Here is a 1,144,364-nt window from a genome sequence, read left to right as displayed (position 1 = left end):
TCGGGACTGCCGGTGCACAGTTATTTTTACACATTTTTATTACCTTCGGCATTTATGTCTGCAGAGTTGCGTAATTTGAATTTGCCGCTGAGATAATTGTTAATATGGTGGCAGACAACTGACAGAGACTTTATACTGTTAGAGCAAATTTCCTTTTAACAGATTAAGTATTTGAATTAATGAATAATAAAAATGGTTCAAATGGCTCTGAGCACTAGGGGACATAACATCTGAGGTCATCAGCTCCATGGAACGTAGAACTACAGAAACCTAACTAACCTAAGGACATCATACACATCCATGCCCGAGGCAGGATTCGAACCTGCGACCGTAGCGGTTGCGCGGTTCCAGACTGTAGCGCCTAGAAACCCTCGGCCGCACCGGCTGACAATGGTTATTAAACTTTACTTTTATATTGTGCACTATTTAGGTTAATTTTCGTCAAGCAAACCTTTGATACATTCGTAAGAAACACAGATAAAAATGCGATACAAATCGCTATCAACAAAGGCTGCACTTCTTGCAACGGAAAGAAATAATTAACTCAGATAATGCTTATTGAGAGAGAGATTAAAGTTACAAATAATTATTCACTCATATTTATAATAATAATGAATTATATTCTAAAGTAATAATTAACAAATAATTACAATTTCTTAAAAGACCTCAGTTTGATATCCGTCTTGCGTCCGCAACCTACAAAAGCCAACCAAAAAAATGTAAAAACACCGGAAGACAAACGCAGATCATAAAAGGAATTTATAATTATCATTGTCTTTGTATGATACACATCGATATGTCCAATTACATCATAAAATATTATATAACTAATTAATGTTTATCATCGTTTTATTTCACTGTTTTTCCACATGTCGGATAGATAATGTTTATAACTGTTTGAGGCATAATTTCCTCTCGTCGCACTGTAGCTAAAATTTATCTCGTGGATGTTACACTATTCTGCGGGAACCTTCGGAACTCATACTAGGTGTTATGTCGAACATCATGAGGAATTTGCCTCCTTCCAGCTCATATTTATCTAGATTCTCTAACGCAGTGGACTGTGACACGTGGTTAGAAAGGTGCGCTCGTCTGCTTTGCTAACAAAAAAATTGTAAGGGGGTGGAAGGCCCAAATTGCAAGCCCCTGTCGATAGCAAAAGTTTGTTGAAGCATCTCTAAACTTCTCCTAAGCTCCAACTGTATGGTTCACAGAAGAAAGGAGCTTCCTCTAGATGAATAAGCTTGGGTTCGCTGCATATCGCTGATGTGAAACACTTCTACATCTACATCTACATCCATACTCCGCAAGCCACCTGACAGTCTGTGGCGGAGGGTACCTTGTGTACCTCTATCGGTTCTCCCTTCTCTTCCATTCTCGTATAGCTCGTGGAAAGAGATATTGCCGGTATGCCTCTGTGTGGGCTCTAATCTATATGATTTTATCCTCATGGTCTCTTCGCGAGATATACGTAGGAGGGAGCAATATACTGCTTGACTCCTCGGAGGAGATATGTTCTCGAAACTTCAACAAAAGCCCGTACCGAGCTACTGAGCGTCTCTCTTGCAGAGTCTTCCACTGGAGTTTATCTATCATCTCCGAAACGCTTTGGACATTACTAAATTATCCTGTAATGATGCGCGCTGCTCTTCGTTGGATCTTCTCTATCTCTTCTATCAACTCTATCTGGTACAGAGCCCACACCGGTGAGCAGTATTCGAGCAGTGGGCGAACAAGTGTACTGTAACCTACTTCCTTTTTTTTCGGACTGCATTTCCTTAGGATTCTTCCAATGAATCTCAGTATGGCATCTGCTTTACCGACGATTAATTTTATATGATCATTCCATTTTAAATCACTCCTAGTGCCTACTCCCAGATAATTTATGGAATTAACTGCTTCCAGTTGCTGACCTGCTATATTGTAGCTAAATGATGAAGGGTCTTTCATTTCATGCATTCTCAGCACATTACACTTGTCTACATTTAGATTGAATTGCCATTTCCTGCACCATGCGTCAATTAGTTGCAGATCCCCATGCATTTCAGTACAATTTTCCATTGTTACAACCTCTCGATATACCACACCATCATCCACAAAAAGCCTCAGTGAACTTCCGATGTTGTCCACAAGATTATTTATCTATATTGCGAATAGCAGCTGTCCTACGGCATTCCCCTGCGGCACACCTGAAATCACTCTTACTTCGGAAGACTTCTCTCCATTGAGAATAACATGCTGCGTTCTGTTATCTAGGAACTCTTCAATCCAATCGCACAATTGGTCTGATAGTCCATATGCTCTTACTTTGTTCATTTAATGACTGCGGGGAACTGTATCTAACGCCTTGCGGAAGTCAAGAAACACGGCATCTACCTGGGAACCCGTGTCTATGGCCCTGTGAGTCTCGTGGACGAATAGCGCGAGCTGGGTTCCACACGATCGTCTTTTTCAAAACCCATGCTGATTCCTACAGAGTAGATTTCTAGTCTCCAGAAAAGTCATTATACTCGAACATAATACGTGTTCCAAAATTCTACAACTGATCGACGTTAGAGATATAGGTTACAGTTCTGCACATCTGCTCGACGTCCCTTCTTGAAAACGGGGATGACCTGTGCCCTTTTCCAATCTTTTGGAACGCTACGCTCTGCTAGAGACCTACGGTACACCACTGAAAGAAGGGGAGCAAGTTCCTTCACGTACTCTGTGTAAAACTGTGACTGTGCGTTATTCACTAGCGATAGATTGAAAACAGCAGAAGCATCTTATCTCCCTGTCTTCATTTTATTGGTTTTTCGAAAGGATTTCTTATTGAACCACGTTCTCGGCTGATAATCATTTCCACCCGAACTCCGACGATCGTTCGAGTTAGGTTTTTATTCTCTTTCGCCGTCCTCAGTCTCGGTGCTTTGCTTCCAACCCACATACAACGATCGTGAAAGTTTTTCCGCTATGTACTTCTGTAGTGGCACATGTAAGTGAAATTACAATGAAATGAAAACCCCCTGGCTGCATACATGCGTTGATATAAGTCAATGGCTACAGTTGAAAATGTGTGCCCCGACCGGGACTCGAACCCAGGATCTCCTGCTTACATGGCAGACGCTCTATCCGTCTGAGCCACCGACGACACAGAGGATACTGTGACTGCAGGGACTTATCTCTGGCACGCCTTCCGTGAGGCTCACATTTGCAACTTATTGTCCCGCATTATATTCACAGTGCCCCTGCCCATTATACTCATTACTCGTGGCTTTACCGGCGATTCCCGGAAGAGTTGGGGCACTGTTTGTGCATCTGCACAGAAGAAGATGGCCATATATATATATATATATATATATATATATATATATATATATATATATATATATATGAAGATGGTATCTGTTCTACGTGGTGCTGTATGATTGACATACAGTATATTGGTTTACCGCGTAACTGTATCCTTGAAAGAACACGGGGGTGTGTTCGTTCTATTTTCTGTACAATTTTTATGGGAAAACTTTTATGCACAATGGCTTTGTTACTTTCAGAGGATCAGAGTCGTTCTCTGATAGAAGATTCTGATTTGAATGGCATTTTGCCAGAGTTTACTGCGCTTTGTAGATTCTACAAAGAGCAGTGCTGTGAGCACCAGACACCGAAAAAGAATATTATGGACCTACATGTCAGGATGTCTGTGGCAGAGGCTACACTGACCTTTTTTGACAAGAAAAGGAGACTTCTGTTAAAATGTGTTAAGCACCTCCAGAAAGCCAAAAATATACAAACGTCATCCAAACCGAGGTCTAGAAAATCGATACGACGGGAATGATCACTAACAGCTCACTACATTTTATACCATGAACATGTTAACTCGAGTAGTGCAATAGCAGAACTAAAGCAAAACATATCGAAACAGGACTTCTGTCTTGCAAAGGGAAGGTGTGTTTCACTTTCGCAAAAACCGAAGCACTCTGCACCATTGTTTGTGTGGGAAAGGTTACGAATTTGTTGTGACTGACATGATACGGAAGTGATAGCGTCGTGCATTGTATTGTAGAAAGTTACGGGTCGCGTGTTGGCCAACGAACGATTACACGTTATCGGACAGGAGATCCTAATGGATCGCTTTTGAGGCACAACGGCGGACGACGTATCAAGAACATTACAGCCTACGTGAACACGAGAATAGTGTAACCGATTGCCTCAACCGAGCATTACTGACATGCCTGTAGCGGCGCTCCATGTGCTTTTCGCAACTATTGTAGCCTGGCCACCGTGTGTTTCTTACCTGCACACGTCTCCATATTCGAGCGTCCAGTGATGTAGTCCTTGTTTCATCACTAATATCTGTGCCCTGCTACGTTTAATAAGCAGACTTGCTCATACGGGCTCTTGATACCTACCTCCCGTAATGACGAGTTGGAAGGCATAGCTGTTCACAAGTTATTGTAACGCAGTATTGAATGGGAGACTTATTTACAGCAATATGACACTGATACAGCGATGAAGTTTTGTTGCACTTTCCAGCTTTTTAACAAATTTAACTAGGAATTTGGCGACTCTTTTCAAAATTGTTTAGGCTTTCGTGGCCACTTGTTGACAAACTGCCTATTTGCTTCTGTCTCGGGTTCTTCGGCCAACGTTCGTCTGATGATTTTACTGACGTTTCGCCAGCACGAGTGGCTGGCATTGTCAAAGCCTCACCCTCCATTGCCGGCGGTGAACTGGAGCCGAGCTCGCGGCCGCAGACTATATGTACCTGGCGCGCCAACGTCCGAGGGCTTCTCCGCACGTGGCCGAGCGGTTCTAGGCGCTTCAGTCTGGAACCGCGCGACCGGTATGATCGCTGGTTCGAATCCTGCCTCGGGCATGGATGTGTGTGATGTCCTTAGGTTAGTTAGGTTTAAGTAGTTCTAAGTTCTAAGAGACTGATGACCTCATATGTTAAGTCTCATAGTGCTCAGAGCCATTTGAACCATTTTTGGCTTCTCCGCGGTCAATTCCGGTGCGGTTCTCCTCTTGCTACCTGCGACGGTCGTTCACTGCAGTACAGCAAGCCAGGATTCGTTTACCTTAAGGCTTTCTGCTTTCTTGTTGAAGCTATTGCCGTGTTTGTGCATTACTACAGCTTCTCTGAACAAGCGGATGTGATAGTGCTTCTCTACAGCCAGAACTGCCGTGTCGGTGAAGCACAATCACACCTTCTTGTTCAGAGAAGCTGTAGAAATACACAAACATGGCAATAGCTTCAACAAGAAAGCCAGAACTTCCGTGTTGCTGAAGCACAATCACACCCGCGTGTTCCGAGAAGCTGTAGTAATACACAAACACGGCAATAGCTTCAACAAGAAAGAAGAAAGCCTTAAAGTAAATGGATCCTGGCTAGCTGTACTGCAGCGAACGACCGTCACAGGTAACAAGAGTAGGACTGCACCGGAAATGACTGCGGAGAAGCCCTCGGACGTTGGCGCACCAATTACATATAGGCCGCGAACTCGGCTCCAGTTCACCACAGGCAATGGAGGGTGAAGCGTTGACAATGCCAGCCACTCGTGCTGTCGAAACGTCAGTTAAATCATCAGACGAACGCTGGCCGAAGAACCGGAGACAGAAGCAAAGAGGATTGCTTTTCAGTTGTGATCTCTGTGAAGGTTTTTGGGGTGAAGATTACAAAAAATACACAAATTAATTTCCGTCATCAATTACACTGTAAGCTACGAACATTTAGTGTACCGCTCACAGTGCACCATCCCTACCACGAAATGTTGACTTCAGTATAAACACTTATTTTATGTTTACAGTGTATGCTACAGTGGATACGAGTTTTAAGAGAACAAATCCGCTTGTTGACTCTGTGTGATGCGTCAAATTAGTTAGTCTGTCGGTTTGTGGTACTAACTGAACCCGGAGCGAGAAGCGCTGCTGAAAGGTTACTGGCTTTTATTTGTGGTGGAGGCTAATTATAAGAATAAAAATACACTTCATAAAGTTTATGCCTGTTATCCACCTCAGTAATCATATGAAGCACAGTTCGTGTCCCCCTGTACAAAATAACTACAGTAGGTGTGTCCACGGGAGTTGTGCATTTGAGGAATTACAGATGGGGACTCGAATCATTTGCAAGAAAGTGAACGTAGGCAGTACTCACTACCAGACCACCCCTGATTATCGACCGCGGTCCCTGTCACCAACACTCACCGGCCCACGGCCGTTAACTCTGACGGCGGATGTTTTCCCAAAGCGATGTCCTCGCGTTACGCTCCGCCTGCACAGCGTCACGTGAAAAATGCCGAGTCAGCACGACCGCATAAATTAAGTGTTTCATGCGTCGGGCTCCCACCACCCCTCTGCGACCAAGTGCGCTGGTGTCGTTCACCTTATCCATCCTACACACGAATGGTACGCCGATTGTCAGTACAAAATTAATACCAGATTTGGTATCACTCTTTTAACGACGGCTTTATCGAGTCATTTCCTGTGCATTTGACCACATCAGTATAAATTCCTCGCGAAAGAAGAAGAGAAAAAAAAATTACAAAGATAAAACTCTGCTGTTTATATAATAGCAGTGTTGATGTATTCAATCAAGTTTGTTAATCGTTTGATTAGTAATAGTGGTCACCAAAAGCGAAGATGAAACTAGTCAAACTGCTAATAAAAATAATTTGCATGAAAGAACATGAACCCTATCGAGTGGAAACGGTAGTTGGTCTCACTGGACAAACCCAACAGAAAAATTAAATTACTCGTCGCCATGGTGTATGTATTCTGTGATAGCATATACACTACAATTAGGTAATTTTGCGGCACAGAAACAAACCCTGCTAGCAATAAAATTTAATTACCGTGAACCACGTTGCCTAGTAATTTGGAAAACTCCCATACAAAAACCCCGTACTATAATTACCGAAATTTTAACAGATTTGCGCACGGAATTGCTCTGACGATCCAACATATTAGAACTTATCGTAATAGATTTACACTAGGCAGAATTTTTCGCTCTTCAGATTATTGCTTGAAAACGCTTGGCGATACAATATTAAGAAGAAAGAATGAAATACACTTACTAAAAACCAAATTCTACTCAACACAGCGAAATTCAGTGATATAAATACGTAGATATTCAAAAAAATAACGTAAGAATTTTGCTTTATGATGTAAATGATCCTTAACGCTTTTTATTTAATGATGCAGTAGACTGGAAATCAGTTCCTTTTGAGAAATTAAACGAAGTTCGTATAAGTTTAATATTTGCAGCTATTAGGAAAAATAAATTTCAGTTTCTCAGTATTATTTCTTTGATATTTTCTTTCAATTAACGTATATGATTTATCTAAACACTAAACAGAATAATAAGAACCTATGTCAGATAATAAAGTCCCTGATCAGTAATGTACTCTACCGCAGGCAAGCTACAATTACAGAAAAAATTATGTTCTGCAAATAATTTGATCGAACATAATCCGGATTTAGAATAGCCGACTCTGATGTTACACATATGTGATCCTGGTGTCATCCATCCCAACAGTACCAGTGGGGCGATTTATGTTCTGCAGATAGCAGTTAACGCCACCGCACTTTTTGTTAAAAATGATTTATTTGGGATAAAAAAGCTCAACTTGTGACGACCTACCGTGCTAATTACTTCGTCCTGTAGTATCTAATTGATTACAAGTTTCATTTCACAGTTTAGAAGTATGAAAATATGATATGTAGCAACTTTTCATACGGATTTCTGCGAAGTTTTTATTGGTGTTAGATATAACTATACTTTTGGGAATACAAAATTCATAATATTTGATTAAAGATTTTATTGAATTGTTAAAAGCACTTTCTAGATACTCTTTGACGTACTAGGTGATTCATGAACCGTGTTCTCATTCTGTATTGCATCTGGCGACCAGGATTAACGCAGTTGAGAGTTGCGATTTCTCCAGATTACCGCACAAGGCGTATTGAGGAGAATTCTGCCGTTCTCAATTCAAATTACTTTGACAGGGATGTCTTACGACACGGGTAACGATACGTATTTAAGAAATGTTCATTCAGAATTATTTATTTCAGTTGAATCAGTTACCCACATTGCCAATAAATCAACTGTCACGACACAGACGGATCGAGAGGCGAGTGACGCATGAAAGAAAAAATGAAACACAGCACACATACGAGGTGTGGCTAGAAAAAAACCGGACTAGTAATGGTGAAACAATAAAACGAATGCAATAAGGCTGAAAGTCGCGTGGCCTGTCACGTGACTCTCGCTCCGCCTACTGCTCGAGTTTCATCTGCCTCCTGCACTCAGTCTGCCCGTGGCGTCTGTTTTAAGTAGTTGACGTTTTGTCTGTGCGTCGGAAAATGTTGAGTGTACAGAAAGAACAGCGTGTTAACATCAAATTTTGTTTCAAACTAGGAAAATCTGCAAGTGAAACGTTTGTAATGTTACAACAAGTGTACGGCGATGATTGTTTATCGCGAACACAAGTGTTTGAGTGGTTTAAACGATTTAAAGATGGCCGCGAAGACACCAGTGATGACACTCGCAATGGCAGACCATTGTCAGCAAAAACTGATGCAAACATTGAAAAAATCGGTAAACTTGTTCGACACTTTCCTTGTCAACTCCTGTTAACTCAGACACTGCTGTGATTGTTAAACGGCGATCTTGAGGAACAAGTTTACCGATTTTTTCAATGTTTGCATCAGTTTTTGCTGACAATGGTCTGCCATTGCGAGTGTCATCACTGGTGTCTTCGCGGCCATCTTTAAATCGTTTAAACCACTCAAACACTTGTGTTCGCGATAAACAATCATCGCCGTACACTTGTTGTAACATTACAAACGTTTCACTTGCAGATTTTCCTAGCTTGAAACAAAATTTGATGTTAACACGCTGTTCTTTCTGTACACTCAACATTTTCCGACGCACAGACAAAACGTCAACTACTTAAAACAGACGCCACGGGCAGACTGAGTGCAGGAGGCAGATGAAACTCGAGCAGTAGGCGGAGCGAGAGTCACGTGACAGGCCACGCGACATTCAGCCTTATTGCATTCGTTTTATTGTTTCACCAGTACTAGTCCGGTTTTTTTCTAGCCACACCTCGTACAACTCACGAAGGACAGGCTGTATCAAAAAGAAACATCCGATTTGGCACATCTATATTTCTGAAACTAATAAATACATACAGTAAATTTAGTTTTTTGATGAAAGGGAAACTCAAAAAACTTTTTCTCATACCATTTCATAGGTGTTCAATATGCCCCCCTTGAGATTCACGGCATATGTCAATGCAGTATTCAAATTGTTCCCACACTACAGCGAGCAAGTCTTGAGCGACAGCTTCCACAGCTGCTGTTGGGCGATGTCTCAGTTCATTCATTCTTGTTGGTAACGGAGGCACATAAGCAGAGACTTTTATAAAAGCAATAATCACAGTTAGGTCTGGTGACCTCGGAGACCAGTAATGTAAGGCTGAATTGACATTCTTCAAAAACAGTCGCTGAAAATGACGAACAAAACTCTAAACAACAATACTGGTCGTTGCGGAGGGCGGAATCGTGAGAGGGGAAATACTGAGGTAATCGGCGCTCGGCGCTACCAACAGAAACTGCATCGTTTAACTTCATCACACAATATTGACTTTGCAACTGCCACGTCGCCGGCGCTTGCGGAAATGAAAAAAAACAGGGAAGTCGACATGAAGTATTCCCCGGACAAATCCGATATGTGACGAAACCGAACGATGGACCCATCAGACACCTTTTACTGTGCCACTTACATGCGGTTACCATTACTAGCAAAGTGGTTATCGGGATGCGTGAACGTGCATCGTTTTCAGTTGTTGCTCTAAGGGGGGATAAGCAGACAGCTAGTAGTTGATGTACAGACTATTTAATAATAAATCAGTAGTTAAATATACAAATCCAATACCAGTAGTATATTTACAATCTGCAGCCGATATTTTTATAGGCGGGTACGTCGATGCTTTTACCTCCGATATATCGATATCTTGTCGATATTTCTGGAGCCAGTAATGATATTTCATTTAAATATCGATATATCGGATTCGTGATATTTGCAAAAATAACGGAAGCCCTAACGGCAACCGACGAGATTCATCGCAATCGGAATGATGAACTCCTGTGAGAAAATCTTCAGATAAGACACACACTGCTGTGTGGCATATTACGAGAACGTGTACAGGCCATCGTTTAAAAACTGCGGTACAGAAAACTGTGTGTAGTTGGGAGCCTCGAATGCTCACTCCTGTTACGGAACAGACGAGACTGGACATCTGTCAATAATTTCTTTTGCGTTTTGAGCGTGAAGGTGATAGATTCCTTAACACCACTGTGACTGGTGATGAAAGCTGCGTTCACCATTTTGACCACGAAAACAAGAGAGAATCAATGGAGTTCGGCTACAAAGGATCACCATGCCACCACAGCAGGCTAAGTCCTGCTCACGATGTTGTAGGATGTTCAAGGTGTGCTTACACGCACTAACAAACTCTGCAACGTACAGCGAGACTCTCATAAAACTGAAACCACAAACTGGAAGTGTTCGTCCACAAATGAATACTATCTCCTTCAACAGGACAATGGCAGGACACATACGAGCGCAGCGACATCTGCAACAGTGCGTCGCCTTGGGCTCGTTGTCATCGATCACGCTCCATGCGGTAGACACTTGAGTACTCCAATCTTCACCTATTTCCATAACTTTAAGAACATTTCGAGGACTTTACTTTGACAGTAAGGAGTAGTGCAAGCAGAGGTGTGTTCGCGGCTCCGTCAACAATGTCAAACATTGTACGGTGACGGCCTCAACAACCTGCTCTCTATTTGGGAGGAATGTGTTCATCGCCAGGGTGACAATCCTAAGAAATAAATATTTAGGCATGAGGAATAAAGATGTGCAATGTTAATAAACCTGTGTCATTCAAAAAGCTTTAAGAGTTTTCACACAAAAAAATGAATTCGTCATTAAGTTTCACCACGCCATCGTACAAGCGTAGATGCTACAGCGTCCCAGGAGTGGACGACGGCGCAATACACAATGGTCTCCCTTTCGAGTTACATTGTCACTTTATTGCTAACTGCGACACTTTTATTTCTTAGTGAAATCCAAGGCACTTTTATTCTTCTGTTACTTTTTTCAGCTTCTATCCTCTCAATGTTGTCAATTATAGCGGATGATGATTTAGTGACTTTACTGATAATCGATACCGTCGTTTAATCAACATAATAATTACTACGTATTATTTTCTTGATGGTGCATTTAATTTCCGGTGATACTCTTGAATTTTTCTATTCATGCTGAAAATTTTCCGCCACCAATCCCAGTAATCAGTGTTAGATGAAAATTTCTGGTGGTAGGGTACAGATAAAATTGGATGATCCGTATGTTTTGTTCATTCACAGAAAGTTTTTTTCGGTCGTTTGTTGAACACAATTCGGCTCTCTTGCCCAGTTCAACTGAAACTTGTAACGTTTGACCAATATTACTGACTCACGACAATTAATATTATAATTTGAGTAGTTAAACGGTTTCTAGTACTTGGAGACGTACATTAGAAATACGTCCCACTGGGCAGCTATCTGGAGCGGTGTTACATCAAGATTCTTAAGTTGGCAGTAGGAGGAATATCGCAGGCACTAGTGTATTTCGGTGGACACGTAATGTCTGAAAAAGAGCGGGAAGCAGTTGAGTGGAAAGATCATTTTGAGCGTAGCGCTGTGTTAAAGTGTGTATCTTTAAAAATATATTCTCAAGGGAACATTATCTGTTGTTTAATTTTTACATAAATACGAAACCGCAAAATATATTTGTAGAGCTAGATTCCAAACAAATGCAGTTACGAACTGTAGTATGTTGGTGCGAACGAGAAGCAGAAACCTGCAATGGTGATGCTGAAGAAAACAGAAAATGGCAACATGCCGTAATAATCTACACACAATCGTTAACAGAAATTATGGATGTAACATCGATTGTTTACTGTCAGCCCATACTGTGTCAAAAATGGTCAAAAATTTTCATGATATCTACGAATGTCGCCCAAGTTTGTATCTCTTTCTCGCAGTAGCTTTCAGTAACTTCATTTACAACTTTCAAAGTATCCGCTGAGCTGTGCTGATGCATGTAAAACCGTGTTCCTACAGTGATTGAAGACATATTTTTTCTTGTAAGAACTGTCTCGTTTCAAATCCTCCGTGCTCAAAATTAAAGGTAGATTGTACAGGTTCTGCTTTAGCTGCACACATTCCGCATGATTGTAAATATTCAGCCAAATTGAGCCTTTACAGCGGTATTTGCGTTCCGATACCTTCGCGTTAATTGCATTGATTTTAAGCTGTGAGATATGTGGCAGCTGTTGTGTCATAAATACGTACGCCATTCGGAAGAATTTACCTCTTTCGTCAATCCACAGTATTTTGTGGCTAACACACAGCCAACAACATCGACATAGTATCTACCTGCATCAGACTTAATTTACAACCCAAAAAAATAAATAAATAAAATAAATATAGAATGAGATTTTCACTCTGCAGCGAAGTGTGCGCTGATATGAAACATCCTGGCAGATTAAAACTGTGTGCCCGACCGAGACTCGAACTCGGGACCTTTGCCTTTCGCGGGCAAGTGCTCTGCCATCTTTTTTTTGCATTTTGTTCGTTAATGATCGTTGTGTTTGGTCGTTGCGGACGTCGCAAGACATCCTGTTCAAGTTCGGTGGTTGATCCTTCCACTCAGTTTTTTATTACAGAGGCCAACAAGCTCTCTGACCGAACACGCTGAGCTACCGTGCCGGCGCCATCTGAGCTACCGAAGCACGACTCACGCCCGGTCTCACAGCTTTACTTCCTACCCGCCAAAGACAAAGGTCCCGAGTTCGAGTCTCGGTCGGGCACACAGTTTTAATCTGCCAGGATGTTTCAAAATAAATATAGATTACCAACATTTCGAAAGTGATATTCTGTGCATCAACAACATGAACGTCTATGATCATATATCCCAAAGTGAAACAGACTGTTGGGAATGCAGGTGGACGGCGTAGGTTATATCCAATCAGAAAGATTTCCAACAATTAGTAATAAAATGACATTCATAAATACTCAACTTAACTGATGATTCTTCTAGTGTAATGTTTAGCACAATTAGACGTTTGAAATTATTACAAGTCTTCTAAAATATTAAAGTCCTATCTCTGAGTGATGCCTACGTGGAGTCCACAGCTGGCCTACGATTTTACGGAGCCTGAGTCTCGGAGACGACAGACGGACACTGTAGCTTATAGACTCGACGGTAACTGTAGACTGTACACGATACGGCGCACTGAAGAAAACTGTCCACCGTAGTTTTTTTTTTCCTTTATTGAATTTCAATTCCCCCCGAAGGGGGCGGGCTGGCAGCAGCTTAGTATGCCGCTCTTCAGCCGACAGATTTTGTGACAAAGATCAAGAGAACAAATAATAACAAAACAGGCGATAAAATCGGAGACTTAGAGAGTAACAAGGCGAAAAGAAATCGTGGAACTTAAAACAACAACAGAGGGATGATGATGCTAATGAAAATACATACGAAGCAGACAGGGAAAACAATAGACAATTAAAAAAAACACGGCGACAGTCTGGATTCTGTTCGCAAAAGACATAAAATTCACACCTAGCGACAGCATGGTTTCTGTTCGCAACACGAGAAAGACAAACAACACTGAATAGTCACTGGAACACTGCACTAAAAAGTTGGCAAATGTGACACCACAGTCGAGAGCAGGTGGGGGGAAACTGGACAGAAGATGGGAAAAAAGGGGGGGGGGAAAGGAGAGTAAAAGCGAAGGGGGGAACCGGGAAAGGAGCTGATGGAGGATGAGGACCCAGAAGAGGGGTGGGGGCAGACGCGACAGGGAGTGGGGTAGGCAGAGGGGAATACAAAAGGACTGGGGGGGAGAAGGGAGGTAGGGAGAGGTTTAGTGGGGAGAAAACAGGACGGAAGGGGGGGGGGAAGAGGGAGCCCAGGGAAAGGACAGAGGAAAGGAGGGGGAGTGAGGATCAGAGTTGATAGGAAGGATAAATGGAGGGAGAGAGGGCATCATCCGGAAGGGGGAGTTGACGGAAGCCACCTTGGGAAGGGAGATGGAGGGTGTAGAGATGGAGGGTTGGGGGGACACAATGGTGAAGACGTGGCAGGGGGCGGGGATGGGAGAGGAGAGGAGCAACCAGGGGGTGAGGGGGTTCAAGACGGCAGGAGGTGTAGAGGATGCGGATATGTTCAAGGAATAGGAGCAGATGGGGGAAAGGAATCAGATCATAGAGTATCCGCGTGGGGGACGGGAGGCGGATACGGAAGGCGAGGCGGAGTGCATGACGCTCAAGGATCTGGAGGGAATTATAGAATTTGGTGGGAGCAGATATCCAGGCGGGACTGGCATAACAGAGGATGGGACGGATTAAGGATTTGTAGGTGTGGAGGATGGTAGAGGGGTGCAACCCCCATGTCCGGCCAGGGAGGAGGCGGTTGCGGGCTTTGGAGTGGATGGAGCGGAGATGAGGTATCCAGGTGAGGTGACGGTCAATGGTGAGGACAAGGTAGGTGAGGGTGGCGGTGAGGCAGACAGGACGGGCGCAGACAGTAAGGGAGAAATCCAGGAGCCGGAAGGAGCGAGTGGTACGACCTACGATGATTGCCTGGGTCTTGGAAGGATTGAGTTTCAGGAGCCAGTGGTTACACCATGCAGCAAAAAGGTCAAGGTGATTCTGAAGAAGTTGTTGGGACCGTTGGAGGGTGGGAGCGAGGGCGAGGAATGCGGTGTCATCAGCATATTGCAAGAGGTGTACTGGAGGGGGGGGGGGGGGGTTGGGGCATATCTGCCGTGTACAGGAGGTAGAGGAGAGGGGAGAGGACAGAGCCCTGGGGCACACCGGCAGAGGGGTAGAAGGTGTGGGAATTGGCATGATGGATGGTAACATAGGAGGGGCGGTGGGAGAGGGAGGAGGCCACCAGACAGATGTAGTTGACAGGAAGGGCGTAGGTTTGGAGTTTAAACAGGAGACCGGGATGCCAGACACGGTCGTAGGCCTTTTCGAGGTCAAGTGAGACAAAAATGGCGGAGCGACGGGAGTTAAGCTGGAGGGAGAGGAGATGAGTGAGGCGGAGGAGTTGGTCATCAGCAGAGAAGGAAGGTCGAAAGCCACATTGGGTGTTTGGGAGGAGGTGGTTTTGGTGGAGGTGGAGATGGATGCGCCGGGGAAGGATGGATTCCAAGAGCTTGCTGAACACCGATGTGAGACAGATAGGACGATAGGAAGAGGCATCAGATGGAGGCTTATTGGGTTTCCACCGTAGCTCAGTGCTCCGGTATTTAACGAGGCATCGACCAATCGCGTGATCCCCATGGGTTGGCAACTTCGTACCCTGGCGGACCTCGGTATAGTTCGTACTGCCAAAACCTGTTGCCCCACGGGTGTTTCGAGGGCGTTTTATCCATTATGGTGCGGTACTCTCTGGATTCATGAGTACCGTTACCACACTGACCGATTTCGGTCCTGTAGTCACAGTGATTTAACTTTTTCGGTATCACGAGATGTTCACGTTCAAAGCTGACAACACCGCTAAATGGACAACACATAAGATGGCGTTAGTTTTGATCCTGTTCAAGTCATGGGGTCTAACAACCTCCTTATATCCGCTTCCGATGTCACGGAGAAGATCATTCCGTACGGGCCACAGTATCGTGGGACACTGTGAAAACCTACCCGAGCGTCCGCTACAGGAGACTACAAGGAATGCCGCCTTCTAAATCTAATTTTAGCAAATTGGCCACAGTAATGCGATGACACGATAACGCAAGCCTGTGCTGTTACCTAAGAGGAATCCTATCGTTTATAGTCAAATAAATTGCTCTAAGAGAGAGAATCCACCGTACTGTGCGAGTTCCACAGCTGACCAAACGACATGAAGTACAAACTGCATGCAACAACATTGATATTGGTGCCGATTAATGCGTATTAAAATCATCAGGAATTGCAGAGCTTGTTAAAACACACCGACGGCAGGAAACGGTGGCGTTTAAAGCGAAAATAAACGAAAGAACTTTAAGATTTAAGTCCCCGAATGCAACGAGGATATTATAATGGAGTCCTAAGTCGGAATGGGTAAGGACGGGAGAAAGAAAAGAATGGCATACTTGGCTCAAAAGATCCAACCGGTATTTTCCTTAAACGATTAAGGAACCCATTGAAAACCTTATTCTGAACCAACGTCTTTCTTTATGCGACCAGAGGGCGGTAACAGACGGGCCATTTCGCTCGGTCGTTAAAAGCACGTAAGGCGGCAGTTCCCTTCTGCTGAAACCGGACTGTTAGCGCACTGGCGTTGTATTCTTACAGTAGGCAGCTATGTGGGATATATGAGGAGTAGCTACGGGAGCATGTACATCTCATTACTGCATTAGTGCAGCCGACAGACGGCGCTACAGTCAGAAAGACCTTGTCACGAAGCCGGTTCCTTTTCGTGACCCTCCTAATTACTTGTGAGTCCCAAAAACACGGTAGTGTTCCTGTCTCCTTCCGCAGGAGACGGCCTAGTATAAGGGCGTTGTTAGCTGTTCGTAGGCGACTGTAGTGAGAAGTGTCAAACTAATGAAAAAACGAGAAATACTGGATAAACAATACAACGGATAGCGATTGGATACATGTCTATTGCTGATCGCTAACAAAGTATATGTGTATGTGTGTGTTTGTGTTTGTCAGCGTTTTGATAAACTGTAAAGCATGTGAAGGAACTTAGGATAAGTGTCCTGCTGTAACTCTTCCATTATGTAGAGATTACTGGATGGGGTTGTAATTAAACCTTCGATACTTGAGCCAGTGTAGACGTATAACTATTTACTGTATGGGTACCAAACTTGTAGGAACAATGTTCAGACTGTATGGGTACCAAACTTGTAGGAACAATGTTCAGGCTGTATGGGTACCAAACTTGTAGGAACAATGTTCAGACTGTATGGGTACCAAACTTGTAGGAACAATGTTCAGACTGTATGGGTACCAAACTTGTAGGAACAATGTTCAGACTGTAAAAATGGTTCAAATGGCTCTGAGCACTATGGGACTCAACTGCTGAGGTCATAAGTCCCCTAGAACTTAGAACTACTTAAACCTAACTAACCTAAGGACAACACACACATCCATGCCCGAGGCAGGATTCGAACCTGCGACCGTAGCGGTCGCGCGGTTCCAGACTGAAGCGCCAGAACCGCTCGGCCACCAACGGCCGGCGTTCAGACTGTATGGGTACCAAACTTGTAGGAACAATGTTCAGACTGTATGGGTACCAAACTTGTAGGAACAATGTTCAGACTGTATGGGTACCAAACTTGTAGGAACAATGTTCAGACTGTATGGGTACCAAACGTGTAGGAACAATGTTCAGACTGTATGGGTACCAAACTTGTAGGAACAATGTTCAGACTGTATGGGTACCAAACTTGTAGGAACAATGTTCAGACTGTGCACTGCAGGATTTGTGTCGTTAGTGCTGTTTTAGAGCCGATTGTATAAAGCATTTAACTTTAGATTAAGACAGAAAATGACCTCAAATCAAACTGAACCTGGAAATTTTCGTTGTATAACGTTAATCCTAGATCATATCGTCGTAAATCGGATCATGTTTGACTGGCGAAAATTGACGGTTCAAATTCAGGCTCAACTCTAATCGTCAGTTTAAAGTGTAGTGGAACTGCGATTCATCGCTTTTTTTTAGCAGATACCAACTCAAATAATGAAAAAAGTTGTTATTAACACAAAAAATGGAAAGTAAATATTTGACTACGCCTCTCCGCGCCGCTCATGCTCAAAATGCTTTTTTTCGATCTGCGACGTTAGGTTAAGGAAATTACCAGCTACCGTTTGTACTTAATGATCAATCTCATAACAGCTCTTGGAAGACGACTCGTAATTTATGTGATTAGTTCAAAGGCATTTTATAGACACCTAGCACCAGAGTAAGAAAGGAAAATTAGAAATATTTGCAATGAATTTTGACTGCAGCTAATAACGATTCAACATCACATTTACTTGTTCTCTTTGGGGTCGAATTGCAGTAACTACGCAATTCGTGTTAAACTTTAAACTACCGATCGCCTCCTTAAACTGCTACTACAATTCCAAATGCAATGATAAACAGAACATAAGAAGGTATGTTGAAATAAACTAACCACTTTTTTCGCTCACTTATGTGTTTATATTGGCCCTACATAACTGCCAGCAGCAAATCGTTCTCGTCTTTAGAGAAGTTTGACGATCGCTCCTTTTTCTGTTTGTTTGCTCCCATGGTTATACCACGACACCTTCGACAATAAATACTACGTGTCTGCGGTGTACGATAAATATCTGCTGTCGAAGCGCCATAATTGTGTCGATAGCTGGTTTCAGCCGTGTTGCCAAGCATGCTACGTGCTATCTAATATGCATCGACCCTTAGTGTTACGATTTGCCGCTAGACACCGGTAGAGTAGAGTGTCGATATTTCAAGAATCCCGAAAATTTGAGCCTCGTAAACGAATACTAGGTGTAGAAGTAGGAAACCGGACTTTGGCTGCAATAATTACACGTCTGTTGTTTGAAACTGATAAACAATATTTCATTCAAAATAATCTCTATTGCTATTTATATGTTTCTCCCACCTCTCTGGCTGGCTAAGACTGCAACACAAAAAAAAGAACAAAAACAAAAAAGTTCTTCTTTCAAGCGAACCAGTCACGAATTCAAGCGTTGTTCATCGAGAGCGTGTCCCAGTGATGCAAATGGCAAATAGATGATAATGGGACGGATCCGAGTCTGTGGAATAAGCCGCATGCCCTAGTATGTCCCAACTGCACGCCTCGATCGCTTCCCTGACCCGTTTTGCTGTATGTGATGGGGAGTTATCATGGCGCAATATGACTTTGTGTTGCCTTTTTCCATATTCCGGTCCTTTTTCACATAGTGCCCGATTTACATCGGTAATTTGCTGTTGGTAGCTATCAGTGTTAACGGTTCCACCAGGTTTTAGCAGCTCATGATAGATGATACTCTTCTGATCCCACCAAACGCAGACCATCGTCTTCTTTCCAAAACGATTTGGTCTTGCACTGGATGTCGATGGTTCGTCTGGCTTCATCCATGATTTACGATGCTTAGGATTCTCAAAAAAAATCAATTTTTCATCACCTGTCTCTATTTGATGGAGAAACGACTTTCTTTTGTATCTGGTGAGCAGCATTTCACAAGTGGTCTTTCAATTTGCTTGCTGCCTTTCATTCAGTTGATGCGGAACCCATTTTCCCACTTTCTACACCTTTCCCATAACTTACAACCGAAGAGAAACGGCTTTCTGCGTCACGTTCAAATATTCCGCGAGTTTCTGTTGAGTTTGAGTACCATCTTCGTCTAGAAAGGCCTGCATTCGCTGTCTTCAAACTTTTTCGGTGGTTTCCTGCGCTCGTCGTTTCTCACGTCAAAATCACCAATTTTTTTTTAATTTTTAGAACCACTCGAAACACCGTGTTTTCCCAAGAGCATGTTCACCGAAAGTTTCGAGAAGCATTCGATGCGATTCTGCAGCAGTTTTCTCAAATGATAACAGAAAATCAACGCTGTCCGCAAATCGTAGTTCGTAGGCACAAAACTCGACATGTTTATGGATTTGAAACAAATACCGATGTATGGAACTTGGGTTACTGTGTGTTGACATTCGTTGTCTACATCTACATCTACATCTACGTGATCAATCTGCTATTCACAATTAAGTGCCTGGCAGTGGGTTCAATGAAGCACCTTGAAGCTGTCTCTCTACCGTTCCACTCTCGAACGGCGCGCGGGAAAAACGAGCACTTAAATTTTTCTGTGCGTGAACTGATTTGTGTTGTTTTATCGTGGTGATCATTTCATCATAGGGCAGGGAGGGCTCTAGAGGCGTAGTGAAGCCAGCTTCCCTAGAGGAGTAAACCTCATACAAATCCTGGTCCTCCAGGTTGGGGGTTGGGCATGGGGCTAATAACCCCATACTGTAAAAAAAAGAATATTTCGGAAATTCAACAGAAGCCTCGGAAACTGGATGGAAAGGAAACGGATAAAGGATCTAACAGTAGCATCGTGGAATGTGAGGACAATGCTTCAACCTGGAAAAATGAAAGAAATAGCCAATGAAATTTTAAAATTTAAATATGATATTGTAGGGCTACAGGAAATAAGATGGCAGGGGAATGGGCAGATAGATAAACCTGAGTACTCATTGGTATATAGTGGACCAGAAGAAAGAACAGGCCAACTTGGAACAGGGTTTATAATAACTAGGGAAGTTAGGAAAAGCCTTCTAGAATTTGAACCTATAAATGAAAGGATGTGCAGACTCAGACTATAAGGTAAATTTAGGGATATATCAATAGTTAATGCACATGCACCAACAGAGGAAAAAGAGGATATAATTAAAGAATAGTTCTACGAAGACTTGGAAAAAGTATGCTGTGCAGTACCTAAATATGACCTGATGCTAGTAATAGGAGATTTTAATGCAAAAATAGGGAGGAATGAACATCCGTATGGAGTTTCTGGAAAATATTCACTACATGAAGAAAACAATGAGAATGGAGACTTACTATGCCAATTCGCAGCAAGGAATAATATGATTATTAAAGGTACCTGCTTTCCACATAAAAGGATCCATCTGGGTACTTGGAAGTCTGCAGCCAATGGAGTAGTCAATCAGATTGACCATATTTTAGTGATTGCACGCCACTCCACGTCAGTTACGGATGTACGGAGCTGCAGAGGACCAAACTGTGATTCAGACCACTTTTTGATAAAATCAGTCTTGAGAGAGAAACTGTCACTAACAAAGGGCAACAGAATGGGAAAGATGATGAAATGGAATACAGACAAACTGAACATCCCTGATGAAGTAAAAAAATACCAAGTAACACTAAGCAGAAAGTTGAGCAATGAAGAGACCACAGTAGGAGTAGATGAAAGGTGGAACAGGTTTGAAAAAGCCATTAAGGATGCTGCAGAGGAAATAATAGGCATAAGAAGGAACAGAAGAACCCAGGAGTGGTTTGATGAAGATTGCAGGTCAGCAATAGAGGAAGAGAACAGGGCAAGAACAAAAGTGCTACAGAGAGAAACCAGAAATAATGTGGACCAATATAGAGAATTAAGGAGAAGAGGTAACAGACTGTGCAAGAGAAAGAAAAGAGAGTGGAATAAGAAGAAACTTCAAGAACTAGAAGAACTAAAGGAACAAAGTGAAATAAGAAAGTTCTATCATGCCATAGGCAAAATGAAGAATAGATTCCAACCAAAAACAACGGTCTGTTCCAGTAAAGATGGGAAAATGATAAGGGAGGAAGAACAGATAGTGGGAAGATGGGCAGAGTATTTCAAAGATACACTAAGCACCAGCCTAGAAGATAAAGAGACAGCTGCACAGGAGGGACGAGTGGAGCTGGAAGTAGACAATGAAACCAATGAGGCAAGAAAGCCAACACTACAAGAGGTCTCCCAGGCTGTGCACAAGTCAAAAAACAATCGAGCCCCTGTGGAAGACAGCATAATTGCTGAATTAATAAAAACTGGTGGTGACGCTGTAATAAAGGAACTGCACACATTAATATCAGATATATGGGAAACAGAAACTATGCCAGATAATTGGAAAATTGGAATAATAGTCCCCATTTATAAGAAAGGGGACAGAACAGCATGTGAAAACTATAGAGGTGTAACACTCCTAAGTACAGCTTATAAGATCTTCACAAGTATATTAAACGAAAGGATACAGAAGTGTGCAGAAGGCATACTAGGGGAATATCAGTGTGGCTTTCGACCAGGCAGAGGAACAACTGATCAAATATTTGTGATAAGGCAAATGATGGAAAAGTTCTATGAATATGATATAGATCTGCATTTCTTATTCATCGATTTCAAACAAGCCTTTGGCAGTATAAATCGGCAAGAACTATACAGAGTACTGAAAGAAGTTGGTATATGTGCTAAATTAATAAGACTAATCAGAATGACAATGACGGAGACAAGAGCAAAAGTAAAGGTCCTTAGCAGAACAAGTGATAGCTTTGACTTTAATAAAGGTGTCAAGCAAGGGGATAGTCTCTCCACTGTCCTATTCAACAAAGCCCTGCATAGTGCAGTAAATAAAATCAACAAAAGAGGCACCATATTTATGAAAACTAGCCAGATATGTGCATACGCTGACGACATTGCTATAGTAGGAAGAAATACCAATACACTCCTAGAAACATACCGGGCAATGGAAGCAGAAGCCTTAAAAATTGGCCTCATAGTAAATGAAAACAAAACAAAATATATGGTAATGTCACAATCTGAGGCCAGAAGAATCCCTAAAAACCTAAACATCAATGGGAAATGCTTCAATGGAGTGTCGTCTTTTAACTACTTGGGAGCCCTAATAACAAATGATAACAGTATTGGAAAGGCTATAAGGGAAAGAATACAAGCAGGAAACAGAGCTTACTTTGCAAATATGCAGCTTTTCAAAAATAGCCTTGTTACAAGAAAAACTAAACTGCTAATATATAATTCCCTAGTCCGCCCGGTTATCACATACGGCTCAGAGGTATGGACGTTGACAGAACACGATAAAAATGCTCTAAGAAACATTGAGCGGAAAATACTACGCAAAATCTATGGGCCAATAAGGGAGGAAGAAGGCTGGAGAATACGCTACAATGCCGAATTACAAGAGTTAATACAAGGCAGGGACATAGTAAAATTTGTGAAATCACAGCGAATACGATGGCTAGGACACTTGGAGAGAATGGCAGAGGATAGAATTCCAAAGAAAATGATGAAAGGTATGATCCATTCAGTTAGGCGAAAAGGGAGACCTAGAAGAAGATGGATCGATGAGGTAATAATGGATATCAGCAGTATGGGAGTCCGGGGGTGGAAAAGAGCAGCAAATAACCGAGAAGTGTGGAGGAAGATTGCTGAAGAAGCCAAGGCTCACCAAGGGCTGTAGCGCTACTGAAGAAGAAGATCATTTCTCCCTTCTGTGAGTGCCAACAGAATGTTTTCGCAATCGGAAGAGATAACTGGTGATTGAAATTTCATGAGAAGATCCCGTCGCAACGAAAAACGCCTTTGTTTTAATGATTGTCATTCTAATTCACGTATCATGTCTGTGGCACTATCTCCCCTATTTCGCGATAATACAAAACGAGCTGCACTTCTTTGTACTTTATCGACGTCATCCGTCAGTCCTACCTGATGCGGATCCTACGCGGTACAGCAATACCCCAGAATAGGGCGGACAAGCGTGGTGTAAGCAGTCTCTTTAGTAGACCTGTTGCACCTTCTAAGTGTTCTGCCAGTTGATCGCAGTCTTTGGTTTGCTCTACCCACAACATTATCTATGTGAACGCTCCACTTTAGGTTATTTGTGATTGTAATCCCTAAGTATTTAGTTGAATTTACAGCCTTCAGATTTGTGTAACTTATCGCGTAATCGAAATTTCGTGGATTTCCTTTAGTACTCATGAGACTAACTTCACACTTTACTTTATTCAGGGTCAACTGCCACTTTTCGGACCATACATTTTGCAATTCCTTTTAGTCATCTGATGACTTTACAAGACGGTAATCATCTGAAATAATCTAAGACAGCTACTAAGATTCTCTCCTTTGTCGTTAATATAGATCAGGAACAATAGAGGGCCTGTAACACTTCATTGGGGAACACCGGATATTGCTTCTGTTTTACTCAATGACTTTCTTGTATTGCTACGAACGATGACCTTTCTGACAGGAAATTACGAATCCAGTCGCACAACTGAGGCGATGTTCCATAGGTTAATGTTTTGAAGAATCAGCCTCAGTTGCTCAAGTTTTCTGGTCTTTACCAGGTTTCGGCTAAATTATAAAGTTACTATATCCTACCAGAGTAAGACACAGTCAACATTAAAATTAAAACCTGTAGTACCGTGGTACCATGTCGAATTAAAACTACTTAACTGAAGTCCAGCCGCCGGCCGCGGTGGTCTCGCGGTTCTAGGCGCGCAGTCCGGAACCGTGCGACTGCTACGGTCGCAGGTTCGAATCCCGCCTCGGGCATGGATGTGTGTGATGTCCTTAGGTTAGTTAGGTTTAAGTAGTTCTAAGTTCTAGGGGACTAATGACCACAGCAGTTGAGTCCCATAGTGCTCAGAGCCATTTGAACCATTTTTGAAGTCCAGCCCCGGCGCCTCTTCACTACGCGGTCGGTTGGCAGCGGCAAATACGTTGGCAACCTAACCTGGTAAAGACCAGAAAATTTTCGCAACTGAGGCTGATTCTTCAAAACATTAGTCTATCGCAGTTGCTGAAGGGGCTGCAATATGCTAAAAATTCTTATATTCCGTATGCACGCAGTTAGGTTAGAAGACGCTTGTGAGGAACGGTGTCGGAAAGCCTTCTGGAAATCTAAAAATATGGACTCAATTTGACATCCTCTGCCGATAGCATTCTTTACTTCATAAGTATAAAGAGCTAGTTGTGTTTCGCAAGAATGATATTTTCTGATCCATGCTTACTTTGTGTCAATAAATCGCTTTCTTCGAGCTACTTCATAATGTTAAACACAGTACATGTTCCAAAACCCTATTGCAAATCGACTTTAGTGATATGGGTCTGTAATTCAGCGGATTACTCCTGTTTCCCTTTTCGGGTATTGGTGTGACTTGAGCAATTTTCCAGTCTTTAGGTACGGATCTTTCTGTGGGCGAGCGGTTGTATACAATTTCTAAATATGGAGCTATTGTATCAGCATACTCTGAGAGAAACCTGACTGGTATACAATCTGGACCAGAAGCCTTGCCTTTATTAAGTGATTTAAGCTGCTTAGCGACGCCGGCCGCTGTGACCGAGCGGTTCTGGGGACTTCAGTCTGGAACCCCGCGACCGCAACGGCCGCAGGTTCGAATCCTGCCTCGGGCATGGATGTGTGTGATGTCCTTAGGTTAGTTAGGTTTACGTAGTTCTAAGTTCAATGGGAGTGATGACCTCAGATGTTAAGTCCCATAGAGCTCAGAGCCATTTGAACCATTTTGCTTTGCGACACCGAGGGTATCTATTTCTATGTTTCTCATCTTGTCAGTTGGAGGAGGATATTGGTGTTTAACGTCCCGTCAACAACGAGGTCATTAGAGACGGAGCACAAGCTCGGATGAGGGAAGGATGGGGAAGGAAGTCGGCCGTGCCCTTGCAAAGGAACCATCCCGGCATTTGCCTGGAGTGATCTAGGTAAATCACGGAAAACCTAAATCAGGATGGCCGAACGCGGGATTGAACCGTCGCCCTCCCGAATGCGAGTCCACCTCGCTCGGTCTCTTGTCAGTTGTTCTTGTTTGGAATTCAGGAATATTTACTTCGTCTTCTTTGGTGAAGGAATTTCGGAAAACCGTGTTTAATAACTCTGCTTTAGTGGCACTGTCGTCAGTGACTTCGCCGTTGTTATCGCGCAGTGAAGGTATTGATTGCGTCTTGGCGCTGGCGTACTTTATTTATAACCAGAATCTCTTTGGGTATTCTGCCAGATTTCGAGACACAATTTCATTGTGGAAATTATTAACAGCATCTCGTATGGAAGTACGCACCATATTTCGAACTTCTGTAAAACTTTGCACATTCATGGGGACTTTGCGTTCTTTTAAATTTGGCGTGTTTTTTTCGTTGCTTCTGCAACACCAATCTGATCCGTTTTGTGTACCACGAGGGATCAGTACCATCACTTATTAATTTTTGTGGTACATATCTCTCAATTGCTGTCGATACTATCTCTTTGAAATCATTGCACAACTTCTTTAGGCTTACATGATCAGATCGGAAGGAGTGAAGACTTCAAAAATGGTTCAAATGTCTCTGAGCACTGTGGGACTTAACATCTGAGGTCATCGGTCCCCTAGAACTTGGAACTACTTAAACCTAACTAACCTAAGGACATCACACACATCCATGCCCGAGGCAAGATTCGAACCTGCGACCGTAGCGGTCGTCCGGTTCCTGACTGAAGCGCCTAGAACCGCTCGGCCACAGAAACCGGTTGGGGTGAAGACTGTCTCTTCAAATGGCGTGAAGATATTTTTATGAGCTTTTTTAAACAGATATACTCTGCGTTCCTTTTTGCCGTCACAGGAAGCAGATGGCGCTGCTGATGCGGTCTCACGGGCCATACACTGACGTCTACCACCATCTATAGGGAAATTCCGATTTCATACTTCTGCACCTGGTAAATAAACAAAAAATCTGTGGTCGCGTACTTAGTTAACGTTTATGCTGCCACCTTGATGCTCGCCACTGGAATATGCCGTTGATGTTAAAACAAACCCACTGCATCAGTCCGATCCACTGGACCTGCGCCAACGCCTGCTCGCCCACTGCTCGCTACGACTCTCGCCAGGCGATGTTAGGCTGTTCTGTCTTTCGCAGCGCGGCCATCGCTGTATGTCGCAAAATTCGAGCCGTTATTGGCGACATCAAGGTCGCTGCAGCAGTGTCGCGTTTGACGTTGACGAGCTGCACCGTACTGTAATTAATCACGCTGAGCAGGAAGCAACGAGGTTGCAGCGTAAACATACCCTTCCTTGTTTATGTATCAGTGACACCACCCATACGCTTCCCCTGGTTTTCAATCGTTTATACGAGCAATACTTTTGTTGAAAGTGGAGTTTTATGTTTGTCACTGTCGGTAAAGTGCAATGTTGTGTTTCGTTTTCTTTGTGCTGTTAAATGTTAAATTAGAAGCACTAAAGCGACTTGATAAAGGAGAAAAAACAATAAAAAGTTAGTGTTGGTGACTGGCGAAGAAACCAACTTAAACTGGAACAGCTTTCATCAAAGAAATGCTCTGAATATTTTAATCGTAAACTATAAAGAACTAGGATTTCAACAGACAAGCGAGTCGTTGTTCATGCGGTTTACGCAACAACCACAGAAGGGGTTCCGATTCCTGGCCCAGTCTCGCAGAAGAACGCGTTGTTTTCCAGAAACTGGCTATAGGATGGAGCTGCGATTTGTCAAGACGTAGCGTTACACTTGTTCGTCCCACTTCACATCGCCTCGGAGTACTACTCTTTGACAAGGATATGACAGATTACAGAATCGGACCACTAGTCTTGTGTCCAGACTCGGACGCACAGTGGCGTACTTTCACGACTTCGAACCAATAGCTGTGAATTTAACAATGACTTCGCCACAGCCGTGCAATTGAGATCTTATTGTACTTTATTTTTACTACCAGTTTCGGCATTCCATTATGCCCTCTTCAGGCCCTATACGCATCTCTAAAAAATAAACGATATTGTCATACTAGGCTATGTGTTCCTGGTTGTCGTGAGTTCTAAAAAAGAAGATGGCTCTGAGCACTATGGGACTTAACATCTGTGGTCATCAGTCCCCTAGAATTTAGAACTACTTAAACCTAACTAACCTAAGGACATCACACACATCCATGCCCGAGGCAGGATTCGAACCTGCGACCGTAGCGGTCACACGGTTCCAGTCTGAAGAGCCTAGAACCACACGGCCACACCGGCCGGCTCGTGAGTTCTAAGCCGTGCTTCCTTCGAAGACCTGATTGCAACCACGACATCCAGGAACATATGGCCCAGTATACCAATCTCGTTCATTTTTGATAGATGCATATGGAGCCTGAAGATAGCATAATGGAAGCCGAAACTGGTAGTAAAAATAAAGTAACTTCTCAACTGCACGGCTACTGGCGAATTTCATTGTCAAGTACTTGACCATCCATTGTCCCATATTCACAATGGATCAACAGAGAATAGCTGTGAATGTTCGCGGTAGATTAGCATGCATGCGCGTGTATAAAGAGTGGAACGTGCGTGACAAATAAATATCACATGGTGTTTAAGGATTAAGAGGTGTTCCTCGGAGCGTGGAATACGTAATGAACGTGGCAGCAGGGTCTTTAAAACCCACTAAGCCGCCGGGACGCCTGCTGACTGTATTTCGCGTCGCTGCCGGCTGTTACCGCTTCTACTCCCTCACCGCCAGCCGATGGTAAACAGCTAAGCTGCTCACGTCGGGACGAGACTCCTTCCGCGTTATCACGTTACATCACTGTGCGGTGATTCCCCGCGAAACAGTTGCTAGGCCGTCCGCCCACTACTGTGCGACAACTCATTCACCCAGAGTATGTGGGAGGGGGCAAGGACAGACTCGCGCCGCGTTGGCATCCGACGTCAGTATAACAAGTGTGGTGCGTGGCGTCATTTGTCCTTCATCTACATCTACACCTACATGATTATTCTGTGTTTCACACACAGGCATCAGTGCTGGGCAGAGGGTGTTTGTGATTCCTGTAATTGACATATTTCGTCGGCATATTCTGATAGGAACCTAGCAGAATTCGCCATTTGCACCACACCAGTCACTGAGCGAGGTGACCCAGTGATTAAGAAGAGTGCAGTCCTATTCTGGGCTATCATGGTGTAAATCCGCTTCCGTCCACCCATTTTTGTCATTTCCCATGTTTCGAATAGCTAGTTACGAATACTGGGTGAATCCTTGGAAACGGCACCCCAGATATTCTTTCAAAATTTTGTCCAGTTACAGCTCTGACTCTAATGACCTCGCGCCACTTTGCTGTCGCTCAGACATGATGTAACCGTTTTCATTTGTTTGACTTTGGAAGTGCAGGAGGGAGGACAGGATTGGAGGGGAACGGCGTTTTAAATCACCACAATTTGGTCATCGTGGAGGAGAGATGACATGGTTCCTGGGCCATCACAATATGCAACAATGATCTGGATTACCCTCAAAACTTTTCTGCAGTCTGTTCCATGCATGTGTCAGTGTTTGTAATCTGTAATTTGCAAATTCCGTGGCAGTTGGTAGTTTTCATGGTACGGTGTATTGAGGATTCTTCGTGCCACATTTACGGCTATAGCATTGGAATGATGACAAATTGCTGTGGATTGAAATCATAATCAGCGACTGTATGAGAACAGTGTATGTATGGTTATAGTTTGAAGAACCAGTTAGGAACTACAGCGTTACACGGAAGTCTTTGAGTGTCTGCCTGTCTAGCCTTGTGGCTTTACCCCTCCAAGTGAGGTGACGAAATGGTTAAAGCATTCCACTTGGATTTAGATGCAGCCAGCTTCAAGTCATAGAGAAGGCGTAAAGGCTGCAAAAAATTTGAAGAAATCGTAAAAGAAATGAGTCAGAATTTAGAAAAGTCAAAACAATCTTCGGTGAACTTAAAATCATGGGCGGTAATCTTAAAAGTACAATGGGAAATCCATTGTTTAAGTGCAGAGGAGAGAGCGTATAGGTGGAAAGAGTACATTGATAGCCTATATGAGAGGGAGGACTTACCTTATGATGTGATAGACGAAGAAGCAGGAGTCGATTGGGAAGAGAGACGCAATCCAGTGTTAGAAGAGCAAAGGGAGAGTTAAAATCAAATAAGGCAGAAGGGATAGATAACATTCCATCGGACCCTCTAAAACCATTGGTGGGTTGGGTTGTTTGGGGGAAGAGACCAAACAGCGAGGTCATTGGTCTCGTCGGATTAGGGAACGACGGGAAGGAAGTCGGCCGTGCCCTTTCAGAGGAAGCATCCCTGCGTTTGCCTGAAGCGATTTAGAGAAATCACGGAAAACCTAAATCAGGATGGCCGGACGCGGGATTGAACCGTCGTCCTCCCTAATGCGAGTCCAGTGTGCTAACCACTGCACCACCTCGCTCGGCAAAACCATTGGTGGAAGTGCCAACAAAACAATTATTCGCGTTGGTGTGTAAATGTATGAGACTGGCGACATACCATTAGACTTTTGGAAAAACATCTTCCAAACAATTCCGAAGATTGCAAGAGAAGACAAATTTGAGAATTATCGCACCATCAGCTTAACAGCTCACACATCCAATTTGCTGAAAGAATAGTATACAGAAGAATGGGAAGGAAAATTAAGGATCTGTTACATGATGATCATTTTGGCTTTAGAATAGGTAAGGGCAGTAGAGAGTCAGTTGTGACGTTGCCCTTGATAATGGAAGCAAGACTGAGGAAATATCAAGATACGTTTTTAGTATTTGTCTGCCTGAAAAAAGCGTTCTACATTTGTAAAATGGCGCAAGATGCTCGAAATACATAGAGAAACTGGGGAAAGCTATAAAGACGGCTATTGTACAGTATGTACAGGAACAAAGATGGAACATTAAGTCCGAGAACTAAGTGCAAGTGAGGGTGCAAGACACGGACGTGTTAGTGAAGGTAGAAAATCTGAAAAGGGAGATGATAAGGCTCAATCTAGATACAGTGGGGGTCCATGAAGTGAAATGGAAAGAAAGAATTCTGATCAGATGATCACAGGGTAATATCAACAGCAGCAGAAAATGGTATAATGGGAGTAGGATTCGCTATGAACAGGAAGGTAGGACAGAGAGTTACTGTGAACAGTTCAGTTATGGGGTTGTTTTCACCAGAACCGACAGAAAACCAACACCGACCACTATAGTAAGGTCCACATGAGAGAGTCACAAGCTTCTGAAAATGAAGGGATAGAGAAAGTATATGAGGATATTGAACGGTTGTTCAGTACGTAAAGGGAGATGAAAAGCAAATAGTCACCGTTGACTGGAATATGGTTGAAGGACAAGGAGTAGAAGCAAGAGTTACGAGAGAATATGGGCTTGGTATTAGGAAAGAGAGAGGAGAAAGACTAATTGACTGCTGCAGTTAATTTCAGCTAGTAATAATAAATAATCTGTTCAAGAATCAGAATAGGAGCAGGTATGCTTGGAAAAGGCCAGGAGATACGAGAAGATCTCAGTCAGATTACTTCATTGCCAGGCGGAGATTCCGAAATCAGATACTGCATTGTAAGTGTTGTGTCTAGACCATACAGCCCAGACACAATGCTGTAGCCGATAGGGCACGCAAGGCTAACGCAGACGGGCGTGAAGTCTGGAACATGAGACTTATAAATGCACTAAAGAAAAATACGTAGCTTTTTTAATACTTAACTTTATTCTCTTGTTGGAATACATCTCTCCTGCATACTCGTAAGCTATTGGCACTGATACAAATGGCGCCTTGCTAGGTGGTCGCCATTTAACTTAGCAGAGGGCTATTCTACTGTCTATCTCTCGGCAAATGAGAGCAAGGCTTAGCACGTCCAATCGCTAGCTATGTTGTCCGTACAACTGGGGACGAGGTCTCCTCAGTCTCTCGAGACCTGCCTTGTGGTGGCGCTAGGTTTGCGATCCCACAGTGGCGACACGCGGGTCCGACATGTACTACAGGACCGCGGCCGATTTAAGTTACCACCTAGCAAGTGTGGTGTCTAGCGGTGACACCACATTCCTCCCCCGCAAATCGGCGAACGGTCGTGAGATAAGGCTTCCGCCCGCCGTGGGGAGGACCGCATGTTGACGTATGCGATGAGGTGGGGAGCCTAACAACAGGCGAGGCTGTGCCACCCGCACCCGGCCATTCGGTCCGAGGGGAGCTAGGAAACGCCTGAAAACCTATTCCAGGGTGCACGTCAACATGCAGTGTATGCGCACGTAAGGAGACAGGAGGGGCCGAAGGGTCGACCTCCATTGCGTCGGGGAATCCGACGCGCGATGACGACATCTGGTCCGGAGCGGGCAAGAGGTCCATGGCGGAGGACGGCTGGTCACGGGAAGCGAGCGGCGGCGCGTGACCCTGGGAGGCGCCGGGCGGTTGCAGCGAAGCGTCCACTGCGGGCGGCGCCGGCGGCGGCTGCGGCGGCGGCGCGACGCCATGAGGCAAAAGGGAAGGCAGCGTCGGTAACACCTGGGGATGAGGCGAGCCAGTAGATGGGTCCCCAAGGCGCTGACCGGACGGCTCCGTCGCTGAAAGCAGACGGGGAGCGGCAGAACCCAGGCGACGACAGAGGCGCAGCTGATTGAGATGCCGACGCACCTCACCAGAGGCCCCCAAAACCAAATACATCGCGCGGCCGAGGCAGCGAAGAATGCGCCCTGCGAGCCAACGCCGTGAACCGCGATAGGTGCGATAATAGACAACGTCGCCAGGAGCAAAAGCAGGAGTCTGCCGCTGCACAGGAACCTGATGTGGCGGATGCAGCAAAGACATCAAGGTGCGATGAGAACGACCATGGAGCAATACAGCCGGAGAGCGACCATCGCGGGGCTGAGAGCGATACGAAGACAAAAAGAGCAACAAAGCGTCCTCCCGAGAATGCGACTCTTTCAATTTCAACATCTGTGACTTGAAAGTCCGGACCAATCGTTCAGCGGCACCGTTTGACTGAGGCGAAAACGGCGCGGACGTCAGATGTTGAATACCATTGGCCTCGCAGAAGGACTGAAATTCTGCGGACATGAATTGTGGGCCATTGTCGGAAACAATAGTCTGCGGAAGACCTTCAATGCAAAAGATAGCAGACAAGGCTTGGATTGTGGCAGAAGACGTCGTGGAAGACATCCGGACAACAAAAGGAAAATTACTGAAAGCATCGACCACAACCAACCATCGAGCATTCCAGAATGGACCAGCAAAATCGATGTGCAAGCGTTGCCAAGGGGAAGTGGCTTTCGGCCATGCAAAGAATTGCCGCGGCGGTTCGGATTGCTGTTCGGCACACGCCACGCAAGAGGAGCACATATTCGTAATCGCAGCATCGATTCCGAACCAAGTACAGTGCTGACGAGCAAGTTGTTTCGTACGCACTATACCCCAATGTCCTTGGTGAAGAAGCTTTAAGACAGAGAACTGTAACGCACGTGGGACCACGACTCTGGATTGATCATTATCGGAACGCAACAACAAAACACCACGTCGTACAAAAAGTCTCTCCTTGTGAGCAAAAAAACGGCGAACCAAAGGATCCTCGATCCGTGACTTTGACAAGGGCCATTGCGTAGCAACAAAACGCAAAACAGTAGCAAGGACAGGGTCAGCAGCTGTGGCTGTAGCTACACGACGAAAATCAATCGGAAACGATTCGACCACGTCATCGGTTTCCGAATCAATGAACATGCAAGCAAGTTCGGAAGAATCGAATGCTTTATCCTCAGCAACAGGCAAACGGGACAACGCATCAGCGTTTCCGTGCTTAGCAGTGGACCGATACAAGATATCGTAGCGGTACTGCGAGAGAAAAAGAGACCAGCGAATGAATTTCTGCGCTGTACGTGGAGGTACAGGCTTGTTCGGATGAAAAAGCGATGTCAAAGGTTTGTGGTCCGTGATGATTGTAAAGTGACGACCATACAAGAAATCATGAAACTTTGTAACACCAAACACGAGAGCTAAAGCTTCTTTCTCTATCTGGGAATAATTTCTTTGCGCAGATGAGAGCAATTTGGACGCAAAGGCAATAGGGCGATCATGCGAACCATCTTTGTGCGCAAGCACAGCACCGATCCCGAAATCCGAGGCATCTACCATCAACAAAAGAGGTTTTCGGGGATCGAATGGCGTAAGGAACGTATTTGAAAGTAACGCCGATTTCAACTGGCGAAAGGCGCGGTCGCATTCCGTCGTCCAGACGAACGGAACACCTTTACGGCGTAAGCGATGAAGCGGAGCTGAAATGGAAGAAGCGCGCGGCACAAACTTTGCATAATAATTAATTTTACCCAACACACTCTGGAGCTGTTTCAAGTTCTGCGGTGCAGGTAAATCCTGTATGGCACGGAGGTGCTCTGGACTCGGATGTATACCTTGGGCATTTATGATATGCCCCAGGTAGGGTAAGTCACGAGCAAAAAACACACATTTGTCCTTCCTCAAGCGAAGACCATTCTGACGCAAGACCTGAAATAATGTTCGGAGATTTTGCAAATGTTCGGCTTCTGTCTTTCCTGAGATCACAATATCGTCCAGATAGTTGGCAGCAGTAGGGACCGACGCACACACAGTTTGTAAATATTGCTGAAACAAAGCAGGGGCGGTTGCACACCCGAACGGTAGTCTTTTGAAGCGATACAAGCCAAGATGCGTGTTAACCACTAAGACGCGCTGGGATTCTTCGTCCACAGGTATTTGCAAGTACGCATCTGCTAGGTCCAATTTGGAAAAATATTTTCCCGGGCACAGTTTGGCAAAAAGATCTTCCGGGCGGGGCAAAGGAAATATGGCAGTCACAAGTTGTGGATTCACTGTTGCCTTGAAGTCCACACAAAGTCTCAGTTTACCGGAAGGATTTGGCAAAATTACTAAGGGTGAGGCCCAGAGAGAAGCCTGCACACGTTCAATTACACCTTGAGATTCTAAATCGGCTAATGTTCTGGCGACCTCATCACGCAATGCGTGGGGAACATTGCGCGCTCTGAAAAATTTCGGTTGCGCGTTTTCTTGCAGTTCCAAATGCGCTTCATAGTTCTTAGCGCAACCAAGGCCCGGTGCAAAAATGTCTGCAAATTCTTCACAAAGACTAGAAACACTGGCGGAAGGCACAGTCTGATTCACTGATAGGACCTGATTTACTATAGACATATTAAACAATTGAAATAAATCTAAACCAAACAAGTTCACTGCAAAAGTAGAACGAAGAACGTAAAATGATACAAGTTTTGTCTGTCCCATGTATGTGGCAAGAAGGCTGCACTGTCCTAACACAGGTATATGCTGTCCAGAGTAACTATGTAACTTAACATTTGCGGCACGCAATGGCGGTTTGCCCAGTTGTTTGTACGTGTCGTGATTGAGCAATGAAACTGCAGCTCCGGTATCGAGCTGGAAGGGTATCACTTTGCCTTCAAAGTCTAAGTCCACAAAAAGTTTATTGTCCTGCTGACGACAAGAGCGACTGTCACATGCAATTTGAACTGATACAGGTACAGAAGCACTTGCGACTTCACGGGATTTTCGGCGACGTCGACGCACACTGTTTGTGGGACGAACACAGTCACCGTTAGCTAAAGTGTCACTGGACGGGTGGGAATGAACTACATGAATGTCCATGGGCGAAGGTCCACGAGCCTGATTATCCTGGGTTCGATTCCGGCGCGAAACAAAGGGCCTGGAATTATTGTGATTGTCTGATCTAAGCTTTTTCTGGCAAACACTTTGAACATGTCCTTTCTTTTGACAGTAAAAGCAAATAGCTTGGCGTGACGGGCAATTTTCACGCGAATGTCTAGCTGCACACCGCGGGCATGATTTCACTACAGTTGCTTGCTTACGCGGCGCACGTGTTTGCAAGGTAGGCTGCCGCTGCTGTGACGGGCGCGAGGGCCGCGTAGCGTCCCGTGCAGCGGGCCCGGCGGGCCGGTTAATGTGACACACTGCTGGCGAAGTTGCAAATGAGTCCTGAGCAGAGTCAAGTGTGTCTTGCGTATCCAATATGTCTATCACTTGTTGAAGGGAGGGATTTACTAGTTTCAAAATCTGTTCCCGTATGCGAACATCAGAAACGTTCTGTGCAATTGCATCACGCACCATAGTATCTGAATAAGGGAGGCCACATTCACATTCAAACGCACACTCCCTAGTAAGTCCTTGCAATGTCGCAACCCACTCCCTATTAGTCTGACCGGCCGTACGTTTTGTACGAAAGAACGTATACCGTTTTGCAACAACATTTACTGTTTCTTTGAAATAGGCATCTAACGCCGACAAAATTTCTTCGTAGGACAGAGTTGCTACGTCGCGCCGGGGAAACAACTTCACTATCACACGGTAGGTGCACACACCGACACAAGAAAGCAAAAACGGCTGCCGCTCATTACCTTGAATTCTGTAGGCGGCTAGATGAAAGCTGAACTGGCGGGACCATTCCGGCCAGGACTCCAAGGATGAGTCAAAATGACGGAAGGGCGGTGCAATGGCGTGTTGTGGCTGCGGTAGCGATGAAGCGGCGGCTGCTGCATCGTGTTGCAGCACACGTTGACCCTGGACGAGCTGTCCCAGGGCATCCAATAACGCCTGCGACTGCTGATTCTGCAAGCGAAAAAATTCGGACAGTACATCCGGAGATTGTGGCGAAGCCATGACACAAACGAATTAATACAAACTCTTTTTCTCGTCGCCAATAATGTTGTGTCTAGACCATACAGCCCAGACACAATGCTGTAGCCGATAGGGCACGCAAGGCTAACGCAGACGGGCGTGAAGTCTGGAACATGAGACTTATAAATGCACTAAAGAAAAATACGTAGCTTTTTTAATACTTAACTTTATTCTCTTGTTGGAATACATCTCTCCTGCATACTCGTAAGCTATTGGCACTGATACAAATGGCGCCTTGCTAGGTGGTCGCCATTTAACTTAGCAGAGGGCTATTCTACTGTCTATCTCTCGGCAAATGAGAGCAAGGCTTAGCACGTCCAATCGCTAGCTATGTTGTCCGTACAACTGGGGACGAGGTCTCCTCAGTCTCTCGAGACCTGCTTTGTGGTGGCGCTAGGTTTGCGATCCCACAGTGGCGACACGCGGGTCCGACATGTACTACAGGACCGCGGCCGATTTAAGTTACCACCTACCAAGTGTGGTGTCTAGCGGTGACACCACAGTAAGTGGTTCAAATGGCTCTGAGCACTATGGGACTCAACTGCTGTGGTCATAAGTCCCCTAGAACTTAGAACTACTTAAACCTAACTAACCTAAGGACAGCACACAACACCCAGCCATCACGAGGCAGAGAAAATCCCTGACCCCGCCGGGAATCGAACCCGGGAACCCGGGCGTGGGAAGCGAGAACGCTACTGCACGACCACGAGATGCGGGCTCAGTAAGTCTTACCCAGGAGCAGACATAGAGGCAGATCGCAATGAAGTAGTGATGAAGGGTAGGCTGAAGTTTAAGAGATTAGTCAGGGAGAATCAATACGCAAAGAAGTAAGATAAGGAAGTACTAAGGAATGACGAGATACGGTTGAAGTTCTCTAAGGCTATAGATACAGCAATAAGGCATAGCTAAGTAGGTAGCACAGTTGAAGAGAAATGGACATCCCTAAAAGGGGCAATCACAGAGGTCGAAGAGAAAAACATAGGTACAAAGAAGGTAACTGCGAAGAAACGATGGGAAACAGAAAAAAATACTTCAGTTGATCGATGAAAGAAGGAAGTACAGAACTGTTCACGGAAATTCAAGAATACAGGAATATATGTCGCTTAGGAATAAAATAAGTAGGAAGTGCAGGGGAGCTAAGGCGAAATAGCTGTGTTGTGTCTAGACAAGACAGCCTAGACACAATGAGAGGGAGCCGAAAGGCACGCGCTTAAACTCACGCAGGCTGGCGTGAGGTCTGAAACAGGATACGTAATGAATGCTATAAAGAAAAGTACGTAGCTTCTGGAATACTTAACTTTAATCCACATTTGTAGAACATCGCTCTTGATGATACATTAATAGAATCTCAATATCAATTGAATACGGCGCCTTGCTAGATCGTAGCAAATGTAGCTGAAGGCTATGCTAACTATCGTCTCGGTAAATGAGAGCGTATTTGTCAGTAATCCATCTCAGGCAAAGTCGGCTGTACAAGTGGGGCGAGTGCCAGGACGTCTCTCTAGACCTGCCGTGTGGTGGCGCTCGGTCTGCAATTACTGACAGTGGCGACACGCGGGTCAGGCGTATACTAATGGACCGCGGCCGATTTAAAGGCTACCACCTAGCAAGTGTGGTGTCTGGTGGTGACACCACAAGCTGCATGACAAATGTGAAGAAATCGAAGAAGAAATGATTGTCGGAAGGACTGAGTCGCCATATAGTAAAGTCTAAACAACCTCCGGTAAAATTAAAAGCAAGGGTGGTACCATTAAGAGTTCAATGGAAACTCCACTCTTAAATACAGAGGAGAAAGCAGATAGGTCGAAAAGGTAGATTGAAGGCCTTTATCGAAGAAAGACAAAAGTAATGAGAAGTACCAGAAGTGAGAATAGCGAGAAACTTCACGAAGTAGAAGACGTTAAGGAATGTTGTCACCGAGGCAGCAAAATAACCCATGGTGGACGGAACAAGGAGGACACAAAAAGCTGACTAGCACTGGCAAAAACAGCATTCCAAGCCAAGAAAAATCTACTAGCATCAAACACAGGCATGATTTTGCGAAAGAAAGTGGCAGTGAGACATGGACTTTGGGAAAACCGGAACAGAAGAGAATAGAAGCATTTGAGGTGTAGTGCTACAGAAAAATATTGAAAGTTAGGTGGACTGATAAGGTAAGAAATGACGAGCTTCTCCGTAGAATCGGTGAACAAAGGAATATACGGAAAACACTGACAAGGAGAAGGGACAGGATAACAGGACCTCTCGTAAGACATCAAGGAATAGCTTCCATGATATTAGAAGGGGCTGTTCAGGGTAAAAACTGTAGAAGAAAACAGAGATTGCGATACAAACAGCAAATAATTTTGGAAGTAGATTACCAATGCTACAGTGAGATAAAAAGTTGGCGCAGGAGAGGTGTACGTGCCGGGCTGCATCAAACGAGTCAGAAGACGAAGCGGTAACGGATGTCCGCGAAAACAACAGCCTTCTGCGGAGCTATGAAGAGGCGTTGCTTTATAGACGTTGGCAAAATCGCGTTGTAGAGAACCGAAGCATCAGCTCACAGGTAACCGGACATGTTACTAGAAATACACTCCTGGAAATTGAAATAAGAACACCGTGAATTCATTGTCCCAGGAAGGGGAAACTTTATTGACACATTCCTGGGGTCAGATACATCACATGATCACACTGACAGAACCACAGGCACATAGACACAGGCAACAGAGCATGCACAATGTCGGCACTAGTACAGTGTATATCCACCTTTCGCAGCAATGCAGGCTGCTATTCTCCCATGGAGACGATCGTAGAGATGCTGGATGTAGTCCTGTGGAACGGCTTGCCATGCCATTTCCACCTGGCGCCTCAGTTGGACCAGCGTTCGTGCTGGACGTGCAGACCGCGTGAGACGACGCTTCATCCAATCCCAAACATGCTCAATGGAGGACAGATCCGGAGATCTTGCTGGCCAGGGTAGTTGACTTACACCTTCTAGAGCACGTTGGGTGGCACGGGATACATGCGGACGTGCATTGTCCTGTTGGAACAGCAAGTTCCCTTGCCGGTCTAGGAATGGTAGAACGATGGGTTCTATGACGGTTTGGATGTACCGTGCACTATTCAGTGTCCCCTCGACGATCACCAGTGGTGTACGGCCAGTGTAGGAGATCGCTCCCCACACCATGATGCCGGGTGTTGGCCCTGTGTGCCTCGGTCGTATGCAGTCCTGATTGTGGCGCTCACCTGCACGGCGCCAAACACGCATACGACCATCATTGGCACCAAGGCAGAAGCGACTCTCATCGCTGAAGACGACACGTCTCCATTCGTCCCTCCATTCACGCCGGTCGCGACACCACTGGAGGCGGGCTGCACGATGTTGGGGCGTGAGCGGAAGACGGCCTAACGGTGTGCGGGACCGTAGCCCAGCTTCATGGAGACGGTTGCGAATGGTCCTCGCCGATACCCCAGGAGCAACAGTGTCCCTAATTTGCTGGGAAGTGGCGGTGCGGTCCCCTACGGCACTGCGTAGGATCCTACGGTCTTGGCGTGCATCCGTGCGTCGCTGCGGTCCGGTCCCAGGTCGACGGGCACGTGCACCTTCCGCCGACCACTGGCGACAACATCGATGTACTGTGGAGACCTCACGCCCCACGTGTTGAGCAATTCGGCGGTACGTCCACCCGGCCTCCCGCATGCCCACTATACGCCCTCGCTCAACGTCCGTCAACTGCACATACGGTTCACGTCCACGCTGTCGCGGCATGCTACCAGTGTTAAAGACTGCGATGGAGCTCCGTATGCCACGGCAAACTGGCTGACACTGACGGCGGCGGTGCACAAATGCTGCGCAGCTAGCGCCATTCGACGGCCAACACCGCGGTTCCTGGTGTGTCCGCTGTGCCGTGCGTGTGATCATTGCTTGTACAGCCCTCTCGCAGAGTCCGGAGCAAGTATGGTGGGTCTGACACACCGGTGTCAATGTGTTCTTTTTTCCATTTCCAGGAGTGTACGTTTATAATCGAGTTATGAGTTAAATAAATATCACAGAGAATGTCGGTGTTGCATTCTATATCTCTTAATTTGGACAGAGTACTTACACATTTGTATTCATGAATATTTCTTTGTACGACTGTTTCATAATTTCAAAGGTGTTTTCACGAATATGTGGCAATTAAATTTTTCTAGTATTACACTACAAACACAGTTAATTTTTTGTTTTCGCTCCTAATAGAAAATTGGCGAAATTATCCAGGCAATGGCGGTTTGCCAGCTACTTAGAAACGAAAATCATCAACACTAGCAACCGAATATTCCATTTATATGGAGTCACATTCAGTCATGCGCAAAAGCCAATGTACCGCATTATAGACACGCTATCAGTATGTCGTCTGTAATTTAAGAAAAGTGTCATGATGATCCACTGGCAAAATATCCGCATTAGTCCCTGTGGTATCACCGCAAGGCACCACACTGGCTAGACTGTAGGCTTCAAATCGGCCGCTGTCCGTCAGTACACATCGGACCCGCGAGTCGCCACTGTCGACGCTAGCAGACCGAGCGCCGCCACTCGGCTGGCCTTACGAGAAAAGCTAGCGCACTGGCCAGTTCTACAGCCGACTTCAATAGTAATGGTTCACTTCTTATAGCTTCAGATATCTCCTTTGCGGAGCCGCTAGTTAGCACAGCCTTCAGCTAAGTCAGTAGCTACGACCTAGCCAGGCGCCACATACAGTTTATGCGTTGACAATTGATCTATATGTGTGAAGCAATCAGAATGGTAAAGAAGTAAGCGCCGTTCAGTCTACAACTGCACTTGTAAAATATTCTTGTACAAAGTCAAGATCGACGTTCACCGCTGATGCTGAATTAAAGCTAAGTAATTAATTGTATTCCTGTCTACTAACTTTTTAATCACCTAAGATGATCCAGATGCATCCCGTCAAGTACAGTTCATTGATCCTCATGTCAGCCTACGTGATCAACGAGTGCAATTAATGGCCACACCTCGTGATCAGACTCAGAGTCAAATTGCGTGACTCAGCCGGATCACTCTTTTTCCATGAGGCCCGTAGTTCCGCCTCATACATAACAGTCCCCCATTCTGACTTCAGGCAAGGGACTGCTAATTGCGAGGTAACAATTAAATAAATGTTAACTATCCAATGAAACATACTTCGAGTCGGAGGGCAGAATGCAGAGTTATTTAATACAGTAGTCCGGAAGAATCACTATACAAAGAAATGCAATACTAATGTAAGATTGCTTGTTCAGTTATCTGAGGTTGTAGATACAGCTATTATGAATACCATAACAGGCAGTTCTTGATGAGGACGGATGGACGTATCTCTCTAAAAGACAACTTTTAATGGTGTCCATCCCTCTTCAGCAAGAACTGCCTCCTGCGGTTCTCATGGAATTTTGACCGACAAAAGAAGGTACAAAGAAAGGTAGTTCCGGAGGAACACTGCCTAACTGTAGAAATACTTGCTATTAATCGACAAAAGTAAATGTTCAGGGAAAAATAGAAACCTAAGTCCCTTAGAAATGAAGTAAATACGAACTGCGGGGAAGCTATGGGAAAACTGCTGGGCAAAAACTGTGAAGAAATCGAAAATAAGATAATAGTCGGATGGAGTCAAAACAATCATAGGTGAAATTAAAACCAAGAGCGCAGGAGGAATTCCATTTCCAAACGAAGAGGATAAAGCGAGTGGGTGGAAACAGTCCACTGAAGGCCTGTGCGGGAGAAGGACTTGTCTAATCACGTGATAAAGAAGAAATGAGGGTCGACATGAAAGACAGAGGATATACAGTAGAGTCAGTACAGTCATATTTCAACAGGTCTTTTTCAGACTTGATATCAGGTCAGAAGGCATAGATAACATTTCTTCTGAATTTCTAAAATCACAGGGGGAGGTGGCAACCAAACGACCACTCTAGGCAGTATTCAGAAACTATAAGTCTGGAGACATATGAACAAAACATACGTAATATTATCACCCACAAAATCACGAAGATAGCAGGGGAAAATAGGTGCGAGAACTTTCGCACAGTAAGCTTAACGGGTCATGCATCTAATTGCTGCCGAGGATAATACACTGATGACGATCGGGTTTGCTTTCGGGAAGGTGTAGACGCCAGAGGGACAGGCAGAACTGTCGGATAACGGAGTCAAGACATGTTCATAGAATTTGTAAACCTGGAAGAACCGTTAGACAATGTAAAATGGTGCAAGATGTTCGTAATTATGAGAAAATTAGGACTCAGTTTTAGGGTTCAAATCAAATGGCTCTGAGCACTATGGGACTCAACTGCTGAGGTCATTAGTCCCCTAGAACTTAGAACTAGTTAAACCTAACTAACCTAAGGACATCACAAACACCCATGCCCGAGGCAGGATTCGAACCTGCGACCGTAGCGGTCTTGCGGTTCCAGGCTGCAGCGCCTTTAACCGCACGGCCACTTCGGCCGGCTCAGTTTTAGGGAAAAACCGGTAATAAACAATATATAAGAGAACCAAGAGGGAACAACAAGAATGGAAAACCAAGAAACGAGTACTCCTATTAAAAAGACAGAGGTGCAGTTTTTGGCCTGTACTTCAATTTATACATCGAAAAAGGAATGAAGGAGGTTGCCATCCCTGGTGAAGAAGAATTACTTAATGTGTTGAAGGAGTGAACAAGCTGATGATTACAGAACATGGTTTGAGAGTAAACGGAAGAGAGACGAAATTAATGAGGAGTAACGGAAATGAGATTAGCTGTAAAAATACAAAAACTGGGTACCACAAAGTAAAGGGAAGCGGTTGTGCTACCTTTGTAGGAAAGTAAGACATGGCGGAGGAGTCAACGAGGACATAAAAAGGAGACAAACACAGGGCTAGAGGACATTCTTCAGCATAGACCTTCTTCAAACATAGACCTTAATTTGAGGAAGAAATTTCTGAGAATGGACGATCGGAGAACAACATTGTGTGGTAGTGAATCATGGACTGTGGGGCAACGCAAAAAAGAAGAGAACCATGATACTGGATGGAGCCGTTGAAGGTAAAAGCTATACAGCAAAGCAGAGACTGGAATAGATCCAACAACTAGTTGAGGACGGAAGGTACAATTGATTGAGATAGTTAGCACTTAAGACGAATTTGTGACGAACTAGGCAGAGGACTCATGACTCAAAATTGTAGCTCAATTGCATAACATCGGTATGTGATGATATCAAACCTGGTATCGATCAACATATTACTTAGTTTTGTTGAAGCAGTCCGATACATCGCCCTTTGTCCTCGGCAACACTTCAATAATCACAGTTCAAATTGCGTAAACATGTTTTATTCCTAAATGTTAAACGTAACAAAAAGTCAGGAGATGCAGTTCAGGCCTTCTACCGTCACACTGCTTTACGCGCGAGTTTAGATTCCATCCTCTAAGTAAAACGAGCTGCAGCATTAAGGTCACATGCTGCTCTCTCGTCATTCAAGTACACAGACACACACACACACACACACACACACACACACACACACACACACACACACACACGTGCGCGCACGTTAGTTGGCGCCAGTACGCTTGCACTTATAAACATACCTCTTGCTGAACTACCACTTGTTCTGCCTTCTCCAGTTTCTGTACAGCAGTAGAGGGTAACTAGATTTGTTGTACTAATTCAGTGATGCCGTTACGGGATATTATTCAGCAGCGAATTTCAACGAGGTGACCTAATTCATGTGCCCCCCCCCCCCCCCAATTTCATCTCAAACTCTCATTACGTTCCGGATGAAACATAAACGGACAATGAAGGACAATAATCACGCCTACAGCGCCCGGAAACTCGTTACCATGCCGTATAAATGAATTAACTGACGTCCCACTGTAAACTACGCCACGAGAAATTGTCCACCGGACAGTGATGTCACATCCAATGAAACTGTGCAGTCTAACTAAGGGAGTGCTCATTTCGACGGCGCACCATCGCATTAAGTCAAGTCCTGCTACAAAATAAATACAATTTGTAGATGCGTCATAAAAGCAAATATGAAACTGTTAGCAATACAGCAGGTGTTAATGTCCTTCCTCTGTATTAACTGGAGGCATATAGTATGTCCAGAGAAATTTGTTCTGATACTGATGTTCCCTCTTGTCAGCACCATGCAACTGCTTTCTTAGGTTTTGTAAGCTGAATTCGTTGGTTGCTACTTTTCGAGACTGTTCCAAAAGTACCAAACTTAGTGGTGCTGTGATTTAAATACCAAGACACTTATTGTGGAGGAAGAATCTACAGATTACCATACAAACATCGTAGTGTCTATAGAATGGAATGAAATCCGTAGTGCGGCTGCAGAGTGAAGCTCCACTGTGTTGCTCCGCTGTACTAGCTGCATCAAGTGAAAAACTTCAGGTTGCGTTTCGGATCCTGATTGTTTACCTGCGTGTTAGGCACAACCAGCCATCTTCTGGTTGAAGACTGTAGGACTGCATCAACTTAATACTTTGGATTTACGTACGCAGGAGGATACTCTCACACACGGACACCGCCACCATCAAATTCAGGCAATTCAGTTATGCTGATTACATTCATTAATAATAAGAAATTTTTTTCTAAATCTGTGTACATAAAAATGTAAATGTTGGTTTGATAAAAATCGTTAATTTCCGAAAGTTCTTTACCGATTGCTTTGAAATTTTAACACAATGTTGAATTCTAATATGGACGTTCTTTTAGGTACCTAATTGTTTAATACATGGTGTACAATATCTGTATACGTCACTTTTTGAGCTTTTTGTAACAACGTTTCCCTATTATTAATTTTGTATAAATATATATATATATTACATATACTTTAAAATAGGTAAATAAAAACACGCGCCTATAGCAGTGGAACGTGTTGAAAAATTTCAAAGCAATCAGCGAAAAAATTTTGGAGAATTGTGATTAGGAACGCCTACATCTTCTGTATTTCTTCTGTATTATTCTGTATTCGTACTATAAACGTAGATGTTCGTTTCTTCAAAATCTCAAAGCTCCGAAATTACTACGTGGACTGATTTGAAATTTTGACAAAGCGTTGCATCCGAATACTCAAGTGTCCTTATGTGCCTGTAGAAACGCCATCTGATACATATACAGGGTGGTCCATTGATCGTGACCGGGCCAAATATCTCGCGAAATAAGCGTAAAACGAAAAAAAAAAACTGCAAAGAACGAAACTTGTCTAGCTTGAAGGGGGAAACCAGATGGCGTTATGGTTGGCACGCTAGATGGCGCTGCCGCAGGTCAAACGGATATCAACTGCCTTTTTTTAAAGAGGAACCCCAATTTTTATTACATATTCGTGTAGTACGTAAACAAATGTGAATGTTTTAGTTGGACCACTTTTTTCGCTTTGTGATAGATGGCGCTGTAATAGTCACACACATATGGCTTGTGGTGTCACCGCTAGACACCACACTTGCTAGGTGGTAACTTAAATCGGCCGCGGTCCTGTAGTACATGTCGGACCCGCGTGTCGCCACTGTGTATTCGCAAACGTAGCGCCACCACAGGGCAGGTCACAAGACACGGACTTGACCTCGCCCAGTTGTACGGACGACATAGCTTGCGACTAGACCTACCAAGTATTCCTCTCATTTGCCGAGAGACAGATTAAATAGCCTTCAGCTAGTCCATCGCTACTACCTAGCAAGGCGCCATGTGTATCATTGCTAATTGCTTACTACTATGCAAGAGATGTATTTCAACAAGAACAAGACTACATTAAAGTTAAGTATATTAAAATCTCTCTTCTTTTCTTTATAGTTTTCATCCAGTCTCCTGTTTCAGAATTTACGCCCGTCTGCGTTAGTTTCGCGTGCACCTAGCCACTCATTGTGTCGAGACCTTAGGGAATCGACACAACAATATTTTGGCGACGAGGATGGGATGCCGCGCCCACGTTGCAGTCTTTGTGTTATACTTGCTCTAATTTGCTTGTGTCATGGCTTCGCCGCATTCTCCAGATGTACTGTCCGAATTTTTTCGCTTGCAGAATCAGCAGACGCAGGCGTTATTGGAAGCCCTTGGACAGCTCGTCCAGGGTCAACGTGCGCTGCAAACCGATGCGGCAGCAGCCGCTTCATCGCTACCGCAGCCACACAACGCTGTCGCACCGCCATTTAGGCCCTTCGAGGCCACAACCGAAAGCTGGACTGAGTGGGCCGATCAGTTCAACTTCCACCTCACTGCTTATGGAATTCAAGGTAAAGAGCGGCAGCCGTTTTTGCTTTCTTGTGTCGGTGTGTCTACCTACCGTGTGATAGTGAAATTGTTTCCCCGACGCGACGTAGCAACTCTGTCCTACGAGGAAATTTTGTCGGCTTTAGATGCCTATTTCAAAGAAACAGTAAATGTAGTTGCCAAACGGTATACGTTTTTTCGTACAAAACGTACTGCCGGTCAGACTAATAGGGAGTGGGTAGCAACTTTGCAAGGACTTACTAGAGACTGCGCGTTTGCCTGTGAATGTGGCCTCCCATATTCAGATACTATGGTGCGTGATGCAATTGCACAGAACGTTTCTGATGTTCGCATAAGGGAACAGATTTTGAAACTCGTTAATCCCTCCCTGCAACAAGTGATAGACATATTGGACAGGCAAGACACACTTGACTTTGCTCAGGCATCATTTGAAACTTCGCCAGCAGTGTGTCACATTAATCGGCCCGCCGGGCCCGCTGCACGGGACGCTAAGCGGCCCTCGCGCCCGACTTCGCTGCGGCCGCCTAGCTTGCAACCACGTGCGCCGCGTAAGCAAGCAAATGCAGTGAAATCTTGCCCGCGGTGTGCAACGAGACATTCGCGTGAAAATTGCCCGTCACGCCAAGCTATTTGCTTTTACTGTCAAAAGAAAGGACATGTACAAAGTGTTTGCCAGAAAAAGTTAAGATCCGACAATCACACAAATTCCAGGCCCTTTGCTTCGCGCCGGAATCGCACCCAGGACAATCAGGCTCGTGGACCTTCGCCCATGGACATTCATGTAGTTCATGCCCACCCGTCCAGTGACACTTTAGCTAACAGTGACTGTGTTCGTCCCACCCAACGTGTGCGTCGACGTCGCCGGAAATCCCGTAAAGTCGCAAGTGCTTCTGTACCTGTCTCAGTTCAAATTGCACGAGACAGTCGCTCTTGTCGTCAACAAGACAATAAACTTTTTGTGGACTTAGACTTTGCAGGAAAAGTGATCCCATTCCAGCTCGATACCGGAGCTGCTGTTTCATTGCTCAATCACGACACGTACAAACAACTGGGCCAACCGCCATTGCGTGCCGCAAATGTTACGTTAACTAGTTACTCAGGACAGCATATACCTGTGTTAGGACAGTGCAGCCTTATTGCAACATACAAGGGACAGACAAAACTTGTGTCCTTTTATGTTCTTCGTTCCTCTAGTGCAGTGAACTTGTTTGGTTTAGATTTGTTTCAATTGTTTAATATGTCTATTGTAAATCAGGTCCTATCCGTGAATCAGACTGTGCCTTCCGCCAGTGTTTCTAGTCTTTGTGAAGAATTTGCAGACATTTTTGCTCCGGGCCTTGGTTGCGCTACGAACTATGAAGCGCATTTGGAACTGAAAGACGACGCGCAACCGAAATTTTTCAGAGCGCGCAATGTTCCCCACGCATTGCGTGATGAGGTCGCAAGAACATTGCACGATTTAGAATCTCAAGGTGTAATTGAACGTGTGCAGGCTTCTCTCTGGGCCTCACCCTTAGTAATTTTGCCAAAACCTTCCGGAAAATTGAGACTTTGTGTGGACTTCAAGGCAACTGTGAATCCGCAACTTGTGACTGCTACTTTTCCTTTGCCCCGCCCGGAAGATCTTTTTGACAAACTGTGCCCGGGAAAATATTTTTCAAAATTGGACCTAGCAGATGCGTACTTGCAGATACCTGTGGACGAAGAATCCCAGCGCGTCTTGGTGGTAAACACGCATCTTGGCTTGTATCGCTTCAAAAGACTGCCATTCGGGTGTGCATCCGCCCCTGCTTTATTTCAGCAATATTTACAAACTATTTGTGCGTCGGTCCCTACGGCTGCGAACTATCTGGACGATATTGTAATCTCAGGAAAGACAGAAGCAGAACATTTGCAAAATCTCCGAACATTATTTCAGGTATTGCGACAAAATGGTCTTCGCTTGAGGACGGACAAATGTGTGTTTTTTGCTCGTGACTTACCGTACCTGGGGCATGTCATAAATGCCCAAGGTATACATCCGAGTCCGGAGCACCTTCGTGCCATTCAGGACTTGCCGTCACCGCAGAACTTAAAACAGCTACAGAGTGTGCTGGGTAAGGTAAATTATTATTCAAAGTTTGTGCGCAATGCTTCTTCCATTTCAGCTCCGCTTCATCGCTTACGCCGTAAAGGTGTTCCGTTCGTATGGACGACGGAATGCGAACGCGCCTTTCGCCAGTTGAAATCGGCGTTACTTTCCAATACTTGCCTTACGCCATTCGATCCCCGAAAACCCCTTTTGTTGATGGTTGATGCATCGGATTTCGGGATCGGTGCGGTGCTTGCGCACAAAGATGGTTCGCATGATCGCCCTATTGCCTTTGCGTCAAAATTGCTCTCATCTGCGCAAAGGAATTCTTCACAAATAGAGAAGGAAGCTTTGGCTCTTGTGTTTGGTGTAACAAAGTTTCACGATTTCTTGTATGGTCGTCACTTTACCATCATCACGGACCACAAGCCTTTGACATCGCTTTTTCATCCGAACAAGCCTGTACCTCCACGTACAGCGCAGAAATTCATTCGCTGGTCGCTTTTTCTCTCGCAGTACCGCTACGATATCTTGTATCGGTCCACTGCTAAGCACGGAAACGCTGATGCGTTGTCCCGTTTGCCTGTTGCTGAGGATAAAGCATTCGATTCTTCCGAACTTGCTTGCATGTTCATTGATTCGGAAGCCGATGACGTGGTCGCATCGTTTCCGAGTGATTTTCGTCGTGTAGCTACTGCCACAGCTGCTGACCCTGTCCTTGCTTCCGTTTTGCGTTTTGTTGCTTCGCAATGGCCCTTATCAAAGTCACGGATCGAGGATCCTTTGGTTCGCAGATTTTTTGCTCACAAGGAGAGGCTTTTTGTCCGACGTGGTGTTTTGTTGTTGCGTTCCGATAATGATCAATCCCGAGTCGTGGTCCCACGATCGTTGCAGTCCTCTGTCTTAAAGCTTCTTCACCAAGGACATTGGGGTATCGTGCGAACGAAACAACTTGCTCGACAGCACTGTACTTGGTTCGGAATCGATGCTGCGATTACGAATATGTGCTCCTCTTGTGTGGCGTGTGCCGAACAACAATCCGCACCGCCGCGGAAATTCTTTGCATGGCCGAAAGCCACTTCCCCTTGGCAACGCTTGCACATCGATTTTGCTGGTCCATTCTGGAATGCTCGATGGTTGGTTGTGGTCGATGCTTTCAGTAATTTTCCTTTTGTTGTCCGGATGTCTTCCACGACGTCTTCTGCCACAATCCAAGCCTTGTCTGCTATCTTTTGCATTGAAGGTCTTCCGCAGACTATTGTTTCCGACAATGGCCCACAATTCATGTCCGCAGCATTTCAGTCGTTCTGCAAGGCCAATGGTATTCAACATCTGACATCCGCGCCGTTTTCGCCTCAGTCAAACGGTGCCGCGGAACGATTGGTCCGGACTTTCAAGTCACAGATGTTGAAGTTGAAAGAGTCGCATTCTCGGGAGGACGCTTTGTTGCTCTTTTTGTCCTCATATCGCTCTCAGCCCCGCGATGGTCGCTCGCCGGCTGAGTTGCTCCATGGTCGTCCTCATCGAACTCTGATGTCTTTGCTGCATCCGCCACATCAGGTTCCTGTGCAGCGGCAGACTCCTGCTTTTGCTCCTGGCGACGTTGTCTATTATCGCAACTATCGCGGTTCACGGCGTTGGCTCGCAGGGCGCATTCTTCGCTGCCTCGGCCGCGCGATGTATTTGGTTTTGGGGGCCTCTGGTGAGGTGCGTCGGCATCTCAATCAGCTGCGCCTCTGTCGTCGCCTGGGTTCTGCCGCTCCCCGTCTGCTTTCAGCGACGGAGCCGTCAGGTCAGCGCCCTGGGGACCCATCTACTGGCTCGCCTCATCCCCAGGTGTTACCGACGATGCCTTCCATTTTGCCTCATGGCGTCGCGCCGCCGCAGCCGCCGCCGGCGCCGCCAGCAGCGGCCGCTTCGCTGCAGCCGCCTCGCGCCTCCCTGGGTCACGTGCCGCCGCTCGCTTCCCGTGACCAGCCGTCCTCCGCCATGGATCTCTTGCCCGCTCCGGACCAGATGTCGTCTTCGCCCGTCGGGTGCTCCGACCACATGGAGGTCGACCCTTCTGTCTCATTACGTGCGCCTACACCTCATGTTGACGTGCACCCTGGACTAGGTTTGCAGGCGTTTCCTAGCTCCCCTCGGACCGAATGGCCGGGTGCGGGTGGCACAGCCTCGCCTGTTGTTAGGCTCCCCACCTCATCGCATACGTCAACATGGGGTCCTCCCCACGGCGGGCGGAAGCCTTATCTCACGACCGTTCGCCGATTTGCGGGGGAGGAATGTGGTGTCACCGCTAGACACCACACTTGCTAGGTGGTAACTTAAATCGGCCGCGGTCCTGTAGTACATGTCGGACCCGCGTGTCGCCACTGTGTATTCGCAAACGTAGCGCCACCACAGGGCAGGTCACAAGACACGGACTTGACCTCGCCCAGTTGTACGGACGACATAGCTTGCGACTAGACCTACCAAGTATTCCTCTCATTTGCCGAGAGACAGATTAAATAGCCTTCAGCTAGTCCATCGCTACTACCTAGCAAGGCGCCATGTGTATCATTGCTAATTGCTTACTACTATGCAAGAGATGTATTTCAACAAGAACAAGACTACATTAAAGTTAAGTATATTAAAATCTCTCTTCTTTTCTTTATAGTTTTCATCCAGTCTCCTGTTTCAGAATTTACGCCCGTCTGCGTTAGTTTCGCGTGCACCTAGCCACTCATTGTGTCGAGACCTTAGGGAATCGACACAACATGGCTTACAATTTTAGAGGAACAGTTGGTAACAGGTAGGTTTTTTTTAAATTAAAATACCGAACGTAGGAGCGTTTGAACATTTTATTTCGGTTTTTCCAGTGTGATACATGTACCTTTGTGAACTTTTCGTTTCTGAGAACGCATGCCGTTACAGCGTGATTACCTGTAAATACCACATTAATGCAATAAATGCTCCAAATGATGTCCGTCAGCCTCAATGCATCTGGCAATACGTGTAACGACATTCCTCTCAACGGCGACTACTTCGTCTTCCGCAATATTCGCACATGCATTGACAATCCGCTGACGCATGTTGTCAGGTGTTGTCGGTGGATCACGATAACAAATATCCTTCAACTTTTACTGCAGAGAGCCGGCCGTTGTAGCCGAGCGGTTCTAGGCGCTTCAGTTTGGAACGGCGCGACCACTACGGTCGCAGGTTCGAATCCTGCCTCGGGCATGCATGTGTGTGATGTCCTTCAGTCCGGAACCGCGCTGCTGCTACGGCCGCAGGTTCGAATTCTGCCTCGAGCAGGGTTGTGTGTGATGTCCTTAGGTTAGTTAGGTTTAAGTAGTTCTAAGTCTAGGGGACTGATGAACTCAGATGTTAAGTCCCATAGTGCTTAGAGCCATTTTTCTTGGTTGTGATGCTCCATTGCTAATGTCGTAGAGATTTAATCGCACTTACTTTCACTCAGAGACCTCTAACAGGCCTAGGTTAACTGTTCCACTTCTCTGCATTGTTATTTCTGAGATACTGACATAAATACATGGTGTGCATAACTCTAGTTCCTTCCGCAAGATACTAAAGAAGAACATGGCAAAGCTGTTATTATCTCTCTAATGCTCAGGACTGTACCTTAGCTTATGATGGGCAAACAACTGCAAGTATCTGTATGAGTTGAAAGAGCGTTTAACGCCAGTGAGAGGCATAAGTGATCAGCAAATATATGCACAAGATATGATGAAAGTAAGCATCCACCATAAAGAAAGAAAACACGAGGATAGTTCGAAAATACTTATATTAATACTCCACTGTCTACAAATGTTTTCCTGTTTCATTAACTCTTTCTCTCTCTCTCTCTCTCTCTCTCTCTTTCTCTCTCTCTCTCTCTTTCTCTCTCTCCCCTCCCTTCTTCCTCACTCTCTCTCTCTCACGCAGACACACATACAAGGTCAACCGACGCACAACAAGAGACCGAAACGAAAGCTACTTAGTCTACATAAGTTTACCTTTTGTTTTCCAACAATGTGTGCTGCAAAGCGTAGAGGAAGCTTCGTCGTGTGGTAAGTGTTAATACAAGGAGACAAAACAAGAACGCTGAAAAAGCAGAAGGGAAATGTTTACGCTATATATCTAACGCAAGGTATGTGGAAACATTTTTGCACTCTTGAAGAGCACGGCGTGTTGCTATGCAAGGGAGCAGAATAAAAAATTATGCGACATATTTCCATCTGAGGAGCCATTTCCAATTAAAAAGTAAACGAAAAACCTTCGCTGTGGAGCGAACTTTGTAAATACTGTACAGTCGTTTGCCTCTGTGATACTATATGTGTATGTTTTGTGCTGCCAAACATTAGCAACTAAACTGTGAGCAGTTCTGTTCTACGTACGTTGTTCCTACGACATTTTCACTATTTTAAGTATTTGCTTGGTTATTTAATTATAACTCACTCGATCAAACTTCATAATTGAACAGTGAGAGTTTCCCCGAAATGCTGAAGTTACGAAAATATTCTAAAATCTTGTGAAAGCTTTAAAGACCAACCAAAAAATTTTTTAACAAGCCGCAATACGATTTATAGCGACAGTGTCATTGGTTTAAGAAAATATACTTTTTGTAGTCTCACTGGCGTGGCACAGATAGCGGATATTGTAACAGTAAACTCTTTCTAAGATGAATACACCTGTGACACATCTCGTGACTAAATATCATTTATTATCAATGGGAATAGTATAACAAAAATATGGCTGTAAACAGTCACGTCGAATGGTGACGTGATCGAGATTGAGTCAGGACTCAGGTTCTTTCAGTATGGCTACGCCACTAGGAGATTGTAGGTCTGTTCGAGTGGTTATGACGAAAAGACGAATGACAACGGTTGAAATTCGGCAGATATTACAGGCAGAGTGTCATCACGAACCATGGTGAACAGATTACCGGAAACTGGAGATCTTCCGTTGCTATGTGTCAATTAGCGCTGACGCCGTAACAAAGAGCCTTCTAATGGCGTGGAGCCAAACTGGGTCATTTTGCTGTAGTCTATCGTATTAAGCGCTGTCGGCAGTCAGATTGAGACTAACGTGAAGACAACATGGTCAAGTGATTCACGAGACCTACAGGGATCGTGGTGTGAGGAACTGTTGGATATGACAACGGGACTGATTTAGTATTTACTGAAAGGAGGCTGAACGTTCACCAGTGTGTGGCAAGAACGGTAAAACCTGTTGTTCTATCCTCGCTAAGCAGAATACCAGACGGCATATTCCAGCAGGATAACGCTAGACCCTGCCCTACAGTTCACAACAAAGTCCCCTTGAGGAATCTATATATCCCCTAATGACTTACCTGCTCCCCTGGTCTGTCATCCAAACAGCTTGTCTGGGATTCGATGGGAAGATGTTGGTCTATACCTTCATACCGGCCCCTGGTCAGCAGTCTTAATTAACTGGCACAGCAGTTTCAGGCATGACAACAGATTCCTCAAGATCGCATTTGAGGCTCCCTGCCCCCACGCCACAGTGAATTAAAAGACGTATTCGTCACGCCTCGTATCGGTGTTCATGATGTACAAGCTTTGATAGATCTCGGGCTGGTGGTTCACGATGTGGCACTTACTATTTCCGTCTGTTTGGTTCAAAACGAATCTCTCTGTTAAATTATGGACAATTGTTAGCTAACAAGACATCACTATATACTGCCTTATCAGTAAAAGTGTTTCCCGCGCCGGCCGTGGTGGCCGAGCGGTTTTTCGGCCCTTCAGTCCGGAACCGCGCGACTGCTACGGCCGCAGGTTCGAATCCTGCCTCGGGCATGGATGTGTGTGATGTCCTTACGTTAGTTAGGTTTAAGTAATTCTAAGTTCTAGGGGACTGATGACCTCAGATGTTAAGTCCCATAGTGTTCAGATTCATTTGAACCATTTAAATGTTTCCCTCTGCAGTGGAGTGTGCGATGTTTTCAGACATCCTAGCAGATTGAAACTCCGTGTCAGACGGAGACTCGAAACAAGGACCCTACGCTGTGGCTAAGCCATTTCTCCGGAATATCTTTGCTTTCAGGAGTTCTAGTCCGACAAGGAATGCAGAGTTTCGTGAAATTTTAAAAGTAAGATAGCTGTGTTGCGCTGGGAAGAGAGGGGGGATAGGTCAGCAGGTAAGATCATTGCCCACGAAAGCGTAGGTTGCGAGTTCAAGTATGGATTGACACAAACGTTTAAATTTATATGCGTATTACTCATAAAATGATAAAAACTCTGTTATTGACACAGCATTCGTAATGAAGTTACACAACAAATACACTCCTGGAAATTGAAATAAGAACACCGTGAATTCATTGTCCCAGTAAGGGGAAAATTTATTGACACATTCCTGGGGTCAGATACATCACATGATCACACTGACAGAACCACAGGCACATAGACACAGGCAACAGAGCATGCACAATGTCGGCACTAGTACAGTGTATATCCACCTTTCGCAGCAATGCAGGCTGCTATTCTCCCATGGAGACGATCGTAGAGATGCTGGATGTAGTCCTGTGGAACGGCTTGCCATGCCATTTCCACCTGGCGCCTCAGTTGGACCAGCGTTCGTGCTGGACGTGCAGACCGCGTGAGACGACGCTTCATCCAGTCCCAAACATGCTCAATGGGGGACAGATCCGGAGATCTTGCTGGCCAGGGTAGTTGACTTACACCTTCTAGAGCACGTTGGGTGGCACGGGATACATGCGGACGTGCATTGTCCTGTTGGAACAGCAAGTTCCCTTGCCGGTCTAGGAATGGTAGAACGATGGGTTCGATGACGGTTTGGATGTACCGTGCACTATTCAGTGTCCCCTCGACGATTACCAGTGGTGTACGGCCAGTGTAGGAGATCGCTCCCCACACTATGCTGCCGGGTGTTGGCCCTGTGTGCCTAGGTCGTATGCAGTCCTGATTGTGGCGCTCACCTGCACGGCGCCAAACACGCATACGACCATCATTGGCACCAAGGCAGAAGCGACTCTCATCGCTGAAGACGACACGTCTCCATTCGTCCCTCCATTCACGCCTGTCGCGACACCACTGGAGGCGGGCTGCACGATGTTGGGGCGTGAGCGGAAGACGGCCTAACGGTGTGCGGGACCGTAGCCCAGCTTCATGGAGACGGTTGCGAATGGTCCTCGCCGATACCCCAGGAGCAACAGTGTCCCTAATTTGCTGGGAAGTGGCGATGCGGTCCCCTACGGCACTGCGTAGGATCCTACGGTCTTGGCGTGCATCCGTGCGTCGCTGCGGTCCGGTCCCAGGTCGACGGGCACGTGCACCTTCCGCCGACCACTGGCGACAACATCGATGTACTGTGGAGACCTCACGCCCCACGTGTTGAGCAATTCGGCGGTACGTCCACCCGGCCTCCCGCATGCCCACTATACGCCCTCGCTCAAAGTCCGTCAACTGCACATACGGTTCACGTCCACGCTGTCGCGGCATGCTACCAGTGTTAAAGACTGCGATGGAGCTCCGTATGCCACGGCAAACTGGCTGACACTGACGGCGGCGGTGCACAAATGCTGCGCAGCTAGCGCCATTCGACGGCCAACACCGCGGTTCCTGGTGTGTCCGCTGTGCCGTGCGTGTGATCATTGCTTGTACAGCCCTCTCGCAGTGTCCGGAGCAAGTATGGTGGGTCTGACACACCGGTGTCGATGTGTTCTTTTTTCCATTTCCAGGAGTGTAATAGTATTGCACACTTTCAGCAATATGGATTTCTACTTGCGAGATAGGAGAAAATTGTGAAGTAGCAAAGTCGGCGGAAATGTATCACGAATAATTAGGTAAAATACAGAGTCATGATTCAGAGAACAATTCTGAATACGACACGCTTATTGTTTCTGAGGGTAACCTTGCGTAGTCTATTCCTAGATGGTTTTCTGTAACGCGATCAAGATTGCAATGCCTAGAAAGAAAGGTACCAATGAATCCATACTCACCAGGCACGAAGTACAGAAATTTTTCAAACCGGGGGAAGGGGGGGGGGGGAGAATGGGGGTGCGAGATTTCAAACTTTGCATTTTCTGTATAAGTGATTCAATGAATATGAAAATGTTGTATGGTCAAGAACTGAATTTGATACGAAGTACGCAAAGCTTATTATATTTCAAAAGAGTGACATATGTCTACTTTGCCTTTTTAAGGTAGATTACTTTGGTACATAAATGGTGAACATATTTAAGAATATACCCAAAGCACTTCTCTTTGTGTTACTAATATGCCATGTTTTTGATACAACGATCTGAAATTACATCCTCATATGGTTAAATTCAGCATATCTAACTTATTGTGAAATAAAGCCAGAAAATATTCACAAAAATAATGTTATCATATTCCCTCAATGTAAGTTTGAAGCTGAAAATTAAAAATCTGAAATAGGGAAAGAAATCAGTGACAGAAAATCTTTCAGCCTATCAACAATAGTGTCACATTGTTATCCTCGAAGACGAGATACAGGGAGTAAACCCTTATTAAGAGTCTTACTCAACGTTGATGGCGTCTATAGAACTTACTTTGCTTGTAGAACTTCACGTCTGTTCACATAAATGCAGATACTACATTAATTTCATGATTTCTGTTTTTCAGTGTCGACTGGCTCAAATTGTTCAAATGGCTCTAAGCACTATGGGACTTAACATCTGGGGTCATCAGTCCCCTAGACTTAGAACTACTTAAACCTAACTAACCTAAGGACATCACACACATCCACGCCAGAGGCAGGATTCGAACCTGTCCCCTAGACTTAGAACTACTTAAACCTAACTAACCTAAGGACATCACACACATCCACGCCCGAGGCAGGATTCGAACTTGTGACCGTAACAGTAGCGCGGTTCCGGACTGAAGCTCCTACAACCACTCGGCCACAGCGGCAGGCTGTCGACTGGCACAACGTAATTTGTACAAAACTTGTTTTTAGAGTTATTTATCTTGGATGGTGCCTCAAAGTGAAGTCTAGGGGCATTATACGAATACATGAATGCTGGACACCTCCCAAAACCGGCCTCAAATTTCCCGGTAGAATAAATGTTTTAGCAGTCTAGGACTCCACCAAAATAATTCTCGTCTCTTCAACCTGTGGTATAATTGTACAGCATGCCAAATGGACTGCAGAACTCGTAGTTCTGCGACCCAGTGCGTCGCTTAATTGTATCCATGGACTTAGGGAAGGTCCCAATCGTGTAGAGCACATTTGCTCCCTCCTGGAAATTTCGCACTCCTTTCCCTCTCTTCTAAGGCAGAATATGGCATTTTATTTATTTCGATTGACATGTTTGGGATTTTGTATAGATGTACACACCTATAATATAAAAGGGCGTGTTCTTCCGAAAGGATGGAAGGAAGATTAGGATTTAATGTCCCGCCAACACTATAAAGTACGTACTAGGTAGCAAAGAGGTTTCTGTTCGCCTTGGACGAAGCTCTTGTATGTGTTGGCACCACACAATAGGGAACTGTCTGGGAACTTTCGAAGGAAAGAGAAGCGCTGGTTCCAAAAAAGTTCTCTCGGCAGTGTTCCGGGAGACGGGCGACACCGACTAAGTGTGAATGTGCCTCTTCGTAGTTAATTCAATATTTTATTTTTGTAAATTTCAGCTCCAGACGAAATTAACATTTTGCTCTCGTCGCTAATTGCTCCGTTGAGTGGTATACGGAATTTTTCTTGCTAATTTCGGAAATTATAAGCATTTGCACTTAGCCATGCATGCAAGCTACTGTTCCGCTCTACCTCTGTTCACACATGTGAAAGTGTGATGTATCTTCTCATTTCAGACTGATTTAGTTCGTTGGTGATCTCACGAGTGTAGTGTTCAAAATGGTTCAAATGGCTCTGAGCACTATGGGACTCAACTGCTGAGGTCATTAGTCCCCTAGAACTTAGAACTAGTTAAACCTAACTAACCTAAGGACATCACAAACATCCATGCCCGAGGCAGGATTCGAACCTGCGACCGTAGCGGTCTTGCGGTTCCAGACTGCAGCGCCTTTAACCGCACGGCCACTTCGGCCGGCTGAGTGTAGTGTTATTGGACAGATTTCTGATACTTTTCTAATTTCGATTTCATTTCGTAACCTAGCTTCTACATGTCTCTGTTGTCTCAGCACGTGTTAAGTACGGATCTGAGAGCCTTAAGTTCGCAGATCGTATCTCATAGTAAATTATCCTGACCAAATTGGTTTTAATCTGAATTTTACCACTCATTTTATGCACAATTTTTGTTTGTGCCAACCACCTGATCGCGAATTGTGAGAATCCTTACACGTCATACTTACTGATTCTCGTGGTAAAACTTCCAAATTAGTTTCAAAATATCGCCTGTGTTACAGTTATTAACAGTTTACTTTAATCGATGAATTCTTGTTCATTTGCTTCGTTCACTTGAACCAAGGAAACGACCGTTTGCTAACCACGCGCATACTGGTAACCAAATGCATACTGGTGAATTTTTCTTTACTCTTATAGTTGTCCTGAATCTCTATGATGTGTGTATATGTCCTTGAATGTCGCCGCTGAAAGATTCCTCTGGCCCTTCCATGATTACTGATCAATCCTGTGGTGTCACTGCCAGACACCACACTTGCTAAGTGATAGCCTTTAAATCGGCCGCGGTCCGTTAGTATACGTCGGACCCGCGTGTCGCCACTATCAGTGATTGCAGACCGAGCGCCGCCACACGGCAGGTCTAGAGAGACTTCCTAGCACTCGCCCCCAGTTGTACAGCCGACTTTGCTAACGATGGTTCACTGACAAATTACGCTCTCATTTGCCGAGACGATAGTTAGCATAGCCTTCAGCTACGTTATTTGCTATGACCTAGCAAGGCGCCATTACCAGTTACTATTGATGCTGTAAAACATGTACCGTCAAGAGCGATGTTCACCAATTATGGATTAAAGTTAAGTATTTCAACAGATACGTACTATTTTTGCTAGTCTCAATTCCTTGTCATGTTCCAGACCTCACGCCATCCTGCGTGAGCTTAAACGCGTGCCTTTCGGCTTCCTGTCATAGTGGATTGGCTGTCTTGCCAGTCCACAACAAATCCTGCTGGGGTCTCCAAAATGCAGTTACAAATGTAATTTTGTAACTCAGCCGAGACCGTTATGAAGAACAACAACATCAGCCGTTTATTAGTTGTTTAGTTTATTATTTTGTTCAGGTGTGTCTTGAATAAATATGATATTTTTACCAGAGTACATGCTTACGTATTCACTCGAAAACTTAAATTTTTACGTCCTACTGGAATCCGTTGTGCAACACATGAATATGACCAATTTATTTATTTAATATTTACTCAACGATCATAAATGTGCAGATCCGACAACTCAGTTCATTTAAACATCAAAGGTTTTTCTTTCATGTATACACAGATACCGTCTTGCCACTTTCCGTGTTCACAGATACCGCAATTTTCACCTTCGTTACAAGCACCGATCCGCAGCCAGACCTTTCACGTACAGATACCCTTCAGTTTCCACGCTTAATCCATGACATTATTTCTGTCAAGGCAGCATATTTGGCCATACCAGTGTTTATTTATTCCTTTATTGTTCAATTTCGGCTACAGTGTCATTTTCAAGTGGATGTACAAAACATCACGTCGAACATGCAGTTATTTTTTACAGACTTCACAACATTGTACAGTTAATGATGAAAGAAATTTACTTGCGTGCACAAAGCCATGAACACAAGTAATGAAACGCCCTTGAGTGTGAATGAGGGGGTGGTTTAGATCTAACGGATGAGGGAATGAAACAGCAATAAAATGAGTTACTCTTTAAGCGTTATTGTGTCGTCTTTGTGTCCTTTGAATAACAGTACGATTCCAAACGAAATTACATTTTCGTATCAACGAGCAGTCGTACGCACGTCCAACAAACAATTATTGCCTCATTGCATCCTTTCCGCACAACCGCCCATTGTATTAAGGTAGAAACAGCAGCAGTTCCTGTATCTTCCATACCACGGCAGGCCGTGCCCCAAAATTCTATCAGCTGCTCTGAATTCCTCATATTGCCTACGCTCCTTACTGCTGTACACCTTCAGCAGGCCGATGCCATCCCTTTCTATCCCTATGCCCAACACTCCAGAAATCTCAACCATACCCTCAACTCAATAACAAACAGTTTACCTTCATGGGTCCTCAAGATCGATCTTTGAAATGCATGGGTCACAGTTATGCGGCGAAGTGCCAGCAAATTCTGACGCCTTTATGCCTTCATCAGCATTTACAACCATTTAATGCAATATACAGGGTGGTCCATTGATAGTGGCCGATCCAAATATCTCACGAAATAAGCATCAAACGAAAAAACAACAAAGAACGAAACTTGTCTAGCTTGAAGGGGGAAACCAGATGGCACTATGATTGGCCCGCTAGATGGCGCTGTCATAGATCAAACGGATATCAACTGCCTTTTTTAAAAATAGGAACCCCCATTTTTATTACATAGTCGTGTAGTACGTAAAGAAATATGAATGTTTTAGTTAGACCACTTTTTTCGTTTTGTGATAGATGGCGCCGTAATAGTCACAAACGTATAAGTACGTGGTATCACGTAACATTCCGCCAGTGCGGACGGTATTTGCTTCGTGATACATTACCCGTGTTAAAATGGACCGTTTACCAATTACGGAAAAGGTCGATAATGCTGGTGTATGGCTATTGTGAACAAAATGCCCATGTGCTATGTATGCTGCTCGGTACCCTGGACGACATCATCCAAGTGTCCCGACCGTTCGCCGGATAGTTACGTTATTTTAGGATACAGGAAGTGGTCAGCCACATGTGAAACGTCAACCACGACCTGCAACAAATGATGATGCCCAAGTAGGTGTTTTACCTGCTGTCGCCGCTAATCCGCACATCAGTAGCAGACAAATTGCGCGAGAATCGGGAATCCCAAAAAACGTCAGCGTTGAGAATGCTACATCAACATCGATTGCAACCGTACCAGATTTCTATGTACCAGGAATTGCATGGCGACGACTTTGAACGTCGTGTACAGTTCTGCCACTGGCACAAGAGAAATTACGGGACGATGACAGATTTTTTGCAAGCGTTCTATTTAGCTACGAAGCGTCATTCACCAACAGCGGTAACGTAAACCGGCGTAATATGCACTATTGGGCAACGGAAAATCCACGATGGCTACGACAAGTGGAACATCAGCGACGTTGGCGGATAAATGGTGAGGAATTATGGCAGGAAGGATAATTGGCCCCCATTTTATCGATGGCAATCCACATGGTGCAATGTATGCTGATTTCCTACCTAATGCTCAACCGATGTTACTACAAGATGTTTCACTGCATGACAGAATGGCGTTGTACTTCCAACATGATGGATGTCTGGCACATAACTCGCGTGCGGTTGAAGCGGTATTAAATAGCATATTTCATCTCAGGTGGATTGGTCGTCGAAGCACCATACCATGGCCCGCACGTTCACCGGATCTGACGTCCCCGGATTTCTTTCTGTGGGAAAGTTGAAGGATATTTGCTATTGTGATCCACCGACAACGCCTGACAACGTGCGTCAGCGCATTGTCAGTGCATGTGCGAACGTTACGGAAGGCGAACTACTCTCTGTTGAGAGGAATGTCGTTACACGTATTGCCAAATGCATTGAGGTTGACGGACATCATTTTGAGCATTTATTGCATTAATGTGGTATTTACAGGTAATCACGCTGTAACAGCATGCGTTCTCAGAAATGATAAGTCCACAAAGGTACATGTATCACATCGGAACAACCGAAATAAAATGTTCAAACGTACCTACGTTCTGTTACCAACTGTTCGTCTATAATTGTGAGCCATATATTTGTGACTATTACAGCGCCATCTATCACAAAGCAAAAAAAGTGGTCCAACTAAAAAATTCATATTTCTTTACGTCCTACACGAATATGTAGTAAAAAATGGGGATTCCTATTTTAAAATATGCAGATGATATCCGTTTGACCTATGGCAGCGCCAACTAGCGGGAAAACCATAGCGCCATCTGGTTTCCCCCTTCAAGGTAGACGAGTTTCGTTCTTTGTAGTTTTTTTCATTTGGCGCTTATTTCGTGAGATATTTGGCTCGGTAACGGTCAATACTACACTACTTCGGATTAACTAACGACCGTAAACCAGCATGTAAACCAAACCTATCAACTACACAACAAAAAGCACACAATGCATTAAACTGCAAACCGACCAATCACTGAGGCTACATCACTTTGCCACACTGTTCACCTACACAGGTGAACCTGATCTATGGCTCCCATGCCCATGCCGGCTGGATTTCAGTGCTGCCAAAATTTTATTACTAGCTTCAAATTCTCAGATACCATGAATTCCACTTCGCTTTTCGTATCCATCTACCTTACCCCATTCGAATACTGTATCAACTTACTAATATGTCACATTGTCCTCATCTCCTCTCTCACACCGAACAAGAAATTTCATACGTTTCCCGGAAACTTGACACTAACTAAGCAATCATTTACTGCTGATTACCAACCCTTGCACTCTACCGTTCTTATACTAGTGCATCTGCCCAAACTCATTTTGCTCACACGCCACATCCTATCCTAGTGAAACTTTATTAGCCTCTCTCTACCTCAACTATATATCAGTCTACTCAGTCTTGCAATTAAATCTCAGAACTCCATTCCCTCTCCATGTCACAATTCCAATTCTCGTACTTTGTCAATTTTCAACAACTTATTCATAGTCGTCTAAGCTATCATTTCCAATCAGAATTCATTACAAAACACTCTCCCACTTCATCTCCATATACGTTTCTTTTTCAACTCAACAAACCTTATATTGTCACCCTTCTCTACTTCCCGCTAGTTCCAGACTGTGCGCCACCATCAGCAGCAATAATAGCAGCACATGTGGAAAATATTTGTTTATTTATGTAATTACCAAGAAAATTAAATTTTATCTTTGAGAGAAAGTTCACAGAAAGCCATTCATTTTTTTTAACTTATAATCATTCGAATCTCATCATCCTTTTAATACGTTGTAAATCAGCTGTATACATAACTTTTACACTTTTAGCCAAAAAAGTTGTAATTGTGTCTGCTAATATATCGTCCCCTGTTCGTGTGGGGTGAAGGGGGAAAATAAGAATAAAATTTAAAAAATTGTTGCATTATGTCACAAGGAGGGCAGCTTGAGCGTAACAGTCCAACTTATCTAGCGTCTGACATCTTACAAAATATTACTGTATCAGGATGTCTGCATACATCCAGCTGCTACCGAGCCACTTAGGCATAACGTGGTATGAAATTTACGCACAGCTTGCCAAAAAAGGGCAACCACTCGACCACTTTAATTCCCTTCCGTACTGTGACTACTATCGACTACTTGCAAAAGCAGGAGTTGTCGCTGTTATGAAAAAGGTACAGTGATCTCAAAGTAACTTGGTCCTGGGCTACTCACCAGCACATCACCCAAGGTTTCTTAATTCAGGTCTCAAGCAGAAGCTGTTTGCCGTTGTCAACCCTCTAAGCAGATAACATGTCTGCCAACCAAATGAACTATCTGTTAAAGTTAATCCCTTTAAGAACTGTAATTTATATGCAACTGAGAAGGAGAACTAACATTTTGAACCCATATTTTGTGTTAAGAGTATGTGAAGTGAAACGTCCCCTTAGAAAAATTATAAATGAATCTGCTTAAACTGATAAACAATATTTTTTAGCGCAACGGAATCTGACTTTCAAAAATTCCTACAAAAGAATGGCCCTGACTAACAATAACCTATACCTTTCATGAATCACTTACCTCACAAAAATCTTTGTTACTCGAACTACTGCAATACAGCTAAATAAAGGATCCTAACTACTGAAGGCACTAACTACTGATAGGCATAGTTAGCAAATGAAAGATTTTGATAGAGAACAAACTATGTGCTTACCTTAATAGTGTTCAAAAGTCATTATATATATATATATATATATATATATATATATATATATATATATATATATATATATATATATCAGTTCATGATATCCAGTATTGCAAATTTACTCTCTCTGATGGACACACGTCCAGATCATCCGCTCTCAAAACTCCGCCATCTCACTCCCCACAGACTGCACACAGCACAGTCAGTGACTTTCATACAGAGCGCTACGTGGTGTTACCAACATAAAAACCTAAACAACCTACTTACAGAAGGAACAGTGAAATACTAAGCTTAATTCTCAGATTCTTTTCTTCCTTCTCACTCCCTTTAATTTTAAGCTCTTTCGACAGTCAACTCCCTAAATCTGTTTTTAAATTCCTTAGACTTGGCCTCTGTCAATTAATCAGTTTTTTGGTTGAAGTTTATCTTTAAATAACAAAATAGTGGCACCTTTTCTTTAATTAGTTTTAATAATTTAAGTTTTTTCTATACCTAAAATACGGGGTAACTTCAATTTAGTCTTGTCGCAGGGTTTCTTAGTTTTACAGCTCGATGTATGAGCTATTGGCCAAAGCTGTCTAAAATCGAAATTAAAGAAACAAAGAATAACAAAAAATAGTAAAGGAAAAGCAGGTCAAGTCCAACAGAAGTCAAAGAAAGAAAGACAAATATGTATTTCCTTAAATAATAAATGCTTTTCACCAAGAATGCACAGTTAAGCCAATGAATGACCGATAAGCGTTTTCATCATCCTATTTCCGCCGTTTAAGACCATTCACACGTATTAAGTCGATTATGTTGGTTTTTACGATACTTATTACCCTTTGCATTTCAAAAAAATATGTCTTCGGCATAGCTGCTTCCATACCGCTACTTCAGTGGATTTATTCGTACACTACAGCCTGCATTCAAATATTTGTGTTATCCTGTCACGCCGTATTATTCAGGCATATGTAAATCCAGGATTACAATTTTATATGTCTGTCTGCTAATCACAGCATAAACTTACGCTTACACATACGCGTGAAAATTGCAGTCGAGCGCGACGGCGTACATTTTAAAGGGATTAATTCTGGGCGATCTGTTTTCCATTTAATGTGAACAAAGGGTGCCTGGGACAATGTAAAATTCGTTGTCCTATGAGCGGTGCGCGCTACATTGAATGCCCAACCAGGTGCCTGATCTTTACGCTCTGTATGCATTTCCACGCAGATAGATTCCGCCTTGCCCAATTTCCTCGAAATCGCGTAACTTATCCTATCCAGTTTCACTTGTACCATCGAGTAACAAATATTCCTATCGGACTAGTGTATGCTCTTACCATGTATGGTGATATTATTTAGTTGCTGATTCACAAGTCCGCAAAGTTGTCACATTGTATACGTGTCCTACAATACTTCAAATATGCTTAACACTGAGATCAAATAGCAGTCAAAAGACAATTGTGGGTGATGGCACAATTTAAGGGTCCATTCTCCTTAGTCAGCCTATAATATAAGCGATTCTTACTATTCTTTTTCATTAATGAAGCAATCAACGTAAATATTTTTGCACATTATTTATTGATTCTTGTACAACATTTTCTGACTTCTTTTAAGGTTTTCTGTCATCGTAAAGCCCTCCCCCGCCCCTCTCCTCATCCGAGGAGTTAAAGTTGCTTCTTCCAAAATGAGGCTTAACCATGATGGAAATACAATGTATCTCAACTTGAAGGAATGCGTTGAGGGCAAAATAATAAAGATTTCTTTCTGAAAGTTGGCTCGTCTATGTACGCGTGGAGTAATAGGCTATTTTTGTATTTTAATTTATTCATTAATTATTGCAAAAAACGCAACCAAAAACACGCGACAAAAGTAAATTTTTGTTTCAAACGTCTGCCATTTTATTACTTTGTCAAATAAGAAAAAAAACTATCGTATTACTCCATCCGCAATCGCCTATAGATTAAGAAAATTATTTGTCTTTTGATTTCAGAGAAGACTCGCAGACTGCAAAACTTCTACGTGGATACACCTCATTCTGGACACATTAACTGTGACTCCCCGGATGGGGGGCTTAATGATGACTGAAATCATTTAAAAAATCAGAAATTCTAGTCCAAGAATGAATAAATAATCTGGAAAAGATTTACATCTATCATTTCATTATTTTTTCCAAAAAATCTTAAAAATCTCTTATTTTACAGGCTGACTGACGCTTGAGGCACTGTACTCACCTTTTGGTGGAGTCAGACGTCTGCCTCAGATTTATATTTTCCGCGGTTTCCCTAAAACGAATAGGTGAATGCCAGTTGAAAATGAGAAGGATGATTTCATGCCATTAAGCTCTTTCCCTTTTGCCCTTGATTTGAACCTCTAGTGGCATCTTCGCCGATGGGACATTAAACCCTAATTTTCTTTAGCGAGTATAGCGACATAAGAGCAGCTAACCAATGCGTTTCTTACAAATGTTCAGATGCAAGGCATATTTGATTCTCTATACTACAGCAAAACTTACATATTTCATGTTTCACCGTCTTCCCTAAACGGGTAATCAAAATTTAAATAGTACTGTGTCATCAGATGCATACTTTTTGTGAGCTAAACAGGAAGGGAAACGTATATCTAAAAAGAGATTTATGTACGAAGCTCCACAAAAACATTCGCACCGAAGGAACAAAAATTTGCAATGTGTATACGAAATGTGGATAGATAGTCTATATACTCAGTAAACATCACAAATTCATTGTATCAATGGCGAGGAAGAGGAAAAGATGGAGAAATGATTCCCTCTTAACATGAGATCCATATCGCAGTGCCATATTAACAGAATCACACCACTGCGTAGTCTGCCAGTAAGCATGCGAATTCACATAAAGGATAATACATTTTGTTAGGGAAGAGACGTACAGACCGCACCAAGAACTGAACACCAGTCGTTGCAGGTCGTAGCGATATACTGACATAACTTTTTTTCCGCTCGTTCACAGTTGTGCCGACTCATAAAGTACCCACTGTCACGAAACTCTGCTCGTAATTCAGAAAACCGTTTGTGTGGCTGGCCCACGGCAAGTTCACTATCTTAAAATTACGAGCGCATTTGCTCCAGTCTTGTTGGTTTGCTGTTTTTAATAGGAGTTGCTTCATGGGACGAGTCATGACACTTTAAAACTTCTATTAACTGCGTTGATAATGAATGGTCTATGTAAAAAAAGTATTTTTTTTTATTAAATGTGTAAGTAGGCTGTTTAGGTTTTTATGTTGGTAACGCCAGGTAGAGCTCTGTATGAAAATCACTGGCTGTGCTGTGTGGAGTCTGGCTGGTTGGCATTGTTGGAATATTCGCCATTGTAGTGTTGGGCAGCTGGATGTGAACAGCGCGTAGCGTTGTGCAGTTGGAGGTGAGCCGCCAGCAGTGGTGGATGTGGGGAGAGAGGGAGAGAGATGGCGGAGTTTTGAGAGCGGATGATCTGGACGTGTGTCCATCAGCAAAGACAGTAAATTTGTAAGACTGGATGTCATGAACTGATTTTATATATATATATATATATATATATATATATATATATATATATATATATAATGACTTTTGAACACTATTAAGGTAAATACATTGTTTGTTCTCTATCAAAATCTTTCATTTGCTAACTATGCCTATCAGTGAGTGGTTAGTGCCTTCAGTAGTTAGAATCTTTTATTTAGCTGGCGGTATTGGCGCTTGCTGTATTGCAGTAGTTCGAGAAACGAAGATTTTTGTGAGGTAAGTGATTCGTGAAAGGTATAGGTTATTGTTAGTCCGGGCCATTCTTTTGTAGGGATTCTTGAAAGTCAGATTGCGTTGCGCTAAAAATATTGTGTGTCAGTTTATTGCTCAGAATAAGTAGAGAGAAATGTCTGAGCACGTTCAGTTTTCTTCAGCTGTTTGAAAATCAAATAACGCAAGGGGTTTACCAGCACAGTAATTCATAAATTTTTCTAAGGGGAGGTTTCAAATGCAAAGTTGACCATCAGCTGTTTCATCGAAAAGCTTAAGCATCAACAAGTTTCGGTCTCATAACGTTAAAAACAGTTCAACTAAATACATCTCTCGTGCAATTATTTCACAGTGGACGCATCTCAGGTATTGTAATACACAGGGTCATTTTTTTCCACCGTGTACAAACTCTAGAGGATACGAAGCAAAAAATGTCTAATAAACTTATGTCCGGAACTGCACGCTTTCCGTGCTACAGACCATTTATTCACTCATACTTTGTTACAGAAACTGTATCTGTGCCATGCAGCCACAGATACAATATGTGTTGAAAATGGTTTCCATGTGCCTCGACGCATGCGCGTACACGCCATAGCATGTTCTGTTTCAGACGTTCACATCGGCCATGCTGCATGCGAACAGTGTCAGATGCAGCATGAATGCAATGCTCCAGTGTCTCCACATGTGGAATGGGATGGGCTCTGTATGCACAATACTTTTGATATGGCCCCATAACCAGAAATCGCACGGGTTGAGATCCGGTGAACGAGAAGGGCATAGAACTGGAGCCTCTCGTCCGATCCCTAGTGGAACTTCTTCCAGCAAGGGAGGCAAAGTCACTCGCCAGAAATGCTGATAGTTCCGGCCTGTTAGGCGCCGTGGAAGACTGGTCCAAAAATACGATCGCCAGTCATCCCGGGACACACATTCCTGCTGCACAGATGCTGATGATTCGCTGGCACCACACTGTGGGGGTTCTGCATACTATCCCACAGATGACTGTTATGACAGTTGAAGATAGCACTTCGCTTTTTAGGGGGCCTCATCTGTAAATTGAATGGATGACACAAGTCCCGGGATCGCGGTTTCCTGGTGAAGAAACCAGTGACAAAAGAGCTCTCGATGTGGAAAGTTCTGTCGCTAGTAAGCTCTGCACACGAAGTAAGTGATAAGGGAAGTAACAGTCGTCATGGAGAATGTCTCACACCGTCGTCTGGCTTACCCTGTACTGGCGGGCCAACTGCCTGCATTCACACGACGGTCGTCTCCCACAGTGTTGGTCACATTTTGCTCCAAGTCTGGTGACCGGACATTTCGGATATGTCCTTCATAATTTCCCGTTTCCTGAAACGACCCTATCTCAGACAAACGGCGAAACACTGTTGCAAACACTGAATGCTGTGGTTGTTGTCTGTGGGATACGTCTCCCGATACAACGCTGTTTCCAAATGGTTCAAAAATGGTTCAAATGACTCGAGGCAGGATTCGAACCTGCAACCGTACCGGTCGCGCGGGTCGAGACTGAAGCGCCTAGAACCGCTCGGTCACACCGGCCGGCACGCTGTTTCCATCACCCGTTGCCATTTGCCTTTCAGTAAGTAAATACCATGTCTGCAAGCTCTCGATTCGAATACGGAACCATTGTGTACAATTCTGTATCACGTCCACTACAAGGAGAGGGTGCTAGGGCATGACGTATGAGGAACAGTACCACCATCTAGGAGGAAACAATGCGTACTATAACTACGGCTGTGTGGTACAGCGCATATTAGACCGCAGTCTCTGCAACAAAGTATGATTGAATAAGTCGTCTCTAGCATGGAAACGCATGCATTTCCGGACATAAGTCCATTAGACCCTCTTTTTTTTAACTGATGTCACTATTGAGTTTGTAGAACTTACTGTAATGGAATTTATAACATTGTGGTGGTAAGTTCCTATGGGACCAAATTGCTGAGGTTATCAAAAAATGGTTCATATGGCTCTGAGCACTATGGGACTTAACTTCTGAGGTCATCAGTCCCCTAGAACATAGAACTACTTAAACCTAACTAACCTAAGGACATCACACACAACCATGCCCGCGGCAGGATTCGAACCTGCGACCTTAGCGGTCGCGCGGTTCTAGGCGGTTCCAGACTGAAGCGCCTAGAACCGCTCGGCCACTCTGGCCGGCTGAGGTCATCGGTTACTATGCTTACACACTACTTAATCTAACTTAAACTGTGCTAAGGACAACGCACACAGCCATGGCCAAAGGAGGAGTCGAATCTGCGACGGGGTGAGCCGGGCCAACCTTGGCAAGGCGCCCTGGAGCGGGCGGCGAATTTATTACGTATTATAACACCTGAGATGTGTCTTCTGTCAAATAATCTCATTAATATTTCGAATGCGCAACTCGAAGCCTAGCTTACAAAAGCTGTGATCTGAAGGGAGGCACTACACTCGTAACTGGACCACCGCCCACTATTTCCTTCTGAAGTATATCCGCAACGGATCAGAAACCCCTAATTCTTTGATTTCTAGGAAGGTAACAGGTTCCTGTCGTATGGATGAACAAAATTTCCTTATTTCACGAGGTCTTGAATTAGAATCGAGTGACGTCGACTTCTTGGCACCATAGTTCGGCTGGCTAACCTTCTGTCTTCTTCAAATGGTTCAAATGGCTCTGAGCACTATGGGACTTAACATCTGTGGTCATCAGTCACCTAGAACTTAGAACTACTTAAACCTAACTAACCTAAGGACAGCACACACATCCATGCCCGAGGCAGGATTCGAAACTGCGACCGTAGCAGTCACGCGGTTCCGGACTGAGCGCCTAGAACCGCCAGACCACCGCTCTGTCTTCTTCATGTGAGCTATAGACAGAAGACTGTTGATTCCGGTAGGTAAGTACGTACGAATTGGCACTGTGGCACATTCGCATAGGTCGTGGATGTATGTCGAGATTAGTGCCCATCGTTTAGCGCCCATCGTCAAACATTGTTCCATGTGAGGCGTCCAGGTGCATGTGTAACGGCCTTATTACAAGAAGTGTCTAATTGCGGTCGTCAAAATCAAAAAACAGTGTCAGTAATAATCATGCCATACAGCCAGCGGTATGATGGAAATCTTGTAGTTGGTGGCCACTTCGACGACTTGAGTATCCCTGAGCCAACGCCACCTGGCTTATCCACATTGCCACCCATACAAGCACTAACTGGCCCGACGTCGCGTAATTTCGGTGATAGGGCGAGAATCAGTGTTTAAAAAGTTTCAAGGTCGTTGGCTGATTCAGTTGTCAACCACGGAAACTTGTCAGTCGCTAAAGGTAACAATAGGTTTCAATTTGGTATCTGTGAATAAAGCAGTCATCCAGTGTAACGCTTTATTTAACTGAAGATTAATTAGATGACATGACAAAGAGCTAACAAAAGTTATACTGTTTCACAGTTTTCTGAAAAATGCTTTTCACTGTTGAAAGAGTTCTTTATCGAGAGGCTAAATCAATCTATCAGTTTCGTATGAAATCCAAATTATATTAACAGTCTTCTCATCGTCCTCCCAAAGATAAAGATGTCGTTATATCCAAGCCAAGATTCCAAAAAAAGCAATGAATTATTTTCTGTTACTGGTAAGAGGATGTTTGGTATCCAGTACTGAAAATTATTCTCCCCCGGTTCGCACGCAGTTCTTGCAAGAGACCTGACTGATTCGCTCTATATACAGTATTTTAAGGGATAACAAGATTTGTTTTCATGTCAGCTGCGAATTTCTCTACATATTACAGATTAATGACATCTCCTCTACACATTCACTTTAAGTTAATTTTGTAATTTTGTGCCTTTCTTTTCTGTAAAATTTCCTAAATATTTTTAATCAGCTCTGAGAAGCGTGGAAATAGTAATGTTCATCTCACTGGTAACTCAGAATGACCAGTCTCGTAGATCTCCGTCGGTAATGACGCACTGACTCCCCCGAGCAGTCATAATTATTTCGAAAACTACTACTAGTTTTACTAGTTTCATTTTGGGGTGTATCTTTTACTTCATGTAGATCTTTCTTTGCATTTATACAAATCACGTTCAGATTTTACGAAACGAAACCGACTTTGCACACTGCTTAACTTTAAGCGTTTTCTCCCTTCTTTGTTTACGAGTATACACACTTTGCGATGAAAGGTGGAAATGGTGGCTGCCTACCATTTTTAATTTCTCAGTGAGCCATCAGTATCCAAGGATTTGTACTAGCTATTTTCTTTTTACCTATTTGATCCTCTGTTCATTGGCTGTGACTCGATGAACAGCAGATTTAACATTGACGAACGCGACGAGAAATAGTGGAGCTTTAGCAACGCTATATTGTGGGTTTTCTTAGTTGTAACTCTGTTTACGGGAGATTTTGCCGATCCCTTGGTGCGGCAGCACTCTCGACTCTGAACTGTGACGCTTTTCCACTAAGCCCTTTCTGAGATACCGGAAGCAGCCAGTCTAACACACTACAGCACGGCTTCCGTCGCCGAATCCCAACACATAAAATACGGCGGCAGTATGTGTGCCAGTCATTCGTCCCCAATTCCCATAAGTACGTCCCCTCCCGTTGATGCACAACAGTATCAAAACAGTAATGTACTATTTATCTGTGGAAAAAGAGAATGCATGATGGCTCAGTGATACCGCTTTCGGTTTTATATGACACGACTATTGCGGTACAGTGGGAGGCACACCCGTCCGTATTGACCTCGATGTCGACGGCACATTAAATCCTAATCTTCCTTCCATCCTGTCGGAAGAACACGCCCTTTCATATTAGAAATTTTGTGGTAAGTTCCTGTGGGACCGAACTGCTGAGGTCACCGGTCTATATGGTTGGCTATTCTGCCACAGTAGCTGGCTACTTTTACTCCCACACATCTACCCATTGATTTTTTTCACTCAACGGGTGACAGGAGGAAGGGATGTACTCGTATATACTGACATGTTGTTGAGGTCTTCAGTCCTGAGACTGGTTTGATGCACCTCTCCATGCTACTCTATCCTGTGCAAGATTCTTCATCTCCCATTACATACTGCAACCTACATCCTTCTGAATCTGTTTAGTGTATTCATCTCTTGCTCTCCCTCTACGATTTTTACCCTGCACGCTGCCCTCCAGTACTAAATTGGTGCCGGCCAGGGTGGCCGAGCGGTTCTAGCCGCTACAGTCTGGAACCGCGCGACCGCTCCGGTCGCAGGATCGAATCCTGCCTCGGGCATGGATGTGTGCGATGTCCTTAGGTTAGTTAGGTTTAATTAGTTCTCAGTTCTAGGGGACTGATGACCTTAGAAGTTAAGTCCCATAGTGTTCAGAGCCATTTTTGAACTAAATTGGTGATCCCTTGATGGCTTAGAACATGTCCTACCAACCGATCGCTTCTTCTAGTCAACTTGTGCCACAAACTCCTCCCCGTTTCTATTCAATACCTCCTCATTGGTTATGTGATCTACCCATTTAATCTTCAGCATTCTTCTGTAGCACCACATTTCGAAAGCTTCTATTCTCCTCTTGTCCAGACTATTTATCGTCCATGTTTCACTTCCATACATGGCTACACTCCATACAAATACTTTCAGAAACGACTTCCAGACGCTTAAATCTATACTCGATGTTAACAAATTTCTCTTCTTCAGAAACGCTTTCCTTGCCATTCACAGTCTACATTTTATATCCTCTTTAATTCGACCATCATCAGTTATTTTGCTCCCCAAATAGCAAAACTCCTTTACTATTTTAAGTGTCTCATTTCCTAATCTAATTCCCTCAGCATCACCCGACTTAATTCGACTACATACCATTATCCTCGTTTTGCTTTTGTTGGTATTCATCTTATTTCCTCCTTTCCAGACATCGTCCATTCCGTTCAACTGCTCTTCCAAGTCCTTTGCTGTCTCTGACAGTCTTACGTCATCGGGAACCGCAAAGTTTTTATTTCTTCTCCATGGATTTTAATACCTACTCCGAATTTTTCTTTTGTTTCCTTTACTGCTTTCTCGATATACAGATTGAATAACGTCGTCTCGTTCCCTTCCCAACCAGCCTTTCGCTCCCTGTATCTTCAGAATTTGAAAGAGAGTATTCCAGTCAACATTGTCAAAAGCTTTCTCTAGGTCTACAAATGCTATAAACGTAGGTTTGCCTTTCCTTAATTTATTTTCTAAGATAAGTCGTAGGGGCAGTATTGCCTCACGTGTTCCAACATTTCTACGGAATCCAAATTGATCTTCCCCGAGGTCAGCTTCTACCAGTTTTTCCATTCGTCTGTACAGAATTCGTGTTAGTACTTTGCAGTCGTGACTTATAAAATTGATAGTTCGATGATTTTCACATCTGTCAACACCTGCTTTATTTGGGATTGGAATTATTATATTCTTCCTGAAAACTGACATATTGCACATAAATGTACTTAATATGCGTGTGGGGCTACGGTAACTGCCAAAAATCTTAGTGAAATGTGAAGTGAAATAAAAATAGTATACACTGTGACCACTATACACACACTCAGCTGCTCAGTCTTTTTTTATGTAGTTGACAGTTTGCCCCCCAGAACTGAGATGCCAAATGTGGGAACACTAAGTTAAATGTTAAGCAAAATCACGAACTGGCTCATGTAAAGACCCTTCAAAATCCTTAGGAATATGGAGATTTGAATGTGTTATGCTTTCACTTTCTGTGACGTGAGGAACTACTGACATGTGTTATAACGGAGCACCATAAGATGACAATGCACCCTACTTGTGCCTGGATCACTGGAAAACTTTGTCTTTTCAGTAAAAAGTGGATGAAAACCAGATAAACGATGGAGGAGATTATAGATGATTGCTATCTCTAACACGAAGACCTGTGTCACGAAAATAGCTCATGAGTGCGACGCGCGTTCGGGGACACAGAGGGAAAGACACTTGGCGACAGAAACGCCATAGACAAAACATTAATGGTAGAAGTTATACAGTTAAAGTTCTTCTAAACCAAGTGAATCCAAATAAATGTCCTCAATATGCGAAAACCGTGAAGGCATTTAACCTGGTCTGACGGGAGTATTTTTTCACTGTTTCCCGCAGCACAGAATGCGAAGGTGAAACTGCGTTTTTCCTCTGTGAAGTGTTTTGGAGGTTCTGCGATGGTTTGGGAAGTCAGGTTTGGGTATCCAGAGGGTCGTAAGCCTACACTGAAAGCGTTAATAATACCATCAAACCCTTCTAGCCGACGATATCCCTTCACTATGCAGGGACGGTTCGCAGTTGTAAATACCATGTTCAAAGAAGACTTTTGTCCATTTAACAGCAGTGGAAATGTCCAGGCTGTGTTTGATAAGGTAGCAATTAAAACAGCACCTCCTGAACAACTTTCGCAATAGGCAGTTGTGGATATTTTTAAGCTATTCATTCTTGACTAGAAAACGACCATGGACCCCTGCTGAAGCATTTCTTATTTAATTAGGAAGACTTTCTTTGCGAGGAAAGGAAGGAGATCCTACTGTTAATGATTCATAATCTTTTAGTACGAAGCCCCGTTTGTCAAAGATAACTGTGTCAGACTCATTGGTTTCGAATTATGTTGTCCAACTCATGTGCCCAGTTCCTTGTCTGTCAACAGTTAGCACCGTTATTGTTATGTTTTAGGCTACATGTAGCGAAGTGATTTTCCTTATTACTTACACGTTAAACAATTCTAAGAATAAATTGTCGACGGCCATCGCTGATGTGCTTTGCAATCCAATATCCCCTCTGTTGTACTTTTGCTCTACGTGGCGTTGATGACGCCAAACGTCATTATCTCTATTTAATAAGCGTAATTTACTATGTCATAAACAACTAGTAGCGAAACTATTGCAGAAGTCCAGACGAATCACCTAAGAAAATTCTTGAGGTTGGATCGACGACATATTGAATGAGCTGCGAGATGAAGACTTACAATGTCTACAAATGTTGATGGTGGTGCTCTGTAACTAATTCAGAGAGTGATAAAAGGATCCGCCAGTCATACGTAACATCTTTACAATATTAAGAAGCCAACCAGCACTACAGCGCTGTATCATTGTGGAAATTTTTGGCGGGGCCACCACGGACGAATGCTGCTAGAATGCGTAGTCCCACATTTCTCGCCAGCGTCCAAAGTTCTGTTAGCGCCTTAAACGTAAAGACTATAATATATCTAAAGTGGCTGCTCATGACCTCCGCAATGGCGCAGACAACCTGTCAGCCACAAGCGACAGTGGAAACCTTCCACTTGCTGTTTGCCCAGGCGGCGTGCGCCCTTCTTGACAAGTATACTGTGATGTGCGTCAAGGCGCGCTCTGTTGGGGCCCATTGTACCGCCTGGTACACCTGACAGCACAACAGCCAGCGCACTAACTTCCTTTGGCCCGTGTTTTTGTCGTACAGACAGCACTATACATTTTAACGAAACGCTTACAACAAATATCTTTAGTGTTCACTGGAGAGAACGATAACATTCGACGTGCTAGGAATATGTGTTCCACACTGTAGCTCTATAGGTGTAGTTCAGCCCCGGACTCGGAATAAAATCTCAAGTTTTACGTTGTTGCTGTTATCATCAGTCCGAAAACTGGTCTGTCCTGTACAGATTTCCTTACATCAGCATAACTGCTGTATCCAACATCCGTTTGAACTGGCTTATTGCATTCAAGCCCTGGTGACTAATTTTTGCCCCAGACACTTGCCTTCATTACCCAATAACTATGTGTCATATCTATCCATTCTTTCAGTCAACTTGTCAAATATAAGTAATCGAAAAGTACAAAAAGAACACCAGACATTCTGTGGGTAGTCAAGGCGGTCTGGAAACCCAAAAATTTACCGACAACTGACACGGTGCAGTTACGTACTTTCTTATTCTGTGATGAAATATTAATTCCAAGTATAAGTAAGGGAAAATATTAGTTCCAAATTGTTCCTGAATGATGGGAGAATGGCGCCAAGGGGGGAAAAATCCTTTTTTTAACTGCTTGTTTGTCTGTCATCATTTTCCAGACTGTTTTTCGTGTGCAAAAAAGCCTGTGCCAAATTCTGAGTAGCACTTGGGCCATACGCCCTTAGTTATGAGGGTGAATTCCAATCCCTGTTTCTTCTACAGAATTAACCTCTACGTTTCCCTGTAGTAACATTGAAGTCGTTCTCTGCTGTCTCAACACATGTCCCTTCTTGTCAGTGTTTTCTATACGTTCCATTCTTCGCCCTTTCTCAGGAGAACCTCTTTACCTTTTCAGTCGACCTAATTATCAACATTCTTGTCTACCACCAAATCTCAAACACCTCGATTTTCTACTGTTCTGATTTCTCAACAGTGTATGATTCACTACCCTATAACGGTGTGCTCCAAGAATTTCTAACTCAAATTAAGGCGCATGTTTGATGCTAGTGGACGTGTTTTGGCCATGAATACCCTCTTTGACAGTGCTAGTCTTCTTTTCATGTCCTCCTTTTTGCTCCCGATGAGGGGTTATTTTGCTTCAAAGCTAGCAGAATTCCTAAACCATCTACTTTGTAATAACCAATTCTGATGTTCCGTTTCTCGCTGTTCTGATTTATGCTACCTCTCTTTACTTTTGTATCTTTCCGGTTTACTCTCAGTCCATGTTCTACACTCAATAGAATGTTCATTCCATTCAACAGATCCTATAATTCTTCTACACTTTCACTAGGGATAGCACAGCCATAACCAATCTTATCATTGATATCCTTTCACCGCGAATTTTAATCCCAGTCCTAAACCTTTCTTTTATTTTTGTCATAGAACAGTAGGAGCAAGCGTGAGAACTGTCTGATAACTGTCTCTCTGGTGCCTTTACCTTTTCTAAAGCCAAACTGATCGTCATCTAACAGATCGTCAGTTTTCTTTGCCATTTTTCTGTATGTTGTTATTGTCAGAAACTTAGATGCATGAGCTGTTAAGGTATGTAATTAAATTTATTAATTTAACGTTATCAATATCTGTGGAATTTTTTGTTATTTTATCAATATTTGTGGAAATAAATATTTCATATTTTCGTGAACTAAGAACTTTCGAGCCATCATCCAACTTCGGATCCAAGGGGTTGAAGTATTCGAAAGATGAATGTAGATGTGGTGGAGGCGCATAACAGTGGTCACAAAACAAGAGACACGGTGACTACTAGTAGCAGTTTTTCTCTTAAGAATGAACACTACAAATTGATTGTGTTAGTCATTTGTAGTATTGTATTCATTCCGGATTGACCGGGTTTTTATTCCGCCAGGCTTTTGTTGGCATAACTAATCCATCTAAAGTCAGTTACAAGTTTAATAATACGAGGCGTACTGCCTGTAACTTTAGTATGGAATATACACTCATGCCCATAAATTAAGGATAATTGCAGAATGTGGTTCCACACAATGTGGCACTGCACAAAACTTGCACTAATAGCATAGGCACACAGAAAACACACACGACACAGATCTGTAAGTCCACGGTATTGGTAATAAGTTGAGAACACCGTCCCGAAACACATGTGCTACAAAACGCCACTGTTTCCTGCGCATGTACCCCGACATCAGTATTGGATGTGATCACCATGCACACGTACACAGGCCGCACAACGGGTTGGCATACTCTGGATCAGGTGGTCGAGCAGCTGCTGGGGTATAGCCTCCCATTCTTGCACCAGTGCCTGTCGGAGCTGCTGAAGTGTCCTAGGGGTTTGAAGACTTGCAGCGATACGTCGACCGATAGCATCCCAGACGTGCTCGATAGGGTTTAGATCTGGAGAACAGGTAGACCACTCCATTCGCCTGATATCTTCTGTTTCAAGGTACTCCTGCACGATGGCTGCTCGGTGGGGCTGTGCGTTATTATTCATCAGGAGGAAGGTGGGAGCCACTGCACCTCTGAAAAGGCAGAGATACTGATGCAAAATGACGTCCCGATACACCTGACCTGTTACAGGGGTGTACGTGCACCAATCATAATCCCACCCCACTCCATCAAACCACGACCTCCATACAGGTCCCTTTCAAGATTAAGGGGTTGGTATCTGGTTCCTGGTTCAGGCCAGATGAAAACCCGGCGAGCATCATTGTTCAGACTATACCTGGACTCGTCTGTGACCATAACCTGGGACCACGGCTCCAATGACCATGTACTGTGTTCCTGACACCAGGCTGTATGGGCTCTCCTGTGACCAGGGGTCAGTGGAATGCACCTTGCAGGTCTCCGGGAGAATAAACCATGTCTGTTCGGTTGTCTATAGACTGTGTATCTGGAGACACCTCTTCCAGTGGCTGCAGTAAGGTCCCGAGCAAGGCTAGCTGCAGTACTCCGTGGACGTCTGCGGGCAATGATGATGAGATAGCGGTCTTCTTGTGGTGTTGTACACTGTGGACGTCCCGTACTGTAGCATCTGGACACGTTTCCTGTCTGCTGGAATCGTTGGCAAAATCTTGAGATCACACTTTGTGGCACGTCGAGGGCCAGTGCTACGACCTGCTGTGTTGGACTAGCCTCCAGTCGCCCTAGTATTCTACCCCTCATAACGTCATCAATATGTGTTCTTTGAGCCATTTTCAAGACACAGTCACTATTAGCACGTCTGAAAAAGTCTGCACACTTACTCGCTGCACGGTACTCTGACATGCACCAACACACCTCTGCGTTTGCGGACTGCTGCAAGCGCCAGCGTGCGACGACCGCAGTTCAAACGCACCGCATGGTCATACCCCGAGGTGATTCAAACTCGCAAACCGCCCACCAGAGAGTTGTTTCATCATGTATCAGCATTATTCTTAATTTATGAGCATGAGTGTAGTTGGTTCTGCAGGAATCCATTTCTTTTACTAGGAGATTGTATGAGAAAATATATTTATATATTTTATAGATTTATATTATCTCGTGTTCAGTATCTCAGTCACGACCTATGCCTGGGCAGGTAGGTACTATTTGATGATCTGTGTTTAACGGTCTACTATCCAATGTCCATGCATGTCTGAAGGACATGCCTAGGCATGTAAATACTTTTTGCAGCGTCTATGTTTAACCGTCTACTATTCGATGTCCATGTATTCCTGAAGACCTTACTTAACGTAAGGTCGGAGATACGAAGATGTCAGCGACTAAACCAAACATTGGAAGACACACCAACATCGAGACGACATAAACAGAGTTATTTTCCTGGCAAGAGCAATAGCAGTAAATGCCAAAAGGTAAGAACTGCATCACAACTAAAGAGATGAACGTTCGGTGTCAAGTTGTGTCATAAAGATAGTCTCTCGCTGGTTCAGTTCAGTCCATCACTAGTTATTCCACCTGCCCGCCTTATCTCAAATATTCTTCTGTAACATCACATTTCTCGTCTACAACTCCACGTTTCACTTCGACAGGTTGAATATCGAAAGGTGGACATCCCAGCTCACCGAAAAAATTTCGAAAGTTGTTCAGGGATACATTCTGAGTGATTTGGTGGAAGCTCCGTGGTCTTCGGTGGCCCGTTCTAGAGGTATTGCTTTTAGTTTGATTTTTCCCTCAATTATTGCACTAATATATCTGCGCACCAGTTCAAATATCGAATGTGTCGGCCACAAACATCAGTAGTGTCACAGCGTACCTCGTTTGGAGACAGAATTGTTCTACTCAATCACGGTTCTTACTGTTGAGAACAGTAACGCCCGCTTCACTATTTTCTCAAGCTTGCATTAGTACTTCTTGGTTATGTCTCGGTTTTGTTTTTTCTGGCTATGTTAGTTTTACTCGGACAATGAGACACAGCAGTGAGGATGGGCTTGAACCGTAAAATTACTAATGGTTCACCAAAGGTTATTAATCTCAATCAGTACACAAAATGTAAAGAGGAAGTAGGTGCCAAGGAATAACTGGTGAAATTACACACAATTTTCAGTAACACACTTTATTCAAATTTGGTGCAAGATTTTACGATATTTTAAAAAAGACCAACAATCATTTAACAAATAAGTCACAATTTACAATAGGAAAGGACTTTTAAATTATTAAATTATCATAGAAAATTTCACGCCAGTAAAAGGCAAGTACAGGCAAGTAATTTAACGTATACAACGCGACGCTTTATAATATTTCAAGCTCCGCTAAATTTAACAAATAAGTTAATCTTACTGTCTGCAACATATAAAGACAATCCTGTTTACAAAAGTTCTCAAAATAGAAAAACCAAAACGCAAAAGTCATGCACACGGGGGGACACTCACAGTTAATAACATCAACATTTCCAATATATTAAAAAAGAAAAACAAATTTTACAAGTTTCTGCCAGTTAACTTCAGCAAATACACACGCTCGCCAGGCAGGACTTGCCAACTTTTACAACATTCTCCTTTCAAGGCAACAATTTCTACCCGAAATGAAATGGCAAGCTTTTGCATGGCAAGAAGACACACTAATAACCAACTACCTGTATAAAACGCATAAGCACGTTGAGTAAAAGCCTTAAAAGGTACTGAATTGGAAAAACACACAACAGTTTTTGCTGACTAGAAACAATATAAAAAATCCATTACGGCGTACATTAACAGCCTTGCTTGATTATAGCCAAATACACATAAACACAAATTTACGTAAGTTAGAGCTACCAGATGAGCAGGAATTTCTTATGCAATTGACTAGTTCTTACTACGAGGCAAAAGGAGTTTTTCGTCTTTCTTAGAGTACCTTTTTAACGTGAGTCTAGTAATACTAGTTATGGCAGGCGAGAGAATGGATCAGATCTTAGTGCCTTGCTCTTTAAACAGTACAGACATTGGTGCCTTAGACTTTCACAGACATGGCAGAGGCTAACAAAAAAATGGCTCTGAGCACTATGGGACTCAACATCTTAGGTCATAAGTCCCCTAGAACTTACAACTACTTAAACCTAACTAACCTAAGGACAGCAGACACACCCATGCCCGAGTCAGGATTCGAACCTGCGACCGTAGCAGTCCCGCGGTTCCGGACTGCAGCGCCAGAACCGCTAGACCACCGCGGCCGGCCAGAGGCTAACAGTCGAATAACCCATAGGTAAGCTGGGAGGAGAAAGAAGCGATCCGAACCACAGAGTTACTCTGACTCCCCCCCCCCCCCTTTAGTCCTGAAAAGGGGACAAACGGACCACCCTTTCTAATATTACCACCTTCCCGCGGGTGGGCAGACGAGAATGAGTTGCGGGAAACCCCCAAAATATACGGCTGGTATAATTAACAAGAATAAGTAAATTGAATTTAATTAAACTTCAAAAAATCTGTTAACAATCAATACTGAACTTCTGGTGCGTTACGTCTCCCACGACTGAACCAACGCAGCACCTCCGAATGCTCTGCCGAGCCGCCCGCTGCCTGCCGTTTCAACGGACGCAGAAAGGCGCGCCGATTTTGAGAACCACCTCGCCGGTCGACAGCATACGGCGGAACTGCAGATTAGGCCCCTTCCGGACCCCCGCTCAGGAAGATTCCTTCCGCGACGAGCAGTTAACACCCCATAGCACGGAGCCGCTGCTCGCGTCGCTTACGCTGATGCCGCGGTCTGCGTGCTGTCCTTCTAGCATCGGCAGAGAAGTCGCTTCTTGATGCCCCGACTGCCAACTCTCCACGAGAGCCCATACAGCCACTTGTTAAACCCACGCGAACAGCCCACTTTTCCCCTTTCCCGCTAGATGGAGACACCGAAGCCTTCAATTGAGACAACGGCGCAACCGCCAGAAAACGGAGGCCGAGTGTTCCACGCTACGCCCTGCGGCGCACTTTTCAAAGCTAGCTTTACTACGGCTCAAGATTTACTTATGATGAGTTTAGTAGTTCCTGACGTGATTAGTAACGGAAAAAGTGACCTTTGTGCAATGTTTAAAAATTTCAGAAATTATTTACAGAAATCTTTTAATGCCTCGATTGCACTGCAGGCGACAGTTAAAATATAACAACTAGATGGTTTCGGTTGTAAGTAACAACAATCTTCATATCATGCACATATTAAATACAGCTTGAACACAGACTGGATGTACCAGTAATAATCATCATGCAGTGACATGCATTTGTGTAGAAGGCAACATGAATAAGAAATCTAGTGTTAACAGCAACAGTAACAACAATAGAACTGAGCCTGGTTGTACACCACGTACGAACGTAGATTGAACAAATGGTAGTGTTGCTAAGAGTCGTATTAATGATTAACATAAGAATCTGTGAAAGGCAAGTACAGCGTCGCATAAAAATTTTTTTTCGCTCTTCTTGTATTTCATAGAGTTGCAAGTTAATGGCTGAAAATGGTTCAGATGGCTCTGAGCACTATGGGACTTAACATCTAAGGTCATCAGTTCACTAGAACTTAGAACTACTTAAACATAACTAACCTAAGGATATCACACCCATTCATGCCCGAGGCAGGATTCGAGTCTGCGACCGTAGCGTTCGCGCGGTTCCAGACTGAAGCACCTAGAACCGCTCGGCCACACTGGCTGACTGCGAGTTAATAATTGATGTGAATTTTACTGATACAGTCGATTGTTAAACCTGCGTCTCGTACGAGTATGGTGTAAACCTGTCTCAGTTTTATAGTTTTTGTTGACGTCACCATCAAATTTCTAATCCATGTTGCTTTGTACACAAAATGAATGTCTTGGCAAGGTGATTATTGCTGGTGCATCCAGTCTGAGTTCAGCGCGCGGTTAATATACGCATCAACCGAGGCTGTTGTTAGAACTAAATGTAGTTTGTAAAGTTGTTACTTTAATTTGCTTTGAAAGCGGTACTGATAGACAATAAAAGCAGGTTAAAAGCTGTGAGCTGTCTGGGGAAGTTAACCGTGCATTACTGCGCAACTGTTTCACCAGGTATCTAGTCTAGGTTTACCAAATTCCCAAACAGACTAACATTAATTATAATCTTTTAATAGTCATACAACAACCGGTAATATATATATATAAAAAGAGAATTTAAATAAAAAGAAAGAAATCAGTTTATATTTGGAAATTTATTTTAAGATTGATCATTGAAATTTCAGCATATTAAACTCGATACATAACTAAGCTGGTGCCTTATTTAGGATTGTGAAAATGTGAGATTGTAATCTTGCGGAACACATCAAATATGGAGCCAAGATTGGGAGACTGCATACAACACTGCATTCATAAAATAACGCACGAAGAACGTTGAAACATATGCAAGAGGAAATTAACCACAACCAACCGATTCAATTTTCACCCAAAGAAATTACGTTCGTAGCACAATCCTGTCCGTCATGTAATTACCACACACTGGTATACTAAATTCATACTAACTCTCTGTGAAATCTTCCCGAAAAGAATAGCTAAGGGCTACTTTGATTATTACACCACATGCTTCACGTGGTCAACTTGGTTTACACAAAGAGTGTAACTCCACAATGATTTTGATAATTAAAATAAATTAGATCGAAAAGCAGTTTACAAAAGAAAAACCTCGAACTGGTTACTATCGTCTTACTATTAACCTGATGGGTCAAACAGTTATATAAGCACGTGGTACTGGTCTCGCAAAGTACACCCCACGTGGGTTGAACATAAAGAAAAGTTGCTATATTGAAAAATATTGTCAAGACGAGACGATATAATCACACAAGCATTTGCATTTAAGATTGATCTTAGTTACAGTTACTGATCAACACGTGGTTCCACTTTACTCACAAAGTAGTGACAAAGCAACTACCGGAAAATAATCTGAACTTCACACGAGAATTACACTGCGCTGCAATTTAAGATAACATTAGATATTTTAGAGCTAAACCTGAAATAAAGGTGATTAAATTTTCAGTTAGGCTGAACTTAAGAAATCCATTGTCCTACGGACTTAGCAGACACGCGCTTAGCCGGAGATCTTACCACTTCAGACGCTCGCCACGGACAGACTGACTGGTCCCTTCCTGAGGGGTGGCTCACAAATACAAACGGAAGTGGCCACAGGAGCAGCTTCCTATACCAACATGACAACGGACGGACAGGACCATACTAAGGATAGAAACCTCTTTGCTTTTAGAAAGCGTAGCTACCTGTTCCGACGTTGGTCCTACTGTTCTCTAGCAGACAGCCTTGTCTGCTACCCTCAAGCATGCAACTACAAATACATTTGCTCATTCATCCTCTCACACAGAAGGGAAGGGGGATGACAGTATCTTATCATACACAGTATATAAAAGAAAGCGGATGTAGGTTCCGTATGAGACTGTGTGACATGAATTACATATAAACTGTGTTTGAAAGTGTAGTAGTGTGACAGATCGTTCTTGTTTATGTGTAAAAGTAACACGTTTCACTGCTCAGTCTCCTCCCAGATAGTCAGAAATACCACAGTAAATTTAGAAGAGGAATTTATGCCGTAAATGACAACAGATTTAAGAAATTAACATGAAAGGAATCCAACAGAGACCTTTCAAGTTGTCATCATATCTTAATTGTGTTATGTAAATGCGATCGAGGCATTAAAAAACTTTTGTATTTTTTAACTGTAACGTGATGATGAGTCTGTCGATACGGACCTCATGCGTGATATCACCAAATACTATGAAAGAGCAGCATAGCAACCGCATGCTGAAGTGCTCCCGCAATGACCGCAACGATATGACAGCACATTCGTCGTTGCATTACCCTGTGGTGTATTCTTCGTTTTGGTGACCGCGTACTGTAGATTTTCCCACTGGTGTGCAAATATCTTCATATGAAGAAACGTAATCATAGGTACTGTTTAACGAGCCAACTAAAATACTCAAGAAATATCTTCGAAATTTTGTCATGACATGTTCGAGTTCATCTGTGTGTGAGGACGCACTCGAAAAAACCACTTCGGGATAAGGCTTGTTAACACTAAAATTTGCGAAGTTCGTCTTGCTACTGCAAGGTTACGTTCTATTCGCTCTTTACTTATGGTTCAGTCATTTTGCTCTCCAAATAGCATACATGATTACTGATTTCGAGGTCTCTGTTCCTTATCTTATTACCTCAGTATCAGCTGACTTAATTAGACTAAACATTCCATTACTCTTTCTTGTATATGTCTTACAAGCTCTATTCAAGACACTATCCATTCCGTTCAGCTGATCTTCCAAGTTTTGCCGACTTTGGCAGACTTCCCATGCCATCGCCAAACACAAAGTTTCCATTAACATTTCCTTTTCTTTCCTTCATTCATTACTCAGCGCACAGACATGTTACACTCCTCCCTCATACCCTTCTCAGTAAGTGCCTACATTTCTTTCCAGTGTGGATTATGTGCTACTTTTGTTACGTATATTTTATCGGAGATAAATTCAGAACCCCAAGGACCCCACGGTACAGGAGTCTCGTCTTTGTTTGGGAATCAAGACGTTCTGGATGTTGGGTTCGATCCCAGACAGTGTTTTAATTTTGAAGGAAAATTATCTGCAGTGGCGATCGATGACTTGCAGATAAGGATATAAAATGGTATAATGGGTTTAGGATTTGTTTAGAGGAGAAAACTAGGACAGCAAGTGAGGCGGTGATAGGATTGTTCTTATCTTAATACTTAAGATATACCTGGTGACATCACGAACAGAAGATGGAAAGATAAAATATGTGAGAATACTGAAACTATAAATCGACGTGTAAAGGTTGTTCAACATCTGGTATGGGGCGTGACTGTAGCGCGGTAGTGGATGAAGGAATAAAAGATAGAAATAATGAAGAATATGGCCATGGTAAAAGGAATAAGAGAGGAGAGAGTTCGTAGTATCGACTGTTTTCATCTTCTTACATGTTCAATGCGTTCCGCAACGAATTTCTCTCTTGTGCCAAATTCTTCATCTGGCGTAGCACTTCTATATCTACATCTACGTGGATACTCTGCAAATCACGCTTAAGTGCTTGTCAGAGTTGGTCGAACCACCTTCACTATAATTCTCTGGTATTCCAATGTCGAACAGCGCACAGAAAAAACCAACACATGTATCTTTCCGTGCGCCTCTGAATTCCGTTTTTTATTGCTATCATTGTTTCTCCCTACATAGGTCCACGCCAACAAAGTATTTTCGCGTTCGGAGGAGAAAGTTGGTAATTAAAATATCGTGAGAACATTCCACCGCAACGAAAAACACCTTTGTTTTAATGATATCCACCACAAATCCTGCATCATTTCTGTGACACTCTCTCCCATATTTCGCGTTAATACAAAGCGTGCTGTCCTTCTTCGAACTTTCTCGATGCACTCCGTCAGTCCTATCTGTTAAGGTTCCCACACCGCACAGCAGTGCTCTAAAAGAGGAGGACAAGTGTAGTGTAGGCATTCTCTTTAGTAGATCTGTTACATTTTCTAAGTGTCCTGCTAATAAAACGCAGTCTTTGGTTTCCCTTCCCCACAACGTTTTCTATGTGTTCTTTCCAACTGAAATTGTTCGTACTTGTAATTCCTAGATATTTAGTTGAATTTACGGCATTTAGATTTCACTGATTTATTGTGTAACCGAAGCTTAACGAATTCCTTTCAACAGTCATGTGGATGACCTCACACTTTTCGATATTTAGTCAATTGCCAGTTTTTGCACCATACAGATATCTTACCTAAATCATTTTGCAATTTGTTTTGGTCTTCTGATGACTTTACTAGACGATAAACGACAGCATCATCTGCAAACAAAGTAAGACGATTGCTCAAATTGTCTCTTAAATCGTTTATGTAGATAAGGAACAGCAGAGGGCCTATAACACTACCTTGGGGAACGCCATAAATCACTTGTACTCTACGTCCTCAGTTATTTGTTGGGTGTACTCCAATGTCTGTGTCTCCCTAGAGCTTCAACCCTCTACATGTTTGCTGGTGCCAATGAAGTTATTCCCTGATGTCTTAACAGATTCAAACTCACTTTTGAATCCTACCTGATACTTGGCAGGTTCTTCACTATGAACACCTACGTTTGCAGCTACATTTTGTGCCTGATTATAAGAGTCCATTGGACTTAGTGTTGTCACTCTGTGACTGAAATTGGTATTTAATAATAAAAAAAAAGGAAACCGGATTCAAATTTATGTGACAAATGTTGGAATTTCCCTTGTTTGCAATAGCAGAACATTATGACAACTGCCTAACACTAGACAGAATGTCAGCTGGTGGCTTTCGGACACTTCATGCGGTATGGGAAGTATGAGGAGAATAGACGAATGGGGAATTTTTCTAGCAACAATACAGGCCGCAAATCGTGAGCTATATTGACGTAAGCAATCTGGACAAAGGACACATAGCTGTGGCCCGGGGCCTGCGAACTAGCATCTCGGAAACGAAGAAGGTGGGTCTGTTCGCGTGCTGTTGCCGTGATCTTCGATGGAAAGTGATATAAAAACAATGAAACGACACGTAGGCGGTAAAGTATTGGATGTCCACGCTTCATCACAGAACGTGAAGGTTGGAGCTGCTCTGTACGGCAGGACAGACGGTATCTGTGGCTAAACCAACGACAAAGTACAGATGGTCTTTCGGAGCATTCCGTTCAGCACACATTGTTGATCTTGGGGCTCTGCTGCGGATGACCCGTACGTGTTGCTGATTACACCGTTAAATACGATTGTGGTGTTAACGGGATCATCAAGAGTGAATAGTGCATCAGTCGCATAGTCAGATGAATCATGTTCCTTGTTACACTAAGTCGTGTTGGGGTATGCTGTCATCCTGGCGAACGGCTACCCGAGACAAGCGTCGCGCGACGTTCACAAGCCATTAGCGGCAGCATCATGCAATTCACTTAGACTTCCATTGGAGCTGTGGCAGTAATCAGAGGAACCACTGCAGTTGCGGACTATACATGAACTTTAATAGGGATAACGTACGTCCCTTCATGATTTGTAGCTTCCCAGTAAGCAGGATAACTGTTCTTTTCACAATGCCATAATTTTGCTGCAGTGGAAAACTGACGTTGATTTATTCCCCACCAAGTTCGCCTAATTTGCAACTAATGGACCACATCTGAAACGCTATAGGTTGCCAGATGCATTGTCGCAAACCTCTGGTCCATAGCTTATTGGAATCTGAATTTAGATGCTTTATTGCATTTCAAAGGTAATCAACTCGCTATTGATCACGAAGTCATAATGTTTTGTATCAGAAGTTTGTATGTCTGGAAGCATAAACTTGTTGAAATATGAGCTGTTATTTCCTATGACTGCCACAGGAGATCCTTGCCGCGCTCAGTGGCCACGCGGTTTGAGGCGATATGTCACGGATTGCGCTTGAGGCGATATGTCACGGATTGCGCAGCCCCACCTGGTGCAGCTTCGAGTCCTCCCTCGGGCATGGGTGTGTATGTTGTTCTTAGCATAAGTTAGTTTAAGTAGTGTGTAAGTAGGAACGAATGACATCAGCAGTTTGCTCCCTTAGGAATTCACTCACCTACATTTTTTTTTGGAGATTCTTAATGTGATTACCACTCATTATTAAACACCCTTCAGGCCTTCTCAAAGAATCACGCAGTAGTGCGAACACACTTCGCTGCCCTCCAGGTGGGTCATATGCGTGGAACGTATGGTGTTGAAAATGACAGTGCTTTTGCACGTCTCCATAACCATAAGGATTGATCTTTAAGGTCAGGTGAACATTCATTCCCCCCATCCCATTTCTCGTTAGATGTTTCTGTTAAGTATTAGAAAGAGATTCCAGAGAAAGTAAAATTAGCGTTAACTGACAACTGTCGCCTGGCGATGACCGAGAATGGACTGTTAAATAACTTGTTGACGTCACGGTTGAGTGGCCTCTACGTGAGGTGGTGGAGAGAAGCTGCTAGTGGTCAGAAAGGCCAGGATCTTTCCACTTTGGGCTGCAAAAGCGTGTTGTTTAGCTACCAGTTGGATGTCTGATGTTCAGATATAACAACAGCAGTTTCTTGTCAGAATATGTCACTCGAGACAGTGCTAAGTGGCGGTCGTTGGCTCTCATGCACAGGCTGGGCTCAGTGGTTGAAGCGTGCTTAGATCAGCAAGTCGCCTTTTATCAAGGACAGCGTCCGATGGTGCCCTCATTCAGCAGGCGAGATTAAGTGGTCAGCAAACCAGTGGTGTGGCATTGAGTAAGGCCGCGACTCAGGGAGGTATGCAGTGGCCAAAGAAGGCCGCTGCATTGACTGGTACTGACAGTGCACCGTGCATCAGACCATCCAGAGCCAAACTGTGACCTCAGTTCAGACAGTAGCAGCTCACAGTGGTAAAATGTGCCCACACGAGGTGGGGAGCAGTGGCAATGTTTGCCCACACAGACGACGGCGGCTGGGCGGCTAAGTGGCCAGAGCACGAATTTTGGTCTCCGAAGGTAGCAGGCTCGCAACTGATGAAAGCCGCTGTCTAGCCGCAAGAGCTTCACGATCCACTTTGGGATGTTGTCTGGTATATACTTCAACTCGTAGCTGGTCCAAGGCGGTGACAGGTGCCACTTGTCTAAAATGGACAGTATTTATGTGAGCACGGTTTGAAACTACTTCTGAAACGGCAGCAGAAAGGGGGCAAAATGCATGGCTGTTGGGCTGTCATGAAATTACCGCCACGATGGCCGAGTCCTTGCTCTGTGTCAGCAGTATTGTAACCCTGGTGCGCTGTGATGGTGTCGCAACTTCACTTCTTAAGACAGCTGGTTGACGACTTTTTCAATGCCAAATGTCAACATAGCCTGAACGCAATCTTCAAAAAATGGGTGAAATGGCTCTAGGCACTATGGGACTTAACATCTGAGGTCATCATTCCCTAGACTTAGAACTACTTAAACCTAACTAAGGACATCACACACATCCAAGCCCGAGGCAGGATTCGAACCTACGACCGTAGCAACTGCGCGGTTCCGGACTGAAGCGCCTAGAACCGCTCGGCCACAGCGGCCGGCTGAACGAAGTCTGAATACGGCTTCTCCCACTCTGGTTTCTTGTGCTATCCTATTGCTGAGCTGTCCGTCTGTCTCCATAGGTGCCCACAGGACATGTGCTCGGCTACGCTTTGATGATACTTCGTGCTTGACGAATACGCCCTAATGTTATAATCAATAAATGCGACTAATATTAATTAGCTCCATTACTAGAATGTTTTTGACCAAGAGGTGGACGTTGCAGATCTAGTATGACGCTGGAAGTCTTACCAAAAGCCGAGAGAATTCCGGCAGACAGTGAAACACTTTTACAAATATCCTACCAGAAAGAATGGAAGACGAGTTTTTTTCTGCGTCTTCTTATGTTGCCCGCCATAACGTTCTCTCCATCTCTAGGTATCACTTGCACCAGTGTTCTCAATTATTTACTGGAGCTGCAGAGTGAAACGGCAGGGCAGCGGGTGAGGGGAGTGGTAAGGTGCTTTTGTATGATTTTTTTCTTTGGTACAGACAATCTTTATAAACCCATTAAAAGGTCTCTTCAGCCAAAATATTAATCATACTAGCCCACATCACTTGCCTAAATTCACTGAAGATTACAGTACATAAATTTTCCAAAGCACAGATGGACACGTGTTGCCTTTAAACCTAATGGTAATTTACCGTAATAGCACAAAATCCTTAAACAAATTGTAGGTATAACAGCATAAGAGTACAATTTATCAAACCGTGACGTATGTAGTAGGTCAAGATTTTTACTTAAACTGAATTAAAGGAACCAAATAGCCAAACGTGAAATATATCACTCTTAAGAAACAGGAACCTCTTGAACAAAACCAGTAGAGACAATGTGCCTAGGCCTGACGCATGCCACCTATAAGAAAATAGAAATTTACGTGAATAAAATTGAAGGATATAGCTTAGACGTGATGTACGTCACCCCAGGGTTGAAAGAAACACAGCACCTATAATTGAAATAATCTCAAATTATACATAACATACCGTGAGGTTCGGTGCCATTAAAGGGAGTAAGTCTTCCCTTCTTATTCTTATTTAAATTGTTAATAACCATGTCAGGCGTGGAAAATACTATAACATAGTCTGCACCTCAATAGGAAAGAACAAGAAACCTTTAATAGCCAAGGCTGTCTGTGAGTCACGCAACGCCAAATGTCAAATACAGGTCAACCATTAAAACAATCTGCCAAAATTTTGGAATAATCACCATTCCAACTGGGAGCCTTAGCAATAATGACTTAGTGCCATTTACTTCAGCGGCGTAATCAAATGTCAGAACAGGTTCTGAGTAAGGCGTTCGTTTTAATGGAGGTAGTACAAAGCCTATTGCTGAAATGATGCGGTTAGCCTTGAAGGTAATGCTAACCACAGGTACCAGTACCAGCTACGAGAGAGGACGTCGCATTCCAAGACAAAATGGCCCGGACGATACACAAATTTGCACTGAGCCAACGACCATCCTTCGCCTGGAGTAACTGACACTTGATAACTTGGAACTGCTCTTCCGTACGTAAACTGGAGTACGCGGAAAAATAAGTAAAGCACAAAGAATAGAATACAGTCTGTAAGGGTTCACCACCCTGCTGGAGCAAATGTAATCTCGATGTATGCTCACTTGCTAGAACGACAATTCACAGGCGCTGCCTGAGACATAAAATATCTTTGCCCCTGTTAAAAGAGAGCAGCAGTAGAGTCGCAGGTCAGAGCAGTCTCTGCCGCAGTTGCAGTCGCCGCTACAGTGTTGTTGTAGTCCGTCGCTGGTACAGCGCAGTTTATAGCTAGTAGTTGTTAAAGTCGCAGCGCAGAACAAATTGTAAAATTTTATTATATCGAACTGATTAATAATTGTGATCAGCCGCAGAGCTAAATGATACCATGGAATGAGATGATGAACAAATGAATAATTGTTGCTATAATGAAAAATCAACAGCGTAATTGAGTCAACCATCTATTGTAAGGTAAATATTATTATTTTTATTGGCATGCGCGTAGTTAAGTCACTTATCTGAGATGTTAATATGAATTTGGTTCAATCTTTTCTTTCGTGATTCGTCAGTACCAGTTGACCCAGATTTGTAATATTTTCAATTTTCCCGTGTAATGGATTGTAGATCTTGAAACGTCCCCTTTGAAAAATAGTACACTACTGTGTTTAAGCTGACGCACAATATTTTTTTATCGCAACGCAATCTGACTTTCAAAAAATCCCTACAAAAGAATGGCCCTGACTAACATTAAACTATACCTTTCACAAATCACTTACCTCATAAAAATCTTCGCTACTCAAGCTACTGCAATACAGCGAGCGCCACTACTGCCAGCTAAATAAAAGATTCAAACTATGGAAGGCACTAACTACTGATAGGGATAGTTAGCAAATGAAAGATATTAATAGAGAACAAACAATGTATTTACCTTGATATCATCATATATAAATATAGCAGTTCATGACAAATTTCAAAACTCCGCCATCTCTCTCCCCACATCCACCACTGCTGGCGGCTCACCTCCAACTGCGCAACGCTACGCGCTGTTCACAGCCAGCTGCCTAACACTACAATGGTTGAGTATTACAACAATGCAAAGCAGCCACAGACTGCACACAGCACAGCCAGTGATTTTTTTTATACAGAGGTGGCATTACCAATAAAAAAACCTAAACAGCCTACTTACATAAACTCCGCCATCTCTCTCCCCACATCCACCACTGCTGGTGGCTCACCTCAAACTGCGCAACGCTATGCGCTGTTCACAGCCAGCTGCCTAACACTACAATGGCGAGTATTACAACAATGCAAAGCAGCCACAGACTGCACACAGCACAGCCAGTGATTTTCATACAGAGGTGGCGTTACCAATAAAAAAACCTAAACAGCCTACTTACAATCTTTATCAATATCGTAAAAAATTTTCAGAATATAATTGTTTTTACGAGTCAACTATAAAAGTATAATTTCCCCTTAAGTCATTGCATGTCCCGATCCAGTCATTTATCTAAATCAAAATATTCCAGAATTTTTGTCAGATCATAGTCATGTACTCTTTAGTAATCAGACGACCAGCTGTGCAGCTGTGTCACTAAGTAAAGTCAGTTTTTCTAGTAACTGAGATCTCAGACAAATGTAGCCGGCCGGTGTGGCCGAGCGGTTCTAGGCGCTACAGTCTGGAACCGCGCGAAAGCTACGGTCGCAGGTTCGAATCCTGCCTCGGGCATGGATGTGTGTGATGTCCTTAGGTTAGTTAGGTTTAAGTAGTTCTATGTTCTAGGGGACTGATGGCCTCAGAAGTTAAGTCCCATAGTGCTCAGAGCCATTTGAACCATTTTTTTCAAACAAATGTTATCCAGTATTAGTAGATAGGCCAGCATTGCACTGAGCTGTGACATTTACGAGCAGATATATAGACAGCTTTATCCGGCGACACCATTACGAGGCAAGAATTTTTCAGTTTATTTCTCACGGACAGTTTCAGATAGATTTCACAGGTCCATGGATTAGCGCTGCTTACGTCAAAATTTATCAGTTTTTCATGAGTTAAGATTTATCAGTTTTCGTACGTCAGAATTTAATTATCCAAATTCAATTATTTTTATTTTTTTTATTTTCTGTTCGGAAAGGTTACACATCATTATTTTATATTTTTTATATATACGGGAAGGTTAGAAGTCACCTTAGCATGAAGTGTTGACATCACTAGACACAGGCCTGCACTAATACATTCACTACGAGTGAGTCTGAACATTAATTTACTTCGTGCGAACAACAGGTCCATAAATCTAGTACAGTTCAGCGACTCATGCTCTTACGGGCTAAATTAAACAAGCGTCACATGAAACTTACAACGACAGTTAGACAGGGCCATAAGGTATTTTAGGCACCGCCACAAAATATTTTAACACTGAACCGTAATCAAGAAACGACTACAAGGCAAGAAATCAGTACAAGTTATTGAGATACTGGAAATGACTGGTGCTATACAAGAGCTAAGAGTTCACTCATCTATGTTAATGAGCACTACTTGTAAACAATCGCGTCTCAGAATATCTGACTATACACCCTCAAGCAATAAAGCTACAGTAACCACACTGGCAGACGCACTTATAATAGGAAATTCTGACTACTGTGGCACTAGTAGTGAACAGGAAGAGGAGCGAAATTCATGGGCTTGACATTTATGTAATTCAAAAAGTGAGCTTTTCGTATGGCTTGCAATTCCATAAGTGTGGTAGTGAGTAGCCTGGGTTTTCCTCGGATACTGTCAATGCTAACAGAAAGAAAAAGGAAAAAAAATCAGTATAGTTAACATGTTTAGCTCTACCGTTATTATTTTTCTTATTTTGTCAGCCCAGAGCTTTCCCTTTCGGGGCTCACTAATAAATAAAGAGACACATATCTCAAGTCTTTACTTTTTCGTACAAATCTCATATTAAAAACAGCGGCCTTACACTATACAAGTTCTGCATACCCTTGGGTCAACTCTACCAGTTTCAAGTGAAACCCAAGGTGGAATTTCTGCCGTCGTATGCAGGGAGCTCCTCGGTTTCTGCTCCTGTTGCTGCGTCACACGCGGGTGCTGTTCCCAAAAGTGAGAATACTTTACTGAGGGCAGTTACAATTTGAGTGAAGTCACCACGATCTGATTTGTTTTAATAAGAAAAGCTTTAACTTACGACGAATTCCTACAGAATCTTCTAGCGTACGTTTGTTAAAATCCGCAGGGAGAACACACAGCGGTGTTGGCTTAAAATGTCGCCGTTCCTGAAGAGACGGTTTCGCTTCTCAGGAAATAAGGTGCACAATTAAGCTGTGTCAGACAAATATCTTCATACGATTCTAAAATAAGTTCATAGATGTCATAATTCATTATAAACCTGGCTTTGGAACAACTACGATCGATCCATTTTAGTGTGGGACAGGTGGAATGGGGTTCAGGCTAGGGGCTGTGCAGATGTGGTCCAATTTAACAGTTTGAGAGGTTGGTAACCATTACGGCTAACCACATCTCAGCCATGTAAACGGCGATGGAACAGATTACTACGTTAACAGCCATTAAATGTCCCAGTTGTACTTGTAATAATTTTAAGGAAGGCATGACAGTGACTGCAGTGGCAGTACTAACCGTCTGCACTTTTGTGTTGTGGTGGGAGTTCACACTTGCCGCTTAATGATGGGCAGAGGTGGAGAATATGCCCTCAGGAGAGAGTGAGTGGTAGAGAGAGCCAGGGTCGTAATTGGAGTCGGGACTAGGATGCAGAGTCCTTACGACTGTAGAGTGGTCACATGGCACGGGAGAGCAGACGAAAGAGGCTTTTTGTGGACTGCCGAGGTGAGGTCCATGGCAGAGGTACATACCCTGGGACCCAGCCACCGGTGTTAAAATGCAACCCCCACTGTCCCCCCGTCTAACCCGTGGGCCATACTATGCACCCTTAGGTTAACGAGAAATACTTTCCTGGTGGTGGGAGAGATTCCAGGGAAGCGCTGACGACTTCTATTGGGCATAGCCTCCGTCTAGAAAACGTACCAAAAACATCAGTGACTTTATTGAATGGCTGGTGGCCCACCAAGAGAAGTCTGCGAAAGTAGGATGTATCTTTTTCTATTCCCACGATGGTGAATACATTCCAGCAAGAAAAACACAGTACAGTGTTGGTAGGCCGTCCGTGATATAGGTCGTGAGTCCAACATTTTAAACTGAGAGGCGCAATAAACGAGTTGACTGGGTTAATTGTTTTATGAAGCTACTGGATGAAGTATAAAAAAATAACAGTATAAAATTATACAATTGGCCGTTGTTAGCAGTAAATCTGGTGACAGGCTGGAAATTTTAGGTGCACGAAAGACATCCACCACGCTGGGAAGACTGCGTTTTGAGAATTTGGACACAGAGATTCAGATACAGATCATTAGAACAGAGATTCGGAGAACAGGATTTGGAAAAAGGCTTTTGGAGACACATGGTCGAAGGACGAGACAACGATTCAGCTAATTCACTCAACTGACTGAGACGGAGGGCCCATTCGAGTTATGCTGCTGTGGTTTGACACCTGTCATTGCTGGATATGGGTGCGCTGTTGGAACAGCATGATAAGGACATACAGGCGTTAAGTTTAATGATCTTGTCGAATACTCTGTCGGTCACGGTGCTCCAGTAATATGCATATCTTTATGTGCTCTTTCCCACGCATTGCAGTCACTGTGTACTTACTATCTAACTTAATGAAATTATAACAGTGATAGTGAACCAGTGTAACAAAATTGCCACTTTCAATCATCTCAGAACCTTTTCAACCATTAGTTACTGCCATTAATGTGAAAATCTATAAGATCAGATTAGATTAATACACTAGTGGCCATTAAAATTGCTACACCAAGAAGAAATGCAGATGATAAACGGGTATTCATTGGACATATATATTATACTAGAACTGACATGTGATTACATTTTCACGCAATTGGGTGCACAGATCCTAAGAAATCAGTACCCAGAACAACCACCTCTGGCCGTAATAACGGCCTTGATACGCCTGGGCATTGAGTCAAACAGAGCTTGGATGGCGTGTACAGGTACAGCTGCCCATGCAGCTTCAACACGATACCACAGTTCATCCAGAGTAGTGACTGGCGTATTGTGACGAGCCAGTTGCTCGGCCACCATTGACCATACGTTTCCAGTTGGTGAGAGATCTGGAGAATGTGCTGGCTAGAGCAATAGTCGAACATTTTCTGTATCCAGAAAGGCCCGTACAAGACCTGCAACATGCGGACGTGCATTATCCTCCTGAAATTTGGGGTATCGCAGGGATCGAATGAAGGGTAGAGACACTGGTCGTAACACATCTGAAATGTAACGCCCACTGTTCAAAGTGCCGTCAATGCGAACAAGAGGCGACCGAGACATGTAACCAAAGTCACCTCATACCATCACACCGGGTGATACGCCAGTATGGTGATGACGAATACACGCTTCCAATGTGCGTTCACCGCGATGTCGCCAATACGGATGCGACCATCATGATGCTGTAAACAGAACCTGGATTCATCCGAAAAAATGACGTTTTGTCATTCCTGCACCCAGGTTCGTCGTTGAGTACACCATCGCAGGCGCTCCTGTCTGTGAGTCAAGGGTAACCGCAGCCATGGTCTCCGAGCTGATAGTCCATGCTGCTGCAAACGTCGTCGAACTGTCCGTGCAGATGGTTGTTGTCTTGCAAACGTCCCCATCTGTTGACTCAGGTATCGAGACGTGGCTACACGATCCGTTACAGCCATGCGGATAAGATGCCTGTCATCTCGACTGCTAGTGATACGAGGCCGTTGGGATCCAGCACTCGTTCCTCCTCCTTACACGAGACATCACAACAACGTTTCACCAGGCAACGCCGTAAACTGCTGTTTGTGTGTGAGAAATCGGTTGGAAACTTTCCTCATGTCAGCACGTTGTAGGTGTCGCCACCCGCGCCAACCTTGTGTGAATGCTCTGAAAAGCTTATCATTTGCATATCACAGAATCTTCTTCCTGTGGGTTAAATTTCGCATCTGTAGCACGTCATCTTCGTGGCGTAGCAATTTTAATGGCCATTAGTGTACTTATCCCATAGATCATTAATACAACACTTCGTATTGATGGAGGACACGTCAGTTTATCAAAAATTTCATTGGATGTCACAATTCAACGTTTTTTTTTAGATAACTGTGTGAGTAGTAATTTATATCTGTAGAGTCTTTTCTTGTATTTGAGAATAAGGACACTACATTGGCTATTAGGATGGGATGCAACAACATTAATTATGCCAGATAGTAGAATACGGCAACAGATCTTGCTATGATCCATCACTTTCCCATGTATTACAAGTCTTAGAGCAATATTAATCGGGGGGCATAGCGGCCGATAAGTTTGACCAGGCGTCGATTTTTTCGGATCGAGTCGTCCCTTCTTCGTGACCACCCCTACAACGAGCGCGTACACAGCTGCGCGGAAAGCCACGTAGGACATGTAAACAGGCCTGCGATGTGAACTGAACCCGCTCTGCGAATTTGCTGATAAGGCGCCAAACTGGAACGAGTCAGTCAGTGCGGCCCTCCAGTCAGCGGCAGCGTCCTAAGTACTTGCTGTCCAGAGGGCACTGGCGGCGCGTTTCTTGTTGGTATGTCTCTGGCCTCTCTCATGATAGGTGCGCTTGATCCAGCGCCGACTATTAATCTTCACACAATATCTTTGCAGACCGGTGAGCTGGTGACAGCTGATGCCAGCACAATGTCTAAAAATTTATGTATTGAATAGAAGCAGCTGTCAATTAGAAATCCTTTTGTTTTTAAGTACCGGTTGGATATCTGTCAGAATTCTGGTGCTATTTAGTAAGGGGCCAAAGCTTTTGTGGCAGCATAACTCACTCCTTTCGGTATGAAAGTGAGATTTAAACCAGAATATGAAGATTAGCCTTTCTGCTAGTGTACTATCTATGTACACTCCTGGAAATTGAAATAAGAACACCGTGAATTCATTGTCCCAGGAAGGGGAAACTTTATTGACACATTCCTGGGGTCAGATACATCACATGATCACACTGACAGAACCACAGGCACATAGACACAGGCAACAGAGCATGCACAATGTCGGCACTAGTACAGTGTATATCCACCTTTCGCAGCAATGCAGGCTGCTATTCTCCCATGGAGACGATCGTAGAGATGCTGGATGTAGTCCTGTGGAACGGCTTGCCATGCCATTTCCACCTGGCGCCTCAGTTGGACCAGCGTTCGTGCTGGACGTGCAGACCGCGTGAGACGACGCTTCATCCAGTCCCACACATGCTCAATGGGGGACAGATCCGGAGATCTTGCTGGCCAGGGTAGTTGACTTACAACTTCTAGAGCACGTTGGGTGGCACGGGATACATGCGGACGTGCATTGTCCTGTTGGAACAGCAAGTTCCCTTGCCGGTCTAAGAATGGTAGAACGATGGGTTCGATGACGGTTTGGATGTACCGTGCACTATTCAGTGTCCCCTCGACGATCACCAGTGGTGTACGGCCGGTGTAGGAGATCGCTCCCCACACCATGATGCCGGGTGTTGGCCCTGTGCGCCTCGGTCTATGCAGTCCTGATTGTGGCGCTCACCTGCACGACCATCATTGGCACCAAGGCAGAAGCGACTCTCATCGCTGAAGACGACACGTCTCCATTCGTCCCTCCATTCACGCCTGTCGCGACACCACTGGAGGCGGGCTGCACGATGTTGGGGCGTGAGCGGAAGACGGCCTAACGGTGTGCGGGACCGTAGCCCAGCTTCATGGAGACGGTTGCGAATGGTCCTCGCCGATACCCCAGGAGCAAAAGAGTCCCTAATTTGCTGGGAAGTGGCGGTGCGGTCCCCTACGGCACTGCGTAGGATCCTACGGTCTTGGCGTGCATCCGTGCGTCGCTGCGGTCCGGTCCCAGGTCGACGGGCACGTGCACCTTCCGCCGACCACTGGCGACAACATCGATGTACTGTGGAGACCTCACGCCCCACGTGTTGAGCAATTCGGCGGTACGTCCACCCGGCCTCCCGCATGCCCACTATACGCCCTCGCTCAAAGTCCGTCAACTGCACATACGGTTCACGTCCACGCTGTCGCGCCATGCTACCAGTGTTAAAGACTCGATGGAGCTCCGTATGCCACGGCAAACGGGCTGACACTGACGGCGGCGGTGCACAAATGCTGCGCAGCTAGCGCCATTCGACGGCCAACACCGCGGTTCCTGGTGTGTCCGCTGTGCCGTACGTGTGATCATTGCTTGTACAGCCCTCTCGCAGTGTCCGGAGCAAGTATGGTGGGTCTGACACACCGGTGTCAATGTGTTCTTTTTTCCATTTCCAGGAGTGTACATTGCCAATCCTTTTGAACTGGGATGGGCTATTGTGAATATCCCTAGTTTCTTAAATAAATATCCGAAAAATGATCTTGGATGGGCTCTAGCAATTATTCTGATCACCTGCTTCTGTGCAATGAATATTTTTTTCCTTAATGATGAATTATCACCAAATATGATTCAATAGGAAAGTAATGAACGAAAAGAGGCACAGTAAGCTAATGCCCCTAATACTGCAAGTAGCTAAATTAAAACATTTCATTTGATCCTTATCACTGCACACACTCAAAAATTTGGATTATTCTGCCTTAGCTGTTCAAACTCTATATTTATTAATGGTACTGTGTCATTTATTGAACAGAACTGTACCTTCTGTGTTTAATTGAACTACTTTCAGAGAAACACTTAATAATTTACTGAAAGACATTCTTTATAATTTACTCAACTAATTCTTGTTTGTTGAGTGTGATTACTATACTTGTACGATCAGCAAAAAGAACTAGCTTTGCATCATCGCGAATATAGGGAGGCAGATCGTAAACGTATATTAAGAAAAATAGGCGACCTAAGACTGATTCCCATGGGACTTCAACAACTTGATGCCTCCAGAATCTGGGGAATGTTCTGATTTTTCTGCATTATGTGAAGTGTTTATTTCAGCAATATGCCCCCTTACAGTTAAGTATGAATTAAACTATTTGTGCTCTGTCCCACTCCTACCTCAATACTGAAGCTATTTAAAAGAATTCCATGATTTACATAATCGAAAGCCTCTGAGATTCAGAGATCACAAAAATCTCAATGGATGACGTTCGGTTATTCAGAGCATTTAATAATTGATTGTTAAAGGTATTTACAGTTATTTCTGTCGAAGAGCCTTATTGAAAACCAAAACTGACATTTTGTGAGTACTTTATATCTACAATCATGCGATATTACTCTTGAATATATTACTTTTTCCAGACATTTGGATAAAGTTGTCAGAAATTAGGCTGGGCGGTAGCTGTTGGCATCAGATCTATCCCATTTTCTATGCAGTGGTTTAACAATAGCATATTTCAGTCTATCAGAAAAAAGCCCTGTTTCAATGAGATATTACATATGTGGCTGAGAATCCTACTTATCTGTACAACTTATTTCCAAACTGTTTTTAACGAATATTTAATTTCTTCAGTATTTAATATGACAGAAGTGGAATAAATTATAAATATATATTAGTCACAGATTTTCCTTTTGTAGTTAATGGTTAATGAAATCTGTATCCATCGGTAGAAATAACAGGAAGTTAACTGATGCCCACTCAGGATACAGTACTCAGGGTCACAGAACTTATCACATTTTATTAAATTCCGTTGTGTAACTTAATTTATTAGCACTAACTCCTGAGGAATGATCTATTCCGATAGCTGTATTTGTCACATCAGTCACGTGAAAAAAAAAAAAAAACAGGCGACACACATAGGGGTATTTCATACAAAAAACTGGCCAAAATTAGTGTTTGTCGTTTTCTGTACTGTGAGACCCTAGCGATCATATTTGTAGGATAATAGTGTATTTACATACTTTATAACATGAAATGAAATAAAATTATGGTATCTTTGTTAGATTCTTCATTTTTTAACTACAGCAGTATGTATTATTCAGCTGATGCCTCCCAGTCTTGTTCATGTGAGCAGTCTCTTTCTATTGCAGACTCGATCACCATTTTCATCTTGACGGATCTACGCTACTGGCCATGAAAAATTGCTACATCAAGAAGAAATGCAGATGATAAACTGGTATTGGTGCAAAATGGTTCAAATGGCTCTGAGCACTATGGGACTTACCTTCTGAGGTCATCAGTCTCCTAGGACTTAGAACTACTTAAACCTAACTAACCTAATGACATCACACACATCCATGCCTGAGGCAAGTTTCGAACCTACGACCGTAGCGGTCGCGCGGCTCCAGACTGTAGCGACTAGAACAGCTCGGCCACTCCGGCCGGCTAAATGGGAATTCATTGGACAAATATATTATGCTAAAACTGACATGTGATTACATTTTCACGCAATTTGGGTGCATAGATCCTGAGAAATCAGTACCCAGAACAACCACCTCTGGCCGTAATAACGGCCTTGATATGCCTGGGCCTTGAGACAAACAGACTTGGATGGCGTGTACAGGTACAGCTGCCCATGAAGCTTCAACACGATACCACAGTTCATCAACAATAGTGACTGGCGTATTGTGACGAGCCAGTTGCTCGGCCACCATTAACCAGACGTTTACAATTGGTGAGAGATGTGGAGAATGTGCTGGGCAGGGCAGCAGTCGCACATTTTCTGTATCCAGAAAGGCCCGTACAGTCGTGCATCTTCCTGGTGAAATGTAGGGTTTCGCAGGGATCGACTGAAGGGTAGAGCCACGGGTCGTAACACATCTGAAATGTAACGACCACTGTTCAAAGTTCCATCAATGCGAACAAGAGGTGACCGAGACGTGTAACCAATGGCACCCCGTACCGTACCGATCCGTTACAGCCATGCGGATAAGATGCCTGTCATTTCGACTGCTAGTGATACGAGGCCGTTGGGATCCAGCACGGCGTTCCGTATTACCCTCCTGAACCCACCGATTCTATATTCTGCTAACAGTCATCGGATCTCGATCAACGCGAGCAGCAGTGTCGCGATACGATAAACCTTTATCAAAGTCTGAAACGTGATGGTACGCATTTCTCCTCCTTACGCGGGGCATCACAACAATGTTTCACCAGGCAACGCCGGTCAACTGCTGTTTGTATATGAGAAATCGGTTGGAAACATTTCTCATATCAGTACGTTGTAGGTGTCGCCACCGGCGCCCACCTTGTGTGAATGCTCTGAAAAGCTAATCATTTGCATATCACAGCATCTTCTTCCTGCCGGTTAAATGTCGCGTCTGTAGCACGTCATTTTCGTGGTGTAGCAATTTCAATGGCCAGTAGTGTATCTCATCCAACCTTCGTTTGAGAGCAGTAAATGTAACGTTTTCTTTAAGAAAGGTTTGCTCGGTTTCTTCAGTATCGGTCGCTTTTCCGTTGTTAACGTATCAAATTTTAGCAGTAGCCTGTTTGTGTCCGGATTGCAGTCCTCTCTTAAGAATTTTTTGGCAAACGTTTGTCTGTACAGACGCAAGTAGTTATCACAGGCTTCAGCTGCTTGTTCTGGTAAATCGCCTGTGGGTGATAGGACATATTTAATGACAGATGGACCATGCTCCAGAGTCTTATGTACAGTGGGACAGAGGATACCGTGGTATAAATCAACAAACTGTCTTACTATTTCAGCAGTTTAAAGAGACAGTTTGTCTTTGCCTTATGTCCTCTGGGAATAGCTTCTAGAATAATCTTGAATTGATAGATGAGTTGCATATCTACACCTGTTGTTTCTGCTGATGTGTGAAGGTCTGCAAAAAATAACCTTCTAGTGGTATTTCCATGGCCTCGCTTGGGAACATCTACAATTAAACCTAATAGATTTCTAAACATCACTTGTGTGACTTTGTACCTCTCTTGAGCAAGCCTCTTTTTCTCATTTGAACGAATTTGCCACTTTTTAATTTTTATTTTATACGACAAATGCAACAAAAATTCGAAAAATCTAACTGGGGCATAGAATACAGACAGTCCTAACTGAAGATCTTTTTATTTACTACTTTCGTTTGTGCCAAGTCATTGAAGTCTTTCAAGGTTGCCTTGCAAACGTAAAACCACATTGTCTATGTTGTCTCTCTTGCTGCATTGTAGACCTTTGCATCTACCATAGTAACGAGCAATTTCTGTTTTGTGGATAAATCATCCTCTGTTCCTGCAATTTTTATTTCTTGTAATGTTTCAATCCGTCTTTTATATAACGAGTTTCTTCATTAGTAACATCATTTGGATCATGAAACAATTCTATTCTTATTGGTCCGCAACAGCGAGGATGTGGTGGTGTAGAATTTTTCGAAACAATTATATCTTCATTTGGGTGGCTAATAATTTTAAGAGGCACTAAAGATGACTGAAATATGTTCGGATCACCATTACGGCTTATTCCAAATTTTTGTTTATACTGAATTTGCTATGATCCATCACAACTCCATTTACAGATATGTTCCAATGCATTTATGTCATTATTCGGAAGATCGTTAAAACCTGTTCCAGATATAATATTAATCGCTCACATGTGTGACCGAGCAAGGCATGAAGCTGAATCTCGGCACATGTGGTAGCCACCTGACGGGATTCAGTCACAGAGTAGAGCGTGACTCTTGAAGGATTCTGTAACAGGAGTTGTCTGTATTTAGCTCCTCGTGTTAACCAGTTTCGAACCCTCGACATTTCCAGATTCTCTGAGCTTTATTTGACTGGCATACGTTAATTCTGTAGCTTCAAAGTTGTTTCTCAATAGCTGTGTCGTAAATCTTTTACTGTATTTTCTTAACTCTACGGACAATTTTCATGGCCTATCATCTCGAGCTTTGCAGCATGGAATTTTAAGGGAACTTTGCAGACAATTACGGTTTTCTTTAAGAAGATGCGCTGTATGAAGCAAGCCATCGTTTCTTTAATTGTGACATTATATGAAACAGTTCATAAACTGCCTATTGGCTTCTGTCTCGGGTTCTTCGGCCGACGTTCATCTAATGATTTTTCTGACGTTTCGCCAGCACGAGTGGCTGGCATTGTCAAAGCTTCACCCTCCATTGCCGGTGGTGAACTGGAGGGTGAAGCTTTGACAATGCCAGCCACTCGTGCTGGCGAAACGTCAGAAAAATCATTAGATGAACGTCGGCCGAAGAACCCGAGACAGAAGCCAATAGGCAGTTTGTCAACAAGTGGCCGCGAAAGCCTTAACAATTTTGAAACAGTTTATGTTTAAAACTTGTCTTTCCCTTATCAGGGAAGGTAGGATGTGATAATGTATAATTTTCCATTAAGTCCAATCTTTTTACAAACTCATTTTCAGAACATCACTTCATAAGGTCACAGGAGTCTTTTCTTGTCATAAGTCTGATGTTCGAAGGACCTAGAATAAAAACAGCTTTCAGAATTCGGAGACGACCTTTTTTAGAGGTGACAACTTATTAATGTAAAACGATTGCACAAAATCAACAAGCGGTATTCAGCAGCTACTTTTTTAAATTTCCGGCAGAAAAAATATGCAGGGAAACACACTGAATTATAACAAAAAGAATGATTACTAATAAATCACGAGTAAAAATAATTATAAATAACAGTATATACACGGAGCTTCATAACAGTTCAAATCAAAACACACTTCAACAGATTCACAAAAACAGAGTGATTTCATGCCAATACAGAAACTTCAGATGCACTGCAAGCTAGACGTGTATACAGAGTGTCTCTACCACGTATCAGTGCACAGTAAGCAAATGACACACTGCCTCAGAAATGCCCCATCTTCAGTCTATTGCAGGAAGCTGTGCATTAGAGGAATTAGTCGCATTTGAAAAGAGGGCTGTGGCCAGCTTATAGGGCAAAATACACCGGTGTGCGACACGCGGGTTCTCACAGATTAATTTATTAACCATCAAAAATTTGAGGTAACGCACGAGAAACCGAGTGCAATAAGGTAAATACAGTTGCCTGTAGCCTGAAAGAGCTTTTAGGGTTAAAATAACCAAACAAAAAATATCCTTTTGCCAGAAGCAGAACAAAGTTAAATATACAACAAACTCGATCTAGCCATATAATGGAACACCAGGCAACAACAGACACTTTAAAATGTTTGCCACTCTGCCTCAAAAAGAAATAACACAAAAAACTAGCAACGCGAAGAATACATAACTTCCTTAGAATCAGTAATGAAGCTTTGCTGCCGGCCGCTGTAGTGAAGCGGTTAAAGGCGCTTCAGCCCGGAACCACGCGGTTGCTACGGTCGCAGGTTCGAATCCTGCCTCGGGCATGGACGTTTGTGATGTCCTTAGGTTAGTTAGGTTTAAGCAGTTCTAAGCCTAAGGGACTGATGACCTCAGATGTTAAGTCTCATAGTGCTTAGAGCCATTTGAACCATTTTTTGAAACTTGCTCTTCTGTTACTACCGACACCCGACAACTAACAGAAAAGTTATCAAAAACATTTCCAAGTTCCACACACTCGGGTCTGAAGAACTACATTAATTGATTGTGACAACTAGTGTCAAAGTCGCAATATCTTTTTCGGTAACAGATCATGTAATTTATAATCTCAGATGGAAACCCAGTTCTAAGCAAAGAGGGGAAAGCTGAAAGACGGAAGGAGTATATAGCGGTTCCATACAGGGGCGATGCTCTTGAGGACAGTATTACAGAAATGGGAGAGCCAGGCCTAGTAAAACTCTACCATCTAGTGAGCAAGATGTATGAGACAGGCGAAATACCCTCAGACACCAAGAAGAATATAATAATTCCAATCCCAAAGAAAGCAGGTGTTGACAGATGTGAAAATTACCGAACTATCAGTTTAATAAGCCATGGATGCAAAATACTAACACGAATACTTTATAGACGAATGGAAAAACTGGTAGAAGCCGATTTCGGGGGAGATCAGTTTGGATTCCGTAGAAATGTTGGAACACGTGAGGCAATATTGCCCCTACGACTTATCTTAGAAAATAGATTAAGGAAAGGCAAACCTACGTTTATAGCATTTGTAGGTTTAGAGAAAGCTTTTGACAATGTTGACTGGAACACTCTCTTTCAAATTCTGAAGGTGACAGGGGTCAAATACAGGGAGCGAAAGGCTATTTACAATTTGTACAGAAACCATATGGAAGTTATAAGAGTCGAGGGGCATGAAAGGGAAGCAGTGGCTGGGAAGTGAGTGAGACAGGGTTGTAGCCTCTCCCCGATGTTATTCAATTTGTATATTGAGCAAGCAGTAAAGGAAACAAAAGAAAAATTCGGTGTAGGAATTAAAATCCCCGGAGAAGAAATAAAAAGTTTGAGGTTCGCCGATGACACTGTAATTATGTCAGAGACAGCGAATGACCTGGAAGAACAGCTCAACGGAATGGACAGTGTCTTGAAAGGAGGATATAAGATGAACATCAACAAAAGCAAATTCCCGACGGGGTCAGGGATTTTCTCTGCCTCGTGATGACTGGGTGTTTTGTGCTGTCCTTAGGTTAGTCAGGTTTAAGTCTTTCTAAGTTCTAGGGGACTGATGACCATAGATGTTAAGTCCCATAGTGCTCAGAGCCATTTGATTTGAACAAAACCAAAACGAGGATAATGGAATGTGGTCGAATTAAATCGGGTGATGCTGGGGACTTAGATTAGGAAATGAGACGCTTAAAGTAGTAAATGAGTTTTGCTATTTGGGGAGAAAAATAACTGATGATGGTCGAAGTAGAGAGGATATGAAATATAGACTGGCAATGGCAAGGAAAGCATTTCTGAAGAAGAGAAATTTGTTAACATCGGGTATAGATTTGTCAGGAAGTCGTTCCGTATTACCCTCCTGAACCCATCGATTCCATATTCTGCTAAAAGTCATTGGATCTGGACCTACCCGAGCAGCAGTGTCGCGATACGATATACCGTAATCGCGATAGGTTAGAATCCGAACTTTATCAAAGTCGGAAACGTGATGGTACGCATTTCTCCTCCTTACACGAGGCATCACAACAACGTTTCACCAGGCAACGCCGGTCAACTGCTGTTTGTGTATGAGAAATCGGTTGGAAACTTCCCTCATGTCAGCACGTTGTAGGTGACGCCACCGGCGCCATCCTTGTGCGAATGCTCTGAAAAGTTAATAATTTGCATATCACAGCATCTTTTTCCTGTCGGTTAAATTTCGCGTCTGTAGCACGTCATCTTCGTGGTGTAGCAATTTCAATGGCCAGTAGCGTATCATGGCTTTAGAAATAAATTATTTATGTAGCAGTATCGCAATAGTCATAGGGTTCTGAGAGCAATTGCGCTCCTATAAAATGTATCGCACCCAAGCGACAACCACTGTAAACCATTGGTAAGATTAATAAGATAGTAAATCGAGTGACCAAATGTCAAGCGAATAGTTCATGGGGAAAGGTTGCGCCGTCCACAACGCCAAATGTTGCGGCTAGAAGCAGGGGCGTTTTTTTTTGCACTTGGTGACAGCTGGAAAATGAGTGAGACAAGAGGAGCGTGTATATGTGACAGACGTTCCAAGCAAAAGGCAATTATGAACATGACCTCAAGTAACCAGGCTTAAACGATGTCGACGATGGTCACTTGTTTGAAACTAGTTATCTTCAAATAATATCCATTACGATGACGGTTGATAGTTGCACGATATCATTTAGTGAATATACACTACTGGCCATTAAAACTGCTGCACCACGAAGATGACGTGCTACACACGCGAAATTTAACCGACAGGAAGAAGATGCTGTGATATGAAAATGATTAGCTTTTCAGAGCATTCACACAAGGTTGGCAGCGATGGCGACACCTACAAGTTTCAAAATGGCTCTGAGCACTATGGGACTTAATTTCTGAGGTCATCAGTCCCCCAGAACTTAGAACTAGTTAAACCTAACTAACCTAAGGACATCACACACATCCATGCCCGAGGCAGGATTCGAACCTGCGACCGAAGCGGGCGCACGGTTCCAGACTGTAGCGCCTAGAACCGCTCGGCCACCATGGCCGGCTGCCTACAAGGAGAAATGCCTACCACCACGTTTACGACTGATAAAGGTCGGATTCTAACCTATCGCGATTGCGGTTTATCGTATCGCGACACTGCTGCTCGCGTTGGTCGAGATCCAATGACTGTTAGCAGAACGTGGAATCGGTGGGTTCAGGATCCCAATGGCCTCGTATCACTAGCAGTCGAGATGACAGGCATCTTAGCCGTATGGCTGTAACGGATCGTGCAGCCACGTCTCGATCCCTGAGTCAATAGATGGGGACGTTTGCAACACAACAACCATCTGCACTGACAGTTCGACGACGTTTGCAGCAGCATGGACTATCAGTTCGGAGACCATGGCTGCGGTTACCTTTGACGCTGCATCACAGACAGGAACGCCTTCGGTGGTGTACTCAACGACAAACCTGGATGCACGAATGGCAAAACGTCATTTTTTCGGATGAATCCAGGTTCGCTTTACAGCATCAAGATGGTCGCATCCGTGTTTGGCGACATCGCACGTTGGAAGAGTGTATTCGTCATCGCCATACTGGCGTATCACCCAGGGTGATGGTATGTGGTGCCATTGGTTACACGTTCAGTCACCTCTTGTTCGCACTGACGGCACTTTGAACGGTGGAAGTTACATTTCAGATGTGTTACGACCCGTGGCTCCACCCTCAATTCGATCCCTGCGGAACCCTACATTTCAGCAGGATAATGCACGTCCGCATGTTGCAGGTCGTGTACGGGCCTTTCTGCATACAGAAAATGTGCGACTGCTGCCCTGCCCAGCACATTCTCCAGATCTCTCACCAACTGAAAACGTCTGGTCAATGGTGGCCGAGCAACTAGCTCGTCACAATACACCAGTCACTACTGTTGATGAACTGTGGTATTGTGTTGAAGCTGCTTGGGCAGCTGTACCTGTACACGCCATCCAAGCTCTGTTTGACTCAATGCCCAGGCGTATCAAGGCCGTTATTACGGCCAGAGGTGGTTGTTCTGGTTACTGATTTCTCAGTATGTATGCATTCAAATTGCGTGAAAATGTAATCACATGTCTGTTCTAGTATAATATATTTGTCCAATGAATACCCGCTTATCATCTGGATTTCTTGTTTGTGTAGCAATTTTAATGGCCAGTAGTGTATAAGCACTTCTGTCTACCATTTTTTCCAGAATCTTTACACAAATTCAACATTTCGTAGTCTGACTAGGAAGATATATCTGAGTTCACAGTCTTTCTCTGCGTTACTCTAATTTGGCATTTACATTTTCACGCTTTTGATTTACTCGGTTGTCACTGGGAAGCTCTTTAGAGCCGTGTTTACAACTTTCTTTACGGAATGTTAAATTATTTAACTGAGCTGACTTTTATTTATCACTGTTTTCTCGACGTCATGTGGCTTGTATGAGTGAATAGGATGTACTGTTCAAACACGGACACAAGGTGGGCTAGCTGGCGCGCCCACCTCTGATGTAACAGTGCCGTTATTACGTCACCTTCGAACCACACACTCGATCTAAGAACGCCCGCTTTTCCTCTGTACTTCCCCTAATTTCCCTGACAGTTCTTTTAATACAGGGGGCTTATGTGGCGCCATTATTCTGGGGCGCAGATAGTCAAAATAGGCTTTGGGACAAGAACTGACGCGCAAATGACCTCGTCTTATTTTAACGCATTCCTCCTGCTCTTGAGAACCTCAGAGATTCAGAAGTGTCCTGAAACGTTTACTTGTGTGTATACTGAAGGCTTTGTCCAAACAGTGATAATGTATCAGAGAATAAACTGCAGATCAATGGTTTTCTCCGCAAGTGGTCAAATACGTTTGACTGCGTTAATCACATAAAATTACAATTTGTGCTGTCACAAACAAAGCTGCAAAGTGGTTTAAGTCGCGTATCTCTTACAGGAAACAAATTATACAATTATCAAAAACTCCTGAAGTTAGCATCAAGTTGTCATCCAGGCAGGCAGTAAATACATGTGGCGTCGTCCACGTTACCCCTTGAATTGTTTCACGCGTTAATGCTCTTTCGTCGTCCTGTGCTGAGCTTCTTTTGTTTTCTTGTTTCAATATGATGTGATCTTATTATTATTATATTATTTTGAGCTTTTCTTCATTACAGAGGCTTCTCTCAAACATAATAATTTACTTGGAAATTACAATACAAACAATAAACGTCCTGAAACTATGTTTTCAAAATATTCCCTCAGGTGTTACGATCTTGTGTGTCCTCTTCCTCTGCGCCCATTCTCCTCATTGTGTGCTGTACATTTTGGAGCCAGGTGGTCATAGGTCGTCCTCTTCTTCTTCTCCCCTCCGGTTCCCACTCCAGTATCAATTTTGGTATTTTGGCTTCCTCCATTCGTCGTACATGCTCGTACCACTGTAATTTCTTCCTATCCATTACGTCATATATTCTTTCTTTTATTTCCATTATCCTTATTACTTCGGCGTTCCTTATCTTTTCTTTCCTGGAGATTCTTGCCGATCTTCTCCAGAACTCCATCTCTAGCCTTTGTAATTTTTTAATGTGCTTCATGTTAATTGTCCAGGTCTCCGTTCCATACAGAACCACACTATCTAATATGGATTTGTATATTAATTTTTTAGTTCTGCTCGTTACATTCCTGCTCCATAAGACTGATGTAAGCATTCCAATGACCCTCCGTCCGCTACTAATTCTTTTATTGATTTCTGACTGTGATTTTTCCCTCGATTTCTAAAATGGATCCCAAATAACAGAAAGTGTTTATCTTTTTGATTTTCTTTCCTTCACTGTATAGCTCATCGGAATCATTAGTCAAGTATTCTGTTATTTAGTAATTAATCTTCAAACCCCAAGTTTTGTATGCTGCTGCTAGTTGATTGCACATATAGTTAGCATCCTCCCCATCTTGTGCTACGACTACTTGATCATCAGCAAACAATAAATGATGTAGGTAATCTCCATCTCTTATTTCTAATCCCATACTATTACATTTACGAGACCATGTTCTAAGGCTAATATCTATACAGGCTGTAAATAATGATGGTGACATGGGACAGCCCTGTAAAAGGCCTTTACTTGTTCTAAATTTCTGTGAAAGTTTATTGCCAACTTTCACTTGGCAAATGTTATCTTTAAACATCTGTTGTATTATTTTAATCAAGGAAAGGTTTATATTTGCCATATGTAGTGCTCTCCAAAGTAATTTTCTTGGAACAGTATCATACGCTTTTTCTAGATCTATGAAAATTAATCGTATATTTTTTGATTTTTCCCTATGTTTCTCCAAAATCTGTCGTAATGTGAAAATATGGTCTACACATGATCTCCCAACCGTGAATCCACATTGTTCTTCTACCTAATAATAATGATGTGATCTACACTACTATATAAAGACAAGTCGTTGTTTAACGTTGTTAGTAAAAATGTCGGAAAGTACTTGACCGATTTACTTACAGGACACTTTAACAAACATTTTAAACATTTTTGGAAGCTAACTATGAACACCCGTCAAGTATCGTATAAAATGCACGTCTGACCATCAGCTGCTTTTATTTTAAACCCAACTATCGACTGGTTTCAGTCACAACCATCTTCACGGATTAGCCTTAAAACAGTTTAAGCCACAGCATCACATCTGTCATTACGTCCCATGTGTAGAGCATGTTATGAACTCCAGTATACAACACAGGGCTTTTAGAAGCAAAGGTACTAATAAGAAGTGTAAAGAGAGCAGTTGGGTTTAAAATAAAAACAGCTGATGGTCAAACTGTATTTTATAAATAACAAAACATTGGACGGACACAGACTATATATTTTTTTAATATCTACGGTATAAAAGTATTTATATTCTATACAGTGTGTTTGTTTTAACTTGAGACCAATAAATATATCGATAACGACGCACTGTACGAAAAAAATGTTCTGGGTGAGAAGTTAATATTAGTAAAGGGGAAGACAACTGTCAGTGCTACAACTCGCCAGCACATACCCATCCCCCCCCCCCCCCCCCCCCGTGTGGCTTGGGTCAACTATCTATTTTCAGATGATAACATCCTATTTTTATCGCATACTAGCTGATTAGCGGAAGTTGCCCGGATATGTATTTATTAGTCTTCTATCATCTGTCTCCTCCTCTCTCTGCCCATCTCTTCCTCTCTACCACCTCCCCTGCCTCTGTCCATCTCCTCTTTGTTTCTCTGTCCATTTCTGCTCTCCCCTCTCTCTGTTAGTTTCCCCCTCCCCTATCTCCGTCCATCTCCTCCTTCTCCCTCTTTCCCTCTTCTTCCGTCGTCTCTTTCGACCCCCCCCCCCCCATTTTTCCTCTCCACGTTATAACCTACACCAGCAGGAGGCTGGTGGTTCTTACCTCTATAGTATTTGTTGCCAATTTGTGGAATGGAATGTAAGTTTATGCCTCCAAGGAATTTCTAGGAAGGACACTTACATGGAAGGGCTTGACCTTCAAAGTTGTTGAGCAGCATTCACCGTTTAATTTCATAAATAATATATATTTATCATTACCATTCAGAAAACAACCAGTTTAGTTAAGCAATTAATCAATTAAAGAATGTTACGTTAAGCCATCAGTTGGTCCAGAATTTGTCTTAACAATCTCAAAATGATGTAATGAGACTAATTAGTAACATCAAAAGCAATATTTACAGGTTGCTTAATTCTTAGATTAAAACTTGTTGAATACAGCCTAGTCGTCGTCAAATATGGGGTTTCTAGGGAGCTTTGTTACTACACAGAGTACGCGAAAGAACTTGTCCCCCTTCTAACAACCGTGTACCACAAGTCTCTAGAGGAACGGAAGGTTCCAAATGATTGGAAAAGAGCACAGGCAGTTCCAGTTTTTTTTTCAAGAAGGGTCCTCGAACAGATGCGCAAAACTATAGGCCTATATCTCTGACATCGATCTGTTGTAGAATTTTAGAACATGGTTTTTGCTCGCGTGTCATGTCGTTTCTGGAAACCCAGAATGTGCTCTGTAGGAATGAACATGGATTCCGTAAAGAGCGACCGTGTGAGACCCAACTCACTTTATTTCTTCATGAGACCCAGAAAATATTACATACAGGCTCCCAGGTAGATACCATTTTCCTTGACTTCCGGAAGGCGTTCGATACAGTTCCGCACTGTGGCATGATAAACAAAGTAAGAGCCTACGAAATATCAGACCAGTTGTGTGGCTGGATTGAAGAGTTTTTAACAAACAGAACACAGCATGTAGTTCTCAATGGAGAGACGTCTACAGACGTTAAAGTAACCTCTGGCGTGCCACAGTGGAGTGTTATGGGACCATTGCTTTTCACAATATATATAAATGACCTTGTGGACAGTGTCGGATGTTCCATGCGACTTTTCGCGGATGTTGCTGCAGTATACATAGAAGTTGCAGCATTAGAAAATTGCAGCCAAATGCAGGAAGATCTGCAGCGGATAGGCACTTAGTGCAGGGAGTGGCAACTGACCCTTAACATAGACAAAGACATACATAGAAAGAAGGATCCTTTATTATACGATTATATGATAGCGGAACAAACGCTGGTAGCAGTTACTTCTGTAAAATATCTGGGAGTATGCGTACGGAACGATTTTAAGTGGAATGATCATATAAAATTAATTGTTTGTAAGGCGGTTGCCAGGTTGACATTCATTGGGAGAGTCCTTAGAAAATGTAGTCCATCAACAAAGGAGGTAGCTTACAAAACACTCGTTCGACCTATACTTGAGTATTGCTCATCAGTGTGGGATCCGTACCAGGTAGGGTTGACAGAGGAGTTAGAGAAGATCCATAGAAGAGCGGCGCATTTCGTCACAGGGTTATTTGGTAAGCGTGATAGCGTTACGGAGATGTTTAGCAAACTCAAGTGGCAGACTCTGCAAGAGAGGCGCACTGCATCGCGGTGCAGCTTGCTGTCCAGGTTTCGAGGGGGTGCGTTTCTGGATGAGGTATCGAATATATTGCTTCCCCGTACTTATACCTCCCGAGGAGATCAAGAATGTAAAATAAGAGAGATTCCGAGCGCTCACGGAGGCTTTCCGGCAGTCGTTCTTCCCGCGAACCATACGCGACTGAAACAGAAGGGATGTAATGACAGTGGCAAGTAAAGTGACCTCCGCCACACACCGTTTGGTTGCTTGCGGAGTATAAATGTAGATGTAGGTGTAGAAAATGAGCAATTACAATACTTAAATTTGTGTTATACAGTTGTGTCGCAAGCAAAGGGCGACATGTAAATAAGCAAGGTTCTTCGGTACAAACAATCCTAACACAAGGGAAATAATATGGTTGACGCTTGTAACCAGGTCGCTAGTCTTGAAGCTTCTCTTCAACTGGGCCGTTACCAGACGGGCGCGGCGCTTATGTCCTCTTCGCATAGAGGCCTCTGCTGTCGCGTTGTCATCCTGGAGAGGGGTCCGTCATCGTGAAGTGGGCTGATGCCTCATCACAGCCGTCTCTGCTCTATCGTTCCCGACTGACGTGCCAGCGCTTCACTTTACGCCGTAACAAAACTGTACATTAAAATTTCTTTATTTAAAAATCAAATAAAATTCATTTACCACAGGGTGTCAGCTCCTTTAAGAAATGTAACTGGATCAAATTTACAAGAACATTTGGCCAATAATATTGCCTTACAGAAATATGAGCCAGCACAAAATTTTATCAAGAAAGGTATAGGTTTATAAAATTGTTAACCAATACATCAACAGATCAGTTAAAAGAACATGAAACAGTAGAGATTGCAACTTCACGGAACATGAAAACTAAAGTATAAAAAAGCCCTGGGCCAGTTTCAAACCACAATGAAGAAAAATTTAACTTCGCAAATGAGTTGCGTGGACTGGTTTCAACTGGCCCAATATAGACATGGAGCCCCGGAGATGATCACACACAAAACGAGGTGTGTCACCCAGTGTCTAGGTGTCTTTTGCGGATTGCTGGGGTGTGTAATGTGAATTGCGACCATCTCAGCGACTCAGGCGAGGAAGAATAACGCAAGATAGGTAGCCCGGCACAGGCAAGCACATACAACTAGGATGGGAGGCAGACCTAGGATACAAAAACTTATTAATCGGGGTACAAAAGGAAAAACCTTCGTTAACAGCACAGGGGGTTGGGCAGTATATATTAAACTTTCATTAACAAAATCTTGCATCAGGCCATTATGCTTGTGACAGACAGTAACTTAAGCAATCGCTCAAGATACGGATGGCTTACTATTTTGAACCCTCAATAAAATGAATGAGATCACAAAAGCAATAAAATGCAATTAACCTGCTGACTAGACATCACAAGGCATATACAGAAATCTTAAGTCTATAATCCGCGATAACATGCTAAGTCGGGTACAGAATTTGCATCACGAAGACCTGCAATGCTGTGCAGCATTCTGCACATAAAAGCCCAACACTTGAAACAAGACAAATTGAGCTTCAATATCTTACAGTTTACCACGAGTAAATAACGGATCGGATACATTCAGCAGACCAACCGTCCAGTTGCGTAACCGTAGTTTAAACTTGGGAGACCACGTGGGCAATACTAGAAGACACCAATATTATCATCAATTTCAGTACAGATAAGTACATGAATTTAAAACAGATAGCTTACATGCAGGCTTAACCATGTAACACTGTGCATAGCCGGAGCCAAAGTAGTTGAAGAAAGTCTTTTAAGCCGGCCGCTGTGACCGAGCGGTTCTAGGCGCTTCAGTCCGGAACCGCGCTGCTGCCACGGTAGCAGGTTCGAATCCTGCCTCGGGCATGGATGTGTGTGACGTCCTTAGGTTAGTTAGGTTTAAGTAATTCTAAGTTCTAGGGGACTGATGACCTCAGGTGTTAAGCCCCATAGTGCTTAGAGCCATTTGAACCATTTGAAAGTCTTTTAAAATACAATCACAAGCTAACCCTCAGCCAAGCTGCAAATACACTGATAAGCCAAAACATTCTGACCACTGCCCACGGTGACGTTGCATGCCGCCTGGTGTCGTTGCGGGCACGTGAAGCTGTCACAAAATTATGTAAGGGGAGCAGACACGGACGGCGGATCGCCCTAGCGAAGATATGGGCTGGAAATGGGGAAATCCATTTAGATATGGGACTTTGGCAAAGGACAGATTATTATTACGCAGAGCCTGTGAACGAATATTTCGAAAATGGCGAAGCTGGTCGAGTGTTTAAGTGCTACTGTTGTGTGCATCTACGGAAAGATGGAGGAGCACAGTGAAACTTTCACTAGGTGCTAAATGGCTGGACGTGCGCGACTCTTCACAGGACGTGGAGTTCGGAGGCTTGTCTGCTCCGTAAAGTAGCATAGATGGTGATGTGTGGCATCTCGGTCGAAAGAGCACAATTCCGGTGCATGCACAAGTGTTTTGAAGCACACCGTTCATCTTACATTGTTGACCATGGACAGTCAGACTAATTATTCATATACACTCCTGGAAATGGAAAAAAGAACACATTGACACCGGTGTGTCAGACCCACCATACTTGCTCCGGACACTGCGAGAGGGCTGTACAAGCAATGATCACACGCACGGCACAGCGGACACACCAGGAACCGCGGTGTTGGCCGTCCAATGGCGCTAGCTGCGCAGCATTTGTGCACCGCCGCCGTCAGTGTCAGCCAGTTTGCCGTGGCATACGGACCTCCATCGCAGGCTTTAACACTGGTAACATGCCGCGACAGCGTGGACGTGAACCGTATGTGCAGTTGACGGACTTTGAGTGAGGGCGTATAGTGGGCATGCGGGAGGCCGGGTGGACGTACCGCCGAATTGCTCAACACGTGGGGCGTGAGGTCTCCACAGTACATCGATGTTGTCGCCAGTGGTCGGCGGAAGGTGCACGTGCCCGTCGACCTGGGACCGGACCGCAGCGACGCACGGATGCACGCCAAGACCGTAGGATCCCACGCAGTGCCGTAGGGGACCGCAACTCCTGGGGTATCGGCGAGGACCATTCGCAACCGTCTCCATGAAGCTGGGCTACGGTCCCGCACACCGTTAGGCCGTCTTCCGCTCACGCCCCAACATCGTGCAGCCCGCCTCCAGTGGTGTCGCGACAGGCGTGAATGGAGGGACGAATGGAAACGTGTCGTCTTCAGCGATGAGAGTCGCTTCTGCCTTGGTGCCAATGATGGTCGTATGCGTGTTTGGCGCCGTGCAGGTGAGCGCCACAATCAGGACTGCATACGACCGAGGCACACAGGGCCAACACCCGGCATCATGGTGTGGGGAGCGATCTCCTACACTAGCCGTACACCACTGGTGATCGTCGAGGGGACACTGAATAGTGCTCGGTACATCAAAACCGTCATCGAACCCATCGTTCTACCATTCCTAGACCGGCAAGGGAACTTGCTGTTCCAACAGGACAATGCACGTTCGCATGTATCCCGTGCCACCCAACGTGCTCTAGAAGGTGTAAGTCAACTACCCTGGCCAGCAAGATCTCCGGATCTGTCCCCCATTGAGCATGTTTGGGACTGGATGAAGCGTCGTCTCACGCGGTCTGCACGTCCAGCACGAACGCTGGTCCAACTGAGGCGCCAGGTGGAAATGGCATGGCAAGCCGTTCCACAGGACTACATCCAGCATCTCTACGATCGTCTCCATGGGAGAATAGCAGCCTGCATTGCTGCGATAGGTGGATATACACTGTACTAGTGCCGACATTGTGCATGCTCTGTTGCCTGTGTCTATGTGCCTGTGGTTCTGTCAGTGTGATCATGTGATGTATCTGACCCCAGGAATGTGTCAATAAAGTTTCCCCTTCCTGGGACAATGAATTCACGGTGTTCTTATTTCAATTTCCAGGAGTGTATTTAATAAATTTATACACACTTTGGTATTTTGTTTTCTTCTCGCAGTCAGTTTTCACAGAAAACAGGAGTGGTATTTTACGAACTATCAGATTAATATTAGAATAGCACTACGAATATGAATTTTCAATAACAACTAATGACAATCGTGTTCAAAGACAGTTGGGAAGAGGATATGGACGGGGGTAGGGGGCGAATAGACATAGAGAGGGGGAAGATGGTCAGAGAGAGGTGGGAAGATGGAAATGATGAGGGGTAGGAGGAGGTAGACAGAGAAAGGGTGTGGAAGTTGATGAACAGAGAGAGGGGGAGAAGAAAGGGAAGGAGGAGGACGAGGAGGAGGAGAAGGAGGAGGAGGAAGAGGAAGAAGAAGAAGAGATGGTGAAACGTTACAATAAATAAACTCGGTGCCAGATGGAATTTTACGGTCTCTCTAAAAAAACCACTAGATATGTTAAGATTGATCTTGTTTTGTCACATTCTGGTATCTTTACTTTTTTAGCGCTGAACAGTGTTTGGGCATAGGGGTGTATTTTTGTTCATAATTTAATAATAACCATTCAAGTGAAGATATCGGTGTGCATAATTATTACCAGGGTAAGTCAATTATTATCTGCAAAGTAGCTATAAAATTTTCTCGTAATCACATTGGAAACTTACAAGAACATCATTTTTCGACATAGTCTCCTTGCGCTTCAACGCACTTGGTCCATCGTTGTACAAGCTTCCTGACGCCCTCGTAAAAGAAGGTTCTCGGTTGAGTTGAGAGTCAGGAATGCGCCGCTTCTTTCACTGCTTCGTCCGAGGCAAATCGACGGCCCCTAAATGCCTGTTTGAGTGAACCAGACAAGTGATAGTCAGAAGGGGAAAGATCCGGACTATATGGAGGTTGATCCAGTATTTCAAGTTTGAATTTCTGGAGAGTTTCAGCAGTATGGGCAGCAGTTTGCGGACGGGCATTGTCGTGCAACAACACAACACCTTTTGACGGCAATCCTCGGCGTTTGCTTCGAATTGTAGGCTGTAGCCTGACAGTAAGCATGTCACTCTAACGTAAACTGTTTATTGTTGTGCCCCTTTCCCCATAATGTTCCATTACTGGACCTTGTGCGTCCCAAACAACCGTAAGCATCAGTTTTCATGTGGACGGTTGGGTATTCCATACTCCGCCGTTTACTCTCCGGCTCGTAATGATGGATCCATGATTCGTCACCAGTAATGATCCTGTCTATGAAGTTGTCCCTTCCGTTACCACAGCGACCCAATTTTTTTTTTTTTTTTTTTTTTTTTTGCAAATGTCCAAGCGCTTTTGTTCATGCAACTGTGTAAGTTTTTTGGGACCTATCTTGCACAAACTTTATGAAACCAAAGTCTGTTGTGGATCATTTCGTAGGCAGAACCGTGACTAATTGTTGACGATGTGCCACTTCGTCAGTAGTTAATTGTCTGCCTTTTCACGTGGACGGCCAATGGTTTCTCCATTTGTGGCGGTTAACTGTCGTCCGGCTCCTTCATCGTGCGTAACACTTGTGCAACAATTTCGGAATTTTTCAATCCATTCGTAGACATTCCGTTGTGGCAAAACACTGTTCCCGTACTGTACCGAAAGTTTTCGATGAATTTCGGCCCCTGATATGCCTTCCGACCACAAAAAACGGATCACTGAGCGTTGCTCTTCATTGGTGCAAATAGCGGAACAGCCATGATTAACGCCACGGAAGCGATAAAGAAACTATACTAGCACCTTGAAAATTCCAAAGATATAATAAACAAAGCATGCGTCATCAACGTAAAACGACAGTACTACCAAAATAAACAAAAATATAACTAAATTGTGGATAATAATTGACTTACCGTCGTATTATAGTCCCGTGGTACCTTTTACTGTAGAGAAGCCAGAGGAGTTTAGCGTTTCTTAGCAAAAGGACTTAAGTGAAAAGGGATTAATTCCTAGCTGGCTTGGACTGTGACCGTGCCGCTTGCGCAGCACGTAAATATTAAGAGAACAACTCGTACCATTTTCAATACCTGCAGTCTTTAACTTTCCGATTTAACCATCAAAACAAAAAATTAATAATATTTTTCTCCAAGTCAGCTCATCAGAGAAGCCCTCCGCATACTGCATAACGAGCTAAATCGAGACAGATATTTTTTTATAATCATGAATATGACACTACGAAATAACTCGTTCGTTTCTCTCGCGCGAGTGTAAATCCCTTTTGTGTGCTGCGACTAACCATTCCATTGAGAATCATCAATTGTCAAAAGTATTACATTGTTTTTCTCTTTCTAAGCAATCAACAGTTTTTCTATCCCCGTCACTAAACGCAAGTCACACAGAACGAGATTTTACAGTGAACAGAGAGAGGAAGGTGAGGCAGATTGGAATGCATATTCAATTCCTATACATATTTATCAATTGCGAAGCTGTCACAGGATTGCTAGTATTGTTATAAATAGAAAATAAATGCAGTTTAAAAACGGCTTGCAACTTCCAAACTGACCTGCATCGAAACCGCCTGCTCCATTCTTTGCAGATGAAGGTTCAATAATCTTCGTTTATACCAGGTGCTTGTCACACGCCTTTCGAACAATGTGATATGCCCTCCAAATATGCTGGGCATGCCCTCTTTAAGCACTTGGGAAGTGCTCATCAGTTTATCGAGATTAAATTTAAGTCTTTCGCAACGTGTTGTACAAAGTTTGGATGTAGGTACTTCGAACATAAAAATACGTTATCTCTCGATCTATATAGCGGCGGAAAAAGTCTGTGGCTCCTTTCTCACCCTAATCTATTATAAGTCTTAGGATTCTTATGTAAAATATACACTCATCTGCAATTTAATTAGAAACATATAATTTTCGCCATGCTGACGACGCTGATGTATTAAGTCCTTGACCCCAGAGACGCCGAAGAAGCTGGGAAGCAGCCCTGAATCCTGATTTACCAAATGCACACTATGGCCCACTTGTAATTATGAGGCAGCAAAGGGCCAGTTTTCACCGTGTCGACACAGGGTGTATTATCTATTTTACAGAGACGAGACGTCTGTCACATGTGGCATGTAATCCTATCACCCAACTGAATAATCATCCCTGAAGTGAAGATACGACGTATTGTTCATTCTTTAGCCAAACGAAATTAAATACTTTTCTCTTGAAACCGTGCACTTCATTTTGAACGTTTCCAGACATGTTCGTTTCCCTGAACATCAGAGCACTGTGAAACGTCCCCTTAGAAAAATTAATGAATGACTGTGCTGATAAACCTCTTACATTATTTGATTTTCAAACAGCTGAGCAGAACTGAACGTACTCAGACATTTCGCTCTTTACTTATTCTGATCAACACTAAACTGACACACAATATTTTTAGCGCAACGCAATCTGACTTTCAATAATCCCTACAAAAGAATGGCGCTGACTAACATTCACCTATACCTTTCACAAATCACTTACCTCACAAAAATCTTCGTTACTCGAACTACTGCAATACAGCGAGCGCCAATACTGCCAGCTAAATAAAAGATTCAAATTACTGAAGGCACTAACTACTGATAGGCGTAGTTAGCGAATGAAAGATTTTGATAGAGAACAAACAATGTATTTACCTTAATAGTGTTCAAAAGTCATAATATATAGCAGTTCATGACAGCCAGTCTTACAAATTCACTGTCTCTGATGGACACCCATCCAGATCTTCCGCTCTCAAAACTCCGCCATTTCTCTCCCCACATCCACCACTGCTGGCGGCTCACCACCAACTGCGCAACGCTACGCGCTGTTCACATCCAGCTGCCCAGCACTACAATAGCAAACAACAATGCAAACCAGCCACAGACTGCACACAGCACAGCCAGTGATTTTCATACAGAGCGCTACGTGACGTTACCAATTAAAAAAAAAAAAAAAAAAAAAAAAAAAAGACAGCCTACTTACAACTGTTGAATTAGGATCCAAGACAGACCCATGTCATTGTCACACATCCCCAAAATGCTATGAACTGTGCTCAGGTGTCCTGGAGAACCACACGGGCACTGGTATCCCGTGATACAGTTCATCTGACACAGTTTTGGATACGATTGAAGGTACAAGCCACGCACAAGATCCTCCATGCGAAAAAAACTCATGCGCAAGGTAGAGACGGTGGCTGAAGTATCCGGCTTGGCATGTGAACATCCACCAACAATAATATCTTGAGCCCCTTGACTGAATGGTTCAAGCAGTATGTATCGTGCGCATACAGCCGTTTTCGATGTACTCACATCCTGCTATCGACGCTTGACAACGAGTGCCGTAACTCACTAGTCCAGATGACCTTCCTCTGTCCTTTGTGTGTACAGTGGTGGCATTCCATAATTGAAGGCATCATCTCTCTGCGTACAGTGACCTCTGAAACTGCAGGATGGACAGAATGCAAGTGGCCCCGAAAGTGAAAGGGACGTGCGTTGGTGCAGCGTGTTTACAACCAGCACGACTCCTATGCGGGTATAGAAGCACCAGCAAGTAGATAAAGGGTTAGTGGAGCCTTCGAACGGAAGCTTTTTCATCGCCCCTTGTACACTGCTGGAAAGAATATTAGTATACCCTTTTAGTGGTTTCCAATTCTCTCAAGATTTATTGTTGCAACAGGGCATATGGAGTATCTAAACGATTGAGAGATCGATAGCACAACTACACTCCTGGAAATGGAAAAAAGAACACATTGACACCGGTGTGTCAGACCCACCATACTTGCTCCGGACACTGCGAGAGGGCTGTACAAGCAATGATCACACGCACGGCACAGCGGACACACCAGGAACCGCGGTGTTGGCCGTCCAATGGCGCTAGCTGCGCAGCATTTGTGCACCGCCGCCGTCAGTGTCAGCCAGTTTGCCGTGGCATACGGAGCTCCATCGCAAACACTGGTAGCATGCCGCGACAGCGTGGACGTGAACCGTATGTGCAGTTGACGGACTTTGAGCGAGGGCGTATAGTGGGCATGCGGGAGGCCAGGTGGACGTACCGCCGAATTGCTCAACACGTGGGGCGTGAGGTCTCCACAGTACATCGATGTTGTCGCCAGTGGTCGGCGGAAGGTGCACGTACCCGTCGACCTGGGACCGGACCGCAGCGACGCACGGATGCACGCCAAGACCGTAGGATCCTACGCAGTGCCGTAGGGGACCGCACCGCCACTTCCCAGCAAATTAGGGACACTGTTGCTCCTGGGGTATCGGCGAGGACCATTCGCAACCGTCTCCATGAAGCTGGGCTACGGTCCCGCACACCGTTAGGCCGTCTTCCGCTCACGCCCCAACATCGTGCAGCCCGCCTCCAGTGGTGTCGCGACAGGCGTGAATGGAGGGACGAATGGAGACGTGTCGTCTTCAGCGATGAGAGTCGCTTCTGCCTTGGTGCCAATGATAGTCGTATGCGTGTTTGGCGCCGTGCAGGTGAGCGCCACAATCAGGACTGCATACGACCGAGGCACACAGGGCCAACACCCGGCATCATGGTGTGGGGAGCGATCTCCTACACTGGCCGTACACCACTGGTGATCGTCGAGGGGACACTGAATAGTGCACGGTACATCCAAACCGTCATCGAACCCATCGTTCTACCATTCCTAGACCGGCAAGGGAACTTGCTGTTCCAACAGGACAATGCACGTCCGCATGTATCCCGTGCCACCCAACGTGCTCTAGAAGGTGTAAGTCAACTACCATGGCCAGCAAGATCTCCGGATCTGTCCCCCATTGAGCATGTTTGGGACTGGATGAAGCGTCGTCTCACGCGGTCTGCACGTCCAGCACGAATGCTGGTCCAACTGAGGCGCCAGGTGGAAATGGCATGGCAGGCCGTTCCACAGGACTACATCCAGCATCTCTACGATCGTCTCCATGGGAGAAAAGCAGCCTGCATTGCTGCGATAGGTGGATATACACTGTACTAGTGCCGACATTGTGCATGTTCTGTTGCCTGTGTCTATGTGCCTGTGGTTCTGTCAGTGTGATCATGTGATGTATCTGACCCCAGGAATGTGTCAATAAAGTTTCCCCTTCCTGGGACAATGAATTCACGGTGTTCTTATTTCAATTTCCAGGAGTGTATTTCTCAGACATCAGATATTTTCCCGTGCTGAAACGCCAATATTAGTAGTTGGTGTAGCCTCCGTGGGCAGCATTGCAGGCGCTGACTTTGGCACCCATTCGATCGTACAGATGGCGAATACTGTCCTGGGATACATTATGCCACGCCTGCTCGAACTTTTCCACGTAGTGCTGTAAGAGTTTTTGGTTGACGAGTTACTTGTATTCCTATTATATCTCGCACGTGCTCGACTGGAGACAAGGCCGGGGAGCGAGCTGGCCAGGAAAGTTGCTGCATGTCTCGCAGAGCACGTTGAGTTTCACGGTCAGTGTATGGGCGAGGATTGTCCTGTTGCAACAACACATCACCTTCCCATTGCAGGAATGGCAGAAGAACGGGTCTAACAACATACTACGCAGCATCCAGAAACACGAAAGGTGAACGAGAGTTGCAGCTTGTCGCAGCCCAGACCGTAAGGGCCAAATGTGTATCGGATGAATACACTATACCAAACAGCTCTCACCAGGTATACTTGGTACGCGCGCAATGGACCATCACTAGCGTGCAGGTGGAATCTGCTTTCATCGCTGAAGATCACGACGCGCCATTCCAACTTCCAGGTGATCCACCGACGGCAGCAGTCGAGCCATGCACGTCGATGCTGTGGCTGTGTCAGCCCGTAGTCCCACTGGTAATAACCGGTTTGTAACAGTTTGTGTTGACACGTCTCGGCTCAAAAGTCCTCTAGTCTGTGCTTTGGTAGCTGTACGGTCCACCACTACTGTCCTGGCGGACCTCTGCGCTGCGTGGACGTCTAGAACCTCGTCTATGGGTGTGACCAGTGATACAGTCCGCCCCGGTAGCTGAGTGGTCAGCGTGACGAATTGTCATCCTACGGGCCCGGATTCGAATCCCGGATTTTCTCCGCTCAGGGACTGGGTGTTGTGTTGTCTTCACCATCATTTCATCCCCATCCGGCGCGCAGGTCACCCAATGTGGCGTCGAATGTAATAAGACCTGCACCAAGGCGGCCGGACCTGCCCCGTAAGGGGTCTCCCAGCCAATGTTGCCAAACGCTCACTTCCATTTACCAGTGATACCAACATTGTTGCACAACTGACTAAGTTGCATAGCAATTCTCCGAAGGTCCACCCCGCCGCTCAGAAGGCCACAATATGACCCATTTCAACTCGCTCAGTTGGCTGTAGCAAACACGAGTGCGCCTCCATGGTATGGTTACCTGTTTGCTTCACACGTTTGCAAGACATCGAGTCCTTTGTCTGTGAGCATTCTCTGAAAAGGGTAGGCACAGACGGCGCGCTGGTAACTATACCGCAATGTTATCTATTGGCAGGCTACGTTGAAACCAGTAACAGTACATCTACTATCCCACAGGTGGCATGTGCAGTTCTGACAAATAATCGACGTCGTCTTTCCAGGTGTACTAATTTTTTCCAGCAGAGTATTTCACGCTTCTTAAGACAGGCAACGCAACTTACATCATCTGCTCCTGTGTGGATGATGCAAGTTCGGTTGGCTTTTTTAAGGTGCAGGAAATATTTTCGGGGTTAGTTCTATCTTGCCGACCCTTAGAACGAAAATAAACACCGACTGTGTCGCTTACTAGTTTCATTTGGATTGTCTGTGCCGGCTGCTGTGGCCGAGCCGTTCAAGGCGCTTCAGTCCGGAAACCGCGCTGCTGCTACGGTCGCAGGTTCGAACCTTGCCTCGGACATGGACGGGTGTGATGTCCTTAGGTTAGTTACGTTTAAGTAGTTCTAAGTCTAGGCGACTGATGACCTCACATGTTAAGTCCGATAGTGCTTAGAGCCATTGGAACCATTTTTTGATTACCTGTCTCGATATGTACCATGAGTTATTTTCAAACCCAAATAGTTGTTGAAAGGAGAGATATGCCATAATACTAAAGTTATGTGAATTTGACATTAAAAATATTAAAATAATATATCATGTAATTATTTACTACTGCGAAATGCAGCATGTTAGCAGGTCGACGGCTGACACGAAATTACGGAAACTCTATGGATGAAGCTATAACTAAAGTTACGTTGTTAACCACATGAATTACAAACATATCTGTTTCATTTTCATTGGAGGATGGTCCTCCACTCACAATAATTTCAATCCCTAAGACTTCGGGGTGTGGGGAGGGGCTGTAGCTTATATGCGCTTGATGACGGCTATTGTCCCAATTGCAGTAGTCATAGCGCACCGTCGAAAAGGTGGTGCGTGGAAAGCCCAGTGTCGAAACACAGTTGAACATGAAGTGTCCAAAGCGGCCGCTCCATCGATCTGACCAGCATGAAATGTGTCAGTACCACATATCTGGCCCACCCTGCAGTCGTCTGTGACACCGGTGGCCAGTACAATGTCTCTCTTGAGGAACGCTGAACCATTTCAAATGGTTCAAATGGCTCTGAGCACTATGGGACTCAACTGCTGTGGTCATCAGTCCCCTAGAACTTAGAACTACTTAAACCTAACTAACCTAAGGACATCACACACAGCCATGCCCGAGGTAGGATTCGAACCTGCGACCGTAGCAGTCGCACGGTTCCGGACTGCGCGCCTAGAACCGCGAGACCACCGCGGCCGGCCGCTGAACCATTTTGTAGGGCCTGGAGACAGTAGTGACATTTCTACAATCCTGTAGCAATCTTTTCAGTTACGAGTACTTGAAAAAATTGTAACTGGCATATTATACATGAAAGTAGTTGCCTCATTCATTTAAGGTTGCAGCATTGTTAGTTTTCCTTCGAACGACCCCACTCTGCTTTACGGAGAGTTTTTGTAACACTTCGCTTTTGTTAAACTACCTAGAAACTTCCTTCCTTTCATCTCTCATTCAGGCTCACCTGGGGTCCAAACGGGCCTGAAGCCCTCAAGAACAGATGCATCGAGAATCTTATGTGTAGTCTCGTTTCTCCTATTATAGTAAGACTTTAGTTATAACTGTTTATTCTGGTACGGCAAGTCAAGTACACTGTGCATACCCGTAACTGTCAAAAAATATTAATGCTTATTATGCTTGAAGTTGACTTCATTTATGAATGGAATCTAACTACAAGGAAAGTTATTTCTGCAGTCTGTGATATGCAAAGAACACTGAAAGTACCAAGTCTTTCTCTTGAAAACGTATCTCCTCTGACAGAAGACCTACACTGCAGCTCATGCTATAATAATTATTTAATTTTTTTTAATTTAATGTGTTTTAAAACGTATTAAAATATGAAATAATCCCTCCTAGCCCCGTACAGACTCCTACCTGACACAGATAGTCCTGAAAAATCTGTGCTTGTGAATTCTCAATAGCTATGAAAACACTTGCAGAATTTAAAACGAAAAACGTGAGGCGCTTCCAATAGATAACAGTAAGGAGGTGAATTATTTTAAAATTTAGTTTTTGTGGGGTGTACAGCCTCAACACGTTTTGAGAATGAAAACGGTCCAGAGAGGCTTTTTATTACCTATACGTCTGGCCAATTTCAACCTTTTGTCATTTCCAAGCACGTATGTAGCTAGAAGCTTAAGATACCTTCTTCAAAACGACCATAAATCGAAAAAGTGTAATATTCATGCATGAAGTATGCATTCAATGCGCTCCAGGTTTTTCTTGTTAAATTTTTCAGGTATTTTCATAGGTATTAAAAATTCAAAAGCACAAATTTTCTGGTTCTCTCTACAGGATTGGGGTATCTGTATGGAGATAGAGATATTATTCTCTACTTTTTGGTCCATTTTAAAAACAATTTTTATTAAAAGGTCTTTTTTTAAATAGTTATTCTCTGCCTGTTATTCTTGTGTATGTTGTGTATCAAATTTTTCAATCGATTTCAAACATTTTGACCCGATTAGAACAGAGACGCGTGATAAATTTCAGGATTATTCCAGTTTCGCTTCACTTGAGTCAATCAATAGTTCACTTCAACCTACTACAATCTCACAAAAAGACATAGAAGTTAAAAATTAGAGAGAATCGATCTCACACAGGGGCTGAGCAACAACCGTTCTAACCAACAAACATTCGCAAGCGGAACAGGAAAAGAGGGAGGAAATAGCAGTGGAACACAAATTAAGCTCTGCCACACACCAGAGTAGAAAGTGAGGTAACACTATATCGTCAACAAGTTCTGAGCTATGACGAAATTTTCAAGTTTCCAGATCATCCGGAAATGATCATGGTAAACAAAGTACCCTCCGCCACACACCACACAAGAAAAAAAGGTAATATTGTATTGTCGTCCAGTTATGAGATATGTCGAAAGTTCCAAGCTGCTAGCACACCGGGAAGTTAGTTCGAAATCAAAATTTGTACCTAACAAGTAGACAAGAAAGCGACCTAATGATCAGTTCTTTGTTACCTTAAGATGAGGTTTAGCTGTGACGCAATGCGTCGATCTTTTCTTGAGGTAAATTTGGAGGCAAATGGCTTATTGAACGGAGAGAGACCTAAACTCACTCCTTTTGCCTTATCACGTATTGTTTCCCGTGTTGCCATATATCAACTGTTATCATTTGACGTTGTTTCCCATCGCACCATGAGTTTCAATATTTTGCGCTCTGTCGGAATAAACTTGTTCACATACTTCTATATCCAGTGTTCAACACTACTTTTTGCCCTCAGTATTCTCTCTCCAAATTGTTCATTACCTCACTAATTCTTCAAATAAATCGAATTCACTAGCCAATCAATAGTGTCACATCCAGCGCAACTCTCTGCCTGGTGTCACTCTCCAGGGTCGTATCCATAAGGTCATGTGTGATGAATTCCACGATGGATTCACATGATTTAATGAAGAATTCAGTGCTCTTTTAGTACACCCGTTTTATGAATGATGCTTTGTTCTATATTTCTGTGTACTCTGGGGTTTCAGCTCAAGATTCATTTACCTATCACTTTAAACAAACAAAGTTTTAATTGTTTATCAATGAATCAATGGCAGATGACATCGCAGATTACCACAGATACCGTCATCTTACACTAAAGTTTCTCAAAATTAACCCAGTGTAACAATGCCATTTCTTATCACCTGATAATGGTATACATAGCTGTTCTAGAGATTTTACGAAGTGGGAAGATTTAACATCAATGCAACACGGAAATAATGGTTCATTTTTGCACTGTTCCTGATTGACTAGAAAGCATCGAACTATTTCGTTAAAAAAAATATAATGTCTATCCCACATTGTTTGCAGTAGTAAATAAATTACGATACGTATTTGCCAGGTAGTACATTTGGAAGTTTTAACTTTTACATTATCAAATTTATTTCAGTGTTTATTTTCTACTCTTATACGAAATTTTTCGGAATTTGGACGACCGTTTGTAAGTAAGTGGAGAACTGGATAGTCAGATGTGTTGGGAGACTTTTGCAGCGTTTAAATGAATATATATGGAACCCCTCCCTTTAGCTGCTCTCCTCTCACAATGCAAATTTTTCTGAATCTCCGGCTCGCGTGAAATACAGGAGAAAGTGCTGCCTCCATTTACAGTGTGATTGCAGAATTAAGAGGAATTCCGCTTGCGGGAGCAGTAGGGAGGGGGTGGGTGGGGCTTAGGGGAAAAGAAATAAAAGTGAGTCTGTTTCATCATGACGGGGGGAATGGAGGTGTGGAGAACCTCGCAGATAGCTGCTGCGCCCCGCCCAACTACTCAGGGCTCAGGTCTTACGGGTGGAGGTGGGGGCAGGGAAAGGACGTAGGCATTTGTTTCGCGTGTGGAACAGAGTGAAGAGCAGTCTCAAGAGGTGCCGTGTCCTCAGCTCCGTCGTGGTAAAGTGCTGGCGAATTTCGTTTCAAGCTAATGAAGCGTTCTCGCACGCGAGAGGAATGGATAGGGTGCGTCTGCGAAACTGCATAAGCAACCTGTGCTATATGACTATCCCGTGAGAATATAAATGCCGCTCCTAAATGGCAGGAAAAATGGACGTGGGAGTGGTAAGACGCTGAGCCAGAAATTAAAAAGAGTCTTAAAAATAATTGTTTGTCTCGGCGGCATTCTAAAATTATCAAAATAAACGATGAAAACTGACCAGGTGCAGATAGGACTCGCGCACTGATTGTTCAGTACAAACTTAATTATATACGTAGACAGTTCATGCATTCTGGGAATCGATGATTTGCACAATTTTTGCATGTTACCGGTATTGATACTGCCAACGTATCGCTTCCAGTAATTCCAAGGCTTTTGAGAATATTTTAGTTTCTAATTTGAATTCGGATAACAAATAACAAAATAAATGCTTTTTTCGCGTATTACAACTTAGAAAGTATCGAAGTTTTTCCTTTTGTTGTACTGTTAAACCTTGCTTCTTGGCAAATTTCATGATTGTAGGTCAAGGGTAAGTACCTTGCAGGTTTTGTTGAGTAAGTTTGCGAGTATCAAAACGTGTAACACAAATTACCTTTTGCTTGCATTGGCTTAGAAGCTCCACTTTTTTGACACCACCAAGAAACTGTAGACAATATATGACATAAGTTTCAACTTCATACATTTACCCGTATCCGAAAGTAGGGTTTTGAGAAATTAACAGACAGGCAGATAACGAAGTGATACCATAAGGGTTCTGTTTTAACGGACTGAGGTTATTGATGCTACTCTATCCTGTGCAAGCTTCTTCATCTCCTAGTACCTACTGCAACCTACATCCTTCTGAATCTGCTTAGTGTATTCATCTCTTGCTCTCCCTCTACGATTTCTACCTTCCACGCTGCCCTCCAATACTAAATTGGTGATCCCTTGATGCCTCAGAACATGTCCTACCAACCGATCCCTTCTTCTAGTCAAGTTGTGCCACAAACTTGTCTTTTCCCCAATCCTATTCAGTTAAGGAACCCTAAAAATCCACAGTAAACACTTTAACAGATGCCACAATCAAAATGATAATTTAAGTTTTTAAATAAACAAACGTTATAAGTCAGACACACACAAGGTTGTTTTATAACAAGAGCATCATCTTAGCAAAATTTACGAGTAGAACTGAAAAGTGTGGTGTCACCGCCAGACATCACACTTGCTAGGTGGTAGCCTTTAAATCGGCCGTGGTCTGTTAGTAAACGTCGGACCCGCGTGTCGCCACTATCAGTGATTGCAGACCGAGCGCCGCCACACGGCAGGTCTAGTCTAGAGAGACTCCCTAGCACTCGCCCCAGTTGTACAGCCGACTTTGCTAGCGATGGTTCACTGTCTACATACCCTCTCATTTGCAGAGACGACAGTTTATCATAGCCTTCAGCTACGTCATATTCAGTTACTATAAGTACTATCTTCAAGAATGTATTCTGAATAGATAATATTGTGAATCATGTACCGTCAAGAGCGACGTTCATCATTAAGTATCAAACTAATTACGCCCGCTTTCTGAATTCTCATTCCTTGTCATGTTCCAGACCTCACGTCAATATAGTTCTTCCCTCCTCACGCCAGTCTGCGTGAGCTAAAACGCGTGCATTTTGGTCTCCACTCGTAACACGGTGTTGGCTCTTCTGCTAACACAAAAAAAAGGCCGGCCGCGGTGGCCGTGCGGTTCTAGGCGCTGCAGTCCGGAACCGCGGGACTGCTACGGTCGCAGGTTCGAATCCTGCCTCGGGCATGGATGTGTGTGATGTCCTTAGGTTAGTTAGGTTTAAGTAGTTCTAAGTTCTAGGGGACTGATGACCTAAGATGTTAAGTCCCATAGTGTTCAGAGCCATTTGAACCATTTTAACAAAAAAAAGTATCTGACAATATAAATCACGCCTGAAAAACGAGAAACAAATACACTTGGTCATTAAACAGATATTGTTCGCTCCTTTCATTCAGCTTAGGTTAGGAATTCTGGAACACACACACACACACACACACACACAACACGCGCGCGCGCGCGCGGACAGAGAGAGAGAGAGCGAGAGAGAGAGAGAGAACCATAGCGTCACCGATCAGCTGTGCCACGCCTGAACTTCACACCATGAGACCGCGAGCATCGTCGGAGTTATTCACCATCTCACCTCCCTCGGCTGTGCGGACACGTGCAGACTCGGAGGTCAAATGTAAGTAAGTACTTTGGCATCCCTACCGCTCTGCACTTCAGGTGGAGTTTTTTTTTTTCTTTATTGTAATTTTAAGCACCTCATACAAGGCGGGCTGGCAGCAGCATAATACGCTGCTCTTCAGCCGTAAGGGGTACAATAAGACGATATATAGGTGACACAGACAATACAAAAATGGCGGGCAAAAAAAGTAGATACAAAAACAATAAACATGAAGCCGTTCACGCTGGACGCTGGACGCGATAAAAAAAGAAACACTAACACTTGTTGACAGGGCGCACAGAAGACGGACGACGGCGACGGCACACGTGAACAGTTGAGGACACGAGACACTAATGGCGATGATCTCCGGTGCGCGAATGTTCACTGAGCGTGTGCGAGTCCGGGGACCTGCCAAGAGAAGAGGAGGAGGAAGGGGAGTGGGAGAGGGAGAGGGGAGAGCATAGATGCCAGGGGCATAGGAGATAGGGAGAGGGGGGAAGGGGGAGGGGAAGCCCGGGGGAAGAGGGGTGGAGGGAGGGGACAGGGGAAAAGGAAAGAGAAGGGAGGGAGGGTGCCTAAAGGAAAGGACACCAGAAGTGGGGGGGCAGGGTCAAAGTTGATAGGAGGGGTAGATGGAGGGGAGGAGGACATCATCCGGGAGGGGGAGCTGGCGGAAGCCACCTTGGGAGAGGGTAAGGAGGGTGGAGAGATGGAGACCGGGTGGGACGTGGGAATACAGGCGCGGCAGCAGGCGGGGGTGAGAGAAGATCGGGGAGACGGGTGGGTGAGGAGGATCGAGTTTACGGGAGGTGTACAGGATCCATATCCTTTCAAGGAAAAGGAGGAGGTGGGGGAAGGGAATGAGATCGTACAGGATCCGCGTAGGGGAGGGGAGACGGATGCGATAGGCGAGGCGGAGAGCATGGCGTTCAAGGATTTGGAGGGATTTATAAAAGGTAGGGGGGGCGGAGATCCAAGCCGGATGGGCATAACAAAGGATAGGGCAGATGAGGGATTTGTAGGTGTGGAGGATGGTGGAGGGGTCCAGACCCCACGTACGGCCGGAGAGGAGCTTGAGGAGACTGAGTCGGGAGCGTGCCTTGGCTTGGATTGTCCGGAGGTGGGGAGTCCAGGAGAGGCGACGGTCGAGGGTGACGCCAAGGTACTTAAGGGTGGGAGTGAGGGCGATTGGACGGCCATAGATGGTGATGTAGAAATCAAGGAGGCGGAAGGAAGGGGTGGTTTTGCCTACAATGATCGCCTGGGTTTTGGTCAGGTGGAGAAGATAGGGGGGGGGGGTGGGGGGGTGAGCGTGCTGCATGTGAATGACACAATCGATAATCGACAGCACACCGTGTGCAGTATATATTTATAAAAGTGCATTCTTTGATTATAGTTTCGTTTGGCATTCACTGATGATTCACTTGCGCTTTTGTATCCGTCATGAAAAAAAAAAAAAAATAAATAAATTGCTAACAACATCCTTGTACGCCTTGTTTATGTGATGCGAGTGTTTCTACATTAGCGTACACGATTCACTGAGACTTAGACTTTGAACATTGAAAGGTTTAACTTGAACTCACGTAACGGGAAAAATCGTCTTCGCTGTAATTAATATGATCACACTGCAGCTCCTGAATAGCAGTTAATATGATTTGTTACCTGTGGTAGTTGTAGTCACTGTTATTTTTACTGGACATCGTACTTTGACAGAAAGCAAGTTTTATAGTTGTTTCTGGAATGCATTTGTTTAATTCTGAACGTATTAGATTACCTTGCTCCAAGATTAACGCACAGAAGAGTGAAATATCATTAAATTTAGTCCATTGAATGGAAGAAAGTTATTCATTCACTGCTTATGAAATAAATGAAAATATGTAAGAACCGAACTTACGTAATTGCTGTTGTCCTGCACAGATATGTTAAAGACATTTACTTTACATAACTAAGGCACTTATGTCAGGTAGTTTCATCCTGTGAAATTCTTCATCATTTAACTAACACTTGTTATTAAGTAACTTGAGTATATTAGTCACTATAACGAGCAGTGTCACGCTTCCATAGCCGTTGTTACCTAATTCTGTTAACTGCAGCATTTTAGACAACTAGCCACATCTTGCAGGTAAGATTACATATAAGAAACTGTTTCGTATGTACAGTTTATCAACAGCCAGAATAGGCCATTTCTTGATATCCATTTAATCATTACAACAACTAGCTGTTAAATCACAGTAGAATATTTGGACAACATTATGCGTCATGTCGTACTTTTACAATATACTTGGCAGCTCCAATGTAGCATTCTATATGACTGTAAGTTGGAGTCTTTCTTGATACTCTTCGTCGATGACGACTCACTGTACACTCTCACAAAGTATTCTCAAAAACAGTCGGGCCAGGAAGCCGGTTCAAGTTAGAACGGTACTTCCCAAAACATTGTAACATTTTATTCCCCCTTTTTTACCAGCCTCTTCATCTCAGAGTAGCACTCCCATCCAACATCCTCAATCATTTGGCGGATGTATTCCAATCTCTGTCTTCCTATACACTTTTTACACTCTACAACTACCTCTAGTACCATGGAAGTTATTCGCTCATGTCTTAACAGAAGTTCTTCTTCTTCCCAGTGTTTTCCATATACCTTCGGGTCAGAGCAGAACCTCCTCATTCCTTACCTTACATTCACAGAAATTTCTTCCTCAAAATAAGCCCTATGTTTCAGACTAGTAGACTTCTCTTGGCCAGGAATGCCTTTGCTGGCAGTGCTAGTCAGCTTTTTATGTCCGGCTTGCTCCGTCCGTCATGCGTTATTTTCATACCTAGGAAACAGAACATCCTAACTTCATCTGCTTCGTAATCACCAATCCTACTGTTAAGTTTCTTGCTGTTAGCATTTCTGATACTTCTCATTACTTTCGCGTTTCTTCCAGTTACTCTTAGTCCATATTCTGTACTCACTAGACTTTTCATTCCATTCATGAGGTCCTGTAATCCATCTTCACTTTCACTGAGGACAGCAATACCATCAGGGAATCTTATCATTTATATCTTTTCACCTTTTTTTTTTGTCCGCCTGCTTAGCTGGGTAGCAACGTGCTTGCCTCCCGTACAGCGGGCCCGAGTTCGATTCCCGGCCGTGTTGGAGATTTTCTCCGCTCGTGGAATGGGTGTTGTGTTGTCCACATTATCCTTTCATTCTCATCACCAGCGCACAAATCGCCCAATGTGACGTCGACTGAAATAAGAATTTCACTTGGCGGCCGAACTTACCCGGATGGGGCCTACCGGCCAACGATGCCATTCGCTCATTTCCATTTTACCTTGATTTTTAATTCCACTCTTGATCTTTTTTATTTCCATCACTGCCTCTTTGAATTACACATTGAACAGTGAAGGCGAAAGACTACATCCCTGTCTTGCGCCCTTTTTAACCGGAGCATTTCGGTCTAATTCTTCCACTCTTATTATTTCCTCCTGGCTCTTGTACATTACCCGTCTCTCCCTATAGCTTATCCCATATTTTCCTCAGAACTTCGAACATCTTGCCGCATTTGACACTGTCCAACGATTTTTCCCGGTCGAGAAATCCTTTGAATGTGTACTCATTTTTCTTTAGTCTTGCTTCCATTATCAGCTACATCGTCAGAATGGCCTATCTGATGCCTTTACCTGTCCTAAAGCCAAACTGACCGTCGGGCAACAGATCCTGAATTTTCTTTTCCAGCCTTCTGTTTATTATTCTTGTCAGCAACTTGCACCCACGATCTGTTACGATGATTGAGCGTTATTTCTCGCATTTGCGATCTCTTGCAGTCTTCCGAAATGTGTAGATGATATTTTTCCGGAAGTCGGATGGTATATCGCTAGACTCTTTCATTCTACATACCGCAGTGAATGGTCGTTTTGTTGCCACTTCCTCCAGTGATTTCAGAAATTCGATGGAATTTTATCTATCTCTTCTGCCTTATTTGATCTTAAGTTCTCCAAAGCTATTTTAATTTCTGATTCTAACACAGGATTCCGTATCTCTTCGCTGTCGACCCCTGTTTCTTCTTGAATCACATCAGACAAATTCATCCCTCTCAAAGAGGAGTTCAGTGTACTCTCTCCACCTATCTGCTCTCTTCTCTTATTTTTTTATTTCTATTTTTTCTTTGTTCTTGAACATACTGCATATTACACGACTTTCTCTATAACTTACTATTGTTATTCTTAGAATTTCAAACATCTTGCACCATTTTACATTGTGGAGCACTTTTTGTAGATGCTCAAATTTTTTGAACGTGTTTTTATTGCAATTCAGTCCTGCTACCCACATCAAACGCGTCTTCAGAACTGGTCCTCTGGCGCCTTTTTCTCTCTTAGAGCCAAACCGATGATCTAACAGATTGTCGATTTTCCTTTCTCTTCTACTGCATGTTATTTATGTCAGCCACATGCATTCATAAACTATTAAACTGACTGTGCGATAGGTCTCGCACTTACCTGCCCTCATTATCTTCGTGCTGGGGCGGATGATATTTTTCAGAAAGTCAGAAGGTATACCTCCAGACACATACATTCAACAAAGCAACTCGAATTATAGTTTGTTTGTCGCTTCCAACAATAATTTTAGATTTTATGAAGGAATGTTATCTATGCCTTTTGCCTTGTTTGATCGCAAGTCTATCAAGTATCCTTTAAACTCTGATCTTTTACTGGATCCTACATGTCATCCATATCGACTCCATTTTCTTCCACTATCATGTCATCAGACTCTTGCTCATTCTCGTAAAGGCCCTCACTGTACTCTTAAAAGGTGGTTGCCTAATCCCACTTCCATTACATTTTCCTGTGATATTGTTTGATAACCTCGTTTATCTGTGGCACAGATGGTTTTTTGTGTAGTGCTGTCCCTTGGAAAGAGAATAAGCACGGTGCAACAATATTTATTTTTTGTGATGACCAGCATCAAATCGTCATCCACTCAATATCTAAAAATGATCTGTGCAAGTATGAATGTGTGGGTGTACGTATTCAGATCTGTCGGTAAGAGGGACTGGAAGTTTCTTGTGATCTCGGGCGGTGTATTGCCAACGTTGATAGTATTCTCCAAAGGAGTCTGACAAAGCTGCTTCTTTGCGTTCCCCACGTTTTCTCTCCAAACTGTTGGCCACGAGATCCTCCCCATTCCCCAAAAAGAACGGCTTTTCGCGGCAACCGCCACTGGCTGGCTTTTTTAATGGCGCTTTGGGGTCCGCTGCCGAGCTAGTAAGCCTGAAGGTTCCTTGGATTTCTGTTTCGGTTAGTAACGGCAGATGCTCCTCTTTTATAGGATATCACTTAATTAATTTTATTGAATTGTTAAGAGTGTTTCTGATTTCAAATTGTTAATTTTTATTTAATTTTCACAAGTAATGTATGAACTTCAGTTGTTGCTCTGTTCATATCAGTACCAACCATGTGGCACCAGCAGTGGGGTTTCTTTGATTCAGATTCTTTTCTCATTTATTTAAAAGTATTTTTTCTTCAATTTGTGACTATAATGGTGTTGTTGTGACATAATTTCTTTCAACATGGCAGACCGATACTTTGTATGATGAGACTCGTGTAGAAAAGTAAAGTAAAATTTGTAACTGCCTGGTGAAAGTAATCACTTACAGTAGTCTCCCCATAGCTTACTCATAGGATTTGAAATTGCTTCTCTGTTTCTGGCACAGGAACCTTGGTATGGTCTACAGACATGTGTGAAGCAAAGATACAGTGATCACAGGTTTTCCTGCAGGATAAGGGATTCTAGCAGAATTAACCCCAATTTGCATAATTTTTTAAAAATATGATGGTAGTTACGGAATTTATTGATCTTATTTGCGCCGTGCGGGATTAGCCGAGCGGCCTTAGGCGCTGCAGTCATGGACTGTGCGGCTGGCCCCGGCGGAGATTCGAGTCCTCCCTCGGGCATGGGTGTGTGTGTGTTTGTCCTTACGATAATTTAGGTTAAGTAGTGTGTAAGCTTAGGGACTGATGACCTTAGCAGTTAAGTCCCATAGGATTTCACACACATTTGAACTTTTTTTTATATCTTATTTGCAATGATCTGACATCAACTTCAGTCAATCCGTAGCTCGGTGTTTTTCACCTGTGTGGTTCTGTGGTAGTGAATAAAGAACTATCTCTTTGAGTCACTAGGTTAGGTGTGGTTATTCTAAAGTCAGTGCAGGATTATTTTCCACTTCGCTTGGCGTCCCAGTTTTTATGTCCTTGCCTCTGAAGTCACTCAAGGAGGTTTCCCCACTGTAATTTTACGCAAGCAAGGGTATCACGAAAACGAGGGACTGTAAAATTTTTCATCGGTTTGAATTAGTTCGTGTGTTCCACGCAAGTTGGTCATCATTATATCAAATCACGTTTTAATCAGAGTTACTTACTAAATATTTGACCTCGGTATGCAGTTCCGTGTGCACTACCGCATCCCATAGTTCTTGCTCTGAAAAATAAAAATAAGACTCAAATCCTTTTAGATTAAATATAACATATAATCAGATTTCTTTGGTGTTTATGCAACGTGAACTACATTTCCGTGTATTCGGGCTATATCACAATACCAACTTTTGCACAATAAAAGTCAAAGATTTTGTAAATCGTCCCGGACGGTCCACATTGGATGCACAGTGGACAAGAGGCGGACGAAATTTACGTACATTATTTGCTTCCTCCGTTCATCACGGTAGGGCATGTATCAAAGTCCGTGGTCATGTGGCAACTAGCGTAACTACTCAAGGATAGTAATAAGCTGACATAGGGATTAATTACAAACATAAACAAAAGCCACCTATCCTCTCTCTCCTCTTAACTTAACGGAGAATCTTCTTCTTGAAGCCCTAGTTTTAATTTCACGGAAGTTTCTTTTGACTTACCTATATGCTGAATCATTCCTTCCGAGGACCATTTCATTTACAGTTCTTCGCACTTCCCTTGCAGCTATTTTTCGTTTGGCGTCTCTGCACCTGCTGTTCACATATGTTGGACAGCAATTAGTGACAACATTGTTATAATTCATACTAGACTTCACTGACAGTCGTTTACCGCATTACATGCCCTCAGAACGATAGCCCCGCCTCTTGACCACCTCTCCTCACGCAGATGGTAGGCGCTGTATACCGACAGCGCTTCCATCACAGCCGAGTCTTCATTTGCGTGGCCATATTTTCCGTAGTTGCTTTAAAGTTCCTGAGGCTATTTTTATTTCGTCATTAGAACTACAAGAAATGGGTATTTTTCTCACCAGACGCGTCCCGCTTTATTGAGGTAAAACATCTTCAGTGCCCTGTAGTTAAAGATATTTACGATTTGATTTGTTTTTAAGTTATAAAAACAGTTTGTTAACAATTTGTTGGCTTTTGCTTCCAGTAATATCAGCTTGGTTTCTCGCCTACATTAGGATATGCTGTATCTTATCACGTCATTGGTTCCTTTCTACATAATACATTGATACCTGTAGTCTAATTTTACGTTGCTTTGCAGAACTATACATTTTTTTTTAATTTTATGCAGCACACATTATCGTAAACCACTGTTTACTGTTCATGTATAAACTTCTAAGTGTTTATTGTGTTTTGTAGCGTTGCCAACGTTGCCACTAGTTTGTTTTTGATCTGTACTTTTTTGTAGTTAATTATATATGTGTTATTTCATTTAGTTATGTTGCTGTGTATTCATATACTGTGTAGGAGCAATCAAGGATTAAAGATCGAGTGAATAAGTGGGGGAGGGAGACGCAAAGATGAATGGACGTAAATGCATAGTAGTGTGATGGAGAGTGAGTTGGAGGGAAAGGTGAGGAACATGACGTGAAATGACACTGAAAATAGAATACAGCAACTGCAAAAGACATAAATACTGTACAGAAATATAGGCGAGAAACCAAGCAGTAAAAAATAACAAACTGTTAACAAACCATTTTTCGATCTTAAAAAGTCACAACAAGTGACTCTATCTTAAATGCAACTTCAAACCAGCTGCAGAATCAGAAACAGGCTGCAATCAGGTACATGTTAAACACACTGAATAGAATCCCCCTAAACACTTCTGAACACCAAAAAGAGCTGGCCATTACAACACAAACAACATTCAAATTGACAAAAATATAACGGTAAACAAACTGAAGAGAAAAATAAAGAGACAAATAATGAAAAAACTAATCCCGCCGTAACAGCACATACGACCAGCGATACTACAAGAAATGGCATAAATGACCTACCACAACAAATGCACACATAAAATAGGTAATAGATTCAAAAACAGGCCATAAACATTGTCTACAAAACTGAAATCAAAAACAGACAGATAACAGTTCATTTACAGAGACAGTGAAAAATATACATTGGAATGACTGGTAGGACATTCGAAACAAGATATAAAGAACACATCAGAGCACTGAAATACGGTACAAACCACTATTCATTTCCAGATCATCTAAAACAGGATTACCACAGACCAGGCAATATTGGAAAAGATATGAACATCGTAAGGAACAGTACTGATAGACACCGCCTCCCTTTTCAAGACTTCCACTTACACAGAGCATTAACACAAAATAAACAGCTGCTCAATGACCAAATAAATATTGGGAATGAGACACTACATAGAAGAATTGGAAAAAAAACGCATGAAAAAGAAAAGTTCCTATCCATCCTTCTCCCTCTCCCACCATTACCCCCCCCCCCCCAATTACATTTCACGTCTTGCTCCTCAACTATTCCTCCAACTATACCTCACTCTGCATCACACTATTATGCGTTTACGTCGAGTCATCGTTGTTTCTCCCTACGCCACCTACTCACAAAAAAAGAAATAGAAATATTAAAAACTCTTTCACTATTTCTTCATTACTCTTACACAGTATGTACGTATATAGCAACATAATTAAATAGAATAAAATACATATAATTAACTACAAAAAAGTAAAGATCAGAGGCAAATTAGTGGCAATGTTGGCAACATTTCAAAAAACAAATAAACAGTAAACGGTGATATACGAACCAGTATTCAGATGGTTCAAATGGCTCTAAGCACTATGTGACTTAACATCTGAGGTCATCAGTCCCCTAGACTTAGAAATACTTAAACCTAACTAACCTAAGGACATCACATACATCCATGCCCCAGGCAGGATTCGAACCTGCGACCGTAGCAGTAGCGCGGTTCCGGACTGAAGCGCCTAGAATCGCTCGGCTACAGCTGCCGGCACGAAGAAGTGTGCTGTGTAAAACGTAAAAAATGAGTAGTACTACAAAGCAGCGGAAAATTAGACTACAAGTATCATCGTCTAATGAAGAAAGAAACCAAAGGTATTCTAGCAGATGGCATTTTCTGATATAGGCGAGAAACCAAGCAGTAAAAAATAACAAACTGTTAACAAACCATTTTTCGATCTTAAAAAACAAATGAAATTGAAATATCTTTAATTACAGATCACTGATAATGCTTTACCTCAATAAAGTGAAATGCGCTAGGGTGAGAAAAATATGCATTTTCTTGTAGTTGTAACGACGGAAGAAAAATACCCTCAGGAATCTCTGTCGTTGTCTCGCAATGGCCGCCCTATGGCACAGGTTCCACGAAGATCTTCATTTTAACAAACAGGTCGTAATCGCACGGACTCACGTCGAGTGAATACGGTGGATGTCCCAGTACTTCCTACCCCCCACGTACGCAGGAGCTTCTGCGAGGGGTTCGCTATGTGACATCGAGTGTTGTCGTGAAGGATGATGGGATGCAGTACCAGAAGGTGCCACTACTTTATTCTCAGTGCGGGACGAAAGTTATGTCACAAGAAATTGCAGTAATAGGCTGCAGTCATTGTCTGACACTGCAGTACAAAGTGATGCAGGACTGAGCCATCGATATCGTCAGCCCCAATAACCATCACTTTGGTACTAGTTCGTTCACGGCTCACTTTCTGTGGGCGAGGAGAACCAGGCGTTTCCATCCACTGGACTGCCGCTTTAATCGTACGACCAGGCTCAGGTTTCGTTCTTAGTGAGGAACCTTCCAAGGAGGTCTTCACCCTCCCCCCTGACGCGACTTCTCTCCAAGGACTTAACGACGCCACTGTTGCATTCGCCCATTGCATATGGTATCCAGCGTGCTGCAATTAGTGGAACCCAAGAGCATCATGCAAATTCTGGATCCCTGGTTTTTAGTAACCGCCTACCTCTGCAGCTAACTCCTGCACAGTCTATAGGTGACCCACATCCAGAAGGGACGGAAGGAACTCAATTGTCTAGTTATTCATGGAGGTTCATCCAGAACGCGGTGGATCTTGAGTGACTTTCCTGCCATCCCGAAACACTTTCGCCAGTCTCCAACCACTTGCCACCTCAATCTTGATCCACGAATGTTGTTCGTGTTTCCTAAACACACCGTTAGGACGCTTGAACTGGCCTCCCGCACTTTCAGACAGTAGACACTGCAAATGACTCAAACACAGCCGTCACCACTCACTGCACTACTTCAACTGATCCTCTGCTATCACCTACAGACAGCGGGAATGCCATTTAATGCACGTGCTACATGTTGCGGCAGTGTTGCCAACCCTTGTAGTTCATTGATAAGCGTATGTAACAGCCATAGTGTATTGATAATAGATATCAGCTATTGTTATTGACCTTGGGCGACCATTATGAGGCAGATCTTCAGAGTACTGTGTGTCTCACGATAGTGGTTGAATGACGACGCTGTGGTATACGCCAAATCGTTGGGCAACATGCAGTGCTGCCATCCTTCTGTTCTTAAAGTGGCAATTTGCTCTGACTCTCTGCTGCAAAGAAACCTTCGAAACATTGGCACACTGACCAGCGCTCATAAACCACGCAGTCCCGTTCACAGCTGGAGACACAGTACACCATACTGAACTGTGATGAGAGTGCGAGTTATTTTTGCCTTTGTTACACTGTCTGCAGTACTCGGAAATTTTATGAGATCAGAGGAATATGAGAAAACAGGTTTCCGTCCATAAATACACAAATAACGTAAGTCACAAGGATGGTGCAAAAGCTTTGTTAAGTAGTTTATACTGGAACTCTTGTAGTTAACTGAAATGGTCAGTGAAACCATCTAGTCATTCGAAAAGCACCTAAACATGTGGCCATGGAAGTGTATGAACATCAACTCTGCTCTAAACATGGCAACAAGTGAGACTAAAGCTGTAGCTCTTGCACAGTAGTGGATCCTTTGCTTTCCCCGTCCCATCGCAAACATTCTTTCACAGCTTGGTGCTTAGGAAGGGTAGGCCTACTAAAAATATCACGATCTCGTCAGTGAATTTTTAGTGTGCCAGTCGTGAAATATTGCAGTTTTATTGTGGGTACTATGTTTCCCCATTGATGTATAACATTTACAGAAGAATATAAACTGCCTGACACAAAAGTGAAGATCACGGAAGAGCAGGAAGACACTCAATGGAACTTCTCAGTTAGAGAGGTTATATGACTTCGTTTCAGTTATTACAAAATCGAGTTAAATTTACAAAGATAATGATAGTAAGATCCCAGTTATCAGTATGATTTGTTCATTCTCCAACCTGGATACATGCGCTGATTCGGTTGGGATGGATGCCATACAGACATTCGCTTCCTTTGCTGATGGCACACAACGACGGTCGCTGGCTCTTGATATCCTGGACACTGGTCCCGGGACACAGCTGGCATCCTAGCTCTTCTCATGTTCTATTGGGAACAGAAGTGAGGAGCTGACTGGCCACAGGAATAACCCCCCTTGTGCTAGTCAGGCATGGTCGGCTAGAACTTTGACGGCGTGTATGCCAACCATCACGTTCCAATAAAGTCCAACAACGAGTCACTGTCACATACGGATGCCCCACAGATTTGGATATTTCACGATTCGGCCAGCTGGCCAAATGCAGACCCTCAATGAGGCACCTTTCAGACTCTGTCACTGCTGATACAGCTGCCTCACACGTGTATGCGGCACCTCTGGGCCCTTTACAGTCATCTGACGCTGCCATCGCCATCTGTAAACCATACTAGACGCAGTAGCAAAATTGTTCACAAACAACAATAATGCACTCAGGTCGCCATTGTACCTGTCATAAAGAATTGCAACTCTAATCTATTATCTGCTCATGGTGTATGTGCTAGTTTGACATCTGACCATGTCTCCTTTGTGTTTCACCATTTTGTCGGGTACTGTGTATAGCGATTATCTTAAAATTCTTTTCCATTTGTGGAAAGTCTATAATTTCACCGTAAGTTATTGTCGACAATAACCAATAAAAAGTGACAGTTTGGTCTTCATATGATGCATTTGTGCAAAATTATGATTTCAGCTAGAAGTTAATCATTTGATAACAATTTAGTAATAGTTATTTTAATGAACTTAGTTCTTAGGAACAACTTTTGCCAGCCATCACGTTCCAATAAAGTCCAACAACGAGTCACTGTCACATACGGATGCGCCACAGATTTGGATATTTCACGATTCGGCCAGCTGGCCAAATGCAGACCCTCAATGAGGCACCTTTGAAATATTTTGAAACAAAAAACACGCTTCGATAAAGCGATTTGTTAATCTACCAACCAAGCCTACACTAACATCATTTAATTACAGATGAAAAGCTACCAGTATACAGTAATGTAAACATGGTTCTACACAACCAAACAATGTACAAAAATTAATTAAATGTAATTATGTATATATATATATATATATATATATATATATATATATATATATATATATGTGTGTGTGTGTGTGTGTGTGTGTGTGTGTGTGTGTGTTTACTGGTAGCTTTTCATTTGTGATTATATATATATATATATATATATATATATATATATATATATAATAAACAAACCGGAAATTCTAGTTTCGTCAGCAAAATGTTGCAGCTTCAAAACCAAATGATAAATAATTACAATCTGTAGTTACAGACAGTTAAATGATCCATTATATACTGCAGTATACCCACTATTCATTTGTTCGTAGTCTCTGTCTTTTATTAGCTCTTGAAATCCATAAAGCAGTGACGCTGGTCCATATATCACTCATCTACATAAATAAAGTAATGTGTGTTATGGGATGCAAGTATCTCAGAAGCACATGCGCAAAAGACAGTGCTCCTTATGGCCTTAGTTAACGTGAGAAAATTTAGAACGTGTTGCAGTTTGTGAACTAAATCGGTGAAAGTATTTAACAGTGACCACAATAAACTAGCTTTCTTGGAATTGCATAGAAAAAGAAACGGCCCTTATATGTTTGTAAAAGTATTTTTGTTGCTGAGTACCACGCAAACTAACCGCTACTGATGAAACGTTTAAATGCAATTCCATGTCCAGGAATATCCGTTTTAGAGAGTTCAGTACCAACTGTAAAACTGGCGCTAATAACTATAGAACCACTAATCTGATTTATCTCTTTTCGTTCCTTCAGCTCTCTGTATGAAATTAAATCAAACCCATTGGAACACTTTAAATATGCAAAGAATGCAGCATGTAAAAACGGATCACAAAATCTTTTATTGTTTGTAGATTTATGCATGAGCAGTGGGATTAACGACATACAAATTCCATTAAAGAAAAGCAAGAACACAGAAAAAAACTATGCAGTCTGCGCGAGCAAGGCAGTGGGCGCTAAGCTAGTCAACATATATACACTGATCCATCTAACCACGTAGCAATCATGTTGTTGAACGAATATATGAAAGTACTGCTCAGACTTTAGGAATTGCTGTTCTGATTTCCCAGCGATAATAGCTGCACACACAGGTCATTACTGCAGAGCGTTTTGTACATAGTCTGTTGTCTGTTTTCACTAAAATTGTAATTTAAAACTGTTGATGTTCGAAGATAGGTCCTTCGTTGGTAGGACTTCATTCATTATAAAGAAAAAGTTGGTTCAGGCTACTGATTACATGGATATGTAAATCTTAATAATTTCTCACTCTTCTGTTCTATGTTTTTTTTTAAATTATTAAGACTTTAAGAAATATTTTATCTTTACTTTGTAATTTTATTTTACCAAACATTATTTTATGACTAACTATCTGATTTAGAATGTTTACTTATATGCCTTTAGACTGCATATTGCTGATTCACATCCTTTTTTTACGGCTCATAGTATTATAATTTTAAATTCCTTCAATTTTTTATATTTTTATTTGTTTATAAGACTGGCATACGTCTTAAGGAATACCAATGCCTTTTAAAAATTGTCACATGTAGTAAAAAAAATGCAATGTACATACGAACTTCATAGACAATATTTCATAAATATGGACAACTACTTCGTATCGTATTTGTGCAGCATGTAGTATACATGTCTGCTAAAGATTACTGCAGCCTACTCATTGAAAATCGTTTCATTAAATACATGTTGCTGCACAATAATACATCGTCTGACGTGACAATCTTCGCCATTCCACTTTTGCAACAACTTCGTTAGAAAGAAGCCTGCTGTCACATCTTTGCACAGGCGTTTGTCCTCACCATGGCAACCACTAGTTCGCCTATCGACTTTACAACTTCAGTGGAAAGAAGCTTGCTGCCTCATCTTTGGAACAGAATCCTACTTCACCATGGCAACCAGTGGTTCCAAATGGTTCACTAACAGGCTTTGAGAGGGCAACCCATGTACTGCCAAACCGAAGTTCAGTTGTCCTACATATTTAAATATTTTTAACGCTTCTTAATTAACAATAGCTGTTTAATAAGCTAAGTTTAGTGTGTGTTTATTTTTATTTCTTCACAATGTTCTTTTAACTAAGAAATTTTACATTGTTATTCGACTTATAACTCATTCGTTAGTAATGACATCATGCCGTCAGAAGTTGGCGGAGCCTCCATTACATATAGTAAGACGTGCACTGGTTTCTCCGGTAGTGATTCTCCAGCTGAAAATGGTAATTCATCGTTTTATAGCTTTATAACTTTATATATTTTCTTTATGTATGTAGCCCTCTAATTAAAGCTTTGTATACTATTTGTACGTCTCAAGATGACCACAGCAGTGGTCGAAACCGGTCGCATTAATAAATACAAATCGTGATCAAGACTGTAATAGTAAAGAAAAAAAAAGTTCCACTTTAAATTTAGAGCATCAACAAGATGTATTGACGATGCCATCGTTGCGATGTAATAAATTAAAAAGCTATGTGCATTTCAATGAAGTCTTTCTGTACTATAGCACCTGCAACGAGGAAAAAATTGAATGTTCTCGCAGCATGGATATGGTCGACCATTTCATGTAGACACGCACACAAGCTGGTTTGGTTAAATAGCCTCTAGCTCATATTCATATGTTTCAGGCAGTGTGCATCGTCTTTACACGAAATTACGCTATTACTGTTCTGAACTATATTTAGTGGCAGATGTAAACGATATTACATTGTAATCTATGAAGAATCAGTGGACAATTCCACTGTGCACTGCTATTAGAAATCAAGTCTCTGTGTCTTGTGGAGACCATATGCATGAATTTGCATAGGCATGACAGTTTCGGAGAGATTAAGGGCTCAATATGATTCTAGTCAATCCTTAAGACTATTGATGGCAGTTTACATTTCCACTCTGTTGTATGTAAAAAGTTTCTGAACTCTGGAAGCAAAAGGCTTTCGCTGTGAATGCAGTCAAATTCAGCGTTCAGTTCAAATAAGTGCGTAGTTTGACATCAACCTCTGTCTAGTAGTGAAATTGTAAATCCGATCAGAATTTGTTCCTGATGGCAGATATCACGTAAAAGCTAAGTTTAATACTGTGTATTACAGGTTAAGCAGCTTAAATGTACTATCACTTGTAAAAATATCCGTTATGTGTTCCAAAATGAACAGATAGATTTTACTACAGCTCTTAAATTGCGGTAATTGGAAAATATGTATTCCTTAGGCCAAATAATCGTATATAAAACAGTACACAGTTTAGACGGCTGTATCAGCGCTTTGTGCGAAGTTAATGTCATGCATCGTGCAACAGTTCTTTCTAGGCGGTTATTAATACACTTCTCTCTACGGAGCACACAGTCCCCGACGGCACGTACGTTGTAAATACATCATTCCTCATGGAAGCGATATGTACTCGTGAACATGTGAGTGATGCTTACAATATTTAGTAGGAGCTCACCAAGTACACAGACCTGATGAATTTGTCTTGCTTTCCGCCATTACTGTGCACGAAAGCCGGTTTTACGTAGCAATAAAGATGACTTCTGTTAGTTCTGTAGTAATAATGGAAGGTAACACATGAGTTTAGTGCGAAGGTACCTACGAAATCTAAAAAAAAAAGTGAAATCGAGACACAGGCAGTTCAAAATAAATGCGACTGGTAACTCAGTAATTTTATGAATATTATTCTCTTTGCAGGATGAGGAAACTGAGTTAATTCGAAGATTGGGTTGTAAACTTTTACGGCAGATGTTCTGAGGGAAATGGTATGCGAGGGAGTTGTACGTTTTTTGTATGCTCGTCGTACACAGGTAAATGTGAGATTTACATTTGAAAGATACCTCCCCATCTAATACTGAAAACACAAGAATGAGGAAGACCAATTTTCAATAACATCAAATGTTTAAATTATCATTTTCCTCAACTAATGTCATTATGAAGACGCCAGAGCATGCTAATCTCTTCAGAAGGTTGTTCTTGTTGTCTCTTGTTAGATCCGAACTATGGAGTTCCTTGAGTTTTATGAGAAGGGCACGAAAAAAAAATTCATATTATTATGTATTAGTTTAATACGAGCTACTTTCACCACTGAATAACGCAATTGAAGTTGCATAACGCTCAGTTTGTATATTGAGTAAACTCCACAAATTATTAGACCGTAGGATGCTGCCGATCTAATATTTGCGTCGAGAAATTACCCTGCATCAAAAATATAAAGTGTGCAAAGCATCTGAAGCTCCTGTACATTGCTTCCCATTGTACACTCGCAGTATTGTTCTCAGACGCCGCAAATGCATCATGTCCTACATAACCGGACGTCTCACATTATACGACTGCAATCGAAGCCTTAAAAGCATACATGTTTCCAGTTCAAAGCAGTTTGATTTCAGAATTATTGAATCATCCCTAATAGAATCTACAGGTGTGTTCTGCAGGAGACATTAATCGAGAAGTACTATTCATAGACATATTAAAGGTCTCTGACGAAGTTGGCCGTAGAATTCTACCACATTAGCTAAAAGCACTGGGGGCGTGATGAATGTTGAATCAAAACCTGAAAAACATGGTTTAATCTGCAAAAACACTGCAGATTTCAAGGAAAACTAATCTTTTGCGAAATCACATTAGGTATAAAGTACACTACTGGCCATTACAATTGCTACACCAAGAAGAAATGCAGATGATAAACGGGTAATCATTGGACAGATACATTATACTAGAACTGACCTGTGATTACATTTTCACGCAATTTGGGTGCATAGATCCTGAGAAATCAGTACCTAGAACAACCACCTCTGGCCGTGATAACGGCCTTATTACGCCTGGGCATTGAGTCAGACAGAGCTTGGATGGCGTGTACAGGTACAGCTGCCCGTGCAGCTTCAACACGATACCACAGTTCATCAAGAGTAGTGACTGGCGTATTGTGACGAGCCAGTTGCTCGGCCACCATTGACCAGACGTTTTCAGTTGGTGAGAGATCTGGAGAATGTGCTGGCCAGGGCAGCAGTCGAACATTTTCTGTATCCAGAAAGGCCCCTACAAGACCTGCAACATGCGGTCGTGCATTATCCTGCTGAAATGTGGGGTTTAGGACAGATCGAATGAAGGGTAGAGCCACTGGTCGTAACACATCTGAAATGTAACGTCCACTGTTCAAAGTGCCATCAATGTGAACAAGAGGTGACAGAGACGTGTAACCAATGGCACCCCATACCATCACGCCGGTGATATGCCAGTATGGCGATGACGAATACACGCTTCCAATGTGCGTTCACCGCGCTGTCGCCAAACACGGATACGATCATCATGATGCTGTAAACAGAACCTGGATTCATCCGAAAAAATGACGTTTTGCCATTCGTGCACCCAGGTTCGTCGTTGAGTACATCGTCGCAGGCGTTCCTGTCTGTGATGCAGCGTCAAAGGTACCCGCAACCGTGGTCTCCGAGCTGATAGTCCATGCTGCTGCAAACGTCGTCGAACAGTTCGTGCAGATGGTTGTTGTCTTGCAAACGTCCCCATCTGTTGGCTCAGGGATCGAGACGTGGCTGCACGATCCGTTACAATCATGCGGATAAGATGCCTGTCATCTCCACTGCTAGTGATACGAGGCCGTTGGGATCCAGCACGGCGTTCCGTATTAGCGTCCTGAACCCACCGATTTCATATTCTGCTGACAGTCATTGGATCTCGACCAACGCGAGCAGCAATGTCTCGATACGATAAACCGCAATCGCGATAGCCTACAATCCGACCTTTATCAAAGTCGGAAACGTGATGGTACGCATTTCTCCTCCTTACACGAGGCATCACAACAACGTTTCACCAGGCAACGCCGGTCAACTGCTGTTTGTGTATGAGAAAACGATTGGAAACCTTCCTCATGTCAGCACGCACCGGCGCCAACCTTGTGCGAATGCTCTGAAAAGCTAATCATTTGCATATCACAGCATCTTCTTCCTGCCGGTTAAATTTCTCGTCTGTAGCACGTCATCTTCGTGGTGTAGAGATTTTAATGGCCAGTAGTATATATGGAGTTAGAAATGTCTCTGAAGTAACTGCTCGGTCAACCTGAAGCACCTGATTAGCACGATGCTTTACGAGGCATTGTCTTATTGGAAGAGGTATGCTCTTGCGTTCCTTTGACCTGTGAAGTTATTCAGCCATTTAGAGGGGGACTTAAGTGTAAGACTCCAAACCGGTAGCTACTTTAAATTTTTCATCTAAAGAAATCACTGCTAGAGAGCAAATAAGCGAGAAATGACAGACACGTTCACACACAGGGATGCAGGGTTATCTAACAGGTGGGGGAGGACAAATACAGTTACACTTAGCTTGGTGTTAATTGATTTATTTATTTCGGCCCAGACAGAATAGAACCCTTGAGCCTACGTCTACAGACGACGGGTGGGAGGGGAAGGGGTGGGAGATACAGGAGTCGAAACCACGGTGCATGGTGATGAAGAGTTGTTGTGTAGATGCCTGCGGCCTTCGAGCTGAGTGTGGCATGGTTGGGGGACGAGAGAGCTTGCGTGACAGGCACTCCAGGTCGGCGTTGGAGCTGCGCGGAGTGGTGGCGCTGCACGCGGGAACTGCCTGAGGCCCGACAGCCGTCGCCAATGACAGAGGCATAGCCAGAGTCACACTGTAGGTCTTCACGTTTCGGGCTCTCGCTATTTTTAATGGGATCATAAAAGGTGTTTGTTTTAATTTGAGACAACCAAGTAGGCTGTCTCGAAAACGACGCATCGTATGAAAAAAATGTTCTCAGTTAAAAGTTAATGTCATTAGACGGGGCATCTGTCTATTCTACAACTGGCCACCTCCTAATCACACCTCCTGGGTGGGCAAGGTCTGTATTTTCAAATGGGACCGCTCCCCACATTTTTGGTGCATATTCGCGTAGTATACTAAAAACTACGTACGGTTGACCAAACCACTGATTCCGATCGTGGTGTATGGCGCTGTAAACGATAAATATCAAGCGTACTTGATTTTACAGGATTGTTAAGGCTTTCGTGGCCACTTGTTGACAAACTGCCTGTTTGCTTCGTCTGATCATTTTACTGACGTTTCGCCAGCAGGAGTAGCTGGCATTGTCAAAGCTTCACCATCCATTGCCAGTGGTGAACTGGAGCCGAGCTCGCGGGCGCAGACTATATGTACCTGGCGCGCCAACGTCCGAGGGCTTCTCCGAGGTCATTTCCGGTGCGGTTCTCCTCTTGCTACCTGCGACGGTCGTTCGCTGCAGTACAGAAAGCCAGGATCCGTTTCCCTTAGGGCTTTCCTCTTTCTTGTTGAAGCTGTTCCCATGTTTGTGTATTTCTACAGCTTCTCTAAAGAAGCGGGTGTGATAGTGCTTCTCTACAGCCAGAACTTCCGTGTCGGCGAATGTAATTACATGGTTGGTCTCACTCAGCGCGTGCTCTGCCACGGCCGATTTCTCCACCTGCCCCAACCTGCATCGCAAACGGATCCTGGCTTCCCGTACTGCAGCGAACGACCGTCGCAGGTAGTAAGAGGAGAACCGCACCGGAAATGACCGAGGAGAAGCCCTCGGGCGTTGGCGCGCCAGGCACGTATAGTCTGCGCCCGCGAGCTCGGCTCCAGTTCACCACCGGCAATGGAGGATGAAGCGTTGAAAATGCCAGCCACTTGTGCTGGCGAAAGGTCAGTAAAATCATCTGACGAACGTCTCCCGAGGAACGCGATACAGAAGCAAACAGGCACTTTTGTCCTTGATTTTGCAAGTAAGAACCGACGCGTTTGATTCTTCATTTCATTTATGATATAAATGTAAAGCCTTTTGTTCTAACGGTTGATATTTGTTTAGTGTTGCAAATTTGATTGTACGGTACAATATGGTTATCCGTTTCAATGTCTGGTTAGAAACTACTGATAGCCTTATCCTGGTGGTGGCGCAGTGGCTAGCACACTGGACTCGCATTCGGGTGGACGACGGTTCAATCCCATGTCCGGACATCCTGATTTAGGTTTTCCGTGAGTCCCCTAAATCGCTCCAGGCAAATGCCGGGATGGTTCCTTCGAAAGGGCACGGCCGACTTCCTTTCCTAATCCGATGAGACCGATGACCTCGCTGTCTGGTGTCCTTCCCCAAAACAACCCAACCCAACCTTATCCTGGAATAACGACATTCAGGTAACAATTTTCTGTTCCTATCGACATGGTTTAGTTCGGTGGGTCCTCTTGTCTCTCACCATTGGGATGCTTGATTTCGGTGAATGTCCATGGCAGCTGCGTCTGTCTGTATTGCTTCATGGACATTTAACATCTTACAATGATTGTGGTTTGTATTCCGCTGGTAGCCCCGTAGCACCCAGTCTTGGAGTTACGGTGGTTGTGTGGAAACACCGACCCTAATGGCTGAGTTCGAGGGCGGCCACCAAAATCAAGCATTACGATGGTTTGGCGACTCATCACAATAAACCCCCTTAGGGAACAGAAAAACTACATTACCGTACAAGTAGCTTATTTGCCAGAAATGTCAACGTCTAGCCATATTATTTATTACGTAAATTGAAGGTGGTGGGGAGAAAGGAAAGGAAAAGGAAGGAACTGTTGATGCCAGCTGCATAGGGACTGAAGTGAAATCAGCGCCGACGAGTGAAAATGTGGGCCGCACCAGGATTAGAATCTTGGATCTGTTGCTTATTAGGCAGTTGCATTAACTACTGCGCCACCCGGACACAGTGTTTATCGGAATACCTCGTCACACATCCCTACCGACCCCACATTCCCACCTGGCTAGCCACCTCCGCAGTCCCCACCCATCTTCCCCATGCTCACTACTTTGAGATTCCCGCAGGAGGTCGAAAATGATTATATATCCACACTGAAGGTGGCGGATTCATTGCCCATCAAGGTGAAGCAGTTATTTAAATTAGTCGTGTCTGTCCTTTCGAACATATCGTTCGAACTTCAATGGGAATTTCAAAGTAACGAGCATAGAGGTCATGGATGGGGACTGTAAGTAGGTAGCTCTGCGTGGGAATGTGGGTCGGCTGAGAGATATCCTGAGTTAGTCCACGCAATTACAATAAAAGCTGCCTAGTAAGTAGACGATCCCATCTTCGAATCCCCAGACACCACACATTTTCACTCATCGCCGTTGACATCAATAGTTCCTTCCCTTTCCTTCCCTTCTCTCCCAAACTCCTTCAATTTGCTCAATACGTATCACATCCGCATTTTCTGCTGGATGTCTATTCATTCGTGCGTGACCAAAAACCAGACACCTCACATTCATACATCCTACAATCACATTTGCAAGCCTAAAGTAACTTTCGAATACAAATATCAACCATTCACAAATACACTCCTGGAAATGGAAATAAGAACACCGTGAATTCATTGTCCCAGGAAGGGGAAACTTTATTGACACATTCCTGGGGTCAGATACATCACATGATCACACTGACAGAACCACAGGCACATAGACACAGGCAACAGAGCATGCACAATGTCGGCACTAGTACAGTGTATATCCACCTTTCGCAGCAATGCAGGCTGCTATTCTCCCATGGAGACGATCGTAGAGATGCTGGATGTAGTCCTGTGGAACGGCTTGCCATGCCATTTCCACCTGGCGCCTCAGTTGGACCAGCGTTCGTGCTGGACGTGCAGACCGCGTGAGACAACGCTTCATCCAGTCCCAAACATGCTCAATGGGGGACAGATCCGGAGATCTTGCTGGCCAGGGTAGTTGACTTACACCTTCTAGAGCACGTTGGGTGGCACGGGATACATGCGGACGTGCATTGTCCTGTTGGAACAGCAAGTTCCCTTGCCGCTCTAGGAATGGTAGAACGATGGGTTCGATGACGGTTTGGATGTACCGTGCACTATTCAGTGTCCCCTCGACGATCACCAGTGGTGTACGGCCAGTGTAGGAGATCGCTCCCCACACTATGATGCCGGGTGTTGGCCCTGTGTGCCTCGGTCGTATGCAGTCCTGATTGTGGCGCTCACCTGCACGGCGCCAAACACGCATACGACCATCATTGGCACCAAGGCAGAAGCGACTCTCATCGCTGAAGACGACACATCTCCATTCGTCCCTCCATTCACGCCTGTCGCGACACCACTGGAGGCGGGCTGCACGACGTTGGGACGTGAGCGGAAGACGGCCTAACGGTGTGCGGGACCGTAGCCCAGCTTCATGGAGACGGTTGCGAATGGTCCTCGCCGATACCCCAGGAGCAACAGTGTCCCTAATTTGCTGGGAAGTGGCGGTGCGGTCCCCTACGGCACTGCGTAGGATCCTACGGTCTTGGCGTGCATCCGTGCGTCGCTGCGGTCCGGTCCCAGGTCGACGGGCACGTGCACCTTCCGCCGACCACTGGCGACAACATCGATGTACTGTGGAGACCTCACGCCCCACGTGTTGAGCAATTCGGCGGTACGTCCACCCGGCCTCCCGCATGCCCACTATACGCCCTCGCTCAAAGTCCGTCAACTGCACATACGGTTCACGTCCACGCTGTCGCGGCAAGCTACCAGTGTTAAAAACTGCGATGGAGCTCCGTATGCCACGGCAAACTGGCTGACACTGACGGCGGCGGTGCACAAATGCTGCGCAGCTAGCGCCATTCGACGGCCAACACCGCGGTTCCTGGTGTGTCCGCTGTGCCGTGCGTGTGATCATTGCTTGTACAGCCCTCTCGCAGTGTCCGGAGCAAGTATGGTGGGTCTGACACACCGGTGTCAATGTGTTCTTTTTTCCATTTCCAGGAGTGTATATCGTAAACGAAATATAGAAGCAAATGCGTCAGTACATAATTGCAAAAAAGGCATGCCTGCTATATTTTTCTATTACAGCTCCATTTACCACAAATGCGAAACAATATTTCCATAAACCGTACGTACTTTTTGGCGTAGAATTTGAATAAGCAATAAAAACCGGGGGTTCCCTTTTGAAGATACAAATTTGACGTTGGAGGGACTGTTGCAATGTGGTCGGCTGTAGCACAGACATACACTGTGTGATCAAAGGTATCCGGACACCTGGCTGAAAATGACTTACAAGTTCGTAGCGTCCTCCATCGGCAATACTGGAATTCAATACGATGTTGGTCCACCCTTAGCCTTGATGACAGCTTCCACTCTCGCTGGCGTATGTTCAGTCCGGTGCTGGAAGGTTTTTTGGGGAATGGCAGCCCATTCTTCACGGAGTGCTGCACTGAGGAGAGGTATCGATGTCAGTTGGTGAGGCCTGGCACGATGTCAGCGTTCCGATACATCCCAAAAGTATTCTATAGGATTCAGGTCAGGACTCTGTGCAGGCCAGTCCATTATGGGGATGTTATATGTTATCGTCGTGTAGCCACTCCGCCACAGGCCGTGTATTATGAACAGCTGCTCGATCGTGTTGAAAGATGCAATCTCCATCCTCGAATTGCTCTTCAGCAGTGGGAAGCAAGAAGTCGCTTAAAACATCAATGTAGGCGTGTGCTGTGATAGTGCCACGCAAAACAACAAGCGGTGCAAGCCCCCTCCATGGAAAACACGACCAGACCATAACACAACCGCCTCCGAATTTTACTGTTGGCACTACACGCTCTGGCAGATGACATTCGACCGGCATTCGCCATACCCACACCCTGCCATCTGATAGCCACATCGTTGACCGTGATTCGTCACTCCACACAACGTTTTTCCACTCTTCAGTCGTCCAATGTTTACGCTCCTTCCACCAAGCGAGACGACGTTTGGCATTTACCGGCGTGATGTGTGGCTTATGAACAGCCGCTCGACAGTGAAATCCAAGGTTTCTCACCTCCCGGCTTACTGTCACATTACTTGCATTGGATCCTGATGCAGTTTGGAGTTCCTGTGTGATGGTCTGGATAGATGTCTGCCTATTACACATTACGACCCTCTTCAACTGTCAGCGGCCTCTGTCACTCAACAGACGAGGTCAGCCTGTACGCTTTTGTACTGTACGTATCCCTTCACGTTTCTGCTTCACTATGACATCAGAAACAGTGGACCTAGGGATGTATGGGAGCGTGGAAATCTCGCGTACAGACGTATGACACAAGTGACACCGTCACCTGACCACGGTCGAAGTCCGTGAGTTTCGCGGAGCTCCCATTCTTCTCTCTCACGATGTGTAATGACTACTGAGGTCGCTGATATAAAGCACCTGGCAGTAGCTGGCAACAAAATGCACCTAATATGAAAAACGTATGTTTTTGGGGGGTGTCCGGATACTTTTGATCACATAGTGTATGTCCCCTTTACTAATGTTAACTTTTCACCTGGGGCATTTTTTTCATACTATACGTCTTTTCCAAGATATATAGTTGTCTCTAAGTTAAAATAGACACCCTGCATATGTACCATGAATATACTAAAATATGCACCCCCCCCCTCATTACCTCAACACATCTTGAAAGGTGGCTACACTGAGACACAGCGCCAGAGATCGCTAGAGAGCATTGTTCCGCCGCCTCCACTGGCAGTGATTATTGAGATGTCGTAGTAGCAGTGCTTGTCCAGGACTCGTAGTGGTCAGTTCGTGTTCAGATGTGCTAGTAGGGAGTGCTTGCTGAGATGTGATACTGAAAAGTTCTTGTTGAGATGTGGTAATAGCGAGTCGGTGTGGAGATATATTGTAATGATTAGAGTGATTTTGGTCAATATATGAAGGTAACGAAACTTGATTTATTTTTCATTATTTCCATGTTTTAAATAATGCGTCATTACAGGTTCAGTCAACAAAGCATCTGGCTTGTGTTCTTGGATTAGAGTGTAATTCTGGTTCTCTTGAGTAATTATGGTATTTTTATTTTCTTTAATTAATTCAGTATAAATGATATTTAAAATTTCTTGTGTTGTTGAAGAAGAACCGTGCCAGATGCGTACGTTGAGTCATACTTCCACACACAGAACAGTTATACTTGTGCTTTGATTTCGTAGGTTTTATAGTTGCTGGGGACTTAATTAATTAATTGTGTTAATGAAAATTTCCATTTCATTCTTTGTTGTTGCTATGCAGTCAGATTGCGTACAAAAATAGTCAGGGCCAACCGTTTACGAGACTTCGTAATCGGACAGACAGCTACTGAAGCAAAAAATTAAAATTATTTTCATTATATATTAATTAAGCCCCCATGCACGTGGCGACCGCTGCTTCGGATCGTCCCTTGGAATTCTTCTGATTGTAAAAATAGTAGACAGTAGTATTGTTCTAGTAATTTGTAATTTAGTAATTGTAGTCTATTTTGCATGTGTAGATTTGGTAATTGTCATTCTTCTAATGGTATTTTTTTTCTCTGAATTTGATTGTTGTCTTGTATACGCGTTTGACGATTTAGTGCAATTATTTCAATTGTTCGTTAATCGTGTTTGAGGGAAACATTTCGAGTGAATGGTATTGTTGGAGATAAAGAGTCATTGTGTATAATTTCCGTACAGTGACGAGTTTTGTATGTTTTGTAAATGATTACGCGATCAATGAAAAAGGCGAAAATGATGGATAGTGAGAATGACGAAATTGTTAACATGGCGAACTCGCCAACAGAGGAAAACAGTATGATGGATAATGAAGTGGAAAACAATGTAATAAGTCGGGAAAATAGTCCGGAACCATTTCAAAATTTTTCTCAATCAGAAAATTCACAGAATCCGAGATTAACGACAGAAGATACTGAAATAGTATCGAACACAGATAGCTTTACAGCCATGACGAAAGAAGTTGGTTTCGCGGGAAATGTTGGGGGCGAAAATAATTTCGAACCGGCTATTACGGAGCAGTTGATGAGTGCTATATTAAATTTGGGAGCACGAATGGAAACAATTAAAACAGAGATAGGAACTTTAGCAACACGGTTAGACTCACAGGGATCACAAATAGGAATAATTACAACTGGTATGGGAACAATGGAGCAGTTTCGATCTGAATTTAAAACAGAAATAGGAACAATTAAAACTGAGATGGGAACAATGGAAACACGGTTAGATTCACGAATAGGGACATGTTTCAAAAATATGAAAGATGAATTAAAGAAAGAAATCAGAGAAGAAGTACAACCGATTTTGAATGCTCACAATAATAGATTAATTGCAGTAGAGATTAGACAAAGGGAACAGGATAGAGAACAGGAGGAAAGAGATCGCGTGATAGTACAAAAATTTTCAGAGTTAAATTTACAACGTGCACATGATAAGGAAGAAATATTTGAGAGAATCGAGGAATCCGTACCAAATGACAGATTAAATAACCTAACACAACAATATGGACAGTTAACTACCAAATGTGTCAATACTGAAACCCGAGTCGCGACACTTACGGAAGACGTAAGTAAACAGAAAGAAAAAATAGGTGACTTATCGGAAAGAGTTGAGGAGATTTCAGATAAATTGACAAATCTTAGTTTACATGGGGACAGAGATTCGGATGATACAGCTCCATTACCATTTGCAGAGACCGAAGAGTACCAGAACATAAATAAACATGTTGACAATCAGGGAAAATTTAATGAACGCGTTAAAAGGGAATTTGAGGCATTAAAAAAGCAAGTCAAACAAATTGAAGGCGAAATCGTAGGAAAAGACGGCAAAAGAAATTTAGAATCACAGATACCAGAGGGGTTTGAAGAAGATAATTTGTTTCATTTACGGGACGCAACAAGAGAGCGCCAGGCGCGCGAACTTGACAATAATCGACATTCAAACTGGGACAGACGCGGTAGGTCTTTGTCGCCACGAGGCGAAAACTTTGACTATAAACACTTTTTGACTGTTCGGAAATTTAAAATCTTCCGCAATTCTAAGAATGACATACATCCATGTGCATGGTTAGATCAATTTATGTACGCACTCCCACCAAATTGGCCACTAAGTCACAAACTGGAATTTATGTGTGGATATTTAGAAAACGAACCGGCGACGCGGATGCGCGCACTCATTAGAGATTGTAATAATCTGAATGATTTTTATCATGCATTTCTATCGGCATATTGGTCCGAAAGCACGCAAGACAGAGTCAAACACAGTCTTATTATGCAGCGTAATTTCAAACAGTCTGAGTTCCGCACGCCAGCGGAATATTTTGAAGACATGATTCGAAAGAATCAGTTCCTTTCCAACCCTTATAGCCCGACTGAATTAATTCGCATTTGTTTAACTAAGCTGCCACAATCCATAAGACAAATTGCTTTAGCTGGAAGATGTAAAGACGACATCGAGACTTTTAAGACTTTATTGCAAGAACTTGAGTATGACAACGACGACGGGACTTCTTGTAACTTTTTCAGTAACAGTAATTACGATAGATTTTCAGAGAAAAGGGATAGTAATCGGAACAGGCGTTATATGGGTAATTTTGAGAATGACAGACGTAACAGACAGGACAATAGATACCAGCCCTATGACAATAACAGACGTTCTAACAGAAATTACACAGACAATTATAATAACGGTAATTCTTACCGGAATGATCAATCATACGGAAACAGTAATCGGTATCATCAAGACAGAAATTATTCATACAATAATAGAAACTCTTACTACAGAAATAACCAGGGTAGTAGGTCTAACAATAATTTCAGAAGTGACAGTCGAAATTATACAAGAAGTAGTTATGCAGACAGAGAGGAAAACAGAAATTTTAATAACAGACACAACCAAGAATTTGCATCTAACAGACAGGAAGGACCTAATTGGCATCCTCCGCGTGACAGAAATTCAGAGAGACAAGTGGAAATAGTAGAAATTGATCCGCGAAATGTCGGGAATAATCAAAGACGTGACGCAAACAATCGACAATGACTAGCAGCTTCGGCTTCTGGCAGCAATATAGACGGTTCAGAAAGTAATGACACTACAACTTTGCACTACGTACGCCTGGAAGATATGAGAGACATTTTGCTAGGCGAAAAGGAAAATAATGTGGACGCATTTTTACATCCTGTTATTGAAGTATGTGTGGGTAAGAATAAGTTCACTGCAGTTTTAGATTCTGGGAGCCCATTGAACGTCATTAGTGAATCAGTTTTTCGTAGATGTGAAAGAACTATTGCCTGTCCTGTGTTACCTATTTCTAAAACTACAATTCGAGGAGCGATTTCTGCAAAAGGTGTGGAAGTTAAACAACAGACCAACCTAAATTTCATTTGTCAAGGATACGAATTGTCTGCTAATTTTATTATTGTTCCATTACTCAGTACACAGATTATATTAGGTATGGAGTTTCTTAACACACATAAGGCAATTTTGAACTTTAAAGAAGGAAGTGTGAATTTGACTGTTGCCGGAATGCCGAAATGTTTGAAATTTTTCGAGTGTTTAGCAAGATCTGAATCAGATACAAAATGTTTAAGGTTTCTTACTTCTGATGTTTTCGTTGAGCATTATGACGACAGTGTGTTTATTCATGACAATGACAATAGATACAGGGACGCGATGGAGGATATAATTAGTAGCGAAGAATTAATTAATGAAAAGGTTAAAAAAGCTGAAGTGCCAGATGACGTTGCAAGAGAAGAGCTGCACCATATTTTGACTTCACATGCTACAGTGTTTAGTCATCACACAGGAACTATACAAGGCTTACAATATTTATTTAAAGTAAAAGAACACACACCATTTCGCGGGAAAACGGACGCTATTCCTTTGGCTTACAGAGACAAGGTTAAGAATGAACTTCAATACATGTTAGATCAGGGCATTATTGAGCCAGCAGTCAGCCCTTATACCAGCCCATTACACGTTGTTCTTAAAAAGGATGGGTCAATTCGTTTGGTTCTGGATTCCAGACAGATAAATAATATTATTATTCCTGAAACTGACCGTCCACAAAATTTAGATGAACTTCTTCAACATTTCCATGGAATTAAAGTTTTATCCACGATTGATATGCGCGCAAGTTTTTGGCAAATAGAAGTCCACCCTGATTGTAGAAAATACACTGCCTTTTTAGCCTTTGGTAACTCTTACCAGTTTCGGAAATTACCGTTTGGACTTACTATATCTTCAGCAGCATTCATTCGTAGCTTAAATGAAATTTTACCTGTTTATCTTCGTGACAATATTACTTCATATGTTGACGATATTCTTATTGCTAAACCTTCTTGGAGTGAGCATAACAAAATTTTGGATTCATTATTACGTATTTTTGCACGAGTTGGCATGACAGTGAACTTGGAAAAATCTGAATTTGGTCGTTCTCAGGTGAAATTTTTCGGTCACATTATTTCTACAGAAGGTATTCTTCCTGATCCAGAAAAAGTAGACGCTATTCGTAATTATGCTGTTCCTACCACAAAACGTGATGTTCGTAGTTTCCTTGGTGTCTGTAATTTTCTTAGACGCTTTGTTAGATTGGACAATTTGGCCACACCTCGTTTATGTGAACTATCTGGAAAGAATTCTAATTGGTGTTGGGATGAGGAAGCTCAATCAGAATTTGAACAACTTCGTGACGCTTTAGTTGCTGCTCCACTTCTTTCACATCCGGATTTATCTAAAGATTTTTGTTTGGCGACGGACTCATCATACAAAGGCCTAGGTGCACATTTATTTCAAGAGATAGAAGAAAACGGCGTTGTAGTACAGAAGACTATTGCATTTGGAAGTCGTGTTCTCTCTAAATCCGAAAAGAATTATTCGATTACGGAACTTGAAGCTTTGGCTGTTGTTTGGGCTTTCACAAAATTTCGCACATTTTTGTTTGGTAGACATACTAAAGTTTACACCGATCATCGAGCTCTGGAATTTCTTATGTCGACAAAATTAACTCATGGCAGATTGTCACGATGGGCGTTGTACCTACAGGAATTTGATTTTACTATTGTTTACATACAGGGATCTTCAAATATTGTTGCTGATGCTTTATCACGTGCACCTATGGGTTTGAAACAAAGTGCTGAAGAGGACTGCAAAGAAAACCATTATTGTTTGATGTACATTCAAGGTGTTGCGTTTGAGAACTTTATTTCGTCTTCGCTCCAGGACATCGCTAAGGAGCAAAATAAGGATCCAATCTGGAAGGACATTAAGGAGAAGTGGAGGAGAAAGGAAAGCGTAGCGATTAGACAGCATTATTTAGTTCGCAATGACATTCTTTTCAAACGAAAATCGGTCGACAACTCTGTTTGGTTAGTTTGTATTCCTGATGAGTGGGTCAATAAATTGATTTGGTACACACATTTTAGTTATGCGCACTTTGGTCCCAGAAAATGCCTTCATAAATTACGAGAAAATTGCTACTTCAGTAATATGGAAAAACGTATTCGATCTGTTCTTGCCAAATGCAAATTATGTCAAAAGGCTAAGCCGCCAACAATTTCTCACAGAGCACCGTTGTTTCCTATCATTCCAGCGAAATTAAAGGAGATGGCTGCAGTTGATTTGTTCGGTCCAGTGGTTCGATCTACTAATGGTTTTGCGTACATTTTTGTAGCAGTGGAATTGACATCAAAATATGTGTGTTTTACACCGTTACGCAAAGCAACAGCTCGTTCAGTATCTAATGCTTTCATCAAACATTTTCTTAAAGAAGTGGGTCATGTTGATAAGGTTATATCAGATAATGGATCACAGTTTCGCTCTAAAATTTGGCTTCGTACTCTACGGCGTCGTAAAATTAAACCAATCTTCATTTCACTTTTTCACCCTCAATCTAACGCTTCAGAAAGATGGATGAAGGAAATCAATAAATTGTGCCGTCTTTATTGTCATCAGAATCACAGAACTTGGGATCAGTATCTTCATATTTTTCAAAACATTCTGAATGAACTTCCTAATGACTCAACTTCTTTACCGCCTCTATTGATATTAAAAAATAAAGTACCAACAAATCGCATTTCTGAAATCGTTCCTTTTCCGCCTTCACGGAAACTGCGGCATTCTGAAGTTGTCAACCTGGCTCTACGAAATATTGTGTCTGCGGCTGCAAGAAGAGAGAAATCAGCTAAACGTCCTGGTCGTTTAAAAATCTTGTCAGTTGGTCAAAAGGTGTTAATTAAGTCTCACCGTTTGTCTCATAAAGGAAAAGGCTTGTGTCGCAAATTTTTTCTGCTTTATAACGGTCTGTATAGAGTTCGCAAAATTATTCATGATAACACTGTTGAAGTAGAAACTCTTAAATCTCGACGCTCTAAGGGAATACATCACATATCTAACGTTAAAATTTTTGTGGAATGACATACTTGTGAGAAACCAACAGTTATACGTAAACATGCGGAGAGTACAAGGATACCGCGCTGTGTTCTGGCGGCGGCGCGTACTCAAAGCAACAGTGAAGTCTGCGCGCCGCACAAGGCAGTCGTTGACCGCAAACAATCACTTCCTACGTCACGCGCCTACAGCTGATCGAGCGCTCAGTGCGAATGCACTGACAGACGTAAACAAATACTCAGTCTAATTTCTCGGATTAAATTCAGTATAAAGCTATGGTGACTTTATAAATTATGTTATTAACGTTCAGTATTTTTCATGATACGGTTTGTATAAAATATTTAAGACCTTCAGGTAAATTCTATGTGTGTCCGACGTTAAGAGGACTTGCTATGGAGAAAATTTCAGGAAGAATGTAATTTTAATTTGCTGCTCGCGATTACGTGATTCATACTTTGTGCTAAATTTCATGTTCTATGAATTTACTAGTGAAGCGACGTGCTTGCGCACATTAACTGATTTTGACAATGATTGACTAATGAACAGGGTTGTTATTTGTATATATTATGCATTGCTTGGCTGCACTGCTTTTTCACTGATGTCATATTTTTTTATTATGTGCCTGCTGTGCTTATTTATTTAAATTATAATTCTCACCTGATTAGTTGTGCTGTTATGTATGTAAGTTATACTTTGTGATTTATCTGCTTGTGCTTTCATGTTTACTTATTAAGATTACATATGTACATTTATTTGCTTATGCTGATATGATGCTAATGACTTGTTTATTACGTAAGATATATGTTTGCTGCTGTGCGTATGGATTGCATATTTACACATTTCTGTTTTGTTGTCATAACTACTCTTTAATTTGGTGTATAGAAATTCTGATGTACAGTGTACGAACATAGAAGTTTAGGTTACACTATGGTATTAGTTACAGATTGTTCGCTTGGCAGAGCCTCGTTGTAAGAATTGTGCTGCATCCACTTGTTGACATTCTGTTCACTACTGGTATATTTACTCGCTGTCGCATGTTTTGCTTACGCTCAGCGCCTTCTATTTTAAGATAAGAAACTGAACTGGTATAATTCGACATAAACGACATTAGTACAAGAAACTTCATAGAAGTCACATGAGCTGGAGGTTTTATGGGAGCTGTATAAATTTATGCTAATAGGAAGGAAGCTAACGACATGACATACCAACACTAGGTTAGACCATTGACAGTATTACACTGCATTTTTCGTGAGCAATTGAAATAGGAAGTGACACTTGACACAAAAAATACTCCACATGTTTGCTTCTGCTATGATTCTTGAAGTGGTGTACACACTGTGTAATATTATGATCATTCACACTCCGTAATCGTACTTAATTACTGAGAGTTATTCGAACTAAGTCTGTTAGAGCTCATGTATGCATTTCTTTTATTTAATGATGGACAAGGAACCAAAATGTATCTTATAATTTATAATGAGTAGCAGATTTGGATCAGATGGATTACACGAGAGGTTGTGTGTTGACATTGTGTCTTCGGATTGTATGAGATGATGAATTGAAGTTTGCACTAGAATTTTGTCTGTACTTGTTCGAGGAGACTGACTAGAGGAAAGAGTTGTTATGGAAGTAAAATGATATTGGTGCTGAGGTTTATATATATCGACGTAGTGAAGAGGTATTATTGAAGTATTAAGATTAAGTGATGATTATTGGAGTTTTCGTGGACAAGAGGTAAGGTAAATGATATTGATGATAAGGTTTATATGTATCGACGAATTGAAGAGGTATTAGTGAAGTATTGAGATTATGCTGATGATTATTGGAGTTTTGGTGGATAAGAGGTAAAGTAAGTGAGGAGCATATTTTTTTTTTTGTTGGTCCATATGGAACAAGGAGGATGAAGATGGCAGACTAGAACACTCAAGTAGAAGGAAGATTGTCTACACACACACTTTGTCAAATCACAAAGCAGTACATACTTTTTTTTGAGAGAGGAAGCATTTGCATATCTTGGTACACTGACAGTTGTTCAGCAACCGTACATTTTGATCTGGCTTGGCAAACATTGGTCTTGACATGATGACTATGGCGTTGACTTAACTATTATTGACTGTTATACATTGCTGCCACTACTACTTGATACACATGATGAACATAAAATTTTGACAGAATTGCATTTACACAGTTAACACTATTCAATTACACAGTAGCACTAATGTGGATGAAAGATGAGTGAGTGTGTTTTGTGTGTTTTCCTTTCCTAATCCTACCCACCTATCTCCTAAATATTATTTTATTTGTTGGTAGTGGCTTGCACTGACACCCATAAATGTTATAGGTTTACTGGTATTTGTGTATTGTAATAGTTAATAGGACAGTTATCTGATATCATTTGTGTGTTTGTTATGATTTGTATGTTTAGTGTAAAAGCATTGTATGTGTATTCAAACTATTGTTCATGCCTGAACTGTCTGATTAGTGATGGTGCTGCACTTTTCAACATGATGTGTGACATTTAGTCATGTTTAATTTCTGCTGATGAACTGTGTGATCAGTGATTGTAAAAATTATGGACTGTTACTTGTACCTTTTCTACATGATTGGTGCCACTAGGACATGTTTAATTTCTGCTTATAAACTCTGATGAACAGTGTGATCAGTGATACTGAATTTTATGGAACTGCTTCTGCTGAGAAATGGGACTTGTTGCTGTGTGTACCTGCTCAACATTGCTGGGTACCACTGATGGACTGCTTCTACTGAAATGATGTTGCTTCTTGCTGTCTGCACCTGGTCAACATTACTGGGTGCCACTGATGGACTGCTTCTACTGAAATGGTGTTACTTGTTGGTGTCTGCACCTGCTCAACATTGCTTGGTGCCACTGATGGACTGCTGCTACTGAAAAGATGTCACCTGTTGCTGTGTGCACCTGATCAACATTGCTGGTGCCACTAATGGAACTGCTTATACTGAAATGGTGTTACTTGTTGGTGTCTGCACCTATTCAACATTACTGGGTGCCACTGATGGACTGTTTCTATTGAAAAAATGTTACTTGTTGGTTTTTGCACCTGTTGACCATTGCTGGGTGCTACTGCGGGAACTGTCAACTGCTTATTCTTGAGCTATGGAAAGCGTTTATGTGAATATTTGTATAAACTGATTTTTTGTGTATTACTGGTTGTGAAAAGTTATGAGACTCTTACCTGCACATATTCGTCATTGCTGACGCTATTGATTGAATTGTTTAACCACATAATACTTGTGTAAACTATTATGTAAAGTCACATGTATGAAAGAATTTGTATTGCTTACTGTATTCTATATAATAGGTTATTGAAAGGTCAGTGCAAAGCCAAAATTTTATCTAGTTATATGATATTTACGTATTAATATTATCTTTTATTTTTGTCTGTATTTTTTTGACGAATTTGGTGTTATTTTCACCACCAATGCTGGCGAAAATACCATCAAATTCTAGCCGTGGAGGAAGGGCATATGAAAGGTGGCTACACTGAGCCACAGCGTCAGAGATCGCTAGAGAGCATTGTTCCGCCGCCTCCACTGGCAGTGATTATTGAGATGTCGTAGTGGCAGTGCTTGTCCAGGACTCGTAGTAGTCAGTTCGTGTTCAGATGTGCTAGTAGGGAGTGCTTGCTGAGATGTGATACTGAAAAGTTCTTGTTGAGATGTGGTAATAGCGAGTCGGTGTGGAGATATATTGTAATGATTAGAGTGATTTTGGTCAATATATGAAGGTAACGAAACTTGATTTATTTTTTATTATTTCCATGTTTTAAATAATGCGTCATTACAGGTTCAGTCAACAAAGCATCTGGCTTGTGTTCTTGGATTAGAGTGTAATTCTGGTTCTCTTGAGTAATTATGGTATTTTTATTTTCTTTAATTAATTCAGTATAAATGATATTTAAAATTTCTTGTGTTGTTGAAGAAGAACCGTGCCAGATGCGTACGTTGAGTCATACTTCCACACACAGAACAGTTATACTTGTGCTTTGATTTCGTAGGTTTTATAGTTGCTGGGGACTTAATTAATTAATTGTGTTAATGAAAATTTCCATTTCATTCTTTGTTGTTGCTATGCAGTCAGATTGCGTACAAAAATAGTCAGGGCCAACCGTTTACGAGACTTCGTAATCGGACAGACAGCTACTGAAGCAAAAAATTAAAATTATTTTCATTATATATTAATTAAGCCCCCATGCAATCTTCTATATGGATGTGTCATACACGCTGCAGCTCCAGCGTGGCAGCGGTAAAGTTAAGCAGGTAACGTAGTTCTAGAGGTAACATAAAACAAAGATATATCTACTCAAGTGCATATGCTTCTTGGCTCTTGGCATGTGCAATGTCTAGCATCAACGGAGGCTCCTTGGACCGTAAATATGCTGTGGAACAGATTATGTAAGTAATTTATCTTTAAAACATATGTGTATCTCATCTCATGTGTATATATGTATTGCACCACTTAATATATAACTAAGGGAGGCACAGCCAGAGTTCTAATATGTGTATTAACGTTTTGGGCTGTTGCTTTTATTAAGGGTACCATCGACGCTCTTAAGCGTTATCAGCTCAATTGTGCCATCCAGTAGACACGCTGGTATATAAATTGTCTCAGTTACATAACAGATCATTTGCTGAATACTGCTGCGTCATACAGTTCACTGTTTGTGTAGATGGCTTTGTACCACTTACAAACATATTTATGACGTGGAGACTAAGTGTAATATAGCTACCTCTATCCTAACTTACGAATAGTTGTTTGCTGAACCGTCACTTCTCTATAGTTTTAAGTCTGACTTCGCTTTAACGTGTACTGATGTTAGTGGATGGCCAAAATTGGGTTATCTTAGCTATGGTTCGTATTGACAACAACAATATACATGGAATTACATCCTTCGAAAGTATCCTCCTTGAGATACATTCGCCTACAGAATATTGATGTTGTCTGAGACTGTTTGCTCATATTGCGCCTCCACTAGTGCACCTGTTGCTGTTCATAAACCAGGGAGTACTTTTCCGAGATGAATGTGTAAATTAAGTCCTGATGATAAGCTGTCTACTTCAATGAAATTTTGTGATGATATTGCAAAATGTACTGTAATGGGCTGTTTGTATTTTTCATTACATGATGCAATACTCCATGTTCGCTATGACCTGAAACATATCATCTGTTCCACAGCATATTATCTGGGTTCAAGAGTCTTCCTTGATATTATACACTCCTGGAAATGGAAAAAAGAACACATTGACACCGGTGTGTCAGACCCACCATACTTGCTCCGGACACTGCGAGAGGGCTGTACAAGCAATGATCACACGCACGGCACAGCGGACGCACCAGGAACCGCGGTGTTGGCCGTCGAATGGCGCTAGCTGCGCAGCATTTGTGCACCGCCGCCGTCAGTGTCAGCCAGTTTGCCGTGGCATACGGAGCTCCATCGCAGTCTTTAACACTGGTAGCATGCCGCGACAGCGTGGACGTGAACCGTATGTGCAGTTGACGGACTTTGAGCGAGAGCGTATAGTGGGCATGCGGGAGGCCGGGTGGACGTACCGCCGAATTGCTCAACACGTGGGGCGTGAGGTCTCCACAGTACATCGATGTTGTCGCCAGTGGTCGGCGGAAGGTGCACGTGCCCGTCGACCTGGGACCGGACCGCAGCGACGCACGGATGCACGCCAAGACCGTAGGATCCTACGCAGTGCCGTAGGGGACCGCACCGCCACTTCCCAGCAAATTAGGGACACTGTTGCTCCTGGGGTATCGGCGAGCACCATTCGCAACCGTCTCCATGAAGCTGGGCTACGGTCCCGCACACCGTTAGGCCGTCTTCCGCTCACGCCCCAACATCGTGCAGCCCGCCTCCAGTGGTGTCGCGACAGGCGTGAATGGAGGGACGAATGGAGACGTGTCGTCTTCAGCGTTGAGAGTCGCTTCTGCCTTGGTGCCAATGATGGTCGTATGCGTGTTTGGCGCCGTGCAGGTGAGCGCCACAATCAGGACTGCATACGACCGAGGCACACAGGGCCAACACCCGGCATCATGGTGTGGGGAGCGATCTCCTACACTGGCCGTACACCACTGGTGATCGTCGAGGGGACACTGAATAGTGCACGGTACATCCAAACCGTCATCGAACCCATCGTTCTACCATTCCTATACCGGCAAGGGAACTTGCTGTTCCAACAGGACAATGCACGTCCGCATGTATCCCGTGCCACCCAACGTGCTCTAGAAGGTGTAAGTCAACTACCCTGGCCAGCAAGATCTCCGGATCTGTCCCCCATTGAGCATGTTTGGGACTGGATGAAGCGTCGTCTCACGCGGTCTGCACGTCCGGCACGAACGCTGGTCCAACTGAGGCGCCAGGTGGAAATGGCATGGCAAGCCGTTCCACAGGACTACATCCAGCATCTCTACGATCGTCTCCATGGGAGAATAGCAGCCTGCATTGCTGCGAAAGGTGGATATACACTGTACTAGTGCCGACATTTTGCATGCTCTGTTGCCTGTGTCTATGTGCCTGTGGTTCTGTCAGTGTGATCATGTGATGTATCTGACCCCAGGAATGTGTCAATGAAGTTTCCCTTCCTGGGACAATGAATTCACGGTGTTCTTATTTCAATTTCCAGGAGTGTACATCCAACTTTTTAAAAATATAGAGGCGGCTGCTGCCGAAATGCAACGTCTTTGCCGTCAAAATACCTTTGGAATTCATTTAGCCTTCCTCTACTGATGCTGCGGAAAGCAAGTGCAGTTACGTGCATCAACAGTTTTGATGCACTTTCGAGGAAGTTAGGTTAGATGGAAGGTGCTTGGGTACTATTATTATACAATTACTGTACATATAGACATATGGCTGGTGGTGCATGGCGACAGTTGATGGCCAATGGATAGGCGTCTGAGAGGGTCTCAGTCTGACTGTGGCCCATCCGCACGATGGTTGGACCCCAAGGTGGGTGGCCCCCACAGGACTGTCAACTAAGATGGCTGCTCCAGGGGACTATGATTCAGCTGATGCCACCTTGGCTTCTTGCTGGCTGATCAGGTAACGTCAGATGCCCCAGCATGACGTATGTTGGTTAGCAGATGCCTCAGCTTTCACTTTCTACAACACTACCAAAGCGTCTCATTTTTTGGTAGTATCATTGGTCATCAACTGAGTGACTGTGTTGGTGTACCAAGGCTGGTATTTGTACAGACCAGATGCACCAGCATCGGCTGTGCTGGTAAGCAGGAGTCCCAATTGTCACACAGACCCCTTGCTACAGCATTGGCCGAAGCTTCCCAGATTTCGTTAAAACCTTTGGTGATCAGCTGAGCAGTCGTGTTGGTACACTCAGGCCAACATTTCTACACGGCAGATTCAGGAAAGTTGGGTGTGCTGATAAGCAGATGCCTCAGTTGTCACATAGACCTCTTACCACAACACTGCTGAAGCATCCCATATTTCGATAATGCCACTAGTTATCAGCTCGAGGCCACTACTTCTTCACGCCAAATTACAGACATCAGATGTGTTGGTAAGCAATCGCCCCAACTCTCACATGGACTCCTTTCCGCAACGCGGCTGAAGCATCCCATATTTCGGTAATACCTTTGATCATCAACTAAGTGATCGTGTCGTTGTACCGAGGCCAGTATTGACACAAGCTAGATGCCTTTGTAGTCTCGTCCCTTCAACCCCTACAAACCAACCAACCAACGTTGGATGTGTCGTTAAGCAGATGCCTCCAATTCTCACAAAGACCCGTTGCCACAATGCTGTCGAAGTACCCCAGATTTCGGTAGTACCTTTGGCCATCAACCGAGTGATCGTGTTTGTGTACACAGGCCAGACCTTATACTCGCCAGAACCGAGCGAGGTGGCGCAGTGGTTAGCACACTGGACTCGCCTTCTCTGGCCATCCTGATTTAGATTTTCCGTGATTTCCCTAAATCGCTTCAGGCAAATGCCGGGATGGTTCCTTTGAAAGGGCACGGCCGATTTCCTTCCCCATCCTTCCCTGAACCGAGCTTGCGCTCCGTCTCTAATGACCTCGTTGTCGACGGGACGTTAAACACTAATCTCCTCCTCCTCCTCCTCCTCCTTATACTCGCCAGATGCAACAGCGCTTGATGTTTTGATAAGCAGAGCCCAATTTGTTATATATATCTCTTGGCACAACAATGCCGAAGCGTCCCAGTTTGAGTTATAACATTGGTCATCAACCGAGCCGTTGTGTTAGTGTACCGAGGGTGGTAGTTCCACATGCCAGACGCACCTTCTTCGGGTGTGTTGGTAAGCAGGTCCTCCAACTCCCACACAGATCCCATACCACAATGCTGCCGAAGCATCCCAGCTTTCGGTAAAACCATTAGTCATCGACCAAGCACTCGAGCCAGTGTGCCAAAGCAGGCATAGTGGCGAAATGCTGTGCTAGCAGATTACTGCAAGCAGCGTGATCAGAGCAACAGCACTCTTACACACAGCAGCAACTGAGGATTGAACACTGTACCCTTTGATTTGTAACCTAATACTTAACCACTGCTTTCATTTATTTATTTTTCCTGTTCTCATCGAATATGCAACGCCAATGGTTCTCACGTCATCAGATCAATCTGTGTTACTGTTTTGTAAGGTTGTTTTAAATGAAAACAAAAAATGTTTGTGGGAATGACACCAACATGATATTCACTGTCAAAATATCCATATTCCTAACAAATAAATCTGCTGTAATGTAACTGTAAACGCAATGAAAACCAACTGCGTGAATGACAGCTTGACAAGAGAAGTGAATATAAATTGTGCGCAAAGCATAATACGGACGGTTCAAATGGCTCTGAGACATCTGAGGTCATCAGTCCCATAGAACTTAGAACTACTGAAACCTAACTAACCTAAGGACAGCACACACATCCATACCCGAGGTAGGATTCGAACCTGCGACCGTAGCGGTCGCGCGGTTCCAGACTGCGCCTAGAACCGCTCGGCCACAGCGGCCGGCAAGCATAATACATTCAGGACTGAATACTGACCATCAGCTGAAGTTACATGACTACCTGAAATTACCAACAATGATCAGTATGTTATTCCTTTAGTTTCTTCTAACTAGTATCTAAAAGTTGTATCATAGTCATTACATCTATGCAGATCCAAATTTTACTTATGGGAATATTTTTTCGGAATAAATTCTTCCGTTCATAAGCAGTATTTTTTGTTTTCTTTTTCTTCGTTGCAGACTTGGGAACTATGGGTTACAGATAAGTGGCGATAGGGATCACTGTAAGGATTATTCGAAGAATGGCATGCTATCTGCAATATGCAACACGTATAAACACAGATAAAATTCTATTCTGTGCTTGTCACTCTTAAATATGTATTTTTAAATCTTTTATGAAGAAGCTACTTCTATTTATATCTGTAGGCTCTTTTGGAATATCTGCGCAACCATTTTTGGCAACATACAATATGGTAATTCATACGTTTTGCTTATCTTTTTCCAATTTACTGTAAGTAAATCATGTCACACTCTCCATACCATTTAATGCATGGAGATTTTAGTGAAAAAAGTACCAACACTTTTACTAAGGTGTTCCTGAGTTTCATTGTGAAACGATTTTGTTCATCGGCGGTTCCTGAGAAAACCCGAAAAACCTTTTTAGACATTTCTTCGCCGTCAGCAACAGATAGCTAAATAACTAACAACAGCAAATTGTTCAAATTTTAACGGTATATTCTATAGGCATTTATCTAGAAGTGCCATCTTCCTGTTTTCAAGAATCTCTTTCCGTTATCGGGAAACACCCCATAAACATGGATTTTGGGCACCAAAACCGAGACGTGGATTCCAAAGTGTTTATGAACAGCAAAAGACAGTTTTACGATATATTCCTAAGATCATGATATCGAAAAATTTCAAAATTTTCTTGATAGCTTTACCTGTTTACGAGGTACAGGTGTTCAAAGCTACCCCACTCGTACACATAAATTAGGGGAAAAATTAGTTTATAAACTGACGTATTACGAAGAAATATGTTGTTACGCCTTTTCTGTCACCAGAAAGGTTCTGGGAACCCTGTGTTGTAGTACTGAAGCACATGTGCACGTAAAATTAAGTCTGAGGTTTAAAAATAGTTTTGCGTTATTCCAATTTCACGTAAGAAAACCATTAAAATTTTAGTTACCTACAAATTTCTTTTATATGTGTCGTTTCTTCTTGTAGCAGGGAAAAGAAGGGATCCAACGGAAGAATGCTCCGATCGGCGCAGATATGCTCCTGTTTTAAAAGACTCTAATTGAAAAGTGGGGTACCACCTGCATCATTCTACCTTCCTCAGAGTCTTTAAAAACTTTCCCAACAATTTTGGCATGCTAACGTATTTGCGCTTTTTTATCCTGAGAGGTAAGGAGGTAGTGGCAGTGGGAAAGAGACGGAGGAGTAATAAATTCTGGAAGATAAGAATAGTGGTTAAGGTACAGAAAAAACGAGGGAGACAATAGCAGTGTGAGAGAAAAAGAGGGACATAGTGGCAGTGGAACTTAGTTGACTGCGACAGAACAGTGTTAGGAAAAGAGTGAAGAAGACGTTGCCAGTGGGAGAAGAATGAAGAGAAGCACAAAGTGAAAGTGGGTGAGAGCCATTGATAATGAGAGACAGAGTCTGTGATAGGGAGAAAGAGAGAGATAGTGACAGTAAGAGGAGACAGCAACAGTGCAGAAGAATAAAAGAAAGAGCAGCAGTAACACGAAACAGGAGGGAGATAGAAGACAATTATAGTATGACAGAACGAACGTGACTGTGCCTATGAGACAGGAGACAGTGACAGAGAGACAAAGACGTAATGACACTGAGTTGGGCTGAACCAGAGAGTGGCAATGGGCAAGTGGTGTCGCTGGGTACGACCGAGTGGGTGGGAGAGAGTTACAGTTAGGGGAGCTTGTTGGAGTGAGAGGTGAGTTTCATGTCAAAAATAGCGCGAATATGTTCGCATGCCAAAATTTATGGGAAACTATTCAAAGGTGCTGAGGAAGGTAGAATGAAGCAGCTCAGCTGGTATCCCGCTTTTCAGTCAGAGCTTTTTATTAAGAGGAGCATGTTCGCCTTTTTTGTGCACCGATAGGAGCATTTTTCCGCTACTTATTATATTATTGGTATAAAAATGTGTAAATACGATTAACTGTTGTTACAGACGCCTGGAAAACCTGGTAGAAGCTGACCTCGGGGAAGACCACTTTGGATTCCGTAGAAATGTTGCAACACGTGAGGCAATACTGATCCTACGACTTATCTTAGAAGATAGATTAAGGAAAGGCAAACATACGTTTCTAGCATTTGTAGACTTAGAGAAAGCTTTTGACAATGTTGACTGGAATATTCTCATTCAAATTCTGAAGGTGGCAGGAGTAAAATACAGGGAGCGAAAAGCTATTTACAATTTGTACAGAAACTAGATGGCAGTTATAAGAGTCGAGATGCGTGAAAGGGAAGCAGTGGTTGGGAAGGGAGTGAGACAGGGTTGTAGCCTCTCCCCGACATTATTCGATCTGTCTACTGAGCAAGCAGTAAAGGAAACAAAAGAAAAATTTGGAGTGTGAATTAAAATCCATGGAGAAGAAATAAAATCTTTGACGTTCGCCGATGACATTGTAATTCTGTCAGAGACAGCAAAGGACTTGGAAGAGCAGTTGAACAGAATGGACAGTGTCTTGAAAGGAGGATATAAGATGAACATCAACAAAAGCAAAACGAGGATAATGGAATGTAGTCGAATTAAATCAGGTGATGATTAGGGAATTAGATTAGGAAATAAGACACTTAAAGTAGTAAATGAGTTTTCTGTTTGGGGAGCAAAAAACTGATGATGTTCGAAGTAGAGAGGATATAAAATGTAGACTACAATGGCAAGGAAAGCGTTTCTGAAGAAGAGAAATTTGTTAACATCAAGTATAGATTTAAATGTCAGGAAGTCGTTCCTGAAAGTATTTGTGTGTGGTGTAGCCATGTAAGGAAGTGAAACATGGACGATAAATAGTTTAGACTAGAAGAGAATAGAAGCTTTCGAAATGTGGTGCTACAGAAGAATGCTGAAGATTAGATGGGTAGACCACATAACTAATGAGGAGGTATTGAATAGAATTGAGGAGAAGAGGAATTTGTGGCACAACTTGACTAGAAAAAGGGATCGGTTGGTAGGACATGTTCTCAGGCATCAATGGATCACAAATTTAGTACTGGAGGGTAAAAATCGTAGAGGAAGAGCATATTCAGAAACATGTAGGTTGCAGTAGGTACTGGGAGATGAAGAAGCTTGCACAGGATAGAGCAGCACTGAACCAGTCTCTGGACTGAAGACCACAACAACAGCAACATTGTTATGTTTTTTATCACTTTATCGCTTTGTGACTGTGTGTAAGCAAAGTCCATACGAATTGTTCGCTGCAAGTGATGATAAAACAATGACATATAAAAAATACCGCAAACTCACAATCAATTTGTAACAAAAGTTCTCACATAATTGCGAACATAGAAAAAAAAACAAGCATATGGAAGTAATATGTTTTCTAGTTGTCTCTCGAGTACATACCCAAAACCGACGGACACTCTTCCTGTCATCATGTACTGATTCCTGCCAGTCCTTCTCATCGTTTCGTCCCAGTGAATTCATTGTCGACTGGACGAAAAACTTCAATGTTTCTTCGACAGACGGGCACTCTCTGACTGTTGTTGGCGTCCTCTTGTTCGTGTTGCGGACACTTTGCTCCATCAGGTACTGGAATACACTGTGCTTGGCGGTAGCTGCGTCGTGTTGACGTCCTGTTTGCTTGGGGTACTTGTCTCGATAAACACTCTAGATCCCGCCGCTGGCTTATAACTATTCCTCCTAAGGCTAGGCTTTCCGCGAATTTTAGAATGGTTTCGTAACTGTGAGGCATTAATTCACATTGCTATCAGGTGGGTTTCTTCCATTTGGTGCGACAGCCGCACTTGCAACTTGATGGGGCAACGATATGACTGCAATCCGTTGCGCACAGTGCTTAACCCTCCCCCACACAATGAACTTGTCCGAAGGAGGTGAAACCTGGTTTAGCAGGACAGAGCGGATCGGCTTATAGTTGTGGAAAGCGGCCAAAATCAGTTACTGTCAGTAGCTCAAAACATACAAACTTTATTTCCTAAGACACTAAATCACACTGCCCTTAAAAGCATTGAAAACAATACGGCTGAAGACCAGAACACAAGTTACTGAAATTGCCTGAAGGAATACACACGGCTGAAGGCCTTAGTTACAAAATTTTACATAAAAACTCGGCTGACGGCCACACACTGGAGATAGATGAACTGAGGCTTAAGGCCAGGATAACAAGAATTTCCAACAGAGAAAAATATTTTCAAATTTGTAAATAAGTGATTTTTTAAATTTCAATTTAAGACAACCGAAGGCCTTATCTTAAAATATTTCACGTAAAGTTCGGCTGAAGGCCACATACTTAATACAGAACAACTCAAGGCTTGAGGCCTGGATAAGAATAAGGATTTCCAATAGGCAAAATCCCCTTTAAAAAAAATTAGTTTAAGCAAGAATCTTCAAAGTTTTTATTTAAGACGGCTGAAGGCCTTTCTTAACACTAAAACAAACTAAATTAATAGACGGCTAAAGGCCTCGCACAGTACTTGAAACTAAAAGAAAATCACAGTCTAAAACAACAGAACAGTGGTGCTCAGAAGTGCTCCAAAGGTCGGTCTGAGGAGGAAACTCTAACATGAGTTTAGATGAGACAAGCAGCCAAGCGGCAACCCGACCCAGGGACGGCTGAAAGACCGACCAACAACCTAATCTTCAAATTGGTGTCTAAAAACTGCCAAGGGACAATAACCACTCAAAAATATAAACAACACCAGAGGCTGTCGAACTACACGCGGTACGGACAGCAACAACACGGCGAGGAAAAACACGCTGCGGAACACTACGCTAATGACCTCGCCGCGGAGACTTCCTCGCTGCTCTGTCCAAACCGACCGACTGTCTACTCCAGTGCGCAGGCAGCATTAACATACTGCTCAGTCGAAATTACACAAGCTAGACACAGTTCCACGAAAACACTTCCACAAGAACTCGAACAATCGTAAAAGCAATCACTGTGGAACAACAAGGACGAATGACAAGTCGACACACACAGAGAACCCAAAGCGGTCGGCGACCAAATGTACGTCGTCCGATGAGACGACCGACCGAACGACCAACCCAGGCCTTTCCACTCAAGTCATGTGTGTCAGCAACGGTCGGGCAAGTCTTGGCTGTCCGGACCTCACTGCAGCTCCATCCCAACTCAACTCGATGTCCATTCGGAGCTCGGAGACACGGCGACCCGAGCACACTGGCTCGGACCCAACCATGCAGAGGTAACACTTGCCCATTGGCCACGACATCTCCGCACAAGGAAGGAACCGACCCCCGTCCGGCAAGATGACCAACTGACGAGGCTCAGAAACGGTCAAAAGACCAAATACACATCTCCCGATGAGACGACCGACCGAACGACCAACCAACGGTCGTTTACGCTCGTCTCCTTCCGTCGTACAGTGCATGTGTGTCGCCAGCGGTCAGCGAGTACCGGCTGTCCGGACCTTACTGGCGCTGCGTCCCGACGGAACTCACGACACATCACGACTCGGAAATACTAGCGGTCGCTCCAAAGATAGTACGACAGTGCTCTTATCGATAGCGCTGCTGCTGCCACTCACGGGCAGGCAGGCCAGCAACTTAGTGACGCCAGTAAATCGAATAAGAAACGAAGCGGCATTACCGTAAAGGCAACGTGAGAAGCAGTAAACGGCATGACAGCCGCGCACGGCTCAGCAGGAGCATGCATTTTCTTCTTCTTCTTTTTTTTTTTTATTCTTCACTAGTATTTAATTCTACCTGTTTATTCGATATTGAGATTATCACCTGGGATCAGCTCGTATACGCTAACGTGTAGCTAAGTACATTCCGAAACAATTCTGCATCAAATCATCATCAAATCATCGAAAAAACTGACGATCGTTCATGTAGCATACTAGAAATCCTGCGTATGTAAGCGGTTACCATCATATTTCAAAATTTTAACATATCAGAAATTCGAATAAATTCATTATATTACTTGCAAACAGATAGCTCACATAACATTCGTTTCAAGATATTAAAGGGACGTGTCGTTAGAAAGGGAGTGCTGCAAAGCAGGTGTCAGATGTGGTCAAAACCGATGGCGTGCAGTTCATTGGTTCGAAAACGGTAAACATAGAACTACTTTCGAAAGAACTTGACTGATCCCCGGAGTATCAGAAGACGGACGTTGGAGTTTCGAGAAAACTCGAAGAAAGAAAAGCCAAATCAGGACGCCTGGCTACAGACGTTGTTACTGCCTTTGATTGTGGTGCATTCACAAATCAGAGCTTATCAGAGGCTCTCTTTAAATTACCCTTTTCCTGGAAACGTTGATACGTTTCACACTAATCCAAGGCATCAGAAGAGAGTGTGTGTGTAACAGAGAAGTGACCTTATGAACTACGTCTATCAGCAGTGGCTTGCAAACCTCCACGTTGTCCAGATTTTCTCTAGACATTTATTGTGCTAAGTATGAGGGAATCACGGGAAAGTTAACGTGTGTGTATCATCATTGCAGACAAACCAAAAGGAAGTATTTTGTTCTATTTCCATTATCTGGTTCATTGCTTCTAGAGGCTGAGAGATGTTCACTGTTAGTCGTAATAGAAGATGAAAACACGGAAAGAAAATATTATCTAAAAGTTGTTCTTTGTGCGGTATCCCATGTACAGTCATTGCAATTTAAATTTACAATATTGATAATGTTGTTTACAGTGACAACTTACGTTTCTGTGCTACCTTTAATAGTAGCTCCTTGCGCGTGTCTGCTTATGTACATATTGTCTAAGAAAAATAGAATTCTTTCATTATAAAGAACGCTCAGAAAATTATCTATCGTGTTGTGTGGTAAGACTTCGTTGCGTCTCCTTCATTACTTTTATCTCTATGAAGTTGGCAGTAGTAGCTACGCAATAATAATTCTGAAAACTGCAACAGCAACATTGACTAAGGGAATCCTGATGAGGACTATTTGTAGAACAATGTATCAGGACTAAGTATTTAAGACTGCAGTAGATGACGTACAGATGAACTCAAAAGATATCTCCCTTCTGTTACGAGAAAAAAAGATACGTCTATCTCTGTGTAGAGTCGCCAAATGAAGAGGCAATGTGAATTGTCCTTCGTCTAGTTGTAGTATAAATTGAAGAAATCACCGTAGGTGACACAAACAGTGTCAAAGATACTTCAAAAAGTTCAGTAACAAAACCATGAAACACTATTCACCCAATCCGACGAATAATAATGCGGAATTGGCAAGTGAGTCACTGGCTGAAGAGCGTAGCTTAGAAACAGGCAAGCTGATTGTACAAAATGAAAATGCTAGGTCTTGTTGAGACCATCTCGAAGTCCGACTAAACGTTCAGTTCTTCCGTCATTGTATGAGGTTAAATTCTCACAAAACGTTTAATTTTTCCGTGTAGACAAGGAGTTAAAGTTCCCTTGGAGCAGTCTACGGTCAGTGTACTACAAGAATTATTTGAGCCCAGTTCTTGCGACATCCACAACCACGAAGACAGATCCGTCAGTGGTGTCGCGGCTATCCAGGTCGTTGTACCTAGCGGAAGCAGCTGGTCGGCGGTAAGACTGTTACGTAGGCGTGGGCAGGATCTCCGATCAGAAGACCTGGCTCACAGTCAGCTGGCGATGGATGGTTTGAGCCAGCGGCAGAATAATTTCGGATCTATTTCCGGTCATGAGTGTTGCGGCGCTGATAGGGCCTCCAAGTGGTAAACCAGGAAATCTACTTTTCGGCGGAAAGTATTTAACTGGCGTTCTGATAGTCGCCGACGTCGAGACGTCATGTATACGATGTGCATTCAAGTTCTAAGGCCTCCGATTTTTTTTTTTCTAATTAACTACTCACCTGAAATCGATGAAACTGGCGTTACTTCTCGACGTAATCGCCCTGCAGACGTACACATTTTTCACAACGCTGAAGCCATGATTCCATGGCAGCGGCGAAGGCTTCTTTAGGAGTCTGTTTTGACCACTGGAAAATCGCTGAGGCAATAGCAGCACGGCTGGTGAATGTGCGGCCACGGAGAGTGTCTTTCATTGTTGGAAAAAGCCAAAAGTCACTAGGAGCCAGGTCAGGTGAGTAGGGAGCATGAGGAATCACTTCAAAGTTGTTACCACGAAGAAACTGTTGCGTAACGTTAGCTCGATGTGCGGGTGCATTGTCTTGGTGAAACAGCACACGTGCAGCCCTTCCCGGACGTTTTTGTTGCAGTGCAGGAAGGAATTTGTTCTTCAAAACATTTTCGTAGGATGCACCTGTTACCGTAGTGCCCTTTGGAACGCAATGGGTAAGGATTATGTCCTCGCTGTCCCAGAACATGGACACCATCATTTTTTCAGCACTGGCGGTTACCCGAAATTTTTTTGGTGGCGGTGAATTTGTGTGTTTCCATTGAGCTGACTGGCGCTTTGTTTCTGGATTGAAAAATAGCATCCATGTCTCATCCATTGTCACAACCGACGAAATGAAAGTCCCATTCATGCTATCGTTGCACGTCAACATTGCTTGGCATCATGCCACACGGGCAGCCATGTGGTCGTCCGTCAGCATTCGTGGCACCCACCTGGATGACACTTTTCCCGTTTTCAGGTCGTCATGCAGGATTGTGTGCACAGAACCCACAGAAATGCCAACTTGGGAGGCGATCTGTTCAACAGTCATTCGGCGAGCCCCCAAAACAATTCTCTCCACTTTCTCGATCATGTCGTCAGACCGGCTTGTGCGAGCCCGAGGTTGCTTCGGTTTGTTGTCACACGATGTTCTGCCTTCATTAAACTGTCGCACCCACGAACGCACTTTCGACACATCCATAACTCCATCACCACATGTCTCCTTCAACTGTCGATGAATTGCAATTGGTTTCACACCACGCAAATTCAGAAAACGAATGATTGCACGCTGTTCAAGTAAGGAAAACGTCGCCATTTTAAGTATTTAAAACAGTTCCTATTCTCGCCGCTGGCGGTAAAATTCCATCTGCCGTACGGTGCTGCCATCTCTGGGACGTATTGACAATGAACGCGGCCTCATTTTAAAACAATGCGCATGTTTCTATCTCTTTCCAGTCCGGAGAAAAAAAATCGGAGGCCTTAGAACTTGAATGCACCTCGTATTGCCGAAGTTGCAGGCGCAACGTCACGGTATATCATAAAGTTTGTTTCTGTCACATGATTACGAGGGCTATTCGGAAAGTCAGGTGAGATCGGTCGCGAAATGGAAACTACTGTGAAAATCCTATGGAGCTTTGCACAGATGTGTGAGGCATTATCTCTAGTACGCTCGTCGATCACGTCACGTCGCTCTTTTCAGTTCTGAACGCACAGTGAGCACATAAAGATGCCTAGTACAATAATGTCTCCCGCCAAGTACGAGGACCTAGTGAGAAATTCCGCCTACCGCTATGCAGCCCTTATAACATAACTGTCAGGCGTTTCCTTCTTCAAGACAATTCCCGGCCGCATTCTGCAGGCCTAATTAAGACACTCCTGCGGCTTTTTCGATGGTAAGTGTTTGACCACACACAATACAGCCCTTAATTGGCTTCCTCCGATGTTCATCTCTGCTCACATCACTACCTATGAAGACAACATTTTGGTACAGACAACGAGCTGTAGATATGCGTAGGGAATTGGCGGAAAGCACTGGCGGCTGCCTTCTGTGACGAGGGCGTTGGAAAGTTTGTACAAAGCTAGACAGATGTCTAAGTCGAATCGGCAACTATACAGATAAGCAGCTGGAAGTTGTAGCTAATTGTTGAAAATAAAAAATTTTTCATTTTCACAGTGGTTTCCATTTCGCGACCGATCGGACCTTACTTTCCGAAGAGCCCTCGTGCGTATTGGTGTAGCTTGAAGTTTGCAGTGAAACGTCCAAATTACTTGGTCACGAGGAAGCTCCAGAACGCTAGTAGATCTGCTTCATCTTTTAGCCCACAGCGATGAATATGTCTGCCATACGTGAATAAGGAAGGAAGACAAGGGTTTAACGTCCAATCGACGTCGAGGTCGTTAGAGGCGGATATGTGCATCACAAAAATGACTAGTAATTGCGAGGTAAGAGCATTTGGTTTACAGTTGATGCTCGGAACATTTCAGCAGCAGACACCACAGTTCAATTCATGAAATCTGCAGTCACTACCAATAATCATAACGGGCATTCGTGCTTTGATATTCTATTCATTCATAATAATGGTTATCCTCAACAGAATGGTCACTTTACACTACTGAGTGCAGTTTCTCACCGCTCTCTTTAACTTCGAGCTTCTAGTGAGTTCCAGTTGTTGTTCTACCTCATTAGGTCTGCGGAGCTATCGTAACGATGCTGAAGCAACTGCTAAAAGATGGTGACAGTCACAGGTGATAAACCTCTACGATAAGGACGTATAACAACTCAAGTGTTGCCTTTTTAAGTTTTTCGACAATTGAGCAAGTCATGTAGGAAATGGGCAGGCAGTGGCTTTCACAGTAAAGCCAACTGTTATTCTAACTTATCTGTTTTTCGTGTCAAGGAATGTGATTTCTAGATGACCCTCATAAACCGAAATGTCACAGAAACACACCATGGATCATACGTAGGGGAGACCGGGACAAAAGTAACATTCTGCATATTACATTTTTTTATTACCTCCCTATATACTTTTGAAACAAAAGGAACTAATGTCTGCGTTCTCTGAAGCTTTACTAACGCAAATGAATTTAGTTTCCGCAAAATTACATATATTTGTTATTTGTAAAACTAATTTTAAGGCATCAGTGTACTTGTTACTTTTGTCCCCGTTACTGTGGACGATAGTAACACAGGTAACACAGTAAGTTAAGCCACATTTTATTACGTAAGGGAATCATACAGTAACTTAAAGTACGGAGCTACATGCGAAGGTAGGGGCGGGATGTTACTTTCATACCCTGTTACTTTTGTCCCCGGTCTCCCCTACTATAATGGACCTGAGGATGTAGGCCTACCCAACCCTCACGTCTGGTCATTGGCCTCCCTTGTGGGAAGCAGAGTCTGGGGCCGATGGAAGACGTCCGTCAGACTTTTTTGTGCTGTGGAGAAGAATGGAAGGGACGCAGATTCATAACTTCTAAAACTGGAGATAAGACGTTTGTAGTGTGTCTGACGAGGGGCAACTTCGGCAATACGAGGTGCATTCAAGTTCTAAGGCCTCCGATTTTTTTTCTCCGGACTGGAAAGAGATAGAAACATGCGCATTGTTTTAAAATGAGGCCGCGTTCATTGTCAATACGTCCCAGAGATGGCAGCACCGTACGGCAGATGGAATTTTACCGCCAGCGGCGGCATTACGCTGTAAATGTAAGTCTACTGTAATAATTTCACTATGTGAAACTTTCAGTTTTATGCCACCATTATCAACTATTTCATTACTTGTATAGATTTTGTCTAAAATATCAATTAAACAGAAAAGAGTGGTCGGGGACAAAAGAAACATTACTGCTGGGGACGAAAGTAACAGTGTTTCTTTCGTCCCCGTATTATTAGCTGCAGGTCCCCTGTTTTCTTTCTTTTTTTCTTTAGCGAAGAGTAAATTAATGTTTTGTAGTGGTAATGTACTTCAATTTTCATTCGTATACTATTATTACATTAATTGAAATAGCGATTAATAAAACTGAACGAATTCAGGCTTTATGAGTAAATGTTCAGTGAGTCAATAAAAGAGAAAAGTAATGCGTATCTTAATCCTATTCAGATTCACAACTGTGGGACACGTAAAGACCCCCCCCCCCCCTTTGGTACAAGCAACATGAATCCAACCCTTATATTCCCAACACTGAATCCACTTCTCTTTGGGACGACCGTGGCGGAAAGGCTCGACACATACAAGACAGTAGCTATCATTGTCTTCCGATGATGATTCTTCAGGTTTTTCCTGCTTTCGCACTCCTCGCCGGCTGCTTTTTAAATTTAGCTTCCTTTCCGCGTTTTTCGCCTGGGGACGGCCCTTTGTCTCTCCTTCTATAGACAGTTTCTCTGGAGTGTCGGTCAAAATTGCAGACTTTCTCCTTTTTCTTTCTTTTCTTGTTTCTTGCCTTGGACCTACTTTTGCTAACAGGCGAACACCTTCGGGAGAAAACGTTGCGCGAGCTGAAGAAGATGATTGTAAACCACTAGGTCCAGCATCACAGGCTGTGACATTTGAAAGTGTTTTCTCGCGTATTGCTACTGGATGAGGATTAGATGTCCTCCTAGCTTCAGATGGGTCACTAGAAATCGCTAATAATTCTGCTAAGGACATAATTGCTTTCCATAGTTGAAAGCTTGTGCTGGGTGATCGGTAACAGAAGATGGTGTAAAATTGATTTCAGTGAACGAATTCCTATTAAATGGTACTATGCCTGTGCAGTGAAACCCTGCTGAAATGTTTTTGGGAGTTAGAGCAAGTGGGAGTGCTTCCCTTGACTGACATGCTCTTTCCCGGATGATTCTTGATCCAGTTGTCAGCAAAAGCAATCACCATCTATTTAAGTGGACCATAAACTGAACGGTCTAGAGGCTGCATCCTGTGTGTACAGTGCGGTGGGAATGGCAGCAAAACAATCCCCTTGCTTTTGCAAAAATTCAGGCTTCTGATAGATATATGAGATTTGTGATTGTCGAAAATGCTCATGAGTTGGTTTAGTTAATTTTACGAAATGGTGCAAGAATAACAAAAATTCTTCCTCTTGCATCCAGCCAATCGCATTTCCTGCTCCAGTGCAACCAATAGGACCGTCTCGAATAAAATGGTCATGATACCTCAAGCGTGGGAATACCAAGATAGGTGGTGTAGTGTTTCCCTGAGCGTTGATGGCAATAGCAACAGTGACAAAAGTGCCTCTTTCAGCCGACGTGATAGCTCCCACCGGCTTTATTCCCCGTTTAGCAACAGTCCTGTTTGGTTTTTGAACAGTGGTGACACCTGACACGTCCATATTCCAGGTGTCCATGCGCTCTAACTTATATCTCTCCATAACGCTAGCCAAGTTGTTGAAAAAGGCATTCACATTTGTTGGATTTAAGCTCGTTGCTCGTGCAAGACTTGTGGGCTGAGGCGACCGAATAGACAACTGGGGATTCCTCTTCATGAATGCTGAAAACCAGACTGGACCAGCAGTTTGATTGTCCAAGTTGATGGAATTGGTATATTGGTTGTCGTTGCCAGTTCGTGAGCTAATCTACGGATATCCTTAAGGCAAAGTCCGTAAAATATCTCCGACTCTTTAATCACGTATTTAGTTATAATTTTTTCTTTGCTGCTCTAATACTTATAATATAATTTGCAACATCATCTGCCACAGTTTGATATACAGTAGTAGGAGTTAGTCCTCTTGTAGTCTTCCTAATCCATATTCGTGGCATAATTCCCTGTAAGGAAATAACTAAGTAAATAACTTCAGTACTAACGAGTTTGTTCAGGAAGACACTGCTACTCCTAACAGTATTATATGTAATTTACTCTTCGCTAAAGGAAAAAAAAGAAAGAAAACAGGGGACCTGCAGCTAATAATACCTTTTCAGTGACGGGGACGAAAGAAACACTGTTACTTTCGTCCCCAGCAGTTATGTTTCTTTTGTCCCCGACCACTCTTTTCTGTTTAATTGATATTTTAGACAAAATCTATACAAGTAATGAAATAGTTGATAATGGTGGCATAAAACTGAAAGTTTCACATAGTGAAATTATTACAGTAGACTTACATTTACAGCGTAATGCCACCGTTATGACAAGACTAAGAAAATTGGGAAAACTTACTTGAGACTGTGAAAAAACGTTTTACTGCGCCACACTCAGCAGAGACTCTCCAATACTGGCCAACAATTGGTAGGCACTTTGGAAACATGAAGGGAATACACTGTTTGAATCACGTGATTTTCGGAGCTACATGCGAAGGTACGGGCGGGATGTTACTTTCATACCCCGTTACTTTTGTCCCCGGTCTCCCCTACTATAATGGACTTGAGGATGTAGGCCTACCCAACCCTCACATCCGGTCATTGACCTCCCTTGTGGGAAGCAGAGTCTCGGGCCGATGGAAGACGTCCGTCAGACTTTTTTGTGCTGTGGAGGAGAATGGAAGGGGCGCAGATTCATAACGTCTTCTAAAACTGGAGATAAGACGTTTGTAGTGTGTCTGACGAGGGGCAACTGGATACCTCTATAGGACGTGAGACGCCAATGGAGTGGACGATATGCAGAGCGCAGCGTGAAACCTGCTGTGAATGCCTTTTACCGTCTACGTGTCCTCCCTTGCCGAGAGGAATGTGCGAAAGAACGCACTGAAGTGGAAGGGGAAGTTAGCAGAGGAGGAGGTGAGAAATGGACAGAACACAATCTATCTGTTTATAACTGGATTAAACCCTATCAAGTAATTCCACCCAGAATATAGTCTGGTGATTGCGGAAACACAGAATGTTTAACAATGATGGTGAGCAAAGTTTGATCGGCCATAGAAGGAACGTAAGCTAACCAATTGTGTGGCCATGCCAAGGAGTGTAGCTCTGGAAAACACAAGGCGATCGCCGTGAAGGGGCACTTGTGATCGAGCTGTCATCTAGACGGAGAAGGGGAGACTTCAAGCCGAGGGTAGAGAGGTGACATTTTGTTCTTCAGTGCCTTCTGCCCCACCACCAATACGGGACACCTAACACCGGCCAGTCCACAGCTCGTGGTCTCGCGGTCGCGTTCTCGCTTCCCGAGCACCGGGTCCCGGGTTCGATTCCCGGCGTGATCGGGGATTTTCACCTGCCTCGAGATGACTGGCTGTTTGTGTTGTCCTCATCATATCATCATCAATCATGAAAATGGCGAGATTGGACTGAGCAAAGGTTGGGAATTTGTACAGGTGCTGATAACCGCGCAGTTGAGCGCCCCAAAAACCAAACATTATCATCTAACACCGGCCACCGCCTGACATGACTCGGCCGCCGACTCAGCGCCGCTAACGAAACGTCGCGCACCGTCTGCAGCGAGTCTTCCACCGCGCTGGTGTGAGCCTGTTCACCGCCCGGGGAAACGTGCTGAAACTTTTAATTTCCCCCGTCCTTCCTAATTCCCGCTATTGTCCACAATAAGCAAAGTCTTTTATGAAAATTTGAGCAGAGCTTTCTAGTTTACTTAGCTTTCCGTGTAGAGTTGGCTCCAATTCTTCTTGGTGTTTAGGGGTCTGATTATTGGAGCTGAAATCCTCACATTTTAGGTCCTCATGGCTGAATTGTTCTAAATAAATTCTGAAGACTGTTGTTGCAGAATTGTTGTTGTCGCGTTAATATGCTTTGTCACATTTTGGCATATCATACAAAAATGTTCAAATGTGTGTGAAATATTATGGGACTTAACTACTAAGGTCATCAGTCCCCAAGCTTACACACAACCTAAATTATCCTAAGGACAAACACACACACCTATGACCGAGGGTGGACTCTAACCTCCGCCGGAACCGGACACACAATCCATGACTGCATCGCCCTAGACCGCTCGGCTAATACCGAGCGGCTTATATCATACAGTCTATCGAATTTTCACATTAACAAAGGCGAAATTACATTGTTCGCCCAAAATACAAAAATACGTCCGATCACATCAGAGGCATGCTTCCTACTACTTCACTCTGCGCTAATAACGATAGTCTAAAGGGTTTACAATTTTTCTTGACAAATGAATTTCTATTATTATTTCATAAATGAATCCAGAAATACACATAGTAAACAGTATTAGATAAAGTAATTAATAACAAAAATGTTTAAGTGTGCCAAATAATTCGTAATTTCAAATGTTTCTAAAAAAACATAATTTTAATTGTACATTCAGCGCTAGTACTTATCCATTGTAACATTCAAGATAAAGTAATTCCTTATCAAAAGTTTTAGCTTGAAATGTAACATATTGTGTATAAAATTGTATGAAAGTTTTCAGAAAAGCAACTGAGATAATAATGATCTGACCAAACCGTGAAAAATAATACTGGTATTGACAACTGCTATTGAGGAAAAGTAATGTTAGAGGAGTATATCCCGTTACAAACTCTCATCCAAGTCAGCCTTCCAGTTCCGTTTTACCTCGGAGTAAACCGGCCGAGCGGTTCTAGGCGCTTCAGTCCGGAACCGCGCTGCTGCTACAGTCGCAGGTTCGAATCCTGCCTCGGGCATGGATGTGTGTGATGTCCTTAGGTTAGTTAGGTTTAAGTAGTTTCTAAGTCTAGGGGACTGATTACCTCAGATGTTAAGCCCCATAGTGCTTAGAGCCATTTGAACGATTTTATTTTATTTTTTTGTTTTATTTTTTTCGTCGGAGTAATCACGATTTAAACACTCCGGTAACGACCACGAGAACCTTTGATGTAGGGCAAATTATTATTTAGTTTTTCATGAACAAAAGTAATATGTAAATTTACTTGAATAACCGTAGTCCTAGGACATTTATTTAAATTTAGATATTTATAACTAATTCCTTCACATTATTGCTGTTGGCGCTTCTACCCATTTTGATTTCTAAAGCAAATTCGTCACTCAAATGCAAAACAAGGTATTGTGATTACTTTGATTTAATATACAAATGCTGCACATTATAATCGCCTTAAAATTTCGACCACTAAAGTACTGCATTTCTGGGAGAAATAATGAAATATTTGTGGGATAATAACGTAAGACACATAGATAAAACTAAGAAGAGCTCTGGTTTTTGCTTCAGATAATCATCTTCCTTAGTTGTGGCGGTTCTTTCATTGTTCTGAGCGGCCGAGTTCAAATGAAAAAATTTCAGCCAACAGTTTTCGAACATATCGTACAAAAAATTTAAAGATGTTTTTATTCGGGTGAACCAGCACTATTAGGGGCGTAACATCAGCATCCTCTGATATAAATCAGGTACTTGTGTTATAATATATTAAGTAATGTTTCAGATTATATTTATTATTAACATTAATTCGCCTAATTCCCTTACATAGGGTACTTACAAAAGCGTCTTTTACAGTTATAAACTTTGTAATTAGTGTGAAACTAGATTCAGAACATGAAGAACAGATACTAAATGCACCGCAGACACAATTCTATCTATTCTATCGCTTGAGCCTTGTCCCGCAGGGTCAGCCATCGTTAAGCGGATTCGGCATGTTAATGTCAAAGGGGTGGCAGGATGCCCTTCCTGCCGCCACCCCGTACCCCCCCCCCCCCCCCCCCGGAGACGGAATTAGTGCACCCCAACTGTCTGCGTCAAGGGTAATCCATGGAATAGTGTGTATGTGTTCGGATGTCTGCGAGCCGTGTAACTGAGGCGGAACATGGGGAGCAGCCCGGTATTCACCTAGCGGGATGTGGAAAACCGCCTAAAAACCACATCCAGGCTGGCCGGCACATCGGCCCTCGTCGTTAATCCGCCAGGCGGATTCCATCCTGGGCCGGCGCGCCTACCCGAGTCCTGGAAGCAGCGCGTTAGCGCGCACGGCTACCTTGGCGGGTGCATCAGAGACACAATTATGGCCTGTATTATGTTGTCAACCACAGGTAATAATTGTGCAGCGCAGAGAAACAAAAGTATCTCTTGTGCTTTGGGCGCATGGAGAAATTAATATACGAGAAATAAGTGAAACAGCTCTTCGTAAAGGTTCATATACAGGGTGTTACAAAAAGGTACGGCCAAACTTTCAGGAAACATTCCTCACACAAATAAAGAAAATATGTTATGTGGACATGTGTCCGGAAACGCTTAATTTCCATGTTAGAGCTCATTTTAGTTTCGTCAGTATCTACTGTACTTCCTCGATTCACCGCCAGTTGGCCCAGTTGAAGGAAGGTTATGTTGACTTCGGTGCTTGTGTTGACATGCGACTCTTGCTCTACGTTTTCTGTGAACGTTTGGGCAGGCATTGTTGGTGATGTCGTGATTGGGCCCCATGTTCTTCCACCTACGCTCAATGGAGCACGTTATCATGATTTCATACGGGATGCTCTACCTGTGCTGCTAGAACGTGTGCCTTTACATGTACGACACAAATGTGGTTCATGCACGATGGAGCTCCTGCACATTTCAGTCGAAGTCTTTGTACGCTTCTCAACAACAGATTCGGTGACCGATGGATTGGTAGAGGCGGACCAATTCCATGGCCTCCACGCTCTCCTGACCTCAACCCTCTTGACTTTCATTTATGTGGGCATTTGAAAGCTCTTGTCTACGCAACCCCGGTACCAAATGTAGAGACTCTTCGTGCTCGTATTGTGGACGGCTGTGATACAATACGCCATTCTCCAGGGCTGCATCAGATCATCAGGGATTCCATGCGATGGAGGGTGGATGCATGTATCCCCGCTAACGGAGGACGTTTTGAACATTTCCTGTAACAAAGTGTTTGAAGTCACGCTGGTACGTTCTGTTGCTGTGTGTTTCCATTCCATCATTAATGTGATTTGAAGAGAAGTAATAAAATGAGCTCTAACATGGAAAGTAAGCGTTTCTGGACACACGTCCACATAACATATTTTCTTTCTTTGTGTGTGAGTAATGTTTCCTGAAAGTTTGGCCGTACCTTTTTGTAACACCCTGTGTACAGTGTGGCTCTGTAGATACACTCTGACGGGCCAAAACATTATGACCACTGCCTACCGCGACGTTGGATACCGGTTGTTGGCGTTGCGGGCAAGTGACGCGGTAACAGAAGTATGTAAGTGGAACGGGCACGGACGGTGGATTAGATGATATGGCCAGTAAACGGGGAAATGCATTGAGATAAGCGACTTCGGCAAAGGGCAGATTATTTTTACGCACAATCTGTGAACAAGTATCTCGAAAACGGCGAAGCTGGTCGAATGTTCACGTACTATCGTCGTGAGCATCTACGGAAAGCGGTAGAAGGGCAGTGAAACTACCGCTAGGCGCTAAATGGTTCGATATCCACGACTCTTCACAGAACGTGGGGTTCGGAGCCTTGTCTGCTCAGTAAAGTAGGATGGACAGTGATCTGTGGCATCTCTGCCGAAAGAGCACAATGCTGATGCACGCACAAGTGTTTCGGAGCATACCGTTCGCCGTACGAGGTGCATTCAAGTTCTAAGGCCTCCGATTTTTTTCTCCGGACTGGAAAGAGATAGAAACATGCGCATTGTTTTAAAATGAGGCCTCGTTCATTGTCAATACGTCCCAGAGATGGCAACACCTTACGGCAGATGGAATTGTACCGCCAGCGGCGAGAATGAGAACTGTTTTAAATACTTAAAATGGCGACGTTTTCCTTACTTGAACAGCGTGCAATCATTCGTTTTCCGAATTTGCGTGGTGTGAAACCAATTGAAATTCATCGACAGTTGAAGGAGACATGTGGTGATGGAGTTATGGATGTGTCGAAAGTGCGTTCATGGGTGCGACAGTTTAATGAAGGCAGAACATCGTGTGACAACAAACCGAAGCAACCTCGGGCTCGCACAAGCCGGTCTGACGACATGATCGAGAAAGTGGAGAGAATTGTTTTGGGGGATCGCCGAATGACTGTTGAACAGATCGCCTCCAGTGTTGGCATTTCTTTGGGTTCTGTGCACACAATCCTGCATGACGACCTGAAAATGCGAAAAGTGTCATCCAGGTGGGTGCCACGAATGCTGACGGACGACCACATGGCTGCCCGTGTGGCATGTTGCCAAGCAATGTTGACGCGCAACGACAGCATGAATGGGACTTTCTTTACCTCGGTTGTGACAATGGATGAGACGTGGATGCCATTTTTCAATCCAGAAACAAAGCGCCAGTCAGCTCAATGGAAGCACACAGATTCACCGCCACCAAAAAAATTTCCGGTAACCGCCAGTGCTGAAAAAATGATGGTGTCCATGTTCTGGGACAGCGGGGGCGTAATCCTTACCCATTGCGTTCCAAAGGGCACTACGGTAACAGGTGCATCCTACGAAAATGTTTTGAAGAACAAATTCCTTCCTGCACTGCAACAAAAACGTCCGGGAAGGGATGCACGTGTGCTGTTTCACCAACACAACGCACCCGCACATCGAGCTAACGTTACGCAACAGTTTCTTCGTGATAACAACTTTGAAGTGATTCCTCATGCTCCCTACTCACCTGACCTGGCTCCTAGTGGCTTTTGGCTTTTTCCAACAATGAAAGACACTCTCCGTGGCCGCACATTCACCAGCCGTGCTGCTATTGCCTCAGCGATTTTCCAGTGGTCAAAACAGACTCCTAAAGAAGCCTTCGCCGCTGCCATGGAATCATGGCGTCAGCGTTGTGAAAAATGTGTACGTCTGCAGGGCGATTACGTCGAGAAGTAACGCCAGTTTCATCGATTTCGGGTGAGTAGTTAATTAGAAAAAAAATCGGAGGCCTTAGAACTTGAATGCACCTCGTACGTTGTTGAATATGGAGCTCTGCAGCAGACCATCCCTACGTTTTCGTATGTTGATCCAACGGTATCGTCAGTTACGACCGCAGTGGGCACGGTACCGTCGTATTAGATCGTCTATCAATGAACACGTGTCGGCTCTTCAGGCGAACCACATTTTTGCTATACTAGGTAGCTGGTCGTTTCCACAAACGGGTCCTCGAAGTCAACGGCGGCTCGAAATGTGCAGCGCGCCACTGAGTCAGGTTGGTGGAAGCATGGGAGACATCCTCATGCGCTTGCATGGGACATGTGGCAGTAATCGAAGACACGCTGACAGCTGCGAACACGAGCATCCTTTCACGCTTCATGTCTTCCCCGACGGCGATGTTACCTTACAGCAGTATAATTGTCCGTGTCTCGGAGGGAGAAACGTGCTACAGTAATTTGAAAAGCATTGTAGTGAACTCACGTTCATGTTTCGTCGAGCAAATTCGCCTGATCCGAGTCATATGAAACCCACCTGAGTCGCTATCGGGCGCCATCATCAAGTACGCCCATCAGCGCCCCGTTATTTACGCGAATTGCAGTACCTGTGCGTAGACATCTAATGCCATGTATCTCCATAAAACTACCGACAAACTGTCGGGTCCCTGATACGCGGAATCAATGAAGTATTTCGTTCCAGAGACGGAGAGACAAGCTTTTAAGCAGGTGATCATAATTTTTCGGCTCATCAATCTAGATAAGGATGTGTTACCATAAGACTGACAGATGTCAGGTGCATGCCACAATCTCAAAAACGATGACGAAGTGCCGTGGGCTATTATGGTTCAGAGCGTCTCAAATGTTTCAGCACAACGTTCATGACAGGGGCCTTGAAATTATTATCTGACTGTTTACTAGTAGTTCAACTTACCGCCACAGTCAAGTCCTGCCGCTCCGGGCGTGAGTCAAAAAGGCAAGGAGTATTCTGACACAAACTGAAACATTAACACTGGCCATAGTTTCTCGCAGCTTTGCCAATTACAAGAAATTTCTCACATATCTTTCCCATCCGTCATCCAGGTACGTACTTCCTTAGAGCTCGAAGGTGGGTGGCAGGTTAGAGGGTCCCATTCGACGAGAATATGCAACGGGTTTTCACATAAAGATTAATGAAAGATTTTCTTCCCACTCGCAGCCTTTCTCTCAACACTCAAAAACGTTTGTAATTACTTTACCCTAATCTGCCACTATGTATCAATAGCTCATAGGGGAATAAAAGAAAAGGATGTAACTGAACCGTTACACAGTCTTTGAGCATAAATATAAAAAGTGAAAGAGCTTCTACAGCTTATGACATGTACGCGTGGTACCTCTTGCTGGACAAACAATGTGTACAGGGCACGCCCGCATAGAGCGTAAATTGTTCAACTCCTCGTTTTGCGTCTGTCGTGTAGTCTTCGACAGTCACTGCTTAAAACATTCCACACTTCATACACTTTTTTTCCGATCCTGCTACTACCCCCTTTTCTCTGCATGCCGGCGGTAAATTGACTACTCTCCCTTCTTTGATCTTGCTGCTCCTTGCGCACTCATGGTGCAGACTCACTGGCGTTACGGCTTGAAACGAAGCCAGAGCTCAGCTTGCCTCTTCTCCCTGGATATCCGTTATTTTCTGTTGTTAATCTGTTGCGTGACATGTCGTTTGAAACTGCAAATTTGGCATTTATGCGCTTCTGGCTACGACAAGCGTACTGTACTGTATACGGCCCACTACAGACGTAAACAAGGTCTGCCCGCACAAACAATTTATACACCGGTAATGTTCACCATTTCCGTGCTTCTGACTGTGCACTCCAGCTCATTAGTACATCACCCGGCTGAAGAATGAACTACCTCTACTTAGGAAAGTAAACGTGGAATAACATTTTCCCTTTATTTTACATCACAGCTCTCACTATATGAGAATCATAAATATAGGGTGAGGCAACCAAGATAAAACTAAACCAAACTCCGCCCCAACGATACCGACTGGTTCAGTGTCATCCCCAGCCCACAGGCGTCACTGGATACGGATATGGAGGGCCATGTGGTCAGCACAGCGCTCTCCCCGCCGTATGTCAGTTTATGAGACCGTAGCCTCTACTTCACAGTGAAGTAGCTCCTCAGGCAACTGTTAGGCAACCACAAATGTATCCAGATTCAATAAATATGTCGAGGTGCCGCTTTCGCCAAGTTATGGCAGACCGTATGGCGAATGTCCTGGCGTTCACAAGTAATTTTTATCGTTTATACTCGCCGAAATAGGATTCAAATGGTTGGTTCAAATGGCTCTGAGCACTATGGGACTTCATCAGAGGGTTGGATCCCCTCATTCGAAGGCGTCAGCTTGCAAAGCCTGGGCTACTCTCAGGTTGCAATCTCCGTCTTCGACGATTGTGTCTGTCTGTCTGTCTGTCTGTCTGGCTGCCCGTCTGCCCGCCGCTTACTCCTGTAGCTGTTCGTTCGTTCGTTCGTTCGTTCGTCCGTCCGTCCGTCCGCCTGCCTGCTCGCTGTCCGTCTCCGCCGCTTCCGCTGCTGCCTGCTGTCCGTCCGTCCGTCCGTTCGTCCGTCTGTTCGCCGCCGCCGCCGCCGTCGCCGCCAGCCGGTGCTCGCCGCCGCCGCCGTCGCCGTCGCCGCCAGCCGGTGCTCGACGCCGCCGCCGCCGTCGCCGCCAGCCGGTGCTCGCCGCCGCCGCCGCCGCCGCCGTCGCCGCCAGCCGGTGCTCGCCGCCGCCGCCGCCGCCGTCGCCGCCGTCCGACCCTGGTCTTCGGCCGTCCTCGTCTTCCTCCGTCTTTGTCTTCGTCTGTCCCCGGTTTGTGTCCTTCCCTATTTCCTTCTGTGCGTTATTAATTCTCCCTGTCATCATGTCCACCCCCACCACCTCTTCTACAGCCACCACCACTGCCATTATCTACACCTCCCCCTCCGCTGCTGCCACCACTATCACGTGGTGTGCCGCTTCACTCCCCCCTCAGTCCATTCCCCACTCCTCACTCTCTCCTCTCCCTCCCTATTTGTCGCCCCGGCTCCTCCCTCCCGCGCCTCCTCTGATCCCTTCCCTCCACTCCCACCCTCTGCTCCTTCCGTTTCTGCGGCCCCCGCAAGGGTGGTCGCCCGGCGGGCTACTGCCCACGCTCCACTCTCCCATTCACCGTCTTCGTCTTCGTCATCGGCTTCGTCATCGGCTTCACCATCGCCTTCGCCATCGCCCTCACCGTCTCTGGCGCCGACTCCAGCCCCGGGACCTGCCACTCCCCGCCACATTCCAGTTGTTCCCATCCCCCACACCTCCTCCACCGCCGTCAAGCGCCCCAGTGGCACTCCTGTCTCATCTGCTCCAAAAAAGGCTCCGCCTCGTCCCCCTTCCCCCACCCCTGCTGCCATGCATGTCTCCCTGCCCGTCCCTGCCCCCTCCTCCTCCTCCTCTACCCCCTCCTCCTACCGCTACCTCCTCTCCCGTCCGGATCCCTCCCTCCTTGAAGCCCTGAACCTCACCCTCTTCCTTCGCCAGAATTGTCCTGGTGCCCCCATCTCCCTCCTCACTCCTCGCCGTGATTCGGTACTCATCTCCTCCCCCAGCCCTACCCTCCACACGGACCTCCTTTCCCGCATCCCTATCACCCGCTTTGGCCCTCATGCCTCTCTCACCCCTGCTCCCTCGCCACCTCCCTCCCGCCAACCGCAACCTCCGCATCGCCCGCTGACCCTCACTGCCGTGATCACTCGGCTCAGTCCAGTGATCACGGAGGAGGAGGTGTTGGTGGAGCTTCAGGCCCATCCCCATCTGGAGGTGCGTGCGGTTCGCCGGATCCATAACGCTGCCGGCCCCACCCCTCTTATGCGCGTTTTTTCTGAGCACGCCCCCTCCATACACCGTCTCCTGAAGGAGGGTGCCCTCCTTTTTAACCAGCGTTATAAAGTTGACCCATCCCGTTCCCCTCCTCAATCCATCCGCTGCCAAAGGTGCTTGCGATATAATGCGCACCCAACATCTGAGTGCCGCGAGGCCCCCACCTGCCCGCACTGTAGGCAAGCCCACTTTTTACGGCAGTGCCCCAATCTCCAGTCCCCCCCCTCCTGTAATACCTGTAACCTCCCTCATCCCACCTACTCCCAGAAGTGTAAGGCCTGACACCCTCCTACCACTCCTGAACTCACCGTTCCTGTCCGCCCTCTGGACGCCCCCACCCCTCCCGGCAACTCCCTTCGCCCACCCCCTACCGCTGAGGACATCATCCGATTCCTCACCATTGTCCTGCAGAATGTACATCCTTTCCAGCGCCCACACACCCTCCAACAGATCTCCCTCGCCGCCCAATCCGTTTTCCACCTCAAAATGTACGCCACCTACTCCAACAACCAGGCCCATTTCACCTTCTCCCGTCTTGACACCCTCGTTTAAATCCCTGTCATGGCGCGAAAGCAACGTATCCTTTTCAACAACATCCGCTCCCTTCCCGCCAACAAGAACCTCTTCCTACACACCCTCGCTACTCACCACGTGGACGCCTTCCTCCTTAATGAAACCTTCCTCCAACCCCACCACACCGTCCACACTTCGCCCTACCTCCTCCACCGCTCTGATAATCCCCTCCCAGTTGCGCGTGGCGGAGTTGCCATTGGGCACCATCGCCAGATCCCCGTTCGGCTCCAACCTCTCCTTCCCGACCCCACCGAACACCTGATCCTTAGTCTCTTCTTCCCTGGCCTTACCGTTACCTGTGCCACCATCTATGTCCGCCCCAACGCCCCTATTCCCTTCGACTTCCTCTCCCATGTCGACCGTACCTTCTCCTCCTATGTGATCGCCGCCGACCTCAACATCCATAGTCGTTCCGCTGCCCAGTTACGGCGGTGGCATCGGTTCCTCTCCTCCCTTCAAGGCGACCTCATTCCCATCCCCCAGCACACCCGTCCCGAATCCGACTCCACTCCCGATGTTATCCTCTCCTCCCCCAACCTCCTTGGCCGCATAACGGTGGATGTCCTGGAGCCTATTGGTAGCGACCATCTCCCTGTCCTCCTCACCATTTCAGATGGTCGTCGCTCCCGCCCCGACCCCCATCATGACCCTCCCCCCAAGTACGTCCATGATTATTCCCGTGCCAACTGGAATACCTACCGGGATACCCTCTCCGCCCAGGTCGATAGCCACCCCTTCACCTACCACCACCCTGACGATGTCACCCATGCCGCCTCCTTTCTCCAGCAGACCTTGTCTGAGGCCGTGGAGGCCCACATCCCTACTGTCGCCATCCACCCCCACCTCCCTACCTTACCCCCACAGGCCGTCCTCCTCCTCCGTGAATCCCGTCGTCTCTACCGTGCCTTGCTCAGCACGCATGACCCGGACACACTACGACGCCACCGGCAACTCCAGCGCCACATTCGTAATTTGCTCGCGGCTAAGAAACGCCGGGACTGGCGACAGACATGCACCCGTTTAAATGCTACCCTCCCAATCAACTCGTCCAAGTTCTGGTCGGCCTTCCGTCGCCTTACCGGAACTAAACCCTCCCCCTATTATCCTCTTCTCCATGATGATCACCCTTTCCCTGACTCCCTTAGTAAGGCCAACCACTTTGCCTCCTACCTCTCCGATGTATTTTCCATCCCCGATGATCCCCAGTTCGATTACTCCCTCTTCCCGGATATCCGCGATCGAACTGACACCTCTGTCCCTCCCCTCACTCCTGGTTTCCAGTACTTGGACAACATTGCACACACGGAACTCAATGCCCCTATCACTACACAGGATCTCATTGCTACACTCCGCACTAAACGCAACACCGCTCCTGGTCACGATCGTGTCACCTACCGTCACCTTCGTGAAGCTCCTGTCTCTTTCCTCTCCACCCTGGCCAGGCTCTACAATGTAGTCCTGTCCACCGGTTACTACCCCGACCTGTGGAAAACCTCCCGTATCCTCATGTTCCTTAAACCCGGCAAACCGCCGTCCGCCGTCTCCTCCTACCGCCCCATCAGCCTTACCTCGGTCTTCAGCAAGGTCCTGGAATCTATCCTCACCCGCCGCATCCACCAGCATCTCCGCCAGCACCGCCTCCTTCCCATCACCCAGTGTGGCTTTCGGCCATCCTTCTCTTCCGACGACCTTCTCCTTCACCTCACTCATCTCCTTTCCGAACAGATTAATTCCCGTCGCTCCGCAATCTTCCTCTCCCTGGACCTCGAACGTGCCCATGACCGCGTATGGCATTCCGGTCTCCTCTTCAAGCTCCAAACCTTCGCCCTTCCCATTAACTACGTCCGTCTGATCGGCTCCTTTCTCTCCCGCCGTCCTTCCTATGTCACTGTCCATAACTCAGATTCCTACACCTTTTTCCCCTCTGCCGGTGTGCCCCAAGGCTCCGTCCTCTCCCCCCTTCTGTACCTTTTGTACACGGCAGACATGCCGCCGCCATCAGCCTCCGTCCACCTTCTCCAGTTTGCCGATGACACCGCCTTCCTTGCCCTTGCCCCCACCCTACAGCGCTCCCAACACCTTCTCCAATCCCATCTTGACCGGTTCACCGCTTGGTGCAACCAGTGGTTGCTCAAGGTCAATCCCTCCAAAACCCAGGCGATCATTGTAGGCAAAACCACCCCTTCCTTCCGCCTCCTTGGTTTCTACATCACCATCTATGGCCGTTCCATCGCCCTCACTCCCACCCTTAAGTACCTTGGCGTCACCCTCGACCGTCGCCTCTCCTGGACTCTCCACCTCCGGACAATCCAAGCCAAGGCACGCTCCCGACTCAGTCTCCTCAAGCTCCTCTCTGGCCGTACGTGGGGTCTGGACCACTCCACCATCCTCCACACCTATAAATCCCTCATCCGCCCTATCCTTTGTTATGCCCATCCAGCTTGGATCTCCACCCCCCCTCCCTTTTATAAATCCCTCCAAATCCTTGAACGCCATGCTCTCCGCCTCGCCTATCGCATCCGTCTCCCCTCCCCCATGCGGATCCTGTATGATCTCATCCCCTTCCCCCACCTCCTCCATTTCCTTGAAAGGATACGGATCCTGTACACCTCCCGTAAACTCGACCCTCCTCACCCGCTCGTCTCCCCGATCCTCACCCACCCACGCCTGCTGCCGCGCCTGTATTCCCATGTCCCACCCGGTCTCCATCTCTCAACCCTCATTACCCTCTCCCAAGGTGGCTTCCGCCAGCTCCCCCTCCCTGATGATGTCCTCCTCCCCTGCACCTACCCCTCCTATCAACTTTGATCCTCCCCCCCACCTCCTGTGTCCTTTCATTTAGGCACCCTCCCTCCCCCCCTTTCCCTTCCGTTCTCATTCCTTTCCCCCCTCCCTCCTACCCTCTCCCCCGGGCTTCCCCTCCCCCTTCCTCCCCCCTCTCTCTCCTTTGCCCATGGCATCTCTGCTCCCCCCTCTCCCATTTCCCCTTCCTCCTCCTCCCCCTCCTCTCTTGGCAGGTCCCCGGACTCGTACACGCTCAGTGAACATTCGCGCGCCGGAGATCATCGCCATCAGTGTTTAGTGTGTGTGCATCGTTTTGTGTTTCGTGCAGTTACAACTCAACTGTTCACATGTGCCGTCGCCGTTCTCCGTGTTTTGTGCGCCGTGTCTCCAAGTGTTAGTGTTTTTTTTTTCGTCCAACGTGAACGGCTTCTTGTTTATTGTTTTTTTGTTTCTCCATTTATTGCCCGCCGTTTTTTGTATTGTATATATCACCTCTCTGTCATGTTTATTGTTCCACTTAAGGCTGAAGAGCAGTGTACTATGCTGCTGACAGCCCGCCTGTATAGGTGTTTAAACTTACAATAAAGGAAAAAAAAATATATGGGACTTAACATCTCTGGTCATCAGTCCCCTAGAACTTAGAACTAATTAAACCTAACTAACCTAAGGACATCACACACATCCATGCCCGAGGCAGGATTCGAACCTGCGACCGTAGCAGTCGCGCGGTTCGCCGAAATAGGACACGGAGTTTTTTTTCTCTAATGTATCCTTGTACTTTTTTCTGTGACATTTCAAAGCAGCTTCTAAGAGAACTTCAATGACATGAAATTACAGGCATGGCACTTGATCAAATTGTATCAAGATAACAGCGCTGCAGACCACTGTCTTCCTGTCAGGAGAAGACGTTCCACGAACGTCTGCCGCAGTATGTCAAATGTAAACAAACACGTAACTCAAATATTGTTCTTGTGCTTACCTGTGCGCATGAAGCCCTTAAGTCTGTGTTCTTCTGTTGCAGCAAGCAGGTAAGAATGTATACAGCAACCGAAAAAGTGAATATCGTTTACGGTGAATGTCGCCAAACTACATTGAAGTGCCAAAGAATCTGGTATAGGCATGGGTATTCAAATACATAGATATGCAAACAGGCAGTATACGGTGCTGCGATCGGCAACAAGTGTCTGGCGCACTTGTTAGATCGGTTACTGCTGCTACAATGGCAGGTTATCACGATTTAAATGAGTTTGAACGTGGTGTTATAGTCGGCGCACGAGTGATGGGACACAGCATCTCCGAAGTGGCAATGGAGTGGGGATTTTCCCGTACGACCATTTCATGATTGTACCGTGAATATCGGGAATCCCGTAAAACATCAAATCTCCGACGTCGCTGCGGCCGGGAAAAGATCCTCCAAGAAAGGGACCAACGATGACTGAAGAGAATCGTTCAATGTGACATAAATGCAACCCTTCAGCAAAATGCTGCAAATTTCAGTGCTGGGCCATCAGCAAGTGTCAGCGTCGCGAAACATTCAACGAAACGTCATCGATATGGCCGCTGGTGTACCCTTGATGACTGCGCGACACAAAGCCTTACGCCTCGCCTGGGCCCGTCAACACCGACATTGGACTGTTGATGAGTGGAAACATGTTGCCTGGACGGACGAATCTCGTTTCAATTTGTATCGAGGGGATGGACGTGTACGGGTATGGGGACAACCTCATGCATCCATGGATCCTGCATGTCAGCAGGGGACTGTTCAACCCTGGTGGAGACTGTGTAATGGTGGGGGGGGGGGGGCAGTTGGAGTGATATGGGACCCCTGATACGTCTGGATAAGACTCTGACAGGTGACACGTACGTAAGCATCCTGTCTGATCACCTGCATCCATTCATGTACGTTGTGCGTTCTTGGACAATTCTAGCAGTACAAATGCGACACCCCGCACGTCCAGAATTGCTACAGAGGGCTCCAGGGACACTCTTCTGAGTTTAAACACTACCGCTGGCCACCAAACTCCGCAGACATGAACATGATTGAACATATGTGGGATGCCTTGAAAAGTGCTGCTCATAAGAGAACTCCACCCCCTCGTACTCTTGCGGATTCATGGACAGCCCTGCAGAATTCATGGTGTCAGTTCCCTCCAGCACTACTTCAGTCCAAGTCACGTCGTGTTGCGGCACTTCTGAGAGCTCGCGAGGGCCCTACTCGATATTAGGCATTTATACCAGTTTCTTTGGCTCTTCAGTGTAGTAGAGCAGCGGAACCGTTGTATGCTGAAGAGTATGCAGATCGTTCCAAGCACTCACCATCTGCCTTTGCAAACATTATAAAAGAGTTCCTGGCAAGTGGAAGTGTGGAGATTAAAGTGTGCCAAGGGAAAAGAAGAATATTTGTCGAAATAAATGAAACTAACATTTTAGAATCAGCAACACGCTCTGTAAACGTCACTAAGAGGCATCTGGAGATATGAGAGAGGTGAGCCAGACGAGTGGTTTGCGAACACTACATTCATTCACATTTCATCCTCTTCATATTTCGCTGCATCTACAGCTTCATGGCAGTTTCTTCGAGAATTGGTTACGGTTTCCGATTATTATCTACGAAAAGTGTACAGTGATGCGGCATATCTACGCAAAATTTTGTTTAAGGAAGAAGCATCGTTTGCAAACCACGGGCAAGTATGTCTTCACAATATGCACTAATCTTCAGCTGAAAATCCGCGCTCATTCAAGGAAGTGGATAAAAACAGCTCCCTTGGTCTACCTACGTCGGTTGCATGTTTTTCATGACCTGCATCATTGGTCCCGTACGTATCTAAATGCACTCGAGTATCTCGAGTTCCTAACATGTGGTGCTGTCGCAGTTCCTGGAAGAGATGGCACTAGATACAAGGCAACCAGCGTAGTACGGACATAGTCCCTCCTATTGCTCACATATAGTGAAATCCTCTCTCAAGAGAACATTTGGAGAATATTGGAACGGTAGTTCACGAAACGCAATGTTGTCAGCACGCTCACCAAACTTAACATTTCTGTACGTTTAGCTGGGGCGGAAATTAACACAAGATACCAATTACGAAACACCAACGGCTTCCGAAGGCATGAAATGTATAACGCAGGCCTATGCTGCTGTTAACTCCAGATGAAACTAAACTTGTACAACTGTTTCCTCTGAATCACTTTATAGCGTACAGCAATGCTCGAGTTCAACATGTTGAGATCTTGGTATGACAGCCGTGATAATAAACACACGAATTGCACCTGAGTTAGTGATTGCTTGCACTCCGTATCATAGCGTAGTCGTTAGTGGAACCTCTTATGCTGACGGCGAGACACTAATTTGCGATGCTGTTACTATGATAACGTTTGATGAAGTGCCATACATGTTTTGTCGTTTAAGTTTCCTTAGAAGCTTCTCTCAAATGCGGCAGAAAAAATTCATAGTTCGATCATTAAAAAAACAAAGTCGGTGTCGTAATTCTGCGCCGGTAAACGGCACCGCGATATCTTTATGCATTCTGGATATGTATACAGGGTGAGTCACCTAACATTACCGCTGGATATATTTCGTAAAGCACATCAAATACTGACGAATCGATTCCACAGACCGAAAGTGAGGAGAGAGGGTAGTGTAATTGGTTAATACAAACCATAAAAAAATGCACGGAAGTGTGTTTTTTAACACAAACTTAGGTTTTTTTTTAAATGGAACCCCGTTAAATGTATTAGCACACCTGAACATATAAACAAATACGTAACCAGTGCCGTTTATTGCATTGTAAAATGTTAATTACATCCGGAGATATTGTAACCTAAAGTTGACGCTTGAGTACCACTGCTCCGCTGTTCGATCGTGTGTATCGGAGAGCACCGAATTACGTACGGATCCAAAGGGAACGGTGATGGACCTTAGGTACAGAAGAGACTGGAACAGCACATTACGTCCACATGCTAACACCTTTTTATTGGTCTTTTTCACTGACGCACATTTACATTACCATGAGGGGTGAGGTACACGTACACACGTGGTTTCCATTTTCAATGACGGAGTGGAATAGAGTGTGTCCCGACATGTCAGGCCAATAGATGTTCAACGTGGTGGCCATCATTTGCTGCACACAATTGCAATCTCTGGCGTAATGAATGTCGTACACGCCGCAGTACATCTGGTGTAATGTCGCCGCAGGCTGCCACAATACGTTGTTTTATATCCTCTGGGATTGTAGGCACATCACGGTACACAATCTCCTTTAACGTACCCCACAGAAAGAAGTCCAGAGGTGTAAGATCAGGAGAACGGGCTGGCCAATTTATGCGTCCTCCACGTCTTATGAAACGTCCGTCGAACATCCTGTCAAGGGTCAGCCTAGTGTTAATTGCGGAATGTGCAGCTGCACCATCATGCTGATACCACACACGTCGACGCGTTTCCAGTGGGACATTTTCGAGCAACGTTGGCAGATCATTCTGTAGAAACGCGATGTATGTTGTGTTTGTTACAACACACAACTGAACGTCGGAGGTTTCAAGCGTCAACTTTAGGTTACAATATCTCCGGATGTAATTAACATTTTACAATGCAATAAACGGCACTGATTACATATTTGTTTATATGTTCAGATGTGCTAACAAAACTAACGTGGTTCCATTTAAAAAAACGTAGGTTTGTGTTAAAAAAATACTTCCGTGCATTTTTGTATGGTTTGTATTAAACATTTACACTAGCCCCTCTCCTCACGTTTGGTCTGTGGAATCGGTTCGTCAGTATTTGATGTTGTTTACATTACTAGCTGAGCGCAATGCTGCTTATTTAAAAATAATATACCTCATCCTGAATCTTGACCAGAGTGCGATGTCGACGCCCGCCGACTGCTCACACACAACTAAACTCTCTCGCATCTAGACCACGACTACGTCATCTCGCACGCGGTACTATTCTCGAACTGCTAACTCGCAACTAGACTGCTACAGCACTACTGCTAGACTGACTGCTCGCTACTGCGAGTCGAGCGCAACTGCACTGACTACATGGTCTCTGGTCAGAGATTCTGTGGCTCGCCATCGCTGCCTTATGAAACGTACGCGTTTCAAACGCTTCCCACAACGAAGACTTCCTGCACGATCGATTTTTGTTGCTGTTCATAATCATAATTCAATATTTATGCTCGATTATTTTGCAATTCATTGCCGGCCGTGTTGGCCGAGCGGTTCTAGGCGCTACAGTCTGGAACCGCGCGACCGCTACGGTCGCGGGTTCGAATCCTGCCTCGGGCAGGGATGTGTGTGATGTTCTTAGGTTAGTTAGGTTTAAGTAGTTCTAAGTTCTAGGTGACTCATGACCTCAGAAGTTAAGTACCATAGTGCTCAGAGCCATTTCAACCCTTTGAATTTGCAATTCATTCAAAACAGAGACTCGGACTCGGGACCCTTTCCTTTCGCGGGGAAGTGCTCTACGGACGGGTCGTGAGCTTTGATTGGGTAGCTCAGATGGTAGAGCACTTGCTCGTGAAAGGCAAGGTCCCGAGTTCGAGTCTCGGTCTCTCGGTCCGGCAAGCAGTTTTAATCTGCCAGGAAGTTTCATATCAGAACACGCTTCTCTGCAGAGTGAATCCTCATTCTGGATACAATAAATGTCTTTACCTTTGTACATTTAATTGTGTGTGTGAAACGCATTTCGATTTATTATTAAATAAATTCTGACAATACAGCTTACGAGTGCGAGTACGTATTTAATTTGCGTAGATTGAGAGACACTGGCTCTTTATAAGCAACGCAGAAGGCAGAGGCGTACAATGCGGAGAACGAACATTGAAACCTCAGGATCTAGGTCTGTGTCGTATCCACGAAGATCCTACCCAGTGTTCAAAAAAATGGTTCAAATGGCTCTGAGCACTATGGGACTCAACTGCTGTGGTCATAAGTCCCCTAGAACTTAGAACTACTTAAACCTAACTAACCTAAGGACAGCACACAACACCCAGCCATCACGAGGCAGAGAAAATCCCTGACCCCGCCGGGAATCGAACCCGGGAACCCGGGCGTGGGAAGCGAGAACGCTACCGCACGACCACGAGATGCGGGCCTACCCAGTGTACTGGAAGCATCGCCAACTAAGTGCGTGTATCGCACACTGTCCACTGTGGTTGATTGCACATTGGAAGAGGAGCGTGTGCGGCCTTACCAGTGTAACGCTTACAAGGGATGGAAAAACATGACTTCCCTCCGCAACGAGAATTCTTAGACTGGCTTTGGTTACAAAAAAAAAAAATGAGCAGCATAATTTTGTCAACAAAATACTCGTCACAAGGGAAGCGTGTTTCATTCGGGGCGGAATAACTAATTTCCGTAACATGCACACGTGTAGTGTACACATTCCGCGCAAAGTGTATATGGGGAGAGTATAATTGATTCTTATTTTATTGACTTTTACGTTATTCTTGCACGTTTGACTGGTAACAATTACCGCACCTTTCTAGAGGAGACATTGCAACTAACTTTATTTGAATATATTCCGATAGCAGTACGTCATAATATGTGATGCCTACACGATGATGCTCCCCACACATTGGTCACAGGGCGCGAAGGTTTTCAATTTCCAGGAGGATGGATAGGACGTTTTGGCGCACGTCAATGGCCAGCACGAAGTCCTGATTTAAATCCAATGTATTTTTTCATTTGGGGCCACCTGAAGGAACTTATTATGCTCAGCAAATTAATAACGTGGACGAACTTACTCAGAGGATTTTCGACGCTGCCAGCACCATAAAGGCAAATGCGCACGCGTGTGAACGAGTGCGACGAAACTGGGTTCGCCGGCCGTTGTGGCCGAGAGGTTCTAGGCGCTTCAGTCTGGAACCGCGCGACCGCTACGGTCGCAGGTTCGAATCCTGCCTCGGGCATGGATGTGTGTGATGTCCTTAGTTTAGTTAGGTTTAAGTAGTTCTAAGAGTTCTAAGTTCTAGGGGACTGATGACCTCAGGTGTTAAGTTCCATAGTGCTCAGAGCCATTTGAACCATTTGAAACTGGGTTCGCCGTAACGAAGCATGTGTCTAATCGAATGGCGGGCATTTTGAACACTTATTGTAGTACTGATATAACAGGAAACAAAATAATGTGGGTTTCATTTTCGTGATGGCACTGTTGTGGAAAAGGAAAAAATCTGAATTTAATTTTCGTTATGGACCTGTTGTAAAAAGAGGAAACAGTTGTTTGTAATTAATGCACAACAAATTACGTGGTAACTGAATATTTTCGTACAAAGGGAAAAACATTTTATGTTATGTTCGCTTTTCATTACTACCACGACCTTCGTTATGATAAAAAGAGAAAAGAGAGAACGTCTGGTTGTACTTAATTCATTGTTTACGTAAAACGAATTACACGTTATTGACAACCCAGTGATTATTTAAATTGTTTATTTCGGTAGTATCTAGACGCCGCGTTGCGTCGTTGTACACGTCCAGTGTTTACATTGCTCTGGTTCGACCGTTACCTCTCTAGACCAGTTGATGATGTAAACAGAACTGCGTATACTGTCAAATTTGCAACCATCTGTCTTTTAGGAATACGAAAACAAAGAGCGTGACACAACGATATTTTATTAGACTTGTTTTGTCCAGCACACCGAGATATAACGTCTGTTTAATTTTGGCAGCTTATACCCTTTACATCCTGTATATGCAAGTGATCAATATTTCAGCAAATCCTTCCAAAACAGGTCGCAGTAACGCCATGCAAACGATTTACATAAGCAGATATTATTCAGCAGGTTGTCGCATTGGAATGTTTTGTAATGAGGTCGTCTTATGCTTTGTGTAACAAGGAGAAACGCCTTTCAACATGTGTTAGAATTTGACTGCTGCAGGATCGCGGCCTTTCAAGGAGACGGTGGTTTGTCTTTCCGCGAAACGGCTGTCATGCGAATGTGACATCAGGGGGTTCAGGAGGGCCGTACATAACGCTATGTAGAATGTCCATGGTGCCATGGTATCAACGTACGAAAGAACAGACATACTGTTAGCAAACCCACGCAGGAACATACACTCCTGGATATGGAAAAAAGAACACATTGACACCGGTGTGTCAGACCCACCATACTTGCTCCGGACACTGCGAGAGGGCAGTACAAGCAATGATCACACGCACGGCACAGCGGACACACCAGGAACCGCGGTGTCGGCCGTCGAATGGCGCTAGCTGCGCAGCATTTGTGCACCGCCGCCGTCAGTGTCAGCCAGTTTGCCGTGGCATACGGAGCTCCATCGCAGTCTTTAACACTGGTAGCATGCCGCGACAGCGTGGACGTGAACCGTATGTGCAGTTGACGGACTTTGAGCGAGGGCGTATAGTGGGCATGCGGGAGGCCGGGTGGACGTGCCGCCGAATTGCTCAACACGTGGGGCGTGAGGTCTCCACAGTACATCGATGTTGTCGCCAGTGGTCGGCGGAAGGTGCACGTGCCCGTCGACCTGGGACCGGACCGCAGCGACGCACGGATGCACGCCAAGACCGTTGGATCCTACGCAGTGCCGTAGGGGACCGCACCGCCACTTCCCAGCAAATTAGGGACACTGTTGCTCCTGGGGTATCGGCGAGGACCATTCGCAACCGTCTCCATGAAGCTGGGCTACGGTCCCGCACACCGTTAGGCCGTCTTCCGCTCACGCCCCAACATCGTGCAGCCCGCCTCCAGTGGTGTCGCGACAGGCGTGAATGGAGGGACGAATGGAGACGTGTCGTCTTCAGCGATGAGAGTCTCTTCTGCCTTGGTGCCAATGATGGTCGTATGCGTGTTTGGCGCCGTGCAGGTGAGCGCCACAATCAGGACTGCATACGACCGAGGCACACGGGGCCACCACCCGGCATCATGGTGTGGGGAGCGATCTCATACACTGGCCGTACACCACTGGTGATCGTCGAGGGGACACTGAATAGTGCACGGTACATCCAAACCGTCATCGAACCCATCGTTCTACCATTCCTAGACCGGCAAGGGAACTTGCTGTTCCAACAGGACAATGCACGTCCGCATGTATCCCGTGCCACCCAACGTGCTCTAGAAGGTGTAAGTCAACTACCCTGGCCAGCAAGATCTCCGGATCTGTCCCCCAATTGAGCATGTTTGGGACTGGATGAAGCGTCGTCTCACGCGGTCTGCACGTCCAGCACGAACGCTGGTCCAACTGAGGCGCCAGGTGGAAATGGCATGGCAAGCCGTTCCACAGGACTACATCCAGCATCTCTACGATCGTCTCCATGGGAGAATAGCAGCCTGCATTGCTGCGAAAGGTGGATATACACTGTACTAGTGCCGACATTGTGCATGCTCTGTTGCCTGTGTCTATGTGCCTGTGGTTCTGTCAGTGTGATCATGTGATGTATCTGACCCCAGGAATGTGTCAATAAAGTTTCCCCTTCCTGGGACAATGAATTCACGGTGTTCTTATTTCAATTTCCAGGAGTGTATGTGCGACTAACATCAGACAGGATACGGTCACGTTTGTAGCAATTCTACACAGAGACAATGCTACGGTGTTCATGGTGCGTATTTTAGATGTTTAATTTTGACGATACTTGTAGTTTAATACTGATGTATGGTCTTTGTTTAATTATATTTTCTGTCATTTGATATGTATTTCTGGTTAACAGACAATGTGGGTATGGGTTCCACCCGAAACGTGTCAGATAAAGTCATTCGTTCGTCAACTGGTGGCTTATTACTTAGTGATCAATACACCAGCTATGTAGTACTCTTCTTGATTTGTCATAGGATGCGGTATGGAGGGCATATGGTCAGTTCACCGCTCTCCCAGACGATGCCAGGTTTCTTTCTCTTGAGAGCACTACTAATCTGTCATGTAGCTCCTCAGCTGTTCTCACAAGGTTGAGTGCATACGCTATGAGTCCTCCCACTAAGCTAAAATCCCTGGCAGTACTGTGAATCGAACCCAGGTCCCTCACATGGTAATCATCCTCACTGACCACTTAACTACGGAGGCGGACTTGGTATCCTGTAGTGTCCATTAAGATACACACTTTTGTCAGAATGTTTTGAATATAAATGTCACAATTCCAAAAAAATTACGTTCTCTCATGATTCATTTTACCGGTTGTTCGACAGAAAAATTTAGGGCACTCACTTATGAGGGGAAAACATCACTGAAATCTAAAAGCCGTGAATTCAAATAAATACCTAGGAATTACAATCACGAACAACTTCAATTGGAAGGAACATATAGAAATTATTGTGGGGAAGGCTAACCAAAGACTGCGTTTTATTGGCAGCACATTTAGAAAATGTAACATATCTACTAAGGAGACTGCCTACACTACGCTCGTCCGTGCTCTTTTTAGAATACTGCTGCGCGGTGTGGGATCCTTACCACATAGGACTGGCGGAGTACATCGAAAAAAGTTCAGAGAAGGGCAGCAGGTTTTGTATCATCGCGAAATATGGGAGAGAGTGTCACTGACATGATACAGGATTTGGGCTGGACATCATTATAAGAAAGGCGTTCTTCGTTGTTCCTCCGAATATTTTGTTGACACCGACCTACATAGGGAGAAACTATCACCATAATAAAATAAGGGAAATCAGAACTCGTACGGACAGATATAGGTGTTGGTTCTTTCCGCGCGCTATACGGGATTGGAATAATAGAGAATTGTGAAGGTGGTTCGATGAACCCTCTGCCAGGCACTTAAATGTGAGTTGTAGAGTATCCATATAGATGTAGATGTAGATGTAGATGTGGATGTACCCGGAACACCCTTCACACTCGCACGGTGATGGAGAGAGCGCGCTCTTCAAATGGTTCTGAGCACTATGGGGCAACATCTGAGGTCTTCAGTCTCCTAGAACTTAGAATTACTTAAACCTAACGAGCCTATGGACGTCATACACATCCATCCCCGAGGCAGAATTCGAACCTGCGACCGTAGCGGTCACGCGGTTCCAGACTGAAGCGCCTAGAACCGCTTGGCCACAACGGTCGGCCGGCGCGCTGTCAGAGGTGCATCCACCAGCAGTACTGGACGCATCTTGTCAGACGGTGCTGGTTTCAGAAACACTACCACGGACATATCCGTCCCTGAAGGCTAAGGAGAACGACCATTGGTAGACTGCTTTTGTCGTAACTGTACGGAACCATTGCCTGGCGTGATGGTATACGTTGTCACTGCGTACAGAACAAGATCTCCTCTGGTTCACCAAGCCAATAAGTTGAACAGCACCCGTTACATTTCTCACGTGTCTCCTGTATTCTTGGGGTCTCTGTGACGTTAACATTCAACGAGTCAACGCAAGACCACATGTTCCTGGGGCTGCGGCTATACACAGGGTGTTCCACTCTTGCCTAGGCCACTACTTGTTGAGAACATCTATTCCTGACTTTCCGAGAAACTGTGTAATATTTCTGGCTTAGTCAGCCATCATATTAGGCTCCAAGAAGCTGCTCCCAGAGCAGTGGTGATGCAAGAAGTATACAGATGACGAAATGTGGTGTGAGGTACCTGTGACAGATGTTAGATTCGGTACCATTCCCGTGAGAAAGACCGTCTGCATAATGCTACTGCTCTGTGATTGGCTGCTGTGTTCGGAGCAAGGGCGCCAAAAAGTTAAAGTGTAGTTATTATTAGACTACTCATTGGAATGACTTCACTTTTTAATACAAATATCTCTCAACAGCTGACTATCAATCAGTCGCTTTAGAATTATTAAAATCAATTTAAATAAAAAACAAAAGACTAACGAAATATCAGACGAAGTTCTTCGGAAGCGTTCGGGTCACGCCTTTTCTGCTATGGCGCGCGAAGTGTTTCGGGCTGTTCGTCACTCTGGATTAGGTAGTCGACAAGAACAGACATGTTGTAGGTGGCAGGATGTGTTTGCCAGTATTCAGTATTAAAATATTCACTCCGGTAGTCATGAGGTACAGACACGTGTCACAAATAGTGGAAAGATACATTTTCGTAAACATTGTGTTTGATCATGTACTTTGCTGTATCAGAAGGTGTTGTATTAAGGTCATGTAGTCTTCTCGTGTGGCTTTATTGAAATACGCGAGTGGCATCCCAAAGAAGTGATACATTATTTCAGAACAGAACCTCGCTAAAAGTCAGTTTCAGCCTGAAGATACAGAACCTACGACCTGCGAGCTGTTTTCTGCGCTGGGGACATCAACTTGTAGACAGCAGGTTAGTGAACTAGAACAGAACCTTCGTATTCCACACAGGGCAGTGGAAACAACTAGGCGCCTCACGTGTACTGCATGCACAGAACAAATGTGCTCAGCGACACGTCATCTGCAGTGATACAGAGGAGGTAAAGGAGGATGATCGTTATTAACACCAACAACCAATTCATTCTTCCTTTCTTGCCGTAAATGGCACCCCATCAAACCAAATTAATTAATGAACGATGTATCATATCATTCACTCCAACTGCAGTCGACGCCGACTCGCTTTAAAGCCATTGTTGCTGCCAGAGGTGGCAGCTCTGTGCTGCGACGGACAGGACACCTTATACCTTTCAGGCACGTAATATTCTCGAGAAGATCTGGTTTGTCATCCAATTGGCCCGTAGGACCCTAGACGTACAGAGTACAACTTGTCGGCCTAGGGAGATGCCAGACAAATATGGGGCTTGGATAATAGTCCCAGTTACATTTGGTATCTCACGATGGCAACGAAGCACCTGAATTAATTGCTTGTCAGACTGCTCAGAAATTGCTGAGGGCTAATTTCAGTATTGTGATTCTTACAAAAAAAGCACCGTTGTCTAATACACAATGTAAATTTTATAAATTATTTCTGCCTCTTTAAAAGAAAGGTTACACACAATTCTTCATATCAGTCACTCCAAACACCACTAAATTCTCAACTATAAATCATAGTCCCCGCAGGTTAAATTCAACACAAATATATTACCTCGAATTTATTGCAATATTTCCCCCCCCCCTCCCCCCGATAAAATTTGACTGCAATTGATTGATGGAGACTGTAAATAAATCCCTTGAAATTCAATATAATTAAAGCCTAGCTGGGCGCTGAGAGCTTTCCAACTTCACGTGCAGATCACAACTTGCTCTTAACATTCTATATAATTTCAGTCTGCGGCCTGCGAGGTTATGGTGTCTTTGGTAACTGCTTCATTCTCGTCCGGCTGACAGCTGCACGCTGCTTCTGGCCAGTTAACTTACTTACATTATGCTTTTTGCAACATGTATCACTTTCTATAAATGGATGCAGACTCCCCCTTGTCCAGACAGTCGTTGCCTTCTCAGCTGTCTACGTAGCTTCACAACATTACGTGTCCACACTGTGTAATTTAAGATGGCCGATATAAGCCAGTGGCGGTGCACTAAACTTCTCACCCTGTGATCTCCCAAGTCATCTACATGCTTGATCAAGTATTCTCCCTACTATACACACGATAATTAAAATTTCTTGCATCTACATCTACATCTACATGGATACTCTGCAAATCACATTTAAGAGCCTGGCAGATGGTTCATCGAACCACCTTCGCAATTCTCTATTATTCCAATCTCGTATAGCGCGCGGAAAGAATGAACACCTGTATCTTTCCGTACGAGCTCTGATTTCCCTTAATTTATCTTGGTGATCGTTCCTCCCTATGTAGGTCGGTGTCAACAAAATATTTTCACATTCGGAGGAGAAAGTTTGTGATTGGAATTTCGTGAGAAGATTCCCTCGCAATGAAAAACGCCTTTCGTTTAATGATTTCCAGCTCAAATCCTGTATCATTTCTGTGCCACGCTCTCCCACATTTCGCGATAACAAAGAAGGTGCTGCCTTTCTTTGAACTTATTTCGATGTACTCCGTCAGTCCTATCTGGTAAGGATCCCACACCGCGCAGCAGTATTCTAAAAGAGGACGGACAAGCGTAGTGTAGGCGAGTGTAGGCAGTCTCCTTTCGTAGGTATGATGCAATTTCTAAGTGTCCTGCCAATAAAACGCAGTCTTTGGTTAGCCTTCCCCACAACATTTTCTGTGGGTTCTTTCCAATTTAAGTTGTTCGTAATTTTAATACCTAGGTATTTAGTTGAATTTGCGGCTTTTTGATTAGACTGATTTAGCGTGTAACCGAAGTTTAACGAGTTACTTTTAGCACTCATGTGGATGACCTCACACTTTTCGTTATTTAGGGTCAACTGCCACTTTTCGCACCATTCAGATATCTTTTCGAAATCGTTTTGCAGTTTGTTTTGATCTTCTGATGACTTTATTAGTCGATAAACGACAGCGTCATCTGCAAACAGCCGAAGACGGCTGCTCAGATTGTCTCCCAAATCGTTTATATGGATAAGATTCAAATGGTTCAAATGGCTCTGAGCACTATGGGACTCAACTGCTGTGGTCAGAAGTCCCCTAGGACTTAGAACTACTTAAACCTAACTAACCTAAGGACATCACAGACATCCATGCCCGAGGCAGGATTCGAACCTGCGACCGTAGCAGTCGCACGGTTCCGGACTGCGCGCCTAGAACCGCGAGACCACCGCGGCCGGCTACATGGATAAGAACAGCAAAGGGCCTATAACACTACCTTGAGGAACGCCTGAAATCACTTCTGTTTTACTCGATGAGTTTCCGTCAATTACTACGAACTGTGACCTCTCTGACAGGAAATCGCAAATCCAGTCACATAACTGAGACGATATTCCATAACCACGCAATTTCACTACAAGCCGCTTGTGTGGTACAGAGTCAAAAGCCTTCCGGAAATTCAGGAATACGGAATCGATCTGAGATCCCTTGTCAATAGCACTCAGCCCTTCATGTGAATAAAGAGCTAGTTGTGTTTCACAGGAACGATGTTTTCTAAACCCATGTTGAAAGTGTGTCAATAGACCGTTTTCTTTGAGGTAATTCATAATGTTCGAACACAATATACACTCCTGGAAATGGAAAAAAGAACACATTGATACCGGTGTGTCAGACCCACCATACTTGCTCCGAACACTGCGAGAGGGCTGTACAAGCAATGATCACACGCACGGCACAGCGGACACACCAGGAACCGCGGTGTTGGCCGTCGAATGGCGCTAGCTGCGCAGCATTTGTGCACCGCCGCCGTCAGTGTCAGCCAGTTTGCCGTGGCATACGGAGCTCCATCGCAGTCTTTAACACTGGTAGCATGCCGCGACAGCGTGGACGTGAACCGTACGTGCAGTTGACGGACTTTGAGCGAGGGCGTATAGTGGGCATGCGGGAGGCTGGGTGGACGTACCGCCGAATTGCTCAACACGTGGGGCGTGAGGTCTCCACAGTACATCGATGTTGTCGCCAGTGGTCGGCGGAAGGTGCACGTGCCCGTCGACCTGGGACCGGACCGCAGCGACGCACGGATGCACGCCAAGACCGTTGGATCCTACGCAGTGCCGTAGGGGACCGCACCGCCACTTCCCAGCAAATTAGGGACACTGTTGCTCCTGGGGTATCGGCGAGGACCATTCGCAACCGTCTCCATGAAGCTGGGCTACGGTCCCGCACACCGTTAGGCCGTCTTCCGCTCACGCCCCAACATCGTGCAGCCCGCCTCCAGTGGTGTCGCGACAGGCGTGAATGGAGGGACGAATGGAGACGTGTCGTCTTCAGCGATGAGAGTCGCTTCTGCCTTGGTGCCAATGATGGTCGTATGCGTGTTTGGCGCCGTGCAGGTGAGCGCCACAATCAGGACTGCATACGACCGAGGCACACAGGGCCAACACCCGGCATCATGGTGTGGGGAGCGATCTCATACACTGGCCGTACACCACTGGTGATCGTCGAGGGGACACTGAATAGTGCACGGTACATCCAAACCGTCATCGAACCCATCGTTCTACCATTCCTAGACCGGCAAGGGAACTTGCTGTTCCAACAGGACAATGCACGTCCGCATGTATCCCGTGCCACCCAACGTGCTCTAGAAGGTGTAAGTCAACTACCCTGGCCAGCAAGATCTCCGGATCTGTCCCCCATTGAGCATGTTTGGGACTGGATGAAGCGTCGTCTCACGCGGTCTGCACGTCCAGCACGAACGCTGGTCCAACTGAGGCGCCAGGTGGAAATGGCATGGCAAGCCGTTCCACAGGACTACATCCAGCATCTCTACGATCGTCTCCATGGGAGAATAGCAGCCTGCATTGCTGCGAAAGGTGGATATACACTGTACTAGTGCCGACATTGTGCATGCTCTGTTGCCTGTGTCTATGTGCCTGTGGTTCTGTCAGTGTGATCATGTGATGTATCTGACCCCAGGAATGTGTCAATAAAGTTTCCCCTTCCTGGGACAATGAATTCACGGTGTTCTTATTTCAATTTCCAGGAGTGTATGTTGCAAAATCCTGCTGCATATCGACGTTAACGATATGTATCTGTAATTTAGTGGATTAGCATCTATCCTTCCAGGAGTAGCAAATTACAATGGCTAGCAGTGTACTTTTATGACAATACCGTCTAAGGGCAGGAAACAAAATGAATTAATATTTTTGATGTATGTGTGACATTAAAATTACTGTGGTACGTGGAAGATGCGGGAACGTCTGTGTGTGCTCGTATTTTCGTCTGCCCCTGTATCTCCAGTGACCCACCGCGCCGCTCCAACATTCGACACGTTAACATCCTCACGGAACGCACCACAATGTAGATAGCGAGCAGTGTGCGGTGTCCTGGGAATGGCCTCCGTGCTGGCTCGGCGCAGTCACCTTAGACGGGTCCCCCTCACGTGTGGCACGGGCACAAAGCGGCCGTTGCCGCCCTCTGTCACGGCTGGTGACGGGGAGCGCCCCCCTGTCAAACACACCTGCTGCTGCTGCCGCCGCCGCCGCCGCCGCCGCTGCTGCCCTCTACCGACTGTGTGCGCAGCTTTGTTTGCCCGAGCCCTGCTACTGTTAGGCGCTCTGCCCCTCCTCTCCTGCCACCGCTCGTCTGCGCTACAAAGCCAGCTTCAATTTGCTTGTGTACGCCTAGGATGTGCGCCGTGTGTACTCTGCAAAAACACAGTTTAGAAACACAAGGTAATCTTTTGCACCACAGGCTTGTCCATTGCACCACAGGCTTGTCCATATCGAACTCAAGACGATGGATTGTACAGGGTTATTACAAATGATTGAAGCGATTTCACAGCTCTACAGTAACTTTATTATTTGAGATATTTTCACAATGCTTTGCACACACATACAAAAACTCAAAAAGTTTTTTTTAGGCATTCACAAATGTTCCATATGTGCCCCTTTAGTGATTCGGCAGACATCAAGCCGATAATCAAGTCCCTCCCACACTCGGCGCAGCATGTCCCCATCAATGAGTTTGAAAGTATCGTTGATGCGAGCTCGCAGTTCTGGCACGTTTCTTGGTAGAGGAGGTTTAAACACTGAATCTTTCACATAACCCCACAGAAAGAAATTGCATGGGGTTAAGTCGGGAGAGCGTGGAGGCCATGACATGAATTGCTGATCATGATCTCCACCACGACCGATCCATCGGTTTTCCAATCTCCTGTTTAAGAAATGCCGAAAATCATGATGGAAGTGCGGTGGAGCACCATCCAGTTGTGGCATGAGCCAATTTTCCAGCATGTCCAGATACACGTGTCCTGTAACGTTTTTTTCGCAGAAGAAAAAGGGGCTGTAAACTTTAAACCATGAGATTGCACAAAACACGTTAACTTTTGGTGAATTGCGAATTTGCTGCATGAATGCGTGAGGATTCTCTACCGCCCAGATTCGCACATTGTGTCTGTTCACTTCACCATTAAGAAAAAATGTTGCTTCATCACTGAAAACAAGTTTCGCACTGAATGCATCCTCTTCCATGAGCTGTTGCAACCACGCCGAAAATTCAAAGCGTTTGACTGTGTCATCGGGTGTCAGGGCTTGTAGCAATTGTAAACGGTAAGGCTTCTGCTTTAGCCTTTTCCGTAAGATTTTCCAAACCGTCGGCTGTGGTACGTTTAGCTCCCTGCTTGCTTTATTCGTCGTCTTCCGCGGGCTACGCATGAAACTTGCCCGCACGCGTTCAACCGTTTCTTCGCTCACTGCAGGCCGACGCGTTGATTTCCCCTTACAGAGGCATCCAGAAGCTTTAAACTGCGCATACCATCGCCGAATGGAGTTAGCAGTTGGTGGATCTTTGTTGAACTTCGTCCTGAAGTGTCGTTGCACTGTTATGACTGACTGATGTGAGTGCATTTCAAGCACGACATACGCTTTCTCCACTCCTGTCGCCATTTTGTCTCACTGCGCTCTCGAGCGCTCTGGCGGCAGAAACCTGAAGTGCGGCTTCAGCCGAACAAAACTTTATGAGTTTTTCTACGTATCTGTAGTGTGTCGTGAGCATATGTCAATGAATGGAGTTACAGTGAATTTATGAAATCGCTTCAATCTTTTGTAATAGCCCTGTATTTCTAATGATGAAAAGGCATGTTTAATTGTATACACCTAAGCTGCTAGTTATTTATTGACAGACTAGTTTTCGGGTTGGTCCAATTTAATAGCCATGTATTTTACATTTGAGATATATTTGGCGTGAACACTTCTGTTTGCGCCGTGGTAAAAAATTGCTGTTTTGAAGAGCGCGCCGCAGCGCGTTGTGTGAAGCAGTCGCCCTCCGTTTCTGGCGGTGGCGCCGCTGTGGTAATCGCGGCTTCGGTGTCTCCCTCTGGTGGGAAAGCGGAAAGGTTGCCTGTTCACGTGCATTTAAGGGACGCTATCAGCTCGTCTCGGGGTCAATCAGAGTGAGGCTAGGTCAGTCTCGCATCACCAGTTGCTGGTCTGTCTTTCGTTTGCATTTGTGCGGCAGTCAGTGTCTGTCTGTCGTTGGAGTTCTAGTATGTTGAAAGGTGGCTACACTGAGTCACAGCGCAAGAGATTGCGCCAAAGAGTATTATTCAACCGCCACCACTGGCAGTGGTAGTTCAGAAGTTGCCGTGGGCAGTGCTTGTTGAGACGATGTTGATAGCAGTACTAGTTGTGAGCATGTCGTGTGCAGTTGATCTGATGGGCTAGACAGCCGATGCTGTTCGATTGGGGATGTTGTAATGATTAGAGTGTATTTTTTCGTCAATATATATGAGGTAACAAAAAATTTTTGTATTTCAAATTTCCTAAATAACAATGCCTCTTGGTCACAGGTTCAGTCAACAAAGCATCTGGCTTGTGTTCATGTATTAGAGTGTAATTCTGGTTTCTATGTGCAACCATAGTATGTCTGTTTTTTTTATTACTTCATTGTAAGTGGCGTTTAAAGCATCTTGTCGTACTGAGGAAGAACTGTGCCAGATGTGTATGTTGAATCACACCTCCACACACAGAACAGTTACACTTGTGCTTTGTTGTTTTGTAGTTTTTAAAGCTGCTGGGGACTTAATTAATTAATTGTGTTAACGGAAATTTCCTTTCATTCTTTGTTGTTATTCTATGCAGTCAGATTGCGTACTAATACTACTCAGGGCCAACCGGTTACGAGACTTCGTAGCCGGACATACAGCTACTAAAAATATTTGCATTTTATTTATTGAAGCCCCCATGCACGTGGCGACCCTGCCAGAAAATTTTTTGTTACCTCATACATATTGACGAAAAATACACTCTGATCATTACAACATCCCCAATCGAACAGCATGGGCTGTCTAGCCCATCAGATCAACTGCACACGACATGCTCACGACTAGTACTGCTATCAACATCGTCTCAACAAGCACTGCCCACGGCAACTTCTGAATTACCACTGCCAGTGGAGGCGGCTGAATAATACTTTTTGGTGCAATCTCTGGCACTGTGACTCAGTGTAGCCACCTTTCATATGCCCCTCCTCCACGGGCTAGAATTTGATGGTATTTTTGCCAGCATTGGTGGTGAAAATACCACCAAATTCGTGCAAAGAATACAGACAAAAATAAAAGATAATATTAATAAGTAAAAATCACATAACTAAATAAATTTTGGCTTTGCACTGACCCTTCAATAACCTAATATATAAAATACGGTAAGGAATACAAATGCTTGCATACATGTGATTTTACATACTAGTTTACACAAGTATCATTCAATCAATGGCACCAGCAATGACAAATAGGTGTAGGTAAGGGTCCCATAACATTTCATAAACAGTAAATATACAAAAAATCAGTTTATACAAATATTCACATAAAATCTTTTCAATAGTTCAATAAACAAGTAGCACTCCTCAGAGTAGTTGACAGTTCCAACAGTAGCAACCAGCAATTGTCAACAAGTGCAAATAGCAGTCTCATAACATTTCATTAGCAGTATTTAAACAGCTCCAACAGTGGCACCCAGTAACGTTGAACAGGTGCAGACACCAACAAGTGACAACATTTCAGTAGAAGCAGTTCCATCAGTGGCACCCAGCAATGTTGAACAGGTGCAGACACCAACAAGTGACATCATCAGTAGTAGCAGTTCCATCAGTGGCACCCAGCAATGTTGAACAGGTGCAGACACCAACAAGTGACATTATTTCAGTAGAAGCGGTTCCATCAGTGGCACCCAGCAATGTTGAACAGGTACAGACACCAACAAGTGACATTATTTCAGTAGAAGCAGTTCCATCAGTGGCACCCAGCAATGTTGAACAGCTGCAGACAGCAACAAGTGACATCATTTCAGTAGAAGCAGTTCCATTAGTGGCACCCAGTAATGTTGAGCAGGTGCAGGTAACAGTCCATAATATTCACTATCACTAATTAGACAGTTCATCAGAGTTCATCAGCAGAAATTAAACATTTCCAAGTGGCATCCACCAATGTTAATACGTGTAAGCACGAACAACAGTTTGAATGCACACAAATTGCTTTTACAAACTTATTATCAATGCTTTTACACTAAACATACAAATTATAATAAACACACAAATGATATCAGATAATTGTCATATTAACTATTACAATACAGATATAACAGTAAACCTATAACATTTATGGGTGTCAGTGCAAGCCACAACAAACAAGTAAAATAATATTTAGGAGGTAGGTCGGTACCAATTATTTGGGATTAGGAAAGGAAAACACACAAAACACACTCACTCATCTTTCTAATTGAATAGTGTTAACTGTGTAAATGCAATTCTGTCAAAAATTTGATGTTCAACATGTGTATCGAGTAGTAGTGGCAGCAGTGTATAACAATCAATAATAGTTAGTCAACGTCATAGTCATCATGTCAAGACCTATGTTTGCCAAACCAAATCAAATGTACAGTTGCTGAACAACTGTCATTGTGCCAAGATATGCAAATACTTCCTCTCTCTAAAAAAAAGTATATACTGATTATTGATTTAACGAAGTGTGTGTGTGTAGACAATCTTCCTTCTACATGAGTGTTCTAGTCTGCCATCTTCATCCTCCTTGTTCCATATAAACCAACAAAAAAATATGCTCCTCACTTCACATAATCTTAATGCTTTAATAATATCTCTTACGTCGATACATATAAACCCTATCATCAATATCATTTACCTTACCTCTTGTCCACCAAAACTCCAATAATCATCAACTTCACACAATCTCAATACCTCAATAATACCTCTTATATACGTCGATACATATAAACCTTATTGCCAATATCATTTCACTTCCATAACAACTCTTTCCTCTAGTCAGTCTCCTTGAACAAGTACAGATAAAATCCTAGTGCAAACTACAATTCATTATCCCATACAATCCGAAGACACAATGTCCACACACAACCTCTGTGTAATCCATCTGATCCAAATCTTCTACTCATTATGAATTATAAAACACATTTTGGTTACCTTGTCCATCATTAAATAAAAGAAATGCATACATGACCTCTAACAGCCTTTACTTTGAATAAGTTTCAGTAAGTAAGTACGAGTATGGAGTGTGAATGATCGTAATATTTCACAGTGTGTACACCACTTTTAGAATCATGGCAAAACAGAAGCAAACATGTGGAGTATTTCTTGTGTCAAGTGTCACTTGCTATTTCAATTGCTCACGAAGAATGCAGTGTAATAACTGTCAATGGTCTAAACCTAGTGTTGGTATGTGATGTCGTTAGCTTCCTTCCTATTAGCATAAATTTATACAGCTTCCATAAAACCTCCAGCTCATGTGACTTCAAAGAAGTTTCTGTACCAATGTCATTCGTAGAATTATAGCAGTTCATTTTCTTATCTTAAAATATAAGGCACTGAGCGTAAGCAAAACATGCAAAAGCGAGTAAATATACCAGTAGAGAACAGAATGTTAACAAGTGGATGTGGCACAATCCCTATAACGAGGCTCTGCCAAGCGAACAATCTATAATTAACACCATACTGTGGCCTAAACTCCATGTTCGTACACCTTATATCAGCATTTCTATATACCAAATTACAGTGTATTTATGACAACAAAACAGAAATGTGTAAATATGCAATCCATACGCAAAGCAGCAAATATATATCTTACATAATAAACAGGTCATTAGCATCATATCAGCATAAGCAAAAAAATGTTCATATGTAATCTTAACAAGTAAACATGACGGTGCAAGCAGATACATCACAAAGTGTAACCTACATACATAAGCATATCAGCACAACTAATCAGGTGACAATTATAATTTAAATAAATAAGCACAGCAGGCACATAGTAAAAAAAAAGTGACATCAGTGAAAAAGCATAGCAGCCAAGTGAATGCATAATATACACAAGTAACAACCCTGTTCATTAATAAAACATTGTCAAAATCAGCAAATGTACGCAAGCACGTCGCTTCACAAGTAAATTCATAGAACACAAAGTATAAATCACGTAATCGCGAGCAGCAAATTACGTCTAAAGTACGTACCTAAGTGGAAATATGTTACCTGAAAATAAACTCAATTAATAGTTACCTTTTTAGTTTCTTAGTTTCTTCTTCCAAATTACATTCTTCCTGAAATTTTCTCGATAGCAAGTCCTCTTAACTTCGGACACGCACAGAATTTACCTGAAGCTCTGAAATATTTTATACAAACGTATCCTGAAAAATACTGAACGTTAATAACATAATTTATCAAGTCACTATAGCTGTATACTGAATTTAACCAGAGAAATTAGACTGTGTATTTGTTTACGGCTGTCAGTGCATTCGCACTGAGCGCTCGATCAGCTGTAGGTACGCGTGACGTAGGAAGTAATTGTTTGCGGTCAACGACTGCCTTGTGCGCCGCGCAGACTTGACTGTTGCTTTGTGTATGTGCCGCCGCCGGAACATGGCGCGGTATCCTTGTATTCTTTGCGTGTTTACGTAATACTGTTAGTTTCTCAAAAGTATGTCATTCTACGAAAATTTTAACGTTCGATATATGATGTATTCCTTTAGAGCGCCGAGATTTAAGAGTTTCTACTTCGATAGTGTTATCGTGAATAATTTTACGAACCCTATATGGACCGTTATAAAGCGGAAAAAATTTGCGACACAAGCCTTTTCCTTTCTGAGACAAACGATGAGACTTAATTAACACCTTTTGACCAACTGACAAGGTTTTTAAACGACCAGGACGTTTAGCTGATTTCTCTCTTCTAGCAGCCGCAGATGCAATATTTTGCAGAGCCAGGTTCACAACCTCAGAATGCCGCAGTTTCCGTGTAGGCGGAAAAGGAACTATTTCAGAAATGCGATTTGTCGGTGGTTTACTTTTTAATATCAATATAGGCGGTAAAGAAGTTGAATCATTAGGGAGTTCATTCAGAATGTTTTGAAAAATATGAAGATACTGATCCCATGTTCTGTGATTATGATGACAATAAAGTCGACACAATTTATTGATTTCCTTCAACCATCTCACTGAAGCGTTAGATTGTGGGTGAAAAAGTGAAATGAAAATTGGTTTAATCTTACGACGCCATAGAGTACGAAGCCAAATTTTAGAGCGAAACTGTGATCCATTATCTGATATAACCTTATCAACATGTCACACTTCTTTAAGAAAATGTTTGATGAAAGCATTAGATACTGAACGAGCTGTTGCTTTGCGTAAAGGTGTAAAACACACATATTTTGATTTCAATTCCACTGCTACCAAGATATATGCAAAACCATTAGTAGAACGAACCACTGGACCGAACAAATCGACTGCAGCCATGCCCTTTAATTTCGCTGGAATGATAGGAAACAATTGTGCTCTGTGAGAAATAGTTGGCGGCTTAGCCTTTTGACATAATTTGCATTTGGCAAGAACAGATCGAATATGTTTTTCCATATTACTGAAGTAGCAATTTTCTCGTAATTTATGAAAGCATTGTCTGGGACCAAAGTGTACATAACTGAAATGTGTATACTAAATCAATTTATTAACCCACTCATCAGGAATGCAAACTAACCAAACAGAGTTGTCGACCGATTTTCGTTTAAAAAGAATATCATTGCGAACTAAATAATACTGTCTACTCGCTACGCTTTCCTTTCTCCTCCACTTCTCCTTAATGTCCTTCCAGATTGGATCCTTGTTTTGTTCCTTAGCGATGTCCTGGAGCGAAGACGAACTAAAATTTTCAAACGCAACACCTTGAATATACATCAAACAATAATTGTTTTCTTTGCAGTCCTCCTCAGCACTTTGTTTCAAACCCAAAGGTGCACGTGATAAAGCACCAGCAATAATATTTGAAGAACCCTGTATGTAAACAATACTAAAATCAAATTGCTGTAGATACAGCGCCCATCGTGACAATCTTCCATGTGTTAATTTTGTTGACATAAGAAATTCCAGAGCTCGATGATCGGCGTAAACCTTAGTATGTCTCCCATAAAAAAATGTCCGAAATTTTGTGAAAGCCCAAACAACAGCCAAGGCTTCAAGTTCCGTAATCGAATAATTCTTTTCTGATTTACAGAGAACACGACTTCCAAATGCAATAGTTATCTGTACTACAACGCCGTTTTCTTCTATCTTTTGAAATAAGTGTGCACCTAGGCCTTTGTATGATGAGTCCGTCGCCAAACAAAAATCTTTAGATAAATCCGGATGTGAAAGAAGTGGAGCAGCAACTAAGCATCACAAAGTTGTTCAAATTCTGATTGAGCTTCCTCATCCCAACACCAATTAGAATTCTTTCCAGATAGTTCACATAAACGAGGTGTGGTCAAATCGTCCAATCTAACAAAGTGTCTAAGAAAATTACAGACACCAAGGAAACTACGAACATCACGTTTTGTAGTAGGAACAGCATAATTACGAATAGCGTCTAGTTTCTCTGGATCAGGAAGAATACCTTCTGTAGAAATAATATGACCAAGAAATTTCACCTGAGAACGACCAAATTCAGATTTTTCCAAGTTCACTGTAATGCCAACTCTTGCAAAGATACGTAATAATGATCCAAAATTTTGTTGTGCACACTCCAAGAGCGTTTAGCAATAAGAATGTCGTCAACATATGAAGTAATATTGGCACGAAGATATGTGAGGTGCCGGGGCTAGCAGTGTATTTAACACTAAATTCTTCTAGAATCTTCATATATAAATTATGCCCTAAGCCCCCCCCCCCTCCTATTCCAACTCCGACTTTTGCTGTTGCACATGGATTAAAAAAGAAACGCGAACTGACTGTAATCGACCCTGCAAGTGGAGTAGAAACGAGTTTGGCACCTGCAATAATTTAATTTGATAAATAAGTTAAATAAAGGACAGTTTCATTAACGTAGTGAGAAATGAAAGGGTTGCTCTACCGATTAACAGAATTAAAGTTCTGTCCAAAATAACAACATGATTTATTATGACTAAAATCAAAATAATAAACAAAACACATGAAACATTTTACAATACATCAAATTGGCTCAAATTGGATACTCAAATAAATGCTGTGAAGGTGAAGTTGTCCCCAAACTAGATTGTGACATTTATGATGAAGTGGTATGTGGAGCCAATTCCTTGCAACTCAAATCTTAAGAGAAACACACAGCCAACCCAACATTAATTGCTGCTACAGTAGTGAGAATTCAGACAATGAACACCCAAGACAGAACGAAGTTAGAAAAAGACGAACAGGCGCGCTCTGCTTAGCTCTGATCATCACCTAGGAAAATCTCTATCTGCCGGTGCTGCGGACATACATTACCAAACTGTCTTCTTAACTGCAAGAACACGATCTGGCATACCGGAGGCAATGGCTGCTTGCTTCGACGTCCTGTCGTGGTGATGATAATGTCGCAAGTATAGCCCGAAACTAATTATCCTGGTCTGGTTGTTCCAGACTAAAGACTTCCTAGCAATACAAATGCGCCTCTGAGGGAGACGAAGAAGGCTCGCCACACAATCACTGATGGTACAGTAACTGATTTTAACAAGCGAAGTCATACTGTAACTCCAATACAGTCAACTTTACCCAAAACTGCTCAAGACAGACAACATAGGCCGCTTGTACGCAGAACGCTCAATTGCCAACTGTACTCGGAAAGTTAAGTTGAAGTCAAAACTTCAGCAACTTCGTCAAACAGTTACAATTAAGTAAAAGTATATTAGACAGCCAATGGAAGGCAGGCTGTCCAGAGCAGCGAGAGCTCAGTCTTGTAACCTACCCCTACTGAAAGGCGAGAGCCGACCCCTCAAGAGCACCCGTACAGGCCGAACACAGAACATGCCCGCCCCCACGACAGTGGCCGTGATTAAACGTTCCAATCAGCAACTCGAAAACCGGCGGAAAATTCCACTCTATTGCCGGAGCGCTACCATTCCACCAATGGAGATTCTTGGCGCCAATTTCTGCGCTGATTTTGCTACGTCACGGAGCTATGCCGTGAGAAAGCCAATCACAGTTACTATTTTGCAGAAAGCGCGGGAATTTTCCCGCCACAACTGCCTGGGTACACAAGTCATTCCCACACCTCGCTGGTAGCCCGCCAGAAAGTGTTTTCGCTAAGTTTCTGCGAAGTAACGGAACCTCTAGCCCGGCCCCTACTTCAGGCCACTGCAGGCGTGTCTTTTGACAATGTCTGCGTCTGGAAAGCATTCAGTTACAGTGAGTCCAAACGGTAATTTCCGATATTGATAACAGTTACCAAAGGCTAAAAGGGCAGTGTATTTTCTACAATCAGGGTGAAGTTCTATTTGCCAGAAACTTGCGCGCATATCAGTCGTGGATAAAACTTTAATTCCATGGAAATGTTGAAGAAGTTCATCTAGATTTTGTGGACGGTCAGTTTCAGGAATGATGATATTATTTATCTGTCTGGAGTCCAGAACCAAACGATTTGACCCATCCTTTTTAAGAACGACGTGCAATGGCCTGGTATAAGGACTGACTGCTGGCTCTATAATGCCTTGATCTAACATGTATTGAAGTTCACTCTTAACCTTGTCTCTGTAAGCCAAAGGAATAGCGTACGTTTCCACCCGAAATGGTGTGTGTTCTATTACTTTAAATAAATATTGTAAGCCTTGTATAGTTCCTGTGTGATGACAAAATAGTGTAGCATGTGAAGTCAAAATTTGGTGCAGTTCTTCTCTTGCAACGTCATCTGGCACTTCAGCTTATAAAATAAATAAATAAAATAAAATAAAATATTAATTATGTATAATAGTGATAGTGATTGGTTGTAATAAACGTTGCCTTATCTGGAACGTGGACGTTTAATTATTCGGTATCAGACGCTTGACAATGGCTATTTGGAAAAGGCAATGTAACTCGTAGTTGACCGTGAAAGAAAACTGAAATAATCGGACTTCGTAATTAAATCGTTTCCAAAGACTGCTGCGGTAGGTACGGACTCATGATCTAATCTCAATATTACAATGATTTGCCAGCCATGCCAATACGTCGTACAGAGGTGATTGTCTACTAAACATAAAAAAGTTACACAGTTAGTTAAATCAGATATTTTTTTACTTTTTACTTTAAGCTCCGTCTTTAGGCCACAAGTGGCCCTTCCGGGACCGTCCGGCCGCCGTGTCATCTTCCGAGGAGGATGCGGATAAGGAGGGGCGTGTGGTCAGCACACCGCACTCCCGACCGTTAGGACGGTATTCTTTGACCGAAGCCGCTACTAATCGGTCGAGTAGCTCCTCAATTGGCATCACGAGGCTGAGTGCACCCCGAAAAATGGCAACAGCACATGGCGGCAGGATGGTGACCCATCCAAGCGCCGGCCACGCCCGACAGCGCTTAACTTCGGTGATCTCACGGGAACCGGTGTAGCCACTGCGGCAAGGCCGTTGCCCAGTTAAATCAGATATATTCAATGAAATAGCCTACAGTTCATAATCCTACTTACTTTCATAAATATAAATTCATTACAGAATCGAGTGCCTAGTGTGGTTGCAACTCGCAGTATTCTTCTAAAACATGAAAATATGGCGGTGTGCCAGACAATAAAATAAAATACGTGCTTCTCGCACCACTTCTACCTGAGCTCTCCCTCTTCTCTAAAACAGACATAAGAGTAACGTAATTATTCTTTTGTCTTTATCAGTGACACAGCGCTGCAGTTGTGTGCCATAGGCTTTATTTATTAGTCACTGATTATTTATTTAATTAATATTTCGCGTTTCCGCGGAAACTCACGCTCGGCATGCAAATGTGCCTTTATATTGCCCCCTGAATTGCGAGGCGAAAGGACACACCTGCAGGCGAGCAATTCACCTAAAGGCACAAGAAAATCTAAGTTATCTACAACTATTCACATGACTTACATTACACACATTATACACACTATATACAAAATTTGAATGACGCGGGTGCGCCGTAAAAGTTCTTATGTTGGCAGATAGAGTGCGCGCATGCGCAGAAGCGTCTGTGTGACTCCGGCAGTGCCGTTATATTATACAGTTAGATCACGCGGCACAGTAATGCAGTTCATATTGTTCGTGTGCGCGCGTATCTTAGTCGTTGCACAAAGAAAATATTCAACCAAGATTACATATGAAGACTACATTCTATAACAGGTAACTTAGTTTTAAATTTACAATATTTGTTATATCACAATACAGCTCAGATTGTTGAATGTTCTTAGTTACATAGTATTGTTTTGAAATACTTCAAAGAAAAATGTCCGTATGTTTCAGGTGCGTCGACCTATTCACATCGTGTCGTTATTACAGTTCATATTCATCTGCTGCACAATAATTTTTTCACAGGTTAGTATCATCGTTGTATAACAACGTGATTAAAACATAAGCGTGTCCATTTCCATTTCCATCATAGTCGTCGTGATGCAGTTCGTTGTGACTAAAAAACATTGTTTATTACAGATCTGACGTGACCCGTTAGTAATTGGTCCACGTGCAGTTTGTCTTTTACATTCCGTGGAAGCTTGGTTGCAGAACCTCGGACGGTACATAGCTGGCGTGGATCCTTGGACAGTCCAGGTAAGAGTGTCCGTCACATTTCGAGAACATTTCATTCCCTGAAGTTCCAACCAAAATTCTTCCACCCGTCGTGTTGTTTTCCGGACAGGCACTTTGTGTCCGTTTAATCCAGTTAACATCTTGAAGTTAGGTACTGTAGTATTGTCACTAGACGATGCACGAATTATGCACTTCACATTTTCAGTTTTTTGCTGAATATAGCTCACCTAAATGTTCGTAGTTATTAATCAAAGAAATGGTTCATCGCGTTTACATAGGTACGATGCATAATGAATGTCATTAACAGTTTCTTTCCCATAGGTTTCTGCGTAGTTGGAGAGTTAGTAATGTTCATTAATGTCCGTGAACAATGGTTCACTATGCAATGACCTTTTGGCACTCGTTTTGTTCAAATTTCTTTTACATAGTAACAGTTACATTATACATCATTGGAAGAGAAGAAAAAAAATATAAGTAATTATACATACACACGTCACATATTTTCTTAGCATAAATATAATACAGTTGCACATAAACATGTTTACATCATTATTACATAGCTATAAATTATCTCATTGTGTCACATTTGATTACATGAATTGCAGATATTTACATCCTCTTTATCAGTTTTGCTGGGATTTTATCGATGTTTATTTTGTGATGTCATCTGAAATTAAGATAGGTTAGACACAACATTCATTACATCAGTAGGCAAGACCAGGCATTTTCACTACTCAATAAATATTCAAAATAGTAAGAGAGAAAATGTTTGATTCCTCGCGTTTTGTGCGTGTGTGTATAGTGTCTGTGTGGCCTTGGCTACTGGTAGATGCTTTTTTTTTTTGCTGAGAGATGTGCGTCTAATCTATTTCTCGAAGTAAAAGATCGCTTCACAGATGACGTCTGTCGGTTCGTCAGGTGTCACACCAAGTCAGTGATACCTACAGTCACAAATGTTCCGTGAAAAATTTATGTATCATTCACTGCTACGTAATCATAAATTTTACTTTAATATTCAGTCTTCTCGGTGGTGCCGCGGCGTTGAAAGAAAAGTTCTTCTGTCTTCAACTGCGTCACTGGAACCGCTGAAATGAAAATTTCTATACTACTTATTATCTATGTTGTGATTGTTTTAGTTCTTGCCACACAGCAGGTCGTTGAGATAACGGTACGTTATATGTCTTGTGGTAGAAGATCTTGTGAGGCTTAACTTCAATCCTGTACACATACGTGTTGATAACACCTAATCGTTTGGTAAAAACTTGTAAATATTTGGATAACACTTCCTGTAGTTTTATACGTTCATGTACAATGAGAGCTGTAGCTTCATTTATCTTATGATCAAGCAATGTTTTCAAGTCCATTAGCTCTGTGTCAGATGAGTGTGTGTGCGTGTCTTGAATGTCATTGTCAAGTACTAACTGAACCTTGTACCCTGTACAGTGTTTGTCATGCTTTAGAGTTCTCCTGTCCAAATCAATAATAATTACACTGCCTTTATCATTTAAAATGCATTTACCTTTGGAGAAGTCTATAATGCAGTCCTTCTCGCTCATAATATCTATTCCTAATATGCAATTTGTCACAAGGTTTTGTACAACCAGGAATGGCCATTGTACGGTTCCATTACCTATTTTAATGTTTACAAAAACTTGCTTCTTAACCCTACATGACTTATTACCTAGAGCAGTAGTTATTTTACAGTTTTGAGCAGGAAACTCAGGCACAGGCTCCAATTCACACATCTTTTTATAGAAATTAAAAGACAAAACGCTCACAGCTGCACCTGTATCTAAGATAATAGTAGTTGGAATCCCACCTACTACACCAGTAGTAGATGCTAAAACAATTTCATTTGTGTTTGAACGACATTGTGTATTGTCTTGCAAAAGTTCATCTGATATATTGTCATTATGGTTGTATCTTATAAATAAAACAGGTAGTTTTTGTTTAGAATTATTAGGCATATCATTATTTTGTTGTTCAATTGTGGTGTCAAATAACTGATTAACATTGAAGTCGCCCCCCCCAAGAATTCTGCAGCCACGACCAGGGGCATAGAAGTGACTGTTTCTAGTTTGTTGGATTAGCATTTGTACTAGGTACTGACACAGATTGAGGTTGTGTATCAGGTGTCATTTCTATTATATTCACATTCGGATATTGCCTATTGTGATCTCCAAACTTTTGCGGTTGTTGTTGCTGTTGCGCATTATAACTTACCTGTCGGTCGTAAGGTATGCTCCAATTTTGTCCTGGTGGCTGCTGTGGTAAAGCAGTGTTTGAATGAAAGTACTGATCGTTACGAGTCCAGCCTTGACGCTGTCTTGGCTCGTAGTTATTATTATTTCTGTTTCTGTTTGTGTTTTTGTTGTTGCCTATATATCCGTTGTTACCGTTGTAGTTATTACCGCGGTGCCTTTTGTATGGATTGCCGCATGAAGTGTTATTACTGTTGTAACTATTGTTTGTATTGGAATACGCGTGTTGATTTTGATTTCCGTATTGAGACGGCATGTGAGTTTGCTGTTTTTGTTGTACCGCGTATCCAACTGTGGGCGCGCCAGAATTGAGTTGGCAAGCCTGCATGTTTTGCATACCACTAGTATAAACATTGTGGCTGCTGTTTTGCCGCGCGAAGCGCTGATCTTCTAGTAACATGTCGACCGAATCTAAAGCTGTTAAAAAATAATCTGGATCGTCATCCGGAATATGTAAGAGTTTTTCTTTAATGTTGAAAGGCAATTTGGCCTTCAACGCACGGAGTATATCACGTGTTGCGACTGGTTCGTCTAAAAAATGTCCCATGTTCAAGTATTTTTCAAAATATCTGCGTAAGTTGCCATTTTTACTGTTAAAAGTTTCAGGTTCTAAAATTTGTCTTCTGAGTCGCTCCTGGACGGATTGCGACCAGAATTTGTTCAGAAAGGCACGCTCAAACTCACTGTACGTGGTACATACGTCAGCTTGACTGTATGCCCAGACAGCTGCATCGCCTTGGATGTAACCGACAATATATGAAATCTTTTTCCGGTCACTCCAAGTGCGTGGAAATGCGTTACTAAAAGATTTAAGAAAAATCACCGGATGAATGGTTCGTTTTTCTGGGATCAAAGCCTGAAATTGCCTGTGTTTTATTAAGCTTTCTTCTTCCTTTGCATTATGATATGGATTTGTTCCACTGTAATTACTGCAATGCTCAGCTGGCGAGTAATTACGATAATGTTGCTGTGGTTTACCACGATAATAGCTTGTGTTTGTGTTTGCCCGTTGTGGTATGTGTTGTTGTCGTGGTGTGTTTTGTTCTTGTGTGTATGTTGTGTACGGTATGTGTGCGTCACACTCGTATGTATATTGGTTTCTGAACTGTACATTTTGACTGATATTTTCGTTACATTCAGACTGTGGTAGATCGGTGAATTGCGTCACTGGTGCAGTGACAGACTGTACTGCGTCACTAATCAGCTGTTTGTTATTAGTGATGTATTCCGCTACGGAGTCGTGCACAATTGTTGGTAAATTTTCACGTATGCATCTATCAAAATGTTTGTCTTTGTTCTCCACCCAATCATGAAATTCTTTATTAATATTTTGAAAATGAGCTGTGGCATCAGATTGTAAGATGTCAGTCAGGTGTTGTTCAACATTGTCAAATTTATTCTGTACGTCAGTAATTCGTTTTTCAATGTTGTCGTGTACTGAAGGATATGTTTGAATTTGTTCAGTAAGAACTTCACACGTGACATTAAGATTCTTTACTTGTGTCTGTAAAAGTGCTACGTCATTTGTAGTCTTTTCTTGTATCGTATTAAGCTTGGAAAATTTCGTACTGAGTTCAGTCATCTGTTTGGTCAGTGTGGCGTCTATAAGTTCCACACGTTTACACAAAGTGTCACTACCTGTCTTGAGTGCTATGAGATCAGATTTAATTTCGTCATTTTGTGTCTTTAACTGTTCATTTTGTGTCTTTAAGGTTGCCATGTTTTCCGCGTTCTGTTTCATTAACATTTGTAACATGTTGGCAATGTTTACTGTTTGCAAGGTCTCTGCCCCCGCCGCGTCATTAGACGTGACGTCATGTATTAGCATGGGCTCTGACTGAGACTTTGAAATTTTTGTGGTGGACGGCCTATTGTCAAAATTTCCGTTAACACTTGCGTCAATATTTGATGAATCGTCACTACCGGTTGCTGTCGTAAAGTCATTTTCTAACACTTGTCTCTCGTCCGAGTCGGATTGCGTCTGAATAGTATGTCTTTGCTGTTCCATCCTTGCGTATTGTTTTCTAGTTATGACCATGCCACACGTGATATATGTTTCAAGAAAATAATGTTTGACACTGGTTTTAAAATAAAATGCAGTTGAGCATGAATCGCTCGTAGCAACAATGGCTGTTTGTTAAATTTAAAAATGTAGACTGTATATCGGATTATTCTTAATGGCTGCTGGCCATGTTACAACGTATCGTACAGAAGTCGGCCATATTGTACACTCGTGTATTGGTATTGTTGCAGGAGTTATTGTTTAAGGAAAAGTACTGAGAATGAAATTTATCACTGAAAACTGCTACGCGCGAAAGAAATACTACAGAATCTACTGAAGAGCTAATACATTGAATTATGCGTCTGGTCAAGCCTGCCAATGCAAAGATGCTGCGTCTTACCTTATTTTGCTGGAAGCTTCATTGCGTCTTCCCGCAAAATTTTATAATTGGCAAATATCTTCAGATTTTTGTTATTTCTCATATAGTCAAGTCCAGGTCCAGAAAGTTGATTTTTCACATGAAACAAAGAGAACAATGTAACAAATGACCAAATAACAAGTCCTGTCACGGTCGCCAATATAAAATAAATAAATAAAATAAAATAAAATATTAACACGAATCTACTACGGTGTCGTAGCAGGCGGAGAGGTGATACTCTGACGTGGCGCGTCCCAGGTGGCAGATAGGGGGGTCCTCACTGGTTTACCGGCGGACTTGAGCGAAATAAAATAGCTCTCGCGGACCAAACACTAAACAACCTCTACGGCTAACAACCGCAGTTGTAACTCGGAGCTTGCTCCATACAAGGTTGACTACCTTTGAAAGTCAAACATGGAAGGAAATCTTTCAAGGAATAATCCACCGCTTGGCAATAACCAAGGAAGACTGCACTCGGATACGGTGGGCAGTCACCTGAAAGATAACTTGGATGAGTCGGAGCATCTGAAAATACCCAAAACGGACAGACGACCAAAACTCAAGACAGGACAAATAAACTACATTGCGACACACAATATAAATTCCCTCATACAACCAGGCAAACTCAAAATTCTGACGGATGAAATGGATCGCAAGGGGATTCTCATAACCGGACTTCAAGAAATGAGAAATACTGATCAGGAGCCGATAGAATCACAAGGATATAGGATTTATAAGGGAATACCAGGGAAAAGAGTCATGAAACAGTGTCCAAAATTTGGAACAGGATTCGTGGTGAGTCTGAAAATAATAGAGTCCATAATAGAATTTAAAGCACAATCTCCCAGGCTCTCAACATTAACTCTAAAAGCTGCAAATAAAATGTACACAATAATAAATGCCCATGCCCCGACAAATGAGAAAAATAATAAAAAAGAACACAGAGAAGAGGTAGAAAAATTTTGGGAGCTCTTAGATCAAACGACGAATAACATTAATAAAAATCACATCAAAATTTTAATTGGAGACTTCAATGCCCAGTTAGGAAGGGAAAAGAGATATAGAGACATAATAGGGAAATGGACAGCACAAAGAAGAACAAACAAAAATGGCATAAGACTAGTGGAATTTTGCAGAAACCATGACATGATCTCAAAGTCGACGTATTTTAAGAGAAGACCAAGTAAACTAAAAACTTGGAAACATCCAGACTGGAAAAAAGGAGAATGGCAACTGGACCATGTCTGCATGGATAAGAATTACCACAAGGAAATTTACAATGTGAAAGTACTGAGAGGGACAGATACCGGATCAGATCATTACATGATAAAAATTAAAATTAAATTAACCCCATTAGCAAAGAAAATATCCCACCAGAAGAAGAAGAGAACCTATGACCCTCATAAACTGATACAAAATGAGGATTATGAAGCACAAACCATGGATATAAAAATAACAGATGATCTGGAAGAAATAATTCCCAAATTGAAACAAATAGCTGAACAAGTTGCCCCTATAAATCCAAGGAAAAAACACCAGTGGTGGAACGATGAATGTGATGAAGCACTGTTGGATCGACACCAAGCCTGGTTAAGGCATCAAAATGAAAAAACAGAAAAATCATATTTGGAACTCACAAAACAAAGGAAGACAACACAAAAAATAATAAGGAGAGTTAAACATCAGTACCAAAAAGATATACTTCTAATGATAGAAACAAATAGTGAAAAAACAAACTCAAGAGACTATTACAAAATATTTGGCAGACAATTACAAAGATATGATCCTCCAACATTAATGTTAAAAGATAAAGATAATAACCTAGCCCATAGCAATAGTAAAAATACAGAAATTCTAGCAGGAACATTTAACAAGTTACTAAATTGTGAAGATCCCCCAGAACTTCTTCAGATAAACACAGAAACCCCAATTAAAACACTAGCAGAAAATATAAATCCACCTACAATTAATGAGGTCTACAGAGCTTTGAAAGAACTCAAAAACTACAAAGCAAGTGGAGAAGATCAAACGTTTGCTGAACTTTGGAAGTATGCAGCAGAACCAGTAAAGATAGCATTACACCAATGCATATTAAAAATCTGGAATGAAGAGAAATTACCAGAAAATTGGACTACTGCTATAGTACATCCATTACATAAGAAAGGGGAAAAATCAAATCCAGACAACTATAGAGGAATTTCCCTTTTGGACTGCACATATAAGATCATGTCAAGAATACTATACAACCGCTGTAAAGATCAACTAGAACTGGAACTGGGAGAATATCAAGGAGGATTTAGATCCTGGAGAAGCTGCCCAGAACAGATAATCACCTTGAAGTTAGCTATGGATGTCTACAAAAGAAGGCAAAAACAACTAGTCATAACCTTCGTAGATTTCAAAAAGGCATATGATTGCATCCATAGATCTTCAATGATGAAAATATTAAGGAATTTTGGACTTCATCCTAAATTAATAAAAATGATACAGTTAACCTTAACAAACACCAAATCCAAAGTAAAATTTAGAGGAGAAATATCTGAACCATTTACGATTAAAACAGGGTTGAGACAGGGAGATTGTTTATCACCATTGTTATTCAATTGTGCTCTTGAATATGTAATGAGAGAATGGTACAAGGAAAATCCTATGAATATTAAAATTGGAACTAAGAAAGATAAAATAAACCTAAATTGCTTGGGATTTGCTGATGACCTAGCATTACTAGCTAATAATATTCAGGAAGCCACGAAACAAATAACAAGCTTACAAAATATAGCACAAAAATTAGGACTCCAGATATCATTTGAAAAGACTGAAATAATGGTAACGGATCCACTTGTAATAGATCACATCACAGTGAATAATAGGGAAATTAAAATAGTGAAACAATTTAAATACCTGGGTGAAATTATAACACATAAATTGGACGAGAAACCTGCATGGCGAGCAAGAACTAATAAAATGATAAAAGCTCAAAAACTAACATGGTCTACGTACAATAAAAAATGTCTATCAATTAAAACAAAATTAAAACATTACAAGACGGTGGTTCAACCAGAGGTTACATACGGAAGTGAAACTCTTTTTAAAGTCACCCAGAAAAACAGAATTGACAAAATTTTAAAAGTAGAGAGAAGAATTGCTAGAACATGCATAAATAAGAAATATCAAAAAGCTGGGCAATGGCGGATAGTTCCAAATGAAGTGGTATACAGAGAACTGGAGCCCATCACTGATACTATACGAAAGAAAAGGATCTCTTTTTGTGGTCACATTCTGAGGACACCAGAAACCAGATTATCAAGAAAAATTATTGAGAAACTCTGGAAATTGAAACAACAAGGAGGATGGCTTAAGGAAATAAGAGAGGATATGGAAGAACTGGAAATAACTCTGGATGATTTGCAGAACAAAACGCCAAATTTAAAGAAGTTGAGGGACACAGAAATAAGATTTAAACCAAAAATTGACAAACGACATACAATGAAAAGGGTATTTACAGATAAGGAACGACGAAAAGCATCGGAACGAATGAAGAGATACTGGGCCACTCGGAAGGGGAAAATACCAAAGAAGAGGACCAGAAATGATTGACTGAAGTGGTCCAATGAGGCCGTAAAAGCAGAAGAAGAATAAGAATAGTGATAGTGATTGGTTGTAATAAACGTTGCCTTATCTGGAACGTGGACGTTTAATTATTCGGTATCAGACGCTTGACAATGGCTATTTGGAAAAGGCAATGTAACTCGTAGTTGACCGTGAAAGAAAACTGAAATAATCGGACTTCGTAATTAAATCGTTTCCAAAGACTGCTGCGGTAGGTACGGACTCATGATCTAATCTCAATATTACAATGATTTGCCAGCCATGCCAATACGTCGTACAGAGGTGATTGTCTACTAAACATAAAAAAGTTACACAGTTAGTTAAATCAGATATATTCAATGAAATAGCCTACAGTTCATAATCCTACTTACTTTCATAAATATAAATTCATTACAGAATCGAGTGCCTAGTGTGGTTGCAACTCGCAGTATTCTTCTAAAACATGAAAATATGGCGGTGTGCCAGACAATAAAATAAAATACGTGCTTCTCGCACCACTTCTACCTGAGCTCTCCCTCTTCTCTAAAACAGACATAAGAGTAACGTAATTATTCTTTTGTCTTTATCAGTGACACAGCGCTGCAGTTGTGTGCCATAGGCTTTATTTATTAGTCACTGATTATTTATTTAATTAATATTTCGCGTTTCCGCGGAAACTCACGCTCGGCATGCAAATGTGCCTTTATAAGCTTTCTTAACCTTTTCATTAATTAATTCTCGCTATTAATTATATCATCCATTGCGTCTCTGTATCTATTGTCGTTGTCATGAATGAACACATTGTCGTCATAATGCTCATCGAAAACATCAGAAGTAAGAAACCTTAAACATTTTGTGTCTGATTCAGATTTTGTTAAACACTCGAAAAATTTCAAACATTTCGGCATTCCGGCAACAGTCAAATTCACACTTCCTTCTTTAAAGTTTAAAATTGCCTTATGTGTGTTAAGAAACTCCATACCTAATATAATTTGTGTACTGAGTAATGGAACAATAATAAAATTAGCAGAAAATTCGTATCCTTGACAAATGAAATTTAAGTTGGTCTGTTGTTTGACTTCCACACTTTTTCCAGAAATACCTCCTCGAATTGTAGTTTTAGAAATAGGTAACACAGGACAAGCAATAGTTCTTACACATATACGAAAAACTGCTTCACTAATAACATTCAATGGGCTCCCAGAATCTAAAACCGCAGTGAACTTATTCTTACCCACACATACTTCAATAACAGGATGTAAAAATGCGTCTACATTATTTTCCTTTTCGTCTAGCAAAATGTCTCTCACGTCTTCCAGGCGTACGTAGTGTATAGTTGTAGTGTCATTACTTTCTGAACCGTCTATATTGCTGCCAGAAGCCGAAGCTACAAGACATTGTCGATTGTTTGCGTCACGTCTTTGATTATTCGCGATATTTCGCGGATCAATTTCTACATTTGCACTTGTCTCTCGGAATTTCTGCACGCGGAGGATGCCAATTAAGTCCCTCCTGTCTGTTAGATGTAAATTCTTGGTTGTGTCTGTCATTAAAATTTCTATTTTCCTGTCTATCTGCATGACAGCTTCTTGTGTAATTTCGACTGTCACTTCTGAAATTATTGTTATATCTACTACCCTGGTTATTACTGTAGTAAGAATTTCTATTATTGTATGAATAATTTCTGTCTTGATGATACCGATTACTGTTTCCGTATGATTGATCATTCCGGTAGGAATTTCCGTTATTATAATTGTCTGTGTAATTTCTGTTCGAAAGTCTGTTATTGTCATAAGGCTGGTATCTATTGTCCTGTCTGTTTCGTCTGTCATTCTCAAAATTACCCATATAACGTCCGTCCGACCATTATCCCTTCTCTCTGAAAATCTATTGTGATTACCGTTACTGAAAAAATTACAAGAAGTCCCGTCGTCGTTGTCATACTCAAGTCCTTGTAGCAAAGTCTTAAAAGTCTCAATGTCGTCTTTACATCTTCCGGCTAAAGCAATTTGTCTTATCGACTGTGGCAGCTTAGTTAAACAAATGCGAATCAATTCAGTCGGGCTATAAGGGTTGGAAAGGAACTGATTCTTTCGAATCATGTATTCAAAGTATTCTGCTGGCGTGCGGAACTCAGTTTAAAATTACGCTGCATAATAAGACTGTTTGACTCTGTCTTGCGTGTTTTCGGACCAATATGCCGATAGAAATGCATGATAAAAATCATTTAAATTATTACAATCTCTAATAAGTGCGCGCATGCGCGTCGCCGGTTCGTTTTCTAAATATCCACACATAAATTCCAGTTTGTGACTTAGTGGCCAATTTGGTGGAAGTGCATACATAAATTGATCTAACCATGAACAGGATGCATGTCATTCTTAGAATTGCGAAAGATCTCAAATTTCCGAACAGTTAAAAAGTGTTTATAGTCAAAGTTTTCGCCTCGTGGCGACAAAGACCAACCGCGTCTGTCCCATTCCCAATGTCGATTATTGTCAAGTTCGCGCGCCTGGTGCTCTCTTGTTGCTTCTCGTAAATGAAATAAATTATTTTCTTCAAAGCCCTCTGGTATCTGTGATTCTAAATTTCTTCTACTGTCCTTTCCTACGATTTCGCTTTCAATTTGTTTGACTTACTTTCGTAACGCCTCAAATTCCCTTTTAACGCGTTCATTAAATTTTCCCTGATTTTCAACATGTTTATTTATGTTCTGGTACTCTTCTGTTTCTGCAAATTGCAATGGAGCTGTATCATCCGAATCTCTGTCCCCATTTAAACTAAGACTTGTCAATTTATCTGAAATCTCCTTTCCGATAAGTCACCTATCTGTTCTTTCTGATTATTTACCTCTTCCGTAAGTGTCGCGACTCGGGTTTCGGTATTGACACATTTAGTAGTTAACTGTTCATACTGTTGCGTTAGGTTATTTATTCTGTCAATTGGTACTGATTCTTCGATTCTTTCAAATATTTCTTCCTTATCGTGTGCACGTTGTAAATGTAACTCCGAAAATTTTTGTACTATCACGCGATCTCTTTCTTCCTGTTCTCTATCCTGTTCCTTTTGTCTAATTTCTATTGAAATTAATCTACTATTCTGAGCTTTCAAAATTGGTTGTACTTCTTCTCTAATTTCTTTCTTTAATTCATCTTTCATGTTTTTGAAACATGTCCCTATTCGTGAGTCTAACCGTGTTTCCATTGTTCCCATCTCAGTTTTAATTGTTCCTATTTGTGACTCTAACCGTGATTGCAAATTTAATATTGCACTCATCAACTGCTCCATATTAACTTGTTCGAAATTATTTTCGCCCCTAACATTTCCCGTAATACTAACTTCTTTGTCATAGCAGTAAAGCTATCTGTGTTCGATGCTATTCCAGAATCTTCTGTCGTTAATCTCGTATTCTGAAAATTTTTTGATTCTGAAAAATTTTGAACTGGTTCCGGACTATTTTCCTGACTTATTAAATTGTTTTCTACTTCATTATTCATCATACTGTTCTCCTGTGTTGGCGAGTTCGCCATGTTAACAATTTCGTCATTCTGACTATCCATCAATTTTGCCTTTTTCATCGATCGCGTAATCATTTACAAAACATACAAAACTCGTCACTATACGAAAATTACACACAATATAACACTTTATCACCAACAATACCATTCACACGAAATGCTTCCCGACAAACACGCCTAACGAACAATTAAAATCTTCATAATTGCACAAAATTGTCAAGCACGTATACAAGACATCAAAAATTAAATTCCGCAAAAATACCATTAGAAGAATGACAAGACAACTACAAATGTTCAATTACCAAATCTACACATGCAATATAGACTACAATTACTAAACTACAAATTACTACAACAATCCTACTGTCTGCTATTTTTACTATCAAAAGAATTCCAAGGGACGATCCGAAGCAGCGGTAGCCACGTGCATGGGGGCTTAATTAAATAAAATGCAAATAGTTTTAGTAGCTGTATGTCCGGCTACGAAGTCTCGTAACCGGTTGGCCCTGAGTAGTATTAGTACGCAATCTGACTGCATAGAATAACAACAAAGAATGAAAGGAAATTTCCGTTAACACAATTAATTAATTAAGTCCCCAGCAACTATAAAAACTACAAAACAACAAAGCACAAGTGTAACTGTTCTGTGTGTGGAAGTGTGATTCAACATACACATCTGGCACGGTTCTTCCTCAGTACGACAAAATGCTTTAAACGCCATTTACAATGAAGTAATAAAAAAAAAAACAGAAATACTATGATTGCACATAGAAACCAGAATTACACTCCAATACATGAACACAAGCCAGATGCTTTGTTGACTGAACCTGTGACCAAGAGGCATTGTTATTTAGGAAATTTGAAATAAAGAAAATTTTTGTTAGCTCATATACACTCCTGGAAATTGAAATAAGAACACCGTGAATTCATTGTCCCAGGAAGGGGAAACTTTATTGACACATTCCTGGGGTCAGATACATCACATGATCACACTGACAGAACCACAGGCACATAGACACAGGCAACAGAGCATGCACAATGTCGGCACTAGTACAGTGTATATCCACCTTTCGCAGCAATGCAGGCTGCTATTCTCCCATGGAGACGATCGTAGAGATGCTGGATGTAGTCCTGTGGAATGGCTTGCCATGCCATTTCCACCTGGCGCCTCAGTTGGACCAGCGTTCGTGCTGGACGTGCAGACCGCGTGAGACGACGCTTCATCCAGTCCCAAACATGCTCAATGGGGGACAGATCCGGAGATCTTACTGGCCAGGGTAGTTGACTTACACCTTCTAGAGCACGTTGGGTGGCACGGGATACATGCGGACGTGCATTGTCCTGTTGGAACAGGAAGTTCCCTTGCCAGTCTAGGAATGGTAGAACGATGGGTTCGATGACGGTTTGGATGTACCGTGCACTATTCAGTGTCCCCTCGACGATTACCAGTGGTGTACGGCCAGTGTAGGAGATCGCTCCCCACACCATGATGCTGGGTGTTGGCCCTGTGTGCCTCGGTCGTATGCAGTCCTGATTGTGGCGCTCACCTGCACGGCGCCAAACACGCATACGACCATCATTGGCACCAAGGCAGAAGCGACTCTCATCGCTGAAGACGACACGTCTCCATTCGTCCCTCCATTCACGCCTGTCGCGACACCACTGGAGGCGGGCTGCACGATGTTGGGGCGTGCGCGGAAGACGGCCTAACGGTGTGCCGGACCGTAGCCCAGCTTCATGGAGACGGTTGCGAATGGTCCTCGCCGATACCCCAGGAGCAACAGTGTCCCTAATTTGCTGGGAAGTGGCGGTGCGGTCCCCTACGGCACTGCGTAGGATCCAACGGTATTGGCGTGCATCCGTGCGTCGCTGCGGTCCGGTCCCAGGTCGACGGGCACGTGCACCTTCCGCCGACCACTGGCGACAACATCGATGTACTGTGGAGACCTCACGCCCCACGTGTTGAGCAATTCGGCGGTACGTCCATCCGGCCTCCCGCATGCCCACTATACGCCCTCGCTCAAAGTCCGTCAACTGCACATACGGTTCACGTCCACGCTGTCGCGGCATGCTACCAGTGTTAAAGACTGCGATGGAGCTCCGTATGCCACGGCAAACTGGCTGACACTGACGGCGGCAGTGCACAAATGCTGCGCAGCTAGCGCCATTCGACGGCCAACACCGCGGGTCCTGGTGTGTCCGCTGTGCCGTGCGTGTACAGCCCTCTCGCAGTGTCCGGAGCAAGTATGGTGGGTCTGACACACCGGTGTCAATGTGTTCTTTTTTCCATTTCCAGGAGTGTATATTGGCGAAAAATACACTCTGATCATTACAACATCCCCAATCGAACAACATCGGCTGTTTAGCCCATCAGAACAACTGCACACGACATGCTCACAACTAGTACTGCTATCAACATCGTCTCAACAAGCACTGCCCACGGCAACTTCTGAACTACCACTGCCAGTGGAGGCGGCTGAATAATACACTTTGGCGCAATCTCCGGCGCTGTGACTCAGTGTAGCCACCTTTCATTGTCTGTCGTTTGGGTCAGACCTTAAAGCCAGAAAATGAGAGTCTTGCCACTTTGCCAGTAACAGAACTCAGCTAGTGGTCGCCTGGTCAGGGCTGAGTTCCTGCATCTGAGTCTGCGCGTTAGGCCGCTAGTCTGCTCGAGTTGCTCGGGCAACGGTCATTGGCGGTTGGATTGGTCGGTTGGTTGGTCGCTCACTGAGACACGAGATGACTTGTCCACCTTGAGCGTCGGCGCATGTGAGGTCCCCACGTGAGTGCAGTGGGCAGCGCCGTATGGTAAGGGGTAGTGGCTTCACGGTTCACAAGAGACAACAGGAGCCAACCCACGACATCGGTGTGGCCGGTGCGAGCTGCAACGCCATGAGACGGGAGATCGGCGCGCCTTCCTGCGTCCGTTGAAGCGGCTGGCAGCGGACGGTTCGGGAGAGCGTTTTGGTGGTGCTGCGCCAGGTCTTAGCCACAAATGGCAGTTTATTAGAAGTTAAGTAATTGGAGATATGTTGTTTCATTTACTTGTTAAATTCTACTTGTTTTTTTGGTGAGGTCACCAGCCGCTTTGTTTTGGGGTCGTCCCACCATTCTTCTCCGTTTGCCCACCCGCGGGAAGGTGGTTATTGTGAATCTGGTGGTCCGTTTTTCCCTTGTGTAATTGGGGATGTTTAAAGCAATCTGCGGTTCGGGTTGTTTAGTAACCCCCCCCCCCCCCCCCCCCCCCCGCCGTCAATGTGCCATACGTTAATAGCTGCCTCTGTCATAGTTGTCGGAATTTATTGCTTAAAGCCCGAATTCTTGAAATATGTTTCTATTTTGCTTATCATCTTGCGAGGTGGTATTACGCATATGTAGAGCATGTTGTACAATTTATGTAAGTTTGCATTTTATGGGTTTTATTTAAATAGTTAATTTAGGTTATAAGCTTGCCATCTGTCCACCGCAAGATTCCGTTAAAAAAATGCACTTTCAATGGCGAATATTGTGAGGGTTGTACCATTTCCATTCCTCTTACAGGGTGCATAGTTTACATGTTTGTGTGAGTTGTTAAAATTTTTTTGTTTAAAGTAATCTTGTGTGTTGCAGATTTGCACCAGTGTACTCTTTCAGAGGTTGATGTGAGCGGTCATGAGCCGGCCGAAGTGGCCGTGCGGTTAAAGGCGCTGCAGTCTGGAACCGCAAGACCGCTACGGTCGCAGGTTCGAATCCTGCCTCGGGCATGGATGTTTGTGATGTCCTTAGGTTAGTTAGGTTTAACTAGTTCTAAGTTCTAGGGGACTAATGACCTCAGCAGTTGAGTCCCATAGTGCTCAGAGCCATTTGAACCATTTTTTGAGCGGTCATGACTACGGCCATGTTGAAAGGGAACAGGGAAGTTTCTCAGCCCGAAGGCTCCTACTGTTAATACTGTTCTTTGCCTCTAAATAAAACTGTAACTTGATATTTCGAGTGTACTTTTTTGCTTATGGTAACGGCCTTGCCGCAGTGGATACACCGGTTCCCGTGAGATCACCGAAGTTAAGCAATGTCGGGCGTGGCCGGCGATTGGATGGGTGACCATCCAGCCGCCATGCGCTGTAGCCATTTTTCGGGGTGCACTCAGACTCGTGATGCCAATTGAGGAGCTACTCGACCGAATAGTAGCGGCTCCGGTCAAAGAAAACCATCATAACGACTGGGAGAGTGGTGTGCTGACCACACGCCCCTCCTATCCGCATCCTCACCTGAGGATGACACGGCGGTCGGATGGTCCCGATGGGCCACTCGTGGCCTGAAGACGGAGTGTTTTCTGCTTATAGTTTTAAATCTGTTTTGAAAAGACTTTTAGGATTAAAATTCACATTTGTTAAATTGTGACTTGGTATTTCGAGTGTGCTTTTCTGCCTATAATTTAAATCTGCTTTGAAAACGCTTTTAGGAATAAATTCACATTTGTTAAAAGTAATTTTCCATCAGTTACTACCTGGCAACTACTTCCACGCTCACCTAGTGTGATTAAATGTGTTAATGTTCTTGATGAATCGCCAGAAAATAAAGTAAATTAAAAAAAAAATTGAAAGTAAATTCACGGTTCACTGTTTCCACCACACTTTCGATGTTCCTCAGACCTTTATTATCCATCAAGTTTGATCCAAGTGACATCGATATTGCATATGCGATGGAGAATTTGCTCTCGTTGGAAGTCACCGTGTGCCACGCCGGCTTACTTTCTGTGAGTGTTTCCTAAACTTGACAGAAATTTATGCAAAGAATTTTCTTATAGGTAAACAACTTAAATCATTTATCCTTCAGAATTTTAGATCTGCAAAACACGTCTTACTGAAGAGTTTTATACTCTATTTATGTTCTTATTTTGGTTATATGACGATATTAGTGGCTGTTTTTGACAGAAAAGAACGAATCAACTGATAAACTCCGGCCTTCTTAAGGTAAGAAAGATCTCCCAGAATGAGTTGTGTATGTACTATAAAAGATGTTCACCCTCTTCCTTCCCTGTTACGATTGTGTTTTAAATGCATTAACCAACATCTCATTTACAGGTTTGTGACACAGCTGTGTTCCACTTGGTCGAGTTTCCACAATTAATTAGTCATATGGCTACTATTTATATATGTCCAAGACATTTCTTTCTTTCTACAATGTTTCTTACAGAGTCCATGAAGTTGCGTAGAGTACAAAGGACACAGCTCCTCATGGTTTTGTAAATGAGAATATCAGGACATATTTCTATAAAACTTTTCTGAAGACGGTCATTAATTTGTGACTATAAACGTGAGGTAAAGGAAATTTATTCTATATTTGGAGCACTGTTTAATTCTCGACCATGTCGCAGCTTGTGTTAATATTTCCTTTCGTGGTTCTAGTTACAAGCACTAGCCATAAGCAATGAATGACATACTTGTTTTACAGTTCTAAGTAATTCAGTTTCATTGTTCGATAAAAAAAGTTTTATTGCAGTACTTCGCCAGGTTCTTTCCATTGCAATCAACAGAAGGGAGAAAAATTTCAGCATTGGCTTGTTAGTACTGGAATTCGTTTTTCTTGGCTATAGTGCTCTATCATCCAGAACAAAAAAGTAGAATTGAAATTTCGTTGGATAGGTCAAGCAAAATAGAGACGACATTTAAGGAAACACTCTACTCTAATATTAATGCGAAATGACCACCACAGCGAAGAAGAAGGACCTGCAGGACTAATGAGGAACAGCAGTGCCCAATGGTGGGATTTTTTCCCGTTTGTTGGCTTGAATGGACCAGCAGAGCATAGTATAAAAACTTCTTAATCTGACAAGGAAACTGAAATCCTTAGAACTGCGAAAGATGTAAGTCATTCATTGGCGGCAGTTGGTGTGTGTAATGGGGACCACGAAAACAGCTATTAGGACCTATTTTATGAAACACGGGCTGAACTGTTAGCTTTGTATATTATGCAACTATGAGGAAACTTTAAGAAACCTTCTACAAATAACTAAACTCCTGAAATACAAATAAATAACAATTTTATGACAAAGTTGGAGGTGGACGTCCAGTTATTGTATTATGAAACCTCAGTCAACGAAGACACAGCTGTGTCACAATAGGAAAATACAATGCTGGTCAATGAATTGAACCAACCTCACAAGGTGAAAGGAAGGGTTGAACATTTTTTATACCACGTTGACAACTCCTTCGGACTTTTCTGTCTTCCTTTATGACATTGCAGTTTTCAGTGAGACTATTTTTAGTTTCTTTACTATGGTCACCAGTTACTGGGGACAGAGATTTAGGTTCTGTAGAGTTCATATTTCCTCCATATACACTTTGAGGTACTTGCTTGAGGATGAGTTCAGTTAAGGATGTATTCGTCCTTGCAGAGAAACATTCTTTTTGTATTCAAGATTGTCTTCAAGCAGTGATGGATTGAATAGTATGATGTTTAGGTCCAAAGTGGCTCAAGTCACCTGCAGCCATAACAGAGACGATTATGTGTGTGTTGGGCTGGGATGTTTGGGGGAACAGACCAAACAGCGAGGTCATTGGTCTCATCGGGTGAGAGAAAGATAGCGGAGGAAGTCGACCGGTCCTTTCAAAGGATTCATCCCGGCATTTGCCTGGAGCGATTTAGGGAAACCACGGAAAACCTTATGTGTGTGTCTAATGTAGTCCAAGTCGTGTGCACCTACTACATATAGAACATTGTGATTTCTGGTCTCATGTAGTCCAAGTGGCATTGTGTCATAACAGGCAGAACACTGTGATGTCTGTGCCCAAGTCACCTGCAGCCATAACAGAGAGTACATTGTGATGTCTGTGAGTAATGTCGCCAAAGCTGCCTTAAGCCGTAAAGTTGCGCTAAAGGCAAGAGAATCTGCGTGAATAGCTGTACAGCCCGTTTTTCCACATGTGTGGGGATACTTGAAGGAGAAAAAATATTTGGACACAGATGAAAAATTCATGACGTATTATGACATGAAGATCTGCAGAATCGGCAATCTAAGCATTACACTACAGTACTCTATTACATTATGTAGAAAAGGAACAGCCATGGCAAATGTTTGTTTCTTTTAGTGTGAGAAATAGCGGTCGCAAAATTGGAACGGAAATTGCTACTAACTGACTTCATAGGTCAGCTGAAGAAACTGAGCTGGCCTATCGCATGGATGGACGTGCGCTTAGGAACTTTTACAGAACGTGAGGTGACTGGAGTTAGAGGAGGCAGCCACATGATTTTACTTATCACCTGAAAAAAGTTACACAGTTAATCCTTTGCTCGGTTCAAATGGTTCAAATGGCTCTGAGCACTATGGAACTTAACATCTGAGGTCATCAGTCCCCTAGAACTTAGAACTACTTAAACCTAACTAACCTAAGGACACCACACACATCCATGCCCGAGACAGGATTCTAACCTGCGACCGTAGCGGTCGCTCGATTCCAGACTGTAGCGCCTAGAACCGCTCGGCCACCCCGGCCGGCCCTTTGCTCGGTTGTAGATAAATACTTGCAACCTTGGTACACAATGAAATCCCCTAACCATAGTACGGTAACAAACCACTAGAGAAGCCAAAACAGAACGACACTAGTGTATCGTGCGGTAATTAGTTTCACACATTTGAAGGGAGCTATGCAGCAACAACGCATACTCAGTTGGTGGAAGTGTACTGCAACAATGCACTATCATATGACACCATGGTTGGATGGCACAGTTATAACCAACGTCTTTAGCAAGCCATTAATCAACTGGAAAAGTGGGAAGGATCGAAGGGTGTATATGCAGAGAGGACTGACACCATATGAAAAAGCTTGATAGTCGCAGCTCGATACTTTAAGGCGATAAATAAGACTTTATGACCGGCTCTTTACTACTGGCTCTTTATGAATGGCGCGTTTGCTATTATAGGTTGTTGTGCAGTACTTTGTTTGCTTGGCGGTCACGCCAGACTTTATTTTTGCGCATACTCAGTGACCGTGACCCAGTAGCTGCATTTGCTGCCAGAGGCGCCAATCAGGAACGCTTTTGTACAAGTCCCGTGACATCAACTTATTTTCCTGCAGTTGTAATGATAAGCACTGAACCACTACAATAGCAGTGTGACAACTAATGTTCAGTTGGTCTCAGAATAGGACAGGGACTCTGAGATTGTCATTAACACACTGGGCATATTATTACGTCACTTTCAATTGTAGTGCCCGATGGAAAGGCATAAATTGTGCCAGAGTAAATATTGTAAGGGATAAATTCACTCAAGACGTAATTAAAAAAAAACATTTTTATGGAAATGAAAGGACTGCCATAAATGAAAGAACTGTATTGTACTCAACTGCTGTTGCAACTAATTATTCACAGCGCCACTAATTGCAGATTTTCAGTTAATAAATGTAATTCGCGTGTATTAATTTCATATGGTGGAGTCTCAACTAAATCCACTACAACAAGATGTCATATAGTAATGTAACTTTTGTACCTTCTTTCGCGACTGTAGCAAAAATCTTTAGACTATACATGTTTCGCTTTGCTTCAAAGCATCTTCAGTGGTCAGTTTTCTTTTTTTTTCTAACGATTTTTAGGCGCCTGGAATTAGCCGAGCGGTCTCAGGCGCTGCAGTCATGGACTGTGCGGCTGGTCCCGGCGGAGTTTCGAGCCCTCCCTCGGGCATGCGTGTGTGTGTTTGTCCTTAGGATAATTTAAGTTAAGTAGTGTGTAAGCTTAGGTACTGATGACCTTGGCAGTTAAGTCCCATAAGATTTCACACACATTTGAACATTGGAACACGATTTTTATAACACTGAACTCCACTCAGACTGGATAAACTCATAATTACCTTTTCATATTGTGTAGTTTATGCACCTCGTAACAACGAAACAAACTGCATGAGGTTCACGCGCATGTGTACAATATGAAAACTTAAATATAGAGAGTGTCAGTGAAGGTTAATGTTCTAACAATCGATCACTCACTTGTGGATGAACATTAGGAACGAAGTAGTAAGCAAAACATTTGACCAATGAAGATGCGTTAAGACAAAGAGACACACGTGTGGTCCAGGATGAGTTTATCGCTCTACAACGGATTGTGCCGTGATACGAAAGTTCCTGGCAGTGATCCGCTCCGCGACTCGATCTCGGAATGTTTGCCTTTCGCGGGCACGTGCTTATCGTATTTTTTATCTTCTTTTTTTGAACTGTTTCTCCGCCGCTTTTGCTTCAATTGATCTGTGCGGATGTCGCACAATATTCAAATTCCATCTTTTTTTTATATATATATTACAGCGTGATTAGCTCTCTGACCACACACACTGAGATATCGTGCCAGCATAAATAGTGCGCCAGACTAAGAATCTAATCTGGGACCTTTGCCTTCCTCGTGCAAGGGCCCTACTCACTGAGCTACGACGACTTGTCGTCACAGCCTCATATCAACGCACATTCCGCTGAAAGTTGAAATATTCATTCTAGGAACTTCCCCGAGGCTATCTCCACAATATATGTTCCAGGAGTGCTGGTCCTGAAAGTGCAGGGTGGTTATAATTATACTTTTCCTAATGAGATTTTTACTCAGCACTGGAGTGTGCGCTGATATGAAACTTCCTGGCAGATTAAAACTATGTGCCGGACGAAGACTCGAACTTGGGACCTTTGCCTTTCGCGGGCAAGTGCTCTACCCTCTGAGCTACCCAAGCATGACTCACGACCAGTCGTCACAGCTTTAATTCTGCCAGTACCTTGTCTCCTACCTTCCAAACTTCACAGCAGCTCTTCTGCGAACCTTGCCGAACTAGCACTCCTGAAAGAAAGAATCTTGCGGAGACATGGCTTAGCCATTGCCTGGGGGACGTTTCCAGAATGAGAGGGGTCAGAACTTGTGCTTGGTTAGCTCAGGTGGTAGAGAACTTTCCCCCGAAAGGCAAAGGTCCACAGTTCGAGTCTCGGTGCGGCACATAGTTTTAATCTGCCAGAAAGTTTCATATCAGTGCACTCTCCACTGCAGAGTGAAAATCTCATTCTGGAAACATCCCCCAGGCTGTGGCTAAGCCATATCTACAAGGTTCGCAGAAGAGCTTCTGTGAAGTTTGGTAGGAGACAAGGTACTGGCAGAATTAGAGCTGTGAAGACGGGTCGTGAGTCGTGCTTGGGTAGCTCAGATGGTAGAGCACTTGCCCGCGAAAGGCAAAGGTCCCGAGTTCGAGTCTCGGTCCAGCACATAGTTTTAATCTGCCAGGAAGTTTCAAACTTTCCCTGTTTAACACGATATAAAACAGAAACTAATTACCGTACAAGTACCAAACTTGGTAGCATTAATGTCCAGAGTACGGGATGCACGATTTCCATGCGTCACGCGCCACCGTCCAATTTCAACTGTGGCCACCAAATGTCGTGATCAGTCATCGTGATTCACAGTCTCATACACCTGACCAGTCGCAGTGCACTTGTTGGCGTGTCAACACGAGCTTGGACAAAAGGAGCAGGACATTGTTGGTGAAGCTCTGTTATCAAAACAACAGTAATGCTGCAGATGCACTTAGAAAATATCGCCGGCTGGAAGAATTACAGAATGGTCCTCTTTCTCCACCTGCTGTGGGTAGCATGACGAAGGAATTCTAAACAACTGGAGAACTGGGCGTCACTCCGGGAAGAGGCCGACGACTGGTAGTTCTACAGGTGGTTGATGAAATCGCTGTTGGTACGGCAGACAACGCTGCTCGCAATTCCCGATCGTCAGACAGTGCACGTGCTGGGTCACGACAGTTGAACATCCCGTGATTCACTGGACGGAAGGTGCTTCGAACCATTCTCAAGTGGTCTCCGTGCAAGATACATATCGTACAGCACCTTGCACCACAGGACGCACAACGACGTGTTGACTTCGAACTCCACTTTCTCGCAAGGATTTAAGTCGACCTGGTCTGACCCTAGATCACTGTATGGGCAGACAAAGCTCATTTTTCTCTGACGGGTAAGGTGAACACACAGAATTGCAAAATGTGTGGATCTTCACCTCATGTCACTGTGCATGAAGTTCCTCTGTTTGGTGAACATGTCACCACATGGACTGGCTTCACGGCTGCTTTCATCGTTGGTCCAAACTTTTTTGAACAGGATGGCACTCAAGGAACAAAGACGTGCAATGTGACTCGCCAGCGTTACTGCGATAGGCTTCGCCTGCATATCATACCCGCCCTACAGGAGAGAGATGCATTGAACTCAACAGTTTTCATGCAAGATGCACGTAGCACGTGAAGTTCACCTTCTTCGCCGAATCATATCTGGGAACTGAACGGTCGAATTATCAACCGATCGTTTCCAAATGCTCGGCCGGAACGATCACCTGATCTCACTCCCTGCGATTTTTGTTTGTGGGGCTACCCGAAGGACAGAGTTTACCAGGGGAGCTTTCACACATGTGCTGATCTGAAGCGCAGCATATCTAGAGGGGCAGGCAGCATACCTGGGGACATGCTCCGTTCTGCTGTGCAGAATGCAGTCCTGCGCTTTCAGACTGTTCTGGACACCGAAAGGCGCCATACTGAGCCCCTTTTCTAGCTGCAGTGGTACCGGTATGTAATGGTATGATGTACCGTAGTAGTATATTAAAAGTGTTGCAATTGAATTGATTCTGCATTATTTCTCTTCCCCATATCCTTGGTATTAATCCTACCGAGTTCGGTCCTCATGCTGTAATTACATTCCGTGTTATAAAGTATTAAATATGGTAAGTTTAATTATAACTACCCAGCATATAAGATACGCTTATATTACGTGTTAACAGCGACTGCGGAAAATGTAGGCCTAAAAACAAGAAATCCCGTTGCAAGTGGGACTCGCGCGCCAAGGGTTCCATACAAACTTAATTCTGTATATACACTCCTGGAAATTGAAATAAGAACACCGTGAATTCATTGTCCCAGGAAGGGGAAACTTTATTGACACATTCCTGGGGTCAGATACATCACATGATCACACTGACAGAACCACAGGCACATAGACACAGGCAACAGAGCATGCACAATGTCGGCACTAGTACAGTGTATATCCACCTTTCGCAGCAATGCAGGCTGCTATTCTCCCATGGAGACGATCGTAGAGATGCTGGATGTAGTCCTGTGGAACGGCTTGCCATGCCATTTCCACCTGGCGCCTCAGTTGGACCAGCGTTCGTGCTGGACGTGCAGACCGCGTGAGACGACGCTTCATCCAGTCCCAAACATGCTCAATGGGGGACAGATCCGGAGATCGTGCTGGCCAGGGTAGTTGACTTACACCTTCTAGAGCACGTTGGGTGGCACGGGATACATGCGGACGTGCATTGTCCTGTTGGAACAGCAAGTTCCCTTGCCGGTCTAGGAATGGTAGAACGATGGGTTCGATGACGGTTTGGATGTACCGTGCACTATTCAGTGTCCCCTCGACGATCACCAGTGGTGTACGGCCAGTGTAGGAGATCGCTCCCCACACCATGATGCCGGGTGTTGGCCCTGTGTGCCTCGGTCGTATGCAGTCCTGATTGTGGCGCTCACCTGCACGGCGCCAAACACGCATACGACCATCATTGGCACCAAGGCAGAAGCGACTCTCATCGCTGAAGACGACACGTCTCCATTCGTCCCTCCATTCACGCCTGTCGCGACACCACTGGAGGCGGGCTGCACGATGTTGGGGCGTGAGCGGAAGACGGCCTAACGGTGTGCGGGACCGTAGCCCAGCTTCATGGAGACGGTTGCGAATGGTCCTCGCCGATACCCCAGGAGCAACAGTGTCCCTAATTTGCTGGGAAGTGGCGGTGCGGTCCCCTACGGCACTGCGTAGGATCCTACGGTCTTGGCGTGCATCCGTGCGTCGCTGCGGTCCGGTCCCAGGTCGACGGGCACGTGCACCTTCCGCAGACCACTGGCGACAACATCGATGTACTGTGGAGACCTCACGCCCCACGCGTTGAGCAATTCGGCGGTACGTCCACCCGGCCTCCCGCATGCCCACTATACGCCCTCGCTCAAAGTCCGTCAACTGCACATACGGTTCACGTCCACGCTGTCGCGGCATGCTACCAGTGTTAAAGACTGCGATGGAGCTCCGTATGCCAGGGCAAACTGGCTGACACTGACGGCGGCGGTGCAGAAATGCTGCGCAGCTAGCGCCATTCGACGGCCAACACCGCGGTTCCTGGTGTGTCCGCTGTGCCGTGCGTGTGATAATTGCTTGTACAGCCCTCTCGCAGTGTCCGGAGCAAGTATGGTGGGTCTGACACACCGGTGTCAATGTGTTCTTTTTTCCATTTCCAGGAGTGTAGACAGTTGATCCATCCAGGGAATCGAGAATTTCGATGATTTTTTGCTGCTATGGGTGTCGATAATGACAAGATAATAAAATATGTGACATGTATGGTTTTACAGCATTGACACAGTAGCTTAAATTTTGTACACCGCCAAGGGACCTCAAGTGACGCACATTTCATCGTCAAATATCTACCGGTCTAGAAAATGGACAGACAGATAAACGGATAACAAACTATATATTTCGCGTGATATAATTACAAATTAACGATTTTCGAATTTTTTTCCTTGACTTGTACTGTGAAACCTTGCTTCTTGCCACATTTCATGAATCACCTTACAGGTTTCGATGAGTTAATTTACGAGTAGCAGAATGTGACATAAATTACCGTATCATCTGACTCGATTGACTTAGAAGCTGAAATTTCTTCACAACTCCATGAGACCACAGATCTTTATATGTGATATAAATTTCAATTTTATATGTGCGTCCGATCCTAGAAAAAGGGTTCTTAAGTATCGGACAGACAGACAAAGTAATCCTATAAGGATTCCATTTTACCGACTGAGGCACGGAACCCTCAAAAACGACATGTAAAAATTTGACTCTTTAATTTGCTCTCATATTTTAAAAACTAGTAAATAAATTACTTCAATATAATACGATAGATACTCATGATCCTGTTTTCGTCTAATAGAGGATTGGAAGGTAAAAGGCTGCCGTTGTATGGTAACCAGCTGAGTTGTGTATAATGTAGGGCGTCGTATCTGTGGTCGTTAGAGTGAGAGCTGGCGGGGAATTTCGTTTCACTGACGGCGAAATTCAGTGCCCCACTGCATTCAAGTGGTGCTTACGCGGTAGCTGGTAGTCGACGGGGCAATTACGTTTCGTGTGCGCGGGAACGCAAACAGAGCGCTAGTTTACTCTCGAGCATAATGTTAACAAAGGGCGCCCCGTCACTTATGGGTGACACTCGTGGCAGCGAGCGAGCCTGCTTTAAGGCTAGAGTGAAAATGCGTGAAACTGCTGCGTGCTCCAGTGTCGACGCAGCGTTGGCGTGTTTGTGCAGGTACGACACGTCGTCAGGCCGGCACCGAGCGTCACAAAGTGGTCGTCTGCAGTTAGGGTGCCGCGCGGCGGCGCTGTAACAGCCACGTGCCTCTACCAGGTTAATTTAGTTCTCAAACGGCGCTCTGCTGTGACGCCGTGTGAAGGCAAACTAGCAACAGCTTGGCTTCCCTGCTGGAAACTGTACGACTCACCACAAGACAGCCACTGGAATGCCGCCGAATTACATAACTGAAGACTAGAAATTTAAGAGAGGCTAAGCGCCAAAATGAATGAATGACTGTTTCGAGATACTGAAAAAAAAACAATTTATTCCACGTAGAAGGCCTTGATTCAAATAATACGTAAGTCACACTGTAGGCGGCTGTGACCTGGTACGGTACTCTGAGGCTTAACTGAATAACTAGTACGCCCGCAGTATCACAATGAAAATTTGCAAAAAGACTAACTCCATTGTTTTCGCGTTTTTTTTTCTGCAAGACGACGCGGAATAAGAGTGCCAAATACTATCTTGTTATATTCTACACGCATTTAATACAAATGTCCTGGTAAAACTTCCTGTGTTCTTCGGTAAGTATGATATTATACTTAACAAGTACTTCTTCTTCTGTCGCGATAAGCACTGGCAGTTGTCAACTTGCCTTAGTTCCATATTTTGGTAATTAGAGACCGATTTTCCCTCGTTCAGGTGTGGTGGTGGTAAGTTCCTCTGGGACGAAACTGCTGAGGTCATCGGTCCCTAGGCTCACACACTACCTAATCTAACTTAAGGGGGATAGGACGTGAAACGGGCCGACTTGGAGCAGGAGAGACATCACAGAACATTTTAATTTGCACTATCTATACTTTTACAAATACATTCATAAAACTTTGTCAGCATGACCAGGAAGGATTCAGGATTCACACTCATAGCATAGGAAGTTCGAAAACATAACAAAACAAAATTTTTTTACATGTGAAATTTCATCATTTTTTCACTTGGTATTGGCTGCATTTGTTGCTGTAGGTACACTTTTCTTCATAAGTAAGAGACATTCTTCGATGAATTTTGCACAGCATACAAACCATACTTACAGGTGTATGAAACTCTAGAATTTCCCAAATCTCTTAAAAACTGTGGTAAAAATTGAGATAAGTAAGTATAAAATTCGAGTTTTCTCTAAACACGAAGTTTAAAACGTAACAGCCCATTCATTTTTCCATAGATTAAATAAATTCTAGAGTTTCATACACCTGTAAGTATGGTTTGTAAGCTGTGCAAAATTCATCGAAGAATCTCTCTTACTTATGAAGAAAAGTCTACCTATAGCAACAAATGCAGCCAACAGTAAGTGAAAAAAATCATGAAATTTCACATTTAAAAAATATTATTTTTTCGTATTTTTGAACTTCTAGTGATATGAGTGTGAATCCTGAATCCTTCCTGGTCATGCTAACAAAGTTTTATGAATATACTCATATTTGTAAAAGTATAGACAGTGCAAATTAAAATGTACTGCGGTGCCTCTCCTTCTTGAAGTCGGCCCGTTTGACGTCCTAGCACCCTTAAGCTAACTTATGCTAAGGACAACACACACACCCTTGACGCGCGGCCCTCCTTCAGGACATTGAATGTTGGGCAGTCTTCCAGCTCGATAAGCGTTCTTCATATTTTGACCTCTCCAGCGGCAGTTATTCGAATCCACGATGCAGCTAAGAATTTCTGCTGTGTAAAAATCAAGGAAGTGCGAGTCATGTATTTCCAGAACTTTGAATGGCTTTGCACGACGCGATGAAGTCAGTAACTACATTAGATCACCCAGAACAAAACATTCCACTGTCTTCTTTCTCTTTTCAATGGTTTCAGTATGTCGATCGCATGCCAGAAGCTATGTCCACAAGTTAGATATTTATGGTAAACTTATTCAGACATATCATAAGACACTAAGAATCATGTACATGAATAGAAGAATTGCGGTTTTACTTTGTTTGCAGCAGTTATCGTTCAATACACCACTCCATACTCACAGTTTGTTCTTCCTAGTGATGCTAGATACTTGACTCAGAAGTGCAAATAAACAGGATGCGCTGTCATTAGCTTCCCTGCCCCCTTCCGTCTCACTCCACATACACATTGTTGCATCACCAGTGTCATCCATACGTACACCGAAATTGTAACATGAAAGTTGCTCGGATAGAACATATCTGAATGTACCTGTATAAGGACAGGTACGAACATAACCTGCACTCATAGCGTGCAAGTATCACTGATTGGTAACGATGCAACAAATGCATCAGTTCCTAACTGTCATGCGGCTCTTTCGGTTTTGCGATGGCGCAATTGAAGTTCTTGCTTACTTTGTCAGCATTCTTGTGGTTTGCTTTACCTTCTCAAATCAATCGGTTACATGTTCGATATGCATATGATCGTGCCTCTCTAAAGGATATGAATGGAAAATACGCCTGGAAAACTATGCTGTAAAATTTATACGTCGCAGTACCATTGTGATATTTTACTTGAGCCTGTTCATGTTGAAATCAGGGCTTAAGTAGTCCTTCATTGTGGGCTTTCTACTGTAGTGACTCACATCTCTAGCAACATATGAATCTGGCTCGAACAATCTGGCGATCTTAATCTGCGTATTTTCGATTACATGCTCCACCTTTTTGTCTTTGAAAACATTAGCACCAGTCTTTTTCTTCTTTGCAGTGATCTCAACTTTTTTTTCTTTGAAATAGCGAAATCATCCACAAACGTATTCTTACATGCCCGTTTATATGCACCGTCACCGTCAGGAACCATGATAATCAATGTACACTGGCGGCGACTTTCCGTGGAGGGAACTGACACCATGGATCCTGCAGGGATGTCCATAAATCTGTAAAAGTACAAGTGAGTGGAGATCTCTTCTGAAGATCACGTTCCAAGGCATCCCAGATATGCTCAATAATCTTCATCTCTGGGGAGTTTGGCGACCAGAGGTAGTGTTTAAACTCATAAGGCTGTTCCTGGAGCCACTCTGTAACAATTCTAAACGTGTGGGGTGTAGCATTGTACTGCTGGAATTGTCCAAGTCCGTCGTAATCTACAATGGACATGAATGGATACATGTTATCAGAGAGGATGCTTACGCACGAGCCACTTGTTAGAGTTGTATCTAGACGTATCAGGGGTCCCAATCACTCCACTGCACACACCCCACACTGTAACAGAGCCACCACTGGCTGACATGCAGGACTACGAATTCACGAGGTTATCTCCATACCCGTACATGTCCATCCGCTCGATATAATTTGAAACGAGAATCGTCTGAACAGGCAACATGTTTCCAGTCAATGTCGGTGTTGACGGGCCCAGGCGAGGCGTAAGGCTTAGTGTCGTGCAGTCATCAAGTGTAGACGAGTGGGCCTTTGGCTCCGAAAGCCCATATCGCTGATGTTTCGTTGAATGGTTCGCACGCTGACACTTGTTGATGGCCCAGAACTGAAATCTGCAGCAATCTGCGGAAGGTTTGCACTTCTGTCATGTTGAACGATTCTCTTCAGTTGTCGTTGGTCCCGTTTTTGCAGGATTTTTTTCCGGCCACAGCGATGTCAGAGATTTGATGTTTTACCGGATTCCTGATATTCTCTGTATACTCATGAAATGGTCGTACAGGAAAATAGTCACATTATCGTTACCTTGGAACTGCTGTGTCCCATCGCTCGCGCGACGCCAAATATAACGCCACGTTCAAACTGGAAGTCTTTCCCTGTGAACTCCTTGGTGACACCTGCGGCTTCTTCTTTCGCTGTTTCGATGTACGAGATGCGACAATAAAGTAATGAGACTGATTTTCTTTGCAATATGTGGCAACCCTGCAGGCTTGCATAGGCACAATATCTTTGACCTTGGTCCGTAAGCTGCTTCTAGTCCAAGAGGCACATTGATGCAACTGCTCAGTTGTGAGTTGTGTGGTAATAAGTTAACACATATTTGTGTCTCTCGTCACGGAAATGGAACTGCACAATATTGCGTAATGGTATGCCATTTCTTTTCGCGTTAAATTGGGTAAAAACGCAACAACAACTTACAGTAAGCTTCAGAAGGCTATTGGAGAGGAGGTTATGTCAAGAGCTCAAGTTTTTCGTTGGCATAAAATGTTTAGTGAAGGCAGAACGAATGTTGAAGATGAAGACCGCAATGGACGACCATCAACCTCAACTTGGCCAGGGTGGGTGAACTCATACAATCTGATCGGAGATTATCCGAGAAAATGATTGCTGAAGAACTGAACATCAATCGAGAAACAGTTTGTCTAATAATAACAGAAGATCTTGTTATGAGAAAGATTTGTGCAAAAATGGTCACCAAAAATCGAACACCACAACAGCGAGAAACACGGAAAAATGTGGGAGCCGATCTGTTAGAGCAAACCACAGCCACCTTATTCACCAGATATCGCTCCGTGGGACTTTTTTCTGTTTCCAAGAGCCAATCATAATGCTCCAATCATTCATTCACAAGACATCCTTTGTGCTGGGATATAGGAGTCTCTTCATAGCGTTGAGGACTTTTGTATATGTTGAAAGCAGGAAGGGTAACACATGATGAAAGGTTGCCACGTTAGGACTGCGAGGAAGAATGCATTCGACGTTATTCTGCGCTACTTCCGTAAACAGGTTCTGTTACAGCAAGAATTTCCATGCAGAAAAGCTGAGACATCACAAAAGCTTCTAAAAAGCGAGCATTAACTTTTTGTGGGACACTATACAAATTCCAAGAGGTCGACTTGGTTCTTATTTTACAGAGCCATGTGACATCAGCATAACATTGAGAGCCATTTTTGGATGTGTCTGCGATGGTGTGAAGCTATGCACATGCATTTTGTGGCGATGCATCAGTCATGCTTGGCAGTTAAGCACGTGTGCTTGACTAGACGCAGTTCGAATGTCCCATTAGGAACACAAGGAAGGGAACGCAGCGTGTGCTAGTCTGGAAAGCAATGGAACGGATTTCTGCAGTGTCTGTGAGGGTGAGTTGTTCTGCAAATAGGTCTTTGCTCCCGTCCATTCGCGTCAGCAGTGGTGCCTAGGGGAATACGTATTTCGAGAGAAATTTCTCGGGTGTCAACTATGAAAGGGATGCTGCCACTTCATGCTAGTGGGACCCGAATGGGCTTAGCATCTGATGGTCACGTCATCACTTCGCGGGGGCTGCCGGTGCATCCCGACTTCTGGGAGCATGTGCGGTAGCGTCCTGTGTGGTCCAGTGGACAGGGGGTGGGAGGCGGTGCATACACGCATTGTTTGCATGTCTGTTGCATTATTTTGTGAGCAGGTCTGTAGGCTGTGCTATGCATTATTTGGACAGCTTACGAGTAGTGAGCAGGACTGCAGAGCGTTTTACATTCGTTATTTTGATAATTTAGGGGTTGTCTCGTGTCTGCACATCAGTGTACTGAATTATTTCGGTTATTTAGGAGTAGTTTTTAGGTTTGTATGCTGTGTACGGCATTGTTGTGGTAATTTACGAGTTGTTTGCGTGTCTGTACATCAGTGTACTACATTATTTACAAGCAGTTTGCAAGTCTACAGACTGTATATTGTTACCCCAAGCATGTCAGAGCGAGTGGTTTGTATCAGTGTAATAAATGAACTATGTGAAATCTGTCTGTAAATAAATTGTTCCAGAATAAATAGAGTACACTCCTTTCTTTCTCCAGCAGCCCAGCACAGACTGATTCATTTTCCTGCCATTTTCCCACCACCCCATACCGCCATCTTGGATTACGTCACAGGAGAGATAACAGTGCTCTCTGGTGGCAGTACTGTGTACTAGGTTAGTTGGACTCTGGACACAATGGTGAGCACACTGGATCGTGGTATTGCCTCAAATTGTTTAAATAAAGACTGAGTCCTTTGCCCGTCATTTTCCCCCAGCCCAGACCGCCATCTTGGATTACGTCATGGGAGGGATGACAGTGCGCCCTGGTGGCGGTACTGTGTACTAGGTCAGTTGGACTCTAGACCCCATGGTGAACATTCTTGATGGTGGTACTGCCTGTAATTGTTTAAATAAAGACTGAAAATAAAGACTAACATCCAGCACAGCCCAAGCGTTTTTCCCACTAATTCCTAGGAAGAGGTGGCGGTCGGATGACTTAGGTTAGTGGAGGTTGCCAAAGTGACCTATTTTCCCGCCATTTTCTCAAGTCAGTAGAGCTAGCCATGGTGTGTTGCATTGTCCTGATGGAATTTGAACTTCCTGCCATTTTCTGCAGAGGAGAGGGGAGGTGGGAGTGGAGATGGTTTATCAATGGGTGAGAGGTTAATTAATTGATCAATTTAATTAAGTAGTCAATCAAACTGAGAAGAGTGAGAGGGTCTATTCCACCAACTCAGACCTGAAAGTGCAGCAGCAAGGGTGAGGTTTCCTGAGAGGGAGGGGAGTGGGAGGGGGTGGGGAAGATAGGTTAAGTGCCTGTCAGTCAAAAGGAAGGATCCTTTTAGCAGAACAGTACGTTAAGTTCCTGTCAATCAAAGGAGAACAATAGGTTAAGTACCTGTCAATCAAAGTAGAACAATAGGTTGGCCCCTGAATGCATACCTGCCTCCGATGTAGGCAACTTACACTAACAAAATGTTTTGTCCCCATACTATAGCCATCCTGCTCCTCATGTGTCTACTCTCATTCGAAAGTACTGTGGTGCCATTTTTCAAGTGATCAATGCTCGTCCACATACAGCATGTGGTTCTATGACCTACCACTCCTGTGGCTAGCAAAGTCCCTAGACCTGCCCGCAATAGGACACGTACAGAAACAGCTTGCTCAACTCCGTCCATGTGCCAGTATCCAACATAACCAAGGCGAATTACAACAGTCATCGTCGAGATTGCCTCAGGAGATAATACGACGACTTTATAAATTTTCCGAATCGAATCAGTGCATGCTTCCACGCTGAGGGGATGCAGCGTCACGCAGGTAACTGGGCTCATACTGCAAAATTGCTTGTTAATTTTTTCTCGATATTGTAATCACTGAAATAACGCCAAGAACCTTCTCATCTCGTCAAGTAAGTTTCATTTCACTTCCTTCTCCCCTTCTGCATCCTTCACTTTATCCGTCAGAGAGTAGAAATAGCTCTACTATGTACGCAGATGCTAAGATCATAGTGAAGACAAACAATGTATACATACACAATAGTCTCTCCTGGAATCCTGAAACAAGAACCCTGCTTTTACAATGTAAAGTTATTAGTCCAAGAAGCATTAAGGATATAGGTCACGACACTAACAGGTAGCTGCCCAGAAATCCATTGGCACGAAATAATTAGTGAGCCCTCAATCATCAGCTTCTAAGAGTTAAGCCTTGTAGCTGCAACAAATACGAGGGTTGGAACTTAAATAGTGGCAACTATTAATTCACAACCGACACAAAAGAGTTACATGTTTGCACCTGTTACTGTCCTTCAAAGTAGAACCCGTTGCCAGCGATGTGGAAGGCGTAGTATAACGTTGGCAGAGCCTGTTCTTTTGATGGTGCGAATGGAGCGGTCTACTCCCTGTCGAATCTCTGGAACAGTTCTGAACCGAATGTCACGAAGTAGTTCCTTCTTCTTCGGAATCAAATCAAAGTCACAAGGACTCAAGTTTGGGGATTATTGTGGAGAGTGCAGTACTTCCCCCCGGGGATTATTGTGGAGAGTACAGTACTTCCGAGTCCCATCGACCGAACAGAGCAGCCATAGCTTGCGCTGTATGCGCCCGCGCATTGTCGTGCAAAATGATGGGTGGGTTGCGCAGAAAGTGTCGCCGCTTCTTTCGCAAAGCTGGTCGCAGGTGACATTCCAAAAAGGAACAGTAATACTGTGCATTGACGGCCTACCGTGGAGAAACATAAAACGTTAGGATAACACCATCACAGTCGTACACGAGAATCACCATAACTTTCACCATACTGGGGCTCAGACGCACTTTCAACTTTCGCGGAGACCCATAATGACGCCATTCGTTGGGTCGGCGTTTCAGTTTTGGCTCATACGACGTGACCCATGTCTCATCCAGTGTTACGATACCTCGTAAGAAAGCCTCTCCTTCGCGCTCATAGCGCTCCAGGTGCGTCTGAGCACCGTCGTAACGCACCCATTTCTGCATTTCCGTCAAGTCATGCGGAACCCATCGTGATGCCATTTTTCGCATGCCCAAGCGTTCCTTTAGGATGCGAAGCACAATAGTATGCGCTAATCCGGTTTCGTGGGGGAGCTCGCGAATCGTATGGCTTCTCGATCACTGTCCACTAACGTGGCAACAGTATGCACTTCTTCATCACAGACGCTAGGACGTCCTGCCCGTTGCGTATCTGCCACAGTTTACCGACCTTCGTTGAAGGCTTTTACCCAACGTGCCACTGTTCTGCACGGCAATGCCGATTCTCAGCACGCCTCTTGAAGACATTGATGACACTGTCGTGCTGTACGACCTCTGGCACATTCAGTCTTGATCCAACTCCGTTGTTACTGTTTCGAAAACATAGTGACACTGTTACGTTAGACCGCTCGCTCGCAAGTGACTTGTTTTTCCCTCGATTGTGCGCACGCCGGCGACGTGGGACGGGCGAGCCCATTTGCTCGGAGGTAAGGTACGTATGTCAACAACGTGTGCCATCAACAACAATAGCAGATTCCTTTGCATAGTGTCTCCACGGCAGTGTTGCCACTACTTAAGTTCCAACTTACCTGTTTTCTATTTTGTGCTGTCATCTTTCATTTCTCAGCCATTTTGGTATGTTGCTACTACTTCCGGTAAGTCGTCATTATTAGGTTTACATACCTCATTCGGTAAAAACGGAATCCTTATGGGATGGCTCAGTTGTCCGTCTGTCTGTCTGATTGTTATAACCTTTTTTCTCAGCCATGGGTGGACGTATCAAGTTGAAATGTAAGTCACATACTGAGGCCTATAATCCTTTGGCGGGGTAAAACATTGAAGTTCCTAAGTCAATAAAATCAGAAGATAGGACCATTTATGTCACATATTTCAATACTCCCAAGCTCATTCATCAAAACCTATAAGGAACTCTATGTAATTATGTCATTTGGCGAAAAGGAAGGTTTCACAGTACAACCAAATGGAAAAATACCGAAGTTGTACATTTGTAATTATATCGCAAGAAACATTTTTTTTTTATCGTGTGTTATCTGACTGTCTGCCAGTACGTTTGCTAAGATCGCTTTTATTCTGGACGGATAGACGTATGAAGTTGAAATTAATGACACGTACTTAAGTATGTGGCTCCTTGTCGGTATTATAAACGTTAGCCTTTAAGCCCGTGCAGTCAAAAGGTACGGCCGTATATGTCACATATTTTGATGCTGGCAATACGACTCACCAAAGCTGTAGGGTACTTCCCGTTGACCAAGATTCATGACATTTGACAAGAAGTGAGGTTTCACACTGCAAGTAAAGGAAACAATCCGAAAATTGTGAATTTGCAGTTATATCACACGAAAAAAATATACCTTTTGTCATCTGTTATCCGACGTCAGATTTTAACAGTCAGTAGATCTACATTCAGGCTGACTGGGTCGCAATGGTAAAAGTCAGACATCCAGCAAGGAATGTATGTATTGTTCATATGACGCGTTTCGGAATTTATCCATCTTCAGATATCCAGGAGCGATGTTTGTTTCACATACATTTTCAGACGCCATATCTGCGGGCAGTAATCGCTCCTGGACATGTGATGTTGGATAAATTCCGAAGCGAGTCAGAGTAATAAAGCGATTCCTTGCCTGATGTTTGAATTTTACGACTGCGGTCGAGGCAGCCTGAATGCAGAAATGCTGATTGTTATACCAATGGTAGCATTGCCTGCTTCCTGCATGACTTTCTGTCACATTTATATGACTGAAGTTAAATTTGCGGTGGTGTGGGGCTTTACAGTTGTCAAATAATTGTGAAACCTGATTGTAGATAACTATCAGCTACTTATTTTTGTGCTTTTTACTACCGGTTTCGACTATAATTAAGCCGAAGCCTAACGAAGAGACAAAACCTTTAAGCCACACAGGTCACAAATATGCTGGCGAAATAAAACAAAATCGTTGTTAAATAACGTATAAATTGTTTATGAAGCGTAACCAGCTTGTCACTACAGCATCCGAAGCAAACAACTTCGGATAACATTGCTCGGACGTTTCTGTCACGTTAGAATGGAAAAGCTGCCTACGTAACACGGAACTCCTTGAGTTAGATGAAGGAGAGGAATTATGGATCACTTAAAGTAGCCTTGGTTGCACCAGATCGAGTCGACAGACGTTTAGTGAAAGCTACGCTGGCACACATGCTGGAGCAACGCTAACGACACTTACTCGTTGACGTGACAGACAAAAGAGATGTCTTTCTATACCCTTTGTTACGAATCGCTAGGGACCACACTGCACCACGATGTTCGGACGGGTTCTGCGGCGGCTTCCGTACGCGAGTTTTGTCAGTCGGTAGAGTGATGACAATTTTTTGGCGTGGCGGATCGCTGGTGGTTTTCTCAAGAGTGAAGATTTCATTCTAATGGTCTCGTCCACTGGTTTCATAATATTCTATTGGTGTTCCATCTAAAATATTAGTTTAAATCTAACAAATATAAACAAGCTATGTTAGCTTAAGCGACAGTTCCCTCTATTTATAGGTAATTAGTATAATACGGTACAAGCGTTCTAACGGTACGCAAAGAAAAGTGGTGATTAATTTTATTAACCAAGTGCACATATTATACAAGATTACTCGAAATACAGTGTCAGATGTAAGCCCACTTCTTTTTTATAATTCCTATACAAAACCACAAATCTTTATAATCGATTGCGAATCTTCACAGCTACCGCTAATTTATCCAAAGTCGCTGTCTTATAAAAATAATCAAAGATCATCTGTTGGGCCTTAATGCTAGCACATACGATTATTTCAAATGAAAACTCCGAGCACCGAGTTTTGCTAAAAGATAAGGTTATTTATTAAGACTGATCAGCTGACATGCCACTGATCAGCAAATGACGGCTCGAGTACCCTCTTTGTCACATTTTTCTTGAATTTCTACATATATCGCATTATCTTTTCCTCGACAAAAAACGAAATTATTGTTGTCGTTCATGGTCTAGTTCAAAAGTCTGAGAAGCAAGAAAAGAAACATGCGCAACAGAGAACGAAGTTGCAACTAACGAATTTCTCAAAGCCATCTCATCCAGACCAATAATAATGCTTTTATTTCTTGTTTTTCAATAATAACACAAAAGGTACATTTTGTGTGTATGCAACATTAAGAATTTTAAATGGCTCCACCATTCGCCCTTGTCATCACCTAATCCGACAAGAAGAGGGTCTGACGTATGGGTCATCGCTTTTGATAAAATTTTGCAAGGAAGTTTTATATTGAAAATAAAGAGACACGAGTTTCACCTCTTTGATAGACACTCACTAGTTGTTGGAAAAATCGAGGTCGAAGTTAATAACGAAAAGTCTCGTTTTTATGCTGCATCTAGGTTACGTGCACTTTATCGCGTACAGGAACGCTACGCTAGCGATCGGGCGGCACAGTAGCTTAGCGTGTTCGGCCAGAGGGCTGAGTGTCTTCTGTAATAAAAAGAGCTCAGCGAAGTATTCAGCAATTCACTGAAAGGGGATGTCATCTGACGTCCGCCCACAACAAACAACGAACAGAGTAATGAACAAAACTGTAAAAGAAAGTGGTTCTGCATAATCGTTACCATCTGACGGCAGTGTGGTTTGGCGTTCTAATCTTGGTTGGTACCAAGAAACTCAAAGTTATTTTTTCCCATTTCACTTAATGGAAATTAAAACTGCTAGAGCAATGTCTCTAACTAAATCTCAAGAAAATCATTACACGTTAAGCCCTTTCACATTCTCACCTCACAAGCTGTTTTAACGACCATAGACGTCGTTCTGCGAGTATCAGGCTGCATCATTACGCAAACGACTCTGAAGAGATCCGAACCGGCCGTCGACGATACGAATTTGAGTTTTTTTCGTCACCTACCACCCATTGGAGGACATCCATCTGTTTGCTGTTAGTTGTTCTTCTGCAGTTATCGGCTATTAAAAGTTACTGGCTAGATAAGAAACACTCTTCTTTAATTTATTGATGAGATAGTCGAACGTATCTCTGCTCTTCCCCGTACAGTCGAATAATTTGTCTATTGACCTTTGTAACTGACGATATAATTAATTATGAAATTCCTCCCTTTGTAAATATCATGCACAGCTCTCCTTTAACGCCTTACTTTTCCTAACTAAGGTTAATTTTATAGCCCTATTCTTAAGGTACATTATTCTACGATCTACGGGCGCTGTTTTATAGAAGCAGCTAGCGGCTCTAGCAGCCTCTAATAGCGGGAGATCGTCGCTCCCGCCGGCCGGTGTGGCCTTGCGGTTCTAGGCGCTTCAGTCCGGAACCGCGCTGCTGCTACGGTCGCAAGTTCGAATCCTGCCTCGGGCATGGATGTGTTTATATCCTTAGGTTAGTTAGGTTTAAGTAGTTCTAAGTTTAGGAGACTGATGACCTCAGATGTTAAGTCCCATAGTGCTCAGAGCCATTTGAACCATTTTTTTTCGTCGCTCCCACGCAATGCATTCGAGCGTACTGCCTGATGATGCAGCTTCTCGCACACACAGCCACTGCGCTCTGTTTATCCCTTTTGACCCTTACGTAGGCAGTGGCTTGCATCTTTGTTGCATTTTATTTTAATTCTGGCCATCTGACGCTGTCAGGTATGACCGCAGCTTTCGTAATTTTTGGCACGTTATGCTGTAACATTTAGTTTTAGTTTTGTCCGAAGAAGGTGTCCCTTGTGACACCGAAACCTAGGTCACAAATTAATTGTGTTCGCGACTGAGGGCTGTGTTTTTCAAAATTTTGCTGTAAGGGATAACTTCCACTGTTCTAGAGGGAGATTTAGAGGGTACAACCAGTAGAGCAAGATAGACTCTGCAGTACGTCCAGCAAATAATTGCGGACGAAGGATGCAACTTGCCACACTGAGACGGAAACATTGGCACAGGAGGGGAATTCAAGCAGGGCCGCATCAAACCGATCAGAAGACTAGTGACTCAAAAAACAAGCGTCGAAAGAAAGGTGTTACAGAATGGTTATAAAAGTTTATTGTGATTAGTAATCGCACAGATTATTTTGTTGCTATTTATTTAAATGCTAAAATCGAACATCTCCGTACAGTCTGAGCTGTTACTTGGAGGACAATTATTTAATATGTTCAAAAGAGTGGTATTAGTTGCGAAATAGGGAAGCCATTTAGCCAGTGAGCTGGCAACTTTCTTCCTATCGTGTGTCCCTTTCCGGAACGCCCTTTCGGCGGGTGGAGTGTACATTAGTCAGATCCAGAGGACAGGGCCGCTACAGGGATTGACAGCTGGCCTTGTCGCGCTTCGTTGCTAGAACTCCTTTTCCCTGGGACCAGACAGATGGACTGAAATGAGCGAAGTGGCCAGCGAGCAGTGGTTCTGTGTATTTACGCAATGGTCTGCTCTTCAAATTTTGAACGTTTTGTGTTAACATTGATGGAATTTATTGTGGAAGGTGGCAATTAGATATTTCACGGAAATAAATCGTCTCTGGTAAATTGTAGCTGTGGTTGCAAGATATTTCGAGGTAACAATTTTATGGTGAAAGAATTACGTCATGGCATATCAAGAAGAATTTCCCAAAAGTAGACGCGATGGTGTGTTTGGTGTATCTCATTATTGAGAAGTGTGAAGAAACTGAAGAAAGGTTAACTTTTTATTTCAAGTACGTTTTACTCACTTTGCTTAAATTCTGTCATAAAGTAATTAATTATCGAGTGTAAAAGTAACTGCACTTAATATGGTGTTTGCGTGGTTTATTTATAAAATAATGTTGAGACATGCAGCTTTAGTGGGCTGCATTGCAGCAGTACTTGATTTTATTCATTTGCTTAGTTTATTAAGACTAAGGTGAATTCATTTGAAAAGAATAACTATTTCCAGTTTTACTTGTTTTGCAGATAAAACTCCCTTTTCCTGCTGCTAGTTACTTTATTTATCCCATATGCGTTTCGTCTTCTCCTGTTCTAAGGCATCATCAGTGGGATCTATAAAGATACAGTTTCGTTAGTTATAGATTATTAAACAGTTCACTTCGCTTTTTTTTTTTTTTTTTTTTTTTTTTTTTTTGCTGATTTGCGTTTCCTCACATCTGGTCTGGAGGTCGCACTACCAATTTTATCACTGCCACATAATCACAACTTTGTGTTCTGGCTTTCCTCACACTGTTAACCATGTTTCTCAGTCTTTTTTGTGGTGCACTGTTGTTCTTTGATCATGTTTCATCGTCTTTGGTGTGTTTACCTATTTGTTGCGAACCTAACGAAGTATATGTTCGAGACCTACTTCTATTTATGATGTTTATACCGTGTGTATGTATAAGTGAGAGAAAGAGGGGGATTGAGCCGACGAGTTTTTTTTTTTTTTTTTTTTGGGGGGGTGGGGGTGTACTAGCTGTCAGCGAGTGCTTGAAAACTCTGATGACAGCTGATTTGACTTTTCGTTTCAATATTTTGTGGAGCGGTTCATGGATGAGTGAGTGAAACGATGTTAGGTTCTATGTTGGACATTATATTAATCCTTTTTGCAAACTTTATTCTATTATTTTATCTGTTAGTGTAAATAATGAATTGCTTGGAATGTGTACTTTCTATTTGGAAAGTTACTTGAAGTGTTTATTGACAAAAATAAGTCGTTGAAGATCTTGTGAGTTTCATTCTGGTGTCGAAAGCTAAATCTTATATCTATACAAAGACGAACTATTGATTCTTCTAAGTTACATGGACAAAATCCATAGGTTTATCTTGGAATAAATACGTTTTTGAGTTCTGTAGCAGAAAGAAACTCATAAGATCTTCAACGACTTACTTTCTTCCATAAAACTTCATGTAAATTTTCATGTAAAAGTGGAATCGATTCTTTTAAGTTATATGGACAGAATGTCGGGCCGAGTGGTCTAACCGTAGTTTCACATTGCGCGTTGAGCGAGCTGGTTGTTCTTAACTTCCGCATATATAGCAGCGCCGTGTGTGTCGAATTTGGGTTTACTCAGCCTTGCGTATCGGCCAGTGTCGCATCGTTCTTGCCTAGCGGTGTTTGTTATTGATTTGTTTTCTGGTGGCGGTGTTTTCCGTCTTTCGAATTTTCCAAGAATCTACCTCGTCGGGGTATCTTTCGTTTCAATTTTGACAGAACTATGTGTCATATGCAACAGGGATTTCTAGAAATTCACTAATGGTCGGTTGATACGATTCGAGCTACATCTGATCAGATAGATAACTGCTTGTTTAGATTCTGATTTGTATGCACTTTTTTGTGAAAAATTAAGATTCTTTTCAAGCAGACCGGCCTCTCTCTAGGGTTGGTTCTCAGATGATGTTTGTACATCATAACGCTTCCATTAGTCCAGTCCATCTTGGAGAAGCGGTGATCGAGTGTATTCCGGTCATAGTTTACAGTCTTCCATCCGAATTGGATGATACATTTCTTACGACGGCGTTGCTTCCTTATGGAGTCGTTCAGCATATCCGGCAGGAACACTGGTCTGCTCAGCATCGTTTTCAATGTTACCGTGGTATCCGAGCCACGGAAATGTGTGTGTTCGAAAGAATATTCCTTCACATCTGGATGTGTGTGGTTTTCGGATCCATGTTAAGTATGCAGGGCAAGAGGGAACCTGCTCCATCTGTAACGAAATTGGTCATCTCAGATCCAACTGTCCACGCCGTGTTACGGTTTTAAAGTCATCCTATTAAAGACTTCGTCCGTTGACATTAGCTGAATTCGTGTCTCATCTGCCTGTTGTCAGTACTTCTCCAGCGTTATCGGTCGTTGCGGAGGCATTGCCCCCCACTCCGCGCGACTTTCCGGGTTTACCAGTACGTTCAGATGCGGCCGCATCTGCCGTTAAGACGCCGGCAGTAATAGTACAGTTTAACCCTTTGTTGCCTGACGGTACTTAAAAGTACCAGTAAGTTTTGACTCTCATTATTTTCTCGTGGTGCAGTTTCGTGATCTGAGAGCCTGTCGGTACGTAACAGTAACTCTGCTCTACTGTTTCTTAGATGCTATTGTGCAATACATAGACCTCTCTGGCGGTCAGAGCTTGAAATTGTTTTTCGCGCGCTGCTGTGAAAACAGAAGTTTGTATGTGCTTGTTTCCATGGTGTTGCCTGAATTTGTGCGCAATTTATTGAAACTTCCGTTGAGTTTTTCATTGTACGTACTTACCTTCTTTGTTTTTTTTTATAATAGTTTGAAGCATTACGTTACAAGTGAATGAGATAAAGTGGAAAATATAAGGCGGACTTATTAGTACCGTCAGGTTGTGCGAACACTTTATTGTAGCAACAGTGCGTTACCTCTCACTAGTTGTTCTGTCCACTTTTTCTCACACAGAAATCCGTAAATACATTTGCCTGTGGAACAATTAGAACAAACAGGAAAGGTTTGCCAGGGAATTTACCTAAAGAAAAATGTCTAAATCAAATCACAGAGAGTCATCTTTAGACCTAACAGTATTTCAATGGAAGGAAAATAGTGTATTTTGCGTCAAACTTCCATGGCACTGAACAGAGCGTAGTGACAAGAAAACAGAAAGATGGAACTAGTATGACTATACCATGTCCAGTTATTTTATGTGATTACAATAAAAACATGGGTGGTGTGGATCATGCAGACAGATTACGTTCAACTTGTGGTCTTGACAAGCGATCAAAGAAATGGTGGCACCGTCTCTTCTGGGGAGCAATAGAAATTGCTTTTGTCAATGCTTACGTCATTTTCAGTGATCTACATGGGGCACTGCCACTGCTGGAATTCAGGCGTGCTGTGGCACGAGGGCTAATGAATGAACAGCAAGTGCCAAATCTCAAAAAGAGAAACTCTCGTAAAGATGAAATAACTCTCCCAAAGAGAAGGAAGGCTAGATTTCCTGTTCCGAAGGATGTACGTCTTGGCAACCGGGGGAACCATTTTGTAGTATTCAGTTGTAAAAGAGGACGATGCGAAATGTGTGCGAAAAATAAAATTCAGTCGAGACCACATTCTCAATGTACTACATGTAAAGTGTATTTGTGCTGCAATGAGAAAAAGAACTGTTTCCTACAATTTCATGAGGTATCACTAAATATGTGATACGTATATACTGTCAAAAATGTATAGCTAAGTTACTATGTATTGTGAAGTTGCTCTAGAATAAATTTATGCGAAAGTGAAAAAAAATTCAGAAACATCATATTTCTGTTAATTAATTTTCTAATGTAAAAATATTTAATATTTATGTGGCATGAAGTACAAGTTATAAAAATTGGAACATTTTTCTGCGCATGTTGTGATTATGTCCACGGAGTCTGACGGTACTTCTCAGTACCAGGAGAGAAAATAGTTGTGAAAAATAAAATAAAATTTTACAAAAAATCCTACCATCATTTGAGGCCACAATAGCATAAATTCTGCAAAGAAAATGTTAAAAAGTAAATTTTATCTTATGTCAGGAAACAAAGGGTTAAAGGCTGGCGGACTCAGGATGGTGGAGATTTTGAACTCACCCCGCCCCAGTTTCACCTTTCCGAGAAGTTGGTGGTGGAAGGCGCTTCTTCCAGTGATGGTGCTTTGAATTCTGACGTCAATTGCGGTTCTTGTTTTGTCAGGGATGAGGAGACTGGTTCTGTTGACGTTGAAATGAATGTTAAATCTGGGTTTCTCCTCCACTGGTCCACTGGGTTCGGGTGATGTAACAAATACATCGTCTGCTGTTCTGCGTTTACAGTGTTCTAGTGCTATACGATGGAGCAACACGTTACTGCGCATTCTCTCTCGGGTAATCAGTTGATGCAGCCAACTTCAGACGCTGCAGTGCCTGTCTCTTCTTTATCTGATGACGATGTTCGTTATTCCCGCTTGTATTTCTCGCATTCCGTTGAGTGGAGTGGGGACGCCTCCCACCCCTCAGCTGACCTTGATGAGTCCCCCTACCCTTCCACTTAAAAAAATTACGTTGTCACAGAGCGGTGTGAAACAATATTTGCAACCTTACCGTGCAGCATAGAAACGAATAAACAAACCATGGACTCAGCACCTTCCGTAGGAGAGGATTCAAATCCTGTACCTTCGTCTCCGCCGATTACCGGTGTTGTGGAGAGCGAGACATGATGTGTAAATTCTTTCATAATTCTACTTCCACGCTTTACATGTGTTAATTAATGCAGGCATATATGTTTTTCCCTAAATGTTAATACGTTAAGCTCTCCATTACGGCTTGCTGCGTTAAGATGGGTTATTTACACTACTGGCCATTAAAATTGCTACACCAAGAAGATATTCAGATGATAAACGGATATTCATTGGACAAATATATTTTACTAGAACTGACATGTGGTAACATTTTCACGCAATTTTGCTGCATAGATCCTGAGAAATCAGTACCCAGAACAACCACCTCAGGCCGTAATGGCTTGGTTCAAATGGCTCTGAGCAGTATGGGACTTAACATCTGTGGTCATCAGTCCCCTAGAACTTAGAACTACTTAAAACTAACTAACCTAACGACATCACACACATCCATGCCCGAGGCAGGATACGAACCTGCGACCGTAGCAGTCGCGCGGTTCCGGACTGAGCGCCTAGAACCACTAGACCACCGCGGTCGGCAGGCCGTAATAACGGACTTCATACGCCTGGGCATTGAGTTAAACAGAGCTTGGATGGCGTGTACAGGTACAGCTGCCCATGCAGCTTCAACAAGATACCACAGTTCATCAAGAGTAGTGAGCGGCGTATTGTGACGAGCCAGTTGCTCGGCCACCATTGACCAGACGTTTTCAATTGGTGAGAGATCTGCAGAATGCGCTGGGCAAGGCAGCAGTCGAATATTTTCTGTATCCAGAAAGTCCCGTACAGGACCTGCAGCATGCGATCGTGCATTATCCTGCTGAAATGTAGGGTTTCGCAGGGATCGAATGAAGGGTAGACCCACAGGTCGTAACACATCTGAAATGTAACGTTCACTGTTCATAGTGCCGTCAATGCGAACAAGAGGTCACCGAGACTTGTAACCAATGGCACCCTATACCATCACGCCAGGTGATACGCCAGTACGGCGATGACGAATACAGGCTTCCAATGTGCGTTCACCGCGATGTCGCCAAACACGGATGCGATGACCATGATGCTGTAAAGAGAACCTGAAATCATCCGAAAAAATGATGTTTTGCCATTCGTGCACCCAGGTTCGTCGTTGAGAACACCATCGCAGGCGCTCCTGTCTGTGATGCAGCGTCAAGGGTAACCGCAGCCATGGTCTCCGAGCTGATAGTCCATGCTGCTGCAAACGTCGTCGAACTGTTCGTGCAGATGGTTGTTGTCTTGCAAAAGTCCTCATCTGTTGACTCAGGGATCGATACGAGGCTGCACGATCCGTTACAGCCATTCGGATAAGATGCCTGTCATGTCGACTGCTAGTGATACGAGGCCGTTGGGATCCAGCACGGCGTTCCGTATTACCCTCCTGAAACCACCGATTACATATTCTGCTAACAGTCATTGGAGCTCGACCAACGCGAGCAGCAATGTCGCGATACGATAAACCGCAATCGCTATAGGCTACAATCCGACCTTTATCAAAGTCGGAAACGTGATGGTTGGCATTTCACCTCCTTACACGACGCATCACAACAACGTTTCACCAGACAACGCCGGTCAACTGCTGTTTGTGTATGAGAAATCGGTTGGAAACTTTCCTCATGTCAGCATGTTGTAGGTGTCGCCACCGGCGCCAACATTGTGTGAATGCTCTGACAAGCTAATTATTTGCATATCACAGCATCTTCTTCCTGTCGGTTAAATTTCGCGTCTGTTGCACGTTATCTTCGTGGTGTAGGAATTTTAATGGCCACTAGCGTATGATTCACATGCTTATGTTGTGTGTTTGCAAGAAGCGTTATTTGATATGATTTGTCTCCCTGGAAATTCTACATTATTTAATGTTGCGCCGGAAAGATCTACTGGCATGGCCGTGCTTTATACAGACGGCATTCCGTTGACTAACTTTGAAACGCAGGACGATGGTCGTTGTAAAGGGCGTCGTTTTTATGTGAAAGTTGGACATCTATGATTCTGCTGTGTGCATACTCGAACTCTGAGATATTATTATCGCGAGCAATTGTCGACGGGAGTCGGAAGTGGTCGGACGCAGGGTTCTGTGGAGAGAAGTCGCGCGGCATGAGTGGTCACAGCCTGCCGTGATAGTGCTAATAGCGCAGGAGGAGACTTTTGTATTCATTGAGAATTTTTTGGTAAATTGCCTTTTCACTGCTCATATTGTTGATTCCTTGTACAGTGGAGAGATTTTGTCAGGTTTGTGTACGCATACGTTGAGAGTAATGTGTGTATCTTCGTTGTGGCCAGAAACGTGTTTATTGAGTGTAGTCATTGTGGAATAATTAAAATTCTGTGTAAAATTTATCAGTGTTTAAATAGTATATTGCAACTATAATAGACTGTAGACTTCATTGGTTTCTTTACTTTTTTACACCGTTTCATGCTAGTTAACTAACCCCACCTGATCATTTAATTTCTGTGTATACGGCAGTAGTGGCTGCAATTAGTCCATGCATAGGTCGCAATATTGCTTTTGAAGTATTTTAGCCTGTTGCTGATCACGCAGCTGCAGCGGCAAGACGTAAGTTGTCTGTTGCGTACAGAAGCACTGAATAACCGTTGTTAGGAGACATTATAGAATTTTTTTTACAGCTCTCAGTCAGATAGTTGAGAATTGATTTATTTCGTAAGAGGAGTAATAAATTTGTGTTTCTTTTTGTTCTCAATCAGATATATGTTATTGTCAGAGACGGAACGTTACACACAAGTTTCCATACGTCCTGCAAAAAATTACCAATAGAGTTTCACCTGTCGACCTGCCTACCAGGAATTCGATTCGTTAGACAGATGCTTCGTCTTGCTATTGTATTTGCAAAATTTTATGCAATAGAACTTAGTACTTGTTGCATAGCATTTTTTGTTGGCGCGCGGGGTAGCCGCGTGGTCCAAGGAGCCTTGCCACGGTTCGCGTGGCTCCCTCCATCGGAGGTTCGAGTCCTCCCTCGGGCATGGATGCGTGTGTTGTCCTTAGCTTATGTTAGTTTAAGTTAGATTAAGTAGTGTGCAAGCCTAGGGACCGATGACCTCAGCAGTGCTCATGTAGGAACTTATTACAAATTTCCAGAATTTCCATATTTTGTTGCTTGCGATCTGCTTCGAGTCAATTCAAAACTTTTTATTTCAGCAGTTTTCTAGTTCAGTATTTATTTTGTAACAGTGAAGTTAGCAGTTACGTGTTATCTTCTTTATTTCTACAACAGTGAAAACTAGAGCACAAGCAGGAATGGACAGTAGAAGTAACTTCAAATAAAGTTTCATAAAATTTGAGACATAGTGTATAAAATTCTTCTCAGGATATTGAACTCAGGAAACATTCGAACAATACTGTAAATGCCGGCCGATGTGGCCGAGCGGTTCTAGGCGCTTCAGTCTGGAACCGTGCGACCGCTACGGTCGCAGGTTCGAATCCTGCCTCGGGCATGGATGTGTGTGATGTCCTTAGGTTAGTTATGTTTAAATAGTTCTAAGTTCTAGGGGACTGATGACCTTAGATGTTCAGTCCCATAGTACTCAGAGCCAATTGAACTAATACTATGAATAATCAGAGTGTAGACTACTATTTGCCAATAATGCGAGATGAATTGCAGAGAACTACACACAGTTCAGGAGATCAACACAATCCGATTTTGTTATGAGAGATTCAGGTATTGCTTCTACTTCTACAGAGCAAAGTAATTTTGTCTTCCTCTCTTTCAGTAATAACGTTACGCAATTAATACTAGCTCAGCTTGGTGAGATTAAAAAATCGATTGACGAACTTCGTGGCGAGATCACAGAATCTAGGGATGAGATTTATGACAATTTAAATCGTAAATTCGAGGAAATGTCAGATGGGTTGAAAACTCAGGTACGTGAGGAACTAAATCATGTATCAGTAACCTTGAGTCTAGACTTGACCAGGTAGAGGCTGTTCACATTTTTGAGTTGAGACAACAGTGGTCACAACAAGAATTGCAAATAGAGAAATTAGTACAAAAATTAGAGTCATTACATTTACGTACTAATACTGAACTTCCGAAGACGCAGAATCAGTTGATGACTGTTGCAGAAAGAGTCAAAGAATTATCAGAGAGAATGACGCAAGTGAACAATGATACAGATAAAAGGTCAGACGGTACCCAACCGTTTCCGATCACTGGTACCAAAGAATTTCAGTCTCTGCAACGTTTTGAAGGAGGACAAATGACGATTATCCCTCCGCTACACGCGCGATTTATTTTACCTCCGCTACACGCGCGCGGACTGAGAGTCTGCATTGCGTTTTATACCATTTTCATGAACAATTCTGACATTACAGTTGGCAAATATAATATATCGGAGTCTGGATAAAACAACGAATTCGTAAACACAATGTATTTCAGCATCAGTAGTGTATATAAAATATTTTAACTCATAATTTACCCATAAACCAATAAGAACATTTGTTGTACTCGCTAAAATTTACGTTCATTCTGTTTTATCACTGTTTTTCCAAATGAATATTAACCAACACTTATCTTAAGTAAATAAGTTCAGTAACTTTTTCAGAAAACTATAGTTTACAGCCTCACTGTCAATTCGAGTAAATCACTAGAGGTGGTTGCCGTTTTCACTGCACAGATATGCACCGACATGTTCCAGGCACACAAATTTGTTGCACACATTGCAGGAAAATCTCGTCGATCTGGTTTTTCTTTCCCTATCACAGAAGTTGCCTCTTCCTCGAGCTGTTGTTTGTGGAAGTTTAGGAAGAGCTTCAGCTGTTGGTAATACCAAACTTCCTTGATACGATTCCTGATGTTCACCAATTTACTTAGATGACTGACCTTCATTGTCATATAATCATGCATCAGTTCTTTGGCAAGAACTTTTAGATAGTCTTTTCTGGGAATTGTTGAATCCGAATTGCTCTTGTAAATTATGTATCCATTGATTGCAGCAATATTTAGAAGATAGGAAAAAATTATAAATGGTCATCTTCTGGTAATTCTTGTCACAGAGTATGTACATTTCATCCCATCAACTTTATCCACACTAGATTTAGTCTCATTGTAAAATGTTATTATTTCTGGTTTGCACTTTTCCGAATTACTGTCAATACTGTCATCATCATGTAAAGTAGACAGTACCAGAACAACCTTGTCTTTCTTAGGTTTATATGAAACCAGTGTCATATTCTTCCTAAATGCAAAAATACTGGATTTCACAGAGCGATCTTTTGCTACTGTCATACATGGAGGAATTTCACGTTTATTTTTTCGAATTGTTCCAACCATTGTCAGCTTGTTATTTTCCAACAAGTCAGCAGCAAGTGGAACTGATGTGAACCAATTATCACATGTTACATTTCTGCCAGATTTGGATATGCATTTCACTATTCTTTTGACAATAGCATGAGGTGTGTTATCACAGAGATAACGCCCATCCACTTGCTTTCCACAATATATTTCTAAATGGCTGGTATAGAACACCCTTGCATCTGTAAGTGCAAACACTTTTATACCATATTAAGCCAGTTTTGATGGAACAGATTGTATAAATCCACGTCTGCCCCTGAATGCATCCAGCATTTCATCTACTGTAACTAGTTTTGATAAACTATAATGTATCTTGCAGTTTTCATTGAACTAATCTACCAAGAACCGGACAGCAGCAAATTTGTCTGTTTCCTTCCGATGAGCTCTGTTTCTGACGTCATCAAATCTCAGACATGCCAGCAAGAAACGAAAACGGTTTATGCCAATTGAAAGTCTGAAGTACTCCACTCCAGTACCATCTGCAGCCCAGAGATCTTGTAAATTTGTGTATGATGTTCGTAGCACACCCGCCAAGAAAAGGAGTCCTAAACAAGCTTTGATTTCTGTAATGTTAGTGTCTGCAGCATCTCTTTCTCTGGAATATTTAGAACGGATGGTAGCAATGTAAATATTAGTGCAGCGAACAATTTCTTCTAAAATGTCATCTGTGAAGAAAAGTTGTAAACAATCAATTGGACGCTTGGCATTTTTTGTTTCGCCTATGACTGCCGGTAAATGCTTGACAATATTATGTTGATGTCTTCTTACTCTTCTGTTTTGGATTAGAGGTCGATGACTCCATTGCATACCGTCTTTCCCAAAATACAAGTCAAATTTTTCGATAGAATCACTTTCGTCCAGCGACTGTTCACTATCTGAATAGTGATCACTTTCTAATATTGACTCCAGACCACTACATTCTTCATTACTAATCTCTTTGTCCAACCACTGCAAAACCTGATCGTCACCCACCGTTCTTCTAAAAAAAAAAGTGTATAACTTATTTCACTAATCGGTGTTGAAAAGGCTCATAATAGTATTACAGTTTGGATAATAAAAAAATAAAAAAGGTTTCTAAAGGTAACTGTCTATATTTTGTAATATTATAAAGGAAGAAACCTCCTTACCTGCAATACATCGTAAAAGAATTGATGATAGAACTGCGCCACACGAATGCACACACGCGGACTGGCACTCCGCACCTCTGGTTAAACACTGGACTCGCATTCGGGAGGACGACGGTTCAATCCCGCTTCCGGCCATCCTGATTTAGGTTTTTCGTGATTTCCCTAAATCGCTCCAGGCAAATGCCGGGATGGTTCCTTTCAAAGGGCACGGCCGACTTCCTTCCCCGTTCTTCCTAATCCGATGAGACCGATGACCTCGCTGTCAGGTCTCCTTCCCCAAAACAACCCCCCAACCCCAACTCCGCACCTCACGAGACTGCAGCTTCTGGCAATAATGACTAATTTCAATTGTTGCCAATAATTCGTTACGGAAGGAGGGGAAGGTAGAAAAAGCTGCTAATGGAAATCTTGAATTTATAAGCGATTGTTGATGGAAACATAAAAGTACGGACTCACAGTTCGCGGTGTGTGTAACGGAGGGTTATTCAGTGAAATAAACGTGACGCAAGAAAGATACAGGAACAGCTTGCCAATATCGAAGAAGAGATCTCTTGCGATAACGATACCAGTAGGTTCAATCAGTAACACTTGTGAAATCACAATGAACGCACTAATTTTGGAAGCTCTCATCACTTCTCTCGTGAACGTGATATGACTGCAGGACACAGTGACTGGAATGCGAGTTACGATATGAGAGAAAACTCATTCTTTCAGAAAAACGATGGTTTTGATTACGAATATTTTCTCGCAGTTTAATTACGAGATACATGTTACTTCAACAATAGTAACTGTGCTCATACGTGAGAGCACCGATTTCAATACGTGGAATATCACCACTTCATGCTGATAACCCACTCAGCCCAGTCATGAGATTCAAATGCGGCCGCTCATCTGACGCTGCAACCGCCAAGCCCAAGACCAAATGCATGCGGCCTCCTGCTTGTTGTGGCAATCGCTGAGCCCACCCCCGAATCTCCGTCATTCACACCCTTACAAAACGCCACTGCGAAATCTGCCCTTAAAGCATTTGTAAAAGATGCCAAATGCATGCGGCCTCCTGTTTGTTGTGGCAATCGCTGAGCCCACCCCCGAATCTCCGTCATTCACACCCTTACAAAACGCCACTGCGAAATCTGCCCTTAAAGCATTTGTAAAAGATGCATGTTGTCAGAGTAATTTCTGATAATGGCTCATAATTTCGTTCTAATATTTTGCTAAAAATCTTGAGATATAGAACAATTAGACCAATATTTATGTCATGTTTTATGCCATCTTGCAACCCCTCTGAAAGCGTTCTGAAAAAATTAAGTAAACTTTGCAGATTGTGTTGCTATCGTCAACACAGTAATTGTGATTCACACCTATCTGAATTTCAAAATATCATTAACGAACTACCGAATGATTCTACAGCTTTACCTCCACTCCTTACACTAAACGATAAACCACCACCAGATCGTATGAAATAGTTAGTAGCCTTCCGGACACAACACGTTTAAAACACCGTGAAATAATTAATTTAGCATTGCGAAACGTCAGGAAAGCTGCATAGAAAAGGAAGAAGATACGTAATCCACGAGTGAACATCAAGAGTTTACAGGTAGGTCAGAAAGCGTTGCTCCAATCGCATCGTTTATCTGGTAAAGGAAAGTCTTTCAGTAGCAAGTTTATCTTGGTGTATGAAGGTCCTTTTCGCATACGGCGAATCGCATATGCAAATACTGTGCTACTTCAACCCATACGTACACATAAATCATGAGACCTTCATAATGTATCGCACATCAAAGTGTGCAATTAATAGTACCCTAGGGGTAAACATATGCAGTGGCGAACATAGGTGCCCCAGCTGTTGCAGTGCATTTTTTTTTTACTTTATCTTTTAGCACTGTTTTATACTCTTCAACTGATCCGTGTATCTATTAATGTATCTCTCACTATCAGTCTACTTAACACGGAATTTTAAAGAATAGTGATGATCTATGATTTGTGTTATGTGAAACAAAGTACTTCGTTTTGCTAAGCATAGTCTGAGGAGCTGATAATACACTGGAAACAGGCAATTTCTTTTTGCACCTATATTTGCACTATGGCAATATGGAATGGTAAGGTATCTATGAACAATTTGAAATCATGTGGGTATTATTCTGAGTTGACTAGTGAAGTATAGGATTGAAATGCAATACTGTTATCATATTTCATGAGTTTGGAATTTTTCTTCTGAGATCTTGGTATAGTACAATAGATTTGGTTTTGATGTTCTAAGATAATCGTTTTTTTTTTTTTTCGGGAAGGTAGTTTGCAGATATAATGAAGTTTCTTGTGTCTTGTAGTAACTTGTGATGTACATTTTGCTTTACCTTTATATTGCAGAATACTGTATTATTTTCGAGGAAAGTGCACGAGATACTTTTTTTGTAGGTGCATATTTTGTGATGTAGGGAATGAATTGTAGAGGCATAACTGCTGACATTATTTTGGATGAGAGGCTGTGTATGAGTGGTTCTGAACTGAGAAAGGTATTTCTGATCAGCAGTATTTTAACTAGGAACATTTCTGACTTACGCTTGTTCTGCTACTTAGAAATCATTTTGTAGAGTGATAATTTCAGAGTTTTGGGCATACAAATGATGAAACTAGGGGACACTGTGCGCTGTAGGTATGGAATATGATGAGGAATTTTGTTTTAGGATTTCCATGTAAGGCTTATGATTTTATTACAGGTTATTAAGGTTCAACTATTTTATATTATTGTGCAATAATGGTATATTATGTGAAGTGGACTATGATTCGTAGAATTTATACTGTAGCTTAATGACGTACGTTGTTCTGAGAAAGACAGACGAGTCATTACATACGATTTAGTGAGGAAGCATTTTTTGCAGCTGTTTATGGAACAAGATAAGGTAAGGAATGTACACTCTTTAAACGAACCAATCCACAGATGTTAGTAGATACATGGAGCTTCTGTTTGTGCGCACTTTATTCGAAGGTAGAGTCACAGCGACATCTTCAAAAGAGATTCGTTTTGTTATGAAACGATTTCTGAGACTACGGCACTACTGAAGTTTTGTTGCTACTAATGAGATGTACTATGACTCTAGGAGTTGTCGATTATGGAAAGAAAACGAATTACAGTTTGAGGCGCCAATCATACCTGCGATAAACATTCTAAACTCTGGAAAACATGAAACGCTTACCAGTATGAACCACCAGCGGTGGCAGATGACACATTTTCTTTACACCTATTTGAAGATAAAGTGCATATATGAATGTATCTGTCGACTAATGAGAATGGATAGTTTTACAAAGATTTTTTTCTCTACTGCTGAATTATGTGAGGAATGTGTGAAATGAATTTTCTAGCTTTGCGAAGTTGTGGAACGAAATTTTCTCAGTTAAAAAAAATTGTTTTTCTGCTTATTACTGTTTACACTCACTACACTTTATTTTTATTTGTGAAATGATCATAATTGAATTTTTCTCTACTGCAGCAGTAATAAAAACATAGAACTCTATGCATCTGTAGGAACTAAACTTCGGAGTATAATGTACGTAGCGGGCGAGTTACATTCTAACAATACGAATGTTGTAGTGGTCTGTCATGGAGAAGTAGGAATTCCAGGAGTACCCAGTCGTGCTAAAAACATTGCTCTATGACGTGTATATAAATATGTTATGAATTTTCACAATAATTTCTTTTCAACTTGTACCATTTTTACGCCTTGATGCAACTTGATCAGCTACATTTTTATGCAAGGTGTAAATAACTGCGTAAAATAAATTAATTCAGTACTTTAGTGTCTGTTTATTTAAACAACCTTATTTCAGAGTTTCTCTTATGGTTCTACTACGGCAGTGATGCAGTGCCGATTCTATCACGTTAAGTTAACAATTGTAAGATGATAGTTTTTTTTCTTTTGTCATTAAGCAATACTGAAGCTCAAGAGAAGTTATTTACTTGATTTTCAGTTAATGAACCATTTCTTTCAGCTACTACTGAACAGTTCGAGGATAAATCTTCTTCGTGTTGCACCTTAGAGAGAGTCATGTCAATGTTAGTTGCTTTATAAGATATGTCTTTTGAATGGCGTATTTATTTTGCTGTTGTGATTAACTATGTATGTCAGTACATAAGATTATAACTACGTATGATTCTGACTACATACAATCCTGACTCCACACACAGACAAATTGACATTTGACATATGTCGATATTGACCTAGTGTTGCTACCTATTTCCTATTCAATGATCATCGTGTAAACGTGTTATTTTTGAGAAATGAAATAATTATGTTTTAATAATAAGGAACTACTTGTGATAATCACAGACCTATTACTCAATGACTGAACATGTAATAAGTTATGAGAACTGAACTGAATATGCAGTCATAAGAAAAGACGTTCTTTACTAACTTATGTTGACTGGACCTAGAGTAACTTATACCGTATAAGAAGGAATTGCATGTATACTCACATATATTTTCTTTCTTATATAACTCCCACAGAAATTGGATTATATGAACTTTATGTTTTGATCGTTTACCTGTAATTTTAATATGTACTTATATGCATCTTGAGCAGTTGCTAATTTTCTATCGTTCGATAATTTAAATTACATGTAACTACTATGTGTATATCAACTCTGGGGTCTACAATTAATTGTAATCTTTTCTTAGGGACGTCAGCATTAATGTCTTTGGACAAATCTGTACGTCATTCAATGATGTTATATGTCAAATATTTTGTATGTTCTCGGTCAAGACATGTACTTTATGGTACGTTGTGTACTGTACCATTAGAAACTTAATTTGTATAGAACACGTTTGCCACTATATACTTTATGGTACACTGTGTACTGTACCATTAGAAAATGAATTTGTATAGAACACGTCTGCCACTATGTGATTGGCCTAAACTTCATATTTACAATTGTACTTCAAGCAACTTGTCACACGCATGTAATTATCAGTGGTCATACACATTTGAGTCAGTTACTGAGCACTGAGATTATGTGACTATTCACATAATGTTGACTTTTATATTCAAGCGCATGTAACTTACTATTATTCATTTATTCACTCTGATTTGTTTCTGTTACTGTGTCATATATGAGACTTTTGAACCCACGTGTCAATTATAAGAACCTGTTTTCTCAAAGGGATACATCGTCAGTGCTTTTATGGTCTTCATGAATTCTTTGGTACTTGTGCCTGGTACTATTACTACTGATTCTGTAGGGTATCTTTATCTGCACATAAAAGGAGTGACACGCTAACATATTTTTGGTGGTCTGTGGCCATAATGTGTGTAATGAGTCCCTGAGTCTGCTTACAACTGAAACTTGTGTGTTGTCAAATGAATATATTAACATTTTGGTGTGGTTGCCAGTGAACGTAGCGTGAGTTGTCCCTGAGTCTGCTGCACCTAAAACATGTGATTCTTCACCTGGTTTTTGTTGCCAGATGATTTTTACTCTGTTAAAGAACTGTAAATAACATTTTGTTAGCTTGTGAAATGAACTACTGCCAATGCCATGCACATATGAGTGCTTACCTGGATAATGATACATGTTCATCTATTTTCTTTGCCTCTGCACTATTTGCATTTCTGTGTGATATTTGTATTTACATTACTAAAAGACCATTTTTACGCTCTTGGAGAACTATAAATAACATTTTGTTATTCTGTCATATTAAGTACTATCAATGGCAACTGGAGTTGAATGCTTACATGCACAACATGATACTTGTATATTACATTTTTCTTGACTACATTGTACAGCTTATCAATTTCCTATTATCTACATAAATTATATCTTATGCTTATGTTTATGTATTCTACCACTTTTGTAAAACATCTGATGCTATTTTTGTCAATTTTTTATTTAAGAATTTTGCGTCTACTCCTTGCCAACATGTTAGGCAAGAAACACGTAACAGAATTTGTAAAGGGAGGGTGGGGGTTATGAAAGTTGGACGTCTATGATTCTACTGTATGCATACACAAACTCTGTGTCTGAGATATTATTATCGCGAATAGTAGCGAGTGAGCAGTTGTCGAGAGGAGTCGCAAGTGGTCGGATGCAGCGTGCGGTGGAGAGAAACAGAGTGACATGAGAGGTCGCAGCCTGCCGTGATCGTGCTAATAGGGGCCGGAGGAGACTTTGGTATTAGTTGAGGATATTTTGGTAATTTGCCTTTTCGCTGCACGTAGTCGTTGGTTGCTTCCGCACTGGAAGTGTAGTGTCGGCAGACTTGCCAGCACTACGCACACTAATTGAAAAAGGCGGCCAAGATGCACGCGCTAACTCACGAAGGATGGAGTGAGGTCTGAAACAGGAGACTTAATGAATGTGATAAAGAAAATACGTATCTTTGGAATATACTTAACTTTTAATACATCCTTGTATACATCGTTCTTGATGAGACATCTGGAGATTGTGGCGATACAAGTGACTCTTTATATACAAGCTATTTAAGGCTAATGGCGCCTTGCTAAGTCGTAGCCATTAACTTAGCTGAAGGCTATTCTAACTGTCTCTCGGCAAATGAGAGAAATGGCTTCGTCCGTATAGTCGCTAGCAACGTCGTCGTACAACTGGGGCGAGTTCTCGTACGTCTCTCGAGACCTGCCGTGTGGTGGCGCTCGGTCTACGATCACACAGTGGCGACACGCGGGTCCAACATGTACTAATGGACCGCGGCCGATTTAAGCTACCACCTAGCAAGTGTGGTGTCTGGCAGTGACACCACAGGAAGGATTTTGTCAGATTTGTATAAGCATACATTGAGAGTAATATTCGTATCTTGTTGTGGCCAGAAACATGTTTATTGAGTGGAATAATTAAAAGACTGTGTAAAATTTGTCAGTGTTTAAATAGTATCTTGCAAGTATGATAGACAATAGACTTTATTGGTTTCTTTAATTTTTTTTACACCGTTTAATTCTAGTTTACTACACCCCTCATGATCATTCAATTTCTGTGTGTATGGCAGTAGTGGTCGCAATTAGTCCATGAATTGGACTCTGCATGGATCGCAGTATTGCTTTTGAAATATCGTAGCACGTTGCCGATCATGCTGTTACAGCTGCAAGACGTGGTATGTTGTCTGTTGCGCACAGGAGCATTGCAGAGCAGTTGTTCGGAGATGTTAGAGAATTCTATTTTGAAAATTCGCAGTCTGATGGTTGATAATTGATATCTTTATAATTCGTAGGAGGAGTAGTTAATTTTTTATCCTGTTTCTGTTTCTTTTTGGTTTTCAATCAGAATTCCATTACAGTCTGAGACGGAACGTCAGCCGGCCAGAGTGACCGAGCGGTTCTAGGCGCTACAGTCTGGAACTGCACGACCGCTACGGTCGCAGGTTCGAATCCTGCTTCGGGCATGGATGTGTGTGATGTCCTTAGGTTAGTTAGGTTTAAGGAGTTCTAAGTTCTAGGGGACTGATGACCTCAGAAGTTAAGTCCCATAGTACTTAGAGCCGTTTGAACCATTTGAACGGAACGTCACACGCATGTTTCCGTATGCCTCTTAAAATAATTACCAAAAGAGTTACATATGATGTTGCCTTAATTTTTCTTTGTGCTCCATCTGGATCTGGTCGTAAGTACAACCGCATGTGATTTTGAGGAATGTGCCATTTATTTACTTGGTGAAAATCCGCGACAAAGTTTTATGGAGGGAGATTTCAACCGAGTCTTACGTCCTGTGGATGAGACCTCCAATTATACTTTATAGTGAACTTAATGATATGGAGGCTTCATTGAGCCTACAGGATGCTCTCCCGTTGCTTAATGTCGTGATCTCATCTCTATTGAATTCCACTATTTCTGTACCGGGAGCTTTACTTTCTGTTGCTGCTAATCATGCATTTGGCCAAGTTATTCATGATTTTCTGTTGCGAATGTTGATGGCTGTTGGTTATAGTGATGCTGCAACACGGATATTAATCTTCCTAATTACTAGAATTCATGCGTCTATTGACGTAAACGCTCCGCTTACTCCCGCCATAGAAGTGTGTCGAGGTGTCATGCAATTGAGTCCCCTTTCTGTGTCATTTATATAACCCTTATTGCGGTGCATAGCTGCTCGTTGGGTGGGTGGTTGTTATTTCGAGAAAGGTTCATCGTTCGCGCGTATGCCGATGACGTTATGGTACTTCTTCGTACTCATGACGACGTACCGGTGGTCAAGGACTTTTTAATGCATTTCGCGTCTTACGGGAGCGCAGTTTAACGACTGGAAGTTTCGTTTAGTTAGCAAGGATTTTGCGCGGTTGAGATTCCATGGTATGTGGCGATCGCCCGCCATCGATCGTTAGATATTATTATTGATCGTTGTCTGATGAAGACGGCTGCGTTAAACTGCAAGTCCATTACGGACGGTCGTTACTTCACCAATGTTCGGACCTTGGAAACTTACTTGTTGAGTAAAACCTATTTTGTTTCCCAATTTTTTTCCCTTCCTGCGATGATGTCCCACAAGTTACAACGACTATCGAACAAGTTTGCCTGAGGAAACCTCATTTTTCGACTGCGCTATGTGGTTATGGCGAGACCCCGGCTGATGAGAGGTTTGGGCCTCTCTAATATTTGGGGGTAGTGTTCTGCTTTATTTCTTCAATGCACTCTTTTGATGCGTCTTCGCGTCCTCCAGCGCTACAGCTCGCTTTTTTGCCTGCCTCCGACCTGCGAGCTTAACCCCTCCAATAGGCGTTGGCAGGATGAATAATAAATTAAGACATATGCGAGAATTTTTTTAATGACGTCAGTTATTTGGGAGTTGATATTCTTTCCCAGTCGCATTTCTCTGGAAAATTCTGTATTTCGCTGGGCGTTTCCAAATATAACTTTCTCTGTGGAGTCCCTGTCGCCAGAGACAGATTGGAATGTTTGTTGGTCCAATGTCAGTCTACTTGTTTTTCCGACTGAAGTGACGTCCTCATGGTGCCAAGTCGTTCATAACCTTCTACTTACCAACTTTCGACTTTTTTGCATTGGCCTTCGTGAGACAGACCGATGCAGTCGTTGACATCAAACGGATATATTGTGTCATAGGTAGGTAGCCTGCAAACACAGACATTGCAGCTGGCTCGGCCGATAATTTGCGTTTATTACCAGAATGACTGAAGCGGCACTCACCAGTGAGACGGTCCTGCGTCCCGATTCAGCCTTCTGCCCAGAAGGAAGAACAACCCACTTATGTGGCTTGTCGGGAATTGTCTTCATTTCGTGCTGAGGAGTGAGTTTGACCCGGACCCCATGTGCCCCTGGTTACGGCACACTGGACATGGCAAAGGATGCCACGGTATTTTGAGCGTTTTGCTAATTTTTTGTATCTGGTATGTAATTGTCAAGGAATTGGATGAACAGTAGACTCCCCTTACTGTTCCAATGTTTCATTTTTGTTACCCCGCTTTCGGTAAAATTGACAAAAGAACAAAAAAACAAAAGAAGAGTGTGTTTAATTAAGAGGCCTCTTGGTAATTTCGTCATGGTCCCTTTGTTAAACAGTTTATTTCATTTTTGTGGCCCTGTTTCTCTTGTTCGTTTTTGTTTAATTAATGAAAAATTAACAAAAACTATTGGCGGCCACGAATGATTTTTTTCTTACTGTTTATAAGTGGCGGAAACCATGTTGGCTTAAGTCCAATTTCGTTTCTTTCTTTTTTGAGTAGCAATTTGTGATGTTTCAACAAAAATAAATAAAGTTAAAAAATAAAAAAATGAATGGCCAGTATTATGTGTGGGACAAGCATAGTTGACATGCGGGAGGGAGGCAGCGTGGCCAAAACAAGAGAGATAGGCACACAGAGAGAGAGAGAGAGAGAGAGGTAAGGCTTGTACTTAGAAACCGAAAAAGCGCGTAACAGAATCTCGTTCGCACCATTGATCTTTCATTCTTCGTTTTAACCTAGGCGTCACCTCTCAACCTATCTCCAGGAACATAACGTAAATCGGATTCCGCGTTAAACTGTAGCGCCCCTTTCCCCAGTTGGTTAACTTGGGTAGGGGAGGGACACGCAAGTCACCGACGTGGCGTCCAACATGAAGACCTGCACTAGGCCGTTGAGCCAGGCGAAGTTATTACTATAATAGACAAAATTATTTTCAAAATTAATCCTGGCTACCGGTAGATGGAACTATCCATTATTTCAGAAGAAAATTTTACAACAGGAATTAATCTTATGTCCTGACTCAGTGGTCTGTACAAGTTCCGACTTTAGTGCTAAAGTTAAATATCGAAATGGTATTTCGAGGTAAGGATAGGAAGTGAAGTGTTTAACATTGTTCCCCGATACATCTACATCTACATTTATACTCCGCAAGCCACCCAACGGTGTGTGGCGGAGGGCACTTAAAGTGCCCTTTCCTGCTCCAGTCGCGTATGGTTCACGGGAAGAACGACTGCCGGAAAGCCCCGTGCGCGCTCAAATCTCTCTAATTTTACATTCGTGATCTCCTCGGGAGGTATAAGTAGGGGGAAGCAATATATTCGATACCTCATCCAGAAACGCCCTGCTTTTCAGTAAACGATACAGGAAGAGTACGATAGCTGAAAGCTTACGCCAACTGGTTTACACGCGGTTTACTTTTGTGAGACAGTTCAGTTTAAACTAAAGTGGAAATGTATTGTTCACTGCGAGACGCTAAATAAGATATTCCAGAGCGCGCCAAGGTCACGACGCAGACGCGACCAGTCACACATACTGAAAGACGATAAAATTTAATGAAATTTACAGGCACTGAGTAGGTATAGGGTCAGTATACTTGTTCTTGAAGAATTTAGACTCAACAATATGTAGATCAGCCAACCTAATAACGACACCACCCCATACACTATGTGATCAAAAGTATCCGGACACCTGACTCAAAATGACTTACAAGTTCGTGGCGCTCTCCATCGGTAATGTTGGAATTCAATATGGTGTTGGCCCACCCTTAGCCTTGACGACAGCTTCAACTCTCGCAGGCAAACGTTCGATCAGGTGCTGGAAGGTTTCTTGGTGAATGGCAACCCATTCTTCACGAAGTGCTGCATTGAGGAGAGGTATCGATGTTGGTCGGTGACGCCTGGCATGAAGTCGGCGTTCCAAAATATCTCAAAGATGTTCTATAGGATTGGTGACGCCTGGCATGAAGTCGGCGTTTCAAAACATCTCAAAGATGTTCTATAGGATTCAGGACAGGAGTCTGTGCTGGCCAGTCCATTACAGGAATGTTATAGTCGTGTGACCACTCCGTCACAGCCCGTGCATTATGAACAGGTGCTCAATCGTGTTGAACGATGCAAACGCCATCCCCGAATTTCTCTTCAACAGTGGGAAGCAAGAAGGTGCTTAAAACATCAATGTAGGCCTGTGCTGTGATAGTGCTACGCAAAACAACAAGGGGTGCAAGCCCTCTCCGTGAAAAACACGACCGTACCATAACACCATAGCCTCCGAATTTTACTGTTGGCACTACACACTCTGGCAGATGACGTTCACCGGGCATTCTCCATACCCGCACCCTGCCATCGGATCGCCACATTATGCACCGTGATTTGTCACTCCACACAAAGTTTATCCACTGTTCAGTCGTCCAATGTTTACGCTCCTTAGACTGAGCGAGGCGTCGTTTGGCATTTATCGGCGTGATGTGTGGCTTATGACCAGCTGCTCGACCATGAAATCCAAGTTTTCTCACCTCCTGCCTAACTGTCATAGTACTTGCAGTGGATCCTGCAGCAGTTTGGAATTCCTGTGTGATGGGCTGGATAGATTTCTGCCTATTACACATTATGACTCTCTTCAACTGTCAGCGGTCTCCGTCTGTCAACAGACGACGTCGGCCTGTACGCTTTTGTGCTGTACGTGTCCCTACACGTGTCCACTTCACTATCTCATAGGAAACAGTGGACCTAGGGAGTTTTAGGAGCGTGGAAATCTCACGTACAGACGTATGACACAAGTGACATCCAATCACCTGAGCACGTTCGAAGTCTGTGAGTTCCGCGGAGTGCCCCATTATGCTCTCTCACGATGTCTAATGACTACTGAGGTCGGATATATGGAGTACCTGGCAGTAGGTGGCAGCATAATGCACCTAATATGAAAACGTATGTTTTAGGAGGTGTCCGCATACTTTTGATCACATGCTGTATATCAGCCATCAGCGGAACCCTTCCTCTTATCGTCCAGACGCTGAAGAATTACAATTTGTTGATAGCAGTGAAAGCAAGAATCATCTCCCAACTTTTTTCAGAACATCACAAGTGAGAAGGTATTATCACTTTAAATTAAATTCGAACCCAAAATCGTGGAGCTCTTGGTCATATTTTATTGCTAGTCGTGGTAGATTGTATGTATTATAGAATCAAGACGTCAGTCAAAGTGTCCCCAATGTAAGGTGTTTTTATGCGTGTACGAGAAAAAAAGCTGCCGTCGTCATTCTGCACTGACACGACTCTCAAATCACATTTTGAAAAAGAAACGTACTGAAGAGCAACGACATTAAAAAATTGAAGATTTTCAAATCCAAGTACCAAGATTTTGGGCCCCAATTTGGAAGGCGGATGTAGATTTAACGCTGAGATGATGAGATTCAGACAAAAGAAGAAAGTGGCTTGCTACTTCAAACCAAAGGACAAATGAAAGAGGGTATGTTGTTCGTGAAATGGATACCATGCACAGTATTGTTTGGAAAGTACTACGACAACAGCAGCTACACGGGCCTTGGTATATTCCAAACCAATGGATGCTACAGCGCTTTGTGGTCTATTCTCTTCTTTCGTCAAGTCGGATTGGGACTTTAGTCACCATTAGCTTGGTGTGTCTAATTCAAGTTATCGTGATCGCAAACGTTTGCTTGAAACTTTGTTACTCATAGGTATCCAGGTGTAATTACAGTGTGGATTTATTAGACGGATGTGGACAGACAACAAAGGATCAATGTATGTACTACTTGTTCTTCGCAGTTGATCAGTTATTGGTGGCTAGTGAAGAGGATGAGATTTTCTTTGAGCTAAGAAAATTGCTAGAAGAATATGAGAAGTGGGAATTAAAAGTAAATTTTAAGCAACAGAAAGCCTATTCAGTATAGTAAGTGTATAAAACATAATAGTAGATGGCAAGCTCATCAAGTCAGGTAAAAAATTAAATATATGCGTAGCCTCCTGTTGGAATATGGAACAAGTAACTGGGACATAAAGCAACGAGTAACCCATGCGAAAACAGCAATCCAGAAGGTGAGCCCTCGGTAATAGTCTTCTAAGATAAGTTGGAAAGTAAAATGACTGCTCTATGTAAGTACTATGTAGCCTATAACAACTTATGGATGCGAATGCTGGGAGCTTACTGGGAAAAAATAAAAACCAATTCAGAATTTTAAAAATAGACTACCCCAGGAGGCCGCGCTGAATATCTCAGCGAGACGACGTAAGAAACACAACACTTATGGAAATGACCGCCGGCCACTGTGGCCGAGCGGTTCTAGGCGCTTCAGTCCGGAACGACGCTGCTGCGGTCGCAAATTCGAATCCTGCCTCGGGCATGGTTGTGTGTGATGTCCTTAGGATAGTTAGGTTTAAGTAGTTCTAAGTCTAGGGGACTGATGACCTCAGATGTTAAGTCCCATAGTGCTTACAGCCATTTGAACCATTTTAAATGACCCAGACTCAAGAAAGCGTCACAGATAGAACAGGAGGACGACAACTCGCCTGATATGGTTATACATTGAGAATGACAGATGGCAGATGACTGAAGAAGATCTTCACATACCATCCTCGGGGGAGAAGGAGTTGAGGAAGAGTGAAGGCTGTCTGGTTAGATGGGGTAAAGGAGGCCATGAGAAAGAGAGAAATAGAAGAAGACGAGGTAGCACGGAAGGATAGAAATCGATGGCGACAGATATGTGAGATTTGGTGACAGCTGTTAGACCCCAAAAGGAGAGAGGGCGTGGATGCAAGTACTCGGTGAGGAAGAAACAATTTAAAAATAATCTGTGTTATTGAAGGTTTGATTTGACTCGTTACGACGACAGATAATGAGTCCGTCGAAATAGAGTGACGGACGTATCATTTCAAGATACAACTTTGACGTGAGCTGTTCAAAATGGTTCAAATGCCTCTGAGCACTATGGGACGCAACCTCTGAGGTCATCAGTCCCCTGGAACTCAGAACTACGTCAACCTAACTAACCTAAGGACATCACACACATCCATGCCCGAGGCAGGATTCTAACCTGCGACGGTAGCGGTCACGCGGTTCCAGACTGAAGCGCCTAGAACCGCACGGCCGCTCCGGCCGGCCACGTGAGCTGTTACTTAGCCAGCAACGTGAGCGTACATTGTTACGCATTTTACGTGAATATCACTGGCGTGTGCGTATCAATAACAGTATGATACGACAGGAGGTAAGCAAGTGCTTATAATTAACAGCGGCTTTGAGAAATTTTCATTTTTACTTTTTTGTCTTCGGCCTTTGGAGTGCGATGATATTAACAATTTGTTTCACAAACTGGCGGATTTTTGACAACAGTTATTTACAGTGATTTATTTTCAATTTTCAATTTATCATCATTAACGTGTCAATTTTTTTTAAAGTAAAGCAAGCGAGGAAGACGTGCCGGGTCATATTGTAACTTCTGAACTCTAATATTCACTGCAACCTTTCAGCTAAGTTAACTTTACAAAGGAGAGTTCACTTTTGCTTCTCAGTGAAACTTTTAGAATTTAACGTGACAGTGTACAGTGATATAACTTTATGCTCACTAATGGCTCTATGACCATTTAATGGAATTGCATTTGAAGATTCTGCGTTTAAAGTACCTACATCAATTTACGTACGTAGCATGTAGCATTTACGATCAATGTGCATCTGGTGTATCATATGCGGTAACTACACTGATCAACCAAAATATGATGACCACTACCCACCGCGACGTTGCGGGCACGTGACGCAGTAACAGAAGTACGTAAGAGGAGTAGACACGGACGGGTTACCACCCTAGCGAAGATATGGACTGCAAACGGGAACGGGGAAATCCATTGAGATTGGCGACTTTGAGAGAGGACAGATTTTTATTATGAGGAGCCTGTGAACGAGTATCTCGGAAACGTCTAAGCTGATGAATGTTCACGTACCACTGACGTGAACATCTACGGCAAGAACTAGAAGGACTAAATGGTTGGACGCCCACGACTCGTCACAGAACGTGGCATTCGGAGGCTTGCCTGCTCTGAAAAGTAGAATAGGTGGTGATCCGTGGCATCTCTGCCGAAAGAGCACAATGTCGGTGCAACCACAAGTAATTCGGAGCACACCGTTCATTGTACATTGTTCAGCGTAGGGCTCCACAGCAGACCACCGCTACGTGTTCACATATTGACCCAACGACATCGTCAATTGCGATTGCAGTGGGCACGTGACCATCGGAATTCGATCGTCGATCAAAAGGAAACGTGTCGGCTCTTCGGGTGAATAATATATTTGTTACACTAGGTCGATGGTCATCTCCACAAACGGCGTCATCGAGGTGAACGACAGCTCGTAAGGTCCAACACGCTAAGGACCTAGACGCAGGACGCTAATTACATGACCTTTGCGTAGACATCAAATGCCACATGTCTCCACAAAATCTACCAGCAAACTGTCAGATTCATGATACGCAGAATTAGGAAGGACTTCATTCCAAAGACGGACAAACAAGCTATCAAGCACACGACCCCCACGTTTCGGCTCATCAGCGTATATTGCTGGATTAACTTTATACTTAATCTCAGAATTTAGATGTCTAGTGCAAAGCACTTCCACAACCACTGAACGGAATAATATCTACATCTACATCTACATTTATACTCCGCAAGCCACCCAACGGTGTGTGGCGGAGGGCACTTTACGTGCCACTGTCATTACCTCCCTTTCCTGTTCCAGTCGCGTATGGTTCGCGGCAAGAACGACTATCTGAAAGCCTCCGTGCGCGCTCGAATCTCTCTAATTTTACATTCGTGATCTCCTCCGGAGGTATAAGTAGGGGGAAGCAATATATTCGATACCTCATCCAGAAACGCACCCTCTCGAAACCTGGCGAGCAAGCTACACCGCGATGCAGAGCGCCTCTCTTGCAGAGTCTGCCACTTGAGTTTGCTAAACATCTGCGTAACGCTATCACGGTTACCAAATAACCCTGTGGCGAAGCGCGCCGCTCTTCTTTGGATCTTCTCTATCTCCTCCGTCAACCCGATCTGGTACGGATCCCACACTGTTGAGCAATACTCAAGTATAGGTCGAACGAGTGTCTTGTAAGGCACCTCCTTTGTTGATGGACTACATTTTCTAAGGACTCGCCCAATGAATCTCAGCCTGGTACCCGCCTTACCAACAATTAATTTTATATGATCATTCCACTTCTAATCGTTCCGCACGCATACTCCCAGATATTTTACAGAAGTAAATGCTACCAGTGTTTGTTCCGCTATCATATAATCATACAATAAAGGATCCTTCTTTCTATGTATTCGCAATACATTACATTTGTCTATGTTAATGGTCAGTTGCCACTCCCTGCACCAAGTGCCTATCCGCTGCAGATCTTCCTGCATTTCGCTACAATTTTCTAATGCTGCAACTTCTCTGTATACTACAGCATCATCCGCGAAAAGCCGCATGGAACTTCCGACACTATCTACTAGGTCATTTATATATATTGTGAAAAGCAATGGTCCCATAACACTCCCCTGTGGCACGCCAGAGGTTACTTTAACGTCTGTAGACGTCTCTCCATTGATAACAACATGCTGTGTTCTGTTTGCTAAAAACGCCGTATATACTTCAAACTACAAGGGGCAAGCAGAAAGTTTACATTTGCTAGCGTTGCCGCGACTCATATTCAATCGAGTGCGGCCCCGATGTAGGTATATAAGCACCGATATTTAGGCAAGGGGTTAGAGTAACCTACGAACGGAAACGATTTGACCGACCCTTATAATTAATGTATCACTGAATGTAATCTGAATAGACACTCACTGTAACCTAAGTGCACAAGGTAATTTTTAATCTCTTTGTCGCTGTTAATCTCTCGGCTTCACTGTGCAACAACGGATAAACCGGCTGTTGCAAAGCAGCTGTATTTATCTGGACTCATCTGAAAGAAATCGTGCTCCTTTTGCTAGTATCAAAATACAAATTGCGGAGTGCAGAGAAAATGTGAAAACCAATTGCATTTCAGTATTGCGTTCATTAGCAGAAGTTAGAAGATATGAACACACTTACATCATTGGACATTTTTATTAACAAGTAGATGGAATTTGGAAATAAACACGAAGGTTACAAAATTAACTGCTTAAATAAAACTTTCATGAAATTAATTCTTGAACCAAAATTTGCATTCAATTTTTTAAAAGGTGAGCTCATGTATTTACGAGGAAACTGAACCAATACCACCAAATAATCAAACGAGTTACGAAAATTTACAAGGCAGAATTGGAAAAATTCTCTAAACACGACATTCGGCTTTCTGCAATGCTGGCATACACCGTAGATTAACTTGTTTAATATATAACAAGCTGCAGCAACTTCACTCCGAAATCTGGTCTCCAGACCAGCAACACACGCCTACTTTAGCCAACGTTCGACACCAACGTCTTACTCATGCAGAGCGACTCCTTAACAGTATAATATTTGAAATCCAGAGAGTCTCCTTTAAACATGTACACAGGAAATTTCGGTATACCAAATACCACAAGCAAAACTGCATCTACTCATAACGTAGCAGCCTTTCAATATACTAAGTAGAAAACAAATCAAATTATAGGTATGCTCTTACAGTTTGATTTGCTTGTTTACATGACGGATTGTGAAAAATGTACACAGTGGTATATGTTTTCCACATTTTTTGTTTTATCGTATGGAATTTTGAAATATTTAAAAAATACGAATATATACAAGCAATAACAGAATTTAGGCTATTTATGTAATATATCGAGTTTGGAGTTGCCCGCAGAAAGTCGTCCGGCCTCCCAACACATAATGTTGTGAGGCATCTTGCTATAATTTCTCTGATGGTCCGTGGTTCTCAGCAGTCACAAAATGGGGATGGCTTTCTTACCCATTTGTGCAAAAAATGTGCACATGTACCATGTTGAGTTCTAATTCTCTTTAGCACTTATCACTTATGTTTTGCGTGGCATGCCAAATCCCGGTGGTTTCTGGACCATACAAGGCATAGTAATTTTTCCTCAGTCCATTCTTGAGTCCATGCGTTGGTAAGAATGAGCTGATCTTCTACGGTGAATCTTGCTATTTTTGTGGGTCTTCTTATAGAGCGGACATGTTAAAGGTTCGCATCAATGATATCTTGGTGGACTGATATATTTATATCATCCCCGATCTTTTTGCATTCGTTCGTGAAAGCATGTTTACGTCGTAGTTAAGGTTTGCGGCTCAGCATCGATATACACTGCGTAGCACTACAGTTGATAACAGTAAGCACTCATTTTCAACGGTGCCATTTGGCTGGATGTCTAGTTTTGGTGCGTGTCGGCTATTTGCACATACTGGGGCATAATGTTCAGTAGTTTGGTGGAGGGGCCCATAACGGATGGGCGCAGTGTGTCCTGATTGTGCTGCATGTTTGGTTAATGATGACTTTTCTAATTTTAGATTTATCGGCTGCTGTTGGTAGGTACTCTACCGCCACATACTCCGGGGTGTTATGGTAAGTGTAGTGTTTTCAAAATGTATTTTGAATTTTCTGCCTGCGAGTTTATTATTTAGTCACCAGTAGGAAGCCTCTGTTTTGTGACGGCCCCATCTGCGAAAGTACTTTCCCATTACATCTAGGTTTACTATTCGGATTTCTTCTGACTTCAACTGAGCTGTACCTTCTTGCATACACTCAGGCATTGGCGTAACCAAACTTTCTTGATTTGGTTTTTTGGCATGTCTGCAACTTGAAAGCTGAAGCGAAGTGGATCGAGAACTGTCGCTGTGGCATCCAGTTCTTTACTCTTTGGGAGGTGATATGATGTCTCATGACAGAACACTCGTTCGTTTAGAATATTGTCGATTTGTCGAAAGGTTCGTTTGTAAGGAATAACACAAAGAAGCTAAGACTATGTAGTATGCCATTTCTCCCCACCATACATCAGGCTGCTAACAGGTCAATGGATGTAGTTTCGTCTTAAGTTTTCTCTGAAATTTTACCTTGACGTAGGTGGTGAGTGACAGCACTTGACCTGTGCAGCTCGGGTTGGCCAGAAGCCTTCTTCTCCGACCGGAACTGCTTCAAGTACGCTTGCACTGACTCCGTTCTAGCTTGTAGGTCACAGAGAGTAAGGACACTGGTCTGTAGCTCCTAGGGCTATCAGCTGGTTTAGCAAATTTTACTATGGCGATTATAAAAGCTAAATCCCATCCTAAACAGGCGATGAGGGCGTGTTGGTACCGACCAGCCACCGTGACATCTTCAGCCCACATGCTTCACTGGATGCGGATGCGGTCAGCACGCCGCTCTCCCGGCCGTATATCAGTTTACGAGACCGTATACATCTTTCAGCGCTCACGAAACTTCTTTGCAAAATTTGCCGTTATAGTTGCTATCTTGTGCTCTTCACTAATTTGTATTTACATAACAGTATAATCATTCTGTCCGCAGCTCGCGGTCTTGTGGTAGCGTTCTCGCTTCCCTCGCACGGGGTCCCGGGTTCGAGTCCAGGCGGGGTCAGGGAATTTTCTTGCCTCGAGATGACTGGGTGATGTTCTGTCGTCTCCATCATCATTCATCCCCATTACGGTCGGAGGAAGGCAATGACAAACCACCTCCGCTAGGACCTTGCCTAGTATGGCAGTGCGGGTCTCCCGCGTCCTCCCCTATGCTCCTCGGAGAATGGGACCTCATCATAATCATTCTTTATGTGATTGATGGGGTACTGACGTAAGACGTGAAAAATAAACATTATTCGAGCATGGTACTATCTTAGAGTAATTGAACGAACTAGGTATTCTCAATAAACTGCATAAATCAAAATGTGGTTTTCGGATATCAGAAAACCAGGTTTTAATTCGAATCCCCAGAATCAAATTCATGCTAGAAGAAAAGGGTAATAACGTGCTTTGTAGTATTTATAAACTAATATTTTTAAACCAGTGGCAGTCGGTAATATAATCTCAACATGACAATACCGTTTCAAAAAAGCTGATGCTCCTGAATGATCAAAATAAGTGAGTTGGCTATGACTGAACTCGCATCCTCGTTGACTTGGTCTCAAATATCCGTTGATCCATTCAGAGATAGATTTTTTTGCGATTTTTCTAAATCGCTTGAGGAAATATTAGGATGACTCTTCTTTTGAAAATGCTATGGAAATTTCGTTCCACATCCTCCTCTAACCCAAGGTTAGAGAATAATATCGTCGAGGAGAAACTGATCATCATCTTTCTTCCTTCCGTAGAAAACTACTATCTAGTAGAAGCACTATGCAGGATGTCCTGCTTTCAGCGCTGGTGGTTATCGATGTGTAGAAAATTTTCTATTTCTTGAACGCTACTCCTCTGCACGTATGACATTCGTTCATAGCATAAGTGCCATGTTGTGTTGGACTTCAAATGGGAGGTGGTGTGATAAAAAATGACTCTGAGCGCTATTGGACTTAACATCTGAGGTCATCAGTCCCCTGGAACTTACAAGGGAACCTCCCCATCGCACCCCCCTCAGATTTGGTTGTAAGTTGGCGCAGTGGATAGGCCTTGATAAACTGAACGCAGATCAATTGAGAAAACAGGAAGAAGTTGTGTGGAACTGCGAAAAACTAAGCAAAATATACAAACTGAGTAGTCCACGGGTCGCATAGGCAACATAATGACAAGGTGAGCTAAGGAGCGTTGTGGTCCCGTGGCAGCGTGAGCAACTGCTGATCGAGAGGTCCTTGGTTCAAAGCTTCCCTCGAGTGGAAATTTTATTTTCTTTATTTCTTGCGACCGCATCGCAAAACCGTGCGATTAGTAGACGAAAGGACGTGCCTCTCCAATTGGAACCGAAAACATTTGATCGCAAGGTCATAGGTCAACCGATTCCTCCACAGGAAAACACATCTGACATATTCTATACGACACTGGTGACTAACTTGTACACTTGGCGAATGGGTAAAAAGATTCTTTTACCTTGCCCGATTTAGGTTTTCTTGTGAATGTGATAATCACTCCCAAAAAAGTGATGAAAACATAAGAGTTTGTCACATAAACTGAAAATAAAAAATTAAACTTTTCACTCGATGGAAGATTTGAATCAAGGACCTTTCGTTCCGCAGCTGCTCACGTTACCACGAGACCACGGCGCTCCTGCGTTCCTAGTGTTCTTCACGTTGCCTATCTTCCCATGAACTAGTCAGTTTGTATATTTTGCTTATTTTTTCACAGTTCCACACAACTTCTTCCTGTTTTCTCAATTGATTTGTTTTCAGTTTTTCAAGGCCTATCCACTGTGCCAACTTATAACTAAATCTGAGGGGGGTGCGATGGGGAGGTTCCCTTGTTAGAACTACTCAAACCTAACTAACTTAAAGACATCACACACATCCATGCCCGAGGCAGGATTCGAACCTGTGATCGTAGCGGTCGCGCGGTTCCGGACTGAAGCGCCTAGAACCACTCGGCTACCGTGGCCGGCGAGGTGTTGTGTGGAACAGTAGTAGGTATCCTGTTCAGCATGACTGCTGGTTACCACAAACACGTCAGTGGGTTGCCCGCCGGCTATGAATCTTATCTGCGGGTCATAAACAGTGCGCTTGATTGATGGACGATGAGACGAGCCTGTCATTTGGCCTGCTGTAGCAACTGTGAGCAGTCTCGCGCCCCGTTGGTACTAATGTTCTTAGTGTCTTTTGTTGGAATGATGGTTTGATTCCATTAATTCTAACTCAAACACTGGTTAAGAGTTCGGTGCACAAAAAATGGTTCAAATGGCTCTGAGCACTATGAGACTCAACTTCTGAGGTCATTAGTCACCTAGAACTTAGAACTAGTTAAATCTAACTAACCTAAGGACATCACACACATCCTTGCCCGAGACAGGATTCGAACCTGCGACCGTAGCGGTCTTACGGTTCCAGACTGCAGCGCCTAGCACCGCACGGCCACCTTCGGCCGGCTTCAGTGCACAACACTAGCTTATGGCTGATAGCGGCTATTCAAACTGTGAACGCTGTGGAACCCAGCAAGTGCATCATCATTTGTTGGGAAATCCAGCCAGAGTAAAACACCATACAAAAGCCATGTTCACATGTCGACTACTGGCCATTAAAATTGCTACATCACAAAGATGACGTGCTACAGACGCGAAATTTAACCGACAGGAAGAAGATGCTGTGACACGCAAATGAATAGCTTTTCAGAGCATTCACACAAGGTTGGCGTCGGTGGCGACACCTACAACGTGCTGGCATGAGGAAAGTTTCCAACCGATTTCTCATACAGAAACAGCAGTTGACCGGCGTTGCCTGGTGAAACGTTGTTGTGATGCCTCGTGTAAGGAGGAGAAATGCGTACCATCACGTTTCCGACTTTGATAAAGGTCGGATTGTAGCCTATCGCGGTTGCGGTTTATCGTATCGCGACATCGCTGCTCGCGTTGGTCGAGATCCAATGACTGTTAGCAGAATATGGAATCGGTGGGTTCAGGAGGGTAACACGGAATACCGTGCTGGATCCCAACGGCATCGTATCACTAGCAGTCGAGATGACAGGCATCTTATCCGCATGGCTGTAACGGATCGTGCAGCCTCGTCTCGATCCCTGAGTCAACAGATGGGGACGTTTGCAAGACAACAACCATCTGCACGAACGGTTCGACGACGTCTGCAGCAGCATGGACTATCAGCTCGGAGACCATGGCTGCGGTTGCCCTTGACGCTGCATCACAGACAGGAGCGCCTGCGATGGTGTACGCAACGACGAACCTGGGTGCACGAGTGGCAAATCCAGGTTCTGTTTACAGCATCACGATGATGGCATCCGTGTTTGGCGACATCGCGGTGAACGTACATTGGAAGCGTGTATTCGTCATCGCCATACTGGCGTATCACCTGGCGTGATGGTATGGAGTGCCATTGGTTACACGTCTCGGTCACGTATTGTTCGCAGTGACGGCACTTTGAACAGTGGACGTTACATTTCAGATGTGTTACGACTCGTGTCTCTACCCTTCATTCGATCCCGGCGAAACCCAACATTTCAGAAGGATAATGCATGTCCGCATGTTGCAGTTCCTGTACGGGCCTTTCTGGATCAGAAAATGTTTCCTGGTCAGCACATTCTCTGGTTCTCTCATCAATTGAAAACGTCTGGTCAATGGTGTCCGAGCAACTGGATCGTCACAATACGCCAGTCACTACTCTTGATGAACTGTGGTATCGTGTTGAAGCTGCATGGGCAGCTGTACCTGTACACACCATCCAACCTCTGTGTGACTCAATGCCCAGGCGTATCAAGGCCGTTATTACGGCAAGAGGTGGTTGTTCTGGGTACTGATTTCTCAGGATCTATGCACCCAAACTACGTGAAAATGTAATCGCATGTCAGTTCTAGTATAATACGTTTGTCCAAATACCCGTTTATCATCTGCATTTCTTCTTGGTGTAGCAATTTTAATGGCCAGTAGTGTAGTTCCTCGACCGGCCGGAGTGGCCGAGCGGTTCTAGGCGCTACAGTCTGGAACCGCGCGACCGCTACGGTCGCAGGTTCGAATCCTGGGCATGGATGTGTGTGATATCCTAAGGTTAGTTACGTTTAAGTAGTTCTAAGTTCTAGGGGACTGATGAACTCAGCATTTAAGTCCCATAGTGCTCAGAGCCATTTTGAAGTGTAGTTCCTCAACAACAAGGTAACTGGCACGTAAGATACAAGCGTAATACAAAATACGACATTGGTTCGCTGTCGCTGTGTGGTGATTTTAACTGGGCTCTCGAGGAGTAAGGGATTTAACGTGGCGGAGGAGGGTGTATCTCCGGCAGATTGCTGTGTGCTCGCTGCCTCCTGCGCTTATGTGACGTCGCCGGTCGTGGAAGAAATAGCGTTGCTTCAGTGTTACTCGCTGCAGCACTATAGTCACGGTCAGTGTCAAAATTATCAGCATGAACTTTGCGAGTATCGCTCATGTCTACTAGTCAGATACCCTTTAGTGAGGTTAACAAGAATTACACACCATTGCCTTGCTCAGTTTCAGTGCTCGCAATTTTTCTCCGAATTAGACGTAACCGTTTAATGGTAACAAGTATGAACCAGTACTGTAGTTTGTATTATGTAAATAAAGTTTTCCCTTCAGTAAATTAGTTTACTCACAAATGTTAATCCTGAAAACATGTTATCACTATAGCATCATTTTTGAGCACAAATTTGTTGAAAAGTATTCTGCCTTCATCTTCATCAGCCCGTTACAGTGGTGCGATCGTTTTTTTTTATAATTCATAAAATCATACGATTCTCCATTTTCACTATGGTGTGTAAATGATGTATTTTTTGCTGTACGGTAGTTACTCCCCAGGATATTCGAATGACACATCTATATCTACGTGGTGTAAACGGTAAATGCTTACAGTGCATCACAGGGGTGTTGGAGAAATCTAGAGGAACAACCTGACGTTAGATACCTGTGGTCGATCAAGCCAGGAAACGATCTCAAATTGGCCTAATGAAACCCCCAAGCAGTAGCGGATGTACGCCGCGCGCTACTTTTACGCGGGTGATCGGTAACTAACGCAACACTTTTTCTCTATCGGTTTCGATTGAAAAAATACGGGATTTGTTGTGAGACAACATGGAATGTTCCCACCTGCAGTTCCCCTTACAGTTTCACGAAGTTCCGTTAAGTGCCTGCGCTATACGCAGCCTTCAAAATGGCGTCTGTAATGCAGATGCGTTACAAGCGGAGAGGTGCCAATGAGTTTCCTTCGTCGGAAAACTATAGCATCGCAGATATTCATAGGCGCTTGCGGAATCTCTACGGCAATTCTTCCCAACCTTTCTGGCACTATTACTCTTGTGTACCATCAGATGTTACCTATCACCCCCTTCCAACCCCCCTCCACAACCCTATCCCCACCATCGTAATTAATTTTAGAGTCAAAAATAATTTTCTTTAAACCATTTCATTTTTAAAATAACTGAAGACAGATGATAGTTTTGGTAGATCTCTTACTAAACCATGAACTAATGATTCAATGAGACAATTGGACGGTTTATTTCGAACAACCTATTTTCCAAAGAAATTAAAATGTTTGCGCAATCATTATGCCTACTGTCTGTTAATCACTTTATCACTGGATTCCTTACTTCTGAACAGCTAGAAATTGAAGACTTTTACCTGCTAATGCTTTATGTCTGACAACTTGTACTAATAACAATAAAATAATAATAATAATAGTAATAATTATAATGATAATATTGTGTAGGTTGTAAAGCAGTGTAGTATCGATTACAAAGTTACTGTTGCATTACGCTGTCAGTTCATTCGTTTATTGTTGCGAAACGAATAATGAAGCAATATGTGATCAATTGCGATGAAACCTCCCATTAGAAAAATTTATCCCATTACTTATTCTGATCATCACTAAACTGACATACAATATTTTTAGCGCAACGCAATCTGACTTTCAATAATCCCTACAAAAGAATAGCCGTGACTAACAATAACCAATACCTCTCATGAATCACTTACCTCACAAAAATCTTCGTTACTCGAACTACTGCAATACAGCGAGCGCCAATACTGCCAGCTAAATAAAGGATTCTAATTACTGAAGGCACTAACTACTGATAGGCATAGTTATCAAATGAAAGGTTTTGATGGAGAACAAACAGTGTATTTACCTTAACAGTGTTCAAAAGTCATCATTAATGACATCCAGTCTAACAAATTTCGTTTTTCTGGCGGACACACGTCCAGATCGTCCGCTCTCAAAACTCCGCCATCTGTCTTCCCACATCCACCACTGCTGGCAGCTCACCTCCAACTGCGCAACGCTATGCGCTGTTCACATCCAACTGCCCAACACTACAATAGCGAATATTCCAACAATGCCACCCAGCCACAGACTGCGCACAGCACAGTCAGTGATTTTCATACAGAGCGCTTCGTGACGTTACCAACATAAAAACCTAAAGAGACTACTTACAGCGAGAAGTATGTACACGCTGGGAAGGCCATTTTCATGAGATATGTAAGAGTATCTCAGTTTTGCTATTACAGATGCGTGGCAGAAAGAACAAAGTATGTGCTGAGAGGGTGTACTATACAAAGAAGATGTTCTTCATAGATTTATTACACGAACTCTAATCCCCACAACATTGTGTCACTTGTTAATTGCAAAAGAAAATAAATATTGGTAGCTTTCATAATCAGTATTACAGTCTTAAGAAATAGTAATAATAATAATCTTCTATTAAAATAATTTAGTGTCAGTTGTACTCACTCGTTTTTACCCATCACAAAATTACATTTTACCCCTCCAAGGTTAATTACTCCCACTTCGGTAACCACTGGTCTACGGAAACCTGGCAGTGAACAAAAGCATGGTGCGGCGTTGTCGTCATCGCACCAAGGTCGCGCAAACCTCTCTGATCTCTCGCGTTCCGGCCAGCCACACACAACTGCTACTCCTGGAATGTGGGAACTTGCGGAGAGTCTCATTATAGGTGATCAACGGTTCGCCAGCGGCTGTGACCGAGCTGTTTTAGGCGCTTCAATCCGTAACCGCGCACCTGCTACGGTCGCAGGTTCAAATCCTGCCTCGGGCATGGATGTGTGTGATGTCCTTAGGTTAGTTAGGTTTAAGTAGTTCTAGGTCCAGGGGGCCGATGACCTCAGATGTTAAGTCCCATAGTGCTTAGAGCCTTTGAACCATTTTTGACCTACGGTTCACAATCAAACGCCTCACTGCTCAACTAAACGTCTCTGTTGGTAGAGTTAACACACTCGTCCACCAGTTGGAGGAGTCAAAAGATCCGTGACCGCTGGATTCCTCGCGGCGTAACAGAAGACCGTAAAGAGAAACGAATGTCCATCAGTGCAGAATTGCTTGCGCATTACGAAGCTAATCGTGAAATTTTTTTGTCGAACATCGTCACACGCGATGAAACGGATTCATCACTTCGAACCAGAAACAAAACGGCGATCTATGGGATGACGTCACTCCACCTCTCCTCCACATAAGAAGTCCAAAGTTGTACTCTTAGCCGGTAAAGTAATGGCGATGGACTGCCGGGACTCTGAAGCGTGTAGTCTGTTTCATGCTCTCCCATTTGGTGCTACGACCAGCTCTGAAGTGTATTACGCCCCCTCAGGAAATTGAAGAAATGGCTTCAGCGTGTTCATCGCCGCGAAAATGTAAACAATCTTCTCCTTGACAACGCAACCCGAGACGAACTTAAAAAATTTCATTATACTGTTCTTCCTCATCCACGCTACAGCCCGGATCGCTCACCTTGCGACTTCCATCTGTTTGGCCCAGTAAAGGATTCACTCCGCAGGAAGCCATATGTGGATGACGCAATAAGACTCTGCTTCCGACGTCGACCACTGGAGTGCTACTACACTACTGGCCATTAAAATTGCTACACCACGAAGATGACGTGTTACAGACGCGAAATTTAACCGACAGGAAGAAGATGCTGTGATATGCAACAAATCAGCTTTTCAGAGCATTCACACAAGGTTGACGCCGGTGACGACACCTACAACATGCTGACATGAGGAAGGTTTCCCACCGATTTTTCATACACAAACAGCAGTTGACCGGCGTTGTCTGGTGAAACGTTGTTGTGATGCCTCGTGTATTTTTTTTTGGTCATCAGTCTACTGACTGGTTTGATGCGGCCCGCCACGAATTCCTTTCCTGTGCTAACCTCTTCATCTCAGAGTAGCACTTGCAACCTACGTCCTCAGTTATTTGCTTGAAATATTCCAATCTCTGTCTTCCTCTTCAGTTTTTGCCCTCTACAGCTCCCTCTAGTACCATGGAAGTCATTCCCTCATGTCTTAGCAGATGTCCTATCATCCTGTCCCTTCTCCTTATCAGTGTTTTCCACATATTCCTTTCCTCTCCGATTCTGCGTAGAACCTCCTCATTCTTACCTTATCAGTCCACCTAATTTTCAACATTCGTCTATAGCACCACATCTCAAATGCTTCGATTCTCTTCTGTTCCGGTTTTCCCACAGTCCATGTTTCACTACCATACAATGCTGTACTCCAGACGTACATCCTCATAAATTTCTTCTTCAAATTAAGGCCGGTATTTGATATTAGTAGACTTCTCTTGGCCAGAAATGCCTTTTTTGCCATAGCGAGTCTGCTTTTGATGTCCTCCTTGCTCCGTCGTCATTGGTTATTTTACTGCCTAGGTAGCAGAATTCCTTAACTTCATTGACTTCGTGACCATCAATCCTGATGTTAAGTTTCTCACTGTTCTCATTTCTACTACTTCTCATTACTTTCTTCTTTCTCCGATTTACTCTCAAACCATACTGTGTACTCATTAGACTGTTTATTCCGTTCAGCAGATCATTTAATTCTTCTTCACTTTCACTCAGGATAGCAATGTCATCAGCGAATCGTATCATTGATATCCTTTCACCTTGTATTTTAATTCCACTCCTGAACCTTTCTTTTATTTTCATCATTGCTTCCTCGATGTACAGATTGAAGAGTAGGGGCGAAAGGCTACAGCCTTGTCTTACACTCTTCTTAATACGAGCACTTCGTTCTTGATCGTCCACTCTTATTATTCCCTCTTGGTTGTTGTACATATTGTATATGACCCGTCTCTCCCTATAGCTTACCCCTACTTTTTTCAGAGTCTCGAACAGCTTGCACCATTTTATATTGTCGAACGCTTTTTCCAGGTCGTCAAATCCTATGAAAGTGTCTTGATTTTTCTTTAGCCTTGTTGCCATTATTAGCCGTAACGTCAGAATTGCCTCTTTCATCCCTTTACTTTTCCTAAAGCCAAACTGATCGTCACCTAGCGCATTCTCAGTTTTCTTTTCCATTCTTCTGTATATTATTCTTGTAAGCAGCTTCGATGCATGAGCTGTTAAGCTGATTGTGCGATAATTCTCGCACTTGTCAGCTCTTGCCGTCTTCGGAATTGTGTGGATGATGCTTTTCCGAAAGTCAGATGGTATATCGCCAGACTCAAATATTCTACACACCAACGTGAATAGTCGTTTTGTTGCCACTTCCACCAATGATTTTAGAAGTTCTGATGGAATGTTATCTATCCCTTCTGCCTTATTTGACCGTAAGTCCTCTTTTAAATTCCGATTCTAATACTGGATCCCCTATCTCTTCTAAATCGACTCCATTTTCCTTCTCCTCGTGTAAGGAGGAGAAATGCGTAACATCACTTTTACGACTTTGATAAAGATCGGATTGTAGCCTATCGCGATTGCGGTTTATCGTATCGCGACATTGCTGCTCGCGTTGGTCGAGATCCAATGACTGTTAGCGGAATATGGAATCGGTGGGTTCAGGAGGGTAATACGGAACGCCGTGCTGGATCCCAACGGCCTCTTATCACTAGCAGTCGAAATGACAGGCATCTTATGCGAATGGTTGTAACGGATCGTGCAGCCTCGTCTCGATCCCTGAGTCAACAGATGGGGACGTTTGCAAGACAACAACCATCTGCACGAACAGTTCGACGACGTTTGCAGCAGCATGGACCATCAACTCGGAGACCATGGCTGCGGTTACCCTTGACGCTGCATCACAGACAAGAGCGCCTGCGATGGTGTACTCAACGACGAACCTGGTTGCACGAATGGCAAAACGTCATTCTTTCGGATGAATCCAGGTTCTGTTTACAGCATCATGATGATGGTATCCGTGTTTGGCGACATCGCGGTGAACGCACATTGGAAGCGTGTATTCGTCATCGCCATACTGGCATATCACCCGGCGTGATGGTATGGGGTGCCACTGGTTACACGTGTCGGTCACCTCTTGTTCGCATTGACGGCACTTTGAACAGTGGACGTTACATTTCAGATGTGTTACGACCCGTGTCTCTACCTTTCATTCGATCCCTGCGAAACCCTACACCTGCTCGCCTCTGTATCTCTTACAAAGATACAGTGCTTGTCTCGCCACAATGTAATTTTTTTTCCTGTATTGTGTACTGTGTGTTGTAGAGGAAGGAATCAGAGAAGATTATTGTATCATCGTGACAATACGCCGTGTCATAAAGCAGCATGTGTGAAACATTGTTTTGTGGTCACTAATATCCCTGAAATGGCCGAACGTGCTGAACCGTGCGCGGCTCGCGTTCGTGCCCTTGTCTTTACGGTACTGCCGCCTCGTTTCTTATCCGATTTACTGGCATCACTAAGTTGCTGGTTTGCTTGCCCGTGAGTGGCAGCAGCAGCACTTATCGATAAGTACACTGTCGTACTATCTCTGGAGCGACTGCTAGTATTTCCGGGCCGTCCTCTGTCGGAGTTCAGTGACGAAGGAGCAGTGAGGTCGGCACAGCCGGGGGACGTGGGTCGGTTCCTTGCTTGCCCCGAGATGTCGGGTGGCCAATGGCTAAGCGTTACCCCTGCATGTTTGGATCCGAGCCAGTGTCTCCGGGTTGCCGTGTCTCCTAATTGCGAATGGACATGGAGTTGAGTCGGAATGGAGCTGCAGTGAGATCCGGATAGCCAAGACTCGCCCGACCGTTGTCTTCACACGTGACTTGAGTGGGGACGATCTTGGTTGGTCGTTGGGTCGGCCGTCTCATAGGACAACGTGTATTTGGTCGCCGACCGCTTATGGAAACTCTGCGTGTGTCGACTTGTGGTTCGTCCTTGTTGTTCCACAGTGATTGATTTTAGGATCGTCGGAGTTCTTGGTGCAAGTGTCTACGTGGAACTGTGTATAGCTTGTGATATTTCCACTGAGCAGTTATGAATGCTGTCTGCGTGCCGAGTAGGCATTTGGTCGGTTGGGACAGAGCAGTGAGTGTGTGTTTCCTCGCCGTGTTGATGCTCTGCGGCATGTAGTGTAGTTCGACAGCCTTGGTGTTGTTCGTCTTTTATTTGATTTTTTTTTTAATTGTTATTGTGCCTTGACTGTATTTAGACGCCAATTGTCAAGTCGTAGTGCTGCCGATATTTTTGTCCTCGCTTATATTTTCGGTTGTCGTGCCGTTGGTCGGGTGGAAGGGAATTGGTTAGGTTGGTGGTTGGTGGTTGGTTCTCTGGCCGTCCCTAGGCCGTGCTGCCATCCGATTATTTAGTATTACACTTGGCTGCCTGTCTCACCTATAGTTATGTTAGAGTTTCCTCCCTAGGCCCACCTTTGGAGCACTTCTGAGCACCAATGTTCTGTTGTTTTAGATTGTGATTTTATTTTAGTCTCAAGTACTTTGCGAGGCCTTCAGGCGTGTATTAGTTTATTTTATGTTCAGTATATGGCCTTCAACCGAACCTTATGTGAAATAATTTAAAATAAGGCCTTCAGCCGGCTTAAATTAAAATTTGGAAGGTTATTTGTTTAAAGCCTTTTAGAATTTTCTTAATGAAATTCTTGTTATCCAGGACTTAAGCCCTCAGTTCTTCTGTTTTGTAACTAAGGCCTTCAGACGTGTGTATTCATTAAGGAAATTTTAATAACTTATGTTCTGGCCTTCAGCCGATTGTTTCTGAATTCTTTTAAGGGCATGTGCGATTCAGTGTTTTAGCAAAACAATGTTTGTATGTTTTTGCAACCAACAGCAACTGATTTGGCCCCTTTCTACAACCTGATCCGCTCTGTCTTGTGAAACCAGATTTCACCTGCCCAGAATCCCTAGCTGAACCCACTGGAACTCCTCTGCGATGCGTTAGAATGTCGACTTCGCTCCAGATCTCAGCGTCCTGAGCCACTACCTTCTCTGGTTTCTGCTCTTCCGGAAGAATGGACTGTCGTTTCTCCACAGACATTCAGACACCTCAGCAGAGTTCAATCCGTCGTCAAGGCGGAATGTGGAAGCACGGCATATTACTGTCCAACTATAGGTCTCCGGATACTCTTGATGAGACAGTGTATATGCTTCTGTCGGGAGTGCCCCTGGGAAGTGTGACAGGACCTCTCTAGTCATCTATGCACATAAACGATCTAATGGATAGGGGGGGGGGGGGGAGCAGCAATCCGCGACTGTGACTGTTCGCTGATGACGCTATTGCTTCCGGAAAAGAGTCGTGGATGATTCACTGAAGAAGGATACGGCATGACTTACACAAAATTTGGTATGATGAACATTCTAAATCTAGAAAAATGTAAGTTAATGCTTAAAAGAAAGATGAACAAACACCTAAAGTTCGAATACGGTATTTGCCGACTGACACAGTCACGCCGGTTAAATATCTAGCAGAAACTTTGAAAAGTGGTTTGAAGTGCAACGACGCGGTATGACGGTAGTAGCCAAGGCGAATGGTCCACTTCGATATATTGGGGGCATTCTTGGGAAATGTAGCTCATCTATAACAGAAACTTGCTCTGATTAAAGGAAGACGTTGAAGTAATTCAGAAACTTGCTGCTAGATTTGCTAGCGGTGGGTTCGATCAACATGCGCGTGGTACGGAAATGCTCCGTGTACCCAAACAAGAATTCGTAGAGTGAAGACGACGCTCTTTTTGTGAAATTCTGTTGGGAAAACGTGGAGAACCGGAATTTGTGGCTAACTGGAGAAATTGCCGCCAAAGTATACATTTCGCGTATGGAACGCGAAGATAAGAGAAATCATGATTCATACTTGGGCATACGGATAGCCATTTTTCCATCGCTCCTTTTTCGAATGGAACGGGAAAGGCAATGACAAGCAGTGGTGCAAGATACCCACCATCATGCACCGTTTCCTGGGTGGCTTATCATGTACTTAGGTGTAGATGTAGACGTCTGGAGTAACTCGATACGCCGTGTGAGTATAATTTCGTCAGAAATATTCCCAGCTATTATTCTACTGACGGGGCGGATAACACACGTGACTCTGGAATGGAGGCTGTTAAGTTATTTACTTATCTGTGCCTAAAATAAGGATAACTATGACTCCTTGTTTTTGTTTTTTTAGGTCACCAACCAGGTGGGCGAAGCTAACGAGACAGTGTGTTGAAAGGGACTTCACGCGCTAGCGACTAGTCGGTAAGTTTCATACACCATATTCCCTGAATTTTTTATATGGTATTACTTTCACCTGACACTGAAATATATTGCAACATTGGAATTCACACTGTTAGGAAGATGCGAACATCTTGTCCAATGACAAGTCATGTAGAGGAACGTACGTAAAAATTATTTGACAGATAAATCGTGAATGTTTCTTGCGTTCCACAGATGTTATCGGAGTCCGAGTTTAATGCAGTGATAGTATCACAGAGTATACCTGTACCATTTGAGTTATCTTCCATGCGTAATTCATGAACAACAGGCAAGGAAAAAAATACACGTCGATTGACTAATGTTAGACATCATGTTGTTGAAACCCATTTCACTCACACATAGACTACAAAAGGCGTGACTTATTCACAGGTAGTTTTTGCTCGTTCGTCAGCATCTAGTCTGGATACCGATCGCTTTGAGAGACTATAGCAACACTTACAAGAAATTAATATTTTAAAATTTTCTGTGTCGAGCTGCACCAAAGTTTACGCATGTGGTAACGGCAAGATGGCTGAACATTCGATTCCGTAATGACAGCGAGTACCATAATAGTTGGTGTGTTCAAATTGCAAATATAACCAAGAATCACTTATTTCATTTATGCTGACCGGTAATTGCTGTGTCTTTAGTCAGAAGAAGAAAGGTAGAAAAGAATAAGAGAAAGAGATCCCAAAATACCAAAATTATTCTTAGCAATACTGTAAAAAGTCATCTGATTATTGTTAATGGAAACCGAAGGAAGAGTACAATTAAGTGGAACATTTTTGAACTACCTTCTTCTATCTGTTGGCAGTACATAATCTCCAACAACCAATGGAACAACTTAGAGCAGCTAGTATGGGAGTAGGCCTGAAAACTATAATAAGATTAAAATAATGAACAAGAAAATCGGTCATTTAACAAAGTACTGATATAGCCATATGGTGGTTACTCAGTGTAAGTGACGACAGTGACTGAATCTGAGAAAAAGAAATAAAACGGGTGTAAAACGACCACGAGAACGATTGATAAAAGAAGCGTTGTTTTATAGCTAAAGATTGCGACATGTCTGGTAAGAAAACATTACAGTCAGCGCGTATTACTAGTCAGATAAAGACGTTAGTGCGATAGTCGTTCAGAAACTGAAGGTTACTCACCGAGCAATGGAAAAATGTACACTGAAGAGCCAATGACCAGTGCTCACAGCGACGTTGGATGCAGCCTGGTAGCTTTGCGGGCACGTAACACGGTAAGGGAAGTATGTAATCGGAGCAGAGAGGGGTGGGTTTCACCCTAGCAAGGATATGGGCTCAAAATTGGGAAAGCCATTGAGATAAGCGACTCCGACAAAAGGCAGCGCTCTGTAAAGTGGGGTAGATGGTAATCTGCGGCAATTCTGGCGGAAGAGCACAATACTGGTGCACGCACAAGTGTTTCGGAGCACACTGTTCATGGTACATTGTTGAACATGGAACTCTGAAACGGTGAAGCTGCTCGAATGTTCACGTGCTACTGTCGTGAGCGTATGTGGAAAGAGGTAGAAGAGCAGTGAAGCTACCATTAGGCGCTAAGTGGTTAGACTTCCGGAATTCTTCACAGAACGTGGGTTTTTGAAGCTTGAGTGCTCTGTAAAGTGGGGTAGATGGTAATCTGCGGCAATTCTGGCGGAAGAGCACAATACTGGTGCACGCACAAGTGTTTCGGAGCACACTGTTCATGGTACATTGTTGAACATGGAACTCTGCAACGGTGAAGCTGCTCGAATGTTCACGTGCTACTGTCGTGAGCGTATGTGGAAAGAAGTAGAAGAGCAGTGAAGCTACCATTAGGCGCTAAGTGGTTAGACTTCCGGAATTCTTCACAGAACGTGGGTTTTTGAAGCTTGAGTGCTCTGTAAAGTGGGGTAGATGGTGATCTGCGGCACCTCTGGCGAAAGAGCACAATACTGGTGCACGCACAAGTGTTTCGGAGCACACTGTTCATGGTACATTGTTGAACATGGAACTCTGCAACACAGATGACCCCCACAAGTTGACCCATAGACATCCTCAGTTACGACTGCAGTGGGCACGGGATCATGGGGATTCGCCGTCTATCATTGGAAACGCGTCGGCTCTTCGGATGTATCATGTTTCCTGCTACACCAGGTCGATGGTAGTCTCGACAAACGCCGTTGGTGTGGCGATTGCACACTCTAACCTTGTATACCAGTAACACAACCAGTTTGTAGTTGCAACACTTCTTTATTGATTACACATAATCATGAATTCATCAGCAGTAATAATCAATTAATAACATTTGCGTATCAAGGCCCTATCCACAATTAGTATTTACAATATTAACCGTCACACTTGTGACAACGGTCCCTTTACGTGCAGGTAACAACAACCAAAATAATAGATGAAATAGATAACCAAATGTTTACAATGTCGGCTATCCCCTTTCTCACTCAGTTTTACACTTACTGAAAATGTAAAATTAATTTGATGCTATCTGACATGAAGGGTACTATTAATTGTTCTTTTTACACTTGGCTTTCTACTACACTCAACGTCCGGAAGATTTTAGACTTTATGCAAGCTTAAGACAAAACGTCAATTTGATGAACATGTGATGGACGCGTGCAAACGTTAATCTATTACGATTTCACAAACACATGATGCAAAGGGTGAACTTATACTCAACTTTGGGCAGTAGGAAACCTTCTGCCTAAAACAAGCCTCTCGTTGAATGGAATAGAGAAATCGAACGTTAACGGGGTCCGGACGGCCATGAGTTCAAATTCTGAGTTTCCGTCACACTGCGAGCTCGCGCGGCGAGGCTTGCTCGCTTTGACCACTATACACATTTCTGAAAACAGGAAAACATGAGCGGCAGACACACTGCAGTATACACAAATATATAGACAGAAAAGCAATACCTTAATATAAACAAATTACAAGTTAACCATTGAACAGACTCAAGGAGCTTAGCTTCCTTTGATCAAATAAATAAATAAATATATAAATCTACATACTACGTGAAAAGATGTGTCAGTCCACACCCAATGACTTAAGAGGCTCCGGAACGCCCTATACTTGCAATGTTAAAATAACGCTTATAAATTACATCTTTCCTCACAAAGTATTTGAGGTAGGAAGTTGAACTTTTTACAGATTTTTTATTGGAATATGGGCTACAACTTAACACAGGGATTTTACAAAATTTTAGTTCAGTTATTAAAGATGATTTTTTTCAATTGTAATGAAAATTCACATTTTTTTGCAATTTTTTATTTATATATTCAGAAATATACAGTTTTTTGGAAAAAGGCTGTGTTAAATTATGCAGAAGGTACTGTGTAACATTTACTGAAAGTTTGAAACAAATATGTTTGGAAGATCCTTAGAAAACATGTAATTAGTATCAGAAAATAAAAGTTTTGGGAATCGAGCGACAAAGATTGGATTAACTTTTTAGTGCATTCCAGGTCCATAGGATGGATTATCTTCATCCTCTGCAAACTCCTCCTCCAGCTTCCTCTTGTTCCTCCTCCTGTTTACTCTTGCTTGTATTTCTAGACTCTTTACAGCCCTGTCTGCAGCCCGAAGGCGTTCCTTGTCTAAAGCAAGCATCGCTCGTACCATGTTAGAACCTATCTTCATTCCCATATTTCTAAATACCTTTGGCTTTCCAACATTTCTCCTTTTCTTAAAAGCCTTCAGAGGATTTCTAATAACTTTAATTTTACTCATTATTATACTTCAACAAAACAGAGACTCAAGAAACAGAATTAATTACGAATATTTTCGAGATAACGACAGAGTAAATAAACATGAAACAATCGACAATCACACCAGCGATATATATTGAACCATCACAGGTTAGCCACAACACATACTTTATCTCACATCACTAAAATGTACCTGATGAACACGGACGTTAATAATAACACCATTTGACAGCAGTTTAACAGCGCCACAGTGGGTCACGCCCATGTAGAACACATTTCAAAAAAAATTTAAAAATAGTTGTAGTCTTCGGAATTGAATAAATTATATATCTATTAAAAGGTAATAGTCTGCAGATTCAGAAAACGCAAAAAAGTAAAAATTGAACTTTTCATGATTTTGAGCCTTTCCGGAGCCCCTTAAGGTCCACGTTACAAGATAATCTGCCTTTGCTGAATGGCTAACACCACATAAATCAAACGTGCACAACCTAACGTGACAATCAACCTTCAGATAGGTATTTGAAATTGCAATAGAAAACTAATGTCACTTCAGTCGGTCGCTAATGCAAAAAGCACGACCCCTGTGGCCATAGCCAAAAATACACACGGCCTCTACCCGACCATAAAACCCAATGTGACCTATATTTATCATGGCCACTTGCCTTCCATACACACAAGAAATAATTAAGAAACAACAACTACCACTGATTCGTAAATCCAGAAAATTCTAAATCTATAACTAAATTAAGGAATGACGTTCAAGTGAACCAGCTACCTTCAGCATGCCACTAAGCAGCAAATCCAAACTTATAAATGCGAGGCGCTATTTCTACCCACTTTAGTAAAATAATTTCATGGCCGTTCCAGAACATCACGCGCCTCACCACCACTGCAGTGAATGTTTTGCTGGCCACTAGCACGAGCAACTGCAACAGTCAACAGCCCGTAAGTATATTCACTATACATAGAGCGAAGAACCCACCATGAAAGCTTGGCGATTAATTTTATCTTCTTCATGTGAAATTCACACGCCATCCATCCACATAGCTCTCGAGGTATTAGCAAGTCCTGATCGCCACTGACCAGCCGTGTCAATTCAACTTTAAAAACTTTCCGGCAGCGGCCCATGCTTCTTCGTTGCTCCAACTCAACTGGTCCTCACGGCACACGGCCGTGACACGTGACATGGTGTCGCTAACTCCCCACAACGACAACATCGAAAGCACGTCACGTCACACACTGACTCGGCTCATGCGCGGACCCACCCTCCTCGACTTGCGCACGCGCGCCATTATAAAAATCCTGCCTCAAAGACGCAAACAGAACAAGGCACAGGGGCAACGATCAAAGATGGAAGTAAGAAGCGATATCGCCTGGCGCCAGAAACCCACCGGCTCAGCCGTCATTGAGGCGAGCAGCGGCTCCAAAGGTGCACTTCACCACGGGCGCAGGCTGTTGATAGCAGTATTACGCTATGGAAAACATTCCCCTGTTCTTGCATGGGACCTGTGGTAGTAATCGAAGAGATCGTTTCAGCTGCGGACCATCTGTATCCCGTCATGCTTGATGTCTTCCCTGGGGATGTCATCTTCCCGTGTCTCGAAGCCACACTCGTGATACCGTGGTTTGAGGAGCATGATAATTACGTTCATATCTTGGCCACCAAATCTGCCTGATGTGAATCCGACGGAACCCTTCTGGGTTGCTATCGGGCGCTATCACAACGTCTCGAAATCAGCTGCCCGTTATTTACCAGAATTATATGACTTATTTGTAGACATCTTATGCCGCATGCCTTTACAAAACCACCAACAAGTTATATAAGGTATGGTACGCTGAATCGGTGCTATATTGTTGTTGTTGTTGTTGTTGCTGTGGTCTTCAGTCCCGAAACTGGTTTGATGCAGCTCTCCATGCTACTCTATCCTGTGCAAGCTTCTTCATCTCCCAGTACCTACAACAGCCTACATCCTTCTGAACCTGCTTAGTGTATTCATCTCTTGGTCTCCCTCTACGATTTTTACCCTCCACGCTGCCCTCCAATACTAAATTGGTGATCCCTCGATGTCTCAGAACATGTTCTACCAACCGATCCCTTCTTCTAGTCAAGCTGTGCCACAATCTGCTCTTCTCTCCATTTCTATTCAATACCTCCTCATTAGTTACGTGATCTACCCATCTAATCTTCAACATCCTTCTGTAGCACCACATTTCGAAAGCTTCTATTCTCTTCCATACATGGCTACACTCCATACAAATACTTTCAGAAGTGTCTTAAACCTATACTCGATGTTAACAAATTTCTCTTCTTCAGAAACGCTTTTCTTGCCATTGCCAGTCAACGTTTTATATCCTCTCTACTTCCACCATCATCAGTTATTTTGCTCCCCAAATAGCTAAACTCCTTTACTACTTTAAGCGTCTCGTTTCCTAATCCAATTCCCTCAGCATCACCCGATTTAATTCGACTACATTCCATTATACTCGTTTTGCTTTTGTTGATGTTCACCTTATATACCGCTTTCAAGACACTGTCCATTCCGTTCAACTGCTCTTCCAAGTTTTTTGCTATCTCTAACAGAATTACAATGTCGTCGGCGACCTTCAAAGTTTTTATTTATTCTCCATGGATTTTAATTCCTACAACAAATTTTTCTTTTGTTTCCTTTACTGCTTGCTCAATATACAGATTGAATAACATCGGGGATAGGCTACAACCCTGTCTCACTTCCTTCCCAACCACTGCTTCCCTTTCATACCCCTCGACTCTTGTAACTGCCATCTGGTTTCTGTACAAAATGTAAATAGCCTTTCGCTCCCTGTATTTGACCCCTGTCACCTTCAGAATTTGGAAGAGAGTATTCCAGTCAACACTGTCAAAAGCTTTCTCTAAATCTACAAATGCTATAAAGGTAGGTTTGCCTTTCCTTAATTTATTTTCTAAGATAAGCCGTAGGGGCAATATTGCCTCACGTGTTCCAACATTTCTACGGAATCCAAACTGATCTTCCCCGAGATCGGCTTCTACCAGTTTTTCCATTCGTCTGTAAAGTATTCGTGTTAGTATTTTGCAGCCGTGGCTTATTAAACTGATAGTTCGGTAATTTTCAAATCTGTCAACACCTGCTTTCTTTGGGATTGGAATTATTATATTCTTCTTTGTGTCGGAGGGTATTTCGCCTGTCCCATACATCTGTATTACGTTCCAGAAGTGGACTAACAAGCTATTAAGCAGGTGGTTATAATGTTTCGGCTCGTCATTGTGTATTGGCGACTACTGGGAGAGACAGCAAAATAAATAAATGGAACAGGAAACCTAAGTGAATGAAGGTAGATAGGCCAAGTGTGACCTAGCAATATGCGTTGTCAGTTATTACGCTATGAGAGATTCGTCTCAGTGGCCTCATGACGTGCAGAACGCGTTCCCACGCTGGAAAATTCTTGCTACTGTACCTGTCGTCGCTGAGCTCACGACCAGTCAGTCGTAGATACGCACTGGGGCCGTTTAAGTCACACACAAGCCTGTGAATTGATTAAGCCCTTTCCCGTAAATCAACAATCATCCCCTTGCCTCCTTCAGAATTTGAAAGAGAGTATTCCAGTCAACATTGTCAAAAGCTTTCTCTAAGTCTACATATGCTAGAAACGTACGTTTGCCTTTCCTTAATCTAGCGTCTAAGATAAGTCGTAGCGTCAGTATTGCCTCACGAGTTCCAATATTTCTACGAAATCCAAACTGATCTCGCCGAGGTCGGCTTCTACTAGTTTTTCCATTCGTCTGTAAAGAATTCGCGTTAGTATTTTTCTGCCGTGACTTATTAAACCAATAGTTCGGTAATTTTCACATCTGTCAACACCTGCTTTCTTTGGGATTGGAATTATTATATTCTTCTTGAAGTCTGAGGGTATTTCTCCTGTCTCTTACATCTTGCTCACCAGATGGTTGAGTTTTGTCAGGACAGGCTCTCCCAAGGCTGTCAGTAGTTCTAATGGAATGTTGTCTACTCCCGTGTCCTTGTTTCGACTCAGGTCCATCAGTGCTCTGTCAAGCTCTTCACGCAATATCGTATCTCCCATTTCATCTTCATCTACATCCTCTTCCATTTCCATAATATTGTCCTCAAGTACATCGCCCATGTATAGACCCTCTATATACTCCTTCCACCTTTCTGCTTTCCCTTCTTTGCTTAGAACTGTGTTTCCATCTGAGCTCTTGATATTCATACTAGTGGTTCTCTTTTCTCCATAGGTCTTTTAATTTTCCTGTAGGCAGTATCTGTCTTACCCCTAGTGATATACGCCTCTACATCCTTGCATTTGTCCTCTAGCCATCCCTGCTTAGCCATTTTGCACTTCCTGTCGATCTCATTTTTGAGACGTTTGTATTCCTTTTTGCTTGCTTCATTTACTGCATTTTTATATTTTCTCTTTTCATCAATCAAATTCAATATTTCTTCTGTTACCCAAGGGTTTCTACTAGCCCTCGTCTTTTGCCTACTTGATCCTCTGCTGCCTTCACTACTTCATCCCTCAAAGCTACCCATTCTTCTTCTACTGTATTTCTTTCCCCCATTCCTGTCAATTGTTCCCTCCCTGAAACTCCGTAAAACCTCAGTTTATCCAGGTCCCATCTCCTTAAATTCCCACCTTTTTGCAGTTTCTTCAGTTTTAATCTAGAGCTCATAACGAATAGATTGTGGTCAGAGTCCACATCTGCCCCTGGAAATGTCTTACAATTTAAAACCTGGTTCCTAAATCTCTGTCTTGCCATTATATAATCTATTTGATACGTTCTAGTATTTCCAGGATTCTTCATTGTGTATAACCTTCTTTTATGATTCTTGAACCAAGTGTTAGCTATGATTAAGTTATGCTCTGTGCAAAATTCTACCAGGCGGCTTCCTCTTTCATTTCTTACCCCCAATCCATATTTACCTATTACGTTTCCTTCTCTCCCTTTTCCTACTACCGAATTCCACTCACCCATGACTATTAAGTTTTCGTCTCCCTTCACTACCTGAACAATTTCTTTTATTTCATCATACATTTCTTCAATTTCTTCTTCATCTGCAGAGCTAGTTGGCATATAAACGTGTACTACTGTAGTAGGCGTGTGCTTTGTGTCTATCTTAGTTATAGTATCTCAGATTTTGACGGTCAGTGTCACTTGCTTAAGTCACGATCACACGGCTTCTCCTGCCGGCATTTGAACTTTAGCGTTCGCTTGGTACGGACCTGATGGGTGTGCATGAACCACTGGCAATTCTCAGGGGTCATACTGTGTATCCACACATGCCTGCACGTGCACAGACCATATACCCCCATTTTGCTCGCCTCAGTGTTTGAAGGATTGTTTATCTAACTAACGGATCCATATTTTGCATGCTCTTGAGCCGAGACCTTTGCAATGGGATTTATGGATGTTGGGGTCTTATAATAGTTTGTGTTTCCATTCTGTTTACTGTTATTCCGCTTTTTTAATGCGGGCACCTTCGTCTTCTTCTGTAGATTCTGCTCTGTGAGAGGTTTTCCTGCTGGTTAGAAACTGACACAGTCTCCTGTCTTACGCAGCTTTTCCAATACTAACAGTTTGGATAGGCGTCATTTATTTATATCTTTGCTCATGCACCTGAAGATGTGACATAGGTCCCGAAATCAGATTTTGTTTCCCATTCAGGCAATAAAAGAAATTGCAACTGTAGCTGCGTTTATCACTGACGATGAATGTCAACAGTTGTCGATGTAATGTTCTTATGCTATGTTCTTAGTTTTCAAAAAATGATTATTATTATTATTTTCAAATGTTCGACATTTAAATTTGTTATGCTGCCAGAGTGGGTGAGGTGGTAAGTGCAGCAATTAGGAGTCGTATGAATCTTGGAATTTGCTAATAAATGATGAATGAATTTGAAGTAATTTTGACTATTTTTCAACCGTGACTGTCTCAAGAAATATGTATGAGTTGTATTTCGACCGCCATCTTGTCCATTGCACTATAGAACTGTTTGTGATGGTGTTTCCAAGTTACTTCCAATTTAGTAACAATTTCGTGAACAGTGACCAAGAGAGCCGCTGAAATGCATACACCGCAGCACATCACAACGAGACTGCCACGCCAGAAGAACAAAGATGACCGCAGCATTTACGAAAAGACTATGTAATGTCAGTATGACCTTACTGTAAAGCTGTTTTTGTAAGGCCATTTAGCCTGAAGATGAGGTTTAATCCTCGAAACATGTCGCTAAATATATAAGTAATACAACAATTGACAATTTTTGTGACTGGTAGCGGTAATTTAAAAGAAAAAAAAACTTTACCAAATGATGAACGAGTGTGTGTATTATTTTGTGTAATCGAACAGTGAATCATATACATGACATGCTCAAAGCATCCAGTTTAAAGATACTAGAAGCAAGATCCTAACTTTAATCTTTGAGTTAAGTGAAGATCGAACTACTCTCATTTTATATGCTTTTGCAAAATACAAAGTTTGGAAAATGATCAGATTGGGAGGTTGGGATTGGTTGATGGAAATTACAATGCTGTCTGCTAAAAGTTAAGAACTTGATTGGCTACAGTATGTTCCAAACAATCGGAAGAAAGAATGATCACAAGTTTTGGAAGAGAGAGAGCTTGTCGCGCGGTTGTCTTGAAAAATCATAAGTCATCTTTAATACATGAAGACCTATCGTCGGTGTCGTCATAATTTTGTAAAAATGTATTAATTTTCTTACGCTGAAAAGCACAGTGGCTGGGAAAAAGACAAGATGTGAACAACGTTTCCTGAACCTAAGAGATTTTTTGAGAACGTCATGACTCCTCCGATGGGTTAAAAAGAGATTCCACTTGGTATGCTATGTAGTCGTAGTTTGAATACTTTAGATAACTGAATATTGGTGAACTGTGTAGTACTGAAGGAGCATACAAAACTAATAATTTTCCATCCGTTCAATGACTGAGGAAATTTGTAGTTCTTTGGACAGCTCCACGAGTGCTATACTTAGCCTGGTTACTTCTGAGAAATTATGATTTGTGAGTAAACATAACAGTACAAACTATGACCAAGTATATGTTTTTACATCCAGAATACGTCGAGAACTTTCTGACAGGGTGTACTTTGGAGCAGCTTTGCTGCGTTCGGATGAAGACTACTATAGACGAACTGTGAATAGGAGACATTTATTTTGATTTAGAAGTCGAATGACTGCTGATGACAACGAACGAAACAAAAAGCGGCACTGCAGGGAAAACTGAGTGCGAATTCGGTTGTCATCATAATCATCATCATCTCCTTCCAAGGCTTAGGTGTTGTAGTCACCTGTTCCGGTCTCAATCATCCATCCATCCATTCATCCGTCTCTTACGAGGTCTACTATTTTTAACGTTCCAGTCGACCGATAATTCATTATATTTTGTGACAATCTGTTTTGTGTCATTCTATCTACATGATCCTTCCGTTTCAGCCTACTCTCTTCTGTCTTGTGATTAAATGGAAACATTTAAAAATCTGATCTTATTGTTGTTTCATTCCCTTTTATTACAGCCTCTTACATATCTCATGAACTCCATCTCTGCTGACTGTACAAGTAATTTTTTCTTTTTCTGTTACTGTCCTTGGTTCGGAACTATATGCAAGAGTAGATAGAGCCATAACTTTATAGAATTTCATTTATGTTCCTTCTTGTGTTTTTCTTCCCAAAGTTCTACCAATTATTCCACAGATAGGTTAATGGCTTAAATGGTTCTGAGCACCATGGGACTTAACATCTGAGGTCATCAGTCCCCTAGGACTTAGAACTACTTGAACCTAACTAACCTAAGGACATCAGACACATCCATGCCCGAGGCAGGATTCGAACCTGCGACCGTAGCGGCCGCGCGGTCCCAGACTGTAGCGCCTAGAACCGCTCGGCCACCCTGCCTGGCAGATAGGTTAATATTTACTAACCTTCTTCTCAGTATCTTTGTCATAGTTAAAAGTAATATCACATCCTAGGTAACTAAAGTGGGATACTAGTTTGAAAATTTTCTCACTTTTTTTTTTTTGGATCTGACTGGTTTCTTATTTTTAAAATCAATTATCTTTGTCTTGTTTTCAGTTCTAATACATCGCGTTTTGGCTCCACCTACATTCTAAAACTAAAATTAAACTCCGTCTGAACAGGCCTCATAAGGCCAACCGTACCGACCTACCACCGTCTCATTCTCAGCCAATAAGCGTCACTAATGCGGGTATGGAGGGGCTTGTGGTCAGCAAAGCGCTATCCCGGCTGTGACGGCAACTGATACTTCTCAATCAACTAACTCTGCAATTAGCACCACAAAGACTGAGTGCACTTCACTCGCGAACACCACTCGGCTATCCAAGCGTCACAGCTCTTAACTACTGTGATCAGATGGGCAACGGTGTTACCACAGTGACAAGAACGTAGGCCAGTCTGTATATGCTCTTTGTAAACTATCTTCTGTTTCCTATATAAATAACTAGGAAGTAGCATCTAACAGAGTATTTAACGGCATTCTAGATCCTATTTTAATTCCTAACTAAGTTTCACCTTTCTGTTTCATAACTAGGTCGTCAATATATTAATTAAATGAAGTGGGTGACAGATTGCTCACTTGTCGAACACACTGAATTTTTAAAATTTCATCTGACATTTTCGAACCGGAATTTACAACTATTTTTGTATTTGCAAATAGTATCTTTATAGTGTTAATAGAGTGTTTAGAAAAAGCTTTTATTTCCAATATTTTTCACAAAAGAGATCTTTCTACCTTATCAAAGGTTTTCTGATAATCAATAAATGCTAAATGAGTTACTAAACAAGTTCCCGACGGTTTTCAATATTTTTTCTTATTATAAATATATTATCATTACATGAAGGTCCCCTTCTGAAGCCTGACTTCTGTGATTGCAGCATCGTCGATGGTATGTAATATTTGATGAAAACTGTTCCATTTAGTTAACTCATTCCTCTATAATTTTCTGTGCGCTTTGTATTGCCCTTTTTTAAACACAGAAATAACTTTAGCTGAGTTCCATTCCTCAGGTAAATCTGTAACAGTTCTTCATGGAGGAGGCAAAATTCTGAATGGTTCCACCATATTTGAGTAATTCAGCATTAATGCCATCTGGGCTAGTAGCTTTTCTATCTTTTTTACGTTTACAGCTGTTTCCAATTCTATTATGCCTGTTTCATATACAGAGTTACTATCAATTATTATACAATAACTTTTTTCCCCTGTCTTCATCTTATCATAAATTTCTGTAATGGTGTATCCAATGATTTTCTGTTATTACATTAATATTTGCAGTATCTTTCTCCATTTCATTAATAAGCTTCATAAGTGTAACCGCTATATTCTGTCTTCCGTGAATGCCATGTTCAACATTAGCTATTAATCTTTCCCAAGATTCCCTACAGTATCTGTTTATTAAATTCTTTGTTTCTTTTCTTTTCTGTTTATATGTTTCCCGTGCTTCGTATGTAAATAGGCATTATAAGCATGTTCTTTTTCTTTAATATTGTCAGCTATTTCGGTATTCCATTTTTTCAGCCCCCTTCACTCATTTGATATTTTACTTTTCCCTTGAACCTCATTTGCTGTTTTCAACATTGCTGGTTTTAATCATCCCCATTCTTCTCCAATACTGTCTTTAGTTTCAACCATTTGCAATTCGTGTGTTTGTTTTTGTTGATATAAGTCCGTTATGCTTTCTTCGTGTATAAGATGAACCTTCTATTTCAAGGTTGGCTTTGGGTTTTCTTTACATTTCTTTGTTTTTTTCCATCTAGCCCTTATATCAATCTTTGAAGTAACTAGAAAGTGACTAGAGTCTGTATCATTACCACTAAGTAAATCACTATCTCTAATTTAAGACTTTTTTATTAGCTATTAAAAAGTCAGCTATTGAGCGTGAACCTCTTGTGTTCTGAAGAAGGTATGTGTAATTTTTAGATGATTAAATACAGTAAACTATCTTAATCTCTTACGTTTTTCATTTATTCCGCCAGATGTTCTTACTGTATCTACTAGTGGTACCTTTCCGATTCTTGCATTTAAGTCTCCTGATGATCAATTTCTTTTAAATTTATTTACATGATTTTGCAGCTCATCATAAAATATTATAGAATTTTCGTGTTTCCCATCTTCATGAGCATATATAACAAAGACACATAAACGTCCTGTGTCAATTCTGAATCTAGCAGTTACTCTCATTTATGTAGTCACGAAATTCTTTCTTTCTTTCTATTTTTCGTGATAAGAATGCTTACTCCACTCACTGCTCGTTTCATTTGTTCGACTCCACCCGTAAATTAATTTGTAATTATATCAATCTTAGATTCCCCTCAGTTTCTTCCTTGTTTCTGTTATTATAGCAATGCTTACATTTCTATTTTTCAAGTTTTCTATCGCACAACCTCCACCCTGAGGGACTGGGGTTGAAAACAGAGTACCTTCTCCTAGGTAGAATACGTACCAGGGCTTAAGAGATCTACTTCCTCTTTTCTTATGAGTTAATTGCACCCCAGCAGAGAGAGTTGCTGCTTCCGTTCTTCGAGACATTGTAAGGAGCCCCTGGTCCCATGTTGCCTCGTCGACTGTTGCGGTCATCGCAAGGGCAAGGGGCCCTCACAAATTACTATCACTAGGGCCAAGTGAATCAAGGCTTTTCAAAGCGGCGTTACTCCTACTCTTTCTCTATCGGGCTTGGGACTGTCTATGTTGGAGTTAGATTCTGTAGAACACAGCGAAACGAGTGACAAGTCGAAAGGCTTCCGCTGTCGGTGAGGGGTTCGCACTTAGCACCACTGACAGGGCACTGCCAGCGAATAGGATAGATCCTCCAGCAGTAGAAACTATGTATTGCCAAGGCCCCTGATAATTCTCGATATTCATGTTCTCTGTACTTTTCAAAACTTATCTACCTTTACGTCTTGTACAATTGTTTCCATCATCTCTGGCAAGTTCATTCCTGTGCAAGCTGTCTTGGGAGGAACGATACCACCACATTCCAAGAGGCGGTAAATGGTTTCTCGAGGGAGCAACTGAAGATCGGAACTCTTATCTGAAAATGCTATCCCATGATGCCATATAACGTGGAAGTTACAGGGTGTTTCAAAAATGACCGGTATATTTTAAACGGCAATAAAAACTAAACGAGCAGCGACAGAAATACACCGTTTGTTGCAATATGCTTGGGACAACAATACATTTTCAGGCAGACAAACTTTCGAAATTACAGTAGTTACAATTTTCAACAACAGATGGCGCTGCGGTCTGGGAAACCCTATAGTACGATATTTTCCACATATCCACCATGCGTAGCAGTAATATGGCGTAGTCTCTGAATGAAATTACCCGAAACCTTTGACAACGTGTCTGGCGGAATGGCTTCACATGCAGATGAGATGTACTGCTTCAGCTGTTCAATTGTTTCTGGATTCCGGCGGTACACCTGGTCTTTCAAGTGTCCCCACAGAAAGAAGTCACAGGGGTTCATGTCTGGCGAATAGGGAGGCCAATCCACGCCGCCTCCTGTATGTTTCGGATAGCCCAAAGCAATCACACGATCATCGAAATATTCATTCAGGAAATTAAAGACGTCGGCCGTGCGATGTGGCCGGGCACCATCTTGCATAAACCACGAGGTGTTCGCAGTGTCGTCTAAGGCAGTTTGTACCGCCACAAATTCACGAAGAATGTCCAGATAGCGTGATGCAGTAATCGTTTCGGATCTGAAAAATGGGCCAATGATTCCTTTGGAAGAAATGGCGGCCCAGACCAGTACTTTTTGAGGATGCAGGGACGATGGGACTGCAACATGGGGCTTTTCGGTTCCCCATATGCGCCAGTTCTGTTTATTGACGAAGCCATCCAGGTAAAAATAAGCTTCGTCAGTAAACCAAATGCTGCCCACATGCATATCGCCGTCACCAATCCTGTGCACTATATCGTTAGCGAATGTCTCTCGTGCAGCAATAGTAGCGGCGCTGAGGGGTTGCCGCGTTTGAATTTTGTATGGATAGAGGTGTAAACTCTGGCGCATGAGACGATGCGTGGACGTTGGCGTCATTTGGACCGCAGCTGCAACTCGGCGAACGGAAACCCGAGGGCGCTGTTGGATCACCTGCTGCACTAGCTGCGCGTTGCCCTCAGTGGTTGCCGTACGCGGTCGCCCTACCTTTCCAGCACGTTCATCCATCACGTTCCCAGTCCGTTGAAATTTTTCAAACAGATCCTTTATTGTATCGCTTTTCGGTCCTTTGGTTACATTAAGCCTCCGTTGAAAACTTCGTCTTGTTGCAACAACACTGTGTTCTAGGCGGTGGAATTCCAACACCAGAAAAATCCTCTGTTCTAAGGAATAAACCATGTTGTCTACAGCACACTTGCACGTTGTGAACAGCACACGCTTACAGCAGAAAGACGACGTACAGAATGGCGCACCCACAGACTGCGTTGTCTTCTATATCTTTCACATCACTTGCAGCGCCATCTGTTGTTGAAAATTGTAACTACTGTAATTTCGAAAGTTTGTCTGCCTGTAAATGTACTGTTGTCCCGAGCATATTGCAACAAACGGTGTATTTCTATCGCTGCTCGTTTAGTTTTTATTGCCGTTTCAAATATACAGGTCATTTTTGAAACACCCTGTATATGGGCCTAAATCTGCCACTATCCTGTGTCTTCGGATGCAAACGCGAGTTTCCGCGATGCCGGACCGCAATCGTAATTTTCTGCTGGCTGTTGGATAAACACTCTCTAACCACGAGATAATGTCAAGAAAGCTTGAGAGGTAGTCCCAGAAATGCACAATACAAGCGTTCACAATGGCTTATTAGAAGGAACGTCCAAGCAATGACGATGTCGTTAGTGGCAAGGTGGCTTAGAGAACACTACTACACCACAACAGAACGCCATATGAGAATAACCACTTGCAACGTGCAACGTAAATTACTTGAAATACTTGGGATGTATACATGTGCTGTAAGAAAACAATACTGTCACACATTCATGGACATTGGGACATGTCTTGAGGAAATCATTTACGTCAGAAAACCGTGGCTGGAATCGTCACCCAACGACGCTATATAACCTCAAATTTATCTGGGTCGACACCTTCCCGCAGGCCACTCGCCTCCCCTCCCCCCCCACCCACCCTTGGGCAGCAGTCATTAGCCTGCTCGTTGATGGGTCGCAAGTAGTGGTGTTATAACACGGCGGTGGATACGGTCGACGCCTTGTAACGATCTTGATGCTGTCACGCTCACGTTTGCTGCCGGAGGGGCAGCCTAGTTTCAGGCGTTGGCCGCTGTAATTTCGACTCTCGGCTGCGTCGTTGCATGATTCGGAGATGGGTTCGTAAGGAAGGAAGGAAGACTGCGTTTAACGTCCCACCGACATCGAGGTCATGTAGGTGTGTCTTCTCAGTTTATTACTGACACCACCTTCCTCAGCTTGTAGAAGTAGTCTATATTGTTTTGTGACTGTGTGTATAGAACTATACCCGACAAGCTGACAGACCATGCTGGAATGACTTCGAATGGTTCTTCAATGCTTACCGTCGAAGTACCATTTTGTGCACATGCCCTTTCTCTACCCGCCTCCGTAACTGTGGTCGCTAACACAGGCTTTTGCTACGGCTCTCGACTCTGAGGTAAGCCGGTTCGAATTATAGCGTTGTAAAATTTTCACTGTGTATTTGGCCGGCAAGGGGAGCGAAGGTAGCGTCGTAGAGTTCCTGATCATCAGTATTTGCACTAATTTCCTGGGTTAAATTCCATCCTCCCCGCAGTGTCACATGAAGTGACGGCAAGTTGATAGTCACCCATCCGTCTGATGGGAACATTAAGTTCGGCGGTCCCCTTCGTTCGAGAGGACTGGGCTATGTGCCGGCTTTGGGTTTCAGCCTCTCCCTTCTCTTCATCCATGACAACAGAACGCTACACTATACAAGTACTCATCACAGTATATATGAAGATAGTAACTGTTCTCGAAAGAACAGATACCGTTTATGACCGTACAGCTTCTCTAGAATAAATGATAATATATCAACAGCAGCCGGCCGCGTTGACCGAGCGGTTCTAGGCGCTTCAGTCCGGAACCGCACTGCTGCTACGGTCGCAGGTTCGAATCCTGCCTGGGGCATGGATGTGTGTGATGTCATTAGGTTAGTTAAGTTTAAGTAGCTGTAAGTCTAGGGGACTGATGACCTCAGATGTTAAGTCCCATAGTGCTTAGAGCCATCTGAACCTTCTTTTTTTTTTTTTAACAACAACACCTGTCGGCAGCTAAGGGTTTCAATTAATCATCATTTATTCTAGAGAAGCTGCACGGTCATCAATGGCATCCGTTCTTTCGACAACAGTTACTGTCTTAATATATATAGTTAAAGCCTACCCAGCCATAGACATATGTCAGTGCGAATGCGCACAGGTTGCCCGAAATCTTACGGGAATCGTCACGTTAGTGTGCGCGAGTATGAGTGGATGGGCAAATATCTATTAGATACATTACGTATGTAGATTGTGGACAGTTGGGAATGTGGGTTTCACGGGAAGCGTGCAAGGGATAAGCCCCTGCAGTCGCGCTATTCTTCTGTGCCCTCGGTGGCTCAGATGGATAGAGCGTCTGCCATGTAAGCAGGAGATCATGGGTTCGAGTCTCGGTCAGGGCACACATTTTCAGCTGTCCCCATCGAGTTATATCAACAACACCTGTCGGCATCTGAAGGTTTCAATTAACTATCACTCATCACTGTCATTCACACGACACAGATACACACTTGACACTTCCTAATAGGCCGGAGAAAGGTAATGGCAAACCGCGTGTACAAGGCCCTTACCCGGGACGTCTATGTAAGATTCCTGCATCTGTTGCCCTACACTCATTTCCTAAGTTCTAAGGACTTTCTTTCTCTTCATTCTTTTAAAACTGGCAAAGTGGTTACTCCTTGCTAAAGTCGTAACATCTCTGAGAGAATGAATACAGCCAACGCTGCTCTAGAAAGTAGCAAGTTCGCTATAGGCACTGAACTACAGCTTCACAGCAAACTGTACTAGGCAACTAAACTTGTTACAAAAATTCAAAACAGTAAAAATCTTGATAATAAGTAATCTGGTTTACTTGGCACAGGTAGTTCCAGCACCTGATGCCATAGTTGACAACATCCAACGAGCGCGCTGCTGGTTCATCATGAGGGGAACTATCTCTGAAGTGCGTTAGGATGCCTTGGTACTATCAGCCACGAGGGGTAGTCTGAACCTCACGGACTTAAGACAAAAATGTGCGACTTCTCCTGATAAACTCATTGGAAACGGGTACCACAATATTACAATGACCCTGGCCAACAGATGGCAGCCAGCACGAATGGAGCTGCTACTCGCCACGCCACAACAACAATACAAAATATTTGTATTGAGTTTATGTACAGTATGATTACACATTTATGGAAACTACAATCAAGAAGCTTTGTGTGCCATGTTGACAAATTTTCGATGTGTGAACCGTTAATCACACGGCACACGTCAAGACCGTAGCCCAATAAGGTCCACAGCAGCCCTAAAGTGCCTACATCGGTTTCAGTTACAGTTGCCCTTGTACGCCCTCGTAAGTCAACGATGGTGCGGGGAAGTGAAGTTGTGCAAACAATGTCTTTGATGTGACCCCCCTGGTCGGAATAACGTGGGCGTTCACCAGCAGCTGGAGATTGCCAACTGATTCAAAACCAATCGATTATCGTAATAGCTCAGAATGCAAGATCTCAAGAGAATCGTCAAGGAAGTGTAGTGGGGCGTCATCCTCTTGAAATAAAGAGTTGTCACTGTCCTCTTGTAACTGCGGCATGAACTACACAAAATGCATTCTCCATCCGTCTGGCAGCTATGTTGCTGGAGATCACTGTGAAAGCTTCGTCTTTAACACTCAACCTGGCAGGGAAACCTAATTGAAAGTAAACATCTCGAGCATCTAACAAGTTTAAAACAGCTTCTAGAGGGCTAGGCTAAATGGAATATTAAACTGCTGCATGCACCTCCAGCCCAGATTCCTTGCCTGCAGCTTTAGAAGTTAGGATGAGCGAAAAGATCGCGGCCCAGGTAGTAAACATCGAAAGTCGCCCAACAGACACGAATTCAAGTGCACAGGTGGTGGACGATGACTTGGAGGAAACTGGCGAATTGCTTTGGCATCGCAAATGATCTTTCTTTCGTAAGGTATGTTCAGCTAGTCGAAAACACAACACCAAGATAAAATCGCAAACAATGAATGATTACACAAAGCGTTCCGCAGCACGGACTGGTCCCTCTAAGACAGTGGTTCCCAACGTTTCTGAGACCATTACTGCTGAGTGCAGACAGGTATTAGCTAATTCCTTCCCCCAACCCCCTCAAACCCCACTAAACACACACAGAATCACCCCACAATCATCAATATTATTGCCTAACTGAAATTTAGAATGAAATATGGTTTTATTTTTCTTTGAACACTTTTATTTTTAAAATGTTCAAGGATATGCAATAATTAGTTATTCGCTTTTCTGTATGTTTTATTAAACACCGAACTACTTCGTCAAAGACACAGTTGGTACTGCTTATTTCTAAGAACCGTTACTACGGTGATGAAGTAATTATCAGCGCACCGCAAGTGCTACCTACAACCCCCCTCAGAAAACAATGCCACCAACTATCAAAAGTGAGAGTGGACACTTGCAGCAATTTCTGGTCTATTACAGGCACTGCTTACAACTAGGAGATGGCATTTTCATGGAATATTTAAGCACATGCGACGTATATGTCTCAGTTTTACTATCATAGACGCGTTGTACAAAATTTGTCTATAGTATTGAGGGACTATGTGAGCAAGTCAACGTTTCTGCATTCGTTTCTTAAGCTGTAACCTTCACCACACTATTTTATGAATTACCCCTGGTATCAAGAAAAGTAATTATTGGAAATTTATGGAGTATTACATTCTTATGAAATAGTGACATTAGTGATGACCTATTAAAAATTCACCCCTTGGAAAATTACATTTCACTTCCAGATTGGAAGCCACTGTCTAACACAAAAAACTCTGTAAAAATGTCGGAATAAGCTCGTGTAGAGAGGAAAATTAAGGAAATCGCTTTGTATAAGGACGGATTATTACTATTCTCCCCGATTCCTCGCAGACACACCTGAGAAAGATGCATGTCTCCTACCTTTTTTTTTTTTTTTTTTTTTTTTCATCAGTTTACTGACTGGTTTGATGCGGACCGCCACGAATTCCTTTTCTGTACTAACCTCTTCATCTCAGAGTAGCACTTGCAACCTACGTCCTCAATTATTTGCTTGACGTATTCCAATCTCGTCTTCCTCTACAGTTTTTGCCCTCTACAGCTCCCTCTGGTACCATGGAAGTCATTCCCTCATGTCTTAGCAGATGTCCTATCATCCTGTCCCTTCTCCTTATCAGTGTTTACCACATATTCCTTTCCTCTCCGATTCTGCGTAGAACCTCCTCATTCCTTACCTTATCAGTCCACCTAATTTTCAACATTCGTCTATAGCACCACATCTCAAATGCTTCGATTGTCTTCTCCGGTTTTCCCACAGTCCGTGTTTCACTACCATACAATGCTGTACTCCAGACGTACATCCTCAGAAATTTCTTCCTCAAATTAAGGCCGGTATTTGATATTAGTAGACTTCTCTTGGCCAGAAATGCCTTTTTTGCCATAGCGAGTCTGCGTTTGATCTCCTCCTTGCTCCGTACGTCATTGGTTATTTTACTGCCTAGGTAGCAGAATTCCATAACTTCATTGACTTCGTGACCATCAATCCTGATGTTAAGTTTCTCGCTGTTCTCATTTCTACTACTTCTCATTACCTTCGTCTTTCTCCGATTTACTCTCAAACCATACTGTGTACTCATTAGACTGTTCATTCCGTTCAGCAGATCATTTAATTCTTCTTTACTTTCACTCCGGATAGCAATGTCATCAGCGAATCGTATCATTGATATCCTTTCACCTTGTATTTTAATTCCACTTCTGAACCTTTCTTTTATTTCCATCATTGCTTCCTAGATTTACAGATTGAAGAGTAGGGGCGAAAGGCTACAGCCTTGTCTTACACCCTTCTTAATACGAGCACTTCGTTCCTGATCGTCCACTCTTATTAGTTCCTCTTGGTTGTTGTACATATTGTATATGACCCGTCTCTCCCTATAGCTTACCCCTACTTTTTTCAGAATCTCGAACAGCTTGCACCATTTTATATTGTCGAACGCTTTTTCCAGGTCGACAAATCCTATGAAAGTGTCTTGATTTTTCTTTAGCCTTGCTTCCATTACTAGCCGTAACGTCAGAATTGCCTCTTTCATCCCTTTACTTTTCCTAAAGCCAAACTGATCGTCACCTAGCGCATTCTCAATTTTCTTTTCCATTCTTCTGTATATTATTCTTGTAAGCAGCTTCGATGCATGAGCTGTTAAGCTGATTGTGCGATAATTCTCGCACTTGTCAGCTCTTGCCGTCTTCGGAATTGTGTGGATGATGCTTTTCCGAAAGTCAGATGGTATATCGCGAGACTCATATATTCTACACACCAACGTGAATAGTCGTTTTGTTGCCACTTCCCCCAATGATTTTAGAAATTCTGATTGAATGTTATCTATCCCTTCTACCTTATTTGACCGTAAGTCCTCCAAAGCTCTTTTAAATTCCGATTCTAATACTGGATCCCCTATCTCTTCTAAATCGACTCCTGTTTCTTCTTCTATCACATCAGAAAAAGCTTCACCCTCATAGAGGCTTTCAATGCATTCTTTCCACCTGTCTGCTCTCTCCTCTGCATTTAACAATGGAATTCCCGTTGCACTCTTAATGTTACCACCGTTGCTTTTTTTAATGTCACCAAAGGTTGTTTTGACTTCCCTGTATGCTGAGTCTGTCCTTCCGACAAACATATCTTTTTCGATGTCTTCACATTTTTCCTGCAGCCATTTCGTCTTAGCTGCCGTGCACTTCCTATTTATTTCATTCCTCAGCGACTTGTGTTTCTATATTCCTGATTTTCCCGGAACATGTTTGTACTTCCTCCTTTCATCAATCAACTGAAGTATTTCTTCTGTTACCCATGGTTTCTTCGCAGCTACCTTCTTTGTACCTATGTTTTCCTTCCCAACTTCTGTGATGGCGCTTTTTAGAGATGTCCATTCCTCTTCAACGGTATTGCCTACTGTGCTATTCCTTATTGCTGTATCTATAGCGTTAGAGAACTTCGAACGTATCTCGTCATTCCTTAGTACTTCCGTATCCCACTTCTTTGGGTATTGATTCTTCCTGACTAATGTCTTGAACTTCAGCCTACTCTTTACTATATTGTGATCTGTGTCTATATCTGCTCCTGGATACGCCTTACAGTCCAGTATCTGATTTCGGAATCTCTGTCTGACCATGATGTAATCTAATTGAAATCTTCCCGTATCTCCCGGCCTTTTCCAAGTATACCTCCTCCTCTTGTGATTCTTGAATAGGGTATTCGCTATTACTAGCTGAAACTTGTTACAGAACTCAATTAGTCTTTCTTCTCTTTCATTCCTTGTCCCAAGCCCATATTCTCCTGTAACCTTTTCTTCTACTCCTTCCCCTACAACTGCATTCCATTACATTTTCGTCCCCCTTTACATACTGCATTACCCTTTCAATATCCTCATACACGTTCTCTATCTGTTCATCTTCAGCTTGCGACGTCGGCATGTGTACCTGAACTATCGTTGTCGGTGTTGGTCTGCTGTCGATTCTGATTAGAACAACCCGGTCACTGAACTGTTTTGCCCTACCTTCCTATTCAGAACGAATCCTACATCTGTTATACCATTTTCTGCTGCTGTTGATATTACCCGATACTCATCTGACCAGAAAACCTTGTCTTCCTTCCACTTCACTTCACTGACCCCTACTATATCTAGATTGAACCTTTGCATTTCCCTTTTCAGATTTTCTAGTTTCCCTACCACGTTCAAGCTTCTGACATTCCACGCCCGGACTCGTAGAAAGTTATCCTTTCGTTGATTATTCAATCTTTTTCTGATGGTAACCTCCCCCTTGGCAGTCCCCTCCCGGAGATCCGAATGGGGGACTATTCCGGAATCTTTTGCCAATGGAGAGATCATCATGACACTTCTTCAAATGCAGGCCACATGTCCTGTGGATACACGTTACGTGTCTTTAATGCAGTGGTTTCCATTGCCTTCTGCATCCTCATGTCGTTGGTCATTGCTGATTCTTCCGCCTTTAGGGGCAATTTCCCACCCCTAGGACAAGAGAGTGCCCTGAACCTCTATCCGCTCCTCCGCCCTCTTTGACAAGGCCGTTGGCAGAATGAGGCTGACTTTTTATGCCGGAAGTCTTCGGCCGCCAATGCTGATTATTTATCAAAATTTAGGCAGTGGTGGGGATCGAACCCGGGACCGAAGACGTTTTGATTATGAATCAAAGACGCTACCCATTTTTTTTTTTTAGAAAATCTCCGGATCCGAAGTCCGACGCCTTATCCATTTTTTATTATTTTTTTTATTTTATTGCCCCGACCGGGACTCGAACCCGGCATCTCCTGCTTAGGGAGCAGATGCCTTTTTTTACGCTCTATCCATCTTTTTTTTTAATACGCGGGTGTGAACCGTCATCCTCCCGAATGCGAGTTCTGTGTGTTTTTTATATAATTTTTTGTCTTTACTTTTTTATTGTTTTTTTTATTTTTTTAAATTGTAAATTATTTCTCTGCCAACTTTTTTTTGTTTGTAATATGGAAAAAGGCGTCTTTCAGTTACGACAAACAAAATTAGAATGTACATCCGTAGCAACAACAGAAAAAAGAGTTCCTCCTAAACTATGAAATAGAATTTGAAACCAATAGTGTGTTGATAGAGAATAAAGAAAGAAAAATGTAACCAAATCCCGCACACCATTCCATGTGCATGGCCCATCTGCGTGCAGATTCCATGTTCCAAATTGGTACAACCTTTCGCAGCCTTTGGAGCTCTAGACGGCGGTCATCCTCTGCCCTATACTCCCCAACTGTGAGGGGGGTTATCGAAGACACTGCGCAAATAGTTCGCAAATAGTTGTCGCTATCGGGGGGTACACTCAAGTGTCCTATGACTGTCCTGGAGATATTGCCAGTAATCAAGTACCATCTTCTCATCATCCCGAAACAGGTAGTATATGGACATGCCTTTAAACCATGTCTTCGCAGGTGGGAAATAAGTATCCTCTGGACAAAGGAGGAGCCGTGGCTCAATTGTGCGAGGCGCGATACGTAGATAGCAGGCGAGGATCTTCTGCAGTAGCAGCCACATCTCTAACGCCGGTCCACATGTTAAACGGTGTTCGACAGTATCCACGAGGTGGCAACGTGGGCGAAGGGGGGAATCCGTCATCCCAATAGCGTGCAGCCTTTGTCGAGTTACAACCTTCCCGTTCACCACCTGGTACCACGCGGCTCGTACCCGCGTGGGGAGGAACGGCTTCTGGACCGCTCTCCACACTGCAGGCCATAGGGTCGTAGGGCTCTTCCTCTCAATCACATTGCGAGGGATGGACCTCAGAAGCAGCCTGTAAATGTCTCTCGCCCTGGGGGTGCGAGTGTTGGGAAGGTCTAGGTGCACGTAACTATGCTCAAGAATAAAAGCCGAGAGGTGCGAGAGTGAGGGTGTAACGTGCGCAACCGTGACAGGTGGTAGAAGAGACGCCGGCAGCAATTCCTCTAACAGACGTCCCGTAAGGGAAGCATCTTTGTGGGTCCACAATTTCATCATTGTGCACAATTATAACGCTGTAGCTCTCGCTCGTACATTTATAAGTCCTAGTCCGCCATCACGCGGAGGGAGGGTGAGTGTTTCGTAGCCCGCATCTGGTGGTCGTGCGGTAGCGTTCTCGCTTCCCACGCCCGGGTTCCCGGGTTCGATTCCCGGCGGGGTCAGGGATTTTCTGTGCCTCGTGATGGCTGGGTGTTGTGTGATGTCCTTAGGTTAGTTAGGTTTAAGTAGCTCTAAGTTCTAGGGGACTGATGACCATAGATGTTAAGTCCCATAGTGCTCAGAGCCATTTGAACCAAGTGTTTCGTAGCGGACTTTGAATAGGTGTCCGGCGGTAAGGTAATATCCAAACGCTGCTTGCAGTCTGTCGGCCATCGCTGTCGATATCGGTAGGACCTGGGCCATGTGGATCATCTTAGTTGCCACGTGAAGGTTGAGGTATTCCACACGCTGTAGGAGGTCCATCCGTCGAAGTAGGTTCCGGCGAACTTGTGTGCGTATTGCCTGTAGTAATCGTGCATAGTTCGTGGCAGCCGTGCGGCGCACATCCTGTGTAAATGTTATGCCCAAGAACCGGATCTTGTTGACTAGTGGGAGTGGGGCTAAAACGTCCTCCTGTAGACCTCTCCCAATGGGCATCGCTGCCGACTTGGCCACATTCACCACCAGAGCGGACAAGTAATAGAAGGTCATCAGCATATATCCTGCAGTGAAAGGTGTGATCCCTCAGTGATATTCCCGAGAGCCTGTTTTTTAACCCTCCGACAAGTGGTTCGAGTGCGATCGCGTAAAGGATCATGGAGAGTGGGAATCCTTGGCGAACTGACCGTCGGATCGGAAAGGGACCAACAATCCGTCCATTCACCAGTACACGGGATGCAGCTCCACCGAAAAGGCGCTGAAAGATGTCGAGAAAGTAAGGCGGGAAGCCCATGCGGGCCATAACGGTCAGAAGGAACTTGTGGCGAACTCTGTCGAAGGCGTGGTCGAAATCAATGGAGATCAGAGTAGCTCGAAGGCGACAGGATGTGGCGATGGCTATTAAATCCCTGCATTCGCTGGTTGCCGTTTGCATGTTGGTCACTCCGCCCTGTGTCGTTTGATCCATTGAGAGGAGTAGGGGCAGAACCTTCTTTATGCGGCTGGCGAGTAGTCGGGCGAAGATTTTATAGTCCGAGTTCAGCATTGTAATTGGCCTGTAGTCCTCAACCCTCCGACCTCTGGAAGGCTTGTGTATCGGTATAGGGAGCCCTTCCCCCTAAACCACGGGTACCTCCTACCTACCGTCCACTATTTCAAACACTGGTGGCAGGATGAGGAAATTCACTGTCTGGCGAGGAACGGACCACTAGTGATACCTTGGCTAAATCCTAAGTTATTATGAGACGTAAGAATGATCCCAACCGACTTTGCTTGAGTAAGGGCCCCGTACTCGCTTCTCTTTGTTGCCGAAGCAATGCTACAACTGACCTCCTTAGGAGCAGAGGAAAACAAAATGTGCTGTCCTTCCGATTGTAATTTTACCATCCTCTTCTGAAGCCATGCGTTACTCTGTCATCTCTCTCCCGTACTGTCTCGCTTGTGTTACTTTCGCATATAAAGGGCGAGGGTAAAACCTCATTAAATATTAAAATGTCCAGTTTTCTTTAGGATTACAACGTTGAGTCCTAGTGTCTCTTTTTCTACCCTTGGCAGCCTGCTTCGAAACGGCGCTCAGCCACAGGTAGAGGACGAGGAGACAGCTGTTGGATTTAGGCGTTCCAATCATGGGCCACGCTTATTCTGTTCCTTTTCTGTTCTGAACTTCTGTGTCATGTTTAAAACGGTCTCTCTATCGAATAGTGGGCAGAGATTTTCGTTAGAGTTTAAATGCGCCAATCGTACTCCCGTTTGCAGTTTTGCGTTTTGAGACCTGCTTAACGCAAGAACGTCTTACTCACTTCCAAAGTAACTTTCGCTTCAGGTGATGGTAACCGATTTGGCATCTTCCTCGCGCAAGGCACGTCTCTGTCGCGCTCGAAGTAACGTGCTCCTCCGGGCTGGAACAGGTTTCGTCCACATTTGGAAACCAAACCGACGTTCCCACACGCACTGGATCATTTTTTCCTCTGACACGATGAATAATTTCAAATTAGCTACACAGTGACCTAACTGCAGTCGCACGTGGAATAAGGAAAGAAGGAAGTTAACTGAAACACTTAACACATCGTCCTTCCAGCAGCCTTTACAGCAGCTTTTCGAAAGTGAAATTAACCCGGGAGACTCTAAACGGCGCCATCAGCGTGACGGGCAGATGACACACTTTATTGTCAACGAAACTCGCCAAGTGCGGTGTAATTGAGAAGTTATTTTATGTTATTTTATTTTGACTACCAGTTTCGGCATTCCACTATGCCATATTCAGGCCCCATACGAATCTCTCAGAAATAAACTACACTCCTGGAAATGGAAAAAAGAACACATTGACACCGGTGTGTCAGACCCACCATACTTGCTCCGGACACTGAGAGAGGGCTGTACAAGCAATGATCACACGCACGGCACAGCGGACACACCAGGAACCGCGGTGTTGGCCGTCGAATGGCGCTAGCTGCGCAGCATTTGTGCACCGCCGCCGTCAGTGTCAGCCAGTTTGCTGTGGCATACGGAGCTCCATCGCAGTCTTTAACACTGGTAGCATGCCGCGACAGCGTCCACGTGAACCGTATGTGCAGTTGACGGACTTTGAGCGAGGGCGTATAGTGGGCATGCGGGAGGCCGGGTGGACGTACCGCCGAATTGCTCAACACGTGGGGCGTGAGGTCTCCACAGTACATCGATGTTGTCGCCAGTGGTCGGCGGAAGGTGCACGTGCCCGTCGACCTGGGACCGGACCGCAGCGACGCACGGATGCACGCCAAGACCGTAGGATCCTACGCAGTGCCGTAGGGGACCGCACCGCCACTTCCCAGCAAATTAGGGACACTGTTGCTCCTGGGGTATCGGCGAGGACCATTCGCAACCGTCTCCATGAAGCTGGGCTACGGTCCCGCACACCGTTAGGCCGTCTTCCGCTCACGCCCCAACATCGTGCAGCCCGCCTCCAGTGGTGTCGCGACAGGCGTGAATGGAGGGACGAATGGAGACGTGTCGTCTTCAGCGATGAGAGTCGCTTCTGCCTTGGTGCCAATGATGGTCGTATGCGTGTTTGGCGCCGTGCAGGTGAGCGCCACAATCAGGACTGCATACGACCGAGGCACACAGGGCCAACACCCGGCATCATGGTGTGGGGAGCGATCTCCTACACTGGCCGTACACCACTGGTGATCGTCGAGGGGACACTGAATAGTGCACGGTACATCCAAACCGTCATTGAACCCATCGTTCTACCATTCCTAGACCGGCAAGGGAACTTGCTGTTCCAACAGGACAATGCACGTCCGCATGTATCCCGTGCCACCCAACGTGCTCTAGAAGGTGTAAGTCAACTACCCAGGCCAGCAAGATCTCCGGATCTGTCCCCCATTGAGCATGTTTGGGACTGGATGAAGCGTCGTCTCACGCGGTCTGCACGTCCAGCACGAACGCTGGTCCAACTGAGGCGCCAGGTGGAAATGGCATGGCAAGCCGTTCCACAGGACTACATCCAGCATCTCTACGATCGTCTCCATGGGAGAATAGCAGCCTGCATTGCTGCGAAAGGTGGATATACACTGTACTAGTGCCGACATTGTGCATGCTCTGTTGCCTGTGTCTATGTGCCTGTGGTTCTGTCAGTGTGATCATGTGATGTATCTGACCCCAGGAATGTGTCAATAAAGTTTCCCCTTCCTGGGACAATGAATTCACGGTGTTCTTATTTCAATTTCCAGGAGTGTATATTGTCAAACACTACCATATATTCCTGGATGACGTGAATTCAAACCGTATCCCAAGTGCTTCAGTCGAAGACTTGACTGAAATAAAGTCATCGAATGAAGGACCTGGGATACAGTTTGAATTCACGACATTGAGGAATATATGGCACTGCATGACAATATCGTTTAGTTTTGGGAGATGCATATGGAGCCTGAATAAAGCATACTGGAATCTACAGATATTTTGCGAAAGAACTTGTTACAATGAAATGAATATCCCTAGCTGCATACGGTTGATAGAAATCAACGTGGACCATTGAAAATGTGTGCCCCGACTGGGACTCGAACCCAGGATCTCCTGCTTACATGGCAGACGCTCTATCCATCTGAGCCACCGAGGACACAGAAGATAGCGCGACTGCAGGGACTTATCTACAGCACGCCTCCCGTGAGACCCACATTCGCAACTTATTGTCCCGCACTATATTCATAGTGCCCCTGCCCATTACACTCATTACCTGCGCCTCTCCTGCCGATTCCCGTAAGAGTTCGGGCACTGTTTGTGCATCTGCACAGAAGAAGATGGTCAAATGGCCGGTGAGCCTTAGCTATATATAGGATGTTCTTTCGGACATGTCCGAAAGAGCAGATACCATCTTCATATATATATAAAGAACTTGTTCTCCTTCTAGCAGCAGTTTACCATATTTCGCTGGAGCAACGAAGGGTACCTAACGACTGGAAAAAAGGCGCAGGTCATTCCGTTTTCAAGAAGGTTTGTAAGACAGATGTACATAATTTTAAGCCTGCATCGGTGACCTCAGTCTGTTGTACAATTATGGAACATGTTTTATGTTCAAGAATTTTTGGAGAACGAAAATCTCTTCTATAAAAATCAACATGGATTCCTCCTCAACGAAACTCTTGAAAAACTTAGGTCGCTCTGTTTCTCCATTAGATCCATAGCGCTGTTGACAACTAAGCTCAGGCTGATGACACCGTTTTGCGCTGCTTTTTATTTGCAACTTCCCTGGAGATAGGTCTCAACATCTCTCTCTTAACGGAACAAAATCGACAGATTTAAAAGTAATTTCCGGACTGCCCCAGGGAAGTTTGATAGGCCAGAAGATAGTATCGATTTCTAAAATGACCTACAGAAGATTACGATCGCCTCTCGATACATTGGAAGATAATCTATATATCGATATATCGACAGAATAATATCAACGTAGCGGCCTGAAAAATATCGGTTGCACATTGTAAATATACTACCGGTTTTAGAGCTGTGTGTTTAAATGTTGATTTATTATTAGATACACATTCTGCACATCAACAAACTAGCAGCCTGCCTATCCCACTCAGAGCAATAATTGAAAGGGAAACAATGCACACTCAAGCTTGGCGATGACCACTTTGCTATCAATGGTAACTGCATTGAACTGGTACAATAAAAACTGTCCGATGACTCCGACGTTCGGTTTCGTCATACATCGGATTTGTCCGGAACACTTCATGTCGACCTTTCTGTTAATTTTTTTTTTCTGTCAAAGCCAGCGACGTAGCAGCTGTAGTGTCGAAATTGCGTGGTGAAGTTAAACGTTGCAAAATCTGTTTCTAGCGACGAGCGCCGATTATGTCAGCATTCCCCCTCACACGAGACCGCCCGCCGCAAAGGCGTATCGTGTCATTTAGACTTTTGTTCATCATTTCCAGCAACTGTTTATAAAGAATGCCGATGTGAAGAAACAGCACACGAGTTGCGTTATACACTCCTGGAAATGGAAAAAAGAACACATTGACACCGGTGTGTCAGACCCACCATACTTGCTCCGGACACTGCGAGAGGGCTGTACAAGCAATGATCACACGCACGGCACAGCGGACACACCAGGAACCGCGGTGTTGGCCGTCGAATGGCGCTAGCTGCGCAGCATTTGTGCACCGCCGCCGTCAGTGTCAGCCAGTTTGCCGTGGCATACGGAGCTCCATCGCAGTCTTTAACACTGGTAGCATGCCGCGACAGCGTGGACGTGAACCGTATGTGCAGTTGACGGACTTTGAGCGAGGGCGTATAGTGGGCATGCGGGAGGCCGGGTGGACGTACCGCCGAATTGCTCAACACGTGGGGCGTGAGGTCTCCACAGTACATCGATGTTGTCGCCAGTGGTCGGCGGAAGGTGCACGTACCCGTCGACCTGGGACCGGACCGCAGCGACGCACGGATGCACGCCAAGACCGTAGGATCCTACGCAGTGCCGTAGGGGACCGCACCGCCACTTCCCAGCAAATTAGGGACACTGTTGCTCCTGGGGTATCGGCGAGGACCATTCGCAACCGTCTCCATGAAGCTGGGCTACGGTCCCGCACACCGTTAGGCCGTCTTCCGCTCACGCCCCAACATCGTGCAGCCCGCCTCCAGTGGTGTCGCGACAGGCGTGAATGGAGGGACGAATGGAGACGTGTCGTCTTCAGCGATGAGAGTCGCTTCTGCCTTGGTGCCAATGATGGTCGTATGCGTATTTGGCGCCGTGCAGGTGAGCGCCACAATCAGGACTGCATACGACCGAGGCACACAGGGCCAACACCCGGCATCATGGTGTGGGGAGCGATCTCCTACACTGGCCGTACACCACTGGTGATCGTCGAGGGGACACTGAATAGTGCACGGTACATCCAAACCGTCATCGAACCCATCGTTCTACCATTCCTAGACCGGCAAGGGAACTTGCTGTTCCAACAGGACAATGCACGTCCGCATGTATCCCGTGCCACCCAACGTGCTCTAGAAGGTGTAAGTCAACTACCCTGGCCAGCAAGATCTCCGGATCTGTCCCCCATTGAGCATGTTTGGGACTGGATGAAGCGTCGTCTCACGCGGTCTGCACGTCCAGCACGAACGCTGGTCCAACTGAGGCGCCAGGTGGAAATGGCATGGCAAGCCGTTCCACAGGACTACATCCAGCATCTCTACGATCGTCTCCATGGGAGAATAGCAGCCTGGATTGCTGCGAAAGGTAGATATACACTGTACTAGTGCCGACATTGTGCATGCTCTGTTGCCTGTGTCTATGTGCCTGTGGTTCTGTCAGTGTGATCATGTGATGTATCTGACCCCAGGAATGTGTCAATAAAGTTTCCCCTTCCTGGGACAATGAATTCACGGTGTTCTTATTTCAATTTCCAGGAGTGTATTTTGCCACCTATACTGGCTTCACACAGTCAAAGAGAAAGACTGAACGTGATGAAAGTTCAAAACGTAGTAAGACACCTTCGCAGAGCGAAAGGAAAATTATGTTATACTACAATTTCAAAAGAACAACTTCAAATATTTACCGAAAATTGTGAAAAATTATAGAATAAAAAACTACCCCCTCCCTCAAAATGATGAAAGGAAAAAAGTTAAATGCTGACTTTATTTTCGCTGTTGACGTAGTAAAACTATCGCTTCAGATATGGCGTTTGAATTTTTACTTATTTACCACTAATTCTATACGTTTTGCAGAAATATCGACATATAGCATTAAAAGTGACTGCAAAATGATATCATTGTGCAATCCCTAACTGAGGACATATGACATTATAAACACTGAGATGTGTGAGAAAACTACATTATCTTAGAACGAAAGGGAATTTATCTCGACTATATTTACGCAGTGTTTGATAATTAATGAGCATACTTAGCGACTTACAGTAAACTTAAAACTTAATTTCTAATATTTTCTAGACTTTCTCTCACTTACATCTTTAACTCAAATATTTACCACATGAACTCATTTGCTAAGTAATCAGTTGTTAGAGGTTGTTTTATATAGGGGAGTTCGATTCTTTAAGGAGTCGGGGATTTTCTCAGGTGTAAGTTTTGAAGCAGATTACTTATCCATAGAAAGGAAATTTTGGTATCTATTTTTAAAGTAATCGTGTTTTTTTTGTTCCTTGCCAGTGATACAATACTGATGACACCAGTTACTCATCTCATATTGAGCTACTTACAGACTTAGTGCGGTAGGGGGCAAGCACGATTTTGAAGTGGTAATGAAGGTGAAATCTTCAGAGCGAGATGATGCCACATGGAAAGATAAATTCTTTTTCACTATGAACAAATTTAGCAATCATTTAAATTGCAGGCACACAGAGATGGAAATTCATTTCTCTCGTACGTTTTGTGTCACACACAAAGGGAATACGACTCCCAGGTTTGCAGCCCGTGCTTCACTGGAAGAGGCCAGTTGGTATGCACAGCGCCGCGTACGTTTTCCAATGGAATTTGAAAATTCAGCAAATCGAATTTCATTCCGGCGAATGCCGTGTCGCAAAACGGAGAACTACCTACGTATTTCTCATTGTGAAATTGAAAGCTCACTCAGTTTGCTGCAAAACAAATGAAATTATTCTGCTACTGAAACTTTATTCTTTTTTGTTTCTTAACAAATATTTATTGAGTGTATTCTGCGGGTTACATTCCATAGCTCACACTGCATCTGGTCACAGGATGGACAAAACTCAATGTTTTGTACGAGCAAGACACAAGAAGCACATCTCCTTTATTTTTCGCCAACAGACTAGAAAAAGAGCTGGTGGAAAGAATCTTACGTCAGACGCCGTCTGCAAGATGAAAGACCTCCATCTGTTCCTAATTTCGAGATGAACATCTTGCTACACAAGCCTCTTTTTCCTGTTCCACCTCTTACCTCTTCCGGGTGTATCCGTCTTTTGCTTTCTGTATCTGTCTCCACTCTCTCCCTCTTCGCTGTGGATAATTATGGGCGGATAAGACGTATATATGAAATCTTTCTCTGAAGCATCCGGCACACGACGTTTCAGACAATACATGAATGGCATGTTGAAATTTCCTTAAAAGTAAACATTTATTGTTTCTAACCAGATTCTGTTTACTGAACACACACACCCATCACACACACACACACTGTATAATCCCTCTTTGTATTTATCCACTAAATTCTGACATATGGCTAAATAGTTACACCTGTAGTTAAAATTATTAGAGTATGTTGTCATAAAATGGAGCACATGGCTATACTTCTGTACTATAAATACACTATCGAATTTGGAAATATTAGTAACAAAAATGATATATCTGAGTGAATAAAGCTTACAGCAACCATCGTGCACTTTATAATATACAAATGACCAACCATCTCACTACCAATAGGACGTATGTGTCTCACGATAGGTTATCAGAGACCCACAGGGAATTCGCTGCATGTTATTGCTACAGTCTAAGGATAGAAAAAAAAAACAATACACACGACCAAGGAATTATCTCAACGGGACGCAAATCGGTAGGTGTGATGTACATGTACAGTCAGACAAATGCTTGCAGTTTCAGAAAAATTGGATGATTTGTTGAACAGAAAGAGCTTTACGAACGCGATGTCCACTTCTGGCCTTAGGCAAGCAGTTATTCTGATTGACATTGATTGACAGAGTTATTGGACGTCCTCCTGACGGACACTGTGCCACATTCTGTCCAGTTGGTGAGTGAGATCGTCAAACCCCTGAGCTGGTTGGAGAGTCCTGCTCATAACGCTCCAAACATGTTCAACTGGGGAGAGATTGGGAGACTTTGCTGAACAAGGTAGGGTTTGGCAAGTACAAAGACAAGCAGCAGAAAGCCTCGCCGTGTGCGGGCAGACATTATCTTGCTGAAAAGTAAGCCTAGCATGGCTTTCCACGAAGGGCATCAAAATGGGGCGTAGAATATCGCTGAGTACCGCCGTGCTGTAAGGTTACCACGATGACAACCAGAGGGTACCTGCTACGAAAAGAAATGGCACTCCAGACTATCACTCTATGGAAGGCGAGAGATTGATATCCCACACCTATCTGGAGCGGCTCCAGACGCGTCTTCGGCCTGGAGTCTCATTAAGTAGATCTATCTATCAGTGATGAGTCCCGCTTCGAATTAAAGCCCCTTGACCAGGGATGACGTGTCTGGAAATGCCCCAGACGGCGGCGGGATACCAACCCGAATGTCCCCGCCATAATGCCCGACAACCTGGAGTGAGAGTCTCTGGTGCCAATTCTTTTCCGAAGCATGACTCCTCTGGTTGTCATCCACGTTAAGGTTACATTTCAACAAGATAATGCCTGCATGCCCACGGCGAGAGTTTCTAGTTGCTCGTCCAACGCTACCTTGGTCTCAATGATCAACGGACCTCTCCCCTATTGAGAACCTCTGGAGGATTATGGACATAGTCATCCTATCATTTCGGGATTACGACGAGCTAACGCGCTAATTCAACAGAATTGTCACGATATCCCATAGGAAAACCTGAAACAGGTCTATTGAGAGTTTGCTACTTGCATTTCTAGAATTTGAAGGTACTATGAATATCTCAGACGCTAAGCGACAATTTAGCATCGCTTTTTATTCACGTACAGTCTTTGGTCAGCGTAGCTGTCATGTGCTTGTTTTTGTCATCTCTGCTGGGCAGCGAGGAGCACGAGAGTTCTGTCGTTAGAGCAGTAGTGAGACAGATGCCGAACAAAGGACTCGTGGCATTGTAGACGTCAAGTTAAGTGCATCTGTGTTCAAGTAAAATAATTTGTATTTCAGTGCTGTGAAACAGAAGAGAAGTATTTGGTTAGTGAATGAATGAAAAGAGTATGAAGAGGAGTGAAGGTAATATCCTTTATTCAATGGTACTGCAGTCACGAGTGGTTAGAGTCATTGTTGAATGAGACATTGAAATCAGGGAAGTTTAGATTTTTAGTTAAAATTGAGTAATTATAATTTTATGGTACTTTTTATGTTTATTAATGATTTGCCTAACATTTGTGAGAGTAAGAGTTTGCTGTCAATGTTGGCCTTTGTCAGTGTTAATGAGTGTTGTAAAATGAATTTCACACAGTTAATGAAACATCAGATAGTTTAAAAACAGTTTGTTTAAGGAATATTTCACCTAATAGCATTGCCTCGGTCCAAGTAATTTTTATTTAAAGGAGTGCCTCACCCAATGACTTGTATAAAATAGTTTACTTGTTGTCTGGAGCATGGCATTAAGCTCTCAGCAACTGTAATAAGAAATTTGCAGCTGGCGCACAGAGAGCAGCAAGCACCACATTCCCAAGCAGTTACGTTATCAAGTGAGATATTTTCATTTCAGGATCAGTTTGCTACGAAAATTAGCAACGCACAGGGGCCACTTCACGAACAGCGTTGTTAGGTAGATTAATGCACAGGGACTACTTTGTTTAATTAAAGAGATTAATAGTAAAGTTCAGGATTTAAACAGTTTGCACACTTTTTTAGAAAGATTTCAAAACAGGACCAAATTTATTTTGTATTCTTGCAGGCAGATATATTTGCTTTAATTATTTATTTCAAGTTTCTGCTACCAATCACTTCTTATTTTATGCTTATAACATAATGCAACGCGTTTCGAACATGTTCTGTTCATCTTCAGGCGTTTATACATACATACATACATAGAGAAATGTTACTTAAAAATAAACAGTCTTAAAGTAGATTAATTTAGAACACATTGTCCATTGGTTTTTACTGTAGCTGCTGGTGTGCCATTTGGGGGGAAATCGAAATCAGTGATGTCTTCTGCTGGTTTTCTTAAATATAAATAATTATCCCACACAGTCACGGTTCATAAACATAGCCATTATGGCTCAAAATAATTATATTTGGTTTGTCTCGCAATTGGAAACGCGCAGTCACCCAAAGCTAATCAACAGCAAAGTTACAACCAACCATCCAAGCTTGTACGACATCAAATCAAATCAAACAAAAAAGAAATTTTTAAAGGAAACTTTCAACCCAACAACCCTATCAGGGCCAGAGGTGGGCCTATGCGTTATTGACGTGCTGAATTTGTAAAACTTTTTCTCTTGAATCAGTCATTCACTTTTTCTGAAATTGTAAACATTTCATTGATTGTACATGTACATCAAATCTACCGAGTTCCGCCCCATTTGGGTAATTCCTTTGTGGTGCGTCGTTTTTTCCCTAAGTCCCGTTGTTAAAAGTAAGCTTGATAATTGTTTGGCGAATTCTTATAACTGCCGATGACACATGTCGAATGTACTGTCTACAAGAGTACGTGTTGATCCTCGTATTGAATTAACCCCTGCCTGCAGAGAAGTAATCAAATAAACAGATTTGTAAAATGGGCTGCATGCGCGCCTTCCGGGACAGTTCGTTACAGCAAAATTGGACGCATTTACTAACATTTTGCTCGTCATAAACGGCGCCCTAATTGACCACGTGTCGTTTGAGTTAAAAACTAGGAGAAATGCTCTATTCGCTGGCATATGTCGGTTTCCTGTATGTCCTCTAGTTTTTGCGCAGTCGTCTTTGAAACCTCGAAGGTACTTGTGAATAACGGTGTATTTCACCCCTCCCAGCTTCAGGAAAAAAAATTGTGGGAAATACTTTTTAATACTGTTATTTCTGACTCCAACAGTAATTAAAATAAGTATAAATTTATGACGTTCAATCCTAAGGAATGTAGGAGTGAAAAGGTTAAGATAAGAGTGCTGTACATGGGAGAAACCGACATTTGGCTGCCCGTTATTCCCTATCAAACATCAAGTTCTTTTTCCTCGGAGATTTCAGCGTCTTGAGCCTTTATGGAACTCTAAGACACACAGATACGAACAGGAAAGAATAATACCGCGTAATGTCTGCCACGTTACACTGGAATGGACGAGAAACCTTGTGTTCAAAACCAGTCTTTGGTATTTGCTTCCTCAACAAATTATACTTCTAGCAAATAAAGTATTACCGTTCTGTGAAATATCGTTTTCACTAGGAGGAGATTTTCGACGGGTTACGAAAATTGCTGGCTGTCAAAACTGCAACGTTATGAATACGACATGCTACAAAAGTCAAATGGAATCAAGTGCACTGAGATGCCTGATCATGCAAACGATTCGCATTTCAACGCAACCTGACGGAGTGGGTACCTGTCAACGTCAACCATATAACAAACATTGGGTCAGGAAATGGGCTTGTGTGCAGGAAGGCAAGTGCCACAATGACAGTCCGACGACGTCTGTAGCCTCACGTCCTGTCGGCATGATGACCGTTGTTTCGGCTTCCCCTGAAGCGGCAACAGAGAGGCACAGCAATAGTGGTGCGCTCAGTGACAACAACGAAATCGCACCCCGTCGTGCGTTCACTCTATTCCCGATTCTGCATCAGCATCAGAATGGATGTAACGTCGACGAACGGTACCATTTGTTATCGTGATACGAGCACAGTACTCGGCGTGACCGTGTGGGGTACTATTGGGTACAATATATGGTAATCTTTTGTTAGCATAGCCGGTAATTTGGACATCGGGCTTCACATTTCTCACTTATAATGGCCGTTTTCTCTTCCTCATCTCTGACGTCTCCGTGACATTATCTTCCAACGAGATAGATGTTGTACGTGCTTCGTACATCAGTACACTCCATCGCTCTAGCATAGAACTGAAGCAACATATCTGTCGCCAACTTGACGCTCAGCAAGCCGTTGTTTACGCCCGATGTACTATACATCCAACTACCCTTCTAATTTAATCATGTATTTCACCTGCCATACTGTATATGTATAGTAAATATTTCTTGTCTGTTATCCTCCTGTTGTTCTGGACAGCCCATATGTTGCACAAATGACTTCAAATCTTAGAAGGGAGTAAAGGAATAGGGATCTGAGGGAAGGCGATGTGAGTCTTCGGTGTCACCATGCCTCACTCCACTACCAGAAGGGCTGAGGAGAACACAGGTTGCCGCTATCGTAGTTGCTGATTTTACTGTTGCTGGGTTAGCAACGTCTTTTTCACCACAAGCGGTTACAGGTCAGTTGATGTCACAACTCACTGTCACTGCTTTATAAGAGACACTCTGGTGAACGCGGTACAAATGGTCCAAATGGCTCTGAGCACTATGGGACTTAACTTCTGAGGTCATCAGTCCCCTAGAACTTAGAACTACTTAAACCTAACTAACCTAAGGACATCACACCCATCCACGCCCGAGGCAGGATTCGAACCTGCGACCGTAGCGGTCGCTCGGTTCCAGACTGGAGCGCCTAGAACCGCTCGGCCACACAGGCCGGCTGAACGCGCTGCAGTGTGATACAACGAGACAGGGGTGCAATACTTGGTAATTTTAAATTAAAATTAGGACCATTTATCCCAAGATCTTCATTTTGTGACTGCTTGTTCGTACGTTCAAATATGTCTGTGACAGCAAACTGAAAACACTAACTTAAAGAAATAGCACAGAAACAATGTTAAATAACAATACTGGACAAAAACAACAACGTCAGATGACATAACAATCCGTGAACAAGTATCACTACGCACAGTGTCAACAAACAAACAACGCAGTAACAGAGATACCGGCCATCAATATTTTTACTGCGGCAACGCTCAAAAGTCGGTAACTATCGGTGTATAAGTAAACCGAAAAGATGAGCATCGACACTGAGCACGCTAGCTATGGCTAGCGACGAATTTCATAAGCTAAGTGAAAGTAATCAGAGTACCGATGAATCGGGACTGACAGTACTGGCATGTGTAGAGGATAACGATAAATCATTATCTTGACATTCAGAGGGTTAATTATTGATGTTAATTAAATGATTGCCTTCCAAGGTGGGGAGATCTCATTTTTAATATCGATACTACATCACATCATAGAATTCTGAAGGACTGACCCCAATTCTGGCGCCCAATTGGGGGAAGATGTAATTATCTGCATGTCCTATTATGCAAGAGATGAAAGACTTCTCAGTTCAGTACATTATATAGGAGAAAACAATAATTTGTTTAACTCTGATAGGACTGTACCCTCTCGCAATAGTTTCAGTAAACACAGTGAGGCAGAATACCCCTCCTCTCGTATCTGGCACTGAAGTCGATTCAACATCTCTGCAAGTAAACTAACATGTAACGAAGTGTGTTGCCCTGTTTTCCTTTTGGATCGCAACTAATCCGATCTGATCCGCTTTTGCGATTTATTTTTTAAAAATTTGTGCAGCAATGGAAATCTCGAGTTAGTGGAAAATACTAGAAATACAGAATATTTTAGCGAAAGTAGCTGTGGTAGAGAAAGTGACAGTGATGTTCTTGCTGGTATCTTGATTGAAAGTGAATACAGAACGGAAAATATGCAGTGCACTGAAGTAATTGCATCTGAAACACTACAACCGCCGCCACTTCCATTTCACAAGGTGTGTGGACCAACATATATTCCACCAGTGAGATTTTCTGCAATTGAACATTTCAATTTATTTTACACTCGAGAGTAACTTCAACTAATTGTCACCGAAACGGATCACGCAGTTAAGCAATTTACATCGAAACATGTTACTATATGTCCAGCACATAGAAAAATTACTGACATGAGAGGTTTTCAAAATGGTTCAAATGGCACTGAGCACTATGGGACTTAACATATGAGGTCATCAGTCCCCTAGAACTTAGAACTACTTAAACCTAACTGACCTAAGGACACCACACACATCCATGACCGAAGCAGGATTCGAACCTGCGACCGTAGCGGTCGCGCGGATCCAGACTGAAACGCCTAGAACCGCTCGGCCACACCGACCGGCTGAGAGGTTTTACAGCATTGTTACTGAATATGGGACGCAATGAAAGACCTCATTGTCTTCATACCGTAACACGAAATTATTAACGATTTCCATCGTTTGGTAAACTGTATTCTGATACAAAACACGACTGGTAGCTGATACAGAACTGCATCACTGGACAGACTGGAATGTACTGTCCAGTTATTATCTGTGTGAATAATATAGTTATTATAATAATTATCTCTGTGAATAATATTAAAAGCGTCATTATTCGTATGTCATTTTACTCATAAATTTGTGTATATTTTATGAACACTGTTGAGATTTCTTAAAATCAGATACAGTGTTCATATTATGTTTTTAAAATACTTTTTATTCAATGACTTTTAAACAGTTTAAAGTGGCAAAGTATGATAATGTCGGCACACAATAATAAACTACACACTTTTGTGGGTAAGTGATACTTTTTGTAATATTTTTAAATTGAGTGCAGCAAGATATACAGCAATTTAAGTAGGGCACTGCACCAGAGTATACAGTATAGAAATGTGTGATATTTAAGCACTCATCATTCAAATTGGACGACTGCAAAAGGGTTAAGTGACCTCAAATAGCAAAAGATTACTCAAAGAGCAAACAGGTCAATAGAATAGATTAATTAGAGAATTAGATATGAAATATTTGTTTTTATTACAGCGTCTTTCGTACACAAAAAATTACAAAACCTGTTGTAACCGCGGCCGGAATAGTCGCGGGGTTAGCGTGAGGGAAAGCGCGGCGGGACCAACGGAGCGGCCCGCGAACAACAACACAAACGGGAGAGGACGAACACAACAACGAAGGACAACCAAGCGAGACCTTACGGACAACAAGCAAGAAACAACGGAGTCACAAGAAGAGCACACCAATCAACCACTTCCACTCGTACACGGAACTAAGTAACGTAAATACGCTGTCTGAGGCGAGATGTCGATAGATGGACGCAACGATTAGACAGGCTGGCGGAGCTTTTTTTTATTGTATTTCGATTCCCCCCGAAGGGGGCGGGCTGGCAGCAGCTTATTACGCTGCTCTGCAGCCTACAGACTTTTTAAAACGTAAGAAAGAAGATAAGAAACAATAAAAGCAGGCGATAAAACGGTGACTGAAATTGGAAAACGGCGGAAAATTGTGGAAAGTTAAAACATGAAGCAAAGGGTTGGCAAAGCTAATAAAATACACAGGATGCAGACAGGGAACATAGGAGACAGACAATTAAAAACATGGCGACAGTCTGGTTTCCGTTCGCAAGAGATATAAAAATCACACCCAGTGACAGTATGATGTACGTTCGCAACACTTTGGAGAAGACACACAACACTGAACACTCACTGTAAACACTGTACTAAAATGTTGGTACAAAGATAACACACCACAGCCGAGGCCAGATGGAGAGGGGGGACCTCGGAAGATGGGTGGGAAAACAAGGAGGGAGGAGAGGAAAAACCAAAGGGGGGGGGGACCAAAGGAGGGAGGGGACTCATAAGGGGGCAGGGGCAGGGCAGACGCGAGAGGGAATGGGAAAAGGCAGAGGAGGGAAATGCAAAAGGACTCGGTGGAGAGAAGGGGGGCAGAGAGAGGGTAGGTGTGGAAAAAAAAAGGATGGAAGAGGGGGAGAGGGAGCCCAGGAAAAGGACGGAGGGAAGGAGGGGGGCTGAGGATCAGATTTGATAGGAGGGATAAATGGAGGGAGAGAGGGCATCCTGGAGGGGGAGTTGATGGAAGCCACCTTGGGAAAGGAGATGAAGGGTGTAGAGATGGAGGGTAGGGGGGACACAACAGTGAAGGCGTGGCAGGGGGCGGGGATGGGAGAGGAGAGGAGCAACCAGGGGGTGAGGGGGATCAAGGCGGCGGGAGGAGTGGAGCATGCGGATATCTTCGAGGAATAGGAGCACATGGGGGAAAGGAATGAGGTCGTAGAGGATACGCATGGGGGACAGGAGGCGTATACGGAAGGCGGGGGGGAGTGCATGACGCTCAAGGATCTGGAGGGACTTATAGAATTTGCTGGGGGGGGGGGCAGTTATCCAGGTGGGACTGGCAGACGATGGGACGGATTAAGGATCGTAGGTGTGGAGGATGGTAGAGGTGTGCTACCCCCATGTCTGGCCAGAGAGGAGTTTGAGGAGTCGGAGGCAGTTGTGGGCTTTGGATTGGATGGAGAGGAGATGAGGGATCCAGGTAAGGTGACGGTCAATGGTGAGGCCAAGGTAGGTGAGGGTGGGGGTGAGGCAGACAGGACAGGTGCAGACGGTAAGGGAGAAATCCAGGAGCCGGAAGGAGCGAGAGCTATGACCTACGATGATTGCCTGGGTCTTGGAAGGATTGATTTTCAGGAGCCACTGGTTACACCATGCGGCAAAAAAGGTCAAGGTGATTCTGGAGAAGGTGTTGGGACCGTTGGAGGGTAGGAGTGAGGACGAGGAATGCGGTGTAATCGGCATATTGCAAGAGGTGTACTGGAGGGGGTGGGGGGGGGGTGTTGGGGCATATCTGCCGTGTACAGGAGGTAGAGGAGAGGGGAGAGGACAGAGCCCTGGGGCACATCTGCAGAGGGCTAGAAGGTGTGGGAATTGGCATTATGGATGGTAACATACGTGGGGTGGCAGGAGAGGAAGGAGGCCATCAGACAGATGTAGTTGACAGGAAGGGCGTAGGTTTGGAGTTTAAACAGGAGACTGGGATGCCAGACACGGTCGTAGGACTTTTCGAAGTCTAGGGAAACAAAAATGGCGGAGCGACGGGAGTTAAGCTGGAGGGAGAGGAGATGAGTGAGGTGGAGGAGTTGGTCATTGGCAGAGAAGGAAGGTCAAAAGCCACATTGGGTGTCAGGGAGGAGGTGGTTTTGGTGGAGGTGGTGATGACTGGCGGAGCGAGAGGCAGGCGCTTAAATACGTGATCGGGGACGCCTCTATTGGCCGTATTCTACTGTGGCGCCCTCACATAAACGTGGGCCAGGAGACACGCGCCGCCACGGCTTACGGCGCGACAGTGCAGAGACGTCTAGGGGTCTTCGACGTCCATGCCGTCTGGCGCGGATTCAAAACTCGCGGCGCGCGGTACCAGAAAACCCAGGGCCGATTTGACTGGGTGTGGACACGACTCGATTATTATGGAGAAGGATGTGGAAATAAGTCGTCTCACCATTTGTCGTGTATTGATGTCGCCTGCAGACGCTGGGTCGGGACAGTGCGTCGCCTCGGAGCTGTGCGGTGTGGCGGCGACTTGGCCACCCTCCTCACAGCGGAAACTCCCCATCGCACCGCCCTCACATTTAGTGATAAGAGGGACCAGTGGACAGCCCGTCAAGAACTGAACACAGATCAAGCATGGAAACAGGAAGAAGGAGTACTAAATTGGGGAAAAAAAAATACTGAACAGTGCAAGAATAACATACAGGGCGGCTCGAAACAGCAATGACGTCGTGATTAACTGGTTACGCTGTTGTTTTTTTTTTTATTCGCTGTATTCAAATTTGTGTCTGTGTCTGCACAACTATTCTATTAATAGCCGAATGGGAACCACAAACTTTTGATGAGTAGGCGACAAGTCAACCGAATCCTCCAACGTAAAACACATCTGTTATGTTATACACGGCATTAGTGACAGTACGTATGTCATATGTCAAGAATCTCTTATCGATGCATCTAATTTGTACCCCTGGTGAGTAAGTGTGATATGCCTCCTTGCCCGATTTAGGTGTTCATATGAATGTGCAAGTGATCACTCCCAAGGAAATGATGAAAACATAATAGTTCGTCATATGAGCTGCAAAAAATGAGTGCAACAGTTTCACAATCACATAGTTTCTCTGCGCTCTGTCAGAACATATGCTTTTAACGTTTCTGAAGTTGTGTTCCGTTCTGGAAGTTTCGACTCTTTAATTCCTTTGCTGCAACATAGTGTCTTGTGACTGACAATTCGCAATTTTTCACAAACACAACTTTTATTGATGTAAGTTCACAAGGTTGATGACTGAACAACAAACGAAAGGTAACAATGATCATGCCAGTAAAAGTCTCCTAACTGAGGCAAACGAAAGTTCACTTCTAATTTTCCACAAAGGTTCGTGGTAACACACACTCCAGTAGTAGTCCAATTAAGAGACGAAGACGTAACCTTCAACGGTCGAAATACACGAGGTCGGCAACTGGAGTGAACTGAACTTCGGGGCTGGTTCTAGCCCCTAAATAACTGTCCCCAGCCAATCAGGTTTTGGCGCAGTGATACTTTCTGCAGGCCAGGGCTCGAACTACCCATGCAAGAAGTAGTGCTCGGGATGTCTGTTTCCATTATCTTGTTTGTAAATAGCCGGTGTTTACCATAGTGCCTTTGGTACGCCTAGGACATAGACAACCTCGTCCTCTGTGGTGTAATATGGGTTGCCGGCCCTCAGGGACAACCTTGGCTCTGGTATAACATAGTTGACATCCTTTTATAAGTTGTTTTCATTTCATGTGGTATCTCGCCTGCTCTCTCTGTTCATCACATTTACTTGCGACGGTAATGTATTCTTTCCACATGGCTCATATTCTGTAACCAGTTACAGTATGATACAACTACCAATGCTACAGAAAAAGAACAAACATTTCAACGACAGGAAGGGCAGTTCATAAAGTTGTGAAAAAAATATTAAAAAAATGGTTGCCACGAGAGACTTTTGAAACCAGCTCGCCCCCTTTGTAGCCTAACACCGTGACCATTTAACAACCATTTCGCGGCTCCTCCGCTGTTCCTGGCGTGCTCTTGTTAACCATCGACCGTTCACTATTTCTGTTTTGCTTTTTTTCATAGTTCAGTGCTCCTTCTTCCTATTTTCTCGGTTAGTCTGTTTTCAATTTTTTACGGAATATCCACTGGAACATCTCACCACTAAATCTAACGTGGATGCCATGGAGAGGTTCCACTGTCAGTGTCCCTCTGCTGTACAGCGAGGTCCAAGAACGGTGCCCGCGTTGACAGGTTACCGTGTGTTTCTTAGCCGAAGTAACATTATCACGGTGTCAGAAGGCGGATGTCAGGCATTGAAGTAGCAATGCTCAGTCGAGTGCTTCATTACCTTCAATGTATTTTGAGGATCCGTCCATTTAAAGTGGAACAGGAAAAGAATAACCCCACAAAGCGACGATGAACATCAGGGTGGTAATAAGGATCAGATTAAAAGTCGGCAGACTAAGTGGGCGATGGGTGGAAGAGCTCCAATGTCCCTTTCACGCTGTCTCACCGGCTATCTCTACACTTCTCATCACCCTGCTAAGCTCACTGACTCCTCGAATTTTTGCTCCTCAGCATTTGCAGTGCCAACCAGTGACTGATCACTGTTTCGTGATCACACATCCCAGGGTCGGATGGAAATTTTCTGCCTTGCGTTGGCTGTTGTGTGAGAAATTGACATCTTTCTCGCATTTTCACTATCAAAGCTGTTCTCTGTTTGCACATAGTTCCGCTGTTTTTCTGAAGTCGTTCCTTCATCTTCGGAATCAAATCAAAGTCTCAAGGCCTTAAATCCGGGGAGTATGCTGCATGGTTCAGTACTTCCCAATACCATCGACCGAACAGAGCAGCCACAGCATACGCTGTATGCGCCCGGGCATTGTCGTGCAAATTGATGGGTGGGTTGCACAGAAAGTGTCGCCGCTTCTTTCGCAAAGCTGGTCGCAAGTGATAGTGACTTTGACTTGACTCCAAAGATGAAGGAACCATATCGTGGCATTCGTTTCAGAGCTGTTCCAGAGATTCGACGGGCAGTAGACCACTCCATTCGCACCATCGACAGAAAAGGCTGTGCTAACGGTATACTGCGCCTTCCACATCGCTGGCAACGGGTTCTACACAACGCTGGTGACTACTTTGAAGGACAGTAACAGGTGCAAACATGTAACTCATTTGTATCGGATGTGAATAAATAGTTGCCACTATTTACGTTCCAACACTCGTATTTGTCTGTAGAATAAAAACAATTGTCCACAAGAAAAGATTTCACATTAGCTTTAAAATTTGACCCGATAATGAGTAAAGGTAAGCATACGATATGCGCTCCTTCCTCTGTTACCCTCGCAAACAGATCAGCACATATCTCATTTGAACCAGACTAATGATACCCGTTCACATTCTGTCAAACGTTGGGAAAAACATTTTAATGATAGAAAATAAAAACAGCGCGAAAATTAACAGCTATTCGGCAACGTATACAGCGTGGCCTGTTGTCGCGCAAGCTTTTTGGATCGCGGGTGAAGGTCGAATTTTCCACTGGAGGTATTATTCCGGTCCTATTGACGAGGCACTGCGTTTCCCGGCAAACACGGCTCGGAAATCGCTCGTGGAAACGAGAGGTGTAAAAAAAGCGCCATCAGGTGAGATGCGTCGGAGCGCAGCCGAATTTACGGTGACGCATCGGCGCCCGGAAATAGATCGATGGGCTATCTATTTATGCCATCCGCAACAATCCACTCTGCGTTCAATCCGCAGCACGCAACGCCCGTATCTCAGTTCTCGTTATTCCGTGACGTCAGCAAACAGCGATCAACGTGCTGGCTGCCCGGCGCTTCTCGGTAATCGGCAGCCGATTATGCTTTAGAGCCCAGGATGCTGTCCAGAATTAATATGTGGAGCGAGGCGACTGCCGCTGTCGCGTCGAACGTGAGCCAGTTTCTGTCCAGGGAAGTTGACAGTGTGGCAGACGAGTTAAACATTCCAACCCTCGCAAAGGCACTTTTTAATTACATTTTCAAACTTATATCAACGTAACTTTCTTCAAATATTTCATCACAATTTATCAGATAGGTGACAGACTTACACTATGTGATCAAAAGTATCCGGGCACCTGACTGAAAATTACTTACAAGATCGTGGCGCCCCCCATCAGTAATTCTGGAATTCAATATGGTGTTGGCCCACCCTTAGCCTTGATGACAGCTTTCACTCTCGCAGGGATACGTTCAGTCAGGTGCTGGAAGGTTTCTTGGAGAATGGCAGCCCATTCTTCACGGAGTACTGCACCGAGGAAAGGTATCGAGGTGGGTTGGTGAGGGCTTGCCGGAAGTCGGCGTTCCAAAACATCCCAAAGATGTTCTATAGATCAGGATTCTGTGCAGGCTAGTCCATTACAGGGATGTTATTGTTGTGTAACCACTCCGCCACAGGCCGTGCACTATGAACAGATGCTCAGTCGTGTTGAAGGATGCAATCCCCTAATTGCTCTTCAATAGTGGGAAGCAAGAATGTGCTAAATACATCACTGTACGCCTTTGCCGTAATAGTGCCACGCAAAACAACAAAGGGTGCATGAAAAACACGACCACATCATAACACCACCGCCTCAGACTTTTACTTTTGGCATCACACACGCTGGCAGATGACGTTCACCTGGCATTCCCCATATCCACACCCTGCAATCGGATCGTCACATTATGTACCGTGATTCGTCAGTCCACACAACATTTTTCCACTGTTCAATTGTCCAATGTTTATGCTCCTTACACGGAACGAGGCGTCTTTTGGCATTTATTGGCGTGATGTGTGGCTTATGACCAGCCTCTCGTTCATCAAATCCAAGTTTTCTCACCTCCCGACTAACTGTCATAGAACTTGCAGTGGATCCTGATGCACTTTGGAATTCCTGTGTTATGGTCTGGATAGATGTCTGCCTATTACATATTACGACCCTCTTCAACTATCACTATCACTATCACATCGGAAACAGTGGACCTAGGGATGCGTACAGACGTATAACACAAGTGACACCCAATCAACTGACCACGTTCGAAGTCCGTGAGTTCCGCGCAGCAACCCATTCTGTTCTCTCACGATGTCTAATGACTACTGAGGGCGCTGATATGGAGTACCTGGCAGTAGGCGTCAGCACAGTGTACCTAATATGAAAACTACATTTTTGGGGGTGTCCGGATACTTTTGAACACATAGTGTACGTATTTTGGAACTGAACACGTTTCGTCTTTTAGTGCCAGACATCATCACTGGTCTATATTATAAAGAAAATTATTTAATTATACATACTTTGATTAAATAATTTCCTTTAATTATACAGATATTGATCTTCCTCCCATGGATCTCGTCGTTGGCGGGGAGGGTTCCTTGAATCAGATGTACAGACAACCACAATGGAGAGGTACCTGTTGAGGGGCCACACGAACGTGTCGTTCCTGAAGAGGGGCTGCAACCTTTTCAGTAGTTGCAGGGTCAACAGTGTGGATGATTCACTGATCTGGTCTCGGAACATAAATCAAAATGACCGTGCTGCGCCGATACGACGGGCGGCTGAAAGCAAGAGGACACTACAGCCATAATTTTTACCGAGGGCATGCAGCCCTGCTGCACGGTTAAATGATGACGGCACCCTCTTGGGTAAAATATTCTGGAGGTAAAATAGTCTCCCATTCGGATGATTGGGCGGGTGCTACTCAGGAGCATCTCGTCATCAGGATAAACAAAATTGGCATTGTAGGGATCTTAGTGTGGAATCAGTTATTTTTCAGAATTCGATCACAAAAACATTTATGATGGTAACCGGTTTCGCTCAGTTTCTGACCATCTCCAGACTCTCATACATAATTATAGGCGGTGGCAGTGAAATGAGTAGGTGCTGTAACTACACGAACTTCAACTAGAATGTTAGATCCTTTAATCGGGTAGGTAGGTGAGAAAATTTAAAAATGGAAACGGATAGGTGACAGTTAGATAATGTCGGAATCGGTGGTGTTCAGTGGCAGATGGAATTGAATTTCTGGTCAGGTGAACACAGAGTTATAAATACAAAAGCAAATAGGGGTAATGCCGGAGTAGGTTTAATAATGAATACGAAAATAGGAATGTCGGTAAGCTACTATGAACAGCATAGTGAACGCATTATTGTAGCCAATATAAACACGAAGTCCAGACCCGTCGTAGTAATACAAGTTTATATGCCAAGTAGCTTCGCAGATGATGAAGAGATTGAAGAAATGAAATAAAAAAACTCATGTAGATAGGTAATTGAAACAAAAATTTAGTAGTAATGGGTGACTGGATTTCGATACTAGGAAAAGTAAGACAAGCAAAAATTGTAGGTGAATACGGACTGGGGGAAAGTGTAAGTAGGCTGTTTATGTTTTCTTATTGGCAACGTTACGTAGCGCTCAGTATGAAAATCACTGGCTGTGCTGTGTGCAGTCTGTGGCTGCTTTGCATTGTTGTAATACTCGCCATTGTAGTGTTAGGCAGCTGGCTGTGAACAGCGCGTAGCGTTGCGCAGTTGGAGGTGAGCCGCCAGCAGTGGTGGATGTGGGGAGAGAGATGGCGGAGTTGTGAAATTTTTAAAACTGTATGTCATGAACTGCTATGCATATTATGAGTTTTCAACATTATTAAGGTAAATACATTGTTTGTTCTCTATTAAAATCTTTCATTTGCTAACTATGCCTATCAGTAGTTAGTGCCTTCCGTAGTTTGAATCTTTTCTTTAGCTGGCAGTAGTGGCGCTCGCTGTATTGCAGTAGTTCCAGTAACGAAGATTTTTGTGAGGTAAGTGATTTGTGAAAGGTATAGGTTAATGTTAGTCAGGGCCATTCTTTTGTAGAGATTTTTGAAAGTCAGATTGCGTTGCGCTAAAAATATTGTGTGTCAGTAATTTTTCAAAGGGGACGTTTCAAAAGGAATGACCATGTCTTGGAGCAGCTTTCCACATTTATAAAACCCTTAATTTTCCAGGGTAGTTTTTGTAATTTCAGAAAAAGGCTGCAGCACATAACAAATGAATGCCATCATTTAAAAATTACGGGATTGGCTAGAGGCGTAAATGTGAAAAGTATTCCAAGGTACAACACTGTTTCTTACATGACGCCGAGGAATCTTCCTTTACCCGTGGTCGTCTGTCATACACAATAGTCGACCTGAATTACTTTGACAAATATTATTTGTTATACTTTTGTTAATTTGTAAATTATTTGAAGATGATTGGATGCAGATAAATAAACATACAGCAGCTTTTGGTGGTTTCGTGATGATGTTCTTTAAATACATGGAAAGTAATACGAAGAGTTGGATCCTTGTATAAAGTACATCTATAGACCTACGTCGTCTGAGCTAACTGATTCTTCCATCTGTACTGTACTCATTTCACTGTTCTAAAAATAGCACTACATGTTCTGAGAAGTGGTAGTGTGAACCAAAACAAGAGAAAAATAAGCAACAAAAACTGCCTCTAAAATGCATACATTGAGAGCTAGAAGCAGTTGTTCATTTTCGCTAATGTGAAACACATCTCTTCCACAGCAAGCACTCTCTTTATGAAAGACCTACAGAATACAGTAAACTGTTACTGTGAATTGACGGGACGAACGAATATGAACGCGAAGTATAAGTTGTGGTGGAGGGGAGAACTCCAACCTTCGACGAGGGGAGCAGCGCGAACCGTGTCCAGACACCTGAGACAACGCGGCTACCTCGCGTGGCTCTCGTTTGTTAACTTCATAGTTCATCAAAGCAAGGAGCTTGCGATAGAAAATGTGTGTTTCACAGTGCTCATAACGCATATGGAATGCATTTTAGACTCATATTTACTGGACATTTCTTCTAATTTTGTTCCATACTACTACCTCCAAATTTATAGAATATTTTTTTAACACACTGTAAATGTCAGGGCATCAGATTCCATTATAAGATGTGCCTGACAATCAGGGGGATCACTCGAAAATAAGGTATATCTATTCTGGGAATCCGTCTTTACATCATGCCACAGTTCACGGATCATATCGGACACAAACTCTTAAGATGCCACGATACCGTTCAAATTCCACCAGTTGTTGCTCTAAATCAGCGCTGACAATGGAAATGCTTAAGTCATGCTGACATACATCAATATACCTGCCAGTGGAATCTCACGTCACCTAATTTCCCTGATACACGCCAACGTCTGCAAGAATCACTACGCCTATGAGCCACCCTCCAGAACGAACGGAACCTCGGAGGGCACAGAGACTTAGCAGTAAGTAATTAGGGTCGCAGATACATGACGTGCTCATGGGACCAAAGGAACCGTCTTTAGCTGGGAAGGAAATTGTCAACTTCAAAGGAGGAAATACATGTTTGTGATGGATTACGCACAGGTAAACAGATTAGTCTCTGAAAGCTGGGTCAGCCTTTCTGTGCCGTTTCGTCTCTTGCAGGGCGTGCTGCTCCTACAGTGACGCATGAGATGTGTTTATAAAAAATGCGTCGCATATTCTTTTAGGTGATGGTCAAAGCAAGAAAAAGAAAGATAAACATATATCCAGAAACAAACACTTGTTGAAATATGGGCCACTTTATTTGTTTTGCTAACATCCAACACACTTCGTTATAAGCAGCCTTTCTATTGACTTTAATTGTCAACTTCTTATTGGTTGTGTTTGTCTCTGTAGGAAGTTTTCTGACTGTGATACTGTTGTGAGACTTTAACACAAATGATTACGAAATCAGCCCTTCCTAGGAATTTCTGCGACGCTGTGCTAGTATCAGAGTAAGTGATTGCGTGGAGTGTAAACAGCTTAAATAGTGCGTTCTTGCAGTTTTTCGTGGAGGCATGCTTCAATAAAATAATTTCATTTTACAGGCCACGTCCCTTCGAATAAAATACCCGAGCTTCGGACAGCTATCTGTGCCCTCGTCTTCAGAAGTTAAAACCATGATTGCCGGGAATGGAATGGTGCTCTGCTTATACAGATGCAATGTCAGCTTCTGGAACCTTCCAGAGAGGATAGGAGTATTCGATGAAGAATTTAACGCCACGTGACGCCAGGTCTCCAAGACTTTATGGATTGCCGAAGATACACAAGGAAAATGTTCCCGTGAAGCCTATAGTTACTGCAATCACTTCACCCCCCTTCAGATTGGAAAAACATCGAGCAGGATTATTAGCACCCTAACTAGGACATTGCGAACATCACGGTGTTAACTCGCAGTCATTCGTTGATGATGATGTTTGGTTTGTGAGGCGCTCAACTGCGCGGTTATCAGCGCCCGTACAAAGTCCCAAATTTTGCTCAGCACAATCTCGCCACTTTCATGAATGATGATGGAATGATGAGGACAACAAAAACACCCAGTCATGTCGAGGCAGGTGAAAATCCCTGACCCCGCCGGGAATCGAACCCGGCACTCCGTGCTCGGTAAGCGAGAACGCGACCGTGAGACCACGAGCTGGGGACCAGTCATTCGTTGAGACCCTCAAGAAAATGAAGATAGGTCAAAGCGACAAAGCGGTATAATGGTTAGTCTGTACTTTGTGTCACTGTTTACGTGCGTGCCGATACATGACACTTAGAATGTTTAGGCCAACGCTTTCCACTTGATATCGTAAAGCTGTTACACCATTCCCTAACGACAAAGTACGTTCTGTACCGCAACGAATATATAACAGATGGCACAGCCATAAGATCTCTACTGTCTCCAGCCGGAGTGAACTGTTTCATTGAGCTCCTTAAGGAGCAAGCTCTGAACTCTGAGAGGTTGCGTCCATCTTGGTAACTCCGGTACGTTGACAACACTTCTTTGATATGACGTGATGGTGAAAATTCACAGCAGCAGTTCGCTGACCACGCGAACCGTGTCTATCCCAACATTAAATTTACTGTCGAGTTGGAGAGGAATGGCAAGCTTCCGTTCTTGGATGTTTCAATTGAGCGGGAGGCAGCAGACCGGCTCGGTCATTGCGTGCAAAGGAATCTGAGCACAGTGGCAGCTATTTGAACGCCAACAGTTGTCACCACTGCCGGCCGGTGCGGCCGAGCGGTTCTAGGCGCTTCAGTCTGGAACTGCGCTTCAGTCTGGAACTCCGCAACCGCTACGGTCGCAGGTTCGAATCCTGCCTCGGGCATGCATGTGTGTGATGTTCTTAGGTTAGTTAGGTTTAAGTAGTTTTAAGTTGTAGGGGACCGATGACCTCAGATGTTAAGTCCCCATAGTGCTCAGAGCCATTTTTGAAGTTGTCACCACTGTGTACATCAGAAAGCGGTCCTTAGAGCATTAGTACACAGGGAAAAGATTATGTCTGACGACGACCATCTAGAGTCTGAATTTGAGTATTCGAAGCAGAGCAAGGGAGAAACAGCTAAAACTTCCAAGTGCCACCGACGAAAGACGCCTCGGGAATCGGTGGAAGAGGCCAAGCCAGCTGCATTCCTTCCGCACTGTGGAACAACTACTACCAACATAGCACACGTGCTGAAGAGACACGGACTGAGACTAGCGTTCCGCCTCCCCCCCCCTCTCCCCCCCCCCCACGTCATCACTTGGATAAGAGAGATAGGTTACGCCCCGTAAAAGACAACATACGTCTTCGATTTCCTGCCTTGTATGGTGTCCCTCGTGAATGTGGTAGCATTCTACAAAGATCAAACGACCCGCACTGTTGGTGACAGTTGTGCAGAGCGTTCAAGGCATATTGAGTAAAGGGAATTTGAAAAGTCACCCGTCCGTGAACATTGCCGAGAAAATGAGCATAAAGTAGGACTGGAAAAGAGGAGAGTTTTCGCTGAAAATCCATCTTATTGGAAATCTGTTATAAAGGAAGAAGGCTAAATTACGATAAACAAATACTTGGTACATATTGTGGTAATTTAGTATCTAACTTTGTGTCAATCCCGCCTCATTCATAAATAAAACGCAAGCTGTAAATTGCGGATTATCAACGTTCTGTGTTCGAGTCAAATAGCAGAATTGTAATTTGGGATTGGGGACCTTAAGCAGCTCAAATTTTTCACTCACATGTTTTAAGATCATGTAATGGTAGCAATACTCGATTCTCCATACATAGCGTGCGTCCTTTGTTCTTGTTTCAAAAGAGGCTGTGACTGTAATTCGCTGAAACCACTTGCTGATTAGATTTTCAGGTGCATTGCAGAGTTGAGGATGTCATTCAGCGTACATCAAACAACATTTTTATTCGGCGAAAGGCTTAGTAATGATGCAGTTCTCATTGTGAAGTACGGAAAATCGGAGACTTAGGTATGCGCAAAACTGACTCCTTTAAGGGCAATATTAAACATAAGCGTTTGCAGTATAAATTGACAAAATTCATTAATATAAGAAATTTAGACATTTTTCAGTCCTCGTGCAAGTAGGTTGGTGTCCTGTTGGTAACAATCTCCATATCGACGCTTCACCGCCTTTTTGTCGCCCTTCTGCACTAAATTCTTGCATCACAATGAACCCATCACCTTCAAATGGAAATGAGCGTATGGCGTCAGTGAACGGGAGTTCACAGGCGGGAAGTTTGGCCGCCAAGCGCAAGTCTTGCTGAGTGCGACGCCACACTGGGCGATTTGCGCGTCGACAATAGGGGTGTAATGATGATGAGGACAGCACAACACCCAGACCCTGAGGGGAGAATATCTCCCTCCCCAGCTGGGAATCGAACCCAGGCCCCCGTGAGTGGCGTTCCAACGCGCTGACAATTCAGCTAATATCACCTTCAAGGGACGAGAAGATTCAAGTACGTTCGTTGCAATTCACTCTACACATAAATTATGTGGAAGAACTGTCCCAATGGTACACTTTTTTAACACCAGTGATTATCAGTCAGCGTGTACAGGGTGGTCCATTGATAGCGACCGGGCCATATATCTCACGAAATAAGCATCAAACGAAAAAACTACAAAGAACGAAACTCGTCTAGCTTGAAGGGGGAAAACAAGTCGCGCTATGGTTGGCCCGCGAGATGGCGCTGCCATATGTCAAACGGATATCAACTGCGTTTCATTAAATAGGAACCCCCATTTTTTATTACATATTCGTGTAGTACGTAAAGAAATACGAACGTTTTAGTTGGACCATTTTTTCGCTTTGTGATAGATGGTGCTGTAATAGTCACAAACATATAAGTACGTGGCATGACGTAACATTCCGCTAGTGCGGACGGTATTTGCTTCGTAATACATTATCCGTGTTAAAATGGAAAATTTACTAATTGCGGAAAAGGTCGATATTGTGGTGGTGTGTGGCTATTGTGATCAAAATGCCCAACGGGCGTGTGCTATGTATGCTGCTCGGTATCCTGGACGACATCATCCAAGTGTCCGGACCGTTCGCCGGATAGTTACGTTATTTAAGGAAACAGAAAGCGTCCAGCCACATGTTAAACGTCAGCCACGACCTGCAACAAATGATGGTGCCCAAGAAGTTGTTTTAGCTGCTGTCGCGGCTAATCCGCAAATCAGTAGCAGACAAATTGGGCGAGATTTGGGACTCTCAAAAACATCGGTGTTGAGAATGCTACGTCAACATCGATTGCACCCGTACCATATTTCCATGCACCAGGAATTGCATGGCGACGACTTTGAACGTCGTGTACAGTTCTGCCACTGGGCACAATAGAAATTACGGGACGATGACAGATTTTCTGCACGCGTTGTATTTAGCGACGAAGCGTCATTCACCAACAGCGGTAACATAAACCGTCATAATATGCACTATTGGGCGATGGAAAATCCACGATGCCTGCGACAACTGCAGCATCAGCAGCCTTGGCGGGTTAATGTATGTTGCGGCATTGTGGGAGGAACGATGATTGGCCCACATTTTATCGATGGCAATCAGAGTGGTGCAATGTATGCTGATTTCCTACGTAATGTTCTACCGATGTTACTACAAGGTGTTTCACTGCATGACAGAATGGCGATGTACCTCAACATGATGGATGTCCGACACACAGATCGCGTGCGGTTGAAGCGGTATTGAATAGCATATTTCATGACAGGTGGATTGGTCGTCGAAGCACGTTCACCGGATCTGACGTCTCCGGATTTCTTTCTGTGGGGGAATGTTGAAGGATATTTGCTATCGTGTTCCACCGACAACGCCTGACAACATGTGTCAGCGCATTGTCAATGCATGTGCGAACATTATGGAAGGCGAACTACTCGCTGTTGAGAGGAATGTCGTTACACGTAGTGCCAAATACATTGAGGTTGACGGACATCTTTTTGAGCATTTATTGCATTAATGTGGTATTTACAGGTAATCACGCTGTAACAGTATGCGTTCTCAGAAATGATAAATTCACAAAGGTACATGTATCACATTGGTACAACCGAAATAAAATGTTCAAACGTACCTACGTTTTGTATTTTAATTTAAAAAACCTACCTGTTACCAACTGTTCGTCTAAAATTGTGAGCCATATGTTTGTGACTATTACAGCGCCATCTATCACAAAGCGGAAAAAGTGGTCCAACTAAAACATTCATATTTCTTTACGTACTACACGAATATGTAAAAAAAAGGGGGTTCCTATTTAAAAAAACGCAGTTGATATATGTTTGACCTATGGCAGCGCCATCTAGCGGACCAACCATATCGCCATCTGGTTTCCCCCTTCAAGCTAGACAAGTTTCGTTTTTGTAGCTTTTTCGTTTGACGCTTATTTCGTGAGATATTTGGCCCGGTCACAATCAATGGACCTCCCTTTATATGAGACGGCTTCTCTCTAGAAACCACTTCCAATGCGTAAATGCAAATATTCGGTGAAAAGCTGACCTCTGGACCGCAATAAGCATTAGCAAAATTTACACAGCTTCCGTGGCCCATATTTGATGGCTGCAGCGGAAGCCATTAATGTAAATTCCTAAAGGACAAACAAATACTCTCGCGGTAGCCGAGCACTAGAGCACTTCGCGCAATTATTACAGTTTCCCAATACGGCAACGCGATCCTCTAGGGAGAAAGAAAAAAATGATCGCAACTGAATATGCAATAACAGACTAATCACGTACGACTGTGATTGCGTTTTTGTTCTCTGTGTTGTGTAGATGTCTCCATTTATACTGGAACAAATGTACGAGTGAGATGGCCTACTTGTGTCTTGCCACTTCGAAGTAAAAAAAAGATTTTCTAAAATATCTTCAAGCGCTGTGGTCGATCCAGCAGAAAGGCAGCACGAAGATGTTATAATACCTACTGCTTTTGCTGTTAATGGAACTGTGGAGGAGGAGGTGGAACTAATTCGTCATTAGTAACTGGTTTAGAGCTGTGTTATCAAATATTCGAGCGCTAGCCACTCGTCAACTCTTTTAGGACATTTGCGTATTATGTATCACTACACTCAGTATTTAACATCTGAGCACATTGGAAACATTGTCACATTGGAAACATCGATGTAGAGTACTCTGGGCTATATTTGTGAACGAGGTTCGTATAACCAAGGAAGAAACTGTAGGAAATACAGCTGAGAAATGGAAAACGATCTTACAATTATCAAACGCTCATTCCATTTTAAAAACTAACATGAAATCTTACTGTAATGTTATTTATCTTAAAACAAAAATCGTACAAAACTAACATGAACAGCTGAAGCCTATTACGAGGTTTGGAACTTAGATAGTGGAAACTGTTTATCAACAACCGATACAAAAGTGTTACATGTTTGCGCCTGTTACTGTCATTCAAAGCAGTCACCAGCGTTGTGTAGAACCCGTTGCCAGCGATCAGGAAGGCGTAGTATACAGTTAGCAGAACCTGTTCTGTTGACGGTGCGAATGGAGCGGTCTACTGCCTGTCGACTCTATGGAACAGTTCTGAAGCGAATGTCACAAAGTGGTTCCTTCATCTTCGGAATCAAATCAGAGTCACCATCGCCTGCGATCGCTTTGCGAAAGAAGCGGCGACACTTTCTGCGCAACCCACTCATCATTTTGCACGACACTGCGCGGGTGTATACAGCGCAAGCTGTGGCTGCTCTGTTCGGTCGATGGGATTGTTAAGTACTATACCATCCACCATACTCCTCGGACTTAAGGCCTTGTGACTTTGATTTGATTCTGAAGATGAAGGAACCACTTTGTGGCATTCGCTTCAGAACTGTTCCAGAGATTCGACAGGCAGTGGGCCGCCCCATTCGCACCATCAACAGAACAGACTCTGCTAACGGTATACTAAGCCTACGCAGCGCTGGCAAGAGGTTCTACACAACGCTGGTGACTACTCTGAAGGACAGTAACAGGTGCAAACATGTAACTCTTTTGAAGCGGTTGTGAATAAATAGTTACCACTATTTAAGTTCCAATCCTCGTATGAGGGACTTTAAATAAAATCGTTAAGAAGACAGAAAAAGAGTACATAAGAGATCGTCATTGGGTCAGCTCGCAATTTCAAATTAGCGTGAGAATCAACAGAACGCACTCCGCGTCCTAGATGCTCAAATGGAACAGCCAAATGCGATCTGCTCAGAATACGGACTCTGAAATGTAACTTACCTCTCACTGCTATCTGAGATTCTTCAAAACTGACATTTACATTTTCAAACTTGTCAGTAAGCGTGGGATGAAAGACAGGATACGAATGACATAAAATTCTTTGTACTTCGTACAGAGAAGAGCACAAATCGAAAACGGTTTTGGATGGTCGTCAGCACGCTTATTGTCAGCGTTACAATTTGAATGTTCCTTAAAGCTTAAAACTGAGGAACGATCTCAAAATTTCTCTGTCGTGTCGTACAAATACGCATTTTACCATTGGTGGACATAACACGAACATTGCTTATACTGGCCGTCACGAAAACAAGCACCTCAAGGTCATCAAATGGTCTTCCACCATTGCCAGTTAGTTGTAGTTTCAAACGTTAGTAAAAATTCCGAAATAAATATTAGACTTCTCTATTTGTAATGTAAAATACGATGGCATATTTTCCAAATGAAAATCTTGCCAAATGCTACGTAAAAGCTAAAGACTAATGTTTCAAGAAATTTTGAAGAAAAATTATTTTTTGCTTCAATCTGTGGATAAAGCAGCCGGCCGGAGTGGCCGAGCGCTTCTGGGCGCTGCAGTCTGGAACCGCGCGACCGCTACGGTCGCAGGTTCGAATCCTGCCTCGGGCATGGATGTGTGTGATGTCCTTAAGTTAGTTAAGTTGAAGTAGTTCTAAGTTCTAGGGGACTGATGACCTCAGCAGTTAAGTCCCTTAGTGCTCAGAACCATTTGAACAATTTTTTTTGTGGATAAAGCAGAACCACAGACGTATTTGGACTGAAAAAAGAATGAACATCCTCAAGTTTGTACGTGCTTGTGATATGTGTGTTTTTTTATCGTGGGGACATAAAAATATTCCGAGATGACAACAAAATACCGCGAGAGTTATGAAAACGTTCTGCTTGTGTATCGAAATATGTCGTCGGCGATGAATTTGCGTTCTGTTGGACCTTATAGATACTTTCGGAGAGAAAGCTGCTAGCAGAATTATAAAATTAATTTTGGTTACAGATGAGATATCATTACTGTATCGTGCCACGTATGAACGCATTTATTTCCCCATACTCTTCCATTGGCGCGCGACAGCGCGCGAGTACTTGTATGTTGCCTCCAGGATTTTAGTTCTGACGGCTCGCTTTAATACGACCGAGAATACTCCCTGCCCCCAAAAATTTTCTTATTTGCAGCTCTTATTGACCCTTCCTCACTGAATCATCACCCAAAACGCCGATGTACGCTACATCTATATAACTGTGCCTACCTTCCGGCCAATAGTTCCGTTGAAATGTATTTGTGCGAACTAACGGTTTTGGAACCCCATATTATACCGAAGTACACTACAAGACAGTCGTCCTCAGCATGCAGTAAGTACATTGTAAAGAAAACTTTGTTCCCGGTTCTGCACTGTCTCTGCATTCCATTTCAAATTTTCGTCCACCATTATACGTACTGAGTCAAAAACCAAGTGGACGGAGATGATAAAAAACGGATGTCTCTGACACAGAATAATTAATTTTTTCACGGAGTTCACCAAGTACTTTTCTATCAGTCCTGATACTCTTCTCTGTCAAAGTTATCTACGTGAAGTTCTACACACAAACTTTTTGTCAGAATAGTCAGATTCCGTAGATTTCCGTTTTCATTGATAGTCCTTTCTTGGAGAGTCGAAACACGTGGTCACTTCTAAAGATTCGGCCTATGTTATTGACCTGCTAATACGAAATACAGTCGATTCGGAAATACCACAAGGTTCCTTTATCATTTGCTGGACTTACGAAAAGTTTATATTATTCCTGGTTTCTTCACTGTAAGGCAGATTAAAAAATTAAAAACGAAAGAATATAAAGAAAACTTCAGTACATCCGATACAACAATTTTCGATTGTTTTCGAATGTATTTTCACGCTTGACACACCTCGATCGGAGCAGCACTACACGTAGGCTATTTTCCTGCATTTCGCTCACTACCAAACACACGTCAGTGCGACGTCCCACGGAAGACTGAAGCCATACGTGAAACCACAATACCGCGCGGAAACACGGAACATTCTGTTGGCGCTGAACCACTAGATTGATAGAAGTGTTCAGGTGGCAGCTGAGCTATGAAGCGAGCGAGTCACAACACATAGAGCCTGACGACTGCGGACAGTTGGTGTGACCTTGAGGTGTCTGCTTCCGTGACAGTATACTAGTGTTCTAGTAGGATTGTTTGGGAGGACAGAAATATTGTGGAGATGGTACGAATTTTTTCACGCAGCAAGAGAAACTAAAAGATGGTGTTGTTGTAGACATGCATGCTCAGTAGGTACTTGTCATAGCTGAAGTGGACACGGCCACGCATAGAGATGCCTACGACGAAACCGCCACTTAGGAATTCGGCAAGCGGACCACCCCGACTTCCTCCTGGCAGTCTCTCACGCCTTCTAACCTTGTCCCAAAGAAAGCTTTTCTATCGCAACAGAACAGAAAACACGGATTGCATCGGAATCCGCTTCTTTACTTGAGAACCTTTAACCACCTCCTAACACTTTCTATTGCCCACTTTTATTGGTGACAAAAAAAAATTAGAACTGAGATGACATAAAATTATGGAGCAATTCATGCCAGTATGTTACACAGGTTAGGCTTTCTCATACTGAAATAAGTTACGAAGTCTACAATGATGCCAGTAATTTCATGAATATGCACACTTCTTCAGATAATATTGTCACCTGTACAGTTATAAGATGTAGTAGTGCGCACGCCTTCAGGAACTACAGGCCAAGATACTAATACGAATATTGTAAGGGATCACTGCTGTCAGCTGGAGCAGGACCTTAAGCGGAATCAGTGGCGACGAGTTGAAGACCCGCCAGGATAGCCATGAGCGCTAACGCGCTGCTTCCTGTACTCGGGTAGGCGCGCCGGCTCCGGATCGAATCCGCCCGGCGGATTAACAACGTAGGGCCGGTGTGCCGACCAGCCGGGATGTGGTTTTTAGGCGGTTTTCCACATCCCCCTAGCTGAATACTGTGCTGGTCCCCACGTTCCGCCTCAGTTACACGTCTCGCAGACATCTGCAACACATTCGCACTATTCCGTGGCTTACATTAGACACAGACAGCTGGGGTACACTGATTCCTTCCCGGGGGGGTATGGGGTGGCGACAGGAAGGGCATCCAGCCACCCCTTACACTTAACATGCCACATCCGATTAACCGTGGCCGACCCTGAGTAACTGCGCAGCAAGGCTCAGAAAAAGAAAGAAAGTGGCGACGAGTGAAAATGTTTACCAGACTGGGATTCGAACCTGGGATCTCCTGCTTATTAGACAGGTGCGTTAAGTGCTGTACCATACGGGACACAGTGTTATCGAAACTGCGCGGACATGCCTCACGGCTTATCCGCAATCGCACCGAGCGCCACCTGTCCGCAGTCCCTGTCCATTGACTCCATGTTCGCTACTCTGAGACTCCCACTTGAGAGCGAACCGATTCGTGCATCTGCACCGAATGAGGTGGAGCCACAGCCCGTGTAGGAGTATCAGTTTTTCGTGTAACCCGTAAATTGTAAATACTCTTTTTTCTTCTATTTATTTTGGTTTTATTTTTGTTATTGTTCGCGTAATAACGCATATACGAAAAGAGCCGCGAAATACCTTTTAGTAATGCTGTGCCAAGAATTTCTTTATAATCATTAATTTTCAACAAAACAGAATATATTGGGTTCTTACTGTTCTGTATCTGGCTTTCTATTAAAGGAACATTTTTGGTTACTGTAACTCACTATAAAAATCAACATATCTTCCCTACTTTATAGTTATTGAAAATGAAAATTACTTTGTTATGAAATACTGATGTTACAGTTCGCAAAGATTGTTCAACATTTTGCAGTGGATTTTTGTTAAGCGTAAAACACCAATAATTACCACGACTAGCACAAGAACATGAGACTATTGTCGGAGAAAAATACGTTTTCACTATAAGGTTTGCCAGTCCAGAACTAAGCACAGCAAAATTTCTATTATGTTACGAAGGTAAATTATCTCTTTTGTACTGTTAGCAATATATTATCAGCAACCCGCGTCAACCTGCAAAACACATCATAAAATCTGCTGCTCTGCTCTGCAAGTCCGGAAGCTGAAAGAGATAATTTTATTTCACTATTACCTTTCCGCTTCTTTGCGGTATGATCAATTTCTTTTAATGCAGTTTGAATGCGCCGCGGCAGCGGCTTGTTCGTTCGTAGCGCAGCTCTGCACCACGGATAATATTTAAATAACTGAAAAATGTCTCAACAGGATGGGATAATAGGCAAGCAAGCTATAACAATTAATAATGCTAGTTTCCATTTAAATAACTCTATTTAAACATTCAAATATGTTAACTTATCTACAATACACACCTTTTTTTAAAAATGAGTACGTAATGGCGTACATCGATTAACCATGACAAAAGAAGACTACGTTAGCATGTACAACTGCGACACAGGCTATCTTACTCCCGTAACTCCAAGAAGAAGACAGAGAAATTAATGTTCATTCTGTATTATTTATACTAATGACATTGTTTGATCTTTGTATAATATTTATCGTCTGTGCGGCTTCAGTACCCGCCGACACAGATATTATCTAAAATAAATAATAATAAAAAAATACATAATTCCATACAATAACAGAATACGATGCACAATATTTTCTCTTTACTGCAAAATATGTCTTTTGCTAAGGGACGTTACAAGTTACATGAATGCATGGTGTTATACCACACATTCATATAAGTTACTAATTATTCTTATCAGTCAAAATCAATTCTTTATATTTTGATTATGTAATGACGGCGTAGTATTAAGAGTGTCTTCCACATTATTATAAACGAAATCTGAGAAATAATTTAGTAATAATTAGTAAACGAAAATTAGAGCTTTGCCGCATAGGCTGTCTCTTTTATCACGGCAGTCAGTCAGGGCACAAGTCGATTCAGTTGGCGCAATTTCGAACAATTGCTGTGCTGCCATCTGCCGTTCCTACCTCGCTCTAACTGCCGACCCACGCCTTAGCTTCTGTATCTTCGCTCAGCAGAGATGTGTCAGAATAAAGCCCTGTGTTGTTTTCAATACGAAGGATTTAGGAGACTATCTGAGCAGTTGTCTTTGTTCTAGTAAACTCATCATAAGATAAAAAAAAGTGCGTATTGATCCAAAATAACAAAACATGTTAGGTCAGTCAGAAGTAGCAATTTCACGAAGAGACGGGGAGAATGGACAACTGAAGAAGCGATTCATATCTTGTCAAGGAAATATGTGATGAAACGTGCTAATTGGGAGACACATCGTGTAGTGTTTCGGTTCTTCATGGGCATCCTGAATCACGTGACATCGGTGGCGATATTTCTCCTTTAGAAGTACGTGCGAGCAATTAAGGATTCCCACATGACTGTCCCTACTTCGGACCAACACTCTGTTTTGAAGAATTCAGCTTCTATTAAGGCGAACGTAGAAAAACGAAAAAAATAGTACTGGTATCAGCAAACTCGCTGTCTGACTGGTAATGAACAGCCTGTTCTTGTAAGGATGAAGAATTTCTAACAATTCTTTCTATTTATCTTTTTTCAATTTCTGTTTCCAGTCGCTCCTTAGCCGTCAAGGATGAACAAACACCCAGCCATTTGTGATCGCCATTGTTTTCAGCCAAGTCCCAGAAAATTGGCAGTAGAACAGAGGAAATTACACTTGAGATCAGCATTTACAGATTTGTTTACTGAGTAATCTCATCAGGCCCATGGATCGATAATTCTATCGGCACCAGTAATTTTTTAAGTGGCTTCCATGGGGCACTGGGCTTGACACAAACATACCTTTCTCGTCTCTTTACTGAGACTTGGAGTTTCAGATTCCTCTCCGCAAACTATGGACACGACAGGCCAAACGCAGTTACTTTACCTTCGCCTTAAGGCTGTTGTTTTTGCCTGCAGCAATCCCTTTTCTAACCGCAGACTTACTTTAACTATCCCGGGTCAGGTTATTAGATGTACGTATTTGGGTCTTCATGTAGCTCGTATCATTTAATTATTTACCTATTTTATAATCTGTGCAGAGATGTTCATACAGCAATAATCTGAAAGAAAGAATAACGTCAGACTATGTGTAAGAATAGCATAAGTCAGAGAACAGCTGATAATTTTCAACTCCAGCTGAATCGAGTGGAAATTTGTGGCACATAGAAAAAAAATGCTTATTGACGTCGTAGTTCTACAGATAAAGTGGAGCTTGTAAGACAAAATTCTATGATAACAGAAAATTCAGGTGAAATTCTGTTCTGTAGGGGTCAGGATGCGACCCCTACGGTGAACTTAGCTATGGACAATCAGGGTGGAGCGCTGTTTCCCCGTCTGGACATGGTCACTGAAATTGTGGTGATTGGAATTATACCGTAAAACATCCCTTGTTATAATACTAGTTTTTTATTTACTTCAGTTACGAGGTAGGGGACGCAAAGAGCAGGTTCTTGGCCTCTGTGACGTAGGTGGCCATAAGCACGCAGTGTGCTTGCGTAAGCGTTTTGTCCACCTGCAGTGCAACATGAGCTGAGAACAGCAGCTGCTGACGTCTACGCTGCCAGGGAAGCCTGACACAAAGTGCAGCACCATCAGCGCTGGGTGATCAAGACGTCTTCTCAGTGGCCACAGCGACAGCACGGTCTCTACAGTCCGGATGACAGCGACAGTGTACATGGGTAGCAAGCCAGTCCAGACTCCACGCTGAACGTCACCAGCGAGTGGAGGTAGTCACCCAACAAATGACCCAGCATGGCAGAGGCCCCAAGTTGACCATATGCGAACCTCAGCTCAGGACGTTGTGGCTACTGGCAGCAGAGCATGTGGATAGCGGACGGCTGCATCATCTTTTGCTACAAGAGGGCTCTTTCTTACAGTTTGTCAGCTGGCGTAGACCACATCGCACGGCGTACCGTATGCACCTGGATACAATCACTATATTCCAGAATTCGAATCAAGAACAGCTGCCAACATGAGCAGCGTAGAAGTACATATCCTCGAAGTAGTGAAGCAACTTAAATCACTTAATAAAAGCAAGTCTTTCGGTACAGACTGCATACTATTTAGGTTCCTTTCGAAGTAAGCTGATGCAATAGCTCCATAATTAACAATCATTTACAACCGCTCGCTCGACGAAAGATCCGTACCCAAAGACTGGAAAGTTGCACACGTCACACCAATATTCAGTAAAGTCAATAGGAGTAGTCGACTAAATTACAGGCCTATATCATTAACGTCGATATGCAGCAGGCTTTAGGAACATATATTGTCTTCGAACAGTATGAACTCTCTCTATAAATCCCAATTAGCTCTTTGCTCTCACGAAGTGATGAATGCTATTGATAAGGGAATCAAATTGATTGCTTATTTCTACATTTCCAGTAGGCTTTCGACACTGTACCTAACAAACGGCTTGTAATCAAAGTGCATGGTTGTGGAATATTTTCTCAGTTATACGACTGGATTCGTGATTTCCTGTCTGGAGGTCACAGTTCGTAGTAATCGACGAAACGCCATCGAGTAAAATAGAAGTGATATCTGGCGTTCCCCAAGGTAGTGTTATAGGCCCTGTTGTTTTCAATACGAAGGATTTAGGAGACAATCTGAGCAGTTGTCTTTGTTTGCGGATGATGCTGCCGTTTCTCGTCTAGTAAACTCATCAGAAGATAAAAAAAGTGTGTATTGATCCAAAATAACAAAAAATGTGAGGTCATCCACATTAGTAATAAAAACAAACCGTTAAACTTCGGTTACACGATAAGTCAATCAAATATAAATGCCGTAAATTCAACTAAATACCTTGGAATTACAATAATGAACAACTTAAATTGGAAAGCACATATAGAAAATGTGGGATAGGCGAAAAAAAGAGTATGGTTTGTTTGCAGAACACTTAGGAGATGCAACAGATCTACTAAAGAGAGTGCCTACACTACGCTTGTCCGTCATCTTTTGAAGTGCCGCTGCGCGGAGTGCGATCCTTACCAGATAGGATTAACGGAGCACACTGAGAAAGTTAAAAGAAGAGCAGCACTTTTTGTATTATCGAGAAATGTAGGAGAGAGTGTCACGGACGTGATACAGGATCTGTGGTGGGTATCATTGAAATAAAGTGTTTCTCGTTGTGGCGGGATCTTCGCATGAACTTTCAATTTTCTCCTCCGAAAGCCGAAATACTAAACACCTTTTTCCAAAGCTGTTTCAGAGAGGAAGACCGCACTGCAGTTCCTTCTCTAAATCCTCGCACAAACGAAAAAATGGCTGACATCGAAATAAGTGTCCAAGGAATAGAAAAGCAACTGAAATCACTCAACGGAGGAAAGTCCACTGGTCCTGACGGGATACCAATTCGATTCTACACACAATACGAGAAAGAACTTGCCCCCCTTCAAACAGCTGTGTACCGCAAGTCTCTAGAGGAACGGAAGGTTCCAAATGATTGGAAAAGAGCACAGGTAGCTCCAGTTTTCAAGAAGGATCGTCGAGCAGATGCGCAAAACTATAGGTCTACACCTCTGACATCGATCTGTTGTAGGATTTTAGAACATGTTTTTTGCTCGCGTATCATGTCATTTCCGGAAACCCAGAATCTACTCTGTAGGAATCAACATGGATTCCGGAAACAGCGATCGTGTGAGACCCAACTCGCTTTATTTCTTCATGAGACCCATAAAATATTACATACAGGCTCCCAGGTAGATGCCATTTTCCTTGACTACCGGAAGGCGTTCGATACAGTTCTGCACTGTCGCCTGATAAACAAAGTAAGAGCCTACGGAATTTCAGACCAGCTGTGTGGCTGGATTGAAGAGTTTTTATCAAACAGAACACAGCATGTTGTTCTCAGTGGAGAGACCTATACAGACGTTAAAGTAACCTCTGGCGTGCCACAGGGGAGTGATATGGGACCACTGCTTTTCACAATATATATATAAATGACCTAGTAGATAGTGTGGGAAGTTCCATGCGGCTTTTCGCGGATGATGCTGTAGTACACAGAGAACTTGCATCATTAGAAAATTGCAGCGAAATGCAGGAAGATCTGCAGCGGATAGCCACTTGGTGCAGGGAGTGGCAACTGACCCTTAACATTGACAAATGTAATGTATTGCGATTACATAGAAAGACTCGTATGATTATATCATAGCGGAACAAACACTGGTAGCAGTTAATTCTGTAAAATATCTGAGAGTATACGTGCGGAACGATTTGAATTGGAATGATCATATATAAAATTAATTGTTGGTAAGGCAGGTGCCAGGTTGAGATTCATTGGGAGAGTCCTTAGAAAATGTAGTCCATCAACAAAGGAGGTGGCTCACAAAACACTCGTTCGACCTATACTTGAGTATTGCTCATCAGTCTGGGATCTGTACCAGGTCGGGTTGACAGAGGAGACAGAGAAGATCCAAAGAAGAGCGGCGCATTTCGTCACAGGGTTATTTGGTAAGCGTGATAGCGTTACGGAGATGTTTAGCAAACTCAAGTGGCAGACTCTGCAAGAGAGGCGCTGTGCATCGCAGAGTAGCTTGCTGTCCAGGTTTCGAGAGGGTGCGTTTTTGGATGACGTATCGAATATATTGCTTCCCCCTACTTATACCTCCCGAGGAGATCACGAATATAAAATTAGAGAGATTGAGCGCGCACGGAGGCTTTCCGGCAGTCGTTCTTCCCGCGAACCATACGCGACTGGAACAGGAAAGGGATGTAAAGTGTCCTCCGCCACGCACCGTTTGGTGGCTTGCAGAGTATAAATGTAGATGTAGATGTGAATATTTTGTTGATGCCGATCTACATGGGGAGAAATGATCATCGTAATAAAATAAGGGGAATCAGAGATCGCACGGAAAGATGCAGGTGTTCGTTTCCTCAGCGCGCTGTTCAAAAGCTGAATGATAGAGAATTATTGTGAAGGTGGTTCAATGAACCCTCTGCCAGGCACTTAAGTGTGATTTGCAGAGTATCTATGTTGATGTACACGAACAAACATGTAAGAGTGATGATGGTCTGACTTAGTGGGATGAATGTGTGAGCTGGTTGGTTAGTATTTCACCAGACGCAGCACTCCAGTGTCGAAGCTCATAGCAAGCTGGAGAGGCAGGGCATCACATTTGGCGGCGATGACCTCATTTGATGCAATTTCTTACTCTTTACTCAGCTTCTCCAATACCCTGCTGCAGCTGTAATTTTTCTCATCTTAGCCTTTCGGAGGCGCTGGCTGGTTTCTTCTGCTTTGCCAGCGTCCTAAATCACTGCTCTTACATCCTGAATACGCCTTCTTGCACAATGGTACCTCAGACTGACTACAAAATCCACTTTTCTGAAGTTGTTCTGCTGCTTCATCCAAAAAAGTTGATCAACCCAGCGGAATCGTGGCACAACGATAATGAAATTAAGCTTACAACAAATTCTACTCTAGAAGAAAATGAAATTTTTCCACCATGAGGAGAATGGTCCCATTTGATTTAATTTCATTGAGTTACATACTGTTACATTATAACAGGAATTTAGAGGCGTAGGCGGTTCTGAACTTTAATTTCAGTGTAATACATAGCCTTCTGTAGCTACAACGCAATCCTGCATTCATTCTCTAAAGGTATAGGATGTTACCATGACTACCCAAGGTAACCTCCGAGACTTTAACAAAAACAGTCTATCTACATCGTCGCAAATGGTGTTTATTTTTCTGGTAATCTGTTTCAGCAACAGAAAGACCATCTTCAGAACATAATGTAATTGCATTCCTTGCACATGGAGCTGATGCGTGGAGCTGTTTCAAATGCTAAAAAGGAACTGTTGTCAACCGAGCTGATCGGTACTCGGAGTACTTCGGACTGCTACTCTTCCGTCTGCCTCACTGCCAATCTCGGCAGGGCCGCTACCCTTCTGTTTGCCTCACTGCCCATCTCTACAGCACATGAAGCCCGTTACTGCACACGATAATGGCTACAGTATGGTTGTCGAATATACTTTTCCTTTGAGAACTAAAATTTCGTATCTTAGAAAATTAAGTAATACCATGTCCTTGATAATCTAGGTGCAATTACCCACGTCTCATTGTACTAGAACGTGATTTTCAGATATTCACTTTCTGTCTTCAACTTTTATGGTAGGATAGGGCCTATTGAGAGCGTAGGGAGGAGGAGGAGGAGGAGATTAGTGTTTAACGTCCCGTCGACAACGAGGTCATTAGAGACGGAGCGCAAGCTCGGGTTAGAGAAGGATGGGGAAGGAAATCGGCCGTGCCCTTTGAAACGAACCATCCCGGCATTTGCCTGAAAGGATTTAGGGAAATCACGGAAAACCTAAATCAGGATGGCCGGAGACGGGATTGAACCGTCGTCCTCCCGAATGCGAGTCCAGTGTGCTAACCACTGCGCCACCTCGCTCGGTCTGAGAACGTAGGGAAATATGGAAAATGGCAAAGAGCAATAACAAGATATAGCATTGTTGAAATATGTAGAAACATGCAACTGTAATGAAACACGTTACAATGAAGTTAATCAGTGGCGACAACATAATTCGTGAACATTTACACTTTTTACATGTGGAGGAGCGAAGAAAATTAATAAGTATTTGCCCAAAAATCAGGACTCCAGTGACAATTTCTGCCAGAGCCAGACCTCGAGCTAGTATTTCCTGCTTTCCGCAAGTAGCCACCGACCATCTGAGTAGTATTCCTTCTCTGACCTAAATTCTTATTGTCTTGACTCCATCCAACTTGCAGCACACGTAAGAACAAATGGTATGTCTTAGAACATTGTAAGGGAATGGATGTAGACGTCCCTGGTTGATTACCCAACTGTGTCATATTCGTTCCGGCGTATCAACAAGCACCGGCACGAAGACGAAGAACACAAGAGCAGAGAAGGCTGTGAGACGACGTCAGCCAATAGCCCGTTGATTAGGACCGCACCACGACAGGAGCGGCCCCTATACGAAGAAAATATAAGCTCCGCTCCTGCCAGCCTGGGCCGCACAGTACTAGACCAGCACTGGGAGAGCGTCCGCCCCTGGTAGCTGAGTAGTCAGCGCGACGGAATGTCATACCTAACGGCCCGGGTTCGATTCCCATCTGCGTCGGAGATTTTCTCCGCTCAGGGACTGGGTGTTGTGTTGTCCTTATCATCATCATTCCATCTTCATCGACACGCAAGTCGCCGAAGTGGCGTCAACTCGAAAGACTTATTACTCCAGCGAACGGTCTATCCGACGGGAGGCCCCAGCCACACGGCATTTACATTTTAGTAGGAGAGCACTGCGATAGCAGTTATTGGTGATCCATATCCATTGCTTGTATGCTCATAGTATATAGGGTGGTCCATTGATCGTGACTGGGCCAAGTATCTCACGAAATAAGCGTCAAACGAAAAAGGTACAAAGAACGAAATTAGTCTAGCTTGAAGGGGGAAACCAGGTGGCGCTATGGTTGGACCACTAGATGGCGCTGCCGTAGGTCAAACGGATATCAGCTGCGATTTTATAAATAGGAACCACCATTTTTTATTACATATTCGTGTAGTACGTAAAGAAATATGAATGTTTTATTTGGACCACTTTTTTCGCTTTGTGATAGATGGCGCTGTAATAGTCACAAACTTATTGCTCACAATTTTAGACGAACAGTCGGCAACAGGTAGGTATTTTTAAATTGAAATACAGAACGTAGGTACAGGGTGTTTCAAAAATGACCGGTATATTTGAAACTGCAATAAAAACTAAACGAGCAGCGATAGAAATACACCGTTTGTTGCAATATGCTTGGGACAACAGTACATTTTCAGGCAGACAAACTTTCGAAATTACAGTAGTTACAATTTTCAACAACAGATGGCGCTGCGGTCTGGGAAACTCTATAGTACGATATTTTCCACATATCCACCATGCGTAGCAATAATATGGCGTAGTCTCTGAATGAAATTACCTGAAACCTTTGACAACGTGTCTGGCGGAATGGCTTCACATGCAGATGAGATGTACTGCTTCAGCTGTTCAATTGTTTCTGGATTCTGGCGGTACACCTGGTCTTTCAAGTGTCCCCACAGAAAGAAGTCACAGGGGTTCATGTCTGGCGAATAGGGAGGCCAATCCACGCCGCCTCCTGTATGTTTCGGATAGCCCAAAGCAATCACACGATCATCGAAATATTCATTCAGGAAATTAAAGACGTTGGCCGTGCGATGTGGCCGGGCACCATCTTGCATAAACCACGAGGTGTTCGCAGTGTCGTCTAAGGCAGTTTGTACCGCCACAAATTCACGAAGAATGTCCAGATAGCGTGATGCAGTAATCGTTTCTGATCTGAAAAATGGGCCAATGATTCCTTTGGAAGAAATGGCGGCCCAGACCAGTACTTTTTGAGGATGCAGGGACGATGGGACTGCAACATGAGGCTTTTCGGTTCCCCATATGCGCCAGTTCTGTTTATTGACGAAGCCGTCCAGGTAAAAATAAGCTTCGTCAGTAAACCAAATGCTGCCCACATACATATCGCCGTCATCAATCCTGTGCACTATATCGTTAGCGAATGTCTCTCGTGCAGCAATGGTAGCGGCGCTGAGGGGTTGCCGCGTTTGAATTTTGTATGGATAGAGGTGTAAACTCTGGCGCATGAGACGATACGTGGACGTTGGCGTCATTTGGACCGCAGCTGCAACACGGCGAACGGAAACCCGAGGCCGCTGTTGGATCACCTGCTGCACTAGCTGCGCGTTGCCCTCAGTGGTTGCCGTACGCGGTCGCCCTACCTTTCCAGCACGTTCATCCGTCACGTTCCCAGTCCGTTGAAATTTTTCAAACAGATCCTTTATTGTATCGCTTTTCGGTCCTTTGGTTACATTAAACCTCCGTTGAAAACTTCGTCTTGTTGCAACAACACTGTGTTCTAGGCGGTGGAATTCCAACACCAGAAAAATCCTCTGTTCTAAGGAATAAACCATGTTGTCTACAGCACACTTGCACGTTGTGAACAGCACACGCTTACAGCAGAAAGACGACGTACAGAATGGAGCACCCACAGACTACGTTGTCTTCTATATCTTTCACATCACTTGCAGCGCCATCTGTTGTTGAAAATTGTAACTACTGTAATTTCGAAAGTTTGTCCGCCTGAAAATGTACTGTTGTCCCAAGCATATTGCAACAAACGGTGTATTTCTATCGCTGCTCGTTTAGTTTTTATTGCCGTTTCAAATATACCGGTCATTTTTGAAACACCTGTACGTTTGAACGTTTTATTTTGGCTGTTCCAATGCGATACATGTACCTTTGTGAACTTATCATTTCTGAGAACTCATGCTGTTACAGCGCGATTACCCGTAAATACCACATTAATGCAATAAATGGTCAAAATGATGTCCGTCAACCTCAATGCATTTGGAAATACGTGTAACGACATTCCTCTCAACAGCGAGTAGTTCGCCTTCCGTAATGTTCGCCCATGCATTGACAACGCGCTGACGCATGTTGTCAGGCGTTGTCGGTGGATCACGATAGCAAAATCCGGGGACGTCAGATCCGGTGAACGGATCCACCTGTCATGAAATATGCTATTCAATAGCACTTCAACTGCACGCGAGCTATGTGCCGGACATCCATCATGTTGGAAGTACATCGCCATTCTGTCATGCAGTGGAACATCTTGTAGTAACATCGGTAGAACATTACATAGGAAATCATCACACATTGCCCCATTTAGATTGCCATAGATAAAATGGGGGCCAGTTATTCTTCCTCCCATAATGCCGCACCATACATTAACCCGCCAAGGTCGCTGATGTTCCACTTGTCGCAGTCATCGTGGATTTTCCGTTGCCCAATAGTGCATATTATACCGGTTTATGTTACCGCTGTTGGTGAATGACACTTCGTCGCTAAATACAACGTGTGCAAAAAATCTGTCATCGTCCCGTAATTTCTCTTGTGCTCAGTGGCAGAACTGTACACGACGTTCAATGTCGTCGCCATGCAATTCCTGATGCATGGAAATATAGAACGTGCGGGTGCAATCGATGTTGATGTAGCATTCTCAACACCGACGTTTTTGAGATTCCCGTTTCTCGCGCAATTTGTCTGCTACTCATGTGCGGATTAGCCGCGACAGCAGCTAAAACAACTACTTGGGCATCATCATTTGTTGCAGGTCGTGGTTGACGTTTCACATGTGGCTGAACACTTCCTGTTTCCTTAAATAACGTAACTATCCGGCGAACGGTCCGGACACTTGGATGATGTCGTCCAGGATACTGAGCAGCATAATAGTACACGCCCGTTGGGCATTTTGATCACAATAGCCACACACCACCACAATATCGACCTTTTCCGCAATTGGTAAACCGTCCATTTTAACACGAGTAATGTATCACGAATCAAATGCTGTCCGCACTGGCGGAATGTTACGTGATACCACGTACTTATATGTTTGTGACTATTACAGTGCCATCTATCACAAAGCGAAAAAAGTGGCCCGACTAAAACGTTCGTATTTATTTACGTACTACACGAATATGTAATAAAATGGGGTTCCTATTGAAAAAAAACGCAGCTTATATCCGTTTGACATATGGCAGCGCCATCTTGCGGGCCAGGCATAGAGCCATCTGGTTTCCCCCTTCAAGCTACAGGAGTTTCGTTCTTTGTAGTTTTTTCGTTTGATGCTTATTTCGTGAGATATTTGGCCGGATCACTATCAATGGACCACCCTGTATATAGAAAGACTCTGACTGTTTGCCTGTCGCCCATCGTTTGCGACATGTTCTTGTCATACAAAGTTAAGTATTGTCTATCTTCTTTATTGTAATAAAAACTATTAATTCCGCCTCCATGATTTCTACCTCACCCTTTATGGTCGTCCTATCCAACTCACCCCCACCCTGAAATACCTTGGCCTCACCCTTGACCGCCACCTCACCTGGACCCCTCATCTCCTGACCATCCAGCAGAAAGCCCATTCCCGCCTCCGCCTTCTGAAACTCCTGTCTGGCCGGACATGGGGCTTGCATCCTTCTACCATCCTCCACACCTACAAATCCCTCATCCGTCCTATCCTCTGTTATGCCAGCGTTGCCTGGATCTCCGCCCCCACCCGCTTTTACAAGGCCCTCCAAATCCTTGAACGCCATGCGCTCCGCCTTGCCTTCCGTATCCGCCTTCCTTCCCCCACACGGCTCCTGTATGAACTGATCCCCTTCCCCCACCTCCTCCTGTTCCTCCAACATCTCCGCATCCTTTACATTGTTCGCAGGCTTGATCCCCCCCACCCTCTGGTTTCCTCCTTCCTCTCCACCCCCCGCCCGTTGCCGCGCCTCTATCGCTGTATCCCTCCCTCTCTCCACCTCCATACCCTCCATCTCCTTCATCAGGGCAATTTCCAACGCCTCCCCCTCCCGGATGACGAACTTCGCCGTGACATCTACCCTTCCTTCCAACTATAACCTGGCCTTGTCCCCCCCCCCCCTCCCCAGGGCCCCTTTCCCTCTTTCCTCCTTCTCCCAGAGCGGATTTTCCTCTGTCCACCCCTCCCCTGAGACCCTGCACCCCATACTTGCCTCTCTCCTTCCCACATCCCTTCCTCCCGGGCCCTCTTCCACGCGCCCCCCGGTCACCTCCCCCATCTCTTCCCCTCCCTCCCTTCTTCAGGTCTCCCTCATCTCCTAGCGCCTGGCAGATCCTCTGTGTTGCTCTTCATCAGTGTGCCACATCAGTGTTGTTTAGTGCTGTTTCTCGTGTGCGTCAAGAGGTGTGATTTTAATTGTGTCCTGCCTTGAGGTTCGCCGTCAGTGTTACATCATGTGCTATGCCTTACGTCGCTACCTTTATGCTCCAGTCATACTGTGCCTCGTGTTCTTTTAACCGTCGCAGTGTGTGGCTTTTTGTGTGTGCTACTTTTAAACAGTTTTTTATCTCCATTTTAGTCTCCCCGTTTTTTTTTTTTTTTTTTTTTTTTTTTTTTTTTTTTTTTCTATTGCCTTCCATGATGTTCCCCTTTTTTATATCTATGTTCACCTTATTCTCTCCTTTGCTGTTTTTTAACTGTCTTCTGTTGTTTTGTTCTATGTCTTTCGGCTGAAGAGCAGCGCCTATGCTGCTGCCAGCCCGCCCCGATGGGGAATTGAAATACAATAAAGGAAAAAAAAAAAAAACTATTAATGTGATTTGCTTGAATTGTTGTATAGCATTCCGAGAACTCAGCATCCTTAAAGCACCCTATGCGAGACTAGTGGGCAGGACCCCGCAATATTTTTAAACATGTTTATGAAATAGAAAATCGTGGACAACTGTACACTTTGATTTCGTATTTCATATGTATGTCTACATCATCTTGCGGAATATTTTTACCTTGTCGTTCCAGGATGATTAAATTCCATACATTTCTGCGCCAAATTGTAGCTGGAGCCTAAAAGGTCTTACAAGGGAACCAGACACTCAATGGGTCAGAGGAACAAGACAATAAACCTAAACTTAAAATATCACGACGGTGCGATTGCACGCGATTCCCCACCGTATGGAGTAATTACCCGCAGTAATTGGGGAGCTATGCCCTTGAGAAAGAAAGCTTATATAAGTTACAGCAATATGTAGCTGGGAAATGTTTTTAACAAAAATCTCGAAACGTTCGTGATTGATTTACTTCATATTTTTACACGAGACTGTAACAAACATTCGGCCGGACATAGGATAGATACATCTTGTAAGCCAATGCACAGTTTTTCTGCTAAAACCAACTAGTAGAAAGAAAATACTGTGTTGTTCTGCGAAAACGTACGGTTTCGTTTTCCTCTCTCGAGTCAAGTTCAATTACAATAGCAGGGCATTTGAAATAGTAGACGAAAATCAACTATTATAGCAGGCGATACAGACTGGCGTTTACAACGTTACTACATACGATTCTAGAAAATGTCGAAGTGTGCTGTACACGCTTCAGTTTTTCCTCCCGTGTATTATGTTTTTTCGCATATACAATTTTAAACAAATATTGTATACACAATTCCGCGTACACAAAGGATTCCAACCGATTTACACATTCAATTTAAGTGGATCAAAGTTTTGTCTGCGGTAACAATAAAGAAGGCTCAATGTCGGTCACTCGAAAACTCTCCAGTTGAGTTACTGCCAAGGTGTTTTTATGTTAGTCATACATGCATTTTAACCCCGTACATAAGTTCCTAACAATGACCAAATACATTATAATGTGAGACCTCACACGCCGTCAGAACTCGTAACCTCTTTCCGTATAAACTCTTGGAAGAAGCTCATACTTCTCTCGTTTCCTTTCGTTCGAACGTAGGGGGAGTAGTGGGACAGGGGGACCGCAGCAGCGAATGAACGTAAATTGTGCTGCTCTTTGCCAGTTTCCAGCTCAGCAGGAGAGTAAGACGCTGACAAGGCGCACCCGAGCTTATTTCTGGCGACAGCAAATCAATGAGACGACAGGAAAAGTTGCGGCGGATATCCGCAAGGTCCTCCGCAGGAATGCAAAGTTGTATCGGACTTGGAGGGCGAGAAAATAAAATTTATTGGAAAAGGCATTCCGGCAGATTCGCCGCCCCAGGGAATTGCAGCAAAAGGACAGTAGGTGAGTTTCCTTCAGATCTGAAACTGAATAACCGCGGTTTCTTTTTCCTTCACTCGCCCATGACTGTGGTAAATGATCTGCACGACTTGAGGGTAGACACTACACTCCATGTCATAACCATGCACATTTGCATTATACACTATTTTATTCATAAGCAGATCTGGTAAAGAATGAAGGGTAAAGAAGAAATTTCACACATGAGGAGCACAAAAGAAAAGTTTAAGAAAAGTTTACGATGATAGATACGTGTTTCATGCCGTTTGTTTCTTCTGCTACTCATTTGAAGCATAACTGTCATGACTGTTATGAGCGAAGAAACTAGGTCACAGACAAAAGAGGCTAACTATATTCGAACTCTATGAGATGTGTTACACTTAGATACAGTGTCTGAGTAAAATATTCCTCTGGCATCTCATCTACATCTATATCTGCATCTATGTGGATACTCTGCAAATCACACTTAAGTTCCTGGCAGAGAGTTCATCGAACCACCTTCACGATAATTCTCTGTTATTCAGATCTCGAACACCACGTGAAAAAAACGAACACCTACATCTTAACGTGTGAATTCTTATTTTATTATGACGTTACTCTCTATGTAGGTCGGCGTCAACAAAATATTTTCGCTTTCGGAAGAGAAATTGATGATTCAAATTCGTGAGAAGATTCCGGCGCAACGAAAAACGCCTTTTTTTAATGGCGTCCATCCCAAATCCCGTATCGCGGCCGTGACACTCTCTCCCTTATTCTCGATAATATAAAACGCGCTGCTCTTTACAAGACGATGTTCGTTTCTGAGTACTCGATAATGTACTACTGCGGTAACCCTCCCTCGGCCGGCCGCGGTGGCCGTGCGGTTCTAGGCGCTTCAGTCCGGAGCCGCGCGAGTGCTACGGTCGCAGGTTCAAATCCTGCCTCGGGCATGGATGTGTGTGATGTCCTTAGGTTGGTTAGGTTTAAGTAGTTCTACGTTCTAGGGGACTGATGACCTCAGATGTTAAGTCTCATAGTGCTCAGAGCCATTTTTAACCCTCCCTCACATGATCCTCCGTTTGTTTGTCTGTCTTCTTCTCCCTCTTACTCTCGAAGACGTACTCTCTCTTTCTCTCTCACTCACACACACAAGAACAACAACAACAACAACAACACACACACACACACACACACACACAAACAAACGAACACACAGAGCGAGAGAGAGGGGGGGGGGGGCGGGGGCGAGGGGGAATCGCACAAGAGAATACAGGTCTTGGCTGTACGCATGTAGAAACGTTTTCAGCTCTTCATTCTGTTTAGTCCCTATTCCCAGCACACACCCAAAATTGTTTTTCGAAAATTTTATTCTCGCATATTTTCTGTCCTGCGTGGCATAAGTAGAAACTGTTTATCATCACTCGCTCCGGTGGGTACACCGAACCACAGGTGGGGATCACATGTTGTGAGGGTCACGTGTTCCTATAAGTCCGCAACTGACTGAGTTCACGAAGTGAACAAAGCACTAACAAGTCCGGAAAGTAGCGAGATCGGCAGAGCAATACGACAGTTCCAAATGAGTAACCACTCGAGCACAGAAACGAGCTAAGTCAGCTTGGCTGTACGGTGGTGTGATACGATCAGCCAGAAATTACAGCAAGGAATGAACCGCTCCGCAGGTCCGGACCATAGTTTCAGCGGCAAACATTCGCCACCGGGTGGCGTCACGTGACGAGCGTACCTGAGTGGCGGCTCCCTTTACGACGGCTGCCCGCAGCCGACACTCACAGCCTTGAATCGTTGAATCCACTGTCTCGTCCACTGCTTCTGTGAAACAAAATGTTTTGCTTAAAATTGTCTATAATTAATCTTACGTAACAAAACTAAAAGAGGTTTGGATCACATGAGAGGTAATCTCATTTAAAGACATAATTGTTAACACGAAGAAAATGTTTCGGAGTACTACACTGTTTAAAAGAAATAAGATTCAGTGTTACCGTTCAGCATCTTTTTGCAAGAAGTGCAAAATCAGTTACACAAATGAAATGCAATGCGCGTATCACATTACCGAGCCAACGGCCTTGCCGACTTGGTAATACCAGTTCCCGTCTGATCACCGAAGTTCAGCGCTGGCGGACTGGGTTCTGTTGGCAAGCGGGGTGCACTGAGCCCTTGTAAGACTAATTGAGGATATACTTGATTGAGAAGTACCGGCACCGGTCACGAAAATTGGAAACGGCCGGGAAAGCGGCGTGTTGACCACGTGCTCCACCATGTCCTCATCCGGTGACGCCTAAGGTCTGAGGATGACACGGCGGCCGGACGGTAGCGCTGGGCTGTCATGGCCTGTTCGGACGTTGTTTCTTTGTATCATATTACTGAGATTTGTGGAATGATTCTTGCTTAATATACTCATCATGATGAAACGTCCCCTCAGAAAAATTGTACATGACTGCTTAAACTGACACACAATATTTTTAGCGCAACGGAATCTGACTTTCAATAATCCCTGCAAAAGAATGGCCCTGACTAACATTAACCTATACCTTTCACAAATCACTTACCTCACAAAAATCTTCGTAGGGTGAGTCACCTAACATTACCGCTGGACATATTTCGTAAACCACATCAAATACTGACGGATCGATTCCACAGACCGAACGTGAGGAGAGGGGCTAGTGTAATTGGTTAATACAAACCATAAAAAAGGCACGGAAGTATGTTTTTTAACACAAACCTACGTTTTTTTAAATGGAACCCCGTTAGTTTTGTTAGCACATCTGAACATATAAACAAATACGTAATCAGTGCCGTTTGTTGCATTGTAAAATGTTAATTACATCCGGAGATATTGTAACCTAAAGTTGCCGCTTGAGTACCACTCCTCCGCTGATCGTGTGTATCGGAGAGCACCGAATTACGTAGGGATCCAAAGGGAACGGTGATGGACCTTAGGTACAGAAGAGACTGGAACAGCACATTACGTCCACATGCTAACACCTTTTTATTGGTCTTTTTCACTGACGCACATGTACATTACCATGAGGGGTGAAGTACACGTTCGACGGGCGTTTCATAGGACGTGGAGGACGCATAAATTGGCCAGCCCGTTCTACCTCTGGACTTCTTTCTGTGGGCTACCTTAAAGGAGAATGTGTGCCGTGATGTGCCTACAACACCAGAGGATGTGAAACAACGTATTGTGGCAGCCTGCGGCGACATTACACCAGATATACTGCGGCGTGTACGACATTCATTACGCCACAGATTGTAATTGTGTGGAGAAAATAATGGCCAACACATTGAACATCTATTGGCCTGACATGTCGGGACACACTCTATTCCACTCCGTAATTGAAAACGGAAACCACGTGTGTACGTATACCTCACCCCTCATGGTAATGTACATGTGCGTCAGTGAAAAAGACCAATAAAAAGGTGTTAGCATGTGGACGTAATGTGCTGTTCCAGTCTCTTCTGTACCTAAGGTCCATCACCGTTCCCTTTGGATCCCTACGTAATTCGGTGCTCTCCGATACACACGATCAGCGGAGGAGTGGTACTCAAGCGGCAACTTTAGGTTACAATATCTCCGGATGTAATTAACATTTTACAATGCAACAGACGGCACTGATTACATATTTGTTTATATGTTCAGATGTGCTAACAAAACTAACGGGGTTCAATTTAAAAAAACGTAGGTTTGTGTTAAAAAACATACTTCCGTGCCTTTTTTATGGTTTGTATTAACCAATTACACTAACCCCTCTCCTCACGTTCGGTCTGTGGAATCGATTCGTCAGTATTTGATGTGGTTTATGAAATGTATCCAGCGGTAACGTCAGGTGACTCACCCTGAATATATATATATATATATATATATATATATATATATATATATATATATATATATATCAGTTCTAGATATCCAGTCTCACAAATTTACTGTCTCTGATGGACACACGTCCAGATCATCCGCTCTCAAAACTCCTCCATCTCACTCCCCACGTCCACCACTGCTGGCTGCTCACCGCCAACTGCGCAACGCTAAGCGCTGTTAACAGCCAGCTGCCCAACACTACAATAGCAAACAATGCAAACCAGCCACAGACTGCACACAGCACAGCCAGTGATTTTCATACAGAGCGCTACGTGGCGTTACCAATAATAAAACCTAAACAGCCTACTTACAATGAATGCCGTTTCACTTAAAGCACAATGGGACTAGAGTGTGATAGTGGCTCTCCCTTCCACCATGCCCCCCCCCCCTCCCTCTTGGAATCTTGGTTGTGGTTAAAATCAATCTATATTTAACACTTTTATTATAAAACTACACAGTACATTCAGTAAACGTGCCCTCTGTGAGTATTTTGGAACATATTATGTATACAGATTGTACGTAAACTACGAAAGGGAATAGGTCTGTTACGTATCTTCTGTTCATGATAGCGCAATTTATTGGTGATATTTATATTAGCAGTAACCCTAATACCTCTCTGACATCAGTAAATAATCAGCAACAAGAATAAGAGTAGTTCCAAGTTAGACTACTATGGATAGCTGCATAACGACAAAGATTACAGCGGGAGGCCTATATTCTGTTTCATCACTTCTCCAGCTGTTAGTTAAAAATGCATGATATGATTATATAGCTAGTCGAAATCTGTCGATGTATAAAAGTCTAATAGATGTTCATACCTTTATACTAGTATCCTCCAGATAACTTAATATTGCTTGAACGTATCGGGTATTATCTGTGATAGCGTATTTGGTGCTATTCTGGTAGCATATTCCGGCGACTGTAAAGTCTCACTAATGGCAAGCAATTTTAAAGTGACAGCGATTCTATCAAATAAGTAAACAGAAGCTACACACGGTAACTTTTTGTTAGTATAATATTCTTTCTGTGAGATACAAGACCCTTTCTTTGTTCTATAGATTCTCACACGTTTGTTTCTTGCCAAAGGTACGGTTTCAGAATACCGCGATAACTTCCGCATCCATTCTCGTGAAATTCAAACCTGCAACATGACAAAGGACAGGGTGATCAAAAAGTCAGTATAAATTTGAAAACTTAATAAACCACGGAATAATGTAGATAGAGAGGTAAAAATTGAGACACATGCTTGGAATGACGGGGTTTTATTAGAACAAAAAAAAAAAAAAAAGTTCACAAAATATCCGACAGATGGCGCTGGACAGCAAAACGTCTGTAACTGCTACCGTGACGAGTGAGAGGTACGCCGATATGTTACAGAATCGCATCATCTTCAGCCTGGCTGATAAACACCTGCTGGAACGTACGATGTTTATGCAGGATGGCGCTCCACCCCATATTGCTAGACGCGTGAAAGATCTCTTGTGCGCGTCGTTTGGTGATGGTCGTGTGCTCAGCCGCCACTTTCGTCATGTTTGGCCTCTCAGGTCCACAGACCTCAGTCCGTGCGATTATTTCGCTTTGGGGTTAACTGAAGTCGCAAGTGTATCGTGATCGTCCAACATCTCTAGGGATGCTGAAAGACTACATCCGACGCCAATGCCTCACCATAACTCCGGACATTCTTTACAGTGCTGTTCACAACATTATTCCTCGACTACAGCTATTGTTGAGGAATGATGGTAGACATATTGAGCATTTCCTGTAAAGAACACCATCTTTGCTTTGTCTTACTTTGTTATGCTAATTATTGCTAATCTGATCAGATGAAGCGCCATCTGTCGGACATTTTTAAACGTTTGTATTTTTTTGGTTCCAATAAAACCCTATGTCATTCCAAGCATGTGTGTCAATTTGTACCTCTATATCTACATTATTCCGTGATTTATTCAGTTTTCAAATGTAAACTAACTTTTTGATCACCCGGTATATTACTTCAGAGTAACAAAATTGAATACATCAATAATACCATATGTAAATTAAGTGATCGAAACATAATAGTATGTACTATGCTTTAAGAGTATTCAGTAAAACGGTTAAACCGAAAATATGTTGGCAGAATGAAACTGAACTGCGAACAAGCTAGCTACGTTTGTATACCTGAGCTCATTATGGATTATACACGATACTTCTGGCCCAGCACTGCGTCGTTGAATCCACTATCTTGCCCTTTATCTTCTTCGATTTTCTCATTTCCCACCATCGATAATTCGTTAGTTAAGCTACAGTAGCCAGTTTACGCTTTTTCATTTCGAAAACACGTGTATGCAGACTATTTAACTCGCGCGCGTCGTCTGGAGCCGAAAATTGCCGCTGGAGCGCGCTGTGGTAACATGTGACCACGCTGAAACGCGAGTACCGTATGCTTAAGCAGCATCGTTTCTGAGCATTCGGAAGCACGGTGGACTCGACACACTTAACGCTCAGCTTTCGAGGGCACGGTCCTTGTGCCGATTGCTTAAAGCTCCTCTGACATATTCACATTCGTGCTAGACGGTCAATCGCAATCACTGTAGAATACAAAAATCATATACGGTAATGTACAGTATATCGGCTCTCTGTACCTCCTTTGCAGTTTGCCACTACAACAGTTATCTACTAGGTGTCTCTCCTAAGAGTCGTCAGGCGCATTTTCTCTGGTGTTTCGGCAGATATGTGCAATTTCGTGTTTCCATTGTATAGCTGGAATCAACATAAACTGTTACTGCTCGTCGCGTCTTTCATGCGACGCCCATTGTCAACATAGAGCATCGGTTTATTTCGCATTACAAACAAAATTATTTGTGAATCAGAATTTTAAGAGCCCATTCGATACAGAGCTCACTATTTAATCTGGTTCCGCATTTGTTCTCTCAATATGTATTAATATGGACAGAAAAATACGGAGAATAAACAGCGAAACAGGCGGCGCGAGTCGGAGGAGAATCAGCCACCTCCTCCGTCATCAACATGAACACATATCCCGCAAGCGAGCGCCGTAATGGCGAGACAGTGGTCGGAAGCAGTGACGCGGTGCCTGACAGAGGTGGGGCAGCGAAAAGCACAAACATCTTTTTACGGTAGCAGACCAAGGACAGTGTAGGTTATGTAGCGCTGAAAAACATGAATCTGCGGCCACAAAAGTGTTTTCTTTGTATATAAACACTTTTCATAATTAGCAAAAAACGCAACAACGCCCCGGGAGTAGACAACATTCCATTAGAACTGCTGATAGCCTTGGGAGAGCCAGTCCTGACAAAGCTCTACCATCTGGTGAGCAAGATGTATGAGACAGGCGAAATACCCTCAGACTTCAAGAAGAATATAATAATTCCAATCTCAAAGAAAGCAGGTGTTGACAGACGTGAAAATTACCGAACTATCAGTTTAATAAGTCACGGCTGCAAACTATTAACGCGAATTCTTTATAGACGAATGGAAAAACTGGTAGAAGCCGACCTCGGGGAAGATCAGTTTGGATTCCGTAGAAATGTTGGAATACGTGACGCAATACTGACCTTATGACTTATCTTAGAAGAAAGATTAACGGAAGGCAAACCTACGTTTCTAGCATTTGTAGACATAGAGAAAGCTTTTGACAATGTTGATTGGAATACTCTCTTTCAAATTCTGAAGGTGGCAGGGGTAAAATACAGGGAGCGAAAGGCTATTTACAGTTTGTACAGGAACCAGATGGCAGTTATAAGACTCGAGGGGTATGAAAGGGAAGCAGTGGTTGGGAAGAGAGTGAGACAGGGTTGTAGCCTATCCCCGATGTTATTAAATTTGTATATTGAGCAGGCAATAAAGGAAACAAAAGAAAAGCTCGGAGTAGGTATTAAAATCCATGGAGAAGAAATAAAAACTTTGAGGTTCGCCGATGACATTATAATTCTGTCAGAGACAGCAAAGGACTTGGAAGAGCAGTTGAACGGAATGGATAGTTTCTTGAAAGGAGGGTATAAGAAGAACGTTAACAAAAGCAAAACGAGGATAATGGAATGTAGTCGAATTAAATCGGGTGATGCTGAGGGAATTAGATTAGGAAATAAGACACTTAAAGTAGTAAAGGAGTTTTGCTATTTGGGGAGCAAAATAACTGATGATGGTCGAAGTAAAGAGGATATAAAATGTAGACTGGTAATGGCAAGGAAACCGTTTCTGAAGAAGAAAAATTTGTTAACATCGAGTATGGATTTAAATGTCAGGAAGTCGTTTCTGAAAGTATTTTTATGGAGTGTAGCCATGTATGGAAGTGAAACGTGGACGATAAATAGTTTAGACAAGAAGAGAATAGAAGCTTTCGAAACGTGGTGCTACAGAAGAATGCTCAAGATTGGATGGGTAGATCACACAACTAATGAGGAGGTATTGAATAGAATTGGGGAGAAGAGGAGCTTGTGGCACAACTTGACTAGAAGAAGGGATCGGTTGGTAGGACATGTTCTGTGACATCGGGGGATCACCAAGTTAGTATTGGAGAGCAGCGTGGAGGGTAAAAATCGTAGAGGAAGACCAAGAGATGAATACACTAAGCAGATTCAGAAGGATGCAGGCTGCAGTAGGTACTGGGAGATGAAGAAGCTTGCACAGGATAGAGTAGCACGGAGAGCTGCATCAAACCAGTCTCAGGACTGAAGACCACAACAACAACAACAGGTGCGACTCAATAGCGATGCATGCTTGGCGGCAGCAGTCAGCGCGCGGGCCGGGGCAGCTTAGTAGCTGCTGGAGTACTGGTTATTCTTCAGGTTTTACTGTCTATATTAATAAGTATCAGTAAAGCACATATCGCACTACACTAATTTGGGACCTCTCTGTCAAATGGCCACGCAAAATTCCGCTTAAAAAATAATTTTGTTTTTATTTCTGTCTACAATGGGCGTCGTATGTAAGACGTGATGATTAGTGTTTGGGCTGTCTCCAGGTACACATTGCAAAACAAAATTACAAATGTCTGCCGTGACACCAGAAAATGTTCCTGATAACTCTTAGGAGGGATACCCTCCATATTATTACTCCATATTTTTCCATTTAAGATGTGACCTCTTTTTTTTAGTCTTTCCACAAATATCTTGAATTACTCTATCGTCATTTTACACACCGGATAGAAAATTTTCTCTTTTGTACGGAATGAGTGTTAAATAAAAGTCATATTCACCATTTGCGCAGAATGATGTTTTCTTTTGTGGCTCCGTTACCAAACAAGCCCAAAGGACTGTTGTTCGTAAGCTTAACTTAGGGCCTTTATAGAACATTTGATAGAATTTACGAGTGATTTTACACACTAAAATTAGTATCAAGCCTTTTCTGTGGTCAATGTATATAACAGACTCGTCGAAATAAATTTTGAAACTGTTACTTTAAAACGCTATTGCTACAGAAATTAAATTGATGGATGTGGAACGTGACACGATGATCACCGTAAGCGAACTGTACCACAATAACGCTCCAGTACCTCGTTTACTGTGGATATATCTAATAAACTTCCCTTCTTATGCGCACTCGTTTTCGCTAAAGTAATAAATCATTCCTTCAGATGAAGAATGGTGTAAGTGGTTGATGTTTACTGATTGTGTCTAACGTTATTGGCCTTTTCACATGCAGGTCGTAATGCCTAGCCTCCCTAGAAGATCATGAAACGTCTCATCATTTGCATGGAAGACATGGGGGCATCTTATCAACACATCACACAGATACTTGGCGGTAGTGCTATGAGTACAGAATAACGACGAGATGGAATGGACTCAGGAAGACGGTGTGGTGGGAAGTGCAGCAATCTGTCGTTCCAGAAGAATTGCACCACGAGGATATCGGAGGACTGTTCGAGTTGTTCTGTCGAACAGAAAAATGTCGACAGCCGTAATCCGGCAACATGTTAACAGGCAGAATGTCACTACGAACGATCAGGAATAATAAATCTTGGCCGAGCGCCTTTACATTTCGGCTACCAGCATAACATATCCGTCCAGCGGGTCTCGGACAAGTAGGCGCCAGCCTGTCGGCCGTCCACCGGTTTAAGTCTACAGCCGCCAGGAGGTATCAGATACGATGGAAAACGGTGAGTGGTGTGTCCCGCTGCGGGCATCCCATTTAAGGCTGCGCACAGACCACATAAGGCGCTGGGCCGGGCACCGAGAGCAACACCTCTTCCTGGACCAGGGGCTTATACGGTGCATCCAGGAAGACGCGTCGCAGTCCATCACTAGCTATGCTACCAAGTCGTCTTCCTACCTAGTCGTCTTCCCGCGGGAATCGCAAGACTCCATGTCATTATCAGTCCTCGTGTGATCTACGACGCCATATCAACAGTGTAGATTTCAACTTTCTCATTATGATAGTATTGAAGGGCGATCTGTTTCAATTGTTAAAAACCATTCAAAAACTAAGGTCGCACAAAATATTTTTTATTCAAGACAACCGAACAGGTATAAGGTACACCATTTAAAGTGGATTCGCACTGTTTAGTATGTGCCCAGCATATGTAAACACTTGTGCTATTGTGTACCTTATTTGTATCACATAACAACCATCTGTGAGCAATAGGTATATGGACATGGCCTTTTGGACAAGGTGCTTTGATTTTGTAAATATTTAAGCGATAACAAACGTTTATAATGTGCTGCGTTTTATCCAGCAGACATCTTCTGCATGAGGTTCAGCGTGAAAGAAACATTTTTAATACAAAAAGATGTTTAAGACCTGAAGGTGACAGCGACGACTATTGAAACAGGTTGTCTTGAATAAAAAATGTTTTGTGCTATCTTGGCTTTTGAATGGTTGTTAACAGTTTGGACTTGTAATTAATACTGGTTGTTAACTTTGACTACACCAAACTCTAAATCCTCTCACCCATTGTGGACCTTGACTGTGTGTGATTGGTGTTTAAAAACAGTAACTGACCTACTTGTCATTATCCTGGATTACGTCGACTGGCGTCAGCCTAATTTAGGTTGGTTTAAGTACTTTACAATACCGGCCTTCTGCCAGCACTAATTAGTTGACGCACTAACTTTTGTTCTTGTTAGAATTGGCCGTCTGCCAAGAATTGTGTTGTTGTCTTGGCATTCAGCTGGAAATTATTTGTTCCTTTCGTAATTCGGCTTTCAGCCCAACTATTCTTCTGTAATTAGACGTTCAGCGCGTTGGTCACCGCTGGTGGAAAGGAACTTGTGTTTACTTGCCGGAAATAAACTATGTTCCTTTCACGTCTTGAAAATCGTTCTTGACCACTGATCGCGGATGTAGCAAGAAAGAGGTAACTGCAAGCTCGAAGCTAACACCGTACCACAGACACGAGAGACCTGCAGGTGGCAGAGCCAGATTGAATTGAAACGTTGAGGGACACAGTGTGGTAATCAAAGTAGCGTCTCCCTTTTTTTTTGTGGCGGTCACATAGATTCCAAGGCGATCGTAGACGCCCTGGTAAAAGACATAGGAAGCGGGGGCTCATGAGACCCAACTCTTGCAATCAAGGTGTGGGTGGCTATTGTGTGTGATAACAGGACTGATTTGGTAATTCTTGGAGTTGTCTACAGTATGTGGCAAGAATACTACACGCTTATTCTCATACCTTTCATCACTGGGATAACAGACGGCATATTCCATCAGGATAAAGCAAGATCTTACACTGTATTTCTAACATCGCCTTGAGTAAAGCACAGATAGTTCTATGGCATGACCAATTTGTTAGGCTCAGAGCATGATGGGATGGGAAGACATATACATTCATATCAGCTTCCAAGCGGCATTCTTCATTAAATTACACCTTATGTGGTCACATATGGCAAGAAATTTGTAAAGATGAAATTCTGAGTCAACTTCGTTCCATGTCACAACGAATACCAGAGTTGAAGTAAATGGTTGTAGCTCCGTCATAAGTTGAATTAAGAAGTACCTATTTTATTTACTGGTGGTGACTAGTTTCGGACAATTTTCAAACCATCCTACAACGAAAATTACGGTTAACATAACAATTTTATGCAAATGAGACATACATTCTAGTATGATAAAAAAATTAAATATTGATATATTTCAATTTATTCAATTTTAATCTAATACTTATATAGATGTTGTATTTCATACTAGAATGTCGTGTTACCAGTTTGGCACAGCTTTGCCACGGGAAACACGAAAGAGGCCAAAAATGTCCAGCTTCTGGTCGGCTCCTAGTTTTTGATTACGCAAAAACTTCTATTATTTGGAAACGAACAACCCGTATTCCTTTACGTAATCAGTATGAATTTTATAATTACCTAAGGGACCTTTAACAATGAACAATAAAAATTGCATTTGCAAATGACTTAAATAATAAATGGTGCGGCTATGAGCTGTATAGAAAACAATGAACGGCCTTCTGTCTACAACCAGGATGTCGCTGTATTCTCTGCTGTAGCAAAGGCTGACTGACATTTATAAAAGTAATATGACATGGAGGTATACAAAAGGAAAAGAATAGGATAAGAATTCTGGTAAACACTAAATATATTCAAATTTTTCTCACAGGCAATTAGGGCTTCTTTATAAACATTATAACTTACATCAGTAACTTTCTGACTATGTTGGTGCGATAAGATTTCAGCCTGTCCTGTGACCGCTTCTTAGTTCACGTCTATATCACAAATTACACTCATTCTCTTTCTTTCGATGCAATTCTTTCACTGTTTAACACTTTTATACCAATAACTTGCTGATTTACATTATCGAACATAAATTACTAGAATTTTACCAATTAACAACCGTTGTCTGCACGCTGGCAAGACCGCTCATTTTTGTGACTCACACTCGATATTTTTCAACCTTTCGCATTACAAGAAGTAGTACGATAAAATCCGAAGATCTACAAAAGCTTTTACCGTCATATTTTTTATTTAGATCGAAGCGGAACGATCAGTTCAGCGTCTGTTAAAATGTTTCTCTGACTGAGTAGTCGATATATTAGCGTTTGCGCTAGATGCGCATCTTTACAGTTACGTAAATTATATAAATCAAATGTCTTTCAAAGAATAGGTCTCATCTTATAAGTTGATCATTTAATACGTAGCTTGGTGAACGCCTTTCCAAGGGTACTTATAGCTTTCATACGACGGAAAGGCCAATAATATTACAACATATAAAATTATATTACACTAATGTACATGTAAGGTATACAAATTTGGCATGGTTATTTAGATTTCTGAGTTGAGTGACTAGCTGAATACCGTATCGTAAGTGGGGCAATACTGGTGAAAGCCTTTGTATAAAAAGTGGCCCTGCATTGACAATCAGAGCGGCAATATGGCCGACACAAAACTTGTAAACAAACCAGGTACGACACATTTGATAGAACTGGTGTGCAGAGAGACTAGTGCTTACCAGGTAAATCCCTAGAGGCCGCCGACAGCTGCACGCATCGATACGAAAAGTTTACTGACTAAACAACACATTATTTTTCTTTCATTAATTTTATATAGACTTAAAAACCCAACAATGTCTCTAGTGAGTCGAATTACACCCAAGTCCTATGCGTTATGTCATGACATGTCCTCACTGAGCTAAGCTGTAGTTACATTGTTATGCTTTATACATAATTTATATCCAACCCCTAAAAGGTTACGTATTTTTACTACAACTCAAAACCAAAAAATGTGCCATTTCCCGCTCCAAAAATAAATTAACTTAACGATTTACAGGAATATTGCGCTCAAAGCAGATCATCTCACAAGCAGATCACCTCACCAGCAACACCTTAGTAGCTATCCGGTGATCATCATTTTAGGGGTAGTTTTTATACATAGGTTTTCGCCTGTATTGCCATATTTACGATGCGGTACGTGTCTACTAAGGCAACTCATAAAACTAAATGACAATGACAAATCTGTATACTTAATGCATATAATCGTCATGCCAACTGTAATTTTCTTTGTAGGATGGTTTGAAAATGGACGTAGGTGTGCAAAATTACTCATCATTAAGAAATAAAAAAGATGCTTCTAATGCAACTTATGACGGAGCTACAACCATTTATTTTAATTATGAAAACAGATTCTGACCTATTTTTCACCTACAGCATGCTGCATGTTCGTGAATTATATACGGCCCGTTGGGCTCAAGCCTCATACTGATGGTAAGATGTACATCAGTTCCTAATGGAACTATTCGTCTATTGCCCATTATGTGACGAACATCTCCACAAAGTTTTTTAAATGTCGGACTTCCGTTGGTATTTGTAAAGAGACGTAATTTAAACTTCGGAAAAATACTACTTTGTGATACTGCATGGGAGGTGGTTGTGCGGTACGACAGATAGTGTTCAACACCTCTGCGTTCTTGACAGGCTCAAACATTATGCCGATAAGGTACCCGTTCCTGAGTAATATTCCAAAAATGAAATTTTTCAACTATTCAATTCCACAATTAGAAAAATATACCAAAGAACTGAATTATAAAGGATGACACTGATATGCAAAAGAAGTTCTGTTTCGATCAATGTGAATTTGATGTTTCGCTAAAATAAGCTTTTGAGAGCTTTATAAATCAGCCCGTAAGTATGATCTGGGCTATGTTGTTGACTCGTAACCGTGTTTACTGCTAAAGGAAACTATGATTTGTCCGATATCAATCGGTAATAACTGCCTCAAGACGGTATGATACATGGGCGTTGCTCCGACGGGCCAAAACCTACAGAAGCAGACTATCAAACTGATGAGGTTGGTATTTATTTAAGCCGCTCATTAGACGTGCTGGCGCAGCGTGGCACCGCCGTGTTTTTGTCCCTCTTGTTCGGGTTTCCTCTAATTAGCTTTCCGCTAATGATATGACGAGCTCCAGCGGCTGAGTTACAAAGAACTGGCCTCAGGTAGGATCACATTTTGTTCTCTTTTTGTTTTCAAACTTCGCAGGTTTCTTTTAGTATCTAAATTTTGACTACTGTAGTAATAGTATTTTCGCAAAATGAGGGGTACGAAAACTACATGACAATGATGATACGCTACAGATTCACTATGTTTCTATGGTCTTACCTATTAGTCCAATCAGACTCTTTGGTTTTTCCCTAATGAATTGCAAAATGAAATTAGTGCCTTCATCATTATGCAACGTACTCTCTTCACAGAGTTAGTTTTAACTCTTTCTCCACTAATTTCTGTGTTTTTCCTTCTTCTGATACTCTGAATTGATGTTAACGTGTTCCTTTTTCTGCTTTCCTTTGTCGCTTTACATAAGTGTCCCGATAGTCCCTCCAACAGTCCATGATCAATTGCTTTTGACCCTCCGCTTCAATTCTTTCCCACTAAGGCAAGTGGCGTAATTGTTTACGGGTGGTTACTGTGTGAAATAACCTATTTATATCAACAACGTAGTAAATGAAAAGCACCGTATCGTTTATGTTCTTATATTCTACACAATAAAATTTATTCGGGTAACCAGCTTTCAATTTGGAAGGCCATCCTCAGACTTTAACTGAATATCGTCGTCAAAGAAGTTTCAGTGTTCGTAAACAACATTGGAAAAAATGTTACTCATCTCTACTGAGGCACAAACACGAAGTAAATGTCATCTTTGAAAGTACGTTGGTAATTCAATTTAAAAGAAAAAGCATGAAACTCGAAAAACTGTCTTATATTAAATAAATAACCCCAATAAAATAAAACAAAATTACTACAGTACTTTACAAGACGACTTCAAGAGACATTACATGTGGTAAGTGATACAGAATCCAAGTAAAAGAAGGATTAACAGTTGGAACAATAGAATGTATGTAGTACATAAGCAATCCAAGCAAAATAAAAATAAATGATTAAATAAAGGAAAATGGAGGAATAGGAAGGAACAGACAGTGTGGGAAATAACGAAAAACTGGGAGGATTAAGTGTAGTTTGGGAGAAGGGAAATATTACGTTGCGTTTGGTTACTTAAGATTAAATCAGGACTGGGGGCTAGATTTTTTTTTTTTTATTTGCAGGTCTTCCAACACACTGAGGTTTTGGTCTTTGACTGCTACGTTAAAGATATGGGATTGTGGCTGGTAGCTGTGGCTCTCACTCAGTACATGCCCAGCTAATGTATTACGTATTGTATTAGTGGTGTGATAGTGGAGGCAGTATGCTAAGTAACTAATAACCTTCCAGCGTGCTCTACTGCCTGTAAGTCGTTGGTGGCAAGTGTTTATGCGTCTTTAAAATTAAGTTCATGTGACGCATGTCATTACTGCGAGGTAGATTTCGTGCTAACGAGATAATCGTGTGTTGTTTAAGTCTGTAGCCAATAGCAAGTAAGGCTCGAACCATGTCCTCAGTCATGGCATCAAGGACTGTGCATACTGCTGTCCCGACCAGTGATATCTTTCGTCACCTACTGACTGAATTACCAAGTGATCAAAAGCCAATAACCTCCGACAGTGAGGATAACAGTGAAATGGTGCCATCGCACATTGTGGCATCTTATTGTTGTCAGTGTAGACGTTGTCAGTATGATCTTCAGCAAATCAGTGCAAATGATAGAATGATTTTGACAGAAGTTAGCGTTCTTATCAATGAGTTCACCAGCAACAAGAGCAAATAAAATACTTCTCATTTACAAACCACATATTTCACAAGCTAAACGGGCAGATAGGAGATGAAGCTGCACGTACGCCAGGGTAGAGGACATGTACAAGGCTGAGTCACATCTATGGTACGAAATTGATGTGTCAGACATATACTATTTTCTTTAGCAGAATACCACAAAAAGTGAATAATCGCTGGTTTCAAAGTGGTTTCGCGATGGTGACACTTATAATAAAAATAATAAAATACTTGTTTTCAGGTGCCTGATTGTACCTAGGTTAAGAAAACAGTAAGACTAACAAATAGTTTCTTGCTGGTAAACAAAGATATAAGTATTGGACTCATATTCGGGCCGTACATGGTTCAAATACCCTCCAGCCATCTATATTTTGGTACCACGTGGTTTCTCCTAATCTCTGACGACAAATCCTATGATGCTAACCAAGGCGATATTTATCATCAACATTATCTTAGCTTCTCCAGTTACCTTGTCGTCGGGTCAACGGACCGTTAACTCTAACCGTCCTCTTTCCCTTCCTTCTGCCGCACTTTGTTTGGGCTAGAATCCAAAAAAAATAATAATAATAATGTTCAAATATGTGTGAAATCTTATGGGATTTAACTTCTAAGGTCATCAGTCCCTAAGCCTACACACTACTCAACCAAAATTATCCTAAGGACAAACACACACACCCATGCCCGAGGGAGGACTCGAACCTCCGCCGGGAGCAGCCGCACAGTCCATGACCGCTCTGCTAATCCCGCGCGGCGGCTAGATACCGTCTCTCGAATGAAGAGCTAAACAATACTTACTGAATTTCCTCAATTTTGTTATAAGCCTAAGTCTTCACGGACTATAACGACACCGGCTCTCCGTGGCAGGGATTATGTAACTGGGTTATGCAGACCAGAAGGTAAAGATGTTATCGTAACTACGCGTGAATAAATGAGGTCATATTGCAATTTCTTACCGGTGATGTTTTCTTTTTTTAATTCTTTTTCTGATATTGTGTGTTTCCCCAAGAATATACTGCATGCTCAACCACAAAATTTAATTTTTTTCAGATATGTTGAATTATTAATTATAATCACGTGCGTTAGCGCTATATTAATAATCTTTCCACATTTTGGGCTATAGTAATGTAATAATGTTTGAAAGTTATTTCCACCATTTGACTGTACGTCTTCTTTATTTTACACTTCTACTTGGTTTCGCCCTTAAACCTTTGTCAAGTACAACAATGTTGGGTTTATAGTTAAATGATGTCATCGCCAAGAAGACTTTACTCAACAGAGTCTAATTATATACCCGACGTAGTTGTACTCCATTATGACTTCACACTGAAATCATGATACTAATATAAAAATAAAGAAGCTATGCTGTCAGATGGTGGCTAATACCATTCGAACCCACAATATTGCTTCCCGAGTCGACGAGTCATGTTCCGACTAACTGCAAATAACATCTACATGAATGAATGACTTACACTGTTGGTTAATTTGAAAAGAAAGGGAAGCACCGACATTCTGGCACAGACGGGCTAATCGTGACCGATCTACCACTTGTCACCGTCCGCCGATGGCGTCATTCGGATGCGGTACGTAAGATTGGGCGTCAACACAGCGCACTCCAGGCCGCTGTCGGTTTAGCACATCTGGTGTCGTTACTTCTCATTCAAGTAGCTTCGCAATCGGCATCACGAGACTGAGTGCACCTCGTTCCAGTTGTCCCCCCCCCCCCCAATAAAAAAAACCGTGACAGTACCGGAAATCGAACCTGCGTCCTCTACCAGATCGCCATCCACACTAATGGCTCAGCTACAGAGGTGGACTCTTGCTTAATTTAACATTACCTTATTTCAGAATCATCACCGGTATTAATCCTAAAGGTTTGGTGATTTTGCAAATTTGGTACATATCAAATGAAAAATTTGTGAGGTACTGAAAGCTCATATCTACCCTATACGCTGAATACTGTGTGGCACGTGCCCCCGGACTCCAACCGCGTGCTGATGTAGTCGACGCCGTAAAGCTGCTACTGCCACAGCTCTCGCGGCAGAGTAGAGACACGATGCGATATAACGCCAATCCCCGTAGATTAACGGGAGGAAAAAACCTGAAAAACTTCCGAAAAGGCGTTCCTCGCGTAGTCGTTGTATCTCAATTACAAGTCCGCAGCGTTTCCACTTATGCGAACTCGTATAATTGATGCTTTTTATTATTAATATTGTATTGTTAATTGCCGGGATTTGCAGTAGTTATTAATTCTTTTCTCGTTCGCATAGCACACACCACTGATTGCGAGGAAATACTTTAGTTAACAGTTTTTTCTTACGCTGTTGTCTCGTTGCTATGGAACTGTTGTGCTGGTATGCAGCGAGATCCAGAGATACTCTTTGATTCAGTCTTTGTAAGATTGCGTCGTAATACGAAAATATTTTAAAGTTCACTTCTCAGTCTTTCATGAGTAGTCGTTGATTTAGTCATTTATCAAACTATTTAATGATGTAGTCCACACCGGGTATTTAACTGGTAACGAACAGTTTATTGTTATTTTGTCACTAAATACTTATAACTCCCGCACCACACGCACACGGAATGGCTCTGAGCACTATGGGACTTAACATCTATGGTCATCAGTCCCCTAGAACTTAGAACTACTTAAACCTAACTAACCTAAGGACATTACACAACACCCAGTCGTCACAAGCCAGAGAAAATCCCTGACCCCGCCGGGAATCGAACCCGGGAACCCGGGCGCTGGAAGCGAGAACGCTACCGCACGACCACGAGCTGCGGACGCACACGGAATAGTTTAGTTAAGTCAGTCCGATTGAGTTATAGTTTCTTGGCAATTACCACAACTCAACACTTTGGCGTAATTGTTTTATCTTCATGCTGTCGTGTACTTGGGTCCTACTCAAGACTAATTGCATGTATTCTTTCATAGAACTTTCACTTCTCCTTGAGGTCCAACTAATTTAAAGTCAAGTCCAATGTTGACTAATTCCGTTATTAGATTTCAATTAACCCGTAGTGCACGGTTAAATGAATCTATCTGTTCCTGTCTCAGTGCATAAAATCAGTTTATTAAGCCGTGAATTCCGGCACGCAACAAACACTTCTAAACTCGAAAACAATCTCGTCACGATTCGCAATCTCAATAATTCAGATCAGAACTGCTCTCGTACGTCTGCACTGGATGAGTTCTAGCAAGCGACTTCTTCTGTGGAGGAGCATTGTAGGCGCATTGAATTTCTTCGTTGTGCTTACAACTCTCTTCCACATAAAAGTTATCTCTGATGACATTACTTTGAACTTAACTTTTGAGATATTAATTTCACATTTGTCGCATGGATATTTGTCCATTGCTGAAATACGATGTTTCTTCTTTCTCTTTCGCTAACAAATATGCTCAGTGGTGTCCAATGCAGTTGTTGACAAAACTCTTTCGTGTTATCTCATCGGCAAAGATGTCGTAACTGCCAAGGTAATTTTCCCTACTTCATGTTCTTTCTTAATTGACTTTAGGGTGGTCGTTGGGGCGTTACAATACTACCAACTTAGTGAAGAGCAATGTTTGGCGTATTCGTTTACAGTGCTCAGATACCTCTAGCTGTGTCATGATAAGAAATCAGCGCCTGTATCTTATTCATTTCCAGTGACCGAAGAATCTCAATACTGTCCATTATAATTATCCGGGCTGTTATGCCGTGGTCGGTTGATGAATTCCGTATTGTTTCCCAACGTTTCGTCTCCGACTGCGGGAGACATCTTCAAGGGGGTCCGTTGCTCGATGGAAGGTCCAACACACACACTGGCTCGCTACTGACTGCCGCTAAATTCCGTGTCCGCGCGCCCCCGCGCCGCGTTGTGACGTCACGTGTTTTGAAAACGTCAGTGTAATTGGCCGCTGTCCGTCGCCGTCGATCGCCGTTGCCATCACCCAGTAGTGGACGAGTGGTACACATCTTCTTTAACACCGGCATCCATATACCGTTTAATTTGACGCCCTCCTCCTTTCGGTTGAAATTATTTGGGTGTTTAGCGATTTCGATTGCCTCCCTGTAGAGCCTTTCGTAGTATCCGCTCGTGGCCGCTAGTACTTGCGTCTCCTCGAAACGAATATTGTGGTTCCCTGGCTGGAAAGCATGCTCCGCAACAGCTGATCGTTCCGTTTCTCCTCTTCTACGATTTCCCTTGTGCTCCTCCAAACGTTTAGAAACAGTTCTTTTGGTGGTACCCACATAAACATCACCACAGCTGCATGGGATCCTATACACTCCAGATTTTTCCAATGGTTTGCGAGCGTCCTTTATTTTACAATTTCCATTAGCAACTTTAGCCCATATAAAAAGATACTCATCGGCATTTAGTTTCTTCTTCCTTCTAGTACTCAACACAAATGGCATACTGGGAACACCATATGGGACTTTTGCTAAGAGTCCTGTTGTCTCTGCTATACTCCATGTCTTCCATGTAAGAATATTTGCATCTGGAAAAGCTTCAAGGCCACCATAATCACAATGGTTGCCCCATACTACAGCAAGTGTGAGCCATGTACTACCTCCAAAAACGGCTTGTACATCACATGTGAAGTTCAAACGGAGTCCACGAAATACGTTTGGACCTCCAATTAATTGTTGTTTATTGAACTGTCCAGCAAGATCAATATCTATCGCCTTCAGAGAACGATAAACAGGAACTCTGCGCCGCCAGCGACGATGGTAACCACGTCGCCGAGGCATTGCTGTGGCACGTTAATACAGGTGTTAAAGAAGATGTGTACCACTCGTCCACTACTGGGTGATGGCAACGGCGATCGACGGCGACGGACAGCGGCCAATTGCACTGACGTTTTCAAAACACGTGACGTCACGCCGCGGCGCGGGGGCGCGCGGACACGGAATTTAGCGGCAGTCAGTAGCGAGCCAGTGTGTGTGTTGGACCTTCCATCAAGCTACGGACCCCCTTGAAGATGTCTCCCGCAGTCGGAGACGAAACGTTGGGAAACAATACGGAATTCATCAACCGACCACGGCATAACAGCCCGGATAATTATAATGGACATGATATTTCCGGCCGTGAAATTTTACATTTTAGAATCTCAATACTGTCATCTGAATTTAGGGGACACTGAAATCTTCATCCATATCTTTTTGTCTAATCCACGGGCAGCAAGCAGGAGGGAATATTAATAAATGCAATGTTTGTGAATTTCGCCATTAAATCAATACCGAGTAAACACTCCAGTCTCAATGATTTAAATACGTTTAACACTGTTTCAAACAGTTAAGAGAATTCGTCTGACATAGCCAGCAATACTACATTCGTGTCGTTGTTTCTATAACGCTGACAATTTATGTTGTAATACTGGCGTGGTATTAGTTACCAGTGAAGTAAGCGTATGATAAAACGATTATTGTAGGATATAGCAAAAGTATTCCACCTAGTATGCGGTTCACACCATGATTCAGCCGATCTACAGCAACAGCTTCCAAAACCACACACGGAATTTCCATACCCTCCCGCTCACTGCACGCAAATTGTTAGTCCTACAAAAAAGAGAAGGAACAGGAGAGTTTACTTGAAAGTTTGATGTAGTTAAGTTTTCGAATGGGGTATGTTGTCGCCGAAGGACATGGTTTCCGAGTTATTCAAGAAAAACATGTATGAAGGTCACTTTTTTACGTTTTCCTTGAATGATTCGGAAAGCACTGCCTCTAGCGAAAATGTATCCCAGTAGAAAATTTAACTACATTAAATTTCTTACAAAAATCTCCCTCTTTTGTAGGACTAATAGTATGCACGCAGCAAGCGAGTTAAAATGAAAATTTCGCTAGTGGTTATTGAAGGCGTTGCCAGTCGCATAAAACACATAGGTAGAGGAAGCTGAATCATCCTGTTTATGACGCTGGCGAAATAACCTCACAATTCAGGTGGTGCCGTGTTAATGGTGTTGAACCTTCCGTTCAATTATTCATGTTTGTTATGTAATGCCACGAAAACTTTGCAGTAAATGGGGAGACTGGAAGAAGCCGACTTCAGGGAGGATCAGTTTGGGTTCTGGAGTATGTAGGGACATGCGAGGATCTACTGACATTAACGCTATGTTAGAAGATAGGCTGCAGAAAGGCACTCCTAGTTTTATAGCACTAGTATTTAGAGAAAGCCTTTGAGAATCTTGTTTGGAATACACTTTTTGAAATTCTAAAGGGAGTTAGGATATGTACACATTCAACATTGCAGATTTAAGAAACGAAGAGAGGCATTAATTGAAAAAGTCGTGAAACAAGGTTGTAGTCTATCCTCGAAGTTATCGAGTCCAAACAATGAGCAAGCAGTATAAGAGACCAAGAAGAAATTTACAAAAGGAAATAAAGTTTAGATAGAAGAAAAAAACCCTTGAGGTGTACCAGTGACATTCTAATTCTGTCTTGGAGAAAAAATGACTGGGAAGTATCTTGAAAAGAGCTTCTTCGATAAATAACCACAAAAATTAGTCATGCGTAATGTCATATAGTCTGATTAAATCATGCTGAGTGAATTACATTGACCGAAGTGGGCCTATAGGGAATGTGAAATGCTCAATTGCAATAGCAACAAAAACTTTCCTGAAAAAGCGAAATGCGTTATCTAATATAAAGTTAAATGTTAGGAAGTCTGCTCTGAAGAATGAAATGTGTTCGCAGATTGCTAATAGGATATTTCTGCCACACCGAGACTCGAATCCGCACTTCCCATTTATTGTGAACGGTCGCCTTACCCAGTGTGGCGATCCGTGTACGCCTCGCGAACCGTTCCAAACTTTCCTGTGTTAAAGTGCACCCGTCCCACAGTACTCGCACACCGTTCGTGTGAGTCCCACGTAGGGAGAGAGAATGTTTTTCTCGTCAGTTTGCATTGCTTTGGCATGAAACACAATTAGTGCCTTGTCTGTATTCGACAGTGTCTGTATACAGGGTGAGTCACCTAACATTACCGCTGGATATATTTCGTAAACCACATCAAATACTGACGAATCGATTCCACAGACCGAACATGAGGAGAGGGGCTAGTGTAATTGCTTAATACAAACCATAAAAAAATGCACGGAAGTATGTTTTTTAACACAAACCTACGTTTTTTTAAATGGAACCACGTTAGTTTTGTTAGCAGATCAGAACATATAGACAAATACGTAATCAGTGCCGTTTGTTGCATTGTAAAATGTTAATTACATCCGAAGATATTGTAACCTAAAGTTGCCGCTTGAGTGCCACTCCTCCGCTGTTCGATCGTGTGTATCGGAGAGCACCGAATTACGTAGGGATCCAAAGGGAACGGTGATGAACCTTAGGTACAGAAGAGACTGGAACAGCACATTACGTCCACATGATAACACCTTTTTATTGGTCTTTTTCACTGACGCACATGCCGGCCGCGGTGGTCTCGCGGTTCTAGGCACGCAGTCCGGAACCGTGGGACTGCTACGGTCGCAGGTTCGAATCCTGCCTCGGGCATGGATGTGTGTGATGTCCTTAGGTTAGTTAGGTTTAAGTAGTTCTAAGTTCTAGGGGACTGATAACCACAGCAGTTGAGTCCCATAGTGCTCAGAGCCATTTGAACCATTTTGAACTGACGCACATGTACATTACCATGAGGGGTGAGGTATACGTACACAAGTGGTTTCCGTTTTCAATTACGGGGTGGAATAGAGTGTGTCCCGACATGTCAGGCCAATAGATCTTGAATGTGGTGGCAATCATTTGCTGCACACAATTGCAATCTCTGGCGTAATGAATGTCGTACACGCCGCAGTACATCTGGTGTAATGTCGCCGAATGCTGCCACAATACGTTGTTTCATATCCTCTGGGGTTGTAGGCACATCACGGTACACATTCTCCTTTAATGTACCCCACAGAAAGAAGTCCAGAGGTGTAAGATCATGAGAACGGGCTGGCCAATTTATGCATCCTCCACGTCGTATGAAACGCCCGTCGAACATCCTGTCAAGGGTCAGCCTAGCGTTAATTGCGGAATGTGCAGGTGCACCATCATGCTGATACCACATACTTCGACGCGTTTCCAGTGGGCCATTTTCGAGCAACGTTGCCAGATCATTCTGTAGAAACGCGATCTATGTTGCAGCTGTTTGGGCCCCTGCAATAAAGTGAGGACCAATGAGGTGGTCGCCAATGATTCCGCATCATACATTTACAGTCCACGGTTGCTGTCGCTCTACCTGTCTGAGCCAGCGAGGATTGCCCACGGATCAGTAATGCATGTTCCGTAGATTCACTGCCCCGTGGTTTGTGAAACCCGCTTCATCGGTAAACAGGTAGAACTGCAACGCATTCTCTGTTAATGCCCATTGACAGAATTGCACTCGATGATTAAAGTCATCACCATGTAATTGCTGATGTAGCGACACATGAAACGGGTGAAAGCGGTGGCGATGCAGTATGCGCATGACACTACTTTGACTCAGTCCACCGGCTCTCGCAATGTCCCGTGTACTCATGTGTGGGTTCATGGCAACAGCAACTAACACACCAACTGCACCCGCTTCTCCTGTGACGGGCCTGTTACGAATCCGTTTGAGTGCTACTACCATACCTGTTGCATACAGTTGGCGGTAGATGTTTTGCAATGTGCGGCACGTTGGATGCTCTCTGTCCGGGTACCGTTCTGCATACACCCTGCAGGCTTCAGCTGCGCCGGCCGATGTGGCCATGCGGTTCTAGGCGCTTCAGTCCGGAACCGCGCTGCTGCTACGGTCGCAGGTTCGAATCCTGCCTCGGACATGGATGTGTGTGATGTCCTTAGGTTAGTTATGTTCAAGTATAAATCTAGGGGACTGATGACCTGAGATGTTAAGTCTCATAGTGCTGAGAGCCATTTGAACCAATTTTTTTTTTGAGCTTCAGCTGCATTTCGTCGACACTCGCCATAGATGAGTATCCTCCTTTTCAGAGTTCGAATACACCATGGTCACAGTTCCTACAACACTACATTATCACAGACGTCTGGTAACACGGTGTACTACAGTTGGTCTGCGTGCGGAGACGAATGCAGAATAACAATAGCACAAGCGCTACATGCGGACTATGCGACAGCTAGACCAAACCACAACAGTGCACTACAGCCACACTCGTAAACACGGTCGTCATCGTAAACATGTCCCTGCAGGTGCTGCTCGCCGACCGTGGATCGTGTTTGTTACAACACGCAACTGAACGTCGGAGGTTTCAAGCGTCAACTTTAGGTTACAATATCTCCGGAAGTAGTTAACATTTTACAATGCAACAAACGGCACTGATTACGTATTTGTTTATATGTTCAGATGTGCTAACAAAACTAACGTGGTTCCATTTAAAAAAACCTAGGTTAGTGTTAAAAAACATACTTCCGTGCATTTTTGTATGGTTTGTATTGACCACTTACACTAGCCCCTCTCCTCACGTTCGGTCTGTGGAATCGGTTCGTCAGTATTTGATGTGGTTTACGAAATATATCCAGCGGTAACGTTAGGTGACTCACCCTGTATATCGATGCAACTGTCTGCAGGAACAGACGCTGCTGACAATGTACAGCCGTATTAAATCATGGAATGTATTCGCAAATTACGAAGACATGAGCTGTATGGTTTACTATGGACGTATGAAAATTTTTGCCGGATCGCAACACGAACCAGAATTCCCTGGTTATCGCAAACGGTCGCCTTAACGACTTCGGCTATGCGAGCACGTCTCCCGGACAGTATTGAGATAACACTTTCTTTAAAACAGTGACTTTAATTCGGTAATTTGACCTACGAAAGCTGCAACGCAATTTACTATGACATTTCACAGTAAATGAGAGATAAGTAAATCTGAATTAACTGTTTTGTATTACCAAGGCTACAAAGAAAATAGAAAACGGTTTATCATTTTGAACAATCCAGATTTACAAGTACAAAATACGAAACTTCAATAATTTAAGCCACAATTTACTTCGATGCGTAGGAGTGTATATCAAGACAGTCAGTCACGTACACATTAATAAGAATAAAAACATTTCTGTGCTCCTCATGTACTGCATAAAATTTTGTTTGCTTGTTTTTAGTGTCCGGTTCTAACTTTCTTGCCCTTTCCTTTCATCAGTTCTGTACGTATTTCCCATGACATCTCTCAACTTCCATGGATAACTTCACTTTTTTTCCGGGTGTTCCACTGGTCTTCTGACATAACACGCGGAGCTACCGTACTGGACAACTTCTGCACTAACATTTTTCTTTTATTGGTTCAAATGTCTCTGAGCACTATGGGACTTAACATCTGTGGTCATCAGTCCCCTAGAACTTAGAACTACTTAAACCTAGCTAACCTAAGGACATCACACACATCCATGCCCGAGGCAGGATTCGAACCTGCGACCGTAGCAGTCGCGCAGTTCCGGACTGAGCGCCTAGAACCGCTAGACCACCGCGGCCAGCTTTTCTTTTATTGCTGTGACATTTGCACTTACTGTTGTGATGTTAGAAGACCATTTTGGCTGTGTATCACATAAAGAAAAGTGTGTGATGACAATTGGAGGAGAGCTGATATGACGGACGGGGGAACTGAAAATAAAAACAGTTGACATATATCCGCCTAGCGATGATGAATCAATAGTCATAACTGCGGAAAAATGTGATATCACCGGAGAAGGTAGTTTTACGGATTCTGTCAGGAAAATTTCGTGAGCTGCCAACGTAAGACATGCTGTGAGTCCTGTTTCTGTTGTTCCGAAAAGGCACTTCATTCAGTGGTGCGTACAGACGTGTAGCGTGTGACAGCGCTCCGCTTGTAAGCGTACTGGAGTGTACACTGGTGCGCTACTCGGGCGTAATTACAGCTGTGTAACCATCTTGTCCAGATAACCAGTTAGCCTTGTCGGTACAAGATCTATGCCGTGTTCATACGCGTGAGTTAGTTAACGTTGACGTGCAGCTCTACGAGCTTCGTGACGTCACCTCCTGCCATTCCCCGTTCAGATGCAATTTCGTTATGTGAAACGCAAAATAAATTCGTCTATGTTTCTGAACGTGATACGTTAAGCAGAACCAGTAAAACGCACAAGCAGAAATTAAGAGACCACGTACTGTATTTGTCGTTTTTAGTTGAATCTCACAGTTGGCTTATATTACAAATTGATGTAATATTTACAAATACCAGATAAAAACAGTTTTTAACAACAGTTCCAAATTTCGTGCTCGGGACGAAAATAGGAACTTTACAGGGAACGAAATTACAAACATCCCCCGCTACAGCAACATAGACTAATCCCAAGACTATAGCGCCCACACACGAGAAACTACTACACACGATTGAAATACAGCCCGTCCGTCGGCCGTCGTAATTTAATATATATTATTATTGTTATTCTTATTATTTGATTGTTGCCGACTTACGTGGTGGGCCTTAATAAAAATGATATTTAAGTTGAACAATGTAATAAAACTTTTCATATTAATTTCCCCGGCTAGTCAGTTCACTTTAAAGCAAGAAATCTTTAGTTATTAATTAAAATTGCGGCCCACACACGCGCGAGAGTATTTTGCTTACCTCCGTTAACCATTGTATTGTAGTCAGAGTCCTGGCTCTGGGTCTCGGCTATGGTACTGAAAATAAGAATCTTAAAGCTAAATATTTTCTGCAACGTCGGGCGGCTGTGGAGAAAAATTAATATTATGCTAATAGCGGGCGAGTTTTCAGCTTCCGCTAATTTTTTTCATAAGTTAATATCGCCACGTAATGGCGTCGTTGGCTGCATCGGCCGCTGCGATTGTTGAGCTGTAAATTACTTGAATGCAGGTTAATTCAAGGAAGGCGGACATGAAATCGGGATCACCTCTTACAAATTAAAAGTGCACAATAATATTAAATCATTATATTATATGTTTAACTCATACAAATATGCTTACATTTGCCAGCACTCGAAAGATGTCCGTCGACACACAATAAAGACAAGAGAAGAAGTAATGAAGACGACTAAAAAATTAACAAAAGAGCGTATCTTGTCGTCTCTCAGATCATTTTGTCATAAATTATTTCTTTGCATTTGAAACTTGGACAGAGAAATTATTATTTTACGGCTACATGAAAAAAAATCTCTTACAAATTATGAATGTCTTCTTTATAAATAATTTAAAGTCTTTTCGTAATATGGCACTGGGGACGCTATATGTTCCACTGGTCTTCTGACATAACACGCGGAGCTACCGTACTGGACAACTTCTGCACTAACATTTTTCTTTTATTGGTTCAAATGTCTCTGAGCACTATAGGACTTAACATCTGTGGTCATCAGTCCCCTAGAACGTAGAACTACTTAAACCTAGCTAACCTGAGGACATCACACACATCCATGCCCGAGGCAGGATTCAAACCTGCGACCGTAGCAGTCGCGCAGTTCCGGACTGAGCGCCTAGAACCGCTAGACCACCGCGGCCAGCTTTTCTTTTATTGCTGTGACATTTGCACTTACTGTTGTGATGTTAGAAGACCATTTTGGCTGTGTATCACATAAAGAAAAGTGTGTGATGACAATTGGAGGAGAGCTGATATGATGGACGGGGGAACTAAAAATAAAAACAGTTGATATATATCCGCCTAGCGATGATGAATCAATAGTCATAACTGCGGAAAAATGTGATATCACCGGAGAAGGTAGTTTTACGGATTCTGTCAGGAAAATTTCGTGAGCTGCCAACGTAAGACATGCTGTGAGTCCTGTTTCTGTTGTTGTTCCGAAAAGGCACTTCATTCAGTGGTGCGTACAGACGTGTAGCGTGTGACAGCGCTCCGCTTGTAAGCGTACTGGAGTGTACACTGGTGCGCTACTCGGGCGTAATTACAGCTGTGTAACCATCTTGTCCAGATAACCAGTTAGCCTTGTCGGTACAAGATCTATGCCGTGTTCATACGCGTGAGTTAGTTAACGTTGACGTGCAGCTCTACGAGCTTCGTGACGTCACCTCCTGCCATTCCCCGTTCAGATGCCATTTCGTTATGTGAAACGCAAAATAAATTCGTCTATGTTTCTGAACGTGATACGTTAAGTAGAACCAGTAAAACGCACAAGCAGAAATTAAGAGACCACGTACTGTATTTGTCGTTTTTAGTTGAATCTCACAGTTGGCTTATATTACAAATTGATGTAATATTTACAAATACCAGATAAAAACAGTTTTTAACAACAGTTCCGAATTTCGTGCTCGGGACGAAAATAGGAACTTTACAGGGAACGAAATTACAAACATCCCCCGCTACAGCAACATAGATTAAACCCTTGACTATAGCGCTTACACACGAGAAACTACTACACATGACTGATATACAGCCCAGTATCTGAACACAAATCAGTACTCGAAGTAGGAAATATGAGCTGTTAATTTGACAGCTGCATTAACTCATCTCAGCATAAAAAATTTAATTCCGTCGTACGACGAAGCTACAGGTGCTGCACACGACAGATTCTCTGAACAAAAGAATGGATTGAGGTTACAAAACCGAAAATTCCCATGGGGACTAAATTAGGAGCAGACGTTATTACGGTTCCTTACCTTTTAATAACAACAAACTCGCACAACATTCACAAAGTCATAAATTACACAATATATAATCGAAGTGAGTACTCGTCATTAACAGTATCTCAACAAACAGTACAATTGGCTATGGCTATGAGGATGAAAATGATGGGATGACTGTTTCCTGCAGACGATTCTGCCGAACCTTCTTTCGTTTAGCTTAGTGGATTGTCTTTCCCTTTCTGTCTTCCCTCAGTCACCTCGCGGTGGTTTGAGAGTTCTACCAGTGGAACCACGAACAGTACCGAAATAGTTGTCGACGGTTGACAGCAGGTGCGATCAGCCTGTGGTTATGCACCTTCCACTCTCTGGAATGTTACCTATAAGGCCGAAAGCCCATCCACTAGGCCGCCACTCATGAAGAGTATTCTTTATTAAACGTATCTTGTAATCATAATGAGATTTTCACTCTGCAGCGGAGTGCGCGCTGATATGAAACTTCCTGGCAGATTAAAACTGTGTGCCGGACCGAGACTCGAACCCGGGACCGAGTCTCTGTCCAGCACACAGTTTTAATCTGCCCGGAAGTTTCATATCTTGTAGTTTCTTTCATTCCTTGCCATTTTCGTAGTTCACGGTTTCCACGTTACCTTGTTCCTCCAACGTTATCTGTGAAATTTGGAAATTGATTGATGTGACAATATAAACATCTCTACCCAAGGTTGTTTTTTTTTATTCCCCCCCACCTCTCCCCCCACGCCACCTTATTTTTATCCAAGGCCCAGAGTGGACACAAGGCTTGATATTGATCCTTACTGACAGACTAGTAAATTAGTGTGACACTTATTTACAGTACTTTGGTCCACGGACGCATTATACAAACATAACAAGTGGCTGACAAGTGATAAAAAAGCTCAGTATTCAATATGCTGACCAGTACAACGCCATTCCCCTTCCGAAGTTTAGTGCCTCTAGACTTTTCAATTCCTTTGTCTCTAGGTGTTATTCTTACGGACAATCAAACAAAATAAAGTTCAAATGTGTGTGAAATCTTATGGGACTTAACTGCTAATGATAGCAGCCCCTAAGCTTACACACTACTTAACCTAAATTATCCCAAGGACAAACAAACACACCCATGGCCGAGGGAGGACTCGAACCTCCGCCGGGACCAGCCGCACAGTCCATGACTGCAGCGTCTTAAATCGCTCGGCTAATCCCGCTGCCCTTGTCAAGGGCAAAAGGAATTCGATACGTTGGGGTGGGGGGTGGGGTGGCATAATAACCATCAAACCGGAAAATGCTGTTCAAAATAGCAACACTGTACAAATCACTCCTTTGGGTTACTATGTTTCTCGAAAAGGAAAGCAAAAAGCTCTGACTATCAGGTTGCAGAAGACGCCACGTCTCTAATACATTTCGTTGTCGATAGTATGGATACATCAAGTTTCTAATGATTACAGTCAACATACGTCATTCAGAACAGGGTTCAAGACACCGGACTCACTTAAAGAAAGCAGGATAATGTAACAGTTCAGTAACTTGTAGTTTGTGGCTGCAGAACACACTACTTGCACCAAATTCCTTAAAACAACCGACACAATAAATACAGACCTCCACAATGTGTGCTCCAACTTTGAATGCATTAGATCATCCAGTCAATACAACATGATGAAAAGGACCTTCTTCCCATATATTGTTCACTCTCATCATTTCCAGCACGAACATTGGTTACTGCCTCACGAAGTTTCAGTTACCACCATCAAAGCAAAGTTACATCCAGCACCTATGAAAGCTACCCAGACGTTCTGCTAGTGGTTGAGCCTCACAAATCCTCTCCCCCCTAAGTGTGGACAACAACTTATCAAATTGTTAGTGAGGTACAGTACACTGGCCAACTCCTACTAGATTCACACACGCCACGGTGCTACAAGCAGCCAGTGCGTATCGCCGGTTCTTGGAAAGTGGTGCAGTACACTCTTCCCACTGACTCTAGAGTCAGTAGTAGCTTCGAAATAAGCGGGCAGCGGGCACGAGACGTTCAAGACTTTATCTTAGTTTTAGGCCATAATTAAAGAGAGCGGCCATTCAGCACCAATGTATAATTTTGTCAAAATCTTACTCGATTCCCTAACGATAGTTCAACGACGATACCTTACTATAGTAATAGCAACGCCAGTGAACAGTCAGTTCAGCTGATCGAATCTGATAAATCGTTTTTTTGTAATAGGAGCTTTAGCAGTCATGATACACACCAAATGATACTTTCATTACTGTTAAAATTCGCCATCCAGTACCAAATATTGAGTTCTTTAATTATCAGTGCAATTACATATATACACTACTGGCCATTAAAATTGCTACACCACAAAGATGGCGTGCTACAGACACGAAATTTAACCAACAGGAAGAAGATGCTGTGATATGCAAATGGTTATCTTTTTAGGGCATTCACACAGGGTTGGCGCCGGTGGCGACACCTACAACGTGCTGACATGAGGGAAGTTTCCAACCGATTTCTCATACACAAACAGCAGTTGCCTGGTGAAACGTTGTTGTGATTTCTCGTGTAAGGAGGAGAAATCCGTTTCCGATTTTGATAAAGGTCGGATTGTAGCCTATCGCGATTGCGGTTTATCGTATCGCGACATTGCTGCTCGCGTTGGTCGAGATCCAATTACTGTTACCAGAATATGGATCTGGTGGGTTCAGGAGGGTAATACGGAACGCCGTGCTGAATCCCAACGGCCTCGTATCACTAAGGTCGAGATGACAGGCGTCTTATCCGCATGGCTGTAACGGATCGTGCAGCCACGTCTCGATCCCCGAGTCAAAAAAAAAAAAAAAAAAAAAAAAAAAAAATGACTCTGAGCACTATGCGACTTAACATCTATTGTCATCAGTCCCCTAGAACTTAGAACTACTTAAACCTAACTAACCTAAGGACATCACACAAATCCATGCCCGAGGCAGGATTCGAACCTGCGACCGTAGCGGTCGCGCGGTTCCAGACGGAAGCGCCTAGAACCGCTCGGCGACCAACGGCCGGCTTCGAAGCGTGTATTCGTCATGGCCATACTGGCGTATCACCCAACGTGATGGTATGGGGTGCCATTGGTTACACGTCTCGGTCACCTCTTCTTCGCATTGACGGCACTTTGAACAGTGGACGTTACATTTCAGATGTGTCACGACCCGTGGCTCTACCCTTCATTCGATCCCTGTGAAACCCTACATTTCAGCAGGATAATACACGACTGCATGTTGCAGGTCCTGTACGGCCCTTTCTGGATACAGAAAATGTTCGACTGCTGCCCTGACCAGCACATTCTCCAGATCTCTCACCAATTGAAAACGTCTGATCAATGGTGGCCGAGCAACTGGCTCGTCACAATACTCCAGTCACTAGTCTTGATGAACTGTGGTATCGTGTTGAAGCTGCATGGGCAGCTGTAGCTGTACACGCCATCCAAGCTCTGTTTGACTCAATGCCCAGACGTATCAAGGCCGTTATTACGGCCAGAGGTGGTTGTTGTGGGTACTGATTACTCAGGATCTATGCACCCATATTGCGTGAAAATGTAATCACATGTCAGTTCTAGTATAATATATTTGTTCAATGAATACCCGTTTATCATCTGCATTTCTTCTTGGTGTAGCAATTTTAATGGCCAGTAGTATACAATGCTCTCTAATACCATATCTTGATTAGTAATTGATGATGAGGTACAGTGCCCAATGCTTTTCTGTAATCTAGGAATCTATCTTGCAAATGTGAAACTTAACCTGATGCTTCACACTCACTTGAACAGGCCTCATCCAAACAAAGGTAACCGAATTAGTCATTCAATTTAAGATCAAAGTATAGTTTCATACAGAAGGAGAAATTACAAATAACATGAGCAAAATCTTCTTTCAGTTGTGTGCTTATTTTACAAGTAAGTAAACTTGATATATATTTAACACTATCCCACGAACTATATGATGAGGTACAGGACCATCGGATGGTGAGGTCAAAATAATTTTAATGCCCGCATAGCATATTGTTTAGGAAGGTCCAAAGATTGCGTGAATTGTTGAAGAAAGGAGCCACTTTCCCACGGAGGGAGATTTTTTTTTCAGAGGATGTCCGAGTGTTGCTGCTTCAGAATGGCCAGCCTAAGAACGAGTCAGCCATCCCGCCCCGCCACCTAAGAAGCCGCAAGAGGAGTCAGCGCGGCTCCGCAGTGAAAGTGGCTCCAGGGGAATATTTTACCATTAGGGAAACTTCACAAAGGCAACACTGAGACAATACGATATGTGATAAGGCATGTGTCGCGCCGAGCAGGTACTGTAGATTCGATTGCTGATGCTGCCACTGTCAAGGGGACAGATCTGCAGATAAGCTATCAGTTATTATTCATAGATAGTGGCAGAAGTAGATGTTAACGTGGCAGGCCCGATAGTCACCATTTAATCTGGTTATCACTGTGAAGTCAATCTATCGGGCCTCATTACTCTTTATTAAATATTCATTTATATATGGAATAGTCTGCGTTTATGCAATCTGTGGAACAATTAGGGACGCTCTACATAAAAAAAGCCATGGAAGACACACACAAAACTTTTACTAAGTCATGGTAGTTTGAATCTGAAACCTGGGTTCTCACGCAAAAGGACAGGAGTACGATCTAGGATGCAGAAACGGCATTTGTCCGCAGTGTTAGAGGGCACAGTGGAGAAAATAGCTTCAGAAATGAATTGCAAGCTGATTTAGACTTTGTTGACCAGAACAGATGAAATCACCTAATCAATAAAGGAACAAGAAAATGAAGAAGAAAATCTATGGAAGATACACTGACGGAAAATAAAATTACGACATCCTCATGGACTGTGTTCAGTGACACAAGGGTATAATATGTGCATACTAAGGGGTTGTAGTGTTAGTGACTCATTTGTCAGGTCGTCGTCGATGAGATGGCGCTCAAGAGGCCTGTCCATGCACCCTCTGTTTTGACTCTGCAGATAGTATTTGTGCTGATTTTACAGATAAGCAGTTGGTAATATTCATTGCAGGGTATAAACATGCCATGCAGACTATTATATTCTCCCGTGGAACAACCGATTGAATCGGGTCGCATGGCGGGCCTGCGGGAAGATGGGGAGCTGTGCGTGTTGGGCACAACGTATCGGTGATGTGTCGCTGATTTCTGTAGTAGTCTGGAACATTCACGAACCCGTAGGCCAAATTCTTAACTAAAATGTAAACTTTCACGGCCGGAAATATCATGTCCATTATAATTATCCGGGCTGTTATGCCGTGGTCGGTTGATGAATTCCGTATTGTTTCCCAACGTTTCGTCTCCGACTGCGGGAGACATCTTCAAGGGGGAGAAAAATTACGGATCTACTAGATCCGCAAGCATATAGGAGGCTGAATAAGGACCCCACTAGCAACGTTCTGAGAACTGTGTCGCGGTTAATAAAAAAGTCCTCCATTGAAGAGAGTGTACAGAAAGGTCTCTGCAGTTCGGTTGCGCTACCACCGAGGCTTTATGGATTGCCCAAAATTCATAAAGAAAATGTTCCGTTAAGACCGATACTAAGTGTCATTGGTTCGCCCACCTACTCGTTAGCCAAGTTTTTGACTACGCTGTTAAAACCACATGTGGGCCGTTCGGACTCTTATATAAAGAATTCGACACATTTCATCAGCAGATTGAATGGCATAGTGGTCCAGCCGGAGGACATATTGGTAAGCTTCGATGTGGTATCGCTGTTTACCATGGTTCCACTTAATGATGTATTGGAACAGCTGGATCGAATTTTTCCTGCCGATATTTTAGAGCTGTTTAAGTGTTGTTTGACGACCACATACTTCAAGTGGAATGAACAGTTTTATGAGCAAACGGATGGCGTGGCTATGGGAAGCCCCCTAAGTCCCGTAATTGCAAACTTCTTTATGGAGAAATTCGAAGAACAGGCCTTAGGTACTGCCAGCAAGAAACCAAATGTATGGTTCCGATACGTGGATGACACGTTTGTGTTGTGGAGACATGGTAGGGAGGAACTAAGCCGGTTCCACGAACATCTGAACAGTATAACCTCAAGAATTCAGTTTACAATGGAGGAGGAGGTAGACGGCAAACTACATTTCCTCGATGTGCTTGTGTTTAGAAACGAAAATGGTAGTTTGGGCCACTCAGTGTACCGCAAACCCACGCACACGGACCGTTATTTGCACCGGGATTCGAACCACCACCCACAACAGAAGCGGGGTGTTATCAAGACGTTAGCGGACAGAGCTAGAAATATTTGTGAACCTGAGTTGCTCGACGCTGAGATGGAACATCTCCACAATGCACTAACGAAGAACGGATATTCGTCCGCCGAAATAAAACGTGCGTTGAGGCAGCCACGCAGAAATCATACCGACGTACAGGCTACTGCAAAATCTAAGATTTTCCTGCCGTTTGTTAAAAATGTAACGGAAAGAATAGGGAGGATCTTGACGAAGCGGAATATTACCGTAATTTACAAGCCCACCAGGAAGATACAGGAATACCTTAGGCCTGCCAAGGACGTTCGTAAACCATTGGAAAAATCTGGAGTGTATAGGATCCCATGCAGCTGTGGTGATGTTTATGTGGGTACCACCAAAAGAACTGTTTCTAAACGTTTGGAAGAGCACAAGGGAAATTGTAGAAGAGGAGAAACGGAACGATCAGCTGTTGCGGAGCATGCTTTCCAGCCAGGGAACCACAATATTCGTTTCGAGGAGACGCAAGTACTAGCGGCCACCAGCGGATACTACGAAAGGCTCTACAGGGAGGCAATCGAAATCGCTAAACACCCAAATAATTTCAACCGAAAGGAGGAGGGCGTCAAATTAAACGGTATATGGATGCCTGTGTTAAAGAAGATGTGTACCACTCGTCCACTACTGGGTGATGGCAACGGCGATCGACGGCGACGGACAGCGGCCAATTGCAATGACGCTTTCAAAACACGTGACGTCACGCCGCGGCGCGGGGGCGCGCGGACACGGAATTTAGCGGCAGTCAGTAGCGAGCCAGTGTGTGTGTTGGACCTTCCATCAAGCTACGGACCCCCTTGAAGATGTCTCCCGCAGTCGGAGACGAAACGTTGGGAAACAATACGGAATTCATCAACCGACCACGGCATAACAGCCCGGATAATTATAATGATCAAATTCTGAACGTCTGCATAGTACAGACGCACGTTGACATCGATCCGTAGCGCGAGCAGTGTCAGCCGGCGATACGTCATCCAGGGAACAAATCCAGGCACTCGCTGCACCTTGTGTGTCATCACCGACACTTGGGAATCGTCTGCTTGTAGCAGACTTAAGATATTGCGTGCCTCTGGCCAGGTAACAATTATTATTATTACTCGCATGGCTTACATGGTCATTTTGCAATCTTATTTAAGGCCTGCATATCAAAAAGGTTAAATATAATCAAAAATATACGTAATATAAAAAAGCAAACAAACAATCCAGAGAAAATGTTACAACTAAATATCTAGGTCTCTTAAATACTCTGCAGGTCTTTGTGTCGGCAGACGCATCTCGCTGAATCCACCACGAAATTTTCGTAGTATACACTTTTCAATCAGGTTCTGCAGAGTTTGAACAAGATCACCACAGTCAAATGCCAGGGCGTCTTTGAACCCTTCCACATCTTCCATGCCCTACATGAGATCGATTCAGGGGCGTCCATAGTTCTCTGGGAAGATCAAATCCATTCACACATTTTTTTAGGATCAGTCATAAGATGTAATTAGTGGGAGGAACGTTCTGTCAAACCTCTTTCAATTCTTGACAGACATCATGCAGAAGGGGCGCATCTTGCGTTGGCCAGAGTGATTTTCTAGTCTGCTAGCAGGTGTATTCCGTAGATTATAGAGAAGTGAACTTTGGTGAGTGAAACACGTTTGGAACGCTCTTATTGTTGCTGCTTCTCGTCTTATTGACGGCGGTGGAATATTACATGGACGGAGCCTCTCTCAAAAATGTACTAAACATCGTCGTCACACTCGGGCATCCCCTGGGCAGCAGTGGTTCACTGGCTAATCCTTCCAACCAGTGCTGCAACACAGCTAAAAACATGGCCAGGTGCCAATGACTCAGCGACATTGCCAAGCAAGGCTGTTCTCGTGCCATGAGTCGAATGGCGTGTGGAATGGCGGTCTGTTATCTTCAGTGTTGAAAATACGCTATGTGATCAAAACCATCCGGACACCTGCTGAGCCGGTAATGGTTGGCCGAGCGGTTCTAGGCGCTACAGTCTGGAAACGCGCGACCGCTACGCTCGCAGATTCGAATCCTGCCTCGCGCATGGATGTGTGTGATGTCCTTAGGTTAGTTATGTTTCAGTAGTTCCAAGTTCTAGGGGACTGATGACCTCAGAAGTTAAGTCCCATAATGCTCAGAGCCATTTGAATCATTTGAACACCTGCTGAAAATGACTTACAAGTTCGTGGCGCCCTCCATTGGTAATGCTGCAGTTCAGTATTGTGTTGGCCCACCCTTAGCCTTTGTGATAGCTTCCACTCTCGCAGGCATTCGTTCAGTCATGTGCTGGAAGGTTTCTTGGGGAATGGTAGCCCATTCTGTCGGTGAGGCCTGGCACGATGTCGACGTTCCAGAACATCTCAAAGTTGTTCTGTAGGATTCAGGTCAGGACTGTGCAGACCAGTCCATTAGAGGGATCAGTGTCGTGTAACCACCCTGCCACAGACCGTGGATTATGAACAGGTGCTCGATCATGTTGAAAGATGCAATCGCCATCCCTGATTGCTCTTCGACACTGGGAAGCAAAAAGGTGGTTTAAACATCAATGTAGGCCTGTGGTGTAATAGTGCCACGCAAAACAGCAAGGGTTGCAAGCCCCCTCCATGAAAAGCACTATCACACCATAACACCAGATCATCCGAATTTTACTGTTGGCACTGCACACGCTGGCAGATGACGTTCACCGGGCATTCACCATATCCACACCCTGCCATCGGACTGCCACATTGTGTACCGTGATTCGACACTCCACACAACGTTTTTCCACTGTTCAGTCGTCCAATGTTGACGCTCCTTACACCAAGCGACGCGTTGTTTGGCATTTACCGGGGTGATGTGTGGCTTATGAGCAGCCGCTCGACCGCGAAATGCAAGTTTTCTCACCTCCCGCCTAACTGTCATAGTACTTTCTGTGGATCCTGATGAAGTTTGGGATTCCTGTGTGATTTCTGAGTAATTTCCTGCTGCACCATTTACCACGTGTGCTGAACTGGCGAAAGATCTGTTGATAGATGTCTGCCTATTACACATTACGACCCTCTTCAACTGTCGGCTGTCTCTGTCAGTCAACAGATGGGTCGACTTGTACGCTTTTGTACTGTACGTGCCCTTTCACGTTTCCACTTCACTATCACATCGGAAACAGAGGACCTAGGGATTTTTAGGAGCATGGAAATATCACGTACAGACGGATGACTCAAGTGACATCCAAACACCTGACCACGTTCGAAGTCCGTGAGTTCCGCGGAGCACCCCATTCTGCCTTCTTACGATGTTTAATGATTACTCAGGTCGCTGATACTTTGGAGTACCTGGCAGTAGGTGGCAGCACGATGCACCTAATAGGAGAACGTATGTTTTTGGCGGTGTCCGGATACTTTTGACCACACAGTGTAGGTTCTGTCTGTATGGGGGTGATGGACACACACGTGTATGGCGTGTACCTGCTAAGCGGCTTATTACGGAGTGCATTCACCCATAACACACAGGTCCCACATCAGGCTTTATGGTGTGGAGGTTCGCCGTACACAACCCAAGGTTACATTTGATGTTTCTGCAGCTTAAAGTACCCAGCGCTCTACAAACTGCTCAGATTGTCAACGTGCCACTGTCATATTCTTCCACAGGCAGGTGATGTGCTTTTCCAAGAGGACAATGCACATTCTTATACAGCTACTGCAACGCATCCTGCTCGTCGTGGTGCACAACAACAGCCCTGACCAGCAAGATCAACAGATCTTTCGCCAGTTCAGCACACGTGGTACATGGTGCAGCGGGAAATTACTCGTTCTCAAGGCCCTTCAAAAACCAATCCCAAATTGCAAGAAATGGTGCTAAATGTGTGGGACAAACTGTCGCAGGATGCCTTTCCGCAACTTCATCGTCGTCTGCATGCGAGAATAGACACCTGCTATGCTCCTACAGGGAAGCACTCTGTGAACTGAAGTGACTGTTTGGACAACCTTTACTGTGTAACATGTGTGTTCCATTTGATCAGAATTTGTTATCATATATTCTCACAATGATGAACTACCAGTCACGTTACTTGTCAGTAAAATGACGTTCTCCCGGAGCGTGTTGCAGTTTTTCCGGCAGTGTAATATCCGAAGTCCCATGCCGTAACCTTACCAAAAAAATGGCGCTGAGCACTATGGGACCTAACATCTGAGGTCATCAGTCCCCTAGAACTACTTAAACCTAAGTAACCTAAGGACATCACACACATCCATGCCCGAGGCAGGATTCGAACCTGCGACCGTAGCAGTCGCGCGGTTGCGGACAGAAGCGCCTAGAACCGCTCGGCACCACGGCCGGCTTAACCTTACCCAGTGATAGGAACTCAAAGGCAACAAACGTGGCGTACCGTACCGTTAAGGTTACAAACTGCTCAGCTATATCAAGTGATTCAAGATATTGTGAGCGAATAAGGCAAGCTACGTTTCACACTAATGGTTGGTTCTGAATTTTCGCTGCTTTACCGATAAGCATATCACAACGTTAGCAAACGCTCCAGAATTTTTCAGTGACGCACGTCAGCGATATGGGTTTGTAGTCTGTGCATCTAATCTTACATCTTTCAGTTTGAGAACAGGGACTGTTCGGTACGCAAGACTTCCTGGGTAAATGTCAGCTAATAAATGGGTGATTGCACAGTGTATTTAATGTGGAATCCAACGGGAATACCTTCGGGGTTTGGTGTGTTGTTTATTTGAAGTACCTTTTTTATATGTTTTTCAATATGGAACGGGAAAGGTGGCTGCATGTATCAACTTTTTGTTATTTATGTCTCTGTTGAGGTGAAACAAGGAGCAGCAGCTCTGCGAAGTAAAAATGTGTATCATTCAAGTTACATGGTCATAATTCTATCCAGAGAGAGAGAGAGAGAGAGAGAGATAGCCGGCCGCTGGTGGCCGAGCGGTTCTGGCGCTACAGTCTGGAACCGCGCGACCGCTACGGTCGCAGGTTCGAATCCTGTCTCGGGCATGGATGCGTGTGTTGTCCTTAGGTTAGTTAGGTTTCAGTAGTTCTAAGTTCTAGGGGACTTATGACCTCAGCAGTTGAGTCCCATAGTGCTCAGAGCCATTTGAACCATTTTTTAGAGAGAGATAAATAGATATAGAGACACAGAGAAAGAGAAAGAGAGAGAGAGAGGGAGAGGGAGGGAGGGAGGGACAGTACACTGTAGTCACTGTAGTACGGCATCAGTTGTAACTGTTTTCTACCGTGAAATCATAAAAACCCCTGTGGATTTCAGCCCATTACACTTCTTACAACGTTCCTCCGTTCAATAATAAAATATGAGGCTTATACGTTATTGAACACAGTAAATGCTTGTGTTTTATGAAAATTTACATTTTGATTTCTCATTACTTTTATCACAAACATATACAGACTCTGCTTGAATAAGCATGTTGCATAAATATTGACACGATGATGGTAATTTTGTGTTATTTGCTGACATGCAAACTTCATTTGTAGGCTAAACATCACTCGAGAAGTTCAAATATTACTTCTCTGCGATCGACTGAGCTAACATTTCTTGTTTACGCGTGGCTGGTTGTCGCCACGTGTGGATACATAATTGCTTTTCATCTCCTTCACTGAACTTAAACTGTTGCAACTCCTGTGATAGTATAACTTCCGGTGACTGAGAGACAGTGTTAGTAAATTAATTGTTTGGAAATTATATTCAGAGGTAGGCGGCGTTGCGCCATTAGGAGCAGTCAGTAATTCTGTTTGATTATTTAATTTATGGACAAAGTGAAATCTGCTGTGAGTCGTTTCGGTCGAATTAGTCCTACGCCAGTCGTATGAACAATTTACATCTACATCTACATCTACATCCATACTCCGCAAGTCACCTGACGGTGTGTGGCGGAGGGTACCTTGAGTACCTCTATCGGTTCTCCCTTCTATTCCAGTCTATTATTGTTCGTGAAAAGAAGGATTGTCGGTATGCCTCTGTGTGGGCTCTAATCTCTCTGATTTTATGGTCACGGTATCTTCGCGAGATATACGTAGGAGAGAGCAATATACTGCTTGACTCCTCGGTAAAGGTATGTTCTCGAAACTTTAACAAAAGCCCGTACCGAGCTACTGAGCGTCTCTCCTGCAGAGTCTTCCACTGGAGTTTATCTATCATCTCCGAAACGCTTTGGCCATTACTAAAGTATCCTGTAATGAAGCGCGCTGCTCTTCGTTGGATCTTCTCTATCTCTTCTATCAACCCTATCTGGTACAGAGCCCACACCGGTGAGCAGTATTCGAGCAGTGGGCGAACAAGTGTACTGTAACCTACTTCCTTTTTTTTTTCGGACTGCATTTCCTTAGGATTCTTCCAATGAATCTCAGTCCGGCATCTGCTTTACCAACCATCAACTTTATATGATCATTCCATTTTAAATCACTCCTAATGCGTACTCCCAGATAATTTATGGCATTAACTGCTTCCAGTTGCTGACCTGCTATATTGTAGCTAAATGATATGAAATCTTTCTTTCTATGTATTCGCAGCACATTACACTTGTCTACATTGAGATTCAATTGCCATTCCCTGCACCATGCGTCAATTCGCTGCAGATCCTCCTGCATTTCAGTACAATTTTCTTTGTTACAACCTCTCGATAAACCACAGCATCATCCGCAAAAAGCCTCAGTGAACTTCCAATGTCATCCACAAGGTCATTTATGTATATTGTGAATAGCAAGGGTCCTACGACACTCCCCTGCCGCACACCTGAAATCACTCTTACTTCGGAAGACTTCTCCCCATTGAGAATGAGATGCTGCGTTCTGTTATCTAGGAACTCTTCAATCCAATCACAAAATTGGTCTGATAGTCCATATGCTCTTGCTTTGTTCATTAAACGACTGTTGGGAACTGTATCGAATGCCTTGCGGAAGTCAAGAGACACGGCATCTACCTGGAAACCTGTGTCTATGGCCCTCTGAGTCTCGTGGACGAATAGCGCGAGCTGGGTTTGACACGATCGTCTTTTTCGAAACCCATGCTGATTCCTACAGAGTAGATTTCTAGTTTCCAGAGAAGTCATTATACTCGAACATAATACGTGTTCCAAAATTCTACAACTGATCGACGTTAGAGATATAGATCTATAGTTCTGCACATCTGTTCGACGTCCCTTCTTGAAAACGGGGATGACCTGTGGCCTTTTCCAATCCTTTGGAACGCTACGCTCTTCTAGAGACCTACGGTACACCGCTGTGTAAAATCGAACTGGTATCCCATCAGGTCCAGCGGCCTTTCCTCTTCTGAGCGATTTTAATTGTTTCTCTATCCCTCTGTCGTCTATTTCGATATCTACCATTTTGTCATCTGTGCGACAATCTAGAGAAGGAACCACAGTGCAGTCTTCCTCCGTGAAATAGCTTTGGAAAAATACATTTAGTATTTCGGCCTTTAGTCTGTCATCCTCTGTTTCAGTAGCATTTTGGTCACAGAGTGTCTGGACATTTTGTTTTGATCCACCTACCGCTTTGACATAAGACCAAAATTTCTTAGGATTTTCTGCCAAGTCAGTACATAGAACTTTACTTTCGAATTCATTGAACACCTCTCGCATAGCCCTCCTCACACTACATTTCGCTTCGCGTAATTTTTGTTTGTCTGCAAGGCTTTGGCTATGTTTATGTTTGCTGTGAAGTTCCCTTTGCTTCTGCAGCAGTTTTCTAACTCGGTTGTTGTACCACAGTGGCTCTTTTCCATCTCTTACGATCTTGCTTGGCACATACTGATCTAACACATATTGTACGATGGTTTTGAACTTTTTCCACCGATCCTCAACACTATCTGTACTTGTGACAAAACTTTTGTGTCGAACCATCAGGTACTCTGAAATCTGCTTTTTGTCACTTTTGCTAAACAGAAAAATCTTTCTACCTTTTTTAATATTTCTATTTACCGCTGAAATCATCGATGCAGTAACCGCTTTATGATCGCTGATTCCCGGTTCTGCGTTAACTGTTTCAAATAGTTCGGGTCTGTTTGTCACCAGAAGGTCTAATATGTTATCGCCACGAGTCGGTTCTCTGTTTAACTGCTCAAGGTAGTTTTCAGATAAAGCACTTAAAAAAATTTCACTGGATTCTTTGTCCCAGCCACCCGTTATGAACGTTTGAGTCTCCCAGTCTGTATCCGGCAAATTAAAATCTCCACCCAGAACTATAACATGGTGGAGAAATCTACTCGAAATATTTTCCAGATGATACTTCCGGTGCTCAGCCACAACAGCTGCTGAGCCAGGGGGCCTATAGAGACATCCAATTACCATGTCTGAGCCTGCTTTAACCGTGACCTTCGCCCAAATCATTTCACATTTAGGATCTCCGTCAATTTCCTTCGATACTATTGCACTTCTTATCGCTATAAACACGCATCCCCGTTCACTGTCCAGCCTGTCTCTGCGGTATACATTCCAATCTGAGTTCAGAATTTCATTACTGTTTACATCTGATTTCAGCCAACTTTCTGTCCCTAGTATTTTAGTTTTAGCACTGGAGGTAGACTATTTCTGCAGAAACCAGTAATAGCAATTATGTAAAACGTGATCTAGACAGTTTGTTTCAGAAAGTAAAACGTTAGTTATTCGATACCTCTTCTTTTTCCTAACCAGTGTTTCGAACACAGCTAATAAGGGATGACTTAATTTTATTCAGTTTAAATAGTGTCGCAACCGTAACTGTCTTATTCTTGAAAGGTTGAAACAATTTCGTACTACATTTTAATTACTTTATTGTCTCGTATGTTACTCTTTTATTCGGTTATGACTAGCTAATTTCAGTTTTGTGGACTTTTCATGTGATATCAACAAAACATCCAAGAAATACATATAGCATCGTGTTAAGAAAGTTAAAGTTAAGGGAGCTCTTACATATGCAACGTGCGTTCGCAGTTTTTGTTACACACCTGTCTTAGGCATACATACTCGATAATTTTCCTACTTTTTAGAGTCGCAGTCTAGTACAACTATGATGAGTGACGTCATTGTTATATGATATACAGGATGTCTTTAAATGCTTATCCTGAAAACAAAACAAAGGAACTCTTTATTACCAATCTGACTGTTTCTTTATTCCCTTTTGGACGCTCTGGGACATTCGGTTCTGTTGCTGTTTTCATATGATTGCTTTTTATCCTGTGTTAATTAGTCACAGTACGGTGTACAATGTAACGAATTACTATGTAATGAATCACTTGAAAAAGGTAACAGAACCAAAATTTAGTGTGTCCCCAAGGAAGGCAGAGAACAATCAAATGGCAAATTTGTTAGACAATTACGCTTATATGTAAATAATACTCCACTGGAATAAATAATCCGCTATACGGGGAAAACACAATAGAATGAAGTATGTGTGATGCTTAGGCAAAATTTCTGTTAATGATTGTATTTAGCCGTTTTCATTGCTCCCGTTTCGTGTAAGCTAGAATACAGTATCACTAAAGTTACTGTTTTTCGTGTATTTGTCATTGTAGAGGATGCAAAGAAATAACGCACAGAAAATTTTCCTTAAATGATAATGAGTTTTCTCGTTGGTGAGATTATGTTGCACGCATTTACATACCCTATTCTTCGACAGTGAACAAATAAGTATTTAGAGCAAAGAAAATGACATCAGTTTTGCAATACATTGTCTAAATCTAATACATAAGAACTATCATCCAAAACTTGAAGTAAAAAGTGTAAAAGAACCACCTCGAAGGGACAGTTATCTAGTTTCTCCAGAACAGTAACTGAAAATCAATGGAACAAGTGTCATATTAGGCTGCGGCATTAGCTATGAATATAAAAACGATGTCACAAAAAGTTTCAAATGATATTTAGCACAATACTCACAACAGTGCAAGGAAGAACATGTAACGTGAACAAGCGGATGTTGAACATAAACTAAGAAAGGAATATAACCACCTGAATTGAAATTTTTAATCAAATTTGAAGGATTTACATTGAGAGATTAAATATAAAACAATACTGTAATAAAAGAACCTAATACTTGCTGCATAAATTAAGAAATAATATAAAATGAAAAGAAAATATCAAAAGAACTGAGAAGGGAAGTAGTTAAATAGTAACCATTCATATACCAGTAGGAAAGAGATATGCAAGACGACCAAGAAACAGAAGATTTAAGTGAAGAAGGAATGGACTGTAAGCCTACATCATGAAGTGAATAAGAAGGAGACTGGCATGGCTCTAGAGCATGTTGATATCTTCATAATGTACACAAACGCTGAGGTTACTGAAATACGTTAAAAAGATTCAGTGATGTGCGAAATTATTGTTATATGATATAAAGCTGTCCGTAAAAGATTGTCCTGGACAAAAAAAAAAAAAAAAAAGGAATTCCTCCATTAGATACAATAAATGGAACATGTGTTATACCACATAAGCCTCTAATAATTAAGTTAATACACTTCAACATTTAAATCACTTCAACATGTACACTCCTGGTAACACAAAAAATATCAAGCCCACATTCAACCTCTTGCCATACATTCTGCAACATGTCTGGGGTGATTGTGACAATGGCATCTCTGATGCGTTGTTACAGTATCACAGCACTGCTGTTTTTTACTTAATACCTACGTTTCTAGCATTTTTAGACTTAGAGAAAGCTTTTGACAACGTTAACTGGAATACTCTCTTTCAAATTCTGAAGGTGGCAGGGGTAAAATACAGGGAGCGAAAGGCTATTTACAATTTGTACAGAAACCAGTTGGCAGTTATAAGAGTCGAGGGACATGAAAGGGAAGCAGTGGTTGGGAAGGAAGAGAGACAGGGTTGTAGCCTCTCCCCGATGTTATTCAATCTGTATATTGAGCAATCAGTAAAGGAAAGAAAAGAAAAATTCGGAGTAGGTATTAAAATTCATGGAGAAGAAGTAAAAACTTTGAGGTTCGCCGATGACATTGTAATTATGTCAGAGACAGCAAAGGACTTGGAAGAGCAGTTGAACGGAATGGACAGTGTCTTGAAAGGAGGATATAAGATGAACATCAACAAAAGCAAAACGAGGATAATGGAATGTAGTCAAATTAAATCGGGTGATGCTGAGGGGATTAAATTAGGAAATGAGACACTAAAAGTAGTAAAGGAGTTTTGCTATTTAGGGAGTAAAATAACTGATGATGGTCGAAGTAGAGAGGATATAAAATGTAGACTGGCAATGGCAAGGAAATCGTTTCTGAAGAAGAGAAATTTGTTAACATCGAGTATAGAGTTAAGTGTCAGGAAGTTGTTTCTGAAAGGATTTGTATGGAGTGTAGCCATGTATGGAAGTGAAACATGGACGATAACCAGTTTGGACGAGAAGAGAATAGAAGCTTTCGAAATGTGGTGCTACAGAAGAATGCTGAAGATAAGGTGGGTAGATCACGTAACTAATGAGGAGGTATTGAATAGGATTGGGGAGAAGAGAAGTTTGTGGCACAACTTGACTAGAAGAAGGGATCGGTTGGTAGGACATGTTTTGAGGCATCAAGGGATCACAAATTTAGCATTGGAGGGCAGCGTGGAGGGTAAAAATCGTAGAGGGAGACCAAGAGATGAATACACTAAGCAGATTCAGAAGGATGTAGGTTGCAGTAGGTACTGGGAGATGAAGAAGCTTGCACAGGATAGAGTAGCATGGAGAGCTGCATCAAACCAGTCTCAGGACTGAAGACCACAACATCAACAACAACAACCTATCACATACCTCCGAAGAAAGAAATCTAACGGGATAATGCGAGGTGATCTCAGGCACCATGGAATTGGGCGATCATCTAGTTGTAATGCCTGAACAATTTGGACTGTGTACGCATACAGTTTAAGACGTTTACGAAGCTCTGTATGTAATGTACTCTTCGGCACTAAAAGCTCCCGCCAGCTTGTCTAATCGACTTCTGTGGCGGCCTCGCGAATGCGGTTTGAACTGCCTACATAGTCTATGAAACAGATGGTCTTCCACTGCTTGTCCGTTACTGAAGCGACCCGTGACCAGAAAAGTTTTCATACATGTTCTCATTCTCTTGCCATCAGGTGCTTTCTTTCCATAATGGGACACAAACTTCTGCGGTCCAGTAGTCGGTTATTTTGTTTCTGCTAGCCTCACAACACATTAAGCTTTCTCCTGGAGGTAAGCCATTTTTACACACAGCTCGCGAAGGTGGTGAATGAGACACAGCTCTACAGAACCTTCGCTGCGCAGTGCCGATGGTACTGTTACCGACGACTGTGCCGCTAAAGCGGAGTTATTGAACGCAGTTTTCCGAAATTCCTTCACCAGGGAAGATGAATGGATTATTCCAGAATTTGAAACACGAACAGCTGCTAGCATGAGTTTCTTAGAAGTAGATACCTTAGGGGTTGCGAAGCAACTCAAATCGCTTAATACGGGCAAGTCTTCAGGTCCAGATTGTATACCGATTAGGTTCCTTTCAGATTCCGCTGATACAACAGCTCGAATGCCGGAAATTTGCCACACCGGACATTTGCCACACCGGACATTTGCCACACTTGCCCCTCCGCCAGGTAGCTTGAGTAGCGATCCCTCAGGTAAGGGACGCCCTTCCCCGCACTACCTCTGTCCGCTTTCAAACCGCCGTCTCCACATCTTACTCGATACAACCAGTACGTAAGGGACCTTCTTCTTCGACATCTTGGCCAAATACAGAGCTTCTTTTCCGAAATCGAAATATAAATATTTTGGGAAACGAAAGCAATACCGACGATTATGTCAGTATGTAATTAGTTCTGCCAAGTATAAATATAGATTCCTCTGTCTATACGGTAGCTTCCTTTCACGATGAAACGAGAATGCGAATGTACGCTAATCATTTCTTTCTGATCACTGCATTTGTGCCTACTTTAATTAGTACAACTGCATACCCAAAAGACAATAGGGAAAGAATAAATTGGTTTGTGAATGTCTGAAAAGAAGAACGACGTACTCCATATTAATTTACTCTCTAAAAACATTTGTTAATGAAGTGTAGCGGGACAATGTTCAAAACGTAACTGAAAACACGTTCACTAAATAGAGATAAGAACATCTATGATTGACATGTCATCTAAAGTCGACTTACAATTTTAAAATGTTAGAAATAAGGAAATGAAGTAATACAGAATGCTACGCTTGTATCGTATATGGTTGTTCTACATTGTTTAGTTCTGGTATTCACAGGGTCACAGAGAAAGCATCTTAGATTCTGGAGGGAAAAGCCGTAATTCTAATTATCTGCACTACAACAGAAACAAGAAGGACAACTTAAGGAAAAATAATGTAAGATCACAATCGATTTTGAAGCAGATAGTTCCTGTGACTAAGTATGGACAGAGGTTATATTCGACAACCGGAATAAATTAATAACTGGCTCCTTTTACCGATCCACTGTCTCACATGAAACACTTGCTGAACAGTTCAAAGAAAGGAAAACTTGAGTCTCCTCACAAATAGGCACCCTACTCATACAATTATAGTTGACAGTTACTTCAATCTACCTTCCGCATGTTGACAAAAATACAAAATGGCTCTGAGCACTATGGGACTTAATATCTATGGTCATCAGTCCCCTAGAACTTAGAACTACTTAAACCTAACTAACCTAAGGACATCACACAACACCCAGTCATCACGAGGCAGAGAAAATCCGTGACCCCGCTGGGAATCGAACCCGGGAACCCGGGCGCGGGAAGCGAGAACGCTACCGCACGACCACGAGCTGCAGACCGACAACAATACCTTTTCATACCCTATTGTAAATAGAAAACAACTTCCGTAATTGTTCTAAATGCTTTTTTTTAAATTATTTTTAACAATTAGTTGACGAGGCCATTCAAATTGTAAATGGTTACGCCGGCGGCGATGGTCTCGCGGTTCTAGGCGCTCAGTCCGAAACCGCGCGACTGCTACGGTCGCAGGTTCGAATCCTGCCTCGGGCATAGATGTGTGTGATGTCCTTAGGTTAGTTAGGTTTAAGTAGTTCTAAGTTCTAGGGGACTGATGACCACATATGTTAAGTCCCATAGTGCTCAGAGCCATTTGAACCATTTGTAAATGGTTACGAAAACACACTTGAACTCTTAGCCACAAATAATCCTGAGCATCACGACGGATACAGGAATTAGTGAACACGCAGTCGTAGCGAGGCTCACTTCCGTAACAAAAAAATTCACCAAAACTAAACGCGAAATATATCTATTTACAAAAGCAGCTAAACATTCGGGTGACGTCTTTCCAAGAGGTAGTCTCCAATCCTTCCAAACTATGTAAATTAAGACCATATGTGGCTTAAGTTCAAAGAAATAGTGTCAACAGCACTCGAGATATTCATACCAAATAAATTAATAAGAGACGGAACTGATCCCCCATGGTACACAAAACACGACAGAAAGCTGTTGCAGGAGCACCGCAAAAGGCACGTATTTTTTAGACGAACGCAAAATCTCCAAGATTCGTGAAGTTTTACTGAGGCTCGAAATTTGGTGCGGATTTCAATGCGAGATGCATTTAATAGATTCCACAACGAAACTCGCTCTAGAAATGTGGCGGAAAATCCAAAGAGATACTGGTCCCATGTAAAGTATACCAGCGGAAAGGCTCAGTAAGTACCTTCACTGCGCGACAGCGATGGTAATGTTACTGTAGACAGTGCCACTAAAGTGGAGTTAGTAAATGCATTTTCCGAAATTCCTTCACCAAAGAAGACGAAGTAAATATTCCAGAATTCGAAATGAGAACAGCTGGAAACATAATTTAGGAGTAGATATCCCTGGTGTTGCAAAGCAACTGAAATTACACTGTCAGTGACAGAGGAAATGATCAAATATCTTTTCAAAAAGTCTGTAATGTATAAGAAAAGTAGGTCTAATACATTTGATTCTCATGTTCTTTAGTAACAATTAATTTTCAGTAGTAAGCTCCTTACTCTTCTGACCTGTTTAAAGATAATCAACAATTTAGTAAGAAATTTTAATTTTTAAAGGACTATATTTAAATGTACTTAAGTAGATTTACATCTGCTTTAAATGTTTGCAGCTAAACTTAAATAAAAAATATTTGAGGTGCCAAAATTGTCAACCTTAGGATCAGATCAGTTTTGGGATGTCAATTTTAGGTGTAATTCAAAGGTTAAGTTCCCATTTTCTTTCACAAAAGCGTATACTATCAGTTTAACAAACCATGATATTTTAGGTGATAGTTGCGATTCTGAAGCTTCAGAAAATTATTTTAGAACTCACAATTATTTAATAGTATGGCCATAATATTGGAAGGTAGAGAAAAGTTATCTTAACGTGACAACAATAGGGATACTTTTGTGAGGCTTGAAACACTTTTTAATTTTTACATTAAAGGCTGATTCGCATCACACTTTGCTCAGGCTTTGGACCGTGAAAATGATAAATGACCATCTACCATTCTGGCGTGTGTAAAATCAGCCTAAACACGCTGAACTAATGTACACTCTATTTACAATTACAACTTAATATTAGCTCCGATAATGCTGCTTCAATGTTTTAATAATTTTATCTTAGTAATCTGCGAGGACTCAGTGGCCTTCATAGCTTTCAATACATTTTTAACGTATTTTAGTCCAGTTTCTGAATATGGGCAATGGCTTTCAAGCAAGGCCTAATGTTGCCAGTCTCTTCATAATTCTTTACGATTCTCTCTATCCTGTCGTCCAGCTCCAAGTACTTCTTCTTCCTCTTCTTACCTTCAAGATTCATTTCCAATTTCATGTACATGCAGTTTGTGAGCTCTGCTTCCTTTTTCAAGCACTCCACCAAATAGCTGATTCTAGGGTGAGGGTTTCCAATAATACTATTTATTTTGTTTTGCCACCCTTCAACAGCATTCGTCGTTCGGTGCCTTTTTCCGTAACAGTCCCATATTTCTATTGCGATATCCTCATTCTATAGCCAATTATCCACAAAGTAGTCAAGAAAATGAGAGAACCTTCCGTTATCAGGAGCTTCTGCATGAATCTCAATCCATCCATTGCTTACGTCCTCCGGTTTTACAACTGCCAGCGCTGCACACACGCTGACGTGAAGTCTTAAATCCTCGTTCTAGCGGTACTCCTCAATTAGACCGAGAACTTTAATTCTTCTCCATAAACTCTTCTTCATATGGAAATAGAATCCATATATTTCAGTTGTGGGAAAAACTTGACGAATGGTCGATATCGCAGCTGCCTCAAAGTCCACCTTTACTTGTTTAGGACACCACTCAGACACTGGCTGTTTTATCAGACGAAACAGACGAACATATGTGTCTTTCTTCTTATTAGGGAGCAGTGCAAATACAATAGGAAGAATGTTTGTTTCTTTAATCGGGCCTCCTAAGTCTACGTGTATGGTGAAGGTCTGTACAAACTGCTTGCTGCATCTCTTAAATGTTCCATCCATAAAAAAATGGGCACATGTTTTTAAAATTTCTTTTCCTTTGCTTCCACTAAAAATCATTATTCTCGCCTCTAATCGATCGTCTTCCAGAAGAAAACTACTGCCATCACCCATTTTTAATAGATCTTCATGAAGATCAATTTCAAAAGAGTTCTTAGGCTGTTGTTGGTTCCCCCGCTCTTGACTCCGTCGACGACGCATGGTTCTCTTCATAGATTCTGAATTAGGCATCACTGTAACAAAGTCACAAACTGTATTATGTAGATTTCCCATTTCATCCGCGTATATCTCCGATAACTGTGTGGTTTCTTCTCGAGACCTTCTCTCTGCCCTTTTCACTTGCTTTCTCACTTTCAGAGCTGCATCGTCAGGTGGTCCACAGAGATGTTCTAATACGCTCAACACTTCTGCGTTCCTCGAAAGCAGCTTTCCCTTACAATGATCCGCTTTTCGGGATAAACACATCCATGTAACAACACCTTCTTTAGGTTCCCTCTGTTTAAGTTACGCGTAACCTTTGTAATGAGCAGGAGGCCTGCCCTTGTTTGTTGTAATATCTTCCATACTGATGTCACGTTCGGAACTTCGAAAGCAAACTGGGCGGCCGGGTGAGGAGGAGGAGGAGGAGGAGGAGGAGGAGGAGGGGGGGGGGGGGGACAAGGGACCCGACCCTTCGGAGCAGGTAAAACCGTGGCAAATGTCCGGTGTGGCAAATGTCCGGACACCCAATAGCTCCCTACTTAGCACTCATATACAACCGCTCGCTCACCGATAGATCTGTACCTACAGATTGGAAAATTGCGCAGGTTGCAGCAGTGTTTAAGAAGGGTAGTAGGAGTAATCCATCTAACTACAGACCTATATCATTGACGTCGGTTCGCAGTAGGGTTTTGGAGCATATACTGCATTCAAACAGTATGAATCACCACGAAGGGAACGATCTATTGATACGTAATCAGCATGCTTTCAGAAAACATCGTTCTTGTGCAACGCAGCTAGCTCTTTATTCGCACGAAGTAATGGCCGCTATCGACAGGGGATCCCAAGTTGACACCGTATTTCTAGATTTCCGGAAAGCTTTTGACACCGTTCCTCACAAGCGACTTCTAATCAAGCTGTGGGCCTATGGGGTATCGTCTCACCTGTGCGACTGGATTCGTGATTTCCTGTCAGGAAGGTCGCAGTTCGTAGTAATAGACGGCAAATCATCGAGTAAAACTGAAGTGATATCAGGTGTTCCCCAGGGAAGCGTCCTGGGACCTCTGCTGTTCCTGATCTATATAAATGACCTGGGTGACAATCTGAGCAGTTCTGTTAGGTTGTTCGCGGATGATGCTGTAATTTACCGTCTAGTAAGGTCATCCGAAGACCAGTATCAGTTGCAAAGCGATTTAGAAAAGATTGCTGTATGGTGTGTCAGGTGGCAGTTGACGCTAAATAACGAAAAGTGTGAGGTGATCCACATGAGTTCCAAAAGAAATCCGTTGGAATTCGATTACTCGATAAATAGTACAATTCTCAAGGCTGTCAATTCAACTAAGTACCTGGGTGTTAAAATTACAAACAACTTCAGTTGGAAAGACCACATAGATGATATTGTGGGGAAGGTGAGCCAAAGGTTGCGTTTCACTGGCAGGACACTTAGAAGATGCAACAAGTCCACTAAAGAGACAGCTTACACTACACTCGTTCGTCCTCTGTTAGAATATTGCTGCGGGGTGTGGGATCTTTACCAGGTGGGATTAACGGAGGACACCGAAAGGGTGCAAAAAAGGGCAGCTCGTTTTGTATTATCACGTAGTAGGGGAGAGAGTGTGACAGATATGATACGCGAATTGGGATGGAAGTCATTACAGAAAAGACGTTTTTCGTTGCGGCGAGATCTATTTACGAAATTTCAGTCACCAACTTTCTCTTCCGAATGCGAAAATATTTGGTTGAGCCCAACCTACATAGGTAGGAATAATCATCAAAATAAAATAAGAGAAATCAGAGCTCGAACAGAAAGGTTTAGGTGTTCGTTTTTCCGGCGCGCTGTTCGGGATGGAATGGTAGAGAGATAGTATGATTGTGGTTCGACGAACCCTCTGCCAAGCACTTAAATGTGAATTGCAGAGTAGTCATGTAGATGTAGATTTAGAAACTTCATGGGTTCCCACGTAGATCCGTAACAAAAAACAAACGTCACCCTTGTAAATCGTATAATTAACATGTTGATGGTGTTGGGACAGCAACCAGCCAAAAATTTACTTTCAGTTCCTTTATTCAAATGGTACCGTCACCGGTTTCGAATCTTTGTGATTCATTTTCAGACGGTTTACACGCTTTTCTTATAACATGTGGTGTGTTTCTTACAGATTTATTGTCCAAAAATATAAATAATATATAATTATAAGCACGCCACACACAGATGGTTGCGTTACAGATAATCGTTCCATGTGCTTTACGTGAGATGTCGGTTTGGAGTGTTTGTTTTCATAAAAAAAGGAACAGCTTTATAATTAACGTAACAGTATCAACTCAAGAAATCAATGTCTCTGCACTAGTGTAAAATGCATTTCAGTTGCGTAAGTGAAAATATGATCCTTTCCAAACATAGGACATCTTCAAATGTTACGATATATCGTAGCATCTTTGATGCTCATATGTTTGTAAGCTCTTTGTATGTATCTAAACATGTGGTGCATGTTATAAATCTTCTCTGTGAAAAATCTAAAGGGTTCAGTGAGAAAAATTTACGTGTGCAACAATAAGAATGCAGTAGGAATGTATTCACATCTGTTGAACGAATGTTATGAAAACAAATCTGTAACACAACCATCTGTGTGTGGCGTGCTTATAATTATGTATTATTTATATTTTAGGACAATTAATCTGTAAAAAACACACCACATGTAATAAGGAAAGCGTGTAAACCGTCTGAAGATGAATCACAACGATTCGAAACCGGTAACGGTACCCTTTGAATAAATGAACTGAAAGTAAATTTCTGGTTGGTTGCTGTCCCAACACCATCAACATTTGTCTTCAAATAACAGCCACGGTCTCCAAATATGTCATCATATGACAAAATTGCATTAATTAACATGTTATCTTGAAATCATGGTAAACATTTCTAGGCAGCCTGTAAATTATATATGCTTTAGTTCTGTGCAATCACTGCGTGATTATGGAACTATCTCTTATAAAAAGCATGTGGCTACTTCAGATATAAATATTTGTTTTCTTGCAGGTTTGCAGCGAGAAAAAGGCGCTTTTTCCTTAAAAAACGAATATTTGTCTTCTGACTTGTCTGTGCACATATAATATCACCAGGGATCGTTGCCTTTCAAAAAATCTGAAACGCGGTACACAGTTACTGGTCAAAGCCTATTGGTGTGTTTATTTCATTAAAATTTAAATGCAATTGTCAGCTGCGCTTACGAAAGCACTAACTTTGTCGTTGGACCTTTCTAGTCAGATTGCGCTATCAGAGAATTCGCGCCTAAAATTTGCCTAGAAATCAGGTGTAAACTGCTTCAAAACCTTAAATCAACATTCATTGACGTTTTCTGGAGGCAACGGTAGGCTTCACTGCTGAAGGACATTACTGAAAGACTTCATCTACATCTACATCTACATTTATACTCTGCAAGCCACCCAACCGTGTGTGGCGGAGGGCACTTTACGTGCCACTGTCATTACCTCCCTTTCCTGTTCCAGTCGCGTATGGTTCGCGGGAAGATTCAAATGGTTCAAATGGCTCTGAGCACTATGGGACTTAACATCTTAGCTCATCAGTCCCCTAGAACTTATAACTACTTAAACCTAACTAACCTAAGGACATCACACACATCCATGCCCGAGGCAGGATTCGAACCTGCGACCGTAGCAGTCGCGCGGTTCCGGACTGAACGCCTAGAACCGCGAGACCACTGCGGCCGGCTCGCGGGAAGAACGACTGCCGGAAAGCCTCCGTGCGCGCTCGAATCTCTCTATTTTTACAATCGTGATCTCCTCGGGAGGTATAAGTAGGGGGAAGAAATATATTCGATACCTCATCCAAAAACGCACCCTCTTGAAACCCGGACAGCAAGCTACACCGCGATGCAGAGCGCCTCTCTTGCAGAGTCTGCCACTTGAGTTTGCTAAACATCTCCGTAACGCTATCACGCTTCCCAAATAACCCTGTGACGAAACGCGTCGCTCTTCTTTGGATCTTCTCTATCTCCTCTGTCAACCCGACCTGGTACGGATCCCACACTGATGAGCAATACTCAAGTATAGGTCGAACGAGTGTTTTGTAAGCCACCTCCTTTGTTGATGGACTACATTTTCTAAGCACTCTCCCAATGAATCTCAACCTGGTACCCGCCTTGCCAACAATTAATTTTATATGATCATTCCACTTCTAATCGTTCCACCCGCATACTCCCAGATATTTTACAGAAGTAACTGCTACCAGTGTTTGTTCCGCGGTCATATAATCATACAATAAAGGATCCTTCTTTCTATGAATTCGCAACACATTACATTTGTCTATGTTAAGGATCAGTTGCCACTCCCTGCACCAAGTGGCTGCAGATCTTCCTGCATTTCGCTGCAAATTTCTAATCCTGCAACTTCTCTGTATACTACAGTATCATCCGCGAAAAGCCGCATGGAACTTCCGACACTATCTTCTAGGTCATTTATATATATTTCGAAAAGCGATGGTCCCATTACACTCCCCTGTGGCACGCAGAAGTTCAAAAATGGTTCAAATGGCTCTGAGCACTATGGGACTTAACATCTGAGGTCATCAGTCCCCTAGAACTTAGAACTACTTAAACCTAACTAACCTAAGGACAACACACATCCATGCCCGAAGCAGGATTCGAACCCGCGACCGCTCGCGAGGTTCCAGACTGAAGCGCCTAGGACCGCTCCGCCACTCCGGCCGGCGCACGCCAGAGGTTACTTTAACGTCTGTAGACCTCTCTCCATTGAAAACAACATGCTGTGTTCTGTTTGCTAAAAACTCTTCAATCCAGCCACACAACTGGTCTGATATTCCGTAGGCTCTTACTTTTTTTTATCAAGCGACAGTGCGGAACTGTATCGAACGCCTTCCGGAAGTCAAGGATAATGCCACCTACCTGGGAGCCTGTATCTAATATTTTCTGGGTCTCATGAACAAATAAAGCGAGTTGGGTCTCGCTCGATCGCTGTTTCCGGTAATTTGAGTAACAAGCTGGAAAAATTCTCAGGTTTTAAAAAAAAGGTGGACATATTGAATGAAAACACACTCTCTGAACTACGAAGTGCATTTTTCATTGCATATACGAGGCCTGTTCAGAAAGTAAGCTCCGATTGATTGCCAAATTGAAACCACAGTGAACATCAGAAATGTTTTACTTGTAACAATTAGCTACAGCTTTCAGCTACTTCTCTACGTAGTCGCCGTTCTGACTTAGACTTTTGTCATAGCGTTGTACCAACTTTTCAATAGCCTTGTCATAGAAGGCAGCCGCCAGTGCTTTCCGCCAATTCTCCACGCTGGCCTACACCTCGTTGTCTGTGTCAAAATGTTGTCTTCAAAGACAGCGGTTCATGTGACCAGAGATGAAACTCAGGGGGAGACAATTGCGGACTGTATTGTGGGTAATCTCACATTTCCATTTGAAAACGATGCAGGAGCATCTTCATTGCCCCTGCAGAATGCGGCTGAGAATTGTCTTGAAGAAGAAACAGCACGACAGTTATGTAATGTTAGCTGCATAGCTTCAGGCGAAATTTCTCACCAGGCCCTCGTACTTGGCGGCAGACACTATTTTCTAGACATCTTTACGCACTCACTGCGAGCTCAGAAATGAGAAGATCGACGTGATGCTAACTGGGGTTATACTAGAGACACTACCCAACACATCTGTGCAAACCTTTATCGGATTTTCATAGTCGTTTCCATTTCGCGACCGATCGGAGCTTACTTTCTGAACGCCCCTCGTATTTTTATGAAATGAATCTCATGACACTTGTTGTCATGAGAAAAAAGAGGGTGCCGTTGCCCGTCATCGTCGAGTGCTATTTCTCTCCTAGAAGAACTTCGATGAAGCCACTAAATTCCGGAGGAGAAAGTATCGGGCGAAGTCGTTCAGAGCAAATCGACCGTATCGGAGAGAAGGCAACGCTCGGCGCCGTAGACAGATGGTCGCCTTCCGAGTTCCCCAAGGAGCGGACGAAAGCCTGCCTCCACCGTACGGTGAGTGGGGAGTGAGGGGTGGGGGTTGAGGATGGGGGTGGTGGGAGGGCAGTCCCTGCGGTCTGTGTTCGCCCTTATCTGTGTCACCAGGAGGCGCCTGCAATAACACCGGCTCGGATTATGGGGAGGGTGGGGGCGGACCGCAGGAGCCGTCGCATTGCCTTTGTTATCTGGCGGGCACACGCCGAGCCGCGCGCAGCCTGCCGTGCAGATGCGATACTGTCCTCCAGCCCGCACCGGAGCCGCTCCTGAGCCCTTTCCGCCAGCAGCGCCGACAACCAGTGAGTGCCCCAACTCTCCCGCTCAATCCTCACGTTTACACCGCTCTACGGTTCAGTTCAGTCGCTATTTACTGTACGGAGGCTGTGCCCCATCTCGTGTTTCCTGCCACAGGTCGTTATACTCGGCTCTTTCAACGTGGTAATTGATCTAGTATCCTTCTTTCTGTGACTTTTCAACCCTTATATGAGTGGTGCGGATCCAGAGTTCGGAGATAAGGGATGGGGATGGAGGGTCATACTTTGCTGCTGTTACCCCCTCCTACTGCCGAAATATTATTTTGTAGCGTAGGTTTTGGGTGGAGATGGGTTGGAGCAGGGGAGATGTTCTGGCGTGGGCTCAAGCTGCAACACTAGATGTATCATGTCATTTAAATAAGGCTTTTGATTCCATGAATCAAGAAATATTAGTCCAGAAGTTGGACCATTATGGATTACGTAATAAAATGAAACACGTATAGCTGTCGTTTTGACATTATTTTAATATACAAGGTGGTCCATTGATAGTAACAGGGGCCAAATATCTCACGAAATAAGCATCAAACGAAAAAAACTACAAAGAACGAAACTCGTCTGGCTTGAAGGGGGAAACCAGATGGCACTATGGTTGGCCCGCTAGATGGCGCTGCCATAGGTCAAACGGATATCCATTGGGTTTTTTAAATAGGAACCCCAATTTTTATTACATATTCGCGTAGTACGTAAAGAAATATGAATGTTTTAGTTAGACCACTTTTTTCGCTTTGTGATACATGGCGCTGTAATAGTCACACGTATAAGTAAGTGGTATCACGTAACATTCCGCCAGTGCGGACGGTATTTGCTTCGTGATACATTACCTGTGTTAAAATGGACCGTTTACCAATTGCAGAAAAGGTCGATATCGTGTTGATGTATGGCTATTGTGATCAAAATGCCCGACGGGCGTGTCCTATGCATGCTGCTCGGTATCCTGGACATCATCCGAGGGTCCGGACCGTTCGCTATTTAAGGAAACAGAAAGCGTCCAGCCATATGTTAAACGTCAGCCACGACCTGCAACAAATGTTGATGCCTAAGTAGGTGTTTAGCTGCTGTCGCGGCTAATCCGCACATCAGTAGCAGACAAATTGCGCGAGAATCGGGAATCTCAAAAACGTCGGTGCTGAAAATGTTACGTCAACATCGATTGCACCCGTACCATATTTCTATGCACCAGGAATTGCATGGCGACGACTTTGAACGTCGTGTATTGTTCTGCCAATGGGCACAAGAGAAATTACGGGACGATGACAGATTTTCTGCACGAGTTCTATTTAGCGACGAAGCGTCGTTCACGAACAGTGGTAACGAAAACCGGCATAATATGCACTATTGGGCAACGGAAAATCCACGATGGCTGCGACAAGTGGAACATCAGCGACCTTGGCGGGTTAATGTATGGTGCGGCATTATGGGAGGAAGCATAATTGGCTCCCATTTTATAGATGGCAATCTAAATGGTGCAATGAATGCTGATTTCCTACGTAATGTTCTACCGATGTTACTTCAAGATGTTTCACTGCATGACAGAATGGCGATGTACTTTCAACATGATGGATGTCCGGCACATAGCTCTCGCGTGGTTGAAGCGGTATTGAATAGCATATTTCATGACAGGTGGATTGGTCGTCGAAGCACCATACCGTGGCCCGCACGTTCACCCGATCTGACGTCCCCGGATTTCTTTCTGCGGGGAAAGCTGAAGGATATTTGCTACCGTGATCCACCGACAACGCCTGACAACATGCGTCAGCGCATTGTCAACGCATGTGTGAACATTACGGAAGGCGAACTACTCGCTGTCGAGAGGAATGTCGCTACACCTATTGCCAAATGCATTGAGGTTGACGGACATCATTTGAGCATTTATTGCATTAATGTGGTATTTACAGGTAATCGCGCAGTAATAACATGCATTCTCAGAAATGGTAAGTTCACAAAAGGTACACGTATCACATGGAACAACCGAAATAAAATGTTCAAATGTACCTACGTTCTGTATTTTAATTTAAAAACCTACCTGTTACCAACAGTTCGTCTAAAACTGTGAGCCATATGCTTGTGACTATTACAGCGCCATCTATCACAAAGCGAAAAGAGTGGTCCAACTAAAACATTCATATTTCTTTACGTAATAGAAGAATATGTAATAAAAATTGGAGTTCCTATTTTAAAAATAAACGCTGATGATATCCGTTTGACCTATGGCAGCGCGATCTAGCGGGCCAACCATAGCGCCATCTGTTTTCCCCCTTCAAGCTAGACAAGTTTCGTTCTTTGTAGTCTGGCCCACCCTGTATATCAACCATTTTCGGTGACTCAGTACACTATCTTGAGCCTTTAACTGACGCTGAAGGGAAGAACTCCAATCGTACAAACGACTCCTTCAGTGGTGACATCTATAAACTGGCGTCTGTAGACTATTATAAAAAGAGATGTTGTGTCTGCAGTCAGCAACTACCAACTTGTTGGTAGTTCATGGTTGCAGACACATCGCTTTTACAGGATTCTCCAGAAGTTAGTTCACAGACATGGCCACTGATGGGATCGCGTATACGATTGGAGTTCACTCCTTCAGCATCACTTGAGGCCTGTAGATGGTGCGTTGAGTCACCAAAACTTGTTGCAATATACTGTAATAAAAGAACGTCAAAACGACAGCTATTCATGTTTCATTTTTATTACATATGGGAACGGCTGGAGTCCCGCAGACCATCAGTCACAAGGATGGACACACAAACACGTTGTGGAATAAGAGGTGAAGCTCAAAACTGGCCTCTCTCATACTTTAAGAACTGACAGCAAAGGGTCGTTCTTCACAGTAACGAGAATAACTATATGGTGGGAGGTGTCTCAGGGATCAGTGCTCGATACGCACCTCCTTCTTACAAGCAATGACTAGCCATAACATTATGACCTCTGGCCTATTGTCGGTACAACCCCGTTCAGGCGATAGCAGCGCCACCAAGCGAGGAATGCCTGCTAGGCCGACACATGTACGGTGCATGTACTATTAGTGACCGTGCTGTTCGTGTGCAGAATGGAGAATGTGCGCGATCTATCTGATCGAGAGCAGACTGTGATAGCCCGGAGGCGTGGCACAAATGTTTCTAAAACTGTATGACTTGTCGGGTAGTCGAGGAGTGTTTTGGTGAGAGTCTTCAACGCATGGTGAAACCAAGGTGAAACAATGTCCTGACGTTGTGGGGTTGGACGGCACCCCTCTCCCAGATGTTGGATGCCTTAGGCTGGACAGACTGGAGAGGTGGCGCACTGTGGCGGAAGTAACATCACACTTTGATGCTGGAAAGAGTACGAGTGTTTCTGAACACCAAGTGCACCGAACACTCCTAATGATGAGACTCCGCAACCGATGACCCCTGTATGTGCCAATGTTAACACCACGACATCGGCAGCTACGACTGAAATGAGCACGTGATCATCGACACTGAGCGTGGGCGCAGTGGCAGAACGTTGCATGGTCTGAAGAATCCCATCATGCCGATGGGATGGCGCGGATCCATCGCCTGCCAGGGAACAGCTCCTTCACACCTTTACTGCGGGACGGATACAAGCTGGCGGCGACTCCATTATGCTTTGTGGAACATTCACGTGGGCATCCATGGGTCCAGTGCAACTCGTGCAAGGCACCATGACGGCCAAGGAGTTCGTACACTGGTTGCAGACCACGTACACCCCTTCATGATGATCATGTTTCCCGACGGCAGTGGCATTTATCAACAAGACAATGAGCCATGTCACAAGGCAAGGAGTGTGATGAGTGGTCCGAGAACACAGAGGTCAATTACAATGGACGCGCTGCCCCCCCCCACCCCCACCCCTTTCCATCTCGCCAGATACGAACCCAATCGCACGCATCCGGGAAGTGATTGTGCGTCAGAGCTCACCGTCCCCCTTCCTGGTATATAATGGAATTAGGTGACTTGTGTGTGTCCAGATGGTGTGCCAACTTCCTCCAGCGACCTTGCAAGCCCTCATTGCTTCCATGGCACGACGCGTCGATGCTGTTGTCCGTGTCAAAGGTGAACATACCGGCTATTGGGTAGGTGGTCATAATATTCCGGCTGATCAGTATATATAAATGATACGCCATCTGATATGACCCGACTCTAAAACGTTTCTATTTGCTGATTCCACTAACTTGATAGTAGAGGAAGTTGAGTGCAACATAGGCAGTGTATCAAGTACTGAAGTTCAGGACGTAAGTTCATGGCTATTATATTATAAATTTATGTTAAATCTCAGTTAGACTCAGTTTTCACAATTTCTAACACACAATTCAACTAAAACTGACATTTTGATTACACAGAATAGGCATATGATTAGTGAGTCTGAAAAATTTTAAAGGTGTGAGAGTAAATTTTCCTAGGAATTTTTATTGCTTTGGATGCCTCGAAACGCGCTCGTAGGGTTTGAATTAATTAGACATGCGCGCGCAGCCTCGACAGAGAAGCTACACTGCACAGAGTAGAGTTAGAGGTGATCTTTGCTCTGCGAAGATGACCACCAGATTTATTTGTTGATCGCTAGGAGAGCAGACAGACAGTTGAGCTTTGGTGTTAGATGTGAACAGTCGAGTTTTGGATTTAGAAGCAGCAAGAGTTTTGGAAATTATGTCATGGATTAACGGAAGATTTTTTGGGAAGAGAAAGAGAATTGATTTTTACATTCGTACGATTATACTCTTTGTGAAGAGCAGAATACGAGTAATGATTAATTTGGTTTTATTTACGGCAGCGGTTTGATAAAGCACACATCCAGAGAAGGAATCTTTTTGTTTTTCATTTTCTTGATAGGATTTATCGATCATTCTGAGAGAAACGGATTTAGGAATTAGACTTTGGAATTTTGTTTAAGGAAAGATTGTACACTGATGAGTCAAAACATTATGACCACTGCCCACTGCGGTGATGGATGCTGCCTGGTGAACCCACACTGGTACGCTACGCGCTATGAAAAGTACGCAAGCGCAGCAGTGACAGATGGGTACCACCCTAGCAAAGATATTGGCTGCAAATATGGAAATCCACTGAGAAAAGCGACTTTGTCAAAGAGCAGATTATCATTACGCAAAGCCTGTGGACGAGTATCTCTAAAAGGGCGAAGCTGGTCGAATATTCTCCTGATACTGTCGTCAGCATCTACTGAAAGAGGTAAAAGGACAGTGAAACTACAACAAGGCGCTGAATGGTTGGACGTCCACAACTCTTCACAGAACAAGGGGTCGGACCTTGTCTGCTCTGTAAAGTAGAACAGATGGTGATCTGCGGTATCTCTGTCGAAAGAGCACAATGCTGATGCACGAACAAGTGTTTCGGAGCAGACCGTTCATCGTACATTGTTGGAAATGGAGCTCTGCAGCAGACCACCCTTACGTATTCACATGTTGACCTAAGGATATCGCCTACTACGATTGCAGTGCGCAAACATAAAATTTTCTTGACAACAGAACGATAATAATTAAACAGAACTTAATTCTAAGCATACTTTAGATTTAGGCAGAAGGACTCAGACAAAACAAAAACAATTAAATACGTTCACCACTATGAAACAAAATTCAGTGAAACAGAATGAAAATCAGCTTCATCCCAGCACACGAAATCAGACAACAGCAATATTAATTACAGTATACGGCTCTGCGGTGCAGACAGCAAAAGACAATAAATACAGCTTCTGCAATTAATAATAGCACACTAGAACAACTCTCATATTTAACTAAGATCACCCACATAGACCGCAGCTAGACATTCGTTTACAGCTGCTTTCAGCACTACCTGGTTACTACGAGAAACAGCTATCAACTATTTATAGGCCTACCTATGCATATATCTCAATACACTCTGCTGTACCTACGCTTATATCTCAATGGAATCTTCTGTGTAGTAGAAAATGACAACGTAAATTTCTATGCACAAATGGCGTAAACCAAATCAATCGTGCTCGCAGCATAATGAAAACAAAATCAACGTCTTTACATTGACACAGACAATTCAGTCAGACTCGGTTAAAAAAACCAAACTGGCTCACAACTTTGAAAAACACATTCGTCCGGCCAGTGTGTCACCACACGGCAACCAAACCACGTCACACTATCACCACCGTCTTTCCGTGCCTAACACAGACTGTTGAGCAGGACACTCAATGCGCCGCTTGTACCCTGCACTGTACACTGGATCAGTAACCACCCAGAGGCAGTCGTCAGCTACACAAACACGTAGCCGGTGATCCTCTTGAACCGCAAAGACCTCTTTCTCCGCCTGCCGGGAATTAACACCAAGCACTCCAACAGCTTGTTTGTGTCCACACAGTGGCCACACCTCGTGCTGAAGGTTAGTGATGTCTTGTAGACAGCTCCTTGGCCTATCAGCATGGAGAACACATTCTGCTCTTGGTCGTGCGCCAACTAACCATCAGTCATCTGCCAATCGACTCTGCAGCTGCAACTGCAAACATTGCAACAGCTTTCAGTCCGCTTTGCTGAATTGAGACGAGTCGTGAAAACGCCCCAGTACTGGCTCGGCGCCTCGTTACACCTTGGCACGACTCATCAGCCGCACGTACGACAACCTCCGGCAGCTCGTGTAGTTGTCGTGGAATCTCGTGGTTCGCATTCCACACCTGCACCATCAAGAGTAGCCCCCCCCCCCCCTCAGCAAATCAACATTTCGTTCATAATGGACCGCATTAGCAGAGCTGCGACTGTTGATAAATAAATAAAAAAGACTTTTCTGCGCCAGTCACTTGTTTATTTTCCCACTAAGCCTTACGATGGTTCGCATCATCGTCTTCGAGAGGAAAATTGTTTATTTATGTAACGTGTTGGTAAAGAGTGCATCCGTCTTTTCTTGGTAGCAGACTAAGGCCAGTGTAGGTTATGATGCGTTTTTTGCTAATAATGGAAAATGTTTACGTTGTTGTTGTGGTCTTCAGTCCTGCGACTGGTTTGATGCAGCTCTGCACGCTAGTCTATCCTGTGCAAGCTTCTTCATCACCCAGTACCTACTGCAACCTACATCCTTCTGAATCTGTGTAGTGTATTCATCTCTTGGTCTCCCTCTACGTTTTTTACCCTCCACGCTGCCCTCCAATACTAAATTGGTGATCCCTTGATGCCTCAGAACATGTCCTACCAACCGATCCCTTCTTCTGGTCAAGTTGTGCCACAAACTTCTCTTCTCCCCAATCCTATTCAATACTTCCTCATTAGTTATGTGATCTATCCACCTAACCTTCACCATTCTCCTGTAGCACCACATTTCGAAACCTTCTATTCTCTTCCTGTCCAAACTATTTATCGTCCATGTTTCATTTCCATACATGGCTACACTCCATACAAGTACTTTCAGAAACGACTTCCTGACACTTAAATCTATATTTGGAGTTAACAAATTTTTCCTTTTCCGAAACGCTTTCCTTGCTATTGCCAGTCTACATTTTATATCCTCTCTACTTCGACCATCATCATTTATTTTGCTCCCCAAACAGCAAAATTCCTTTACTGCTTTAAGTGTCTCATTTCCAAATCTAGTTCCCTCAGCATCACCCGACATAATTCGACTACATTCCATTATCCTCGTTTTACTTTTGTTGACGTTCATCCAGTATCCTCCTTTCAAGACACTGTCCATTCCGTTCAACTGCTCTTCCAAGTCCTTTGCTGTCTCTGACAGAATTACAACGTCATAGGCGAACCTCAAAGTTTTTATTTCTTCTCCATGGATTTTAGTTCCTACTCCAAATTTTTCTTTTGCTTCCTTTGCTCTTTGCTCAATATACAGATTGAATAACATCGGGGATAGGCTACAACCCTGTCTCACTTCCTTCCCAACCACTGCTTCCCTTTCATGCCCCTCGACTATTATAACTGCCGTCTGGTTTCTGTACAAATTGCAAATAGCCTTTCGCTCCTTGTATTTTACTCCTGCCGCCTTCAGAATTTGAAAGAGAGTATTCCAGTCAAAATTGTCAAAAGCTTTCTCTAAGCCTACAAATGATAGAAACGTAGGTTTGCCTTTCCTTGATCTACCTTCTAAGATAAGTCGAAGGGTCAGTATTGCCTCACGTGTTCCAATGTTTCTACGGAATCCAAACTGATCTTCCCCGAGGTCGGCTTCTACAAGTTTTTCCATTCGTCTGTAAAGAATTCGTGTTAGTATTTTGCAGCCGTGACTTATTAAACTGATAGTTCGGTACTTTTCACATCTGTCAACAACTGCTTTCTTTGGGATTGGAATTATTATATTCTTCTTAAAGTCTGAGGGTATTTCGCCTGTCTGATACATCTTCCTCACCAGATGGTAGAGTTTTGGCAGTACCGGCTCTCCCAAGGCTGTCAGTAGTTCTAATGAAACGGTGTCTACTCCCAGGGCCTTGTTGCGTTTTTTGCTGGTGATGGAAAGTGTTTATATAGAAAACAAAAACACTTTTGAGGTCGCAGATTCAGGTTTTTTTAACACTACGTAACCTACACTGCCCTTGTCTGTTGCCGTGAAAAGATGTTTGTGCTTTTCGCCGCCCCACCTCTGCCAGGCACCACCTCACTGCTGCCGACCACTGTCTCGCCATTAGGTCGCTCGCTTGCAGGATATGTTTTCATGTTGATGACGGAGGAGGTGGCTGATTCTCCTCCGACTCGCGCCGCCCATCAAAGCTCTGAGTGGCGCCAGCCACACCACAAACGCCGCTGACCGCACTCCCTAGCCAAGCACTACTACGATACCAAGGTTGGCGACACATTTTGGTCGGGCTAGGTTCAAATTATAGATTCACAACACAGTTTGCCGTCACCATCCTTTTAACTTGTACAGGGGGTTGCCATTTCAATAGTAAATAAGATATTTTAATACGGTAATAACATTATATTTACATCAGTCCTCAACATACCACTTAAGAAATAAAATTTCAGAAGAATATATCGCATTAAAAGCATTTGTACGGAAAACCGAGAAATCAGTGCGTCGTGCAATGGATTTGAGGACCATAACAATATCAGACTCTCACATGTTTGCCACAAAGCTTTATGCCTCGCCTGGGTTCGTCAACACCGACATTGGACTGTTGATGACTGGAAAGATGTTGCCTGGTCAGACGAGTCTCGTTTCAAATTGTATCGAGCGGATGCACGTGTACGGGTGTGGACACAAGCTCATGAATCCATGGACCGTCATGTCAGTAGGGGGCTGTTCAAGCTGGTGCAGGTGCTGTAATGGTGTGGGGCGTGTGCAGTTGGAGTGATGGAGGACCCCTGGTAGGTCTAGATACGACTCTGACTGGTGACACGTACGTAAGCATCCTGTCTGATCACCTGCATCAGTTCGTGTCCACTGATACCTCACATGTCCAGAATTGCTACAAAGCGGCTACAGGAACACTCTTCTGAGTTTAAACACTTACGATGGCCACCAGGCTCCCCAGACATAACATTATTCAGCGTATTTGGGATTCCTTGTAACGTGCTGTTCAGAAGAGTAAAATGGTTCAAATGGCTCTAAGTACTATGGAACTTAACATCTGAGGTCATCAGTCCCCTAGACTTAGAACTACTTAAACCTATCTAACCTAAGGACATAACACACATCCATGCCCGAGGCAGGATTCGAACCTGCCACCGTAGCAGTCGCGCGGTACCGGACTGAAGCGCCTACAACCGCTCGACCACCGCGGCCGGCCCACGATCTTATCAACATAGGGAAGCGGCTGATAACTAGACTACGTAGTACTAGCACCTTGTAGACTTCCTTGCCGTTTTCGGGACGTTCTCCGAAAGGTAGCTGAGAAATTTGGAAACTGGTATGTTTAAAAAGATGAACCGTTTTAGTTATGTGTTCTTAAGGGAGGAGGGGGCATAAATTACATGACATCACAACACCCTCCCTACCCCTCACCCGTTCTATCCTCATCTGTTACATTTTTTTTTAACTCACACTTGAGGCACCCTGCTCCAGACCACCACATCAGATTTTGTAGTAAAATAGCCCAATAGATAGCCCGTCAAAAACTGTACACAGATGAAGCTTGAGGACAAGAAGAAGGTATACTGAACTGTGAAAAAAGATGAAAAATGGAAACAGTGAAAGGTCCAAACTCCTGAACTGCAACATCGAGTGAACTGCAAGAATCACGGCGTCGTGGCTGTGTGGTCACGGTGTTGGACTGCGAAGCAGAAGATCCGTATTCGACTCTTCCTCGCGCCACCCCACCCCATATTTAAACAATTTTAAGAACTGTCCGCCCGTTCACTGACGTTTCTGTTCTACTTTTGTAGTCTTGGCAATTGTCATATTCTACATTGGTTACAGAATGTGAGTCATGTGGTGAGCCGACCGGGGTGGCCGAGCAGTTCTAGGCGCTACGGTCTGGAACCGCGCAACGGCTACAGTCGCAGGTTCGAATCATGCCTCGGGCATGGATGCGTGTGATGTCATTAGGTTAGTTAGGTTTAAGTAGTTCTAGGTTCTAGGGGACTGATGACCTCAGTAGTTAGGTCCCATAGTGCTCAGAGCCATTTGAACCATTTTTTCATGTGGTGAGAATATACACTCCTGGAAATTGAAATAAGAACACCGTGAATTCATTGTCCCAGGAAGGGGAAACTTTATTGACACATTCCTGGGGTCAGATACATCACATGATCACACTGACAGAACCACAGGCACATAGACACAGGCAACAGAGCATGCACAATGTCGGCACTAGTACAGTGTATATCCACCTTTCGCAGCAATGCAGGCTGCTATTCTCCCATGGAGACGATCGTAGAGATGCTGGATGTAGTCCTGTGGAACGGCTTGCCATGCCATTTCCACCTGGCGCCTCAGTTGGACCAGCGTTCGTGCTGGACGTGCAGACCGCGTGAGACGAAGCTTCATCCAGTCCCAAACATGCTCAATGGGGGACAGATCCGGAGATCTTGCTGGCCAGGGTAGTTGACTTACACCTTCTAGAGCTCGTTGGGTGGCACGGGATACATGCAGACGTGCATTGTCCTGTTGGAACAGCAAGTTCCCTTGCCGGTCTAGGAATGGTAGAACGATGGGTTCGATGACGGTTTGGATGTACCGTGCACTATTCAGTGTCCCCTCGACGATCACCAGTGGTGTACGGCCAGTGTAGGAGATCGCTCCCCACACCATGATGCCGGGTGTTGGCCCTGTGTGCCTCGGTCGTATGCAATCCTGATTGTGGCGCTCACCTGCACGGCGCCAAACACGCATACGACCATCGTTGGCACCAAGGCAGAAGCGACTCTCATCGCTGACGACGACACGTCTCCATTCGTCCCTCCATTCACGCCTGTCGCGACACCACTGGAGGCGGGCTGCACGATGTTGGGGCGTGAGCGGAAGACGGCCTAACGGTGTGCGGGACCGTAGCCCAGCTTCATGGAGACGGTTGCGAATGGTCCTCGCCGATACCCCAGGAGCAACAGTGTCCCTAATTTGCTGGGAAGTGGCGGTGCGGTCCCCTACGGCACTGCGTAGGATCCTACGGTCTTGGCGTGCATCCGTGCGTCGCTGCGGTCCGGTCCCAGGTCGACGGGCACGTGCACCTTCCGCCGACCACTGGCGACAACATCGATGTACTGTGGAGACCTCTCGCCCCACGTGTTGAGCAATTCGGCGGTACGTCCACCCGGCCTCCCGCATGCCCACTATACGCCCTCGCTCAAAGTCCGTCAACTGCACATACGGTTCACGTCCACGCTGTCGCGGCATGCTACCAGTGTTAAAGACTGCGATGGAGCTCCGTATGCCACGGCAAACTGGCTGACACTGACGGCGGCAGTGCACAAATGCTGCGCAGCTAGCGCCATTCGACGGCCAACACCGCGGTTCCTGGTGTGTCCGCTGTGCCGTGCGTGTGATCATTGCTTGTACAGCCCTCTCGCAGTGTCCGGAGCAAGTATGGTGGGTCTGACACACCGGTGTCAATGTGTTCTTTTTTCCATTCCAGGAGTGTATTACCGTCGCAAGTAAATGTGGCGAATAGGGAGAATAGGCGAGACGCGAACAACAAATAAATGGGTGTGAACTATGTTAAACAAAGGAATCCAAAAGTCAAAACTTCCATAGCCGAACGCGTGTCACAAAATGTGGTACTTATGTAGAACAAATGACAGGAACGTACGGATGGAGGTCCCTTCGTTACTCGTCGCCGTTGCAAGCGGACGTTACACCATGACACAGACATAAATTTGAATATAGCGAACGGACACGTCAATGGTCAGACGAATAGTTCATAATTTGGTGAAAGAAAAACTATGGGGCATGAGGAGAGTTAAAGCCGGATCTGCCAGTTCGCAGTCCAATACTGTAGCCACATAACCACGACGCCACGGCTACTGAAGTTTGCTCGATGTTGCACTTCTTGAGCTTGTACCGTTCTGTGTTTCTATTTTGCATCTTTTTCCACAATTCAGTACGCTTTCTTCCTGTTTTCATGGTTTATTTCAGCTTTCGGCGGGCTATCCGGTGGACGAATTTATCATTAAATCCGAGGGGGGTAAAGATGGGGCGTTTCCCTTGACGGATATACTTTCCAGGAAAGAAGACGGACCACAAACCACGAAGTATAAAGCTTGTACCTTGAGTTAATAAAGTCGGTGTATTCCGAATAAATGTAGTTGACGTAAGTAGCCCTGAATGAAGAGATAATAGTGTGAGGGGTCCACTCGTACGTGGAGCCCTAGTCTGTACTATAATTCATCAAAACTTACCTGAAACTGTTGTCGTAGGTAGAAGAGATTACATCTTTGACACCACTGAACCAAAGATGTTGCCTGACTGTCAGACTCGATTAGAAGCAGCGCGCGGAGAGCAGTGGCAGTTGCCGTTACACTCTGTCATAAGTAGGATATAAGACTTAAAGCTAGTGGCTAGCTGTGAGAATTTAGTTGTGGGTCTATGGACGCAACATAATACAGTTTTTATAAAATTAAGTGATGAATGATATTGGTAACGCTCACACAGAGCCAGTAAATGTTAGGACGTAGTTATTTCTATAAAAGTGTATTGCGTTTATGATTAATTTGTGAGGCTATAATATTATCAAAAACTGAAGTGATATTGATCGTTAACAACTATTGACCACTGTCCACGGCAATTATAGAAGAGTAATACATTTATACTGTAATCAAAGGGAAAGCAAGTGGAACAAATTTGTAAGGTAGTGAAGTTTTGTATATTTAGTTTTAAGTATGCAGCAACGCGGTATGTGGATTTCGCTGAATTTTACAGTACTGACCCTTGAATATAGGAACCTAGTATTTTTCCACCAGATTTAAAGTATAGGTTGATTAAGTATATTCGATTTGTAATATTTTGTGTGTTTTGTAATCCTGATACAGAGAAGTTAAATTTTGGAATCTATTTTCTCAAACAAGGTCACACTTTATCTCATGTAACAATCCAAGTGTTTTTAATTACTGCAGTAAGTCAAAATTGTTGAACAGTTGAGAAGTTCACTCATTTTGAAGGTTATGTAAAATGACTCGTACCAGATTTTGCGAAGTTGAAACTTTATTTTGAATACAGTTATTCATATTAATGTGCCAGAATCAGAAAAGTATACACGTTTGTAACAGTTTCAGTGCAGGCAGCATTGTACAGCGCTGCGCCAATATCCAGTATTTTCGATGAACATTTGCAAGCTTATTCATTTATCAGCCAATCTACTGATATTATTTGTATGAAGGTATTTTACGGCCGGCCTTGCTATTTCGCCGTGCCAAGATTGAATATTTTCTATGCGTAATGTGGAGAGAACAGAACACCAAGATTACATCCGTTGCGACTCTAGAGCTAAGGAAAATATATTTCTTTGTTTATTTGCACAGGGAATTTTGTCAGTTTAATGTACAGGACCATACAACTCGACGCTCACGAGACTGGGTAAATTTAAGAGGGACTGATTTCATTATGGGCACTGCGTATTGGTTTTGAAGATTAAGATGTTTAGTTATTTTTGTTTGCAGTAACACTGATTAAGCACGCCATTTGCTCGACGACACATCACACAGTAAATCTACATAACACAAACATTACGCATTTCATATACGAGGGTGAGTCAAATGAAAACGTTAAATTGGTACTAACAAATCGAAATTTGTCGCCGCTTTCCCGTAAGTTGGTGAGTGTGCTACAAACAGCGTGCAGAGTGGCCTGTAGGTGACAGCATAGTGCAGATGCGCACATACCGTCGCAGTACCAGTATGAAGATGGCCGCACCACTTGCGACTTGCACCAGGGAAGAACAGCATTCTGTTATTCGGTTTTTGCGTAGTGAAGGTGTGAAGCCTCTTGAAATTCACCGACGAATGAAGGTTCAGTACGGTGATGCATGTTTGTCACAGCAGCAAGTCTACGAATGGAGTAGGAAGTTCGCAAATGGTGTGACTTCAGTGGAAGATGCTCCTCATCCAGGTCGGGCACAATGAGTTGTGGCTCCACAGAACATTGCAGTAGTTGAAGCCATAGTGAAGGAAAACCGCCAAGTGACATTGAATGGCATTGCAGCATGTTTACAGATTAGTCACGGGTCAGCACACCACAATGTGCATGATGTGCTCCAGTTTCACAAAGTGTCTGCAAGATGGGTGCCACGGCAGCTGACCCTTGAAATGAGGGAACGACGTGTTGAGGCTTGTGAAGAACTTCTTTGGCGCTTTGAACGAGAAGGTGATGCCTTCCTTTCAAGAATCGTTACTTGGGACGAAACCTGGGTTCACTTCCACCAACCGGAAATGAAGAGAGCGAGCAAGGAATGGCGCCATTCCTCAGCACCAAAATCAAAGAAGTATCGAACAGAACCATCAGCAGGGAAGGTTATGCTGACTCTCTTTTGGGACGAAAAAGGCGTCATTTTGTAGCATTACATGCCTTGAGGGACACTGGCACCAGTCCATCATACACAGATCTCCTAAAAAAATCATCTGCGGCCTGTAATCAATTCAAAGCGACGTCAGTTGCAACAATCACAGACCTGCATTTTGAATGTCTTCCCCATCCACCATACTCACCAGACCTTGCCCCAAGTGATTTCCATATGTTTGGACCACTCAAAGACGCAATGGGAGGAAAGAAGTTCCGTTCTGATGAAGAGGTACGCCACGCGATGCATGAGTGGTTGCGCGGACTACCAAAATAATTTTTTCGTATCTCGGTCCAGCACACAAATCTACTCTCTCAGGAGGTTTCAAGTTTCATCTGTTAGTGTTGCTAGTGCAAACTGCAATCCGCGTTTTGGGTACGTACAGTGCGTACTTTAGTTCTAATAGAATCAGTGCGTATTTTCTGAAGTGCAAAGATAGGGCCGGCCGCGGTGGTCTCGCGGTTCTAGGCGCGCAGTCCGGAACCGTGCGACTGCTAAGGTCGCAGGTTCGAATCCTGCCTCGGGCATGGCTGTGTGTGATGTCCTTAGGTTAGTTAGGTTTAACTAGTTCTAAGTTCTAGGGGACTGATGACCACAGCAGTTGAGTCCCATAGTGCTCAGAGCCATTTGAACCATATTTTTGCAAAGATAGAAGTATGGCTTCAAAGCATTTCACAATCTGATCATTTGAAACCAGTCACGCTATTTTCTTGAAGCATGCTGTTTTCATCAGTGCGAATCCGCTTCTTATATCTTCCTTACTTCGACGATGCTGTGTAACCTTGCTTCCTAAGTAGGGGAATTCTTCCACTAATTCATCATTTCAAGTTCTGATGTTAAGCCAGTCCTTATCCTTCTTTATACTACTAGACATGTATTGCCTTTGTTATGTTTATACTTAAGACGAATCCGTCAAAGTGCAACGTGTTTAAAATATATTTATCAGAATTCACAAGACAGTATTTGCACATAAATAAAGATAGAAACTTTTGCTTGAATTTTAACTTCAGAACCGACATTAAAAGTATACCTCGGCACAAGTTGCAAGTTGTTGGTTCATATTATACCGTGGAGAGACCTGCCTGATCCAGCAAACTAAATCCTTCGGTTAGAGGACTCGTATACCGGTATATACTGGAGACGCGGCTTTCTGCAGAACTGCGGGAATATGACATAAATTTCACTTCCCATCTGGATGAATCACAACCACAACCACATAGCATGTAGGAAATTTTATCAACATTGCGGTGCCTGAGCGGTGGCTCGGTCATAAGGGGCGCACGTACCTTACATTCTAACATTGGTATCCCGGGTCACTTGTTCCCACGACAAGTAAATGACAACGCTGTCCGAAACGTAATTGGAAACTGTACTATCATAATTGTACGTGCATGCATACAAAAGATATAACATTGTAAGATCGGATGACACTTTTGACGACAAAAACTTTCTAGAAATCAGCAACAACAAGAATCGCATTGTTGTTGCTGATTTCTAGAATCGCATCTTCCCCCATGAACCATGGACCTTGCCGTTGGTGGGGAGGCTTGCGTGCCTCAGCGATACAGATGGCCGTACCGTAGGTGCAACCACAACGGAGGGGTATCTGTTGAGAGGCCAGACAAACATGTGGTTCCTGAAGAGGGGCAGCAGCCTTTTCAGTAGTTGCAGGGGCAACAGTCTGGATGATTGACTGATCTGGCCTTGTAACATTAACCAAAACGGCCTTGCTGTGCTGGTACTGCGAACGGCTGAAAGCAAGGGGAAACTACAGCCGTAATTTTTCCCGAGGACATGCAGCTTTACTGTATGATTAAATGATGATGGCGTCCTCTTGGGTAAAATATTCCGGAGGTAAAATAGTCCCCCATTCGGATCTCCGGGCGGGGACTACTCAAGAGGACGTCGTTATCAGGAGAAAGAAAACTGGCATTCTACGGATCGGAGCGTGGAATGTCAGATCCCTTAATCGGGCAGGTAGGTTAGAAAATTTAAAAAGGGAAATGGATAGGTTAAAGTTAGATATAGTGGGAATTAGTGAAGTTCGGTGGCAGGAGGAACAAGACTTTTGGACAGGTGATTACAGGGTTATAAATACAAAATCAAATAGGGGAAATGCAGGAGTAGGTTTAATAATGAATAAAAAGTAGGAGTGCGGGTTAGCTACTACAAACAGCATAGTGAACGCATTATTGTGGCCAAGATAGACACAAAGCCCATGCCTACTACAGTAGTACAAGTTTATATGCCAACTAGCTCTGCAGATGATGAAGAAATTGATGAAATGTATGACGAGATAAAAGAAATTATTCAGGTAGTGAAGGGAGATGAAAATTTAATAGTCATGGGTGACTGGAATTCGTCAGTAGGAAAAGGGAGAGAAGGAAACATAGTAGGTGAATATGGATTGGGGGGAAGAAATGAAAGAGGAAGCCGCCTTGTAGAATTTTGCACAGAGCATAACTTAATCATAGCTAACACTTGGTTCAAGAATCATAAAAGAAGGTTGTATACCTGGAAGAATCCTGGAGATACTAACAGGTATCAGATAGATTATATAATGGTAAGACAGAGATTTAGGAACCAGGTTTTAAATTGTAAGACATTTCCAGGGGCAGATGTGGATTCTGACCACAGTCTATTGGTTATGAACTGCAGATTGAAACTGAAGAAACTGCAAAAAGGTGGGAATTTAAGGAGATGGGACCTGGATAAACTGAAAGAACCAGAGGTTGTAGAGAGTTTCAGGGAGAGCATAAGGGAACAATTGACAGGAATGGGGGAAAGAAATACAGTAGAAGAAGAATGGGTAGCTCTGAGGGATGAAGTACTGAAGGCAGCAGAGGATCAAGTAGGTAAAAAGACGAGGGCTAATAGAAATCCTTGGGTAACAGAAGAAATATTGAATTTAATTGATGAAAGGAGAAAATATAAAAATGCAGTAAATGAAGCAGGCCAAAGGGAATACAAACGTCTCAAAAATGAGATCGACAGAAAGTGCAAAATGGCTAAGCAGGGATGGCTAGAGGACAAATGTAAGGATGTAGAGGCTTGTCTCACTAGAGGTAAGATAGATACTGCCTACAGGAAAATTAAAGAGACCTTTGGAGAGAAGAGAACCACTTGTATGAATATCAAGAGCTCAGATGGCAACCCAGTTCTAAGCAAAGAAGGGAAGGCAGAAAGGTGGAAGGAGTATATAGAGGGTTTATACAAGGGCGATGTACTTGAGGACAGTATTATGGAAGTGGAAGAGGATGTAGATGAAGATGAAATGGGAGATAAGATACTGCGTGAAGAGTTTGACAGAGCACTGAAAGACCTGAGTCGAAACAAGGCCCCGGGAGTAGACAACATTCCATTAGAACTACTGATGGCCTTGGGAGAGCCAGTCATGACAAAACTCTACCGTCTGGTGAGCAAGATGTATGAGACTGGCGAAATACCCACAGACTTCAAGAAGAATATAATAATTCCAATACCAAAGAAAGCAGGTGTTGACAGATGTGAAAATTACCGAACTATCAGTTTAATAAGTCACAGCTGCAAAATACTAACGCGAATTCTTTACAGACGAATGGAAAAACTGGTAGAAGCGGACCTCGGGGAAGATCAGTTTGGATTCCGTAGAAATGTTGGAACACGTGAGGCAATACTAACCTTACGACTTATCTTAGAAGAAAGATTAAGAAAAGGCAAACCTACGTTTCTAGCATTTGTAGACTTAGAGAAAGCTTTTGACAACGTTAACTGGAATACTCTCTTTCAAATTCTGAAGGTAGCAGGGGTAAAATAAAGGGAGCGAAAGGCTATTTACAATTTGTACAGAAACCAGATGGCAGTTATAAGAGTCGAGGGGCATGAAAGGGAAGCAGTGGTTGGGAAAGGAGTGAGACAGGGTTGTAGCCTCTCCCCGATGTTATTCAATCTGTATATTGAGCAAGCAGTAAAGGAAACAAAAGAAAAATTCGGAGTAGGTATTAAAATTCATGGAGAAGAAGTAAAAACTTTGAGGTTCGCCGATGACATTGTAATTATGTCAGAGACAGCAAAGGACTTGGAAGAGCAGTTGAACGGAATGGACAGTGTCTTGAAAGGAGGATATAAGATGAACATCAACAAAAGCAAAACGAGGATAATGGAATGTAGTCAAATCGGGTGATGCTGAGGGAACTAGATTTGGAAATGAGACACTTAAAGTAGTAAAGGAGTTTTGCTATTTAGGGAGTAAAATAACTGATGATGGTCGAAGTAGAGAGGATATAAAATGTAGACTGGCAATGGCAAGGAAATCGTTTCTGAAGAAGAGAAAGTTGTTATCATCGAGTATAGATTTAAGTGTCAGGAAGTCGTTTCTGAAAGTATTTGTATGGAGTGTAGCCATGTATGGAAGTGAAACATGGACGATAACCAGTTTGGACAGGAAGAGAATAGAAGGTTTCGAAATGTGGTGCTACAGAAGAATGCTGAAGATAAGGTGGGTAGATCACGTAACTAATGAGGAGGTATTGAATAGGATTGGGGAGAAGAGAAGTTTGTGGCACAACTTGACTAGAAGAAGGGATCGGTTGGTAGGACATGTTTTGAGGCATCAAGGGATCACAAATTTAGCATTGGAGGGCAGCGTGGAGGGTAAAAATCGTAGAGGGAGACCAAGAGATGAATACACTAAGCAGATTCAGAAGGAGGTAGGTTGCAGTAGGTACTGGGAGATGAAGAAGCTTGCACAGGATAGAGTAGCATGGAGAGCTGCATCAAACCAGTCTCAGGACTGAAGACCACAACAACAACAAGAATCGCATTTCTTTATCGTTTTCAGGCCTATTGCCTTTCTTTAGAAGATTTGAATTCTCGTTTTATTAGCGAGCTTCAAAAATAAACTGGTGTCTGCAGCACAGTACTGTAGTCTTCTGGATCGTACTACATGTACAAATGTTTGTACATGTGCTATGATTGATGTGACTAAAGTACTATGCAGCATACACCTGTTTATTTACTGGCGCTAGCTAGTAATGCGACAATTCTAATTTTCTACAGAAGGGCACTAGCGGCCTGAAACCGGAAGAGTAATAAAATTTCTTTTTTGCAACTCCTTGCTGATTTTTCCAACAAATATACTTACAGTTTTTGAAGATAAAATACGGAAGACTTCGTAGCGTAAGATAAAACAGACTCCACATTTCAATCTCACCATTTATGCAGAAAATCTAGACCTGTAAAACGATAATTTTCTTTAAAACACCCTATTCTTCTCTCATCCTCCTTTCTTGGCAATCTTGAGTGACCTTCTTACCTTCATAGGAGAATTCTGCTGTGTCTTACTTAACTTTGAGGTTAAGTACGTCGACATTGTGCAACACGTCGTCGCCATTGTCCTTTTTATTCATAGGCCATATGTTAACTGGAATACACTCTGTGGAATTTTGAAGGTATCAGGCGTAAAATATCGAGATCTAAAGGTTATTTACAGCTTTATAGAAACCAGACGGCAGTTTTAACAGTGGATGAGCATGAGAAGCAAGCAGTGACTGAGAAGCACTGTAGTTCATCCGCGATGGTATTCAAACTGTCTATACACAGGACTGTACTTCATCCGCAATGGTATTCGATCTTCCTGTACGCTGAGTGAGTAGTAAAGGAAACCAAGGAAAAATTTGGAAAAGGAATTAAAATTTAGGCAGAAGAAATGAAAGCTTTGAGGTTTGCCAACGACACTGTAATTCTATCAGAGAACGGCAACTGACTTGGAAGAGCAGTTTACCGGGATGGACACTTTCTTGAAACGAGAATAAAATATGAACACCAAGAAAAGCAAAACAAAGAAATGGAATATAGTCGAATTAAATGACGCGATACTGAGGGAACTACATTAGGAAACGTGATACTTAAAGTAGTAGATGAGATTCTCTATTTGGGCAGCAAAATAACTGATGATGGCCGAAATAGAGAGGGTATAAGATGTAGAATGCCACTGACAAGAAAAGCATTTCTGAAAAAGAGAAACTTGTTAATCTTTTCTGAAAGTATTTCTCTGGTGTGCAGCCATGTGTGGAAGTGAAACATGGACGGAAACAGTTTAGATAAAAAGAGAATAGTAGCTTTCGAAATGTAGTGCTACAGAAGATTAGATGGATAGGTCACATAATTAGTGAGGTACTCAATAGAATTGGGGAGACAAGAAATCTGTGGCACAACTTGACCAAAAGGAGGGATCGGTTGATAGGACCCATTCAGAGATATCAAGGGATCACCAACTTAGTACAAGAGGGAAATTTGGGGGGTAAAAATCGCAGAGGGAGACCAAGTGATAAATACAGTAAATAGATTCAAAAGGTTGCAGTAGTTATTGGATATGAAAAGGCTTACATAGGATAGAATATCCTGGACAGCTGGATCAATCCAGTCTTTGGACTGAAGACCACCATAGCAACAATAACATCATCATCATCATCATCATCATCATCATCATCATTTAAGACTGATTATGCCTTTCAGCGTTCAGTCTGGAGCATAGCCCCCTTATAAAATTCCTCCATGATCCCCTATTCAGTGCTAACATTGGTGCCTGTTCTGATGTTAAACCTATTACTTCAAAATCATTCTTAACCGAATCCAGGTGCCTTCTCCTTGGTCTGCCCCGACTCCTCCTACCCTCTACTGCTGAACCCATGAGTCTCTTGGGTAACCTTGCTTCTCCCATGCGTGTAACATGACCCCACCATCCAAGCCGGTTCGCCCTGGCTGCTACATCTATAGAGTTCATTCCCTGTTTTTCTTTGATTTCCTCATTGTGGACACCCTCCTGCCATTGTTCCCGTCTACTAGTACCTGCAATCATCCTAGCTACGTTCATATCCGTAACCTCAACCTTGTTAATAAGGTAACCTGAATCCACCCAGCTTTTGCTTCCATACAACAAAGTTGGTCGAAAGATTGAACGGTGCACAGATAACTTAGTCTTGGTACTGACTTCCTTCTTGCTGAAGAGAGTAGATCGTAGCTGAGCGCTCATTGCATTAGCTTTGCTACACCTCGCTTCCAGTTCTTTCACTATGTTGCCATCCTGTGAGAATATGCATCCTAAGTACTTGAAACCGTCCACCTGATCTAACTTTGTTCCTCCTATTTGGCACTCAATCCGTTTACACTTCTTCCCCACTGACATTACTTTCGTTTTGGAGATGCTAATCTTCATACCATAGTCCTTACATTTCTGATCTAGCTCTGAGATATTACTCTGCAAATTTTCAATCGAAACTGACATCACAACTAAGTTATCCGTATATGCAAGGCTGCTTATTTTGTGTTCACATGTCTTAATCTCACCCCGCCAGTCTATTGTTTTCAATATATGATCCATGAATAATATGAACAACAGTGGAGACAGGTTGCAGCCTTGTCTTACCCCTGAAACTACTCTGAACCATGAACTCAATTTACCGTCAACTCTAACTGCTGCCTGACTATCCATGTAAAGACCTTTAATTGCTTGCAAAAGTTTGCCTCCTATTCCATAATCTCGTAAAACAGACAATAACTTCCTCCTAGGAACCCGATCATACGCCTTTTCTAGATCTATAAAGCATAGATACAATTCCCTGTTCCACTCATAACACTTCTCCATTATTTGCCGTAAGCTAAAGATCTGGTCCTGACAACCTCTAAGAGGCCTAAACCCACACTGATTTTCATCCAATTGGTCCTCAACTAATACTCGCACTTTCCTTTCAACAATACCTGAGACGATTTTACCCACAACACTGATAAAGAGATACCTCTGTAGTTGTTATAATCTTTTCTGTTTCCATGTTTAAAGATTGGTGTGATTACTGCTTTTGTCCAGTCTGATGGAACCTGTCCCGACTCCCAGGCCATTTCAATTATCCTGTGTAGCCATTTAAGACCTGACATTCCACTGTATTTGATGAGTTCCGACTTAATTTCATCCACCCCAGCTGCTTTATTGCACTGCAATCTATTGACCATTTTCTCCACTTCCTGAAATGTGATCCTATTTCCATCATCATTCCTATCCCATTCTACCTCGAAATCTGAAACATTACTGATCGTATTTTCACCTACATTGAGCAACTCTTCAAAATATTCCCTCCATCTGCCCAAGGCATCCACAGGATTCACCAGCAGTTTTCCTGACCTGTCCAAAATACTTGTCATTTCCTTCTTACCTCCCTTAACGAAGACTGCTAATTACACTCCAGAATGGTTTTCCAGCAGCTTGACCCAATGTCTCCAACCTGTTTCCAAAATCTTCCCAAGATTTCTTCTTGGATGCTCAAATTATCTGTTTGGCTTTGTTTCTTTCTTCAACATAACTTTCTCTGTCTACCTGAGTTCTAGTATGTAGCCATTTTTGATACGCCTTCTTTTTCCTTCTACAGGCTGCCTTGACTGTGTCATTCCACCAAACTGTTTGCTTCATCCTACTTTTACACACTACTGTTCCAAGACATTCTTTAGCCACTTCTAGTACTGTGTCCCTGTACCTTGTCCATTCCTTTTCCAATGACTGTAATTGACTACATTCAACTAACTGGTACCTTTCTGAGATCGCTGTTATGTACTTGTGCCTGATTTCTTTATCCTTAAGTTTCTCCACTCTTATCCTCCTACATGTGGACCTGACCTCCTTCACTTTCGGCCTCACAATCCCAATTTCACTGCAGATTAAATAATGATCAGTGTCATCAAAGAATCCCCTGAATACACGTGTGTCCCTCACAGCCTTCCTGAATTCCTGATCTGTTATTATATAGTCAATGACAGATCTGGTTCCCCTGCTTTCCCAAGTATACCGGTGAATGTTCTTATGTTTAAAAAAGGAGTTTGTGATTACTAAGCCCATACTGGCACAGAAATCCAAGAGTTGTTTCCCGTTCCTGTTGGCCTCCAAATCCTCTCCCAATTTACCCATAACCTTTTCATACCCTTCTGTTCGATTTCCAATCCTGGCATTAAAATCACCGATGAGCAGAACACTGTCCTTGTCCTTTACTCTAACAACTACATCACTGAGTGCCTCATAAAAACTATCCATCTTATCTTGATCTGTCCCTTCACAATACAAATATACTGACACAATCTAATTTTCTTGCTAGACACTGTCAAATCTATCCACATCAGTCGTTCGTTTACATACGTTATTGCAACTACGCTGGGTTCCATTTCTTTCCTGATGTAAAGCCCTACACCCCATTGTGCTATTCCTGCTTTGACTCCTGACAGGTAGACCTTGTATCCTCCCACTTCCTCTTCTTTCTCACCCCTTACCCGAATGTCACCAACAGCTAAAACGTCCAGCCCCATCTTACTTGCAGCCTCTGCCAGCTCTAGCTTCTTCCCAGAGTAGCCCCCACTGATATTAATAGCTCCCTATCTCATTACCATTTGTTTGCCAAGTCGTATCTTAGGAGTCCCTGGTTTGTCAGAGGTGGGACTCCGTCACCTCCAAAGGTCCGAGGCATTTTGCTCTGATTGTTGCCAGCATCATATGTAAAGTACCAGGGAAGCAGGTTGCTAGCCTTACTTGCCCCGAGTCCCATTGAGTTTTACCCTTAACGGTTGGGGGACTAACCGGTGGATTTGGTAGTCTTTGCCGTATGAGCACAAAGGTGACCACGACTCATAATATGTCCGAGGTGCCCAGCCTTATTCCAAAGTAACTGGTATCCCGACTGTCGGGACCACTTACTTGGCCACTCATACGTTGCCCGTGGTTCATGAACTAGGACATGACTACAGGAACCCACACCATGAACCAATAACAACATTCTGTATGATTTCAGTTGCATCCAACGTGTCTTCCAGGTCTACCTTATGTCCGACTGCTAGAGCTATGTTGCATGCAGTCCTTAATGTTGATTTAAAAAAAAAAAGGGTAGACCTGTGTCGAGAAGAAAACCTTCACAGGGATTTCTTGAAGTTCTCGGTATTAATCAGGGCAGTGTAATTGACGTGCAACAATATGGCCCTCACCGCAGGTCACCTGGGCTGCAGATGTCGGCCACCTGTGGTGGAGGAGGCGGTGGAGGCGGAAGCTGGGCGTCATTAAAGCAGAGTGCCGCCCCCGGCTGCGCTGACGCCGGCGCCGGTGCCGTCCCCAGGGTCCTGGCTTACCACCCTGCCACCTCCCTGGTGTCCCTTCCTTCCGCGGGATTTCCCTGGGGGATGCACCACCGCCCTATCCGCAACTCGAGTACACGCGAGGGAACGCCGCTGTTCCTGTCGCGCTCGTTCCATTTCTTGCGACTGTTTTCTCCTCCGCATTTAGAAATTTAGTACAGTATGTGAATACAGAAAAGCATTTAGAATAGACAAGACACGATTCGGAAATTCCATAAGCAAAGACATCAGCATTAACCGTGTACCTACATCTATGCTCCGTTAGCCACTTTAGGTGTTTGGAGGGGGTTACTGTTGACACGAATATCTTTTTCCCCCTTCCCTTTTTCGTATACGAAACCTCTAAATGAGCTCAACTATCATTTTCCCGTCTTTGTAATTTCGCTAGACGAATGTGGAAATTAATAGAATACAGTGCGTAACTTTTCATGAAATTGCACTATCGTAATTTAACCCGTGGTCTAGGGGAAGCGTCTTTGATTCATAATCAAAACGTCTTCGGTCCCGGTTTCGATCCCCGCCACTGCCTAAATTTTGATAAATAATCAGCATTGGCGGCCGAAGACTTCCGGCATAACAAGTCAGCCTCATTCTGCCAACGGCCTTGTCAAAGAGGGCGGAGGAGCGGATAGAGGTTCAGGGCACTCTCTTGTCCTAGGGGTGGGAAATTGCCCCTAAAGGCGGAAGAATCAGCAATGATCAACGACATGAGGATGCAGAAGGCAATGGAAGCCACTGCATTAAAGACACGTAACGTGTATCCACAGGACATGTGGCCTGTAATTGAAGAAGTGTCATGATGATCTCTCCATTGGCAAAAGATTCCGGAATAGTCCCCCATTCGGATCTCCGGGAGGGGACTGCCAAGGGGGAGGTTACCATGAGAAAAAGATTGAATAATCAACGAAAAGATAACGTTCTACGAGTCGGGGCGTGGAAAGTCAGAAGCTTGAACGTGGTAGGGAAACTAGAAAATCAGAAAAGGGAAATGCAAAGGCTCAATCTAGATATAGTAGGGGTCAGTGAAGTGAAGTGGAAGGAATACAAGGATTTCTGGTCAGATGAGTATCGGGTAATATCAACAGCAGCAGAAAATGGTATAACAGGTGTAGGATTCGTTATGAATAGGAAGGTAGGGCAGAGGGTGTGTTACTGTGAACAGTTCAGTGACCGGGTTGTTCTAATCCGAATCGACAGTAGACCAACATCGACAACGATAGTCCAGGTATACATGCCGACGTCGCAAGCTGAAGATGAACAGATAGAGAAAGTGTATGAGGATATTGAAAGGGTAATGCAGTATGTAAAGGGGGACGAAAATCTAATAGTCATGGGCGACTGGAATGCAGTTGTAGGGGAAGGAGTAGAAGAAAAGGTTACAGGAGAATATGGGCTTGGGACAAGGAATGAAAGAGGAGAAAGACTAATTGAGTTCTGTAACAAGTTTCAGCTAGTAATACCCTGTTCAAGAATCACAAGAGGAGGAGGTATACTTGGAAAAGGCCGGGAGATACGGGAAGCTTTCAATTAGATTACATCATGGTCAGACAGAGATTCCGAAATCAGATACTGGATTGTAAGGCGTACCCAGGAGCAGATATAGACTCAGATCACAATATAGTAGTGATGAAGAGTAGGCTGACGTTCAAGACATTAGTCAGGAAGAATCAATACGCAAAGAAGTGGGATACGGAAGTACTAAGGAATGACGAGCTACGTTTGAAGTTCTCTAACGCTATAGATACAGCAATAAGGAATAGCGCAGTAGGCAGTACAGTTGAAGAGGAATGGACATCTCTAAAAAGGGCCATCACAGAAGTTGGGAAGGAAAACATAGGTACAAAGAAGGTAGCTGCGAAGAAACCATGGGTAACAGAAGAAATACTTCAGTTGACTGATGCAAGGAGGAAGTACAAACATGTTCCGGGAAAATCAGGAATACAGAAATACAAGTCGCTGAGGAATGAAATAAATAGGAAGTGCAGGGAAGCTAAGACGAAATGGCTGCAGGAAAAATGTGAAGACATCGAAAAAGATATGATTGTCGGAAGGACAGACTCAGCATACAGGAAAGTCAAAACAACCTTTGGTGACATTAAAAGCAACGGTGGTAACAGTAAGAGTGAAACGGGAATTCCACTGTTAAATGCAGAGGAGAGAGCAGATAGGTGGAAAGAATACATTGAAAGCCTCTATGAGGGTGCAGATTTGTCTGATGTGATAGAAGAAGAAACAGGAGTCGATTTAGAAGAGATAGGGGATCCAGTATTAGAATCGGAATTTAAAAGAGCTTTGGAGGACTTGCGGTCAAATAAGGCAGAAGGGATAGATAACATTCCATCAGAATTTCTAAAATCATTGGGGGAAGTAGTAAGTAGGCTGTTTAGGTTTTTTTATTGGTAACGCCACCTCTGTATGAAAATCACTGGCTGTGCTGTGTGCAGTCTGTGGCTGCTTTGCATTGTTGTAATACTCGCCATTGTAGTTTTAGGCAGCTGGCTGTGAACAGCGCGTAGCGTTGCGCAGTTGGAGGTGAGCCGCCAGCAGTGGTGGATGTGGGGAGAGAGATGGCGGAGTTTTGAAATTTGTCTTGAACTGCTATATATATATATATATATATATATATATATATATGATGATATTAAGGTAAATACATTGTTTGTTCTCTATTAATATCTTTCATTTGCTAACTATCCCTATCAGTAGTTAGTGCCTTCCATAGTTTGAATCTTTTATTTAGCTGGCAGTAGTGGCGCTTGCTGTATTGCAGTAGTGGGAGTAACCAAGATTTTTGTGAGGTAAGTGATTTGTGAAAAGTACAGGTTAATGTTAGTCAGGGCCATTCTCTTGTCAAGATTATTTAAAGTCAGATTGCGTTGCGCTAAAAAAATTGTGTGTCAGTTTAAGCACAGTCTCGTGTATAATTGTTCAAAGGGGACGTTTCAAAGTGGCAAAAAAACGACTATTCACGTTGGTGTGTAGAATATATGAGTCTGGCGATATACCATCTGACTTTCGGAAAAGCATCATCCACACAATTCCGAAGACGGCAAGAGCTGACAAGTGCGAGAATTATCGCACAATCAGCTTAGCAGCTCATGCATAGAAGCTGCTTACAAGAATAATATACAGAAGAATGGAAAAGAAAATTGAGAATGCGCTAGGTGACGATAAGTTTGGCTTTAGGAAAAGTAAAGGGACGAGAGAGGCAATTCTGACGTTACGGCTAATAATGGAAGCAAGACTAAAGAAAAATCAGGACACTTTCATAGGATTTGTCGACCTGGAAAAAGCGTTCTACAATATAAAATGGTGCAAGCTGTTCGAGATTCTGAAAAAAGTAGGGGTAAGCTATAGGGAGAGACGGGTCATATACAATATGTACAACAACCAAGAGGGAATAATAAGAGTGGACGATCAAGAACGAAGTGCTCGTATTAAGACAAGGCTGTAGCCTTTCGCCCCTACTCTTCAATCTGTACATCGAGGAAGCAATGATGGAAATAAAAGAAAGGTTCAGGAGTGGAATTAAAATACAAGGTGAAAGGATATCAATGATACGATTCGCTGATGACATTGCTATCCTGAGTGAAAGTAAAGAAGAATTAAATGATCTGCTGAACGGAATGAACAGTCTAATGAGTACACAGTATGGTTTCAGAGTAAATCGGAGAAAGACGAAGGTAATGAGAAGTAGTGGAAATGAGAACAGCGAGAAACTTAACATCAGGATTGATGGTCACGAAGTCAATGAAATTAAGAAATTGTGCTACCTAGGCAGTAAAATAACCAATGACGGACGGAGCAAGGAGGACATCAAAAGCAGACTCGCTATGGCAAAAAAGGCATTTCTGGCCAAGAGAAGTCTACTAATATCAAATACCGGCCTTAATTTGAGGAAGAAATTTCTGAGGATGTACGTCTGGAGTACAGCATTGTATGGTAGTGAAACATGGACTGTGGGAAAACCGGAACAGAAGAGAATCGAAGCATTTGAGATGTGGTGCTATAGACGAATGTTGAAAATTAGGTGGACTGATAAGGTAAGGAATGAGGAGGTTCTACGCAGAATCGGAGAGGAAAGGAATATGTGGAAAACACTGATAAGTCTTGTATTATCGCTAGTGGTATGTTCAGTTGTTCAAGATTCGACATCACCGATCCTATCCACGTTTTCTTAGAGGCCTTCCCTGTGCATGTCACTGCGAAGATCCAGTCAAGTGTTCGAAAAAGGCCAGACGCCTTTTCGTTACACACATGACAATGTCCTCGTGGTTTATGTACACCTCGGCGTTGTCTTGGATTTCGTAGGTGCATTCTCTTACAGGTCATAGTACCCTCCCCACGCTGCTGCCACGGTCGCAGGTTCGAATCCTGCCTCGGGCATGGATGTGTGTGATGTCCTTAGGTTAGTTGGGTCTAAGTCGTTCTAAGTCTAGGGGACTGATGACCTCAGATGATAAGTCTCATACTGCTTAGAGCCATTTGAACCATAGTACCTTCCTCAGCATCTTCCTCTTCTAGATCTCCAGTTTCCTTAATGGGGCCTCCTCACCATTTCAGGGCACTTGAAGCCATACAAAACTGAAGTTTTCAATCAAATGAAACTATATGGTTGCAGAGTGCTTTTCAAGCCTTAAACATCTATGATGCGTACATACAGACTGAAGCGAAGAATGAAAATTTGTACTAAGGTAAGAATGGGAATTTAGATTGAGAAGGGAGGGGTCCTGGGGTAGTTCATGCCTAGTGAGGAGAAGACCTGATTTAGAATCCTGGCCTTGGTACAAATTTTCATTCTTCGCTTCGGTCCTAATATACGCATCACAGAAGCTCTTACTACCGAGTTGTAGGGTCAGACATTGAGGCTCTTGGAGAGGCAATTGCAAAGCTGATGTATGTGCAGTTGTGGTAAGCCCTTCCAAACTTGGTGCATTTTTTGTTTATGGCTCGGTTCTCGTTCTGATTTCCGAGATCAACCCTTCTGGGTTCTTGACTGCCGATCCTAACTGCTACACTGTAAACGCTCTGTGGATTTTAAGTAGCTTCCTCTATATTGTTCGCTAGCACATAGCCATAATTACGTACCCATTCTTCAGTCTAGCTCCTGGTAGTAGCATTGTTGCCTATTCTCTGATAATTTTCTGCGTGACGAAGTTGAAGGGAATGCAGGAAGGACCGTTTCCCGGTCTGAGTCCGAACGGATACGGATGCTCTGAGATCGCTCATCTCTGAAATAGATATTGGGCGTTGTATTCTTCTTGGTGGCCTACACTAACTTGAAGGCTCTCTTACAGATCAAGTTCCTGCAGTATGGAGAAAAGAGTTTTTTTATCCACAGAGTCATAGGCAGGCAAGCAAACCTCAACTGTTCTGGCCTCAGATGGGCCCACTATGGCCGACCAGCCGCTGTGCCGTACTCAGCAAATAGCGTCGTTTGATACGGTATTGCTGCGCATAGGGTGAACACGCCACTCCCTCGGCCGTCGTCGGCTTTCTCCACGTTGGAGCCGTTCAGGTTCCTCCTACCACGGTCCGCCCCCGGTAGCTGAGTGGTCAGCGTGACAGACTGTCAATCCTAAGGGCCCGGATTCGATTCCCGGCTGGGTCGGAGATTTTCTCCGCTCAGGGAATCACCATCGACGCGCAGGTCGCCGAAGTGGCGTCAACTCGAAAGACCTGCACGAGGCGAACAGTCTACCCGACGGGAGGCACTAGCCACACGACATTTCATTTCAGTTTTTCCTCCTACCACGGAGAAACTCCAGACAGCATAGGGAATCGAACCTGGGTCCTCCTCATAGCAACCAGACACGCCGAACACTCAGTGATGGAGGTGGACCACAGAGGCAAGTACCGTCTAGAAATCTACGAGGACAACTACCCAGGGATATCAACAACGGCTCCTGCTGGTAAGTTTTCTGGGCAGGATCTGTTGATGCGGAAGCTAGCCTGGTATTCACATAATTGTCACTCTAGATGGGTGGTGGGCACCGTTAGCAGGACAGCAGACGGGGCTTTGCAGGTAATTTTCACTAAGGAGATATTTCGTTGCATCCCCTCTACGTCTCGTATTACCCACTTTGTAATGGTCCGACACTGATGGAAAATAGTCAAGAATAGGTCGAAGGACTGTTTTGAAAAACAACATCTTTTGTGAATACATTACATTTCCTGAATGCTCTCCCAGTGAATCTCAGCTTGGCATCAACAGTTACAGCTACTTGTTTCATGCTGTCTATACGTTTTGGTCGCTGCGGATTGTTACTCATAGGTACTTCACAGTAGCTATGGTTTCTACAGATTTGTCACCAATATTTGAAATAAAAGTGAGTGGAGTTAGTCGGAATATTAAACTGACGGCCTCTACGAAGTGATTCATTTCATCCGAAATTGTACTGAATGCTTTCTCAGAAAATTATTTCGAACTATTAGTTCATGAGCCCACTCGAAGTATAAATGGTTTCAAAAGCATACTTGACCCCTTAGCAACAAATAATCCTAGAGAAATAGGGGCTACCATGACGGATACAGGGATTAGCGACCACAAGGCACTTGATGCTAGGCTGAATACCGTAACTCCTGCAACCATCAAAAACAAACGCAAAGTATATTTATTTTAAAAAACTGATAAAAATGCTCTTAACGCCTTTTTAAGAGACAGTCTCCACTCCTTCCGTTCTGATCATGTAAGCGTAGAAAAGATGTGGACTGATTTCAAAGAGATAGTATCAACAGCAGTTGAGAGATATACACCACATAAATTAAAAAGTCATGGCACTGATTCCCCATTGTACACAAAACGAGTCAGATCGCTTTTGCAGAATCAAAAGAATGCAAAATCCCCAAGATTGCCAAAGTTTTGCAGAAATTCGAAATGTAGCACGTACTCTAATGCGAGATGCTTATAATAATTCCCACAACGAAACTCTCTCTCGGAATCTGGCAGAAAACCCAAAGAGATTCTGGTCGTACTTAAAGTACACCGGTGGCAAGAAGCAATCAATACCTTCACTGCGCGATAACAACGGTGAAGTCACTGATGACAGTGCCACTAAAGCAGAGTTATTAAACACGGTTTTCCGAAACTCCTTCATCAAAGAAGACGAAGTAAATATTCCTGAATTCCATTCCAGAACAACTCCCAAGATGAGAAATATAGAAGCAGATATCCTCGGTGTAGCAAATCAGCTTAAATCAATTAATAAAGGCGAGGCTTCCGGTCCAGATTGTACACCACTCAGGTCCCTTACAGAGTAAGCTGATACAATAGCTCCATATTTAGCAATTATATACAATGGCTCGCTCAAAGAATGATCCGTACCTAAAGACTGGAAAATTGCTCAAGCCACACCAATACCCAAAAAGGGAAGTAGGAGTAACCCGCTGAATTACAGGCCCATATCACTAACATCGATTTGCAGTAGAGTTTTGGAACATATACTGTCTTCGAACATTATGAATTACCTCGAAGAAAACGATTTATTGACACACAGTAAGCACGCATTCAGAGAATACCGTTCTTGTGAAACACAAGTAGCTCTTTATACTCATTAAGTAATGAATGCTATCGACAGGCTATGTTAAAGTGATTCCACATTTTTAGATTTCTAGAAGGCTCTCGACACCGTTCCTCACAAGCATCTTCTAACCGAACTGCGTGCCTATGGAATATCGCCTCAGTTGTGCTACTGCATTCGTGATTTACTGTCAGAAAGGTCACCGTTCGTAGTAATAGTAGGAATGTCATCTCATAAAACAAAAGTAATATCCGGTGTTCCCCAAAGAAGTGTCATAGGCCCTCTGTTGATCTATATTAATGACATAGAAGACAATCTGACAAGGGAACCTCCCCATCGCACCCCCCTCAGATTTAGTTATAAGTTGGCACAGTGGATAGGCCTTGAAAAACTGAACACAGATCAATCGAGAAAACAGGAAGAAGTTGTGTGGAACTATGAAAAAATAAGCAAAATATACAAACTGAGTAGTCCATGCGAAGATAGGCAACATCAAGGATAATATGAACTCAGGAGCGCCGTGGTCCCGTGGTTAGCGTGAGCAGCTGCGAAGCGAGAGGTACTTGGTTCAAGTCTCCCCTCAAGTCAAAAGTTTTTCTTTATTTTCGCAAAGTTATGATCTGTCCATTCGTTCATTGACATCTCTGTTCACTGTCATAGGTTTAGTGTCTGTGTTTAGCGACCGTACCGCAAAACCGTGCGATTAGTAAACGAAAGGACGTGCCTCTCTAATGGGAACCGAAAACATTTGATCGCAAGGTCACAGGTCAACCGATTCCTCCACAGGAAAACACGTCTGATATATTCTATAAGACACTGGTGAGGGCACGTGCGCCACACGACAGGAATATGTTGTCGACCCACCTAACTTGTACACTTGGCGAATGGGTAAAAAGGTTCTTCTACATTGCCCGATTAAGGTTTTCTTGTGGATGTGAGAATTACTCCCAAAAACGTGATGAAAACATAAGAGTTTGTCACATAAACTGCAACAAATGAATCCAACAGTTTCACAGTCGCACACTTTTGCCTGTGCTCTGTCAAAAAATATGTTTTTAACGTTTTCAAATTTTTCCGTGTGTAGACCGTCAAATCCTGCATATGTCCAAGCAAATCTGAACATGTCCTGGAATTTTGGAGAGCGAAGTTGATTATGTGTGAGTGGCTGAACTTTGAAAATTGTCTGAAAATAAAAAAAATATTACGCTCGAAGGATGACTTGATCCAAGGACCTCTCGTTCCGCAGCTGCTGACGCTAAGCACGGGACCACAGCGCGCTTGAGCTTAGATCATCCATGATGTTGCCTATAATCGCATGGTCTAATCAGTTTGTATATTTTGCTTATATTTTTCATTGTTCCACACAACTTCTTCCTGTTTTCTCGATTGATCTGTGTTCAGTTTTTCAAGGCCTATCCGCTGTGCCAACTAAATTCCCTTGTGAGTTGCCATCTTTGACTGTAAAGTCTTAGACTTGTAAAGTCATCAGATGATCAAAACGAATTGCAAAATGATATCTGTATAGTGCGAAACGTAGCAATTGACCCTGAATGAAGAAAAGGGTGAAGTTATTCACATGAGTAATTAAAGTCACTCAAACCGGAAGGTTGTAAATTCAACTAAATGCTTAGGAATTACAATTGCAAATTACCTAAATTGGAACGTTCACATAGATAATGTGAAGACTGCGATTCATTGGCAGAGCACTTGAAAGGTGCAACAAGTCTACTAAAAAGACTACTTACGCCACGCTTGTCCGCCCTATTCTAGAGTATTGCTGTACGGTGTGGGATCCGCATCAAGTGGGACTGACGGATGACATCCAAAAAACTCGAAGCAGGGCAGCTCGTTTTGTACTATCGCGAAATAGGGGAGATATTGCCACAGACATGATATGTGAATTGGAGTGGCAATCATTAAAACAACGGCGTTTTTCGTAGCGAAGGGATCTTCTCATGAAATTTCAATCACCACTTTCCTCCTCCAATTGCGAAAACATTCTGTTGGCACCCACCTACATAGGGAGAAATGTCATCACGATAAAATAAGAAAAATCAGGGTTCCCACAGACAAATTTAAGTGCTCGTTTTTCCCGCGCGCCGTTCGAGAGTGGAACGGTAGAGAGACAGCTTGAAGGTGGTTCATTGAACCCTCTGCCAGAACTTTACAGTCAGTAGCAGAAAGCTCGTCGATTACATATCGTGGAGAATTCAGTATCAGAGTCTGTGACCTAGAGAACATTAACTGGCTTGTCATCAAGCAAGTGAGATAATATTCCTGCGGAACGTCTAAAATGGTCGGCAGCCGTGGCAACGAAACGATTTTTCAAGACAGTATGTTGAACCTATCAGGCACGGAATCAACTTTTCGAAAAATATAGTAATGTTAGATAAATGCAAGGTGTACTGCCCAGGTAGCTTTCTAGCTTCTGAAACCAAGCTGTCGACTTGATTAATGTATAGAAGAATGGACAATAAAACTCAGTAACTGTTGGGTGAGAATGTTTGGCTCTAGTAAATGCAGAGGCACCAGGGAGGCAATTCTCACATGGCACTAATATATGGAAGCAAGATTTAGCAAAATTCAAAGGAAGACCGTTCGACATTGCAAAGGTGTCACGTTTTTTGAAATCCTTAGAAAAAGTGGATATATCCTTTGTGGTAAGGCAGTTAATACGTAGTATGTGAAGGAAATAAAAGGGAACAATCAGAATGAAAGGCCAAGAAAAAAGGACTTAGATTATGACGAGTGTCTGAGGAACAATAAGAATGAAAGATCAAGTAAAGAAGAGATTTTGACGAGTGTCTGAGGAACAATATGAATTAAAGATCAAGAAAAAAGACTCCGATTATGACGAGTGTCTGACACGGATGCTGTACTTCTCTGCTACTCTTCAGAGTGTACACCGAAGAATCAGGGAAAGAAGTAAAGGAAAGTCTCAGAAATGAAATTAAAAATCAACTTGAAAGCTTAGAGAAATGCATGATACATACAGTGCTGTCTTACACTACATTTATTCACAACCGGTTCGATCATGGACCATCTTCACAGTGGAAAAATATCTATTGTGACAACTTCATGTGTCATACATCCTGTTTCACCAGAAAAATTTACACCATTGCTGACTTGAGAAGTCAGGAAGTTTTACTTAACGCCGTACTATCGGTTTTCAAGTCAGTAATGGTGTTGTACCTTCCAGGTGAAATAGCATGTACGAGTATGACATGTCAAGTTGTCACGATGGATATTTTTCCACTGTGAAGACGTTCATCATCGAACGGTTTGGCAATAAAACTATTGTAAGACAGCACAGTGTGTATCATGCATTTCTCCGAGTATATCGATGCTGTTGACAGTCGCTGAAAAAAACCTTTGATCAGTCTAGAAGATTATCAATTTCAAGCTTCGCTGATGATATTATTATCCTCCATCATCTGTTGAATGGAAAGCATAGATTATGGGTTGAGAGTAAAGGCACAACGTAACAAGACGAAGGAACTCTGTTACCTCGAAAGAAAAATAAGGGTTAACGAACGAAGCAAAGACGACTTAAGAAGTTGAATAGCGCAGAAAAGGAGAGCATTTCTCACCAAAAGCGGTTTATCAGTAATTGAAATAAGCCCTTGGAAATAAATTTCTTCTAATTTGCAACTGGAACACAACGTTGCTAGAAAATTTTCTGCACCAAATAGTAACGACTGAAGATGGTCCACTTCGTTCCTGATCAGGCACCTTCGTAAAGCCATTTTAAAATCTCTCACCCCTACTATCGCTCATAATGTTTTCTCCATGCACTTCGCTGAACTGACAATGAATTTCAGCCCCTTTCATGCCTTTAGCACTAAGAAAATGAATAACAGCACGTGTTTCACAGTCGAGGGGATTCTCAATCGGAAGACACATTGCAAGTAGTCACAAATAAACGTAAATACGCCAGACGATTCTGTAATAGCGTCTGTTGCTCGCTAACAGATGCAGTACACAACGCGCGTTCGCCAAATGATGACCGTGACGCTGCAACGACGGAATTACAAAACGGTACTTGCTTTAGAAACAAGTCTCGTAAATTTCGGTCCCCTGTGGACTGCGTTATTCCAACCGTGCCTCCTCATTAGTTTCAGCTGCTATCTAATACTCCCGCATTAATTTTCTCTGAGTCCACGGCTGGTTCGAGAACAATTTTCCACACAAGCGACTTACCATTTCAAGCCCCACCTGCCCACTATTCCCTTTTTCCTCGAATACTTTCACCTATGTCGGTTTTCGCTACTGTTCTGGTACGCGCTGCTTATAAATCTTGCGCTTGGGCGCCCCAGTCGGATCTATGCTTGGCTCCCCAAGCAGACACTAGTAATCGTGACACGTGCTTTGTAAGAATTCTTTCAGCCCTGTCGCCTCTGGTGCCCCTTTCAACTTGGCGGCCCAGGTTGTGTCGTTTGGGCCTTAAACCGGCCCTGTGTGATTCTGATTTCTTTCTTGAGTTGTCGTTGATAGTTTTCATCTGTGGCTTATTATGGACACATAAAATTGCTCCTTCTTTCTTATTAAAAATTCACCTTCTTGGAAGAAGCAGTGTCCACTGACCCTTTTCCTCTATAAAACAGGTAAAATTAAGATAATATCGCTTCGTCAGTGTTTTCGGACTCTCTCTTGTTATACGACTACGGAAAAGGATCTTCGTTATTAGCAAAAACTCACACTTCAGAAAACACCAACGGCCGCTGATAAAATTATTGTCTATTTACACGGGTTCTGATCACATGATCGTCTTCGGGTATCTTAAAATTATTTACAGCAGCCGACATGGCCACGTTCTTATGGTGGCGTCAAATAAAATAAAAGCACTGTCGTCAATAGTAAAATATTACATAGTTGTAAATAATTTTACAATACCTGAAAATCATCAAATGGTGGAAAATGGTGCTACATAAAGACTTATTTTAAAATCTACGAGCTGTGGCCCATCACCTGTTCAAAATACAACCCTCCTCATACCAGCTGTATCTGCCAGCTCTTCCATATACAAATGCAGTTCGTTTTTCCTCCTCTTCTCTACGACATTCTCTTATCTGGCCTCAGTTGTTTCTAAACAGTTTGTTTACTGCCTATTAACTTCTCACTCAGATCTTTCGTGTTAAATTCTGCTGCAAGAAAGTGTCTTTATTGTAAGTAGAATACAATGATTTGCCAAAACATTATGACCACCTGCTTAATAACTTATTTGTCCGTCTTTGGAACGAAATTCAGCACTGATTCTACGTATCACAGGTCGGACAGTCTGCTGGTAGGCTTGTGGAGATATGTGTCGTTAGATGTGCACGCACAGGTTATATAATTCGCGTAAATAACGAGCCTCTGATTTGTGTACTTGGTGATGGAGCCCGATAGCGACCCAGATGGAGGAGGAGGAGATTAGTGTTTAACGTTACGTCGTCAACGAGGTCATTAGAGACGGAGCGCATGCTCGGGTGAGGGAAGGATGGGGAAGGAAATCGGCCGTGCCCATTCAAAGGAACCATCCCGGCATTTGCCTGAAGCGATTTAGGGAAATCACGGAAAATCTGAATGAGGATGCCCGGACCCAGATGGGTTCCATAGGATTTGCAGCAGGCAAATTTGGTCGCCGAAGCATCAACGTGAGTTCCCTATAACGCTCCACAAACCACTGTAGCACGGTTATGGCTGCGACGCACGGAAGTTATCCTGCTGAAAGATGACGTCGCCGTCGGGGAAGACGTCAAGCGTGAAGGGATACAGATAGCTCACAGCTGTCAATGTGTCTTCATTTTCCACCATGCAAGCGCATGAGAATGTATCCCACAGCATAATACTGCTCCCACCAGCCTGCATCCGTGACGCATTGCACGTTTCGAGCCACCGTTCACTTGCGTGACGGCGTTTGTGGAGACGACCATCGTCCTAATGTAGCAAAAATGTGATTCATCCGAAGGGCTGACAAGTATCCATTGATCGACGGTCAAATCCCGATGGTCCCATGCCCGCTGCAATTGTAACTGACGAGTCCTCAGGTCAACATGTGGAAACACAAAGGTGGTCTGCTGCGGGGCTCCATATTCAACAATGTACTGTGAACGGTGCGTTCCGAAAGACTTGCGCTTGCACCAGCATTGTGCTCTTTCTGCAGAGATGACACAGATCAACTTCTGTCTTATTTTACAGAACAGACAAGCCTCTGAACCCCACGTTCTGTGAAGAGTCGTGGATGCCCAACCATTCAGCGCCTTGTGGTAGTTTCACTGTCCTTCTAGCTCTTTCTGTGGGTGCTCACGACAGTAGCAGGTGGACATTCGACCAGCTTCGCCGTTTTCCAGATACTCGTTCACGTGCTTTGTGAGATAATAATCTGTCCTTTGTCAGAGTCGCTTATCTCAATGGATTTCCCCATTTGCAGCCCATATCTTCGTCATGGTGATCCTCCAACCGTCTCTGCTGCGCTTACATGTTTTTCATAGCGCGTCACGTGGCTACAACGTCAAAAGTGGGCATCCAACCTCGAGGCGAGCAGAGATTATAATATTTCGGCGCCGGCTGCTGTGACCGAGCGGTTCTAGGCGCTTCAGTCCGGAACCGCGCTGCTGCTACGATCGCAGGTTCGAATCCTGCCTCCGGCATGGATGTGTGTGATGTTCTTAGGTTAGTTAGGTTTAAGCAGTTTTAAGTCTAGGGGACTGTTGACCTCAGATGTTAAGTCCCATAGTGCTCAGAGCCATTTGAACCATTTGAATATTTTGGCTTATCATTCCAAATATTTTTCTAAGAAGTAACCTACTGATTGTTGATGAACACTGCTTCTGTTTTCTTCACACTGATCCATCGTAACCAGTTAAATTACTTCCGGTGCACATAAAACAGTCTGAAAATGTGATTTCTTCATAGTCGTCAAAATGCAAATGCTCTCTGAATTGGTTTGATTAAGTACAGCCTTAATCGTTCAAGCGCAAAGACATCCATTACTGTACTATTTTATACTTCTGTCTTTTCCGCCTCTGTAGCTGAGTGTTTAGCATGGCTGACTACCATGTCAAAGACTTGGGTTATATTCCCGGTACTGCCAGGGATGTTTTCTTGGATGGAGGACTTGTACGGGATGGATCAACCTCCTCGCGCCAACTGAGGAGCTACTGTTGCGAGTTCAAGGTCTGCAGTTCCAACAACGGCCTGCGCAGCTGCTCCCACGTATGTCCATGCAGCACGTAATGACGCCATTGGCTCAGTATGACACGGCGGACGGTCGGTCCCGATTGGCCCATCTCAGGCCAATATGGGTGGGAAAAAAATAGAAATCCCCTGGTCAGGCCCTGAAGACCAAGCGACAGTCGAATGAACCCCATGTCATTCTCAGTCAGCCCCAAATGGGTGTGGTATGGGGAAGGGGTCATATGGTTAGTACACTGCAGTACTGGTCGTTGTCGACGTTTAGAGCTTTGTGCCACTACCTGTTCATCAGACAGTTCCTCAGTTGCCGCCAAAAGGCTGATTGCGCTCCAGTCCTCTCTGTTGTCGTGTTGACCACTCAGCTATAAAGATGGGCACAGTACAGTTGAGCTTTAGTTTTGCATAACTCCTTTATTATTTGCACAACGAAAAACAGTTTACCATGCAGCAACATCTTTATTTTCATGCTGTTTCCAGACGATTGTAGCTCAACTTTAAAGACGAATAATATAGTTCAGACACTTGCAGTTGTAAAGGTAATGCACTAACTGTGGTGTCGTCCAGACGTTAGCGAGGTGTCACTACTGTCCGCAACGACACATGGGAGGTGCTTCTGAAGAGCCCGCCTCGCTTCTCAGCACAGCAGCGCCTTCATATCAGAGGTCAATACAGAGCCAAACAGAATTGTCACATTGAGGCTGTAAGCACTAGGGCATATCGCTAGCTAGCACCTCAAGTATTGGTAGCCTGTCCTACAATTGCGGCATCCAGCAATGAATTTTATAAGCAAGATTGTCGAAGCAAAAGAACAGAAGCCTACACAATGCATGTCGAGCACAGATTTTATAGGATGTGGTTTCTGAGAACTATGTGACCCTTATTGCATCGAGTTTGCACACCAGATAGAGGCGAGTTACGTTAATACTCTTATTTAATATGGAAGTAGGAACAATGGCAAATACATTACTGGCCACTAAAATTGCAACACCAAGAAGAAATGCAGATGATAAATGGGTATCCATTGGACACATATATTATACTAGAACTGACATGTGATTACATTTTCAGACAATTTGGGCGCATAGATCCTGAGAAATCAGTACCCAGAACAACCACCTCTGGCTGTAATAACGGCCTTGATACGCCTGGGCACTGAATCAAACAGAGTTTGGATGGCGTGTACAGGTACAACTGCCCATGCAGCTTCAACACGATACCACATATCATGAAGAGTAGTGGCTGGCGAATTGTGACGAGCCAGTCGCTCGGCCATCATTGACCAGACGTTTTCAATTGGTGAGAGATCTGGAGAATATGCTGGCCAGGGCAGCAGTCGAACATTTTCCATATCCAGAAAGGCCCATACAGGACCTGCAACATGAGGTCGTGCATTATTCTGCTGAAATGTAGGGTTTCGCAGGGATCGAATGAAGGGTAGAGCCACGGGTCGTAACACATCTGAAATGTAACGTCCACTGTTCAAAGTGCCGTCAATGCGAACAAGAGGTGACAGAGACGTGTAACCAATGGCACCCCATACCATCACGCCGGGTGATACGCCAGTATGGCGATGACGAATACACGCTTCCAATGTGCGTTCACCGCGATGTGGCCAAACACGGACGCGACCATCATGATGCTGTAAACAAAACCTAGATTCATCCGAAAAAATAATGTTTTGCCGTTCGTCGTTGAGTACACAATCGCAGGCGCTCCTGTCGTGATGCAGCGTCAAGGGTAACCGCAGCCATGATCTCCGAGCTGATAGTCAATGCTGCTGCAAACGTTGTCGAACTGTTCGTGCAGATGGTTGTTGTCTTGCAAACGTCCCCATCTGTTGACTCAGGGATCGAGACGTGGCTGCACGATCCGTTACAGCCATGCGAATAAGATGCCTGTCATCTCGACTGCTAGTGATACGAGGCCGCTGTGATCCAGCACGGTGTTCCGTATCACCCTCCTGAACCCAATGGTTCCATATTCTGCTAACAGTCATTGGATCTCGACCAACGCGAGCAGTAATGTCGCGAAATGATAAACCGCAATCACGATTGGCTACAATCCGACCTTTATCAAAGTCGGAAACGTAATGGTACGCATTTTTGCTCCTTACACGAGGCATCACAACAACGTTTTACGAGGCAACGCCGGTCAACTGCTGTTTGTGTATGAGAAATCGGTCGGAAACTTTCCTCATGACAGCACGTTGTAGGTGTCGCCACCGGTGCCAGCCTTGTGTGAATGGTTTGTAAAGCTAATCATTTGCATAGCACAGCATTTTCTTGTTGTCGGTTAAATTTCACGTTTGTAGCACGTCATCTTCGTGGTGTAGCAATTTTAATGGCCAGTAGTGTATATACTTCTCGACTGAACTATGAGGTGACCGGACTGTTAGCGCCTAGTAAATTAATTAGTCAGCAGAAACGATTTGACTGATTTCACGTCTGAGGTAGTTGTGCCCATAACTACCATGCTCGGGCGAAACCCTTACAATGGACGCAAGTCACCTGCTGCCTCCTCCGTACACATGAATCGAATATACAGGGTGCAATACGTATAAGTGCAGACTTTTCTATTGGTAACTAAGGGCGGCGTACTGAACAACATCGCATCAGTATTTATGTCATTTGGAAACTAATAATTGTAGCTACTTTTAGTTCTATGTCTGTGGGTTGGACAGTACCTCCAAGAGCAGGCAGCAAGAGTAAGCCATTAATGCTGATTTTCCCCTGGTCAGCATGTCAGTTGTTGAAGTGTGAATGCATGGGCTGAAAACGGTTAGTCTGTGCTAACAGGTGCTTGCGCCATGCAGAAAACATCAGTTAGTAAAAATCAAAATATCCACGGGTGTGCTGCCGGTCTATAGTGTCCAACGGGCACAATATTTCGGCGATCATACATGTCGCCATCATCAGGTGAACTGACGGACTGAGCTCCTGTGAACGTGCCGGCACGGAGATCCGTACGCTATGGCTGTTCAGAGGGAACTGGGTTCGGTCGCGGCGGCGGCAGATTTAAATACCCTCCGCCCGCGCGCGCTCCCTCCGCCGTCCGCGCCCCGCGCCACGGTCGCGCGGTGGAACAGATTGCGACGGCGTCTGAGATGACGTCGGTGTGATGGCTCTGTCCGCCGTGGTCGTCACAACTATACGTTTGATCGATTTACTCTTGATTAACCCAATCGCTGTTTCCCAAGCCTTGCTAAGATTATAGCCACAGTCACGGTTTATGAGGTCGTCATTGGTGCGAATTTCGATGGCCTCTCTAACAACGCTGTCCCAGTATCTCGACGTCTGTACCAGAATCCTCGTGCGGTCATACTCCATGGCGTGATTTTCCGACAAACAATGTTCAGCGACCGCCGACTTGCTCGGATACATCAGTCGAGTGTACCTCTGGTGTTCACGGCATCGATCCTCGACGGTACGCATCGTCTGACTAATATACGACTTGCCACATTGACACGGAATCTGGTACACGCCGGCCTTCCTCAAACCGAGGTCATCTTTGGCGCTCCCTACCAGTGCACGAGTTTTATTTGGAGGACAAAACACAGTTCCGACCCGGTGTTTCTTCAGAATGCGGGCGATTTTCCCCGAGAGTGCGCCTGTGTATGGAGTAAATGCAGTGCCTACCTCCTCCCTCGTGACTTCATCCATCTCAACAGGTTGTGCTGCAGTGGTTGGGCGGAGAGCACATTGAATCTGCCACTCTGAGTACCCATTTTTTCGAAATACAGTTCTCAGATGTTCCAATTCCTGGGGTAGACTCTCTGCGTCAGAGATAGTGCGCGCCCTATGTACTAGAGTTTTAAGTACCCCATTCCTCTGTGAAGGGTGGTGGCAGCTGTCTGCGTGCAAATACAGATCAGTGTGCGTTGTCTTCCGATACACCCCATGACCTAGGGTGCCGTCAGCCCTTCTCTTCACCAAGACGTCAAGGAAAGGTAATTTACCCTCCGTTTCCGTCTCCATAGTGAATTTGATGTTGGGGTGTATGGAGTTTAGATGTGTAAGGAAGGAGTTTATCCATACCATGTGGCCACATGGCGGTGAATCGAGGAAGTACAGTACATACTGAGGAAACTAAAATGAGTTCTAACATGGAAATTAAGCGTTTCCGGACACATGTCCACATAACATCTTTTCTTTATTTGTGTGTGAGGAATGTTTCCTGAAAGTTTGGCAATACCTTTTTGTAACACCCTGTATTTAACTGAACAACCGACTCAGGATCATTATGAGTTTACTGTCTGCAGTTCAACCATGCCTAGACGGTCAATACCGCAGGCGACCGCATCCTCATTGTTACTTTGTGCCAGGAAGGGCACTCAAGAAGGGAAGTGTCCGGGCTCTAGGAGTGAACCAAAGCCATGTTGTTCGGACATGGAGAGGATACAGGAACTGTCGATGACATGCCTCGCTCAGGCCGCCCAAGGGTTACTACTGCAGTTGAGGACCGCTACCTACCGATTATGGCTCGGAGGAACCCTGACAGCTACGCCACCATGTTGAATAATGCTTTTTGTGCACCCACAGGACGTCATGTTACGACTCAAACTGTGCGCAATAGGCTGCATTATGCGCAACTTCACTCCCGACGTCCATGGCGAGGTCCATCTTTGCAAACACGACACCATGAGCACGCCACAGATGGGCCCAACAACATGCTGAATGGACCTATCAGGATTGGCATCACTTTCTCTTCATCGATGAGCGTCGCATATGCCTTCAATCAGACAGTCTTCGGAAACGTGTTTGCAGGCAACCCGATCAGGCTGGACGCCTTAGACACACTGTCCAGCGAGTGCAGCAAGGTAGAGATTCCTTGCTGTTTTAGGGTGGCATTATGTGGGGCCGATGTACGCCGCTGGTGGTCATGAAAGGCGCCTTAACGCCTATACGATACGTGAATGCCATTCTGCGACCGATAGTGCAACCATATCGGCAGCATATTGGCGAGGCATTCGTCTTCATGGACAACAGTTCGCGCCCCCATCGTGCACATGTTGTGAATGACTTCTTTGAGGATAACGAAATCGCTCGACTAGAGTGGCCAGCATGTTCTCCAGACATGAACCCTATCGAACATGCCTGGGATAGACTGAACAGGCTGTTTATGGACAATATGACACACCAACCACTCCGAAGGTTCTACGCCGAATATCCGTTGAGGAGTGGGACAATCTGGACCAACAGTGCCTTGATGAACTTGTAGATAGTATGCTACGATGAATACAGGCATGCATCAATGCAAGAGGACGTGCTACTGGGTATTAGAGGTACTGGCGTGGACAGCAATCTGGACCACCACCTTTGAAGGTCTCGCTGTATGGTGGTGCAACATGCAATGTGTGGTTTTCATGAACAATACAAAGCGTGGAAATTATGTTTATGTTGATCGATATTCCAATTTACTGTTCAGGTTCCGGAACTCCCGGTCCCGTGGTGATGCAAACCTTTTTTTGATGTGTGTACTTAATAGTGATCAATGATGAAGGAAAAATTATACACGCTGAGCAGTTGAATCAAGTGTCGGTAAAGGGCTTGACTAGACTCAACGATAAGGGAGTTCTCTATGTCTAAAGATTGCGTCGCTGCTAACCGGCGATCACATTACCTCATGGAGATTCAAACGTGGTGGCCAAGGCATAGTGTATATTCATTGGGGCAGCGCTTAGCCAGAACATGTGCATGATGAATCGGAAACCATTCCAATTTAACGTCTGTGATCCTTTATAGATAATTCTTTCAATTCGATAGACCATGGACTGGTGTCCTCAACTGGGCTAACGGGAAAGTTACGTGATAAGCACTGCGAGAGACTCGTGCGAAATCTGGGCGAAATGGATGACGTAAAACGAAAGAATGAAAGAAAATGAGGCCAAATCCCACCACGTTCGTGCCTTTGTTACCTCTGTCCTGGAGGAGGAGAGTGAGCAGTCCTCCACTAGCCATGTAAGATGGAAGCACAACTGCCGAGCAGTAGGAAATGGCACATATGTTTCTTCTATGGAGCAGTGGTGGTGAGTCTGCTTCTAAAGTTGGTAGACACCAAAAAAGGACCAAGTGATCGCGGAAACCTCACGCCATTTCTTGTTGACGAAAATCGTTCAAGAGAGGCCTCTGTGTAACGGTGCTTCCAGCGTTTACAGGCGTGCCCAAGTAAGATAAGGCTTTAAAATAAAACTGCCCGCCGTCTTAGTTAACCTCTTAGAGACTTCACAGTGAGACGATAACTGTACAGTGTACTAGCTGAGAAACCCAGCATTGCCCAGGTATTTATTTATATACCGATCTGCAATTAGTTCATCTTCTCTTCCCACCCCCACCCCCTCTCTTCCATTTCGCTCTTCCCAACTTCTACATACCTCCTCCTTTCCCGCCTCCCTATCCACCCCTCTGTATTGATACATCTCCGCCAACCCTACCTCTGTCTACCTCCTCCTTCCCCTCTAGCTTTCCGCTGTCTCATCCATATTGTCACCACCGTTCTGGTCGTCTTCTCCTCCCTCCCCCCTCCTGTCACCGACCATCTGCTGCTCGCCCTAACCACTTTGTCCACTCCCTGTCTCTGTCCATCTCCATCTCTAGCCCTCTGTAAATTTCCTCACCGCTCCCCCCCCCCCCCCCATCTCTCTCTTCATATCCTCCCTCCTCCTCTACATCTACATTTATACTCCGCAAGACACCCAACGGTGTGTGGCGGAGGGCACTTTAAGTGCCACTGTCATTACCTCCGTTTCCTGTTCCAGTCGCATATGGTTCGCGGGAAGAACGACTGCCGGAAAGCCTCCGTGCGCGCTCAATCTCTCTAGTTTTACGCTCGTGATCTCCTCGGGAGGTATAAGTAGGGGGAAGCAATATATTCGATACCTCATCCAGAAACGCACCCTCTCGAAACCTGGGCAGCAAGCTACACCGCGATGCAGAGCGCCTTTCTTGCAGAGTCTGTCATTTGAGTTTGCTAAACATCTCCGTAACGCTATCACGATTACCAAATAACCCTGTGACGAAACGCGCCGCTCTTCTTTGGATCTTCTCTACCTCCTCCGTCAACCCGACCTGGTACGGATCCCACACTGAAGAGCAATACTTAAGTATAGGTCGAACGAGTGTTTAGTAAGCCACCTCCTTTGTTGATGGACTACATTTTCTAAGGACTCTCCCAATGAATCTCAACCTGGTACCCGCCTTACCAACAATTAATGTTATATGATCATTCCACTTCAAATCGTTCCGCACGCATACTCCCAGATATTTTACAGAAGTAACTGCTACCAGTGTTTGTTCCGCTATCATATAATCATACAATAAAGGATCCTTCTTTCTATGTATTCGCAATACATTACATTTGTCTATGTTAAGGGTCAGTTGCTACTCCCTGCACCAAGTGCCTATCTGCTGCCGATCTTCTTGCATTTCGCTGCAATTTTCTAATGCTGCAACTTCTCTGTATACTTCAACAACATCAGCGAAAAGCCGCATGTAACTTCCGACACTATCTACTAGGTCATTTATATATATCGTGTAAATCAATGGTCCCATAACACTCCCCTGTGGCACGCCAGAGGTTACTTTAACGTTTGTAGACGTCTCTCCATTGAGAACAACATGCTGTGTTCTGTTTGCTAAAAACTCTTCAATCCAGCCACACAGCTGGTCTGATATTCCGTCGGCTCTTACATTGTTTATCAGGCGACAGTGCGGAACTGTATCGAACGCCTTCCGGAAGTCAAGGAAAATGGCATCTATCTGGGAGCCTGTACCTAATATTTTCTGGGTCTCATGAACAAATAAAGCGAGTTGGGTCACACACGAACGCTGTTTCCGGAAAAAAAATGGTTCAAACGGCTCTGAGCACTATGGGACTTAACATCTATGGTCATCAGTCCCCTAGAACTTAGAACTACTTAAACCTAACTAACCTAAGGACATCACACACATCCATGCCCGAGGCAGGATTCGAACCCGCGACCGTAGCAGCCGCGCGACTCCAGATTGAGCGCCTAGAACCGCTAGACCACTGCGGCCGGCCGCTGTTTCCGGAATCCATGTTGATTCCTACAGAGCAGATTCCAGAAACGACATGATACGCGAGCAAAGAACAAGTTCTAAAATTCTACAACAGATCGACGTCAGAGATATAGGTCTATAGTTTTGCGCATCTGCTCGACGAACCTTCTTGAAGACTGGGACTACCTCCAGTCATCACACATTACAACTCCACCCCCACCCTAAAGGGAGATTGATGGTATTTCCCCCCCACACCTACTTCTTTTCAGGTAGTAATATGTGTCCCAAGTCTGGCTGAAATCGATCCAGAGGCTAAGGAGGAGTTGTTGAACAGTTGGAAGAAACTGTCACCATATCGTAATTGTAATAAGGATGTTTCATCTTTATGTAAGTAGAGATATATTTTCGTCAAATGCTGCCTTGCCACTTACAATTGTTCCACTTGTATCTGTTTAGTCAGCAGCAAATAATTTTCCTTGTATTTGTACAGTGATCTCCAGTAACATAAACATGTACATGAATATATAAACACCTTGAGGATGGGCACAAGAGCGAAACCGGTCGTGTGACGAATAAATAATCTTTTATTATGACTGGTAGCGGAAATTTTTCTACACCCTATAAAGGAACAGTCACAGAGTACAACAGCAGTTCCTATGGATAAAATTCACTAGATGTTGAACATAGGCATATATGACACATATTACATTTGTATGTGTCTGATTCACTGATGTTGTACACCACACGACTTCAGACAGTATTTGAAATTTATCAGTGGTATTCAGCAGTGTGGCTTAGCCTTAGGTACCGAAACACGTTGAGAAAGTTTTTGGCCGCTGCAGTGCTTATTCTGGCGACCGGGCTGACACAATGAACAGCACAAAAGTAAGAAAAATTGCACCTCGTACTGTTAGTAGTATTCCACGTTAACTAAGTACGTGAAGTAAACGCTAATGGGTCGTGTTCGAACATTTTTCGTCACTCCTTTCCATCCACACCCCATCGCTTTAGTTGTAGTGGGGTGTCTTACTCCCAAAGTATTTGCATACCAAAAATCATTAATGTAAACAATACATTTTGTTGAAAATGCTCCAGATGTTCCAGAATTTTGTTTCAATGTTACCCGCTTTTCTCTGCCACTTCTAGAGGGTGTAGATTGTTCTTAGACGCACAGTGGTTCTTTCCAGAGAGTAACAAATAATTATCCAGCTATTTAAAGAAGCTAACATCCCATGTATGAAACAGTTTCGGACCTTACTTCATAACTGTTTAATACTAAATACGTAAGCGAGAGGCCAGCCGTTGTGACCGAGCGGCTCTAGGCGCTTCTGACTGGAATCGCGCGACCGCTACGTTCGCAGGAATGTTTGTGATGTCCTTAGGTTAGTTAGGTTTAAGTAGTTCTAAGTTTAAGGGACTGATGACCTTAGATATTAAGTGGTCAGAGCTATTTGAACCATTTTTGTAAGCGAGAAAACGTCAAGAAATGTTTCAAATTATGTTTATAGTTCGTAGGAAGTCGCTGAATTCTCTTGTTACCAAACACAGAATGAGTACAGTGCGGGTAATTTGCGCTCCGTTTTAGGAGAAGCTAGTTTTTCACTCATCTCAATGTTTATGACGTCGTATCTTGTGAACTGTAGGTCGCATAATGGTATAAATTTTCGGGTAAATTTAGCGTTATATATGGATACTGTTTGTCACATGGGGGCTGCGAATAGAATTCGTAGTAAAGGAGTAATAAATTAAAACGTCATGTCTGACGCTGCGGTTTAAGTGCTTGAGAAACGAAAATTTAGTAATTGTTAAACTGTTGCACTTACATCATTTTATGGTGGTATCAGCGAGGAAAAAAATCTCTGAAATTATTTGTATGGTTAGTTGCAAATGGCTAATTGCTCTCATTTCAAATTGTTGTGTTGGCAGAAGAGACAACACCGTGCTACGAGAGGAGGCCGAAATGCACGCGTTTTAGCTCACGCAGGCTGGCGTGAGGAGGGAAGAACTATACGGACGTGAGGTGTGGAACATGACAAGGAATTAGAATTCAGAAAGTGGACGTAATTAGTTTGATACTTAACTTTAATCCATTAATGATGAACGTCGCTCTTGACGGTACATGATTCACAATATTATCTGTTCAGAATACATATAGTAACCGAATATGGCGCCTTGCTAGGTCGTAGCAAATGACGTAGCTGAAGGCTATGCTAAACTGTCGTCTCTGCAAATGAGAGCGTATGTAGACAGTGAACCATCGCTAGCAAAGTCGGCTGTACAACTGGGGCGAGTGCTAGGGAGTCTCTTTAGACTAGAACTGCCGTGTGGCGGCGCTCGGTCTGCAATCACTGATAGTGGCGACACGCGGGTCCTACGTATACTAACGGACCGCGGCCGATTTAAAGGCTACCACCTAGCAAGTGTGGTGTCTGGCGGTGACCACACAAATACTGGATGAATGTAGTGTGACTGTTCGCGTACGCTGCGCTGCTCTACTTTTTTGCCTCCCACCCCTTTGAGAGGAAAGTGATACTTACCCCACTTACCAGGTTTGATTGAAATCGATCCAGTAGATTTGATGATATTGAAGGTACATAATATGCTATGAGGTGACAAAAGTCAGGAGATACCTCCTAATATAGTGTTGGGCCTCCTTTTGTTCGATGTAGTCAGCAACCCGACGTGACATGGACTCAACAAGTCGTTGGAAGCCCCTGCAGAAATACTGAGCCATACTGCCTCTACAGCCGTCCATAATTGCGAAAGAGTTGCCGGTGCAGGATTTTGTGCAAGAATTGGCCTCTCGACTATGTCCCATAAATGGCGATGGGATTCGTGACGGGCGATCTGGGTGGCCAGGTCATTCGCTGGAATTCTCCAAAATATTCTTCAAACCACCTGCGAACGATAGTGTCCCGATGACATGGTGCACTGTCATCCATAAAAATTCCACCGTTTTATGGAACGTGAAGTCCAAGACTGACTGCAAATGGTCTCCATATTGGCGAAAATTACCATTTCTAGCTTATTTGGACCAGGCGACCCAGTCCATTTCTTGTAAACGTAGACCACACCGCTAAGGAGCCACCACAAGCTTGCACAGTGCATTGTTGACAACTTGTATCCATGGCTTCGTGGGATCTGCGTCTCATTTGAACCCTGCCATCAGCTCCTACCTATTTAAATCGGAATTCATCTGAAAAGGCCACGGTTTTCCAGCCGTCTAAGGTCCAGCCGATGTGGTCTCGAGCCCAGCAGAGGCACTGCAGGCGACGTTGGCTGTTAGCAAAGGCACTCGCGTCAGTAGACGGCTGTCATAGAGCATTAACGCCAGATTTCGCCACACTGTCCTTACGTATACGTTAGTTGTTGTTGCAAGTGTCTAAGTGCTGTCATCCTAAAATACTGGATCATTAAAGTGTGGAGTGGGTATTCACGCTTCGTGAGCTCCACTACTTTTTCAATTTCACCCCCCCCCCCCCACATTCGTGCTACGAGAAAATAGATATTCCTGCTACTATATTTCAGAAATCTTAGCACCAAGTGACCGAGCGGTTCTAGGCACGACAGTCCGGAACCGCGCGACCGCTACGGTCGCAGGTTCGAATCCTGCCTCGGGCATGGATGTGTTTGATGTCCTTAGGTTAGTTAGGTTTAAGTACTTCTAAGTTCTAGGGGACTGATGACCTCATAAGTTAAGACCCATAGTGCTCAGAGCCATATGAACCATTTTCTTCTTGGCACCAAATTGATTCTTTCGAGACAATAAATGATATGTGTTGTAAGATTATTTGAAATTGGACCTGTGATTTAGCAGAAGATGAGGAACGTACATACGTACATTCACTTTGGAATTTGTTGGGATTTTTAGATCACTGTGAACATTCCTGGAATCGTCTCCTCTGAATGATGTGAATAAGGACATCGTGATAGGATCATAAAAAATGTATTACCACACTCCATTTTTGTCACTGTTACGGTAAATGAAAATTCAGAAGAATCGTACTCCATGTCTGTACGCACTTTCATGGCTAGTGTGTCTTTTTAGCCAGCAATTACTACACTTCCTACTCCTGTGAATTATATGTATGTGCAAAGCTTGACATTATTCGCTTTTTGTCGGCATCTATTACACTACTGGCCATTAAAATTGCTGCAACACGAAGATGACGTGCTACAGACGCGAAATTTAACAGACAGGAAGAAGATGCTGTGATATGCAAATGATTAGCTTTTCAGAGCATTCACACATGGTTGGTGCCGATGTCGGCACCTACAACGTGCTGACATGAGGAAGGTTTCCAACCGATTTTTCATACACAAACAGCAGTTGACCGGCGTTGCCTGGTGAAACGTTGTTGTGATACCTCGTGTAAAGAAGATAAATGCGTACCATCGCGTTTTCGACTTTGGTAAAGGTCGGATTGTAGCCTATCGTGATTGCGGTTTATCGTATCGCGGCATTGCTGCTCGCGTTGGTCGAGATCCAGTGACTGTTAGCAGAATATGGAATCGGTGGGTTCAGGAGGGTAATACGGAACGCCGTGCTGGATCCCAACGGCCACGTATCACTAGTAGTCGAGGTGACAGGCATATTATCAGCATGGGTGTAACAGATCGTGCAGTCACGTCTCGATCCATCAGTCAACAGATGGGGACGTTTGCAAGACAACAACCATCTGCACGAACAGTTCGACGACGTTTGCAGCAGCATGGACTATCAGCTCGGAGACCATGGCTGCGGTTACCCTTGACGCTGCATCACAGACAGGAGCGCCTGCGATGGTGTACTCAACGACGAACCTAGCTGCACGAATGGCAAAACGTAATTGTTTCAGATGAATCCAGGTTCTGTTTACAGCATCATGATGGTCGCATCCGTGTTTGGCTACATCGCGGTGAACGCACATTGGAAGGGTGTATTCGTCATCGCCATACTAGCGTATCAACCGGCGTGATGGTACGGGGTGCCATTGGTTACACGTCTCGGTCACCTCTTGTTCGCATTGACGGCACTTTGAACAGTGGACATTACATTTCAGATGTGTTACGACCCGTGCTCCATCCTTCATTCGATCCCTGCGAAACCCTACATTTCAGCACGATAATACACGACCGCATGTTGTAGGTCCTGTACGGGCCTTTCTGGATACAGAAAATGTTCGACTGCTGCCCTGTCCAGCTCATTCTCCAGATCTCTCACCATCTGAAAACGTCTGGTCAATGGTGGCCGAGCAACTGGCTCGGCACAATACGCCAGTGACTACTCTTGATGAACTGTGGTCTCGTGTTGAAGCTACATGGGCCGTTGTAATCTGTACACGCCATCCAAGCTCTGTTTGACTCAATGCCCAGGCGTATCTAGGCCGTTATTACGGCCAGAGGTGGTTGTTCTGGGTACTGATTTCTCTGGATCTATGCACCCAAATTGCGTAAAAATGTAATCACGTGTCAATTCTAGTATAATATATTTGTCCAATGAATACCTGTTTTCATCTGCATTTCTTCTTTGTGTAGCAATTTTAATGGCCATTAGTGTACTTTGGAACCTTATATCTCCTGTTCCGAGTTTCTAACGAAGTGGAACCGAAATTCAGTTTTCGACCCTGAAAACCCGTACCTAAGTGCTCATCAGCTGGAGATCTGACGGCCTACAGACCGCTTTAGCACTGCGCGGAATGTGGAGGTACCTGCCGGTGTGCCGCGGCGTGATTCCTATATCCCAACGGTGCGGCCGTGGGCGTGTGTGGCCGCAGCGCAGTCCATTATACAAACGCACGCGCCCGCTCTGCCGTGTCGACCCGACAGAATGAAACGCTGGCTGTCTGACGTGGCCTCTCCTAAACGATTTACATCGCGTCCCTTCCTCCCTCGCGATTTATAGCGTATCCTCCCCTACCTCTGGACGGTTATTGAGAGCTCTACGCTGGAGCAGTTCCCAACAAGCTATATTCTGCAAAGTCCTACAGTGCCTGAACATCTCAGAAATTGAACTCCACAGTTCAGGTGTTTGTAGATGTTTAGTGACATTATTGAGATTAATATTTAAAGTGAATGGATTAGTTAATCAGTTGCTCGATGCAGCAGATCTTTCCCATCAGTCTTGTGAATGGTTTGGTGCAGTCTGACAAAATTTACTATCCTGTGCGTCTCTTCGTATCAGAGTGCATTTACAGCCAATGTCCCGTCATTCGTTCTTTTCCTTCATCTTTTTCTCCTCCACACAAAAGTGGTGCGCTCCTTTATGCTTCGTCCCTTCTCGATGTTAATCTCCAGTCCTCGTATCTTCTTCCATCTTCAGTTTCATCCGTGAACTAATATCTCTTACGTGCTCTCTGTTCTTTGCCTTCGATCGTTTCTTCAAGCATAGTAAAAATGTAAATGCCGTGTGGCTAGGGCCTCCGGTCGGTTAGACCCTTCGCCTGGTGCAAGTCTTTCGAGATGACGACAATTTGGCGAATTTTGTGTCGGTGGGGATGAAATGATGATGATAAGGGCAACACAACAGCCAGTCCCTGAGCAGAGAAAATCTCCGATCCAGCCGGGAATCGAACCCGGGCCGTTAGGTATCACATTCCGTCGCCCTGACCATTCAGCTACCAGAGCGCACTTCAACCATAGTAGTGAACTCGAACAAATGGCGGAGTAGGTAGCTAATTCTTCGTTTGGGAATTGTTGTATATTCAACATTCGCCTCCAACACCACAACTCGAAGGATTGCTAGTTATTCTTTTCTGCTGTAGCATGCAAGCTTCTGCTCCATACAGACATATGCTCCGAATGTAGTATCACTTGAAGAATTGTGTGATGTCACCGCCAGACACCACACTTGCTAGGTGGTAGCCTTTAAATCGGCCACGGTCCGTTAGTATACGTCGGACCCGCGTGTCGCTACTATCAGTGATTGCAGACCGAGCGCCGCTACACGGCAGGTCTAGAGAGACTTCCTAGCACTCGCCCCAGTTGTACAGCCGACTTTGCTAGCGATGGTTCACTGACAAATTACGCTCTCATTTGCCGAGACGATAGTTAGCATAGCCTTCAGCTACGTCACTTGCTACGACCTAGCAAGGCGCCATTATCAATTGCTATTTATCTTGTGATGCATGTACCGTCAGACCGATGTTCACCAATTTTGGATTAAAGTTAAGTATTCCAGAAGCTAAGTACTTTTTTTACTAGACTCAACTCCTTTAACTGTTCCAGACCTCACGCCAGCCTGCGTGAGCTTAAACGCGTCCCTTTCGGCTATCTCATAGTGGCTTGGCTGTCTTGCCAAGTCACAACAAATTGTTTCCTGGTAGCCAAAATGACATTGTTCGACGTCAGTAGTGCTCTTTTCTGCATGCGTGATTCTTTTGCCTGGGCTATTCTAGCTTCAACATCCGTCTTATTTCCACCATCCGCTGTGATATAACTTCGGAGGTACATAAGGAAGTGACTTACGCCATATTTTCTCCGTCAAGGTACACGGCTGGATTCTGACCTCATGTGCATTTAATTTCTTTTCTCGAGCTTCTTCTCGCAGTTATTATTTGTTCTATATGTTCCAAATGCTAGCTTCCCCTACTATTTTCGAATACAGCCTCGAGCATGGATTTGTGTGATGTCCGTAGAACATCTAAGGGACTGATGATTCCAGATGTTAAGCCCCATAGTGCTCAGAGCCAATTGAACCCAACTATTTCCGGCCTCTATGATTCGCCCCAGCCTATCTGTGTTATTTTCTTCAGGTCTTAATTATCAGAATTCTTCTCTAATATCAAACATCAAATACTTCGGTTCTCCACCTTTTCTAGTTTTCACAGTCATTGAATCACTCTCGGACGATACTGTGTTCCCGACGTACACTCTTAAAGACAGACAAAAACGATGCACTACGAAGGAATCATAGAATGGGACGGAAATCGCTACACGTGATGTACGAGGTGTGGCTAGAAAAAAACCGGACTAGTACTGGTGAAACAATAAAACGAATGCAATAAGGCTGAAAGTCGCGTGGCCTGTCACGTGACTCTCGCTCCGCCTACTGCTCGAGTTTCATCTGCCTCCTGCACTCAGTCTGCCCGTGGCGTATGTTTTAAGTAGTTGACGTTTTGTCTGTGCGTCGGAAAATGTTGAGTGTACAGAAAGAACAGCGTGTTAACATCAAATTTTGTTTCAAACTAGGAAAATCTGCAAGTGAAACGTTTGTAATGTTACAACAAGTGTACGGCGATGATTGTTTATCGCGAACACAAGTGTTTGAGTGGTTTAAACGATTTAAAGATGGCCGCGAAGACACCAGTGATGACACTCGCACTGGCAGACCATTGTCAGCAAAAACTGATGCAAACATTGAAAAAATCGGTAAACTTGTTCGACACTTTCCTTGTCAACTCCTGTTAACTCAGACACTGCTCTGATTGTTAAACGGCGATCAGGGTTCCCTCTCCTCCCCCTCCCTCCTCCTGAGCGGCTTCCCCTCCTACTCCCCCTCCCTCTCTTGTGCCTCTTTCAGTGTCTCTGCACTCCCTCCTGCCCTGTCTTCCCTCTTCATCTCCTCCCCCATGTGTCTCTTGCCTCTTCATGTACCTGCTGACGCCCCTACTCTCTTCATCCCGCCGCTTGCCCTGCTGCCCCTTACTCTCCCCTCCTTTTCCATCCTCTCTGAGCTTTCCCTCGGCAGGTCCCACCTGGAAGTTTTATTCTTCGTCGTGTGTGCTACAAGTGGGTTTTAAGTGTGTTGTTCTGGAATGTTTTTAATACTGTGGCCGACTTTTAACCTGTGCATGTCCATTCAGTGTCTTCTCTGTGTTTTAAGAATTGCTGACTGTGTTTTTTTAACTTTCTGGTGGCTTTTTTGTCCCCCATGAACGTCTCCATGTCAGTCTATTTTTACCTCCATTTCCTCCCATTACTCTGTTCTATGTTTCCCCTTTTTTATCGCCTTATGTATGTAACATTTTATTCTCATTATAGTTGTCATGTTACTCGGCTGAAGAGCGGCGGATTGTGCCGCTGACAGCCCTCCCCTGCCCATATGGGGCAGGGGAATGAAATCACAATAAAGAAATACGAGAACAGTTATTAGTGATCCACATCATTTGCTTGTTTGGACTTGAACATTATTGTTTGCATTTTCCCCATCGCTTTGTCAATCTGCTTTATTGAAATAATTAATGATAACATTATTGTTTGCATTTTCCCCATCGCTTTGTCAATCTGCTTTATTGAAATAATTAATGATATTTGCTTGAATTGTCGTATAGCATTCTGAGAATACAGCACCCCTTAGGCACCCTATACGAGACAGGTGGGCGGGACCCCACACACTGTTCTTTGAAGGAGCTACGGATGACAGAGGGGTCCTGCTGAGGAAATAAATGGCAACTAGACAATCACTCCCGGTTCTTAGGTTATGTGGTGAAGGACAGTCACGTTCATATCCCACTGCTGTCGAAGGTGTCTCCATGTACACGTTCGGTCTGGCATCTCATAGACTGGAGCAGTCTTCAGTGATGAGTCCCACTTAGAATTGGGCCCCAATGACTAGCGAATATGTGTCTCGGTGTGCCCTGGACAGCAGTGGGATACCAATCTGACTGTCGTCCGCCATATGGCCCGACTACCAGGAATGACGGTTTAGGGTGTCATTTCTTTTCATAGCCAGACCACTTTGGTTGTCATCCACGGTACCCTTATAGTAAACTGGTACGTCGACGATGTCCTATCCACAGTTTCTTTGCCCTTGCCTTCGTGGGCTTACATTTAAACTGCCTGCACTCTGCGAGAGTCTCTAATGTTTGTCTTGGTGGTTGCCAAACGGTACATTCGCCATCTAAGTCGCCGGATCTCTCTCCAGTTGAGAACGTATGGAGCATAATGGACAGGGGCCCTTCAACCAGCTCCGATTTTGAATGTCCAGTTTGACGGAATTTGGTACGATAACCCACAGGAGGCCACCCAAAAACCGTGTCACTCAGTGGCAAGACGAATAACTGCTTGTACTTGCAGAGTTGGACCATCATGTTATTGATTTGCTGAATTAGTGAAGCTTTTTCTCTTGAAGGGATAACCCAATTTTCCTGAAATCGTAATCATTTCTTTGTATATACGTGTACATCATATTTCCCGATTTCCGTCCCATTGGGAAAATTTTTTTGTTCTGCGCTTTTTCTCTTCTCAGGCACGTGTAGGATTCTTTTGGCGAGGTAGACGCCCTTTGCTTGTGCTAGTCCACTTCATATTTCCAATCTATTGCGTCATTTTGCTTTCACGGGAGCAGAACTCTTTGAGTGAGTAGCATATTGCTTTAGCGCCCATGAAGTCAGAAATTATGAGAAATTCATGTGTCACGTAACTAATGTAAGATCTGTAAGTTCTTTAAACTCTCGCTACTTTTGATTCCATTGTAATTTGGACATTACAAAATCGAATTGTCCTCTCACCATTAATAGTATTTCTCCAAGTGCAGCTATTGCTAAGACTGATCATCAAATTATGACTATACAAGTGCGTAACGCGCAAAATGTTGTTTGTTTCAGTCGTAGCTGCTTACAATGGGGAAGTAACTCCGTCGTTTTGTTCCCTAGTGGAGGGTCTTTGCCTTTTTGTCTTATCTTACTCAAGCTCCTCTGGTTTCCTGATTCCACCTCCCTACTTACCAGTCTTGTCGGATATTAAAACCTTGTTACAAATTTTCTTTTTTAATAGAATGGAAACCAGTCCAAGTTGCAAATACTTTATTTCTCATTCGGTGACTGGTTTCGGCTCGATACCCATTTTCAGATCGACATAACGAAGTCGAAAACGGAATTTCCAAAGATGTCAAAAACGTGTAATGCAATTTACAGCGCATACAGTCCGTAATATCTGTATGCACTGTAAATGTACATTACGCCTTTTTTGACATCATTCGGAAATACCATTTTCGATTTTGTTATGTTGATTTGAAAATGGGTCTCGTCTCGAAACTCGTCATCGAATAAAAAATACAGTATTTGCGACTTGGACTGGTTTTTCGTTCTATTGATTAACAGATGTTGCTGACCCAAGTTACTCCAGCATGCTGGAAGTTCGTAAAGTTCCTTTTTGTTTTCTCAGCCGGGACGGGGATTGAATCATGACTCCATTCGCCCCCGCCTCCATGCACCAGCGCCTGCAGCTAGTTCTGCCTTTGTAAGCCATTAAGCCATCCGTGTAATCGACAGAGGGGGTGGAGCCAAGCAGAGGCCGGCAGCTAAGCTGCGTTTGGCAGCGGCACCGCGGACCTCTGGGATGCGGCCTGCGCGGCGGCGGAGGACAAAACAAGTTCCAACTGCGGTGAGGGACTCGAGATTCTGGGCGCTCGCTAAGCCCCTTGTCCAGGGGAAAGCCTCGCCGCGCAGTGCCGCGCAGCATCCCGCGTTGGCCTCAGGAGACGCGCTAAACCCGCGCTCTGCGGGCGTCGAGTAATCCAGAGCGCCTAACGCGCGAGTGCCTGACGGCTTCCAGTGGCGCCCCGTGTTAACGGCCTCCCGGAACCTGAGCCGCCTCCTGAGCAGAATTACAGTCTCGTACTGCGACACCAGCACTCCGAAACACAATCTCTACAGCTCCTTGTTTCTCGTAACTGCAATCGCTTATGAGTAAAGCAGCATTTACACGAGCGACCTTGCACACCAGCGACTCTCTGGTCAAACTCGACTACTCTTTCTACGTCACTGTCGACAGCCACCATATTGCGAGTAGATCAAATGGCTCTGAGCACTATGGGACTTAACTCCTGAGGTCATCAGTCCCCTAGAACTTAAAAGTACTGAAACCTAACTAACCTAAGGACATCACACACATCCATGCCCGAGGCAGGATTCGAACCTGCGACCGTAGCGGTCGCGCGGTTCCAGACAGTAGCGCCTAGAACCACTCGGCCACTCCGGCCGGCGCGAGTGGATCAGCGACGTCTACATCTACAGCTACGTCTGCGTCATACTCCGCAAGCCACATAATGGTGTGTCGCCGAGGTTACATGTTGTATCACTAATTGATCCCTCCAGCCCTGTTCCACTCGCAAATAGTGCGTGGGAAGAATGATTGTCGGGAAGCCTCTTTATTGGCTCTAATTTCCCGAATTCTCTCCTCGTGGTCAATACGCGAGATGTATGTGGGGTGAAGTACGAGGGTCACTTCAAAAGAAATGCACACTATTTTTCTAAAAATACTGTTTTCATTCTGCATGTGTGAAAGTTTTACAGTGAGTAGATACATCCTTCTCGCTTGTTTTCAAACTTAGTTCAACCTGTTCCCGTGAGTGGCGCCGTCACAGCATGTCTTCAAGATGGCTGCTACACTTGACGTTCGTCAGAAGCAACGTGCTCTCATAGAATTCCTGTGCTGTGAAAACGAGACAGTAGGATACATACACAAGAGGTTGAAAAATGTGTATGGAGATGCTGCTGTCGACCGCAGTAAAGTTAGTCGGTGGACAAGCAGGTTACGTGATGAAAGCGGGTACTGCATATTGAGGATTGTCCTTGCAGCGGAAGGCCTCGTACTGCACACACTCCAGACAATGTGCAGAGAGTTAACGAATTGGTGACTGCTGACAGACACATCACAGTGAACGAATTGTCACGCTATGTTGGGATAGGGAAATGAAGTGTTTGCAGAATACTGAAAGTGTTGGCGTTAAAAAAGGTTTGTGCCAGGTGGGTTCCCAGGATCTTGACAGTGGCTCACAAAGAAACAAGAAAAACGGTATGCAGCGAACTTTTGGAACAGTACGAGAATGGTGAAGATGAATTTCTTGGAAGAATTGTGACAGGTGATGAAACATGGCTCCATCACTTTTCACCAGAGACGAAGAGGCAATCAATGGAGTGGCATCGTGCAAATTCACCCAAGTAAAAAAAATTCAAAACCGTACCTTCTATTGGAAAAGTTATGGCTACAGTGTTTTCGATTCCGAAGGACTCTTGCTTGTGCACATCATGCCAAGTGGAAGCACCATAAATTCTGATGCACATGCGACGACACTGATGAAACTTCAAGCTCGACTGAGTCGTGTTCGACCACATCGGCAAAAGCAGGATGTTTTGCTGTTGCACGACAGTCCAAGGCCACATGTCAGTCAAAAAACCATGGAAGCGATCACAAAACACGGATGGACAACACTGAAACACCCGCCTTACAGTCCTTACCTGGCTCCATGTGACTGTCATCTCTTTGGGAAACTAAAAGACTCTCTTTGTGGAACAAGGTTTGATGATGATAACTCCCTTGTGCGCACTGTGAAACAGTGGCTCCAACAGGTTGGTCCAGAATTTTACCGTGCGGGTATACAGGCGCTGGTTCCAATATGGCGTAAGGCAGTTGAGAGGGATGGAAATTATGTGGAGAAATGAAAATATTGTTCCTAAAGGATGTATCCATACACTGTAAAACTTTCAAACATGTAGAATAAAAGATAGATTTAAAAAAAATAGTGTGCATTGTAAGAGGTATGCGCTGCCTGCGATATGTAAGCTATAAGAGAATCTGAGACCAAAGAGCAGTGTTGTATGCAGTAGGAACTGTGTAGTTGTTGTTGTTGCTAGCGAGCAGTCTGGTGTATCGTGTTGGCTGGGCCGGTCGTGGTGCAGCGATGGCAGAGCCTCAGCGTTATAGTATAAGGTAAAAGCAGCCTCGCGCATATCTAGTAATGTTATGTGAACTCCCATGTAAATCTTTTAAAAATGTCCTAATAATAATCTTTGTGATATAAAGTAATTTTTAACAAGCATTCATTTCAATTTAAAGAATTTATTAATTTCTCCAATCCATGATCATTCCGATTGTTGCAAAAGAAAAATCAGTTGCTTCCTTTCATAAATGACAAATATATAGGCCAGCATTGTACAGAGCTGTGCCGGAAAAAGTTATTGTAAGAGCAGATAGTTGGCGACTTTATTGAGGTTAGAATTTTTGCATTTTATTCAGAATGATCTTACAGGGCCATGACGCAGCACTGCTGTCGTCCAAAATTTACCAGGTTACTGAATTTTTTTTTTATTACGAGGTTTAGGAATTTTTCTGTTTCGAGCTTACATTAAATGAGAAAAGAATTTTGTGGGTACACTAAATGGGAAACCAATTTTGTGTGGAGGTTAAATGTGAATGAATTTCTGTAGGGAGGTTACACTAAATTAACATCACATTCATTATTCATATTATTATTTATTAATTTTTGTGGGGAGGTTACAGCATTTCTTTTGGAGTGACCCTCATAATATGCTGTCCGACTCTTCCTGAAAAGTGCTGCCCTAAATTTCAAAAACAATTCCCGCCAAGATGCACAACGCCTCTCTTGTAACGTTTGTCAGTGGGGTTTGTTGAGCCGCTCCGTAACGCTCTCTCGCCAGCTAAACGATCCCGTGACGAAACGCGCCGCTCTTCATTGGATCTCCTCTATCTTCTCTATCACTCCTATCTGATAGGGTCCCCAAATAGATGAACAACACTCAAGAATCGGGCGAACAGTCACCTCATAAGCCACTTCTATCACGGATGAGTTACATTTCCTTAAGGTTCTTCCGATGAATCTGAGGCTGGTGTGTGCTTTTCCCACTATCTGTTTTATGTGGTCATTCCACTTAAGGTCGCTCTGGACAGTTACGCCTAAATATTTTACGGTAGATCCTGTCTCCAGCTGTTTGTTGTCAATAGTGTAGCTGTACAGTAGTGGGTTTCTGTTCCTATGTATGCGCAATATGCTACATTTATTTACGTTTGAGGTCAGCTACCAGAGTCTGCTCCAATCGAAGGCATAATGACAGGCTATGGACTGTGTGAACATTCTTACCGACCATTTACATTCGTTCCTTCTGATATCTCCCGTCTTCCAGCAAGATAATTGACCAAGTCACAAGCCCAGAATATAGTGTTACGGATGTTCGACGAGCTTGATAGAAAGCTCGCGTTGATGTCTCGGCTACTAAAGTCACCTGATAAACCGATTGAGAGGCTGAATGATAGCCGGCCGGAGTGGCCGAGCGGTTCTTGGTGCTACAGCCTGGAACCGCGCGACTGCTTCGATCGCAGGTTCGAATCCTGCCTCTGGCATGGATGTGTGTGATGTCCTTAGGTTACTTAAGTTTAACTAGTTCTAAGTTCTAGGGGACTGATGACCTCGGATGTTAAGTCCCATAGTGCTCAGAGCCATTTGAACCACTTTTGAGCAGAATGATAGCACATTTGTTAGGATTGCAAGAAATAACAAGGAAGAACATCCATGGTTCCAGATGGAGCCGTATAGGGTATAAACACTAGGAGAAGGAAGAGACTGGAATAAATTCAGCAAATAACTAAGGACGTTGGGCGCAAGTACCACTCCGAGATGAAGAGGTTGGCACATGAGAGGAAATCGCGGCCAGTCGCTTTCCGTTTGGCAATGACTTGGCTAATGCATGCACCGCCGAGTCGCTACTGCAGTACATTCATAAGACGAACGTGCGCACTATCAAGCACGTGGTCATAACACTCGTCAGTGTATCCGCAAAACACAGCATACACCGAAGATCCGAGCTGCGCGTCTTGTTTGGAAGCAGGCTTGCTGCATTCACTCACAGCACTTGCTGTTGATAACCGTAGTGCGGACTTCACTCTTCGCCCTCAAGCTAGCATTCATTACTGTCTAATTGGCCGGCGTGGTTCAAAATGGTTCAAATGGCTCTGAGCACTATGGGACTCAACATCTTAGGTCATAAGTCCCCTAGAACTTAGAACTACTTAAACCTAACTAACCTAAGGACATCACACACACCCATGCCCGAGGCAGGATTCGAACCTGTGACCGCAGCAGCCCCGCGGTTCCGGACTGCAGCGCCAGAACCGCTAGACCACCGCGGCCGGCAATTGGCCGGTATACACTTCTTGTAAGAGTTCACTAAATGCAACGGAAAAGCGGCACAACGACGCTATCGAGAGCTGTTCTCACAGTGACGTTAACAAACTCACAGCACTTTTGCAACTATTGAAACATTTTGTCAGCAAACCTATCCACACCGCTATGAATTACCGCCATTGTACACTTAACACTGTTGGAAAAACATACTTGAGACAGAACCGAGCAGTACGGAACGCAAGCTTGAAGCTGAAGAGTAGGTAACACTATTGTCGACGGCAAATCCGTCAATCAATGCAACAAGTTTGTTTACAAACAAGACACACACTGCATGCCTTCCACATTTGCACTGCTGTGCAAATACTTTCAGCGTAAAAAAATCAAATGGCTCTGAGCACTATGGGACTTAACTTCTAAGGTCATCAGTCCCCTAGAACTTAGAACTACCTAAACCTAACCAACCTAAGGACATCACACACGTCCATGCCCGAGGCAGGATTCGAACCTGCGACCGTAGCGGTCACGCGGTTCGAGCTTGTTGCGCCTAGAACCGCTCGCCCACCCCGGCCGGCTGTCAGTGTAACACGGATACAAAGACAAATGAGGAGAAATGCGATTACTCTATAACGAGCTACCGGAGACAGCGGGTCCCTCACACCAGATTACCCAGAGATGATTACGAAAACAGCCCTAGTCAATAATATTCATTTTTAGTGGACTAATAAAACGTGTTACGACGTTGTGTATGGGCTTGTTCTAAATAATTGCTTCATACACATATCTAAAACATTCCTGTCATATAGCACTAACTTACCGTAGTTTTTTCAATGCACACCTACATTTACGTCTCCATAACGACTATGCAATTCCCACTTAAGTGCCGCAAAGTGTTAATCGAACCACTTTCACACTATATCTCTACCGTTCCACGCTCGGACTGCGCCCGGGGAAAACCAACTCTTAAATCTTCCCGTGCGGTGTCTGATTTCTCTTATTTCATTAGAACCATCACTTCTCCCTATTTAGTTGGAGGCCATAAAAATATTTTCACATATGGAGGAGAAAGCTGATGATTCAAATTACGTGAAAAGACCTCGCCACAACGATAAACCCCTTTGTTATAATGATTGCCAACCCATGTCGTGTATGATATCTGTGACGTTCTCTCCCCTTTCGCGATAGTGCAAAACAAGGTGCACCTCTTTGAAATTATCCGGTGTTCCCTGTCAATCCCGTCTGGTAAAAGGCCCATACCGCACCACAATACTCTAGCAGAGGACGGACAAGCATAGTTTACACAATCCCTTTATTGGATTTGTTGCATCATGTTAGTATTCCTCAAATAAAACACGGTATTTGGTTCACCTTCCGCCCAACATTTTCCATGTATTCGTTCCAGAGCAAGTTATTCGTAATTGTTATCAATAGGTACTGAGATGAATGGGCACCATTTATATGTGCTTGATTTACCATGTAACCGAAACTTAACGAATGATGTCACTTTTAATTATTTTGGGTCAGTTGACACTTTTTGCACTATATAGATATATTGCCTAAATCATTTTGCCGCACGGGATTAGCCGAGCGGTCTAGGGCGCTGCAGTCATGGACTGTGCGGCAGGTCCCGGCGGAGGTTCGAGTCCTCCCTCGGGCATGGGTGTGTGTGTTTGTCCTTAGGATAATTTAGGTTAAGTAGTGTGTAAGCTTAGGGACTGATGACCTTAGTAGTTAAGTCCCATAAGATTTCACACACATTTGAACATTTTTAAATCATTTTGCAATGGTTTTGATTTTCTGATGACTTTAATACGCGGTAAATAACAGAAACTTCTACAAACAATCTAAGATGACTGCTCAGATTGTCTCCTAAATCATCTATACTCACAAATTAATAAATTAAACAGGGCACCACGAAGGAGCTATGCAAATTGGTCACAAAGTATTATTCGTAAAGGTGTCTACGGCAAGTGCAAAACTGCAAACCTTGGCGACGAATGGATAAAATATGTGACTGCAGCGCAGTTTCACCGCGCAGATGGAAAGGATAGTAAACAGGGGCCATGTTGATACCAGCGAATTTCATTCCGTGTACCCAGCTGGGCAGTAACTATGCCTCACAGTGAAGTCCGTGAACAATTTACTTGGATGTCAGCATTTGAGAGAGGACATGTAGTTGGGCTTAAGGAAGCTCCAAAACACCCCCATTTTCGAGTTCAGTGATGTCAAACGACAGCTCATTGGAGTGCACCATGGAGGTCTCTCTTGTTTTCTGATGAAAGTTGATTCTGCCTCGGTGCCAATGATGGACATGTGTTGGTTAGGAGAAGGTCAATTGAGTACCAGCAACCAACCCGTCTGCTTAGTAGACGCACTGGACCTACGGTTGAAGTTACAGTCTTGGGTGCGATTTCAAGTGACAACAGGAGCACTCCGTGCTTACTCCACGCAACTGACTGCAAATTTACAAGTCAATCTGATGATTCGATTTGTTGTGTTGCCATTCATGAACAACATACCAGGAGGTGTTTTCCAACAAGATAACCCTCGCCCAAAAACCACTGGTGTAACACAACATACTGTACAGAGTTTCTATACGTTGCCTTGACCTATAGCATGTCTCCAACCGAGCACATATGGGTCATCATTGGACGACATATCCAACGTCATTCACAGCCAACATTAATCGTCCCTGTACTGACCGACTAGTGCAACAGGCGTGGAACTCCAGCCCACAATCGGACAGCCGACAGTTGTACAATACAACGCTTGTCCGTTTGCATGCTTGCAGTGAACATTCGGGCGGGTACACATTATTAGCGTATCAACATTTCATATTTGCAATGGCTTACCACGCGTTTGCATTAACATGTGATCTTGCAATGTTAATCATTTACACATATTACCTAAGCAAGTGTATTCTTGAAATTGAATTACACTACATTAATTATTCTTTCGTGCTGCGGTTTTTCTTCCTGAGTCTATAAAAATGGTTCAAATGGCTCTGAGCACTATGCGACTTAACTTCTGAGGTCATTAGTCACCTAGAACTTAGAACTAATTAAACCTAACAAACGTAAGGACATCACACACATCCATGCCCGAGGCAGGATTCGAACCTGCGACCGTAGCGGTCACGCGGTTCCAGACTGAAGCGCCTTTAACCGCACGGCCACCTGAGTCTATAGTTGGACTGTACTACTGCCAATTTTCTAGTGGAAGTAGCCTGTGTCAAGCGGCAAAGACTGCCATTTTTGCTAGGTATATTTTCGACAAGGCTCGTTTTTGTAGAACCACACCATGTTTGAGCTGCGGTAACACAGGAGGATGACTGATTCTGTCAGATACTATTAATGCAAATGGTGATACATGGACGGCTACCAGAATGCGTTGAAACCACTAAAACGAAAGAAATAAAGTTACAAGGGTTGTTCCTCTAATGAACTCTTCAAATATTCCTGAAGTATCGCGGCAGTCGTGTGGTGGAGTTCGTGTACACCCTGCGCTGGCAGCCATTCCCATCCGCACAGCCGACAGCCCACTCCTCAGTTCCTTCGTACCACCAGCAACTGCCTGCTTGACATTCCAGAATTTTTCCTTCCGTATGTTAACGGTATACTTCTGAACACCACGAACACTCTCTGACCTTCTCGTCCAAATTTACTATGTCCAAGAGTACGTCAGCTTCCGTGCGGCACTGCGTATGCGGGTGATGGGGTGCCGCTGTTACTAGTTGGCCGCTCGTTATTTAACCCTCGAGCTGTGCCGGGGCCATTAAACCTCGAATAATGGGGGACACATCGTCGTAAAACACAGAGAAAAACGCTAGGGGCAACCTCAGTACTCGATACGAATCGAGAATTTCAAACGACTTGGTGGACTAGTCTCTGATACTGACAGTCTTCCTGTAAAACGAAGACCGTAAGCATAAGTTGTAAAAAAAAAAAAAAAAAAAAAAAAAAAAATCTATATGCTTAAGTTCCTATATCTACTGCAAAACCTGTTATAATCATGTTAAACTGCATGTATGCTATTACGTACCGAATGCTCAACAACCATAAACAGCACATGTGGACCGGGAAAGTCCACACTCCGCCCTTTTTCACGCTATTATGTACAGACGTTTTTAAACTGAATTTAAAAATTGAGAGATCTGGTAAAGTGCGTAATAATCAACAACTTATATATGTCTGCATCCCTTAGAGTTCGGCGCTAGGCGTCATTTAACAGCATCATATGCCGCCGGGAACGTAGGCATATAATCCTCCATAAGAGTCGACATGTTGAAGATCTGCATGTCAACGTTTTCGATTTCTTTGTCACATCAAGGTGAAAGAATGTACGCAGCGCAACGACGCCTGAGTGAGTGCCGCACGCTTTCAAACACCGCTGGCATAAGTGGGGATTGCATGGGACGCTGCCATAATTCTCGCGCTCATGTCTTCTTCGGTCTCGATGGGTGTTTCGTAAAAACCAGATTTCAGGTACCCACAAACGAAGAAATCAAGGGGTGTCAAGTCATCGGAACGTGCAGACCACGGCACCAGTCCACCGCGCCCTCGCCAGTTCTTACCGAAGTCTCATCCAAATGATTCAGCTTCGCGTGGGCGAAGTACACAGATGCGCCATCGTATCGGTACCACATGCGCTGTCGCACGTTGAATGGTGCATATTCTAATAACTCTGGCGGTTTGTCGATTACAAAGATTCAGTATCTGTTGCACTCAGTCAGGGGAAAATTGTAAGTGGGCTGCTTCTGTGTTGCCAGCGCTGTGTAGCGCTTTGCATTGGATCTCTGACACCGTTTCTTCGTAAGAGACTCTGTGACTGGTAGGACTCTTTGTTGGAAGTTAATCGCCAGTAGTTTTGGGCAGTTGGAAGTTAGTCGCCAGCAGTGATAGAGGTACTGTTGGGCAGTTGGAAGTTAGTCACCAGCAGTGATCGAAGTATTGTTGGGCAGTTGGAAGTTAGTCGCCAGCAGTGATCGAAGTATTGTTGGGCAGTTGGAAGTTAGTCGCCAGCAGTGATGGAAGTGCTGTTGGGCAGTTGGAGGTGAACAGCCAGCAGTGATGGATGTTAGATGGGAGAATTTAGCATTGATGGAGGGTAGAGGTCTGAAATGTTAGCGTAGGCTAACGATCTGTACATGTTCGACTTGGAGATTGAATATTATTCATGATTATATACCTTTGTACTAGATGTCAATGAAGATTTATATTCGTGCCTAAACTGGATGTCAGATTATTAAGGTAAAAAATACATTATTTGGTTTGCAACAATATCTTTCCTTTGCTAACCACATGCCTATTAATAGTTAGTGGCTTTAGTAGTTAGAATCTTTTATTTAGCTGACAGTATTGACGCTCACTGTATTGCAGTAGTTCGCGTAACGAAGATTCTTGTGAGGTAAGTGCTTAATGAATATGAAACGTCCCCTTTGAAAAATTTATACACGACTGTGCTTAACCTGATACACAATATTTTTTAGCGCAACGCATTCTGACTTTCAATAATCTCTACAAGAGAATGGCCCTGACTAACATTAACCTGTACTTTTCACAAATCACTTACCTCACAAAAATCTTGGTTACTCCCACTACTGCAATACAGCGAGCGCCACTACTGCCAGCTAAATAAAAGATTCAAACTATGGAAGGCACTAACTACTGATAGGGATAGTTAGGAAATGAAAGATATTAATAGAGAACAAACAATGTATTTACCTTGATATCATCATATATATATATAGCAGTTCATGACAAATTTCAAAACTCCGCCATCTCTCTCCCCACATCCACCACTGCTGGCGGCTCACCTCCAACTGCGCAACGCTACGCGCTGTTCACAGCCACCTGCCTAACACTACAGTGGTTGAGTATTACAACAATGCAAAGCAGCCACAGACTGCACACAGCACAGCCAGTGATTTTCATACAGAGGTGGTGTTACCAAAAAAAACCTAAACAGCCTACTTACATAGCCCCCATGCTCCCCACAAAAAATTTTACAAATGGTTTTGGGCAGTGGGCAATACATATTTGTTAAAATTTTTCATAATCGTAATTACAATAACAAAGAAATCAAATGCACACACTTATTGATACAATGTTGGTCAAAAGCTAAAATTTTCTCACAGTCCATAAAGACAGTCCTGATCATTCATCAAATTGCAGTGTTTTTCTCAAAGTCTGAGCAGTAAAAGAAAATGCACACGGAAGTAGTGGATTTCCATGCAGTCTTGAAGAAGTAGCGTTGTCCTTCCAACGGAAAGACAGTGCTGACTCTTGACATGCTGACAGGTAATGGGCCACAACAGAGCAAACCCACAGCGGAGTCAGTCGAAGTTTTGAAGAGTATTGGTGGGTAGGTCATCACAGAGCAGACCCACTGTAGTCCTGGTAGAGATTACGGTATTGGTGGGCCACCAGAGGTGCAGACCCACTGCAGTCCTTGTAGAAATAATGGTACTGGTGAGTCAGCAAAGACGCAGACCCACTGTAGTCCTTGTAGAGATAATGGTACTGGTGAGTCAGCAAAGACGCAGACCCACTGTAGTCCTTGTAGAGATAATGGTACTGGTAGGCCACCAGAGGTGCAGACCCACTGCAGTCCTTGTAGAGATGGCCAGCAGCCATCTGTTGTGACTGTGCAGGTGCACAATCACCATTGAAGAGTCTTGCGGATAATATAGCAAGTCCATAACCACCACTTGTGCACTCACAAAGTTCTTGGAATTGTCCTTAGAACCAGCAATGCTGTTAACCAGTCCCTTGCTGAATTATTAACACACGTGCAAACACTAACAGTCCCTACTTCTCACATATTGTCCATATACTATGACCAACAGAAACGTGTGCAGTGAAATGTAATTTACAAGTTAATAATATGATGAACTGGTGACAATTACAATTTTATAACATGAGAATACAATTACAAAGGTACAAAATACATCATTAAAGAACATAACAATACAGAGAACATTTGTAATACAGGCTTTACAAAAGAATCGAAATAACATATACATCAGTGTTACAGGAATTATGACATAAGTACATACATGAAAGATCAGAATAACTTTTGGAATATCAACTTCACACATGAGCATTAAAACAAAACAGAATAAATAATGTCTAAGCATATTTACAAGGTAAATAACATATTATTAATGCCAATTATATTTGAGGATAACAGTATTCCTCATCATAGTGAATGTAGCTTAGTATTAGAAAAATTCTACAACATAAGTCTTATCAGATAAACATATAAATACAGGAAAAACATAAATACACAAGGGAACACAAACACATAGTGGGATAACACAAGGAAAGGACAGGGTTTCTTTTACTGCAGTATTTTGCAAACAAAACTTTCTATACTTCTCGGAGATCTCCCTTCGTTCCTCACTATTTCCAAAAAGTCCTATCTATACCTGTTTTCTGTATTCTAACCATATTTATTTCAAAATAATTATGGCTCATTGTACAATACTCATTTTGGCCCAAATCTTTTTTTATATACCTTGTCAATGCATTGCTTCCATATCATCATAGTTAGTTTCTTATATAGTCTACCCCCTCTTAAGCTAACTTAAATCTACTGAGCTCAGATGCTAAACTAAGGGACGAGGCAATGCAGTAGCACAAAACAATTAACACAAACAGCAATGATCAAAAATACAAATGGCAAAGCAAGCAACATAAATTACAACTAACATAAGGCAATGAGCAGCAAACAAGAAAAATAAATCTGGCTTAGCAGAGTAACACAAATTAAAATTCAGTAGCACTATGCCTGGCAAACAGCAGCAGCAAAAAAAAACTTATCTCTAAACATGACATAGCTCAAGCAGAAAAAATATTACACTAAAAATGGCCATGTCTAATACCTATGTCACATCTTAACACTAGAGTGATGCATCACGATAACTTACTCTACCAAAAAAATTACCAAGTAGTTGAAAAGAAAATTATGTATGCAGTTCCTGTTACTAGTCCCTTCTTATTGTTCTTTCCATTCCAAGAGCTCCTTTTTCGAAGAATGTGGATCATAAAGTAATTATTTAATAGATCTGTTGACAGAAAGTGTTCACATTAGCAAATGCATTTAATTTTATTTTATGAAACCAATGCTGCAAGACAGCTGGAAACCAGATATCAAATGAAATAAGCAATTACGCAAACCAAAGCATAAAAATATCATTCAATAGTCATGTGACATTTCATAAGTTAGTAGACATTCTCTCAACTCTCGTAGATATACACTTGTCCTAATCAGGTGTGCAGATGTAAGAATGTTTCCAAGTTATTATTAGCGTGTCGTATTTACAATGCTTTCTACAAAGGAACGTCAATAGCGAGGATAATGGCCTCCCTTTTTTTCTACCTGTGCCGCTGAAAAGGGCTCGCAATAATGGCTTTTTCTCCAGGCGTCTGACACACCTGGCCTCTCAGCTGGGTGCCCATGACGCATTACGTGCAGGTGGTCACTGAACTTTCTTACCAAAATATTTACGACACCAGTTTCTGCTACAGTGACAGTCTCATATAAATATATTTCACAAGTCAAGAATTTGGGTTACAAATCTGTAGAAACAAAATCCTATAAATATAACAGCGTCCAAAAAATTTTAGCCAGCATTGTGATACATTTACGCATTTACACACATTTCCTACCTCTTAAAGTACGATTCTTGGTTTCCAACATCCTTTTCCACAAGTCAGTGTCCCTAACCGCTACTCATTGCTCCTTACCTTATTACACATATATATATTCGTCGACGCTTCTTTAATATTTCATTATATGAAATATGTAGCATAATCAAATTCCTCATATAGCATCAGCTTCTTGACCATAAACATACCTCAGCAGCATAATACACATCGTCGTCGTAAAAATAACATCATAACACCTCAGTCAACTGTCAAAATCGTCGTAGCTTCCTCCAATAGTTTCAAAACCTAAAAAAATTCTCTGCTCTCCTCAAACGTACTTTAAAAATCATGATCCCATACCAAATACATCATTCAAAGCTCTCATAGTACCACATGGCTCCGAAAAAATATGAACAGTTTACAAAGTACTGACAAAATACAATTTCATAAGTGTGAAATTATTCAACTGTGTAATTACGTAAACATCTGTCAGTAATATAGTAAAAAAATGTTGTTTCTCTCAGGTAAATAATCAGATAGCTGTGTAATTTGTGTGTTAGAGAAATATGGTACCGATGTGTAAAGTTGTATAAGCAAATACCACATTAGCTAGGGTTCCTTGTGCTTGCCAAACACATGGTACACAAAGTAAGCGTGTACCCCCCTGAGGATTAATGTAATTATACCTTCAGGTGTTACAGATTACAGCAATGGGGTACTGTAGCGCTAAACTGTGCGTCATGTTGTAAGATAATCTCTGTGGAACTGTCATAGTTATCGTCCTCTGTAAGCAAAGTTCTGCAGAAGTCAATGTACTTACCTCATTATAAACAAAAGTGAAATGCTTTGCGTATAGATATCTTAGTTATTACGCTTATTGTTGTGATGAAGAAAGTACTGTGCTGTGACGTATTGTTGTGCCACGGAAAAGGCTGTCTCATTGTTGCTATACCACAAAAGTTACTACTAAAACATGTTTTTCTTTCCAGAAGAATTCAGAAAACTGTGCAGATATAAAACAGATACACCACAAAAGCAACATTGTAAATTGTCACTCATTAGTAGCGTCGTGATAACATCGTGTAGCTGTCACATAAACTAACCACTGTGTCATCTGGTATCTCTCAGAAAGCACTTTAATTTCAGAATGTATTTTCAAATAAACCAAAATGTTGCATTAAAATCTCATTAACAGTACTGGTAAATGTTCTAAGTATGTGAGCCTTATAGTCGTTACGTAATCGTGCAACAAACAAGCAAGAAAGCATACACACAATAACAATGTGACGTCTGTTCACAATAACAATGCATTCGTAGTTTCTGTTTAAATAAGTTCTCTTGGTTCTTGATTGGATATTTAACTTCAAACATTGTTGCATGTTAACAGTTTCTAAGATTGAAAAAGAGTACTAGTAACATGAAGTGAAAAATTTTATGGCAAAGACTAAGTTAAGAAGCAGATTATCTTTCAATAAACGGTTTTACATGTGAAACATGGTGTAACCCTTTGCTCTTCCTAGTACGCAGAGTTTCAACTTTAACGCAATTGTCAAGTGGTATACGTCGGTAAAGAATACTGGAATTTTCCTCAAGGTTAGCATCTATGTTATTTTTCCCTGAGCCAGCGGGCGCACGCGGCTGCCTGCTGTGCGAGTCATTGTCTATCTCTTTGTTGGCACGCGCCGTTATTGGGATTAGGAGACCTAGCTTCTACAAATTCACGTTGTCGAAAGTGCCCTGCTCTGTTTGAATCCCGCCAGTTCTGATGAAATTCAGGTCTGTCGTTATGATTATCTCGTCTGTCTTCATGTCGGTAGATTTCATAATTTCTTTCTTGTCCGTCACGTTGTGGAGGATTTCTCCCTGAATCGTAACTGTGCGCCGAACTGTTGCGTCTGAAGTTATTCTGTCTCCCGTGATAATAATAGTTCTGGTTACCATATTGTCTGTTTCTATGATTGTCTCTGTCATATTCATTACTTCGGAAATGCGATCTTTCCCTGTAACTATTACTCTGCCAGTGTTTGTCATATGGGTGGTGTCTGTTTTGGTCACGATTTGCGTTGTAAGAATAGCCTTGTCGTGTCCAGTTATTGTTTCTGTCGTCACGGAATTGTGACGTATGTGACCTGTAGTGATTGTTTTCCTGTTTTCGCATCCGGCGACTGTCTGTGTCAATTTCTAATTCTTGTAGGAGTCCCTGAAAAGCTTCAATGTCGTCTTTGCAACGTCCTGCTAAAATAATATATCGTAAATGTTCAGGTAATTTGATTAAGCAAATGCGGATGAGTTCTGAAGGGCAGTATGGGTTTGAAAGATATTGATTCTTGTGCAACATGTCTTCAAAATATTTCACAAGACTGGAGAATTCAGATTCTTCGAAATGTTTCATCATTATGATGCTATGTTTTACTCGGTCTTGTGTGGCTTGAGACCAATATGCTGAGAGGAAGGCATGGTAAAAATCTCCTTCACTGTGACAATCGTGAATGACCGATCGCATTCTTACAGCTGGTTCATTCTCCAAGTAGCCACACATAAATTCTAATCTGTGTTCTAATGACCAGTTGGGAGGAAAACGATGAGAGAATTGATGGAGCCATGCTTGTGGATGAATGTCGTTGCCAGAATTCTTAAATGTTTTGAATTTACGTGTAGTAATGAACAGCTTATAGTCAAAATCATCATGTCGGCGAGTCGCATATCGGTCATTGTTAGGTCGTGTCGGCCGTTCCATCTCAAAATTCGGTGCACATTGCCAATTTCTTTCATAACTTCCGAAATGCCCTGTGTTATTATTTTGCGGCTTTTCCGTATTTCTAAGTCCCTCATCCCGTATTGGGGCGCGAGTGTCCTCTGAAATACGTAATTCTTGTATTACCTGTGTCAGCTGATCTTGTACTTCCCGGATTTCTCTTTGGTGTTGTTTCAGATTTTGTTTCAGTTTCACAATTTGTTCGCTCTCTTCTGTGTCATTAAAGACTACCGGTTTTGTGTCATTCAGATTATCATCCACCTTCGTAGATAAATTAGTGAACTGATCCGAAAGTTCGGCTACTTTCTCCGATAGTGTACTTATTTCCTCAGTGTGTTTTTCTGAACCAAGTTTCGGAGTATCTACTGTGTCCTTTAAGTTTTCCTGAGATTTTGCAAGTTGCGTAACCGAATCGGTAGATGCAACTGAGTCAAATTTAGCTTGCAGGGTCTCATGATTTTCATGAACAATAGTTTGCAGTTCTTTTATGGCTGCTTCGTGATTCTGTAATGCATTTTCATGCCGCGAAAAAATAGGTTGAAAATGCTCACAAATTTGTGTTTTTACGTCGTTACAGACTTTTTGATATTTCGATTCGATTTTATGTAACTCAATAGTTAAATCTTCACGTGTTTGTTCAAGTGTGGTGTGAAGATTTTGTTCCATTGCGTCTAACTGTTGCTGTGTTTGTCTCTGGTGTTGTTCCATTGTGTCTAACTTTTGAAGATTTTGTTCCATTGTGTCTAACTTTTGTAGCTTTTGCTGTGTTTGACTCTGATTTTGTTCCATTTGTTTCTGATTTTGTTCAAGCGTTGTGTCTAACTTTTGTAGCCTTTGTCCCATTTGTTGCATTAACTGTAATAACAATGCACTGGTGTCTGAAACACGTTCCTCAGTGCTTTTCGGCAGTGAAGTTGCACCGGCAACATTCACATTTTGACAAGCAGAAAATGTGTCTTGACTTATTTGAGAAAACGGTGAGAACCCAAAACCTGAATCTACAGTATTTGCAAAATTGTGTCCTGTCATTTCGGATTCCTGAGGCGAGCTGTTACCGACCGATCGATCGATAATGCTTCCCTCTTCACTAATTGTTTCACTGTCCACGCCGTTGTTTGCCGCCCGCTCCATTTCCCTATGCACAGTTACCAAATTACTACTTTGAATATTAGTTAATTCATTACACGGTGGCGCTAACACACTGCTTTCATTTTCACTGTCATTTCTCAGTTTACTTTGGAGCCTAGTATTACGTTTTTCACACGACATTATTGTCACAGTATTTCACGCGACAACACAGAAAAACACAATTTGAAGATGAAAAAATAAGAGAACACATTAACATAACACTGAAAATAATATCTAGTTAATTGCAGCTGCGAAATACTTGGTGCAAATCTACATGCATGCCACAACTGTTTTACTGTACAACAATGAAAAACTACAACTACAATGGAAATTCTCTCTATAATTACGCGCTGGCAATAAACAAAAACTACACTAATTACACAAACTACAAGAAAAAAAAATCAGAAGATTCCAGTGAGGTATCCTCGGCTAAGGGTCGACATATGAAACTTCCCCTTTGAAAAATTATACACGACTGTGCTTAACCTGATACACAATATTTTTTAGCGCAACGCAATCTGACTTTCAATAATCTCTACAAGAGAATGGCCCTGACTAACATTAACCTGTACTTTTCACAAATCACTTACCTCACAAAAATCTTGGTTACTCCCACTACTGCAATACAGCGAGTGCCACTACTGCCAGCTAAATAAAAGATTCAAACTATGGAAGGCACTAACTACTGATAGGAATAGTTAGCAAATGAAAGATATTAATAGAGAACAAACAATGTATTTACCTTGATATCATCATATATATATATATATATATATATATATATATATATATATATATATATATATATATATATATATATATATATATAGCAGTTCATGACAAATTTCAAAACTCCGCCATCTCTGTCCCCACATCCACCACTGCTGGCGGCTCACCTCCAACTGCGCAACGCTACGCGCTGTTCGCAGCCAGCTGCCTAACACTACAATGGCGAGTATTACAACAATGCAAAGCAGCCACAGGCTGCACACAGCACAGCCAGTGATTTTCATACAGTGGCGGCGTTACCAATAAAAAAACCTAAACAGCCTACTTACAGTATTGACGCTCACTGTATTGCAGTAGTTCGCGTAACGAAGATTCTTGTGAGGTAAGTACTTAATGAAATGTATAGTTTATTGTTAGGATTCCCTTTCAGTCAGGGCCATTCTTCTGAATTAATTATTTGAAGTTAGGTTATCTTTTTTGGAGCAGTCAGGCTGCTTTGCGCTAGGATACTGTGGGTCTCAGTCATTCAGCAGTTTAAGTACAGACGCACTCATTTAAATAAAGAAGTTTCAACATGTATGGAGCAAAAAGATTATCACCAACCAAACCAGCCCAAATATCGACCGCGAAGCACTCTTGGTAGGTGGCGTGTGGATTTCCCCGTCCCACACTAGTTGATTGTGGTTGTTCAATACACCTTCCCTTGTAAAGGATGCCTCCACTGCAAAAAGCGCAAAGTGTCGGAATGCGGATTGAATAACACACTTCGGCAAAAACAGCTGGCAGTAGGCAACGCAGGGCTGAAAATAGTCTGGGTTAAGGGCTTGAACTTGCTATAGGCGGTAAGAGTGCAAATCATGTTCTTCTTCACACACCTGTGGAATGGCTAGCAAACATTTCTCGAGCAACACTCCGCAAGCTTGTTGAGGGTGTGTTTTGCAGCCATCCTAACGCCTCCTCTTCAAACTCTGGTGTACCGCTGTGCGTTGTTGACCGGATCCGTCTGGCCTTCATACTTGTGTCTCAAAATGAATGCATCAGGTTTCGATGTAGGTCTCAGCGTTACCAATGTGTGTGTGTGGGGGGGGGGGGGCTTCCGTAGGCCCAATAACTCAATATTCATATGTTGCATCCACACCATTTGATATGCATTCCCTCGGTAATACAAAAGAAAGATTTAAGGTGGTTGAGACTATGGTTCTAAATATTTACAACGAAACGAAGTTTTGCATTGTTGTCTTCAAACATATTTTTATGAAGTCGACCGTTTCTGTTTTCATTGTTTCTGCTGCTGTTGACAATTAACATGAACAGGCAACGTTTACATGATAGTGCTATTGAAACAGCGCTTGAAAAAGCCTTGTAGGAATCAGATTTAGATGAAAGTGAAGTGGCTGATGATGTGGAATAAAACTGGAACTGATTCACCGTCTGAGAATGTAGATCAGGTTCAGCACAGCTCATCAGATGATAATGACACCAACTGTGACAAATTCATTGCCAAATGTAGGCGCGAGTATTTGACGGAGCCAATTCGAGAATATCGGGGTTTTGTACAATATATAGTGTGCGAAATAACGGGACTAAGACAACAAGGAAAAAACTGAGTCTCCGAAATAGGCTATAAAGCTCTTTGTTAGACTCGTAATGTACCTAATAAAACTACACTCAAATGAAGAAGCTTCTCGACTGCGTATTCAGCACACCGATGAAGATGAGTAATTTTGTTATGTAGGGTTCTTACCAATCATGCGTTCAAATCATAACAATAAGATACCTGTCCAAGATTTATGGTCTATGATTCAGGACCGACAAGTGTACTATGGATCAATTTTTTGAATTGGCTGAAATATTGAGGTTTGATTGATACAAGAGAAATTCGTCGACAGACTGACAACTTTGGTCCAACGAGGGAAATTCCTGAAAGCTTGAATTCTTCATTTCCATTGTATTTCATTCCTGGTCTACACATAACAGTGGATGAGTTGTTGCTTTGTTTCGTGGTCGCTGTCCATTCGTAGTATTTCTAAAAGAAAAACCTGGAAAATTCGGCATTCTAATTAGAATGCTGTCTGATTCTAAGTCCAGATATGTGATCAGCATGGACGCCTATGCAGGAAAGCCTGAAAACGCACAGCATCTAAATGGACCGATGGATCTTGTAAAGATACTAATAAAATCCAATGAAAAATCTGGCCGCACTATTACCAAGGATCGGTATTACACTTCAGTGAAGATTGCTGAGACTCTGTGGAATGATTTTCACCTCACACTTGTAAGCACCCTGCTGTCGAATAGACGCCCCATACCTGAAAATCTCACCTTTACGTATACTCCACCCTTAGATAAATTGACTCTCAGATACAGAAGCCACCAGCCACTGTCGCGTCGATTTTAGCCCGTGAGAAACCAAAGCTACTGCTGTTGATGCTTTCGACTTATCGCTCGGAATGTGTGGTTAGTGAAGACTAAAAAAGGCTAATATGAATCATTTTTATAGTTCTACGAAAGGAGGCGTGCACACCATAGACCAGATGACAAGACATTACAGCACGAAGAGAGGAACAAGAGGATGGCCTAGCTCTCTCTTCTACAGACTCATTGATAAAGCAGCAATAAATGCATATTTAGTCTTCCTTCTCAACTTTCCAAGTTGTATAAAGAATTTGCTAAATCGCAGAAGAGGCTCTCTCACTAATTGGTTCTGCCTCGTGTAGATAAACAGGCCCGAAATTCGTACGACCTCCAGAAGCCAGAAGTAATGGCAGTGGAAAGCATCACAGAATGGAAGCTTGGCTACATTATGAAACTTTCACCATCAACAGCAAAGCGAGGAATACGTGGACGGTGCCAATTATGCTGTCAAGAAGCTGCATCTAAAAAGATCAAGTACAACAAGATGGGAAATTCAACTGGTACCTGCTCCCAGTGCCGTCTGTGGAAGACACAGTAAGAAGACAGTGTTGTGTGAAAAATCTGTTTAAGAATGAGACAGTAAATACTGTTTGCTTCACGTAGTGGACTGAAATTGAATAGTTGTTGTTTATAAGAGAACACAATGATGAACGTTACTGGAAAAAAGTTATACAAAATGAACTTTATGATTTGTTCATTTTGTTCCTATTATGCTTTAATTTGTTATTATCCAGTATACAAAAATAATGGGTAACGTGTAACAAAAATCAGCTTGGTAATGCTAGGAGTAAATGCACATGCGCCATTACGATACATTGTCAGTGGGCAACTCACCTTAAGTGCACCGGTCTCTCTTAGCGACCTGTGGGTGATGATGAATGTGCGTGGATGTTGCACTCGAAGATTCGGAAACCAGTTAAAGAACAGCCACCGAGCAGCGAGAACATAGCATCCGCCACCCAGTAAGCACTGTGCGTGTCTGCCTTTTTCTCAAGAAACGCAAGATTGTCCCCGTTTGTTGACACATTGATACAGGACGAACAAGACTCTACAGTGTGCATGCGTGTGCTCTTCTGTGTCACATCGTATGAAAATGGACGTTGCTAGTCAGACACACGCATGGTGCATGTAGTATCAGTGAGCGTGCTGTTCGTATGTAGAATGTGGAAGGTGTGCAATCTTATCTGAGTTTGATCGAGGGCTGATTGTGATGGTCCGGAGGCTCGGCACGTTTCGGAAACTGCACGACTTTTCGGGTGTTCGAGGAGTGGTGTGGTGTCTTCAACACGTAGCAAAACCACGGAGAAACCACGTCCAGACATCGTGGGACTGGGTGACAACCTCTCAGTACAGATCTTCATATATCCATAAATGAAATGGACGACTTGGGACTTCAGCTGGTATAAAATATGTTAAAAAATGACGAAATTCTTCCAGCTGTATTAAGGTGTTGGTTTTATTTGCCAATAAAACCAGCATCTTAATACAGCTGGAGGAATGTCGTCATTTTTTAATGCAACTCACTACAGATGTCGCACGTATTAGGCTGGGCAGACTGGTAAAATAGGACAGGCGACGAAGTGTGGCGCGTCTAACACCAGACTGTACTGCTGAGCAAAGTACAAGTGTGTCTGAACACACAGTGTACCGAACAGTCCTAACAATGGGCCTCCACAGCCGATGAACATGCATGTGCCAATGTTAACACCACGACATCAGCGACTACGACTCAAATGGGCATGTGATTGTCGGCACTGGACGTTGACGCAGTGGTAGAGCGTTGCATGGTCTGTAGAACCCCGATACGTTTTTCATCTTGCCGATGGGAGAGTGCGAATCCGTCGTCTTCCAGGGGAACAACTCATTGACACCTGCACTGCGGCTCCCAGGAAATGCTGGAAGAAACTGCGAGTTGTTGTCCTGTCCGGCACATCTTATAGCATTTCGACTCGTCGTCGGCGAGCGATGCTCTTAAATGTCACCTAGCGCCGAACGCTCAGGGATGCGAAAAGGGGTTACTATGTGTAAGTTGTTTGTTACGACCAACTCTGCCACCCCTCTCATGTTTTATACTCATTTCAGAAACACCCTGCATATATGGGAACACTGCAGTGATAAGGACTTACCGAGTATTACCATGATATACACTACTGGCCATTAAAATTGCTGCAACACGAAGATGACGTGCTACAGACGCGAAATTTAACCGACAGGAAGAAGATGCTGTGATATGCAAATGATTAGCTTTTAAGAGCATTCACACAAGGTTTGCGCCGGTGCCGACACCTACAACGTGCTGACATGAGCAAAGTTTCCAACCGATTTTTCATACACAAACGGCAGCTGACCGGCGTTGCCTGGTGAAACGTTGTTGTGATCCCTCATGTAAGGAGGAGAAATGCGTACCATCAGATTTCCGACTTTGATAAAGGTCGCTGTAGCCTATCGCGATTGCGGTTTATCCTATCGCGACATTGCTGCTCCCGTTGGTCGAGATCCAATGACTGTTAGCAGAATATGGAATCGGTGGGTTCAGGAGGGTATTACGGAACGCCGTGCAGGATCCCAACGACCTCGTATCACTGGCAGTCGAGATGACAGGCATCTTATCAGCATGGCTGTAACGGATCGTGCGGCCACGTCTCGATCCCTGAGTAAACAGATGGGGACGTTTGCAAGACACCAACCATCTGCACGAATAGTTCGACGACGTTTGCACCAGCATGGACTATCAGCTCGGAGACCATGGCTGCGGTTTCCCTTGACGCTGCATCACCAACAGGAGCGCATGCGATGCTGTACTCAACGACGAACCAGGGTGCACGAATGGCAAAACTAATTTTTTTCGGATGAATCCAGGTTCTGTTTACAGCATCATGATGGTCGCATCCGTGTTAGGTGACATCGCGGTGAACGCACATTGGAAGCGTGTATTCGTCATCGCCATACGGCGGAGTGGTGGTATGGGGAGCCATTGGCTACAGGTATCGGTGACCTCTTGTTCGCATTGACGGCACTTTGAACAGTGGACATTACATTTCAGATGTGTTACGACCCATGGATCTACCCTTCATTCGATCCCTACGAAACCCTACATTTCAGCAGGATAATGCACGACTGTTGCAGGCCTTTCTGGATACAGAAAATATTCGACTGCTGTCCTGGCCAGCACATTCTCCACATCTTTCACCAACTGAAAATGTCTGGTCAATGGTGGCCGAGCAGCTGGCTCGTCACAATACGGCAGTCACTACTCTTGATGGACTGTGGTATCGTGTTGAAGCTGCATGGGCAGCTGTACCTGAATACGCGATCCAATCTCTGTTTGACTCAATGCCCATGCGTATCAAGGGCGTTATTACGGCCAGAGGAGGTTGTTCTGGGTACTGATTTCCCAGGATCTATGCACCCAAATTGCGTGAAAATGTAATCACATGTCAGTTCTAGTATAATATATTTTTCCAATGAATACCCGTTTATCATCTGCATTTGTTCTTGGTGTAGCAATTTTAACTGCCAGTAGTGTAGTTCATTAGCGACAGTGAATTTTCTACGATTTCCATGATATGACATTTCAGTAGCAACAAATAACTTACATGTCTTGGCTACTGATAAGATCTTACGGGAAACAATTAATATTATTGCCTTACAAGTACACCAATGGAAATGAAAACTGTTATACCACGAACAGCTTGACCGATACTGTGATTAAAATTTCATCTTTGGGTGAGATTATCGTTAGTAGCTTGAGAACAGGAGAAAGTCATTCCTACAAATGAATAATGGGCTGTGCAATTGAAGGCTGTGGCGTGTCTCTAGCGTTACTGCTACTTTTCTGGTGGAATTCGCAACACAGCGCGCCCAGAGGACGTACAGGTGCGTTTCCTCGCCATCTTGCGGACTTTGAGAAAGCCTTGATCATAGTCTTGAGGGATACGTGTTATAACTTCAAATCGTACGGAGGTTGCTGAGTGTAGTGACTGCTGAGTAAGGGATGAGTTGGATCCGAAATAACAGTTAGCCAAGAAGAGTAGACAATGGCCTTTGCAAAAGGTCTATCCACGAGAGGAAATCGTAGGGCTATTTGACTGGCCCTAATCAAATAATGGATGACAAGCTGGATTGATATCTCGAGATGATATGCGTCGATGCGTCGTTGAGTGCTGACAAACCAAAGGCATGGTGTAGTGTAAGCGTCAATTGTGATACTTCGTAGCATATTTTTATGTTCGGTGATGTCTCGTGCCTGTTTATTGTGGTCATATCTACGCCGAAGTGTCCGTAGATCACCGGGTGGGAGGTATCAGACACAAAAGTTCTCATACCTCTCCAACTCCCAGAATTATGTTATGGGGCACGATTGGTTATGACAGTAGGGTTGATATGAGGGTAACTGTTGAAGGGAGGTCAAATGCTACCCGGTATGTGACAGTTATGGTAAACGCTGTTGTCATGTCATTATCAACCATGGTACTAAAGGACATATTTCAACTGGATAATACAGGAATCCATTCTGCACATGAGTGCCATGAACATCGAGAAATTTGCGGATCCCTGACTGGCCTCCCGGATCCCTGTTTTATCACCCATAGAACAGGTGTGTAAGGCGATGTGTGGAAACGTACACTCATATCAGTCTCCAACCAGCTTTCTTCATCAGTTGACACAGCATGTGCTTTACGCATGGGAAGAAATTCCTCGAGATGATATTTGGAGGCTCTTTGCTTGGATAGCACAACGATTGAAAAAATGTGTTAGTGTAGTGTCAATGGTGTGGGGGTCACATCTTACGATGACGATGAAAAGAAAACCTAATTATTTTATACACGTTAAGTTTCATAAATGTCAGGCTGTTACATGGTATAACATTTCCCATTTCCGTCAATGTAGTATGGGAAAAATGGCAGAACATGTCGGCCATGTCTCGTGCATTTGGCTGTTACAGTACCATCTGTATTATATTTAGGTCATAATCGTTTCCCTATAAGATGTCACGCTCGTTCTGCCAAAGCCCTTTCCGAAGTGGACGGAGAAGCGGACAGTGGAAAGAGGTTGAGGGCACTCTCTTGCCCTCTATATGGCGGATGAATCCGCCATGATTAACAGCACGGGAATGCAGAAGGCAACGGAAACAACTGCATTAAATTTACATACGTAGAAGCCACAGGGCATGGAGCCTATAACTGAGAAAATGTCATGATGCTCTCTCCAGTGGCAAAAGACGCCTAATTAGTCCCCCTTCCGAATCTCCGGGAGGGGCCGTGAACCGGGAAGTGGCCATGAGAAAAATATGGATTAACCAACGAAAGGATACCATCCCGCGAGTCGTGCGTGGAATGTCATAAGTTGGAGCGAAGTTGGAAAGTTAGAAAACCTGAAGTAGTAAGGCATAATCTAGGTTTAGTAAGAACCTGTGAAGTGAAATGGAAAGAAGAAAAATGGTTCAAATGGTTCTGAGCACTATGCGACTTAACTTCTGAGGGTATCAGTCACGTAGAACTTTGAACTAATTAAACCTAACTAACCTAAGGACATCACACACATCCATGCCCGAGGCCGGATACGAACCTGCGACTGGAGCGGTCGCTCGGCTTCAGACTGTAGCGCCTAGAACCGCACGGCCACTCCGGCCGGCTGGAAAGAAGACAAGCGCTTCCAGTCAGGAGAGTAAGGAGTAATATCAACAGCATCAGAAAGTGGTATGAGTGAAGTAGTGTACTCTATGAATAGCAAAGTAGGACAGACAGTGAATTACTGTGAACAGTTCAGTAATAACGTTGATCACATCAGAATCGGCAGCAAATCAGCTCAAATATCAGTAGTTCAGATGCTCATGTCGACATTACAAGCATAAGATGAAGAGACAGAGAAAATATATGAGGATATTGGACGGGTGATTCAGTGTGTAAAACGAGATGAAAGTCTAATAATCATGGGAGAAGAAGAGAGGGTTACGGAAGAATATGGACACAGTAGAGGGAATGACAGAGGAAAAAGAGTAATTGAGTTCCGCAACAGGTTTCAGCTGGTAATAGGGAATCTCAAGAAGAGGAGGTATATTTGGAAAAGGCCCGGAGACACGGGAAGATTTCAGTTAGATTATATCATGATCAGAGATTCTGAACTCAGATGTTGGATTATAAGGCTACCGAGGTGCAGATCTAGATTCAGATCATAATTTAGTAATGATGAGGAAGAGACTGAATGTAGAATAATCAAACTTAAGAGTATGTGTAGAACACAATGGGATATGGCAGTATTGAAGAATAATGTGACGCGTTTGAAATTTATTGGAGATGTGGATATTGCGGTAAGGAATACCTAGGTACGCAAGAGGGGTCTGTCACAGCTGTTGGAAAGGTAGACATAGGTACTAGGAAAAAACTATGGGTGACAAGAACTACTTCAACTATCGCCGAAAGAAGAGAGTACAAAAATTTTCAGAGAAATACAGATAAACAGTAAGACAAATCATTTAAGAAATGACATACATAGGAAGTGCAGGGGAGGCAAGGCGAATTGACTGAAGGGACAATGTGATTATATCGACAAAGAAGAATACCAAAAGGAATAACTCAGCGTATCTAAAAGAGAACCATCATTGAAATTAGAATTAAGGACAGCAACACTAACAGTGCAAAGAGAATTCCACTGTTAACCTCAGAGGAGAGAGCGGATAGGTGGAAAGAGTACATCGACGGCCTCTAAGAGGATGAATTGAGGAGAGGAAGAAGTTTGAGGCGATATCGAAGAGATAAGGGATCCAGTATTAGTGTCAGAATTGATAGGAGTTCTACAAAAGTAGAATGTGTATGAGAATGGTGACATACCATCAGATTTTAGGGAGCAGGACTGAATAAAAACATTTGTAGACCTGGAAATTGTGTTCGACAATGCAAAATAGTGCAAATTGTTCGAAGTCCTAAATAAAATGGGAGTAAGCTATAGGAAAAGATGCGTATTGTACTATATGTGTAAGAACTATGAGGGAACAATAAGACCGGAAGACCAAGAACGAAATGCTCGGATTAAAGTGGATATAAGGTAGGAATGCAGTGTGGCACCCCTTCTGTTCAGTCGGTACATCGACGAAGCAGTGATGGAAATGAAACAAAGGTAGAAGAGTGGGATTAAATTTCAGGGTGAAAGGATATCAATGTTAAGGTTAGCTGATGACATTGCTATCCTTTATGAGGGTCAAGGAGAATTACAAGACCTGATGAATAGAATGGACAGTCTAATGAGCATAGAATATATACTGAGAGTAAACAAAAGAAAGATGAAAGTAATGAGAAGTAGGAGAATTGCGAATAGCGAGAAACTTATAATTGTTGATCACGAATTAGACGAAGTTGAGGTATTCTGCTACGTTGGAAACAAAGGAGGGATGTTTTATTGAGTTTGCATGCTGTTTCCGTAACAAGTGGCGTAAAGCTTCAAATCTGATGTTGCAAAGTTCTAGGCATTGATGCGAGAACAAAATGTGAAAAATGTGTTGTTCTACGCGGAAACTCAGAGTGTAGGAGAGACTCAGTAGCGTTTTCGTGTTCACTTCTGTATAGTGTTGGCCTCCTGCAGCAGACAGTTTATGTATTAACCACAAAGCTTTAAACTGACGGTAGTCTTCATGTCAACACAGTCCAGTACGTACGCCAGGGGATATCGAGGCTGTGAGAGTGGCTTTGACACGAAGTTCTATGAAATCCATGAGGCGTTCTTTCGCCGAATTGGGCATCTCACGTCGTTCTCCATGCTGACGTGCAATTATTCCCATACCAAATAACAGTCTTGTGCAAACTGAAGGAAAATGACAAGGTACGGTGATTACACTTCACGACTTCGGTTCTTGCAAATGATGATGCCATGATTCATAACCAGTTTCTCTGACGTCTGGACGGTAGCGTCAATGGGCAGAATATCAGATTCTGGGCTCGAGAAGTTCCTAATGCTGTATACGAGATTTAAAATTATGTAGAAAAGTAAGTGTTTATGGGGTGGAAATGCCAGCCATGGGATCATTGGGCCAACTTTTTTCAACGGCACAATTATCAGTGCGCACTATATGAACAGGCTGCAGGACAATTTTCTTCCGCAACTTTATGCAGGAGGTTTCAAAAAATGGTTCAAATGGCTCTGAGCACTGTGGGACTTAACATCTGAGGTCATCAGTCCCCTAGAACTTAGAAGTACTTAAACTTAACTAACCTAAGGAACCACACACATCCATGCCCGAGGCAGGATTCGAACCTGCGACGTAGTGGTCGCGCGGTTCCAGACTGAAGTGCCTAGAACCTCTCGGGCACAACGGCCGATTCAGCAGGTTTACCAATGGAGACACAATGGGTCATGCAACATGGAGCTCGTCCTCATACAGCAAATATTATTCTGAACTTCCTGCACAGACATTTCAGGCACCATCGATATCCATAACGTTTCCAACGGGGTTCGATATGGCCGCCACGCAATCCAGATATTAATCCCTGTGATTTTTTCTTATGGCGGCCAATGAAAGAGGCAGTCTACGCAACAAACCAAGTAATCTAAAGGAGTTGCGGACGGCTGTCACAACAGTCGTCCAGGGAACCACAGAAAACTTTTGTCGTTAGGTGGCCGGAACCATCACAGTTTGCAGCGAAAAGCGGTGCACCAACAAGGTGGGCATACCGAGCATGTACTGACGCTCGCTGAGCGTACACATTCTGATGATAAACGTAAAGAAGAAATAGGCTTAAATGGTATGGCCACATTAAAAAATGTAACCAGAAAGACTTACAAGAAAAGCCCTAGAATGAACAGAATCTGGACGGAGACCAGTTGGAAGATCACGAACGATGTGGAGAGACCAGGTGAAGGATGATGTCCACTACAGACGTCTCCAATGGGAAGTGATGCTGAATGATAAAACCGTAGGAGAAAAGAGAGGCTTGGAAGAGGCTGTATGGTTCACCTACATAAGCAGAAACGTTTCAGGAAGAAGAAGCAGAACGCAAAAAAGAAAACGTTGCGATCCCTGTATGTTGTGACTGCACGGGAACTTTGCGAAATCTCTTAAATGATTTACGGCTATTTACTAAAATTACAATGCAGCAGTAATATGGGATAAGACAGCCTCCACTTTTCTATATTTTATAAGAGTATGTGGGCGCTGCGGTTTAATTAGTACCTTTTGTATGTGTGCAGTTCCGTCATGCTTAGAGAAAAAAAGTGATTCACTAAGAATCATACTGATGATGTTTATCAACTCACTTCCGCACACAGGTGTTTCTCTCCCTTGATTTTTAAATTGTTCCACTTCCTCCAGTTTAAGTATTCCTGGAGGTATACAAGGCCATGTTGTAAAATAATGCCTCCGAATAATTTATGTGAAAACGAAGCTTTTTAAATAAAACGAACGTTATTAAAATTTTATATCCTTATTCTCCATGTCTACATATTTTCAGCCTTCTGCCTCTCCGAACTGCAGTGTGTAATATGGCGGCTTGTAACGTAACTATGTCGGTACGCGAGAAACAGCACACTGTAATAGATTTTCGAATTCAAAGAGTTCGTCCGCACATGGAGCTCAGTCTCCTTCAGCAAGAGAACGCCAAACCACATGCGAGCGCTGGACCTCTACAACAATCCTATGCGCTGAGTTCATTGTCATCGATCGTACTCCTTACGGTTTCGACTTGGCCTCATCCGATTTTCATCTCGTTTACAAAACTTAAATAACACCTGCGAAGGCGCCACTTTTACAGTTTTGAGACGGTGCAAGCACAGTTAAGGACGTGGACGTCAAAGAAACTCAAACATTCATAAGTGACGGTATCAACAAACTGATTTATCGTTGGGAGAAATGGGTTCGTCGCTAGGATGATTATGTTGAGAATTAAAAATGTGTACATGAAGAATAGAGATGCAGAATGTTAAGGGGGGTAGGACATCAAACGGGCCGACTTGGAGCAGGAGAGGCACCACAGGACATTTTAATTTCCACTGTCTATACTTTTACAAATAAATTCATAAAACTTTGTCAACATGACCAGGAAGGTTTCAGAATTCACACTCATAGCAGTGGAAGTTCTAAAACATAAAGAAATGATTTTTTTACATGTGAAATTTCATCATTTTTTTCACTTACTAATGGCAGTAATTGTTGCTATAGGTACACTTTTCCTCATAAGTAAGAGAGATTATTCCATGAATTTTGCACAGCATACAAACCATACATAAAGGTGTATGAAACTCTAGAGTTTTCCAAATCTATTAAAAACTATGGTAAAAATTGAGTTAATTTAGTATAAAATTTGTGTTTTTTCTGAACATGAAGTTTAAAATATAACAGTTCATTCGTTATTTCATAAATTAAATTCTAGAGTTTCATACACCTGTGAGTATGGTATGTACGCTGTGCAAAATTCATCGAAGAATCTCTGTAACTTATGAAGAAAAGTGTACCTATAGCAACAAATGCAGCCATTAGTAAGTGAAAAACTTATGAAATTTCACACGTAAAAAAATTTATTTTGTTATGTTTTCGAACTTCCAGTGCAGTGAGTGTGAATCCTGAATCTTTCCTGCTGATGCCGACAAAGTTTTATGAATTTATTTGTAAAAGTATAGACACTGGAAATTAAAATGTCATGTGATGCCTCTCCTGCTCCAAGTTGGCCCCCTTGACGTCCTACCCCCCTTAACAGAGTTTGTTTTATTTAAAAGCTTTGAGTTTTCACATAAAAACTCGGATGCATTACTTTCCAGCACGCCCTCGTCATTTCTCGAATCAGTCTTGGATTCTGTGTAGACTAGTCATCTGTAATCCACATCCAGGAATGAAACTACGTCTTCATTAAGATGCTTGTTATTTATTTTGAAACAGATGTGAAGAACCGATTTGTTGATATAAATTCATGACATCCGAATGTTTCCTGGAACTTTAGGAACCATGGCAAACTTATTTTGTATCACGTGGAGATAATTTTGCAATGTAGCAAAACTTGTGTTCGTTTTTAGATACCATTCAGCAGTTTCCCTGTCTTGTACAAAAAGAATTGTCCAGGAAAGAATTATTGCTTGCAGGTGCTTTTGATCGTTATGTCCGTCACGGCTCCTCTTGCTGCCATTACGAAACAGTAGCGCGCGATCAGCTTGGTGTATTCGCTCTGCCGCTCGTTATTTTTGGAGCACGTGCGCACGTGTTCACTGAACCGAAGGTGGACAGCTCCAGCAGGTGACGCGCGTACCGGGAGAGACGTTTCACTCACGTGTGAAACAGAGCCATGACAGCTTTTCAAGCTTTATTTATTTTTAGCATCACAGACACATAATCTACGTTACGATATAATAATTCCATCAACTAAAAAACTGAAATAAAATTATGACCTCATCAGGTAGCAGAAATTTCAAACGGACAAGCGTGTGTTATTTTCCGTACGGTTTTCGAAGGCACGGCACAAGTAATTTTATCAATATATTGGTCACCGTGCGTAATGAACGTGTTAAATCTTGATCTGTCTGCCGCTAACGTTTACAGTTACACTTTCCGTAGACAGATCCTTTATTACGACTTGTAAACGCTTGGAATTTCTCTCCCTCAGTCTGTCACTCTAGTCGTTCTTAACGAGGAGGAACTGCCAGGTATAAATGTAGCTTCAATCGCCTTCGAAGACGGTGTAATAGAGCTGCCACTTTCTACGAAACTTTGTTATGGTCCTCAGTCCCACACTGATGAACCTCCCACTTTAGTCTGTCCTGTGCAATCCTCTTCATCTCTACATAATGACTGAATCTATATCTATGTCAACCTGTCTACTATAGAAGGCTTTGGTTTCTCTTTAAAATTTTTGACTCCCGCACTGCCCTCCTTCATCAGATTGGCATTTCCGTGTTGCTTCAGGAAATGTCCTATGAACCGATCCGTTCTTTTAATCACGTTGTGCCACAAATTAACTTTTTTGCCCAGTTCGATAGTATCTCCTCATCATTCACATACAACTTTTCTGGTTATGGTACTGTGTCGTATTGTACAGTGGTCTCCTTCTGTATGAGTAAACCCAGAAGTTGGCAACTGTAGCCGTGGCCGAAACGTTGGTTTCACCACTAATGATTTTTTACAATGTAATGCGATATCATACCCAGAAAATTTCCATGTTAATTGACATTGGCTGCTCGAGTCCATGCAATTATCATGATTAGTTATTCAATTTCTCCATCTAATCTCCAACATTCTTCTGTTGCAATGCATTTCCAAAATTCTCTTCTATTCTGTTGTTGTCAAATAAGTTTGCAGTTCAAAAAGTGGTCAAATGTGTGTGAAATCTTATGGGACTTAACTGCTAAGGTCACTAGTCCCTAAGCTTACACACTACTTAACCTAAATTACCCTATGGACAAACACACACACCCATGCCCAAGGGAGGACTCGAACCCCCGCCGGGACCAGCCGCACAGTCTATGGATGCAGCGCCTAAGACCGCTCGGCTAATCCCGCGCGGCTAAGTTTGCAGTTGCTGAGCCTATCTTCTATCATAAGCCACTGGGTCAGCGTTGTCTCGCGTGTTCCTACATTTCTTTGGAAACCAAATTGATGTTTCCCAAGGAAGGGCTTCAACCAGTTTTCTCCATACTTCCGTAAGTAATTCATGTCATTATTTTGTAACCAAGGGCTATTAAACTGGTAGTTCGGTAATATTAGCACCGGGAACTATTACATTCTTCTTCGCCTGTCATATACTTTGCACACTAGGTGCAATAGTTTTATTGTCGCTGATTGTCTCATGTATCTCTGTTATTCTCAGGGTATATCACCTACTCCAGGGGCCTTCTTTCAATTTAGTTCCTTCAGTGCCCTTTGAAAATCTTCTCGCAATATCATACCTCCCGTCTCTTCTTATGCTACTTCCTTTTGCTATATATAATGTTGCCATCAAGTTCACACCCCTTGTATAGGCCTTATGTATATCCTTTCCACCTTTCAACATTTAGTTCAATGCTTAATATTGATTCTCCGTATTACTTTTTGATATTCATAGAGGCGAAACAAACTCTGTATCAATGTAAGAGGTATGAAGACGAGCGAGTGCAACATCGTCATAACCCGCCTGCGCTCAACATACAGAGGACAGTATCATAATTTAAGAGTGAAATTAAAAATCAAAATAACATTTACAAACTTTTTAAGTGTGTGCTGAAGTATGTTAATATTAACACTGTAAAGTTTCGTAATGATCAAATGAGTATGTTAACCAAAATATAGGATCTTAACAAAAATAAAGGGACGGTGAATAATAAAACCAGAAAGCTAGAAATTGGCCAGAATAAGCAAATGTATGTCACAATTAAAAGTTACAAGTCTCAACTTGATCGTAGCAATATTTTGGCTGAAATCGGCGTTTTTACGAAAATTTGAAGCCGCTAAATATTAGACTCAGGAGGTTGAAATTTCTTATGTAGCCTCGGTTTTATGTAAAAACATTAAGTACGTGAGACCAATAAGCTACCTAAATCAGTTTTCAACTTATTTACTAAAAATCAAATTTGGAATGAAAATGTCCTTATTCACGGTGTATTAAGTATTATTTTTATTTCTAATAAAAAGTCCTAATTGCAGGACTCGATTACATTCACGAAATAATACACCTATACCAAGTTTCTCAAGACAGTATTGTAAATAACAATGGTTACAAGGAATTTTAAAGATGCAGTTCAGAGGTCATGTTCTACAGTCAGTTCTGTTCTAAAAATTTTAACAAGGCAAGTTGAAATGCAGTCGATCTAAAACTTCTGCATTAACTAAAGCAAACTCAACTCTATTTGCACGCAAATTTAGAAGACTCTAAATTTTTAAACGACAAAGTTACTATTTAACATGTGTCAGAGAAATTGCAAGCTTCATTCACCTCTCTTCTAGACAAATTGTAGGATGCTGCTACAATTAAGCTGTGGCAGTGGGGAGGGAAAAATTATTCTTCTCGAAAATGGAGACGCACACTGGACAGTACGCTGCAGCCACACTTACATTATGGCGAGAACTGCCACCGAATCCGTCTACTGTCCCTATCTGAACGGTCCCTTTGCGCAGTTCATTAACGGAGAGGAAGCGCAGCAGAAAAGACTGAGGAATCTATTTTGGTTACGTTGTGCAAAGGTGTGCATCCACCCTGGCCGCAGGACAGTAGCGAAAACCCCTCTGTGCTACCAAAACAACACTATCTCTGAATAGCATAACAACCAAAGAAATTCTACAGCCATTGCCAACGCAATGGTGTATCCCTTCACATTAGCAACGCAAAGACTGCAATGTGGTTTAATCACAGTTTTAGAAATCTGCGAAAATTCTCTAATGAATAGGAAGTCTATACTTTAACTACCAGGAGAGAGAAAATCCGCCCTCTGGTTCCAGCACCACTGCCCATTTTCCGCTCAAGTTCTTCTCGGTTTAATTTTCAGGACATGTGGACACAGAGTTGTAACGATTACAACTGCAACTGCAGCCTTCTACTGTTAGAATCACGAATACAAGATTAGACTAAACGCGCACAGAAACGTTTAAAGCAATCATTCTTCCCCAGCTTCATATGTGAACCTCTGCCATAGAAGGACTGAAGAATATCGATGTAGTAGACGTAGATGTAGAAAACAGTAGGATTTTCCACATTCATATTACTCTTCTCCAGATATCAGTATCTCGCGCTGGAACAAATTACTCTCGTCAACATTTTAAATTCTGTGCTACTGTATAAAGACAAGTGTTGTGTAACGTTGTTACAAATCTCTCGACATATGTATTTCAGATTTTTACGTGGTATTTTAATAAACACTGAGACGGACGTAAGCTCTCCATTTTTTGAAACAACAGTGCACAAGCTTTCTGTTAAACCCGACTGTGTTATGCTGTGCTGTGAAAATCTGCGGTTTCGTTTTCTTCTTCTCAGTTGTAACTACGATAGCAAGGCAAACCGTAAGACACATCGTTTTAATCCTCGAAGTTGGTTTTAACAGAAAACAAAGAAACTGTATTTGAGGCTTATCGGCTTATGATTACATTACTACTACGGAACCTGAATCGTCCGAAACATTGTAATCCTGCCCCTTCTGTAGGTTAAATCATCTTCATCATCATTTAAGACTGATTATGCCTTTCAGCGTTCAGTCTGGAGCATCGCCCCCTTATAAAATTCCTCCACGATCCCCTATTCAGTGCTAACATTGGTGCCTCTTCTGATGTTAAACCTATTACTTCAAAATCATTCTTAACCGAATCCAGGTACCTTCTCCTTGGTCTGCCCCGACTCCTCCTACCTTCTACTGCTGAACCCTTGAGTCTCTTTGGTAACCTTGCTTCTCCCATGCGTGTAACATGACCCCACCATCTAAGCCTGTTCGCCCTGACTGCTACATCTATAGAGTTCATTCCCAGTTTTTCTTTGATTTCCTCATTGTGGACACCCTCCTGCCATTGTTCCCATCTACTAGTACCTGCAATCATCCTAGCTACTTTCATATCCGTAACCTCAACCTTGTTGATAAGGTAACCTGAATCCACCCAGCTTTCGCTCCCATACAACAAAGTTGGTCGAAAGATTGAACGGTGCACAGATAACTTAGTCTTGGTACTGACTTCCTTCTTGCAGAAGAGAGTAGATCGTAGCTGAGCGCTGACTGCATTAGCTTTGCTACACCTCGCTTCCAGTTCTTTCACTATGTTGCCATCTTGTGAGAATATGCATCCTAAGTACTTGAAACCGTCCACCTGTTCTAACTTTGTTCCTCCTATTTGGCACTCAATCCGTTTATATTTCTTTCCCAGTGACATTACTTTCGTTTTGGAGATGTTAATCTTCATACCATAGACCTTACATTTCTGATCTAGCTCTGAAATATTACTTTGCAAACTTTCAATCGAACCTGCCATCACAACTAAGTCATCCGCATATGCAAGACTGCTTATTTTGTGTTCACATATCTTAATCTCACCCAGCCAGTCTATTGTTTTCAACATATGACCCATAAATAATATGAACAACAGTGGAAACAGGTTGCAACCTTGTCTTACCCCTGAAACTACTCTGAACCATGAACTCAAATTACCGTCAACTCTAACTGCTGCCTGACTATCCATGTAAAGACCTTTAATTGCTTGCAAAAGTTAGCCTCCTATTCCATAATCTCGTAGAACAGACAATAACTTCCTCCTAGGAACCCGATCATATGCCTTTTCTAGATCTATAAAGCATAGATACAATTCCTTGTTCCACTCGTAACACGTCTCCATTATTTGCCGTAAGCTAAAGATCTGGTCCTGACAACCTCTAAGAGGACTAAACCCACACTGATTTTCATCCAATTGGTCCTCTACTAATACTCGCACTTTCCTTTCAACAATACCTCAGAAGACTTTACCCACAACGCTGATTAAAGCGATACTTCTGTAGTTGTTACAATCTTTTCTGTTTCCATGTTTAAAGATTGGTGTGATTACTGCTTTTGTCCAGTCTGATGGAACCTGTCCCGACTCCCAGGCCATTTCAATTATCCTGTGTAGCCATTTAAGACCTGACATTCCACTGTATTTGATGAGTTCCGACTTAATTTCATCCACCCCAGCTGCTTTATTGCACTGCAATCTATTGACCATTTTCTCCACTTCCTCAAATGTGATTCTATTTCCATCATTCCTATCCCATTCTACCTCGAAATCTGAAACATTACTAATCGTATTTTCACCTACATTGAGCAACTCTTCAAAATATTCCCTCCATCTGCCCAAGGCATCCACAGGATTCACCAGCAGTTTTACTGACCTGTCCAAAATACTTTTCATTTCCTTCTTACCTCCCTTTCGAAGACTGCTAATTACACTCCAGAATGGTTTTCCAGCAGCTTGACCCATAGTCTCCAACCTGTTTCCAAAGTCTTCCCAAGATTTCTTCTTGGATGCTGCAATTATCTGTTTGGCTTTGTTTCTTTCTTCAACATAACTTTCTCTGCCTACCTGAGTTCTAGTATGTAGCCATTTTTGATACGCCTTCTTTTTCCTTCTACAGGCTGCCTTGACTGTGTCATTCCACCAAGATGTTTGCTTCATCCTACTTTTACACACTACTGTTCCAAGACATTCCTTAGCCACTTCTAGTACTGTGTCCCTGTACCTTGTCCATTCCTTTTCCAATTGACTACATTCAACTAACTGGTACCTTTCTGAGATCGCTGTTATGTACTTGTGCCTGATTTCCTTATCCTGAAGTTTCTCCACTCTTATCCTCCTACATATGGACCTGACCTCCTGCACTTTCGGCCTCACAATCCCAATTTCACTGCAGATTAAATAATGATCAGTGTCATCAAAGAATCCCCTGAATACACGTGTGTCCCTCACAGCCTTCCTGAATTCCTGATCTGTTATTATATAGTCAATGACAGATCTGGTTCCCCTGCCTTCCCAAGTATACCGGTGAATGTTCTTATGTTTAAAAAAGGAGTTTGTGATTACTAAGCCCATACTGGCACAGAAATCCAAGAGTTGTTTCCCGTTCCTGTTGGCCTCCATATCCTCTCCAAATTTACCCATAACCTTTTCATTCCCTTCTGTTCGATTTCCAATCCTGGCGTTAAAATCACCCATGAGCAGAACACTGTCCTTGTCCTTTACTCTAACAACTACATCACTGAGTGCCTCATAAAAACTATCCATCTTATCTTGATCTGTCCCTTCACAATGCGAATATACTGACACAATCCTAATTTTCTTGCTAGACACTGTCAAATCTATCCACATCAGTCGTTCGCTTACATACCTTATTGCAACTACGCTGGGTTCCATTTCTTTCCTAATGTAAATCCCTACACCCCATTGTGCTATTCCTGCTTTGACTCCTGACAGGTAGACCTTGTATTCTCCCACTTCCTCTTCTTTCTCACCCCTTACCCGAATGTCACTAACAGCTAAAACGTCCAGCGCCATCTTACTTGCAGCCTCTGCCAGCTCTACCTTCTTCCCAGAGTAGCCCCCATTGATATTAATAGCTCCCCATCTCATTACCATTTGTTTGCCAAGTCGTATCTTAGGAGTCCCTGGTTTGTCAGTTAGAGGTGGGACTCTGTCACCTCCAAAGGTCCGAGGCATTTTGCTCTGATTGTTGCCAGCATCATATTTAAAGTACCAGGGAAGCAGGTTGCTAGCCTTACTTGCCCCGAGTCCCATTGGGTTTTACCCCTAACGGTTGAGGGACTAACCGGTGGATTTGGTAGTCTTTGCTGTATGAGCACAAAGGTGACCACGACTCAGAATATGTCCGAGATGCCCAGCCTTATTTCAAAGTAACTGGTATCCCGACTGTCGGGACCACTTACTTGGCCACTCATACGTTGCCCGTGGTTCATGAACTAGGACATGACTACAGGAATCCACACCATGATTAAAGCTATGCCGAATATTGTCATTGAAGCTACTATCCTCACAGATCCAGCACCAAAAGAGGTCTCTCATACCCGGTATGCCATTGATTCATACTCAGTCATTATAAGCGATATCAATTCCCAATCAAGGTTTCGTTGGCAATAACAATAAACAAGAGAAAGGAGGGCAGAGGAGCTGGACAGAGAGCTGGGGGAGGGAATGGAAATTATACAGGAGAAGGGGTGACGAGGGGTGGGGGATGGAGGAAGGAGGAGGAGGAAAAGTAAGAGGAGAAGATGGACAAAGAGGGGAAAAGAGGCTGGTCACAGAGAGGGGAGCAAAATCCTGTTCCCGTCCATATTTAGCAGTTGCGAAGCATTGCTGGGATCGCCAGTATATAAGATTTTCTAGTCATCTGAGGTACTCACGCTCTTACATGAAAGGCGTACACTCTAAGGGTGACCGGTTTCACCCTTTTTTTCTCACGATTTTAGTTTTTGAGAGATCAAGGCACACTATTTTGCGAAGCTTTGAACTCCGTAAAAGACATCAGTCGAGTAGTGGCGTTTGCACAAGTGGCTAAGGAGGCAGTGTAGAAATGCGCTGTCATATTGTATTCATCAGAATCGTAAAACTCTGAACTCCGATTTCTCGAAAAAAATTGAAATGTGCATCTCAGTAGGACAGTATTCGTCATATCCAAGTACGTACCATAAACAGGCCAAAGATAAGCAAATGTTGTGCGTACGCTTCCAGTAGTATTGGGACAACGTATGTACCAGTCTAAAGTACCGTTATCGAAGATGGCAGCGGTGTCATCCAGGATGGCGGCGGTGAGGATAATCAAGATGGCGGATTTTGGCGGGAAGTTTTAATTTTGGCGGGAAGTTTTGATGTTGGCGGGAAAGTGCCACGCCCCCTCACGCAGAAAAAAATAGTGCAAAGTTCAAATTCCAACATGATAATGCATCACACCACACTTATCTCTACTAAGTAAAGAAAATGGCGGGAAAAAAGGACTTGTCTTTATTACTTAAGCAATTTCAAACAGATGTGTTCGCCGCTGGGTCTGGACTGTAACTGGCTTAGTTTCTATCGTCGCCACCAGAGGGCACCACTGCGACGTCAGATCACGACGCAAGTACAGTCATTCAAGATGGCTGCACCCAGTGTATCCACCACGAGCTCCAGAGACTAACTGGCATTGTTCATATCGGTGCCACCAGAGGACGCCACCGCGACGTCGGGTGATGACGCAAGTACCGGTATTCTAGATGGCCGTATATGGTGTGTTCGCCGCGAGCTCCAGAGCCCAACTGGCTTAGTTCATATTGTGGCCACCAGAGGACGCTACCGTGACGTCGGTTGATGACACGAGATCGTCCGCTCTCTCTCGCGCCACGCCACCGGCCCGCGGGCGTCCGATCGCTTACGTCACACACCCTCGGCCGCCACCTCCATACACGCGCCGTACATAGTCTTCTGTAAATATGCTAACTAAACTAAGACCCACATCGCGCATCTAACCTATCAATTAACTAAGTGCTTATTTCTATTCCAATTTTAATCATATTCAATAAGTCAATTTAAAATTTCAATATTCAATTATCAAATAAGAAGTTCTACATTTTCCCACTATCAGCGCTGTATTCATTCTTGACATAGTAGCCGCCCCCCCCCCACACCCCTAGAATGCTGCACTCCTATTGGCTGCTGCATTAGTCACGTGATTTCATTGAATCTAGGACTTGGAATCAAGTTTCACCAGTGCCACACCTACCTGTAATTGGACTCAAATAGTTAAAGTCTCCACCACGATCCTCAACTCAGCACCACACCCCCTTACCGACCCATGTTAACAGGCTAACGTGTATTAACCTGCACTAATGTGTACTAACGTGCACACTGCATGACTTCATCCAAGATGGTGGGGCGAAAATGACGGGCTGTCATGTCATGCAGGCTGTGTCTCCACCACTAGATTTACTGTCCAACTGACATAGTACACATTACTGCCATCAGATCGCACTGTCATCCCTCCTATAACCCAATCCAAGATGACGGTCTGTAGGGGCGAGAATTATGCTAAAATTACTCAGGCTGCGCTAGGTTGTTGGGGAGAGTACGGAATGAGTCCACTCTATTTACTTTCGAACATTTTATTTAGAGATCCAATATATTTATCACACTGAGGCAAAACACTCTCCATCTTATGCTTGAGCTCACAATACACACTCTACAGACACGCAAACAAATTCTAATTTACGCAAATAATTTAATCACAGACATTCACACTCCTCCTAAATAATTCAGCACAGATATGTCTAGACCAAAACCAGCTCAGTACTCGTAAATTGTCCAAATTACTCATAGCACAGCCTACACACCTGCTCGCGAAATAATGCAATCAACGCCTGCAAGCCGTAGAGTACCAGTAAAGCTATTTTCCCGTATTGCATTGCACTGTCCATTCCACACCTGCCGTAACAGGCCATTTCCCAAGAAATGGTGACTCTTATATGTTCAGCATGAACTGAATGTCGAACTTCGCATTACCACGGATCTGCAGGGAATTGGTGAAAATTGAGGCAATTTTAGATTTGAGTGAATGCAGACTTTCCCGGGTTATACTGCTAGTGAATAGCTTTCGGGTTAAAAGCCGGGTGACAGCATTAAGATACCGTGAAGTACCGACGAGTTTAATTCATAAAACAGCATTAAATCCAATTACCGTACAAATTCTCTTTTCAATATGAGATTAAACAGCCAACCTGTTGCATATAAAGGTTAGGTACATTGACCTATGTTTCGACATCTACTAGGAGCGTCTTCATCAGAATGAACAGTTGCTAAATCGTAAAATTACATTGCTACAAAGCAATAGTCAGAATTCTGAGCAGCTATAATCAAGTTAAAAGTAAAACAAAACGTTGTAGCTTTTGCCACGTGTACCCAGCTGGGAACAATATCAGAATAATGTTGGCTGTTTAATCTTATATTGAAACTAATATACGGTTGCTGAATAGCAGCCATGTTCAAAATCGTTCAAATTCTGATATGTGTGAACAAATTTACAACAATCGGAGGGGTAAATAAATAGTTATGGTGATTTCTGAAGGAAATCTAAGAATCAGAGGCGAAACTGTTGTCCTGCAAAAACTATTCCTTGACTCTGAACACAGTAAAATAATTTGTTTGGTTATTGGAGACTATGATGAGTTGGCAAGAGGGTTGCAAATAGGCATTTAGAGCCATGTCCAGATATTGGAATACTGGACGAATCAAAGAGCAGAAATTATTTAAGAAATAAATGGGTTGTAAACGAAATGACTCATTTTAAACTGACTCAGTATTATTGAGCCTTTGTTGTCTATTATGGACAGAGAGCCTTTTTGGCCTATTATGGAGAGAAATGTTTGATCGCTATCCACCTGTATTGTCGTAACCTGAACTTGCCACTATTTTGGAGGAAGAATGGTATAAGCTTCTTTTGAAAACGTTACAGGACTTATACTCACGCATTCCGAGATGACTGTAAGCTGTTGCGAGAGCCAAAGAGCTTCCTGCACTGTATTAGGTATGGTAATGCGGTTTTGGTGTTCACATATTTTTGTCCATCCCCTGTATGTGTTTATACATCGACGCTCAGTACACCTTGTGTTTCCACTGATGTAGTCTTTATATGTTTATTCATACTCTATTAACGTCATGTACCGTCTGTCAGTGTAATAACCTATGATACTAGTGCACATGGGCACAATTCATGATGCTCAATAAATCGAAATTGCCGGTAATTGAACGGAATAAAGGCATTTTATTTTTGACAAGCAACGGCATCTGAATGAAACTCGGCTCATTTGAATAAAGATGTGGGAAAGATGACATGCTGAATGACGAGTCTCGTATCTCCACCTATGAAGAAGACATACCAGACATATGTAACATGATCAGAAGATGAAAGACGTAGTCTACAATACTGCAGCAGCCGAGCAAAACTCAGTGATCAGAAGTAAGAAACTGTTATGTTTTCCTGAAGATCGGCGCAGAGTGTCGCCCAGTAAGTCGAAAAACTCAGTGATCAGAAGTAAGAAACTGTTATGTTTTCCTGAAGATCGGCGCAGAGTGTCGCCCAGTAAGTCGAAGGTCTGTTATTTCTTAGGAATGAGAGCTTTAAATAATACTACTTTGTATTTGAGATGAATCAGTGAGTTATTAAATACTCGATAAATTACTATTACATGACGATCAATAGGGATTCAGATAAGGTAAAGGCATCGAAAAGTCCGCAACGACAGTAAGTTTTATAATGGAAACAAGAGTTGAGAAGAACTGAGACAATTACATGCGAATTATTGACCGAGAAAAAGGGTTCAATAAGGTCAGCCGGTGCAACAATTTTTAAACTATCAGATAAATAGAAATGTGACATTGGTATCACGACTGATCGCAATTCTCGAGCTTTCGCTCGACCCACAGTCCGGTGGCGTTCGTCGGTACTGGCTGCCCATCAGGTTTTGCCACTGTTATAATTTATTATAAGTTAATAAGTAATGAGAAGCAGCAGAAATGAGAACAGTGAGAAACTTAACATCAGTATTGATGATCACGAAGTAGATGAAGCTAAGGAATTCTACTATCTACGCAGCAAAATACGAGGGCAGTTCAATAAGTAATGCAACACATTTTTTTTCTGAAACAGGTGTTGTTTTATTCAGCATTGAAATACACCAGGTTATTCCCCAATCTTTTAGCTACACAACACTATTTTTCAACGTAATCTCCATTCAATGCTACGGCCTTACGCCACCTTGAAATGAGGGCCTGTATGCCTGCACGGTACCATTCCACTGGTCGATGTCGGAGCCAACGTCGTACTGCATCAATAACTTCTTCATCATCCGCGTAGTGCGTCCCACGGATTGCGTCCTTCATTGGGCCAAACATATGGAAATCCGACGGTGCGAGATCGGGGCTGTAGGGTGCATGAGGAAGAACAGTCCACTGAAGTTTTGTGAGCTCCTCTCTGGTGCGAAAACTTGTGTGAGGTCTTGCGTTGTCATGAAGAAGGAGAAGTTCGTTCTGATTTTTGTGCCTACCAACACGCTGAAGTCGTTTCTTCAATTTCTGAAGAGTAGCACAATACACTTCAGAGTTGATCGTTTGACCATGGGGAAGGACATCGAACAGAATAACCCCTTCAGCGTCCCAGAAGACTGTAGCCATGACTTTACCGGCTGAGGGTATGGCTTTAAACTTTTTCTTGGTAGGGGAGTGGGTGTGGCGCCACTCCATTGATTGCCGTTTCGTTTCAGGTTCGAAGTGATGAACCCATGTTTCATCGCCTGTAACAATCTTTGACAAGAAATTGTCACCCTCAGCCACATGACGAGCAAGCAATTCCGCACAGATGGTTCTCCTTTGCTCTTTATGGTGTTCGGTTAGACAACGAGGGACGCAGCGGGAACAAACCTTTGAATATCCCAACTGGTGAACAATTGTGACAGCACTACCAACAGAGATGTCAAGTTGAGCACTGAGTTGTTTGATGGTGATCCGTCGATCATCTCGAACGAGTGTGTTCGCACGCTCCGCCATTGCAGGAGTCACAGCTGTGCACGGCCGGCCCGCACGCGGGAGATCAGACAGTCTTGCTTGACCTTGCGGCGATGATGACACACGCTTTGCCCAACGACTCACCGTGCTTTCGTCCACTGCCAGATCACCGTAGACATTCTGCAAGCGCCTATGAATATCTGAGATGCCCTGGTTTTCCGCCAAAAGAAACTCGATCACTGCCCGTTGTTTGCAACGCACATCCGTTACAGACGCCATTTTAACAGCTCCGTACAGCGCTGCCACCTGTCGGAAGTCAATGAAACTATACGAGACGAAGCGGGAATGTTTGAAAATATTCCACAAGAAATTTCCGGTTTTTTCAACCAAAATTGGCCGAGAAAAAAAATGTGTTGCATTACTTATCGAACTGCCCTCGTAACCAATGATGGGCGGAGCAAGGAGTACATCAAAAGCAGCCTAGCGCTGGCAAAAAGGGCATTCCTGGCCAAGAGAAGTCAACTAGTGTCAAACATAGGCCTTAATTTGAGGAAGACATTTCTGAGGATGTACATTTGGAGCACTGCATTGTGTGGTAGTGAAACATGGACTGTGGGAAAACCGTAACAGAAAAGAATCGAAGCACTTGACATGCGATGCTACACATGAATGTTGAAAATTAGATGGACTGATGAGGAAAGGAATGAGGAGGTTCCGCGCAGAATCGGAGAGACAGGAACATGTGGAAAACACTGACGAGGAGAAAGGACAGGTTGATTGGACATCTGTTAAGGCACAAGGGAATGACTTTCCTGGTAGTAGAGGGAGCTGTACAGGGCAAAAATTGTAGAGGAAGACAAAGATTGGAATACATCCAGCAAATAACGACGTAGGTTGGAAGTGCTTCTCTGAGATTAAGAGATTGGCACAGGAGAGGAATTTGTGGCGGGCCGCATCAAACCAGTCAGAAGACAGATCATTCAAAAAAAAATAAAAATTATTCTAGCGATGTGGTGACTATGGCGGCCAGGGGAGATGTGAAAATTCATGGTCGTACCATACCAGTCCCTAGCTGTGTGAACAGACACCCTCACGTCTTGGCACACGGCACCACCGTTGAGCAAGAAATAGTGCAGCATGGGATGGGCTTGATCAGCCGAAATGATCATATAGTACTTCGCAGTAACTGGACCTTGCAGAATAACTGCGGGGACCTTGGAACGTCGGGATATGGCTCTCCGTATCATCATCGAAACCCCACCATATTTCACTCTTGGGACGCACGACAACAAGTTGAAACAGTGTGAAACAACACTCGTCCGCCGAAATAACTTTCTACCATTGCTCCACAGCCCAGGTTTTATGACTAGGCACAAGTTTTTACTGTTACGGGCATTTGCATCAGTGATAAGCGGTTTTGGAATTCTAGCTCGCCCATGAAATTCCCTGCTTATGGAGCTCCGTTCCTGTTGTTTTGGTGCTGAGAGGCTTCGCTAGTGTGACATTAAGTTCTACAGTGACTTTTGTCACTGTCGTCTTATTATTTTTCGTCGGAATACTCTTCGACGACCGTCCGCCGAGATAACACACAATTTCATCCGGAGTTGTGACGTAGTGGATGACGTTTTCCGCTTCTACACTACTGCCCATTAAAATTGCTACACCAAGAAGAAATGCAGATGATAAACGGGTATTCATAGTACAACTGACATGTGATTACATTTTCATACAGTTTGAGTGCATAGATCCTGAGAAATCAGTACCCAGAACAAACACCTCTGGCTGTAATAACAGCCTTGATACGCCTGGGCATTGAGTCAAACAGAGATTGGATCGCGTGTTCAGGTACAGCTGCCCATGCAGCTTCAACACGATACCACAGTTCATCAAGAGTAGTGACTGGCGTATTGTGACGAGCCAGTTGCTCGGCCACCATTGACCAGACGTTTTCAGTTGGTGAGAGATCTGGAGAATGTGCTGGCCAGGGCAGTAGTCGAACATTTTCTGTATCCAGAAAGGCCCGTACAGGACCTCCAACACGCGGTCGTGCATTATCCCGCTGAAAAGTAGGGTTTCGCAGGGAACGAATGAAAGGTAGAGCCACGGGCCGTAACACATCTGAAATGTAACGTCCACTGTTCAAAGTGCCGTCAATGCGAACAAGAGGTGACCGACACGTGTAACTAATAGCACCCCATACCATCACGCCGGGAGATACGCCAGTATGGCGATGACGAATACACGCTTCCAATGTGCGTTCACCGCGATGTCGCCAAACACGGATGCGACCATCATGATGCTGTAAACAGAACCTGGGTTCATCCGAAAAAAATGACGTTTTGCCATTCGTGCACCCAGGTTCGTCGTTGAGTACACCATCGTAGGTGCTCCTGTCTGGGATGCAGCGTCAAGGGTAACAGCAGCCATGATCTCCGAGCTAATAGTCCATGCTGCTGGAAACGTCGTCGAACTGTTCGTGCAGATGGTTGTTGTCTTGCAAACGTCCCCATCTGTTGAGTCAGGGATCGAGACGTGGCTGCACGATCCGTTACAGCCATGCGGATAAGAAGACTGTCATCTGGAATGCTAGTGATACGAGGCCGTTGGGATCCAGCACGGCATTCCGTATTACCCTTCTGAACACACCGATTCCATATTCTGCTAACAGTCATTGGATCTCGACCAACGCGAGCAGCAATGTCGCGATACGATAAACTGCAATCGCGATAGGCTACAATCCGACCTTTATCAAAGTCGGAAACATCATGGTACGCATTTCTCCTCCTTACACGAGGCATCACAACAAAGTGTCACCAGGCAACGCCGGTCAACCGCTGTTTGTGTATGAGAAATCGGTTGGATACTTTCCTCATGTCAGCACGTTGTAGGTGTCGCCACCAGCGCCAAACTTGTGTGAATGCTCTCAAAAGCTAATCATTTGAATATCACAGCATCTTTTCCTGTCGGTTAAATTTCGCGTCTGTAGCACGTCATCTTCGTGGTGTAGCAATTTTAATGGCCAGTGGTGTATTTTCAAGCATGAATTTCTTGCTCTGTGTCAATATTTTTGCCCGTCTCCTGTGTGTTGTCAGACTGAACGTAAGGTACAGGCACAGTCACAATATAAACCCAGAGGCGAGAAGAGCCTTCCTATCATTGTGAACCATAATCGAAAATAAGAAACAACAGAGTCCTTCCATAATCCCAATTCCATAGTATTCTGAGAGTTTGAGAAGTCCGGATCGGTCGTTTAACGAAAGTGACGAAAAGCGTGGTCAAGTCGTCATGTATCTCGCTCCTCGTTATTTCCTCTGAGTGTCGGACCTAGTGATGCCATCACATGGCCAGCGTTACGGATGCTGAGAGCCAGAACTACGGACTTGTTTGTAACTGGCTGCTGCCGTAGCGTTATTTAGGACGGTTGCTAGAGCTTGCCGAAACTATTCTTATGTTTACTTTTCATGTCTTGGATGCCGACAGAGTATGTATGTCATTGCTCCAGATGGGCGAAGGGAATATTTCCGGTTCACTTCCCGGCCAGGATGCCACACGCGGCTTAATAACATCAAACAATATGCTCGTCAAATTCACGCTTATTTGTCGGCAGGATCACACTGTCAGGTAGTGATGCTGTTACCGAAGTTTCTTGCTTCATAACTCCACACATTTCGTTGTTCTAACGTCTTACGAATTTTAAAACGGTTCAAATGGCTCTGAGCACTATGGGACTTAACATCTGAGGTCATCAGTCCCCTAGAACGTAGAGCTCCTTAAAGCTAACTAACCTATGGACAGCACACACACCCATGCTCGAGGCAGGATTCGAACCTGCGACCGTAGCGGTCGCGCGGTTCGAGACTGTAGGGCCTAGCTGGAACCAAGAGACTGGTTTCTTCTGGTGTCCAAGCCCACAATTAAAAGTGAAAGAATGTTTGTAGAACGCTTGTTGATTTAAAAAAAAATAGATTTTCCACAATGTTCTTAAAGGCACTGAGACATACAGAGATGAACGCGACATTGAGTTGTAGCAACGACTTTTTGCATGTAACAAAATACGTTAATATGATCTTATAGCGTAAAACGAAGCTCGCAGATTAAAAAAAGACGGATTGATATAGTACTGTTAGAACCAAGGTACAAGAACATATAAAAAAGAAAATACCAATGTTGAATTGCAAAGAGCTAAATCGAAATGCTGTTGAATACTCCTTGAAGACTTCAGTACATTATACCTCCGTGTTTTCAATCATTGGTAGTACGTAAAGAGTATATATTTCATTTTCTCATCAATGTTTCATAATTTATGGAAGACAATCAGTTGCAAGATTTACACTACCACTCTTAGTTCTGTTTCAGGGGGCTATGGTGTCACATGGAAACGCAAGGTATCCAGTTGCACTACCGGTGGTTAATAACCTATGTCTTCACCATACTGCAAATCTACTTGTACCATATGTGTTTTTTGCCGGCCGAAGTGGCCGCGCGGTTCTGGCGCTGCAGTCTGGAACCGCGAGACCGCTACGGTCGCAGGTTCGAATCCTGCCTCGGGCATGGATGTGTGTGATGTCCTTAGGTTAGTTAGGTTTAATTAGTTCTAAGTTCTCGGGGACTAATGACCTCAGCAGTTGAGTCCCATAGTGCTCAGAGCCATTTGAACCAACCATATGTGTTTTGATTTTTCTCGGAGATGTGAAACAGGATCAGATCTTTTAAACAAGATTGTTTTTCTTTTACTGAAACCAAATTATTTTGTTTGCTTTCGTGAAATATGTTTGTTTATAGCAAAGGATTTTCTGAATTCCTTTTTCTCACTTTCTAGAGAAATTCTTTTGAAATTTTCTTTATGATCCCACTGTTTACTGCAGCAGTTTGATTTACAGCTATTCAATATCTACAACTTATATTTTGAATTTTCTTTTCATTTTTAGGGATTCAGCTGTTGGTTCATGCGTGATCGAGACCAAGAATGTAAGTGGCATGACTTTTTCTACATCTGTTCATTGTATTTAAGAATATTAGCTCATGCATATTGTCACCCGCACTCCGTTTCACTGCATGAACTGTACACTGTAATGGCGAATTAATCACTGTCTGTTGTCATTTTCCATCACCCGTTCTTAAATGAATATGGATAAATTTGCTCAGTGCAGTAAATAATAACTTATGGCCCTGACAGTATCGCACATTTTTAGTTGTATTCTCTTAGTGAACTGCAGTACTACCTTTGTTTCAACTGATGTTACTGATATTTATCAGATATCTAACACACCAAAATAGAAAATGTTTGTGCCAACTGCTGCACTTATGTTTATCGTTTCTTCGTTATGATTAAATTCTTTGCTTCAATGAGTTTATATCCATACTCAATAAGCCTAGCTCTTATTCATGCAGCATCCAGTTTTACTTTGTATCGTATTGGAATATCATAAATGATTAGAGACTAGGAGGTCTGGTTAAAGTCTCTGGTATTCATATTAATTGTCTTGCAGAAAACAAAAGAAGCCTAGTGACAAGAACTACATAGCTCAGTCAACAAGGACTAAAAAGCAGTAGGAAAAAATCCTGCAGCAGCAAATTTTTGTACAGTGGTAAGAGGGAGCGTCATGAACAACATATTAAGAGTTTCCATAGGTGGGCCGTGAGCATTGGGGTGGGTTGTGTACTGTTTCTCCTGGGTGGACTTGGGTTTAAAAAAATGAGAACTAAATATTACGATAAATTTTATAAGTAATCGACAAGTACACCAAAGAAGAAGAGATAGAACTACAATGGACATGTTATTCCACGAACTCTTGCGCTTCTATGCATGAACTATCTTTCCTTTGTTCTTTAACTTATCTGCTTGGATTCGGACCTAAGAGGACGTTCTCGTATAAAGCTCATCTTACTGTACCAGCTGATAATGTAAGTTGTACTTAAGACCAGAAAAATATAATGTTTATTTTGTCAAAAGGATTTGTGTATGCGGCAATGAATTGGTAGCCCCTGATATCTGGATTGTCTTAAGTAGATATGGGCCTTAAAAAAGAATTTTCGTTGTTAGGCGCCAACTTAGAAAAATCTTTAAAATTTTTCTTTTAGCTCATCTGCGAGAGGTGCCGTCGGTTAGGACAATTAACCTTATTTCAGATCCCACGAGACCGGAGGCAGCTACTAATAATTTAACAATTTTACTTACAGATTTTCTTTATATCACGAGATAACATCCCAGGAAGAAAAGATCTGGCCACAGGATTCCAGTTCCATTATAGGATTTCATTTGTAGATGCTACTCTTGTTATCTTATATTGGACAATCGAGACGAAACCACGATATTAAATTACGTATTGTAGTAGTGTGCATCGAACAGACTTGGCCGATATTCTCTAGTGCAATTAGTACACGACTTATCACGAGCCTGGAATAACATCTGTAGTGTTGGGTAAATGAGAAAAGGACAATTAATTATCGATGATTACGTAACTACCCTGAGAACTGAGCTAGTTTACTGAGTGCTTATATACGTCGGGCTAAATTAAACAACGTATTACACTGTTAATAATATTCCTACATTAGTTATTTCTCTTTTATGCTAAGCTATTGCATTAATGTGTGTTTCTTTTTTATATAAGTCACGGCACATATTCATTCTATTAGAATACACTGATAGCAAAGAAAAAAAGTCACAAATAATTTTTTATTTTATTACATTACAGTTGGCCGTTCAAAGGTTACAATTTTAGATTTTTCGTAAGTAACTAGAAAACCGCGGTTTCTAGCGGAAACGTTTCCTAGTACAAAATTAAACTACATCACATTTCCTACAAAAGAGGTCCTACTCATTTTGATCTAGAAGCAATAGTTTCTGCGTTGCTGGGAATAGAACGATCGCAGATCACTAAAAATAGCATTTTAATGACATAAAAGTAGTGTTCATTATTGTTAAATGATGCATATGAAGATAGGATATTAAACGTCATTACCATGTATGAGTGCACTGGAGCCGTAATAAGGGGTAAATCGTGTTGTGGGTTTGTACCGCTCGAGAGGGCGGGCGTGGAGCGTCAGAGTATGAGGAAAGGCGGGTTCCCGGACTGAGGTAATGTGGTTCCCTCCTTCATAGATCCGCCAACTGAAGAGCGATCAGGTTATACCGCACTAAGTTACAAAAAGCAATTACAGGGTATTTAACAAAGTTATACCAACTCTCCGCAACCCACCTTGTAAATCACTGGGGACGCAGTGCGCAGAAATGCCCGGGGGAGGGGGCAATTTTCAGTTTATTAAATGCGTACTTATTGTTAAGAGAGCTTTTGTATAACATACGTTCCTTTAAACAATGGCTGAAACGTGTATAATTTGTAAGCGTGACGTCAGTGAGACGGAAACTACTAGTCCTAGATTAAAAAAAATTAACAGGACCTTTTTTGTAGGAAATTTGCTTTAGTTTAATTTGCAGCTGGGAAAAATTTCTGTTGGAAACCATGGTTTTCGAGTTATTCAAGAAAAACATAAAAAAGTGATCTTTGAACGCACCTCCGTCCCTCGCCCACATCCCACCGGTGGAAATTTTTACCTTGTTATTCTTAACAGTCCCTCCAACCACTGAGCAAAAATTGGCGACTACACGAATTTTATTGCTGTAATATGGAAGATTTTCTGTGGAAGAAGCCCGTGTCACGTATGATCTATCGGCGCTTTGTTTGTATGCAACCAGTAAAACGACTGGTCTACACATTTTCCTCATGTATTAGATTGGGCGTCAGTCGCTAGCGCTATCCTGAAGATCAAAGTCCATAACCGTCCGCTCACCAGGGTGATATCTGAGTAAATGGAGAACATGTGTGCAGAATGAAGATAAGAGCAAAGTTTATGTTTCATGTGTGGAATGCGTTGTAAACATCACAGCTAGCGGTACTTTTCTCAACACAGACTTCGTCAAAGAATTCCTGTGGTGCAAGTGTACGATATTCCTTACAGCAGTAGCAGCGATCCAATTATTAACAGACAGACGGCCGTGGAAGCATGTACACTTACCGAAAAGCCAGTAGCTCTTTATGTCGTACAACTTCCACTGCATTACACTACCAGCTACTAAAACGTAACGAAGCGGGCCTCGAAGCTGAATCTTTGTAACTGGTGAAGCAATGAATACGACAAATATAGCCTATGTACTATACGCTCTTACTCTCCTTATTACAAAATTCGGTAAAACATATCGACTTGGAAGTAATGGAGCTGCTGCCACCTTGCTTGCAGTTCCTGATACCTCGTCTTCGTTTTGGTTTGTAAAATTACGCTTGTCACGTTAGGCCGGCTTCGATCAGCCATTTTTAATGTGACAGCCATCGCCTTCGGTAGATCTGTACTTGACTTTACAAACACTGAGATACCTACCGATTTCATCATTCCTGATTTAACATCGAGCTATCACTGTCTTGGTATGCTGTAAAAAAATCTCATTTCAAATGCTCCTATTTTTCTGTTACGTTGTAGCTTTTGCTTGGAGTTAACGCAATCCCCAACGAAGAACAACGACCAGAAGATGTCTACATCTACATCTATATAACAGTCGATAAGTCACCGTACGGTACGTGGCGGAGGGTACTCTACACCACTACTTGTCATTCCCTTTTCTGTTCCACTCGCAAATAGAGCGAGGGAAAAATGACTGTCCATATTCCTCTTTTTGAGTCCTAATTTCTCGTATCTCATCTTCGTGGTCCTTCTGCGCAATGTATGTTGGCGGCAGTAGCATCGTTTGGCAGTCAGATTCAAAGGATTTTCTCTGTAGTGTTTCTCAAAAGAACGCTCGCCTTCCCTCCACGGATTCCCATTTGAGTTCCCGAAGCATCTGGGTAACACTTACGTGTTGTCCGAACCTATCGGTAACAAATCTAACAGCCCACCTCTGAAATGCTTCGATGTATTCCTGCAAACCGGCCTGGTACGTATCCCAAACACTCGAGCGGTACTCAAGAATAGTTCGCATTAACGTCCTATATGCGGTCTGCTTTAAGGGGCTCCCGAAAGGCTCAAAATCATGAAAAGTTCAATTTTTACTTTTTTGCGTTTTCTGAATCTGCAGACTATTACCTTTTAATACACTCTTGGAAATGGAAAAAAGAACACATTGACACCGGTGTGTCAGACCCACCATACTTGCTCCGGACACTGCGAGAGGGCTGTACAAGCAATGATCACACGCACGGCACAGCGGACACACCAGGAACCGCGGTGTTGGCCGTCGAATGGCGCTAGCTGCGCAGCATTTGTGCACCGCCGCCGTCAGTGTCAGCCAGTTTGCCGTGGCATACGGAGCTCCATCGCAGTCTTTAACACTGGTAGCATGCCGCGACAGCGTGGACGTGAACCGTATGTGCAGTTGACGGACTTTGAGAGAGGGCGTATAGTGGGCATGCGGGAGGCCGGGTGGACGTACTGCCGAATTGCTCAACACGTGGGGCGTGAGGTCTCCACAGTATATCGATGTTGTCGCCAGTGGTCGGCGGAAGGTGCACGTGCCCGTCGACCTGGGACCGGACCGCAGCGACGCACGGATGCACGCCAAGACCGTAGGATCCTACGCAGTGCCGTAGGGGACCGCACCGCCACTTCCCAGCAAATTAGGGACACTGTTGCTCCTGGGGTATCGGCGAGGACCATTCGCAACCGTCTCCATGAAGCTGGCCTACGGTCCCGCACACCGTTAGGCCGTCTTCCGCTCACGCCCCAACATCGTGCAGCCCGCCTCCAGTGGTGTCGCGACAGGCGTGAATGGAGGGACGAATGGAGACCTGTCGTCTTCAGCGATGAGAGTCGCTTCTGCCTTGGTGCCAATGATGGTCGTATGCGTGTTTGGCGCCGTGCAGGTGAGCGCCACAATCAGGACTGCATATGACCGAGGCACACAGGGCCAACACCCGGCATCATGGTGTGGGGAGCGATCTCCTACACTGGCCGTACACCACTGGTGATCGTCGAGGGGACACTGAATAGTGCACGGTACATCCAAACCGTCATCGAACCCATCGTTCTACCATTCCTAACCGGCAAGGGAACTTGCTGTTCCAACAGGACAATGCACGTCCGCATGTATCCCGTGCCACCCAACGTGCTCTAGAAGGTGTAAGTCAACTACCCTGGCCAGCAAGATCTCCGGATCTGTCCCCCATTGAGCATGTTTGGGACTGGATGAAGCGTGGTCTCACGCGGTCTGCACGTCAGGCACGAACGCTGGTCCAACTGAGGCGCCAGGTGGAAATGGCATGGCAAGCCGTTCCACAGGACTACATCCAGCATCTCTACGATCGTCTCCATGGGAGAATGGCAGCCTGCATTGCTGCGAAAGGTGGATATACACTGTACTAGTGCCGACATTGTGCGTGCTCTGTTGCCTGTGTCTATGTGCCTGTGGTTCTGTCAGTGTGATCATGTGATGTATCTGACCCCAGGAATGTGTCAATAAAGTTTCCCCTTCCTGGGACAATGAATTCACGGTGTTCTTATTTCAATTTCCAGGAGTGTAGATATATAATTTATTCAATTCCGAAGACTACAACTATTTTTAAATTTTTTTTGAAATGTGTTCTACATGGGCGTGACCCACTGTGGCGCTGTTAAACTGCTGTCAAATGGTGTTATTATTAACGTCCGTGTTCATCAGGTACATTTTAGTGATGTGAGATAAAGTATGTGTTGTGGCTAACCTGTGATGGTTCAATATATATCGCTGGTGTGATTGTCGATTGTGTCATGTTTATTTACTCTGTCGTTATCTCGAAAATATTCGTAATTAATTCTGTTTCTTGAGTCTCTGTTTTGTTGAAGTATAATAATTAGTAAAAGTAAAGTTATTAGAAATCCTCTGAAGGCTTTTAAGAAAAGGAGAAATGTTGGAAAGCCAAAGGTATTTAGAAATATGGGAATGAAGATAGGTTCTAACACGGTACGAGCGATGCTTGCTTTAGACAAGGAACGCCTTCGGGCTGCAGACAGGGCTGTAAAGAGTCTAGAAATACAAGCAAGAGTAAACAGGAGGAGGAACAAGAGGAAGCTGGAGGAGGAGTTTGCAGAGGATGAAGATAATCCATCCTATATACCTGGAATGCACTAAAAAGTTAATCCAATCTTTGTCGCTCGATTCCCAAACCCTTTTTTTCTCATACTAATTACATGTTTTCTAAGGATCTTCCAAACATATTTGTTTCAAACTTTCAGTAAATGTTACACAGTACCTTCTGCATAATTTAACACAGCCTTTTTCCAAAAAACTGTATATTTTTGAATATATAAATAAAAAATTGCAAAAAATGTTGTGAATTTTCATTACAATTGAAAAAAAAATCATCTTTAATAACTGAACTAAAATTTTGTAAAATCCCTGTGTTAAGTTGTAGCCCATATTCCAATAAGTAATCTGAAAAAAGTTCAAGTTCCTACCTCAAATACTTTGTGAGTAAAGATGTAATTTATAAGCGTTATTTTAACATTGCAAGTATAGGGCGTTCCGGAGCCCCTTAAAGGTGAGCCAGTCTTTCCTAAAATTCTCCCAATAAACCGAGGTCGACCTTTCATATTCCCTACCACATTTCTCACATGCTCGTTCCATTTCACACTGCTTTGCGACGTCACTCCCTGGTAGTTAAACGATTTCACTGAGACAGGCAGGACACTAGTAACACTGTATCCAAACATTAAAGGTTTGCTCTTCCTACTCATCTGCATTAACTTTTCCACATTTAGAGCTAGCTGCTATTCATCACACGAGCTGGAAAATTTTGTCTGTCTTGTGTCTTCGTACAGTGACCCAACTTCGACACCTCGCCGTACCCGCAGCGCCATCAGCAAACAACCGCAGATTGCTGCCCACCCTGTCCGCCAAATCATTTACGTATATAGAGAACTACAGCGATCCTCTCACACTTCCCTGGTGCACTTCTGACGATACCCTTGTCTCTGATGAGCACTGACCGTCGAGGACAACATCCCCGGTTCTATTATTTAAGAAGTCTTACAAGGGGAGGCCGCCAATTGTGAAATTCAGATTCGATTCATACTGCGCAATATAAAAGCTCATGGCCAGAGGTGTAATGTGGCAAAGCACCAAGACGCACTTCTCAGCCGTTGTCGAGAAAATCGACAGTTAAAAGAAACCGCTGCGGTGAAATACTCTCTACGATTAACAATTTTCTACAGCGTCGTGGCGCAGCGGTAAGCCCTCGGGTTCGTCTCCAATTGTACCGCCTCCATTTTTCCGTTTGTTTAACATAGTGTACCAAAGCTCTCACGTCCGCACTGATTTTCGACGATGTTATAAGTTGCGCTAGGGACCGCATCTACCTTCTTTCGAAGTTAGCAGGCAACTATGCTGTTATGCGGCAGCTCGTTTCGGCCCATTCAACATCTGTCCTTCAAGTGTAATGAGCGAGTAACGGAGTTTTTATTTCATACCTGCCACAGCAAATTTGTGTTCGTGGGGTCTCTATTCTAATTCCAACGTTTGACTTACGCTATACGTATTCGTTTCGGAATATCGTTTCTACGTCTTCCGTTAACTATACGTGGTTAATATTATGAAGACAATTAATAACATTTATGGAATACAACTTTGTTTGCGGAAAACATAATGATGTATGATGTTTGAAGTCGCCAGTTTTTCCACGACAAACGACTTTCAACAACTTATTATATCCATAATTGTTGCAACTGATTGCCGGGAATTATATATATATATATATATATATATATATGTGTGTGTGTGTGTGTGTGTGTGTGTGTGTGTGTGTGTGTGTGTGGGTGTGTGTGTGTGTGTGTGTGTGTGTGTGGGTGTGTGTGTGTGTGTGTGTGTGTGTGTGTGTGGGTGTGTGTGTGTGTGTGTGTGTGTGTGTGGGTGTGTGTGTGTGTTTGTGTGTATACTCACATTTGAATTATAAAAATCAAATACTAAAAAAAACAGGTTGCATGGCGCGAGATTCGATCCGGCGATCTTCGGATTACGAATCCGAGCGCTTACCGCTGCGCCACGACGCTGTAGAAAATTATTAATCGTAGAGAGTATTTCACTGCAACGGTTTCTTTTAACTGTCGATTTTCTCGACAACGGCTGAGAAGTGCATCTTGGTGCTTTGCCACATTACACCTCTGGCCATGAGCTTTTATTATGCGCAGTATGAATCGAATCTGAATTTCACAATTGGCGGCCTCCCCTTGTTAGAGCTACTCACATACCTGAAATCTTCTTCCATATGCTCGTCCCCTCGTTAACAGCCTGCATTGGGGCACCTAGTCAAATGCTTTCAGGAAATATCAAATCTGCCTATTTCCCTTCAGCCAATGTTCGTAGTATATCTTGTGAGGAAAGGAGATTCTGTGTACTCTTGTACAGCGTTATCATCACCTGAAACAATTTGAAGCAGGCCTCATTCAGTATCTCCATCTAGCCGGTTGGTAGAACCTTGCAATACCCAGATTTTTGGAGCATTGGTATATGACGTTTTCACCACGTTGGACAGCATGGGAATACGAGGGTGGGCGTAATCGTCGACAACGTTCTGGTGGATCACGTCGGACCATGGGAATGGAGGATCAAGTGTATCGTGACCTGTTCACATCAGCACCAGCCATCCGAGAACCAGTAATGAACTCCCTACAAGATTCTGTGTCATCCCGCACCACTGATGCAAAACACTTGATAATGTTCTACGGCCGAAATCTAGATTGCGGAGTAAAACCTGTTGTACAGTCATACGGCCATTATACCTTCCAAAAAACTTGTTATTAAGCGTTTTTGACGGTATAAGGGTTTTCTAGTATTCATTAAATTGTATTTTATTAGCGTTTAGCATATCCTTTATTTTGGCCCATCATGTTATAAGCGCTCAATCTATTTTGGCTTACTGTGTTATAAGCCTTTCATAATCAAGAAATACACAAATCACAAAAAGTTTTGCATCACCTCGGTTCACCTCGGTTCCGAGAGTACCGGAACCTGTACAGAAAACTGGAATAGAGATCAACATAAACAGCATTTCCGCCATTTTTATTGCTCATAAAAACCATACATTGCATGTTGTATCACCATATAGCGAGACCTTCAGAGGTAGTGGTCCAGATTGCTGAACACACCGGTACCTCTAATACCCAGTAAAGCGTCCTCTTGCATTGATGCATGCCTGTATTCATCGTGGCATACTATCCACAAGTTCACCAAGGCACTGCAGGTCCAGATTTTCCCACTCCTCAACGGCGATTCGGCGTAGATCCTCAGAGTGGTTGGTGGGTCACGTCGCCCATAAACAGCCCTTTTCAGTCCATCCCAGGCATATCGATAGGGTTCATGTCTGGAGAACATGCCGGCCACTCTATTCGAGCGATGTCGTTATCCTGAAGGAAATCATTCACAAGAAATGTTCGATGGGGTCGAAAATTGTCGTCCATGAAGACGAATGCCTCGCCAATATGCTGCCGATATGGTTGCACTATCGGTCGGAGGATGGCATTCACGTATCGTAATGCCGTTACTGCGCCTTCCATGACCACCAGCGGCGTACGTCGTCCCCACATAATGCCAACCCAAATCAGCAGGGAACCTCTGCCTAGCTGCACTCGTGGACAGTGTGTCTAAGGCAGTCAGCCTGACCGGGTTGCCTCCAAACACGTCTCCGACGATTGTCTCCTTGAAGGCATTTGCGACACTCACCGGTGAAGACAACTTGATGCAGTTCCTTAGCGGTCCATTCGGCATGTTGTTGGGCCCATCTGTAGCGCGCTACATGGTGTCGTGGTTGCAAACATGGACGTCGGGAGTGAAGTTGCGCATCATGCAGCGTATTGCGCACAGTTTGAGTCGTAACATGACGTCCTGTGGTTCCACGAAGAGCATTATTCAACATGGTGGCTTTGCTGTTAGTGCGCCCTCGAGCCATAATCCGTAGGTAGCGGTCATCCACTGCAGTAGTAGTACTTGGGCGGCTTGAGCGAAGCATGTGTCTGTGACACAGCATCCACAGTCAACGTCAAGCTTCAGGAATTCTGGGAACCAGGGTGATGCAAAACTTTCTTTAAAGTGTGTAGGTTGACAGAATGAATTTTTGTGTCTGTTTGATTGTACAAATTACTTGAATGCACACTTACCTAAAGCCATGGCAAATGTCCTGGATATTATACTATATCAATATACTGCAAAATTAGACGTGTTCTCTGTGGTAGGAAAAACAAAATTTTTACCTCCTTATTAAGCTGTGACCTCTACGTCTTGTCGCTACTGTAGTTCTTCATATAGCTGGAATACGAATCAGGCAACTTTATTTTATAACAAGATGAACCTTCATTTGGTTGTCTAACTGATGTGCGACGCTGTCTTAGGACCTCAGACAGCTCTGGAATTGACAATGTCCTGAGGATTACCTGCCGGTCTGAGAATTTGCCGTCTGCAACCACTCTCAACAGTTCATAATGTGTAATCACACTGCTGTGTCCACCATAATCTATCAGAAAAAGCTGTTATGTAGACGTTGCCTTGAGAAAGAAGGAAAGCACACAAAGTATCTGAAATGTGTCACTCAATTGTTCCTCTTTTGATGCATGTAACTTTGCTATTTATGAGATATATTTTCTGAGTAGTACTCCAGCACACTGTGTTATGTGTTACATATTCCTAACTCATCTTCCTTTCTTTCATCTATAGCCCATCAACTGTGCAATGGTTTGTGATGGTGAGTGTTAGGGCTGCAAATGGGCATATTTTCTCCATTCCATGAGAGGGAATGTTTCTTATGAGTGTTTTTGGTGAGTTTGAAGGCTGTTTCTAACTTATTTCTTGCATTTTTCTTGAGTGCATTGCAGCTGACCCATTCTCTAAATTAAATGAATTCTTTGATGATTTCTATTATTTTGTGCTCGTACTTTAAAATACTTCTGAAGGCTTCTTTTATATTTTTCATTATTTAGGTCCTGTAGAGGGAGATTCTGAGACCTATTTCTTCAGCGTGTTTTTCTGGTTCGAGGGTCTGCTCGTAGACTTCTTCCCAGCTCTCGGCCAGTGAGGGTCACACCATCTCGAAAAGATACGTAATTGTTTTTAATGCCTCTTTCTCGTTCCATTTCGGGTCTTCGTGTTCCACACTCTACTTTTTCTACATTATCTAGGTCGCAGTTAACTAGCAAAGGGGAAAGTCCGTCTTGTTGTCAAACACCAGTTTTTATCTGGAGTTTTCCTGAGTAAATGTATCGTTTTGTGGTCTAGGTTTACTTCTTTTAGTACAGAGTTGACGGATTCCAGAATTGTTGAGTCGTATGCCTACTGGAAGACAATTAAAGTGATAATGTGTGATTTTGCTCGTAATATTTGGTAAGTCGTGAGATCGTTGAAGCTTAGGATTTGTTCTGGGCAGAATCTTTATTTCCTCAAACCCACCCACTGTTCTCCAATTTGGAAGTCTATTTGGGATTCCAGTCTCTTTACTAGTTTACAGAATATCTCGTATGTTACACCTAGAAGCGAGATCCCTCTGTAATTGGTGGGGTCTCTTCTGATGGAATGGGTTGTCGAGGGCCGCATTCTATTCATCTCGGATTCCTTCATTTATTCAAACTACTTAATAGTTGATTTGGTAAGACTAAGTCTTTTTTTACAATTTTCTACAGTTCTGGTGTGGTTTTCTCCCAAATCGTTACAGTATTTGAGATTATGTTGGCCGTAGTCACTCATTGGTGGATGGTTACGAGCCAGGGTTAGCTGCTTTTGAGGTTCTAAAGTCCATTTTCTCAATGGATGCTTCATATTGAGGTTTCTAAAATATTCTGTCAATATTTTTCAGTTATCCCTGTTGTTTTGGGCAAGATTTACGTTCTTGTCTTTGAGTTCTAGCATCGGTGGGCTGTAATTAGTTACTTTTGGTATAAATGTTCCTGTCGTTATTTTTGATAAATTCACTGTTGACCTGAAATAGGAGTTGGTCTTCTTGCTTTTTTAGATTCTTTTGAGATTTTTGTTCTCTAATGTTCTTACGCTTAAAAAATTTTGTCTTATGATACTTTTTCTATGATTGCCACTGTCGCCATGCGGTTTATAGTCCACGAAAGTAGGAATGTGACCGTTGCTTATTGCTGTTTTTTTAGTTGTGTTACATTCAGATTGCAAATTGCCATCAGTGATGGGGAGGGACATTAGGCCGTATCTCACTGAGAGGAAGGTAGCGTGTTTTTGGATCTCTGTCTGTATAGCTGGTATTAGAACGTGAGAAACGGTGGGCACATGTAAATTTTAAGTGTATGAACATGATCACTGATATCTTTTGTAGTTTCAATGTCATTTCAATGTGATTTCGATATTGTTGTGCTTATAATTTACCGATCCACGAGTAGTATAGGTTATCTTTAATTCCAAATGGAGGCTACATGTGGTGTCGCCCAAAGAGTGAGGTCTCATCTCGCGACGGAAAAGCTAAGGACTGTCACTGCCAAACGCATTCACGAATGAGGGACATCGACAGAAGACACGAACTCAACAGGTTCCGAACGCCGTCGCTGCTGGAAGTCCAATTATGACAGAGCGCAGCGCCGCACACCCATCTGTTTGATAGCCAAAGGTGATGCAGCATCAACAACGTATTTCAGATGCAACGGTAATGAGCTAACATCGTTAGTTAGCACAGTGCACCAGAGTTCACAGTTAAATGTAAAATGATATTTGACTCTCATTCAGTGCAAGAAATAAACCATGTTTTTTTAAGCGTAAAACATAATGTGACCTATGCTGGTTATTTGGTATTACAAGGCGATGAAGTGGCGTTGTTCGTTCACTTACGCGTTATTTTTTGTAATAGGATAAGAAAATTAATCTTGATAATATTCTTCATTTACTGGGTGTCAGCAATAAGAAGTATATCTACAACAACTGATAAAAACACCTACTGGACCATCTGTGTACAGGTTAACCGAGATTATTACATTATGAAGTTCACTTACTACAGTTTTGCTGTTTTATGTCCTATGTCATCTTTCATTAATAACGATGAGTACGTTATGCAGCATTCGTTGTGAAAGGGCCGATATATTCTAATAGTGTAAGTCGGGATAGTGTGTTCGAACTTATATAAATCCATGCATAGTTTGTTACATTTTAGTCATAACCTGGTGCAGAGGCTTCATGTTTAAGATTTTCAACCTTTCTATAAGCTATTTGTTTTGAGATATAAGTACATTGGTCTTTTATCTTTGACAGTCGTGGTCTCAGTTAGAAATGCGCAATGTTCCCCGCCATGTTGATTTGCAGCGCGTTATCTAGTCGTACTTACACTGCTGGCCACCGTAAATGCAACACCCTGAAGGAAGCATCCGAATCAAGTGAAATTTACACCATGGGTTTGCAGCGATGAGATATGCAACTGATTAGAATTTCAGCGCAGACGCACATCACGCGCGCCTGTGGCGCCACCTCATAGCGCCATTTAAGGCTTGGCGATTTCGACGAGTGTACGTTCGGCACGTGTGTTTACCTTGTGGTTGTTTCACAAGACGATCAGTTATGCCTCGTAGACAACAGCGAACATCGTTTGATCAAGTATCCGAGTTCGACAGAGGAAGGGTAGTGGCTTACCGAGATTGTGGATTATCATACAGAGAAATCGCTAGTCGTGTTGGACGAAACCAAACAACTGTAATGCGGATATGTGACCGTTGGATGCAGGAGGGTACGACGGACCGACGTGGTCGATTGCATTCACCTCGGTGCACCACTGCACGTGCTGATAGGCAAATTGTGCGCATGGCAGTAACGGATTGCTCAGTGACATCCCGAACCATAGCACAGCACATTGCGTCTGTAACGCATCATCCAGTGTCTGCGCGTACCATTCGACGCCGTTTACGCAGAGTGGTCTGTACGCAAGACGTCCATTGCTTCGTCTACCATTGACGCAGAACCACAGACATCTCCGTCGCCAATGGTGTGATGACAGACGGATGTGGACGGCAGAATGGAATGACGTTGTCTTTACTGACGAGGCACGCTTCTGTCTGCAGCACCACGATGGTCGGATTCGTGTGTGGAGACACCGTGGAGAGAGGATGCTGGACAGCTGCATTATGCACCGCCACACTGGTCTTGCACCGGGTATTATGGTATGGGGCGGTATTGGATATTACTCTCGCACGCCTCTAGTACGCATTGCCGGTACTTTAAATAGACGGCGCTACACATCCGAGGTGCTGGAGCCAGTTGTCCTTCCTTACCTTCAGGGCTCGGCCACAGCCATATTTCAACAGGATAATGCGCGACCACACGTGGCACGCATTGTCCAAAGGTTCTTCGTCAATAACCAGATTGAATTGCTTCCCTGGCCGGCTCGCTCTCCGGATCTTTCGCCGATAGAAAACATGTGGTCCATGGTTGCTCAACGAGTGACCCAGATTACATCCCCAGCTGACACACCAGATGATCTTTGGCAACGTGTGGAAGCTGCTTGGGCTGCTGTACCCCAGGAACACATCCAACGTCTCTTTGACTCAATGCCGAGACGTGTGGCAGCGGTGATCTCCAACAATGGCGGCTACTCTGGCTACTGATTCTGGCAGGAACCACATGTCACAGACGTCTGTAAACGTAATCATTTGATACTTGGTCAACATGTTATATACAAAATAAATTTTGTTGTGCTACCTCTTGTCTTTCTTGGTGTTGCATTTACGGTGGCCAGCAGTGTAGTTACACGTGAGCTCCCGAGGGCCATCGCACGGCGTCCATGAAGACGAGGCACACGCCAGAGCTTAAGTCTTGGTGTTGACTTAGTACTTATGTACGGCATTTTTAAAATGTGACTGCACCTATTCAGGCTGTTTGTTTTATTTCTAGACCATGCCATCTTAGATAAATTATAGATTCGGGTATATCTTCTGAAGAAGACTCAATTATTTGGGCTGAAACCTAGGTAAAGGTTGGTTTCTTACTGCAATCGAGGCTGACAGTGTCTAACACACAGGAAATAAACAGTTATCATTGTGTTTTGCGACTGTGTGAAAGGCACATCGCCCACCGTACTGACATGGATCTCTTCCAACGCTAAATATTCTGTATTAAATTGTTTTACTGAAACTGATCTAATGTTCGTTATACAATGACGGAAAGAAATCGCAACACCAAAAAACAATTATTGTAGAGGAGTGAAATTGTGGGAGTACATATCACAGGTTAATGTAAGCGCGAGATAAGCCATGCAAATGTGAAATGCTGGTACATTAATAACCGGTGTAACCTCTAGAATGTTGAAGGCAAGCATGCAAACGAGGAAGCATTGTGTTGTCAGTTTCTGGGATGGACTTTCTTGCCTGTCGCACTTGGTCGGTCAGGACGGTTAATGCTGTTTGAGGATGACGCTGGAGTTGTTGTCTGATGGTGTCACATACGTGCTCGATTGGAGACAGATCTCATGATCGAGCAGACAAGGGCGACATGTCGACACTCTTAGACCATGTTGGGTTAAAACGGCGGTATGTGAGAGAGCTTTATCCCGTTGGAAAACACCTCATGGAATGCTATTCATGAATAGCACCAGAACAGGTCGGCTCACCAACCTGACGTACAATTTTGCGATTAGGCTGCGTGGGATAACCAAGAGAGTGCTCCTGCTATCATATGAAATCGCACCTCAGAGTATAACTCCAGGTGTTGGACCAGTGTGTCCAGCATGCAGACAGGTTGATTGCAGGTCCTCAGCTGGCCTCTTTCTAACCAACACGCAGCCATCGCTGCCACACGAGGCAGAATTATATTTCATCAGGAAACAAACACAGAATTCCAACCTGCCTTACAATGAACTCTCACTTGACACCACTGAAGTGGCAAACGGCGGTGGTTTGAGGTCAGTGGAATGCACGCAACAGGGCGTCTGATTCGGAGCTGTCCTTGAAGTTACCGATTTGAAACAGTCCATCATGTCACTGTGCTGCCAACTGCTCATCAAATTGCTGCATCAGATGCAGTACGATGCGCCAGAGCCACAAGCCGAACACGATGTTCTCCGTCACGGTACTGTCACGTGGCCGCCCGGGGGCTGGTCTTCACGGAACCGTACATTCCCGCGACCGCCGCTGCCAGCAATCATGTACAGCGGCTACATTCCTGCCAAGTCTTTATTCAATATCGCAGAAGGAACATGCAGCTCCTCGTAGCCCTGTCACATGATCTGGTTCAAACTCAACGATGCGGTGATAATGTCGTTTTTGTCGCCTGAAAAGGCATTCTTTACTAACATCAACTCACCACGTCCAATTTCTAAGGTACCTTAAAAACGGCTCTAAGCACTGTGAGTCTTGCCATCTGAGGTCATAAGTCCCCTAGAACTTAGAACTACTAAAACCAAACTAACCTAAGGACACCACACACATCCATGCCTGAGGCAGGATTCGAACCTGCGACCGTAGCAGCAGCGCGGTTCCGGACTGAAGCGCCTAGAACCACTCGGTCACAGAGGCCGGCCTCAAAGGTAACTGACGCTCACGATCGTTACAACGTGTAACAACCCTGATTTGTATCCTCATATCGGTGCTACTATCGCTACTCTGATGCCAGTCACGCGAAATTTCAGTAGACATCCTCTTTCAGGTGTATATACACGCCTACCAACTCTCTTCTATGTCGCACAGCTCGTTCTTGATATTGCGATGTTTTTCCTGTCCGTGTATGTTTTGGCATCTAATCGACCTCCTCCAGAAGTAAAAGCTATGGTGTCACCGCCAGATACCACACTTGCTAGGTGGTAGCCTTTAAATCGGCCGCGGTCCGCTAGTATACCTCGGACCCGCGTGTCGCCACTGTCAGTGATTGCAGACCGAGCGCCACCACACGGCAGGTCTAGAGAGACGTACTAGCACTCGCCCCTGTTGTACAGCCGACGTTCATAGGAATGGTTCACTGACAATCACGTTCTCATTTGCCGAGACGATAGTTAGCATAGCCTTCAGCTACGTCAATTGCTACGACCTAGCAAGGCGCCATTACCAGTTAGTATTGAAATTATACTTTTGTATCGTCAAGAGCGATGTACACCGATTATAGATTAAAGTTAAGTATTACATCAACTACGTACTTTAATTGCTACTATTAATTCCCTTAACTGTTCCAGACCTCACGCCAGTCTGCGTGAGATTAAACGCATGTATTTCGGCCTCCTCTAGCAACACGGTGTTGGCTCTTCTGCCAACACTTCAGTTTCCTCGTAGCCTTATACGGACCGTGTAAAAGACAATCGTGCCTTCAGAGGTTGATCAAAAACTAACTAACTCCATCTGAACAGGCCATGAAGGCCCAACGGTACTGGCCGGCCGGTGTGGCTAAATATATTTAGCGCAATGCAGTCTGACTTTCAATAATCTCTACAAAAGAATGGCCCTGACTAACAATAACCTATACCTTTCATGAATCACTTACCTCACAAAAATCTTCGTTACTCGAACTACTGCAATACAGTGAGCGCCAATACTGGCAGCTAAATAAAAGACTCTAACTACTGAAGGCACTAACTACTGATAGACATACTTAGCAATTGAAAGATTTTGATAGAGAACAAACAACGTATTTACCTTAATAGTTTTCAAAAGTCGTTATTCCAGTCTTACAAATTTACTGTCTCCGATGGACACACGTCCAGATCATCCAGCCGGCCGGTGTGGCCGTGCGGTTCTAGCCGCTTCAGTCTGGAACCGCGTGACCGCTACGGTCGCAGGTTCGAATCCCGCCTCGGGCATGGATGTGTGTGATGTCTTTAGGTTAGTTAGGTTTAAGTAGTTCTAAGATCTAGGGGACTGATGACCTCAGATGTTAAGTCCCATAGTGCTCAGCGCCATTTTGAGCTCTCAAAATTCTGCCATCTCTCTCCCCACGCCCACCACTGCTGGCGGCTCACCTCCAGCTGCGCAACGCTACGCGCTGTTCACATCCAACTGCCCAACACTACAATGGCGAATATTCCAACAATTCCAACGAGCCACAGACTGCACACAGCGCAGCCAGTGATTTTCATACAAAGCGCTAGGTGACGTTACCAGCATAAAAACCTAAACAGCCTACTTACAATTGAAGACGTGTAAGTTGAAATGAGATGTTTAATGTCGAAATATTAGCACCAAAATACACGCTTTTACACAGTTTTCAATGTGACAACAAAAAACAGTTGTCAGGGTAACGCATCACATTAACATCAAAAAGTGAAATAATCCTAAACACAACAATATTAAATATTAACCCTCAGAAGGCTAAATTATCGTAAACACTACAATATTAAAGTTTAACTAGCAGTTTCTTTACAAAATTATTCCTACACTTACGTTATGATGTTGGTCAGTACTACGAAAATCGTCCGATTCCGGTTCAAAGTTCGGTACTATTTAGGATGACAATTAAGTCTACGGTGGATGGTTATTTTATGTGACAAACTGATCAAAAGATTACCCAAGGTCGCTCGAATTTGCAGTGGACGCAAGCTGGTGAACCAACAAGTTTATGCCTTTGCACTCGGTATTTATCTTAAGCTGCGATGAGCTGTCGTCTGCTAGGCCGCTCTCTTCCGCTGAAATTCCTATAATACTAATTACACCTTTGCTGAATTTTCCAGCAGAAACTTTCCATATGTTCCTCGTTAAGGGAGAGAACATGTACTCATCGCTACTCTTAGATGTGGCGATATGCACGCACATGGTTGGAGCAGCGTGCATATTATAATGCCCTCTCAGTTCTCACAAGAACAATTAACTGATTGGCTGGTTTGTTTCTCCACAGTTTGAGCTAAACGATGCTACAGTTAATTTCTATCTGGATATCAGCCGCTGTGAACGCAGTGTTCACACAAATTACTCTTCTACGTCGTACAGAGCCTTATGCGCTCCATTCTGCACTTGACGCCGGTTCAGAGAAGAGTCCACGAAAATTTCCGTCTTGTCTTACTCATAGTCGAACTGTCTCCCCATCTGGGTCCTTCTGTTCTTCACGTCACGGCTTTTTTTCGACCAATAGGAGCGTTCCTCTTATTTTCTGGAAACTATCTAACAAGGGGAGGCCGCCAATTGTAAAATTCAGATTCGATTCATATTGCGCATAATAAAAGCTCATAACCAGAGGTGTAATGTGGCAAAGCACCAAGATGCACTTCTCAGCCGTTGTCGAGAAAATCGACAGTTAAAAGAAACCGTTGAGGTGAAATACTCTCTACAATTTGTAACTTCCTACAGCGTCGTGGCGCAGCGGTAAGCGCTCGGGTTCGTAATTCGAAGGTCGCCGCATCGAATCTCGCGCCATGCAACTTTTTTTTTAGTATTTGTTATTTGTAATTAATATATATATATATATATATAAAATTCCCGGCAATCAGTTGCAACAATTATGCATATAATAAGTTGTTGAAAGTCGTTTGTCGTGGAAAAACTGGCGACTTCGAACATGATTATGTTTTCTGCAAACAAAGTTGTATTTCACAAATGTTATTAATTGTCTTCATAATGTTTACACGTGCACTTAACGGAAGACGTAGAAACGATATTCCGAAACGAATACGTATAGTGTAAGTCAAACGTTCGAATTAGAGACCCCATGATATATATATATATATATATATATATATATATATATATATATATATATATATATATTTGAATTACAAAAAACAAATACTAAAAAAAATTGCATGGCGCGAAATTCGATCCGGCGACCTTTGACTTGCGAACCCAAGCACTTACCGCTGCGCCACGACGCTATAGGACGTTATACCTCGTAGAGAGTATTTCACCGCAACGGTTTCAATTAACTGTAGATTTTCTCGACAACGGCTGAGAAGTGCATCTTGGTGCTTTGCCACATTACACCTCTGGCCATGAGCTTTTATTATGCGCAGTATGAATCGAATCTGAATTTCACAATTGGCGGCCTCCCCTTGTAAGCCAATCCCAAGGTCCCTAGCATTAAATTGCGTCGGAACTTTGGCTGTTTTCTCCTTCTTAGCACGTTTCCGCCAATCGGACTTTTTGTGCCCGTTCCAGACGCCTAAATGCGGATACTGACAACTCGCTGGACACATGATCGAAAATGCGTCACTGGTCTTGTTTTGTATCCATTTGGAATTCCGAAATGCAGTTTTCTAAAAGCTTTCTTTCCTGTCCTCCCTCAGATGGGCTGTTATACTCGCTCTCCCCACCTGGGTCACCTGGTCTGTCCTTCACTTTCCGCCTGGGCCACCCTTTTAAGTGGTTTCTGTGGTACCCCCTGCGGCACGGACTTGCCTCTGCGTCTTCCCTCTGAATTCCAAACCAAAATGCCTCTCACTGCTTGTTTCACCTTCCTCTCAAACATGCATTATAGGAACAGTGTGTTAATTACCATCGATTGAATGTTATCCCTTTTTGCATTACATACTGCTAGGCAAATTTGCTCATTACCGCTGAATAAAGTTAGGTGCCATATTCCCCTTCCCTTTGCGATGTATAAAGCTCTCATGTAAGGTGCGAATCTTACCGTCATTTATTCTGCCACCTACATGCTTACCTTGAAAGATTTTCTTCGTCACATTCTAAATCTCAAAACACTCTGAAAAGATACACAGAGTATTTATAAGGACTCATGAACACTTTGAAATCGTCGTGTTTCCTTCTGAATATGCTGAGAAGCACTGAAGACACGATTGTGTAGTGTCTGGACATCGTTTATTGGAGTTTATTGGAGTGTCATAGACCAACTGCTTGATGTGTTGCCATAATCAGAACTCTAGTGGATAAAGGTCCGGGGAACGAGCAAGCCAAGGTATGGGACCTCCCCGCCAATCGACCGTTTTTCAAATGTCCTGATTAGGTGTCGAAGCACAACGCACAGAAAATGTGCTGGTTCGCCATCATACATGAACCGACTCTATAATCTGTCCTGATATGGGATGTCCTCCAGCAAGACAGGCAATGTATTCTTCAGTAAGCGGAGATAACAAGCCCTGGTTAATGTCTATGATAGGACATATGGCCCTAGTAATCTATCGCCAAGAAAGCCTACACTGATTGAGAATCGATCCTGAAGCATAGTTTTTTGCATCGCACGGAGATTTTCATCGATCCCCACATGCAGATTAAGTAAATTTACAATGCCATCTCTAACTCCTGCCTCATCAGTAAACAAAATCATGGAAGCAAATCGTGGATCTGCATCCCACTGGTGCAAGAACCACTGGCAGAACTGCACAATGGCCTTTTTCCCTAAGGGCCTGGACGCGCTGAACATGGTGCAGATAACACAATTGCTTTTGAGTTACCACCCAGACCAGAGGACGACTAACACCTGCAGCAGACGCTATTCGTCGCATACTGGTTGCAGGATTATCATCCACTGCACCTAGAACACACTCCTCCATTTCAGGCATGCGAACTGAACAAGGCCTTCCACTGTATACTTGGGGAAACCTGTTTCCGCAAGACGCTGGAACAATCGGCTGAACAGCTTAACAGATGGTACCCTGCGTGCTGCAAATTGTTCAGTGTACAGATTACGGTCTCTCAGATTAACTCTTTGTGCTAAACCATAGCAGTAAATCATGTCTGCCACTTCCCTTATGGAATAAAAGGCCTCCATTGCTAGGTTGTGTCACAGCATCTGCAAGAGAGAAAACATGTTATACCACACCACGAACATCACAATAACATGTGCTTTAAACGTGACCTATAAGTAGAGCAAACATCACAGTTCGCACCCAGAGTTAGGAAAAATGTACGCGAATGTAAACGGATGTAACAAGACTACAGTACTAATCACACAACGCAAACGGAATAACTAACTGCAGATCACTGAGACAACTAATGTTTACATCGATACTGCAAGGCAGTAACCCAGCACGCTGTTGAATCCGGTATGACACGAAGCGCCAATGCAACAACGGTGCTCATATCCGCAGTCGTGATGCTTTCCTTCCTGCCATGCCAGGGGCTGCAGTTAATGTTACTTATGTCTTAGTCCTCTGCAGTAGGACAAGTAATCCATTGCTATGGATGACATCACAAGAGCACATCCTATGAACACGTGTTCATGTGTAATACTTCAGAACGTATGCTTTGGTGGACCCATGGTTATATTTTTGTCATGTTTTGATGAATATCGTCATCCCCTGAAATATTGGATAGTTTTTTTAACACTGTATTATGTTCCATGCCATCAATCTCTCAGCCAACGGCCTTGCCGCCGTGGTTACAGCGGCTCCCGCCAGATCACCTAAGTTAAGCGCTGTCGGGCTGGGCTAGCACTTGGATGGGTGACCATCCGGTCTGCCGAGCGCTGTCCAAAAAATGGTTCAAATGGCTCTGAGCACTATGCGACTTAACTTCTGAGGTCATGAGTCGCCTAGAACTTAGAACTAATTAAACCTAACTAACCTAAGGACATCACACACATCCATGCCCGAGGCAGGATTCGAACCCGCGACCGTAGCGGTCGCTCGGCTCCAGACTGTAGCGCCTAGAACCCGCACGGCCACTCCGGCCGGCCCGAGCGCTGTTGCCAAGCGGGGTGCACTCAGCCCTTGTAAGGCAAACTGAGGAACCACTTCATTGAGAAGTAGCGGCTCCGGTCTCGTAAACTAACATACGGCCGGGAGAGCGGTGTGATGACCACATGCCCCTCCATATCCGCATCTAGTGGCGTCTGTAGACCAAGGATGACACGGCGGCCGGTCAGTACCGTTGGGCCTTCATGGCCAGGGGCTGCAACTAACGTTAATTATGTCGTAGTCCTCTGCAGGACAAGTAATCCAATGCTGCCGACCGTGGTGGCCGAACTGTTCTAGGCGCTTCGGTCTGGAACCGCGCGACCGCTACGGTCGCAGGTTCGAATCCTGCCTCGGGCATGGATGTGTGTGATGTCCTTAGGTTAGTTAGGTTTAAGTAGTTCTAAGCCTAGGGGACTGATGACCTCAATTAGTGTTGATCAGAATAAGTAAAGAGAGAGAGATGTCTGAGTACGTTCACTTCTGTTCAGCTGTTTGAAAATCAAATAATGTAAGAGGTTTATCAGGACAGTAATTCATAAATTTTTCTAAGGGGACGTTTCACAATCCTATAATAAGTAAATCACAAAATATAGCACCTTAAAAGTAAAATGAAGGAACAGTCCACTGTGCGATTTCGGTTGCTTTTCTTTGGCTTTGGATTTGTTTGCTACGACTCTGATTATGCTGGAGACTGCCCTCTTAGCGGCAGCAGTTGCGGCACTTGCGGCTAACACGCGCTTGCCTGGCCTTGGTGTGGAAGGCAAAGTGGCCGCGGCGCCAAGAAGACGCTGATTACAGACCGCGGACACGCCGGCGGGGGGGGGCTGTTTAATTAGCGCCGTGTCGGCCAGCCGCTGGCGCCAGCTGCCGCAACTTGGGCCTCGTTTCCCCAGCAAGTGCCAGCCGCACTGCACCGCCGGGCACTTTGTGCAACCTGCTGCCGGAATACTCCGCCTCTGTTGTTTCTAAAAGGAACATACTAATTACTCTTCCTGTAAAAAAATTACTCTCAAATTAAGTTTTTTATACGCAGACTAAGTAGTTAAGGGGCTCCGGAAAGGCAATCATGAAAAGTTCAATTTTTACTTTTTTGCGTTTTCTGAATCTGCAGACTATTACCTTTTAATAGATATATAATTTATTCAATTCCGAAGACTACAACTATTTTTAAATTTTTTTTTTAAATTTGTTCTACATGGGCGTGACCCACTGTGGCGCTGTTAAACTGCTGTCAAATGGTGTTCATCAGGTACATTTTAGTGATGTGAGATAAAGTATGTGTTGTGGCTAACCTGTGATGGTTCAATATATATCGCTGGTGTGATTGTCGATTGTTTCATGTTTATTTACTCTGTCGTTATCTCGAAAATATTCGTAATTAATTCTGTTTCTTGAGTCTCTGTTTTGTTGAAGTATAATAATGAGTAAAAGTAAAGTTATTAGAAATCCTCTGAAGGCTTTTAAGAAAAGGAGAAATGTTGGAAAGCCAAAGGTATGTGTTATTACTGCAAACAATAAAGACGATGAAAATCCCCAACATAGCTTGTGTCCCAAAGAAGAAGACAGTTGGTGTAAATATAACAAAGGATTGCTAACTGGTGAAGTGTACACTCATAAGCATAGTCTGCCTCATGCAATAATGGAGGTGATAAAACCTATTTTCAGAGACTTAGCAGCACCTGAACTGTTGAAAAAGTGTATTCACGGAAAAACACAAAACCCCAATGAAAGTGTAAATAGTGTTATATGGTCGAAAATCCCCAAGACTGTATTTGTTGGAATAGAAACACTTCACTTTGGTGTGTATGATGCTGTTGCGACTTTCAATGATGGCAACATTGTAAGGTGCAAGGTATTTAGAAATATGGGAATGAAGATAGGTTCAAACATGGTACGAGCGATGCTTGCTTTAGACAAGGAACGCCTTCAGGCTGCAGACAGGGCTGTAAAGAGTCTAGAAATACAAGCAAGAGTAAACAGGAGGAGGAACAAGAGGAAGCTGGAGGAGGAGTTTGCAGAGGATGAAGATAATCCATCCTATATACCTGGCATGCACTAAAAAGTTAATCCAATCTTTGTCGCTCGATTCCCTAAACTTTTATTTTCTCATACTAATTACAAGTTTTCTAAGGATCTTCCAAACATATTTGTTTCAAACTTTCAGTAAATGTTACACAGTACCTTCTGCATAATTTATCACAGCCTTTTTCCAAAAAACTGTATATTTTTGAATATATAAATAAAAAATTGCAAAAAAATGTTGTGAATTTTCATTACAATTGAAAAAACTCATCTTTAATAACTGGACTAAAATTTTGTAAAATCCCTGTGTTAAGTTGTAGCCCATATTCCAATAAATAATCTGTAAAAAGTTCAACTTCCTACCTCAAATACTTTGTGAGGAAAGATGTATTTTTTAAGCGTTATTTTAACATTGCAATTATAGGGCGTTCCGGAGCCCCTTAATCCTAAAGCATTTTTCTACTTTATGTCTTACCAGAAGCCTCACCCTTAAATGTGTAAAAAATGTTTACAGAAAACCTACTGGCACTGACACCACTATACCAAACTCCTCAACACATACCTCCTCCCACAAAAAAGCTGCTTATAGATCAATGCTGTACAGAGCACACAAATTTCCACTTCAACATACAGAACTCCAACAAGAAATAGAAACCATAACATATACTGCAATAAACAATGGATATGACCCTTCTCTAATTAATACCATGTCACAACAGATAAAAAATAAACTGAACAAACAACATCAAACTACACTCACAACTGACAGTGCCCCAGCAGTCAAATATGTAAAAATGCTATATCTTGGAATAGTATCTGACAAATTAGCAAGACTATTCAAAAACGCAGAACTAAAAATTAGCTTCAGCACCAACAATAACCTAAGTAGGAAGCTTATTCACAATGTAAAACCACCAGATACAGGTCTTGGTGCATCTATCATTTACAAAATTACCTGCAGCCAATGTAATAAATATTATATCTGCCAAACAGGCAGAAATTTCAGAACCCGATTCAAAGAACATTTCGACTGCTACAGGCTTGATAAATGTAACAAATCAGCAGTAGCAACTCACATTAAACACACAGGCCACCCTTTGAAAACTGAAGACAACCTCGAAATTTTACACAAAATAGGAAAAAGTAAAAGAATGGATATCATGGAAGAAATGGACATTTTCATACGTAACACAAAGCATGGAGATAACACTCTTAATGAAATAACCGTATTCAAAAACTCAAAATTCTTCAACAGTCTTAAGCCAGTTCTAACTCAATAGATTCACGAAATGTCAATGTAAATAATCGACTAGAACCAAGAATAGCGATACAAAACCTCGATAATCCATACAGACACACATGCTACAGGCCGCCATCTTCTCTGTATAACATCGAAGTAATTTATGCAGTGACATTCAGTGAATAAATATAATGTGCAATAGTGTAATGTCAATCAACAGCTCCGCCATTACATCAGTGATACAAGTGAAGCAGCAAGAAGATGTAACTGTAAGTGATCAACTGTCATATAAAAACCTTCCACACAATTTTCGTAACACATAACTGATGCAAATCTATCTGCATCTGATACAGGCTGTGATATACACAGTCAACAACAAAGAAGAAAATCGGCAGAAGACATCACTGACTTCGATTTCCCCCCAAATGCCACACCAGGAGCTATAATAAAAACACAAAATGTTCTACATTAATCTACGTTCGAAACGCGTTGCATTATGTTAGATTAATCATAAAATAAAAAGTAACTGGTAGCAGAAACTTGAAATAAATAATTTTCCCACACAGTCACGGTTACAAACATAGCCATTATGGCTGAAAATAATTGTGTTTTCCTGTATAAAATAACTTCAAACACCTGACTAGAAATGTGTTGGACATGGGACGTTAAGCTTGTAAAACTTTTATGCCTTGTAGACACAAAACCCCAATTACGTTGCTTTTATTAGTTTCGGATTCTCCTCCTCAGTTCGCGGCTTGTGTTACTGCCTCTAGATTGTAAAACCCCAGGTTCAGTTCCTGGCCATGTTGGAGATTTTCTTACCTCAGGCGCTAGGTGTTTCCCTCGTCATTCCCGGAGTCACCTCTACATTGTTAGGATGGTGTTATAGAATCTGTAGAGCACGATTAGCAAACTAATATTAATTTGTTCAGGTGGGCAGTTTTATGTCCTGTTCAATAAAACGTTCTCGGTTTTCAAGCGGCGTCAGTTCGAATGAAATCCTCCAACTTTCGATGACCATCTCCGCAATCGTCGTCAGGAGTTCACTGACTGCCGGGGCTGCTTTTTTTCCCTATATTGTCATTTCCATTCCCGATCAGGGGCAGGCTGGCAGCAGCATAAGCGCTGCTCTTCAGCCAAGAGACATAAATAGGCAGGAAGACATCTAAAAACAATGTAAAGGAGATAACATGGCGGAATATACACTCCTGGAAATTGAAATAAGAACACCGTGAATTCATTGTCCCAGGAAGGGGAAACTTTATTGACACATTCCTGGGGTCAGATACATCACATGATCACACTGACAGAACCACAGGCACATAGATACAGGCAACAGAGCATGCACAATATCGGCACTAGTACAGTGTATATCCACCTTTCGCAGCAATGCAGGCTGCTATTCTCCCATGGAGACGATCGTAGAGATGCTGGATGTAGTCCTGTGGAACGGCTTGCCATGCCATTTCCACCTGGCGCCTCAGTTGGACCAGCGTTCGTGCTGGACGTGCAGACCGCGTGAGACGACGCTTCATCCAGTCCCAAACATGCTCAATGGGGGACAGATCCGGAGATCTTGCTGGCCAGGGTAGTTGACTTACACCTTCTAGAGCACGTTGGGTGGCACGGGATACATGCGGACGTGCATTGTCCTGTTGGAACAGCAAGTTCCCTTGCCGGTCTAGGAATGGTAGAACGATGGGTTCGATGACGGTTTGGATGTACCGTGCACTATTCAGTGTCCCCTCGACGATCACCAGTGGTGTACAGCCAGTGTAGGAGATCGCTCCCCACACCATGATGCCGGGTGTTGGCCCTGTGTGCCTCGGTCGTATGCAGTCCTGATTGTGGCGCTCACCTGCACGGCGCCAAACACGCATACGACCATCATTGGCACCAAGGCAGAAGCGACTCTCATCGCTGAAGACGACACGTCTCCATTCGTCCCTCCATTCACGCCTGTCGCGACACCACTGGAGGCGGGCTGCACGATGTTGGGGCGTGAGCGGAAGACGGCCTAACGGTGTGCGGGACCGTAGCCCAGCTTCATGGAGACGGTTGCGAATGGTCCTCGCCGCTACCCCAGGAGCAACAGTGTCCCTAATTTGCTGGGAAGTGGCGGTGCAGTCCCCTACGGCACTGCGTAGGATCCTACGGTCTTGGCGTGCATCCGTGCGTCGCTGCGGTCCGGTCCCAGGTCGACGGGCACGTGCACTTTCCGCCGACCACTGGCGACAACATCGATGTACTGTGGAGACGTCACGCCCCACGTGTTGAGCAATTCGGCGGTACGTCCACCCGGCCTCCCGCATGCCCACTATACGCCCTCGCTCAAAGTCCGTCAACTGCACATACGGTTCACGTCCACGCTGTCGCGGCATGCTACCAGTGTTAAAGACTGCGATGGAGCTCCGTATGCCACGGCAAACTGGCTGACACTGACGGCGGCGGTGCACAAATGCTGCGCAGCTAGCGCCATTCGACGGCCAACACCGCGGTTCCTGGTGTGTCCGCTGTGCCGTGCGTGTGATCATTGCTTGTACGGCCCTCTCGCAGTGTCCGGAGCAAGTATGGTGGGTCTGACACACCGGTGTCAATGTGTTCTTTTTTCCATTTCCAGGAGTGTAGAAACAAAAAAGGCGGAACAGAAGCAAATAAGACATAGAAAGCGGTGACTGTAAATCGGAGACAAAAATGTAAAAAAGTATGTTACACACCACACTACATTAAAAGCCACCAGGCAAAGTACGGCCGGAGCATAAAAGTCTGTAGAACGAGTAAAGGAGCTACATGATGGGCGGCGTAGCAAGGAACTATCATGGACAATAAACAGATCGAGCAAACAATTAAAACCCAAATCACTAGATGACACTGTAGAACGGTACCGAAACACAACACTAACGTAGCGCCGGCCGGTGTGGCCGAGCGGTTCTAGGCGCTACAGCCTGAAACTGCGCGACCACTATGGTCGCAGGTTCCAATCCTGCCTCGGGCATGGATATGTGTGATGTCCTTAGGTTAGTTAGGTTGAAGTAGTTCTAAGTTCTAGGGGACTGATGACCTCAGAAGATAAGTCCCATAGCGCTCAGAGCCATTTGAACCACTAATGTAGCACACTGATACCATCTAAACCTTGGAGGATCTGCATGGGAGGGGGGTGGGCGGACAAGGGAAACGGGAAGAAGAGGAAGGAGCCGAGGAGGAGGGGAGAGAGATGGATGAGGTGCGGGGCGCGCCGAAAGAGGGCTGGGGCAGAAGGGGACGGGAGGGGAAAACAGCCGAGCAAGGGGTGCAGGGACTCAGGGAGGGAAGGAGGAAAATCCGCTCTGGGAGAAGGAGGTGTGAGGAAATGGGGGCCCTGGGGGAGGGGGGGGGGAACAAGGCCAGGTTATCAGGTTATAGTTGGAAAGAACAGTATATGTCACAGCGAAGTTCATCATCCAGGACGGGGAGGCGCTGGAAATTGCCCTGATGAAGGAGATGGAGGGTGCCGGGGCTGCTACTGTTTCTCGCTCATACAGGCATGATGACATCATCAGCAGCCAATCAGATAGACCCAATGTGGCGCGCGCTCGCGTAAGTCGATCCGGGCAACTGTCGGAGCTATTGCCCGTGGCAGCACCGGTGACGTCACGTGGCGCCAGGGGCAGGCTCCACGTTTGAAAACGCCGCTCCCGCGTCGCGCATCTGTCTTTGCTTTCTTTCGATGTCCAACGCCCGCCCCCAATGCCCTGCTGAGTTGTCAGCCACAACGGGCGTCTCGTGCTAGTAACACAGTCGAATTCCACTGACTGTTGTCGGCTCGGATGGCTGGCAAGACCGCTGACACAGCAATTCGGCTGAATTCTTGGGGCTGACGTCTGGCAATCCACAGGCTAAGCCGTAACGTGAAATTAAAGGGACATGGACGTCCTGTGGGGCACAAAATTGAAAGTTTTTATTTAATAAAATATTCGTTTCTTTGTGATTCTAAAAACATGCACTTAATATATAGTAACTCATCATTTTCTTGTTTGAATGCCTTTCTAAAGCAGATATGGCGCTTGAATGCCTAGGTGTCACACTACTGTCAAACACTGAGTTGGCCTTTGTCTCTTGCAATATCTGGCTGCTGTCTAAAGCCATGACTTGAGAAAGTCTTGTTTTTGTCAATTTTGTATATATGACCAGAGCCGCTCGGCTTGAGATACTCTAACGTACCATCATATGATGTAACAAGGCCCTCTCCTTCTGCAAAAGATTTTTTAGAAACATCGAAACCTAGGTCAAGGGCTAATAAACCTTTGTTTTGCAGCTGGTTGGCAGATTTTTTCAACCAGATTTACACAGTTGTCGTTCCTCAGCCTCATTTAATGGTTGCAAACATAAAACCTTGCCTACAATGTCTTTATTTACTTTTGGCACTACTTCCATAGTAACTCGTTTGTGTAATATCATTCAGGAACATATCGACATTAGTATGAGCAGGGATTTATCGAAACTGATATTTCTGTCGATACAAAATGCTAATTGAGTTTATCTCTTGCGGAAAACTTTTATCGTTGGCGTATCAGCTTTTCAGATTGATGTGATGGAGTAACTAGAAAATTAAAACCCATGAGCACTCTAGGCATCGAAACTTGGGACAAGATGAAAAGTCGGCAGATATGAGTGGAGAGGCAACATGTCGCTGAAGCTGAAAAAGCTGCTAAAAACACTGCAAACCAGGCCGGAACAACAAAGAAAAAGGAAAAAGACTTAATAATATGAAAAGGACACTCACAAATAACAAGATTACGGAGGCGGAATGTTTTGACATGTTATCATTGAGAAGAAAATGACATGCAAATAATCTTTACGTTCAGTTTCACAGTGGTCTTGCTGCAGTGCTAAAACCGGTTCGTGTCAGATCATCGAAATTAATCTTGGCTTTGCTAGCACTCGGATGGGTCACCATCCAGTCTGTTGAGCGCTGTTGGCAAGTAGTGTGCAGTTAGCTCTTGTGAGGTCAGTTCAGGAGCTACTCCACTGAGAAGTAGCAGCTCCGCTCACGAAATCTGACAACGGCCCTGAGAGTGGAGTGCTGACCACATGCTCCTCCGTATCTACATCCCGTGACATCTGTCATCTGAGGATGACACGCCAGTTGGTCGGTAAGGTTGGGCATGCTCAGACAGAGAATCTTTCCTACACATTGAACTATAGTATTCAACAATGTATTAAATATTTTAAGCTGGAGGGCGTTATATGTTCTTAAATTATTAGAAGCAAAAATTGAATTCTAAAAAACTTGTTTTACAAATACACAAAACAACAAATTGATAAACATTCCTGTTTTACTGTTCAAACCAATTAATACTTAAAAGAATAAAATTTGTTTTAACCTTTTATTTTGAATAGCGTGTTTCACAGTTTTTAAAATTTTTTCGCGAGTAAAAGCTATAGGCCATGATGTACAGGTCCCCTTAATCCCCCACGTTGTATTGGTGAGTCCTCAAACCCATTTCAGAAAATGTCAATGACCCACAGTTACCCTCTGGGTAGGTAGCTCTTGACACCCAGAAGTACTGGCAGTGACGGTCAGGAACGGAAGCACCAGACAGCTCTCTCACTCAGGAGTGACAATGATGTTAGTGCACAAAGCACCGTGAGTTGTACTGATGTTGGCGGACCCTCAGTCTCCCCTTCAGTGATGAGGTGGGCAGTGGCTCATGTGAACTCTCATGTGTGGCAGGTTATGGTTACTTGGATGCTGTCATCTCAGGTATGGCAAGCAGCTTGTTCACAAGAAGTGCTGGAACATCTTTACATAGATGTCACTGCAACGTAATAATCATTGAATCAAGTGCTTCAGTTCGAATGCCATTGATCATAATGACCAAATGAATGCAGAGCTGGAGTATTTATCTAGATGGGTGGGAGATAATGATGTGAGGTTCTGTTTGTTATGACCAAAAAGGTCCACTTCTTTACTAGCGGCCAGCGGTTTTCGTCCTGCTGTGTTTGTTTAACAATTTGCTACTGCACTGCCAAGTCTTTCAATTGTGTTACTACATCTGATGTAGTGCTTGTTGCTACATGTAACATGAGTTAAGAATGTATCTCTGTCTATGTGTATAGCAATATCTCCTTAAATATGCAACTCACTGATGATATTGATTGTTAACCTGCTGCATAGCTGTCACCACCTCTGCCTGGTGTCACCCGTGACTGTTCTAATGTAAATTCTATTTTTCCTGCTTTTATATTCCGCTATGTAATGGTTTGTTCAGCTATGCATGTGGATACTGCTGGAAAAAAGAAATGTTAGCGAATAGAGTAACTAGTAAAGAAATATTAAATGAAAACTTCATACTTGATCCAGAATGAGATTTTCACACTGCAGAGGAGTGTGCGCTGATATGAAACTTCCTAGCAGATTAAAACTGTGTGCCCGACCGAGACTCGAACTCGGGACCTTTGCCTTTCGCGGGCAAGTGCTCTACAAACTGAGCTACCGAAGCACGACTCACGCCCGGTACTCACAGCTGTACTTCTGCCAGTACCTCGTCTCCTACCTTCCAAACTTTACAGAAGCTCTCCTGCGAAACTTGCAGAACACTCCGCTGCAGAGCGAAAATCTCATTCTGGAAACATCCCCCAGGCTGTGGCTAAGCCATGTCTCCGCTATATCCTTTCTTTCAGGAGTGTTAGTTCTGCAAGTTTCGCAGGAGAGCTTCTGTAAATTTTGGAAGGTAGGAGACGAGGTACTGGCAGAAGTAAAGCTGTGAGTACCGGGTGTGAGTCGTGCTTCGGTAGCTCAGTTGGTAGAGCACTTGCCCGCGAAAGGCAACGGTCCCGAGTTCGAGTCTCGGTCGGGCACACAGTTTTAATCTGCCAGGAAGTTTCATACTTGATGATGAAGATTAATCGCATAAGTGACTTCCCTTTAATAAACAACAAACTATAATTTTCAATGAAGTAGGGTCTGCAGCTGAACTTTTTTTAATGATTTTGTGATGTCTTCAGCTGCCATTTTCTTTATTTCATGTACGATCATATAATTTCAGCCTTAGGCCATTTCAAGTACCTAAGATGGAGGCACTATACATTGCATGCATCAGTGACACTCGTGACTTTGATTTAGCAACACGCCATATCTGTAGATATATTCGGAGCATTATAACTTACTTTATCGACGATTCTAGCAGTAAATTGTGCTGTATATGTCGTTGCTTCTAAGATGCCATGTAATGTTCATAAAATAGAAAGGTTTTACGTTATTATTTTCAAGTAGCTCTTATATACACCGAAGCGCCAAAGAAACTGGTATTGGTGCACGAACGATGGGTCACAACATCTCCAAGCTAGTGATTAAATGGGGATTTACCCGTACGACCATATCAGGTGTGTACCGTGAATATCAGGAATCCGGTAAAACACCAAATCTCGGACATCGCTGCGGCCGGGAAGATCCTGAGGGAACGGGACCAACGACGACTGAAGAGAATCGTTCAACGTGACAGAAGTGCAACCCTTTCGCAGAGTGTAGCAGATTGCAGTGCTAGGCCATCAACAAGTATCATCATGCGAACCATTCAACGAAACACCAACGATATGGGCTCTCGGGGCCGAAGGCCCACTCGTGTATCCCTGATCACTGCACGACACAAAGCTTTATGCCTCGCCTGGGCTCGTCAAACCGACACTGGACTGTTGATGACTGGAACCATGTTGCCTGGTCGAACGAGTTTCGTTTCAAATTGTATCTAGAGACAGATGACACGTACGTAAGCATCCTCTCTGATCACCTGCGTCAATTCATGTCCATTGTTCATTCGACGGACGTGGGCAATTTCAGCAGGACAATTAGACACTCCACACGTCCAGGAACACTCTTCTGAGTTTAAACATTTCCGCTCGCCACCAAACTCCACAGACATGAACATTTTCGAGCATATCTGGCATGCCTTGCAACGTGCTGTTCGGAAGAGATCTCGACCCCCTCGTACTCTTACGGATCTATGGACAGCCCTGTTGGATTCATGGAGTCAACTCCCTCCATCACTAGTTCAGACATTAGGCGAGTCCATGCCACAGCGTGTTGCGGCACTTCTGTGTGTTCACGGGTGCCCTACACGATGTTAGACATGTGTACCAGTTTCTTTGGCTCTTCAATGTAGATAAATAAAGAAAGTCCGTGAATGTGAGAGGAGAAAGTACCATCTGTGTAGAACGTCGAAAAGGACTAAGACAAGGTTGCTGTCTGTCTCCCACTCTTTTCAGTCTATACTTAGAAAATACTATTGATGACTGCCCACTAGATGACAAGGAGGTAAAAATTGGAGGAAGAGGAATATGTTGCTTGAGGTTTGCAGATGACATGGTCCTCCTAGCAAAAGGTGGAAAAAGAATTACAGGATATAGTGGATAACAATGAAGTTAAGGAAAGACTTATGGAATGAAAATCAAAGAAAACAACAGTAATGGCACTGGGAGGAAATAGTAAGGTAATACTGAATGTAGAAGCGTTAGGAAAGGTGCAAAACTTTAAATATCTCGGAAGCAGAACAGAAACAGACTGGAAGAGCAGAACAGAAATTAAAACCAGAATCGCCATGGCAAAAGGCTCATTTTATAAGAGATGCAGTATTTTCTGTAACAATATGGAGAAATATTCGAGGAAAAGGCTAATAAAACGTTTCGTATGGAGTGTCCTCCTGTACAGTGCTCAAACTTGGATACTGAGGAAGAAAGCTGGTGCATGGCTGGAGGCTTCTGAAATGAGGACATGGCGGAGGATGTAAAGAATAAGTTGGGTGGATAGAGAGAAAAATAAGGAGGTAGTGAGAAGAGTGAGGAGCAAAGACAATTACTGGATGTAATAAACAGAAGAGAACGAAACTGAAGTGGACATATGTTAAGAAACAAGGAGAGACTTATAAAAATAGTCGTAGAAGGGATGTAGAAGGAAAGGAGGAATGCAGGCGAGGAGGGAAGTGATTTCTGTTCCTGGCTGTTGTGATGGGCGGCAACACATGCAGCGACGTTGATAAGGAAGTAGTGGATCACAGGACATGGAGAGACAAAGGACTTGCTAATACATCAGAGGATGTAAAGAATAAGTTGGGTGGATAGAGAGAAAAATAAGGAGGTAGTGAGAAGAGTGAGGAGCAAAGACAATTACTGGATGTAATAAACAGAAGAGAACGAAACTGAAGTGGACATATGTTAAGAAACAAGGAGAGACTTATAAAAATAGTCGTAGAAGGGATGTAGAAGGAAAGGAGGAATGCAAGCGAGGAGGGAAGTGATTTCTGTTCTTGGCTGATGTGATGGGCAGCAACACATGCAGCGACGTTGATAAGGAAGTAGTGGATCACAGGACATGGAGAGACAAAGGACTTGCTAATACATCAGAAAACGGACGATGATAAGGTGATGATAGACTTTCAGGTCATTCAGATTCGTAACGTTTCCACGACTGAGCATTAAGATAAAACTACAAGGCACTGAACTCTTCTTTCGTTTAGCTACTGTTCAACTTTACTGAAGCTGGAGAGCTGAGGGACGTTCACATTTATGTTCCATTCAAATAAAGAGACAGAAGTTTCCTTGGGATTCACTAGCGCTATTTCATATATTTCGGCAGTGCTCCACACTTAATCGTGATTTCAATTGATGCAAGTACATCAGACATAGATTTATTTTAATGAATGAATAAGCAACTGCGTTTAATTTCATCTATACGTTTTCTGTTGATTATTGTCATTTCAACATACAGGATCACATTCATACATTTACAATTTAATATGCGAGCATCTCTTGTGATGCCCTTGGCCATAAAATCATTGTAAACTCTGTTGTTTGACTCAGCTGGTGCAGTTGTAGTCAGGAAGCGATGTTTGATCCATGCTTAAGTCGACTGGAACGTGCAACTCTGCGTCGTACCTTTCCTAAACTCGCTTTAACAGACAGTCTGATTCCTATCATTTGGAAGCAGCATGAGTCGGTGATGGCAAACATTCACGGTCTAATGTCTCTTCCATTTTGCTTTTCTGTCGGAGAATAATTCTTATCGCAGGTTACATAAATTTAACCTTCCTCGAAATGTAAAGCCTCTTAGATAAGGGACAACACCGTACGCATTGTTTTGCCCTAACACTGTTACCTGACTCAGTATTTGGTGAGATTTATTAGCAGTTGCCTCAACCTCAGGGGCAAAGTTGAATGCTTGAACCAACAAAGCACATGTATGAAAAAAACGTTCTCCATTAGAAGTGCTACCTTGCAATACAACGTCGCACATGAAAATCAGATTTGTTTATGAAACAGTAATAGATAATTAGATGACAATATGGAAAAATTCACTCCCTCAAAAATGTAGCACATCTGTTGAACGTCCGGGCAGACTAAAGCAGAGGCTCGGGACCCGAATATAGAAACTTCCTTTCCATGGACAATGCTCCTATCCAGGAACAGCGATTTATTTTACCAGGAAATTCGAAGACTTAATTGTGTGTTTCCTTTTCTTCATCTTTGAAACGTTTGGCCATTAGCATTCTCGTTAGTGCTGCTATGTGTAAGGAACGATTAGTAGGTTTCCGTCCGCTCGAAGGCCGTACAGAGTCGGGACGCCTATGAGGCAACATCGCGGTGAGCATTGAGGCAATCATTCCACCGACGGTCCAGGTTAAAGATATCTGTTTGGTCAAACACCGTGTCCTGTTGCGTGAAGAATTTCGTAACTGCCTGCTGCACATCCTTGTCCAACAGGAATCGTCGATCTCTCAAGGCCTTCCTTAAGGGACCAAAGCCAGGGAGAGATCAGGGCCATTGGACAGGTGCTCGAGAGTCTCCCACTTCAGACTCCAAGTTGAGGTTTCGATTTTTCAAGGCCTTCCTTGAAGGACCAAAGCCAGGGAGAGATCAGGGCCATTCGACGGGTGCTCGAGAGTCTCCCATTGAGACACCAAGTTGAGGTTTCCATCTTTCAAGGCCTTCCTTAAGGAACCGAAGCAGGGGAGAGATCAGAGCCATTGGGTGGGTGCTCGAGAGTCTCCCACTTGAGAATCCAAGTTGAGGTTTCGATATTTCAAGGCCTTCCTTAAGGGACCAAAGGCGGGGAGATATCAGAGCCAATGGACAGGTGCTCGAGAGTCTCCCAATTGGGACTCCAAGTTGAGGTTTCCATCTTGCAAGGCCTTCCTTAAGGGACCGAAGCCGGGGAGAGATCAGGGCCATTGGACAGGTGCTCGAGTCTCCCACTTGAGTCTCCAAGTTGAGGTTGACCAGCTCGTCCGGCGTCTTGTGCCTAATCGCGACCAGTTCGGAACTTGGCGCACCATTCTGCAACGCTTATTTTCGACAGACATGCGGTCCCAAACACACCCTTCATTTTCCAATGGATGTGAACTGAGTTGGTCCTTCAGTGCGAAGAAAAGAATAACATCACGTGGGTCCCCTCCGTTTTTCCCGCACGCACGTCGCAAATAGAGAAATGGCTACAATTCGGTGCTTGTATACCCACATCAGAGTCGAGGTACACTGTCTGAACAAAAGGGTCCGCACATCTATTAAGTCACATTAATATGGGTTACATCCACCCTTCGCTTTTATGATGGCTTGAACTCTGCGGATTACACTTTCAGGAAGTTGTCTGAAACGCCTTTGGAGGAACTCCCTTATGAACCAAAACAGAGAAGATATTGATGTTGGACGGCTGGGTTTTGGAGCGAAGGTGCAGAATCTGGGCATGTCCACAAACGGTTGCTTCACGCAGGCTACTTTGTGACAAGGTGGATTGTCGTGCTGATGCCAACAAACATCGTCTCCGAACTATACCTCTACTGTACACAGTACCCAATGCTGTAAAATGTGATCATGTCCTTCAGCAATTAGCATTTTCTTGAGTGCAATAAGGAGAACAAAACGTGACCACGAAAATCACAATCGTGTCATAACACCACCTGCTCTCTATGTCACTGTTGGCACTACGCATTTGCAAATCCATACCCTTCTATCGGAATAATACAGCGTACAGCGTGATTCATTGCACCAAAAAATATCATCCACTGTCCAGTGGCGTGGCTCTTTACCTCAAGCGTTAACGTTGTGTGGCTTATGAGGAGCTGCTCGACTATTTTAATCTATTTTTTTAACATCCTACGCACTGTTATTGCGCTACTTGGAGTGCTGGTAGCACTCTGGAACTCACGAATGACTCCTCGCTCTGATTTCCTGCCAGTTTTTACAACCAGCCGGCACAGTGATCGACGGTTCGCGGCCGATAGTACATGAGGTATGCTTCGTTTGGCTGTGATTCTTATCTCAGTTCCCATTTCGCAGTTACGACACCAGCAGTCGATTTGGGCTGCTTTACAAGGGTTGTAATGTCCTTAATGGATTTGTTACCCAGGTGCTATCCAGTGACAAGTCTACATAAGCTAAAATTGTCTGATCAGCCCATTCTGCTATTACTGCTTCTCCACTGACAACATAGCGCTCCCCACCTCTGTTTATACTGGCGGGTCTGCCTCTCGTAACACTGTGACGAGTGACCAGATACCTTTGCTCAGACAGTGTACATTTGTGTACTCGTAGACATACCAGCCACTCCCATTCCTCTTAGTTTAGAAACTTCACATCGCGAACAGAATTAAAAATGCCGGTTACAGCACACGACATAGCAGCCACTATTAATATAAGACCAACACGGATCCCTAGTTATGATTCCTTCACATACTGCCCCCTTAAATGAAGTACCTACTTCTTCTTAAAAATGCTACAAAGTGTAGTAATGAAAATCTCTAGGGATTCCAGCCCAGTTGTTTCATTGAGGTACCTCGACGTTTCCACAAATGTCACACTCATCATCTTCTGGCGAAATATCGAGATATTGCCTACGACACTACAGTTATACGTGACTGGTGGCCTTCATCTCCACCTGCTTGCTGACACCACGACCAGTGGACCGGTGGGTTGGTGTGCATCGTGCATGATGGAGAGCTGTCGACCGGCTTTACACCTTTCCTTGTCGACACTTTGACTCTCCGCATTGATACCTCAATCATGACATCTTTCTACCGTTCTGTCAACCTACCTTACTGCACTGACTCCATACATCCTGTTGGCTCATAGATACTCTTCTGCTGCCTTAACTTACGTCAGCGATCGATTGTTACATACCTGGCACCACTTCTAGAACACATATAGCGCTCCAAAGGGAATACTGTGCCCTTTTAAAGGCGTGATTGATATTTTTACGTGAACGTATTTTTGAAGATATTGGTAGTTCAACGTGGAGCAGATGTACAGCCCAGATATGCGTACCAAATCCCGGTCCTATTTTGTTGTAATTACCCACCGTAGTAGCAGAAGTAAACCTGCTCAAGTTACAATGGAATTCCGCAACTGCTCCTCCAACCTCTACCCCTCATGCTGGAACCAAATGTTCAAAAATTTGTGTGAAATCTTATGGGACTTAACTGCTAAGGTCATCAGTCCCTAAGCTTCCGCACTACTTAACCCAAATTATCCTAAGGACAAACACACACACCCATGCCCGAGCGGAGGACTCGAACCTCCGCCTGCACCCAAATAGACGAAACCCATTTCCATCGTTCTCGCGCCAACTCGGTTCCGATTTTCATTCAAACAGGACCTTAATGAAAAATACTCATTTCTGTTATGCTGCACTGAGCCACAGAAGTAGAAAAGTCGACTTCAGCTGTATTAACAGTACATTAAATAATTCTCACAAATCAAAATGGTTCAAAAGGCTCTGAGCACTATGGGACTTAACTTCTGAGGTCATCAGTCCCCTAGAACTTAGAACTACTTAACCCTAACTAACCTAAGGACATCACACACATCCATGCCCGAGGCAGGATTCGAACCTGCGACCGTAGCGGTCGCGCGGTTCCAGACTGTAGCGCCTAGAACCGCTCGGCCACCCAATCTGGCTCACAAATCACTTCGATATTATAATGTATATCTTTCTTCACGCCCTGACGACGACGTCATGAGCCAGCGTCTTAAATGAAGCTGCTTCAACAAAGCAAGGCTGCTCATGTGACAGGCAGCTACATAGAGTATGTGTGCTAGGTGCTACAGTGTGTTTAGCTGTAAAATAGTAAAACTGTCTTCAGTCATATTGAATTTTCAGCCAACGACTGCGTTATGTGATTTTCGTTGGCGAATGACAAACAAAATTATTTATTTAACTCATTCATTCATTGGTGACACAACCACGAAAACTGTTTAGATCTTGAGGGGATGCCATGAACTGACAACTCTAGTACGTCAGTGGTAGATACGCACACCTATACACTTACATTCATGGAGACGGTCTATAATGCTTGCTTAGCTAGGTCTCGCACTATACTTATTGGTGGATGTACTTCCGTCAAGAAACCAGAAAACGCAATTATTATGAAGTGCGGTTCAAATCAAATTCTGATCCAGTTTGCAACTAGTGACATTCTTATCGCTACGGTCGGAGGTTCGAATCCTGCCTCGGGCATAGATGTGTGTGATGTCCTTAGGTTAGTTAGGTTTAAGTAGTTCTAAGTCTAGGGGACTGATGATCTCAGATGTTAAGTCCCATAGTGCTTAGAGCCATTAGAACCATTTTGAACATTCTTATTTTACAGAAAAACCTTGCGAAGATATTCAACAATGAAAGTACTATAATACGAAGACTACACAGCCAACACAGCAGTTAACCCTACTGTGCGTGCCCTTACTAATCAGCCTTGATAAATTAGAAAGATAAAAACCGTTAAAGACAAAATTGCATGTGTCAAAACCGAGTGGTGCGCACATGCTTAGCAGAGTTAACTTCTCACTTTGGAATGCAACCATCATATTACTGCATTTCAAATGGTTCAAATGGCTCTGAGCACTATGGGACTTAACATCTTAGGTCATCAGTCCCCTAGAACTTAGAGCTACTTAAACCTAACTAACCTAAGGACATCACACACATCCATGCCCGAGGCAGGATTCGAACCTGCGATCGTAGCAGTCCTGCGGTTCCGGACTGCAGCGCCTAGAACTACACGGCCACCGCGGCCGGCTACTGCATTTCAATTCCTGGTTGCAACTGGAAGACAATATATTAAAATAAGTTCAGTAATAACTAATATGCTTGTTGCGAAGTTCAGTCAGTAGATTTTCGTAACAAAGACGAAATTTGGCCCCAGTAACTCGCCATCATTATTAAGAGAAGTATTTGAGCCGATAGCACTTAGTGAAGGAAATGTAAGACAATGGTGCCGCTTGTTTTAGGAAGGTCGCAATATTTTCCGCCATATGAACAGCGAAATGACAGGCGCAGTGTCTGGAATGATAATCTCGTTGGACGTTCGAATATGAAAACCACTAATCTGAAATATCCTAATATTCACAGACGTGTTTAGGACTACATTGCTGAGGGTCGTGGCTAAAACTTCTAACTCTCAGAAAGTGTATACACAGTGGATGTAGAAAATGCCGACAAATACCTTCGCTTCAGAAATAACAAATCATTCCGTCGGGGACTTTCTTTCTTCATCTGTAGTCCTTATCCTGAACGCAGTAAACGTTACCTTTTTCTACACCTCAAAAACTAGATTGTCTCAAAAAGTTGAACGGAATTGATTGAACTAAAAGCCGGAGTGTGGTTCTGGCTAAACATCAAAGCCGTCAAACTTTATGCAAAAGACTCAAAAAAACTGGTTTCATCGTATAGTAAGTGTTTCGAATAACGTGGTAATTATAAACAAACGTAGAGTTAATTTTTCTAAATCATTAATAAATGTGGCATTCTTGTCAGTTGCATTCATTTAATACTGATCAGTCCTTAATATTGATCCGCCCTTTTTAGCTTTAGTACATAAAAATAATGCAGATGTCAAAAAGTATTTTAGTGAAGCGCTTTATTACTTCTTTAATTACAAATAATAAGTTTTTAGTATTATAACAAAATACTGTCCTGGAAAAAGACTGAATACATAAAAAAGTAAATAAATAAAAGAATAATCTCACTCTTACAACAGATAATGTTTCCCGTGCGTTAATTAGAAAACATCTGTGGATCTAATTACGTCAACACATTTTATAGTTCTGAGATTTATGTATGTAATTCGTCGTAGAGACTATGTACAACACTGCTAAAAGTTGTCTGAATCTTTTGACAAAAAACGTCGTCCATGATCTGAGTGGAAGCGAACTCTACCGACAGACCTTCAGAGGTCTAAAGCATGAAGAACACAAAGTTAGTGCTTTTGGCTCTCCGGTATAGTTTTAACCCGCAAGCGAAAATAGTGAATGAAATAAACGAGAATGAAGTAAACGAGATGTCTAGGAAGAAACCATCCCGACATTCAAAGCAATTCGAATCCACGGAAAATACATATCTTAATAGGCAAACTCGGATTTAATCATACTCTTTCGCAATGTAGTGAGGATGAATGTTACAAATTATTTGTGCCGACAAAGTACAAAAGAAGGAAGTACTGAGACGGTGGGGCATAAAACTTTGCAAGATGTATACCGGAAGAAGAGCCACATTAGTGGGATCAACAACGACTTTCAGGAGGAGCTAATTAATCTGTTGCTGAAGATACAGAAAGGAACCTAGTAGAGGTAGACAAAACTATTGAATACAGAACAGATGCTTTGTGTGTAATAGCTTCGTGGAGAGATTATCAGGATTAGGAGAAGATGGGAGAATGCATCAAACCAGACTAATGACAGGTGTATTTTAAAATTGTCTGAATTTGTTAAATTTTCAGTAAATTTAAGAGAGTGAAGTTAGTCAGAATATTACTTAGTTATTGTTCCTAGCGCGATGGTGGGGGGAGTGGGGAAGTTCATCGCATCTGTCGGCTTACGTTACCTAGTATTGGATGTTCGTCATTACATTAGAAAAACAGAGATCGTTTTCATTCGTTATTTCTCACAAAAGTGCTCAGACTCAACAGGACGTAAGACAAAAATGAGGCCATTCTCCTTTATATTTAAACCTACACGCCGAAGAAGGTATGTTGGAAATACAATGAATGGTCAGGAGTGGAATAAAATTCATTTTGAATAGGTACCAATGATAAGATTTGATAGTGTCATAGGAATACTCAATGAAAACGTGAGACATTTGCGGAGTTGTTGAACTGAATGAATCTTCCAACCGGTATAGGATTGAGAGTAAAGCGAATAAAGACGATGGTATCTGGGAGCTGCAGAGATGAGACTGACCATAAATTTGGGGTCACATTGCAGACATATCAAGCTACCTTAGAAGCAAAATAACACATGATGGATGAACTGCGTAGGATAAAAGGAGCATACTGGCAGAGGCAGAGGGGAATTCCCTTGATAAATAAAGATACAGGTAACGAGTATAAGACTTAGTTTGAGGAAGATATTTCTGGCAGTGCGCGTCTAAAGTACAGCAGTGTATGGACGGTAATCATGGACTGTGAGAAAACGGGAAGAGAACAGAATAAAAGAGGATGGAAGATTAGGGTTTAATGTCCCGTCGACAGCTTGGGGTTAGAGACGGAGAACAAACTCGGACTGTTTTTGTTAGGGATGGGGAATAAAATCGGCCGTATTCATTCGAAGGAATCATCCCGGGTTTGCCTGGAGCGATGTAACTAGAATGTGGAAAACCTAAATTTGGACGACCGTGAACGCATTTGAGATGCTGTCCTCCAGAATGCGTGTCCATTGTGCTAACCATTGCACCAGCTGGCACAGTCGAAGAGAAGAGACTCGAAACGTTTAAGATGTTGTCTTACAGAAAAATGTGCTAAAAATTAAGTGGAATGATAAGGTAAGAAATGAGGGGTTTTGCGCAGAAACGGTGAAGAAATGATTAAATGAAAACAGTAACTAGATAGTGATTCCCAACCTTTCTGAGAACATTACCCCTGAATGCAATCATTTATTAGCTAGTACGCACCCCCTCCCCCCCCTCTTGTTCCCACTGACTAAACTTTAGAATGGGAAAGGACACTTTCACTTTTGAAATGACGAAAGGTAAATTGTCTTTGTTTATTGTAACTGTTTCACTGAACCACTAGCTAATGAGTCAATGAGACAACTTTACGGCTTATTTCTAACAACTCTTTTTCATAGAATGATGAGGCAATTCTGTTACTTATAACTCTTCCTCAGAAAGGTGGACACTTATTACGAAATATCAGTCCTCTGCAACCCTCCTGCCCCTAGTGACAATCGCTTCATGCAGAGCCCTTACTCCCATTTAAAACCAACCAAATTAAAATATGTGCACTATTGTAAGTCACTTGACTGCTCGTCTCCGTAATTCTGACCTCGCAGAAATCGGAAGTCGTCAGACTGCTTTGTGTGATCAACTCCACTGATAATAATAATTCTGTGTAGGCCCTACAGCAGCGTTGTAATCATTGCACAGTTACTGTAGTATTGTGCTGTCAGTTAGTTTATTTATTGTTACAATTGTAATTTCTGGTCTATTGCGGGAAGTACTTACAACTCGGAGAGGTCAATTTTATGAAATACTCAAGGTTGGTTGGGTTGGGTTGTTTGGGGAAGAAGACCAGACGGCGAGGTCATTGGTCTCATCGGATTAGGGAAGGATGGGGAATGACGTCGGTCGTGCCCCTTCAAAGGAACCATCCCGGCATTTGCCTGGAGCGATTTAGGGAGATCACGAGCTAAATCAGGATGGCCAGACGCGGGATTGAACCGTCGTTCTCCCGAATGCGAGTACAGTATGCTAGCCACTGCGCCACCACGCTCGGTCTGAAATACTCAAGGACGTCATGTAAGCGTCTTTTCTGCTGTCACAGATGCATGGTACAAAGTATGTGTGTACTGGGTGGATTACGTGAGGAAGATGTTTGTCATACATTCATTTCACAAGCTGTAACCCCATCACATTGCGACACGAATCTACGCTAGTATTAAAAAAAGTGGGAACTTGCGTAATAATTATTATGATCTTACGAAATAGTAATTAGAGTGACGATGTTTTAAATAAAATTTCGTTTCCTAATGGAAAGACAAGTGAAAATTTTTGTTTTTACTCCTCACGTAACTACTTTTACCCCTCAAGGGGTAATTACTCCCATATTGGAAATCACTGGATTAGAAGAAAGGACCAGATGTTAGGAGTTGTGTTAAGGCATCAGGGAATACCATTCATGATACTAGAGTGTACCGGAGAGGGGATATTCTCTAGAAGAAGAAAGACACTGGAATATATACAGCGTGTCCCAGTTCTGTTAGGACTGCTTTTGTAAAATTCCAAACTATAATGTTATCTGGTGGCGGGGTGTGACACTGTAATGCTCCAATGTAGCAGGCGTCCTGGCTACAAATGTAACAGAACGTGTCTGACACTTATCGGAAATGGCTGTGGATCAGCGAGGCAGAACCAAGTTTTATGAGTCCTTCATCGTATGTGGGCGAGAACACATAGAACTAGACCCGCATACCGAAAAGCAGGTTCTTGGTCGCTCATCCGCAGCGATGACCCAACCCACTAAGTGGCCAGCAAATGGATCACAGTCCCGATAAACCACCTTATTCGCCGGATTTGGTACCAGCCGGCTTCTGGTTGTTCCCCAAACTGACGTTGGCAATGAAAGGACACAGAGCAATTGAGGACCTCCAAGAAAACTGTATTGCAGTATTAAATGAAGTTCCAAAAAAAGGACTTTAGTGTCTGTTTCAAAACGTTTTTAAAAAGATTTTAGCTGGGAAGAGTAATAGTGGATGATATGTACTGCTCAACAGAAATTAGGAAAAGAACTGCAATTGCAAAAGAAGGAAACAGAAATTACTTTGTGAACCACTAAACAAAGATCTGAGGAGAAGACTTGCCGAATGTTACATCTGGAGCGTTGCACTACATGGTGCGGAGACCTGGACATTGAGGGAGGAAGACGAAAGAAGACTGGAGGCACTAGAGATGTGGATATGGAGAAGAGTGGCAAAAGTGAAATGGGATGACCGAGTAATGAATGAAGAAGTATTAAGAAGAGTTGGAAAAGAAAGAAACATGATGAAAGTCATCAGAAAGAGAAAATGGAACTGGATTGGACATGGTTTGACTAGGGACTGTTTATTGAAGGATGGAATAGAAGGAATGGTGGAGGGAAAAAGGGGAAGAGGAAAAAATGCTGGACAGTATCGAAGGAGGCTAAATTCAGAAATGAAAGGCTAGCTATGGACAGACAAAAGTGGAATAGGCTTAACCAATGACAAGACCTGTCATAAGGCAGAATACCATACTACTACTACTTAGCTGTATATTGATTCCTGGTGAGACTATTTTATAAATACAGTGAACTTAATCCACCCGCCAGGTTAGCCGAGAGCGCTAACGCGCTGCTTCCTGGACTCGGGATGGCGCGCCGGCCCCAGATCGAATTCGCCCGGCGGATTAACGACGAGGGCCGATGTGCCGGCCAGCCTGGATGTGGTTTTTAGGCAGTTTTCCACATCCCGCTAGGTGAATACCAGGCTGGTCCCCATGTTCCGCCTCAGTTACACGGCTCGCAGACATCTGAACACATTCGCACTATCCCATGGATTCCACTCGATGCAGACAGTTGGGGTACACTAATTCCATCCCGGGGGGTACGGGTTGGCTGCAGGAAGGGCATCCGGCCACCCCCTAACCATTAACACGCCAAATCCGATTAACGATGGCTGACCCCGTGTAACTGCGGGACAAGGCTCAAGCGATAGAACAGTGAACTTAATCCGTGACTTTTACAGTTCATAGACACAGTACTAGCAGAAATGGGATACACTGCGCAGCCAAGAAATAACTGGATGGTGGGTGTATTACTTTGAGATGAAGTGGTTGTACAATGGGGTTACGTTAAATGACTCAGAAATAAAAAGGAAGGTCCTTGTAGCATATCTGGCACCATCCAGAATGTGACTCTTCAGGCTTTCCCGGCGGATATGTTGTAAATGGTCTTCACAGGTCTGCCGCCGGATGACGTTGTGCAAATCCCACAATATTTCCTCGGAGCAACTGTCCAACATCATCAGGTGGTTGAACTTCGCTGGTGGCTAGGTACGTCTGACAAGATCCGCATTTCGACGCCGCTGTATATAGATCACGGGCGTGAAGATTGTGCAGGCGCGGGAACCACGCATGCGCAAAATTTTGCAGATAGATGGCGCCAGAGTCAAACGCCCTCTGCCGGGAAATGCAGAGCGGCCATTGTGCGCATGCGCTGACGCTGTGTTTACTAACATGCTGCCAAAGTTATGACGGGTCTATTAGAGCTTTCGATAACAGACCCGTCATAACTTTGGCAGCATGTTAGTAAACACAGCGTCAGCGCACGCGCACAACAGCCGCTCTACGTTTCCCAGCAGAGGGCGTTTGGTCTGGCGCCATCTATCCGCAAATTTTTGCACATGCGTAGTTCCCGCGCCTGCGCAATCTTCACGCACGTGCTCTATATACAGCGGCGTCGACATGCGGATCTTGCCCATCCTTTCCTCTGTCCTTTTCCCGGGCTCCCTCTCCCCCCTTCCATCCTCTTTTTTTCCCCAACTCCCCTCTCTCTGACCCCTTCTCTCCCCCGAGTCCTTTTGCATTTCCCTCCTCTGCCTTTTCCCATCCCCTCTCGCGTCTGCCCTGCCCCTCTCCCCCCTTATGAGTCCTCTCCAGCCGTTGGTTCCCCAGCCCTTTTTCGTTTTTTCCTCTCCTCCCTCCTTGTTTTCCCCCTCCTCCAGCCCCCCCCCCCCCCCCCCATCTGCCCTTGGCTAGGGAGTGTCATCTTTGTGCCGACATTTTCGTGCAGTGTTTTCCAGTGAGTGTTTTACAATGAGTGTTCTGTGTTGTGTGTGTTTCTGGAAGTGTTGCGAACGGCCATCATACTGTCGCTGGGTGTGATTTTTTTATCTCTTGCGAACAGAAACGAGACTGTCGCCATGTTTTTTAATTGTGTGTCTACTATGTTACTTGTCTGATTCCTGTGTATTTTATTAACATTGACAACCTCTTTGCTTTCTGTTTTAACTTTCCACAATTATCCGCCCTTTTACACTTAGTCACCGTTTTATCGCCTGTTTTTCTTGTTTCTTTTCTTCTTCCGTTTTTAAAAGAAAGTCTGTAGGCTGTAGAGCAGCGTACTAAGCTGCTTTATTGAAAATCAATAAAGGAAAAAAAATGCGGATCTTGTCAGTCGTACCTAGCCACCAGCGAGGTTCAACCACCTGATGATGTCGGACAGTTGCTCCGAGGAAATATTGTGGGATTTGCACAACGTCATCTGGCGGCAGACCCGTGAGGACTATTTACACCATCCAGAATGTCGTGTCGAAATTGCCTTTGACGTAATGTACGTTAGGACACAGAACTCGTTTTGTAGAGATTTCTGATTGACCTCTGAAGTTTTGTCAATAAATTTCGCTCACACTCGCATACATAAGAATTCACAGTGTTATGAGAACGGTTCGTGGATGACGTGCACCATCTATAACGAACTCGTTCCTTCGAGTAAGGTTCATCCTCGCTGGCTAGGTTAGTGGTCCTCGGTCCCAGAGAGTGGTCACGCTTTCTCTGACTGTGCGACGGGATCGTACATTTCGTGGCGCGCAGACTTCTTCGCGCCACCGTTCAGCTCCGCTACGATGTCGGCAATCGGCCGACCCTTCGTCTCTGGCAGGAAGAAGAAGATGTACACGTTGGAGGCCAGGGTGCAGGCGGCAAACAGCCAGTAGGAGCCGTAGATGTCCAGCCAGGCGAGCATGTACACGTAGGCCTTGAGCACCGCGAAGGCGGCCAGCAGGAAGGTGGGGATGCCGATGGAGATGGCGATGTGCGCCATGTCGGGCGCGAACATCTCGTTGAGGATGACGAAGACGAGCGCGGCGACGCCCAGGTTGCAGGCGGCGACGAAGAGCGAGAGCGACGCCACGGGCAGCCACCAGACGGGGGAGACGTCTAGGCCGAGCCGCTTGGCGTAGAAGTAGCCGCCGAGCGCGGCGAGGCTGCCGGCGATGGCGGCGTTGGAGGCCAGCAGCAGCGGGCGGCGGCCGGCGCGGTCCACCAGCTGCGAGGTGAGCGCGCTGGCGGCCAGCTGCAGCGCGGCCACCACCACGGCCGCCCACGCCGCCGGCACGCTGCTGCCCGCCTCCGAGAACAGCTCCACCGCGTAGTTCATCACGATGAAGTTGCCGCACAGCTGCAGGTTCGCGATCAGCACCAGCACCTGCGGCAGCAAACGGTCCCGTGTCGCGAAAACAGCGTACGTCACCGCGCGTGCCATCAAGTGGTTCAAATGGCTCTGAGCACTATGGGACTTAACACCCGAGGTCATCATTCCCCTAGAACTTAGAGCTACTTAAACCTAAACACACTACGAGACAGACTTCCTAACCATGACACGTATCAACTGCTTAGACGTGAGGAAACCTTTCAGACTGTAAACACCTTGGCAAACGAGGTATCTCGAAAAGTTTTAACTGAATATTTAAGAGAGATACAGTAAGAACAAGGATAATAACTATTACCGATTGTGACCAAGGGCCCTAGTCCCATACCGCCTGTGCGTGGACTGGCCGACTTCACCCGAGTTGGAATCCGCCATGTTCAGGACTAGGGGGAGTAGGGACCAACCACCGATTACGACACACCGAATATGACGTAGAGTAAGTTAGTTATAGGACTTATTTATAGGAAATTAGAATAGGTACTGCAGCGAATTATAACGTCGAGGCCTGCCCAGTGCCAGGGGCATGTTCTTCGGGGTTAGCTCGAAGAACAAGGCACATTAAGTAGGTTTATATTCTTACTGGCACACATGTGACGCTGCAGTAAATACATAAATTCAATTAGTTATAGGAATTAGATATACACAGTAGATATAGATATTAAATGCCCATTGTTGTTAGTGTAACTGTAGCTCACTAGTAAACTAAAAGCTAGCTGCACATTTCAATATAAATGTATAACTGTTAGGACCCACTAATGAGCTTAAGGAAGTGGGTCAACTTGTATAATTATAATGGTTATCAATAAAGAATTTTTTTTAAACAAAAAAAAAACCTTCAATAAAAGTTATCTTAAACCTAACTAACCTAAGGACATCACACACAGCCATGCCCTAGGCAGGATTCGAACCTGCGACCGTAGCAGCAGCGCGGTTCCGGACTGAAGCGGCTAGAACCGCTCGGCCACAGCGGACGACAAGGAGGTTATCATTGCAGGTTGATATATCTCGCACGCAGTGTCATCGTGTACTAAAAGATATGAAATTAAAAGCGTATCGTGTCAGTATAGTGCAAGAGTTGAAATCTGAGGACCAGGAGAAAAGAGTTCATTATTGCAACTAGCTGTTAACATCAGCTGATAACGATTACTAGGACCACTTGCTTCACTTCATGTCAGATGAGACAGGGTTTCATTTGTCAGTTTATGTCAACTCCCAGAATTGCAAATACTGGTCGCAGGACAACCCTCATATATTCTGCATGGAGAACCTCTCCAATCAGAGAAGATTCGAACGTTAGACGTACCTGTTTTATGTGGGATACCCTTTGTAATTGAATTTAATTCGTAAGTGGTAAAAGCTTTGTTGCGGGAAGTGCCATCGCTCGGATAACCTAATTAAAAAAAAAAAGTTTCAAATGGCTCTGAGCACTATGAGACTTACTATCTGAGGTCATCAGTCCCCCAGAACCTAGAACTACTTAAACCTAACTAACCGAAGGACATCACATACAACCATGCCCGAGGCAGGATTCGAACCTGCCACCTCAGCAGTCGCGCGGTACCAGACTGAAGCGCCCAGAACTGCTCGGCCACAGCGGCCGGCACCTAATTTAAACAAATGAAGAAAACAGTCTCGATCGCAATGGAACACTAGTTTTCAATGTGTGTTTCACATGTCGTTTTCTTTGTACAATGTATTTAATTTCCTGTACCATCGGACTAAAACGTAATGTACGTATCTTGGGTCCTGTTGTCTGATGCCTGCCGCATTTTCTACACTCATAGTTGCTCCCCGTTTGGCTGCGTTCACGTTTCTTGTCCTTTAAATTCAATAAAGGCGCCGACGTCTCGGGAAGTCTACCGTCATTCATGTAACGTGTCCGATTGCTCCACACTCGGCGTTATAGGCAGCGATATCTGCTGCGTAGGCTGACGTTCGCCCCCGTAACTCTGATGCTGTTGTTCTCGGTCTGCAACATCCTGTATACTATACAGCATACATCGGAGACTGTATAAAGGATTCCGGAAGACAATACACTGACGATGGAAGCTCGTGTCCGACACCGTCAGCGACAACGGTAGCAGAGCATCGCATTCACAGAAGACAAGGCCAGTCTTCGCGGCAGCTAGCTCACCTGCTCCACTGCCGGTCGTGGCAGTAAGTCGCGATCACCGGGTATCAGTATTTCGACCTCCCCGCGGTCCGTTCGCGTACAACGTCACCCTATCTGCCGTAAGGGAGGCAATGCGGTAGGAGCCGGCCTCTATAGTTACGACGCTCTGTAGTATCGTTGAATGACAAGGGTGCCAACCTCATTTTGTTCCTCAAAATACCGTCTACATCCCATCGAAGTCTGTCGGTGTAATTTGGGAGTACCCTGTGTATAGGCCTACACTGTGTTTTAACTTGAGGCAACTAAATATCTCGAAACCGACGCTCCATACATGAAATGGTTCAAATGGCTCTGAGCACTATGGGACTTAACATCTGAGGTCATTAGTCCCCTACAACTTAGAACTACTTAAACCTAACTAACCTAAGTACATCACACACATCCATGCCCGAGGCACGATTCGAACCTGCGGCCGTAGCAGTCGCGCGGTTCCGGACTGAAGTGCCTAGAACCACTCGGCCACATCGGCCGGCTGGTTATGCGTTTCATCCAGCCATGTGTTAAGCACACGTCACATGGTCAAGTTTGTATTTTCAAATCGGAACCCCGACATTTTATTGCATATATGTATTCTACACCGAAAAATTCGTACAGTTTATTCAAACCATTGTTCCCCGTTCGCGGTAGGTGGCGCTGTAATCGACAAGTATCAAGTGTGCCTGTTTGCGCAATTAAGAACCAACGCATTTTACTCTGCATTTAATTTACGATGTAAATGTAAACCTTTGTGATTTAACCGTTGATAACATTGTTCAAAAGTTACGTTTGTTGTTGTCGTCTTCAGTTCAGAGACTGGTTTGATGCAGCTCTCCATGCTACTCTCTCCTGTGCAAGCTTCTTCATCTCCCAATACCTACTGCAACCTACATCCTTCTGAATATGCTTAGTTTATTCATCTCTTGGTCTCCCTCTACTATTTTTACCCTCCACGCTGCCCTCCAATACTAAATTGGTGATCCCTTGACGCCTCAGAACATGTCCTACCAACCAGATAGTAAGTCTCATAGTGCTCAGAGCCATTTGAAACTTTTTTTCTTCTAGTCAAGTTGTGCCACAAACTCCTCCCCAATTCTATTCAATATCTCCTCATTAGTTATGTGATCTACCCATCTAATCTTCAGCATTCTTCTGTAGCACGACATTTCGAAAGCTTGTATTTTCTTTTTGTCTTAACTATTTGTCGTCCACGTTTCACTTCCATACATGGCTACTCTCCATACAAATACTTTCAGAAACGACTTCCTGACACTTAAATCTATACTCGATGTTAACAAATTTCTCTTCTTCAGAAACACTTTCCTTGCCATTGCCAGTCTACCTTTTATATCCTCTCTACTTCGAACATCATTAGTTAGTTTGCTCCCCAAATAGCAAAACTCATTTACTACTTTAAGCGTTTCATTTCTTAATCTAATACCATTAGCATCACCCAATTTAATTCGGCTACATGTCGGTATCCTCGTTTTGCTTTTGTTATGCCCTCGTTTCAAGACACTGTCCATTCCGTTCAGTTGCTCTTCCAAGTCCTTTGCCGTCTCTGACGGAATTACAATGTCATCGGCGAACCTCAAAGTTGTTATTTCTTCTCCATGGATTTTAATACCTACTCGGAATTTTTCTATTGTTTCCTTTACTGCTTGCTCAATATACAGATTGAATAACGTCGGGGATAGACTACAACCATGTCTCACTCCCTTCCCAACCACTGCTTCCCCTTCATGCCCCTCGACTCTGATAACTGCCATCCGGTTTCTGTACAAATTGTAAATAACCTTTCGCTCCCCGTATTTTACCCCTGCCACCTTCAGATTTTGAGAGTATTACAGTCAACATTGTCAAAAGCTTTCTCTAAGTCTACAAATGCTAGAAACGTAGGTTTTCCTTTCCTTAATCTAGCTTCTAAGATAAGTCGTAGGGTCAGTATTGCCAAACTGATCTTTCCCGAGGTCGATTTCTACCAGTTTTCCATTTGTCTGTAAAGAAGTCGTATTAGTATTTTGCAGCCGTGGCTTATTAAACTGATAGTTCGGCAATTTTCACACCGTTACTTAAGTGTTGTAACTGTGATTGTACCATACAAATAATATGCCCAGCATTCACATTTTTGGCAAATAAGCTACTTAATGGTAGTGTATTTTTCTGTTCCCTACTGCGTTGTTTGTAATGAGTCCCCAAACCGTCAAAATGGTTGATTTCGATGGCCTCCCTTGACCCCCGCTATCGGAGTAACTGATTTAGGTTTGAGTTTCCGCCCAACCGCCGCAACTCTTGCACTGACCCCTACGCGGCTACCTGCGGAATACAGACCATAATCGTCTTAACAAGGTAAACTGTCCATAAAGTGATAGTCACACGAGCACCTGCCATGGGTACGCTCCGAAAAACGAACACCTCAATGCTAAGAGGCAAGGACACTCACCGAAATCAAGCACCATAAAGGTGAGAGGCAAGGGGATTCACTGATATCAAGCATCCCGGTGGGGACAGAAATGTAGTACATCCAAGGCCTTTTTCCTGGGTCACGCTAGACGTAGCATGCAAGCAGACATCGAAATGGCTAACCATATAGTACAGGACAATAAACTTGCAATACTACAGTAAATGTCGAACTCGAACATTAATATGGACTGTTAGAACCAAATGTTCACATTTACATCGTACATGGAATGTGGAACCAAATGTGTCGGTTCTTAATTGCAAAAATAGGCAAACGGAGTATTTCTCGATTACAGCGCATCTACCACGAATGGAAAACAAAAATGTGAGTAGGTAGGAGGGATAGTTAACTGGTGCCCTGTTGTAGCGCAGACAGATATCCCCTTTACTAATATTAACTTTTCACGTACAACATTTTCTTCGTACGATGCGTCGCTTTTCCTTTGCTGATAATAGAATGAAGAAGATGTCACAAATACAATGTCTAGTGCTGGTCCCGTTAAACACAGTTAAGTAATATGGAAGGGAAATATATAATTTACAGTAAGGAAAAAAACTAATTCATATAACTTCTGATCATTTAATATTTCTCTAATGGTTCCTCCAATGTGTTGCGGTAGCGTCGGCTTACGAATTTAAAAAAAATCTGATGACCATTTATCTGCTTATATGATTGTTAATACCACACATAAGACCCTCGTGTGTGTGCACCCAAAGATAGTTGGTGAGGCAACAGAATTTGAAGTGAGTCCTTTTAAACAACCAGAGCTCGACGCTCGAATCACCCGATAGAGCCAGAGACGATGGCGTGGATCACCATGTTATAGGTACGAAAAGATCAGTCATGCATCCCCACTGGGAAGCAGATCACACAGTCGGCATTTGCCTCAACAGTTCTTGAAAATTTTGCACCGGGATTTTAGTAGCTAATCAGTAATCCTTTTGCAAACTAAGAATTAGGAATTTAACGCGAATACTGAAATTGATCTGACTAAAAACTCGCGTCTCAGAGCGATCAAGGCCTGCAGAGCTGCAGTTACCAACAGGAATTTACTGTGTCGCCCATCAGGAGCTAATGTTCTCCAATGGAGACCTGTGCTGCTACCTCCTCAGCCCAACAACCAGCGGCTTCTACTTCCGAATATAAAACCTGGATGAACCTACTACTTCTTTTCTTAGCTTCACTTTGGATCAGCATAACAAACGCACAAGACAGTTTGCTACACAGTCAAGTAGAAACAACAATTTATCTGCCAATCAGGCGAGAGAGATTTTTAGTTTATATCTCCACTACATTAAAGTTTTTAGGCTACCCAATGGGGCAGAGAGGAACTGACTTTCTATCATCCCCTCCTGACGAGATCACAAGAAAATTTTCCACGAACGATCACTAGAGAGAGAGAAAGACAAGGAGCACGGGAAACAGTGCATCTTTGCTCAATCCATTGTCCTGGCGCTAGCCTGTCAAGGAATGTGGATACTTTTACAGAATTTCCTTGCGTCATAGCTACAAAGAGGGTTTCTCTTTCCACTAACTAACCTGAGACGCGTCCAAGCATCTACCGAGAAGACACATTCGTTCAGCGCCAATTCTTCTGGTACCATCAGGTCGGCATGTCCAAAAGGATCAATCTCAAGACAAGAAAAAGGTACGTAACTATGTCCACGTCCAGTCTTGCCATCGCCTATAGCTCCGTGCCTGCAAGACATCTCTGAACTCACCTCAGACCACTGGAGGAGCATGCAACTATTATCTCGGACAACGCCGGAGGAGTGTCTCCGCCTATACAAAACTCCCTTCACAAAGACACGCCCCACCCGACGCCCAGTTCATGGCTGAAGACAATCCAATCATTTCCCTATACCGAGTAATACACTAAGCGCCAAAGAAACTGGTATAGCCGTGCGTATTCAAATAAACAGACATAAGTAAACAGGCAGAATATGGCGCTGCAGTCAGCAACGTCTATATAAGACAAAAAATGTCTGGCGTAGTTGTTAGATCGATTACTCCTGCTACAATCGCAGGTTATCAACATTTAAGTGAGTTTGAAAGTGGTGTTATCGTCGGCGTACGAGCGATGGGACACATCGTTTCCGAGGTAGAGTTGAAGCGAGGATTCTGGCGTACGACCTTTTCACGAGTGTGCCGTGATATCATGAATGCGATAAAACATCAAATTCCCGACATCGCTGAAGCCGGAAAAAGATCCTTTAAGAACGGGATCAACGAAGACTGAAGAGAATCGTTCAGGGTGACAGAAGTGCAATCCTTCGGCAAATTGCAGCACATTTCAATGCTGGACCATCAACAAGTGTCAGCGTGCGAACCATTCAACCATCGATATGGGCTTTCGGAGCCGAAGACCCACTCGTGTACCTTTGATGACTGCACGACACAAAGCTTTACGCCTCACCTAGACCAGTCAACACCGACATTGGACTTTTGATGAATGGTAACATGTTGCCTGGTCGGACGAGTCTCGTTTCAAATTGTATCGAGCGGATGGACTTGTACCGGTATGGGGATAACCTCATGAATCCATGGACGCTGCATGTCAATAGGGGACTGTTCAAGCTGGTGTAGGCTCTATAATGGTGAGGGGACTGTTCAAGCTGCTGTAGGCTCTATAATGGTGTGGGGCGTGTGCAATTCGAGTGATATGGGATCCCTGATACGTCTAGATACAACTGTGACCGGTGACACTCTAATAAGCATCCTGTCTCATCACCTACATCTATTCATGTCCATTGTGCATTTCGACGGACTTGGGCAATTTCAGCAGGACAGTGCAACATCCCACACGTCCAGAGTTGCTCCATAGTGGCTCAAGAAACACTCTTCTGAGTTTAAACACTTCCGCTGACCACCAAACTCCCCAGACACGAACGTTATTGAGCATCTCTGGGATGCTTTGCAACGTGCTGTTGAGAAAAAATCTCCACCCTCTCGTACTCTTACGGATTAATGGACAGCCCTGCAGGAATTATGGTGTCAGACATCAGTCGAGTCCATGCCACGTCGTACTGCGGGACTTCCGCGTGCTCGCAGGATCCCTACACGGTATTAGGCAGGTGTACCAGCTTCTTTGGCACTTCAGTGTAATAACTGCTCACACGCTGCATAGACAAGGAAATCCATCTACAGTAAAACCATAGAATATGTATGGGGAAAATCTCATACACTGATCTTCTGCAGTTGCTTCTGATAATTATCGTTGTATTGGCCACTCCCTATATATTAGAGAGTATGGAGATTAAACACTAAGAATAAGTGGAGGTTGCTTTCAATGTAACAAAATGCTAATTTGCGGGACCCTTTGAAATTGTCTTCCGAACTAGTGTTCGACATCTACATCTACATGGATACTCTGCAAATCACATTTAAGTGCCTGGCAGAGGGTTCATAGAACCACCTTCACAATTCTCTATTATTCCAATCTCGTATAGCGCGCGGAAAGAATGAACACACATATCTTTCCGTATGAGCTCTGATTTCCCTTATTTTATCGTGGTGATCGTTCCTACCTACGTAGGTCGGTGTCAACAAAATATTTTCGCATTCGGAGGAGAAAGTTGGTGACTGGAATTTCTTTTAATGGTTTCCAGCCCAAATCCTGTATCATTTCTGTGTCACTCACTCCCATATTTCGCGATAATACAGAACGTGCTGCCTTTCTTTGAACTTTTTCGATGTACTCCGTCAGTCCTATCTGGTAAGGATCCCACAGCGCGCAGCAGTATTCTAAAAGGTGACGGACAAGCCTAGTGTAGGCAGTCTCCTTAGTAGGTCTGTTATATTTTCTAAGTGCCCTGTCAGTAAAACGCAGTCTTTGGTTAGCCTTCCCCACAGCATTTTCTATGTGTTCCTTCCAATTTAAGTTGTTCGTAATTGTAATACCTAGGTATTTAGTTGAATTTACGGCTTTTAGATTAGACTGATTTATCGTGTAACCGAAGTTTAATGAGTACCTTTTAGCACTCATATGGATGACCTCACACTTTTCGTTATTTAGAGTCAACTGCCACTTTTCGCACCATTCAGATACCTTTTCTAAATCATTTTGTAGTTTGTTTTGATCTTCTGATGACTTTATTAGTCGATAAACGACAGCGTCATCTGCAAACAACCGAAGACGGCTGCTCAGATTGTCTCCCAAATCATTTATATAGATAAGGAACAGCAAAGGGAACGCCAGAAATCACTTCTGTTTTACTCGATGAGTTTCCCTCAATTACTACGAACTGTGACCTCTCTGACAGGAAATCACAAATCCAGTCACATAACTGAGACGCTATTCCATAAGCACGCAATTTCACTACGAGCTGCTTGTGTGGAGCGTCAAAAGCCTTCCGGAAATCCAGAAATACGGAATCGATCTGAAGTCCCTTGTCAATAGCACTCACAGTTATTTTAAAGATATGGTTCTGGGCAAGACATCGGATGTTGTTGTGTAATTACCACAATATTTCACATTCGCAACCGGCGGAGTCTTCAGGTGCGGTACACACACAGCTGAGACTGTGACCATAGCCTCCCATTTATGCCGGACTAAAAAGAAACTACATAGGTATGAATCAGCAGAATTCAAGTACCGGTAGCACAGACATCGTGTTCGGCAGCGAGAGAGATAGCCACGCAACCTGTCAGAGGATGGACAGGCAGCTTCGACGCAAAGGCTGTCAGCCACACTGTGCACTGCTGCCTGCCGCTCCAGCGCCCTCTGTCGGGACCCGCCTGCCGATATACGTGTCCGCGCTGGCGTGTGCCCGTCCGCGCAGCTGTCATCCCGATATCTACGTCGCCACCGCAGCGTATCCCTTGTGCGACTGACAGTTCCTCTTTGTACTCTGCGATACGATATTGCGATATTGCAGTGCCTGTGTTATTACGAATTAAGATGTAATGTTCCTTAGGACATGCGTGCACGTCCGAAGGATCATCACGTCGAAATTCGGAATAACACAGGCACTGCAATATCGTATTTATCCGGTTACACCGGGTGTCCAGCTTTCAAGTAAAACGTCTCCCCTGCACGGGGAAATACGTAATGGGTGGCCAGGTTGTAGACACATGACTGACGACATATGGAAGTTTGGGTCGGGCCGTAAGTCGTGCACTGATAGTCAAATGGTATTATACAGAGAACACTAATAGATTAAGATTGGTGGGGAATTCAGAGATGCCAGCCTTGTACGATTACAGATAACTGGTACTAGAACGTCTTCGATCCTTTCACGAGACACTACAAAAAAGAAATCAAGTCCGTGGCAAGAAGCACGAGACTACATCCTCATGAAGAAATTAGACATCAAATTATTTTTTTAATCATCTTATGCCATAAGCAGAGAAGTTTTAAGTTTTCAAGGGGATACAGTGTTTTACGTTTTCCTTATGAAGATGAGATACTTCACGTTGTAACAACAACAACGCTGTACTGTTGTACATATAAATAATATTTTTTTTCTTCTGATTTTTCGATAAATTAGTGTAATCGATGTTCTGATTTCATTTCTTTTTTTGTTTCATGTCATTGTGTTAAGAAAACTGTAAACAAATTTCAATGTGAATATTAATTTTTATGTCAAATGTCAAGCAATATTATAATAGAATTGAAAGGTAACAAATGTTGAAACTGTTGTAACATGTTTAAAATTGTAACTGTGCGCCTGGTCCATACGTAGGCAATGTATTAGGATATGTAGAATGCAAAACCTCGGGTGAATACCCGGTCTGTAAGGGAGCGGTAAAAGGTAGGTGTCAGGCGAGCGCGGGAAAATGCGCACGGGCGCTGCACGGCACAACGGGCTCAGCAGTAGTAGTCGGAGTTGGGCATTGGTCTGAGCAACACGTTCTGGATAGAGGAGGCTCTCCTGGAAGACGTGGTTTCATTGAGCCTCGGGTATGCCGCTCCAACGCCCATACAGCATGGCAAAATTCCATAGGCACTAAACGGAAAAGTATTGCGACGCTATGAAGAAATAAAGTGCCGATAAGTCAAGAGCTATAGCTGTGGTTGTATGTGTGCTCTGTGCCTCGCCATCTCGCCGCTTGCCAACCGCCGCATCGATACAAACAGGTTGAAACTTTTAGTACTGTATTCGTATGGACCAGTGTTACTTTTTTTCCATACTGTTCAATAACAACTTAAAAACAACTTAAATTTTACCAGAACTTTCCTTTCATTTAATTATCCTCACAACTAACCTAAATAGGGTCCTTTCCAAATGTTGTGCAATCAGAGTGTCCCGAGATGAAAAATTAAAGTTTGTGTTAATAATAATTACCTGCAGACCTAGCTATATTAGAATGATGTTTAAAGAACTGTTTTGTTAATGAACCAGTAAATTAATAACGAAGGTCTGACAAAGTTGGAAGATAACTTTAATATAGATTTAGTGATGAAGTTTAATTTTTTTGAGACAGATATAAAGGTATTTAAATAAGCAGGAAATAAGATAAAAAGAGTAGTAACTCATATTTTGGAAAGCTTGAGGGCATATTGATTTCAGTAATCAATTTTTTTATACAGTGATCATAACAGTTTCAGGGCCGCCCCCCTTTTTATTAATTTGAATTCTAAAGTGTTCTAAACTGATTTGACCAGCAAAGTTAAAGTCAATATAAAAACCAAAATTTATCAGTGTTTTATCTTTATCAAAATTGACATTGTGTGTGTGATTCAAAAGTGCTATTTCTAGGGTAACCTATGCCCGATGTTAATCAGATCAATAGACAGTACGAAGTTTTGAGGTAAACAATATAGTTTGGTGTTATGTATTTATGGTTTATCCATATCAGTACAGAAAGTGAAATTATCAGTTCAATAGATTTTCTGGTTCTAAAATTTACCATATTATGCAGTGTTACTGTGTTGCTTTTTGTCCGTCCTGACGTGTAGTTGCATTTCGGACTTGCTTGACGTATCATTGTTATTACAGAGTGGGTGTAAGTCTGATTTGCCTCCATTCAGGTACACGCGGTCAATATCTATACGAAAATCCTTTCTCATAAGGTGAAGCCCGTCAACTTATCATAGTACAGTCTTAAAGGAGTATCGTGTGCCCTAAGCGCACGTTACAACGTTTCATTTTATTGTAATATACTTACTTGTCTTTCCAATATCAAGAAGAAGAATTTCCTTTAATTAATATTAAGAAGAAATATTTCTTCTCGTTTATGTTAGCAAAGGTAATTTAGGCATCCGGCTAACAGAAAAAAATAGGAAGCCGAAAAAAAAAATGTGAACGAGCACTCGCAGAAAGGCAAGAAAAATTGAGATTTGGCTTCAAAACATAAAAGAAGCACATAAAATAAAAAAGTAAAGAAAGTTGGTAGAAGGTTGGACTCTTAATAATAATAATAATAATAATAACAATAAAAACGACTAAAGCCTGAAAGCTAACCGAAGAAGGCAAAACAAGGTGAGCGTTTGGAAGGGCTGTGAGGGGAGAAGGGAGGCCGTAAAGAAATAAAAAAAGAGAAAAAAATAAAAAATTAAAAAAATGGTAAGGCAATCGCTCGCGTTAAGCGGAAAATCCTGTTTAGAGTTCCGGTCCGGCACAAATTTTCACTAACGTGATTCTGTTATACAGCTGTTGGTAGTCCATATTCGCAACAGTGAATACATTTCATGAAGTTTCTCTTTATAGTTGACGTGATTTTAAAATGGCCACCGCTGGATCGCATGCCTTACTAACATGGTATCCAGCGTTCCTGTTCACCAGATAAGTCGAGCTGCTAATTTCTACCGCTTCTTTAATAACAGTGTCCCAGTACGGAAATGTCGGTGAGAGGATTCTGGTGTTTTTGTAGTCCATACTGTGGCCCTTACTGAGACACTGATCGGCCACTGTGGGTATCTCTGGCTGGTCCCGAAGTGTGCCATTGCACAGATTGCGCCATCTCTTTCAAATACCCAGACCGTAAATATAGCTATGTGTATGCTGAATTACCCAACACCAGAGCTCCAACATCGAGGAACCTTGCCCTGTTTATAACCGAGAGTCGCCATTTGATGACTCTACGGTCAATGGTGTGACGTGTCATCCACTGTGGCTTTCTTGGTACGGCCAACCTTGTTGTCGATGACAAATACGAGATGCGATTGTGATTACACAGTATCTGTATGTCTGACGCAGCCATCTGCCCGCAGTGTCGCCTGATGGATAGGGACGAACATCGCCTAGTGTGTGGATCCTCAGCAGACGTGTGGCCACTGATATGAACGATGGTCACTTCATACCTTCGAACTGCGCTACACGCGATCTAGCCGCAGATGTTACTCTCCCAGGAAGACACATATTCTCCATCTGTTAAGGTCCGAGATCTGATGTGGATCAAAGGATTATCATTTTATTATCTTTTCCAAGACGATAAAAAGATTGTGCTCGACTATTGAGCATTCTGACAAGAACGACATAACTGTTTGACGTAATTTTTTACCAGTTATTCGATAGTATTGTAACGGATCCACCCCGAAGTTGGGATGTACCTTATACTGCTCCTTTTATGGGCCCTAACGTGGAACACAGCACTATGAATACATTCTCCTAAAAGACAGACCCACCCATGAGCCAGCCACGTCTCGCGTATATACTGCTCCTTTATTCTTTTCATTGTACCGTGGCTGTGGCAAATGTCTTGCTTTTGCTTACGGGCTCTACTGTTTTTTTGTTTGCACACATATTAAAAAAATGTTACTGCTATCATACATGATTATTTAATTTTGATTTTCTTCCTCTTATTTATAGCCCTCATAAATGTGTAGTTGACTCTTACAGATGAGCATTAAATACAGTGGTGTCCAAAGAAAAAGGCAACAAACAGTTATTTCCGCGCCCTGTGTCTAATTCACGATATCATCATCCAAACTGACCTGCACAAAAGATGGCGTTCTGTTCAACGGACGACCACGCCAACTATGGGAAGAATGGAAGCAGGTCAGTCGCAAACTGATGTGACCTATTGGTTTAATGTGAATCATTATTTTCCGGATGTGGCGGCACTTTATAGAGTTTGAAACTATCCCGAAGACCAGGGCGAGGCCGACCACGTGTAACATCAGAAAGAGAGGACCGTTATTTGGCTGTAAGGATGCCACAGTACCGCCTTAGTACTGTACGGCAACTGGCATCTGACGTCGCAACATCCGCTGGACGTGCTGTAGCGAGGCAAACGGTGTACACAAGGCTTCAGCAGAGTGGCGTTCACTGTCGGAAACCTGCTGTATGTTTTCCTCTGACACGCCTAGAGTGGAGCCGTCAACAGACCACCTGGACGGTCGAACAGTGGACCAATGTTCTTTTTACAGATGAGTCACGATTTGGTCTGAACAGTGATTATCGAAGAGGATCCTTAATGGTGTGGGTAGGGATTATCTTGACCACTCGAACACCTCCTCATGAAATTGCACGGTTGAATTGGAAAGGTTTAACTGCTGTCAGGTATCGTGACGAGATCTTCGGACCTCGTGTGCGGTTATTGCGAGATGCTGTGGGCCCAGACTTCGTACTGCTGGACCATAATGGTCAACCTCATAGAGCACGCGTGGTTGATGTTTTACTGGAAACGGAAGACATTGCTCACATGGCATGGCCTGCTCGCTCTCTCGGTTTGAATGCCATAGAGCACGTCTGATATGTACTAGAGACACGGGTTGCATCATGTCAGCATCCACCAACTACTCTCTAAGGCTTGGGAGCAGCATGGCTGGAAGAATGGGCTGAACATGAGATTGATGACAACATTCCCAGCACGCCGGGTCGTTTGTCAGGCCTGCATTTCTGTCAGAGGTGGTCACACCTCATACTGAGGAGATTAACGAGCTGTCGGAATGCGTGTGAAAATCCGTTAAGCCCCAAAACACGAACATTTTTGTCTACCTATAAGCATATTTCATTTGTTTACGTTCTGTATTCTTTATATTGTTTATGTTTTATTATCACCTGATTACACAGTTTTGTGGCAAATTAAACGCAACCTTGCAAAATTTCTGTTTGTTGCTTTAATTTTGAACACCAGTGGCTTTGATGAAACGATGTCGATCACTTGCGCCTTTCAAATATTGCGGAAATTTCGTATCGACATCTGACATGTCGCCCGAGAATCGTATTTACAACTAGTATGTCGGGAAATCCTCAAGTAACACAGTTTTATTTTCCTCACACTGAGGCTCCACCTACTGCTTCGATACTGTAAGAGAAAGTTGTGATTTGCGTTACGAAGCGAGATAAAGTCGCGTCGCGATGCGCGATCCAGGAAGAAGTCTGCCAAGGAAGGCTTTTTCTAGGCTTGGCCGATGTCTTTTTCTATAACTAGTCCGTCGGTAAAGCCTCAAGGAACCCAGTTTTCTTTTGCTCCGCACTACTGCTTCGATAATGGGAGAGCAAGTAGTGATTTGCGTTACGTACCGAGATAAAGGCGCGTCGAGACGCGCGATCCAGGAAGAAGTCTGCTATGAAAGGCTTCTTCTTGGCTTTGTCGATGTCCTTATCTACAACTAATCATCAATGAAATCGCCGCGGGTTTGAGTCCTACCTCGGGCATTGATGTGTATGTTGTTCTTAGCATAAGTTAGTTTAAGTAGTGTCTCTCCCATTATCGAAGCAGTAGTCTGGAACATACAGTCCGACGAAACACAGCTGGGTTGCTTGAGGCCTCCCCGACGGACTAGTTGTAGGTAAGTCTCTGTTGATCCTTCGTGGACAGGGGACATCAGCTGGTCAAGTAATTATCAAATGGTTCAAATGGCTCTGAGGATTATGGGACTTAACATAAGAGGTCATCAGTCCCCTAGACCTTAGAACTACTTAAACCTAACTAACCTAAGGACATCACACACATCCATGCCCGAGGCAGGATTCGAACCTGTGACCGTAGCGGTCGCGCGGTTCCGGACTGAAGCGCCTAGAGCCGCTCGGCTACAACAGCCGTCAAGTAATTATCATAGAAATTCTAGGGACCAATGACCTCAGAAGTTTGGTACCTTAGGAATTCACACATATTTGAACATTTTTTAACATTAATTGAATTCGTCATCAGATGTGTAACTGAGATGGTATTTTATTTTATTTTCACGACGAGTTTCGGAATTCCACTACGCCATATTCACGCCCCATATGCATCTCTCAAAAATACAGTGCCATGTATTCCTGGATGTCGTGAATTGAAACCGTATCGCAAGTGTCCCGAATGAAGTACTTGCGATGCTTTGAATTCGCATCATCCAGGAGTACTTGAGTATTGCTCATCTGTGTGGGATTCGTACCAGGTCGGGTTGACAGAGGAGATAGAGAAGACCCAATGGAGAGCGGCGCGTTTCGTCACAGGGTTATTTGGTAAGCGTGATAGCGTTACGGAGATGTTTAGCAAACTCAAGTGGCAGACTCTGCAAGAGAGGCGCTCTGCATCGCAGTGTAGCTTGCTGTCCAGGTTTCGAGAGGATGCGTTTCCGGATGAGGTATGGAATATATTGCTTCCCCCTACTTATACGTCCCGAGGAGATCACGAATGTAAAATTAGAGAGATTCGAGCGCGCACGGAGGCTTTCCAGCAGTCGTTCGTCCCGCGAACAATACGCGAATGGAACAGGAAAGGGAGGTAATGATAGTGGCACGTAAAGTGCTCTCCGCCACACACCGTTGGATGGCTTGCTGAGTATAAATGTTCATAATTACTAACTTTTCTACAGGAGCGGATATATAGAATAAAAGGCATATTACTATAAACACAACTAGGTCTACTTTGGGTCTTCGGGTCGATTCCACAATGCCATGTCTTGTAAGCGATGACATCTCGGTCGGCAAAAGATTCTAGTCCAGGTAGCGAAGCATTCTCACAGCGAACAATAGCGATTGTAAACCACCCACTGCCAGAATATATGGCACTGCGACAGTATCGTTTATTTGTGAGAGATGCGTATGGAGCCTGAAGATGGTATAGTGGAAATGCCAAAACTGGTAGTCAAAATAAAATAAAATATCAGTTACACGGCTGTCGGCGAATTTCTTTGATAATTACTTGACCAGCTGATGTCCCCTGTCCACGGTGGATCAACAGAGACTTACCTACAACTAATCCGTCGGGGAGGCCTCGAGCAACACAGTTGTGTTTTGTCGCACTGTATGCTTCGCACTACTGCTTCGATAATGGGAGCCGGCCGTGGTGGCCGAGCTGTTCCAGGCGCTTCAGCCCGGAACCGCGCGACTGCTACGGTCGCAGGTTCGAATCCTGCCTCGGGCATGGATGTGTGTGATGTCCTTAGGTTAGTTAGGTTTAAGTAGTTCTAGGTTCTAGGGGACTGATGACCTCATGATGTTAAGTCCCATAGTGCTCAGAGCCATTTTCGATAATGGGAGAGCAAGCAGCGATCTGCTTTCCGTACCGTGATAAAGGCGCGTCGCGAAGCGCGGTCCATGAAGAAGTCGGCCAAGGACGGTTTCTCCTGGGCGCGACCGGTGTCCTCATCTCGGGAAGTGGACGCCGCGGATTTCTTGAGGCGCTCCAGCTCTTCTTCGACGTCGTAGTCGGCTCCGCGCAGCCACCGCAGCGACCTGAGGGCGTCGACGTCCCGACCGCGGGACAGCAGGTACTGCGGGGTCTCCGGCAGGGCGGTCCACGCCGCGACGAAGACGGTGGGCAGCGCGATGCAGAGCGCGCAGACGCTGCGGTAGGTGGCGACGGCGCCGACCACGTAGGCCAGCAGGATGCCCATGTTGAGCTGGATGGCGAAGACGGTGCCCAGGGCGCCGCGGTGGCGCTCCTGCGCGACCTCGGCCACGTAGTGCGGCGCCAGGGCCAGCACGCCGCCCGAGCCCACGCCGGCGAACAGGCGCGCAGCCACCAGCCAGCCCAGCGAGCGGCCCTGCACCAGCAGCACACCGCCCAGCGCGAACGGCGCGGCAGACAGGTAGCCCGCCACCTGGCCGCGGGGGGAGGGGAAAGGGAACCCTTAAAACAACCTGCACCGGTATGTCAGTTCTGCTCAACCGGTATTTTTCGGCATTTCTTTGGTCTCGGTTACAACAGGTGATATATACGAGGCCTGTTCAGAAAGTAAGCTCCGATTGATTGCCAAATTGAAACCACAGTGAACATCAGAAATGTTTTACTTGTAACAATTAGCTACACCTTTCAGCTACTTCTCTACGTAGTCGCCGTTCTGACTTAGACTTTTGTCATAGCGTTGTACCAACTTTTCAATAGCCTCATCATAGAAGGCAGCCGCCAGTGCTTTCCGCCAATTCTCCACGCTGGCCTACACCTCGTTGTCTGTGTCAAAATGTTGTCTTCAAAGACAGCGGTTCATGTGACCAGAGATGAAACTCAGGGAGAGACAATTGCGGACTGTATTGTGGGTAATCTCACATTTCCATTTGAAAACGATGCAGGAGCATCTTCATTGCCCCTGCAGAATGCGGCTGAGAATTGTCTTGAAGAAGAAACAGCACGACAGTTATGTAATGTTAGCTGCATAGCTTCAGGCGAAATTTCTCACCAGGCCTCGTACTTGGCGGCAGACACTATTTTCTAGACATCTTTACGCACTCACTGCGAGCTCAGAAATGAGAAGAGCGACGTGATGCTAACTGGGGATATACTAGAGACACTACCCAACACATCTGTGCAAAGCTTTATCGGATTTTCATAGTCGTTTCCATTTCGCGACCGATCGGAGCTTACTTTCTGAACGCCCCTCGTATACAGGGTGTTACAAAAAGGTACGGCCAAACTTTCAGGAAACATTCCTCACACACAAATAATGAAAAGATGTTACGTGGACATGTGTCCGGAAACGCTTAATTTCCATGTTAGAGCTCATTTTAGTTTCGTCAGTATGTACTGTACTTCCTCGATTAAGCCGCCAGTTGGCCCAATTGAAGGAAGGTAATGTTGACTTCGGTGCTTGTGTTGACATGCGACTCATTGCTCTACAGTACTAGCATCAAGCAAAAAATGGCTCTGAGCACTATGGGACTCAACTGCTGTTGTCATCAGTCCCCTAGAACTTAGAACTACTTAAACCTAACTAACCTAAGGACATCACACACATCCATGCCCGAGGCAGGATTCGAACCTGCGACCGTAGCAGTCGCACGGTTCCGGACTGCGCGCCTAGAACCGCGAGACCACCGCGGCCGGCTCTAGCATCAAGCACATCAGTACCTAGCATCAACAGGTTAGTGTTCATCACGAACGTGGTTTTGCAGCCAGTGCAATGTTTACAAATGCGGAGTTGGCAGATGCCCATTTGATGTATGGATTAGCACGGGGCAATAGCCGTGGCGCGGTACGTTTGTATCGAGACAGATTTCCAGAACGAAGGTGTCCCGACACGAAGACGTTCGAAGCAGTTGATCGGCGTCTTACGGAGCACGGAACATTCCAGCCTATGACTCGCGACTGGGGAAGACCTAGAACGACGAGGACACCTGCAATGGAAGAGGCAATTCTTCGTGCAGTTGACGATAACCCTACTGTCAGCGTCAGAGAAGTTGCTGCTGTACAAGGTAACGTTGACCACGTCACTGTATGGAGAGTGTTACGGGAGAACCAGTTGTTTCCGTGCCGTGTACAGCGTGTGCAGGCACTATCATCAGCAGCTGATTGGCCTCCACGCGTACACTTCTGCGAATGGTTCATCCAACAATGTGTCAATACTCATTTCAGTGCAAATGTTCTCTTTACGGATGAGGCTTCATTCCAACGTGATCAAATTTTAATTTTCACATTCTACATGTATGGGCTGACGAGAATCCGCACGCAATTGTGCAATCACGTCATCAACACAGATTTTTTGTGAACGTTTGGGACGGCATTGTTGGTGATGTCTTGATTGGGCCCCATGTTCTTCCACCTACGCCCAATGGAGCACGTTATCATGATTGCATACGGGATACTTTACCTGTGCTGCTAGAACGTATGCCTTTAGAAGTACGTCACAACATGCGGTTCATACACGATGGAGCTCCTGCACCTTTCAGTCGAAGTGTTCGTACGCTTCTCAACAACAGATTCGGTGACCGATGGATTGGTAGAGGCGGACCAATTCCATGGCCTCCACGCTCTCCTGACCTCAACCCTCTTGACTTCCATTTATGGGGGCATTTGAAAGCTCTTGTCTACGCAACCTCGGTACCAAATGTAGAGACTCGTCGTGCTCGTATTGTGGACGGCTGTGATACAATGCGCCATTCTCCAGGGCTGCATCAGCGCATCAGGGATTCCGTGCGACGGAGGGTGGATGCATGTATCCTCGCTAACGGAGAACATTTTGAACATTTCCTGTAACAAAGTGTTTGAAGTCACGCTGGTACGTTCTGTTGCTGTGTGTTTCCATTCCATGATTAATGTGATTTGAAGAGAAGTAATAAAATGGGCTCTAACATGGCAAGTAAGCGTTTCCGGACACATGTCCACATAACATATTTTCTTTCTTTGTGTGTGAGGAATGTTTCCTGAATATATATGTAGGTGAATGTGGTTGTTGTTCTTGTTGTCTTCAGTCCTGAGACTGGTTTGATGCAGCTCTCCATGCTCCTCTACCCTGTGCAAGCTTCTTCATCTCCCAGTACCTACTGCAGCCTACATCCTTCAGAATCTGCTTAGTGTATTCATCTCTTGATCTCCCTCTAAGATGTTTACCCTCCATGCTGCCCTCCAGTACTAAATTGGTGATCCCTTGATGCCTCAAACCGTGTCCTACCAACCGATCCCTTCTTCTAGTCAAGTAGTGCCACAAATTCCTCTTCAATTCTATTCATTACCTCTTCATTAGATATGTGATCTACCCACCTAATCTTCAGCATTATTCTGTAGCAACACATTTCGAAAGCTTCTATTCTCTTCTTGTCTAAACTATTTATCATCCACGTTTCTCTTCCATACATGGCTACACTCCATACAAATACTTTCAGAACCGTCTTCCTGACACTTAAATCTATACTCGATGTTAACAAATTTCTCTTCTTCAGATACGCTTTCCTTGCCATTGCCAGTCTACCTTTTATATCCTCTCTACTTCGACCATCATCAGTTGTTTTGGTCCCCAAATAGCAAAACTCCTTTACTACTTTAAGTGTCTCATTTCCTAATCTAATTCCCTCAGCATCACCCGACCTAATTCGACTACATTCCATTATCCTCGTTTTGCTTTTGTTGATGTTTATCTTATACCCTCCTTTTAAGACACTATCCATTCCGTTCAGCTGCTCTTCCAGGTCCTTTGCTATCTCTGACAGAATTACAATGTCATCGGCGAACCTTAAAGTTTTTATTTCTTCTCCATGGATTTTAATACCTACTCCGAACTTTTCTTTTGTTTCCTTTACTGCTTGCTCAATATACAGATTGAATGGCATTGGGGAGAGGCTACAACCCTGTCTCTCTTCCTTCCCAACCACTGCTTCTCTTTCATGTCCCTCGACTCTTATAACTGTCATCTGATTTCTGTACAAATTGTAAATAGCCTTTCGCTCCCTGTATTTTACCCCTGCCACCTTCAGAATTTGAAAGAGAGTATTCCAGTCAACATTGTCAAAAGCTTTCTCTAAGTCTACAAATACAGTAGAGCGTCGATTATCCGGGGACATGGGTGTTCGGAAAACTGGTTTGTTCGGATAATCGAACTGTACATGTTTATTTGCTAAAAAGAAGTACCGTACAGTAAATTTATTCATAAAAATAGGCATCTCTTTTAGTATTACAAAGTAAAAAAAAATGGCTCTGAGCACTATGGGACTCAACTGCTGAGGTCATTAGTCCCCTAGAACTTAGAACTAGTTAAACCTAACTAACCTAAGGACATCACAAACATCCATGCCCGAGGCAGGATTCGAACCTGCGACCGTAGCGGTCTTGCGGTTCCAGACTGTATTACAAAGTAACATACAAAGACAGCTTCAGTAGGAATATATAGTATGTGGCACAGGTTATTAAACAAAAATATACACATTGTAAACGTTTTCGAGAGCATTATCTTCTTCCCTTAATACGTCCCTTAGTTTGACTTTGAAAGAATCAGCTGCTGAAGAATCAGTCGACAGTTTTTCTCCCTTTATTGTAAGTTCACGAATGCCGTGTCTTGACTTGAAGCTCGTTTTAACCAGCCCGTGCTCGCTTTAAAGTTCGAAGGCCCTCCAAGTTTGTCGTTGAACTGCATTGCTTTCTCACACAGAATGGGACCTGAGATAGGTTCTCCTTCCGATCTCTTTTGTGTAAACCACTTGTAAACAGCATCATCTAGATCTGTGTTAGTGGCGAGCTTCAAAGTTTTACGGCTTGTTGATCCGTCAGTAGAATCAAGCATAGCTATAAAATTTGCTATGCTCGTCTTTTTTTTTTTTATCTCCGTAATTGTCGACTTCCCCACCTTGTACTCATTGGATAAAGTGGTTGCAGATTTACCTTCTTGTAACCTTTTAATAATCTCGTATTTGTCCCTCATAGAAAGGACAACACGTTTACGTTTAAGCATTTTGTATCGTCAAGTTCACTTCTTCACGCAGCAGCACAGAAGTGGTCGTAACAGAGAACAGAAGGTGAATTTTTGCACCGTGAAAAGCTCTTCTTGGGGGCGCGCAATCCTTCAAACTGCGCGGAGCGGCACGCCTCAACTCTAAGCTGGCGCAGCTGTTGCTGTGAGCAGCTTTGATACTGCCGCTACTTCTACTGCCAGTGCCAAGCCGACAGAAGTGTGCTGATTGTTGAAACATAGCGACTGGCGGCTTGGCCGGTCAGCAGCGACACAGTTTGGTTAAGCGGTCGTTCGGTTGACCGATGTTCGGATAATCGACGCTCTACTGTACTAGAAACGTAGGTTTGCCTTTCCTTAATCTTTCTTCTAAGATAAGTCGTTCCAACATAGGTGAAGGTGGCAGGGGTAAAATACAGGGAGCGAAAGGCTATTTACTATTTGTACAGAAGCCAGATGGCAGTTATAAGAGTCGAGGGGCATGAAAGGGAAGCAGTGGTTGGGAAGGGAGAGAGACAGGGTTGTAGCCTATCCCGGATGTTATTCAACCTGTATATTGAGCAAGCAGTAAAGGAAACAAAAGAAAAGTTCGGAGTAGGAATTAAAATCCATGGAGAAGAAATAAATACTTTGACGTTTGCCGATGACATTGTTGATTCGTGTTACAAACCGGACACAATAGGAAAGACCAGCCTCCTTTGCTTTTTTCTTTTATCTCTCGTTTATTACATCAGAGAAATACACATTTTAAGACAAAATTTAACTACATGAAATATTACTCCCAGTAAGGGTTAACATAAGCAGCGACAAAACTTAGTTCTCTTAAGGGTTTCTGCTGGCAACAGATTTTAAGTAGGCAATGTAAGGTTTATATCAATTTCGCTCAAACACGTAGCTAGTGATTGAATCACGACACAGACACTTTAACAATTTCGGTAACATATAAACAGCGTGAATTTGTACTCACAGTAACCAACTAATCAACAGCCTTGCCATTGAATAAGTAGTAGACCATTTGGAACGAATTAGCAACACCCAGCAACTAGTGGAGTTAATACCAACAGTATTGAAATGTCTTGCTCCCCATTAAATAAACAAACTTACAGTAATTAAATGAATAACAAATCAAACACACTACGCTCCACTCAAACTCTTCAGTGGAAGCCAACCCAAAATGAAGATTCCATTAACTGACTAGCTCTGAAGTTACACTAAAGCTCATCTCTGTGTCCCCTGACACGCATGGGGCAAACTTATACAAGACAAGATGTTGAAGGGAGCACATCAGTAAAACCGGTAGTGGAGCTAACTCGTGCCACTGAAAATTAAGGTACTAGACCGGGGCACAAGGTGATATACAATGAGGTTGCCTTAGTGCTATACTGCGCTCCAAAATATTAATTCAAATGGCCAATTCAAAATTAACTACACATAAACCAGCATTAATTAATGAGGAGTGACATCAGGTCGCTCGAAGGAATGACAACACTTAATTGAAATACGAATGCCGGAGGCGGTAGTAACATCAAACACCTTCTCCGAGTTTTAACCAGGAGTCACTTCCCGCTATACAAGTAGGATAATGGAATGTAGCCGAATTGCATCGGGTGATGCTGCGGGTATTAGATTAGGAAATGACACGCTTAAAGTAGTAAATGAGTTTTGCTATTTGTTGGAGCAAAATAACTGATGATGGTCGAAGTAGAGAATCTATAAAATGTAGACTGGCAATGGCTGAAGAAGAGAAATTTTTTAACACTGAGTATAGATTTAAGTGTCAGGAAGTCGTTTCTGAAAGTATTTGTATGGAGCGTAGCCATGTATGGAAGTGAAACGTGGGTGATAAATAGTTTTGGGCAAAAAGAGAATAGAAGCTTTCGAAATGTGGTGCTACAGAAGAATGCCGAAGATTAGATGGGTAGATCACATAACTAATGAGGAAGTATTGACTAGAATTGGGGAGAAGAGAAATCTGTGGCACAACTTGACTAGAAGAAGGGATCGGTTGGTAGGACATATTCTGAGGCATCAAGGGATCACCAATTTAGTATTGGAGGGCAGTACGGAGGGAAAAATCTTAGAGGAAGACCAAGAGATGAATACACTAAACAGACTCAGAAGGATGTAGGTTGCAATAGGTACTGGGAGATGAAGAAGCTTGCACAGGACAGAGTAGCGTGGAGAGCTGCATCAAACCAGTCTCTGGACTGAAGAACACAACAACAACCGAGTAATAAGCCCGAGAGATCAATAAATTACACATAGCACCAGTACTAATTTTTTTCGTTTTTAACTAAACCTCTTCTTTTAAAAACTACAGTAATTTTTTTCGTAAAATCTGCGTTGCCTTGAAATATTACGTTATAGAAAATTGGAAAAGCGATCAGTGCTATTCCAATAACAATTCCGCGGGAAACGAGCAACAAAGACATGGCGTGAGAATTAGTACAGTTTTGCTGAGACAATAATGTCCCTGTTGCCTTCTGTGGAGACTTAAGGCACGCCTGTACGAAGGGCGTTTGAAAAGTCCGTGCAAAAATAAATACTACTTACGTATTGGGGTAAAACTTTTTTATTTTTTGACATAGTCTTCTTTTAGACTTATACACTTCGTCCAATGCTGTTCTAATTTGTTGATCCTTTCCGGATGATAGGAATTGTCCAAGTCTGCAAAATAGCAATTAGTTGCTGTAATGACCTCCTTCTTCAAATTGGGGAACAAATAGTTGTCAGAAGGCGCCAAGTCTGGAGAGCAGGGGGGATGTGAAACGAGTAGGAATCCTGAGGTATGTGCTGGTGCATTGTCGTGATGGAAAAGGTCTTTTTTGCGGTCCAATCGCCGGATTTTTTCTTGCAGCTCGATTTTCGAACGGTCCAATAACGATGAATAATATGCACCTATAATAGTTTTACCCCTTTCCATAGTCAATGAAGATTATCCCTTGCAAATCCCAAAAGACAGTCGCCATAACCTTTCCGACCGAAGGAATGGTCTTCGCCTTTTTGGTGCAGATTCTCCCTTGCTAACCCATTGTTTAGATTGTTGTTTGGTCTCAGGAGTATAGTAATGTCTCCATGTTTCACCCACAGTGACAAAACGACCCTTAAAGTCCTGTGGATTCTTCCTGAACAGGTGCAAACCATCCTAGCAACACTTCACACGATTCCGTTTATGGTCAAGCGTGAGCAATCGCGGAACCCATCTTGCAGATAGCTTTCTTATGTCCAAATATTTATGCAGAATATTATGTACCCGTTCATTTGAGATGCCCACAGATCTAGCAATCTCACGCACCTTATCTTTTCTGTCATCCATCACCATATAATGTATTTTATCAATGATTTCTGGAGCCGTAACCTCCACAGGGCGTCCAGAACGTTCAGCATCACTTGTGCCCATACGGCAACCCCGAAAATTTTGAAACCACTTATAAACTGTTCTAATCGAAGCTGCAGAGTCACCGTAAGATTTCTCAAGCTTCTCTTTAGTCCTCTGACGAGTTTTGCCTTTCATAAAGTAATGTTTAACCACCACACAAAAATCTTTTTCGTCCGTTTTTTGACAGTCATTCGAATTCCTTGATTCACACGAATGGCAAACACAAAGAAATAGACCAATATGGCTGAAACTTTGTGTGTGCTCTTTCCAAAAATGCTACTAACTAAATATGACCTCGATACGCGCCGGTGGTGCTATCTCTCGGACTTTGCACGGACTTTTCAAACGCCCATCGTAGGTGCAGTGTGCAAGACTAGCCCCCACCTGATCTGTACGGTAGTTTCTGGCTGCAGTCACCGGACATCCGTTGTATTGCAGAATGGCACCAAACCTAATCTGGAAGTATTTTTACGAAGTGACATAGCAAAGAAGTACAACGAGTCATTTTCTATAAAAGATTAAAGATTTGTGTATCCAAATGACACACAAGAAAATGAAGCGTTTTACGTCTCTGTTGTACTTCTGTGCTATGTCACTTCGTAAAAATATTTCCGGATTAGATTTGGTGCCATTCTGCAATACACCGGAGGAAATTAAAAAAAGGGAAGTAAATCATGGTGGCAGTAATGACAAAAACTCATTGGTAGTATACAATAAAAATAGCTACTTGCCTTCATAATATGATTTTATCTGCTTATGGTCACTGAAAACGGACGAATTAACACGGAAAATAGAATGGTGTGACCTCAGTTTTCACCCTTTAGCACTGATTGTCGCCCAAATAGCGATGTGCTCCCCGCTTGCAACATGACTTTGAGCATAGTTTCAAAAAATTAGAAGCAATAGGAGAATACTGGTTATGTTTTAGTAGTATTCAATAACATATCACTTTTCGAGAAAGGCAGCGAGTGGCTCAAGGACTTTCTTTTATTTTCCTTTTTAATGTAATATTTTGATTCTGTTTACCTTGAAGTCGAGTGAGTCAAAATGTTTCAATCTTTAATACGTTTGTTTGCGTAGCCACCTTCCGCAGCAGCAGTTAACATCTGTTACTACAGGTTACCCGTCCTGAGCTGAGTGTAATCAAATTGAAAAGATTTACACCAGATACATTTCGCTTTTATTTATAAAGCTTCTTCCGGGCTTATTCTGTAAATTGGATACATACGTCTGTATATTTTCTATTGTTTTAGTTTAAAAACAGCACTTCCTTTATAAAGTTGGTCTGCAAGTTACTTACGGTGTTTCTTTACATACTCTGCTCCCTCTCTCCTCGCTAGCAGCGGTTGGTGTCGGAAGGCTACATTTCACATCTGCACGAGACAGTTTTTGTCCTTCCGCAGTGGCCAGAGAGGCAGTGCAGAATGAGAAACAGTTTAAGAAAGTGACTTGTAAATAGTACAGCACGGAAATGCTGCATTATAACCACGAATATACACATAAAAAATCCGATATTGTTATAAAACAAGGCATAAAAATAGCTCACGAAACCACCAACTCAGTTCAGAAGTACTTCCTAAAAACAATAGAAAAACTGATCTCTATAAGACGAACATCAACAAAAGTAAAACGAGGATAATGGAATATAGCAGAATTACATCGGGTGATGCAGAGGGTATTAGATTAGGAAATGAGACGCTTAAAGTAGTAAAGGAGTTTTGCTATTTGAGAAGCAAAATAACTGATGATGATCGGAGAGGATATAAAATGCAGACTGACAATGGCAAGGAAAGAGTTTCTGAAGAGGAAAAATTTGTTAACATCGAGTATAGATTTAAGTGCCAGAAAGTCTTTTCTGAAAGTATTTGTATGGAGTGTAGCCATGTATGGAAGTGAAACGTGGACGATAAATAGTTTAGGCAGAAAGAGAATAGAAGGTTTCGAAATGTTGTGCTACAGAAGAGTGCTGAAGATTAGATGGGTAGATCACATAACTAATGAGGAGGTATTGAACAGAATTGGGGAGAAGAGGAGTTTGTGGCACAACTTGACTAGAAGAAGGGATCGGTTGATAGGACATATTATGAGGCATCAAGCGATCACCAATTTAGTATTGGAGGGCAGCGTGGAGGGTAAAAATCGTAGAGGGAGACCAAGAGATGAATACACTAAACAGATTCAGAAGGATGTAGGTTGCAGTAGGTACTGGGAGATGAAGAAGCTTGCACAGGATAGAGTAGCATGGAGAGCTGTACCAAACCACTCTCTGGACTGAAGACCACAACAACATCAGAAATCAGGAATATACCAATGAAAGGCAATGCATGTGATTGAAGATACACAGATCAAACTAGGAGGACACTTGACACCAGATACAAAGAGCATCTAAGAGCATAGAAGTAAAGGACAAATCATTCAACTTTTGCAGAACACTTACACCAACACCAAAATAAAATTACAGCCAGAGACACAGACATGGAAATCATAAGCATAAACAACAACAAAAAACACGCCCTCACCTTACAAGGAAACTACCACATCCAATAACAGAAAAGAAACAACTCATAAACGATCAGACCAACTTGGAAAACCACACACTCTTTAAACTGATTTACCCCTTAGTATAACATTAAATATACACATATAACCAAAGGCTTCATTTACCACTACCATCTCCTCCCAGATTGTCCTATAATTCTTGTCTCCCCCCTATTCTATCTATCGCTTGAGTTTTGTCCCGCAGTTACGCAGGGTCAGCCATCATTAATCGGATTTGGCATGTTAATCTTTAAGGGGTGGCCAGATGCCCTTCCTGCCGACACCCCATACCCCCCAGGACCGAATTTGTGTACCCCAACTGTCTTCGTCGAGTGTAATCCACGGAATAGTGCGAATGTGTTCAGATGTCTGCGAGCGGTGTAACAGAGGCGGATTATGGGAACCAGCCCGGTATTCACCTAGCGGGATGTGGAAAACCGCCTAATAACCACATCCAGGCTGGCCGGCACATCGGCGCTCGTCGTTAGTCCGCCGGGCAGATGCGATCTGGGGCCGGCGCGCCTATCCGAGTCCAGGAAGCAGCGCGTAGCGCTCTCAGCTACCCCGGCGGGTAATCCCTGTCTCCCCCCCCCCTTGCAAAAAGGAAATCAACTCACCCCCCCCCATTCCTCTCCCGTCTCTACATACATATAAGACAATTTCAACAGCTCTCTCTCAAAAATGGTTCAAATGGCTCTGAGCACTATGGGACTCAACTGCTGAGGTCATTAGTCCCCTAGAACTTAGAACTAGTTAAACCTAACTAACCTAAGGACATCACAAACATCCATGCCCGAGGCAGGATTCGAACCTGCGACCGTAGCAGTCCTGCGGTTCCAGACTGCAGCGCCTTTAACCGCACGGCCACTTCGGCCTGCTAGCTCTCTCTCTCTCTCTCTCTCTCTCACTCACACACACACACGGACAAACAGAGAAAAACAGTCGTTTCACAGTTTGGGAACACTCACAACGTGAACGAAAACAAACGAGCAGACATAAAGACTGTGGCAGTTCAGAATGAGAAACATTTAAGAAAGTGAATTGTAAATAGTGCAGTGCAGGAAATACTGCAGAATGCCAAAAACTGCCAAACGCAGATGTGAAATGAAGCCTTTCGACACCAACCGCTGCCAGCAAGGAGGGAGGGAGCAAAGTATGTAAAGAAACACGGTAAGTAACTTGCAGACCAACTTTAAAAAGAAATCGCTGTTTTTAAACTAATACAATCAAAAATGTACAAACGTATGTATCCAATTTACAGAATAACCACGGAAGATGCTTTATAAATAAAAGAGAAACGAGTCCGTAGTAAAAAATTTTTAATTGGATTGCAGTCAGATCAAGACTGATAACCAATAGTAACAGATTTTTCGATCTTTGTTCAGCTTTTACCTTTGTATTGTATTGTATTGTACGTTAACCGGGGACCTAGAAACAACGGAGAGGCTCCGTCCCCGCCGCAGCCGCAGTGGTCCACAACCCTACGACGACTACCCAGTCCACATCACCCCCCCCCCCCCGCCACCCCACACCCCACCCAGGGTTATTGTGCGGTTCGGCCCCCGGTGGACCCCTCCCCCCTCCCCCCAAAGGGAACGTCTCACACCAGACGAGTGTAACCCCTATGTTTGCGTGGTAGAGTAATGGTGGTGTACGCGTAAGTGGAGAACTTGTTTGCGCAGCAATCGCCGACATAGTGTAACTGAGACGGAATAAGGGGAACCAGCCCGCCTTCGCCGAGGCAGATGGAAAACCGCCTAAAAACCATCCACAGACTGGCCGGTTCACAGGACCTCGACACAAATCCGCCGGGCGGATTCGTGCCGGGGACCAGGCGCTCCTTTCCGCCCGGAAAGCCGTGCGTTAAGCCGTCGGCACACGGACCGTGCATCCGAACGTTGAGCGTTGAGCGTGTCGAGTTTCTGACGTCATAGCGTGGAATAGCACGTTCGGGAGTCTTTCCGAACGTGCAGAGCAATATCTGGCATGTCAGATATTCTGAGCGTGCGTCCGAGCGTTGACCACATACGTCATACGCACGCCGTCTCCCTTCAGTACAGAGTTGAGAGGCGCCATATTGGCATTCATTTCAAGCCTTTATGTATATATGCTGTTTCTGAGCACCAGCACATTGAGAATCACTGGAAAATCAGTTGGTAGGATGCCGGCACGGTAGCTCAGCGTGTTCGGTCAGAGGGCTGCGTGCTCTCTGTAATAAAAAAAAAACTGAGTCAAGGCATCAGCGATCAACTTGGACGGATGTCTTGTGACGTCCGCTCAGACCAAACACAACGAACAATATCGAAAAAAAAGAACAATGAGTTTTTGTTGGGGGCGGTGGTTCGCGTCTTAACACTTCCCAATTTTTTTCGTAACATTCGCGTTTTTATTAGATTCTGATACTCTATTATTAGTTTAATAGAAGTATATGGCATAATATTTGATGTTATGTAAATATAAATTCACCTTTTTTTGAGGGGTGACTTTGTTCGATTGGATTAATCTACAGGACAGCTGTGCTCCTTTTTCTTTTACGCTTCGTAATTCACATGTTGCAAAGATTCTGCTACTGGGTAGGAACAGTGATCAAGTAAGGCTGATCGTGGAGAAGTATTCCAAATTTGTACCGCACTGTTTGTAATGGAACTTTTATACGTCTGTGTCCTTATTGGTTGGACATGGTGCTTTCCTTTTCGTGGACGATGGAGGAAATGTGCGTTTTAATAGAGTTAACGTGGGAATTTTACGCGCGCCCGTGATTTACGAAGTATAAACATCCCTCAACTGCCGCGGGAGCGCGTTGCGATCGCGTATACCACGTTGGGGCCCACGTACCGTATGCACAAGTGCCGCGACCGGATGTGAATTATAGTGCAACACGGGCCTAGTAATACTAGGGCCCGTGGTGCCCGGCAGCCTCGTCCAGCGGCTAAGTCCCGTTCAAGGTCACCCGCCTAGCGTGCAACCAAGAACGGCACGGCCACCAAAACAAAAAGTGAATACATTTTTTTAATAAAAAGGGAGGGAGATAAGGAAAAGAGATAAGGAAAGGACAGAACACATTTTATTGTCTATAATTAATAATACAATCACCGTTGATCTTTATTTTACAATTACCATTGCCAACTTTAGCCCATAAGAAGAGGTACTCATCAGCATTTAATTTCTTCTTCCTTCTCGTAGTCAAAACAAATGGCATGCTTGGAACAAGAGTACCATAAGGCTGTTTAGCCAAGAGTCCTGTAGTCTCAGCAATACTCCATGTTTTCCAAGCCAAAATGTTAGCATCTGGAAATGCTTCAAGGCCACCATAATCTGCTTGATTGCCCCATACAACAGCAAGTGTCAGCCAGGTACTACCTCCAGACACTGCTTGTACATCACAAGTAAAGTTCAGATGGACCTCCAATCAATTGCTGTTTATTAAACTGCCCAGCAAAGTCAATATCAACGGTGATTGTATGATTTATTATAGACAATAAAATGTGTTCTGTCCTTTCCTTATCTCTTTTCCTTATCTCCCTCCCTTTTTATTAAAAAAATGTATTCACTTTTTGTTATGATGGCCGTGCAGTTCTTGGTTGCACGCTAGGCGGGTGACCTTGAACGGGACTTAGCCGCTGGACGAGGCTGCCGGGCAACACGTTCCTGAGCGTTCAGCAGCACGTTGAACTTGACACGCTCAACGTTAACATTTGACAGCACGGTCCGTGTGCCGACGGCTTTAGACCGCACGGCCAACCGGACGGGCTAACTTTTACCTTTAATCCAGGAATTAATAGGAATCGAAATCTCAAAACAGGTTATTTCAGAAACCGGTTATTTTGAGTGGTATTAATAGTGTGGTTGAAGTAGCAAGGAAAAACCGATATAACCGGAAACCGGTGCTTTGAGCGCTAGCCGGCGCCCCTACCTTGCGGCCCCAGCGCGCGCTCACCGCGCTGTACAGCGGCGGCGTGAAGGAGCTGGCCAGGATCATGGCCGCCGCCACCCACGAGGCCTCGTCCTTGGTCAGCGGCGACTCCAGCGGGCTGGGCCGCAGCGCCGTGCCGTTGCTCTCCAGCACGGGCAGCGCCACCGCCGGCCAGCCCAGGCAGTAGCCGTTCGCCAGCGTCGCCAGGTTCACTGCGGACCACAAAACCACAGTCTCCCAGTCGTCTCCGTAGCGCCTTTTCCTTATAAAATTACGAATCAACAGTGAAACGAATCTACACCTGTGTGGCATCTGTTCAAAAAATGGTTCAAATGGCTCTGAGCACAAACGGACTTAACATCTGAGGTCATCAGTCCCCTAGAACGTAGAACTACTTAAACCTAACCAGCCTAAGGACATCACACACATCCATGCCTGATTCAGCATTCCAGCCTGCGACCGTAGCGGTCGCGCGGTTCCAGACTGAAGCGCCTAGAACCGCTCGGCCACTCCGGTCGGCTGTGACATCTGTTCACTAGGAGGTGACAGTACATCTACATCTACATCTACATCCATACTCCGCAAGCCACCTGACGGTGTGTGGCGGAGGGTACCCTGAGTACCTCTATCGGTTCTCCCTTCTATTCCAGTCTCGTATTGTTCGTGGAAAGAAGGATTGTCTGTATGCTTCTGTGTGGGCTCTAATCTCTCTGATTTTATCCTCATGGTCTCTTCGCGAGATATACGTTGGAGGGAGCAATATACTACTTGACTCTTCGGTGAAGGTATGTTCTCGAAACTTTAACAAAAGCCCGTACCGAGTTACTGAGCGTCTCTCCTGCAGAGTCTTCCACTGGTGTTTATCTATCATCTCCGTAACGCTTTCGCGATTACTAAATGATCCTGTAACGAAGCGCGCTGCTCTCCGTTGGATCTTCTCTATCTCTTCTATCAACCCTATCTGGTACGGATCCCACACTGCTGAGCAGTATTGAAGCAGTGGGCGAAAAAGCGTACTGTAACCTACTTCCTTTGTTTTCGGATTGCATTTCCTTAGGATTCTTCCAATGAATCTCAGTCTGGCATCTGCTTTACCGACGATCAACTTTATATGATCATTCCATTTTAAATCACTCCTAATGCGTACTCCCAGATAATTTATGGAATTAACTGCTTCCAGTTGGTGACCTGCTATTTTGTAGCTAAATGATAAGGGATCTATCTTTCTATGTATTCGCAGCACATTACACTTGTCTACATTGGGATTCAAATGACATTCCCTGCACCATCTGCACATCTGAGTCATATGGACCTTTCGATAGCATTCTTTTTCTGATGTTGTTTCTTTCAAACAGGAAGGAAGATAAAAATGTTGACAGTTATTGAACTATGTGAAAAAAAGTTAAATTACTTACAAACTACGGCTTGCACACACTTCATTACAGCTATTCGGATGTAGAGTATGACATGTTCGGTATGGCTGCCATCATTGGCGATGATGTGGCGCAGACGAATAGCGAAATTCTGTATGACCCGTTGAAGAGTCGGAACATAAAAATGTTCAAATGTGTGTGAAAGCTTATGGGACTTAACTGCTAAAGTCATCAGTCCCTAAGCTTACACACTACTTAACCTAAATTATCCTAAGGACAAACACACACACCCATGCCGGAGGGAGGACTCGAACCTCCGCCGGGACCAACCGCACAGTCCATGACTGCAGCGCCTAAGACCGCTCGGCTAATACCGCGCGGCTCGGAACATAGGTGCGTCGATAACGACCTGAAAGGCTGGTTTCAGCTGAGTAATGGTTTTGGGGATATTGCCGTACACCGTGTCTTTAATACGAGGTGCATTCAAGTTCTAAGGCCTCCGATTTTTTTTTTCTAATTAACTACTCACCCGAAATCGATGAAACTGGCGTTACTTCTCGACGTAATCGCCCTGCAGACGTACACATTTTTCACAAGGCTGACGCCATGATTCCATGGCAGCGGCGAAGGCTTCTTTAGGAGTCTGTTTTGACCACTGGAAAATCGTTAAGGCAATAGCAGTACTGCTGGTGAATGTGCGGCCATGGAGAGTGTCTTTCATTGTTGGAAAAAGCCAAAAGTCGCTAGGAGCCAGGTCAGGTGAGTAGGGAGCGTGAGGAATCACTTCAAAGTTGTTATCACGAAGAAACTGTTGCGTAACGTTAGCTCGACGTGCGGGTGCGTTGTCTCGGTGAAACAGCACATGCGCAGCCCTTCCCGGACGTTTTTGTTGCAGTGCAGGAAGGAATTTGTTCTTCAAAACATTTTCGTAGGATGCACCTGTTACCGTAGTGCCCTTTGGAACGCAATAGGTAAGGATTACGCCCTCGCTGTCCCAGAACATGGACACCATCATTTTTTTTAGCACTGGCGGTTACCCGAAATTTTTTGGTGGCGGTGAATCTGTGTGCTTCCATTGAGCTGACTGGCGCTTTGTTTCTGGATTGAAAAATGGCATCCACGTCTCATCCATTGTCACAACCGACGTAAAGAAAGTCCCATTCATGCTGTCGTTGCGCGTCAACATTGCTCGGCAACATGCCACACGGGCAGCCATGTGGTCGTCCGTCAGCATTCGTGGCACCCACCTGGATGACACTTTTCGCATTTTCAGGTCGTCATGCAGGATTGTGTGCACAGAACCCACAGAAATGCCAACTCTGGAGGCGATCTGTTCAACAGTCATTCGGCGATCCCCCAAAACAATTCTCTCCACTTTCTCGATCATGTCGTCAGACCGGCTTGTGTGAGCCTGAGGTTGTTTCGGTTTGTTGTCACATGATGTTCTGCCTTCATTAAACTGTCGCACCCACGAACGCACTTTCGACACAGCCATAACTCCATCACCACATGTCTCCTTCAACTGAAGATGAATTTCAATTGGTTTCACACCACGCAAATTCAGAAAACGAAGGATTGCACGCTGTTCAAGTAAGGAAAATGTCGCCATTTTAAGTATTTAAAACAGTTATTCTCGCCGCTGGCGGTAAAATTCCATCTGCCGTACGGTGCTGCCATCTCTGGGACGTATTGACAATGAACGCGGCCTCATTTTAAAACAATGCGCATGTTTCTATCTCTTTCCAGTCCGGAGAAAAAAAATCGGAGGCCTTAGAACTTGAATGCACCTCGTACAGCCCCACTAAAGGGAGTCGCATGTGTTCAGATCCAGTGAATATGGAGGACAATCGAGGCCCATTCCAGTGGCCTCTGCGTACCACAGAGCCAGAATGCGGTCCGCAGAGTGCTCCTCCTGCACATTAAATACTCTCCTGCTTCGAGCTCCGTCTTGCATGAACCACGTCTGGTCGAAATCAGGGTCACTGTGGATGATGAGGATGAAATTATCTTCCAAAACCTTCACGTACTATCCGGTAGACACCGAGCCATTAAAGAATGTCGCACCGATTATTCCGTGACTGGACATTGCACACCATATAGTCACCCGTTGAGGGTGAAGAGACTTCCTAATCGCGAAATTCGGATTCTCAGTCCTACAAATGCGCCAATTTTGCTTCTCCACGAACCCATCTAAATGAAAGCGGGCTTCGTCTCTAAACAAAACATACCATGCGCGTACTATTTCCCATCATACCCCACGGCCAGCCGTGCATCATGTAATACCTAAAGAGACACTGAATGTATAAATAATACAGTATATTCAAATATTAAAAGTATTTGAGTGTATAAACAGACATTTTTTACAGGTGAGTTATGGCCCAGGCTACTGTATCATATGGACATAGTAAGTGTGATGAACAGACCGGAAAAAGGGAGGGGAGGAAAGATGTCTATGGAATGTGGGTGCGGAACAGTTATAACAAGCTCATTAACGAGTGGTGAGAGGAATAATAACTGACTGCCACTTTACTAAAGATGAGCCATAGAACTGTGTTTGGTCATTAAGGGCCAGATTAGGTTTCTTTGATTGTTGTTTATTAATGACCAGAATTTCAAGTAATGCTGGTTTTTTCCCTTTAGTTTCTTTATGGAGAACATCACATTTCACATCATATGAACGACATTCATTCGTTCATCAATCACATTCTTCGTAAGCACTGTAGATTTGCTACATCCGTTGTCTGACTTTTTGACGCATAAAATTTTACCCACGATCAAAGGTCTTCTCACAAACAGTGTCATCTATGAGGCATGCGCATTTACTCCACAGTATTGTGAAAAGTGATTTAAAAATCTTGCAAGCGACACACCTGTATGGTTGTCAGGCGAAATATCGGTTCACATTCGAAAGCTCATACAATAAAATTACCTTATTTACAAAGTGCACGATTGCATTTCATTCCCCAGCCATTTTCCAAGTGGGACATTTTTATCCTAAGGCATATGTATAAATTCATGCTGTATCAGACAATATACAGGGTGTTCGGAAATTCCCGTTAGAAACTTCTAGGGCTTGTAGACGGAACTGAGTAGACAATATTTTGAATTGGGACCCATCGCCGGAAACACGGAGCTTCCGTGCTGCAGTAGATTTAAGACATGTTTGCTACGTAGGTATGCAACAGGTTAGTCACGGTGGTGGGTGCTCTTTGGCTGATGTCATTTGACTCTATCCTACTTCTCTGTTCTGGTTCGAGTTTGTCATATACCTGTGATTGCTAGAGTAATATTCTAAGGGGTTCACCACCCTGCTGGAGCAAATATAATCTCGATGTATTGCTCACTTGCTAGAACGACAATTCACAGGCGCTGCCTGAGACATAAAATATTATTGTCCCTGTTAAAACAGAGCTGCAAGAGAGTCGCAGGTCAGAGCAGTCTCTGCGGTAGTTGCAATCGCTCTCTGCTACAGTGCAGTTGTAGTCTGTCGCTGGTACAGCGCAGTTTACATTTAGTAGTTTTTAAAGTCGCACTACAGAATTTGTAAAATTTTATTATAAGGAACTGAATAATAACTGTGATTAGCCGCAGAGCTAAGTGATACCATGGAATGAGATGATGATGAACAAATGAATAATCCATAATATAATGAAAAATCAACAGTGTAATTAAGTCAACCATCTATTGTAGGGTAAATTTTATTATTTTTTATTGGCATGCGCTTAGTTAAGTCACTTGTCTGAGATGTTAATATGAATTTGTTTCAATCTTTTCTTTTGTTATTCGTCGGCACCAGTTGACCCAGATTTGTAGTATATATTCAATTTTCCCGTGTAATGGATTGTAGACCTTTATCAATAACGAAAAAAAATTTCAGAATATAATTGTTTTTACCAGTCAACTATAAAAGTATAATTTCCCCTTAAGTCATTGCCAGTCCCGATCCAGTCGTTTATCTAAATTAAAATATTCCAGGATATTTGTCAGATCATAGTCATGTGCTCTTTAGTAATCGGACGACCAGCTGTGCAGCTGTGTCACTGAATAAAGTCAGTTTTCTAATGAATCAGATCTCAGACAAATGTTATCCAGTTTTAGTAGATAGGCCAACATTGCACTAAGGTGTGCCATTTATGAGCATATATATAGACAGCGTTATCCGGCGACACCACCACGAGGTAAGAATTTTTCAGTTTATTTCTCACGTACAGATTCAGATTGATTTCACAGGGCCACGGCGTAGTGCTGCTTACGTCAAAATTTATCAGTTTTTCATGAGTTAAGATTTATCAGTTTTCATACGTCAGAATTTAATTACCTCAACTCGATTATTTTTATTTTCTGTTCGGGAAGATTACACATCATTATTTTATATATTTTTTTATTTATACGTTAAGATTAGAACATGCTTGAGAACGCGATTGCAGAATCCACCTGCACGATCTTTCTGAATGGCGAAGCTCACGGTAATAGAAGAGCTGCTCATCGCCTTTATTGGGAGTGCCCTCCACAACGTCTCCTCGATCGCATACCCTTTTCGCCACAACAACGCAACGGCTTCGAGGAAGGGCACCTTCACCTTCAGCAGGCGTGACTGTGGTGCTCTAAGGAGACGCCGCGCACACGAATTGGAAGAGGTCATACTGTAAACAACAGCGTTTGTGAAAACTAATTAAGTTCATTTTTTCCCTGGTTATTAATGAATGGAATTGTAGACCAAGTGCTGTACTGGATCACGCGTAGTAAATTATTTGTAAAGTGGTCGCGTTACCAACATACACTCCTGGAAATGGAAAAAAGAACACATTGACACCGGTGTGTCAGACCCACCATACTTTCTCCGGACACTGCGAGAGGGCTGTACAAGCAATGATCACACGCACGGCACAGCGGACACACCAGGAACCGCGGTGTTGGCCGTCGAATGGCGCTAGCTGCGCAGCATTTGTGCACCGCCGCCGTCAGTGTCAGCCAGTTTGCCGTGGCATACGGAGCTCCATCGCAGTCTTTAACACTGGTAGCATGCCGCGACAGCGTGGACGTGAACCGTATGTGCAGTTGACGGACTTTGAGCGAGGGTGTATAGTGGGCATGCGGGAGGCCGGGTGGACGTACCGCCGAATTGCTCAACACGTGGGGCGTGAGGTCTCCACAGTACATCGATGTTGTCGCCAGTGGTCGGCGGAAGGTGCACGTGCCCGTCGACCTGGGACCGGACCGCAGCGACGCACGGATGCACGCCAAGACCGTAGGATCCTACGCAGTGCCGTAGGGGACCGCACCGCCACTTCCCAGCAAATTAGGGACACTGTGAAAGGTGGCTACACTAAGCCACAGCGCCAGAGATCGCGCTAGAGAGTATTGTTCCGCCGCCTCCACTGGCAGTGATTATTGAGAACTCGTAGTGGGCAGTGCTTTGGGAGAACTCGTGGTAGTCAGTGCTGAGATGTCGTAGTGAGGAGTGTTTGTTGAGATGAGCTAGTAGGCAGTGCTTGCTGAGATGTGATACTGAAAAGTTCTTGTTGAGATGTGATAGTAGCGAGTCGAACAGACAGCTACTAAAACAAAAAATTAAAAATTATTTGCATTTTATTTTATAATTAAGCCCCCATGCACGTGGCGACCCTGCCAGGATTCGAACCTGGAATCTTCTGATTTTAGAAATAGTAGACAGCAGTATTGTTGTAGTAATTTGTAGTTTAGTAATTGTAGCCTATATTGCATGTGTAGATTTGGTAACTGTCATTCTTCTAATGGTATCTTTTTCTGCAGAATTTAATTTTGTTATCTTGTATACGGGTTTGACAATGTTGTGCAGTTAGGAAGATTTCAATTGTTCGATTAATCGTGGTTGAGGGAAGCATTTCGTGTGAATGGTATTGTTGGAAATAAGGAGGCATTGTGTGTAATTTTCATACAGTGACGAGTTTTGTATGTTTTGTAAATGATTACGCGATCAATGAAAAAGGCGAAAATCATGGATAGTGAGAATGACGAAATTGTTAACATGGCGAACTCGCCAACACAGGATAACAGTATGATGAATAATGAAGTTGAAAACAATTTAATAAGTCGGGAAGACAGTCCGGAACCATTTCAAAATTTTTCTCAATCAGAAAATTCACAGAATACGAGATTAACGATAGAAAATTCTGGAATAGTATCGAACACAGATAGCTTTACAGCTATGACGAATGAAACTGGTTTTGCGGGAAATGTTAGGGGCGAAAAGAGTTTCGAACCAGTTACTATGGAGCAGTTGATGAGTATAATATTAAATTTGGGATCTGAATTAAAAACAGAGATAGGAAGAAGAGTGAAATTATGACAACACGGATATGCTCAAAAATAGAAACAATTAAAACCGAATTAAAAACAGTGGGATCACAGTTACGATCTGAAATTAAAACCGAGATGGAGACAATGGAAACACAGTTAGGCTCACGAACAGGGACATGTTTCAAAATCACGAAAGATGAATCAAAGAAAGAAATTAGAGAAGTACAACCGATTTTGAATGGTCACAATAATAGCTTAATTTCAACAGAAATCAGACAAGAGGAACAGGACAGAGAACGGGAAGAAAAAGATCGCGTGATAGTACAAAAATTTTCTGAGTTAAATTTACAACGTGCACACGATAAGGAAGAAATATTTGAGAGAATCGAGGAATCCGTACCAAATGACTTAACGCAACAGTGTGAACAGTTAACTACTAAATGTGACAATACCGAAACCCGAGTTGCGACACTTACAGAAGACGTAAATAAACAGAAAGAACAATTAAGTGACTCATCGGAAAGAGTTGAGGAGATCTCAGCTAAATTGACAAGTGTTAGTTTAGCAGAAGGGTTTGAAGAAAATAATTTGTTTCATTTACGTGATGCAACAAGAGAGCGCCAGGCGCGCGAACTTGACAATAATCAACATTGGGACTGGGACAGACGCGGTAGGTCTTTGTCGCCACGAGGCGAAAACTTTGACTATAAACACTTTTTGACTGTTCGGAAATTTAAGATCTTTCGTAATTCTAAGAATGAGATACATCCATGTTCATGGTTAGATCAATTTACGTACGCACTTCCGCCAGATGTGCCACAGTGTCACAAACTGGAAATTATGTGCAGCTATTCAAGTCCTCAGGGGATTCACTATACTAAGTGAATATGTGCCGTAGCGTTCACAGGGCCCCGAGCTGTAGTGGTGCTATTTCCCTATTAGTTTTCTGCACCGCTGCCTACTCTTTCACTATTCTTTGCATCTATAAAAACAACTCTTCTACTATCCATCTATCTAGACAGTAGGTAAAGAATAACCGGATTTTACTGTTTTACCCAAAAGTGACTTTGGAAATTACCATTTGGACTTACTGTATCTTCAGCAGCATTCATTCGTAGCTTAAATGAAATTTTACCTGTTTATCTTCGTGACAATATTACTTCATATGTTGACGATATTCTTATTGCTAAACGTTCTTGGAGTGAGCACAACAAAATTTTGGATTCATTATTACGTATTTTTGCAAGAGTTGGCATTACAGTGAACTTGGAAAAATCTGAATTTGGTCGTTCTCAGGTGAAATTTCTCGGTCACATTATTTCTACAGACGGTATTCTTCCTGATCCAGAGAAACTAGACGCTATTTGTAATTATGCTGTTTCTTCCACAAAACGTGCTGTTCGTAGTTTCCTTGGTGTCTGTAATTTTCTTAGACGCTTTGTTAGATTGGATGATTTGGCCACACCTCGTTTACACATTTCAGTTATGCACATTTTGGTCCCAGAAAATGCTTTCATAAATTACGAGAAAATTGCTACTTCAGTAATATGGAAAAACGCATTCGATCTGTTCTTGCCAAATGCAAATTATGTCAAAAGGCTAAGCCGCCAACTGTTTCTCACAGAGCACCGTTGTTTCCTATCATTCCAGCGAAATTAAAGGACATGGCTGCAGTCGATTTGTTCGGGCCAGTGGTTCGTTCTACTAATGGTTTTGAGTACATTTTCGTAGCAGTGGAATTGACATCAAAATATGTGTGTTTTACACCTTTACGCAAAGCAACAGCTCGTTCAGTATCTAATGCTTTCATCAAACATTTTCTTAAAGAAGTTGGTCATGTTGATAAGGTAATATCAGATAATGGATCACAGTTTCGCTCTAAAATTTGGCTTCGTACTCTACGGCGTCGTAAGATTAAACCAATTTTCATTTCACTTTTTCACCCTCAATCTAATGCTTCAGAGAGATGGATGAAGGAAATCAATAAATTGTGCCGTCTTTATTGTCATCAGAATCACAGAACTTGGGATCAGTATCTTCATTATTTTCAAAACATTCTGAATGAACTTCTTAATGACTCAACTTCTTTACCGCCTATACTGATATTAAAAAATAAAGTACCAACAAATCGCATTTCTGAAATCGTTCCTTTTCCGCCTTCACGGAAACTGCGGCATTCTGAAGTTGTCAACCTGGCCCTACGAAATATTGCGTGGAATGACATACTTTAGAGAAACTAACAGCTACATGTAAAGATGCAGAGAATACAAGGATACCGCGCCGTGTTCTGGCGGCGGCGCGTACTCAAAGCAACAGTGAAGTCTGCGCGCCGCACAAGGCAGTCGTTGACCGCAAACAATCACTTTCTACGTCACGCGTCTGCAGCTGATCGAGCGCTCAGTGCGAATGCACTGACAGACGTAAACAAATACACAGTCTAATTTCTCGGATTAAATTCAGTATAAAGCTATAGTGACTTGATGAATTATGTTATTAACGTTCAGTATTTTTCAGGATACGGTTATGTAAAATATTTAAGACCTTCAGGTAAATTCTGTGCATGTCCAACGTTAAGACGACTTACTATGGAGAAATTTCAGGAAGAATGTAATTTCAAAAAAAAAGTAATAAACTAAAAAAGGGTAACTATTAATTGAGTTTATTTTTCAGGTAACATAATTCCACTTAGGTACGTATTTTAGACGTAATTTGCTGCTCGCGATTACGTGATTCATACTTTGTGCTAATTTCATGTTCTATGAATTTACTTGTGAAGCGACGTGCTTGTGTACATTTACTGATTTTGACAATTATTGGTTAATGAACAGTGTTATTACTTATGTATATTATGCATCGCTTGGCTGCTATGCCTTTTCACTGATGTCATATTTTTTTTTATTATGTGCCTGCTGTGCTTATTTATTTAAATTGTAATTGTCAACTGATTAATTGTGCTGACTGTGGTTATGTACGTAAGTTATATTTTGTGATTTATCTGCTTGCGCCTTCATGTTTACTTATTAAGATTACGTATGAACATTTATTTGCTTATGCTGATATGATGATAATGACCTGTTTATTATGTAAGATACATATTTGCTGCTTTGCGTATGGATTGCATATTAACACATTTCCTTTTGTTGTCATAAGTACTCTTTAATTTGGTGTATAGAAATGCTGATATACTGTGTGCGAACATGGAGTTTAGGTCACACTATGGTATTAATTATAGATTGTTCGCTTGGCAGAGCCTCGTTATAGGGATTGTGTTGCATCCACTTGTTGACATTCTGTTCTCTACTGGTATATTTACTCGCTATTGCATGTTTTGCTTACGCTCAGTGCTTTATATTTTTAAGATAAGAAAATGAACTGCTATAATTCGACGAACGACATTAGTACGAGAAACTTCATAGAAGTCACATGAGCTGGAGGTTTTATGGAAGCTGTATAAATTTATGCTAATAGGAAGGAAGATAACGACATGACATACCAACACTAGGTTTAGACCATCGACAGTTATTACACTGCATTTTTCGTGAATAATTGAAATAGGAAGTGACACTTGACACAAGAAATACTCCACATGTTTGCTTCTGCCATGATTCTTGAAGTGGTGTACACACTGTGAAATATTATGATCATTCACACTCCATAATCGTAATTAATTACTGAGAGTTATTCGAACTAAGTCTGTTAGAGATCATGTACGCATTTCTTTTATTTAATGATGGACAAGGTAAACAAAATGTATCTTATAATTTATAATGAGTAGCAGATTTGGATCAGATGGATTACACGAGAGGTTGTGTGTTGACATTGTGTCTTCGGATTGTATGAGATGATGAATTGAGGTTTGCATTAGGATTTTGTCTGCACTTGTTCGAGGAGACTGGCTAGAGGAAAGAGTTGTTATGGAAGTGAAATGATATTGGCAATGAGGTTATATATATCGACGTATTGAAGAGGTATGATTGGGGTATTGAGATTATGTGAAGTTGATGATTATTGGAGTTTTCGTGGACAAGAGGTAAGGTAAATGATATTGATGATCGACGTATTGAAGAGGTATTATTGAAGTATTGAGATTATGTGATGCTGATGATTATTGGAGTTTTGGTGGATAAGAGGTGAAGTAAGTGAGGAGCATATTTTTTTTTTGTTGGTCGATATGGAACAAGGAGGATGAAGTTGGCAGACTAGAACACTCAAGTAGAAAGAAGATTGTCTACCACACACTTTGTTAAATCACTAAGCAGTATATACTTATTTTTTTTTTTTTGAGAGAAGAAGCATTTGCATATTTTGGCTCACTGACAGTTGTTCAGCAACCGTACAATTTGATCTGGCTTGGCAAACATTGGTCTTGACATGATGACTATGACGTTGACTAACTATTATTGACTGTTATACATTGCTGCCACTACTACTTGATACACATGATGAACATAAAATTTTGACAGAATTGCATTTACACAGTTAACACTATTCAATTACACAGTAGCACTAATGTGGATGAAAGATGAGTGAGTGTGTTTTGTGTGTTTTCCTTTTATAATCTCAGAGAAGTGATCCCAACCTATCTCCTAAATATTATTTTACTTGTTTGTTGTGGCTTGCACTGACACCCATAAATATTATAGGTTTACTGGTATTTGTGTATTGTAATAGTTAATAGGACAATTATCTGCTATCATTTGTGTGTTTGTTATGATTTGTATGTTTAGTGTAAAAGCATTGTGTGTGTATTCAAACTATTGTTCATGCCTGAACTGTCTGATTAGTGATGGTGCTGCACTTTTCAACATGATGTGTGACATTTAGTCATGTTTAATTTCAGCTGATGAACAGTGTGATTAGTGAAAGTGAATATTATGGACTGCAGTCTGCACCTGTTCAACATTGCTGGTGCCACTAATGGAACTGCTTATACTGAAATGGTGTTACTTGTTGGTGTCTGCACCTATTCAACATTACTGGGTGCCACTGATGGAACTGCTTATACTGAAATGAAGTCACTTGTTGGTGTCTGCACCTGCTCAACATTGCTGGGTGCCACTGGTGGACTGCTTCTACTGAAATGATGTCACTTGTTGCTGTCTGCACCTGCTCAACATTGCTGGGTGCCACTGATGGACTGCTTCTACTGAAAAGATGTCACCTGTTGATATCTGCACCTGTTCAACATTACTGGTGCCACTAATGGAACTGCTTATACCGAAATGGTGTTACTTGTTGATGTCTGCACCTATTCAACATTACTGGGTGCCACTGATGGACTGCTTCTACTGAAAAGATGTCACCTGTTGTTGTGTGCACCTGCTCAACATTGCTGGTGCCACTAATGGAACTGCTTATACTGAAATGGTGTTACTTGTTGGTGTCTGCACCTATTCAAGATTACTGGGTGCCACTGATGGACTGTTTCTACTGAAAAAATGTCACTTGTTGGTTTTTGCACCTGTTGACCATTGCTGGGTGCTACTGCTGGAACTGTCAACTGATTATTCTTGAGCTATGGAAAGCGTTTATGTGAATATTTGTATAAACTGATTTTTTTGTGTATTACTGTTTGTGAAAAGTTATGAGACTCTTGCCTGCACATATTCGTCATTGCTGACGCTATTGATTGAACTGTTTAACCACATAATACTTGTGTAAACTGTTACGTAAAGTCACATGTATGAAGGAATTTGTATTGCTTACTGTATTTTATATATTAGGTTATTGAAAGGTGAGTGCAAAGCCAAAATTTTATCTAGTTATATGATATTTACGCATTAATATTATCTTTTATTTTTGTCTGTATTTTTTTGACGAATTTGGTGGTATTTTCACCACCAACGCTGGCAAAAATACCATCAAATTCTAGCCTGTGGAGGAAGGGCATATGAAAGGTGGCTACACTGAGCCACAGCGCCAGAGATCGCGCTAGAGAGTATTGTTCCGCCGCCTCCACTGGCAGTGATTATTGAGAACTCGTAGTGGGCAGTGCTTTGGGAGAACTCGTGGTAGTCAGTGCTGAGATGTCGTAGTGAGGAGTGTTTGTTGAGATGAGCTAGTAGGCAGTGCTTGCTGAGATGTGATACTGAAAAGTTCTTGTTGAGATGTGATAGTAGCGAGTCGGTGTGGAGAGATTGTAATGTCTAGAGTGCTTTTCATCAATATAAATTAAGGTAACAAACTACTTTTCTTTTCTTTCTCATTATTTCAATGTCCTGAATAATGCGTCATTACAGGTTCAGTCAACAAAGCATCTGGCTTGTGTTCTTGTGTTAGAGTGTAATTCTGGTTTTCTTGAGTAATTATGGTATTTCTATTTTCTTTAATTAATTCAGTATAAATGATATTTAAAATTTCTTGTGTTGTTGAAGAAGAACCGTGCCAGATGCGTGCGTTGAGTCATACTTCCACACACAGAACAGTTACACTTGTGCTTTGGTTTCGTAGGTTTTATAGTTGCTGGGGACTTAATCAATTAATTGTGTTAATGAAAATTTCCATTTCATTCTTTGTTGTTGATCTATGCAGTCAGATTGCGTAATAATACTAGTCAGGGCCAACCGTTACGAGACTTCGTAACCGAACAGACAGCTACTAAATCAAAAAATTAAAATTATTTGCATTTTATTTTATAATTAAGCCCCCATGCAACTGTTGCTCCTGGGGTATCGGCGAGGACCATTCGCAACCGTCTCCATGAAGCTGGGCTACGGTCCCGCACACCGTTAGGCCGTCTTCCGCTCACGCCCCAACATCGTGCAGCCCGCCTCCAGTGGTGTCGCGACAGGCGTGAATGGAGGGACGAATGGAGACGTGTCGTCTTCAGCGATGAGAGTCGCTTCTGCCTTGGTGCCAATGATGGTCGTATGCGTGTTTGGCGCCGTGCAGGTGAGCGCCACAATCAGGACTGCATACGACCGAGGCACACACGGCCAACACCCGGCATCATGGTGTGGGGAGCGATCTCCTACACTGGCCGTACACCACTGGTGATCGTCGAGGGGACACTGAATAGTGCACGGTACATCCAAACCGTCATCGACCCCATCGTTCTACCATTCCTAGACCGGCAAGGGAACTTGCTGTTCCAACAGGACAATGCACGTCCGCATGTATCCCGTGCCACCCAACGTGCTCTAGAAGGTGTAAGTCAACTACCCTGGCCAGCAAGATCTCCGTATCTGTCCCCCATTGAGCATGTTTGGGACTGGATGAAGCGTCGTCTCACGCGGTCTGCACGTCCAGCACGAACGCTGGTCCAACTGAGGCGCCAGGTGGAAATGGCATGGCAAGCCGTTCCACAGGACTACATCCAGCATCTCTACGATCGTCTCCATGGGAGAATAGCAGCCTGCATTGCTGTGAAAGGTGGATATACACTGTACTAGTGCCGACATTGTGCATGCTCTGTTGCCTGTGTCTATGTGCCTGTGGTTCTGTCAGTGTGATCATGTGATGTATCGGACCCCAGGAATGTGTCAATAAAGTTTCCCCTTCCTGGGACAATGAATTCACAGTGTTCTTATTTCAATTTCCAGGAGTGTATTTCATAACGGCTGTAGTCGCCGCAGTGACTGTTTCTTCCGACATGCATGCAAGCGACTTTTATGTAAAATATCTTCCCTCGGCGTGAATATACATAACAGGTGTTCGAGTGCAGGTTGCATATACATTGCCGACGACATACGGAAGTTTGGGTGTGGCCGTTGAGTCGTGCTGGGATATCCAAATGGTAAGGCGACCAATTGCGATAAACGGGAAAACTGGGTTCAAGTCCCGGGGTGGCATAAATTTTCATTGTAGTTATTCCATTATACAGCTGATGGTTATCCGTAATCGCAACTGCGAATGCATTTCTTTGATTGGGGACGTGCTGATCACATGTCGCTTGATCATAGGTCGCTCTTCGTACTGCCTTATAAGAAGCAGTCGGACAATAGGAGCAGACATACCTAATCTGTGAATGGTGTTCACACTTATTTTTCTACCCAGAAATTAAATGAAGGCCACATACCAGTGTAGTCACATTCCTATTACATAGTAGAAGACCTATATGGATAGAAGTATAAACTGACAGTCAGTTAGTTAGTTACGTATCCCATGGATAATTTGAATGACGATTTTGTTGGAATGATGTGGAACAAGTCAGTTTACGAGATATGTACTGTTAATATGAACGAACACATTATTTTTTCAGTGCTACTTATTCGATTACACTACATCATTTTTCAGGCAAACAGTTTTTAAGCAAAATTTTCTCAACAGAGTAGAAGGATTTGCGCAGGAGAAATGATCCTTTTTGAGCCATTTGCAGGTTTAATAGTGGGTAACGAAGGTCATTTCTCCGTCTAGTGTTGTAGGTATGGATATCACTGTTAATCTCACACTGTGATGGATTATTTATGACGAATTTCATTTGCGAATGCTAGTACTGTGATGCGCAGTTAAAATTCCTAGCGCCTTCAAGAGGTTCCTACATGACGTCCATGGCTGACCACCATGCAAGCTTTTGTGTAGTCAGTACTTATTTTTCAGTGGTGAGTTACCCCCCCCCCCCCAAATTTTTTTTTTAATTTGTGATAATGTATTATGGGATCAAACTGCTGACGTCATCGGCCACTAAGCTTACACATTACTTAATCTAACTTAAACTAACTAACGCTAAGGACGACACACTCACCCATGCCCGAGGGAGGACTCGAACCTCGGACGGGGGGAGCCGCGCGGACCGTGACAAGACGCCTTAGACTGTCTGGAGGTTTATATGTTTCCAAGATTAGAAATTATACGAACAGCAAGAGTTTTGCTTCAGAAGCTCAGTAATATGAATACCCATTTCAAGTTTTCATCAGTCACCTGCTCATGTGTTACCTCGGTTGTTGGTATAGCTTTATTTTGTGTACAGAAAGGAATGTAGTGTGTTGTATTAAATTTAGAGAGATATTATTTTCTAAGACATACTTAACACTTCTTTGGAAAATGCAATTTACAAGCACCTCTGTTGCTTTCTCTCCAACGAGACTTAATATCACTAGTGTCGTCTGCAAAACGTATAAGTTCCACTTGTTGAATGATAAGTGGAATGTCTTCCACATACGTAAAGAGTAGAGGTGGACCCTAATTTGAACTCTTTGGTTCTCCCTTTCTGATATCTCTCCAGTCAGTGAAATTTCATACCCTTCTGACATTGTTTTAATTATTCAGCAGAACGTTTTGAATTGTGTTTGTTAAACAGGATTCCAAGCAGCTGTTTTCCTTTCAGGAATTAAAACTATAAAGCGCTAAGTGAACTGTTTTTACTCAGATGTGAGACTGTTCTTGACTCCTTTATTTTCTCGATGATTTTGGAAAAAGGTGTCAGTAAGGAGACTGGATGAATGTTTAAGCCTTTCTTGTCACCTTTCTTATGATGAGGTTTAAAAAATTCCACATTTTAACATGCCTGGAAAAATTCTCTGTGTCAGTGAACCATTAGACATCTCATTAAGGCTATAAATTATTGAGTTCGAACAACTTTCACTAATCAGTTTAAAATTCCATCATCTCCAGATGAGCATTTCTTTTTTAGGAGTTTTATGATTATATTAATTTCAGTGGAGTATATTAGTGGTATTTATAATCGCTCAAAGCCCTGTGGAATGAAGTTTTTAATATCTTCTCTTGCTTCTTCAACTGAGCAACTTAATCCTCATTGTTTTGCTACATTCACAAAGTTACGGTTAAAAGTACTTGCAGCTTGAGGATTATCAGTGAAAACATTGTCATTTACTTTAATTTTTTTGGAGCTGGTACACGGACTGGCTGTCCTCTTCTCCATTTGACAATATCCTATATAGTTTTAACCTTATATGTGCATTATGAATTGCTGTCAGGACGTACATACTTCTTGACAGCTGGAGACATGCCTTACAATAAGACAAAAATTTTTATAGTATGCAAGTCAGATCTGAACTTACTGTGCCCTTTAATAATTTTCCCTCTTCCTCTTGCATGGGATTATAATTCCAGTAGTTACCTGCAGCTTACATTTTTTATGGTTTTCTGGGCAACTTTTGAAGAGAGCAACTTTCAAATATTGACACAATTTCTCTATGGAATCAACTGAATTTCACTTTAGCCTCTCTATATATACTGATCAGCCAAAACATAATGACCAAAGTTCATCGCGACGCTAGATGTCGCCTTGTGGTGCTGCCGGCACGCGATGCAGTAACAAAAGTATGTACGCGGAGCAGACACGGGCGGCAGATCACCCTAGCCAAGATATGGCCTGCAAATGAAGAAATCCACTGAGATAAGCGATTTTGACACAGGGCAGATTATTATTACGCAGAGCCTGTGAACGAGTATCTCGAAAACAGCTAAGCTGGTCGAATGTGCACGTACTACTGTCGCGAGCATCTACGGAAAAAAGGTAGGACAGTGAAACTGCCGCTAGGCGCTAATGATTGGACGTGCACGACTCTTCACAGAACGTGGAGTTCGGAGGCTTCTATGCTCTGTAACATTTGATAGATGGTGAAGTGTGGCTTCTCTGCGGAAAGAGCACTACGCTGGTGCACGCACAAGTGTTTCGAAGAACACCGTTCATTGTCCATTGTTGAACATGGAGCTCCGCAGCAGACAACCCCTACATGTTCACATCTTCTCCCAACAACATCGTCAATTACGCTGGCAGTGGGCATGTGACCATTCTGATTAGACCGCCGATCAATGGAAACGTGTCGGCTTTTCAGGTGAATCACATTTTTGTACACTAGGTCGATGGTCGTCTCCTCAAAAGCCGTCATTGAGGTGAACTGCCGGTCGAATTGCGTAGCGCACCACGGACGCAGGCATGTAGGAGCAGCATTATGGTATTGGAGACATTCTCCTGCGCTTGCATGGGACCTGTGGTAGCAATCGAAGACACGCTGACAGGTGTGAACCATGTACGAGGGCAGTTCAATAAGTAATGCAACACATTCTTTTTCTCGGCCAATTTTGGTTGAAAAAACCGGAAATTTCTTGTGAAATATTTTCAAACATTCCCGCTTCGTCTCGTATAGTTTCATTGACTTCCGATAGGTGGCAGCGCTGTGCGGAGCTGTTAAAATGGCGTCTGTAACGGATGTGCGTTGCAAACAACGGGCAATGATCGAGTTTTTTTTGGCGGAAAACCAGGGCATCTCAGATATTCATAGGCGCTTGCAGAATGTCTACGGTGATCTGGCAGTGGACAAAAGCACGGTGAGTCGTTGGGCAAAGCGTGTGTCACCATCGCCGCAAGGTCAAGCAAGACTGTCTGATCTCCCGCGTGCGGGCCGGCCGTGCACAGCTGTGACTCCTGCAATGGTGGAGCGTGCGAACACACTCGTTCGAGATGATCGACGGATCACCATCAAACAACTCAGTGCTCAACTTGACATCTCTGTTGGTAGTGCTGTCACAATTGTTCACCAGTTGGGATATTCAAAGGTTTGTTCCCGCTGGGTCCCTCGTTGTCTAACCGAACACCATAAAGAGCAAAGGAGAACCATCTGTGCGGAATTGCTTGCTCGTCATGTGGCTGAGGGTGACAATTTCTTGTCAAAGATTGTTACAGACGATGAAACATGGGTTCATCACTTCGAACCTGAAACAAAACGGCAATCAATGGAGTGGCGCCACACCCACTCCCCTACCAAGAAAAAGTTTAAAGCCATACCCTCAGCCGGTAAAGTCACGGTTACAGTCTTCTGGGACGCTGAAGGGGTTATTCTGTTCGATGTCCTTCGCCATGGTCAAACGATCAACTCTGAAGTATATTGTGCTACTCTTCAGAAATTGAAGAAACGACTTCAGCGTGTTCGTAGGCACAAAAATCAGAACGAACTTCTCCTTCTTCATGACAACGCAAGACCTCACACAAGTCTTCGCACCCGAGAGGAGCTCACAAAACTTCAGTGGACTGTTCTTCCTCATGCACCCTACAGCCCCGATCTCGCACCGTCGGATTTCCATATGTTTGGCCCAATGATGGACGCAATCCGTGGGAGGCACTACGCGGATGATGAAGAAGTTATTGATGCAGTACGACATTGGCTCTGACATCGACCAGTGGAATGGTACCGTGCAGGCATACAGGCCCTCATTTCAAGGTGGCGTAAGGCCGTAGCATTGAATGGAGATTACGTTAAAAAATAGTGTTGTGTAGCTAAAAGACTGGGGAATAACCTGGTGTATTTCAATGCTGAATAAAACAACCCCTGTTTCAGAAAAAAAATGTGTTGCATTACTTATTGAACTGCCATCGTACAATCCCAAAGTAAGCAATTGTTGACAGACGTGAAAAGTACCGAACTATCAGTTTAATAAGTCACAGCTGCAAAATGCTAACGGGAATTCTTTACAGTCGAATGGAAAAACTGGTAGAAGCCGACCTCGGGGTAGATCAGTTTGGATTCCGTAGAAATGTTGGAACACGTGAGGCAATGCTGACCTTACGACTTATCTTAGAAGAAAGATTAAGGAAAGGCAAACCTACATTTCTAGGATTTGTAGACTTAGAGAAAGCTTTTGACAATGTTGAGTTGAATACTCTCTTTCAGATTCTGAAGGTGGCAGGGGTAAAATAAAGGGAGCGAAAGGCTATTTACAGTTTGTTCAGAAACCAGATGGCAGTTATAAGAGTCGAGGGGCATGAAAGGGAAGCAGTGGTTGGGAATGGAGTGAGACAAGGTTGTAGCCTCTCCCCGATGTTATTCAATGGTTCAAATGGCTCTGAGCACTATGGGACTTAACTTCTAAGGTCATCAGTCCCCTAGAACTTAGAACTACTTAAACCTAACTAACCTAAGACATCACACACATCCATGCCCGAGGCAGGATTCGAACCTGCGACCGTAGCGGTCGCGCGGTTCCAGACTGTAGCGCCTAGAACCGCTCGGTCAACCAGGCCGGCCCCGATGTTATTCAATCTGTATATTGAGCAAGCAGTAAAGGAAACAAAAAAAAATTCGGTGTAAGTATTAAAATCCATGGAGAAGAAATAAAAACTTTGAGGTTCGCTGATGACATTGTAATTCTGTCAGCAAAGGAGTTGGGAGAGCAGCTGAACGGAATGGACAGTGTCTTGAAAGGAGGATATAAGATGAACATCAACAAAAGCAAAACGAGAATAACGGAATGTAGTCGAATTAAGTCGGGTGATGCTGAGGGAGTTAGATTAGGGAATGACACACTTAAAGTAGTAAAGGAGTTTTGCTATTTGGGGAGCAAAATAACTGATGATGGTCGAAGTAGAGAGGATATAAAATGTAGACTGGCAATGGCAAGGAAAGCGTTTCTGAAGAGAAAAAAATTGTTAACATCGAGTATAAATTTAAGTGTCAGGAAGTCGATTCTGAAAGTACTTGTATGGAGGGTAGCTATGTATGGAAGTGAAACAGGGACGATAAGTGGTTTGGACAAGAAGAGAATAGAAGCTTTCGAAATGTGGTGCTACAGAAGTACGCTGAAGATTAGATAGGTAGATCACATAACTAATGAGGAGGTATTGAATAGAATTGGGGGAAGAGGCGTTTGTGGCACAACTTGACAAGAAGAAGGGACCGGTCGGTAGGACATGTTCTGTGACATCAGGGGATCACAAATTTAGCATTGGAGGGCAGCGTGGAGGGTAAAAATCGTAGAGGGAGACCAAGAGACGAATGCACTAAGCAGATTCTGAAGGATGTGGGTTGCAGTAAGTATTGGGAGATGAAGAAGCTTGCACAGGATAGAGTAGCGTGGAGAGTTGCATCAAACCAGTCTCAGGACTGAAGACCACAACAACAACAACATCGTGACAGACCTCCATTTTCCTGGTGTAGTGCAGCAACTCGACGTAGCATGGACTCAACAAGTCGTGGGAAGTCCCCTGCAGAAATACTGAACGATGCTGCCTGTATAGCTGTCCTCAATTGAGAAAGTGCTGGCGATGAAGAATTTTGCGCAGGAATTCATCTCTCGATTATGTCCCGTAAATGTTTCATGGGATTCATGTCGTGCGGTCTGGGTGGCTAAATCATTCGCTGTAATTGTCCTGAATGTTCTTCAAACTAATCGTCAGCAATATGGCACGGTGAAATGACATCGTTGTTTGGGGACATGAAGTCCACGAATGGCTGCAAATGGCCTCCAAGTAGCTGCACATAACCATTTCCAGTCAATGATTCGTTCAGTTTGACCATAGAATCCAGTCCATTCCAGGCAAACACAGCCCAAACCATTATGGAGCCACTACCAGCTTGCACGGAGTCGTGTTAGCAACTTGGATCCATGGCTTCGTGGCGTGTGCGCCACACTCTACCATCAACTCTTACCAACTGAAATCGGGACTCATTTGACTAGGCCACGGTTCTCCAGTCGTCCCTTGTGCAACACATACGGTCAAGAGTCAGGAGCTGCAGGCGATGTCATGGTGTTAGCAAAGGCACTCAAGTCGTTCGTCTGCTCCCATAGCCCATCAACGCCAAATTTCGCCGCACTCTCCTAACGGATACATTCGTCGTACGTTCCACATCGAATTCTGCGGTTATTTCAAGCAATGGTGGTTGTCTGTTAGGAATGACAACTCTACGAAAACGCCGCTGCTCTCGGTCGTTAAATGAGCGCCGTCCGCCAGTGCGTTGTCTGTGGTGAGCCATAACCCCTGAAATTTGGTGTTCCTCGATACTGCGGTCCGCAGCTCGTGGTCTCGCGGTAGCGTTCTCGCTTACCGAGTACGGGGTCCGGCGTTCGATTCCCGACGGTGTCAGGGACTTTCCCAGGCCTCGAGATGTCTGTGTGTTGTTGTGTCGTCTTCATCATCATCATTCATCCCTATTATGATCGGAGGAAGGCAATGGCAAACCACCTCCTCTAGGACCTTGCCTCGTACGGCGGTGCGGGCCTCTGGCATCGTTCCCCTACGCTGTGTCAAGGAGTATGGGACTTCATCATCATCGATACTGTGCATCTTGGAATACTGAATTCCTTAACGATATCCGAAATTCAATGTCCTACGCATCTAGCTCCAACTACCATTCTCCGTTCAAAGTTTGTTAATGCCCTTCGTGAGGCCATAAGCACTGCGGAAACCTTTCCACATGAGTCACTTGAGTAAAAATGACAGCTGCGCCAGTGGACTGCCCTTTTGTACCTTGTGTACGTGATACTACCTCCATTTGTATATGTGCAGATCGTCACGTCACGTCATTGTATTCATCAGGTTGGTTGGGAGACACCGTGTCGTATTTCCATAGCAATTAGTTCCTTTCTCTATCATCATAACGATTGCCATAGTGCATCTTTCGGCCACAGGTTATGGCAGCTTTCTAACTCTCGCCACGTTATGTTCCAAGGTAGGGGCTTTATGAACTCACTCGTTAATTTAGCCTGATTAACAATATTACTTATGAATTTCGCATCATTTAATAAGCTCTCTTCTCGGTCTCATTACTGCCTTTTCTTTGACTCTGTTGTTCAATTTCTTCTTTACACAAGTGCGAAGTAGCTATATGAGTTTTTTATTGCTATAATTTTTTTTCTTAAAAACACCATGTGTTTTCGCACTGGTACACACTAAGCACTGGTACACCCTGAGCTGTAACCTGATTTCTATTATTCTTTTGTCACTAACATGGTATCTTCGATACTGCTAGCTCCGTGAACACGATCAGGTTCTTTAATCACCACTTGCTCGTAAGTGATGACGTCAGATTCTCTAGCAACTGGTATTTTCGTTTTGTATTTTATCTAAATAGCGCCCTCTGTAATGCAGTATCTGAAGGTTTGAACAAGAGACTTGGTGCCCCGTAGAGAAGTAAAAATGTGAAAGTTGCCTGGGATCTCTTCAGCCTCCTAACTGGGAAATATTTATTCTCACTGAAGGTTCCTGTCGTGGTTATAGACCATAGCCAATAGTGAGCTGACGTTTTCATACTGTATTTACCCATGAGTTTGCCACGACTGACCTAGCTGGTTTCGTCGAGTGTATTTACACTTTGGCTCGTTGCCATTGTGTATGTGTAGCTGATTCATAGGATGATAACCCAAAAACATAACATCAGAGGCATTCTTTATGCATCCATCATTCGGCTTATTTTCCTGTCACTGTGTGAAAATAAAGTCTAGGTCACTTTGTTGAACGCGTGTATGTTGTGTACTCAGGTTTGTACTGTGGAGGATGACAAACATAACTGACAAGATAAGCTGCCAGAGCAGAACTTCTTACCTTGGAAAGCAATAAATAGGCAGCCGACGCGAGTATTCTCAAACGGTGGGAGGATTGCTGTGAACAGTGTTGTATTCGAATTTAACTCGGACACTGGAGCAGTTTCTGGTGGGTAGGAAGTTTAATCTTAAACGCTTAATCATACTGGATGCTTTCAGTTGCAACGCCATTACAACAAATATTTGTGAGCAACGTCCGTGGCCGCACGGGGTAGACGCGCGGACTAGGACACCTTGCCACGGTTCGCGCAGCTCTCCCCCTTGGAGGTTCGAGTCGTCCTTCGGACATGGGTGTGTGTATTATCTTTAACTTAAGTTCCTTTAAGTTAGATTAAGTAGTTTGTAAGCCTGGGGACCGATGACCTAAGCAAATTGGTACGATAGGAACTTACGACAAATTTCCAAAAATTTCCAATGTCTCTAATGGTTGTGGGTTAGGTTAGTCGAAAGAGTATTTTATGCTGAGTGGTAACCTAATCTGCAGTACTTACCGCGACAAAAACTTGAATAACCTAGGTCTTTTTGCGAAAAGGTAATTGTAAAAGTCAAAAAACATTATATCACTTGAAACGTCCCCCTAGAAAAATTATACAGGACTATGCTTAAACTGACACACAATATTGTTTTAGCGCAACGCAATCTGACTTTCAATAATCCATACAAAAGAATGGCCCTGACTAACATTAAACTATACCTTTCACAAATCACTTAACTCACAAAAATCTTCGTTACTCAAGCTACTGCAATACAGCGAGCGCCTCCACTGCCAGCTAAATAAAAGATTCAAACTACTGAATGCACTAACTACTGATAGGCATAGTTAGCAAATGAAAGATTTTTATAGAGAAAAACAATGTATTTACCTTAATATTGTTCAAAAGACGTATTATATATATCAGTTCATGACATCAAGTCTTACAAATTTACTGTCTCTGTCCAGATCATCCGCTCTCACAACTCCGCCATCCCACTCCCCACATCCACCACTGCTGGCGGCTCACCTCCGACCGCGCAACGCTACGCGCTATTAACATCCAGCTGCCCAACACTACAATGGCCAACAACAATGCAAACCAGCCACAGACTGCACACAGCACAGCCAGTGATTTTTAGAGCGCTACGTGGCATTACCAATATAAAAACCTAAACAGCCTACTTACACACTGAACCCCTATTTGTAACATATTGCCAGTGTCATTAAGAACGTATCGTCCCGCTAAAAATTTCAACTATCGCTAATGCAGCGTAATACCTATGTTACTGGCCCTTGGAATACTATTGTTTGGTGTAAATTTCGTTCAATGCCAATAGTAGACATAACTAATAATAACAATCGGAGCAACTACAGAGTTCAGTGTGTGTGACGTCTGCAACGCTCAAGACATGTAAGCCATATTCCAGCTTCTGCCATGCCGGCCTTGAATTAAATTCGGCAGTTGCTGCTCTGATGCAGTTCCTGCAGGTCCCACACCGGGATCTTGTAGAAAAAATCCCCCACAACATCCCAAAGAAAGACTCTGTTGGGGTTACGTCTGGAGACATTGGGAGGCTAGGAAATGGGCCCTCGTCTGCCATCCAACGAACTAGAAATGTGTCGTCCAAAGTCTTCTTAACGTCGGTGGCCCAGTGACGAAGGGCACCATCCTGCTGCAGTAAGAAGTCAAGTTTCGTCTATTCAACCACTGTAAATGCAAGCTGTTGAAACATGTTCACATAAACAGTCGGCTATCAACGCCTCTCCAAAGAAAAATCAGTCCCGCCACACGGTCGTGAACCAGACCACACTAGTTTACTTCTGGACTGTGGCACCCAATTTCTCTGCCAAAGTGGGGCTTCAGAACCCCAAATGATCCCATTGTGTCAATTTACCTTTATGGAGACATGAAAGCAAGCTTCGTCCCTCAACTTCTTCAGATAGGCTGGGTCATCGTCAACTTGACTCAGAATCTCAAATACAAGTGCTTTGCGCTTTGCCCTAACAACAGGTTGAGTAACAAATCCATGACGGACTATTCAGTCCTCCTAAAGCTGCCGAAGTCGACTGATGGTGACTGTGAAGTGGAAACGCGGAGGAACAACTGAAAACAGACTTCGTGTACTGATGGACAGGGACCGTCGATATCGCAGAGGATGGTTTAAAAAAATCACATGAAATCAAAGTAATCACGTGAGTTACACAGCATTACCATCACTCCAGCTAGCTCTGTAACTGTCCGTACATATTTAAAGAAATGGGTACGATGGGAGAACAACTCCTCATGAGCCACAAATGTGTTAAGTCAGTACCAAGCGACGTTTGTGGTGATGTAAACAACGACATCACTGAACAGAGGTGAGTGGAAACTAGTCATTTAGAGTGTTGAATCACCCTGGTCTGTGTGACAGTCCGATGGAAGGATTTGGATTTAGTGAATGAGTGGAAAACGTTACCTGCTATCACGTGCAGGGTCAGCAGTGAAGCACGGATGAGGTGGTGTTGCAGTTTGGCTGTGTTTTTCGTGGTTAAGATGTGGTCCCCTTAGTCCGCTTACGAAAACGCTGAATGCAGATTGATGTGAATACATTTTACAGAACTGTTTACTGCATACACTAGAGGAACTGGGGACGATGATTGTGTCAGTATGACAATGGACTCCGTCATAAAGCAGTATCTGTGAGGAAACTGTTCGGACAGAAACGTTCCTGAAATGGACTGGTCTACACAGAATTGTGATCTGAACTCTATGAAACAGCTTTGGGAGGAGTTACAACGTCGACCACACTCCAGACCCCAGTTTCCAATATCACTATCCTGTCTGATTTAGGGCCTTGAGGAAGAATGGACTGCTGTCCCTCCACCAACATTCTGAAACCTCACTGAAACTACCGGAGTTCAGGGCGACATAAACGCGAAGGTTGGGCACACATCATACTAACGTCCACTGATAGGTGTCAAAATGCTTTTGTCCAGATCGTGTATTAACCATTTTACTCCCCATCCCAAAATTCTGGCGTCACGATTTGTGGCATCATTATAAGAAAGATGAAGGACGGAGCGAAAAGAACTAAAAAATCAGACCTAGTTTTCGTATGTAAGGAAGGACAGCACTAAATTGTAAGGAATGTGTCAGAACTCTCCATCACAATGAAATCAATACAGCCAACTTAACGCTATTCTTTGCATTGTGTAAGACTGAGAATAAATAAACACTCCGATATCGTTAGCAACAATCTGAGGGCGAAACATGTGAGCGTGATTCTAAGCATTGTTGTGAGACCAGTAACAATCTGGGGGCGAAACATAGGAGCGCGATTCTAGGTAGTAGAGATGGGCAAACTGAAACACATAACTGTTTCGAAACAAATGAAACAGTACAATGTAATGTTTCGATACGCTGTTTCGAAACAGTGAAACAGTTTGTGTTTTGTAATCTAATAAACCTACACATTTTATCATCTTGAATGTCTATAAGTATGTCCATATAAACACAAATGAGGTGCGAGAGCGCTAATCGTATCGCAGAAAGCATGAAACTATCACTTAGGCGTCTTGGCAGTTTCGTATTTCCTGCAGCAAATGCTCTGCTTTCGTGTCATGTGACTTCCATACTTTTCAATTGGCTGAGGACAGCCATAGCTGAAGACAGAAGAACCACCACAAACGGAACTGGAAGTGGGAGCAAACTGCAGAAACTACAGACATGCTACTGGGATACCCACATTCCGTTAGTACGGGTAATATACCCATCCTGCTAATTTCCATTCACACAAAGGGAATCATTGTGGATAATAGGCACAGTGACTATAGACTCACAAATAACGCCAAATAATTCGAATAAATAACGAAGTATAACAGAAAATTTTTTTGTCTTTCAAGGGTTTTCGAACCGTTACTATAAATTCACCATGCTTCCCAGCCTTTCCTGTTCACCATTACACTATCAGTGATACGTCAAACAGATTGCTTGCAATTATACCTACATCAAATTTATGTATATGTCTAATAACTGTCACTCTACGCCTTTTTTTATTCAAAATGTTGTAGGCTTATTTGCGTTTCTTAATGTGATTACTGTACATGAACAGAGAAGCGTATGTTATAAAAAAGTGTAATTTAACTGAATGATTTTCACATATTTATTATTTTGAATGTGAATAGTATGCGTAGTTTTATTGTTTGGTTAGTGTTTATAAAGCAGATGTTACGCCATTTCGTAATAGGACAGTCAGCTAGAAACGAAGCTTTATTTTCGGATATCTTCAGCTTCACGCTATTGCTTGTCAAAAAGATTTAGACACTCTTGAAAGTGTTTCATGAAGTGTTATGTTGTGTTTCAGTACCTGTGCCAAGCCCGAATCTCGTCCGACACAGAGCGGCTTGAAACATCACTGTTTCGATACAAGCACAGGTGGACTGAAACAGCCTTATTTTGAAACAACGATACAGTTTCTGTGTCTGGCTCGAGATCGAATCTGGTCCGGTTATCCGAGACAGGGGCGAAATGAAACACCACTGTTTCGAAACAGTGAACCACAGCCGTTCCGAAACACTGAAACAGTTCCACGTATCGATACACTGTATCGAAACATAGAAACACTGGCCAAGTCTACTAGGTAGTGTCGGTCGGAGACAGAAGACGTGTCACGCTGCCCTCACGTCGGTGATGCCAGATCTTACCACACACAAGGCCTGATTTCATTTATATGACGAGGAGAGATTTAGATGGCTTAACTACACTTGATGATGGAATTCACGGTAAAATTCGCAAGCATAGTGTAAAGTGCAGTTGCAGGGTTAGGTCGTGATTGTTAGTCCGAGTTTGCAATAATCCAATGTTTTACTTGTCAGTTAAAGAAGCCTCTTTATCCTCCAAATAAATATGCTGTAGTTATTAAGTGTTAAGGTAACTCTGAAATTGAAATAATTTGTTAATCTGGCGCTCAGAAAATATTGATATGTCAATGTCAGGCATTTCGCCATTATTAATACTTGTCAAAACTGTTGGTCAAGAAACTTCCTGGCAGGGCTGTGTGCCGGACCGAGACTCGAATTCGGAACCTTTGCCTTTCGCATGCAAGTACTCTACCAACTGAGCTACCCTAGCTGTTCTTGGTCATGATGATTTCTGAAATTTTAAATATACTTAACTTAGAAAATCCGTTCTTACAAGTTATTTAGTAGTTAACAGGACCCAAGCAAACTCCTTTTTGTTAAATTCGTTCTTAGTAACAATAAGCTTTAGCCGCTGCTGCTGCTTGCTATTGCGAATTGCAGTAAACCACATGGAAAAAGGCAGTTACCTAATGAGGTGGGTGCAAAATTAAGGGCCAAAACAGAGACACTGAAACACCAAAACATGTCACGTACTGTAATCCAGTAAATTCTGTTGCACAAGTCACATTCCTATTCAAAAACTTGTAAATTCTTATTCAAAAACGCAGTCAGATAGCTTAGGTATTCATTGTTACAGGTTCATTTGCTCGAGTAGTTTTTCACACTCAAATATGCAGTAAGACAGCTTATCCAAATGTTAGTTTTAAGTTTATCATGTAACGATCTGTTGAGGGCTTAAATGACAGTGAAACTGACACTCATACAACACGCACACAGTATCATGCGGGTTAAATTACGATTACTTTTAGCTCAGGTTGCTTATCGAGTCCATGTCCACAGACTAACATAGGCTACATTTGTTGTAGGGACGTTACACAGTCGCAGAATCCGTATCTTACTGCAGATCTAGATTTCGACTATAACATGATCATCGGTGGGTTATAGAAAAATTAATAGATTTCCATGTCAGAGGTTATTCATCATGGTTATACCTACTCTGACGGAAAAAAATTACAACAGACGAAAGCTATAGGCCTGTTTCTACGTCTGACAGATGATGTTTACTCAGATTTCACGCCAGTCACAAAAGAGTGGCGCTTATAGCGCCGCTATGAGGATTCATATCAGCTTTGCTTTAAATACGCGCTGTAACGGTCGTGAGCTTTAGTTTCCTTTGAGACTGACGCGGTGAGTTGATGTTGGAAAGAAATGTCTATAAGACGACAAAGATGTCATTGTCAACACATCACTGAGATTGAACGAGGTCGTATAATAGGACTACGAAAGCTGTGTGTTCCTGATGCGCCACTGCATAAAGACTTGGCCGGAATGTAGCCACTGTACGTGATCGCTGGCAGCTATGGTCACGGGAACGTACGGTCGCAAGAAAACCGCCCTCTGGATGGCAACGTGGCACTACCGAGAGGGAAGACTTCCGTGTTCGGCGCATGGCTCTGGCGCATCGTGTTGCATCTGCAACAACAATTTGGAAGCAGCTGGCACCACAGTGACACAACAAACTGTTACAAATCAGTTACTTCAAGGACAGCTCATAGCCAGACGTCCTGTAACCAGCATTGGTTCAAATGGCTCTGAGCACAATGGGACTTAACTTCTAAGGTCATCAGTGCCCTAGAACTTAGAACTATTTAAACCTAACTAACCTAAGGACATCACACACATCAATGCCCGAGGCAGGATTCGAACCTGCGATCGTAGCGGTCGCGTGGTTCCAGACTGTAGCCCCCAGAACCGCTCGGCCACCCCAGCCGGCGTGTAACGTGCATTCCATAGTCCCCAAACCGCCGCCATTTACAACTTCAATGGTGTCAAGCGAGAGCTCATTGGAGGGTAGGATGGAGGTCTGTTGTAAAAGCTAGCTCTGCTTGGGTGCCAGTAATGGCCGTGTGTTGGCTAGAAAGAGGCCAGATAAGGGTCTGAAAACAACATGTGTGCTAGGCACACTGGACGTACAGCTGGAGTTATGGTCTGGATTGCGATTTCGTATTACAACAGAAGTACTGTTGTGGTTACCCCACGAACCCTGCCTGCAAATTTGTACATTAGTTTGCCGATTCGACCTTCTGCACTACAGTTCATGAACAGCATTCCAGGGGGTGTTTTCCAACAGGATAACGCTAGGCCACATACCGCTGTTGTACTCCAACATGGTCTGCAGAGGGTCGACATGTTGCCTTGATCTGCTCGATCACCAGATCTAATCGAGCACATATGGGACATCTTCGGACAACAATCATCCACAACCAGCTTTAAGCGTCCATTTATTGACCGACCAAATGCAACATGCATGGTACTCCATCCCACAAACTGCATCCGACATCTTTACAACAAATTACGTGCACGTTTGCATACTTATATTCGACGTTCTGGCGATTACACCGGTTATTAATGTACTAACATTTCGCATTTACAATGACTTATCTCGCCCGTATATCAACCTGTGGTCTTGCAATGTTAATCTCTTAAATATGTTACCTAGAAAAATATAGGCCTGCCTGTGTGGCCGTGCGGTTCTAGGCACTTCAGTCTGGATCCGCGTGACCGCTACGGTCGCGGGTTCGAATCCTGCCCTGGGCATGGATGTGTGTGATGTCCTTAGGTTAGTTAGGTTTAAGTAGTTCTAAGTTCTAAGTTCTAAGGGACTGATGACTACAGATGTTAAGTCCCATAGTGCTCAGAGCCATTTGAACCATTTGAACCAAAAATATATTCCAGAAATTTCATTCCTCTACTTTAATTATTCTTCAGTTTGGCGATGTTTTCCAATCAGTGTCTATGACTCTTCTGGTAATGCACCGATGATGAGTACCTTATAATCGAAATCTAGATCTGCAATAAATTACTGATTCTGCGACTGACTGCTGTTCTTCTTTACATTTGAATATTCAACAGTCGCAGTGCACCACTGGTATCCAATGGATTCCAATTTAGTTCAAATTTAGTACGTTTCATTAAACTTAATAATCTAGTTCAGAGCTGGGAACCAAGGGTGTTGCTTAACTCCAGAAAGTTACTTGATGTATTATTCAGTTGCAGGCGTAAATTCGTAGCAAGTGTGCTCTTACCGTCTGAAAATAGGACTCACACCGTCGTAATGTAGTTAAATGGGCAGGAAGACGTGGCGGACAATGAAACCCCACTCAGTAACGCTGTCTGCCCGCGGCGCGACGCGTTACAGATTGCAGCAACAAGAGACAGGGAGGGAGAGAGGGAGATGGGGTTGGAGGGTGGAGAGAGAGAGAGAGTGAGAGGGAGGGAGGGGGGGGGGGGAAGCTGCTGTGGGTGTGGCGAGGTGCCAGCTCACAGCTACCGGCTCCCTCCTGAATATTCATCGCTCCCTAATGACGTCACAGAAGCGTGAGAAACGAGCCTAAAAATTTCAGCTCCGCTTCTTTCTACGCTTGCCGCCGTGTTCGAAATTGGTCGTGGCACAAAAAAAGGTCTACCACGCGTACTTCCTTACTCAATTATTAACCCCCCCCCCCCCCCCTCAGGGCACCATGCTATGGCCAGGGCATTTCATCGTGTACCGCTTCTGAAATGAGAACTGCAGGAACTTGAATAAAATACATATCTCTCTAAGTAACTCAGCACCATTTCCGGACAAAACGAAGTAATTAAAAACTGGCATACCAAACACTGTATGACCTGTCAAACGGTGAGGTACACTGTAATTTAGTTAACAATGCGATACTTACCATAAACCTAATACAGATTCAGTCTCTCTCAGTCTTTTTCTGCAATAGAATTGTTGTGTGTTAAAAATGTTCAAATGTGTGTGAAATCTTATGGGACTTAACTGCTAGGATCATCAGCCCCTAAGCTTACACACTACTTAACCTAAATTATCCTAAGGACAAACACACGCATCCATGCCCGAGGGAGGACTCGAACCTCCGCCGGGACCAGCCGCACAGTCCATGACTGCAGCGCCTAAGACCGCTTTGCTAATCCCGCGCGGCGTTGTGTGTTAGAAAGTTTAATATTTTTTGTTGGTTCTGAAATTTAAAAACCTCTCTCACACCGGTCTGATTTAGCTTCACTGATCAGGATAGTAAAAAACATGCGTATGTTAAGGGAATTTTCATTCACAAAGCAGGCTTATCACATTCACACAGTTCAATACTGTTCTATCCTGATTAAATTGAGCTTAACTTTAATTCCATAAGGCAGAGAAGCAATTTCGAAGTCTCGGTGCGACGAAAATTGCCAGTCGATCTCCTGAAAACATTTGTAATAATTATTAACTTTCGCTGATCACATGGGGAAGACCGGAGATCTGCTGGTAAGAGCGTATTAGCTCATTTTTTGAGAGCAATAAGCTGGATATCTTGAGCGTACAAAACGGCAGGTTCGTCCAGTGTAAATCAGACGTTCCCCACTGATCCCGTGCAACACAGCGTAGTAAGCAGACACTGTCAATAATAATCAGTTAAATAATACGCGAACACACTTACTTTAGTTTAGTTCATGCATTAAATTCCTTCTCATACAGAATCTCATCAAGATGGCGACTAGCTCAACAATACATACATATACATCTTCGTTCTTTCACGGCTAATCGGCAAGATCTGAAGATCTTTTCATAAGAGAAAACGTAGATAGCAGAGAAGCTATTCCATGGAGTAAATGCACGCTCCAAGGAATAAATGGGGTTGAAACTACTTTGCATTGATAGTCATCGCATATTAAAGTTTAGGAATCGGTAAGATAAGAAGAGATATTTCGAGATATGTACTGAGTTATATAATATATAAAAATTTCTGAAAATATCGCGAAGAGACCGCTGCAAGAAGACATTACAAAAGTATTCTTCTTGTTCGCTAATAGATAACAACACATTCGATATCATCTAATACGACTGAGTATGTTTTATACAGTGACAGATGCGAAACAACATTAATCTCATGTGATACCTGAATTACAAAGAAACAGGAGAGATGCGAATCAGTAATGCACTCGTTGAAAATTGAGCGTCATTTCATCTATTTTTATGCGACAATCTATTTCGTTTTGTCATATCTTGACAAATGTGAGTACGCACTGATTTAGTTTTGTAGCCATTCTAATGAAAAGGGCTAGGAATGTGCAAATTAGCGACTGCCCCCAACATTGTGATTTCACTTTGCGATGCAATTTCATTTCACAGAACGTATAATTTGTGAAAATATTTATTGAAACACTTGAAAACTTTGACGGTAATGCATAGTATTCTGAAAAGCCTCTAGGACGTGTAGAGGAGAGCGAATACATAATATTTTGAACATGAACGTACTGTTTCCGTTGTACGACCGTTTCAATTCATATGTTTAACTCATTCATTTCTGTTTGAAAATCTGAATTTGGCGTGACGCAATACGACTATTAGGTACCAGTTCGAAAGGAAACATAACGAACCATCGATTTATCATTTAAGGACATTTATTTGTATTAGCACTTAAACATAACATGTTTACATTATTCCAAAACAAAAAAGAACCCAGAATTTTTTTTTACGTGCAAAACGTAATGTTTAAGTTTTAATACAAACAAATGTGCTTAAGTGATCAAACGTTACGTTTCCTTTCGAATTGTTACCTAATAATTGTACAGCGTCATTCCTAATTCAGTTCCTCAAGCAGAAGTGGATGAGTTAAACATCTGAACTCAAACCGTCGCAGAACGACAATGGTACGTTTCCAGACATCGATTCCTGTTCAAAATACTATGTACTCAATTGGAACTGTTCACATCAAGAACATACATTACCTTTATGGAATTCCGTAATATCCATCAACATTATATTTACAACGATACTTTTGGTTTCATTTTGAAGTGCAACACTACACTTCGCCGTTGTGAAAACCCGTATCCAATTTGCAACTGATTTAGAGATGATGTGTTACAACAAATAGAAACCACATTTTTTCCAGAAGTGATTCTTGATTTCCTTTTGAGGTAATGATTAACGTACCTCACTCTTAATATAACTTGTGCATCTGACTCACTATTTGGTACCACTCCACTAACGTTCAACATACACTACTGGACATTAAAATTGCTACACCACGAAGATGACGTGCTACAGACGCGAAATTTAACCGACAGGAAGAAGATGGTTCAAATGGCTCTGAGCACTATGGGACTCAACTGCTGAGGTCATTAGTCCCCTAGAACTTAGAACTAGTTAAACCTAACCAACCTAAGGACATCACAAACATCCATGCCCGAGGCAGGATGCGAACCTGCGACCGTAGCGGGCTCGCGGTTCCAGACTGCAGCGCCTTTAACCGCACGGCGGAAGAAGATGCTGTGACATGCAAATGATTAGCTTTTCAGAGCATTCACACAACGTTGGCGCCGGAGGAGACACCTACAACGTGCTGCCATAAGGAAAGTTTCAAACCAATTTCTCATACACAAACAGCAGTTGACCGGCTTTGCCTGATGAAACGTTGTTGTGGTGCCTCGTGTAAAGAGGAGAAATGCGTACCATCACGTTACCGACTTTGATCAACGTCGGATTGTAGCCTATCGCGATTGCGGTTTATCGTATTGCATCATTGCTGCTCGCGTTGGTCGAGATCCAATATCTGTTAGCAGAATATGGAAACGGTGGATTCAGGAGGGTAACACGGAACGCCGTGCTGGGTCCCAACGGCCTCGTATCACTAGCAGTCGAAATGACAGGCATCTTATCCGCATTGCTGTAACGGATCGTGCAGCCATGTCTCGATCCCTGAGTGAACAAAAAAAAATGGCTCTGAGCACTATGGGACTCAACTGCTGTGGTCATAAGTCCCCTAGAACTTAGAACTAGTTAAACCTAACTAACCTAAGGACATCACACACATCCATGCCCGAGGCAGGATTCGAACCTGCGACCGTAGCCCTGAGTGAACAAATGCGGACGTTTGCAAGACAACAACCATCTGCACGAACAGTTCTCTTGTAAAGGTGTTCACAAGAAATATTTTAAGACGTTCCTTCAGAGCCGTCTTAATAACTGACAATCAGTTTAGCTTTGAAAATATTAACAGCCAACTCTCATCAGGGCTTTAGTCAAAATAAGATTGTCAAAAGGGACGGGTTGGGATCCAGTCGCACCTTGGGTGCCGATTGAAATGAAGACGTTGTTTGCTTTAAAGTAAGCCTTATCATTGTCATATTGTTTTCTAATCTGCTTAAACTTTAAGCACAGGTGCGCATCTTAACTCCGAGCCTCTCGACATATAGCTTTCAAATTAAAAGTTACGCCATCTGAAGGAAAGGCAATATAATAGCGGGATGAATTAATCTCCTTCCGAGCTTGTCTCGGCAGGGTCAACGGTACCGACCGACCGCCGTTTCATCCTCAGATGCTAGGCAACACTCGGTGCGGGTACTGACAAGGGAACCTCCCCATCGCACCCCCCTCAGATTTAGTTATAAGTTGGCTCAGTGGATAGACCTTGAAAAACCGAACACAGATCAATTGAGAAAACAGGAAGAAGTTGTGTGGAACTGTGAAAAAATAAGCAAAATATACAAACTGAGTAGTTCATGGGAAGATATGCCATATCAAGGACACAGAGACCACAGGAGCGCCGTGGTCTCGTGGTAACGTGAGCAGTTGCGGAGCGAAAGGTCCTTGGTTCAAATCTTACATCGAGTGAAAACTTAATTTTTTTATTTTCAGTTTATGTGACAAACTCTTATGTTTTCATCAGTTTTTGGGAGTCATTATCACATCCACAAGAAAACCTAAATCGGACAAGGTAGAAGAATCTTTTTACCCATTCGCCAAGTGTACAAGTTAGGTGGGTCGACAACATATTCCTGTCATGTGACGCACATGCCGTCACCAGTGTCGTATAGAATATATCAGATGTGTTTTCCTGTGGAGGAATCGGTTGACCTATGACCTTGCGATCAAATGTTTTCGGTTCCGATTGCAGAGGCACGTCCTTTCGTCTACTAATCGCACGGTTTTGCGATGCGGTCGCAAAACACAGACACTAAACTTATTACAGTGAACAGAGACGTCAATGAACGAACGGACAGATAATGACTATGCAAAAATAAAGAAAGTAAAATTTTCACTCGTGGGAAGACTTGAACCAAGGACCTTTCTTTCTGCAGCTGCTCACGCTACCACGGGACCACGGCACTGCTGAGCTCACGTCTTCCTTGATGTTGCCTATGTGTCCCATGGACTACTCAGTTTGTATATTTTGCTTATTTTTTCACAGTTCCACACAACTTCTTCCTGTTTTCTCGATTGATCTGTGTTCAGTTTTTCAAGGCCTATCCACTGTGCCAAGTTATAACTAAATCTGAGGGGGGTGCGATGGGGAGGTTCCCTTGTGAGGAGCATATGGTCTGCACACTAGTCTCCTGGCCCTTCGCTGCTTTCTTGACTGGAGCAGCCACTTCTCAGTCAGGTAGCTCCTCAAGTGACCTCACCAGGGCTGAGTGCATCTTGCTTGTCAACAGCGCTCGCCCAGGCCGCGGTGGTCTCGCGGTTCTAGGCAAGCCGGCACGGTAGCTCAGCGTGTTCGGTCAGAGGGCTAGCTGCCCTCTGTAATAAAAAAACTGAGTTAATGGATCAACAAAGAACTGAAACGGGTGTCTTTCGACGTCCGCCCAGAGCAGATACAACGAACGAAAACGAACAAAATGAGATTTAAAAAAAAAAAAAAAAAAAAAAAGCGCAGTCCGGAACCGTGCGACTGCTACGGTCGCAGGTTCGAATCCTGCCTCGGGCATGGATGTGTGTGATGTCCTTAGGTTGGTTAGGTTTAAGTAGTTCCAAGTTCTAGGGGACTGATGACCACAGCAGTTGAGTCCCATAGTGCTCAGAGCCATTTGAACCATTTTTTTTTAACAACGCTCGGCGGACCCAGACGGTCACGCGTCCAAATGCTAGCCACGTCCGCCAGCGCCGAATTTCGACCATCTGATGGGAACCGGTGTCACCACTAAGGTAAGGCCGTTGGGAAGTCGGAGGCTTACCCTGCTCTGTAAAGCAGGATAGGAGGTGTTCTGTAGTACCAAGATTTGGCGACGGAGTATCAGTTTGTATTAACCATTTCCTGCCCAACAAGACATGAAAGTCCCGCCCATTTTCTAAAGTTATGAAACAGCATGGAGGTGAATTCATGAACTGGTATCCTGTTGGGGCGTCCGTGTACTTCTGTTGTAGCACAGTAGCACAGGGAATTCTTTGGTTGTAACAGCACAAAATCTCTGCCCACAGAAGAAAGAAAAAACGTACAGACTGTCGTACCACTAAGCTGTTAATTTTGTCGTTTGTAGGACCTGCTGACGAGAATGTGTTTATAATCTGATTTCGTATTGTTTCAGTTAATTTAAATCGATGTTACTAATGCAATAACTAAATAACCCATTCAGATGAATATGTCGTGACGTGTTTTGTGCATAAGTTAAAAAAATTTACGTATCCTTGCTCTTCTCTGTCTTTAGTCGATTTGTTAATATTCTCCCCAAATATGAAATGCTTTGATACAATTTGTCATCATTTGGGTAGGAAAGGGTTAAATATCGCTTATCACCAGTGAGTTTCCTTGCTGTAATCTCCTGTACTTGTAACAGATATGAAGCATTTTCATTTCTAATGTCTCGCCAGCTGAGTTGTTATTGTTGCGATTGTTAACCTCTGTACTCGTCTCTAAGCTTTGAAACTTTTACAATTGTTTTTAAATTACTAATGTTTCATATCATTGGTTTCTTTCCTTCATTTCTTCCAAGCGAGACCTTCGCTTCAGACCTACCCGCTTGCAATCTTAGATATTTGTATTGTAAATGTGAGGCTATTAAATGTTGTCAGTCAATCTGATCTCTTCTTGTACGTGCAAGGCATATCTGCATAGTAAAGGAAAACTTAGAATTTCTGAAGAGCATGTCTGGAGGGACAAACTGAGGACCCAAGTGTTTTCTACGAACCTTATTCAACTAAGTTGTACAGTACGGACAAAGCAGATACCTCTCAGTTCGTTCGTCACAACTGCCTCACGCAAGACTGTCTATCAACACAGCCGGCCGCTATGGCCGGGCGGTTCTAGGCGCTACAGTCGCAGGTTCGAATCCTGCCTCGGGCATAGATGTCTGTGATGTCCTTAGGTTAGTTATGTTTCAGTAGTTCTAAGTTCTGGGGCAGGCTGTTCCAGCTCTTCGGCTCCGTTGTGAGCCGCGGAGCGCTCCATGCTCCAGGGAGCCGCGTCGCTCGCTGTGACCATTCAAGTGGGCCGGCACGCCGGCACGGCTGGCTGAGGCAGGTGGCAAGGCAAACGTTTTGATGTGCCAGCTGCGTCTTACAAGATCGACAACCTCATACTTTTAGCTGCTAAGACGTGGTGACATGCTACATCAGGAAATACCATGTTCAGGAAATAAATTAGAAACAACTGTTTTACAAGAAATTGCATACTAAATTTATTGGGGCTCTGTAGCTTGTCATTTTCTTTTCATTACGAGATCGGAAATATCAGGCGTCAAAGTGTTCGCAGCGTTAATGCAGAGGATGGCCTTCATTGTTGCATACTGAAGGAACGATCGTTCCTTACTTTTTACTCTTTTCATTGCTGAGAAAAGCTGCTCACAACGATACGTAGATCCGAACATGCACATGATCTGAGCGACAAGGTTGTGAAGCTTGGGAAATGTTTTTTGCTGTAATGAACGATACTATCGTGACAAATCCAACGTGTTGTAGTACCTCTCTTTCAACAAAGTTGAATTTTGCATATCAACAATCTCCAATTGAAGTGACGATGACAAGTCATTGGGGGAAACTGAAAAAGGAGTGCTGAACACCTAAGTTCCATTTACAAACTAGTGAGGTCTCGGAATCGTGTTTCAAACGACATGATGAGCTGCTTTAACTTTGCTTGGTAATCGCCGAAAGTAGTACCTTCAGGTAGTTTTAAAGAAGCAAGACGATTGAAGAACGTTAAATGTCCGTTACTCATCTGCCTCTCAAATAAACGTAACTTTTCGATGAGCGCTTTGAGCTGGTCGTGCATGTCAACGATTAGCTGTCCTATGCCCTGCAATGACAGATTTAAGTTATTCAGATGCATAGTTATGTCAGCTAGGAACGCCAGCTCTGATATCCATTTTATATCTTTCAGACAACGCATTTCTTCCCCTTTCATTTGGAGAAAAAGGGATATTTCCTCACGAATGGCAAAGAAAACATCAAGAACTTTTCCCCGACTCAGCCAACGAACTGCACTGTGGTAAGGTATATCCCCATACTCCGCTTCCATATCTTTCAGGAATCCTTTGAATTGGCGATGATTCATACCGTGATGCCGCACAAAATACACACACTTCACGACATCTTTCATTACGCCACCTAGCTCTACTGTTTCAGCACACAGTACCTCTTGGTGAATAAAACAATGAAGATTCAAAATGTCTTTCCCGAATTCGTCCCTGAGTTTATTTTTCAAACGAGAAGCAAAACCTTGGTGACGCCCGATCATTTGTGGTGCATCGTCTGTCGCTACAGAATGGAGCTTATCCCACGGCAAATTCATATTGTCCACTAATTCACAAACAGCTTCAAAAATGTCACGTCCTCTTGCGGTGTAATCGAGTGGTACCATATCCAAGACTTCTTCAGTTACTTGCAGCTCCATGTCGACACCACGCACAAAGACTGCAAGCTGAGCACAGTGAAAGGTGGCTACACTGAGCCACAGCGCCAGAGATCGCTAGAGAGCATTGTTCCGCCGCCTCCACTGGCAGTGATTATTGAGATGTCGCAGTGGGCAGTGCTTGTCGAGGACTCGTAGTAGTCAGTTCGTGTTGAGATGTGCTAGTAGGGAGTGCTTGCTGAGATGTGATACTGAAAAGTTCTTGTTGAGATGTGGTAATAGCGAGTCGGTGTGGAGATATATTGTAATGATTAGAGTGATTTTGGTCAATATATGAAGGTAACGAAACTTGATTTATTTTTCATTATTTCCATGTTTTAAATAATGCGTCATTACAGGTTCAGTCAACAAAGCATCTGGCTTGTGTTCTTGTATTAGAGTGTAATTCTGGTTTTCTTGAGTAATTATGGTATTTTTATTTTCTTTAATTAATTCAGTATAAATGATATTTAAAATTTCTTGTGTTATTGAAGAAGAACCGTGCCAGATGCGTACGTTGAGTCATACTTCCACACACAGAACAGTTACACTTGTGCTTTGGTTTCGTAGGTTTTTATAGTTGCTGGGGACTTAATTAATTAATTGTGTTAATGAAAATTTCCATTTCATTCTTGTTATTGTTCTAAGCAGTCAGATTGCGTAATAATAACAGTCAGGGCCAACCGTTACGAGACTTCGTAATCGGACAGACAGCTGCTAAATCAAAAATTAAAATTATTTGCATTTCATATTAATTAAGCCCCCATGCACGTGGCGACCACTGCTTCGGATCGTCCCTTGGAATTCTTCTGATTGTAGAAATAGTAGACAGTAGGATTGTTGTAGTAATTTGTAGTTAGTAATTGTAGTCTATATTGCATGTATAGATTTGGTAATTGTCATACTTCTATTGTTCGTTAATCGTGTTTGAGGGAAGCATTTCGTGTGAATGATATTGTTGATGATAAAGTGTCATTGTGTGTAATTCTCATATAGTGACGAGTTTTGTATATTCTGTAAATGATTACGCGATCAATGAAAAAGGCAAAAATAATGGATACTCAGAATGACGAAATTGTTGACATGGCGAACTCGCCAACACAGGACAACAGGATGATGAATAATGAAGTGGAAAACAATTTAATAAGTCGCGTAGATAGTCCGGAACCATTTCAAAATTTTTCTCAATCAGAAAATTCACAGAATACGAGATTAATGACAGAAGATTCTGGAATAGTATTGAACACAGATAGCCTTACAGCTATGACGAATGAAACTGGTCTTGCGGGAAATATTAGGGGCGAAAGGAATTTCGAACAAGTTAATACGGAGCAGTTGATGGGTGTAATATTAAATTTGGCATCTGAATTAAAAACACAAATGGGAACAATTCAAACTGAGATGGGAACTGTGAGATCCGAATTAAAAACAGATAGGGGAACAATGGAGCAGTTTCGATCTGAATTAAAAACTGATATGGGAACAATGGAAACACGGTTAGACTCACTGGGATCACAGTTGGGATCACAAATAGGAGCAATTAAAACAGATATGGAAACAATGGAAACACGGTTAGACTCACGAATAGGGACATGTTTCAAAAATATGAAAGATGAGTTAAAGAAAGAAATCGGAGAAGAAGTACAACCGATTTTGAATTCTCACAATAATAGATTAATTGCAGTAGAGATTAGACAAAGGGAACAGGATAGAGAACAGGAGGAGAGAGATCGCGTGATAGTACAGAAATTTTCAGAGTTAAATTTACAATGTGCACACGATAAGGAAGAGATATTTGAGAGAATCGAGGAATCCGTACCAAATGACAGAATAAATAATCTAACACAACAATATGAACAGTTAACTACCAAATGTGACAACACTGAAACCCGAGTCGCGACACTTAACGGAAGACGTAGGTAAACAGAAAGAAAAAATAGGTGACTTATCGGAAAGAGTTGAGGAGATTTCAGATAAATTGACAAATCTTAGTTTACATGGGGACAGAGATTCAGATGATACAGCTCCATTACCATTTGCAGAAACCGAAGAGTACCAGAACATAAATAAGCATGTTGAAAATCAGGGAAAATTTAATGAACGCGTTAAAAGGGAAGTTGAGGCATTACGAAAGCAAGTCAAACAAATTGAAGGCGAAATCGTAGGAAAAGACAGCAGAAGAAATTTAGAATCACAGATAGCAGAGGGCTTTGAAGAAGATAATTTGTTTCATTTACGGGACGCAACAAGAGAGCGCCAGGCGCGCGAACTTGACAATAATCGACATTCAAACTGGGACAGACGCGGTAGGTCTTTGTCGCCACGAGGCGAAAACTTTGACTATAAACACTTTTTGACTGTTCGGAAATTTAAGATCTTCCGCAATTCTAAGAATGACATACATCCATGTGCATGGTTAGATCAATTTATGTATGCACTCCCACCAAATTGGCCACTAAGTCACAAACTGGAATTTATGTGTGGATATTTAGAAAACGAACCGGCGACGCGGATGCGTGCACTCATTAGAGATTGTAATAATCTAAATGATTTTTATCATGCATTTCTATCGGCATATTGGTCCGAAAACACGCAAGACAGAGTCAAACATAGTCTGATTATGCAGCGTAATTTTAAACAGTCTGAGTTCCACACGCCAGCAGAATACTATGAAGACATGATTCGAAAGAATCAGTTCCTGTCCAACTCTTATAGCCCGACTGAATTAATTCGCATTTGTTTAACTAAGCTGCCACAATCCATAAGACAAATTGCTTTAGCTGGAAGATGTAAAGACGACATTGAGACTTTTAAGACTTTGTTACAAGAACTTCAGTATGGCAACGACGACGGGACTTCTTGTAACTTTTTCAGTAACAGTAATTACGATAGATTTTCAGAGAAAAGGGAGAGTGATCGGAACGGGCGTTATATAGGTAATTTTGAGAATGACAGACGTAACAGACAGGACAATAGATACCAGCCTTATGACAATAACAGACGTTCTAACAGAAATTACACGACAATTATAATAACGGTAATTCTTACCGGAATGATCAATCATACGGAAACAGTAATCGGTATCATCAAGACAGAAATTATTCATACAATAATAAAAACTCTTACTACAGAAATAACCAGGGTAGTAGGTCTAACAATAATTTCAGAAGTGACAGTCGAAATTATACAAGAAGTAGTTATGCAGACAGACAGGAAAACAGAAATTTTAATAACAGACACAACCAAGAATTTCCATCTAACAGACAGGAAGGACCTAATTGGCATCCTCCGCGTGACAGAAATTCAGAGAGACAAGTGGAAATAGTAGAAATTGATCCGCGAAATGACGGGAATAATCAAAGACGTGACGCAAACAATCGACCATGACTTGCAGCTTCGGCTTCTGGCAGCAATATAGACGGTTCAGAAAGCAATGACACTACAACTTTACACTACGTACGCCTGGAAGATAGGAGAGACATTTTGCTAGGCGAAAAGGAAAATAATGTAGACGCATTTTTACATCCTGTTATTGAAGTGTGTGTGGGTAAGAATAAGTTCACTGCAGTTTTAGATTCTGGGAGCCCATTGAACGTCATTAGTGAATCAGTTTTTCGTATATGTGAAAGAACAATTGCCTGTCCTGTGTTACCTATTTCTAAAACTACAATTCGAGGAGCGATTTCTGGAAAGGGTGTGGAAGTTAAACAACAGACCAACCTAAATTTCATTTGTCAAGAATACGAATTGTCTGCTAATTTTATTATTGTTCCATTACTCAGTACACAGATTATATTAGGTATGGAGTTTCTTAACACACATAAGGCAATTTTGAACTTTAAAGAAGTAAGTGTGAATTTGACTGTTGCCGGAATGCCGAAATGTTTGAAATTTTTCGAGTGTTTAGCAAGATCTGAATCAGATACAAAATGTTTAAGGTTTCTTACTTCTGATGCTTTCGTTGAGCATTATGACGACAGTGTGTTTATTCATGACAATGACAATAGATACAGAGACGCGATGGAGGATATAATTAGTAGCGAAGAATTAATTAATGAAAAGCTTAAAAAAGCTGAAGTGCCAGATGACGTTGCAAGAGAAGAGCTACACCATATTTTGACTTCACATGCTACAGTGTTTAGTCATCACACAGGAACTATACAAGGCTTACAATATTTATTTAAAGTAAAAGAACACACACCACTTCGCGGGAAAACGTACGCTATTCCTTTGGCTTACAGAGACAAGGTTAAGAATGAACTTCAATACATGTTAGAACAGGGCATTGTTGAGCCAGCAGTCAGTCCTTATACCAGCCCATTACACGTCGTTCTTAAAAAGGATGGGTCAATTCGTTTGGTTCTGGACTCCAGACAGATAAATAATATTATTATTCCTGAAACTGACCATCCACAAAATTTAGATGAACTTCTTCAACATTTCCATGGAATTAAAGTTTTATCCACGATTGATATGCGCGCAAGTTTTTGGCAAATAGAACTCCACCCTGATTGTAGAAAATATACTGCTTTTTTAGCCTTTGGTAACTGTTACCAGTTTCGGAAATTACCGTTTGGACTTACTGTATCTTCAGCAGCATTCATTCGTAGCTTAAATGAAATTTTACCTGTTTATCTTCGTGACAATATTACTTCTTATGTTGACGACATTCTTACTGCTAAACGTTCTTGGAGTGAGCACAACAAAATTTTGGATTCATTATTACGTATTTTTGCACGAGTTGGCATGACAGTGAACTTGGAAAAATCAGAATTTGGTCGTTCTCAGGTGAAATTTCTCGGTCACATTATTTCTACAGAAGGTATTCTCCCTGATCCAGAGAAACTAGACGCTATTCGTAATTATGCTGTTCCTACCACAAAACGTGATGTTCGTTGTTTCCTTGGTGTCTGTAATTTTCTTAGACGCTTTGTTAGATTGGACAATTTGGCCACACCTCGTTTATGTGAACTATCTGGAAAGAATTCTAATTGGTGTTGGGATGAGGAAGCTCAATCAGAATTTGAACAACTTCGTGATGCTCTAGTTGCTGCTCCACTTCTTTCACATCCGGATTTATCTAAAGATTTTTGTTTGGCGACGGACTCATCATACAAAGGCCTAGGTGCACATTTATTTCAAGAGATAGAAGAAAACGGCGTTGTAGTACAGAAGACTATTGCATTTGGAAGTCGTGTTCTCTCTAAATCCGAAAAGAATTATTCGATTACGGAACTTGAAGCTTTGGGTGTTGTATGGGCTTTCACAAAATTTCGCACATTTTTGTTTGGCAGACATACTAAGGTTTACACCGATCATCGAGCTCTGGAATTTCTTATGTCGACAAAATTAACTCATGGAAGATTGTCACGATGGGCGCTGTACCTACAGGAATTTGATTTTAGTATTGTTTACATACAGGGATCTTCAAATATTGTTGCTGATGCTTTATCACGTGCACCTATGGGTTTGAAACAAAGTGCTGAAGAGGACTGCAAAGAAAACCATTATTGTTTGATGTACATTCAAGGTGTTGCGTTTGAGAATTTTATTTCGTCTTCGCTCCAGGACATCGCTAAGGAGCAAAATAAGGATCCAATCTGGAAGGACATTAAGGAGAAGTGGAGGAGAAAGGAAAGCGTAGCGATTAGACAGCATTATTTAGTTCGCAATGATATTCTTTTTAAACGAAAATCGGTCGACAACTCTGTTTGGTTAGTTTGTATTCCTGATGAGTGGGTCAATAAATTGATTTGGTACACACATTTCAGTTATGCGCACTTTGGTCCCAGAAAATGCTTTCATAAATTACGAGAAAATTGTTACTTCAGTAATATGGAAAAACGTATTCGACCTGTTCTTGCCAAATGCAAATTATGTCAAAAGGCTAAGCCGCCAACTGTTTCTCACAGAGCACCGTTGTTTCCTATCATTCCAGCGAAATTAAAGGAGATGGCTGCAGTCGATTTGTTCGGGCCAGTGGTTCGTTCTAGTAATGGTTTTGCGTACATTTTCGTAGCAGTGGAATTGACATCAAAATATGTGTGTTTTACACCTTTACGCAAGGCAACAGCTCGTTCAGTATCTAATGCTTTCATCAAACATTTTCTTAAAGAAGTTGGTCATGTTGATAAGGTTATATCAGATAATGGATCACAGTTTCGCTCTAAAATTTGGCTTCGTACTCTACGGCGTCGTAAGATTAAACCAATTTTTATTTCACTTTTTCACCCTCAGTCGAACGCTTCAGAGAGATGGATGAAGGAAATCAATAAATTGTGCCGTCTTTATTGTCATCAGAATCACAGAACTTGGGATCAGTATCTTCATATTTTTCAAAACATTCTGAATGAACTTCCTAATGACTCAACTTCTTTGCCGCCTCTATTGATATTAAAAAATAAAGTACCAACAAATCGCATTTCTGAAATCGTTCCTTTTCCGCCTTCAAGAAAACTGTGGCATTCTGAAGTTGTCAACCTGGCTCTACAAAATATTGCGTCTGCGGCTGCTAGAAGAGAGAAATCAGCGAAACGTCCTGGTCGTTTAAAAATCTTGTCTGTTGGTCAAAAGGTATTAATTAAGTCTCACCGTTTGTCTCACAAAGGAAACGGCTTGTGTCGCAAATTTTTTCTGCTTTATAACGGTCCATATAGAGTTCGCAAAATTATTCATGATAACACTGTCGAAGTAGAAACTCTTAAATCTCGATGCTCTAAGGGAATACATCATATATCGAACGTAAAAATTTTTGTGGAATGACATACTTTTGAGAAACCAACAGTTATACGTAAACATGCGGAGAGTACAATGATACCGCGCCGTGTTCCGGTGGCGGCAGATACTCAAAGCAACAGTGAAGTCTGCGCGCCGCACAAGGCAGTCGTTGACCGCAAACAATTACTTCCTACGTCACGCGCCTACAGCTGATCGAGCGCTCAGTGCGAATGCACTGACAGCCGTAAACAAATACACAGTCTAATTTCTCCGACTAAATTCTGTATAAAGCTATGGTGACTTTATAAATTATGTTATTAACGTTCAGTATTTTTCAGGATACGGTTGTGTAAAATATTTAAGACCTTCAGGTAAATTCTGTGTGTGTCTGACGTTAAGACGACTTGCTATGGGAAAAATTTCAGGAAGAATGTAATTTAAAAAAAAAAAAAGGTAACTGTTAATTGAGTTTATTTTTCAGGTAACATATTTCCACTTAATACGTAATTTAGACGTAATTTGCTGCTCGCGATTACGTGATTCATTCTTTGTGCTAAATTTCATGTTCTATGAATTCACTTGTGAAGCGACATGCTTGCGCACATTAACTGATTTTGACAATGATTATTAATGAACTGGGTTGTAACTTGTGTATATTATGCATCGCTTGGCGGTACTGCTTTTTCACTGATGTCATATTTTTTTTTATTATGTGCCTGCTGTGCTTATTTATTTAAATTGTAATTGTCAACTGATTAATTGTGCTGACTGTAGTTATGTATGTAGGTTATACTTTGTGATTTATCTGCTTGCGCCTTCATGTTTACTTATTAAGATTACATATGTACATTTATTTGCTTATGCTGATATGATGCTAATGACTTGTTTATTACGTAAGAAATGCATACATGTTTGCATGTTTGCTGCTGTGCGTATGGATTGCATATTTACACATTTCTGTTTTGTTGTCATAACTACTCTTCAATTTAGTATATAGAAATGCTGATATACTGTGTACGAACATAGAGTTTAGGTTACACTATGGTATTAGTTACAGATTGTTCGCTTGGCAGAGCCTCGTTGTAAGAATTGTGCTGCATCCACTTGTTGACATTCTGTTCACTACTGGTATATTTACTCGCTATCGCATGTTTTGCTTACGCTCAGTGCCTTATATTTTTAAGATAAGAAAATGAACTGCAGTAATTCGAAATCAACGACATTAGTACAAGAAACTTCATAGAAGTCACATGAGCTGGAGGTTTTATGGAAGCTGTATAAATTTATGCTAATATGAAGGAAGCTAACGACATGACATACTAACACTAGGTTAGACCATTGACAGTTATTACACTGCATTTTTCGTGAGTAATAGAAATAGGAAGTGACACTCGACACAAAAAATACTCCACGTGTTTGTTTCTGCCATGCTTCTTGAAGTGGTGTACACACTGTGAAATATTATGAGCATTCACACTTCATAATCGTACTTAATTACTGAGAGTTATTCGAACTAAAGGCTGTTAGAGGTCATGTATGCATTTCTTTTATTTAATGATGGACAAGGTAACCAAAATCCATCTTATAATTTATAATGAGTAGAAAATTTGGGTCAGATGGATTACACAGAGGTTGTGTGTGGACACTGTGTCTTCGGATTGTATGGGATGATGAATTGAAGTTTGCACTAGAATTTTGTCTGTACTTGTTCGAGGAGACTGACTAGAGGAAAGAGTTGTTATGGAAGTGAAATGATATTGGTGCTGAGGTAGTGAAGAGGTATTATTGAAGTATTAAGATTAAGTGATGATTATTGGAGTTTTCGTGGACAAGAGATAAGGTAAATGATATTGATGATAAGGTTTATATGTATCGACGTATTGAAGAGGTATTAGTGAAGTATTGAGATTATGCTGATGATTATTGGAGTTTTGGTGGATAAGAGATAAAGTAAGTGAGGAGCATATTTTTTTTGTTGGTCCATATGGAACAAGGAGGATGAAGATGGCAGACTAGAACACTCAAGTAGAAGGAAGATTGTCTACACACACACTTCGTCAAATCACTAAGCAGTATATACTTTTTTTTGAGAGAGGAAGCATTTGCATATCTTGGTAAACTGACAGTTGTTCAGCAACCGTACATTTTGATCTGGCTTGGCAAACATTGGTCTTGACATGATGACTATGACGTTGACTTAACTATTATTGACTGTTATACATTGCTGCCACTACTACTTGGTACACATGATGAACATCAAATCTTGGACAGAGTTACATTTACACAGTTAACACTATTCAATTACACAGTAGTACTTAATGTGGATGAAAGATGAGTGAGTGTGTTTTGTGTGTTTTCCTTTCCTAATCCTACCCACCTATCTCCTAAATATTATTTTATTTGTCGGTAGTGGCTTGCACTGACACCCATAAATATTATAGGTTTACTGGTATTTGTGTATTGTAATAGTTTATAGGACAATTATCTGATATCATTTGTGTGTTTGTTATGATTTGTATGTTTAGTGTAAAAGCATTGTATGTGTATTCAAACTATTGTTCATGCCTGAACTGTCTGATTAGTGATGGTGCTGCACTTTTCAACATGATGTGTGACATTTAGTCATGTTTAATTTCTGCTGATGAACTGTGTGATCAGTGATAGTAAAAATTATGGACTGTTACTTGTACCTTTTCTACATGATTGGTGCCACTAGGACATGTTTAATTTCTGCTTATAAACTCTGATGAACAGTGTGATCAATGATAGTGAATTTTATGGAACTGCTTCTGCTGAGAAATGTGACTTGTTGCTGTGTGTACCTGCTCAACATTGCTGGGTACCACTGATGGACTGCTTCTACTGAAATGATGTTGCTTCTTGCTGTCTGCCCCGAGTCAACATTACTGGGTGCCACTGATGGATTGCTTCTACTGAAAAGATGTCACCTGTTGATGTCTGCACCTGCTCAACATTGCTGGTGCCACTAATGGAACTGCTTATACTGAAATGGTGTTACTTGTTGGTGTCTGCACCTATTCAACATTACTGGGTGCCACTGATGGACTGCTTCTACTGAAAAGATGTCACTTGTTGGTGTCTGCACCTATTCAACATTACTGGGTGCCACTAATGGACTGCTTCTACTGAAAAGATGTCACCTGTTGATGTCTGCACCTTCTCAACATTGATGGGTGCCACTGATGGACTGCTTCTACTGAAATGGTGTCACTTGTTGCTGTAGCTCCTGTTCAACATTGCTGGGTGCCACTGATGGACTGCTTCTACTGAAAAGATGTCACCTGTTGATATCTGCAGCTGTTCAACATTGCTGGTGCCACTAATGGAACTGCTTCTACTGAAAAAATGTCACTTGTTGGTTTTTGCACCTGTTTACCATTGCTGGGAGCTACTGCTGGAACTGTCAACTACTTGTTTCTTGGGCTATGGAAAGCGTTTATGTGAATATTTGTATAAACTGATTTTTTGTGTTTGTGAAAAGTTATGAGACTCTTACCTGCACATATTCGTCATTGCTGATGCTATTGATTGAACTGTTTAACCACATAATACTTGTGTAAACTGTTATGTAAAGTCACATGTATGAAAGAATTTGTATTGCTTACTGTATTTTATATATTAGGTTATTGAAAGGTCAGTGCGAAGCCAAAATTTTATCTAGTTATATGATATTTACGTATTAATATTATCTTTTATTTTTGTTTGTATTTTTTTTTTGACGAATTTGTTGGTATTTTCACCACCAATGCTGGCAAAAATACCATCAAATTCTAGCCGTGGAGGAAGGGCATATGAAAGGTGGCTACACTGAGCCACAGCGCCAGAGATCGCTAGAGAGCATTGTTCCGCCGCCTCCACTGGCAGTGATTATTGAGATGTCGCAGTGGGCAGTGCTTGTCGAGGACTCGTAGTAGTCAGTTCGTGTTGAGATGTGCTAGTAGGGAGTGCTTGCTGAGATGTGATACTGAAAAGTTCTTGTTGAGATGTGGTAATAGCGAGTCGGTGTGGAGATATATTGTAATGATTAGAGTGATTTTGGTCAATATATGAAGGTAACGAAACTTGATTTATTTTTCATTATTTCCATGTTTTAAATAATGCGTCATTACAGGTTCAGTCAACAAAGCATCTGGCTTGTGTTCTTGTATTAGAGTGTAATTCTGGTTTTCTTGAGTAATTATGGTATTTTTATTTTCTTTAATTAATTCAGTATAAATGATATTTAAAATTTCTTGTGTTATTGAAGAAGAACCGTGCCAGATGCGTACGTTGAGTCATACTTCCACACACAGAACAGTTACACTTGTGCTTTGGTTTCGTAGGTTTTTATAGTTGCTGGGGACTTAATTAATTAATTGTGTTAATGAAAATTTCCATTTCATTCTTGTTATTGTTCTAAGCAGTCAGATTGCGTAATAATAACAGTCAGGGCCAACCGTTACGAGACTTCGTAATGGGACAGACAGCTGCTAAATCAAAAATTAAAATTATTTGCATTTCATTTTAATTAAGCCCCCATGCAACAGTCCCATATTTCGGTGCTTTCGTCAAGCGCTAGCGAAAATGCAACAAAGCTCTCCGCATTTTTCCTGAGCTGTATCTCTAAATCCGCTGCCATGTCCAGGATTCGACGAGATATTATTTGCTTCGACAGGCAAACTCCTTCAATTGCCTGCACCTCCCTTGGAAACAAACATTCTGCAACTGCTACCATGCACCACTTTACGAGTGGTTCCACCTAAAACGGCTTGCCACTCGTCAAAATGATGTGAGCGACCCTGTAGCTTGCTCGAATTGCAGATTCAGTAGTGTTTTCTCCGCTCTCATTCAGCTGAAAATTATAAACGCATTACAGAACACGAACTATCTTGCATGTTTTGATACCCTCCGTATTAAGAAACCGTTTTTAAACTTACGTCTCCTGGTATGTCGTTCTTAAGCCTGGCTACCAGCTCTCTGCGTGCAACGCCTTCTACTTGATCGTAGTGCGCTGCGTGAAGACGTGTATAATGTCGTTGTATAGTGTACCTCTTCGCAGAATTAAATACTTTATGACATACAAGACACTGCGGACGACCATCCTTCTCAATTAATAAAAAGGTATCCTCCAATAGAGGTACAGGGCTCCCGCGGCTAGTCATAGCTGTCATTGAACACGGATTATTGCGTCAGTTGCGGCTGCATGCGGCCAGGGGGCAGTGAGCTCGCTTTCCCCCTCCACGCGGGCTCCGAGCTGCCGCACTGAGCGCTCCGGAGCGCTCCGGCTCCCTGGAGCTCGGTTGGAAGAGCCTGTTCTAGGTGACTGATGACCTCCCATAGTGCTCACAGCCATTTGAACCATTTCTATCAACACAATATTTATAAACCTTCTTTTCTTTTGATATATTCTGTCCATTATTCGATAGATTAAGAAACTCATTTGAGTACTAAACTATACTGCCAAGCTGACTGTGAAATGTCAAATGAAGAGGAAGTTGAAGACAATGGTATGACACTGACACACTTTGGATTTTGCCTGGGTGATCAGTAAATAAATGACGAACTCCATCTTTGTGAAAGCTTATGCGACTTCATCAAGGAAGTGTGGAAACAGCCATTTATCGTACGGACAAATCAATGTATTAATTATAGTTGGCCTTTGTTGTTAATATATTAGACCTTAATCCCTACAATGTTTCAGAATCTAAAATTAGCAGATTTCATGGATGAATAAATTTACGTCTACACCAATACTGTGGATATTACTTTGAAGTGCATGGCAGAGGATACTTAACACTGTACCACCTATTAATGCTAGTAGTATGTGGCGCCAGGAAAATGTTTGCTTACATTCCTCTGTGCACGCTTTAATCAAACTAATCTGTGGCCGCGACACGTAGGGAGTTGTACTATATTTCCAGATTCGCCGCTTAAAATTGTATCTTGAAACACTGTAAGTACGCTTCGGTGGGCTACTCGTAGTTTATCTCTATCGTCAAGAGTTTGTCAGTTGAGAGTTTTCAGAATGTCCGTGACGTTCTCCCAACAAGAAACAAATACGCGTGTGAAAATTCTTGTTGCCTTTCGTTGCATACGTTCAACATCCCATGTTAACGCTATTTCGATTCCCAGAAAACTGAGTAGTATTCTAGGATAGGTCGCATGAATGTTGTCTAAGTAATCTCCTTTGTAGACTGATTGTATTTTCCCTTGTATTCTACCAGTCAATCGAAATCTGTCCACCGCTTTGCCTATGACTGAGATTATGTGGTCGTTCTATTTGCTATTCCTACAGATCATTACATCCAGGTATTTGTATTTCAAGTGTGACTCAGTGATAATTTATTGATAGAATACTACGTTTTGTGGTTTTGTGAATGATTTTACATTTCTGAACATTCAAATCAAGCTGCTAATCTATAAACGACTTTGAAATCTTACCAAGAAGTGGCTGGATATTTGTGCCGTATCTTCAGTTTTAGTAACTGCACTCGGGAAAAGTCATTAGTAATATCATTAGTAATAACAGGTCATGAATACACAACATGAAGAGAAGGGATCCCAAAACACTTCTCCGGCGACCACCTCAACTTACTTCTATATCTGCGGATGAGTCTATATGCAAGATGACATACTGCTTTCTGCGTGAAAGTGAAGAGTGAAAATTCGTTGCTGAAACGATCCTCTAGTTTAGGCTATGAGTAAGCCATTTCTCGCCAGTATTCTTTCTTTCGGAGTGCTACTCCCTCAGACACATGCAGTATGGGAGTTAGGAAAGCGGTACTGACAAAATTAAAGTTGTTCGGGTGAGCCGTCAGTCGTGCTTGGATATATCAGTCGTTAGAGCAATTGCCCCGAAAGACGTTTTCGAGTCCCGCTCCGGAACGCAATCTGCTAGAAAGTTTCAAAATTATGCACACTCCAGTGCAGAGTGAAAATTCTTTCCGAATCTTCAATACAGTCATAAATTTCTTTTGTCACTCCATATGATCTAAAAAAATAAAAAATAAAAATAAAAATGAACTCCAAGATTGGGTCCAGAAGCTGTAGTATACAGAGAAGTTGCAGCACTAGAAAATTGCAGCGAAATGCAGGAAGATCTGCGGCGGATAGCCACTTGGTGCAGGGAGTGGCAACTGGCCCTTAACATAGACAAATCTAATGTATTGCGAATACATAGAAAGGAGGATCCTTTATTGTATGGTTATGTGATAGCAGAACAAACATTGGTAGCATTTACTTGTGTAAAATATCTGGGACTATGCGTACGGAACGATTTGAAGTAGAATGATCATATAAAATTAATTGTTGGTAAGGCGGGTGCCAGGTTGAGATTCATTGGGAGAGTCCTTAGAAAATGTAGTCCATCAGCAAAGGAGGTGGCTTACAAAACACTTGTTCGACGTATACTTGAGTACTGCTCATAAGTGTGGGATCCGTACCAGGTCGGGTTGACAGAGGAGATAGAGAAGATCCAAAGAAGAGCGGCGCGTTTCGTCACAGGGTTATTTGGTAAGCGTGATAGCGTTACGGAGATGTTTAGCAAACTCAAGTGGCAGACTCTGCAAGAGAGGCGCTCTGCATCGCGGTGTAGCTTGCTGTCCAGGTTTCGAGAGGGTGCGTTTCTGGATGAGGTATCGAATATATTGCTTCCCCCAACTTATACCTCCCGAAGACATCACGAATGTAAAATTAGAGAGATTCGAGCGCGCACGGAGGCTTTCCGGCAGTCGTTCTTCCCGCGAACCATATGCAACTGGATCAGGAAAGGCAGGTAATGACAGTGGCACGTAAAGTGCCCTCCGCCACACACCGTTGGGTGGCTTGCGGAGTATAAATGTAGATGTAGATGTAGATGAAGCAGACATCGTCGTTTCTTCCTCTGCCATATGTCGTCATTTCGGTATGCATGTGTACGGGGTCAGCACACCTCTCTCCCAGCTGCTGTCGAGTCTTCATACATTGGAGCCGCTACTTCTTATGTTAGTAACGACAAACTTCTCAGTTACCATCTCTGGGTTGAGTGTACCATGTTCTAATTTTGCTACCAAGGAAAAAATCTTTGGAATTATCGGGGATTGAACCCGCGAGCTCTACCTAACAGCCAGGCGTGACAGGCCGTGTGGCCTTATTTTCATTAGTAGACGTTGTGTTGTACTGACTCAAACAGTTTTCAGCATTCAAGAAATACTGTATCCATCAGACTGTTTTGATCTAGGGATTTCAGGATGACTTCTGAGAAAAAGACGAATTTTGTTTGACTTGACCAGTTATGAGCTTGCTAATCTGGTTGACAACTGTAGTTCTTCGCCTGCGTTGCACTCTTGATGTCATCCACTGAAACTAATTGTATTTGAAAACAGATTTTTTAATAACTCGCCCAACACAGATTAAACTTCAATTATATGCATATTCATTGCTTCCATAAGACATCCCGATAATCAGCTTTTTATATTAAGTTTGTACGTGAGTGTATGGATTACGCCCGTGCTCCAGAGGTAGCGCCTTTGATTAGTAATCACGACGGCAAATCGACCTCAGAGAGCAGCGGAACCTGTTAATAAACCTGTTTATAAATCATTATTCTGACCTGCAACATTTATTACAGTTAATCGTTGCTCGTCACATTTCGATTTCCATTTATTTTTTCCAATTCGCAATACATTTCATCGCTGACTTATTGAGAGCTGCTTGTACATCGAGTGTTCGCATAAAATGCTCCACTTTACTGCCACTCAAATCCTGCACATTTTGCGCAGTACATACGAGAGCCATTGACCGCGACTGTTCTGCATCGGTACGCGGAACGAAGTTGGCGCTTTCAGCTTGTAAAATAAGCACGCACTTACCGAGCTCCATAACGTTGGCAGCACAATGTTATGGCAACTAACCTAGACCACATGCCCGCATAGAGACCACATAGACTGCTGGAGCGATTGCAACTCGTTTAAAAACTCAAAATTTATTACCATGGTACTTATTCAGTGGTAATGATAAGTGATGTAACGAACAAAGGACATGTTTCTGATCGCCTACTATGACTGTTCTGGAGACCGGAAATATCCTCCGCGGGATTCAATATGTATTCCACAAACAAAAATCGCTTGAAACCCTGTTCGGTCTGTTGGTGCAATGCCAATGATCCATGACTTCCGGAAGGTATTCGACACAGTTCCACGCTGCCAAATTAGAGGGAATGGAGCTCGTTCGGAAGCTAAAAAAGAAAGGGGCGAAGTAACAGGTGCCAGTGGTGTACAAATTCTCCTTGAGGAGACTGCCTGCCCCTGTTTCCGCCGCTACCATTAGAACAACTCAATTTGCCGCAGCGGAAACCCAAGAGTATAATACAAAAATGGTTCAAATGGCTCTGAGCACTATGGGACTCAACTGCTGTGGTCATAAGACGCCTAGAACTTAGAACTACTTAAACCTAACTAACCTAAGGACAGCACACAACACCCAGCCATCACGAGGCAGAGAAAATCCCTGACCCCGCCGGGAATCGAACCCGGGAACCCGGGCGTGAGAGTATAATACGTGTGTACTGAAGCATAGCGGTTGGAGCAGGCCAACTTAGGTTTCTGCTAGCCTGGAAGGCTTCACGAGACCCATTCAGCGTGCTGCACTTGATGACAGGTTGCGCTGTCAATCCAATCAATTTGGGACTAATTTACCAGTCACAAAACAGAGCCCGAGTCCAGCAGGGAAAAAGCTGTCATGTGTGTATGAGACAGCTTCAAATAAATTGGTAGGTGACTTGCAAAGCAAGTTGTGTAAAATGTTAGTAAACACTCACTGGGGAATCTCGAATATGTTGCGACATGTCTGTAAATTTGAGATGCAGTTTCCTCACTCCAGAAATATTTTTAAAGAGGACGGAGATTTACTGGCCAAAACTTTAAAACACTTAACATGAACTTAACTTAAAAAGAGTTTAATGATTTGTTTTAAACTTGCATTGCATGTTTTTCACATAAAATGCCATAAGTAAACAATAAAACGGCAAAGTCAAGCAGAGTGAAAGGAGTTTTGCTGCCAACGACATCATGAGAGACCGGTTGTATGAAATTAACAAAGTTCTAAAAATAGCAACTGGAGCGGGATTTCATTAATTGAACAACAGCTACGGTATCAATAGCATCATCCAGATAAGGAGAAACTAATAACGGCGGATAACTTCCATGATACTAGAAGAAGCTGTAGAGGGTAAAAACTGTAGGGGAATACATACACCGAATAATTGAGCAGTACTGTGACATGAAGAGGTCGGTACAAGAGAGGATCGTCGCAGGTGGTATGGAACCAGTCAGAAGACGTGAATTCCACTCCTAACTTCCATCATCACTGTCGCCACACATTTCACAGCCGCCAACACTCTCATTAGAATGTCTTAAAATTTCACATTGACTGTTAATGTTAGTGCCACCGACCGGGAAGTTCAAATTTGCATTTTCACGCTTAGGCAATATTCAACACACCTTACGCGATGACCGACATCTTCCTTTTGCCATTCAGTAGTTCGTTTTTTATTTTGTGGATCACTCAGCTCCTTCACGGCGCTCGTCATCTTGTGTAAATTACGTTTTAACATAGAGTGACAGTTAACACTTGCAATGACGATGTCTGGAAACCAAAGCAGTTTCTATTTGTACTCCAATCTATACGAAACAGCAGTTGTGAACAGCGTCATTAACAATACCCTATCAGTTCAACTCAACAATGTACGAAACGCTACGCTAACGACAGTTGCTCTGGCTTGTGGCTTGCCTTCTTCGTTTTCTAATTACACACTGTTCTATGATTATGATCAAGTCCATAGAAAATACAAGAGCCATTGAGGTCTCCTGAAGGCCTGTTATAGGCCCGGTCCAAGGCTGACTTTTACATAAATCTGTCCATGACTGTAACCTTAAAGTAAGCCTATAGCGATTTTACAGAGATTAGTAGATTTCTGGAATAATCGTGCATGCCGACGAACTACACCAATCTAAATGTACACACCGCATATCACGCTGTGGTGTGTGGCTACACGCGAAACAATAAGCTATGGCACTTGAAAACGGTAGCAAGAAATCCAAAATCAGCGCTAGACTTTCGTCGCAGGTAAGTTACCATAGAGACGACAAAAGTCATAGGATAGCGATATGCACATATTCATAGGGCGGTAGTATCGTATGCGCAGCGTATGAAAGGGCAGTGTATTGGCTAAGCTGTCATTTGTATTCAGGTGCTTCATCTGTAAAGGAGTCCGACATGATAAAGGCGGCAAGACGGGAATTACCAGACTGTGAATGGGGAATGGTAGTTGGGGCTAGACACATGGGATATCCCATTGCGGGAATAGGGAAATCAATATCTCAAGATACACAATGACAAGAGTGTACAGAGAATATCAAATTTCAGGGGTTACCTCTAATCACTGACAACGCTGTGGCCGATGGCCTTGACTTAATAGCCCGCATCTCGTGGTCGTGCGGTAGCGTTCTCGCTTCCCACGCCCGGGTTCCCGGGCTCGATTCCCGGCGGGGTCAGGGATTTTCTCTGCCTCGTGATGGCTGGGTGTTGTGTGATGTCCTTAGGTTAGTTAGGTTTAAGTAGTTCTAAGTTCTAGGGGACTGATGACCATAGATGTTAAGTCCCATAGTGCTCAGAGCCATTTTTGAACCTTGACTTAACGACCAAGAGGAGCGGCGTTTGCTTAGACTTGTCAGTGCTAAAAGACAAGCAACAGAACAGACGCATAAATTAATGTGAGACGTATGACGAACATGTCCGTTACGTCAGTGAAGCGAAATTTGGCGTCGGCTATGGCAGCAGACGACCGACGCGAGTGTCTTTGCTTAACAGCGCGACATCGTCTGCAGTGAATTCCTGGGCTTGTGACCATAATAGTTGGGCTCTAGACGACTGTAAAACCGTGGCCAAGTTAGATGAGTCCCGATTCCAGTTGGTAAGAACTGATGGTAGGGTTCGTGTGTGGCGCAAACCCCACGAAGCCATCGACTGATGTCGTCAACAAGGCAAAGTGTAAGCTGATAGTGGCTCCATAATGGTGTGGGCTATGTTTACATGCCATGGACTGTCAAATGCATCAGGAAACTAGGACTGAAGTTTGTTAGGCCAGAAGTGGCAGATAATGATTCGATAAATGAAGAACAAATAATCTTTGTTCTCACTGCACTGGTTGTTTTGAAAAAAAAAAAAAAAAGATGTAGTTTTGAGATGGATGAAACTGGAGATATTAGGCTCAACTAATTTTGAACTATGAGTGTTGTACTCCATCCTAATACCTTTCATTATATTTATACTTTTTATTCTGGATCATGCTGTTTGATTTATGTATAGTGCTAGGTTTCTTTTCTTTTATGAGACCTAATAAAACAGTGACGAAAACTTTAGATCAATGTCTGTATTTCTTGTTGGTAGAAGTTTTGTTGTATTTTTGAAATACTGACTACAATCGGAATGGTAGCTGACAGTTACGATGGAAGTGTAGACAAGTCAATGTATTACCAAATTCATGCTAACTTTGACCGCCTGTAACTTTTTCTATTACTTCCTTTGCATCTTAGCTCATTCAAACCCACATTTTCACTAACATAAATATCACAGAACTAAAAACAATCATGATAATCACATCTGAATCTAAAAGTCGTTCAATGTGTAACCGTTTTACAGTAATGTGTTGACACCCTCCGCATCGGAACAACTATGCATGCAGTTGTATATGACGGGCTTTTGGAAGACATAAATTGTAAAAGTATTAAATACAAATCATGTCTAATAATGGTGAAGAGTTTCACCAGGAAACAAAAGAAAATAGATACAGAGTGTAGCAGAAATGAGTGTGAAACGTGGTTTCATGATCAGGGAAGGCCTAATGGTCGAACCGCTGTACCCTGTAATCATGTCATTCGCTATTCAATCTTTGGAACGTAAAGAGACAGGACGACAAACATATTACACACATAGGAGGTGGTAAATATCTAGGACAGATGTGGTACTTAACATCAGATAAATGAATGTAAATATTTTTTGGATGCCTATCTCTTTGTTCTATATTAATACTATTTATACTCCACTAGTTATTTTTAATTCTTTACCTTTTATTACAAGAACTAGTATCATCTCAAAAATTACTTTAGTATTGTTTGTGATTTTCCAGAGATACAGCCCACTGTACCACATCCTCGTAATTAAGTTCACACATCTGATTCATCTTTACCCTCTACCACTACCAGTCATTCCCTTTCCTGCTCCACTCGAAAATAGAAAATAGAGCGAGGGAAAAAGAAGTCAATATGTCTCCATGTGAGGCCTAATTTGTCGTATCTTAATTTCATCATCCTTACGCGCAACGTATGTTGGTGGGCGTAGAATCGTTCGGCAATCAGCTTCAAGTTCTCAATATGTAATGAATAGTACTGTCTTCATAGATTGCTCGGCAACTGTGTAAGTAAACAATCACATGTCTTCCCGGTTACGCGAAGTGCCAATCTCTCTGCGAAGCATAGATTCTATTAATCTGTTTATACATTTCACTATAATTTTTAGTGTTCTGACGTCGCATTATACATCTTCCATGCATGTCATCCTGAAACTCCCGACGTTACCCCCTAGGCAATTAATGAGTATTATGAACTGTTCTCTGGCATGAGCGCGAAACTAGTTTTACGTCTTACGATTTCTGTCTCGTAAGAACGGACGTGGACTCACAGTAGCCATCGGTTTTAGTGTCTGCAACTGAAATATCACTCAGTGAAGTTTCTCTTTAAGACACCGGACATAGTCCCCCATCTCGTGCAGTAGTAGCTGTGTTTCCCTGAGACGGAAAAATACCACCGGGCATTTCCACTGATGAAGCGGGTAGTGGCCGCCCTATCCAGGTTCCGACAAGCTACATGGAAATATACTTCGGAGCTTTTAGTCGTTCAGTCGTTAGCGTACCACTTCGGCAAATTCGTTATCTCACCACCTATCACCGTGACGCCCACCCCTGACTGTGCGGCAGAATACAGAACTGGAAGGAGGAGTGGGCCGATAGGTGTGTTTCACAGTTAGAGCACGTTACTCCTCACTGTCTTTGATGATAAATTTCCAGAATGGCATCGAGCTGGAGTGCCTCCAACCAGAACACATCAGATAGTGATACAGGGAGTCACTTCCGGGAACCATGGTGTGGAGACGAAGGCTACAAAAAACTTTGCGCAGCAGCTAAAGATGCATGATGCACACAGAAACCGTTCCCAACACTACAATGCATTTTCATGTAATCCTTCAGTCATCCAACGAACACTTGTAGCTGTTTGTGAACTTTGGTGGGTCACATGGTCACCAGGAGAGTGTGAAGTGATGGGGCGACGTCTTGTTTCATCTCTTGACCAGCGGGACATCAGCATCAATGTCTGTGCTTTGCAGACCTCCGTAAGGTGTGTGGCAGAGAGTACTTGCTTCACAAGTAACGCGTTCTTCCTTGCTATACTGTTCCACTCACGGGTGGTATGCAGAAATAAAAGAATGGTGATACCCTTCAGTAAGAGCCCGAATGCCATTAATTTTAGTACCGGATCGTCTACCTGAGTCAATTTTGGACGAAATAGTATATTTCTTGACTTTATTTGGGAATGTGGTTGTCTTTAATTTTGCGTGTAAGGCTCCCGCGATTTACAATGTGTTTATTTTCACTGAACGTCTCCTTACACTTTCACGCTAACAGGCACGTGATAAGACATGTATTTCGTGTTAACGGTATCTTGCGGCCTGTGTGGAGTTACTAAATGTCATTATTTATCTAAATATAGACAAGGCTGCTCCTTTTATTGTTTAATTTTATTTTCGCTGGACCGGAATTGGGCAATACACCCGTCTTCAGCGGTCCTGAGGAAGGTACACAATACATAATGCTGAATGCTATGTGACGCCTTCACAAATTTGTGTTAAGTTGCCCGGTAGTTAACGTACAATTTATTGTGCTGTATAGAATTTCTGTAACTTCTTTTTAAATTTTACATTATTTTTACTGATTTTCAGCATGTCCTCGTTGTGTTACAGATGAAGCACCTTGCTTTACATTACTAACCATGTATTTAGTCGGCAAAGATCTCGGTATTTTAGGTTCGTGCATTTGTTTCCTATTAATGTGTTAAACGATGTGTGCATTCGTTTTGTTTAATTGCTTTGCTTGTTCCCTTTACTGATGATAAAATATATAAAATATAATTAGTATAAAAGTAAAATATAACTAGCATAAACTCACGAGACCTTTTATAAGACGTGTATGAATTTTCCGCTAATTTCTTGTTTCGCAGGTTCGTGCTAAAAACCAGTTAAAAATTGCAATACAGTTTCCAAAGAAGCCTAAAGAAACTCTGTGATGGCACAAAGAAAGACTATACATGAATAATGGACAAACTAACACAAAATTTTGAAGCTGACGCTTAACATATAGTATTATGTAGTGCATAACTCATTGTGTATCTTCTGCAGAACCGCTGAGGATACGCACGTAATCCGATACTGGTCCTGCCAAAATAAAAATAAACAATAAGCGTTGTTTACGTATATACAAAGAATGTCATTCATGAATGTCCTCCTTTGAATATTTTCCATCTCTTCCGTTATTACCAGGACTTAATGCTCAACAATTGCCCGCGGAAGAATTTTGTAAGTGATCTCTTTCATGCGTTACTTAATTATACTTTCTTCTGATTCTTCTTCCAATAAACAATAGTTTTGCACCGACTAGACCGCAGTTGAATTTTTGTGTTCATTCCATCTTAAACCATTCTGGACAATAATTCTTTGATACTTGAAGATTGTGATTGGTCCCTGTGACTGATCACCGATCACGCAATGAAACTCAATTTGATCCTTCCGTTTATTTACGTGCTTCACATTCATTTGTGTTGAGGGCTAGTTTCCAAATCTTGCACCGCAGTGATCACCTTTAAGTCTGCGTCTTGTAGCAAGTTTATATCGGTGTCAGCTCGCTGAAAACGACTGCGTTGACTGTGAAACATTGAAAGGAACTGCAGACTTAGGTCACTAACTTACCTGTGTAGACAGCCTACCAAAGAAAAGTTGAGCCCCCAGTATAGAAGGAGGGAACAAAAGTACACTTCAAGGGTTGAAAGGGTTTTGATATTATTGCAGCGATTACAAAATGGAGACAAATTTCCAAGTAACATGGCATCATGAGACCACTTATCAGTATGACGTTGACATATGACATGGCCTGGATGCAGGCGCATATTCTGTAGAGAAGGATATCATGAAACCAATTTATACTCTCCGGAGGCAAATAGACCCTTACTGTTGTAACTGGTCATTGGCATTCTGGGTACTGACACTTGAATGGAGTTGACGTCTGAGCTGATTCCCCCACCCCTCATGTTCTGTCGAGGACGAATCTCAGGATCTTGCTGGCTGCGGGAGTACCTCAAAATCACGCACCAGTGCATAGAGATATGTCGCATGTGTGGACCAGCATTGTCCTGTTGAAAAATGGTACCACGATTGTATATCATGAAATGTAATACACCAGGACGCAGGATGCCTTTGGTGTACCGTTGTGCTGCCGGAGGCTCCTGAGTCACTACCTGCCGTGATGTGAAGTCACACACGATGGATCCTCATAGCATGAAGCCAGAAGTAACGTCGCCATGCCTCTCCAAAATGTCGTAAGAATGGGCCATCTCCTGAGCTCGCCGCCATATTCTCCGGCGATCGTCATCCGGGGCACTGCAGAGTCGCACTTCATCGCTGAGCATAATGCGACGCCAATAATCGCCAGTCCATGGTCGCTCGGGGAAGATCAGTTTGGATTCCGTAGAAATACTGGAACACGTGAGGCAATACTGACCTTACGACTTATCTTAGAAGAAAGATTAAGGAAAGGCAAACCTACGTTTCTAGCATTCGTAGAGTTAGAGAAAGCTTTTGACAATGTTGAATGGAATACTCTCTAATTCTGAAGGTGGCAGGGGTAAAATACAGGGAGCGAAAGGCTATTTACAATTTGTACAGAAACCAGATGGCAGTTATAAGAGTCGAGGGACATGAAAGGGAAGCAGTGGTTGGGAAGGGAGTAAGACAGGGTTGTAGCCTCTCCCCGATGTTATTCAATCTGTATATTGAGCAAGCAGTAAAGGAAACAAAAGAAAAATTCGAAGTAGGTATTAAAATCCACGGAGAAGAAATAAAAACGTTGAGGTTCGCCGATGACATTATAATTCTGTCAGAGACAGCAAAGGACTTGGAAGAGCAGTTGAACGGAATGGATGGTGTCTTGAAGGGAGGATATAAGATGAACATCAACAAAAGCAAAACGAGGATAAAGAAATAGTCGAATTAAGAGGGTACCTGTCTGCGGTCCCCTTCCCGCCCCTCCCCCCCCCCCCTCCCCCCCAGCTAGTAAAGGCCGTTCTTGCTAGTAGGCGGCAGCACCGATCCCCCCCTCCCCCTGCTGGTCGAAGTAGAGAGGATCTAAACTGACTGGCAATGGCAAGGCAGAAGCGTTTCTGAAGAGAAATTCTGTTAACATCGAGTATAGCTTTAAGTGACAGGAAGTCATTTCTGAAAGTATTTTTATGGAGTGTAGCCATGTATGGAAGTGAAAAATGGACGGTAAATAGTTTGGAGAAGAAGAGAATAGAAGCTTTCGAAATGTGGTGCTACAGAAGAATGCTGAAGATTAGATGGGTAGATCACATAACTAATGAGGAGGTATTGAATAGGATTGGGGAGAAGAGAAGTTTGTGGCACAACTCGACTAGAAGAAGGGATCAGTTGGTAGGACATGTTCTGAGGCATCAAGGGATCACCAATTTAGTATTGGAGGGCAGCGTGGAGGGTAAAAATCGTAGGGGGAGACCAAGAGATGAATACAGTAAGCAGATTCAGAAGGATGTAGGTTGCAGTAGGTACTGGGAGATGAAGAAGCTTGCACAGGATAGAGTAGCATGGAGAGCTGCATCAAACCAGTCTCACGACTGAAGACCACAACAACAACAACAACATGGTCGCACGTCACGACACCACTCCAGACGCAACCGTTTGTGTGTGTTCTTAACGGCAGCCTACGCGTGGGACGATAATTCGCTATAACGATTGTTGCTAGTCTCCGACCAACGGTGGGGGATGATAAAGAGTGTTGCAGTGAATCCGTTACTAGTTCTTGGCTGGCAGGCGCAGAAGTGAAGTGGTGCACAATATTGCGATCCTCCCTTACGATTGTCAGACGCGGTCGACCGGAACCTTGATGAGCAGTACGCTGGCCCTGAAGTTCTCACGCAGTTCATTATGGGCAACCGTCATATCCAAATGCCCCGCAAACCTGGGAATTGCACGTGTCCACCAGAAAGCCAAACTGAGACACACAATGAGAGTCTGGTGAAAGCGGCACTCGACTTTCGAGAAATACACTTTTTTTTTTTAAGTTCTCTGTATAGAATTTGAATAGTCCTCCAGAATTTTGTGAAGAAAACAATAGTACCCGTGAAAATTTTAATCTTCTAAAAAGTAATTATTCGCCAATTTGCGAAAAAGAATAGAGTCACAGTTCTGAATCGCTCTACACGAAACCCTCATGACATTCATTTTGCAGATAATAATTTTCTAAATAATTCTAATAATGAGGGACGCGTTTCCAATACTTGTGAAGTCGGCACTTAACTTTCGAGAAACGTACATTTTTTCAGAGTGCTTTATAAGTACGTACGCTATGGTTCTATGACACTCTGTACAAATTTGAATAGTTCTGTAGAATTTCGCGATGAAGGAAACTTGTGATCGTAATTGTGCATATCTGGAATAGCAACGAAGTTGGCACATCACTCTGGAGAAATATTCACTTTTTTCTAACTTCTTGATAGATATGCTATAGTTCTCTGTGTAAAATTTGGATAGTTTGAAGTTAATGACATCTCTTGCGCAGATAATAAGAGAGCATGCTGGAAAGTAATCCCACCGAATGTTTTATTCTGTTTTCTATATCCGTGAGGTATTACGTGCCTTGCATATTACTCGGTCAACTTTCCCACTTCGCCGACCCTATCCCGTGGAGAGATGCGAACGAAAGTCTGTAGCACAGTGGAGTGTAACATAACTATGTTGACTCGTCACAAACTCTCAGAAAATTGATAGCACGAATTCTAAGAGTTCCTCCACAAGTGGAGCCCCTCTGGTTCAGCATTACAATGCAAAATCAAACACGAGGGCCGCGATATCTGCTACAGTCAAACGCCTTGAGTTCACAGTCATCGATCATCCTCCACGCAATCCCGACTAGGCCTTTCCGATTTTATATGTTTCCAAAACTGAAACAACACATACGAAGACTTCACTTTGATAGTGATAAAGAGGTGCAGGTAAACGAGTAGGTGAGTCAACAATGTTAAAGTTTCTGCAGTGACAGTATCAACAATCTAGTCTGTCGTAGAAGGACTCTGTTCAGAAATAAATAGGTAGACGTCTAGAATAAAGATATAGGATGTTAATATGAAGTTTTTTTTCTCAAGATAATACTTTAAGAGTTTTCACACAAAAAATTCGAATCTATTACTTTTCAGCACAACTCCCGTAGTTTATGATATAACTGCAGTAAAGAGGGACACATTTTCACCATATAAAAGAATAAATTCTTGCAACAGTTCTGATCACACTTTTGGATAGCATCCCAAAAGTTCTACCTAAAATGATCAGTTAAACTCTAACTAGAAAAGCTTTGTTCTCATGTAGTCCGACGGCATAACCCCAACTGTACAACTTACATAGTCTTTCCTTGCCTAATTTAATTGAGTTATTTAAAGTAGAATTACGGCAGAGGTAGATTTTGCAGCATTTTTAATGTTCATGGTCACTTATATTTAATTTGGAATGCGAAGCGTTTATGAATTTGAATTACTATGGCGATGCTGTGATAAGAACTTACGGCGTTCTTTTAATTTATTTACTAGAGGCAGTGGAAACTTATTTTCAAATTTGTAAGACTTACATGACCACACTCTACCTCCAAAAATTTTTTAAGCAGGAGAATATCTTGGAATCCTGTCACGAGAAAAGGTGAAGTTTTCGTTGACTTCCCTTAAACCTTAATCCCGAAGAAGTACGTAACAATCAGACAATAAAGAACACGTTAACTGACAAGGATGTATGTTGCAAAAAGGCAAGCTTTTGTACAACTGGTGACAGTAATTCACAGCTTTGCTAGTCAAACAGACAGAAACAGGTTGACAACGGATATTTAGTTCCGTACTAGGATGAATATATTGAGTGCATAGCTTCCGTATACAGTGCACGCCGATGATCACTTCTCGCTTTCATCCGTAGTCGTTAAGCTGACCATTCCCAAACGCGTAGTCACTCTGAACAGTTAAATGGCTCGAACATAATGTTACAGCCGTTCTTTCATTTCTTGCTTTTAATTTCTCCCACGTGATTAGCATCTAAATAAGAATGATTACGTAAAGCCCTTTGTACATTTTATGATACCGCATTATTTCTGTCTTTAGCTTAGTTATTTTATGATGTTGCATGGAGGTTACGAATTTAATCAGATTTCAGTGGCATGTGTATTCTTTCTGTTCTGATGTCACTTTCTTATTATTACTCACTAGCAGGTCATACACCTCAGACAATACACTCAACATTCAACTATACAATTTTAACTTTGAATGCATCTTTCTGCACAATAGTGATCGTGTTTTACCATATCTATACCTGTTTATTTGCGTGTGAACAATGTGTATGATCTATAATTTTCTAAATTTTCCAAACGCCGTGTTCACTAACAGTATAGAGATCATTACATATCAGCACCACCTGGTTTTGAAAATACACACCAGACCCTTTACAATTAGCTCCAAGTAATATTTTTTAATTAATATTATTAAAAAAGTTAATGCATGAACATTTGTTACTCAGTGTTGTATGATTGTCTTGCAATGCAAAAGTATTGTACATAGTAAATGAAAAGCACCAGTTTACTTTTGTTCTACAGTATTAATGTTTATTGTGTTAACCGATTTTCGGCTTACAAGGCCATCTTCAGACATTTACTGCGTATTGTCACCAAAGAAGTTACAATGTTTGCAAACAACATTGGAAGAGAAGTAACACGTCTACACTGAAGCAGAAACATACAATAAGTAACGTCTTTGACAGTGTGGTGGTCATGCAATGAAAAAGTAAAAAAAATGAACTGTAAATAAATAAAGTGGAGTAGACAGGAAAACTTAAAGACAAAATGGGAACAGCAGGCCTACATAACAGTTTCTATTAATAAATGTAGGCATGTGATTGTTATTTTGTGTTAAAGTAGACAGGAAAACTTTAACAGAAAATAGGAATAGCGTGCCTACATAACAGTTTCTATTAATAAATGTAGGCATGTTGTTCCTAGGAACAGCATGCCTATTTAACAGTTTCTATTTATAAATGTAGGCATGCTGTTTCAATTTTGTGTTAAAGTTTCCCTGCCTACTCCACTATATTTATTTACAGTTCAATTTTCTACTTTTTCGTTGCATTACCACCACGCTGTCAAAGATGTTGCTTACCGTATGTTTCTGCTTCAGTTTAGACGTGTTACTTCTCTTCCAATGTTTTTTGCAAACATTGTACCTTCTTTGGTGACAATACTCGGTAAAGATGGCTTTGTAAGCCGAAAACCAGTTAACACAATAAAAATTAATACTGTAGAACAAAGACAAACTTTTTCGTTCTTTTGTTGCTTTTACTATAGTTAATGTAACTGCGCAATGCGCTTTCTTTTGGGTGCTCGACATGTTAACATTGTAAAATCGCGTTGTCAACTGACAATTTTTGTCAGTGTTACTGATAGTGTGATGTTGCTTCAACATATTGCAGGTTTGACAAACTGGAATTGTCAATAAATAGTGAACGTGTCCAGGCCCCTTTCTATCCCATCGAGCAGGTATAGGATGCGTTGGGAAGACGTCCACGTGCACCAGCAACCGTCGAGCAATTGTCAATCGTGCTGGTAGAGGAATGAAACGTCCTACGACAAGAGCTGTGTACCAACTCTGTGCCCGGCGTGAAAGGACTTCGCAGAGTATGCACTGCCGTCCGTGCTGGTCACTAATATCCATGACCCACCTTTTGTAAAACTAGGGGACAATCATACCTTACCGTGAGTTCAGCGGAATTATTATCTTTGAATGCTGAGTGGTCAGCGTGACGGATTGCCGTCCTACGGGCCCGGGTTCGATTCCTGGTTGGGTCGGAGATTTTCTCCGCTCAGGCACTGGGTGTTGTGTTGTCTTCATCATCATTTCATCCCCATCCGACGCGCAGGTCGCCCAATGTGGCGTAGAATGTAATAAGACCTGCACCAAGGCGGCCGGACCTGCCCCGCAAGGGGCCTCCCGCACAATGACGCCAAACGCTCATTTCCATTTCCATTGTCTTTGAATAAAAGTGGCGTTTCTGTTCGTCTCCTTGCGTGTTTCTTTCAGTTACCTTCTACACAACGTTCTAGTAGTCCTTCCCTTGTATGGCCCAAGTTTCATCAAGCTATATTGCTTGACGGTAGCACATCGTACAAAACTTACTTTAGTCCTTAAGTGTTGCTCGCCGATGTAGTTTGTCTGCTGCATAACTGCTACGTTCTACATTCGTGTCAACTGACATACTATACTCAAGAATTGTTCTCCATGTACAATGTTCTACGCCACATGCTTCGTTCCGTTACCTAATTAACCATTCCCTGATACCGCAATATGTGTCCCACCAATCTGCCACTTCTTCTGATCAAACTCTTATAACAAAGCTCTTTTATCACCGGCATAATTCAACTTCTCTCCGTTAGCTTATGTACCAGCCAAATCTTCAGCATTTTTCTATAGATTCACATCGCAAAAGCTTCTTTTCGCCTATTGTCTGTATTGTTTATAGATAAAGTTTCGCTTTCATATTAAGTTTTATTTCCAATTTTTATGTTACAAACGACGTCGAATCCACCCAAATTAAACACATAATTTTGACCGAACTTTAGAGCAAGAAAAAAATTCTTAGACTTGTATTACAAGAAAAAAGAATAAGAACGTACTGTTTCGATTACAGTTTTCTCAGCTGATAGGGTTTAAATTGTCCGTTAATCCGTTTCCTAGGCTACTGACATTATCTTTCTTATTAGGTCTACAAGATCATAATACACTTTTCCATTAAAGAACAAGAAAGTGAGATTATAATATTAAGTGTATTCCCACGGTGCTCGTAAAGTTTGCAGTCATGGTGTTATGTCGATGTTGTGCTTCGATTTAGGGTTTAAAAGATGTGGTAACTTAGAGAGATGTAACAGCACATTGCAGAGTGGACTTTTCATGTTGGTACATAACTTTTTAAGATGTAATTTAAGACAATGTTGTTGTTATTGTCTAATTGAGTGTTTTACATATTTGTTTATTGTATAGGGATGATGAGTTTATTTATGTAACGTCAATGTAGCTAATGGAGGGTAAAAATGACTTCAGTAACAGATGAGTAAATTATTTTCCAAGCAATGTAACTATGACGATTATGTGTGTCCTCATTAGTAATGTATACCTTCAGCGTAAACCTTTTGTGAGAAAGAAAATATAAAGAAAATTGAAAAATACCTTTTATTACGGAACTGTGGAAATTGATTAAGTTGAAAAGAAACAAAAAATGGAGGCACATATTCTATCATGTTGTATAGTTTTGGGACACAAATTGTCTGTGTCAGTCGTTTTTAGTAACTGACACCTGATTTATCTTACCATATTTAGTCACTGAAACTCAAATAAATAAAAGTGTAGTACACATTAAGCTAGTCAATCAATAAAATAACAGCTATAAGTAGATTTTTTGTAATAATTGCGGTTGCAAAAGAGTTCAAGACAAAATGTCATTGATAGTGAATGAGTAATTTTTATAAATATAATTTCACTGTTCTTAAACAACACAAGATTAAAATGTTTGTAAATAACTACGAAAAATGTAATTATATAAGAATAATATTTTTATTTTTATTGCTTTTCTTAAAACGTATTCTTCGCATTGAAAAGTTCAGTACTTTTAGTGTGATTACAAAATTCAGTAGTATAAGTACGTGTTCGTCTTCTTTTTGTTGTGTGATTATGAAGTGAAAGTACTTTTTGAGTTATGATTATTATGGCATTCAGATAAGTGTAATAAATTTTTATATATTCAAGCGAACATGAGGCGTCACTAGTTATAAATTGAGACTTGTCTTCATATCGCGGAAATCACTAAAATGATTCTACATTTCACACAAAATGCTCATCTCAGTTAACACATAATAACGCGACTTTGAGAATGCGAACAGTTCACCAAAATGAGTAACGGGTGATTTAATTAGATAGATAAATATGGTATTTTGATCTTATAAACGTGGCGAATAGATTGAATGATTAGGTAACAGTTTATTTGCTGCTTTAGTCATAGTTGTCCTGGAGCAGCGACGCTATACAGGGTGAAAAGTATCTAAACCGACAAACTCTGGGACGTTGTAGGGGACATCAAAACAAATATTTTTCCCCAATGTCATTTTTCCCTATGAGAAGTACTTAAACCGCTAGAGGAAGATTTCTTTGGCGCCAAATTAATTAAACCAACAAACCCTTTTCCATTTTTTTATGACCAAGAGACAACACATTAACACAATCCAATTTCATTTACAGTAGTTTTCCAAAAATGCCTCCATTGACACGTAAACAAAGGTTACACCGTCGGATCATGTTCTGTCCGACACGGGCAAAAACCCCAGGAGTACACTGAATTGTTCCTGCTGTTGCTGCTGCTGCTACTATCCGGGCAACCAGATCCTCTTCTGATGCAACAGGAGTTGCGTAAACAAGGTTGCGCATCTCTCCTCACACAAAAAGTCCAGAGGGGACATGTCTGGGGATCTAACAGGCCGTGGTACAGGACCACGTCTGCCAATCCACGTTTCTGGGAACCGTCGGTCCAGGAATCGACGCACACGACGACTGAAATGTGCCGGCGTCCCGTCAAGTTGGAACCGCATACGTCGCCTTGTAGGGAGGGGGACGTCTTCCAGCAATTCTGGCAATGCTCTGGCGAGAAAATTGTAATAGTGCCTGCCATTTAATGGCCTAGATACGGCCCAATTAAACAGTCCCCAACAACACCGACCCTCACATTAACGACGAACCGCACTTGTTGAGCGCTAGTAACTGTGGCATGTGGGTTATCCTCAATCCAAACATGCGAATTGTGCGTGTTGAAGACTCCATCACGCCCGAACGTTGCTTCATCGGTAAACAACACAGAGGATGGAAATGTAGGATTCATTTCAGACTGTTCCAGGTACCACTGTGAAAACTGTGCTCTGGGTGGATAATCAACTGGTTCCAGGTTGCGGACGTAACAACTGCTCTCGAAGGACTGTTCTTACATTCGTCTGATTCGTCCCCATATTACGTGTAATTGGACGAGTGCTGATTGGAGGATCCCGCTCCACATGCTGCAAGACAGCTTCCTCAAATTGCAGCGTTCTTACCGTGCAAAGGCGTCCCTGTCCAGGCAATCTGCAAAATGACCCGGTCTCACGCAGACGTTGATACACAGCAGCAAAGGTCGTATGATGCGGGATACGGCGATTAGGATATTGTTCTTGATAAACCCGCTGTGCAGCTCGGCCGTTTGAGGTGCGCTACGTAGTACGTACCAACCATATCAGTGTACTCACTGCAGGTGTATCGCTCCATTAATAAACAGAGACAATGCAGTACTACACTGGTGGACAGCAGTTGCCTACAACTGAAGAGCGTAATACGGCCTCTACCGGTGTAAATAATCCTCATAGGAAAAAATGACATTAGGAAGAAATATTTGTTTTGATGTCCCCTACAACCTTCCAGAGTTTGTCGGTTTAAATACTTTTCACCCTGTATGTACTAAACACCAGAGGCTGCTAATCTCGCTGAACAGTAGCATGTACCCCGTAATTAAGATTCAAAAATTAGTTGTATCTTTTGCAATGTCAGTCTCATCAGGAAATACAGATTAAGTAGGTGTCTCGCGGTTTCGGTGTGCACTCACCGACGAAGGCGGCAGCGCACTGCGGCAGAAGCTTCGCTTCGGCTGCTTTGCCGGCCATGTTAGGCGGGCCGTGAGCTCGCGGAAACAGCAGACGGTGCACAGCAGCTGCGGAGGGCGACTCGTCGAGATAGCTGGAGGCGCGCAGTGCGGCCGCGCGTCGCGGCTGCGTCCCTTATAACGCGGAGTCTCTTACGATAAAGCGCAGACAGACAAGGCCCCCACACAGCCCCCGGCGCCGCCGCTCTCGGCCTTCGGACACGTGTCGCGTCGCGCAGCCTCGGTACGGGATCGGCGCTCCGATGTCTACGGTGGCTCTCTTTGCGGGATGGGAAGCGTGCAGACGTAAACACCGCGCTACTCGAACCGTGATCGAGGGTAACACGATCACCGTCGAGGCTCCGGTTACGTGTTTTGCGTTTGTTGACATTTCGTCTACAGTCAGATCCGCAGCTCATCTCTTCGAGTTTGGCTCTGAGACTTCGATATCTTGAATTCGTAAAGATCTATATTCTAGTCCCTGGTCAGGAATTTGAAGCCTGTAAATGGAGGAGGAAGCTTGAAGGTCATCAGAGAGAGACAGAGGACGTCGAAAGGGTAAAGACTCAGTAGCAGGCACTGAATGTGGCCTCTAACATAACAGCTAAGACGTTCCCTAATGATGTTGCCAACCACATGGACAAAAAATATTAGAATTTGATCAAGGAAGGGAAGAATGTTGCTTAGAGCTGGATATAGCCCAGCGGTGCATTTGCAAGTAGTGAACGAAATTATTCTCTGGTTTCGCAGGTACTGAGATAGTTTCTAGTTCGTTGTGAATGAAGTTGTAAGCAGGCTGTTTAGGTTTTTATGTTGGTAACGCCACGTAGCGCTCTGTATGAAAATCACTGACTGTGCTGTGTGCAGTCTGTGGCAGGTTGGCATTGTTGGAATATTCGCTATTGTAGCGTTGTGCAGTTAGAGGTGAGTCGCCAGCAGTGGTGGATGTGGGGAGAGAGATGCCAGAGTTTTGAGAGGTTTCAATAAGCGGACGTGTGTCCGCCAGAAAAGGAAATTTATAAAGATGGATGTCATGAATTGATAGATATATATATGATGACTTTTGAACATTATTAAGGTAAATACATTGTTTGGTTTCCATCAAAATCTTTCATTTGCTAACTATGCCTATCAGTAGTTAGTGCCTTCAGTAGTTAGAATCTTTTATTTAGCTGGCAGTATTGGCGCTCGCTGTATTGCAGTAGTTCGAGTAACGAAGATTTTTGCTATGTAAATGGTTCATGAAAGGTATAGGTTATTGTTCGTCAGGGCCATTCTTTTGTAGGGATTATTGAAAGTCAGATTGCGTTGCGCTAAAAATATTGTGTGTCAGTTTATTGATGATCAAACTAAGGAAAGAGAGAAATGTCTGAGTACGTTCAGTTTTACTCAGCTGTTCTGTATCAAATAACGTAGAAGTTTACCAGCACAGCAATTTATAATTTTTTCAAGTGGACGTTTCAAAGTCCATATTAAGAGTCCTTGAGGAAGAAGTTAGTGACTCATTGTGTATTAGCATATAAAGAATCCCCTCATCACAGTTCTGATATACAGCCCCTACTATGCAGTTACAAACAAATTAAAATCATTTAGTGGTACTTGAAGTAGAGCATAAATCGGATGGGGCCCCATTTGTGAAGTTCTTGGATATTATGAATGATAATAAACTACGAGAGCGTGCTGAAAAGTAATGCCTCAGAATTTTTCATGGGAAGACTATTAAAACTTTTAAGATAAAACTTGCTTTACTATCATTCAACATCTTTATTCTTGATGTCTACATATTTCTTTCTCAACGTAGTCACCCTAGTGACGAGCACATTTCAGCCAACGAGAAACCAGTTTCTGAAGTTAAAATCTTCTGTGTTATTAGGCCGCGTCATGTTTCTTCTGAAATTTTCGACATTTCGACCCTTCTGCTGGGATCTTCTTCAGGATCTTTTGGTGTTCAGAGACGAGTGTCGCGTTCACTTATAAAGGGGAGTCTTCTGGCGTTCGTGCTGGAGAAGTGATAGTATTGGTTAAAATTCAAATAGCTACCATTGGTGGGCCATAGTCATAGGCTACGATTCGAGCTCTGATGCGGAAGAAGGGGCGTTGGTAGCACATCTGTGGATGCCATTGGCGGTCCATCGTCATTGGTTAGAAAGGCACTATTGCACACTTATGCTGGAGAAGGGTCATCGGTTGAAATGCCTGCTACCGCACACTGGAAACCAGTTTATTGATACCGTTGCTGTAGAACGTTTGACTTCGTTGACGGAACCGCTACCTCACCTCTGCTTGCACAGCTTCATCATTATCAAATGAAGACCTCAAAGGTCTTCTTTAAGTTTTGGAAATTTGTGGTAAGGCCTCATGGGACCAAACTGCTGAGGTCATCGGTCCCTAATCTTACACGCTATTTAACCAAACTTAAACTAACTAACGCTCATGCCCGAGGGAGGACTCGAACCTCCGACGTGGGAAATCGCGCGGACCGTGACAAGGCGCCCCAGACCTCGCGGCTACCACGCGCGGCTTTTAAGTTTTGGAAACAGATGAAAATCGGATGGGTCCAAGTGGGGACTGTATGGAGGATGACCGATGACTGTGAATCGAAGGCGTTGGAATACTGCAGATGTATCCCGACTGGGTCGGCGATTTTCTCCCCTCAGGGACTGGGTGTCGTGCTGTCTTCATCATCATTTCATCCCCATCCGGGGACGCCCAATGTGGCGTCGAATGTAATAAGACCTGCACCAAGGCGGCCGGACCTGCCCCGCAAGGGGCCTCCCGGCCAATGACGCCAAACGCTCATTTCCGTTTCCATTGCAGATGTAGCAGTGCTCGTGTGCAGTCTGGCATTGTCATCGTGAAGCAGCAGGTGCTCGATGTGTGGATGAACTCTCCGAATTCGTGCTTTCAGTTTTCTGACGGTCTTGCAATACCTTACAGAGTTAATGGTGGTGCATTTCGGCTTTAATTTCAAATGTACCACACCTTGAATATCCCAGAATACTTTGAGCATGACTCTGCCTGCTGATGGCATGGTCTTGCACATTTTTGGTGTCGGTGGTCCATTGTGGCAGAACTCCATTGATTCACTCTTGCTTTTGGGGTCAAAATGGTGAACCTAGATTTCATCACCAGTCACAATATTGTTAAGGAACCCGACACCCGCAAAAGAAACTATTGACCGATATCAGGAGTGAGTATTCGAGCCACCCACAATGCACACAGTTTTCTGGATCGCTGTTCTGCAATGATGGCCTGTACCCCCTCTCGAGATATGTCACACTTACCTTACGTGAATTGTCTACAGACGAATGGAAAAACTAGTACAATCCGACCTCGGGGAAGATCAGTTTGAATTCCGTAGAAATATTGGAACACGTGAGGCAATACTGACCCTACGACTTATCTTAGAAGTTAGATTAAGGAAAGGAAAACCTACGTTCCTAGCATTTGTAGACTTAGAGAAAGTTTTGGACAGTGTTGACTGGAATCCTCTCTATCAAATTCTGAAGGTGGCAGAGGTAAAATACAGGGAGCGAAAAGCTATTTACAATTTGTAGAGAAACCAGATGGCAGTTATAAGAGTCGAGGGGCATGAAAGGGAAGCAGTGGTTGGGAAGGGAGTGAGACAGGGTTTTAGCCTATCCCCGATGTTATTCAATCTGTATATTGACCAAGAAGTGTAGGAAACAAAAACAAAACTCAGAGTAGGTATTAAAATCCATGGAGAAGAAATAAAAACTTTGAGTTTCGCCGATGACATTGTAATTCTGTCAGAGACAGAAAAAGTCTTGGAAGAGCCGTTGAACGGAATGGACAGTGTCTTGAAAGGATGATATAAGATGAACATAAAAAAAAGCAACACGAGGATAATGGAATGTAGTAGAATTATCTCTGGTGATGCAGAGGGAATGAGATTAGGAAATGAGACACTTAAAGGTGTTTTGCTATTTGGGGAGCAAAGTAACTGAAGATGGTCGAAGTAGAGAGGATGTAAAATGTAGACTGGCAATGGCAAGGAAAGCGTTTCTGAAGAAGAGAAATTTGTTAACATCGAATATAGAATTAAGTGTTAGGAAGTCGTTTCTGAAAGTATTTGTATGGAAGTGAAACATTGACGATAACATCGAATATAGAATTGTCAGGAAGTCGCTTCTGAAAGTATTGTATGGAGTGTAGCCATGTATGAAAGTGAAACATGGACGACAAATACTTTGGACAAGAAGAGAATAGAAGCTTTCGAAATATGGTGCTACAGAAGAATGCTGAAGATTAGATGGGTAGATCACATAACTAATGAGAAGGTATTGATTAGGATTGAGGAGAAGAGGCGTTTCTGGCACAACTTGACTATAAGAAGGGATTGATTGGTAGGACATGTTTTGAGGCATCAAGGGATCACTAATTTAATACTGGAGGGCAGCGTGGAGGCTAAAAATCGTAGAGGGAGGTCGAGAGATGAAACACTAAGCAGAATCAGAAGGATGTAGGTTGCAGTAGTTACTTGCAGATGAAGAAGCTTGCACAGAATAGAGTAGCATGGAGACCTGCATCAAACCAGTCTCTGGTCTGAAGACCACAACAACAACAACACCTTCAGCATTCTTCTGTAGCACTGCATTTCGAAAGCTTCTATTCTCTTCTTGTCTAAACTATTTATCGTCCATGTTTCACTCCCATACATACCTCTTTTTCAAAAACGCTTTCATTGCCGTTTCGTCCACATTTTATGTCCTCTCTACTTCGACCATAATCAATTATTTTGCTTCCCAAATACCAAAACTCAGTTAACTACTTTAAGTGTCTCATTTCCTAATCTAATTCCCTCAGTATGGTTCAAATGGTTCAAATGGCTCTGAGCACTATGGGACTCAACTGCTGAGGTCATTAGTCCCCTAGAACTTAGAACTAGTTAAACCTAACTAACCTAAGGACATCACAAACATCCATGCCCGAGGCAGGATTCGAACCTGCGACCGTAGCGGTCTTGCGGTTCCAGACTGCAGCGCCTTTAACCGCACGGCCACTTCGGCCGGCACTCCCTCAGTATCACCTGATTTAATTTGACTATGTTCCACTATTCTCGTTTTGCTTTTGTTCTTAATCTTATATCCCCCTTTCAAGACACTGTCCATTTTGTTCATCTGCTCTTCCAGGTCCTTTGCTGTCTCCGACAGAATTACAACATCACCGGCAAACCCCAAAATTTTTATTTCTTCTCCATGGATTTTAATTGCTGCTCCAAATTTTTCTTTTGTTTCCTTTACTGCTTGTTCAATATACAGATTGAATAGCGTCGGGGATAGGCTACTACCCTGTCTCACTCCCTTACCAACCACTGCTTCCCTTTCATGCCCCTCGACTCTTATAACTGATATCTGGTTTCTGTAGAAATTGTAAATAGCCTTTCATGTAGTAATTAATACGTGTTTAGCCACTCATTCTACAATAGATGTTAATAATTCTGCCTAACTTCAGTAGTAGTAGCAGGTAGACCCTCATTTTGTCATCGTATAGACAGCTAAGAGTGGTCTACGCAAAGTTTAAATGCTTGGAAATATTAGATAATAATAGCAGTTGAGTCGTGTAGAAAACGAAGTAACTGTTTTCTTCTGACATACACACATAAGGTTATTTAGTAAAAATTATGGTGATGATGGATTGATGGAACACGATGTTTGAATGAATGAATGAATGAAAGGAAAAAAGGACAGTGAAAAATGCATTACTGATAGAGGAATCGGGTAAGGTAGTATCTCCCAGTTGATAAAAAAGGAACCCTGACAGCAGCACTTTGTTGTCCGTTTGTCCGTCTGTGTATCCGATTTCTCAAAACCTTTTTTCTCAGGAACGGTTAGACGTATAATATTGAAATTTATGTCACATATTGAGGTCTACGGTCCCTTGGCGATGCAAGAAAGTATAGGTTCTAAGTCAACGCAATAAAAGATACGACAATTTATATAACACGTTTTGATACTAGCAGTTCACTCATTAAAACCTACATGGTGGTTCCCTTTGGACTAGAATCGTGACATTTGTCAAGAAGAATGGTTTCACAGTAAAACGAAAAAATCTGAACTTGTCAACTTTTAATTGTGTTGCACGAAAAATTTTTTGTGGTTTGTTATCAGATTTTGGTCTGTCTGTCCGTCTGTTACGATCATTTTTCACAGGAACAGCTGGACGTATCTAGTTGAAATTTGTGTCATACACGTAGACCTATGGTACCTTGGCTCTATAATATACGTTAGCTTATACGTCACGGCAATCAGAAGATACAGCCATTTATGTCATCTACTTTGATACTCGCAAACTCGCTCATTCAAAAAGTATGTGTACCTCTCTTAGCATAAAATCGAAAAATTTGGCACGAAGAACACGAAGAAAGGGTTCACAGAACAAGTAAACGAAAAAAAAAAAAACAGAAAACTGTTAATTTGTAATAATGCCACACGAAAAAAAAAATCTTTTGTCATTTGTTATCTGACTTCAAACTGAAACTTAAACATTCTTGAAAGTCTTGGAATCACTGGTACCGATGTCTTACCAGTATCGACGTCGATAATAGGCAAAAATCGTCGAAAGTCTTGATTTCCAGACTGGATGGAATGTTTACACACATAATCCGTTTCACTGATAATGGTATGCCAAGTGAAGTTCGAGAGCGGGCGAATGAACGAGATAGAGAAAGTAAGAAATCAGTCATGAAATAAATTCCAGTAAGACTAAAACGATTTATAACTAAAAAATAGTAATAATTAGCAAAGAAATCAGAACCGATTGGTGAGTTTTTGTACAATGATGGAAAGTAAAACGCAGCACCAAAAGATAATTAATGTAGAGTAATGCAATTTCGAGAATACATTTGTCTAGGTAATATATTTAAGTGATTAACTTTGCAAGATCACAGATTTAAGTAAGCGCGAGATAAGTCACTGCAGATGTGAAGTGCTGGTCCCTTAATAACCTGTGTAACCGACTGAAAGTAAGCATGCAGATGTGCTGGCATTACGTTGTGCAAGTGCCGGATGTCAGTTTGTGCGGTAGAGTTCCATGATTGTTGTACTTGGCCGGTCAATACATGGTGTTTGTGGATGACGCTGGAATTGTCCTCCGACAGTGTCCCTTATGTGCTCGACTGGAGACGGATCTGGTGATTGAGCAGAATAAGGGACATGTCGACACAGTGTAAGGCATGTTGGATTCCAACAGTGGTATGCGGGCGAGCGTTGTTCTGTTGACGTTAATAAATATCAGCACAACAGGTCGAATCACCAGACCGACATACAAATTTGCAGTCAAGGGGCGTGGGACAACCACGAGAGTGCTCCTGTGTTACACTAAATCACACCCCAGACCACAACTCCAGGTGCAGGTCCAGTGTGTCTAGCAAACAGACTCTGTCTGTAGGTCCTCAACTGGCCTCCCTCTAACCAACACACAGCCATTACTTGCAACAAGGGAGAACTGGGTTCAATCAGAAAACACTACAGATTTCCATGCTGCCCTCCAATCAGCCATCGGTGGACACCACTGAACTCGCAATAGGCGGTGGTTTAATGTCAGCGGAGTGCACGCTACAGGGTGTCTGGCTCAGAACTATGCTTGATGTAACTGCTCACATTGCTGCTGCAGGTGCAGTACTATGCATCAGAGCCATACGCCGAACACGATCGTCTTTCTTCTCGTAACTCCACATGGCCGTGCGGGACCTGGTCTTCTTATGACCGAACATTCTCGTGCCCACAGCTGCCTGCAGTATCACAGAAGATTATTGTAATGGGTGGGTGCCAGGAGGTGCCGTATTAAAACTCCGCGAGAACTTTCCAGATGATTTATTTGTTTCCACTACAGTGTCCCGTTCACCTCGATATGCAACACAGGGTCCCACAATGCTGAGGCCACCCCCCCCCTAGCGACACAGTGCAACGCGCTGGCGTGTGACAGGCCTTGTAGGATTACGTCGTCAGGGCTGCGCCGACAGGTGGCTCAGCAGTCTTCTTCCCTGTTGACTCAGCACTGCTCTGATGGGAGCCGCTGAGCGGCCCACTGCTTCCTTCTTCGCTAGCATAGCTGAGATCGCGGCGACCACAAGCGCTTGCGATCCGGCGTCCGAATCTGCGGCCCTCGCCTCGGGATGCCTCTGGCGTGTGTTGGAAGGCAGGACAACTGCCCGCAGTAGCAAGCCATTGAGTGGCCCACCGCTGGCTGGCTGGCTATGGACCCCGCATTGACCTCGGGGGATAAAACCAATGGTCAACCGTGGACTGGAACGCTGGCGCCCCATCTGCTGCTGCGTGTACCCGGTGGTGTGATACGCCCCGCCATCCAAGAGTTGTCACACTTGAATGCCGTGTTAAAAAAGAGGCACCTATTTATACGCAGCTGTGCGCCTCTCTTTTGCTAATGCACTGCTCCCAGTCACGAACACACAACACCTGGGTTGTGCCAATGAGCCCCTTCTGCCTGTAACTTGCGACATGCAAACCGTTGCATTTACTCTTTTCAGCAGTTCGATGGCCCTGTGGCCTCCATTCTGCTTCGCAACCGCTGGTCAGCGTAACTTGCTGTCAACAGGCCCACGCCTGGCTGTAATATGTGCACTCAGAAATGTTGCACCAAATCTAACTTTCCTATCTTAATCTGTGGTGCTGCTACAATATCATGTTTCTTGTAGCCCTGCTATACGACCTCAATCAAACTCAGTGAGTTGTTCACAATGGCGTCCTTCTCGTCGTAAAGGTATTGTTCACTAACATCAACTCACCACGTTCAAAGATAACCAATGCTCACAACCGTTTACAGTGTGTAATTGAAGCAAACCTGATTGTCATCCTCATAGTGGCGCCACTCCTATACGAATGGCGCGAAATTTGAACAGACATTATCTTTCAGTTGTGAAACACACCTACCAACTTTAAATTACCTGCGATCTTTTTCCATCAGTGTATTTGGGGCAGCTCAAGAGAACAACTGGCTGAAATGCAAGAGATAAGCTGGGGGCTGGAAATGGTGAGAATTCATTCCAGTAAACGAAACTGAGCTTCCAGTGATTCAGGAACGGCAAATTTAATATTTGTGCTACCAGTTTTCAAAGACAACATTGAGCCACTAGGATACATCAAAAGAGTCACGCAAAACACCGGAGTTTTAACAGCAAAGAATTGAAAACTACTTTTTTGTAATTACTATGAGAGAGACAGGAATCAAAAACGACAATGGATAGAATGGAAAACGTAATTGTGGAGAAGGACAGAACAAATCAAAGAAGTTATATGCTAGAGTGCAAGAGTTAAGAAAACACCTAGACGATCAACTAATGCCAGAAACGTTGCAAGATAACAGCACACTGACGAAAATCGTTATGGTTGAGAAGGTCGAAAGGAGATCTTTATTCAGCAGTGAATTTCAGATGGTTTATAACAATGATTTTGCCAACGGCCCTGCCGCAGTGGTAACACCGTTTTCCATCGGATCACCGAAGTTATGCGATACACTTGGGTGGGTGACCATCCGGTCTGCCTACTGCTGTTGGCAAGCGGGGTGTATTCAGCCTTTGTGAGGCAAACTGGGGACCTACTTAATTGAAAAGTAGCGGCTCCAGTTTTGTAAACAGAGAAAACGGCTGGGAGAGAGGTGTGCTCAACACATGCCTCTCCATATGGGCTTCCAGTGCCACCTGTGGGCTCAGGATGACAGGGCAGCCGGTCGGACCGTTGGGCCTTCCAAGGTCTGTTCGGACAGAGTTTAGTTTTATAAAAATGATTTTGAGAATTTTTAGCTTTTATATGTATTTCCGTCAGTTCGAAAATGAAAAAAGTGGCTAATCTTGCAGAAGGGTTATTAAATCGGGCCCCCTACAGAAGGTTTACACTGATGAACCAAAACATGATGATCAGGGATCCTAAAGTTTGTTGGTAGGTTTGCGGACGTATGTGGCATTAGATGTCTACGCTCAGGGCCGGCCGGAGTGGTCGTGCGGTTCTAGGCGCTACGGTCTGGAACCGAGCGACCGCTACGGTCGCAGGTTCGAATCCTGCCTCGGGCATGGATGTGTGTGACGTCCTTAGGTTAGTTAGGTTTAATTAGTTCTAAGTTCTAGGCGACTGATGACCTCAGAAGGTAAGTCACATAGTGCTCACAGCCATTTGAACCATTTTCTACGCTCAGGTGATGTAATTCGCGTAAATAACAGGCCGCTGACTCGCGCACGCGGTGATGGCGCCCGACGCTCTTTCGGCTGAGATGCCACAAATCACCATTTATTCTCCTTTACTAAGCAGGCAAGTCATCGAACCGCACATTCTGTGAAGAGTCGTAGACGACCAATCATTTTACGACTATTGGTACTTTCACTGTCCTTATAACTCTTTCCGTAGATGCCCCCGACAGTAGCACGTGAACATTCCACCAGCTTCGCCGTTTTCGAGATACTCGTTCACAGGTTCTGCATAACAATAATCTGCCCTTTGTCAAAATCGCTTACCTCAATGGGTTTCCCCATTTTCAGCCCATATCTTGCTAGGGTGATCCCCTGTCCGTGTTTCCTCCGCCGTCACGTGCCAGCAACGACACCAGGGGGCATCCAACGTCGCAGTGGTGAGTGGTCATAGTGTTTTGGCTGGTCAGCGTAGATCAGGACTACAAAATCTTGCTTCTACGTCAGGCGTGCAGTGGCGCAATTTCGATCCTCTCCTTTGGTCAGTTACTTCACGGGCATTATACGTTATATTACTGTCGTAAATGAATTTTCTCATTATGAGAGTGATGAAAGGTGATCTGTTTTAAGTGTAAAAAACCGTTCAAAAGCCAAGAACGCCGGGTCCATATACATCTGTGAGGAATATGTGCACTACTGGCCATTAAAATAGCTACACAACGAAGATGACGTGCTACAGACGCGAAATTTAACCGACAGCAAGGAGATGCTGTGATATGCAAATGATTAACTTTTCCGAGCATTCACACAAGGTTGGCGCCGGTAGCGATACCTACAACGTGCTGACATGAGGAAAGTTTCCAACCGATTTCTCATACACAAACAGCAGTTGACCGGCGTTGCCTGGTGAAACGTTGTTGTGTTGCCTCGTGTAAGGAGGAGAAATGCGTACCATCACGTTTCCAACTTTGATAAAGGTCGGATTGTAGCCTATCGCGATTGCGGTTTATCGTATCGCGACCTTGTTGCTCGCGTTGGTCGAGATCCAATGACTGTTAGCAGAATATGGGTTCAGGAGGGTAATACGGAACGCCGTGCTGGATCCCAACGGCCTCGAATCACTAGCAGTCGAAATGACAGGCACCTTATGCTGAAACGTCCCCTTTGAACAATTATACGAGACTGAGCTTAACCTGACACACAATATTTTTAGCGCAACACAATCTGACTTTCAAAATTCCGTACAAAAGAATGGCCCTGACTAACATTAAACTATACCTTTCACAAATCACTTACCTCACAAAAATCTTCGCTGCTCAAGCTACTGCAATACAGCGAGCGCCACTACTGCCAGCTAAATAAAAGATTCAAACTATGGAAGGCACTAACTACTGATAGGGATAGTTAGCAAATGAAAGATATTAATAGAGAACAAATAATGTATTTACCTTGATATCATCATTTATAAATATAGCAGTTCATGACAAATTTCAAAACTCCGCCATCTCTCTCCCCACATCCACCACTGCTGGCGGCTCACCTCCAACTGCGCAACGCTACGCGCTGTTCACAGCCAGCTGCCTAACACTACAATGGCGAGTATTACAACAATGCAAAGCAGCCACAGACTGCACACAGCACAGCCAGTGATTTTCATACACAGGTGGCGTTACCATTAAATAAACCTAAACAGCCTACTTACATAGCCCCCATGCTCCCCACAAAAATTTTTACAAATCGGTTTGGGCAGTGCCCAATACAGATTTGAAAAAAATTTTCATGATTACAATAACAAAGAAATCAAATGCACACACTTATTGGTACAATGTTGGTCAAAAGCTAAAATTTTCTCACAGTCCATAAAGACAGTCCTGATCATTCATCACATTGCAGTGTTTTTCTCAAAGTCTGAGCAGTAAAAGAAAATGCACACGGAAGTAGTGGATTTCCATGCAGTCTTGAAGAAGTATCGTTGTCCTTCCAACGGAAAGACAGTGCTGACTCTTGACATGCAGACAGGTATTGGTCCACAACAGAGCAAACCCACAGCGGAGTCAGTCGAAGTTTTGAAGAGTATTGGTGGGTAGGTCATCACAGAGCAGACCCACTGTAGTCCTGGTAGAGATTACGGTATTGGTGGGCCACCAGAGGCGCAGACCCACTGCAGTCCTTGTGGAAATAATGGTATTTATGGATCATCAAAGATGCAGACCCACTGTAGTCCTTGTAGAGATGGTCAGCAGCCATCTGTTGTGACTGTGCAGGTGCACAATCACCATAGAAGAGTCTTGCGGATAATATAGCAAGTCCATAACCACCACTTGTGCACTCACAAAGTTTTTGGAATTGTCCTGAGAACCAGCAATGCTGTTATCCAGTCCCTTGCTGAATTATTAACACACATACAAACACTAACAGTCCCTACTTCTCACATATTGTCCATATACTATGACCAACACAAACGTGTGCAGTGAAATGTAACTTACAAGTTAATAATATGATGAACTGGTGTCTATACAATTATAAATTTACAACATAAGAATACAATTACAAAGGTACAAAATACGTTATTAAAGAACATAACAATACAGATAACATTTGTAGTAATAGGGGCTTTACAAAAGAAAAGAAATATATACATCAGTGTTACAGGAATTATGACATGAGTACATACATGAAAGATCAGAGTAACTTTCGAAACATCAAATTCACCCATGAGCATTAAAACAAAACAGATAAATCATGTCTAAGCATCTTTACAAAGTAAATAACATATTATCAATGCAAATTATATTTGAGGATAACAGTATTCCTCATCATAGTTCATGTAGCTGAGTATTAGAAGAGAAAAAAGTTCTATGGAACTACACAGAGACAGGAAGAAAACAAATACACAAGGGTACACAAACACATAGGGGGATAACACAATGGAAAGGACAGGGTTCGTTTTCAGTGTAACTTTTGGTACTGCAGTATTTTGCGAACAAAACCTTTTTTGTTCTTGGAGATCTCCCTTCCTTCATCATTATTCCCAAAAAGTCCTATCTATACCTGCTTTCTCTACTCTGTTCATATTTCTTTCGAAATAATTATTTCTTAGTGCACAATACTCATTTTTGCCAAATCTGTTTCTTATATAGTCTACCCCTCTTAAGCTAACTTAAATCTACTGAGCTCAGATGCTAAACTAATGGACGAGGCAATGCAACATCACATAAAACAATTAATATAAACAGCAATAAAAAAACGCAGATTTGCGAAGCAAGCAGCATTAAGAAATTAGCAAAGCAATTGTAATATTACAACTAATGTAAGGCAATGTGCAGCAAACAATAAAAATAAATCATTAGTAAAACTGGCTTAACAGAATAATACAAAGTCAAATTCAATAACACTATGCCTGGCAAACAGCAGCAGCAACTTATACCTAAACATGACATAGCTCAAGCAGAAAAAATATTACAGTAAAAATGGCCATGTTTAAAACTTACGTCACATCTTAACACTAGAGTGATGCCTCACAAAAACTTACTCTACGGAAAAAAAATTACCAAGTAGTTGAAACGAAAATTATGTATGCAGTTCCTGTTATTAGTCCCTTCTTATTGTTCTTTCCATTCCAAGAGCTCCTTTTTCGAAGAATGTGGGTCATAAAATAATTATTTAATAGATCTGTTGACAGAAAGTGTTCACATTAGCAAATGAAAAATTTTTTTTTATATAAAACCCATGTTGAAACACAGCTAGAAACTAGATATCAAATGAAAGAAGCAACTATGAAAGGCAAAGCATAAAAATATCATTCAATAGTCATGTGACATTTCATAAGTTAGTAAAAAAATCTCTCATCTAGAAAGACAGTAGTCATAATCAGGTGTGTAGACAAAGTATTTCTTGTCATTTCATTAGGCATTTCAGTAAATATCAGAAAGTAGGATATGTTTCCAAGTAATTAGCGTGTCGTATTTGCGATGCTTTCTACAAAGGAACGTCAATAGCGAGGTTACTGGCCTCTTTTTTTTTTTTTCACCTAATGGCTGTTTCTCCAGGTGGCTGGCACAGGTGGCCGCGACGCATTACGTGCAGGTGGTCACTTAACTTTCGTACGGAAATATTTACGACAGCAGTTTCCGCTACAGTGGCAGTCTCATATAAAAATATTTCACAGGTCAAGAATTAGCGTTGCAAATCTGTAGAAACAAAATCCTATAAATAAGTGTCCAAAAAAAATATTTGTCAGCATTGTGATACAGTCACGCATTTACACACATTTCATAACTCTTAAAGTACGATTCTTGGTTTCCAACATACTTCTTCACAAGTCAAGGGTCCCTAACCACTATTCATTACTCCTTACCTTATTACACATATACAAATTCGTCGACGCTTCTTCAATACTTCATCATAAGATACATAGCATAATCAAATTCCTCATATAGCATCAGCTTCTTTATCATAAACATACCGCAACAGCGTAATACACATCGTCATCATAACCTCATAAAACCTCAGCCAAATCTCAAAATCGTCGTAGCTTCCTGAATATTTTAAAACCTAAAAAAAATTCTCTGCTCATTTCAATAGTGTCATCTACCTCAAACGTACTTTAAAAATCATGATCTCATATCAAATACATCGTTCAAAGCTCTCATAGTATCACAATGGTTCCGAAAAAATATGAACAGTTCACAAAGTACAGACAAAATACAATTTCATAAGTGTGAAGTTATCCAACCGTGTAATTACGTAAACATCTGTCACTGATGTAGTAAAAAAAAATGTTTATCTCTCAGTTAAATGATCAGATAGCTATGTAATTTTGTGTTAGAGAAATATGGTACCGATGTGTAAAGTTGTATAAGCAAATACCATATTCACTAGGGCTCCTTGTGCTTGCCAAACACATGGTAGACAAAGTAAGCGTGTACCCCCCTGAGGATTAATGTAATTATACCCTCAGGTGTTATAGATTACAGCAATGGAATTAAATGTATCACGGGAAACCCTTGTATCATTGCACTTCAAATATCTTAAAAAAATGTTTTAAGTGCGAAAATAATCACTCAAATACGTGTACTGTAGCGCTAAACTGTGCGTCATGTTGTAAGATAATCTCTGTGGAAGTCTCGTATTTATTGTCCTCCGAAAGCTAAGTTCTGCAGAAGTCAATGTACTTGCCTCATGACAAACAATAGTGAAATGATTTGTGTATAGATATCGTAGTTATTACGCTTATTGTTGTGATGAAGAAAGTACTGTACTGTAACGTATTGTTGTGCTACGAAAAAGGCTGTCTCATTGTTGCTATACCACAAGAGTTACTACTAAAACATGTTTTTCTTTCCAGAAGAATACAGAAAGCTGTGCAGATATATAACAGATACACCGCAAAAGCAACATTGTAAATTGTCACTCATTAGTAGCGTCGTGATAAAATCGTGTAGCTGTCACATAAACTAACCTCTGTGTCATCTGGTATCTCTCAGAAAGCACTTTAATTTCAGAATGTATTTTCAAATAAACCAAAATGTTGCATTAAAATCTCATTAGCAATACCAGTATGTAAGCCTGATAGTCGTTACGTAATCGTGCAACTAACAAGCAAGAATGTACAAATGCAACACTGTGTAGTCTGTTCACTATAACAATGCATTCGTAATTTCTGTTTAAATAAGTTCTCTTGGTTCTTGACTGGATATTTAACTTCAAACATTGTTGCATGTTAACAGATTCTAAGTTGGCAAAGCATACTAGAAATGTGAAGTGAAAAATTTTGTGGGAAAGACAAAGTTAAAAAGCAGATTATCTTTCAATAAACGGTTTTACATGTGAAATGTGGTGTAAACCTTTACTCTTCCTAGTGCACAGAGTTTCAACTTCAAAGCAATTATCATGTTGTATACATCGGTAAAGAATGCTAAAATTTTTCTCAAGGCTAGCGTCTTATGTTATTTTTCTCGGAGCCAGCGGGCGCACGCGGCTGCCTGCTTGTGCGAGTCATTGTCTGTCTCTTTGTTGGCGCGCATCGTTATTGGGATTAGGAGACCTAGCTTCTACAAATTCACCGTGACGAAAGGGCCCTGCCCTGTTTAAATCCCGCCAGTTCTGATGCAATTCAGGTCTGTCGTTACGATCACATCGTCTGTCGTCCTGTTGGTAGTTCCTGTAGTTTCTTTCTTGTCGGTTAAGTGGTGGAGAATTTCTCCCTGAATCGTAACTGCGCGCTGGACCGTTGCGTCTAAAGTTATTCTGTCTCCCGTAATAATAATTATTTTGGTTCCCATATTGTCTGTTTCTCTGATTGTCTCTGTGATAGTCATTACCGCGGAGAGGTGATCTTTCCCTGTAATTATTACTACTCTGCCAACGGTTGTTATACGGGTGGTGTCTGTTTCGGTCACGATTTGTGTTGTGAGAATAGCCTTGTCGCGTCCAGTTATTATTTCTTTCATCGCGGAATTGCGACGGATGTGATCTGTAATTGTTGTGCTCCTGCGTTCCGCGATTGTCAGTGTCAATTTCCAGTTTTTGTAACAGTCCCTGAAAAGCTTCAATGTCGTCTTTGCAACGTCCTGCCAAAATAATATGTCGTAAATGTTCAGGTAATTTGAGTAAGCAAATGCGGATGAGTTCTGAGGGGCTGTATGGGTTTGACAGATACTGATTCTTATGCAACATGTCTTCAAAATATTTCACAAGACTGGAGAATTCAGATTGTTCGAAATGTTTCATCATTATGATGCTATGTTTTACTCGGTCTTGTGTAGCTTGAGACCAATATGCTGAGAGGAAGGCATGGTAAAATTCTCCTTCACTATGACAATCGTGAATGACCGAACGCATTCTTACAGCTGGTTCATTCTCTAAATAGCCACACATAAATTCTAATCTGTGTTCTAACGACCAGTTGGGAGGAAAACAATGAGAGAATTGATGAAGCCACGCTTGTGGATGAATGTCGTTGGCAGAATTCTTACACGTTTTGAATTTACGTGTAGTAATGAACAGCTTATAGTCAAAATCATCGTGTCGGCGAGTAGCATATCGGTCATTGTTACGTCGTGTCGGCGGTTCCATCTCAAAATTCCGTGCACATTGCCAATTTCTTTCATAATTTCCGAAATGCCCTGTGTTATTATTTTGTGGATTTTCCGTATTTCTAAGTTCCTTTTCCCGTGTTGGAGCGCGAGTGTCCTCTGAAATACGTAATTATTGTACTACTTGTGCCAACTGATCTTGCACTTCCCGGATTTCTCTTTTGTACTGTGTATTGATTTGATTTTGATTTTGTTTGAATTTTCTAATTTGTTCGTACTCTTCGGTGTCAGTGAAGGCTACAGGTGTTGTGTCATTCAGATCATCATCTACCTTTGTAGATAAGTTAGTGACCTGATCCGAAAGTTCGGCTACTTTCTCCGATAGTGAGCACATTTCCTCAGTGTGTTTTTCTGAACCAAGTTTCAGAGTGTCCATTTGTGTTGAAATCGAATCTACTGTGTCCTTCAAGTTTTCCTGAGTTTTTGCAAGTTGCGTAACTGAATCGGTAGATGCAACTGAGTCAATTTTAGCCCACAAGGTCTCATGATTTTCATGAACAATGGTTTGCAGTTCTTTTATGGCTGCTTCGTGACTCTGTAACGCATTTTCATGACGCGAAAAAATAGGTTGAAAATGCTCACAAATTTGAGTTTTTACGTCATTACAGACTTTTTGACATTTCGATTCAATGTTATGTAACTCAGTAGTTAAATCTTCACGTGTTTGTTCAAGTGTGGTGTCTAACTTTTTAAGATTTTGTTCCACTGTGTCTAACTTTTGAAGATTTTGTTCCATTGTGTCGAACTGTTGCTGTGTTTGTCTCTGGTATTGTTCCATTGTGTCTAATTTTTCAAGCTTTTGTTGTGTTTGTCCCATTTGTTGTATTAATTGTAATAACAATGCACTGGTGTCTGGAACATGTTCCTCAGTGCTTTTCGGCAGTGAATTTGCACCGGAAACATTCACATTTTGACAAGCAGAAAATGTGTCTTGACTTATTTGAGAAAACGGTGAGGATCCAAAACCTGAATCTACAGTATTTGCGAGATCGTGTCGTGTCATTTCGGATTCCTGAGCCGAGCTATTGCCGACCGTTCGATCGATAATGCTTTCCTGCTAACTAATTGTTTCACTGCCTACGCCATTGTTTGCAGCCCGCTCCATTTCCCTATGCACAGTTACCAAATTACTACTTTGAACGTCTGTTAATTCATTACACAGTGGTGCTGGCAAGCTACGCTCGTCGTCACTATTATTTCTCAGTTTGCTTTGGAGCCTAGTGTTACGTTTTTCACACGCCATTATTGTCACAATATTTCACACGATAACACAGAAAAGCACAATTTGAAGAGCAAAAATAAGAGAACACATTAACATAACACTGAAAATAATATCTAGTTAATTGCAGCTGCGAAATATTTGGTGCAAATCTACATGCATGCCACAACTGTTTTACTGTACAACAATGAAAGACTGCAGCTACAAAGGAGATTCTCTCTACAATTACGCGCTAGCAATAAACAAAATCTACACTAATTACACAAACTACAAGAAAAAATCAGAAGATTCCAGTGAGGTATCCTAGGCTAAGGGTCGACATATGAAACGTCCCCTTTGAACAATTATACGAGACTGAGCTTAACCTGACACACAATATTTTTAGCGCAACGCAATCTGACTTTCAAAATTCCGTACAAAAGAATGGCCCTGACTAACATTAAACTATACCTTTCACAAATCACTTACCTCACAAAAATCTTCGCTGCTCAAGCTACTGCAATGCAGCGAGCGCCACTACTGCCAGCTAAATAAAAGATTCAAACTATGGAAGGCACTAACTACTGATAGGGATAGTTAGCAAATGAAAGATATTAATAGAGAACAAATAATGTATTTACCTTGATATCATCATTTATAAATATAGCAGTTCATGACAAATTTCAAAACTCCGCCATCTCTCTCCCCACATCCACCACTGCTGGCGGCTCACCTCCAACTGCGCAACGCTACGCGCTGTTCACAGCCAGCTGCCTAACACTACAATGGCGAGTATTACAACAATGCAAAGCAGCCACAGACTGCACACAGCACAGCCAGTGATTTTCATACACAGGTGGCGTTACCATTAAAAAAACCTAAACAGCCTACTTACAATGCGAATGGTTGTAACGGATCGTGCAGGCACGTCTCGATCCCTGAGTTCACAGATGGGGACATTTACAAGACAACAACCATCTACACGAACAATTCGACGACCTTTACAGTAGCATGGACTATCAGCTCGGAAACCATGGCTGCGGTTGCCGTTAACGCTGCATCACAGACAGGAGCGACTGCGATAGTGTACTCAACGACGAACCTGGGTGAACGAATGGCAAAACGTCATTTTTTCGGATGAATCCAGGTTCTGTTTACAGCATCATGATGGTAGCCTCCGTGTTTGGTGACATCGCGGTGAACGCACATTGGAAGCGTGTATTCGTCACCGCCATACTGGCGTATCACCCGGCGTGATGGTATGGGGTGCCATTGGTTACACGTCTCGGTCACCTCTTGTTCGCACTGACGGCAGTTTGAACAGTGGACGTTACGTTTCAGACGTTTTACGACCCGTGGCTCTACCCTTCATTCCACCCCTGTGAAACGCAAAATTTCAGCAGGATAATGCACGACCGCACGTTGCAGATCCTGTACGGGCCTTTCTGGATACAGAACATGTTCGACTGCTGCCCTGGCCAGCACATTATCCAGATCTCTCACCAACTGAAAACGTCTGGTCAATGGTGGCCGTGCAACTGGCTCGTCACAATACGCCAGTCACTAATCTTAATGAACTGTGGTATCGTGTTGAAGCTGCATGGGCAGCTGTACCTGTACACGCCATCCAAGCTCTGTTTGACTCAATGCCCGGGCGTATCAAGGCCGTTATTACGGCCCGAGGTGATTGTTCTGGGTACTGATTTCTCAGGATCTATACACCCAAATTGCGTTAAAATTAAATCACATGTCAGTTCTAGTATAATATATTTGTCCAATGAATACCCGTTTATCATCTGCATTTCTTCTTTGTGTAGCAATTTTAATGGCCAGTAGTGTGTTTTTAAATTTTTTCAGCGATGACAAACTTCTACAGTGCGCTGAGTCTTATCCACTTGACGTCTAGTCCATGAAGGCAGCGTACAATGAACGTGTTTTTATAAGGAAATGTTTAAGACATGAAGATGGCAGGTAATACTGTTGAAACCGGTTGTCTTCAATAAAAGAAGTTTTCTGCGACCTTCGTTTATGAACGCTTTTAACTGTCGTAATTAATTAAATACTGGTAGGAAGACCGACAGTTTATGAACTCGGCTGTAAAGTTTTGTAAAACCTGCACTGGTCCTTCTGTGAACCTCATACAGCGTACACAAGTTTCGCAACACAATGGGAACGCTTACGTTCCCGATCGCAGTGTAATGTGACAAGAGACAGGGGGTAGAACGTTCCGAGAGCTGTTTACAGTGCGTTGGGGCCAATGCTGAAAAATGATGCCGCGTAATTGTGTTGCATTGAAAGTAACTCAGTCATGTTGTCCCAAGCTGAGGCCATTGCGGAACAAGAGTGGAGCCTTGTCAAAAGATCGTATGTCTTCTGGGTTTCCTGCAGACACTGTTCTGCTGCGCAGCAGACAACGGGTGCATCAACGTGCTGGAGTGAAACGGACTCCAAAGTTGAAGTGTGAAGGACAGTTCGATTCTGTGTGCAAAACGTGTACTTTTGCACAGATTTACCACGAAATTCTCGCTGGATGTGGAAGAAACGCAGTGTCTTGTCCAGCTGTACAGAAAAAGTGCCGTCAATGTGGCCCAGGCCGCACAACGGGAGTGCTGATGTCGGGAAAGAATATTGTCGTCATGGACCACAGACGACTATCGAGGAACTGATCGCAACAATTATATTGTATTGTCATAAGATTTATGATGCGATGCAGCATTTTCACGTTGATCACATATAATTCCTAATAAAAAATAAATAAATAAATAAAATAAAAACAATGTCTTAGAAGAAATTGCCAACAAAGAAGGCTTAAGAATACCTGTAGAAAAAAATTATGACAAATATAAAAAATGCTCCGGAATCCCTAGAAATTTAAATATTTGGGAGAAATTATCCAAGAAAATGGCTTGGAAAATTTCGCTGTAGAAGAAACAATATATAAAATGGACACAACCTATGTAATAACTAGGAATGTCTACAACAAAAGGTGTCTGTCTAAAAATTTGAAGATACAGCCATACAGCACAGTAGTAAAACCAGAATGTCTCTATGCAAGTGAATGTTTAGTACTAAACTACAAATTACACAAACTTGAAGTCCTAGAAAGAAATATTATTCGAAACGTACTAGGGCCATCAAAAAATACAGATGTATGGAAATTAAGAAGCAATGAAGAAGTTTATCGAAACATAGAAAACAAAAATGGAACACTACGAAAGAGGCGACTGCTATTTTTTGGACACTTATATAGAATGAACAGCAACAGATTAACGAAACAGATTTTTAAATATCTTTGGGACAAGAAGTCAACAACAGCCAGGATTCAAGAAGTTGCGAAAGACTTGGAAAGAAACAACATAATTGAAAAGATGCTACAGAAAGAGATTTTAAAGAGGAAACTGTTAGGAATGGATGGATTCCAAGGCAGGAGGGAGAAGAAGACTGGGTTAAAATGGTCCGAGGAGATAAAAAGGATACATAGTGAAAAGATGAAAGAATACTGGAAGAAAAAGAAAGAACAGCGAAGAAGGAAGTATTGAAATTGGTGCGTGGTCCTTAGACGATCGAAACGAAGAAAGAAGAAGAAGGAAAACACCGAGCAAGGTGGCGCAATGGCTAAGACAGGATTCGCTTTCGGAGAGAATGGTGTTTAGTTCGTTGTCCAGATTTAGGTGAATTCCCGAAATCGAGTAAGCCTAACGACGGTATAATATAACAGATATAATATAACCAACCCCCGTTCCTGTCTGAGAACGAAGTCTTTCGAGACGCCACTGTTGTATAAAACTCGCTTATGTCGCATCAGTTCTGGATAATATCTCTACCTTTCTACTATTACCTCCATCATCTTCATAAGGAGCAACTGAGTCAGGATAGGGATGAAGTATAAAAAATTCTCTGATTTCTTGCCGCACCAGTTCAGGGAAAAACCTCTAGCTTCCGACGATTACCTCCATCGTGAGTTGCTCCTCAGGAAGTCAATGGAGGTTCTACCCTGAACAGAAGCGGCGAGAAGTCCGAGAATGTTTTATAATCCATCCCTATCCTTCCTCAAACTGATCTTGCGCTCCAACGCAGTTTCATATCCGATAGATCACATTTACAGATAGCTGCGGAACCTGTCAGTTGACACAAAAAATATGCGCACCGTTTACAGGTTTCTACTCGACTACCTGTTTCTGTTCAAGAACTCGTTTATAGCTTAGAAGGAGTTGATCATTAGGTACAATTTCAATTTACATTGGAGAACATTTCTGCTATCGTTCAAACATTTTATTTGCGTAGGCAGATTAGCAAAGAATTTTAAATTTCTACTGCTCCTTTCTTTGTCAAAATTAGGTTCCCTGGAGGTTAATGCAGAACATTTTTCCCCTCTAGTATTGTACCTGTGAATACTTGTACTACTCTCAAGCTGGAATAAAATTTTAACAAGGAATTTCACGAGTGAAGGAATGTAATGTGACATTGTGGTTAATAATCCCAATTGCTTAAAGCATGCATTCAAGTCGTACGCTTCTGAACCCCATAAATATTTCTAATTACAATCTTTTGTGTTATGAATACTATTTACCTAACAGTGCGAATACCCCAAAATAATATTCCACTGGACATCAATGAATGGAAACAAGGAAAACAATGCTAAATTATCAATTTCTGTAGCAAGAAAGCTGGCAATTACTCTTATGGCAGAAGTAGCTGGATCTAAACGTGATTCCAAGTCAACTACATGGATTTTACAGTTTAATTTTCCATAAATACGCACATCCAACAACTTAAAACCTGCTACCTCCTTCATTACTTTTTATTGGTACCCTACACTAATAGGAAGGGGGGTAGCCTACTAGCGATAGGTGTTTCTTTTTTTTCTTTAAGCCTAAAAATCGTCACTTTTTACGAAAGTGGTAATAGCTTTACTACAAATATAATTTTCTGTTTTCCTTTATGATGATTCTTTGATCAGACTGGGAATATTGTAACAATACCATCATATTCAACGGACGTTAAACATTAATCTCTGTGCCTCTCTCCGCTAGCTCACGAATATTGCTGTAAATTAGAGAATACACGAACGCAATCTTCCTCTTTTTCTTGAGGCTTTGTCCCGCGTCGACGCAGTGTCGACGTAGCTCTTATCGGATTTTTATGGGATGGCCGGATACCGTAGCTGTCGCCATCCCGTAACCGCTTGGGACTGAATATGTGTACCCCAACTGTCTGTGTATAGCGTAATTCACGTGAAAATGTACGAAACTTTTCTAAATGTTTATGAACCGTGTAACTAAGGTTAACTAAGATGGAATTGGGGTACCACCCCGGTATTCACCTATTCGCCACCACTCCGACACTCGTCGTTAATCCGCCGCCGGGCGAATTCGGTTCGGGACCGATTCACCTCCCCCCCCCCCCAACCCCCCCTCCCCCCCCCCCCCGCAACCCGTCCTGGAAGCGCACATCAACACACGCATGATTATCCACAATCGTGGATTCAAAAAATGATTGTAGAGAGGGATGGTATGTAACAATTTGGGCGTAAATCGGCTGCTTATCGACAAAATCTGTTAGTTCTCCTTACATGGCCGAAAGAATTTGAACACAGTGCAGTACATCCACTGATTGCTTTAAGGGGCTCCGGAACGCCCTATACTTGCAATGTTAAAATAACGCTTATAAATTACATCTTTCCCCACAAAGTATTTGAGGTAGGAAGTTGAACTTTTTACAGATTATTTATTGGAATATGGGCTACAACTTAACACAGGGATTTTACAAAACTTTAGTTCAGTTATTAAAGATGATTTTTTTTCAATTGTAATAAAAATTCACAACATTTTTTTGCAATTTTTTATTTATATATTAAAAAATATACAGTTTTTGGAAAAAGGCTGTGTTAAATTATGCACAAGGTAATGTGTAACATTTACTGAAAGTTTGAAACAAATATGTTTGGAAGATCCTTAGAAAACAAGTAATTAGTATGAGAAAATAAAAGTTTTGGGAATCGAGCGACAAAGATTGGATTAACTTTTTAGTGCATTCCAGGTCCATAGGATGGATTATCTTCATCCTCTGCAAACTCCTCCTCCAGCTTCCTCTTGTTCCTCCTCCTGTTTACTCTTGCTTGTATTTCTAGACTCTTTACAGCCCTGTCTGCAGCCCGAAGGCGTTCCTTGTCTAAAGCAAGCATCGCTCGTACCATGTTAGAACCTATCTTCATTCCCATATTTCTAAATACCTTGCACCTTTTAATGTTGCCATCATTGAAAGTCGCAACAGCATCATACACACCAAAGTGAAGTGTTTCTATTCCAACAAATACAGTCTTGGGGATTCTCGACCATATAACACTATTTACACTTTCATTGGGGTTTTGAGTTTTTCCGTGAATACACTTTTTCAACAGTTCAGGTGCTGCTAAGTCTCTGAAAATAGGTTTTATCACCTCCATTATTGCATGAGGCAGACTATGCTTATGAGTGTACACTTCACCAGTTAGCAATCCTTTGTTATATTTACACCAACTGTCTTCTTCTTTGGGACACAAGCTATGTTGGGGATTTTCATCGTCTTTATTGTTTACAATAATAACACATACCTTTGGCTTTCCAACACTTCTCCTTTTCTTAAAAGCCTTCAGAGGATTTCTAATAACTTTACTTTTACTCCTTATTATACTTCAACAAAACAGAGACTTAAGAAACAGCATTAATTACGAATATTTTCGAGATAACGACAGAGTAAATAAACATGAAACAATCGACAATCACACCAGCGATATATATTGAACCATCACAGGTTAGCCACAACACATACTTTATCTCACATCACTAAAATGTACCTGATGAACACGGACGTTAATAATAACACCATTTGACAGCAGTTTAACAGCGCCACAGTGGGTCACGCCCATGTAGAACACATTTCAAAAAAAATTTAAAAATAGTTGTAGTCTTCGGAATTGAATAAATTATATATCTATTAAAAGGTAATAGTCTGCAGATTCAGAAAACGCAAAAAAGTACAAATTGAACTTTTCATGATTCTGAGCCTTTGCGGAGCCCCTTAAAGAACTTTGGTGGTAACCTGATTTGAATGCAGTGTCATGAAAACCGCAAGAACCGGCGATGAGGTCCTTGATACTAACGTTAGAACTAAATCTCCCTAGATTTCTAGTTCAAACTCCCCATAAACACGCGACATTGCGCAACTCAAGGTTGCATGCGGTTTAACTGAAAAATACCTGCCTGAAAAGCGTCTGACAGTGTGCATGACCAACATATCAATTATTTTAATTTTGTTAGCTATAGATTCCTATAGTTCAAATACTCGTACAAGTAAGAATATTTAAGAAACTGTAATTAAAGCATGTGTTTGTAACGGAGGTGCGAATATGAGTAATATTGTCAGCAACCGAGGATATGTACAGAGACACTCCTCCTTATTTACGTGCGGAGTTATGCGGTGGGGGCGTTGTCTCCATCCTAGTGATGTCCTTGCGGCACAACGCCGCGATATAAATCACAGGCGCTTTACCGAAACGCTACGGTCGTGTGTGTTTGCGTGCGACCGTGGTGGATTCCTTACAACCTTGGCCGCAGCTAATGTAATGCGTGGATTCCCGAGTACCACCGCGAAGGCGACAGAGTTAACTAAAATTGTGACAGTGTTTCAGCAATGTTTGCAGCTGACTATAAACATGAAGCTTCGAACCTTGTGTTAAAGTAGCTGTCGAGGATGGACACCTTATTTTCCGCGGTATGGTCAGATACTAAAATTGTAGAACTCAAGAGAAAAAGGCACCATAGTGACGGAAGGTATTTTTCCTAAATTGCAGCCGTGAAACAGTTATGTGCGACTTACCTGCACGATCTTATAAATACCGATATATTTTCATAACACAAATTCAACTATAGCGCTCGTTATTTAGTTCAGACTAAGCTAGTGTTTCGAAACTAATCTTTTTGTATGAGATTACCGCGTAATCGTAACCGATTGGCGACGTTACTCAGTTACATGTTCCTTAGATCATCTGAACGATTCTTCTATCGAAATGACGTGGAACTAGTTAGTTTATAGTATATTAGTACATGATTGCCGGCCGCGGTGGTCTAGCGGTTCTGGCGCTGCAGTCCGGAACCGCGGGACTGCTACGGTCGCAGGTTCGAATCCTGCCTCGGGCATGGGTGTGTGTGATGTCCTTAGGTTAGTTAGGTTTAAGTAGTTCTAAGTTCTAGGGGACTTATGACCTAAGATGTTGAGTCCCATAGTGCTCAGAGCCAGTACATGATTAGTGTTTACATTAATTAACAAACTAATTTTTATTCCGACTCATGCAATTACACTTAAAAATAAGTTATTATTTTTTTGTTTACAGGCTACAAGTTTTTAATAGAAATTCTTTCATAGAATTGAAAGTATCCGGGAGAAATGATCTTTTAGTTTAATTTAAAATTTGCGTGTCAACCTGTTAGATGTTTTATGTTATTGGGCAAATGATCAAAAATTTTTGTCGCTGCATGTTGAACTCCATTCTGAGCCACTGACAGCTTTGGTAACTCGTAATAAATTCTGCCCTCTTGTGTTGTAATTATGGACCTCACCGATCTTCTTAAAAACTGATAAATTATTTATGACGAATTTCAATAGCGATTATATGCATTGTGACGGCGCAGTTAAAATGTTTAGCTCCTTGAAGAGCTACCCACATGACAACCGTGGGTGAAAACAATACATTATTCTTACTACTCGCTTTTGTCCATTAAAAAACTTCTTTTTAATTTGTGAGCTACCTCAGAAAAACAGTATTGAGTGGAAATTTGCAAAATAAGTCAAGACGTTAATTCTTTTCTCTTCAAGTTTAGCAGTTATACGAAGAGCAACTTAATTGTTCGAGAAGCTGAGTAACATGCTTCTTTCAGTTCGAGTTTTCATCAATATGTACATCTAAAAATCTAGAGCATTCTACCCTTTTTACTACCTCCTGCTCATTTGCTACATCATTTGTTCTTGTGATTCCATTTGTTGAACAGGACTGAATATTGTGCTCCTTTTTCTAAATTTAAGGAGAGACCAATACAATCACTTCTGTTGATTTCTCTCTATTACGGTCTATTATAACTCTTTTATAGTCTAAAAAAAGTAACAATTCAGCTTGTTGAATGTTACGTGGAAGGTCATCCACGTATATAAGGAATACGAGAGGACCAGAAATTGAAATCTATGGGACTACCTTCCAAGTCACTAAAATTTTCTACCCTTCTAGCATTATTTGAATTATTCAGCACATCTATTTACTTTCTTGTTTTTTAAAAAATGGTTCAAATGGCTTTGAGCACTATGGGACTTAACATCTGCGATCATCAGTCCCTTAGAACTACTTAAACCTAACTAACCTAAGGACATCGCACACATCCATGCCCGGAGCAGGATTCGAACCTGCGACCGTAGCGGTCGCGTGGTACCAGACTGAAGCGCCTACAACCGCTGGGCCACAACGGCCAGCTTCTGTTTTTTAAGTTAGATCCAAACTAGCCTTATTAAAGCTATTAGTTCCATAAACTTGAGTTTCCCTAAGAGACTAACGTGATCTACAGAAACAGATGCCTCGGACGGATCACAACGTATACCAGCTGGCGATATTTTGTTATACGAGGCTCGTTCTGTTTGATGAGTGAACGTATAAATAACATTCTCAGTCTAGAAATCCTTCTGGTATTTAAAGTGCAATGTGTTCAATTATTTTTACTTAAATGTGACGCTACTCTTCAGCACATCACTGCCGGCCGGAGTGACCGTGCGGTTCTAGGCGCTACAGTCTGGAGCCGAGCGACCGCTACGGGTGCAGGTTCGAATCCTGCCTCGGGCATGGATGTGTGTGTTGTCCTTAGGTTAGTTAGGTTTAATTAGTTCTAAGTTCTAGGCGACTGATGACCTTGTAAGTAGGCTGTTTAGGTTTTTATGTTGGTAACGCCATGTAGCGCTCTATATGAAAATCACTGACTGTGCTGTGTGCAGTCTGTGGCTGGTTTGCATTGTTGTTCGCTATTGTAGTGTTGGGCAGCTGGATGTTAACAGCGCGTAGCGTTGCGCAGTTGGAGGTGAGCCGCCAGCAGTGGTGGATGTGGGGAGAGAGATGGCAGAATTTTGTGAGCGGACGTTCTGGACGTGCGTCCATCAGAAAGAGTGAATTTGTAATATTGGATATCATGGACATATATATATATATATATATATATATATATATATATATGTTATGACTTTTGAACACTTAAGGTAAATACATTGCTCGTTCTCTATCAAAATCTTTCATTTGCTAACTATGCCTATCAGTAACTACTGCCTTCAGTAGTTTGAATCTTTCATTTAGCTGGCAGTATTGGCGCTCGCTGTATTGCAGTAGTTCGAGTAACGAAGATTTTTGTTAGGTAAGTGATTTGTGAAACGTATAGGTTAATGTTAGTCAGTGCCATTCTTTTGTAGGGATTTTTGAAAGTCAGATTGCGTTGCGCTAAAAATATTGTGTGTCAGTTTAGTGTTGATCAGAATAGGTGAAGAGCGAAATGTCTGAGGACGTTCAGTTCTGCTCAGCTGTTTGAAAATCAAATAATGTAAGAGGTTTATCTGCATAGTAATTCATTGAGTTTTCTAAGGGGACGTTCCAACCTCAGAAGTTAAGTCGCATAGTGCTCAGAGCCATTTGCACCATTTTGAAGCACATCACTTTTTCGGTATTTTAGGAAAGGATGTCAATAGCGAAGTTGGACGATGATTGTTTGAGTCTGTCATCTTATGAAGAGGTTTAACGATCACATATTTTAACTTGTCTGGACACGTTCCCTACGCTAGTGATGCTTTACACGTATCACTAAGGGCATTTCTTACTACCCGTAAGTTGGAACAACCTTTCAAAATCGTGTTTGAAACTCAGTCGACACCACGTAAGCTTTTGATTTTTAAAACTTTTACAATTCCATTAATTTCATCAAAAGATGTTGGCGCTACTTACAGTTGCTTGAAGTACTGTGAAATTACTTTAATATATTCTCCTTCTTTTCTAACTCAACCATTTAATTCAATTTTTGCTGCTACATTTAGAAAGTGACTGTTAAAAGTACTCGTAGCTTGTGAATTATCAGTAATAAAATTTTCACTTGATTTAACAGTTATGGTAGATGTTGTACACTCACTGGGTGTCCTGTCTCCCGTTTGACGAAATTCCATTTAGTTACAATCTTATTAGCCGCATTATTAATTTCATTCACATCCTACATACTTCTTTATATTTAGGTAGGACTTTTATCGTGCTCATAGTTCCGTTATTTTACACGACAGGAATGGTTCACTTTTTTTCTAACTAAAGAGTAATATTTAGTCTTCAACAGTGAGCGGCAATATCGAAAGAGAATAATCCAAAAACTTCGAAATTCAGCGCTGGTATTACAGACACTTACAACTGTGGTTATTCGTTATGCATATACGCCTAATAGAAAAGCACGTAAAACGCATTGTTTGATACATATGTATAAAGTGTCAGAAGATTTTGCCGAGAAACGCTGCAGTTTCCCGAGGAACGTAGTCGAAATATAGCAGCGGTGCTCTTACCGACCACACGAATTTGACAACGCCGACGGAGCGGTCGCCTACTGGGACATGCAAAGCAATTCGGTAGTGGACCGGAGGGACGAAAAGAGAAACTAAGAACTACTGTGATCTTAGCTGTGCCACTACGTTAATCTGAAGCAAAACTTTCCTGAAGGTAAATTTCTGGTAGGAGTCAGTGCTTTGTTGCTGGATGACAGCAGAATTGATGATGCACTAGCCAGCTAGTCTTGTAATTGTAGAACTTTAGTGTAGTTCTCTTACTGATTAGTACTGAATGGCTTCAAAAATCAGCTCTCACCTAAAGTAAAGAAGCGTTCAAGACAGACGTGGTGTTATACCCGGAAGTATGTTTCGAAAACTTTTAAAGGCCGTCTCTGCAAACACTAGTCTCTGCAAACACTAGTCAGGCGAGTTGCATTTGGCAGTTGGCTTTACATGTGAATGCATTCTCTCTTTATGGCGCACAAAATCACCAGTTTATATAGCCACGGAGTTCAAGAAGTGTTGCTTGTCCAATGCCCTAGATGGTAAGGAGAGCAACGTACTGTGATCTGAGGGGAAAGTGACGCTAAAACTCTGATGAAATAAGGATACGATAGTGAATTTAACAGTGGCATCAGTGGACACTGTATTCCTGTGCAACTTCGTTACAGCACACGAAAATGCGGTTAAGAGTGATCGATCGTATTGTCCACAGATAGTCTGAGTAGTTTTGTGCAATAAATTTTTCCCCCTCAAGTTTCATTTTTTTTTTTTTTTTTTTTTTTTACGCTCTCAGAATTAAGAATCCTATTTACATTCAGATGTGACTTACCTCGGGCAGTTTTTTCCGACGTTGCTTTCTTCTCTTTAAAAATTCAGTCTTAGTGCATCATGTGAGAAGATGAGACTCCTTCACCAGCCGCGCGGTGTAGCCGCGTGGTCTCGGGCGCCTTGCACGGTTCGCGCGGCTCCCCCGGCAGAGGTTCGAGTCCTCCCTCGGGCATGGGTGTGTGTGTGTGTGTGTTGTCCTTAGCATAAGTTAGTTTAAGTTAGATTAAGTAGCATGTAAGCCTAGGGACCTTGGTCTCATAGCAACTTACCAAAAATTTCCAAATTTCCTCTTTTACCAACTCAACGGCCAATTACTGAAAAAGAACTTTATTCCGGTCGAATAGATGCCATATGATTTCTCAGGCGAAGGTAAAAGATGGAAGTCTTTCCACATGTATGTTACACAATATCACTGTATATATTTTGGTAGATAATGAGCAATTCAGTGGATATAAGATCAGAGGAGTATTAAGTGGCTGTCGATATTTATGACAGAATCACTTAACGGGGTAGGACGTCAAACTGGCCGACTTGGAGCAGGAGAGGCACCAAAGGACATTTTAATTTCCACTGTCTATATTTTTACAAATAAATTCATAAACTTGGTTTAAATGGCTCTGAGCACTATGGGACTTAACATCTGAGGTTATCAGTCCCCTAGAACTTAGAACTACTTAAACCTAACTAACCTAAGGACATCACACACAGCCATGCCCAAGGCAGGATTCGAACCTGCGACCGTAGCGGTCGTGCAGTTCCAGACTGCAGCACCTAGAACCGCTCGGCCACTCTGGCCGGCTCATAAATCTTGGTCAGCATGGCCTGGAAAGATTCAGAATTTACACTCATAGCAGTGGAAGTTCAGAAACATAACGAAATAATTTCTTTTACATGTGAAATTTCATAATTTTTTCACTTACTATGGCTGCTTTCGTTGCTATAGGTACACTTTTCTTCATAAGTAAGAGAGATTCTTCGATGAATTTTGCACACCATACAAAATATATTTACAGGTGTATGAAACTCTAGAATTTTTAATTTATGAAAAACTGAATGAGCTGTTACATTTTAAACTTCATGTTTAGAAGGAACTCAAATTTTACAGTTAATTATCTCAATTTTTACCACAGTTTTTAATAGATTTGGAAAATTCTAGAGTTTCGTTCACCTGTAAATATGGTTCATGCGCTGTGCAAAATTCATCGATGAATCTCTCTAACTTATGAAGAAAAGTGTACCTGTAGCAACAAATGCAGCCAATAGTAAGTGAAAAAATAGTGAAATTTCAAACGTAAAAAATTTATTTTGTTGTGTTTTTGAACTTCCACTGATATGAGTGCGAATCCTGAATCCATCCTGGTCATGCTGACAAAGTTTTATGAATTTATTTGTAAAAGTATAGACAATTTAAATTAAAATGTCCTGTGGTGCATCTCCTGCTCCAAGTCGGATCGTTTGACGTCGTAGGCCCCTTAATGGACGTACATATCCTTTCGCGCAGGTCCTTAAGTTCTCTATTTTTGATATTAATGACGTGACTTCTGAACGGTAGCTGGCAACTGTCTAGGACTGAAGTTCAGTTACATCCCTTGGCTGAACGAACTATCTTAAAAATGTTCAAATGTGTGTGAATGCCTAAGGGACCAAACTGCTGATGTCATCGGTCCCTAGAGTTACACATTATTTAAACTAAATTATGCTAAGAACAACACACACACACCCATACCCGAGGGAGGACTCGAACCTCCGACGGAAGGGGCCGCGCAATCCGTGACATGACGCCTCAAACCACGCGGCCACTCCGTGCGGCGAACTATCTTACAGAACAACACTATACACAAGTGTAGCTCGGACATTCTTGTCAGCTATACTCTTTGTAAACAGTTTATATGTGCTTGCATACAATATAGTTTCTCGTATGTTACTTCTAGCATCAAATATATTTTAAGCCGCTATTTTTGTATTGTAAACGAAGTATTGTGAGAGTTACAATGAAACTGTGTCTTAATTATGAAGTTACTACTAGTCCGTAAAAGATGTACCCCTGAGGAACAAATACCATTAAATTTTAAAATTGTCGTCCACCACGAGATAGGGAAAGCACTAAAGCTTTTGGCGCGTGGAGGTTAGTGGCACTCACTGACATCATAGACAGTGAAACATGTGCATAGACATGTGAAATAGGTATGACATGTGCGTACGCTGGCTAAGCCACGGGTAATAACTCGTCCTAAACCAGTGGATCGTTTTCCATCAAATTAGGTACACATATTAGTTGCGATCTGGAACGAAATACAGGGAGAGTAAGGACCACCAGCCTCGTATAGAGGTTTCGCGTACTGAGCACACACACATGCACGCAGTCATGAAATCATTACCACCTTATGTGGCATATTTTGTACCTAACTACTTGGTCGCGTAAAAATGCTTTCCGTGAAATAAACAAGTGAGTTGCGAGCGACGCAAGTTGTCAGCTTTTCCCATCTTATCAAAATGATTCTTTTTTTTTTTTCGATGTCCCGTGGCTTGCTAGAAGCAGGGGTGCAGAATCAAGTAGGGGTAAATGCGGAGTATGTCTAAGCTGTTTAGCATAAAGCAGAGTGTATAAATCCGTGTAATTCTGGGTTTCCTCACAGCGGGCCTCACGAGTAGCAACTCTGCGGTATTTATAACCTCTTAGATCCAATAGGAGCAGAGGTATGGGCGAAAATGAGTTTTTCAGGCCCTGCGTAAAGGTTACGCTGCACGCCAGGATTGTTGTGTAGGCACAGTACCGGCCTGCCTTATCGACCTGCTTTGCATGGTGGCATGTAAACGAAGAGCAAATAAATCATTTTCAGACCCTTTGTTTGTAGACGGCCTGTCTTGTTAGAGTAGAATCTGCCTGGTATACTGAGCTGTACTGCGAGGACCATATGTGCCAAAGAACATGGCTGAGTACAGGCTGCGATGGATGAGGTGATGAACAGAACGAGGGTGAGGAGGAAATGGACACAGAGACACGAGGACAGGGAGTTTCTTAGGCCAGGTGGAATGTGGGTAGCTGGAGATTGTCAGAGGTAGGGGGAGGAAGACAATGTCGGAGACAGGGGGTGGCGGAAAAGAACAAATGGACGGTTAGGAGGAGTCAGAGGTGGAAGGAGGATGAGATGGAGAGACAGAGAGGGAAGCGGTGGACACTGAGACGGGAAGGAAGAGGTGTTTTCAGTATGGGTGTCGAACACATACTCGGGCAAAGCCACAAGGAAAAGGTTTTTCCTTTTTTTTATTTTTTTTAAATCATCTGTCTCCTGATTGGTTTGATGCTATCCCCCACGATTTCCCCTTCTCCCTCCCAGGACGAGAACAGAATCTTTTGAAATGTGGTGCTACTGCAGAATGCTAAAGATTAGATGACTAGATCGAGTAATTATTGGGAAGATACTGAATCTAACTGCGGAGAAAGTAAATTTATCACCCAGCGTGACTAACAGAATGGATTACGACGGATGCTAAAATCAACTCGATTGAATATTTCGGCGATCCAACTGTTCGCCATCTTCAGGAGAACGATGCTTCTGCCACTGAGACCGGCTGTTCTCAGTGGGACTCAGCAGCAGAAGCCGTGTTCTCCTGAAGATGGCGAACACTTGGATCGCCGAAATATTGAATCGAGTTGATTTTAGTATCCGGCAGCAAACCCGAAGAGACTTTCAAGACTTATTACATCGGAAAAGGCTACAGAGTCGCATCAGAACGGATCTGTTTGTAAGGTGCATCCTAAGGCATCAAGAAATCGTTTATTTACTAATGATGGGAAGTGTGGGGGGCAAGAATAATAAAGGAAGTCCAAGGTATGAAGATGGTAAACAGGTTCAAATGGATGCAGGTTCCAGTAGTTATTCAGAGATAAAGGGGCTTGCATAAGAGCGTGAAGAGCTGTGTCAGACTGCAAACCGCAACAACAAAACGGTCCGGAATGCGTAACTCATAAGCTCATGTAAGCTATAGAAGATATACCACTTCAGGTTCGGCAGATGTTCCTACATGGTGCTGCAATTGTGCTCTTAATAAGAAGTGTACGAGGCTGTTTAAGCAGAACATTTCCAGGGGAATGGATCGGTCGTGGAGAGGTTGTTTTTCGATCTCCGCGTTAACATGTACCAAACTGCTCGAAATTTTTTCCGTGAGGAGACTTGATGAAACACGTTTACTCTGCTCCACCGAGGAATGTGAAAAAATGGCTGGCGCTTTTCCATGCCGCTCTTGTGACTGCGGGGTTCACAGAAGCACGACCCAGCGAACCACTAAATGGTCTGAAACGCAGGGAGGTTACTGTGAACATATACTTTGAGTTAACATCATTATGATCACTTCACGTACTTGATGATTCACGACATGCAATAATTAAAATGAAGACAATCGGTCGACAATGATACTGAAATTATGAATATTCAGATTTTTATAGATCTTTAATTTGGTACTTATGTAACACCAGAAAATGGTTTACAAGCTGATTGTTACTATGTATTGAACTCTACCCGTTGTATGTTTTCATCTGGTGCAGGTGGAGTACAATTCGACTTTATTTACGATATCATCAATATCGTGCTCGATGAACGAGTGCAGTACTCGTTATGCATCATTTAGACAACTGATCACAGTATCTAAATATAAACTGAATGATCACATGCTTTGACCACTGTATTGCAATGGAACATCGGCACAATGAGACAAACAAATTAAAGAGCAGATGAACTGCTTAAATTTATTTTGAGAGAATCACCTAACCACAATCGCCTGTAGGACAACAGTTTTTTTTTCCGAGGTTCCAGTCGAGTCTGAGTGTTATAAGTCATTTATTTATTCTAAGAACTCGATACACACCACATTATTTATTTATTTACATAGTTTACGCCCACATTGGAGCAATAAAATCAGACATAATACAACAGAGTCTACAATAATAAGTTTAAGTCTAAGCAGTCAGCAATTTCTTCGTTTCCCAAAACTTCTTCATTCGCTGTGATCCGGCTGCTCGTTCTTCTGCAGATTTGACATACTTCTTCCGTTCTGATGATTTGAATTCCAGCCGTGTGTATTTGTTCTTCAGAAGTAGTTTCTCTTCTCTTTGTTGAATTTGGTGTGTGGTGATGTTCAGTTCATCCTAATCACTTTGTATTTCATTAAACCAGATGTTTTTGCTTTTACTGTTCCAGAAGTAGTCAAAAAGCTGCTTCAGTATTCTAGTATTTGGTAGGCGAGATACGTGGCCGAAAAATGCAATCTTTCTTTTCCTCATTGTATCAATAATGGATTCACTTTCTTTATACACTTCAGAATTGGGCAAAAGTCTCCACTGCCCATTAACTTGGTGTTTCTTACTGATAATTGTTCGGAGTAATCTTCTATCAACTTTCTGCAATTTATCAGTTGTTGCTTGAGTATTTAGTCTGAATAGTGTTTCACTTGCATCTGTTGCTTCCGGTTTAACGTCGGAGGAGTAATGTCGAAATTTAGCATTTATTGAGACAGATAGTTTTTTGTAGGTTGGTCACGTGGTTCTCTGCGCTTGCTGAAGTTTTAATGTTCTACTATCTATTGACGCTCTTTCATTAACATTCCAGGTAATAATCTGACCAAGATAATTAAACTTTTTTACTACCTTAATTTTTTGATCATTATGGAGTATGATGTGGGATGTGTCAACTGGGAAGCTGGGCATCATATCTGTTTTCTCAAACGAAATTTGCAATCTGACCTTTGCCGCTAATCGTTCTAGTTGTTCTATCTGAACCTTTGCTTCATCAATATTGTTTGCCAACAGCGCCAAATCATCTGGAAATGCAAGGCAGTTGAGCTGAATTTTTCTTCCAATCAAAGCAGATGGTGGGCATATCTTGTTCCATTCACGCATGATTTTCTCCAGCACACAACTGAAGGCCAGTATGAATCTCAAAAGGTTCAGAGAATTCATTTCTGAACCTTACTCTAGCTTTAGTATTTCGAAGGGTGACTGCAACGAGGTTGACAAGTTTCTGATGTAAACTTAATTCTTTAAGAAAAAATAAATGATTCAAATGGCTCTGAGCACTATGTAACTTCACATCTATGGTCATCAGTCCCCTAGAACTGAGAACTACTTAAACCTAACCAACCTAAGGACATCACACAACACCCAGTCGTCACGAGGCAGAGAAAATCCCTGACCCCGCCGGGAATCGAACCCGCGAACCCGGGCGCAGGAAGCGAGAACGCTATCGCACAACCACGAGCTGCGGACAATTCTTTAAGACTTGACAGTAGAGATTCACGATGGATACTATCGTAGGCTTTTTTAAAATCGACAAACGTGATCACTAGTTTCTTGTCCCTGACCCTTTGATGTTTCATTATCCATCTGAGACCAATAATTTGATCAGGACAGCTTCGTCCTGGACGAAAGCCTCCTTGATATTTGCCTAGATCACCATCAAGCTGTTCATGAATTCTGAAATACAGAACCTTGGAAAAAATTTTATAAGTAATATCCAGCAGGGATATACTCCTATAATTATTTGGATTCACTCTATCTCCTTTTTTGTGTAGTGGATGGATTATTGCAACATTCCATTCCTCTGGTAATTTCTCAGTATTCCAAATGTCAGTAAGATGTTTGTGTAACTTCAGAATAATTTGTACATTTGTATATTTCCAAAGTTGTGCCACCAGTTGGTTCTCACCTGCCGCTTTATAATTCCGAAGTGAGTTAATCGCTGCATGTACTTCAACTGGCTGTGGTGGTGTAGCTTTTTCTAAATGCGTTTTGTTTCTTGGATAGGGATAAAATTCCAAATGATGTTCAGGCTCCACGCTATTTAGTAACTCTTGGAAATATTTAGCCAGTATCATTGAATTGTCATAATTGTTATGTGCTACCTTTCCGTTTGTATCCTTCATCATAAGAGTAGGTGGAGCGTATTTCGACTGGTACTGTTTGAATGTCTGATAGTAATCTCTTGTCTTGTGGCGATTGAAGGCATCCTCGATAGATTTCAGCGAGTACTTATGAAATATCATTTTGACCCTTCTAATTTCCTTGGCGGTTGATCGTCTAGCATTTTTTAATTCCTCCCTAGAGCTTTCAGTTCTCTTTTGTTGGTCATTTAACTAGCCCTTATGTCTACGTTGAATCGCTACATCACATTCCTCATTCCACCATACCACATTAAAGCAATATAGAGAATAATTTTCCAGCAAAATGAACATAAAATCTCGATCGATTGAGAAATGGCTCCAACACAATGAGCACAGCGTCACCTAAAATACTGAAACACAAAGCTCTCTAGAAGCTCAATGTAATCAAAAATGTACCGCTAACACTGTGGGAAGACACCTCATTTGCACCTAAGACTGCTTGGGAAACGGTACAAACTTACCTAATCTGTGCAACTCGCAAATTCGAAGTAAATAAGTCCAAGACACGTGAAACAATATAGTTAATCGAGCAGCACAAGTTGCGTAGCAAACTCTGCAATTTGTGTGGTGCTCAGAAGGTGGACAGCACTAAGAGGAAAAGTGACACCTGCTACAAACTTCGTGCTAGACCGCGCCCATCACCACCAGGCAAACGTGGCTACAATTGGCGTCAGCAAGACGCACTTGGCCCCGGGGTCAGAAGTCTTGCTCCCTCGTGGCAGGACCAGAAGTGTCAGAAATTATTCTCTTCTGTACCTCCCCCCCCCCCCCTCCCTCAGGTTTTAGTAAACTCCATATGGTAACTCAATGCTAGTGAAAACGTGAGCGTTGACATGGTGCCTTATTTAGGTGAATACTGTGGAACCCTGCAGAAATTTCCCACAGAACGCATCTTAACACGCAAGAGTTTGATATCAGATGCTAGCCACGTACTACTCGTTGGTCAATCCCTTCAAAATGTAAAAGGGAAGGCAGCGAATTTTCTCTTGATGTCTGAGCAGAGCCGCGATGACCTTTTCTTAGATCTGCGTCCAGAGAAATGAATTCATCATACTCAGTGATAGTGACTTGCAGTGGGTTCGCATTTGCAAACAAAATGCGAAGCGAGAGTTTACCGTAACCGACTTCCGCAAACTGCAGTGGCTTGGGGACCCACATCCCTTCTCCAGACCCTCTGTTACTGAGCCCCTGCTGCCTGAGGGCTAGAGGACTAACAAGTGTACCGACACGTTTCAAACAAGAAACTGTGAAGCGGTCTTCCTTTGTTAGCAAGCCATGTAGTCTCCTCAAATGTAGCCAAGGACAAGGCAGAAAAATAATCAGATAATGCGGAGTGACATGTCACTATCGTGTTACAGTGGTTTCTGTGCAAGACATTCTGTCCCAGATAGCGTATTTAAACTAATACAACTGACAGCCCGCCCGGCTAGCCGCGCGGTCTGACGTGCTGCTTCCCGAGATGGGAAGGCGTGCCGGTCCACGGCACAAATCCGCCCAGCGGATTATTGTCGAGATCCGATGTGCCGGCCAGCCTGTGGATGGTTTTTAAGGGGGTTTTCCATCTGCCTCGGCGAATGCGGGCTGGTTCCCCTTATTCCGCCTCAGTTACACTATGTTATGGTTCAAATGGCTCTGAGCACTATGGGACTTAACATCTGAGGTCATCGGTCCCCTAGAACTTAAAACTACTTAAACCTAACTAACCTAAGGACATCACACACATCCATGCCCGAGGAAGGATTCGAACCTGCAACCGCAGCGGTCGCGCGGTTCCGACTGAAGCGCCTAGAACCGCTTCGCCACAGCGGCTGGCCACTATGTCATCTGAAGATGACTTTTAGATAAGCCGAAACCGGTTAATAAAGAAATATTTTTGCGATCTCGACTGTTCACTTTTAAAAAATAATCAAAATAATCTGTAAAGATAACTTGTGTAGACAGAGCGGGAATTCTCGTATGAATTGTGTCGATTACAATATATGCAAAACTAAAGAAACAGGGCTTTGCGATAGGATTTTCGAATCCAGTGGAGAAGAGTTAAATTGAAACACACTGACGGTAATTTTAGTGAAGTCAGTGTTACCCACGCTGGCCTTGGCCGGTGAACTGTAAGAATACGAGATCTATTCAAAAAATTCCGGAACTTTGTTCATAAATATTTTCTGTTCTTACCATTTACTTATTTTGCAGGTCACCTTCGGAATAGTCTTCTCGACAATTGATACATCGCTCCCAACGGCGTTTCCACTTGCGGAAGCAGTCTTGGTACGCCTCTTGCTGGATCGCACTAAGTGCCGACGGCGAATTTTCTTTCATCTCGTCTACCGTTGCAAATCTTCGTCCTTCAACCTTGGAAGTAAAAAAATGCCCACAGGGACCAGGTCTGGAGAGTACAGAGGATGAGGCTGCACAGTGATTTCATTGTTTTGTGCAACAGTCACACACCAAGAGAGATGAATGTACGGGTGCGTTACCGTGATGCAAGAGCCACGAACGGTCTCGCCGCATTTCAGCAACACCAACTCAAAGGAAGGCCTCGGCGCTTGTTGGTGACGTCACGTCAGCTAGGCACGACGAACGCCAGGTCTGTTGCAGGCAGAAACGCCTGGGCGTGCTTATCACTATAAATCTCTTATTTTTGGACAAACTGTTTGGTATTGTTTTGGATTCTGCTGTTTTATTTAGATGGAAGATGTTCTTACTATCGTAAAGCTACAAATGAAGATCATAGTTCTGTATTACTGAATCCTGTCGGAACAAACGTAGATCAATATGAGAAGATGCTTTGCCCCACTGCAAGCTTAGGAAATTTTACATTCAAGAAACTATATTTACTTGATCCATTTTGTTATTGAAACTTACCCCAGCCCCCTTACAATGAACTCGTTTCTTTTATTTATTTATTTAGTTTTGTTTGACATCGTCACTGGAAATGTAAACTAATGTTCATGTGTAAATGTCCTACTGTTGCCAGTCATTAGATTACAATCGTTTTCAACGAAAGGAATTCTAAACAGGAAACAAAATAGCTTCATACATCGAAAATACTGCTGAGCTTAAACTTTTTTTAAGCATGCAAATTAGAAAAGATAAATATTCCCTTCTTGCAACTAAAAGGAGAAACTTTATAACATAAAAAAATTTTATTTGATAAAATAAGTATCTCTGTTTTGCCTCTTCTTCTGTCCCCCACCCCCTCCCCAACGTGTACAATCGCAAGATATTTCATTAACATTCAGTGCTCCTCACCCCATAGTCAACCAAGATACCCAAAGAAGAGCACCAATATGTTCCCAGTTTCCTGTAAAAGCAACCCAGTACAAACGTAACTTCCCCACATTTACAAATAATGTAAAGAAGCTCGAATTCTTTTGCTGCTGGACCATGAAGTTGTTTGTGTACGTCAATCCTTAAGACAGATGGAAATTTAAGTTCAGGAGTACATTGTTTGTTAAGAAGTGTAATGAATTGCACAATTAATTGATTGCAGAAACCTCTCAGAACAATGTGTGCTGGTCAACTACCGCCAATAGTTTTACATTTTCCTGTGTCAGAGAGGGAGACACCACCATTATGAGTATGCCTGCAACAAACATGGCGTTCGCCGTGCCTACCTGACGTGACGTCACCAACAAGCGCCGAGGCCTTCCTTTGAGTCGGTGTTGATTTCAGGCCTTTTCCTTCTCACATTTTCTCGCAAAGGGTCACAACATGTCTCGATAGTACCATCTATTAAGAGTTTATACCTGTGGCACAAATTCATGACCAACTAATACTTCAAAGTCAAAGAAAACTATCAGCATGGCTTTGACATTTGACCTGACCAGACGAGATTTTTTTGGTCTTCGAGAATCTTACCCAATCCACTGTGAAGATTGAAACTTGGTCTCACCATCATACCAGTAGACCCATGTCTCATCATCAGTTATGGTTCTGTTAAGGAACATCCCGTTCTCATTTGCAAAATCCAAAATCGCTTCACAGGTTGCGAGGCGAAGGTCTTTCTGGTCTTGACTCATGAGCCGTGGGACGAACTTGGCGGCAACAATATTCATTCCAAGATGCCTTGTCAGGATTTCATGACATGATCCAACATAAATGTTACATTCTTCTGCGTTCTCTCGGACAGTCAGTCTTCGATTGGGGGGAGGAGGAGATCAGTGTTTAACGTCCCGTCGACAACGAGGTCATTAGAGACGGAGCGCAAGCTCGGGTGAGGGAAGGATGGGGAAGGAAATCGGCCGTGCCCTTTCAAAGGAACCATCCCGGCATTTGCCTCAAGCGATTTAGGGAAATCACGGAAAACCTAAATCAGGATGGCCGGAGACGGGATTGAACCGTCGTCCTCCCGAACGCGAGTCCAGTGTGCTAACCACAGCGCCACCTCGCTCGGTAGTCTTCGATTGGCACGAACAATTTTGTTGACGTTCTAGACATGAGCGTCGACGGTAGACGTAAGAGCGTCCTGAACGAGGGCTGTCTTTAACGTCCGTTCTGCCATTTTTACTGTGTGATCCATTTGTAACACCGAGTATAGCTTAAACAGTCAGCACCGTAGGCTCATTTGGCGTGGCTCTGTAAAGGTTTTCTTGAGTTTCGCGCAAAATTTAATGCAGACGCTTTGCTCCTCTAACTCTGCCATCTCGTAATTCACAAACTGTGCGACACGACGTTCTACTCTATGCAGCACTGAACAACAGATAACAGACATACAACAATGAAACTTCTGGCAGATACACAATAAACACAGGCGAGTGCAGGGATGCCAACCACATTTCGCCTCGACCACCACTGACGCGAAATTACGAATGTTCCCGAATTTTTTGAACAGATCTCGTATTTGAGGTACTTTTTAAAATAGCAGCAGAATAAATCAACACGTTCTAACTCCCTAGGGAAAGATAATAAATAGTATGTCTGGAAATTCGTCTAATACCCAGAAATTACCCCGTATTGATTGGAGTGTGCCAACTGAAGATCGATCTACATAAACAATGTATGTCGTTACAGGGCAATTGCATATGACGGTCAATCACGAACCTGTACTGCATAAGAATCAGTTGGCCACGTATGAGTACAATATATATGGCACAGATTCCTGTGAAATAAGAAGTACAAACTCTAACAAGGGCAGTATTACACCTAACCCATGCGGCAGTAGCCAATGAACGTAACACTGCGAATTAATCGCTAGAAACAGTCTCCGACGACCAAATCTGGAATAAGGAGCCAGACACAGAAATCCGTGAGCCATCACACGCAATCTGCGTCAACAGTTGAAACTAGAAACAAGTTCATAGAAGCCGCCATGTCTGTTATACAAGACGTAAATAACAAAAAGCAGAGCAATTCATATCAGACGAGGAACAGAACCATACACATGAATTAAACGCCACTGAAACAAGACCCAAAAACCTAACAGGCAGCAGTTCTCCAAGAAGAAACAAAAAGCGAAGAACAATCCAAGTGTATAACAGACAGCCGAACTTTTGCGTGAGAAAAAGCATAGAATCAAAGGTGAACAAAGAGCGAGAATTCCTGGAAATTCTGAAACGGTAGAGAACACACTTATTGCTAAACAAGTTGTGGAAAGTGCACTCAGCCCAAGGAGAACCGTCAGAGAATATTTTGGCAGTATAAAGCAAAACTTCACCCAGAAGACAAGGAGTTGCAGGAGTGACGGCAAGAAGAAATTTATCAAGCCAACTCTATTTAGAGAGTGGGCAGACGAAAACAGAAGCACGAAGATGCCGAGCTGCTGAAATCCCCGAAATATCGGTAACAGCAATGGCATTACAACAGGACGAAAGGAGCAGAAAAGGCACCGCCTCCCAGGAAGGGATGTTAAGAAGAGGTGAAACTGGACAGCTCCTACCATGACGAATATTAAAAATCCTTTGAAGAGGCAGAAAGGAAAACAATTCAATCCTTTATAAGAGTAAAACTCAACATTAACAAAATACGTTCATTTAAACTAAAGAACACGGTGTCGACACAGATATTGCCTTACCAGAAGAAGATACATACGACTATAACAACTAAAAGCATATAATGTCCCAACGAATCTTGGAAGTGGAGTAGATATGAGAACTGCAACCCTCACCAAATAGGGATACTCCTAAATCATAGAGAACCTCCAAAACAGCGGAGCCATTGCCGTCGCTGTCGGTGACGACTACTGATATTCCTGCGCCTTTCGGAAGTAGGAATAAGCACAAAAGGTGGGAATTCATTAAAATATACGTAGTTCCCTTATTTAGAAAACATCAGCAGCACATCTTGTAGCAGATTTGAATTGCATCCTAAAACCGAAGGACGAAACACTCAGTTTCACTAAATCAATGCTGTTGGAACATATAATTCGGGAATCACATACAAAGGACACGCGGTAACTGAAACATGGCTCACTACCTACATTTACCCTAACAATCAGTCACTCAGCAAGCAGATTACACAAAATCTACGCCTCAAACAGCCTAAAAGATCGAGTACTACTAGCTGAAACATGGCCAGTAATTTTTTATGATCAATCCTTCGTACATATCCACATTAAATATGGAAAAAAGTACCGTGCAAAAGAAATGTGGAAGTTCACCACTGCACGCGTACGAGACGCAGAATGCCGAGGGATCTTCTCTACGACACTGGGAGAATACTAAAACAAATTTGCGACTCATAACTCAGCAAAACTGTGGTGGCTAAAATGCGGTACACCAAAAATACCGAAAATGTTCATGACCCACGCAGAAGAAAAGAGCCTTTGGTACAAGAAAACAAGAGAATTTTGTTTCAGATGCCTCAGGGAATGCGTCAGCCAAGCGTAAAGGTAATAGAAAACTATGGGAAAGTTAAGGCCAAATAAATCGCAGTAAAGAGAGGACAACTGGAAGGGTACGGAGCAAGAGCAAAAACGCTGTATCAGACCCGAGGCGAAGAAACACCAGTGTATCGCGTGACTCATGAAAATAAAAGAGGACCTCCATCAACTGCAGCAGGAAATGGTATAACAGGTGTAGGATTCGTTATGAATAGGAAGGTAGGGCAGAGAGTGTGTTACTGTGAACAGTTCAGTGACAGGGTTGTTCTTATCAGAATCGACAGTAAACCAAAGCCGACAAAGATAGTTCAGGTATACATGCCGACATCGCAAGCGAATACTTTGTTCGAAAATGACAAGAGGAGGAGGTACACTTGGAAAATGCTGGATGATATGGAAAGTTTCTCTAAGGCTATGGATACAGCAGTAAGGAATAGCTCAGTAGGCAGTACAGTCGAAGAGGAATGGACATATCTAGAAAGGGCCATCACAGAAGTTGGGAAAGAAAACATAGGTAGAAATGAGGTAACTGCGAAGAAACAATGGGTAACAGAAAAAATACTTCAACTCATCGATGAAAGGAGGAAGTACAAAAATGTTCCGGCAAACTCAGAAATACACAAATAAAAGTCGCTGAGGAATGAAATAAATAAGAAGTGCAGAGAAGATAAGACGAAATGGCTGCAGGAAAAATGTGAAGACGTCGAAAAAGAAATGATTATCGGAAGGACAGACTCAGCATACAGGAAAGTAGAAACAACCTTCGGTGGCATTAAAACCAACGGTGGTAACATTAAGAGTGCAACGGGAATTCCACTGTTAAATGCAGAGGAGAGAGCAGATAGGTGGAAAGAATACATTGAAAGCCTCTACGAGGAGGAAGATTTGTCTGATGTGATAGAAGAAGACACAGGAGTCGATTTAGAAGAGATATTGAATCCAGTATAAGAATCGGAATTTGAAAGAGCTTTGGAGGACTTACGGTCAAATGAGGCAGGAGGGATAGATAACATTCCATCAGAATTTCGAAAATCATATGGGGAAGTGGCAACAAAACGACTATTCACGTTGGTGTATAGAATATATGAGTCTGGCGATATACCATGTGACTTTCGGAAAAACATCATCCACACAATTCCGAAGTCGGCAAGAGCTGACAAGTGCGAGAATTATCGCACAATCAGCTTAACAGCTCATGCATCGAAGCTGCTTACAACAATAATACACAGAAGACTGGTAAAGCATGCGCTAGATGACGATCAGTTTGGCTTTAGAAAAGGTAAAGGCACGAGAGAGGCAATTCTGACATTGCGGTTAATAATGGAAGCAAGGCTAAAGAAAAATCAAGACACGTTCATAGGATTTGTCGTCCTGGAAAAAGCGTTCGACAGTGTAAAATGGTGCAAAATGTCGAAATTCCGAAAAAAGCAGGGGTAAGCTATAGGGAGAGACGGCCCATATACAATATGTACAACAGCCAAGAGGGAATCATAAGAGTGGACGACCAAGAACGAAGTGCTCGTAATTAAAACTGGTGTAAGACAAGATGTAGCCTTTCGCCCCTACTGTTCAATCTGTACATCGAGGAAGCAACGATGGAAATAAAAGACAGGTTCAGAAGTGGAATTAAAATTCAAGGTGAAAGGATATCAATGGTACGATTTGTTGATAACATTGCTACCTTGAGTGAAAGTGAAGAAGAATTACATGATCTGCTGAACGGAATGAACAGTCTAATGACTACAGAGTACGGATTGAGAACTCTACTAATATCAAATATCGGCCTTAATTTGAGGAAGAAATTTCTGTGAATGTACGTCTGGATTACAGCATTGTGTGGTAGTGAAACAGGGACTGTGGGAAAAACCGGAACAGAAGAGAATCGAAGCATTTGAGATGTGGTGCTACAGACGAATGTTGAAAATTAGGTAGACTGATAAGGTAAGGAATGAGGAGGTTCTGTGTAGAATCGGAGAGGAAAGGAACATGTGGAAAACACTGATAAGGTGAAGGGATAGGATTATAGGACATCTGTTAAGACATGAGGCAATGACTTCCATGGTACTAGAGGGAGCTGTAGTGGGCAAAAACTGTAAAGGAAAACAGAGATTGGAATACGTGAAGCAAATAATTGAGGACGTAGGTTGCAAGTACTACTCTGAGATGAAGAGGTAAGCACAGGAGAGGAATTCGTGGCGGGCCGCATCCAACCAGTCGGCAGACTGATGAAGAAAAAACAAAGTCACAGATAATCAGATGAGATCCAGAAACCATTCCTCGTCAATACCTATATTATGAAAAAAAAATTGATTATGTGGCACAAGTTCTGCCACAACCCTCAATGATGGCGAAACGGATCATGTCTGCGGCAGGATACTTCGTGAAGCGAGGTCACATATTTAAAATTAAATGCTATACACTCGTACCTGCTACTTCCAACAAAGGACTAAACCGTAATAACAGTAATAAATGTAAACCTCTGCATGTGTCCAACATCTACAGAAAATTAAAACTGACAGCAAAGAGCCTAACGGCACACTTCTTAAACGAAATAGTCTCAGGTACTTTTAAACCTCCAATTAATGTTTAGTATATAACAAACGAATTCTTCTATCTGAAATATTTCCTAATTGAATGCAGTAACATTCAACTGAGAAACCCGGGAAAAAATGACCAGTTTCAAACAAGTGTACAGATAGTTAACAGAAAGAATGAACGGAAATTAGCTTGAACCGATGTTCATACATAACGACTCGTCAGAAATATGGACAAATATCCGAAAACGAAGCTACCCATCGCCACTGAGATCGGCATATTACATAGCAGACAACAGAATCCTGAACTCCACAAGATAAAATCGACAAATTCGCCAAGATGTCACACATGCAACTTAAACGATAACGAGGAACACAGTCTCGCGTGTAAAATTGTGGAAGACATCTGGAATATTGCTAGACAGAAACTTACTGTCGTCAATAGAACTGGTTCAAACGCTATAAATCCGTTGCATTTGCTAAACCCAGACGAAATACCGTATCCTAACACCAAAAACTGCAATAAATGGACATATAATACACTATACCTCGAAAGGAAAAGAACAAAGGTAAGGAAGATTATTGATAAATCTTAGAAATGAACATCACAAATTAGCGAAGAAGCAAACGCAAACTTTTTGAAGAATACTCTAAAGTTGAAAGTTCTATTGAACTACAAAGGGAAAAAGAATAACAAAAAGATTGAACCTCTCTTTCTGTTTTGCAGTTCTTTCTATGAGCAAATTTTCTATGGTTTGGAGTTGTCTTAAGTCAGTCACAGTTTTCTGAAACCAGTTTGGTTAGCTTTTCTTGTGGCGGACGTAGTCAAATTTTTCTTCTGTCAATCTATTTTAGGTCATTCTGAAAATGTATCAATAAAAATAAGTTGTTTTTTTTCCTCATTGTGCCTGAGAGTTCCTCGATCATTTGTTAAAAGCTTTCATTTTTTATGTGGATTAGTTTGGTGTTGCGGAATCTGGGACAAGGATTTTTCTTAAAAATCTTGCTTTCTTTGAACTCCAGTCTTACAGGGCTTCCGGTCTGATTACAGTATTGTAATGTGTAATTTTTGCATTTCAAGAGGGGGACATTTGTTATACGTGTTTTTGGCGAGCTGAAAGGCCAGCTCAACTTTGCTTTTTCCAGATTTCATTGCCTTTTTCTCGAGATCATTCCAGCTGATTCATTCTCCAAGACACCTGAATTCTTTGTCTTTTTCCCCATTTTAAAATGTTGGTTTATTATGTTTTCATTACTTGGTTCTTTCGAAGGAGATTTTAAATACTGTTGTCTCTGCTTGTTTTCGTAGTTCGAGAGTAGCTTCTTTGGCTCCTTCCCAGGTCTCAGTTGGCAGGACATATCATCTGCAAAGAATGCACAACTGAGTCTGATGCCTTTGCCTTTTGGTCCTAGTCGGAATCTTCGTATTCCATCCTCAGACTGCTTTTACTACGGCGCTGTTAAATAGAAGGGAGGACCGTCAGTCGCCTTGCCGTACAATAGTTTTTATCTCAGAATGTTTGGAGAGATCTCGTATGAATTCAAATTTGAAGGATGTGTTGTTAAGGTTTTCTCTGATTAAGTTTGTATTTCTTCTTTTAGATTAGATTTAAGAGATTTTCAGCCTATTGAGACGCTTGCTTTTTGAAAGTCAATGAAAGTGATATTATAGGATTTTACTCTTGTTTTTTTTTTATAGAGGATGAGGAATTTGAGGCTTTGGATTTGTTCTGAGTAAGATCTTCCTTTCCTGAAACCCGCTTGGTATTGTCCCAGTTGATGGTCCAGCTGGAATTCTGCTTTGTTTAGTAACAGTTATTGTATGCTACGTCTAGCAGTCAGATACTTCTGCAGTTGTTATGGTCTGTTTTGGATCCTTCCCTATGCGTTGGTTGATGAAGACCGTTTTCCAATAATAACCAGATTTCTTCAAAGATGTTTTGGAGAAACTCTCTGGCACTTTGCCGCGGGGTTAGCCGAGCAGTCTAGGACGCTGCAGTCATGGACTGTGCGGCTGGTCCCGGCGGAGGTTCAAGTCCTCCCTCGGGCATGGGTGTGTTTGTCCTTAGGATAATTTAGGTTAAGTAGTGTGACCTTAGCAGTTAAGTCCCATAAGATTTCACACACATTTGAACACTTTTCTCTGGCACTTTTGTTGACAGTTTTCCGAAGCTTAGCTCTGATTAGGTTTCTCCCGAGGCCTTATATTTTTTGAGTTTTGTGGCGATTGTCCATAGCTACTTGATGGAGGGTGGCTGAGAGTTGGTGTTGGTTATTGTTTGGGTCTTGAAGTTCATTTTTTATGAGATTTTCGCAGTTGAGAAAGTTTCCGAAGTATTCTGTCAATATTTTACCAATTATCCCTGTTGTTCTGGGCTATATTTACATTTTTGTCTTGGAGCTGTAGAGTCGGTGGGCTGTGTTTGGTTGTTTTTTTGTTTAAAAGTCGCATAAAAGTTCCTTGTGTAGTTTTTGATGAACTATTCATTGATCTGTAAGAGAAGTTGGTCTTCTTGGGCTTTTCTTATTCTTTTGACATTTTTGCTCACCAATTTTCTTATGTTTCAAACTTTTTATCTGTTACGTTGATTTTTCATATTTTTGCTCGCTCATTTTCTTATGTTTAAGAAGTTCTGTCTGTTATGTACACTTTTCTGTGATTTCTGCTTTTGCCAGGCTTTTCTTCTTAGTTCAAGGAGTCTCTCACAGTCTTCTCTCCACCAGGCATATTTTTTGGCTTTGGTTATTAGGATTTCTTTTCCTTTATCCCGGTTTTGCTTTTGCATGTCTTCAGATGCGTTTGTATTTTCTTCTTTTGGCGCTGTTGGTTACATTTTTTTCTTTTGGGGATGATTTTGAGCTTTATTTTAGAAAGCTTGTGATCAGAATCTCGGCTGGCTCCTCTGACAATTTTGACATTTTTGTTTCTTTGTGGAACTTCAGTTTGATTGGCGATCGATCGAGTTGAGAGCCACGTTTCCTGTTTTGTAGGTAGCTTTTCACAGGCTATACGTTTGAGGATCGTGTTGATTGCGTGGCATGTCATATTGGTTGATTCTATTATGTTCTGGGCAGTTTCCAACATTTTTTATATATTTTTTCTCCTTTTCTACCTGGACATTGAGGTCCTCCATAAGTAGTATGTTGTGTTTACCCGGAATATTTTTGAACAACATTATCTAGTTGGTCCTAAAAGCGTTCCACCTTTTCTTTGTCCTTTCTGTTGTCTTTATTCATGGAGGCATGTGCATTCACGATGGCGTATACTTTGTTAGCAGATTTTAAAGTAAGTGTGGAGAATCTTTCAGATTGTGATTCAAACCCAATAATCGAGCCCAAAATATTTTTCTGTTATGACGCCAGTCCCAAGAGGTGGTGCGGCTCTTTCTATTTATTTATTTTGCCTACCTTTCCTTTGCTTATTCTGAAGCCTGAAGTATGAAATTTTTTTTCATCCTTGAATTCGTTTTCTTGTAGGGCCATTGTGAGAATTTTGTAGTTCTTCATTGTGTCTGTGAAATGTTTCAATTTTTTAGTTTCCAGAAGAGAATTTACGTTGAAAGTAGCTATGTAACTTGACATTTTTATACTTAACATTCTTTAAGTTCCAAGATGCTCCGACCCATGTCTGTGTAATGCTGGAAACTCCCCAGAACCCGATTACCTGCCGACGCCATTTGGTGTGGTGGATCGCCTACGATGAATAAAAATTATGTTTTATAAAACAGGGTTTTGAGTTAAGCTTAGGAAAAAGGAAGTCATTTTTATTTTTTATGGAATATTAATGGTGAAGAAGTCATGCTGAGAAGGTAAGCATTGGCTAGAGAGGGGAGGTCGAAGGCCTAAGGGGAGAAAAATAAAAATGAAATAAAAGTCATTAGAATACTTCTGGCTGTTGTACAGCGTCATTGTATAAGATAAAAGTGGTCAGCGTACAGGTTGCTATGGGAATGAGCAGATGCCTTCAGATGTCACTAAATCTTCTTATTAGATAAACGTCAATCATTTATACACTTTCCAAGTAAATACCTTTTAGTTTGATCATAACAGAACTCGACCACTCCCGAAACAGACTCGTAAGGTTGGTCCTGGACCAAGTAGGTGCCAGTCCGTCGGCCGTCAAGCAGAAACCAGGTTAAGCCGGTAGCCACCAGGAGACGTCAGACACGTCGCTAGAGGTCGCAATGTGCACGAACTACTTTATTACTAAAGACACTTGACTGAAAATTTTGTGCAGCGTATTCTCCCATGGGCAGCCCATTTGAGGCGGAGCACAGACTGCAGAAGACAGTGTTCACCAAGTAAGCTGCTGGACCAGGCGTCAAGATCAACAGCCCCTCCACATCTAAGGCGCTTACTACACCAGTCGACGTGTGACCTACGACGCCGTATCAATAGCTTGGACTTGAAATTATACTGGTTGTTAATTTCGGCTGCAATAAACTCTAATTCCTCTCACCCATTGTGGACCTTGACTATGAATGGCTCAGGTTCAACTCCAAAAACAGTAACTGACCAAACTGTCGTTATCTGGAATTACGCTGAAAGCCATGCGCCTAATTTCAGTTCTTTTAAGTACTTTTCAGTACTGGACTCCCACGAGAAGTAATTAGCTGATGTATTAACTGTTCTTCTTATTAGAATTGGCCAGTTATTCTTTTGTCTTAGCATTTGGCTAGAAATTATTTGTTCTTGTAGTAATTCGGCCTTAAGCCCAATTTTTCTTTCTTAATTAGGCCTTCAGATCGTGGGTTACCACCACTGGAAAGGGACTTGTGTTTACTTGTAGGAAATAAACTTTGTTTCTTTTATGTCTTGAGAATCGTTAATGTCCACTGACCAGGATATGGAAGACCTACATCTACATCCACATATATACTCCGCTAGCCACCAAGCGGTGTGTGGCGGAGGGCACAATCCGCGCCAATGCCATATTCCCCCCTCCCCCCCCCCCCCTCCTGTTTCGGAATTCAGTGAGCAGCCCCTTCTGTTTAGCACGCCGTCTATCTACAAGTGTGTCCCACTTGAAACTTTCTAGGCGCTGCAGTCTGGAACCGCGAGACCGCTACGGTCGCAGGTTCGAATCCTGCCTCGGGCATGAATGTGTGTGATGTCCTTAGGTTAGTTAGGTTTAATTAGTTCTAAGTTCTAGGGGACTGATGACCTCAGAAGTTAAATCGCATAGTGCTCAGAGCCATTTGAACCATTTGAAACTTTGTATGAGATTTGTAACGCTCACGCGATGGCTAAATGTACTAGTCACGAATCTTGCCGCTCTTCTTTGGACCTTCGCAATCTCTTGAATCAGATCAAACTGATAAGTGTCCCATAAAGACGAACAATACTCCAAGACTGGACGAACTAACGTATTGTAAGCTATTTCCTTTGTTGAAGGACTGCATCGCTTCAGGATTCTACCAATAAACCGTAATCTAGAATTCGCCCTACCCATTACTTGTGTAATCTGGTCATTCCATTTGAGATCATTTCGAATAGTCACACCCACATACTTGATGGAGGTTACCGCTTCCAAAGACTGGGCATTTATTTTGTACATTAATGGGGATTTTCGCCTTTTTATACCCAGTAGGTTACACTTACTAATATTGAGAGATAACTGGCAGTGATTACACCACGCATTTATTTTCTGCAAATCGTCATTGATCTGTTCACAACTTTCGTGTGATACTACTTTCCTGTAGACTACAGCATCATCGGCAAACAGTCTAAGGCTGCTTTGAATACCATCAGCCAGATCGTTTATGTAAATCGTAAAAAGCAGAGAACCTATCACACTGCCCTGGGGCACATTCACACCATTCCCAGCTAACGCTCGTCCTACCCCCTTCCTTTTACTTTTCTGCCACTGTTATGATTAGAAAGAATCATCCCGTCTCACCTTTGCCAGACTACGACAGCTCGATACGACCAGCGTCTTCCCAGTCCTGACTGAATCGACGCTGGGTCACTTTTGAGTGGGCCAGGCAACGCAAAACCTCTGGATATTCAGGTTGTATGCTCGGAGAGCACTTCCTGAGAGTTATAAATGGTAGAATAAGTTCCACGACTGACATTTTTCTCTTTGGCATTGCATGTGATGAAGTACGTTGAGTGCCTTTTATTCTACTTATTAGCCTCAAAGCTGAGTAATCCTTATGGAGGGGAGAGACTTTCTACTTACGTAGCTTATTTAAGAAGAAATGTAAGTGTAGCTGGAAGGTATTTGGATGCAAATTTATACCGTTTGCTGAGACGCGGCGCAGAGAGGCTAACTCTTGAGCAGATTAGCGTAACGGCCGCATTTCGTTTCCGGCTCATTTGGCGGCCCCTCCTGTGGGCGACACAAATCACCTAAAGCCACGCGGGGTCGTTTGTGCGGGGCATTCTTCACCGCGGAGCCGATAGCGGAGGGGCGCAGCTCGGCGCGGCGCTGGTTCGCCAGCGCTCCGCAGCGCGGCGCCAGATGCGCGGCACGGCCGCCGCACCTGGCAACAAGTACTGTGCGGTCGCGGCCGGGTTTTATTGCGGCCCGTAAAGCTGTCATCGCGCGCTCTGTTGGCAGCCTGCGGCCGCCGGAAGCAGGGCGAGCTTCCGGGCTCCGAATACACAGACTCCTCCTCCTCCTCCTTCTCCCCCTCCACCCCCCCGCTCTCCCCCCCCCCCCCCCCCGCCCACCAACAGCTCCACGCGGCCTTCTGACCCGCGCGCCATCTGTTTCTCTCGCTCGCTCCATCTTTTATTCCATTCCGGGAAGCGAAGGGCTATCACGCTCGCAGTTTCAGCGGAGTGTGTGGCCCTCGGAGGTAATTTGTCCTCCGAGTGTTCTTCCGAAGTCTCATAGAACAGGACGACAGGCCTAACTGAGTGGAAAGTATACTGTAACCGAGTTGCTCTTCTTCAGCTGAAGTTACGACGCAGCCATTAATTTCATACGAGAATCTTTCTCTCCGTTTTTCGCGATATTTTGATAACACTTCTCTTTCTTCCGACTGTTCAACATTCCATATATTATGGTAAAGCATTCTGGGTGAAAATTCTTTGTGTACTGAACCGTGAATTTACTTTCAAAACCTTTTCTTAAGAATTTACTTTATTTACTAGCGATTCATCAAGAACATTTAATCAGACTATGTGAGCGTGGAAGTAGTTGCCAGGGGGTAACTGATGAAATCAAAATGAAATTGCTTTTAACAAATCTGAATTTTATTCCTAAAAGCTTTTTTTTAAGAAACAGATTTAAAATTATAAGCAGAAAGCACCCTCTAAATATCAAGTTACAATTTATTCAGAGCCAGAAAGAAACAAATTTTTGAGTGTATGAGCTTTCAGGCTGCGAACCTTGCTGCGGCCTTTTGACACGGCCGTAGTCACGACTGCTCACAACAACCTCTGAAAAACTTCACAGGTGCAAATCTGCAGCACACCAGATTATCTTAAAGTAAAGGTTTTAACAATTCACACAAACACACATACTATGCACCCCGTAGGAGGGATGGAAATGGCACAAACACTAAAATTAAAGGATTAACTTGCCACCGAAGGTGCAACTTGATTTAAACTTCTAAGAAAAACCTTACGGTGGAAGGGTGGCAACTTTATATACTAAAATGACCATTTAAGTAAAAGCTCGTGAAATGCAATCTTACATAAAATTATACAACGTTGGCCAAGCATGCTCTACAGTACACATATATCGCCTCTCAAGATAATAAGCTAGATAAAAACATATTTCAGGAATTAGGCCGTTACACTTCAAGCAATAAATTCGTTAACACACCGAATCCGACAAACATGACAAAGGCAGCTATTAACGTACGGCAGATTGATAGGGAGATTACCGAACAACCCGAACCGCAAGTTGCTCGAACCCACCCCTACTCCACAACGGAAAAACGGACCACCCAATTCATAAATAACCACCTATAACCACCTTCCCGCGGGTGGGGAAACGGAGAAGAATGGTGGGACGACCCCAAAACAAAGTGGCTGGTGATCTCAGCAAGAAAACAAGTAGAATTTAACAAGTAAATGAAGCAACATATCACCAATCACTTAACTTCTGATAAACTGCGATGTCTGCCGAAGACATGGCGCAGCACCCCCAAAACGGTCTCCCGAACCGTCCGCTGCCAGCCGCTTCAACGGACGCAGGAAGGCGAGCCGATCTCCCGTCTCACGGCGTCGCAGCTCGCACCGGTCAGACCGATGTCGTGGGTTGACTCCTGTGTTCTCGTGTCGACCGCGAAACCACTGACCTTCGCTATATGGCGCGACTCACTGGACTCACGTGGCGACCTCACATGCGCCGACGCTCAAGGCGAACAAGTCATCTTGTGTCTTAGTGCGCGACCGACCAACCGATCGATCCAACCGCCAATCACTGTTGCCTGAGCAACTCGAGCAGACTGGCGGCCTAACGCGCAGACTCAGATTCAGGAACTAAGCCCGGACCGGGCGAGCACTCGTTGAGTTCTCTCACTGCGCCACAAATTCGGACGAGAGACAGACTAGCAAGCTGGGGACGAGAGACTGACCCCAGGCTGACTCCAGACTCACCAAGACTGACCAACTGGTAAGCTCATAGCTCCCCTTTAATGCGCAAGAACAGGCAACCTTTCCCCTTTGCCACCAGAGGGAGACACCAGAGCTGCGATTGCCACAGCAGCGCCACCGCCAGACCCGGAGGTGGACTGCTTCACACAACGCGCTGCGGCGCGCTCTTCAAAACAGCAATTTTTACCACGGCTCATGTACACCATGTCATCAATCCCGACAATCACGGGCGTACAAAGTGATTCAGCTGCACCTACCGATAGGTTTTATGCAACGTGTAATGCTTTTAACAACCACATGCAAAGTAGTTGGTCCTACAGAAAAAATGAACAGGGCCTTTTTTTTTTGTAGGAAACTGAGTACATTTCAATTTTGTACTAGAAAACGTTTTCACTGAAGGCCACAGTTCTCGAGTTATTCAAGAAAAACAAGTTTGAAAGACACTTTTGTATGTCTTTCTCGCATAATTCGAAAATTATGGCCTCTATTGAAAACACAACCCAGTACAAAATTTAACTACAATTTCCTACAAAAACGTCCTGTTCATTTTTTTCTGTAGGACTTACAGCCTGCGCAAAGTGAGCGAGAGGATATGAAAATTTTGTGCTTGCTATTTGAAGGCATTGCGGGTTAGATAAAACTGGACAGGAGCAACTGAATCGTCTTGTGTGTCATCCGCTAGTATAAAAGGTGGTGGAGAGAGTGATGTGGAATGTTTATTAGTTATTAGCTTCAGATGAGTAACGATTTAATCCGTGACTTTTCAAACTTTCTAAGCTACCCCACTCGACCGTTGGCGAACAGTAAATGTGAAGGAACAATCACAGCTGAAACAAGGCCAGGTAGACTTCACCTATTGACGGATGGAGATCGTAGAGCATTGTGGAGGCTGGTTGTAAAACATTGCAGGAAATCAACAAAAGGAATCACTCATGATTTCAAAAAAATGGTTCAAATGGCTCTGAGCACTATGGGACTCAACTGCTGTGGTCATAAGTCCCCTAGAACTTAGAACTACTTAAACCTAACTAACCTAAGGACAGCACACAACACCCAGCCATCACGAGGCAGAGAAAATCCCTGACCCCGCCGGGAATCGAACCCGGGAACCCGGGCGTGGGAAGCGAGAACGCTACCGCACGACCACGAGATGCGGGCACCCATGATTTCCAAAGTGCTAACAGTAGCACAGCTAGCACAATGGCTCTGCTGAGGAAATTAAAAATAATGGGATGTAATGGCCGAGCAGCTCCTCATCAGCTATAAATTTCTGTAGCCAGTGTTTAGCGATATGCACAAATGCAAATGTCGGTAGTCTCACATAGACTACTGGCCATTAAAATTGCTACACCAAGAAGAAATGCAGATGGTAAACGGGTATTCATTGGACAAATACATTATACATGTGATTACATTTTCACACATTTTGGGTGCATAGACCCTGAGAAATCAGTACCCAGAACAACCACCTCTGGCCGTAATAACGGCCTTGATACGCCTGGGCATCGAGTCAAACATAGCTTGGATGGCGTGTACAGGTACAGCTGCACATGCAGCTTCAACACATTACCACAGTTCATCAAGAGTAGTGACTGGCATATTGTGACGAGCCAGTTGCTCGGCCACCATTGACCACACGTTTTCAGTTGGTGAGAGATCTGGAGAATGAGCTGGCCGGGGCAGCAGTCGAACATTTTCTGTATCCAGAAAGGCCCGTACAGCATCTGCAACATGCGGTCGTGCATTATCCTGCTGAAATGTAGGGTTTCGAAGGGATCGAATGAAGGGTAGAGCCATGGGTCGTAACACATCTGAAACGTAACGTCTACTGTTCAAAGTGCCGTCAATGCGAACAAGAGGTGACCGAGACGTGTAACCAATGGCATCCCATACCATCACGCCGGGTGATACGCCAGTATAGCGATGACGAATACACGCTTCCAATGTGCGTTCACCGCGATGTCGCCAAACACGGATGCGACCATCATGATACTGTTAACAGAACCTGGATTCATCCGAAAAAATGACGTTTTGCCATTCGTGCACCCAGGTTCGTCGTTGAGTACACTATCGCAGGCGCTGCTGTCTGTGATGCATCGTCAAGTGTAATCGCAGCCATGGTCTCCGAGCTGATAGTCCATGCTGCTGCAAACGTCGTCGAACTGTTCGTGCAGATGATGGTTGTCTTGCAACCGTCCCCATTCACGGTTCGAGACGTGGCTGCACGATCCGTTACAGCCATGCGAATAAGATGCCTGTCATCTCGACTGCTAGTGATACGAGGTCGTTGGGATCCAGCACGGCGTTCCGTTTTACCCTCCTGAACCCACCGATTCTATATTCTGCTAACAGTCATTGGATCTCGACCAACGCGAGCAGCAATGTCGCGATACGATAAACAGCAATCGCGATAGGCTACAATCCGACCTTTATCAAAGTCGGAAACGTGATAGTACGCATTTCTCCTCCTTACACGCCGGTCAACTGCCGTTTGTGTATGAGAAATCGGTTGGAAACTTTCCTCATGTCAGCACGTTGTAGGTGTCGCCACCAGCGCCAACCTTGTGTGAATGCTCTGAAAAGCTAATCATTCGCATATCACAGTATCTTCTTCCTGTCGGTTAAATTTCACGTCTGTAGCACGTCATCTTCGTGGTGTAGCAATTTTAATGGCCAGTAGTGTACATAAGACATTAAGGGGTAGTTCATTGGTGGAGCTGTCATTTGTACTTCAATGATTCATGTGAAAAGGTTTCCTACTTGATTATGGCCACAAGATGGGAATTAACAGACTTTAAATGTGGAATAGTAGTTGGAGCTACACAATGTGACATTACACTTTGGAAATAGTTACGGAATTCAGGTTTCTGAGATCCGCAGTATCAAGAGCGTGCCGAGACTACCAAATTTCATGCATTACCTCTCATCGCAGACAACGCAGTGGCCGACAGCATTCACTTAACGACAGAGAGCAGCGGCCTTTGCGTAGAGTTGTCAGTGGTAGTGGACAAGCAATACTGTGTGAAATAACCACAAAAATCAAATTGAGACGTACGACGAATGTATCTGTTAGGACAGTGCCGCGAAAGCTGGCGTTAATGGGCTACAGCAGCAGACGACTGACTTGATTGACTTTCCTAACAGCACGACATCATCTGCAGATCCTCTTCCTGGCTCGTGACCATACCGGTTCGACCCTAGACAACTGGAAAACCATGGCCTTGCCAGATGAGTGTCGACCGCAGTTGGTAATAACTGACGCTCGGATTCGAGTGTGGTGCAGAACTCACGAAGCCACGGACCTAAACTGCCACCAAGACGCTGTGCAAGCTGATTGGTGCAAAATGGTGTGGGCTGCGTTTACATGAAACTGACTGTGTCCACTGATCCAACTGAACCCATCATTGACTGGAAATGGGTGTATGTTCGGCTATTTGGAGACCATTTTTAGCCATTCATGGACTTCATTTTAAGGATGACTGTGCGCCATGTCAGCCGGCCCCAGTTGTTCAAAATCGTTCAAATGGCTCTGAGCACTATGGGACTTAACTTCTAAGGTCATCAGTCCCCTAGAACTTAGAACTACTTAAACCTAAGGACATCAAATACGTCCATGCCCGAGGCAGGATTCAAACCAGCGACCGTAGCGGTCGCGCGGTTCCAGACTGTAGCGCCTAGTTGTTCCCAGTTGGCTTGAAGCACATTCTGGACACTTCGAGTGAACGATTTGGCCACCAAGATCACCCAGCGTAATCCCGTCGAATATTTATGGGACTTAATTGAGAGATCAGTTCGTGCACAGAATCCTGCAATTATGAACGGTATCAGGGGCACTACTGCTCAGTATTGCTGCAGGGGACTTCCAGGGAGTGTTCCAGTTCACACCACGTCAAATTGCTGCACTAGGTCGGGCAGAAGGAGATCCGACACGATATTGGGAGGCATCATTATATAAATGCTCCGTTAGTTAATGTTTCTGTTTACTGTCATATGTCCATGTTCCTTTTTCTGAGTTTAGTTAATTAGTCATGCATTCCATTGATACCTAATAACATGAAACGAATCTGTTTATATGTTGTTAAAATTACTGCTGTGTAAGTAAACGTTTCATAGGTGACTTCAAATAACAGAAAACAAAATTACTCTCAATAGCACAGGTAAGTACTTGTCACTTTGAACTTAACAAGCTACTAGTTTCAAATTAATAACTCTTGATTGGATTACAAGGAGCTGATGAGAAACAAATTTTCTGGCCTACTTTCAAATTCAACATTGTCATTTATCATTTAATATCAGTAAGTGATCGAAGGTTTTCATAGCTATTTTATTCATTTCTTCCTCAGCTAAAGTCAGTTTTATTAATTAACAATAGGGTTCATTTTTGGTTACAATATTGTAATTATGGATGTTTTTATTGCTCCTGAACACAAACATAAAACAGAACAAATTTTGAGACAGAAATTACGTAATAAGACACTCTAGTTGAAATACCTAACTCCTTAAGCAGTTGGTACAATGACAGTCTCTTTGCATTACTCCAGAATACAGTTCTAAAGGACACAACGGAATCAAACAATGCATAGGATGTAAAGTTAATGATCTGTCATAATAGATTAGGACCTACGTACGCTACACTACTTCTGTGAATGCCAGCCGTTTTGAAATTGTTCCTGATTTTTTAACCTTTATATTCATGTTATTTCAAACGCATTTTAATATTAAAAAGTGGATTTTATATACGAATACAGTCTACATAATTTTTACTAACTTTAAGATGTAACACCCCACCCGTCACTTATCTGGTTTGGATGTGTGTTCATCCCAGGTAATTGACTAACAGATCAACAGAGAGTGCAAAACTGCCGCAATGTCTGATAACGCAAAGAAAGTAATAAGGCCCTGTGACTCCTGATTGAACTGCGGTGGAAGTGTTGCCATTTATTGATTCAGAATTGATTCCTTTTAATTAAAAAGGGGTGAACATTGATGTTATATTCAGCTATTGAACACCAGATGCAAATGTTGAACATAAAATTAATTAAGAAAGTGACCTGAGATTTCAACTACTTGATTGAAAACATATGCAGTCGATTAGCACAAATTTATTTTAACTCACGACCTTCAATCATCACATTACATGACTCTCCTAACAGACAGTGGTAATAAATTGCGTTTGCGTGGAGTAAAGCGCGATACATCAAAAGTAATTCCTATCGACTGACCCAGGCATAATGCGAAGTGCGCCCGCATCTCGTGGTCGTGCGGTAGCGTTCTCGCTTCCCACGCCCGGGTTCCCGGGTTCGATTCCCGGCGGGGTCAGGGATTTTCTCTGCCTCGTGATGGCTGGGTGTTGTGTGATGTCCTTAGGTTAGTTAGGTTTAAGTAGTTCTACGTTCTAGGGGACTGATGACCATAGCTGTTAAGTCCCATAGTGCTCCGAGCCAGTTGAACCAGTTGAATGCGAAGTGCGAGAAGAATTCTACAATACACGGCCCATGAAACCCCCGTGGAAACTTTGCCGACGTGATCCAACCAATTTAATCAGTGGCCTAACTCAAGTCGGATCGGGCGCAATATCACCGGATTCAGCATGGCTGGGCGGCGTCGTTGTGCGGACGTCGGCCGAGCTCGTGGTGCTGCAAGCCTGCGCTCGTCTGTTTACTCCTAGCTATCTTGCTCAGTACATAGCTGAACGAAAACTTTCTATCTCCAAGCTCAATCGTTCCGTTTGCTAAGTCCTAAACTGCAGAGATGCTCACTCTCTCAGGCAAGCTGAGTAAAGAACGCCACGTCCGCACTCTAGGCAAGCTGGGAACGGAAGACTTCTACAGAGACTTCTGCCAGTCCGCTCTTCACCTCGGTTTCCCCTCCAGCAAAATCAATTACGCCAACTGCAGCGCAAGTCGCGTTAATTATGCGTCGCTTCCCAGCGCCGACCAATGCCTGCTCTGGGAAGTGAACAAATTCCCACAAAATTTCCCTTCCTCTCAACTTCTGCTATATAGCTCCTCCCAGGCCACCCATCAAGGTTAGCGTCTGCACAAAACACCAATTTTTCCGGAATTCTGTACGCGCCCCGGTGGTCCCGGTCGCCTGCGGTGGACTGGATGGCCAAACGGTGACCTCTCCAGTTGTCAGGATGCTAGGAAATGGCTGTGGACGCATCAGAAACGCCAAAGAAACATTATTAATTCATAACACCTTTATTCCTGCCGAGTACAATGTGGCTTGGTGATATCAACGACCTTCCCCGAGTCCTCGCTGACTCGTAGCGATGACACCAGATCCGGGCCGCACAGTCTTGCTTGCGCAGCGCCGCGTGCTGTGACGTAGCGAAGGAATATCCATACTCCGTCCGCAGTGGACGGGCGGAACGGGCTGCAGTCCCCCAGCGTCGTCGGCTCACCCGGTTGTGACGGCACACGCACAGGGCCTAGGCCCCCACACGATCTCGACGACGGCTCACTGATGTGGTCAGCATCGGCGACGAGCGAGTCTGCCGCGATGTCTGCTAATCCTGGGTTGTTGATTGACAGCGGCAGCAGAGAGGACCAGAGCTGGTACTGTCCCCTCACGTCTGCTGCTGGATGGGCCGCCCTTACTGCAACATCTCCTTAATAAAGATTAACATGTCGATCACAGAGCTGAGCGCTAAGCAGCGACCCAGTGCACATCTAACTGCAAGTCTAGCTGCGAGTGTCTTGTTGCTATAAAAGCAAGTCATTGCCCCTGCGTGACGACACATTCCGATATATGTGCAACCCTCCTACCTCTTGGCTAACCTACTGCCTCTGGCTCTCGGCATAGGCAACAAAATTTTGACAATATTCCACGTCTCCAACTCTTTACTATTCCGTGACACTACACATCCCCCTCCTTCAAGAAAATTTCTTCCTGAATTTTACAATTCTGGACTTACTGGTTGTGCACGCCATACTTCCTTATACTCTACAGTTATCTTACAACTACTCCTTCAACACTGTCAAACTATTCTTATCCACTAATAATCTATTTACACTTAATACTGATTCTAATCTTATCATTGGTTATCTGTTTATATTACGTTCCACTCTTGCTGATCCATCCCATAGGTATTTGATGTACGGTTGTTATTTTAGAAAGAGACATCATTTTCCGTATACAAAAGTAAGTTGCACAAATAAACACTAGAACTAAGGTTATGCTAGTCGTTGACACACCAAATATAATTGTGTTTTGCTTACGTTTCTCCCGATATTGCTGCACGTGCTGCAGTAGTTGATTCACTGAGTTCTGCTCTTTTTCTGAGATAATCAGGCTATCTAAAGATTGTAGCAATTTGGGATATAAGGACTCGTTAATAAACGTTAGGTTCAGGCGAGGCAATATGTGTGGTGGTTCCTCTGGATAATACAAGATAGGCTGTGTCACGTTAATCATTGTCATACCCGTGAAAGTAGCTGGTAGGTAAAAATACTTCCCCACTGTTTCACATCCAGTGCCATTAATTAATAACCCACTGCCCTGCAATTCAAGCTTTGATATATCTGTCAATCTACCATTTGTGTAACAAATGGCAACTACGGTCTCTAGTTCGAACACAGAGTAAATCCAATGTTCCCCAACTTTCTGAAATTTCGGTCTCGGAAATAACACCTTCTTTTCGCATTCTAAGGCTCCCATACTCCCCAAGAACAACTGCATCTCACACGAATGATTGTGGGTTGCCACCTCCTTTGCTGGACAAATAAAAACACTTCCCCTGAAACAGTCTGTCAAATCTTTCGTAGACATTGTTGTTTTTGTTGTTGTGGTCTTCAGTCCTGAGACTGGTTTGATGGAGCTGTCCATGCTACTCTATCCTGTGCAAGCTTCTTCATCTCCCAGTACCTACTGCAACCTACATCCTTCTGAATCTGCTTACTGTATTCATCTCGTGGTCTCCCTCTACGATTTTTACCCTCCACGCTGCCTTCCAATACTAAACTGGTGATTCCTTGATGCCTCAGAACATGTCCTACCAACCGATCCTTTCTTCTAGTCAAGTTGTGCCACAAACTTCTCTTCTCCCCAATCCTATTCAATACTTCCTCATTAGTTATGTGATCTACCCATCTAATCTTCAGCCTTCTTCTGTAGCACCACATTTCGAAAGCTTCTATTCTCTTCTTGTCCAAACTATTTATCGTCCATGTTTCACTTCCATACATGGCTACACTCCATACAAATACTTTCAGAAACGACTTCCTGACACTTAAACCTATATTCGATGTTAACAAATTTTTCTTCTTCAGACATGCTTTCCTTGCCATTGCCAGTCTACATTTTATATCCTCTCTACTTCGACCATCATCAGTTATTTTGCTTCCCAAATAGCAAAACTCCTTTACTACTTTAAGTCTCTCATTTCCTAATCTAATTCCCTCAGCATCACCCGATTTAATTCGACTACATTCCATTATCCTTGTTTTGCTTTTGTTGATGTTCATCTTATACCCTCCTTTCAAGACACTATCCATTCCGTTCAACTGCTCTACCAAGTCCTTTGCTGTCTCTGACATAATTACAATGTCATCGGGGAACCTCAAAGGTTTTATTTCTTCTCCATGGATTTTAAGACCTACTCCACATTTTTCTTTTGTTTCCTTCACTGCTTGCTCAATATAGAGATTGAATAAAATCGGGGAGAGGCTACAACCCTGTCTCACTCCCTTCCTAATCAGTGCTTCCCTTTCATGTCCCTCGACTCTTATAACTGCCATCTGGTTTCTGTACAAATTGTAAATAGATTTCACTCCCTGTATTTTACCCCCGCCACTTTTAGAATTTGAAAGAGAGTATTCCAGTCAACATTGTCAAAAGCTTTCTCTAAGTCTACAAATGCTAGGAACGTAGGTTTGCCTTTCCTTAATCTAGCTTCTAAGATAAGTCGTAGGGTGAGTATTGCCTCACGTGTTCCGATGTTTCTACGGAATCCAATCTGATCTTCCCCTGAGGTCGGATCCTACTAGTTTTTCCATTCGTCTGTAAAGAATTCTCGTTAGTATTTTGCAGTCGTGACTTATTAAACTGATAGTTCGGTAATTTTCACATCTGTCAACACCTGCTTTCTTTGGCCGTAGACATTACCACATGAGAACTCCTCCGTCTTGACACTAACAACACTTCTCGAGTTTGCACTTGCACCCACTTCCCAAGTGCACCCCATCTAATTGGACACAGGTGTAATGTATAACACTGGTACCGCGAATTGATACCTATCACTGGTATTTCCACTTCTACGTGTATACTCGCCTGATCCGTAATGACTCTCACTTTAGACATGCGATAGAGTAACGGTAAATTCCGCTTCGCCGGAGGCACGACATGACGCACTCCTTCCGAGAATTCTTTCTACGCTTTCAGCAACGCCTTCAGCATCTGATCTGGACCTAACAAAGTGGCACTCAATTGTTCACGCATTTCGTGATGCATAGCTTCATATAACGCTTCCAATTCGACACGCGCATCATCCGCCCTGTCTGCCAATGCCCTCAATAAAGCTGCTACTTGTATTTTCCCGTCTATTCGGCTCAATCTCGCCTGTATAGCCTCTATATCCCCATTCAACACTTTCCTGGTATTTGCTGCATAACCGTTCCAGGTCTGACGTCAACTCCCGCACTGTTCTAGTAACATTCAATATCCCCTGCTCCATGTTACCTATACGTGTCGTGTGCCAATCCACTTTCGACTTTGTCTCCTCCGCTAACTCCTGCACCTCCCCCAACGTACTATTTAAGGTCAATATCTTCCTCGTCCGCGGTTCCAAACACTGTTTTCAGCAATTTTCCCCCTGCATCCATCCACCCTCGTTTCCTGCGAACGAGCATTTGCGGGACCACTTCCGTTACTTGTTGCAGCTGCCTTCTCAGCTTTTCGTATGAGAGCTTCAATTCCTGATGCTCATTCCGTATGTCTTGAAACAACCCCTCCTTCTCCGTGGCCGCCTGTAGCGCCGTAAACCTATCCTGTAGAGTCCGTACATCATTCCTCACTCCCCATATATTATACGTGAACACAATTGTCCACCTGCGGCTTGACAAGACCACATCTAATTGTCTTGCAAACAAAATTCCCTTATCTAGTGGTTGCACTTGCACCACCTCTCCTCTGCAACAGTGTAGCAGTATCAGACTGACGAAAAGTTTCCCGGGACACATCCTGGCACGGCACCTGAAGGAAAAGGAAGCCATGTCAATCGCTCCCTTCCTTATCACGTCTAAAACACACAAATGACAAGTAAAAACTACACATACCCTATTACCTAATAACAATAAATACCACATGTTCCTCCCCGCGGACACTTAATCTACATATCTCTCGACTTAAGTGCGTAAGGAACGTTCCTCTGCTGTTCTTTTAGCTTCGATACCCTCACATCCTTTGTTACTGCCGGAGGAATCTGCGGTAACGCATCCACTGCGCCCTTAAACGGCTTAATCCTACTCACATGAACTACTGACGACTTGGTTGGTAACTGCAACTTTACGTTCACTGGAGACACTGTTTCATTTACCTGATACGGTCCAGAATATTTCGTCAAAAACTTCTTCGTTTTACCCTTTTGAACATAATGATTAGCCAACAATACCCAATGACCAATTCTGTATTGCGGCAGTTTACCTGTTCTTTTCCCAATACTCTCTTGTTTCTCCAAAGCTTTAGTATTAGCACGCCGTACCCTTTGCCAAAACTCTCTCAATTTCTTGGCGAAATTCTTCACTGACTCATCCTGTGAACTTACCTGAGGTTTGAGCAAATCAAATGGTGATGCATTTTCCGACCATGAATTACCTCATACGGGGAGAGCCCCGTTCCTGTATGAACTTTCGCGTTATATGCGCTTGTCAACAGATTTAAATACACGTCCCGATCCGTGTGTTCTGAATTTACGTAATGACTAATCATCTTAACTAACGTCCTATGAACCCGTTCTGTTCGTCCATTCGACTGAGGATGAAATGGGCTTGTCCGCAATTTCTTAACTTTAAATAAACGGCATAACTGCTTCATCAGCTCCGACATAAAGCTACTACCCTGATCTGTAATTATAGTATCAGGCACACCATACTTCAGCAACCAGTTATTTACTAAGGCTTGCGCAACAGAGCTTGCCTTCTGATTGGAATAGCTACCATTACCAGGTATCGGGAAAAATGATCTAATATTGTTAATACGTATCGATTACCCGCTTGGGTCTTTTTAAATGCTCCGAGTAATCCGATGAATGCGAACGGTCGATCGGCTTCAGGTAGTCTCTGTAACTGAATTTTCTGATGACTTAAATCTGCTCTCTGCTCACACGGTATACAATTTTCCACATACTGTTCTACATCATAGCGACGTGTCTTCCACCAAAACCTTTCAGCTACCCGTCTATCAGTCGTTCTTGTACCACCATGACCCGACAATTCATGGTCGTGAGCTTGTTTCAACACTTCTCCCCTCAGCGACTCCGGTACTACGACGTGTAGTCCGCACTTCGTCTTCCTGCAAAGGAACCCATCCTGCATTTCAAACTGCGGTTGCGTTCGGAACAATTGACACTCTCCGTCAGTGGCTTGCGCCTTTATCCACTCCTTCTCACATATGCCCACAACTTGTACAGCTACTATTTTTCTCCTAAGCGCCCAGCCCAGCCCAGCCCAGCCCAGCTTCATGGAGACGGTTGCGAATGGTCCTCGCCGATACCCCAGGAGCAACAGTGTCCCTAATTTGCTGGGAAGTGGCGGTGCGGTCCCCTACGGCACTGCGTAGGATCCTACGGTCTTGGCGTGCATCCGTGCGTCGCTGCGGTCCGGTCCCAGCTCGACGGGCACGTGCACCTTCCGCCGACCACTGGTGACAACATCGATGTACTGTGGAGACCTCACGCCCCACATGTTGAGCAATTCGGCGGTACGTCCACCCGGCCTCCCGCATGCCCACTATACGCCCTCGCTCAAAGTCCGTCAACTGCACATACGGTTCACGTCCACGCTGTCGCGGCATGCTACCAGTGTTAAAGACTGCGATGGAGCTCCGTATGCCACGGCAAACTGGCTGACACTGACGGCGGCGGTGCACAAATGCTGCGCAGCTAGCGCCATTCGACGGCCAACACCGCGGTTCCTGGTGTGTCCGCTGTGCCGTGCGTGTGATCGTTGCTTGTACAGCCCTCTCGCAGTGTCCGGAGCAAGTATGGTGGATCTGACACACCGGTGTCAATGTGTTCTTTTTTCCATTTCCAGGAGTGTATTTACACCTAGGTTATCCAATGTTTCCGTGATGTTCGGTACTGGATACGCAAATGTTACAGTTCGTGCGTTCAAAAAACGATAGTCACAACAAAACCTATACTTCTTAGTACCGTCCAATTACTTCTTAGGTACTACCACTATGTTAGCAGACCACGGGCTTTCACTATAATACCGTCCCATAGCTGTTGATTAATAAATTCTTCCACTAGTGGTTGTAGGAGTTTCGCCATCCTGTATGGTTTTCTATAGACCGGCGGACTATCGCCAGTCGGTATACGGTGCTGTGTAATAGGAGTTGCTAGTAATGGACCTTCTGAATTAAACAAATCTAAATACTCTAATAACAAAGCTTCCATAGCTTTCCGATCACCATTCTCCAAATGCCGAATCTTATCACGTAGTACAAATGCCTTGACGGTTTGCTTTACGTTATAATCACCTTGGGATTCACCTATATCCGCATCGTCGAGTATTTCCAAACTTGCTACCACTAAACCCTTTGGGAGATCCACTTCATCGGCCCCAAAATTATCTACACTGACCGGACTCACCACTTCCCCATTTATATCCGTTACGCGCGCAACGCTCCTCCTAACAAAACAATGCATTTCACCCAATGCTTCATTGCTCTGCAGTGGCTCCACCACACATAGTCTCTGTTGTGGTACATCGGTACCTACTGACAACCGAACTTACTTCCCTGTACCCGAAGGCACTTTGACATGCGTAATTATCTTTAATGCCATTGTATTTTTTTTTTTTTTTTTTTGGTCATCAGTCTACTGACTGGTTTGATGCGGCCCGCCACGAATTCCTTTCCTCTGCTAACCTCTTCATCTCAGAGTAGCACTTGCAACCTACGTCCTCAATTATTTGCTTGACGTATTCCAATCTCTGTCTTCCTCTACAGTTTTTGCCCACTACAGCTCCCTCTAGTACCATGGAAGTAATTCCCTCATGTCTTAGCAGATGTCCTATCATCCTGTCCCTTCTCCTTATCAGTGTTTTCCACATATTCCTTTCCTCTCCGATTCTGCGTAGAACCTCCTCATTCCTTACCTTATCAGTCCACCTAATTTTCAACATTCGTCTATAGCACCACATCTCAAATGCTTCGATTTTCTTCTGTTCCGGTTTTCCCACAGTCCATGTTTCACTACCATACAATGCTGTACTCCAGACGTACATCCTCAGAAATTTCTTCCTCAAATTAAGGGCGGTATTTGATATTAGTAGACGTCTCTTACCCAGAAATGCCTTTTTTGCCATAGCGAGTCTGCTTTTGATGTCCTCCTTGCTCCGTCCGTCATTGGTTATTTTACTGCCTAGGTAGCAGAATTCCTTAACTTCATTGACTTCGTGACCATCAATCCTGATGTTAAGTTTCTCGCTGTTCTCATTTCTACTACTTCTCATTACCTTCGTATTTCTCCGATTTACTCTCAAACCATACTGTGTACTCATTAGACTGTTCATTCCGTTCAGCAGATCATTTAATTCTTCTTAACTTTCACTCAGGATAGCAATCTCATCAGCGAATCGTATCATTGATATCCTTTCACCTTGTATTTTAATTCCACTCCTGAACCTTTCTTTTATTTCCATCATTGCTTCCTCGATGTACAGATTGAGGAATAGGGGCGAAAGGCTACAGCCTTGTCTTACACCCTTCTTAATACGAGCACTTCGTTCTTGATCGTCCACTCTTATTATTCCCTCTTGGTTGTTGTACATATTGTATATGACCCGTCTCTTCCTATAGCTTACCCCTACTTTTTTCAGAATCTCGAACAGCTTGCACCATTTTATGTTGTCGAACGCTTTTTCCAGGTCGACAAATCCAATGAAAGTGTCTTGATTTTTCTTTAGCCTTGTTTCCATTATTAGCCGTAACGTCAGAATTGCCTCTCTCGTCCCTTTACTTTTCCTAAAGCCAAACGGATCGTCACCTAGCGCATTCTCAATTTTCTTTTCCATTCTTCTGTATATTATTCTTGTAAGCAGCTTCGATGCATGAGCTGCTAAGCTGATTGTGCGATAATTCTCGCACTTGTCAGCTCTTGCCGTCTTCGGAATTGTGTGGATGATGCTTTTCCGAAAGTCAGATGGTATATCGCCAGACTCATATATTCTACACACCAACGTGAATAGTCGTTTTGTTGCCACTTCCCCCAATGATTTTAGAAATTCTGATGGAATGTTATCTATCCCTTCTGCCTTGTTTGACCGTAAGTCCTCCAAAGCTCTTTTAAATTCCGATTCTAATACTGGATCCCCTACCTCTTCTAAATCGACTCCTGTTTCTTCTTCTATCACATCAGACAAATCTTCACCCTCATAGAGGCTTTCAATGTATTCTTCCCACGTATCTGCTCTCTCCTCTGCATTTAACAGTGGAATTCCCGTTGCACTCTTAATGTTACCACCGTTGCTTTTAATGTCACCAAAGGTTGTTTTGACTTCCCTGTGTGCTGAGTCTGTCCTTCCGACAATCGTATCTTTTTCTATGTCTTCACATTTTTCCTGCAGCCATTTCGTCTTAGCTTCCCTGCACTTCCTATTTATTTCATTCCTCAGCGACAAGTTTGTACTTCCTCCTTTCATCAATCAACTGAAGTATTTCTTCTGTTACCCATGGTTTCTTCGCAGCTACCTTCTTTGTACCTATGTTTTCCTTCCCAACTTCTGTGATGGCCCTTTTTAGAGATGCCCATTCCTCTTCAACTGTACTGCCTACTGCGCTATTCCTTATTGCTGTATCTATAGCGTTAGAGAACTTCAAACGTAGCTCGTGATTCCTTAGTACTTCCGTATCCCACTTCTTTGCGTATTGATTCTTCCTGACTAATGTCTTGTACTTCAGCCTACTCTTCATCACTACTATATTGTGATCTGAGTCTATAACTGCTCCTGGGTACGCCTTACAGTCCAGTATCTGATTTCGGAATCTCTGTCTGACCATGATGTAATCTAATTGAAATCTTCCCGTATCTCCCGGCCTTTTCCAAGTATACCTCCTCCTCTTGTGATTCTTGAACAGGGTATTCGCTATTACTAGCTGAAACTTGTTACAGAACTCAATTAGTCTTTCTCCTCTTTCATTCCTTGTCCCAAGCCCATATTCTCCTGTAACCTTTTCTTCTACTCCTTCCCCTACAACTGCATTCCAGTCGCCCATGACTATTAGATTTTCGTCCCCCTTTACATACTGCATTACCCTTTCAATATCCTCATACACTTTCTCTATCTGTTCATCTTCAGCTTGCGACGTCGGCATGTATACCTGAACTATCGTTGTCGGTGTTGGTCTGCTGTCCTGCGTCGATGATTGACAGCGGCAGCAGAGAGGACCAGAGCTGGTACTGCCCCCTCACGTCTGCTGCTGGATGGGCCGCCCTTACTGCAACATCTCCTTAATAAAGATTAACATGTCGATCAACGAGCTGTACGCTAAGCAGCGACCCAGTACACATCTAACTGCAAGTCTAACTGCGAGTGTCTTGTTGCTATCAAAACTGGCGTATTTAAAGGAAGCATGAGCTACGTCCTGACGTCATGCTCGTTTGTTATGAAAGCATTCGTTCCAGTTATACTGCTGATTCATCTGTCATACTCACCCCTTAGGTGTTATTGCGACAGAGTTACGTGTTGTTACAGCAGACTTATGCGAAGTTGTGAAATGCAGTACAGCTGACGCTATACCTCTGTCTTGCACTCTACGAAAGTCTCTGTCTAACACAAACCCTCGTGCTAAGCAATTCTCTCTCGCCTGTTGTGTGTAACCAGGCCATTGCCCCTGCGTGACGACACATTCCGATGTATGTGCAATCCTCCTACTTCTTGGCTAACCTACTGCCTCTGGCTCTCGGCATAGGCAACAAAACTTTGGCAATATTCCACGTTTCCAACTCTTTACTATTCTGCTACACTACAATTCTGACTCCCAGGAGAGTACTTCAGATTCCTTGGTGCTATGTTCCCATTGGAGGCCGGCGTATTTCATTCTGTCACTATTCACCTGATTTACTTCAGACTCTGCAGACCGTGAATTCAGCGTGAAGTTTCTATAGTCACGAACACGCATATTTTTGGCCTCTGTTGACCACTCCATCATAGCTTTGCGCGGGTTTTTCGCATGTTTCACCGGAAACGGGACGACGGACATTTATCAACAGGCGTACAAGTTCTCTGTCTGCTTACCAGTACACTAGGATGGAGTCAACCACCCCCTCACTGTCACTCATCTTAAGGCAGCTGGAGGCCGTGACCTATACCGCCTTCTCAGAGTTTGAGCCATCCTAAGCTGCCTATTGTTGCTTCCCTTCACCGCTCCCCAGCCTGATCGCAGTCAACTCTGAATACTTCCCTGGGATAAACTAGCCTCCAGTAAATCGACGTGTTTCCACAAAGTTTTCACTGCCCCCTCACGTCTGCTGCTGGATGGGCCGCCCTTACTGCAACATCTCTTAAATAAAGATTAACATGTCGATCACCGAGCTGAACGCTAAGCAGCGACCCAGTACACATCTAACTGCAAGTCTAACTGCGAGTGTCTTGTTGCTATCAAAACTGGCGTATTTAAAGGAAGCATGAGCTATGTCCTGACGTCATGCTCGTTTGTTATGAAAGCATTCGTTCCACTTATACTTCTGATTCATCTGTCATACTCACCTCTTAGGTGTTATTGCGACAGAGTTACGTGTTGTTACAGCAGACTTATGCGAAATTGTGAAATGCAGTACAGCTGACGCTATACCTCTGTCTTGCACTCTACGAAAGTCTCTGTCTAACACAAACCCTCGTGCTAGGCAATTCTCTCTCGCCTGTTGTGTGTAACCAGGCCATTGCCCCTGCGTGACGACACATTCCGATGTATGTGCAATTCTCCTACCTCTTGGTTAACCTACTGCCTCTGACTCTCGGCATAGGCAACAAAACTTTGGCAATATTCCACGTTTCCAACTCTTTACTATTCTGCTACACTACAATTCTGACTCCCAGGAGAGTACTTCAGATTCCTTGGTGCTATGTTCCCATTGGAGGCCGGCGTATTTCATTCTGTCACTCTTCACCTGATTTACTTCAGACTCTGCAGACCGTGAATTCAGCGTGAAGTTTCTATAGTCACGAACACGCATATTTTTGGCCTCTGTTGACCACTCCATCATAGCTTTGCGCGGGTTTTTCGCATGTTTCACCGGAAACGGGACGACGGACATTTATCAACAGGCGTACAAGTTCTCTGTCTGCTTACCAGTACACTAGGTTGGAGTCAACCACCCCCTCACTGTCACTCATCTTAAGGCAGCTGGAGGCCGTGACCTATACCGCCTTCTCAGAGTTTGAGCCATCCTAAGCTGCCTATTGTTGCTTCCCTTCACCGCTCCCCAGCCTGATCGCAGTCAACTCTGAATACTTCCCTGGGATAAACTAGCCTCCAGTAAATCGACGTGTTTCCACAAAGTTTTCATGTCACGTGAATTACTTTAAAACCATCACCCAACGTTAATTATTCCAATACGTCCATACTATACTCTCTACAAGATGCATTGTGCCTTGTCAGTCATTTTTGTTCAGCCCTACTGTTCACTCAACGTGAGTTCGGTGATCTTTAATGACTTCATGTAAGGGGCATAGTTCTTGCCATCTTACAAAGATGATCAAAGTTAGTTTTCACATGTTCTTTAACTTCCATTTTTGTAGTTTCATTTCTTACTTTTTAGTTTCATTATTTTTGTATATAACATTCAGTTTTGCCAAATCAAATTTAAATTTCGTTTTTATAGTTTTTTTTACTGTTTTGTCACTTTTTATTTAAGAAGGAGCTGGCATGTAACAATGAGTCCAGAAAAGTAGCTGCACTTGTCTATCTCTTCCATTCCCTCGCAACACCTCACCTTCTTCGTCGCGTCTCACTACATTCTATCTACAGATCGGCTTAATACCAATGTAGGTTCCAACCCGGAAGTTAACCTTCAGTTGTGGCCCAAAAGGTAGATTTATTTGACACATTACACTGCAACAAAATTGATTGTACACTCTTAAAAAAAAAAAAAAAAAAAAAAAAAAAAAAAGGCTCACCACGAAGGAATTATCCGTGTGGGACGAAAATCCCTAGATGTGATGTACATGTGCAGACAAAAGATAACGAATTAAGGAAAAACGGATAATTTATTTAAGAGAAACAGCTTCACAAATTCAGCAAGTCAGTAACGCGTTGGTCCTCCACTGCCCCCTCGTGCAAGCAGTTATCCGACATGGCATTATTGAGGGATATACCGTCCAACTGGCGCATCATATCGTCAGACTCCTGAAGTGGGTGGAGGTCGCTGCCAGTAATGCTCCAAACGTTCTCAATTATTCCGGAAGAATCTGACGACCACGTCTTCGGCTTGGCATCTCATTGACTGGAGTGGAATTGTCTTCAGTGACGAGTCCCACATCGAAATGACGCCCGATGAGAAGCGAATTGTGTCTAGAGACGCCCCAGAAAGCGGTGGGATAGAAACCTATCGCCAGCCATGCGACGCTACAGCCAGGAGTGATAGTCTCGGGTGACATTTCTTTTCATAGCAGGACCCCTTTGATTGTTATCCACGACACCCTTACGGCGCAGCGATACATCGACGATATTCTACGCCCCGTTTAGTTGACCCACGTGATAAGCCGTCCTGGGCATATATTTTAGCAAGATAGTGCCCACCTCAACAGAGAGTTTATACTTCTTATCTTTTTGCTTGCCAAATCCTACCTTGGCCAGCAAGATCTCCGGATCTTTCCCTAGTTGAGAATGTCTGGAGCATTATGTGGAGGGCCCGCCAACCATCTCGGGATTTTCATGATCTAACCCGCCAACTGAACGGATATTGGTACGATATCCGTCAGGACGACATCCAACAACTCTGTTAATCAACGCCAATACGAATAACTTCTTGCATAAGAGCAGAGGTGGACCAACACATTATTAACTTGCTCAATTTATGAAGCTCTTTCCCTTGAATAAAACATCCAATATTCCTGAACTGTAATCATTTGTTTGTCTGTACACTTAAATTGCATTTATCACTTTCCATCCCATTTGGATAATTTCTCCGTGGTTGTGAATAAAGAAATATTCTGACTGACAGACTCATCATAGACCTGCCCAAACTGCTAAGAACAGGCACGTGAAATATGGAGAGAGTGTTGGTCTTATATTGTAGGTATCATTTAAGAAGGTATTTTTCGAAATTCTCCGCCTTTGAGGTTGAAGTAGGTGACGAAATGCCTTTAGAAAATATTCCGCTTTTATAGCAATTTTAAAGCAAAAACTATTGGTACCTAGTTTCTCGGTCAGAAACGTATAAATACGTGTTCCAGTGTTTTTGAAAATACAAATAGGGGATGAAAAGTTTTATCAAAATATTTCGTTATCAAACCATTTTTGGAGCGAAATATATGAAAATTTATTTGGCTTCTCGGATGGAAATAAAGATTTACGTATGTTTGGAAATTCAACCCCTGAGGAGTGAAACAAGACCTGACTGATCACAGACCAGCCCAAACAGATGATAGAAAATTGAAGAGGATGTTGATCTTATACTGTAGGCATCGTTTGTAAGGGAGTGTTCGAAATTCCACCCATAAAGATATGAAGTAGGGGATGAAACTCTTTTTCGAAAAATTAAATTAAAGTAATAATGTACTACTACAGAATTTTTAAAGCTACATAGACCTATGTGAAAACTGGTATTTGACTTCTCGGTTAGAAATAAAAAATAAGTGTTTCGGCGTATTTCGAAATTCAACAGCTAAGGGGGTAAAATAAAGGATGAAAATTTTTACGGAAATCTTCATTACGAAAGCATTTTTGAAAGTAAATCTCTGAAAATTTGTTGATGACTTCTTGATTAGAAAAAATGCGTGTTGTAGTGGTTTTTGGAAAATCAACACCTAAGGGCGTGAAATAGGGGATGAAATTTTACGAAATAAATTCGTTATATTAAAACATTTATAAAACTGAATCTATGAAAACTGGTATTTGTGCTTTAAATAAGTACATTCGGAAAAGACCATGCTTCTACGACCTGAAGTGGCGTGAAATGCTTAGATGATGTTGCAGAGTGTGCATAACATGAAAATTCGATTTATGAAATACGAAAAATTCTGTGCAGACTATATAGTCTACGCGAGCGAAGCAGTGGTCGCTAACCTATATATATAAAATCGCAGCAATGACTGAAATTAATAGTTAGTTATGACGTTGCAGCATTTGCTGCTTCTCTCCACAGGCATAATGTCTGCCTTCATGTTATTGGTTAATTTATCTCTTTAACTGCACTCACACGAACTGCGAAACATAGTAAACTGAGCTATTTACGATGCCGTAAAATGTGTTCTTTTCCAGTTACAGTGCCTATGAGTAATTACACTAAAAGTTTTGAATATTGGTTTTTTGATTACTAACTCCTTCTCATTCTTTAAACTAATCACTCTGACGTGCAGAACTGAATAGGCGGCGATTTCTTCAAATTAAGATTCAGACACGTTGAAGAAAAATCGGCCAGTAATCCTCCCAAATTAATTATTCACTCGTTCCTCTTTTACATTTCACAACCAGACTGGTATTTGCAAAATTCAGGTACGTAAACTCAATCACATTTTCACAGCTGGCACTGCAAAATAAAAATGGCAATCGATAAATAATTCCATAGTGGCTGGAGTACCAGCATGAGAAATAAAAAATTGTCTCTGTAATCAGCTGTAATGCTGTAAGCAGTCAAAGAATGGTCACATTTTAAATGGAATGTTTTATTCGTATTAGTCAACACCATGACGTCTTAAAATATTTGCTATTACTCCTGAAACACCGTGTGTGTCCATGGTATTCAGCTTGATCTCTATGCATGCACAAGGCACATCATAAAATCTTTGGTATCCATCTTAGCGTATTACATACACTGCAACAAAAAAGGGAAAAATTACTCATGATGGAGTCTATTGCTCTGAAGATGTTGATGATCCGACAGACGCAGTCTGAGATTATTCTCTACTCAGCCATGTTTCTTGTTGCAACAACGTACTTTTTCTATGACGGTGGAAAATGAAGATAAATTCTTTCCTTTAATTCGCCGCTCTGTTTACGGAAATGAGGCGCAGTAGCGGGAGAATACAATTCCATGCAAATAATTCACTTCTGATGCGCAGCGAACAAACGACACAACAGCAGTTTATGCTAATTACTAAATTAATATCATGTCTGGATGCAGTTCGGTATTAAAATTTTCGGTTTGTGAGAGTTATTTCAAACTGCTGCAGATCTATTCATGGAAATTTGATTCATAATAGGAATAGCATTACCTGATGATTCAAATGAACGGAAAATACGTATTTTTAGAGATAATGCTGCTGTTGATACTTCTGATGCCAGACGAACTCAGTGTGTTTGCATCGCGGTATAATACTCTGCATAAATTCATTATACCTGTGTTAGTGGTCATTTCAGTGAGCGATATACACTGATGAACGAAAGATCTATTACAGCATGCTTAATAGTGCTCTGGCCAACCTTCCGAACTCAGGACGGTGTGACTCTGCGTAAAATGAACTCGACCAGTTCCTTTAGGATTTCCAGAGGTGTGTGGCACCAGAAGGCTAAGCATACAGAAAAAGGAATATAGTCCCATTAAAAAAAAATTCTTTGTCTGAATTTGGTGACTATCAACGATAAAAATTACTTGCGAACGTTGGGAAATTCTCCATATTGTCTGCTATAACTTGGTGAAAACCACACCTCGATATGTATTTCCATGCTGGATGTGGTTCAAATGGCTCTGAGCACTATGGGACTCAACTGCTGTGGTCATAAGTCCCCTAGAACTTAGAACTACTTAAACCTAACTAACCTAAGGACATCACACACATCCATGCCCGAGGCAGGATTCGAACCTGCGACCGTAGCGGTCGTGCGGTTCCAGACTGTAGCGCCTTTAACCGCTCGGCCACTCCGGCCAGCATGCTGGATGTATTTTGGGTGGCCAGTCTAATTTGCCTCATCCTGTATGAGCACGGTGTTTCAGCACATGTGTTAAATTTTCTGGAGAGACAGAGTACACTTGAAAGATTGAAAATCGTAGCGCAATGCATGTGGAAACGCTTTCCGTGCGCGGTAGTGACGACACGAAATGCAAGGAAGGAAAGACACTGACAGGATGAGAAAATGCGTTTATTATACTTAGTAGAACTAAAATGTTGGGACGGCGTTGATCGTGTACAGACAAGACGGCGCTACGCACACCGCGACGTCAGGTGACGCAGCACGTGCGTGCTCGCTGCACCCGCGCTCATTGCGAAGCTTCATGTCGCCTGCAGACAGAATGCAATTAAGATGGAAATTCGCATGAACCCGTAACTACCTGGTATGCAACTGGCTTATGGGCCTGGTGATTGCAGTGGGCGAGGTGCACAGCGATTGTACGCCCAACGTTACCCCACGAGGCAAATTCTCTGCCTTATCTTCTTTTCACAGTTGCACAGCAGGTTGTTCGACAGCGGATCTTCCAGCGAGGAGATGCAACAACGTCAGTGAACAGTAACAACGGCAGCCAACGAGGACACTGTGCAGAACATTCCCCGTGCCATTATGTGGGCTATGACGAGTCATGTCAGGCTTCCCACAGCAGCGTTTGGCGGATCCTGTAGGACAATTCTATACACACTTACCACATCTAGCCCATGCAGTTACTGGATGACGACGATTTTTCGCACGAGTGACCGTTGTACAGAAGTACGAGGGTTGGAACGTTAATAGTGGCAACTAGTTATTTACAGCTCGTACAAAAAAGATACGTTTTTCAAAGTCTTAATGACTTCAAAGTAGTGACCAGCATTGTGTATAAACCATTGCCAGAGATGTGGAAGTCGTAGGATACTATTAGCAGTGCCAGTTGTGTTGACAGTTCGAGCGGCGCAGTCTACTGCCCGACGAATTTGTAGCAGTTCTGAAGCGAATTACGTGAAGTGTTTCCTTCAGTTTAGAAATCGAGTTGAACTTACGAGGGCTTAAGTGAGGGGAGTGCAGTAGGTGGTATAGCACTTAGGAGCCCATCAGACAAACAAATCAGTAACAGCTTCCACTGTACGTGCTTCAGCATTGTCCTGCTAAATGATGGTCAGGTCCTGCAGAAAGTGTCATCACTTCTGTCTTTAAGCTGGTAGTAGGTTGTGTTCCAAAAATGAACAGCAATGAGAGACACAAGTGATGACACTTTCTGCAGGATCTGACCATCATGTTGCAGGACAGTGCTGAAGCACGTACAGTGCAAGCTGTTACTGATTTGTTTGTCTGATGGGGCTCCTAAGTGCTATACCACCTACTGCACTCCCTTCACCTAAGCCCTCGTGAGTTCTACTCTATTTCGAAACTGAAGGAAACACTTCACGGCATTCGCTTCAGAACTGCTAAAAATTCGTCAGGCAGTAGATCACGCCGCTCGAACTGTCAACACAACTGGCACTGCTAAGAGTATCCTACGACTTCCACATCGCTGGCAACGGGTTATACACAATGCTGATGACTACTTCGAAGGTCAGTAAAACTTTAAAACACGTGTCTATTTTATACGAGTTGCAATTTTTTTTTTTTTTTTTTGTCATCAGTCTACTGACTGGTTTGATGCGGCCCGCTACGAAATCCTTTCCTGCGCTAACCTCTTCATCTCAGAGTAGCACTTGCAACCTACGTCCTCAATTATTTGCTTGACGTATTCCAATCTCTGTCTTCCTCTACAGTTTTTGCCCTCTACAGCTCCCTCTAGTACTATGAAAGTCATTCCCTCATGTCTTAGCAGATGTCCTATCATCCTGTCCCTTCTCCTTATCAGTGTTTTCCACATATTCCTTTCCCCTCCGATTCTGCGTAGAACCTCTTCATTCCTTACCTTATCAGTCCACCTAATTTTAAACATTCGTCTATAGCACCACATCTCAAATGCTTCGATTTTCTTCTGTTCCGGTTTTCCCACAGTCCATGTTTCACTACCATACAATGCTGTACTCCAGAAGTACATCCTCAGAAATTTCTTCCTCAAATTAAGGCCGGTATTTGATATTAGTAGACTTCTCTTGGCCAGAAATGCCTTTTTTGCCATAGCGAGTCTGCTTTTGATGTCCTCCTTGCTCCGTCCGTCATTGGTTATTTTACTGCCTAGGTAGCAGAATTCCTTAACTTCATTGACTTCGTGACCATCAATCCTGATGTTAAGTTTCTCGCTGTTCTCATTTCTACTACTTCTCATTACCTTCGTCTTTCTCCGATTTACTCTCAAACCATACTGTGTACTCATTAGACTGTTCATTCCGTTCAGCAGATCATTTAATTCTTCTTCACTTTCACTCAGGATAGCAATGTCATCAGCAAATCGTACCATTGATATCCTTTCACCTTGTATTTTAATTCCACTCCTGAACCTTTCTTTTATTTCCATCATTGCTTCCTCGATGTACAGATTGAAGAGTAGGGGCGAAAGGCTACAGCCTTGTCTTACACCCTTCTTAATACGAGCACTTCGTTCTTGATCGTCCACTCTTATTATTCCCTCTTGGTTGTTGTACATATTGTATATGACCCGTCTCTCCCTATCTCGAACAGCTTGCACCATTTTATATTGTCGAACGCTTTTTCCAGGTCGACAAATCCTATGTAAGTGTCTTGATTTTTCTTTAGCCTTGCTTCCATTATTAGCCGTAACGTCAGAATTGCCTCTCTCGTCCCTTTACTTTTCCTAAAGCCAAACTGATTGTCACCTAGCGCATTCTCAATTTTCTTTTCCATTCTTCTGTATATTATTCTTGTAAGCAGCTTCGATGCATGAGCTGCTAAGCTGATTGTGCGATAATTCTCGCACTTGTCAGCTCTTGCCGTCTTCGGAATTGTGTGGATGATGCTTTTCAGAAAGTCAGATGGTATATCGCCAGACTCATATATTCTACACACCAACGTGAATAGTCGTTTTGTTGCAACTTCCCCCAATGATTTTAGAAATTCTGATGGAATGTTATCTATCCCTTCTGCCTTGTTTGACCGTAAGTCATCCAAAGCTCTTTTAAATTCCGGTTCTAATACTGGATCCCCTATCTCTTCTAAATCGACTCCTGTTTCTTCTTCTATCACATCAGACAAATCTTCACCCTCATAGCGGCTTTCAATGTATTCTTTCCACCTATCTACTCTCTCCTCTGCATTTAACAGTGGAATTCCCGTTGCACTCTTAATGTTACCACCGTTGCTTTTAATGTCACCAAAGGTTGTTTTGACTTTCCTGTATGCTGAGTCTGTCCTTCCGACAATCATATCTTTTTCGATGTCTTCACATTTTTTCCTGCAGCCATTTCGTCTTAGCTTCCCTGCACTTCCTATTTATTTCATTCCTCAGCGACTTGTATTTCTGCATTCCTGATTTTCCCGGAACATGTTTGTACTTCCTACTTTCATCAATCAACTGAAGTATTTCTTCTGTTACCCATGGTTTCTTCGCAGCTACCTTCTTCGTACCTATGTTTTCCTTCCTAACTTCTGTGATGGCCCTTTTTAGAGATGTGCAGATAAATAGTTGCCACTATTAATTTTCCAACCCTCATATTTACTTATGTATGGAACGTATCCCAGTCTCCCATCAACCATTTTTTTTCACCGAAGACGCGACCTTCACGCGGGATGAAAGGTTTCAACCACGTAACATCCATGTCTGGCTGGAGAAAAACTACGTTCAGCAAGAATCCGTGCAGCTGAGAGACAGTGTTCAGATAATGTGTAGACCGGCATCGTGAGTGACCACCTTGTCGGGACATTTTTCTAGCCCCAATGTCTGACAGGTGCAATCTATCTCATCTTTCTTCAGCAATTATCACCATACCTACTGGACGACGCACACGTACCCGCCTCGATACTATAAAATATACATTTGTGTTGTAAGTTTAATCTGGAAGCTGGAGAGATCTATAGAGATTGAATAAGAGCCCCTAACCGTTCTTTCCACCAACCTGTCGTCTTCTAAAGTTGCGTCCCCAGAGCAGAAGACAGCTCATCGTTCGTGGGATGTTCTTCGTTGGAGGCGGCAATGCTGTCGTCTCGAACTTGAACCTATGATTGTGCTTTTTATGAGATGCCACTAGCCCAGATTAGTCTCTGTATCTACAGAGGGCAAGATCTGTAGTACTGACAGTGATGGTAGGCGACACCTCTCATTAACGTATCCTGTTTGTTTATATTGTAAATAATCACTTCTTACGCCATCTTCTACAACACTTGACATAGCCTTCGTAATAGTACGGTAACTTTTCTTATAACTTCCGATACAGAGTACGACTTGCCCATCCAAAACAGAGACACACGTCCAGCTCTGAAGAACGCCCGAAACAATCTGACTAGCGCAGCCGAAGTTATTCATCTCCCAGGCGCGCCAAAGGGACCCGAAGGTGTCTGAGGCATTTCGGCTGTAATATCGTTACCCTTATGTTTCTCAAAACTAGTGAAATTCAATAAACAAAAACGGTAGACTTGTAGGTTAACCACGAGAGATTGTCATACTGAAAACTGGGTTCAAATGATTCAAATGGCTCTGAGCACTATGGGACGTAATTTCTGAGGTCATCAGTTAAAACTGGTTTAAATAGAATGAGAAGTATATAAGTAATTAATAAGAGAAGTTAGGCGTTTGGCGCCTAGTACCCGTATGTGCCGACCAATCAGAAGCAAGTTCAATACATTTGGCGGACTCTCCCACGGGAATAGTACGTACTGTACCGTCTGCTGCTTTTACCTCATTCCACTTTTATACCATATGCTATTTGACGTGCATCAAGCGGCATCAAGGCGAGCTTCTAGCAAGATAAAATACTGGAGGTCACAGCCAGGAATATCACAATGTGTTCGGCCGTATCGTCAACATTGTATCGGCCGAGCTGGTCCAGTGCATTGGCCAGAGGGATCGCTTGAATCATCTGCCTTGAGTACCGTACTTCCTCTGGGGATACATCAAGATACGGAGGTATGAAACCCTCTTAAACAGCGCTGAGGTTGCATGCATCGTAGCAGATGCTGGGGAAGTCCCGATCAAGCCCGATATTTTCCAGCATATCAGATCTTCCATATCAGGCCTCCATCACGGCCTGGGGTCGTAGTTTCGAACGCTTTTGATGACGATTTTTGTCTGTTTTTGGTCTCATTTCTTCGTTTCTGCTGTACTTTTCGAATTCTTCCTTTCTTGTGTTTTGTGTCACCACTACTATGCCAGGAAAGTGTTCTCCATCATGCACTGCTATGTGATTTTCCATCGTCTAGGTGTGGTTTACCTTTCTTGATAGTTTATTGACACTATGCTAAAACATACAGTGATTATAACTAAATTTCGGCTGCTTGTGAAGGCACCTATGGAAAACGAGTGGGCCGGCCGCGGTGGTCTCGCGGTTCTAGGCGCGCAGTCCGGAACCGCGCGACTGCTACGCTCGTAGGTTCGAATCCTGCCTCGGGCATGGATGTGTGTGGTGTCCTTAGGTTAGTTAGGTTTAACTAGTTCTAAGTTCTAGGGGACTGATGACCTAAGATGTTAAGTCCCATAGTGCTCAGAGCCATTTGAACCAGTTTTTGAAAACGAGTGACAGTAAGACAATGAGACATTTATAAGGCCATGCAGAACAGAAAAAAAGCTTAAAGTAGGCTTTCTCACTCCACAAAATGTTCCAAGGCTACAAGCCACGTGTGTGTGTGTGTGTGTGTGTGGTTGGTTCAAATGGCTCTGAGCACTATGGGACTCAACATCTTAGGTCGTAAGTCCCCTAGAACTTAGAACTACTTAAACCGAACTAACCTAAGGACATCACACACACCCAGGCCCGAGGCAGGATTCGAACCTGCGACCGTAGCAGCCCCGCGGTTCCGGACTGCAGCGCTAGAACCGCACGGCCACCGCGGCCGGCTGTGTGTGTGGTGTGTTATACTATTTACCATATGGTTACTAAACTTTATGGGAATGACGTTTAGACTGCGCACTGAAGGATTTGCGGTGGTAGTAGCGCAAGTGTCGCGACTTGCCGTTAGCCGCTGGCACTGGTACGACAACGTAGTATTGAAACAAAAGCATCAGTTTGCATTACAGCATTACAGCTGTAGACAGTCAACACAGGTCTGGAAAAACGGAGCGGGGCTTTACTCATAAACCTATACTCATATGTATAGGTTTATGAGTAAAGCCCTGCTCAGTTTTTCCTGACCTGTGCTGTCTACAACTGTAATAGGTATATGACCATTAAAATTGCTACACCAAGAAGAAATGCAGACCATAAATGGGTATTCACTGGACAAGTATATTATACTAGAACTGATATGTGATTACATTTTCACGCAATTTGGGTGCATAGATACTGAGAAATCAGTAGCCAGAACAACCACCTCTGGCCGTAATAACGGCCTTGATACGCCTGGACATTGAGTCAGAGATTGGCTGGAGTGTACAGGTACAGCTGCCCATGCAGCTTCAACACGATACCTCAGTTCATCAAGAGTAGGGACTGGCATGTTCTGACGAGCCAGTTGCTCGGCCACCATTGACCAGACGTTTTCAATTGGTGGTAGATGTGGTGAATGTGCTACCCAGGGAAGCAGTCGAACATTTTCTGTAACCAGAAAGGCCCGTACAGGACCTGCAACATGCGGTCGTGCATTACCCTGCTGAAATGTAGGGTTTCGCAGGTAGAGCCACGGGCAGTAACACATCTGAAATGTAACGTCCGCTGTTCAAAGTGCCGTCAATGCGAATAAGAGGTGACCGAGACGTGTAACCAATGGCACCCCATACCATCACGCCGGGTGATACACCAGTACGGCGATGACGAATGCACGCTTCCAATGTTCGTTCTCCGCGATGTTGCCAGACACGGATACGACCCTCTTGATGCTGTAAACAGAACCTGGATTCATCCGAAAAAAATGACTTGTTGCCATTCGTGCACCCAGGTTCGTCGTTGAGTACACCATCGCAGGCGCTCCTGTCTGTGCTGCAGCACCAAGGGTAACCGCAGCCACGGTCTCCGAGCTGATAGTCCATGCTGAAGCAAACGTCGTCGAACTGTTCGTGCAGATTGTTGATGTCTTGCAAATGTCCCCATCTGTAACTCAGGGATCGAGACGTGGCCGTCCGCAGCTCGTGGTCGTGCGGTAGCGTTCTCGCTTCCCACGCCCGGGTTCCCGGGTTCGATTCCCGGCGGGGTCAGGGATTTTCTCTGCCTCGTGATGACTGGGTCTTGTGTGATGTCCTTAGGTTAGTTAAAGTAGTTCTAAGTTCTAGGGGACTGATGACCATAGATGTTAAGTCCCATAGTGCTCAGAGCCATTTCGAGACGTGTCTGTACGATCCATTACAGCCATGCGGATAAGATGCCTGTCATCTCGACTGCTAGTGATGCGAGGTCGTTGGGATCCAGCACGGCGTTCCGTATTACCCTCCTGAACCCACCGATTCCATATTCTGCTAAGAGTCATTGGATACCGACCCAACGTGAGCAGCAAAGTCGCGATACGATAAACCGCAATCGCGATAGGCTACAATCCGACCTTTAACAAAGTCGGAAACGTGATGGTACGCATTTCTCCTCCTTACACGAGGCATAACAACAACGTTTCACCAGGCAACGCCGATCAACTGCTTTTTGAGTATGAGAAATCGGTTGGAACCTTTGCTCATGTCAGCACGTTGTAGGTGTCGCCATCGGCCCGAACCTTGTGTGAATGCTCTGAAAAGCTAATCATTTGCATATCATAGCATATTCTTCCAGTCGGTTAAATTTCACGTCTGTAGAACGTCATCTTCGTGGTGTAGCAATTTTAATGGCCAGTTCAAAAGGTCCAAATGGTTCTTAGCACTATGGGACTTAACATCTGAGGTCATCAGTTCCCTAGGTCTTAGAACTACTTAAACATAACTAACTTAAGGACATCACACACATCCATGCCCGAAGCAGGATTCGAACCTGCGACCGTAGCAGTCGCGCGATTCCAGGCTGAAGCGCCTAGAACCGCTCGGCCACAACAACATTCCCAGCAACAAATATGCATATAAACTTATGCATACATGTAATTATACAAATAGGTCTATGCTCGGTGGTCAGAAACGACCTGTAAGGCTGTTCCAGAATAGGTTGTGATGAAAAATAATTGTCAAGGAAAAAATCTAATCGTTGCGCTGTTTCCGAGTTAATTATGATTGAAACTAGCCGATCAGGCCATTGTGCGCGCAAATTCAAGAGGCCCAACAAATTCATCTACTTTCAGTTGTTCTCATAGCGTAGATGGTAACTTACGTCAATGCTAATTAACTCGGAAACAGCGCAACGTATCGAATTTTTTTATCAGTTATTGGTTCTCAGCACAACGTGCTCTGCTGCACTCTTACAAGCTTTTCAGACTGTTTCTAATCGTCATGGCCAATGGTTCTGCATATAGCGGCAATGCTAAGATTCGCTTATTTACACGGGTAGAAGCCATTCAACAACACACTCAGGTGTGATTTGTTTTTCGTTAAATGGGCGATGGCGGAGGCCCGCTTACAACAGGCACCAAGGTAAATTTTTAGTTTCAATGCGTAGTTTTAAATTCATTCTAGGCTTCCATCTTCATTCCAGTACAATATGTATACTTGTGAAACAGTAAACAATGTATACTTGTGAAACAGGATGAATTTCTTTAATCGCCCGGTGTTCTCTGGCTTGTAATGGAAAAGCAATTGCGGACACAAAATGACTACTAAAAATTGTACATTTGCTCCTAGTATGTTTGCATATATACTCAGCAAGCCAAATTACTGTGTGTGTGGCGGAGGGTACTTTATGTACCGGTGTGATGTCTTCCGTTTCCTGTTCCAATCGCTAAAGGTCCGTTAGACGAAAGATTGTTGGTAGCTTCGATGTATGCTTACATTTATTTAAACTTACCTTCATTGTCTTTCCGAGAGATATACGCACTGTGCAATAAAATTTGCAAAACTAAAGTAGATTTGCAACATAGTTAATAACCGTTAGAACACAAAGTTTTACATTTACATCATCAATGATTTTAGAGCCAAATGCGTCGGTTATTAATAGCTCATTTGATATTTGTCGATTACAGCGTACTTTTCCTCGAACGGAAAACAATGAGTTGAGTAAACCGTACATATTTTTTGGTGTAGAATGCGAATATACTATAGAAATGGTGGGCTCCCATTGTAAAATACAGAGTTGGTCCCGTCTGCTCTGTAGGGGTGGGTGGGAGAAGGCCAGTTGTAGCACAGAAAGATGCCACCTTTGCTAATATTAACTTTTCACTAAGAACACTTTTTCGTACTCTGCCTCGTTTTCGTGATGTATCAAGTTAAAGTTGTAAAGTTGTATCAAGTTCAAACAACACTCTATATATATATATATATATATATATATATATATATATATATATATATATATATATTACGTTGGCGGGGAGGGAGGTGGAGGAGGATAGCAATACCGCCTCGCATCTTCAATTTCACGTTGCATGTATTCCAATCTCTGTCTTTCCCTACGGTATTTGCCTTCTATAGATGCTTCTACTATTGGTAAAATACGACATTTCCTTTATGCCGTTGATTGTAGTCAATGTTTCCCAGCTGTCCTTGTGTTCGCCGATTTTTGCGGAGATCCTCGTTACTCATTGTATTATTCTGTTTAATATGAGAATTCGCCGATAGCACTATTGATCAAAAGCTTCGGTTCTTTTCTGGCTTTCTCGCAGTCCACGATTCACCTCCGTGCAACACTGTTCTCCAGATGGACATTTTTAAAAATTTCTTCCTTAAAATCCTTATGTTTGATACTATCAGACTTTTTGTCGAGAGGAAAGCCAACTTTACCTGTGTTAGTTTTTCTTATATCCCTCTTTCATCGTCTTTTACGCTATAGTTTTCTCCGCAGTAACGAAATTCTTTCATTAGTCTGTTACGTGGTTCCCAATTATGTTAAGGCTTATGTGAGTCTAATTTTTTACATCTCATTACCTCCATCTTTCTTTGGTTTAGCCTCAGTTCATATTCTGTGTTTGGTAGACTGTTCATTTCGTCAGTAGTAATTCTTCCCTACTTTCACCACGTAAAGCAATGTCTTCAGCGAATCTTCAACTAGAGTTTTTCCCTTAAACTGTTCCCTTTAGTACAACAGTGGTTCTCAACCTTTCTTACACCATTACCCCTGAGGGCAACCAGACATTAGCTACTACTCACACTCTCCCCCTCCATCTGAAGCCCCCTCCCTCTCCCACATTATCACCATCCTTAGCACCTAACTAAACTGAAGAATGAAAAACTTCTCTTGCAACACTTTTTAATCTTTAGAATGATGAAAAATGAATGATAGTTTGTGTGAGTGCCTACGTGTGAGTGTGTGTGTGTGTGTGTGTGTGTGTGTGTGTGTGTGTGTGTGTCTGTGTGTGTGTGTGTATGTGTGTTTGTGCGTGTTTTAGAATGACGAAGGAATTTGTGGTGCATCGCAAGTGCTACCCACAATCTTTCTCAGGTAATAAAGCGAACTGTTCAGTGAGGGTACACGCTTGTTACAAAACATACTTGCCCTGCATTACTCCTCTCCATTGTGGCACTTCCTTCATCTGCACACTGTCGTCCCATTTAAAATCAAACAAGTTCAGATGTGTGCTTCTAAATCACTTCATTGCTGCAATCTTTATTTCTGAACTGGCAGAAATTTGAAGGCTTCAGGCATTTAATGCTTTGCTTGTGACTACAGCCACTAATAATAATAATAATAATAACACCATAATAAAACTGTGTACAGCACTATAGTAGCTCTAATGTAGGTACTGCTGTAAATTAATTCATTTGTCTATCTCGAAGCGAGTAATGAAGCAATTTCTGGACTACTGTAGGCACTATCTACAACTTGGAGAACGTATTTTCTTGAGAAATTTAGCATTTGCACGTAAGTTTCTCACTTTTATCATCAGCGATATACGGGACAAAGCGCGATGTATGTATATTGAGGATGGAATGTGTGAGGAACCTGTAACCTCCACCGAATTAATGCTACTAATTGAGAAAAAGTAATTGTTGATAACTTACATAACCAGTATTGGAGTCTTACAAAATAGTGATAATAGTAATGATCTTTTGAAAATACTTTAGTATAGTGACTGAAACAGTATCGAATTATTTAGTTCTTACCCCTCAGAAAAATTTATTTTACACCTCAGAGGGTAATTACCCACAGGTTCGGAAGCATTGCTCTAGTATTATGGGAATTGTTCTCTGATGACTTAACACACGTCCACTCATTCTGTCCCTTTCTTTTGTCAATGTTTTCCACATATTTCGATTTTCGCCCTTTCTTCAGAGAACCTCATTTCTATCAGTCTACCTGATTTTCAGCACCCTTCGATTCTGTTCCTCTCATCTTCCACCCGCAGACCATGATTCATTTCTATGCAGTTCTGAGCTTCAGACGTACCCTCTCGGAAATTTCTTATTGCTTCTTCTTGATTTCTATTCTAGCTGAGAATTCCGAACACCATTTTACACTGTCGAACGCTTTTCTACGTCGACAGATAAACGTATCCTGCTTCCATTATCAAGTGCAACATCGGAACTTCCTCTCTGCTGTCTTTACCTATCCTCAAGCCAAACTGATCACCATGCAAGAGATCCTTAGTTTTCTTTTCCTTCACTCTGTATATATTCGGCTCTGTGGGCGAGTTGTCAACGCGACAGACCCTCATGCTGGGGACTCGGGTTCAGTTCGCGGTACTGCAGGGATCTTTCCTTGGTGGGAGGACTGGACCAGGGAGCAGTCAGCCTCGTGATCCCAACTAGGAAGCAGCCTCATTGAGAGGTAATGTCTCCAAGGTCGAAACGTCGAGAAAGGCCGGGAATGTGGTGAACTGACTCCATGCCCCACCAAATCGCATCCAGTGATGAAGCCATTTACTAACGATGACTCAGCGCTCGGCTGACCTCACGTGGTCTTCAGGGACTGATCGCGTAGTTTCTTTTTCTTCTGTATATTGTCCCTGTCAACAGCTGGGATGCTTGAGGTGTTATCCATCCCGGCCGTCGTCGGCACTGTGTGGATGATAATTTTTCGTAATGCTTGCTAAGCTGTCGTAATTGAAGGGGAAGCATGCCCAACAGCTGATACACTGATACAACATCACTATTTGTTTTGGTTGCCTGATTCCCGGCGGGGTCAGGGATTTTCTCTGCCTCGTGATGGCTGGGTGTTGTGTGCTGTCCTTAGGTTAGTTAGGTTTAAGTAGTTCTAAGTTCTAGGGGACTGATGACCATAGATGTTAAGTCCCATAGTGCTCAGAGCCATTTGAACCATTTTGGTTGCCTGAAGGTGACTGACCGGTCTTTCCCTAATCCTCCTTAATGCGTGGCGGACGGAGGTGACTAGGCTGATTCTAATTGTGCTGTGGGCTTTCCGACCTTGGACCTTGCGATACATGAAATAGACGTGGTGTTTCCGACCACGAATATTTTAGCAGTGGCTTTTCCGACTGTCGGAGGTAGGCACAGCAGTGGGGGAAGTTCTGCCGAACGTTTTGTAGTAAGTACATCTCTTCACATTTTATCCAAGCTTAGAACTGGCTATGCCCATAGTGCATTAGCATGTATAAATGTACTTGCTTTTAATTTTTTTTTCATTTTCTATTTCTACCTTTTTTCTTTCTACATTATTACTGCAGTAAATGATTAACCATCTTGTCCGAATTTATGAATTTCAATGTGTCACTGAATTTATTGGAAGGAAGTCAGAGTTCTTAAACAATCTTTTTAAATCCCTCGAGTCCTAGTATATTCTTATATCGTCTTTGAACTTTTTGTCACGGTGTATCCATGTCTGTTTTTCTTTCTTTTCTAAAGAGGCAGCCCAACTGAATATTTTTTAAATTTCGAATACAATGTTTACTGCTTCCTTCTTCAGTTTATTTATCAGAAAGTATACGTTCGGATATTGTTAGCATCCATGCCTCATCATCACTGTTTGGTGGAAGACTGAGAGCTGCACCACAGCAGAATACATGCGGCAAAATTAATCGGAATTATTCTGTCTTTGTTTCCACCTGTTAATCCCAGTTCTTGTGCGCGTGACCAAGACGTATCTTCGGTATCAACGAGCAGTAACCAGTCACAGACGGCATTGACAGCACTAGCAGTGGAAGCTATATTAAGCCCGTCGGTGGTGGCGGTGGTAGGGGGGGGGGGGGGAAGGGGCGATAAACAGAGGAGTCTAGTCGATAACGCGGAAACAGAGCGATTTATCTGACGTCCAAAAGGGCATCATCAATAGCCTTCGGGTCAAGTCTGGAAATATTTCCGAAAAAGCTAATTTTGTCAACTGTTCGTGTTCCGCCATGTTGTATACCATGCATGACAAAATGGCGCTATCTAAAACCGTGACGTTAATGTTCTTTTCATATTTGACGTTCTTTGTTGTTAAAAAAATGGCAGCTCCAAAATTGGCCGAGTTGTTTGTTCATAGTGATCGTTTAAGAATCTGTGTTGTGGAAAAACAAAAATTTCACGTAAAGGCGTCTTGGTGATTTTTTACAATTTTGTAGTGACGTAGGTCAGTAACACTGCCTCGAACTGCTTCCTTTGGTTTTTGACAACCTATCGTCTTCAGAAAAGACTGATTACAATCGGATTGCAGAACTTTGTCGAGGTCAAGCTCTCGTCAGCGATGAATTTGAGTCAAGCGGTAAAGCAAATGCATATCAAAAGGTAATAAAAATAATAATATAAATAAAAATAATAATAAAATAATAAAAAAAAATTCGACTGACGAAATGCAAAACCCTTCTGAAACATTGCAACAGGAGGCAAAACGGGTATACTCGTAGAAAACAGACACTAAGCGACAGTCAACTATTCGGGCGTTCAAAAAGATGAACCAGAACCAGAAAATGGTTCAAATGGCTCTGAGCACTATGGGAGTTAACATCTGAGGTCATCAGTCCCCTAGAACTTAGAACTACTTAAACCTAACTAACCTAAGGACATCACACACATCCATGCCCGAGGCAGGATTCGAACTTGCGACCGTAGCGTTTGCGTGGTTCCAGACTGAAGCGCCTAGAACCGCTCGGCCACAACGGCCGGCACCAAAACCAAGAGAAATGGTTCGGTCACGAGTCATTTACAAGAAAATGATCGCTGGTGCATTTGGTTACGCTGGAAATGTCTTAGCCATTGGCTTAGAGGATGAAACAACAGTTATCACTGAATGGAACACAAAAATTAGTTTACAAGAAATGTCTATTAAATTAAGAAAAACGGTAGAAAAATTTGCATCATTCTTCGTCATGACGATGCTAGCTGCCGTGCAATAAGTCAAAAAGTGGAATATTTCACGGAGAAACTCTTCGAATTAATATCTTCATTCCCATATTCAATTAATTTATCGCTCAATGGTATCATTTTCTCCTTCAGATTTTAATGTACTCTTATATGCCGCATTCAGTTCAGAAAACATTTTTCCACGCTGATGTTAGTAGCTCAGAGACATGGTTTTGAAAGAATTCAGCTGCATCATGAGGTATTGCAAACTCCTATACACGACTTTTAATTCGACATAATAGAATATGTCAAATAGAAATGCGTGGACATTAGAGAATACATCAAACAGGAAATGCATGCTCGTAAGGTAGTTTATCTAATAAAAAATACGGGGAAAAAGACAATATATCAAATAGAATATGTGTAGACATATGGGGAACATGTCAAACAAAAACACATCGACGTACGACAATACGTCAAATAAAAAAACATGTGTGGATATAAGCGAGAATGTCAGGTTCTTTGACTTAAGGAAAACTGACAAAAGTGAGTGGACATAACCCATTATTCTACGAAAACAATATAAAGTGGTAAACAAAAAATATATTTCTCTTTCTGTCACGTTTTATTGAAGTTCCTGCCCTTTGGTTTCAGAGAGCAAGTCCACCACCAAACAGCTTCTGAATATTCCCATAACTGTGTAGAGGAACTCCGAAGTTATGATGGCAGTTTTTCAGTGCATCTGCACACACAGAAGATATAGTCTACACTCTAGAGGGAGGTGGGAGCCGTAGACCATGATGAAAATGATGTCTGTAAGTTGTTAATGACTTTTATCCGATAAAGACTGCAATGACCTTCCATTCTGATTCTTTGTGCACCACAATCCACGAATAACGTCGTCATGAGGAACGACGTTCTGCGTACTCATAAGGAAGTTTATTACCTAACACAACCACTAATTAATGACTGGCAGCTAACATATATTCCGATAAGCAAAGGGTAACGCTATAACGGCATTTGCCTTGTATTCATGTAAATTGATTAACGTGGACGTGTCGGAAACGATAAGAAATTATATACCGATATGAGCTTACTGCTTATTCTCGATGTGCCTGAAATCGTATTGCACACACTTGTGAGTGTCGCAAGTCGGACATAGCCGTGTGAAGAAAACGTTGCTGAACTCGACATGTTCCCGTTGCAGTCTGTTTGAGACCGATGTCTAGGACAATATCAGGCAGTACCTTCTCCGTATGCACCAAGAGGGGCTGGCTGCGAAACTTGGCGGTGTAGATTTCCGCTTGAAGGAACAGGAAATATGTCGAATGGAAGCAACAGCTCGTGCGCGGAGAATGGATGACTCTGAGTCGGATGGAGCAAATACGAGACGTGACCGGAATGCGAAAATGGCAGGGATTTCCAGTGCGATGTACAACACGACCTCAAGGAGTACAAGAGAATCTCATTTACACAAAACCTTGTGGAGAAACAAATTTACTTGCAGTGGTGGGTGTAGTGGCGTAGCAAGGCAGCCAAGCCGCTCGGAGGTAGCCGAAAGGCACGCGTTAAGCTCACGCAGATTGGCGTGAGGTCTGGAACAAGGTAAAGTAACTATCCTATAAAGAAAAGAACGTAGTTCTTGGAATACTTAACTTTAATCCACAATTGGAGAAAATCGCTCTTGTTTAGACATTATTACACTGAATATAAACTGGTAATGGCGCCTTGCTAGGTCGTAGCAAAGGACGTAGCTGAAGGCTAAGCTAACTATCGTCTCGGCAAATGAGAGCATATTGGCCGAAGTGGCCGTGCGGTTAAAGGCGCTGCAGTCTGGAACCGCAAGACCGCTACGGTCGCAGGTTCGAATCCTGCCTCGGGCATGGATGTTTGTGATGTCCTTTGGTTAGTTAGGTTTAACTAGTTCTAAGTTCTAGGGGACTAATGACCTCAGCAGTTGAGTCCCATAGTGCTCAGAGCCATTTGAACCATTTGAGAGCATATTGGTCAGGGTAGCTTCGCTAGCAAAGTCGGCTGTACAACTGGGGCGAGTGCTAGGAAGTCTCTCTCGACCTGCCGTGTGGTGGCGCTCGGTCTGCAATCACTGACAGTGGCGACACGCGGGTCCGACGTATACTACCGGACCGCGGCCGATTTAAAGGCTACCACCTAGCAAGTGTGGTGTCTGGCGGTGACACCACAGTGGGAAACCACGGAAAACGCATAGCACAAAATTGGGACTCTTGCGAAATTCGAGATAATTCCGACATGCAGTCCGTGTCGAAGTAGGAATTGACAGTCACCAGCAACTATCAAGAGTACAGTGGAAGACATGAATAATTCCCTAACGAGTCAAATATTTCTCAATGAAATTCTGACTGAAATTACATTGAAAACACCATAATGAAATCTACAATGAAACGAAAGGAGAAATTCAGGTGTGTATTAGCAAAGTGTAATACTCATAACTCACAAGGCAATAAAATCCCCCGCGCCGTTCCCTCTCCATATTTTTCTTTCTGTGTGCATAAACTTCTCTTTTTCCGTTTTCATAACCATCGTCTCTGCTTACGTACATATGAACATTCATAGAATGGGGACAGCTCGTCAGTACGAGGTACGGAGACTTGATATTTGAAGAATCTATTACGAAAATGGAATACAACCCTTCTTTACTTCTCAACGTAATACCCCTCAATTTCTATGCACTTGTGCCACTGCTGGATAAGCTTTTCAGTTCCATTTGCAAATAATTCTTAGGAGCGTGTGCGTAGCCAGTTACGCAGTCCTGCCTGGACATCCTCAGCATCAGCGACTAAGAGGTTCTTTGAGTTTGTTAAAAAGATGATACTCTGAAGGTGTCAGATACGGGCAACACGGGGCGGGGGCCAGGTCTTTGATGGTATCAAATGTGACTAGCAGTGTGTGGCCTCGCGTTGTCATGCAGGTATAGGGTATAACTAGACACTAGAGCGTGCTGATACCTCAAAACAGGTTTCAGATTTCCAAGCGTAAGGTATGCGTACGTCGCACGGTTCACAATTTGACCTCTAAGCTTATAATGTTCAAGAATTTCTCCCTTATGCTCCCGGAACAAAGTCAACGTGACCTTACAAGCACTTCTTTCAGTTCGCACCTTGTTCGGTTTCGGAGATAAAGAATGTCACCACTTTACTGAAGCCCGCTTTCGTCCAAGCTAGTAAAAATGAATCCTACTTTCATCTCCGTTACAATACGGTGAAGAAATTCCTCCCCATCAGCCTCGTACTGTCGCAAAACCTCCCTGCACATGTCCATGCACCTTTCTATCATTTCTGAAGTCAAAAGTTTTGGATCCCACCTCGCACACACTTCGTTGAACATCAGTACGTCATGAACAATATGGTAGGCTCATCGGACATTAAAGTTCATAGCTACTGACTGTTTTCCCCCATAAGTTCATCAACTGTCGCAGTGTTGTTCTCCGTGGGTGTGGCGAACCTTCAACACTTGTTATATCCCGTTTGAACTTATCTGCCCAGTCGCGCACTATATTCGAGCACACTGTGTTCGACTCATATAGATTTCAACGTATTTAAACTACCATCCAATGGTGAATTCCGGTTGATTTCAGTCCTTCAACTAACAGAAATCAAATGATACCCTGTAATGTTGTTGCATTAATTTCTTATGGAAACGGTGCTGATGTTCAAGACCATAAAAGTGGGTTAAAAGCTGTGAGCTATCTGAGGAAGTTAACCTTGCATTACTGAGCAACTGTTTCACCAGGTATCCAGTCTAGCTTACCAAATTCCCAACCAGACTAACATTAATTATAATCTTTTAATAGTCATACGACAACCGGTGATATATATATATATATATATATATATATATATATATATATATATATATATATATATATATATATATATATAAAAGAGAATTTAAATAAAAAGAAATAAATCAGTTTATATTTGGACATTTATTTTAACATTGATCATTGAAATTTCAGCATATTTAACATGAGTCATAACTAAGCTGGTGCCTTATTTAGGACTGTGAAAATGTGAGTTTGTAATCTTACGGAACACATCAAATAGGGAACCAAGATTGGGAGACTACATACAACGCTGCATTCATAAAATAACACACGAAGAACGTTGTAACATATCCAAGAGGAAATTAACCACAACCAACCGATTCAATTTCCACCCAAAGAAGTTACGCTCGTAGCACAATCCTGTCCGTCATGAAATTACCACACACTGGTATACTAAATTCATACTAACTCTCTGTGAAATCTTCCTGAAAAGAATAGCTGAGGGCTACTTTGATGCTTACACCATATGCTTCGCGTGGTCAACTTGGTTTACACAAAGAGTGTAACTCCACAATAATTTTGATAATTAAAATAAATTACATCGTAACGCAGCTTACAAAAGAAAAACCTTGAACTGGTTACTATCGTCTTACTCTTAACCTGATGGGTCAAACAATTGTATAAGCACGTAGTACTGGTCTCACAAAGGACACCCCACGTGGGTTGAACATAAAGAAAAGTTGCTATATTGCAAAATATTGTCAAGACGAGACGTTATAATCTCACGCACATTCGCATTTAAGATTGATGATCTTAGTTAGAGTTACTGATCAACAAGTGGTTCTGTGGTGTCACCGCTAGACACCACACTTGCTAGGTGGTAACTTAAATCGGCCGCGGTCCTGTAGTACATGTCGGACCCGCGTGTCGCCACTGTGTATTCGCAAACGTAGCGCCACCACAGGGCAGGTCACAAGACACGGACTTGACCTCGCCCCAGTTGTACGGACGACATAGCTTGCGACTAGACCTACCAAGTATTCCTCTCATTTGCCGAGAGACAGATTAAATAGCCTTCAGCTAGTCCATCGCTACTACCTAGCAAGGCGCCATGTGTATCATTGCTAATTGCTTACTACTATGCAAGAGATGTATTTCAACAAGAAGAACATCATTAAAAGTTAAGTAGATGACAATCTCTCTTCTTTTCTTTATAGTTTTTCATCCAGTCTCCTGTTTCAGAATTTACGCCCGTCTGCGTTAGTTTCGCGTGCACCTAGCCACTCATTGTGTCGAGACCTTAGGGAATCGACACAACAGGTTCCACTTTACTCACAAAGTAGTGGCAAAGCAACTACCGGAATATATTCTGAACTTCACACTCGAATTACACTGCGTTGCAATTTAAGATAACATTAGATATTTTAGAGCTAAACCTGAAATAAAGGTGATTAAATTTTCAGTTTGGCTGATCTTAAGAAATCCATTGTCCTACGGACTCAGCAGACACGCGCTTAGCCGGAGATCTTACCACTTCAGACGGCTCATAGCTGAAATCTATTATTTACAAAAAATTTTCTTTTTAAATTAGTTCTGTTGTCAACGACAAAATTTTTTACTAACTGTTTCATTTATTTGCAATGTAATTGTGTCGACAAAGCGGACAACACTATTAGTAAGGAAGGTCACTTCTGCCGCAGAATGGCGTATGTGGATAACTGTGAATTGCGTTCTACATGTACCACGGCAAATGCAGAGTCGAGAGAGCTAATTCAGTATAAACATTATAAATATCGTTGATTCAGCATGACTTCCATTCAAGAGATTGTTTTCAGTGTCTCGTTGGTGCGTAGCCAACGGAGCATTACGTCAGAACTCCCGGTGACATGCTTCACCTCACGCCAGTAAGAGGGTATGTTGGGTGCTGCCTCGGCGAATGAGCTGCAGCCGGCAAGGCAACAGTGCTGATGCAAGGAAAGCGCTCATGGCAGATGACGAGCATCTGTGGTGGTGACCGTGTATAAAAGGTCAGGCACACAACTGTGGTGCATCGAACACAAGACTACTCAGAGTCACCCGGAGTGCCAGACGAAGTCACCATAGGTTAGGTCTTCACTCGGTGACACCGTCTCCAGACAGGAACCGTTAGGTTTAGTGGCGGCTTTTAGAGAAGCGGCTATCTGATGACACTGCTTAGAAAGTTTGAAACTGCTCGGTCTCACCGTGGACCAACAAGTGGTGCTGAGACTGTCTGGTTCAAATGGTTCAAATAGCTCTGAGCACTATGGGACTTAACTTCAGAGGTCATGAGTCCCCCAGAACTTAGAACTACTTAAACCTAACTAACCTAAGGACGTCACACACATCTATGCCCGAGGCAGGATTCGAACCGGCGACTGTCTGGGCATCAGCTGTAGTCGAAAGACCGAGAAGCAGCCGGCGCAGAAACACAAACATTTTAAAGGATGAGCGGCGAGTATTTATAGTCAATCTTGGCAGCTATGCTGTGACAGGGACCTGCCTCTGGTGACGCAGTAGGCTAGAGAAGCGCAGCGTTGTGACTCGACATGTGGAAACCCAGCTCAATGTTGCGACACCTTGCGATACTGCAGTTTGCTGTGCCGGTAGTATTGTTAACATTCGGAGACAGGACTTCGCAGGCACCTCGTCTTCGCTCCCTTGGAAGCGCTGTGAAGTATAGTTCCTTCGACAGTTGCCTCAGACGCTGGAAAAGAGTTACTCTGCCCTCGGGACGGGACTCAGCTTCTCGTGGCACTTAGCTGCACAGGGTACATGCAGGATTGCCCAACTTACATTCAATGTGTTGGTGCCTCTGAGACAGTGTGTTTCATCTCAGTTATTTCATCAGAAGTATACGTCCTTTATCCCACCGAATCACCTTATCTGCAAAGAATTTCCAGTTTGTTTTCCAGCACCAGAACTTCGAGTTGGACGAGCCACCTCATTACTGGATTTAGCGTCTAGCTCCCATCCTGATCTGCTCGCAGGAAACTACAGACGCGACAAAGTGCTGCATTTGCCAGAGTTGTTGAAATACCTCCAAGACAAAAACAGATGCACCGCGAAGAAATTATCAGAACGGGACAGAAATTGGTAGATGTGATGGAAACGTACTGACAGCCAGTATGAGAAAAGTTGGATGATTCAGTCAAGATAAAGAGCTTCACAAATTCAGCGAGTCAGTAACTCGTTGGTCCACTCCTGGCCTTTGTGCAAGTAGTTATTTGGCGTGGCATTGACTGACAGAGTTGTTGGATGTCATTCTGAGGATTAACATGCCAAATTCTCTCCTATTGGCGCGTTAGGTCGCCAACCTCATGAGTTGGTTGGTAGGTTATGCCCACAATGCTCCAAACGTTCTCAGTTAGGGAGAAATCCGGCTACCTTGTTCGCCAAGGCAGGGGTTGGCAAGCACCAAGACAGGCAATACAACTCTCGCCTTGAGCGGGCGGACATTATTTTGCTAAAATGTAAGCCCAGGATGGCTTGCCATGATGGGTAACAAAATGGGTCGTAGAATATCGTCCACGTACCGCTGTGGTTAAGGATCCAGAGGATGACAACCAAAGTCCAAGACGTCTCCAGACACGACGTCGGCCTGATACCTGGTTGACTGGAGGAGAACTGACTGTAGTGATGAGCCCCGCTTCGAAATGAACCCCAATGACCACCGAAGACGTGTCTGGAGATACCCTGGACAGCAGTGGGCTATCAACGTGGCTGTCGCCCGCCTTGCAGCCCGACAGCCAGGCGTGACGGTTCCATTTATTTTCATAGTAGGACCACTTGCGTTGTCATCCCCGGCTCCTTTACAGGATAGTGGTACGTCGACGATATTTTCAGCTCCGTTTTGTTGCTATTCGTGGCAAGCCGTCCGGGGCTTACATTTCAGCAACATAATGCCCGCCCTGATACGCATGTAGTTCCTATTGCTTGACAAACCGCACCTACGCCACAAAGGCCGCCAGATCTCTCCACAGTCGAGAATATTCGGAGCATTATGGGCAGGGCTGTCCAACCATCCCGGGATTTTAACGATCTAACGTGGCAGTTTGACAGAATTCGGCACGATAATAGTCAGTAAATCCAAATACACTGTCAATCAATGCCAAGCCGAATAACTGCTTGCATAAGAGCCGCAGGTGGACTAGTAACTTACTGTCTTGCACGGTTTGTTACCTTCTTTCCTTTGAATAAATCAACCATTTTTTCTGAAAAAATGGTTCAAATGGCTCTGAGCACTATTGGTCATCAGTCCCCTAGAACTTAGAACTACTTAAAACTAACTAACCTAAGGACATCACACATATCCATGCCCAAGGCAGGATTCGGACCTGCCACCGTAGCGGTCGCTCGGTTCCAGAGCTCTTACCAGGCACTATTATAGAAGTTCAACTAGTCCGGAAGTAGTGAAACCTGTACCTTGTTTCCGAGTGCTAGTTTTCAGTACGATAGTAACACACGACTTATATGTTGGGAATTGGCATTGGAGAGGACTGCTAATTATTTTGGGCTTCGCTGTGAATAATCTGAACGTTTGTATTTGAAACGTATAACAGATTTGTATATCAGCCAAATAATATCTAATCTGAATTACGACCATGAAATTCTAGCCTTGTAGACAAGACCACGAGACTCGGACGTACTCGTATATTTTGAATTAATCGCGGTTGGATTGCTATTATTATTTCTGAAGTACTTCATTGATGGTGATCGATAAACAATTCAGTACACTACATATTGTTTTATTACATCCGAAATACACTACCTTAAAATGCCTTTTACGTAACTGCACTGAGAATAAGAATCTGAAACCTTATCGTGAAACAGTTCGCAATTTTTTTCTAGGGAGAATATTCAATCAGCGCTAATGTCATAATAAAGCCTAAGCAAAATCTTGCTCAAAAGCTGATATTGCAGAATACGCTATCAATGAAGTGAGCTATATCTAAGAAGTGTGCTTAACAAAGAAGTGAGTCCCAACGAAGGAATGAGATGTAACGAAAAATGTGGCTGATAAAATAGTGGTTATGACGTTTACATTTTCTAATAATCAGCGAGTAGAACGAAAATGACTATAGCGATGTCTGAATTACACGAGCAAACCACTGTGGAATAAAGCTCGATCGACATTCAAAGATGCAAAAAATTACTCAAAAATGACTCGAAGTAAAATGATATGTTATAAAAGGGAGGGATCTTACATTTTGTGCAGGCATGACATTGACGCGCAATGTTCGTTCGTATCCGGTCAGAGAACGCCAGTCTTGTTAGAAGAATGTCATAGGAGAGAAGAATTTTTTTCCAGGTGATTCTCTCAATTACCACAGATGACTCATGCACAAGACACTGTCAGATGACCCTAAAAGGAGTAATAAAGTGTGATCACATCAAGTGAACGAGCGGGCCACATAACAGCTCCTTCTCCTATACACATTTTGTGGAAAATATGGCGTTTGCGAGTACTTTACTGTTTGCGGCTACTTAAATAATAAAATTATTATATCGTATACATAACTAATCGTAGGATTTCACATCCCCCTGGCAGAGTTATGCTACTACAACACGTATGGTTTCTTAACTTTCGATCCATTCATCACGGTACCAAGTTCCTTATTTCGGTTTTATAATTTCTTGAAGAAAGTTATTTTCCTGTGTCGTCTGTTATTCGAATTTGAAATAAAATCTTTATTGCATAGTTTAGGAATTTGTCAATTTTTATCCTTTTGTTATTATCAGACTATATCACAGTGAACATTAATGTGGATTGGCATGATGTGTTCCATACATCCATGTGATAGTGTCCCCAACAGAGAGTTTCACATAACCGTAGTAAACACTGGCTCAACCCAGTCGAAAGACGTTTCTCGATTACTGTTTTAGCAGTTCTAACAATCAGGACATGAACAACAACGCAGTGACAACCTCTTCCACGTGAAATCTACTATATGTACAGCTGTACTAGAAATATATCTACATTCTCTAAATTAGAATCAAAGGTGAAACTGTGCCTTTGGCGTAGTACCGCCCGAGACGTGGACAAAAGCGGCAGATCGTTCACACAGATGAGACGTGACAGAGCTGCGTACAGGCAGTTACATGAGAATCTGTTAGCATTGGCGTCTTTACACGTAATCCACAGGGTCTTTCGCTGTATTGATGCAGTTTTCCAGGTACTCTCTCCTTCCGTCTACTAATGAGATGTTGATAAATGTGACCAGAAACCGGAGGATTAAAACACCGACAAAATATTTCATCATCTCATTAGTTACGTTTTGTTGTTTGCTGCAAGCTGGTATAATTAAGATGAGTGCTCTACTATAATCATGACAGACTCAGATTTGACAGGAAAATAATATAATCTAAATTTATCCTGTTAAACAAACTTGAGCAGCCCTGCTTGAAGAGTTGTTTCGCGCAGAGATGTACAATCAAATCTTTGTCATTAATTGAATGTAGTGGTTTTGGTGGCTTGAATGGAGCACATTCACGAGACAGGGAGAGCTCACTAATTGTTATTTGCATCAAAATTGTGTAAGAACAAGCAATGTTTCTGAATGACGGGACTATTCAGCATAAACTGTACGCAAAACTGGCTTTTCATTTTCACAGGTATAGCAGCAATTTAATGTATCAGTGTTTTACCCATCTGCTGTACCTTTCGTTACACGATCAACATCCTCTACAAATCACCACAAAAACTATTATGCTTCGTGGTGGAATACGTACATGCATTACTTCATTTGGAGGACTGCAAAAGTTGGTCTGTGACTGCATCCCTCCAAAGTTAACTCTATGGAAAATTGTATGGGACGTATGGGAGTGGCCTGTCCGTGTACAGCGGATCTAAACTTTATTTACCTTTCACGGAGACGTAGCATCAATGTATGTGTTTATACGGATGTGCTATTTATATGGATACGGTTGCAGGTTCGAATCCTGCCTCGGGCATGGATGTGTGTGATATCCTTAGGTTAGGTAGGTTTAAGTAGTTCTAAGTCTAGGGGACTGATGACCTCAGATATTAAGTCCCATAGTGCTTAGAGCCATTTGAACCACTTGTTTATACGGATGAGCTATCGCATCAAAATATACGTGACTAGTTTCACAGAACCATCGCTTGCTATCTTCTGACGTATGTTAGGTTTCTTCGAATACAGCAGACTCGAAAGAACACGTTTTATTGTAATAGTTGTATCATTATTATTTCTTTCCTTTCTCAGACGTTATGTCTGGATAAAAATGGAAAGTGACGCGGACCATAATCAAGCGTGACTTCCTTTTAACTGTACGGTATATGTTACATTGCATTTAGGAACTTTCGGGTAATTGAACATGTATCAATAATTACAGGTTTCTGTAGTTGTATGTATACGTTTGGATTTAGCTGTATTGCGTTGATGTACTGGTGGATATTGTGTGGTATGACTCCTGTAGTTTATAGTATAATTGGCGTTATGTCAACTTTATCCTGATGCCACATGTCTTTTACTTCCTCAGCCAGTTGGATGTATTTTTCAGTTTTTTCTCCTGTTTTCTTCTGTATATTTGTTGTATAGGGTATGGATATTTCGATTAGTTGTGTTAATTTCATCTTTTTATTGGTGAGTATGATGTCAGGTTTGTTATGTGGTGTTGTTTTATCTGTTATAATGGTTCTGTTTCAGTATAATTTGTATTCATCATTCTCCAGTACATTTTCTGGTGCATACTTGTATGTGGGAACGTGTTGTTTTATTAGTTTATGGCAAGTTGTTGATGTATTATTTTTGCTACATTGTCATGTCTTCTGGTGTATTTTGTGTTTGCTAGTATTGTACATTCACTTGTGATGTGATCTACTGTTTCTATTTTTTGTTTTCAAAGTCTGCATTTATCTGGTGTGGTATTGGGATCTTTAATAATATGCTTGCTGTAATATCTGGTGTTTATTGTTTGATCCTGTATTGCAATCATGAATCCTTCCATCTCACTGTATATATTTCCTTTTCTTAGCCATGTGTTGGATGCGTCTTGATCGATGGGTGGCTGTGTTAGATGATACGGGTGCTTGCCATGTAGTGTTTTCATTTTCCAATTTACTTTCTTTGTATCTGTTCATGTTATGTGATCTAAAGGGTTGTAGAAGTGGTTATGAAATTGCAATGGTGTAGCCGATGTATTTATATGAGTGATTACTTTGTGTATTTTGGTAGTTTCTGCTCGTTCTATAAAGAATTTTCTTAAATTGTCTAACTGTCCATAATGAAAGGTTTTTTATGTCGATAAATCCCCTTCCTCCTTCCTTTCTGCTTAATGTGAATCTTTCCGCTGCTGAATGTAGGTGATGTATTCTATATTTGTGGCACTGTGATCGTGTAAGTGTATTGAGTGCTTCTAGTTCTGTGTTACTCCATTTCACTACTCCAAATGAATAGGTCAATATTGGTATAGCGTAAGTATTTATAGCTTTTGTCTTGTTTCTTGCTATCAATTCTGTTTTCAGTATTTTTGTTTGTCTTTGTCTATATTTTTCTTTTAGTTCTTCTTTAATATTTGTATTATCTATTCCTATTTTTTGCCTATATCCTAGATATTTATAGACATCTGTTTTTCCATGGCTTCTACGCAGGTGCTGTGGTTATCCAATAAGTAATCTTCTTGTTTAGTGTGTTTTCCCTTGACTATGGTATTTTTCTTACATTTGTCTGTTCCGAAAGCCTTATTTATATCATTGCTGAATACTTTTATTATCTTTAGTAATTGGTTGAGTTGTTGACTTGTTGCTGCCAGTAGTTTTATATCATCCATGTATAGCAAATGTGTGATTTCGTGTTGGTATGTTCCAGTAATATTATATCCATAATTTGTATTATTTAGCATGTTGGATAGTGGGTTCAGAGGAAGGCAGAACCGGAAAGGACATAATTAGTCTCCTTGGTATATTCCACGCTTAATCTGTATTGGCTGTGATGTGATATTATTTGAATTTCTTTCGATATTAATTGTGGTTTTCCAATTTTTCATTACTATATTTAGGAACTGTATCAATTTAGGATCTACTTTGTGTATTTCCAATATCTGTAGTAACCATGGGTTATTATTATTATTATTATTATTATTATTATTAATATTATTATTATTATTTCCTGGGCGTGTCATTTCCTCCAGTTTCACTCTAGCTCACTGTGATTCATTGTCTGTAAACCAAGTTGTTGAGTGACCAGTTTATTGGTTCGTGATATTTTATACACAGAGAATGAAAGCGGCGTTCGACAGAATTCCTACGAATCTAAAATTACTCACTTATTGCGGTTTGTGCTCTCTCAATTATTCTGTTGTTTCTCACTCGGTGTGCGTTCACTGTGCACAAAATATAGTGATAGCGAAGACTGCAAATAGAGGACGGAAGTTATTAAGGGATGTCTGCAAGCTGTATGTACTAGAGATGGGCTACCAAATGCGACAACAGGATCCGTCCGCATCTGGTATTAGTTATTGCGGATGCGGTTGTTTATCAGTGTAGCAGTCGCAGGACACGTGGCAGTTTCTGCGGTTATCAGTAGCGAGCAGCAATATCTGCTCAGCTGTGCCACAATTTCAGTTAATATTGTTTCAAAGGTTGTCGGTGTTTCATATAAGATGAGCATCTTGAGTTAATATGAAATGTATTTATCTAAGCAACTTCAGGAACTCGGTTTCAAAAGTAAAGTGCACGAAAACTTTAATAGTGTTGTTAAACGTGAAACTTTTAGTAAGCGTTTGGTCAGGTGTGGTTAATATACACATCAAAAAAAGGTTTGCATCACCTCAGTTCCGAGAGTTCCGTAACCTGTACAGAAAACTGGAATTGAGATTAACATAAACATCATTTCTGCCCTTTATATTGCATGTTGTACCACCATACAGCGTGACCTTCAGAGGTGGTGGTCCAGATTGCTGTACACACCGGTACCTCTAATACCAAGTAGCACGTCCTCTGCCGCACGGGATTAGCCGATCGGTCTAGGCGCTGCAGTCATGGACTGTGTGGCTGATCCCGGCGGAGGTTCGAGTCCTCCCTCAGGCATGGGTGTGTGTGTTTGTCCTTAGGATAATTTGGGTTAAGTAGTGTGTAAGCTTAGGGACTGATGACCTTAGGAGTTAAGTCCCATAAGATTTCACACACATTTGACATTTTGAAGCACGTCCTCTTGCATTGATGCATGCCTGTATTCGTCGTGGCATACTATCCACAGGTACATCAAGGCACTGTTGGTCCAGATTGTCCCATTCGTCAACAGCGATTCGACGTAGATCCCTCATAGTGGTTGGGGGTCACGTCGTCCATAAACAGCCCTTTTCAATTTATCTCAGCCATATTCGGTAGGGTTCATGTCTGGAGAACATGCTGACCACTCTAGTTGAGCGATGTAGTTATCCTAAAGGAGGTCATTCACAAGATGTGCACGATGGGGGCACGAATTGTCGTCCATTAAGACGAATGCCTCGTCAACATGCTGCCGATATGGTTGCACTATAGGTCGGAGGATAGCATTCACGTATCGTACAGCCGTTACGGCGCCTTCTATGACCACCAGCGGCGTACATCGGCCCCACATAATGTCACCCCAAAAAAGTAGGGAACCTCCATCTTGCTGCACTCGCTGGACAGTGTGTCTAAGGTGTTCAGCCTGACCGGGTTGCCTCCAAACACGTCTCCGACGATTGTCTGGTTGAAGGCATAAGCGACACTCATCCGTGATGCCAATCCTCAGCTACTTCTGTTAGGGTACACAAACAAAAGCACTTAGGCCTGGCTTAAAGCAACTATGTCATATGGTTCATATGGCTTTGAGCACTATGGGACTTAACTGCTGTGGTCATCAGTCACCTAGAACTTAGAACTACTTAAACCTAACTATCCTAAGGACATAACATACATCGATGTCCCAGACAGGATTCGATCCTGCGACCGCAGCGGTGGCGCGGTTCCAGACTGAAGCGCCTAGAACCGCTCCGCCACAGTGGCCGGCAACTATGTCATTATACAAATGATTTTTCCTTTACTTCTTAAATCTGGCGCCACAGTTGTTGAAGCCGACAAATTCACTGGTACGTGACAGTTTTGTAAGTATTTAAAAAATTCGTCATGTATAATTTATTCGATCATTTCTTTCGCAGAAATCACAATTCGCGAATTCACTATCTAAAATAGTGAAGTACGGTAGTTCCACATTTTGTTGGTCCTGGATTTCTTCACCTCGGTACACCTTTTCCTTTGACGACGCTTCGTCTTCTTCAGTTATCAAGTGGTCCGGTTACCAGTGACGCCTAATATTTCTACATCTTTAGAATTAACTAGTTGTTCCATTAGTTATTTCCGTGGATGTACGGATATCATAAAATCACTGTTCATAATCAACGGCCAGATAGAGCGACACCGAATTAGAAGCACATTCATCAGTAAACATATGGCGCCTAGCGTTAGCAGTTACTCACCAGTTATTGCCATGGTGGTATGAACATCATATGGTTAATTTATTCACTAAAAGAAGGTGGTATTTTCGATTTTTGCTGTAATAATGCCACATCCTTCCAATAAATGTATTGCTGTGGTACTCGCTATGAAGCAGTTGTATTCATTAGTCGTGGTGAGACAAAAAATGGTTCAAATGGCTCTGAGCACTATGGGACTTAACTGCTGTGGTCATCAGTCCCCTAGAACTTAGAACTACTTAAACCTAACTAACCTAAGGACATCGCACACATCCATGCCCGAGGCAGGATTCGAACCTGCGACCGTAGCGGTCGCGCTGTTCCAGACTGAAGCGCCTAGAACCGCTCGGCCACTCCGGCCGGCGAGGTGAGACAGAGCGAGACCGAAGAGGAAATACTGAGTACGATGAATACACGTTGGAAAGCAGATGGTACTGGCTGCTATTGAAATAACGGTTAAATACTGATAACCGCTTATTTCGCTAATTTTGAATACTCAGTAACCTGTTATTTATCCCACCTGAGTTATCTGTTGCCACCTCTAGTACGTACAGCTTTCACTTCCCCTGTTGATCTTGCCATTTACTTTTGCTGTCTTAACCAAGTATCACGTTTCTTGTGGGGTACAATAAGGAACAAATCTATACTCTTTTTTGTGAATACTGACACTGATACAACTTTATATTTTGCCTTAAGAGTCAGGCATAGTTACAGGAAATCAGTGTATTATATGTCCATTGAAAATTTCAGCTTTAATCACCAAATTTTTATCCTCAGCATAAAACCCTTTGGACCTGTCCCACTCATCTCTCATTTTCACTATTCGACTTACGTATTCCCTGTAATCTCACTTCACCCCCGTTCGCCAAAAGCAGTGCTCCGTCTCGCACCGTAAATAGTCATCCACTGTACACAATAGTTTTATTATTATTGTGAGTACGCTTTTATATATTCTTTTACTTGTTGACACTAACATTGAAGTCAAATGCTGCTTGTTTCTAAGGAACAGAATCAAGATTTTCAAATGTAATATTCAGTATGTCATCATCGTTTGATAGAAATACATATTGCAACTGTTCACTATTTTAACGTAATTTGTTTGCTTCAAAGTTCTCCCGTCCTCATACACTACTGGCCATTAAAATTGCTACACCACGAAGATGACGTGCTGCAGACGCGAAATTTAACCGACAGGAAGAAGATGCTGTGATATGCAAATGGTTAGCTTTTCAGAGCATTAACACAAGGTTGGCGCCGGTGGCGACACCTACAACGTGCTGACATGAGGAAAGTTTCCAAACCGAGCTCTCATATACAAACAGCAGTTGACCGGCGATGCCTGGTGAAACGTTGTTGTGATGCCTCGTGTAAGGAGGAGAAATGCGTACCATCACGTTTCCGACTTTGATAAAGGTCGGATTGTAGCCTATTGCGATTGAGGTTTATCGTATCGCGACATTTCTGCTCGCGTTGGTCGAGATCCAATGACTGTTAGCAGAATATGGAATCGGTGGGTTCAGGAGGGTAATACGGAACGACGTGCTGGATCCCAACGGCCTCGTATCACTAGCAGTCGACAGGACAGGCATCTTATCCGCTGGGGTGTAACCACATCTCGATCCCTGAGTCAACATAGTCAACATCTGGGGACGTTTGTAAAACAACAACCATCTGCACGAACAGTTCGACGACGTTTGCAACAGCACGGACTAGCAGCTCGGAGACCATCAGACAGGAGAGCCTGCGGTGGAGTACTCATCGACGAGCCTGGGTGCACGAATGGCAAAACGTCATTTTTCGGATGAATCCAGGTTCTGTTTACAGCATCATGATGGTCGCATCCGTGTTTGGTGACATCTCGGTGAACGCACATTGGAAGCGTGTATTCGTCATCGCCATACTGGCGTATCATCCGGCGTGATGGTATGGGGTGCCATTGGTTACACGTCCCGGTCACCTCTTGTTCGCATTGACGGCACTTTGAACAGTGGACGTTGCATTTCAGATGTGCTACGACCCGTGGCTCTACCCTTCATTCGAGCCCTGCGAAACACTACATTTCAGCAGGATAATGCACGACCGCATGTTGCAGGTCCTGTACGGGCCTTTCTGGATACAGAAAATGTTCCTGCCCTGGCCAGCACATTCTCCAGATATCTCACCAACTGAAAACGTCTGGTCAATGGTGGCCGAGCAACAGGCTCGTCACAATACGCCAGTCACTACTCTTGATGAACTGTGGTATCGTATTGAAGCTGCATGGTCAGCTGTACCTGTACACGCCATACAAGCTCTGTTTGACTCAATGCCCAGGCGTATCAAGGCCTTTATTACGGCCAGAGGTGGTTGTTCTGGGCACTGATTTCTCAGGATGTAGGCACCCAAACTGCGTCAAAATGTAATCACATGTCAGTTCTAGTGTAATATATTTGTCTAATGAATACCCGTTTATCATCTGCATTTCTTCTTGGTGCAGCAATTTAAATGGCCAGTGTTGTATTATTAGGTATGTTAGGCTGTCTTAAGGAAACTCCCACGTGAAACTGTTCAGTTACAGAGAGCCTAATTTATTGCCGGGACATGGAAGTGAGCAGTTAGGGGTCGCTGTAAGCTTTTGTGCGGTCGCTGTAGATTGATTCATTGCTGGCTGCCTCTGGCTTAAGCTAAGCACAATGAGTGGCTTACCTGACTTGAGAGCAGGGGCTGCTTTGGTGCTAGAGATGCTCCCAGAGGGGTGGAGGCGCTCGCATTGCATTCACCAAACAGCTAACACAGTATTGTTAGGTAAAAGAATATTTCTTTAGCGCTTCATTTATATCATTCTTGTTTTCGCGCCGTTTTATCACTCTTTCACTGTCTTATATTGAAACTATCATCATTTGTGTGCACAGATAGGTGGGGGCTTGCTGTCTATAGATTGCCTCTGTCCTTCTTATTCTCTACTTCAACCGATTTTTCTGCCTCTCCTTGGCAGGATCACTATCGGTGGAAGAACCGTTAGTCAGCAGACCCGAATATACGCTCTAGACTTCCAGACTATTGAAATAGTTAATGATAAAGATAGACAGCATCACTATAACCACCACGTGTCAATCCGATTGCCCAGATGAATTCCAAGAACCGATTGGAAACATAAAATGCAAACAGTCACCGTTTGCATCCAAATATCACACTGCAGTACACTCGTAAATTTCGATGACAAAATCTCAAGGTAATCAAAGACATGTAGATGAAAAAGTCACTTCAGCATCAAACACTTTAGCTACCGGAAATACCGCAAGTTATTCAAACTTCAATAGAATTGAATAACGTCAAGTCGATTTCTTTCTCCATCCCCGATCTAATATAAGTATTCCACCGACTGGTATTAGCTGTTTGGGCTGTGTCACTATACATTTGACTCTAGAGGTCACAGTTTCCGATCAGCTAGCACAATCGGAAAACTGCGATCGTAAAATGGTTTCCAATTGTCGTTTAGCTACTTTCTTATTTCAGAGCAGGCCTGATTCTGACGGTAGTGAATGTAAAATGGTGTCAAATGAAATGTGGTCAAGGCTTTACCATAATTATTTAAGTGTTGGTCAAGACGATCGCTGACCACTACTGAGATTTGTTGTATTCTGTCAATGAAATAAAACTATAAACCGCGGAGCTAGCGAAATCTCCTGGTCTCGCTTTATTCCGACCACTCGACTGCAACCACGCGGCTCTTACAGCGCGACTCGTAACGTGCGGCTCTTAACGCGCGAGTCTCACTGTACGGCCCCAGCTGAGAGTCTGCAGCCACACTTCTCTAGCCGCGCATCTACAGATACGTGACTCCTGCCATTCTACTCCAGCAGTGTTTATTTATTTATATACACGTCAAGAGCCATAGGACCAAATTGAGGAGCAAATCTTCAAGTTCATGGAATATGTCAGTACATGAAATTACACCGTAGGACGAAATTGGGGAGCAAATCTTCAAGTTCATGGAACATGTCAGTTCATGAAATTACAACATAAAAGTAATCACAGATAAAAAATAAGATGTTTATGAACCCGAAAAAATTCCATCAACAAGTTTAAGGAAACGCAATCAAAAACACATCAATCTCCCTAATTTTTCAAGGAACTCCACAATAGAATAGTAGTGACCCATGAGGAAACTTCAGTTTCTATTTGAAACTGTGTGGATTACGGCAAAAATTTTTGAATTCCAGCTGTAGCTTATTGAGAATGCTTTCAGCAGTATACTGCACAACATTCTGCACAAGAGTTAAGGAAGTCTGATCCAAATGCAGATTTGATATCTGCCGAATATTAACTGGGTGCAAACAGCATTTCTTGGAATAAGCTAATATTGCTATCAAGACATAACAATAAGAATTATTTATATTGAGAGGCCGATTTGGAAGTACCTGACTCATGAACGTGGGTCAAGGAGTACAAGGAGTACACGACTCTAGTGACACGATTCTAGCAACGTGACTCTAGTGACACAACTCCAGCTGTGCGACTCCAATTTAAAGAGTTATAAATCGATGAAGTTATCTCAGTTTCATTTACTTCATCAAACTGTGCATATCAATTACGCTGTCTGATGAAAAATATTTGGACACCCCTATGCAGTGCGAAATTAGCCACCAGATGTTATGTGTGGTGAACCCATCAGTATAAAAACTGGTGGGGAGTATTGTGTTGTCAGTTGAGAAGCAGTAACATGAGAATGGGCCAGTCAAGGAAGCTGAGTGACTTCGAATGTTGACTAGTCACCTGAGTATCAAATCCGCCATGGACTGTTCAAACTTTCCAAAGCTGCCCAAATTGGTGATGGGATGTGATGTGGAAACGTGAAGGAAAATCTAAAGCCAAACCAAGACTAGGCAAATCTCATGTACTGATGGACAACTGCAGAATGCTGAGGATGGTTGTTATAATCGCTTGAAACCAGCAGAGAATCACTCATGAGCAGTCCAACTACCACGATGACTCTGCTTAACAGAGTTAAACACAATGAGCGATTCCTAATAAGCCAGGTGTACCTGTTCTCAGTGCTGAGTGATGCTTGAGGTGATGTAAAACCTAAGTGACACTTGAGGTGATGTAAAGAGCGATGCCACTGGGCAGTGGACGACTAGAAACGAATGATTTGGAGTGATGAATCACAGTAACCTGTGGCACCCCAATGAAGACATCTGGTTTTGACGAATGACTGGAGAATGTCATGTGTCATGCCATGTAGTGTGAACAGTGAAGCGTGGAAGAGGTGATTAGGTGTGTTCCCCTTATTGCGTTTAAGTAAACATAAATAGCTGGAGGATTCGAACACATGTTACTGCATACAGTAAAGGAACAGTTCTGTAGTGGGTGATGCCAGGAGGTGCCATATTGAAACTCATCCGAGCTTTCCAAATTATTTATTTATTTCCACTATAGTGCCCCGTTCACCACAGTCGGCGTCACAGGGCCCCACAATGCTGAGGCCACCACCCCAGTGACCCAGCACAATGCGCTGCTGTGTGTTGGCTTTATAGGACTGCATTGTCAGAGCTGCGGCTGCAGCTGGCTCATTGTTCTTCTTCCCCATTGACTCAGCGCTGCTCTGCTGGAAGCCATCATGTGGCTCACTGTGTCCTTCCTCGCTAGCGTAGCTGGCAATAGCAGGCTGTGGAGTGGCCTGACGCTGGCTCGCTGGCTACAGACCCTGCATCGGCCTCAGGGGGTCGAACAAGCGACCCACCGTGGAACGCTGGTGCTCCATCTGTTGCTGTGTGAAGCTGGTGGTGTGACATGCCCCGCCGTCCAGGAGAGCTGCCACACTTGAATGAATCTCGTTAGAAAATGGCACCTACTTATACTCGGCTGTGCACCCCTGTTTTGCTAATGTGCCTCTCCAAGTCATGTACTCACCCTACCTAAGTTGCGCCCCGAGTCAGGTAGAAAAGCGTCCTACTTCACTGAAACGTTTCTAACAACAATTTCAAGATGATACTGAAAATTATGTTCTACTGCGTCCATATACAGCATCTACTTGAATATTAATTCTTAGGCAACGTATTCCAACACAGAACTGATGATCATAGAACATATTCAGATTAGTAGTTCGATCCGTGTTTTAAACTGAACGCTACTGGCAATTTGAATCGAGTACGTTTATCTCTTTAGTCTCTGTATCAATATGAATGGCAAGGATGAATGAGTACAAGGGTTTTTTGGCCAATAACTTGCAAGTGGAGACTGTTACTCGAATGCATCCAAAGAAACGGAGGTGGCCCTTACAGTGTTTTCTCTCACTTGAGAACCAGGAGGAGGTGTTAGCGCTATTAGAGGAGGAATCATTTATTTGGGCAACCCCTACAAAAACGAGGATCTGGCTAGAGCGTCGTATACCGAAGAGAAAATTTCTTTCAGTGATTGACGATGAATTTGTTTTGGGTTTCATTGAGAGTCTTCGTTGCAGGTTATACTCTAAACATACAAAGTTAGGTTACGAAGTTCACATTTACTCCAAACTTTGTACACCTTTAGAAGTCCATTAGGACAACATAGTGTGCAAGCAGCAAGGCGTACTACAAAGGAGATTTAGAGAAAAACGGAAGAAAAGTTTTACGCGTCAATGATGTGTGTCGCGACCCAGAACACGAGATGGCGGCGATCATGTGTTCAGTGTTCAAGCTATTTAATCAGTGGACCGCTGGATCGAGTCCCACTCATGGTTTTCTAATTTATGTTTTCCCTACATTAGTCCTACTATTTGGTTGGTTGGTTTATAAAAGGGAGGAAGGGACCAAACTACGAGGTCATCGGTCCCTTGTTCCTAATAAAAAAATGCCACATATGTGAGAATAAAACGGACGAGACATATAACACAAAACGGAAAGAAAGGAAAAACCACAAGAACGAAGGAAAAGCAACGAACACTAAAAGGAACAAAAGAGGATAAGAAAACACACAGAGACGCTAGAAACAGAAGAGAGTAAAACAAGAAATCAGATTACAGTGGCTGGCCGACCACTGAGAATAAAAAGGAAAAGCAAGCCACTCTGCAACACATTAAAACCTCCACCCTAAAAGCATTATGGTGGAGGACACAGAGGAACAAAGGACATGGGCTAAAATCTACATACAAGTATAAAACCCACTCACAGGGATAAAACGTAAAACTAAAGCTGCTGCTGAGGCGTCGTTGCCCATCACCGAAGGTAGCGAGCTGGGAAAAGTCTGTCAAAGAGCGGCTAAAAGTGGGCAGTCCAGCAAGATGTGGATGACTGTCAGTTGGGAGCCACAGCAACACAGAGGTGGGTCCTCACGACGGAGTAGGTAACTATGCGTTAGCCATGTATGGCCAATGCGGAGCCAACAGAGGACAACTGATTCCCTGCGAGAGGGCCGCTTGGAAGACTTCCACACATTCGTAGTCTCCTTAATGACACGCAGTTTGCTGTGCGGACTGTTATGCCATTCCGTCTCCCAAAGCTGGAAAGCCCTGCAGCGTAAGACAGAACGCAGGTCAGCTTCGGAGATGCCCAACTGCAGAAGCGGTTTCCGCGTCGCCTGTTTGGCCAGCCTGTCGGCAAGTTCGTTGCCGGGGATTCCAAGTGTCCTGGGGTCCACACAAACACCACTGAACGACGGGACCATTCCAGGGCATAGATGGACTCCTGGATGGACGCTACCAAAGGATGGGGAGGGAAGCACTGGTCGATAGCTTGTAGGCTGCTCAGTGAGTCAGTATACAGGAGAAATGATGCGCCAGGGCATGAACGGATGTGCTCAAGAGCACGAGGTACGGCCGCCAGCTCTGCAGTGAAAACACAGCAGCCATCTGGCAAGGAGTGGCGTTCCTTGTGTCCTCCATGAATATACGCAAAGCTTACGTGGCCATAAGCCATCGAGTTGCCGGTATAAGCGACGTTAGAACCCCGGAAGTCCAGAATCGAGAGGAAGTGACAGTGGAAAGCGGCGGAGTTAACTGAGTCCTTATGGCCATGCAAAAGGTCCAGACAAAGCTGCGGTCGAGGAGTATACCATGTAGGCGTACGTGAACAGACCGCACATAGAGGTGGTAAAAGGAAGGACTCCAACTCGGAGAGAAGGGACTGCACGCGAACCGCGATCGTTAGCCCCGACCTGGGCCGCCGATGCCGGAGATGGACTGCCGCGGGAGGGAAAAGGATACGGTAATTCGGATGCTCAGGAGAACTAAGATTGCGTGCAGCGTAACTGGCAAGCAGTTGTGCACGTCTGATTTGCAATGGGGGGACTCCAGCCTCCACCAGTACGCTGGTCACCGGACTCGTCCTAAAATCTCCCACCGCTAGTCGAACACCGCTGTGGTGCACTGCAACGCTGAGGGCGCTGAGGGCGCTGCCGAACCATAAACCACACTCTCGGACAATTCGGGATTAGACAAGGGCTCTGTAGAGCTGCAGCAGCGTAGAGCGATCTGCTCAGTCCATGGAGGGCATTGAGGGTGCTGCCAGCACTTCCGCTTAAGCTGACGAAGGTGAGAAAGCCAAGTCAATATAGCGTCGAAAACCAGTCCTTAGAATCGGTATGTTTCCACTGCAGTGAGTGGATCGTCATGAAGGTAAAGTTCTGGGTCCGGATGAACGGTACAACGCCGACAGAAGTGCATCATACACGACTTTGCGGCTGAAAACTGGAAGCCGTGGACTATTGCCCATGAATGCGCCTTGTGGATGGCTCTGTGTAGGCGCCGCAGTACTGGAGCAGCAGTATGAAATGCAGAAATCGTCTGCATACATATATGGTGAGACTGAAGGGCCTACAGCTACTGCTAGACCGTTAATCGCCACTAATAAGAGATACAGTCAATACAGAGCCCTGCGGGACGCCACTCTCCCGGATATGAGGGGAACTATTGGAGGCACCAACTTGGGCACGGAAAGTACGAAGCGACAGGCAGTTTTGGACAAAAATCGGTAGCAGGCTCTGGAGGCCCCACGCATACAATGTGGTTCAAATGGTTCAAATGGCTCTGAGCCCTATGGGACTTAACTTCTGAGGTCATCAGTCCCCTAGAACTTAGAACTACTTAAACCTAACTAACCTAAGGACATCACACACAGCCATACCCGAGGTAGGATTCGAGCCTGCGACCGTAGCGGTCGCGCGGTTCCAGACTGTAGCGCCTAGAACCGCTCGGCCACCCCAGCCGACAATGTGGCAAGGATATGATGTCGCCTGGTCGTGTCGTATGCTTTACGTAAGTCAAACAAGATGGCAACCAGGTGTTGGCATCTGGAAAAGGCTGTTCGGATGGCAGACTCGGGGGTACCAGATTATCACTGGTAGAGCGACTCTGGCAGAAGCGCCACGACGTGGGGCCAGAAGGCTATGTCATTCCAGGACCCAACTCAACCGCCAACACACCACACGTTCCACAGCTTACAAAGAACGTTGGTGAGGCTAATAGGCCAATAGCTATCCACGTCAAGCGGGTTCTTACCGGGTTTGAGCACCGGAATGACGGTGCTCTCACGCTATTGCGATGGAAAGACGCCATCGCAGCAGATCCAGTTGAAGATGACGAGATGTCGCTTGTAGTCAGATGAGAGATGTTTAATCATCTGACTGTGGATTCGATCTGACCCAGGAGCTGTGTCGGGGCAATGTGCAAGGGCGCTGAGGAGCTCCCACTCTGTAAATGGGGTGTTATAGGGTTCACTGTGGCGTGTAGTGAACGAGAGAACCCTCTCTTCCATCCGCCGTTTGAGGGCGCTAAGGCTGGGGGATAATTCTCTAATGCAGAGGCGCGAGCATAGTGGTCAACAAAGTGCTCAGCAATTGCGTTTGCGTCTGTACACAACACGCCATTGATGTGAACACCAGGGACACCAGATGGGGTGTGGTACCCGAGAAGACGTTTGATCTAGTTCCGGATTTGGGAAGCTGACGTATGTTAATGGTCGAGACATACCTCTCCCAACACTCCTGTTTCCGTCTTTGTCAGTAAATTTTGGACTCCTCAGCCTCGGCGAGGGGTTATGGCCGTGGGAAGGTTCAGGGAGCTGATCAATCAGGTCAGCCAGGACTTTCAGGGGTACTGCACCATCTGGAGGAAGATATAAGTTGCAGACATTTATTTCCTGCGTCGTCCTTATCCTGACAGCCACAGCTTATAGAGGAGTTTGAAGGGGTACAGGTTCACTACACACCGACTTCAGGACACAGAAGCAAACGCCACCTGACACCGTATTATATTCGATACGGTTCTTGTAATATCCCCTACAGCTATGGAGGGCAGGGGCTCGTATTGCTGGGAACCAGGTTTCCTGGAAGGCAATGCAGAAAACAGCGCCTTTATCCAGTATATGAAGGACCAGTTACAGCAGATGTGTAACAGCCTGCTTTGGGTTGATGATGTCCCTCATGGTTGGTGGGAGGGGTGTTGCTCCCAAGGTAGATCATGTGGGAGTAACGGGGAGGGAAGTGCCCCCAACTTTCAAGGGGGCAGGTGGACTCGGACGGCTCTGAGAGCCAACTGTATATGGCGAAACAGGAGATGGTAGAACCACTGTCGTAGCGGCGGCGTAGGTTTATGTCATACACACAGGATGGAGCCTCTCGTTTTTTCGCTAAGCCTCAGTGTAGGTCAAGTGGTCCAGGGTCTTATATTCCATTATCTTCCATTCTTTCTGTAGAATCCTACAGTCTGGATAGCAAGGGGAATGGTGATCTCTGCAGTTGACACAGGGCACAGGGCACAGGGCACATGGAACATTGGGATTGGATGGACGTCCACAATCTCAACAGGTGGCGCTGGAAGTACGGTGGGAAAACATATGACTGAATTTTCAGCACTTAAAGCACTGCATCGGGGGAGGGATATATGCCTTGACATCACAGCGGTAGAACATCACCTTGACCTTCTTGGGTAATGTGTCGCCCTCGAAGGCCAAGATGAAGGCACCGGTGTCAACCTGATTATCCCTCGGACCCCGATGGACGCGCCGGACGAAGTGAACACCTCGCCGCTCTAAATTGGAGCGCAGCTCGTCATCAGGCTGTAAAAGACGGTCCCTATGGAATATATTATCCTGAACCATATTTAAGCTCTCAGGGGCGTGATGGAAACAGAAACATCCCCCAGCTTGTCACAATCGAGTAATGCACGTGACTGGGCAGAGGATTTTTATTGAGAGTGACACAGAGCCCTCCACCTCCCCAAACTTGTCCTCTAAATGCTCCTCAAAAAACTTAGGCTTCGTTGACATGAATGATTCCCCATCAACTCTCGTACATACAAGGTGCCATACTAGGGTTAATAAGCTTCGCTGCCATCCTTAGCCATGCATTCCTGCCATGGTGTGGCCAGGGAGGGAAACGATTTGGGGTCATACTTCTGTGCATTGAATTGAGCCCTGGAACGCTTAAAGACTGCTGGTGGGTTGCCACCAGCAAGAGATGACGTACCACACTTCATTGCGTGTCATCCGCCCTGATACCACCCACTCCGACCAAGGGCCCTCCCCTAGGGCGCCAGCCAGACTCAGCAAGAGCCACCTAGCAGGATGGCCATTGCTGGGAGTGCCTATGCCCCAGGAAGACAGGCATCTACTCCTTGGCATATGTGGGGAGTCAACAGCGCAGGCAGCAGCAGAGCGATCCCTGTGTTGTCAGGGGGCCACAACCAAAAGGGTACATGGCGGCCCCACCACAACGGACTGGTTACCGTGCTGGATATGAGGTACCAAGAATTCCTTGGTCATCGTCGGAGCAGAAAACGACACTGGATAGTGGGTGGAGGGAAACGCACCCAGGAAGGTGTCCTCGCTCAAGAGATGGAGGATGAGCGGGACTGCAATGCAACGACGAGAAAGTGGGCTAAAGATCTCAGTGCACAATGGACACGATGCATCATGTAAGGCGCCCTTCCCCAATTGGCTCGCTCTTAGGAAAAATTTTGAAAAATGTAGGTCAAACCCTACAGGGGACCAACACGTAAAGGCCGAAACGTGTGAGACTCCTTGTAGGTGCCTCTTATGACAGGCAGGAAGACCTCGGGCCTATTCTTACCCCTAGACCCGCAGGGGGCTCCTACTATTTCATACATATTTGGAAGGTAATATGATAAAAAGACAAGGACAAGTGTACATGCATGAAATTTTATTGAATTTCGAATCTTATTTTATTGCTTATGAATTTTTATTACTACAACAAATATTTTATTTATAACTTTCGGCAGGTAAACCGACAAATGAATAAACTTATTCTGAGAAAGTATGCCTGTCGTGATTTCTGAAATCCCTTGTACCTACAATCGTGTAAGATACAGAGAACTGTTTCGCACCTGAACGCTGCGATACAGACAAACGCTTAAACGTTGAGGGACTGGCGTGGAAAGCCCAGATCAAACATCGATAAATAAAGCTGTTAATAACTTTATTTAGTAGTAAAACAAGTAACAGTATGCCAGAATACGGGGGTAATGTTCAATTAGTCGTCGGATATCCTTTTGACATTACAAGATTCAAGGTAGTATTTTTCGTGCATACACGCAAAAGACAAATTAAAAATGCATCTGTGACATAGAATGAATGTAGTTTTCCTGCAAGCAAAATGAATCTTCAGCTTTCTAAAGAACAACAAAGCTCGTTGACATCTTGAAAAATTTCTGGTTCTTTCGACAGTCTGGATGCAAACCATGTGTAACGTGACGTTTTCGTTATTATTGGTGCCGAGAATTGGCGTTGCTCGATTGAATGTATTTTAATAGCATCTTCATGAGACGCTGGGAGTGCCTATATGAAGACGTCTGAAGGCGCTAGATAAAGTCCGTAACTCGTCTATAGAAGTAAAAGTCGCATAATAAAAAAAAAAAAAATGGTTCAGATGGCTCTAAGCACTATGGGACTTAACATACCAGGTCATCAGTCCCCTACACTTAGAACTAATTAAACCTAACTAGCCTAAGAACAGCACACACATCCATGCCCGAGGCAGGATTCGAACCTGTGACCGTAGCAGCAGCGCGGTTCCGAACTGAAGCGCCAAGAGCAGCTCGGTCACAGCGGCCGGCAGTCGATAATATTCGCTGTGATAAAAAAATTTAGTAAACAACCAAATAACGTTGGGAATTCAGTAAGAATTCGTGCAATGACGTGTCTTTTCATTATGTTACCTTGCGTATGTAATATGTACGATATATGACTAATGCTGAAAAAAAATAAGAATATAAAAACATGAGCGGGATTTGATCGAGCGATCCACTGATTACGGAGCATGAATGCTGGCCATAAGACCGGCACCATCTCGTGCTCAGGGTTACAACCCACCAGTACGTCAAAAAGTCTCTTGTGATTTTCTCGAAATCGTCTACGTAGTTCGCCTTAATATTTGCACATTTTGTCCTAATAGATTACTAAAATTGTACAAAGTTTGAAGTGAATCCGTGATCTGAACGTCGTGGACTCCCTTTGAAAGTTTAAATTCATGAAGCGCTCATCCCGCTGACCTTTCTTTCTTCTGTGATTAACCGTTTACCATTTTTTCAGTCCACGTGGTTTGATTCTCTTGTGATTGTTTAAGATTTGTCCTGATGTACCAAAGCAAGTTTTATACGTTTAAGAAAAGGAAACGTAAAACCAGAAGACAAAGACAAAGATGACCTATGGATCTGCAAAAATAATAATGAAAAGAAATTCATGTAAGAAGGAAGTCTGGGTGCTAAGGCAAAGGTTAACACTTTTTTCTTACTATTAAAAACAGTCTTGATCACAATTTATTCGTTAGGGCTACATACATTAAAGAAAATACGTAAAGTTATAAAGCTATAAATCGATGAATTACCCATGAGTAAGAACCTACTTCTGCTGGAGAATCACTACTGGAGGAACCAGTGTACGTCTTACTATATACAGGGTGTTACAAAAAGGTACGGCCAAACTTTCAGGAAACATTCCTCACACACAAATAAAGAAAAGATGTTATGTGGGCATGTGTCCTGAAACGCTTAATTTCCATGTTAGAGCTCATTTTAGTTTCGTCAGTATGTTCTTCCACCTACGCTCAATGGAGCACGTTATCATGATTTCATACGGGATACTCTACCTGTGCTGCTAGAACATGTGCCTTTACAAGTACGACACAACATGTGGTTCATGCGCGATTGAGCTCCTGCACATTTCAGTCAAAGTGTTCGTACGCTTCTCAACAACAGATTCGGTGACCGATGGATTGGTAGAGGCGGACCAATTCCATGGCCTCCACGCTCTCCTGACCTCAACCCTCTTGACTTTCATTTATGGGGGCATTTGAAAGCTCTTGTCTACGAAACCCCGGTACCAAATGTAGAGACTCTTCGTGCTCCTATTGTGGACGGCTGTGATACAATACGCCATTCTCCAAGGCTGCATCAGCGCATCAGGGATTCCATGCGACGGAGGGTGGATGCATGTATCCTCGCTAACGGAGGACATTTTGAACATTTCCTGTAACAAAGTGTTTGAAGTCACGCTGGTACGTTCTGTTGCTGTGTGTTTCCATTCCATGATTAATGTGATTTGAAGTGAAGTAATAAAATGAGCTCTAGCATGGAAAGTAAGCGTTTCCGGACACATGTCCACATAACATATTTTCTTTCTTTGTGTGTGAGGAATGTTTCCTGAAAGTTTGGCCGTACCTTTTTGTAACACCCTGTATAATGGAGGCTCCGCTCACTTCTGACGCTATGATGTTATTATTAACCAATGAGTTAGAAGTCGAATGGCAATGTAAAATTTCTTAGTTGAGAGAACGTTGTCAAGAAATAAAAATAAACACACACTAAACTTAGCTTATTTAACAGCTATTGCCAATTAAGAAGCGCTAAAAATACTTAAACACGTAGGAAAATGAACTTCGTTTTGACAGTACATGGGTTGCCCTCTCAAGGCCTGTAAGTGAACCATTTGGAACCACTGGTTGCCGTGGTGAAGTTGGACGCCGTTCCAAAGATGAGACAGCAGGCTTCTTTCCACTGAAGTTGTTGTAAAGTCGATAGGCAAACTAGTGGTTGCCATGGTGATGATAAACGCCAGTGCAAAGATGTGGCAGCAGGCTTCTTTCTAACGGAGTTGCGAAAGTGGAATGGCAAAGACTGTCACGTCAGACGATGTACTATTGAGCAGCTACATGTCTTTATTGGAACGATTTTCAATGAGTAGGCTGCAATAATCTTTAGCTGACAAGTGTAGTACATGCTGCACAGATACGATACGAAGTAGTTGTGCATATTTATGAAATATTGTCTATGAAGTTCTTATGTAGATTGCAAACTTTTATTTTTTAAATTACATGTGATAATTTTTAAAAAGGTATTGCTATTACTCAAGTTGCATGACAGTCTTATAAACAGATAAAAATAATGAAAAATGGAAGGAATTTAAAATTATAATACTATAGGCCGTAGTGTCAAAAATAAAAGGATGTGAATTAGCAATATGCAGTCTAAAAGCGTGTAAGCAAACATCCTAAAACAGATAGTCAGTCATAAAATAATGTTTGGTGACATAAAATTACAAAGTAAAGATAAAATATTTCCTAAAAGTCATAATAATTTTAAAAACGAAGGACAGAAGAGTGAACATTCTAAAGCAGATCATCGAAAAGCTCAAAGAAATGTCTTTCTTTGAATTGAAGTTGTTCGTTTAAAACAGACAATGGATTACTTTTATGAAGTGAAAAGATTTCAATTTCTTCTAAAGTATGTAGCAGTAGTCCTTTTGGCGCAGTGTGTAATATTTTCAAATTGTTAGAGATGAAAACCTCAGAATGATTGTATCCATCAAGATGTTGACCAAATATTGATTTGGTACGTGCAGTACCAGTAGTATGTTCTTTAAAACGTGTTAGAAAGTTGCGGCCAGTTTGGCCAATATACTGTTTCTCACAGTCATTACATAGAATTTTGTAAACGCCTGACTTTTGGTATATGTTTGATTCCCCAATTGTGTGTTTCAGTTTCATCTGTAATGGGTTATTGGTTTTAAATGCTATTGTCACGCTTGTATTCTTAAATAATTTATTTATTTTATCTGAAATAGGTCCCATGTATGTCATTTTTGTAAATCTCTTCTTGGAATTTATAACAGCATTTGTTTCTGGTAATTTTTGATACAACAGATCAACCTGATGGGAATTATAATTGTTAGCAACTGATATCTGTTTCAATACACTCCTGGAAATGGAAAAAAGAACACATTGACACCGGTGTGTCAGACCCATCATACTTGCTCCGGACACTGCGAGAGGGCTGTACAAGCAATGATCACACGCACGGCACAGCGGACACACCAGGAACCGCGGTGTTGGCCGTCGAATGGCGCTAGCTGCGCAGCATTTGTGCACCGCCGCCGTCAGTGTCAGCCAGTTTGCCGTGGCATACGGAGCTCCATCGCAGTCTTTAACACTGGTAGCATGCCGCGACAGCGTGGACGTGAACCGTATGTGCAGTTGACGGACTTTGAGCGAGGGCGTATAGTGGGCATGCGGGAGGACGGGTGGACGTACCGCCGAATTGCTCAACACGTGGGGCGTGAGGTCTCCACAGTACATCGATGTTGTCGCCAGTGGTCGGCGGAAGGTGCACGTGCCCGTCGACCTGGGACCGGACCGCAGCGACGCACGGATGCACGCCAAGACCGTAGGATCCTACGCAGTGCCGTAGGGGACCGCATCGCCACTTCCCAGCAAATTAGGGACACTGTTGCTCCTGGGGTATCGGCGAGGACCATTCGCAACCGTCTCCATGAAGCTGGGCTACGGTCCCGCACACCGTTAGGCCGTCTTCCGCTCACGCCCCAACATCGTGCAGCCCGCCTCCAGCGGTGTCGCGACAGCCGTGAATGGGGGGACGAATGGAGACGTCTCGTCTTCAGCGATGAGAGTCGCTTCTGCCTTGGTGCCAATGATGGTCGTATGCGTGTTTGGCGCCGTGCAGGTGAGCGCCACAATCAGGACTGCATACGACCGAGGCACACAGGGCCAACACCCGGCATCATGGTGTGGGGAGCGATCTCCTACACTGGCCGTACACCACTGGTGATCGTCGAAGGGACACTGAATAGTGCACGGTACATCCAAACCGTCATCGAACCCATCGTTCTACCATTCCTAGACCGGCAAGGGAACTTGCTGTTCCAACAGGACAATGCACGTCCGCATGTATCCCGTGCCACCCAACGTGCTCTAGAAGGTGTAAGTCAACTACCCTGGCCAGCAAGATCTCCGGATCTGTCCCCCATTGAGCATGTTTGGGACTGGATGAAGCGTCGTCTCACGCGGTCTGCACGTCCAGCACGAACGCTGGTCCAACTGAGGCGCCAGGTGGAAATGGCATGGCAAGCCGTTCCACAGGACTACATCCAGCATGTCTACGATCGTCTCCATGGGAGAATAGCAGCCTGCATTGCTGCGAAAGGTGGATATACACTGTACTAGTGCCGACATTGTGCATGCTCTGTTGCCTGTGTCTATATGCCTGTGGTTCTGTCAGTGTGATCATGTGATGTATCTGACCCCAGGAATGTGTCAATAAAGTTTCCCCTTCCTGGGACAATGAATTCACGGTGTTCTTATTTCAATTTCCAGGAGTGTGTATCAGTTTCCTTCTGGATTGCATCAGGTAATTAACACTTGTGGTTGTGGGCTGTTACAGATGCGATCGCGCCGGCGTGACAGCACGACCTACGCCATGCATGGCACTGGAACTGCCGTGACACTCCTGCTGCTGCTGCTCAAGGTGTGCAGCGCTGCCCCTCACGGTAAGCAACACACATTGGTTGTCCTCTTACACTTGCAACGATACATGTCTCAGCACACTGCTTGCACTTTCTTTACGGAGTGTTTTATTTGTACTTTACACAGATCAGAAGTGCTCTCAACTTTGCAACTTGATATCGTCTTTTAAAGTACGTTTTCAAAATTTTAAAAAACTGAAAATTGGTCCAGATTTGTCCTCTTACAAACCTGCTAACGTCGCTAGATGGTAATTGCTGGATATACGAAATGACCTGCCCGATCTGGACGACTGGTTCAATAACTCCCTGAGAGATCTTGTGACGATGCTGATTTCTGGTACTTCCCTGAGAGATCTTGTGACGATGCTGATTTCTGGTACTTTGTCGTAGCTGTAACGGCAGTGAGGAGGCCGAGGTCGCCAGTGGTGAAAAGATTTGAAAGGAAGCAGGCCGTGTACTTTCAAAAGAACCGTTCCAGCATTTGTGATCGTGATGACATTTGGTTTGCGGGGCGTCTATCAGCGCCCGTACAGTATTTCAGCCTTTGCACTGTCCAGTCTCGCCATTTTCCCGAATTATGAGGACAACACAAACACCCAGTCTCCAGTGGGGGGGGGGGGGGGAAATCCCTGACCCGGTCGGAAATCGAACCAGGGACCCCGTGATCCCGTGATCCACAGGCATCAACGCTAGCCGCTAGACCACGAGCTGCGGATCCTTACAGTTGTGGCAAACACGCTAAACTTCAGTCTGGATGGCTATGAGTGGATTTGAACCGGCGTTACCCCAAAAAAGAGACCTGTGATTTACCACTGCGACACCTCGCTCGGTCCCTTGTAGTAGGGGATACCAGGGAGCTTTGCTTCTGAAAGAGGACAAGGTTGGAGGCTATTTTTCTTCACCTCCTAGTACGAGGACTGCTAAATGTTTATATGAAAACTGATGATCTGTTACATGAAGCTCACTTTGTCTTTCGGAAAGGTAAGGGCACCAGACAGGCAGCTTTGACGCTATGATTGATAGAGGAAGCAAGAGAAGGAAAATCAGTGCATGCTGATAGGACAGCATGGGAAAAGCATTCGACAAGGTAAAGTGGTGCAAGATGTTCGAAATGCTGAGAAAGATAAGAGTAAGCTATAGGGAAAGACGAATGGTATACTGTGTGTGCAAGAACGAAGAGGGACAAGTAGGAAACGGAGACCAATAGCAAAGAGAGCATTACCGCCCAATTGAAGTCTGCTAGTATTAAACATTTTCTTTAATCTAAGGAAGAAATATTTGATAATGTACATTTGGAGTACAGAATTGTATGATAATGAATTATATACTGTGGGAACACTGCAGAAGCAGACAATCCCAGTGTTTGGGATGTGGTGCTACAGAATAATGTTGAATATGTGGTGGACTGATATGATAAGGGACGAGAGGACTCACATCACACTCGACGAATAAAGGAATTTATGGAATACACTATCAACAAGAAGCGGCAGAATGATAGGACTCGTTTAAGACGTCAGGGAATAACTGCTACGATACTAGAGGGAGCTGTAGACGTTAAAAACTGCAGTGGTAGACAGAGACTGGAATATATCCAACAAATGACTGAGGACTTAGGTTGCAAATGTTATTTTGAGATAAAGAGGTTGGCACTAGGGAAGAATTCGTGGCCGGTTGCATCGAAACCGTTAGAAGACTGAGGACTCAAAAAAGAAAATCTTGAAATCGCAATGTACAAAACGCGGTAATCGCAGGGGTGCGTGTACGGTATGAGACTCACAAGACGAAGAGAAAAAGTGGTAACTTACATGTCTCAGGAGTTTGATAAGCTGCAGACGTCAAAGTCTGAAACATACGACGACATCCGCTCCGAATTAGATGACGAGAGTTTGACTTCTCGGAAAAGCCTCAACTGTCACATGAGTCCAGAGGTTCCGACCCACCTGAGCTCAGCTACTAAGTAATAAAGGAAACACTGGTCTCCTTGTTCTGACTTCCGTCAGATTTCGTGGAGGAAACTGAGAACGTCTCCTCGTAAGCTAGGGGGTGTATCTGCGTGATTCAATTGGCTGTTTCTGACACTCTTGTCTCTACGTGGCGGAAAGCACCTTTTTTATCGAAAGGAGAAAATATAAAAATGCAGCAAATAAAGCAGGCAAAAGGGAACATAGGGTCTAAAAGAAGAGCTAGACGGGAAGTACAAAATAGCATAGCAGATGTGGCAAGACGAGAAATGCAACGATATAGAAGCACTTATAAGTAAGGGAAGATTGCTGTCGTCTATAGGAACATTACAGAATCCGTTGAGAAAAGAGAAGTAGCTGCATGAATATCAAGAGCCCAGATGAAGAAACTAATACCAAGCAAAGAAGAGAAAGGTTAAAGGCTGGAAGGAATATGTTGGGTTGTGTTGTTTTGGGGGAGAAGACCAGACATCTAGGTCATCGGTCTCGGGAAGAAAGGGGAAGGAAGTTGGCCGTGCCCTTTCAAAGGAACCATCCCGGCATTTGCCTGGAGCGATTTAGAGAAATCACGGAAAACCTAAATCAGGATGGCCGGACGCGGGATTGAACCGTAGTCCTCCCGAATGCGAGTCCAGTGTGCTAACCACTGCGCTAGGAATATGTAGAAGCGCTATACATGGGAAACAAAGTACGAATGCGTCGGTCAAGAACTTCCGGAAACTTTTGGCAATAAAGTTACCCGCTTACATATTTACCCATTTATATACATTATATATATATTTTGAAAAGTGGGTACATAAAAACACGCAAGAATTCGAAAGCAACGCTGTTTAAAAATTCAAAGCAACCGATGAAGAACTTAGGAAGGTTTAAGATTTTAAACACACAAACGTTTACATTTTTACTTTTGTAGATCTAACAATTTGCTTCCACAAAATCTGTAATCTCTGGAAGTTCTTCACCGCCTGCTTTAAAATTTTGATGCAATCTTGGGTTAGAATACACGCATGTCTTTATATACCTACTGAAGTTCCATATGGCATATGAAGACACACTACATACATAATAATTTTATTTTTTACGTATATTACATGTATAGCCTATTTATATGGCTTATGTCGCTCCAGTCCGTATCTAAAGTTAAGTATGTATTCTAATGCAACGTTGTGTCAAATTTTGAGAGGAATCGGTTTGAGATCTCCCGGATATTTTTTTTGAACACACGAATATTTACGTTTTTATTTACACAGATAAGCACAATGAAAGGTGGCCAAGTCTACATAATTAGGTACAGTAATTAAAAACTTTAAATACCATGTGAGAAATGTTATTTATGAAAATACCATAATAATTATTGTAAATGTGTAGTTAGGCGCTTTTTAGATTGTTATTAAAAAAGTTGTCGACTTTGTCACATTAACAACCGTGGCTGCTCGATGTTGGCTTTAAGCTGTTTCCCACGTTTGTTTAGGGGGTTGCTGGGCTGGTACCCAATTTTCACTTCACAAAATGTGATTTACAAACAGTGAAGATACGATCAGACACAGAAAAAAGTTTACACAACTCACAGACAGTTGGCGCTCACAACTTCCCTCCCTTACGTACGTGACGAATGCGCCAAAAGGAAGGGTTCAAAAAATGGCTCTGAGCACTATGGGACTTAATTTCTGAGGTCATCAGGCCCCTAGAACTTTGAACTACTTAAACCTAACTAACCTAAGGACATCACACACAACCATGCCCGAGGCAGGATTCGAACCTGCGACCGTAGTGGTCGCGCGGTTCCAGACTGTAACGCCTAGAACCGCTCGGCCACTCCGGCCGGCTAACGGGAAGGGCATCTGGCCTAAATCAAAATGAAATTTTCTACAACTTGAATACAATAGACCTCTTACTAGACGAGATTCATGTTCAGTAAGTGCAGATAAAGAATTAGGAAATACAGTTGTAGTTGAACATGTACGGTAATTAAAGTGGAGATCAATTTGTAGTAGAGGTTTGCTTGGATGCGAGAATAGCGCGTAAAACTTCTACGTTTCGTGCTATCTGTGTTATCTCACGGTCAATCAAATGTTTTTATTACCAACCTTGCAACGTTCGTAGTGTTAGGGAAATTGATTACATTATCATTATAACAATAATTTATTCTAAACTGACCTCAATCTACAATCCCCAAAAATACACATGGTGCTACTTTTATCTGATGACCGCACGTGTGGGATTGTGTTTGCCAGCCAACGGATCAGCGCAAGCCAGTCGAATGCTTCCCGGGTCTCCCAGTTAAAACCACGGTACGCGTTCTGTCGGTCATTGTCATTCGAACTGTGAAACGAGCACCACGATTGTAAAAGCGAAATCTGCGAACTGTTAACAGTGATAGGGCTGAATTATCTCATTCCACAAAGAGTGGGTATTTACGATTTGGGCTGACGTAAAAATAACGAAATACCTAGTTATCGATGTATCTTCCAGAATATATCGATATATACAGGGTGGTCCATTGATCGTGACCGGGCCAAATATCTCACGAAATAAGCATCAAACGAAAAAAACTACAAAGACGAAACTTGTCTAGCTTGAAGAGGGAAACCAGATGGCGCTATGGTTGGCCCGCTAGATGGCACTGCCATAGATCAAACGGATATCAACTGCGTTTTTCTAAATAGGAACGCCCATTTTTTATTACATATTCGTGTAGTACGTAAGCAAATATGGATGTTTTAGTTGGACCACTTTTTTCCCTTTGTGATAGATGGTGCTGAAATACTCACAAGTATATGGCTCATAATTTTAGGCAACAGTTGGTAGCAGGTAGTTTTTAAAATTAAAATACAGAACGTAGGTACGTTTGAACATTTTATTTCGGTTGTTACAATGTGATACATGTACCTTTGTGAACTTATTATTTCTCAGAACGCATGGTGTTACAGAGTGATTACCTGTAAATACCACATTAATGTAATAAATGCTCAAAATGATGTCCGTCAACCTCAATGCATTTGGCAATACGTGTAACGACATTCCTCTCAACAACGAGTAGTTCGCATTCCGTAATGTTCGCACATGCATTGACAATGCGCTGACGCACGTTCTCAGGCGTTGTCGGAGGATTACGATAGCAAATATCCTTCAACTTCCCCCACAGAAAGAAATCCGGGCTTCGATGACCAATCCACCCGTCATGAAATATACTATTCAATACCGCTTCAACGGTACGAGAGCTATGTGCCGGTCATCCATCATGTTGGAAGTACATCACCATTCTATCATGCAGTGAAACATCTTGTAGTAACATCGGTAGAACATAACGCAGGAAATCAGCATACATTGCACCATTTAGATTGCCATCGATAAAATGGAGGCCAATTATCCTTCCTCCCATAATGCCGCACCATACATTAACCCGCCAAGGTCGCTGATGTTCCACTTGTTGCAGACATCGTGGATTTTCCGTTGCCCAATAGTGTATATTATGCCAGTTTACGTTACCGCTGTTGGTGAATGACGCTTTATCAGTAAATAGAATGCGTGCAAAAAATCTGTCATCGTCCCGTAATTTCTCTTGTACCCAGTGGCAGAATTGTACACGACGTTCAAAGTCGTCGCCATGCAATTACTGGTGCATAGAAATATGGTACGGATGCAATCGATGTTGATGTAACATTCTCAACACCGACGTTTTTGAGATTCTCAATTCTCACGCAGTTTGTCTGATACTGATGTGCGGATTAGCTGCGACAGCAGCTAAAACACCTACTTGGGGATCATCATTTGTTGCAGGTCGTGGTTGACGTTTCAGATGTTGGTGAACACTTCCTGTTTCCTTAAATAACGTAACTATCCGGCGAACGGTCCTGACACTTGGATGATGTCATCCAGGATACCGAGCAGCATGCAAAGCACACGCCCGTTGGCCATTTTATCACAATAGCCATACATCAACAAGGTGGTTTAAATCAAACATCTCTACGACAACTTCTAGCATATTCCTCAATTAGACCTTTTCCGCAGTTGGTAACACGGGTAATGCATCACGAAGCAAATACCGTCCGCACTGGCGGAATGTTGTGCGATACCACGTATTTATACATTTGAGACTGTTACAGCGCTATCTATCACAAAGCGAAAAAAGTGGTCCAACTAAAACATTCATATTTATTTACGTACTACACGAATATGTAATAAAAAACGGGGGTTCCTATTTAAAAAAAACGCAGTTGATATCCGTTTGACCAATGGCAGCGCCATCTAGCGGGCCAACCATAGCGCCATCTGTTTCCCCCTTCAAGCTAGACAAGTTTCGTTCTTTGTAGTTTTTTCGTTTGATGCTTATTTCGTGTAATATTTGGCCCGGTCATTATCAATGGACCACTCTGTATGTCCAGTATTCCCTACCACAATACATCGATATATCAAAACCGAGATGGCACTATTGAGCTCCAAAATTTTTATTTTGTATTACATTTTTTTCGCTATTTTCGGTAACTATATGAAATTCTTCTTTTGAAATTGTAGTAGAACGCAATTTTTCTTTCACTGAAGGAGTCTTACTACTTTTTGAGCTCCCATGACGTCCAATCTTTACCTTTGACTGTGTGAAGCAAGCAATGAACAATGAAGAAGTATGGTTGTGCTGGTGGTTGTGGTGGAGGTGTGAATGGAATAACAGGATTTCCCATGTGGTGAAACAGCACACCATTTTCATTAAAAATAATTTTTAACACAACTAGTGTGCTATTTTCACATCGACTTTTATCAAAAACAGTTGCTGAAAAAGAAGACCATAATCTAAATGACATGGTTGGTTTCTGTGGTGGGCGGAGATGTGTGAGGGTCTTTGCTGACGTTATCGGCGCACGGCGCTACCAATAGTACCTGCAACGTTTAACTTCACCACGCAATTTTGACATTAAAGCTGGTAGGTCGCTGTAGTTTGCAGAAATGAAAAAAACCGGGAAGTCGGCATGAAGCGTTCCTGACAAATCCGATATCTGACGAAACGGATCGACGGATCCATCGGACACCCTTTATTGCGCCACTTACACGCAGTAACTATTGTTGGCTAAGTAGTTATCGCCAAGCCTGAATGTACATCATCTTCCTATCAGTTCTTGCTCTAAGGGGGATAAGCATGCAGCTAACTTGTTGTTATACAGAATATCTAATAATAAATCAATACTTAAATATACACTCCTGGAAATGGAAAAAAGAACACATTGACACCGGTGTGTCAGACCCACCATACTTGCTCCGGACACTGCGAGAGGGCTGTACAAGCAATGATCACACGCACGGCACAGCGGACACACCAGGAACCGCGGTGTTGGCCGTCGAATGGCGCTAGCTGCGCGGCATTTGTGCACCGCCGCCGTCAGTGTCAGCCGGTTTGCCGTGGCATACGGAGCTCCATCGCAGTCTTTAACACTGGTAGCATGCCGCGACAGCGTGGACGTGAACCGTATGTGCAGTTGACGGACTTTGAGCGAGGGCGTATAGTGGGCATGCGGGAGGCCGGATGGACGTACCGCCGAATTGCTCAACACGTGGGGCGTGAGGTCTCCACAGTACATCGATGTTGTCGCCAGTGGTCGGCGGAAGGTGCACGTGCCCGTCGACCTGGGACCGGACCGCAGCGACGCACGGATGCACGCCAAGACCGTAGGATCCTACGCAGTGCCGTAGGGGACCGCACCGCCACTTCCCAGCAAATTAGGGACACTGTTGCTCCTGGGGTATCGGCGAGGACCATTCGCAACCGTCTCCATGAAGCTGGGCTACGGTCCCGCACACCGTTAGGCCGTCTTCCGCTCACGCCCCAACATCGTGCAGCCCGCCTCCAGTGGTGTCGCGGCAGGCGTGAATGGAGGGACGAATGGAGACGTGTCGTCTTCAACGATGAGAGTCGCTTCTGCCTTGGTGCCAATGATGGTCGTATGCGCGATTGGCGCCGTGCAGGTGAGCGCCACAATCAGGACTGCATACGACCGAGGCACACAGGGCCAACACCCGGCATCATGGTGTGGGGAGCGATCTCCTACACTGGCCGTACACCACTGGTGATCATCGAGGGGACACTGAATAGTGCACGGTACATCCAAACCGTCATCGAACCCATCGTTCTACCATTCCTAGACCGGCAAGGGAACTTGCTGTTCCAACAGGACAATGCACGTCCGCATGTATCCCGTGCCACCCAACGTGCTCTAGAAGGTGTAAGTCAACTACCCTGGCCAGCAAGATCTCCGGATCTGTCCCCCATTGAGCATGTTTGGGACTGGATGAAGCGTCGTCGAACGCGGTCTGCACGTCCAGCACGAACGCTGGTCCAGCTGAGGCGCCAGGTGGAAATGGCATGGCAAGCCGTTCCACAGGACTACATCCAGCATCTCTACGATCGTCTCCATGGGAGAATAGCAGCCTGCATTGCTGCGAAAGGTGGATATACACTGTACTAGTGCCGACATTGTGCATGCTCTGTTGCCTGTGTCTATGTGCCTGTGGTTCTGTCAGTGTGATCATGTGATGTATCTGACCCCAGGAATGTGTCAATAAAGTTTCCCCTTCCTGGGACAATGAATTCACGGTGTTCTTATTTCAATTTCCAGGAGTGTATTTTGAAAAGTGGGTACATAAAAACACGCAAGAATTCGAAAGCAACGCTGTTTAAAAATTCAAAGCAACCGATGAAGAACTTAGGAAGGTTTAAGATTTTAAACACACAAACGTTTACATTTTTACTTTTGTAGATCTAACAATTTGCTTCCACAAAATCTTTAATCTCTGGAAGTTCTTCACCGCCTGCTTTAAAATTTTGATGCAACGTTGGATTAGAATACACGCATGTCTTTATTTACCTACTTGAAGTTCCATATGGCATATGAAGACACACTACATACATAATAATTTTATTTTTTACGTATATTACATGTATAGCCTATTTATATGGCTTATGTCGCTCCAGTCCGTATCTAAAGTTAAGTATGTATTCTAATGCAACGTTGTGTCAAATTTTGAGAGGAATCGGTTTGAGATCTCCCGGATATTTTTTTTGAACATACGAATATTTACGTTTTTATTTACACAGATAAGCACAATGAAAGGTGGCCAAGTTTACATAATTAGGTACAGTAATTAAAAACTTTAAATACCATGTGAGAGATGTTATTTGTGAAAATACCATAATAATTATTGTAAATGTGTAGTTAGGCGCTTTTTAGATTGTTATTAAAAAAGTTGTCGACTTTGTCACATTAACAACCGTGGCTGCTCGATGTTGGCTTTAAGCTGTTTCCCACGTTTGTTTAGGGGGTTGCTGGGCTGGTACCCAATTATCGCTTCACAAAATGTGATTTACAAACAGTGAAGATACGATCAGACACAGAAAAAAGTTTACACAACTCACAGACAGTTGGCGCTCACGATTTCCCTCCCTTACGTACGTGACGAATGCGCCAACAGGAAGGGTTCAAAAAATGGCTCTGAGCACTATGGGACTTAATTTCTGAGGTCATCAGGCCCCTAGAACTTTGAACTACTTAAACCTAACTAACCTAAGGACATCACACACAACCATGCCCGAGGCAGGATTCGAACCTGCGACCGTAGTGGTCGCGCGGTTCCAGACTGTAACGCCTAGAACCGCTCGGCCATTCCGACCGGCTCACGGGAAGGGCATCTGGCCTAAATAAAAATGAAATTTTCTACAACTTGAATACAATAGACCTCTTACTAGACGAGATTCATGTTCAGTAAGTGCAGATAAAGAATTAGGTAATACAGTTGTAGTTGGACTTGTACGGTAATTAAAGTGGAAATCAATTTGTAGTAGAGGTTTGCTTGGAAGCGAGAATAGCGCGTGAAACTTCTACGTTTCGTGCTATCTGTGTTATCTCACGGTCAATCAAATGTTTTTATTACCAACCTTGCAACGTTCGTTGTGTTAGGGAAATTGATTACATTACCATTATAACAATAATTTATTCTAAACTGACCTCAATCTACAATCCCCAAAAATACACATGGTGCTACTTTTATCTGATGACCGCACGTGTGGGATTGTGTTTGCCAGCCAACGGATCAGCGCAAGCCAGTCGAATGCTTCCCGGGTCTCCCAGTTAAAACCACGGTACGCGTTCTGTCGGTCATTGTCATTCGAACTGTGAAACGAGCACCACGATTGTAAAAGCGAAATCTGCGAACTGTTAACAGTGATAGGACTGAATTATCTCATTCCACAAAGAGTGGGTATTTACGATTTGGGCTGACGTAAAAATAACGAAATACCTAGTTATCGATGTATCTTCCAGAATATATCGATATATACAGGGTGGTCCATTGATCGTGACCGGGCCAAATATCTCACGAAATAAGCATCAAACGAAAAAAACTACAAAGACGAAACTTGTCTAGCTTGAAGAGGGAAACCAGATGGCGCTATGGTTGGCCCGCTAGATGGCACTGCCATAGGTCAAACGGATATCAACTGCGTTTTTCTAAATAGGAACGCCCATTTTTTATTACATATTCGTGTAGTACGTAAGCAAATATGGATGTTTTAGTTGGACCACTTTTTTCCCTTTGTGATAGATGGTGCTGAAATACTCACAAGTATATGGCTCATAATTTTAGGCAACAGTTGGTAACAGGTAGTTTTTAAAACTAAAATACAGAACGTAGGTACGTTTGAACATTTTATTTCGGTTGTTTCAATGTGATACATGTACCTTTGTGAACTTATTATTTCTGAGAACGCATGGTGTTACAGAATGATTACCTGTAAATACCACATTAATGCAATAAATGCTGAAAATGATGTCCGTCAACCTCAATGCATTTGGCAATACGTGTAACGACATTCCTCTCAATAGCGAGTAGTTCGCCTTCCGTAATGTTCGCACATGCATTGACAATGCGCTGACGCACTTTGTCAGGCGTTGTCGGTGGATTACGATAGCAAATATCCTTCAACTTTCCCCACAGAAAGAAATCCGGGCTTCGATGACCAATCCACCCGTCATGAAATATGCTATTCAATACCGCTTCAACGGCACGAGAGCTATGTGCCGGTCATCCATCATGTTGGAAGTACATTACCATTCTATCATGCAGTGAAACATCTTGTAGTAACATCGGTAGAACATTACGCAGGAAATCAGCATACATTGCACCATTTAGATTGCCATCGATAAAATGGAGGTCAATTATCCTTCCTCCCATAATGCCGCACCATACATTAACCCGCCAAGGTCGCTGATGTTCCACTTGCCGCAGACATCGTGGATTTTCCGTTGCCCAATAGTGTATATTATGCCAGTTTACGTTACCGCTTTTGGTGAATGACGCTTCATCAGTAAATAGAACGCGTGCAAAAAATCTGTCATCGTCCCGTAATTTCTCTTGTGCCCAGTGGCAGAACTGTACACGACGTTCAAAGTCGTCGCCATGCAATTACTGGTGCATAGAAATATGGTACGGATGCAATCGATGTTGATGTAACATTCTCAACACCGACGTTTTTGAGATTCCCAATTCTCACTCAGTTTGTCTGCTACTGATGTGCGGATTAGCTGCGACAGCAGCTAAAACACCTACTTGGGGATCATCATTTGTTGCAGGTCGTGGTTGACGTTTCAGATGTGGCTGAACACTTCCTGTTTCCTTAAATAACGTAACTATGTGGCGAACGGTCCTTACACTTGGATAATGTCGTCCAGGATACCGAGCAGCATACAAAGCACACGCCCGTTGGCCATTTTATCACAGTAGCCATACATCAACACGATATCGACCTTTTCCGCAGTTGGTAACACGTGTAATGTATCACGAAGCAAATACCGTCCGCACTGGCGTTATGTTGTGTGATACCACGTATTTATACGTTTGTGACTATTACAGCGCTATCTATCACAAAGCGAAAAAAGTGGTCCAACTAAAACATTCATGTTTATTTACGTACTACACGAATATGTAATAAAAAACTGGGGTTCCTATTCAAAAAAAACGCAGTTGATATCCGTTTGACCAATGGCAGCGCCATCTAGCGGGCCAACCATAGCGCCATCTGTTTCCCCCTTCAAGCTAGACAAGTTTCGTTCTTTGTAGTTTTTTCGTTTGATGCTTATTTCGTGTAATATTTGGCCCGGTCACTATCAGTGGACCACTCTGTATGTCCAGTATTCTCTACCACAATACATCGATATATCAAAACCGAGATGGCACTATTGAGCTCCAATATTTTTATTTTATATTACATTTTTTTCGCTATTTTCGGTAAATATATGAAATTCTTCTTTTGAAATTGTAGTAGAACGCAATTTTTCTTTCACTGAAGGAGTCTTACTACTTTTTGAGCTCCCATGACGTCCAATCTTTACCTTTGACTGTGTGAAGCAAGCAATGAACAATGAAGAAGTATGGTTGTGCTGGTGGTTGTGGTGGAGGTGTGAATGGAATAACAGGATTTCCCATGTGGTGAAACAGCACACCATTTTCATTAAAAATAATTTTTAACACAACTAGTGTGCTATTTTCACATCGACTTTTATCAAAAACAGTTGCTGAAAAAGAAGACCATAATCTAAATGACATGGTTGGTTTCTGTGGTGGGCGGAGATGTGTGAGGGTCTTTGCTGACGTTATCGGCGCACGGCGCTACCAATAGTACCTGCAACGTTTAACTTCACCACGCAATTTTGACATTAAAGCTGGTAGGTCGCTGTAGTTTGCAGAAATGAAAAAAACAGGGAAGTCGGCATGAAGCGTTCCTGACAAACCCGATATCTGACGAAACGAATCGACGGATCCATCGGACACCCTTTATTGCGCCACTTACACGCAGTAACTATTGTTGGCTAAGTAGTTATCGCCAAGCCTGAATGTACATCATCTTCCTATCAGTTCTTGCTCTAAGGGGGATAAGCATGCAGCTAACTTGTTGTTATACAGAATATCTAATAATAAATCAATACTTAAATATACACTCCTGGAAATGGAAAAAAGAACACATTGACACCGGTGTGTCAGACCCACCATACTTGCTCCGGACACTGCGAGAGGGCTGTACAAGCAATGATCACACGCACGGCACAGCGGACACACCAGGAACCGCGGTGTTGGCCGTCGAATGGCGCTAGCTGCGCAGCATTTGTGCACCGCCGCCGTCAGTGTCAGCCAGTTTGCCGTGGCATACGGAGCTCCATCGCAGTCTTTAACACTGGTAGCATGCCGCGACAGCGTGGACGTGAACCGTATGTGCAGTTGACGGACTTTGAGCGAGGGCGTATAGTGGGCATGCGGGAGGCCGGGTGGACGTACCGCCGAATTGCTCAACACGTGGGGCGTGAGGTCTCCACAGTACATCGATGTTGTCGCCAGTGGTCGGCGGAAGGTGCACGTGCCCGTCGACCTGGGACCGGACCGCAGCGACGCACGGATGCACGCCAAGACCGTAGGATCCTACGCAGTGCCGTAGGGGACCGCACCGCCACTTCCCAGCAAATTAGGGACACTGTTGCTCCTGGGGTATCGGCGAGGACCATTCGCAACCGTCTCCATGAAGCTGGGCTACGGTCCCGCACACCGTTAGGCCGTCTTCCGCTCACGCCCCAACATCGTGCAGCCCGCCTCCAGTGGTGTCGCGACAGGCGTGAATGGAGGGACGAATGGAGACGTGTCGTCTTCAGCGATGAGAGTCGCTTCTGCCTTGGTGCCAATGATGGTCGTATGCGTGTTTGGCGCCGTGCAGGTGAGCGCCACAATCAGGACTGCATACGACCGAGGCACACAGGGCCAACACCCGGCATCATGGTGTGGGGAGCGATCTCCTACACTGGCCGTACACCACTGGTGATCGTCGAGGGGACACTGAATAGTGCACGGTACATCCAAACCGTCATCGAACCCATCGTTCTACCATTCCTAGACCGGCAAGGGAACTTGCTGTTCCAACAGGACAATGCACGTCCGCATGTATCCCGTGCCACCCAACGTGCTCTAGAAGGTGTAAGTCAACTACCCTGGCCAGCAAGATCTCCGGATCTGTCCCCCATTGAGCATGTTTGGGACTGGATGAAGCGTCGTCGAACGCGGTCTGCACGTCCAGCACGAACGCTGGTCCAACTGAGGCGCCAGGTGGAAATGGCATGGCAAGCCGTTCCACAGGACTACATCCAGCATCTCTACGATCGTCTCCATGGGAGAATAGCAGCCTGCATTGCTGCGAAAGGTGGATATACACTGTACTAGTGCCGACATTGTGCCTGCTCTGTTGCCTGTGTCTATGTGCCTGTGGTTCTGTCAGTGTGATCATGTGATGTATCTGACCCCAGGAATGTGTCAATAAAGTTTCCCCTTCCTGGGACAATCAATTCGCGGTGTTCTTATTTCAATTTCCAGGAGTGTACGAACATAAAAATATATCTATACTTATTTCGAAGTATCGACGGCTTATAATGATACTTCGTTAAATGTCGATATATCGGAATCCCGATATTTTTGAAAACATCAACAGTCCTAGATACGATTCGTATCTGCGTACAGAGTCCGTTCGTATTACCCAGAGATTGTTTGAACTGAAATTTCTAGGTGTTCGAACTTCTTGTCGTGATGCAGTTCACAAATTAGTGAATAAATTTCGTCAAACGTGTAGTGTTCACGGCAATAAACGTAAACTATGATGTACAATTCTCGTAAAACCTCATGTAGATCACATTACACAGTAGCTGGAAAATTCCCCAAAAAAAATCTCTTAGACTTTTTCACAGCAAACGCAAATTTCTCGCCCCTCTGTACAAACAGCTGCTAAGTTCTTCATTTGTGTGACCGTAGTGTCCGTAGTTGCTTCATAATTCTTGAGGGTGGAAAAACAAAGATGCGCTAGCAGACGGCATTTCCCGATGTAAGCGAGAAATCAGCCGAAACCTCACCGTAAGTACAAATCAATCTATTCTTAACTAACTGTTTTTCGATCTAAAAACAAATCAAAATGTAAATAACTTAACTACAGACCACTGATGATGCTTTACCTCAATAAAGCGAAACGCGTCTGGTGAAAAAAAAAATCACGCAATGATAGAACAAAAATACCCTCAAGCTGCTAAGTTACTTGGGTTAAGCCCTATACAGTAACAAAAGTGCAGGAACTTAAACCTGGTAATCCCACGCTCAGGGCTAGATATTGCGAATGGGTTTTGGAACAAGTGCAGCGTGGTGTGTCGGATCCTTACCTCATTCTGTTTTCAGACGAGCCTCGATTCTGCTATAGAGGTATGTTAATTCCCAGGATTGACTACATTGGAGCGCCGATAGATATACTCTGCTTTATGCGGAACCGCAACACCATCAGAAAATAAGAGTGTAGGGAGCAGTTAGTGGTGATACATTAATAGTGCCAGTCTTTTTATTTTTTTATTATTTCTTTACGATAGAGTCAACAGTGAAAGATATGTACAAAACATTTTGCAAACGTTTTTTAATGAACTGAGTGAAGGAGAAAGAAGCTTCTTCATTTTCCAACATGATTCGGCAAGAACTCGTACGCCCAATGTTTCTTTGTATGCAGTTCACGATTTGTTCAATCGTAGAGTCATTAGCAACAACAACTGGCCCGCTCGAGGTCCCAATTTAACCTCGCGCGATTTATGTTTATGGGGAGCGCTAAGGGATAGAGTCAACATAACAAATCCCCACACGTTGCAGAAAGTCTAGGGTAACATACGCGAGTCAATTAATTCAATTACACAAAGCAAATTACATCTTGTGATGAATATTTTCTTGAGTACATGTCAGGAATGCGTGGAGAGCAACGACAGGCAGTTCCGGCATCTCCACACGTCGCATGAGTGAGTAAAAGTTTTATCTGCATGTATTTTAAATTTTGTACTGCGGTACTAGACGAGCGACACAGCATTTGACTCGCCGGGCAACGGAGCGCTCGCTATGGGTCATTCACTGCCCAGTGCACGTGATCATCACATAAATGGTACACCATGTATTACTCGTATTTTTATCTCTAGTATTGAAGTAAATGGAGACATTTTTAATGCACCCAACTGCGTGTGCATTAGGAGGAGCGGCACCAAAACTCACTTTACACCCAAAGAGAAACCGACCTTCCCAGACATTTCTCCGGGATGGCTGACGCAGTCGGCCACACCGCCACGGCCGCTAATTATCCAGTGGGCCGCGACCCTGACAGAAGGGCATGAGCCGCCAAGAGAGGCTGTGCTGTGGCTGCCGGTAACGACCTTGTCATTCCGTCTGCTCTGCCACCGCGGCCTGAGGAAGCAGTAGCTAGTCCCCTCCCCTAACGGGCCGCGCAGCCGGCTGCTGGACACTGATACCACTCCACTAACCTCGACTAAGGTCTTTGGTCGCCCATTGTTGGCCACTTCCTCAATCCGACCCCTGGTCCAACTTATCTGTCGGTTCCACCCTTTCGCCAAGGGTACTCGGCGTCAGAGAGCAATTTCAGTTGAGAGTACTTAAAAATTTGAAAAAAAAAGAAAGTACTGAAATAGCTTTTAAAACAATTTTAACATATCGTAACAAAAATCTCTCGATCTTACAGCCACGACAAGTAGTTTAAAATCCACGAGCTTTCGACAGGCTCTGCCTCGTGATGACTGGGTGTTGTGTGATGTCCTTAGGTTAGTTAGGTTTAAGTAGTTCTAAGTTCTAGGGGACTGATGACCATAGATGTTAAGTCCCATAGTGCTCAGAGCCATTTGAACCATTTCGGCAGGCACTCCTAGGCCATCTCCCTATATGGCGCTGGAGCGAGCACTAGTGACGTCACAGAAGGCAGCGCTGCTGTATAAGGATGGTAGCCGCAACCAAAAGACAATCACCAGTTGACAATAGCCGAGCAGTACTCGGACGAAAGCTCGTGGATTTTAAACTACTTGAGGCCGCTGGAAGATCGTGAGAAATTTGTCAGTACACATCGTTGCGAAAACATGCATTCATAAATTTTTATTCATAGTTTATTATTCAGTCCAAGTTGGACTTTTTTGTTTACACACAACTAGTTTCATTTTCCCTCGATCATTTTTAGAACTAAAAACAAAGTAAAACTAAATATGGACACGCTATAATTTCACAGAAAGTAAAAAGTAGTGTACGTAAATATTCAATTTACAAGGGGCGTTCAGTAGTAATGCAACACTTTTTTTTTCTCGGAAATTTCGGTTGAAGAAATGTCGAATTTCCTTCTAGTTTCGTAAAGTTCCTTTAGGTGGTGGCGCTGTATGTAGCCTTCAAAATGGCGTCTGTAACGGAGGTGAGTCCAAAGTAGAGAGATGTCATTGAGTTTCTTTTGGTGGGAAACTAGGGCATCGCAGGTATTCATAGGCCCTTCCAAAATGCCTGCGGAGAGCTGGCAGTAAACAAAAGCACGGCGAGTCGTTGGATGCGGCGCCCGTCATCATAGAAACAAGATCACGCAAACTTGTCCGACCTCCCGGGTGCAAACTTGTCCGAACTTCCGGTGGGGCGGCCGACCGCACGCAGCTCTTACTTTTACGAAGTACTACCCTCACGAAGGTAAAGAAAGGACTTGTTCGTCGCCACGAAAATGAGAACCAACTTCTCCTTTCCATGTCTACGTAAGGCCTCACACAAGTCTGCGCACCCGAGAGTAGCTCACAGAAACTCCAATGGACGGTTCTTCCTCATCCACCCTACAGCCTGGATCTCGCAGCTTCCGAATTCCGTCCGTTTGGTCCAATGACGAATGCACTCCGTCGGAAGCAGTATGTGGATGATGGGAAAGTTATTGACGCAGCAAGTCGTGGACCCGAGCGGGGGCACAGGCTCTACCAGTTAGCTGACGTTTGGCCGTCGCATTGACTGGAGATTATGCTGAAAATTATTGTTTTGTAGCCAAAAGAATGGGGCATAATGTGGTGTATCGGGATCCTGAATAAAATCAACTTACTTTCAGAAAAAATTTGTTGCATTACTCATTGAACGCCCGTCCTATCTCCATCAGAACCACACATCAGACTACTGTGGTATGCAACTTTTGTCCATGTTTTAAACAGTAAACTTTTTGAAGGAGGGGAGAGGAGGTGGAAAGGGGAAGAGAGTGCGGGGAGAAAAGTGGAGAGAAGGGAATTGAGAGAGGGGAAAGAAGACAGGGAGGGGGAGCAGGACCTACATTTGGAAAACATTATAGAGCTTTCGTAAAGCCATGATGGAAATGAAAGAAATGCTCAGGAGTTGGTTTGAAATTCAAGGTGAAAATATATCAGTGATACGATTCGCTGATGGCATTGCTGTCCCGAGTGAAAGTGAAGAAGAACTGCATGTTCTGTTGAATGGAATGAACAGTCTAATGAGTGCAGAATGTGGACTGAGTGTAAATCGTAGAAAGTACTGAGAAATAGCGGAAATGAGAATAGCGAGAAACTGAGCATCAGGATTGATGGTCACGAAATAGATGAAATGGGCATTCCTGGCTGCTACTATCAAAGATAGGCCTTAATTTTGGGAAGGAATTTCTGAGAATGTACGTTTAGAGCACATATTCGTAAGGTAGTGAAACATGAGTGTGGGAAAACCGGAACAGAAGAGAGTAAAAGCATTTGAGATGTTGTGCTACAGACTAATGTTGAAAACAAAGCTGACTGTTGTGGTAAGGAATGAAGAGGCTCTGCGCAGAATAGGAGAGGAAAGGAATATGTGGAAAACACTGACAACGAGAAGGGACAGGATGATACATTATCTTTTGAGACATCGGGAAATGACTTTCATAATACTAGAGGGAGCTGCAGAGTGCAAAAACTGAGGAGGAAGACAGAGACTGAAAAATACTGTACATCCAGCAAATAATTCAGGACGTAGGTTGCAAGCGTTACTCTGAGATGAAGAGGTTGGGACGGGAAAGGAATTCGTGGCGGGCCGCATCAAACCATTCAGAAGCCTGATGACTCGAAATTGCTTCACCAGTATTAGTAGTTAACAGGGAGTTCCATGGGTACCCGACAGAGCGATCCGCAACTTGGATACCCGCCATTTCAGGAGAGTGCACGGCCAGTTTTGCTATTTGACCTCATATCAGTGCCTTAAAAGTTTTATCTTGTCTCTTCTGTGGCACTACGCTTTCGAAAGTCTGCTGGAACACTCAGAATTAACATTCATAGTGGAGGGCCGCCTTGAACTTCGGGGATTGTTATGACCGGAGTTGGTTTCGTAGCGTTGCGAAGAACAAAACAAGTGTGTGTGGGGCTAGCAATAGCTCGAAGATTATTGTAAATTGTTGAAAATAATTTGCTTGCTCACAAAAAGCTAACCGATCCCGAAATTGCTGAACTTACATTGTTCTTTCTAATAGTGCTTGAATACAATTACTTGATGTTTAACAATAAATTATATATCCAGCCTTCTGACAATTGCATGGGTAGTCCCCTAGTCGGAATTTTAACTGATATTTTCATAAATTCCCTGGAAGAAGATTTCTTTAAAAGCGTTTCAGACTTAAAAAGTAACATTAGCTCCTACGGCCGGTACGTTGACGATTTAATTTTTGTGCTCGAACCTACTTTATGAAGAATTATATCAACTTATAGTAAGTTGAAAAAGAGAGTTAGTGGGAGGGTGAGCGACAGGATGCTATATATGTGAATATGATAAACCTCTTCCCTCAAAAGAATTTCTCTCCTTAATACCCCTTCATTGTTACCACAGATGGCGTGACACTCATCTCATTTGTACTAATACTGCAGTACACCTTGTGGTGTCACCGCCAGACACCACACTTGCTAGGTGGTAGCCTTTAAATCGGCCGCGGTCCGCTAGTATACGTCGGACCCGCGTGTTGCCACTATCAGTGATTGCAGACCGAGCGCCGCCACACGGAAGGTCTAGAGAGACTTCCTAGCACTCGGCCCAGTTGTTCAGCCGACTTTGCTAGCCATGGTTCACTGACAAATTACGCTCTCATTTGCCGAGACGATAGTTAGCATAGCCTTCAGCTACGTCATTTGCTACGACCTAGCAAGGCGCCATTATCAGTTGCTATTTATCTTGTGATGCATGTACCGTCAGACCGATGTTCACCAATTATGGATTAAAGTTAAGTATTTCTGAACCTACGTACTATTTTTGCTAGTCTCAATTCCTTGTCATTTTCCAGACCTCACGCCATCCTGCGTGAGCTTAAACGCGTGCCTTTCGGCTATCTCATAGTGGCTTGGCTGTCTTGCCAAGTCACAACACATCTAAGGTGCCTATTTGCTTCCACCGCCCTGAATGGAATGCATAAATTCCAATAAATGCTCACCAACCTGCCGTTTCTACAGTAGTTGTCCCCTGCGCGGAAAACAGCACGTAGGTCCTGAATCCGTTATCTTGAGGCTGTAAGAAACTCTTAGCGAGGAACTGTTGTTATAGAAATAATTAAATTTCCCATCAGTTTGTTTATACGGAATGCCACTCTCTTTTTATTAGCAGAACACGAGAAACTGCAGAATAACATTCCACTTTAGGGCCACATATAATTTATATTCCTCAACAAAATAATGATCTGCGTATTTCCGTAATTACTGCCACACTGTTCTCAACTATATGTTCCAAATAACCATACGTTGAGTGCTGAAAGAGTCTTAACTAATACCGACCGCGGCAGACAACATGTCTGTCGCCCGAGACTTCCCAACAAGCTCTGATCTTACAGCCGAACCAAGTTAGGTGCGATCCGAAAATCACCCGAAGTGCTTCGTCCGCCTTTTCGTTTAGTAGTTGTTTATTCCCCTGCTGTTTATTAATACTTGTGAAATAACGGAATGATGGCACACTTTTGAGAGATGCTTTAATTTGAAATGCAAGCAAATACGCTGTTTAGTTTGCCTAATATTGATAACAGAAGATTGTGATTTTGGCGGTCAACTACCAAAGGCAGCACCCAATCGCGGAGAAGGACCACAATTTACGCGGTCTTTCTCACGAAACCCATATGGAACAAACCACCTGTCTTCGGTTCCTCACACCACATTACATTATCACTTCTGCCTTCTCAACTGCTCTAAGAAGAGCTTCTTGTACTTGCGTATGATGGCTGAAAAGCCAGAAATACCACAAACTGTTTCATACTTACAGTCAGTTTCATGAGAAAATAGTATTCACTAAATAATTTCAGAACGAAAATATCGAGCTGAATTTCCTTGATGTATTGTATTGTATCGTTTGGAACCGGGGACCTAGAAATGACGGAGAGGCTTCGTCCCCACCATAGCCCGCAGTGGTTCACAACCCCACAACAGGCTACAGCAGTCCACTCACCCCACCGCCGTCCCACACAGAACCCAGGGTTATTGTGCAGTTCGGCCCCTAGAACTTAGAACTACTTAAACCTAACTAACCTAAGGACATCACACACATCCATGCCCGAGGCAGGATTCGAACCTGCGACCGTAGCAATCCCGCGGTTCCGGACTGCAGCGCCTAGAACCGCACGGCCGCCACGGCCGGCTCTACGATTGCTCAGCGAACACATTCTCCACGCACGCGTGCACCATAATTACTCTACCACCCAAACATTTGGGATTACACTCGTATGGTGTGAAACGCTCCCATGGGGAGCCCAGTTTGTTTATATCGATCCTCTTTCAAAGAGGTTCGGACAAGGCACTGCTTTCCAATGAGCCTGTAGGAATTTCATAGTGAAGACGGGTCTCCTTAAAATGTCAGCTCCTAAATAGTTCACCGCAAGACAGAAGTCACGAATTTGTTTTAACTTAGAATTTATGCGACCTAAAACAATAGGGGGTTCAAGACTAACAGGACGGACACAGAAAAATAAACGAGACGTGAATGTGTTTCTTGAGTTACCAAAACAGTACGTCGCACAAAGAGCATATGCGTCTTCCTCCGTATGTCATCTAGACCCAACCCCGCAAAGGAACGAGGCTTCGTGACCACCTCATACCGTAAGCGAAAGATATGGCTTTTCCATAATAAACGACCAGTTGCTGTAGTTTCTTCGCCATCATCGAGGGAAGCGGATAAACTTGGGCTACGTAATAGGCTTTGCATAAGACATATGTATCCAGTATTCAGACTTTCTTGAGCAGAGTAAGAGAACGCATTTCATGTTCTAGTATCGCTCCATGAATTTTTTCCGTAACAGACTGCCAGTTGAGCGTCGCCATTTTGAGTGGACAACGATCAACGATGATACCAAGTGACGTATGTCGATCCACCACAGTAGCCCACGGAACAACGGCGTCATCCAAACCTGGCAAAGTAAGAAGCTTGCATTTACCTTCATTAAGTAGAGCACCAGAACTCCCACATAATCATAAATCACAGCCTTCAGTCGAGGTACCTCCGCAGAATTGCGGAGTAGAACCGTCACGTCATCCGCGTATGCTTGAACAGCTATAGTCCCTCCGGAAAGCGTCAAACCTTAAAGCTGGGATTCTAGCATCCGAAGTAAGGGCTCCAGAGACAACACAAAGTCATTGACAGTGGGCTTCCTTGAGGCACACCCCGACGGACATTTATCGCGGGAGTCAGTTGGCCATTAACAAACACGGAAGCTGAAATGCCGGTAAAAAGATTTGAGAGCACTCGCCATGTGTCAACAGCAAAACCAACTGCTTCCAGAATCCGAAGCAAAAAGTAGTTGTTAACAAATGCCTTATCAAAGTCTAGGAAAGCAAGGGCACAAGGGATGGACGTGACAGCAGCAACCGAAACCACGTCACGATACTCGATCACAAGAGTAAGAATGGTACGACCAGCGACCAGGTACGCAGCTTTGATGTTGTGCAACAATCATCTCCATCAGAGCCGACATCCTACTATTAACTGCGCTTGCCACAGTCTTACAAAGTTTAGTAAAGCTATTGGGTGAAAGCTATCAGGAGAAGCTGGCCCAGGGCGTTTCGGGATTAAAACAATTTTTCCCACTTTGAACGAGGTCGGCACCACTCTACCCTGTAACACTTCGTGCAAAAGAGACGTAAAGGTTGCACCCAACAGCAGCCAAAAGCGCACGTAAAATTCCTTGGGAAGTTCATCCAGACCTGGAGACTTTTGAGAAGGCGATCCTACAATACGTTTGTATACTTCCTCAAGCTGAAATGCATCTTATAGCATTGCATTATGTTCAGGTGTAATTGTCGTATCCAAGATGCTGAAAAGTGGGTCGAAAAAGGTTTCATTGGACTTATCGACGTCGTAAATGTCTACATAGTATTGGTGTAAGACACGCACTATATCAGCTTGCTCCGATATGTTACGTCCATTATTTGTCGTGAGAGAATGGAAACGGGTCTGACGCCGAAGCAAGTGATATAAGGAAGTCAGTTCTTCCGTCACCAATGATAGTGGTTTGGATCACTTTTCAACCCATTCATTTTTATTCTTTTCAAGGTCAACAATTTTGCCTTTACACGCCTAACATCCGGTATTCGCAGAGGGGCGTGATCCGCAGCTTCATAAAGTTCACGCAGGATGGAACAGTTATATTCGTAAGTTCTCCGAAAGTCTCGCGCCTTGGCACCACAAAAAATTATCAAAGTTTGCATGAGTCTCGGTTTTGCCAGCTGTGTTCACCAGCCAAGGATGGAAGAGTACTTGCCCGGGGACCGTAGAGTCGCTCCCACAGGGCTCGCATCACGTCATCGAGAGAGGGGTCAGCTAGGCGAGCGACGTTCAACATCCACGGAGTACGAAACAATTTGACTGGTTGCCGTTCTAGATTTTGGGTTGTAGTCACAGCACAGTTATCCGTAAAGGAAGCTGGGATGGCCTCAACATTACGAATGCAATCGCACAGGCACTCTGATAAGTAAAGCCTATCTAACCGGTACTAGAAGTCGCAGTAAAGTGAGTAAATTTGACTAACGTCGGGTATTTACGTATCCAGACGTCCTTCAGGCGTATGGAGCGGACCGGTTCAACCAATTCATGTAATTCACGACCGAAATTAAAATGTGGAGATTGAACTGCAGGACGCAACACAGTTAAAATCACCACCCAACAGAATACCCGGAGGACTCGTACGCAACAGATAAACAATACCCTCTTTATAAAAACGCGAACGATCCAATGAGCGCCCAGTGCGAGAAGGAGCATATAAAAGAACCAAGGTAATATTAAATAAGTTGACAACCTATGCCCCTGCCGCCGGCCGAAGTGGCCGCGGGGTTCTGGCGCTGCAGTCTGGAACCGCGAGACCGCTACGGTCGCAGGTTCGAATCCTGCCTCGGGCATGGATGTGTGTGATGTCCTTAGGTTAGTTAGGTTTAACTAGTTCTAAGTTCTAGGGGACTAATGACCTCAGCAGTTGAGTCCCATAGTGCTCAGAGCCATTTTTTTTATGCCCCTGCCAGAATCCAACATTTCCACCTCAGCGATAGGAATGCCTTCGCGAAATAATAAGACGGTCCCCGTAGAATGTTCGGGTGCTACATTAAGGATCGGACGAAAACCAGGTAAGGAGAAATGCCTAAATAACACCTCCTGTAAGAAGACTACGTCCGCAGATGAATCATGAATGAACTGAAGCATCGAAGCTAATCGCAATTCTGATTCTACACGATTAACATTTAAGAAAAGGAGTGTTTAGACTTGGGCCATTGATCACAGCTATACAGGGTTGTGTAGGAAGTGTACGAGCAGAGTTAGGTAGACAGTTGAGAGTCAAGGTCCATGGCGGAATCCACAGAGGAATCAGACATAGGAGGACCAGAACCCCCGTCATCGCAACCTTTTTTCTTAGATTTCTTACTTTTCACCGCACGGTCAGGTTGTATGCGCTGTTTCTGTCGGCTACGTGGGATGGCGGCCACTGCAGACGGAGGTGTGGGAGGGGTCATAGGGCACAGTTTCCTGCCCCTCTGAGTTAGGGTATGTAATGCTGTTCCAGTCACTAAGGCGGAAGTATTCTGTGGAACTGCCAATGCAACAGGTCATACTTGGTCGCTAATTTTATTCTCCTCGGGAGTTACCGTAGTCGAAAAATTCAGGAAACTGTCGGCGGCTGAAGACGAAGGAGCAGGAGGACATTTCATCGGCTCAGACTGTAACGGAGGACACAAAGCCGAAAGGGGGGACGCCGCTCCCTCTCCACACACAGGCAGCAATCGATGCGGAGGAGGTTGGCGCAGAAGGCACAGCCATATCCTCACCATCACCATCCTTAGTGCGACGTCTCTTGTTTGTCACTCTTACAGGTTCTATCCTGGGGGCAATAGGATTGTAGCCGGCCGGAGTGGCCGAGCGGTTCTAGGCGCTGCAGTCTGGAAACGCGCGACCGCTACGGTCGCAGGTTCTAAGCCTGCCTCGGGCATGGATGTTTGTGATGTCCTTAGGTAAGTTAGGCTTTAGTAGTTCTAAGTTCTAGGGGACTGATGACCTCAGCAGTTGAGTCCCATAGTGCTCAGAGCCATTTGAACCATTAGCCAATAAGATTGTGAAACTGTCAAAGGCAGAAAGTCATTGACACGATTATCATAATTGACTGTTTGTTCATTATGGTTCAAAAATGGCTCTGAGCACTATGGGACTTAATTTCTAAGGTCATCAGTCCCCTAGAACTAGAACTAATTAAACCTAACTAACCTAAGGACATCACACACAACCATGCCCAAGGCAGGATTCGAACTTGCGACCGTAGCGGTCGCGCGGTTCCAGACTGTAGCGCCTAGAACCGCTCGGCCACCCCGGCCGGCTGTTCATTATGCTCCAAAGCAAAAGTAGGGCCGACGGCGGGAGGGAAGGGCACAAGATCAGCAACTGTCCATTTGCGACGCTGCACTAATAACGGCTTTAATACAAAAACCCTCCGCGGGCAATTAGACCGAACGTGTCCACTTTCATTACATAAGAAGCAGGTTCCTTCTGGACCAGTATACATGACACGAACGCGGTAACCACACACTTGTAAATGCGATGGAATATTGCGTTCGACGTGTATTTCCAAGGAATGAATTCCACTGTAACACTGTAATCTGGGTTGACTAGCGTTCGCGACGGACGTTTTTCACGCTACAATAAGGAGTTAACATTTCTTTAAAAAGTTTACATCAACTTCCGGTGGGAGGTTGAACACTCGAACGTTGGTATATTCGATTCCAGCATCTGAGAGTGACACCATATTAACGGAGTTATCGCGATGCTTGAGCGGCACTTGAGAACCATGTCGCGACAGTAATCTTTCAACTTGAAGGGGATCCATAAATTTCACGTAAAACACGTACTCGTCTGCATAAAAATAAGCGGTGTGGACCTGATCAGAGTTCATATGAATTGTATCGACAAGCCAGTCGTGGATTTCTAGAGACCCGGGCTGCACGTGTCGCGTTGTTTTATCGAAAGTAAAGCCCGCAGTACCTTTTCGTGGAATACACGTGGAAATCATGTGGCCGACGCCGCTGCAAGTAGACGAACACAAACAGACAGTAAAGGCGGAGTGGAGACGCTACGACTCACACGGCAGACAGAACAACACTAATGAGGAAAAGTTCACACAAGCGACGCTGCGGCAATTGAAATAAACAGGAACCTTCCCGCTCGGCGCTCGAAGTGGATCGGCGCGTTAGACCGCGCGGCTAGCCGGGCGGGCTTCCTTGGTGTTACTTCAGAATGTGCCGTAACTAAACCTTTTCATATAACACTATCCCCTTTGATTTGGCTCCACCGCCCCCCCCCCCCCCCCGCCCTCACCACCGCTTCCCAATAACAGAATCTAGCCTTTTTTCCTTCCAAATATTCAAAGTGCTTTATTATTTCGTTATCCTTGAAGGTTTTATTGGTAAGAGATATATTTGATTAAAACTATAGCCAGTAATAACGTTTAAAATCGTCTTTACTATACCGAATATTGGGTAATAAATCCGCTAAAAATTTTCACTCTAACAAGGGAAGGCCGCCAATTGTGAAATTCAGATTCGATTCATATGGCGCATAATAAAAGCTCATCGCCAGAGGTGTAATGTGGCAAAGCATCAAGATGCACTTCTCAGCCGTTGTCGAGAAAATCGACAGTTAAAGGAAACCGTTGCGGTGAAATAGTCTCTATGATTAATACTTTTCTATAGCGTCGTGGCGTAGCGGTAAGAGCTCTTTTTGTAATCCGAAGGTCGTCGGATCGAATCTCGCACCATGCAATTTTTTTATTATTAGTTTTTTGTAATTCACACACACACACACATATATATATATATATATATATATATATATATATATATATATATATATATATATATATATATACTATTAATGAATTGCTTATGCATGTTGGTGAAGGCGGATTGCTCTCCAATTGTACCGCCTCCATTTTTCCGTTTTTTTAACAGGGTGTACCAAAGCTCTCCCGTCCGCACTGATTTTCGACAATGTTATAAGTTGCGCTAGGGACCGCATCTACCTTCTTTCGAAGTTAGCAGGCAACTACGCTGTTATGCGGCGGCTCGTTTCGGCCCATTCAACATCTGTCCTTCAAGTGTAACGAGCAAGTAACGGAGTTTATATTTCATACCTGCCACAGCGAATTTGTGTTCGTGGGGTCTCTATTCTATTTCGAACGTTTGACTTACGCTATACGTATGCCGTTTCGGAATATCGTTTCCACGTCTTCCGTTAACTATACGTGGTTAACATTATTAAGACAATTAATAACGTTAGTGAAATATAACTTTGTTTGCGGAAAACATAATGATGTTCGAAGTCGCCAGTTTTTCCACGACAAACGACTTTCAACAACTTATTATATGCATAATTGTTGCAACTGATTGCCGGGAAATATATATATTTGAATTACAAAAAACAAATGCTAAAAAAAAAGTTGCATAGTGCGAGATTCGATCCGGCGACCTTCGGATTACAAACCCGAGCGCTTACCGCTGCGCCTGTCGATTTTCTCGACAACGGCTGAGAAGTGCATCTTGGTGCTTTGCCACATTACACCTCTGGCCATGAGCTTTTATTATGCGCAGTATGAATCGAACCTGAATTTCACAATTGGCGGCCTCCCCTTGTAAGAGAGTACAAACTGGAAAAAGAAGGAAAAGAGGAAGGTAATTTTTTTCCATACCGTTTTTGGGAAACATTTCACATAACACAACCCGCCTTCGTACTACGAAATATGGGGGTAGAACTTCGTTTCCAACTAACAACAGTCTTGGAAAAAATATAATTCATTTCTTAAAGCGTTATAACGAACCGTTTTCTCATCCTAGCGCCGACAAAATAAGGTGTAATGATCTCCACTGTTTCTAAATGGGCAGACAGGAAGAGCATTCAGAGCTAGAATCAAAGAACGTATTTTGGGTAAAGGAGACGGTAACGTTCATAGTTCTACTTTTGCCATACATCTCATATGATGTGCAGACCCTCTATTAAACTGGAAGACACGGTTCACAAAAGAAAGAGAAAGGTTTTAGAGTGGATTTGTTGGAGGAATTTCAAATTTTGATGCGCAATTGGAACTGTAGGGGCTTTATTCTTAATGGACAATCACAACTTAGAAACAGAAACTTTTTCGATCACTTTCGACCTGTTCTTAAATTGACATAGCAGCTGTATTGGGTTTTGCATAAGATGTTCTTTTTCTCAAAGACGCAACCTGTCGTTATCCTACTGTAGTGTGCCTCGTAGTTTTGTTCACCATTTGCAAAGGTTTATATGCTGTTTAATAATTTTTTATTATGCTACTGTTTCTGTAGTATTCTGTTAATGTAATTTTATTAACATATCAGATGAATTTTGCGGATGGCACCTCTTCTGTGTGGGCGCCACCTGGGTGTAAGTTTCCTGCATGCTTGTCACTTTTGTTGTTGTATATGATGCACGCCTGCCTTAAATTGCATATGGCTCATTTTTACCGTTGACTTAGCCATATAGCCCTGCTGTAGCAATTATATGGATCATTTTATTGTTGAATAAGCCTCATGACTTCGTTTCTCTTTTCACGCAATACGAGGCACATAAGTTTGTTTTATATTTCTACTGTACGTTATTTTTGACGTTTCTTCTTGCTGCGCATATGATTTACATGTACTGGTTGTAATATACAGGGTGGTCCATTGATCGTGACCGGGCCAAATATCTCATGAAATTGGCGTCAAATGAACAAACTACGAAGAACGAAACTTGTCTAGCTTGAATGGGGAAACCAGATGGCGCTATGGTTGACCCGCTAGATGTCGCTGCCATAGGTCAAACGGATATCAACTGCGTTTTTTAAAAGAGGAACCACCATTTTTGTTACATATTCGTGTAGTACGTAAAGAAATATGAATGTTTTAGTAGGACCACTTTTTTCGCTTATCGATAGATGGCGCTGTAAATGTCACAAACATATGGCTCAGCCCGCATCTCGTGGTCGTGCGGTAGCGTTCTCGCTTCCCACGCCCGGGTTCCCGGGTTCGATTCCCGGCGGGGTCAGGGATTTTCTCTGCCTCGTGATGGCTGGGTGTTGTGTGATGTCCTTAGGTTAGTTAGGTTTAAGTAGTTCTAAGTTCTAGGGGACTGATGACCATAGATGTTAAGTCCCATAGTGCTCAGAGCCATATGGCTCACAATTTTAGTCGAACAGTTGGTAACAGGTAGATTTTTTTAAATTAAAATACAGAACGTAGGTACGTTTGAACATTTTATTTTGGTTGTTCCAATGTGATACATGTACCTAAGTGAATTTATCACTTCTGATAACGCATGCTGTTACAGCGTGATTACCTGTAAATACCACATTCATGCAATAAATGCCCAAAATAATGTCCGTTAACCTCAATGCATTTGGCAATACGTGTAACGACATTCCTCTCAACAGCGAGTTGTTCGCCTTCCGTAATGTCCGCACATGCATTGACATTGCGATGACGCATGTTGTGAGGCGTTGTCGGTGGATCACGATTGCAAATATCCTTCAACTTTCCCCACAGAAAGAAATCCGTGGACGTCAGATCCGGTGAACGTGCGGGCCATGGTATAGTGCTTCGACGACCAATCCACCTGTCATGAAATATGCTTTTCAAAACCGCTTTAGCCGCACGCGAGCTATGTGCCGGACATCCATCATGTTGGAAGTACATCGTCATTCTGTCATGCAGTCATCTTGTAGTAACATCAGTAGAACATTACGTAGGAAATCAGCATACATTGCACCATTTAGATTGCCATCGATAAAATGGGCTCCAATTATCCTTCCTCCCATAATGCCGCACCATACATTAACCCACCAAGGTCACTGATGTTCCACTTGTCGCAGCCATCGTGGATTTTCCGTTGCCCAATAGTGCATATTATGCCGGTTTACGTTAACGCTGTTGGTGAATGACGCTTCGTCGCTAAACGGAACGCGTGCAAAAAATCTGTCATCATCCCGTAATTTCTCTTGTGCCAGTGGCAGAACTGTACACGACGTTCAAAGGCGTCGCCATGCAGTTCCTGGTGCACAGAAATATGGTACGGGTGCAATCGATGTTGCTGTAGCATTCTCAACACCGACGTATTTGAGATTCCCGATTCTCGCTCAGTTTGTCTGCTACTGATGTGCGGATTAGCCGCGACAGCAGCTAAAAGACCTACTTAGGCATCATCATTTGTTGCAGGTCGTGGCTGACGTTTCACATGTGGCTGATTTTTTTTTTCTTTTATTGTGATTTCATTACCCTGCCCCATATGGTCAGGGGAGGGCTGTCAGCAGCACAATCCGCCGCTCTTCAGCCAAGTGACATAACAACTTAAAATAAGAATAAAATGTTACATACATAAGGTGAGAAAGGGGAACTTAAAACAGAATAATGGGAGAAAATGGAGGTAAAAAATAGACTCACACAGAGACGTCCATGGAGGACAGTTAAAAGTCACCAGAAAGTTAAAAAACACAGTTGGCGAGTCTTCAAAACTCAGAAGACACTGAATGGACATGCACACGTTAAAAGTCGGCCACAGTAGTAAAAACACTCCGGAACAACACACTTAAAACCCACTTGGAGGACACACGATGAAGAATAAAATTGCCAGGCGTGACCTGCCGAGGGAAAGGGCAGAGAGGATGGAAAAGGAGTGAAGAGCATGGGGCAGCAGGGGAAGCGGCGGGATGAAGAGAGGAGGGGCATCAGTGGGGTCACGAAGAGGCAGGAGAACATATGGCTGAACACTTACTGTTTCCTTAAATAACGTATCCGGCGAACGGTCCGGACACTGGGATGATGTCGTCCAGGATACCGTGCAGCATACGTAGCACATGGCCGTTGGGCATTTTGATCACCATAGCCATACATCAACACGATATCGACCTTTTCCGCAATTGGTAAACGGTCCATTTTAACACGGGTAATGTATCACGAAGCAAATACCGTCCGCACTGGCGGAATGTTGCGTGATACCACGTACTTATACGTTTGCAACTATTACAGTGCCATCTATCACAAAGCGAAAAAAGTGGTCCAACTAAAACATTCATATTTCTTTACGTACTACACGAATATGTAATAAAAAATAGGGGTTCCTATTTTTAAAAAACGCAGTTGATATATATTTGACCTATGGCAGCGCCATCTAGCGGGCCAACCATAGCGCCATCTGGTTTTCCCCCTTCAAGCTTGACGAGTTTCGATCTTTGTAGTTTTTTCGTTTGATGCTTATTTCATGCCTGGTCACTATCAATGGGCCACCCTGTATACTATTTTTAGATTTAATTACTTTTTCTGAGGAAGACAGGTTTATATCTGTAGAAACGTAGGTACAGGAATGAACAAACATTTGACGTGCAACTTTTTAGATGTATGAGTCCCATTGTATCCGTAATAAAAGTACATTTCTGTCTTTGTTAAGGAGGCAGCGCCCCAGCTCCAACAGCAGAGATATTCAGCCCACACAGCAACGGCCAGCTAACGGCAGCACAGTCTGTCGTCGCAGAACGTGATATGACGACGACCTGGGATACGGAGGCTGGTGTTTCGGAGCTCACCACCCACACTGCAGGTACGTCGGGGGACACCGTGCCCCCGACCACCACGGAGCTGGCCTGGACGACCCTGAGGGACCAGGAGGGCACCGCCACCACCACCACTACCATCACGACCACTGGCGACGACCACACGGAGCAGGCAGCGACTACAGAGCTCCGACAGACGCAGACTCAGACGTGGGAGGAGTGGACCACGCAGGCATCCACGCTCCTCAACGGCGCTCTCGGTGATGTGGGGAATTCTGACTCCCACGACGTCATTGCAGAGTCAGACAGGACGGTGGCCACCGACACGCTGGAGAAGGACGAGCAAGCGTCTACAGGTGCTGAGCTGCAATGTCGAGACTGTAGGATGCCTGCGGAGGACCCAGCGGTCGGGACCGAGGAGGAAGAGCTCGAGGCGGAAACCAAACCTGCTTCCAGAGACGTCACTGGGCCACAGCTCCACTTGCAGCATCATGCGTACGACCCCGCTAACCCGTACGACCATTTTGACAGTGACAGCGAGGAGCAGGAAATGGAGGTATGCTCTGCTCTCCTTTTTTTTTTTTTTTCGTAAGTCTTCCAGTCTTCTGACTGGTTTGATGCTGCCCGCCACGAATTGCGTTCGTGTCCCGACCTCTTCATCTCAGAGTAGCACTTGCAAACTACGTCCTCAGCTATTTGCTGGATATCTTCCAAACTCTGTCTTCCTCTATAGTTTTTGCCCTCTACAACCGTAGAAGTCATTCTCTGATGTCTTAACAAATGACCTCTCATCCTGCCCCTTCTCCTTATTAGTATTTTCCACACATTCATTTCCTCTCCTCTTCCGCGTAGAACCTCCTCACTCCTTACCTTATCAGTCCATCTAATTTTCAACATTCTTCTTTAGCATCGCATATGAAAAGCTTCGATTCTCTTCTGTTCCAGTTTTCCCACAGTCCGTTCTTCAATTCCGTACAATGCTGTGCTCCAAACGTACATTCTTAGATATTTATCGTATTTATCGTTCAGATTAAGGCTATGTTGATAGACCCGCCAGGGTAGCCGAGAGCCCTAACGCGCTGCTTCCTGGGCTCGGGTAAGCCCGGCGGATTAACGACGAGGGCCGATGTACCGGCAAGGCTGGATGTGGTTTTTAGGCGGTTTTCCACATCCCGCTAGGTGAATACCGGGCTTGTCCCCATTTTCTACCTCAGTTACACGGCTCGCAGACACCTGAACACTTTCACGCTATTCCATGGATTACACTCGACACAGACAGTTGGGGTACACTAATTCCATCACAGAGTGTACGGGGTGGCAGCAGGAAGGGCATCCGGCCACCCCTTAAACATTAACACGCCAAATCCGATTACCGATGGCTGACCCTGCATAACTGCGGGACAAGGCTCAAGTGATAGAAAATTAAGGCTATGTTTGATACAAGTTGATAGTTCTATCGTCGTGATATTCTACCGTCATCCTGCAAGGGTCATAGAATTGTGCTTCTGTCCTTTCAGTACATAAGTGCTGCCGTAGAAGACTCGAACCTAAACAGAAACTTCGATTCTCTTAAGTTTCGGTTTACCCACGCACCATGTTTCACTACCGTACAATACATTGCTCCAAACGTACATTGTTCAAAATTTCTTCCTCAAGTTAAGACTTATGTTTGATACTGGTAGACTTCTCTTGGCCAGGAATGCCTTTTTTGCCAGTGCTAGTCTGTTTCCGATGTCCTCCTTGCTCCGTTACTCATTGGCTATTTTGCTGCCTAGATAGCTGAATTCCTTCACTTCATCTACTTCGTGGCCATCAATCCTGACGTTAAGTTTCTCGCTGTTCTCTTTTGTGCTACCTCTGTTTGCTTTCGTCTTTCTTCGATTTACTCTCAATTCATATTCTGTGTTCATTAGACTGTTCATTGCACTCAGCAGATCATGTAATTCTTCTTCACTTTTACTCAGGATAGCAATGTCATCAGCAAATAGTATCATTGATAACCATTCACCTTGAATTTTAATTCTGCTCCCGAACCTTTCCTTATTTCCATCATTGCTTCTTCGATGTACAAATCGAACAGTAGAGGCGAAAGACTACAACCGTAGCTTACATCATTTTCAAGCCGAGCACTTCGTTCTTGGTCGTCCAGTCTTGGCTCTTGTACATAACGTACATTAGCTGTCTCTCCCTATAGCTTGTCCTATTTTCCTCAGAATATGGAACATCTTGCATTATTTTACATTGTCGAGCGCTTTTTCCAGGACGACAAACCCTATGAACGGGTCTTGATATTTCTTTAGTCTTCCTTCCATTATCAACGACAACATCAGAATTGCGTCTCTGGTGCATTTACCTTTCCTAAAGCCAAACTGACCGTCATCTAACACATCCTAAATTTTCTTTTCTATTCTCTGTACTGTTATTAATTGTACGTAATTTACATGCATTGTAGCTCCATTCTTTGCTCCCAAATACCTTTCTCGAGCTGCAGGCCAAGCCTCGACAAGCATCCATAATGGTATTAAGTCATTCACTTTGTTACTACATTGCACCGACACACTCCCAGAGTTGTGAGTTAAGTCATTCTTTTCTTACCGCTTATCCACTTCTCAATATAGCCTTCCTCCAGACGTATCCATGAACTACGGCTTTCAAAATTTCGCATTTATGTTAACCTGCAACCTTTCTGATGTCTTCAATCATCTCTCAATTAAATCGATGTGTCAGTCTCTTTTTTTTATCCCTGGAATCCAACATAGAATCTCCTCTGTCTGTCTGCCTACAATTCACCTGGCTGTATATCTACCCTAGGTCCTCCATAATGTGGGCGGCGGTGGTTGAATTTAAGAATCGTCGCCGTTTTTACACGAGCCAGAAAATTATTTTTTCGGTCAGCCAGAAAGCGATGGAGAACATACTGACCATAATTTCCAGTCTGCACATCCATTTTATTCTTGTGCTGACTGAAAGGATATGTTCCTGCTTCCTATTTACTCAGTGGGATCAGAAAATATGATTATAAATAAAAGTTTTGAGTTCTAATTGATTAATATATTCAGTAAATGTTCACATGCACAAACATGATAATATTCCTGACGATAATAATAATGTCCCTGTTAGAAACAGCACTATTAGCAATTCAGAGGCAACCTCTTCTGTAAGTTCCAAGTAGACTGGTGCATCGCTCTTACTCCTAAACATCGAGTTAATTGCTCGCCAAAAATGTGGACAACAATCTCACCGCTTGCCATGCGGTGCTGTCAACATTACGAGCGCCACATAGACAGTTACTCCCGTGAAATCTAAGCTATCTAGGACGGTGTACAGTCCTCGCGAGTTCACTTTATACTTTTACTGAAAACATTCGTTTGGTAGGTGCCTTTCTCTGAAGTCATCCGAGGCAGAGCCTTTGCCGGCGTTTGACTTACGCGGTCAGATGGATAGCTCGGTGCGAAGGGTCTCCTCCGCTGTACCGCACTGCACTAACGAACGGACTGGCATACAGTCCGAGTACGGCGGAGGCTAAGCAGCATGGCTGCTGTTCCTCCTTCATGATGTGGTGATGTGGTGACCTCACGTTTGATCTTCTGAAGCAGGCTTCTTCCTGCCGGAGTCCTCCTCCGCTGCCCCTCTCGCCGTATTTATATATTGGCGCAACGCACTGCCGAACGGACCATCTTCCGTCAACAGCTCCAAGCACAAACAGCAGCGTCTAAATGACCCGTTTCTCGGACGCTTATTAGTTAATATCTCCGTCGTCTAATAAATTTACAATATTTATAATATTTACATAAATAGTAAAAGGTGTACACCTTTGCTTCCGCCGTTTTTCCTTTGCTTCCGCCGTTTTTTCCTCAACATTTGAGGCTTTAATGAAACAAATTGGTTCCAAGTGTATCATTCAAAGTATTTTCCATCGCTCGCCACTACTTTCTCCCATTTTTCGGGCAGTGTACGAACCCCGCGTCGAAAAAATTGTTCATGTTTTGAAGTGATCCACGAATCGATCCAATTTGTGATGTCGTCATGAGATCGGAAGTGTTGGTCAGCCAGGCCATGCACCATTGATCTAAACAGGTGACAGGCAGGGGGCGCAATGTCTGGAGAATTAGTGAAAGAACGTGTCGAGAAAGGTTTCAACACTTTAAGAACCGTGATTTTAACGTCGTAAACCGGCATAGTGGCCGGCCGCGGTGGTCTCGCGGTTCTAGGCGCGCAGTCCGGAACCGTGCGACTGCTACGGTCGCAGGTTCGAATCCTGCCTCGGGCATGAATGTGTGTGATGTCCTTAGGTTAGTTAGGTTTAAGTAGTTCTAAGTTCTAGGGGACTGATGACCACAGCAGTTGAGTCCCATAGTGCTCAGAGCAATTTGAACCGGCATAGTGGTGGAAGAGAGAATGTTTTCGAAGATGCAGAACTGGAGATATTGCTGAGTGAAGACTCGCGTCAAACTCAAGAAAAATTGGCACGCTTAGTGGGAGTGACACAGCAGGTCATTTCAAAACGTCTCAAGGCTATGGGCATGATTCAGAGAAAAGGAACTTGGGTCTCGTGTTAGCTGAAACCAAGAGTTGTTGAACGGCGTTTGTGTGTTTGTGAACGGTTGCTTCAGAGGCAAAAACGGAAGGGATTTCTGCATCGCATTGTTACCGGGGACGAAAAATGGGTTCATTACTATAACTCTAAACGCAAAATGTCATGGGGGTATCCCGGCCATACTTCCACGTCGACGGCCAAACCGAATATTCACGGCTCCAACATCATGCTCTGCATTTGGTGGGACCAGCTCTGCATCGTGTACTATGAGGTGTTAAAATCAAGTGAAACTATCACAGGTGCTCGTTATCGAACGCAATTACTGTGTCTGAGCAGAGCATTAAAAGACAAACGGCCGCAATAAAGCGAGAGGCACGATAAAGTGATTTTGCTGCACGACAACGCTCAACCCCACGTTGCAAAAGAGGTCAAAAGTACTTGGAAACGTTAAAATGGGAAGTCCTGCCCCACAGTCCATGTTTCACTACCATACAATGCTGTACTCCAGACGTACATCCTCAGAAATTTCTTCCTCAGATTAAGGCCGGTATTTGATATTAGTAGACTTCTCTTGGCCAGAAATGCCTTTTTTGCCACAGCGAGTCTGCTTTTGATGTCCTCCTTGCTCCGTCCGTCATTGGTTATTTTACTGCCTAGGTAGCAGAATTCCTTAACTTCATTGACTTCGTGACCATCACGCTGTTCTCATTTCTACTACTTCTCATTACCTTCGTCTTTCTCCGGTTTACTCTCAAACCATACTGTGTACTCATTAGACTGTTCATTCCGTTCAGCAGATCATTTAATTCTTCTTCACTTTCACTCAGGATAGCAATGTCATCAGCGAATCGTATCATTGATATCCTTTCACCTTGCATTTTATTTCCAATCCTGAACCTTTCTTTTATTTCCATCATTGCTTCCTCGATGTACAGATTGAAGAGTAGGGGCGAAAGGCTACAGCCTTGTCTTACACCCTTCTTAATACGAGCACTTCGTTATTGATCGTCCACTCTTATTATTCCCTCTTGGTTGTTGTACATATTGTATATGACCCGTCTCTCCCTATAGCTTACCCCTGCTTTTTTCAGAATCTCGAACAGCTTGCACCATTTTATATTGTCGAACGCTTTTTCCAGGACGACAAATCCTATCGAAGTGTCTTGATTTTTCCTAAAGCCAAACTGATTGTCACCTAGCGCATTCTCAATTTTCTTTTCCATTCGTCTGTACATTATTCTTGTAAGCAGCTTCGATGCATGAGCTGTTAAGCTGATTGTGCGATAATTCTCGCACTTGTCAGCTCTTGCCGTCTTCGGAATTGTGTGGATGATGCTTTTCCGAAAGTCAGATGGTATGTCGCCAGACTCATATATTCTGCACACCAACGTGAATAGTCCTTTTGTTGCCACCTCCCCCAATGATTTTGGAAATTCTGATGGAATGTTATCTATCCCTTCTGCCTTATTTGACCGTAAGTCCTCCAAAGCTCTTTTAAATTCCAATACTGGATCCCCTATCTCTTCTAAATCGATTCCTGTCTCTTCTTCTATCACATCAGACAAATCTTCACCCTCATAGAGGCTTTCAATGTATTCTTTCCACCTATCTGCTCTCTCCTCTGCATTTAACAGTGGAATTCCCGTTGCACTCTTAATGTTACCACCGTTGCTTTTAATGTCACCAAAGGTTGTTCTGACTTTTCTGTATGCTGAGTCTGTCCTTCCGACAATCATATCTTTTTCGATGTCTTCACATTTTTCCTGCAGCCATTTCGTCTTAGCTTCCCTGCACGTCCTATTTAATTCATTCCTCAGCGACTTGTATTTCTGTATTCCTGATTTTCCCGGAACATGTTTGTACTTCCTCCTTTCATCAATCAACTGAATTATTTCTTCTGTTACCCATGGTTTCTTCGCAGCTACCTTATTTGTACCTGTGTTTTCCTTCCCAACTTCTGTGATGGCCCTTTTTAGAGATGTCCATTCCTCTTCAACTGTACTGTCTACTGCGCTATTCCTTATTGCTGTATCTATAGCGTTAGAGAACTTCAAACGTATCTCGTCATTCCTTAGTACTTCCGTATTCCATTCCTTTGCGTATTGATTCATCCTGACTAATGTCTTGAACTTCAGCCTACTCTTCATCACTACTATATTGTGATCTGAGTCTATATTTGCTCCTGGGTACGCCTTACAATCCAGTATCTGATTTCGGAATCTCTGTCTGACCATGATTTAATCTAATTGAAATCTTCCCGTATCTCCCGGCCTTTTCCAAGTATACCTCCTCCTCTTGTGATTCTTGAACAGGGTATTCGCTATTACTAGCTGAAACTTGTTACAGAACTCAATTAGTCTTTCTCCTCTTTCATTCCTTGTCCCAAGCCCATATTCTCCTGTAACCTTTTCTTCTACTCCTTCCCCCACAACTCAATTCCAGTCGCCCATGACTATTAGATTTTCGTCCCCCTTTACATACTGCATTACCCTTTCAATATCCTCATACACTTTCTCTATCTGTTGATCTTCAGCTTGCGACGTCGGCATGTATACCTGAACTATCGTTGTCGGTGTTGGTCTGCTGTCGATTCTGATTAGAACAACCCGGTCACTGAACTGTTTACAGTAACACACCCTCTGCCCTACCTTCCTATTCATAACGAATCCTACACTTGTTATACCATTTTCTGCTGTTGTTGATATTACCCGATACTCATCTGACCAGAAATCCTTGTCTTCTTTCCACTTCACTTCACTGACCCCTGCTATATCTAGATTGAGCCTTTGCATTTCCCTTTTCAGATTTTCTAGTTTCCCTACCACGTTCAATCTTCTGACATTCCACGCCCCGACTCGTAGAACGTTATTCTTCTGTTGATTGTTCAGTCTTTTTCTCATGGTAACCTCCCCCTTGGCAGTCCCCTCCCGGAGATCCGAATGGGGGACTATTCCGTAATCTTTTGCCTATGGAGAGATCATCATGACACTTCTTCAATTACAGGCCACATGTCCTGTGGATACACGTTACGTGGTTTCCATTGCCTTCTGCATCCTCATGTCGTTGATCATTGCTGATTCTTCCGCCTTTAGGGGCAATTTCCCACCCCTAGGACAAGAGAGTGCCCTGAACCTCTATCCGCTCCACCGCCCTCTTTGACAAGGCCGTTGGCAGAATGAGGCTGACTTTTTATGCCGGAAGTCTTCGGCCGCCATAGTGACATACATTTGCACATTCTGAACAACTTTTGCTACCTAGCTCCATTATTTAATGCCATTTATTTTATCTTAAAATAACATATATAGCAAAATTTATTCATCTGATCATTCTTAAATTTTACAATTTTAACATTAATACACAGAAGCATATACTAACAAAGTTTAGAAAAGCTATTTCAATTTTTAATTTCACTCTTATACTATGGCGTAATATTTTGTATGCTACACACAGACGCGTTATGATGACGTGGCGCTAGTGGTAGTGGACTGGGGTAAGTCCCTGCACACTCGCTCGTCTCTGTATCTCTCATAATGATACAGCGCTTATTTCGCCACACTACCTCCATTTGTTTCACTGCAGTCATAAATACGCTTTTCATTTCTGTTCGTTCCCTGATATTCTTTTAACCTGGGTAAAGGTTTCCCCAATGCATGAAGGCTTCAGCGAAACGAATTTATACTGTACGTACATGATTTCTGATGTCTTCTCCCCGCCTTCTATGAAGTCCATGTCTCAGTCTTGTTTTGTCTCCTGGAATCCAGCCTGGAACTCCCTACACCAGCATCTATATCTATCATCCTCTAGAGGAGGGTACTTCGTGTAACTCTGTCACTTCCCCCTTTTCGTGCTCCATTCGCGAACGGTTCACAGAAAAAACGACTGCTGATAAAACATACGCGTGGGCTCGACTCTATCCAGTTTTATGTTCACGGTCTTTTCGCGAAACATACGTTGCAAGAAGCAATATATCGGACGATTCTTCTAGGAACTCACGCACTCGGAACTTTTAACAGTAAGCTATACAGTGATGCAGAACGTCTTTATAGCAGAATCTGCCACTGGAGGTGGATGAGCGTCTCTGCGACGACTTCGCGAATGCTTAGTGTAACTGCAACGAAACTTCGTGCTCCTCGTGGGATCTCTATTTCGCCTATCAACCCAGCCTGGTACAGATCCTAAATTGATGTGCAATATTCAAGTATTGGGCGGATAATTGTAAGCTACCTCCATCGTGGGTGGACTGCTTTCCTCGGGATTCTTCCAATGAATTCTTGGTCCACATCCTTAACATTTGCCTGGCTACGTGTCACGCCAACATCATTTTCAGTTTCGTTACAGTCGTAATTACGTCCTGCGCTCTGTTTCCTTAACCACTTGTTTGGTCTTCTGTCTCCCTTAGTAATTCAGGACATACAGTTCTCCATTGCCACTGCTCACTGATTTACACGTTGTTGTTGTTTGTTGATTTGATGGAGGGGAGCAAACAGCGAGGTGATCAAAATGGTTCAAATGGCTCTGAGCACTATGGGACTCAACTGCTGAGGTCATTAGTCCCCAAGAACTTAGAACTAGTTAAACCTAACTAACCTAAGGACATCACAAACATCCATGCCCGAGGCAGGATTCGAACCTGCGACCGTAGCGGTCTTGCGGTTCCAGACTGCAGCGCCTTAAACCGCACGGCCACTTCGGCCGGCCGAGGTGATCGATCCCATCGGATTAGGGAAGGATGGGGAAGGAAGTCGGGCGTGCCCTGTAAAAGGAACCATCCCGGCATTTGCCTGAAGCGATTTAGGGAAATCACGGAAAACCTATAGCATAATGGCCGGATGCGGTTTTGAACCGTCGCCTCCCGAATGCGAATCCAGTGTGCTAACCAATGCACCACCTCGCTCGGTATTTTCAGGTTAAAAATACGTGTTACCAATATTGCTTGCTCTTACAGATTATAAAAAATTTGTGGAGACACAGCGGAGACTTCGATATGCAAACTCCATTTTGTGTACCAAAAGTTCTCTAAACCAATTTTACTCCTCTTTTTGTTATCCTTATTGTCAAACCAGTAGCGCCCTAATTCAAAAACACGTTATCTAGTTCTCGAGTTCATTTTTAATTCGTGTAACTTACTTGCTGATATAGGGATTATACATACATTACGGCCGGCCGTGTTGGCCGAGCGGTTCTAGGCGCTACAGGCTGGAACAGCGCGAACGCTACGGTCGCAGGTTCGAATCCTGCCTCGGGCATGGATGTGTGTGATGTCCTTAGTTAGGTTTAAGTAGTTCTAAGTTCTAGGGGACTGATGACGTCAGAAGTTAAGTCCCATAGTGCTCAGAGCTATTTGAACCATTTGAAATCTAGAAAAACATCTTTAATACCAACCAAATAGTCCTATAACTCGATAATTAAAGAAAATATCATGGATTTCGGTCCTATTAGATCATTTACTTTTCATTTTCCTTTATATAAGTAACAGACTTTTATGTTATGTTTGGCTTGAGTATCAATTGAATCTGTATTGTATTTTTGGTTTCCCACACACAATAATGAAAAATTTTTTGGCAATTTATTTCACTGGTGGAAGTCTACCTACATTTCTCATTTTGCCTCATCTTGTGATGCAAGCTACTCAAAATATCATCTGGACGCACGGTCATTGTTGTGTTGTGTTCTAATTTTGTAAATGCCCCTACTGTGCAATTACAGCTATCGTATTATAAAATTTAATTAATGTACCGTTCTTTCTCTTATTAGCGACTGGTTTTATAAAGTTTTCACATTCAACAGTACAAGGACAAACACGAAACGATTTCACTTGAGACATCACGCAGCAAGTTAAAGATTCGGTGCAGTATTTTCACTTTATCGATGGCCCCTTTGCGGCTCATGAAATGTTGACCTATATACTGTGTCATTCAACTAAACTGTTTATCTCAAATACGAGTGCCGTTTGTTTTTTGAAGGTCCGAGAGGTAACGAAATTAAAACCACTCTAAAAATCCGACCAAGCTTTGTATAGATGTGCTGTGCAGCGTCTCTGCTATGCCCGTCGATCGCTTCATCACGCACTTTTCAGTTCAGAGTGCACACTGAGTACGTAAAGATGTCTAGAATAACAGAATCTCCCGTCAAGTGTGAAGTTCATGCTGTCATTCGAGTTCTTCGTGCTGTGGGGTACCACCTGACTTCAAGCAAACCACGTAACGTAACTCATTCCTAACAGCAAAGTGCGACAATGATGCAGGAACTTTGAAGCAGGATGCACCGACGTTCATGATACAGGCACTCACGTAAGGAAACAAGAGTCAACTGATGATCTTGTTCAGCGAATGGATCAGGCAGTTCGAGAAAATCATCTATAAAATGCAATAACTGATGACAAGCGGAGAGAAAAGGTTGTCATCAGTCACTGTCCTTTCTTTATGATAATGCTCGGCCTCACACTGTAGCTGCAACAAGACTCTCCTGAGAAGTGTGTAACCATCCACCATACAGCTCGGACTTGGCTTTGCTCACATGGGCCACTGACTATGAAGACAGAATTTTGGTGCAGATAACGAGCTGCAGAGTGGCGAAAAGCTCAGGGGCCTGCATTCTATGAAGATGGTATTGGAAAGCTGGTACGACACTACGACAAATTTATAAGTAGGAGCGACGAGTGTGTAGAAAAGTAGCTGTAATGTGTAGCAAAATTTTGCAAATAATACATCTTCGATTTTCTCTGTGGTTTCCGCTTCGCCAACAATCAGACCTTGAAGAAACAAATAGACCTCGGATTTCAGGAATTGTTGAACATATAGTACTTTCATTTTCACCCGGATGAACTTGATAAAGCCCTCTCTAAATGACATACAGTGACTATTCATACTTACATTAATTACAGACCTATGGGCGTCAACTTCGCTTTTTCGGATGGAACAGCGCGTTTCAGTTGATTGCGTAATACACCGGACACCCACAATGACCCCCAAGGGCCACACAGAGCGTCCGCCAGTGGAAGTGTGGCCTACAACACTAGAAAGAAATCGATTCTCGGCTTTTCACAAGATGAGTGGGTAGTTTTATTAATTACAAGAAACATATACAATGCATTATATACCAGTTTTACACTGCTCAGACTTCCTAAGTTTTTTGTTATGTGATGCAACACACGTATCCATTTCTGATGAAATACACGTAAGTTTTTGAGATGAAGCCGGCCGGAGTGGCCGAGTGGTTCTAGGCGCTACAGTCTGGAACCGCGCGACCGCTACGGTCGCAGGTTCGAATCGTGCCTCGGGTATGGATGTGTGTGATATCCTTAGGTTAGTTAGGTTTAATTAGTTCTAAGTTCTAGGGGACTCATTACCTCAGAAGTTAAGTCCCATAGTGCTCAGAGCCACTTTTTTTCTACTTTTTATTTTTTTAATTTTGTTTTTACTTTTATTTTTTTAGATGAAATGCTGAAAGTAGTTATTAACCAGAGAACATTATGGGGTCCCAGGGATTCCCTTGATACTAAAATCGATCTTAGCAAAAGCCGTGAGGCGGATGCATATGAGTAGGTATATCTTTGCTGCTAGCATGGCATTTTTGAAGGAGAAGGATTCAGTGGCGTTTCACGCTTCAAAATCCCATTAATAGTTTCGAAGAATTACAATATGTAGAACATAGAATTTATTTATGAAAGTGAATAGTTCAAATGGTTCAAATGGCTCTGAGCACTATGGGACTTAACATCGATGCTCATCAGTCCCCTAGAACTTAGAACTACTTAAACCTAACTAACCTAAGGACATCACACAACACCCATCCATCACGAGGCACAGGAAATCCCTGACCCCGCCGGGAATCGAACCCGGGAACCCGGGCGTGGGAAGCGAGAACGCTACCGCACGACCACGAGATGCGGGCGAAAGTGAATACGGTCTAATGCGGAAGTTCGTGATTTCAAACCCAAAGAAGGAAATAGGTCATGTTGGATATGTAGGAACTTGTGGCGACTACTAATTAATTTGGAAAAAATTCTCATGGAATCGGAAACGAATAAATGTCTTTCACAAACCAAGAGGAACTAGATATGCTATTTCCTTACCAACAGCTCAGAAGGAACGCGAAGAGAACAATTTAGCTGCAGGCACGCTGGTAGCACAACAGGCGGAGTCCAATGAGAATGATAGTTCAGCGGACATGTAAAAAAGAAAAAACAAAAGAGACGCTATCGGAAGAGCACTGGAATAGCACTCAGAGGACAAGTAACGAGCGTGTAGCGAGTCGAATAAAGGAAATAAGGAAATAGACGTCCTGGCAACTGTTGCTCAAAATCCACGTCTTAGCTCCAGATAAACTGCAAATGGCCTCTGGAATTAGTCATCTCTGCGTTGTCCGTATTTTGCTCCCATTCAGATTCCATTCGTATCATATAAAGGGCTTATTTCAATAGTGGTACAATTCCATTTTTGTTCATTTTGAGATACAGAGTCCTAAAGTTAAATGAGCCTGACAAATCTGCAGCTGAGATACCAGGAATATTCAAGCATATGGCTTCTTGCTAGAGATGAACCTTCCTTTCTGTTTGTTTGGATCATTAATTTCAGAAGGATTATAGGCAGAAAAGTGGAGGTAATGGACTTTTACCACTATTGAAATAAGCCCTTCATATGTGTGTCTTCACCAGTAGATTAACCAGCGGGATTGCCAAAGACGCTTGGAACACAGTCACTCGGTTCTGATGTGACGTTGGGACAATAGGCACTTTATTCAATGAATATTCTTTACTGATGAAGATACCTTTGCAAATAGTGGGATGCTGAATATAAGAAATACCCGTTATTCGGTCCCTAAGAACACACACTGGCTGAGGTACGATGAATACCACAGGCAGAAGGGTGAGGATGTTTGATGCGGGAAACCGTAACGGAAAAATTAAGCCTAATTTCTTACCGAAATTAGAGGAAGTAGTGGGTGGTTATAATTAAAGTGCAGTTACTCACCGAGGTCCAGTGTCGGCTCTAGCTGTCGTATGGCAACGAAGGTCGTAGAAACGCTAATGCGTTGACGCGGAAGCGATTTCCGCTGCAAAAGACGTTAGTTCCACTTTTGGTCATCACGTGCAACTCTGGCACTGTGAATACAAGAAGGGCGTAGAGGAATGTTTCAAAAGGTAACGGATTAGGAACGGGACGTGGTCAGAACAGGTCAAGCAAGTGAGAAAGACATAATTTTGAGTTTGTTATAAACCGCCGCTTACGCAATTTGTTCAGTACGAGCACTGGAGACGTCGATGAGATGCTGCATCCGTATGACGGAGTGATCAACTGCTGGTCGCAGCAATTCCGGTGGAATATGTGCAACGTATTGGACATCAGATCAGATAGAGACCGAACGTGTCCCTGAGAAACGTGTTCTTTTAGATATCACCGGAGCGAAAAGGCATATGGACCCAGATTAGGTCATCATGCAAGCCATGCATCCGGAAAACATCTGGATATAACACGTTCGTGGAAAGCTGCTTTAAGCAGATCCTCAGTGGGTGAGATGTTGCCACATGCTGCATGAAAACTATGACTTCCAGATACCTGCGCTCTTCTAAACTAGGAATCACATTCTGTACCAATTCTGAATTTGCAGAACGACCTGCAGAGAATTAAGCAATGGTGCAGACTCTGGCAGTTGACCCTGAACGTAAATAAATGCAACATATTACGCATACATAGGAAAAGAAATCTACTACTCTACAGCTACACTACTGATAACAAACAGCTGGAGACAGCGTCTGCCGTAAAATATCTAGGCGTAACTATCCAGAGGGACCTTAAGTAAAATGACCATATAAAACAGATAGTGGGAAAAGCAGACACCAGAGTCAAAAAAATTGGTCAAATAGCTCTGATCACTATAGGACTTAACTGCTGAGGTCATCAGTCCCCTAGAACTTAGAACTACTTAAACCTAACCGTAGAGGTCGCGCGGTTCCAGACTGCAGGGCCTAGAACCGCTCGGCCAACCAGGTCGGCACACCAGAGTCAGATTTATCGGAAGAATCTTAAGGAAATGTAACTCATCCACGAAAGAAGTGGCTTATAAGGTACTTGTTCGCCCGATTCTTGAGTATTGTTCATCTATCTGGGATCCCTATCAGGTGGGACTGATAAAGGAGATAGAGAAGATCCAACGAAGAGCGGCGCGGTTCGTCACTAGATCGTTGAGCTGGCGAGACAGCGTTACGGAGATGCTAAATAAACTCCACTGGCAGACTTTACAAGAGAGGTGTAGTGCATCGCGGAGGGATTTATTATTGAAATTCGGGGCAGCACTTTCCAGGAGGAGTCGGACAACGTGTTACTTCCCCCTCACCGCGAGCAGAAAATTCGAGAAATTAGAGCCAATACAGAGGCTTATCGACAATCATTCTTCCCACACACTATTCGCGAGTGGAACATGGTTGGAGGGGTCAGATAGTGGTTTCGAAAGTACCCTCCTCCGCATGCCAGCCGGTGTGGCCGAGCGGTTCTAGACGCTTCAGTCTGGAACCGCGTGACTGCTACGGTCGCAGGTTCGAATCCTGCCTCTGGCATGGATGTGTGTGATGTCCTTAGGTTAGTTACGTTTAAGTAGTTCTAAGTTCTAGGGGACTGATGACCTCAGATGTTAAGTCCCATAGTGCTCAGAACGATTCGAACCATTTGAACCTCCACCACACACCATCAGGTTGCCTGTGGAGTACAATGTAGATGTAGACAGATGTACCAGGAGGTCTCGATGACAGACAGACGTCACGATACTCCTGAGAGGCCCCCTGGTGTATTCTGTGCAAAGAAGAACTGACCGTGAATAAAGGTGCTTGTGAATCCACACCACACAGTCACATACGGCGAGTGCGATGGCTCCTCGTGCACAACACGCGATTTCACAGTATTCCAAACTCGGCACTTCTGTATATCCACTGCAACATGTAGTGTAAAATGTGCTACGTCACTCCGCATCGTACTGCCCTGCCACATGGTATCAAGTTCGATCAGTGCCAGAAACTGCAGAGAAAATTCTGTACATTGCTGCGGATCATGAGGTTTCAGTTGCCGCGCCGTCTGGATCTCATACGTGCACCAGTCTAAAACGGACCACAAAACTATCTGTCTTCTTGACCATGGGATGGACAATTCTCGTGACGATTGCACGAGCACTTCCACTGCCCGGGGCACGAGCTGAACGGTCAGTAACAACAACAGCAAACTCATCAACAACTTCCACTGGGACGCGTCGCATTCCTCTTCCAGGTGCCACATCAAGCTCTCCCTTGTTTACGAATTTCATTATATCTTCTTTGAGCCATTTATTGACATCTGGCCTGTCTTCAGTCCTTTCAGTCGGCGATCCTCTCTTAATGCAGCACTATAATTGCTGCTATCCACATATAACGGTTTCACTATCAGTGCATGGTCTCTCTTGTCGATAGTCATACTGTTCACTAACGTTATAGCTTGTCAACTGAAAGCGTTGATGTCATACCGGCACACAAACGATGTATAGCGCCAGATTCACACATGGTTGCCTAAACAGGAACTAATTTTTTCCAGCTTAAATCGGTTTCCCACTAGCGCATCAGCATATCAACGAAGTTTCGTCGCCATACGGCAATTACATCCCACACTGGACACCCGCGAGGGCTGCACATCAATCAGAATCAGCCGGTTTCCCTACCAGTACGATGGATGCCCGACTCACTATTCGCTTGTGGCTTAGAAATCGCCAACTCCAGTCATTCCCGATCGCTGGATAGGACGTGAAGGTTTTATCAGTATTTCTGCACATACACTTTATTTGACGCCACTGCAATTTTTCCTCTGGCGTAAAGACGAAGCCTATTTAGCAGTTCCGACGACCCATGAGAATTTAAAACGTATCACTGCACGGAATCTGAAATGATATCGAAGGAACCTGTTCACTGTGTCCAAAAGTCCTTGCACCAGCGACTGTAAAGGTGCATTGCAGTAGATGGCGTACATCCTGAACAGCTGATGACATAAATACACTCCTGGAAATGGAAAAAAGAACACATTGCCACCGGTGTGTCAGACCCACCATACTTGCTCCGGACACTGCGAGAGGGCTGCACAAGCAATGATCACACGCACGGCACAGCGGACACACCAGGAACCGCGGTGTTGGCCGTCGAATGGCGCTAGCTGCGCAGCATTTGTGCACCGCCACCGTCAGTGTCAGCCAGTTTGCCGTGGCAGACGGAGCTCCATCGCAGTCTTTAACATTGGTAGCATGCCGCGACAGCGTGGACGTGAACCGTATGTGCAGTTGACGGACTTTGAGCGAGGGCGTATAGTGGGCATGCGGGAGGCCGGGTGGACGTACCGCCGAATTGCTCAACACGTGGGGCGTGAGGTCTCCACAGTACATCGATGTTGTCGCCAGTGGTCGGCGGAAGGTGCACGTGCCCGTCGACCTGGGACCGGACCGCAGCGACGCACGGATGCACGCCAAGACCGTGGGATCCTACGCAGTGCCGTAGGGGACCGCACCGCCACTTCCCATCAAATTAGGGACACTGTTGCTCCTGGGGTATCGGCGAGGACCATTCGCAACCGTCTCCATGAAGCTGGGCTACGGTCCCGCACACCGTTAGGCTGTCTTTCGCTCACGCCCCAACATCGTGCAGCCCGCCTCCAGTGGTGTCGCGACAGGCGTGAATGGAGGGACGAATGGAGACATGTCGTCTTCAGCGATGAGAGTCGCTTCTGCCTTGGTGCCAATGATGGTCGTATGCGTGTTTGGCGCCGTGCAGGTGAGCGCCACAATCAGGACTGCATACGACCGAGGCACACAGGGCCAACACCCGGCATCATGATGTGGGGAGCGATCTCCTACACTGGCCGTACACCACTGGTGATCGTCGAGGGGACACTGAATAGTGCACGGTACATCCAAACCGTCATCGAACCCATCGTTCTACCATTCCTAGACCGGCAAGGGAACTTGCTGTTCCAACAGGACAATGCACGTCCGCATGTATCCTGTGCCACCCAACGTGCTCTAGAAGGTGTAAGTCAACTACCCTGGCCAGCAAGATCTCCGGATCTGTCCCCCATTGAGCATGTTTGGGACTGGATGAAGCGTCGTCTCACGCGGTCTGCACGTCCAGCACGAACGCTGGTCCAACTGAGGCGCCAGGTGGAAATGGCATGGCAAGCCGTTCCACAGGACTACATCCAGCATCTCTACGATCGTCTCCATGGGAGAATAGCAGCCTGCATTGCTGCGAAAGGTGGATATACACTGTACTAGTGCCGACATTGTGCATGCTCTGTTGCCTGTGTCTATGTGCCTGTGGTTCTGTCAGTGTGATCATGTGATGTATCTGACCCCAGGAATGTGTCAATAAAGTTTCCCCTTCCTGGGACAATGAATTCACGGTGTTCTTATTTCAATTTCCAGGAGTGTAGATTCTTATATGATCTGCTCATGCATCGTTGTTTACATCTTTGGGCGGGTTTAGTGACATCTCCGAACAGTCAAAGGGACTGTGTTTGTGACACAATATCCACAGTCAATATCTATCTTCAGGAGTTCTAGGAACCGGGATGATGCATAATTTTTTTGATGTGTGTAACACTCAAGTTTTACCATTTTAGCTATATATATGTTTAAGAACAAGAGTGAATTTTTAGCTATGTCTGTCCTTAAGTGGGACACCCTTCACATGTACACGACTTTTACAGTCTGCCTGTACGTTCTTAATAATTTAGAGACATGGATCGGTTAACATCTTGGCTGTGTTGGTCCTGTTGAGTAACTGGAGGTGAACCGTGGCAGGTAGAGCAGGAGCACCACCCGCAGGCTGCAGCCGGCTCCCAGGACGAGGAGCGGGACCAGCAGCAGGATGAGGAGGAGGAGGAGGAGACGCTGGGCGGCCTGGAGTACGAGGACTCGCTGGGCCCGGGCAGCACGGAGGGGCAGCCGGCGGCCGCCGCGGTCGCGACCACGCAGCGCTCCTACCTGCTGCAGCTGGCCGGCAACTCCACCATCGTCATGCTGCGCCGCAGCGACTTCGCCAAGTACCTCAAGCTCAACCTCGCCGCCAGGCTCTCCCTCGAGTACGACAACGTCAAGGTGAGCGCCCACCACCAGTTGCCAGTCGTCTACATCTACATCTACATCCATACTCCGCAAGCCACTTGACGGTTTGCGGCGGAGGGTACCTCTATCGGTTCTCCCTTCTATTCCAGTCTCGTATTGTTCGTGCAAAGAAAGATTGTCGGTATGCCTCTGTGTGGGCTCTAATCTCTCTGATTTTATCCTCATGGTCTCTTTGCGAGATATACGTAGGAGGGAGCAATATACTGCTTGACTCCTCGGTGAAGGTATGTTCTCGAAACTTCAACAAGAGCCCGTACCGAGCTACTGAGCGTCTCTCTTGCAGAGTCTTCCGCTGGAGTTTATCTATCATCTCCGTAACGCTTTCGCTATTACTAAATGATCCTGTAACGAAGCGCGCTGCTCTCTGTTGGATCTTCTCTATCTCTTCTGTCAATCCTACCTGGTACGGATCCCACACCGGTTAGCAGTATTCAAGTAGTGGGCGAACAAGTGTACTGTAACCTACTTACTTTGTTTTCGTACTGAATTTCCTTAGGATTCTTCCAATGAATCTCAGTCTGGCATCTGCTTTACCGACGATCATCTTTATATGATCATTCCATTTTAAATCACTCCTAATGCCTACTCCCAGATAATTTACGGAATTAACTGCTTCTAGCTGTTGACCTGCTATATTGTAGCTGAATGATAAAGGATCTTTCTTTCTATGTATTCGCAGCACTTGTCTACATTGAGATTCAATTACCATTCCCTGCACCATGCGTCAATTCGTTGCAGATCCTCCTGCATTTCAGTACAATTTTCCATTGTTACAACCTCTCGATATACCACAGCATCATCCGCAAAAAGCCTCAGTGAACTTCCGATGTTATCCACAAGGCCATTTATATATATTGTGAATAGCAACAGTCCTACGACGCTCCCCTGCGGCACACGTGAAATCACTCGTACTTCGAAAGACTTCTCTCCATTGAGAATGACATGCTGCGTTCTGTTATCTACGAACTGTTCAATCCGATCACACAATTGGTCTGATACTCCATACGCTCTTACTTTGTTCTTTAAACAACTGTGGGGAACTGTATCGAACAGCTTGCGGAAGTCAAGAAACACGGTATCTACCTGGCAACCCGTGTCTATGGCCCTCTGAGTCTCGTGGACGAACAGCGCGAACTAGGTTTAACACGATCGTCTTTCTCGAAACCCATGCTGATTCCTACAGAGTAGATTTTTAGTCTCCGGTAAAGTCATTATACTCGAACATAATACGTGTTCCGAAAATTCTACAACTGATCGACGTTAGAGATATAGGTCTATCGTTCTGCACATCTGTTTGACGTCCCTTCTCGAAAACGGGGATGACCTTTGCCCTTTTCAAATCTTTTGGAACGCTACGCTCTTCTAGAGACCTACAGTACACCGCTGCAAGAAGGGGGGCAAGTTCCTTCGCGTACTCTGTGTAAAATCGAAATGGTATCCCATCAGGTCCAGCGGCCTTTCCTCTTTTGAGCGATTTGAATTGTTTTTCTATCCCTCTGTCATCTATTTCGATATCTACCATTTTCTCATATGTGCGACAATAGAGAGAAGGAACTACACTTGCGTTGATACCATTATTCTACACCGCGTATCCAAATTTCGGTTGGTTGGTTGATTCGGGGAAGGGGATCAAACAGCCAGGCCATCGGTCCCGTCGGGTTAGGGAAGCAAGTCGACCGTGCCATTTCACAGGAACCATTCCGACATTTGCATGAAGCGTTATATGAAAATCACGGAAAACCCTAATCAGGGTGGCCGGACGCAGGTTTGAACTGTTGACCTCGCGAATGGGAGTCCTGTGTGCTAACCCGCCACCTCACTCGGTACCAAACTCTATCACCGCGAACATCGAGAGATCAATGTATGAATGCAGAGTCTCTCGACGATAACATTGAATAAAATGTTCTCGGGTTTCCAACCACATCAATTGCTTAAAACTACACTATTGAGCTTCCGGCCAAACACTCCTTGGCCATTGTCAAGTGGTATGACTGCCAGTGGGCTGTTGGTGCGCCCCTATATACGCTAGCTGCCGGCTGTGACGTCACTGGTGCCCGTGACATTGCCATATATGGGCATGTTTTGAGTCGGCGTTCGGTGTGCCCTCTTCAACCGCGCGATCGCTGGATCCCACGCAGCGCTGAGCTGCAAGTCGCCGTCTCTATTCAGGGTGTTTGCTGTAATTTTTATTTCAATAGCTTCCTTTATTAAACTGTCCCAGAAGCCGTTAGTACGAGCCACGACAGACGTATAGTCAAATTTTATGTGATGACCGTTTTCTAACGCATGCTCAGCTATCGCAGATTTCTCTGGATAGCGTAGGCGATACTACCTCTCATGTTCTTTCCTGCGTTGTTCCACAGTGAGCACTGTTTGTCCGATGTACGTCTGGCCACACTCACAAGCTATTTCGTAGACTCCACGTGTTCTGAGACCTACTGCGTCTTTAACTGGTCTCAGTAATTGACGGATTTTCGTTGGAGGCCTGAAGATTGATTTGATCTTGTGTCTTTTCAACAGGCGGCTTATCTTGCCCGACACAGAGCCATAGAATGGCAAGCAAGTTTCTTTTCCTGCTCTTCGTCGGTGGTCTTATTCTGATATTTCCCAGAAATCACTTCTTTCACTTGATGGGCGCTGTAGCCGTTATTCCTGAAAACCTTGCGTAGGCGGCTCAGGTCATGGGGCAGGTTATCGTCGTGTGATATTACTCTTGCCACGATGCAAGTTTTAAGCAATTGACGCGTTTGGAAACCAGAGAACATTTTATTCAACCAAGAGATCAATTTTTCAAGTCTGCCACCATTCCCGTTGCCTTTATTAGGCACTGATTGGATATTCACATGCCTAACACAAATAAACAAACAGACAAACACATACACACACACACACACACACACACACACACACACACACACACACACACACAGTGTGACTCCAGTATCAGCAGCACAAGTTTTCATAAGGCCCTAGAGCAGCGTTAGTCCATAATGACATTGCCAGTTTTTTTTACATCAGTTTTATATTTCACTAACTGCAGTGTCCGCTTTTGCCTGGGATGTTTAGTACCTCCCACACAAAGTGACTGGCCCTGTACCTTGTTGGCTTTAACTCGAAGTCCATATTTGAATCACTGGGGGTCACGGGTTGGGACGAATTAACACATCTGTACACGTGTATGAAAAGATGATTAATTGCGTCATCTGTTTTTATATTTTGCTACCAACGGTACGGTAGCAGTTGTGAAGGAATGGTAAGGTGGCGGGCTAACATTAATTCAGACATCCTTTAAAACAAGGTTTTTTATAAAGAATTCTGACTCAACAGTTACTAGAGAACATTGTCTTTAAGCCCAAAGCAATTACAGGATCAATTAAAAGTTTAAATTTATACTCGGTAACTGTTTGTGATGAAAGGTTTAAAATGCTCAAGACTATTTCAAAATGCATGTAGTTTACAATAACAAACTGACAGCAATTCAAACATAAAAACAATATTCAGATAAATCCAATTTAGCAAAAGCATTGAAATATGAAACAAATTTTGTACACACCAGCTATTCTCGTGGCACAATTTAAAATTTGATTATTTACTGTACACGAATACCGAACAATTTCAAAACAAGTTTAAGTGCAAAACTCCTTCAGATGAACGTCAAATTAAGAGACGTGAAGTGTTCAATTACTAAAGGTAATTACTTAACTCGAGAACAAATCTGCAGCATTAGGATTCATTCACTATCACCTCAGTGGTTATACAGAGCCGTAGTCTTGCAATCTTATTTTATTTCACACTTTAGTCTTGCGCACACTTCCTGGCAATTCATTACACACATCATTAAATTGGCGTGATAAGATCTGAAACATAAATTAGTTACCAGTGTAACTTGAACAATTAAAAGAAGCAAATGACCAGTCACGAAATAGTGGAACTAATGGCACCCCACAAGGGCAGACTCAATTACAATTCTGCAACGCGAACAACTAAAACACACAGATGGGCAAGTAGTCAATAATAAGGTTACTCAGCCTCACGTTGAGTTATCCAGTACTCGTGTACAACCAGTGCGCAGCGTCACTGTAGTGACAGCTGTACAGACGTCCAACCGTTGCTCTAACCGCCGATCTCATTCGGGCAACAGCAGTATTGTGCAGCCAAAGCCCTCTTGCGTGCAGAAGGGGAGCTCCTTTCCAAATTACAGCTTCCCGAATAACGGTTCTCAACTACAACTAGGCCGCGCTATCACTCCAGCTGCGGCCAAGTCGTTTTCCGGCACATACATGGATGGACTGCTTCCAGCACAGGGTGACGCTCGTCGCGTTGCTGCCCATCAAACGCCTCCTCGCGGACCGTACGCGCACCACAAGGCTCTCTGGCAAAGATATCCTGCACAACCAGCGATTCCACCAGGGAGGCACAAAGTCGAAAAATACCACACTTTGACGAAGGTTTCCACACATGGCACACGTTTTTACATTTTACAATAAGTATCTCATTACATTTTGGGAGAATTCGTCTCCTATTGTTTGAGATCATTTTTCACTGTCAAGTACGACTTGTTTGAGCACGACTCACGTTTTCCTTGATTTCCTTAAAACGCTTAAGGCAAATCCCGGGATGGATCCTTCAAAAGGGCCCGGCCGTTTTTCTTTTCCATCCTTCCGTTATCCGAGCTTGTGCCGTCTCTATTGACCTCACAATCGATTGATGTTAAACATTACTGTCATCCTCCTCCTTCTCTCGAACTGCTGGAACAGTTTACGTCACAGTTCGGGAAATCACTGGTTCTGTTCGATCCTTTGGTCGGTCCGCGATCTAGTGAGTTTTGTTGATACCATATCCACGACTTGTATCAGCGTTTGTGTGGAACTGAGGATTTTAATAGTAAGAACGACTGTGAAACACTGAAATATCGTCCATGGTATATGTCACATGTAACAACGACAACTAATCAATAAATAAGAGCCTGCAGTCAGCCTTCTGTCAAATTCTTGAGATTTCGCTCGTTCCACGATCTAGTGACGTCTGACGCCTGATGGTACCATCTCGAAGGCGGGTATTGCCGCTGTAACTTACTCACTCGATAGGATTTACACTCGGTTTACCACGATGTATTTCGTCTGTTAAGTATTTAATTTTTTAATAGATTTTTTCATCATTTCATCTGAATGTATAAATTTCAAGTAAATCGGCCACAAATTTTGAAGTAAATCGGTCAAGTACGTTTCGAGATGTTTGGCAACAACATTTCTCCTTTATATATTACATACATCTATGTTTCCAAGCAGATTACGAAATAAACAAGTGACGAGAGAATAGCGGGAAATTAATGTTCTTGCTGCTGTTGCGATAGAGCCACACGTTAGCTGCCGCGCAATCGCACGAGGAAGTGTCATGAGTCAGTCAATTCCAAATAGTTCAAATGGCTCTGAGCACTATGGGACTTAACATGCGAGGTCATCAGTCTCCTAGAACTTAGAACTACTTAAACCTAACAAACATAAGGACATCACACACATCCATGCCCGTGGTAGGATTCGAACCTGCGACCGTAGCAGTCGCGCGGTTCCGGACTGATGCGCCTAGAACCGCTCGGCCACCGCGGCAGTCAAGTGTCCTACCCATTCTCCATCGACATAGGCTCCGCCCCTATCACATCTGTCTCCATCAAGAGCTGCATGGAAACGATTATCAGAATCGTCTTATTTTCTGTACATCGGCTTTAAGACAACATACTCCAGATATATCACGTATCTTGTTTAGTGATGAAGCCACATTTACCAATCATGGCCAGGTACACCGCCGAGCCGGCCGGGGTGGCCAGGCGGTTCTAGGCGCTACAGTCTGGAACCGTGTGACCGCTACGGTCGCAGTTTCGAATCCTGCCTCGGGTATGGATGTGTGTGATGTCCTTAGGTTAGTTAAGTTTAAGTAGTTCTAAGTTCTAGGGGACTGATGACCTTAGAACTTAAGGCCCATAGTGCTCAGAGCCATTTGAACCACTTTTTAAACCGCCTAAACACGCACTAGTCGTCTGTTGACAATCCCCGTTGGCTTCGTCAAGTGGAACGTCAGCGCCCGAGGAGTGTAAATGTGTAATGTGGGCCAGTGAACCATGAGATCATATGCCCGTGTTCCATAGACTGAACACTGAACGCGTACAAGTATCGCAGCCTCCTAACAAACCATCTTTCGCGGACGCTAGAAGACGTTCATCTCCAGACTAGGAGGATACCACCACGAAGGCTGTCCAGCTCATAGTTCACTAAGTACATGTCTTCACGAATTGTTTCCAAATCGTTGGACTGGATGCAGAGGACCCGTACCTTGTTCCCCATATTTGACGTCTGTAGACTTTTTTTCTGTGGGGAAAGTTGAAAGACGCTGTCTATAAGGACGTAGCAGCTACACTCGATGATATGCAACGACTCATTAGTGCAGTCTGCTCGGACATTTCCGCTGAAATGCTAGCACGTGTGCAGCAGTTGATCCAGTTGATCCACACCTGATTGGAAGCGTTTATTGCCGCTGCAGGTGTTCATTTTGAACACAACCCGTGTCTCGTAGGTAATTAGAGTCCAGATAACTAGTGTATCCACTTGCATTGTTCTTTAGCGTAAGTTACCACAGGTATTGTGCAAGTGTCCGTGCGTGTACTTTTCAAAACCCGATACCTCATAAATGACTCGCACTACAATCGGGCAAAAAGCACGACTGACATTCTAATTTTTCGATTTAAAATTTGTATGTTTGCACAAAACATTCTTTTTCTAACAAGGGAACCTCCCCATCGCACCCCCCCCCCCCCCCCCCACATTTAGTTATAAGTTGGCACAGTGGATAGGCCTTGAAAAACTGAACACAGATCAATTGAGAAAACAGGAAGAAGTTGTGTGGAACTGTGAAAAAATAAGCAAAATATACAAACTGAGTAGTTCATGGGAAGATAGGCGACATCAAGGACGCTAAGAACACAGAAGCGCCGTGGTCTCGTGGTAACGTGAGCAGCTGCGGAACGAGAGGTTCTTGGTTCAAATCCTCCATCGAGTGAAAAGTTTAATTTTTTTATTTTCAGTTTATGTGACAAACTATTGTGTTTTCATCACTTTTTTGGGAGTGATTATCACATCCACAAGAAAACCTAAATCGGACAAGGTGGAAGAATCTTTTTACCCATTCGCCAAGTGTACAAGTTAGGTGGGTCGACAACATATTCCTGTCATGTGACACACATGCCGTTACCAGTGTCGTATAGAATATATCAGATGTGTTTTCCTGTGGAGGAATCGGTTGACCTATGACCTTGCGATCAAATTTTTTCGCTTCCCATTGGAGAGGCACGTCCTTTCGTCTACTAATCGCACAGTTTTGCGATGTGGTCGCAAGACACAGACACTAAACTTATTACAGTGAACAGAGACGTCAATGAACGAACGGACAGATAATAACGATGTAAAAATAAAGAAAGTAAAATTCTCACTGGAGGGAAGACTTGAACCAAGGACCTTTCGTTCTGCAGCTGCTCACGCTACCACGAGACCACGGCGCTCCTGAGCTCACAGTGTCCATGATGTTGCCTATGTGGCCCATGGACTACTCAGTTTGTATATTTTGCTTATTTTTTCACAGTTCCACGCAACTTCTTCCTGTTTTCTCAATTGATCTGTGTTCAGTTTATCAAGGCCTATCCACTGTGCCAACTTATAACTAAATCTGAGGGGGGTGCGATGGGGAGGTTCCCTTGTAAGTAATATTACAGTCTGTGTATTGGCTACAAATACGAGCCCCTGACCACCTATACATTGTGTGAAAACCACACATCATTGGCACTTTCCATTTCCGCAATATTTGCGGCGCAAGTTCTGGACGCCTTGACGTGAATAGCTCTGGTTAGCGATAAATGTTCTTCTCCAGATTGGGACGTGGACATACTTCAGTGGCGATTCAATGTTACTCTTTGTCAGCAGAAATAATTTTTAACGCTGCATCCTCTCTACCACCACACGTAAAGAAACCTCATCTCCTTCCAGCTTTATTGTACGAGTTAGAGCAATCGTAAGCGTCCGTTTCTATGTTCCTAAAAGCGTACAACAAATTGAACGCTAAAGAGAACGGGGAAAAGTCACGTTTGGTTAGGTCTGGCACAAAGGTCACAGCCGTAGCCCCTGCAGTAAGTACAGAGACCAATCTGTCAGGGCATCGCGTGCTAGAAGAAAATCAGTTCTCCCTTTTCCTGCGGCCGCTGTATTTGTGTACCATGACAGTAAACAACACAAAAAGAAGAACACGGTCAAGGGTGAAAAAATGGATGACAGGAGAGCGAAAGCTTAACATTTCTCTGAAAGTAACTTGCTTTAGAGGACGAATATTCCTTTCGAAATTAATTGAAGATGAGTGAGCATAATATTATCAGTCTCCACTCGACAATGTGCAACAGATATTATCGTAGCAGGACAACGTGATGAGAAAGGCAATTACTTCTTGCAGGAAGTCATTGGCTACTTCCAGTACCTGAACATCCTCACTGCGGGCACCACTTCTCTTCGAGGTCTCAATGGCGTATCTTTTTGGGCAGTACTGTGAATGTAAAGCTCTTATTTTGATCTCTTTTTCCTTCATTGTCTGCGTCGTACAATGTTTCACTATACAGAATCTTTCGTACAATCCTTGATATCGTTTGTTCATGTAACGATAATCTTTACTTCATGTCAAATAGAGACGGCTTTCTTATTGACCCATTATAATAGCCATGTGTTTTTTGCACCAAGTTGACATGTTCTACGTTCATATTTATCGAAATTACTTTGCCAGCGCCGCGGAAACTGTGGAGTGCACATCTCCGCACTTCTTCCCCGCTCGAAAAAACACCTGTGAGTGAGAGCTTCGGTGTCGGCAAAATCCATGTATCATGTCACGCGTGGACTGAAAGGGACGTGTTAAGCGCTGTTCTCACTGGAGCGATACGATATGTTAATGTGACTCATTGGTATAAAGTAACAATGCAGAGTCTTGCGGCGGTAACATCGAAGCGACTGGACACACGATAACTTTTTGTTCACGTTGTAATGAAGGTCGCACGACGCAACGTTCATTCGTGGCGCACTCACGTTCCCGCACGAGCAACACCACAAGCACCAAGACACAGCAGGCGGCAACAGTCTCGCCTGTGGCGCGTTGCTGCCATCCTCGGCGTGAACGACGTCCAAATATGTGACGTATTAACTCGAGGCTGGAAAGAGGTGTGGTTGTCTTTCGAGCGTTAAAAACATATTTCGGTACGTTAACTACATTAGTTGCGCAGTTTTGTATGACCTTAAACACACTAAACTTAAACTGACCAGCGACTACATTTTTAAATGCAATCTTTTCAAAATAAGATCTGTGTTTTACGTAGTTTCGAATTACCACCAGTTCGGTTTTACAAAGAGTACTCTACGTCATTCTCCCCTTACTTTGCATTTATCGTGAATCCCTCGACCAGCGCAAAGTGCCAAGTGACTGCAAAAAAGAGCATGTGACACCTGTATATAAGATGCTTCAAACAACGATCCCACTTAATTACAGATCAATATCCTTAACATCGGTTTGCTGCAGAATTCTAGAGCATTATTCAGAGTTCGAATATAACGAATTGCCTAGAGACCGAAAAGCTCATGTCCACGAATCAGCACGGCTTTAGAAAGCATCGTTCGTGCGAAACACAGCTTGCTCTTTTCTGACATGAAATACTGCGAACTACGGATGAAGGGCATCAGGCAGGGTCCGTATTTCAAAATTTCGGAAAAGCATTCGACACGGTACACCACTGCAAACATTCAACGAAGGTACGTGCATACGGAATAGGCTCCCAGATATGTGACTGGCTACAAGACAAGTAATGGAACACACTATGTTGCCCTGGTTGGTGAGTGTTCATCGGAGACAGGGATAACATCAAGAGTGTGATAGGACCATTGCTATTTTCTGTATACATAAATCATGTGACAGACAGGGTGGGCAGAAATCTATTGTTGTTCACTGATGATGCCGTGGTGTACAGGAAGGTGTCGAAGATAAGTGACTGTAGTGTGATACACGATGACCTAGTCAAATTTATAATTGGTGTGATGAATGGCAGCTATCTCTTAATGCAGAAAAAGGAAAGTTGACGCGGATGAGTAGGAAAAACAAACCCTTAACGATCGGAAGCAGCATTAGTAGTGTCCAACTCGTTTAAATATTTGGACGTAACGTTGCCAAGCGATATGAAATAGGACCAGCGTGTAAGGACTGGTAGGGGAAGCGAATGGTCGACTGCGGTACATTGGGAGAATTTTAGGAAATGGTGGTTCGTCTATAAATGAGACCGCATATAGGACGCTAGTGCGACCTATTCTTGAGTATTGCTAGACTGTTTGGGATCCGCAACAGGTAGGATTGAAAGAAGACATGGGAGCAATTCAGAGACAAGATCCCAGATTTGTTACCGGTACATTCGATTAGTATACAAGTGATACCGATATGCTTCAGGAGCTCAAGTGGCAATCCCTGGAGGGAAGAAGACACTCATTTCGAAAAACACTACTGAGAAAGTTTAGAGAACTGGCATTTGAAGCTGACTGCAAAACGATAGCCGGCCGCGGTGGTCTCGCGGTTCTAGGCGCGCAGTCAGGAACCGTGCGACTGCTACGGTCGCAGGTTCGAATCCTGCCTCGGGCATGGATGTGTGTGATGCCCTTAGGTTAGTTAGGTTTAAGTAGTTCTAAGTTCTAGGGGACTAATGACCACAGCAGTTGAGTCCCATAGTGCTCAGAGCCATTTGAATCATTTTTGAGCAAAACGATACTACTGCCGCAAACATACATTTCGCGTAGGGACCATGAAGATAAAATACGAGGAATTAGGGCTCATACTAAGGCATATAGGCAGTCGTTCGTCGCTCTCTCTATCTACGAGTGGAGCAGGGAAGGAACTAGTAGCTGTGTTAAAGGGTAGGCTACCCTCCGCCACGCATCGCACGGTAGCTTGCGGATTCTCTATGTAGAAGTTGATGTAAGCTACCGGCAACAGCGAAAGGAAAACCAGTTCATTATCAAGCTATGCTACCATACTATAAAATGCAAAATAAATCATTTTTAAAAATCTTAAACATCGCTGTTAATCAGCAACTGTGTAAATCTCAAGAGGTTGACAAAAATCATCCAACCAGTTGCAAAACGAAGGTTTAATACCTCTTGACCTAGATTTCGATGTTTCTAAAAATATCTTCTTCAGAAGTAGTGGCCTTGTATAAGAGATTGTCATATTGCTTTAATGTAAAATTATGCTACTTAACACCAGCAAGACGAGGTGATATAAGCGCATGTATAGAGCGCCCACTGCTTTCGCTTTTAGTTATCATTAAGCTTCCGTATCGTTAAAAGGAAGTTTCTTTCTTTTTTTCTTTTTAGTGACTTTGTTTGCTTATATTTGCTCTATTTTTTTCCTTTATTGTGATTTTAGATCTCCCCCCCCCCCCCCAACCTGGGAGGGGCGGACTGACAGCAGCTTATGACGCTGCTCTACAGCCGAGAGAAAAATTAAACAAACAATAGTGAGAGAACAAACAATATAAAAAGGCGGTAAAACGGTGACGTTGTTAATAACAGTAAAGTGGCAGAAAGTTGCGGAACTTAAAATACAAAACCACGGCGTTGACGATGAGGATGAAGACACACAGGAAGGAGACATGCACAATTAAAAAACACGGCGACAGTCTGGTTTCTGTTCGCACGAGATAAAAACACAACCAGCGACAGTATGGTGGCTGTTCACAACACTGACAGGGGACGCACAACACTGAACACTCACTTAAAACAGCAGTGTAGAGGAGACACGGCGGCAGATGGGGGGGGGGGGGGCGGGGGACCCAGACCGATGAAGGGGAAAAAGGGAGAAGGAGAGGAAAAAAGGGGGCAACCGATGGAGGGAGGGGACATAGAAAAAAAGCGGAGGTTGGGCGGACGCGAGAAAGAGTGGGAAAGGCAGTGGGCCGGCCGCGGTGGTCTCGCGGTTCTAGGCGCGCAGTCCGGAACCGTGAGACTGCTACGGTCGCAGGTTCGAATCCTGCCTCGGGCATGGATGTGTGTGATGTCCTTAGGTTAGTTAGGTTTAAGTAGTTCTAAGTTCTAGGGGACTGATAACCACAGCAGTTGAGTCCCATAGTGCTCAGAGCCATTCGAAAGGCAGTGGAGGGGAGAGCAAAAGGACTCGGGGGAGAGAAGGGAGGCAGAGAGAGGGTAGGCAGGGAAAAAACAGGATGGAATGGGGGGAGGGAGCCCAGGAAAAAGAGGAAGGGAGGGGCAAGTGAGGATCACAGTTGATAGGAGGATAAATGGAGGGAGAGAGGGCATCATCCGGGAGGGGAATCGATGGAAGCCACCTTGGGAAAGGAGATGAAGGGTGTAGAGGTAGAGGGTAGGGGGGGGACACAACAGTGAAGGCGCAGCAGAGGCGGGGGTTGGAGAGGAGAGGAGCAACCAGGGGATGAGGGGGATCAAGGTGGTGGGAGGTGTAGAGGACGCTGATATGTTCACGGATATTTGCACTACTTTCCCCGTGAATTTGTAACAGTGGTCTTTTGTGAATATATCTCTATCTCCTGCACACCGAATTTATGTACAGTGTTACTCTGTCAGAAAAAGTGTTAGTAATTTTATATGTAATGCATACTAGTAAATCTATTACATTTACAGTAGCCTTTTAGAGAAAGTGCTCACTTTAATGTAAAATGTTGTTATTTAACCCAAGGAAGTTAGTACACCCCTGTATTAAGCGCCCCCTGCTGCCCAATTTTTCCTGGTCGCTTGAGCCTGTATAATCGTAACAGTTGGTCTTTGTCGCCGGTGTGATGTACACTTAACTTGGGCAAATATTTTGTCCTGTGACTCCTGTTACAATTTTATGTTGACAAGGGCCTCTACCAGTGGGTATTTACTAGTGAGCATTCATTATGAAGTAAGCTAAATGTAATCTGGCTGCTATCTAAAGCCAAGGCTTGTGATAATTCTTGTTTTTCTCAATTTTATCTATGACAAGAGCTGCTCGGCTTCAGCTAATCTAATGTACAACCATGTGATTTAAAAAGTGAGTACGCTTACCTCACAAATATTTTTCTATTAATATTTTGTTATGTTTGTAAAAATAATTTTTGTAACTGGTTGTATACATTCATAATTTTGATTTGCAACTCATTGTATTGGCCGTGTTTGCAGTCAAAATTGTTGGATGTGAGGTCCGCCAGTTATGCAAAACATGAAATGTAAAGGTATTTACAAAAAGAAACGATCTGTTGTTTGAATTAAAGATGCACATTTAACAAAAATGTTCACATTGCAGAATAATTAAAAACTAAAACCCACTCATGATGGCACAGTGCTGCCGAAACATTTTTGGGTACTGAGAAGAAACGGTGTTTTGCATAACTGGTGGGCCTCACATCCAACAATGGTTGTATACATTTTTAGGGCTCACTCTTTCTTAAGAAGATATTTTTAGAAATATCGAAACCTAGGTCAATGGCTGGTAAGTCTTTGTTTTGCAACTGGTTGGTTGATTTTTTTTCAGCCTTTTCATTTTTTTTAATTGAACAGTTTTCTAAAAATCGAATGATAAAGATTTATATTGGAGAAAAAGTTGTTTTGAGAACCTAACTACAGAGTTAGGATATAACCTTGTTCATTACCACAAAACAGCTTTTTTAAGACAGATCAGATGACTAGAAATGAACCTCAACGTGGAACGGTAAATACAGTTGCGTGGAGGAACTAATTCCATGTTCCACATGGCGGTACGATATGGAATTTTATCGTTGTTCTTTGACTGTCGTCCCAGCGTAAACCAGTTAAGCCGCTTCAACTCAGATTGTATCCACTGCATCACGAGTCACATCACGTATCGTATCCCTTCAGTGACAACCGCGTCTAGGTGGATAGGAAATGGAGTCGTATTCGGTATGGCACGAGCGGTTCTAGGCGCTTCAGTCCGGAACCGCGCCGCTGCTACGGTCGCAGGTTCGAATCCTGCATCGGGCATGGATGTGTGTAATGTCTTTAGGTTAGTTAGGTTGAAGTAGTTCTAATGGTTCAAATGGCTGTGAGCACTATGGGATTTAACTTCTGAGGTCATCAGTCCCCTAGAATTTAGAACTACTTAAACCTAACTAACCTAAGGACATCACACACATCCATGCCCGAGGTAGGATTCGAACCTGCAACCGTAGCGGTCGCACGGTTCCAGGCAGTAGCGCCTAGATCCGCTCGGCCAGTCCGGCCGACTAAGTAGTGCTAAGTCCAGGGGACTGATGACCTCAGATGTTAAGTCCCATAGTGCTTAGAGCCATTTGAACCATTTGGTATGGCAGCGGTATAAATGCCCATCCAATTTCCATCACCTATCGTATCCCTTCAGTGACAACTGCACCTAGGTGGATAGGAAATGGAGTCGTAACGGTATGGCACGAGCGGTTCCAGGCGCTTCAGTCCGGAACCGCGCTGCTGCTACGGTGGCAGGTTCGAATCCTGCATCGGGCATGGATGTGTGTAATGTCTTTAGGTTAGTTAGGTTGAAGTAGTTCTAATGGTTCAAATGGCTGTGAGCACTATGGGATTTAACTTCTGAGGTCATCAGTCCCATATAACTTAGAACTATTTAAACCTAACTAACCTAAGGACATCACACACATCCATGCCAGAGGCAGGATTCGAACCTGCGACCGTAGCGGCCGCGCGGTTCCAGGCAGTAGCGCCTAGATCCGCTCGGCCATTCCGGCCGGCTAAGTGGTTCTAAGTCTAGGGGACTGATGACCTCAGATGTTAAGTCCCAAAGTGCTTACATCCATTTGAACCAGCGGTATAAATGTCCGTCCAGTTATCCAGATTTGAGTTTCCTTTGGTTTCCCTAAATCGTTTGAGGTAATTCCGGAGTGGTTGATTTGAAACCGCATGGTTGATCTCCTTCCGTGGCGCAAGGACAGCTCGGTGAGTGCGTGCTGTTTCATTGCAGGTGAACCGCGTGCTGCTGCAGCCGCCGCGCCTGCTGGTGAACGTGAGCGTCGTCACTCCAGACGAAGGCGGCGGGGGCGGTGCGGGGGCGGCGGGAGGCGGGCCGCAGCCCGAGGACCAGCAGGAGGAGCCGCTGCACGCGCTGGCAGAGGCCAACGCCACGCTGCTCGAGCTCTCCGGCGAGGAGTACCACGTGGTCAGTAGGCCCCCGGCCCCAGGCTGTGTGGACACTGTTACGCGGACTGCTCCTGGCCTGCAAATAAGTTGTTGGACATAAGAGCCAGAATAGCTGCTCTATATTAACAGCACACTGTTTCGGTGTGCATCGCCATTGTCAAGTATCTGCAACCACTTTTTTTGTGAGACCGTGTATAAACGTGCATGCCATTTATATGAAAGTGACTATACAGGGTGAAAAGTATTTAAACCGACAAACTCTGGGAGGTTGTAGGGGACATCAAAACAAATATTTTTCCTTAATGTCATTTTTTCCTATGAGGAGTATTTAAATCGGTAGAGGAAGATTTCTCTGGCGGCAAATTAATTAAACCAAGAAACACATTTCCATTTTTTATGACCAAGAGACAACACATTAACACAACCCAATTTCAATTAAAGTAGATTTTCAAAAATGCCTCCATTGAGACGTAAACAAAGGTTACGCCGTCGGATCATGTTCTGTCTGACACGGGCAAAAACCCCAGGAGTATCCTGAATTGTTCCTGCTGCTGCTACTCTCCGGGCAACCAGATCTGATGCAACAGGAGTTGCGTGAGCAAGGTTGCGCATCTCTTCCCACACAAAAAAGTCCAGAGGGGACATATCTGTGGATCGAGCAGGCCATGGTACAGGACCACCTATTCCAATCCTGGAACGGTCGGTCCAGGAATCGACGCACACGACGTCTGAAACGTGCCGGCGCCCCGTTATGTTGGAACCACATGCGTTGTCCTGTAGGGAGCGGGACGTCTTCCAGCAATTCTGGCATTGCTCTGGCGAGAAAATTGTAATAGTGCCTGCCATTTAATGGCCTAGGTAGCAGATACGGCCCAAATAAACAGTTCCCAACAACACCGACCCACACATTAACGAAGAACCGCACTTGATGAGCGCTAGCAACTGTAGCATGTGGGTTGTCCTGAATCCAAACATGCAAGTTGTGCATGTTGAAGACTCCATCACGTCCGAACGTTGCTTCGTCGTTAAACAACACAGAGGATGGAAATGTAGGATGCATTTCACACTGTTCCAGGTACCACTGCGAAAACTGTGCTCTGGGTGGATAATCAACTGTTTCCAGGTTGTGCACAAGCTGTAAGTGAAATGGATGCAACAATTGCTCTCGAAGAACTGTTCTTACATTCGTCTGATTCGTCCCCACGTTACGTGCAATTGCACGAGTGCTGATTGAAGGATCCAGCTCCACATGCTGCAAGACAGCTTCCTCAAATTGCAGCGTTTTTACCGTGCAGCGCGTCCCTGTCCAGGTAATCTGCTAAATGACCTGGTCTCACGCACACGTTGGTACACAGCAGCAAAGGTCGTATGATGCGGGATACGGCTATTAGGATATTGTTATTGATAAACCCGCTGTGCAGCTCGTCCGTTGTGGTGCGCTACATAGTACGTACCAACCATATCAGTGTACTCACTCCAGGTGTATCGCTCCATTAATAAACAGAGACAATGCACTACTACACTGGTGTACAGCAGTTGCCTACAACTGAAGAGCGTAATACGGCCTCTACCGGTTTAAATAATCCTCGTAGGAAAAAATGACATTAGGGAAAAATAGATGTTTTGATGTCCCCTACAACCACCCAGAGTTTGTCGGTTTAAATACTTTTCACCCTGTATTGTATTCATCTCTAGACTAATGTGACGTCCATGTTACCTCGTTAGTGAACTATCATATAACTGTCAGTGTTTTGAATAGATGGTAAATGACGTAAATATATTTAAAACAATACGTTAATTATGGTTTGAGAGGAATCCATTCCTACGGGGTTATACGAGGGCGAGTCAAATAAAAACCTTAAATTTGTAATGACAAATCGAAATTTCGCGCCATTATTCTGTAAGTTGTTAAGCGTGCTACAAACAGCGTGCAGAATGGCCTGTAGGTGGCAGCACACTGCAAATGCACACATACCGTCGCATAATGATGGCCGCCCCACTTGCGACTTGCACCAGGGAAGAACAGCTTTCTGTTATTCGGTTTTTGCGTAGTAAAGGTGTGAAACCTATGGAAATTCATCTAAGAATGAAGATTCAGTACGGTGATGCATGTTTGTCACAGCAGCAAGTCTACAAATGGAGTAGAAAGTTCGGAAATGGTGTGACTTTAGTGGAAGATGCTCCTCGTCCAGGTCAGGTGCAACAAGTTGTGACTCCACAGAACATTGCAGCAGTTGAAGCCATACTGAAGAAAAACCGGTGACTGACACTGAATGACATTGCAGCATGTTTACAGATTGTTCGTGGGTCAGCACACCACATTGTGCATGATGTGCTCCAGTTTCACAAAGTGTCTGGAAGATGGGTGCCACGGCAGCTGACTCCTGAAATGAGAGTACGACGTGTTGATGCTTGTGAAGAACTTCTTCGGCGCTTTGAACGAGTAGGTGATGGCTTCCTTGCACGAATCCTTACTGGGGAAGAAACCTGGGTTCACTTCCACCAACGGAAAACGAAGAGAGCGAGCAAGAAATGGCGCCATCACCAAAACCAAAGAAGTTTCGCGCAGAACCATCAGCTGGGAAGGTTATGCTGACTCTCTTTTGGGACGAAAAAGGCGTCATTTTGGAGCATTACATGCCTAGAGGAACCACTGTCACCAGAGCATCATACACAGATCTCCTAAAAAATCATCTACGGCGTGCAATGAAATCAAAGCGATGTGGATTGCAGTCAGCAGGTGTCCTTTTGCAACATGACAATGCAAGGCCCCACACTGCCCGTACAACAGTTGCAACAATCACAGACCTGCATTTTGAGTGTCTTTCTCATCCACCATACTCTCCAGACCCTGCCCCAAGTGATTTCCATATGTTTGGACCACTCAAAGACGCCATGGGAAGAAAGAAGTTCCGTTCTGATGAAGAGGTACGCCACGCGGCGCATGAGTGGTTGCGAGCACTACCAACAGAATTTTTTTCTAAAGGAATTTATGCTCTTTGTAAGCGCTGGAGGACTTGCATTGAGCGTGAGGGAGATTATGTTGAAAAGTGATACAGCGTTGTACCACTTCTGCACAATAAATAATACTTAAAAATATATTTAAAGTTTTCATTTGACTCACCCTCGTATGTTTACAAAGATTACACTGATGAACGGAGATATTACTTTACTAACTAAATTTTGTGTCTATTATCTTTGCTTGTTGCGTATGTTATTTCCGATTTATTCTTTTTCATGTTCTAAAACTTCAACAAAATATTTGAGGTAGCATTTGTGTCTTAATTCTATATGCTCTCTTAATATTTCTTGAGGGTATTTTCGCGTGTGTATATACATTCCCAGTACTGTTCATTCCGCAACCTTTTGGTACTCAGTGTATTTTCGCGTGGTTTCGCTTTTTAAAAGGCATAAAGAAGCTCGACTGGTGATTCTAGCTGTTTCTAATGAGTTCCTTATATCTGACGTTAAAATTTCTTCCTTTTTGGCCAATTTACAAGTTATCACATTCACATGTGGTTTTATATATGCCTCGGTTATCATTTTCAGATATTCTAGTGCTGGCAGAACGTCATTTTATTGGAAGGTTGTCATTTGTGCGAAAGGCTAGTCGAAAATTTGTTATTCCAAACCTTTTCGCTAACGACTTTACATGGGCCTCACATACGTGAGTTCAATGTAGTCACTTTAATATAAATGGCATTCTCATTCATGCGCGGTCTCACCAAAATTGTGTTCGCAGGTGATAAATGCCGAAACAGTTTGTCGCTAGTAAAGATTAATTATTATAAGCATCTTTTCGCTAATAATAACGTCATTATCTGACATAAAGGCCCTAAAAAAGAAAAATTGTTGACGTAAATAAGTTTTTTGTGTCGCGAGCCGCAAATTTATTAAAAGACAATTCCATTTTCTACCTTCTACATCTACATATACATACACACTCAGCAAGCCAACGTATGGCGCATTGTGGAGAGTACCTTGAACCACTACTAGACATTTGGCCTGTTTCTCTCTCAAATAGACCGAAGGAAAAAGGACTATCTATACACCACCGTACAAGCACTTATTTCCCTTACCTTTGTGATCCTTACGCGCAATGTACGAGGACATGCTGACAAGCAATGCCTCCGAATTTCTTATGGTAAAACTCTTTTTAAATAACACAAAAGTTATCCTTCTACACCTTTATTATTAATTTATACATATTGATAGCCCTCTGACACAAGAGGCCTCCAAATTGCTGGGTGTAACATGGAAGTGTGTAACGTAACTATATCGGTTCGTGCGAGCGTGCTATAATCGACTTTCGAATTCGAAGAGTTCCTCCGTACACGGAATACCCTCCCCTTCACCAATACAATACCATAACACGCATGAGCGCTGTTTTCATCCATTAATGATGAAATGGTGAAAGCAGAGGTGAGATTGCGGCATCGTCAACAATGTCAAACATTCTACAGTGATGGTATCAGCAAACTGGTCTCTCGTTGGGTGAAATGTGTTCATCGCCACGGTGACTATGTTGGAAACTAAATATGTAGACATGAACAATAAAGATAGACAGACAATGATAGCATCAAACTTCCCGACATATTAAAAATGTGTGCCGGACCGAGACTAGAACGCGGGACCATTGCCTTTCGCAGGCAAGTGCTCTGCCATCTGAGTTACCCAAGCACGACTCACGCCCCATCTTCATAGCTTTACTTCTGCCAGTACCTCGTTTCCTTCCTTCCAAACTTCGCAGAAGCTCTCCTGCGAAACTTGCAGAACTAGCACTCCTTGAAGAAAGGAGCCACAGCCACAGCCTGGGGTCTGTTTCCAGAATGAGATTTTCACTCTGCAGCGGAGTGTGCGCTGATGTGAAACATCCTGACAGATTAAAACTGTCCCACAGTGAAACTTCCTGGCAGATTAAAAATGTGTGCCGGACCGAGACTCGAACTCGGTCAGGCACACAGTTTTAATCTGCCTAGACAAAGGTCCCGAGTTCGAGTCTCGGTCCGGCACACAGTTTTAATCTGTCAGGAAGTTTCATATCAGCACACACTCCGCTGCAGAGTGAAAATCTCATTTGTTTTATACGAAGAGCTTTAAGAATTTTCACATAAAAAATTCGGAGGCATTGCTTTTGAGCAGGCCCTTGTACATTGGCGCCGGTAGACTCCTTCTGCAGTGAACTACAAACGCCGGTTCTCTAAATTTCCACCATAGTGTCGGCGAAAAGAACGTCGTTTTCCCTTCTGAGACTCCCATTTAATATCACGAAGCATCATAATAATCATGTGACCACCTAAACTAGCAGTCACAAATCTAGGAGGCCTCCTCTGAATTGCTCCAATGACTTCCTTTAATCGGACGTGGAGGGGATCCTAAGCACTTCAGCACTACTCAAGGATGGGTCATACTAGTGTGGTCTCCTCTGTAATGCGGTCTCCTATGTAGGCGGTATCCTTTGTAGCGCAGTCTCCTTTGTAGCGCAGTCTCCTTTGTAGCGCAGTCTCCTTTGGTAGTGCAGTCTCCTTTGGTAGTGCAGTCTCCTTTGGTAGTGCAGTCTCCTTTGGTAGTGCAGTCTCCTTTGGTAGTGCAGTCTCCTTTGGTAGTGCAGTCTCCTTTGGTAGGGCAGTCTCCTTTGGTAGGGCAGTCTCCTTTGTAGGGCAGTCTCCTTTGGTAGGGCAGTCTCCTTTGTAGGGCAGTCTCCTTTGGTAGTGCAGTCTCCTTTGGTAGTGCAGTCTCCTTTGGTAGTGCAGTCTCCTTTGGTAGTGCAGTCTCCTTTGGTAGTGCAGTCTCCTTTGGTACGGCAGTCTCCTTTGGTAGTGCAGTCTCCTTTGGTACGGCAGTCTCCTTTGGTAGGGCAGTCTCCTTTGGTAGGGCAGTCTCCTTTGGTAGGGCAGTCTCCTTTGTAGGGCAGTCTCCTTTGGTAGGGCAGTCTCCTTTGGTAGGGCAGTCTCCTTTTGTAGGGTGGTTTCCCTCGTAGTGCAGTCTCCTTTGTAGATGAGTTACCTTTTTCTGAAAATTTCCTAATCAACTGAAGTCGGCCATTTGCCTTTCCTACTACCAATTTTACGCACTCATTCTATTGCATATCGCTTTTCAACGTTATGCCCAAATATTTAACAGACATGACTTCGTCAAGCAGCTCACTACTGATGCAGAATTCGGTCATTGTAGGATTTTATCCTAGACATCTGCATTAATTTATACTTTTCTGTATTTAAAGCCGAACTCCATCCATCACACCATATACAACTTTTGTATAGCTCATGTTGTATCCTACCACAGCCATTCAACAACGACACTTTCCCATACATCAAAGCGTCGTAAGTATATAACCAGAGACTGCTGCTTATATAGCCCTTCAGATCGTTGATGTTTGTAGATAATATGAATAGTTCTATCACATGTCGTTGGGGCACTCATAACAACACCCTTTTCTCTGATGGACACTAGTTGTCGGGAATAACGCACCGCGTTCGATTAAGAAGTCTTGGAGCCACTCACATATGTGGGAACTTCTTCCATATGATCGTATCTTCGTCAACAGTCTACAGCGGCGCTCCGTGTCAAACGATTTCCCGAAATCGAGGAATATGGAATCTGCCTGCTGCTCTTCATCCACGGTTCGTTGTAACCCAGTGACAAAACGGCAAACTGAGATCAATTTATTATATTCGAACTTAAACATGTTCAAGAATTCTGCAGCGAAACGATGTTTAGGATATTGCAATCCGTTCTCTTACCATTCTTATACACAGAAGTCACTTGTGTTTTCTTCCAGCTGCTTGGGACTTTGTGCTGGGCGAGAGATTCACGACAAATGCAAGCTAAAAAAGAGACCAATGCTGTAGAGCACTCTTTGTAAAACCGGACTGGGATTCCATTTGGAACTGGCGAATTACTTGTTTTCATCTCTTTCAGTCGCTTCTTTACGCCAGGAATGCCTATTACTTTGTCAGCCATACGGGACTGTGTGTGGTCTGGTCAAACGGCGATATTTTTGTACTGCCCGCTTACGTGAATGAATTCTTATGGTATCTTAAAGGCAAAATTTAAAATTTCATCTTTCTTTTTGCTGTCTTCTATTACCACAACAGACTGGTCGACTAGTGACTCGATGGAAGCCTTGGACCCGCTTAGCGATTATACGTAGGGCCAGCATTTCCTCGAGTTCTCGGAAAGACCTTTTGTTGAAATATGACGGTGGCAGTTGTTGTACGCTCTGCGAATCGATCTTTTTATGGACGCACGAATTTCTACTAACTTTTGTCTGTCGTCATATTCGCATTCTTTTTTAAACTGAGAGTGCAACAGTCTCTGCTTCCTCAACATTCACCAGGTTTTATTATTTAACCACCGTGACTCTTTCCTGTTCTTAATCCACATATTCGGCAAGTAGTTCTCCAGGTGGAAGAGTGTCATTTTAAGCTTTACCCATAATTTTTCTACATCCATCGTACTGGAACTAGATCATATTAATTCGTTGTCTGCGTATCTGCTCTTTCTAGCGAAAATATCTTGGTTGTAAGACGATATCATATATTTGTTTTACACGATCGGGTGATTTCGACGATGTGCTCGTTTCTAGTAATCACACGGTGTAAACGTAATTTTACACGGTTACCCTGTGTGGATGTATACAATGTACATGTTTCACTTACACTGTATACATTCACACATGGCGACTGTGTAAAATTGAGAAGATACAGGGTGTTTCAAAAATGACCGGTATATTTGAAACGGTAATAAAAACTAAACGAGCAGCGATAGAAATACACCGTTTGTTGCAATATGCTTGGGACAACAGTACATTTTCAGGCAGACAGACTTTCGAAATTACAGTAGTTACAATTGTCAACAACAGATGGCGCTGCGGTCTGGGAAACTCTATAGTACGATATTTTCCACATATCCACCATGCGTAGCAATAATATGGCGTAGTCTCTGAATGAAATTACCCGAAACCTTTGACAACGTGTCTGGCGGAATGGCTTCACATGCAGATGAGATGTACTGCTTCAGCTGTTCAATTGTTTCTGGATTCTGGCGGTACACCTGGTCTTTCAAGTGTCCCCACAGAAAGAAGTCACAGGGGTTCATGTCTGGCGAATAGGGAGGCCAATCCACGCCGCCTCCTGTATGTTTCGGATAGCCCAAAGCAATCACACGATCATCGAAATATTCATTCAGGAAATTAAAGACGTCGGCCGTGCGATGTGGCCGGTCACCATCTTGCATAAACCACGAGGTGTTCGCAGTGTCGTCTAAGGCAGTTTGTACCGCCACAAATTCACGAAGAATGTCCAGATAGCGTGATGCAGTAATCGTTTCGGATCTGAAAAATGGGCCAATGATTCCTTTGGAAGAAATGGCGGCCCAGACCAGTAGTTTTTGAGGATGCAGGGACGATGGGACTGCAACATGGGGCTTTTCGGTTCCCCATATGCGCCAGTTCTGTTTATTGACGAAGCCGTCCAGGTAAAAATAAGCTTCGTCAGTAAACCAAATGCTGCCCACATGCATATCGCCGTCATCAATCCTGTGCACTATATCGTTAGCGAATGTCTCTCGTGCAGCAATGGTAGCGGCGCTGAGGGGTTGCCGCGTTTGAATTTTGTATGGATAGAGGTGTAAACTCTGGCGCATAAGACGATACGTCGACGTTGGCGTCATTTGGACCGCAGCTGCAACACGGCGAACGGAAACCCGAGGCCGCTGTTGGATCACCTGCTGCACTAGCTGCGCGTTGCCCTCTGTGGTTGCCGTACGCGGTCGCCCTACCTTTCCAGCACGTTCATCCGTCACGTTCCCAGTCCGTTGAAATTTGTCAAACAGATCCTTTATTCTATCGCTTTTCGGTCCTTTGGTTACATTAAACCTCCGTTGAAAACTTCGTCTTGTTGCAACAACACTGTGTTCTAGGCAGTGGAATTCCAACACCAGAAAAATCCTCTGTTCTAAGGAATAAACCATGTTGTCCACAGCACACTTGCACGTTGTGAACAGCACACGCTTACAGCAGAAAGACGACGTACAGAATGGCGCACCCACAGACTGCGTTGTCTTCTATATCTTTCACATCACTTGCAGCGCCATCTGTTGTTGAAAATTGTAACTACTGTAATTTCGAAAGTTTGTCCGCCTGAAAATGTACTGTTGTCCCAAGCATATTGCAACAAACGGTGTATTTCTATCGCTGCTCGTTTAGTTTTTATTGCCGTTTCAAATATACCGGTCATTTTTGAAACACCCTGTATGAGTAAGCACTTGGAAACGACACGTGGCCGAAATCACGCAATAGTGTGAGATAAATTATTGTGATCGTCTTACAACTAAGCTGGAAAATGGAAATGTCTCTTAATTCGTATTTGGCTGTGCATTTTTGAAATACTTACTGACCAATCCATAATCTGTCGCCAGATTACTGAACTTCTCTCCAAACACTGCTACACCCAACTACATTTACTAATCCACAATCTATCGTCAGAGTACCGTACTTCTCTCCAAACACTGCTACACCCAATTACCCTCTAAGTCTATTTCACTGTCTACCTCACGTTTCATACCACTGCACTTTTCACACTGCTCGCGAAGCCAAATCAAGTTCTTTATGATCTCTGTGTATTCATTTCAAATTTTGCCCGTTTCTGATTGATAAGCTTAATAATAATAGTAAATTCTATTTGTCTGGTTTTGTTTTGATATTGTAACATTACATGTGTAGATTACTTTTGGGCACGCTTATGAATTTTAGAAACTACGTGTTCGTATCGTGCTGTAGTTCGCTGGCTAAATGGATAATGTCAGACTGGAAAAATACATCGTCCGTCCAAAACGTTTCGCGACTGATTTTATTCCAGGCATATTGACGACGTCAGCGCAGTGGTTAAGATGGCAGCCTAAACTGACGACTGTGGACACCAGATGTGCATTCGACCAGTCAGTTGTGAATGGGCAGTGTTAAGTAGTGTGCGTGCGACCAGAGTGCCTCATAAATCGCAATGGAGCAATGAACTGAGCATAACTAAATCATGTGTTCAAGACATTCTCCAGAATGTTTCGAAGAAGATAAAAGTGTGTGAAAAATTTGTCACGCACACCTTGACCCAGGAACAAAAAACAACGGTGCGTGGACGCCGGCCGCGACTTGATTGAAAAAAAAATCGCGGACAACAGTTTTCTGGAAAAAATCATCATGGGTGACAAGACGTGGTGTTATCAACAAGAACCTACCACAAAACGACAATGTACAGAATGGGTCACTAACGTTTTCCATGACCAAAGAAGGAGCAAATGTAGCACGCGAGTTGAACCATATCCCAAAGAAATGCTTTTCCCACGGTCTCATATAGTTGTATGAGCGTTCTGCGCGATATAGGTAGGTGTGGGTGTGCAGGTAGGTGTGGGTGTGTGTGGAGACGTGGGAGAGGGCTGGGTGACTATGTGAACCACCTGTAGCATTAAAATCACCATCGTAACTTTTCACTATTGTTATTAATCCGTTCTCGAAGTTTTCTGGAGTGACGGGGTACATAATTCTCCGTCAGTCACATTTTACTTCATCCACATGAGTCTCGATGGTTCACAATCGTCAGATGGAAAACATATTTCGTATAGCTGTTGTTAGTGGCGAGAATCGGTGATTTCTTGCGGCAGCACCAAAGGTTGGCACATTCTTTCTGTCATTACAGGAGTGTGTCCCACGAACTGAACACTTCTCTCCGCAGTGAGCTTACGTTATTTATTCGTATTTCCTCTCAACATTCTTTTTTTTTTCCATCTATCTTTGATTCATTCGTTGGCTCGCATAGCCCCACGGAATAGAATACGTGAAAGAGATTAAAATATATAAATAAATAACTTTTTTCATATCGGATGTCACAATCACAAATTTATTAAAATGCAGTTCCCTATTCCACCTTACCTGTCTTACAATAACTACCCTTTTATATCACATGATCAATGTAAGCGATCTGCAATTTCGAATTGCTGCTCCTACTGCCATAGCTTTATACCATTTCCTTACGGGAGATGTATACAAATTTGCGTAGACTCTAGCAAGAACAAAGTTCCATAATCGTCAGCGATGTAAAATGAACTCTGTTTTCGCTCGAGTCTTCCAATGCATCAGTTACATTTTGAAAGAACAGAAGCACACTTCTGTGCACACTCTCAGGGTGATCAGAATGAGATTTTCACTCTGCAGCGGAGTGCTTCGGTAGCTCAGTTGGTAGAGCACTTGCCCGCGAAAGGCAAAGGTCCCGAGTTCGAGTCTCGGTCGGGCACACAGTTTTAATCTGCCAGGAAGTTTCATATCAGCGCACACTCCGCTGCAGAGCGAAAATCTCATTCTGGAAACATCCCCCAGGCTGTGGCTAAGCCATGTCTCCGCTATATCCTTTCTTTCAGGAGTGCTAGTTCTGCTAGGTTCGCAGGAGAGCTTCTGTAAAGTTTGGAAGGTAGGAGACGAGGTACTGGCAGAAGTAAAACTGTGAGTACCGGACGTGAGTCGTGCTTCGGTAGCTCAGTTGGTAGAGCACTTGCCCGCGAAAGGCAAAGGTCCCGAGTTCGAGTCTCGGTCGGGCACACAGTTTTAATCTGCCAGGAAGTTTCTCAGGGTGATGATATAATATCACGACGATAGAGCTATCAACTAGCATTATCACAGCATTATTTTAAGCGATAGATACGATAAATATATGAGGATGTCCATTTGGAGCACAGCTTTGTACGGTAGTCAAGCACAGACTGTGGGAAAACTGGGACAGAAGAGAATCAAAGCACTTGAGATGCGATGCTGCAGAAGAATATTGAAAATAAGGTTGACTGATAAGGTAAGGAATGACGAGGTTTTCCGCTGAATCGGCAACAAAAGGAATGTGTGGAAAAGCCGACAAGGAGAGGGGACAGGGGTAAAAACTGTACAGAAGACAGATCGGAGTGTATCGAACAAATAACTGAGGACGTAGGTTGCAAGTGCCACTCTGAGTTGAAGAGGTTGGCACAAGAGAGGAATTTGTGGCGGATCGCATCAAACAAGTCAGAAGCCTGGCGACTGAAAAGAGAAAAAGAAAGAAAGAATAGGGAAGAAAAAGCGACTGAATGTCTGCTGAGTTGCGACAGGTGAGCTTTTATCCTCCACCCGATATTTGACCTTTGGTGTGTACGCTTCAACGTCTGAAAGCAAACATCCTGCGATCGTTGGAAGGGCCCAGGTCGAAGGAGGGAGCGTTATAGTCTGGGGAATGTTCTCGTGGCATTTTGTGGGTTAAATCGACAGCTGGAAGGCACATCGAATCAACACATGTGTGCGTCCATCCTTGGAGACCATATCCACCACTACAAGGAGTACCTCTAAATCACGGGGGTGCGGGTTCGATTCCTGGCCGGGAACACCCAGGAACTGGGTGTTTGTGTTTCCTCAACTCTCCATCATTTGTGAAAGTGGCTAGATTGGACACTGTGTACAGGTTGGGAATTTGTACGGGCGCTGATGACTGCGCAGTTGGGCGCCCCACAAACCACACAGTCAAACGCCTGGTTAAATCCGCAGGACAGAACAGGTAGTCGGAATTGTGGAAGGAGGCCAAAAATGAATGTCTGTCAGTTACACTCGAACACATATAACTTGATTTAGTTGCCCAAACATTACAGCGCAAATTTCCGAGCTTAACTATCTACTGAATATGCCACACAATCTTATGGCTTAAGGGCACAACCTCTTTAATTCTGAAAACGGTTGAAGGCCCATGATTTAACACAACCACAATAAATTTTCAAAAGGCAGAAAGAGTAAGGTTTTATCCTTAAATAATATTTCAAATGAGGCTGAAGGCCCAAACAATCTAAGACTAGACAAGTAAGTAATATTAATTTTAAAACGGCTGAAGGCCCATGATTTAAAAACACAACTACAATAAATTTTCAAAGGCAGAAGGCCCAAAGCTATATCAAATAATTTAAAAAAAAGGAGGCTGAAGGCTCCAACAATCTAAGACTTAACAATAATGAATTTTACTGTTAAAACGGCTGAAAGCCCATGATTCAAAACACAACTACAATAAATGTTTACCAGGCAGAAAGCCCAAGGCTTTATCCTTAAATATTTTTTTCTAAATGAGTCTGAAGGCCCAAAAAGTGTAAGGAATTTAAATTTTAAGACAGCTGAAGGCCCATGGTTGAAAAACACTACTACAATAAATTTTCAAAAGGCAGAAGGCCCAAAGCCTTATCCAAAAATATTTTAAATGGGGCTGAAGGCCCAAACAATGCAAGACTTAACAGATAAGGAACTTTCAATTTAAAACGGCTGAAGGACCATTATTTAAAACCTAACTGAAAGCATACAAATTCAAACCATCGGCTATGAGCCATGAAAATACAGAGTCAAACACCAATAAGGAAAGGCAGTACAGCCAGCAGCGCTCAGAAGTTTCCGGGGGTCGGTCTGCACTTGAAATATTTACGAGACAGGTGGTCGACCAAAATATATCCGATCCGCCAGCAACCCAACCAAGACAGAGTCATCAGACCCACCGACAATACGACTTGCTTTCCACCTGATCAGTACGGAAGGAACTCCAAAGTGAAACGTAAAAGACGCAGCCGCCCACAACCAAGTATGCACAAGCTGTCAAAACTACACACACGTGTTGGACAGCGACTACACGGTGAGGAATGGACACTGCCTGAATTTTACGTCAGCGGCCAGGGCACAAGGCAGAAAATTCCGCCGGTGCACTTGGACTTCAAATAACCAAAATACATTTAAACTCCACTTGATGGTGGCCAAACTTTCGACAACTCAAACACTCGCTGTTGCTCAAGGGGAATGCCCCCAACAGCCAACCAACGTCACAATGTGAACAGACTAGCTTCGGTAATTAAATCACCACCCGACTTTGATGTCCTGGGTCGGTGAGCTACGAACCTCGTAGCAATCGGAACAACTCCCACACACTCCGACACTGCGTAGAGACCGCCAGCGGGCCTAGCCCACTGCGCCGCGCGGAGATTTCCTGGCTGATCCACACCAACCGGCCGACTACTGCACACCGGCTAGCCGGGAAGTATAAGCGCCAGACCAAAGATAGTACAAGGTGCGAATATCGATACACACCGCTGCTGCCACACGTAGAAAGAGGAAGAACTACGGCATAACCGCAATAACCGCGGGAAACCAAACGCAGAGTTACAGTCAAAGTTTAAACCAACGCATAAGCCGGGGCCAGCACGGCTCACACAACAACATCTACATGCAGTTTGTTGCTCCTTGGCACGTTGACATCTACCAGCAGGACATTAAAACGTGTCACCCAGCTCACAGTGTACATTGTGGCGTTCGCTGTGTTATTCAATGGTTTGGTATTTTATTAATTTGTAAATGAAAATGATAATCTTATTTTATTACAATGAGTAATTACTAAATAATTTTTCTCACGGCTAAAGATTTGGTCAAGTTGCTAAAGAACTCCAAGTTAACGTCTTGTTAAAGTGTTGTCTGTAAGTTGTGTAAGTGTCACTAAATCACAGTTCATACAACAGATTCTATACAACTATTGATTATGATGGAAAGAGTTATCTTCAGCAAAATGATCATTAAAACCACCGAATATCAGCCGCGCACAACATTGGCGTATGTTACCTGAAACAATATTCTTCGCAACTCGTGCTTAATGAATTTCGGCTCCATACAGCAGCTAGAAAAGTTTGTTATATGGATAATGCTATAAGCACTGTTTTTAAAGAACCAATCTGATTCGAATTATTTTCATTAAAATGAGTTCGGGACCACCGTTGCACATTTATTTTTACACATTTTTATTACGTTCGGCATTTATGTCTGCAGAGTTGCGTAATTTGAATTTGCCGCTGATATAATTGTTAAGATGGCGGCAGACAACTGATAGAGACTTTCTATTGTTAGAGCAAATAGGATAAGTATTTGAAATGCTTATTAAACTTTACTTTCGTATTGTGCACTATTTATACATCATCCAGCAAACATCTGATTTTTTTCTAAGGAAAACATAGACAAAAAGGCGAAACAAATCAATGGCCGCGCTCCTTGCAGCGGAAAGAAATAATTAACACAGATAATGCTTACTGAGAGAGGAATTAAAGTTACAAATAATTATTCACTCATATTTATAATAATAATGAACTCTATTCTCAAGTAATAATTAACAAATAACTACAATTTCTTAACAGACCTCAGTTTGATTTGCGTCTTGCGTCCTGAACCTACAAAAGCCAACCAACAAAAGTTAAAAACAAAGGAAGACAAACGCAGATCATAAAAGGAATTTACAATTATCGTTGTCTTTGTATGATTCACATAGATATGTCCAATTACATCATAAAATATTATATAAATACACAACTGGCCATTAAAATTGCTACACCAAGATGAAATGCAGATGATAAACGAGTATTCATTGGACAAATATATTATACTAGAACTGACACGTGATTACATTTTCACGCAATTTGGGTGCATACATACTGAGAAATCAGTACCCAGAACAACCACCTCTGGCCGTAATGACGCCCTTCATACGCCTGGGCATTGAGTCAAACAGAGGTTGGATGGCGTGTACAGGTACAGCTGCCCATGCAGCTTCAACACGATACCACACTTCATCAAGAGTAGTGACAGGCGTATTGTGACGAGCCAGTTGCTCGGCCACCATTGACCAGACGTTTTCCGTTGGTGAGAGATCTGGAGAATGTGCTGGCCAGGGCAGCAGTCGAACATTTTCTGTATCCAGAAAGGCCCGTACAGGACCTGCAACATGCGGTCGTGCATTATCCCGCTGAAATGTAGGGTTTCGAAGGGATCGAACGAAGGGTAGAGCCACGGGTCGTAACACATATGAAATGTAACGTCCACTGTTCAAAGTGCTGTCAATCCGAACAAAAGGTGACCGAGACGTGTAATCAATGGCACCCCGTACCATCACGCCGGGTGATACGCCAGTATGGCGATGACGAATACACGCTTCCAATGTGCGTTCAGAATGGGTCAAATGGCTCTCAGCACTATGGGACTTAACTACTGTGGTCATCAGTCCCCTAGAACTTAGAACTATTTAAACCTAACTTACCTAAGGACATCACACACATCCATGCCCAAGGCAGGATTCGAAACTGCGACCGTACCAGTCGCGCGGTTCCGGACTGCGCGCCTAGAACCGCTAGACCACCGCGGCCGGCCCAATGTGCGTTCACCGCGATGTCGCCAAACACGGATGCGACTATCATGATGCTGTAAACAGAACCTAGATTCATCCGAAAAAATGACGTTTTGCCATTCGTGCACCCAGGTTCGTCGTTGAGTACACGATCGCAGGCGCTCCTGTCTGTGATGCAGCGTCAAGGCTAACCGCAGCAGCCATGGTCTCCGAGCTGATAGTCCATGCTGCTGCAAACGTCGTCGAACTGTTCGTGCAGATGGTTGTTGTCTTGCAAACGCCCCCATCTGTTGACTCAGGGATCGAGACGTGACTGCACGATCCGTTACAGCCATGCGCATAATATGCCTGTCATGTCGACTGCTAGTGATACGAGGCCGTTGGGATCCAGCACGGCGTTCCGTATTACCCTCCTGAATCCACCGATTCCATATTCTGCTAACAGGCATTGGATCTCGACCAACGCGAGCAGCAATGTCGCGATACGATAAACCGCAATCGCGATAGGCTACAATCCGACCTTTATTAAAGTCGAAAACGTGATGGTACGCATTTCTCCTCCTTACACGAGGCATTGCAACAACGTTTCACCAGGCAACGCCGGTCAACTGCTGTTTGTGTGTGAGAAATCGGTTGAAAACTTTCCTCATGTCAGCACTTTGTGGGTGTCGCCACCGGCGCCAACCTTGTGTGAATGCTCTGAAAATCTAATCATTTGCATATCACAGCATCTTCTATCTGTAGGTTAAATTTCGCGTCTGTAGCACGTCATCTTCGTGGTGTAGCAATTTTAATGGCCAGTAGTGTATATATAGATAATTAACATTTATCATCGTTTTCACTGTTTTTTCATATGTCGAATAGATAATGTTTATTACTGCTAGAGGCATAATGTCCTCTCGTCGCACTGTAGCTAAAATTTATCTCGTGGATGTTACAACATGCAGTTTTCGAAGAGCACCAGGTTAAGTTTACCGATTTCGCTGACCGCCAGACTCCCCGCGCCACAGATCCTCGACCGAGAAACTGGTCACAGCTCTGCAGTTGGCAAGGCTCCTCATCGCTGTCAGCACCTTCCAGAACCTCACTTACGTCCTTATACGCCTCGCAGCGGTCCGCGCAGCAGAAGGTGGTTAATCAGGCTTTTGAGCGGTAGTCACATTAATGCGAGTGACCAGACTGTAACAGTGGAGTTAGAAAATGGAATTGTCTTTGAAACCTTCCCGTCTCCTCTATACCTCTTTTGTTAATAATGACCTTCCCTTTTACAATAAACTATGAAAGTATTCCTTAGGATTTCTATCTCTTGCTTAATAATAACAAATGAAATCTTCCCTTTGAAATTTATTCTCTTTCTCTATCTTCGCATACAAATTTAATTGCTGCTTATTAAAAGTGATTTTTTGATTATTTCGACGAAACATAGGATGTGTCGTCGTCGTGACCCTCAGTCGTTACCTGCAAGAACCCAAAACTGTTCCTTACCTTTTTTACTGATATTAGATCGCCACGTCTGCTACATCGAACTGCGTCATGAATATACTTACTCTGTTTACTATACTCCATTAGCTGCTAGTGGGCTTTCATAATAAGTGGCTGTATTTATTACCAAAGCTGACGTTATTCTTTAATAGCAAAGCTGACGTTATTCCTTAATTAATTTGACTGAAGTTACGTAATTCATAGTTAAACTCTTTCCTGACAACAATAAAATTTTGCAAAGTTCTACATTGATGGTTTTTGGGATGGATTATAATTAGAAATGCAATATTGCTGGCAAAAGTTAATTATATTCTGAATGAAATGATTTTACAAACGTTCAAATAAGACTTACTTTTTACAATAATCTTACAACTAGCATTGCGCAAACATACCTTCAGTAGTCTTGAGTTTCGCAAAGAAAATAATTCAATAATATTAGATATAATGGTTAGCTGATGTCTCTGTTTTTTTTTTTTTTTTTTTTTTTTTTTTTTTTTTTTTTTTTTTTGCCATCAGTCTACTGACTGGTTTGATGCGGCCCGCCACGAATTCCTTTCCTGTGCTAACCTCTTCATCTCAGAGTAGCACTTGCAACCTACGTCCTCAATATTTGCTTGACGTATTCCAATCTCTGTCTTCCTCTACAGTTTTTGCCCTCTACAGCTCCCTCTAGTACCATGGAAGTCATTCCTTCATGTCTTAGCAGATGTCCTATCATCCTGTCCCTTCTCCTTATCAGTGTTTTCCACATATTCCTTTCCTCTCCGATTCTGCGTAGAACCTCCTCATTCCTTACCTTATCAGTCCACCTAATTTTCAACATTCGTCTATAGCACCACATCTCAAATGCTTCGATTCTCTTCTGTTCCGGTTTTCCCACAGTTCATGTTTCACTACCATACAATGCTGTACTCCAGACGTACATCCTCAGAAATTTCTTCCTCAAATTAAGGCCGGTATTTGATATTAGTAGACTTCTCTTGGCCATAAATGCCTTTTTTGCCATAGCGAGTCTGCTTTTGATGTCCTCCTTGCTCCGTCCGTCATTGGTTATTTTACTGCCTAGGTAGCAGAATTCCTTAACTTCATTGACTTCGTGACCATTAATCCTGATGTTAAGTTTCTCGCTGTTCTCATTTCTACTACTTCTCATTACCTTCGTCTTTCTCCGATTTACTCTCAGACCATATTGTGTACTCATTAGACTGTTCATTCCGTTCAGCAGATCATTTAATTCTTCTTCACTTTCACTCAGGACAGCAATGTCATCAGCGAATCGTATCATTGATATCCTTTCACCTTGTATTTTAATTCCACTCCTGAACCTTTCTTTTATTTCCATCATTGCTTCCTCGATGTACAGATTGAAGAGTAGGGGCGAAAGGCTACAGCCTTGTCTTACACCCTTCTTAATACGAGCACTCCGTTCTTGATCGTCCACTCTTATTATTCCCCCTTGGTTGTTGTACATATTGTATATGACCCGTCTCTCCCTATAGCTTACCCCTACTTTTTTCAGAATCTCGAACAGCTTGCGCCATTTTATATTGTCGAACGCTTTTTCCAGGTCGACAAATCCTATCAAAGTGTTCCATTATTAGCCGTAACGTCAGAATTGCCTCTCTCGTCCCTTTACTTTTCCTAAAGCCAAACTGATCGTCAACTAGCGCATTCTCAATTTTCTCTCTGTACATCCGTTTATAATCTGTTGTAAATGATAGCTGGTGGCTGGCAGGCACACTACTCCTCTCAACCTCTCGCTTCATACCTGCTACCAACTCACTTCACATCTCGCTCACTACTGACTGCTACGAACGCTAAAGTGCGGTCTCTCCTGCCAACATTGCTTTCTGGTGCAGACAATCCCTGCTACGATTACAAATTGTATCAATGCGCGGTCTTTCCCGCTCTTTTCTTAAAATGTATCCATACGCGGTCTCTCCCGCCCTTTTTAAAATTATATCAATTTGCGGTCTCTCTTGTCAACAATTCTTTGGTGCAGACGTTCCCTGCTACTACAGCTATTTCCAACATGACACATATTAATTATTCGAACTATCAGTTTAATAAGTCACGGCTGCAAAATACTAAGCGAATTCTTTACAGACGAATGGAAAAACTAGTAGAATCCGACCTCGGGGAAGATCAGTTTGGATTCCGTAGAAATATGGAACACTTGAGGCAATACTGACCCTACGACTTATCTTGGAAGCTATATTAAGGAAAGGCAGATCTACGTTTCTAGCATTAGTAGACTTAGAGAAAGCTTTTGACAGTGTTGACTGAAATACTCTCTTTCAGATTCTGAAGGTGGCAGGGGTAAAATACAGAGAACGAAAGGCTATTTACAATTTGTACAGAAACCAAATGGCAGTTATAGGAGGGGCATGAAAGGGAAGCAGTGGTTCGGAAGGGAGTGAGACAAGGTTGTAGCCTCTCCCCGATGGCATTCAATCTGTACATTGAGCAAGCAGTGAAGGAAACAAAAAAAAAAATGCGGAGTAGGAATTAAAATCCATGGAGAAGAAATAAAAACCTTGAGATTCGCCGATGACGTAATTCTGTCAGAGACAGCAAAGGACTTGGAAGAGCAGTTGAACGGAATGGATAGCGTCTTGAAAGGAGGACATAAGGTGAACATCAACAAAAGCAAAACGAGGATAATGGAATGTAGTCGAATTAAGTTTGGAGATGCTGAGGGTATTAGATTAGGAAATGAGACACTTAAAGTAGTAAAGGAGTTTTGCTATTTGGGGAGTAAAATAACTGATGATGGTCTAAGTAGAGAGAATATAAAATGTTGACTGGGAATGGCAAGGAAAGCGTATCTGAAGAAGAGAAATTTGTTAACATCGAGTATAGATTTAAGTGTCAGGAGGTCATTTCTGAAAGTATTTGTATGGAGTGTAGCCATGTATGGAAGGGAAACATGGACGATAAATAGTTTGGAAAGGAAGAGAATAGAAGCTTTCGAAATGTGGTGCTACAGAAGAATGCTGAAGATTAGATGGGTAGATCACGTAACTAATGAGGAGGTACTGAATAGGATTGGGGAGAAGAGGAGTTTGTGGCACAACTTGACCAGAAGAGGGGATCGGTTGGTAGGACATGTTCTGAGGCATCAAGGGATCACCAATTTAGCATTGGAGGGCAGCGTGGAGGGTAAAAATCGTAGAGGGAGACGAAGAGATGAATACACCAAGCAGATTCAGAAGGATGTAGGCTGCACTAGGTACTGGGAGATGAGGAAGCTTGCACAGGATAGAGTAGCATGGAGAGCTGCATCAAACCAGTCTCAGGACTGAAGACCATAACAACAACAACAAAATGTTAATTATTCCTACTTAATCCTATTGTAAAATATAAACATCTTTCATAAATTGTGGTTTGACAATAGACAATAGAAATATACACGTCTTTCATCTTTAAGAAATGAATGTCAATAAAACGTGTTCATCGTTGCTGTTGCGGGTCGAGTCGCCGCTCGCCACTATGGAGAACCCGGTTGCAGGTGCGGATGCTGCCGCTGCGCTCCCGGAAGTCCTCGAGAGACGGCGGCGCCGGCGGCCACCAAGAGGAAGAGGGAGACGCGGAGGACCTGGAGGCGGCGGAGCGCTACACGGACGGCGAGCTGGCCGCGTACTGCGTGCTGGGCGGCGCCTGCGCCGTGGCCGCCGTGGGCGCACTGCTGCTCGCCTCGGCGCGCTACCTGCGCGGCCTGGCCGCCTGCCTGCTGGGCGGCGGCGCCGGGGGCGGCGCCGGGGGCGGCGGGGGCGGCGGCGAGGCGCTGCTGCAGTCCTTCCTGTCGGCGCCGTGGCGCCTGCGGCACCACCGCATGGCCGACGCCGCCGGCGCCGCCCCCGGGGCGCCGTCAGTCATCTACTCGGGCTCGTTCGCCGGCAGTGGCGCCGACGCCACCGCCTCCTGGACGTCTGGCCTCCAACCACAGCAGCAGTCGCCGTCCGCCCCCGCGGCCAGCAGGCTTCGCCTCTTAAGCTGCCGTTCCACCAGCCTGCTGCTGCCCCCTCGCAGGGTTGGTCTTCCGACCAAAGACCTGTTGCAGCCCCTCAGCACTCCTGCCGGACACGAGAACCCTGCGTACCGCGAATGAAGTATATTGTGGCCCTGCGGGAAATCCTTTAAGACATGTATTTTCTGCGACAAGTATTTTTGTAACAGGGCTTCGGTAATACTGTTACGAGTCGTTGTTGCGATGCATCGTTCTTAATTCAAGTGACGTCTGTGGAATGTGTACAAAACATGATCCATCATATAACAAAAATTTATTACGCACAAGATCATTTAAAATTACAATGTTTACATAAACGGTTTCAGCACTTCATTGCCACATTCATATGTGACTAATCCGCTAAAACATTTGTTATGGCATATGACAATTGAGGGCAGTGGCTACACCGGTTCCCGTCAGATCACCGAAGTTAAGCGCTGTCGGGTGTGACCATCCGGGCCGCCATGCGCTGATGCCATTTTTCGGGGTGCACTCAGCCTCGTGATGCTAATTGAGGAGCTACCCGACCGAATAGTAGCGGCTCCGGTCACAGAAAACCATCATAAGGACCGGGAGAGCGGTGTGCTGACCACACGCCCCTCCTATCCGCACCCTCAGCTGAGGATGATACAGCGGTCGGATGGTCCCGATGGGCCACTTGTGGCCTGAAGACGGAGTGCATCTTCTTTCATATGACAATTGCACGCGAGCATTCTGAAAATCATGAATACAGTTCCTTAATATGCGACGATATGATGTATTTATTGGCGTATTTTATAGGCTTAAATTGTGAAATCTGCTCAGTTACAAAAATTATTTATTTCTAAAAAGGAAAATACCACCTGGTTTTATTAGATTTGCGTCATCTTGAGGTGCACCTGCAAATTTTAAAAGGATGATAGCACCTGGCCGCATTTAATATACGAAAATGTAACCAGAACAGACAGGAATTCGTTAGAGAAACTCCCGTACGTTTCTTAAAATGTTAGTCCATAAGATAACGCATAACTGAGTTTAATGTAAAAATAGTGCGTCTGAGGTACATTGGATAAGCAGGATATCCTCTTCTACCCCAGTCCCGCCAGATCAATTATGTTTACGGCCAGACATCCCAAATTCCCAACGGTCCGGGCATAAAGGCGTGCCACATATGTATCCGCATGAAGATATGGGTATATAGACTGTACACCTGCAAGAATGTGTGAAAACACAATGTAAGCCCCGTAAGTGAAGTTTTCGACTCACCAGTGCTTGATACAGGTCTGATGGGTGGGTACGCAGCATCAGTTTATGGCCTCGCATATGAAAGTAAATACAGGGGTTTTTCTAATGAATTCCCGTCGGTTGTGTCTAGCTTTTCTTATGTTAACAATAAGTGGATACGTGCTATTATCGATATAATATTTCACAGTTCCCGCTGAAGATGGGATAAAGCCCAGAAACCGAAACCGGGTTCTGCTTTTCCTTTTTAGAAATAAATAATATTTACAACCGTAGTGGATTTTTTCACTGATGATGGTATTGTTAGCAGATGAATCATTTCTGAAAATCGCACTCGAGTTCTGAAACCGGTGATATAAACACTGTGTGTTTAAGCAATCTTGGCGTAATGAATTATTATTACAGAAATATGTAAAAGGTCTCACACCTCTGTTTGGGCAGTACGTCAGATTTTTTAAAATTTGTGACTCGTCACTTCATCCACTTTTGTCACACACTAGGATACGTGTTTAAGACGTTTTCATGGAAGAAGCGCGTCTGTCTCACATAACATTTTGTGAAACATGGACCATGATACATAAGGCTAGGGTGAGTATAGTTAATAGCGGTAACTGGCAGCGGTGAAAGTGCGCAGTAACAGGAGCAAAATATTCCGGGAGGCAAGGGTTGAAAAGGAGCCGTTTGCGATGTATTTGTTAATGCGTGGTTACGAGCCGCCACTGATTTCGGTATGAATTATTCTCCTAGTTAGTAGAAATGTATTTGAAATATCAACTTTTCGATGAATTCCCCATCTGTTAGTGGGTGAATCTCACCTGTAGACTACCATAACAAGATATACAGTACTACTTCGAGAACCTTATGCAGCGCGTCTGTCCTAATAGTCGTAGGGGAATTTTCTCTGTTGTTTCCGCAGTCATTTGCAATTTCTTTTTCGCGTTGTGCAGCTGGAGTCAGCCCATGCAATTAGTGATCAGCACGTCTTTCATGCGAGACCCAGTACCTACGGAAAGCGACGGTTTGTTCAACGTTACAAACAAAATGATTTTTAAAGCGGAATTTCACGTGCTCGTTCGACAGAGTGCTCCCAGATTAGTCCAGTGCGATGTTCGTTTTATCGATATGTATTAGCAGGGACAGTAAAACACGAAGAAGAATCGAAGGCACTACCCTGCCCCGCACTGACTGCTACTGCCATGCACTCAAAGCTGCTGAGTCGCTCCTGGATTGATGTTTAACCCTCGCGTTTTACTGTCCCTCCTAATATACAGGGGAGTCAAAAAAAATGCATCCACTGTTTAAAAGTCCATAACTTGCAAACTAATTGTCGGAGTTGTCTCATTTTTGGTGAAAGTGTAGCTTGAAGTCCAACTTAAAGAGATCACTGTAGGTGTTCCAAATGGTCACCATTAACATCCACACACAAACGATGCCGCCGAATTGCAGCACGAACTACTGACTGCAACGTGTTCAGTTGGACATTTGCACATGAATGTACGATGGATTCTCGAAGTTCATCCAATGTGCGTGGCTTTTGTCGATAAACGATGGCCGTTAGTGTTCCCCACAGGTAAAAGTCCAGATGAGTTAGGTCTGGGGAACGTGGTGAACACAGCACCTCTACGGCCTATTCATCTTACTGGTAGATTTTCATCGAGATACGCCCTAACACGATTTTGGTAGTGGGCTGGGGCACCATCTTGTTGAAACTAAACTCTCCCGTCTCCATACAAGTCTCGGATGGCACGTAAAATGGATGTCTGAAGCTTCTGAAGGTACACCTCACCGGTAACTGTGCCGTCAAAGAAGAATGGCCCAATCAAGCCCCGTTAAGACAACCCACACCACAGATTTACTCTTGGCAAATTCACGGCTTTGTCTACATGGACGTTCGGATTTCCGGCGGCACAGTAGATGCAATTGTGGCGATTTACTGTACCATTGAGTTTGAGTGTGCCGCATCAGACCACACAATCATCTCTGCAAACTCTTCATCGTTGCGCACCATGTTAGTAAACCACTCGCAGTACTCCATTCTACGATCTGGCTCGTCCTCGTTCATTACTTGTAGCAGTTGTGGGATTTAGCACTTCCACTTTGCTGTCTTCAAAATTCGCCGAACACTTGAGCGACTCACTTCAGACTTCTGTGGTGAGCGAGTGAATTGTTGTAACACACGACGGGAGTTAGCTGGACTTGTTGCTGTTACAGGTCGTCCAGATCGTTGTTTGTGTACATCTTTAACACTGCCTTCGGCTTCAAATTTGTCTCGAATGCGACGAATCGTTAAACGTGTCGGTGGCTCTGTTTGATACTCATTTCGCCACTGCCGTTGAACCTCATTAATGTTTTCGTACTTAAAATACCACTTCAAAACTGACTTCCTTTCATCGAATGTAAGCCTTGCGCCAGCCATGTTTACGCGAGTAACTAGGTGCAACTAAGAACAAAACACTGACTATCTGGCGACTGTCATCTGACAAAACAAAACAATGCAATACAATGCTTATGTGGCGATTGCTGGTACTACAAACTAACAAACCATTACACTACCAAAGATGAGACAATTCCGTCAATTAGTTCGCCAGTTATGGACTTTTAAACAGTGGATGCATTTTTTTGGACCCCTCTGTATATTGCTAAAACGAATATTGCACTTGACTAATCTGGGAGCACTCCGTCGAATGGGCGCGCAAAATCCAGATTTAAAAATAATTTTGTTTGGAATGGGAAACAAACCGACGCTTTCTGTTGACACTGGGCGTCCCATGAAAGACATGACGAACAGCATTTGTTTGGTCCGACTCGAGCTATAAAGAGCAAAACTGAAATTAAAAATAACTGCAGAAACGCCAGAGAACATGTGCCTGACGAATCTTAGGACAGACACCCGTTATATACCAATTTACTGCACACTTTCCACTCGAGGCCCACGCAATCGACTCGTCTGCAGACACACGTTTTTACTGGAATGGTTTTACTAGTTGTGTCTTATATTTTCACCCGCGCCATAGTTCGCTATTAATTATGGTTCACCATATACACGTAATTATTAGGGTTATCAATCTTCTGTTTTCACACTGGTCTCCACCTTCCTCTATGTTGCGCTAATGTTTTCATATCTTCGTAACTGCTAAATTCAGGATTTCTTATACTCTGTTTTGCATATCCCAGTCTTTGTGTGCCTGTGCTCTTCTTTTCCCCTCATTTTTTGCTTCCAGCTTCAAGAACCTGTCAGTGGATGACGTATCAGATGTCTCCCTAAACAGTACCTTTCTCTCATAAGAATCATCCACACGTATTTTCCTCTACCTATCCTTCATATCACTTCATTTCATATTTTAGCTGTCTTCTTCACTTCTGACATCCATAAAATGCATTACATTTCAAAAGCTTACAGCCTCTTTCGCTCCTGGTTTCCAGTGGTCCACGTTTCGCTTCCATACGATGTCCAGCTACTCATAGGAAATTCTTCCTCACTTCAGTCTCAATATCGGAACCCGGGAGAGCCTTCACCTGAGCCAAATTACTTCTGATATCTTCGATCTTCCTTCTTCCTATCATCCTGAGCAATCTTACTCCCTACACACCAGAATCGTTTCACTTCTTTCAGTACTTAGCGGTTCCTAGTTTTGAAATCTACAGAACACTATGCTTTACTGCTCCGACAATTGCTGTTCTACATCTTTTCACACAAAAAATGCTAGTCGTATTTCAGAATCCCATTCCTAAAGCTGTGCCAAACGTTTCCTGTCTTCCATTTCGTGAGGATGTTCATAGAACGCAGATAAAACCATTGAAATGACTCTCTTAAATGACATACGTAAAAATACTCATGGGCTAGGGCATACTGGAGCCCGAACATCAGTGTCAAGAAATAAGGACGTCATGCGAACTTTGTCAGGACACGCCATGTCGTCTTACATTGATGTATGGATAATTATAGGAGAAAAACAAATTTTTACCTTATATTACATCCGTAAACATATTAAAGTAGGACAAAACAGGAAATTATGAGTCTGTGTTCGAAAAAAAAGTCAGAAATGTAATTGCTTAGTACTTTCTCAAATTATGTTGTTTCTTCGTGGACCGTCAGGAATCAGATTTGAGTGTGTATTTCTTTCCGTTTGTGAACGTGTTTTTAAATACGTTTGTTATAACCACTGCGACACAAGTATTTCAAAATATAAATGAAAGAACAATGCTTCTCCTGTCACATTGTGTTAGATACTGTGATATTAACACAACAGTTCACTAGTGGCAGTATTGGAAAGACACTACATGGACCACCTGTTGCATTACAGTAATGAACTAACACTTTTTACTTCAAAATGGATGATTAATAAAATGGTCGAGTTCAGTATACTACCCCGCTGATGGGCGTCTTCGTGATGTTTGATTTTGAATTTAAGAAAGTGTGTATTTACCTGATCAATATGGAGTTATAAGAAATACAACATTCGCAGATATCCATTGCTTCCATTGTTATAGACACTTATTAAGACATTTTTATGTTTTTGATGCTGCAGTGTCATGTAAAGAATGTGTGAAACATCCATAGCAAGATATATTTTCGTAATAACTATGTGCCGAGCTAATAAAAAACATTTAGGATTACAAACATGTTAATATCTGTTGTTGATCAGGATGAATGTGTGTAGCACTTGCTGGAGATAGTTTTAGTACTGACAGTGAAATGAAGCGCTTAGCTACTGTGTATGTTAACCTGTGAATTGTTCACCGTTACTATGCGTAATATAAGACAATCAGCAATTTATGCAAAGCAACATTTCTGAGCTTCCGTAACATAAACTTCATCCAGGTAGCTCTATCAATCATTAACTATGCAGTAGAGGCAAACGTTTCAAATAGCGGACCACTGTTTACATGTTAATAGTCTTCAAACGCATATTGTACCTTTCAGTAAGCTGCAACAACTGTTGTTACTAATAGAACTACACATTTTGAAGCGCAAAAGTCAAATGATGCTGCCGAAGATTTTACTCCCCTGACACATGCCTCTCTAAATTTTGATTTATACACGGTCTATGTTAGTATATGCACAAAATTACTCATTATGAAGTTGTATTCTGTATTATGTTTTTGAATAGTCTTTACACTAATTTCCTATACGTAACATTACATTAAGTTTCTTACGACTTCAGTGAAAATAAAGAGAAGTTTAAAAATATTTTGAAAACATTGTTTATCCATTTCATCTGGACCTTCCTTATTTTTTTCCTGCGCTAACTGCGATCTGAAACCAATTACAGAAAGTCACCACTTCTTCATGAGTAGATTAGCAAACATACAACCGCTCGCTCGGCGAAAGATCTGTAACTTAAGACTGGAACGTTGCACAGGTCACACCAATACTCAAGAAAGGAAATGAATAATCCACTGAATTACAGACACATATCACTGACGCAGATTTGCAGAAGTATTTTGGAACCTATATTGTGTTCGAAGCTTATAAATTATCTCGAAGAAAACGATCTACTGGCAATAGCATGGATTCTGAAAATATCATCCTTTTGAAATACAGTTAGCTCTTTATTCACACGAAGTAATGAGTGATATCGACAGGGAATCTTAGAGTCCATATCTCTACATTTCCAGGAGGCCATTGATAATGTTCCTCAAAATGGCTCTGAGAACTATGCGACTTAACTTCTGACGTCATCAGTCGCCTAGAAGTTAGAACTAATTAAACATAACTAACCTAAGGACAGCACACACATCCATGCCCGAGGCAGGATTCGAACCTGCAACCGTAGCGGTCGCTCGGTTCTAGACTGTAGCGCCTAGAACCGCACGGCCACTCCGGCCGGCATAATATTCCTCACTAGCTACTTCTAATCACATTGCTTGCGTGTGGAGTATCGTCTAGTTGTGCAACTGCATTCGTGATTTCCTGTCACAAAGGCCACAGTACGTAGAAACCGACGGAAAATCGTCGAGCAAACAGAAGACATACATGGTGTTCCTCAAGGAAGTGTTATAGGCCCTCTGTTGTTTGTAATCTCTATAAACGAATTAAGAGTCGCCCAGGCAGCCCTTTTAGATTGTTTGCGGACAATGCTTCCGTTTACCGTCTAGCAAAGTCATAAGAAAATAAAATCAGTTTCAAAATGATTTATATAAGATTGCGTGAGGTCACCCACATGAATACTAAAAGGAATTCGTTAAATTTCTGTTACTCGATAAATCAAACAAGTCTAAAGGCTGTCAATACAACTAAGTACCGATGGATTAAAATTACGAACAACTTAAATTGGAAGGATCACATAGATAATGTAGTTGAGGAGGCGAAGCTAAGACTTCGTTTTATTGATAGAACAATTAGAAGGGGCATACATCGTGTCCGTCCCATTTTGAAATATCGTCGAGCGGTAATGGTTCCTTACCAGAAATCACTGACGAAGAACATCGAATAAGAAAAAGGGGCAGCTTGTCTTGTATTGTGACGATAGGGGGAGAGAGTGTTACGGACATGGCACTGGGGTAGGGGCGCATGTCATTAAAATAACGGCGTTTTCCGTTGCGGTATGATCTTTTCCCGAAATTTCTATCACCAACTTTCACCTCTTGGATGCGAAAATATGATTGACACCCAACTTCATAGGAAGAAATTATCACGTAATAAAATAGGAGAAATCAGAACTTGCAAGATTAAAGTGTTAATTTTTCCGCCCGATGTCAGTTTATTTGTTTATTTATTGCTTATTTATCCTGATCAGATTAGGGCCTTACGGCCCTCTCTTTCATCTGACCAGGAGCAAGTCGTTCAAAAGATATTACGAAACTTCCCAATAATAACAATAATAATAAAAATTACAATGATAACAACAACTGACACTAATGCCAATAATAATAATAATTGTATAGATTAGCTTAGTACATTTCAAGCCCCGTGTGGTGTTATCAGAAGCGGAATGAAGAAAGGAAGAGGAGAAGATTCAAATGCAGTTATAGTCGGCGTTAGGAAACAATATTACATAAGTAGAGAAACCTGCCGACAAGGGGTAGGAAAAAGTTCTGGAGGAGGGGGACTGACGAGAATGAGCTACGCAGAATTTAGGAAAGATGGTTTTTGTGACAGATGGTGGACCATTAAAAGGAATTTCATCTGTCTAAAATTTTGAATAAGGTTGCTCTAAAGCTACTTTCCTGATAGAGAAAATTATTTATGGAATGTGACAGCGTTATGTGATTGCACAGAGGAAATTTTACTTTTTTGAGAACGAGTGTCTCTGGTGTGCTGTTCAGATAGTAGACTATGAGCTCAAGAGAAATAAGAGAGAGTGCAGTGACTGAGATGACTGTAGAACAAACATAGAGTATGGTGTTCTCTACTCTTATCGACATGTAGCAGTGATAAATGTTTACAAGCTAATCGAAAAAGTGCACGTTATAAATGTATCGTAAACAAACGTTCATCGCCGGTAACAGCTTGTGTGAGCTCTCGTACGAAAGTTCTTGGAGAAAGGCCTCGCCACAGTGAAGTTCAAAAAATGGTTCAAATGGCTCTGAGCACTTTGGGTTTTAACTGCTGTGGTCATCAGTCCCCTAGAACTTAGAACTACTTAAACCTAACTAACCTAAGGACATCACACACATCCACGCCCAAGGCAGGATTCGAACCTGCGACCGTAGTGGTCGCGGGGTTCCAGACTGCAGCGCCTAAAACCGCTCGGCCACTCTGGCCGGCTCACAGTGAAATATGGGGAGTATTAGTGTAGTCAAGTATGGGGAGTATTAGTGTCTCTAGGATCTTCTTTTTACTCTTGAATGATACATTTTTACATTTCTGCAGTTACAGACTGCAGTTGTACATTTAGTCGACTCTAACTGATGGTTCAGAATTATCCCAAAATCCGTTGCAGAAGAAGAAATGGTTATTTCTTTATAGGATGATTAGTGATAGAGATTCTCTGAACTGAGGGGTAGTAAGGTTTGTGCGCGACTAAGGTTGCTTGTGTTTTAGGTGGGTTATATTTTAAGCATATGCTCTTCACCCACACTGATGGAGAAGTAAATCGTCATTTATATGCTGGATGATTGTGGGCAGATTCGTCGGACTTGCAGTTAGGTATAACTGAATGTCGTCAGTGTACTGATGATATTTTCAGTGGGAGAGAATAGTTGACGCATCATTAACATATCATGAGAATAGTACCGGGCCCAATACTGATCCTTGTGCGGCCTCTGATACTACATCCCTCCACTGGTGCTTATTTGTTGCTGTCGTAAACACTGTTGACGAGATGTGAGGTTTGCGTGGAATCGCTGTACAGCGTTTGAAGCAAAATTTTGATTTGTGAGTTTAGCAAGAAGAATGTCAGAGTCGACAGTGTCGAAAGTTTTGCTTAAGTCCTAAAAGCACCTAATAGTAGCCTGTTGTTTACCCATAGCTTGTTTCAGTTCATCAGTCGTGATGCTGCAGTTTTGCCAGGAAAGCTTATTTGATGTTAAGTAATTAGTAAGTTGTCGTGAACTGTGCACTCCACAGCTTTTGATAATGCTGGTAGAATGCTAATGGGTTTGCAGTTGGACGGCTGTTGGGAAGTTTCCTTCTTGGGTAATTATTTTATGACCCCTGTTTCCACACTATGGGAAAGATGCTGGATAAAACACACCCTGTAATATTATTAGTGTATTGGACATTTCTGTGAGTTTCATACATTAAGTATGGTCGTCGTTGAAATTTCGACTGATCCATAGAATTCCAAAGAAACATGCTGGGCGACTAGCACACTGTAGCATATAATAAATAAATTAATCTTACGAGAACCTATCTGGACAGTAACAACGAGTGAACTCGCATGTATATGTGCGCTTTAATAGTAGAAACTAAGGCATTACTACTAACCTGCCGCAACACGATATTTATACAAATAAAATATGTAATATAATTAGTTTGTAGTGATGCCGCAAGATTTGTAAATAAATTTCTGCAAGAACACTGCGGGTAAGCTGTACCACGCTTTCAGACGGAATAAAGTTACAACACCTCTGCCGCTGTGCTATAAAACGCAGTCATAGAGAGCTGAAACGTCCACGAGCCATCTCTCGATAAAGGTCTGACAAATTTCGGAATAGAAATGGCACGTTTGTGCCGACGCTACCAACCCAGGGGCGACGGGCAGTAACACCAGTGCTGTAAGCCCGCAACCGGCCGTGGGAATTCTGCCCAGACCGCTACCGCCAAACAAACCTCTGCACCGGTACTCCTCAGGTAAATTAAACGGCTAATGCTGGGTAAGAACTACCACCGCTTCAGAGTGCAGACATCGGATGACAGCAACCGCAGGAAAACGTCTTACGTCTGATGGGCCTGGCGAAATTATCTCACACACCTGGCAGAGTAACCGAGCATTAGATCATCTACAAAAGGACTGTCACCATTGTTGTTTTGGGTACTCGATTTTCACGTTAAAACTATAGGCTTACAGGGCAATGTTTTATAAACAGTTGTAGGTCCTGAGTGTCTTTCTTAAATAGAGCATCGATGTATGGTATTACATTCTGCCCTTATCTAATGATCCATTAAAACCACTGTCTTCCACAACATGTACACACCCAGTTAAAAAATATAGCACTTAAGTATTCAAATTTTAGGTTTCCTAACTAGAAAAGACGTCAGGATCAAATGATCAACAACATCTAAGCTAGTAGACAAAACTGTAGAGCGACCTTTGGACTATGTATATGAAAACTTTAACAGGTATTAGTCGAAGTCTGCTCATGACGTATTGCCTCCTTTACCTATCGGGAAGATATAATGTGTTCTATATCTTTGCTTCTATATCTTTGCCTACAAGACAGTCAAGCCCTTTAGAGATGTATAGTTTTCTCTGAATTCTCAGATTTACTGTCGCCACAATTTTCCATATTCTTAACTCTATATGTTTGAATATTCCTGATGTAAATGTACAATGTATATACTCTCTTATTGCTTACGTAATCTGGTGCGGCCTGCTGTACATACATCAACATTTAGCGCAGATCTCTGTTACTTTGGAAGCATATGGTGCTGTGATTGTAATAGTGCTCCTTTCCCTGTAGCTTTCTAGAAAGCTATCAAAGAGATCTCCAGCCCTTTGACCTATTACTTGCGACACAAAAAATTTCAGTATAATCATGCTGTATCCGGATTTTACAGAATTTTGTGTCATTTTACACATTTCTTTACGTTTTTTTTCGATTTTTCCATGTTTTCCAAATTTTTGTATATTCTACATGTAAATGTACGGTGTATATACGCTCTTATTGTTTACGTAACCAGGTGTGGCTTGCTACTTTTTTTATACCATCCAATTGTGATACAGAGTCCCATCTCAACAAGGGTACTTACAAACCGCTGTCTCCAAAGTCAACACTGAGTGCCATAGCCAACGCTAAAATACACACTCACGTATATGGTTTGCGTTGGTAGTAAAGTGCCGACGTAAACACACATACACACTGTAAGTAGGCTGTTTAGGTTTTTTTATTGGTAACGCCACCTCTGTATGAAAATCACTGGCTGTGCTGTGTGCAGCTTGTGGCTGCTTTGCATTGTTGCAATACTCGCCATTGTAGTGTTAGGCAGCTGGCTGTGAACAGCGCGTAACGTTGCGCAGTTGGAGGTGAGCCGCCAGCAGTGGTGGATGTGGGGAAAGAGATGGCGGAGTTTTGAAATTTGTCAAATGGTTCAAATGGCTCTGAGCACTATGGGACTCAACTGCTGAGGTCATTAGGCCCCTAGAACTTAGAACTAGTTAAACCTAACTAACCTAAGGACATCACAAACATCCATGCCCGAGGCAGGATTCGAACCTGCGACCGTAGCGGTCTTGCGGTTCCAGGCTGCAGCGCCTTTAACCGCACGGCCACTTCGGCCGGCGAAATTTGTCATGAACCGCTATATTTATATACGATGATATCAAGGTAAATACATTGTTTGTTCTCTATTAATATCTTTCATTTGCTAACTATCCCTATCAGTAGTTAGTGCCTTCAGTAGTTTGAATCTTTTAATTAGCTGGCAGTAGTGGAGTTCGCTGTATTGCAGTAGCTTGAGTAGCGAAGATTTTTGTGAGGTAAGTGATTTGTGAAAGGTATAGTTTAATGTTAGTCAGGGCCATTCTTTTGTAGGGAATTTTGAAAGTCAGATTGCGTTGCGCTAAAAAATATTGTGTATCAGGTTAAGCACAGTCGTGTATAAATGTTCAAAGGGGACTTTACATATGGCGACCCTGCCAGGATACCTCACTGGAATCTTCTGATTTTTTCTCGTAGTTTTTTGTAATTAGTGTAGCTATTGTTTATTGCTAGCACATAATCATAGAAAGAATTTCCTTTGTAGTTGTAGTTTTTCATCGTTGTACAGTAAAACAGTTGTGGCATGCATGTAGATTTGCACCAGGTATTTCGCAGCTGCAATTAACTAGATATTATTTTCAGTGTTATGTTAATGTGTTCTCTTAATTTTTCTCTTCAAATTGTGTTTTTCTGTGTTGTCGTGTGAAATACTGTGACAATAATGGCGTGTGAAAAACGTAATACTAGGCTCCAAAGTAAACTGAGAAATGACAGTGAAAACGAAAGCAGTGTGTTAGCGCCACCGAGTAATGAATTAACTGATGTTCAAAGTAGTAATTTGGTAATTGTGCATAGGGAAATGGAGCGGGCGGCAAACAATGGCGTGGACAGTGAAACAATTAGTGAAGAGGGAAGCATTATCGATCGATTGGTCGGCAACAGCTCGCCTCAGGAATCGGGAATGACAGGACACAATTTTGCAAATATTGTAGATCCAGGTTTTGGGTCCTCACCATTTTCTCAAATAAGTCAAGACACATTTTCCCCTTGTCAAAATGTGAATGTTGCCGGTGCAAATTCACTGCCGAAAAGCACTGAGGAACACGTTCCAGACACCAGTGCATTGTTATTAAAATTAATACAACAAATGGGACAAACACAGCAAAAGCTTCAAAAGTTAGACACAATGGAACAAAATCTTCGAAAGTTAGACACAGTGGAACAAAATCTTCAAAAGTTAGACACAATGGAACAACACCAGAGACAAACACAGCAACAGTTAGATGCAATGGAACAAAATCTTCACACCACACTTGAACAAGCACGTGAAGATTTAACTACTGAGTTACATAAAATCGAATCGAAATGTCAAAAAGTCTGTAACGACGTAAAAACACAAATTTGTGAGCATTTTTAACCTATTTTTTCGCGGCATGAAAATGCATTACAGAATCACGAAGCAGCCATAAAAGAACTGCAAACTATTGTTCATGAAAATCATGAGACCTTGCAAGCTAAATTTGACTCAGTTGCATCTACCGATTCGGTTACGCAACTTGCAAAATCTCAGGAAAACTTAAAGGACACAGTAGATACTCTGAAACTTGGTTCAGAAAAACACACTGAGGAAATAGGTACACTATCGGAGAAAGTAGCCGAACTTTCGGATCAGTTCACTAATTTATCTACGAAGGTAGATGATAATCTGAATGACACAAAACCGGTAGTCTTTAATGACACAGAAGAGAGCGAACAAATTAGGAAACTGAAACAAAATCTGAATCAAATTAATATGCAACACCAAAGAGAAATCCGCGAAGTACAAGATCAGCTGACACAGGTAATACAAGAATTACGTATTTCAGAGGACACTCGCGCCCCAACACGGGAAGAGGGACTTAGAAATACGGAAAAGACGCAAAATAATAACACAGGGGATTTCGGAAGTTATGAAAGAAACTGGCAATGTGCACCGAATTTTGAGATGGAACGGCCAACACGACCTAACAATGACCGATATGCGACTCGCCGACATGATGATTTTGACTATAAGCTGTTCATTACTACACGTAAATTCAAAACATTTGAGAATTCTGGCAACGACATTCATCCACAGGCATGGCTCCATCAATTCTCTCATTGTTTTCCTCCCAACTGGTCATTAGAACACAGATTAGAATTTATGTGTGGCTACTTAGAGAATGAACCAGCTGTAAGAATGCGATCGGTCATTCACGATTGCCACAGTGAAGGAGAATTTTACCATGCCTTCCTCTCAGCACATTGGTCTCAAGCCACACAAGACCGAGTAAAACATGGCATCATAATGATGAAACATTTCGAACAATCTGAATTCTCCAGTCTTGTGAAATATTTTGAAGACATGTTGCACAAGAATCAGTATCTTTCAAACCCATACAGCCCCTCAGAACTCATCCGCATTTGCTTACTCAAATTGCCTGAACATTTACGACATATTATTTTAGCAGGACGTTGCAAAGACGACATTGAAGCTTTCCAGGGACTCCTACAAGAATTAGAAATTGACACAGACAGTCGCCGAATGCGAAAACAGGAAAACAAACACTACAGGTCACATACGTCACAATTCCGTGACGACAGAAACAATAACTGGACACGACAAGGCTATTCTTACAACGCAAATCGTGACCAAAACAGACATCACCCGTATGACAACCGTTGGCAGGATAATAGTTACAGAGAAAGATCGCATTTCCGTAGTAATGAATATGACAGAGATAACCACATAAACAGACAATATGGGAACCAAAACAATTATTATCAAGGGAGACAGAATAACTTCAGATGCAACAGTTTGGCGCACAGTTACGATTCAGGGAGAAATCCTCCACAACGTGACGGACAAGAAAGAAATTATGAAATCTACCGACATGACGACAGACGATGTGATCGTAACGACAGAGCTGAATTGCATCAGAACTGGCGAGCTTCAAATAGGGCAGGGCCTTCTCGGCAACGAGAATTTGTAGAAGTTAGGTTTCCTAATCCCAATAACGACGCGCGCCAACAAAGAGCCAGACAATGACTCGTACCGCAGGCAGCCCCGTGCGCCGGCTGGCTCAGGGAAAAAGAACATAGACGCAAACCTTGAGAAAAATTACAGTATTCTTTACCGACGTATACCACTTAACAATTGCGTTAAAGTTGAATCTCTGCGTACTAGGAAGAGCAAAGGGTTACACCATATTTCACATGTAAAACCGTTTATTGAAAAATAATCTGCTTTTTAACTTTGTCTTTGCCATAAAACTTTTCACTTCACATTTCTAGTATGCTTTGTCAGACTTAAGAAACTGTTAACATGCAACAATGTTTGAAGTTAAGTATCCAGTCTAGAACCTAGGGAACATTTTTAAACAGAAGTTACGAATGCATTGTTATAGTGAACAGACATCACAGTGTTATTGTGTGTACATTCTTCCTTGTTAGTTGCGCGATTACGTAACGACTATAAGGTTCACATACTTAGAACATTTACCAGTACTGCTAATGAGATTTTAATGCAACATTTTGGTTTACTTGAAAATACATTCTGGATTTAAAGTACTTTCTGTGAGGTACCAGATGACACAGTGGTTAGTTTATGTGACAGCTAAACGATTTTATCACGACGCTACTAATGAGTGACAATTTACAATGTTGCTTTTGCGCTGTATCTGTTTTATATCTGCACAGTTTTCTGAATTCTTTTGGAAAGAAAAACATGTTTTAGTAGTAACTTTTGTGGTATAGCAACAATGAGACAGCCTTTTTCGTGGCACAACAATACGTTACAGTACAGTACCTTCTTCATCACAACAATAAGCGTAATAACTAAGATATCTATTCGCAAAGCATTTCATTCTTGTGTATCGTGAGGTAAGTACATTGACTTCTGCAGAACTTAGCTTTCGGAGGACGATAACTACGACTTCCACAGAGGTTATCTTACAGCAAGACGCACATTTAGCGCTACAGGACACGCATTTGAGTGATTAATTTGGTACTTACAACATTTATTTTTAAAGATATTTGAAGTACAATGATACGAAGTTTTTCCGTGATACATTTCATTCCATTGCAATAATCTGTAACACCTGAGGGTATAATTACATTTATCCTCAGGGGGCTAATATGGTATTTGCTTATACAACTTTACACATCGGTACCATATTTCTCTAACACAGAATTACACAGCTATCTGATCATTTAACTGAGAGAGACAAACTTTTTTACCACAACAGTGACAGATGTTTACGCAATTTCACAGTTGGGTAACTTCACACTTATCAAATTGTATTTTGTCTGTACTTTGTGAACTGTTCATATTTTTTCGGAACCATTGTGATACTATGAGAGCTTTGAATGATGTATTTGGTAAGGGAGCATGATTTTAAAGTACGTTTGAGGTAGATGACACTATAGAAATGAGCAGAGAATATTTTTTAGTGTTTTGAAATTATTGCAGAAAGCTACGACGTTTTTGAGATTTGACTGAGGTGTTATGATGTTATTTTTACGACGACGATGTGTATTATGCTGTTGAGGTATGTTTATGATCAATAAGCTAATGCTATATAAGGAATGTGATTACGTGTTTATATGTATATGAATAATGAATAGAAGTTAGGGACTATGGTTTGTGAAAAAGGTTGTTGTAAACCAAGAATCGTACTTTAAAGAGTTATGAAATTGTGTAAATGCGTGAATGTATCACAATGCCGGCGAAAATTTTTTGGACACTGTTATATTTATACGATTTTGTTTCTACAGATTTGTAACGCAAATTCTTGACCTATGAAATTTTTATATGAGACTGTCGCTGTCTTGTTAATTTATTTTGTAGAATAAATTGTGATGCATCACTCTAGTGTTAAGATGTGACATAGGTATTAGACATGGCCATTTTTAGTCTAATACTTTTTCTGCTTGAACTTTGTCATGTTTAGGTATAAGTTATGCTGTTTGCCAGGCATAGTGCTACTGAATTTTAATTTGTGTTACTCTGCTAAGCCACATTTATTTTTCTTGTACGCTGCACATTGCCTTATATTAGTCGTAATATTGCAATTGCTTCGCTAATTTCTAAAATGCTGCTTCCTTTGCAAATCTGCACTTTTTTGTCATTGCTGTTTGCGTTAATTGTTTTATGTGCTGCTGCATTGCCTCGTCCCTTAGTTTAGCATCTGAGCTCAGTAGATTTAAGTTAGCTTAAGAGGGGGTAGACTATATAAGAAACTAGTTGTGATGAATGGAAAGAAATGCATTGAAGGTATATGAAAACGTTTTGGGCCAAAATGAGTATTGTACAATGATCCATAATTATTTTGAAAGAAATATGAACAGAGTAGAGAAAGCAGGTATTGATAGGACTTTTTGGAAATAATGATAAACGAAGGGAGATCTCCAAGAACAAAAAAGATTTTGTTCGCAAAATACTGCAGTACCAAAAGTTACACTGAAAACGAACCCTGTCCTTTCCATTGTGTTATCCCCCTATGTGTTTGTGCACCCTTGTGTATTAGTTTTCTTCCTGTCTCTGTGTACTATTTCATAGAACTTTTTTCTCTTCTAATACTAAGTTACATTCACTATGATGAGGAATACTGTTATCCTCAAATATAATTTGCATTGATAATATGTTATTTACTTTGTAAAGATGCTTAGACATTATTTATTCTGTTTTGTTTTTATGCTCATGTGTGAGATTGATGTTTCAAAAGTTATTCTGATCTTTTATGTATGAACTTATGTCATAATTCCTGTAACACTGTTGTATATGTTATTTTGATTCTTTTGTAAAGCTTGTACTACAAATGTTATTTGTATTGTTATGTTTTTTAATGATGTATTTTGTACCTTTGTAATTGTATTCTCATGTTATAAAATTGTAATTGACACCAGGTCATCAAATTAAGTAACTTGTAAGTTCCATTTCACTGCACACGTTTCTGTTGGTCATTGTATATGGACAATATGTGAGAAGTAGGGACTGTTAGTGTTTGCACTTGTGTTAATAATTCAGCAAGGGACTGGTTAACAGCATTGCTGGTTCTCAGGACAATAAAAAAACTTTGTGAGTGCACAAGTGGTGGTTTATGGACTTGCTATATTATCCGCAAGACTCTTCAATGGTGATTGTGCACCTGCACAGTCACAACAGATGGCTGCTGGCCATCTCTACACGGACTGCAGTGGGTCTGCCCCTCTGGTGGCCCACCAGTACCATTATCTCTACAAGGACTACAGTGGGTCTGCATCTTTGATGACTCACCAGTACCATTATTTCTGCAAGGACTGCAGTGGGTCTGCGCCTCTGGTGGCCCACCAATACCGTAATCTCCACCAGGACTACAGTGGGTCTGCTATGTGATGACCTACCAAACGATATTCTTCAAAACTTCGATTGACTCCGCTGTGGGTTTGCTCTGTTGTGGCCCATGACCTGTCTGCATGGCCGGCCGAAGTGGCCGTGCGGTTAAAGGCGCTGCAGTCTGGAACTGCAAGACCGCTACGGTCGCAGGTTCGAATCCTGCCTCGGGCATGGATGTTTGTGATGTCCTTAGGTTAGTTACGTTTAACTAGTTCTAAGTTCTAGGGGACTAATGACCTCAGCAGTTGAGTCCCATAGTGCTCAGAGCCATTTTTTTTGTCTGCATGTCGAGAGTCAGCACTGTCTTTCCGTTGGAAGGACAACGCTACTTCTTCAAGAGTGCATGGAAATCCACTACTTCCGTTTGCATTTTCTTTTCCTGCTCAGACTTTGAGAAAAACACTGCAATGTGATGAATGATCAGGACTGTCTTTATGGACTGTGAGAAAATTTTAGCTCTTGACCAACATTGTATCAATAAGTGTGTGCATTTGATTTCTTTGTTATTGTAATTATAAAAAAAATTTTTCAAATCTGTATTGGCCACTGCCCAAACCAATTTGTAAAATTTTTTGTGGGGAGCATGGGGGCTATGTAAGTAGGCTGTTTAGGTTTTTTTATTGGTAACGCCACCTCTGTATAAAAATCACTGGCTGTGCTGTGTGCAGTCTGTGGCTGCTTTGCATTGTTGTAATACTCGCCATTGTAGTGTTAGGCAGCTGGCTGTGAACAGCGCGTAACGTTGCGCAGTTGGAGGTGAGCCGCCAGCAGTGGTGGATGTGGGGAGAGAGATGGCGGAGTTTTGAAATGTGTCATGAACTGCTATATTTATATACGATGATATCAAGGTAAATACATTGTTTGTTCTCTATTAATATCTTTCATTTGCTAACTATCCCTATCAGTAGTTAGTGCCTTCAGTAGTTTGAATCTTTTATTTAGCTGGCAGTAGTGGCGTTCGCTGTATTGCAGTAGCTTGAGTAGCGAAGATTTTTGTGAGGTAAGTGATTTGTGAAAGGTATAGTTTAATGTTAGTCAGGGCCATTCTTTTGTAGGGAATTTTGAAAGTCAGATTGCGTTGCGCTAAAAAATATTGTGTATCAGGTTAAGCACAGTCGTGTATAAATGTTCAAAGGGGACGTTACAACACAAAAGCATTTTCTGTAGGTGGCTGTGTTGTAAGACGCATTCCAGTGTGGCTATACAGTTACTAAGCACACTGACGTCAGGTCTCAACCAGCATCTTCAGGAAAGTTAAAGTAAATAGTGCGGGCTTCTGTGGATGCGCATACATTCCAGTTAAATAGGACCGATTACTGGTGATAAAGCTAGTTTTCGTATGTTTATAGTTTTAATTATTTTTCTGGATATAGAATACATGAACTACCAAACAGCAATGCCGACAGATCTACTGCCTATTCGCCATAAGTCAATAAGTATGGGATACAATAGCTTTCCAGAGCCTTTTTCTAAGTTAAGAATATGGAAACTTCTAAGGGAAGTAAACCTGAGAATTCATAGAACGGCTATATATCTGTAGGAACTTGACTGTATTGTGGCAGAGATATAGATCAAATTATACCTTCCCCATACGTAAAAGAGGCAATGTGTGTCGAGCATTAATATATGGAGTCTAAAGGTCGCTCTATAATTTTCTATCCTGGCAGGTAATACTAGGTTAGAAGTTGTTGATCATCTGATCATGACGTTTTTTCTCGTTAAGAATCCTAAAATTAGAATACCGAAGTGTTATATTTTTAGCTGGATCTATACGTGTTGTGGAAGACTGTAGCTTTAATGGATGATTCGATAATGTAGAATGCAATATCACACGTCTATCTACATCTACGGGGATACTCTGCAAATCACATTTAAGTGCCTTTCAGAGGGTTCATTAAACCACTTTCTCAATTCTCTATTATTCCAATCTCGTTTAGCGCGCGGAAAGAACGAACACCTATATCATTCCGTACGAACTCTGATTTCCCTTATTTTATCGTGGTGATAGTTTCTCCCTATGTAGTTCGGTGTCAACAAAATATTTCCGCATTCGGAGGAGAAAGTTGGTGATTGGAATTTCGTGAGAAGATTCCGTCGCAACGAAAAACGCCTTTCTTTTAATGATGTCCAGCCCAAACCCTGTATCATTTCTGTGCCACTCTCTCACATATTTCGCGAGAACACAAAACGTGCTGCCCTTCTTTGAACTTTTTCGATGTACTCCGTCAGTCCTATCTGGTAAGGACCCCACACCACGCAGCAGTATTCTAAAAGAGGACAGACAAGCGTAGTGTAGGCAGTCTCCTTAGTACATCTGTTACATTTTCTAAGTGTCCTGCCAATAAAATGCAGTCTTTGGTTAGCCTTCCCCACAGCTTTTTCTGTGTGTTCCCTCCAATTTAAGTTGTTCGTAACTGTAACACCGAGGTATTTAGTTGAATAGGGCTTTTAGATTAGACTGATTTGTCGTGTAACCAAAATTTAACGAATTCCTTTTAGCACTCATGTGGATGACCTCACACTTTTCGTTATTTAGGGTCAACTGCCACTTTTCGCACCGTTCAGATATCTTTTCTAAATCGTTTTGCGATTTGTTTTGATCTTCTGATGACTTTATTAGTCGATAAACGACAGCGTCGTCTGCAAACAACCGAAGACGGCTCCTCAGATTGTCTCCCAAATCGTTTATATAGATGAGGAACAGCAAAGGGCCAATAACGCTGCTTTGGGGAACGCCTGAAAACACTTGTGTTTTACTCGATGACTTTATGTCGGTTACTACGAGCTGTGACCTCTCTCACAGGAAATCACATATCCAGTCACATAACTGAGACGATATTCCATAAGCACGCAATTTCACTACGAGCCGCTTGTGTGGTACAGTGTCAAAAGCCTTCTGGAAATCCAGAAATACGGAATCGATCTGAAATCCCTTGTCAATAGCACTCAACACTTCATGCGAATAAAGAGCTAGTTACTTTTACTTTACTTAAGAAAGTCATTCAGAATCTACAGTGATTCATAAAACTATGCACTGTAAGCCTGTAGTTTTAACGTCAAAATCGATTACCCACAACAGCAACACTGACAGCTTTGTTGTAGATGAACTACTACTCGGTTACTCTTCCAGGTGTCTGAAATCATTTCACCAGGCCCGTTACTTCCTGTAGCAACAAGTCTGTGAAACACGCTTTATTATGCACTCGCAGATGTGGTTGGCAGAAACATAGGCATCGCAAATGTGTTGCGGTCATGTTTTATTTCAGATTTGCCGGCCGGTGTGGCCGAGCGGTTCTAGGCGCTTCAGTCTGGACCCGCGCGACCGCCACGGTCGCAGGTTCGAATCCTGCCTCCGGCATGGATGTGTGTGATGTCCTTAGGTTAGTTAGGTTTAAGTAGTTCTAAGTCTAGGGGACTGATGACCTCAGATGTTAAGTCCCATAGTGCTCAGAGCCATTTGAACCATTTTTATTTCAGGTTTGTCGTAACTCCAGGTCACTGATCAGAAAAGCATGTGATCATGACGTAGCTACATAAATTTCTTAAGAACACAGACACACACATACATATTCCGCACGGAACCATGTGCCACTCACAAAAGCGGAACGGGAGAGAGAGGGCACCGTCTGTTTGTAAGAGTCCTATTTCTCTTAGCTTACGTTAGCTTCGAATGTTGGTTCTCAATAGTGCTGATGACTGAAGCCACCCGTAACAAATCGAAGACTGCGTTTTTGGTTTTGAGAGTAGCCTTCTGCTGTGTCAGGGGTGTGACACAGCATATCTGCAAGCATCTGCAGATTCACTGCTGCGAAATGTGATCAGCAACCTTATAAAACTCATAGGTTGATCATAACTCTTTCTCTTCTTCGTAGGATTTGAGGTGTGGGTCTGTCTTGTAATATGTAGATCGTAATTTTCCACTGCATAGGTATCCAAAACGCATTTTTAATGGTCACATCCCAGTGGCAAACATGACTCAAGTTTTTGCATATTTGTCGAAGAACTAATTTTGTTAGCATAATCGACTTAATAGATTCTTGCTATGTAGGTAAATTCCTCTACCCTTAGAAGTACTCGTACGTCATTACTGGATTTATTCTCAGTATTTAGAAATATGTACAATAAGAAAAATTTAAGAGCGTTTTTATTTATTCGTAGTTCGCTGGCTACTTTGCGTTTTCGACAGGTAACATGATGATAGCCTTAATAGCTGCAATTAGAGAGCGTATGACTAGTGCGCGGTCATTGCTGAGATCGCGTTTACTTAACAGCCGCAGAGCAGGCCTCAGTATTCTAGACTCGCCGATTACGGGCGGGGGGAAGGAATTTCTTGTCTGTTACTGCTAGCGACACACACAGGCCGGTGACACCACACTTCCCTCCCCCCTCCCCCTCCCCCTCCTTCCTCCCATTTATTAATTTTCGTATGACGTTTTCCCATAGATGCTGTCACGCAATGTGCGTACATTGAGGCTGTGTGCTTCTTACCCGTGACAAGCCATTACGCTTACGCGAGAAGTACTATGGCAGAAGTTTGGTGGGCAGTAGCTGTCTGGTCAGCATCCTCAGGGCTGACTGGTGGCTCACATCGCTGACGTAGCTGGTTGCGGCCCATGGGTCGGTTGCACCAACACAGACGGGCAGGATCTGCTCCGAAATTTTTTCAGATCCTTGTCAGCAAACGCCTCGTGAACGCAGCAGCTCTAAATGGTTCAAATGGCTCTGAGCACTATGGGACTTAACATCTTTGGTCATCAGTCCCCTAGAACTTAGAACTACTTAAACCTAACTAACCTAAGGACATCACACACATCCATGCCCGAGGCAGGATTCGAACCTGCGACCGTAGCAGTCGCGCGGTTCCGGACTGCGCGCCTAGAACCGCGAGACCACCGCGGCCGGCAGCAGCTCTCTCTACTGTATTGTGGCATACTAATAATAATGCAGGGCTTATTTTGTTTCAATGTCGTAATTGTAATCATGTTTCATTCCACCTGGGACTGCTGCCGGCTAAAATGCCGTCGCCCACCCTCGAGCGCGAATTTGAGAAGCGTGGTGCTTAGGGGAGAAGTGCGATTTTGCTTCTTATTGATCTAGAGAGAAAGCTTGGCACTTAAACTGTTATCAATGTTTATCTGCAAAGCCATTGGAGAGTTACGAATGGCTTTATGTGGCAGCATGTCCCCTCCCTGATCGATTGATCGATTGAATGCCTTTTGTGTCAGCCACCAGGTCAGAGATGATAACACTTTTAACTATGATTAAATGTTTCCCTAAGACATTTAAGTCTCTTTTTATTATCTACGATAATGATCGAAGCAGACGAAATGAATTAAAATCTGTGCTGCGGCCGTGACTCCAACCCGGGTCCACTTGCTTGCTACGCATTCAGCCTCGTGATGCCAATTGAGGAGCTACTCGACCGAATAGTAGCGGCTTCGGTCGAGAATACCATCATAACGACCGGGAGAACGGTGTGCTGACCCCATGCCCCTCGTATCCGCATCCTCCACTGAGGATGACACGGCGGTCGGATGGTCCCGGTAGGCCACTCATGGCCTGAAGACGGAGTGCTTTTAGTATTTTCTCGGCCATTGCTGGCTTGAAGCAGTGTACACGGCTATACACCACTTGTCGGAGAAGCGTGGGTGTCTTTACAGGCTAGTTGGAGTTTTTTTGTTTGAGATATTGTTCACGTCTACAAGTGTATATTTTTGTAGCGCTGTGCTACACACACAATATCTTTAGTTGGGAACATCATAATTTTCAGTGACGTCATTACTTGCACCAATATGATAAAGAGCTCGTTTTAATGCACACTAGTGCTGCAGGGATGGCTTTGCGAGAGTTTCATGTATCTAGCTGTGGTATTTTTCCTAAATGTTCCCGACAGCCCGACCTCATCGAACTGATGGACGCACACGATTCACCTACATTCGTGGACAGACTACGATTTTGCAAAACATCTAACAAGTCGCAAGAGGCAAATTTATAAACAAATTCATGCTTTCTAGGTGCATATTTTGTAACACTGTTGTTATACACATACAGTATTTTTGTTTGGAAGCGTGAGAATTTTACTACGTCGTCACACAACCTAGTAACGCAGAGGAGGCTTAGGAGGGCTTTGTCTAACGTGGTGTGGTATTTCGTATAAATGCAGAGTCTTTCGTCAGAAATTGGTAACTGCAGTGCTTATAGAATTTGCTATGACATAGTTGTTTCATCAAACGTATTCGTTTGTAACACACTACGCTGTCACACGCATCAGCGTTGAAGTGGTGGTTTAGCAGTGATAAAGAAATCGGTCCCATGTTGCATCGTGAAGTTAACATGATGCGACATTAGTGACTTGATGCGATGCAACGCAGCAACGCAATTTTCTAACCAGTGGGTAAGAACTTCCGTAGTTCGGTAAAATGTGGAAAATTGTGGAAAATGCATAAAACTGTGGAAAATAGGGAAGTATGCATGTGTTTACCTATCTGCTTTGGTGTGGCCCCTGCAGTGTCTCGAATGACGTAATATTAAATTTTTATTGAGAAATAGACCTGATGTCACATAACGTATTTCGTTATTAACAAATAGACACAGCCTACAACCTCTCCCTGTGCATACCGGTAGCAGTCATTGCAGATACGCACATGTGGAAAGACTGATTCTGGGTGCCAGAAACACCACAGAGTCCAGCCAACTACAGGTAGTGGCTTAAGTCGGTACGAACGATGTGTGTCCCTGTGCATCGGATAAGATTCTCTCTGGTTTCGGGTGGCTAGCTGAAGCGGTAAGGACTGCGAGTATTGCTTGCGAGATGGAGCTCATCATCTGTAGCATCGTCGACTGAACCGACTGCGGTCCTTCGTTACAGAGCCTAGTGTAGGCTTAGGTGGTTCTGCGACCGTGTAGGCTGCAGACATCTCGACTGGCCCAATAGTGGTGGGTTTCCAACTTCTGCTTAATATGTCAGAGGTCCACTACACACAGGAAGCGGCTACATGGATAGGGGGGGGGGGGGCTGTGGGGAGGAAACTAGACGGTTTTATAGGTTGAATGGATCAGCGACACTACAGAAGCGGCATCTGCGTAAAAGGCGCAGGGCAACACAGGAAGGTAGGCCTAGAAACAATCTCCACTGTAGTTGTAAATTGTCGTATCTTTGTTGGGACAGAACCAGAACTCTAAGTGCTAATAGAACGTATTGAGGCTCAAATCCAAAGCCCGAAATGAGCCCAAATTTTTACAAAGGGCCTGACCGTGTTCAGAACGGGTAGACTGAATACCGTTGGTGGTGTAGTGTTTATTGCTATCAGAATTAATTTGTCTTGTAGTGAAATTGAAGTAGGTAGTTCTTTTGAGTTACTGTGGATAGAGGTTACACTTGAAACCTGGAATAAATTAATAATTGGTTCCTTTTATCGACCCACACTTAGGTGATACAGTTCCTGAATAGTTAAATAAAACTCGAGTGTCATTTGAAACAGGTAGCCCACTCATACAGTTATAGTTGGTGGTGATCGTCTCAATTATGCTACTGGACTCGTGATTTCCTGTCAGAAGAGTCACAGTTCGTAGCAAATGACGGTAAGACATCGAGTAAAACAAAAATAATATCTAACGTTTCCCAAAGCAATGCTGTAGGCCGTCTGCTGTTTCTGATTGTTTAATTTAGAAGACAATCTGAGCAGCCCTCTTGAACTGTATGTGGATGATGCTCTCATTTACCGTCTTTTAAAGTCATCAGACGATCAGAGACCACTACAAAACGATTTAGGTAAGATATCTGTATGGTGTGAAAAGTTACAACCGAATCTAAATAATGAAAAGTGTGAAGTGGTTCACGTGAGTGGTGAAAGGAATCTGCTAAATTTCGGTTACGCGAAAAATCACACAAATCTAAAGGCTGTAAATTCAGCCAAATACTGTGGGATAACATTTACGTGTAAGTGAAATTGGAACGATTACATAGATTATGTTGTGGGGAAGGAAAACCAAAGACTGCAATTTATTGGCAAAACACCTAGAAAATGCAACAGTTCTACTAAAAAGACTGCTTGCACTACGCTCGTCCGCCCTCTTTCTAGGGTACTGTTATGCGGTTTGGGATAGGATTGACAGATAGGATTGACAGAGGACTTCTAAGAACATAAAGAAAGGAAACTCGTTTTGTGTTATCGCGAAATAGGAGAGTGCCAATGTTATGATACATGAATTGGGCTGGCAGTCATTAAAACAAATATGATTTTTATTGCGGCAGGATCTCCACATGAAATTTAAATCACCAACTTTCTCCTCAGAGTGTTAAAATATTTTGTTAGCGCCCATCTACAGAGGGAGAAATGATCGTCATAATAAAATAAGAGTAACCAGAGTTCACACAGAAAGACCGAAGTGCTCTCTTTTTTCGATGTGGTTCGATTAACTCTCTGCTGGGCACTTAACTGTGAACTGCAGAAATGTAAATGCCGTGTGGCTAGCTAGGGCCTCCCTTCAGGTAGACCGTTCGCCTGGTGCAAGTCTTTCGAGTAGACGCCACTTCGGCGATTTGCGTGTCGATGGGGATGAAATGATGATAATAAGGACAACACAACACCCAGTCCCCGAGCGGAGAAAATCTCCGACCCAGCCGGGAATTGAACCCGGGCCTGTAGATGGTGCCCACTCAAGTGTCCCAATTATAACAGATGAAGATGGCCAGGGGGTGTTTCAACAGCAGTGATAAATAATTCTTGATCATGTTGCTGTATGATTGGCTGAGAGCATCAAGACGTCGGGGCAATATCGGAACATTGGGGTGGATCTGGAATAATTGGAAAAAACAAGAAACCATGTGGTCAAATATGAGGTTCATTCAAATGCAACCTGGTCAGTGCCCAGTGCGTCTACCTTTGTCTTACACGTAAGGTGGCGTCACGTAACTGCGGGTATGGTGGCGCCATCTACTGGTAGAGAGACAGACGCGAGCGCACCGTTTGATGTTGCATAGCGCCAGTGGCGTTTCACGCCGAAGAGAAGGTGACCACACAAGTTATCGTCCACTACCGAACATGCAGGCGAGTAAGCAGGAACAACGAGGAGTGATTCGATTTTTGGCGGCGGAGGAAAGTGGGGGCCGTGAAATGTATCGAGGGATAAAGACTGTGTATGGTGAGTGCAGTGTGACTCGTTCAATTGTTCCTTGAGGAGTGCGAGTCACTGGGAGACGATGCTCGTCCTGGACACGCTCATCGTGTCATCACACCGGAAATGGTTGCGGAAGGGAATGCTTTAGTCTTGGACAACCGCCCACACCACAGTGCATCAACACTTCAACGTTCGAAATATCTGTGGTCAGTTAGTTCCCCACCAAATGACCGCCAAATAGCGCAGTACACGAACGGCGCTGTCTTTGAGTCATCTGCAAAGTTATCATGAGGAGGAATACGGCTTTTCGTAGCGTATTGTCACAGGTGACGAATCATGGTGTCATCATCTTGAACCGGAAAGCAAGCATCAGAGCAAGCAGTGGAAACAAGCGACGTCACCACCTCCAAAGAAATCAAAGGCCGTACACACCAGTTCTGGTAAGGTCATGATGTCCTTTTTTGTCCACAAGGGCCCACTGCTTGTCGAGTTCCTGGAACAGGGAACGACCATCAAAGCCCAGCGTTATCAAGCCACTTTACAGAACCATAGACGAGCCATCGAATCGAAATGTTGTCCAATGGCGCTATCCCACTGCTTGATAACGCCCGCCCACACACGCGGCCAATGCGGTGAAGACGACATTGCAGCAGTTTCGGTGGGAAACGCTGGAACATCCACCGTACAGTCCAGACCTTTCACCGTGTGGCTTTCATGTGTTTGGACCTATAAAACAAGCTATTCGCGGACATCGATTCGCAACGGACGACGAAGTGTGTGACTGGGTCCAGGCCTGGATCCGACAGCAGTCTACTAGCTTCTTCAAGGATGGATTTACTGTACCATTGAGTTTGAACTGTGCCTCATCAGACTACATAATCATCTCTGCAAACTCTTCATCGTTGCGCACCATGTTAGTAAACCACTCGCAGTACTCCATTCTACGATCTGCGTCGTCCTCGTTCATTGCGTGTAGCAATCGTGGGATGTAGCACTTCCACTTTGCTGTCTTCAAAACTCGCCGAACACTTGAGCGACTCACTCCAGTTTCACGGGCACACTGTCTCACAGCCTTCTGTGGTGAGCGAGTGAATTGTTGTAACACACGACGGGAGTTAGCTGGACTTGTTACTGTTACAGGTCGTCCAGATCGTCGTTTCTGTACATCTTCAACACAGCCTTCGGCTTCAAATTTGTCTCGAATGCGACGAATCGTTAAACGTGTCGGTTGGCTCTGTTTGATACTCATTTCGCCACTGCCGTTGAACCTCATTAATTTTTTCATACTTAAAATACCACTTCAAAACTGACTTCCTTTCATCGAATGTAAGCCTTTAGCCAGCCATGTTTACGCGAGTAACTAGGTGCAACTAAGAACAAAACACTGACTATCTGGCGACTGTCATCTGACAAAACAAAACAACGAATATAACGCTTGTGTGGCGATTGCCGAAACTACAAACTATTACACTACCAAAGACGAGACAACTCCGTCAATTAGTTTGCCAGTTATGGACTTTTAAACAGTGGATACATTTTTTGGACCCCTCTCTATAGTCACTCTACAAATCATCCATATTTAATTTATATCAAGTCAATAGCGTAGCAGGTCCGAGCAGTGAATATACTTTCCGAAGCAACAGCATTGACATGAACAAACTTTACAAAATCCACTTCTGTCGGTGGTCCATTCTCAACCATACTGACACAAAGTATTACTAGTTACAGTGATCTGCCACTGTATGTGGGGCATGTTTCGAGACAAAGTTAAGTGAAAACAGCAATGGGTAAATTTTACTCAGAAACTTGTAAACAAATTATAAGCAAGACTGCTTACGCAGTTTGCAGTTCTACCAACAAAAAAAGTCAATCTTTTGTGTACAAGTAACTCTTAAGTTTATTAAACTGTCAATCGTCGAAAGAGCACAAGAATTTAAAAATGCTTGTAAGAGTAAATGATAAACTTATTTTCGAATGGCGAAACTTGTTCATATACAATGGCAATGTAGCTCATCCACCATTGAATTCTGGTGTTAAATGCTGAACTCTAAGGTCCCTTCCGACTGATGACCTCGCTGTTTCGTGCCCTCCCCAAATGAACCAACCAACCTAAAGTCCCTCCAGGAAACAATATTTCTTTTAGAAATTGCTAAATTTCCAACAAAATTATTAACTTTACCACATTCTGACACTGACACCGAGCATGTATTCAGCCAAATTAGCTGGGTTAAAACTAAAGTCAGAAGACGTTTGTTAACTTCAATATTAAATCAAATTTTATATGTAAGGTTTGGAGTGAAAATAGTGAACAATTGTTGTCACACTTATGATGTCCCAAACCTTGTCCTACAAAACAACAAAAGAAACATATGTAGCCACATCTTCTACAGGAGACCCACTGGCTCCATGTATTCAAAAAGATGCAAATGAGGCTTTAAATATTTATCTGTGCCCCAAAGTGACTGCTTTCAGTGTTAAACCTTACACCATAGACTCCCTCCAAAATTTTAATACAAATCAAATTAATTTTACTTTCATTGTCAGACACTGATGTCAATCGAATATATATATATATATATATATATATATATATATATATATATATATATATATATATATTGTGGTCCATTGATAGTGACCGGACCAAATATCTCACGAAATAAGCATCAAACGAAAAAACTACAAAGAACGAAACTCGTCTAGCTTGAAGGGGGAAAGCAGATGGCGCTATGGTTGGCCCACTAGATGGCGCTGCCAAAGGTCAAACGGATATCAACTGCGTTTTTTTAAGTAGGAACCCCCATTTTTTATTACATATTCGTGCAGAACGTAATGAAATATGAATGTTTTAGTTGGACCACTTTTTTCGCTTTGTGGTAGATAGCGCTGTAACAGTCTCAAATGTATAAGTGCGTGGTATCACGTAACATTACGCCAGTGCGGACGGTATTTGCATCTTGATACATTACCCGTGTTAAAATGGACCGTTTACCAATTGCGGAAAAGGTCAATATCGTGTTGATGTATGGCTATTGTGATCAAAATGCCCAACAGGCGTCTGCTATGTATGCTGCTCGGTATCCTGGACGACATCGTCCAAGTGTCCGGACCGTTCGCCGGATAGTTACGTTATTTAAGGAAACAGGAAGTGTTCAGCCACATGTAAAACGTCAACCGCGACCTGCAACAAATGACGATGCTCAAGTAGGTGTTTTAGCTGCTGTCGCGGCTAATCCGCACATCAGTAGCACACAAATTGCGCGAGAATCGGAAATCTCTAAAACATCGGTGCTGAGAATGCTACATCAACATCGATTGCACCCGTACCATATTTCTATGCACCAGGAATTGCATGGCGACGACATTGAACGTCGTGTACAGTTCTACCACTGAGCACAAGAGAAATTACGGGACGATGACAGATTTTTTGCACACGTTCTATTTAGCGACGAAGCGTCATTCACCAACAGCGATAACGTAAACCGGCATAATATGCGCTATTGGGCAACGGAAAATCCACAATGGCTGCGACAAGTGGAACATCAGCGACCTTGGCAGGTTAATGTACGGTGCGGCATTATGGGAGGAAGGATAATTGGCCCCCATTTTGTCGATGGCAATCTAAATGGTGCAATGTGTTCTGATTTCCTACGTAATGTTCTACCGATGTTACTGCAAGATGTTTCACTGCATGACAGAATGGCGATGTAATTCCAACATGATGGATGTCCGGCACATAGCTCGCGTGCGGTTGAAGCGGTATTGAATAGCATATTTCATGACAGGTGGATTGGTCGTCGAAGCACCACATCATGGCCCGCACGTTCACCGGATCTGGGGAAAGTTGAAGGATATTTGCTATCGTGATCCACCGACAACGCCTGTGAACATGCGTCAGCGCATTGTCAATGCATGTGCGAACATTACGAAAGACGAACTACTCGCTGTTGAGAGGAATGTCGTTACACGTATTGCCAAATGCATTGAGGTTGACGGACATCATTTTGAGTATTTATTGCATTAATGTGGTATTTACAGGTAATCACGCTGTAACAGCATGCGTTCACAGAAATGGCGAGTTCACAAAGGTGCATGTATCACATTGGAACAACCGAAATTGTATTTTAATTTAAAAATAAAATGTCAAACGTATCTTCGTTCTGTATTTTAATTTAAAAATCCTACAATATATATATATATATATATATATATATATATATATATATATATATATATGTGTGTGTGTGTTTGTGTGTGTAACGGAGCATTAAGTGGAATGTCTTATGTCTAGGGGTGAGTAGGAAGGTGTAATACAACAGTTCTAAGCATAATTTTATTGTAACTAAACTATCCAGTAAAACACACTGATACTCTTAAAAACAAACTTTTAAAACAACACGAAATAATTGATTGAAACCAATATGTCAAAATAACTTTCCAATGAAACGTTTAATTTAATTTAATGTAGTACATAAGCCAAGAAAAACTTTACATTTAGAAGTGAATATAACACGTGCGCTTATCCTATTAAAATTACTGCAGTTCCTCATTCGTCTATCTTTGCACAGTGCAAACAGTTACAAAAGATAGCACAACTATCAGAATTTGTCTCTGGAAGGGAAACGAAAATAACTATCTGAATACAGTACATGTGAGTAGCATGACAAGTTTTCGGACTCCCCCTCCCGCAGAGTTGTCTTAGTTAAATATACGCCACAGCTGAGCCACATAGAACACGCCCGGTATTCAGATCGCTGGGCGACGACCGTTCCAATCACCACAGCTCACTATAACTCAAAAAGGTTAATGATCGGTACTATCCACGGTCTCACCGATACCGACCAAAGGCATCTTCTGTCCGGAACACGTCGTGTAGCAGGTTGGCGCAGTCCGCGGCTCCGCTCTTCCGTCTCGCTCCCTGGTTGTAACCGTTCTCCACGTAGCTGGCTCCGGCAGTCCCTCATGGCAGTCGGCAGAGGGCGACACCTGAGTGGCGCTGGCCGCGCCACACTGTAGTTCCAGCGCGGGAAGATTGTGCGTGGCATTCAAAGGTGTCGGACATGTGGTGTTTCTGACACTGTCTTTAACAAATAAGGATTACTTGAAACAATCTGGCAGATTAAAACTGTGTGCCCGACCGAGACTCGAACTCGGGACCTTTCCCTTGCGCTGGCAAGTGCTCTACCATCTGAGCTACCGAAGCACGACGCACGCCCGGCCCTCACAGCTTTACTTCTGCCAGTATCTCGTCTCCTACCTTCCATATCAGCCTACCTTTCATATCAGCGCACACTCCGCTGCAGAGTGAAAATCTCATTCTGGAAACATCCCCCAGGCTGTGGCTAAGCCATGTCTCCGCAGTATCCTTTCTTTCAGGAGTGCTAGTTCTGCAAGGTTCGCAGGAGAGCTTCTGTAAAGTTTGGAAGGTAGGAGACGAGATACTGGCAGAAGTAAAGCTGCGAGGGCCGGGCGTGAGTCGTGCTTCGGTAGCTCAGATGGTGCAGTTCGGCGCTAGCAGCCGTGCGAAGCGGAGGTCCGATACTTCCGTCTGTGCGGCGTGTGCGAGTGTTTGTTTACTTGTGGACTTAGTCTGCACGCGGGCTAGTAACAACGATCATGGCGAACAAGTACAGGAAAACTACATTACGATTCAATTTCTGCAAAGACTACGAACGACCAAAGGCTTTAGCAGTGGAACGATTCATTCGAGAGGACGTCAAGATACCGCCAAACGATATTATCGGAATTCACCTATCCATCGTTAGTCCCACGGTGTATGTTAAGATGGTAAATGACGCGGCGTGTCAGAGAATTCTACAGGCGACAAAAGCAGGTCTCCGATTTTCCCATAGTGACGGGAATGTCGGCACGGTAAATGTAGAACATGCTGGTCTGGGTATACGGACAATACGTGTTTTTGAGCTGCCATTTGAGCTCCCGGCTGACGAAGTTATCGAGGCTTTTAAGCCATACGGCACAGTACATGGTCACACAGCAGAACGCTGGACACAATTCGCCACATACCCCGTTCTTAACGGAGTGCGGCAGATCACTATTGATCTTCAGAAGCATGTACCGTCCTATCTGACAATTGGTGGTTGTCGGGCGGTGGTGATTTACGATGGTCAACCACGTACATGTTCTGGATGTGGCCAGGAGGGACACCTCAGGTCGAACTGTATGCAACGGCGGATTACGCAACTGCCTTCAGATGTGCGGGAGCCGTCGCCGGCGATGACAGTACTACCGATCACCTATGCCAAAGCCCCCACTGCGTCCGCTGATGACCGAAAGGACACAGCCCCGGTGGAAGATCAAGATGGCACTCTCCGAAACCTTGTCGCAGACGTCGGGATGACAGAGCATGCTGCTCCGTTGAGCATACCATCTACGGCGACAACATCAGATGAGACCGAACTCCCACCAAGCACACCGATAGTACAAGAAGCAGTTCCAGCCACTACGGATGCTGTTCCGTCTGAAACGCACTCTGAGACGACATCATTAGTTTCGACCGCACTCCCGCCAAGTTCAACGATGGGACTCGAAACACTTCCAGTTCCTACGGATGCTTTTCTTTCGGGCAGCCGTGATTCCCTGCAATCTGAGGACACGGACGGAAGATCACGCAAACAGCGTTCCCCGAAAAGGAGGAAACGGCGGCGTCGCACGACATCTCCTCGGGATGACTCCCCTTGCCCCGACGACGATGTGCCTGTGGACCAAGACGACACAACAGCCTCTACGAAACAGGATGAGGCACTGGGAACTGTTCGATCCGACCCACAGCGGTCTGTCACATTGACGGTACCGGGACGTGGTGATGCTGAAGAGGAATCACAACCAGTGGGCTCTCCAGACGCAGATGCTGTGGCTATGGACACGAATTTATCACTGCCTGAAAAGATGTGGTATGAGGATATTGAGGAGGCGCCGGACGTCATACAGAGGCAGCCGGCACTCACGAAGACGGACTAATAATTGCTGAAGGTGAAGGGAGAGGGGCGAGAGAACGTCTTCTAACTCAACCCCCGGCGCCGGTGCAGGGAGATGTTTTTGCGCCTCGACAGAGTGGGATTCAACGCCATGCGAACCGTATTGCGACATTAAATATCAATGACGTGCGTTCACCGGCCAAAATACACCTATTGAAGGAAACGGTTTGGGCATCTGATGTGGATATTGCTTTGCTGCAGGAAGTCCACATACCTGCACTCCCATACATCGCAGGCTACCAATCCTATTCGTCTCATGGAGATCACAATAGGAGTGGGGTGGCAGTTTACGTGCGAGATGGCTTCCCAGTGGAAAACGTGTGTTATCTTCCGTCGGCCAGGGGAATGGCTTTCACGATGTTTGGGACACGCATCATCAATCTTTATGCACCGTCGGGAAACAATCGGCGGCGGGAAAGGGCGCGATTTTATGCAGAAGACATTGCTCCACTATTCCATGGACGTTCTGAATGTGTAATAATTGGTGGAGATTTCAATTGTGTTCTCAGCCAGAAAGACCAATGGCCGCAAGCAAACATCAGCCAGGAGTTGCGAATCGTTGTCAACGACCTTTTACTTAGTGACACGTGGGAATTACGACATGGAGCTGCACCGGGATACACCTATGTGACAAGTCATTCGGCGAGCAGATTAGATCGCATTTATATCTCACGGGCTCATGCAAATGATGTCCAGGACGCGGAACGCTGGCCATTGGCATTTTCCGATCACAGCGCTTACATCTGTACGGTGCTTCTTCCCCGTAGAGAGGTGTGGAACAGTAAGGCCCCGTGGAAACTAAACATTCAACATCTACATGATCCTGAATGCCGTCAACGGATCCTTGAGACATGGACGATGTGCGAGCGAAGGGTTGGAAGGTATGCGACGAAGCTTGATTGGTGGCTGACTTGTGCTAAACCGGCACTTCGCCGTACTTTCATCTCATATAGCAGGGAAATGGCAGAATGGCGCCGCCGTACCACCGACTTTTATTTTGCAGCACTGCGCGACCTGGATGATGGCCCGCCGGGACAAGACATCTGGATCGAACGCAAAAGGATAAAAGCTAAACTAGTGGCTTTAGCTCGGAAACATCTTCAGGGAACCATGGTGCGCGCCAGATGTCACGATACGGTAAGGCACGAGATTCCTTCCATGCACCACGTCGTGAATGAACGAAAGCACCGACGACGCGTTTTGGTACGGGAGTTAATCACCCGCGAAGACCGCACCCGCGAAGACCGAAGAGTGACGCGTCAAGCGGACATTGTCTCTGCATTCGTCGACCATTACCGACACATCTATCGGGAAGAAGCAGCCTCTTTCGATGACGTCGACCGTATAGCCACGTCCGTCTCCCGTACACTGACGGTGGAAGCCGCGGGAACCCTACTGGAAGCCATTAGCTGTGAGGAAGTACATGATGCGATCGCACAAGGTGCGTTGAATCGGTCCCCAGGCATTGATGGGCTTCCTGCTGAATTCTATCGCGAATTTCTCAACGAAATGGCACCGCGATGGACGGAAATGTACAACGAGATGTTAAATTCCGATGCGCCTATTCCACCGGCTTTTATGGAAGGCCTCCCGGTGCCAGTACATAAACCGAAGCCAGGAATTACGGTCACACATTATCGCCCCATCACCCTGCTTAATGCCGACTATAAGATCTTTGCACGGTTGCTAGCGTCCCGATGTCGTATGTTAATTCGTAGCGTTCTCTCTCCGGAACAGACGACACCGGGTGGATCGGTGAATGTGCAAACAGCTACTGGCGAATGCCGTGATGTGATAGCGCTGGCGGAGGAGTGCCGGCTTAAAGCGGCGATGGTGGCGGTTGATTTTGACAGTGCTTTTGATAAGGTGCGCCACAACTATCTGTATGCTGTACTGGAACAAATGGGTTTTCGAGACCGTTTTACTGGTCTCATTAGAAGGATTTACGGGGGCGCACAATCCTTGGTACACGTTAATGGGCGTATAGCAGGGCCCATTCAAATTCGACGATCCATTCGCCAGGGCTGCCCTCTTTCGATGCTGCTGTTCGCGATAGCGTTCGAACCATTAATTGGGAGGCTCACCAATTCTCTTTCTGGGGTGGAACTACGGGGCTACACCTTCAAATGTCGTGCCTATGCGGACGACCTCCTGCTGCTCGTTCGTTCTGAGGAAGAGGTGAAGACGGTCCTTGAACTGTTGTTGGACCACAGTGTGACGGCGGGTAGTGCAGTGAACATGAACAAATCGGCGGCAATGCCGGTGGGAAGGGGCCTTACGCCGGAAGAAATCAGTCCGTTTCCTTATGTGCAACGATTCCGCTATCTCGGCATAGACTTTACCTCATCTGTAAAACATACTGCAGCAGTTAACTACCGACGTATGTTACAGACAACACGTACCATGGTCCGACAACATCTCCTACGGCGCCTTGATCCTTTGCAGCGAGTCGAGTACCTGAACACTTATGTGGTTTCTCGAATGGTGCATATTTCGCAGATCCTGCCCCTACCACTCACGCTCGGACGTCGACTTCAATCAGCACTAGGCTATTTCGTGATGATTGGATCGCCCCTCAAGGTGCGATACGAAACGCTCACTCTCCCTACGGACAAGGGGGGACTCGGACTTACGAATGTTCACTGCCGTGCGACGGCGCTCCTTCTAGCCACAATGTATAAGCAATGGCGTAGCGGGCGTGATTCCCTTACATCCCGCCTACTGGATCTCCTGGTTCCAGCGTCCCTCACACCTCCGGTGGCGGTGGGCAACATTACGCCACATTTTGCGCATGTCTCAACATTTATCGTGGAACTTAGTTATATCAGAGACGAGCTTCCGCGCACTAGACCGCCATGCGCGAAGGATTTTTATGTTTGGCTGCTACGACGGATAAATTGTAATGTAATTGAACTGAAACACCCCAGGTTGCATTGGCCGAAGATTTGGAGACATGTGCACCAAAAATTCTTTCCTACCTTCGTTCGGGCACTGTGGTTCTCTGTCGCCTGTGGCAAGTTCAACACCCACCAACGGCTCCATGCAATTGGACTAGTGGACACTCCACTATGCCCGAAATGTCGCCAAGTGGATGACGACCATCACCGCTTAACTTGTATCGCGGTGGAGGACGTCTGGCTCCTAGGAAGACAGATGGTGGCTTGCTACCTCCGTGTGACCCCGCAACATATTACACCTGCTTCCTTCTTACATCCGGAGAGTGACTACTTTCCGGCGACTAAATCACAGTCGATCATCTGGATCAAAGGTTGGACGATCGCGTACCTCTATGGGGATACTGCCACGTCGCGACTTGACTTTTGGTATTTCTTGCAGCAAGCCCACAGTGAGGTTCATAGATGGTCCCACTATCGGAAAACCTTTGCCAATTATCTTCAGGCAGTCTTCCTTGACCCCCCACGCAGTTGGAATGTGCCGGGTGCAGTCGGTGTGCACATTTGACACCTGATGATGAACTTCACGCTTCTCTCACCACTCACTATGTAATGCACATACTATACGATGAAATGGTCTATATGTTCCTTTTAACAGAGTGATCCTTCTTGAAAATAAATAAATAAATAAATAACAACAACATCCCTGGTCCTTTCAATTTGTGATTTGTTTTAAAATCTTTTGCTTTCTTTCTTTTTGGCAGAGGATGCATTTCATTTAGTGTTAAAAAAAAAGTGGTAATCGTCGTGCATTCTAAACTTGTGGTCGCATGTTCGCGTCCAGTGTATTCTTTTTTTTTTTTCACCACATGTCGGTCGAAAGTTAAAAAAAAAGCGGTCTTACGCGCTACAGTCATGGACTGTGCTGTTGAAAACTACAAAAAAAAAAAAAAACAAAAAACAAAAAAGATGGTAGAACACTTGCCCGCGAAAGGCAAAGGTCCCGAGTTCGAGTCTCGGTCGGGCACACAGTTTTAATCTGCCAGGAAGTTTCATATCAGCGCACACTCCGCTGCAGAGTGAAAATTCTCATTAAGGATTACTTCCTTGGAGTGCTAAAAGTTTAGTTACATTCATTTATTTATTACAGTTATCTATGATGACAAATTGCTTTAACAATTATTAATTTTAACTTGACTGTTTTTTGTTTCAGAAATTTAATATATCTCCGTAAAATGATTTAACAAAGAGAAATTTTTTAACAAATTTAAATAATTCAGTTGCTACAAAACACTAAGCATATACTGTTAATCGTTATATTTAATTAACTGCTAAGTAATTCAGTTTTCGTTAAATGTTAATCATGTACTGTTTATTGATATCTTTCCATTAATGAATATATTCAAGTTTTGTATCAGATGATTTTCAAAACAATTTTTAGAAATCGTGATGTCTGTCTTACCGATGCAAGTTAATCAGTATTTTTTGCTCTTTTTTCACATGACATTTTGGCTAATGATAAAATAGTTTGGTTTTTGTGGTAGGGTTAAATACAGGTACAATTGTATTTAAGTGGAGTTAGGAAAGGGTAAAGTTACTTTCAAATAAGGTTTTTTGTTAAGCTATTTATTGTACGTCATACAGACATTTCTTCATAATGAAACTTCCTGATAGATTCGGGTCGGGATTCAAACCAGACGCCTTGTATTTTTTGGGCGGTGCTCTTACTGGCTGAGCATTCAGGCATGATGAACGGCGAAGGATGCGTATTCACAGCTTTGCTTCGGCCAATACCTCATCTCCTACTTTGAAATTTCACAGAACGTCTGCTGAATACCTAATGGGACCAGGCCCTCCTGGATGAAATGGCTTACCCACAGCTTGGGTGAATGTATGCAGAGCGAATCTGTCTGTCTTCTGCAGTGCATGCAATGCATGAAACAACAAAGAACAAGGCAAGGGTACCGGTTCCAGTACCAGTTCGGCATACAGGGTTATTGTGTTAGTAAGTTTCAAAACGGCACACTCTCTGCAGTGGAGTGAGGGATTCATTCTAGAAAGTGACAGGTTCTCATATATCTCTGGCATTGTTATCCCACAAAACACTGGGATTAGAACTCCAACTCAGTCTTACCCGAATCATTGTTCCTTAGCTCTAAATGATTCTGTGTCATTCTGGATATTCTGTACGAATATCATGGAAACAGTCTATACATAGCTGTACACACACGTTACCAACTGTGCAGTGAAACTGTCATCTAAGTTCTCTGACAAGTTTTTATTATAAACTGCGCAGTTCACTTCCACTGCCAAACATTCTAAAGTGACCTAAGATCAAGTGTTCATACCTAAGAAGGAGGTTTCGTTATTAAACTTTCTGAAGTGACCAAAGATCAGTTGTTCATACCTAATAAGGAGAAATATATCTAAAGAACAAATTTTCGATTAACATGCAAGGAGAAAGTGGAAGATAACTTACAAGATGTTCCAAAATGATCTTTACAACTTTGATCACGTACATTTCAAAAATGGGGATGGGTAGAAAGATGCGGTTTGTGGCATAATGTTCACACATAGATAATTTTTTTGTTTTCTGGCTACCGGTCAGTGAAAATGGGCATCCCCTCCACAGCAGATGGCACAGTGTGTTTAATAGTTGATAGAGACGAAATTTGACGGGCACGTCCAGCGGAACTCCCAGATAACGTTACACAGGCGCACCTCCTTTACGAGTTACGGGTGTCAGCACGAGCGATGCAGATGTGGGATGGAACCAAAAAGCATTTATCCGTAGCCCAGCCAAACCAGTCCGCGAGCCATCTCGACAACTGCAGCTACTGCCAACAACGATTCATAGCGTGCTACAAAAGAGACTGAAGCTACATGCCTACCAGATGTAACTGCTGTTGCGCTTCAACCTGATGACAGGCCAGAAAGTAGGAAATTTGCAGTAGAGTCTTACTGGCATCGAAGATGACCTGGACTATCCGAAAAAGGTGAAGATACGGATAAAGTTTGCTGTCGTGTCTCCAGGGAGGTAAAATAACAAGAAGTGAGTGTCTGGGACTCATAGAACCAGAGCATTACCATGGAGACTGTGCACGACAGTAAAATGGTAAACGTGTGGCATAGTTCGCTTCATGACCATGTTGTGGGACCATTTGTCTTTGTAGAAGCACCAACATCCTCGGCTGTTCATCTCGACGTGTTGCAACAGTTTGCATTTCCACAGGTCGAAGAAATGCAACCTGAAATTATGCTGCAGCAGGATCGTGCCCTTACTCACTTTAACTCGATCGTTAGGAAGTCTTTGGACGACACGTTTCTAAATCGCTATATTGGCAGAGGAAGGCCCATTTCCTTATCCCCGATGTCTCCAGACATGATCAAATGTTCAAATGGCTCTGAGCACTATGGGACTTAATATCTGAGGTCATCAGTCCCCTATACTTAGAACTACTTAAACCTAACTAACCTAAGGACATCACACACATCCATCATGCCCGAGGCAGGATTCGAACCTGCGACCGTAGCAGCAGCGCGGTTCCGGACTGAAGCACCTAGAACCACTCGGCCACAGCGGCCTGCCCAGACGTAATCCCATTAGACTTTTTCTGTGGGGCTTCACGACGAACCCGTTGCAGGACTTGCAGTAACTGCTAGATCGCATCGGTACAGTAATTACACACGGTAATGAGGACATGTTAAGTAGACATGGAAGGAACTCCAGCATCGCTTAGGTGTCCTGTGTGCTACAACTGGAACGATGTCCACAGGAAACAAAACGCAAACTCATGCATCTTAGAAATGCAGTAACACGAAATGTCAGTCTCCTGAAACAGTTTGAATATTGATTTCCATTTCTCTGCTTCTTGGTCAGAACGTGAACCACAATCTACCCTTTGGTTTTGAACTGCATGGTTCAATAATGTACTTTCATCAAATAACTCATCGGAATTCATGGAATCTTTTATAAGTTCATTAACAAATTTTGTACTCTCTTCTAAATCACACCAAGTTGTTTCTGTTATTAAATTTGTCCACTGAAAGTGACTAACTTTATCAAAACTGTTTCATCACAGCTCTAGGTATTGGACACTAGAATTTAAAAAATTGTTTAAGCTTGACAAAAATTTTTGTTGCAGAATATCATTAATACCTTTTAAAGTGTGTGTCAGTTCTTTCGCGGGAGATGCAAAATTTGTGGGTTTTTCTTTCCTGAAGTTGAAAAATTAGTTCAGAATATGTCTGAAAGGCTTCTGTTGCCGTGATAGAGTTAGCTTCCAATTTCAGAACTGCATTATTAAATAACTGTAGAGGACTATATAAAAATTTCTAAACAGGTCACTTTCTAGACTTTCAAAAAATCAAATAAAAATTGTAGGCATTTGTCATAAGGAGCATGGTTTTAGGCCATCACAGATCGAACGAATTCTTTCTATGCAACTACTAAATTATGGAACACTGTGCCGCTACAAAGCAATACTTCTTTGTAATCTGTTCCCACAAATTCACAAAACTCTTAAAGTTCCGTTACTTTTACTGTATATATGTAAAAATATTTATAAACTTTTATAAAAATAACTTCTGTGTCCAGCAGTAGAAAATCACTGATTTGTATACAATGTGAGCTGAAGAACCAGCTTCTAAAATAGGTCTATCTAAGTCATTTTAAGCCTTTTTGAATCCGTGTTCATTCCTCTTACTACCTCATACTACCATTACTATTATTGGTATTATCAGCAGTATAACAAACCAACTTTTCTTCAAGTTTGTATTTTTTTAGACACTGTTAAAGGTACTGACAATGAATCAAAATCGAAATTTCAGAATAAAACTTTAATATCCTTCTCTGTACTGTAATACCTTACCACAATCAGGACAAGCTTTATTTCACTCCAGTTTGAGCTATACAAGCTATACATTATCAAATATAAATGGAGAAATAAAGTTAAGTGCCCCGGTTCTTATTCTAGCAGATGAAAATTTTGGGCCATATAACTTTTTAACCATGTTAGATTTGCATCAAAATATTTTGAAACTGAGCTTCTGTCTAGCAGTGTGATCTGAAAATATAGCCCCTTTAACAGCAAACTCCAGATGATTGTTATTCCTACCCTTGCCTTTCAAAAAATCTCTTAAGCTTGGTGAAGCAGTAATATTAATAGCACTCCTATGTTTTTCTGCTTTCAGATGGTCTTTAAGGGGACTATAACTGGTCATTCCGCTGAAAAATTTTAATTTTTGTCTTTATGCAGAAACTTTATTTGGAATTGTGTGATGAATTTCGTGCACAATTTATTAAATTTCGTTCACTGGAAGTATCATTAATTTAGTTTTCTTAGCTACCTGAGACATTTCTAGGATTTCATGAACCATTGCTCAGTTAAAAATTAATGTCTCAAGAACTGTATGGTCTAGAAGGCTTTAGTATAATTTAAATTACTGTGGAAATCTTTGCTTCATAAGTTGGCAGGACAAGCATAAGATTTGAATTCTTGTCCACATTGTGCATGCGATATTGTTGGTACAGCAGAGGAAGCAAAGCTGCTGAAGACACTATTGTCTGATGGCGATGGTATTAGGAGTTGTCTGCTAGACAGTACCATCAGTCAACTATCAGAATACTATGGTTATGCCATAATAAGCAATGAAAATGACACAGCTGTAGGAAAAAGGCTGTGTAGGCAATCTTTTTCCGTGAAGTACCAACAGATGGCAAGTCGATCAACCATTTTCATTCAGGCGAGCGGTGTAAAAATAAAAATCTTTATCAACTCTAAGTTTAGGTAAGTTCACCACAAGGGTTCTTTACCTGAAACCAATAGAGTTTACAGAGATATGGAAAATCCAGATCTAGTGCAGACATATCTTACAGGGTAAGCAAGAAATATGAATGAATCATTCAGCGAAGTTATATGGACAGGAGCACCTAGAAATATATTTGTGGGGTTCCACTCATCGAAACTTGGCTTCTATGATATTGTCATCGTATTTAATGAGGTAACACTGGTAGACTGAAAGTCTTGGAGGATCTGAGAGTGAAGGCTGGCTGAAATATGCCAACGTTTCTGGAAGAACTGGACAAGGAGCGTTTCAACGAAACTGAACTACAAGTCCAAAAAGTGTCAAAGGATGCAAGATCATTGAAGACGAGGAAGAAGCTGCATTCAGACAATGTAGGAGATGATGAAGACGATAGTGCTACCACATTTGAAATGTGTTTTCTGTTAATATGTGAGTTGTAATTGCAATTACTGGAAAACAAAATTTTCTCAGACAGTTGGCACGTTATCTCAGAAACCATAGAAACGCTTAAATATTTTACAGTTAATTTACAATACTCTTGTGATACTACATGTCTAAATGGTAGAGCTTATGTATTTCCAATAAAACGCACCAAATTTTAAGGTAAAAATGTAGCAAAAAGACACAACAGAAAAAATTCCATCCTAACTCCTAGAATATATACTTCAACCAAACTAGATATGCAAAAGTTTCATTAAGCTGCCTGAAGAAGTTCTTCAGAAAATAGGTCGAGAAATTAACAGATTTAACATTAGCGGGATTTGCCACTCGCACTCCCCTTATCTTCAACATTTCCTTTATGTGCAGCAGAAATTTCTCCACTACATAGCTCGCAATAAATACTTTCATTGTCACTGTCATTACGCGGTTTCAAAAATTTTTATTCCTATCGCAGGTTAGCAGTAAATAAACACTTTCTTTTGCCCACTGCAAGACGATGAGACAAAAAAAGAAATGATATAAAATGGAAAACTTGTAGACGAGTTACTTTCCACACGAAACATGCCCCTGTTGTGATACCAAATGAAAAGTTGTGGCAGAAATGGTTCCCACACCTCACCATGAACATCAGCACTTGCTCGAAGGTCGGCGGAGGTAGAGAGGCACCGCCGTACCAAGATTATTAAAACCGTGGTATCGAATATATAGGTCTAAAAGTAAAAAAAATCTCGTCCGTCATAAAATACACAAATCCCGGACATCTCTGCAACCTCAGACATTACCCCAGACAGCACTAAAAATCCGGACTGTTCGGTCTAGTCGCAGACGCATGGAAGGCCTGGTCAATACTATGCCTTTATCAATTGCTGTATAATTTATAACCTTTACAAAAAAAACGTTAATTTTAGAGTCTTGTTCCTTACCCCGTCATACCCCATGGATAAATATCTACGGACGCCCATGCGTGTAGGCCATTTTAAAGTATATACACGCTGAGGCGTGGAAATGTGTACTTCATCATAAATTTTTATCTGCACTTTGAGATGTGTATCCACTTACACTCTTGGGCGTCATATTGTATGATAGCTTTAGCAGAGATCATAGAATTTTCTATGACACCTCGCACTGTTGTTGGTATAAAACATATTCTCCAATGATAACATAGTTTTAATTCCTATGTTTTTACTTATATGTTATATTGTCTTACAATATAGTTATTATATGATAGCAGATAGTACTAAAACTCAGACCAATTACAGAATAAGATATTAGAACCAAATACATATTGAAATATCGAAACGCGATTTCGGCAAATGATAGAGCGTCGAGGACACTATCTTTTTTTTTTTTTTGAGTGGGGGGGGGGTTAATGATTTTAGAACTGATATCAACGGACATACTGAAGCAAGTGCTTTTTTTAATGGAACCTTATGCTTTTCATTACTGCATTCGTTGGCTCTTGGGAAGACATTTACAGTGATACAGCGTGTGTTAATGTTGACGTTGAAATCTGTCGTAAAAAATAGCGAAATATCCTAGAATGTGAGAGTAACGTGGCCGGAATTGGCATTAGCGGTGAAAACACCGCCAGGCAGAGCTCTCTTGCTACGCTGTGTGAGAATGTCAACACATTTGCCTTCTTTTTTTTTTTGTCTGCACTACAGGCCGCTCGTTTCTGCTTCAACATTCGTTGCGTGCAGACATGTATACCAATGAGGAGAAGTTGGACATATTACTTTTATGTGCTGAATGTCAAAGAAATACCGTAAAGCATTACAATGATATAGGGCTATCTATCCGGATCGCCAATGTCCGACAGGCCAGGCACTTGTACGAATTATTAAGACGCTTGTGAGGGCAGGGTGCTTGAACGTCGAAAAGAGAAAGACGACTGCAACTGACAGAGAACTCGAAGAAGCTGCTCTGGCTACGACACTACTGATTCCGCATAGAGGTACGAGACACATTGCCAATGAATGTGGAGTCAGCCTGAGGGTGTCATACGCATCTTCCAACGACAGAATTTCCTTCCCTATCATCTGTCAGTACATCAGACACTGGACGATCGTGATTTCGGTTCAAAATGGTTCAAATGGCTCTGAGCACTATGGGACTCAACTGCCGAGGTCATTAGTCCCCTAGAACTTAGAACTAGTTAAACCTAACTAACCTAAGGACATACCAAACATCCATGCCCGAGGCAGGATTCGAACCTGCGACCGTAGCGGTCTTGCGGTTCCAGACTGCAGCGCCTTTAACCGCACGGCCACTTCGGCCGGCTCGTGATTTCGGGAGTCGGAAAGAATTTTGTCTGTTTGCCCTTCAGCTTTGTGCTCCTTACCGATGAAGCAATGTTTACAAACCAAGCTAATGTAAATCTGCATAACAAGCACTACTGGGCAGCCGAAATCCACACTGGCTTCGTCAGGTGCAACTTCAGCGGCTGTGAAGCTTAAACATATGGTGGGGCATCACAGTAAATTACACTGTGGGATTTTATTTCATGCTAGATGTTTTAAATGGATATTCATAAGCACACTTCTTATAGAAGAGGTACCACTGGACATTTGTCAGTGTATGTGGCTGCAACACAATGGTTGTACAGCTCGCTCGTCCCGTGTTGCAAAACAAATACTGAATGAGAACTTTCCTGGACGTTGGATGGGACGAAATTCCGTTGCCAAGTGGCCTGCGAAGTTCCTCGATGTGACTCCTCTTCATTTCTTTCCTTGGGGAGCACTCAAAAGTGAAGTCTATGACGAAGACCTAACTATGACAGACATGTGTTGTCGAATCGCCAGTGGATGCTCTACCGTATCATTCACTGTAATTAAATCTGTTCACCGTTCTTTCGAACCGCGATTGCAAACGTGTCTTTCAGTCCGTGGTCAACAGTTTGAACACATTCGTAAATAAAGGACCAAGTTCTTTTTTGGAAGACAAAATTTACGTTATGTGATTTGGGTGTGTGTATGCAATTGGATTGCAATGTCAAATAAGACGACAGCGTGTACTGCACGTAGCTGGTAACACTACCATTATGTGCTTACGTTCAGCATGAAACGAAGTTCCTTTAAGAATATTTATTTTGCAATGCACGGGTGGTCACCAAAGTATTCCAACTCCAGTTTCTCCCCATTTGATTCCGGGTATACGACCAATCAACATTGTTTCTATTTCATAGCGGGCGAGCCACTACAAATTTTGTTTTGTAACTTCTAGCCAATGTTAGATTTGATTGATGTACAGATTCGCACCTAAGGGCTCATCTTTACCAAAAGTTGCGTGTATGTCATTGACTAATATTCTCTATTAAATGGACTGTTAAATTAAAAGCAGTATCGAGATTTTTACCTCACCTGCTCCTACTCGGTTCCTACATTCGGCCTACCATTCAGTTTACAGGAGCAGACTCACGCGCCGCCTTCCAGGCGGGATACAAAACAAAGAATAATTTAGAACAGTGTAGGTAGAGACAGTCGTCCGACTGCACGTACTTTAAGAATCACACAGCCCCGTACAGGGAAAGATAGGACAAATCTTCCTTCTAACATTTAGATGTTTAACACAGTAGTCGCTTTTGCAGCGTATACGACCTCTTTGTTTTAGATTTCTCTGTTTCAGTACACGTAAATCTGGGAGCACACAAAAATTTTAAATAGTTATCCTAACCCCCTTGAGAAACGTTAGATTCTAGCCTACGTCGTATTTCATCTACAACATTCGTAGGTGAACCTGCATCTAGGTCATAAATTGGTTCAAGGGGAAATGAAGCTTTATTTTCGTAGCGCAGGCTTCCCTTACTGCATACAACTACGCAGCCTGGTCCGAGAGGCCTACTGGGCAGTGTTGGCACAGAAAATGTCGTTTCCGGTCAACGTGGCCCAACATCCTAGGTCATTTCTCGATTTTTCTTACGACAGGTTGATACCAGCGCTAAAAACATTGACCAAACAAAAAATAAATAAATAAAACGTATACGTGTCTTTCGACGCTCTAACATTTGTCGGAAACCGTGTTTCGATATGTGCAACCGTTCACGAAAAAAAAGGGGTGTTACGTCGAATGTGACCCACCCTGTACATGTAAGACGTGGAGATTTTCATTGAAATAAATTAAGAAGACAGTTCCATATACATCGACGGAAAAAAAATTGCAACACCAAGGAGGAGTCGTGCGACGTGAACGATAGATGGCAGGCTTGTTTCTACATCTGAGAAATGATGTCTGTTCACTTTTCGCACCGGTAGCGTCACTATGGAGATGCAAATCAGGTTTGCTTTTCACATACGCTGTAACGTTCGTGAGCGTTACTCACCTTTAGTTACTTTTGAGATTGGTCGTGGCGAGATGATGTTAGGCAAGGAAGCCTTTAAGGCGACAAAGAGGCCATTGTCAGCACATCACGGAGTTCGAATGAGATCGTGTAAAAGGGCTACTAGAAACTGGCTGTTCCTTCTACGACACTGTAGAAAGACTCGTACAAGATTGTTGGTAGCTGTGCTCACGAGGATGTACGGACACTTGGCACTATCGAGAGGGAAGAGGATCGTGTGCGTCCTATTGCTCTGGAGCATCTTACTGCATCTACAGCAGGAACTTGAGCAGCAGCTAGCACAACAGTGACGCAACGAACTGCTACAAATCGGTTACTTCAAAGACAACTCGTAGCCAGCCGCCGTGTAGCGTGCATTCCACCGACCCCAAACCACCCCTATTTTCAACTTCAGTGCTGTTAAGCGAAAGCTCACTGGAGGGCAGGGTGGAGCTCTTTTGTGCTTCCTGTTGAAAGCTGGTTCTCAGTACAACGAAGAACCAATCACAAGTTTCAAATTTCTCTTTCTTTATTCACTCGATGACTAGTTTCGTGCCGGGACCCATTTTCAAATCATCGTAACATAGTCAAAACCAGTTGTAGGCCTGCAACCAACATGTCGGCATGCTAGACACACTGGACCTACACCTGGAGTTATAGTCTGGGATGCGATTTTGCATTACAGCAGGTGCACTCACTCGGCTATCCCACACACCGTGACTGCAAAACTGAACTTCCGTCTGGAGATTCCACCTGTCCTGCTGTCATTCGTGAACAGCATTCCAGGAGGCGGTTTCCAACAGGATATCGCTCGCCCATGTACTGCTGTTGTATCCCAACATGCTCTATATAATATCGACATGTTGTCTTTGCCTGCCCGATCCTCAGATCTGTCTCTAATCGATCACATATGGGACATCATCCGACGGCAACTCCTGCATCATTCACAAACAGCATTACCGTACTTGTATTCACCGACCAAGTGCAGCAAGCATGGCACCCCATCCCACAAACTGACCTACGGAAAGTGTACAACACCATGCATGAACGTTTCACGCTTGTATTCAAAAGTCTGGCGGTTGCACCGGTAGTTACTGTACCAGCATTTCGCATTTTCAGTGGCTTATCTTCCACTTATAATAACCTGTATCATGCAATATTACTCACTTAAAAATGCTACCTAGACAAATGTGGTCGCGAAGTTTCACTACTCTACTTTAATTATTTTTTGGTGTTGCGATTTTTTTCCGTTAGTGTAATTCTCCTCTGTCATCGCGAATTTTAAGTGCAATATTGCAGTCTTTAAACAATCATATTGCAAAATAATGCCTAAATAGAAGCTTGTGATGGAAGTAAACCTGTGATTTTTTTTCACTACGCAGAAATACAAACAAACAGAAAAGTCTTTCAAGTGCAATTCGTTTTTCTCGGAAACATTGTATGCACGTTCATTGCCACTCCTTACATCACTTGTGTCCTTGCAACACGGCCCTCATAAATCGTTAAGGATTACGTACACGACATACCAGTATGTTGCTTGCGTATTGTGAGCTGAGATTCGACACAGCCTTGCCCGTGACTGCCTGTTGGGCGTGTAACCTCGAAAACGCTAGATTTGTACATTTATGTAACCGGTCCGAGACGCAAACAATTTTTATTCCCTGTTTGTGGTAGGATGCTTCCGTTAACAGTGCAGGAGCAACTGTTTGGGGCCTATTTGTGCAATGCGCAGTCAAGGCAAAACACGTATGTGGTCCGTCACTCCCTCCCGACTCAAGCATGGGACCCTAGACTAACGGAGGCTCAAATAGCAATCTGGAAAAGTACTCAAACATATGACTAATGACTGTTAAATCTACTACGCCAAAATTATCGTAATCCTGTTAATTTAATAAGGTAATGGGCTGTGCCCCCCTGTGAACCACGGACCTCCCTGTTGCTGGGGAGGCTTGCGTGCCACAGCGATACAGATAGCCGTACCGTAGGTGCAGCCACAACGGAGGGTTATCTGTTGAGAGGCCAGACAAACGTGTGGTTCCTGAAGAGGGGCAGCAGCCTTTTGAGTAGTTGTAGGGGCAACAGTCTGGATGACTGACTGATCTGGCCTTGTAACATGAAACAAAACGGCCTTGCTGTGCTGGTACTGCGAACGGCTGAAAGCAAGGGGAAACTACAGCCATAATTTTTCCCGAGGACATACAGCTTTACTGTATGGTTAAATGACGATAGCATACTCTTGGATAAAATGTAGCTGAGGTAAAATAGTTCCCCATTGGGATCTCCAGGCAGGGACCATTCAGGAGGACATCGTTATCAGCAGAAATAAAACTGTCGTTCTACAGATCGGAGAGAGGAATGTCAGATCCCTTAATTGGGCAGGTAGGTCAGAAAATTTAAAAAGGGAAATAGATAGGTTAAAGTTAGATATAGTGTGAATTAGTGAAGTTCGGTGGCAGGAGGAACAAGACTTCTGGTCAGGTTATAAATGCATAATCAGATCAGGGTAAAAAGAGAGTAGATATAATATTGAATAAAAAAATAGGTACGAGGATAAGCTACTACGAACAGTATAGTGAACGCATTATTGTAGCCAAGATAGACACGAAGCCCATGCCTGACTCAGTAGTAAAAATTTATATGCCAGCTAGCTCCGCAGATGATTAAGAGATTGAAGAAATGTATGATGTGTTAAAAGAAATTATTCAGATAGTTAAGCGAGACGAAAATTTAATAGTCATGGGAGACTGCAGTTCGATAGCAGAAAAAGGAAGAGAAGGAAAAGTAGTAGGTGAATGTGGGCTGGGGCTAAGGAACAAAAAGGAAGCCACCTATTAGAATTTTGAACAGAGCTAACTTCATCATAGCTAACACTTGGTTTAAGAATCACGAAAGAAGGTTGTATACGTGGAAGAGGTATGGGGACACAGGAAGGATTCAGATAGATTATATAATAGTAAGACAGAGATTTAGGAACCAGGTTTTAAACTGTAAGAAATTTTCCAGGGCCAGATGTGGACTCTGACCACAATTTATTGGTTGCGAACTGTAGATTAAAACTTAAGAAACTGCAAAAGGGTAGAAACTTAAGGATATGGAATCTGGATAAACTGAAAGACAAGAGGCTGTAGAGAGTTTCAGAGAGTGCATTAGGGAACGACTGACAAGAATGGGGGATAGAGATACAGTGGAAGAAGTATGGCTAGCTTTGAGAGATGAAATAGTGAAGGCAGCAGAGGATAAAGTAGGTATAAAGACGAGGGCCAGTAAAAATCCTTGGGTAACAGAAGAGATACTGAATTTAATTGATGAAAGAAGAAAATATAATAATTCCAATCTCAAAGAAAGCAGATGCCGACAGGTGTGAAAATTACCGAACTGTCAGTTTAATAAGTCACGGTTGCAAACTACTTACACGAATTCTTTACAGATGAATGGAAAAACTGGTAGAAGTTGACCTTGGGGAAGATCAGTTTGGATTCCGTAGAAATGTTAGAATACGCGAGGCAATACTGCCCTACGACGTATTTTAGAAGATAGGTTGAGGAAAGGAAAACCTACGTTTCTAGCATTTGTAGACTTGGAGAAAGCTTTTGACAATGCTGACTGGAATACTCTCTTCCAAAGTCTCAAGATAGCAGGGGTAAAATACATGGAGCGGAAAGCTATTTATAATTTGTACAGAAACCAAATGGCAGTTACAAGAGTCGAGGGGCACGGAAGGAAAGCAGTGGTTGAGAAGGGAGTGAGACAGGGCTGTAGCCTATCTCCGATGTTATTCAGTCTGTACATTGAGCAAGCAGTAAAGGAAACGAAATAAAACTCTGGAGTAAGAATTAAAATCCATGGAGAAGAAATAAAACCTTTGAGGTTCGCCGACGACATTGTAATTCTGTCGAGGCAGCACTGGACTTGGAAGAGCAGTTGAACGGAATGGACAGTGTCTTGAAAGGAGGATATAAGATGAATTTAACAAAAGCAAAACTAGGATAATGGAATGTAGTCGAATTAAGTCGGGTGATGCTGAGGGAATTAGATTAGGAAATGAGACACTTAAAGTAGTAAAGGAGTTTTGCTATTTGGGGAGCAAAATAACTGATGATGGTCGAAGTAGAGAAGATATAAAAAGTAGTATGGCAATGTCAAGGAAAGCGTTTCTGAAGAATAAAAATTTGTTAACATAGAGTATAGATTTAAATGTCAGGAAGTCGTTTCTGAAAGTATTTGTATGGAGTGCAGCCTTGTATGGAAGTGAAACATGGACGATAGCTGGTTTAGACAAGAAGAGAATAGAAGCTTTCGAAATGTGGTGCTACAGAAGAATGCTGAAGATAAGATGGGTAGATCACGTAACTAATATAATTGTGGAGAAGAGGAATTTATGGCACAAGTTGACTAGAAGAAGGGATGGGCTGGTAGGACACGTTCTGAGGCATCAAGGGATCACCAATTTAGTATTGCAGGGAAGCGTGGAGGGTAAAAATCGTAGAGGGAGACCAAGAGATGAAAACACTAAGCAGATTCAAAAAGATGTAGGTTGCAGTAGTTATTCGGAGATGAAGAGACTTGCACACCATAGAATAGCATTGACATCTGCATCAAACTAGTCTGTAGACTGAAGACCACAACAATAACAACAACAACAACAACAGCTGGCTGTGCTGCAGCTTCATAAGCAGCACTGCGGTAAGTTAGTCGACAAGTGGTACTGAAAGGTGGAATCTTTTTAATAATTACATCTATAGGTTGTTTTAATGTTTGATGTTGTACAAAGTGCATGAATTATATTTAATTCTAGCGAGTACAGTACATCAGTAAGTGTTAACTAAGACAGTTGTGAAAAACAAAGCAGAAATTAAATGTAAACAGTCTTCTTTGCACCATAATCACATTTTTCTAACAAATACTCGAAATCCCTGGGTAGAAGATTACCAAACAGTTGACATCATTGAAGAAATTATTGGCGCTCTTTTTTCGAAAATTCCTAGCTTGTTGCGGATAATTGTCTCGTCCTCAAAAATTGTGGCAGACGCTCTTCGCAGGCGTTGACATTACGTGATCTCACTTCCTGACTGTCGTTTAATGGCCGCAGTTCTACAATGATGCGTTTCCGGTCCACTGCTATCTGGCAGGATTTTCTGCATTCGGCGTCCTGTACGCAGCTCTGACCTTATTATCAGGTTGATTATCTGCAGCCTTGATATAGTAATAAGTGACGTTCATTGTAAATGCAATAAATAATTAAATCAGAATTAAATTATAATAAATTTAAAAAATCACAATGTCATTAGCTAACAGAACTAGGCAGTGAACGTCACATTAGGAGTGATGAAGCGACAATAAACAAGAAACCTAAAGCCATGTCACTCACACAACGACGAACCAAAGTACCTTGCAAGCAGCATGACTCAGTACCGTATCACGAATGTCCACAACGTTACTTGAACACTGTAAACGCACACCCTCGGTAGACGCCACACTGTTGCAGTAGCAGGTAACAGTAAAGAGAAACAAAGACCAATACCCTCTCACAGGAGACACGCCGGGTGCAGCACCACAAACTGAACATGACGTCGATCTGACCATCAGTGGAATAGTGCCTCTTAGTGTACCAACAACTACAACAAATCATGGTAATATGTTCCCGTCACTTCCGCATCTATCCAAACGCGACAAGCATAGCATGAACTGGGAAGCCTTACTTCATACACAACAGCGAGATAATTACATGTAGAGAGTCTGCACTCCTTGCCTGCATTTCTCCGACATTCGTCTGAGCATCGTACTCTAGACACACCAGTGAAAGATGGCAGGCACACAGCTGCATTCGTTGCCGGTATGTGCACTGTTCCATCCTGACGCCGTATTGCAAACACGGCGGCGAGAACGTCGAACACCATTAAAAAGCTGCTAGACACAGGATGTTCTTTATGTTTTTCATAAGTATACGGATACAATCAGCTTTAATCTTTCTCGAGAAACTGTGTTTACTGAAATTAAGCAATTTTTAATTATGGAATGCATGTCTGCATCGGAAGCGTTGTAGTACAGTTATGGATATTATGTGGTTCGGAGGTTCTAAACTCACTTTGGTTGTTCTACTTTTTTCGTTCAATTTAGAATACCTACATCTTCTAAACATAAAATTTCTCAGGTCTATGCTGAACCGTATGTAATCATCATTTCTTGTGTCTGATTACATATTTCACGCGTAATTCCAGATTTCATTGTAAATATAAATTTTTAGTTAGTGACATTTTATAGAAATTTATTAACTTTGTTGTTTATGTTAAGAAAACACATTAATTAAATTTTTAGGACAAAAATGAAAACTCACATACTTTTCATTTGGACCATAAACATATTCTCACACATGCAAGAGGATAAGCGTTGTGGAAACAAAAACAACAATAATTTTCACGGATTCGAGTTCATCGTAAAATGTTGCATTTTTACAGTTGTCATCGTACCGCTGCAATCTCGACCCAACGGTAGGTATTCGTCTCGAGAAATAACATGACATGTAAGTTACCAGACGTAGGCCTACTGGAACTAACGAACGGAGCTTCGTCATACGTCACTGGCTGGTTAAAGAATAGCACGTCATAGGAGAGGAGCGGAAAATGTGGTGCCCGAGTAACTTTGTAGATTCTGACATTGATCGACTCGTTATCAACATAGCAGAAGACAATTCCAGTACTGACATGTACTCCTCGGAAACGAAAGATTACCAGACAACTAACTGACTGTATGTGGTACCTTGAGTGGCTTCAATATTTATGAACACAGTTGACTCCCTGCAATACGCTTTTACGTCACATGTAGCTTAGGCACAAAAAAAAAAAAAAAAAAAAAGAAAGAAAGAAATAATAATAAAATATACACTGTGCTTAGTTAGGAATTTTTATCAGTCTTGTTGTTAACTACAACGGTCTATTACCTAAGCGCAAGAGCATGTTATGCTTTTAATCTGCTCCCCTAAGAAGCGTGCGACGTTGCTGGAGGTTCGCCGAATATTAGTGACATTCGAAGCTCTGTTGTTTGTCTGCACGTCTCTTTTTACTTCTTGCAACTGCTGACATCACTGCAGGTTACTTGGACCAGCTGGCTCGCCAGTGCTGTCCAAGTTAGATACGCCGATGAAGGTGTTATCCCTTATTATCGCTGAGTCGATGTGCACGTAACGCTCAACATATTATGTAATATTATTATCATACTTGATTGTACTCGAGACATAACAGCTTGACATCCGCGCCGCGTGAAACGAAATCCAGTTAGCATTCTAGCAAACGCGGTGGAATGCATGGTGTAATGTTTACATCAAGTTTATTCCTATGATGCACACAGTACACTGAAGAGCCAAAACATTACGACCCTCTGCTTAATAGTTTGTTTGTTGCAACAAGAAGAAAGGTAATGCGAACAACAGAGAACGTGCCCGATCTTTAAACGGGTACAGGGACGTACGGGTCACCACTCCGTCCGCCCCTTGCCAGAGACAGTGATTCCTGGTAGTTCCAACGAAAACCAGACCGAAAATGACTTCGTGATAGGTGCTGTATATCGTGGGAGGAACATCAAACTACTTATTGGCACAGGAGCACAGGCCTCATTAATGTGGTGTGGCATAGATAAACGGGATAAATTGAAACTGCCGCTATTAAAAGTGCGGGGGTTAAACGGAGGAAAACTACGTAACTATGGAGAAGTTGATGTAGAATTAATTCTTGGCCAAGGCCAAGATGAAGGTGAAAATAAAGAAAAAGATAAATACACCGCAAGTATGCAAGTAGTTTCAAATAACGAAACGCATTATGACGGTGTACTTGGATTTGATTTCTTGTCCGCTAACGAGGCAGAGATATTTGTCGCAGAAAGAGAGATCAGACTAGGCCATAGCAACTAAAACCTAGGAAATCGTTCTTCAGATCACAATCAAAAGAGCAGCAATACAGACGTCGTGGGAATGGACTGCCCGAACGACGCATCATTTCAAACCGTCCGAGTCAATGTTAAAATTGATGAGCCTCAGCAAATTCCCAAGGGAGCAGCAAAGACAATCTACGTCGGACTGAGCGCCTAGAACCGCTAGACGTAAGGAAGGAACTTTGTTTTTAATTGAGCGATCTGGGAAAAGTGAGTTACTGGATACAATGCATTGTTATGTTGCTAGAAGTGTAGGAGTCCCTACAATGGTGAGACAGAATGTCGCAAAAGTTCCGGTTTCAATAACGAATATGAGCAATGAGGATGTTGTTTTTCCATGAGGAGCGAAAGTTGTTGAAGTGTCGAACGTATGTAAAAGTGACGTAATACAGATTCCAGATGAGGTAACAAATGCTGCAGTTATAAACAAAGATTTGTGTAACAGTACCACAAAATTACGACGAGGAGATGAAGTTAATAATGAAGTGGAGCGCAAGATTTGGAAGAAGATAGAACACTTGACAGCTCATGAACAGAACATTTTAGCGCCTGTTTTGTTGGAGAATGCAGATTTATTCCGAGAACGTACAAATTTACCTGTCACTCATTTAGTTCAGCATCTTATTCATACAGGGAATGCAGCCCCAATCACACAGAAACCTTACCGAATACCATTTAGTCAAAGAGAGTTGGTAGAAGACATGGTTAAAGAACAATTAGAAGCCGGAATTATAAAACAAAGAGATCCTTCAGACCCACCATGGTGTTCGCCTGTTGTAATTGTAAAGAAGAAATCGATTTCTGGAGAAACACAGTTTCGTTGTTGAGTTGATTACTGATCTTTGAATGCTATAACCACACCTGACATTTACCCCTTACCAAATTTAGTGGATACCTTGGATTACTTAGGTAGATGTCGAATTTTTTCAGTATGTGATTTAACAAGTGGTTATCACCAGTTAACAGTGCATCCAGATGATCAAGCAAAAACTTCATTTGTAACAGCAACAGGAGTACGTAAGTATCTTCATATGCCATTTGGACTTCGTAATACTCCAGCTACATTTCAACACCTGATGGATTCAGTTTTACGAGGGCTCACCCCAACACAAGCTCTTGTTTACCTTGATGATGTAATAATTTATGGTGAAAACATGAAGCAGCATACTGAGGGACTACAAGTTGTTTTTGATCGTATAAGAAGCGCAAACCTGTCTTTATTAATAGATAAATGTCATTTTGCACAAAGTAAATTTAACTATCTTGGTCATGTTATAACCAGTGAAGGTGTTCGACCTGTTCCTAAATTAATTGAAGATGTAAAGAATTTTCCCGAACCACAGAATTTGAAAGAACTACAGTCATTCTTGGGATTGTCAAATTTCTACAGACAATTTATAGCCAATTATGTGAATATAACACGTCCAATGACACAGCTACTGAAGAAAGGAGCCACATATAATTGGTCAACAGAGTGCAAAAAGGCAATGGAAGAACTTAAAACTGATCTAACCACAGACTCAGCGTTAGCCTATCCGGATTTCAGTAAACCTTTTATTTTTTCAACAGATGCATCCAATTTTGCCATAGGTGCAATCTTTTCTCAAGAAGTTGATGGTCATGAACATCCAATCCCATTTGCTTCCAAACAAACAAAGCAGATTGTAATTGTACTACTACTGAGAAGGAGCTTTGTGCTTTGGTTTTTGGTATAAGACATAACAGACGTTTCTTAACAAGAACAGAATTTACAGTTTTTACAGATCATGCCGCACTTAAGTGGTTATTGAGCTTAAAGGATCCAAGATCCAGATTAACAATATGGGCATTAAGACTGAGTGAGTACCAATTTAAGGTTATTCACCGACCTGTAAACAACATGTGAATGCTGATGCAATGAATCTGAAAGTCAATGTTTGTGTTACAATAAGTAGAGAAAAAAAGTTAAAGGCAGCTCAAGAAGAAGTTCCACAATGCAAATTATGGAAAAATGATCAAAGTTTTGTCGAAATAGATGGATTATTGTACAAAATCACTAGTAAAGGAACCTGCCTAGTTATTCCAGAAAGCATGAAAGAGCAAATCATGAGAGAACAACATGATTCTTTATTATCAGGACATTGCGGTAAAAAAGCACGAACATTAAAATACCTCGAATGTTTAGGTAGCCGAGCCGCAAAGTTGGCGTTTCCAAGTTTGTTTCACAATGTGATTTCTGTAACAGACGGAATAATGTAGGAAAAAGTAGAGCACCACTGCAGTAACTGCCAAAGACAAGTGAACCATTTGAACGAGTAGGACTAGATGTCGTAGGACCGTTGACTAACACTAAAGATGGAAATAAATACATATTGACAATGTTAAATAATTTCTGTAGATACCTTCTCATGATACCAATACCTGATCAGAGTGCTGAGACTATAGCTAAAGTTTTGTAAAGGAATGGATTCTTAAGTTTGGATCACCATTAAATATAATTAGTGATCAAGAAACGAATTTTATGAGTGAATTACTTAAACAGACTTGTAAGCTCATGCAAATAACTCAGTTAAGGACAACACCAGCACACCCTAAAGAAAATGGAAGAGTCGGGCGAGTCCACAGAACAGACATTATGTGAGCAGTAAACACGACAGTTGGGATGTCTGTTTACTGTACTTGCTAAGTTCTTAAAATGTCAAAATGCACAGCTCAACTGGCCTAAGTCCATATGAGATCGTCTACGGAAGAAGAATGCATTCACTCTTGGACTTTGCACGATCGACTGCCGGAATAAGCAATAAACATATTATGAGATCTAGCACGCAAGTTAAAGGAAGCATGGAGGGGAGTGAAACACCGAAATCACCAATCCTTTCTTCAGAAAGCAAGACAACACGACCGCCAAGTGGCAGTGCCACAGTATCGAGTTGGAGATCTTGTGTATCCGAGCAAAGTGGTGTTAAAGAAGAGTCAAGTCCAAAAGTTTAAGAAGTTTTGGAAAGGATCATATCCTACCTTGGAGGTGTTGTCGCCAGTCACTCTTAAGCTCCAACCGCCCTTTCGTTCTATTGTCGTTCATGTCAATCGTGTAAAGCCATTTCTGGGTAGATTTCCTGTAGTGTCGCAAGACGACGAGGGCCGATCAAGAGGGAGACCTGCTGTTCTCAAACCCAGGAAAGGGAGAATCACAAGGTTGCAATCCAGACTTCGAGGCTGGGGCATCGCCACGTTCCGCGAGATCCTGTTCCAGACACCCCTACACTCTGCGTAAACGTGTGTAGGTGTGAAAGTGCAATGCGTGTGTTTATTTCAGCCATGTGCTTATGTGAGTGTGTTGTGAGAATTTAGTATTGAAGCTACTACACGAGTGCGCAAGTGAAACTAAACCTTGTATTCCACAGGTTACCACAAGAAACTCATTTATTTTATGTTCATTGTTAACTCAAATATTTAGAACTAATTAACGATGTTCATTTTTATTCTAATGTTTGCTATGATAGCGTATTCTACTAATGTTGTAGTAATAGTACCACAGAGTACAGGTGTTTTCTTTGAACCACAATCAGACATGGTAGTTTCAACAAGTAATGCAGAACTTGTACTCAAGTACAATATGAGTTAAATCCAGCAACAGTTCAGTTCTGTACAGAAGCAAATTGACCTATATCGTTCTGTTGAGGATAATGATACAATTTTGGAAATGGGTACATCTTGGTATAATAACTGCATCACATCCAAAATGCAGGTAGAGTCTACATTCGCTAATTATGAACAAGAAATTTACAGTTTTTTTAAAGCATTTGCCACACAAAACTTTAATTAGGCATAAATGTGTCTGGTTTGATTTTGGAGGGAATATCCTTCGTACTGTATTTGGTACTTTAACTAGTCGAGATCTACTGGAAGTTAAAGGCAAAATATTAGCTCCTGAACAACAGTCCAGTACAGATTCAACTAACCTCTCTCAAATTAAAGAATATGCATAGAACCATTACTAACCACACAGTTTTCATTGAACGGATTGTAAAGCAATTTATCTCACATTTCCACGTAATTCGTAACGAAACGAACGCAAATATCCAAGAACTATTCCAAGGATTAAATGCTGTGAGTGCACAATTAGATTTACACATTCTTTTGTTAAGGATTACTGATAGTTTATCAAATGCTAGAATTGATGTCCGTAAATTAAGAATAACTTTAGAAAGTAGTTCAAATGAATGTTTGAGCAATGTACTACTGCATCCAGAAAGATTTTTACAGATCCTACCGTCAATTGAGCGAAAGCTAGATGCAACCTATACTATGATTTACTCCGTTAACTCTTACAATTTATACAATTACTATAAGTTTACCACCACAAACTCTTTAATGATTGAAGATGAATTAACTGTTATTGTTTCTATACCCGTTGCTAGATGAAAGCATAATTTTGAAATGTTTAATATTTATACTTACCCTGTGAAATGGAGACTGGCAGGTATTCATGTGAAGTATGAACTGAATGATTATCTACTGATCAGCAAGGATCGAAGATATTATGCATCCCCAAATGAAAATGATTTGCGTGTGTGTAAACGTAGTCATATGTTAATGTGCCCTGAATTAGCAGTATTCTTAGATATTAGAGTGTACAGCTGTGAGAAAGAACTGTTATGAATCATCTCCAAAGAGATGATTGCCCTAGAATTTTAATGCATCTTTATCATACATTTCTTAAACAATGTTCTGAAGGTGTAATTTTCCCATTTAACTCCACCCTTGATGTTACATTTACATGTAAAAACTATGATATACCTGAGCTACCCTGTACACTCAAACTGAATAATAGTGGATTTATCTTGAATGCCACACATTGCAATTTATCATGTGAACTATTTGATATGCCTAGTGTATTGCCAACTACATTTCATTCAACTGGAAATTTGCCGTTAAGAAGAATGTTATCTGTGTATTACAATGATTCATACATATTAACATATGGAAAGCATTCCTTATCAAGTTTTTCTGGAGACAATAATTTAATTAAGGATATATATGAAAATTTGATTTCTTCCAATAATGAGTTAAACCTCATTGAAGCAGCAAATAGAATTAAGTCCTTCGATTCATCCAGTAATGTTAATGCATACTTGATTGTCAGTATTGTGTTTTTGTTGGTTTTATCAATGTGTCTTTTGTCAACAGCATTTATCATGTATTAAATTGTCATCCTGAAGGCATGCTTCTCTGTACCGAACGTTACTGTGTCTGCAAATGAAATACATGTTGCTATGCCTTCTGATGCCACAAATGGCAAAATAGATTCATAATGCCCAGGAGGTCGTTTTGAGCCACCTATGGTTGCTCTTTTTGTCTGGGCGGAGTGATGTAAGGGTCTACGGGTTGCATGCAGCCATACAGTACGTAAGACGTGCTCGCCAGTTGACCTGTCTGGAATGCTGACAATTTGCTTGATCAGTACACGTGTGTCTGGCAGCAGTGCAACACAGGAGTAAGCCACTGGCCGCCATCTGCAGCGAGCCATATTAACTACTATGGACTTGGTCGCGAATATGTCTCTTTTCTTAGCTCAACATAGAGCCTTTCGATACCACCGTAATTAGGATGTCAGACACAGTGATGATGGGTGCGCATAGCATGCTTATTTTATAATCCGCCTTTCTTAATAAAACTGTTTACACTTCTTTCTCGGTGTTCACTTATTGTCGTACCTTAAGGACCCACAGCTTACAGATCCTGACCAATATTTCGTCTAATTATCATCTGGGGCAACAACACAAACAACCCCCTTATACAATGCAGCTTTGCCTTCACAATACAACAGTTCATTTATTATTACAGCTCAGAGCTAACAATCCAAAACACTGCTTCAGTCATATATTTTTATTATGTAAAGAGAACTTTCACTCAGTCACATATGTTTTTATTATTTAAAGAGAACTTTCAACCTACTTATGATCTGACCAATCAGTGTATTCGGTAATCTAATAAGTGACAAAGTTACATCTGATAACATTTTGTTTTTATTCATAAAAAACGAAGGACATCAGAAAATTTCATGGAAAGACTGGAATCAGAAGAGCTATTAAAACATGACTTTCTGTAGCAAAATACATATTCAATAATTAATTAAATACGGGTGCCACGAACATTACAGTGGAAAAGTCTGTAGAAATGGTGGCCAGAAAACAATTTATGGACACACAAACAATGATTCCAATCAGATCAGATGACCATAACGTCAACAGAATATACAAATGGAACAGAATTTGGAACGAAAGTGTTGAAAAATGATTGGAATAGCAGCAGGACCTATAGCTGATAACAGCATCTTTTACTTGATTCACGAGTGGTTTGCAACTGAATTTGTAGAAAGCTACATGCATGGCTTCACGTAACTCAAGCTGTGCCTCAGATCCACTGACCCAGCTGTAACTCGAGGTTATACCTCTCTTGCTCCACTCGGCCACATACCATGAAACCGAAAGGGCGCATCGCAGTTTGTAGTCTTATCGTGGCTGCAGTATTCGCAGCTGTGTATGACGGCGCCGTCCACTGAGGCGTTAGAGCTGAGAGTAGAGAATTCCGCTGGTTGCAGTGGGTTGACTGTGTGAAGCTCGACTCACCACCTCGTCGGTACCGATCGGTCGAGTAATCTCTAAGTCGCGAAAAATTTAATTTTCGGAATGACTTGGCAGAAGGCCATAGTCCAACCATCTCATCATTCAAAGCGTTTTCCGGCCCTCACACGTCCCCCCCCCCCCCCTCCTGCAAACAACTGCCTTTGCCAAGGCTCGCAAGACCTCCTCCGCACCCAGGAACAGCACCTGTGGAAACCCTCCAGACTCCTCCGGCCTCAATCAGCAATACGACCTTAGTGAATCGCCAATCCCAGACATGAAAGACATGAAGGTTGGTTCCCTGTCTCCCGAGATATAACTTGACACGCTTCAGCCAATGAAAGCCATACTTTCACTAGCCTCCAGGGTGTGGGTGAACATTATCGCCGTTTGCTGCTTACAGTGTGTGATGGCGTAGGTTATAACTTTCCATTCCGCTCATAGTCATTACAGTTCTCCTACCTCGGTAAGTCTCTTGTTTTCTACCGCTTCACTCTGTGTTGGTAGATACTAACTTAGCCGATGAAAAGCGGCGTTGAAGAAACAACGAGTAAATACCTACCAAAGCAAGTGGTTTAGTCTGCTGCAGAGAATCAGCGGTAGTCGTACAGAACGGCCAACCCTTGTAGTTCTCAGGTAGGCAAAGAGGTTTGCTCCCCTTGTGTGAAAGTTACCGGTGTTAGGTTGGTGGCGGAAGCCTCATCTCTGGGTTTTCCAGGCCACGGGGTGGCGTGGGAGACTTTAGAGTCTGTGAGACGTCAGTCTGCTTCCAGCTCGCCGAGGGTCTGCAGCCGAAGGCTATTCGGAGGGTGAGTTGACTTAACCGCGTGGCGCGTTGTCTTATAGCAAAAGGGGAGTTTTTAGCTTTTGGTCTCGCGTTTCATCTTATAAATATTGATTTGCTGGGTCGCAGCAAGGAATGCAAGGCTTTTGCAGACTTTCAGTTTGATTCTTAATGCAGACTTGACTTTGATCCGTAAGAAGAGCGTAGCGCAAAGGTGCTGCATAAGTTAAAGCGTGCTCGGTTCAGTGTGAAAGTTTGTGTGCCTGCAACTGCGTGTGTGTGCATTCTAATCTTTTCCGAATCTTGGTAATTTTTGCTTCTTTGTGAATTTTCTTTGTCTCATTACTTTATGCCCGCTGGAAGCCATCCACATGGGTTAATATTAGAGTTGATTGGCCCTCTGCCATTACCCTTTGTCTATTCAAATATGTCCTCTGTAAGACGTTAATTGTTCGCGACTGCGTGGTTTGATGTTACTAAAATTTGGCCACAGTATGTAAAAATTGTGTCTCCACGAACCACGTGGGGACACGAGCTGTTGTGAAAAGTATAGCGTTTCACAAGCAATCGTACTTAGTTACCAGGCAACAGCAGGTTATAGATGCATTACATCAATGTTTTAAGGAATAAATAATTTTGCCTCCATCTTATCCAGTGTACCGATATTACGTCTTCGTTACCTACGCCATTTATCTTGTAGTTTTCCTTGTTAGTCCATCTATAGCGTTTCCATGTGCACAGGTGCAATAATTAGTGTCCTTTTTTTATTTAAAACAAATGCTCTGGAATAGATGTTGTTTTCAGGAATGTTGCTGCAAGCTGCACTTATGCACAGTGTTCGCGCACTCTTTATTCAATATTTGAGTCACGGGAACAATGCGTGGATCATATTATTAATTACATCCCATTCTTTGTCAGTGACTTCACAATGGACGTTCTTTTGTGAGTTTTTCTTATGAATAAATTAAGTAATTTTCCAACTCAGCGCATCCTCTTATTTGTCGTGTGGCTAGAGTTGATTTCAATGTCAGATAGCATTTTCTTACTCAAAGTGCGCAAGGATCTTTTAGCCAGCAGGATACATTCAAAGTCCGCTTCACGCTTCTTACACATAGTGACCTTTTATTCACGCTACTTACAATATTCTGCCTTCTCGGCCTGCAAACTCTTCGATCTTAAATTGAAACAGAAACTAAATAAATTCTTCTTTCCATAACAAGGAGTACAATATCTGTAATCCGTAAAACAGAATAAATCAATCTAGTTTCCTTCTTTTAACAGTTCAGTACACCTTCTTCCTATTTTTATGCTTGATTTGCCTTTAGCTTTTGATGGGCTATCCATTGGGCCATTTTACCACTAAATCTGAGGAGGGGCGCGATGGTGTTTTTCCCTTGCAAGAATACCGCCCTTTGACGGCATAACGTTTTCAACAAGTTACCATCGCTCACAGGCAGAAAGTGACACAGCAAAATCCAGCTTAAGATGAAAGTTAAGCTTCAGGGTGCAGGCGAGGAATTCGTTGACAAATCGTGAAAGCGGCAATTCACTCAGGTAAGATACGAATTCGCCGAGTAGCAGCCACAGCTAAGAAAACAGCTACAACAACCGCCATCTCTCGGAATCCATCTTTACGAAAATACGTAAGCAGAAGGACCCGAGGAAGACTAAAAGAAGATTACATTACTGCCGTTCTGTGGCTCAGTAGCAGGACAGATTAGCCCGTCCTTAAAAAGGCATAAAATCGATTCCGTCTTCAGGGTTACAGTAAACACTCTGCAACTGAAGAGGCCTGTGACATACGATGTAGCCTCATAACGCCAGGAGTATATAAATTCCGTGGGGTGTGCACAATTTTATGTCGGTCAGACTTTGCGTACCATCTATCAGTGCTGTGTAAAGCACGAGAGGCGCTTTCACCTTCGGTACCCTGAGAAATCAGCGGTATCAGGGCGAGCTCTAGAAAATGGACATCACATTGCAAACATCGAGACACCTGTTATTACATGAACTAATAATTTCTGCGGTAGCGTAATAAAAGAAGCGATAAAGACAAAAATTTGTGAGGACACTCTCAAAAAAAAAAAAAAAAACGGTGACCGTCAGCTAAGCATGGCTTGGAAGCCGGCCATCGGAAGTTTGAAACAGGCGCTGTCGGCGCGTATCAAAAACATTACCTTATATGGCGTTGGAGCGAGCGCCAGTGACGTCAAACAGGGACAGTGCGACTATACAAGGACGGTAGCAACAAGCTCGCGAGTATTTTATCAGTACATATTTCCGTAGATGCATGCATTCGGAATGTAATAATTATTTATTTCGCTTCGTTGCCACAATTATCTTTCTTTCTGTGGAAATGCTTTCAAACCAGTGAAGAATGCTGTAATAAACATTCAGCGTAATGTAGTATCACGAAAGGATCCGGCTATTCGTGGGCGCCTACGTACAGATACAAAACTGCTGTCATGCAGTTGCCGTCGCTGGCGGAGCAGCTGAGCGTATCCACGTCGTGTCGTTTATACACTGCGTTCATTAAACTCGAGACGCATGTCTTGCCGACCCATCATCAGTAAACTTAGCCATACTGTTGCGTACCACTGTTGACGTACAACTAACACTCCCACAGAAAACAACCTGAGACTGGACCAAGGGCCGGCTATGGTGACCGAGAGGTTCTAGGCGCTACAGTCTGCAACCGCGCGACAGCTACGGTCGCAGGTTCGAATCCTCCCTCGGGCATGGATGTGTGTGATGTCCTTAGGTTAGTTAGATTTAAGTAGTTCTAAGTTCTAGGGGACTGATGACCTCAGAAGTTATGTCCCATAGTGCTCAAAGCCATTTGAACCATTTAAACTGGACCAAGGAGTACTGAGCATGTTTTAAGACCAAGAGGAAAGTAGCCCTTACTGTTGTCGACAGCAGGAATAAAACAAGACACACAGCGCATACGGTCGATATTATCGCTGTACAGATTTTTTCAATGCAGTACTGATAAGGGGGTAAGAAATCAAAAGGAAACGTAATTACTTTGCAACCAGCCACTGTAGACCACGGGCCCTTATAATGTCCCTGAACAACCTCCGAAATTTTGTCGGAGGTGTTCTGGTTCACCCTGTATACACGCAAAATGGCCTTTCCGTTGGAACGACAACGCATCTTACGTACTTTACATATACCACATGCGGATGTTCGAGTATAAACCGAATTTTATTTTAAAGTATACTTTGTCGAGTAGAAGTGATACGATGTTTAAAGTGCTAGTATGTAATTCGATCTGAATGCTCCGTTGTATTTTCTGAATATCTGATCGTAAATGTTAAAAAAAAATATTCGATCCAACAGAAAATAAAGAAAATTATAATCACTTTTCATTGTAAAAATTTAAGCAGTACAGTTCAAGAACTGTCTCGTCCAGTCCTCTGCATGAGAAAAACCACGTAAGAGCGGGCCAGGACGGGCTCTCGGGTTTCTACCAGCCAGGTATGTCGCGTATTTTGGGTGGCGGGATTGGTGGACACTTTCTCGACCTTTTCTGTGTGCAAATTTCAATGGATGCAGATTTTGCTGTTTGCAGTTTACAGGACGCCGTTCGTGATGGGCACACAATGAATTTTACTATTCTGTATCCGTCGGGAATTGGTAGTGACGCTTAGGGACGACTACGAGAGGTATGCGAGGTTCCTGGAACGGGTGGAACGGACGCTTGGAAGCTACTGAATCCAGCAAACCATGCTGACACTGAGAGAAGACGCGTGACTGGTACATCTTAGGCACAGCAGCAGGCAGTCGGCTAAGGCCATCGGCATACGGACCGTGGATTCGGAATACTGAGCGTCGAGCATGGCTAGTTTCTGACGCCATAGCGTGGAAAAGGCACGTTGGGGAGTCTTTCCGAAGGTGCAGACCAATATCTAGCATTACAGATATTCTGAAAGTGTGGTTGAACGTTGACCAGTGAAATGGAGGTACGCAACCTACGCCACTTGCACACCATCTCTTTTCAGTACAGAGTCTTTCGCTGTGTGTTTGTTATTGCTCACGCAACAACTAATATATTGATAAATGGATGAGATAACACATATTGCTACGAAAATAGCCGTGAAATACATTTTAGGAATGCTGTGCTGTGACTTTCTTTGGATCATTAATTTTCAACAAAACAAAATATATTATGTTCTCATTATTCTGTATCTGGCTTTCTATAAAAGGAACGTTGTTTCGTTACTGTAACTCGCTATAAAGCTCAACATATCTTCCTTACTTTACAGTTATTGAAAAGGTTACTGAAAATTATTTCGTCATCAATACTGATGTTACAGTACGCAATGTTTGTTCAACATCAAAATTTTGCAGTGGATTTTTGTTAACAGTAAAACACCAATAAATACCACGGCTAACACGAGAACATGAGTCTACTATCAGAGAGAAAATGTTTTTACTATAATGTTTGTCAGACCAGAACTACCCCACAGCAAGATTTCTTTTATGTCATGAAGGTAAATTATCTTTTTGCACCGTTAATAATATATCATCCGCAGCCCGCGTCCACCTGTAAAACACGTCATAAAATCTGCTGCTCTGCCCTGCAGCCCTGAAAGCTGAAAGAAATAATTTTAGTTCACTATTACCTGTCCGCTTCTTTGCGGTATGATTGGTTTTATTCAACGGAGTTTGAATGCGCCGCGGCTCGTTCGTTCGTAGCGCAGCTCTGCACCACAAATAGCATTTAAATAGCTGAAAATGTCTTAAAAGGATGGGATAAAATACCAGGCAAGCTTATTACAAATCATAATGCAGGTTTCCACTAAGTAACTCTATCCAAAACATTTAGACAGATTAAATTCTTACACACCTTTACAAATCAATGCTTAATGGCGTCCTCTGAATCTTGACAAAAGAATGTTACACAAGCATACAATATAGCGTCACAGGCTCTTCCTACTCACGTAACTCCAAAAAGACAACAGAGAAATTGATGCTCGCTCACTACTACGAGGGCCGTTCAGAAAGTAACCTCCGGTTGATTTAAAAAAATACACCAAGTTAAATAAAAATATTTTAATATATACATCTTACAACTACATCTTTGCACTATTTTTCTACATACTCTCCATAGCGATTGAGGCACTTATCGTATCTCTTCACAAGCTTTGAAATTCCTTCTGCATAAAAATCACCCGCTTGTGCCTGGAGCCAGCCTGTGACCGCATCTTTGAGCTCTTCGTCGTCATCAAACCGCTGTGACCCGAGCCATTTCTTCAAATGCATGAAGAGGTGATAATCACTTGGCGCCAGGTCTGGGCTGTAAGGTGGATGGTTGATAACGTCCCACTTGAAGGACTCAAGAAGGGCCGTTGTTCTGCGAGCAGAGTGAGGACGGGCGTTATCGTGCAACGTTTTCTCGTCCACTTTTAAATAAACGTACCCTTTCACGGACAACTCCTTCACTCATAACTCTTGGTTCGTACACGGCACAAAGCTCACGATGAATAGCTGCTGCAGAATATCCTTTGGCTGTAAAAAACCTTATGACAGCACGCACTTCACATTAGGCGGGGTTTTCTATTGCAGCACACATTTCAAACTGCCCAAAAACTAAACTAGCGCAGGTACGACGTTCACTCGACCACGGCTTGATGCCGACTGACCTGTTGAGTGCGTGAACGCACAGATGGCGTCGCTACTCCCCCCACAACCCGCACTGTGACCAATCGGAGGTTACTTTCTGAACCGCCCTCGTATTTATACTCGGTTTGATATACTTAAATCTTTGTTTGATATTTAATAAGTATCGTCTGTGGCGGTTTCAGTACTCACTGACACAGATATTATCTTTAAAAAATCGATACATAATTCTATACAAGTATAAAACATGACACAAAATGGTTTCTCTTTATTACACAAAGATCAGATTACCTAAAGATCAGACACTAAGTGTGGACCAAAAGCTAAAATAGTTGAACAAAGAGACTTTAGTGATGACAACATTAGAGTGTTTAATTTTATGGGGCGATGTCTTAAGTAAAACTGAAGTAAACAGCATGTTCGACAGTTTCCACAATGTATACCTTCACTACTTTCATATAGCGTTTCCAATGAAAAAAAGGAGGATTAATATAGTAAAAAATAAATGTTGGGTAACGAAAGGCATTATAACTTCCAGTAGAAAGAAAAAAATTCTTCACTGTCTTATTAAGCACAGAAATACTACTCCAGAATTCAGAAATTATGTGAAAAATACAACAAAATATTCATCAAGGTAATAAAAGAAGGCAAAAAACGAAAAAAATGATGAGTACATCTCAAATGCAAACAATAAAATGAAAGCTGTATGGAAGGTTATTAGAGCAGAAACTGGTACAGAGCAGTCAACTTCACAAAATATCTCTCTTCAAATTGAAAATAACAGACACTCAGATCCAAAAGAGGTAGGTGAAAAGTTTAACATGTACTTTACTAATATAGCAAAGCAGTTAATCGAAAATCAGTATGACGATGGACCTACATGCCGACCAAATTATTTAAATGCTAGTGTTAAGTCTATGTTCCTTCAAACAGTCACGGAAACAGAGGTGAAACAAATAATAAGGCCACTCAAAAACAAATATTCATGTGGACTGGATGGTGTGCCAGACTATGTCTTTAAAAAGTCATCTGATAATGTATTAAAACCTCTAATATATATATTAAACAACTCCTTATCAACTGGAATCTTTCCCAATAGCCTAAAAACAGCTAAAGTAACTCCACTGTTCAAAAAAGGGGACTCTGAAGATATAAATAATCATCGTCCAGTATCCCAACTCAATGTTTTATCCAAAATATTTGAGAAAATTTTCTACAATAGACTACTAAGTACATTACAAAAAATTCATTACTCTCAGCAAATCAACATGAATTTAGTAAATCAAAGTCTACAACAACAGCAATGTACGAGTACATAGAAGCCGTGCTTAAAGCACTGGATGACAGAAAAGATGCTACTGGTATCTTTCTGGACCTTTCAAAAGCTTTCGACATAACTCACCATGACTTCCTCATTCACAAATTAGATCAAAAAGGTGTCTGAGGAATCCCAAATCAGTGGATAAGATCTTACCTAGAAAACAGGCAGCAAGTGATGGTTTTAAGGCATGATGACATTTCAGTACAAGGAAATATTATCACAACACATGTCTCCAGTAAATCAACAATAAAGCATGGAGTGCCACAAGGTTCTGTCCTAGGACCTCTACTGTTCCACCTTTATATTGATGATATAAATGACTTTATTAAATTGGTAAAATTAATCTTATTTGCTGATGACACCAGCATATTAATAACAGGTGCTGACAAAATCTCATTGGAAGTAGCAATAGATACTGTAATGTCCCAAATTACTAGCTGGTTTCAAAAAATAAAATAATAATAAATATAGAAAAAACTGTCTTTATGAATGTCCACTCTTCTCCACATGTGCAAATCTTTGTTACAGTAGCATACCTTGAAAATACGTTACTGAACTCGGTTACTGACACTAAGGTTCTAGGTCTATGGGTACAAGATAATTTAAAATTGAACTGTCATATAAAAGAACTTGAGAAAAAACTTTCAAAAGCTTGTTATACTCTGCGTGTGTTAAATAAATGTGCAAGCAAGTCAATAGTTATTCAAGAGTATCATGCATACTTCCATGCACTACTTCGATATGGGCTAATCTTCTGGAGAATCTCATCCACCAGCATAAAGATCTTTAGGATGCAGAAAAGAGCAGTCGGGGCTATCTGTAACCTAAAAAAACTGGAAACATGTAGACCACATTTCATCCAAATGAAAATAATGAGCCTACCGAGCCTTTACGTATATGAGTGTATCCTGTTCGCGAATGAGTATCTTTTAAACCAAACTGGACATCTTCAACAAAATAAGCATATACACAGTCACAACACAAGAAACACAAGTAATATCCACATGTCACAGTGTAGAACAGCACTGCACCAAAAAAGTGTATCACAGAAAACAGTTCAGCTATATAACATGCTACCCAGTGATTTAAAATCGCAGCAACATAAAAAAAATTTTAAACATAATCTTAAGTCATTTCCAGTGGAAAAATGTTTTTACTCTATAAAATAATTTTTAAATTACGAAAAATATCCTTGTAAACAATGATTATGTAATAATGGTTAAATTCAAATTGCTATCTTTGTCACTTGTAATATATGATTGTTATCTGTAATTAATTTTGTCATGCTCTCTCTCTCCCTCTCTCTCTCTCTCTCTCTCTCTCTCTCTCTCTCTCTCTCTGTGTGTGTGTGTGTGTGTGTGTGTGTTTCTGCTCTCCTCGCAATTTTGACTTGTCCTATATTCAGTGTACTGTAATGAATCAAATGGACCAATAAATAAATGGAAATGAATGAAATGAATCACACAATCATTGTCCATGCAGAAATAAAATTAGAATTATCCATTTCAATTATTTTTTTCTTTTTTACCTCATACAATATGTGTTTTGCCAGGAGACGTTACAGCTCACGAGACGCCATGTTGGCTTTCAGTTGAAGCCCATATGTAGATGTGCCGCTTCTAAGCTTTAGAAAATTGAGGATCTCTCGAAAACTTGTAGTTAATTGTTTGATTTGTTGTAATAAAAAGACAGGAAACGTCATGTTGGTTGTCAAATAATTATTGTAACTTGCGTTTTATGAAGATATACCGTTTCAAGGCGACGGTATGCTGAGGATCATAAGAAACGCAATGTTCTGGGTATAACGTGTTACAATTAAATGTCATTTAATAGCATATCTACGATTAAGGCTTTCAGTAGACGGTAGGACGCAGAGTGTAGTCATGTAACACCGTGGTAGATATAGCACTATGAATTTGTATCAGCTTTTGTATAACATGGTAATTTATTGTGTTTTAGTACAATAAAAGAGTCTGGAAAAAAATGAACGGAGTCGTAGGTTTGTGAGGAAGCAGATGATGTACTTCTGGTTCGTGTCTCGCTGAATCAAAAACAAAAAACAAAAAAGTACTAGCCTTAGCGTTTTACCACATATTCTGATACTTTATTATTTTAATAAAAGTGCGAGTATATTCTATAAGATTTAAGATTTGATGTTGTGGTGTCGTCAGTCATACGACCACACCGCCGCCTGAGAGATCGATCCGCCGGATGCGATTCTCCCGATAAACGGAACAGAAGAACGGCTGTGTCAGCCAAAGAGTACACAGCCAGCCGCAGTACTTATGCTGGCCGCGAGGCGCCGCTAGGCCACTTCACGTGCAACAGGAGAGTAGTGCAGTTGTGCCAGTCTACAGTTCGTAGCCGCGCTCAGTGGTTAGCCAGCGCCGATGTTAGTCAGTCATCATCTGCAGCTCAGTCATTGCTGTCATCAAGTCTTCAAGTCTTTGAAGCTCCGTTCCAAGTTAGTCTTCAAGTTCATCGGGTTCGACATTCAAGATTACGAGAGATTAATTCGTCACTGCAAGATTTGTGACTTGTAAATTATGTCATTCTACAGACACTTAGTCTAGTTGTACCTTGTCAACCAACTGATCATGGACTACAACAAAATTAAGTAATATATTCTTTCTTATTTTGTACTCCTGCTAATTACTTGTGTTTTCCTGTTGTAGCTACTAAGCAGTCTTGGCATAGTAGAACCCACGTTTCCACCTCCTTGGTAGGCTACCTCATGTTTGCCACCTCATGTTGATGGACTCGATTATGGTGGAAGATCGCGAGCCATCAGATGTTATGTGAATATAACAGCGCTTTTTCTTAAGAGTGAATTCCTGTCATGTGACGCACATGCCGTCACCAGTGTCGTGTAGAATATATCAGACGTGTTTTCCTGTGGAGGAATCGGTTGATCTATGACCTTGCGATCAAATGTTTTCTGTTCCCATCGGAGAGGCTCGTCCTTTCGTCTAGTAATCGCACGGTTTTGCGATGCTGTCGCAAAACACAAACACTAAACTTATTACAGTGTACAGAGACGTCAATGAACGAAGGGACAGATCATAACTTTTCGAAAATAAAGAAAGTAAACTTTTCACTTGAAGGAAGACCTGAATCAAGGACCTCTCGTTCCGCAGCTGCTCACGCTAACCACGGGACCACGGCGCTCCTGAGCTCACATTATCCTTGATGTTGCCTATCTTGCGCATGGACAACTCTGTTTGTATATTTTGCTTATTTTTTTCATAGTTCCACACAACTTCTTCCTGTTTTCTCGATTGATCTGTGTTCAGTTTTTCAAGGCCTATCCACTGTGCCAACTTATAACTAAATCTGAGGGGGGGGGGGGGGGGTGCGCTGGAGAGGTGCCCTTGTCAGTAGCAAGTGTGCCAGAGCAGTTGGCAGTGAATTCGAGAGACAATGGAAAAGAAGCGGGGTGACGTAACGTTGACGCAGGCTGTCTTGGAACAAACAAAAGAATAGGCGGAAGGGTAGGAGACAGCTTATGGTAAACTCTGACGTAATACAAAGCTCTGGAGGCGGGGACGTGTTTAGAATCGAGAGGCTATTTGAAGAACAAACGCTTACAGCAGTGGAAACAGGAAACAATAGTCAGCAAGTGTGGGACCTACGGGGTTCAAAATCAGATACTGAAACTAGTAGAAAATGAAAGTACTCAGGCGGAACAAGCGAGTGAATTGGCATAAACAGCAAAAACAGAAAGGGCGGTATGCCAAGAAAGAAAAGCGACGATATCTGTAAGTTTCTGTTCGAGGCAAGTTCCGAATATGTATGACCCCTAAGATTAGATAACGACAAAATTGAGCTTTCAATCTCGCAGGCTGAGTGGGCAGAGGCCCAGCGCATTTTTCAACTATCGCTTCGCAACAAGCTACTTAGCGAATTAGATGTGCCAGTTCCCCCTAAAGTACAGAATGATAAATTTAGTTAAACCATTATATGAGTCAGTTCTAGGCGCTTCAGTCCAGAACCGCGTGACTGCTCCGGTCGCAGGTTGAATCCTGCGCCGGGCATGGATGTGTGTGATGTCCTTAGGTTAGTTAGGTTTAAGTTGTTCTAAGTTCTAGGAGACTGATGACCTCAGATGTTAAGTCCCATAGTGCTCAGAGCCATATGAACAATTTTTAGTATATGAGTAGCAGAAACAGAGGGGGTGAACGTATGAATAAACTTGTGAATATATTTTAAACTTAACTGACGATGAAACTTCCTAGCAGATTAAGACTGTGTGCCGGACCGAGACTCGAACTCGGGACCTTTGCCTTCACGGGCAAGTGCTCTATCAACTGAGCTACCCATGCACGACTCGCGCCCCGTCCTCACAGCTTTAATTCCGCCAGTACCTCGTCTCCTACCTTCCAGACTTCACAGAAGCTCTGCTGCGAACCTCTCAGAACTAGCACTCCTGGAAGAAAGGATATTGCGGAGACATGGCTTAGCCACAATCCAGGGGTTGTTTCTAGAATGAAATTTTCACTCTACAGCGGAGTGTGCGCTGATATGAAAATTCCTGGCAGATTAAAATTGTGTGTCGGGCCGAGACTCGAACTCGGGACCTTTTCTTGGGTAGCTCAGTTGGTAGAGCACTTGCCCGCGAAAGGCAAAGGTCCAGAGTTCGAGTCTCGGTCCAGCACACAGTTTAAATCTGCCAGGAATTTTCATATCAGTGCACACTCCGCTGTAGAGTGAAAATTTCATTCTAAAACCAACCCCTAGGCTGTGGCTAAGCCATGTCTGCGCAATATACTTTCTTCCAGGAGTGCTAGTTCTGCAAGGTTCGCAAGAGAGCTTCTGTGAAGTTTGGAAGGTAGGAGACGAGATAGTGGCAGAAGTAAAGCTGTGAAGACGGGGCATGAGGCGTGCTTGGGTAGCTCAGTTGGCAGAGCACTTGCCCGCGAAAGGCAAAGGTCCCGAATTCGAGTCTCGGTCCGGCACACAGTTTTAATCTGCCAGGAAGTTTCATATCAGCGCACACTCTGGTGTAGAGTGAAAATTTCATTCTTTTAACTGATGATGTTCTAATGGGGTGAGAATTGTGTGAATACTGAAGTATGAGCCTGCCGGGATGGCCGAGCGGTTCTAGGCGCTACAGTCTGGAACCGCTCGACCGCTACGGTCACAGGTTCGAATCCTGCCTCGGGCATGGGTGTGTGTGATGTCCTTAGGTTAGTTAGGTTTAAGTAGTTCTAAGTTCTAGGGGACTGATGACTTCAGAAGTTAAGTCCCATAGTGTTCAGAGCCATTTGAACCATTTGAACTGACGTATGAAGTGAAGCAGTGCTAATTTGAGATCTCTGTAATTGTTTTGAATTTAGTGGTGAAACGTACTAAAGTGGGAGAAGCACACGAGGTAATGGAAGTTGGGCTTGATAATGGTCCAGCCGATAACAGACTAAGTAGCTCAACAAAAATCTGTGTGATATGGTCTGAGATGCCTTGGAGTCCAGAGGACAGCAAAATTTGCAAGGTAACTGGAGTAGACCTTAAGGTTATGATGTGTGATAACAAAGACAGAGCAGCCAGAAGTGCTAGTGTAAGAATAGCTTAAGCTAAAATAGAATATGTAGAAAGATGTGTATGGGGACAAGGGAGAGAAAAGTCACTCTGAAAGGTGTCATACACAGTAATTATTAGGAATAGATTGTTACTGAACTTGGCGAAGAGTTAAAACACCAGGTGGTGGTCTGGCACCATGACAAAACTGATTTAGGCATTTTAATGCCCACAGCTGGCAAACAGAGCCAAAGAATAGGAATCTCGACGGACAATGGCACCAGGGCGGAAGCAGTGGACGGTCTCACACTGGTGCGGCGATCGGCGATGTTCTCGCATGTTCTCTGAGTCCGACAGACCTAAAGGTGGAGAAATAGACCCTCTTTACAATTATATCCATAGTGTAAATTGATGAAGTGTGTTGGCAAGTGAACAGAGATGAATGGAGGAAGAAACAGTGACTAGTGCAGCTATTAAGGAATGTCTATACATTGTACGATGTTATCACACTATGAAAAAGTCGTGAATTAGAGTTAGATTTAGATATTAGTTAGGTAATACGAATACTGATTATAATAAATAATTGTGTGGTCTGGATGGCAAGCAATAATGGCTGCACTTGAAGGCAAAATGAAAAAGAGAAATAGTATTAGCGTTGGAAAGCTGGAATCGACAGTGAAAAGTTGGTAAGAATGGAGGTCGAATGAGAGATGGTGGTGTGCTGTCATAACAGCGTACATGCTCAAGCTGATAACTAACACAAATTATTTTATAATCCGGGCAACCGCAGCTGCTGAAAGGCAGGATGTTAGGAAGAATTGATGTTTATTCAAACACGACCGGTTTCGCAGCTTCAACCCGCATCATCAGGTGAACAACGTTAAAAGGTCATAGGCATAACCATCGCTCCTAATGAAACCTTACTATTCAGAGAATATTTTGGCTAGGAGCGATGGGTATGCCCGCGAAACCGGTCGTGTTTTAACAAACAACAATATTACCAGATGTAAGCGGAGTTCTCCCTAACATGATGATAATAAACAATTTAAACCATTACAAACGATAATTAAGAAACAATTAGTGGGGAAACGTGTTTCTTGCTCTAGGACTTGTTACAACAAGAATTGTAAAAGCAGCTTAATGATCAGTATATATAGATATATTTAAGTCTTAACTAAGTCAACTTATCAGAATTGACTCAGAGATGGCTAGAGCGCTGGCAGGCTGGACAGCGCGTTTGGGGGCAGGAGCAGCCGGCAGCCATAATATAGCCAGGCAGCATGGAGTGTGAAGCCAGCAGGGCATGGAAAGGGTGCAGGGACACAGAGAAAGGAGCCAACGGCCTTGCCGCAGTGGTAACACCGGTTCCCCTCAGATCACCGAAGCTAAGCGCTGTCGGGCTGGGCTACCACTTGGATGGGTGACCATCCGGTCTGCCGAGCGCTGTTGGTGAGCGGGGTGCACTCCGCCCCTGTGAGGCAACCTGAGGAGCTACTTGATTGAGAAGTAGCGGCTCCGGTCTCGGAAACTAACATACGGCCGGGAGAGCGGTCTGCTGACTACATGCCCTTCCATATCTGCATCCAGTGACGCCTATGGGCTGAGGATGACACGGCGGCCGGTCGGTACCGTTGGGCCTTCATGGCCTGTTAGGGAGGAGTTTAGTTTTTCTTTTATACAGAGAAAGGACTTGAAGTAGAAGATAAGACGCAGTTCTCGTGGATGGACACCCTTCACTCTGGTCCTTGTGAACTTATCTATCAATGGGTCCCATGAGCAAGAAAAAATAGTCCACCATACACTCGCCGTATTCATTTAACTAGTGTTTAGAATTTATCTCCACGTATGTAAATCGCAGATAATGATGTAATTACGAGCAGAGTGAGTATCTGGTACACTTGTGTCTGCCGTCACTACCACCAAAACTGGTGAGCTGTGTGGCGAGACGCCATTCAGGCGACACACCACGGCAGCTTGGAAGAGGAAGGTCACAGAGAGTTACTCCACTATGATTGCACAATACGCTTCGCTAATGCACACACTGTGCTAGTAACTTTACGTAAGTAAAGTCGCACTTTATGAACTGTATGATGTGTATTTGTGCTGATGACAAACTACTATTGTTTAGGTGGCGGTAGTTAATGAGCGAAGCTTATGTCAAGTCGGCACTCCCGCGAGTGAAGGTAGGTTGAGTGCTGCGTACTGGCGAGGTGCTAATTACTCGATCGCTGTCGAACTGTCGTCACTGATAACCCTTTGGTTGCGACTAGCAATTCGTGGGATTCGCTGACTTGGAGGATATCATATTATTTATCTACGGCTTTCCCTCGTGTCCTGGCGAGGTGTGAGAATCCCGCCTGGCGAAGAGCATTAATTGTATCTTCCCAATATAGATTAGCTGCTCTGTGGTATTCTTCTTATGTGGACATGGTAATACTGGTAACGGCACACTCTCGTATAAACAAGCTGTGCGATTTCTGATATGCGCCGTCTATGAAACCGTTTCGATGTAAAGGCGAATGTACAACCACTTAACTTGAAGCACTAGGCCCCTACATATAGTTCACTTCCAACAAAATTAGTTTCTCTTTGCAGTTTTGTGATATGATGACATGGTTGGAGACCGTGGCTGTTGTTTGAAGACAAATGTTGATGGTGTTGGGACGAATGTTATGAAAACAAAAAATTAATCTGTAAAAAAAACGCACCATATGTTGTAAGAGAAGCATGGAAATCGTCTGAAGATGAATCATAACAATTCGGAACCGGAAACGGTACCCTCTGAGTAAAGGAACTGAACGTAAATGTGTGGTTGGTTGCTGTCCCAACACCATCAAAATTAGTTTCTCTTTATTGGTAGTTGTATTAAAATTCCCCAAGTGTGGTTGTGTTGAAAGATTAATTAGACCAAATTCACATTTTGGAGTGCAGTGTACTGATAACTGCACTGCAGGTATGGTCGACAAGTCGATGAAGTGTGGCTGACTGGCATGGACGCAGTACTGGAGTGCAGGTCGGTACCAACATAGTGCCACGCACTGCTGCACACGGCCACATACAGCAAGAGTGAGTTACGTCCAACAATACGTCGTGAAGAAGGGTTTGTCGGTCCATACTCTCTCGGAGAAGGCCGATATAATTTTGTTGGATTCGGCACCACCACAATTTTTAAACTCACAATACTTATTAAGTATGAGAGAATATCGGAACCGTTACATTGGGCTATAAACCTGGTTATGACGTCATCTGTACTCCTTGTTATATCTGCAAGAACTTGGACAGTGCAACGAGGCAGGCAGTGACCAAGTATCGAGAGGTTTAAAGGTTGATTCAGCTTCCTTTCATAACACGTGTACTGAAACACGATGTGATTTTCCGCTGTTGTCGGTGAAAGATGGCCAGCTGCAGTGCGCTGTTTTCCTGTTTGTCCATAAGAAGTGGTATACATCTCTTGAATTACACAGCCAAGCAGATCCACTTGCTTATATTGTTGTAAGAATTTGCACTTTGAAGACATTATTGTTGCATTAACAGTTTCTGTAAGTCCAAAAGGCTGTGCAAGATTACTGATAACGGGAGATGCAACGCATGAGACGGAGTAGGTAAAATAGATTGTAAGTTCCTATGCACCGATTGCTATATTTTGAATGATGCTGCTCCTTGTATGGTTCAAATGGCTCTGAGCACTGTGGGACATAACTGCTAAGGTCATCAGTACCCTAGAACTCAGAACTACTTAAACCTAACTAACCTAAGGACATCACACACATCCATGCCCGAGGCAGGATTCGAACCTGCGACCGTAGAGGTCGCGCGGTTAGAGAGTGTAGAGCCTAGAACCGCTCGGCCACCCCGGCCTGGGCTGTTTACCGCAGAGCGTCAGCGCCAGGAGGCGCCAAACTCGCCGACAGACAGTGTCCCTGTCGCAGCAGAGAGCTCTGTCCGCGGGACATTATTTTGTTACGCCAGGTCACGCGCACTAGCAGCGCCACATGGATATCCATCCGCGCACGACTGCTTCAGTATTTATGACACCTCCGGACCGTGCTAAGTCAGTTAGGCTTTACGTCACAAGTCGACAGTACCAGCAGCTCCGTCTGGCGGCATCGGCAGCGTCACAAATCTGCTATACTAGAATTTCGCGCTATAAGGTTGTGTTGCCGGCCCACGTCGTAGTGGTCTTTACCAGCAGTACTTCAGCCGTCATATGCCGGCAGAACCGGCTCAGTAACGGCCCAAGATTTCACGCGCCCGCCTACCACGGCTCTGTGGTTCAAATGGTTCAAATGGCTCTGAGCACTATGGGACTCAACTGCTGTGGTCATAAGTCCCCTAGAACTTAGAACTACTTAAACCTAACCTAAGGACATCACACACATCCATGCCCGAGGCAGGATTCGAACCTGCGACCGTAGCGGTCGTGCGGTTCCAGACTGTAGCGCCTTTAACCTCGCGGCCACTCCGGCCGGCCCTCTGTGGTTCATTGTGTAGGCACATCACAGAAAAACTCACAGGAAAGGCACTTATGTTGGGTGGATATTCATCCAAGGACATTATAATCGAGTTTAGCTTTGTAAATAAAGTTATTCTTCTAAAATGCCTTCAATCACTCCTTCAGGACGAGGATACCTTAGAAATTAACAGTACAAATAGTGTCCTATTAAAACACAAGCCATTACTTTTTCATACTGCGGATATAACACCTTCAGATAATTGATCGGTATACAACCCATAGGTGTGTAAGGGGGCTATAATTTCGCACCTTACATGAACTCATCCACATACTTTGCCGTGATCTACAAACACAATTAGGTATCATGTGATAGGTTGTACGTCGTATATATGAATATACACTCCTGGAAATGGAAAAAAGCACACATTGACACCGGTGAGTTAGACCCACCATACTTGCTCCGGACACTGCGAGAGGGCTGTACAAGCAATGATCACACGCACGGCACAGCGGACACACCAGGACCCGCGGTGTTGGCCGTCGAATGGCGATAGCTGCGCAGCATTTGTGCACCGCCGCCGTCAGTGTCAGCCAGTTTGCCGTGGCATACGGAGCTCCATCGCAGTCTTTAACACTGGTAGCATGCCGCGACAGCGTGGACGTGAACCGTATGTGCAGTTGACGGACTTTGAGCGAGGGCGTATAGTGGGCATGCGGGAGGCCGGGTGACGTACCGCCAAATTGCTCAACACGTGGGGCGTGAGGTCTCCACAGTACATCGATGTTGTCGCCAGTGGTCGGCGGAAGGTGCACGTGCCCGTCGACCTGGGACCGGACCGCAGCGACACACGGATGCACGCCAAGACCGTAGGATCCTACGCAGTGCCGTAGGGGACCGCACCGCCACTTCCCAGCAAATTTGGGACACTGTTGCTCCTGGGGTATCGGCGAGGACCATTCGCAACCGTCTCCATGAAGCTGGGCTACGGTCCCGCACACCGTTAGGCCGTCTGCCGCTAACGCCCCAACATCGTGCAGCCTGCCTCCAGTGGTGTCGCGACAGGCGTGAATGGAGGGACGAATGGAGACGTGTCGTCTTCAGCGATGAGAGTCGCTTCTGCCTTGGTGCCAATGATGGTCGTATGTGTGTTTGGCGCCGTGCAGGTGAGCGCCACAATCAGGACTGCATACGACCGAGGCACACAGGGCCAACACCCGGCATCATGGTGTGGGGAGCGATCTCCTACACTGGCCGTACACCACTGGTGATCGTCGAGGGGACACTGAATAGTGCACGGTACATCCAAACCGTCATCGAACCCATCGTTCTACCATTCCTAGACCGGCAAGGGAACTTGCTGTTCCAACAGGACAATGCACGTCCGCATGTATCCCGTGCCACCCAACGTGCTGTAGAAGGTGTAAGTCAACTACCCTGGCCAGCAAGATCTCCGGATCTGTCCCCCATTGAGCATGTTTGGGACTGGATGAAGCGTCGTCTCACGCGGTCTGCACGTCCAGCACGAACGCTGGTCCAACTGAGGCGCCAGGTGGAAATGGCATGGCAAGCCGTTCCACAGGACTACATCCAGCATCTCTACGATCGTCTCCATGGGAGAATAGCAGCCTGCATTGCTGCGAAAGGTGGATATACACTGTACTAGTGCCGACATTGTGCATGGTCTGTTGCCTGTGTCTATGTGCCTGTGGTTCTGTCAGTGTGATCATGTGATGTATCTGACCCCAGGAATGTGTCAATAAAGTTTCCCCTTCCTGGGACAATGAATTCACGGTGTTCTTATTTCAATTTCCAGGAGTGTATAAAGAAGACTGACATTCTCTCGTACGCCTTGTAAATAATTGTTAACGCTTAGTGCATGAAAGGTGACGGAGTGTCTTTATTATCAAAACAGCATAATGAATGATTGCCTATACTTGTACAGGTTGGACCGCCAGTGGAGATGAAACGGCAGGCAGAACTCAAGCTCTGGGTGGAAGGCCCGCACAGGTTTTGGTCCTGCTTAAACACAGGAAGTAGCTTGACGGACGTCGTGGCAACTGAGCTCGGAAGCACAGTAGGGTGACGGCCGGCCGCTATTGTAGTAGGGGCCGGAAGGATAACCGGATAATACTTCCGAACTTTGCAAATCTTGGACGCAGGTGAGAGAAACGAAGAAGCGGCACCTCGAAAACCACGCAGGCTGGGTTATTTCCAAGGATTTTTACTCAGAAGCGTACTATTGCACGAGTGTAGGTTTTTCCTCGCAAACTTTCCGCGTTGGACGACAAAAGACTAAAATATGGTTGGTCGGCGTTCGGAAGAATCTGCAGAGAAGGAGAATATTCCGTGGTTTCGGGAATATGATTCGTTTTCAGAATTACGATGGTGGGGAGCGGAGCCTTGCTGGTAGGCGAGCGTTCGAGTTACGTGGTCTTCCGTTGTGAGCGCCAATGTGTGACTGTCGTTCGATATCAGCTTTGTTGATACAGACAGACTTGCTGTCTTTGCTCTCAGGAGAGTTTATAGTTACAACAGTTAGGCACTGTACTGTTGCGAACCTATACGATTCTGGACTTCACCTCTGGGTTGGAAGTCGTCGTTGAGTACGCAGCGTTAAGTAATTGAGAGCACTTCCTCTGCCTATACTTACGTTGAGACGTTATCTGAACTCGGTCTTTGTGGCTGGGAGTTCGCGGTTTTTGTCTGTAGAACACAGAGAGGAGAAAGTATACTAGTCAGAGGATCGCCTTCTGTCGTCCTAGTGTTTGAAACAGTTTATTTGTGGCTGGAGGTCTTCCGTCGTCGCAGAACCATCACTTCGACGCACCGGACGTAGTACATATGGTGACTTCGCAAACTCCTTCGACTTATTACGGCTATAAAATCTAAAAAGCTGTGATCACGTTAGTGATTCATTTATGTTTAGGTTGTAATTTATATGTTAAAGTCCATTAAGAGATACTAAGCTATGCTTAAGGGGGTAGTCAGAAAGGGTCAAATCTTTATTTTAGCATTTATTATTTTCCGTTGCGCTCATTCATTTTACATCCGCCTGGAGTAGCGTCTTGGAGATGTTAGGTTGGTGCATAAGTTCTTAGCATTTTTGTTTTGCATGTTGGTATTCCTGTTACTGTGGGTTCACTGCAGCTCTTTCAGTTTACATATTGTCGGTTTGCCACTTGGAAATAGTGAGTGGAGCTGTCAACGCAAGAAGTGCGAAGTGGAGAAATCGAAACATTTCCGACATATTCTTCCGTCTTGAGTTCAGTAGATGGGTGACAGCAATGGCGGTAGCCAGAAACATTAACGGCATGTATCCAGAGAATGCCACTGGACGGAGCACGGCAAGAAAATGGTTTTGACATTAATGACTCCCCACATTAAGGGAGACCTTCGGGTTTTGATGATCCTTTAAACGCACTGATTCACAATGATACACGTCAGTATACTCTATAACTGGCAAATGTGATGAAGTGTAATCATTTCACCATCGTGCGATTTTTGCATGCAGTGGGGAAGGTTAGAAAATTAAGCACATGGGCACCGCATGAGTACCACGTGCTCTAAGCCAAAATCACAAAAATCAGCTGGTGGCAACATCTGAACCTCTGCTCGAACCTCATCAGTGTGCTCGTGAACAAAGCCGACCGTACCTATCCAAAATCGCTCCTGGTAACAAGAAATGGTGCCCTTCTGCTGACATAAGGAAAAGAAAGGAATTGACGAGTCCAAACATCGCAGCAACACATCGTACAAAGACCTGCGTGCGTCTGGTGGAACAGCGACGGTGTGGTGTTCAACGAGTTGCTTACCCAAGGTGTAACCATCACTGCTGACATTTATTGCCAGCAGCTGAGACGCCTTGAAGACACAGTCCATGAGTGACGACCAAGAGGTCTGAGTGAAGTGATGCTAATCCACGATAAGGCCGCCGGCCGGAGTGGCCGAGTGGTTCTAGGCGCTTCAGTCTGGAATCGCGCGACCGCTACGTTCGAATCCTGCCTCGGGCATGGATGTGTGTGATGTTCTTTAGGTTAGTTAGATTTAAGTAGTTCTAAGTTCTAGGGGACTGATGACCTCCGCTGTTAAGTCCCATAGTGCTCAGAGCCATTTGAACCATGATAACGCCCGCCTGCATCCTGCTAGGCTGACAGAAAACACTATAAATGAGTTGACTTGGAAAACCATTCCGTGTTAATCTTATACACCTCAGATTTTCTTCTTCTTCGCTCTCTGTCGTTCAACCTTCAAGGAATTTCCTATCCGGATGAAAATGCACTTCTGAACATGACTCGACGAGTTCTTCAGCTCAAATCGAAGTGATTTTTAGAGTCACAGAATCGAATAGTTATGACACCGTTGGCAGACGGATCTGAATACCAAGGGGTGTGTTGCTGATGACTGAAGTCTCTGTTACGTGTATCTGTTGGGTTTATTACGCTTATGGGAAAACGCTATGCTGGGTTTTTGTGGTTGGGCGTGGAGAGCCGGGGTAATGAACTGACGAGACTGAGCTGAATATCGTTTGTCAACAAAAAACCTTCCTTAGATGCAGTTAGTATTCCTGGCTGACTAGAGGGCTGCCAGCCTCCTGGTTGGCGGTTGCAGAATGACCATCTCAGCGGGAGACGCCGGGCACCACGGTTTCTCCAGTCGCAAGCATCGATCTCAACCTGCAACTAAGACAGGTACACTACTGGCCATTAAAATTGCTACACCGAGAAGAAATGCAGATGATAAACGGGTATTCGTTGGACAAATATATTATACTACAACACATGTGATTACATTTTCACGCAATTTGGGTGCACAGATCCTGAGAAATCAGTACCCACAACAACCACCTCCGGCCGTAATAACAGCCTTGATAAGCCTGGGCATTGAGTCAAACAGAGCTTGGATGGCGTGTACAGGTACAGCTGCCCATGCAGCTTCAATACGATACCACAGTTCATCAAGAGTAGTGACTGGCGTATTGTGACGAGCCAGTTGCTCGGCCACCACTGACCAGACGTTTCCAATTGGTAAGAGATCTGGAGAATGTGGTGGCCAAGGCAGCAGTCGAACATTTTCTGTATCCAGAAAGGCCCGTAAAGGACCTACAACATGCCGTCGTGCATTATCCTGCTGAAATGTAGGGTTTGGCAGGGATCAAATGAAGGGTAGAGCCACGGGTCGTAACGCATCTTAAATGTAACGTCCACTGTTTAAAGTGCCGTCAATGGGAACAACAGGTGACCGAGACGCGTAACCAATGGCACCCCATACCATCACGCCAGGTGGTACCCCAGTATGGCAATGACGAATACACGTTTCCAATGTGCATACACCGCGATGTCGCCAAACTCGGATGTGACCATCATGATGCTGTAAACAGAACCTGGATTCATCAGAAAAAAAGACGTTTTGCCATTCGTGCACCCACGTTGTAGGTGTCGCTATCGGCGTCAACCTTGTGTGAATGCTCTGAAAAGCTAAAGATTTGCATATTACAGCATCTTCCTGTCGGTTAAATTTCGCGTCTGTAGCCCGTCATCTTCGTGATGAAGCAATTTTAATGGCCAGTAGTGTATAAGGCAACGGTCCACTTACAATGTTCGCAGAGCCTTTAACCACAATGAACAGTAGTTAACCCAACAGCGATACAGACAGACTATCAAAGTAATGCGGATAGTTAAAACTGAATTCAAATTACAAAAGCAATTTCTTTTACTTTAACTTCTCAATAACGTAGATAAAAGAAGGTTAAACCATATGTCCTGAGAGTGTCATTACTATTTTTAGAGTATGTCCATTCATTAATAAAGTTTTACCCAATAAGATCTTCTCAAACTGTCTTCTAGATCGAATCCAACTGTTGGCAGACACCATTATTGGAGAATATCAAGGAGGGTTTCGTCACGGAAGATCTACTATCGACAAAATTTTTGTCCTACGCCAGATCATATAAAAAAAGGTGGGAGTTTGGCCAAGAACTACACATGCTGTTTGTCGACTTCAGAAAACCATAGGATTGTATTCGTCGGGAAAGTATGCTGAGGTGTCTGGAACAGTTCGGTTTTGCCAAGAAACTAGCGAGCCTTACGAAGGCCTGCCAGATGGATACTACAGCAAAAGTAAAATTTGGAAATATGGTGACTGAAGCATTCAAAATAAAAACTGGGCTACTGCAGGGCGATGGATTGTCACCTGTTATTTTCAATCTCGCATTGGATAAGGTAATGCGAGAGACGTCATCTAATGAACACAGAGGATTCCAGACCGGGGATGTGAATATCAAGTACCTCGAATACGCCGAATATATAGTGCTACTACCTGGGTCGCAAGAAGAATTAGGGGAAATGGCTGACATTCTGGAAACAACAGCGAGGAACATTGGACTCCCAATCAATCGTGACAAGACGGAATACGTGGTTCTACCTCGTAGACACAATGAAACTCAAGAACCACCTCGACCCTTAGAGACAACTCAAGATTCTTGTCGTCAAGTCAGGGAGTTCAAATATCTGGACGCAGTATTCAGAGATGAACCATCCAGTTAAATGGAAATACAGGCAAGGCTACAGGCAGGTAATCGCTGTTACCATAGCCTTAATGCTCTCCTCATACCCAGAAGTTTGTCAAGACATTTCAAAACAAACATCTACAAAACACTCCTACAGCCAATAGTACTATTTGGATGTGCCTCGTGGAGTACAACCAAGCAAAGTCTGAACAGACTGATGATATTTGAAACGAAAGTACTTCGGAAGATTTTTGGACCAGTTTACGGTAATGAGAATGAAAAATGGAGGATTTGTCACAGTACAGAGTTGTTTGGTATTTACAAAGATCAGAAAATCGTGGCTCTAATGAAGACACGACGGCTCCAGTGGGCAGGGCATGTTACTCGAATGCAGGACAACCGATGGCCGAAAACTGTACTCAACACCAAGCCAACCTGTAGAAGGCCCGTAGGAAGACCTAGAACTCGATGAAGTGCCTGCATATCCTGAGACCTTCAGAGAGTGGGACTGCTGAAAGGATGGGAGAAAGGAGGTGAAGACAGGTTGAAGTGGAGGCAATCTCTCAAAGCAACACGCGGTCCATTGGGCCTGATCGCGTAAAGTAAGTAAGTAAGTTACCCAGTAAAACATTAATTAATAAAACTGATCAGAATTTAATTACTTTGGCCCAGTGGACAAGAATCACAATAAAACGGACATACACACCCTGGACATCAACGACTACTAATCACACATGTTTAACACAATTATTAATGCCCACTGCACCGGCTTATCATGCAGCATCACGCTTTAACTAGTTACTGCCCAAACACCACAACTCAAACTATTCGCGCAGCGATATTTGATGGCTGTGTGCAGCTTAAGACAAAGTTATGCTTAACAGCCTTACTTCTTATCTAAATTATCTTAACCAAAAGTAAACAGTAACTTAAATTATCGTGGTGCACCACTTCTAAAATTACAGAGGTGGCCCTTTGAGGCCCCAGCGCTTCTAAAAACCAATGTTATGATTACACAGAAGACTTTCGCTGCATCGCCCACTTGGGGCCAGACGCAAACGCTTCAACAATTTATCAAAATTGAGCAGTCCTTTGCCCAGACACCCCACATTGGGAATATGTAAGGGTATAAAGCAACACTGCCTGACCTTACCACAGTGAACAGAATAGAAAAAAATGAACAAACCACAACTTTCGGTAACTACAGGAAACTAGACCAGCAGCAATAAGCGACACAACAACGGCGGAACGGTTAGAAGGGCCAGATTTCGTGATACTGCTTCGCAAAATTTTTGCGATTTCTAACTACTTTTAGGCAGTCAAGACTTAGTTACCTTTTAAATCTTTTGCATATGAGTCAGTCTTAAAACTCAGTCACTTTCGGCTATGGACCACCGCTACGTCGTTAGTGTTGTGCTAATTTTCGCTTCCTAATAAATATCAACATTCCTTTACTTCCCTAATTCCCCTTGTGGGGAGAGAAAATAAAAGATTACTCTATGGAGAAAAACTCAACGCATGCATATTGTACCGCAAAATAGTTTTACACCACCAGTATCCGCTAGAGACTTTAATTAACTCTTCGTTTATACTCGCATATTGCAGTCAATTGCGATTCAAAACGCTTCCTTGCTATCATGAACTTTCTTACGACCTGCTAATTTTAACAATTTTCTTGGAAACTTATGTACGGCTATCATAATTATGTACAAAAAGATCCATACATTTCCTTAATGTTGTACAAAATTGTACAGCTTGTTTACTTTTCTTTTTTAATGAAACTGAAGTATGAAACCAAATACTAGTATATTAATAGGTACAGACTTTGGGTGACCATAGTCCCGATTAATCAGGATTGTCCCATTTTTTGAGGCTCAAAAATTTGTCCCGACTTTTTTCTAAAAACAAGTAATTTGTCCCGATTTTCAAGGATTATTTTCAGACATCTACAAATTGGTTAAAATATTTTCTGAGTGTCGATTTTATAAACTATCAATTGAAACTGACATTCCGTATGTTGGTACCCCCTGATAATGTACAGCTTCAGCACTATAATTGTTGCGTACTCTTATTTTCTTTGCTTTTGCTTGCCATTGTTGTCAGCACTCAGTATCAGTTTCGTGAAGTGCTAGCACGTCGTGGCGATGCCGAAACGAAAATTTAAGTTTTCGGAAGAGCTTCAGAGGAAATTTCCTTGCTTCACTGCTACAGACAATGACTGTTCAGCAAAATGTGACGTATGTAACTGTGCTGTATCCGTGTGTCTCACGGTGGTGCTGCAGATCTCAAGCATCATATGGAATCAGAGAAACACAGGAAGAATCTTCGATCGGCAGGTTCCTCGCAAAAAATGACGAGATATTTTGTAACTTCAGATACACAGAAACAGAAAAATGTAGCTGCAGCAGAAGGAACCCTGTCATTCCATGTTGTTAAACACCACCAAAGCTATCGTTCTAATGACTGCAGTGTTCAACTAAACAAAAAAATTTTCCTGATTCTAAGATTGCAGAAAATGTTTCGTATAGAAGAACAAAGTGTGAAGCAATTATCAACAATGTTATAGCTCCGCATTCCCAGAAACAGGTAATATACGCTGTAAACAGTGCAAAATACTGTTCAATATCTACTGATACTAGCAACCATGGGCATCAAAAAATTTTTCCTGTGATAGTTCAGTATTTTTCTGTAAGTGAGGGTGGACTGCGGACGAAATTGCTTGATCTTGATGAATTGCAGAACGAAAAGTCCGAAACATTTTCCAGTTATCTTTCTCATGTTATACAGTCATTCACTATCATCTCAAAGTGTGTTGGATTTGGTGCAGACAATACTAACTGTAATTTTGGGGGGTTAATGAAGAAATAGGGTAATAATGTTTTCACACATCTGAAAGAAAAATTAAAAAACTCTAACATTGTTGGCATAGGTTGTCCAGCACATGTTGTTAATAACACACTTCAAAGTGCTTGTGATGTTTTACCTGTTGACATTGACTGCATTGTCATGAAGTTGTACAACCATTTTCATATTTTTTCTATTCATGTTGCAGAACTCACTGAATTCTGTGAATTTGTTGGTGTCACTTACAAAAATTTACTTTCCTTTTCCAAAACAAGGTAGCTTTCATTGTTACCAGCCATAGAAAGGATCTTGAAAATGTATGAACATTTGAAATCTTACTTTTTGTCACAGTCTAACTCAATGTGCCCTGCAAACTTAAAGAGTTTTTTCAGTGATCCTATAAATGAACGTTATTTACTTTTTGTACATTCATAAATGAGTGTTTTCCAACAATCCATTCTGAGCATTGAGAAACAGAATAATTCCGTATGTTAAGTATTGGCAGACTTAAATAAAGCTTTGACAAGGCTACATTCAAGGAAACATGAACATTTTGTACCACTAAGTGTAAGAAAACTGCCGAATGATTGTGATGGCCAGTCTGTTAAGAAATATCACATAGCAGTATCAACGTTTTATGATGCTTCAGTAGACTATTTATCCTCATGGTTACAGGGAATAGCTGAGTTTTCTGTATTCTCATGGATGATGCTCACAGAACCACCAGAATGGTCAGTAGTTGAAAATATTTTAATGTGGCTAAATGAAAAGGGCATTCTAGTAAATGACAGCCTCTTATTTGATGAAATAGTTCATATACAGTCATCTGTAAAACAACAAGTGGAAACAGACAGTGAACAATGGAATCAGTTGATGGCACATGAAAAATGGTGTAGTTTTTTCAGATCTTGCAGTGTAATGTACAGTTCAGAGCATCGCTTAATATAGCGCAGTACTTCTTTTCAATCCCTGCCCACAATGCAAATGTTGAAAGAGTTTTCAGCTTACTATCGTCACAGTGGACAGATGAGAGGAATAGATTTACAGTGAGGAGCGTTAAGTGTATTTTACTGAGTTGTTTAAACTTCAGTAAATACAGTTGCACTGACTTCTATTCATACCTATTAGGCAAACCTGAGTTGCTGAATGAAATTTCATCTTCGAAGAAATATAATTGCAGTGTGGAATCCACAAAACCATAAATTCCTTGAGTTCACTAAGAACTTTTTTTGTAGTAATTGTTACTGTATGTTTTTCTACATTCTGTGTTATAAATGTTACACTTCTTAATGAGTAAATTTCTGAAAACTTGAAATTTACTTCTTTCCAGTCTTTCCATTCTTTGTTTGGTTTTGTACACACACACACACACACACACAAACACACACACACACACACACAGACACGCGCGCGCGCGCGAGGAAATATCAGTGAAGGCTATATTTGCAGAGGAAGAAGAAATGTTAGCATTAAAAGTGATATTTAACGATAAATAAAAATTGTCCCACGTTTTGGCCAAGAAAATGTATGAAAGTCCCACTTTTGTCCGAAGAAAATATGGTCACCCTATACAGATTGGAAAAGTTGTCAACTGACAAGCTTATTTGTATCTGAGAAACGGTCAGCCATTTACACAGTAGTCACATCATGAAAAGATGATAAAGAGATTTTTGGCAGTCTCGTTAAGTGTCAAAAGCTCTGATGCCAAACTAGTGAATAGAAAATCTACATATTTTCTCGCAAGCCTAATAAGTACACTCCTGGAAATGGAAAAAAGAACACATTGACACCGGTGTGTCAGACCCACCATACTTGCTCCGGACACTGCGAGAGGGCTGTACAAGCAATGATCACACGCACGGCACAGCGGACACACCAGGAACCGCGGTGTTGGCCGTCGAATGGCGCTAGCTGCGCAGCATTTGTGCACCGCCGCCGTCAGTGTCAGCCAGTTTGCCGTGGCGTACGGAGCTCCATCGCAGTCTTTAACACTGGTAGCATGCCGCGACAGCGTGGACGTGAACCGTATGTGCAGTTGACGGACTTTGAGCGAGGGCGTATAGTGGGCATGCGGGAGGCCGGGTGGACGTACCGCCGAATTGCTCAACACGTGGGGCGTGAGGTCTCCACAGTACATCGATGTTGTCGCCAGTGGTCGGCGGAAGGTGCACGTGCCCGTCGACCTGGGACCGGACCGCAGCGACGCACGGATGCACGCCAAGACCGTAGGATCCTACGCAGTGCCGTAGGGGACCGCACCGCCACTTCCCAGCAAATTAGGGACACTGTTGCTCCTGGGGTATCGGCGAGGACCATTCGCAACCGTCTCCATGAAGCTGGGCTACGGTCCCGCACACCGTTAGGCCGTCTTCCGCTCACGCCCCAACATCGTGCAGCCCGCCTCCAGTGGTGTCGCGACAGGCGTGAATGGAGGGACGAATGGAGACGTGTCGTCTTCAGCGATGAGAGTCGCTTCTGCCTTGGTGCCAATGATGGTCGTATGCGTGTTTGGCGCCGTGCAGGTGAGCGCCACAATCAGGACTGCATACGACCGAGGCACACAGGGCCAACATCCGGCATCATGGTGTGGGGAGCGATCTCCTACACTGGCCGTACACCACTGGTGATCGTCGAGGGGACACTGAATAGTGCACGGTACATCCAAACCGTCATCGAACCCATCGTTCTACCATTCCTAGACCGGCAAGGGAACTTGCTGTTCCAACAGGACAATGCACGTCCGCATGTATCCCGTGCCACCCAACGTGCTCTAGAAGGTGTAAGTCAACTACCCTGGCCAGTAAGATCTCCGGATCTGTCCCCCATTGAGCATGTTTGGGACTGGATGAAGCGTCGTCTCACGCGGTCTGCACGTCCAGCACGAACGCTGGTCCAACTGAGGCGCCAGGTGGAAATGGCATGGCAAGCCGTTCCACAGGACTACATCCAGCATCTCTACGATCGTCTCCATGGGAGAATAGCAGCCTGCATTGCTGCGAAAGGTGGATATACACTGTACTAGTGCCGACATTGTGCATGCTCTGTTGCCTGTGTCTATGTGCCTGTGGTTGTGTCAGTGTGATCATGTGATGTATCTGACCCCAGGAATGTGTCAATAAAGTTTCCCCTTCCTGGGACAATGAATTCACGGTGTTCTTATTTCAATTTCCAGGAGTGTACGTTAAAATGAGCATTTTTTTAAATTCCTATAATAATTATTCACATTCCTCACAGCATTCTTTGTAAATCGAAAAAGTAATAGTTTTGAAAGCTGCTGCAATTTATAGTGCCATACTAAGTCCGAAGTACGATCGCATTTTTATTTTGAATGTGCTTTTGCACTTCATTTACAAAACGCACAAGCGTTTCGCAGCGTTTATACAGAACAGCCCCTGTGTGTCACTGCAGTAGCGAACCTCAGAAAAACTGTAGGAGCTTCGTGACTCAACAATGAGTGAGAACAAGTATACTGTATTGGAACTGGACTGTTTGGAATGTCATATTCATTTTAGTTGTATCGTTGTGTTGCGATGTCGTTAGTTCTTGCAGTTGTTTACAAATTATCGGTTTTGATTGTGTAACGATAGTAGTTGTGTGGAATTATCGCAGTTATAAGAAATATCATGGAAGTGCCGCCTAAAAGAAAGGTCTACAGCCAGAGTTATAGAAAAGAGTGGGAAAACTGCATGGAGTTCAAAAATTGGTTGAAGCCTGTGCCAGGTAACTCAACTAAAGCCTATTGAAGCTATTGTCGGTCCGAAATGTATGCAAAAATTAGCGATTTGAAAAAGCATTTGGAAACGAAAAAACATAGAGCAAGATATGAACTAATTTCTCAAAATAAGCAACAGACATTTTCTGCAGTACCAGTGAAAACATGTAATTCATGTGCAAGAGCTGAGTTCACGTTAGCGTCGTACACTGCTGAACATAGCTCAATTTCCAACATCGATCACTTGACTGACGTGTGTAAAAAATGCTTTAAGGATCCGAAATTAACAAACGACATGAAATTACATAGAACCAAATGTACGGAGCTAAAAATTATATTCTAGCACCTCATTTCAAAAAGGAATTTTTAAGTGATATGGGTGACCAAAAATATAGTTTATTATTAGATGAATCAACAGATGTAAGCTTCAGGAAATATCTCGGGATCGTCGTAAGATACTTCAGTTTAAATTAAAAAAATTGTAGCGTCTGCGTTTTTAGCTATGCAGCCCCTGGAGAGTTCTGATGCCGTTGGAATGGCATCGGCACTTTTACAGTGTTTAAAAGCTGTGGGCCTCAAACTACAAAATTTAATTGGAATAGGAACCGATAATGCAGCTGTTACGACTCGTTCCAGCCACAGCGTGTATACAATTCTGAAAACGCAACACAATCTTCCACATCTCATTTTGATACCTTGTGTACGCATCAGAAATCACTTTGCCACGAAACATAGAGTTTCCGGTCCGTGAAACCTACACCTGGTTCTCACACTCGTCAAAGCGCCAAATTGAGTATAAAATTTTTTTTCAGGTAATTAATTGCGGTGATGCACCGTTAAAAATACTGAAAGTGTGTAACATACGATGGCTATCTATCGAACAGGCTATAGCAAGAATTTTATCCCAGTGGGATGAATTAAAATTGCATTTTAATTCTACTAAAGATCGATGTTACACAGCGGAGATGCTTTATGATATGTACTCAGATGCACAGAATCGACTCTAAATGTACTTTTTGAAAACAGTTCTTGGTGAGGTGCAACAGACAATCAAAATCTTTGAGAGTGAAAAAGCAAACCCTGTAAAACTGTTAAGTTGTTGCTACGTTCAGTCTGCCAAAGAATTCTGTTGCCGACGGCAGCAACAACCGACCAAGACTACGTAGATGTCAAAATAAGAGATCACCTTAATCCCGTCCCCTACCTCGGATATCTTTTTGAGTCACATGTGCTGAAGCTTCCAGTAAATCATAATGTTAGTATTGCAGGATTAAAAAAAAACGGTGTATTCATTTTAACGTAAAGTTAGGAGAAGAAATCCAAAAAAGAATTGCAGCCAACTACAAAGCTTTAGAAAAAATGACACTCTTGAGTGAGGAAGAAACTTTGAAACAATCAAAAGACACGTCATTAACTAATCTTGTAAAGGAAATGGGATACCCTGACGAAAAAATTGACAAAATCTTGCAGCAGTGGCAAACTATTCACTTCGTTGATTGGAATCCGCTAAACGGGGACACTATTAGCTTTTGGGCTAAAGTAGCCGAATATAAAAACGCGATTGGAATAAACTCCTTGAAGGATTTAAGTGATTACGCTTTTGCTGTTCTATCTTTACCACATTCAAACGCCGAAGTAGAAAGGGTGTTTACCTCCATGAATATTGTGAAAAATAAGCTTCGGTACAGACTTTCTCAACAAACTGTAAATTCTCTTCTTCTCATCAGAAACCAACTCAAGATTAAAAACATGAGTTGTTCGACTTATGATCTCCCAGAAGATGTTATTAATCAAATCGGCAAAGGAAGACCAAGAGAAACTGGAGAGGTTTCAACTTCTTCTTCAGTTAACGCAATTGATGATCCTGGAGACTTCTTATATGATTTTGAAATTTAGGTAAAAGCATTCAGCTAGTAATTATATTTTCTTTCATGAAAGTGCAGCGTAATTATGAATGACTGTGCTGGTAAACTTCTGCGTTATTTGATTTTCAAACAGCTGAGCAAAACTGAACGTACTCAGCATCAAAAGTCGAATCGAAGTTACTCATCATTGGAAACAACTTTTGCTATGGGACCAGCCGTGGAAACCCAAAAAATTAGCTATTCCATATATTTTTTGAGTGGCATTGGTCTTTCTATGTGAAACAGCCGATTTTTTCCGCGATTTCAGGGTTTGTCTAATAATAAAAGTTGAAGTTATGAGTAGCTACATTATTTAGGCTTTCAATGTAATACTTTAAAATGTCACAGTGTATGTATTTTATTTTATTAATAATCTCATGTAGAATAGTTACAACTACCGAATTTCAATAGCTAACAGCATACTTTTCATTTTGTCTTTTCACATTGGAAGCTTGAGACACGAATAATTTCGATTGAGTGGAACATTTAATGGCTTCGTTTACAAATTTAATTTTTTTTCAGTTTTTTCTAACTGTGTATATGTTAGACTAATTTTGTTGTTGAAAATAATAAACATTCAGTACCATTTATCAATAAATATATGTGATTTGTAGTGTTTCATGCCAAGTTTCTAAAATATCGCTGGAATAAAAGCAAAATAGGGCCATTAAAAATATATTGTAGGTGTTGTAGTACATTATTACCTGGTAATACTCAAGAGCTGAAAATAAATATAATGATTCGCCCCGCCCACTGACATACCTTTGCCCTTAAGAAAGTTTAGCGACATCTAGCGGATTTTTGGTGACCGTTATTTTACATGTCTAGCGCATTTTTTTAACACCTGGTAGCGACTTTACATATTATGCAACGGCAACTCTAATTGGAGGTGAGCCGCCAGCAGTGGTGGATGTGCAGGAAACGTCCCCTTCGAAAAATTATGAATCACTGTGCTGGTAAACTTTTATGTTATTTGATTTTCAAACAGCTGAGCAAAACTGAACGTACTCAGACAGTTCTCTCTTTAATTATTCTGATCATCACTAAACTGATTCACTATGTTTTTAGCGTAACGCAATCTGACTTTCAATAATGCCTACAAAAGAATGGCACTGACTAACGATAACCTATACCTTTAATGAATCACTTACCTCACAAAAATCTTCGCTACTCGAACTACTGTAATACAGCGAGCGCCAATACTGCCAGCTAAATAAAAAATTCTAACTACTGAAGGCACTAACTACTGATAGGCGTAGTTAGCAAATGAAAGATTTTGATAGATAACAAACAATGTATTTACCTTAATAGCGTTGAAAGGTCATTATATATATATATATATATATATATATATATATATATATATATATAATGACCTTTCAACGCCTTCCGCCGACCACTGGCGACAACATCGATGTACTGTGGAGACCTCACGCCCCACGTGTTGAGCAATTCGGCGGTACGTCCACCCGGCCTCCCGCATGCCCACTATACGCCCTCGCTCAAAGTCCGTCAACTGCACATACGGTTCACGTCCACGCTGTCGCGGCATGCTACCGGTGTTAAAGACTGCGATGGAGCTCCGTAGGCCACGGCAAACTGGCTGACACTGACGGCGGCGGTGCAGGAGTATATATATATATATATATATATATATATATATATATATATATATATATACTCCTGGAAATGGATAAAAGAACACATTGACACCGGTGTGTCAGACCCATCATACTTGCTCCGGACACTGCGAGAGGGCTGTACAAGCAATGATCACACGCACGGCACAGCGGACACACCAGGAACCGCGGTGTTGGCCGTCGAATGGCGCTAGCTGCGCAGCATTTGTGCACCGCCGCCGTCAGTGTCAGCCAGTTTGCCGTGGCGTACGGAGCTCCATCGCAGTCTTTAACACTGGTAGCATGCCGCGACAGCGTGGACGTGAACCGTATGTGCAGTTGACGGACTTTGAGCGAGGGCGTATAGTGGGCATGCGGGAGGCCGGGTGGACGTACCGCCGAATTGCTCAACACGTGGGGCGTGAGGTCTCCACAGTACATCGATGTTGTCGCCAGTGGTCGGCGGAAGGTGCACGTGCCCGTCGACCTGGGACCGGACCGCAGCGACGCACGGATGCACGCCAAGACCGTAGGATCCTACGCAGTGCCGTAGGGGACCGCACCGCCACTTCCCAGCAAATTAGGGACACTGTTGCTCCTGGGGTATCGGCGAGGACCATTCGCAACCGTCTCCATGAAGCTGGGCTACGGTCCCGCACACCGTTAGGCCGTCTTCCGCTCACGCCCCAACATCGTGCAGCCCGCCTCCAGTGGTGTCGCGACAGGCGTGAATGGAGGGACGAATGGAGACGTGTCGTCTTCAGCGATGAGAGTCGCTTCTGCCTTGGTGCCAATGATGGTCGTATGCGTGTTTGGCGCCGTGCAGGTGAGCGCCACAATCAGGACTGCATACGACCGAGGCACACAGGGCCAACATCCGGCATCATGGTGTGGGGAGCGATCTCCTACACTGGCCGTACACCACTGGTGATCGTCGAGGGGACACTGAATAGTGCACGGTACATCCAAACCGTCATCGAACCCATCGTTCTACCATTCCTAGACCGGCAAGGGAACTTGCTGTTCCAACAGGACAATGCACGTCCGCATGTATCCCGTGCCACCCAACGTGCTCTAGAAGGTGTAAGTCAACTACCCTGGCCAGTAAGATCTCCGGATCTGTCCCCCATTGAGCATGTTTGGGACTGGATGAAGCGTCGTCTCACGCGGTCTGCACGTCCAGCACGAACGCTGGTCCAACTGAGGCGCCAGGTGGAAATGGCATGGCAAGCCGTTCCACAGAACTACATCCAGCATCTCTACGATCGTCTCCATGGGAGAATAGCAGCCTGCATTGCTGCGAAAGGTGGATATACACTGTACTAGTGCCGACATTGTGCATGCTCTGTTGCCTGTGTCTATGTGCCTGTGGTTGTGTCAGTGTGATCATGTGATGTATCTGACCCCAGGAATGTGTCAATAAAGTTTCCCCTTCCTGGGACAATGAATTCACGGTGTTCTTATTTCAATTTCCAGGAGTGTATATATATATATATATATATATATATATATATATATATATATATATATTGTAAACTTTGTCAAAAGGCTAAACCATCTGCCATCTCACATCGTGCTCCGTTATGTAAAACCACTGGACGGTCTGTATCCAACGCCTTTGTTAAAAATTTCTTACATGAAGTTGAACACGTTGGTAAAGTCATTTCAGATAACGGACCGCAATTCATATCTGTTGTTTGGTCACGTATGCTTCGCAATCATGAAATCAAACCTGTTTTTTTTTTCATTGTACTCACCACATTGTAACCCGTCTGAACGGATTATGAAAGAAATCAATAAGCTTTGCAGACTTTATTGTCACAGAAAACATCAGTATTGCGACAGATATTTACACCTATTTAAAAACGTGCCCAATGAAATGCCTCATGACTCCACTGCTTTACCAACTATTCGTGTACTGTGGAATGAAGAACCACCAAACAGAATCAGAGGGCTTGTAGCTTTTCCAGATACACGTAAACCTCGACTCAAAGACATAATTGATTTAGCTATTAAAATATAAATTCTGCTGCAGACAAAAGGAGAAAACTACACAGTAAAGCAAATGCAAAGAAACTATATATTGGTCAGAAAGTTCTCGTTAAAGCTCAGGGCCACTCTTTTGTAGGGCTTAATGAAAGTCAGATTCCTTTGCACTAAAAATATTGTGTGTCAGTGTAGTGATGATCAGAATAAGTAAAGAGAAAACTGTTTGAGTACGTTGAGTTGTGCCAGCTGTTTGAAAATCAAATAACATAGAGGTTACCAGCACAGTCATGCTTAATTTTTCTAAGGGGGCGTTTCAAAATATTACTCTCCCGACTATATTGCAGTATTGCGATTAGTACTGAGAGCTGAAGGGGACCACATGGAGAAACAAGCAAGGTGGACTTGTAGCAAAGCGAGCGCGCCGGCAAAATACTTTACCAATCCTGAAATCTGTAGCAGGTTGTCGGTAGGCAGCGTTTTGATGATGTAGGCACCGTCTTCTGTTGTGCAGCAACTCCGTTTCAACCCCTGGCCTCGAAGGCCGTCAAAGAATTCTAAGTTCTGCTGAAAAACTGCAACTAAGTCTCAAGTCTCAAGAGCGTTCGACTCTGACGAAGATCAGGTCCTGAATATTCTGCGCCAGGGCAACGCAAGAGAAAAGCCAACATTGCTCAACTCCCTACGATCCTCGAAAACCGCGAATCAGCATTCAGTGCTGATTCCAAAATTCCCCCACACTGCCTCAGATCATCATTCGCAGCAGTGGCGACCGTTCCCTCCAATTTCGAGCAGGGCTTTATGACGTCAACTAGCCTCAGTTTAACTTGACCAATCATGCCTCTGCTTTTGAGCTGAGGACACGGAACTTACTGTTTGACTGGCTACCAAAATAACCTGCCTAGACCACCGGCCAATCGCGCCCAGCAGGGCACGGTCCACATGTATTTGTCAGAATCATGAGGACAATGCAGTCAGTCGGTGCCAGCAGTCTTCATTCTGGACGTGCCGGTACGGTAAACACATGAACTGCGGCGACACTCAGACATCTCGCAGGTCATTTCGCCCTGCATACAATAGGTGAAATTTGGCCGACGTCATTCGTTCTGCTAGGTACTTAAGCCCATTCTTCCAGTATTCTCAGAAGTGCAGCCCCCAACCTGAAACGCAGTGTGCCGCGTCCTCCGGTGCTCCCCTCGCACAGGCACTCAGGAAAGTAACCCAATATGCACAGGAATCAAGTGAAAATTATTTTGAGCTCTCATTACAAATACTCTCATCACAATAACCTTATTTGGCCTGTTACCATTGTCCAATGACAAAATATTAATAAAATTGATGAAAATGAGAAGCGACATGTAAAAGAGGGCATGGAAACTCTCAGAACTAGGGGGAATCCACAGTTCTCTGTTGCCAGCCAAAGCTATGTTCGCAAAAGAAAACTATTTAACACCCCATGCTATGACGCCGCACTACCATACACCACATCGGCGGCTCACAAACAGGAGATGTTACGATAAGTAATTCCCAGAGCCTACTGCCGCAATTTTCTTACCACAAGCACTCGACGCTTCTCGTAGAGGGCGCTCCTCCAAGAACTTACAGGAGAGTTGCATGCCAGCGCCAACGAAGTTCGCCATCGGGTAGACGGGCGCCCGAATCCAAACTGCCGGAAAGATGAGCGCCCGGTACAACGCTACGAGATTATGCACCAGCCTAATACACTGTGCTCTCAACTCCTGCATAACGCAGCAGTCTCGTTTTTTATGTTAATTAATTCATTAATTTATAAAACTCTCATTAATGTCCAACTAATACGTCGATTAGTCTCATTTTTGTCAACAGAGTCGCGCTATGCATATTACACTCACCAGTACATCTACAACAGTACAGGAGCGCCTACATGGAAACAATTACTGCTCGTCTCGGTATGTCACCAGCGTCTGAAGCAAAAATAGAGTTCATTCGTTATAGCTTCGTTAATGCAATCTAGGCGTCCAAGTAATAAATGGTGTGTTGCGCCGACTGCCCCTATGTGGCATCCTTTATGCACCCTCAGGTTAGACTCTGTCTGGTCAAAAGTGTCGGGACACCTATTAGTGTCCAACAAGAGCCATAACCAGAGTAGAAAAAGTTCAAATGGCTCTAAGCACTATGGGACGTAACATCTGAGGTCATCAGTCCCCTAGACTTAGAAACTACTTAAACCTAACTAACCTAAGGACATCACACACATCCATGCCCGAGGCAGGATTCGAACCGCAGTAAGCGCCTAGAACTACTCGGCCACAGAGGCCGGCTGCCAGAGTAGAGAGCGATGTTTGACACTGGAGTCTGGCGCGAATTCAATGTTCCAACTCATCAAAAGGTGTTCCATTGGGTTCAGGTCGGGATTCTGGACACGTCAATCCATTTCAAGAATGTTATCGTTCACAGACGACTGCGTCACAGATGCTGTTTTATGACAGGGTGCGTTGTCCTGCTGATACAGTCATCGTCTCCGGACTGTTCCTCTGCTGCACACAACACACAATTCTGTAAAATGTCTTCATACCCTTCTTAAGCAGGATGAGGCCGCGCCGTAATCACGAATAACACCAACATACTCTAATAGCACCTGCTCGATGTTCCACCATTGGCACTTCACATGATTGAGTTTACGTTCTCGAGGCATTCACCTGACACTAACCCTTCACTGGAATGCCACAGGGTACAGCCTCATCCATTACTCGAAATCTCTCGTTCTAGTCACCCGTTGTCCAGTAGCGCAGCTCTTTACCCTACTTCAAGCGTCGCTTAACGTTGAGCACAGAAATGTGTGGCTTATGAGCAGCTCGACTATTGTAACCCAGCCATTTTAACTTCCTATGCACAGTCACTGTGCTAGTTGGACAAGTGGTAGCGCATTGACACTGACAAGTGATTCTTTCCGCCTCTTTATAACGTTCGACGGTTCCTCTCCGTCAGTACATGAGGACTTGAGTACATGAGGACTTGGTTTAAATGTGGTTGTTCCTTCACGTTTCCACGTCACAATCACATAACCAACAGTCGACTTGGTGAGCTTTAGAAAGCTCGCGCCTTCTAATGTCCCTGGTGGATTTGTTATTGAGGTGGTATCCAGTGCCTAACACGCATTCGAAGTGGCTGAGCTCTCCTGACGGACACATTCTGCAGTTTACGGCTTCTCTAATGACAGCGCAGTATTCCCCACCTCCTCTAAGTTGGCTGTCCCGCCTCTCGTGACATGTAGTGGTCAATTTCCCATTATTCAAGGGTGTCCAGATACTTCGGATCGTGTCCGGATACTCAGAGGTCCCTGCTTGGACCCTCTCATAGAAATAAACTCAGTTTGAGTAGAAAATGTAATGGCAGTCATAAAAGTAAACTCAATTAGAACAGAAAATGTAATAGCAAACTGAGGGAAGGCAAAACCAATGGTCATTTATTAATGTTACACATTGTAAAGCCAACATTCCCTGTGTAATTCCCTTAATCAATATCCCATGTTGTGTGTGTGTGAGAGAGAAAGATAGTTGCACAATTTCAGTGTTGCAGCAATCGATAGCGTCTGCTGGACAGAGATGTAAGTGTCCCCCAAAGAGAGCAACAGCTAGTCGAAACTTCAGGTCTTGGTCAAGCAGAGATGAGTAAGGCTGGCAGTAAGAGGGGAGCTTCTTTAAAAGAAGGACTTCCGTGGAGAACAAACAATGCTGGATGATCTGCTGTTCTAAAGCACTCTGGTAGCGGACTTCATAGTGAGTGGACGTGTTGGGTAGCTCCGCTAAGAAAGCATGGCATGGTTGGTGAGTTCAAATGGTTCAAATGGCTCTGAGCACTATGGGACTCAACTGCTGAGGTCATTAGTCCCCTAGAACTTAGAACTAGTTAAACCTAACTAACCTAAGGACATCACAAACATCCATGCCCGAGGCAGGATTCGAACCTGCGACCGTAGCGGTCTTGCGGTTCCAGACTGCAGCGCCTTTAACCGCACGGCCACTTCGGCCGGCTTTTGGTGAGTTCACCATAAGTGAACCACAACGATACTAACTGTTTCAGCGTTAGGAAATCAGAACAGGTTTTAAATTAAGATGCGTGTGTGAAATATTTAAACAATCTTTAGAATATTTTAAGACATCGTCTGAAGCTTTGTAATGGTAAATCTCTTTGTCGTGTTGCACAAGGGCACGATGAAATAGTAAGATACAGCTGGTAAAGCTTAAGGTCAGGATATATCTTAAATTAAGTGTGAGATACCATTCGAGTTTTAAGATTGAATAGAACAGCACGTGTGACTTATAAATTCATTGTGCACGAGCGCCCCAGTGGCAAGAACAAGCCATGTGTAACGTGTTTCCATGTTTTGTGAAACTGCTATATGTTCTGGGAATTCGTGTATCGTGAAAGAAGGGAATAGTAATCACAACCCAGAGATTTCATTTGAATAGTAGGCCAAGATGTGGACTTGGTGGCCATGTGGTAGTCAATGTGTAGATCCAGCGTTTGCTTAATACAATGAATCAGTTAGGATGCTAGAGAGTTTCTTCTTGTTATTTGAAGTTGTGTATTAATATACTGTTGGGCGATTTTAGTAATCATCATGTGGATAATGTTTATGAAGATTCCAAGTAACACGTTGATTCGATCTTATAGTCCAGGGAATGTCGCGTGACTTACATGAATTAGCCTGTCTTATTAGCGTTTTGAGTAGCGAGAGCAATATTCCATTCTTGGACAGTTTCTCTTAGTTAAGCTATACGTGCAGCTTCACCGCAGGAACAGACCCTAGTTGGCAGTTTGCTTAAGGAACCCTCTTAGCGTTCGAGTCTGAAAGGAGTTGGACTGCGAGGTATGGTACCGTATTGTGCAGAAGGAACAGAGGATGCGTTGCACCGACTTCTGGTCGCTCTGGGGAAATCCGCCGTCTTGGAGGCGAGCATAAAATGGGCCTCCTAAGCAATGTATAGCGGCTCGTTAGTGTGCCAGACCTCTGCTAATGTAGACTCGCGAAATGCACCTTAGCTCGGAATTTCGTAACGAAGTCCAGGTAGCGGTCGACTGTGCTGCATTACTTGTAACTTGTTGCACCATACGAATCGTGTTGCATGAAATAAAATCCATGTGTAGCTCATTGGTTTGCTATAATTCCAAACAATTAAAATAGAATCCCATATTAATAATGAGGATGAAAATCAGAGAAGTAATCATCAGAGAAAGAGAGAATGATAAATAGGCTAGAAGCGTTAGAAGGAGAACCCTTCATTAACCCTACATATGACCAGGAATCTTTCTACTTGTTCCATTGACAAAGATATTTCCATGAAACCACCCTCCCCGTAAAAGGAACCTTTGAAATATGTATAGGGACCTTTCAATACTTCTGATCAGATACTGTACAAATCTTCCCTATGTCTGTGGCCCACCACCTGAAACGTAAACACTGACCCTTTGTTACGTAAACAAATATTCTCGTACCACATACAGACCCTCTGTCAGCACAGTATTTTTTATTGTGTACATTTACCATTTTGCATGTCATTTACTTGCTCTCCGTAAACACGAAGTCTACATTCACACTGACCTTTACTTCCGTGCCACGTACTCCGGGGAAAATACTTCAGCTCAACTACATTTTGGATTCCAAGCCCTATTCTAGATTTTTGATATAACAATAACAGCCGGCCGATGTGGCCGAGCGGTTCTAGGCACTTCAGTCTGGAACCGCGCGACCGCTACGGCCGCAGGTTCGAATCCTGCCTCGGGCATGGATGTGTGTGACGTCCTTAGGTTAGTTAGGTTAAAGTAGTTCTAGGGGACAGATGACCTGAGATGTTAAGTCCCATAGTGCTCAGAGCCATTTGAACCATTTTTGAAAGTAACAATACATCAGTGTTATTGCTTCATTACTGTCCAACTCGCCCGTCACTCAAGAATAGATCAAGATTATTTCCTATCGGCTAGACCAGGCAAAGCGAGCATCTCTTGCAGTTCAACGGACAAAGCTAAAACTGACAGCCCGAAAATGTTCTAATAACGAAACTCGAATTCGGAAGGACGACGGTTCAATCCCGCGTCCGGCCATCCTGAATTAGGTTTTCCGTGATTTCCCTAAATCATTTCAGGCAAATGCCGGGATGGTTCCTCTGAAAGGGCACGGCCGACTTCCTTCCCCCTTCTTCCCTAATCCGATGAGACCGATGACCACGCTGTCTGGTCTCCTTCCCGAAAACAACCAACCAATAACGAAACTGTTCGTAGCTTAATGCATGTGCAGTAAGACAGATGAGGTTGTCTTCATTATCCATTAAGATCAAAGTTAATTGGGATCTTCTTCAGCACGGTATTCTGCGTCTGTTCTGCCCATGAGTCGTCTTGCGGATCTCATCTATCGTGCCTGGATTCAATTCTTGTGCACATTGCAATCACCGTCTCTGTTTTAGTTTCATGTAACACAGTTCATTCACCGTCCGGCTGAATTACGATCGTCCGTCGAAACGAATCTTCGTATATGTCAAAGGATATTTCAGTTCCGCTGTCCTCTTCCCCTGACTTATACGATGTATCTCCTGAACAAAGTCTTGACCTTTACAATCTAGTCTTCACTTTCCCGTATTGTATCTTCTCCTGTCCCAGTGCTCGCCGCTCGCAGCGCTATATCTATTAATTCGCGTAAGCGCAGCACGGAGGACACTTTTCGACGCTAGTGCCTATATTGTCTCTTAGATGTCATAGGAAAATCGAGACATTGGTTCTCCTATTGTTTCGTTCGGGATTTGTCCAGTACATTGTTGATACATGACGTATAACATTTTCTCCAAAAGCTGTGCCTATTAGAACAGTACGTGCGACCCAGTCAGCCATTCTAATGGAATGCTGAAGATATAACTCTGCTCGACTTTTTTGAGTGTGGAAATCTCTTCAATTTCTTTACACGAAAACTCTGATTCGTTCGCACTCTAAAAGTGTTCAAGGTATTGTAATCTAAAATAGTCGAGGTATTATAATGGCAATACTTGTCATTGTTTGGTCATTACTTTTTCTTTTACTACAGAATTAAGATGGTCACAGATGGAACATGCATTTACTAACAAGAGAAGTTGTTTTCTACAGTTATTAAAGAATCAGACTTCTGCAGCGTGTGTAAAATGTACACTATCTGCTATTACTTCCCCACTATAGTATTTACTATTACTGCCATCATTTTTACGTTATTTCTAAAATGAGAATTCATATGTCGAGTTATCCACAATTATAAAGTAAATTCCGCTGCACTATTCGTCAAAAACGTAAATAGCCAGCTAGGCAAAACAATACATGCGTCAAGAGGATAGAGTAATCACCAACATTGCAGCGATGTTTATTTCGTAAAAATAATCTGTGTCATCAAATCTTGAACAGTGACGAATATCAGGAAGTGTTTCTCAGTCACACAAACTTCCATTACGTAAAGAAAATAATTTACATATCGTAAATGATATACATTACACTGTAGTACTTACTACTGTAATACCTACACTAATAAGGCTGTATCACAAGAAATCCAAAGGCGAATGCAGTTTCTTTATTAAAGAAAGTAGTGAGTTAAAATGGCATATGTGACAGTAGTGAATGGGGTTGCCATATTCAGCTGTGGCCTCTTCGCGACATTCTGACCTTCCATCCTTAGGTAGTTTCGTACGCTATGGTAACTTTATTAGACGATAAACAGTCGACCATAACACTTTAGTCGTCGAAGCCAATGTCACTACATGCATTCTCTATATACCCGCAATAGACACTTCAGACATTACTTACTAGCACTAGTTCTTCGTATTACGTTTAGGGAAAGAATCTTCTTATCAGATCGCTATTCAAACGGGCACTGAGCGATTCTTCCGCATGGCGCTGCATAAATACACTCCTGGAAATGGAAAAAAGAACACATTGACACCGGTGTGTCAGACCCACCATACTTGCTCCGGACACTGCGAGAGGGCTGTACAAGCAATGATCACACGCACGGCACAGCGGACACACCAGGAACCGCGGTGTTGGCCGTCGAATGGCGCTGGCTGCGCAGCATTTGTGCACCGCCGCCGTCAGTGTCAGCCAGTTTGCCGTGGCATACGGAGCTCCATCGCAGTCTTTAACACTGGTAGCATGCCGCGACAGCGTGGACGTGAACCGTATGTGCAGTTGACGGACTTTGAGCGAGGGCGTATAGTGGGCATGCGGGAGGTCGGGTGGACGTACCGCCGAATTGCTCAACACGTGGGGCGTGACGTCTCCACAGTACATCTATGTTGTCGCCAGTGGTCGGCGGAAGGTGCACGTGCCCATCGACCTGGGACCGGACCGCAGCGACGCACGGATGCACGCCAAGACAGTAGGATCCTACGCAGTGCCATAGGGGACCACACCGCCACTTCCCAGCAAATTAGGGACACTGTTACTCCTGGGGTATCGGCGAGGACCATTCGCAACCGTCTCCATGAAGCTGGGCTACGGTCCTGCACACCGTTAGGCCGTCTTCCGCTCACGCCCCAACATCGTGCAGCCCGCCTCCTGTGGTGTCGCGACAGGCGTGAATGGAGGGACGAATGGAGACGTGTCGTCTTCAGCGATGAGAGTCGCTTCTGCCTTGGTGCCAATGATGGTCGTATGCGTGTTTGGCGCCGTGCAGGTGAGCGCCACAATCAGGACTGCATACGACCGAGGCACACAGGGCCAACACCCGGCATCATGGTGTGGGGAGCGATCTCCTACACTGGCCGTACACCACTGGTGATCGTCGAGGGGACACTGAATAGTGCACGGTACATCCAAACCGTCATCGAACCCATCGTTCTACCATTCCTAGACCGGCAAGGGAACTTGCTGTTCCAACAGGACAATGCACGTCCGTATGTATCCCGTGCCACCCAACGTGCTCTAGAAGGTTGAAAGGTGGCTACACTGAGCCACAGCGCCAGAGATCGCTAGAGAGCATTGTTCCGCCGCCTCCACGGGCTGTCATTATTGAGATGTGCTAGAAGTCAGTGCTTGGGGAGAGCTCGTAGTAGTCAGTTCGTGTTGAGATGTGCTAGTAGGGAGTGCTTGCTGAGATGTGATACTGAAAAATTCTTGTTGAGATGTTGTAATAGCGAGTCGGTGTGGAGATATATTGTAATAATTTGAGTGCTTGTCATCAATATATGAAGGTAACGAAACTTGATTTATTTTTCATTATTTCCATGTTTTAAATAATGCGTCATTACAGGTTCAGTCAACAAAGCATCTGGCTTGTGTTCTTGGATTAGAGTGTAATTGTGGTTCTCTTGAGTAATTATGGTATTTTTATTTCCTTTAATTAATTCAGTATAAATGTTATTTAAAAATTCTTGTGTTGTTGAAGAAGAACCGTGCCAGATGCGTACGTTGAGTCACACTCCCACACACAGAACAGTTACTCTTGTGCTTGTTGTTGCGTTGGTTTTATAGTTGCTGGGGACTTAATTAATTAATTGTGTTAATGAAAATTTCCATTTCATTCCTTGTTGTTGTTCTAAGCAGTCAGATAGCGTAATAATAACAGTCAGGGCCAACCGTTTACGAGACTTCGTAACCGGACAGACAGCTGCTAAAGCAAGAAATCAAAATCATTTTCATTACATTTAATTAAGCCCCCATGCACGTGGCGACCCTGCCAGGATCGTCCCTTGGAATTCTTCTGATTGTGTAGACAGTAGTATTGTTGTAGTAATTTGTAGTTTAGTAATTGTAGTCTATATTGCATGTGTAGATTTGGTAATTAGCATTCTTCTAATGGTATTTTTCAAAATTTAATTTTTATTGCCTTGTATACGCGTTTGACGATTTAGTGCAATTATTTCAATTGTTCGTTAATCGTGTTTGAAGGAAATATTTCGTGTGAATGGTATTGTTGGAAATAAGGAGGTATTGTGTGTAAATTTCATATAGTGACGAGTTTTGTATGTTTTGTAAATGATTACGCGATCGATGAAAAAGGCAAAAATGATGGATAGTGAGAATGACGAAATTGTTAACATGGCGAACTCGCCAACAGAGGAAAACAGTATCATGAATAATGAAGTGGAAAACAATTTAATAAGTCGGGAAAATAGTCCGGAACCATTTCAAAATTTTTCTCAATCAGAAAATTCACAGAATACGAGATTAATGACAGACGATTCTGGAATAGTATTGAACACAGATAGCTTTACAGCTATGACGAAAGAAGTTGGTTTCGCGGGAAATGTTAGGGGCGAAAAGAATTTCGAACCGGCTATTATGGAGCAGTTGATGAGTGCGATATTAAATTTACGATCTGAATTAAAAACAGATAGGGGAACAATGGAGCAGTTTCGATCTGAATTAAAAACAGATAGGGGAACAATGGAGCAGTTTCGATCTGAATTAAAAACAGAAATAGGAACAATTACAACTGGTATGGGAACAATGGAAACACGGTTAGACTCACTGGGATCACAAATAGGAACAATCAAAACCGAGATGGGAACTTTGGGATCTGAATTAAAAACTGATATGGGAACAATGGAAACACAGTTCAGATCTGAATTAAAAACACAGATGGGGACAATGGAAACACGGTTAGACTCACGAATAGGGACATGTTTCAAAAATATGAAAGATGAATTAAAGAAAGAAATCAGAGAAGAAGTACAACCGATTTTGAATTCTCACAATAATAGATTAATTGCAGTAGAGATTAGACAAAGGGAACAGGATAGAGAACAGGAGGAGAGAGATCGCGTGATAGTACAGAAATTTTCAGAGTTAAATTTACAATGTGCACACGATAAGGAAGAAATATTTGAGAGAATCGCGGAATCCGTACCAAATGACAGAATAAATAACTTAACGCAACAGTGTGAACAGTTAACTACTAAATGTGACAATACCGAAACCCGAGTCGCGACACTTACGGAAGACGTAAACTTATCGCAAAGAGTTGAGGAGATTCCAGATAAATTGACAAGTCTTAACTTAAATGGGGACAGAGATTCAGATGATACAGCACCATTGCCATTTGCAGAAACCGAAGAGTACCAGAACATAAATAAGCATGTTGAAAATCAAGGAAAAGTTAATGAACGCGTCAAAAGGGAATTTGAGGCATTACAAAAGCAAGACAAATATATTGAAAGCGAAATCGTAGGAAAAGACAGCAGACGAATTTTAGTATCACAGATAGCAGAGGGCTTTGAAGAAAGTAATTTGTTTCATTTACGGGATGTAACAAGAGAGCGCCAGGCGCGCGAACTTGACAATAATCGACATTCAAACTGGGACAGACGCGGTAGGTCTTTGTCGCCACGAGGCGAAAACTTTGACTATAAACACTTTTTGACTGTTCGGAAATTTAAGATCTTTCGCAATTCTAGGAATGACATACGTCCATGTTCATGGTTGGATCGATTTACGTGCGCACTTCCGCCAGATTTGCCACTGGGTCACAAACTGAAATTTATGTGCAGCTATTAAAGTCCTCAGGGGATTCACTACTCTAAGTGAATATGTGCCGTAGCGATCACAGGGCCCCGAGCTGTAGTGGTGTTATTTCCCTTTTAGTTTTCTGCACCGCTGCCTACTCTTTCACTATTCTTTGTATCTATAAAAACAACTCTTCTACTATCCATCTACCTAGACAGTAGGTAAACAATAACCGGATTTGACTGTTTTACCCGAAAGTGACTTCGGAAATTACCGTTTGGACTTACTATATTTTCTGCAGCATTCATTCGTAGCTTAAATGAAATTTTGCCTGTTTATCTTCGTGACAATATTACTTCTTATGTTGACGACATTCTTATTGCTAAACGTTCTTGGAGTGAGCATAACAAAATTTTGGATTCATTATTACGTATTTTTGCAAGAGTTGGCATCACAGAGAACTTGGAAAAATCTGAATTTGGTGGTCGTTCTCAGGTGAAATTTCTCGGTCACATTATTTCTACAGAAGGTATTCTTCCTGATTCAGAAAAACTAGACGCTATTCGTAATTATGCTGTTCCTACCACAAAACGTGATGTTCGTAGTTTCCTTGGTGTCTGTAATTCTCTTAGACGCCTTGTTAGATTGGATGATTTGGCCACACCTCGTTTACACATTTCTGTTATGCGCACTTCAGTTCCAGAAAATGCTTTCATAAATTGCGAGAAAATTGTTACTTCAGTAATATGGAAAAACGTATTCGATCTGTTCTTGCCAAATGCAAATTATGTCAAAAGGCTAAGCCGCCAACAGTTTCTCACAGAGCACCGTTGTTTCCTATCATTCCAGCGAAATTAAAGGAGATGGCTGCAGTCGATTTGTTCGGTCCAGTGGTTCGTTCTACTAATGGTTTTGCGTACATTTTCGTAGCAGTGGAACTGACATCAAAATATGTGTGTTTTACACCGTTACGCAAAGCAACAGCTCGTTCAGTATCTAACGCTTTCATCAAACATTTTCTTAAAGAAGTTGGTCATGTTGACAAGGTTATATCAGATAATGGATCACAGTTTCGCTCTAAAATTTGGCTTCGTACTCTACGGCGTCGTAAAATTAAACCAATCTTCATTTCACTTTTTCACCCTCAATCTAATGCTTCAGAGAGATGGATGAAGGAAATCAATAAATTGTGCCGTCTTTATTGTCATCAGAATCACAGAACTTGGGATCAGTATCTTCATATTTTTCAAAACATTCTGAATGAACTTCCTAATGACTCAACTTCTTTACCGCCTCTATTGATATTAAAAAATAAAGTACCAACAAATCGCATTTCTGAAATCGTTCCTTTTCCGCCTTCACGGAAACTGCGGCATTCTGAAGTTGTCAACCTGGCTCTACGAAATATTGCGTCTGCGGCTGCTAGAAGAGAGAAATCAGCTAAACGTCCTGGTCGTTTAAAAATTTTGTCAGTTGGTCAAAAGGTGTTAATTAAGTCCCATCGTTTATCTCATAAAGGAAAAGGCTTATGTCGCAAATTTTTTCTGCTTTATAACGGTCCATATAGAATTCGCAAAATTATTCATGATAACACTGTTGAAGTAGAAACTCTTAAATCTCGACGCTCTAAAGGAATACATCATATATCAAACGTTAAAATTTTTGTGGAATGACATACTTGTGAGAAACTAATAGCTATACGTAAACATGGAGAGAGTACAAGGATACCGCGCTGTGTTTGGCGGCGGCACATACTCAAAGCAACAGTCAAGTCGGCGCGCCGCACAAGGCAGTCGTTAACCGCAAACAATCGCTTCCTACGTCACGCGCCTACAGCTGATCGAGCGCTCAGTGCGAATGCACTGACAGACGTAAATAAATACACAGTTTAATTCTCCGAATAAATTCTGTATAAAGCTATGATGACTTCATAAATTATGTTATTAACGTTCAGTATTTTTCAGGATACGGTTGTATAAAGTATTTAAGACCTTCAGGTAAATTCTGTGCGTGTCCGACGTTAAGACGACTTGCTTTGGAGAAAATTTTCAGGAAGAAGGTCATTTCGAAGAAGAAAGTAATAAACAAAAAAAGGTAACGGTTAATTGAGTTTATTTTTCAGGTAACATAATTCCACTTAGGTACGTACTTCAGACGTAATTTGCTGCTTGCGATTACGTGATTCATACTTTGTGCTAATTTCATGTTCTATGAATTTACTAGTGAAGCGACGTGCTTACGCATATTAACTGATTTTGACAATGATTAATTAATGAACAGGGTTGTTATTTGTATATATTATGCATCGGTTGGCTGCTATGCTTTTTCACTGATGTTATATTTTTAATTATGTGCCAGCTGTGCTTATTTATTTAAATTATAATTGTCACCTGATTAATTGTGCTGATGTGGTTAGATATGTAAGTTACACTTTGTGATTTATCTGCTTGCGCCTTCATGTTTACTTATTAAGATTACATATGAACATTTATTTGCTTATGTCGATGCGATGCTAATGACCTGTTTATTGTGTAAGGCATGTTTGCTGCTGTGCGCATGGATTGCATATTTACACATTTCTGTTTTGTTGTCATAACTACTCTTCAATTTAGAATATAGCAATGCTGATGTACAGTGTACGAACATAGAGTTTAGGTTACACTGTGGTATTAATTATAGATTGTTCACTTGGCAGAGCCTCGTTGTAGGGATTGTGCTGCATCCACTTGTTGACATTCTGTTCTCTACTGGTATATTTACTCGCTATTGCATGTTTTGCTTACGCTCAGTGCCTTATATTTTTAAGATAAGAAAATGAACTGCAGTAATTCTACGAACGACATTAGTACAAGAAAGTCATAGAAGTCACATGAGCTGAGGTTTTAGGGAAGCTGTATAAATTTATGTTACTAGGAAGGAAGCTAACGACATGACATACCAAAACTAGGTTTAGACCATTGACAGTATTACACTGCATTTTCGTGAGCAATTGAAATAGGAAGTGACAATTGACACAAAAAATACTCCACATGTTTGCTTCTGCTATGATTCTTGAAGTGGTGTACACACTGTGAAATGTTATGATCATTCACACTCCGTAATCGTACTTAATTACTGAGAGTTATTCGAACTAAGTCTGTTAGAGGTCATGTATGCATTTCTTTTATTTAATGATGGACAAGGAACCAAAATGTATCATTATAATTTATAATGAGTAGAAAATTTGTGTCAGATGGATTACACAGAGGTGTGTGGACACTGTGTCTTCGGATTGTATGGGATGATGAGGTTTGCATTAGGTTTTTATCTGTACTTGTTTGAGGAGACTGACTAGAGGAAAGTGTTGCTATGGAAGCGAAATGATATTGGTGCTGAGGTTTATATGTATCGACGTATTATTGAGGTATTGAGATTAGGTGAAGTAGATGATTATTGGAGTTTTCGTGGACAAAAGGTAAGATAAATGATATTGATGATCGACGTATTGAAAAGGTATTAGTGAAGTATTGAGATTAAGTTGATGATTATTGGAGTTTTGGTGGATAAGAGGTAAAGTAAATGAGGAGCATATTTTTTTTTGTTGGTCCATATGGAACAAGGAGGATGAAGATGGCAGACTAGAACACTCAAGTAGAAAGAAGATTGCCTACACACACACTTTGTTAAATCAATAAGCAGTATACACTTTTTTTTGAAGAGAGGAAGTATTTGCATATCTTGGCTCACTGACAGTTGTTCAGCAACAGTACAATTTGATCTGGCTTGGCAAACATTGGTCTTGACATGATGACTATGACGTTGACTATTATTGACTGTTATACATTGCTGCCACTACTACTTGGTACACATGATGAACATCAAATCTTGGACAGAGTTACATTTACACAGTTAACACTATTCAATTACACAGTAGCACTTAATGAGGATGAAAGATGAGTGGATGTGTTTTGTGTGTTTTCCTTTCCTAATCCTACCCACCTATCTCCTAAATATTATTTTATTTGTTGGTAGTGGCTTGCACTGACACCCATAAATATTATAGGTTAACTGTTATTGTGTACTGTAATAGTTAATGTGACAATTAACTGATATCATTTGTGTGTTTATTATGATTTGTATGTTTAGTGTAAGAGCATTGATTATATTTTGTTAAAGAAATTGTATGTGCATTCAAACTATTGTTCATGACTGAACTGTCTCAGTAGTTATGGTGAATAGTATGGACTGTTACTTGCACTTTTCTACATGATTGGTGCCACTAGGACATGTTTAATTTCTGCTTATAAACTCTGAAGAACAGTGTGATCAGTGACAGTGTATTTTATGGAACTGCTTCTGCTGAGAAATGTGACTTGTTGCTGTGTGCACCTGATCAACATTGCTGGTGCCACTAATGGACTGCTTCTACTGAAATGGTGTTACTTGTTGCTGTGTGCACCTACTCAACATTGCTGGGTGCCACTAATGGACTGCTTCTACTGAAATGGTGTTACTTGTTGGTGTCTGCACCTACTCAACATTGCTGGGTGCCACTGATGGACTGCTTCTAATGAAAAGATGTCACCTGTTGATGTCTGCACCTACTCAACATTGCTGGGTGCCGCTGATGGATTGCTTCTACTGAAATGAAGTCACCTGTTGCTGTGTGCACCTGATCAACATTGTGGGTGCCACTGATGGACTGCTTCTATTGAAAAAATGTTACTTATTGGTTTTTGCACCTGTTGACCATTGCTGGGTGCTATTGCTGGAACTGTCAACTGCTTATTCATGGGCTATGGATAGCGTTTATGTGAATATTTGTATAAACTGTTTTTTTTTTTTTGTGTATTACTGTTTGTGGAAAGTTATGAGACTCTTACCTGCACATATTCGTCATTGCTGACGCTATTGATTGAACTGTTTAACCATATAATACTTGTGTAAACTGTTATGTAAAGTCACATGTATGAAAGAATTTGTATTGCTTACTGTATTTTATATATTAGGTTATTGAAAGGTCAGTGCAAAGCCAAAATTTTATCTAGTTATATGATATTTACGTATTAATATTATCTTTCATTTTTGTCTGTATTTTTTTGACGAATTTGGTGGTATTTTCACCACCAATGCTGGCAAAAATACCATCAAATTCTAGCCGTGGAGGAAGGGCATATGAAAGGTGGCTACACTGAGCCACAGCGCCAGAGATCGCTAGAGAGCATTGTTCCGCCGCCTCCACGGGCTGTCATTATTGAGATGTGCTAGAAGTCAGTGCTTGGGGAGAGCTCGTAGTAGTCAGTTCGTGTTGAGATGTGCTAGTAGGGAGTGCTTGCTGAGATGTGATACTGAAAAATTCTTGTTGAGATGTTGTAATAGCGAGTCGGTGTGGAGATATATTGTAATAATTTGAGTGCTTGTCATCAATATATGAAGGTAACGAAACTTGATTTATTTTTCATTATTTCCATGTTTTAAATAATGCGTCATTACAGGTTCAGTCAACAAAGCATCTGGCTTGTGTTCTTGGATTAGAGTGTAATTGTGGTTCTCTTGAGTAATTATGGTATTTTTATTTCCTTTAATTAATTCAGTATAAATGTTATTTAAAAATTCTTGTGTTGTTGAAGAAGAACCGTGCCAGATGCGTACGTTGAGTCACACTCCCACACACAGAACAGTTACTCTTGTGCTTGTTGTTGCGTTGGTTTTATAGTTGCTGGGGACTTAATTAATTAATTGTGTTAATGAAAATTTCCATTTCATTCCTTGTTGTTGTTCTAAGCAGTCAGATAGCGTAATAATAACAGTCAGGGCCAACCGTTTACGAGACTTCGTAACCGGACAGACAGCTGCTAAAGCAAGAAATCAAAATCATTTTCATTACATTTAATTAAGCCCCCATGCAAGGTGTAAGTCAACTACCCTGGCCAGTAAGATCTCCGGATCTGTCCCCCATTGAGCATGTTTGGGACTGGATGAAGCGTCGTCTCACGCGGTCTGCACGTCCAGCACGAACGCTGGTCCAACTGAGGCGCCAGGTGGAAATGGCATGGCAAGCCGTTCCACAGGACTACATCCAGCATCTCTACGATCGTCTCCATGGGAGAATAGCAGCCTGCATTGCTGCGAAAGGTGGATATACACTGTACTAGTGCCGACATTGTGCATGCTCTGTTGCCTGTGTCTATGTGCCTGTGGTTCTGTCAGTGTGATCATGTGATGTATCTGACCCCAGGAATGTGTCAATAAAGTTTCCCCTTCCTGGGACAATGAATTCACGGTGTTCTTATTTCAATTTCCAGGAGTGTAGTTCCAACCCTATACTACTGGAGAAGTCTGGTATTTTCTCAAACGATGGCACTAGATCTTCTATTGCTTGCATCGTCGATACAGGATACGCAACATTCAACATCATCCGAGAGCCAACCTTGTCAACATATACTTGTTGACATAAATAAAACTGAGACTGTGCTTACATGTTGAGCTAACAGATGGCATTACCTCAGTACTTGAACCAAGCTCGTAATAGTATTTTGCAAAATCGGGACAAAATTGGGTCTTGTCGGGATGTCGGGACAAGATGGTACACAACGGTGACAGTCCCGATATATCGAGTCAGATGGTAACCCTTGAAGTTAACTTTCTTGGTTCTGTTTAATTCAGTCATTTACGTATTCCGTGGCCGTATTTCCGAATACTTGCAATTTTTCGAAAACTCGCAAACTTTATGTCTCATAGATTTTCTTAATGAAAATACGATTGCATGCTAACCATTTACACATCCTGATTTTTACTGTAATACTATTTTGATATAAGTATCCCTATGACACACAGATGTTTTCTATTTAGAAATTCATCTATAAAGTAGAGGGAGCTATCAAGTATAAATGATTTCCGGTCGTTGCTCCTGTGTATGAGAGACGACAGTATTTTGTATTCTGTAATCCGGTTTTTGCGTACTAATGGTAGCGCTGCAATTGTACAAACCCTAGCTCAGGGGAACAGCCTCTCGAATGCGACGTCAGTGGATGCTAAAGCGGGGCTGGAAATGCGAGAACATGATTGAGGCACAGTAATTATGTTGGGCTCAATGCAGTACTGCGTAGGCGCCTGGCGTTACAATTACAACATCGTTCAAGGGACAGGGTGCCGAAAGACAGGAAGAAAACCAAGATTGTGTCGCTGTCTTTAAAAGAAACCACCACTTACGCACGGTAAACTTCGTGTAGGCAACTTGTTTTGCACACATGAAGTGTCAGTTGTAATTAGTAGAGACCGGCTAATATGCATTACCAAAACCTTAAAATATGCATGAAAAATGCTTAAAAAGGCATGAAAAGTGTCGAAAATATGCAAGATCAAATAACAAAAAATCATGGTAGTTACTGCATGCATTATATCTCAAAGTCGAACCTGTGCATATCAGTTACGAGGAAGACCGCCGGCCACGTGAACAATTTGTACATTTAGAACGCTGATATCATTTTCTAAATACTTTCTGGTAGAGGTTAGAAAGGGGGCCTTTCTGGGATTATTTTCTAAAAATTTACATAACGGGGATGCATACCGTGTTTCAAGAATTGTTCCCCCTTTGCTATTGTTGTTGGTAACAAGCGGATGCGATGCCAATGAGTAGCAGAGAAACAATCGATATGCACAGGATCAAATTCGAGATATATCGCACGCAGAGGGGCACGCTCAAAAACTCCGTAATTTTTTGTTTAAAAGACAACATACAATCATGAATTTTTTTGGACAGCATTGACTTTTAATTAATACTATTGAATCAAAAGCGTCATTTACTATTTATTTTATAGTTCCTTCCTTGCACTGGAAAACTGCCAAAGCCTTAAAGCTGTTTCACACCGCGGTCACACTGTGTCACGTTACGTAACGTGACAGATTTTTCAAAAGATTCGTTTCAATAGTTTTAAATGGTGTAATTCACAGCGACCTCGCAGAGCCTCACAGACGCCACAGACGTCGACAGACGAATCTGCTGGATCGCAGACGAATCTGCTGGATCGCTCCGAGAGCAATCTTTTCAAACCATCTGTCGACGTCTGTGGTCTCGCGCATGCGCAGTGACTCAAACTACACTCCCACGCACATGACCACACCTTTCGTGCAGTTTCGTGCTGAACTCGTTACAAGAAGCTGTATTGCTATTTTTGTTATTTGTTATGGAACAGGTAATTGAAGCTATCAGAACGCGTCTACTGCTGTGGAATACAGATTTGGAGGAGTATAGAGACAGCATGAGGCGAAATAGCAGAGCAACTGGGACAAAATAGTAAGTAGTTCTTAATTGTACTGGTTCAACCTTAAAACCTTTCAAACTAACCCTTCATAATTGAGTATAGTCTAATAATATTAACAACATAAATGTGTTGTGTTAATATTTATTACACTGGTTTTAATATAAGCATAAATTTTTATTATTTATACTCTTTAATGAACATCCCAAAGTAAATTTAGTACAAAATCTCGCAAGGGTAACAAACCACGACTTAACAAAAAGCAAACACATGCATGTTAAATACAAACTGGCATAATTTTTATACAAAAATGACTCAACAAAAAATTACATATCAAATAATGTTCATATACAGACAGTAGAGTAAACATTCCTACTACATGCCACAAACTATTAGCATCACAATTTTTTTTGTTAATATTAATCATATACAACTGCAGAATACATACAAATTGTTAGGACAAATGTTGTTTTGGTTATTATTAAACGTGGTTCCACAGCCATGGCACACTTCCTTCTTCGGACATGAAGTATTTAACAAAGTGATTTCGTACCTCGGTAGCTTCTTTAGATGCCTGAGCCCATAACGAGGAATAGGTTTCCATGCTTTGTGATAAGGTTCTAAAATTTCATCAGGCGTCATTACTGGAGATAATGATCCCTTTGAGCAAAGATAATTGCAGAGGACGGCTGTTGCTTTGACTATCTTGTTTACTAAGTGCAGCTTACAGTTTAAGGGTCTGAAATAGATACGCCATCTTTGTGCAAGAACGCCAAAAGCATTTTGAACCACTCTTCTACATCTACAAAGTCTGTAGTTGAAAAGTCCTCCTTCATCGTTAAGATGTCGGTCCTTTGGGAATGGACGAAGCAATAAACGTTTAAGAGGAAAACCTTCGAACTCACAATCACATAAGGAACATTGAAGTTTTCCTCAAATAATGGTTCATCAGGAGGTACTGCCACAGCATAGTTGCTTAGTCTTTTCCCTAATTCACTCTCAACAAAAATACTACTGTCAGACTCTTTTCCATAGGCACCACAATCTATAGCGATGAACTTGTATTCTGAATCAACCAGTCCCAAAAGCACAGTAGAGTGGTATTTTTTGCAATTAAAAATGTTTGATAGAGAGTTCGGGGGAGCTTGTACTTGTACGTGTTTGCCATCAATGGTTCCTATGCAATGGGAATAATCCCATCTGGAACGGCTGCCTCTTCAATGTTTCGCCACATGTTTTCGTCTGGAGTTGGCATATGTAGAGGTTGCAGGTTCTTCCATAAAGCATGACAAACCTCTTCAATTATTTTTGACATGGTAATAACCCCAATTCTCTAGCTGAAGTTGATAGATTTACCATCTTGTAAATACGAGTTGTAATACATAAATTATTACATACATTGTAATTATTAATTAAAACGTATACACATTTTGTTTTCAAATTTCGTTCTCCGTTTAATTATTGATATTAAATATGTTTCTGCATGTGATATCACCGGTGTACTGCGTCTTTGTTTTTGTGTGTTGTAGGTGTGACACTAATATCCCTCCAATGAACCAAAGTGTTGTTGGGGGAACAGTCCCGGACAGCGATCGTCCTCTCACTCCAGGAGATGAAACCATTACTGATATAGAGGAGAATGAAGAGACTAGTCACCTTCCCTCTACTAATGCGTCAACACCAGGTGAATCCCGTAACCGTCACGCCAGAAATGTAGACAAACTAATTAATTATTTGCAAGAAAAACAGAGAGCCAAAAGAAGTGCACCAAAAGCTGATGACTTGGACTTATTTTTCGCCAGTGCTTGCAAGTCCACTCGTTTGCTCCCTCGTTTTTTGCAAACACGTATAAAACTAGAACTGATGCAGTCAATCGCAAAAGCAGAGGAAGAGCATTGGCGCTCCTCGGGCCTACTGTCGCAAGCTGTTCAAGAACCATCAAGTGTACCACATCATTCATTTTCTCCATCCTGCCTCTCTCCTTCAGCCAGCTCTTCGAACATGCATTGTATCTCTTATTTGAATGATAACACCATCAGTTTTGAATCTCTCTAATTTCTCGGTAACTTTGCACATTATGCTAATTTCAGTAATGTAATGTATATTTTCGTCGACCAAATATTGTACTCTTTAACTACACTCCTGGAAATGGAAAAAAGAACACATTGACACCGGTGTGTCAGACCCACCATACTTGCTCCGGACACTGCGAGAGGGCTGTACAAGCAATGATCACACGCACGGCACAGCGGACACACCAGGAACCGCGGTGTTGGCCGTCGAATGGCGCTAGCTGCGCAGCATTTGTGCACCGCCGCCGTCAGTGTCAGCCAGTTTGCCGTGGCATACGGAGCTCCATCGCAGTCTTTAACACTGGTAGCATGCTGCGACAGCGTGGACGTGAACCGTATGTGCAGTTGACGGACTTTGAGCGAGGGCGTATAGTGGGCATGCGGGAGGCCGGGTGGACGTACCGCCGAATTGCTCAACACGTGGGGCGTGAGGTCTCCACAGTACATCGATGTTGTCGCCAGTGGTCGGCGGAAGGTGCACGTGCCCGTCGACCTGGGACCGGACCGCAGCGACGCACGGATGCACGCCAAGACCGTAGGATCCTACGCAGTGCCGTAGGGGACCGCACCGCCACTTCCCAGCAAATTAGGGACACTGTTGCTCCTGGGGTATCGGCGAGGACCATTCGCAACCGTCTCCATGAAGCTGGGCTACGGTCCCGCACACCGTTAGGCCGTCTTCCGCTCACGCCCCAACATCGTGCAGCCCGCCTCCAGTGGTGTCGCGACAGGCGTGAATGGAGGGACGAATGGAGACGTGTCGTCTTCAGCGGTGAGAGTCGCTTCTGCCTTGGTGCCAATGATGGTCGTATGCGTGTTTGGCGCCGTGCAGGTGAGCGCCACAATCAGGACTGCATACGACCGAGGCACACAGGGCCAACACCCGGCATCATGGTGTGGGGAGCGATCTCCTACACTGGCCGTACACCACTGGTGATCGTCGAGGGGACACTGAATAGTGCACGGTACATCCAAACCGCCATCGAACCCATCGTTCTACCATTCCTAGACCGGCAAGGGAACTTGCTGTTCCAACAGGACAATGCACGTCCGCATGTATCCCGTGCCACCCAACGTGCTCTAGAAGGTGTAAGTCAACTACCCTGGCCAGCAAGATCTCCGGATCTGTCCCCCATTGAGCATGTTTGGGACTGGATGAAGCGTCGTCTCACGCGGTCTGCACGTCCAGCACGAACGCTGGTCCAACTGAGGCGCCAGGTGGAAATGGCATGGCAAGCCGTTCCACAGGACTACATCCAGCATCTCTACGATCGTCTCCATGGGAGAATAGCGGCCTGCATTGCTGCGAAAGGGGGATATACACTGTACTAGTGCCGACATTGTGCATGCTCTGTTGCCTGTGTCTATGTGCCTGTGGTTCTGTCAGTGTGATCATGTGATGTATCTGACCCCAGGAATGTGTCAATAAAGTTTCCCCTTCCTGGGACAATGAATTCACGGTGTTCTTATTTCAATTTCCAGGAGTGTATATAAAAACGATTTCAGTTGAGCAATAAACATTTTTCATTGTTCTGGTTACGAATGAGTGGTAGAGGCGGTCGTATCATATTTTGCCCCAATTACACAATGTGAATCGTTGGAGCCGATTCCTTCTCGATTATTAACTTAAAATAAATTGTAAGGTGCATAATTAAAGTACAGATTCAGCTAAATGTGAATAATTTTTAAATAGAATAAATGCTAACAAATTTTCAAAAGTAATACATTTTTGTTTATATGTTTCAAATAAATTTTACCAAAATTATAACCCACCTACAATAAGATTTCAAAAAAGTAAATTGCATAGAGCATTAGTAAACTTACCTTAGGTATAGCGCCAATCTTTCTCTGCTGGGAATACATCTCTTGTAGTTGGTGTCTTTTTTTACTGATATCTTTATTTATCAATGTTAAGATCTCTTCAAACTCAGGTTTAGATAGCCGAAAGTATGTTCCGAATCTGTCATCATCTAGTTCCAAATCCTCCATCAGATGACGATCCTCGCCGCACTGTTCCCGTATTTGGTTGATGGTGTGCACCCAGTGCGTTCGGTTTGTAACCGAGTACAACAGCATGAGTTCCTCTTCACTACTCGAACAACTATCGCCGTCACGCAACCAAGGCACATTCTTAGAAAACGCGCTATCGCACCACGAACCATTTGCCATGTTACCTGCTTCAACTGAACTGACTGACAGAGTAGAAACAATGTCCCAGTATCTGACAGACGTCGGTGGCGGTGAACTGTACATCTGTCACACCATATCTGTCACGCTACGTAACGTGATATAGTGTGACCGCGGCGTGAAACGGCCTTTAGTTGAAGTCGTTTACTAACCCTCTAATGGCCTCGATATGTTCATTGTAAAACAGCACAGCTTCGACCCACGTACTCTAACGAGTTACCACTGGTTCGGGAGGTAAAGACAAATTTGGTAGTTTTACTTTGTAGGTCTTGATGCGAGCAGGAGCCTTTAGAAACACTTTCTTTGTGGATGAAATCAGTTTATTTACATTCACAATCGTGGAACGTACTTCTTCAGCAAGGCGATGTACTCCATGAGCAAAACATGTCAAACACAAACACCCTTTCACCTGCAGGAGATTGTGTAAACATTTTTCTAATACCCTCATTCACAAATCTGGCGATCGTAGAACGGTTTACGTTTTCAAGTTCTTTGTAGGACGCTGAATAGGAAGAAGAAGGCTCTTCTTTTAAAGTACGAACAATTTATTTGCAATGTAACGGCCACAGGCGTCTGTAGTTTCGTCAACTGAAATCCAGATAATGCTGTCCTTGAGGTTGGTTGGTTGGTTTGGGGAAGGAGACCAGACAGCGTGGTCATCGGTCTCATCGGATTAGGGAAGGATTGGGAAGGAAGTCGGCCGTGCCCTTTCAGAGGAACCGTCCCGGCATTTGCTGTCCTTGAGTTCATTGCGTATTACCGCGGAGAACGTTTACGTAAATTGTCGGTATGTAATTATTACGACTGTTGATTCATCTGGTGTATTTTGATTTAAGCAATATTTGAGCAGGAAGCCTTTGAGAATTGGCTCAAACGGCTCTAAGCACTATGGGACTTAACATCTGAGGTCATCAGTCCTCTAGACTTAGAATTATGTAAACCTAACTAACCTAAGAACATCACACACATCCATGCCCGAGGCAGGATTCGAACCTGCGACCGTAGCAGCAGCGCGGATCCGGATTGAAGCGCCTAGAACCGCTCGGCCACAACGTCCGGCTTGAGAATAGGGTGTGTAATTTTTAATAAACCGACTTTTTTGGTTACCTTCGGACAAATTTCTGCTACTACGACTTGCTGTTGTCAGAAGTTGTTGTGGTCCTTTCTTCTGCATTTCTTCGATATGAAGACTTGTCTTGACATGCTGATCTATTTGAAACATTTTTTTTGCACTAAACGTTTTTCTCGCAAATTCGACAATATAAAACAATTCCGTCATATCTACATGTTCCAGGATGGTCAGCTATCCACGAAACGACGTTTCTCATTTCGGGCGGCATGGCGCACAACATGTGTGTGAAATGGGACTTAACTGCTAAGGCCATGAGTCCCTAAGCTTACAGACTACTTAACCTAAATTATCAAAAATGGCTCTGAGCACTATGGGACTCAACTACTGAGGTCATCATTCCCCTAGAATTTAGAACTACTTAAACCTAACTAACCTAAGGACAACACACACATCCATGCCCGAGGCAGGATTCGAACCTGCGACCGTAGCGGCCTCGCGGTTCCAGACTGTAGCGCCTAGAACCGCACGGCCACTCCGGCCGGCCCTAAATTATCCTAAGGACAAACACACACACCCATGCCCGATGGAGGACTCGAACCTCCGCCGGGACCAGCCGCACAGCCCATGACTGCAGCGCCACGGACCGCTCGGCTAATCCCGCGCGGCGCACAACGTGTTACACACTACACGTCGTAAACAGTTCAACTGTGTACAAGTAAACAGAAAGCTAAACTGAAACAATGGACATGCGACTAAATGCCTACGTAGTTTAATTGTTGCCGACCCGTGCGGCATGGCAGCCGAGGGGATTAACCGGCGGCGTGGGCGCTGGAGCATTGACTATCTGCCTGTTCCTGTTCCTCTTCTGTAATGATTTCGTTAGGCAGTGGTCTCTCTGCGAGACATCAAAACTAGATCGAGCTAGTGACCGCCCGTCTAAATTTTTAATATAATGTAAACACAGAGCGAAAATACGCATCGTCGCTAGTTTTTAGTTAATACATGCAATACCCGGTGAAACGGAGCCAAATATGCAAATGCATATGCAACATGCAAATGCATATAATCCGGTCTCTAGTAATTACTAAATAGGTAAAAATGACCTGTTATATTCAAACGCTACGTCACGTTCTCAGTGAGGACGACGTAAATAAATATGAGAGTCGGTCAAGAAGTAATTTAATAGCGAACATATAACAGCAGACTTAGTACAGATCGTAACCTGAACTGTCATCTACAGAACAGTACCGTTCAAAATAGTCACTGGGCAGTTGTAATCATTTGCGCCCTCGTAGAACCCAGCAGAAAAACCAGTTTCGAAAATTTCAGGATTTTGTTTCAACCTCATCCGTTGAGGGTGTCTGGGACGATGTGATAGACATGAGCAATGTGCAACGTCGGGTGAAGAACATCGGTGAAGGAGAAACGAACATTGCAGATAAACCGCGCAGCGGCCAGACGACAACATCTGTTAATGCTTATAGAGAACGTTCTGATAACGTGATTCGAGGAGACAGGCGTCTCATAGGTCATAGTTATGAGCAAATCCTGTGTAACCACACTTCAGAAATTTAAGGAGGCAATAATGCAGATCCCACACGTCTTTTTTCAAAACCCAGGCGATTACAGAAATGAGCACGTCCATGGTGCATCATACACCATACAGTCGTGATTTGGTCCGGTCTGACTTCTACGTGTTTGGACCTATGAAAGACAAGCTACGTGGTTACAGATTCAATAACTTGGCTGAGGTTAAAACAGCTTTCAAATGATGGGTCAAGCAGCCTGGGTTCACTGATGGTACAAATGTGTAAAATGGATAGTGATCTATGTCGATCGGTCGCGTTGTGTAGAGGACAGTTCCGGCTACGATCTGTACTGATTTCGCTGTTTTATGTCCATCGTTAAATTGTTTTGAAATGGGAGGCATTACTTTTTGATCCACACTCTCTTGTCGAGCCTTCTCAGTGGATTGTAAATGCCAATAGCGCTGTGAAATTGTCGTAACCTGACAAAGCCAACAGCACCGCCAAGCTTACGTTCAGAAACAGAGGAATAGCGTTCGCTCCAATATTCTCACCAATTGACCACCGCCCCGCAACAGATATTCTGAAAGAGATAAATGTAGATCAGCACTTGTGCACCAGCATTCATCATATGTTGTCGTTTTGTTAGTGTGTACTCATAGTAACATGTGTGTTAATTCGCTTATCCTGTAAGAAACCACTAGCCCATAGCATCCAGAGGCTTCAATTTCTCGCGAAATGAAATACAATATACTGTCATCACAAGTCTGCTAAGCTGTCGCCTCATGATAATTGGTTCAAAGTGACGTGTTTTGAAACCGAATCCGCTGGACAGAATAATTTTGCTTAAGTAACCATGTGCGACAAAATTTTCTAAACGGTTTGCTACCAAATATTGGTGGAAATCGCCAATGTAAAAGTTATTGCGGGAATGTTGTTTGTTTTACTTCTTTTTTCGGGTGTCACTGTCATCATTATCGGTATCTCTTTCCGTAAACGCACACCGTCGACTTGCCCATCTTTAATATACAGTACTTTAAGATATGCACTACTTCGAATCGGAACATGATTGTATGTAATCACGGTGTGAACTGACAGGACATCGACAATAACTCTGCCCCAGGATGACTGAGGAGGCTATGGTTTTTAGTGAGTTACTTACTCTTTTTCCCTTTTATTCTGCGTCAGTAGAAATTCTCCATGTTGCTAAGAACAACATATATTTCGCGTCATAAATGAGCTTCGTCTTATATTAACCGCTCTTCTGATGTCCCCCTGTGGACTTTAAAAACTCACCACGCTCCTTTCTGCATTAAAATGTAGAGACATGATAACTGTGTCCGTTATAAGTAAACTGAGTAAAATAGTAACGACACCTGAGACTAATACAAGCAGAAGTCGGTAGAACAGGTCTTTTGTAGACTAACTAGAGGATCCGTAGGCAGACGTTTCCAGCTACAGAACTGCGGTAGCAAAATATTTGTCGCGAACTAAAATATTTATTTTAAGGTAACTGAAATATCTCAGACACATAATTAGATAACGTTGAACAGAATGAAGAAAATTGGATCTCCTAAATCAAAATAATGAATGTTTTTGATCTAACGTAAGAAATAATATATGTTGAAATGAATTTATCTTAATTCTAATTTGTGTACAGCATTTTCTGTTATTCCTTCTTTTGGTGTGTAAAGGTACTCGAAGCAGTCCGTGTAAGAATCCTGGATTGTCCAGTTTCAGTCCACATGGTGCCTTATTTATGGTCATTGCAAATGCCTAACGAATAGGAAATTGTAAGCCCTTGAACTGAATTGGTGTGTCTGAAAGTATCACTGGAATGCGTGCCAGTAATATATATTCTCTCATCTGAAGTTTCTATTCAGTATTTTCGCTTCTGTGAGATTTCCCATAGCTTTTGATCACCAGTCGAGTGCTATTCCAGAGTTTTGGTGAATTTAGACTGCGAAGCAGAGTTATTGGTAAATCAGTTTTCAAGCGCAGATTATGTTGCGGTTGTGTTGTTGTTGTGGTCTTCAGTCCTGAGACTGGTTTGATGCAGCTCTCCATGCTACTCTATCCTGTGCAAGCTTCTTCATCTCCCAGTACCTACTGCAACCTACATCCTTCTGAATCTGCTTAGTGTATTCATCTCTTGGTCTCCCTCTACGATTTTTACCCTCCACGCTGCCATCCAGTACTAAATTGGTGATCCCCTGATGCCTCAGAAAATGTCCTACCAGCCAATCCCTTCTTCTAGTCAATTTGTGCCACAAACTCCTCTTCTCCACAATTCTGTTCAATACCTCCTCATTAGTTATCTGATCTACCCATCTAATCTTCAGCATTCTTCTGTAGCACCACATTTCTAGAGCTTCAATTCTCTTCTTGTCTAAACTATTTGTCGTCCATGTTTCACTTCCATACATGGCTACACTCCATACAAATACTTTCAGAAACGGCTTCCTGACAAATCTATACTCGATGTTAACAAATTTCTCTTCTTCAGAAACGTTTTCATTGCCATTGCCAATTTTATATCCTCTCTACTTCGACCATCATCAGTTATTTTGCTCCCCAAATAGCAAAACTCCTTTACTTCTTTAAGTGTCTCATCTCCTAATCTAATTCCCTCAGCATCACCCGACTTAATTCGACTACATTCCATTATCCTCGTTTTGCTTTTGTTGATATTCATCTTATATCCTCCTTTCAAGACACTATCCATTCCGTTCAACTGCTATTCCAAGTCCTTTGCTGTCTCTGACAGAATTACAATGTCATCGGCGAACCTCAAAGTTTTTATTTCTTCTCCATGGATTTTAATACCTACTCCGAATTTTTCTTTTGTTTCCTTCACTGCTTGCTCAATATAAAGATTGAATAACATCGGGGATAGGCTACAACCCTGTCTCACTCCCTTCCCAACCACTGCTACCCTTTCATGTCCCTCGACTCTTATAACTGCCATCTGGTTTCTGTACAAACTGTAAATAGCCTTTCGCTCCCTGTATTTTACCCCTGCCACCTTCAGAATTTGAAAGAGAGTATTCCAGTCAACATTATCAAACGCTTTCTCCAAGTCTACAAATGCTAGAAACGTAGGTTTGCCTTTCCTTAATCTAGCTTCTAAGATAAGTCGTATGGTCAGTATTGCCTCACGTGTTCCAACATTTCTACGGAATCCAAACTGATCTTCCCTGATGTTGGTTTCTACCAGTTTTTCCATTCGTCTGTAAAGAATTCGCGTTAGTATTTTGCAGCTGTGGCTTATTAAACTGATTGTTCGGTAATTTTCACATCTGTCAACACCTGCTTTCTTTGGGATTGGAATCATTATATTCTTCTTGATGTCTGAGGGTATTTCGCCTGTCTCATAAATCTTTCTCACCAGATGGTAGAGTTTTGTTAGGACTGGCTCTCCCAAGGCCGTCAGTAGTTCTAATGATATGTTGTCTACTTCTGGGGCCTTGTTTCGACTCAGATCTCTCAGTGCTCTATGAAACTCTTCACGTAGTATCATATCTCCCATTTCATCTTCATCTACATCCTCTTCCATTTCCATAATATTGTCCTCCAGTACATCGCCCTTGTAAAGACCCTCTATATACTCCTTCCACCTTTCTCCTTTCCCTTCTTTGCTTAGAACTGAGTTTCCTTCAGAGCTCTTGATATTCATACAAGTGGTTTTCCTCTCTCCAAAGGTCTCTTTAATTTTCCTGTAGGCAGTATCTATCTTAGCCCTAGTGAGATAAGCCTCTACATTCTTACATTTGTCCTCTAGCCATCCCTGCTAAGCCATTTTGCACTTCCTGTCGATATCATTTTTGAGACGTTTGTATTCCTTTTAGCCGCTTCATTTATTGCATTTTTATATTTTCTCCTTTCATCAATTAAGTTCAATATTTCTTCTGTTACCCAAGGAGTTCTACTAGCCCTTGTCTTTTTACCTATTTGATCCTCTGCTGCCTTCACTACTTCATCCCTCAAAACTACCAATTCTCCTTCTACTGTATTTCTTTCCCCCATTCCTGTCAGTTGTTCCGTTATGCTCTCCCTGAAACTCTGTATAACCTCTGGTTTAGTCAGTTATCCAGGTCCCATCTCCTTAAATTCCCACCTTTATGCAGTTTCTTCAGTTTTAATCTACAGTTCATAACCAATAGATTGTGGTAAGAGTCCACATCTGCCCCTGGACATGTCTTACAATTTAAAACCTGGTTACTAAATCTCTGTCTTACCATTACATCATCTATCTGAAACCTTTCAGTATCTCCAGGCTTCTTCCATGTATACAGCCTTCTTTTATGATTCTTGGACCAAGTGTTAGCTATGATTAAGTTGTGCTCTGTGCAAAATTCTACCAGGCGGTTTCCTCTTTCATTTATTAGCCCCAATCCATATTCACTTATTACGTTTCCTTCTCTCCCTTTTCCTACTACCGAATTCCAGTCACCCATGATTATTAAATTTTCGTCTCCCTTCACTATCTGAATAATTTCTTTGATTTCATAATACATTTCTTCAATTTCTTCGTCATCTGCAGAGCTAGTTGGCATATAAACTTGTACTACTGTAGTAGGCGTGGGCTTCGTGTCTGTCTTGGCCACAGTAATGCGTTCACTGTGATGTTTGTAGTAGCTTACCCGCACTCCTATTTTTTTATTCATTATTAAACCTACTCCTGCATTGCCCCTATTTGATTTTGTATTTATAATCCTCTATTCGCCTGACCAAAAGTCTTGTTCCTCCTGCCACCGCACTAATTCCCACTATATCTAACTTTAAACTATCCATTTCCCTTTTTAAATTTTCTAACCTACCTGCCCAATTAAGGGATCTGGCATTTCATGCTCCGATCCGTAGAAGCCAGTTTTATGTCTCCTGATAACGACGTCCTCATGAGTAGTCCCCGTCCGGAAATCCGAATGGGGGACTACTTTACCTCCTGAATATTTTACGCAAGAGGACGCCATCATCATTTAACCATACAGTAAAGTTGCATGCCATGGGGAAAAATTACGGCTGTAGTTTCCCCTTGCTTTCAGCCATTCGCAGTACCAGTATAGCAAGGCCATTGTGGTTAGTGTTACAAGGCCAGATCAGTCAATCATCCAAACTGTTGCCCCTGCAACTACTGAAAAGGCTGCTGCCCCTCTTCAGGAACCACACGTTTGTCTGGCCTCTCAACAGATACCCCTCCGTTATTGTTGCAGCTACGGTACGGCTATCTGTATCGTTGAGGCACGCAAGCCTCCCGACCAACGGCAAGGTCCATGGTTCATGCGGGAGGGGGGGGGTTGCACCTACGGTACGGCTATCTGTATCGCTGAGGCACGCAAGCCTCCCCACCAACGGTAACGTCCATGGTTCACGGGGGGGATGTTGCGGTAATTCAGGCAAATCGATTGAATTCAAAAATTCTGTGAGGTAACTGACAGTTTGGTTTAAATTAGTCACAGAGCCGGCCGATTTGAATAATGTCAATCTGCTGGGCAGTGTTTGTTGTATCTGGAAATTTGTATGATAAACATTGCTGACAGCCAAAATCGCACATTTAATGCGGCGTGTGTGGTTGATGTATCGATCTAGTAAATTATGGAATACGCTCTCGATTAGTTGATTTTTAGAAGTAACGATGTTTCAGAAATTGTCTGGCAATTTAATTAATTGCGTTATCTTCATACAAACGAATTTTACCATCACCAATATCGAGCAGCTGTTTAGAGAGTGTGTTACTCATGCATCATTTTGCAGTTGTTCATGAATATCTATGGCCTGTCGAGATGTCTGTACATCTCTCCACTAACTGGGTAATTTCAAACGTGCGGTAATCTCACCCGCGTACTTAGAACGTGGAACGAGAGGTATGCCGCTGAAAATCGCCGACTGACATCAATAGCGCCCCACGAAAAATCTGGTATTGTCATTCAAATCGTGCAGCATTCTATATACTACCTCAAGAGAATATTAATGAGCCATTGTACATTCAGCCCACATAGGAGTTTGTCATTTTTAAGTAAAAGTGGCTATACCGGATCATTTCGTGATCAGCTTCCCGTTCTATATTCCCGGTATACAGTCCAGCTGTGGATCTTATTTTGTTTTCCGAATTCTGTGTAGTATATCTTCGATCACGTCTTTTTCGTGTTTATCCCACAGATTCGATAGTTGTACCAGGAAGCATGTCGTCAACAGAATAGCGAACAATTAATGGATCTGATGTGGTGAAGAAGCGAATGCTGCGTCTGCAAGCGCAATGTCTCATTGACTGTCGTCTTCCAGCAGTTTGCAGCACCCGTCGTGATACGTATTGTGCGGCTGGCCGTTTACAGTTCGTAAATATTCGGAGGACCTCAGTCCATGAACATTTATCAATAAAAAAAGCAAAAATGACACTCGCGTTGATTTGGGTGAACAATGTACATTCGGCCCAATGTGTGTGTTTTAAAAATATCAAGAAATGCTTGAGCAGGGTCACCTCGTTTGCGCGGCTTCCATTTCATTGATAGTTTAATCCATGTGAAATATCGTGGCACATCGGAATAAAACAATGTTCGAGCGAACTGGCAGAAAAAATCTTTACGTTTACATAATGCGAAGAATTCAGTCAGTGTGGTTTTTGGTGGACTAATTGCTCTTTGCAAGGCATTTTTTTCTGTGAAAGAAGCACGTTGACCGTTTTCAAGACGCACGGTCAGATATGTGACAAATGGGTCCCGTTCGTGTATGGAATAACAGATTTGTTAGTGCAGATGTATCTGGCCGTATGGTAGCCTGTAGCAGATTTCATATGACTGCAGACTGTTAGGACAAGCATGCATACATGCCAAAAATCACGTGCCGCATCGCTCACATTCTTCACATTCTTCATCCACATGGCTGCAGTCCCGTAAGGAGAAGTGGTTTAGGTTATGCAGCTTTACCCCTCTATAGTGTCCCTTTCCGTATATTTGACATGAACAGTATAAATAACGACAAAAGAACTACACATGCGTAATGTTGTGTGAACTTTAATGTCTAATTGTGATACGGACAAAGTGACGAAATAACTTCAAATATAATTTATCGATTCTGACAATAGAAAAAAGACATTGTTCTCCGTGATATAAGAGCATGAGTGTAAACTAAAGAGCTGAACACTATAATCTTTGTTATATTATAAAAGGACTGCAAGACAATGAACTTAGTCGTCTTTTGATGTTTTCTTGTGTCTTAGCTGTTGTTTGAGTGCAGAAGGTAGGATTGTATTGCGATAGCTTTTGTCTTCCTCTCGATTAATTACTAGAACATAATTGATGTGTAAAAGAGTTACAAAAATATAATAAGCTAATGTGGAGTGCAGAGTAATCATTTAAGGAACCCACGTCACATTTGTTATAGCCATAGAGTAAATATCTCTGGAGTGAGCATTGCGTTCTGCGCATGTTGTCAACATTAAACCAGGATTGTCACGTGTTTTCGGGACTTCGCTGTGCGTGCGTGCTTTCTGCAGCGTTTGAAGTTTATAATTTCAAGAGTTTTTGTTATGTTTCTCCGTTTGTTGATAGTGTAATAGCGATGGTGAATTACTGTTGTTGCTACGGATGCAAAGAAAAATATGTGAAAGGAGGAATAGTAACTTTTCATGGGTACGTACCATGTAGCTCTAATGATAGTAATCATATTAGTAAGAGACACTGTATATGTTTAAAAATTTCGAGACGCATTGTAATTAAGGCTTGATTCTGTAGACCTATTTTTCTACGATTTTATGACTATATAATAGATATTACGGCTCGTACAAAAGCTTACAAACAATCGCTCCTCTCGTAAATTTGCTTGTGGAACAGGAAAGGGAATGTTTAATTGTTTCAGCAAATACTATCCTCCATGCATTTATCAGTGACTTGTCGATTATGTATATAGATTAATCACTCTACTATTTATTTAATAAACTGGGAGCAAGTACGTAAAATGCGTTAAATAAATACTTCAAAGTGTCACCAGTTAGAAAAATTGTGCTTTAGGTCGCAAAAACGAGAAAATAAATACGCAGAAAAAAGAACGAATTAGCAGTGATATAATCGCTAATGTGTGGCAAATTCGGTATTTTTCTGACACTTGCAAAAGTACTAGCGTACTGTCAAGTCGTTTTGCAATACTATCACTGCAAAAATGTACATCAGGCTCTGTAATAATATAAAGTGCCGTATCATACGGAAAACTACCAAAAATCGAGTGCATCTGAACTGTGACACCTATTGCAAAGAAGCAGAATGTTACGTAGCTGGTTTATTCCCGGTATCAAATGGATACTGTTAAAATGTCAGCGCAACATGTATGAATGATCCACGACTCGTACGAAAAGAATCCGTCTGTACTAGGGATGTAGTGACATTCTAAATATACAGGACGCTATACGGACAAAAACACGACGTCCCGAGAACACGTGAACAGGCCGGCAACGTATGTCGACAACACAAAATCTTTTCTGCGCATGTGAATGCTTACTCCAAGGATATTTACTCTATGGTTATAACGCGAGAGTTTGTGTAGCATTTTTTGCAGCTGCTACGGAGCAACCTTGCTAGCTGCGATCATCTTTGACAGAACGTTTAAACTTTTTATTTCCACAGGAAATACGACGAAGCCGGAGCAGAGGAACTTATTTAAAAATACTATCAAAATTAATTAGCATCAAATCACAAGATTTATTTTATCATAAAGTGACTATTTTCAGTGATAGAGATCAGGTGCATAAATGTTATTACGCTAACGCATCTGATATTATTTGTAGGGAGGCTGGCGCTCGTTTTCGATCAGAATTTAAAGTTTAATTTGGCAACCTGCAAATATAATATTGCTTATTTGTAATTGTTTCTTACGAGGTTTTATGAAAGATAGTTTTACGAAATTTAACTTCATCCTCATATAACTTATTGCAGAAAGAGACATTACACCTCCTTTTTTTTTTTTTTTTTACTTGTCTCGATGACCATAAAGTGGAAGCGGAGGTAGGTAAAATCTGCTTTCCTTTTCAACATACATCTTACTCTTTGTTTAGGTACAAGAAGAGTTAAACCAAATGCTGTTGGCCTATAGGGATATTGTGAAAATGTATATTTCTACAACGTTCTACTTCTAGGAAGTTTATGTTCACAAATATTTAATTAACTGACAAATATTATTGGAAGCAGTTTGTTTATCGATTAAAAGCCGGGACAAATATGTGTCCCGAATTATTTTCTCGCGAGACAGGAATCTATGTGAAAACCGCGACTGTCCGGGCAAAACCGGACCGTCTGGGCAGCCCGCCTATTGTCCATACAGTGCGCTGTAGTGTTCAAATCACCGCATGGACCATGGATCATGTCTGTGGTAACATCATGGAACTATTCTTCACCAGTTGACCTAAATGGTATTCCTGCTGAAATAATGTTATCAATTTCCTCTGATCGTATTTCGACGACTAAATATATCGAATGTGCGCATGTGGCAAACCTCGTTTTTGCCTCTCAACAGAAAACAGTCAGCAACGTGTTGGTCCGAAAACGTGAAATATGGTTATTCAGTTAATCAATTATTTTAATTTTTGCGTGAAACACACTGGCAGTAATGTCGTGGCGATGTATTTATCGCTGACCTGACAATAACAAAGTTCGTATTTATTCTCAATTTCGATGACATGTGAAAGCTATAAATACCGAGTGATCAAAAAGTCAGTATAGATTTGAAAACTTAAAAAACCACGGAATAATGTAGATAGGGAGGTAAAAAAGACACACATGTTTGGAATGACATGGGGTTTTACTAGAACAAAAAAAGTCCACAAAATGTCCGACAGAACCGGCCTAAGTGGCCGAGCGGTTCTAGGCGCTACAGTCTGGAACCGCGCGACCGTTACGGTCGCAGGTTCGAATCCTGCCTCGGGCATGGATGTGTGTGATGTCCTTAGGTTAGTTAGGTTTAAGTAGTTCTAAGTTCTAGGGGACTGATGACCTCAACAGTTAAGTCCCATAGTGCTCAGAGCCATTTTTTTTTGTCCGACAGATGGCGCTAGACAGCAAAACGTCAGTGACTGCGCATGACAGTTGTGTATAAAAGGAGCTGTAATGAGAGAATCAGATGCGCCAGCAGTCGCAGCATGTTGACGTTACCTGAAAAGGCGCTTTTAGTGAAGCTGTATTATCAGAATGGGGAATGTGCTAGTTCAGCGTGACGATCCTATCGCCATAGGAAGGGGATTCGAACGGCTAAAGGTCCGTTGACCAATGCAGCTGTGGCGAGAATGATTTCGAAGTTCGAAGCCACGGGTTGTTTAGACGATAAACCCCGACCGAGCACAAGGCGTCATGCTGCTGAGACAGTTCACGAAGAAATGGAGACTGTAGCCGGTTCGTCGATGCACGGGGAAGTCAGCGCTTGTGCAGTCGCACGTCGCACCGGCAATCCATACAACAGTCTTTGGTTGGCACTGAGGCGTACCCTCCGATGCTATCCGTACAAAATCCATCGGCATCATGAACTGTTACCTGGTGATTTAGTGAAGCGGAGGGCATTTGCGGTGTGTGCGTTTCAAAAGATGGCGGAAGATGACAATTGGTTGAGTAACGTGTTGTGGATCGACGAAGCTCATTTCACGCTCCGAGGGTCTGCCAACGCCCACAACTGCAGAATTTGGGCTACCAAAAATGGTTCAAATGGCTCTGAGCACTATGGGACTCAACATCTTAGGTCATAAGTCCCCTAGAACTTAGAACTACTTAAACCTAACTAACCTAAGGACATCACACACACCCATGCCCGAGGCAGGATTCGAACCTGCGACCGTAGCAGTCGCGCGGTTCCGGACTGCGCGCCTAGAACCGCGTTTGGGCTACCGAAAATCCTAGTACTGTCGTGGAAACTCCATTGCACGACGGTATGGGTTGTATTTACCACATCTACCGTTATCGGGCCTTTTTTCTTCGAGTAAATGCGTGATTCTGGTTTTGTAACTGCTACCGTGACGAGTGAGAGGTACGCCGATATGTTACAGAATCGCATCATCCCCAGCCTGGCTGATAAACACCTGCTGGAACGTACGATGTTTACGCAGGATGGCGCTCCACCCCATGTTGCTAGACGCGTGAAAGATCTCTTGCGCGCGTCGTTTGGTGATGATCGTGTGCTCAGCCGCCACTTTCGTCATGCTTGGCCTCCCAGGTCCCCGGACCTCAGTCCGTGCGATTATTTGCTTTGGGGTTACCTGAAGTCGTAAGTGTATCGTGATCGACCGACATCTCTAGGGATGCTGAAAGACAACATCTGACGCCAATGCCTCGCCATAATTCCGGACTTGCTTTACAGTGCTTTCACAACATTATTCCTCGACTATAGCTATTGTTGAGGAATGATGGTAGACATATTGAGCATTTCCTGTAAAGATTGCTTTGTCTTACTTTGTTATGCTAATTATTGCTATTCTGATCAGATGTAGCGCCATCTGTCGGACATTTTTTGAACTTTTGTATTTTTTTGGTTCTAATAAAACCCCATGTCATTCCAAGCATGTGTGTCAATTTGTACCTCTCTATCTACATTATTCCGTGATTTATTCAGTTTTCAAATTTGTATTGACTTTTTGATCACCCGGTAAATCTGCTTGTCCATAAATGCGCATGATAATCGTTGCATCTCATGCGTACTCTTGCATATGACGTGGACTGCCAGTATATGTGGATGGGAATATGAACGAGTTTCCAATTTCGTTAATACTTAAATTTCTACCTACGGTACTGACAATACCATCTCTCAAATAAACGTACACCTCTGCACGCATCTTCGCTTGATTAAAACGGATGTAATGTAATCGCTTGCTCTCAATATTCGCATAAGTGTCCACGATGTGCTGATGAAACAGCTGCTAGCATTTGTGAATGTGACCGTCTTGATTGCGTCGAATCGTCACCCAGTATGAATAACAGCTCATAACGCTGACAGTTTTGTTGGTTTAGACACCGAGAAGGTATCTATGAATGAAGGCATATTGAAAAGAACGTTACAAGAGATATATATTTTTCATTTGAAAATTTATTACCTGTCGATGGATCCGCAGTTTGATATTGATATCCATCCTCTCCTTCTCTAAATAACAGTGGATATTGTAGAGCGTCGTACAACAGCATCATTTATAGTGGATGCGCTAAATCGGCCAGTGTGCCCTCCAACTGGTACTTTGTCGACTTTGATGATGAGCTGGTGAGTGTCATGACGTACACAGCTTGACACAGTTTTGAACAATAGAACCAACTGATAGTGATTGTTCGAAAATGTCTCCAAGGAAGCTGTCACTATTTTCCTTTCCTCGATATGTTCGATTTGATTGATCTTGTTGAAAGGTGGCTACACTGAGTCACAGCGCCAGAGATTGCGCCAAAGATTATTATTCCGCCGCCTCCACTGGTGCAGTAGTAATTCAGAGGATGTCTAGGGCAGTAGTAGTTCATAGGATGTCGAGAGCAGTTATTGTTCTGTTGGGCGAGAGAGTAGATGCTGTTCGGTTGGTGTAATGTATAGATGGAAGATGTTGCGATTATCGCAGTGTATTTTTCGTCAATATATATTGAGGTAAAAAAAATATTACAGATTTCCTTAATGACAATGCCTCTTGGTCACAGGTTCAGTCAGCAAGCATCTGGCTCGTGTTCATGTATTAGACTTGTAATTCTCGTTTCTATGTGCAATTATAGCTTTTCTGGTTTTTCAATTAGTTCATTGTAAATGGTGTATAAAATATCTTGTATTGAGGAGAACCGAGCCAGATACATGTACGTTCAGTCACACTACCACACTCAGAACAGTTACACTTGTGCTTTGTTGTTTCGTAGCTTTTATAGTTGAAGGGGACTTAATCAATCAATTGTGTTAATGGAAATTTCTTGTCATTCTTTGTTGTTATTTTATGCAGTCAGATTGCGTGCTAATACTACTCAGGGCCAACCGGTTACGAGACTTCGTAACCGGAGATACAGCTACTAAAATTATTGCATTTATTTCTTTTTAATTAAGCCCCCATGCATTGTGTCCAAGCATTCTTGTTCGTAGCCCATGAAGAAAATTTGTAGAAATTTCTGGTCTGCATCATGCACTGACATTAAAGAGTCAACTTGTTGGTAAACTTGGCCTTGAATTGTGAATGTCGATTAAGAATTTCGACCGCTGTTGTTCTGAACAATGTTGGTTGCTGCCAAAAGACGTCATTTGAAAGCACGAATTGAATTTGTGAATTTTGCGCAAAAACGGTTTTGAAGCCTGAGTCACACCATCCATAAGCTCGTTCAATAGTAAGGGTGTTGATTTTTGTCGCTTAAGACTTTGCCTGATGTGCACAGATACCGGGTGCCTCTCATTTGAATGTTAATGCATGACAATATTGGCATTCTTCGTCCATTTCAACGCTGATAGTTTTCGGATGCATCGAATTTTCAATGTAGGACGAACGAAAGTAGGACGCGTTAATGCACGATGTGCTCGCACGCGATGTCGGTTCTGTGTTTTTTGTGCGTCAGTGGCAGGTTGCCGCGCCTGCCTTTGTCTCAACGCATGTGCTCGAAGGCTACTGTTGCGTTGCTCCTGACTTTTCGATTGCACGTACATTTCCCATTCGGTCTCTTGCGTCTGCACTGTGCTCGGAGTGATCGTCTGATGCTCTGATGTTCTTACAGCCTGATTGCGTGCGTCGACCAAGATTCTTTCCTGCTCACCGAAGCATACTTTCGTACGTTCACAAAATATGGGTATGAGAAACGCACAAAACATAAATATGAATAACGAATATTTGATTTATTTTATTTTATAATAATTTCTTCAGTATATTTAGACGTTGTGTACAGTCCAAGAACGGTTTAACTCTTCATAAACATCATCGAAATCGCACAAATGAACACTAAATAAATCGTTTCATTTAGCAGGTTACGTGGAATGGCACTGAATGAACGTAAGTGTGTGTGCAATCTTATGGCACTTAACTGCTAAGGTCATCAGTCCCTGAGCTTACACACTACTTAGCCTAAATTATCTTAAGGACAAACACACACAACCATGTCCGAGGGAGGACTCGAACCTCCGCCGGGATCAGCCGCACAGTCCATGATTGCAGCGCCTAAGACCGCTCGGCTAATCCTGCGCGGCTGCACGTACGTGTAAATCGTAATTCAAACAATGTAACTGTCACATTTTTATAAAATACTATTTCAAATACAGTTCCTTTGTTATATCAATGTCGAATTAATCGATAAATAATTCAATCTGCAGGCAATTACAATAAACGGATTATGTCAGAATCCAATAACCCGAAATCGAATTGTTAAAACAATGCCAATCTATGACGCAATGAGCTTGCCCATGTACTGATGCATATGTACATGGAGAGGTGCTGCGAAGCTAAAAATTTGGGATTATTATTTTTTATGTGAGAAATCTAAAAATTATACTGTATTTAAAAAATGCGGTCGAGAAATTAAAAAAAAGAAGGATAACTAGGGCTCGTTAAGTGCGTCCTTACCGGGTCCAGCTATAACTAAGAACCATCCATGTGATCCCAGAACCATTTAGGAGGAGAAGAATTATGAACAGCTGACAAATCAGGGATTGCCTGGGTATTCATTTTGTCAATTTTTATTAAAAATGAAAACAAAAAAATGAACTGTGTTTGTGGTGTGACATCGAAAATATTTCATTTCTATGTATTCGTGTAAACACCTTTGAAACTATAAAATAGGCATGCTACGAAATAAGCATAATGTACAAATATCCAGGTAGAGTACTGACATTAAGTAACATAGTATGTAAAATACAAATGCTCTGTAATTTTCATTTAACTCGGCTCTTGATTATAAATAATATTTCTAGTAACATGTTCAGTTCCTGTACGAACGGTGCAGCTGCTTCGCGTATGCACAACGCCATTTTGTAAGCGTCTCCTTGGAAACGCCTCTTCATAGCTCTGTAGATGGCTGTAATTGTTGAAAATATCATAAAATAAGCAGCACAACAGGTAAAATCAGTAGTGAGCTCATACTGTGTATAAGTTATTACAGTGATAAAATGTAACAAATTCAACCACGAATATAGTCGAAGCTTAAAACTGTTAAAAAGGAAAAGTAATAGTATGTAATTTGAGACACTTTTGTAGTGATTTTAGGTAATAACCTTCAATTAAAAAATTTAAAAAAAGACAACCCAAAAACGTCTAAAGAAGAAAAAAGTAAAGTGTATTGCCCCTTTAAGTTTAATATAATTAGTAAAATTTTGATCCAAGAGTCGTCGTGTGTGGGGACAGCTAAGTAAATAAAAAAACTAAGTAGTCAAGAGCAGTTATCCTTTCTAGAACAGCATACTTCCATTATTGGTAGCTATAAGCCTCTTTTGTTTACCGTTATCTCCTCCAGGCCGGGGCGTCCCGCATCCAAACGTTAAAACAGCTAGTGAAGTTGCAACTATGTATTATGTAATATGCGTAAACGAATCTATAATTAGCCTAGCATTGTTGAACGATTGTTGTCTATTTGTTTTATATCACATTTTTGAATGATTACGTACGAACTTAGTTTCTCGCATTGATCAGTCTTACGAGGCCTAGCGGTCTGATGATAGCATACTAACTAAGGCTTCATTAAACCGCTAGCGAGGGTCGTTGGTTCCGCGGGCCGTGAGGTGACGTAAGTGCGGCGACCCGAACGGGCGGTCGGGTTGGCCCAGGAGTCTTTGACAAATGTGTCTATATTGCGAATTTTTCGGGATAAATTAATTAAGACTTAGGGTCAACGATTTGATAGTGTTGTTTTGAGATTTACCTACGTTATCTAGGTAGCTTACTTGTATTTAGATTCCATACTTCATCATTTTTAGACGTATACCGTTTTTATTTTACTTGCGGCCCTCCGATGCTACGATGCACGTATCAAAATATTACTTCTTATATTAAACTGAAAGGGGCAATACATTTTTTTTTAATTTTTAGATATTTTTGGTGTCGTGATTTTTTTAAAAATTTTGTTTTAAGCTTCATTTAATGCTTTTTAAACTTCATAATTTACTGGTAGACACGATACGACCGACACTCTGTCCCCACATTCACACAGATACTTTCCAGGACGAAACACGAAATTGCGACGCGAGATCTTTTTCAGTTAAGCAATTTACGTGCTTCTTTTTTTTTTTAATACACACATATATTCCTTGATTATATTTTTTATATATTTAGCTTATTTAAGTAGCATGAGCAACAAGCAGTGACGATAGTTCTAACTAAATCACAAGAAAGTAGGCTGCCATTGAGTAGCTTGCAATGGTCTACCTAGACCATTAGGGCAAGATAATTTGATTCAGTACTGATTTGTTCAAAACGGCTCTGAGCACTATGGGACTTAACATCTGAGGTCATCAATCCTCTAGAACTTAGAACTACTTAAGCCTAAGGACATCACACACATCCATGCCCGAGGCAGGATTCGAGCCAGCGACCGCAGCGGTTGCGCGGTTCCAGACACATCCATGCCCGAGGCAGGATTCGAACCAGCGACCGCAGCGGTTGCGCGGTTCCAGACTGAAGCGCCTAGAACCGCTCGGCCACAACTGCCGGCCACTGATTTGTATACCACAACTGCCGGCTACTGATTTGTATACCACAAAAAGAACTACAGAAACGTCTGCGAGAGAATATGTTTATATTTTACAATTGTGTCACAGTCCACTTTTTTGTGCTTTGTACGTGCTGAAATGGACGACTTCTAGAGCCAAAAATCATCATTGTTGGTCAACAATACAAGATAAAAATATGTTCTCTCAGACTTTTATTTACATGTTCTTGAGCTCTACAGTCTGGTACTGTGTTACATGATGTAGTTCTTACGTATTACATAGCATATGTGAACATTTTTACTCAATTTAGCTGATCAAATCTAACGGCTGAACAGACTTTCACATGTCCGCAGCTCGTGGTCGTGCGGTAGCGTTCTCGCTTCCCGCACCCGGGTTCCCGGGTTCGATTCCCGGCTGGGTCAGGGATTTTCTCTGCCTCGTGATGACTGGGTGTTGTGTGATGTCCTTAGGTTAGTTAGGTTTAAGTAGTTCTAAGTTCTAGGCGACTGATGACCATGGATGTTAAGTCCCATAGTGGTCAGAGCCAGACTTTCACGGAGCACCGCTAAGAACTATCCCGATTAATCCAGCATTTTATAAACCTGTAGTAAAATCGGGCCTTTCGTTTGGAAGCCACTGACAGATACACAATTACACTTCAAAAGACAAAAATCATCATTGTTCGTCAACCGTAGAAGATAGCCATATTGTAAGGTGGCAATATTTTGCACCTTACAACCATTCAATTTCCACCCCCTTCCACTTGATTGATCTTAGATTAGGCAATATTTGATTGGTTCTGTATCCTTTGTGAGTACATTCGAATGTGACATCAAGTACACTTTTCCGCTAATTCTTAATGTTCATTTCATGATGGGGGATTGGCTATATTGTCAAAGAGTGGGTGAGCTCAGTGGAATAAGGGACAGAAACAGGACATTGTGGGCAGCCACCGCCAGCTCGGAAGCGAAGTGTGGGGGATGCGGCGGCACGGGTTTCAAAGGCGGTTTCCCAGTCCAACTTCAGCGGGAAGTCCCATAGGGACACTCGGGGTGGCTCAGCGTCGTTTCATCTTAGAGTGGTCGGCGACCTCACAGACTGCATTGCGAGAGCGCGGTCACAACGTGCACCTGATGGTAGTCGGTGCCTTACGTCTGGAAATCTTTTTGTACAATACAGAGGAAGTTTGGATGTAGTAAGTGACACGGAGGCGCCGGCATCCGTTAACACAGCGCGCACGTACGCCAGGCTGCTTCCTGCGCATTATTCACTGAGTCGTCTCCGATAGGTGGAATTTTGTTTAGACAGCTATGACTATGATTCGCCACCCACGCTTAGGGGCGAGAAAATAAAGAGATTTGCTGGAGAGCCTGCAGTTTTGAGTGAGAGTCGCAGTCTGGATGTCCTTGAGGAACGGAAGTGTTCCGTGTCAGTTCTTGTTGACTTTCTGTGTTTTGCCCTCTGTCGAATTCGTATTTGAGCGAGTAGTTAGGACCAATGGGCCTATCCTGAACTTAGACCAGGGCTTCCCAACGTGTGGTCCGCGGACCCCTTAGGGGTCCGCCGGCTCTTTTTAGGGGGTCCGCGGCCGGGGCCACCTTGCACCAAATCATGTAAAATAAAGAGTAAAATTATTGAATAAAAATGTGAAAATCAAATTCATCACTATTTTTTTTTCGTGTGAAAAACATGTGTACTTTTACTTCAGGTCGTATTCCCAAGCAGCCTTTGCGGTTCCTAAATGAGAACGCATACACAGTTTAGTGCCGGAGAATGCGGCTTCTCTGATCGCCTGTTTCGCAACAATACGGTCGGGGGGGGGGGGGGGGGACGTCGTTTGTGCTCCGGCTCACGGGGCTAGATGCGCAGAAACATTTTACGCATGCGCGGAGCGAGCTTTGTCGACCAATCACAGCACTCGCTGGCATGTATGTGGCCCTAGGCATCATTAAATGTTAGACTTGCTTTGTCAGTGCACTACCTATTTCATAAGTCGATTTTTGACCAGTTAATTACTTCTAACATGGATCAGCTGGTGAAGTCAGGATCATTGAAGAAGGGTGCAGTTTGTTCATTGCCTTCACAACAAGGGAAGTTTCCAGTTGAAATGAATGAGGACGACCAAAGGAAGAACAATCACAAGAAGCTCCACAGCCGGATTTATTATGTGAAAACACTGCAAGTACTCCATTGGTTGCAATATCCTGTGGAAGTGGAATAACCAAGAAGCGTAAGTACAACGAAAGCTATTTAGAAATGGGCTTTATGGAGACAAAGGAGGGTAAAGCTCAGTGTGTAATTTGTGCGCGAGTCCTTCTGAACAGTTCAATGGTTCCAGTTAAATTGCGCCATCATTTTGAAGGTACTCTCCTGGATTTCCAGGCTAAAGACATCGAATTTTCCAAAAGGAAGAGTGCTGAACTAGCTGCTTCTCAGCACTGCATGAAAACTCATGCAAAATCAATGAAAATTCATTATAGCTTCTTTCTTGATTAGTTATCGAGTGGCAAAAACAGGCAAAGCTCATACCATTGCAGAAAATCTCATAAACCCATGTGTTAATGATATTGTTTCTTGCATGCCAGACGAAAAGGCAGTAAAGCTTGTATCTTCGATGCCATTATCAAATAATACTCTCAAGAGACGCATTGTTGACATGTCAAATGATGTGAAAGACAGTCTTGTTTCTCGCATCCAACACAATTCATTTTCTCTGCAGATAGATGAATCCACTGATGTTGCAGGATTTGCGAATTTATTGGCTTTTCTCCATTATGAATATTCTGGATGTTTTGAGGAGGACCTCTTCTTGTGTAGACCACTACCTGCCAACACAACAGGTGCTGGACTATTCCGTCTATTGGATGATTTTTTAAGGACAAACGAAGTTTCATGGTCTACTTGCATAGATGTGTGCACAGATGGTGCAAAAGCTATGACGAATCCAACAGTCGTAGCAATAACGAAAATAAAAAAAAACGCCAAGAATTGAAGCAGTAGTCATTGTGCTCTCCACAGATACGCTTAAGCTTCGAAACAAATGCCTGTTTCGGTCAAGAAAGTTTTTGACGAATCCATTCAAATCATTAACTACATAAAATCAAGGCCGTTGAAGTAAAGACTTTTACAGTACTGTGTGGAGATATGGGAAGCCTTCATCGTTCCCTGCTTCTCCACACAGAAGTGAGGTGGCTCTCACGTGGGAATGCACTCTCTCGGTTGTACAAATTAAGAGTAGAAGTCTTAACTTTCCTTTTGAAGAATAAAACCAAATTAGCAGACCTTATTAATGACGAAAATTGACAGTGTATACTTGCCCATTTGTGAGATATTTTCTCCAAAATGAACGTCATGAATATTTCACTCCAAGGGCAAAGTGAAACAAAGGTCACTGCTATCGACAAAGTACGAGCATTCAACAGGAAATTCAATTTTTGGGCAGAGATTGTCGAGGAGGGTGAGGTCGAGTGTTTTCCTCTTCGCAAGAAATTTTTGAAAAAAAATAAAAAATAAAAAAAGAACATTAGCGCTTGGGAAGAATTTGTTTCATCAAATGCTGAAGCTTGATGTCATTGTTGGTTGGAGCATTATTTCCCAACAGCTGAAGATGAGAAGCTGCAGAAATACGAATGGGTGGTCAACCCATTCACTGCATTCAAAAAGCCGAACATTCTATCATCAAATTAATATGAGTTTTTAATAGAAATTACCACAGACCCTACCTTGAAATCAATTTTTGACATTGACGGTTACTCACACTTTTGAATCCGTTTGGATAACGAGAAATACTACCCCCTTTTTGAAAAGGTAAAACGTGTACTTCTTCCGTTTGCCATAACATACATATGTGAATTTGGATTCTCGATCTATGCTGCCCACAAAACTAAGTACGAAAGCTGTCTAGATGCGGAACCAGACATCCGTCTCCAGTTGTCAAGAATTGAACCCAACTTTAACAAAATTGTGTCAGCAGAACCACCCTCAACGATCACATTATGATTCCATTATTATTCCTACAGACTCATCTATAGTAAATAAGGAAGCATTTTTCTTCGTAGTTCCTCAGTGAACGTACCTGAACTATAACTCTAGGAATTTTGTTTCTGTCTTCTATCATTTACAAAATAATTATTAATTGAATTCTGTTGTCATTGATACTTTTGTTACGAAAATTAAAATGATCTCTAAAGCTAATTTCTTTTCTTTATAATATATTCCGTCGTCTCAGTTAGAAATATGGCCTGCCCATACTTCAATTACAATTACTTGCTATTACTCTGACACTATATTGTGGCAACTGGCTGCGAGCGTAAACAAATGAGGACTTTTCACGTGCTACCTTGCAAAAGATAAACCTCCTCTGCCAGAATTGTTTCCTTTGAGACAAAAAGTCTTACGTTCTGTGAAACGCTTTGTCTTCTTATATAGAAATAAAAGAGTCTGTTTGTTTGCTTTCCTAATTTGTTTACAGTCGAGGCTGACTGTGTCCAAGTAGTAGTTGAAGTTGTCAGCTGTGGCTAAACAGTTGCCACGCCGCCTGCCAGTTGCCACCTACCAACTGACAGTACACTGTTGCAGCGCCGCCTGCCGGCTATCGACTGACAGCTGCCGATCAGTAGATACGCTAATACGTAAAAATAACTAGACTTTCCGAGCTGTTTACATGGGCACGAAAATCGATTGTGGAACTGGAAAACGGCTTTATAAAAGCAGATTTCCAGAATCGATTTTGAAGTGTTTAACTGACCAACCAAAAGTGGAACTGGGACATCGACTTACGAAATCCGGTTTTGGAAACGCGTGTAAACTGGGTGAATGTATTCCAGCATATTGCACAACAGCTGTCACAATAGTCCTTTAAAGGCAATTCCTTGGCTTCTTTTCTTTCGCGATTTGTTTGTATCCCGAATCATGGGTCTGCCTCTTTTCTTCACAGCCGCGTGGAATGGCCGCGCTGTCTAGGCGCCATGTCGTCGTGGACTGCGCGACCACCCCCGCCGGAGGCTCGAGTCCTCCCTCGGGCATGTGTGTGTGTGTGTGTGTGTGTGTGTGTGTGTGTGTGTGTGTGTGTGTGTTGTCCATAGCGGAATTTAAACTTAGGGTAATAGTGTGTAAGACTAGGGACTTATGACCTCAGCAGTTAAGTCCCATAGACTTTACATACATTTGAACATTTTTTTTCGTATTTCACGAAACTCCACACACACACACACACACACACACACACACACACACACACACACACACACACATGACTGTTAGGAAATATGCATGCTCCTTACACAACAGTAGCCAAACAGTGGAAGTGAACAGACCACTAGCGGCAGCTTGTCAACAGTGAACGGCCGGCCGCGGTGGTCTCGCGGTTCTAGGCGCTCAGTCCGGAACCGTGCGACTGCTACGGTCGCAGGTTCGAATCCTGCCTCGGGCATGAATGTGTGTGATGTCCTTAGGTTAGTTAGGTTTAAGTAGTTCTAAGTTCTAGGGGACTGATGACCTAAGATGTTAAGTCCCATAGTGCTCAGAACTATTTTGTCAACAGTCAACAGTTTGGACGTGACGATTGCTCTTTGAGGAAGGTTGGAGGAAGGCTGCTCCAACGTCTGAAATGTCAATTACCAAGTAATTTTAATCAGGCTACAGTGTGTTGAACAAAGGGAGTAAATCCACTAGTAAGTGTCTGGATACAGTGGGAATTCAAATTGGATTGTTAATTTCAAGTTGCTTTCATTCATCTCTAAACCAAAGACTATTGATACTTCGGGGAGGGGGGAATCATTGGGAACATGACACTTGCATTAACAACTTTCAGTTCCCATGGGTTTCGCTCTGAAATTTATAGTTATTGTGCTCTTGACTGACTAGAGGTCCGCCATGTATTTTCGACTGAAGAAGGGGTCCGCCAGTTGAAAAGGTTGGGAAGCCCTGACTTGGACGATTCTCAACTTCGCCTTTCTGGCTGGGAGTTCTCGTCTATTACTCAACATACGGTGATCTTCAGATCCTTTCTCTTGTTATACTCACACGTTGAGACGTTTCTGAATTTCGCTGCTGCCGGTGGGCGTTCACGTCTCCCGTCTGTCGTGTGTAGAGAAGTTACAGTGTTAATAGCTTGTGAACCGCAATCTGCAGTCTTGTATTTTAGCATTCAGAATATTCTGAAGGCCTACAGCTTTGTCGACGGCGCCGATCTCTTCGAGATCGTCACTCCGTTTCTCCACCACGCTGCATTCACGGTGATATTGCGATTCGCTCCGGAATTGTAGGGCTGTGAAAGTAAATTGTTGCGATCCTATTAACGTATTTTTTTTCATCTCCGCAAAGATTTCACACCCGTTGTTTGGTGGTAGTTTCTTATAGTATTTCGCAATGAGGTGACAGTGATTTCGCGTTTTATTTCATATATCACGTATACAAGGGCAGACCAGAACTAGACATCTCATTGCTAGTAATATTTTAGAGTGACTTGTATTTGTCTTATAGACTGAAGCGCTAAAGAAACTGGTATAGGCATGCGTATTCAAATACAGTGATACGTAAACGGCGCTGGGGTCGGCAACGCCTATATAAGCAACAAGTGTCTGGTGCAGTTGTTCGGTCGGTTACTGTTGCTACAATGGCAGGTTATCAAGATTTAAGTGAGTTGAACGTGGTATTATAGTCGGCGCATGAGCGATGGGATATAGCGTCTCCGAGGAAGCGATGAAGTGGGGATATTCCCGTACGATCATTTCATGAGTGTACCGTGAATATCAGGATCCGGTAAAACATCAAATCTCTGCCTTCCCTCCGGCCGGAAGAAGATCCTGCAAGAACGGGACCAACGACGACTGAAGAGAATCGTTCAGCGTGACAGAAGTGAAACTCTACCTCAAATTGCTGCAGATTTCAATGCTGGGCCAGCAACAAGTGTCAGCGTGCCAACCATTGAACGAAACATCATCGATATGGGCTTTCGGAGTCCAAGGCCAACACGTGTACCATTGACAACTGCACGACAAAAAGCTTTATGCCTCGCATGGGCCCGTCAACACCGACATTGGACTGTTGATGATTGGAAAGATGTTGCCTGGTCGTACGTTTCAAGTTGTATCGAGCCGATGAACGTGTACAGGTATGGAGACAACCTCATGAACCCATGGACCCAGCATGTCAGCAGCGGACTGTTCCATTTGCTGGAGGCTCTGTAATGGTGCAGGGCGTGCGCAGTTGGAGTGATATGCGACCCCTGACACGTCTAGATATGACTCGGACAGGTGACACGTACGTAAGCTTTCTGTCTGATCACCTGCACCCATTCATGTCCATTGTGCATTCCGACGGTCTTGGACGATTCCAGCAGGACAATGCCACACCAGTCACTTCCAGAATTGCTACAGAGTGGCTCCAGGAACACTCTTCTGAGTTTAAACACTTCTGCTAACCACCAAATTCCCCAGACATGGACATTATCGAGCATATCTGGGATGCCTTGCAACGTGCTGTTCAGAAGAGATCTCCACCCCTCGTATTTTTCGGATTTATGGACAGCCTTGCAGGATTCATGATGTCAGTTCCCTCTAGCACTACGTCAGACTTTAGTCGAGTCCTTGTCACGCCGTGTTGCGGCAGTTTTGCGTGGTCGCGGGGGCCCTGCACGATATTAGGCAGGTGTACCGATTTCTTTGGCTCTTTAGTGTATGTTCATTGGGCGATTATGTCATTATTTCGTCTTAAATGGGTCGTGACTTAAAATAAATTTGTATAGTGCTGAACTGCATTTATTCTTTCAGTAGAGATTTATTTCTCGTTTTTACTTTGTTGTGTTGGTTTTTCATTAATAATGTACAGATGCAGTAATTAATTACGATGAGCTTGGAGACAATAATGTAGGCTGAACATCCAACAAAATCACCGAATAATCCATGGGATATGCTCTAGTTGTAGGATATTCACTGTGATCCAATTATTTGTTGCTATCGGTTAGGTATTGTCTTTACAAACCAGGAGGGGCGTTATAAAAGGCTTCCGCTTCCAGGAAGCTTACATAACCTCTTCTGATAGGTAGCCAGTGAAAGCAATCGTCTGAAACCGCAGTGTGAAAATCTGACCTTTCCTTTTGGAGCAATGATGTCACAGACGGATATACAAGTACACTTCAAAAGACAAAAATCGTCATAGTTGGTCAACCAAAAAAAGATAAACACATATTCTTGCAGACTTTGATTTAGATCCTTTTGAGCTCTGCTCTCTGGTACTTCGTAACTTAATGAAGCTCTTACGTATTACTTAGCGTATATCAAGAGAGCGAGCTGGCGGAAATCATTTTTGCTTAATTTAGCTGATGAAACTTAAACAGCTGAACCGACTTCCATGGAACGTAGCTAAAACCACCCCGATTAACCCAGCTTTCAAATAAAAATAGAACTGTATTAAAACTGGACGTTTCGTTTGGGTGCTACGATTCCACAGACAGATACACACGTTAAGCTTGTAACACCCCTGTGTTTGCGTTGGGTGTTAAAACGTATGGTACCATATACAACAAGTTCAAGGGGATTAAAAAAACAATGCGAGTCATAAAATAACTAAGGAAAAAAGACAAATGGATGAAACAGAAGACAGGTTAAGCGATTAGCACCCTTTGCGTAGCCACCCTAATGCAGGAGAGAAGTAGTCAGGGGAACTTAACCGCTATAGGGCCTCTCGTATTCCCTGTGATGGTGAGCCAAGAAAAGGATAATAAAGCATTGTACCATTCAATTAATAAGATCACATTGAAAGTAAGTCCTTAATTATTATTTGTTTGAACACTGATCTACAAAATTTTACCTGAAAAAGACAACTGAGACTACCCAAACATTATCAACCATATGTCCATTATCATGCCTATCCTTGCATCTCTTCTTATAAGAAATTTCATCACACATTACATTGCGTGTCCTACCAACACAGTCTCCGCTAAGAAAAACATGTCCATGCACTTCTCTATCCACTCACTAACTGCTAATCAGTCCAACCACTGAATCTCTTGCCGAGGGCGCAGAGTGCTGTCAGCGATATCAGTCTATAGCGCTGCCAACATACAAACAGGCTACTTACAATATAGCCAATAAAATACATTAAATAAACTGAAGCCGGCCAGTGTGGCCGAGCGGTTCTAGGTGCTACAGTCTGGAACTGCGCGACCGCTATGGTCGCAGATTCGAATCCTGCCTTGGGCATGGATGTGTGTGAAGTCCTTGGGTTAGTTAGGTTTAAGTATTTCTAAGTTCTAGGGGACTGATGACCTTAGAAGTTAAGCCCCATAGTGCTCAGAGCCATTTGAACCATTTGAATAAACTGTGTGACTCATTTATGAAAGTAACACTTTTCATAATGGCATGTTTTGTTGTTTTAAAATGTAAACTCTCCATTATTTATACAAGATTTCTTATGATTTTCTGCAGATCTGCAGTCATCACTGGACAAAAGCATTAGTCTACAGACCATACGTTTTGTGATAATTGACAGAAATATAGGATATGTATTCTATCATATAGGATCACGTTGTTGTCTATCTGTTTGTCCATCTGTTAAAACACCTTATTTCTCAGAAAAATGTAGAGCTGTCACTTTGAAATTTATTTCATACATTAAGATCTGTGATAGTAGTAGGGTGATGGGGTTTCTGGGACGCACTTGATATCAAATTGATATCATATTAATTACCACCACCCCCTGATGACGTCATGGAATTTTCCTCACCAGCTTATATCCCCTTCCCACATGATCCCTCTGGGAAAGGGCTTCTACATCCCTCCCTTCCCCACATGCCCCTCCAGTCCCCACAGTACCTCTCACCCCCTCTCCTTCCCTCCCCTCCCACTACTTAAAAATGGTGGGAAATCCTAATTTAGGTGGGAAAATAGGGTAACTGTGCTACCTCCACTGACCAACTCCCTCACTCCTGTGTCACCCACATCCCACCACCACCACCCCACCCCTGGCAATGGCGGGAAATGGTCAATCTTTGTCCAGCTGCAGGAGAGGAAGGTTAGGCTAATGTACTTTATTTATTTTTGGTGGGAAGCTGAAGTAAAGATTGGTCCTAATTATGTAATTTATCGTGAAGATTGGACATAATTACACATCTGTAGGTATAGCACTACACAATGAGCAGCTAAAATCGCAACACAGCTCAAAAGTGAAGATGTCACACACAACGGCCGTTATCCTGCTGGAAAAAAATCACAGTAACATTCGAAACTAGTACCAGGCACATGTGAAATAACTTGAAATAAATAAATATCTTTGTAACTCTACAACAGGACGCTCACTTCACCTACAAGTCGAAATAAATACTCGTATAACTGTGAGTAAATAAATATAACTGTGAGTAGGCTTATTTCATATTTGTTGTTGGAGTCAGGGGTGTTAAGGCAGTTATTTTCTATTTTCCTCAGTTTTCGAAGCACAGTTCTAAATGGGAATCCAACACAGGTATTTAAGCATAGACAAGAAAATTAGAACAATTACATATCTAAACATTCATGACATGTTTCAAAACCCACAACAGATCTTGAAAAAGACAGGCATGTAGCACATCAGGTATCTAAAATATTCTCCTAGAATTTGAATCTCTGTCCTAAGATGAGAAAAGATTTTCAGTGAATTTTAGATGTCCTACAACTGCTGCGTTTGGAGATGCTCTAGAACCACAAAGGCAGGTTGGGAACTGCATCGAACGTGTCCAAACCAGATTTGGCTGGTCTGCCTGGACTCGTTTCTGAACACTCAAACAAAGAAGACATCATACGACTTCCTGCCATCATGGAACTTTCCATATATGCCTTGTTCTACCCTTGTCTTTTGACAAACCAGTCTGTAGGGATTCCTACGATACCTAAAGGATGCCTTGTGACTCTCTGATGGCATGCAGTTTCCTGTGAATTGAGCATCCTGTTTGTGTCTTACTGAATTTACCAGTCAAAATTTTCTGCCAGAGTGGAAGCCTTGTCTACCACTTTCTGCAGATGGACTAATTACGAGAATTTCAGTGGTAAACTATTTTTGTATAGGTCGAAAAAAAAGTACAGCAGTCGTATTTCACTGACAGTTAAACCTTGAAATGAGGCCTACAGGTCAGGAATACAGAAGCTATTGCCACAGACACTTAGTCAATTACACTGCTCTGCTACTGTCGAGGAAGCTTGAATTTTTAGTGTGAAACCGATCTCAAACCAGGGTATATCACCATTAACAATTATACAACCAAGCCATATTACTATGTCACTATAGTAAACACAACTTATTTCCTGCGCCATAGAAAATCATCACTTCCGCATCCAGGCACTACGTGATCAAAAGTATCTGGATACCCCCAAAAACATAGGTTTTTCATATTACGTGCATTATACTGCCACCTACTGCCAGGTACTCCATATCAGCGACCTCAGTAGTCATTAGACATCATGAGAGAGCACAATGGGGCGCTCTGCGGAATGCACAGACTTCGAACGTGGTCAGGTGATTAGGTATCACTTGTGTCATACATCTGTATGTGAGATTTCCACATTTCTAAACAACCATAGGTCCACTACTTCTGATGTTATAGTGAAATGGAAACGTAAACGGACATGTACAGCACATAAGCGTACAGGCCAACCTCGTCTGTTGACTGACAGTTGAAGAAGGTCATAATGTGTAATAGGCAGACATCCTCCAGACCATCACACAGGAATTCCAGATTGCATTACGATCCACCGTAAGTACTATGACAGTTAGGCGGGAGGTGAGAAAACTTGGATTCATGGTCGAGCAGCTGCTCATAAGCCTCACATCATGCCAGTAAATGCCAAACGACCCCTCGCTTGGTGTAAGGAGAGTAAACATTCAGCGATTGAATAATGAAAAAACGTTGTGTAGAGTGTCGAATGACGGTACACAATGTGGTGATCCGATGTCAGGGTGTGTGTATGGCAAATGCCCGCTGAACGTCGTCTGCCAGGGTGTGTAGTTCCAACTGTAAAATTTGGAGGTGGTGGTGTTATGGTGTGGTCGTGTTTTTCATGGAGGGGGCTTGCACACCTTGTTGTTTTGCGTGGCACTATCATATCACAGGTATACAGTGATGTTTTAAGCACCTTCTTGCTTCCCACTTTTGAAGAGCAATTTGGGAATGGTGACTGCATCTTTCAAAACGATCGAGCACCTGTTCATAATGCACAGCCTGTGGCAGAGTGGTTTACACTACAATAACATCTCTGTAATGGATTGATGTACACAGAGTCCTGACCCGGATCCTGTAGAACACCTCTGGGATGTTTTGGAATCCGACTTCAAGCCAGACCTCACTGACCGACATCGATACCTCTCCTCAGTGCAGCATCCCGTTAATAATGGGCTGCCATTCCCCAAGAAACCTTCCAGCGCCTGACTGAACGTATGCCCTCGAGAGTGGAAGGTGTCATTAAGGCCAAGAGTGACCCAACACCATACTGAATTCCAGCATTACCGATGTAGGGCGCCACGAACTTGTAAGCCATTTCAGCCAGGTGTCCGGATACTTTTGATCACATAGTATATGTATACTGTGAAGACACACAGATCCCAAAAATAGAAGCCCATGCACCAAACAGAGTCGCAGTGCTAGATACCCAGCACAAGGCAGATGAGCCACCGTCATCTACCATGGCTGACGGTTACGAGACAACCACCCCCGCACACGTTGGCCTCATGCATGATTGGAGTGCTTTCTGCAGCAGTGACTACTCGCCAAACTGGTGACCATAGGATGGGCTGGTGCCTCCGGCACAAAAGCGTCCGCTAGGAGTGCTGTTTCTCGCCAGGCCTGCTTGCTGTCGTGTTTTCTGCAACGAGCTGCAACCATCTCCAAACTCTGGGATTACAATAATATTTATGTTCCGATGATAAATGCTTCTGCAGTCGTGAATCAATTTAGCAATATCAGCTGCAATATCGGATTTTGCACGCCAAAAAACGACAATTTTGGTACACTTTTATGCTGAGATCATCGAGCAGCACATGAAAATTTCCAGAATCGCATGTATTTTCACTTGGTTTGCTGGAATATCACACAATTTACGCAGCTCTTCTCGATATCAACAGCATAGCAGTATGCAGTATGCTACAGCATAGCAGTATGCTATCGATCACTTGCACAGTATAATTCTGGAGACAAAGAATGGAAATTATATCTCTAGAGAGCCAAAGTCTAGTGAGGTCACTATGTGAGACATGCTGCAAACCACTGAGTTAATAGAAACTTATCTCATATTCAACGATTTTTATGTTAAAACCTGAAAATACAGGAAACTGTTAGTTGCACCCACATTTTTTAACACATGCCGATGTCAATGAAATAAAGACTCCATATCATCCTTCGAACTTTATAAAGTACACTAAAGTCTTAATACTCACAACTGTATGTGTCACTCATGTCTAGAGCACCAGCAAATGTCTCTTCCACCTGTGTTTCACCATCTAGATGCAAATAACACATCAAAATATATCTTATCTTAACCAAATGAGGACAGAGAAATGTGTAAAGTGCCAGTACAAGCACTCAAGCGGCCAATTTACATGGTGGCAGGAAGGGGGAAAAACTGTCCAGTGCAAACACTCGCCATATTGGATCTTCTCAAATTTCCAAATGAAAGTTAGAGAATATTCGCTACACACGCAACTCCAAAGGCTACCCAACACATTTTGAGTATCAGTTCGCTATTCACCCTCCCAGAGGGCAACACTGTTAGGTCAGCTGCACATTTGCACCCCACCTGTCCAATTCAGGAGGCTCAACAGCGGCTTGTGCCTTAAACTGGGTATGTCCATTCTTTCTGGTCACCAGCTACCTCCACCAGACATCTGCACAGCAGGCAGTGTTGTCCTAGGAAACCAGTCACGTATTTATCAGTGTAATTATAATTAAATATAACGACTGTAACGCCTTCTGGTGACATTTGACATTAGGCAATGTAAAATAAATACCTCTTCCCAAAGGCTGCGGCTCTGGAAATATCATTTTCCCACTTGAATCTATATATTTCTTATGACCGGATATATTTAATCCCCCTTTCGGCTATCGATGCGTTGAAATCGCAGTTTTCCACATCAAATTTATACCTCTCTTATGACCAGAGTAAAGAGTTTCTTTGCACATGTCATAACAATGACCACAGTAACATTACGTTCCAACAGCATAACATTCTTGACAAGATGCATGATTGTCATTTATAGGTGCACAGCGTCCGAAAAGTTATGGTATGTGTTCTCACACCTCCTTGGTGTCATTTCACACTATCTACCATAGCTTCTCAGTAGCAAAATCCTCCCACCACATCGTAATTATCAGATCGTTATTGGGGAATAAATGGCATAACTACAATTAAAGTCCTTGTGTCTTTTATTTATGTTATACATGTTCTTGCACGATAGCTGGCGTTTGCCAGAGCATGAAGAACTGATAACCGCTGCCAAGTCAAGACGACTGCTAGTTCTTTTGAAATCTCATCACATTCTGACAGCACTGTTCCATTGTTACAAGACTAACTAGTCCTCCATAAGTCACTGACTAGATAGAGAGCTATCACAAGACGAAAAGTAACATACCAACTTACAGGAAGAAATGAACGACCATGCAGAGTAAACGCAGAATGCACAAAGAAAATTCGGAAGCATAACACCTACAATTCATCAATACCGAATGACAGTCTAGAAATATCCCTCTGTACATGTCCCAGTTTCCTTTATCGTATTCGTTTCTGAAGAAGAGAAATTTGTTAACATCGAGTATAGATTTAAGTGTCAGGAAGTCTTTTCTGAAAGTATTTGTATGGAGTGTAGCCATGTATGGAAGTGAAACATTGACGATAAATAGTTTGGACAAGAAGAGAATAGAAGCTTTCGAAATGTGGTGCTACAGAATAATGCTGAAGATTAGATGGGTAGATCACATAACTAATGAGGAGGTACTGAATAGGATTGGGGAGAAGAGGAGTTTGTGGCACAACTTGACCAGAAGAAGGGATCGGTTGGTAGGACATGTTCTGAGGCATCAAGGGATCACCAATTTAGTATTGGAGGGCAGCGTGGAGGGTAAAAATCGTAGGGGGAGACCAAGAGATGCATACACCAAGCAGATTCAGAAGGATGTAGGTTGCAGTAGGTACTGGGAGATGAAGAAGCTTGCACAGGATAGAGTAGCATGGAGAGCTGCATCAAACCAGTCTCAGGACTGAAGACCACAACAACAACATGAATACCACGCAAGAAATACGACAGTGTAATGGTGTCAGAGTTTCCATTGACAGTACAATCTCTCTCTCTCTCTCTCTCCTCATTATTTTTTTAGCTTCCAAAAGAGCAAAACTGTAAACTATGAAAACCTCACTATCATCTCCTGGTAGAGAACTCAATACAATTTTACTGTGTCTTTCTCTTCCAATATTTTGGAAACAAATACTGTCTGTGTGTTGACATTGACCATTTGTAGTGATCCCATTAAACATACATATATTGATCCACTGGAACACGCGGCCAGTGATCAAAGGTACTTCCGTGGACCTGTGTAAAGTTTTGTCACCTATACCAGAGGAACACCAGATCCCACTGATTATCAGTCATAATAGTTGGTTCTTGTTTTGTTGGTTCATAAGCAGTTTAATGCATTGCTTTTTGCTGTAAAACGTCGAAGCAGTATATGACTACAGTACACATCCATACATTTTGCTTTTCTACGATGACTTTGAGCTCTGTCTCAGGTACTAAACCGACATTAACATGTTTCAGTGCATTGAATCTCACAGAAAGCTGAACACTGCATGGTGTAACCTAAGCTTTTCCCACAACACACAGAATGGTTAAAACAAAAGACAGAGGCAAGGTTTTTTATTGACAAAAATGAGGAAGACATCTCAATATATGGAAAATGGAAGAGTCTGTGGTATTGTGGAGCATTTCCAGACAGTTATCTGAAGGTGATGACCTCTACATTTTATCTCATCTTCCACAGTGACTGAGTAGGAGACATTTCGGTGTTCTGTTTTCAGAGAGACCCAGAGCATTGATTCCTCTTAATGGCGGTGAGTGTTGCACCCAGGTATGTGATCACTATTTCATGTCCTAGGTGGTAGTCATCCTGTCCCCAAAACCTGTCGATGTTGTGTTTTCACTTTCGTGACTTACAATGCATAACTACATGTGGGACAAGGGTATTCTGCACGACTTAAACCCATAGAGCATGGACAGTATGCACCATCAAAGCAGAGGATTGGAATGATTTTCATACACCCAGGCAGGCATGTAAGTACCCTCATCCCTCCACATTTTTTCTCGCATTTTTATCAGTTTCGCGTAAGTTCCATAAATTTTCGTAATTTACCAGGTTTTCCGTAATTTCAACGCATCTTACTCAATTACTCAAGGTCCAAACCACCATTCTCGACGAGCTTTCGATCAACAAATCGTCTCATCGCGCTGATCTCGTCGTGCTATCAGCCGATGACATTGCGGTGTGGTTCGTAATTACTGTGTCATTGCTAAACCACACCCTCCATTACTTTTTCATGTAATACACTCCGATATTTTGATTTCGCAAATGATGCTAGTGATACAGATGGGTATTCCCATTCCAATACTGTAACTGCCATTCTGTGAAGGATACCAACCTTACTCACCTTACCCAATCACTTACACACAATTGCACTGGATACTTCCATGCTGAGGAGCTTAGCACTCCTTGTTGGAGTATAGTAGATAAAAAACTGATACATTTGAGAGTGTTGTGGTGATATAGCAAATGATTAAGGGGAAGACGAACTGTATGATTTATGCATAATGCAGCGCACAGACAGAAGGAGTTTGAAACATTTTATGTAAATCACTTGTGCTATCAATTCTGTAGAATTGTTGCAGTGTTTGGATTCCATACCAAGAACGTACTGGGCAGTGAGAAATGGTTGTAGAACATAAACACACACTCCTAAGGCTACACGGTTATGCACTTAAGCATGTTATAGTGTTAAAGTAGTGTGGTTTCTGATACATTAGTCATGTGGAATGAAACACTGTTGAAACTCCAATGTGGGAAATATATCAAACATACATTCACCCTGCAAGTTTTTGATCCCACTCACTATGGTGAGAAACATCTAGTTAGAGACAATCATTAGATTTACTACTGATATACAATACTTTTTTTTACAAATAACTTATTAAATAATGTAATGCCACACTGCTCGCTCATATCTCACTATCAGCCACTGCACACACTATACACACATTGTTTCATAACAATTCACTCACTACAGACAAAGACACACACACACACACACACACACACACACACACACACACATACACCCATCCACACACACACACACACACACACACACACACACACACACACACACACACACACACACACACACTGGTGATATATGGGCCATTTTCTGTACCACAACTTCCCATCTGCTATCCTGAAAAACTGAGTCAGCATCCCACCATAATGAGTGAGATGTTGAGCTCATAAAGAAGAAGAGGTGTTAGTATTGTACTACGCATAGCTTGGGGGTAAGTATTTCCAGAAAGGAAAAAAGAAGGGAAAAAACATAAAGTTAAGGTGTTATGTGGAATGTTGGATGTTTTAAAATTATTATTATTTATTTGTATAACATTGTTTTATCAAACCCCTACTCTGTTTTATCTAAGTTATCTGTCAATGTATAAAATGTATTGCATAACAGGTACATTATAGCTTCCTTTTTAAATAAGTGTATTTTTGCAATTTCTTTAATCTCTTTTGGTAATTTATTGTACAGTTTTATTTCTTGGTAGAAAATGCTGTTTTGAGTTTAATGTTTATTTTTTCTTGGTAAATGTAAGTTGAGTCTATATCTTGTTGCATGGTCATGGACAGAGCTGTCTGTGCAGTAATTACCAATGTTATTGTTGATGTGTACAACTGACTGGTAAATGTATTCATATGGGGCAATTAAAATCCCCAGTGTTTTGAACAGATCTTTACAATGAGCTCGACTACTATTTTTGGTTATTATTTTTATGCCTCTTTTCTGTAGTTTGAAAATTATGTTCATGTTTTGTGTGTTTGTCCCCCAAAAATAATGCCATAGCTAAGAATTGAGTGTACATATGAATAATATGTAACTAAAAGGCACTGCATGTTACACATTGATGATAGGATTCTGAGGGTATAACATGCTGATGACATTCTGGTTGCAACTACCTTTGTGTGTTCACACTACATCAACTGAGAATCAATATTCATTTCTAGAAATTTTGCATTTGTTACAGTCTATAGAGGTGCCATCTACATTATTTTAATTTAACATTGTCATTTTTCTTCTTCAAACTGAAATCCATGATATTAGTTTTCTATATGTTCAATCTCACTTTGTTGCTTGTTGACCAATCATAAACTTCCTTGACAGTTTCATTTGCTTTCTCGGTAAGGAGCTATCTTGTTTTCTCAGTGACTATAATATTGCTGTCATCAGCGAACAGAATTTTTTCACCATGAGTAACACTAGTGGGAAAGTCATAGATATGTACCAAAACAGTATTGATCCTAATATTCTAGCTTGTGGAACCCCTATATTAATGTATTTTCATTCTGATACGTGTTTTACTAAATGTTTGGATCTATTTGAAGTATGTGCTATCTCTACTCTTTGTACCCTATGTGTTAGGTATGATCGAAACCAGTCATTAGCCACCCCTCTTATTCCTAATGCTTCTAATTTATTTAATAGAATATTGACGTTGACTGTATCAAATGCCTTAGAAAGATCCCAAAAAAATATGCCTGTGACACACTCATATTCATCAAGAGCATCAAATACAACGTTTGTGAATTCTACTATGGCTGAATCCGTATTTTTGCCACGTCAGAAACCAAACTGTGATTCCTTAAAAGATTGTATTTATTCAGGTAATTAATTAATCTGTCTTTCATAATCGCTTCTATTATTTTTTAGAATGCTGACAGCAGGGAAATGGCCTGGTAATTTTCTATGTCTTCTGCATTATCTTTCTTAAGCAAAGGTACAACTCTTGCCTGTTTTAACTGTTCTGGATATGTCCCTGATGTGAAGGATTCATTTATTATATTTTTAAGGGGCCTTGTATAACCTCTATACATAGTTTCAGTACACACATTGGCACTTCGTCTAAGCCTACTGACTTTTTATTTTTTAGTTTTTGAACAGTTTTATTGACTTCATTCTCTATGGTTGGAAGTAACATTATTGTATTTAGTGCAACGTTATTTACAGGTGTTATATTTGTTTTGGGGAATTTTTGCTGTAACTTCTCTGCAATAGTTGAAAAATGCTCATTTACAAAGTTTTCTAAGTGTTGTGGATCGTTTATTAACTTATCCCCATCCCTTAGCAGTATGTTATTCTGCATTTGTTTGTCTCTCCCCATTTCCTTTTTTGTATTATCACAGACTGCTTTGCTTTTATTCTTTGCAATATATATTATTTTGTCATTAAATGACTTTCTTGCAGCAATCAGCACTTTCCTGTAGATCTTTTTGCATCTATGATAGAAATTTAAGAATTCTGGATCATTGCGAATCTTTTTCATGGAACTGGGTTGTTTAAGTGTTTCGGAGGACTTCTTAATACCTGCTGTTACCCATCTGTTTTTGTGAGATGTTGACACAGACTTGCATACTTTTGGAAATGCCTTTTCAAGGTTCAATTTAAACAATATGGAGAATTTTGAGAATTTCATATTCACATTGGTTTCCTTATACACTTCATCCCAGCTTTGTTTTTCTAGTTCTTTTGAAAATCTTTTATTTTGATTTCTAATAGATGTGGTTAGTGGGCTTGTAGTTTAGGGAATGATTCGATGCCTGATTTTACTGTTGTTATTTGACAGAGATGATCTGATAGTCCTGGATCTTTTACAGCCACATCACATTTTTTCCTGTCTATATTTGTAGCCACATGGTCAATTACTGACGCAGTCGTTGTAGTAACCCTTGCCGCTCTACTGACCGATAGGGACATGCCAAAACTTTGAAGTATGTTTATGAAAGTGGTGCTGGATTCATTTATGATTTTATTGTTGATGTTAGTGTCCCCACAAAGAATTGTTTTGACCTTTGTACTGGAGACTGTATATAGAACTTCTGTTAATTCATTGAAACAAGTGTCCACACTACCACTGGGAGATCAATACACACAAAAAATGATTAATTCTTGATGATATCAAGTGCTGTTAATTCAATAGCTGATATTTCGAAGTGTTTGTCTTCACTTACTGTACTGAGGTCATGTCTTGATTTGAACTGTGTTCCTTTTATGATATAAATGCATGATCCTCCACTCCTTGAAGTAGCTCTGCAGTAAGAGTTTGTGCTGTTCAAAGATTGGAGCTCAACTTCTATAGTTGTGTTTTATTTTTAAAATGATAAAACTACTACCTTGTACAACAAAGAAAAAAAATAGATTCTTTGTGATTCGTGCGCCATACAGCTTTTCAGAGGCATGTAGCACCCACTGTTCATCGAATTACAGTTCAGAAATTATACTACATTCATGTCAGTCTTATTAAATGATCGTCAGCAAAAGAAAACGCATGAAACAACGACATCTTATGATGAAGTAGACAGACGCATTACAGTGGCATTTGAAGTATGAAATTACATGCCATGCTGCTCTATCTCTGTGCATAGAACACAGTCTCTCCCACATGTAATGTCTGTCAAGCAAAAGTATACACAGGGATTGGAGCTCTCACAGACCTATGTCGCTGATTTAGAATCACTGCAGTTATAAAATAGAAGACTCGATTTATGTCCAAGATGTGGCAGGGGAAAGGAGTACTTCACATACATCTTCGTTCATATAGAAGAGGGTTCCGAAACCGGATTTTAATTGGTTTGGTAGACATCAGCCATCACACATGGTTTGGAAGTCCTCTGCTGACTGTGGTATGGATAGGTTTTCTGTTAACAATCGCAGGTAGAGAGTGCTCTAAATCAAAAAGAGAACATGCATTTGTATACAAGTAATATGCAATTTATGTCACATGACTCATAATCCTGAGAGAGCAACAGAAAAAATGGTTAACTGTGTGATAAATAACCTGTCCCAACACCTCCCTCTCTCTAGAATGCATCATCAGTCTACCATTAAACTATTCGTCATGCAACCCTTCTCAATCTATTACTCCATCTACTTTCTGTAGTCCTTTAATGCCAATCCCTGTCAATTTAAAGGTAGATGCTTTTCTTTTCCAGGAAAGCATCAAAGACAGCGGGAAACTTGTGTGTATCCCTATTACCTTAACAGACGTATAGCAGAATGTTGTTAAAAACGATGCTGCAACTGTTCTGTAGGGCAGGGATTCCCAACAAAATTTTCTTGAGGACCCCCCTCATCGAGCATGATTGGTACCTTGTCATATCACAGTATCAAGTACCTAAAAAAGCCAAATTAAGAATCTCTTTATATGTTTTCTATTTTTGGTACTTAGAAAAAACATTGACATATTCATTATTGAAAAAATATTGAGCAGCTGAAACAAAAAAAAATCTGTTATCGTACGAAATATATTTAATATATTTTTTATTCTAATAGCATTTTGCGGACCCCTCTGGCATAGCTCACCGACCCCTGGGGGTTCGCGGACCACCTGTTGGGAACCACTGCTGTAGGGTATTTTTTTTCTGACATTCCATGATTGTCACTGGAGAAAGTACAGAGAAGCTCTTTGTAAATGCTGTTTGTTAGAGTTTAAAACACTTAAACTGTCTTTCAGAGGGTCAGACATGTGATCCATCCTGTAGTTGCATATTGCAGTCCCTCAGCTGGTATCACAATGCTCTTTAGCTAAGGACACTATAAAATTCTATAAGGTGGTTGCAGATAGCTTTGGATCACACATGTACTTCTAATTCGACATATATAGATTGATTACACAACATTTGGTGGTCATCTACGTTAAACAATCTATTCCAGCCATCTCTTCGATGTCTACGAAAAATGACTGTTTCCCTGGTACTCCAGGGCTTCCATGTCGACTTTTTCTTGTATTCCTCTTCCTGTCACATAGTCGTTCCCATGCAGAAGAATTTTCCAGCACCAAGCAGACATGTAAGTACTCTCTCATTTTCCCTCAACTTCTCCACTTTTTGTGCATTCTCCCTCAATTTATACATTTCTCCATCAATTTTCTTAAATTTACGAATTTTATGTCAATTTTGCTCATGTGATCACGACATCAAGTCTCTCCACGTATTCTAAAATTGCTTGTACATTATCAACACCTAGAGAAACTTTGCTATTTTCTATATATGTGTGTGCCTGTATTGGTTTCACATGAGTGCCCCCAGACCATACTAGCAGTAGGTATGGAGTCCACCTGCTGCTAGTTTCGAATGGTACTGTTAATTTTTTCCAGTAGGATAACACCAGTTGTATGCGACATATTCAATTTTAGGTGTGTTACGATTTGAGGCGCTCGTTGTGTAATTAGTACCGATCTCTATGAGTAATTATGTAATTAGGACCAATCATTACTTCATCTTCCCACCAAAAATACAGTACACTAACCTAACCTTCCTCTCCTGCAGCTGGATAGAGGCTGACCATTTCGCATCATTTCCAGTTCCAGGGTGATTGGGGGTATGGGTGATGTCATAGGAGTGGAGGGGTGGAGGATTAGGTTAGTGGAGGCAGCCCAACTGTCCTATTGTTCTGCTTAAATGTGAATTTCCCACCATTTTTTTGTGGGTGGGGAAGGGGTGGGCAGGAGTGTCCCAAGGGGTGGGGATATGCGCCGGCCAGAGGAAGCCCATGGTGTCATCTGTAATTGAAGGTCATTATGTCATCAGTTAATTAAATATCATAATTAATTTAGTATGAATTTGATATCAAAGATTCCTAGAAATCCCATTACCCTACTACTTACAGCCCCTTAACGATGGAAAACATTTAAGCTTCTAAGTCAATGCAATGAATGATTTAGCCTCTTACATAATGTATTTTGATACTCGTAAAGTTACTCGTCAAAACCTATAGGATATTTTCGTTGGCCTGGAATCATGAAATTTGACAAAAAGAAACAAGGTTTCACGTTACAAGTAAAGGAAAGAAATCAGAAAATCGTTAATTTGCAATTATATCACATAAAAATTGTATTTTCGACATTTCTGGTCCGTCTGTTTGTCTGTGTCTTAAGACCCCTCGCAGGAAGACGCTGTGGTATCAAGTTCAAATTTCTTCATATATTTCACATATTTTGATACCGCAAATTTGCTCAGCAAAACATGTGGATGAAATGTCTGTATGGGTAACTGAATTTCTGTGGAATGCTCAGGGTGGGTTAATTTCTGTGCTTCAAGAATAAATAAATTTTGCCCATCATAGACCTGCAGATCGTCTGGAACTGGCCTTCAACGGTCAGATTTACTGACTGGAGAAACGAGTACCTGAAGGAAAGAAGTCATTCCAAATACAAAAGACGTGATTAAACTCAAAAGGTAAAGAGACCAGCGTGTTTAGCTATTAGCTCAAGATTCCCGAAGATTTTTTCACTGAAATAACCAAGGAACACTCCTGTGTAACCCGGCCTGGGGCACAAATGAACTACTCCAGTGGAGGAGGACGTGACGAGAAGAAACCGGACGCCAGGAAATAAAACGAGCGGGGTGGAGGCGGGCAGCAGTCTTTCGCCGCCTCCGCCGTTTCGCCGCCATAGGCCTCTCCGTGGCACTCCCTCGCGCAGTGCTCGGAATTTAATAACTGCGCGCGCTTCTGGCCGCGGCTCGTGACAGCCTCGCGGCTCTTCAGGGCCATCAGTCATGCCCTCTCCGACCCTCCTGCCATCCCCCCCCCTCCCAGCTACCTCCCCTCTCCGTTCCCTCTTCCACCCCGCCCCACTTCTCCACACGGACGCTTTTCATTAGAGGCGCCAAGTTGGAATACTGCGCCACGCGGCGATATTTCACTGTTCGCCGACTAAAGGCGAGAGCCGGCAGCGATTATTACGCAACGCCACACCGCGCAGCCTCGAGATGAGGGGTGCGACGCATCGCCCCTGATGAGAATTCCGCCGCTCGGAAGAATAGGCGTCAGCGCGTGAGAGACTGTGGCCGCAGCGTCTTTGCAGGGCACGTACTCCCATGCACCGTGAGCCACGACTTCGACCCGTATCGTCTCTGTGTGTAACAAAAGGAAAAACAAAAAAGTAACTCAGCGAAATCAAATACTTTTCTCAGGAAGCCGATGATACTTCATTAATTCATATGTGATTGAAAATTATAAAAGAAATAACAAATGCGTTCAAAGGACGATGACCTTCTAGAGGGACTATAATACACTACTGGCCATTAAAATTGCTACACGAGAAAGATGACGTGATACAGACGCGAAATTTAACCGACAGGAAGAAGATGCTGTGATATGCAAATGATTAGCTTTTCAGAGCATTCACACAAGGTTGGAGCCGGTGGCGACACCTACAACGTGCTGACACGAGGAAAGTTTCCAACCGATTTCTCATACACAAACAGCAGTTGAAAGGCGTTGCCTGGTGAAACGTTATTGTGATATGCCTCGACTAAGGAGGAGAAATGCGTACCATCACGTTTCCGACTTTGATAAAGGTCGGATTGTAGCCAATCGCGATTGCAGTTTATCGTATCGCGACATTACTGCTCGCGTTGGTCGACATCCAATGACTTTTAGCAGAATATGGAATCTGTGGGTTCGGGAGGGTAATACGGAACGCCGTGCTGGATCCCAACGGCCTCGTATCACTAGCAGTCGAGATGACAGGCATCTTTTCCGCATGGCTGTAACGGAGCGTGGAGCTACGTCTCGATCCCTGAGTCAACAGATGGGGGCGTTTGCAAGACGACGTTTGCAGCAGCATGGAGTATCGGCTCGGAGACCATGGCTCCCGTTATCCTTGACGCTGCATCACACACAGGAGCGCCTGCGATGGTGCACTCAACGACGAACCTGGGTACACGAATGGCAAAACGTCATTTTTTCGGATGAATCCAGGGTCTGTTTACAGCATCATTATGGTCGCATCCGTGTTTGGCGACATCGCGGTGAACGCACATCGGAAGCATGTATTCGTCATCGCCATACTAGCTTATCACCCTGCGTGATGGTATGGGATGCCATTGGTTACACGTCTCGTTCACCCCTTCTTCGAATTGACGGCACTTTGAACAGTGGACGTTACATTTCAGATGTGTTACGACCCGTGGCTCTATCCTTCATTCGATCCCTGCGAAACCCTACATTTCAGCAGGACAATGCACGACTGCATGTCCTCTACGGGCCTTTCTGGATAGAGAAAATGTTCGGCTGCTGCCCTGGCCAGCACATTCTCCAGATCTCTCACCAATTGAAAACTTCTGGTCAATGGTGGCCGAGCAACTGGCTCGTCGCAATACGCCAGTCACTACTCTTGACGAACTGTGGTATCGTGTTGAAGGTACATGAGCAGCTGTACCTGTACACGCCATCGAAGCTATGTTTGACTCAATGCCCAGGCGTATGAAGGCCGTTATTACGGCCAGCGGTGGTTGTTCTGGGTACTGATTTCTCAGGATCTATGCACCCAAACTGCGTGAAAATGTAATCACATGTCAGTTGTAGTAGGATATATTTGCCCAATGAATACCCGTTTATCATCTGCATTTCTTCTTGGTGTAGCAAATTTAATGACCGGAAGTGTAAATAAATAGCAAGATGAAAGTTTAGGATAAGGGAACTAAATACTTTCCAGAAATATTGATCCACATGGTCCGCAATACATTTATTTGCGAGATACTTGCGTATGTGAGGTAATCAATAGCCACTAACTATGTAGTATTGTCCTGCTTACTACACACATACATTCGAAGCAAGTAATGTTAAGAATGGCATGGAAATTGGTTCAAAAATAGTTCAAATGGCTCTAAGCAATATGGGACTTAACATATGAGGTCATCAGTCCCCTAGACTTAGAATTAAATAAACCTAATTAACCTAAAGACATCACACACATCTATGCCCGAGGCAGGATTAGAACCTGCGACCGTAGCAGCAGTTCGATTCGGGACTGAAGCGCCTAGAACCGCTCGGCCACAGCGGCCGGCTGGAAATTGTCAAAAGTTGTGTACGTGCACAGAAAAGCAAATGACTACAATTTCTGAAAATCTGATGAGTTGCTCACGAGAAAGAGTTTCAAAAACTGAGCAAGTCAATAACGCGTTGGTCGACCTCTGGATCTTATGAAAGCAGTTGGCGTTGATTGATAGAATTGCTGGATTTCTTCCTGTGAGGTGGCGTGCCATATTCTGTCAGTTGGCATTTTATATAGTGAAAATCCTGGGCTGGTTGTAGGGCCCTGCCCATAATGCTCCAGACGTTCTCAATTGGCTTAGATTGGCGACCTTGCTGGCCAAGGTAGAGTTTCACAAGCACGAAGGTAAACAACAGAAACCCTGGCCGCTTTCGGAAGGGGATTATCTTACTAAAATGTAAGCCAGGGATGGCTTGTCATGAAGGGCACAAAGTGGGGGACGGAATAACGCCGATGTACCGCTGTGCTGTACGAGGGCTGCGAATGACAACCAAAGTGGTCCCAGACCACCACTCCTACTTGTCGGGCCATATGGTGGGCGAGAGTTATGTTGGTATCCCACCGCTTTCTGGGGTGTCTCTAGGCACAACTTCGGCCTGTAACCTCGTTTTATGGAGTACAATTATCCTACTTGGATTTGAGCACGGATGACCACGGAACGGACCTGATCTGCCAAAATGGTCACTTAACCTTTTGTAGTAATGCTACCTTGCAGAGTAACTATGACGCCCATGGAACACCACGATGGCTGCCCAGTTCATCGGTCAGCCACCGCCATGTTTCACTCTTGGCGGAAGTTGGAACTGTGTCAAAAACACTCATCGGACCAAATAACATTGTTCCATTGCTCCATAGTACAGGCTTTTTGGCTTCGGCACCACCTCTTCCTATTACGGGAATCTGTATCACTGGTTGTGGAATTATGATTCTCCCTGCAATTCCCAGGTTGTGGAGGTCCCTTCGTGCGGGTTTGGTGTTGACGGCGTTCGCGAATGCGACATTCTGTTTTCCAGTGACTTTTGCGGCCATCGATGGATCTCTTATTTCTCGTCGTAACTCTATGACTGATGAAAGGTTTTGGACGAGGCCCACGAGAAAGACTGGCCGCGGTTCGTACGTCACCAAGTTAGTCCTGAAGTCGCTCCCTCGCTAACTCAGCAGACAAAATGCGTTTCTAAACCTGTTAACTCGCAGCTGGGCGTGTAAGTACTAACGAGAATCGCATCTTCCATTGGAATCTGCTATTATGAAGTCTTACCGATTAACAGTACTACAACAAAATTTATTTTAATACCAATACTCGATATAAATGGTATAACAGGTTGTCTATAGCATTTAGTCTCTTCTGCTTAACACTACTCATTACATGCTGGAAGTGGTGCCTTATGCAACTGATAATCATTTTAGCATGATTTTATTTGATTGTACTCAAGTACAGCCGTAACAAATTATAAATAGGCCCATGGACTTCCCATCATTATACGACTAATAACAGTAAGATTCCATAATAGTGGATTCCAGTAGAAAATTCAGTTTTCATTTGTACGGACACGCCTAGTTACAAGGTGGCAGGTGTAGAAACGTAGTTTGTCTGCTGATTTGAGCGAGCGAGGGAGCGCAGGACTACCTTCGTGACGTACGCGCCGCGGCCTGCCTTTCTCGTAGACCTCGGTTTTGGAATCTCATCTCGCCTGCAATTCTCTGCTTATCGAGCTCCCTTTCTTATTACTTTGGTGCTAGCAAGGTTCGCGAGAGCTACATTCAGCTCTGCAGTGACTTTTGCACCTGTCGTCCTCTCACTGTTCGTCCCATTTCTCTTCAATGACCGTCTGTCACAATCACTCAACAGACACTTCCGTGCGCGTTGAGACTTAGCAGATGAGGTTTTTCCCCTTTCCCTGTATGTGGTATAAATCTTCGAAACGTTGCCTCTTGAAATACCAAACACTTCGGCTACCATGATTACGGTAGCACAGGCCATGCGAGCACCAACAATTTGCTCTTTTTCAAATTCACTTCGTTATAACCACAACTGACACTTTCAACGAACTGAGGATACTGCACAGGTGACGTTCGTGATCGAAATAACAGCGCAACCGCAGGCTCGCCAAGTATCTTCATTTATATTCAAGCACGCATTTCGTGAGTTTTTTTCATATTTTTGACCAACCCCTTTATATGGACTGAGAGTAAATAAAAGGCTAACGAAAGTGTTGAGAAGTAGCGGATATGCCATTAGTGACAAACATAACATCGAAATCGGGTACTTGTAAACGAAGTGAGGAAATTCTGTTACCTTGAATGCAAAATAAATCATTATGGAAGAATCAAGGAGGACGTAACAAGCTGACTCGCACTGGCTAACAGAGCGTTCTTCACCAAAAGAAGTCTACCTGTATCACACATAGGCCTTAATTTGAGGAAGACATTTTTGAGAATGTTGGTGAGGATTACAACTTGTTATAGACATTAACAATGGCAGGGAACCGAAGTGTTAAAGACGTGATGCTAGACAAGGATGGTGAAAATAAAGTAGACAGATAAAAAATTAAGGGGTTCTCTGCTGAACCGGTATGTAAGGGAACATTAGCTACAAGAAAGGATAGGATGACAGGAAACAAGACATTAGTGAATATCTCCACGGTACGAGAGCAAGGTATTCCGGTCTGACAATGTAGGAGAAGACAAAGATTAGAATATACTGATTAAGTAATTGAGAACACAAGGTAGAAGAACGGATAGGATGATAGGACACAAAACTTCAGGGAATATCTTCCATGGTACTAGTCGAAGTCGTAGCGGTCTAAAACAGTAGCAGAAGACAAAGGTTAGAATACTCTGAACAACTAATTAATGATATCCGATGTAGCTACTACACTGAGACGAAGACGCTGAAACAAGTGAGAAATTCTGGTGGCCTTTAAGAAGCTAGTGAGGAAAAAAATTAAGAAAGGAATACAGAATTCTTCGATTGAGGAAGAACTGACCTTCATATTAGCCTTGCCGTGTTCAAATGATCCACATTGGCATTCGCTTTCTGTAATTTAGGAAACCAAACAGTGCATAAACACGGACGGCCTCCTCAAACGCAAATTTTGGCACCTAGATCGGCGTAGGTGAGCATTATCACATTCCATAGCAAAGTCGTAGTACCAGGATTGTCGCAGCACTAATTATAGTTCTGGATATAGGGATAGGAATTTCTGTAGCTATGTTAAGGACGTCGAGCATGGCTGGTCTGTCGCAAAACTAGATTCAGTTCCTGAGAGGCAGCCAACCCAATTTTTGGCAGTATAGCGATCGTCATAGGAAAACTGGGCTGTTGTAGCTATGAGCATCGTTTCTCACCGTTTCAGTTGTAGCTTCCTGGCTCAGAGACAGTGGTCGATACATAAAACTGCATTTATTTATTTATTTATTTATTTATTGTTCCGTGGGACCAAATTAAGGAGAAGTCTCCATGGTCATGGAACGAGTCAATACATGAAATTATAACACGATATTAGAAACAGATAAAATGAAATATAAAAAAAAACATATTCAGGTGACAAGTCGTAAGTTTAAATAAAGAAAATCAACAATGTAACACTGGAATTTGCTTAATTTTTTAGCTCTTCGAGGAGCTCATCGACAGAATAGAAGGAGTGAGCCATGAGGAAACTCTTCAGTTTAGACTTAAAAGAGTTTTGGGCTACTGCTAAGATTTTTGAGTTCTTGTGGTAGCTTATTGAAAATGGATGCAGCAGAATACTGCACTCCTTTCTGCACAAGAGTCAAGGAAGTGCAATCCACATGCAGATTGGATTTCTGCCTAGTATTAACTGAGTGAAAGCTGCTAACTCTTGGGAATAGTCTAATATTGCTAACAACAAACGACATTAAAGAAAATATATACTGTGAGGGCAATGTCAGAATTCCCAGACTATTGAATAGGGGTCGACAAGAGGTTCTCGAACTTACACTACATATAGCTCGAACAGCCCGTTTTTGAGCCAAAAATACCCTTTTTGAATCAGAAGAATCACCCCAAAAAATAATACCATACGACATAAGCGTATGAAAATATGCGAAGTAGACTACTTTTCGTGTTGTAGTGTCACTTATTTCAGATACTGTTCTAATGGTAAATAAAGCAGCATTTAGTTTCTGAACAAGATCCTGAACATGGGCTTTCCACAACAGCTTACTATCTATCCGAACGCCTAGGAACTTGAACTGTTCCGTCTCGCTTATAATATGCCCATTCTGTCTGATCAAAATATCGGTTCCTGTTGAATTGTGAGTTAGAAACTGTAAAAACTGAGTCTTACTGTGATTTAGCATCAAATTATTTTCCACAAGCCACGAACTTATTTCGTGAACTACATTATTTGATACTGTTTCAATATTACACACAAGATCCTTCACTACCAAGCTGGTGTCATCAGCAAACAGAAATATTTTTGAATCACCTGTAACACTAGAAGGCATATCATTTATATAAATAAGAAATAGCAGTGGCCCCAGCACCGACCCTTGGGGAACGCCCCACTTAACAGTGCCCCATTGGCACTGAACATCACTACCACTCCCAATATTGCGGAGAATTACCTTCTGCTTTCTGTTCTTAAAGTAAGAGGCGAACCAACTGTAAGCTACTCCCCTTACTCCATAATGGTCCAACTTCTGCAGTAATATTTTGTGGTCAACACAGTCAAAAGCCTTCGTTAAATCAAAGAAAACACCTAGCGTTCGCAACCTTTTATTTAATCCGTCCAAAACCTCACAGAGAAAAGAGAATATTGCATTTTCAGTTGTTAAACCATTTCTAAAACCAAACTGAACATTTGACAGCAAATTATGTGAATTTAAATGCTCCAGTAACCTTGTATATACAACCTTCTCGATAACTTTAGCAAACACCGATGGCATAGAAATAGAAAATTGTCAACATTATCAGTGTCTCCCTTTTTATAAAGTGGCTTCACTACCGAGTACTTTAATCGGTCAGGAAACCGACCACTCCTAAAGGAAAAGTTGCAGATATGGCTAAGTACTGGGCTAACATACGTAGAACAATACTTCAGTATTCTGCTAGATACCCCGTCATATCCATGAGAGTTCTTGGTCTTTAGTGATTTAATTATTAACTGAATCTCCCTCTTGTCAGTATCATGGAGGAGCATTTCAGGTAACAGTCTCGGAACAATTTTTTCTAGGAGTGCTATATGATTCCCTTTGGGACTAGGTTTCTATTTAGTTCACCGGCTATATTCAGAAAGTGATTATTAAATACTGTACATATATGCGACTTATCAGTAACACGGACATTCCCGCTACGCACTGATTCTATATCCTCGACCTGTCTCTGCAGACCAGCCACTTCCTTTACGACTGACCATATGGTTTTAATTTTATCCTGAGGCTTAGCTATTCTATCTGCATACCACATACTTTTTGCCTTTCTAATAACATTTTTAAGCACCTTACAATATTGTTTGTAATGGGCTGCTGCATTTATATTTTGACTGTCTCTAACGTTTTGATATAATTGCCACTTTGTTCTACAAGATATTCTTATCCCTCTAGTCAGCCACCCAGGTTGCCTGTTTGTGCTAGTACCCTGTTTTGAACGTTCTAACGGAAAGCAACTTTCAAAGAGCACGAGAAAAGTCTTGAGAAAAGCATTATATTTATCGTCTACTGTATCAGCGCTATAAACATCTTGCCACTCTTGTTCCTTGATAAGGTTTACAAAGGTCTCTACAGCAACTGGATTAGCTTTCCTAAACAGCTGATGACTATATTTAACACGTGTTGCAGCACAAAAATCTTTTAGAGTTAAAATTTGTGCATCATGATCTGAAAGGCCATTCACCTTTTTGCTAACAGAATGCCCTTCTAGTAATGAGGAATGAACAAAAATGTTGTCTATGGTTGTTCTACTGTTCCCTTGCACTCTCGTTGGAAAGAATACGGTTTGTATAAGATTATATGAATTAAGGAGGTCTACCAGCATCCTCTTCCTTGCACAGTCACTTATACAATTAATATTGAAGTCACCACTTATAACTTTTTGTATTTCCTATAAAGTGAACCAATAACCTCCTCTAGCTTTAGCAAAAATGTCGTGAAATCGGAGTCTGGGGATCTATAAATAACAACAGTTACAAGTTTAGCTCCATTAAATTTAACCACACCTGCACAACATTCAAACACCTTTTCAGTGCAGTACTTTGAAACATCAATGGACTCAAATGGGATGCCGTTTTTCACATACATGGCTACTCCCCCACACCGCAAAGAGCTCCTCGAAAAGCTGCCAGCCAACCTATATCCTGGTAAAGGAAGCCTCTGAATTATCTCCTTATTTAAGAAGCGTTCAGATATACCAATAATTTCAGAGTCAACATCTATAAGCAGTTCACTAACTTTATCCTTAATACCTTGTACATTTTGATGAAATATACTAATTCCCTCATTACTCGGATACCTAAGCTTTGTCAAAAGTGATTCCTTTGTTAGAGAGACTTCTCTTAAACAGGAATACCTATCAGCTGACTTCAATCTAAAAAAGGTGCAGCTCTAACACCCACTACAGCAGGAATTTTCCCATGAGTGATCCCACCAACCCCACCTATGCTGTCACCTATAAGCTTTGCCAACCTCCCCTTCCCATACCTGTTGAGGTGCAGGCCATGTCTAGTGAAACCCGTCCTGCTGATAAACTCCACCGACACCACTGAAATGTGACCCATGCTTTCTGTCATCAGCGCACCCCCAAGTCTCATGTTATTACGCCTGACGGCTGTATTAAGATGAGGCCGATCGTGACGCTGGAACAGTTCCACGAAATGCACATTCGTGTTGCCAGTCTGAGTGGCTATCTTTTCCAGGTCACCATCTATGTCATACACCCCATCCCTATCAATACTATTACCAGCCCCACCCACAATCACTACCTGATCCTCTTTAGTAAAATCCCTACATAACCCCCCTATGTTAACAGTCACCTGAGCCAATCCTGCATTAGGCTTCACAATGCTGGTGACCTGGTACTCACTCCCCAGCACTTCCTGCAACTGCTGGCCTACACCCTGCCATGAGAACTACCTAAAAGCAGAACCTTCTTCTTCCTCTTCGACTTTGCAACTGTTCTAGCCACCGTAACTACTGAGGTCTGCTGCGTACTTCCTACATCTACAGCTACTTTAGATTCCTCTCCACTAGACTCTGACAGTTGGTCATATCTATTGTAAACACCAATAGTAAAACTATCTGAAAATCTTCTTCTCCTAGCAGATCTCTTGCCAACAGCCAGCTCCTATTCCCCAACCCCCTTCTCCCTCCTCATCCTATCTAGCTCCTCCTGTGCGTTTTTCAACTGCACCTGAAGGGCACAGATCTTACGCTCCTGCTCCTCTATCAGCTTACTTTTGCTACATAACCTGCAGTCCCAGGAGAGGATCTCACCAGAATGCCCACTGGCTTCCCCACTGCATTCCCCCCTAGTGAAAATACTCACACCGCAATCCACTACTCACGAACCTACGGCCAAGCCCACACTTCTCACTCAAGGTAAAATTTTACTTTTTCTAAGTTCCGCTACTATAATAAGAAGATCTTAAAAACCTGACTACAACAATCACAAACTTACTCTACAAGGGAAGTAACTACTATTATTAACAGTATTAATAAACAACAAATGTGAATATAATAAAAGACTAATACAGAAAGAGAATCAAACGTCTTATGACACAGTAACGAAGCTGAAAACAGTTCCCAAAACGTTCTTTCACCAGAAAACACAAAAAACACCGGTTGAAGACTACTAAAGTTCCTAAATAAACTACTATACACAAACAATTAGTGGGCCATCGCCCGCCATTATATGCGTAATTATATGCATGGAATAGAAAAAGTCGGAACTTGCAATCTAAATGTCTTTGAAGAAGATTCATACCATCTAGTGCGATGCAAATTATTCTGTTGCATTAGATTTCACACGAATACGGCCCGCCAACACCAAACTTATCTGCTCGTCAACAAAGATTTTGAGTTTGACGGTTACCAATGCTGGTAACCAAATTAACTTGAATGGACCATCCGCAGTAGAGGTAATTTAACATTGATTGTATTACTTTTAAGTATGCTTTCCATATTCTGTCCCTGCCGTGGTCATAGTGATTTGTCCCAACTTCCGAACAGTTATACTTCGGAAGGATATAAAATCAGCATTTCACTTTAAATTCCAGTATCTTTCCTTTGTGATCGGGACACATTACAGTGGCTGTACTGCGACAGGACCGGCTTTATGTACATGACATTTAAGAAACTTTGTGTTACATTATTATGATTATTCTTTATTCTTTTTCATGGAAACATTGCATGGCATACAATGAGAAATAATACAAGCAACAAGTTAAAAAGAAAATAAAAAGCACCAGTGTATTATACAATGGCTGAAATCATGTTGTGTATGTGCATAATGGCGTAGCAATGTTGGATCTTGTTAATATCGTATTTGAAAACATACTTGTCCAGCATACTTAGTCAGTTGTGTGCTGATATTAATTTGATTTATGTAAATTTACATACGTGACTTCTGTTTTTTAAGTGTTACAGTGAAAAATAGGAAGCTAACTAACAATAAGATGGAACCCTCAACCCGCATGAAACTGAAATCAGTACCAACGAGAGTGAAAATAGTGATGCAGCTGTACATCATGTGGACACTCCAATGCACAACACTCAATTGCATGCTGAAAGGAAAGCAATTAACCCTATAGTTCGTCCCACCTCTACCCAAGTACAGGATGCAAATACCGCACAGTCACTCAATTTAACAGATATGCCAAAGAAAATATCCGAGCGATTGTTTTGTCAAATGACAAATAAGTTTGATGAAGTGTCAGTTGGACTGTCATCAGAAATTTTAACACGAAATGATCAGCTGCATAATCAAATAATGATTGGTTATGAGATCGAACAAAACTATACATAATGGAAAGTGTATGAAAAGTGAAATGTGAACGAAGATCAGAGAAATTTCTTCTCAATAACGTGTTTAACCAAAACTGTGTTAAATTCAATTGTACAGCACAATGCCATAAAAAATATGTAACAAATTTTTCTTCACAATACGGCACCCTGACAAACAAAATCTCTGTTTTGAAAGCAGCACATAAGAGCTTACCTAACACAGACAACTGTCTACTGAACAATTGCAGATCAATGAGGCTCTTCGTAAGCTAAGTCTAAAGATAGAAAATTTCACTGCAGAATATGAGGTTAAACGTCATCAACATGTAGAGAGAAATCTTTGAGAAAGGCTTTTTATTTCGCATGGGGACACACATTAACAAAGGGTTACATTCAGAACTACCACAGTTTGTACAACAAATATTAAGCAAAATATTGTCACAAGGAGAGACTTTGGGGAGAACATTAACACCGAGTTAAATCAAACCAAAAACAGCGATAGACAAAGACCTGACAAAGTAACGAGAAAATGCCATTTCGAAAATTAGTAGTATCAAAAAAGAACTGATGACCATTAAACAAAAGATAACTTGCTCATCATCCTGTGTTGTTAAGTTAGAAGGTAATCACATTAATCCCACTGTGTTTAATGAAATATATGGTAATAGTTTAAACAGCAAGGGCTTTTACCTAACCCTGCACTCTACATGATGGGAACAACATTGTCATTGTCATCTGTTCAGTTAGACGAAAGTCTGCTAAAGCACAGGAAGTTTCAGATGTTCAAGAGTGTACTGCCTAACCTATGTATTGATAAACAGCGCATCCATTTCACCACTGGCTCCATACAAGGCGACGCCATCCTTTGGGCCACAGAGACATAAGTGCATTGTCAAAATTATGAGCCATTCGAGATAGCATTTTTAGCAAAATATAGGTATGGATGTGTCCAGGAAAGACTCTGGAGGGAGGTCTTTAAACTTGGGCCTTTCTGTGGCAAACAGGGCAGGCTCTGTAAGTATTTCGAAAAATACATAAATAAAACAAGATGCTGGGACGACCCCATCACACAGCTGAAACCACCTTCCATGTACAATGCACAACAGATTCACTGCAGTCCAATTGTGGCCCACAGAATTACCATAGGAAGAAATGGAATTATAACCAGTATCATCCTGGATATCATGATAGTGATAACATACATGTTTCAACAACAATAGGTGGAATTTTCATTTGGGAAGTCACAGGGACCCACCCATGCTAAGACACAACAAAAACAATTATATGCAGGAGGTTCACGTATAGAGGCGCACAATTGCAGGTTTTCGTTGACATGACACCTTGAAGAGTCCTTACCTGACAATACTGGCACAACAAACTAGATGTGTCCACATTGTTCTCTCAAATGTGATGGGGCGAATCAAGACAAAAATGTAAACATCTTACGTTATGTAGATGTTGTGGGCATCCAATAGGAACTAACTACAGATAATTTCAAATGCTGTGTTAAAAAAAAGATATGGTACAGTCCACAATACAAGCAGTAATGGGAGGAGCGCTGGCTGCAGACGTGTTGAACATGAGTGATAGGGTGAGCGTTTTATTGATTCATTTATTCACTAATATTCATGAGGTCAGTAAAGAACTCACATACTCAATACAGAACTGTAGAATCACTAAAGGTATTGGTGTGAGATCACATAATGTCAATGTGATTGTGAAAATGGGAAATGGATTAATAAAATGCCCACTACTAAATATTTGGAGGATTGTGGTTAAATGCATTTTAGACATTGATTTCGTATGAGAGAATGCTGCAGAGACTGACTTCTCTGCAGGGGAATGTTTTTTGAACATCCATAGCCAGAAAGGTGTTGCATGCATTTTAGACATTGATTTCGTATGGGAGAATGCTGCAGAGACTGACTTCTCTGCAGGGGAATGTTTTTTGAACATCCATAGCCAGAAAGGTGTTGCAGATTTATTAAACACACAGTTGGAGAATGGTAAAAACTGCCACACTCTAAGTCACTGTAGTCAGGTTGAAGATTTTGTAAATTTGGTGAAAGGTAAGTCTGTTGAATTCACTACTATTGACACCCTGCTATAAGGGGAAATGAAAGACTTATTATTGAAGCATATACTTGTGTTTGGAAGTAAACCTGGCATTATAAAAACTTACCAGTATAATACAGAACTCTGCCATGAGATCTGTTGTCATAAAATGTATTCCCCCCCTTGGGCCAAAGTGGCAAGAGGGCAGCAGTCACTAATGAAATCAAACAGATGCTTGTGTGGAGACTAAGTGAACCTTCCATGTCACCTTATTGTAGTCCACCATTAGCTGTGGTGAATGGGAGTGTCTGTCTGGCTTTGGATGGATTGTCCCTGTAAAAACCTGAACAGGAAACCTGCATGAACAAGTGCAGAAATTTCACAGTCCGATATCTTCCTATATTTTGAAGTTCCTTATTAAGTAATCTAGGAAGTATACAGCATTTATCTTTGTTGAGAGAAGCTACCAATTTGTGTACTACTATTTGGTCTAAGTGTGTATTCAGGCAGTTAATAATCGTGGTAGATACTGTATTTGTGCCTGAAATACTTGACAGGGTTGCACTACAAGTTAGTGATATATTAACAGCCACTCACACCTGGAGATAAGATCTAGATTTGCCAGAAAATACTTTGGAGAAACTCTCTGAGGCAGAGGTAAGTACAAACTTAAAAAAGTCGAAGTTTGTGAGGCACAAAATTAAGTTTCTTGGGCACATAATATGCTCTACAGTAATTGTTCCCGACCCTGAGAAAATCATTGCTATAAAACGTTTTCCTTGCCCCTAAGCAAAAAACGTTTAAGGGAGCTTTTTGTTTATGTTTATTTTTTGAGTATTCCTACCAAATCAGCTGTTGAATAGTATTGTTCTATGAATTCATATAAAAAAACCAAAGATCGCTTCAATTCATGTCCAACTTATATAAAGCATGTTTCGATCATCCATAAACAACTTTTACAGTTATCGGTAATAACAAGAAACTCTTCCCACTGATCATGATTGGGTTCAAAATAACAACAATAATTAAATACATTTTTAATGTTTGTCCATGTAAACTATATTTCCCTCAAAAGTAATTGCTTTTGTTACATAAGAGCGCAGAAGTCACTCAGTCAACAAATTTTTGTTATTTGTAAAATGCAGTTTATATTTTGTAAGGATATTAAATACCGAAAATAAGTACACTGAACGATGAGTGGTTCTAATTACATGCAAGCAAACAGACAATGCACAAAAAGATAGGATGTCAGTTTCCAGTTTCTCTCCCACACATTCATTCATGTTTCTTTCCATATCAATGCTACCAATAACACCGGTAATCGTACCAGTTACGTATAGTCCCAAAACTACGGAACCGTAGTTTTCTTACAGCTCAACTCTAGCTCTATTATAAAGATACAGCTATCTTCGCTGTTAATTTCGAGGTTCATTTTGCAAATAAGAGAGGGATTAATCGCCTCCTATCTTCTGTCTGTCCTCTTCTGCCTTTCAGAGTGTAATCATTTCTTATGTTTAATGGAACTGTATTTGAAATAATAATGACATAGACAATTTTGTTATGTATCAGCGTTAATTACTTTGGAAGGAGATCAGTTTGGTGTCATGTAGATTTGTGCGCCATCTGCATGCCATTATGTCCCAATTTGGAACCTTGCAGTCTAAACTTCTTTAAGGAAATCAGATTCACGTTTTCTAGACCGATGACAATTATTTTGTTGCATTATATGTCATACAAACATGGTCCTTCATCATAAAACTTATCTGCTTTCCAACAAAGTCTTCGGGCCTGACGATTAACAATGCAGGTAAGCAAATTAACTTATATTGTCCATCCGCAGTAGAGGTAATTCAGCATTGATATTTTAATTTTAACTGTGCTTTACATATCCTGTTAAACTCAGCATTTAGATGTGAATTCCAACAACTTTCCTTCTGATCAGGACTCATAATAAGTCTGATACGAAATGTGTCAGCCACGGCCTCTCAGCAAGGAAGTTTTTTAACTGAAGTAATCACTGTGGAAATCTGCGTTTTATGAATTCTTATTGTCCTTATTTTATTTTTCCATTATTTATTTAACCTCATCAGAAAAGAAATTTCAGACTATCTCATACATTGGACTAGGAGTTTACATGTGCAGTGCTTTTCATTACAGTTGTCTAAGTAAGCATAACATTACAGATAGAAATAATAACGATAGTAAGAACTGAAAATATGACTTGAAAAAAGATCTGTCTATACACGGATTAAAACGGAAAGTGTCAGAGCAGGAACACCCTGACCAGACTCTTATGAATCCGATAGTCAAGTACTATCATACCTGTTGATTAAGATTTCATCTTTATTAGAGCTACTCTCCGGTATTTTCAGTGCTGGAAATAGCTATTCCTGTAGATAAGGAATGGTGTGTCTACACTATGGGTATTGGTGACTGGAACTCTTCAGGTGAACAGCGCAACACAGCGTGTACAAAGTACGGGACGACCAGCTTATCACAGCCTTTCGATCTTTGAGAATGGTCGAATCACTGGCATGAGGGGCGTGAGGGTATCATACGGACGGATCGCACAGAGAGTTGACTGCAGTCGAATGACTGTAATGTAAGTAGTGAGGTGATGGTCTCAGGCCAAGAGCGTAGTAAGAGGAGTAGCTAGGGGCCGTTCCAGAAGAATTACGCTACGAGAGACTTGTAGGATTGTTCTACTGCCTCTGGCGAGTACACGAACGAAAACAACTGAAACCCGTGCAGATGCTACTCGAGGAGTATAACCACAGACCTTCGGCAACGGATTAATGCAAGCTTGGTTCAGATCTTGAGTTATGTGCGTCATTTCCTTCTGACTTCCTAGCACAGAAAACACAGAGACCTGCAGTGTAGAACTAGAATCCAGTGGGTTATTGTGGATCATTCTGTAGTGTTCCTTTATGAGTCTCGCTTCTCTTTGCGATGGTAAGACAGATAACAGCCGGCCGGTGTGGCCGTGCGGTTCTAGGCGCGTCAGTCTGGAACCGCGTGACCGCTACGGTCGTAGGTTCGAATTCTGCCTCGGGAATGGATGTGTGTGATGTCCTTAGGTTAGTTAGGGTTAAGTCGTTCTAAGTTCTAGGGGACTGATGACCACAGATGTTAAGTCCCATAGCCATTTGAACCATTTGAGCCATTTGAACCATTTGAACAGATAACAACGTGTCTGGAGGCGACATGGTGTAAGGTCACACGACGCTACTATTTTTCAGGAACATACCGCTCCATCTCCTGGAATCACGGTAATTGGTGAAGGAGGGCTGAACAGCCACATGTGATAGGACTGGTGAACCCTGTTGTCATATCCTTCATGACCAGGATACCGAGCAGGATAATGCGAGACTTAACACAGTTGCTCACAGCAGAAACATTGTTGGGGAATGTAGGTATCTCTGAATGGCGTACCAGGTCCCCTGATTTGTTCCCTAAAGAATATATCTAGCATGCAGTGAGATGCAAACATTTAAAGCAGCCTCCAGTCAGCAATCTTAAATCCGGCTAGGTCATTCAAGAACCTGTATATTGCTCACCACGTAAGTGGTTTGAACTGAAATGCTGTGGTGTGAACTGCTAGAAAATGCCATATGTTTCAGGAACAGCAAGAAATTCCTTGAGACGACTTCAGGCGGCTGATTGCTTCCATCCCACAATGAATAGAAGAATGTGTTCCGCTGGTAGTCACACCTCAACACCTCATACTGATCTTGATGGACATCAGTTCCAAGTGGTATGGAAGTTTAATAAACCAATACAATCATGGAATAAACATCACAATGTTTGGTAAATACCGGACTGCTGTAACCCTTCAAATTTTCATCACTGTATATATGGCAATGTGGAATAAGAGTATGGGTTACGAAATAATAGCGATAGCAGTAGCTGCTGCTGACAATAATAATAATAATAATAATAATAATAATAATAATAATAATAATAATAAATATGTAATAATTAATAATAATTATTATTAATAATTATTAATATTAATATTTATAATAATAATTATTATCGCTTATGTCACCAGGCTTGCTCGCCAGGGAGCTAGAATAAGATGCTGAAAACTTGGCGGTACCTAAGCCTGTCTGTAATCAAAAACAAAGTTATTATCATTACTATTGTTATATCTTCATTTTCATAACAAATTTAGCCAATAAGTCTTTAAGAGAGTCGAATAGAATAAAAATAAACTGCCCAGCTTTTGCCCACGATTTTGCAACAATTTCAGAGTATCTGACGGAGGCAGTTAGAAAAATAAATCTTCTGGAAAACATAGCCACTAGAAATGTTCAAATGTTTAGCTGAAAAATAAAATCTATGACGAAAATTAAAAACAAAATGCACCATTATAATAGAAACACAAGTAAGTAAAATAGAATGAGTTCTTGGAAAAACTATAGAGCAGAATGTCTAGAAAGATTTAGAGTAGTCGCAGGAATAAGTACAATGGACAGAGACCATGGGATAAGAAAAAATATCTACGACAAGAAATTAATCTCTAGAAATACGAAACTAAAGTACTATATAGTAGCAGTAATATCAGACAAGGCTGGAGAGAGTACAGATAGTCGATGCACAGCTTATTAAAATAAGGGTGCTACACGTACAACAAAAAAGTCACATTATCGAAACATCTAACGAACTAGAAAGAAACAACAGCGAACAATTGTAAACAATAGAATACAACTATTATAATAAAGAAGCCTGGGTAGAAGAAGGGAGGAGATAACATGAAGATATGATGGATGAGTGCTGGAAAACAGGTAACGACAGAGGAATAAGAGGAATTTAAATTGTCCCAGGACCTAAGTGGTGAAACTGTGGTCGGAAAAATAACAGTAAGACGTGAAGATTTCAAAATGAATACATGGCTGTAAAAAGTCGGATGTTATTAAACCGGAAGTTCTAAGACATAAAAATTCGAATGTACTGCACTAGCTACGAAATGAAGAAATATTGGAAAATGTGTAACAGAAGCCATCTTCTCTGTGCTACACAGATGAACGTAGAAGCCCAGTATCAAACGTAAACTACCGCAACTGCCAGAGAGTGGGATCCGCTCACACACAGAGTTCCATTACACAGCCCACGGAGTACCTTTGAAACGCTAAATATTGTGGCTTCCATTTGATTAAGCAAGCAGCGTCCTATAACTCGTTAGCGGTGCGACGTATTACGCATTGCATTGCCCGCGGCGACTCTGCGTCGGCGCAGTCTTTCCGTCGCGCCGCTCACAGTAATTCTAATTACACCGGTACGTTATGACGTCCTTAATTGTAATAAGAAATGACGGCAGTGGGTCTGTCAAAAGTTAGTTTCGCGTTGCCCGGAGCTCAGCACAGACCTGGTTGTGGCTGGAGAGGCTTTGAGATGCATTGTGGCCACCACTCCGGCGACACACAAAGGAGAGGAGCAACAACCCAGGCGGAGACTACTTTACGGACTGTGGGAAAATTCTGCGGCAGCGTGGAGTGAGCTCTGTTTGCATATTCTCTGCTGTTATGAGCGCTGCGAAATAGCACTGCCAAAGCGAGCTCCCATCGTAGGAAGGGAACCAAAAATATTTAGAGACTACAGTGAAAGACAGTATGCAATCTAATTAACCAAAGAGAAACTGGCGTTTGAAGGAGAATTTCGTCCTTTTTCTCTTACTTCTGTGTACTTAAATTATATCGCCAGAATCAGATTGCATGACGGCAGAATTAGTTAAAGATGGGGGACGGAAATAGGTGGAAGTAGTTCGCAAAGTGATAACTAAAGTATGGAACTCAGAGATGATACCTGACGAGTGGCAGCAGTCGATTCTGTTCCCAATTTTTAAGAAGGGCGACAAAATGGATTGTAGTAATTTTAGAGGGATATCGCTATTACCAGTATGATCCAAAATTTTCTCGAATATTCTGCTAAGCAGGCTTACACCATATGCAGATGAAATTGTAGGGGATTACCAAGCTGGCTTTCGGAGGAACAGATCAACTATAGACCAAATATTCACCCCTGCGTCAAATTTTGGAAAAGAAATGGGAATACAATAAATCAGTTCATAATCTTTTCATAGATTTTACAAAAGCATATGATTCAGTATTGCAATCAAAATTGTACGGAATTCTTTTGGAACTTCGAATACCAAAGTAGTATGTTAGACTTATAGAAGCGAGTTTGAAAAACACTAAAGGTAGAGTACGCGTGGGGAAACTGGAGTCAGAAAAATTTGTAATAAAGAACGGACTTATGCAGTGAGATGCCCTGTATCCGCTACTTTTTAATTTAGTCCTAGAATGTATTGTACGAATGGCAGCAGATAATTCAGAGAGTGTGGAGTTAAATGGAAATACTAAGATATTAGCGTATGCAGATGATCTAAACATCATTAGTGATAGGAGACAATCTGTAACAGCAAATGCGAATGCATTAATCAAGGCTAGTGAAGATGTAGGTCTAAGGATAAGTGAAGACAAAACTAAATACCTGGTTACTACCAGAATGCCAACAGCAGTAGATCAGGAAATGTTAAGAGTTGGAGACCTGCAGTTTGAAAGTGAACACATTTAAGTATCCAGGCGTGGACTTCACTTCGAGAAGTGAGATTGAATCTGAACTGAAGAAGAGATTACGGGCGGCAAATGCGTGTTACTTCACACTGAACAGATTACTTCTATCACGGATATTGTCTAGGAATTTGAAGATTAGAATATACAAAACTATTATTCTACCAGTTATGCTGTATGGTGAGTGAGACTTGGTCTCTCACTGTGCAAAATGAAAAGCCGTTTCGAGTATTTGAAAACAAAATTTTGAGGAAAATTTCCTTAGCAAAGAGGGATGACATTAGCGGAGAGTGGCGAAAAATGCATAACGACGAGGTTCACGAACTCTATTCAAGCCCTGACAAATCTGTATTATTAAATCACGTAGGCTGCGATGGTCGGGTCACGTAGATCGAATGGATGAGGGCAGGGCAGCGCGTAGAGTACTGGTAGGGCACTTAGAGGGAAAAAGTCCTGTGGGGAGACCGAGGCGTAGATGGGAGGACAATGTGAAGGCTGAGTTGAGGAGCCTAGGCATTGAAGGTAAATGGAAGGAAATAGCCCAAGACAGGGACAGATGGCGAAAACACGTTGCTGCGGTAATGGACTCTCGAGTCCGGTATGACTTGTGAGTGAGTAAGTGAGTAGGTAAGTATATACACCGGTGAGCCAATACAAGCTTAATAGCTTGTTTGTCCTTCTTTTGAACGAAATACATCACTAATTCTGCGTATCAGGGATTCGACAGTTCATTGGTAGATTTGTGGAGGTATGGGGCATTAGATGTCTACGCACAGGTCGGGAAATTGCCCAATAGCGACACAGATAGGTTCCATGGGATTGACATCAGGCGAACTTGGTCGCCGAGTTGTATGAGTTCACTATAATGATCCTCAAACCACTGTAGTACGGTTCCGGCTCATGACATCAAACACAAGGATGTAGGGTGTTCACAGCTGTTAGCGCATCTTCGATTACTACCACAGGTCCCATGTAAGCGCAGGGGAATGTCTCCAGCAGCATAATACTGCTCCTGCCAGCCTGCGTCGGTGGTGCGCTACACGTTTCGAGCCGCCGTTCACCTCAATGACGGCGCTTGTGGAGACAACCATAGACTTAGTGTAAGAAAAATGTGATTCACCCGAAGAGCCGACACGTTTCCATTGATCTACGGTCGTTTCCTGATGGTCTCGTGCCCACTGCAATCGTAATTGATGATGTCGTAGAGTCAACATGTGAACACGTAGGGGTGGCCCGCGGCGGAGCTCATGTTCAGCACTGAACGATGAACGGTGTGCTCCGAAACATTTGTGCGTGCACCAGAATTGTGCTCTCCCGGCAGATATGCCACAAATCACCATTTACCCTACTTAAAAGAGTAGATAAGCCTCCGAATCCCATGTTCTGGGAAGAGTCGTGGACGTCCAGCCATTTAGCGTCTAGTGGTAGTTTCACTGTTCGTCTACCTCTTTCCGTAGATGCTCACGATAGTAGCACGTGAACATTCTATCAGCTTCGCCGTTTTCGAGATACTCGTTCACAGGCTCTGCGTAATAATAATCTGCCCTTAGCTAAAGTCGCTTATCTCAGTGGATTTCACTATTCGCTAGTGTGATCCTCTGTCCATGTCTGCTCGCCTTACATACTTTTCACACAATGTAGGCTTTCACGGCCGGTGTTGTCTTCCGTTGAAACTTCCGGGCTGAGAGGCCGTGGTCTATGTATAAAATTTGCACCCGACGTTTCGTCTCCATCTCCGGGAGACGAAACGTCAGGTGGAAATTTTATACATCGACCACGACCTCTCAGCCCGGAAGTTTCAACTGATTACATACCTTTGTTATCGCCTGACGTGCCCGCAAAGCCACCACGCAGCGTCGAACGTAACGGTGGGCAGTGGTCATAATCATCTCGGGTATAAATAACCGCTTCAACCGTATTTAGTCCTTTATTATTACGTCACTACCGGTTTCGTGGCACTAAAATCCACATCTGCATCCGAACATACAGTATGACAAAAAAATTAGAGCGGATAAGCTCGGAACCTTTTTACCTAACATTCGTTGTCCCTCAGAACAAAACAACGCTAAAAGGCGGGACGTCATAGAATAAAACTGCCGGATTCCATTATAGTGGACGGGTCCATTTCTCCGATCTATACGGAATTGCGAACAGGTGACGGGGTCGCGTACTCTGTCCTAGTCTCCACTATATAGGAATGAGGCTGTATTATTCTATGACGTACCGCGTTTCAACGGTGTTTTCTTCTGACGGACAACGAATGTTGGGTAAAAGGGATCCGAGATTTTCCGCTCTAATGTTTTACTCACAGATTCACCTGAAGTTGTGGCTTCTAGGGACATGAAACTATGAACCAATAATAAAGGACGAAATACAGCTGAAGCGGTTATTAATACCCAAGATCACTACTCGTAGTTGTGGTTGTCCTGACTACAAGGTAGTCTGTGGCGCTCATAACGTTTTGGCTTATCGGTCTTTGAAAACACAACGTGAAATTTGGGTGACTGGTGCCGCACAGAACAGGAGGTAACAGATGTTTCAAATTGTCATGTATCACACACTGCTTTGTTTTTTGTTTAGTGTTGAAAGACTACTGCACGAAGGTAGATAATCCGTTTATAAATTTCAGCTCATGTAACATGTTCATGATACCATCAATTCACAATCTTCAAAATGGCATCATATTGCTTTTACACAAACATTCGATATAGCCGAGAAAAATCTTTATATCGTACCTATCAACAATAATTCGCACTGACCTCACAAAAATTACACTCCTGGAAATGGAAAAAAGAACACATTGACACCGGTGTGTCAGACCCACCATACTTGCTCCGGACACTGCGAGAGGGCTGTACAAGCAATGATCACACGCACGGCACAGCGGACACACCAGGAACCGCGGTGTTGGCCGTCGAATGGCGCTAGCTGCGCAGCATTTGTGCACCGCCGCCGTCAGTGTCAGCCAGTTTGCCGTGGCATACGGAGCTCCATCGCAGTCTTTAACACTGGTAGCATGCCGCGACAGCGTGGACGTGAACCGTATGTGCAGTTGACGGACTTTGAGCGAGGGCGTATAGTGGGCATGCGGGAGGCCGGGTGGACGTACCGCCGAATTGCTCAACACGTGGGGCGTGGGGTCTCCACAGTACATCGATGTTGTCGCCAGTGGTCGGCGGAAGGTGCACGTGCCCGTCGACCTGGGACCGGACCGCAGCGACGCACGGATGCACGCCAAGACCGTAGGATCCTACGCAGTGCCGTAGGGGACCGCACCGCCACTTCCCAGCAAATTAGGGACACTGTTGCACCTGGGGTATCGGCGAGGACCATTCGCAACCGTCTCCATGAAGCTGGGCTACGGTCCCGCACACCGTTAGGCAGTCTTCCGCTCACGCCCCAACATCGTGCAGCCCGCCTCCAGTGGTGTCGCGACAGGCGTGAATGGAGGGACGAATGGAGACGTGTCGTCTTCAGCGATGAGAGTCGCTTCTGCCTTGGTGCCAATGATGGTCGTATGCGTGTTTGGCGCCGTGCAGGTGAGCGCCACAATCAGGACTGCATACGACCGAGGCACACAGGGCCAACACCCGGCATCATGGTGTGGGGAGCGATCTCCTACACTGGCCGTACACCACTGGTGATCGTCGAGGGTACACTGAATAGTGCACGGTACATCCAAACCGTCATCGAACCCATCGTTCTACCATTCCTAGACCGGCAAGGGCACCTGCTGTTCCAACAGGACAATGCACGTCCGCATGTATCCCGTGCCACCCAACGTGCTCTAGAAGGTGTAAGTCAACTACCCTGGCCAGCAAGATCTCCGGATCTGTCCCCCATTGAGCATGTTTGGGACTGGATGAAGCGTCGTCTCACACGGTCTGCACGTCCAGCACGATCGCTGGTCCAACTGAGGCGCCAGGTGGAAATGGCATGGCAAGCCGTTCCACAGGACTACATCCAGCATCTCTACGATCGTCTCCATGGGAGAATAGCAGCCTGCATTGCTGCGAAAGGTGGATATAAACTGTACTAGTGCCGACATTGTGCATGCTCTGTTGCCTGTGTCTATGTGCCTGTGGTTCTGTCAGTGTGATCATGTGATGTATCTGACCCCAGGAATGTGTCAATAAAGTTTCCCCGTCCTGGGACAATGAATTCACGGTGTTCTTATTTCAATTTCCAGGAGTGTATATTAGAGTCTATAATGATCGTTTTGTTTATTTTTCATCTACGGATATTTGTCCGTTGTCATTCTTGTAGAAAATTTCTGACAGTAATTATTTCTGAGACAGCTAAGAAATGGGTATTGTACTTCATGCTATGTTCTTGGACGTTTGAGACCCCATTTTATTTTAATATAAGAGACAGTGAAATGAAAACGAATGGAAATAAATAAGTAAAGTGTTTAATATTTCCAGAGTAATCGTCGTAACTGTTAATAGATATATCTCGTTCTGTGAAGAGATGGCCAGGGCTTTCATGGAAGAATGTTTACGGTTGCTTCGTCCGTAGCAAATCGACGGCCACGAAAACCATCACCGACAACGATAGTTTAGGTATACATGCCAACGTTGCAAGCTGAAGATGAAGAGATGGAGAAAGTGTATGAGGATATTGAAATAGTAATACAGTATGTAAAGAGATATGAAAATCTAATAGTCATGGGAGATTGGAATGGAGTTGTAGGGGAAGGAGTAGAAGAAAAGGTTACAGGAGAATATGAGCTTGGGACAAGGAATGAGGGAGGAGAAAGACTAATTGAGTTCTGTAATAAATTTCTGCAAGGTGACATGTGTAGATTTCAATTAGATTACATCATGGTCAGACAGAGATTCCGAAATCAGATACTGGATTGTAAGGCACACCCATGAGCAGACAAAGAGTCAGATTACAATATAGTAGTGATGAAGAGTAGGCTGAAGTTTTAGACATTAGTCAGGAAGAATCAATACGCAAGAAGTGGGAAACGGAAGTACTAAGGAATGACGAGATACGGTTGATGTTCCCTAAGGCTATAGATGCAGCAATATGAATAGCTCCCAGTTGAAGAGCAATGGACATCTCTGAAAAGGGCCATCAGAGAAGTTGGGAAGGAAAACTAAGTTACAAAGAAGGTAACTATGAAGAAACCATGGGTAACAGAAGAAATACTTCAATTGATCGATAAAAGGAGGAAGTACAAATACAAATATGTTCCGGGAAACTCAGGAATACAGAAATACAAGTCGCTGAGGAATGAAATAAATAGGAAGCGCAGGGAAGATAAGAATGATTGGCTGCAGGAAAAATGTGAAGAAATCCAAAAAGAAATGGTTGTCGGAAAGACAGACTCAGCATATAGGAAAGTCAAAACAACTTTCCGTGACATTAAAAGCAAGGGTGATCACATTAAGAGTGCAACGGGAATTCCACTGTTAAATGCAGAGGAGAGAGCGGGTAGGTGGAAAGAATAGATCTAAAGCGTCTATGAGGGGGATTTGTCTGATATGATAGAAGAAGAAACAGGAATTGATTTAGAAGAGATAGGAGATCCATTATTAGACTCAGAATTTAAAAGAGCTTTGGAGGACAAGATCAAATAACGCAGAAGGGAGAGATGACATTCCATCAGAATTTCTAAAATCATTGGGGGAACTGGCAACAAAACGAATACTCACGTAGATGTGTAAAATGTATGAGTCTGGCGACATACCTTCTCACTTTCAGAAAAGCATCATCCACACATTTTCGGAGACGGCACGAGCTGACAAGTGCGAGAATTATAGTATAATCAGCTTAACAGCTCATGCATCCAAGTTGCTTACAAAAAAAATACGCAGAAGAATGGAAAAGAAAATTCACGTTGCGCTAGATTACGATCAGTTTGGCCTCAGGAAAGGTAAAGGCAGGAGAGAGGCAATTCTGACGTTGCGGTTAACAATGGAAGCAAGACTACAGAAAAATAAAGGCACCTTCATAGGATTTGTCGACCTGCAAAGAGCGTTCGACAATGTAAAATGGTGCAAGATGTTCGAAATTCCGAGAAAAGTAGGGGTAAGCTATAGGGAGAGACGGGTCATATACAATATGTACAAGAACGAAGTGCTAGTATTAAAAAGGATGTAAGACAAGGATGTAGCCTTTCGACCCTACTGTTCAATCTGTACATCGAGGAAGCAATGAGGGAATAAAAGAAAGGATCAGGAGTGGAATTAAAATACAAGGTGAAAGGATATCAATGATACGATTCGCTGATGACATTGCTATCCTGAGTGAAAGTGAAGAAGAATTACAAGATCTGCTTAACGGAATGAACAGTCTAGTGAGTACAGAATATGGATTGAGTGTAGTTCGAAAAAAGACGAAAGTAATGAGGAGTAGTAGAAATGAGAACAGCGAGAAACTTAACATCAGGATTGATGGTCACGAAATAAATGAAGTTAAGGAATTCTGCTACCTAGGCAGTAAAATAACCAATGATGGACAGAGAAGGGAGGACATCAGAAGTAGACTAGCAATGGCAAAAAGGGCATTCCTGGCCAAGAGAAGTGTACTGATATCAAATATCGGCCTTACTTTGAGGAAGAAATTTCTGAGAATGTACGTCTGCAGTACAGCATTTTATGGTAGTGAAACATGGACTGTGGGGAAACCGGTACAGAAGAGAATCGAAACATTTGAGATGTGGTCCTACAGATGAATGTTGAAAATTAGGTGGACGGATAAGGTAAGGATTGAGGAGGTTCTGCGCAAAATCGGAGAGAAAACACTGAAAAGGAGAAGGGACAGGGTAATAGCACATCTGTTAAGACATAAGGGAATGACTTCCATGATACTAGAGGGAACTGTAGAGGGCAAAAACTGTAGAGGAAGACAGGGATTGGAATAATCCAGCATGAGATGAAGAGGTTAGCACAGGAGAGGAATTCGTGACGGGTCGCATCAAACGAGTCAGAAGACTGATGACAAAAGAAAAAAAAAGAAACAAATGGATGTTAGGGTTAGTGTGTGGCACAGACCCCACGAAGCCATGGATCTAGGTTGTCAAAAATGCACAGTACAAGCTGGTGGTGGCTCCATAATAAAGTGGGCTCTGCTCACATGAAACTGAATCAATCATTGACTAGAACTGGTTATGTTCGACTACTTGGAGATGATTTACAGCCATTCATGGACTTTGGTGTTCCCAAATGGCGATGGAATTTTTATGGATAACAATTCTCCGTGTCGCCGGGCTACAATTGTTCGCTATTGGTTTGACGTATATTCTGGATAATTAGAGCGAATGGATTGGCCTCCCAGATCGTACGACATGAATCCCATAGTACATTTATGGGGTATAATGTAGCGGTCAGTTCGTGCACAAAATCCTGCATCGCAACACTTTCGCAATTATGAACGGCTGTAGAGGCAGCATGGCTCAATATTTGTGCAGGGGACTTCCAGCGACTTGTTGAATCCATGTGCTACACTAAACAAGGCAATAAATGGTCCCACACAACATTAGGAGGTATACCATGACTTTTGTCACGTCTGTGTATGTCCGGTAATCAGCCAGGTGGATGCCTTTGCCATTTGCTATGATAACGTCTTTTATTGCGCATTGCCTATTTGTGGGCATATCATTAGATGCTGATGCTCTTGTATTGCATCACATTCAAAGGAATCGCTCTTCTTATATTCCGATTTTCTCAGGTTGGTGCGATACCAGATCCCAATCGGTTAAACGTCCTTTGTGCCGAAAATGGCAGATGATTCCCGGCAGCCAGTTATTCTTCACGCTTTATTGGCATCGGATTAAAACAGTTTTACCATAAATTTTCTCGCCGTATTAGTCTAAAGCGTTGATCGTTCACATAAAACTTCGCCCGGACTTAGAGCAGCCGTGCTGTATTTGGTAGCCGTATAGCGGGTGCCCGCGACCATCAGACTGTTTTCTCCTTTCGATCTCAGCTGCAGCTTGCCTTCTGATTGTGGTTGGAGCTATGCCGACAACAGGGTAAATTTATTGAAATGGCAATGATTTTAGCCAGTCAGACACTATGGTCACTGTCTCATTAATTCGCACCTCGAAATATATGGTGATTTGCAGAGTTGTACCAGAGAGGTGCTGTATATTGTGCTGCAGAGAAACAATGCAAGAGTCGATATTCTCAGAATTTGAGGTTGAGCTGCCCAATTCGTGCTGGTGAGTTTTCGGGCGATTTACTCCTCTCACATACGTTTCTCTCAAAGTTTTGACAGTGCTTCCGGAATGTCAGAGTGCTGTCAAGTCGGATACGCAAATGTTACGGCGAGTGATCATGGTTCAACTCTCGATACTGTCACATCACTTTCAATTGCCTATATGCGTCTCTATTGTTAAGGCAGAAGGCACAAATCTGAATTTTACATGGATTTGGCTTGAGGAAATTTTCTCTGTAGTAGGCAACAAAGTCTTTGAGAGTCCGCATTAGTTTCCCTACCACTTCTTCAAACGACTTTACTTGTTCTACCACGGCAGTATCATTGGCATGTACACTGCCGGAAAAAAATTAGTACATCTGGAAAGACGACGTCGATTTTGATCCTATGACGGCTTATATCACCTGGGAGATAGTAGGTAATGGTTCTGACGTTGTCCTTCAACAGACAGCTACCAGAGCGCCAACCATGTCTACCGTGCTCACAGCCAGAAGGCTCAATGTGGTGCAAACGTGTGAAGCAAGCAGGCAAACGTGCTACAGCTATGCACTCATACTTTCTGCAGCCAACTGAGAGAGTTTGATACGGGTCAAATTATGGCCTCCCGGTTGGCAGAGTGGTCCTTTTGGGGAATTGGCACACAAGTTGGACATGATGCATCAGTTGTACAATGATGGTGGTATCAGTGGTCATGTGAACATTCTCACGCCCGCAGGCGAGTTTCTGTACGTCAAAGCAGCACGGTCGCCCGAGACGATCGTCGTATTGTAAGGGTAGCAGCGATAGATAGTACAGCTACCACAGCACAGATAAGACGTCTTGTGATCCGAGGCATGTCAACAAGAACTGTTGCGAACCGGTTATCAGCAGTGGGACTACTGGCGTTGTATCCTCTCCTCCCCTTGTCTCCTCCATCGTCGTCTCCGGTAGTGGTTGTGGTTTGTTTGGTTCTCTCTTCTCTCTTCTTTACACGCTCGGCAAATCCTCAGGGTCGTATGTTCGAGGAAGTGGCGAAGGGGAACATCTTATTACCTTTTCCAAATCATGATATACAACAAAACATTAAGAACTCCCAATTTATAACCTTCGTTCCAGTACGGCAGGAAACGAAAAAAAAAGTATCAATGTTTTGGCAAAAGTGATAAGATAGATGTGAAATTGAAGTTTCTACAGTTGTTCGTCTACTGAAATGAGAAGCAACACATGAATTGTCTTTTCATGTAACAGTAGTATATTAAGGTCCCTATTTGGCTAAAAAAATCACCTCCATTCGGAACTCAATCAGAAATAATGCCACTTTTTATAGTGTTCGCCTGTGTGTGTATGGGATTTTCAACTTATAAATCCGTTCCAGCTACACATAACCAAAGACTGTTGATACATTGTTATGCAACCATGTAATCATCTCTAATTCCCGAAATTTGTCTTTTCTCTCGATCATTGATTATCTTTCGTAATAGTTAATTAAAAGTCAGTTGAGAATCATATGCTTTCTCAAAAACAACTTCCGGTCTACTTATTATCGGTAATAATTCTTCGTTTCAAGCGAAGTCTACACTGGTGCTGTAGCGCGATCCCTTGTAACATTTTATCGCGCCTCGCCGATAAAGTCCGCAAAATGTGACCTTTATTTGGACAGCTAGCGTATTCCTATTTGTTTCCCTCTCTCTCTTCCTTTTACCACTCAAAGGACTCAATAATTAATTACAATTGCCCTCTACGAAATCAATTAGGACCAAAACACGAAATTCACTTACGGCGCACCAGAGTAACTTGATAGAGTGCTAACATCTCTGTCTTCATCAAAGAAAAAATATAGTTCTTCATTGTCAGGTCTATGTCAAATCACTATTATATCACTGTGAGTATGATATAATAGTCATATGATTTTGACTCATATCATACACAATTATTTCAATAGCTTTTCAAATAAATAATCAAATTAAAAACCACAAATATTGCTATCGGGGTACATACAATACGTTTCGATACATCAAAAAAGGGCGATGCACTTGAGAACAATATTATTGAAATGGAAGAGGATGTAGATGAAGATGAAATGGGAGATATGATACTGCGTGAAGAGTTTGACAGAGCACTGAAAGACCTGAGTCGAAACAAGGCCCCGGGAGTAGGCAACATTCCATTAGAACTACTGACAGCCTTGGGAGAGCCAGTCCTGACAAAACTCTACCATCTGGTGAGCAAGATGTATGAGACAGGCGAAATTCCCTCAGACCTCAAGAAGAATATAATACTTCCAATCCCAAAGAAAGCAGGTGTTGACAGATGTGGAAAGTACCGAACTATCAGTTTAATAAGTCACAGTTGCAAAATACTGACGCGAATTCTTTACAGACGAATGGAAAAACTGATAGAAGGCGAACTCGGGGAAGATCAGTTTGGATTCCGTAGAAATGTTGGAACACGTGAGGCAATACTGACCCTACGACTTATCTTAGAAAAAAGACTAAGGAAAGGCAAACCTACGTTTCTAGCATTTGTAGACTTAGAGAAAGCTTTTGACAATGTTGATTGGAATACTCTCCTTCAAATTCTTAAGGTGGCAGGGGTAAAATACAGGGAGCGAAAGGCTATTTACAATTTGTACAGAAAGCAGATGGCAGTTATAAGAGTCGAGGGACATGAAAGGGAAGCAGTGGTTGGGAAGGGAGTGAGACATGGTTGTAGCCTATCCCCGATGTTATTCAATCTGTATATTGAGCAAGCAATAAAGGAAACAAAAGAAAAGTTGGAAGTAGGTATTAAAATCCATGGAGAAGAAATAAAAACTTTGAGGTTCGCCGATGACATTGTAATTCTGTCAGAGACGGTAAAGGACTTGGAAGAGCAATTGAACGGAATGGACAGTGTCTTGAAAGGAGGGTATAAGATGAACATCAACAAAAGCAAAACGAGGATAATGGAATTTAGTCGAATTAAGTTGGGTGATGGTGAGGGAATTAGATTAGGAAATGAGACACTTAAAGTAGTAAAGGAGTTTTGCTATTTGGGGAGCAAAATAACTGATGATGGTCGAAGTAGAGAAGATATAAAATGTAGACTGGCAATGGCAAGGAAAGCGTTTCTGAAGAAGAAAAATTTGTTAACATCGGGTATAGATTTAAATGTCAGGAAGTCGTTTCTGAAAGTATTTGTGTGGAGTGTAGCCATGTATGGAAGTGAAACGTGTACGATAAATAGTTTGGACAAGAAGAGAATAGAAACTTTCGAAATGTGGTGTTACAGAAGAATTCTGAAGATTAGATTGGTAGATCACATAACTAATGAGGAGGTATTGAATATAATTGGGGAGAAGAGGAGCTTGTGGCACAATTTGACTAGAAGAAGGGATCGGTTGGTAGGACATGTTCTGAGACACCGAGGGATCACCAATTTAGTATTGGAGGGCAGCGTGGAGGGTAAAATTCGTAGAGGGAGACTAAGAGATGAATACACTAAGCAGATTCTGAAGGATGTAGGCTGCAGTAAATACTAGGAGATGAAGAAGCTTGCACAGGATTGAGTAGCATGGAGAGCTGCATCAAACCAGTCTCAGGACTGAAGACCACAACAACAACAACAACAACAACAACAACAACATCAAAAAAATTTCGATTCACTGTGACGTTACACATTAACACTTGCGGTTACTCTATCTACCCAACATTGACACTACGCATTTCTCGGAATCGAAACTTCGCTGTTAAACTACTTTCGGAGCATTTCTTACTTTTACCACGATTGACACTTTATGTAAGGTTACAGCGTGCACGCTTGCAGCCCGTCTTGCACCGACGCCACAGCATCGACGTTCATGGCTCGACTGCTGCCGTCGGAGGATCACTTTGAAGATGGAACGGCGCGCCGTGGTCTTCACCGATGAAAGCAGATACTGCCTGCACTCGCGTGATGCTTTTTTGCGCATACGACCTACACCTTTCAAGCGCTGTCCCGTAGAGTGCATTCGTGCAAGACACACTCGTCGCACCCAGGCCGTATGGTCTGGGGTGCAATAAGCTAAAACTCCTGTTCGCCTAGTTAGACGCGTTCTTTTCCTATTATTGCAACGGAAGGCAATGTGATGTTCAAATAGGATAACGCTCGTCCACACACTGCCCGTGAACGTCAACGTGTTGTGCAAGACGTGCAGCGACTTCCCTGGCCACCACTATTTCAGTACTTGTCTCCGGTCGAGCACTTGTGGAGTACGATGGGGCAAGAAGTGACCCGTGCGACTCGTAAGCCAAAATTCTTGCATAATTACGTAAACACGTCGATCAGGAATGGCATAATATATCTCAGGACAGATTCGACATCTGTACGGTCGACTATTTCCGCCCGTGAAGGCTACACCACATATTAATATTAATGTTTCACGTGATTTGATACCTGGAACCTCAGAACCACTTGTGCTATTGATCTGTAAATGTAATCAGTTCATGTACTCCACATGCACTGTTGCAACAATAAATGATGAGTGAAATGGAAACCTCTAAAGGAGATACAATTTTTTTTCGGTGGTGTGTAAACTGTCTCATCGCAGCGTTAACAGACTTGTCGTTTGTACAGGTGTTACAAAAATGGTGACAGGACATTGCCTCGGGATGACCATTCTTTTGCCTTTTTCAGCGGCTGTTCCGCACCTGTAGCGTCACATAAAACCGTCTATTTTGAAGGAGCCATGTTGTAACGGATCCAACCCTTTGTGTTGAGTACGACCGCACTGGATCAGAGAGATACAGGTTCTCCGTGCGTTAGCAGGTCCCGTTAGGTTGGCAAATAGCCGCTGTGGGGACTCTCCGAGCCCTTCCGGCCACCGTGTGTGGACCCCCGACGAGGAGAGGATTAGGATACTCATCCCTCGAACGCCGGTGAGTACGGATTCTCTGAGTAGCATCTCTGTTTGCTAATTTGGAATGTGTGAGAGCTTTGTTGGAGTTTTCGGCAGTCACTCTGGTGAGTGGCATTGATAATCATGCCGCACCAACTACTTGTAAATCTACATCTACATATATACTTCGCTAGCCACCAAGCGGTGTGTGGCGGAGGGCACAATTCGCGCCAAAGTCATATTCCCCCCCCCCCCCCCCTCTGTTCCATTAGCGGATCGCGCAAGGGAGAAACGACTGTCTGAACGTCTCAGTACGAGCTCTAATTTCCCTTATCTTGAATGGTGATAATTGCGCGATTTGAAAGTTGGAGGTAAAATATATGCTCTACATCCTCGGCGAAGATCGGATTTCGGAATTTAGTGAGCAGTCCCTTCCGTTTACCGCGTCGTCTATCTGCAAGTGTGTCTCACTTAAAACTTTCTGACAGTTGTAACGCTCTCGCGATGGCTAAATCTACCTGTCACGAATCTTGCGGTTCTTCATTGGACCTTCTCAATCTTTTGAATCAGACCCAACTGGTACGGGTCGATCAGGAACGGTGTTAATTTCAATAGCGTAACTTGGCGTGATGTACAGCGTATGAAGTATGAATGTGTTATGTGCTTCGTGCAATGCTGGTGCTGAATTTTATTTAATTTAGCGTCCAATTTGTGTTTCATTCCCACGGACTTAGTAGCCCGTACTCTGATGCACCACGTGTGTTTCTTTGTACACCACGAGGCTCCAGTTCGACATAAACACCTCTTGTGGTCGAATTGCAGCCTCACTTTCATGACGCAGTGGATGTGTTCTTGTCTGGTAAACTTATTTACAAAATTACTGAGTTGTACGGAATTTTAGAAATGGAGCTTGCCCTCTGAAATTGGCCGTTAAAGGGAGTCACACTACGACACAGTGAGCTTACATGTGGAATAGGGAAGCTTTTTTTCTAAATTCTGTCTTTCGTTGTGTGAGTGATCAATGTGAACGTAGTGTGTGTGATCTTGAAAGATCTTATCCAGTAATTTAGCAGTCTTGCTCCACATGTGTCGGTCCAGATGATGCGCTATGTAGTATATCATGGGTCGATATTCACGAGCTAGCATTTCAAGTAACTGTAGTTTGACTTATTTCCGTGTGTTACTATTAATGAGGAAATAAATGTGAATAATTGCTAAATTCTTTGTTACTAGATCTCAAAGCACCATTCCGTTCCCTTGTCAGGATCCTTAAGAATCAGTTACTTTGCACCTCCTCTTAGCAATGTTTAAATGAAATTTATCCTGATTATCGTACACACATCAAAAAAAGTTATGCATCGCCCCAGATCCCAGAACTCCTGAAGATAGACATTGTCTGTGCATACTGTATCACAGACACAGTCCCTTTGACTGTTCAGGGATGTCACTAAATCCGTCCAAAGATGTAAACAGCCATGCATAAGCAGCGCCTATTAGATGGAGGGTGTCCGACAGCCGATCAGTTCCAGTCATTCCACCAGGAAGGAGATACACGACTCTTGTTGTCTGTACTTCAGCCATGCCTAGACGGTCAATATCGCGGTACGATCGCGTCCGCATTGTTACTACTGCAGTGGATGACCGCTACCTACGGATTATGAATCGGAGGAACCCTGATGGCAACACCACCATGTTGAATAATGCTTTTCGTCCAGCCACAGGACGTCGTGTTACGACACAAACTGTGCGCAATAGGCTGCATGATGTGCAATTTCACTCCTGTCGTCCATGGCAAGGTCCATCTTTACAACCATGACACCATGCACCGCGGTACAGATGGGCCCAACAAAATGACGAATGGACCGCTCAGGATTCGCATCACGTTCTCTTCACCGATGAGTATCGCATATGCCTTCAACCAGACAATCGTCGGAGACGTATTTGGAGGCAGCCCAGTCAGGCTGAACGCCTTAGAGACACTGTGCAGCGAGTGCAGCACGGTGGAGGTTCCGTGCTGTTTTGGGGTGGCATTATGTGGGGCCGACGTACGCCTCTGGTGGTTATGGAAGGTGACGTAACGGCTGTACGATACGTGAATGCCATCCTCCAATGATGGTGCAATCATATCGGCAGCATATTGGCGAGGCATTCATCTTCATGGACGAAAATTCGCGCCCCCATCGTGCACATCTTGTGAATGATTTCCGCCAGGATAATGACATCGCTCCACTAGAGTGGCTAGCATGTACTCCAGACATGAACTCAATCGAACATGCCGGGGATAGATTGAAAAGGGCTGTTTATAGACGACGTGACCCACCAACTACTCTGAGGGATCTACGCCGAATGGCTGTTGAGGAGTGGGACAATCTGGACCAACAGTGCCTTGATGAACTTGTGGATAGTATGCCATAACGAATACAGGCATGCATCAATGCAAGAGGAAATGCTACTGAGTATTAGAGGTACCAGTGTGTACGCAATCTTGACCACCACCTCTGAAGGTCTCACTGTATGGTGGTACAACACGCAATGTGTGGTTGTCATTAGCAATAAAAAGGGCGGAAATGATGTTTATGTTGATCTCTGTTCCAATTTTCTGTACAGGTTCCGTTACTCTCGGAACCGTGGTGATGCAAAACTTTTTTTGATGTGTGTATATCCAATATATGGATTGCTATTTTATTAAATCATCAAATGAGCTGTGCTGTGGGACCTTCTGATCAGTTTAATTAATTGATATTTAAATAAATTTGGCCCACTAGTTAGAAATTTGGTGTTCGGTATTTCTTGGATGCAAGCAAACGTACCCTGTACTTGCACAGTTATTCTTTGGATTTAGGAAACCAGAAAAGACAGATTTTGCGTAACTGATATTACCAGTAGACTGAAGTTTTGTAGATCTCTAGGGTTTCAATAGCGCTACCAGCTTGCCTTTCCCCCAGAATTTGGGAACATCCATGACAGTGACACAGCTACTGACTGACTGCGCAATACACTTTATGGCTGCAGGCCCAAAATACTTTATTTATTCAATGCGGTCATCATGTAAGCCAGAATCTTTGTGTTTTTCCATTCGGTGGGTGGTCCTTAACTCTTCAAAACTGAATTGTGTGGCGGGGGTGTCCACTTCATTACTCAAAATCGCTGGATTTTCACTCTTTTCATTTTACAAGGTATTTTCCCATTTAACAGAAGGCGGTGAGTGATTCTGTCGGGAGTTACTCCTTTTACATCAGCTGCAGGTTCGTTGCAGAGACTCTTTACTAACTTCCACGCTCGCTAGCTGTTTCGCTTGATGTGGAGATACATGATCAGTTTGGACTACCTTTCCATTCGCTCTGCTGATACTGATTGTGGGATATATATATATATATATATATATATATATATATATATATATATATATATATATATATATATATATATATATCATCAGTCAATTTCCATGCACATTCATATGGTAAATATAAATATAGCTTCATCGTGCCCATTAACGACATTTTAACACGTTTGGTGAATCAGTAATTCCTGCCCATCACCTTTTACACATTGCAAAGAGAGAAATTCTTCTACGGAATAAAAGGAGTTGCCAAACAGAAACTTTTTTCCAAATTTAACTTCGCTGTGTGTCAGACATTTTATGTTATTGGCTCAATGATCAAAAACTTTGTGGCGCACTGTGCACCCTTCTTTGAGGTAAAGATAACCTTAATGTGAAGTAATGAGAACCATTTGTTCGTTGTATTTTAATTACGTATAACATTCAGGATGAGATATTCACGCTGCAGCGGAGTGTGCGCTGATATGAAACTTCCTGGCAGATTAAAACTGGGTGCCGGACCGAGACTCGAACTCGGGACCTTTGCCTTTCGCGAGCAAGTGCTCTACCGGATGAGCTACCCAAGCACGACTCACGCCCCGTCCTCACAGGAGACGAGGTACTGGCAGAAGTAAAGCTGTGCGGACGGGGCGAGAGTCGTGCTTGGGTAGCTCAGCAGGTAAAGCACTTGCCCGCGAAAGGCAAAGGTCCCGAGTTCGAGTCTCGGTCCGGACAACAGTTTTAATATGCCAGGAAGTTTCATGTATAACATTGTTCATTTTAAAATACAGCGGATTATTTGCAACAAACTGTAATCTCCCCCTTCCTAATCGGCCTATTGTTGTTGTTGTTGTTGTGGTCTTCAGTCCTGAGACTGGTTTGATGCAGCTCTCCATGCTACTCTATCCTGTGCAAGCTTCTTCATCTCCCAGTACTTCCTGCAACCTACATCCTTCTGAATCTGCATAGTGTATTCATCCCTTGGTCTCCCTGTAAGATTTTTACCCTCCATGCTGCCCTCCAACGCTAAATTTGTGATCCCTGGATGCCTCAGAACATGTCCTACCAACCGGTCCCTTCTTCTTGTCAAGTTGTGCCACAAACTCCTCTTCTCCCCATTTCTATTCCATTCTTCATCATTAGTTACGTGATCTACCTATCTAATCTTGCGCATTCTTCTGTAGCACCACATTTCGAAAGCTTCTATTGTCTTCTTGTCCAAACTATTTATCGTCCATGTTTCACTTCCATACACGGCTACACTCCATACAAATACTTTCAGAAAAGACTTCCTGACACTTAATCCTACACTCGATGTTAACAAATAGCTCTTCTTCAGAAACGCTTTCCTTGCCATTGCCAGTCTACATTTTACATCCTCTCTACTTCGACCATCATCAGTTATTTTGCTCCCCAAATAGCAAAACTCCTTTACTACTTTCAGTGTCTCATTTCCTAAGGTAATTCCCTCAGCATCATCCGACTTAATTCGACTACATTCCATTATCCTCGTTTTGCTTTTGTTGATGTTCATCTTATATCCTCCTTTCAAGACACTGTCCATTCCGTTCAACTAGCTCTTCCAAGTCCTTTGCTGTCTCTGACAGAATTACAATGTCATCGGCGAACCTCAAAGTTTTTACTTCTTCTCCATGAATTTTAATACCTACTCCGAATTTTTCTTTTGTTTCCTTTACTGCTTGCTCAATATACAGATTGAATAACGTCAGGGAGAGGCTACAACCCTGTCTCACTCCCTTCACACCCACTGTTTCCCTTTCATGCCCCTCGACTCTTATAACAGCCATCTGGTTTCTGTATAAATTGTAAATAACCTTTGGCTCCCTGTATTTTACGGCTGCCACCTTTAGAATTTGAAAGAGAGTATTCCAGTCAACATTGTCAAAAGCTTTCTCTTAGTCTACAAATGCTAGAAATGTACGTTGCCTTTCCTTGATCTTTCTTCTACTGGACTACGATATAACTGACCGTGATCGCATATGCATAATGAAATTTTGCCGTGAGTAAGCCTATCGTTACCGTAGGTAAGTAACATCGTTTAGTTGGAAAAAAGTGTACGAATCTATTCTAAACTAAAGCTAAATACCGATGATAATTTTGAAATCGGTGGAATATAGTGCAGTAGCTCACGTACCGCAAATGGGGTGGGGGGTGGGGGTGGGGGGTGGGTGGAAGGGTACCACATAATATTTACAACAAAAATTACTGAAAATACAAAGTAAACACTGATTAGTTTAGAAGGGGATAATTACACAGTCACCAGCCCACTAGTGCAATCAATCTCCAGAATCTTAAGAAAGGCAATGGCAAAGAATATTAATTTTAATTTTAATAGTTAACAGCCTCGGTTGCACCGTTTACCTAGAATTTACCTAGGTTTCAGTCTGGATAACCCATCCTTCTTCAGAATAACAGTAAATACCGTTTTTTGCAGTACAGCACTAGTGGCTGTCGCATTGCGGTCGCGAAGTGGGGCCAAGACAGTTCCACATAAGTTTTACAGTCTGACGATGATTTATGGATTTCTAGTTTTAGCTTTACGATGTCCACTATGGACAAGCGGTAGTTACTGTTATTCTGAAGAAGGTTGTGTTATCCCAACTGAAACCTAGGTAAATTCTAGATAACCGGTGCAACTGAGGCTGTTAATTGTGAGAGGCACCCACATGCCTTGCTCATACTGTGGCATCAAGCAGTCAGGCCTGCAAGATGAGTGGTCTGCCAAGCGAGTGGATTCATTCTTATTTATCGAGTAACATGAACTCTAGTACTCACACTTAAGTTACAAGCTATCCTCCTATATGATTAATACGCAGCGGAAACACGCATCTGACTATCAGTAATTTACAGAACTCTGACTATACACTACGCACTGGCAATACCACATTTTCTTTCTTTTTTATTTAACGGCTTTTGTCAACACGTGGCCACCGCACTGAATATGAATGGCGCACACATTATACATTAGGGACATTATGACAACATACAATTCGAGGGAAAAGTCCACCAATCTTTTTCTTTTCACTATCTTATTTATTCCGATAAATTCTCTAACCTAAACACACAAATTCTATAACCTACAACAATAACACATGAGGAATTCCGCCCAGTGGGCATGGCTTTACATTGGTGAATCTCTATATTATGGTCTCGTAATTATTTAACGCTACAGTGCACTTTCTGGATAGGATGGTGGATCTTTTATTATTTCTCACACTTCAACTCTCACAATCATCATCACGAACTATCCTCCAGACCGAGCAGTACAGAAGGAACAAGCATAACCCACTAATCTTTTGAAACTACCTTGCTACTCTCCCATGCAAACCACACATACCCAAATTACATGACATACACCACACTACAATATGAAATACTACACAGAGAAGAGTCACAACATTATCACTTTCAGCTTTCCCACTTCAATTAATATTTATCCCAGTTTCACACGACACTGCCCCACTTTGTAATTCTACTTTCCTACTATGAACTCTGGAGATATATGCACGTCTTCCTGTGCAATGTAAGCCAAGTGGCGTTGCTGGATAGACGGCCGACTCACCTTGCTTCTCTCTCAGAGTTTGAATCTAGCGTCACACGGAATCATATCACGCAAAGTAATATTAAGAACATATTCATCACACACACGAGTCCTCAACTGATACCATGGACGAGTACTTCTCTTTATCCTTTGTCTCATACACACATTGAGACTCACACAGTACTCACCACGTGGAAGTACTCGTCTCTAATTTCAAGTCCTGCACACGCCATTTCTTAAATATTTCAACTTATGGTACACACGCTATTTCTTAAATATTTCAACTTATTGTACACACGCTAGTAATTCAGCTTAACTTAAGCACACGGAATTATTTCAACTTATTGCTACACGTGGTTTCATTGTGACCGTTGGTCACTTCCGAAGATTACTACAGTCCCATTAATATTACCTGCCTGACATTTAATTCTCCCCACAAAAGTTCCTGAAATAGAGAAATTATTATTTCAAACTACTCTTAAATATTCCACATGCATACCATGTCTCCACTCTTTTGTCATTATGGAGCACAACTAAAAAAGGTCTTAACAGCACAAGATCCAGTGGCAGAGTGCTGAAACATGGCCGTTCTTTAGGTCATCTCGCACCTCTGTCGAGGTGGGGGAAGACCATGCTACCGTATTGGTCAGCCACATTTCAGGCGCTCAAAGCTCAGGTAAATGTCATCTCTTTGGTCCCACCAAAGGTGGCCAAAGGATCGTCTCAAAGATGATCATATATTCGCATTCACTATCTGCGGTTAGCAGACGACCATACATTCATTTCACAGATCTCACCAAACTGGATGTAGGGATTTACTTTGCGGGAGTGCACATGTGATCAATTAAATAAATAAATTGTCATTCTTTCATACACTGGTATCCGGCTTCGCTGTATTAATTGAAATTGAGTTATTTTACAAAAAAAATGTGTTGTTCTGACAAAAATAATGAAGTATGTTGTACCTATTTTCAATGTCGGGCGGTACTGTACCCTTTCAATTGTTAAAATTGAAATTAATATTTACACAGTTGCTGACAGGGCCTTGAAATGTCGAAGATATTTAATGGCAAAGAAATTTAAGCAAATAATCACTGGCGTGGCAACAGAAGGTAGCCACGTTTTTCCACAGCACAACAGTTCACGAGAAAATAAATGTAGCAGAAAGCACTCAGTTTGCAAATACTTATTCTGAAATACTAAATTTTGAAAGTAAAGTTAAATGGAATTGCTGGTCAAATAAATGACTGTCTTAACTTAAACTTTGTTATGTAAAATAGACTTTCAGCAGGCTCAGTGTAACGTAATGCAAAATTTAGAAATAGGCAAGCAATTTACTTTTCATTATTGAAATGTTGAATCGAATTTACTTTAAGGAAATAAGCTAGTGATTTTACTTTTGAAATAACAACAATAAAATACTAACCATGGCAGCAGAAGCCACTCGCTAAGCTAAACAGAGAATAGATGAAATTGCGCACTCTTAATGTGTGCCGTTATTGGTTTTCCTAATGAAATTTTACGTCACTTTATGTGAATGAAGTTAAGACTCAAAACTGCAACTTATTTAGGCCTGTGTTATGCAATACATGAATGAACAGTTACTGAGGCAGAAATTTTAGACTGAAACAGGTCATAGCAAACATATGAAACCGGCAGTAAATAGTTTATCAATTTTCATATTCTTACGACACTCGGTGATTGCATGGAAAGGAAATGGAGCCTGCCTGGTAATAATGTCTGAGGACAATGACAACACAGGTGCCCTACAAGTTTTAACTATTGCAGGTTATTATTCATGTTAGTCTTACCTTGGGAAAGGAAATCAACTGGGTAAAGCCTCTACATTACTATATCTGTCACCTGAGAGTCTTACGATGTTGTAGCTGTGCGGACGACGAAGAATGTAGCCGACGACAACGCTGAGCTGCCGTTGTTGCTGCCATTTGAGAGCATCGAGTCGTCTCCAGAGGCACGGATAGTTACGGGTCAGACAGTAGTTAGAATTGCAGCGTCCTCCACCTGTCTACCCCTACCATGCTTTCAATACTCGAGGGTTAACCAATCAGGCGCGTCTACACTGGCGCGAGCATAACTGCACACCGCGACGGCGGGAGCGCCCAACAAACACTTCCGCACTCTCTCATTACTCAAGCTGCTCTGCTTCTCTCTGCTCGCACCATGACAGAGACTCTCCATACGCAAGCATAAACATTGGCACAGCTGCTGCCATTTCGTCGTTACTATCGATACATTTAAGTAAAGTTCCCTTGGCTATTACCCAGCAATTTACAATATTTTCATTATAATTACAATCAATTATATATAGTCAGAAATAAATACACTATTACATCGATAACTTATTAAACATAGTTTTTGTAATACAGCTTACAGATTCAGAATCAGAAGTACAGTACGAGTTTCCAACGGATATTGAACGGGAAAAATTTCTGGATGGTGCAGGAGGTACTTTATTTGCATTTTCGGTGTTACAAAACGTGATGGAGGTGTAAATATACTGTAAGGCAATAGTCAGAGCCCCCACTAAAAAAATGTCTATAAGAAGGTCATGGGTGAGCGCCATATATTATAGCACATTTCTGAGCCATCATCACACTGTTTCGAAAATAAAAGTTACCCCAGAACACTGTCTATATGACATTACTGAATCAGATACGCAAAGTATTTCAACTTAATAATTTCTCTCTCTCAAAGATTTGCAGTGTTTCTGAACTAAGTTGTTTTTCTAGTTTAAATTCTCATCAGTAGAGACACCAAAAAGTTGGAAGTTTCCGTCATAGTTATTTCCTCGCCGTCTGTTACACTTATCATTAGCGTAGTACCTGCACATGTGCAGAACCAATTTCCCAAAATCACTCAACAATATTTTTAAGAACGTTATTCATCACGTCTTCCGCAGTTGCATGTTTGTTTGGATTGATTAAAATATTGCTGTCATCTACAAAAAGAGGTAATTCTGCTTGTTATGTGTTAGACGATAGGTCCCTTACATATGAGAGGAAATAAGAATGGACTTAAGATTGATGCTCCTGGAACCCCGTAAGTGCTTTCTCCCCAGTCAGAAGAATCTCCCCTGTTTCAGCTATTAAGCAGAACTTTCTGCAGTCTTTCGGTTAGATTTTACATCGGCCGTTGGTTATCTGCACAATGAGTTATGTAAAACCTCAGTTTCTCTAGAAGCACATCCTTAATAACACAATCAAATGTCTTACGTAGGATACAGAAAATACCAACTGGAGCTATATTGTTATTTACTCTTTGAAAAATTTGATGATTTAATGTGTGAAGGTCATCCTCAGTTAAGCAACCCTTGTAAAATCCAAATTGGGTTTACAGAGGATATTATTACTAGTCAGGTGCGATATTCTTCTACAGTACATGACCTCAAAAATTTGGTTTATGATGTCACCCATGAAAGACGTCAGTAGTTATTGACATCTTTCCTATCACCTTTCGTGTAGAGGAGGTTAACATTAGCATACTTAATTCTCTCTGGATAAATGCCTGTAGTTAATTATACATAACATAGTTCACAAAAGACAGTGCTTGTTGTATTGGAACAAGCCTGTAGCATTCTTTTGGAAACATCGGCATATCCGGATGAGCTTCTGTTTTTGAGAGATTATACAGGGTGTCCCATTTATCTTGACCACCCTAAATAACTGTTTGTCCAGATGCAAATTACAAAATGTTTCAAGCAAATGTTCTTTAGCCGTCAGAGGTACATCAATCAGAAAGATTACCTTCTCTGTAGCTTTGTTTTTACGTAGATGTGGACAGAGGTATGACTTTTTTGAATAACACCCTGCATTTTTTATTCGGTAATTCATTTCCTCTCCTAAAGACCTATTCAAAAATGTATCACAGTGTACCATTCACTGAAACACAACGTTATTAATTATGTAACACAACATTGACTTTGAGCCCGGGATCACAAACTCGTCCACTTGTTGGAGTTGTCAAAAAACAAATTAAAACCAAGTGAAAACGTAACACAAAATTGACTTTGCAGTAAAGGCTGTCCTTCCTACAAACTGCATCGACATAACGTTTCTTTTATTGTTATTGCTGAAGGTAGGCGAAATGTTACGCAGGCAGCAGAACCATACAGCAAGCGATATCCTGACAAGAACCCACCTTTCTGACGGATGTTTTCTCGTCTTGTTGCGACGTTTCAGGAAACGTGAAGTTCAACCCTCGACAACGCAGTCGTCGTAGGTCCCGCACAGACGAAGCTGCCGAAGTTACTGTTCTCGCTTCCGTTGCTATGAATCCACATGTGAGCACACGACAGCTTGAACACGAGATTGGCATTCCTAAAACCAGTGTAAATGTATTCTTACACGTCACTGGTTCCATCCTTACCTTGTACACCAACATCAAGAATTGCATGGGAATGATTTCCAGAATAATGTACAGTTCTGTCAGTGGGCACAGCAGCAAATCCTCGCCAACCTGAACTTCTTCCCCAATGTTCTATTTACCGATGAATGTTCCTTCTCAAACAAAGGACAGGTAAATACAAGTAACATGCATTATTGGTCCAGCGACAACCCACGACGGCTTAGAAAGGTGGAACATCGGCGTCAATGGAGGGATAATGTCTGGTGTGTGATGTTTGGTACTGCAATTATTGGCCCTTATTTCATCAATGGCAGTCTAAACGGCACAGTGTATGCCAACTTCCGCAGACGAATTCTTCCTCCTCGTCTGGATGAAGTGCCGCTAAGAACCAGAATGATTATGTGGTATCAACACGATGGATGTCCAGCACATACTGCCTTGCGTGCACGTCGTGTTCTGAACCGAAGGTATACTGCCAGATGGATTTGTCGAAGAGGCCTGCTAGGTCTCCTGATTTATATCCTCTGGACTTTTTTCTTTGAGGATGCATTAAAGACGTTGTGTATCGCGATATTCCAACAGCTGCAGAGGACATCCAGGAACGTACCATGCTTGCTTGTGATTCTCTTCAGCAGGCAACACTGGAAGCAGGAAATAATTCTTTCACTCAACGAGTGCACCAGTGTATCGGTGTACGGGGCCACCTCTTTGAGAACCTTTGAATGTTCTACTCGTGGGCAATGGTACAGGAGAACCAAATTCAATTTTGTGTTATGTTTTTACTTGGTTTTAATTTGTGTTTTGACAACTCCAAAAAGTGGAAGAGTTTGTGATCCCGGGCTCAAAGTCAGTGTTGTATTGTGTTGTGTAATTAATAATGTTGTGTTTCAGTGAATGGTACACTGTGATACATTTTTGAATAGGTCTTTAGGAGAGGAAATGAATTACAGAATAAAAAATACAGGGTGCCATTTAAAAAAGTCGTACCGCTGTTCATATCTTTGCAAAAAACTAAGCTACAGCAAAAGCAATCTTGCTGATTGATGTCCCCCTGACGGCTAAAGAACATTTGCTTGAAACATTTTGTAATCTGCATATGGACAAACAGTTACTTAGGATGGTCAAGAAATATGGGACACTACGGTATATTGATAATTTTCACTTATGGACCGTCTGACAGCAACTGAATAAAACACAATTTTAGTGCCATACGCGTTTCGCCTTTATTTTCTGCAAGGCATCATCAGTGGCAGGTTGCGTAGACAGTTTCTTACATATTACGCTCCTGTTGCATTTTTGGTGTTGTTCTTCTTCTTATGAGCGCCAATTTGCTGTTTTTTCCGCATTCCACAGCACTATGCACTGAGCGCTTGTTTTTCAGCACCAAAAATGCAACAGGAGCGTAATATGTAAGAAACTCTCTACGCAACCTGCCACTGATGATGCCTTGCAGAAAATAAAGGCGAAACGCGTATGGCACTAAAATTGTGTTTTATTCAGTTGCTGTCAGACGGTCCATAAGTGAAAATTATCAATATACCGTAGTATTACGCGCAACTGAGGAGGACAGGACCACAAAAGTTGAAGATGTAAATATGGGACACCCTGTATATTTTTCTTAATTCGAGAAGCAGAAGTCGGTGAGACATTCATATCATTGAATTTTTGGAGATTCTTGTTCAACATACTCTTTTGAATTTTTCTCCTGAATTGCTTGTTCCTGTATTTCCTATTACGTTTAAGAAATGATTAATAAACATATAAGTTACTTGTGTCTCATCATTTAAAGTCTTTCCATTTAAATTAATACTGAAGTTATCGTATTCTGTGGCTTGTTGTTCCTATATTCTTTTAATAAACTCTCTTTTTAGTTTTGAGTAATTTTTGTAGCATGCAACTACATCTTTTTGCCAACAGATGGAGATCCCTTTTCCTTTGAAGACATGTGTTTTCTTTCTAGCGATCCATGGTTCTCGACATGTCTGTTTAATTTCATTTCTGATTAACTTACTTGAAAAAAGTATTCTCAGATACTGCTACGGATTTACCATGGAAAGGATTGAATAATATGTCAGCATTTGCTTCATTATAAATTTCATCCCGTTATATCTTGTAAACTCTTCTTAGAAACTTTGTACTGGAACAATTAATTATTCTAACTGATTTTCACTGCGGAGTGTCTATACTGTAAGACACTATATTATTTATCCTAACTAGTTAATTAATTAACGATTAATGTACAGTAGTGTACGGCATTACACAGTCTCTAATTAATGATTTTCCATATCTGTGATAGTTTTACAAGCTATAAGTGTCGTCAGAATACGTCAGCAACAGAAGAAGTGAATGCGCACAGGTTGCCCGAACTCTTACGGGAATCGTCACCTTAGTTGGCGCGAGTAATGAGTGGATGGGCAAATTTCTATTAGGAACATTACGTATGTAGATTGTGGACAGTTGAGAACGTGGGTCTCACGGGAAGCGTGCAAGGGATAAGTCCCTGCAGTCGCGCTATTCATCTGTGTCCTCGGTGGCTCGGATGGATAGACCGTCTGTCATGTAAGAAGGAGATCCCGGGTTCGAGTCCCTGTCGGGGCACACATTTTCAGCTGTCCCCATTGAGGTATATCAGTAACACCTGTCGGCAGCTGAGGGTTTCAATTAATTATCATTTATATGTAAATGAACTTGACATTTGAATGTGTGTCATCTTCTTTGGGGATATTATGATTTATTTTATATATGTGACACGTGACACCCCCCCCACACATATATATATATATATATATATATATATATATATATATGTGTGTGTGTGTGTGTGTGTGTGTGTGTGTGTGTGTGTGTATGTGTGGGTGTGGGTGTGTGGGTGTGTTGGTGTGTGTGGATGGGTGGCCGCTCATGCGTGCGTGCACATGGAAAATAGCCCTGTGATGTTTCATATAGACATAGCTCCCTATTGCGCTGATGTATTTTTGCAGACATATTTGATCTGGAAAGCACATTATGACTCATGGCAAGCATCATAGACGAGGGAAATAATTCATTTGAGATCCTGTTGTGCATCACTCTACAGTACATTAATCAGACTATGAGCATTTACAAGTACAGCTATATGTTGGTGATAACAAGCAACAGGGGCATAAAGCATTTTATTTCACATTGAAGTTTTTCAGAATACTATTTAATGTAAAACTCTTCAGGAACTAAATATTTCTAGTTCATTAAATACTCTATAAGACGTGTATATTCCTATTGTCTATTGTCAAACCACAATTTATGAAAGATGTTTATATTTTATTAATAGGATTAAGTAGGAATAATTAATATTTGTCATGTTGGAAATAATTGTGGTAGTAGGGAATGTCTGCAGCAAAGAGAGACCGCAAATTGATATAATTTTAAAAAGGGCGGGAGAGACCGCGTATGGATACATTTTAAGAAAAGAGCGGGAAAGACCGCGCATTGATACATTTTGTAATGGTAGCAGGGATTGTCTGCACCAGAAAGCATTGTTGGCGGGAGAGACCGCACTTTAGCGTTCGTAGGAAGTCAGTAGTAAGCGAGATGTGAAGCGAGTCGGTAGCAGGTCTGAAGCGAGAGGCTGAGAGGAGCGGTGTGCCTGCCAGCCACCAGCTATGATTTACAAGAGATTGTAAACGGATGTACAGAGACATCAGCTAACTATTATCATAAGAGGAACTAATATTATTGAATTAATTTTTTGAGAAACTCAAGACTACTGAAGGTATGTTTACGCATTGCTAGTTGTAAGATTATTGTAAAAAGTAAGTCCCATTTGAATGTTTGTAAAATCATTTCATTCAGAATATTATAATCCATCTCAAAAGCCATCAACGTAAAACTTTGCAAAATTTTATTGTCGTCAAGAAAAAGTATAACTATGAATTACGTAACTTAAATTAATTAAAGCATAACGTCAGCTTTGCTATTAAAGAATAACGTCAACTTTGGTAATAAATACAGCCACTTATTATGACAGCCCACCAGCAGCTAATAGTGTATAATAAAACAGAGTAAGTATATTCATGTCGCAGTTCGATGTAGCGTCAGATGGCAATCCAGTAACAGTAAAAAACGTAAGGAACAGTTTTGGGTTATTGCAGGTAACGACTGAGGGCCACAACGACGACACATTCTATGTTTCGTCGAAATAATCAGAAAATAACTTTTAATAAGCAGAATTTAAATTTGTATGCGAAGATTGAGAAAGAGAATTAATTTCAAAGGGAAGATTTCATTTGTTATAATTAAGCAAGAGGTAGAAATCCTAAGGGAAGGTTTCATAGGTTATTGTAAAAGGGAAGGTTGCTTAACAAAAGATATATAGAGGAGATGGGAAGGTTTCAACACTGCACAAGCAAATACTAGTTTTTACATATTTATGGACAGTATGTATTATAGTTATTCCAATAATCCATGGCAAATGCTGAATAGTTGCGAATAAAATTTATAAATGCGACTAATGAGGATAGTCCATAAACAATTTTTTGTAGCCAGGAAAGAAAAACCAGTTGTCAACAATTTTTTAACCTGACATAATTTTACGCAGTTCAGCAGGAGATTACGCATTTCTTAAAGTGTATGTGTTTTGATAACAAATTTATATTTTAAATACTTCAAACGTAATTTTTGCATAAATAATTCATGGATTTCACATATTTATCAGCAAAGCCAAGATGGGTACTTTTGGGCTACAGTGTTGTTGGCTGTTTCATTTTAATGGTGACTAAAATCATAGGCTCTTATTTGAGGAGAGGGAAGGGATTACAAACGAAAGCTGGGCTAGGTCCACAATTTCGATTTTTGGGCGGCTGGAGGTAGGGAAGAATGGGAGTGGGAGGGGGGGGGGAATTTGGTACGTTATAGATAAGGAGGCATGGTGGATGATGTTGCAGATAACGTAGCGTTGGGGAGTGGGAGGGGGGGGAGGGTGGCTGCTGCCATTTTGTAAAGAAAGTGTGCTGGAATCGCCATAGGCACACTACCTCTCATGGTCCGCCTCCTTAGTTCAGAGACCAGCTCGTCTGAGACCGGGTTAGAGATTTTCACAGCTCGGGAACTGTTTTTGGTGTTGTCCTCATTATCATTTGACCATCACCGACACAGAAGTCGCCCAATGCGCCGTCGACTGGACGACTTGCAACTCGGCGACCGAACTTCCCCAGGTGGGAACTCCCAGACATCAGTTCCACACGATCACTTCATTTCACCTCTCATGCGACAATATCATGATACCAACGCTCGTCAGCTCATAGCACATGTCACTATGGACTGTCTACATGTTGCTGAGGTGTTCCCAGTGGTAGGGAGAACCCCAGATCTGTCCCTGAAACAACACGTGTGGTGCAGTCTGCGCTCTGCTGTCAGCTTGCTTAAGTAAAGGATACAAAAACCTTCGTCACACCTTCGTCACACCTTCGTCACCTTTCACCATCGATTTAGTGCCTGTATCCAGACCGGATAGAGCGCAACGTCATACAGGTAAGTAGGCTTGCAACACGAAGATTTTTCTCGGAAGTATATTTCATTTTGCTAACTCTCTGCGGGTGTACAGTCCAGTCCCAGACAAAGGAAGAGACAACAATTAGTCATGTTTCCTACTTTAGATTCAGGCTGTGCACGTAATCACAATTTCAATAGCAGTAATCATTATCACTTAATCGATTAAAAATGGATAGAAATTGGTCACTTTAGTCTTAATACCAATTTTACCCAGCCAACTGAAACCTCCTATGATCTGATTAAGTAGTGGAGTGTCAAAAGGTGAGGGCGGGTCGTTTTTCACGGTCACCGATAAATAAAATTAGAAAAACCACATGACGGCGAAAATCGGTAAAGTTCTTTGCCATGAAGTTCAAATTTTGCCTGCAGATGCGCTGATGCATAGGGACACAAGTTCCTCCGTGGAAAATGAACTAGCAGCACAACAGGTTACCCAACTCACACGCCAGCAAGTTGGGCAGTCGTGCCGGCCGAAAGCATCAAGAACAGTCTTCACTCTCACCACCAGTAAAGCTGGCTATGGGAACCTTTTTCACTTGGATGAGCACACTACAGTGCGTCCGCAGCTCGTAGTGTAGTGGCTAGCGTTGCTGCCTCTGGATCACGGTGTCCCATGTTCGATTCCCTGTCGGGTTGCGGATTTTCTCTGCTCCGGGACTTGGTGTTTGTGTTTTCTTCATCATTTCATCACCACCATCACCATTCGTGACAGTGGCTAATTGGACTGTGTCAAAATTGGTACTTCGTACGGGCGCTGATGACCGCGCAGTTGAGCGCCCCAGAACCCTAACATCATCATCATCCCACTACAGTGTTGCATCAGAGTTAACAAAACTGGAGAGACGCTTCCCGACCGTAATTCGTTTGAAGATGTTACAAGGTATCACTCGTTACTTGTAGTAGTGCGGAAGTTTTCGCCATTTTATTGCACGTGAGCTAGCGTGCATCATCTTGAAAGCAGTCCTGTGCGGGTTCATTCTAGTTAGCAAGCTTCGTGATAGAATGCTAGTGGGCACTTCGCTCGTTCTTAATTACGCGAATATGCCTTCTGCACCGTCAGCCGTCGGTACCACGATTTCACCAATACTGACGTGGGAAGCATTGTCACACTGTCCCTGTCGTCGTATTTGTGCCCGCAAGTCCTCATCATTCATCATCTCTCTTTCTCGTTATTTGCCACCAGGAGCATATCTCAGTTTTCTAAATACCACTTTTTTTAAAAATTTGTCTCTTATAGTTTTTCCAAGCATTTTTCCTATCGTACAGGAGCACGACTGTGAAACCCGGTATTGTGCATTGTTTTCGTTTCATTTGTGTAACAAGACCACCTTACATTTATTACGTTTGAGACGAACAATATACTTTGATTTATTTAAAGCTGCTGTCTCTTATTGGTCTGTATTTTTCCCCCTGTCCCCTTTTCGATATATTAATTCCGGCAATCTAAACACTTGCAGCGGACAGAAGATTACCAGGTGAGAACACATTCATCTCCTAACAGAGAAATGGTGACAGGCAGTACAGCTGATTTCTTTCATTCATTCATTCAATGTCAACAGTATCTACTGATCATACTGCGAAGTTCTTTGTAAATGTGCCTCGATTTTGTAAAAATTGAAATAACATCACATACCCTCTCAACCCGCGAATTTACAGTTCATTTCCTCCTGCTTCTCTGTATGCTTCACAATTTTTGTCATGCGCTGTAGATCCTGGTGGCTTATACACAATTTTTCCAGAGCTCAGACTCGTTCCTCTCAACTGGTGCTACGAAATTCTGAAGAAATTCGACCGGTGAAATGAAAAATCCATCTCTTTCTTCGTCCAGGCTTCCGAAGACCCAACGGTACCGACGACCGCTGCGTCATCCTCAGCTATTAGGTGTCCCTGGATGCCGATACGAAGGGGCACATGGTCAGCACACCGCTCTCTCAGCCGTTGTCAGTGTTCGTGACCCTAGCCGCTAATTCTCAGCCAAGAAACTCCTCTGTTGGCCTCACAAGGTGTGAGTGCACCCCACTTGCCAACAGCGCTCGGCAACCTCAGACGGTCACCCATCCTAGAGCCTCCAGAGCCCAACAGTGCTGAAGTTTGATTACCTGACGGGAACCGATGGAACCGCTGCGTCAAGGTCGTTGACCAAAAACCCATCCACAACATCGTAAAGAAGCAGACGTAATTGGGACATATTCGCACAAGATGGAAACTGAGTAATAGTCAACTGTTTGCTTGTTCCAAGATGA

At 43.1% G+C, this 1,144,364-nt stretch overlaps 2 protein-coding genes and 1 pseudogene across 2 annotated transcripts; 2 read left to right on the top strand and 1 right to left on the bottom strand.

Moving 5' to 3' along the window:
* The first annotated feature begins 314,858 nt into the window (after positions 1 to 314,858).
* Positions 314,859 to 926,829, top strand: LOC126195717 (uncharacterized). The gene is made up of 7 exons (XM_049934346.1): positions 314,859 to 314,929; positions 559,981 to 560,020; positions 839,250 to 839,355; positions 871,080 to 871,738; positions 889,523 to 889,819; positions 904,868 to 905,062; positions 926,230 to 926,829. Exons 3-7 carry the CDS (start codon positions 839,250 to 839,252, stop codon positions 926,827 to 926,829), a joined length of 1,857 nt encoding a protein of 618 aa, XP_049790303.1. The 5' UTR covers positions 314,859 to 314,929; positions 559,981 to 560,020.
* Positions 608,147 to 714,053, bottom strand: LOC126195718 (facilitated trehalose transporter Tret1-like). Its single transcript, XM_049934347.1, has 4 exons — positions 713,996 to 714,053; positions 640,887 to 641,098; positions 625,969 to 626,505; positions 608,147 to 608,970 (listed from the first exon to the last, which is right to left on the bottom strand). Exons 1-4 carry the CDS (start codon positions 714,051 to 714,053, stop codon positions 608,308 to 608,310), a joined length of 1,470 nt encoding a protein of 489 aa, XP_049790304.1. The 3' UTR covers positions 608,147 to 608,307.
* Positions 926,830 to 1,003,827: 76,998 nt separating the features above from the next.
* On the top strand, positions 1,003,828 to 1,003,945 carry LOC126196078 (5S ribosomal RNA; annotated as a pseudogene).
* The last annotated feature ends 140,419 nt before the right edge of the window (positions 1,003,946 to 1,144,364 follow it).

Source organism: Schistocerca nitens, chromosome 7 (assembly GCF_023898315.1).
Source record: "Schistocerca nitens isolate TAMUIC-IGC-003100 chromosome 7, iqSchNite1.1, whole genome shotgun sequence".
NCBI lineage: Eukaryota > Metazoa > Arthropoda > Insecta > Orthoptera > Acrididae > Schistocerca > Schistocerca nitens.
This window is presented reverse-complemented; position numbering and strand designations above follow the sequence as displayed.

Excerpts from the sequence above, each read along its gene's own strand:
- LOC126195718 (XM_049934347.1), bottom strand. The coding sequence starts at position 714,053 with ATGGCCGGCAAAGCAGCCGAAGCGAAGCTTCTGCCGCAGTGCGCTGCC. Across the intron at positions 626,506-640,886 it reads GCGCGCGCTGGGGCCGCAAG|GTGGCGGGCTACCTGTCTGC; the intron begins GTAGGGGCGCCG and ends CCCCGCGGCCAG. Across the intron at positions 608,971-625,968 it reads CGCGACGCGCCTTTATCACG|GTGCTGGTGCTGATCGCGAA; the intron begins GTACGGAAAGCA and ends TTGCTGCCGCAG.
- LOC126195717 (XM_049934346.1), top strand. The coding sequence starts at position 839,250 with ATGCGATCGCGCCGGCGTGACAGCACGACCTACGCCATGCATGGCACT. Across the intron at positions 871,739-889,522 it reads GCGAGGAGCAGGAAATGGAG|GTAGAGCAGGAGCACCACCC; the intron begins GTATGCTCTGCT and ends GAACCGTGGCAG. Across the intron at positions 905,063-926,229 it reads CCGGCGAGGAGTACCACGTG|GTGCGGATGCTGCCGCTGCG; the intron begins GTCAGTAGGCCC and ends ACCCGGTTGCAG.